Source organism: Diorhabda carinulata, chromosome 1, assembly GCF_026250575.1.
Source record: "Diorhabda carinulata isolate Delta chromosome 1, icDioCari1.1, whole genome shotgun sequence".
Lineage (NCBI taxonomy): Eukaryota > Metazoa > Arthropoda > Insecta > Coleoptera > Chrysomelidae > Diorhabda > Diorhabda carinulata.
The window spans coordinates 21,531,551-22,669,650 of NC_079460.1; the positions used below are offsets into that span (position 1 = coordinate 21,531,551).

Here is a 1,138,100-nt window from a genome sequence, read left to right on the forward strand (position 1 = left end):
TAAATAATATAAAATAAGTTATTTTTATTCTTCGCAACACCTAAGACAATAAAGAAAAAGAAAATGGAGACAATATCGTTTACTCCAATTACAAAAAAATATTAGTTACTTTCACACAAAATGAAGTAGACATCTATATTTAGTTTTCTTTACTGTAACCCTAAACAGTTGCAGTAAACAGACCAGTTAGGAAACTTGGAAATAAAAAAGAAACAGTTTTAAAAAAACAGGGTAAAGTTGGTAGAGATGGCCAGCAGCTTTAATCCGAAAATAAATATAAATACGATCATGAAGACGGTCCCAACTGAGTCAGTTTTAAACAAGACTTTATAACATTTTTTGAAAGTAGGTGCAAATTTTTACTACAATAGTTTGTAATTTGTAGAAGCATTAATCTCTGAACGTTGTATTAGCAATTTGGTCAGTGTAGATCTAGGTACAGGCGACACGATATCCAAACCCTCAAAAGTAACTGTTGGTTTATACAAACTGCACGATCGGTCATCTGCTATAACTTTTTGGTAAAGATGCCGCAGCCATAATAGGTAGATGCGGGTAATATATTTCTATTATTTTTTTCTCAAAACATCATGCTTTCTTTGTATAAAAGAAAATGTCTTCAAAGAGGAAAATTTATTGGCAGTTATCTAGCCAGTTACGAAAGGCGAGCTGGGCACTAATCTAATAACGTGTACTCATAGAAGGAGGAGTGAAGTTGAAAAATTCTAAAAAGGTAAGAATGGGGTCAGATAGCAGTATCACGAATAAAACAAAGCTAGTGGACCTTATACTGAAATTGCAAAACTGTGGATTTGCACCCTCAATTGGATCTTCCACAAATAGCCAACATTCATGTCTTTGTTTCATTTAAATTAGCAAAATTGAGATTGCTAGGTCAGACAATAGAAAAGTGGGGCAAATCTAACAACTACCCTATTAAAATGCATTGAAAATGAAGAACGGTATTTTAAATAAATTAACCAGCTGTTTGGGCTGGTGTACTAGGTAGCGAGATTGTAACTAAGTTACAATATTGATTTGGAGTTTGCATATTTAGGCCGTGAGAAAGATTGTTTCGGAAACATAACGATTTCATCTTAGAAAAATAAGTCTATGCGTGAATCAGTATAAAAAAATATCATATGGTGTCCCAATTTTGGATACACAGTCATTGTTGATTTGTTAAATGGCAAAATAGGTCATTTTAATGGTCATTTTTATATAGGGTGTTACAAACCGACACACTTTTAACACTAGCATTCACAATTACACTGACGCGTGTAACTTGATTCTTGAGTAAACAGTGTGCTCACTATTAACATCTGGCGATCTGTATAAATCTTCAATAGGTCTCCTTCTATCTTTCCATTGGCCTGGAAATACAATATCAATACGGAAACTAGGATTTTATTCAGTGGCGGATTCATAGATTAACCGCTTGTTGGCTATTCACCTCCCTTTGAAATATGCTGCTGTAAACTACAGTCTGGTGGTAAATCCACCATTGATTCTATCACATATTCTAAATTATTCCTTGTAGATCTCTTTCTAAGACCCTATCAAATATTCTTTAACCTAATTTACATTTCTTGTATTCTATTTACAATTAATAATTTTCGTGTCGTCTTTGATTTTGCATTTCCCTTTAGGTTTTTGAAAATAATTTCTTCTCGTTTATTCATTATCTCGATGTATCTCGAAAATTAACGAGCTTAGAAAATTTTTATTTAGATACTACGTATTCTTCTCCTTAACCGTACTGAAAATATATCTTTGCCGATTTATATTGTTGTAACATTTTCAGTAGAAACAATAAACTTTTTATCTTAACCAATTCTTTCTGGTTATTCGAATAAGTCATTGTTACACGATAAATGTCATCGTTCTTGTTAAAAATTGATGTAATTCTCACTGAAATGAAAAATTTGATGCAGTGTCACCACCGTATAAATTTCTGTTCGATACGGGCACGTTGTCGAGTTTGTCGCTAGCTGGACAATAATTCTGAAAAGTCTCTCTGTCATTCGATGCTCTTTCCGCGTCAGTGATTCTTTTCATTGTTACATGTGAAGTGCTCATTGTCAGACTTACATTCAATGTTATTCTTCACTTAAACACTTCGGAAGAAATGAATCCACTTCAATATTTATCAAACATTATGTGGTTAATGACACTATGCAAATATTTATACGACTTTTATTGATTAATAAGTAGAAAATGCAACATTTTATCTAAAAATTGGTAATGGTTTAGTTATAAAATGTAAAAACATTTTATATCAGAAGTAATACTAAAACTCTTAACACATTTTTTATCTTCTGAAAGAGCTGAAAATCTCATTGTGCTAAATCTTTTAATGACCAAATTCTGTCGAATCTAAAGTGACTTGTGGCTCTGCCTCTACCTCTTTTTAACATATGATCATATTGATATCTTTTGGAGCTAGCTGAATAACTGGTTTTCTAGACTGCTCCTAGACGCAATTTCTGCATAAAATTAGCACTTTTAGCACATTTTTTATTTTCGGGAAGAGTTAGAAACCTTGTTGTACTAAATCTGGTAAGAAGGACTCATGAGGGATGACAGGAAGACGTTTAATGGCCCTTTTCTGAGCAAATAAAAGGGACTTATGGTACTGTCTCTGTTTCATTTTTAGCTTATTGTTCGGGGTTTAAAGATGTACCACAATATGTTACAAAGAAAACAATAACTTTGATACCTTTTGGAGCTAGGTGAATAGCTGGTTTTCTTCCAAATTGGAGCTCGATTTCCTCTTTGTTTATCATTTGAAAGTATTTAGAATATATTTAGTACATATTTATCTCATTTGTAAAAAATCTTTGCATGTGAGTTATAAAGCCCTTTATTTATTAATCAAATAGTCAATCGGCCAAAAACCTAGTCTACTTTTTGACATTATCATCTGTTATTGTTTTCAAATGTCTCTTTTTCACTTAAGTATAACTATTACTACATTATCACCATATATAGATTTTAACAAATTTACAGCTTTCTTATCACCAGAAATAAATATTGATGTTGATGCTTTATCCATATTTCACTTTCATAACCGAAACACGTTTAGACTTATCATCTTAAGTCAAAACGTGAGGGTATAAGACAAACTAGTTGAGATTGATGTCATAAAAATGTTTAATTTCAATAAAGAATATTCTTTCTTCGATAATAATTAATTTGGCTCCGTCCCTGTGTTACAAAAACGCCATATATAGAAGTAACAGTTACACAATTTTCGATGTATGCAATCCATAAGTAATTAGAGATGGGCAATACCTTTGTTCTAATGTTGTTCTTTGTGGAACGGCTCTAAAGTGTAATTTGTGCTTTATTATATATATTGAGTTTTTCATATTAAATACTATATTAAGTACATTAATACTAGCGACTTTCTATGAATACAGCCCCAGTTTTTGAAATTATTGTATGTAGTGAAAGTCCAGTTTATATTTTTCAAAATGTGATACAAATCAATCGAATTCCATTTGGGTTGCCATTTTCATATTAGCAATAGAAATGATAAATACTATTAGGTTTAAAGTCGTAGTTACAAACTGAATGACGCAATAAATCGATTGTATTGATTTTTTCAAATTAACGGAACGTTCCTACCGGAAATTTACATATATGGCGCCAATTGAAATATTAGTTAAAATGGAAATATGTTGGCAGAATTTCTCGACTAATAACAAACCGGAACTAGAAATGATGCTCATTGTTCAAATATTGTGTCAACTTCATTTCCGTTTAATGTGAGTGAAAAGCGTCAGACATCTTGGAAATTTTTTTTAAATTCATTGTAAATTATATAAATAGTGACTCTGATATTGTGAAAAGTGAAAATATAGAGAATTTTGATTTGGTTTAACATTTGACAGACAAAAATTCCTCCTTTCGACTAGTTTAGAGCAGCTTCCAGGATCCAACAGCTTTTATATGATCAAAGGTAATCATTAATTAATTATATACAAAAAAATATTAGATTAACTTCAATAGTCCAAGGAAAACCTTGGTATTACTAAGTATGTGAAAATATTTCTTTGAATTTTCCAAATTTAGCAGATTCATTTTTGTATTTTTTTTCCATTATTAGACGTATGGGAGGTGTTGATTATTTAATATAACTGTCGAAAGCTCTCTACTTATCTGTTTTTAAAAAGCTATTTGCTTCTACATGTGTGAGCTTAATAACTTTACAACAAAGCTTTATTCAACATCTCCTACACTGATATTAACATTTTCCTGCTTTTTCCTACAATCATTCAATTAACATATTCATTTCCAAATTTTGTATTTTGTAATATTTCTGTATTTCTTGTTTGTGCCATTTTAATCAGAATATATTCCAGCGGGTTATTCATTATATTGTGGTTATTTTGAAATTTTATTAATAAATTATTAAAAATTCAGCAGCAGGTATAAAATTAAGCAAATATTATTTTGTTCTTACAATTAATTTGAAAGTTATCGTACTTTTGAGACAATTTCAACAAAATTCAATCACAACCACAAAACTTTCAAGTAAAAACTAATAATTAATAATAAAAATGAGCAAAAACTATAGCAAAAAAGAATAAAATAAAAAAGAATAGCAGAAGAAACTAATGAAAACTAAGCAATGAAGTGGAATAAGGTACAACAGAAGAATAAAGATGAAACAAGCAGATAATTACATGAAGGCACCCACGCAAGAACAAATTTGGTGAAGAAGTAGATATTTTGAGACTTTCTGAAGGATTACACCACTTCCTGGAATCCAAGCAGGTTTCTATGAAAAGGAAATGAAGGATATACAAAAACAATTACAAAACCTACTGTGTAGAAACGAATCCTGGGCTTTGTAGAGCTTATGAAAATATTGGGAAAAATCAACGAATGGAAAAAGAAGTACTAATGACGGAATTCCTGCGTTGTATATCGAAAAAAAAATGGATCTGCACCGAACGGTAGATAATATGTGCGTAGAAGAGATTGGATTGAAGCAGTTTTTTGAGATGTTGCTGAAAAACAGATCAGTAACTGGAAAAGTCTATCAACAGAGTAATAGACAAGGTTTGATTGATAATAAATTGAGTTCATCCCAAATTTTTTTTAAAATTTCGAAAAATCGTTACGTATTGGTACATTTTACATCAGTTTGTTGGTACATCAGTTTCTCATAGGATTTTACTCTCTACATTTCTTAAGTGTTATATATTGTTCTTGGAATTTCCTTTTCTATTTATTCCACTTGTTTCTGCCTTTCATTCGTCAGCATATTTAACAAGTAGGCAGTAGAAAGTTCGACCAGATAGCAGTTAGATGAACTTTTGGTGTGGTAAATTCGGCCAGAAAAATTTGGGATGCAATAATCGTGCATTTTATTATGTAAAAAGAAAGTACAAGATGGTAAACGCTATAACACTCGAGTCGTGTCTGCCGTATGAAGATGCCTGTGGACTTGAACTTCTGTAGGTTGTAGTGTTCGGGAAAGACGTACTTTGGTAGATGATTCCACTGGCTTCAAAGAAAGGAATTCCGATAAATTGACTTTCTGGGTGTCTGCAGGCGAATTCCAAGTTGATCAGCCATGTCCGCTTTAGAGTATCTGCCGTGGTAGTATCGGTAGAACAGAGTCAGATCGACGACCTTTCTGCTATGCTCTAAACTGTCCAGGCTTCTGGTAAACTCTGGGTAGCCTCTAAGACAAATTACTCTCTTGCCTGGGTGCCGAACTCAAATTGTACGAGCAATACTCCAAACATGGGGGCTTGTATAGAATTAGAAGCTGTTGCGAAGTATATTGCTTAGAGGAGTCCAAGCTTTTGTAAGGCTGCCTTAGCTAATTCGACCACGTGGCTATGTCAGGACATATTGCTTCCAACCTCGACTCCTCACAAATGAATTGACGGTGATGATGATATTTTATGTACAGACAGCACTAAATCCTGAACCACAGTGCCAGTCTTCTTTATAAAAACAGTAGTATGGCTCTTTGTTGGATTAAACTCAATTAGATAGCTTCCATCTCATTCCAGAATGTTTTTAAGATTAGTATTGATGGAGGTGATCTGTTTTTGCCTTCGGATTTGTGTTTTAGCCGAGTTTATTGAGGCAGCTGATTTGAACGAGTATGACAGTGTGCTATTGTAGGCAAAGCTATAGATTAAATTGACAGTTTTGTCGTGTAGATCGTTGATGTATAGGAGAGAAAAATTAGGTGACAAGTGCGTCATTGGGAAACACCAGCGTTGACCTCAAACCTCTCCAAGGTGTATCCTTCGATAGCGACCTGGATAGATCGGTCTTTGAGAAAGCTACTAAGCCATCGATGAATGAGGACGACAAACCGTGGGGTCTTAGCTTATTTAGAAGATTGACATACCAAGCCCTGTCAAAAGCCTTCGATATGTTCAGTGCGATTGTTTTGAATTCCCCATATTTCTCTATAGCTTTAGTCTATACCTTGGTGATATAGGTCAGTAGATCCCCGGGTGATATATGTTTACGAACGCCGTATTGATAGTCGCTGATGAGTTAGCAGACTCAAGATATCTCAATATTGGTTGCTTAACGATTTTCTCCATGACCTTGGCAATGGCTGGGACTAAAACAATTGGACGGTAGTACAATTAGTATATGTCTCTTGTGTCTTTCACTAAAGGAATTTACATATCTATGCAGAGAAAAAAGTTGTAAGAATATTCAAATTTCCATTTCCAAACTTCTGCAATTGACAGATTTCTTCTGCTGTTGTACATATTGCGTTTGATGCGCTTCTTGTGGACTTTTCATTTCTCTTCACACAATTTTTCGTGGAAGTTTATCTACATCGTCCTTTTTGATTCATCACAGGATATACCAAGGTATAAATTGATTTCTTCCACCTAGTTTCACCAGCATCAGTGGTATTACCAAATCAATACTCATATTTTTTATACTACAAGTGAAGAAACAAAATTGCATATACCCCAAAAGTGTTAAGAGCTCTAACGATTATTACCATTTTCGGAGAATTTTATTTTAATGTTTCCTCTATACTAAAGGTATTTGTTTATCTAATAAATAAAAATCTAATTTAGGGATGTTTTTAAGTATATTTAAGTCTGTACCGATTTAATGAAAACCTTAGTACCCTTCCAGTTTTCAAATACCTTCCTCCTGTACTCTCCTGTGACATTTTTCGAATTAAATTTCCCGAATTTACATGCCTCATAATAAGTAATTTTACTTTTCAATTCATAAAGACATTTTTTTTTCTTATAATAAAATATAATGAGTATCTTTATCATTCCATATTTTTCATTCTAGTTTAGTTACACGTTTGTTATTAGTTTTTTTCAGTACTTCTAATATGGGGATGAAATATATGAGCAAATTGATGGTTGTGCTATGGGGGCATCCATATCAAGTGTTATAGCAATTATAGTAATTGAAGATCATGAGGAAACCCAACTTGAGGATTTCAGTTTCATAAGTAATTGGGGTAGTTGTATCAGAAAATAAAATCATAAAGAACACAATAAAAATATTTCACCAATTTAATATATAATAAATGAAAATATATATTTTATGCATAAAGGGAAAATGTTTGTTTTAGTAACGATGGAAAACGAGAATGTTAGAAACCAAGATTTGCTATTATTGATATACGATTTTGAGGGTAATAATCAGCCTAACGAAGAATTGATTGAAAATGAAAACGCGGCGGTCGATATCAATATAAATCTATTTGAAACCATCCAGCAACTTGTTCCCGAAGATGAAGAAATTGAACCTGAAATGAACAATGTACCTCAAGAAGGAGGAAACAATAGACCTGAGATTGATATGACCGTTGAATATGGGCTGCATAGAGTCGAAGGTAGCATGGACATTTGGCAGGACTTATTACTTGAACCAGACACAGACAACTCTGAACGTCAAAATGCAGATCCAATGATTATAGATAGAGAGGAGTTGATTCGTATACTTGAAAGTGGCGATACTCAAGATCAGTCTTGTCAAACGGAGCCTTGTGAAGAACTACCGGAAACTTCAAGTAATGTATGTAGCATCTGTCGTGATAAAAATAAGTAATTCTCATTTTTCTATATTAAATTCGAAGTTTCTCAATACGTTTTTGTCATGACACATTTTGATAAATCTTATGTTCATGCACAAATACTTTTCTAGAATTTTGACTTAAATTTGGTTTCAATTCTAGATTAATTTGTGTTACATTTAATTTTGTTTTGGTTGTCAAATATTTAATAAATTATTAATATATCATGATCATTGTTTTTATATATTATAGTCTATTTTTATTAATGAGAGAGTTATAAAATGATCTTAATTCATAGGCGTATCATCTTTTAGTAAACAATTAGAATAATTTTTCAAGTTATACCCTGACTCAAGTATAAATATAATTAAATAATAAATAATTTTTTTAAATAACTTCCAAACAGTTTAAGTTGAAAAAGTGATTGTTTGTCATACTGTTTATATAGGAATAAGGGCTTAAACTTTGATTTTCAAAAAAGTTTACGTTCATAAGGAATTATTTTGAAATATTGCAACCAATATTCACAAAGATTTCATCAGTTATATTATCTAATTTCCATATTTTCCTAGTTTTCGGGCTTCACGTTATATACAGACTGTAAAAACAACCGTTCAACATCACTTATTTAATAAAAAAAATATTTTTCTTCCTTTATCTGTGCCCACACTAGTTCAATCAGGTTTAGTTCGCAATAATATGGTGCAGGTAATTCCAATTTCCTGCAATTTCATATTTCTTGAATATTTTTTTATGAAGAATTAAATTTTTCTCTCACAGAACCCGGATAAAACTCAATATTCTTTGAATTTAGTCAATTCTACTTAGTTATGGGCAATTTTTCTATAAGTCTCAAATGATAACTTGCATTATCCATTACTATTTTAGGGGCTACAATGTTTACATTATTGTCAAGATGACAATAGCTACGATATGATAATATACAAAATTGGCAATTATTTTTAGGTTGCATACGCCCGATTTCCTTGAAATTTTAGTATGTTGTGGAGGAAATTATGCTTATTAATTTAATCTTTATAAATAGGGCGCGGAAATTATTCCTTCACATACTTTTTCGAGGTTGAAAATTTAGATAGGTTAGGTTAGGTTAGTTTAGCTCAAAATATTGAGCGACTTTGGCGAGATACCCGTGATAACATATTTTGAGGAATTTCTGTTTAAAAGACATTATTCATCTTCAAATAGAATTGAAGCATTTATTGAAGAAATGTCACGAATTTATCCAATAGAAATTACATTACATTTTAAAATTACATTTTAATTATAATTAATGTTGGAGAGAATTGGGGGCGTGTGGGGGGTTCTATTAAAAGATAGTCTAAATTTTTAACAAACCCACCACCCGCCCCTAGTCCTCTTCAACATCAAGTATTTGCAAAATATGAACTATTCAAGATAGTGTACATTTTACAATGTTCAAACCTTAAAAGCTACGTGAAGGAATGTTTTGCGCGCCCAACATATATAATATATTCTTTTTCGGTATAAAAAACTGTATAACATACTAAAATTTAAAAATTTTCTCTATTTAGTGCTGAAGCATCGATTTTTTCGGCTTCTAAGTAGCCCTAATTTACACCACACCTTGTAAGTGGCAGCTAAATGAATTTGTTAAGAATACACAACTTGAACCTCTTCACTACAAGGAAAAATTTGTCACAAAGAGGTTCTTTTAGATCTTATGATATTTTGGCCAGTCCAAACCTTAAACTATTGTTTTGTACAGCTTACGGTTATGAAAGACCAATAAAAGCCTGAAAGCTTCGTAAGCTCAAGTAAATTTATGAAAATTTTCAGTAGTAAATTCGAAATTACCGTACTTTTATATTTTGGATTAATAAATATATTTAATTAATCTCTCGTTCATAAAATAGACTAAGATATTATTGTAGCGTCTAGATTAACAGTGTGAGCATTTTTCAGAAAAACTGCACAAAGGTTAAATTATGAATGTTGATGAGAGGAGCCACCGAAATTCGAAACAGTATCACCAAATTTTGAAGTTTTTTTGACATCTACTGATATCACTTTCTCCAAATAAATTTTCTTTGTATATATATATATATATAGATGTAGATTATTTGAGATATTTAAGCTTAATTTCACTAACTTGTAAATACGTGTAAGCCTGTATGTATGTTCGTGCATTACATATTACAAAACCGATTGGCAAGACAGAGGGGGTATAATATGTCCCTCCAAAGGGGTATCGTCACCTACACTCTACGTCCACCTTGTCAACCCCCCTTAGAATAAGTCCCGCCTTATATGCGCACGCTATCATCCCCTCCTGCTCATTGGGACAGCTCGCTTATGCGACATCTCTTCGGTAACAGTGCTCCTGAATCGGTGCAGTTTGTAGCGACGTATGACACAACGCTTGTGATTCCCGAAATTCGGCGCTAAAAAATATTGTTTTGTGTTCTGTGATTTAAGTGTTGCATGGATTTGGGTGGACAAGTGCTCAAATTACAACAGGATATATACTGTAGGTACGTACATTTCAACTTTAATTCGGAAGTGAATGTGGTCGTTCGAAAATATTTGAAATTTATATTTATTTTCAAAAATTTCTTTACACTACAATCTTCCTTTTTTATCGTTAATTCGTTATAAATCGATGAGAAATCGTTATCAGTTAATAATTCCTTGTTTCCAAAACAGCGATGACCGTCAAAGTATTGAATGTTATCAAATGTAAATATGCCATTTTCGTTGATGCAAAACTAAAAAAATTCTAGTTTAGCGTAATTCATCGAATTCCAAGTCAAAACATTCATCGTTATCAACGATATTTTTATCCTGTTATACAAACAGCATCGTTGGTATCTAATAGAATCTTTAAACCAGCTAATTAAATGTCATGAATCCAATTTGTGCAGAAGCAAAACATTACTGACACTAAGGTGTAAACAAATCCCGAGATCCTAATTTATAATACAAATAAATTGTTTGAATTGAGTAAACAGTCGCTTTCCAGAACGATCGGCAATTCTGGAGTTTTAGATTTTTTCATCTGACCTGGATATACAAACTCATTTTTAAAACAATAAACCGACTAGGTGTTTAAAAATAAAAAAAGAAGCAGCCACGACAATTATGATATTTTATGTGGGAAATATTTTGCTTTTTGTATAGGCTTAAATAGTGACTTGAATTTTGGAGCTTTCGATAAATGTAGGTACAATGAAGAAATTTGCGATAATCACCTGTATAGAAAAAAGTAACGGTAATACTCTATGTAGTTCTTCGGACTTGGGCAATATGTCGTGAGTAAAAAATAAACTATTTATTTCAAAATGAGCGTAGAATCATAATAAGGCAACTGGTTCTTCATTAAAGAACCGTGGCACTTAAGTAATGCCATTAACTAAATTGACAATAATAATGACGCTAAAAGTAATTTTGAAACCGTTGATGACACATGTGCTAATAGATCATTATCTGAACGAAAAAAGCGGCTTTCTTATAACTGAAAGTGTTAAATATATTTTTATCCATCTGGTGAAAATTCTATAAGAAACAATCATCATCTTCCGTCGCTTTTATGAATAGTACATTGATTGAAGATCGTTCTTCGTTAATAATTATGCCAATCTAATAATCTACGTCATTAGGGACTCTAGCTATAATCTTTTAAAGCAAATTTCACAAGAAGATATGTAGTGTACGGAAAACGTTTGCCCAAAAACGCATAGTAGAAAAACTGACTTGGCACGAATGCATTTTTGGGCCTTTATTAATATTTAAAACGTTTCAACCCGCTATTTCATGCAGTGGTCAGAATCACAGACGCTAAAATTACATAGTATTTTGCATATCATTTTTGCGAGGGGCAATAATTTTTTGTTAGGTATAATTTTTAAAATGGGCAACTCGATTCTACTGGTTCTTCTTCGTTTTATTAATAGCTTTATGCTGCAATATTGAATTCAGTTATTTAATAATATATGTCTTTAAATATTTCTTCCATCATCACGCTTCTTTAAAGCAATATTTTTCAAACAGTATTTTCAAATTTATAGATGCTGCATATTAAAACGATAATCAAACTTTTATCTCGACATTTAACAGACTATTAAAAATGTCTAAAGAATTTATTTCTTTGCATTTCTTTTTGCGAATATTTATTTATTCGAAATTCGGGTCAGTTCAACTACATTAAATTGTAGATATAATACACAATTATTTTGTAAAAATGATTTCAGTTTCTCGTCAAAACCAAGTCGATTATAATTTTTCTCTTTTTCCACGTTTACTTTTTCCTTCTTTTGATTTAAAACAATCCAGCTTCTTGCCTTCTTTTCTATTTAATGTTTAATTTCAGATTTATATATTTTTTTTATACCTTTCACTTCCAATTTTTGTCTCATTTCTTTTTTTATGTTGTTAATATTCTTTATGAGAAATTTTATACTTCCTTTCTGAAGTTATCATTTTTAATAATTATTTCGATTCACAATTTTTATAGTGTTATCATCTATTTTCTTGTGTTTTGTCCTTTGAATATACATTCTTCTTTTATGTATTTACTTCCATATTTATAATGCAGAGTTATCAAGTTTTGAAAATAAGTAATAAAAGCTTTCGCATCATATTTAAAATGTAAAATTTTATTTGAAATTCCGGTATTCTTAGTTTTAGAAGCTAATGTAGCTACAAATTCTCTCCAACCATTTTACAGGTATTTTCATGAATTTCTGTTTGGTCTTGATGTACCAAAAAATATTTATTTATAGTTATAATAGTTTGGTTCGCTCAATTTTAGTAATCACACTGTTCTTGGTGTCCTCTATTTCATTCTGTCACAACTTAACGAACATTTTAGACACATCAGTTATAATACAAAGTATTTTCTAGTGACTAAATCAATTATTCGATTTTTTCTGTTTTGTTTATTGCTTCATCTACTACCATCGCAAGCATAGTTATTTCTATGGGTTGTAGACAAATAACTGTATTTGTATTATGTATATCTTTTCTTGGAAAAATTATTTGTATCACCTCTCTTTTTATTATTGGTATTAACATGAAGAAATAGTTAACACTAGATCTTCGAGATCTTTCATGACTGTATTTTTATTTGTTAATCAAACTTAAAGCAATCTCGAGTCAGCCCTCCAAATCTTGCGTGACAAAATTAGGACCATAAAACATTTCTGACATTTGTAACGAAGTGAAAAAAAAATTTTACAACTTATAAAGACTCGAAATAATTAGTATAAATTTAATTTAGGTTACATAACAAACTAAGTATCATAAATAACTTGGCTTATGTTTTAGTAGTTTCTCGATGTGCATTTAAAATTTAAAAATGAATATTTATTATCTTTAAACTACGATTTTCTTCCATTTAAATTAAAATATTAATTCGTTCAATCAATAAAGAATATTCCTTGATCTGGATTATCGCGGAAACGGAGTTTTCGTGAATGATTCTTATATTTCTGTTGTTAACTTTAAGTTGTGCAAATATCCCACACGATGAAGAGTGAATAAAAACACCATTATCGCTGTTAATTTTAATTTGAAAAAACCAATTCTGTCCCGTGATTAGGTATACCGATCGCCTATTTTATTTTCCAATCACTTCCATAAAGAAAAACTAGCGAGCACAAAAATAAGATTTTGAAACACAAATTAGGTACGCGTCTTTAAAGTCAACCCAAACCAGAGTTATTTTACGGAAATTAAGCGTGATTGCTGGTTAAAAAAAAGCGTTCCCACTAGAACGTGATCCGGCGAGTGAATTGAATTCTTCAGAAAAGAAAAAATACGAAGAGATGCTTTGTTTATTGTGCGTGTAACAAGTAAATTTGTTAAATAACCAATGAAACAGTGACTATATTTTGTTATTTCTCGACAAACGTTGAAAGGAAATTTTTCCTTTGTATTTCGAGTCTAAAATTGAGAGCAATGTTTATATAAATGAAAAATGTGAAAAAGCCGCAATACCTAAAGCTAGTTTTGGTCTATCTTTTTCTGCGAGATGATACTAAAAAAAATCTCGTTTCGTATCTTTATTAGTTCTCTCTCTCATCTCTCTAAATTCTAAATAATGTTTATAAAAATTACATAAACTGATTTTTTAATTTTACACATTCTTTATCTTTTAAATTATTGGATGACCAAGAATTTAAATTGAGGTTTAATCATCTTTAAATGATGTACGGGTTTTTGTCATCATACTTTCGATAGAAAATAATTTTTCAACGTTTAGAAAACTGTAGGTGAAACGTTTTCATGTACTTTTCATTACTCTAAAATATTTTGATTCCTATTTGCTCTTTCTAACAAGTAATAGTCTTCAAACTCAACCTCGAGGATTTTGTCGATAGACTTTTTAATAGTTTTTAATGATTACGTTTTCATTTAGTTGAAAATTGAGGATGTTTTTAACGTATTTCTCATGAAATTGTTTTGAAAACATTGAATAGATTAATTTCTTTACCCCAGTCGGTTTAGTTGAATACTTCGACTTAATACCGAAGATCCAAAATCAATTGATTTTTCTCTAATTCTTCAAAATTCTTGTCTCTAGATACTTGTAAAGTAATCATTTAAGGCATAATATATCACTGAGAAATCCAATATTCATAATAATAGACACGTTAGTATCAATTGAAGTGAAAATTAGTTTTTAAAAATTAAAGAAAAATATCCTAAAAATTTCATGCTTTATCAAAAATATTGTTTTCTATGTAGACGTTTTCTAATGTTTTGAATAAAAACGAGACGAAACGAGAAAAATCTTAATCCTAAAATTACTAACCCATGCATTTCATTATGTTTTTATACAACAATATCTATTTATAATTAATGAACTCCAGACTCCTTCATCTTTTTAGTGACAGAAAATTTATATTGGATTTTACATTCAAGAGACCTTTTTTAGCGAGCTTCTCGAAAAGCTTGTTAACATCATTAGCTATTTAATCGACGATTGCTATTTATTTCAAAATTGAATGGGGCCTTCCACAAATCCTTGTGAAATTAATAAAATTGCTCTTGATTCTATTTACCTTTTGTCTCATTAATTATATTATAATTTTTATTCTATTTAATTTGTGTAACTCTAGGTTTCACATCTCTGATTATTATTTTATTAGTTTTTTGTCTTTTAAATTGATCGATTGGGATTAGTTGCTCAAATTGTTATTTTTATCTAGTTCACCTTTCGTTTTTTCATCTCTTTATTATTTCTTCATTTGTTTTGTTGTTTTTCGTGTCGCTTAGCCAAGAATTTGGGCTTCTTTAGAAATCTTTTATTTTACTAAACAGAACGAATTTACTCGTGTTTTAAATATGATTTTCGATACCTACAAATTATTTAAGACGAAATTAACGATATTTCTGGTATGCTTGTTTGGAAAGTATGCTTCTAGTAGAGTTGTGTCCGTCGGAACTTGTACACAATCTGTGTAATAAAAGATTCAGTCAAACCAATCCTTGATGTGTTTGTTTTGATTCCACAATATTAATTAATCTTAATCAATTTTACCTCGATATTATATATAGAATTTACACTAATTTCTCTTCTTTGAAGTCCGCCAATACTTGCAAAATATTTTTTGGTGTTTATTTTAACCATTAAAGAATTTTATGTGAAGGTGTTCATAAACTTGAGATGTTTTTGAATTAAAACAATCATTTATCTTTAAAATATACCGCGTGTACCAATCAACTATACAAGAGCTATTCAGAAAGTACGAAACGTTTTGGAATAAATAATTCAATATCTTCGTAATAGAAGTTTTTTACATAGTGAACAAACTAATTGGAGCAATTACCATAAGCATTGAAAACATTATTTTAGCATGAAATTAAAAGAGTTGTCGATAAAATAAGGCTTCAAAAAAGCTGCGGACGCTTGGAATGCTGTTAGACGGGATTCAGTTTTGATGCCTTCTTCCAGTTCCCGCCCCGGCCTACATTGTTCATTCTTGTCTTCGTAGCCGTGAAAGATGGAGCTTCTTTTCGATTCTCACGCCAGATAAAATTCATTCCCAAATGCGTGAGGTTTATATGGAAAAGTGTTTACAACATGTGCGAAAATTGTACAGGCTTCCATGACGAACAACGCTCTGGTCCGCCATCGTTTTCGGACGAAGGGTAGATGATCCCTGTTGGCAGCAAGTCCTACATTCATAATATTGTGAGAGATCGTTTAGGATATGTCAAGGTTTGCGCAAGGTAATATGTAGAAGTGGTTACCAGTGATTACTAACTCTTCTCTGAATTGAAAAAAAACACTTGAAAGGGACGCATTTCACAACAGTTGAAAGAAGTATTAAGCTGTCTTCGTAACGCAGCAGTATACTTGCAAAAATATATTGGGTCTAAGCTTTTCAAACCTAACCAATGCCAATAAATTTGTTTTTCATAGTAAAAATCCGTTGGTAATCTTATTTTATGGAAAAGACTCGTATATACCTACGATTTCATCCACATCAGTGATGCACGTTACTAGCCAATTTTTCATTCTTGTTATTAAGTGAAAATTACTAGATGAAAGTCTAGAACTATAAGGAAGATGAGGTAAAATCATTTGTATGAATTCAGGAGTTTGTTTTTCCTTGGCGTTTGTTTTGAATTGCTCCAATTTTCTTTGGTAACCGGGTTTGCAAACATTTTCATGGCTTCTTGGGGAATTTGTCTAAGTACTGTCTCTTCTACTTTTCGTCATCAATTATGATTCGAAACATTGATTCACCGTCTCTATTGTGGACATCGAAAGCTTCGGACTATTTGGATAGCCCTAGTATGATCAGATTTTCGAGTTTTTACAATTTTTATGTCTTTTCATATCGAATCTGGTTAAGACGTATCTATATATGATAAATATTCTCAAACTTCACGCCGGTGTTATAGGAAAATTTAGGTCACTTCAAGAATATCAGAAGTTTTCTTCAAAAGAGACTGTTTGAGGACCAATTTCTGAAATTTTTTTGACAGCATATTTGTTTTAAAACTTACGCGAGTGGTTCAATTATTAAGTTATAACTGCGCGAATAATTTAGCATCATTAAAGTGGTTGCATTGAATATTAGACTGGTTTGGTAAGAAGCATAGAGAATAGCTGGAACCACGTAACCTAGCTTTTTAGTCTACTTATAGCCATGAACGTACCAGTGCCTGTTGCACAATACATCATTATTTGTCAAGTGTATGAATGGCTTTCTGAAAACGCCGATTTGTGTAGTATTGAGCAAATAATTCATGATCGGCTCGGTTATCGCAAAATTTCAGCCATATGGGTGCCAAGACTTACGAATTCACATGCCTGGAAGTTTGCACGCGTCTCCTGCATCAGTAGGAAGAGTAAGGCGAAAATTTATTGCATCTAATATTCACCACAGACGAGGCTATACTTTGGTGAGGAAACGCGCGATCATGGAGATGAGGAAGAGAGACGAAGACGTATCAGTTAAAGCGAAGGTTACACTGTCAGCGACAAAGGTCTTGTGGAACATTAGAGATGTAATTGCGGTTCATTTTCTCACTGAATAACGAACTTTAAACACTTAGTATTTTTGAAAAACACGGTGAAACCTGTCTACAGATAAAAACGACGCGATTTTCCAATCCGTAATGCGATATTGCTCCAAGACAATGCCAGACCTCATACAGTTCGGCTGGAACACCTTCCTTATAATCCCGAGTTGTCGCCATGCGACTATTATCTATTTGGTCTATTTAGTGGACTACGATTGGAAAGCAATACGTGAGATTTTTACGAAAAAGGCAAATGTTAATAATTTGACGAAAACTATCTAGAAAAACTTAATAATAATATTTTTTATAGCAAAGTTCCAGTTTGTATTTTATCCAGCCTAGTACTTATCCTAATCGAGTTTTTTCTTTAATTTTATGAATTTTTTCATACTTACGTAAGTTTGAAAGAGAGTGATAACATAATTTTGATAATTGGTGTCAAAAATTCTTCTAAATACAGTTATTTTAGGTGGAGAATGTATTTTCATGAGATGATATATCTTTTCACGAATAATTGAATTTTCTGTAAAGTGCTGAAACAAATTAATAATAATGATTTATTTTTATATCTCTATGAATGTATCATATTTCCAAGTAAAAAAAATCTCGTAGAATATTGGATAAAAACCTTTGAATTTATCTTAACTGATTTATTTGAAACAAAAAATATTTTTGTTGCGACAAAAGTTTGAGTATTTGTGAAAATTAATTTTTACTAAGACAACAAGATGTCACTCTCGTTAGTTCGGTAAATATTCGTTAGAGTAAATAGTAATTAGTTTGATGTAAACGCGTATTAGGTATAATCGACAGATAGCTAACAGGCATGGGCATAAAGTTTAATGAATGTCATATATAAATAGTAGTTTGATTATCGTTTGAAAGGCTATCCTGGCAACGTCGTCCTCTTGTAATAGAAACGATGTTTGTTTGCTATAGATTGAACTTGAGAGGGGCAGGTGACGGTGACTAGCACCCCGTTTATTTATAAATGTGCGGGAGACATTCAGCAGGCTTCATTTCTAAACAAGAGTGCTATCGAAACGCGTATATTTTTATACACCGGCACCGTCCTCAATATACATTTTATGTCGGTCTCCGTACATTTCACTTATTTATTTTCACTATCGTGCAAACTGGTCTATTATTGAAAAGCCGCCGATATCTTTATTATATAAACTTTTGCCACTCTCGTTTCAATTTTCTGCTACTGAAATCACCAGATATTTTTAAAATTTTACTATCGCTTGGTATTCATTTGTTTCAGCAGATACACGGCACCACTCTGGACCGATGGCGCTTCCGTACACCTGAGGAGGAACCTCTGGTCCTCCAACAGTATCTTGGGTTCGACGAAACAAGAGCCATAACTCAACAATTGCTGCTGGCGCAACAGGCACTTCAGGAACCCACACTGGAGCGCCTCGAGCGTCATCATTCTCCTCATTTACGTCGGGCGATGTCTCCAAACCATCGCCCGTCACCTCCAGCCCTACCAACTTCAGCTTTTCATCCTACTAGACTGCCACCGACGATGTCTCCGCATCAAAAACATCCGCTCAATTTCATCAAATTGCCTACTCCAAACGGGCCGATCTCTTCAAATTCTCCTCCGAGCAATATCGCACCCTCTCCTTTGAACTCTTCGCCTCTGAATCGTTTACAAAACATGCAACTTTTTGATTTCCGGAAGTTTGGTGCTGGACACGCAGCTTTTTCTTCAAGAGTAAGTCCCGAACGGAGAAGAATATCTGAAAACGAATCAGTTGGCTTGAATCTTACTAGAACAACTTCGATGGCTTCTTGTCTGCCTCCACCGTTACCTCCGCCTTCATCTTTGAGTCATTCTGCTGCAGCTATGGTAGCAGCATCAGTGAACTCCCTTGCTGCTGCTAATTTAGTAGCATCTTCATTTCCAGGCTTAATGTCAACCAGAATGTCAACTGGAAGTAAATCTCCATCTAGTGCTGACGTCTTGAGCAGTGGAAATACAAACAGCGAAGAAGACGATGATGGTGATGAAAATTCCCATAGTGTTTTAAATTTAAGTAGAGATAGGGATGCCCTTAAAAGTCCAAGACACACACGTATTTTGCCCGGAAGGAAACCGTCCACACCTACCAAACGATCGTGGGGCACACCAAATTTACCTTTAAACTTAGGAACGCAGTTTATCAATCCCGCTACTGGAAAGAAACGAGTTCAATGTAATGTTTGTTTGAAAACATTTTGCGACAAAGGTGCTTTAAAAATTCATTTTTCTGCTGTACATTTACGAGAGATGCATAAATGCACTGTTGAAGGTTGTAATATGATGTTCAGCTCTAGACGATCCAGAAATAGACACAGTGCTAATCCTAACCCAAAGCTACATTCACCTCACCTTAGAAGAAAAATATCTCCTCACGACGGAAGAAGCTCCCAAGCACATTCAATTTTGATGCCTCCGCAAAGTGGACTGTCCCTTCCGGCGGCAGCAGCAGCTCTTAGTCCATTGAATCCTTTTGGTCCTTTTCCTCTATTGACACCACCGCCGGATATGAAATACCATTCGTTACCTCCAATGGACTTTAAACAAACGCTAGACCTAAGTATTCAACGAATGAAAGAGAGCAAAGGTACATATCCAGATTATTCATCGGTTCAAGTATTCTCGAATAATCAACAACAATCGGAGGAAGATGAAGATGATGATGATGGTATCGTGGTTGTAGGAGGAGATGAGGAAGAAGAGCAAGAAAAAGACAAAAAAGAAACAACTAATGGAACAACTGATGCTCAGGAGGGACCTGAAGATTTGGTTATGCCTGCAAAAAAGCAAAAAATGTCAATATCAGATATAGATGAAGACATAACAAGTAATGTTGATAGTAACGAAGATTCACTTAGCGTCGTTGATACCCCTAGCCTTAACGATGAACCGAGTGTTCAAATTAATAAGAGAAAAAGAAAAAGTCAAAATCCAACAAGATGTGCTGTACCTGTGATGATGGAGGATGCTGTTAGTGATGGAGATTCTTCCAATGACGTATTTTCTGAAAGATTGGCCGATCAGGTACGGCTAGAACAAGAAGAAAAAGAAGAGAAAGAAAAAGAAAATAACAGTGAACTGCCAGTACCTGTAGAAACCAAAAAAGAATATGCTGCAAGCGATACTCCTCTTGATTTAGGAAAACGGAGTCCAGATGTTAATGCAAATGAAACAGAAAAAATTACACACGAAATAAAAACTAGTATAGCACCATTATTTACAATAGATAAGCTAAAAAAAGAAAAGCAGCATCAGGATTCGGAGACTCAGGAAGATATAGAAGAAAGGCCGACTAGCTCAATGGAAAGCAACAAAAGTGATGAATCATTCGATTCTACAAATCCATTACGACAACTCGAAAGTCTTTCTCATGGTCATTTCAATGATCTAATGGCTAGAGGTCTGCATTTAGGTTTAGGAGGCCAACCTCCATCGTTTCCTCCGTTGGGGTTTATGATGGGTACTGGTCCCCCAAGTCCCACTCGATCTCAAACATCCTCCGGAGGTAGTAGTAATGGAAGAGATTCTCCCGATGATAGCAGCCAACATCAGTTATTCGGGCATTTTGACAACGGTCAGTTTATTAGTGGTATGGATGTACCAGTAGATAAAGATAATCCACGAAGATGTACAGCGTGTGGTAAAATTTTCCAAAATCATTTTGGTGTTAAGACTCATTACCAAAATGTTCATTTGAAACTAATGCATAAATGTAATGTAGATGGTTGCAATGCCGCTTTTCCTTCGAAGAGAAGTCGGGATAGACACAGCGCTAACTTAAATTTACATAGAAAGTTATTATCCACTACTTCAGATAAAACTACAGCTAGTTTATTTTTAGACAAATCGCCGTTTGCCAGCTTAGCAAATCCAGCTTTACACAGTGATTTTCTCACAAGATTATACGCCGAAGAAGCTTTAAAAGGTCACCATTTACCTCCTCCAAATTTAGATCAACTTATGCTTAATGGTGACCGTATACCGCATCCACCTCTTCTACTACCTCCCCTAGGTGGGCTTCCCTTTCCTTTAGGTAATTTTAACCACTTTAGCCAATTTAATGGATCCGCGTTGTCTACAACGCATAAAGAACGTTCCTCGACCTCCAACTCACCTGTTTCCGGATCACCTCCACCCTCAAACCTATCACCTGCTCCTACCAAATATATCCACTGTGTCGAAGAAGATCTTCCAACTCCTGATAAGGAGGGTAATCTTCCATGCAGACTGTGCAAAATCGCTTTTAGTACTACCGCGCTACTCAAAGAACATTGCGAAAAACACCATATTTCGGAAATGTTTAAGTGTACTGTGATGGGTTGTCCAAAAGTGTTCGTTTCGCGAACGAGAAGGAACATCCATTCCGAAAATGAATCTCTTCACGCAAATTCTCCATTGAAAGACGCTGAGCTCTCGTGACCTTTAAAAAACGTTATAGATTTTAGCGCGATTCCACTGTGGTGGTGATCTTATTGAGAGTACCTACTTATTGAAGATTATCTTAATCGATCAAATTTGACTGCTTGCTATTTTCAAGGAAATAGTTTTTTTATAAATTTTTTTCATTGAAGCTATTGTATTGGGAGGTGAGTAATGAAAAACAAATTAAATTCACATTCTGGTTGGTACTCAAATTTATTTTCACCAGTGAACTGATTTATTCTAGTTTTTTTTATAATTGAGTATGGAAACAACTATTTGTACAACTGTCAAATAACTTTTCCGCATTTCTATTGATGCCTGAATGTTAACTTGTAATTTCTAGTAAAGTTTGAACAATTACTTCCAATATAAAATGTTGCGAGTTGCTGCTGATCAGAAACGTTAGATATTTCTTGAAAAGTTTTGTTTCCACAATTTTATCCTATATTTTTTAATGTTTTTGGAGAAGATGGACAATTCTATATTTTGTTATAAATCCAAATTTTTTGGCAACAAGAATTATAGAACTTCTTCTGAAACAGTGACCTTTGTAGCCCTTATATGTATCTTTTTCCAAGCCATTTTCCAATTATCTTGCTCATAAAGTAATTTTGTTCCGGTATCAGCATCTTGAATATATTTATTGATATCATCGTTTGATTCATTTTCTCGGTGTTCGCGTTTTTGTTCTTAATAAGCAAAATAGCATACAAGCACGTTTTCAGAGACATTTTCACTTGTTTCTTCTCGCACCCTTCGCGAAAACGATCCTATGTTTTCCCATATGCATACTAACTTTGATTTGGCCGGTTATATATTAGATAGTATTGCATTTGCTTCCTCAGTTATATCTTAGGAAGTAAATGCAAGAAGATGGATGTTGAACCACCATCTTGAAAATAACTTCAAATTAAAATAAGAGCAAATCAGTTATAGTAACAGCACATGAAGACCATTGGATGCTGTGAAATGGTACTGATAGCATTAAGGATAACAAAGAACCACCAAGATGTATTAGAAGTATTTATTTTTGATATAATTCAGACGATGTGAATTCACATTGACAGTTATACAAAAAATGTTGTTTGTATATCCCGTTTTTAAGGCACATTCGAGAGAATTTTTGGCCTCGACAAAAAATTCAACCGTGTCATGAGCAGTTAAAAAACACTCATAAAAAATATTCTATTCCATATAATCATTATCATCTTTAAAAAAATAAGGTGAATAAAACAAAATAATTATTGGATAGAGAAAATTCTAATAAAGAAATTAAATAAAGAAGTTCTAGAAAATGTAGAAGATATTTTTATAAAAATTTACTTATCCAAATGTTAAGCCATACTGATACAAGGCTTAACTTTTATTATTTCTACTACATTATAAGTATATTCTATGACGAAAATTCAATAAATTAATAAAAATAAACAAGTGTGGATTTTCATAACTCACCTAACATATTAATGGAGGTAAAGATGATGTTGCTACTTCCCATAGAACTATTCTTAGTTTTGTTTCAAATGTAATCATACATTAATATTTTTTCTATTTTCTCGCCACTTTAAAAGTTTAATTCATGAAACTTACCATATTATTAAGTTTATTTTTAAAATATATTGTGGTAATTGTTTTTTCCGTGTATGTATTTGTAAATATCTGCAATTTTAGAACCAATATTTCTCATTAGCACTTTAGATTAGTCATGACATATTCACATATTTTTCTCACGTATAATTTTTCAGTATTTAACAGTCTATTCACAGCTTCAAAATTGATTAACAATCCTTGATTACATCTGTAAAGTAATTTACAATTTTTAATTGAATAAATTGAAATATCTCGTTAATATATTGCCGTGGAATTCTTAAATACCCTGTATATTTCGGCCCCTACCGAAAATTTGAAAATATGCAAAACCACTTCTTATTTCAAGAGGAAAATTTACGTCTTTCCAATTGAATTACATCGCCCCTTTAGAAATTATTATGACGTGGCTTTGCAAATTTTGATTTTTCTGTGGAAGGCGAAATTTGGAGAGCTTTGAACACCCTGTATGAATAATAACACGCCAATCAATGAAAACATGAGAAACTTTAAGGAAATATTAATATATGAACTTTAGCTTATGAGGGAGGGTCAATAAGTTCGTGACTTTTTGAATGAAATACAGGTTTTTGAATAAAAATCATTCTATTTTTCAATTATATATTCAGCCCAATCCAACATTTTTTTTATCCCAAATATGTATTATTATAATCATTTTGTAAGATTATTGAAGTCTATTTCCTTTTCAGACTAATTTCCTGAGGTACAAGATATAGCCACTCTGTCTAAAATAACTTTTTTCTTGGCCCCCATTTCACGGTTACTAGACAGTACAAAAATTCATGTCGTTATGTCACGATTGCGTTTATGATTCATTGTAATCAAATAGGGTCCTCCCTCGTAGTCCTAAAGCTTCCTCATACACAAGTAATTCGAAATTGCAACCATCGAACCAAGATACCTAAGTCTTGTACAATTTCTGGTACCATATCGTTTTTGGAATGTAAAAATTTCAACTACTTTCTATGGCTACCGAATACAAACTAAATGATGCAGCTTTTTTCACAGAATTCAAATGACGGATGACTGTTGACAAAAGCAGTGTTACTGTTTTAGTTCTAGCTGAGACATTAAAACAGTCACGGACGTTTTATATAACAAGAAAATAAAAGCAGTCATATATTTGATTAAGTTAATTTCGTATATGTGATTATAGAATAGTTCATATTTCTGGAAGCCAGTTTCTATATACTTATTTATTTGAAAGAACCTGCACTTCAATATTAATTATATATATATATATATATATATATATATATATATATATATATATAAAATTTTATTTGCCAGTCTTCGAATACTCAAATTTGTACATATATCTTAGTTTAGTGATCTCTCCATTTTGTGATTGCAAGAAGTTGTAAATGTATAAATATTCACAGAAACAGACGGACCACAATTGTCAAAAAGGGCACTATCATTTACGAAAAGTAAAGTACATCAAAAAATTGATGTTGATACAATTTGCATTTTAAAAAATATAATTGATTACATATTTACATCCCGTTGTTTGAAAAATATTTGTTATAACTGCTCTCCAAAAACGTAACAGTGGTCGATACATTTCATATCACCCTCAATATACTCTACCCTTTCGTATTCTATGGTTTCAGCCCAATGTTCAACAAGCTCTTGGAGATCTTAGTAAAACCATTCTTTTTCGAATTGCATTTTAAACATCTTTTTTGGATACAAATTTGTTCACACAGGAGTTTCATAATGGGTCTAAATAAATAGTAAACTGACTGTATGCAGTCGGAACCAATTGCTGGATATGGTAGCAGCTCAACACCACCAAGTTCTTCGATTTTTTCCGCGTAGTATGTCATGTTGTAGGAGAACCCATGATCGGTTAACTAAACCTGGATATTTCTCCAATAAAACATAAATTCACATTATCTGTCCTCTATATACCTTGGTATCCATAACTCGACTATCTGGAATGATTTAGAATTACATCAAATCTTCATAATTCCACCAGACACACATCAAGACTTTGCAACGGATTCTGGTCATTTTTTTTCGCTTAATTCGTCTGGCACTTTTATAATTGCGAAGTATGGTGTCTTTAGAAAGTCCAAGGGAGTCCTATAATCGACGTATACTGGATTTCTACTGCTTCTCTGCAGGTCGAGCGTTAAATCTCCATTATTAAAATGATTAAATCAACGCTGCGACTTATTTATTCATAGTGTCTTTCCCTTAAATTTCACATATTTGCTGTCTCAGCTACTTTAAACAATTTTCACATATGAAAACCGACGTTGCTTATAAGCCACCCCTGTAAAAATGGATTTGACGAGCTTTAATGCCTCTTCAGCACAAGGTTTCTCGTTAAGAGCCTATCAGTGTAATATACTGTCTTCTGTCGTGTTCCAATATTTGTATGTAACTAAAAAAAATGATTCTGAAGTATCAATTTTCAAATCTATCTAAAAATATTTCGAGTATATTTAGAAAGTCTGAATTTCACTCATGTTTCATTACTGTATTCGAAATCAATTTTGTAGTTCATATTTTTCTTTAGGGACCGAAATATTTAATTTAATTATGTAATAAACAATTGGCATAAACGTAGCGTAAACATTATTTTTATTACAATTTCGTAGTACTAATAATACTCACTGATATCAAGAATTTTTTCTATTGTTATATCCTAATCACTTCAATTCAATGTAACTATTAAATTAACATGTATCAACATTCAAATGTTTTCATTGTTCAAATTATTTCTACTCATTTGAACCTTAAAGAATTTAGAAATAAAAAAAATTGAATTACTAATATCTTAATCGATATCAAAAAATTGAAGTAAATACCAATTTTCAGAACCGTTATGTTAATATAATTATCCTCACAATTCTGTCAACATATGTAATTAGGGTTATAAATTGCTAAGGGATAATAGGTAAAAAAACACCGAAATTGTTTTCAATGATCTTTTTCATGAAAGTGTTTAGGAGTTTTAGGAAACTATGATCTGAGGTCAAGTAGATCATCTATTAGGTGATTACGGACCCTAGCTCAGAATCAGATTTTTATCTTAGACCTTTTGATGTATTAATACATCTAAATGTTCTTGATTTTAGGTCTCTTCTGATTTCAAATTAGTCGCTTTTATAATTTTTCGATGAGGTTTCGTCATAGAGATATTGACTTAGCTTTTTCTTTCTTATGAATGTGAACTATTTCTAAAAATTCTCTTTTTTCTGTATGTTCTGATATTTCGTTTCTGTTTTATTTTTTAATTGATTGTAGTTTATCCTTTTCTTGAATATGTTGTTAATCATTTTTTCCGGATAATTGTTTTCTTTTAATTCATTTTTTTGCTTTTTGAAAATATCTACATACCAAAAAGTGTAACTACCGCAAACCTCAGTCTACCAATGTAAAAAGTATCATATCAAATGACTACCACCTGATTAACCTGATTAATCCGGGTTAGTTACCGAATATTCATATCATAATTGGATTAACCAAATCGTAGTTTCCGAAAAGTCTGTGGTAGCAGATAGAAAATACCTGAAAAGCCAGTGAGACTTTAAAGATACACTACAGTGTCATTGCCAAAGACTTGTTTTGTAAACCAATCCAAATATTCAAGTCCACCAGAAGAATCACCAATTACCAATATTTCTATGAGTGCAAGTTGATTTGAACACTTACTCAAACTAATCATCTCCACCTCTAGTCATACCAACAATCCTTAATACTTATAAAATCTAAATAGCTAAGAATCTACAATCACTCGTGAATTGATGTATATGTACTAGTTCAGAAATCTCCAGAACATCGCTCTGTGATTTATCATATGCAGAATATGAGTAAGGTACCTGATGATACCTTCCAAGAAAGCATTGAGACAGATGGACACCTGTTAGGTAATTGTGAAGCTGTCCATAGGAAAAAGCTGCAATACTTTAGCTTGAAACCGAAACAAGTAATGGACGTATCCCCTAGAAGGTAATTGGGTTTATTGAGACCTCGTCCTAATAATAAATAATGCATGGTTGTACAATATTTTGCCCCTGATAATCCAAATGATGCCTCAAATATTTACTGTATTGATAAAGTAGTGAACTATAAGATGAATCTATGGTACCTACGGCACCCACTAAAAGAGGATTCAAGTTTTGGACTAGATATGGCAAATCTACTGTGTATGGTTAATATACAAACACTTGATGAAAAAGTCCCTAAAGCTCTTGGAAACATACCATCCTAATTGCTTTTACTTATTACTTATTACCTTGTTTAAAAAATGAAAACAATGTGGAATGGTTGCTTAAGAAGAATATATACTTGCAGTTGATTGGAAGAATTTTTTATCCTGGCAGCAGAAAAATTAAGAATGGCACCTCTTCAGAGATTCAGATTCAAATACTACCTTATATGGACAAGAAAAAGTATACAATGTTATAAGGAAGCATTTTCTAATTCTTATGGTTGCATTTTTTGCAGAAAGTCTTATAAATTTGGAAATGATAATACATTGGAGTGGAGACCCTCCAAGAGAGTTAAAGATGCTATGATCTATATCAGTCAATAAAAACTAAAAAAAAAATGTATTGAGTTACTCACGTCATTATCTCCAATAATTTGTATTTTATTTCTAGGATTAAGTAATTTCGACTAGTTTTATACAAAAAAGTGTTTGACATATTATTTTTGAATATTCTTATCTAACTGTGAATACCAAAAATCGTATTGAAACCAACTAGTACCTGTTTATGATCCTTTTGATATTTTTACTGTTTAAATTCAAGTGACGCTATGTGGTTAGTGCCCTTTGATGTGGTTCGATTAAAAAAGAAATGTCATATCTAAATTACATGTTGCTTAAACAATTAATCCAATCAATGATACCTATAACAATTGATGTAATCTCTTATACTCTACTGGTGATACAATATTTAGTAATCTTTAAATAAAATGTATATTTAATGTGCAATAACTTTGTAAATATGCTGCAGTGCTTGTAAATGTATAGTTGTATATATACCAATTGTTAACCGAAGGGTATTATTTAAATTATTCGATTTAAACTCCTTGATGTATACGAAAACAGTGTAAAACTAAAAATCAAAATAAACTCCTATTCCTACTTCACCACAGCTTGTAACACCTCCACATTTTCTTCAGTAGTGAACTTCTAACAAAATTTCACGTTGAAGACACCACATCTATTATCTGCAAGGTGTCAATAGATCATTACACATATCCTTTAGACCGAAATAAGCCATTGTGTAAAGTGGTTTAGTTTGTTTGCTGTTTTCATTAAAATCGAATAAAAAAAATAAAATTACAACATTTTTGAATACTCTCATAAAAATTATTTCTCATCTTTACTGTAAACAGCAAAAACAATTGTTTAATTTTATTTCCGTTATAATTATTTTCTCGAAAACTAAATGGCAATGAATTAAGGTTAATACGACGTCTGGCTATTAAGTAACGAGACTGGTTGAGAACAAGAGTTTTATTATAAAAATTATTCTACATTCGAATGCGCTTCCCTTCAATATATTTCCTTCTCATCACCACACACCTTTCCATACGTTTTTTCCATCGATCAAAGCAGTGCTAGAAGTCTTCTTTGGTGACGGCCTTTAGGAGCTCTGTCGGGTCCCTTTCAAAGCAGATCTAATCTTTTTCTAACTGTTTCTATATCGGCGTTAGAAAAAGATCTACTTTGAAAGGAACCCGATTTGAGTCGATTGTAAATGGTGAAGGCCATCATCAAAGGGGACTTCCAGCACTGCTTCGATCAATGGAAAAAACGTATGGAAAGATGTGTGGCAAGGGGAGGGAACCAGTTTCGTTATTTAATAGCCAGACCTCGTATACATAATTCGACTTATTTTGGTCTAGAAAATATGTGTGATGTGTGAACTTTTATTGACAACTTGTATATTTTACTTTCTCTTTTTTCATAACTGTATACATATCATATTTAGACATTTTACGTATTTAATGTCCTTATAGAAAAATAAATAAATAGGAATTATTATAAGTAATCAACAAAATATATGAATGGGAGTTTAATAATATTTTTTTTTGTAAATCATACCTGTAAATGTCATTTGTTACTGCGTATTCACAAATCCTGTGTACAGTTTAACATGTATTGCCTTTGGGCTAATTAAATTCTATAGCTGTCGTATTTGAAGTTTCATTTCCTCATCTACTTTTCCCAAAATTTCTCAAAGTTCCTTATAGAAAAAAAGAAATAAAAGAAGTAAACAGTAGGAGACATAATTACCTTCAAAATTGAGTTAAACCAAAACACACATAAAACACGTTGAGGACAGTAATACCAGCTCATATTAATACTAGGAGGAAAATTATGGGATTTCACTTAACGAAAGAGCCTTGCTTTCGAGCCAGCTACGTTTAGTGGATTCTGCAGTCCTCGAAACCCCCATGAGCTAGGAAAAGGGATATTCCAAGGTATCCTGTTGTTAATACTATTTCAATTATCATATTTGTACTAAAAAACTAGTAAAAATTCAAACAATTCACAATGCTACGAGGTTAGTTCAAATATAAAGCGGAATTTTGCTTTAAAAAATGTTATCATTAAGTTACAGAGCTGAAATTTCCTACAGTTTTTCTAGATAGTCTCCGTCACATTGGACACACTTTTGTCACTTCTCTGGAAGCTTTTTTGTAAAAATATCTCGACTTGTCAGTTAACCATTCACCCACGAGGGATTCTATATCGTGCTTTCGCATCGCAGTTCACCAACTGCCTCTTTCAAAGGACCAAATAAATAATAGTTTAACATTAAGTGTAGCCAATTTTATTATATTTGAACCAACCTTGTATCATAGTGAGACAGAATTTTCCATCATGGTACACAATAATTTAGTCGCTTAAATTATATAAAAGATATCCATAATATCCAGCTTTTCTTGTTTTCCCTGTAAATTGTAAATTCAGAATTTTTTGAAAACTCAAATGTAAATTTTCCGCAATGCGTCATAAATAAAATTATCTAAAGAATGAGTAGGTTAAATTTTCAATATATGGTACAGACTTTTTGGAACCTAACCTTTTGATAACATTTTAGAAGATTTTTTTTCTAAAACCTTTTTTTATGTCTGAATATCTGTAATCAAAAATAACTTAATACCTCTATAGAAATTTTTGAAAATAAGACTCAATTTCTACGAGATCTATAAATAACAACGTTGCTTTTTATCGGAGTTCCCTCGTAAGACAAATTAATACTCCAATTCGCCGACACGGTTTCAATCCAGAAAAATCATCTCTTAAATTAAACGATAAACTGTGTTCAATTTTATTATACTTTTGAGCATGTTTATTTTCTTTTTATAAACAAGAGGAGACACAAGTAAATGTTTTTGTTATTTTTACATTGAAATAGCTCTGGACAATATTAAATTTATTTTTCTAAGATTCGAGGTAACAAAACAACTGCCAAATTACGGCAATTATTCATATATACAATAAATGATCTGTCGTCTTATTAGAAGGTATCACTAGAGATAATGAAGAAAAGTTTGGTTTGAAAACTACTATTCATAATTTCGAAAAATGTTTCCCAATGAAAGGCCCACGACCCACAAGTGGGCAAATCGAAAATAGAGTCGACACGAGTTTCAAGTCAGTCCTCCTAGGAACCAAGAGATTTTCGGTATCATAGATTGAAGATATTGTAAAATTTTTCATGATTTTCTAATACTTTAAACTTTATACTCGGTTATCTCAATACTGCATTGTTTTGGTTTCCTGGACTTATAGTTCTGATAATTTTCAAACAATTAACTTAAATTTTTGAATATACCTTGGAAAATACATTGTCTTCGAAAGTACATAGGATTTTTCCTTTAAGTGACATAGTTAACTTGTTATTAACAATTATCTGATGATTTTTTTTTAGTTTTCCACTTTCTACTTTAGATTTGGCTACAAATCGATGTATCGCAAAAATCCTACGTTCTTCCATAGCAGTATTTATAGATTATCAAAAAAATTCGATGACTCAAAAATTACAGGAGCTGTAAGTGCAGCCAAAAACCATTAAAGAGGAGACGTCTTCACAAAAACAGTATACAGTCGCAATTTTGAGATAAATTCTTTCAAAAATATTATTGTGAGCAGTCACGGATATGAACAATCACGGACGTAATAAGGATTTAGTTTTGTGGGGGTTTGGTTTGAAGTAAACGAAACAACAAAAATATACTTTAAATGTAATGGTTAAATTAATTTCGTTCCTCTGCGTTAAATCTAAAACCATTTAAGAAGAAATCTTCGGCTTTTTCATTTAAATATATCCACAACTTCATCTGCATGAATTTCTGTTCCATAGTGAATGTTAATGAGAGCCAAACCATTGAGTCTGTTTTCACTTGTAGTGGTTTGTAAATAGTTTCTCAGTCTTCTTAGGCCCGAGAAAAACCTTTCTGGGGTAGCAGTGGATACAAGAATGGAAGCAAATATTTGTAGTAATGTGTAAATATTAGGATAAAGGTTTTTATGGCACATATCTAGGCATTTTCCATCCTTCAAGTTCTGTTTTAACCACTGAAATTGTGCTTTCGGGAAGCAGTGACGAGTACATGAAAATTGCTTCTTCAATTTCAGAACTGGCAGTAAAATTTGAAGGTATCACACCAGATAATGCTGATACTACTTTACGATGTTTGGTAAACCTTTCAACCAATTGATGAATTGTATGATCAAGAAGTGGAATGAACAAATTAATTTTGTTGGGTCTATTTAATTGTCTTTCTAGGACGCGTGGAATTTGCAATATGCCACCATTTTCTTCCAGTAAAACCTTTGCGTTTCTCAGGAGTTATAAGACATTAATAACATTATTTACATGTTTGAATGTCGTGATAAGATTGTTTGTAATTGTTTTGATATAATATTAGGTAATATTTCGGGGGGTTTGAACCCCCAAAATCCTTCCTTTGGCTACGCCCATGTGAACAATGAAGTTACGTTTTTGTAGTTTTTCTGAAAAGAAATTCTTTTTTTTCGGCCTCTACGGTGGCATAACCCTTTCGCTCTCGGCCAATTATGCAATGCTAGTTTTCAGTGTCAAAAAATTAGGTATAATTTGGCTGCTTAAAATTGATGAAAAATGCGAAACCAGAAACGGTTATTGTTAATTTTTTATTCATAGAACTTGGTAGCTAAAAACATCTCGTTTGTTTAAATGATGTTTGTCTTTCAAAGCTATTTTGCGAAGAAAAAAATGAGGCTTATGTAAGACTTACACTTCATACTGAAGTGGGGTGGGTTTGATACCCCAAATGATTTTTTAACAAAAATTCTGAAATGAAGTATCTGCTAACAATCGATGTTAAAGCGTGAGTTATTTAGCTGGTATTTTTGAAAAACTGAACATATTTAATAAGCAACTTTTGAACAAGAAATGAAAGTTTTATCGAAGCTAAAGCGAAGATATCATATTAATATCAAAAATTCTGAACCGTTTCATTGGCTTCAAAAAATTTAAAGTTACTTATACTACTCTACCAATATTATTAGACTCACAGGATTGCAAAATGATAAGTCAATTGAAAATTGGCGACGCCAGGGCATTGCATTTATGAGGAAATAGGAATCAAATATCTTGTAATGTTACATAGGGAGGCGGCATAAAAATTTCAGAAGCGCACGGCACAAAGAAGGTTGGGAAACACTGGTGTGGAGGATATCGATATGTCATTATTTTTAACCTAAAACAAGGTCAAATGAACCATTGTAACATTTTAAAGTGGTTTCAATTTCAACTCAAAATTCATACTTTCTATGGATTATTAGTAAAACACGTAATAATAATTTAATAAGTGTCTTGACTGTATTGAGGAAATTTCTGTAGAATAGATACATTTCGAGTTAGATTATAAAATATTTTTTAGTATTTACGTTTTCATTATTGTCAGGAATCTCAATTATAACTGTAAGGCAATGTAACATCTACCAAAATTGAGTAAAATACTGTATAAAACTTGACACAACTAAAGAAAATAGAAAAAAACTTTTTAAAGGTTTTCTTTGGCTGTGTTCACAATTTACATCAAATTGATTGAAAATATTGTTGATATTCTGAAATAAATATCGATATTGAGAACATCGATGACATAAATCGATTTTTAAACGGTTCAGGACGATTGAAGTGACAAGACTTTGACGTACAAATCCATATTCAAATCGTATTTTACTTTACTTCATTTCGTCTCTAAATGAGCTTAAAACTGGCGTACTGAAAAAGTATTTTTTAGACGACGCCATCTGAAAGTTGTTCGTTCTGTATTCATTTACATACCGAAAGTTGCGTTTTGAGTGTTCCATGTAGTAGTAAAGTGACAGTTCCGTACAGCAAAATAATTTCGGGACGCTCTGGAGTAGACAACATCCTTAAATGTGACTCTAGCCACTTCAATGTTGACATTTGACAGTTTCACTTCGATGATTTTGCATAACCTTAAAGTTTTAATTGTCTGAAATTACATGTTTTATCCGAAGTTTTGTCTAAATTAATGAATAACAATGAATGATGATGAAAAAGAAAACTTCAGCGATGAAGAGTTACTCGAATCCATGCCACCGAAGAATGCAATGCGGCCGTTCTTGATTCGTTGCCGGATAAATCTCGTGCAAGGTACGAAAAACAGTACGAACTCTTTATGAAGTGGTGTTACCACAAAAAAGTTATAAATAACATGTTTATAATTCTCTATTATTTATTTTCTTTCCTCAGTGTAATTGAAAAAGTTTTGGATCTTATGCGTCGTCTAAAAAATGTTGTGTACGCTGCTGCTGAAATGCTACTTTGTTCGACTCGTCTGAAAATTGCGAGACGAGCGAAACGAGGCGAGCAACAGACGAGTCCTTGGTAAACTATTTTTTTTCATATTGTACTATAAAGTCGACTTTACAGTACTCGTTAATTTCCCCAATCCCAATTCTATATGTCTGCCTTTGTTTACAATGTTACCTTAGTGACTTCTGTTAATTCTTATTTTTTTAAATAATAAGAGATTAATCAAAGGAGATATTTTTCAGTAAAATTGTCAAATATGACAACACATATTTTAATATAATTTTACAGTATGAAAAAAAAACATACGTCCCTAAAGTTATTATTATGGTACTCGATTAGATACTCTTGACTCGCCTCGTCCATAAACATCTATATCTTACCGTACTAAATCACTCCCCGGACTTATAACTTTTGCAATTAAAATAAAATAAGGTTGTATATAATTTTTTTAGTTTAGGTTGGTAACATTAATAACCTAATCTAATCTAGCTAACCCATATAACTAAAAGAGTAATAATCGCCAGTTACTGAGGTACGTTTTCTATATTTTATATGAGAATCAAGTTATAGAAATACTTCTTCAGAACGTCACTATTTAGAGCTATTTGAAGTAGGGCTTGCACAGTTTTTGAGTTTGAAGTAACTTCGAAATCCTAACCCAGTTCGTCACTATTTAAAGACGAAATTGAGTAGATTTCTACAAAGACGAGTTAGTTTAGATTAGAGATTTAATTCACTGTAATTTCGAGTTGTAACTTTTTTTTCGATCATCCGTCGTGAAAAATAGAGTAATGAGATCTAAACAGTATTTATAAATTAAAATTAGTTTTTCATGCATTTTCATTCAATATGACTCAATATTTTCCTAACACAGCTCAAGATTTGGGATTAAATAATTCCAATTTAGAGACCTTTTATGTAATTGCTCATTATATGAAATATTCTAATTGATTTACCTGGCGTTATCTGATTAAAACTATATAACTCACAATAATACAATCTCTGTATTGTAATTTCTTTTAGTATAAATATCCAAAATTATTTATTTTAAGTACGTTTTGCTCTAAAAACTACCCGCTAGCATTTATAGATTTTGCTTTGATTAATATTCTTTCAACTTCAAACAGTATCTCTAATAAAAGTAGCAGACAATTTTGATGTAGTAATAAAATGTTTGTGTGCTACTACTAGCGCCACACACTAGCCAGCAGTGGTAGTCTATTGGTAAATCGATTTATACAGAGTTGACTTAGGAGCTTCGCGATAATATTCACGGGAACTATGCAACAAAATTAACTTAATAAATTTAATCATTATTCTTAACAGAATTAGTACTTTTTGGTTAAAACAAATAGGAATCACATCCAAAATAAAACTAACAAGTTACATAATAACTCAACACCATTTGGGCTAAACTTAAACAGCAAAAAACAAAGATATTACCGTCAAAGAAACCGCTATCTATTTAGACAGAAACGAAGTAGAACAATTTTGCTATTTAGGCAGTTTAATAAGTACACAAGAAGGTACTGTAAATCGTGACGGAAAAAAAATAGGCCTGACGCAAAAATTCAAGTCATTATATAAAATATAGTCTTCAACAAATATCCTTCATGTGTAGTTGCTTTCCAAACTTCAGAATACACGTTTCGTTCCAAATTTTGCAAAAAAACCTTCAATGTAACTCAGATGAGGCACATTAGAAACCTAGACTTATCAAAAAACAAAAATGTATACTCAAGAACGACCACGGAAGATATCGCCAAACATATCAACACATTCAAGTTGATTTTTTTGTGTCTTTTGAAATGCACTTCTGAATTCACTACTTGATAATAAAAAGTCTTATTATTCGCCGTTTCACTTCCGTCAAAAGTAAAATATTACTCGTCGTCATATGTTTTCTGAGAAGCAACATAATCCGTTGCTTTAGAATTTGCCTACAAATTTCTTACAAATTTTGATATTTATGAGCCTGACTTTGACTCTTTTAATCAAAATACTTATCCCAACACGCCGACAGATATCACAAATTGTTTGTCTGGCTATTCCTATCCTTTCAAAGTGGTTAACCGTTAACGATTTCCTCAGATCTTGATTTTTTTCAAAAAATTGTTTGCAATTATTGCAATTGTTGCAATTATTATTCGTTTTCTTCTAGATTTTCCATATATATATATATATATATAGATTCGTATACACAGCGAACCAAAGGATCTATTGTGTTCCCCTTTTTAGCTGCGATACTGAAGAACCCAGTGTTTACAGCTGATCTATTAATCCCACTTCTTTTAAAAAGTCTAGAATATGGAATGCTTCAATTGCCAGAGATCTTCGTCTTCTATTTCAAACGCTTCGTCTTTTCTATTAGATTTTCAAAACTTGAAACTAAACTTCTAATAGATATGTAATGTTTGTGCTTGGGACATTTGAAAACTGCCAAATTACGAGAAAAAAATAGAGGAACCTGTATAAACATGGAGGAGAACACTGCGAAAGATAAACTTAACATAAAGTGAGGCCACAGAAATGGTCAAAAATAGAGAGCAATTGAAAGTCATCGTCAACAAAATTGGACGGAACCGACAAACCTAAGCATGGGGAAAACGATCTCATCGTTTTACCTTTGCTCAATTGGGAGCTATTTGACGATAAGCTAGCATTACAAACGTTTACAAAGCAGTTATTGCTAGCGAATATCTGTTACATCTGGTACAAGTTCCTTTTAAACAATCTTGGTTGGCGTATTATTTCGAAAAAAGCCTACTTTGCGGTTTATGTTTAAATTATTGGTAATATTTCAATTGTAGGTACATTAAATATATTTCTACTCAGTATTATCAGGTACTTAAGAGCATTTTAAACGATTTTCAACTGAACTGGATCTCCTCAGATCATCATTTCAAACTTCTAGCGTTATTAGTTAACAACGTGTTATAAAACAATATATCTCTTGATGAAAAATTAAAACAGATTCAGACAGTATCCAGTGGTGATTGAAAATGAATACGCCCCCCTGGGGACAAAGTCTTGCGTGCCCCCCGTCGTAAGTCACACAGGTTCATTATTTACTGACTGCCGGGCCCTTTGCAAAGTCCGACCTAGGAGGAGGGGGACAGGTGGGGACCTATCTACGTCCTTCAAGGTCACAATATAGATCGTTCTTTGGGTACAATAGAAATGAGTCTCTCATTTTTTTATTTTAATATTTATGAAGTTTGTTGATGTATTCATTTTTTAGTATAAAATTAATGGATAAACCTTTGGAATATTATTTTTCTATTCATATTTTGTGTTCATTATGCTGTTATGTGAAAACAAAAAGTCGGTTACTATAATATGGCTTCGTTCCAAAACACTTTGTGTCGTGACTTTATTTAAACACACTGTACCGAAAAGTAGATACTATATAATATTAACGAACTGTATTTTTAACATATTCGTCTTTACGCATTTCTGAAAAATCATTTCAAGGGTTTGTGTGTCTGTGTGTGCCAATCAAACGAAAGATAAAGCCGAAGCGTAACGTCAAATAAAAGCCATTTCAATATGCATCACTGAATAAATATGAATTGTCAGATTACATTAGGGTTTACATGGGTCCAATTTTAGTTAAATCTCTTGTCCGTTTTCAGCTTTTCACTAGTTTGGGGTCATATATTTGTATAAAAGGTCAGTTTGGCTGCTATTATAAAATACAGATCTGTACTAGATTTTGAAATCATGTGAAACTGTTTATCCACACTTTTAATTATGAGTAATGAACTATCATAAACAGTTACCTCTACTTATAATGGTGGTAACATTTTAGAAAATATTTCAGCCATTTGATTATAAGCAAGTTGATTAAGTGAAAATATAATTGTAAACTGTTAACTGTGTTACTATGGATTTTCATAATTTCATTACTCTCTTATTCATAAAGATAGACTATAGAAATGAACAAGGCACAATATGGGCTCGCGAGGTGGTTCTTTATGCCGGCCCTGTCCGGCTGCAGTGGAGTTTTGAAATTTGGCGAATTCGCGCGACGCTTTAACATTTTTTTATAAATGGCGGAAGCACATTTGATGTGTCCTTATGGAACTTTTTATTAGAGCGGGAGGTTTACTTATAGTATTTCTTCTAAATAATTTCTAGGAAACTTTATTTATTTCTATTTGTTCTAGAACTCTGAAAAATTTTATTTAGGTATATAAATGATTTGTGTAAACGTAGTTAGTTAAGTTTTAAATAAAATTAATACCTCTAAATGATTTTTTAGGTTTTTTTAATAATTTTTGGAAGAAAGATAAAATTTGACGTTTCGCCTTTTTTTTAAGTCAAAATATGATATTGACACTGACAATTTGCGTATTTATATTAATCAATAGATCGCCTATATCAATGAACTGAATAAATTATTTAAGTCTTTTTTATAATTTATAGCTTTTTCGTTCTTATGAATGCGAACCATTTTAAAAAAATCTCTTTATCATGTTAGATTCCGTTTCAAAAATTTTTGAATCTTTATAATTGAATTTATGTTGTTTTGTTATTCCATGGTTCGTTGATACAGTTCGTTTTTTTTATCGTATTGATGAACTTTTAGTCTATTTTCTAATTATTGAGAGGTCTGCCCTAAGTAGACAGCTTCACAATTAGTACAAGGCACTTGATATATAATATTACTTCTTTTGTTTTTTAGTGTTTTAATTTAGTGAAATATTTGGATAACGTATAATATCCTTTATGACTAATACTAATATCATATTTATGATAGTTGTTGGGAAAATCCTTGTACATATGGTAAGGAAAAATGTTTTATGTTTTGATATTTTGTTCCTGTTCCGTTTTTTAATAGATTATAGTGAAAATAAGAAAGTAAGAAATTGTTTAAGTGATATTTATACGTAAATTGAAATAATCTAAGAATTTAAATAAATTATTTAAGTTAGTTAAGTGTTAGTGATAAGTGAATTATCACAAGTTAGTTAAGAGTATTCTATAGTGTGTAAATAAATTAAGAACGTAAAAGACATGGTTTATTAATTCACCCCAAGAATAGAAAGAGTGTAAATAAATACGAAAAACGTTACATTATTAAATATTCACAGGTCGTAGCGAATTAAAGATGGTTTGCCATGTTGCCGTCAATAATTAGATGATAGACAGATAATAAATTTATTTAGTAATTTTTCCCTTCTATAGTATCAATATCGTGCGTAGTTGATTCTTTCAGTTACGTCCTTAAAATTAGTCATGCAATTTTAGGGTTAACAAACATAGCCTCCAGTAGGCATTGTGGCCCTTTGCTCTAATAATTTGATGAACATGATAATTTTCCCTCCTACTACCGTGAAATACCGTCCTTCTGGTCTTTTAATCCACATGAATGAAACTTTTAATGTTATACAAACAATCCATTGTTTCCTACAACGTTGCCAGATTTTTCACATAATTATTAATACATCGTTTTTCATTAATAACATTTAATTTTGAAAATTTTTAGCAAGAATTCAAATTCATCGTTTATTGATTTCTTCAAAAAAATATCAATTAATGCGCCTATTTGATGAATCTGTTAATATTTTTGACAAAATAATTTGTGGTCATTATAAAGAAATATCATTACTTTGAAACTTTTGTTATATAGGGTAATAAATCCATAAAAATTGAATATAATTGGTTATAGATTTTTATTTGAACGATATTTTCACTTTTCCCCGTATACATGAAGTTTTGATGATGTCAAAATCATTTTGGCAACAATGGATGAGCGTTTCTCTGTCATGACGTGTAGTTGACTGATCAAAATACCGAATCTTCTTCGGTCGACTGGTTTAATTGTGCCTCAAGAGTTACACTGGAAATGTAAATGAGATTTCGAAGCAGAGGGATGCAAGTATTTCGTAAAAACACCCTTGACCGCAAGATGGATTGATCCCGTATTTATGGGATGCTATTTAGAATAATGTAGAGTCATTGTTACTTTGGTTTATTGAAAAACCGGAAATTGGTTTATTTGTATCCGTAAAAGCTGAGTTATTCCGTTTTTTTCTCCCTCTCGATTCTTTTCTCTAGTATTTACATGTTTGTTTTATTTCAATGCTTTGAATTAATCATGTTTGAGGCTCGGCTGAATAATGCAACATATCCTGTTACTAATATTACATTAGATACTGCTATGGCGTCGGGGATAGTGAAAAGGTTGTACAATAAACTAAGTTCCATCACTTATCATCATTAAAACAATATACATGAAAATATTCACAAAAAAAGGGCGCAATTTCGCTAATACCTCGGCGATTGTGATCTGATCGCTTCGCTGTCACGATACAGAATGAATTTCGATTCCAAACGCCTCACCTGGGTTCATGTAAGTATGTAAAAATAAACATGTAAAAGGTATGGGATTTTCCCAAAAAATGTATCAGGGATATTGGAGAGGATTAGTTTAATTGTATACTTTTGAGACATTAAGAAGAAAGAATTTCCTGGATCAGGTATCAGTCAGTCAGAGGTGGACGGGTTATCGTTTTATTGAGGAAGTTTGTTCGAGTATCAAGTATTTCTAAATTCCAGGGGTGTGGTCGCTACACTGTTAATCACATGATGGGTGAATCGAACAATTTCCATAAACAATTATTTTTTTTTTTGTAGAGCGAGGAATACTCCTATCGATGCCTTAAATTCACCCAATTACGATAATCAAGCATGATAAAATCTTTATCTCATTCTTTGATTGTCATAAGAAGTTCGTTCCACCTGAACAGACTGTGAATCAGGTATTCTATAGCGATTTAATTGATAAAAATTAGAAAAGAGAGTGCGTGGACAAATGTGTCACAGGTTTTAGTTTCCAGAAAGATTCCAGTGTTAATCGCTTTCTTCTTCTCTTCCAAAAGTTAAAAACGTTGTAAAAGGAACGCATTTTAAATCGATAGAGGACATACAAACAACTGTAATGATGATGCTGTCGGAACTTCCAGTGAAAGACTTCCAGAACTGCCATAACGCCTGGAAAGATTGTTGGAGTTCGAACGGAATAATTTTATAATAAACAATTGTTAGACCTTGTATTTTAGACAAATTTTCAAAATTTTTGCAGTCAGTTCTCAAAATTCCATATTTTAGTCGCAATAATCATAAATAACTAGAACTTTGATAGATATTCATTCTGAGCATAAAAAATAAATTAGGTAATTTAAATTTATTTTGAGATAATGGTATAAACAGCCATGAAATAACATTCAAATTAGTGGTGGTAATACATATATCTGTGAGCAAATTTCAATGTCATATGAGGGTTGCTTTATAAGTTTTTATAAAAAGGAAAACAGAAACAATTTCGGAATAAAGTTTCATAGACTTTTGGAATATTTTATACATTTTTGCATACGTTCAAACCAATTTTGGGAATTTTTCATGGATTTTCGGAATATTTTATACATTTTTGTATACGTTCAAACCAATTTTGGCAATTTTTCATAGATTTTCGGAATATTTTATACATTTTTGCATACTTTCAAACCAATTATAGTATTTTTTTATAGATTGTCGAAAGATTTTATACATTTTTGCATACGTTCAAACCAATTTTGGGAATTTTTCATAGATTTTCGGAATATTTTATACATTTTCTTTCCTTAAAATAATCGGGTGATTACCATTTTTGCACTGCTTTTAAACGTTCACTATCAACAACTTACTCAGTCAATTTCTTAATTTATAATGGTTTTGTAATAACAAACGACAATGTTCGGGGTACCAAAACTCATTAAAAACTTGACAGGCAACCCTCGTATAAACAATTTAATCGCTCGCGTCGTTGCCAAACGTTTCTTATTGACGATGTCCTGCTTTTATTCACTTTTTATTATCAACAAAAAATACATTATTGGAAATTAAGTGGATGTACGGGTTTTAAATGTTGAATATTGTATATATAAGAAAAATAAGGCGTAATCGATTTATTTTCTTTACCCCAAATCCCAGTTAATAGCTTCCAAATGACACCGGTGCTAAAGTTTTCGAAGATAAGTCCGAATATCAATATAAATTATAAATCAGATTGCAAGACCACTAAATAACCAAGTACAAGCACCAGCCACGAGTGAACGTTGCGGAAGCTGAAGATACCATCTCTGTCCGAGAAAAATATTACTCAATATATCATCTTGGCTGATGACATCGATTTCAAGACCCTGCCTTGCTAAAGTGGCTTAACTTCTATATGACAAACAACAATGAAAAATTGAGAAAAGCTCCTCTAGCGAAATACCTGCTGCTATATTATACCGAGTTTACAAATGTAAAACGTCCTAGCAAAAATAAAAAAATAATTCTCAAACCGCAGAGCCGACATTTCGAGTCGGATTACAGCAGCGGCGGCGCTTGAAATAAAATTTAATCGTATTCAAATTTAGATTGATTGTCGCGTTTATAAAAAATGATCTCATGCACCTCACTTAAAGAACACATATTAAATGATATATAATTTATCTATTGTATTTAACTGTTATCGTTGGTAAACGTACGTGGAAAGATGCAATTTAATCGTCCAAGTATCAGCCGTGCAGGCGACCATATAATTTGGCAGGTTCTGTTAGAACACAGTGTAGTACTATCCCTTTCGTGACGCTAAACTTCCAAATAAAATATCTTACTGACAACAATCGAGGAATAAGTTTGATGTCGATAGACAGAAACAAATTTTTTTGTACGAGCTTATTGTATAATTATTATGGAAAAATTTATTTTTGCCAATTCCTAGTCTTCATTTACTTTATTACCCATATTATGTTAACAATATCAAGTCCAAACAAGTGGAAAATGTATAGGGATCAGTTATCTTTCATCGTTGCTGTTAAATATTTGCTTTGCGAACAAAAAATCCAGATCAATCTCTGTGAAGCCATATTAGTGTGTAAAGTCAATTAAATTGTGCCGCGCCTTGTTCCGTTTATTTTTTGATGCAACTGCCTTAGTAAGTTTGTAGATACCACGTTCACTGTTACTGATTACTTAAAGTCAATCATAAGAATACCCTGCAGTCCAAAAATATTGTAGCCATCACTTTTTTTGTGCTTTTCGACACCTTTGCTTTTTTTGGCAATGGCTCTCCTTTCCGATATCACTACATGGAAGCTCTTTTGAATGTTGGATCATATAAGATCATATTTTCTTCATCCATTACAATTGATTGGATTACACTTTCTTGGTACTCGCTTTAAAGTTTTAAAAATTGCTGGCAACATTCTACTAGACGCTGCTTTTTCACTGCACTGAGAATTCGAAACATCCATTTTGCACTAATTTTTGACACATTTAAATGTTCATAATGGATCCTTAGAACACTTGTTTCGGAAATGCCTTCTCCTTATGTTCTTAAGCTTCTGTCATTTAGAACAATTTCAGTAATTTAATGTTTTCCGTTACAGGACCTTCTAATAATTCTCGTCCCTAAAGAAACAACTTACACTAATTAATTATTGAAAATGATGAACACAACTCCCCGTGAGAATCCTCCATTCTGTTTGGGATTTTTGTTGGTGGTTTTCCTTCTTTAGTCAAAAATTTTATAACAGCGACAAACTCAATTTGAGACATTTTTCAAAACAACTTGACGGAATGATCGTTCGATATCTACTATAATAAAATGGATAGAAGCAGCAAATTGAAACTTTGTGTAAACTTGTTGAGACGTGATTGACACGTGCATGAATATTTTAGCGTACGCACTCACTATTCAATATATCAGACCAAGAACTCTTGGAACGCAGTACATATATTGATAATAGCTAGAGAAATGTTGATTTCTACAAAAAACGAGCAAAACTTACACATTTTCCTTTTGATGTGTTCGTTGAAGTTTTTAAGAAGCTGTTCACCCATGTTATAATAAATTTCGAAATTTGATACGGTACGAGGAAATGGATACGTTGCATAACGATGATCGAACGTCACCTTTGTGATATCGAAAAAAATGTTCTAAGGATCCTATATGAGAATTCACATATGACAAAAATTAATGCAAGGTGGGTATTTCAAAAAAGCAACGTCGACTAGAATGTTCGCGATTTATAAAGCTTAGTCGCGAGGACCATAATAGTGTAATTGGATCAATTATAATTTTTGTATGATTCTACATCCAAAAGAGAGTCCATGGAGCGGCATTAGAAAGGAGAGCCCGCGCCAAAAAAAGCACCAGAAAAGTTATAGCTACAATATTTTGGGATTGCGGGGTATCCTTTTGATTGATTTAAAGGACCGTTTTTTCAACCTCCGATCGCTCTGTTCAGACGACTGCGAGCTCTCGTTCTACACACTCCGTCATTGTTGACATTCAGGCGTCATTCGGCGTTGTGCTACAGCCACGTGAACATGTCCGCCATTATTGATGCTCCCTCTAAGTGTGAATTGCGAAGTGTGATTCATTTTCTACAGGCTGAAGACCATAGCGCTACAGAAATCCATCGGAAAATGAGTCGTGTGTATAGGGAAAACTTCATGAGTGAATGGTGTTGACAGTATGGTTAAAAAAAAACAGCAGATTCACCTGATTCACCTCTACGAAATTTCCAGAAGTTTCAAGGTCTGTTCATTGGCGGCAACTTTATTTGAAGAGGGTATTGAAAAAATTGTCCACAGATATGACAAATGTCTCAATCTCTTCGATGATTATGTCGAAAAGTACCAATTTTTTGGTAATAAAATTATTGTTTTATACGAACTTGTCTTTTATTTATAGCCTATTGGAGGTTGAAAAAAAAACGGCCGTCGTACAACCGTGAAAGCAGCATATTACCCAGACTTACTGAGTCAGTTGAGTCAAAGAATTATATAAAAACGACGCTGCAAAATCAACCGAGAATAGTCACTGGACATTGTGTATTGATAGCGATCATGTGATTTATTGAAATTTTATCAATAGATTCTGCATATAAGTCGAGCGTTATTTAAGTTTCACTTCTGACGTTAGTTTTTGACTAACGCATACTATTTCTTCGTTTTATAGATCGATATAGTTTTTGTGATTCCTAAATGCTTTTGATCTAACGATGGGTTTGTCTTTAATTTTGTATTAATTGAATCAGTGCGTAATTTTTGCTAGTAGAAAGTCCAGTCCTGGGCTAAATATATGGAAATAAAGCAAAATGGGTGAAATCACAATTATTCGATTGTACAAAAATTACGCATCACTGTTGAATAATTGAAGCGTTTTTCGAAATGGATGTACCTAACTGATGTAATTATAATTTATGTTTTTGCTTAATTCCTAATTGTATGGGAACCTCAAGACGTTTTGTCCGCGATGGAAGTCGACATACTCATTTAACCAATAATAGTAGATTATTTGCAAACTTTTAAATATAATTAATACTCCACTATGCATGCGTTAAATTTGCAAATTGTTTGCAATTTTACACGACATCATTTGCATTTTGTTGAATGGAAATCTAAAATTTTGTAATTTTTATCGAAATTAGTAGTTGCCATACGAAATTTGCAAACGAAATTAGCTGCAGATCCATTAATTTTGGTACGGCATTATCAAACATTTTTTATTGGCCTAGTGGGCCGCTCTGTGTATTAGTATTAGCGTGCTACTGAACATTTCGAACAACTTGTCACGATAGTACCCTCTAATTTTAACCAAATTTATTTATAACAATGGACTTTTAACTTTTTGTTTTTATTTAGTATGCTTCCAAAGAGATCGCATGCAAAATATTTTTATATGAGGTTAATTGTTTATAATTCTCTTATAAATTTAGTGAGTGAGTTTCATTAGTTCACCTTCTTCTTCTACCATACATCTTCACTTACAGCGTACAATTACCTACAATTTAACAAAAGTTAATATTATACAGAAAACTGAATAATGTCGTTTGCCATATTTTTTCGATGTTGCCCGAGTCATCTTGGTGAACAGAGTACAGGTCCACTAGAACACATCGACCAAACTTCTATCTTTACATATGCTTTCATTTTAATAGAATCTTTCATACAACACTAAACTTTTTCTTCTGATGACAAACTACTCTCACTCTCTTTTGTGGTCTTTTTCTGAATCTTTTATGGGTACCAGTAAACTATTCTTCTATACTTGCTACATTCTAGATATTTTCGTATCTTGTTCATCATACTAAATCTTCAATACTTCTACATTCTAGGATCTTACTTAGTATTATAACAAAATGAATGTTTCCTTCATTTCTCTGTATAAATAAATTCCTATTTCAGTTTAAGAAGACGACTTATACAACGAAACAAATTTATTACTTTTACTTTTCCTAATACATCAAAGATTATGTCAAATATTAATTACATATAAACATTCTATATTTAGTCAATTACTACAAAAAAATTATAGAGAGTTAAATTAATAAAATAATCTTTCGATCTTTTCCTTGTAAGTTACTTCTGGAGTATATCCCTATATATAAACCATTGAAGCGACTCTAATATCTCGCTTAAATTTCGATAAAAAACCTTTCGCCATATCTAAGTGTATAGTATAATCACAGATTTTCCACTACTACGAGGTCTGGCTATTAAATAACGAGAGTGCGCGCCTAGAGGGCGCTCTAAACGGGTGGTGTTAAAAACGAATAGTGTCTTGGGTACCTAGATATTTTGTCTATGGACGTCCCAAAACACGTTTCCATCATTATCATAGTATTTGTGCAGTAGCGGTTTGAAATGAATGTGTTTTTTCCTCACCATGTGTGATGAAAAACAGGAGCAACGTATTATTCTCAAATTTCTCATTAAATTGGAAAAAACTCTATCTCGTGCGCGTGGTTTTGAGTGATGTAAGCGCTTTAGTGAGGGCCGAGAAAGCAAATCAAAATACAAGGCAATGTTGATGGTTTTTTTCGATATTAACGGTATCCTAATGATTGAATGGGTTCCAGAGGGTCAGACCGTCAACCAGACTTACTATTTATCAGTTTTGGCAACATTACGAGAACGAGTTCGAGAAAATCGGCCCGATTTTGCATCAGGACAACGCTCTTGTCCATAACGCGCTATCTGTGAAGCAGTATTTGACTAGTAAGCGCACTCGAACACCCGCCGTACTCACCGATTTGGCACCGTGCGATGAAAGGGACTCGATTTGAGTCTATGGAGGCGGTAAAGCAAAAAACGGCAGAACTCCTAAATGCACTCACCAAAGAAGACTTCCAGCACTACTTCGATCAATGGAAAAAAAACGTATGGAAAGTGTGTTACGAGAGGAGGGGAGTATATTGAAGCGGAGCATTTGAATGAAGATTATTTTTTTTGATAAAACCCTCTTTCGTACCAGTCTCATTTAATAGCCAGACCGCGTATTCATCGTATTTGATTGAGTTCAGAAGAGCTGCACTCTATGGATAGTCTTATGTTGCTTCAAATTCTCAATCTAATATCGAACAGATTTCGTTGACGTTTTGTATACAAGGAAACTCTTTTGATCTCACCACCATGTATCACAACATAAATATGTGGTCCATAATTTATCCCGATCTCCACTTTCATACCAAAATAATGATTATAAACAGCTTCTTCCAAAAGAGAAAACGTTATTTATCCACAAAAGTAGTTATCCACCATTTTTCTGACAATCATAACAAAAATATTGGTCATAATAACATTCAGCTAGATTATGGAGAGTAGAGGTAAGGATAAGTATCCATCTGTGTCCATCTGTAAACAGTTAATTATAGTTCTAAGAGTCACCAAAATAGCGCTAGTGTAGCAATTATATATTTTATGTACCAATTTCAAATAAATTTGTACATTAATAGTGAAATGTTTTTCTTATTCATTCTTCTATTCGTGGGGTTAATTAATAGACACTGTCTCTTACGTTCTTTATTTATTTAAACACTATATGCACCCTTAACTAACTTGTAATGATTCACTAATCACTATACTTAAATAATTAGATTAAATTTTTCGATTACTATCTATTTCGGTCTGTTTACTACGACTATTTATGATAAACTGAGCTAAGCTGCGCCACACAAACTAATTATATATACCAAAAGAATTCTAGAAACTTCTAGAAAATAAAGGAACAAAACAATATTCTATAGTTATAGTTATGTAAAAAGGTCCGCCCGCGCAATTTTAGAATTCCATAATAACCGGACAGGGCCGGCTTGAGAACCCATTTCGCGAACTAACAATAGTTATAACATTCAAATAAGAATTTAATTTATTATCTTACTCTAATCATGTCCATTTGCCACTAAAGCGCCACCTTAATTTTTAACGGACACTTTTTGATACACTGAGATGGTTTTCATTACTTCTATACTCTATAAGCTAAATATATTTGTATTTTGACAGTTGACAGGTGTGTTAATATCTAAAATCAAATTTTCTGTAAGTATAATAGAAAATATCACTTGTAACTTTATTGGAACGAGATAATTATTTTTATAGAGTTTTTTGTGTGAAAGAGCTTTTTAAGTAAACTTTCGTAAAAAAGTCCAAATGATTTTATTGATTTAGATGATTGTTTTAAGTATGTATTATGTATGTATTATACGATGACATATGACAAAGCTCGGAATGAGCTATTTTCTTTCTAAAATAAAATTTTTCATTCATAGACAGCTACTCAATAATGGATAAATTATTGATAAATTCAGATGTCCTCTTCAAGATCTCAAAATATTCTACACTCTATTCTAATTCACGTTTGGATGTCATTTATAATGCCCAAATGGCTTTAAGTGCATAAATAATAGTATATTCATATGTCAAAATACTTTGATATATGATAGTATATAGATTGTGATGGGGAAAGAATGATATCGGAATAATATTTTCGAATGTTGAGACAACTCTCTGTAATACAGCATCTGTGGTGTATATACAATAGGGAAGAAAGTATTAAAACATGGAAAATTCAAATTGTTACAATTAGATCAAGTAACTGTTATCAGACTAAGGGTGGAAACGTTTTATAAATTTCGGTTTATTTTTTTGTACACCTAAATGGCCATCAAGTAACAGTGAAATTGTTTTTCTCGTAAGTATAATTCCCTGAGACGAGGGTCAATCTTAGGTGTTTACAGAAGCAGACCACCAGTCTCGAGAAGTCTGATAAATTTTTATCTATCCTCTGGGAACGCATGTTTCTGTTTTTTACCTTCTTTCGATATAAACGGGATTTTGTACAACAAGAGTGACGGCGTAGAAAACTAAGGATTTCAGTAATCTTTGTCCTTTGTCAATAAAATTCGCTTTGTAAGAATAAACATAAAAAATAAATTACCCAAATACGTTTGAAAATACGTTAACACAATATCTATCTTATTAAAAAGACTTGTATTATTCACATAGCACAGTGATTGAACACAAGTAATTGAATGTCAACATAGTCTATTGTAAAAATTTAATATACGACAGATCAAATTATATTTTATTAATTTACTTAATACATTATTATCACTTAATTCCGAAAAAGTTTTCTCCTTATTCATTCTAAGGACTTGTTAACATCTGTCCTTTTTATTAACCCAAAATCTATCATGTTTCTCCATATAATCAATTCTATATGTTATTCAATTCAATCATTTTATATAATTTCATTCTGGATTCATGTTTTATATTATCTTGTAGTCGCATACTTCAAGCCCTACTAGATATGTAAACAAATATACTGCCGTTAGTATAGTAAGTTGACTACCTCGTAGGTGATTGTGAAAAAATATGATTAACTTTATATGAAAATAATTCATCTACTTTTTGATATTTCATGACTGATCAGTTTTTTTGTGACCGATTCTCTTTATTTTTATTACATTTATTTATAATATGAAATTTTACTTGAAGTTAGGCAAGCACCTTTACGATTACACGTGAACTATGTTGCCGAGCTCGTGGGGAATTTTGACAAAATATTTTTATATGAATATCTGTAAATTTAAAATAAAAGTATTGATAATCGACAAAATAAAAATATGATCGATAAGATATAATAATATACTTGTATACCGAAATATATTAACAGTATTTTAGTCCTTATTATGGCACAAACTGATGCCCTATAGTACTATTGAGTAAAGTTTGATTTAGAGATATATATAATACCTTCACTCTTGATCAGATCGATGTTTATTCAATAAAAATTGCATTTAAACAGATTTTGTCGATTTATTACGGGACAAGCCATTAGTAAGACGTCGATTCATGACACTTATCACAAGATGGTAAATATATTTACAAGGATGTGTAAAATATGTCACTAAGTTTGTTAGGAATTTTGATCAACCCTGATGATATTTGGTTTTTGTTTGTAAAAAATAAAGTGATTATTTGACTAATTCTTATGAGCAGCGTTATTTATAGGTTACCGATTATTTAAATTTTCTTATTTTTTGTCTTTTTACATTTAAATGAGGTTTTAGTGAAGAGCAGTGATGAAGTTTCATTATACAAATGTGTTTAAAACAAAATTAAAGATAAAATTGCCAGTAATTTTCATAAATTTTTAATGGAAATAATTAAAATAAGAGAACAATCAACTAAAATTGTGAAATGATATAGTTGTATTTGCCTTTTCAACATTCAAATGACTTATTGGTGTAATAATTTATAAAGTTTGTAACTAAACTGGTTTTAGTGGAGAACAGTGATGGAGTTTCATTATACGAATGTGCTTACAACATAGTTAAGGATAAAAATGACAGTAATTTTCAGAAATTTTCAATGAAAATCATTAGAATATGAGAAAAATTCACCAAAATTTTTAAATGATGTAGTTTTATTTGTCTTTTCAACATTCAAATGACTTATTGGTGCTATAATTTATCAAGTTTGTAACTAAACTGGTATTAGTGAAGAGCAGTGATGGAGTTTCATTATACAAATGTGTTTACAACAAAGTTAAGGATAAAAATGCCAGTAATTTTCAATGAAAATCATTAAAATATGATAAAAATCAACAAAAATTGTTAAATAATATAGTTTTATTCTTCTTTTCAACATTTAAATGACTTATTGGGGTTATAATTTATCAAGTTTGTAACTAAACTGGTATTAGTGAAGAGTAGTGATGAAGTTTCATTATACAAATGTGTTTACAACAAAGTCAATATAATAAAATATGATAAAAATCAACTAAAACTGTGAAATGATATAGTTTTATTAATTTCACACTCTTCCATACATTTTAGTCTGGTTTTGTTTACTTTTTTATCAATAAACAATTAATAGTTTGCTTAAATAAAAAATGGATTATCTACCTCAATTTATAACAAAAAATGTAAAAGAAACATTTAAAAGGTTTTTTTAAAATTTTGTTGTTACAGATTTAAATTTTTCATTTCTTGATGTAACCCCCTTTGTTTTTATTATCTTGGTGCACAATATCTGTTAAAATTGCGACAAAAAATCGTCATCTAGTAGGTTTCCGGTTTTCAGGATATTCCAAAGATGTGAGGTTGGCCAAATCATCAGTTTCAGTACATTACTTTCCAATTCTTTCAAATACTCTTTCCACAGGTTCGAGCAATGCTTGGAATCGTTGTCATACTGGAAGATAAACTTTCTGCCGATCAGCTTCTGGCCAGAATGCACATTTTCCTTAAATATTTTTTATAGCCTTATGTCTTTCAAAATCTCTGCATTATTTACCAGGTTTCCAGTCTCCTTCCTACAAAACATCCCCAATACATCAGCCCCTGCCGTGCTTTTCAATCGGGATACACATGGATCTAACATCCGTTTTTTTGACCTGCACCTAACCACTCTTCTCTTAGACCCAAAAACCTCATACTTTGGCTCATCATTTGATTTTTATAGTGGTCGACGGAAATTTATATTTTTAAACTAACATCGAGACCTACATTTCGATATCACTAATTTGAGAAAGGAGAATAATGTAAAGAATTGCATGATTTTTGCAGATATATACAAGCCTTCAGTGAATGAGGGTTAATTTTGCTTACTTTCAACACGTCTGAGAGGACAAGAAATGAAAGCTAGACTAGTTAGTGTTCTAAAAAATCTAAAAAATTTTAAAATTCCACAACACCAGACAGAATATTCCAGTAAGTTGTTAGACAATGGTACCTGAAAATAGTTTTCTGAAAAGATATGGTATAATTTAGTGTTGTTCCATAGTAAATGTTTGGGTTAGTTAAGAAAAATTAAAAAAAAATAATATAATAAATTAATAATTTAATAAAATTAGTGTATTGCAAAAATACATTCACATGATTTTCCGGGTTTCTACAAATAAATATATAAGTCATTATCTTAATACTTCAAATGTTAAAAAATCTTCTGCCGAGTTGTTTGTTTTTAATCATCAATATTAACTAAGTGTCCTTGGACAGTAGCTGATTGATGATACCGTCTTCTGTTCGAAAAATCTTCGTTGTCCTCATTTAATTGAGAAGACGTCACGTCTAAACCCGGGTGCACTGGAGTTACGATTATTTGTTCATAATCCGTAACTCTCCGTCTAAAAATACAAACTCATTTAAAAAAATCTTAATTATATTCTAGAGAAAATGACTTGTATCATTTATAAAAATATAGACAAAAAGAGGAAGACTTGTACACTGGAATCGATCAGTTTTATTAATCAAGAGTACAAAAGAATTTGCTTACCCCATGCATCTGAGGATTAATGTTTTTAACCATCTAAAAAAATGAAACTCAAATGCTATACCAGGTTTTACAGCAGGATTCGCAGTTCCTATGTACAACCATACTAAGAATACTACGCTCATACAAGCCATTGCGTAATACCAATTCACTAAGATCATTATAAGTATTTTTAAGGCAGCCTAAAAACATTGTAATCAAATGTATAATACAATTACACGACTTGGTCCTTCGAGCCGGATATAAAATGGTAAAAGACTAGAAGGCCCAGAAATTGTGTTTTTAAATGTTGGAATAGTTGTACAAAAAGTATAAATATAACAAACCAATATTATTATAACTGATTTATATTCAAATATCAAAAATGGTGAAATATAAACTACTAGTTAGTAAACTACAGGATAATTTTTATAATATTTTTTAAATTCATTGTGGATTTAACTATTGACCACATTTTTCCATGTTCTTAGAAACAAAAAAAACAACAATAATTGCTTTCCATTTACATTTAAGTGAACTAAGACACTCAGTTATGAGAGTATCTTATACTCAGAAACTGATGTCACTGCTCAGTAAATAAAAGGAACGCGTGATGTGAGTTAATATTCTGAATAACCACATAAAATTCCCCATTATCATTGGTGATCCACCGTCGGTTAGTCGCAGTGAAAGAAACGACATAACTGAGATTATTTACATCACTGACTGTTTGAAATCATTTATTATTGTATAATTTCTTGCTTATTTTGATGACATGATTTGACAATGTGATGTCTTTAACCTCACTTTCAATCTGAGTTCAGAAAACTCACTAAAGCAAACAATCTCAAGCTTGTGCAGATTGCTTGTAAAAACTCAATTACGTCTCACTTGTGACACTTGAAAGGAACGAGTATTGAACTGACTTATGACGTTACAAGTGAGAATAATTTAAAACATTAAAACTTAAGAACTGCATCCATTGGAAAATTGGAAGAAGAGATAAACGAAGGGATTGAAGCAGCTTGAAGATTGGAACAAGAGATAAACGAAGGGATTGAAGCAGCTTGAAGATTGGAACAAGAGATAAACGAGAGGATTGGAGGAGCTAGAAGATTGGAACAAGAGATAAACGAGAGGAATGGAGGAGCTAGAAGATTGGAACAAGAGATAAACGAGAAGATTGGACCAAGGGATAAACGAGAGAATTGAAACAGCAGGAAGATTGGAACAAGAGATAAAGAATGGAAACTGCTGAGGTAAAGGGAGCCCATGTAATGACTCAACTGCAATATGCCTTACAACTGAAAAGGTAGAAAGGCTTCAAGATTAAGTACATTTTATCAAATGAAAATAAGATAATTATATTTTCCCTGTTATATTGTAAGATATAGAAAGGTACGTTTTTTCCAACACTTAGTAATGGGGATTTTTCAAAACAAAAAACAATTGAAAATGTTTGACATATACTTACACCGAATAAAGACAGCCATCGATTACATAAATTGGAATACCAATTTTTTTGTTTAGAATGGATATTTATTTTTGGAGTTATCGGTGTTTGTTCACTATTCTCCTCTGGACTACTGACAGAATTTGAACTTGATTCACCCTAGAATATATATGCACAAAATTATTGAGCTTTCTAATACACTGTTTACCATCACCATATCCACACTCACTATTACATGTTTGCTTCTTCAAGCCAAATATGAACCTATAAAAGGCTCTAAAAACTATCGTTATTGTGAGTGTAGTGTAGAGATAATAAACAATGTGAGACATAACACTAAAGTTTCTGAAAATCTCAATTTTTTAACCCTTTCGCAACGGACAACGAATATATCTTAATTACTGTAACGCAATATCCAAATGGTTGTCATTTAAATCGAATCCAAGACTATCATCCAGTTAATCCGTCCTTATATGACGGTTGTTGAACCAGAAGGTCATTGAAAAATTTATAAGGTTATTTATAAGCCACAATTAATCAAAAACGTGTAATTCTAGTCAATTAAACATGTTAATATAAATAAGAAAATTTTGAAAGTAAACATTAAATCAACTGATGTCAAGGTACTTCATGACTCAGCTGAATAGATATTGGACAATTTTTATAACAGTTACGTGTACTACTGTCACCGACGTGTTCACGGTAGTCAGTACTATAAGTTGTTATTAATTGTGTAAATTGAAAATATATCAGGGATTCTGAAGATATGGTTTTATTACTTTTCCACAGATTGGAGATCTTCAATTCATACAAAAGTTTCCTTAGAAGTTTTTCATTTGAATGTTATTTGTGGGTTGTTGGAAAGGTATGTTCAAAGAGATATTTTAAACTAGTTACATAAAATACTTTTTCTGTTCTTCTTTGGCTTAAAGTGCCACTAGCTGTTGTTTTCGCCAAAAAAGGGTGAAAGAATGCCACTTTCCATCATAGCTACAGAGAAATCAATAAAAGCTATAAGGCACTGCCAATATTGAAGAGAAGAAGAGAAGAGAAGAGAGTGGCGATATATGTGTCAGGACTGCAATATAGGTTTAAGTCCCTTCTTTTGAGACATACCATGCTATTAAAATCTTATGATTTGTAGGTAATATTCATAATTTAAATAAAAATGCTTGTTTGTTGACTAGGTTATTGTATTTTGAAATGTATCTATCTCTAATTTCATCTCTGACGTCAATATCAATACACCCATCTGTGGCGTCTATCTATATGATCAAAATGGCATCTTGAAAGGGTTAATAGAACAAAACAGATTTTCCACTGGTATTTGAAGAATTTTTATACATGCAGAAGGATAAATGTGCCGTAATTCTTACTCTGAGGTTTTTATGTCTTGTGCGTTCTGGAAATAGCATATCTAAATCACTGTCTTCACTAATTGTCGGTTGGACCCTCGGTCTATGGAATCGTTGTTCTCTTTGATGTTGTATATCAAAACTTTGTGCAAGAGCAAAGTAAGCGTAATCAATACAAGCGTATGTTAGAAGAAAAGGCATAGTTACAATAGGAGCTAAAGTATTGATTTCCCCAATAAATATAAATGTAAACGTTACAACTGCTACAACAGCCATTGAATATAAAGGCACTTTATTTGGTCCTCTCTAAAAAATATAACAAAAAAAATTATACCATCAAAATAAATTAAAAGTGATCTAATACTTACTCCTTTCCCAAGAGTTCCAATTCCTGGTATAACATTTTCTAACGCTATGGATTGAAGAACTCTTGGTGTACCGTACATAGCTCCTAAACAACTGGACATAGAACTAACATAGAGTCCGGCTAAAAATAGAACCCCAATAACTGAAACATCTTCAGCAATCATGAAATTGGTGGCCAGTACAGCTCTGGTACATGTCGATCCCAAAAATATTACAAAAACGAGGTAGAGAAATGTAGCTGTGCCAATAGCGGCTAAAGTACCATTTGGAATGTTTGTAGATGGCGCTTTTAAATCTCCGCTCATGTTAATACCCGAGAGAACCCCTGTTATTGTTGGGAAAAATACACCGTATACTGTGAACCAGCTATACCCCTCGGTGTAATTGGACCACATGTTTTTTACAATGTTGTCACTCACCCAACCTTCAACACCTTTATCTACAAGAGGACAAAATTTAAGTTCCAAGTATTAAATGTAAAAAATGTATGGTTACCTTCTTCTGTATGTACAAAGCTGCCAACCATGAAGTCAAGTCCAGCAGAAAGCAATATCAGTAACAAAATAAATTGTAATTTAATGACCCACTTAACTCCAGCAACATTAATAACACTAAGCAGAAGTACAGCTGCCATGGCAATCACTCTAACTGTCCATTTTGATTCACCAAGACCTACCAATTCAGCCATAGATTCTCCAAAACCAAGAACATTAAGGGCACAACCAACAGCCTAAAAATTACAAACTTTTTTTTGGTTTTCTTCTAAAAAAATTGAAAATATGGGTATATATATATATATATATATATATATATATATATATATATATATATATATATATATATATATATATAGAGAGAGAGAGAGAGAGAGAAATGCTTTATTGTCAAAAAATTGTTATAAGTTGTAGAAAAAAGCTTGTAATATAGTGAAGGTATGTGAAAAATCAAATGGTATGTATTTTCCCTGGAGATTTCGAAAATCATATTAGATTTTGATTAGGAGGTGTGATTGTCCAGAAAATCCAATTTTTCCATGATAGTATCTGTGTTCTTCTTCCGATTTTTATATATTATATTTGCATTCTAAAACTGTAGATACTATGAATTTTTATAGTGTTATTTTGCAATGCAATTGAAGAAATTCCATGGGAAAATTAAGAAATGTACACGTTTTGTTTATTAAGTGAAGAGATAAAGCCATTGATATCTCTCAAAGAATAGGATATATTGAGTTTTTTACACTAGTATGTCAAAAATTTTTTGAAAACTTTTGGGTTTTCTACCAAAAAATTGAAAATACCAGTTTTTGGTATAGTTAGGTGCAAGGATATCATATATGTTGAATTTCTCCACTCCTGTTACATTATGAGCGTATACTGTATACTTTGTAAATGGTATTTTGTACACATCTCAGATCAATAAAGACGATTTATTATTATTATTATTATTATTATTATTTACATCTTACCTGACCAAAGCAGTACAATAAGCCAAGCGATCCCCCAAATCTTGATCCAAGAGTATGGGCTACAACAAAATATACTCCTCCAGATTCTATTCTACATCTTTCACAAATTCCTACTGCAGAAAGTACTGATATTAAGGCAGTTAACACTAAAAAAATGAACAATAAAAAAGTAGATTAGGGTAGAGGTAGAAGCCTTTGAAGATGATAAAAAGTGAAAAAAACAATAAAAGTAGGATGAAACCCATTGGAAAAGAGGAGAATATCATGAAAATGAAAGGAAAAGTAGTTTATGGGCGAATTGAGGTCGGAAAGTGGAAAGAGGTGAGTTTTAAGGGTAAAAAACTGTTTATCTCGATTTGTGGTAAGTTGCAAGTTGTATGTAAAAAAGGTAAATAGCAAATTTGTAATTAATGGAAAGATCTACAGCTTTTGTATTCACACTTTTTTCACATAACCTTAAAATTTATGTGAAAACTTGAAATAACCAGGTTTTTTGTTTTTTTTTACCTTCTACAAAAAACTTTTATTGCCCACGAAATTTGGTAAATAAACACCTTATTTTGATTTGATATCTAAAAAGCACACTAATTTTTATTTGTTGAATTCCCTATTTTCCGATGGTGTAAAAAATATTACTATTACAATGGTAAACTTTCTCAAAGGTAAAAAAAGCGAAAAAAACATCCAAAATTTTTTTTTCTTCATTTGTATAATTTTTAGATATTTCTTAAAATTTTACACTCTACTTATGTTTATCAATGTAACATAGACTCTCATGTTTATTAGAGTGTGAAATTCTAATAAAAATTGTACAAATGTACAAATTAAAAATCAATAACTTGGTTTTTTTAATTTTTCACGTAAATTTTGAGGTTATGTGAATAAAGTGTGCATACAAAAGTTGTAGATATTATTATTATCTACAACTTTGCCATTTGACTTTTTCCTATATGACCCTCTTCTCCTTCCCGACATAGTATCCGCCCGTAAATAATTTTTACTTTAATTTTTATTATATTCACCTCCTTTTTAAATAGATCTCAACCTACTATTATTTTTTTTGGTTTCAAAAATTATCAGTCTAAAGTTAAGCTGTTGACTTTTTATTTTTATTGTGCAACAAGCTGATATTGATATGTAAATAACCATCATCAAACCCTGTCAATCTAACATTTTAACAAATATTTACTATGCAAAATTCCATACATATTCAACTGTTGATGAAAATTGATATTTATATTTGTAGTTGATTATATTATATAGACAACAGTTCTATCTACATACATTTGGAGATATCTGAATGAAATTTATGTAAATCTTTCTCTACCCTTCAACTATATTGATTTTCTTATATTATTTATCAATTTAGAGCATTAAAAATACCATAATAACTATATAAAAATGCATTGCATGTACCTGAGAATAAAATTATAGTAATACCACCACAAACTCCAGCTTGTGCGACAATCCATCCAGATCGTAAAAATACTATCACCCCAAATATGTTAATCAAGCAAGATGTGAAAACACCATCCCATGTCCCAAACAATACCGGCTGGGATATAAAAAAATTAGATTTCCACCAAGGTACGTCTCCCTGAAGCAAAATGGTATAACTGTTCATGACCATAACACCATGCATTTATTACAATTCACCTCATTAGGAATTTAAAATGGATATTTATTATTTCTTATCAATAAAACCATCATAGTATCACTAAAGTACAAATGAATTAAATTTGGTTCTGATCTCATTTGGTACTAAAATTCCAATACTAAAGCTTCAAATCTGGATATTAAGTTTATCAAAAAATGACAGGTTATTATAAATATATACACATATGTTCGTTTCAATGTATTTTTTAAATTTTATCTTTATACTAATGAGCTGAATGCAAATGATGTTTATGACTCTAACTCATAAAGTTAATCACAATAGAATAAAATATGTTTACTTGTTCCTCTGCAAATAATTCATTAGCTCCTGAGGCTTGGTGACCTCCAGCCCCATAATCATTTGATAAATCAACAAAACCACTTGTGTTGCTTCTAACTCTGGCTGCCTCTGTACCTAATCCAAATCTGGACCAATTAATATCCTTATTTCTAGAATCTCTGTTGCTGTTTCCGTTTTCCATTATTTTATCTAAAGAAAAATCTTAAGTACATACCATACGTCGTGTGAAATTACTTAAACCCACCTTCTTAAACTGTAGATGATTCATAAAAATTGCTATTAAAATATATTAAGATATGTTATGACTTTGGTCATTGATTGATGTATTTATTTCTTATCTCTATAAATGTTCTTATCTACAAGTCTTAGCTAAAATCATGTGTATTTATATATTCATTCTTAACTTTTTTGGAGCCTACGTCCTTAAAACTGAAGGGTTTTTACATTTTATGACAACTCAACAATCGTTACCAAAATTACAAATGTCACAACATGCATAATGTCAAGTTAAATGTCAAAACTATGTCTGTTGCCCTTTTCACTTGCGACCTCTACATAAACGTACCGAATTAAAGAATACTGTGCCTCTACTGTCGTTATCGGATAATTAAGGAATATTTATCCAAATGCTCGATATCGTATTTACACAGATATGTTTACTTTGCATTCAGAGACGCATCTAGCTCACGTAGCACCCGAGTGCAATCATCACCTTTGCGCCCTTTAGAACCTATGCGTACTGAGTACTGTTAAAATGAAATATGTACAAACAGCACTTCAAGTTACCAAGAACTGCCTGTGTAGCAAACAAACACCTTGTGAGTACTTTTACCCATTTTCAAAAGTGAAGTTCAAATATTTGTCCGAAAACAACTAGGTGAGTACACTGTCTCGCATCAAGCTTCCCATGTCTGTCCAACATCTTCACTCTAATTTAAACCTTTTGTCTATCCATAAATAAAAAAATTGGAAATAACTTAAAGAGTTCAAATGAAGTAGTGATTTGGAATGTTCGACAGTTTTAGTTTGGGAAGATAGATGCAAGATGAAATGCAAGGTAATCTTAACCTAACCTAATCTCAACCCAACCTAATGTTAACCTAACTTGACCTCAACCTAACATAACCTACTACACAGTCGGCTCCAGGAGAAATTAGACTGATTAGACTAATATGAGGTGGATTATCGGGATCCTTTTTAGTCCAGTAAAATGATTTTGTTAACTATGCAACAAGTTGTCATTAAATAAATAATGTAATAAAAGTCCTTTATATGAAAATTTCGTTTAGTCTGTTTATAAATTATATATATTATAACATAAGGAAATAATTAAGAAACCGGGCAGAAAATTTAGTTATTCATAACTTACATACATAAATTTACTATAGAAACCTTGAAAAAAATTATGTTTTAGATATATGTAACAAGGAAGTTTGAACAGAGTATTTTTTGTATTTTGAAATTGAAAAAATAATTTTAAACTTTCTTATCAATTTAGTTTAACTATCTTGCTTAATTTAATGTTTTCTGATAAGGTTTTTTACGTCCTGATAATGTTCCAAAAGCAGTTATCATCTTACATCGTTGTTATAAGGTATATAAAATGTGCCGTGTATTTTAAGAAAGAAAAAGTAATTTGCTTAAATTTGCTTGGATGTAGTGAAAGTAGTATGTCCAACACGTGTGGGTTATAGTCCAGTTAATAAATCTTGAAGGTCAATTTTTTCAAAATTTTTTGAATAAACAGCTACTGAATATTTATTATTAATACGGAGTGAAAGAAAAAGGTAAAGTGATCCACGTATTCCATATATTTAGAACTAACAGCCAGCACCAACAGAAAGATGTAGATAAATATAAAAAGACTGTCATTTACAAATCAGTTTTATTAATCACTTCATAGTAATCATTTTCATAAAGATGCAATTTCATGTTGACTTTCGACGAGACAAGTTTGACTGGAGCGTCATCTTAAATTAATACAGCGTCCGAACTAATTATTATTTAGCTCAGTTTCTTGACTAACAATTTATATCTAAGACACACTCTATGTTTTTAGGTTAACAGACTACTGACATAAGTGATATATTTTAGAATTTTTTTCAGCAGTTTGAAGCTTGGCGCTCTAATATTTGATGCAGTATTAATTTGAGATGGCGTTCCAGTCGAAATTATACCACATTTGACGCTCTAAAATAAGGTCGAGCGTCAACATTAAATTACACCTCATTTCTTCTTTATAAATGTTGTTGAAGTATTTTGATGTTCCTAATCGAAGCCCCATGATATTTCTAGGAAAATCTAAGTTTCTCATATTTCTCAATAGACAAATGAAATAACAAAAAACATTTCAAGTTAGACGTTATGATTATGTTATTTTTTTTCCCAAGATTTCTTATCCATATTATCATAGTTTTGATTGCTTTAATGTGTGCTCCAAACATTAGTACATCAATAAATTGAAACTTTTTACTTTGGGTTGAAAAATATCACATCACAAACAGGTTAATGAGGGCAGTCAACAAACGAAAATAGTATAACAAAAATTAAAGCAAACCGGCATTTAACTGATGGGTTTACAGACACGAAAGGTTTGAAATAATGGTGTTGCCTCTCGCCAACGCTACTCAAGATTTACTATGAGCAGGCACTCAAGATGTGAAAGCGGAAATGCAGAGGGATGGGAATTCCTCTCAGTGACAATGAAATATTTGGGACCAAATAATACCAAAAGTCAACAAACAACGAATAAATAACACACACATTAATCTATTACATCAAAGTCAAACATCCAATCTTATATGGGCATTTACAAAGAATACCAAAACAGGTCCTAAAGTGGACACCACATGGGAAAAGGAGAAGAGGAAGATCACAAATAAGCTGGAGAAAGAGCATAGATAAGGAAATACAGAAGAGAGAAGGATAGAGACAGATGGCGGTTAGAGATCGGAAGAAATCGGAGAACGAACCGAAGTGCTAAACAGAGAAAACGATACACGATTTGCATCTGCACTATTCTAACGTGTAAGCTCGTGGGATGGAAATATTTATAATCAAATAACTTTTTTGGCATATCAGAATGGTGATATTAATTATATTAATTTATTAGATATTGAAAAAAAAAGAATTTGTTATCCAAAACATGCTTCCTATTGCGGTTCCAAGCACGTGATATAGTTGTGAAAAATACGAGACTGTTGTTGATAATAATAATTAATCATTTTTTTAGTTCAATCTTACAATGCAATCTACTACGATAAAGTTGATAAATAAAAATGATATTTTAATTTGGAAGTTGTTACAAGTATTTATTTAAAGAAATTTTAATTACGCAATCTTCTATTTCCTCCAATATACTGCATTAATAGTATCAACCAAAATGAGTATTGATACAATAAATTAAACTCTAATTTGTACAGTTTTTTATCACGAGCAAACGAAAATTATTCCCCTTGAATATAGCAAGGACAGAATTAAATTTGCGTGTCCTTGTGCAAAAATATCTGGGTCAATGTAGGCGTTGGTACTGGACGACCGTCAGAATAAGGTTAAAAAGATAAAAAAAAGTTGTCAATATATCAGAGGAATGCATTTACCGACTGAAGAATTAGGCTATAGACCAAAAGCGCATTTGACTGAACATTTCCTGTTCCTTATTGACACAGATTAAGGAAAATGAGTTAGATTTTTGCATCGATTAATAATTGTAGATGAAACCTGCATTGAGGGACAGTGGATTGCAAACGGCGAACCTGATCAGAAAAAGGCAGAAGGTTTCATCGGTCGATAAAGTGATAGCGACCATTTTTTGGATAAGGTTAAGGTAAAAAAATAACAAAAGAGTATAACGCATCATTGCTTGATAAGGTAACGGTAGAAATTACAGAAAAGATATCGCATTCGAAGAAAAGAAAGTGCTTTTCCATCAGGGTGATCGTCTTGGATAAAATTACCGAATTGCACTTCTAATTGTTTGACCACCCATCGTATTCACCAAATCTAGTTCCTAGCGACTTTTTCCTGTTTTTTAACCTAAAAGTTTCATTTTCAAGAGAAATATTTTCATCAAATGAGGACGTTATCGTATTTTGACGAGAATCTATTATTTGGAGGGGTTAAAAAAGTTAGCGCATCACTGGGAAAAGTGCATATACTTAAAAGAAGACTAAATAAAAATTATCGTAGAAAAAATATCTTGTTTCTTTGTTAGTTCGGAAATTTTTCCGATAACCCTCGTACTCTTTAAACTTTATTAAGAAGTGAGCTATTTATATTGATTTCAGTTAATTTTTGTAGTCAGTTTAAATATAATTTTGAAACAGCATTGATTAACTACTTCACATTTTGTATTATATACATTCATAATCTAAGTTTTTTTTAAATAATCAGTATGTTGTCTACTTAATAGTGTAAATATTCTCGATTTATCACGGAATTACTTCTTAGTGTAACATCATAATAACAGTTTAGTATTATATTAACCGGACTATAACACAAATTTCTCCAAATCGATTCAAGCTATAGAAAGGGGTTAAACATTTACGGCGCATGTCTGAACTTGGTCGCAGCGAAATAATCAACACTTCTTCCTGTCGTTCCGGTATTCAAATTTGAGTGTTTAAAACAATCAGTGATTTTAAAGACCGCATGTCGTTGCATTTTAAGCATGAATCAAGAAGAAAACAATTTTTGTCCGGTGAATAAAATAGCGCTTATTTGTACATGTATAGTAGGATTTCAATTATCTAGGATGCTATTCAGATTCCTTTATGACTCCTTTTTGGCTCCCGCATTCAAAATTAATGCTGTTAATATTAAAGAAACAGGAACATGGGCTGGTAAGTACTTCTATAGAAAATAGGATTTTTGAATTTTGAAATGTTTTAACAATATAATAATCATTGTTTAATTTTATAAACCAATACGTAGTTTTAACCTAGTTAAAATTGTTGGTAGATTTTTAACATTTAGTCGTTATGGTCGAAAGAGGTTAATAAAGTATTTCCCCTTTACATCCACGCACTTTTCAGAACGTCTGATATAACCGCTATAACAATATGTTGCATCTGTAGAATCAAAATATTCATAGACTGCCTGTTTAATTTCATCTTTTACCCCTTAACTCGGTCTTGAGCTTTGCGAATCCACATCGTGTTCAGTAGCCTTGAAAAATGAACCCGTATGAACTTGAGCATTGTCGTGAACTAAGCGCAAACTTCAGCTGATTTTGCTGTGTTTTTTTCGATAAGTTTTGGACGCAACTTTCTTAGTAATATGTCGCGTTCAAGGTTCTATTTGATTCTTCAAAGTCGATCAAAAGAATATCCTCGTCGTCCCAAAATATTGTAGCTATCACTTTTTTGGTGCTTTCCGACCTTTGCTTCTATTGGCACGGGCTCTCTTCTCCAATGCCACTCCATATAATTCATTTGGGTAGTGGATCATTATAGAAGATCATAGTTTCCTTATCCATTACAATTGATCGGATTACAGTTTCTTGGTCCTCGCGGCAGAGCTCTAAAAATCGCTCACAACATTCTACTAGACACTGCTTTTGCACTGTGCTGAGAATTCGAGGATTCTACCGTGCACTGAATTTGTTAGATTTAAATGCTCTAGATTCCTTGTGGTCACTTAGAACAATTCCTTTCATTAATTTAATGTTTTTTGGAATAGTGACCGTCAGAGGACCTTCCGTACGTGAGTTATCTTCTAGGGATTCTCGTCCTCATCGAAACAACTTATTCCGTTTTCAAGTATTGAAAATGAAGGACACACGTCACCGTGAACAGCCTCCATTCTGTTTTCAATTTCTATTGGTATAAAATCCTTCTTCAGTCAAAAATTATATGACACTGATTAACTCAATTTGATGTTCAAAAGCAAGGGGTCTTTCTTCTAAGATAATTTTATAATGACTTTACTTACATCAATGGAAATCAAGCACCCTACGCTTTTTACATTGAAATTACTCTTATTTAAAGTGTTAAAAATTTATTATTTAATTTTTAGTTTAGTTTGCTATTAAATGTATTTTTTAAGCTTTTGAAATTATTATTTATTTTTTGATTTAAAACTAACCAAAATCAGTAAGATCATCTGATCTTTTTCGTTATCTGTTAGTTTATGGCATGATTTCTTTATGGCATTTATTCACACTAATTTAAATGTTGAAGAAAAGCAACTGAAGACCGATGTCTTTGGAAAAGCTAATCAAACATTTTGATTTCGAAGACTGCAAGATTTGAAACTCGAAAGTGTGAATGCTGGGTGCTCAAGAGAGAGAAAGAGAAAATTTTGATTAATGGTGGCCATGAAGCAATAGCTTAGCTCATAGTTGGATTGTGGACGGTCAGGCACCATTGAGAATTATGATATCCCCGTCCTGCTCACTTAAAACTACTAAAGACCGATGACTTTGGAAAAGCTAATCAAACACCTCGGCTTGGAAAACTGTAAGATTTGAACTTCGAATGTTTGAATGTTGAGCGTTCAACGATGACGTGGTCTGCAATTCCTTCCTCCATGAACCAGCGGCATTCCAAATCTTCCGTTATTCCGATAGTGTAGAGATGGTCTTGTCCAGATAAAAGGTCAGTCACCAGTCTAATTTCGCGATTTTTTAAGAGTTGATTGGTAGACCCATCTTAGCTTGTCTCATTTATCTTCAGAGTTTATTTTGCGAGCAAACTGCTGAGAGACGTGAAAGTAAGACTTTTGGCTATACCAAGAATGAGTTTTGGGTTCATTGGTGGATTTGCTGATCCCAATCTGGCGAGCAAGTGACCAGGCACCAGCAGACGATCTTGCAGCCATCGCTAATTAGTTTTTGTAGGACATTTTTACACTTCAGCACAAACCAGGAGCATACCGTTATGACTTTTATAGCTACTCTCTTCTCTGAATAGATTGAGATTGCCGGTAGTTTTTTGTACATGGATAACATTTCTACTTTTTATTCTAGTCATGCAAAAGAAGTGGTCTACAACTTTAATTATACATCTACATGTATTTTTCGATTAATACCGTCTAACTATTAAAAGACCTGCCTTGATAACTCGTTTTTTTCGTAGATATGAACGTTTTGCTGCAATGAAATTAATTTTATCTAAAACATTATTTTATGAACATTAACTGAACCCAGTTTAATTGGTAAACCTAAATATAATGATAAAAAATTGTGAAGCTCATTTTATGTAATGGAATATATTATTAGATGATTTATTTATTCAAAATTTCGATGTTTCTTAATATTTGGAAAGGTATTTAAAAGACAAAAAGAAAGTTTGAAAAAACATTGGGCACAAGCCATCTCGATTTAGCTTTGGTTCATTCAATTTTGGAAAAAAATCGAATTGCATCAATCTCAGACTGAGTATTAATTTCATAGGGATACTCCGAATAGTGCTGATTTTATAAACACGATCCCAACTGCTAATCCTTCCTGATGTTTAGACATGTTAGTCGGAAGAAATATAAATTCATGGAACGACTGGTTTGATATTATTTTCAAGCATAAAGACAAGATAATAGACTTTATCTATCTCTATCTATCTATCTATTGTTTTTGATTTGTTTGAAAGTCTGTATCACATGAATAAAGAAACAATAAGAAGAGTTTTAATTCGACCTGTTTGTTAAGTTATCCTTGAATTACAAATATGCCAATTACGACTTTGGAACACGAGATTTCGTTTATTGGCAAAATAACCAGCATTTAAAATTAACCACGTCACTTCCAGTATAAATTAATTTTTTTTTATTTGAATGTGAGTTTTAAGAATAATAAACAACATAACAAAAGATGCATAAAAAGTAGTATAAATCCGTTTATGGAAATTGAGAATATTCAAAACCACATTTTTATTCTTTTATCTCAAGGTCAGTCGCTGATTCGGACAAATCAGTTTATACATATAGTGAAATTAAAACTTCCGTGTATTGAATTATTGAAAAACAAAAACCAAAATCTGTGGAAATGAAACCAAAAATCACTATTTCAGTGAAAAGTGTCAATTTGAATATTCAAGTTCCTGATAATACCAATCTTTGTTACATAGGATGCTATAATACAGGATGAGGTTTAGCAACATGCTCATTTGAATATGACATTTTCAAAGAAAAACCACACACAGAAGCGACAGAACATTCCACTGAAAGGACAAGCTCAAATCGCCAAATTCAAAAAATAGATCAAATATGATCGTAGAGTTTCATAATTTCTTGATTCGTTCTATTGTGGTGTACGTATAGAGAAATCTGACATTTTATAATTAAAAATCAACACTTTATAATCTAGAAATAAATGATGTCACCTCTGGTTACAAGAATCAAAAATAAAATCACGTGAAAGTTATTTTACGGAAACTATTTTAAATGTTTAGCGGTAATTTCAATTTACATCGATTGTAGATTAGAAGTTCTATCTAATGCAGTTCATTATTTTGATAAGGGGTCACAATGAGGTCAAGTGTCCGTATTTTTTATCGACTAGCTCAAATGAAACATTTTTAATTTGCATAACTACATAAAACATAGAAATTTTTATGTAAAAAAAATACCAGAAAAGTCAATAAGAATTAACCATACTACGAGTGTTCAATATTTAAAGAAAAGTTTAACATTTCAAGGTTATGTTCCCTTATCCTAATTGTTTGGTCGGTCGGTCGGTGAATCAATGTTAAAAATTTCGGTTTCTAGGTTATGCTAATCATATAAAAAGGCTTTAGTTTTATTTTTAATTTTTGAAATACTGGAGTATTATACGGACCTAGGTATTTCCTTTTGTTTATTAATAAAAAAGTTTCACAATTATATTCCCATTTTAACTTCTCTTATCTCTCAAAATTCGTCCTCATTTTTAATTGAACACAATGTAAGTCTAATATACATTCATCAATTAACGAGATTAATATCAACTTAATTACCACAAGAAACTTGTAAGGTTTGAAAACCAAAACTAAGCCACAATACTGGTGTAGAAGTCTACGTACATACAAAAAAATAACAAAAAGAAAAAAGAAAAGCTACCAAAAAAAAGACGAAATAAAACATCGACAAAAACATGTATAATGCAATTGAAGACTTGATGTATTTTGATCAAAAACACGGTCAAGATAAAGCTCAGCTGATTGCTAAATGCTGGACCGAATTTGCAAACTTTATCGGTTTGTTGCCGTTTTTATTGCCTGCAAGTTACAATTTTAGGCAGAAATGTAATTACTTTTGATTCTCCGACCAACTAGTGGGATTGTGGCAAAATTAAACAGCAAAGTGTAATGACTCTAATATATTTCCAAGCTTTCGAATACTTATTTGTTCATCATCTGGGAATTAATTAGTTAAGAATTGCGGTGTTTTAAGTCTTGTTGCTTGTTTTAAAAAATATTAAATTCTTAGATTTCAAACATCAATATTCAAATTGACGCTTGACCGTTAATTTAAATATTAATTTTTGAAATCGATGAATTTAATGTTTTAAAACAAAACAACGAAATGTAAAACGTCGCAATTCTTAACTAATTAATTCCCATACGATGAACAGATAACTATTCGTAAGGTGGAAAATATATAAGAGTTAGTACATTTTGTTGTTTAATTTTGCCACAATTCCACTACGTTCAACTCTAAAGGTCTTCTAAACATTTGGCAACAATCTTCTTCACTATTCTTCCTTCGCTACTTATCTCAATACTTCCTTTCTCATCTTTATCTTTATATGTTTGACTTCTTGTAGGTATTTTTTCTTTCCTTTTTAACCTTCTTCTTCTTCCTCCAGCATAATTCTCACAATTCTCTGCTGGGGTAATCTGATAATGTGACCTAATCATCTTGCTCTTTGTGCTCGAACAATTTGTGTTATTGATACTGATTGATTGTCTCCTGTCTCTCTTGTTGATTTTTATGTTTTCTTTTATTATGTCTAAAGATGGACAGAGCACCCTGTGGAAGGATAAGTTTTGCCTAGTAGCAGCAATGATACAATGACAAGAGCCTTGCACAATGTCAAACAAAGTGAGATTCATAATATATAATATTCTGATCTGCTTGTAATTTTATGCACAGTAAGCGATTTTAAACGCAATTCTGGCGAAAAACATAACCTCGAAATGCAAAACTTTTTATTATAAATTGAACACTTCTGGTTTAGTTGATTCTCATTAGTTAAAGGTTATTTCGAAATCTTGATTGGGGCTATATCTTATTGACCAAAGGCAGGGTCTGCAGGGGTACAATAGTAGGAATAGGAATAAATTGGTATATAATGTGGAGAAAATTTATGGATAGAGGTAGATGAAAAACTATCACGATATAGAAGATGTATCTAGAAAAAATTTAAAAGAATTAAAGTGTGTTACGGCTCTACTCTGGGTAGAGTTAACACAATGAAGAATACTGTGTTTTATTGTTTATATCCAATAATTATTTAGGAAATTTATGAACATTCTGTATATTATAATCATTGAATTATATTGAAATAATATTGAATATTTTTTTCTTAGTCGTTACTGGAGCTACAGATGGAATTGGTAAAGCGTATGCCGAAGTTTTAGCTCAGAAAGGCTTGAATGTGGTGCTTATTAGTAGGACCAAATTAAAACTAGACGATGTGGCGAAAGAATTAGGTAATTTTTATATTCATAACCTAAATATTCATTTATCACTATTCTTATTTTTGGTATTGGCAATACTGTTTGTTTATTATCGTCACTGACACTTGTTGCAAACTTGTTGAACATAACCTCCACCACAACATTATAATTTTAGTGCGATTGCAATTAATTGAAAAACTCAGTTACTAGGTAGACCCGTTTACATTTTTTCATTGTTTTTCACGTAGATTTTCACAATTAACATACTACTTATTTATCGATAACTCCTCTTCTTGCAGAACTGTGAAAAATTCATATAATTTAATGAATTAAAACATTGATGTTGATTGCTCAGACAAGATTATACTACGAGGGTTGCTTCTCAAGTTCTTATAATCGAAGTGGCGTTAATTAGTTGTAGTAAGATGCATCACCTCATTGAATCAGTAGATATCAACAAAGGGAATTGATGACATGCTTATTAAGTATCTATTTTGTGCTTATAGATATGTATAGGGGAAGGAAGGAAACATGTTGTGTTAAAGACCGCTTCTAGTGTCATCCACTGTACAGCATTGATTTGGCATATAATGACTTGTTATTTTCACACCTCAAAAACGAACAGTGTTTTTAATGACTTTTAAAACAAAACTATTTTTGTGTACCTAACTAATTTTTTGAAGCTACCTCAGTCATTATAAAAAAATGTTGAAATTTGATTCAGACGCATGGAAAAGTTTATTTATTTTAATGAAGGGCTTATATAGTTAAGAAAACAATAAAACTAGTTTCGATTATAAAATTTAGTTTTTGATTTTTATAGTTAAACCAAAAATATTGATTCATCAACTGAATTGTTCTTTTTAAAGCCGTTGAACTGTCAACTTTTTACAGTCAGCAAAAATTACAACAGTTGTTTACAAAATGAAATAATAAAAAAACTATGAATTCAATAATATATTCAAAGGTCATTAAACTTGAAAATATAATAATCTTGGAAGTTATATATATTTGTTCACTACTTTTTGGTATAATAAATGTTATTTTTCAATATTTTTAAGTATATACTGATGAGGAAGGGGTTTTTATTTCAAAAATATTGTGTGGAGAGAATAAAGAGGAGAAAAAACTAAAAAGGGAATTGAGCCCCTTAAATAAATGTAATATCTCACGAATCCACTACATTCGAAAATGCGCACATTAAACCTCGAGCTCGATGGACACGGTTTGTGCTGGTATTAGTTTACTTACCAATTGGCGCTATGGTCCTTGAAGATCCTTATCCTCCTGGACAACCGTTCTCCATTCCTCTCGATGTTGTACTTTTATTCGCCAGTTTTGGACGCCTAGTTATTTTAGGTTCTTTTCTACGTCGTCCTGCCATCTTATACGTGGTCGTCCTGGTAGCCCGTGGCCTTCCGTTATGCAAGTTTGATTTCTTGACCCTCCGGCATCTGATCGACGTTACCAAGCCATCTTGGTGTCGCACTCTTGATCTCTGCTACCTTGCTCCATGCAGGGCATAAATATCAGCGTTAATATGAATGCGCTATTCTATTAGGTCTTGGATTGGGCCGTAGAGACACCGAAGTAATCTCCAACGAGTTGAGTCCCAGTTCATCTCTAGAAATCATTGGACAGATTGTGCACCTGCTGAATACAGCGGGATTTCAGCATCTTCTGGGCACTGTAATACGCCTTATTTCCAGCTTTGACTCTCTTCTGTATCTTCAGTGCAGTCTCGTTGTTTTCAGTTATGAGAGAGCTACGGTATTTGAGCGTGTACTTCGTTTTAGCTCTGCTCACACGAGTACTGCTCAACTGGATTTTTCGTTGGATATCCGGAAATCTTTAACTTTTATTTCTTCTCTGGTTAGCAGGTTCATATTGTCTGTGTAGGCCACCTCCTGTCTTAATTGCTTGGTATTGGTTTACTGCCGATTTTATGGCTTGACCAACTATGTAGAAGCTTTTTAAGAACAATTTAAGCTAAATGTGTAAAGATCCTTCATCGTTTTTTCCCTAATTCATAAATTATATATATATATATATATATATATATATATATATATATATATATATATATATATATATTTTGTACTGTTAGAATTGAATCTAGTTTATATTTTGGTGGAATTGAAAATCAAGCTTTCATACCTTTTGAAACCTAAATAACATATTATACCTATTTACTTTAATTTTCTAATTTGTTTTAGGAGAGAAGTATAAAGTAGAATTCCGAACTCTAGTTGCCGATTTTACAGATACTGAGCACATCTACCACGAAATCGATAAACAGTTGAATGGAATGGATATTGGTGTACTGATCAACAATGTAGGAATGAGTTACACTCATCCAGAATTCTTTTTAGATGTAAAAGACAAAGACACTTTTTTCCCTAATCTTATTAACTGTAATATTTATTCAGTAACAAATATGTGTAAAATCGTCATGCCGGGAATGGTGGAAAGAAGAAAAGGAGTAGTTATCAACATATCATCATCGGCTGCACAAATTCCAAATCCCCTTCTAACAGTGTATGCTGCTTCAAAAGCGTATGTTGTTAAATTTTCTGAAGATCTAGCTGCAGAATATTCAAAGTTTGGTATTACTGTTCAATGCTTGCTCCCTGGATATGTTGCTACAAATATGTCTAAAATTAGAAGCTCAACTTGGATGGCACCATCTCCCCTCACTTATGTAAAAGAAGCAATAAAAACTGTTGGCATCAAGGAAAGAACCACTGGGTATTATCCACACACTTTACTAATTACTGTAGTGAAAGGATTGGATTATATATCACCCAAATTGTCAAGGTGGCTAATATTTAGAACAATGTCAAATATCAGAAAAAGAGCTTTAAAAAGGGCTACACAATAATTTCTTGTACACTTCAACAGTTATTTATATTTTGATCTGATCTGCATCTCATGTGGCCAAATTACCGATTATATTTAATTAGATTTTTCAAGAAATTATCTTTCTTTTTGTTGAGGAATTTTAAAGAACATTGTTTGTTAAAAATTGTGTCCCTTGTTAAAATTTGTATTTGTTATGGAGCCGACTCTGGAACATTGTATCACGAAAAAAAAATAATAAATATTTTACTTACGTTTTCAGTTTGTTTATAATACTCCTAGCAAATCACATTGATTCAAAATTCCCGCACTTATATAATGAAGGAAACATGAGCTTTCTGAAAGTTTAGCTGTACTAATATGTAATCATAGACTGTATGATTGAAAAAACATAACAAGATGATTGCATTAAACTAACTGCCATAGCTGTTACTACATATTTCTGAAGATAACAGTTTCCAACACATTTTCGATATATTATACCGTTTCCCTCCAATTTGTGCGTGGGACATTCCTCATAGATATGTAAACTATCGATAAATTAGTTAGATAGATTACATATCGATTATGTCTATGATCTTTCCTAGTACTTAACTCTTTTATTTTCATTTTATATTTATTCTTCAGCTATTAAGAGAAAAATGAAATATATTGATGTTTAATGTATTAGACGTAAATTTAAATGATATATCTACACAAAAAAATCTGTACGTAATATACAGATTTCCTCTCATGTATTAAATTTAGTATTACTATTAAATTTGTTTTTTTTTTAAAGAAAAATATAATAATAACAGTATATTTAAAATCCACTGAGTTTAGAAAAAAATAATTCGTTATTATATTGACAGTATCATAGAGCTTTGAACGGAACGAGCTTTTTTGAAACATGATTAGAGGGCGGTAGCTCATTAGACTAAGTACCAATTCTTTCAGTCACCATCTTTGATCTTGGTTTTATATATTTTTACCTCGTATTTTTTTTCTCTAATTTAGTGTTAAAACTGTGATCCGAGAAGAATATAAACATCCAATTGTAAGTACTTTCTTATTTAATACAATATGTAATAGTGAAAGAGTTATGTATATTCATATTAAAGTTAAATTGAGATAGTCTAAACAGTATAAGCGTTACCTATGCTAAACCGTTATATAGATCGTATTTCAATACTTAGTTTCGTTTAAATATTTTATGGATATTGTTTATTAACATATAACTATGTTTTGAATACTTGTAACTGATATACTTGATCATAAATGATGTCTAAAAAACAATTGATGTATCTTCATATTTTTTATTGTTTCACTTGAAAGCTCAATTGTTTCGGTTTCTAATGTTAATATAAATCATTGAATTCGTTTATTATAATAACTTAAATTCATAACATTTGTTTAAATTATATTTCCAAATTTAATCTTGAACTTATGTGGCTTGGATAAGCCATTAATTGAATCTGATTTTTTTTGTTTAAAAGAAAATATTTTTTATGTTAGTATATTAATGATTTGATTTAATATAAGGCAATAAAATGAGATACCTGTTTTAAATGACATTCAAAATTTATATTGTTGCTACTTGAAATTATAGTTAAATATGTTAGGTACATAAAAGCATAATCATTCTTGAAATAAGGGTGCACATCAATATTTGGTACAGAAATATTTTTGTTCCTGATATGAAGTTTTATATATCTCAGTATTCTAAAAGAAATGATTAATATAAAATTAATATTAATAATACTAAAATTAAACATTTAGGGAATTCACTAGGGCATTTGGTGTGATATATAATGCATTTGAAAAGCATATGTTTTAGTTAAGTGACAATACAATTATTTCAAATATTTTTTGTTTTCTCAATTGAGACTCAATTGAGAGTTTCCTTGAAATTTGTTTATTTTGGAAAACTTACTGTTCTTGATTCTATTATTATTATAATATTGCTCATTTTTTACTAATACATCCATAAATTAAAAAAAATATCTATAAATTCTTCTGAGGTTTTTTATTAACTAGATATTCATGTTTTATTTTTTTCTATCCACTGTATCCTTGGTAATCCTTTATATTCAAAACCTTCCACTTTTGTCACATTGAATATTTGATTTTTTTCAGTTATATCTTCATGCAAATATATTTAAAGACCGATATACGAGGTCTGGCTATTAAATAACGAGACTGGTTAGAAAAAAGGGTTTTATAAAAATTATTGGAATTCTCCCATTCAATATATTCCCCTCCCCTCGCCACACACCTTTGTATACGTTTTTTCCATTGATCAAAGCAGTGCTGGAAGTTTTATTTGGTTAGTGCCTTTAGGAGCTCTGCCGTTTTTTTGCCTTACCGCTTCCATCGACTCAAATCGGGTCCCTTTAAAAGCAGATTTCTTTCAAGGAAATCTGAGCAGTACCGTTGACGCAAGAGCTTTAGGTCAGGAGTCAGAATTTTTGGCACCAACTTCGCACAGACTTTTGTCACGTGTAATTCCTCGTGTAAAATTTTTATAGCTGTTTTTTTTATCGGCTTTTATAGCCTCGGTAATTATTCGGATGCTCATTCGACGATCTGCACGTACAATTTGGTTGATTTTGGTCCCCATTTCCGGAGATGAAACAGTCACAGGGCGACCTGGGCGCTGGTCATCTTCAGTTCTCTTCCCACACTAAAGCGCTTACACTACTCAAAAATCAAAAAAAAGCGCACGAGATAGAGAATTGTCCCCATAGCCCTCTTGCAACAATTTATTGTACTCAGTCCGAGTTTTTTTCAATTTAATGATCAATTGGAGATTGATACGTTGCTCCTGTTTTTCGTCACAGACATTACTCGTCTAGGGCGCCCTCTAGGCCCGAAGTCTCTTTATTTAATAGCCAGACCTCGTATGACAATATCTAAAATCTGTGTTGAATGTTTTTTCTAAACTGATTTTCAAAATACCACAAGAAATATTTCTCAACATCACATTCCTTGAAGTGCTCTGAAAGTTTAACTAAAAATTTTTTGCTTAGTCAAAATCAACTATTAGGAAATGGATTAGTTTTACATTTCAATATTGAAAATATACTTTTTATATATATACTAAAAATATATAATAATATATAATATAAAAATAGTAGAATAAAATATAATTTATATAGCATCTAGTAGAAAGGTTGGTTGCCTATGGTTTAGGTAAGACAATAACTGTTCAAATTAGTACAGAAAACAATTTTTACAATATAAACACAAAATAGAAGTAAGTTACATTGAAATAATAATGAACACCTACAAATTAGTCGACTTGACGACCTTAACATAACCATTTTTTCCATAAAATTTTTTTCTGGAAATCTAGAGGTATATTCTCCCATTCTTCAATAGCGACCTCTATGAGTTGGTTGTGATTAGAAACAGGGGGACTATAACTTCGAATCCTCTTTTCGATATAGTCCCATAGATGTTCTATAGGATCAATATCTGGACTGTTAGGTGGCCACTTTAATAGAAGTATATTGATATCATTTATGTAGCCAATAACCTCTCTAGCCACGTGGGGATGAGCGTTGTCCTGTGTGAATCAAAAATTAGGCCCAACAAACGGAGCAAATGGCATTACAAGTCAAATTGGGCATTCATAGACCTTGTACGTAAGGGGAGAAATTCCTCACGAGAATCGAAGGAAATCCCTTCCCAAAATATTTTACAATCACCAACAAAAGGCAGGAAAAAGGAGACTTATTACAGCTGGCAAACATTTCATCAGAGAACAGAACCACAGTTTCCAATAATTGATGGTCCAATTCTGATGTAGTAATCTCTGATATATCATCCATTAAAAATTTATAATGTTCGAATGTATAATTTAGAAAATATACTTAAATATAAGTTATGTTTTCGCAACCTTAAGGCCTATAACTCAGAAACGAGAGTGTCGTATAATTTTTTCTTACCACAGCATTATTTTCACGTCATCTACTCCCGAATTTTTTGCATCAAGTATTGTTAACATTGTTTCTTTGTTTCAAAATTGCATTACAAATTTTTCTCGAAAACTTTTTTTCAAGTTTCTCGTAATCGATTGATGTTCAACGGTTGGTATAAAATAATTTTCTACTTAGGATATATTGTAATTATTGTGCCTTATTGAAAAAATTTGCTTTTTAGTGCTTATATTGTTATACGAGTGTTTCATCAACAACAAATGTTTCCATATTGGAATAATGAAACAGTAAAAAATGTCGCGTGGAGGGCTTAGACCCCCCTGGACCCGCTACTGCTTTTCATCACTTTATTGTCACATTCCCTATTATATGAAACTTAATTAAATCTACCTTCAAGAATAACAATTCATTGAACAGGTTTTAAAGAAATCGATTTGGAAAGTGTATAAATTATAATTTTAATGATATTTTTAAATGTCATTAAATCGAATATAAAATTGATTTGATTCCATTTTGTTTCTAATTGTATCTGGAGGTGAAGAGCGAAATGTAGAACTAGTTGCCTATAATATAGGTAAGAACTCGATTCACAATAATCTGATGGAATTAATGTGATAAAGTATTATCACATTATACTTTTAATGACCGAGTCATGAACTGAACTTTCCGTTTGCCGTTTGCTGTTACAAATTTAAAAACATTGAAATGCATAAGTTCATTCATAGTTGCCGTTTACTGATCGGTTTGCCGTTGGAGACAACATAAACAACGACAGTTCGTTGCAACTTTCGTAGTAATAGAAAAGATCCAATCACATCCGTTTGCGTTTGTCACGTTTGTTCCAATAAACAAAACTCTTTGTTATTTTCCATAATACCGGATTACAAACAAAAACACAAAAATATCACGAAAAGAAAGAAGCAGTACTCACGTCAAAAGAGTTACAAAATTTTTGGGTTAAGGGCAGCAAGTCAAGTTTATGAATAGATCTGTAGAATTTGCTAAGAACGTCAAACGGCAAAAGTCATCCGCGAACGGCAACGACAAACAGAAAGTCAAGTTTATGAATCTGTTGTTGAGGAAAGTATTTTAACTTTTGTTTAGTTAATTTTCATGAAAATTGAAAGACTATTTTCCAAAATTACCATTTATTTCTACGGATGTTTGGTGCCCTCATTATATTTGCATGTACAGTTAAGACCCCGCTCAACGCATAGGCTAATTTACATCAAAGTAGAGTGTAATACCAAACAGTGCCAAATGAGGCACATAGATGGATAGAAAATTGGCTAGGTATTAATTTAGAAAGTTTTTTTTAATTGAAAATAGACCAAGCATTTATTTTTTACAAAATCTTTGAACGAGTACATATTTCTGATCTGATTCTGTTCCTACATCATTAGGGTACATTTTTTCCTGGAAACTATGGTAATAACAAAGAAATGAAAATTTCTCGTTAAATCCGTTATGCCTTTATACTGTCGGATATAAATCTATCTATGACAGTAACTCTGAAGTAAACACTTGTAGCCATCCCAGTATCTTTATCAGGTGTTTCATCAAATTTTCTTTTTCTTTTTGGTTGTTTTTTTTCATTCCTTTTGTATATTCGTTTGATACGCTTAACTCCATCACCTTCGAAATACTTGAAATCCTCGTTCAGCTATGAATGAGTGATTCATGTCTAAAACTGAACATTCACTTTATTTGTCCTTTTTTACGCACAAATAAAAATTTTCTGCAATCGAATTTGATCCTTTGCTAATTAGACATCGATATTGAATGATGATTGGATTGTGTAAGTAGAATCGATACTTTTTAATGACATCGAGGAAAAATTATATGTAGTAACTATCAGTGATAAATTATGGAATTAAATCGCGAAAATTTTCGTACGATGATTTTCTATCACTTTCGGCACGAATTAAACCAACAGCAACCATCTGGCTTCAATTTTTGGTGATGAAGCACCATCTTGTATCATCGTGTTTCGCTGGTTTTCCGAATTCAATCGTGGTCGCACTTAGCTACACGATGAATTTCGTGAAAGTCGTCCAAAATCGGCTACTGTACCAAAAAACATCGATCCTGGCAAAAAAAGCTCGTGCCAGGCGACGAATAATGAATCTGTGCTTATGAATATGGGTATGGGTCTTTCAATACTTCGAAGCAAATGGTTGCCTGTTTCTTCGGAATAACTAGTTCCATAAGAGCAACGTACAATGGTCAATTCTGAATTTGAACAGTTAAAGCATGGAATTGATGAATCGTCCGCCGTACATTTTTCATTTAGCACCCAATAATTTCTTCTTTTTTCCGCAGATTGAAAATAAAGTACGAGGTCAACGTTTTTCTTCACCTGAAGTAGCGGTTGATGTGTTCAAATCACATGTTTTAGAGGTATCTCAATCGGAACTTACAAAATGCTTCGATTGTTGGTTCAAACGCATGCAAAAGTGTATTAAGTCATATCTCACCCTCGTTTCTAGACACGGAGATGTACCTTCTTCTAAGCTTTATGCACCTTATGGTCAGAAGCCGTAAGATATAAACGATTACGTGTGGACCAATTTTAAAGATACCGCCAAAAGTTTAAATAGAGTAAAATTGGTTTTTGTTCAGTATTTAAAGTGAGTTTTCAATCTCTCAATTTTTTCAGTTATTACCCTAACCTCTTTATTGAAATCCTCTCCTATATTATTATATATACCTAGTACATGACACTCAGTACACAAAATGAATAATCACAGGAAAGAAAATTCATTCCTTTAATACTCAGAAGTGATGTAACATGTTTACAATTTATATCTAGTGGTTTTATTAACTTACACTTGGCATAAAGTTTTTTTAAGGATATTTAGGTTTTCTTATCACCAAACATGAGTCATAAGTATAATACAATCATTAATGTCACATTGATCGAATGAACCATACAATCCTGTAATATTTTGAAAGCTGATAATACATGAAAGAATATAGAAATCCTAAAATACGAGGTGTGATCTAAAAAAAAATAGTGAATGATTTTTTATAGCAGCAATTACTCACGCTGCATCAACTTCAATTAGTCTGATAACCTCATGTGTTATGAAAAATACTGACATGTATGAACTTGTTAATCGGAACATGGAACTCGACTCGACATTAAAACAAAAAAATGTGCTGAAGAAGCTCACGAAATGTTGAAATCTGTTTATAAGTTGATAAGCAGTAACTATGAATATTGTTTACTAAGTGTCAAATCGATTGACAGATCCTTCGACCACAAAACCTATTGATTGTGTGCAAAAAATTTCGTCAAAAATCTGCTACTATACCAAAAACATCAGTGCTGTGCGTAAACTGATATTGCAACTGATATTACATGAGCATCTGACTCTCGAGAAGATTTGTTCATTTTGGATACCGTTTAATTTGACAATCGTGTTGATTGTTGCAAAGAAATGCTGAACAAATGCAATCGCGATGCTTTAAGAGACGTCTATAAGATCGTGACAAACTAAACAACAATCGACTAGTATTGGTCTTTCAAGACGAGCAAAATCCAACAAAAGTAGTTCGCGCAGGAAGCACTTCGAAACTGTTGGTCGCCTGTTTTTTGGAATTACTGGACATGTCGTCACCATTTCATAAGAGCAACGTAAAAGCGTCAATTCGGGATGGTACTCCAGCATGTGTTTGCCAGAAGTGACAGGGAAACTAATCGCAGAAAAGGGATCATTCTCCACCTCAACAATTTGAGCTCTCAAGCATCAGTTCAAACAAAAACGTTTTTGAACAGTCAAAACATCGAATTGATGGATCATCTGTCGTACAGTCTTCATTTGGTACCAAATGATTTATTTTTATTCTTATTCCTGCAGATCAGAAATAAATTGCGAGGTCAACGTTTTTGTAGACCTGAAGAAACGGTTGATGCGTTCAAACCACATGTTTGGGAGGTACTTCAATCGGAATCGACAATTAGTTCAAACGCATATATATATATATATATATATATATATATATATATATTTGTTTTTATTTGTCGCAAACCTTAAGTAGCAACCCTCGTATAAATTCATAGTCAACTTTTGACTTTTTTGTAATTTTTTGAAAATGACAAATATTTATGAAAAATAGAAGGGTAAAAAAGTTTTTTAATTAAATTATTCATGGTATAAAATTAAAATTTTTGGTAATTATCTATTTATCTATATCTAACTATAGACTTGAGGTTGTGGCGGGTAATAAAGAAAAGTGTACTGAACACAAAAAAATTATTTCAGCCGTCGGTCATCCCTTGTTAAAAGTATAGAGAGGGTTAAAGAATAAAAATTTGACGTTTTCGTAATAACAAAAAATACAGCTAAATAGTGAAAAAAATATGTAAAAAATATATGAAATTAATTCACTGGAATTATGAACAATTATAATTGTTAATTGTCGTAACCATAAGTAATTATTATTTTATCATAGAAAAATGCATATGGAAAAATTGAAAATTCAATAATTATTTTTTTGTAGTAAAATAGGGTCAAAAAAGTATAAAGGGTTTGGCGGGGGGTAGGGGGTGTTAAAAGAGCACGTAAAGATGTTGTATAAATGTTCTACTCATGTAATAAATAAAATAAGCGATGATTCTACATACAGTTTGTATATCTATTTTATTTAACGTCGACCACCTCATCAAGAAAAAATCATGGAAGAGTTTTCGATAACAGCAACCCCTGCTTGTGATTGGATTTAATTTTGTAGAGTAGTGTCCAGGTTAGGTTAGGTTTCAACGATTAATTTAAATATTACAATCACTGAAAAATCATTACAATTATTTGATACTTAAAACGCAAAAAAGTACCTGAAGAGATGATTTACGCGCCATATATATAAATATATTCTTGTTCAGCGTAATTTTCATTATAACATACTAAAATTTTAACGAAATCGGAGGGGTGTAACCTAATCTAGATACTCATCAAATTTTTTAAATCAACTGACAGATAACTTGTAAAAAATTAACCCCTAGAATTGTTCGCTCGTTTTCTACTAACCATTGCTTCATGCTTCAACAGTCTAATACAGTGTACCAATTTTGGTATTTTTAAGCTTTTAGGATTAATTGTAGTTTGCGGCGAATTTAATTTACATATTTAAGGAAAAGAATGTTTGGAAATTCATTTTGACATGGTGTTATTTAATTATTAACTGAATTAGAAATAAATATTTATTTGTCAACATTAAATCTTGCACCTTACGTGACTTGATAAAATCACGTGGAACGCACTGCTAATTCAAGATTGACTTACAGTAGTTTACATAATATTTTTTGTTACGTTATAGCAAAAGAGATCACGTGGAGAGCAGAATGTTGTAAATATGATATGAAAAAATGCATCAATCATAAACGTCATCTACACAGATTGATCGGTTGGTTGGTTAATTCATGAATCGTTTAATTGCGATGAAATTCTGTATTGTATGATTATCCTATACCATACTCGGGTATTGTAGGGGGAGCAGAACTGGACACTTGAAAAATAAAATGATGTAAATGAGAAAAAATGTGCAATAACGTTATCTATACCTGTGAATAAGATCCATAATTTGTTCGAACTATTTAAAAACAACAGCATTCATTTCCTAATGGTATTCACCGAAAAGAGTTGACTCAAAAGATACCACCTTTATAACCAAACCGTTTGAACCGCTTTGGTTACTATTATCAGCGTTCGCCCCTTTCCTGATGGTGGATTTAGACCAATACATAAACCATTCATACAAGCCCATTAGTAAATAAATTTTCAGTTAAGATAAAAATAACAATTTAAGTAAATTGTAGATAGGTACGAATACGGTGTTTATTGTTTAAGGTAAAAATAATTGTTATTTCCTGAAATTGGAACTATTTCCGATTCTTTCCAAACTCTATTACAAATATTTTTTTAACTAAAAGTCTTTGGAGTGTCGTGAAAATATTCAGTTATTGCCTTGTTTATAAATCATTGTATCAACAAGAATTGACTATGTAATTTTTCTGTTAACGATACTCTCAGCTGCGAAAAAATATAAAGCAGCAATAACCTCATAGTCTTTGCATATTCAACCTTGGTATAGCTTCCTTTAGTCTCACGTGCGTTTACACTGGTTTGCAATGGCGTAGTTGGGACAGTACCACATAAAAATGAGTTAAAAGATGCCAAAAAAAAAGAAACTGAGGGTGTGGGGAGAAAAAATCCGTACAAAATCAAGATCTGAAGAAATTGTTTACGATTAATCACTTTATAAAAAGAGTGAAGCATTGGTTTGCGAAAATTTGACAGAAAAACAATCTAAATGAACAGAATGTAGTTCAAAAATCAATGAAAATCATTTCTGAAATAATCTGAAGCAAAAACCAAAACTCTCCCTTACGTCACACGAGCTTTCAGGAAAGCAGCTTCCACCTCTATCAAGTATCAAAGCCACTGCAAAACTCGTCTTCCAGAGGTTTATTTGGCCATCGATCCAGAAAGATTGCCGCGAGTGGACACGAGCTTGCAACGATCAAAAGTTATCAGACACGTGCACACCCTGAGCAAACCGGCTCGACTGAGACAAGCTCGCAGCCGCGCGCAGAGAATAGGTCATCCTCGATTACCCGCAGACTGCCAAACAACCGAAACTACCTCAGAAAATGTATTCGAAAATCGACTCATTTAAAGCTTACAACCAAATCCCGGTAGCCGAGGAAGACGTACAATAATTCTCGTAAGTGACGTTTGGATTACGTAACGGGGCCCAATCCTTCCAATTTTTTATGGATAAAGTGGTCCGAGCAACCTCCCCGGTTCACCCCGGATCATTATTAAAATTTACCATTTCATCAGTATATATTTTGCACTTATTTCGAAAAATTTTTATTTGATTTTGACTCCGTTGACAGACATATTACCAGATTTGAACAATCATTGAATCATTTGAAATTAACTCCTGCATGGAAATAGAAAGATTTTTTATCTACGCCACTGGTGTATTGGATGTATTCGTATTTGCAGACTTCACCTCACCATATTTCCTAGTTGCGTCACCATGTTACAATTCGCTGTAATCACCTTGCTATTTTCTATTACATTTAATATTGTTTTCCCTTTTTTAGCAAATATCACAAAATTTACATAAAGTCGTGGAGAATTTTCAGAGGTCAAAACTATCATGCAGCTTACGATTTATCTTTATGCTTGTTCATTTTATCGCTTTTCCTAATTAGTCAACAAGGAAAAATTTCTTTTTGGTCTGAGATCTTTGCTTTGATTCAAATTTCTAAAAAGTCTGATTTCTTAATTCCCATAGAATTTGCAAATTAGTTTTCTGTATCGATTGTTTTCTTTAGATGCCTTGAATCAAACTTAACGTTAACTTTGACTTTTAATTAAAATTAATTTGATTAACAAATTTCAACATTGCTTTTTCTTAAAGAAGATCATGGTTTGCAATTTGAGCATTTGTTTGATAGTGTATGGATTATCTTACCACCCGTGGAGATGCCACGTAGTCTAGGTCGTCGTCTAGTCATATCTTCAATGGTTTCTTATTTAATAAATCGGTCTGTTTCCCATTTCCCCCTTCCATCAATGATGATTAGATTTGGCATGATGCTCCTTATCATCGTTTGCATTACCTCCCAAGTCTTTTTGCTCTTAAGCATTGTCTCTATAATGGGTATTATCCTATTCTACTCCCTCTTGTTGCAATTAGTTGTTGCAAGATAGTGTACTACTTCACGGTGTCAATTGATTGGCAATACTTTTTGATTTTCTGGGTCAGTTTTACCAAATCTTTTTGAATAAATGCGGAACACTCCATATCCTGACAAAACTTGGCTAAGGAAGTAGTTGGACGCAGTCCACCCATATTATCTGTTATCCCATCTTTCTTCATCTGGCCCTGCTTTTTTAATTTTTGTTCATTTTTTGTGTTTTCGTGTGTGTAGCTTCTTTCGATATTGGTGTTATGCCTCGTATTACTCGCAGTGCCACCCCGAGCTTATTCTGAAGGCTGACGCTACCCGCAAAAGTATGTTGTAGAAGGCATTGGCTCAGGGAGAATTCTTATTAGATTTGACATATTCTCCTCAGATTTTTATGCACTTTTATAAATTACAATAAATTCGTTCCAACCCATCAAAAAACCGTCTTTGGTAAGGTGACGATTCTGCGCATTACTTGCTTCAACCGTTATACGAACGATTCCTTTTTGTGTTTTACCGATTTAGGTGTTTGTGAACCGTTTTCGGGACGGTTTTTTCAATACTAGGTTGATAGGACGTATTGTTATCACAACCGTGCATATCCGGAGATCGCGCAGAAAATACTATAGACTGTTCCAAGAGCGGTCCAGATTAGCAGGTTGGAACAAACCTATCATTACTGTTGATAAATTTGTTTTATGTGCTCACTAAACTAAGATTCTGCTGGGTACGTGGGCACTATGAAGTATCTGAAAGAGTTGGGCTTGCAAAAATATGATAAGGGGGAAAATTCCCAAGAAACAGTGCTACTATTGATGGAATAGTTAAATAATGTTATTGATTGAGAGTTAGAGTCAAACATTAGGATGAATGGTGAAGTTATTGCATGATAACCAGAGTGATTTGGATAAGGATCAATGAAGGAATACAAAAAATAAATCGATCGAGCATCAGCTTGGCCTGGACGAAACAACGACTTCAAATGCTGGTGGAAGACCTAGTAGATTGCTTCGAAGAAATAAGAGAATTAGAAATAGCAAAAGTTTTCTAAATGGTTAAATAAACGCTATAAAAAATAGGAGGGTGGTATCTCAATAGGCATCACGCCTTCAAGTGAACCACAACCAATCTAGGTGGAGGTTGCTCATAACCTAACCTATTTGCTCACTGTGTAGTAAACCTTTTATTACAACAATTAAAAAACATTATTAATAAATATAATTTTTTATTAAAAAATGTGATATATCAATGCGTTGCCTTGTAATTAGTTGATAATAATAAGTAAAAGGTAATGGAATAAGGTGAATGCATTGCTATGATCTAACAATTCAATCATAATATTACGAAAAAAATAATCAAGGATGTTTATGTATAAAAATTTGACGGGTGATTAAGCCAGGAATCGTCATCAGTTTATTTAAATGATATTATTCAAGGAAGAATTATTGTTTTTGCTTTAATAACATATAATTTTTATTTCTAAGAAATTTGCATTTTATAAATAATGTATTTTCGATTGTATTGCATCGCATAAATTTTCATTCACGTTATTATATCGTCATTCTGTTGAAATAATGATGAAAAAGTTTTTGAGAAGAAAGTACAAATTTTGAATCAGCATATTGTTTTGGCTATTGTTTCGTCCCATGAGGACTTTCTCTAATAAAGTAAATTTTGACGATTATTTTGACAGACTTCATAAACTAAGCGAAGAATTTTCAATTGTCAGTTCAACAGTTCAAAAGCTACTCGCTTAATTTCTATATTGCAGAAAGCCAAGCTAAAAATACTGTAATATGCTGTAAATTAGCACTAACTTTCTTGATAAGATACATTTTGAGATCAAAAATTGTTTGCCGAAATAATCCAGTCGCTAGAGATAAAAAAATTACCCTGAGCTGAAATCACGAGAAAGTTGAAATTCTGCATAATTCTAGTGATTGACTTCATAAAATAGAAAATCAAACACCCCACTCAGAGGGTTTACCTTGCAGGGGTAGGAACCACCACCGCGGAGTGATAAGTTTTGTGAAAATCAGCATAGAAAGGCCTTAAAATGTTTCCCAACAAAATCCAGTTTATTACCCATTGAATTGAAAATTTACTAGTCTTGGTGAATTTGGCCATTGGAAATGAGGAATAAGTCGCCTAAAGTAAGATTTGGAAAATATGGCGCATCCGGGAACCTCTAACTCATCGGTTTCATTAATTTGTGACATTTGTGCATTGTCTGGTCTTATCTTGTCAAACAGCACACACAATCGAACGCTCCAATCAATGAATATTATACCATATGCATGCAAAAATACTAATGCCTTCTAACTTTTACGATTTTCCACACTTTGGAGTCTGTTCATCACGCGCAGTCCACTCGGATGTCTGTTGATAGGATTCCAATGTGAAATGATAGTCATATATCGACGTGAAAATTCCATTGAACAGCTACAAATAATGTTCATACTTATTAATTTGTTGTTGGTTGAATATGAGCTCGCGCGGCACCACTTTGAACATAGCTTTTGTTTCCCCAAATATTTATTCACCGTTGGTGGAATATTTCATATGTTCAAATTTTCCCTTTTTTTATTGCGTCATATGTTTTTTTTTGTTTTCGCTTCATTAACACACGAAATTAATATCTATTAATTTCGTCAAACTAATTCATGAACTAATAGTACGACAGCTGTCAAGTTAATACACACGTCTTCTGGAGGTTAGGTTAGTAGTGCCATCTATATGCTAGCTTACGACATTTTCTGCTCACCTTATAAAGTACTGTATTTAGTACAATAAATTTATTTTTATTATCTGATTCATTCCATTTAGATGATGCACACCACCATATAATACCGAACGTCGAATTTGCAAATACCATTTATAGATGCGTGATGAAAGACCTCGATAAACAAGGTCCACATTACGCATAGCAAAACGAAGATAATAACAATAAGGAACTGTAGGTAAACCTCATCCACGCCTGGCCCTGATTATTTCTTTATGCGAATCATTTGGCCTTTTTATTAATTCACGGTAAAAAAATCCTTCTTCATATTTAGTTAAAACCAGTTATTTAAACATATTTATTGAATATCAGTAGAAGAAAGGGTTATTATCGGAAAATAATAGTTTAGGTTTGTATACTGGGTGAGTCATAAGGAACTTTACATACTTTTATCATAAGTAGAGCCTCTCAAGGAGGACATCATGCTGTGAATCAATTTACTTTGTGAAGTTGACCATAAATTTTGATTGGCTATAGTGTTTACACAGCTCATTTGATTTTTCATAAGTTTTCATGATGCAGTACACTCTACTATCAATCATTCTATTGGTTTTAGCTGAACTTAGGAATTACAGAACCGGCTTTGGAAAAATCAATTTGTATTCAATATTGTACCCTGTATATTTTTTAAATGCAATAAGTGACAATGTTGTTATACTTTTATTCATTTTTTAGTGAAAGATCAAATCTTATCAAACAAAACAATGACGTAACACATGATAAGGTATTAATTTGAACAAATGTTAAAAATTTCAAAGTATTTCAACCTACAACATAATCTAATGTGTATGTATGTATAAATCAATTGTTCCCAATTTCGAATTTTTAGTCAAAAATCGCGTTGGTGATTTATTTTCGATAAATAATAATTTGAATCGATTGAAAAGACCAACCCTATGGTTGATTGTAATTGATTAAAATTTTACGTCAGATGATGATATAGTTCTCCCAATGTCAAATGCAGATTATAAAAACCCTTGCCAACAATTCTATTTGATCTACCATAGGCGTAGACACCTCATTTTATAAATTTATTATTTTTATAAATATTTTTAAAAATGTGTACAGGGCCGGAAAGTTTTGCGAATTTAAAAAATAATAATAAAAAAACTAAATATAACCCACATACAATTTTTTATTTGATTTGAAACAAAAATTCATCGAATCTAGATCTCAAATTGGTGAAAAACTCGCTGGTACATTGCGCGGGGAATAGCTGCTATTTATTTTCGAATGTTGGCCTTCAACTGATTAAGTGTCGCTGGGTTATTGGAGTAGACCCTTCTTTTCAGGTATCCCACATGAAAAAATCCGGTGGTGTTAGGTCCGGACTAGGCTGCTATGCAATTTCACCTCGGCGAGGTATCAGTTTCACAGCAAACATCTGGTTTACGACCGCCAAAGACTCATTAAAAGTATGACATGTCGCGCCATCTTGTTGAAACCATATCGTAAGATTATAGGCTTCAAATTTTTGCAGTTGCAGAAAGAAAAGATCCCTTAGCATGGCTATGTATCGTTCAGTATTTACATATCTTATATGAGAAATTTTTGGCCCTTATTTCTTTCAGGTCTGTCTATATTTGTTCTTCCCATCTGCATCTGAAATGAATCGTCATCGTAGTTCATAAATATTTTATACCAATTTTCTTGTAATTCTCTTTTCAGTAGTGGGGTATAAGGGTTTAATATTCGTTTTTTAAATTTTCTTTTATGTACTTTATGTACACAAGTAAATGAGTCTATGGAAGACTATGGAAGGTCTACGCGCAAGCCTTTAGATGTTTTGGCGTTTGATATTGAAGTAGGACTAAAAACTGCATTCCTTCAAAGTACAGTTAGTGCAAGGAATGAAGTATAATGATTTGAATTTAAGAAAAATTTCCGTCGATACGATGTTCGAGCGTTTTGGCTCACTCTCACTTGAATGGGCTTATAAGCAAACAAAATTGCCGAAGTAGGGCATTTGTAGCTATTCAACAATTTTTAACTCTCAGAATATGTGAAATTGCTACGAAATTTTTTTCGGCCATAGTAAAATCATTTTGAGGGTAAAAATAATAGATGGCGCAACAACTAACGTTAAAGAAATTGATCTCGCGTAGCGATGATATTCTTTGGGCTCCCCACAGCCTAGTTCTATCCCCAGCTGATTTCTTGTTATAGGGTTTTATTAAAAATCAAATACGTGAATAAACCATGGGTAGAAATGAGAAATAATTTCCATTCTTTATTTTAAATAAACATTTGTTTCATTACCATATGTTTTCTTTTGTGGCAATTTCTTTGGGGCTAAAATTTATAATAATACCTGGTAATTGTTTAAATATAAAACTTTTTGAAAACGGAATCACGGGAGTGAATGTTCTTCAATATTTTCATCGAATGCGTGCTGGTTTTTTTATTTTCTCATATTAGTTTGAATTTCCACTTTATAGAATATTTTATACAGGGCGTTTCTATATTTGACCGACAACGCTCTAACACAAAGAAATCTCAATAAATGTTTCATTTTGATATGGGATTACGAACCCTTTTTGTAAATACCATTTCAAAAATTCCATACGCACCTGAAAATCTCTAGGTTCTAATTCTTGAAAATTGGCCAGTTTGTATGGATGTAACAAATGTTCTTTTAAAACTTTCCGTACAGTAGAATGGTCCACTTTTAAAGCGAGACCTACAGTTTGAGTAGTCCTTGTTGTACGTTGCAATATTTTTTATAATTAACAAGTTCCGGCTTCTTTCAGCCTTCTTTCAATACTTGCAAATGTAGAATGATGAGGAATTCGACAATATCGAAATCTTTGTTGGTATTAACGAGCTGCCATTTTACCATTTTTTAGAGTTCAACATATCGGCCAACTCTTCAAATCAAAAATTCATTTTATAACAGCAAAATTAATGTAAAAACTAATTTGAAATTCTATGATTTAATTTACCAAGATCATGTCAAATACACAAAGTGTCACTATCAAAAATATGACACGTGCCTACTAGATTATAATTTAGAAATATTGAGACTTTTGTTTAACAGACAAATTTCTACAACATACAACACCGTTCATTTTAGCTCAATAAAAAGTTATAAATTTTTCAACTAAAAACAATCAGGCAATTTAAAACAAAATTAAAAAAAAAAGAATTTGCTCCAATGGCGTCAAAAAGAAAAGTGTATATTGATCACCAAATTTGAAAAAAAAATTTAAGGGCGTTCTTGATTTACGGCAAATTTTTGATTTAATATTTTAAACACCCTATATCTCAGCAACTAGTAGGGTTCGTAATCCTATATCAAAATTAATCATTTATTGAGATCTCTCTGTGGTAGAGTGTTGTGGTCGAATATAGAAACACCCTGTATAATATTCGTTCTTCAATTCATTTAACACAATTATGGAACGCTGAACGATCATAATGGAATAATTGTTTAATTGTATTGAAATATAAAGAGATGTGGAATATTCGTTAAAGAATTTTCACGTGGCCAGTTAGGCAAAGAAATGTGAGCAAATAGTCTAGAGAGGCAAAGCCATGTATTGTCACGTTTTAAATTGTTGTCTAAGCACATGTTTTAGCCATACGTCGAGCTCTCTGCGATTGCATAATGAAACACCTACGTCTGTTGAATGCTTTTATGTAACTGCGAATTACATTGAATTTTGTCCTGGATAACTGTTAACCGTTATTATTACCGAGATAAAATTTCTCTATGATATTCTATGACACGTGGTTATGTATCTGAATATCCATCAACTATACGTAACTTTCTGAGATTTCTATTTTTATTTTTTTATTGACAGAAGGCTCTTATGAAAGCAAGAATTTTTTTCAGTACAGTCTATATCGCATTACCCTCCTAAATCCATCAGAATTACAGCTCTGCAGGGGAAAAGTTTTTATATATCAGGTATCAAAGTAAAATATTCCGCACCCCACATGAGTAATGTCCCGTTCACAAAAATCTAACCAACCTTTCTATTTTTCTGAAAGGCATCACTGAATATTCATTTTCTCAAATATATATATGCTATATATAAAAGTAAAAAGTGAAAAATAATTTTTAAAATAACCTCGATATATGTGAAATATGGATCGAAGCGCCCCCCCCTTTTTCACTATAATACTATTTTTCAATGACCATTGTTTTAAGAAGATATGAAAAAAAATTATTTCCAACTTTTTAGTTCGATTTGTTTTAAAAGCGTGTTTTTTAGTTTTTTAAACTGAATATATCGAGTGTTCACTATTTAGAATATCAAATTTTATAATGGCAATGTCAGATTTGACATATTCATATCACTGTTGCCATATCTAAAAACTTAAGTAGCAGCACTCGTATGAAAACTGGTATATTATGTTGCCAATTTGGTTACGACAAATTATCAAAACTGTTACGTCTTTCCAACTTTATATCTTCAGTATATCGAAAGATTTGACAACAATGTACCATAATATCGGCCATATTATAAAATAAAATCTTTACAATTCAAAATTAATACAAATATAGCAAGCTGATTATGAGTTACGTACTTAAAACCCATAACAATTTTTTATCCTATTTTGATTGATTTGATTGATAATAAAATAAATTTTGTTCCATTTCCAGTGAACAAATTCGACAAATATTACTAATATAACAATAACTATTATCTAATAATAATTTATACATATTTAAACAACTATCGGAGATTAATTCTGATCGAATAAACATAAAGTGAATTGTTTAAAAGTGTGTCAACGAGAAGTAGTTCAGTAGAACTAGTTGAAAATAATACTTTAATTTAACCATTGTTTTAAACGGAATAAAATTGTCCTGTTGTCATAGTGCCAATGAGATAAATTTTTCACTTCCATGGCGAATATTATGGGCATTATACTTCTAGCTATAGCTTCAGATATTTGGGCAAAACAGATAATAGAAGCACTTCTATGGAGTAAAGAGACAAACAAACAAAGAAAAATGAGAATATATGATACCATGATGAAAAGCACGGCATTATATGAACTACAGACCTGACTACAAAACAATTACAGAAATGGATACAATAAGAATGGCATCTACGACATCAGGACTAGAAATAGTGACTAATGAGATAATTAAGGAACAAATGGGTGTAGAAGAGACAGTTTCACAGACAGGAAACATCTGATATGGTATGGGCATGTTCACATAATGACAGAAGCAAGACTACCAAAGAAAGTAATGAGATGGATACCACCAGAAAACTGAATGAGATGTAGACCAAAGAAACATAGATGGAAGGAATAAAACGATCCATAAGTGAGCGAGGACTAAGAGAGGAAGACTGCAACTATAGAAAACAATGGCGAATGACATCGGAAATCGTCGCAGGACGTCCAAGGAGAAAATAAATACATTCCTGGCTAATGCCTCAACGAATATTGAACTACATCTCCTCTGAAGAGCGTGATGTCTAACGACCTTTTTGTCAATATCAACATCCCCAATAGGTCGCAAAAAGCAAGGAGAGGGTTGTTACCACTAGTTTCGTCGTTATTACTTTTCATCAGAGTGGTATAACAACCTCTCGTTCGAGTAGAGACCCGAACTGAAGACAACGTCAAAGAGCTCAGCTATCCGGTTCATGTAGTTACTGCCGTTCTTCGAAGGAGAAACAATTTCTTTCCTGGTTAATGCCTCAACGAATATTGAATTACATCTACTTTGAAGCGCGTGATGTCTAACGACATTTTTGTCAATATCAACATGGTTGTAACCACTAGTGTCGACTTTATTATGTCTCATCAGAGTGGTATAACAACCTTTCGTCAGCGAATTTTATCTAGCGCCATGACGTAATAAAGAGGTTGTTGATACGTAATTACGTCGAAACTAGTCAGTGTTTACAATTCTCTTCTTGCAATTGCGAGCTATTGAGGATGTTGATATTGACAAAAAGATCGATGAACATCACGCTCTTCAGATGAGATGTAATTTAATATTCTTCGTGGTATTAGCCAAGAAAGTAGTTGTTTTCTCCTCTGAAGAACGGCAGTTTATATTTTCGAAATAATTTTGCAAGTTGTAACTGTTAAGAATAGACAACTTGGACGTAAAATCGTACTTTCAGGGAAATTTCTCGAAGAAGAGATTCTTGGAATTGAAATATAAAGAAATTTCTAACTTTTATTGGCAAATAGGTACTGATAGATCTTATGATACAGCTATCTAATCTTCAAGTTTTGGATGAGTAATTAGGTTTTATTACTCTCTAGTTGTAAAAATAGACTATAGGAAGGACGGATTGGGTGATATTTGTGTGAACAATTTCGATGAACCGCTGTTTTTTTTATTTTTACCGACATCAATTGTGAATTTGATTTCGTTATTCAAGTCTTCTTATTTATACATATGGAATAGAATAAGAATAGAAGAAATTGTATTAAATTTCATTTGAATTCTTTTGTCTAATGATTGAAACTGTTGATAAGTTTGTACTGGACATTACTTAGGGTTTCGAGATTGGTGTAAATCCTCACTAGCGAATAGTTAAAAGACTCGTCCATTTTGTCATGCTAGAAGATTCGCTCAGTATGAAAGTTTCTTTAAAACAAAGTGTCATAAAATACTGAAAAATATTTGCTTACAGAAGTTTCTGACGAGATTTCTTAAGTCATATCAGTCATCTTTACATTGCGTTAGTTGAATTAAAATAAATAACTAGAAAAAAAAAAACAAATACATATTACTGTTAATTATAAAAATAGGTCTCATTGTTATATTTATTCCGCAATCTTATTTGCATCATAAAAATAAACATTATGTCGCAAATTAATGAGAATTATGATTATTCAGGGGCGTAGTATATAGTATTTTTAATTTCGTATCTGTTTTGTTTGTACAAGATTACAAAGCTAGTTTTGTCTTGAAAGTTTTCTTCTAATCACTGATATTCCATGTTTGAGTTTGAGAAAATGGTTTTACCTACCATCTCAACAATGCGTCTAACGAAAACTCGACGTTTCTCTTGAATCTCAGTTAATCCGCGTGGCACCTTGTGATAGACGACATTTTTTGTATTATTATCAAGGGCAAGAACAAAGAACGCAGATGATCTGCCGACCCTTGAACATGCACATATAATTGGCATCAATATTTGAGATTGTCTTTAGTTTTTTCGTCTCTAAGATTCTGGTATTTCAAAAATTGTGCCGCCCTTAAAATTACGCCGCTTTAGGCTTGGACCTAACGGGCCTAGGCGTATATTTATCACTGCAAAATTAAGTCGTAGAAGTACAGATTTTTTTATTACCCTCGTTTCACAAATAACAACTAAAAAATAGATTTAAAAATGCACACGAGAATTACCGCGATCATTAATTTTGTTTTGGTATGATAAGTTCTCCACGCGCAAAATTTTTAACAACTTTGAGAAAATTAGTGCAATGCTTACACCGCGATCTTATTGGTAATTGAGTATGATGTGCAATATTTTATAATAATTACATATCTAATATTGGCTCTGTATATTGTTAATTAGGTGACTATTAAAAAAATAATGAACTGTTACACCACGTGTGTTTATCATCCATCCGTTCTGATAAAAATTTCGTAATGAATATGTTGCAAATAAAATAAATATGTAATAATTAATAAATTCGCTTATCTATGACCTATTTAGCTGAATGAGAATGAATAAACCTAGTTTTTGTTTTTTGTGCGTTTGCAAGGACACACAACATCCGATACACCATCATATTTTATTAATTTAATATTAAGGTCCTTGCAAAGGATGTCAGTCATATTAAGGCCGTTTAATACGGTATAAAGGCCACTTGACATGAAGCAATACAATGAATATTTCTTTATCAAAAGCGTGCGCAGACGTAGTTGTTTGTTATTTTCATTTTTAAACTAACAAACAAATATTAAATAAAGTTTGAGATTGGGGATTGACTGAGATACTGACATAATGTCAAACGACGTGAAATATTAATCTATGAAATATTTTGACTATTGGAAACATTGCATGTAATTTCTTGCAAGTTGTCTTGCACTATCTCAAGCGGCCTTAAGACAATTTCATGCAATTTCTTGCAAGATCAATTCAATGGACGATTATTGCATATCAATTAATATGCCATCGCTTTATGATTGCCATTAAAGAAAAAATAAACACTTTCCTAACCTCAAATTGCTTTCAATATTTTGTGATCGGTTTAAAAAAAAATAACAAGGTTAAGTAAAGTGAATAAGAAAAAGTAATAATTATGTCTGCCGCTTCCTTGCTTTTCCAGTCTCATGGACAGAAATAGCACCCAGGCGATGCGCACAAGCCCTGGAATTGGGTAAGAAAACAAAAATTATTCGAGAATGGAGAAAGAAACATTTGGAAAACTCCCAATGAAAATGAAACATGAGATAACCGATAATGTTGCAAGTGCGACATCTTGCATGAACTTCATCTGCGCATGTTTTTGATCAAGAAATATAGGGTCTTGCATTGCATTGTACATTGTCTTGCATCATGTCAATCAGCCTTTAAAATAATTTAGTTCATATTTTATGTTAACTTATAGTTATTGAGCGTCAAAATGATAACTGATGTACAATAAAGGCATCGAAGAAATCGATAATGGAATTACCAATACTCTTAGAACAAGACCAGGTAACAAGGGCAACGACTAAGTGAACTTACAAGTCACATTGGGATTGTAAAATCCACTAATGGATTCAGAACCCTTGCTTGGCGTTGCTAAAGTGTTATTATAAGGGTAGAAAAGCTTTTGCTTGTTTAAAAATCAATAAATAAATAAATAAAAATAACTATAACGACAAAATGATTGGAGTAATGAGTTGAAATTTTAGAGCTGTTTTTGAGGGTTTGTTGTATGTAGAAAAAAATCGGGTATGCTTCATAGGATTGGAAATACGAAGTTTCAAATATTAACAAAAAACCGTTGTATGATTAACAAATTAGTCACGCCAAAATAATTGGAGCATTGAGCTGAAATTTTAGAAAATTGTTTTTGAAAGGTAGTTGTCTGTAGGAAAAAATCAGGACTTTGATTGACTTCCTAGTATTGAAAATACGAGACTTCAAACTTGTTCAAATAGTAATGAAAAGCTTTTGCTTGTTTAAAAAATAACTCACGCCAAAATAATTGGATCATTTTAGCGAGGTGTTTTTAGCAGTTAGTTGTATGCAAAAAATCGTGACATTGGTAGGCTCCAAATATTGACGTTATTAACAGTTGCATGTTTAACAAATCAATCAAGCCAAATTAATTGGTGCAATGAGCTGAAATTTCAGAGAGGTGTTTTTGAAGGTAATTTATCTGTAAAAAAATTCCTAGTATGGGGAATACGAAGCTTTGTACTTGTTCAAATATTAATAAAAATATTTCGCTTGTTAAAAAGTAACACGCCAAAATAATTGAGTAATGAGTTGAAATCGTAGAGACTCATTTTTGGAGGTCAGTGTTGTATGTAGGAAAAAATCAGGGCATTGGTCGACTCCTTAGTATTGGGAATACGAGGCTTCAAACTTGTTCTAATATTAATGAGAAGATTCTGTTTATAAAGAAATAACTTATGTCAATATAATTGGAATATTGTGATTTAGAGAATTGTTTTGTTTGTAGAGAAGATTGTTTTCTGTCTGAATCCCATGTTTTTAGACACGCAAATTGATTCAAAATTACCTTTTGACATTAGACATGTAAATTTTATATACAAAGTTTCGACTGACTAAGAATCTGTACCCCTTTTAAGATATTATGTATAGAAAAACATTGTTTATCTCAGTTTATTCAATTTTTTTTTTTCAAACATAATTCGAATATTGTAGTAATGTGATTTTCCTGTACTATGAAATAGAGATCTCGACTTTTAGTTAGCGTGAGTGCCGTTTGACCTGACGCCGATGTTTCTAGGCCAATAGGACAAATTCGCCATAGTGAGATTTCACTTGGCCGGAGGCATATTTACTATCGACTGAGCGGATTCTATTCTATCGTAAAACCGCTGTTAGTTGATGTGACTAATGATCTCCCAACTTTAAGGTCTAGGTCAAGTATAAGATACCCAATAACTGGAAATTTTGTATTGGTCTAAAGTACGGGTATTTTTGGAATATATTTTCATTACAACGGTCTTAATTATCTAGTACCTAAGCATTGTTTTATATAAAATCTAGAAAAATATTTGCGATACAATTTATACGAGTAGACAAAAAAATTTTTTACTTCTTTAGCATAAAACTGAATAGCATATTATATTAAAATGAACCTGAATGGACCCCAAGCGCCATTTACAAATAGAATACTTGATATTGAGTTCCTGCATTGAACCATTGACATCAGTAAAGGCACATAACGAATTTTCCATGGTGTAAAATGTGGAAGACGCGTCATTCTACTTAAGACAAAAACTTGTCGCTTTGACAACCCCAAATAACCTAAAGAATTTAAGTCTTCTTGAAGAATAAAATGTTTCTGGTCGGAGCGGGAGAATGTGGGATCGGTACACTGTTTCTTGGAGCTACCTCAAGAAACGTTATTATTTTCCAAAATAATATTGTGTCAACCCAAAGGCGCCGTTGGTATTGGTTAGCCTGCATTTGCCAAGAACAGATCTTGGCAAATTACAAATTTGGATTTTCGATTTTTTGAAATAACCTTTTCTCATATACTGTACCAAATTATATAACATAAAACTTTTCCACATTTTCTGGCAATATTTTGTTTTTGTGACTCCAAAACTTGTGAGGAGACCGAATTTTCTTAACTACACAAAACCATACAAATGTAAACTAAATAAGAGAATAAATACATGCCAATTCAATAATATCTCATGAAATTCAGTACCTGCGAACAAAAAAGGATTCAAAAAACATATTGCTCGTGCTCATAGTCTAGTCGATACTTTTGTATTAGCACAGGTGCAGATTTTCGCCAATAAAATAGGTGTAGGGGTCGACGTGATCCCCTAAAATATTTTCTATGTATCGGTTCGCCGTTAATCCCCTCGCTCTACCGCGATTTTCAATAAAAACCAACTCGGTTTTTGATTCCATTGAAATTTTCGCCCAAACCTTCTCTAAAAACCATGTTTTTTCCAATACAGCACTGCGTGAATCGTTCTGCTAAGAGAGTCGATCCAATTAACGTATTCTCTGGCAAATCGTAAACGGGCTGCTCGATGGACTAGGGTTAATTCGAGGCCAGTAGCTGGCCTATTTGGCTCAAGGTTAACTGCCTTAAGGCTTTTTCTTTCTGTCCAGCCACTCCTCGCGATTGTCTGAGCTCTTGTTCGACTTTAATATCAGTGAGGGTCCGATTTCTCACAACGAATCTGTCATCGCTCTCGAAAGTCCAGTTTTTCTTCCGGAACCGAGTTAGTCTTCGATTAAACTTACCAGTATCTTGGTAACGATGGTAAACTCTAGAAACAGCAGACTGACTCATGTTCAGCACACTGGCTACGTCTCGCTGAATCTGGCCTTGTCGCAATAGGGTGACCGCAATTTTTTTCTAAGGGCTAAATAAAAACATAATAAATGTTCGTAAATTCTTTAATATTTGAACAAAATTTTAGTCATTTCAAACTGAAAATACCGATTTTAAACAAGACACTATCTCTCGTAGTGACAAATACTAATTTCTTCAACGCTGTCACTTCGACGAATTCGAATTTTTATACATTGATAATGTAGCTGACTAATTTCATCTCTAGTTTGTTAGAATTTAGTATTTTCTCATGAACATTCCTTCTAATAAAATCTTCTACATGACCAGAAGTAAAAGTAATATGGAAAATTGTTAAATTTAATTATTTTATCTGTTCAAAAAGCTCTCTTTGATATAAATAGAATGTTAATAATTAGTTTAACATAACCCATGAATTACCAATTGAAGAAAAAAATGTCAAAATATCGATAAAAAAGAACATTGAACTTTGTTTGTTTATGAATATCAGGGGTTGCGAAATTCCTTTAAATTTCAAGCAGTAATTTATGTAAAAAAGTTTTGTAATCCAATGGGTACATTAAACTTTAACATTTGTTATAATTTTCTGATGTATGAAGTTCATTAACATAGAAGCCCACGTATGGATCGAATCTAACAAACATTATTACGAGTTGATTTCTATTTGCAATGATTCGTTGAGTGGAAAGTGAGGTATCACACAGTAATCGTTTTATTCAGTCAACTCATAGGCGCGTCGCTTTTAAATTTTACACATTGTCCCTAGTTTACAATTTATTAAAAGGGATTCGAAAAAGGGTTACTGTAAGTGTTAAATTGATACCCATCTTGATCGATGCATCTACGGCAACGTTTCTTAACGGAAAGGTAGGTCCAGCAGGCGAAGCATGTCAAAGCGTTTCAAATTCTTCCTCGATTGCAATTCGGATATCGGGAAGGGTGCGAGGTCCTCTTGCAAAAACGCGGTTCTTGATAAGGCCCCACAGGAAGAAAACACAGGGTGTCATCACGGATCTTCGCGAGTGTTGGATCGTTGTCCATTTGTCTACGTAAATCTTCGAGCATTTCCAAAGAAGTTAGGTCATCAAAAAAGTACGGACTCATGAAAGCGCATGGACATATATTGACCGTACCGTTCAGCTTGCTCCATCCGACTACAAAATGGAATGCTGGAACTGCATCCGAGGTACCGCTCGCAAAATACCAATCTGCGATCGAAATCATCCTCGTGAAGTGCGTGGAAGAGACGCGGACCGTAAACTCGACAGTATATGCGTTTCAGCATTCTTCATAAAGAACGATCTGGTATTTGAAGTTCTCCCTATACTCCCTATACTCTCCTTTCCATATTTCGTTAGTTGTTGCAGATACCGGTCGCCCAGAACGCGGCGCGTCGGCAACAAAGCCTGGTTTTAAGAACTTCTGGTACATCTTCCACACTTATATACGATTTGGTGTGAAAATTTGGTAAACATAGTTTAGCAATCCGCGTTCCTACAGAGCTGACGTAACAAAAATAACTCTTTCTTAAACCGTAAATTTGTATCAGTTATTCTTTCTGTGTTCATGTGTTATCAAGACAGACAGACAACTGTCTGAAGCAGGTTTTAATATTTTTCGACAGCGTTGCCAGACTTGTGAGCGTTGTTGGACTTATGCCGATTTTTCGAGAGCGTTGCCTGACTCATGCCGACCACTGTAAAAACCATAGATAAGCTAGGGTGAATTTGTGAACAGGTAGAAGTTCTACATGTCAAATTTGGAGAATAAGATGAATAAACAAATGTGGAATGTATATATGGGAATCTCCTTCATGACAATGTGATCACTAATTTGCTAGATATATCTGTTTCCATTGGTATTCTGAAGATGCGATTCTGGTTAGTTACTCAACTATAAAACAATCTGTCGTGAAAGATGTTGGATTATAATAATAATGTTTTGAAAATATGTATTAGAAATTTGGGGTCAAGTTTGTGAGTGCGCCACTGCTGAATCGTCAGCATAGTAAAACTTAATAGAAAACAACTGAATGCCGGTGCTATTCAGGTCATTCTTGGTTGTATAATTCAGCGTATTATGAAAGTTATTACTAAAAGTCAGGGCCAACATTTTAGCGGTCGAATGTTACGACTCTTCCTTATTCTTTCGTGAACTTGGCTTGAACTGTTATGGTTTTTTTCTTCTATTGTTCTCAAGCTTGAACTCAATTCACCAATTTGAGAAACCGTTATTCTGCAAAAACATGTAATGAGTGTTTTTAGACTTTGGTCGGAATTCGTTTTTTTACTAACCGAAAGATATTTCATGACACAGTTAGTAGTGTTTATCGAACAATTTCATGGAAAATTATAAATATTGAAATGAACAATAAGATTCAAAGTGGAGAGAGTTTTCAACTAGAGTGATGGCTAATGCTGCCCATAGAACTAAATAAAAAATAAAATAACATTTCAATGCCGAATAGGGATAAAAGCAATGGGGCAATAATTTTTCTGCAGGTTAAATTAATTATTTCTGGAATTTGAATTCAGCAAAAATTAATATTTAAGAAATAAATGATGAAATTCTTTCAACTTGTTTGCTTTATACAGACTTGTTATTATATTTCTGGTCTCACAATAAAGCTAGTTTCATTGTAGTTCAATATATTCTCCATTAAGATTGATAAACTTTTCTATGCGTTCTTTCCACTATATAAGAGATGTATTGATATCTAGTTAGCCCAGACCAGTTCCATGCATAAACAAAATATTGCGTTACCATAGCAACGAGCAATAACTTATTAGAAGTGTCAGTGTAAAGTTTGACGTCAAAAAAGTAAACCAGAGCTACGCAATAAATTAAAAGAAAAAAGATATCCACCGAAATTGTGAAAATCGAAAAATTGGGAGTATCGAGCCATCATCAAGTACCTGTATTTAAAAGGGTTAAAAGGTAAGCAGATTTACGAAGAAATGCTTAATACCCTTGGTGATCAATGTCCTTCGTATGCGACCGTGAAAAATTGGACTGCAAGCTTCAAAAGAGGTAAATTTTCCATTGAAGATGATGATCGATCGGAAAGGCCAGTTTCTGTGTCAGTTCCCGAAAATATCGATGCAGTTCATGACATGATTTTATCAGACCGTCGAATTGGGCTAAAACGGATATCTGAAGCACTGAATATTTCACACGAACTCGTTCATCATATAGTTCACGTCAATTTGGACATGAGAAAAGTTGCTGCAAAATGGATCCTCAAATGTTTGAATATTGACCAGAAGCTTGTAAGGGTAGAAGCATCGCGTTCGATCTGTGCTCGATTTGGAAACGATGTAAACTTCTTAATCCGAATTGTTCCTATTTATGAGATTTGGGTACATTTCTATGATCCAGAAACAAAGCAACAATCGATCGAATGGCGACACCCTGGTTCTCCAAGACCTAAGAAGTTTCGTGTCCAAAAATCTGCCGGAAAAGCTCTTGCTTCAATTTTTTGAGATTGCCAGGGAGTAATCATGATCGATTTTTTGGATAAGGGTAGAACAATAACTGGAGATTACTATTTGACATTACTGACCACTCTACGGGAAAAATTAAAGAGTAAAGACGCGGAAAGCTATCCAAAGGTGTTTAATTTTTGCAGGACAACGCTCCTGCACACAAATCTCATGTTACCATGCAAAAAATTCGTGATTTAGGGTTTGAATTACTAGAACGCCCCCCTTATTCATCAGATTTGGCTCCGTCCGACTATCATCTCTTTTCTCAACTGAAAAAAAGTTTGAAATGTCGTAAATTTTCTTCCAACAAGGAGGTAATAAAAGCTATGGAGGTCTGGTTTACAGAGCAAGAAAAAACATTTTTTTTTGAAAGGTCTAGAGACGTTGCAGGTTCGCTGTAATAAATGTATGGAATTAAGAGAATATGTTGAGTAATAAAATATTTTGAAATTGAAATTTTGTTTGGTTCTATAGTATAAGGGTCAATAACCTTTTTTCTGTCACTCAAAAGTCAAAATGTTGTGGTTGAGGTTATGTATAACAATGTAAAGCTTCACTGATAAACTCAGTAACAGTCAGTGTTGCTAATGCCAGAAATATATATACAAATTTTCGTATAACATTAATTTAGGGTAAAACCTCATTTGGATTGTCTCGTGTATTGTACAAATTATGATAGTACTTGTATATAGGGCATAATTACCATATTAACTACAATAGTGCAAATATTTTTAAAAAATCATTCAAATACTTCTAATATACGTAATAAGAGTGATAAGGCAACAATTGTTTTTAGTGATAATATAATTACATAATCGATATATACCACAATCCAGCTTTACTTATTTTTACATATAAATATTTTTGTGTATGATACTTTGAACTAGTATTTTTTTCTTTTTAATTTTGGTGCGGAATTTATCAGAATTATATGTTTCGTATTTTCCTAATTATTATCAATTTTTTTTCAATCATTACGTCAGTGCTATAACCTTCAGAAAATTACAATTAGATTTTATTATAATTATACGTATAATTATAGAATGATTAATAATTATTTCTATATTAAATAGAAATGAATCAGAGCAAGATAGGAATGGAAGAATGGTGATTTCCAGGTTCGTTTTATTGAATACTATTTTCACTTGTAGCATCACTCACTTTATACCTAAATAATTGTACCGGTACATCAAAATAAGAAAATTATTGTCCTGTAGGATAAAATAAAAAGAAAGTTTTTCGATTTGAATTATAAATCCAAATCCAGAAAATTCAGTAATGTTTTACCCAGTAGGGCTACTCATGTATCTTTTAGGCTCAATTAAGTCATTGTGTTATTTACTGCCGATCATGTCCTAAACAATACCTGTAAGATAGAACAGTTAGACCAAGGATAACCTAAGACTTGATAGCATGGTGAACAAAGTATCAACGAATGGCTATTAGGTAACACGGTGTTACGGAGGCCATACAAACTACTCCTGCAGCTGCAATAGAAGTCTTGATGAATCTTCTTCTTAGTATGCCTTGTCAAGTTCCCCTGCAATCGTAATGGCGAGTTGATCACTATTTTCAGCCACTCAAAAAAATTGTTCGATAATTGCCAGATGATTTCTGGATGTCCCTCAACGAGTTTGGTTTTGTTCCTACGCTCTTGCAGTCCTTTATTTTGCTCTTCATTATGAGTTATAGAATCAGGTAACGATTTCTTCTGAGGAAATAGTCAGAAGTTCGCGAACTGCTTTTGCATAACTTTTGAAGACTTCATTTTCTTACACAGCCACCCATGGTACTCTTGGCAGGTTACATAAAAAGAGTGAATCTATAGAAAGGAATCTAGAATTAAAAGGACTACGATCTTAGAAGATCGTTTCACAAACTACCTCAACTTGCTGCGATACTGGAGAATCCAGTGTTTACAGCTGATCTATCAATCCAACTCCTTTTAAAAAGTCGAAAATGTGGGATTGCTTTAAGTGCTAGAGATCTTCGTCTTCTATTTCACAACCTCCTAGTTATAGTGTAGTTCCTTAGTATTTCACACTTTGAGAGAATATGGATAGAGGTTTCGTCCTCTGTGCAACAAAATCTGTACTCCGCGTTATCTGTTAGGTCTAGCGCCTCCAGGTGTTTGTTGGGGCGACAGTGCCTCGATAGAACTACTGGTAGTATTCGTAGATTTTCTCAGCCCCTGTAGGTTGTCCCAATAATTGGTTTTGCTTTTATCTAACTTCTTTTCCGGTGATTTCTCCGTTGTACTGTAGCTGATACCACAGAAGGGTTCGGGTCAAATGAAGGGCTTGTCTGCCCCAGCTTTGGCGATTTTATCATATCCCTTCGCTCCGGTGTGTCCTAGGTCCATTGTAGGGTAATTTTATTTTTGTTGCCTAGCTCATTTAATTTTTCTAGGTAATCCCAATGGTATTGGAGCTTAGAACTCTAATTGCTGCTTGACTATCGGACAGGATCATCTCCTGTTTGCAATAGTTCCTAGATTGAACTGAAAACATCTTTAAACTGCTTGAAAAATGTTTGGTGTGCTGCCCAGGCTTTCAGAGTGTTTGGTTCTGGTCTCGTACACTCCTTTTCCGGTTTCATCTGGTGTTTGTGATCCATCCGTATACCATTTAATGACATTTCTGTTCATTTCTGATATGAAGTTTTGATCCCATTTGCTTTTACAGTTTATTATTGAGGTGAAGTTCTTCTAAAAGCTAAGCTTTTACCACGCAATGTCCTGAGGCACGTCCCAGGGATGATCATTATTTAGGAACAGGTTTTTTTATGATCAGGTCTCTGAACAGTCTAAGTGATGTTTTCTCTGCCACGCTTTCTAGTACTATGTGGAGAGGTTTAAGATTTAGAATCACTTCAAGTGCAGCTGTTGGGCATGTTTTTGTACCTTCGAGAGAGTTCCTCGTGGTATTCAGACTAGTTCTAGTACCCCAAACTACTGCACCACATTTGATGATTGGTATCAGTCTCCATCCAGAGTAGGATCTTTCGGTTATATCTCCAATTTCTCCCTGCAAAGTTTCTGCACACCCATCAGGTTTTTTGTGGCTTTGGTCAGGTGAGCCCCATATATTTCCCCTCTCTTTCTCCTTGTTTTACTCCTATGTCCATCTCAAACTCCGTTGGGGTAATTATTTGATTTTATGAAGTACAATTAAATTTCTTTCGATTCTAAAATATTTATAAACAGTTATCTATGTATTTAAAGAAATACGCAAACGGATTCAATGAAATTTGCCGATTATAGTATTTGGGTTATAAACCATACGTTTCGCGTAGAGATAGTAACGATTGGAATAATTATATTAGACATTGATGGTAATAGTACCGCGAGTGAGGGGCATGACAATCGAGAAAGTACGACCTCAATTCTTGACACACATTTCACTTGATATTGTATCTCTATCGCTTCAAACAACTGCATATAATCGCATCTTTTTCTTCTTTCTTTGACCTAGATTGTAGAGAAATCAAACAATATAGAATGGACGTAGTTGTTTTATCGCCTGCAAGTGAAAATTAATGTTACGCGTTTGTTGTTTATTCAGTTTTTATTTAATGTTATCTCATTATCCACTGCAATTCAATAATTTCGTTTTTTTAATTTGAATAGAATTTATTCTAATTCAACTTTATTACTAATTAATATTCAGCGATGTTTTTGGTTACCGCATTAAAATATTTCGAACAGCAATTATTTTTAAAAATATTTGCAAATCATTATGATCTAATCTTTAATTGATTAGCGCCTTGAAATTGTGTGGTTAAGGTTCTTTCTATATGTATTTAACATTTGTTCAAATGAAGTGATCAAATTTTATTAGTCAATAGAATCTTATGACGAAGAGAAACCGATAGTTGAAGGATGAATATATATATATATATATATATATATATATATATATATATATATATATATATATATATATATGGAGTGGACAAGAAAGTAAAAAATAGCTGCCATTATACATTACACTTAGAGGGATCGCATTTTCCATATACGATCATAGTTTATTAATTCCCTTATTAACACCATACAAGAAATGAACAGAAAAGCCATCAAATGGTATATGTACCGATCCAAAACAGAAGACGGGCCGAAACCAAACCCTATGAAAGCCTGGGCAGCGCACCAAGCATTTTTCAAGCAGAAATCTATGCAATTTAAAAATTTGTTCAGTTCAAGCTCCAATATCATTAAATCCAAACTCATTTTGGGACAACCTACAGGGGCTCAGACAGGCAAAGACACTTCTGGGAAAATGCAACCAGATTAGATCTGCTATATCAACCTAAATGCGGCATGTAGATTTTGTTGCACAGAGGACGAAATATCTATCCACATTCTCTTGAAGTGTTAAACTCCAGAGCACTACACCTGGGGGCGAATAAAATAGAAATTGAAGACATCCCACATTCTAGACTTTTTAAAAGAAGTGTGATTGATAGATCAGCTGTAAATACTGGGTTCTCCAGTATCGCAGCAAGATCTTTTGGGTCACAGAGTATACATATTCAACGCCCTTATCCTACTACTCCAATAACTCATTTTGTAATAGGAAATGTATCCATTTGATCGGCGAATGCAGATATTGTGGAAAAGAGAAATACCTGGGGTACGTTCCACATGATTATCACACCTTATTTATTATTCCACGTTAGGTCTGTGTGAACGATTGCTGCACATCATAGTTGACATCAAGGTTTACGACTGCGTCTCGCTTATAGAATATTTGTTGATCAGACTTTGCTTTCATAGGTTAAGTGGAAGTTTTATCAAAAACGCAAACATAATATTATAGGTATCCATACTGAACACACTGTGTAAACTACCACTACACCAAAACTCACAATTTCACTGTCTGACGCGTATTTCGATAATCAAGAGACTGAAGGTAGGACTAAAAGGTTAACCTTCAGTCTCTGAAGAAGACAGTGTAATTGTAATTTACCAGTTGGAAGTGGTGTACCTCAGGGTTCAGTTTTAGGTCCATTTTTTTGGTATTAATTAATTATTCATAGGCCTACCAATTAATCGTAAATTCACTTTATTCGTGGATGATACCAGTGTAATCTGGAGTGGTCCAGATATACAAGCTTTACATTCTCCATGGGTAAAAATCTCATTACTGTTAAGTCCTGGTTTGACGCGAAAGGTCTTTGTTCAAACACTGAGAAAATTTTAGTTTCATCCTTCAAAGGTAAAAGGTTCACCTTCAGTTTCTGAAGACGATAATTTGGTTATCGAAACGCGCCTCAGTATAATTGTGAGTGTTGGTGTAGTGGTTCATAATGAATATTACCAACGGTTCCAAAAATTCCAACTCAGTTACGTGGGTGTCCATGTTGAATTAATATAATAAAATAATTACATAGGTCTATGTGGAATCTTTATTTCAAACTGGTATACAATGATATGACGAAGCTTTCAAGTTTTTTCATGCTGTGAAGTCGTGAAACTCCACTTCAAATAGCCTCGAATAAAGTACTTGGAAAGTTTTGAAAACTATATCTTTTAGAGTACAACTCTCCTATGACCTTGACCTTGAAATATGTCATATCTGGAATCATTCTAAGCATGTCAATGTATATTTAAATAGGTCGCTTATGCCTCCTCCATATTTTTTTTAGTTAAAAACTTTTTTTTCCATTTTGAAAATTTACGATCCTGTTCTTTTATATTTTCAACCCATTGTTTCCATCGGTCTAGTTGGTACAGAACTGACCTTATTTAACCTAATGGTGGGTCTACACGATACAGAGTTGTACGTACAAATATCTGTACAGACTATGAAGTCGGAGTTAAAAATTTTACCCAAACATTTGGATAGAATGACTGTTCATTACTTTTCATTCAAAAATACAATTTAAATTTCTTATCTACGATAAATACGTAGACTTACATGCATACTCTTTGATCGCACCGACATTTGTCTGTACTGTCTAGTTTACACAAAGTTTTACAGAATTTTATGGAAATCTGTATCGTGTGGAGCCACCAAAAGTTAGAATCCTATCTTTTAAGATACAATACTCCTGTGTCCTAGACCTTGAAATATATAATGTTTGGGGTCATTCTGAGCATGACCAAGTATATTTATATACGGCGCTTCTGCCTCCTTCATATTTTTTCTGTTCAAAACTTCGTATTTTCAATTTTTCATAGTGTACGATGATCCTATGCTTTTATATATTCAGATCACTCTTTCCATGGTCACTGTTTTCACTAATATATTCAAAACTATCGAGATAAACATATATACTATATGAAATATAATCAATATTTTATCAACTTACCAATAATCAAAACCTGAAAACTTAAAATGTATTATAGCACTCGGATTTGCTACTGCAAGTCAAAAAGTTGCACGTGTTATTTTACTGATTTAAGCAGATTGATATTATTGGCGGGAAACGCACGCGACATAGGTGACATCTACGTGAAATGGTTCATACTGATACAAAATATTTTCCATAAATTTTTAAGAGAAAAACAAACATTTACGCACACACACATTTACCGAACTTTTTTGTTTCGAATGACACAGATTTATGAAAAAATAATCAATCAACTATCAGGTAAAAAACTCCTGTGAAATTTTAATGTTAGGTCACCAATAATTAACTCCCCGGAATGGTTCTATTGCCTTCTACTTCCCATTACTTAATACCCTTAACAGTCTGATACAGTGTACCAAATTTGTTATGGTAGTTGAAAGGTTGCGAAGAAATTAATTTTTTTCGAAATTTTGGGCCCTACTTTGAAGCCCTATAACTCCTCTGAGATGCAATTTTGTATAATGGTAAATTATCTGGAATGGTCATATTTTGGGCCTCTGCTTTTTGTCGGTTCTTATGACACCCTGTATTTCGATAGAAATTTCTCCTAATCAACAAAAATACGATAATTACTAGTAAAGCAGCAAGAAATAATAACTCACTAGGTATCCTAGAGTGTGACTGTGACCCAGTTATTTTATTCAGGTCACTCACTGTTCGGTTCTTACCTCGTTTTGCTACAATGATTTGTCCCAGAAAACGCACCAGCACCTCGCTTATTTTATAATTACAAATTACGTTATTTTTCCGTAACCAAATTTAATGGATGCTTATGTTTTTTGTCAATCTAAAGATTCATTCTTCATTTGAGGGTAATGTTATACCAAACCTTCAAAAGAGTGTATTGGCTCAAAATAACAATTATAAATCATGAGTTAATTTGGGTTTTGTGGTGTTATTTAGTTTAAAATTGAAATGGGAATGTACGTCAAAAGTCTAAATCAACTGTCTCATGGAATAACAATTTGAGGTCGACTTGAAAAGTACGTAAGAAAATTCAAAGCAAGGTAGCACAATTTGCGTAAATACCCCGTAGATTAGTGAATGAGTTTCAATGAAAATGACCTTATGGCTTAACGGCGACCAAAAATAGAAATGCAAAATATTTTGCATATTCTCCTTGATACTCTATTGGCAGTAAACAACTGTATAGTACACTAATAAAAATGTCGTAAAAACGTGAAGCAGTAATTATATACTATGCGGTCAATAATAAATTTAAATTCAACGTCACTATATACTATGTTAAAAAAACCTGAAATAGGTCGATTTTTATTTTTAAATTGATAATTTTCAGTATGAAAATATTCAGCACTCCATCAAAAATTTTAAATAAGCAAGGGGGTCGTTAGACACCTTGTTAGAAAAGGATTTTAGTCCTCTGTTTAGCAATATAAAGTTTTTCGAATTTGGTGCAATCACAACTGAGAAAATTAATTTTAAAAATGTAAAATTTTGATGTTCAAATTGACCACTAATCACTTCTTCATAATAACCGAGGCGATTTCGGAATTCTCGTACAACATTTTGTATGACCTCAAGGGTTATTTTATTAATTTATTCCGTTATCCTAACTTTTAAATCAGCAATTAGGTCTAGTCTATTAAAATATACTTTAGATTCTAAATAACCTCATAAAAAATAATCGAGAGTAGTCAAATCGTAGGATCTAGCCGGCCATTCGATCGTTCCATGCCTTCCAATCCACCTATTGGAAAAAAAACAGATTAACATCAGGAAAAAGTCTTTGTAATGTAGGCACAAAAAATCTAGGTAAACCTCACTATGAACTGTGCCCTCAAAAAAATAAGTGCCAATAATTTTTTTTGTTGATAATACCAGCCCAAACGTTCATTTTTTTAGGATATTGAGTGTGGGCTTCACACATCCAGTGAGGATTTTATCTGCTCCAATATCTACAGTTCTGTTTTTGAACCGTGAATCTGCGTTCAATCTGTCCATCATCATTTCACAGAATTCTTGCCTTCTTCTATCAGGATTATCTTCATTTAAGTCCTGAACCAACTGAAGTTTGTAAGGGTGCCATTTTTCATTACGCAAAACTCTCAAAATAGATGATTTCTTTACATCATTGTCGGCGACAAGTTCTCGAGTTGTTTTGTGTGGATTTTTCTCAATCTCTAGAAGTACAGCTAACTTTCAATTTTGCTTACTATAGACTGCGAAACGTGTTGACTGGGGTATTTATTATTAAAAATTTCACAAACCTCTTTTTGAGTTCTTGTTTTATTACCACATCATTATTAAAATGTCGAATCTTTGAATCTCTGATAAATGAAAGATAAGAAATTCCAGATTCCAATTTTTTTTAGATTTATTCCTGCTTTATAAAAGACTAATTTTTAAGAAAAGTTTTTAAAAATCAAGTATACCTCAGAAATAGTAATGTCGTTCAACGAATATCCCAGTAGTTTTAGCACAAAATATTTTTGTAATCTTAAAAGTCTTCTTCTTTGAATGAAATAATTAACGGCTTGGTTATTGATGAAATCAACAACTTTAACTAAATGGGAGGCTCGTAGTTTTAAACTGGGCGTAATGCTCTGAGAATATCTCTTATTAGGTCTTGGAGATTTCTTCTAGAATCTAACTTAGAGACTCTTCTGGTAAATCAGCTGTAGAACTCAGCTATATATCAAAATTTTATATCCGTTTTGTTAATATATTTGATTTTAATTATATTTCACTACTTGGAAATGTTCCTTCATCAAAAATAGTACTTTTGTTGTAGTCGGTTATTGATGAAATGCAAAATTTATTTCGAATCTTCAAATGCTTTCACTTCAAATTCAAATATTTCCATGGTTCTTTCGTGTCCGTAAAAAAGTTTTCATCTTATGTTACGTGAAAGACTATTAAAAAGTTCTGGCTGTAAAACTGTTATGCTTATAAGATTTCTGTGGGCCTTAGCCCTCTCAACAATGGATCTCCATTGCATTCATAGAGCACCATCCTGTAATTCACGTAACCATCTCATTTTTGGTCTCCTTTTTTTTTCCTATTATACGCTTCAACGCTTAGGACTTTTTTTGCATTCTAGAGTCTTCTATACTTTAAATATGACCAAACTATGGATTCTTTGATATTTAATAAAAACGAATAATGTCTTCGTTTTTTAGGATGTCGCTTATCCCAGAATTATATCGCATTCTTAATTCATCTTCCACTTGTACGTCTATTTGACGTGTTTTTTTTTCAAATTATACGCCGTAATTGTCACTTTCGGGTTTCCACCTTCTATCATATATTTTGCGAGATGAAAATGCACAAAAAATGAATTGAACGACCCTGAGGTGAATTATTTTAGTATAAAATGTATGTTATTTTGATGTAGCTATTTTTCAGTTGCCCTTGCAGGACGTTAAATCCGGCCAATCAGTTGATATACCTTTCAAAATCTACAGTTTCCCTCCCTTACTCAACCCACATAAAGTTTGGATATCCTTCTTGTCAAAATAGCACACCAGACAAAACTATGTTGCTTTTTGTTCATATTTTACACATTATTAGGTCACTCTATATATAGTCTATATTATTCTTTTGATTTCGAATTGGCAAGTGTCAAGTACTTTTCATCGTCCATAATGATCACATTCTCAAAATGTATCCGCCTTTGCTGACGACTGCATCTTGGTATCCATGCTAATTGGTTTGGGGTATATTTAGAACAATTTCCTACTCAAACCCCTACTCAGTCTTTTGCTCTTCTTACTGCTCTTCCTGGGATAAAACTACTTAGTCTTTAAGGAAGATTAGTCATGGTATTCCTTCTTCACACTGGGCTATGCCGGTAAATGTTCTTGAAAAATGCTAAGCTTAGATCTATCCACCCAACCGAATGATAAACGCCACTTCAATATTGTGTTATTACAACTTATTTTTAAACTCCCTAATATTTTGCCAAAATTATTACGGCATACGTTATGTATGGTAAAGATGAAAAACGTTATTGGGATTCAACATCTAGGATCATATTCCAAATTTCAGAGAACTGTATAAGCTAGTACATTTCATGCCAAACGTTATAGAATGCCTTTTCCATGTCAATAAATATCGTGGAACAGACTTTTTTCTCCTAGCGACTTTTGCAAATTTGGTGCACGAACTGATAAGATCAGATTATACTTTTGTTTAATGGATTTCAGCAATTTTTTAAATTGTTTCGACAAAACAGGGAAAAGGGAGGTAGACGTGTAAGAGGAAGCTTCATCATAATATAATGATCCTTAAACAATTCTATCCCATAAAAGAAGGGGGATAGGTCTATAAAAGGTAACCGAAGCTCCCTAGTCATTATAATCTTTATCATTTCACTGGAAATCTGATTGTAGTTATCAGAATGAATAGAAATAGTGGGAGGTTTGAGAAGCAATATTCCTACCATTTTTCGTTGTTGGAGTGACTGGCTAGTGAAGAACAGATTACTACTTATATAGTATTTAAGACCAGTGGTTAATGTTTTGCAACTAAAATAACACACAGATATATAATTCCATCGTTTTCGCTTTTTTGGTTTGTAATATTTCCTTCAACAAATAGCTATCATGCTCTCAGACTAGAATGGTGCGATGAACGAAGAAATGGGGAAAACAAATGGAATAGGATCATCTTTTCAGACGAGTCTAGACTTCACTTGGGTCGATTTTAACAACATAGTTTGTTGTTTTAGATAAATGAAGACGTACGAAAAATTTGTTTCAATAAATTGTGTTTAAAGAAGTCGCTTTCGTATTTACCTTTTTTATATTCGCCAATATCAGGAATATACATGTCGAGCTTTCTAATATACTGTTTTATTCTGACTTTTAGAAAAAAAATATGATACAATTTGCTGTTATTTTAGTTTTTTCACAATCGACAGTTACATGTATTGATTTTTGTTTTATACAAAGATGGTTGGGTGATATTAGATGCAGGATGTTTTTAGGAGTTATATAAATATAGACTGCGTTAGCAAATTTCTTTGTGCAAGTTTATCGGCCCCTTATTTTTATACTGCGTCGAGGTATGCACCTACCAGTGGCGGCAACAATCTATCTCTGTCTGGAAATTTCTCATTTAATTTCGTTTAAGTTTTAAATTTTTATAATATGAAGGAAACATTATCATAATCTACTCAATGAAATTAAAACTGAAACACACTGTTTATACTGTCCCTACTCCAACACTCACAATTACACTCTCTGACGTGCACTTTGATAACAAAGTTATCGTTTTCAGGGACTGAAGATAAACTCTTCGATCTCTGAAGACGATAACTTGGTTATCAAAACGGGTATCAGGGCGCCAACGGTTCCAGATATTCCAAATAATTTTTTTATAGTTTTGAACCCACGAAAAATTTATTTATATTGATGATATCTACTATCCATCCTTTTCATAATAAAAAATAGTTATTCGCAATAACTACAGTTGAACCACAATAAAAAATAATTGATTTTTGACAAAAGCACGCATGAAGGTTTTTTGAAACATTAACATAACTTTTTACTAACGTCATTTTTCAATTAGTACAGTCGAAAACTATTAAGGATTTTTTGCACTTCGCAAGGAAAGGGGATGAAAAAAAATGTTTCCAAACCTAACCTAGCCACGTAGTTTCAGCTACTGATATTAAATTTTTTATTTCACAAAAAACTTCCTTCATCCAGCACTGTTATATTCTTTCTATGCTTTTTGCTTCATTTTTCTTTAAGAAAAAATGCGATTTCCTCGCACCAAAGTAGATGAAGGAATTTGCGGAGTTTTTTTTTGTATCATAAAAATTCCAAATATAGGCACTAAATATCGGTAGCTGAAAATACGTGGCGTGATTAGTAAAATTTTTGTTGTCAATCTCCTATTCTTGAGAAAGGCTAAAAATCCTTCTAGTGAGTGATAAAGTATCTGGTAAAAATTTGAAGCCAATCAGTGGGCTCCCGTTTTCTGAACTCCACTTACTTCAATGATTCAATATATTTTGTTGCAGTTCTTGATTTTTTATCGTATTTATGATAATAACAACATAATAATTAAGAAAAACCTTATATATCATATTACCATATATATTGGTATTTTATAGATTTACTATTGGTCAAGGGACTATATAAGTTAAATCTAATTTTTCTGTTCCCCATATATTTGGGGGAGTAGGACATTAATAAGAAATTGTTATGTGTAACGAACTTCTAAGTTGGTTTTTGTTTCATTATTTAACAATTTCGTAATTTTATCAGTATAATTTTATGGAAATTATAACACAGCTTACATAGGGCACAAATCTCAATATTTGGAATATAGATTAAGAAATCATAAAAAGATGAAACAACAAAAAAACTAACATTCAATTATAATAATCTCATAATCTCTGAAATATGAATAAAAATATTTTGGAAAGGTTCATGTAGATTGGAAATAGAATAGTCTATTTTATAGTGCATATATAAATATTGATAGCTATTCATTTTTCATATGCTGAAATTAAAATTTCGAAAACTAATGATACAAAAGATTTGTATGATTAGAACAGTTTGTGTTTTTGTATGAGAAAATAAATTACTTCATGAGTTCAACTGCATTGGAAATTTGGAATTAGTCGACGTTTCAGCTTCCACTTTTTTTTATATTTCGGTTTACAACGTTTTTATATCCTACTTTTCTTTACTTAAGCTCTTTCTTTAGATTCTTTTTTTTTCGAATTATTTTCCCTTGTGATGTCCACTTTAAGACCTATTTATTTATTCTATAATCTGACTTTGTTTGACACTTTCCACTTTCAATAGAAGAGAGAGTTGGGGTGATTATTCATTTATTCATTCGGTTCTATAGACTCTGCCTACTTTTCGAAAGTCAACCGCAAAAGGGCAAGCTGCAAAAATAAAAATACTCACTACTGATTTTATGTCAAGTCGGCTCAAAGCTTAAGCTTATTTTATTTTCATTTTTGCAACTTTCTCTGATGGAATTTTTGATAGTGTTCCCTAATTAGGGAAACCGAACATTTTTCCAACTGATAAGACGTATATTTTCCATTAATATGAAATATAAATATCAAATCTGAAACAATTTCCTTAAGTACTATTGTGCGACTTAATTTTTGTTATTGGATTCTGTAAAAGACTTGGATTTGTGGTAGTAGCATTAACAGAGTAAGAAATTCAATTTATGGGTTGTCAAGTTTGTGAAAAATATTCAAAAATTGCAATATGTGATGCAATATCATAAATATTCATTGTAGATACAGTTACAATTGTCCAGACAACGTAACACACATACATATTTATGGAATGCATATTGCATGACACGATTATTTTTATACCGATTCGACACTGAGTTTATTATTGCTATTGTTTTTATTTCGTTGTATTTTTTTCGAATATTGAATGCATTCACTTTGCTATTTCGATAAAATACGAGGGTTGTTCGATCGCAATGAAAGAAAAGTTAGACACTGTGTACCGAAACTCTGCACCATCAGTCAAACGTCGCCATATCAACTTTATTAATGTGGTCACTTGATAGCACCGATAGCAAAAATATCATCATTATTTTCTTTTATCGACTCTAATGACTACGAATACCCTCGCAGTTCCAAAGTATTGTGGCAATCACTCTTCAAGACTTTTCGTGATCTCTGCTTTTTTTGGCACAGTATCTTTTTCCCGATGGCACTTTTTGGAATCTCAAAATTAAAGACCTCACCTGTGATCCTGAAAATTAATCAGGTTACACTTTTTTGCCTTTCGTGGCTAAGCTCACAAAACTCTACTAGACGTTGCTTTTGCACTGCGCTAAGAATTCGTGACACCCACATTTTGTAATATTTAAAACTCCATACATAGAACACTTGTTTTGGAAACGCCGGACTATGCTACAATTTCTTTCAATTTCAGGCGCCTGTTTTTTAGTACAGTTTCTTACACTAATGTTTTCTGAACTAGTCAGAAGAGCACCTCCCGCACGTGGATCCTGTTCCAATAAATCTCGTTCCCAGCGAAACAACCAATTTTTAATTGTTGAGAATGATGTATTTGATTTGTGCGAAAAAATCAATTTGAGACATTTTCCAAAGCAACTTGACATAGTGGTCTACTCATCAAATGTATCGAAGCAGCAAGTTTCAACTTTGCGTTAAGTTTGTTGAGACTGACACGTGCAAAGATTCATGGACCACACTAAGTACCAAAATGTTCTGTATAGATGGCACTGGTATGACATATTTTAGGATTTTTTTACTAAATGACTTAGTACATATCGTTTGTACAACTGTAATTGTACGAGGTATATCCACCAAGTAATCTCCGTTCTATTATATAGAAGAAAAACTCAAATAAAGAAAAAATCTTTACACGCACGTTTTTGTATGCCTTCTGTATAGAAGGTTGCCGCTTGTGCTTTCAATCATGTGGTAACGTGTTCTTCCGAAGATTTTAGGTGTAAAAGTCGATAGGAGAGAGGTCTGGGGTGTACGGCTGTACATTTCTTCTCCTTGACAGAAATATAAACAGAACTAACATTGTGAATATAACTCTTATAACAATATGGTGGATTTTTGCTCACTATTTAGTTATTGTGGAAGCCCCCCTAAAGATAACTGTTTAAAGCTTCTAGTCTCAATTGATTAATAGTATATTGCGCAATAATAAATTAGTATCCTAAATCCCACAGTCATCCAGACCGATCAAGGTCACAGACCAATATACCGCTATGACAATCAAGCGTTAAATGAAAAAAAAATACCGTACCGATATCAGTATCGGCTTCAATATTCAAGCGAAATGTTGTTTCAATTTACAGTTCGGTCTAGTCAACAATCGAATTTAGTTTCTCTAATAAATCCTGAGAGTGACATAATGTAGGTTAAATAATAGCGCGTGAAATTTGCGTTTAAATCTTCTCGAGCATGGCGAATGGCTCACGAACGGAACTTGAAAAAAATGTACGAAACTATTCAATGTTCTACTTTCGTCGAATGAAATAGTGCAGTTCCCACTATGCTTATCAATATTTCAGTAGCGGATTGAGGTGCATATTATAATGAAATTTCTACTAGGATCTTCGTCTCGACGTTTTCAAAGTCATATAACATGTAAACGTTGAACTTTTGGGTCGAAAATTAACTTGATTTTTACCATCTTGATCAGACGTGTATAGAAACAAAACTAATAAAAAACCGAAAAGTTCAACACGATAATTGGCTACATAAAATACACTCATGGGCAAAAAAAAATCGATGCAGACGACACCACTGCACCAACAAAAAACTGAACACAAGATTGTATTTTTCTTAGTAAAATCTTAAATCTAATATCTTTAGTGTCAAAAAATTTTTCTTGCTATTACAGTCCCACATTGATCGGTAACTACCCTTTTTATGCTTGTTTACAATAGTGCTAATTAGGGGTAACTGACCCTTATAAAATGTTATCAATTAGCCATCAAACGTCAACCGATGCACAGAAACAAGAATTCTACAGCCAGTGCGCTGAAGATGAGTCACTGGCCCTCACTGATGTTTAAGTCCAACAAGAACTCAAAGTTGCTGGACAAAATTTTAATGTCTATAATTCTTAAACAGATTTTCATTAAGTTCCTGGACACCCTGTATAAAATAAACATCTGAAATACTTTTAACTATTCTACAGTCAAGTATTCTCCAATGAACATGTGGAATTATCTTCATGAAACTAAAATGAAAATTTCAGTCTGACAACTTTTTAAAAAAAAATTTATTCAGTAAGTACGATTCTGATCATCATAAAGTTTCTCTTTTGCTAATAAATAGCGTAACAAGGTTATGAACAAATAACAAATACAATATTATTAAACTTTCTCCAAAAGGTAATCTTAATTTTGTCTTTTCTACATCGTAATCAACATGGCTACGCTAACATACGAGGTGTGATAAATAATTATATCAAAAATCAAGTGCGTAGATAACAAAATTTGAACTAATATCATTCAAAGTAGTTGCTTCAGAATGTCTTCATTTCACTTTTCAATTCATAAATTTTGGTATTTCCGGACGATTTTCATTTGCTCTGTCGTGTCAGGTATAATGTTTCCTTTTCAACACATTTTTTTTATTTTCGAAAACTGTGAGAGGAAATGCGTGCGCCGAGCGCACATTTGCAGGTATAAAGACCGCAAATAAAAGAAGAAAAATTATAAAAGAGGTGACAACAAATAGTCCGGGAGCCAGCTCCATATTTTGACTAGTCATTCCGTTCCACCCAATTCTGCTTGTCCTGACAGATCTCACCTTAGGAGTGAACGTAATGACCTTCAGCTGGCAAGGTAACGCCGGGTCCGTTTAATTTGAATAATATGGTAGATTATATTGTATATTTAACAAAAAAACCTTCAGCTGCATGTAGGATGACGGAAAGTCATTAGTATCAGCGTTGATCGCATAACAGAAATCCTTTCTACCCGTGAATTACCGGCGAAATTTGGTGGAATGGAATGACTATTCAAAATATAGAGCTGGCACCCGGACTAAAGAGTTAATAATTTCTCATCAATACGTTTATAGTCATAGTCACCTAACCTAACCATTCTAAAATTATACCACTTTTTTGTGGAAAATTCAAAATATGTAATTTTTTATTTATTTTGAACCCAATACCAAAAATGCACTAATTCTTAGAAAAAATAATTTTATCCATCAATTTTTGTTCAATACGAGGTCTGTCTATTAAATAACGAGGCGAGAAAGCAAATTGTGCGTGCATATCGTCGAATGAGCATCCGGATGATTGCCGAGGCTGTAAACGCCGATAAACAAACGGTTATAAAAATTTTACACATGACAAAAGTCTGTGCGAAGTTGGTGCCAAAATTATTCAAAAGTTCGTATGTTTGCCCATCTCTGGGGCTCACTTCGGCAGATCAAATTTTCTTGTGCCCTCGTCGAACGATCTTTCGGATTCGACACAGGTAGTGTGCACTAGATGCACGAAATGTTTTCTAAATGTGCCTCGATGCACGTACGATCCTAGCACCTCATCGTGTTGCTAAATCTGTGGTCTATTTTTATGTAAAGAGAGTAATAAAATTATGAAGCATTCGTAATCAATAGGCGCATCTTTTAGTAGACAGTTAAAACATTTTTCCAAGTTTTACCTCAAGTATTTTCATATGAAATAACATTTGTATAAATATAATGAATATATCGGGTGTAAAATTATATTTTTACCTAATCCTGCTTATAATTTCTAAACAGCTGTGGGTGAAAAAGTGCAAGGTATGAAGAATATTGCCTTATACTGGTTAGATAGGTATAAGGTATGATTTTTAAACATTCACAAACAATAATTTTTATATAACAACTCACTATTATAAGTAGAGCTACTTCTTACAAACTCAAATCAAAAGATGAACATTTCCTCGTCTTCAATCGTATGATTAACTGCCTTGTCCCAGTTTTTATGTTTAACAATCATTTTAAAAGAATTATTTTTCTATCATCAATCTGTGCCCCTTTCCTGTTGGTGTTTTAAGCTAGTAGATTATATATTCGAATAAGCCTGTTACAGATTCCGAGGCCAAGTTATAGGCCTCAAAGTCTTGAGCCATTTGTTCAAAATCAAAATCCAGTTCGTTCATTTGTATACCATTAAGTTTGGAATACCCAGTCGATGTAACACACATTCATAAGTAATGCAATCAAATCAGTTTAAATTTCTGTGAGATGACCAATAAGGGACAATTTACCTTCGCATTCTAAAGTTTAGATAAACAATTACAAACGATTCAGTCTTTGGGAACTGAAGATACTTTATTCGTCAATAAAGCAGGAAAACCAATGAAACACTTCTACTCCTAAGCGGAAGAGCCATTAATGTTCAAAAGAAATAGAAATGAGTTCAGAAATAATCATTTAATCACAACGATGTGGTATCAGCATTTAAATCAACATAATGCGTCTGGGTACGATGGTTGCTAATTACGTTTTGAGATAGACAAATGAAAACAAATATTTATAGTTGGTTACGGCTTTTTTGCTTGTTAAATTAATTGTCAAAGTATATTTTCCAGAAGAAGAAATGATTGGGATACCAAACAAGGACGGATGATCCATCGATGTTTTGACTGTTCAAAAACGTTTGTGTGTGAAATGATGTGTGAGAGCTTAGCATGGTGTTAAATGGTTCGCCCTCTGCAACTAGTTTCCTGATTTTTTCGAACAATTTTGCCAAAAAATGCTAGTATACCATTGATTCAAAGTGCTTCGTGCGCGAACAACTTTTTTTGGATTTGACTCGTCTTGAAAGATCCATACAGTCGATTGTTGTTAAGTTTCGGATTTATATACATGGATCCATAATTCGTCGACTGTCACGATCTTATGGACTCTTTCGCAGCACCGCATTTGAATTTTTTCAGTATTTGTTTGCATCAATCGACACGAAGTTTTTTTGAGCGATTGTCAAATTATGCGGTTTCCAAAACTAACGAATCTTTCTAACAGCTAAATGTTGATACAATATTGAATGTATTCGAGTGGACTAATGCCCAAATATAGCATCGATGTTTTCTGGTACAGCAGCCCATTTTGGACGACCTTTACGAAATTCGCCCTGTAGCGAAGGGCGACCACGGAAAATCAACCCAAAACGGTAGCTGGAGATAGTACTCCATCACCAAAAGTCGAGGCGAGTTGATCGGCATACTTATGTTGGTTTAATTCACGTCAAAAGTCATAGAAAATGATTACCAAGATGAATGTTTCAAGTGTCTGTAAACAACTCAAATAGCACTCGTATTTAACAGGTTTGACATATCACATCAATTTTGACATATTTGAAACTTAAGTAGGAACCCTCGTGAAAAAATTTACTGGGTCAGTACCAAAAATAAAAAATAATTTTTGCTGAAATATAACATTAACATAGTTTTGGTTATTGCTTGGAATAGGATAATAAGATTGTTTCGTTTTTTACTTTGAAAATAACTTATTTCAAGTAACATTTCAACTCATGTCAATGTACGTATATTGTAAACACAGTCATAGTCATATACCCACATTCAAGGCTATCCGTTCAGTTCAGTATTGTCTCAAAACACGAAACAATATCAATTATAATTATTCAATTAAAATTATAAATTTTATTTTATCTATTATTAAGTTATTTATAGAACAGTAGTTACGTATTCAAATATATAAAAATCCTATTGGAAAAATATTTTCACGTTGCGAACGTTATGTAATTAGTTTATTTTTCTGCGTGTATGATAGCATCCGGTTTAAAAATAGCCGTCTGGATGAATATTACAGAAGCCCTGTAGATGTTGAATGTGTTTTAATGGTGTAAAGGGAGGCACTAAGTAATAATTAAAAATATTTTGCAGACCAGAGTCACCTTGAAGATATTTCTGTATCGCGTAGTTGCAAATGAATCGCAAACTCGTCTTGTCATCTGAATCATCATTAGACCGAGAAAGAAGTTCTTAAAAGACAGAATTAATTTGAAAAATATTCGCGAAGAGAAAAATGATCTTTTTAAGAATTACAAGAACTATAAATCGAATGTATGGGAAAATTAAATCGATGCTAAACCACAAAAAATAGATATTGAAAGAAAAACAAAATAACAATTTTTATAATAATATATGCGACAGATAATTAGGTAATTCCTAAAAATCGTAAATGAAATCTGGGTAATTATCTAGATTAGGTTACACCCCTCCGATTTCGTTAAAATTTTAGTATGTTATAGAGAAAATTAAGCCGAAAAATTTGATATATACATGTAGGGCGCGAAAATCATCCCTTCACATAGTTTTTCAGGTTTGAAGTTCCAGAAAAAGAAAAATAATTTATACATCATAGTTTAGCTTCGCATGTCTTCATTACCTAATGATGACATCATGTATCATAAAATTTGCAGAGAATTTAGTCTAGTTTGCTTACATACGACTATCGTTAGTAAATCTTTCAATATTTGTTAGGATAGGTTAGACATGCGAAGGTAAACTATGATGTATAAATTATTTTTCTTTTTCTGGAACTTCAAAGTTGAAAAACTGTGTGAAGGGATGATTTCCGCGCCCTACATATACATATCAAATTTGTCAGCATAATTTTCTCTATAACATACTAAAATTTCAACGAAATCGGAGAGGTGTAACCTAATCTAGATAATTACCGAAATCTGTTTAGAAAAATAGTAACAAATTAAGTTTACAAACAATGGCCAGGTATTGACATAAATAATAACAACAGGAATTATATAGGGAATAACGATAGGAAGTTATGATTTGTATGGTTCGCAGATGACTTTTTTATGTTTAAATCAAGCACTAGAGGGTAAACCGTATTTCATTCGAGTGATTCGAATGGTGCCTGCTGTATGGAGATGTCTGTGGATATTGTTTTTGAACTCCTTTTCGGAAAAGAAAAGCCTTATCGCTGATTCCACAGCTTGGAGTTCTCAAAAAAAAGGAGTCCTGATAAAGTTCTGGGCGTCTGCAGGCAAACTAGGAGTTCATGACCACGTCTGCATGTCGAGTAGGTCTGCCGTGGTAGTATCGGTAAAATTTAGTCAGGCCTTTCTCCTATTTTGTAAGTTTCTGCTCAACTCTGGATCGGTTATAAGTCGAATTGCACTTTTCTGTTTTGGGAGGCGAGTTGTTCATTATTAAAGTTTATTTTTTGAAACTGTTGTGTGTTATTCAACTTACCTACAAATCAAAATATATTTCAAAATGAAAAATTGACCGTATCGATAAAATTGACTGGTCTATATCTAACATTTCTTTCTAAAACAATGACCTGAATGCAGTTTCGCTTTCAGACATGATATAAAACGCAACTTTTGGATGTGAGCCATTATTACGAATTGCGAATAAATAATTTTCTTTGTATTGCCGTGACAAGCGTTCTTCTTTGTTATAAAATTTATATTCAAAAATATGTAACTAATGCCTGCCAACACCTACAGTGATGAATTGATGACCTTTATTTAAAACAACTTCTATTTATAATTATTTCCAACCTTTAATTTTCAGTCTTATAGAATTATTTAATCAATGAGATTTTCCCTTATCCCTAGTTGTTATTAAATTTGGAAACTCTTCATAATACCTACCTGAAATAACCCTAAAATGGTTGTTATTAAACGTGTTGTGATTTGGTAAGAAAATTTCAAAACGTGCCTATACATCAGTAGCATGCACGTGACAGAATGTGTTTTTAGGTTGCTCTTGAAAATTTGTAACAAAATATTAAGGTAACTTTTGAAAAAACATCAGGTTGTTGCACTCGAAACAACATTTAAATTCATCAAAAACTATCCAATTATTTACACAACCTCATCGTCTCAAATCCTCCAAATATTGAATATTTTTTAGGTTACATATCAATCAATAACAAATTTTTTAATCCAATTTATTACCTATTTTTATGGCTAGGAGAGTAGTTAAATTATAAAGCATTCGTAATCCATAGGCGTATCACTTCTTTTTTTTTCAAGTTATATCTCAAGTATTTTTGTATGAAGTAACATTTGTATACATATAATGATTATTTCGGGTCTACCTTTATATTTTCACCTAATTAACCTTCTTATAACTTTCAGCTGAAGGTAAAAACAATGAAATTTTTTCTAAAATGTTTTATTTTTCCACTAGGTATGAGAGAGAAATGCTTTATTGTCAAAAAATTGTTACAATTTGTAGACGAAAGCTTGTAAAAACTAAAAAACAAACATAAAAATAACTAAAGATACAAATGAAATAAAATTTCAATATACAGAAGAAAACCATAATGATTAACAAAATTACAGGTAATAATTAGTATATAGGCAAAAATTGAATAAGGTTAAAGCAGCATGCCCGGAATTAAATATTATTGCGGAATAAAAGATGATATCGATTTGATTTCAATTGGCAAGTGATTGTGCATTTTTTTCATCGTAAACTATTGAGCCCTTAACTAATTCTGGAGTAGGTTCGTTTTCCCTCGGGTTTTTCCTCAGATAAGATAAACCTTTCGACTTAAAATATATTATTTATAGTTTTATTATTATCATTTGCTGCATTTTTAAAAATTTTACTTCAACAAAACCGAATATCGTCATTAACGTGTTTATTTTAAAACTTTTTTCATTCTCAAACAATTTTGTATATCCCCAACTATTTATTTATTTATTGTTTTTTAACGGTGATCGTTAAACTTTGCCAGACATTGAAATAAATACTAGAAACTATAAAAACGACTATAAATTCTGAGCTTGTTAAAGAATCTGCTACAGAGTATCAGCTTCGTTGGTCGTTGCTTTATATAATTGCAATATCGATTTTCGCCCAGGTCGATTGTACATCCATTCTATTACATTATTGGAAAAAGATTCGCGGAACTTGGAAAATTTCAATTTGAAGTCTTCAATTTACTCATTTCTAATTTACAAGAGTAAATTTCAATATATGATGAAAAATCCTTTACTAAAACTTAATGGAAATGTGGGAGGGAGGAATTGCTTTCGACTCGTGATTACTTTCACTGATTTTTCAAATATTTTCAAAATAAACCACCGATAAACTATAATTGTTAGAAAGTTTGATTGAGTAAATTTTTCGTTGTCATTGTATGAGAAACCATACGTTGTGCGGTGTATGATTCCTTAGCCTAACATAAAAATAAAGGTCCTTAATAACAAAACTGCAATTATATTTAAATATATTTTCACACACTGACTAAAATTTCTATGTCACTATGAAAATATGATGCATCGTGGCTGTTGAGTCTTTTACCTTTTAACCCGGACAGCTTTGCGAACAAAAAATAGTCGGATGGGGCTAGATAAGGGTTATATGGTGTGTGTCTAATCTTTGTGAAGCCACACATTCGTGTCCACTAGCCGTAGAAAGCTCAATTGTATGGACTTGAGTACGTTTTACCACGTCTTTTTCGATAATTTTCTGGAGCTACTGCCTTAATATGTTAGAGTAAATTGCAGCGTTCATGGTTGCACTTGATTCCTTGAAAGAAATTAAAAGGATACCCTCACGGTTTTCAAATATTATAGCGATCACTTTTTAGATGATTTTCGAGACCTTTGCTAATTTAGCACGGGCTGTCCTATCAAATGCCACTCCAGGTTGATCGGATTACACTTTCTTTGCCTTCGCGGCAAAAATCACTCACACCATCCCTCGATGCTGTTAGCGCGCTGCGCTGACAATTTGAGGCTTCCACCATGCACTAAATTTGTCAGATTTAAATGTAGGATCTTGTTTCGTAAACTCCGGTAAGTTATACAATATGTGTCTTACGTATCATCTCGGATTACCTAATTTCTATCTTATATTGATGTGACCGTGAAAAATTATAAATCTACCTTTTTAACTCCTACTTACTATTGTATTCATTAAGATTTATGGTAAACTGACTGTCCTCAACGTCTTACTTAAGGGGTTCCATATGTCCCTTATACACTTGAAGTTCAATTAACTTATCAAATTACTTACCCTTATTTTTGTGTGTCTCCTGACGACCATAAATATAAGAGAGAAAGATAGAAATGTTTTATCAAAAATTGTTACAATCGTTCTAGTTCGAGTTCTACCTTCATCGAATCAGTGAATTTATACTTAGCGTAAGGCCTGTTAGATTTGTCAGTGACGCGTGTTGAGGGGCCATCCATAAAGTACGTCACACGAATTTTAGGACTTTTGAACCCCTCCCCCCGTCCTTGTCAAAGGTTGTCACATTTTTATAACCCCCCCCCCTCCTGATGTGACGTCACACATTTTTTAAATTTATGTATGTATTTAAAAATAATCGAGAGAAAACAGATATTTCCATTTTTTACTTATTTTTATTAAATAATAATCTAATAAAATCAATATAAAGTCCAACATAGAATAAAATTTTTTAAATTTTCAATTCACATCCAAACTTTGCGTTTTAGTATTTTAAATTTTAACATGTGACGTCACAAAACTATTGACCCCCCATGCCCCTTGTCACACGATGTCACACTTCGGTGATACCCTCCCTCCCCATTAACGTGTGACGTACTTTATGGATGGCACCTAATATATAGAGCCAATAACTCAAATTAAAAAAACTAACCTAACTTTGTCACTATTGCAATTAATTCAAAATTTTCAAGAAATACGGGGATCTTTCATAAAATATCTGATCCTTCAAAATGTATAGGGCTTCATGTGATGAAAAATATTGAAAATATAAATTGTTCTTCAATTTTTGCGAAACTTATGTTTGTTTATATTTACTGCGTTTTATCTGGTACTACTGCTTTGTTTAAAGATTGAAAACACCCAAGTTAATCCTTCAAAACACTGTTAAATAATGTCATACTTAATACATAAAGTATGGTGCATTGACCTTAGAAATTGCAGACGACATAAACAAAATGCACAAAAACAAAATATTTTTTTATGAATTTATTATAAACACTTTTTATCTTTTTAAGTAGATATAATTATTTCGTTGTTTATAACTTGTTTTTATTCATACGTTGCTTTATATTTACATCATTCGTAACATTTGTTAAACAATGTCATAAATATTATGTACTTCATGTTATCAAAACCGAGCAAATATTTTTCAGTCTGTTCTAAATCATATTATTTAATTACAATTTTCTTGGAATTCTATGTAATTATCAGGGTGGGGCTTTGTTGATATCAGAAATTAAAGTCACTTACAATTCTTCTTCATGTAACATTTTAGAGGTTAGGTTTCATTATAACTATAAACTGCGAACCTAAATAGGTGACAGTAAACCATTTTCGCAGGTTTTTAAGCCAATATATTCTTCTATCATCTGATTCACATGATCTGTCCATTATATTATCTGTATCTTTTGGTAGACCTACATCTTGAAATCTTCTAGTCCTCGTTCGCAATATGCTGCGAGGGTCAAAGTTTCTACACCCTACAAGAGGACTGGAAATTTATAGGACTTGAGCATCCGTGATCTCCGCTCCAAGTCCTGGTCGCGGCTATAGAGAAGCTTCTTGATCGTCATAAGAAATGCACGGACTTTCATGATTCGAATCTTTATTTCTAAACTGTTATTCACGGAGGAGTCAACACTTGTATCCTGGCAGTCGTATCTCTCGAATCTTTCCAGTCTTTCACCGTCCCGTCCACATACAGTTTTGTTGAAATATGTTCAGTCTTCTTAAAGTTAAGTGTCAAAACATAGCCTCGACATTAATCAACATATTTTATAAATCATGCTTGTTTTAGACGAGAAGTACTTTGTCTTCTGCATAAGGTCATTGTTTAGCAGAGTGTTGCAGAACTTTGGGAAAGATTTGCTCTGAGTACACGTTGAAGGGAAGTAAGATTACACCCTTATCTGATTTCTCGATTTATTTCCATTGAATTCGTCAGTTTGGACTGAATGTGAACACACGTAGTTTGATTCAAATACAGTTTGGTTATTATTTGTATATAAATTTCGTTCCAGGGATGCTATTAATTGTTTGTTTCACTTTATCAAATGCCTTGGACCTAGAAAGACTTTTAGCGTGTGGTTCATTAGGCTATTTTTTGGCATTGTGATTAAATCAACTCCCTTGGTATTACTTCTATTGAATAGATCTTATTAGACAGTGAAGCTATTTCATCTAAATATGTTCTTCAATTAGCTTTAACACATCTGGAGGTAGATCATTGAGGCCAGAAGCTGATTCTAATGGTGCTTTTACTTCTTCCTACGTAGTTATTTTATGTACTCACTATTAGATTGACAATATCTTTTTTGTTCTCTTTTCGCATTCATTTTTGATGATGATGATTCGTTTTGGGATACTGAATAAATCTATCAACTCTTACAACAAAATTACGGGCCCGGATTATTCGAAATTCGACTTGAAACTGAATAAAAATTTTGAAACACGAATAACTCGAAAACTATGAGGAATTCGAAAGAATTTGCCTCAACAAATAATGTAGAGTACACATTTCTCTACAAAGAAGTATACCAGGTATTTGTTCCTAACCTCAAAATTTTCACCTTAAAATGGGTTTGAACGCTCAAAAATATTTTGAAACGCGAATAACTCGAAAACTTCGTAAAAATTCGAAAAAAAGTGCCGCGTCAAAAATGTAGAGCACAAAATGAGCACTCACATTTTTGTGAAAGAGAAACTATTAAGAAGTCCGTGAATATTGACCGAAAACGATCGCGTTTTTTGAAAGTTAGTTCATTTGAAACCAAGAAGTGTTATATACATGAAAATATTGATAATAACACAAACGATAAATCTATTGTTGGATTTGCTTTTTTATAAGGCTAGTGATGAAATATATCCATTGAAATATACCTCCTTATCTCGCAAGATTTTCGAAAATTATGCTAGTTTACCCGAATAGAAAATAGAGATCTTAATCATCATGATGCATTTTAATTTTTTGAAAACGAAGTAATTTTCCAAGAGTAAGAGCAGATTCCATATGCGCCTGGAACTCAAATTTGCAGGAATTCGTGAGCGGATGCTCCGGCTATCGAAGTTGAGGGAAATTTACTCAGAAATAGTGGTTCCAATGAAAACATGGTTAGAGACCTTTTTTGTAGAAAATTTTGTGCTCTACATTTTTTGTTTGGGCAGTTTTTTTCGAATTCCTCTTAGTTTTCGAGTTATTCGCGTTTTAAAATTCGAAAATCCGTGCCTGTAATTTTGTTAAGAGAAAACCTCTGAGAATCTAGAAAATCAGAATTTAATTTAATTTCGGGTTTAATCCTGTTTTACCTATGCTATTAGGTTGATCAAATAGAACTGAATACCTAGTGGACTCAAGATGAACACATTTTTCCGCCTTTTGAAATGAACAGAGTCCACGGTTTTCCTCCCTACATTCGGGGCTGTTAATATTATTAATCAAAAATTACACAATTTACTTTTCTTATTCAAAAAACAAAACATAATTGCGTAATGAAATTTAAAAAAAAAACAAAGCGCCATATACGTGTTTGTCATCTAATAGAAATTAATGGTTGGCAAAGTTATCAACAAAGTAATATCATTGAATCGTCTTTGTTAGGATAATTAGTTGTTTATACTTGTCACAACAATATTTAATGTAACCTAGGCGATAGTAAAAACGTATCAATATAATTTGATATCGACATAGTAACAAGAACAATGAAATTCAAAAATATAATAAAGTTGACATCATTCATTAAATATATGATAAAGTGATGCCGTCTACGTTATCATTACAAACAGAATATTAACAATTGTTTTAAAGTGTATATAAGAAAATTATGTCATACAATATCAAAAATTATTAATAATTCATCACGTTTTATACCGACTGATTCCTAGGAGGTTCTATAGTAGAAACATTTTCTCATAGTTTATCATAATATTTGATAAAATAGATGAGAATTCCTTAAGGGAAACTTTAAAATATATGGTGATTCGTATTTGGACACACTGTTTGCTCAAATGGTCCCTACACAGGGTTCCCAACTTAGAGGTTTCCCCCCCCCCCAAATTTAGGGGGAGAAATGTGGTATAAGATGTTTTTAGGGGTGTTTTTAAGGATTTTAATAACTAAATTGCGTCACATAATATCGATTGAAATGTTAATTATGGTTCGATCCACACTACAACGGAATGGTGGATCATGCACAACATTTCAACAATGCGCAAAAACGTTGATATAATTCAATGTCAATATGTATGATTTTAAAAAAATCAGAATCTGAAGAAAAAGTTTAGGGGTAATCCCTAGTAATTGTGGAGATTTTAGGGGCTTTCGATTGGTTATTTAGGGAGATAAATTTTTTAGAGTTGGGAACACTGACACTGTCTCTACAGTTGATAGGAGTTTAAGAAGTAACGACATTTGTAACAGACGTACCGAGAAGCTGTTCCCATTGACTCAGTAGGTTTTAATTCAATTATCTCGATAATGAAGCTCGAAGAGAATAAGTCGAGCTTCAGATGCATACAAAAAAATGTCATTTCTTCTAATAGAGAAATCTGTTGCTTTTGTAGAACTTGTCTTAATACAGAAAATATAAATTTGGTCTCGTAGATGATTGATTCGGCGATACAGTCCACCAGCAATTGATAACTGTGATCGACGCTTTATTATCCAATTAGTTTGAGTTTCAATCCTAAATATTCACGCTCGATTTATTTGCAATCTATAACAATTATTACAATAAGCAAATTATGTGACTCCACTGTTTACTTTTTCTTACAGCTATAATTAATCTAGATCAATTAGGTTTGGCTATTGGGAACACACTAACACTCGTTAAAACCTACTAATTAAGTCGTAAGGAATATGTATGTAAGTGTATGGTGAACTGTTTGTTGCACCATTAGGTTAGATACCAGTCTGTTTGAGTGGAGACTTAACCTGTTTTTATAACTCATGGAAAAGTTTTTTATTTCCTCTTTAACCGTTGGAACATGTAGTTATGACAAAGTTTGGCACAAACAAAGGAGCATCTACGATAATTCGTAAGACCTTTAATTGGAATCGCTCCTGAATTTCAATATTGGAGTTGGCTCCTGATTCCGTAGGCCCATATGGGATTTCCTACCTATCAGCCAGTATAAATCCCTTAGTTCCAAACCCAAATGTTTCCGTTTGGTGAATAAGTGTTTCCTCCAGGTTAATCGCTTGTCCAGGTGCATGCCAAGATATTTGACATCATCACATTATGGTAAAGTTTGATTGTTTAGCGGCTTCTGGGCATTTGCCTTTGCGATTGATGAAGGTTACTTGGACTGATTTCGATTCGTTTACTTTAATGTGCCATTTCTGCAGCCATTTTTCTGTAAAGTATATGATGCAATCACTCAGGATCTCTGAGTGATGCTTGTATGGCGGTGTTTTCTGCTAATACATCATTGTTTATTGGTAGATCTACCGTGAAGATGAGGTAAAGCAGCGGTCCGAGGACACTGTCTTGAGGAACTTCGGCGTTTATTTTGTAAAGTGGTGTTTGTTCATCATGGTAGTTAACAAAGAAATAGCGGTCATGAAGGTAGGGATAAGGGATTTGGTGGTAATTAATAGACAAGGATTTTCTGGTTTTAAATAGAAGGCCATAATGTCAAAGGCATGAGTGATGTTTAAAAACGCTGCAGAACTATATTTATGTTTTCAAAATCGCTTATTTTTCTAGTACATAGTGAACTTGCTCAATTGTTGCATGCTAGTGTCTGAGTCCAAATTGATGATTTGGTATTATATTTCTTTGATCAATGATTGGTTGTAGTTTTTCTTGGCTATTATAGGTAGCAGACTTCCACTGTGATGGGAAGTGAGCTGTCTTTAACGTAGCATTAAAGATGACTTTGAGACTCAATTATTGCAATATTCTAACTGTTATTAGATCATATCCAAGGGCTTTACGTGAATTTAGCTTTGTCCTGATACCGTTTGTTACTTGCTGGAGAAGTTCTAGCTGGAAAATGAATTGTAAAAATACAATAATTTCAGCATCTTTGTTTTCATTAGGATCCATTGGAAACGACTGAAACATTGCCTCCAAATATTAGCCTAATTACCTTCTGTCCTAAGTGGGGTGTGATGTAACTGTGATTGCTTTATTTTTTTGTTGCCTTCCAGAATGAGTGGTCCGTGGTTTACGTTGCCGTTGCTCATATATTTTTTGTGTATGTGTATATTTTTTTTATATACATCACTTGCAGTCTACATGTATATGATTGATCCCCTCGTTCTATTGTGGATTATTACAAATAATGACTCCCCTATTACCTCAAGTTTCGATCGTCTAAGAGATTTTTATAGCATGCAATTTTCGAGATTGTTCTGATTAGGTAATGTGAGTAGTAGTGAGTTGCCTAAAGCGATGCAGCCAGTTAACCTTGGCAGGGGCGTTCAATGCAAGACACAGGGTCTTTCCTCTCGATATAACCTTCACGAGAAGAGGAAATAACCGCCAAAAGTATTTAATATCATAATAAAGAGAGTTAATACCATTAACAACAAATATATCGTGGAATATTTAATTGCGAGAGTTGTTATTTCACTTTATTATTTATATTTCGAATATTTTTGTAAAAGCAAAGTAACTTCTAATAGTAGAATAATATAAAAACTTCTCGACAAATATTTCACTCAAGAATATGTGATATTAAACAATGAGGTCATTGTCTGATTGACAAATCTAAATTTCGTCAGGGTCACTGTGAATGTCATTGTCGATAACAATGAGGCTCCCGTATACGACAGAGACAAGTACATCAGTAGTTTTTGAGACGATACGGACCAGCATGCATAAAAAATAGAACTATGGAAACTATTATGTCATGAAATCAATCTTATCAAAACATGTTATAAGTTCCAATGTTTCGACATGTAATTAGAAAAAAAAATATTGCACATTCTTTTGTTTCAAATGGATTCACCTCTAAGTACAATTAATCCTAAACATATGATATACAGGGTGTTTCTGAATTCATGAGAAAAATTTCTTAGTCCTTTTAAAATGATGCCTAGAATTTAGTTTCCATTTTATTTTCTTCTAATATTCCCGTAGATCTGAGCAAGATGGTCCCAGAAGCACCTGGCTCAAAGGAGAAAAAACAAAACTTGTGGAGAAAGAGCTATTTACTTTTCAACGTAATCTCCTTTTAGGTCCATACTTTTCTATGATGACTTTTAACACACAGATAGATCTTGATTAGATCTATCGAACAAAGTTATCCATGGTTCGATACTTCCTGAGGTAATGGCCACTTCCCGTATATCCGGAAGTAATTGTTTCCGCATAAAATAGAGCGATTTCTCCAAATGTCAATAATATATGTCTAGAGTTTCATAATGATCGTTGTGGGGTGGTTTATCATAATTGTGCCAACTTTTTGTAGAATCAATTATGGAAATTTTATCTGAAACTACATTTACTACATCTATTTACTTTTCAACGTAATCTCCTTATAGGTCCATACATTTTCTCCAGAGATGTTCAATAAGTTCGATTCTCTTTTCATAATAAGAATCGTCAAGCTTCTCAAAATACCTTTTACTTTCCGACATTACCCCTTCATTGTTAGAAAATCTTTAACCATCGAGCAATTTTTTTCATGTCTGGGAAGAAAATAATCCGAGGGGGATAAATCTGGTAAATAGAATGCATGAGGTAGCAATTCAAACTTTAAATAATTAATTTTGGCCATTGCAATAAGGGATGTGTGAGCTGGCGCATTGTCTTGATGAAACAACACTTTCTTCTTAGCCAATTGCGGCCGTTTTGCTTGATTTCTTCGTTCAAACGTTGCAACATGTTCGCATAATGCTCACCGTTGATATTTTTTCCTTTTTCAATGAAAATATCCCACGGGCATCTCAACAAATTGACGCCATAACCTTGACTTCAGATGGAATGGTCTTTGCTTTCTTGTAGCCGGTTCCCCTTTTTTAGTCCAGCATTCTCACCCAGAGTAGAATTTAGTTCAGCTTATATATTGATTGGACTAATACTTTTCAATTAACAGTATTGTGCCATATGGTATCTTCTAACTTGAAACATATGCTGTATAGATTGTGTACTTTCTAATACAGCAACTACCGACATCTCTAGGTCAGGCCAGGTACTTCTAGGACCATCTTTGTAACTACGGGCAAATTTGCAATATTCGTGTTACATTATAGGGGGAAAAAGCACTTTAAAATGAGGTTTAATGAAATAAAATTCTTGTTTTATTTAAAAATATTTTCCAATGTTAATGTTTTTGCCCAAAACCAGCTGCAGAGACACCATATTTTATATTATTTTTTTAATAAATTGAGTGGAAAATTGTAAAGATGTAAAATGTAATACAATTCATGAAAATGCTAGAAATAACCACCTCTAGCCAGAATATATGAACGTAGCCTACGTATCATGGATTGCCGAACACACTTATAAAAAAAAATAAAAACTTAATGTAAGTCGCCACCTTTTAAGACTGATATCTCGGAACCACTTCATACCAGCAATCACCTCTTGAATTTTATCGGATGAATTAAAAAACACCCTGAGTATAAAAAAATACGGAAATTGTTTGATTTTTGTCAAAAAATTCGTATACATTTTGCACGTGTTTCTGATAAAGAGATTTATTATTATGAAAAAATTAATGGAATTTCAAGGTTTTATTTTTAGTCTTAATCTATTTTTTTAAGGTTCGATTTTATATACCAGCAGATTTAAAAGTCTTTATTATTTTTTATTTTAGGGTGCAATAAATACATGTTTTATATTCAGTCCTTTGTTTTCACCATGTTAATCTATTTTCGTAATTGTTATCTAGATATTAACCCTGTCTGTGTTTGCATAATTTAAATAATCAATACAAAAGCCCATAAAAGCAAGTGTCTTTGTCAAATAATAAATATTTGTCGAAGATAAGGTCAATCATGGAAAACATCAGTTTCCACGGGTGGATATTTATTTACATTTAAGATTATACTAACCTAAATTCTCATTAATTTTTTTTTCGCTGAATATCAAGCATCCCCCGCCTTTTTTAATCAAAATAATATCTCTTATTAACCGCTTAGGTTTGGTTTGCTGTTATAAGTGTTTTTTTAATTTTTATCTATTTTCTTCATGGTAGGATTAAACTCAAAAGAAGAATCAATTAAAACATTTTTATAAATACCAAACAACGTAGAAACGGTCAAAAAATATTTTTCAATAAATTTCAGTAAAATTTTAAAGACAATACTACCAAAAACATATACTTCAATTCCGAAAAAAATATGCTAAGAAAACGATCAAAAACCAGCGTTTTTATTACTCATGCATAACCTAACCACAAATTCACAGTTCCCAACAAAACCCGGATAACCTGAAAACCATGCCGCTCTCAATTTCTAGTATGTAAGACCATGGTAATTGCGTCGGCCGAATTTGGAATCAGACGTTTGGCAACGGTGTCAAAAACGCTTTATTTCCATAATTTACCTTAACTTTAAAATGTTATTACCCACAATTTTTTAATAAAAAACAAATTTACATTTAGATGCAGATCAATATAGTTTGTCAGAAAAAATGCTTTTAATTTTAATGAAAATATTTTTCAAAGTTTCATATTTTTATGAAATTTTATAACAAAGACAAAATGGGATTAGTGTCTTCTTCTTTCGCAATAATGCTATATAAATTATCTAACTTCATTGTCGTAAATGAATATTAAATATAAATAATTATATACTGTATCTTTTTTCAGCATTGTTATTGAATTTCCCTTGGTGTTGGTTTGATAATTTTTATCTAAACAACTATATAAATAACTTTATTTTTCTCTACAATTTATTCATTGTCTGAATATAACTTTTAATGGATAACAACTGATACTGTTATAAGGTTAACATTTTTTTTTAATACACAACATTTATATAAAGCAGTTAATATTACAACGTAAGCTTAACACAGTACTGTACTGGGTAATATTCTGAAAACATTTTTTTTATATTTCAACATTATATAGAGTTATTATGAAGTAAAGTAAAAAATTTATTAGATGTACATTTTTGGGAAAAAATGCAAAATACGTCGCAGAGAATTAATGATAAACTTACAAATTTATGAAAAACAAATACGTAATGCAGAAACCAATGAAAGTCGGAATGTATGCAGATGATCTGATTATGTACATAAAAAGTAAGGATCTGACAACAATGAAATCAATTTTACAATCACACATTAATAAACTTGAAAAATGGTCCAGAGACTTCGGTTTTCGATTCTATGCAGCGAAAACCAAAAACATAATATTTTCTAAAAGAGAGATAGACCCAAAAACCACTACTCGAACTAAATGGTATATCTTGGTTATGTATCAAAAATCACATCTTTGGGAATGATCTTCGACTCGCAATTAAATTGGAACGAACACATTAAGGACCTTGTCTTCAAATGTTTAGTCAGACTGGACTAAATGTATTAAAAGTTCTCTCAAATAGAGACTGGGCAAGAGACTACACTCAATCTACAGGCATGTAGGATCGATTATGGGGCCATTGTATACACCTCCGCTAAAAAACAGAAACTAAAATGTTTAGATACTTAGGTCTCTTCTGTTTTAAAATTGACGTTTCGACTAATTTTAAGTTTTTATCAAAATATGATATTGACACTGACAATTTGCGTATTTATATTATTCAATAAGATCGCCTACATAATGAAAATCAAAAGAATAAAATCAAAATAGAAATTTGTTCTAATAAGAAAAATTAATTTTTCCTCAATCCTTACATCTCAAATATGTAGCAGTACTTAATCAATTAAATTATTTGTAGTTTAATTAGAATTTACAAAATTAATTATTTAGGTCTTTTTTGCCATTTATAGCTTTTTCATTCTTATGAATGTGAACCTTTTCTAAAAATTCTCTTTTTCGTATATTAGATTCCGTTTCGAGAATTTTTGAATCTTTATTATCAAATTTATGTTTTTTTTTTCATATTCCATGGTCGGTCAATGCAGTTTTATTTTTTTATCGTATTAATGACTTTTTAGTCTATTTTCTAAATACTGAGATGTCTGCCCTATGTAGACAGCGTCACAATTAGTACTAATATATCAAGTGCCTTGTATATAATTTTGATGCTGTCTACCTACATAGTGCAGACATCTCAGTTTTAGAAAATAGACTAAAAAGTCATTAATACGATAAAAAAAAAATAATACTGCGTTAACGAACCATGAAATATCAAAAAAACATAAATTTAATTATAATGATTCAGAAATTCTTGGAACGGAATCTAATACACCATAAAGAGAACTCTTAGAAATCGTTCAAAAAACTTATTAAAAAAAAAACTAATTTTAAAATCAAGAACATTTAGAAGCATAAACTAATTAAATATTTTGTCAGGAAAACATCCTGTATATTCAATAATACCCTAGTTGTGTAAATGATCATAATATGTAATGGTAATGAAAGCTTGTTGGGAGACAACGAACGCAACGAATGAAAAATAATTATATGCGCGTTTTTATCCAACAGCATATGATTTGTGAGAGTATTTAAACAAAGACGGGTAAAAATCGAAGAGAAAGACCCTGGATTCGTGCGATGCACTTTGCGAAGGTCGAACAGAATCAAATGAATAACAAACATGTCGTAGTGTCTGGCTTACTTATACACACCAAACCAACAGCGCCGGTACATCAGGGTTATGTTGGAATATACTATATATAACAATTAATAAAAGTCAAATCAGATTCGTTCATTTGATTTTTTTGAAATATTTATTTATACGTTTTTATCATATTATATTCAAATAAAAAAAACCTATTCACAGTTACGCAAAATATTCTCTATTTTTAGAAACGAATTTAATATTATTAGAGAATCATAATTTGTATTTCTCTTAAAATATGTGATAGATAGTATTTATTATTTCTATATTTTATTGATTGATAATGACTGTTATCGCCATCCACTTACCGAGTTACCGCTGTTTCTGTTTATACAATGAAAATAACTAATAAATTTAGCTATAATTTTCTAGGAATATTGGAATGTTTCACTTTATTTGCCATTTTTTATCTAGCTTCAAAAATAAACAACTTAACCCCAAAATGACCTTTATAAACACTTTTATTTCACAATAGGAACATCCAGGTTAAAAAAATAAATACGTAATACTGTTTTTAATAACTAAAAACTAAAATATTGCCAATATGTAGGAGGATAGTGAAATAAATTGATATTTTTTATACATCGTCATGATTTTAAAAAATTTTTATATTTATATATACAATACACAATTTTCTATTACATAAAGCGCACGGTTAGAAATGTGCGTATTTGTAGTCTAGACTTGGGTAAAAGGTTTGCTTCCTTCTAGTTGGTCAAATTTTTCTCTTTTAATCTCCTGCCGTTTTCACATCTTCAATTTCCACTTTTGTATTGTATTTCTATTGTATCTTCAACATTTATTTTTTCTTCTCTATACTATAAAGTTTATTCTTCTAAATGATCTCATATGTTTTAAAATGAGTTTTTCTTTAATAATTTTTGATTGAAATAAGTCAATTTTTATCTGTGTTCCAATAATTATTAAAAAAAACTAATTTTAAAACTGAAGACACCTAAGATCAAGAACATTTAGAATCATTAATATATCAAAAGATATAAGAAATTAAAGAAATTTACCACAAAATTTCGTGTATTATAATCGAATTCGATCGGTATCAAAACGATAGTGGGATAGTGTATAATGCCAGTCATCAAATACCGAAAATCTTTACAAAAAGTGATAAAAAACAATTACATTACAATAATTAATTTTCAAAATCAATGAATGATTTAAAAGTATAGATAAACAACGTTACAAAAAAAAATTAATCCCGTGGTATTCCTGAATTCACTAAATCGATTAATATTGAAAAAATAATGAACGTAATTATCTATAAGTCGAATTATTTCTTTATAATCATCATATAGGTACTTTTCGTAGGGTTTTCTGTTCACAATCAGAAGTTAGTTGTAAGTTATGTTAAATTACGTTGAAGTTTCGTGAACAATGAAATATGCGGCAACCGTGTCTTCAATATCTACCATCAACGAGTCGATATGCAGATTCGGTAAACTTTCTACTGGAGCCTAGTACAGAGAGAGGACAAACAGTTGGAAATAGACGGCAAAAGCTATCAACAGATGCTCAAAAAGTGAAGTTAACTGAGATGCTATCAAGGAAGCAATGTTTTTAATAAATACTTCTAAGTCTACTAATTTTTTCAAAACTTAAACCAATGTGCGAAGCAATATACAGTATGTTCGCATTAAACAAAAGGTCAAATCTTCAAGGTAAATTTCCAGAACTGAAAAGGAAACATACCCTTGAGATATGTTTGGTACGAACACTGGGAAGATTTTAGAAAAAACATATTTTCGATATAAATAAAATATAAAAAAATAAAAAGCAAAATGTAATGGAACGGAGTCGTTTGATAAAGTAGAAAAACGAATATATGACAACAATTCGGAATGGTTGAAACATGGTTTTACAGCCATGATGCTGTTCGTGAAACTTGGACAAATGATAATTGGAAATGTAAAACGAAAGCACCCCATTCCAGAGATAAACGCATATTTCGTTGCGTTGGTAAGCAAAGTTGGATGAATGATGCATTATTATTAAGTTCGAAGCATGTTGAGGATCGTTCCCTAGATTACCAACAGGATATTGAAGAGAGTCTAGGTTCAAAGTAAACTGGTACCAGCACTACATGCTAACAGTGTGATTGTGTTACATAACGCCTTGTATCATTCAAGTAAAATTCGTAAAATTCCAACTGAATATTTTTCCATAGCAGACATACAGGAGTTCCTACTTGAATGAAATTTAAATTTCGAGGAGCATTATACAAAGAAGCAACTCATAGAGGTTTTAGATTACGTTTGAATTAATTTGGTCCCAACTTAAAAGACAGACAAGAATATATGCAACATGTACCAGTTTTGAATAGACTTGTAATGGACTTAAACGATAGTGATTCTAAGGAAGATGAGGACTGTTTTAGAATTTCCATTGTCAATTGTCATAGCTATGAAGTTGGAAAGTTATTCCCTAATATGATTTTACTGTTATAAAATATTCACTGTATTGTATCTTCATTATGACAACAAAAAATAGTCTCAAAAACTTTTTCTGCTGTATGGGTAACTTCCATTAAAAAGTGCTATATAACTTTTACTCTAATTTATAAGTTATAAATAAAAATTATAAGCAACAAATTCATCTTTGTATTTAATTTTACTGAAATTATCTTCGCTATTATTACTGATCGATACAAAGAAAACAGATGACAGTGCACTTTAGTTTTGGACACGCTACAGGGAATGAAACTTTGGACAAACATCAATGCACATGTTTACTGCGAGTCCATTGAGAAATTGCTCTGCATAATACAGAAGAAGCCCCGAGGATTACTGTCCACGATAACGCTCAATCTACAGGAATTTGGTTGGAAGGTATTTGATCTACCTCCGCTCCTAGCGACTTTCAACTTTTCTTGGTTATCAATACTTCAACGATAAGACAAGCTAAAAGACTTTGTTACCAAATGGTTGAAAGAACAGGCAGCAACCTTTTATAAAAAAGGCATAAAAAAACTTATGCCTAGTTTACATTTTTTGGTATAACTTTATGGATCTCGCTCAGCTGTAATGGAAGCAGTATCGATATAAGTATTGTTTTAAACAATCCCAATCACTTGTAGATAAATCTGGTTATTTGAGAAGCCGTTTTCAAATAACTTTGAATCTTCTCTTTATTATGAATTGGAAGAAGTTATTGGCTAGTGATAAAAATTGTAGGAATAATTTGCTTTTGTAGATAATCTAAAAACTGATGTTCCATTAAACTTTCATTAATTTAGAAGACTCCAGTGGAATTTTTTAAGGTTATAAATCCGTATAGGATTGCGCAAACGTTTACTATTCCTTAAACTTAATATGTATTATATTTACGATGTTTCCACAACATTTTATATCATTTTGATGAGATATTTCTTGAGTTGTTGATATTTAAAAGCAACTGTCACCATTTCGTTTTAAAACATAGACATTGTTTGTTTGTTTCAGATATTGGAAACTGTAATTGCCCAAACAATTTTTTTTTAGTCAAAACCATCTACATCAATATGTGGGTAACATACTTGATAACTTTCGTTAACGGAATATGTTATTTCTATATACATATCGACTTACTCCTTGAAGGATTTCCATCACGGTTCGAAGTAACTTTACATGGATCAGTCAGTTACACCGCACCAGAAACCGTAGTATACTTCGACCCTGTTGATCCAAACGAGAGATTTTCTGCTTAATTCAATCATCTTTAATATTAATTCTCCAGAAACTGTTTATTTTATATTTGTTTGAAGAATTTTTCATTTTAAGTTCCAAGTTATTTAATTAAGCTAACTTTATATTATAGTTTTTACCTAAAAAAAAGGAATTTAGTTTTTCCGTTTGAGTTTTTTAATACATCACCAAATACTAGATTTGAAGATATTGAACCAAAGTGTCCACCTAATAGATCGTGATCACAACATAGCTAATACAGAACGTGACTCAGCTGTCTTTGAAAGTAAGTGTTTCTTTATAATTTAAAATCTTATTTCAAAAGTATTTAAACGTCGGACGGCTTCGGTTTTTTCCCTGAGAATTATTAATATTTGTAAATAAAATGAGGGAGGAAATACTATTTTCTTTCATGAACACGTTAAATTATAGATTAGAAATATAAAGTAAAAACACAAACACCGTTCTCAAAGCACGATGCATTCCGGTGAAAACTTCTCTTACCTCCCATACCCTTCTGATAGTGTCGTCGGTTTCCTTTACTCTTCTTCCTACTTCCATGAGCTTAGTGGAAGTTTCCCGCTACTTTCTTTGGGGTATTCTCATGCAGTTTCCCCCCTTTTTTTCAGCTCGGGCGTTCGCGTTATGTGCTTTTCGCAGTTTCTAGAAGGGGACAACTTATTACGATTAAAAACGACCTTAAAAAGTGAATCCATTTGCTAAAGCTGTTTCTATCCAAAATTTTTACGATCTTATATCTAATTTCAGAATCTCGAGTAGGTGATTTCTCCTCTTTTTTGTTCTTTTTCTTTTATCTGCATTGCTGGTTGTGGTCCAGCCCTATTTTTCTCTGCTATAGATATCTGCTCTTTCGGATATCGTGTATCTTCAGCTTTTGGAATCTACTTTATGTGGTTTTCAACAACAAAGTTTTATTTCTACACTTGGTATATATGTTGGGTCTTAATGCATCAATCTGATATTTGGAGGTTGGAGCTTCTGTCCCTTGTCATCTTGCCTCCCTCGTCTTGTCCAATAGGTAGTCGACGTGTTTATTGAATGTCATAGCTTCATCCAGGATATCTATCAAGTATTTAGCATCGGTGTTTCAGGTGATTTCCTCACGTTTTCTTCTAGTATTTTCTTCTTCAATTTAAAAATTACCTTTGGCCTTCTCCGATTTGAGGCTGATCTTCCACGTTGTGCACCAGTCGTCGATTTGGTCCATGGTTTCCTGAAGTATTAGAGTTATTGTCGTAGAGGGGTTGCGTCACCGTATTTTGTTTAGAGTGGTATCCAGTTTGAAGGTAATTGGAGGTCGTACTACCAAATATAAAACTCTTCTGCGTGTGTAAGCACTTTTTTCTATGGTGGAAATATTATGGTTAGTCTTTCGTCCAGGGGATATTCGAAGAAAATGGTTTGAAGTTTTTGGGTTTTGAGATATACAATTTAAATTAAAGTTTTGATTAAGGTTTGTTTGAAATATGTATGAATATGGAAACTTATACTTTGGTTCTTTGGATATGATGTAAGGTCTAAACTTATGATCCGGAGCTCAAAAAATTCGTTATCTGGATAAATATGAAAAAAAAATTTATAACAGAGTAGAGAGCATAGTTTTTTGTAATGTTTTCGATGAGGTTGAGTTGAGGCACTACATTTTTATATTTCTTGCGATTCTTTAGTTTTTTTATCCCTTCTCTCTATTTCGTTCTTTTTATGCAACATTTTCGTTCAATTCCTCCGAATTTTATATCGTTTCTTCTCCTAAACCAGTTTTCATTCTTTATAACTTCACTGTATAAAGGGTGGCCCAAAATTAACGCAAGATTTGAATTGAATGGAAAAGACAATTTTTAGTATTTTGATTGTATGAATAAATGACCTCCACGGCTTTGTATACACATACGCACTCGTTTGTCGAAAATTTCCATGACTATTCTGCATAAATATGGCTGAATTTCTTTCATACGCATGCGTGATTGTAAAATAAATCTAATCTAGGGGGCCAATTCTGATCGCCGAAACGAATATACGACTTGGAAATGCAGTAATTGAAGTGTTCCATGGATTTTATGACAAGTAACAACGACTTGTTGATACCACATACTGGTCACATCAGTATCATCCAATTTTGGAAAGAAGAATTGTGTTATTATGTCGCGACATCTTGCACCAGTAACACCAGCTCATTGTTAGACCAGACACACAATGCATCCCAAACGGTGGCACATTGTGGATGCATTTGTTATTCGACAATCACCTGTGAGTTTTCAGAATCCCAAAAGCTGCAATTTTGGGGATCAATAATCCCATCAAGGTGAAAATATGCTTCGTCGCTTAGAATAATTTTGCTCGACAAATCGGCATCCATTTGTTGATGCTAAATAATCCATTCAACAAACTCTCTTCGTTGTTCATGATCATTAGGCTTCAGTTGTTGTGTTGATGTTTTGTGAATATGAAGACGCAGATCTTTAGTGAGTCTGAGTTTTTTGAAGTTTGCATTTCTTGTCCAACACTCCGAATTGAGGTTCTTGAATGGTCACCGACATTCTCACACACTTCTTCGGTATTGACATTTGACAATTGTGTTTGGCATCTACAACGGATCCTATTTCCCGGAGTTTGTAAATTAATCTCTTCACTGTTGATGAAGTTAACTATTCTGACCATATTTTGTATGATATTATCGAACTAAAGCCGCTAAGCTTTCATTATTTTATAGATATTGTTCAATAATGGAGATAATGGAAATAATGTCGATTTGTTTTCTTAGGATTGTCAACACTTTACTGCATAAATGGCGGCCAATTTAAATTTTACGCTATAGTTTTTATGTTGTTTTAATCTTTTCTTCTCGGTTTATGTTACTTATATCATTTTTTTACACTCTAGTGGAATAGTTTTTACTCGAATAAACGTTTTCCTACATTTAATCCGAAAACTTTTTATTGTAGGATAAACTCAACTTGTCCTTCGATTCTTCTCCTTCGTTAGATAAAAATGAGTCTCAATTTACCTTTTTTTATGAAACTGACCTCTATTAATAATGTTGGTTTCAATGTTAAATTGTTTTTCCTGTGGATTTATTTTAGTTCCTATTAAAATGTTAATTGTTAACTATTATAAACAACTACTGTATTACGAGGGTTGCCATTTATTTATGTTTCTATTCAACAATTAAAAAACAAAATTCTTCATCTAAACTAATTTTATTATTTTCCAAAATAATTTCATTTTTCTATTTCGATTAAAGTAGCTTCAAAACGTGCGCTTGGAACACAAAAACTTCTTTTGGTATGAGAGAACAAAATGTCGGTTGATACCAAATCAGAGCTATATAGTGCAACTCACCTTTCTGGTTAAAAATTCGTATACTTTAGCATTATCATGATTGGTTTTTTCTCCAATGCCTTCTGGCGATCAAATGGATGCTTTTATTGTGACATTTGCATTTTTTATATGGCTCGCATCTACCCCTTAATTCAGCCTTTAGCTTTACAATCAAAAAATAGTCGAACGGGGCCAGATCACGGCTGTATAGTGGGTTTTCAATTTCTGTAAAGCCACATTTGTGTACGACGTAGTGTGGACTGAAACATTTGATTTTTTGAAGTCATACCCCCGCAGTCCCAAAATATTGTAACTTGGACAAATTTTCAATTGTTGACAATGATGGACACAAGCTTTTGATTTATGTTGGTGTTAAAAAATCTCAATTTGAGACATTTTTCAAAACAACTTGATTGAGTGGTTGTTCAAGTTATACTATAATAAAATGTATCGATGCAGCAAGTTGAAACGTTGTCTAAAGCTTGTTGAGACATAAAGTTTTTTGCGAGAGCACTCTATTCACTATATGAGGCCAAAAGCTCATAGACCTATGTTTCCGGGCAGAACGATTTTATCCAGTTACAAACAACAATAAACGTATTCTTGTGTTTGCATCAATAGTTGCCTAGCTGCAGCTGGGATGATAAAGACCAGCTTTCATATCATCTTGTAGGTGGTCGGGATATATTCGGTTTTTTTTCCTTTGCAATCTTTGCATACCTGTCATCTGACATTCTGTTCACGTGGTCTCTCCATTCCTTTCGTCGATTTCTCGCCCATCTCACTACATCCTGGATGTTACATATCTCCCTTATCTCATAATTTCTCTTGTGGTCAAATAATGTGTGTTCCGCTATTGATCTCAGCGTTCGCATTTCAGTAGTTCTTAAAAGCTGCTTGTGGTGTTTTCTGCTCTGGTTTCTATCGCGTATATCATTACTGGTCTCACACAGGTCTTGTATTTTCTGACTTTTCTCCTGGTAGCCCGCCAAATTGTTCAAACCTATACAGTAACCTTTGTAAGTTATCTTCGTCTTCTGAGATGATCCCTGCGTCATCAGCATAACATTATTTATTTCTTTGTTTCTCATCCGGTATAATCTTCCAGCTTGCTTTACCTCGCTTATAATTTCATCCATTATGATGCTGAACAAGATCGGGCTGAGGCTGGCTTCTTGTCTGAGACCGGCCGTCACAGGTATTCTACTACTCAGTTTATTTTCCATTCTGATATATTTTAATGTGTAATTATCGGTGTTCAGGTCTTCGATTACTTTTATTGTGTTGGGGTGAATCTTCCTTCAGTTCTGTAGAGTTATTACATCCCTCAATCGTACTCTATCAAATGTTTGGGCGAGAGCGATGAAGCACATATTGAAGTCTATAGCCTTTTCCGTAATAGCTGACCTGTTCTTTCTAGATTCCTGATGTTCTTCAGAGATGACAGATGACATCACTTCTTCCGCTAAAAATTTGGTGATAAGTCTTTGTACTGCACTCATCAAGCTAATACTTCGATAATTTTGTGGATGGTTCTTTTCACCTTTTTTTACAATTGGAATCAAATTACTTTATTTCCATTCTAATGGTATAGTCTTGGTGTCAAGTATTTTATTGAAAATGGTACCTCCATACTTGATCGTCTCGTTTGATATTTTGTGAATACCTTGAGCTTTTCTGTTTTTCAGTTTATTCACCATTTGTTGTGGGTTTTCTCCAAAGATATGGTAAATCTCTCAATTTGTTTCTCATCTTGATGTGTTGATGTTCTTGTTGTTGTTGAATCGTAGATTTCTTTAAAATACCTCCCCCATTTTTGCATAGTAATTTTTGTATTCTGCATGTACTCATTCAAATAATAAAATATTATTGTTGAGGTTATGTGCAACAATATAGAGTCGTCAATCAAAACCCTCGTATTGTTCAAAGACCTATTTAATTGCACTATGTTAACCTAGCTAGATCTGTTGCATTGATTAATTCCTAGATTATTTCCGCTGATTTCTTCTTTCAAGGGTAATTGTTCTTCTTTATAGATATCAACTCAATTATAAAACATTATTATATGCGTACACACTATAAATTTTTCCACTTTTCTCTTTTTAACTAGTTGTCTGTTCCATTTCCAATATTTCTGAAATTTAGTTCCTAAATGATTTCATGTCAGTTTGAATTTTCAATCAAAAGTAGGCATAAAATTTTTATTTTTGTTCTATCTTTTGGTATCAATATGAAATTACACGGATCCTTTATATAATGGTGGAATTTTTAGGTTCGATTACGACACAACATGTTATGGTAAACGAAAAATTTCATCTCGTATCAACTTGAGACTATTCTTTCTTCTTGTCTCGCTTTATCTCGACGGCTTCATTTACAAATTTTGAGAACGTGTCTAATTCAGGGGCTGGCGTTCCAAATCGTTAACTCTAAATGCATTGGACCTACTCTTATTCCGAAAAACGCCCGCAAAAAAATTAAAAAAAAAAATCAGAATAAAGCTGAAGACAAGCTATTGGATGCATGCAGGTGTAGGTCGGTTTCGAAAATTATATAGACCAAGCAATCAAGGTTAATTTTTTAATATAAATATATCCATTGTGAGTATAGGCACAATCATATTATCAAATAAAATTGGTTAAACAGGTATGAAATACCTAGTAAATGTTCAATACTTCTTTCCATATAGCAGTTTCTGTTATAGATGTTCTTCGAGGGCAATAATCATCACCACATCATCGAAACATCAAAATTAACGACCGATTTTTGGTTAATCTACGTATATAACAGTATTTCATTCCAAATTGCTTTGTACAAATTCACAAAATTTAAACTTAAAAGACAAATGAGTCATTCAATCTAAAATCGTGCCATTTTAGATTTTGGTGTAACTTTCAGAAACTCTTGGATCTCAAAGAGAACAAAAGTTCGATTTTTACGAGCGCCTGTTTCCACCTATTTAAATAAAGACTTTCAAAAATCGATATTTTCAAGCTTCATCATGTTTTGTTGTAAATTTTTTCTATTAAAAGATATCTGTATGATCAAAATGGAATTCACAGTGGGAAAGATAGTAGTTTAAGTGTAAATTGGTTTGGACGATCCCTAGCATCGCACATTGTACTGAAAATGAGTGAATTTCAGTCGATTCTAGCGTATTAACTGTTGAGAATTAAAACTTATGCTCCGCGGGAATTAAGTATACATATCGTATACAAAATTCAACCACAAGTTGACTTAAGTAGCCCATTTTTTATAGAAGAAAACTTTGCTTGAAGTTGTGAAATTTTAAAAAATCCAAATTTTCAGGTTTTGAAAAGAACGTGTTGACTGCGAGATAAAAATCGGATACTAACAAAATCTTTCAACTTTCAACTTTAAATGAAAACATCACTTTTGTGGAATTCTATAAAAGTTCTTCAAAGTTACACCAAAATCTAAAATGAGTCTGTAACAATTTTTTTACTTTCAGACGATTTTATATGGAATGACTCAAATTAAGTTGATTCTTAATTATAAAACTATGTAAATTACTAAACCAATTTAATCAGAAACATTCCTTTTGTGAAATGTTTGTTTTCCCCTCTCATTTCCTCATACAAAAACTATTTTTTAGAATATATTCTCATAGGTACTAAACAGAAGTCAGTCTACACTAATAAACCGAAGCTTGTTCCCAAAGAATCAATGTAAAGATTGAATAACATGTTCCTAATAGTGTTTCCACTGCCCAAATAGTCCTGGAAGAATATTCTTTCATTTCACCAGTTTCCACAGTATCTTTGTCATTGAATTAGTGTCGTTTCTTTAATCTGGAAAAACTTAGCAGTCCTAGAGAATAACGTTGTAACATTAAGGAAACTGATCACTTGGTACTTTGTTAAATATTCTTGCTTACGGATTGAATTTGATGACATATCCCCGTTTTGAAGCAGCTAATCCCGTTTGTCCATAACTGATTGTTTTCTTCTGATTCTGTCACTTAATATATATTTTGTACTTATCGTGTGATCTTACAAAGCACAACACCTTCATAATCAAATGTTTTGGTCTTGGTGATTCAGAAGGCTTCCTTCCACTATGGTTGTTCCTAGATCATAATAATACACCTAGTTTTCCAAGATTTAATCAAAATTTTTTCGTGTCATTTCCGAATTGAATAGACTGCAGACGAAAGCCCGTTCGTCAATGAGTTTTTGAAGAATTAGTCATCTCAATACTTTTGGTTACAACCTCGTATTAAGAAGATAGTAGAAAATATTTTTTTCAAATTATGTGAAAGATTCTAATTATTAAGTAACTTCCTTATCATTTATGAATGTTTTTTAGAATTCCGACGATTGCATATTAGAATTAGTCGAATTGCCTGGTCTAAAAGAAGATCGTTGTTGGTGCATTTAAAAGGCCAAACACCCGAATTTGGGGTCACAGACATTAGACGATGGAGTCAGACGACGTGCATGTGCAAAATCTAGGGCCAATGGACTATTCAAGGCAGTCGGCCAGTCGGACTGCTGTCAGGGCCGTGAAGTTCACTTTAAACTTTCAGGTGATGCCCCGTGGCTCATTCGCACAAGCCTCTCCCTCTCACTGGGTTAGATGCATACCGAATGTGTCACACCATGGATAAAATACGCCGCTATATTCAGATTCACTTCTAAATATCTTCAATTCTTCATTCATTATCAATTGTAATGCTCAACATTTCCACATTTATTACTTGAATGTATGAATAAAAATTTCTTTTAAAAATTAGTGTTTTTTTTTTTAATTTAACGGGTAAATAAAATAATTCACAGAAAAGAATTCGAATGGCACGACTAGAAGTTCCTACATATTTTTTTTACAATTTTTGTCCACATTATCAAAAAATTTATATATTTTGTTTGCATCCTTTGCTGTTGAGTAATATTTCTGTTCCACTTGTTTCTATCCTCCATTATTTGTTTCCAGTTTACCACCTCCTAGTTCGACTTCTTGGCCGTCCTATGGCTGACTTCTACTTTGTTTTCTTCGGAATCAGAAATCTCTGATCTCTTCGTCTCTTTCGTATATGTATAAACCATTTAAGCCTTTGGGTCTTTATCACTGTCACTATATCATCCTCTTCTACCTCTTTCTTGATCTAGTGATTCATTAACCTGTTTAGGTATCGTTCCTTCGTCTTGACAGGTCCCACTATATTCCTCGAGATCTTTCTCTTCATTGTTGGTAGATCCTCTTCGTCCTTCTCATGGTTTCGGCTCCATATGTAATGATTGGTCTGAATCTTGTTCTGTATATTCTTAACTTTGTGTTCGTGCTCAGAAACTTCACATACCTACATTATAGTATATTTGCTGATCTGATCCTCTCCGCCACTTCTATTAGTTCCCTCGCTTACTGTCATGATCAAATGCTTGAAATATTCCACTCTTTGGAATTTGTATTCTCCAAGAATGATCTGCCTCTCATTATTTGTCCTTTTCTTGATTACCAACATGTTCTGTGATATTCATATCGCACCCCATTTCACCGGCGTTTTCCATTAACTGCATTATAAGTTCTTCTAGCCTTTTCTTATCCTTTTCTAGAAGTGCCAGGTCATCAGCATTCGAATAGATTATATATGGAATAGCTTGAAAAAGGTCACGTCCTCGTTCTTTTACTAAGTAATGAAATTTCTTTCTCTTCCTTACAAATCCTGTAGGTAGCAGTGTCCTATAAGAAAGCCAGTGAAATTATGTACCATATTTTTACTAAAATCTAGATATTTTTTGAAAGTTTTTTTACTAGATACTTTTTTTTTCAAATAGCATTGGGGAGGTAAGCTGATGTATTTGGAGAAAGAATACTCTCTCCTTTCTAATTATCTCTATATCTTCCTAAGATATCTTGAGAATGATCTTGATCGTGTAAGATCTGCCATGACCTCCAATGCTGTTGGTTATATTTTGTCAACTGTTTTTCGTGCTACTTTGTCTTCTCCATAAGATATCATGTATTCCTTTACATAGAATACTGTATATTCTGCAGGCAGACTCTTTTACGATATCAAAGCCTTTATTGCTTCATTAACAACAATTTCAAAAGTTTATTGGTTGAGGCTAATTCCAAATTTTTATTTCAATTTCTAGTCTTATATCTTCATTTGAAACCAAGTTCACTTTTTAGAGTAAATGTGATTATTGTAATCTTTTTGGTTTTGGTTTTGTGTGTTTTAGAGCGATTCGTTAAGTTCTGGGAAGTTGAGGATTAACCAGGTCTTCTTTATGCATATACAATGTTCACAATTTGTGGTAACGATTGATTCGATCATTTTAACTTAAATTGAGAGTCCATAGTGCATGTTAATTTTTGAAAAACATTTCACTTTGACTTTCTTGTCATTTAAACATAATTTCTTAACAGGAATTGAATACCACAGAACATATCCTAAGAAGAAGTGCAAACTCAGTTGTTATTCAGTGGAAACAACATGGCGGATTTTCGATGCCACTTCCCTCGATGGTACATGGCAGAACTAATATATTTTCGCGGTTCATTTAAATTTACAACACAGGTTTAAGTCGATCTGTCCACCAACATATGTCAAAAAACTATATCAATTTATCACAGTTTAAATAGGTTGCAGAGACTTCTTTTGTCCATAAAATAGCAAAACGTTTATCCTGTATTATCCATCGTTTTGCTGTACCTTGTTATATACTCAAATTTTATACATCTTCTTCAATGTCTTTGACTGATCTTCGTTATTCTTCAAACTGATTTTTAATTCTAATATTATGGCTGTTGTATTCCGATGAACTTGATACATTACCATTAACCTATTTGTTAAATTGTTTTTACTAGCTCCAGCTACAGTAAAATAACTATTTTTGTTTGTCAACTTGACGCTCTTCGAAGATTGTCTGCAATACCTATTTTTACAGAATATGATTGTTCTTGGTTTACTATACAGTCATGAAGTTTAGTATAACTTTGATCTTCATAAATGTATATTGAATTTGATTGATTATTAATTTTGACAATTGACATTGACAGTAATGACACATTTTTATTACACTAGCGTAAGAACTATTGGCTTCACTTTTTTTCAAATTCATATCGATACGCCGAACTGAAGATCTCCAACACTCTATATATCAACTTCTTCACTTCACACTATAAATAATTATTGCACTAACTCGAAGGATTCAATCCTTTTAAGTCTTCTGGTCATGTTTCTTTCTGTTGCCTCGACGTTCACATGGTGAAGCAGCCGATGTTCATGGCTACCGGCAAATTTGGTTAACAGTCTGCATCTGAAGATCCCGATGGATGTATGTCACCGTTTCTGCAGTACCAGAGTGCATCGATGATGTTCCCAAGTATCTTATTGTGGAATCGTTGAATAATTTCAATGTCACTCTTACTGGCACAACCCCCGAGCTGTAAGCCATAACTCTAAATAGGTACTGCGAGTTGTGCATGCATTTTCATATTTTCATATTTCATATTTGTTTCAAGAGAATTTAATATAAACGAGAGTGTACATTCATCGCGATGTAGGAATTAAAAGCTGAAACAAATTATATAAAAGTGATCAAAATAGAAATTAAAGATAATGTGCTTACCATCTAGAACATCGTGGACACTATCACTGCTAATATTGAGCTAAATGCTCCTCTTTAGGCTAGTATCTTCCATATTTTCTGTCTAGGTACTATATCAAAGGCTTTTTATTAATCTAAGAAGACCACGAACAATTTACTCTTTTCTTGTATTAGTTTTTCTGTGATCTGCTTCATAAATACATGTTCTTGGGTACTCCTTCATATTCCAAATCCACTCTGAAAGTCTTCGAGTGTCTTTTATATCACTTTTCTTGAAGATTAGCACTATTAATGCCATCTGCCAGTCTGATGAAAGTGTCTTATCTTCTATATCTTCGTTTTTGACTCATACTTTTTATCATATTCAGGTGCTATTTTATTATTTAGTTCTGTAATTACATTTTCTATCTCTTCTTTGCTCATTTTTATTTCTGATTCTTTGGTTTTGTCAATTTGTAATTAACGATTAAGAAATAGAATATAAAGTTAGGTACTAAATATATATTTTGTTGTTTTGGATATATATTTTTTCGAATGGAACTGGAGAGAAAAAACTATACACCAAGCCTACAGACCTCAGGTTTAGGTGAATCCTTTCCACTACGCCAATTGTTTGAGTAATATTTCGATTATACCTAATGTTGTCAAGTTATTATTAATTCCATGATGAATTTAACTGAAATAAGGCAGTACATCATAATTGATATCATTTGATCTTTTTTTTTGTTTAATTATTTGTAAAAACCCATTTCCTTTAAGTTTTCGGTAATAGTGTATACGTGAACGGGCTCAAAATCAATTTTGCTCTACAATTTTTTTGCCCTTGGGTAATAGAAGTTAATTCACGGCATCTAATGCAATAAAAGTTGACTTATGGTAGGTCAAGTTTTTAGTAAACATATTTATTGAGTGTGAGGATTTCGTCCTTGCTTCATTGTTAGATGAAATGTCTATTTGCAAACATGACGGTGTATACCGGCAAATTTCGTCTAGTAACGCGATATTTCGGCAGGGGAGCCATAGGCGCGCATTTTTTTTCACAACGGTTACATCATTTACATGAAGCTACAAATTTTTATAAAATAAAACATGTTCAGGTCTGATGAATATCTTCAATATAATGCTTTTTATTTTTGATTATTGGCAAATGATAACTTGATAAATAAAAAATTCTAATCATTCCTTTTGACCGAAAAGCTGTAAAACAATGGAACAAAAACAACGTCGTGAAGATGTGGATAAATAAATTTACACTCGAAACAAAACAGTAGACTGAAAACGGAGAACCGGCTCCAAAGACGGCAAAGACCGTTCCATCTGCAGGCAAGGTCATGACGTCGTTTTTTTGGGATGCGTGTGGGATAATTTTCATTGACTAATCAGCAAAAAAGACCGCATTTGCTGAGAAGAAAGTGTTATCAAGACCATGCACCAGCTCACACATCTGTTATTGCAATTGCCACAAGTAATAAATTAAAGTTTGGATTGCTGCCTCATGCATCGCTTTCGCCAGATTCAGCCCACTCAGATTATTTTTTGTTCCCAGAATGGAAAAATGGTTCGGCGGTCAAAGATTTTCCAGCAATGGAGAGGTGATTTAGGCAGTTAATGGCTACTTTGAAGAGCTTGACGATTCTTATCATAAAAATAAATAAAAACTTATTGAACATCGCTGGAAAAGTATATGGAGCTAAAAGGAGATTACGTTGAAAAGTTTTGTGTTTTCACAGCAAAAATACTTGTTCCTATTCAAAATTCCATTCTGTTAAGTATCTTAATTCAATTTTACTCAATTATTGAATGAAACATGTGTGCTAAGATTCGTAAACTGGATTGCACTTTGTTCGAAATTCATTGGCCTCAATAAAACTATAATCTTTAAACTATTGTTTATTGGAGTGGATTTTTTTAAGATAAAATTTCATTTATCGATCCGTATTAATCCACTAAAACAATCATCAATTATTTCAATGTACCCAAAAATTTGCTATTGCTACAATACGGATTATTAGATAAATTAATCTATTATGTAACTCATAAGAGCAGTTTCAATTACGATTTCGGCAATCATTGTTATAAAATATGATGTAATTTTTTCAAATTAAATCGATTATATTACTTTTATGTATACTTTTAAATTCATTTATTGAACAATAATTGAATTTATAAATATAATGTAAATATCAACATTTACTATTTATAGTCTATTTTTATGAAAGGGAGAAGAATAAAATAATGAAGCATTCGAAATCCATAGGCGTATCAAATCAGAATCGGAATCAAAAATGAACTGTTGCAACGAATATTCACAATGAATAACTTGATCATTTTATCAGTAATTTAGTCCAACTTCCAAATTTCCTCTTCTTCTTTGATCGTATGCCTGCCTTTGTCCCATTATCTATAGCTATTTTCTGAAAAAGTCGAGAAGAGTGTTCATTTGATTTCAATTGTATTATTAAATAACCCCTAGGAGTATTATTGTAAGAAATAAGTAATAAACAATAAATGTTTTGGTAAGATGAAGCTTCAATTCTTCAAGTGTTTACTCCTTCCCGAGATACGAACTCTCTATCATGACACATCTCAGAGACAACCGCATTCTGACAGGCAGTTGTAAGCACGCCACCCATCAATCTCTATCTTTGTACCTTCTTTTTAGAATAAGTGGGATCAATGTTTCTCTATCTTGGCGATTCTCTAGACAAACTTCTAGTCTGAAATCCTCTTAGTCATCCTCGATCATCCCCCATCAACCAATGGCTCTCAACAACTCTCCCCTCTCACTCTGCTGATTCAAGTACCGCTCTGTTAAGACTTCTCCACAGTAACTGTACTAATCAACTACTGTTTCCCTATTATCCTCCTGCGTAAGTTTATTGCAGTTGCATAGAGTCAATACAGTACATATTTTTCAGGATTAGTTTCTGTCACTCGAACCAGGAGCCTGAAGTTGCTTAAGTTCAACTCTTCTTGAAGATGGATGGGGCTTGTAACATCTAAATGTTCCTTTATTTATGTCAAACACCATATACTTGCGACTTCAACGAATATTTTTCGAATAATATGAGTAAAGAACGATTATCAATCAATACTGAATTTTAGACTCGAACCCAGAATCATGTGTGCTTAAAACACTTTTTTGGAAGAAATTATTGTATTTACAAGTTTGATAAGTCCAGAGAACATTATAATGTCATAGCTTTTTCCGAAATTTTACATCCCCACCTTCATCCGATCTTACACATCAAACCCCACCATCATCCATCACCAGCCAATGACAATGCTTTTATATTATATAATACCTGGGCTTCTGTTGGTTTCTGAAAAATTTTACCCTCTATTTGGGCTTCTCTACAGTTAGGTTTAAGGGCCTCACAACAAATTCAGATATAGGGTCTATCTAGGGCAAGCAACATTTTCTTATCCCTGTAAATATTTTTACTCTTTTTGATATATACCTTGTTAACTCAAACCTCGTAATAACCTCTATAAATTTATAAAATGTTGTGTTCTCTTCAGAGTTCATAACTCTTCCACTTAAAATATAAAACCTCTATAATTTACAGAAATAATTTGAGTTCGCACCTCAGTAATTCAAAGTTGTAATGACGACGACCTTTGTCTTCATCTATGAATGATTGAGATTTTGAATGAATTTGAAAACAAGTGTTTACCGAATGGCTTCAAATGTAAACTAGTCTAAAGTCTAAGTAACTTATTTGTATGTGGGAGGATTTATTGATATCTAGTTAGCCTAGGCCAGTTTCATGCATTTACAAAATATTGCGTTACCATAGCAACGAACAATAACTTATTAAAAGTGTCAGTGTAAAGTTTTACGTCAAAAAAGTAAACCAGAGTTACGCAATAATTAAAAAGACAAAAGATATCCAATTGGAGTATCGAGCCATCATCAAGTCCCTGTATTTAAAAGGGTTAAGAGGTAAGCAGATTTACGAAGATATGACCGATCAGGAAGGCCAGTGTCTGTGTCAGTCCCCGAATATATCGATGCAGTTCATGACATTATTTTATCAGACCGTCGAATTGGGCTAAAACGGATATCTGAAGCACTGAATATTTCACACGAACTCGTTCATCATATAGTTCACATCAATTTGGACATGAGAAAAATTGCTTCAAAATGGATCCCCAAATGTTTAAATGTTGACCAAAAGCGTTCAAGGGTAGAAGCATCGCGTTCGATCTGTGCTCGATTTGAAAACGATGTGGACTTCTTAAACCGAATTGTTACCATGGATGAGACTTGGATACATTTCTACGATCCAGAAACAAAGCAACAATCGATGGAATGGCGACACTCTGGTTCTCTTCTTGCTCTTGCTTCAGTTTTTTAGGATTGCCATGGAGTAATCATGATTGATTTTTTGGATAAGGGTAGAACAATAACTGGAGATTACTATTCGACATTACTGACCACTCTACGGGAAAAAATTAAAGAGAAAAGACGCGGAAAGCTATCCAAAGGTGTTTTGTTTTTGCAAGACAACGCCCCTGCACACAAATCTCATGTTTTCATGCAAAAAATTCGTGATTTGGGGTTTGAATTACTAGAACACCCCCCTTATTCACCAGATTTGACTCCGACCGACTATCATCTCAACTGAAAAAAAGTTTAAAATGTCGTAAATTTTCTTCCAACGAGGAGATAATAAAAGCTGTGGAGGTCTGGTTTGCAGAGCAAGAGAAAACTTTTTCTTTTTGAAAGGTCTAGATACGTTGCAGGTTCACTGTAATAAATATAACCAATTAAGAGGAGAATATGTTGAGTAATAAAATATTTTGACATTGAAATTTTACTTGGTTTTATAGTAGGCTAAGAATTTTTCAATATATCCTCGTATGTATCAGTAGCTTTAAGCCTTCGTTCCGGGAGCATCTCTTTGCGAAGCAAAGAAAGCTGTAAACCCTTTACGATCTTTTGTAGAGCAATCCAGTAAAAAAGACGATGACGTTTTCTCTTCTATATTTAAGATTGAAAATAAAATTAATATAGAAAGTGTGAAAATTACCAACTTTTTTATGTAGAATGAAATAAACTTCAATAAATGTACTTTTTCAAAGTTTCATTAACATTTAATGTAGTTCATCCTAAACAAAGCTCATAATGGAACCCTTGAGTAAAAATATGAACCAATGAATACTCTTCAACTTAAACCCTTAGTAAGTAAAAACCCCTATAACTCAAATTATTCAACGTTTCCCTTGGTATTTATCTTATCGAGGTTCTACTGTATTTTGTGTATAATTGAAGACAGTATATGCTGATTAAATAATTGTTGAATAAATATAACAATATTGATAAATTATTTGCATCGTAATTACCTTTTTTAAACATTAAAATTGCATAATTCTTATTTTTGTTACGGTAATTATTATTTGATTGATAACTACGCTAATATTTAATATTTTTATGCAATCTTGCAAAACGAACTTTATTTAATTCAAAAGTCGTTTTGAATGCCGAAAAATAAAAATATTCACGCAATCAAGCGAAAACATAATTAAAGTTTCCAAGAATATAAACAAAGCAGCTGAACAGAAGTTATCGACAACGAAATCTATTCTAAAACTCCCATAAACTTGGCAATCCTAACAATGTTTTGAACAAATAGGTCAGTAACATCTCGTAAAAAAAATAAAATGTCGAAGGAAAACATCAGCCAAGCGAGAGTTCCAATAAATTTATTTTTAGTATATTTTTTTGGTTCGCTTTGGGTTTTAAATCTTGCAAAACAAGTGCATCATTCTTGCATCGCGTAGGGGCCCCTATGGGGTTACAAATATTTACCCATCGCTTTACTTTCTCATCGGTCGCAAAACAGTAACGAGTTATTGACTCGTGTTATATGATTTCACAAATCAGCGACAACCGAACTCTTTTAGGTGAATATTAGACCAGCTAATGATTTTTTTTTATTTTTACAAGGTGTGCTGCATCCCCCAAAGACATATTTTTATATTCGACAGCCAACTGGAAATGTTACCCGATTTTTCATAAATAGTATTTGTACGATTTACTCAAAAAAACGAGGACAATGCAAATTATATGCTGAGAAAATACGAATATACAAAATGGGTTTAATTATGAATATGTCAAAATCAGAACATTTGAGAATATTTAGGAAGCATAATTTCGGAAGACAAAAGACGATATAAGAAATAGAGTGCAATAAGGAAAAAAACTACACAAATTCTAAACTCATTGCTGTGGTTAGAAAAAAATTAGTCTTATCACAAAAATGGCAATATACAAAGTCCTAGTGGAACCTATTTTAACGTATGAATCGAGTGCTAGCAACTAACAGATAGACAGGAACTAAATATAGAGACTGTGGAAACTGACTACTTAAAAAAATCGTGCAGGATATCCAGAACAGAACATATACAACGAAGAACAAGTCGGGAGAAAACAAATTAAGCAACTGCTCTTTATGTGATGTCTTTACATGTGATGAGGATGGAGCAGAACAGGTCGCCGAAGAAAGCATTGATGCATCAACCGCAGAATAAAAGGAGACGAGGAAGACCCTCAAGGACCTGGAAAGAAGGAATTAAAATATGAGATAGATAGAAAAGTGTGGCGTACGAAATGCGGGGCAACAAAGAAAGCTGTAATGATAAACTCATTTACCATCGGAATCTATATTATCAAGTCTCAAGAGGTTAACAACCCTCGTTCGGGCTTGATGATGACGTCGAAACTAGTAGTTAATTTCGACATAAAGGTCTTCAGAGGAGATGTAATTCATTATTCGTCGAGGCATTAGCCAGGAAAGTAGTTGTTTTCCCTTTTGAAGAACGACGGAATACATTTTCGAAATAATGAATTTCAGACGTGAATAGTAGTAGTTATTGTTAAGATTTTCTCAAAATTGATATTCATTTAAGAGTGTAGGGACAAAAAATGCGTACAAACTGTGTGTTTTAATTTAATTATTTGCACTTTATTCATGAAACAATGGTTACTACACTATAATTTACACATTCCATATAACTCAGTCGGCTCGCATCCCAACGTTTAGAATATACGTTTAGTTTGAAATTTTTCCAAAAACGTTTAATTGACTTCAATTGACGCACTTTAGGGATATTCCTTAACCTCTCAAAAAACTTCAAATTCAACTTTTATTACGACCAGTTAAGGCCGATTCATAAACTTGACTTACCGTTTGCAGTTGCAGTAGTTGCAGTTTGACGTCGGCCGTCCGTAGCAGCTTTCGTAGCAATAGAAAAGAGCCGCTTGCGTTTGTCACGTGATTTTGACGTATATTGGTGTTATTTCCATTTTTGTATACACGCATCACAAAGAATAAGAAAATTTTTAGGTTAACGGCCACAACGTCAAGTTCATGACTAGGGTGTAGAATTGCCGCGAATGTCAAACGGCAAACGGATAATCGAGTTTATGAATCGGCATTAATTCACGTTACGACAATTGTCTCGTTGCCTCTTTCTACGATTACTGCAGTCAATTTAAAGAAACCATTACGTATGTCTTCTAATTGGTATTGTGAAGAAAACAATCGATCTTATTTTTTATTTCTATTGATTGAAGATGGTATGTACAAAATACGTGTTGTATAAATCGTAGATTGATTCATGTGATGTTTCCACCGCATTTTTTGGCTACGCCTCGTACGTTGTCATGAGCTCAATTTTTTCCATAGCATAGATAGAAACTAAATTTTATAAAAACGTAATTTTTAATTGGCATGTTACGCAAATCCCCTTCGGATAAAGAAAGATTACCTAAATCGCCATACATAATTTCTTCTATTCACTCATTGATATTAAATTGCTTTTGACGTTCATACTTTTCAGTATTTTACATACACGTTTTTTTTTCATTGTATGTAGGTATACAGACCTCGTACAACTTCATTTCGCAATTTAATTACAAAACAAATAACTTCTGCTTTCCATATAATCTCCACGTCCAGTTATTTATTATTCGAAACGGATGACAAAAATCATTTTCGTTGTAAACAGGATAGGGCATACTTTATTAAACAATTAAACAAACAAGTACATATTATTAAACACTTAACACATACGTAATACTCATTGTTTATGTTGCAAAAGTGGATTTGATTTGAAAACAAATATGTGATCATCAGCACTTGAGAATGTTTTTATAGGATCAGGCAGATCAACTTGTTTTTTTGACTTTGGCACCTTGAATAGAATGGATTTCGATGCATCTACATGGATGGTAACAATTTTTTTACTATGAAGTATGTTTATATGAAAAAGTGGAAATGTGTTAAATAAAGATGGCGCCAGTAAATTTGTTCGAAGGAAGTTCCAAATATTGTTTATGCCCTTGGCAACTTTTCACGATCTTCTACAAAGCACGTTGTTGAAATTTTCAATAATGAACTATGATATAAAAACTCGACATACTTCAATGCTTCTACATTTGCTATATTAATACCCTATGTCTACACCAGCGCCATTCTGGAAGGTTTTTGAACTGTTAACTATTGTATACAGCTGGACGGCTTCTCTACTTTTCTCTCATTTCTCTCTTTCTATCTTCCATAATTTTTATTAAAAAGATTAAAAAGAAGTTAACGGTAAAAAACACGGAAGACCGCCGGTTTCGGATACCGCATAGAATGCAGATCGGAAAATCATTGTCCGTGAACTTATTAGGCGTATTCCTTAAGCTTATCTTGGCACAATTAGAAAAATTTCACCAGAAACGTTGGGTTATAGTAATGTGAGTGCTTATTAGGTTCCTCGGACGCTGACTAACGGACTCGAAGAGCAGCGCATTGACTATGCTCGCAAGGGAGAGACAAGAAGAAGAAATTGATTAATTCTATTATCTTATGAAATAAAACGTGTATGTTTTATTACAGTCTCGAAACAAAACAACAATCTAGTCAGCCACCAAAGAAAGCCAAACAAACTCAGTCTGCAGGAATGTTTCTGGCAATTGTCTTTTGGGATCGAAAGAAAATATTCATTATCGATTTCTTGCAAACTTGCACAACAATATTGACCATATCCCGGCGATTGATCTAGAATCACCGGAGAGGACGACTGACGGAGGAAGTTTGGTCGTCAATATAGGATTTTTTTCAGTAGACTGTTATGCCCCATCCTCCGTACAGCGCGGATTTAGCTCCCATCGATTATCACCTCTTCCACGAGCTAAAAGAACGGTGAGGTGTCAAACACTTCAAGAGTAGAGAAAAGCTGAAGTACCATCTACAAAAGTTTCCTATTTGAGGAAAATATTACTTATTACATTTGTACAAGCCTCGTATCATAAAGTGAGTATCTATAAATTTATATATTTGATGAATTATTATTGTGTATAATATAATAAAATGATACTAATAATTTTAGTGTAAAAATTCTAGATTTTCGAATTTGTATGGGGAGATGTAGGACAGTCTTTCCTTCTTAAGTAGTCGGTGCCGCTCCAATTTTCAGTTGTCAAGTACATCGAAAAATGTGTGTTCTCCTGTACGTTGTCGTAGGTTAAAATCAATGTTTACAGAAGAATCATCGTTAATGTGTTGAAATTTGAAGTTGCGAATCCGAAATGCCGGCTGCAAGATGTAACTAAACTAACATAACAAACAACATTCATATTAGTTATATTTGTCTGGCCTTGCAATCGAAGGTTTTGGTCGCAGTCGGCAGGGGCAGGCCGTTCAACTGTCGACCTTTTGCAGTTCGCAGTCAGTCAACATATATCTAGTAGGGATGAGACATTATCCACCAAACGCGATTTTAGAACGGTATGGAACATAATGTAATATAATGAATTTTCTTTATTGCTAGATCAAGCAATTTCTTTTATATTCAGATTGGTATACGACGTCATTGATTCTAGTAAAAACTATTTATTTTGATATTCAATAATGAAATAGGCGTTTACGCAATATTTTGGTTCAAAAAATAGTAAATTTTCTTAAGAAACAATATGAAAATTTTAGAGGGCATGTTTCGAGCCCGTCTAGGGTGCCCTCTAGGCGCGTATTCTCGTTATTTAATAAACAGACCTCGTATTTATGTTTCTGTTGTTGTTATGTATCCTTGCTTATAAAATGATTGATTGGTACTCGATTATTTTGTTGCGAATCTTAAGTACTCGAAACTTTTTTCGTTATTCATTTTTGCACGAATATGTGTTAAAACTTAGTTTAATAAATATTTTAATGTATAATTATGCGATCTACCGTTATCCAATCTACTTAAATTCTGCCTATTTATGTATTATTTATGATATTAAAATGTTTCAGCACTTTTGAATGATAAGAGGTATAAATTAATGGTTAAATAGTTGATACGGTACATATAAAATATTGAAAATAGTTTTATGTATTTTGTAACGGTATTTTGGAATCACAGTTCCAATATCGTTTCCATCACTAGTATCTAGTACGAGACGGAGGCGGCGGCGACCGTCTCCGACGTAAAAGCAGGGAACCGACCGGGGCACTCCGTTAATAAAAAATTGGGACCGCCGGCTCGGGCCCCGACTAGGGAGAAAAGCTCCCGACCTTTTTCTTCTCGAACTTTCAACCCTCAACCGACGCGTTATGCCAAAGTAGCGATTAGGGAGGCAGCAGCCACTTTTTTGTACACACACACACACACACACATATATATATATATATATATATATATATATATATATATATATATATATATATATATATATATATATCAGAAACATTGAACTAGGCTGAAAATTAAGTCCAACTAAATCCAGTGGCAATCAAAGATAATATCAACTTGAAGTGGTTCGTTTCAAAAGAATACGTATTTTCATAATTATATTTCGATATTCAATATTATTCTCTTGTTTTTATTCTATAATTTATTATTTAAATTAGTTACATGTAAAGAGCTGTTTCTATGCTAAATTCATACTTAGCATTTTTTGTCATATTATTGCATATTTCTAAAGCACGCTTCTGTATGAATTTGTGTCGAAATGACTAAATTTTCACTTGAATTTCTCAATTCTCCAGAAAATGTGGTTGTCCTAATGCGACTCATTACTGTTTATTTTGCACCCATTGCATTTTGCAAACAATTATTTGTTTGTTTATGAGTTTCTGATCTGCTGATAGTACGTCTCACGCCAAGGACTTCTTAATTATATTATGTTTCATTGTCCTTAGGAGTTGTTCAAATGTTTCTTCATCCATTCTCAAATAACTTTTGTATGTTTTGTCTAATTCTACAGCTAAAGCCATGTTTCCCCTTGATCTATCTAGCCAGGGCCTGGCCCACCATCATTTGGGTGCTCTTTTCTGTCCATCACACTCCAAAAGAAGATATAATTATCGCTACTGATGCACTGATCACTTTTGACCTTTCGACCAATAAATTGCATGCAAATTATTGCACGTTGTCTTGCATCATGTCAAGCATCCTTTAAGGCTTCTTGACATTATGCAATACAACGTGCAATGCAATGCAAGGCGCAATATTTCTTGATAAAAAGCATGCGTAGATAAAGTTCAGCTAATTATTCTCTTTCGCAGTTTCAACATTATCGGTTTGATGCCATTTTTTGTGCGTGCAAGAAATCTAGTCACTTTTGGCTTAACAACCAAGTTATCCATCAGGCTCCAAAACCAGGGCAAATATAATTATTTACAGTGATCCACTGATCACTTTTTCACTTTGTTACTTACTCACTTAGTTTTGTTATCATCATTTTTAAACTGGTCATAAAATTGAATCAAATTTAAGGTAATGTATTTGTTTAATTCACTTATGGAATTTTTGTTAGTGGCAGCCACGATAAAATCGCAAAAGATTTGAATAATGTCTAGCGATGTGCAATATTTATTTATGCGATATATTGACCAAGAATGCAAGAAATTGCTTGCACCATCCATGTCAAGATGCCTCTATGAGATCGGACGGACTTTTCTTTAATCTTTATCAAAATATATATTTTGATGAAGACTTAAAGAAAAGTCTTTCTTCTAAAAATTATCAAAAAAAATTAATTTTAAAACAGAAAAGAGACCTAAAATCAAGAACATTTAGATGCATTAATAATAATGTATAGAGATATCTCTACGCCTATGTGGAACCAAGATATAACAACCCATGTAAGTTCTTTGTCATAACGTTTTATTACAAAAAAAAGATAAAAAAGAAAACAAAAAGTGTTTGTATATAATTAATGCAAGATTTTATAAGCAGCGCAGCCATGAACCGCGAATTATTAGCACATCGAGCAGTAAACAAAATCAAGGTCAGCTTCATGAAAATCGCTAGCGTTGATAAAAAGTCGATGCACTTCTCTTTATATTATTGACCGAAAACTTGGCAAATATGATGCATTGTCTGTAACGCAAGGTCACTCAGTATGTGAATGTTAATGTTGGGCAGGGAATCCAGTGGTGGATTTAGTTCCCTAAATTAGAAAATCTACCGAAAATTATCATTTAAATAAAAGGATTAATCTAATTTGTGATTTCATTTATTTGTTAAGTTCTTTAATTCTTAAACCACGCATTATGATTAAGTTACAAGATAGACACACATGTGTGGAAATGTGTTGGGGAATGAAAAAATTTGAATAAACTATGGACACAGATAAAATCGACGATAAAGTTTTATAACCGATAAATCACAAACAAAACGTCAAAAAATACTATTTTCGGTATTCCTGTTGTATAAATTCTAAACATAAATTGTGTGTTTGAATACATCAACATAATTCTAATGAAATACAACGTCAATAGAGAGACTGGAATCGGTCAATTAATCAAAAATTTGTATTATTCATTAAAAACTCGTAACATCATTTTTAAAACAGACCATTGAATGTTTTCATCGATGTTATCGTTAGTAAGATGTGATTTGATGAATAGGTATCTGGTTAGAAATTAGTTCAGATAGTAAAATTATACATAATCCTTATTTTTCATCTGTTTATTCCCACAATTTTGTTATCTTAAATTCAATAGAACGTTCAGGTGGTATTCTTTGCTCACTTTTTCACAATATGCCATTTGTCTAGTACACAAAATACACAAATCAAACTGTTCACTGTTCTGTTTGATCTACTCCATTCGTTTGCGGATCAGATCACATGAACCGAGCGAAATAAGCAAACTAAATAATAGTTGACAGTCAAATCTGCTTATGTGAGGCATGATAAAAAAATAAGTTGTATCATTTTATTAGAAACAAAGTAGAAAGTTCTTTCCTAGGCTAAAAATAATTATTCTAACGTTAGAATTATAACTATAAACAGGCTTCTACCAGATTGCTTTATCGCGGTCTTGAGCTAAGCTTGGTGGACAAACGGAAAGATTTGACGGTGACTAAAATCGAGAATCAAAAGTGACTTGAACTTGGGTTGTTATTAAGCAAACCGTTTCTTCCTCCGTACATCGGTTCGCAAACGCAGGGCCAAAAATTAACTATTGGCTCTTGTAGTGTATTGCACGCGTGTAAATTTTAAACTTTCGTCCCTGCTATAAGGGAAAAAGGACATACTTTCGACGAAGGTATGAACAAAACAGTTCTATGTTCAAGCAACAAATTGAACTAGTTCGAGACGAACAATAATGTTTTGGACATATGGATCCGCGCATGTAAACACTTATTTTAGATCATCATGAAGATACAGTATTTAATCGGTAGTGGATGATGAATTAAATGATATTAAAACTAAATAAAACATTTTTCCTACCTTTGTTAAAGATGGTGTTTCATCAGAAATTGTTGGGTATGTGTTCGTAATAGATTATAGTCAAGTTCGAAATATGATTAGAGCATACTGCTGGAACAAACCTATGTCACTTGTACAAGTCGAAGGTTATAGTTGTTTCTCTTGGAACAAATTCCAATCGTACTTTGACCTCCCTATAAAGAACTCAATAATCATTATCCTTATGTTCCACTTGACAGGATGTGAAGTCAGTGGTTTTCCATTCCATTCAAAGTCATAGCCATAAATCCAGTAGTGATCTCCAGTAACAATTTTGCCAATCAAATCCTGATCTGCATGAGAACGATCTTCCAATTCAATGCAAATGTACAGTTAAATGTCGAATTTGACATCTAATCGCCTATTTGAAATAACAAGTTTCTTCACTTTTAAATGTTTTCATCAGTTTTTGAGGGCTGAGACGTTCTTAAATAACTCATATCTACTTTTAAATTGCTAAAGGGTTGATCGGACTAAAGATTGTCTCAACATTTTAATGTTAATGTATGAGAGACCACCTAGTTGGAATAGATGCTGCTCTAATAATTTCTTCTATAAAAATTTATTTATCGTAATTTTTTTACCCCACCTCGTATACTTAATGTTATAAACCAAATACTTAAATCGCACGGGTTCCACTAACGTGTAATTTAACATCAAATTACTTGGTATATCAATTGAAGCTTTTCGTTCATAACAAAATATTTTATTTACATTGAAATAGACTTGGTAAATTCTTGTTTTCTTCACTTACTGCCTTTACGTGCAAAACCAGTGTTGCATAAAATGAAACGTAAAAAATAGGAAAACAATATAAAATTATATTCAATCAAATCAAATATGGAATTACGTGTGCGTTTCAATGCCGGTGGCATATTTTTTTGAATTGACTAAAAAAAATAATATTGTGCTATCGTGAAGCAACATTGAATTTAGCTGATAGCAAATAAAAATCAAACTACACTTAAATCACTCAATAAGTCGTGTGAATGATAGACAGATGGCACTGTCATTGTCAAATCTATTTGGTCGTACAGACAATGATGATGGTGAACGTTCTGGTCGTCCAATGAGGTGCTTACTCCAGCAAAATAAATTGAAATTGCGTGAGATAGCTGAGGCCGTAAAGATATCAGAAGGCAGAACTATCGATCAAAAACAACAATGTGTTAATGATTGCACGTAATAAATCAGATTTTCCGCATCGATATGTGACAATGGATGAAACACGGATTCATCACTTCATCCGGAATCAAAACAATCATCATCTGATTGGAATGAACCCAATGAATTATGTCCGAAGCGGCTAAAGGCACAATAGTCAGCTGGGAAGGTTATGGCTTCAGTATTTTAGGATGCGAATTGAATATTATTCATTGATTATTAAAAAGGCAGAAATAGTCAATGGCGAATACTACTGGATTGTTTGAATGAAAAAATCAAGGAAAAACGGCCTCATGTGTCGAAGGAAAAACCACTGTTTCACCAAGGCAATACACCTATTCAGAACTCGATGGCAACAATGGTAAAATTGAACGAATCACTTGCTTCCTCATCCACCGTATAGTCTATTGCTGAAACTGAACAAGTCTATTTTCAGACAAAAGACAAATCTTTCTACAAGTACGGTATTTAGAAGTTAGATAATCGTTGGAATGATTGTATTGCTTTTGATGGAGATTATATTGATGAACAAAACGATTGTCGGGAAAGGATGAAGAGTTTATGTGAAGAAAACGGGATCAACAATTTGATAGCGAGCATCATGCGTGCTAAACTGTGGTTTTTCAAAACATTCGCATGCGAGTTACATCCCTACATTAAGCGAAAAAAATCGAATAAAAATCACCAAACAATCACATGTCTATAACGCATAGATTAATTATAATTAACAATAAGGTTTAGCCAATCAAAGCTTTAGCCAAGGATCGGTTAAGTTCATCCCTATCGAGCCATAAAAGTATTTAGTTGCTACCGCATTTTTGAACTTTGCGTTATAGACATGTGATTGTTTGGTGATTTTTAATCGATTTTTTTCGCTGTGCAGTGATATAACTCTCATGCGAACGTTTTGAAATATCCCGTATACTATTAGAAGACCTAAATACCCCTAGAAGATTTCAGCTATTTAATCAGAATATAATCTAGCAGCAAATAGGGGGTAACAACACAGTATTGAATCATTGCCATTTGTCTATAAAATCTGAATATCTAATCATTCATTAAGTAAGAAGCAGAGTGTTTAACTTTTTCCATTAACTAAATTGGAATTCCTGAAACGATATTCATATTAAACACACTATTTACTCTACTTCTACACTCACAATAACACGGTTAAATGCGTGTTTCGATAACCAAGTTATCGTCTTCAGAGACTGGGGGTAAACAGTTGTTAAGAATAATCGGAACGAAAACTTTATATCCTCAATCGTCGGATGCGACGAAAAGAAGTGAAAGTTGATTTCCGTAGTTGTCTTTTTTCGGTGTACAATGTAACGGAGAATTTGTGACAACCTGTAGTCTATTAAATATTAGGATGATAACTTTGGGGAGCTAATTAAATGTAAAATATCAAAAACCACATATCGAGTGTTTGACGTATTTATATGTTTTTTGAATAATTGTCGAAATTCTAAATATCGGATTCAAGTAAAAACATATTTTTGATGTTTCCAATACCAAAATCCTAATATAGTCAAAATAGAATGAGCATCTGTTGTCATAAGGTGTGAAAACAGAACATTTAGCATATTTCTTTATTCATCAAGTATCAATGAACTTTTGTTATTTTTAAACCGGGTGTAAATGACTTGGAACAAAAAACATAATGCAAAGTTTAGATTATATGAATTTTCAGGACATTTTAGGGTCACGATATTGTCGAGTAAACTAAGATTTCCATAAAAGATTTTGAATACAAAACGCATACGCTGTGCTATTTACTAAAATATTGCGTAAAAATTCGTCTTATTCAATGTCACTTTAAGTTGAAGCTACTTAAGTTTAGATATTTTAACAGGTTAAACAGAGCGGACAAGTTTTCGAATGCCTATTTGTTTCGACAAGATGAAATACGAATTGTAAATACATTAGTCTTATCTTCATTATCAGTTATCTTTGTTGTTATTGAGTTATTTTTTTTAATAAAGGAAAAAAGAGGTATAATTAAAGTTGAAGATAATATAATTTATTTGAAATGAACTAATCAATATCTCGTTGAGCGCCGATTTCTTGGCTGGTGCAGGAATACTAGCCCTAACTTTTCTGTTAAATTCGATAAGATTTTAGCCAGGACCATGCGCTAGCCAATCGTACAGAAGTATGTAGACAGGTATAGTCCTGCATTGGAATGGAGTAATCACCGATGAAACTTGCGTAGGCAACGATGTGACCCCCTAAAATTTCTTCTGGGTATCGCTCTATGGCCAGTTTCCTTAAAAACCAACTCAGTTTTTGGTTCCATTGAAATGTCCGCCCAAACCATCCATGAATCTCCTTGTATACAGTATGCAATACTGCGCGAATCTTTCTCCAGTTCTTCTGTAGACTCGATTCTTCTATCGCTACCATGCAGATACAATCTACTTTCGTCTGAGAAGAGAGCGGAGTCCATTGTTCGTCAGTCCAATTAATATATACTCTTTGGCGAATCGTAGATGAGCTGCTCGGTGGACTGGGGTTAATTTGGGACTGGTAGTTGGTTCAAGGCTAGTTATCTCAAATCTTCTTCCAACTGTCCAGCCACTCACAGCTACTCCTCGCGTTTCTCTAAACTGTTGTTGGACTTGAACACCAGTGAGGGTCCAATTTCTCAGCGATGTGCTGACAATGAATCGGTCATCTCTCACGGATGTGCTCCTTTTTCTTCCGGAACCGCGTCGTCGATGAAGTTACCAGTCTCTTGGATTCATGTTCAGCACACTCAGTCACTTTTCGCTGACTCTGGTCTTGTTGCATTAGGGTGACCACTTGATCAGCTTTTTCACTAGTTGTATCCATTTACAGGTAGAATTCTTGTTTGTTCTTAACCTAGATGTGTATCGGTTGACCTTTGTTGGCTAACTGATAGTGGTGGGTCAGGTAGTTAACTTTTTAAAAGGGTCAGTCACCATAACATATTATTGGACTGTGACAGCAAGGAATTCAATTAAATTCAAGATTTTACTGAGAAAAATACAATTTCATGATATTCTAATAAATTTCCAAATAAAATATTCTTTTTATCAGTTGAATATATTTCCTTGCTAAACTTGTTGATTATTTTAAACTAATTATTTTTTATTAATCATTTGGATGGAATGATTTTTACATTTCGTATGCTCAGCGATTTCTAAGAAAATCCGTGACCAGATCTCAGGCCAATAACATTCAGTTTTTTTTACGTAACTTGTTTCAACACGTATTTAAAATAGTTCAGGTGTTCCTAATAAATTAGAGTAATTTTTATTTATGAAACATACTTGTAACACTATAAATTTTATTTTTGCTGTGGGATGTTTCGGGTCACCTAACTTTCGGTAGTTCAATGTATTTATGACAACTTTTTTCTTAACTTACCGCATTTTTTGTATATTTTTATTGCGAAAAAAAGGTATGTCATTAATTAAATGGCATATTTAGGCGCTAAAAATTTTATGACAATTGCTTTAACCCAAATTTTGGATTTTTATGAGGCCATTCGATTCTGAAACTCTGCCTCTAGCTTCGAATCATTTAATTTTTGTTAATAACGTTTCACAAGAAATATTCAACATGACAATCAAAATACAAATACATTTTTTTAAATACAAATTTTAAGTAATTTTATACTTTCGCGGTCCCCTCGTTTTTTGGCTGTAAAAAATCGAAAAATCATCCGATTTCGATGAATTTTTGTTTAAAATCTGCGTTTCTACGGCGGATTTATGAAAAAAGATATGGGAATAAAAAAATGAAAACTTATATTGGTTAGGTTAGGTTAGGTTAGGTTAGGGAGAGGTGTGCTAAAAATTCAGAAAAAATGTTCATATTTGGTCTGCTTTGAATTCCCTCGAACTGTGATAAATAATATAGATGAAGATCTTTAGCAGCTGAAAGTTTCTAATGGGATTAATAGATTAGCTGTAAATACTGAGCATCCCCAGTGCCGCATCAAGAAAAGGGGTCACAATGAAACCTTTGAATCGCTTTTTATATGACACCCGAATTACATACATATATACAAGGCTCTTTCAAACATCAAACGAGATGTTCATTTCATCAATTTTGTTTTGTTGGCAGTTTACATTAAAATAACTCTTTTCTTGATTCTATTAATGAAAAAAATACATTTCTCTGGCTCTGTTCATTAGTTCACACTCGACCAGTCGATTCTATCGTAGCCCTCGTCTTTTATTTCTCATTCTTTGGGGTTTAAATTTTCTTACATTTTATTTAAACGGCAAGGCAATATTGTTTAATAAAACTAATGACCAGAAGGAGTGTTTGGAAAACATTAAATATTTCATATAAGACATCTGTTGCTATTCATCTACAATTTAAGAAACAATGAATAAGAAAACACTAAAACGGATAACAAAGATAAATATTCTAGATACTAAATTTCAAAACACTGACTATGCTTCATTTTGATTCGTTGTTTGTTTGTAAATGATTCCGCAACACAATTTTGGTTTGAATGTTGACTTAAAAACCTAAAATCCTATATTTTGTTCCAGATACTCTCTTTTGTTTGACAAGCTCACTTTAGTTACAAAAATCAATCAAAGTAAGCACTATATTCCCGGCTCGTTATAAAAATTAGTTTCCAGTAGACAACAAACAAGCAAGATACTCTGAATAGATATTTCGGCAGGCGCGAATAACGAAGCAGACTGATATTTTTTATATATAATGCGAAGTTGAATTGTATGTGATTGCTTACTAATTACGTTTAATTAAGTTTGGATAGCAGGTTAATACTTAGAAATTAATACTTAGAAAATTACTAGATACTTAGAAACATTAACGTTTATTGTTTTTCGAAATATTCTCCTTGTGATTTGAACGCATCAACCGCTTCTTCAGGTACAGAAAAACGTTGACTTGGTAATTTAATTTTGGACTTTGACGTAATCCTTGGATGTTATCAAAGTCTGTACGACGGATGATCCATTCGATGTTTTGTTTGTTCAAAAATGCTGGTGTATCAATCAGAATTGACAGTTCTACGTTGCGCTAATGGAACTGTGGTAACATTTCCAGTTATTTCGAAAAAACGGGCGACCATTTGCTTCAAAGTGCTTCGTGTATAACTTTTGTTGGATTGGTCTCGTCTTCAAACACTTATACAGTCGATCATTATTTTGTTTCGGGTTCATCTGCATAGATCCATGATTTGTCGCCTGTCATGATCATTTTGACAGCCAAATGTTCATGCAATATTGAATGTATGCCCAAGGATGTCTCAATATCAAGGGATATGTCATATAACGATCTTGCAATATCAGTTGCACAGCATCGATGTTTTTTTGGGACAACAGCCGATTTTTGAGGACCTTCACGAAATTCATCTTGTAGCGAAATGCGACCACGATTGAATTCGGAAAACCAGCGAAACATGATGGATCGAGATGGTGCTTCATTATCAAAAATCGAAGAGAGTTGATCGGCACACCGCTGTTAGTTAAATCCACTTCGAAAAGCATCGCACGAAAATTTTCATTTCATTAAAAATGTCAAACTTTATGACGGTAATGTCAGATTTGACATATTCAATCAGTGCTGCTACATCTCAAAACTTCAGTAGCAGCTCTCGTATAAAAGTTGACCATATATATTTTTATATATGTTTCTTTGCTGAACAATTGAAAATGTACGTTTTTCATTCATTTTTATTTACGCATTCTAAGAAAGACGTAGTAAATTTATGAACTAACCCTTGTATACAAATCTTTTCATTATTTTGTATCAACCTCCGTGAAATTAATTTGTTTTAATTCGTCTTTAAAATATTGTAAATAATAATATACATTTACGTATACCTATAAGGAATATTTTAATAATTTTTTTTGGGTTACGTTATTTGTGTTTTTATATTTAACGATGTAACTTCTCTGTTCAAGAGTAAGAATTAATCAACTCTCTCTAACGATGTAACCCTATTAGCGAAATGTTTTCCAATTCGAATCTGGATGGTTTCATTTTTATTCGAGAATGCGCTGCAGAAAGTTCCATACACAGAAATTGAGGACACAAACATATTATGCGTCGTGGTAATCTCACGTAACTATATATTACTTTATGTGGCCGTATTTCCTTTTGGCATCCCTTTCTCCGCTTTCTTCCATTTGCCACTACTTCGCGGCCCGCGAATTGTAGGTCACTATCTCAATAATACTTTTACATCCTCGGGTCTACTGTTTAGCCTGCACTTAACAGTGAACCACTGCTCTTCAGATCACTCGCAACTCTTGGCCTTGTGCTCTAGTGAAACCACTAAAGTCTCTCTACATTGCGTTTTTCTTACTTAAGAACCGTGCTCGCCGGCGTTTCTCAGTTTTTGTGTTTATTTTTGTGCCCTGTGTTTGTTTGAAACGTAATCATTGCGCTCCAACAGCTTAGGCCTTCTCCGGCTCCACCCCCGAACTCCAGGCCATATAACATGCCTATGCGCACGGAAAATGGATTAATTTTCTCACAACCCTCTGGTAAGTAAATAAATTATAACATTTTTAATCTCAATATACACCGCCCGACACAATCATTGCGTTCGACAAGAATGAATGACAATAATAATAATAATAATAATAGAATAATAATAATAATTTTTTTCTGTTACTAAATAAAAATCTATATATCGTGAATGTTTTTTAAAGTGTGTTTTTGTTTAAATATAAAGGTTTTCACAAATATATCAATTTCACTTTTTTAATTGTTTTGATATACTTTTGTTAATAATTTTTCGGATATCTAATCTACTTAAAATTCTTCCTCTATCAAAAAATAACTTTTATTGTAAGTAGGTGATAGTAATTGTTTTCATTGAAATTAAATAAAGAAAATTATAACTGTACAAATGTGTCTGCTGATAATTTAGGTCATGCTCTACTTGACAAAAAAGAAATTTTGTTGTATTGATTTAATTTTCAGATTCCATTACAAACGTTATCATTAATTTAAATGTGGAATACGAAAATGGACTGACTAAGAATAATGAAAGTATGTCGTCGGAATTCGTTTTTCTTTGATAATGACATACTTAAATTCTTGTATTGTCAGGATTGACATAACCCTATAAGTTTTTATTTCCTTTTTTAATAATCTGCAAATGATTGCAAAAATATTATTTAATTAACTACTGTCCCAGTAATTATGCAATATTCAGCAAATTTCCTAACTTGTATTAGCAAATTCAGTAGGATCGATTTCATCATTAAATTTTTAATAATTTAATATTTGAATATTTCATTAATATTTAAATTTATTGAAATTCTAAGAGTTATTTCAAAAATTAATTATAGTTCCATTTCTCGTTTTTGTATAAAAACGTACCACCCTCTATATTTCGGTCCATATAAAGAATTCAAAACAAATACAAATTTTCAATCAAACCCACCTAGTGGGGATGAACAGAATACCTGAAAACAATGATTCCTTTTTTGAAACTACCATTTCAAAAAAGCTAATAATCCACTTTATCTTCAATATTTTTGGAGAAATCGAGTGATATATAAAAATAGTGAAATACGACTAATTTTATTAGATTTTTGAATCAGTGTTCAAGTCTCTGATAAAACTTCTATTTAGCTCTCAGAAAAAATGCTGCTCTGAAGCTCTCTACTCGGAATCTTAAAATTCAAAATCAAAAGTAATTTTATAAACAATCGATTTTAAATGCTCCCGTAGAAAAAAATATAGAGTTGGTAAGTCGGGCGAAAGTGGTGGCTATTCTATTGTTCCTCTTATACAAATAAGCCCGCCAGTAAATCTGTCATTTAGCTAGTGTCTAGCTAAAGAAAATTAAGTTCCACCTTGTCCAAACTGTCGAAAAATTCACCAGCCGCTCAATTTGATTTTCCTTAAGAAATTTATTTCTCTGGAAGCGATTTCAAGTAGTAGTTTTATTTTCTCATGGTAAACTGTTTACCTTCAGTCTCAGAAAACGATAACTTGGTTATCGAAACGCACGTTAGACAGTGTAATTGTGAGTGGTGGTGTAAACAGTGTATTCAGTATGAATATCATCAACGATTCCAGAAACTCCAACTTAACTATTCGTAATAATACCAGCCCAAGTAGCGACTTTTCATGGTAACATGCCGACTAAGAGAAAACGTACATTTATCAATGAAGCAAATATTGTGAGAAATATTCTGGTTTTCAACTTAATTCTTCTGACCAATCATCGTCGAAAACTTTGTATTGGAACTTCAGTGCTTACCCCACTGTTTTACTAAACGCAGCAGTTAATTTCGGTACATATTTATAACATAGATTATTATTCGGTTTTCTTCCATCAAACATTGTTCACCTCGGTGTATACTAGTTGCGTCCGGGTTGACCATTTTCTTATCTACAGGCTAACGTCATAAAATTTCAAACATATACTTCAAATTTATCCCCATCCATGGTAGTTATTCCAACATGAAAGGGGGTGTTATGACTAATAAGTTGGTAATACGTATTTTACCTAAGCTCCAGGTAAGAAAATGGTTAACCATAATTCAATATTTAAATACCGATAATCCTGGAAAGTATAATTAGTTTACAGAAGTATCTAGTACCACATATCTTGGAAGGTCTTCGGGACGCAATTCATACACGACCCTTAAAGTAGCCCGGATTAAAATTGGCATACGTGGGCTCTTTTCTTCTACGTTATAACCTGTAGGGTTTGTGTCTACCACCCGGGTTATAGTTATAAGTTAATTTAAAATGAGCCCACAATATAGAAGGTAGTACGTTTAAAAGTTGACACCCTATATATCAGAAATACATCTCAAGATTCTATTACCGAACTTTTTTTAAATATAAATGATATGTTTTTAAGGCTCTCACACTTTCACATTTGGATAAACAAATTCAAAGTTATTTATCGAGGAAAAAATTATGAATCAAAATATTGATTTGAATATTATTTCACACAACTATTTTCTAAAAAAAGATCCGGAGTTGTTTTGTACATTGTCTATATAATGTTTCATGAACCTCAAACAGAGTACAATGCCACCAAAAATTACAGTTGTTGACAATAACTACATCTAAAATTCCAAAATTCATTGACCAAGGCTTATCAAGGTCGACTCGACCTTGTTACATCAGCCGGTTGAGTGTTCGAATCGGCCGCCAATTTTCAAGGTTTGCGATTGGTCAATTTGTCTTGAGATGTTAAATCAAATAAAAGTGGTTTTAAGTTGCTTTAATTCGTTGAAATCCAGCATTCGGATTAAAGTGAAATTGTAAAAAAGAAATGTCCTATCTTTGTCCAAAACATGTACGATATGAAAATAATAAAGAAAGTTTGTGGATATTTTCTATGTCGTTATTTAAAACTGAGTGTTTCATAAATAATTAAATACATAATTCGAAGCTTAGCTCATCGTATTTTGTGATTTTAATCCTACGTTCAACAACCTCTTTGAGATCTCAATACAGCCATTCTTTTGGTTTAAATGCAAAAAAATTTTAATCAAAATTTTATCCCACGCAAAAATTTCGCCACGGATCTGAATAAATAGTAATCTGACGGTGCAAGGTCCGTATTAAATGGTGGATGTGGTAGTATATCAATACCACTAAATTCTTCGATTTTATTCCGCATAACTTTTACATTATCTGGCTAAGCATTGTCTTGATTGTTGTTAGAGAACCCGCTTTCGGTTAACTAAACCTGGACATTGGTAACTCTACCAATGAATGATTTGAAGTACTCTAAATCTTCATAATTCCACCAGACACATAAGACGTTCTCGACCTCTCTTTCGTCCTCTGTGCAACAAAATCTGCACGTCGCATTATCTGCTAGGTCTAGCGTCTTCAGGTGTTTATTGAGGCGACAATGCCCCGATAGAAATCCTGTTAGTATTCGTAGTAGATTGTTCTTACTTAGATTGATACATTCAGCAGATCTACTCTGGTTATAGTTTTCCAGAAGAGTCTTTGCCTGTCTCAGCCTATGTAAGTTGTCCCAATAATTGGTTCCTCCTATCTACCTTTTTTTCCAGTGCTTTTTCCATTGCTCTGTACCTGATACCACAGAAGGGGTCAGGTCCCATGAGGGGCTTGTCTGTCCCCGCTTTAGTGAGCTTATCAAATTTTAAATCCCTTTGTATGTCCTGGAATCCATTATAGGGTAATTTTATTTTTCTTGCTGTTTAATTTTTCTAGGCAATCACAAACGAGCTTGGATTTTATGATATTGGAGCTTAGAGCTCTAATAGTTACTTGACTATCGGACGGGATGATGATCTCTTGTTTGCGATATTTCCTCTCCAGATTGAGCTGAATACATTTTACAATTCCACGGAATTTAAACGTTTTATATAATTTTTAAGATTGAAATATGACAGAAAGGATCGTTTGCAACAACTAACACGAACAAAACGATAAAATAGATGTCGTGAAGATAATAGAAAGTATGGTAAATTTTATCATAGTTATTGAAGGATTAAAATGTTAAATTCGTGATCGAAAATTTAATCATCTGTGTCCTGTTCCATTTTATTGGTAATGTACTGTAAATATACACTATTTAAATGAAAAAAATGTTATCATAAATAGAGGACTTATAACAAAAATACAGGGAAAGTTCTCTTCATATGTAGGTATTCACAAATTGTTAAATATGATTTTTAAATACAGTAATCCATAAAACAATTCTTAATGTCAAAAGTGAAGACCATCTCAATGTATTTTTTGGTATTTATGAAATACCAATCTATGATGAAAACGCTTAAGAATATTTAGAAAACTTCCGTTAAAGTATGAGCTATAAAGTTCATAGAAAGTTTTGTTAAAATATAAGAGTAGCTGGTTTTTTTTATTGACTTAAATAGATGAAACTAAAATTGAATAATAAAACAGGAAAAACTGATGTGATATACTGGAATAGAATAACCTTGATATAATTATAAGAGAAAGTCAAAATTTACTTTTCAGACGTTTTTTAATGTTTCCTGTTATTTTTTCGATAATTTTTCTTTATATGAATGTGAATATCAGCCAAAACTTTGAATTACTAGAACGACATTATAAATATTCAAATGTCTTCAAAGTGCATTAGTTTTATAAAAAAATGGGATCTCAATATTTCCTTTTTTTATAAAATAATAATGTATTATTGCTTAAGGGAAAATTTTCAAAAAAAAACACCGCATTTGAAGAAGAAACAAGTGTTTTTCCATCAGTATAACACACCTTCTCACAGTTAGATTATCGACAAAGCTAGAATTCACAAATACCACTTAACCAGATCTGTCTCGCAACGTCTTTTTCTGTTTTCTCAAAATATCACTTGCAGGAGGGAGATTTTTATCAGAGGGCGTTATCGCATAAACAAACGCATATTTTAGAATAAATGTCTCGTTTTGGACACTCATAATATGCAATTATCGAATATTCTGGAAAAACTACAGAGGTATTCAAGGTCCTGGATTTAGATGAAAGTCAACATTTTACCTTCAAATCTGTAAAAATCTTTCATTTCAGAAGACAGTAGCAGATATATGTAATACTCGGTGCCGACAATATTCATTTTCTCTTTTGTTCGAGACACTTTATCTATACTGCGCATGCTTGAGAATGCGCAGAACCGAACTGAAACCTCGGAGGATAGAGGAATCGTTAGCATTCTCTCTTTCTTAGTCGGAACAGCTTCCACTTATAGAAACTGTCCATATGGAAATGGAAGTGTTACATATATGCACATCAAAAGATGGGAAACTTTGACACGTCGCTTTAGTCAAGTGGATTGCGAACGATGGAATGTCACTAAAGTTTTTGAATATTCAAGGAACAGCAACAACAACAACGATTCTAAAAATCGTGTAGAATAGACAGGTATTAGAAAAACAATGATTCCATGGAGGCCATTAGTGACCATTGCTTCGAGAAAATTAGCTATTTCGACAACAGCTGCGTGGATTTTAATAGCAATGATAGTTTCCTTGACGGGCAATGGTAGCATCAGTTGTAGTAAGCAGCAAGCTTGGTAAAAATTCTGCTGTAGTTGATAATGGGTTAAAAAAAAAGACAAAAATAATTGTCATAATTGGAATGGAATGAAAATATATGAGATCAACAAATTGTTGGATACCTAACTTTATTTAGTCATTCCAAGAGGAATTATTCAAAGGGACTAGATAGTTTATACTTCAGTAACTTGGCCTCAACGTAGTTTTCGAATATTTTATGTTACTCTTAAGCTCGACGGAAGATTGAAGGAAGGAAGAAAGGAAAACGTCAAAATTTCTGGTAGTATAAATATTGATTTATGAACACGTCTGATCGTCGCATTTCAATAGAAAAGTTAAATAAGTGAATTTTATAACCAAATACATATAACATAATTAACTAAATTATTTTGCATTTAGATTTTCATTCTATGCTATTTTTTACGTAAACGCAGCTGTGGTTGATTTATTTTCGTAAGAGGGGAGTAATCACAATTTCATGCATATATGGTGTAGGAAATACAAAGAAATAAACATCTGGTGTCTCTAATAAAAAATTAGAATATTATAAAAAATGTTTCGACTTTCTTTGGAAATATATATATATATATATATATATATATATATATATATATATATATATATGATGAAAAATCTGTTAAAAAAAGTTCAATGATCATGCGCATACATTGTTAATGAATGGATTATTCTTTCATTATCAAAGTTGTTTTGACTAAGAGAGGTGCAAGGTGCTTGACCCTCTACGAGGTCTGTTGATCGTTTTTTTTTTCGACATTAATGGTATTGTGATGACTGAATGGGTTCCAGGATTAACCAGACTTACTATTTGTCAGTTTTGGCAACACTGCTAGAACAAGTTCGTAAAAAACGGCTCGATTTGCACTAGGACAAGGCAACTGTTCATAACGCGCTATCTGTGAAGCAGTATTTGGCCAGTAAGCGCACTCCAGTGCTCGAACACCCGCCGTACTCAACAGATTTGGCACCGTGCGACTTTTTTTGTTTCCGAAAATAAAATCTGCTTGGAAAAGAACCTGATTTGAGTCGATGGAAGCAGTAAAGCAAAAAACAGCAGAGCTCCTAAAGGCCATCACCAAAGAAGACTTCCAGCACTGTTTCGATCAATGGAAAAAACGTATGGAAAGGTGTGTGAGAGGAGAGGGGAGTATATTGGAGGGGAGCATTCGAATGTAGAATAATTTTTATAATGAAACCCTTTTTCCTAACTAGTCTCGTTATGTAATAGCCAGACCTCGTACTAACCATTTTAGCAGTATTGCTACATTTAAGTTTTCGACTACTTCCATTGTTATTAATAACCAGACCTCGTATAATGTATGATATTAATTTTATGAGCGTTACGAAACGTTTCATTTGTCCGTTATGTATTGAAAGTACCTACTCCGAAAATGTGTAACAGGAGATTATTTATTTGGATGAGTAAAGGAGAACGCAATGTGTAATGTGTGGTGTCCAAAATTATAAATTAAAATGTTTATTTCAGTTACATTTAGGGCAGATAAAAATACTGAAACGGGGGCAGCCATGAAAATGACATTGTTAACGAATACTCAACAAAAGCTTTTATCATAGTAGGTTTGCGTCATGTTTATACGTTTATTAGCAATGAAGGGAGGAGCTGCGGGGAAAAAGCAGAAGTAGATAAATTGATTTTAATATTTGATTTAATGAAAATATTTTATCACCAATGTCAGTTGATCATAAAAAACAATAAATGTTTTTATTTCTATATCTATTGTATAAATAATAATCATTTAAAAAATAATTGTAATTTTGTTTACTATTCGATTTCCAGACATTTTTTTATCGCTCAATGAGAAAAATACTTATTAATCTAATTCAAAGGAACCTATTGAACTATACTATACGAGGTGTGATAAAAAATAAGATTAATATCCTCATGTGAAACTTGTGTATGAAAATCACTTAAAAGAGGATAAGATTGTCCTTAAAAAAGCGCATAAGTCCTTACCTGGAAGACAATAATTTCAAAAATCCTGCTTTTTACAACTTTAGGAGTCAAGCTCGTTTCCTAAACGTCGTACGACCTTGTCCGATGCCTAATTGCCATTCTTTCCTGTCACTGCAGTTCTGATCGTTCAGATCTCGTACACTCATTAGTTTTCTTATTCCATGCATCCTTGATAAGCTTGGTATTAATCGCTTTCTCTTCTCCCGTGGGATCAATTTCATTACGTTTTTTTGGTAATCTTTCCTCCTTCATCTTCTGCACGTACCCATATCAAATCAACAGCTTTTCTTCGATATGTTCTCTAACCGTTTGCTCCAGATTTACTTTTTGTTTGTGTCGTTAACCTTGACGTTCTATTTGCTCTTCTTAAGGCGTCTTCCGTGGCTTTTTTTTCTTTTATTTTCCACGTTTCCGATCCATATAACCTTGTATTCAGTATTCCATTCAGTGATCTGGCTATTGTTCATTCTACATTTTATTCCTTTAAGATCTGTTCCTTCTTTGTCAAAATATTTCGTGGTTTTCTAGTTGTAAGTCGATTGATTTTATGCCATGTATTCTAAGTCATATCTGTAATTTGCACATATTACTTACTCATGTGCAAACTGAAGGCTGGATAAGCAGGTATCATCGTCGATGTGAATCTCCATTACTTTTAATTTCTTCTTTCAAGTTGTTACAGCAACATATATATCAAAAAGTGTTGGAGAGCTGCAGCACCCTTGTCCTGTATTGACAGTGAAGGATTTCGATTTTTACAGCAGATCTCGTATCTTTATCTCAGTTCTGGATGGTATGTTATGGTAAGGTTTTTGTGAATCTATAAACATTAGGTGTACTGGTCTATTTCTTTTCGTTTTCTTCTCTATCAATTGCTTTAAAGAAAACACGTTGTATATATAAGACCTTCCAGCTCTAGACCCAATCTGTTCTTCTTCTACGTAAATAATAATGAAGAAACTTGAACAATTTGTGTAAAATGTATAGTACTAGTACAACAAATAATTTAAAGGATGCAAATTTTCAGTTTCAAGATATATTTTAATAAAGACCTAAACAGATCGAAACATGAAAATAGTGTGCTCCTGCTCTATCACATCCCTTATTATTATTCTATATACCCTGATGTACTTGATACCGAAAAAAATTATTATAAATAATTGTATTATGTTTGAATATACTTGAATCGATATCTTAATCCTGAATCTCCACATAATTAATTTTATTTACAAGTTATTTTATCTCTAATAATATTCAATTAAGGAGGTACCAGATGGGAGACAGATTGTCTAAGATTAAAATTATTTTCTTTTTATTATTTATCGTCGGTTTGTACTTTATACATTGATAGACACGTTTTATCAATTATATTCTAGAAAATTTCAGGAGCAATTATACATTCTAAATTTTATTTACAAGAAATATCCGGCTTCTTACACGTGTACTGTTTGACTTTATTAGTATAATAGTCAATATTTTCGCACGTGCATGTATGTTAACCTATAAATAGATTTTTTACTAAATACACCTGAAAGTGGTAACGTTATATTTGTTATTAAATGTCCCTACTTATTTGCATAAATAAATGTTGGATATAAATGAAATGTTACAATTTGAAATAGCAATTAATTTATTTTTAATCTAAAATTTAAGTATATATTTTAATAACTGACAGAAACGAAAATGCTCTCGAAGAAATAGCAAGAGAACAAAACTTTAAAAATCAGCTTACAGCCCTACCGAACAAAGAAGTTGAAGAAGTGATAAATAAGATAAAAAACAATAAAAGTCCCGGGAAACAATGTAATAACAAAAGAACCAATTTACTTTATCAGATTTGGAAAACCTAGAAAATACTAGAAGCATGGAGAAAAGCCATTATATTAACCACTTACAAGAACAGAGACAAAACATTATGTGAAAATTATAGATGAATAGCCTTACTAGACGCATTAATTCTGAAAAGATGATTGGAAATATATATGCAGAAAAATTGGAGAGTACCAAGGAGGGTTTAGAAAAGGTAGAGGAACATCCGAGCAAATCTCTATGATTACTGGTGGTTGTGAGTATGAGATACTAACACAATCCTTTTTGTTGATTTCAAAAGAGCTTATGATAGTGTGAACAGAAAAAAGTTAATCTAAATATTACCAGATATAGAAATTCCAAACAAAATAATTCGACTAATTAAAATGACATTAGAGAACGTAACCAATATAAAAAAAATTGATAACAAGAAGAGTGAACCTTTCGAAACACAACAAAGATTACGACAAGGGGACCCACTATCAACGGTACTGTTTAATCTAGCTTTGGAAGGCATAATAAGAAGAATCAATATCAACAGAAAGGGGATGATATTTATTAGAAGTCATCAATGCTTAGCTTATGCCGATGATGTAGCGTTGATAGCAAGAAACAGAAGAGAGTTTGAAGTAACCACAATACAACTAATGACAGCAGCAGAAGAGATAGACCTACAAACCTTTCCTAAAACAAAGTTAAAGAAAATAAAGAATAAATGTGTGAGTAAGACAAAAAACAATTTTAAAGTTCATAAACCTAATGGAATTCGAGGAAGTAAAAAATTTCATGTATCTGGGTGTACTACTAGGTAATTAATACCAAGAAGAAAAGGAAATCGAACAGTAACTGTACAGGCAGTCTTGGAAGAATATTAACATTGAAAGAGATAATCCAAATCTACGAGAGTTCGAATTTATTAGACAATGTTGAGACCCACCTTGACATACGCCTGTGAAACTTGGGTGATGACAAATAAACCCAAACAGAGATTGGATATCCGGGAGAGAAAAATATTAAGAAAAATTTTTGGAGGAAAGGATGGGAGAGAAGTTCAAACTATGAAATTTATACACTTTTTAATGAGGCACCAATCAGCGCCTCTTGCCAGAGGGCAAGAGGCAAAGAGATAGACCAAAAAAATCGATGGAGGGAAGCGGTGGAAGAAGACCTTCGAGAGAGAAACATAATTAATAATTTTTGGAAGATAAAATTTGACGTTTCGAATTTTCTTTATCAAAATTTTGATATATTTATAACTGTACTGACCTTCGTTTAATGTTACAATATGAAATATTTATTGTCTGTACAAATTTAAATTAATAATTAAACTATGTTTAAAAACAGGAAATTTTGGTAATAAGCCAATTTATTTAAACTATTAAAATAATCTGTTCGTTTTTATTTGCACATTGTCTTTTAAATATTTTCAATTTACAACAATTAGGTCAGTTACATTCCTTAAATAAAATGACTATTTTTTTAAATTACCCTAAACATATCTAAGCAGCATTTTAATGATGGAATATTGATAATAACTCTGTTTCAATTTAGCAGTTTAATGGTCATTAAATTACTACTATTCAAATTACCTGGTTTAAAAATTATTACGTTCTGCCGATAAACGTTAATGCACGTAAATATTTAATGTTATTTCAGTTTGTTCAATTGATATAAATTATACAAAAACTACGTTGGATTCAATACTTAAATATCTTTGTGGATTATAGGTCAAACAAATAAAAATTGTACTAGACAAACATTCACAATCAAACACAATTTTAAAATTTTGAAGAGAGTGTACGATGTGTTTAATGATATTTTTCCAAGTGTAGAAAATGAGCGGTTTTGTTAAGATTTACTCAAATAATAGATATTTATTCAAATTTTTATATCTCATACCTTTTTATATGTTTTCCTTAATAAATCGTATGATTTTAGGTGTTTTTAATAGAAAATTAGTTTTTGAAAAATTAATGTTTCGACCTATTTCGGTCTTTATCAAAATATATCTTGTTGCATTAAATTGTATAAACTATACATTTCACACAAATTTTCAAGTCTCTTCGTTATTATTTAGCAAGCAATTGATAGGGGAGAAAACAGAAAGAAATAAAACAGTGCACCTAATGTATATAGATTCACAAAAGGCTCCCAATAACATACTAATATCAAAATTATGGGAAGCACTTGGGAATGCCTAATCAGAAATATCGGAAGACTTCACAGTCAACAAAGATCTGTGAAAAGGGTGTTGCCTCTCCCTAAACTTCTTAAAATATATATTCTAAAGCTCTGACAACTTGCAGGAAGAAATGCAAAGGAATGGGAATCCAAATCGACGATGATTTCTTTTAAATTGGTTTTAACTTATGTTTAATGACTTTCCACCTAATAGAGCCAACAAAAAATCAACATTTCTTCAAATTAGCCCAATATCTTCCTGGCATGATAAGTTATTCAATGGCCCAAGGAGTTATTTATTCCTGCAGTTTTGCTTGAATTCTTTTATTGGTGCCAACGACTACACGATTGAGGATATTCACCAAGGAGTTTGTTGTCGTATAAATCATCCAGGCTGGAAAATTTATATTCAAGCTTACTTTGATGAAGGGGAATTTATTGTACCTCATAACTCTGATTTCACCTAAAAAAAAAATAAATTAGTGAAGAGAAAATTGGAAAAGTTTTTGTGTCGCTTGTACTATTTAAAAAAAATTATTTTGGCAGACACTGGAAACAGAAGGAAACCGGTTAGACTGCTACAATATTCTTATAAAACATATTTAATATTATTATATAACAAAAAACAAAGCAATTTAATAATAATAAACCACTTTGATACATATTTTGTTTCTATTATCATTTTTTTTATCTTTAGCATATTTAATTCCCACTTATGAGGTTATTACCATTAAATTGATGGATCCATTGTCATTTACTTCACTATTGAATTTAGTAAATTTGAAAACAAATTGAATACTTCTTTATTTACTTTTGAATGAAGTCTTTCGTGCTTTGGGGTCATTACCAACTAATTTTCGAATACATTACGTCATAGAGTCAAAATCCATAAATCCCATATAACGTGACTCTTGTTTTGGAATAGTTGACAACGTTGGAAACATAGCCGTTCATACACTAAGTTCCGATGGTTGGAACATTCTGTTTTCTAGCATAAGGTTTTCCCGCCAGCAAAAGTGCTTTCTTCTGTTCTGTTTACAATAGAACTAATTTATTTGAGGAACAAAAAAATTAGATGAAGAAAAATTAGTGATTTTGAATGATCGGACGATTTTACCGACTCAATATAATTACAAGGACGTCTTAGAAGAGAAATTTGGGTCAAAAAATACAAACCAAAGAAATGTGTAGAGCATTTTAGAATGAACCCTTGTAACGTCAATGAAATTCTTGTTAAAAGGTTTTTAAATTTCAAAAAATTGGTTGCAAAACATAACAAAAATAAATCAAAAGGAAAACAAGTACAAATTATTTGAAGAAAAAACGCTTAACACATATCTATCAGTTGTTCACACAACTAGTTTGAGGATGTTTTGCAGATCCTCTGTGAGGAAGTTTTTGTCAGAGTATAGTGACAAAATGGAGAATACCTGAGAAGGTTAATGAATCACGAGATCAAGTTTGCCTAGTCAAATACCTAAATAGTTTGGACATATTTTTAATAAAATTTGGACTCATATTATGAACTTTGAAGAATAATTTAATCAAAAATTTATATTAGCTGCTACAGTAAAAGTACACATGCGCCAAAGGTTAGCAATTGTCAGCTATTTCGCCTGAAATCTACTCTTTCGAATGAAATGTCTACCGTGTCTGTAGACAAACCAGTGTAGCCGTCGCCTTCGTTGGTACATTTTTCCATTTTTCCGTTACAATAAAGCAACGAATCGTTGTAAAATTTAACATGAAACTTGAAAAACCTGCAACTGAAACTCATAATTTATTGAAACAAGTGTATAGCAATGATTATTGGTCAAGTACACGTGTTTTTTTGAGTGATTTGAGCGTTTTCAAGTTGTCGATTCACGTTTGGGTCGCAATTTGACGTCAAAAATATCGACAAAGCTGATAATCTTGACCAATTGCGATTACTGAATCTATAGGAATTGACAGATAATTTGTGCGACAAATTTTAAATGAGAATTTTAACATGCGAAAAGTGCATAACTGGTTCCTCATTCTGTAGTGTTTTTATTTGTTAAGTTATTTGCCATGTAATTTCAAACAATATTTGAGTCTGTTAACGCTGTGGAAGACAAAGCGGAGCGCGTCCTGAAGGAATTGACAGGACAGGAGAGGTATATATTGAAGGTAATAATAAATAAATAAATTTAATATATCACCAATCTCGTTATTTAATAGCCATACTTCGTATATCAAATTTTCTGATGAAACCGACAAACAATAATTCCAATTGATTAAAATATTTGGTGAAAATAATAATTTGCCAAGTAAAAATTTCAACTGATAACTGTTTCACATATAGTTGTATCGTCTTTGTTGATTCTAATTTTATCAAATTTAATTTGGGAACGATCGATTTTCCACGTGCACAAGTGATAAATTTCATTTTGATTAAAAACATATTTTTGATATCTTATTTCATTCTCTCATTACGTAGTTGTTTTCTAAATTCATATGAAACGATTAATTATGCAATATATTTTTTGTTCTGTTAAATTTGGTCCGTTAGAGCAAAGAGATTATATAATAATTAACATATCATTTACTGTTGGGTGATTATGCTAATTAAAAACAGATAATTTGAACAAATATTTGTCGTACTCATTTATCAAAATCTTTGTAAAACCGAATCGTCGTTTGAAACATTGAAGTTACGTATAGTGGCACATGTATATATGTAAGTATGATTAATATCCACCTCCCACTTACATACCACGAGGCTAATGATCTATTGTTATCATATATGAAATATATTTTCATAAAATATTTTATGAATATCATCATAATCTTAAATCAAGTGGAACAAAGGATACGTAAATTTTCAAAAATAACGGCTTGGTAACAATAAGACTGTAATAATATTTAGTTCAACCCAACAAGTTTTAGTTCTCTTCAAATCCATTTTTCTGACTAAATGACTAAACTATACACTTCACAATATATTTATAAATAATTGTTTTTACTAACTCTTTATTTGATTAAACGACTCAATATCGAAATAAAACCAGATACGTTAAATATAGTTTTCTTCATTATTTAAAAACAAAACCTTCCAGTTAACTGGAATTCACTTGATTATAACTATATTAACTCGGTTAATTAGTGTCATCTAAAAAGCAAGCACAAGAAGCTAGTTCGAGTGACGCCTGCCTATCCTCGGCGAAGCTATAGAAAAAAGGTTTGGATTGCTCTGGATTCTCCATATTTCTCTATAACTTTAGTTGATCCATGTTTACGAAAGCCGTATTGATTATCGCTGATGATGTTAGCAGACTAAAGATTTGCTGATTAACGACTTTTTCCATGACCTTGGTAATGGCTGGAACTAAAGCAATCTAACGGTAGTTGTTGGTAACTATCTTTTTCCTTTTTTTTGGGTTGAACTCTAGTTTCTGATTATAGATTCTGTGTTGGGTCGAATTATTAGCCAGAAAGAAAGAGGCTCGATGTTTGAAGAGTTTTGCTGTTGTTGTAGTTAAAAAACTAGATAGTGAAAGTAAAGTAATAAGAACGACGATTAAAATGATTAGCCCCTAAATATCTTCTCTCTACATCAAGGAATTAGATTTAGATTGAATACAGACTTACATCAGTTCAGCATACGACTGAATTCGCTTTTGTCAACCTCATAGTCCCAAATTGATTATACTTTTCAGTTTCTACAATACGTTTCGGAACATGAGGTACGAAGAAATTCGACTGTTGAAAAGTATGCCAATAATGTGTTGGTACCAGTTGCTACACTTCATCAATATAATTTATTATGTAACTGCTACATCACTGTACTTATGATCGTATTAACTATGGCTTCTAAGAACTTATTATCCCTTATTCCCTTATTCACTCTTTTGTTTTGTTAATAATCAAATTTAATATTCAACTAATCAAATGAAATAAATCACTTATTCAAAAATGTATTTCCTGTTATTCTTAATATTCGCAATTGAAACAACTAAGCAGCTTTCCAAAAAAAATGATTCATTAAAATTCTGTTTATATGAAATGAAGCATAATTTGGCGTTTGTCCAGGTTAAACTGATGAAACAATTATGAGTTGTAGCTTCAGTTCTGAGTAATCGGAAAACTTCACTTTGGTTTTGGAAAGAATTAATTGTATTCTGCTTAACTATCGATTTTGATAATCGATTTATGTTTAATGAAAATTTAGTGAAGGTAAATATCAAAAGGGATTTTTTTTTATATATAAATAATCGAAATTAAATCCGGCTAGGATAAAGAATTATCGCTAGATGTAATAATTAAAGAATGTAATATTTGTCGGCTTTAATTTATTGTTACTTAATAGTAAATGACGTCTTTTCATTATCATTTTCATTCGAATGCTTTATTCGAACATAAACATAATTTTACATCTTGAAGTAAGAGGCGCGGTTGTTACTAATTAAATATATTAATTAACTTGAAAAGTTCTTACATACGGGGATTTAAAAAAAACTAATTGCTTCTATACATAGGAAAGTATGATTAAAAATAAAACAAATAAAAAATATTTTATAACACTGAAGATATTCAGTTTTGGTTACTTATGAAATGTGTTAATTTTGAGCTATATTTTGTTAGAAATACCACCATAAATATTTAATTCATTCTTTCAGCAACTTAGAACTGTCTTGTCGTGAACGGTTTCTTGTACTTCTCTTCTCCAAACATGGCCTATCGATTTTCTTTTTTAACTATTTATCATTTCCATTATTCTCCGTTATTTCTCTCAGTATTTATATATTATTATATTATATTATATTATATTATATATTATACTTACGTGTATTCACTTTTATTTTCAGTGTATATAAGACTATGTAATGTTCTTTAATGCTCTAGTTGATTTTTATATTGCCTACGAGGAAATTTTTTGAGAAACTATTTATTGGAAGTCAAAGGTCTTAATAAAAATTTTGTACGTATTGCGGAAACTAATTCTAATTGTAATGAAATCTTGCAAAAACTGTTGGAATCACTAGATAACCTCACTAGATAATTTTTGATCAAATAAGTTCTCATATTCATTATGATAACAATTATTTGTAGAAACAATTAATTATAGAAAAGATAAATAATGAATTTGGATAACCGTATCGCCTTTTTTATGGGCAGTGTAGTTCAAGTGCTCACTTCCTTGCAGATTATAAACTAACCGAATGATTCACCTTGAATTTTTGGAACTATTTCATCAAAACAGTATGACATAATCGTAGTGTTCTTGAAATTTTTGATACCGCAAACAACCAATATCATTCTCGAATATATTCCAATGAAATTACAACAAGGTTTTTAGAATTACAATGCTAGTTGCAAAAACATCAAATTATACAGGATATAAACGGAATAGTCTAAATATTTAGAGGTGACGAGGTGCTGCATACGAGGACTGGCTATTAAATAACGAGACTGCGCGATTAAAAGGCGCCCTAGACAAGTGGGGTAAAAACGAGGGACCGCGAAATGATAAAATTACCATTATTTAAGTTTCTAAATCTTTTTGATTTTAGGTCTCTTCTGTTTTAAAATTAGTTTTTTTTTAAATAATTTTTGAAAGATAGATGAAATTTGACGTTTCGACTTTTCTTTAAGTTTTTATCAAAATATGATGTTGATACTGACAATTTGTGTATTTATATTGATCAATTGATCACCTTCATCAAGATAAGAATAAAATCAAACTAGAACTTCGATCTAATAAGAAAAATTAATTTTTTCTTTGGTTCCCACATTTCAAATATGGCAGTAGTCAATTAAATTATTTGTAGTTTAATTAGAATTTACAAACTTAATTATTTATGTCCTTTTTATCATTTATAGCTTTTTCATTCTTATGAATGTGAACCATTTTTAAAAATTCTCTTTTTCGTGTATTAGATTCCGTTTAAAGAATTTTTGAATCTTTATAATTGAATTTATGTTTTTTTTGATATTTCATGGTTAATATAGTACTATTATTTTTATTGTATTATGACTTTTTAGTCTATTTTCTAAATACTGAGATGTCTGCCCTATGTAGATATTATTTAAACTTAATCATCGAATCAACGATACGTGTATCTCTAGTAGATTTCAATGAAAAATAATTCTAAAATGACCATGGTAAAAACAAAGTCGTAATATTTATTTTACCAACTTATAAGCGAAAATAAAAATTTCGTAATATCTGCCCCGCCTAATCAATTCGAAATCAAGGTTTGCAATGGTTGGTATAAAAATTATACTTATTCGTTTTGATAAAAAAAATCTTTACCGGAAATAAATTAACCATGAGGTCAGTATATAGCGAACCTTGTCACTTTGAGGCCAACTTCTTATTCTTAGCACATACGATATATACGAAGCAAAGAAAGAAGTATTTTTGAGGACAGTAGTTCAATTTATACACTGCTTTCACTAATCACAATATTCGCATACATAATATATATATATATATATATATATATATATATATATATATATATATATATATATATATATATGTTGTTTGTTTTGGACCACTTATTTTATATCGTATACAGGATATAGCATATGACGTGTTATTAAAATTATTTGTATTTGAATAAAACAATAAACACGTGGATTTAGAAAAAAAAATCTATCATTAGAATTCAAGTTTAGTGATGTCAATGTATATATATTTGACTCGTGAAAATAACATTTCTAGATCGTGATGATATCCATAAATCTCCAATTAAGGAAAAAGCAAAGACAAAGCGACAATCGGAACAAAACAGAAATGAAAATTTACAGACGTATTTCGGGAAAAACACTACTAGACCAAGAAACAAGCGAAAACATCAGATTATATGACATAGATACCATTAAGGAATTTTATCGCCGTAAAAAACAATGGAATAAAAATAGAAGGGGATAAATATCTAATTGGAACACAGAGTAGAGGTCGACCTTCAAAGAGTTGCTAGAGCGAGAATGAGGAAAAATATTGTAACAGGCGTTAGACCTATTATGGAAGAAAGAAGAAGCAAAGAAAAAGACCATGAGGAAATAGGACGAAATAGCGTGAAAAAGGACATGAAGACCGAATGGATGCTGGAAAATGAGGTCAAGTCAGGAAGAAAAAAAATAAGGAAGTAACAAGGAAGCTTTTATTGGGAAATGGATTATGAGAGCCAACGTTGGTGGAAAAAGGCGTACACAAGAGTTCCGAACTCAAAACACAAATTGTAGCTTAAAAAAACTAAAATATACGAATCGAACTAAAAAGTAAAATATAATTCTTGACACAAGAAAATTATTGTCACTATTATAAAAATGTCTGTGACATTTTTAATTTTCAGTAATCGAAAAAATCATTTGGATAATCTTCGGACTTGTTATCAGACTCAGATCAATTGGATGGGATTGCACTCTTACGTAGTTTGCCCACTAGCTCTATCTTACTCTCATACAAAATTTACTATAAGATATGTATTAATCCTGGCCAATTTAATCAGGATAATGAGATATTTTGATCGAACTGAATAAGATCGCTCGAAGTAAGACGAAAAGTAAGTAATAAACATTCAGATACAACTGATAAAAGCAATAACTAGCGCAGTTCGGTTAAAAATCAATTATTTTCCCAATGAAATATGTTACGTTTCTAATGAGAAGACAAACTGTATAAACTGTCACAATAATTAAACCAATTGGTATCGTACAGCAAGTTATTTGTTATTCTAACCTTATTTTAAGATAATACAACAATTTTGATTTTTATTATATAAAAATTTATCATATTTTCACTATAATATATTATTATTGCTTCTAAATGTTCTTGATTTTCGGTCTCTTCTGTTTTAAAATTAATTTTTTTTAATAATTTTTGAGAGATTGATAAAAAAATGATGTTTCGACTTAACTTTAGTCTTTATCAAAATATGATATCAACACTGACGATTTGAATATTTATATTAAGCAATAGATCACATCATGAAAATCAAAATAAGAATAAAATCAAACTTGAACTTTGTTCTAATAAGAAAAATCTTAAATATGTAGCAGTACTCAATCAATTAAATTATTAGAATTTACAAAGTACACGAAAATAGTTACTTATATGCTTAGGCCGCAAAATACCTTGATGTATTTTTTCTATAATAGTTTCAACGTTCTTTTTTCGATTTTCTTGAATTACAACGTTGCCATTCCACAGATATAGATACTATAAACTTATATAGTGTTATTTTTCCAAAAAAAGTTCCTTCATCTTTATTTAACCCTGTATATTTCTCACAAATGAAAAAATGAGTAAAACTAATGAAAAATCAAAACACACGTTTTTTGAATCGATTCATATCAAAAATAAATCGGTACCTCAAATATTTTCGGAAATGTGAAATTTTTTATGCATACATGTAAATTTCTTTTTCAAATTTCTGGATTTTTTTGATATAACGATTGTAAGTACATTTTTACATCGAAAATATGCGGAAAACTGTATAAAACCATGTATTTATGTAGGAAAAATTCAAAAATCTGGTTAATTTCCATATCAAATGTATATTTTTCCGGGAAATTGTATCCCTCGCGGTTCCTTACTAATTTAAAAGGTAACTTTTTTCGACTACCAAAGCGGCCTCAACAACAAGCAGACTGAAGTTAAGTTGACATGTCAATTTTTTATCAATTTCTCAAAAATTGTTAAAAAAAACTAATTTTAAAATAGAACAGACCTAAAATCAAGAACATTTAGAAGCATTAATATATCAAAAGTTTTAAGAAATAAGAAATTAAAGAAATTTATATATTATTTCGATACAGAAATGTTCATTTTTCAATTTGTTACGATAGAATTATGTATAATCAGAATTTTCCAAATGATTGCATATCTCCAACTTTAGTTATAATCGTTCTAAATGTATTTAAATTCTATTAGTGTCTAGGACACAATGTCGATAAATAAATAAATGATAACAATATCGCGATGTAAGAATAATAAGATTTTCTAAGAATGTTACGTCATGCTTTTTCTGAAATATATCTTTTGATTATTGCACTAAAACAATACAAATTATTTTATGTAAATAATTGGTGTATACATAATCATTATCAAACAAATAAAATACGTAGATTTTGAGTGAAAAAGGCATTGAAATTGTTCATGTACAATAACAATAATATAATCAATAAAGAACAGAAAAGATTTATAATATTTTGATTTTCATACTACACCCTTAATTTGTATGGTTTGATAGTGTACATTATTGTAAACTTTTTCTTTTTTAAACTGAATTTATCTATGAATGTCATTCATTGCAACATTCTTTGGCAAAATTAGCTGTAGCTAATTCTATGAACAAAGGTGAATACTTTAGATCTTAACCAATCAGAAGAATTGTGAAACATTATTTGGTAAAATTATCGAATAAATCTTTATACTGTTTATAAAAAACTTTATCTTCACACCGTTTCTATTTATATATGAAATTGCAAAATTTCTTTTGTCAAAAATAGTTGTAGTTGTGGGATTGTGACAATAAAATACCTAAGTTCACTCTTTTTAATATATATTTCGAGCGCTCGAATACTTATAGGTTCATCATCGGGGGTTGAAATTAATAAATCAAAGTAGACTATAATTATATGTATAGAAGAAAACTAAATTGAAAATAATTACTTATATTAAATAATTGAGAATTTGTTTGACATGCTTGTATAAAAAATTCTATATTTCCGAAATCATTCTAGATATCAACGTTGTAATATAAAAAAATCGGAAGAGGAACGTTGATATTATCATGAAAAAAATACAATAGCCTTTTCGTGATTTTAAAAAGCGAGTTTAATATGAAGTTAGAAGTTATGAAACAAAAAGTTCAGATTACAAAGGGGGCCCCTTTGCTCTGGTAATATAAAAAATATTTTTGTTTCAGATTCTACTGAATTTCTGTAGAAAAAAGTTCAAAAAAGATATCAATTAATCGGCAAAAAATTGGATTTTCTGGACATTTTATCTGGAAACTACCAATATTTTCAGATTTCATGTATAAAAAAATACATGGTTTTTTGGAAATTTTCGCATCAAAGCTGTATTTACAAGTATTATGTCAAAAAATTCAGAAATTTTAAAAAAAATTGACATGCTTGTATAAAAAAATCTGTATTTGCGAAATAATTCTAGATAACGAATTATTTTAGTCATGAATTAATTGAGAAAACGCGTATCGAAGTGATACTGGTATGATATTGGGTTTCTTTTGTTTCATAGTTAAGAAAAATAATACTCCATTAATTTATAGTTGTGGAATGGCAACGTTGTGATACAAAAAATCGGAAGGGAGCCTTGATACTAGCATAAAAAAATACCACAGCCTTTTCGTTATTTTAAAATGAAGTTAGAAGTTATTAGACAATAGTTCAAGATTTCAAAGGGGGGCCCTGTGCTCTAGAAGTAGAAAAAAATATTTTTGTTTCAGATTCTGCTGAATTTCTGTAGAAAAACGTACAAAAAGATATCAGTTAATCGGGAAAAAATTGGATTTTGCGGAAAACAACACATTTTATATGGAAACTAACAACATTTTTAGATTTTTTTGTATAAAAATACATGGTTTTTCGGAAATTTTTGCTCCAAAGGTGTATTTACAATGATTATGTCAGAAAAATCCCGAAATTTGAAAAAAAATTTACATGCTTGTGTAAAAAATTCTATCGATTTATTTTTGACATGAATAGATTAAAAAAATGTGTGCCTAATTGTTTTTTGACATAAGTGATTATTGTGAGAAATATACAGGGTTAAATTTAGGGGTTAAGTGACGTGCCAGACAGTGATAGAAAAATTAATCGACACACACCATTATTAAATTAAATCACCATTCTAATCTCCTATATCTACAATGGAAATATATAGATTATTCCTTCCAAAAACTCTTTCAATTACTTTTAAATGCCCAATTGTTTCAGATGAAAATAATTAGTATCATAAATTACCACTTTATTTCTTTCTAGTTAATCATTAGTTGTCCTATTTTTCACGTATGTCAAATTAATTGTTAAGGTGTCAGAGATGACCTCATGTGATGTCAGATCTTTTGGTCATATATTAGATGCAGTTTCTTTCCTTTACTGAGTTCTCCCAACCTTTTCCTTGATCTTCCTCTATATTTTATTATTTATTGTTCTAATTCAAAACATTATTTTTGTTTTCATTTGCCTATCCACAATTTCACATGCCATATTCTTTTTTCTTTTCTTTTCGTTTTTCTTTTAATTTCCTACTGTTATTTTTATTTTTGCTTGTTTGGTATTTTTTATATTATTATAGTGAAGAACATACAGTTAAGAGAAATTAAAAATAACCGGAATAAGTATTAATATCAGTAACATTACCATGTTATCAATGTGGCTATTATTAGAATGAAACGGATGTGTGAAGCTTTAGGTTTTCACAGCCGTTCACTTGTCTTCTATTAACAACCTACTTTTTCTTGATTCAAACTGTTCTGCGTTCTAACTATGAGAGAAAGCTCGGAAACTTTCCACTGAATGTCGCTAATTTATAAATTGTTTTCTGTTGCAACGTACGTTATTAAAAAATTAATTATTGCATTGTGATCATTTATTTGGTACTTGAAAAAAGTAGATCGTTTATACATTTATTGCACTTTTCATCTAATATTATAGTTGTTATAAATAATAAAATAACCACGAAATTATTGAATCAAAAGTAGAGCATTATGAACTAAAATGATTAACGAATTCTCTATCAAAGCGACTTCCAAATATTTAAATACTTATTACTTAAAAACTATTATGAAACCTTATTTGGTAAAAAAATAGGTAGTTAATATACGAAGATAACCTTCAATAATAATATTTAATCTTCCTATGGTTTTCCTGTAACCTAGTGGACTGGTTTATACCAAGTCCAGCCCTGCAAAGGAGTTTTTCCTATATCAGGGCCAATAAATTCCTTCTCCCACATGAATGATATCCTTATCCAAACTACAAAGGAACTATTGAACCTCTCTGTCTCCCTTCTCAATTCGTTAAGGGCTTTTGATATGATATGAAGTAACATGGAATACAAGGCGCAATTATTTTGATGCGCAGATTGAGCTTAGTAAATCCGTTAATACAATTTTATCGATTTTGTGCCGTTTTCTGCAAATAAGTTGTGATTTTAACGAGAAATCTAGTTACTTTTGGTTTGACAACCAACTTAATAACAGTCCATCAGTTAATTGATTGGAGCACAAACAGTGAGAAAACTTCTTTCTCTTCTATACTAAATTTTCTTAATCGTTCGTGATTTTTGCTGTCATTCATTTTGCTTTTAATTTTGGAGGGCTGGCACTTTGGCAGCCAAAAAAAAAGAGAAAAAGTTTTTGTTAGTTGCAGTAGTATTCATCGAATGCAGAATTTTAACCTTGCGTGCAATTTCTTGCACCGTGTCAAGCCATGTCAAGAAATATTTTATTCTGGTGATTCCAAATATAGTGATTTGGATAATACTACAATAAAAGAATAATTTTAAACAGAAAAACTGTCTTTTCAAAGTTGACAGGAACTGACAGACCTGTAGGAATAATTTTCCATTAATCCAAAAAAAGCTCAATAAATACAGTTTAAAAAACTGAAAAACACGCTTCTAGAGCACATTAAACTAGAAAGTTCCAAATTATTTCTAAAATAAACTTGAAACAATTAGAGTTAAAAGTACAAGTATTATTGTGAAGAAAGCGTCGGACGCTCGATGTACGAGAAATATGTTACAAAGCTAACTTTTTATTTTTTTCAGTTTTTTTAAGCTATATTCATTTTTCACTTTTTGATACCATCCTCGTATCCTCGAAACTTGTATCGAGCCAGAACGGTATAGTTGGTAAGGTTGTCGAAGTGCTTAGTCTCCAACACGGAGATCGGATGTTCGAATCCTCTATCGAACGAAATTTTTATTATATGAACCACTTGCTCTTAGTCCAAAGGAGAGTTACAAGCAAACAAGCTCACAAACAAACAAACCCACATACAGATAAAGCTAATATAAGTGTGTTAAAAAAGTAAATTCATCTGTCAAAAAAAAATAATTTTCATCAAAATACTGATTATTCTCGCTAAATATCCATTGCTCAAATTATTTCGAGCAGTATCTCCTTAATTGTTTTGGTAGTGATCGATTTCGATTCTAATAAGTAGATTATTATCTGTTAGCAAGCTGTTACACATAAAAGAGACTTAAAATCAACACGATTTATTAGCAAGTATATTTTTTTATTATAGGTTTTTTCGTAAAAAATTCTGTAATTTAGACTCGATAAATTACGAGGTTATACCGTAAAATCTATTTAATCCAAAAGCGTATATGTATGTAGTCGTCTGATGAAAATTTCTCTCCTAGAAGTGGAATTTCAAGATTAGAAAACAGGAAAAATCCACTGGGAACCAGATCTAGTCAATAGGTATGGAGCTGTTGTTTCAGCTTTTTGCAGATAATCGATGACTATTCCAAAACCACGGTCGCCATCACATTTCCGACTGATGGAACCGTATTTCCTTTTTTCCTTCACAATCCACTGTCTTCATTGCTTCTTCTTTTCAGGAGTGTACTGGTTTGATCTACTGCTATGGCTTGGCATTTGAAGTCCTATTCATTTTGCTTAAACTGTGTCAATATGGCCTTGGAAATATTCATTCGAATATTTCAATTCCGGTTCCGGTTCAAAATGAGCAAACGCAGTACCTAACGAGCGAATAGCTTACACATGCCTAATTCGACGATTGTCTTTTACCATTTGATAACATCGTTGGTTGTCGCAATTTTTGGCCGTTCAGAATGCTCCTCAAGTATTTTTCTCCATTTTTAGAAAACGAATCACGAATAGAACAGTACTTAAGCGTCTAAAGTGCTTGAAATTTTCGTGAGAATCTCTTAAAGCATGTGCAAAATTATATCCAACTTTTATCGATAAATGCAAACATCTTCAAGATGAGGTGGGAAGCTTCTCAGACAACCCACGTATAAATACACAAAAAATTTGGATTTGGAAAATCATTGTATCATAGCTGTAAAAAGAGTTGAATGCGATGAGTCGAATGATACAGTATAAAATAACAGTATTATAAACAATGGAATTGATTGTGATGGTATTAATGATTTGAAATTTGATAATAGCTGTATATTAACAAAAGTAAGAACCTCTAATCTTGTATAAACTAGGAATTTACATGGCACTAATATTAATGAAGAACTATAAGTATATAATTCTCGTTCATTGTACAAAATTCTAAATTTCTCACATCCACCAACAACTCATTAACGCATATATAAAATAAATAAAAAAATTAGTAGAATCCTACAAGCAACACGAAAAAAACTCAAAAATATGTTATAACAACGAAAAATCGAAAGATTTGAATTTTAAAAAAGGTAATTTAATAGTTAATATAAGTATACGAGTGTTGCTTTTAAGTTTTTACAATCGAAGAATAATTTGGCAGCACTGTATATGTGACTTTTGTTATTGCGAAGCTAGTAGCAATTTAGAAATTGACTAAAGCAGGTACTACACGATGCTTCCAACATTTGCGCCAACATTCGTGCTTCAACGTAAGGCTGAACATTGGAAGGAAGGCTGGATGCAGTGCCTACACGAGGCGTCCAAAGTTTGTGCCAACGTTGGCTGAACATTGGACGAAAGCTATAGCGTTACCTAAACTTACCTAAAGAAATAAAAATATGACAAAAAAGTAATGGACAGCATACAACACATATAAATGAAGGTAGAGAAGGTCAGCCAAAATCGGTTGTCATTCCGAGAAACGTCGATGCTGTAAGCAACATGATTGAAGAAGATCGATAGATAGATACGTTTCTTAAGATCGGAAACTGCATTAGAATCGATTTAGGTATGAGAAAAATATGTTCCAGATGGATTCCGCGTAAAGCTCGTCAACTGAATATTTCGTAAAGAAATACATCGAATTAATATCTTATTGTCCGTATTCACTCTAATGACTTTTTCGTGTTCCTCACTGTCAAAAAAAAGATGCGCGGATACCTCAAGAAGTTGTTGAAACCTTTTAATTCTGTTTATACGATATCAGCTTCAAAGTGGAAATGATATTTCAGAATTGGTTTGAGCGTAAACGATTTTTAAAAGCTATAAAAACTTTCTTTCGACCTTTTTTTCTCTATTCCACTTTTTGTAAAAACTTAAAAGGTAACCGTCGTTATTCAATTTGAGAATAAATGTGAGTTGAATACTTAAAAAAATGGTAGGCAATTTCGATAGATGAATCATTTGTTAACGATAATTTCTTGTCTTTTATGATTACTCATATCATTTATAAAATCTTTACAAATCATTGGGAATTCATTGAACTATGACTGTCCATAATCCATAACTATATTTTTTGATTAATTGACTATTGATTCCTTCGTATTTTATTAAAATTTTATTTATTAATTGGATTAATTGGTGCTTGTTAAAATGATCACAGATTTGATATAATAGATATACTGATTTTCGTTTCGGAATAAGCAAAACAAGTGTCGAGTTCCGAAGTTTCATTGAACTACTCACATGTAATCGGCATGATCATCCATGATTATTATTAAACAAAATAGAATATACAATGTATTCGTAAAACCACTGAAAACATTTATCGCCATTGAGACTGATTATAAAAGTTTAATAAACTTATATAAATCGCTAATAAAATTAAATATAAACTAAGGTCGTTTTATTTATTTTTAAACATTGTGATAAATTATAATTGATGGTTACTTTTAATATTCTGATTTTTCTTATAATCTTTTATCGACATAAATTTTTAATTACACAAAATATAATCTACAGGGTGCTGTCAGAAAAAAACCTCTTCTTTGCTCTCTTAATTTTGAAAGATTGGTTTGACGTTGCAACACTCATCAATTAGAAATTTTATTTGACAGTTGTTTAAACTTATCTGTTGTCTTTGCATATATAAAATGAATAAACTTATTCGTAATGCTTAGATTGTAATGCTTACTAACTGCAGAGGTCACGAATTGATAGCCAGCTTCAGTGGAAATTGATTCTTCATTGCTATACAACAAATAAACATTTAATAAGTCAACTTGTATACCTTCACTCCATACTTCACTAGTCACTGTTCTGACCAGCTGGCACAATCCAGCGGGTTTCAAATTTTTTGATACCATACAAAAGCTAATACATTTGTTTGTAATCGATGTGATAACCGAGTCATTTTTTCCAGTTTGAAATCAGAAAGTAGCTATATCAGAAATTTGTTAAATTTTACAGTAAAAATGGTGGACAGATAGACAGACGCGTTGTCGTGAAAAAACAACTATATTTCTTCGCAAATCCTTTCAGTAGTAACCAATAATCGGTTTTGCTTTCTTGGGAGCACGTTCCTCAGGTTATATTCATTGTCTCTAGTATACCTACTGTGACATATTAACTTGGATTAAGTTTGAAGGTATCCAAACATTCAATATAATTCATAATGCGAAATAGCTATTGATCAGCATCACAGTACCCATTTCTTGTTCATATGTAAACTTCCATACCAAACACGCGCTATGGAAGCTACGGAAAGTGACGCTCCCAGTCGTCCAGAATCATCCGTATTCATATGAGCGAAACGAGTACCGAGGACGATTCACGCAAAAGACACCCCAAAGATGCTGTCACCGATGAAAACAACAAAATCGTCCACAAAATAATTTCGAATAGCTGTGAAGCTGACTAAGACAGCTGAGTCCCTAAAGATATTAAAAGAACATCTGGATATGCGAAAGCTTTGTTCAAAGGGGGTACTGCGCTTGCTCCCAATCGACCAAAAAAACGAATTGATTATTTTGAGCAGTGTTGGGAGTTGCAGAAATGTGACAATGGATGAAATATGGTTCTATCATTTCAGACCAACGTCTAATAGTCAGCCGAGTGGAATAAACACGATGAACAGACATCAAAGCGTGAAAAGACTCAAAAGTCGGCTGGTAAGGTTATGGCATCAGTATTATGGGACGCGCAAAACATTCATCGAATTAACATCTTTAAAATAAAAAAAAGCGTAAACAGTGAATAACACGTTATTGGAGCGTTTTAAGGACGAAATCGGAAGGAGAAGAAAATGCTGTTTCCTAAATGTACTGTGTCACACATGAAAACGAAGCCAAAGTTGCATGGATTGGGTTCAAAATTTCTATCAAAATTTCCAGATATGGTACCCAGCGACTTTTTCCTTTTCTCGGAACTCAAAAGGAGCTCGCTGGACATACATTTTTCGCTAATGAAGAGGTGATCGCCGAAACTGAATTCTATTTTAATGCTAAAAACAATTCGTACTATAAAAATATAATGAGCCCTATAATCGTTGTATCGCCATCGAAAACAACTGTTGGCAGGGAGTGAAGTTTATAGTGGGTACAACTAAATCGACCACAGCGCTCAATGTGGTCAAATTATCATTAAATCATGCTCTTAACAGAAATAAACACGTGAATATTGATTGGAAAATGATTCATAATAGTTGTTGAGTACAAAAATACAGTTTAAATGTTACATAATTCGCAATCGATTTATAATATTAAAAATTAGCGTAGACTTGGATTAGAAATTGAAATAATGAAAAATCTTTTACTTCCCTTGGAATTGTGTTTAAATAAGTTCACAATTGCCTAATAATTATTAAAAAATGCAAACTGGAAGTTGTAACCAACTCAGTTATGATTGGTAAACTAATTATTATTAATTTTTGTATTTTTTTGAAGATAATCATTTTAATTATCAATTATATTATCAATTTTTGTTGTCAGGTTATACTTTTTCTTAGATTTCACTGGTTAACTTCACAGGATTCTAAAAATTTTTTTCGGCATATTTATGAACATTTTTTTAACTTACGTTTGCATCATTATAACTTTTTATCACTTTTTTAACATGATAACAGTTTGTCGTAATTTTTGGAATTATCTTTTAAGACTGTTATTTTAAGACATATTACGTCATACTATTACTGAGCATGATTTTATGCCACATTCCCGTGCAATCTACCAATAAGAAAAGAAAACATTTTTTTCTATGCTAACCCACCGATAAAAAATACAGAGTACCAAAAAAATATGCGTGGATTGGATGTGATCACACTATTAAGGCTCCTTTGACAGATATCTGCTGTTAACTATATAATTGTTATATACAGTTTTGAAGTCAAAATTTGAGGTGATATCAAACGCAAACATAACAATTAGTTCTTGATTATAGATTGCCAAAAATCCGGTACTTATTTGGAATCTTTTTTATAAATACATTCGAAAGTGGAACATGTAACGGGTATTTTTATGACACGTTGCTAATACCGTCACTAGATAATTTCTGTCGAAGGCGGTTTGTTCGCTTCGTTACCTCACCGAAACGAATATCAAAACCTCTATTTAATTGACCTACTTATTAGCGGAACGAACTGCTATCGACATTTTTCAAATACATTTAAATGTTTCGTTTTATTCGCATTATTTGAATTTAATTGAGGAATATCTTGAGATTGATAATTTTATATGTAAATTAGAATTAGAAATTTCTAATGAACACAGTTCGGCTTTCTATATTCGTAAAATTATGAAACCCTTGGATTTAGGGTAATAAAATTGAAACTGTTTACTTAAATCCTATATAATTCACTGGTTTTCTTCTGTCAACATATTTTGAAATTAAATCATTCTGAAATGTACAAGGTGTGATCAAAAAATGCAGTGAATGAATTTTTATAGCAGTAATTACTTATGCTCATGCAATGAGTGAAATAGACACAAGATTAAACGTTTAGCTGCTAGCCATGTTTATAGCATCTGATACTGGAACTTGAATATCGAATTAACGACATTTTGTTCAAAATATAGGAAAACTGCCAAAAAAGCTCAAAAAATCTGTCTATGGTGATAGGAATTTGTTACTTATGAGAGCCACATTTAAATCCAAAGCTGTAAAGACTGTAGGCTTCACTACTTTGCTCACAATTTCTTTTCTTATGTTTTTTTGGTGTTTTTTGTCTATCTCCTACTCTAGCACCGACCACATAAACAGATGAGAATGTGAAAAAGGGGGGAGACAAGAAATTGAATGAATTCGTAAACTCACAATCTCGTATGTGACAATCAAAGATATGGAAAATCGTCTTCATTTAGATGTTTAAAATGATTGAAAGTTATATCCATAGTTAAGTCTCTAAGATGGATATTCAGAGACATCAGACCAGTGAATCACATCGTCCAAAAAAAGCTCGTCAATCAAAGGTGATGGGTATCGATTAACAACTTTAACAGATTTAAACTCAGAATTTTACATAGGTTGGTGAAATTGGTTTAAGAAACCATGAATGAATGAAGAAATTTGAAAAGTTAGTTTTATTCTTCTTGTTTGGCCACATCCACCATACTTTTACCAAATTCAGCACCTTGTGACTATTGGTTCATTCCGAAAAACTTACTAAAATGAAGAACGTTTCGATACTACTTCTCGACTTACCAGAAATGATTGAAGTTATGAATTCAACTTTGAGATAAGTATATTGCTAGACAATAGCATTACTTTGAAAGAGATTAACTACGAGGGTTATCCATAAAATAAGGTTCTCAAGAATCTAAGGATACTAGGAACGCTGTTAGAAGAGACTGGCGTGTAGTTCGGCTTCCTTTTTTCCAGTTACCGCTACGACGTGCTGTCTACAACTTCCATTCTCTTCTTGGTAACCATTAAAGACGGAGCTTTCATGTGATTCTCACGCCAGGTCCAAATCACTCTCTATGATTCGTTTTCTGTGTGCAAAAAATGTTTCTCCTTTGAATTATAATTGTCAGTATGTGTGTAAATGGTGCACAGAATTCTAAGACGGATGTACAGATTTGGCTGGAATACTGTCCCCCGCCGCCCTTAAAGCCCAGACTTGGTCCCCAGTGATTATCATCTCATTTCTGAATTTAAGAAAGGGACGCATTTCATAACAACGACGAGGATCTGTTTCGAGCTGTATTTGCGTCGGGACTCGGGTATAAAGAAGATGGTACAACGCTACAAAAATCCATTGATATAAACGTCGATTATGTCGAAAAATAGAGGGAAGTCTAATCTCCAATCATTTTTTGATTACGAAAATTCGTTGGGAATTTTATTTTATAGACAAGCCTCGTACTTTATACTTCCTTTTGAAAATATAATATTTGAACACGTCGTAAATTTAAACAATAAGCAATCGTGGATAAATGTATGTAGGATAGATTTTCTCAATTGTACCCCCTCAAAAATTAATCAAAATGGCTGTAATATGAATGGAATGTGAGAGAATACATTAAGTACTTTGTAAGAGGAAAATTACGATTTATGAAGACATGGTATAATTTTTTATGGTTTATGTCTATAATTACACGTTATTTAGTTTTCTTTGTTTAAAAATAATTTTATCGGAATTTTTCTTTGTATGAAATTAAGTATTCTATATAAATAATAATCATAGGTGATTAAAAAAAACATACAGATTATTGATATTTGGTAATAGCACGTTTTTAATTAGTCATAAGATTTCGTGATAACCTTTTTTACATCATTTATATTGCGAGGTACTATCGTAACCAACCTTAAACTTCTTCATTGATAGTGAAGGAATAATTCAAGGTCATTACTACTAGTGTGAAAAGTGAATTTTCATCATAACCTTATTTTTGTGAGTAACCCGTAATAAAATAATTCGATTATTGTATTATTTTTGACACAAAATCGTTAAATGGCAAATGGCATTGAACTTTTTGATTTTCAAAAACAGTAATATCTAGAAACCATGAACTTTGGACGATAAATATGTTGTTAATCTTACATGCTGAATACTAACCTATGTCAACATAATCTCTTACAAGCCGTACTTGTTGATGGCTGAATTTGATGACAAAATTTTAATTTACTGCGTCTTGATAACTTCATTCGATATTTTTCGAATTAGCCTGACCTAAGTCGATATAGTTGTTTGTCTTGATTGTTTATTAATAATTATGCAACGTTAAGAACTATTTTTAAACATTTGCTAATTTTCTTCACTTATTAAAAAGTATAAGTTAGGTAAAAAAACATTGAATCACTTGTGTGCTAAAATTTTTCCTCATCTATTATAATTGAATTTAGTGTATATAGTATGTTTAAAAATGTATTCTACGAATGCTAACCATAAATTGTACCCCTAAATTTTTTGTTGTTTTCTGTTTATTAATTGCATCTATTATCATATAGGGTGTTTCAAAAAAAGGTGATCCCATCTCTAGAATAGATAGAAAACTGAAAAGTATTTGGGGTTTGCTCAGTAAGAAATTTTCATAACGCCATCTGTATTCAAGATAAAGGGCGTTGAAAAAAAACACATTTTTTACGATTTTCCTGCAACTGGTAGCAACATTGCATTGAAATTTTATACGAATATGTTTTGGAAGCTAATACATCCAATGAATTTGTTTTTATATCTGACTCTTATAGAGGGCGCTAGTTACACGGTTCGTACCAAGTAGTATTGAACATAACTTTTTCAATATTAGATTTATTAAGCAAAATTTCAAGTGAACTTAAACATCACATTTAATTTTACACCAAAAAGCTACTCTTGATAAAACTCGATACTTCGTACCGTTTTCGGAATATTTTGATTTGAAAATTTGAAGTATTAACCTATGCTGGTATGAAATAATAAATATATTGTATTAATTAAACAAAAAATCGCTGGAAATTAAAAATTGGTTAATAACATAAAATAGAATTCAACCATAGTAAGTGTTCAAAATGTCCTCCGTTTTCACGAAAATACAAGTCTATCATCAATCTTCTGAACGGTTGGGAGTCAGCTATGAGGTCATCAAAGTGATTTTGAATTCTGTCTTCCAATTCTTGAGGTGAATCTACCTGTGTAGCATAAAATTTTTCTTTAGGATACAACCAAACTGTGTAATCCAAGGGATTAAAATCGCATGACCGAGGCCAAGGCCAATGGATCTTCGCTCATTTAGCATTAAATCATCTAATGTCTCGAATAAATGATTGCTTAAAAAAATTCTCGGCCTACCATATTTTACTTTTTTAGGTCTCACATTCCTAGAGGCTCTAAATTTATTTTGAGTTGGTAAGTTTCTTCGAGGAAACTTTTTTTCATAACGCGTAACAGCTGCACAAGAGTTTCCTAAACAGTCGTTAATAACTAAATATAAATAAATAATTTTTTTCTTCAACGCCCTTTATCTTGAATACGAAAGGCGTTTTTCAACCTAACCCCAAATATTTTTCAGTTTTCTATCTATCCTAGAGACGAGATCACCTTTTTTTAAAACGCTCTATATAGAACACTATATTTTTGTCCACACTATAGTCTATTTCTATTTACGAAAGAGTAATAAAACCTACTTACTAATCCAGTACGGTCATTTCAAATATTATTATAGAATAAACTGATTATTCTCATAATAATGTACCTGAGCTAATAAAAGTTTTGAGGTTTTTATTGGTCTTTTATAACCATGAGATGTAGAAAACAACAGAAAACGGTTTGGACTGGTAAAAAGCCCTGTGTATTAATAATTACATAGAAGTATCATGAGATATATTTACCAATAAATATTAGAAATTTGTCTTATTTTAATTCCAAGGATCTCTTCCAGAAAAATGTCCCCAAAAATACGATTTTTCCATTAAGTGGGGTAGTCCAAGTTGTGTATTATTTCCAGTTTAGTTTAGTTACAACTTGCAAGGTGCAATGTACAGTCTATTGTTGTTAGTTATAGTATGATTATAAAAAATTCAAAAAGGCTGCGTAAACATCATTTAACAGTTAATAAAAAACATTGTAATAAAAATAAAATAAAAAGTATTGTAAAATTGTTTTAAATCATTCACAGAGAAATATTCATGTAAAAAATTGACACAGTGGAATTAGTTAGTAGTATGCTTGGTGCATATTATAAAATGGAAAAACTTAAAATCGTATTATCAATGAAATTTCTTTGAAAGAGATTCTTGGGATTAAAATAAAACGATGGGCTCTAACCTTTCATGGCAAATAGGTACTTATTGAAAAAAAAATCTTATAATATGCCTATATAATTTTAAATATATAGGGTGTTTAGAATAAATTCCCGAAAACTTGAATTGGCTTAAGTATATTTACGAAAATTTATATTCAGTAATAATATTCAAAATAGTAGTTTTGCATTTGGAATTAGGTTTTATTACTCTCTCGTACATGTTTTCCTATATCTTCCATTAAGGCGGATGTCATTATGTAAGAAAATTGCGTCAATAATTCTAAAGTTGTTTTCGATAAGCTGAAGGTGAACTTGTATTTAAGAAAAAATGTGGTAACCTAATTGATTACATGTTTTTCAGACCTTTATCTGCCATATTCAGTGATTTTCTTTCATAGTTGCTTTCGAAGCATCATTTCCAGCAGTGGCGTGCTTAAAAATTATTTTCTTCCATCGTTTCTCATTTGTTATTTTCTAAAATCAACTTCACCCTGTATATTAGCTATTGTTCTACCTCTACTGTGTTATTTTTTTTTAATAATTCGATTACAGTTATTATTATAAATCATGAAATGAGATATTCACCTAATTTAGAGGCCCAATGAAATTAATCTAATCACAAAATTAGTTGCGTAGTTATTTTTTTATAAATTGAAAACGTTAATCATCTATTGAAAGAGGTGATTCAATATTATGAAATTTAATAATGATAAATCCCATTATTATTGTAACGATTGCAACAGGTTATCGATAACAAATTATTTCCAGTTGCGACATGTCTTTAGTTTCTTAAACAAAGAATCAATTCCCTTGGTTAATTCGACAAGGTCATTAAAATTAAGGTTCAAGGTTTGACATTAGATTGATGACTAAAATACGGGTCATTTAATACCCAATTTTTTATTTAATATCATAAAATGGTTTTTCATCCCACTATTAATATATTTAATGAAAAATTCAGAAAAATCTGACCATCAAATATTATATTGAATCTGGTAGAGTTTATTTTGAGATTTAATTAAAAAATGAGCGATATCAATTTAGAGGGTAATTTTTAAATCTAGAAGAAATTAGTAAAGAGTCCAATCATAATCATATATTTGAGTCATTACATAATCTCTAAATTATGTACAGGGGGTGTCTCATAAGTATTTGGGTTGGGTGATTTAATAAACACTTTCTCTTGCGTTCTTAATTTATTTACACACTATAAATACACTTAACTTATAATAATTTACTTATAAATCACTTAAATAATTTCTGTGTACTAATTCGTTCTATTCATTACGAGTATTTATTTAATACTAACTGCGTTTCACAAATCATTTATATACCTAAATAAAATTCTACAAAGTTCTAGAACAAAAAAAATCAAAGAAATAAATAAATAGACTTACCTAAAAATTATTTGAAAAAATACTATAAAAAAACCGCCTTCTATAATAAAAAAATCTAAAAGAAAACATCAATGGCGCACATCATTTATCTATGACCACCATTTAAATTGAGCATTTAAAAACTCACAAATACGTGAAATTACGTCTAAAAGCGTGCGAAAAAGAACAATTTAATAATTTAATAATACTGTTATGAAGAAGTGTCAAACGTCATAGTCATTTTGCAAAATAGTTTTCAAATTTTTATTGATAAAACACTGATTGATAAGCTAATTGAACATGGAAAAATATTCTAATTGCACTCCTCCTGAAATTGAGGAACTGCGTGCAATGTAACTCATAACCTGCATCCAGAAAAGTCAAGAAAAAAAGACATGAAGTCATGCGGTGATTTTTTGAAATGAAAGGCTCGAACGTAGCTATTTTCTGTTCTAAATTGAGAAATTGTTTGAACATTACCTCAGAAAAATTGTGGTAACTATAATTGGATGGTTGTCAAGATTACCAATAAAGACGTTTTTTTTTGTTTGACACTTAATAGTGACAGGCCGTCATTGCCAACATTAAAACTTAAAACAGATGCAAAACAAAAAGTTTAAAGCAGTCGTGACAGCAAGAGAAATTTATGATATTGAAAGGGAAGACACAGCTAATGAGTAATGTGGAGATTTAACGCTCTAAGATCGTCCATATCGCCCATATTTGTGGTAAATTGAGGTGACGCACAAGCCGATAATCGGACTCCCTTAGACCTTCTAAAAATACCATACATCTGCATTTAAAATCATTAGGTGCCACACGAATTAACCATTGAAGCTAAACTTCGAGTAGAATTGTGTAAAGAGGTCTTTGCCCTTTTTACTTGCGATGAATGATGGATTTATATAAACAACCTGAACATAGGAAAATCACCAGAATCCATCCCGAAGGGAGGTCGATTCGAGTGTGAAGTCTTGTTCTTTGCCATCATTCCAGATGGTCGAGCTATGTATGTCGAGGTATATAGTGGACAGATGATGCACTTACCTAGTTCTCTGTTATGTAGTTTCTTTGATAAAGGATTGAAGAATATAAAAAACTAATACAGCAGATGAAGATTGTGTATTACAATAATTTTGTAATAGCTTTTGAAAATATATATTTATCATTATCAATGGTATAAAATGTAGTTTAAAGAAAAAAAAATACTATCCTTCATTAGTGTTTTCATAAAAAACGCGTATCGGGTCACGTAATGCAAATAATGTTCTTAATAATTTTTAATGGTTCTGTTAAAAGTATTTCATGTCATTAGTATCGATTACTTGGTCAAATCAGATAGGTATGTAATTTTTTTATATATACAACTAAATTTAAATTACTTCAGTTTCTATTTTAGTTTTGTAATTAAATAATAAATAATTAACAGCAAAAATTTTATATTGTTCAGTTATATATTGAAACCATATTAATGCAATTCATCAAATCTAGTTTTCTTACTGTTTCACGTTTTGTGCTAACAGTGTAAATTTATTACATCTCACGCCCTAATTTCGTTATTTTCTGTTATCTTTCAGTACATGAATATGACTAAATTTACATATCTTAAGCTTTCCTTCATATTTTAAATTACAATTCTTCGACTTGTCACAGTATTTTTTGTATTTTCATTAACTATTACTAATTTTTATAATATATATTCTCAACCACTTTCTTCCCGAAAACCATTAAGCTATTCTCAATTATCTGTTATTATTCATTATTATTCTACAATATGATTTTACGGGTGGGATTTCACACTCACAATATCTCCTTTCAGCTATTCATATTCACGTCACATTTTTCGGGACCATAGTTTCACATTTCGCAGAAATTTGGGGATACATTAGTGACAAAGACTATTATTAGGACCATAAAATCTATATATTGGGGGTTGTAACTGTCATTCGAAAATATTTGAAGATATTGAACTTATTCAACGTACATTTAACTGACCAAATCCAGAATTTAGGCAAATATAGCTAGGGACCTAAAAATCCACTTTACCACCTAGAAAATCAAAAATTGACTGACTTATTCCTACTACTCAAGGCTGAAAGCCATCTGCCATGTTTATTCACTAATGATATTTTCCTCAGCAAAAGTCTAGTTTGAAACAAGCCACTGCACTTCTAGTGGCAGAAGAGACCATAAATGATTTGCTTTAAAAAAAATCGTTGTGGACGGCTGCCTCTACTATATACAAAGTACCTATTTCTGTCAAATTACTTTTGATGAATCTGGAATTATTTCAAGTTGACGAGATTGCCAAAAAAGTTTCTTCTTCTTTTTTGTTTGAAACTTAACAGTGACTGGTCATCATTGCCATCTTCAAATTTTGAGTATTTTATTGGAGCTCAGTACGAAACTCACGCAAAATAGTGTGATTTGAATACAAAGATAAAAATGAGTAATCCAGCCAGTACCTTTAAAATTCAAGTGTAAGCTAGAGATCCGGCATCAGATTTACAATATTCTTATCTAGTTTGTCATTTACTTTACGGTTATCTCAACATTTAGTCAAATCTATGAACTAAATCAAGTAATTTTGCACGGTCCAGTAGATTAACCAACAGATGGTTCGGGTATGGGTCCAGCCTGCTTACTCAGGAGGAGCTTTTAGGTCCCTACGTATCACATCGTTGAGATCATACCAACGGGTATTAATCTGTTTGAACAGTTTGGATTGAACTCTCTTCAGTTTATCGATACTAAATACTAAATAATATATCGTTTTTTGAGAAAAATCTCTGAATGACAGATGATGTGTCAACTTAGTGACAAAAGACAATTTATAATACATTCATAAACTATATTCACGATATCTGCAGCTGCTTTGTTCCTTTTTGTCGTTATCTTTAATTTTTCTTTTTCATTATTTGAAATCTTCTATTCCCTTCATCTTCTTTCTTTTAGAGATGTTTTTATGTTTGTTAATGATTGTCTGTTATAGTCAAGAAGTTTGTTCGATATATGTACTTAAATAAAACTTAATTCCGTTGTAAAACATCGTTTAAAAACGTCAATTATTCAAGTTCGAAAATATTTATATTCCGCGAAAAGAGAACTTAAGTAGGAGTTGTTAAAATAAAAATATTTTGTTATCGAAATATATATCGCTACCTTGTGAGAAACATTTGCAGTGAGAAAGGTGAAGGTCAGTTCGTTTAAAAGTGAATAACAAAGTGCGTTTTAAAAAAATGGAATAAATCATGTACATAAATGAGGCAATCCAAAGGAAATGTCGATATAAATATTTTTGACGGATTCTATCAGATGTATATTATTTTTAGGATTATGCAGTTGTGCAAATATCAACAATATGTTTACATATTTAGATCGATTACAAGAAATATATTTCGTAATAGTGGCATACAGCCGCCACCCGTTTTAATTTAATTAAAAAATTTATATTATCTCTTTCCAAACTTCCAAGGATTAAAAATTTATTTTATTACATGTAATATATTTTTTTACGAACAACAAACCAAATCGACCATGTACTAGTGGAAAGAAAGTATGCAAAATTGATAACAGATGTCAGAACGGACGCGGACTTAGACCATATATTGATAGTAATAAGACTAAAAGAAGAAATACCAAAATACAGAGGAAAGTCTAAGGATCTAGTAAAATATTATGTAAAGGCATTAAAGAATGAAGTTGTGGCAAAAAAAGTTGAAAATGTAATGACCACAAATCTGAAAAAGATTAGAAGATATTGAAATGGAGTGAACAGAGATTGAGAGAACAATGAAACAAGAACTAGAAATATTGGATAAAAAGGCAAAAATGAATGGTTTGATGAAGGCTGTAAACGGGAATTGGAAAGAAGAAACCTACAGGAAAACACACGGGAAAGAAAGCAAAGAAAATGTACAGAGAGAGGAAACCAAATTGACCGGACAAACATATTACAAAGACAAAAACAGCTCACTCATGGGGGGAAAAAAGAGACACTGGATAGACAGAAGGAATATTTCAATGGACTGCTGAATAACAAAACAAGAAGACGAGTTCGAAGAAGAAAAGACAGTGAATGAACCAGTCTTGGTAGAGAAAACACCATCGAAAGTGGAAGTAGGGAAAGTATTAAATAATATGAAGAATGGCAAAAATACCGGTAGAAATTGGATTCCAATAGATGTTATAAAGTATGGTGGTGAACCATTGAGGGAGCGAATGTATAAGTCAATCATTTACCCAGTATATAAAAAAGGGGATGTCGCAGACTCCGTGAATTATAGGAGTATCACTTTTTTGTATGTCGTATACTAAATCCTAGCTTGAATCATAAGAAATAGATTGGACAGAAAATGGCTTAACAAGTGGGTGAGTACCAGGGAGGGATTGCATCAGAATTTTCATTCTAGGTGGATTGTATAATACTCATGATCACATAATGTTTTGGGCCCAAAAATTTTCTTCATAAAAAGTTAAAGAATGAAACAATTTCTGTAACTGTTACTTATTATATTAATAATAAAATATTTGGAGGAAATATAAAATTGAGCGGCCTCTCTGATGATCTATTTTTGATTCGAGTATTATTTGTAATCGCGTTCGGTTCTGACTTCACTTCTGATGTTTTCTTATAACTGTACCTCGTATTACGTTTAATGCGTTTTTATATTAACGAAGAGATAAATTTTCACCCAGTATAAACAAGTTATTTATGAAAAAAATTGGATTTTTGACCTTATTCGCCGCCAGTGCAATCTTATTTTTGTTTTCGCGTAGGTTATAAAGTATTTTTACCATACCTGTAATGCATTGCAGACGATTATAAATAACATGTTATTGACGTTTGAAAAAATTCAACAAAAACAACTTTGTTTTCAAATTCTGCAAAGGTACTTAACCCCTTTTACGAATAATTATCAGTCTTCATTGACTTGCCTTTCATATGAAAATATTAACAAATTCAATCGTTGTTTGTCAGATAAAAAATATTTGATAAATATTATTTGTTTGCAAAAAAATCACCAGTGTCGGACCGGTTTCTCAATGTCTCACACCCACGAAATTACGTAGACTATTTTAAATTTTGTTTTCAGCGCTCGTTCATATGATATAAATTACTCACATATACGAGGATATTTAATTATTTTAAGTATTAAACTTTCAATGATTTTAATTCATGAAACATTTTTTTAACAAAAACTATCATAAATTAATTAACTCGAATAACAAATAATAAATATAGAAATACAAGGTCAGAGGATTAAAACTGTGGGCACTTTTAAATACTTTGGAATAGCAGTAGAAAATACAATTAATGAAGACACAGAGATTGCTAAAACGCTACATATTTCATCATAAACAACTACTTGATCAATCAAAAAGTCTCAAGAAAGATGAAGCCAAATACGACAAGATCTGGAGATTATATCACAACAAAGAAAGTTAAGTTGGTGGGATTATTTACAAAGAACAAAAGATTAAAAACGAGTGAAGAGAATATGGGAAGCAAAATTAGGCAAAAACAAAAAAAGAAGAATACTTAAAGCAACATGGGATACATTAATTAGTACTATACTTAAAAAACGAAGTACAACATACCAAGAAGCAAAAAAACAGAAGACAATAAGAAAGAAAAGACAAAAGTTGTAAATACTAAATGAATGAACACTTAGATCACCACAATATGTGATAATGTGGATTCGTTTATATAGTTCTCCTTATAAGCTCCTTGCAATATGTATAGGCTGACTCTCATCACATTGTCCAATGACTACCAACTTGTCTCATTCCAAAAAACAAAAGCTGCTATCATTTCGTTACCTCCTCACATTGGCATCGTACGTAACGAACCATCCGAACAACAGGAAAACAGTGCTTCAACTTAAATCATCACCCATAACATAACTATTCAAAAGGACTTACTTTAACATCAAAATAACGTGGCAGGAAAACTAGAATACCTTATACCACATACAACACCCTCAACCAAGTAACTTGATAGGCCTCTTAAGAAAATATTTAACCGTTGTATGAAGATGAAGAAAGGTTATTGTCGTCTCCAACAATTTTGGATCTGATTACCAGGCATACATATCATATCGACAATGGTATCCCCGAAAATACTAGGTCAAACATTCTGTATGGGTTCTTTTGGGTGTTAATTACAACAAATGAACGTGGATTAGTTTCAGTTCCATATCTGTGGAATGTTCCTACATGAAAGAAAACATATTTGTGTGGACATCTTCATTTTATTCTTGTACCAATTGTATTTATGTGCATGAAATTTCTAGTCTTCCTGATGCACCAGCTACTTTTCATATCAACTGCTTCATTCCGTTTCCATAGAATCATTCATCAACTCTCTCTAATTGCCACTCCACACGTCTTCTTCTTCGAATCATTCAAACATTTCTTAGTCTTCGTGATACACCAGCTACTTTTCTTATCAACTGCTTTATTTCGTTTCCATTGAATCAGTCATCAACTTTGAAATATACGGATGATCAATATATTTATTTTAATGATTATTACTGAATATGCGCTTTCCCTTTAGCACGTTCAAAAATTTTTAAGTAAATTCCCATAATTTTTATTTTCTACTGATGTTATACACCATTTTGAAAACACCACATATAAAGTAGCTCAAATCGTGCAAATAGATGAAAATCAACATTTAGAAAGTTATTACCTCGCAGTTACTTTTCGTCAAACCACAAATTTATCTCTTTCAAAAACGTAAATATTTGTTAATCTCTTGTTTATCATGAGACCTAAGTCGAAACAGGTAGAAAATTCCAAATTAGAAAGTTTTACCGTTTTCTCTGAATTTTGATAAAGATACTGTATAATATATAATTTAAACATTACACTCATACAGTGGCGTGACTACATCCGAAAATAAAAAATTACGGCTCCCCATAAAAAAACAGTACCTGTATATGTTCATGGAAAACATAAGAATATACCAAAGTAATCCACAAAGATGTAGCTGATTCGTTTTGGGTATCGGGTGTGTGTGTTACTTTTTATTAATGCACTAATTTCCGCCTTTCTTTCTATTTCTAGCTTTTTTTATAGTCTCTTTCCAAGTTATTCTCTTTTCTCCTAAAGTTGCGTCAATGGTGTTGTCTGAAGATTCCTTCGAGCACCCTCGTTTTCTCTTTTCTATTATTCTAGCATACCAAATCCTTTTTGTCCCTTTATTGTCGTTTATTCTACAAAGGTCTCCAAACCATTTGAGCAGGTGTTTCTCAATTGTTTTAATTCTCTTGCCATTTCTTTTTTTATTCGATCTTTCCTGGTGACACCTATGACTTCATTTCTGCTGGTTTAATTTTGCTTTTGAGTAACTTTGTAAGCTACCATATTCAAGGATTTGTAGGAATATTGATTTATATAAGTTTATTTTGGTGTTTTTTGCTATTTTTTTTGTTTCCCGCTTAATTTTCCACCACAATATTGATATTCATATTCCTTAAGATTACTGCCTGTTTCCATGTTAATAAATTATGTTTCAATTTTTGTTTATTCATTCAGATAATACAATTGAATATAAACAACAAAAAAATACAGAATGTTAATTAAAAATCTATTGGGCCGTTATCCTCATTCGATTATTATTTAAACGACTGATAATCGATTATTTTTCTGGCAGTTTATTGAGAAAATTTTGAAGTATCATTTATTATCATCTTAAGGCAGCAGTTTACTGACCCCGCAACATTACCTGTAAATTTTTGTTAAAAGCAATGTTCGCCTATTTTTATGTAACCCAAATTTACGCCACTACCGGTTACTGACATTAACCGCCAAGTCAAAGTTGTTTCAAATCATTTCAAACATTCGGATGCTTTCATTTGTATAATAAAGTTATATTTTTAAAATAATTACAGAGTTAAATCGGTTAATATATGAATTAGCACATCGTATGAGTTCGTGGATAAGAGAATATGCTAAATCAGATTTTGCCACTAATTAAAAAGAAATTATAACAATTTAGTTACTAAAAGAGCTGAATTGTGAATGAATTCTCAAATTTAATGTATAAATTGATAGCAACCTTCAACTTTTTCATAACTTTCTAAATAACATTGTTGAAAACATGTCACTTTTGTTTGAAAATGATAATGGAAAATTATAAGAGTAAAATATTTTTAGAAATAAAATATCCATGGTATGAAAGTGAAATTTTTCAAATGAACTGACAGATAAAAAAACTAAACTTCTGTGGAATTTTAAAATTAAATCACTTCTAATTAACCCCCCAAAATGGTTCAATCGACTTCTAATTACCATTATTTGATGACTTTGTCTCGTACAGTGTAAGATATTATGTTCTTCGAAACTTGTAGGGATACAATTTAGTACAGAGGTAATTTGCCCCCAATAGTCATATTTTGGTCTCCCCTATACAAAAGTTATGAGTAGACACATATACTACAGTATAAATCTAAAAAAATAATATGTTTTACTTTGTACTGCCCTTTTTGATTTCTCTTTAAATATATTAAATCGTATTTCATAATATTTCACAATCCTATGTACGAAATTAAAGTAGATTAATATTTCAAAAACATAAGAATATGAGTAATATTTTCATATATTTTTAATTAAATTGTAGAAAAAACAATTATTTTCAATGTGTTGTTTATTTCTTTTCAATAAGTTTATATTCAGTAGTTCCAAATTTTTATGACGCAATATTTTTGCTAATGAACAGTTTTGATGGATGGATTACCGTTTATATACGAGGGAAACAGCAATAGTTTATATCATTGTCAGGTCAAAGAACTGAGTTTACACTATTTTGTTATCTGGTGCGTAATTCATTTTGTGACGCAATTTCTAGTGATTACACAAGAAATTTGTTTACTGGCGAATAAAACGCAGTATTTTTCTTAAATGATATCGTTAACATAATGGAATTTTTTTAAATAGCCATCAAGAAGTATGATAGGAGTTATCTTTAATGAAAAAATATAATTTTTCTTATTTTTTCTATCTCAAGTTTTAGCAAAACTGTTTAGAATACGATTTTTTTCTTTTTAGCTAAATGCTAAAATTAATGTTCTTTGGTATTTTGTTAGTACGAAAAGTTTTTCAGTACTCCTAGTATAAATCACTAGATCAGAATCATTTGGAATTGTTTTACTGGTACTAGAAATTATTCAAAATTCCGTGTACATTACATATATTACAAAAATCAATCTTATTTCTTTTTATTTTAAATGCAGTAATTTATAGTTAGTTCGTAAGATAGTGAAAAAAGTGATTAATATCAAATAATATAGAATTTTATATGCATTTCTTTTTTTCAATAAGGAACAATGCATTTTTTGTCATAATCATTTTTATTTTCCACGTAGTTCCTTCAAAATCTATACATTTATTCCAATTAAAACTTTTTTTGCCCTTCCAAATAATAGTCATAGTTCAAAATATTGAAATGTTAAGGTTAGAAAACATGCTGGTGAAATAATTATAAGGGTTTGTTGTCCTGATGGAAAAAACCTTTTCTTTTTTCAAATGCAGAATACTGTCTTATTATTGTGTTTTTATGTGGTCAATGAACGCAATCCCATGACTATCCCAAAAATCCTCCATCACTTTTCCTGCCTATACAATTGACTTTGCCTTTTTTAGAACAGGTTTACAATTTGCGACTTTTACGGTCGTAAATGATTGTGCCTAATTCTTCTTTCATTTACGTAGGCGTAATTCCTTTTAAAAGGAATTATTTGATGACAGCTAAATACTCAATTTTTTCCATATTCAGAAAAATTTTTACAAAGACTCACTCATATAATTGTATAATAGAAACTAATCAAAATAGAATATTATTATTATATTAAGCGTTTCCAGGACTTGAGGTATTAAAATTCAAATCATATTTTGCGCGTTTGTGGACTTCCTCATAAGCAAGCAACGAAGCAAAGTGAAAAAAAAAGAATGTAATAATGACAGTATTCTGAGACACTTTATTATTTTTGAAAAGGACTGGATTAACCCAAAAAAACTCAACAATTTCAATCCAATTCACAAACAAGAATTAAAAGGTTGTAAAAATGTACATGTATTTGTAATTTTGAAGATTTAGTTAATCTAAATAATCTAATTGATACAATGAAAAAAATGCGCATCGTTGATCTAAGCAGTAAAAACTATAAAAAATCTTATAAGTTATACACATAATTGAAGGACATCTTAAATTCCACATACTAACATCATTCATATTTACCAAGTTTGCTGATTAGTTGATACCATTTTAGAAAAATCAGAAAATCAACCCTAAAATCATCTTAGATTGCCAAAACTCATAAACTGCTGACGATACTCTACTGATTATAAAACAATTTTTATTGCAAGAGAAAAATTTTAATTTCATGTGACCAGAATAAAAAAAAGAAGAGAGTACTTCAAACAGCTAAAATGCTTGAATCAATCAGAAAAGAATTAGTGATTCGATTATAATCTTTTTTGTGCCAAGATAACATTAAAGTTAAAATATCTTGAGGACCAAGACATCAAGATAATTAATTGTATTACTTTGTTCGATTTCGATTGTGAATTGAAGTTTTTTTGGATAAGAATTCGATTTTTTGGTACAGCAATAATTACAATCATCTTCATATTATTAAGTTCGCTTAAGACGGTTTCTTCATGATCTTCAATTACAATAATTGCTGTAACACTTGATATGGATGCCCCTATAGCACAATCATCAATTTATCTATATATTTCATTATCAATTTTGAAGTAAGTTGTTGTAAGTGTTGGTTTGTGCAGCTTTAGAGGGTATGCCGTTATGAATTTTCATTATGTTTGCATTTGATGGCGAAATAAAAATCATCCCAAGATCGAATGAGATTATTATTTTGTTTTCGATATGAATTCGTAGGGTCTTGTTTATTTTGTTTGTGAGTTGTCGTATAAATGAATAACGTCATCATTTTATTATTATAATTTTCTGTTTCATAACAGTTTTATTATATTTTTCTACGCCTGTTATAATATTCACGTTTTTTTTCATTCATTTGCATTTATAAAGAAAGTAATTTCTGAATCGGCCAAAAAGCGTGAAAAAAAGTACCGTAACGTCTCATTTCTTAACTCAATTATAAAATTATCAAAATAGTGAACTTTGAACGCTTTGTTTCTCATGTCAATTCGTTTCTCCGATAAACTGTCACATTTTTATTTCTTGATATTCGTTAAAGAAAATCCCTTTTGTGTCTAATTAAAAGGAGTGATGTAGAGTAATAGTGAAGAAAGTTTGAGCTGCACATCAGAAGATGTTGTTGAATCGGCAACTGCAGCAAGGGTTACGTAGACGACTCAATAAACAACAAAATGGATTCCGCAGTGAAAACTTTAACAACTAGTTCAACTTCAAGCAACATTGTAAATGTTCCCGATTCCATCAACAATCCAATAAGTACTAATACAACTATAGACGATGTTAACTCGTTAAATGTAGCCAATTCACGTACCAATAGTAATGTAACTTCTTTTTCACTTCAAATTAATAATGCTCACAGTTGTACTATTACAAAATGAAAATTGTTATGTCGACTTTTTTCAAGTCTACGGACGTAGAAAAAATTTTGTATGAAATTCGTGAGTAAGATAAACTAGTAGAAATCAAATCGTCGTAAACGTGAAAAAAGTATTACTTTACTCGCTTATTGCATAAATAACTATTATCTTATTTCAATATTTTGACATATTTCAAATTTATTTCTATAATTAGCGATAATGTTAAAAGTATCAGATCTTATTTTCAAAGAAATATAAACTACCTTAAATACGCAAATTAACTAATAAATTATATAGAGACTATAAGTTATAATAAGGACTAAAATCTCAATTCACTATCTAAATATTGAAGCCGCTAATAAATGTGGTTATGCGATGAAAAATAATAAATACAATCGGACGCATTCTAATCAGAACAAAGGAAAAACTATTGCGAATCCCTGGTAATACCAAAGTTGTCCCTGCTCTGATTGGTGAGTCACTGAGGGTGTTGTCCTCTGACTTTCCCCACCGGCGACTATGATCAACAGCACCACGCGGTTATGGCTGTCGCGTAATAGCACGGTGCGAGTCCGACTAGTTAACTTGAATCGCTCGTGATTATCGCTCAGTTATTGTCGAATCCTCTTCTAGTTAGGACGCGTGAAGTGACTATCACATTGTGATTATTGTTGACATTGTTTTTTTTTCAAGTGCTTAAATTTCTCTACAAGTTTTTCACAAAATTTATTCAACACGTCAACTAGTGTAGTTGGTGAGTTTCGAATTACTTTTTAAAATTATTTTCGAATTTAATTAAATTGTTATTGTTGTTATTTTTTTACCCCCGTGTGACAGTGTACTGCAATTTTTTTTGTAAAATTGCGAAGCGGTTGTTTTGTTTTTCAATTGCGCTATTTTGAAATATTTATCTCATAATCCTATAAAAATAATTTCGAATTCTAAGAATTATTTTTAGTGCCAAATCGAGATAAATATTTGGGCCTCGATTAGTACTACTTAACTAGAACAAAAGAATTTTTTTAAAATACGTCATTTTATTACTATTAAACAAACTTATTATATAATAGATGAACTGAATATTGCATCGCAATCTTGAACTAATCTACTAGCCTAGTTATGTTACTATTAACGTAATATTATATTCTTGCCCGCTGGCCTTTTCGTGGATAACTGGCGACTACTCGGCTTTCCATTGTTTTCTTACAAACCGCGATGATTCACACTACGACTCGGTAATAGGAAAATCCAACTTATACCTTGTCATTATTTTCAGGGGAAGTTCGCAAGTCATATATTCCTGGTAGATATTTTTTGGGTATTAGGTACGAAATTTTCAAAATTATTGCGTACTATAGTTTTTTTTATGGAAACAGTTGTAGCTAAGACAATAACTTTTATAAATGATTATTTTCGCAGACTTGTTTACAAAATGGTATTACCAGTTTCCTTTGTTGTTAAAAGATGGTTAATCTGTCGATAACGATATCTGCGGAAAGTCGTTACCTACACTTTGACTTCGCGATTACAATCAATTTTTTTACCGCCGAAATTAATAGAATAATATCGATAAATTAATGAAATATAGTTAGTAAGGTCAGTTTCATAAAAATGTTTGAACGCCAGTATAATTTGTGTAACAATGTGCTCTAATTGAGTTCGTATGATCATTGTTACGGAACCAAGTAGAATTATAGATTACGCAATAAAAGCAACATGTATCCAGTACACGAATTGATATTATAGTCATAGCAATAATATTGAAATAAATTTTTAATAATGACTTCGATGTAAAACCTTTTTTGAATGTCTACATCTTGATGACTTTCGTTAAGCGCTTCCCAACTATTATCTATTTTTAATGTCATTCGGAATATAATGAAAATACTTTCGAATTGATTATTTTACATGAAGATATTTCCTAGACTATAAAAGTAATTTTTATTAAGAACAAATTGAAAATACAACAAAGCGTTGGCAACTTTGGTTTAATGATATTCTGTGAACACAAATACATATCTGAGCGTGAGTTTTAATATAGATCTACCATATTATGTAAGAGACTTTGACCCAGTTTCTTCACGATTTTAAGGTTTTTCAGTATCTAGTTCAACGGTATTTTTATATTAACTATAAATTTTGCGACGTATTTTGTTTCGAATCGTGTCTCATCAGATATGCGCAATTTAAATTGTTTATCATATAATTTATTGAAAAATTACAACGTGCCAGATAATTTCCTAGAACGATTTATTCATATCGTCTATTATTACACGTATTTTGGAGGTGCTTACGCAATAATTACATTTTCTGAGAAATATTTTTCCGATTTCCGGGATAGTTGTAATAAATATTTTTATAAAATTCCACCTATACAAAATAAATAGAAAATAAATGATGTAAATACAGAAGTTTTTTGTACTGTTAGATTAGATTAGAATATGTTCGACTGCATCGTTAATATTATTCCCCCCAACTGGCTCATATTATATACAATGTGTATTTACAAATATATTATCATTAAAATACTAAAAATATATTTCAATTATAAAATTTAAAAAATGTTTTCAAGTTGAATGAACTATGATATTACATATTACATAATAGAACAAGTTAATTAACAATGCTTTTTCTTTTTTTACAGATGTAATAAAACAGCATATAATGGTTGCCGAATTCGTGGGCCGCGGTCAAAGTGGTTCCCCTGTAAATGGTGAAATTCCACATCTGAATTCAAACTTACCGGCAACGCACACACGTGAAATGTTGTCTAACTCGACCACTCCAGTCGACGATTTCAATTCCTCCTACGGGATGCAATCTGTTAAACATAAAGAATTGTTCTCCCAGCGTAAACAGCGGGAATTTACTCCAGATAACAAGAAGGATGACAGTTACTGGGATAGGAGAAGAAGAAATAATGAAGCTGCAAAAAGATCTAGAGAAAAAAGGAGATTTAATGATATGGTATTAGAACAACGTGTAGTGGAATTAACAAAAGAGAATGCTATTCTTAAAGCTCAATTGGAAGCTATTAAGGAAGAATATGGAATCTGTGGAGAAAGTGTTGTTTGTGTAGAAAAAGTTTTGGCTAATTTACCATCTAGTGAACAAGTTCTCAGTATATCGAAGAGGCAAAAAATTACTCATACAGCTACACCTCTTATGTTTACCACCCAAAGCCCCATTCCTACACCTGTTATACATCAACCTGTAATCGGCTCCCCGCCGCCTCAACAAATGCCGCATCCTCACAATGTTCTCCATCCTCCCCCATCATCACATTTAGAACCAGCTTACAGAGAACCAGATTACCACCATCCACATTACCAACTATCTTACCACGCTGGTATCCATTACGACTCCAACAATGCCCTGAATCTCTCCAGATCTCGATCCAGAGTACAGTCACCATTCGAAGTCTCAAGTAATTCTGGAGACGAAAGTACACCAGTTGCTTTAACCACAAATGAACCCAACAACAGTTTGCCTTTAAAATTAAGACACAAATCCCACCTTGGCGATAAAGACGCTGCAAATGCTCTTCTTGCCCTTCAAAACATCAAGCAGGAGCCGGGACCCCGCGCAAGTCCTCCTTGGGATGGCGAGGGCTCTAGCGACGAAAGGGACTCTGGAATTTCTCTTGGAGCTGAATGGTCGGCCGCTGCAACAGCTGCTGCTACTCTTCAGACTCTTAAACAGTCCCAAATAAATATGCAAGACAGTGGAGATGGTGACACCACTGTAAAACACAGACTGCATTCAGAAATTGTTCGACTTTCCACCGAAGTTGAGCACCTCAAGTCGATGATGAATAGGAAAGAAAAGTAAAGAGGGCTCTCATTGTTAGTTTAGTTGTCGATGTGATGAAGTGGTTACCAAAACGCCACTGTTTTTGTGATGATTCTCAAAGGAGATTGGACATATCGTGCTCCAACGGAGCATATTTATTATATTTGTAGTTATTTATTTATATTAATTAAGGTTTAAACTGATGGATATCTTCGTCTAGCACAAACACTGCTTTCATTTGCCAATGTTTTCCTATGATAATTGTTTTTTTTTGTGTTTTTTTTTTCATTCATATCTATTTTACAATATTGACTTATTGGCTGTTCATTAATAATAACAGAAGGTTTTTAAAAGTAAAATATATGATTATTTAATCACCATCAGTTGATTCTACTTTGTCAACTTATCATAGGGATTAACGTACCTTTTAATGTAAGCTGAAGAAAATATGTGTGATTTTTTTAACTATTTATCTTATGTATAAATGTATGTATTTTTGTTATTTACCACTAGCGATCTATATTACTATGTTATGTTATCTCATTGTATATTTATAAAATATCTTAGAATCGCTGGACATTACCTCAAAATCTAATGTTCACTTTGTTCATGTATGTATGAATCAGAATCTGTCATTTGTCCAGCTTTAAACATAACTATACATATTATAATGAAAATATCAATATTTTCCTATTACCGTTTGAATGTATCCTAATTATGTATTAAAATAAATATTTGCATCGTTTTCAACACATTGTTTTTTTCCCTTTTTCTCCTGAACTACGAGGATGTATTGACATCTAGTTAGCCTAGACCAGTTCCACGCATAAACAAAATATTGCGTTACCATAGCAACAAACAATGACTTATTAGAAGTGTCAATGGAAAGTTTCACGTCAAAAAAGTAAACCAAAATTACGCAATACATTGAAAGAAAAAAGATGTCCACCGAAATTGTGAAAATCGAAAAATTGGAGTATCGAGCCATCATCAAGTACCTGTATTTAAAAGGGTTATTTTCTCCCAACGAGGAGGTAATAAAACTGTGGAGGTCTAGTTGCAAGTTCGCTCTAATAAATGTATCCAATTAAGAGGAGAATATGTTGAGTAATAAAAATTTTGACATTGAAATTTTGTTTGGTTCTATAGTAGTCTAAGAATTTTTCAATATATCCTCGTAGCATAAATCGTACCAGGAATTTTTTACCGTAAAAAACATGACATTACTCAAAATCGGAATATAGAAAAGATCTTTCTCCTTCTTGGACATGATGTTCCTTTGCACTACTTTCTAGTTTTTTTGCTCTCAATCATTGCCTCTGGGTATCGAGTGTTACCTCGTGATTTAGTTCTCAGCATGCAATTCTGAGTCGCGGCACACCCCATATTCTTACAAAACGGCTTAGACAGTGCTCAGTTCAGCGATGTTCACAGTCTATTAGGCGTTTGTATACTGTGATTGTCCCGTTTTCCTATCTTTGTTGCTAGGTTTTTATCCGTTTGCCTATTTCGTAAGTACGCTTCGTTGCACGGCTATCTACTTAGGAACGCGGAGCACGACCTCTACCTACTGACTCCACGTTCAGAATTAGTTGCTGTTTACTTTATCTATGGGAAAGTCTAGAAGTAGATCAAAACTATGTAAAAAAAAATTGGCAAGCAAGAAGTGAGTTTCAACTGGGATCTCAAAATATTAAGTTTATATCCCTTGTAGATCCTAAAAATGTCCATTTACCCCCCTTCACATTAAACTTGGATTGATGAAAACCTTTGTAAAGGCTATGGATAAAGAGAGTGATTCAAATACCTTAGAGAAGTCTTTCTCCAGTTGAGTGATGCCAAATTGAAGGAAGGTATTTTTATTGGGCCACAAATAAGAAAATTGCTGGACGATGACAATTTTGCAAAAAAGTTCACTTAGAGCATTGGAGGCATTTGTTAGGGTTGTTAGGGGATTTTTGGGCAACAAATCTCTTGGGGGTTATTGTTATGTTATTGAAAATTCTTCATCTCATTTCCCATTCCCATTTTCCGAAGATTTGGGAGCTGTCAGTGATGAGCTGGGTGAAAGGTTGCACCAAGATATTAAAACAATGTAAATTCGGTGTCAAGGGCGATGGGATTCGGCCATAATGGGTGATTACTGTTGGTTTTTGAAAAGAGAAAGTGTAACCCCTTGTAAAAGGAAAAAGTAGGGCTAATTGATATTTAAAGTGATTTTTTTAAGTTTTTGTTTTTAATAGATGTGAGGCATGTTTACTAGATGTAAACTATAAATATTTACAATATATACGATATAAAAAACGTAAAATTAGTTTTTTAATAAATATTTTACCAATGAAAATGGTTCTATAAATGTGAAACATAAAAACTAATTGTGTGTGTTACAATTATTTTTTTCATTTTTTCGTATTTGTATAGGTCCATTTTATCACAATATGCTTCTTCTTGTGTTACTAGAAAAAAAAATTTTTGTCGACCTATCACTGGTCGTTCGTTTATGCAGCCCTAAGCAAGTTATCCCTAATTTCTGTGAAATTTGTCGGGAATAGATTCCTGGAATCAAAATAAAACAAAATTTCCAACCCAACTTTTATTTGCAAATAGACCTTATGATACTCCTATATAATTATTAATACACAGGGTTTTTGACCAATCCAAACCTTTTTCCATTGTTCTGTACAGACCAATAAAAACTTGAAAACCTCTATTACCTCAAGTAAATTTATGAAAATTTTTGGAAATATTTAGATATTTCTGGAAAAATATTTCAAATAACCGTACGATTAGTAAGTAGGTTTTATTATTTATTGTCTCCTCCCCCATATCAATCAGATAAATTCCATCTCCAATACCCACCCAACACTGTTCGTCGATCGTCGGTGTTGCAGGTTTTCTGCGGTTCCCCTGCAACCTGGTGAACCGGTGTCTCTCCAACCAAATGGCCGACGATAGGGAGTAATACACCTCAAATTAGATTAAGGAAGAAAATATATTAAAAAATAATAACCTCTCAAAAAAAAGAACCGTTTTTACTTGCAAGCTCCAGTAGTTAGACGAACACATCACAACGAAACCACCACAACTCCAGCCCTGCAGAGGAGCAATTCCTATATCACGGCCTACCTTAAACAAACCAAAAATACCAAACTTTAAGCAACGAATTTCTTGCTCTCTCTCAATTTGAAATATGTTGTTAGCTTTGATAAATTCGTTTTAAGTTATATCTACGTATTCCATTGCATCTTTTATTAATACATTTTTTACAATTGATATGTTTGTTTTTTTCACTTTGCCCAATTTTTTCTTCATCTTTCATAATTGTAACAGAAATATTTATATGTAATTTCAGTGTATTTTTGATATATTTAATTTTCTATAATGCGTTTTTAAAATACGTGTTAAATTATTAGATAAGGACGTAATACATCTTGATATAATTAGTCCGTCACTTTTATTTACTCTTGGTAACATAGACAAATGATAAAATAGCAGAAACTATTATAAAAAATTAGATTTAAATAGAGAAAAATAGAGAATGTTTTGAAATGCCTCATATACATATGAGGTTAAAAAAGTAATTTCCAAAATTAATTCCAGCCCCCGTATATATTTATTAGATTTCTAAAACTTTTAATAAAGGTCAAAACCGTTTTTACACGTGAAATCTATGGGTACACGAAACAGTTAAAAATAGATTATACATTTACAAAACTACAACGCATATAATTCGCATCTTGTGCACTGACCATGAAATTAATATGGGACACTCAATATTATGAAACTATTATATCTGCAAATATATATATATATATATATATATATATATATATATATATATATATATATATATATATATATATATATATATATATCATTTATAAATATTACATATATATAAAATTTTCGCAGAAATTAGCTAAATGTCATTGACCTAAGATAGTATTCAAATAATTTTTGTTTGGACTTATCATTGTTTGAACGCTTTATTTATTACAGATTATGACTTGAAAACATCGTCTCATTTTTTTTGCTAGCACAAATGTTTGGAATCTTTGGATTCTATTACATAACTACCATTTTCACTTCGTTCAAAAATAATATAGAATATTTACATGACCGATGGCTCTCTTCAGTTCTAGCTATGGAGGGTGGAGATTAAGGAGAAAAATCTGTATATATGAAAACTTTCCACACTTGGAATTTTAAATTTTCAATATATGATATTACGATACAATTCATTCACAGTGGCTACTGCCATAATCCTTTGTCTACACCAGCGCCATTCTGGAAAGTTTTTGATCTGTTATATACCATATACAACTGGACATTTTTTCAACTTTCCTCCCATATTTAATACTCCTCCTTCTCTCTACCCTCCATAGTTCTAATTTTACCCAAATGGGCTACATGAAATAATTACGTAATGCGATCCATGAGTATAGTAAATCATATATGTAATACTCCTATATGGACAGTTGGTATGGGAAAAAACGTCCCTTCGTTACGGTGCCGACAATCTTCATTTTCTCTCTCGTTCGAGATACTTTATCTATAATGCGCATACTTGAGAATGCGCAGAACCGAGATGGAGCCTCGGAGGATATAGAAATCGTTGCCTGTCTTCCTTAGTCGAAACAGATTCAACTTATAAAAACTGACCATATAGAAGTATTACATATATGTAGTAAATAGAGTGTGTTCTCAAAAATATTTATGCACGCGTCAGTTACAAGTCTCAACAGGCTTTACACAAAGTTTCAAATGGCTGCTTCGATCTTCGTTTTTATAAAATTAAAGAAGAATTACACACAAAACAGAATAGAGGCTGTTTTCGATGACTTTTTTCCACTATTTTCAACTATTAAAAATTGGTTTAAATTGTTTCGCCGGGGTCAAGAATCATTAGATGTCCCACGTGCGGGAGCTCTTGTGATGGTGAAACTACACAAACCGACATTTCCAAAACAAGTGTTTTAAAGCCATGTTCACATTATGTCGATCGACACGTTCGACTTTGACCAGTCCACATTGACCAGTACATGTGGACGTGGCGACTGACAATCATCTTCCTTTCCCTGGTAAATTGGCTTTGTACATTTTTAATTGTCTTTTCCCCTTTTTTTTTCCTAGTCGAATGACACTACTATTTCCATAAGTCCGTCATCTCTGCTGCATTCGATTCGACTGACTTTGATCCGAACCGACGTGAATCGGGTTCGGTTCGACACGACACGACATGGTTCGACAAAGTCGTGCAACACGTCCACACTTGTTCGACATTGTGTGGAAACAGCTTAAGCATCCTACATGTGCATCTAAATATAACAAAAATTAGTGGAAAGTGGGTGTCTTCAATTCTCAGCGCAAAGCAAAAGCAGCGTTGAGTAGAAAGTTGAAAGCAATTTTTAGAGCTTTGCTGCCAGGACCAAAAAAGTGTAATTCGATCAATTGTATGGGGTGATCGAGGTATGGTCTTACTATGACCCGATATACAAAAAAATTACATCGGAATGAAGAGTCCGAAAAAGCAAAGATTGCGAGAAGGCTACAATAATCTAGGGCAGCGATGGTGTTTTTTTAAGTGACTTTAAAGAATGAAATACAACCGCAAACTTGGCATATTACTCTCACTTACTATGGCAGTTGCATCAAAAAATTATTGAGAAAAGTCACGGCAAAATCAGCAGAGGTATAGGCTTGCTTCATGGCAAAGCTCTAGTCCACACTGCTTCGCTTTCCAAGGCTTATCTCAAACCCTCTCAAAAAATTAACATAAAGGAAAAAATAGGGTGGATCCCACTTCCAAACTGTTACCTAAGTTATAAGATATTCCTAATTTTTTTCAAAAAGTTTCACGTAACTTTTAAACAGAATAATTTGTGACAAGATTAGCAGCTGATTTATCATGTTTAAACAACTTAATCTTAATATCCATACACATTTGATAAAAATTCTGTTTTTCAATTTGAAGTACCTATATATTTACATTGAATATTGCTAAAATAAAAGATGATGTAGTTATTGATAATTTCATTGTTTCATCATTTAAACAGGACAATGAACATTTTATTAATCAACATATTTATTGATGGCCTTATTAATTGCATATAAATATTTGTTAAACAAAAATATGATTTCAGAATAAAAAAGTTTACATATTACTTTATTACATTAATTCATTGTATCCTTGCTTATTCGATGTATGATTGATTGGCTATCGATATTCAATGAAATTTGCAAGGTCTTCAAGACGCGCAAATTACTTCATCGTCGATAATTAGTTTACAGCTTTAAACAAAGCAATGGAATCAATCAGACCTCGAAAATAATGAAGATACTACTCATACGGAATAATAGTCATTTAGTACATATATTTTATATTAAACAAGATGTATTTTTTTTTTATGTAAAGAGCAAGCACAAGAAGGTTAACCCTATTACACTCGAGTAGTTCGAGTTGCCAGTGGATGTTGATCTTGAACTTCTGTAGGTTGTAGTGTTCGAGAAAGACGTTCCTTGGTAGCTGACTCCACAAGCTTGCACTTCTCCAAAAAAGAAATCCCAATAAATTGATCTTCTGGGCGTCTGCACGCGAAGTCAGTATTCATGAGCCACGTCTGCCTGTTGAGTAGATGGAAATATATTGGACAAGTCGAAGAATCATCTGCTGTGGTAGTATCGGTAAAACAGAGTCAGATCAACGACCTTTCTTTTATGCTCTAAGATGTCCAATGGTTAACTCTTGATCGGCTATAAGACGTATTGCTCTCTTCTGCATTCAGTAGAGCATCCCCAGGGTATACTTGGGGGCAGAGCTCCAAAAGTGTAAGTATTACTCGAAAGATAGACGAATCTGAGCCTCATAGACGATTAGAAGCTGTTGCTTAATGTTTTCGTGAAACTGCCTTAGGCGTCATGACTCTGTCAAGACATATTGCTCCCAACCTCAACACTCAACAAGCAAAAATATATTTTATGTACAGACAGAACCAAATCCTGCCAGCCTTCTTTGTAAATAGAGCAGCTGAATTATACTCAATCAAATTGCTGGCTCCAGAATGTTTTCATGATCGGTATTGATGGTAGTGATCTATTATGGCCTACAGATTTAATGTTAGTCGAGATTATTGAGGCGGCTGATCTGAATGACAATACCAACGTGCTACCATCGGCCATATTGACCTCAAACTTTTCCGAGGTCTGAGCTACTAATCCTTCCTATTAAATAGATCCAAAATATTCTGAATTTAATTAATTGCGTTTAAACTTAACCGATATATTGAAAGAAAATAATTCAGAGCTTGATATTATTGAGTAAATATTGAGAATATCTCTAACCATCATGTATTTGAAACAATGTTTTCTGGGCAAGGGAAACTGAATTTTACCGCATTTACAATCCTAGATAAAGCGTAAGTTATCTCTCCGTCTCTCGAAAACCTATCCAGGGCATAAAAAATTTTTCATTACCTACAATGATTCATGCTTTTAATTATTATTCGAAGTATGAATAGTCAATTTATTTTATATAAGAGGAGAATGTCGAAATGAATAATTTCAAAAATTTTTATTAGAAACACTTTAAATCTAAACTTTAAAAGTTTATTCAGAAATCGAAAACCATATGATTGTCAAAAAATTAGCATGATCTATTTGCGTACTACGCAAATGACTAAGTTAGAGGTTGTTGAACCAATATGAATTTCGTACACAATGATAATGAATCATTAACAATTCTTATTAATACCATAAATTTATCAAAAACGCTAAAGACATGAAAGTGGTTTAACATTTTTTTTTATATTTATTATATCTCAACAGTAAATTTTATAATGTTTTTATATCAATCGCGTTGTGATGTTCACTTAAATCATTTCTTGGTTATTTTGGAACGTCTTATTATTCACAATTATGTCTTAATTATTTAATGTGATTGATACAGTAATTAACACGAATTCTATAGAAAAAGCCAGTCTATAAATGCAGCAAATTAACAATTCTTAAAGGCTTTTATGTGGTGAGAAGTATCTACATTTCAAAAATGAAATTCGAGGATGTTCCCAGAAGCCTGAACAAAAGATGGCGGTAGTTGCTCGAGAATTAGAAACTGCACACTTCAAGTTTGAAGACGTTTTTTAATATTTGTTTGGCAGCCATCAATAGTGAACGTGAATTTGTAAACATGGAAAACATTGGTCATCTTTATATGATACAACACTTTGATTTGAAAAGCCTTATCCCAACTAATATTTGTCATATCTGTGGACAAGCTTTTATATATACCCTCTTCAAAGAAAGTTGTCGCCAATGAATTCAAGTAGAGTGTAAAACAAACCTTGAAATTTCTGGAAATTCCGTAGACAAAGCAGTAATGGTGAATCTGCGGTTTTCTTTAATAATTCTGTCAACTCGTCAAATCAGATCATGTTTGCATCGAGTGTTTGGCAATGTTTCATAAAAATAAAACCGTTTCATAACCATGGGTCCATCACATCACACCCGAAACAAAAGAACAATCAAAGCAATGGAGTGAAAAGAGGGAACCAGCTCCAAAGAAGGCAAAGTCCGTTCCATTTACAGGCAAGGTTATGGCGTCGATTTTTTGGGGTAATTTCTATTGACCATCTTAAAGAAGGAAAAACTATCAACGGCGAGTATTCTGCGATGTTTGAGTGAACAAATCAAGCAAAAACGGCTGCATTAGGCTAACAAGAAAGTGTTGTTTCATCAAGACAATGCACCAGCTCCACATCCGTTATTGCAATGGCTAAAATTAATGAATTAAAGTTTGAATTGCTACCTCATGCACCCTATTCGCCAGATTAGCTATTAGCAGTAGTGCTAAATTTTTGGATTGGGTTGATTTTTATGGCTCTGAAATAGGATTTGATTCCTATGCAGATCTCTTGGTTTTCTAAAGGTATTTAGTATTTAGTATTTGCCGGAAAATACAATATTGTACGAGTTTTATTTTTGACGTGGAAGGATTAGACGAAAAGATCGAAGCGGCTACAGCTACAGCCGCATTATTCCCTATCGCCTGCAAGAAATCTGCATTAAATAGAGTGCAGGCGATACCTAGCGTTTAAGTAAATAATGTACAGGGTTTGCTAGCGAGCCCAAACGCGTCTTACCTGTAAATAAAAGCGCCAAATTTGCAGCTGTGGGTTAGTCCTGTGGACTTTTCCTTGTATGTTCCAGCGCAAATACATTGAAAGTTCTTCTTTTAAGTAATTATTCACCCTCGGACTATTTTCTGTTGCCAGATTTGAAAAAATGGCTCGATGATTAAAGATTTTCTAACAATGAAGAGGTAATGTCGGAAGGTAATAGGTAATTTGAGAAGCTTGACGATTCTTATTACAAAAAGAGAATCCAACTTATTGAATACCACTTGGAAAAGTGTATGGAGATAAGAGAAGATGTGATAGAATATGAAGTAAGATTTTTGGTAAAAAAAGTGAGGAATCCGTTCTAATCAAATCCGAAACTCTTTTTATAGTGTGAATTAATGTATCTTGTATTGAAAAAAATAGGGGTAATTTTATTTTTAGAGTACAACTCTCCTATGACCTTGACCTTGAAATACACGTAGTCCTATTGACTGCCTTCTTGGCTGAGATTGCTCGCCAATATCCATTCTCTGAGCGAGCGCGCTAGTATAACAATGGACAAGTCGTCAAAGCCTTATTGCAATTTCAAAATTTCTATTTACACTAAATGGAAATGGATAAATTCCTGAAAAATACCTCCAGCAGTTCAAGCAAGAAGCGAAACACTGACTGCAGATGCCATTTAAATATTGTATGACTGATTATATTCCTACAGAAATATAATATATATATAGAAAAAAAAATGTGATTTCGTCTTTGAATATTCTAAAATCCTATGGAATTATCAATTATTTAAATGTTGATAGTATGTACAAAAATCTTCTGCCAAGGGTTGATTGAATCTCGACTTTTTCCATATGAGTCTAAAACCATCACTAAAATCAGCACTGTTCTGGATCCAAGATTCAAGAAAGATGGGTTCCTGAACTTACAAAATGCTAACCAGGCTTGTTGTTTTCTAGAACAGGAAATGAATCATTAAGTCAATGCTATAAATACAAATCAAGGAGCTGAACGCTAGAAAATGCAGTAAAAAACAGAAATTATGCATTAATATTTTGGAAAATATTTAAATGATACAGTAAGTATGATGTTTCTTGGTTTTAGCTCAATAATTGCGAACTGGGAAGGGATCTGAATAGCTGCAACCAATTGAAAGTGACGACAGAGCAAAAAAAAAGATATAGATTTGATAAAGTCCAGGTGATAGTGACAAACGAAGGAGGTGAAACCAGGGAAATCGACCAAAGGAACAAACCGTTTCTAGCCTTAGGAGGACTATTTACAAGACAGTTATACAATCAACGGTGCTGTATGGAAGAGTAATGGACCATAAACAAAAAAGAAGAAAACAAAATAAACATATGCGAGATAAAGGTACTCACGAAGATTTTCGAAGGAGTGCGAGAGCAAAATGAGTCGAAGAGAAAAACGAACGCAGATTTTAAAGCACTCTATGATGGTCAAGCTGAGATGGGATATGTGGCCAGAGCAAAAAGACTCCTTCGGATGGGGCATATTGCCAGATAGGACGAAAAAAGTTAGGTGAAAAGATCCTTGCTAAGGGAAGAAGAAGAGAAAAGGAAAAGAGGGCATCCACGGGAAAAATTTAGAAAGAATAGGAATAGAGAACTGGCGAGAAGCAGCCATGAACAAAAATAGATGGAGGAAAGCAGTAAAGCGACTCCAAGCCTTGAGCTGTTTCACCTACATTACTTATGAGACACCCTCTGTAAAAAACGCAAATTTGAATTGATGATTAACGTATAACAAATCTTGTGATCACAATAGTTAAATATAATTTATATGTTATTTTAAATGTAGTTTTAATGTATTGTTAATTAAAGAACAATTAACATGCAATCTAATCTCAATTTATAAACGATTACCACCAAATCAAATTCAGTATTTTAGTAAAAATTTATATAATCATTTTTATCAACTAAATGTGTCAAAGTACAAAATTGTATACGAAACTTAGAAATTACAATTCACTCACCAGTCGTATCGCTATGTCAATATTTGGGATGTCAATATGTCAATCACAATGATAGTTACTACGGGGGCATTGGGGTCTGAACAGTTTCAAATATGGGTGTGAATTTTTATGCCGCTTGTTTCAGTTAGGACTGAAAGAACAACACGCGTTTAATGTCGAAGGATATTTCAGTAATCTCCTCGCAACATTCATTATTGTGGTTCCTGGATGTCTTCCAGATCGGCTGTGAATTACCGGTAGCGGGTTCTCAATGAGTAATAATTTCATCCACATAAATAGTAGTAGTGCAGGAGCTGAATCCACTTAACTTTTCTACTCTACATGCAATTCCTGTACCTGTGTCGAAACCGAAGGATAGTTCAACGAGGGCACAAGAAAATTAAATCTTCCGAAGTGAGTCCCAGAGATGGGCAAACGTACGAACTTTTGAATAATTATTATCATTAAGACAAAACGAAAAACCATCAGCAACATCTAAGATTTTTTAGCAAATGTTCAATGTTATATAAAATATTGAACAAAAATTGATAGAAAACAGTAGATCTTGTTATGGGATTTCGATTAGGGTATAAATTATTAAAGATATTAAATGTTTCTTGTTCACTTCTACGCCCAATATCATTAAAATATCATCCATTGTGACTTTCAATAAACTCTAACGGTAATAATTTATTGAAACGTCATATTTGCTATTGTAGCAGCCATATCCACCTAAATGTATTATTTTAACTTCGACGGAGATAATGCAAATAATAAGGATCACGAAAAGCAAAAGTTATACAGGGTGATCCATTTGAAATAACAAAGTTCATTAATTTTCCGGAAAAAGGAAAGATCTGACAACAACGTTAATACCACCATAATATAAAAATCGTACAAGCCGTTTTCCAGATAATTGAGGCGTATTGCTGTTATTTTTTTGCATTGAATATCCATCCGGTATAAATACAGGGCAGATAATTCAGTAAAACTTTATTCTAAAATAATTTTTGTCCTCTTTAGAGCTTACAACGAATTATTTTATATTTATATTATTTATAATCAATATTTTTTAAAATTGTAGGGACTGAAATAAATTACAGTTTTTATACGCTAGTAACCAGTTGAATTAAATTTATTTGTCTGGTTTCTAAAATAGGTAAACAAATAACGAAAAACGGTGTGTACGTCATTGTGCACCATTTTTAAGGTGACCTTTCATTATTGACAATCGTATTAGACAAACCAGTTATTTTTAATAATACTAGTAATAAATACTATTTATCAGAGACGCACTTATGGTTACATATACGGAGTATTCAAAAATAAACGTAGTGGTTTCTAAATGTAGTGTTTTGTGCACACGCTATATTTAAAAACTACACAATAATATGATACGTTTTTTTCCGAAAACCTTCTATTTTTTTTCATATTTAAAGTTATTTCAAAATCATACATAACATCATCAGAAAAAAATTAAAAATACTGTTATACATTCTATGCTAACAAAAAACAAAACCCATAAGACCCTCAAGGTCATTAACCTCAGTTATGAATTTCACAATCCACTAGGAGATACATAATTAAATTTAAGTTTTCGCTACAATTCAATATATGAGCAGATAACAAATTCATTCTGATGATTTTAAATGACGTAATATGTGTATATTTAATCATCGAATTTACGCTTTTTTTAAATATTTGAATAAAAATTTGAATCATTGAAATAGTTTAATAATTTGAGTTCACTGAAATGAGCTTGGAATATAACCTTCAATACACTATTTAAACATATACTTATTGGCTCTGATTAACATTTTCCAAATAAAAAGATATAACACAATGTGATTCTTCCGTTAGTTTATCCTAGTCATTGAACTTATGTACATCTCTTTAAATAATTGATATTCGCAAAAAGGTATTCAAGTAGGTGTTCTTTTCATTCTATAAGGTGGTATATTAAACTGTCTCTTTATTCCTACAATCAATCAAACTAACCTCTCTCTGTTTTAATTCGACCTTTATATTTGGAAATTTGAATTATAAATTTACGAAGCGTAATGTCTAAATTAATAGATTTTTTATATGCGTTGTAATATCTAGAAAATTCGAGGTTCGTTCATCTTTGTTCCAGCTAGGAAAACATCAAATCGTACGAACACCCAGGCCAGAATGTTTATCAGTGACGAAGCACACAAGCCGGTACACGCGCTCTGACCATGACCACGCTTAACGTTGCGCAATACTTAATTCTAGATTTGAGGGAATCAACATGACTTGTCACGTCATGGGTATTTACGATGTCTTGACAGCGTTGCCACATACGATGCTAATCGATACAAAGTGGATTTTATTGTTGAATTACAACAATTAAAAGAAATTTGCATCTACGAGGTATATCCACATAGTAAGCTCCGATCGGTTATATAAAAAAAAACGAGTACAGATACAAGAAAAATATTTGTTACTTAAACTAACTGTTGAAGCAATTTTCTGCATAGCTTAAAAGTTACTGCCTATGTTTTCAACATGTTCTTTCAGCACGTCATTAGCGTTGAAGTGTTGATCACCAAGGAAAAATTTTAGGATTAAGAAGAGATGAAAGTCTTGTTGAACTTGAATACTTTCTCAACCGTGTCTTCGATGAAAGTTACCAGTCTCTTGATAACGATGGCAAACTCTGGAAACAGCAGACTGATTCATGTTCAGCGCTCTGGCTCGCTGACTCTGGTCGTGTCGACATAGGATGACTTCTTGAGCGGCTTTATCACTCGTTGTGTCCTTTTCCAGGTAGAATTCTTGTTTGATTTCAACGGAGACGTATTTCGATTGGCGTTTGATGATTAACTGATTTTGGTGGGTAGATAACCTTCTGGAATGATCAGTTAAACCTAATTGTAAACAAGCATAAAATGGATCACAACATATTGTTGAATTGTGAGAGCATCACTATATTTTATATTATTTTGAAGCTAATGCTTTGAAAGCTTTGAAATTCTACTGAGAAAAATACAATTTAGTTTTCTGTTTTTTTGCCAGTGGGTTGCGATTGCGGGGGTGTCGCCTACGTTGTATATCCACGTGGAAAATAAAGAAAAAAGATCAATCATAGCTTTGTTTATATGGCCGTATTACACAATTATCTCTTGTAACAGGATGATATGAATTACAATATAATTATGAACTAATAAACAAAAATAATTAAAAGATAATATAAAAACAAATCTTTTCCATCTGTGGTCGGTGAATCATCAGAAATGACTCTCAAGTAAGGCTGATCGCATATAGGAGCCGCTGTGGATAAAAATAGTTTTTTTCTTTCCTATTTTATGCTTTGTATCTGTATCTTTGTTTGTTAATACAATGAATTTTGAAACTTATTCTCTATTGAACGTTTGTTATCTTCAAATATCACATATTTTTGCTGATTGATTTAATTTACGTCACACTTTTTAACTCATTTGTGAATCTCTCAATTCGCATATTTAAAAAAGTTTTAAATATTTACCAATATATACTAATTATTTATCAGACGCTTTAGAATTTGGTCTTATCTGAACAGTTTCCTCAATTTTTGTTTGAAGTGACACAATAGATCCTTTGGGTCGCAGCGTATACGAGACCCCATTTTTTCATATATTTTTTATAGGAAATTACACGGAATGTTTAGAGTATAGAACAAGGGCGGATCCAGGGGTCATTAGTATTAGGACGAGTCCTCCACCAAAGACTGTAACGTTTTCACTGCTCACTGCTTGCGTTACCTTTGTTGTTATAAACATTATACGATATAAACTTACCAACTTCTTTTTGTAAATAATTCTCTTTATAAGATATTTCGTCATATTATCTTTGAGTAGAAATATTTACATATTATATTTCATGCCCCTTTTGTAGTTTTGTATGTACTTGTTGGTGTTATTTTGTTATTTAATATAATTTAATTAGTCTTTTTGTTGTATTATTTTAATTTAAACAAATTGAATGTTTGGTTTATTTTCTTTTGAGGTTAAGTCTTGGCCTACAGGACGCAAGCATTATTCGAAATTTGCCAGACGTGGTATAATTGGTTACAGAATTATGTTGCTTGTAAAAGCCAAGTTGTTTCCCCTTAGAAGGTTCAAGAAACATCTAGTTAACTATTCAAGAATTAAGTTATTTGTGTAAATTTTGCTGATATTAATTATTGGTTGTTCAGTCCATTGATGATTGATTTGTCAGCTGGTGTTTTTGAAATTGAGCTATTGTTGCACCTGGCTAGATTGTCGTCATGATGTATGACCCGATTTTGCTCAAGAAGTCTGCTGCTAACTTCATTCATATTTTCCTTTTGACTGTCAACCGATGTGGAATTTTCCATTATTGATTTGATTCTAAATTTTTAAATTTGGTACCAAATTCTATATTTGCGGAAGTTGTGATATCCGACTAAGAATTTGACGATTGGAAAGGTAGTTACCTTGTCCTTTTGGTCAGCGACCGTGGTAGCGTTAAGATCAATTTCTCCAGAGATTTCAGAAAAGCGGGATTTAGCTGGCCTAAAGGAGCCTTCCGCCGATTTCAAAAATTCGGAAATCTTAATTTGTTAATTGACATCCAAGAAGAAGTAGATATAAGTTCCTATATATAAGGGATCTAGTTTTGGACATAGAACCTTTCTTGGTGCTTAAAACTTAGACGACCTTAATTTGGATTTAACGTCAAACTTCGAACTTCTTTAATTCCTAACCGCATTCCACGGATATGGTCCTATTTGCATTCTCCTGACAAGTAGGGAGCCTCATGTGTTGCTAAAGGTCAGATCCACTAACATTAGTTTTTTGTTTTACTTCGTTATTTTCGGTAAACCAAAAACTCATGAGTTTTGCGGTTAATTTTTTTTAACTTGATTTTTTTTATATAATGTCGAATTTCAAATATAGATCATTGTATTTTATTTCCAACAAGCAGCTTTATTCCTAAAGATACCTCAACCTATTTCTATACCTTTCTCAATTTAGGTTAAAAAAATTGGGTGGCGCCCTATTGGGAAATTGAAAGCATACAAAATTTGTGCACCTTAAACACAACAAAATCTTGCAACGAGCCCCGACAACACACATTAACATGATGAGCTTAGTCGGAGCCCAAAATGTGACCTTTTAGGTTACAAGACATTGCATTTTGAGCCTTTTACCCACAAAATATAAGTTAATTACGTTGTTTTTGACAGCATAATGACGAATTTTACGCAATTTTTACTTTAAACCTGAATTCCTCATCGAATTTGAATCATATATCACAACGTTATTTAGTATACTGTATATTGTTGTTTTGTCTAGGGTAGTTCTCCATTACAGTTGAATAACTGAGAAATAATGCGAACGGTTTTTATTAAGTCTATTATAACGTTTATCAATTCTCACTCAAAACTATATCTTATTAAGTATTTGAAGGTAGAGGGACTAAGGGTCTAAGGACTACAGACAATGACAATTTTACCAAAGTAATTAATTAAAAATTAAACTATGCTATGCCACATACAGAAATGGATATTAATACAACTCCAACAACTATTACAAATTTATAATATGAAATCTAACTTTCTTGTTGTTTTAGAAAACCGATCAATGACTCTCTCACAATCAATGTCGCGATGGATGTTTAGCAGAGCTAAACCTACGAGACGGTCTTGATGATCGTAACCACGATTTGACCCGGCGTAGGGTGGAAAAGGATCTTTCGCTGGTAGCTATGCTCACGGGTAATGTGACCAATACCCGGAGCAGACAGTTAACCCCTGGGTACATGTCGTTGTTACATTCACCTCTTATCTCCAAAAGACAACTAGGGACTCCATTCAGTGTTCTTTCTTTAGTGAAAAAAATGGAGGCAAAATTCCTTTATTATAGAAGGTTGAAAGTTCATCTAAGATTTAAATGTTTTCATTGAAACCATTTTTGGGTAAAAATATTTTCAATTTAAATAAGTCCGTGACTTCTTTAGAAAGGCGCGGTTTTATGTCCCCTATAATGTGATCGAGAAGGGGAATGTAAACAACTCGTCGATAATATTCTTCGGGGTCCTGAGCTGACACGTTTTCCTTCTGGGTTTGCCTCGTTATTGTTCTCGGCATCTTGACTTCTGTATCTAGTTTTGCAGCTATATCACTTATCTCACTGAAGAGCTTATTGAAGTTTGAGGAGGAATGCTCCTTCTTTTCCTCTAGTACCCGTAGCGTATCTTCTATGAAATCTGCTGCTTTACAGAGATCCATTGGAGAATCAGATAACAACAATACGAATAATACTCGAGAGTATGAATGCCGAGGTGTGACTGAGACCCGTAGAGGAGCCAGAGGTTGGCAAGTAAATCGAAAATCGATTCTTTTGAATCGTTCATCTAAAAGAGCGCTTTTTGGAACGATTCCAAAAGAACTGCGACTCTTCTTGCCTTCCCTTACTAGTTTAGCTTTCTCATCTATCCAGAAAACCGACCGACTTTTCGAGTTAGTCCATTCTTAAGTTTTTTTAGGGAAATTTGATTCTTTCGACTAGACCAACTCCTAAGTCGTTTACCCATAGAGCCGTAGACCGACTTCCGGTTCTTTTTTCGATTAGTTTGACTTGATTCATATTAATTAATTTATCAGATTCTTCTTCTTCTTAGTCTTGAATATCCTCAGCAAAAGACAAATTAATTAATCAGGGTTTCATGACCTCCATGACCCCCATGAATCCGCGCTTGGTATAGAAGCTACGTTCACATTGGGCACCAAACGTTCAGATGATGCTTTCACTTTCCTTTTGCAGTTCGACGAAGAAGACGATGTTTTTATAAACCAGATAGTGACAAATGTTACCCACATTACACCAGAATCCCAACGTTGTTATACCGAAAAATCATGTATAACGTGTTTGAAGGTAGCAAGAGGGTGTTGTGAAGAAACAATTAATTCAATGGCGGGCTATTCACAAAAGAGGCGTAGTATGTTTAGCAAATTTGCTTCACACTGTCCATGTAAGGCTAATCCAACTCAAAATTTGATCAGAGCCTTTGTCAAACAGTTATGTTGGAGTGGTTGTCAAGATAGACGGAAGAATTTTTTGAAGACGTGATTCAAATACTAATTGGACAATATTGCAACTGCCTAAGTTGAAAAGTACTGACTAAAATTATCAAAAAAGTCTCATCGTTTTTTTGTGATTCTAAACGGTGATTAAAACATTTTCATATTCTATTATTTTATCAAGAGTTTTCCTGGTTGCATAGATTCAGTCTTAATGATAAAAGAAAAAGAAAATAATATTGTTTGAATCAATTTCCAAAAAATAGATTTTAAGAGAATTACATAAATTACCATGTGGTAATTACTACAAACTATTAAATAGAAATAATTTAATGGGGCCTAATGAATTTGGTTACAATTTTAATTCACTACCATTTTAATCTATTTATAATTAATTTGATTCAGATTGAGATGATAAATTTCACGAATTGGTTGACGAATTTCCAACCGGTGTGTCACATGTTTCTTCAGCAGTTTTCTGTGAGTGAATAAAAACAGTTATGTGACAAATTCCAGTTGTTCTCGTTGAAAAGGGATATGTAACAAAATGTTAATCCACGGGAAAACAAGAAAGTTAGTAACAACTGACGTGAGAAAAGAGTCCGGTCTAAGAACGTGCTCTATTTATCCCAACATAGCCGTCCGATTGAAATTTGAGAAAGTAAGATTTACAGTTTTTTTCTTACACTCTTTTACGACGAAGGAATTGAGTACAAAATATTTGGAAGAGAAATTACAATAAATATTTGACAAATTCAAAATAGAAAGAATTGATTCTATCTTTCAATCAAATAGGTGGTACGAATATGTCTTTCATTCTATAAATGGATTTCACATTGCACCAAGAAGAGTATCAAGCAATGGTTACCAAGTAATTGCGTACCTAGATAATTTTACTTAAAAAAGTATAGGGAAATGTCACCTAAGAGTACTACGCTCATAACTTCTCTGGGTTATAAATTAGTTACACTCAGTCAATTTTCGAAAATAAATATATATTCAAGTAAGAAATACATAAGAATACAAAAACGAAACAAAACTTAACGATTTCCTATTATCGTTAACGAAAAATAATATAAAAACTTTTCAAAATGCGTCCTCTTGGATCTCACTTCCCCTTAAGAGTAAACAGTGTGTTGTCCAAGAGTACGAAGTTAACCTAAGAGTATGCAATCAACCCCTTTTCGGGCACAAATCGCAAAAATGTTCATGCAGTCCTCATATACGGTGCAAATTTCATGAAACCATTTTTTACAAGTTTTGCACTGTATTAGGTCTGTTTATGGGGGCTCACAGCATACTTCATTGCACGCAGGACATGTTCCACTAATTTCTCTTGATGGAGTATCATTTCCATTTTTTTAGAAGCTTGGGATAAATCTACTTCTTCTTTTTGGTTTTTTCTTATTTTGTTCAAGTCTCTTTTAACAGTTTGTCTATTTTTCTCCTCCAAATTCCAAGTACTGACTAGGATGTGCTTGTTAAAACTTCCGACTTCTTTCTCGTAGCCTTCCTTTTACCGCATTTTTTAGTTACTTTTGGCAAACGATCAAGAATTCCGCTATGTTGATCTAAAATAAAATAACCACCGAAGTCAATAATCACTATACTTCTACGTCATATGAGATGTGGTGAACTCCAGTTAAAGTTAATTTAGATTGTGTTTTTTCTGTTTTGAATTTGTTAGGTTTCCGAATATTTTGGTAGAATCATCAAGTACACAGACCACTTGGACTAGATTGTAGTAATTGGTTTCTTTTTTCTAGAGTGGATGTGTTAATTTCACTTGCCATCAGCGAATGGCCTGAAAGGAAAGTTATGTGCAATAGAAAATACTGGCTTATCAACTAACTCGTATTTTACATTATGGCAATTGGTTTTTTAGAGATAACGTTTGCGAATGCTAAAGCTGTCGGGACTTTTGGTGCTTTTTGAACAGCTCTTGTTCCACTTCCTCACCTTCTATCACTATTTCAATATCTTCAATGTCGTGGAAGATACGAGAATTGTAAGGCCCGTTGCTGAGAAACAGTGCTCACTATTTTTTATTTATGCTGTCTTCGTATACGCTTTTCCAGAAAGTGAAGCTACTCGATCTAAGTTATATTTTTGGCAAAACGTTGTTATCCAGTTCTTTCCAACATCTTTGGATGTCTTCTTAAAAGGATGATTCAACTTCAATTCCTCTGCGAATTGATATACAATTGCTCGTAATTACTTGTTGATTGTCAACCCATAAAAAAGTTGATCCAACTGTTTTATTTTGTACACTAGATCAAGTTCTTGCTTTAAATCAAAGAAGGGCTTAAAACGACCTAAAGATGTGGGGAAACGTCCTGATTTCATTTATGCCGTATTATACCTCTGGAAAGGACCCATCTACGCCAAAATCCAAAAATAGTGAACCGTAAAATAGGAGCATCCAAGAGAACGCACGCGTACTCTTGGAGAAATCGTCGGAGCGGACTCTTGGATTTCAATCCATCTCGAATTAAAACTGAATTATCGACACTAAATAAGTCTATTGGAGCGTGTAAAGCGCATAAGATCAAACTAAAGATAAAACATCTCCACGGTTCTGGATACTGGCATAAACGTAATCTTTTATCGAACTTAAATTTTGCTTTAAACGCATGAAAAGTTACAATGAAAGTAGCCAAAACATTAAAACATTAATAATTTACTTTTGGCTGAACCGATTTCAGTAAAATTTTCAATATAACTTACCATTGACATGAGTAATTGAAAAACGTAAACACTACTTACTTCCTGTAAACTCATGATGCGTTATTGTTAATAATTCTTGATGATAAGTGAATATGATGCAATATGGCAACAGTGTTGTATAAACTGTCGTTTATTTTAAATCTCCTAGAACGTTCAGATCACGTCCTCTCAGTCAAAAAACAAAGTGTTATTCACATATTATTACAGTATCGAATAATAAATTTAATTACGTAAACAAGTAGTGTAAACAAATTTAGTAAGTTTGTTAATCTTTTCTGAGCTATTGTGTAAACTTTTTTCGCCAGACAGATGAAAACAATCAAATATTTGATAATGTATGTACTTGTTACTAGCTGTTTTTCGAACACACAATAACTGAAAATATTAACTGCAATAATAACTTTTGTAGGTTATAAAAAGATTGCTTACATAAACTGTAAAACATAGGTGTACATAAAAAAACTGACCTAGGCTAAACTTTATTATATAATATTACCAAATCATCAATTCCCGATATTATATGGAGTGGCTTTGAAAATTAAAAAGAAAAAGAATGTTTTTATTTTATAACAAGTTTTTATGAACAATCAGAATATTTTAAACATTCTATGGGTTAATTTGCTCGTGTTAAATAATCTAACATCTATAATGTCTTGGTGAGGCTTATACCCTTATACCCAGTGATGTAACCTCTTATACCTTATATTAGGTCTAATGGCCAACTTTTTTTCAGACTTTCTGCGTTTCGTCCTTTAGTAGTAAATTTGGGTGAGTTTCTATAGTTTTATGGTGTTTGATGATCCTCTCTTGGATAACTTCTTGTACAGTCGGTACTCCCAGGTTAACGTGAATGGTATATACCATAAAGCATCTACTAGGTGGAGTAGTTTTGAAAGCGCAACCTCACAGTTCAATTCCATATGTCCATATAGGCTTGATGGAAGACTTTGGATTTTCTCCCTATCAACCAATGTAGTTCTCCTGCTCTTATATCAAGTAGTTTTCTTTTTTTTTTCGTAATGTGTTGTTTTTTGTCTAGGTGGATTCCTAAGTATTTAGCACTATCTGTTTGTGGGTTTTCCGTATTGTTTAATTTAACTAGCTGACGTGTAGCATGTTACATTTATTGATTTGGTCTCGTTAACTTTAATCCTCAATTTTTGTAGCCACTCCTGTAATTGGTCAAGATGAGCCTGGACATTCTTTGCTACTGTTTGTGGTTCTTGATCAGTAGGGAGGAAAAAAGTTCCTATTGTTCCTCTGGTATATCTAATGTGTACAGTATGTAAAATAGCGGCCCTAGTACGCTACCCTGTGGCACCTCTGCTGCTATAGTAAAATTTTCGGACTTTGCCTCATTAACTTTTGTTTGGAAGGTTCTGTTGATTAAGCAAGATTTCAGAAGTGGGTAGTAGTATAGGGGAACAGTTCTTTTAATTTTGTATAGTAGCCCTTGATACCACACTCTGTCAAAAGCCTGTCCGATATCAAGGAAAACAGCAAAACAGAAATAAATTGATTAATGTCTAATATTGAATTACGGGAAAAAGTAATTTTATTGATTCTGTGTCATTTTTCTAATTTATAACCATGTGATTCACGTGACCAATAAATTTTTGCGGAGACAGGAACAAAACGATACGGGACACGGTCGGGATTATATGGTGGATACATCAAAACTTCCCACCCAAACTCTCTCAATTTTTGACTAGGAAGAGAAGATATCATGAAGAAAGCAACGACTTTTCTATTTATCATTTCTGGTAGATAGTCGAATTAACAGTTTGGAGAAGTTTGAGCAACTCATAACAAACCTTCCAAATCCACCAAATACTAACCATTACCATTCTTTGCGTCAATATGGGCTTAGTAACGATTTGTGAAGCTTCTCCGGGCCTCAAAATATTTCGCATATTATCGTTGTACGTGATCCACTTCCCACCGTAATCATTTTGTTTTGTCTTAGCGGAGATTTAAAAATGGAAACTCGACTTGGCCACTTCGATTTGTTGAAGAATTTCGTCGATTCTTTCAACCGTTTGCTGACCAGAGCGAGTTACTTCTTCAAAATTTCCGAAGTAAACTAAATCAGACCTTCTGAAATATCCATTGTCCAGTGTATCGTATATGTTGAAAAGGATTCCGACTGAATTGTAATATATGGGTAGCTTCTCTGTTGAAAATAGGTGCAATGCTTCCTTTGGGTCTATAGCAACCATTCTCGATTATCTGTATACATATCTATAATCATTGTCATTCGAATGACTTAATCAACTTGTTTTTAAGTGAATTTTACATATGGGGGACTGTAGTTGCGAGATGTGTTTAATAAATAAACTGTTTATCATATTTGTATTTATCGTAATTAACTAATCTTCTGTTTATTCATACTGGATCTTTGACCAGTTGTCACTCTTGATCCTCAAATCTTAAATATTTGGCGAATAAACGAGCAATACGAGGGCTAGTTAGTAAGTAAGGAGCGTATTGAAATTAAATAGAATGAAGTTGGAAAAAATCACTAAAAGTCTATTTTTCTACATAGTTACCAGAGAAATTGAGGAACTAATAGTAGTGGGGTGGAAGCTTTGAAATACAAAAAAGTCTTCAAACACTTTTATTATAAAATAGCTTTCACATACAAATTTTTCTTTTTCATCTTGCTCAGTATTAATCGTATGCACAACCAATATTTGTTTTATTTATGCAAACTCCACAAAAGGAAGGCGAACTATAAATATACTGTTTCAGGAATAAGTTTTCTTGTGAAAATAGAACGTAACATAGTGGACCTTGAACTATGTGTATTACAATTCGGCCGAACGAATGCGGGCTACAAGTTGAAAGTTTTCCTGGGTGCGCGAGCTCTTTTAATTTAACCGAAAGATGGGAAATTTTTGGGAAATCATAACTAAATGAAACCTTTTCTAGTTTTTTGTTAACAAGGAAAAACTAATCTACTGGAAAATTTGTTTATTTAAGTTATATTAGAAGTATAAACAATAATTATTAAGGAAGCTTCAGAACTCTAATTCACAAAAAGAGAATCAACATCCGGTTCATGTACCTCGAAAACTAATTAAACTGTTATACAAATAAAAAAAATCACCGTTTTAATAATCAATTCGTATTGTCAACATGATCGTGATTAATCTCGACATGGTAGATTACTCAACAAATGGATGACAAAATAATAAAGATTTGAGCAGGACGCTAAAAACATCGCAGCACCACAAAGACCTTTTTTTAATATGAAATGGAAAATTAATTATTATGAGTTATGTATCTGTCGATATTTTTCATTTAATCCAACTAAAGTAAACAAGATTCTGTCAGAGTCACTGCTAGAATAGAACTGTCAACCTTGGAATTAGGTAATCTAAAAAAACAGCTGATCTACATCAAAATGACGACTGTGGGGTAAGCAATCGACTTTTCCGTATGTACCTTTGCTAGCTTTTCTTGATTTTTTCCGGTAGTGAGAGTTGTTTTCTCCGAAAATATTTTTTTACTTAGTCTGCAAGTAAGTTTTCAAATTCACAAAATTTAGAATACTTGGTTGCGTTCAAGTTTATCAAACTGAGTAGGTTGCAAAGTATTAACCCTGTGGCAGTGGAAGATACAAGGACAAACTTGAAGCATCAGGAGGAGTTAACCCCTTTTCATTGAAAGAAAAGAATTTTAGTCAGAATTCAAACTATTTTCCATCAATTTCTGATATACTTACTTTTCAGGCTATATTTACAAAAAACAACAAAGCCACGTTTCCGGAAGTATAATTTCTTTAAGAAGCCATTTTGTAATAAAAATAGGAATAATAAGGTCGAATAACTTCACAAACCGCGCAGAAACTTACAGCAAAAGCATTTGTTTGCCCCACGGCGGCCATTTTGAAATGGGCATCGATAGATTCCTCGATCCGGAAATAGTGAGCGCCAAATTAAGCCTGTGACTACAGATTTTCCATCTAAACCGTGACAACAATTGAGAAGCGAAGATACAAAGGACTGAGTGCCAAAATAATTAAACAGAAGATTGAAGAAAACTTCCAAGTAGTAAAATAACACACAAATGGGAATATTTATGCACAATGCTGTGGTGCAGAATTAATGCGAGTGTGTTTGTCACTTTCCAGCGAGTTATGTACAATACTTTTCCCACGATCCCCACAACGCAATAAATTTTTTTCTAAATTTACATATTTTCTAATTAAAACTTCATTTATATTATTTACATACCCACTGTAATTATTTTTTTGTGATTTTGATTATATATTGATTATGATATTGATTATAAAAATTTTTAGTAAAATTATTGTTTCAACAATTCGTAAAATGAAAGGGGAGAGTTTGGTGATTTATATTTTGCGATATTTTTTGAACATATTGCAGATTTCCTGTAATGCTTCAGATTCCACCGAAGCCTTCATCTATATAACCTTCTTCCACTGTAGTTTACTTCCAACCCCCAAGTCTCTTACATCCACAAGAATTGTTGCGGATGTTCTTCAGAAACAGTTCCTCGTATATAAGTCCGGATTTTATAAATGCAGGTAACTAGTAATTACTCTCGGTGAATCACCAAATTTGTTAACACCTACTGGTTGTCTCGTACATTTTCCTTGTTCCTGCTGTTTCTTTATTATAATTATAGCATAAAAGTTAGCTGAAGAAGAACTCGAGTGAGTTAATGTGTATTATACGTCAATTCACACTGATATATAAGATTTGATGTGATTCGACCCCAATCGGCGTCAATAGACATCGCAAGGCATCAATCAACATAAAGTGACAATCTATCTCAATCGACTTCAATGGATGTAAATCGAATATATCTGACAAAAGTGAACGCCAATACAACCAACTATATAAGAATCGATGTGATTCGACTTCAATTGGCGACAATAGACTGTGAAAATTTTCAATCAACATAAAGTGACAATCTATCTAAATCGACTTCAATGGATGTAAATCTAATATATCTGACAAAAGTGAACGCCAATTCAGCCAAATATATAAAAATTGATGTGATTCGACCTCAATCGGCGTCAATAGACATCAATTATCAAGTGACAATTGACCTCAATCGCCCTCGATGGATGTTAGTCGATAATATCTGACAAAAGTAAACGTAAAAATAATGCAATACCTTCTTGATATGTACGTTAGGTTCTTCTGCCTTCCAATGGTGTAAGTCCAACTCAAAGGTGTCACTTCTAGGTGCTCTAAATAAAACAATTGGAAAATATACTCCGAATGCTTTTCTGTAGAACTTAAGTGATCTAACTATAGGGGTATTTCTATATAAATGCTTTATTAAGACGGGTTACATACAAATCTGGACTCATATACTTATTTGTTCTCTTGGCGCGAGAATAATGAGACTGCTCTTGAGGTATGCTATTAATGTGCTCTATAATCATTCTGTATGAGTTTTCCACGTTTTCCTCATATCTTTGTGGACTACTTTGCGATTTTTCTGTTATAATTCGTATAATGGTTTTCAAATATTTTAGGTCAAATCAACAGTTTTCATGAAAGACGATTCACAAACAACCGCAATATTACCCTCTCCATCCATCCATTTTGAATTTTATTGCTATCTTTTGCCTGGTTCTTGACTGTATTTGAAGTCCTGGTACTTTGTCGATGGTATTTTGTGGAAAATTTATTTTATTATTTTTACTCTTCAGTTTCTGCATTGATTTATCTGTATGGGGACAATGATCTGCCTTGATTTTCGGTCACGCTCCAGATAATCAGGCTAACTCCACAGCTGCTTTTTTGCTTATGGACTAAGCAAAATTTCGTACACTCTAACTATAGGATCGATGAAGTGCTTACAGTCAGAACGGTAACTCTGGAAACTGTTTTATTTCCATTATTAGAAGAGATAAGAATAGTCTTTCGTCTAATGTCGATGTTTGTCTTATAAAGAACTTGGTTAGGCGCCATTCTGATTGAGAAGAATGACACCATATGTATTCTCTGCTTATGGCTTCTTCGACATACATTTTGACGACACCAGACCAACTGAGTACTCTGAGTACCAACTTGCTACGCGGTAAATAAGTTGTTTCAAAATGATGCGACTTGTAACTTCAACCCTATATATATATATATATATATATATATATATATATATATATATATATATATATATATATATATATATATAGTAGTTATTTTGGAACTACTTCAATTAGAAAGTCATGCTGAGAGGCGATTATACGGAAATTATTAAATTTCTTCATTTACTATTGTCACTAACCAACTAGAGCCCATCATGACTGAATTTATCATGAATTTGGAAACATCCTGTATATGCTTTCTTGTATATATACATATTCATATACGCATATATCGTTTGAATCAACTAGAGCTTCTACAAAAAGAGTTATACTGATCCACTGAAAATTTGACTTTCTTCTAGCGAAACATGGGGTTGTTTTATTGGTCTCCTAATAGAAATCACTGTTAAAAAAGCTTTTTTGGTCGTTCAAATGAATCCCGAATTTTTGAAAGCCGACGTACATAGGCCACTTTTTGTGGGCGCCGCAGCAATAAGTTTGCAGTTTGCAGATAACTAGTTCACCATGGGATATTTGATAGCCATAAGAGCGTTTATGGGATGTAAACCAACGTCTTTGATCCTTTTCGTAGTTGTCAATAGACGGTCGATATAGCCACAAGTTTACAGTCATCTAGACAGCACGTAATCCAAATTTTTCAATTGTTTCTACTCCGTTGTAGTTAATAAAGACCTAGACACCTAGACGAACATAAGAAGTGGTTCGTTACTCCCGTCTACGTCTCCGAGGATAATGGTTGTTTGGGTAGTTTTTTCTAAAGTTCATTAAATTAGTTATTCCACTTATACTCGAGTTTAAAATACGGTGAACGATGATTCACAAATATCAATTTATTTAAGTAAAGTCATGTACAAGACATATAAAGCGGATGTTTTGAAATGAATCCTTGTGAAATTGGCATGTAAACTCATTATGTAACCTTAATCTAAGTAGATATACCACTATTTCAAACAGAAATTTTTTTGTTTGGTCTGTAATGTTACTGCAACTCGTTAAGTAATTATATTATGGCAATACATTCATTAATTTTTATAAGAATATAAAATCAAGATGTTCACGGTCCAATGTGTTACGAGGTTCACTACACACGTACTAAAAGCTTGGAATCTGAATACACTGTTTACACCACAATTACACTGTCTGAAGCGCGTTTCGATAACTAAGTTATCGTCTTCAGTGACTGAAGGGAAACTGGAGGGAGTTGATGTAATAGAAGAATATTTACAGTTAACAAAAATATGTATGGAACAAAACTATTTCCAGTACAACATCGAAGTCTACAAGTAAGACGAAGGAACAGCAACGGAAAACTGCTTACCACCGTTCATGGCTGAACAGTTCATGAGTCATTTTGAAAAGCAAATCAGTCAAGAGTTTCAGTATTTTCCAGGGTATGGTACAGATATGTGGATGATATTTTCACCATATTCAATACGAAGAAGGCAAACGTAGACTCAAAATATCCATCTATAAAGTTCACCTATGAAATGGAAAATAATGGACAGTTACCATTTTTAGATACTTTAGTAATTAGGAATAGTGATAGGTTAGAATTTGACTCAAGCTTCAATTTAGCCCTCAATGAGCTCTTCTCGGGTCTAAATTAGGAGGATGGTTCCAGAAGTACCTGGCACAACAAAGGAAACACAAAAATTTTGGAAAAGAATATATTTATTTTTCAACGTAATTTCCTTTCAGCTCCATACACTTTTTCCAGCGATATTCGTTACCCATCGAGTCATTTGTTTAAGTCTGGGAGCAGAAAATAATCCGAGGGGCTTAAATCTGGCGATGAGGTAGCAATTTAAACTTTAATTCATTAATTTTGGCCATTGCAATAACGGATGTGGAGCTGGTGCATTGTCTTGATGAAACAACACTTTTTTCTTAGTCAAATGTTTTCGTTTGATTTCTTCGCTCAAACGTCGTAATAAGTTCGCATAATACTCGCCGTTGATAGTTTTTCCTTTTTTAAGATAGTCAATGAAAATTATCCTAAAAAAACCGACGCCATGACCTTTCCTGCAAATGGAACGGACTTTGCCTTCTTTGGAGCCTGTCCTTTTTCAGTGCATTATTTTGATTATTGTTTTATTTCGGGTGTGAAGCGACGAACCCACGTTTCATCCATAGATATGAAACAGCGCAAAAATTCGGCTTTATTTTTAAGAAACGTTGCCAAACACTCGATAGAAACATCTACACGACGCTGTTTTTGATCCATTTTGAGCAAACGGGATACCCATCTTGCTCACAGCTTTCTCATGACCAAATTTTCAGTTAATATACGATGTACAGTACTTTTTGACATGTCTAATATATCTGCTAGCTCGCACACTTTCAGTCGACGATCATCCAGTAGATTTTCTTCGATATTTCTGGAGTTGTCACCTCTTTTGGTCGACCACTCCGATCCTGGTCTAAACAGGTATTGTATCACATAACGATTACCAATTTTTTCCATATTCACAAATTCACTGAAAACTTTGAATATTGATGGCTGCCAAACAAATATTGAGCAACGTGACATATTCAAACTTAAACATATGCCTTATAGATTAGATACTTTCCCTCCAATCATCATATTGTCGGCTCCCCGATACGCCCCTGCTCTGTATCGACTCTTATGCGGAACACTCTGTATATTGCGTTTTGCATCGCATTACACGTAGCCTTGCCTTTTTGTCAAAGGCGGCTAGTGCATAAAGGATGTAGTGTTGCCAAAAAAATGATAGTAGCATAATTCTAATACTAATTATCCAAACTAATACAGGTCTTTGTATTACTTCTTCAAAAAAAAAGTTTAGTAATTCGCAGTCGCCTAGATAAACAACTCAGTATAGTCGACCAATTGAATGAGACACTTACCTCCCGATTAACGCTGTTGCAGTATTATCATTCATCTGAGATACACGAATGTGTTCTGTGCGCTCTTTCCATTGCCTATGTTATAATCTCGGCTGTCTAAACAATGTGGTGTGATTTAACTGGTGAATTTCGCTGTGGGTTAGGTCTCAGGTAAAAAACTTTTTCCGTAACTTTTCGGACTGTCCAACTCTCTAGGACAAACTGAACTGAGTAATATTATACTATTGTGTATGTCGAATCTATTCAAATTGTTCAGAACATTTTTTAAAATTGGTATACTAGAGTATAGAAAAACCTCGATATAGACGTGACGTCCTTATGTGACAACCGTTCCAACAATTCATCATTTCAACATGGAAGGCGATAAAATCAATGGATATTTGACAGCAACGAAAGCGAAAGTTTTTTTTTTAAACAACTAAATTTTTTTCCAACGAGTCGCCACTCTCTTACGTCAAGCGACGTAAACCGTTTTCTTCAATATCTGGACTTTACTAGATTACCGATTGAAAAGTCTGTTAAATAAAATTTGAGTTGAAAAAAAATATGTACGTCGAACTTCCGACATATTTTACCACATTTGATGTGTTTATACTGCCATCTATGGGTTTTATTTTGAATCGTATTGAACTTGACTCACAACGATGTAATAGCCATTTTTATTCCATATTAAAAATTTCACATTATATGAGCTTCAAGATAATTAGAAGTATAAATTTTAATTTGATAGTGAATTTTCAATATAATTGTTTATTCGAACATTAGTACACAATCAAAGTTCAAATGAACTATGTAAGCCTAATATTATATATGTAGACAACTAAAGTTGCTTCTAATGTATGCAATATATATCTTTCTTTTTTTATTTACCGGAAAAAAAGAATAAACTATATAGAGATATAGAATAAATCACAACCCAACAACTGATTAGGTTTATACTTGGGAATAATCGAAAGAAAATAACTGAATTGAACACAACAAAAAGTATATTTTATTATTTTCAAGTACCAATACTATATAAACAATGGCTAGTAAAAATGAAACTCCAAAAAACGTTAAGGTAAGTTATGAAACATCTTAATCATAAAAATTGGAGCCACCATTTTATTTCAGAACACTAATAAAGTTGAAATTGATCTTCGTGTGAAACAAGCCCAATCACAGCGTGGAAATGTTGCTCAGGTCAAGCTCAACGTAGTAAGTATTAAAACGTTAATTTAGATTGGGGAGAAAAACCCTTGAGTTTTTGGATTCTGGATTGCAAGTAAGAGCTTCACAAAAAAATATGAATTATAAAAATATGAGTAAAACCAAATATGTTAAAAATTTCATTAATTTCTCATATTTTATTTTGTTGATCTAGTATAATTTATCTATATACAATCATAATACTTCAAATCGCTTCAAAAACTTTTTCCCCTACCTGGAAACTATTTTTTAGGGAGAATTAGATAATGAAAGGGGAAGGAAACATGTTTATGTGGTTTCATCGAAAAAAAAAAAGATTTTTAGGTAGAGGAAATAAATAATTTTGTAATTATTCAAAATATTTATGTCCCACATCGTACCTTCCATTATCTTATACCTAAAAGTCGTGTTTTTTTTCTATGAAACCCCAGAGAACATATCTGTACACCTTTAATTGTCTAATTATATCTAACAAAATGGTTTCCAGGATGGTAAAAGTTTTTGGAGTGATTTTTGCTTGGAACCCCAATTCTCAATAATTATTAGAACCTTTTATTGATCTGTACCCATGGAGGGTAGTGGTAACAAGTAATATCTGTTTCGAGGTAAGGACACTTTTTACACACAGAGAGAGTTTTCCTTAACTCATCCCTCTATATCTGTCCTACAACAATTCTTTTCTTCTTCATGCCATTTTTCTTTTTATACCACTACCAATCCCCAGTCATTTCCTCAATTATTTTTATGTTAAAATCGTTTAGTGTCACGTAAGTCAATTTTACAAGAAGAAGGAGCTCATCAATATGATTTTACCATGTATTTTTCATCATATAGTTCAACCAGACTTTTTGGTGGCGATACAACCATCTTACAGCCAAAGGAAAGGCAGTCCCAAGCTATTTTTTCGTTTTACTACTATGATAGTCACGTTAGTTATTGCAACGCTTCAAGTTTTAGCTTCTTTATTAACAATAATATTGAACTAATATTTCAGAAAACGAAATGCGAGCAAAAAGCTGGAAATTCGCCTCGTAAAAATGTCCCCAAAACCCCTAAGGCCGTTGCCGATGTACCAGATCCCAAATTCTTATTGAAACAGCAGCAGATCATAATAAAACAACAAAATGCTATGATAAAACAACAACAAAATATGCTGGTACAACAACAATTAGTTACTGTACCTCCAAAACCAGCTCAGGCACAACGACAAGCACCTAGAGGAAAAGGAGCACAATCAAAACTTGTACTTAATGTTAAGTTAGAGAAATGATTCGTTTCAACATGACTTACGTTTAGATATTCAATTTCTGAAAAACAGAAATTATTATTTATATGAATAGTGAACTATTTTTCAAAAAATTATAGTTAAAATTACTTTAATCTATTTTTGTAGGATGGTTTTCCTTTCTAAAGTTATACTTTTTATTTTCAAAGTGCTACACTCATATTCAAGGAATAATTTTTATATCCAAAGTAACCTCTTGTTCTGAGGTTCATTTACTTTATCGTTTTCCTTTTTTTCCATTTCGTAAGTATCAGTTTGCATTTGTTATTAGTCTACTTTATTGCTATTTCTAGTTCATGGAAAGAAATAATGTTAGCCACCAACTACTATAACTTGCACTGTTTGGTTCTTCGTGTAGGTTCATATCCAGCTCGAAGGACCAAATAGTGTAATTATAGTATAGTAAATATAAATTCACTATAAATGTTATCAACAATTCCACAAACATTAACTTAACATTACATATATTACAGGAATTATAGATTATAATATGGAATTTTAGCTAAAAACCACTGAAAGTACGAAAAAGTTGTGTAGTCACAAAAATGACGGGGTTTATTTTCTTTGACAATAATTTTTGACGGGTTACCGTCAGTAATGTTTTTAGATTAGGTAGTTGGCATTACAGAACCAAGAGGGACGACTGCGGGTGCGTTCCCGACTCGGAAAGCGACAGATAAGTGTACAGTGCTGTCAAATTTTTTAAAAACTGTGCTCTTTTGAGTTTACTGGCCAACAATGTGTTGTGTGTACCTTTTCCGACAGTAGTCATGGAGTCGCACTGATTCCTCACATTCGAGAGCCTCACTTTCACTAGGGTGTCTAACCCACGGGTAACACAACTTATTTTTAACAAGGGGGAGGAGGAATCCCTTACAAACGGACACAAAATGCAACGATCCTTAATTGTAAAAACACAAACGAAACATGACAGACACGTAGCCACTTATCCGCGGAGACTCATGGCTCGACCTATCTCAACTCCCGCCGCTCTCCTAGTTTCGCACCGCAAGGAGTCTCTCCTTTCCTCGTGATAGACACAATAATGGGATTGTGCACTGATGATTTTAAAACGTTTATGAAGCTCTGACAACTCTATGAGATCAAATTTATTGAAATTAAAATAGAAAATAATTATTGTACTTATTAATAAATAATTTTTATTGTTATTGTCCCATAAAATAAAGTCAATAATAAAAATAACATATAAATAGAATAATAATATTGTTGTAACAAATTTATAAATTTTGAATAAATAAAAAATACGTTGATGAATGAAGATTGGGAATTTGTTTGAATATCCAATTGTAAAAATAAGCATAAAATGAATTATCCCAGTTAAGCATATTTTTCACCGTCATCTTTCCCGGCTATCCAGTCTTCAATTTCTTGAACACTAAAACAAAAAAAAATTAGTCTCACAATTTGTAGGTACAACTATGTCCAATTTATTGCAAAGCTTGTTAACATGCCAGTTTGTTTACTTCTATTTTCATAAAACATTTTTCCCGTTTAATTGAACATTACGACTAAAGCTCTTATATGAAATACTCCTATATGCACAGTTGGTATAGGAAAAAACGTTCCTACGTTACGGTGCCGACAATATTCATTTTCTCTCTCGTTCGAGATATTTTATCTATAATGCGCATGCTTGAGAATGTGCAGAACCGAGTTGCAACCTCGGAGGATAGAGAAAGCGTTGTCATTCTGTCTTCTTTCCACTTATAGAAGCTGTCCATATAAAAGTATTACATATATGTTAAAGCTTGGTTTATGCAGCCAAAATTAAAATTAATATTGAATTAACAAATTAAATTACTAGTTGAAAGACACTGAAATGGTACTTGCAGTTCATGTAGAAAATTAACATTTAATTTAAATTAGAATTAAAGAGTTCGCCAACTTTTAACTTCTTAGTTTAGTCCCTTAATTTTGTAAGGTTATGAACACAGAATATTTTAGGTCAGTTTGTACTGGTGTTTATTGTGTTGTTTATCATCCTATGTAAACACATATTAACCATATTGTAAACTTGAAAAGAGAGATTTTAAAAGTGGATTCATGTAACAATGATTTTTTTTGCTAATAGGGACAAAGTTCGTTTAGGATTCCTAAAAGTTCACAAAAATGAGAATAAATGATGGCATTAGCCACAGAACGACGTGAATATTGGAGCGTTGAAGAGGGATGAAATTTTGAGCGATTATTTTTTTAATAATGCGAGAATTTGTGCGACTCACTTTGTATATGGTAAACAGATTTATAAAAATAATATTATTTTATATAAAATGTAGTGCTTTGGTACTTAAAAAGTGTTTATAAGATTGCAGAGAAGAGTGTTTTCAAGAAGATGTACTAATTGTATATTTTTTGGTTCAAAGGCAGTTTAGGCCAGATTTAGGGATCTATATATTTGTAATTTGAGCAAAACTTTTTTTTATAAAGATATTTTTTTATTCAGTTCGCTTAAAATAAAAATCTCACTAGCTTATACATTGGGAACCATAGATTTTTTTCTCGTTTTAGGAGAACCAGCCTAACTTGAGGAACCGGGATAACCCTAATTGGATGCCTTCACTATAAAAAGTCAATATCAACTGCCGCTAATCTTGTAAAAAATTTCTCACTCTGCTAGCAAGAACAAAGTAATTGTTTTCCATTTTCTTGGCAAACATATCTTGTACAAATCCAGCTTCATAATATGTGTAATGACTTATAAGCCTTTAACTGGTCACCAATGTGATAGTCGTGACTTGAAATTAAAAAATTCATCAAATCCATTATACCTACATTTGGTAAAAACTACTATTAATAAGAGGTTACCACGGTCAGGATTATGAAGAACAGAACTAAGTTCACGGGTTGAACTTAGTTGGAATTTGGAAATTCTCGACATTTCGGCTCCCCCTTCAAAGCCATTATCAAGTAAAGGGAGGGAGTAGGATGGTTATCAATAAATGAAGAAATGAGTAACTGGTGCCTAAAACTCTTGAGTGGATAAAAGGAGTCTTTTGATTTCAGTGGTTATGGAAAAGTCATTTCAAATTTCGTGCACCTCTTCAAAAATGAAATTGGGAAAAACCGAGTTTGCAAAATTTGCCTCAGATGTCTATTTGGAAGGTTTTGTTAACCAAGCCTAGAAAAAATGAAAACGACTATGTAAAAAGACTGTAGATAAATATAGAGAGAGCAGCATGTAAGTGAATTTGTAATTTGATAGAGAGAAAGAACATTGTTTTACTATTCTTTGCAGTTCTCACTAGTCGAAATTTCGGCTTTATAGCGAACCAAAGAGAATTAAGTAAACAGAAATCATCATATACGGATCTACATTATTATCCTTATTTCACGACTTAAGGGTTTGGCAATAGTCACTTAAAACGAAGGTAATTTAGAAAAAAAACGCACTCAACAGTATATATTAAGCTGAAATTATTAATTTTACTACTTAAGATCAGGAACAACAATGAAAACATTATGGTAAAATGATATTTACGTGTCCCACGCACAAAATGGCAAAGACGTCAAAATCACGTGTCAAATATAAAAAATAAGAATTTCTAGAAATGGTTCAGTATAAAGAAATGAGAAAACTATCTATATATATATATATATATATATATATATATATATATATATATATATATATATATATATATATAGATATAATTATTAAAAAAAATAAGAATGCATTAACGAACCATGAAATATCAAAAAAAAACATAAATCCAATTATAAAGATTCAAAAATTCTTGTAACAGAATCTAATACATGTAAAAGAGAATTTTTAAAAATATGAATGATAAAAAGACCTAAATAATATTTCATAAATTTCTATGTGAATTATTTTTTATTTGTAATATGATAGTTAAGGATGAAAAAAAATTAGTATGGTTGATATTTGTGTAGTAGCCGATCTATTGATTAATATAATTAGACAAATTATCAAAATCAAATTGAGGATGCACATGAAAATATAGTTTATGATACCTACGTTCTTGGTACTTTTGATAGGCATTCGATACCATCTTCTGTAACGAGAACATCATCTTCAATGCGTACACCGCCGAAACCTCTATAGGTTTTCAGTACTTCTGGCACTAAAAATTTGGATTTCTTTGGATCCGCTAGAGCTTCATTCAGCAACTAAAAACAATTGTATAAAAATTGTACACAATAAAATTTCCATTATCAACTCTAGTTATAATATAATATAGTTAAAATAATCAATTGCATTTATTAAGACCTCTCAAGGGGATGTGATCTTGTCAATCAAATATGAATATATCAATCACTTAGAAAACAGAAAAAAGATATTTTGGTAAATGGAAGTCACTGTTTAAATCATTATTCATGAAGTTTATGCTTCCATCATCAAGAAATAATATCTGTTAATGACATTAACCTAATTGATTTCAAGATTCCAGTCTTGTCTATAGCAAGTTCCACATATATATCACTATGTAAATTGGAACGAGGTCTTTTTTAACTAGATTATAACCGTTTCGTAGTGGGATTAGAGCAAAATTGAACCACAAGGTGTACTAACTCTAATATATTTCATAGCTTTCGAATACTTATGTATTCATCATTTGGGCCTGAAATTATGGTCAATTACAAATTGTAATTGATCATATTGACCAATATTGTAATTTACAATATTATAAAAATATGTATGAAAGTATAACAATAATAAAATTTACGCACAGTAATTAGTTAAGAATTGCGGCGTTTCAAATTTCGTTGTTTCTTTTAAAGAAACATTGAATTCATGGATTTCAAAAATCAATCTTCAAATTGACATTTTGGTTGTTACTTTTTGGTTCCATTGTTATACGTTTATACATATTTTTTATATTGAATTCGAAAGCTCAGAATTATATTAGAGTTAGTATATATTGGTGTTTAATTTTGCCACAATCCCACTATGAAAACGTTCTTATCACTATGCAGATATTCTAAACTCACACAATCGATAAAATAGCATCCAGGTTCGACAGTGACAACCATGTTTTTCTCCAACACTCTAGCAGTTCTCAAACTCTTTAACCCTGGTCTTATAGGTCGAGCAGGATAACCATCTAAGTATCCTCCTACATCGTGAGTATCTAACCCCAGAAAATGTCCAAGTCCATGAGGTTGGAAAACTGCGGCGATATCTGCTTCCAGCATTTCATCTACAGAACCCTTAAGTAGACCTCCTTTCTTCAATTCTTCCAATAATATTTTGTTGGCTAATATATGTAATTCTGGCCATGGTACTCCAGGTTTGCCAGCCTTGATAACAGCCTCATTAGCCTTCAAAACAGCTTCATAAACGATTTTTTGTTGTGGGGTGAATTTTCCATTTACTGGAAAGGTTACAGTAACATCAGCAGCATAACCAAAATAATCAGCTCCCATATCAAAAAGGCTGAAATTAAATAGATAAAATTTAAGACATGGCATTGAATCTATTTAATAATACCTACCACAATGTTCCATTTTTTAACTTATAATCATTTGGACAACCAGCATGTCCGTAATGTAGAACAGCCCCGTTGATGCCAGAACCACAAATACAAGTGTAAGCTGCATGTCTACATCCACCGTTTTTGTAGCAATAGTGTAAAAATTCGGACTCACATTGATATTCATATAAACAATCTTTGGCAATCCTCATCACATGTCTGTGTGCTGCAGAAGACACTCCTACGACATACTTGATAACTTCAATTTCATGTTCTGTTTTTATCACCCTCCTAAAAAATTTCCATATACTTTATGGTTAAGAAAATTCATCTCATTTTGAATTGATTAAATTTAGTATGATATTAATATAGAAACTTACAAATTTGCTATTATGGGAAATAATGTTTTGTTGTCCACATTGAACCTAAAAGTGAAAAGATAAATAAAACATAAAATTTAGGAGTTCAAATTCCTCCTAATATTTTAGAATATTTGAATAAAATTTTCAATTATTTTTAACAATTACAAAAAAAGACTTACTTGTCAATTCCTTCAAACGTCGCTTCTTTGGCATCAAGACCGCTATCACTATTACGCCCAGTCTTTAAAAAGAAAAATATTAACAAAAATATAAAATACATATATAAGACTAAACTTACCAGAGTCAATAATTTCTTCCTGTTCAATTCTTGAAGTACTGTTTGAATCTGGAAAAGTTAAAAATAGACATGCCTTCATGTGTATTTTTATTTCAAATTGATTTTCCAGTGAAAGCTGGATCAAAAATAAATAGACACAGAAAACCTCCAACTGAACTAGCTCTTACAGACCAATAAGCCTCCTTCAGTTATAACAGAATAATCTCCAATTGAAAAACTTGTACCAGAATATCAATTTGGTTTCAGTAGACTAGAATTGTGAACAAAATCAAAGAGAGCCTAGAAGAGGAGGAAATGTGCACTGCAGTTTTCTTGGATATGAAACAAGCTTTTGATAGAGTATAGCATAAAATATTTCTGTACAAAGTCAACTAATCCTTGAATAGACCTAGAAGATAGACATTTTAGAGTTAAATTCGAGGAGGAACTATCACACTATCCTGAAATGAATTCAGATGTATCCCAGGGCACAGTTCTGAGGCCGTTCTTGTATCTACATTTCACAGTGCAGTGATTTCATCAAATTAAATCAAGCATCAGAAAATATTTGAAACAATCTAATGCTCCTGGAATCCTGGCCCAAAAAATGGAAAATAAAGGTGAACAAATCAAATTATGTTTACCAAAAACGACCATCCTCTAATTCCTATTATTAATAGCATTATTTCAGTAAAAGATGAAATTAAATATCTAGACCAAACAATTTAATTTATGACTGCTACATATTTGAGATGGAAAAACTAAGGAAAATTTAATTTTTCTTGTTAAAACAGATTTTTATTTTGAAATACATGATGTAGGTGATCTACTTATTAATAGGAAAATAAGTGTATCTTCAGTGTCAAGTCATAATTTGATATCTGGAAAGTAGTCGAAACGTCAATATTAAATGCTTTTAAACGAAATTTTAATTGATAGAAACCTAAAACCAAGAGATAATTTATCAACAAAATATATATATATATATATATATATATATATATATATATATATATATATATATATATATACAATTACCTGATCAACATAGTGAACATATTCAACATTGTATTTCTTTTTAAATGTTTCTAAAGGAGTTAGTGGACCCATCCATACAGCATATTCTTGTGGATACCGTGGAAAGAATAAATGTGCATTTCCTGTAACTATATCTATTATTCCATAGCAGCCTGCTTCAGTAACTCCAAAACACCAACAGAAATATGATTCCTATGAATTAGTTTAATAATATTCATATTATTAATTAGATTACTCAACCTACCTGAATGAAAATATAATTAATATCACTGTCATATAAAGGCAGTTCACATCCTCCTTGGAGAACAACAACTGAATCTTCAGACACTTTTCTCAATTTCTCTAGAAGACGCTTTCTATTTGTTTGATAGAGGATATTAGAGATTTCATAAGTATGAGGACCCATACTCAGTTTTCTGAAAGATATTGCATTATATATCACCATATGTTAATTAAATTTATCTAATATTCAATTGAAACACTTACCCTGTTGTGTCAGGCATTGTTACTATGTTACTGTTTTAAGATTACGAAAAAGAATGAATTTAGAATATAAATTTTCTTCAACAATGTTTTTATTTCTCGTGGAAATAAAACCAATTTCTTAAAATCGTCCCACAAAATTATTTATGCCTATTCATTATAATACGTATCAGATCAGAGTACAATCTGTATCTATGATAGTAAATAAGTTCTTTATAATTAGATAAAACAGAACAAATAAATCAAATATTAGTCATATGTCATATAAAAGTCATGGAAACTTGGTTATATGGAAATTAATTTGCTTATTTGCATGCAATTGCTTTACTGTTTCTATTGCCATTCGTCAATATTTATCTCACTCAAATCACTTTATAATTTATTCCAGTTGGGTTTACTATTATAACACTCTGAACTAAGTGGAACGGGAAAAGTGCTTATTGGCACTCACCCAATATGTTGACATGCGACAAGTGATTTTCATTTCTTCTTTTTTAAACTTAATTGTCTTTACTTTTTGGAACCAATATACGGTCTGCTGATTGCTTGCAAAATATCATTTTTCTTTGCCGGGATAAAAAGTTCGCTTTTCGTGCCTAGTATGCGGGACAAAAGTGGCCTATTCTCTCCCGGAAAGAACTTTCTTTTGCTCCCAGTATCGTAGCAACGACTTGTTTATCGAAATGTTTACTCTCGATGACAGTTTGCTTCACATGACATTTAGTATATATTATTGCGTTAAAATACAGATTTGGAATTAAAAAAATGAATTTAGACGATTCTAGTGATAGTGAATTAGAATACATTAAGGAACTTTTCATCCCGGCGAGAGAAAAAAATAGTTTATGTAATACGGGACAAAAATTGGGTTTCCTCACCCACGATTTTTGTCACCCGATCATTCGGCTTTTCTCCATAGTCGCGTGATGTACTATTTATCAATATTACTGCGTCGATAGATTTAATAATTTTACCAAGAGGATGTAGGAATAAATAAAAATCTTATGTAATTTAATAAACCATATTTACTTAACAAAATAAAAATTTCTGATATAAATCAGTTCATATAAAATTAAATATTATATAAAAATGAACAGGTAAAAATAATACTTTCCAAATACTTTAACAATATGTAAACATTTCTTTTAGACTGTACTTTAATCGTATCAAAAGATCCTACTTATAATTATGACTTTTGGTAACAAAGATGTAAATGGAGATCTTTTTTCGAGATACGATTATGTTTTGTTTTTTATTTTAAAAAAATATCCAAATTAAAGGTTTACATACTGCGTACCTAAACAGTCAAGTAACATTTTTAAGAAAAATCTCATTATTCTACAAAATCAGTCAGTATCGCTTAATATATTGGAGACGATTGTATTTGCAGTTAATATACAGTTTATTTACAATATTTATTCTACAATTACGTTGAAAAGATACTTAATATTAATTAAATATACAGTTTTTATAACTATTCTGCGCAGTCTGATTTTCTTATAGATTATATAACATATGCTAAAATCAACAGCATAAAATTTGCAAATAAATTAGTATAAATATTTTTTGAGGCCCAATATACATAGAAAATGTTAAAGTTTTATTTCACTAATTATGAAATTTTAGCCAATAATAAAACTCGTTTTTGGATACATAGCAGTTTTCAGTAAATACAAATTGTTTCAGCAGTAGTCAGTGGCGAAGCTAAAGGCTTAAAAACTATAATATCTAATGTCATTTGACTAAATTTCGTAATCAATATACGTCTATGATTGAAATAAATCATAATTCGAAACATTAAGAATTTATAAATCGGGTAAATATCCCAAATTATAATAGAATATAATATAATAAGAATTTTTAAAAATATGGCCAAAATATAACCAAATTAGAAAAATTGGCCACATACTATATTTTTCGAAATTGTTAATTGGAAGCAAAAAGTGATTCAGATATAGAAAATGTCAAAATTCGGTCAGTGGGGCTTGTATCGTGTTTAAAGCAGACCTATTTAAAATTCTACTTGACTATGGGGGTTCACCAACTCATGTTAAAAGAAACAATTTTCTCTATACTTAATAGTAACAGTATTAACGAGGTGTGATCAAAAGTATGGTGAATGTATTCAGCAATTAATTATTAGTATGTTTCATAACCTCAAATATGAAGATTTCCGAATGGAAAATCAGTGACTCATCGTTTTTAAAAACACCTGTGTTATAAGAGGGTATTGGAACGTTGGTGCAACAATTTATTTATCATGAAAAGCGTCATGCCATAAGTCTTTTTGGTCGTTATACTATCCGTTTTGGTCACCAGATTCAGAACCGTCCAACTTTTGGCTTTAATCTGCTTAAAAAGAAACGTTTTTGGACTATTCCTGTCGTTGGGTTGGTCATACGAAAGCCATTTTTAAATAAGCCTTCCAGAAATGATCCACTCATAGATTTAACGTTGGAATAAGTACATTGTTAGTTGATGTTAACTCTTTTGATGGAGTATAATCCAAATTTTATGTTACATTTTTAATAGGGTTGTCAACAAAGTAATTTCAGTTTTATAGTATAAAATAAAGAATAGTTTTTAATCAATTATATATTTTTTATTTTGCTCAATGACCTTTTCCATCTTTCTTTCAGCTTCATGATTTTGGGCTTACAAAATTTCTGGTCCTTATTAGCAAAAAACTGAACCAGGTGCGATTGAAGGTCATTGTCATTTCTGAAAGTTTCACCATTCAAAGAATTCTGCAAACTTCGAAATAAACGGTAATCAGATGGTGTCAGATCAGGGCTATATGGGGGACATGCGTCACTTCCCAGATAAGTTCCAATAGTTTCCCACGAGTTGCCAAAGATGTGTAAAGTCTTGCATTATCATGGTGGAACACTAAACCTTTCCGATTTGACAATTCTTGCCGTTTTTCTTTGATTAATTAATCCAGTTTCATTAATTGTTGACAATGAACATCAGAATTGATCGTTTGGTTCCTTGGAAGCAGCTTAAAAACACAACACTCTTGTAATCCCACCAAAATGACAGCATGAGCTTTTTTTGTTGTTGTTTTTCAGCTTTCGATGTGGTTTGTGCTGGTTCATCGTGTTTGCTCCTTGATCGTTTTCGAACTATGTTACTGTACAGGACCCATTTTTAATCACCAGTGATGATTATTTACAATAAATGATGGGTTTTATTTCGGTTACGGTGCGTATCGCAAATGTAGATTCTTTGTGTTTCTTTCAATTCGTGAGGTACCCAAATATCAAGCTTCTCAACTAACCCAAGGTCTTTTAAGTGTTTTTCAATTGATACATGCAGCCTCTCGAACAGTTATATGATGATCCTCTTCAATTATAACTTTTATTTAGTTAACATCAATTTCAATTGGTCGACCAGAACGTTGCTCATCTTTGAGGGAAAAATCTCAAGAACGGAATTTTTTATATTGATTCTGATACGTGCGATCTGTTAAGCACTCAGCACCATAAACTTGAGATATTTCTTTGTGAGCCGCAGCATCTTTCTTCCCTTAACGGAAATAAAAAAGTAAAATGTTCGTTTTAACACTCAATTTAAAATTAACCCACAACTAATAGCGTTAATAAAAATCACGCATTACTTGCTTCTATAGTTACGTCAATGTGACCAGTATCACGTGACAAACAGCAAAGTACAGCACTAACACAAGTAATTCAAAAAACAAAGCAACGCTCTCTATCAGTAAAAAGCGAAAGTACTTAGTTGCCAACCCCATATTTTATTTTAAATAAAATATTTTTTTACTTGATTACACCTTGTATATTGTGTAAATTTAATTTCCGATAACTTCTTTTCAACAAATTTCGTTATATTGTCAATACACCTATCATACTATTATATCCAAAACGTGAAAATAATTTGATTAATATCTTTTTTTAGAACATTACTTAATAAGTCCCAGGACTGAAATATAGATGGCGACACCAGCAAACTTTCTACGTAGTGTATAAACTGGCTTAAATTTTATTATCGTGTAATAAGTTACGTAAAGTCCAGACCTGACTATCAGTTATCCAGGACAGTATTTCAAATGAATTTAACTGAATTTTATATAAAATTTATTTTTTCTCTCATACCAGGAACTTATCAATTAATCTCCTGAATATTATTTTGAAAATTCGTTTCTTAAAGAAAGTAATTAATCAGACAAAATTGTCTAGTATACATTTATGGTAATTGATTATTTTCCACGTTATTGTCAGAAATAAAATGAAAAATTCAAATATAAAATTGATTAGTTTGATACCATAAAACACATGTATGAAATTTGAATTATGCAATTTATGAAATATGTCACTAAACGTACTAAAAATGTTACTTGAGTGGCGATAAAAATTAAAAGATAAAATTATATCACAGTGAAAATCTAACAATGTTCAGTGCGTAACCCGTACAAAAATATAAATAGATTACCCAACAATAATCACCCCCCTTTTCGTTTTTAATTTTAAGAACACCCGCATTCTTCCACTGCCATATTTTCCCATAGTCGCATGACCATGGTCGTTGGATAGTCTGGGTCGATTACTAAAAATGATACCGACGATAATTTTAGTGGAGCACAGCAAGCTTTCGGTATAACTTTCCTATAAGCTTTATGATTCCTCCGTTCTTTTCGTCGCATTATACTTTGTATATAAGTATGGTTGTAAGAATGAAGATAGTTAGGGGGACACATTCCAGTACAATAGCCTGCATCGTACACTTGAGGGCGAACTATTTGTTCCTGTTCCAATCCTAATTCACTAAAAGTCACATTCATCGATTGTCTACAGCATTTATGCTTAGGACCCGTGTCCTTGCATGTAGTTTTATGTTTTGGTTCATACGGAGATTCTCTACGAACTCTTCTTGATTGAGGAGTATGTATTAGACTAGTTACTGCTGCTTCTAGTGGATCTAATCTGCAATTAGAGTCCAAGCACACTAATTCTAAACCTAAATTTACATCGCCACGCAACCACGATTGCACTGCACTTGTTATATCTACAGTACACCACTTTGGACCCTCTTGAGAGAGATAAAATGTCCGTTCTCTGATGAGTTCTTTTCTTCGGTTACCTAAGATTACATTCACTTGAACTTTTGGACTGGGCACGTCCTCGAACTGTGGTGGTACTAACAATTTCAGTTCAGCGCTCTCCAGTTCTACGTTGCCTTGAGGAGCTACAGGGAACCTTAGCCTAACTGTGGGGTATCTGTCGTTGTCTCTCACTAATTTACGATCTGAAACAACGAAAATTAGAGTTAGTTATATCGAAAAATTGAATCGAAATAACATGGATCTATATAAAATTTCAATTAACATGAAATTTCCATATTATATAATCTACACTTCCGCAACGACATTTTAGATTTTTCTAGACTTATACAAAACATTTGATCGTTTTTTAACACCCCAGTGTCATTAAAAATGAGTTTTATTACTTTAACTATCACAAAAGCTATCTTTATACCAAAAAAATTATCGTCTTTACCTTTTTTGTGCGTAATTAACTAATCTAAAAATGATAAATAAACAAAGAACGAGTCGTTTAATTTGTTTATTTATTTTTAAAATTTAAAACTATTAAGTATACCTCGTATCAATGGTTTTGTGTATCTATGTTTAAATCAGAGAGAAGGATCTCTTCAAATTTTAAGAAGTACCCTGGTATTTAATTTGTTGTTTTTGTATATAAATTCCTTTCTTAATTATATCGGACAGTAATATATATTTAAATTCAGAACTTAACATGAGTTAAAATTAGATTTTTCCAAATTATTTTAGAGTAATTATAATTAATACCATCCAGTAATGCAGCGAAAACGCACATAAGATCATTTATTCACCGGAAATAAAAATTACGCTCACAGAGGCGTAGATAATTTAATAGATAAAAAAATATCCATAAAATAAGATCCACAACAAATTTTCACAATGAAAAACATGTTTATTGACATTGATTAATACGAGTTTGAAAATATTAGATTATTTTTCGACATAACCTCCGTTTAGATCAACGCAGTTTTGTGGTGTGCCATCTTCTTTTTGTCTGAAATATGTCGTCGCTTCCTGAAGGTAACTTAAAACCTCTGCGTCTCTCCCAAGTGTGTTCAAATTTGTACGTCAGTCTTGAATTTTCTGCACCATTTGCGCACATGTTGCACACTCATACACTTTTCCCCATAGACATCACACAGTCGAGAATCAATGTCTATCGTAGGAACTTTTTTTGCACATAAAAAACGAGTCACAGAGCATAATTCGTACCTGGCGTGAGAATGAATGCTCCCACTTTCGCGGCTACCAAGATAAAAATGAACGTTGTAGAGAGTTCGTCGGGGTGAAAACTGGGATAAAAGGAGCCAATCTACACGCCAGTTTCGCCAAATCCCGGCTAACAGCGTTCCTAGCGTTCGCAGCTCCTTGGGAACCTTATTTTATGGACAACCCTCGTATATACGTTGCTACTAAAGCAAGCTAATAAATAATCAACTGAACTTTTTATTATTTATTCTATTTAAATATTTTACTTTATAGTAAAATCAAAGCATCTCAAAAGTAGTGATAAAAAATTGACTACGTCTCAGGAATTTTTACGATGCTAAAGGTAACGATGGGCGGAGTTTGTCACTGCGCATTCGGAAAATCTCAATTTCGAGAGCCAAGCTAGGATGGTCGAGTTATAATAAGTAAGGTTAGAAAGTTTAGAGCGAAACCAGCTGCTATTTTCGCTCGTTCGTTGTAAAGCTTAATTCAGAGTCAGCACGAGGGAACTAGAGCGCGAGAGTGTGGATGTTGCGCTCGTATTACCATAGGTTTTTCGAATGCGAGTCAAAGGACGTGAATATAGAATAAATGGAGAGTGTGCACGGCCAGAATTCCTCCCACCTTCACTCTCTAAAACTCGTATCGAGAGCGAGAGTATGGATCCGACATAACCACAAACGCTAAGAAAAGCGCTTCGTCTGTTATATTTTCCATTATGTACCCTTATATATTTTATTTTATTATATATCACATCAAGTCTATTTTGGTTTAATAATATAACTTATTATTAATACTTAATAATAAATAGGACGAAGACATAGCGAAACAACATTATATATATTATTCAGTTTGACACAGACAACGTATTTGTTTACCCCTTTTCGAATGATGTGAAGTAATTACAGCGAATCTATCACATGACAATTTTATCAATTGATATGATAATGAGAAGATAGCGACAAGACATGGCAATCCTGCCATTACAGAAGCATACATTTTGTTGACGAAAGCAGTGAGAGAAGAAAAAATCACAAACGTCTTCAAGTATATTTACAGTTTTAATAAGAACAATCATAAATAGCTTTTAACAAAGGTAGATATTTTCGTAATTAAATTAGTTGTTAGCATTGAGTCTCCCATACAGAGGGCAACATATTTTTAAATATTTTGTCATGGTCTGTTTAATGTTCTTCATACGCTTCGGCTACGATTGCGATAAACATCTTCTATGGTAGATAAGAGAATTTCCAATGAACAAGGCACCTAAGTCATTGAATCAAAATAAGAGACACGATAAAACCGACTGACAAAAAAATTAAAACATGAAAAAAGTTAAAAGTTAATGATGTTGTACAACAATAAATAGTAACGATAGATATACTAGCACATTTACGAGAGAATGCAGATAAGAGGAACATAATTTTTGTTGTTTCAAAACTAGAAGATAATAAAATAATTAGAAGAAAATTCTGGAAACATGTTATTATGATAATTACGTATCAAGAGTTGTAAGTAGCATATTATCTACGATTGGAAAAATAACCCACGTTAAGTGCGTAATAGTCCTATAAACGTTTCTTTCGAAAAAGTCAGTATAGTCCAGTGAACAATGGAAAGGTATGGTATCACCTCAGAATTCCAGCAAGACGCAGGAATTAGCGTGAAAATTTGGAATTGAGTTCTATTAACCATTTACTTCAAAATCTACCCTATGCCAATATGTGCAAATTTTTGTAAGGAGTGAAAACTACCCCTTACTGTCAAAATTCGATAAAATAAAAGTTAAAGTATTTAGAAAGTTGAAAAAAAATATTTGTAGGAATAAAATAAAGATAACACGATGTTATAGGATATTTTTTTTTGTATTCAACTCAAATGTCTCTGTATTACAACTTTTTCAACCTTAAAATCATCCATTATTACAAAAAAGTTGAAAAAAAACATTTATGATGTTATTTAAGGAATTAAAAATATTACTTATGTTAAATTGATATTTTTTGTAGTGCTGTGTATATGAATAGTGTTAGGCGAAAATTCTTAAAAAAGGGTAGCGCCACATTAGCATTAGAGTAAATTTCTTTTAGGTTACGCAAGTCCTTGAACTTTTCAATAATGAATTACTCAAGTCAAACAAGATATTCCGGCATTCTTTAATTCACCTACAACTGCTACATTCATACTTTACCCTTTTTCTACACCAGCGCCATTCTGGAAGGTTTTTGAACTGTTATTTACTCCCCTCCTTCTCTCGACTATAATTTTTGCTTGGAAGTTTCGTTTTCCAGAAAAAAAAACTAATGGGGTACAAAAAGGGATCAGTTCACGTCTGGTACCCTGTTTAAACCAAACTCCCTTACAGACAGGTACATTTTACTCGTCTATTTACGTTTTATAATATAATATTCAGTTGTAGCAAGCTAACGTGGTATAATAATGATTTTTTTCCAATGTCCAAGTAGGATTAAAATTAAGTGCATCTGTCTAAATAACGGTGTATAATGCCTTCCAATTTATAATGATTCAATTGCCTTTCAACTATTACTTTCTCTCACAAGATATACATATTTTTAAAAGTATTTATAAAAATAATAACTTTATAACATGATGTACATACGCCTATGGTAGATCAAACAATATTGCCGGCAAGGGTTTTTATAATCTGCAATTTATATTGGAAGAACTATAACAGAGTATCAACAAAAGCTTTAACGATACGATGTCATTTATGAGAGTACTAGTTTCAACCGCCTATTGTCATAGAAAACTTAAATACACATAACAAATCGATTGTACTCATATTATCATACAATTATAAGGACTTTAAACAATATTTTAAAGAGGGTATTTCAACGTACCCGTACAATTTGAAGGGTCTTCAACTTAGAAATAAAAACAATTGTTAAGTAACGAGGATCACAGAACACTTTTGTTTGTTTATATTTCCTAGAATCCGTTCGAGAAATATTTATTAAAAATTTGAACAAAATTAAACAATAGCTCATTTCTTAATATAACCTCAAAGTATTGATGATATATAATTAAAAAATTCCTTCAAGTAATAGTATAAGTATTATAAGATATCGTTGGAGTTTTTTAATGCATCGGCACGATATTTATTAGAAAAAAAAATTGATGGATTGAAGGAGTACAAACCGTGATTACTTTTGAATAAATCAAGTTGTTAGGAAATTCTTAGAAACGACTATTAGTAAGTGAAACCGACCTACATGTGTACATGAAATCCAACGCTCAATTCTTCATTTTTTTGTAAGGTAACTGCGCTGTTTCGAAGAACACGATCCATAAAAACTTTATGGTTTATGGTGTATCCGAGTTTCTGATATGTGTTTTTAATGATTTTCGGTTCCCCTACATATTTTTTTAGACAAAAAATCCATTAACATAACATTTGTATTTTGTATGGCAGATTCAAGGCATATGACGGTTCCAGTAGGTTCACGCCATACACACCCACTAAATAAAACATGCTTGTAAAATATTTTACAGGGTTATTCGAAAGATTAGCTTTAGAAAATCATGTAGTTGGTATACTTTAACGATGGGAGAAGTCAATACGGGTTGTGCGGCAGTAACACCCCGTATATTTCAAAAGTATCTGTGTGTGGTTTCGTCTCGCAAACAAAAATATCACTTTGAATTTAGGTCGTTAATGTTTTTACAATGGTTTATTAGTAGGACTTCCACAACACAGGATTTGGATTTGTTTTATTTAGTTCAGAATGAAAACACGATATGCGTATATTTATGTAATCACTAAAGTACAGTGCTGTAGGTGAAGGGGCTAAATTACGAGGTGTTTATGAACAAAACAAAAGGCGGCGAATGTTTTTAACGGAGGTCTACGCTATTTTTAGTCATAAGAACTCGAAAAATTAATATTTTCAATAATTTTTTGTTTAATTTACCTCTACGTTTAACATAAAAATAAGAGCTAAGTTTGAAAACAAGAATATCACCACATTTTTGATTGATAAAAAATCATATTATTACTCGTATTATTTTTATTAACCAATTTTTATACACTCATTAAATCGTTGTGAAATTCACACAACGCAACGTTTCAAAGAAATCATGAAGAAAGGCGATCATAATCTAACCTAAAAATTTTTTTCTAATTTGCAAAATTTGTGTGAATTATGATATTTATTTATAACCAAAAATTGATTGGACCCCACTTCAAAATAATAAAAGGTAATTAATATCTTTCAAAGTACTACATTTGGTTTGCAATGCACGCATACCACCGATGACAACATTTTGCGGTCAAAAATTCGCGAATTGGGGCACAGCACGTTGTAATAATGAAAAAGGATGCTGTCGGACCATTTTCCAGATATCTATATTCCCAAATCAGTTATTTTGGGCATGCGCCAACTACCTGCTATTGTTACAATGTTCAAACTCGTGATCGTGGTTGTCATGAAGATTAGACAACAAGATTATGCAGCTAGGAATTTTTATTATGAAATGAAAAACAAAAATAAAATATATATTTCAGTAAAAAATATTTTACATTCTAAACACATAAAAAAACGAGAAAAAATATTAAATTCTGTATCTATAAGACCTGCTTCACAAAGTAATATTCTGTTATTTTATTTGACAAGCCTAACCTTACCTAAGCAATTGCAATTGTGCATTATTATGTTATATAAAATTTTACAAATTACGGCTTCCGCCAATTTTCAAAATTCATTTCTCTATTGTATATTATTCAGTCCGTATCTTATAATAAAATGTGGTCTAGAGGATCTAGAAATTCTAGGTTCAAATTTTTGGATTTTCCTACTTTACAAAGTGGATTAGGTACTAAATACCAGGTAAAACTCTTAATGAATTCGTCACGAATTGTATTATGTACTCGGACTACCTTTTCGTTTACCTGAAATATCTTCGTCCGAATCAATTAAAAATCGATATTCCTCTTGGAATTCAAATCAAAGGACGTCCCTACTTATCCTTAACTGACTCATTCTCAATTTTACCACTTGTAGCCTTCAAAGATAGATTTCAACATTTCAAGTTCTTGTTTATACGGTTACATAAATTAGAGTAGCGATTATTTAGTTATACTATTTTTATTATTTCACGTATCTATGGAAACACTTTGTATTGGTGCTTTCCAAAAGTATCTACGTAACACAGCGATTATGCTTATCGAATTGAACTTCTGAGTCATTCTTTGAAATCTTCGAATAACTGATTCATATTTTAAGAGATGAACTACGTGAGAATTACCTACTATTTTCATAATACTTAGAATTAGTAATGAGTATTCTTGAGATTGCGGTAGATGAACTCATTTATATCGAAAAAAAAATTTTTTTATTTATGTTTATATCTGTCGATTTTGACTTTAAAATTTGTGATAAAATTGTAGAAAGCTGTTTTTTTGGTCGTTGATTTTTTCCAAAATAAGTGATAATTTAATATTATTATCCTGAATTGAACCTCTTTTTTCTGTTCGGAAAATTTTCTGAGATCAGGATTATGGTCAACAGAACTAAGTTCACGGGTTGAATTGCGTTGGAATGTTGAAAATTCTTAACGTCTCGGCTCTCACCATTATAAAAAGAGGGATGGAGATAAAGTAGTTATTCGTCCTTTGATAAGAAGTTACCAGATTTCGTACTCCACACAACGAATCACCTCTTTTTGGTTGATTCCAAGAACTCAATCTACCTACTCCTTGAAATTTCACCAAGGAAATGGAAGCTGTAAAAATATAATGATAAAATACTATGGTTTCTCTTTTAATCACTTTTTTTCAGTTTTTATCGGTGAAACTCCAAGGAGTAGGCAGATTGAGTTCTTGGAATCAACCAAAAAAGGGGTGATTCGTTACGTGGAGTAGGCAGATCCCATCCCTCTCTTGACAATGGCTTCAAAGTTGAGCCGATCATGGAAAATCAGTGGTTTGAGAAAGACAATTACCAGAACCCGTCAGAAAGAGAGCTCGATTCTAGCGGATAGTCTTGTTGTATGTTTGGTGGTTTAGTATACTTCGATGATCGAGCTATCCATGCCGAGGCATATAGTGGATAGCAGATGCGAATGTATGAGGTTTTATCGGAGAAATATCCAGGTTTGTTCAAGCGAAATTCTTGCTTGGGAAAAAATTGAATCGAAAGGTGATGTTGAAAATTCAATTTTTTGCATCCAAGACCAAAGAATGGTTTTACGAAGGTCTCAAAGAGCTTGCTGAACGTTGGGCTAAAATTATTGGCAATCGACATTATTTATTAGACAACCTCTCTTATCTTATTTGTCTATCTCGATCCATTGCAATTTAATAGGTCCATTGAACCAAGTAAGGTCAGGCTACAGTAGTTTCTCTGCTACTACATAGTAAATAGTAGTATCGCCAATTTGTCATCAAAATATTGTTGTGCGCGGTATGATCTGTTGTGATTTGAGGACAGTTTTAAGCAAACAACAAAGTCTTCAACAGTTATAACGTGCAATTGATGGTGAAAGTACTTTAGAAGCAACTGTGGTATAACCGGTGGGGTGCGAGGAGCGCACGTGCATAGAGGCACATTTAGAAAACATTTCGTGCATCTAGCGCACACTACCTGTGTCGAATTCAAAGGATCGTTCAACGAGGGCACAAGAAAATTTCATTTGCCGAAGTGAGTTTCAGAGATGGGCAAACGTACAAACTTTTGAATAATTATTATCATTAAGACAAAACGAAAAACCATCAGCAACATCTAAGATTTTTCAAAATGAGCAAATGTTCAATATTATATAAAATATTGATAGAAAAAATTATTTTTTCTAAGAATGAGTGCATTTTCGGTATTAGGTTCAAAATAATTAAAAAATTGCGTATTTTGAATTCTCCACAAAAAGTGTTATAATTTAAGAATGGTTAGGTTAGGTTAAATTAAGTTAGGTTAGGTTAAGTTTATAACTGCAAATGTGCGCTCGATGCACCATCTTATAGAATTTGTGCGCTCAAATCACCATGCGCTCGATGCACGAATTCGTATACCGAACGTGGTCGACATTTCACGACAGAGGATGAGAAAGATCAAGTTATCAACATAAGATTTTAAGTAAAGGTAATTTTGATTTAAAAGTGCATGGATGTACTTGGTGAACATAAAGAATAGCTATTTGTATGCAAAGGACTGAAAGTGTTACTTTGTTGAACGAGTCTGGAAATTGCGAGACGAGCGAAGCGAGGCGATCAATAGACGAGTCCAACAAAGTAGTATTTCAGCCGCGGCGTACACAAAGAAATAAATAATACAGTAAGAAAATAATACAGAAAGAAAATAATAAAGAAAGAAAATAAATAATAAAGAATTATAAACATTTCATTTATTGAACAATATAATGTACTTAACGATATTTGCCATGTCAATATTAATTATATTGGATTGTATACAGATGGAATATGTATATCTCTACTAGATGTTGATGGATTCTCTGTAGATGTGTTTGTGATTCCGATACAATTTGTAGATGTGTTTTTGTCTTCGAAAGAATTTGTTGATTGATTCGTATTTGTGGTGGAAGAAAGTTACGCAAAATCATCGAAGTGAAACTGTCAACAATGAAGTGGCTAGAGTCATATTTGAGAAAGTTAAAGTTGTCTACTTCAGAGCGTCCCGAAATTGTTTTGCAGTCACTTTCACTACATGGAACACTCAAAACGCAACTTTCGGTATGTAAATGAATACAGAACGAACAACTTTCAGATGACGTCTTCTATATTACGTCCCTCATATATTAAGGTAATCTATCATATTTCGTTTTTTAAGTGTTTTTATTGAAAAGAACATTATAGAAAAACTTACATTTTTATGAATTGATACAAGGAATCGATAAAACAAAATAGTAAATCATTCTACTAATACTTATAGATTTTTGACTGCCCAGAAATAGAATGGTAGACATAAGTATATGTTTAACACTTGCTTGTGTATTGGCTTGTACTACGTCCCTGAGCAAACACTAGATATGGCTATTTATAGTGCAGCCTACGTACTAATCTCGATTAAAAATATAATTTCTGATATAATTTTAGCCTCAGTTTTTCAAAAATAAATAACAACTGCATGTGGGGAAACTCGACAGCACTTACAATTATTACACAAAATATTGATGTTTTGGTAAGCCACATACTTCAACGGATATTAGGAATTCTCTTCTCACGAGTCATACTATTTTTAAACAATTTCGTGTTTTCTACAACTTTAACGATATTGAAGAATATAAAATCTTTTATTTACTTTTATAAACCTAATAATTTACCCAGTTTCTCAAATAGACACTTTTCTTAGTATAGAGGGTTGAAATGTATCATATAAAGAGGTTGAAATTTTATTATGTACCGGGTGTCCCAATAAGAATGGCTCTCGGCCATATTTCGGGAACCGTTTATAGTACAGTTTCGGAAAAAAAAATTTATAACAAAAGTGACCTCGAGGAAAACCTGGAAATTATTTACAGAGTTGTAGGTCCACCGCCAGAGGGCGTAATTAAATACCAAAAATTATAAAATGAATAATTTACAAATTTTGCTTAATTAAGATGCATTTAAACTATGATTATCGTATTCTTCAAGAAATTCACCGTATATTTGATTTTACAAGTTTTAGTCTATCTCTTCAAATAAGAGGTGGGGGGAAGCGGGAACTTTATTATGAAAAAACGCCTGTAAGTCCAGTTCTACTTAATCTATCTATGCAAACTTAGTCTTTTTGAAGAGAGCTCCTTTCTACCAATGTAAGAGTTATAATTTCGAAACATCGTAATGTGTAACGTATACGATAGAGGGCGCTGTTTAATTAATTTTTTAAATCTAGCTATCCATTATTAATATTCATTTTATAATTTTTGGTATTTAATTACTCCCTCTAGGGGTGGACCTACAACTCTGTGAATAATTTCCAGGTTTTTCTCGAGGTCACTTTTGTCATAAATTTTTTTCCCGAATCTGTACTATAAACGGTTCCCGAGATATGGCCATTCTTATTAGGACACCCGGTACATATAGACATTAAAAAGTCTATAGATGTTTCGATACACATATTCTTTACTCACCAATCCTTACGGTTAAATTTTCTCATAATAAAACTAAAATAATAAAAGGAAAAAAGCTGCCCTTCCAAAGTTTTTAAAGTGAAAAGCATGTATTGCTTAGAACAATTCAAGATGAAGAGCAAATGTTAATTAAATTGGAATTTTTGGAATTACTGGTGATATTCACACTAAACTGTATATACTACCACTACACCAACACTCACCACTACACTGTCTGACGCGCGTTTTGATAATCAAGTTATCGTCTTCAGAGACTGAACCTACAACGACTAAATACCCCAAAACAAGAGCTTATTAACGATACGTGCACGTAGAAATGTAACTCTGGAAGCTTCTGAATTTGTTTCAAATCTCCACTGGATTCAAAACATTTTAATACTTGCACAGATTGTGAAAAGTCAATTTACAAGTCAGAAAGCCTTCAAGAAATACACGTTTATAACGTGTCAATCCGCATCAATGTTAAATAAAACATGTAAGCTGAATTAGATATCAAACTGCTTAGGAGGTGGTTATCGAGGCTATAAAGGGCGAAGCTCCTTCTTTCCATCGAGACCTCTGCTAGTTTTGCTTATAAATTACAATGGGATCGAGGAATAGTAGTGATAATGCATAAAAAGGTTGATATCACATACTTAGCCAACTACTGACCCATAAGTTTCCCAAAGAAGTTTATGCGTATTATCACAAACAGGTTAAGATCTAAATTGGATCTTTAGGAGCGTCGAGAACCAAGTGGATTTAGAAAACGATCATTTACAAGTCATCAAAACGCTCATAGTGAAATGCTTAAAATATAAAAAATTCCTTATTCTGGTGTTCGTAGGCTGTGAACAGTAAACCAACACAAAATGCTGACAATTTCGTCAAACTGTGGGTAGAAGTAGAAGAAGACTACAGGGTATACAGCATGTATGGGACTTTACGAAAACACAACACCATCGATTTTGACAACAATACTTTGTACTAATAGTAGTCCGTGTCTACGATGTTAGATTATGCTTGATGATTTGAATAAATAGAATTGATAAATAGATCAATAGAATATATGGCAAAACTTGTGTTAAGTGAAACCGTACGTATAGAGAGTAATGAATAAACCTTAAGCTGCACTTGATTCTATTTACATGTCAGAAGGTTTCACTTATCAACAGTCTTCAGAAAGAATAAGGAAGAAGATATTAACGATAGAGGACGTTATGCCATATATTAATCATCCTAATTTTTTTTTTCTTCGCTAGTTTTATAGCCTTTTTTTTCTTTTTATTGTATTTCTAAGAATTCAGATATAATATCATCGGCCATATGCATAGGATCCTCAAAGGGATGGTTACATCAGTTGCTAAAACAAGCAGCAGTAATCTAGTATTTAACTGCTGCCAAAACTTTTGACGTACGAGTATCTTAGATTTTGTGTTTCTCCAATACTTTTATTAATTCCAGACATATTTGCACCTACAAGCACACTGATCCTATCTTTGCTTTATTCACCACCAAAATAAGGCAAATCTTTGAACGTGATAGTGAAGTCCGATTCATCAGCATTAAAACGTTATCAGCATTGTATTGTTTTTTGCGTTAAAGACCGCCAACTATTTATTACTATCGGAAAAATTATGAATTCGAAGTTTAATTGCAAATTTTTCTTAGTCATTGACATGTTTTTACTTCGTAGCTAATTAATTCATATCTATTCAAGTTCAGGATATAATTTTAACATTTTCGTCTAGTCTATAGACTGAGAAAGCATTTTAAATAAACTCCATCCGCAGTTTGTATCGCGACTCTCCACTCTTAATTAAACAAGATTGCAAAATTACAAAAGTGCAGGGATCTCATTATAATTGTCTATCAATTACTCACATATCCAGGGACCAGTTAAACAGATTTCACTGTATATTCCCATAAACTTAAATTTACTACCATGAACCCCTTAAATTTTAATTTATAATTAACCTATTCATTATCAATATCGAGATTCAAATTGATGCGACTGCTGAAATATTGATAATTTTTGGGCGGTGATTTTTTTTCAAAAAATTTCGATATAAATTTAGATTGGAAACACGCTGAGTCAATTATGGGCGCGTTGTATTATTTTTCGTCCCATATTCTTCAACGTGTTGCATTATCATCGCCTTATATGAATGAGATTTATTAGTAGGGTTGAGTAGGGTAAATATTATACTATAGGGTTTATATAGATTACTAGGAATTTAACGAGAAATAAATATTAAGATCGAAATCTAATGTTCTCTACCTGACTTATTAGTGTGCTAGTATAGCTAGTTCAATGAAATGGTGTCTGTCATTAAATATAAATCTTACTCCTTACATTGAGAAAGTAGACGACAGAGATGAAAGCCATACCAAAAGAAGCATCATAGTTGGAATAAGTTCTTGTGCCATGTCCATTTTCTGTATTGTGTACTCCGTTTATAACAGATACAAGAGACCCACGGTTTAACAACTGATTCGAATGTTGCCTTCCGACAAGTCACACTCCCTAAAATTTTAAATTTTGTCCGGGTTCACACCCAGGTCGACTAACAGGCAAATATTTTCTTATATAAAAAGCAAGCACAAGAAGGTTATCCATTCGAGTGGTGCCCGTCGTGTGGATGTTTGTGTGGATATTGACCTTGAAATTCTGTAGGTTGTGGTATTCGAAAAAGATGTGCCTTGGTAGCTAACTTCATAAGCTTGCACTTCTCCAAACAAACGAGTACTGGTAAATTGACGTTCTAGACTTCTGAAGCCGAATTCGGTGTTCGTGAGCCACGTCTCCCTGTTGAGTAGCCGGTATTATGTTGGACAGCTCGAAGGAATATCTGCCGTGGTAGTATCGGTAAAGCAGAGTCAGATCAGCGACCTTTCTTCTATGTTCTAAGATGTCCAAGTTTCTGGTCAACTCAATATCGGTTATAAGACGTATTGCTCTCTTCTGTACTCTATATATGGAGGAATATGGGCCTTGTAGAGGATTAGAAGCTGTTGCAGATTATATAACTTTTTGATCTTGAAGAGGGATCCAAGATTTTCCGAATTTGACCATATGGCTATGCCAGGACATGTTGCTGCCAGCATTAACACCCAACAAGCGAATTTGTAGTGATGGTGATATTTTATGTACAGATGTCGCTTTCTTAGTTTGTTTACAATAAAAAAATTATCACTCCACAGTATAATGCAACTCTTTCACATTCATATTGATATGTTCTTGAATTATATTAATGTATTAGTTAAAAGTTTATTTTGAACACCACTGGTAACCAAAAATCATCATACATCTGTCCAAAGACTTTATTTTGATTAAAGACATCAAATTTAGGTAAAGCACAAATTTGGTAACGAATTACAAAATTTAGTCATTTCTTATCAAAGTTTTTATTTTATTGCCTATTGCCTATTTTTCAAAATTTTCCCAATCGTTTTGTCAAACAAAATACACAAAATACAAAAATCTATTATTATTAAATTGCAATGTAATAAGATTAGAATGACACCGCAAAATTATGACATAATCCACTAATCATGTACCAGTGAAATATAATTGAGATATAACGGATTATAACACACGAGTAGTTTTAAGGAAAAACCACAATCACATGTCGATCCGTATAAATTAACGTCATTTTAAGGATGTTTTATATCATTGGTGAACCCAAACAGGAACTCAACTGTAAATAATTTCAAATTGTATATACAATGTGTTCAAAAACGAATGGATTTAGTCCATGATAGGAAACGTATGGGATCAAATTGAGAATTGTCGAAGAGGACACCTACAAGCTCGAAAATATGGTTGGATTATGAAAATGTCCAATAAATCTGGCTACAATTTATTTAAAAAAATATGAATTTCAATATCTTCAAGCTCTGTTTTGTTCTCTCTCCTCTACTCTTTTCACTATAACTCTCCATCCGTTTCTATGCTCTATTTTTTCTGTCCACTCAGTTACTCCAACTCGTCTCAAATCCGATGTTACCTTTCCTATCCATTTCTTTTTCGGCCTGTTTCTTCTTCTTCTAATTCCCTCTCCCACCATTTGTATTCTCTTAGAAATTCTGTTAATTTTTTGCACACATGTCTCAAACTTTTTGGGCTTTGACTATATTAGGATCGTTATATATTTCTTTCAGCTCAGCATTCATTCTTCTTCTCCTTAAATTGCTTCTTTTCCTCTCTTACACTGCCGTAAATACTTTTCAAATAATGTCTAAATCATGTCTGTTCCCAATGGTCATTTTGTTTATCAGATAACCATAAAAAAGTCTTAATATTCGAAGTATAGCCCATCGTATTCTATAGTTCCAGTCTAAGGTTCGATAAGCTCTTTGAGACCTTGGTAAAGCTTTGGAATCATATTTCAACTTGGATCTGAATAAATAGTAATCTAAAAGTGCAAGGCACGAACTAAATGGTAGATATAGAAGGAGTTTGTACCACCAACTTCTTCGATCTTATTCCCTGTTACTTTCACAGTTTGTCGTGTTGTAAGAGAATCAGTTTTCGGTTAATTAAACCTGGATATTTATCAGATACAACCTCATACATTCGCATCAACTGTCCACTTTATACCTCGGCATTGATACCTAGATCATCTGAATGGGTTTCGATGTATACTAAGCCATCAAACATACAATAAGACTTTTACGCTTGAATCGACGGGTTCTGGTAATTTTTCTTTGTAAAATAACTGATTTTTCATGTTTGGGTTGTTTAGATAAATCCATTTTCCATCGCAAGTAATAATGCGTCTAATAAAACAATCATCTTTCGGTAGTATATTCTTTAGAATATTAAGATGGTTCGAGGAAGTCCGATAATCGGTGAATGCTGGTACTAGGTTACTTCCATTGTAACTTCAATATCCCAAGCAGGTGGACGACCTAATTAAGAAGCAAATCTCCACTATTGAAGCGATTAAACCAACGCTGTGCCCTTCACTCATTAACTGTGTCTTCCTCTTAAATTCCATATATTTTCTTCACCACTACTGCTGTTTTAAAATTTTCTTTTCAATAGGGTCTTAGCAATACACGTTTTTATATGATTTTAAGTTATAGGGTTAAAATAAACTGCGTTAAATGAACTCGTTTATATATGCAAATGAAGTTCTCAAAAATTCTGGAAAATAATGAAACAAAAACAAATAAATAGACCTTCCTAGGAATTAGTTCAAAAGAAACAATGTAAGTGAATCGCCTGCTATATAAAAACAAACATCAAACGAATTCCGGGTATATCAAACGTATATCGTGCCGCCGAATTTTAGAGTTCCACTGCAACCGGACAGGACTGGCTCCACGACTCATATCGCGGACTTGTTTGTAACAAGATGTATTGAAATATATGCAGTAGAAATAATTGCTATTAAAATTCATTAACCGAATTTATAGATATTTTATAGATAAATAAGGATCGGATTAATATGAAGGAAGGTTAATGTGAAAGGTTACACTTAACCCAACAGCTATTCAGAATATATTCCTCATTCCACTTCATATTCACTATTTTCTGCCGGTACCAATTACAGAATAAAATATCTTTATTATGATAATAGGATTCAAGGAAATATTTTATAGCCTTGGATATATATATATATATATATATATATATATATATATATATATATAATATTTTTTCCTTGTATGAAATGAATAATTCCGTGTTGATAAGCTAGCTCCTCACTTAACCCGAATAATATGTGATTTCGCAGAAAAGGGGACTTGCAGTCACGAGAAATCCTTATAGCATAATAACCCCAGTTATTGTTAAATTAGGGTTAGACTGTGGTGAGTAATCAGCGTGACGTGATGAAGCTGATATACATCCGTGTACTGAGCCACAGCCTAAGGCAAGGTAAGAATTTAGGTGAACTTTTTTTTGTATATTTCGACTCGATCATTGGTTTTATATTAAAACTGATTCCGGTCCACCGGATTAACATTCACCACAGGCGGCATACTTCACTCACAAAGGGTTAACCGCAAAATAAATCAGACCAATTTTCACAAGATCAATTGTAATATAAGATGATAATTAAAGAGCGGATTTATATGCAAACCATTTTGATGAAATATGCACATATATATGTACAGGTCGCCTCAAGAAACACGTGAACAATATTTTAAGAATTTTAGGTCCATCACTATATCCCCCCTGGGCATGCAGAAGGGCCTTCGGTTGTACATGGAGTCATTCACATAAGATCCTATACTGGATTTATACCTCAATAGTCAAAGCTCATATACAGGGCCATCGTGTGGTGACCCTGTATGGTGAAAGCGAAAATAAGAGTGCGAATAGACAAAGACCATTTCATCGCGATTCGCAATATGATAGGACCCTTGAAGTCCTAGTGGGTCTTCCTCCCTTGGATTGAATTCGTAGCTATGAGGCTAAATGTCCATAAAGAACTGCAGGCTGGATCAACCGGCCATGCAAAAATCTGGAGGTCACAAGTCAATGCCCAATCATTTCGATAGGCATTCAGCAAGCAAAATTTTTTGAAATTCACCCAATTAAGTGGCACTTTGTATACGATAATCGAATTCTTATATAAATTCTGCGCTTTTTTAATTTCAGTTTAAGTCTATCTCTCTAAATAAGTGGTGGTGGAGTGGAAATTTTTTTACGAAGAAAATGCTTACACGTCCGACTTTTATAAACTTGATGTACTTTGTAACATGCCAATCGGCTTGTTACATTTTTCTACAAACATTTGGATATTCCTTCGTTCACTTATTATGGCACTGATTTATTTATTCTATCATTCCAGTTTTGAAGAAATTAATTTGTTATCGATCAACCACTCCATTCGAATAATCCAATAAAATTCGGAATGGTTGCAGCCCTCAACTGAATTCCCAGTTGTTGAAATCCTTTAGGTTTGGTTAAACAAATGGTAGCTGTAGAACTGCGGAAAAATATGAAATGAGAAACGGAACGGGAGCACAGATGGAAACTACTTAAGAAAAATGAGTAGTTAGTATAGATTTGAATAAAAAGGAGCTTATGCTCTTACATCTTAAAAACTGAATTTATATATATTTTTTGTCCCAAATAAACAGAAAATACGAATTTACCGAACCATGTGAGAAATTTGACAATTGAAAAATTAGATAACTAAATACGTAATTATTTTAAGAAGCAAATCAGTCGCTGATGGGTTGATAGGACAGCAGGTTCAATTTATGCCATTGAAATACTTCGTATTGACTGTCGCAACTTAATAAATGATTAAATTTTAACGTTGACTATGTTGAAATGTGGAAAAATATTGATATTTTGGTTTGTAACATAATTTACGTTCATAACGCTGATACTACGACGAATATTGAATAACATTTCTTCCGAAGAATGCTAGCAAAGCACTGTACTGGCTAGGGGTTTCATTTTATATAATTCCTGTACTTATTTTTTAAATATTTAGAAGGGTGTTTAAAAAAACACAAAAAATACTGTAAACAAATATACACACTAATAACTTCCGCTAGCTGTGGAATTGGATTATTTGATAATGAAACTTATTAATTTCATTTTTAGTTTGTTATAATCTAATTTTATGGATAATTATAACACAGTTGATATTGACAGAAAAAACCGGATGCTTTTAGGGATTATTTGTGTTGAAAGGTGATAAAATGCATGAAGGATTTTAAACTTAACAAGTTTATGTGTTTCCAGGCACGTAATTAATATACTTATTAAGTAGATAAAAATTTGTTTTGTATCTGTTGGAACGGATTATTTAAAAAATTATTAACAAGTTACTAAGAAACTATTTAGAACAATGAAAAAAATCAATTACGCCTCTGAACTTTGTAGGTATGAACGTGCAGGAACTGAATTATAATTTCGTTCAATGATTTACAAGAATTTTATGTTAATTATCTCGAATGTTACGTAAGATATTTAAATGTATGTGGTTAAAACACCTCTTTAATTTATTTGTATCAATTTCATGTTCGATTAATTATTAAGAAGTGTTTATATTGAATAATTTCGATTTTCACAATAATTATTGAAGTTTTGAAATATATAAATTCTACAAATAAAATGTCTTCTTATAGACCAGGATCTATAACGAAAAAAAAAAAAAATAGTAGCAAGATAAAATCCATTAAAAAAGGAAGGTAATAGGTTTGTTCCAAGCTGCTAGTCGGGTCCGTACTTGGAACGGTTATCGAGAGCGTTTATAGATATTTTCTGCACAGTCTCCGGCTATGCACGGTTCTTGTATATCAATTGCAGAAGACAGTTCTGCGAGAAACAATGAATATTTCATGAATACGCATTCTAACAAAGTCAGTCCACGTGGACTCATCATCTCCACTCTTTACCAATGAAAACATCGAATCGTAAACATAAATGCATTTCTATTGGCCGAAGCTTTCGGATGGCGTATGCACACAATTTCTTTTAAATATTCCTGCTAGACAGTCTGCGATAAGCGTGGCGTGGATTTATGAGATTTATTCAATTCATAAATTTCTTTAAATAAATAGAAACATCGCATTCTTTATAACATGGGCGGATGAAGACAATGAACTTGCACAGTGTAGTGAGAATAGAGATAGGTATCAATTTAACCTTCTTCGACCATCTCTTCAGGGTAATGTTGTTCTAATGATGGATGATTTCGGGTGGTGGTTTTTGTTATTTATCATCATTGTTCGTCTTAACCTCTGAATACCTCCTAGGTCTTTTTTCCTCAATATCAGGATTCCAAAGGAGTACGTTAAAACAGGCGTGACATAGATGTTGATTGCCTGGACTAAGTTCCTGCATTTAATTCCAACTTGACTCTATTTGTATTTTAATTTTGAATTATACCTTTTGCCTACTTGTAGTCCAATAACCTAGCCTACTAAAATCCTAGATATTTGTAGGTTTTCCCGTTTTCTATCGTCTATTCGATATCTTCACATTTCCGTTTATGACAATGTTTTTCTTGATGTATAGGGTCTCGTACTTAGACAATCCAAGCTCCATATGTATATCAATGGAGAATGGATGTGTTATATGGAGAACGTAATGGATTTGACGCTTATTTGCTGCGTATACCACGATGTGATACACGTAGACAAGATGGAATATTGTACTATTGGTATTTCTGTTAGCTTTGATGTTACAACTATATCATTGAGCATATTGAGCCACAACGGACTCAAATAGCTACCCTGGTATATTTTCTTTGAATGGGTTTTCATAAATTATGGAGTCATCTGAGATAAAAGTGTTAAAAAGAAAGTTGTAGATCTTTGTGTTACCTCCAAGTTAGTTATCTAAATTTTCCCATATGACTTGTAGCTTTGTCGCAAATGGAGATGGAGAGAAAACCGTTTTTTACCCATAAAAACTCTTTCCATTCCACTTTCTTCGGCCTTAGATCGCTCGTTAACATTTTTCCTTCTAATTTTGATATATTCTCTTCTTTTTTCAATGGAATCCATCCTGCTACGAGAGTGTTTCTATTTAAATTTTGAAATTGGCAAATAAAAACAAATATTTATAATTGAATATGTCTTTATTGTTTTTCAAAATATTCTCCATTGCATGCGTTTGAACCAATTGTCAAGCATTTTTTCCATTCCGAATGTGATTTGAATGCACCATCACTTGTGGAAAAGCGTTAACCTCGTCATTTATTTTCAGAATTGACTGTTCCACGTTACTCTAATGGAACGGTGTTCAGTTATTCGGAAAAACCAAACGATTATTTGCTTCGAAGTGCTTCGTGCGCGAACAATTAAGGATTTGGCTCGTCTTGAAAGACCCATACAGTCGATTTTTGTTTAGTCTCGGGTTCATATGTATCGATCCATGATTCGTGCTTTTAAAGCACCGCTGTTCAATTTTTCAGCATTTCCTTACACCAAACTACACGATTGTCAAATTATACGGTATCCGCGAACAAATCTTCTTGACAGTCAAAATTCATGCAATATTGAGCCCAAATATGCCTAAACCTCACGGTATATGATACGACGATGTTGTAATATCAGTTTACGCACAACATCAATGTTTTCTGGCCGATTTTGAACGACCTTCACCGAAATTCATTCTGTAGCGGAGTGCGACTATAATTGAATTCGGAAATGGAGTTTCATAATTGAAAGTCGAAAGTAATAGATCGGTACTAGTATGACAACACGTTTTGAGTATGTTCACTATTAAAAATATCTCGAACTTTATGTCAGATTTGACATATTGATATCAGTGTTGCCATATTTTAAAACTTAAGTAGCTACATTCCTATTAGTTTACATATATATGTATTTCGGAAACTATTTTCGGCACGGTGTCATGATAACGAAGGTTTATTTAACAAAAAATGATACTACCCTCGTATTTTCTCTTCTTCTTTTTACTACTTCAAAATACTTTATCACTGGTCTATTATGTGTTTAATAAAAGTTTATTTTACGGAAATTAGGTGATTCTCACGAGATATAGATTGATATAAAGTTTTGCAAAGTTTAGGAAGTGACTGTATTACTAAAAAATTTTCAGTTTTTCCAAGAAAGCCAATAAATTATTCGTACCGCTTATTTTAGTATAAAACACCTTCATAATTGATTTGTTTTCTTAGAACGCCCGATTCAGAGGCGCCCACCAAATACTTGGCATTCCTATCAGGAGCGGATCGAGAAAAAAATAATAAAAAAGTGAATAACAAAATAATTAAAATAAAAAGTGCTGGATTGGAGGGTGTGTAGTTTACCCTTTTGTAGTTGAATTAGACGAAACATAGTTTTGATTTTGGTATATAGATATTAATCACGAGTATTCTCAAAAAAATTTTTTTCATTGCCAAAATTATCCACAAAATAAACATGAAATATTACTTTTCTGAGAATCTATTTCCAACAAAATCGATTATTGATTGATTATTTATCATAAAAAACATAAATTCCCGAAGATTTTCCATGTCGCTGTTGATCAGAAACGTTAACTATTTCTTGAAGAGTTGTTTCAACAATTTTTTCAGATATTTTAATTTGTTTGGAACAAAATGGACAATTAAAAATTTTGTTACTCAAACGTCTAAGTATGCTTCTGCTAGAGGGAAAGATTTCCATCCAACGTGATGTTTTATGGACTTATTTTTTTTTTCAACAGTTCAACTTATCGGGACAAAAACCACGTCAAGATATACTGGAAGTATTTATGTCATTTTTTGTTAATTCGTTACCACGACACCGTGCACAAACTAGTTGAATTTTGAGATATGGCAACACTAACACAAGTTTGACATTTCTATTGGCGAACGTACTGTGTTGTCGTACGAGTGCTATTTGAGTTGTTTACAGATACTTGAAACATCAAAAATTTAATCGCAAAAATTTTCATGCAATGATTATCGACGAGGATTAAACCAACAGCAGAGTGCCTATCAGCTCGTTTCGACTTTTGGTGATGAAGCACCATCTTCAATGGTGGTCAAACTTCGCAACACGATGACTTTCCTGGAGGTCGTCCAAAGTAGGCTTTTGTGCCAAAAAACATCCATGCTGTGCGTATTATTAATCCAATGATGTTTATTATCACTGGTGGGCGTGTAAATTCTTCGATATGGTTTGAGGATCTGTATGTCTTGCAAGAATTGCTGTGTCATGTACACTTATATTGGCTAGATTAGATTAGGTTAGGTTAGGTTAGGTTGGGTTGGGTTGGGTTAGGTTAGGTTGGGTTGGGTTAGGTTAGGGAGGTGTGCTAGAAATTTAGAGATACCATTATTTTAATGGTGAAAATTTGTAATCTTTCAAAGTTAGCTTTTAATATTGTATGCTTGATTACAATAAGTGATTTTGAAAATGTTTTTGTTCATATAACTTCAATGATTACTTAATAAAAAAGGTACAAACAATTAAATGTAAGAAAGAATCAATTTTAAGTGAAATTAATATTATTTTTAATTGTAAAAACATGATAAATCAACATTTTTGTATATATTTTTTTCAAATTTGTTACATTTTTTTTGTGAAGATTATGTAAAAAAATATAACAACTTCATTTGAGAATTTGGAAACTAGTTATCAACAATTATACGTGAATGAGTGCATTTTCTTGAACATTTAAAGCCATGAAACCAAAGCTTTTATTTTTTTCATTCCCATATTTTTTTTATTAAATCCGCCGTAAAAACGAAGATTTAAAAAAAAATAATAGAAATCGGATGATTTTTCGATTTTCTGGAACCAAAAAACGAGGGGACCGTTTATAAAGTTACCAAACTAAGAAACCAAAGTGTTATTTTCAGAAAACAAATGATATTTGGCAGATAATTAATATATTGTAGTCCTGAATACGATCCTGTTTAAAATATTAATACTTACATATATATCGATCACGCATGGATACGTCATCATCAAGTATGACGTTTCCTGTCGAAAATATACTATCATTCATCAATAAACCCACTGAAAACTTGTAAATAATTACCTCCATGTATTTTAAATAGAAATCTGTTTATTTTTATAATGATTGCGTTTTTATCAGCAATTAGAAAAAGTTATTTTATAAAACAAAAATATCCTTTTCAACACTGTTTATGTCACTTTCTGCTCTCTCTTTTTTTTAATTTACCAACAAACGATATACGGTGTTTGTTTTATTTCCGTGGAACCAACTCAAACAATAGTTAATGCTATTAGACTGTATTTGTACCCAGCTCTAACAACTAAACAATATTTATTAGTTATATATTATTTTTTTAATTCAATCTTTTTATCAAATTACTATTCACGCTCACGAAAAACTAAGAACCACTTCGATTCTAATTTGTAGAGATTGATTTTGACAAAGCAAAATAATGTATAATACCATGCAAGACGATCTGTATATTGATTAAAAGCAATAAAGCATACAAAATATCGCAATCTATTGCTAGCTGCCGTTTGTATTGTGATTTTAGGAAGACATTTAATTATTTTTGATTGTTAGTCATATAATTAGATTGTACAAAGAAAAAATAGGTATTGGTAGCAGGCATAATGGAATGAAAAGAGCCTTTCATAATATCAAAATCGTTCTAGATTCTTGTTGCATCTGAGGCAAGCATAACATTTTGACAATTAACTCAGAAGTGCTTAATATGTAAGAAAATTTCGCATTTCGAAGTTATATTTATGGCGTCACTGGAAATTCTAATTATTTCGCTTATCACCCTTTTTTTATTTCGGCGGCAGTCAAAAAGAAATCAATCAACTCTAAAAAGAAGTTACATCGAAGTTACAAAAAATACATACATTTCCTGTCCTCTCGCACTTCTTCGTAATACTATATTAAAACGGTTTTTCAATTTTACTTTTTGATAATAAATCTTAAATATTAAACTAAAACCAATTATTAATGGAATTTCATGATAATAATAATACTGTGAAGTACGCCTTCATATTTGGACACATTTTTTGCAGCCTCGTAGAAATTCATTTGAATAAATTCCCCCTTGCCTCTTCGTACAAATGCATTACTTACAATACCCTTCTCTCCCCTTAATTAGATAATAAATTATGTTGTTGCGTATTTGCATCAACGGCCGAATGTGTAAACTGTCATCGAAAGTTTTGGAAAGTACGGAAATAGTGTTGGGAAATGTACGAAGTGGGTCCCAGAAGAGGAGTTTGTCCACGTTTGAACATATTATCTTTTCTGTTAAATAGTTAAGATTTTCCAACAATGAAGAGTTAATTTTGGCAGTTAATGATTATTTTGAAGAGCTTGAAGATTCAAATTAAAAAAAGGTATTGAAATTATTAAACATCGGGAAAAGTGTACGGAGCTGAAAGGAGATTACAGGGAAAGAAAAATCAAAAAGTTTAGCGTTTTACTTGGGCTAGGTTCATCTGGACCATTTTCGTAGCTCAACACCAATCAGTTTAAATAGAAACAGTATGAAAATAAAAATAAAGTACTTCAAGAATATCAAACCTAAGACTGTTTCAGACCAATGCAAACTTTGTTATAAGATGGAAGATAAATTTCCATTCAAATACCTTATGGTAAAACATGTAGATGAATGGAAACCAGCAACTACCACAACCAGACAATTATTAACTTATACACAAAAAAAGAGGCAGAAAAAGAGAACTTCAAGAAGGAATATCGATAAATAACTCCAACAGATAAAATTAACATGAAGAGGTTACAGGAACAGCCAGAAATAGAAAGAAATTGAGAGCTCTCTGGAAGCTGAATGAAGATGATATATAAACGCTACTGACGACGAGACTGCTTTTGCATAAACAGATAACGAATTTCATATACTGTGAAATTTAGAAAGTGTGTCAAAGCGTACTAAAGCTCCAAGCTACTTTTCCATAAAGTGGGATATTTGGAAAAAAATATGATGATGTTACAATCAACAGTGAATTAAGTAGATCAACTGACAGACGAGGAAGATTGTGCAGAGGTGCCTGCAAATAATTACCAAAATATTAACATAACAGGGACTTTCGAGGTTCATATCACCATCAGATATGACTGCTATCTATCACGAGAAGTTTCTGGGAATCATACTTTTATCGGGTTACCATACATCACCGCAGATTGATATGTGTCTTTAAATGAGGACAAATCTATGGTTATCGTCAGAAAATGTATGAGCCGTATTGAATTCAAATCAATGAAGCGGATCCTACATTTGAGTGATAATGACAACTGACAAATTCGTAAAAATTCGTTCCTTTTTTGACCCACTTCTGTACAGCTTATAATTTTTCCTCTTGGTTTGTCTATTGATGAGATGAGATACAAATCAAGAGCAAGCCTGTCCGTTTTGGATTCAAACTTTTGGTGTTCGAATGGATACTTTTACCAGTTCGTTCTTCACGCGAGAGCAGCTAAAAAAATTTGATCTTGGACTTGGCGTAAGTGTAGTTCTCGAGCTTTTGTTAAATGTGGAAAATGTAGAAAATCATAATATCTCTTCGCTTCTTGCAAACTGTTGTCTCTTGTGAAAGCCCACGGATTCTTCACCACAGGAACGATTAGTGAAAACTGAACAAGTAACTGTCCGTTGATACCAAGAGAATTGCTATTAAAACAGGAAGGGGCTTCTATGATTCACAGTTTAAGGAACTGAATGATAATTCCATTGCGATAATAATCAGTACTATCAGAACCAGCCAATGAAATGAGTATTGATCTAACTGGGAATGTTATCATTGGGACTGATTCTCCTAGAATATAACGTGGGTGAAAAAAAAACAATTAATATTGGTGAACGTTGCATAGATTATTTACACGCAGACTCTTAACGCTTTAGGCCATTGATGCGTATACACAACATCATTTATTTTGAGAAGTGACTAATTTTAATATTTTTCAAACATTTTTTAATTAGAACAATATATTATTTTTGATATTTTTTGACCGTCAATGGGTTAATCAAGGTATTTAGTTTATTGTTTCCAGTTCAGTTTCTCAATTGTAAAACAAAACTTATATTTTTTATTATTTACACATTTCACTCCCTGTATAGACCACAAAATTTCGTACTTTTTTTCTGTATTATAATAAATTTTTCGGCATTTGGGTTTTTTGAACCTATTTAATGTATTCTTAAGAAGACATCTTTAAAAGATGATATACACAAACAGAATACGAAATAGAAGATCTTCATCTTCTTGAAATCCTTATGAATCTTGTTAGGAGCATAAAATACAGTCAGAATCACAAGTGAAGATTCAGTTTACTTTACAATTTAAGCCGCCTGTCTGGGTCGTAAACTGCATTTTCAAATGTCGGCTCTTTTATACAATACCTCTACAAGATGGTCACTCATTACCATAACCACCACCCAAATATACAACGTCTCATCTAAAAATTATTTATCGATAAATTTTTATGGTACTCGAGTTGAGTATTTATATGACTTTTTTGCTATTTCCGTTAATAAAAATCTAGAGTCGAAACAAGATGTGGCTTTGATAGATGGCGTAGAAGAAAATATAAACATATGGACGCTATAATTGAACAAAATGGTATGAAAATACTGGTAGTAGAAAATCTAAATATCAATATACATTCCTGTGGGAATTGAGCCGCTCATTGGACCTCTTCGAGTCTGTATTGTGGTGAATCATTTCCCATACAGGAGCCCCCAGACTTTGATAACGGGACCAAGCCTGGGCCAGTGCTGGATAGCCGAGGTTTAGCACGTCAGCCTGGGCTTAGGTCTGGTCAGCCGAGCATTAGCCGTGCCTGTAGTTTCCCAGTTTTGGCTAAAGACTAGCGAGCCTAAGTTCGGCCATTCAATGGGAGCCAAAACTTGGGTCAGATTTGAGTAACCCAGCCTTGGCCTTGCCTGTGATTTCCCAGCTTTGGCTCAAGACTGGTGAGTCTAACGTTCTATGGGAACTCAATATTGAGCCAGATCTGGGTAACCTAGACTCTTTAACAAAAATCTCCCACTACCAAATACACGAAAGTATCCGATTGTGACCGACGTTAACAGAGAAGCTTAAGTCACCAAATTCATGCTTAATATGTTTATGTCTACCATCGATAAGTGTTTTTCATTTATCTAAGTTAATTCATAATTCAATTCTTTATAAACAATGTCTAGTTTATATCGAAGAGTTAAGAAGTGACGAGTGCTAAACAAAATAAAGAATACGAAGAAAATAATTCAGGTGTCAGTGAAACCAATTTAAGAAAGGATTCTATTAATAATATTTGTGTTAGTGACAACAGTGATTCTTCTGATTCAGAACCATGTGGTTTACCGCTTTGTGATAATGATTTTTATGCTAATAAAACTATTATGACAATGTATTTATTTACAATAAAAATGACAGTGATGATCTGATCTATAATGAAGTCCCTCAAAATGTATAAGAAATTTTTGAACCAAAACGGATACTCAAGTAATAGTCATATAATAGTCAAGAAGAGTGATAATTCACAATTACAGTAACTACGATTTTCATCATCAATACTATATTTCAATTTTTACTAATCCAAGTAAAACGTTTTAACAATACGTTTAGTTTGAAAATATGTTTTTTCGCGTTTGTAAGCATATGTTCAGCTTTAACAACCAAACACGGCTCAGGCCTGGGAACCAAGAATGGCCCTAATGATAACAACCAAGCCTCTTAACTGTTATCATCCCAGTCTTTAGCCAAGGTTGTAACAATAAGGGCTTAAAAGCTTGGCTCAGTCTTGATTAGCACACATGGCACTGTTAAGACAACAAGCCTTGGCAGTGCTGCTTGGGCCAATAGTAGTAACGGAGCCTGGCACTCTGTTGTCATACCAGACATTTACCACGGCTGGGCCAAGCCAGACATACAAGCGGGGCCAAAGTTGCACAGCCTTGCGCTAAGCTTGGCCCATATTTGGCCTGTTGTTTCTTCTCGTATGGGTTCGAATGGCTTCTTATAGTCTTATTTGTTACACGGAATAAGATAGAAGAACTTGGTGGTAATAAACTCCTATCACATCCAGTATTTAGTCTGTCAGATCACTATTTATTGAGATCTATGGAAGAAAAGGAGATGTTGAAAATGTAGCGTGACAATTTTTTCAGCATATTGTTAGGTTAGGTTTTAGCAAGGTCTCAAAGAGCTTGCTGAACGTTGGGTTAAAACTATTGAATACGATGGGCTACACTTCGAATGTTAAGGCTCTCTTTTTGTATGATTATTCAATGAACAAAGTGAAAATTGGAAACTGACATTGTTTATAAGACACCCTGTATAGAAAGCGAAGACCACTGATTAAAACAGTTTTTTCTGATTTATTGCAATTTATTTAATGTGTGATGTATTAAATAAATTATATTATTATCAAATGGTTTTACTTTCCGTAACTATCTTTGAAATAAACACGTCAATTGAAAAATGGATTTTTTCCAGATATACTTCAAAATGTGGATATTTGTTGTATTTAATATAGACAACGATTCGTAGAGGGTGACGACAGGTCGTATTTACAATATTTAAAAAGCTGTATATCTTTGGAAGAGAACAAATTCAACCTTATAAAGTGCTTTAAAATATTTGTAACTTCGTAGTTTCCCGTATTCACTATATATATACAGAGTGTCATAAGTTAGGTTAGGTTAGTAAAGGCAATCTCGATCTAGATTTGTCGCGGTTAACCCTTAAATCCGAGACCTATTGTGTTACTTAGCTTAGTTCTTCTCTAATCTCCTAATTTTTATATCTAATTTTCAAACATTTCCAAAAATAGAATTTTTTACTTTATCCTACTTTACTTCTAAATCTGATATTTTTTCGAGGCCATCTATCGTCGTTCGTCGTCACTTCCTATTTCTGAAATGTTGTACTAACAGTACAATGTCAAATGGTCTTTTGGATTCAATATTTCGTGCCCGATAAGAAAATATCATTATTATAAAAGCGCAGGGTTCCTTTCTATGACATTTTCAAACTAAGAATAGATCTGAGTCTGATTCCAAGTCTGGGGACTCACCGAATGATTTTTTCCATTGCCAAAAATGATTCACAGAGTGAGACTTTCCTTTCTATTATTCTTTTCTTTCCCCATTTTCTTAATAAGTTCGAAATGTCTCTCTACGATAAGATGGACGCCGTATACAAATCCGGTACGTGTCTCTTGAAAAGCTTGTATAGCATCCGGCGCGGACTCTCCATTCTCTCATTTACCTAACTCTCTCAAAATGGTGATCTCTAAACGTGTCACTCAGTTATAAGTTTGTTATAGTTTCATAAAAAGCGTATTTCTCAGCGTTTTTAAACTGTAATATATTTTGCGATTTACATCTGTTTTTAATACGTGTTGATGGTGCCATTTCGATTTTGTAAGTTTGGGACTGCGCGCTTACGCCATCTTCTTTACTCTCATGCAAAGGATACAAAAATAAATTTATGAATCCTGACGAATCAGTCATGATAATCAGACTTTTTGATTTTCCATGGGTCTTTGACAAGTTTACAAAGTTATTAAATTAAATTCGATCGCTAAAAGTAGAGGAAAATAGAGACCGAAAAGTCAGTTACATGGACTACGATGGAAAAGTGTCACTTTTTTACTTTGGAGTATAATTATTGCAGTCGTTAAATCATATTTTAAACAAGGAAGTTTCTTTTTTATATATTCATTAAAAACGTACTGAAAAAATTGATAAACTTTAAAACAAAATAGACGAATAGCTTTCGAAACACACATTGTTAAAATAGTCATCTTACCTAATTTGAATGTGACTAATTTTGGAACTGATTCGTCTTGACCAGACTTCTCCCTCGATTGAAGGTATATGTTCATCATCCTAGTATACTCGTCCAAACTAATATTTATCTGTGAAAATATAAATAAGTATTACAGAATATTATTCTTAAGAAATAGGTGCTAGAGGGCATGCTACATTTTTGGATTGTTAATCATATGTAATAGCTTTATTAATGATTCTCTCCAGTTTTGAAATTAACAGGTGTTTCAAATTAATTGGCAAGTACAGATTGTCTTCATTAAAAATGAAATAAATATATTTAATCACAGATTACTTGCACTTAATAGTATAGACATGGAATGAAAATACAAAAAATGACGAAGAACACATAAAATTTGAATTCACATCAAAAATCCTAATAATAGTTTGCAACATAACCTCAAAAGTAGCCAGAACACAACTGAAATCAAATTAAGAACGGTCTATCTAATAAAATCTGTTAGACTATCTTCTGACCCCACACATTACACAACATTACTTCATTTTATAGTAAGAGGATATATCAAAAAATTCTTGGAATACTATAGAACTAAACAAAATTTCAATGTCAAAATATTTTATTACTCAACATATTCGACTCTTAATTGGATACATTTATTACAGCGAACCTGCAACGCCTCTAGACCTTTTTTTCTTGCTCTGCAAACCAGACCTCCACAGCTTTTATTACTTCCTCGTTGGAAGAAAATTTATGACCTTTTAAACTTTTTTGCAGTCAGGAAAGAAATGATAGTCGGAAGGAACCAAATCTGGTGACTAAGGGGGGTGTTCTAGTAATTCAAACTCTAAATCACGAATTTTATTGCATGGCAACATGATATTTGTGTGCAGAGGCCTTATCCTGCAAAAACAAAACACCCTTGGATAGCTTTCCGCGTCTTTTCTCTTTAATTTTTTACCGTAGAGTAGTCAGTAATGTCGAATAGTAATCTCCAGTTATTGTTTTACCCTTATCCAAAAAATCAATCATGATTACTCCATGAACATCCCAAAAAACTGAAGCAAGAACTTTTCCAGCAGATTTTTGGACACGAAACTTTTTGGTCAACATTCAAATTGACGTAAACTATATGATGAACGCGTTCGTATTCATTCATTCATTCAATATTCAGTGCTTCAGATATCATTTTAGACCAATTCGACTGTTTGATAAAATCATGTCATGAACTGCATCGATATTTTCGGGAACTTTGAAAAATTGAAAATTTTCACCATTAAAAAAATGGTATCTTACTAAGGTAAGAGATAAAAAATGAATAAACAACCATTTTTCAATTTTTTTCCAGAATGTTCGTTTTTTGTGTAATTTAACAAAAAAAATATGAACTTCGATTGATGCTTTGTAGAAAAGTTATGTCAAAAACCTATATTATATCTCCAGGTGAGATATTTCCTATAGATTTTAAAAAAAATTCATCGAAATCGGATGATTTTTCGATTTTCTAGAGCCAAAAAGTATATAATTACCAAAAATTATTATTAATCATTATTTTCAGAATTTTTAGAGGATGTATTTGAAAATATTAAATTAACAGAGTAAAATTTTCAAAATTTGTCCAATTAAGTGGCACTGTATATACGATATCGAATTTTTCATCAAGTTTTAGTCTATATATTCAAATAAGAGGGTGGACGAGAGTTCAGTTCTGCTTAATCGGCTTTTATAAAATTGATGCTATTCGAAAGTGTTTTAGTCCAGGAATTCAAAATATATAAATTCTAAGTAATTTAATTAGCAACATAAATGCTAGAGGACGCTGTTTCACATATTTTAGATATGTTGATTTCTCTTTAATCTCTCAAATTCAAATAGAGGCATGAAAATATAATTTAAAGATTTTTCAAATGTAATCTAAATTAAGATTAAATCAGCAATAACCGCACTTAATTGGTTAAGTTTTAAGAAATTAGTTGCCCACTCGGTACATATTGTCGAAAATAATTAATTGTATTAATTTTTGCGAGTTATTTGCATTAGCTTTCTGCGATATTTCCAATAAGTTTATTTCAGAAACATTACAAACCACCACGAACTACCACTGGATACAGACAAACATAGACCACATTATCAAATTAATACGTATAAATGACCATAACCTGGGCAATGAAGGAAAAAATAAGTAAATAAAAGTAAGAATAGAGACTTTGTTTCCTGGAAATAAAACTATGTGTTTTAAAGCCGAAAATAAGATTTATGATGTTAAAACTATATAGAATAGATTCTGATTAAATAGTAAATGTACCAAATGAACCACTTCGTATCATTAAAAGCAATATATAGCAATTTTGGTTGTTATTTTAGCTTTAGTCTTCAATTCTACAACTTCATTAAAATACATCGAATATTTTGAGGACAATGGTGGTGTTATATTTTCACATTTTCATTCCAAACAATATTTTTTAATAAGCACGTTTTATTAACGTAAAATCGAGTTATTTATGTAGTTTTCTACATGACCTACATTTTCTCTACATTTTTATTTATATAAAACATATTTTTATATGAAATTTTTATGACCACAATTTGCATTTTTCGTAATCCATGTTTTCAGCTTGAGTTGATGAATTATCTGCTGCTTTTTCTAATATTTCCATTTTAATATATTTTGACAGGTATTTCCTCAATAAAAATTTCTATTTCCTGTTTTTTTCTTCTATAATTCTCGAATTCTACTACCTCGCTAATGATCTATACGATTCTTTAAAACGTCGTGTCCCCAATTCTATTTTCGAACACGTTTCAGAGCAATCGAACCGACAACTAAGCTCAGTCCATCATTTTCTATTAAAACACATTTCGAAAGAGATTTCGTAAGTTGGATCAAAATATTAATGGGACAAAATATTTGTTTTCTAGCTTTCGAATATTTAATACATTCATCATTGGGAACTGAAGTTATGGTCATAAATATAATATAAAAGAATAAACACTGTATTATCCTTATTCCTTACAGGAACTGACCGGAAATTGTGGTATTTCAATTTTTTTATAAAATATAAAATTCAGATGATTAAAAAAATAAATTCCAAAATAACAATAGATATAAATATTGAATTTGTTATATTCTTGTATTTTTGAAATTGAAATGCATCCAATTGAAATTACGTACAGTGAAAGTTGATTTAATCACGAGTTTTACTTCAACAAATCTGTACTTTTAAAGGAGTTATGTGTAATGTAATGAAATCCTAATCAAATGCTTCCAAAAAATAAGAGAAATACGATTAGGCTTGATATACAGAGGTTCTAATGGAAACAATAATATGTTTTATTTGTAAGAGGGTTATGCAACACTCTGTATATTTCGAGGTAATTTTAAAACAAAGACTTAATCAATGAATATTTTTAAATATTTTTTTAAGTTTGAGCTGGAAGATAAAATGCATCTACTTAGTGGAATTGGAAATTTAACCCCAGCCCCCCTTTCATTTTTACGCTACTAGTGTTAGAAGCAGCCGTAGCATCATATATTAGTTTCCATTTCTATTTAGGCACTATTCATTTGGACACTATATGGATCGCATTACGTAGTGACATTGTTTTAGTAACTCAAGTGAAGGGAGCTAGAATTCATACCAAAAAGAAATAAAAAATCATATCCTTTTTTAAAAATTTGCCGTTGATTTAGGATATAGAACTGGTTTGTACCTATAAAAACATACACTAAATTACAGTAAACCCTACAGTTCTATGAGGATAACCACCAGGAAACTGAAAAAAAGATTATTAAATAATTTTCAAGGGTTCCACTTTACCTAATATTACCCAATGAAATTTTATTGATTCTGGTTTCATTTTTTAGCAGAATAATGATCCTAGTCACTGTTCCAATGCTCCCAAACTTTTTATTCATATCAATTATCCACTGATTTTTTTGCTTCTTTAATCTTTGAAATTACACTTGAGGTGGTCGAAATGAAAAAAATCTTGAACGAACTGTTTAAGAAAAATGTTTGTTAACCAAATTAAAAATAACAACAAGAAATATGAACATTGGGTTCAATAAAAATAAAATACTCATAAATAAAACATGACCACTCTTGTATTTTTAATTGCTCATCTAACTCTTCAAGGAAAAGAGACAAAATTTGCATATTATCGAAAATCAACTCGTTCACTAATTAAATGGAAGATACTGGACGAAATATGAGGCTATAAAATAGAATCAAAACTTGAAATATCATCAAGTAGATTTAAACAAAATATTTACTACTGACTGATACGATTAACAGAAATAACACCATATAAAAACTAATTTGAACATTCTTTTCTCTGAGTACGTCAGTTAAATAAATAAAAGTGAAATTAATTTTGAACATGAGATGTATATCATGGTCGTGATATTCATTTAAGACGAAGGAGAATGATTAAGGCGGATTCACACCAACGGGCACAGTCAGATCAGGTCATGGTCCTCGGGATCTCAATGAGAGTGTTCTCACTGGCGGGCACGGTACGGGCACAGTATTATTAAACATACACATTTTTTAAGAATTAAATCGGTACATTATTGATTAAATAAAACAATAAGCAAGATCGCAAGAGTCTGGTAGACCGTTCTTGGTCTTACATAAGTCTTGCACAAATCGTTTTTGGCCTTGGTCTTACACTGTCTGTCTTGGTCTTGATCTTAGTCTTGTAGGCCTTTAGTTGGTCTTGGTCTTAGTCATACATTTTTTACAAGACCAAGACCGCAATACCAAGACCCGTCTCGGTTATCACTATCCAAAAGCTTCTGTTATTATCTTCATTGTTATTTATAATTATAATTACGTTAAAATTTATTTTTGAAGTACTATTATGTCACTGTTTACTTTATTATTTGCAATTGGCAGCTTTCAAGATTTTTGTCGGTTTGCAGATAGCTGGAACGAAATATATAACTAACTTTCTTAGGAACTGTTAGTCATTACTTGATTATTCTAAACAAACTTATTTGAAAATATCAAAGTTATTTATGTTAGGATCTAAAAAATTACTACAGAAATACTACAAAATGAGCTTTTGTAAGCTCTCCCACTGAATTTTATTTATTCGTGGGGTTTATTTTTAAAATGAGTCATCATCAAACAAATCGAATTATGTATTGACACCTATTAAAAAATTGTTGAAATAGAACAGTGATATTTTCTCACTGATTCATCCACTACGTCATTAGGCTTTATTTTCATCAGAAAATAACCTCATCTAATCTTTACTTTTATATTTATAAACAGATAGTTATTTTAAACATTTAATGAAACATTCCGGACCACACATTGTTTATCATTCCCCCATTTGACAGTAAAAAGAGTCCAGTTTACAAAATTTCTAAAAATTTTCTTCAATTGCTATGATCAATCCACTTTCAAAATCTTATAGGGTAATTGGGGGTAAAAACACGCAGATTCGTTATCTCCTGTCGTCTTCAGAATTTATGATAGTTTAGAACTTATCCATTGTTTTTATGGGAAAACTTACATGTTGTTTTTCCATTTGAAGTATAGTCTAAAGTTCACTAATAAATGAAAAAACGTGTTTTTGAAAAAGTATTTCAGTATTTTTACCCAAAAATGAAAGTGTATGAAACCTCAAATAAAAGAAATAATAGGCGTTTAAAAAAACTGGTTTCTATTGGCTTTGAAGGCTTTAAAAATAGATCATCCTTTCGACAAAAAATCATCTTCCATTGTCGCACGAAAACAAAATATTGTGAGTAGTCGCTTTAAAAATGCGCCTTCATAACCATCATCATTTGCTTGGCAGACTTTGGCGACCAATAATCTATACAATTTTTTCCAAAACCCTCCAATACTACAAAGTCATCAAGTACAATATTTGGTATAACATCCTCCTCGCTCTTCGTTGTAGGAAAAATAAGTCACAAGAATCAATAATAATCAAAGCTTACCTTTTGAAAGTACGAACTTTAGCATTTTGATTTGATCTTTTGATTATTCAGTAATGCTTCCCTCTCCTCCTCGTTGTCTGTTTAATTGTTTTCCTCTTGTTCTTGCAAAAGTCGGTCCTTTTTAGGTGGCGATGTTAGTAGTGTTGACTTCAAACTTTTCCTGGGTCGTTTCCTTTCAATCTAAATTTTTCAGAAGGAAATAGTGTCTGAAACTGAATGAAATCTTGACCTTCATCGTCTAAATCTGCACCTAAATATTCCTCTGTTATTTCAACTGGCATAAAATCTATGTCCGGGAAAATACTTTTATCTAATAAGTAGATTCCTGTAGACCGAGAGCCCTCTCTTGCTATATCTGCAGTAGCAGTTTTTGCAAATGCTATGGTAAATGGAGAGAACATGTCTTGGATGGGAACTGGTCCAGCTGTCAGCTATGCTCTCGTAATAAAGTTTTAACGGTTTGAATTATGCCGGATCGAGAGTCTGGGTCTTATCACTGCCATGTGGAGGCAGACTTAATAAATGTATTAACTTATCTTTTGCAAATATTACTGCTTGATGATACAAGATTATATAGAATCAGAAGAACTGAGTTCTCCTTTGTTGGACTTGTATATTTTATAAATTGCTTCAGGTACTTGATGAGGGTGGGAATGTTCATGTAACCACTATCAGTAACAGCCATGTCGCAGGCAGTGGACCGGTCTTTTACTAGAAGAAGATTCATCTATTTTCAAGTTAATAAGAAAAAGGGAGGGAACATCTTGAGCAATTGTTCTCATACAGTAACTCATACATAAATTTGTTCTCGTAAAATAGAAGCAAAGGATGATCACCTCATTGCAGTTTTTATAAAACTATCTAGGCATAGGTTTTATTTTTATTAAGAGAAATCATGCCAAATTTATAGTCCCTTCTTAAATGCTTAATTTTTCTACTAAAAGTTTTTCTTCACTACAGTATGTCCCAGGACCCATTGTTAACTTTATTCTTTTTATTCAATTTATTTAACTTGCGCTAGAATTGCCAAATCATCTTGTACCTTGGAACGCAAAGTCCCAATAACTGCTTGGCTATCGGCTACTTATTTTTTAAATCAAAATAAGCCGATTTCAGTGAAATTGCTTCCACACTTGTTAGGTTGAGGTTAGAATGAAATATGAAAAACGAAGCCTAATGTTGTACTCCACCCAATTTTTTGCATTGGCCCAGTTTTTCACCTTTAACACCTTCGTACTCCGCTACACAGGTCACTATGACTTTACTAGAGTCACCCAGGGAGTTTAGAGCTCATACACAATCCCATACTAGCTTAGAGTTCACTTCTACATAATTGAATGCCTATAAGGTGATTTACTGTCTATAAAGATATGAATTCAATGATTTTCTTTTTCTTTAATTTCTTCCACATAATAAATTTTCATTTGGAAATTTAGTTAAGCTTACTGGGAAAGGTATTCCTTGTTTTAGCGCTTCTACAACTTGTTGAGCCGTCCGCATTCCAAGTAGCTTCAGTAAGTATGCCTGGTATACTTATTTTATTTGGAAGAAAATTTTTTTCCCAATTAATATTTGCCACTTTCGATTCGTTTAAGTGTAAAAGAATTTTCTTGAATCATATCCAATTAGGAAAGTTGAACAACAACTTTCCCAGGTTCTTTTACGAAAAATTGAGTTATTTAAAAACAGGAAAAATGTTATTGATTTCACAGAAAAATACAAATAGTGCAATGAATTATTTATTTAATGAATATTATTCTGTAAAGGGGAAATACCTAACTAATAGAAAATGACGTAATCGTAAACCCCCCCACATATTTTCATATATTCCTAAGGGGTCACGAAACTATCAAAAAGAAGAATCTCTCTACAAAATCAAAACATAGAACATTAAAAGAGAATATAAACTAAAAATAGGAAGAAGAAACCAAGAAATAAAAAACGGATAAATTTTTTTATGAAAGTTATTAGGTTAGATTTGTATGAGGAGCCTCGATCTAGATTGATCGTGGTTCAATCGGAGGCCAGACGCCCATTAAGTTACCTTACAGTCTATTATATCGTCCCTCAGCATTTCGCAATCGAGTCATGACACCAATAGAACAGATGCTCGATCGTCTCTTCTTCTCCTTTACATATTTCGAATAGTTGGCCATTGTCTTGTGCCAATACTACATGTTCAATGGTCTTTTAGATTGAGTGTTTAGTTAACCTCATGTTGTTTTCTCTTCATTGAATAAATAAAAGAAGAAAGAAGAAAAATAAATGTAAATATTTCATCTTATGGTAATATTCAGAGAGCTGGTTAGAGCTCGAGAGTTAGAGCTAGAATAAACTGAAAAAAATCAGGATGGCAACGGAATTTTATGACGATAAAAACATAAAACGAGAAAAAACAAGGAATAAACTAAAAAGAGAGGAGAAACCGAGTTGTAAAGAAGAGACAAATAAAAGACAGAGGCAGAAACTACGAATGAAAGGTGGGATCATATCACACACAACACAAAATAACAATTAAAACAATGGACTGATAAGTGGAAAACCGGCTCCAAAGAAAGCAAAGACCATTCCATCTGCAAACAAGGTCATGGCGTCAATTTTTGGGATGTACGTGAGATAATTTCCATTAACTTTCTTAGAAAAGGAAAAACTATCAACGGCGAGTATTATACGAACTTATTGTAACGTTTGAGCGAAAGAATCAAGCATCTGACTAAGGAGAGATTGTGGTTTCATTAAGACAATGCACCAGATCACACATCCGTTATTGCAATGGCCAAAATTAATTTGAATTGCTATCTCATGCACCCTATTCGACAGATTTAGCCCCCTTGGATTATTTTCTGGTTAGATTAGATTAGGCTAATGGCTATTTTGTGGAGCTGGACGATTATTATTATAAAAAAGGTATCGAACATAGCTCGAGAGATTTTTTCCAAAATTCTTGTGTTTTCTTTGTTTCGCCAGGTTTTTCTGAGACCATTCTTTAAATATAACATATTGGAAATACAGTCGTCTTGTTAATGAGTATTTTAATCAATTCCATTGCCATAAATTTCCCAAGATTCAAATTATAAAATAGAAATTCAAATCATTTCATGTTAAAATATTTATAATTACGTTTTATAGAATTTGATATCTTTATTTATTTCTTAAACCGGTCTATCGAAGACGTTGCACAAAGTGTCTTAAGAAAGGAGATAATGTGCTAAAGTGAGGTATAAAGCGAGTGTCGAATATCTACCGTATGTAAATCATAAACAAATATTCTAAGGTCGAATGAAAGCCTGAAGCGATTCATATTAACTGTAATATTTTTTAAAGAATTTTAATTATGTTGATACTGATTTTACGCGTATCGGCTTTCCCCAAAGATCATATAATCACAAGTGAACCTGTTCCGAGCTATTATAGCTATCATACAATATAAATAAAAAAAAAAACTAGAAGGCGAAGAAATCGAGGATAATTTGAACCTCATTGGCATTTAAACATAAAATTTAATGGTTCAAAATTGATTTATTGGAAAGATACACAGAAGTATACTTATTACAGTTTCAATCATCGTTTAATGGTAATAAATAATTTTGAAATTACCCCATTAACACAATCAAAATAAACAACATTTCAGCATAATCATCATTTAGCTATTATTGAATATAAATTTAAGCTATAGGTTGTTTTCACATAGATTTTACTAATTGGAATGTACGAGGGTGGTCTGAAAATTTCCCAACCTAACAAAGAAGCAAGACTTTTTTTTCTACAAACATTATTATTTTTCATTACTAAAGTGGTGGATTCATACCTGTAGGCTATTCATCTTCTGCCGCCTCTACTGACCTTTGAAATTCGATAATTTAGTTCACTATTATTTAAATTACTTTTTTATAAAAAAAAATAAAAATTATAATTTAAAAATAGAGGTTTCACGTAAGATATTTGAGTATTTTGACGGCGAAGAATTGTTTTAGCAACGAGTAACGTTGATAAATATTTTTTATTACTAGGGCCTTTTTTTGCCCACCTCCGATAGACTATAAATAAAAGTTCATATAAAACAATTTTATTACCAAAAGATTGATAAACTTCACACTACAATTCAAATAGAGTACAAGACAGACCTTGAAACTTCTGGAAATTCCGTAGACAAAGCAGTAATGGTGAATCTGCGGTTTTCTTTAACCATTCTTTCAACTCGTCGATTCAGGTCACATCATTACGGCCATCTTTAAACTTTTGGCAACATTCACGCACAACACCATCACTCATCAAAAGTTTTCCCCATACACACGACTCATTCTCCGATTTATTTCTGCAGCCCTATGGCATTCAGTCTGTAGAAAAAGAATCACACTGCGGGACCATCAATAATGGCTGTAGCACAACGCCGACTGACGCCTGCATTTCAATTTGGTTCTCGTCTTTTGCCGAGATAGTTTCTAACTATGATGCCAAATCTCAGTTAATCATTAAAATTGTAATTATTTGTATACTGGGTGGACGAAAAGTCAATTCTTTCGTCTTTCGTGAAATTATAAAAAGATTTATTAATATATTTTTAGGTACCCTCAAGCTTGTAATTTGTTTATTATTTTTTTATTGTTATCTGTGATTACCCCTGTGAGACGCTAAGAACGTGTTTATACTTGTTCGACAAAGATTTTTTTTGTAAAATTGTGAAAAGGAGAATGAGAGAAACTAGTATTTTTGAAAAGTTGGCATTAAAGAAACCTCTTGTAAATCAAAATAGAATAAAGAGGTTGCAGTAAGCCAGAGAACATAAAACTTGAAGAGTGGGATGATTAGTTAAATTTTGAGGTTTTAGGTGAAACACGACGGAGGCACGGTGATGGTTTGGGGATGTTTTGGAGGAAGATCGATTGGAGACATGATAAAAATTGGAGAGATTTTGCAGAAAGGCTATAAGAATATTTTAATTTAATTTTAAAAAATGTAGTACATTCTCGCCAGCACCTAATTGGCAGAAAATTTATCTTCGGTATGACAACGATCCCAAGCGTTCCTGGAAGCTGTGCAAAGAGTTGGCAATGAAGAATATACTGAAAGTAGCGTCACAGTCGCCCGACTTCAACCCAATTAAGTTGTTGTGGGACAAATTGGACAAGAGATGTTAGAAAGTAGGGAGGGTGGAAAGTTTTGGAAAACGAATGGACCCAAATAGACGACGATTATTGAGAATGCCAAAAGCCAAAGGGGGTCACATTGATCAATCAAAAATTTAAATATGTAAAATCTATCGTATTGTTTTTATTTACTGTGTATTACGCAAACTATAGGTTTGAGCAAAAACTTTTGTACGGCAGTGTATATAGTATGAAAGGTATTCTACATCTCGAAGTTTAGGATCTATTTTGTTTGTTAATTGCTTGTATATTATTTATCGTTTTCTAGATATTTACTATTCCTTTATATATACTTTTAGCTTTTTCATTTCTATATTCAATATCTGATATCAAAAAAAATTATTTTATTATTTTGTTCAATCTTGATTGTAAAGTTTTTATGAAAAGAATTGAAACACTTAGAGTACGGGCAAGCTTGAAGAAATTTGTTTTCGTTATTAACATCTTATGTGCGTTTTCCTATTATTCTGAATGTTCTTCACAAAATTGGAATTGCTAAACATTGGGGGTCGATAGTAGTTATGAGGTCACATCAATCTTCGATAAAATTATCTCTTCAAAGTTGTTTTAAGTGTTGATAACTAATTAAAACAGTGGAATTGCATTCTAAAATCATTAATTTTTGTTGTTTACAAATGAATAGATAAACAACGGCTTAGTACAGGTGAAAAGATCAAATTTTGATTGAAAATCACGAAGAATAGTAAAATATCTCGATGATGAAGCAATATCAGACGGGAGGGGTCATAGGCAGTCTCAATAATATAAAAGTAACTTTTAGCAGGAACGATTAACTCAGTATGAGAAAAATTAGATATATAATCATTTAATAAGATTCTAATTTCAATTTACGCCGTTGAAGATTTATTTCTGACTAGTATTGCAATTGATATTAATTAACTTCTTCTTCGCCTGTTCCTTCTTCGATATCTTTCCATATCCTGGCTCTAGATTGTCATTACAACTCTTTCGTGGTCGATCTCTACTTCCAATTTGGCAGTATAACATCTGTCAATCGATTGTTGGTTTCATTAGTTCTTACGTTGATGTCGGTGTTTTTTCCCGAGATCCTCTTTAAGAATTTTAATTTCTATCGTCTCCAAAAAACGTATCAATTGTATCCCAAAAACTAAAGCATTTAAAAAATCTTTTAATCGATACATCAAAAACATTTTTGCTATCCTGTGTAATTTTTCTTCATTAATTTCGTTTTCTCTTCTTTGGTGAAACATTCCAAGATCGAACTTAATCACGTAATCCTCTAGTAATTTTTGTCGAATATAAAGCTTAAAATTACCAACGATTATAGCTATAAGAAACGTAGTTCTCTTTTAGTTCCGGATATGATATATTTACTAAATTTAATTATTATGTAATTGCTTCTGATGATTTTGTCATTAAAAAAATATACAAAATGCCAGGACAAGTATATACCTGATGCGTAGAATAGTTTCTACAACTTTTATCTAAAATTATTGCCGTATTTATTACTATCGCATTAAACTTTAAATATATAACCGGACCCTCTTAAAATATCCAGTTTCTTTAATATTTAATGCGGTTTTTATTATTTATTACAAAAATTTTCGTATAATTCACACCTGTGAGTGATGAACCGGATCAGTTGCTCAATCATCATTATTATTACGATAGGTCAGTCATCATCATTTCTTGGGAATACCTGTAAAATTTCCGTTAGCGTGTCGCAGTTTTATTTTTCTACGCATACTTATTTTTGTGATGCGATACTTTTAACCGATATGGGAAAAGATCAAATCAACTTATTCTATAGGGGGGTGGTCACAGAAGTATCCGACTCAAAAACAAAAGACAAAAATTTTGGTCAAAAATATTTATTTTTCAACGTGATCTCCCAGCGATGTTCAATAATTTATTGTTGGAAAATCTTTGACCACCGAGCCATTTTTTCCCGTCTGAGAACAGAAAATAAACCTAGAGAATAAATCTGGCGAATAGGGAGCATGAGGTATTAATTCAAACTTTTATTCATTAATTTTGATCATTGCAATAATGGATGTATGAGCTAGTGTTCTTGGTCTTGATGAAGCAACACTTTCTTCTTAGCCAAATGCAGCTGGTTTTGTTCGATTTTCTTCACAAAAAAGTTACAATAAGTTCGCATAATAGTTGCCGTTGATAGTTTTTTCTTTTCCAAGAAAGTTAATGGAAATTTATCCCACGCACATCCCAAAAAACCAGCGCCATGACCTTGTCTGCAGATGGAACGGTCTTTGCCTTCTTTGGAGCCGGTTCTCCCTTTTTAATCCATTGTTTTAATTATTCTTTTGTGTCGTGTGTTATATGATCCCAGGTTTCATGTCAGGCCAGGTACTTCTGGAACCATCCTCGAAAATCTAGATTTGGCTTTGCATTTGGAATAAACGGTCCTGAAAGATTTACTTTGGAATTAACAATCCCTGGATGAAGATGCATCATACCAGTGTAAAAGTTGTTAAGAATGATAAAAAGTGAAAAAAAAATAGTGGGATGCAGCCCATTGGAAAAGGAGAAGAAAATAATAAAAATGGAGAATAATCTATGGGTGATCTGAGGTCGAGAAAGGGAAGGGGGTGGGTTCTATGGAAATACGTTAAATGGAAAAGTTGCAGGGTAACCTTTTGTAATCACACTTTTTTCACATAACCTCAAAATTTATGTGAAAAATTGAAATATCTAAATTTTGGGTTTTTTTATTTTATCTTTTACAGAAAACATTTTTTTCACTAAATTTGGTAAAAATTCACCTTTTTCTGTCCCAAATACACTGCAATTTTTGTAATTTTAAATATTTATTGTTTTATCGTTATTTTGATAAAAGTACTTAACTTTCAATCGAAAAATCTCCTGTCAAGATATAAGCTTTTTTAAGAAATTAAGTTATTTATCCGTTGAAATTAAAAAAAATATATTACTATCACTAAGGTAACGCAAAAAAATTAAAAAAAGTGGCACCCGAATTTTTTTTTAATCATTATGTACAATTTCTAGATATTTATTAAAATTTTAGGCCCTAATTACTAATGTTTATCAATGTAACATGGATTTCTGAGATCACTTGCAAATTATTTTTTCTTTCATTTTTATTATATCCTCCTCCTTTTCCAATGGGTTTCATCCTATTATTTTTTTTTTAAATTATCGTCCCTAGTTTACAAAGGCAAGAACCACGCCAAAACATTTAATTTTGCCGAAGAGAATTGGAAATGCATTATTAAGTTACTAAATTCGAAATCGGGCAACGGCTAAAAATAACAAATTATTAAATGAAACAGAATCATATGACGGATTCACAATAATTATTATTTTGTTTGCAAAAAATTCCGTAATACCATATCATGTAATAACTTTTAATAGTTTTTTAATAATAGTGAAATGAAAGTATTTTTTTTCTTGGGATTTACTCAATTAGGTTTTTTATTCACCATTGGCGTCACGAATAAACATCCTGATAGATAAAGCTTAAATTTTTACTTCTGCTCCTTTCCTTAATGTTTTTTTAAGTGTCGGATGAGGGTCTTGATCTTTCTTATATACTGCTTTCTGTCTTTCACCTTCTATCTTCCTTAATCCTTATATTCAAAAGGAGTTTTCCTTTATCGGCTCTATCCATCTCTCAACAATAACAGTGCATTTCCAATCCACATCTTGGTACATACTATATTTTGTTTATTCCTCGTAAATTTCCATTCTTCTATTTTTTTGTTGCTGATTCTTCATGTTTTTACAGCCGATTCTTCACCTGCATTCTGATTCTTCTATTTTTGTTGCTGTTGATTCTACATAAATTCCCATCCTTTTGTTTTTACTGTTGATGCTTTACACGAATTTCTATTCTTTCATTTTTGTTGTTGTCTATTTCTCGTGACTTTAAATTCTTCTATTTCAGTCGTTGTTGATTCTTCGTGCATTCTCATTCTTCTATTTTTGTTGCTAATCCCCATTCTTCTATTTTTGTTGTTGTTGATTCTTCATGAATTCCCATTCTTCTGTTTTTGCAGTTGAATCTTCACACGAATTTCCTATCTTTCAATTTTGTTGTTGTTGATTCTTCGTACATTCTCATTCTTCTATTTTTGTTGCTGATTCCCATTCTTCTATTTTTGTTGTTGATTATCCGTGAATTCCCATTCTTCTGTTTTCAATTTCGATTTTTTACACGAATTTCCTTTTTTTTCATTTTTGTTGCTGTCTATTTCTCGTGAATTTACATTTTTCTATTTCTGTTGTTATTGGTTCATCGTGCATTCTCATTCTTCTATATTTGTTGCTATTCATTCTGTACGTGGATTTCAATTCCTCTATTTTTATCGTTACCAACTACTGTTCCAAACTTTTAACTGAATTTTTCAATGGAATATAAACAATTTATCGAAAACCTCATAATAGTAAATATTGACTCTTTTGCTACAAAAAACATTAAGTCTATTGACTTTTTCAGAATATTTAAACAAAAAGTTATTAGATTGGTTTAATTGTCCCTTTTAGTTTTATTAGCTTGTTAATGCTGTTGCATAATTTTTGATTTCTCTTCATTTTAATTCAAAAAGTAAGCCAATGAAAAGTGTAAATTTCAATAGCAGCATCAAAAATTAACTTTAAGAAATCATTTAAAAAAAAATTGAATAAGTGATTACCAAATATAAGTGAAATATGGTTAAGTTCAATTTCACAGTAGTGATTATGAGAATATTCAGTAAGTAATAAATCTACTAAAGAGTGGGGCTAAAAATGAATATGTTTATTTATGAATATACGAATATGGGAAATTGATTAACTGATACGTCATATTATATAACTGTTATCCACCTATTAGTTGAATTTAAATAAATAAATCATTAATATGACAAAACAATAATTTGATAAATTACATCCTACTTCAAAACTCAACGATGTAGCAAAACTCAAAATCTGTTGTATAATATAAGTTATACAAAATTAGGTAATTAGCAAAAAGCATTAGACACCTCATTTTTTTCGTAGTAAGCCTGGTAAGAGAAGGCCGAAGCTTACGATACATTGCAGAAACGCTTGGGGTAAAAAAGTCTACCATTCACGATGAGAAACTAGAAGCCACGATCAGGAAGCTGGTAGTGGGCGACCAAGGGCAAAAATGGCAGTAGATGATCCGATTTATTACGCTTTTAGTATTGAGAGACATTTAACAGCTCCTAAGGTTCGGGACAGACTTAACGTGGCGAGGAACATCACGTGTAAGCTCAGACACAGTATGGTGGGAGCATGAAATTGTATCAAGGCTACCCGCGACAAAGCGTGATTGTTTGCTGACCAACATTCTCACAGATCAATCTCAGATTTAGTCTATGTCACTCAGATAATGAAGACAGAGTGTGGAAAGATCATGTTCAATGTACTCTTTGCAAATCCTTGCATTTCGCAATAAGATCATTTATGATTGAGGGTGGAATCAATTTCAACACCCGAATTGAACTGATTTTTATTTATAATAGGGCTTTGTCTGTGATACTGGAGATACATCGAGGATGTACTCCTAGAGGCTGTGGTACCATTTGCTCTATTTATTGATGACCATTTGTACGACCAGGATTGTTACCAAATACATGGAGCAAATAGAAATCACAGTTCTTAATTGGCCTTCACGATCTCCCGATATAAACCATGTAGAGCAATTGTGAGATAATTAGTCCTCCTAGTGACTTGAATCACCTCTAATGCTGGTGGAGTACGAGGGATAAATATCCGCTATTATAATAACATTAACTTGTCAGAAACTTGTCAAAACCTGATAAAAATAAAGAATTACGTCCTTAAAGATATGTTAATATCTTATTTTTTCTTATATTTCCTATATCTTTTAAACACCACTCTAAAAATGACAACCAAAATGTTAATCCAACTAATAAATCAAAGAATATCTCTTGAGGACCAACAACAAGATTTTAGAAGTGGGAGATCATGTACAGACGCAGTATTTATAACTAGACAAATCACAGATTTGAGAGAGTTAGATCAAAAAACGTAGTTTACCTTTTGTACAATAAACAAATACTGTTAGACAATCGAAGACAACAAGATGGGAAATAGAGAAATAAAAATTCTTTGCTATGCAGATGATGCTATCCTCATAGCAGAAAGTGAAGACAACCTACAAAGATTGATCCACAAGTTTAACATAGTATCAAAGAAGCTGAACATGGTAATTACATACCAAAAAACAAAAACACTGGTCATTAGCAAAGAACCGATTAGATGTAAGATAGAAATTGACGGTACCAGCATTGAACAGATTATGGAAACCAACTACTTGGGTATCACACTATCGAGGTGCGGAGATGTAGAATCAGAAGTAAAAAAAAAACAAGTACAGAAAGCCAATAGAGCAGTAGGATGCCTCAATAATGCAATATGGAGAAACAAACATATTAGAACGGAAACTAAGACTAGAATTTACAAAGTTGTTATGAGATCAATAATGACAGACAAAGCAGAAATGCGACCGGATACGTCCAAAATACAAAGAATGCTGGAAACAGCTGAGATGAGATTACTGAGGAGAATCACGGGGAACACACTGAGAGCTACTACATTAGAACAACATGTAATGTGGAGAAGTGGTTATTGAATAGAAAAAAAGAACGGAACAACCATATAAGTAGGATAACAAATGATACGGTAGTAAAGATCGCAAGAGACAAATCGCCGGCCGGGAGGAAAAGTGTCGGTCGACCTCGGAAAAGATGGAGTGATAATATAACTTAAAAGCACAACAAAAGAAAGAAACAGGCAATATTGCCTATAAAAAAAGATAGAAGGAGAAGAAGAATATCTTATTTTTTCTTTATTTTGCATTTTCTTGTTAATTATCAAAAGAAAAATATTCATTTTTATTAGGCAAATGGATTCAAACATGAATAAGGAAGGAAGAGTCAGAGTTTTTAATCTTTTAAAGAAGTCCCTGCAGTGAGCCTTGCTGTTAAGTCCGAGTAAATATCTAACAGTTCTCTTTTGTAAATTGAGTCGCACTACACGGACCTCAGAAGAGAAGGGCATATCGAAGATGCGATTCAATAAGGGCATAATAAACTGTTAAGGAGATGGATATGTTCAGTTCTTTGGAAATTGATCTCAGCGCTAAATGGGAGGGACTTAATTTTTTAGATAAGGCGGCAATATGTAACTTCAGTTTTAGAATATATAGACAGAGAAGATTAGAATGGCACATTGTTTTTTGGTGATTAGATCATTAGATATGGTCCCTATGAAGTGCCGTGAGATCAAGGCTGCTCCAAGAGAAACTAGTGACTTCTGCAAAAAGACATATTTTACCACTGATGTCTAGATGTTAGAAGAAACAATCTAGGGCCTAGTACTAAGCCTTGGGGCACTCCACATTATATTGGCTTGCAAGAAGACATCGTTGAATCAACCCTTACAAGCTGTCTTCTATTGGTAAGGTATAAGTAAAACCATGCGAGAGGTGTTCCGCTGAAACCGTAGTACTGCAATATTATGATTAACTTAATCGAAATAATTAGAAAAATCACAAGAAATTGTTGAAATGGAATGATAGTTGTTTAGGTTAGAGTAGACATTATTCAGGAGGGAGGATATAGCATGATTTGTAAAACCCAAATTGAGAAATGATAAAAGCTTCTTTTTAACCAATCTTTCTATGATCTTAGATAACGTGGGAAGAAGTGCAATCAAGTGATAATTCGATGCTTGATTTTTATCTGCTCCTTTATGCAGAGGTATAGTCGTCTTAAGGCAATTGGGAAAAGTGCCATTTTGAAATGAAACGTTAATTAAAGTGGTAAGGTGATTTAATATGCAATCGAGCAGACTCGAAATTTGATGTAAGTCCATCAGGTCTAGATGAATATTAATTTTTGATGTGATTATTATGATCCTATACCGGGCAAATACGAAAGTGTTACGATGTGAAATAACTCATAATATTTTTTGCCCAAAGATTTATTATTGTTTGGATTTTGATAATAATTGATAAATATAAATAAATAAATGAATATAATAAATATAATAAACCTTATTTCTTAGAAATACCTCGTACATCATTTAAGTTTATCACCTCATTATTTTTTTCTTACACTAAAAAGTATCCATTTTTTCTCAAAATTAATAAAAAGGATGTTTTTTTATCATGAAAGAAATCAATACAAATTTATTTGGAATTAAAGAATTTTTTTTGAAAAAATACGTGGTTTGAAATGAAATTTCATCAACGAATATTAGTTGTAATACCATTTTCATTGAAAATCTATCGTTTTACGTGTATACTTGTTTTGCGCAAAATTGTCTTAATATCACAATTTGATCTTAAAATCAATCTGCAACTGACAATTAACTAAATACTTAAATTTCTATCACATTTTATTCATTAATTACCGTACATATCAACTCTGCTTCAGACAATGTACTTCACCGACTCGAAATGTTTAATTCTCTTGAGTTTTCTTGCTATCCCTGAAGTATCAAAGAGCTAGATTAGCCCAACATTGGTATGATGAAGTCGTAGTTCATAACACGTTAGAAATTTGACTGTTATGATCCTTATACTACTATTTCAAATGTATCATGTATCGAATTGATATTACGATTTTTTTAATAGCTTGCTTTGAAATACTGGATGGGTTTGATTATAAAAAACCTAATTTTTTCAGTTTTTTTAATTCAATTTGAAATAAAAATAAAATGTTATAAAATGCATGTTTCTGTTCAACTTACTATCATCAGTACGGTGTAATTTACTTGCTACATGATCTAATATTATTTTTTTAAGAATGCGGTTGATTGAATTAAGTAATAAAGTTATTTTTATCAAATATTATATGTGTTTAATTGAATGTATCAATCTATAAACATTTATTTGTATTATAATGTATATTTTTAAGTGAATCAACGATCTATGAAAATTTAATAAATGTAAATCGTGGCTGTAACCAATAACGTTCGGTCGAGGAAACAAAACCGCACGAAAATTAAAATCTACAAATAAATTACCTTTGAAACATCCGGAAGCACTCTAAGACCTAATTCTTGTAGGAGTCCTTGATTAGCACCAGAAAAATTAACTATACATAGTGTCAAAACGCAAAAGTAAGTCCAAAAGGTAGCCGCCAGATTTGAAGAAATGTGGCTACCTAAACTTAAAGAAGGTATGGTGGTTACCATCTTAATTTGGCCGCTTTTCACTATGACGTTATACGTGAAAAGCGGCCAGTCATTAGTACCAATATCGAGCATTAAAAACACTGCCACTGCACTGCAAGTACATCGAATGCCTAACGAAAACACGAACAATAAAAGCACGCGACTAACTCTTTTAATATGAAACGCGTTACGTGCTATGCCTCGCACTGTCGCAGACCTTATAACTAGCGCGTTTCAATTTCTCGCACTTTTATACATGCCGCTCTTCTCATTTTCAACACCCTGTTGCTTCTTCCTGCGCGCTCTATATCCAAGAACTATTACATCATTATCGGGGCTGGTTTTCGGAAATTCACACCATCGATCTTTTCACCTAATTCTCTTCCTAGAAACCGATCATCCACTTTTCGAAAGTTTTCAAAAAAATTCTCTTTTATGTCCTGGCCTTAATCGAATAATACTCCTTTTTTGACCTATATTTTTATTACTATGTTGATCAACAGCGGATATCCGCCCTAAAAATAGTTATTTCGTAATAATATTCATTGAGAAATTATCCAGGGAAATAGATTGAATAGATTTGGGCCTCATCGAAAAAAAAATCAATTTTCATGCTTTTTATTTAAGTTCTATTGAAATTGATAGACTTTGAAATATTTAATTACTTTAAACAATTTTTATTGTTTATATTGAACAAAATCTATTAATAAAATTTTTCGTTTCGAAATTTTATAGCAAAAATGTACGAGGACCGTAAGAAAAATATTCTTACACTCATTATAAGGAATATGTAACTTTTTTAAAGAAAGCCTACAATAAAAAGGACAAAACTGAGTGTATAGGGCATTGAAAAGTATCACAAAAAAACTGATTAGGATGGTAGGACTATTATCAAAATACTAATAATGAAAGTTAATTTACTCTTCCGAATGCGATGCCTAACATGCCTGTAGACAAACCAGTGTAGCCGTGACATTCGTTTGTATAGGGCTGTTTTTTTTTTGTTTTAGCGTAAAATAGAGCAACGATTTTTTGTGAAATTTCATATGAAACTTATAAAACTACTGAAACTCATAATTTATCAAAGCAAGTGTATGGCAATGAATGTTTGTCACGTCTACAAGCGTTTACAAAATGGCCGAGAAGATGTTGAAGTTGGGTCGCCCTTCTATGTAAAAAACAGATGAAAATAAAGAAAAAGTCGATAACTTGTTCGATCTGGTCGTGGACTGAGTAATCGCAAACTGTAAAATAATACGTGTAGCAAATTTTACATAAAAAATTCAACATGCGGAAAATGTGCAAAACTAGTGCCTCATTCAGCACTGTCTGTCAAGAGGTTTCTAGTCAAGTACAACATCCCACAGTTAGGCCACTTTATTCGCCAGATATTGCACTTTGTTACTTCTACCTCTTTCCTAAGGTCAAATCTGCATTAAAAGGAACAAAATTTGAGTCTGTTGAAGTTGTGAAAGAAAAATCGGCAAGTGTGATAATGGAACTGCTGAAAAAAACTTTTCGTAGTGTTTCGAAAAATGGAAGGTTTTCATAGAGCGATGTAGGGATAGAAGAGGGGCATATATTGAATTTGATGATGAATAAATATACATATACGAAGCTGGAGATTAATTGTCGAGGCATATTTTTTTTTTTCGAAATCCCCATATTCGAAATATATTAGAATTCAGGCTAGCGGAATAGATTATGAGTGACGCGTTAAGTTACACAGCTGAAAAATATTATTTTTTGGAAATTAGCACGGAAATCTTATTTCTCTTCGTTTATATTGAAGGTAATAGAATATCGAACATGAAGTTAATTCAACAAGTTACTTCAATGTCTAGGCACTAAAAAGAAAGTTTATTGTCGATATTTATCGACCAAACGGCATTGAAGTTCCACTTTTGAGTGAAATTTATGTTTCTATTTTATAAATTTACTAGGAATAATTCGATTAATAGCTGCTACATATTTTTGACAACTGACAACTGAGAACAAAATAATTTTTTCTAGATGAAACAGATTCCTATTTTGATTTTATTTTTTTTTTTTATTAATATAATAACGCAATTTGTCCGAGTAATTTTTTAATAAAGACCGAAGTAGGTCGAAACGTTGGTTTTTACGTGGTATTTTGATGTAAAATTTTCATATAAAATAAGGTAATTATTTAGAATTGGGGCTCCAGGCAAAAATCGTTCCAAAAAATTTTTCACGTATTTGGGGTTGTTTCTGAGGGTACAAATAGTAAGTTCACGGCGGGGAGACATATTGTTTCCATTATTTTAAACATTACATGGTACAACTTACATATGATAAATCAATGAAACCTAAACTAACCAAGATGGTAATTATTTAGAATTGATTAGATTCGGTTTCATTGATTTATCATGTAAGTTGTAACATGTAATGTCTAAAATACTGGAAATAATATGTCTCCCCCGCCTTAAACTTACTATTTGTACCCTCAGAAACAACCCCAAATACGTGAAAAATTTTTGTCTGGAGCCCCAATTCTAAATAATTACCAAAATAAGCTTCAAATCAAGGCAAATTATCAAGGAAAACAAATAAAAACGTTTAAGAAGCCAAAAGTTAAAAATCACATCTACGTATATAGTTAACCTAAAATTGTTAATTTAAATGGGGTGATAAATACAAAAGGGTGGGGGCAAGGAGTGATTAGGATATTCATCGAATACAAATGAAAACAGTAGAAGAATTAGAGTAAAATATAGTTAATTTGAATATATTCAAAATTGTAATCCTCGTAATTTTTCGAATAATGGTGGGAGCGTCAATATACTTTCACCAATAACTACATAAACCTTGATCTACTTGATATATCGGAAGTACACCTGTTTCTTCGAATTGCGACTATTTTAAAAAGAGGGAGTTGTTTTTTCATTCACATTCTTCTATCAACTTGTTGTTTGTTATTTGTTGATTCAAATATTAAGGTATTTGACACGCATTTATAAGAATAATCTAAAATGATTACCACCTAACAAAGGAACAAGACATTTCTTCTCTCTAATTTTAATCCGACGGTCGTCCAGTACCATTTTGTGAATTTTTGAGATGATGCGACCATGATTGAAATCATCCGCCCAAAATTTTGTTCGAATATCAATATTTCTTTGAAAAAAAAAGTCGAGATCACTAAATCAATCGAAAAGCTCACAAAAACACTCTAAGAAGCTTCCTGGCCAAACACCTCAACACAAAACTCGATAGGCTACAGCAATGGTTAAGATTAAGGCGAATTCAAGTTAGCGTGACCTTCATAAATAGACGAGTAAACTGTCCCTCCGTTACAATAAACGAAATTCTACAAAGTGATTGAACTTAGACAACTATATTGGTATGCAAAACAATACTTAAACTTAATTGAACATACGGAATCCAGCTGTGGGTTTAAGCCTTTACACCTAATATAAATATTATCGAGAAATTTCGGTCAAAAGTTCTGAAGATGATAACAAATGCTCCATATGTCCATGTGTCCAATAACATCATTGCAAGGAATCTACAAGTTCTCTAGGCTAAAGAAGAAATTGAAGGGACCAGTGAAAAGTATAATGAAATATCGCAACATTGAATTTGAAAAATCCAAGGAAAACTATCTAAGAGAATATATCACTTTTATAAAATGGCGGAACCAGAATAATATTCACAACTTCACAGAACGCGTACTTTAAGCTTATTTTGAAGAAAGTCCTCTAAGCTATTATCCAACTATTCTAAACTAAAAGCAGCCATAATTATAAATGATGATGTAGATTTAAGTAAATGTGCTCCAAATGACAAATTTTCAATGTTTAAGGTGAAAGTTTTATATATTTGATTAGATTTTTGTTACTTTATTAAATAATTCGTAGGTTACATTAATACTAGGAATAGCTGGAGGTTGCCGAAGAGAAGATTTGTATAAAATGAAAATTGAAGATAAGGGGGAGTTTCTACTCATAACGATTCCGGATTCACAAACGCAAACAAGTCGGCGTTCGACAGTTATTGGATGCAGAAACCAGTTCAAACGTGAATTTTGCAATTGCAATTTTGGAACCCGTTGTAAACGTTTTACAAGGAAAAAGTATGGATTTGGTTATGGTGAAGAAACATATTGATAATATCCTAGCTGTGATCAAAACAAAAAATATCGACAAGATGTCGGAAATGTTTTTTATAATTTATTTAAAAAATCACTTGATATCGCAGAAAGTAGGGGTTGAGTTGTGAGTACCACGAGTCACTCAAAAGCAAGTACACAGAAGTAATCCATCATCTGAGTCTGCACTTGAATACTGGAAGCGGTTAATAATCATCCCCTATATTGATTCTTTAACCTCGTCGTCTTCGAATGCCCGATTCTCTGACGAAATACACCTGCTTTTGCTTTAACTTATCTTCATCCTTCCAGGATGCTCAGAATGGCTTCAAAATATTTTAATAATAAAGCAGAATCTTTCATGGCATTTTATGAGTTGGGTGATGTCTCTGCAGAATTAGATTTGCGGTATGTTGAAGAAAAAGAATTTAGCAGAAGACGAATTAAAGGAAGCTAATGTTTTTTTTCCTGCAACAAGGCACGTACTGCTAATATTAAGTGCTTTCCCATCCACTAATGCTACTGTGGAATGATCGTTCAGTACCCTACGAAGGGTGAAAACTCAGGAGTACAATGGGTGATGATAGACTCACTGGATTGGGTTTGATAAGTGTACATCGAAAATTTTTGAAGGAAAATCAGGACTGCATAGTGAAGAAAGTTTTGGATAAATTTAGTTTAAACTCAAGAAAAATGTTATTACTTTAATTTGAGTATAATTAAAATATAAATGTTTTGTTTTTATTTTGAACGAACCATGGACCATGACCATGATTTGCCCCCCCCCCCTGGTATAAATCCTGGCTACGCCCATGTTCGTAGCCATGATATTCTTTGTCGTCAGAATCAATCCCTGAAACTCGTATCTTTTTGCCTTCATTACATGACCCGAAGTACTCTGGTTGGTGGGCTTTTATGGTAGGCACTGATTCTATTTCAGTTGTGATTCTATCTGTCCATGATATTAGTAGTATTTTTCATTATTAAACCAAGTTGTTATTTTATATTGTCTAATTTAAAATTGTAAAATTTTCTTATGACAATAAGGCTTATGTCTCGACGTATGCTCAAAAATATTGTCCTGATATTTTCACGTTGTGGTTGGAAACTTTCTAGACAACCCTTGTATTAAGAAAATGGTCAAATAATACATCCGCACTTCTTGAAAATTCCCTATCCATGAAAGGTCTTTACGTTTTGGGAAATATTTTTGTAAATATTTGCGAAGAATAATTTGAATACTTTTCGTTATTTTTTTGATCCGTCGATAATTTTATTATTCTCCTTGAATTTACATCTAAAAGGATTTCGAGTATTTGTATCATTTACATTTTTAATGCAATTGCGAGAAATTTCAATATGAACAAGTAAGTTACTTGCATTTTGCAGAATTTATTTCAACAAGCTAAATAAGCGAATAGGCAGTTGAGTCATGTAAATGTTTAACCCATTAGGATGCGTCATAAATGTTTTGTTTACATTTTCTCAACAGTGACTCTGTAATTTGTTTAAAGTAATGGACATTTAATTTCAGAGTAATACTCATCTGAATTTTCAAAGAAATTTTTGGCAACTATATAACAAATTATTATACAATGCGGTCTATATGTATGAAATAAATTTGATTTTAGCGTTATTATGTACTAAAACTTGAAACAGGTCGATTTTTATTATTAAATTAACAATTAACAGTATGAAAATATTATCCCCCTCCACCACCTCTTCTAAATTATAAGCACCCCCTTGAAAATTTTAAATGAGAAAAGGGGGCGTCTGGCACCTTGTTGGAAAATGATTTCGTCATTTTTAAATTTGATTCATGTTGAAAGACTGTGTTCCGAATTTCTTAAAATCAAAAAAGTTTTTGTATGTCAGATTTTTGACGTCATGTACCGGGTGGGCAACTAAAAACGGTCGTCGGAAATATTTCAGAAACGGATTATATTCAAGAAAAAAAAATTAGGTAATTTTATACTTTCGCGGCTCTAGAAAATCTAAAAATAAACTGATATCTTCGTTTTTACGGCAGATTCACGGAAAAAATTATAGGAATAAAAAAAATGAAAGCTTATATTGGTTTCAGGGCTTTAAATGTTCATGAAAATGCACTCATTCATATATAATTGTTGATAACTTTTTTCCAAATATAATCGTTTGTACCTTTTTTATTAAGTTAACATTGCAGTTTTATGAACAAAAACATTCTTAAAGTGTACAATATTGAAAGTTAACTTTGAAAAATTGAAAATTTTCACCATTAAAAAATGGTATCTTACTAAGGTTGACTGTTAAAGAGAATCTAAAGTCATAAAACCATATAAAACCTTTAAGTGAGATATTTTTTGACATAAATTCACCATAAAAATCAAAATTATTAAAAAAAATCATCGAAATCGGATAATTTTTGCGATTTTCTGGAGCATTTATGATAACAATTAATTCAAAAAACCATATGAATTTTTTAAGTGAGATAAAAAATGAATAAACAAACATGTTCGCTTTTTTGTGTAGATAAAAAAATATATATGAACTGCGTTTGATGCTTTGTGAAAAAGTTATGAACGATTATATATGTGAATGATGATCACATTTTAAGTCATAAAACTATATGAAATCTCCAGGTGAGATACTTCCTATATTTTTTTTTATAAATCCGCCGTAAAAACGAAGATTTTTAAAAAAATTCATAGAAATCGGATGATTTTTCGATTTTCTAGAGCCAAAAAATGAGGGGACCGTGAAAGTATAAAATTACCAAGGATTTTAGTCCTTTGTTCAGTAATATAAAGTTTTTCTAAATATGGTGCAGTCATAACTGAGAAAATTGATTTTGAAGTTGTAAAATTTTGAAAAAATCTATCACAAAACTTTACCTAGAATGAAAAAAATAATGTCGCATAATATTTAGAATGTTTTCTTTTTCAATGTACTTTACAATTAAATTAAATGTTCAAAATGACCAAAATTCACTTCTTGACAATAACCGAAACGATTTTGGAATTCTTGTACAACATTTTGTATGATCTCAGGAGTTATTTAGTTAATTTCTTCCATTATATAACTTTCAAATCAGTAATATTGTCTGCTCTATTGAAAAATATACTTTAGATTTTAAATAACCCCATAAGAAGTAATCGGGAGGAGTCAAATGGGGGGATCTAGCCTGCCATTCGATCATTCCACGTCTTCCAACCCATCTATTGGAAATTATCTCGTTTAAGTAATTTCTAACTGTACATATAAAATGCGGTGGAGATCCGTCTTGTTGGTGGTAAATAGATCGGTCTAATGTAACAAACATCACTTTTTTAGTATATTGAGTCTGAGCCTCACACATCCAGTGAGGATTTTCTCTGCTCCTATAACTTTGAATCAGTTTGCCTAATTCGTAAGTATGTTCCTCCAATTTCAGAAAGGTCGTTGCACGGCTATCCACTTAGGAAGGCGGATCACGACCTTTACCATGACCTACTCCACGTTCAGAATTAGTTAAGGGCTCAATATTTTACAATGCAAAAAAATGCACAATCACTTGCCAATTGAAATCAAATCGATATCATCTTTTCCCGCATTCCGCAACAATTTGAGGACATATTTACTGGAAAATGCCTTGTACTCTGTATTATTATTTTTATGTTTGTTTTTCAGTTTCTACAAGTTTTTGTCTACAAATTGTAACAAACATCTCTCTCTCTGTCTCTCTCTCTGAAGTTCTGTTGGTTAACAGTTCAGTTTGAATGAAATGCTTCTTCATCAGAAAAAACTGTTTATAAACTGCAAATCTGAATTCATTCTATTCTACTATGTCTGACTTCCAGTCGATGATCATCCAGATTTTCTTCAACATTTCTGGAGTCTTCACCTCATTTGGTCGACCACTACGATACTGGTCTTCGCTTAAACTCTCCTACCCAATATTTTACTGTTAATAACGAAGGAGCAGTCACCCAGTATAAAATCTAGTTTAGCTTTTATATTGGTTGGGAGATGTTTTCAAATCACTGAAATCGTTCATTATTGATGGCTGCCAAACAAATACTAAACAACGTGGCGTCTTCATACTCGAAACATATGCTGTTGCTGTATAGATTGTGAAGTTTCTAAAACAGTGGTATTTTTCAAGCAACCACCGCCATCTCTAGATCAGGCCAGGTGACCATCCTCGTATAATATTAAGGACAATATGGGGACGATGGAAATTCTGTTTTTTTTTTTAGAAATTAGTGTTTTCAAAGGCAATCCACATATTTTAACTAACTACGTCAGCACGGGCCTTTACATAATTTCATGGAACGGATCAATATCATGATAACTTTTTGTTACTTTTCCTTTGTTTCTTTGATTATGTGTCAATGTAAACAGTCTTATTCATACGAGTATTAAAGCTCTTATATCTGTCAAAATTTTGTGAAATTTTAACATACGAAAACATAAACATGACGGAATCTAACAATATAATCTCTCTCCCCCCCTTATAACTTCAGAACGTTTAGATCGATGATGATAATGTCGAATAAGTGTCGATTTTTTGTTGGAAATAAAAAAATTGAAATTTACCGAAGAAATTCATCATCATCTAAATAAACTTTTGAATAAAAAACTGGTTGCTACAAAAGGTTGATAATCGTTTAAATTGTGAATAATTAAGTCCATGGACTGTGGGTGTACCGTAATTCTGGGAATAACTAGGACTTCGATCGATTCCTCTAGAAAACGAATGTGCCTAATTCCAAAAACTTCATGAATCGATTATGACATAATAGTTCTTGGAGAGAAGGGGACGAAGGTATTAGTATTGTTGCGAAATATCTCAACAAAGCTGATTGTTTTTATTAAAAAAATACAGTTCTACTTAAGTGCTATGAATAATACCTGTAAACTTTCATTTTTATTACGCTCTGTATAAAGTTGATACAGTGAAGGTCTTCTATTACGTGACTAATACGTCAGCAAAAATATTGATATGAATTAAATGAAAGTTTCTGTCAACTGTCTGCAGAAATAATCGTTATGACTAGTATTGCAAAGGTCGGATTTTTACGAATTGGTAGTTAAAAAAGAAATTTAACTTTTTGAATTTTTAATCATATGGTTAACATCAACATATTTAGCAAAACTCTTTAGATAAATATACAGATATACTGGGTGAATAAGTTACTAAAACCGAAATCAATATTAGCTGCTTATTCCTGGAGCCTTGATTTTTTGCAGAATGACATATTTATAGTAGTTCATAAAATTGACGTAATATTTGGTTTAACAACTGGGTGTCCCCTAACTAAATTAAAATTACAATTCATGAACGTTTTTTTCATAGGCTATAGGTCTTAAATAGGAATTTTCTAACCAATTTGAGAATTGACGTTTCGGTAAATATATTACAATCATCAGGACAAAACGCAAATAAAAATATCCATAAAAAACGTCAATAATAAAATTTTAACACATACGAGGGTTTCCAATTAAGTTTTGAGTCTTCAAAACGAGCCAAGTCCAACAAAATTTGTTCGCGTACGAAGCACATGGTTGCATGGTTTTTTCGGAAGAACTGGACATGTCCTCATCCTTCCATTAGAGCAACGTAAAACAGTTCGATACCTTTTTTATAATAAGAATCGTCAAGCTCCTCAAAATAGCCATTAACTGCTGATATCACCTCTTCATTCTTGGAAAATCTTCAACCACAGAGTTATTTTTTCTGGGAATAAAAAATAATCCGAGTGGGCTAAATCTGGCAAATAGAGTGCATGAAGTTGCAATTCATACTTTAATTCATTAATTTTGTCCATTGCAATAACGGATGTGTGAGCTGGTGCGATAGCTTGATGAAACCACCATCTCTTCTTAGTCAAATTAGTCTTTTCAAGATAGTAAATCGAAATAAACCCAAGCGTATCCCAAAAAACCGACGCCACGACCTTGCCTGCATATGGAACGGTTTTTGCTTTCTTTGGAGCCGGTTCTACCTTTTCAGTCCAATGCTTTGATTGTTCTTTTACTTCAAGTATAGATTGATGGACCCACGTTGCCAACCACTCGATGGAAACATCTTCACGACGTTGTTTTTGTTCCATGCTCAAATATTCAGTTAATATGCGATGTACCGCACTTTTTGAAATGCCTACCATGTCTGCTAGCTCGCGTACTTTCAGTCGACAATCATCCAGTACCGCTTTGAGGATTTTTTCAACATTTCCGGAATCATCGCGTCATTTGGTCGACCACTACGATGCTGGTCTTCGTTTAAACTCTCGTACCCAATATTTTACCATTGATAACGAAGAAGCAGTCTCACCCAGAGTATAATCTAGTTCAACTTCTATATTGGTTGGGTGATGTTTACAAATTCACTGAAATCGTTCACTATTGATGGCTGCCAAATAAATATTAAACAACATGGCGTCTTTTCAAGTAGCTACCGCCATCTCTAGGTCAGGCCAAGTACTTTTGGAACCATCCTCGTATAATAAAAAAGAAATTAGCAAAATTATAAGATCAAGAAGAGTGGAATGGCTTAGAAATAAAGCTAGAAACAAAGAAAATGACTGATGTAAATCTGGCATGAATACGAAAAAAGGCAGACCCAAAAAGGGATGGAATGCTGCGGAGGCAAAAGGAGATTTAATGAAGAGAGGAGTTCGGACTGGAAAGCGAAGATAAGAAATAGGAAAGAATAGAAGTAAATTATTACCACCCAATGGGTCTAAAATGCGTATGTATAGCACGATATATACACAAGTTAAATAATAAAAATGGCATTGAAAAAAAATGTCGGAAACTTTTCAAACAACCGTAAGTATTATCGGTTTGATTAAATAACAATCACGATACCATATTCCGTAACATTCGACATTCGAACAGCTTACAGTGTTCAAAAAAGCGATTAAATTAAAAAAATAAATAATTTTCAGTTTGTATATAGTTTTCCAAGTTAAACGTAATGCACCATCTGACTCACACGCCCTAGACGAATTAATGTAGGAGTACGTACATACCTCCGTTTTCCGGGAAAACTTGGCGTTTGTTTTGTTTGATATTTTCGGATATTGACTAATTTATAAAATTATACGCAGCCGAATTAACAAATTAAGTAATAGTTACGTTTTCTTTGACATAATAAATGCTAATAAGTTATATTAGTTTAGATCTTTTCACATTCCTTTCTCCGCGTTACTTCTGTGTTTTTTTGTTTATTTGTGAGTGAATTCACAATTTTCCAACCACATTTTGAGGTGCTCAAACACTTCGATCGAAGTGTCTACCATACTTGTAACCAGAAGGGGTAAGTTAAATAGCTTCTTGGTACGTAACTGATACGTGATAGATCAATAGGCTAAAGTCTTGGTTAGGTCTTCTTATTCTTTGTGATGATCGGCGCAATCCTTAGATTATCCACCCAGTTGCGAATATTATCGCATCTGACTCATAGTCATCACTCCTTCCAGCCATCTGAAATTATCAAATTTGTTTTTATCAAGTTTGTTTTCTTGAAAAAGCAAATGCGAGGTCTGCCTATTAAATAACGAGACTGGTTACGAAAAAGGGTTTTATTATAACAATTATTCTACATTCTAATGCTACCCTTCAATATATTTCACTCCCCTCAACACACACCTTTCCATTGATCAAAGCAGTCCTGGAAGTCTTCTTTGGTGAGCGCCTTTAGCAGCTCTGCCGCTTTTTACTTTACCGCTTCCTTCGACTCAAATGGGGTCCCTTTCAAAGAAGATCTTTCAAGGAAATCTGAGCAGACCCGTTCACGCAAAAGCTTTTGGTCACGAGTCACATTTTTTGGCAGACTTTTGTCATGTGTAATTCCTCGTGTAAAATTTTTCTAACCGTTTCTTTATCGGCGTTTACAGCCGCAGTAATCATCCAGATGCTAATTCTACTAATTCTAATTGCTACCAAAATAAAATCTATTTCTAATGTTACTTCCAATGCTGCTGCATTCTATTAGTTTGTGTTTCAAACTCCCCACTTCCCCGCAGATGCACCGACTCCAACCACCACCTACCACTCCAATGCTACAAAGATGTTCATGAGTGCAACAATGACACAATCTCATTCTAAACATCATTGTGACTCTGGCCCTATCCAAATTCACCTGACAAAACCACGGTTTTTGTTTGATTTTCCTTTTTAGTTTAAACAGGGGTTTAGTTTCTCCAAAATCAATCTTATCTTCATTGAGGCTTTGCTACACAATTTTATCTGCTTCCTCATACCTGTGAATCCCCGTGTGGCTTAGTATTCACGCCAATTCAACTTCTATTCCCATTTGCTTGGCTTCCCATAGATGTTGTCTTGTTAGGATTAAAATCTTAGGTATTGTATGTTCAATACTTCTCTTGATAGCCACAGCAAACGCTAGGGTTTCAGCCGTTCATATGATGGCATAATTCGATACTCTAGATGATGCTTTGTCTTTGTTTTTCATATATAGACCAAATCCGGTTTTGTTTCCTTCATTTTTTGAGTCATCTGTATATATTGTCTGTTAATCGGGCCGTTTTTCGAGTAGGTTATTGGATAGGAATATTTGGATATTATGGGAAAAGATCAAGATTGTGTGCTTTGACATCCATTAATTAGGATTCATAGGAGTGTGAAGAACAAGGGATTAATTTGATTTTTTTAATATGAGGGTTTAATGATAATGATCTATCAAGAGCTTCCACTATTGGAAAATTGGTACATTTGGAAACAAACTCTTGATCTTGGTATAGAATCACGACCTTTACACTCTAGCTATGTAGAGGAGAAAAACCTCTAACCAGACCTGCGCTTAGCCCCAAATTTGTACAAAAAAGTTCACATTTGTTTTTTTGTTTATTACGTGAACGCATCTATTCGATGGGAGCGGTAGGTATGTCATTCGGTAGCCTAGCTCTTGGGAATTTAGTTGCTATGGAGCGTTTTTCGGGAGAGGACCGTGCGTTATGCGTGTGTAAATTTTACAAAAACAGTAATTCGGCGAACACTTTCGAAACTGGTATTCTTCACCTTTTTTTTCTTCGCACCACACACCTATATAATTAAATTGCTTTTAGGTGGCGACGCTTACTTTTTCCTGGCACCCGTGTGCTGCTGCATTAGCAGCCTGTCGTGTTTCTTCATCGGAGGACATTTCTTTCAATTTATCATTCGCGAACTAAATACCCATCCGACTTATCTAACTGTAATATTTTAGGTATATTCAGAACGAAACAAATATTTATACACGTATAAGCTATTTGGTGATTGATTGACTCATTTTTGATCCTAGAAAACAAGGGTGAAAAAATAATTTTTAATGCCTTGAGAAATCGCTTCGAAATGATGCACCAGGCGCTCGACTGATTAGGAAATGGGTCGAGAAGTTTGAAGAGACCGAATCAATACTGGATAAATCAAAATCGGGTTATCCAATGTCTTCTAGAACCATCGAAAACGTAGATAGTGTTCGTGACGAACCTGACTTGTCTAATCAGAATCGTATTGTTGCTTTAAACGTGCATAGATCATCATTATTCCGCATTTTACACCCCAACAATATTCGATTGAAGTCTCGGAATGATGGTCAGAGGCTTGACACTAACAATGACAGTGACATTAGGTAGAAGCTGTGATTTACGCAGTGTACATTTCGACATATGTTTTTGGTTGAAATCACCACTAGACTTGAGTACTTGAATATTTTATATAGTCATCGTATTCTGAAAATTACCATCGCATGCAAATACACTAAGTTTATTATCACGACGTGTTACCAGTCCATAAATCGGTGACTAATACTTTTTAAATGAAATAATTTTTTCTCGATATATTCCGGACATTCAACTTACTTCTCCGGTTAAGCTGAAACAGGCGTTATATATTATGATTAATAACGTTTTGTTCTATACCCTTGTTCAACCTATATTCGTGAACGTAATCAATAGAATTCTGAGAAGGTGGCGTTATTTCACCTGGCTGACTAAACGACCTGAAGTGTGATAAGATTTGTGGGTACTTTACTAGGAAACCACCCTGTTTCTAGAACTCATTTGCGTTTCCAGTCGACTACGACCTTGTCTTTAATCGTTATTAAAAAGTTTTTTCTTGTCAGTATACAAACAGAAAACTACCATACGAAACAGTGACGAACTTTCGGTGTGTATTTAAGGAAAAACCAATATCTAGGTATTATTCGGAATGAAACAGTCAGTAAGTTAAATGAAAATTTTATATCAACAAAAACAGTAACGATATGAAGTTTAAAACAAAAGAAATACCAATGGAAATAAAATTGTAGTGAAGTAACATAATGGTTAATTCACACATCTAAGTCTGAAATTTAAGCGATCTGTCGTCTTTACGTCTTTTAAGTCTTTAAACAAAATAACTACATCATTTCCGGAAACCATACGTCTTTCGAATTCACAAAATATCTTAAACAGTGCTTATCACGATTGCCAACCGTCCCGCATTTCTCGGGATAGTCCCGATTTCCATTTGCTTGTCCCGTGTCCTGCCTTTTCTGCCATCGAGACACGGATTTTCCCGGCTTGGGACTTGTCAAACATGTACCAACTAGGTGGTTGTCATTTGACCCAGCCTTTGAGAAGATTTCATTTATTTCGTATTTTCCCTTTATGGAAGATTGCCCAAACGCGTTGAAACAACTGCTGGGCTTAGAAGATTTGGACCAAAATCACTCAAAAACATTTGAGCACTCTAAGCCACTGTATATCTCCCTTTTTTTCTTAACATATGCGCTACCATAGAAAAACCAAATGGAATTCGTCAGAATACCGAAACAAGCGCTACTGAACTTTTTCCAACCATGAAATGTTCGAAAGAAAAAATTATTGCTAAGGAAGAACAATTTTTTTGCTCCAATCTGAAGATGACCAAAAATCAAGCTGATTTAGACGTTTTTCCAAGTTCAGCTTCCTATTTCCGAATTATTTATGACAACATTTGCCTATATTTAGTATAGTATAGTAGAAGTATTTAGACTTCAACGACTATAAAACCATTTTTTTCTGAGGTTACCAAATGTTCAACTTTGACAGTTCAGGAGAAATTGGTTCAGATTCAAATGGACAAAGTCCAAAAACCACTGCAGGGTGTATTTAATAAGAATCCAACTTCTCAAAATTTTAAATTTAGAGATGAGTTGCACTGACTTTTTGTCCAATTCCAAACAAGATAAGGGCTTCATAAAAGATACACCAAAAATATCAATCGAAAAAGTAAAGACCGATGAAGAATAAAGAAAATATTGCACTTCATCCAGCTTTTTGGTTCAATTTTTTGTGTTTATAAAAGCTTATTTAATGATTTAGTGTCACAGATTCCTATCGCTCGAAGCTGGTAACCCTGGTGCTCACGTCTTCTAAGTAATTCTTTAACCAACTTTTAAGTCTTTAAACAAAATAAGCAACTAACCAGCTCCCGCGCGGTTTTTGTCTAATTATTATATTATATGACCATCTTACAATGGGTTTGAAGCGTTGTTGTTAGCTGACATATATAACTAGTTGGATACTTAGTTAAAAGAATAGAGATGGGAGAAAAAAAACGATAACTAAGTAAGAAAGAAACAAAACTAGAACTTTGAAGAATTTAGGAAAGATATAATTCCCTACAAAAATAATCTGAAACATTGTTTGGAGTCTACTTTTTATTTTTGTACATTTGTAATTCATAATACGTCTTCTCTGGAAAAGTACGTTCCCAGAAAAATAGTCGGTGCTCACTTGTTGGCTGACACATAAAACTAGTTGGGTACTTAGTTAAAGTTAAAAGAATAGAGATGGTAGAAAGCGATAAACGATAACTAAGTAAGAAAGAAACGAAACTAGAAATTTGAAGGAATTCCCTACAAAAATAATTGTTTACAGTCTATTTTTAAAAATAAGGAAGTATTAAAATGTTGAAGTATTTGTAATTCATAGACGAATCAATTCTTTTAGAATATACTAGTTATGTTGGTATAAGGGTTTAAATTTTGATTTTTAAACAACCTTACGTTCATAAAGAACAATTTTAATATAAAAACTGTCGCAACTAATATTATTCGATCGTTTTCTCAGTACTATTATCCAACTGTCTGTACCAGTTCAATCTGGTTTAGTTCGCTATGATGAGGTCATCCAACCACCGTCATTCCACGATTTTTTGTAACTTCATCAATTTTTTTAATTTTTCTTTATGAAGGGAATACGAAAAATACAGTTTTCTGACAGAACTGGGATGTAACTTCCCCAAATTTTTTTATTCATAGATCACTTTCAAAATTTTGCAGGATCCGATGGACCCCCGACAACTACTCTACTACCAATTTTCAAATCTCGATAAAAAGTGAAGATTAGATCTATCGGTGGAAACTTACGTAGTGGCTTAGTTTTCACGACGAACAGTTTAAAAAAATTATAATTGATTGCTTGATGGTGTTAATTATTTGACAATAGAATCAAATAAACAAATTTTCAATTAAATTTCAATTGATTGTGCTGTGAGTGGATATCAAAAAAGCAAAGTTGGCTGGCTCACGTTTTTTGACAAAATAGGACGAGGAAAACACAAGCAGAAGCTTTTGCACAATTCCAAACAGTCCAGGTTACTTATAGGGTATTTCTACCTGAAGCCAAAATTTTGGATACCTCTTTTAAACATCACTTTCAGCTCCTTATTAGTGCTAAGCTCGAGTAGCTCCTCTTGTAATATCACATTTTCCGTTTCATCAAATCCATGGTGGTATTTCCATCGACATAATGTCTTGTGAAGAATCAAACCAGTTCATGAAAGATTGCAAGCAAATACACCACAAGTTGTATTAAAGTCTCGGCGCAGAACTTCTTAAAATATTATCTCCCTATATTGATAAGAGAAGTGAAGCTCTTCACTATCGAAACCAAATAAAATATCACGGAAACCGCTTGACTATTGTCAGTTCTATTGTGTCTATTAGATAGTGGGTACCTACTTTCATTGTTTTTACTGGATACCGAGATGGAATGTATATTTTATTCTGGGAGACAGAATCAAGTTCTGTACTGTACAATTGTAGACCTCCATTTTTTATCACGCCCAACATAGAACCCTGTCGAGTCTCCGGTGGATCCCTTGTGGTCTACCTGACTACTTTGGGAATCACGCTGTTAGAAGAATAGATGAGAAACAATTGAAAAGCTAAATAAAAAATTTGAAAGATGTGTATCGTCAGGTATTGGCAAAAATGTATAGAAGTAGCTAATCTTTATTTTCTTTTTTTTCTTTGTGACCATTCTTGAATGTTTCTACGAATTGAAACGTTAACAACAACAATTCCTACTTGGACGATTTCGATCATTTTCTCCAACTATTATGCCAGCATTTAATAATTACACAAGGAGATTTAATTCCTCAAAAACCAGCAATTAATCTCGACATGTATAATTCATGCTACTTATATTTTTAAATTTTTGAGAATATAATAAACACCAACAAAACGTTATATGCGGCTAGCATACTACCCTGTAGTATGGAACTTCAACGAAGTTCGTTTTCGATCAGCTCTCACATACATTATTTTATCAATTATAAATTTCTGAAAAGTAATAAACCCGCCTATGATTTAATTGAAAAGGGTTTTCTTGTAACCCCTGCCAAGTGTAAATCCTGTGTCCAGGAATTCCTTAATTAGCCATGGGAATTCGCTTATACCGTTTCCAGAAAACCATAAAAACATTTTTATTTTCGAGATGGATGACTCTGGAATCAACTACAGCAGTTAATTTGATAGGTTTGATTTATATAGGCAACTCCAGGAATAATACTATTCAACTTTTATTTCGAAGATTAAAGTTGGGGTTTTAATTGATTCTCGAGCTTTTCAATTAGCACGATTTCACTTTATAACAAGGGAACTATTTCACACCTAGATAGCTTTATTAAAACTGAAATACCTACGAAACTTCTTCACAAAAACCAGCCATTTTTCGGATTCTTACTTTATCATATTTAATACAAAAGATCCAGTAATTTGATAGGATTCAAAATTTGGGTACTAGTTCATAATCAAAGAGAGCTTATAAAGCATTCTTCACCTTCAACAAGAGTCTTTATATGTCTATATTCTCACTTAAAATCAAACACTAAGCAACAACAGACACAGATATATCTTAAATAATCTTATTTTGATTGATCTGTCCTGTTATGGTTCCCCAAAACACTCATGTGTTGTTTGTTTACAAAGAAATATATATTTTGAATAATCTAAATATATTATAATGAATAATATTTTCATCACATCTCATATTTAACCAACTTTCAGTTTTTAATGTCAACAGTTCATATATTTTTCTAAATATTACTTCATAATAGTCCAATACTGTATTATCGAAGTTAAAACATTACAGAAGTAACTTTTGATCGGTTGGCATCACTGTCTAAAGCTTAAACAATATCATTTCTGTACAGGTTGAAATTTCACAAATAAATCTGCCCTAGCAATATAATAATTATTCAATTTAATGAATATTCAAGTTTAATGAATATTCAAATTCAAGTTAATGAATTAATAGTACTTTTCAATTGGTGCACGCACTATAAACTCTTGTAGATTTTCATTTGGCGGATACGTACTACATTGTGTTTTAGAAAAAATAATTCTGACAATATACCCTAATAGACCTTAATACCCGAAATAACACTTTTCTAATCCTGATAAAATGATTAAAATTCAATTTGAAATACAATTGACAGTTTTTGGCTCGGTTTGAAATGGCAGACATATTTTGTGTCATGAAAGCTGAGCGTGTTGTTGCCAGCCGTTTCTTATTGGCTGCGCAAGGTTTAGTAAAAAAATAAATTCACTTTTAATTAGTATTTAAAAACACAAAACTAATTATTCATTTCTTACTAATATAGAGAAAATATAAAATATACAAGAAATCTAATCAATCACATCGTCGTTTATGAATTTCTGTTTTAGTCATTTATGTAATATTCCTATATGGACAGTTGGTATGAGAAAAAACGTCCTTATGTTACGTTGCGATGCCGACAATATTAATTTTCTCTCTCGCTCGGGACACTTTACCTTACTGCGCATGCTTGAGAATGCGCAGAATCGAACTGCAGCCATGGAGGATAGAGAAAGCGTTATCATTCTGTCTTCTTTCAAGCTTCCACTTCCATATAGAAGTATTACATATATGGTTTTAGTACAGTTTGCCGGACATTGCTTATTAGATGTGTATTTGGTGCACATGTTATTAGTAGTCTGTTTCAAGCTTGTATGCTGAAATGCTTTTGTGAATAATTAGAAATATTTATTCTGCAGGATACATTTTAAGGTAAATTTTTAATATTTGTAAATATAGTTATATTATCTCTCTACCAAATGACGCTTATGTTAATAGTTAATCGTATTTATATAAAGTCGGCATTTAGTTTTCTGCCGCCATCTTGAATTTTTTAATAGTAATGTAGATTTAGCTTTTACATTCTATGTATAAAGACTTTATATATACATTTTCAAGATTTAAAAAGAAACATTCAAACAATTTCATATTCTATAAAGTTTCAAATAAAATTAGCTTGGTATTTTTAAAAACTGTGACAGTGCTACCCCAGATTCCTCCATCGCCGGCGTCACGGCTCCAAAATGTCTGCTTGTTAAAATAACTTAATAATTGCAAATTAAATATTAGTTGCACAATCTCATAGATACTTTGGTTATCGAATTATCTTCAAATTGTTATTTGGAGTAGTTGATCGTTACAAATTTGAAATATCATTATATTTAGCGCCACTCATCTAACTTCTGATTGGGCATAATCTGATGCCACTAATTTTGACTTTCTCCTATTGGTTAGCTAACAAAATTGGTAGCGTTATGTCGTTTATATCATATCCCGCCACCTTAGTGAAATCATGTTTTAGTGGTGCTTTGTCTTTAGTTGTGCAATGATATGTTGTTAACAGTTATATGTAATTCTCCTTACAATTCAAATTATTCTAAATTGAAACCCTAGAGCTCAGATTGATACGGTATGTAATCATTATATTTGTATAAATGCCGTTTTATAACCATAAATAATAAACAGTTCTTTTTCTTTGAAATGAGCGGGAACATATGAGGTTATAAGTATGATGGTGAATCTTTCCCGGCAAATTAAGATTGTCTTGATAAGTAGTTGAAATTAAAGTAAATTAGTATTGCTTCGATTATATTTATTCTATTAAAAATTGAATTATTGATTTAGATTAGTTATAACTGTATATATTGTCGATTTTACCTATGCACTGTATTCAGCTGATAGTTTAGTTGGAAATAGATATTTGTGGTTGTTATATTGTTTAATTTTGGTTAGATCCGATGACGACATCGTTACAATTTGTACAAAACACCTAAGTAGTATAATTTTATAGGTATTAAAATCCAATTTGTGTTTACAACACTTTTTGGTGGATCAAGATTAGTTTGTGTACAAGATTAAGAGTAGAAGATTAAACCGATGGCTGACAATAGGGAGGAGGGTACAAAAAAACCGGAGTCAGAGGTACCAGTTTCTCAAGACTTACCACGGATGTTAGTTGCTCAGAACCCAGTACAGCCGGAGCCAGAGGCACCAGTTCATTCTGCCTCACATCCTGGAATTGAGCAGGCAGCAGCTGCTTCTAGCTCACAATCTGGGGCTGAGCCTTTTCGATTTGGCACAATATCTTTGCCTCTGAATCAACACCCTGATGATTGTGATCTAAATGAATTCTGCCAGGTATTATTCCAAACTAAACCACCAAAAAATAACGATCCAAATTACTTATTTGGACAAAGAGATCCATCAACATCAGATTCTGATACTACTAAGGATGCATCTTGGTTTGAACTCGTAGAGAAACATGTTTGTCCGACGAGATATAATAGAGATCCTAATTTAATATTTCCACCAAAATTTCATCCACTATCACCACCATCTCCAAATAGAAATCCAGTGACTTCATCTCCACAAAATAAAAACGGAGGGATTCCATCTCCTGAAAATATAAATCCAGTGATTCCATCTCCTCAAAATAGAAATGCAGTGACTTCATCTCCTCAAAATATAAATTCAGGGATTCCATCTCCTCAAAATATAAATCCGGTGATTCCTTCTCCTCCCAATATAAATCCAGTGATTCCTTCTCCTCCCAATATAAATCAAGTAATTCCATCTAGACAAAATATAAATCCAGTAATTCCATTTAGACAAAATAGGAATGGAGTTATTCCATCTTCTCAAAATAGAAATGGAATGATTCCATCGACTCAAAATAGAAATGGAATGATTCCATCTTCTCAAAATAGAAACGGAATGATTCCATCTTCTCAAAATAGAAATGGAATTATTCCATCTCCTCAAAATAGAAATGGAGAGATTTCATCTTCTCAAAATAGAAATGCAGTGATTCAATCCTATCAAAATGTAAGTCCAGTAATACCATCTATTCAAAATAGAAATCCTGTCTTTCCATCTCAAAATAGAAATTCGGCAATTTCTTCTAGACAAAATAGAAATTCAGTATTTCCACCTCCTCAAAATAGAAATTCAGTATTTCCACCTCCTCAAAATAGAAATTCGGCAATTCCACCTCCTCAAAATAGAAATTCAGTATTTCCAACTTCTCGGAATAGAAATTCAGTATTTCCATCTTCTCAAAATAGAAATTCAGTATTTCCACGTGCTCAAAATAGAAATTCAGTATTTCCATCTTCTCATAATAGAAATTCAGCAATTCCACCTCCTCAAAATAGAAATTCAGCAATTCCACCTCCTCAAAATAGAAATCGAGTGAACCCAATTCTTATGAATATAAGTCCAATGGATCCATCATCTCACAATGTAAGTCAAGTAAATTCATTTATTCCAAATATGAGACCAGTGACTCCATATCGTCAAAATATGAATCTGGGAACACCATATCAACTACCACATCCAAATTTCGAGTCACTGTCATCATTAGATTCACATTTCGGTTCAATACCATCTGAACAAGATTTGGATCCTATGATAGTATATGAACAAAATTTTGATCCGATCCTACCATACGAAAATTCTGCTGATCCACTATCATTTTGCGAACCAAATTTAAATACACCACCACCACCGTATGAACTAAGTTTATTCCCACCTCCATATGAACTAAGTTTATTTCCACCTCCGCCACCGTATGAACCATGTTTATATCCACTACCACCCAATTCAATTATACCAGCACCAAATGTAATTTTTCTTCCACCAAATGTAAATCCATTACCGCAACCGCAGTTTAATCCAATGCCCTATCAGTTAGTGCCATTTGTGACAAACTATTGTCCTCCTTATTTATTGCCTTCACCTTTGCCTTATCCATATCAGAACACGGAGCATATCGAAAGAAATGATTCCGTAAATAATAGATGACTAGATACATATTCCGACTCTGCCTGTCATTATTATCCTCGGAAAGTAAGTATTTTTTCTTCTGTTATACTAGATATGCACTGTTTGAAAAATTTATAGTCAAAATACCTGGATTTATTTTTTTTTATTTAGTTAAACCGTATATGAAAAAACTGGAGTATAATAATTACCTTTACAGAGATTCAGAGCCTTACCTAACTTGACTATATTTGCATAATGTATTTTTTCTTCGATTATGTATTTAACTTGAATTTTAAGTGACTATAGTAAAATCCTTAGTTTTGTTTTTATTTTTTTAAATTTATTAAGGGGTATTGTTATTTATTTATGGAGGTTTTATTCAAATTAGCAAATATTTAAGTTGAGATATGAATTACTTGATTGGACATATTATCTAAGTCATCGTGAACAAATTCATAATTTTCTTAACCCTCACTATATGAGGTCCAAGGTGTTCACAATTTGGAGGAGTAGTCCTCTAATTTCTAAATATTTTGACTCTAATACAAAATGTGTTTATTTTGTAAATTTAGTTGAGTAATAAATGAGGTTTTCTTGAAATAATCTCAAATTCGTGTAGCAATTTTTTCATATGCATATGTTAATATATTATGTAGTTTATACTAATATTGAAATAAAGTATGCATGCATTCTCTTTATCTTGAATATTTATTAAACAATATGCAGTATTCAATAAACAATATTTTTCGTAGTACACTATTGATAAATAATTATTGTTCTTATACTTAGTTTATAGTTCAACATAATTATATTGTATATTTAATTATTATATTCCCATTTGTTTTTTCTTAGAAATCTCAGGTATTCTGATTTAGTATTATATGAAATATACTTTAATTAAATGGAAAATGTAGTGAAAATTATATTAGGGTCATGAACTTTTCAGTATTTTTGCAAATTTCAATTTTTGTAGGATTTTCACCCATTATTCATTTATATTTCATTGTATAAAAATTTTCAAAACTTCAAAAATATTTTTATTAAATTCTAAAATCTAATAACAATTGTTTATTGAAGGTATTACAGACTTTATCAAATATTCTCCATAAAGTAAAATAAATAATGAAATAAATCAAAGAATTTCAAATGTTGAATAACTAGAGAGGGTGGAACTATTTTTTTAATTTTATTTATTTTGAAATAATTAAGATGAGGAAACTAAACTTATTTTCGAATAAATAAATTAGTGCCACTTTACCAAAACATTGTGCATTTCTTTGATACTTGCTCATTTAAAATGTTTTTTATTTTATTTTGTCTAGTATATTCTGACCCTCATTTTTGTATTGTGGAATATATAGTGGGGGTTATACAATGTGGTCCATATGTATGGAATAAATTCAACTTTAGCGTTATTAGTACTATGAGAAAAAATCTGAAACAGGTCTATTTTTATTCTTAAATTGACAATTTACAGTATGAAAATATTGTCCCCCTTCAGCACCCCCTCAAAAATTTTAAATAAAAAAGTGGTCGTGTTCGAAAGGGATTTTAGTCCTTTGTTCAGCAATATAATTTTTTTTTTTTAATTTGGTGCAATCATAACGAAAATTAATTTTAAAGCTGTAAAATTTTGATAAATTATATATACTGACATCTTTTAGTAAGTTTAAATACTTAAATGACAGCAGCCTACTAGATTCATACCAATTTTTTATTTGGCTTTTTGACTAATATTTTAGTATCTTCAAAGTTTTTTCCTTATGTTTAATAGAACAGATACGATAAAACTTGATTATTTTACCTGAGTATATCTTGATAGACCAGACAATATTGCTGATTTAAAATTCACGTTAACTGAAGAAATTAACTAAATAACCCCCGAGGTAATTCAAAATGTACGAGAATTCCAAAATCCCCTTCCAAAAAGGTACCATTCGACCCACTTTTTTATTTAAAATTTTCGAGGAGGATAATATTTTCATACTGCAAATTGTCAATTTAATAATAAAAATCGACCTGTTTCGGGTTTTAGCACATACTATCACTAAAATTGAATTTATTCCATATATATGGACCGCATTGTATATTTAAATTAGCCCCTACGTTTTTCTGCTTTGGTAAGGCATACTAAAAAAATATCAGAGACATAAATAGATGAAAATTATCTTTAAGATCTTATAGGACATTATTGTTTATTTCTATTTCTGGATTTTTTTGTTATGGTGGTGATTATTGCTTTTTGTATTAGATTGATGTTCAAATGTATGATCTTCGTACCACATTTTAATAATTGTTGATTTTTTGACTAACTGAACAGATGTGATTAAATAAATGTAACAAATCTAGGAATTATAGATGAATGTAATCAATTAATATACCTCAACTGCAGCCCTTTTAACATAAAAAAAATTTTTAAAGTACAATATGATTGAAAAAATTCCAAGTTTTTGTACAATAAAATAATACTTTTGTTTAATTGAAATTATGTTTAATCATAATCAAAGTATTTAAGTAAAATGAATTATTAATTTATTAGTTAGAATTCAAAGCAGATGTATTCATGTTTTTATTTTTAGATGACAGGACAATATTTAAGCCTTTTACGCTCAATTAATAATGAATACGATCTTCAAGAATTAGTTGGTACTGGAGCATTTTCTAATGTCTATAGAGCTAAAGTAGCCGTAAGTTGATATAGTTTAGTTATTCTACCAATACTAGCTCCTACAATTATCATGTTTGTAAAAAAAATTCTTATACGTCTGATTCTTTCCTTTTAGGCAACCAACGCTACGGTAGCAATTAAATCTTACAAAATCAAAAATAACTTTTTAACTGCGCTGTTTAGAATTGCTTCTGAAATGGCTATAATGAATATTGTAAATCATGAAAATTTAATCAGATTTATGGATGGTAACTTGACTAACGAGTAAGTATTAAAATCAGAATTTCCAATTCTATAGGTTATTTTGTTGGACTTTGAGGAGGCTACAATGAAAAATTGGATATGTCCTGATGAGACTTCTCTTCAGTAAGAACATATCCGTACCTCATTTTAAGTCTATTGGCCAGTTTCTCTTTTTTCTCTTGTATTTTTTATATTGATAGAAAATTAATACCAATTTTATTTTTAAGGGCTGTGTACCTGGTGTTGGAATATGCCCCAATGGGAACTTTACGCAAATTTGTGGTTGATAAAGTAAAATTTTCCCCACGTCAACTACAAAATGTGATAAGACAACTCTTAAATGGCCTACTTTACTTACATACCTTAAGCATTATGCATGGTGATGTCAAGCCAGAAAACATTTTAGTTTTTTCTGTCGAACCAGATATTATGATTAAATTATCTGATTTTGGGTAAGTTACAAATGTTATTATGTTTAATAAAACTCTTTGAAATTTCCCTTTTTACCCTATAGGGCTTAGGAGTGCTAATTTCTTATAAAAAATTTCCTGTTCTTTATATCTTGCGCCAAATTTTTCATTTCGGCTCATGACCTTTCCTTCTTTTTTAAGATTTCTCCTATCAGGTTATTCCATGTTATTCGTAATATTTCCTTTTTTCTGGCATTTTAATTTCCAAAATTTTCTTAACTGGCATTGTATCATCCATCCTTTGTACGTATCCCCACCATCTTGGTTGTCTCTTTTTTACGTCTTCTTATGTGGGATCAACTTTTAAATCATCTCTTTCATCAGTTCATCTCTGCTGAACCAATTTTACTCCTCTCTGTTTTTTTCTCTGTCTGTTTCTTTCTCTTTCTCTCTGTTTTTCTTTCTGTCTGTCTGTCAATACTCTAGATTTACAGCCACATGTGACAATTGGGCTGTAAATTGCTTTGAACACTTCCATTTTTGTTTCTATCAAAATTTCTGAGTCCCTTGCTTAATGCTATCATTTAATTCTAAATACTGTCTTTCTGTTTCTTTCTACATAATTCCTAGGTATTGGAAGTCTTATTACCTTATTTTTCTTTCTTTGTACAGGTGTCTAGTGACTCTCGTTCATTTGCTGCTAACATTTCTTTTTTTTAGGTTCCCTCATATTTTTGTTCGTGGAACAATATCAAAAGCTTTCTCCATATCCAGAAATGCAGTATGTACTGGTTTGGATCTTGTATTTTTTTTACTTATGATTTCTATTATAGTGAACACATGATCTTGTCCTAATTCACTTTGCGGCTCTTTCAAAGCTGGTTTTATTTTAGCTCGCAGTCGCTTTTTGATTTATTTGTTTAAAAAGGTTTAGCAGTGTACATAACAGGGATATTCCTCTATAATTAGTGCAGTCTTTGCTATCTTCCTACTCTATTGAAAATGTATAGTAGTGATAAGGTTGCTTTTTCTCTCACGTTCATAATAATCTGCTGTGAATCTATCTTCTCCCGGCGCCTTTTATTACTGCAACCAATTTCTTTTTAGTTATAAGCTTTTCACTTATTTCTTCTTGATTTTTCCCATCTTCTTCCCCTCTTTTCTTTTCCGTTTCGTTGTGTTTTTATTTTCTGTGTCAAGCATTCCAAAATATTCTTTCCAGTGATACAACTTCATTTACTAGTACTTTCCATGCCTGATTCTTAATTGTGTGTTTTTTTGTCCTAAATATTTGTGCCATCTCATCTTTTTTATTTTAACTTTGGTTTTTATCTCATCAGTTCAGTCTGTTCTTCGTTATCATTTCGTCTGATTGTCCCACGGGAGTATCTTGCAAACTCTATGATCATAGTTCTGTAGAGCTGCCACACTTCTTCTAGATTCTTACTTATGAAGGCTTCTTCTATATTTTCTCATTTATTGTTTGCCATTTTTTCATGCCTTTTTGTCTACTGCAGTTTGTACTTCTTTGCGTTAATATTTCTGCTACAAATAGGTAGTGTTCACTGTTTATTTCATGTTAACGTTTAACTGCGACGCCCCTTATTATTCCTCTTTCTACCAGTATATAGCCTATAATTGACCGTTCATATTCTTAGTACACAATAATCTGGAATTTTTTTTTCATTGTTATTTCTAGTGACTTCCTCATGTTTACCAATTTGCGTGTTTTATACATAATCTTTTACGCTAACTCTTTCATTAAAGTCTCCTGCTACAATTACAGCCCCTTTTGCCGTTCCTACCGTTACAATTTAAATCATCCCCAAATGTATCTTTAGATTCTGTCTCTCATTTTTTTTTGGTCTTATGTTTATTGATTCTTTATTAATTTTATTTAGATTATCTGAAATTATAATGGGATCACGACGTATGTTTAAACATTCAGGAACATATTCGTACATGGCACCTGAGTTACATTTCAATTTCCCGTACGACACCAGCTCTGATTTATATTCAGTTGGTGTTGTTTTATATGAACTGATTTATGGTCGCAAACCTATACAAAAATCCATATTTGTAGATTACTTGAATCTATTGAGAAGAAGAGTGGAAATAAAGGTAAGCATTTTTATTTATTTAATAAAAACTAATTTATCCTTCATCAATATACATTGTTTAATGTATTTAAATACATTTAAATAAATTTTCGAATAAAAATTCATTGATCATTGAACAATTTTCTATTATAAAAAAGTCATTATAAGCTTAACGTGAATAAACAATGTCATTATCACTAATATTTAAAACAATTGAGATACACTTTGGTACAATAAAATACAAATGATATAGTGGTAAATAGTCTGTGATATCGCAAACCATTCCAAAAATTCCCAACTTTGTTACAAATGTTATCCACTATTACTTATTTTCTATTTCTTCTTCCCTAGAACTGATTATGCCCTTTCGGACGTCAGATTATTAGATTTTATTTTTTATTTTCCTTTTATCCATTTCCAGTCTTTTTTATCCTTTGCTACTTCATTCTCTGCTGGATTGTTTTCCTTTATATTACCCCTTCCTGTGCTACTTATTGTAGCCAAGTTTTCTTGTGTACTCCTTCCCTTCTCTTCGTATATCTTTTTGCTTTTGTCACTTTTTTTTATCAGGCTTTGTGTTCATACCAGCTTAGACCTTTTTCAACTATTTTGTTTCCTATTGGTTCCTGTTTGAACTTTTCTATTATTACCTAATTTTTATCCTATCCATCCTCATTTTCTTGCTATTTTCCTTAGTTGCTTCAACTCCGCTGCTAATATTCTTAATAATATCTTTTTGTTCACTACCCAAGTTTCACTTTCATATTTCAAATGTGGGTACAGTTGAGGAGTTGTATACTTTTCTATACGCCTATTTCTATTTTCCAAAAAATTATCTTATTTAGAGCATAGTATATTTGATTTTGTTTTCTTATTCTGGTCTCTATCTCTACACTTATTTTCCCATCTTCTGTGAAAATGACTCCCAGATATTCAATAGTGGTCACTCTATTCCTTTCATTATTATATCTTTTCCATGTTATCTTTTTTTCATTTACTAACATCCTTTTCCATTTTTTGATATTTACTTCCATTTTCAGGTCTTCTATTGTCTTTATCCAAATGTTTGCCAATTATTGTCTTCAGTTTACACTCCTTTTTTATTGTTTTCATCATCCTATCCATGACAAGTATGAATAGAAAGGGAGTAAGACTATCCTATCCTAATTCCTAATTTTACTCCCATCTCAATCCTAAAATCTGTTTATCTTCTTACGTTTATTTGAAGTTTCCCTCTCATGTTTCTTTTCGTTATTTCTGCTATTTTCCTCACACTATCGTGTACTATTTTTCTAACTATTGTCGTTTATTTCCCTTTTTTATATGCACTTGGTTCCTCCTCATTTCCTCATTAATGTATTTCCTTATCTTTATCTCGATTTTTCTCGTGTATGTTTATAGCATATTGCCCTATATTTTTCTCCTTTTTTATGTTGTAGTACTTTTTTCCAGTCTCTGCGTATTTTATTTGTGTTCCATGCTTAATTTTAATATCCATCTATTTTATATTTGTCCTTAATTTTTTATCATTTTCTTTTCTGTGTTGTCATCTCCACACGATTTTCCTACTTTGATTTTCCCTATCGCTTCTTCCACTTCCTCTTCCATAGTTTCCTCTCTTTATTATCGTATAATTCCTCTTCACCCTCGAATTCCTCATTTTTCAAGTTTCTATTTCTGCAGCTGAATTTTCTCCCAAAAATTCCTTCCATGTGTTTTAATATATATTCTGTGTTTACTTTTATATTGTTCCTTTTGTCTCTTATTCTTCTTATTCCCTTTTTCTTCCTCCCATTGCTCTGATTTTAGTTCAAAAGCTTCTGTTATTGTCTTTAAAATGATTTGCCAATTTTTTTTTGCTTTTTAATTTCTTTCTTGACTTTGATTCTTATGGTTTTGAATGCCTCTTTATTTTCTTTGCTTCTATTTTTAATGTAATGCTTCCATTTTGTTTTTGCTTAACTATTTCTTCTGTCGACCATCCGATTTTGTGATCCTTTCTTTTTATCGTCCTTTTATATTTCAAATTACTTGTTCGGACAAACTAAAGACTAAATTGGCCAGGTGTTGATTTTTACTTTTATTAATTTCCTTCCTTGTAATTGGATTGTCCTAAGACTGGTTTTCAGTAAAATTCAATTATTTGTCTACTTTTCATGTCATTATCATCATACATAAATTTTGTAGTAGTATTAACTTTGTTAAAAAGAGAGAAATTGATTTTAGAACATGCCCGAGACTTTACTGGTTTTAATATGTTCAGTATTTATTTAAGCCTCTTTACCAATAATTTCCATTACAATTTTTTCAAAATAGGTGAAGATTATCAGTCAAATGGTTGTTTACTACCAATACACACACATCACTCACAATTATATCGTCTGGTTTTTCAGATGTTCGATGCACCAGATAGTGTAATTGTGAGTGTTGGTCAGTACCGGTAAAGTGTGTGCTTAGTATATATAATTAAATACATTTTTAGTTTGATTCACATAATGGATATCCTCGTCAGTGCATCAATTTTGTGAAATCTTTGTTGAATTATGACAAACAAAATCGGCCGACTATTGAAGAGCTTCTGAACAATAGATACTTAGAACTTACACCACCAAACCATTCTAACGAAAATCATTACCAAGGCAGCTGCAGAAGTTTCATTAAAAGTTCACAATATTTGAAAGGAGGTAATGTTGGCCTTGCTTACATCTATGGAGTGCGAGGTTTTTTGCAGTTGAGATTATATGCAAACACTATAACAAATAATGAAGGATTGTTCATGTACTTGGAACATAAGCTACGGAAATATGCTGATTATATAAATGCATTGCAGAGAAAATTGTTATCTGAAAGTGACATTTTTATTAATTTTGACTCTCACATTAATGAAGATATTTTCCGGTAAGTAAATAATACAAAAATGATTTGTATAGAATTTTGTATTTAAGTAGTTTTCTATAAACGTTTTTGTTAAATATTATCCTGGATAAACTTCGTTGTAGCTTATAGACTATATCCTGAGGATTCTTAGATTATTCAAGTAGCTCGTCTATATTAATGGTTATTGGTTATCCACGATTTTTTATTATTGCCCCAATCAATTTCACTTTATGTATAAAATATTTGATTTTAATGCATACACCTTTTTTCCAGCTTGTATGTTTAACTATGGTGTGTTTATTAATTTTGATCTCATATAACCAAATAATCCATTGGTGTATCAATTTTAATAATTTTTCAGAAGTACGCTATTTTCTACCTCTGCTCTTTTGGATGCTTACGATCTTTGTCTAGTGGGAAATATGTATATTGCCAATAAATCGAAGGATATAGGCATCCCTAAACTTGAAAAAGGATTGTCTCTTTTATTCTCCAATTTGCTTACAGAACCTATGGGGGAACGTAAAAGAATATTAATGGCTAAAGTAAGTGAACATTAATACTTGAAACTTGTTTGTCTAACTCATATTATCTTAATTTTTTTCAGTTGAAGCAATGGGTATGCCTTCTTGAAAAGCTACACAGAGACAGACAAAATAGGGTAACCTTGGTGAAAAGTTTAGGAGAAAAATTTCAGCCAATATAATCAATTTTGATATTTATGTTACATTAGAAAATGTTCTGTGATACTAAATCACTATTTGTTCAAAGTATTTTTCTATTTAGTTAGTTTATTGAAAAATGTTTGCGTTCCTTTCTGAATTTAAATGTTTTTTTTTGTGATAAATATTCTAAAATTGTCGTTCCGCCCTTGAGGCGCTAAAAAATTTCATATTTGGTTTGCGAGAGCTACATTTATCAGTATTGTTAAATTTTGGTATATTATTTAGTTGAATGAATTTTTTCTATTGAATTTACCAAAGTATAAAATATTTCGAAACATATTCAAGAATATTACATTAAGTACAGTTTAGTCGGAAAAATTTCATGACTTGAAAGTAATAGTTATGTCAAATATTTCTGCCTATTTTTAAATACATTAGGCAAATAAGATTAACCTACACTGATTTTCATTTTACAAATGATGAGATATCCATAAATTCTAGGAACTTTTCACATACATTTGAAGCTTATAATCTCATCAGTCGTATAAACCAACATGTTATCCTCTTCAGAAACCTTCTTTGAATAAGATTACATGGTTATATGAATAAACGCAGATAGTTCCAGAATTTCCTATTTGTTAATGATTTTTCGATTATTAGTGTAGTGTAATAATAATGCTTGCTAGTCAAGTCACCAATTGTACCTCATTCAAATGCTTTAAGCGAAAGACTTATTTGGACCATGTTACCTGACTTACTGGTTGTGATGATTCAAGTTATTTCTTGAACCTATGCACCTTTTGTTTGATGTTTAAAGCTGGGTTATACATTTTGATGGTATTCCCCACACGCACTTGTCTATCAATGTTAAATCCCTCCCTCTTCTTCTTTCAAGTTCATATATCTTTTTATGGATTTTTTGCTTCAGTAGTTCTGTTGAGCACTAGTAATTGATTTTTCTAGTCATCCTAAAAACTCCCGCTCATTATTATTTCCCGTTTCAATATGTTGTCGTGTCTGGAATTTTTTTTCTGTCAATTCTATTGTATCTTATACTTCTGCTTCGATTGTTGTAATTGTTTTCACCACACCTTCCCTCGGTTGGGTAATTTACCCCTTAAACATCCTTGATACAATTCCGTGGTATTTTTTTCGTCCTCATAATATGTATGGTTTCTTCTGTTGGATTAAGATTTCTTTAAATTATCCAATTTTCAATCAAATGATTGTTGATATATCTTTTCCCATAGCTTGCTGTTTTGCACTAATTCTTTACCAATTGCTTTTATTTCCTTTCAAAGTGTTTTCCATCTATGCTATTTTTCCGTGCCTTATAAATGATATTATGGTCTATACAATTCTGGGTCACATCATTTTGATATTCAGTATCGTTTGTAGAAAGCAATCTATTGGTTTTAGTATTAAATACTAGTATCACTACACCAACATTCAAAACTACATTGTCTGGTCTTTCGAGCCGGATAGAAACTATTTAAGTAGTCCACGCAGTGTAATTGTCGTTGTTAATGTAGTGGTACTAGAAACAAGAACTTTCACTCAGTTATCCGTTTTAGCTGAGAATTCCAAGTGTGTAATGTTATTTCTTGTGTCTTAGTTCGGGTTTTGTTTTTCCATTTATATTTCTACCAGAATCAAAGTATTGGTACATTGTTAGACAAGTTTAAAATGTACCCTTTTTTAATGTTTTAAACAAGACTGATATTATAAATAAAATATACAGAGTGAGTTGTAAATGTATTTTAAAAACAAGAATTTATAAAGTTTTTTTTGACATGACTCACTCGAAAGTGATATTTTTATATAGAATAGTTAACAGTTACTCGCCTATGTATGCTTATGTTCGTTTTTTGCGTGTTCGTTCGTTTTTTGTTTGTTTCGTTTCAAATTCATTACAGTTTGTTATTAGAATGTAAATTTGTTTGGATTTGTCAATTAATCTTTGAATTTTGATTGTTCTCAATCAAATTGAATATAATTCTCAAAAAATTTATGAAACCGGATAAAAAACTCCGATTGACGTTGACTGAATATTGGAGTTCTATAACTAGGTGCAATAAGTTTTTTGTGATAAAATAAACGTTTATTCATAATTAATAACATTCTAATTCTAAACTGTTTTGAAAAATAATATATGATTGTTTTCGTTGGAATTATTCGTTAGTTTTTACTTGTAAATGAATTTTTGAAAGTTTATTATACATAAGCTCAAAATTGTCTTTTAAATGTCACAAATGTAAAACAAGTAATTTAAAACCTCATGTTCTAAACTGTAACTTTCAAAAGTTAATTTACCATTTTCTACTGTGTATCAGTTAGTTCAGTTTATTTCAATAAATTGTTCCGTTTCTTCAAACATCGTTTTTATTCCAAACCTTCATTAAAAATTTATTATAGTGTATTCATATTTTTTTATGTTTACCCACTTTGCTACCAGTTCCATTTGCTATACTAACTACCCTTGTATTTGTCACTCTGCTTATGTAATTGTTCCAAATTTTCTATTCAGTATCCTTTAGTTTTTTTTTACTCTCGTTTTGCTTTGATTTCCATCTCTTAGGAAACACCTGGGACTCCTCTTACAAACCTTATATCTTCCATCTATACGATTCGTTGTCATTTGGATCTCTTGGTAGATACCTCGAATTCTTTCTCACAAATTTCATATCTGATATCTCTAGCATTCGTCGTTTCTTCACGATCTTTCCCGTTCCACAGTGTTATAATCTTATAATGGATTATAAAGTGTTTTGAGCGTTGAATAAAATTGAAAATGGCTCAATAGAAAAAAAACTTTAAGTTATGTCGCAATTTGTAAGCCATTGAATTCTTCTGAAGCGGTAATAATTTAGTGATGTCCTATAACAATGTTCCATAATATTCCTTATCAGAAGATTATCATGGTTGCAATCTTTATTGCTTTGAATTTGAAAATTCTAATTTTTTTCGATCCACCTCTTTAGGTGGATTAGTCATGCCATCATTAGTAGATATACGGATTGCTATTACAAATATTTGTTATCTCTACCATTTGTTTTGTTTTGATTTCTTCTATTCTTACAAATCTCATATCTACTTTGTTTACCCTTCATTGTTTTTGAAGTGACTGTACCAATGTTTTTCTCAATATCAAATACTAAGTACACTACCACCTTTACATTTTCTGATTCTTAAAGCCTTCAATGGGTTCATATCCAGCTCGAAGGACCAGACAGTAATTATGAGTGTTGCTATAGTGGTAGTAGTAAATAAAAGTAAGTGTTTAAAAAATTCTAAATTAAAATTATCGAATTCTTTTTGTTATATGATTAATGCTAAAACTTTCAGGTATTTAACATATAAAAGATACTATACTGATTAGTAGTGTTTTGTTGCTATCTGAAGGATTCATCTTTGTAAAGCGTCTTCATTACCTTTTTTGGGGATAAGATTGTCTAAATAGTAGGAAATGTTTATTTCCCATCTTCTAATCCTCTCCACACAGTATTTGGAACGTGCTATTGTCTGTTTTAAAAAGGAATAAAAGATTCCCAATTAGCAAGCCCTTCATCTAGGAAAAAATCCTCAATTGGAATGGACAAACAAACCTCGCTACCAATTTATGGATATTGGAATTTGAGATTATTGAATATAAATCATAAGGATATACATGAGTTAAACAGGAGGAAAGATAGAAGAATTCCAGTATTTATGAGAATAGATTGTTACCATAAATTTGTTTGTGACAACCAAAAATAAAAACAAGAAATAAATATACATAACAAATGAGCAAAGATAGAAATGTTCTTCAAGATATTTTTTAAAAATAATTTATTTACAATAAACGACTTTTAAATTTATACAGAAAGTAACAAATGAATACTCTATTAAACCGATGTCAATAAAACAAAGAATGAATCTTAATTAATTACATTGAACTTATATTTATTAGATCGGTTTTGGAATCCGCTGATCGTTAGGCAGTGTCAGGGACCTTTCATATTTCTTTATACAAATTTTCAAGATACACTTTCAAACTTTTTAATAATCAGTTACAATGATCACTTTTAAAAATCTTTAAAAGTTGACCAATTTTTGGTAAATTTGAATAATTGATCAATCTCATCAAGATCTACCTTCAATCACAAAGAAACAAATTTATCTCTCGTCAAACATCGTCTGGTAACTCACTAATAGTAGTGGATAATATAAAAATTAGTCAAGACAATAGTAATCCCAAAATTTTTCAAATTATGAAAAAATATACCGCAACAACATCACCTAATTTCCTCGTAGCCATCTTTAGAAGTATCGTACTTGTAATTGGTCTCTTATGACCATTGAAATTGACGTTTCGAGGCGCCAATTTTAAATAAAATTTTCAAAAATAATTCTCGCATCCGAGAGTACTGGTTTTGTAATATTAATGTATTGAATATGTAATTGTTTGATTGAATAATATATGCATTGCATTATGCTATACTGAACAAAATGAAACAATAAAGATTATTATATACTAAAGTTTATTCAATAGAACGAACAAATCATACAGTCCATACAATTATATAATATTTATACTTATCTATAAACTCCCGGTGAATATTTTGCTTAATGAATACACTAGTTTTATATATCACGTGACATTCAAGGATTTGAATTGTAAAAATACCATTAAGAATTCCTCAAATATTTGTTATTGTTAAATATTTCTAGAAGTAGTCGTCATACTCATATACACTCGTGCACCTAAAGGAAATTAAATAGCAATAAATAACAGATGTTGTCACGTTTATACAAATTATTTAAAAATGAATATACAGATAGAGAGATTTTGTGATATAGTTATCGGGGATTAAATATTTTAATAAACTTATATAATTTCATTCTCGTTCACCTCTGTGAAATATTTCTCTATACATTTTATACTTTTTGGATTAACCACTCACCAACTTGTGCATTAATATGTGAAGCTTGCCAAAAAATATTCATATTACAAATTGGTTAGATATCACAGCCGATCATCTGTGGGTAATAAAATATGATTCCACCAACAGAGATAATGCTGGATTTTGCTAACAATATTGGTTCAACTTATAGATTTGACGATCTAATAACTATCTAATTTTTGAATTTAGACTTTGAACGATTTTATAACAATCCATATTTTCTTCCTATCGGTCTATGTCAAAAGCACAAAATGCGGCAAAATGTAATATTTAAAAACTGTTGATACGTGAAAGTTTAATTATTGATCGATTTGATCATTTGATATTTTAAACAATTAATATGATTTCATGTGCTTCTTTTTCGATTAGCAGGGTAAAAAGGTCAACATAATGTGTGTGCTATCGTCAACGGTGTATACTACCTACCCTTGTCCTGATATATAAAGGTTATATATTCACCCTTGTTTCTTTTATGTGCAGGTATATTGAAATTTCAATTGCCCCGAACGGTAGTATGCGGACGATACGCAGGCGCTAAGTTAAATTATACGATCGAGTAGTCTGCCATCTTGTTCTATAAATAATTAGTGACGAAAAATTGTAAGACGGAATTATTTCGATAAATTTAATAGAATTTTGTGTTAAACCAGTATTGTGTTATTCGAGTATGTCAATTTTCAATATAGAATAGTATCCTTCTCAGTAATGACCGTCGTGATACAAAATGTCATGCTACAATCGTGGTTCGCAACGATATCGGCGCCATACTCAATATTTTAGTGACTTCCTATAACAAACTTTAAAATTTATTTCCAAGCATAATAATTGTAATTCATTGGTACTATTTACATTGTATAACAATTCAAATGGCTCGCGAATACTCCCCGAGAGATAGAAGTATGAGTATCTCCCCCGAACCCCATAAGAGAGACTCTCCCGTAGATTATAAGCATAAAAGTAGATCGGGGTCTAGGTCCCCCAGTCATAGTAGGCGACATAATGGTTATAGATCTCCGACACATCATAAAAAATCACGTAAGTACGTAAAAATCACTATATACACATTATTTTATTAATTATTTTTGACGAATTTTCATATTTTAATATTTTCAAATTCGGCTAAGCTTAATTTACAAAATACTTTGTTACTGTAATGGAACTTCAACAAAGGAAATCCTCTCTATGATCCCTCAAAATTCTCATATTTGCCAGGTGGAACTAATTTAATTCAAAACTGTCATTTTGGATTTATTTTTTCAAAAATTTTGAATAATCTTTTTACCATAACTAAAAGTTGATTCTAACATAAATGAAAAATTCAATCAGGCTCTTGACAGTATTTTTAAGTGAAGGTCTAAAAGATATACCTGATTCTCACAACTATGAATATATCATTCAAATATTTAGGTAAAGATTGCGTGTAGATACACAAAAATTATTATTCATTTAAATAACAAAATTAGTTTTGAGTTGAAAATAAAAAATGCGATATTAGTGAGAAATAACATCTTAGAGAATAAGAAATAAGAACCAGTTCTTTTTTATTTAATCGTTAACACGTTACGCCAAGAATTCGTAATAATATACTGATGGCGATATCGTTGAACATGCTTAGGTATATCATTTATATCTGATAGCATAGATTTGCCGATTTAGCTTTTAAACTCAATAAAATTCTATTTTCAAAACGTAAACGGTTTTTTGATAAAACACAAACTAGATAAATCGGCATTAAATTATCAAAAAATAATATACCTAATAAATATCAGATTATAATTGCGAATTGGAGCAGTTTTCTTACGGGAATTTTCGGTATAGATCCAATTAAATACCGCGTCTGTTAAATGACCGGTAACTAAGATATGACATCTCATAAATTATGTAGTCAAGAAATTTGTTCATAATCCGGAAGCCAGTAATACCGAGAGCTCCGAATTTGAATTCCTTTTAATAAAAATTAACAGTTGAACATTTATCGGTAAAATCGAATTGACGCAATATTTTAACGTCAAAGCGGGTTTGGAGTGTTATCTATTTTTTGTGAAATTTCAAACATAATCACCAAAAAAATCCGTACAATCAGTTTTTTTTTTTATTTAAAAGACCATTCTAAGATGCGATAGAAGGTACACTTTCTCTACTACTTTTTTCAATTTTACGCTTTTTAATATTGACTCAAATGTTTTCTATTAAACTACTCTTATTTCTTAAGCCGGTAACACATTACACAAATTACAAAGCTACATGCGCGTTTACACATAGCGGTGTTTACTACCAAGTACCAGGTTACATATATTAAGGCGACAGTAAATTATCTGCCCTAAAAACACGCTGTGTGTGCCCAGCCTTATTTATTTTGTTATTTTTATAAGAATTTGTGTGAAAAAAAGTTTAGTAATATATATACGATGCAAGTAGGTTAATATAATACACACAATAATAAAAATCGAGCAAAACAAGTCAAATATATGGAAATTTAATAAAACTTCCATGGAATAAACATGATTGCAAGGCCTATAATAACAACTTAGGAGCAATTACCTGACAGAAAAAATTCTGATATACCAGAGCAAAGTGCAGAGATTACGTTTGCAATACAGAGACCATGAAATGTAGCCATGGAAATTATCCTTCAAGTAATTCTGCTGCATTTTCGTAGGAAGATCTTTCAAATAATGTATTAAAACATCCACATTTCTATCTAAAAATTTAAGCCATGGCGTCATCATGCTCACATAGATGACGTCAAAAATAAAAATGTATCCTTACAATTAGTATATTAATGGGTTTCAGGATTTTTCCTTAAAGTGGCCGGTTTACGAAATACTGTATATCTAGCATTCATCTCGAAGTTTTTAAGATTTGTTGTGATATAAATTGAAATACTAAAAGATTTACTGCAGGCATTTATTTCTCTTATCCGCTGTAGGTATATTTTATCATAATTGATATTTTAAGAATGCTTATTGCATTCACTAATAATCTTTTTATGAGAATATAAAATCTAGTTTTTCATTTTAACACTCATCTTTTTTCTGCTTTATCGCAAATTTTATTATTATCATAGGAGATTGTGTGAGGTCAATAAACTTGTATTCGCTTTCAAGGTTATACCTTCCAGATGCTAGATTTGTTCTCCTACATTTGTTTCATTTCTTATTAGAGAAATTTGATGTGCTAATTTCATAAAATGTATTTATGGGTGCTTAAATATTTTATGGTTATAATGTGTTTGATTTTGTCAACTAAACCATATAAATGTGGGGGAACATGAGAAATATTGAATCCTAGTATCTCGATCATACTTATGCACTCTAACTAAAAAATTTTACAAATTTACTGATTACATTACACAACAGTCTAACCTTCATGCTTAAATTACTACTTAATTTAGTAAGTACAATTTTTTAAAGGGCGAGAATAAAATACTGGTTGTGAAAATATGAGATTGTAGATTTAAAATTATTATTGGTGATATAAATAATTCAAATACAGTCAAATCTGCATAATGAAGCTAGTGATCTATATATATATATATAGGTCTATATATATATATATATATATATATATATATATATATATATATATATATATATATATATATATATATATATATATATCGTTAATAAATAAATTATGAAAAATCTTGTCTTTCAGACATCTATGAACCAATTTGAAAAAAAATTGAGTACCGTCCCAAAAATGTCTGCAGAGATTTTAAAAATTATAATATTAGCAAAATATATTAAATTTCATATAAAGTCAAGTAAACTAATTAAGGATTAAGTAATGAGAAATTAAAAACAGGAAATCCACTATTTTTGTTTGTCTTAGATCTTCTATTACCAGTTCTCTGTCTTCTTTTTGGTGTCATACACGCTATTATCTTCACATTTTCTATTTCTTCCATTTTATCAAGATGAACTAGCTATACTATTCCACATACCCTTATGAAGTTAGTAATTGTTGTATCTCCTACCATTCAAGTAACTGTGTGTTGTTACCTCATTTGTAGACTTTACTATTCATACATCTTCATCAAGGTTTCACTCTCCTGTGTCATAATATATATTTATCGATCCTTATTTTTGTTTGTCTGTTTTCTTTTTCACCACAAGAAAGGTATTAAACATTTGACTAATGTTGAACTTAAGTTTGGCTTACTACATCTTGTTCAGCTTCAAAATTTCTATTAACTAACTTGGAATATCCGGATAGAAAACTTCACATAAAGTCAAGTAAATTAATTAATGATTAAGTAATAAGAAATTAAATACAGGAAATCTACTATTTTCGTTTGTCTTCTAGATCTTCTATTACCAGTTCTCTGTCTTCTTTTTGGTATCATACACGCTATTATCTTCACATTTTCTATTTCTTCCATTCTATCAAGATGAACTAGTATAGTATTTTACATACCTTTATGAATTTATTAATTGTTGTATCTCCTACAATTCAAGTAACTGTTTGTTGTTACCTCATTTGTAGACTTTACTATTCATACATCTTCATCAAGGTTTCACTCTCCTGTGTCATAATACATATTTATCGATCCTTATTTTTGTTTGTCTGTTTTCCTTTTCACCACAAGAAAGGTATTAAACATTTGACTAATGTTGAACTTAAGTTTGGCTTACTACATCTTGTTCAGCTTCAAGATTTCTATTAACTAACTTGGAATATCCGGAAAGATGGTTATATTCATACTGAACACTACACTTACAACCCCACTTCTTTATCAGACGCGACAAGTAATTCCTTATTAAATATCGAAGGTAAACTATTGTATTAGTATTTCGTATTCATAAAATCCAATCAAAATAATTAAAATCTGATCAATTGCATATATGTTTTTCCTAAAACCTCTTTGCAATGTATGTGTATCTATGTACTTGGCATTATGTCTGTTTTAGCGGCAATATAATTTTTCTCTAGGTCTTTTATTGTTAATTTCCCCTTAATCTTAACGTTTTTATAGTTTCCCGACACGAAAAATACTTGGATAAAACCGGTTAATTCGACAACCACAAAAATAAAACACTTTTTATTATAGTTTTGAAAGGGAGCGAAACAAATTCACTTTTTTGTAGAGAATATTTTTCACTTTGCAATGTATAATGTATAATGGTATAATGACGTAATATATTTTTTTATTATGTTTTTTATAGTTTTTCAATTGATTGAAAATCAAAAATGCCAAATTAGACCTTTACATAAATATTCTACTTTGTATATTTTTTAGAATAGATTAAAAAATACTATTTTTTGATTTAATTGGAAAAACGCGTATTTTAATTCACTAGCAAACGGTATAAAAATTTCAAAACCACGAAAAAATGACTTAAGTGGGATGTCACTTAGCCAGAAATGACTACTGAGCCATAACTAAATGTTGATGATTATATAACCATGTCTATAGAACAAGTTCTAAATAAAATATGCAATTATTTCATACTTAGGAATCTAAAAGATAAATTTTTATTTTCAGTTTATGAAAATAGGAAAGAAAGTGACTATGATAGTGATTGGGAACATTCACATAAAGATCAGGATCGCGCCTGGGATGGTGCAAGAAAGAATTGCTCTCGTAGTCCCGATTTTAGGGATAGAGAAAGGGATCGAGATCGGGAAAGACGGCATCATCGAAATCGTGATAGAGACCGAGAGCATAGGAGAAGACGATCGAGGAGTAGTGGCTCTCGATGGGAAAAAAAGGCCCGTGACAGGGACAGATATAGGGATGATGAAAGAGACAGTGATAGGTATAGGAATTTCGGAATGGCTATAAAGTATTTTTTTAGCATTGTGTTTAATACCTAATATGATTTTAACAGTGAAAGAAGCCCTGGGAGTGCACCTATCGGAGCTAGTGGATCAGAAATCATTGGATACAAAAGTCAACCTCCAAATAATACCATAATGATACGAGGACTTGCCCAGCATATTTCTGAATATGATGTAAGTCAAAATTGACATTCATCAAGATTTTATTCATTTGTCTCTTTATTTGTCTAATTGTTATAGATAAGACAGGATATAATTTCGTGCGAGTTGATGCCAAAGGACATTCGGCTTATTAGGAAAAAAGATACAGGTAATAATCTAATATTATCCAACGTTTAAGGTTTTCTTAGGCCGTTTGCGTAAGGTCGGGTAATGCCATTGGTATCTATTGTGCTGTTTAGGTGCTTCCCGCGGTTTCGCCTTTGTCGAGTTTGCCACATTGGGTGAGGCTGTTCGTTGGATGGAGATTAAACAGGTATCTTAGTTTAAAGAAGACTGTAATTGATTTTACCTGCCATGCGATAAGTATTAATCATATTATTACTTTTTTATTTTGGCCGCTCATTTAAACAAAATACAATGCAACTTCGTTCCAATTTTGTTAAAATTTCACATCTTTTAAAAATAGCGCAAGATTGTGATTGTGAGTCTCGTTAATTATTATATTAAATTGCAAAATCTAAAGTGTTTTGTAATCATATACATACATTCGCATTACGGTTTTTTAGATTGATATCAAAATATGTATAAAACGTATGGATTGAGTGGAATACCATCAGTTTTTGTATTAAATACAAATTTATTTGTTAATACTCTGAATATTAACAAATATTGCGCTATTTTCAAAAATATACAACATTCAAATAGATACATTTCAGTTTGTAGTTGAATAATTGTAAAAAAAACCTTTTCAAAAATAAAAATTATAAAACTTCCCAAATAGTGCTGCCATAGTAAATCCATTTGAGCTAATGTAATGGAATCATAATGACAAGTTGTGAATTTATTATGAAATTATGAACTTGCCAGGATCTTCCAGTTGCAGTTTCTTACAGTGGGTTCAGTATGGCATATCAGTCGATGTATTACCAGTATATGTCAAACAATAATATCAACGAGTAATGGGTATTCTACAGTAAAAACAAACATATATAAATTTCACCAATATACTAATGGTTTTACAATATAATTTATAGAATATTTGAAGGGTAGAATATAGATTGCGGCCATATTTCACGGCATCAACAGCTCAGTAAAAGACTTCATTTCACATATCTAGGAACTGAAAAGGGTCTCTTTAGCTGTTACTAGATGAATAATTACTAATTTTTTTTGTCATTTCAGGGAGTGTTGATGCTGCAAGACCACTATCGTGCTATAATGCAATATAGTATACCTAAAGATTTGGGCTCTGCCGATAAGCCACCTTCTTTCAAAGCTTCAGCTGATTGGTTTTGCATAAAGGTAACGATCTTTATCTTTAAAATGTTTCTCAGTATATCAAATACTTTTTGTTTTATAGTGTGGGGCTCAAAACTTCAAAAGAAGAGATAATTGTTTCAAATGTCATGCATCTAGAACTGAAAGTGAAGAAGGGGGTAGTGGTAGTGACGAAATTTGTAATTATGCCACAAAAAGTGAGTAAAAACAAATAATTATATGGTTTTGTCTAACTTATTTCACTATTTTCATAGCAATTATGATGAGAAATTTGGATGCATTAACCACTGAAGATTCAGTTATGTCAGTTTTGAGCACAGCTATACCTGATCTAGTTAAAAGTATATCTGCCGTATGTATAGGAAGGGATCCTCTCACTTCCACGTCCAGAGGACTCTGTTATTTGGGAACAGATAGTACCATAGATGCTTTAGCTATATTCGGAGCTTTAAATAATCTAAAAACACCCCTCACTATTGATGGAAAATCTGGTAAGTACTAAAATTGAAAATTAATATATATTTTATTTAATAATTACTAATTATCGATTTCTTCTATATACTTATTTAAACAAATACTTTTTAGTGATAATATCTTATTGTAAGTACAACATGGGAGACACCAAAAAGGCATATTCACAAGCAGATCACGAAGCATTTCCCAATGCAGCTGTACCTAGTACGTACGCAATGACTGATGTTGATAGCTTAGCAGAGTACGCAGCTAGGCGTTATGCCAAATCTCCTCAAGAATACATGCAATATATAGATTATTACAGAAGTTTCTTTACCCAGCAAATCAGTGCAGGAAATTCCATAACACTCCAAGAAAATCAAATGGATGCTGCCAATGCTGCAGCAGCTGTAGCCCAATCTGCTATACAGCAATTAAATGCTAACAAAACTACTCCTAGCTATTATGATGTACAGCAAACTCCAACTGGAACTGATGGAAAAAAATATCGTAAGTGTTGTTATTTTTCTATGATACCGGTTCCATTTTATATGTATAATGTTGTTAATAGAGAATCCATTTCTTGATATATAGTATCCTCCTCTTATTGATTTATATTTACTCTTAACAATTTTATTGTTTTTTAGCTGTTCCCGATGTTTCTCGTTATGTCTACGACAAAAATACTGGTTACCAGTATTGCTCAATTACTGGCTTGTACTACGATCCTAACTCTACATATTATTGGAATTCCCAGATCCAAAAATGGCTATATTGGGATCATGATAAACAAACGTACAGCTTAGCACCAGTTTATGATTCTTTCAATCAACATCCTCAAGGATCTACAGAAAATATGACACAAGAATCTGACAATAAGAAGCAGAAAGTGGAGAAACAGGATAAAGTAAAAGTAGCAAAGAAAATAGCAAAGGACATGGAAAGATGGGCCAAGACACTTAATCAGAAAAAAGAAAATGCTGTGTTAAAAGCTGCCAGTGACTCTAGTGTTAGTTCAAGTAGTGCTTCGGCAGATATTGGTTTCTCTGTACTAGAAAAGAAAACTTTGACACCTACAACAACTGCGCCCCCACCTTTTTTCAACACTGATGTAGAAGAACCGAATTCTTCAGTTTCTTCAGGACCTCTGGTTGCAGCCTATGGAGGAGAAAGTGACTCATCAGGTTATTTATAAATTATCAGCATCTTATTGTTAAATTCATTTCAATATAGCAATTACATTTTTTAAAATCTTTAGTACTCTGTTAGCATTTTTAGCAATGGTAAATTTTTTTTGCAGGTGATGAGGAAGAAGAGCAACTCTTAGATTACACAAAACTAATATGTAACTTGTGTAAAAGACAGTTGGGTTCACTAGATGCATTGAACAAACATGCTAAGCTTTCTACCCTCCACAAACAAAATTTAGAAGCTCGGAGTAAGAAAAAATCGGAAAAGGCTAGCGATAAAATTGTGTATCGTGATAGAGCTAAAGAAAGGAGAATGAAATATGGAGATCCAGACACACCAAAACCCAGTAAATTGAAAGAGAAATATCTCAAAGCTAGAGATGTAGAGCTTCCAGTCTCCTCTGCTTCTGTAATGGAACCCATTGGAGCCGAAAACGTTGGAAATCGGTTATTGCAAAAGATGGGGTGGAGTGAAGGGCAGGGCCTTGGAAAACAAAATCAAGGAAGGACTACTATCATACAGGTATCTTTTAATTTTCAAAATGTCTTAATTTTTTAAACCAAAGTTTCATTATTTTTCAAAAAAAGTAATAACTGTTGTTTTTCTGGTTTATCATTGAATATTCTCAGTGGTAAAAGTCTGGGGAAGAAAAAACGCCACGCATATAAACCAATGGTACAAAAAAACCAGAAATGACGCCAAACACTATTCATCTCCTAGTTACTATCTGAATATCATTTAGAAAGAAATTTCAAAGATGTGGAAATGAACCTAGAGAAAAATTATCAGAAAAGTAATGGATATACAGATATAGTCAGGCAGTTATCAATGATTGAAGCTTCCATGTCATTTACTCCAAAGTTAATATGGGAATTCCTAAAAAAAACTTGATGGAATAGAGAAGAATAGTCTCTTTAGTTTGTGGACCTGGACGGGGCCAATGCCAAAATAAGAGTGCAAATCACTTTTATTGTTCCTTTTTATGGTTTAAGAAAATGCTCATATGAGTAAAAGTTTTTTGAAGAAGGAAACCAACCCTGGAGTTGTCTATCCAGTCTGAATAATTACAATAAGTTCCTTTGTAAGATCTAAGGAATATTTGGACCTTAGTCACTTAGTCACTGGATTTTTCACAGGATACTGCTGCTTCAGGAAGCACTTAAAGAAACTAGGTCTAGCAGAAATCGATGTATAGATGGTGGTGAAAACAGCCCTGTTTTGGTCTTCTTGGTCCTAACTTTCGCTTCTCTTCCAATTTAAACAGAGGATTCCGTGGATAGAATTGTTGATTCTTATGAAAACTTCAATTATACATGAACACTTAATTCTGACTTGTTAGAGGTCTTTTCAATGACCTAGACGTATAACTAACTGTAATAAACTGTATATCTCGAAGGACCAAACAGTGTAACGATGTGTTCAGTAACCTCGACATATTTTTTTCAGGCGGAACAACACAGCAGCACTGTTGGTTTGGGAAGCAAGTTGCCAGGATATACAGCTTTAGCAGGAGAAAGTTATAAAGACTGTGTAAAGAAAATGATGTATGCTCGGTACCAAGAATTGACGGAAAAAGAAAATAGTAACTAGTTTTTAGTTTGTTATTATGTACAGCGTAATTAATAATGAAATTCGAAATATTTGAAAATAATTTTCATAAGACTATAATGAAAGTATGGTGATGATAACATATTCATATGCGAGTGTAGTACTCTATTGAAGATAATCTAAGGATACAGAACGGTTTTCACAATTCTATTTATTTTTGGAATAAATGTAAACCCAAACTTTCATTTTAGTCTGCATCGTGAACGTTTTTTACGAATCTATTTCTACATTGTTAGTTATCATTATAGTGCCAAGTATAATTACATATAATGTGCTATTTATATTTTTTTTATAATCTAATAGATTACTATTCAGTAGTTTTCTGTAAAATGAATTGTGAAGATGTAATTCGAGTTTGATTTCATAACTCAGGAAATATTTTTTTTCATGAAATATAATGTTAATCAAAAGTTGTCATCTTTTTATTTTATACCTTACTACTACAAAATCAATGCTACATGTAGCCACGATTGGAAGAGAGGAGGAATCAGTTGATCCAATGAAGAAATGGGATATTGTCAAATACTATAAGCTACAAGCGTAGAAAACTTCAAAAGTCTGGTGAATAAACTAATTAGCTATTATATTGCATAATAAATTCCATACCGTGACATAAATGAAGGAAGTAGAAGCAGATATACAAGATATTTTTAAAACTGAAGCAAATACTACTGTTAAATCTCAATTAAGAAAAGTTCATTTTTGGCAAGTTGATATTGAGAAAACCAACTTAAACTTTATAAAACAATTTTAGACTAAATTAATCTTGTAAAACCTACATCGTGAGCAAATTTGGAATGGCTTTTTTTCACCAAATTTCAAAAAGTGGAGTCAATTTTAAAACAAATTAGACTTACAGAGCTCTTATTAGTCAAATAAAACTAGAAAGAGCCAAAGTTCCACCAGCTTTATAAGACATTTTAAACTCAGTCAACCCTATAAAAGCCACTTGGTGAGCAAATTCCAGTTTTGAACAAGTTAAATTTAAAAAAGCACTTTATGACTAAATTAACATAAAAACAAATGAATTTCGAAAAATCTAATTTTACACCAAAATAATATAGTGGATGTTAATGTCTTCTTCCAAACACCATAGATTTTCAATTTGGCCAACAGGTGTTATATTGTTAGTGCGTGAGATTAATGGTATCACAGAGTTTGATCAGTAACCAATGGTTAAACTAATCTTTAAATAGATATGATCAGGTAAATGAACGACATGATTGAGTGTATGATATATTTATTAAAATAAAAAGGAACATGAACTGATTATACATTCAAATACAGATTAAAATCTAATTACTACATAGAAATTTGAAGTGATGGATATGAACCTAAACGAGGCAATAATACCCAACGTGAAAACCAATATCGAGTTAGTAGTATGTATAAAATTCAATGTTTTTATTTAAAAAAAAGTGTTGAATAGTACAACTTTTCAAAATCTAAATACTAAAGATGTTATGAGCAACAACACTCGACATGGTTCTCAACACTAGTTGAAAACAGTTCCATTGTTTATACAGTATATTTGATATCACACAAAAGACATTGAATTATGTTGTCTGTTAAACAAAGAAATGTTCAACTTTTTAACATCAAGGTTAAGTCGGTAAATTAAAATCATAATTATTTAGAGCTTCTGAGCCTTGCTGAAAGGTACACTAAGAGATGTATAATTTGAAGTGTAAGCAGCACTAATATTTGTTGTTTTTATCATCATTTTATCACAGGTTGACAATTAGAAAAAAAATCACAAATTTTGTTATATTGCACCAAAACCAATCAAAAATAAATTATTCCGACAAAATGGACGATTAAACTTAAGCTGCTATTACTAAGGTCCAGCAAAATATTTATTCCAGAAAAATCATAAAAAATTGACAACACACATCAAGTTCTAATGAACGTTCATATAGTAGCAAAGACAAATTGGCACGTGTTATATGTTTGTTTTGAGCATATTTATTTTATTTAAGAACTGAATTTACTGATTAAAAGCAATTAAACAGCAATTTATTTAGCAAAACTGGTGGTAGAAAATATTAAAGAATTTGTAGTTAACAAATTGAACAATAAATGTTATGTTGTCAATATAATAAATTTTAATTACTAATCATAGCACTGAGATTTTTTGTAAAAATATAATTTTAAAAAATAAAAAAATATATCGCTAATAAATTTCATGCACAATACTTGTCGGATAGACTTTTTAATAAATATTGCATTTATTTAACGTGAAGTTGAGTTTCCTGCTAAAATTAACAATTATATGTAACTGTACCTAAAATAGCATCAACTGTGACGTAAAAATAATTTTCCCAACTGATTATAAGCAAAAATATTTGTAAATTCCGAATCATACTCCACCGGAACAGAAATAAAAATTGAATAATTAAGGTAAGACTCTGAATAACTGAAAAATTAGTGAAGGGAGTGTGAGTTGAAGTAAAAGAAGTAAAACATTTATAAAGGCAGTGTATGGTTCACCATCCTACCACAAATTCTCAAAAATATTAACCCCCAAATCACATTTGCAGTGTTGCTATCCTCATACATCACATCTCGTTCTTTAAACACAAAGTCAACTAAAAAATCTGAACAATTTATTTAAACAATTATTAATTTAGTTTTTCCAGTATGGCGTTGTTGTCTTTAAATTGTCCACATTTGTTAAGAAAGTTTTAAATTTCAGTCTAAATGATCTCAAATTACGCAAACAAAACATCTTTACATTAGAAAAAATAAGTAATTGGATAACAACAGTGTTTTAAAGTCATACATAATTTTGATTCAAGTTTTAAGAGTTTCTTATAAACAATAAAATGTTCACCTAATTTGTTAATTTCAACATAATAGTACTTGCATGGTTTGGGGAAAAATAGTTTTGGATAGTTTATACACAAGTATTATTATAATTTTTTTTTAATTCTTTGATCAATATTGATAGAGAAAAAAATGATTGAAAATTAGAAAATTTTGTAGGTAGTTTAAACATTTCAGTAAGGCCACCATATTACGTGGCGTCATAGGAATAAAATAAACACTGAACATATGATACAAAGTAAATCTGAAAAATGGTATATAAATGGTAAATTTTGTGACAGGATGTAGAAACACCACGACTAAAACACTTGATAAAGTTTGTGGAATGCCAGTTCATCTATATAATTTTGAGGTTACAAAAAAGTTGTGTGTATATGAATAGCAGAAGCTGTATATTTAGTTTAAAGAAAAACCAAGTTTAAGTTGAACGAAACAAAAATATTAAAAAAATTTATATTATACAAAACAATAGCACGACACATAAAATTTACAATAACACTGAAAAAAATACATAAATGCATTTTCGATGCCTAATGGCTTTTAATTTTAATAACTTTTATTGCAAAAGGATAATATTAATATAAAAAACAACATGCATCTGTATTCGACTTGTAAATATAGACCTTCCTAATTTTGTCAAGGAATATGGAATAAATCATAAACCTACAAGTTGCATGTTACATTCAATGCTTGCTAATTATAAAATTTTCATTTTAACTTATTTAAAGGTTTAAAAAATCAATGCAGCAGATGCTACAATATCAGAAAGAGGTATCTTACATTTAAAACGTTAAGCAGCTAAAATTAATTCTGGCAAGTTTGTTTTTTTATAAACATAACAAAACCACGATGCCTTTTTCGTTTCAACATTTCAGTCATGTATAAGGCACGACACAACTTCTTCACGCAGTTCTGCCTTTCGGGGAAATATTCCTAACGCTATATATGTACAAAACTCCTAATTTACTAACATTTTTCATTATCAATGAAAAAATTTTACTTATTTACAGTTTTAAAGAATAATTATCGTATAATTTGGTTAAGAACAAACGAATGGGGTTATGCTAAAAAGGAAAATATCCACTCCTATCAATATAAACCGAAACTAACAATTCGGATTTTGAATTTTAATTGATTGACAGTTAAATACAGAATTACATCAAATGTTAAGTAACCTTACATCAACCAATGTATATACTAATTTGAGCTCAACTTTTTTCAATATACAGTTATATTAAGGCAAGAATAGGCAAATTAATAACAATAATAGCTCCATGTATAACGAATCAAGATTTTAACAAATTCACAAGATGTTAGTAAATGCATGTCAGAATTTAATAAAAAAAATCTTGTAGTAGAAATATGTCAAATATCCTGTTTTATTTTTTTACAGAATATATGGTTAAAACATTTTACAAATGAAATCAACGGTGAAATTATAACTACCTATATTTAAGTAGTATAATAATTTTTTTCATTTTATCACGATTTCCAAGTATTAGAAATTTCTGGTATATCATACTGAACACAAAGTTCAATAAATATTGATTGTCTGATGTATGTTTCGAGAACCCTATCATCTTCAGGTAACCTAAAGACGAAACTTGCTTAATATAAATGATGCATCCCATATCAAAACTCGCCTTAAAATATACAATTTGGTGCTCTATATTATTCTTTGTCTAAATACCCATGGAGAACAAAACTCACCATATTCTGTATATTATAAATGGTTACCCAATGAAAATACTTGATTTGGTATCACGTGATTATAACAGTCTTGTTATTCACATTGTTTCAGTAACCTTTTTAGTAATTTATGAGCAATGTAAAAGTTTTATTACAAAAAGATTCCATTGTTTAACTAATGAGCAAAAATAGATATTAAGTACTTGCAGAACAAAAAAAACACAATATATAGTATATATAATGGTGCCAAAAATTGACTATGAGATTATTCGTGCTTTTCATATTAAGGTATATAAGAAAAATCAGTAACAAATTATTAATAATACAAACATAGACAGTTCTTTTTACTTTCTCAATGGATAATGCAAGCTTTGATATAGAACGCCTCAAATATTAACAACATATTCATAATAAACAGGCTTATCTCTAATTACAGTATATTCGGTATGAGTGTGACAATGGGGACCATTTTTGCTTCGAAATAGTAAAGTTGTATTGTACGGAACATGTGAAACTCTGACGAATTACAGCGTAATTTTAGTTCTGTGTTAGAGTACTTATTTCGCTTTCAGTCCTTTTGACTCCTACATTGCACCTACATGTCCATTTAAGACCACCAATAATAATGGTCAACTCTTTTAGATATACCAAGAACTGAAAAGTAGTCACTGGACTCAACTCATATTTTTGTGGCGGATGATATACTTTATATAATTTATTCCATTATAAGCATGTAAAATATTGATTTGTTGATAAAATTTGTAAAAACTTTATAGATTTTGATTTTTACTACAGATCATGAAATCAAATATGTTTCCTTTTGTCACCAAAAAGTAAAAATTCTTGAGATTTAATGACAAACTTATTTGGATTAATAATAACCTATAACTGAATTTGTTTCTCTGATATGTATTTCACTTTTGTAGTAAGTTACTGTCATTATTTTACAACATACGTACTCATTCAACAATTGAAACAAAAACATACCTCCATTAATATTCTTAACAAAATTAACGTAATTATTTTACGGCTAAATAAAATTATTAGAATAACAATCTAGTTTATTGCAACACTAATTAGTCTTCTTTCAAGGCTTTAGATTCAAATTGTCTATGAGACACATATCCTTTAGGATCCTTAACGGATAATGGCGGGGGTGCATCTCCTACTGTAACATAACCGGATTTAGTAAGAGAAGGCTCTATTATAGAGGGCTGCTGCCACACTGCCGTGGGTTTTAATCCCACTTGTGTATCCATCACCAAGTAATCCGTCTTAGTATCAGGAACGGGGACAGATGTTAAGTCGCCAGCGACTACATAACCGGTATTTTTACTCGCTGGTTCTTTGGGGGAAAATGGCACGTATCCCGGGTTTGGTGCTTTAAAGATATCTGTCATGGTGTACGGAGGAGGTGCACTTGATGGTTGATCAATAGCTATATATGGAGAAATACTCTGATCTAGATCATTAATCGTGACGTAAGGGCTATCTATGGGCGATTTTGTTGATGGATCTACTCCAATTAAGCAGTAGTTTCCAGGTGGGGTCGCAACTGGTTTTGTTGCTCGATTTACCACAGGTGTAGCATCATGCATTACGTATCCTGTAAACATAATGTAATCAAATGAAGGTAAAGGTTGATTTAGCTGTAGAAGATAAAAAGTACAATAACACAGTTAAATACCTTTAAGGGGAACATTCCTCTGTCTCAATGAATTTTCTTTATTATCATCGGCAACGTTCCTTGGTTGATCAGTTCCAGAATCTACTGATAAATGGGTGGATTCGACTGAAGAAGTAATGCTTACTTGACCTGAACTGCATCCACTAGAATCGCCAGCATGGTATTTTTCGATCATCCGTTCTAGGAGAAGTTCCTCGTCTGGGTCATGATCAAAGTTTCTGTCTATGATATCAGAGTTCTTTTCAGGATGTTCCACTGCCGGAGCTAAGCCGGGTGGTAGTTTTATCTCAACGTGTCGTGCTATGCTCCAACAAATGTATAATCTAGAAACAAGTAGCCGAAATTTTTGAAAACATTGGTACCAAGCCCGTATTGATATGATTATAACTTACCTTCTACAGCCGATACAAATCATCACAAAAGTGAGAATCGCTACGAACAAAATAACCATAATATACCAAGATGATTTGTAACATGATATTTGCAAAGGATCACTCCATGGTCCTGGCCAATGTTCTCCATCTATGATATTCACAGCTCGAAGATATACAGAGAATGAATATCCAGCCTCCCTGCAGTTTTGAATTGTATAATTGTCCGCATTAGTAAAATTGGTTATTTCTTCTGAATCTATATTGGTGCCCGTAATTTTCAATTGATAGTAGTCCAGTTCACCTCTAGGGGGATTCGGTTTATCCCAACTAATAATATTATTCATAGTACCAGAACTGTCATTAGTTGGAAGTACAAATGGTCTGCCTATTTTGGCTGGAGTTCCCATTCTAGTAGTGACTGTACGTTTAATGGTTTCATTTGAACAAAACTGATTGCACGCCTTCATGCTTATTGTGTAATTCTTGTAGCTTTCCAAACCTTCAATAGTTTTTTTGGTATCGGGTTTTGTCTCAAGTTTGTTATCGTTGTAATATATCACATACTTGATGATACGACCATTCGCTTTTTCTGGAGGTGTCCATTCCAGACTAATAGAAGCGTTAGTAACTGTTATGTTTGTGATTTTAGGAGGCGTTGATGGTGCGCTATCCGAGGTTACATTCCGTATAAATAAACTGCGTGGACTAAGAGAATTAGTACTTTTTATGCTTAAAGCTAATTCATATGAAGTGTAGGGTTCAAGATTAGGTAACGTAGCTGATTGGAGTTTCAAGTCGCCAGGTACGGTGAAATTTTTTATTTCATCTTTACCACATCCGGTTTCTGGTAGAATCCGATCGGGGGTTTTACAATAGTATATTACATAACCTATAACCTCACTTATGATATCTGAGCAATCCAATTTCCATCTCAATTCGATGAAGTTTGGTCCGACGCTATTTATCCAAATATTTCTTATTTTACCCAGTGTTCCGTTGTTCAGAACTGTGCATTCCGCCCATCTCATACCACTACTACCATTTTCTGTATTCGCAGCTATTGCAAATTGATAAGTATCATTGGTCAATGTTGTTTCAAATTGACGGGTTGTATTTGATACTATAGTCCAATTGAGATAGCCCTGAAAATAAAATTCTTAATTAGAAACTGTCATTTTGACAGTTTTAGTGTTGATTTGGTGTAATGGTCATCATTACTACTTTGAATCTTTTCTTAAGTAAGGACCAATCGCTTAACAATTTATACAGGTAAACTACTATGGTCAGTATATGGAAATTAAAATGAATATGGATGTGGAAAATGGAGAAATGATTATAGAAGAAGAAAGTATAATGAAAAGGTAGAAAGATTGATTTCAAGATTTATTGGAAACCATGAATACAAACGCAGAGGTAGGTAAAACAGAGAAAGAAGAAATTATAGAACTGCGAAAAAGACCACAAGGAAAATGAGAATGAAACAAAAAAAGAAGTAGAAGAAGCAATACAGAATGGAAAAGCTCCCGGAGGAGATAAAATAACATATGAAACGTTGAAAAAGATATGTGAACATGAGATACAGGTGCTATTACAAATATGTAACAAAGCTTGGGAAGTAGAAAGAATATGAAATGATTGGAGAATGGGACTAATAACGTCAAAACACAAAAAGGGTACAAAGCGGAATGTAATAGCTAGAGGGATAAATTTGATTTAGTATAGCAATGAAAGTATACAAAAAGATAATAGAAAACAGGATAAAATACATCGTAGAACTAATACTACCAGATTCACTAAGTGGGTTCAAAAAAGGCTAATGTATACAAAGAAAGGTGTATTTTTCATTTATCGATATGGAGAGGACGTTCGATAAGGTTCCAAGAGCAAAAGTTAATGGCAGAGAAATGTGAAGAAGCTAGTTATCAAAACAAGGAGTTCCATTCAATAGAACACGAGAGTTCGAATATTTGGGAGTGAAGGTAACAAATAACGGGGACGAAAGAATTCGATAAGAGACTGGCAAGAGGCAATAAATCAGTTGGAGCTCTAGATAACCTATTAAGGTTCAAAGATATTTCAAGGGTAGTGAAGCTGAGAATTTTCAGGACAGTTATAGAACCTACGGTGTTATATGGTAGATGGTAGTGAATGCTGGGTCATGAATAAGAAAAAGGAAAACAGGAGGCTAAATGCGTGGGAGAAAAATTTTTGGAGAGATACGAATGAAACAAGATATATATATATATATATATATATATATATATATATATATATATATATAATATATATATATGTTATAAGATCAGACACATTCACAACAAAGGAAGGATTAAGCCCATTGCTATTTGTCGTAGAGACGTTACATCAGAAAGGGGGATTATAAAAATGTGTCAACCTGTGACAAGGATGGGGAGAGCGGTTCAAAAGTCCTAAAATTCATGTAACGTAATTTATGGGTTGCCTCTATAATTAAGCAGTGCAAAAAAAGAACAAAAAGCATAAATGTGAGGAATAAATATTTAGAAAGAGTAGAAGTTTCAGGTTGTATATTGGCTGATAATAAAGCATTAATAACAGGGACTGAAAAATAATTACATGGTATATTTTTTTGTTTACTTTGGGGTAGATGGCTGCATTTTTCCCTCGGAAAACCACAGAAAACATCCACGATCGATGATGGGATTTGGAGTAGAGGCTAATGGCGATGGGAGAATTATCTACGAAGAAGGAAATTTCCTAGCAGTTGTCGCTAGTAGTTGAATGGGCGGATAAAGGAGTTTCCTCTTGGGCTTAGATGAAGGAGGCAAAAAGGAATAGGAATAGTTGAGAACAGTTGGAGCGAGGGACTGGCAAAGCAAAAAACAGAAAAAAATAGAAAAAAAAGAATGAAAAATTTCGAAGCCGAAGGCCTGATTTGTATACGAATATATTTTATGTGAATAAAGTCAATTGAACGTACTGAATTAATCATAATATTTATTCATTAGTGAGTATAAAGTATATTCTTGAATCGATGAATCGAATCGGATATAAAAACTTACTGTGCACTGGTAGGGCCTATCTCTGTCATTCATACACCAAAACAATGTATAATTAGTTATAGGTTGGTTGACTTTCGGTGCCTCCCATTGTAATTTGTATGAGTTATAACCATGACCAATTTTGATCAATTGAGAAGGCTCAGGTATAGCTAAAATTGAATTTTAATGTTAATTTATAATAACATACATAATATTTGAATGAACATACAATTCTTTGGAATGACTACTCTGGAGGGCCAGTAGGATCTACCAATTTCATTCTTGGACCAAACCCGAACAACGTACTCCTGATCTTCATAAAGCTTCTCAAATTTAACGAACGTTTTTGTTAATTCCACCATAGTTGCATTGGGTTTAATATCAACCTCGTAGGTAAAATTTTGACCATTTTGTTCAGATTCCTTCAAGGATTGGAAGTAAACGTAAACGTCCCTGTTATATTCATTATTAAGATTAATCACTTGGAAGGATCCTTGGGTTACTGAAGGTGAACGGTCGGGTATTTTACTTTCAGTTCTTTTAGTTACAACGGTGTAATTAGACCACATATCTTCATCGGCTTCTATTGGTTTTATACTGAAACAAATTTTGCACATCAGATTTGAAAGCAACGATGGTAGATGATAGATTCTTACCTGACTCGTATATCGTATAAAGCATGGGCGTATCGCAAATTTTTTAGCTCGTATCTGGTAATTTTCTTCTTGAAAGTTTCTGATACGAAAGTATTATTATCCAAAACCCAAGAGTCGTTGCAGAATTCACATTTGTACAAAATTTTTCCTTCTACACGTTCTGGAAACGCATCTACTTTTGCGGTGTACATCCATGTCAATAGAATAGAATGAGGAGAAGTGGCTTGAGCACGCAAATTTTCTACTGGGTGAGGACGCATACGTTTATAATGGTCAAATTCGTACACTTGTTCGATTTCTCCAAAAGTGTTATTTGCTCGAAGTTTGAATCTGCAATAAAATATTTTTTTTATTTTCGCTTTCATTTGTGAAAATAATTTTTATCGTAAAACTTACGTATAATGACGTTTAGACTGCCGATATTGAGGGGTTGTATACAAAGACAACTCGCAACTCATATTCGAAATAATTGAATCATCTGTTGTGTTGGAGGGACATACAAAACTTGTTAACAAACTATAAAGAAGAAGAAAAATTAATAGGTTTCTTAATATTTCAGTTTTAACATACAGGGTGTCCCACGACGAGTCAAAACTATCTGTATATGGCAAAATACTTATAGGAAAATCATGAAAATCTTTAGGATTGGGTCTTCGGTTACGATCTTTCCGGTTCTACCGGAAGTCGACTGTAACTTTGTTATTTTAAATGGAACATCCTATATATTAATACATTTTTGAAATTTACGTGAAATTTATGTATACATTTAATATCTGGATAACGATAACGATAAGGTTTAAGTATAGGAAAATATAAATAAATTTGCTTTATTTTTTACTCCTGAATACATTAAAATAGAAAAAATAGAGAAATTTGATATTTATAAGTTAGAAAAAAGTTAAACTTTGAGCAATTTTTATACACACCCTGTATAAAATGAAAAGTATACATTTTTCGAAAAAAGTTCTTAGACAAAAATGTATTAATATATAGGGTGTTCTATTTAAAATAACAAAGTTACAGTCGACTTCCGGTAGAAGCGGAAATCGGCTATGTTTGAAAATATTTTAGTTAAAAATTTTCATTATTTTACTATAAGTATTTTGCCATATACAGATAGTTTAAACTCGTCGCGGGACCCTGTATAGCGACAAACATTATTACTGATGATTATCTAAATTATTTAACAAACATATAATTAGTAAATGTGACATTTATCACAATCAACAAACATAAAATGTCTATTAACAACTTTTTCTGTTCTGATGCATTTTTTCAAAAATTTTATACGAAATGTCACCAGAATTACAAACTAACGTGGAAAATGGATGATTGCAGTAATAATCCAATACTTAAATTTGGTGTATTGGATAACCATAACCTTACAGAAACCTCTCACCAATAACACCAAACATATTTGGTCACAATACATAGAATCTGTTGTATGTTCATTTCCAAAACACTTTCATACCAAAGAAAATTTCATTGTTAGTTTAATTATTATATTGATAAATATGATTTAACTTCAACAAAAATCCCCAGTTATAAGAAGTCAGATGAAAATAAGGTTTAAATTACATAAAATATATTCAAATATTACTCAGTACTTGATGAAGAGTAACCGTCGACGGAATAATTAATAAAGTTTGGTAAGTTGTTTTTGCTTCATAGCCACTCTACACCTACACTTCAAAGATTTTCTACAAAACTCTACATCTTATTGTTCTGCTTCTAAAATACGTAGACTTCTTCCAAAAAAGGCAATTTTTTGGGGGTTTTTGTGTACTTCCCAAGGTATTAGTACTCCTTCAAGGTATTTTAGCCTTTTAGTGGAATGAGCAATCGCAGAGAAGATGCAATTATACGACGATTGTTTGAAGACGTCACGTTGTTTAGTATTTGTTTGGCAGCAATCAATATGAACGTTTCCAGTGAATTTGTAAACATGGAAAAAGTTGGTCATCGTTATGTGATACAATACTTTTATTTGAGACATTAGCCCAACCAATATAAAAGCTGAACTAGATTTTACACTGGGTGACTGCTCCTTCGATATCAACAGTAAAATATTCGGTAGGAGAGTTTAAACGAAGACCAGCATCGTAGTGGTCGACCAAATGAGGTGAAGGCTCCAGAAACGATGAAGAAAATCAACAAAGTGGTACTAAATGATCGTCCACTAAAAGTACGAGAGCTTGTTGGCATCTTAACTGAAAATTTGGACTTGAAAAAGCTATGCGCAAGATGGGTGCCGCGTTTGCTCACAATGGAACAAAAACAGCGTCGTAAGATGTTTTCATCGAGTGTTTGGCAATGCTCCACTAAGATAAAACCGTTTCATAACCATGGGTCCATCACTTCAAACCCTAAACCCAAAGAACAATAAAAACAATGGAATGAAAAGAAAAAAACTATGACCGTTTCATCTGCACGCAAGATTATAGCGTCAGTTTTTGGGATGCGCGTGGAATAATTTTCATCGACTGTATTGAAAAAAAAAAAACTATCAACGGCGAGTATTATGTAAACTTATTGCAACGTTTGAGCGAAAAAATCAAACAAAAACAACCGCATTTGGCTAAGAATAAAAAGTTGTTTCATCAAGACAATGCACCAGCTCAAACATCCGTTATTGATGGCTACCTCATGCACCCTATACGCCAGATTTAACCACCTCGGATTATTTTCTCCTCCCAGATTCGGTGGTCAAAGATTTTCCTATAATGAAGAGGTGATGTTGGCAGTTTTTGCCTATTTTTTTGACGACTTTTATTATAAAAAGGATCCTAGTAAACAACCACCCATCGCTAGACCTACAGGTGGCGGAGGAAGCTCTAGTTCCAGTTTAAACGGAGGTATGTACTGTCAATATAACGTCTCCACTTCAAGTTAATCCACTTCTCCTTTCGAATCGAAGATAATCAGTAAACGATTCAGCAGTGCCAATAGTTCGAGTACATTTTCAACTACAATTGGAGATTTAAATTTAACCCGTACGAAAAATGGTCGAATAAAGATGCAGACAGTATTTTCCAAAGCGGAACTACCGTATTCCTTACCGATCTCCACCCGCAACTACTCTATATTAGATCTAAAACGAAATTGATGTCCACAGCGATATTTCCATCTCAAAAAGACAAAATATGATATATCATTGTAAATTAGGAGAATTCGAAGTTAACGAAGGACAATTTACCGAACCAAGTGGAGTGGCAGTCAACGCCTAAACGACAAAGAGGGTAGATTCAAATTCCAGTTCGGCGAGGGTGGTAAACGCGATGGACAATTAGGGACACGGTATCGAATACAAAGTATCGAGAATTACGTTAGAGAATAAATAGATTTTTTCCAAAATGTTTTGCTTTCTCTTTGTCGGACTATTCATGATAACTAAATTTGTCATCAATTTTCACATTTAAATATTCTATTATCCACTTTGAACTTATTTATTTAGAGGAAACAACTATAACGTCAACCAGGAGCAGTAATAAGCACTATCTGGTGGCTAAAGTCAGCAGCTAGTTATCATTATTTAGTTATTTTTTTTAACCAAAATCGTTTCCAAAAGTCTGGAAAGCATTGCAGTCTCAGAAATTTTGGTCTGATAAGTTCAAAATTTTTCCATGGTGTTATAGCATTCGTTCTAATTTTCATTTGGTTTGATCCGTTGACACGCACTGTATATTAACATAAATTTCTCCACGTACTTGAGTAAGGTAACTCGTATTTTAGCAAACATATTTTCAGAAGTAAATGTTGTAATGATATTAAAAATCTTAAACATAATATTATATTGTAATACATTTGATAATTTTAAATGCTTATTAACAGTTCTTAGAAAATTATAACCGATAAAACTTCTTCTATATGACCTGTAAGGTCGGAAATATATAAACAAGCAGATAATTGATAATATATCTAAGATTGTTGACTCTAGTATATAAATAAATCATAAATTAGATAATTTCTTTATAAAACGTTAGCCCTTATGTAATAAAGATTTTTTATTTAGAAAATTAAATTTTATTAGCACCTTTTATATATTGGAAAATATTATTATCGATAATTTGAAGGATATAAAATAATATTGTACGTTGTTTGTTATTAGAACAGGTTCCCCGCCATTACAATACGGTTGTCGTTAAACAAAAAAAGCCTTTTTTTGCGACTACTATCATTCCGAAAATAAATAAATGCCATAAACAAAAATAATGGAATAAGATTTACCACACGAAATATCACGTGTTACGAGAATGCTTTAATTGATCGATCAGCTGATCTGATAAGAGGATGTACCATAAGTGTCTGGTCTAACACAGAAAACACAAAAATTTTGCAACATCATCTTCTTTCAGCTCCATACATTTTCCCCAGCGATGGTCAAAAGTTCGATACCCTTTTTATAATAAGAATCGTCAAGCTCCTCAATAACTGCAGACATTATCTCTTCATTGTTGGAAAATCTTTGACCACCGAGCTATTTTTTTAAGCCTGGGAGCAGAAAATAATCCAAGCGCGCTGAATCTGGCGAATAGGGTGCATGAGATAGCAATTCCAACTTTAATACATTAATTTTGGCCATTGCAGTAACGGATATGTAAGCTGGTGCATTGTCTTGATGGATATGGAACAGGGAGGAACAAGAAAACCAGGAAGACCAAGGAAAAAATGCAGCGCAGAGGTTCAACCGATATTGAACTGCGGTAACTTTCTTAAATAATAACATTCAGTTTGTGTTGTAGACACAGCCTAAAATTGTGTTTTTTTTACATCAGGATATCTTTCAATATCTTGCCCACGTCTTCTAGAAAATGAGTTTCTTCTCCATACAGAATATTTCGAGATGATGAAGAATTGTCCGCGGCGATCTTGGGGAATTTGCAAGATTTTTCCTCCTCCTATTGGTCGCAGTGTGATTCGATAAATGGATTATCGAACACAAAAAGAATTAATAATAGTACTGCAACAGCATAAATGAAAATAGGTGGATTTTGGGGTCGACTTTACTTGGTAGTTAAGGCGACTACGAATTATTAACAAATTTATTTCGGATAATAAAAAATGTTGTATCAGGAGCGACGTATCTTTTAGGTCAGTATTTTCACTTGGATAGGAAATTGAACATACTTTTAAGAATTCATCTGGACGGTCTCAAATGCATTAAAATTGTCTCTCATTCAGTCGATTTTATTTATAAAAATTATTTTTATTAAAAAAAAATCTCAGATTGTTATTGTAGAGAAAATTTTCGAAATTACTTCAATTAATATACTCATTTTATTATCAGTATGACAAACACAGATTCTATGTATTCATCTAGGAAAAAACAAGATAATGTAAGCATGTAGTAAAGTTAAATCCACATTTTCACACAAAAATAACATCATACTAGATTTTGTTGCTTAACTAGCTTTCGAAAAATCGATATACGAGTTTTTTAAAATGTTACCTTTTGATTACACAACCAACAACACCCATATACGTTATTTATTTATATTTATCGAATTAAATGAATATGCATGTTGGTCAAACATTTTCAAAGGAATACAGAAAACATTATAACATTCTACCTTAATACCTGCATATTTACATCCACGTGGAAAAATTTATGAAATCGACCTTGCATATCCGTTTAACAAAACGTTTTCCTTAATAGGGGGATTTTATTATTTCGTGATAATTATAAATCGAAAATCAATGGTAACCATATATAGTATTAATTTTTTATTGAATACCAATTTTTGCTGATTATTTAAGAAAATCTTATTGTGGTTTTTTAAAACTGTATTGGAAGTTTTCAAAACTTTTACAATGTAAAAAGATTTAATTTGCTGTCGTTTCCACTATGTCAAGGTTATATGGGTTGTTAGCGAAAAGTGCTTTCAGGTGTTCGGCACCAGTCCCACCAAGAATAGAACAGCTTGAGACAGCTTTCTAAATATATGTATAAAAACTACAAGCGAGCGATACATTAAGACCCTCTTTGAAGATCCATACAAGCTACTGGGGTACAGTCACATTCAACTCCACAAATGAGCTATGGTTGATCATCAAGTTGATCCCTGGTGCAATGAACAGAATAGTTCTAGGCAACTTTCTGAACAGGTAGCTGAAAATCATGGACATTTGACACAGCTACACCCTCTACAGAGGGCCATCCTAGCTACTGGGTGACAATCACATTCAACTCCAAAGAAATTAGCTGAAGCTTATCATCAGTTCGATTACTGGCCATTGTCATCAAAAGTGTAATGAACAGAACAGTTCTAGGCAACTTTCTGAATAGGTAGCTGAAAAACATAGGCATGCGACACACCAAAGCCTCTCCAGAGGGCTACTCAAGTTACTGGGAGACAGTCACATTCAAATCCAAAGAAAAAAGCTAGCATTGATCAGCAGGTTGATAACTGTCCACTGCACTTGAAAGTCTAAAGCGTAGAACAGCTTTCTAACCCTCTTCAAAGTGCCATTCAAGTTACTGGGGGACAGTCAGATTTAATTCCAAAAGAAAAAGCTGAGGCTGATCATTAGGTTGATTGATGAACACTGTCATCAAATGTTTAATGAACAGAACAGTTCTAGGCAACTTTCTGAATAGGTAGCTGGGAACCACTGGCATGCGACACAAATACACATATATTATACAGATAACATTATCGACAGTTAATGACCCATGTGGTAGTTTTATATATCATCAGGTGTGACATTCAAGATGATCATATGATCGGACCATATTCTCTTGAAGGAAATGTACAAATTTGTACTCTGTGGAAATTGAATTTGATTCAATTTTCATTTTGTTAATTTTTGTTTGATTTTTTTGTTAATATAAAACTACAGACGTTAGCAGCAATTATTGATAATTCATTAGAGATCACATATCAGCAGATTTGGCTTCTTGGTAAATGGATTATTTTAAACATAGCATTGTATTAGTGCTGATATATTCGAAGAATATATGTTGTATAGAGATGGGAATACCTATGAACACATCTGATACCTTGAAAATAGAAGTTTCGAATCAAATTTTGATTATAGTCAGAAATCAGAAAAAATGTAAACAGCGATTCCCAACTCTACACTCGATTGCTTGGAGTAAATATTATTTTGTAACTATTGTTTGTCTGAAAAAAGCGTAGCAAATTTTGTAATTATCAGCCAAAATTGCAATAAATAAAAAAATTTAAGATTCAACCCATTAATGGGTATGTTATTATATTAATAAAAAATATATGGACTACATTATAATTTTAGTTTTCATGCAAGGTCGAAACATAATTCCACGGGACTAAAAAAATGTAACAAAACGTTTGTGTTAGGTAACGAGTTTTTTTAGGGGAATTTCAATTACACTGGTCAACAAAAAATCATCTTTTGCAAACCCATGAAAAGAATTCAACTGATTTCTCAGTGGTAATAATATGTCTTAGTTAGACCGCTTTTTTGTGGATATGAATAAAAAAAGTACAGCACAAAGTTTGGGGTTGCTACTTATATTTTTATTTATGGTAACACTGATTTGAATCCCACCTGACATTGCCCTAATAAATTTTGGCAATTTTTAAGAGGAACGAATTCAGAACGTGTTGTCATACGAGTGCTGAGCTATTCAAAAATGGGATTAAATCTCGAGCATTTTTATGCTATGATCATCTATGATTTTCGACCAACAGCAGCGTGCCGATCATCTCGCTTCAACTCTGGTAATGAAGTATCATCTGGAGCCACCGTGTTTCGCCAGTTTTCCAAATTCAATCGTGGTCGAGGATGAATTCCGTGAAAGTTGTCTAAAATCGACTGTAGTACCAGAAAACATCGATCCTGTGCGTAAACTGATATCGTGACATACCGTGAGATTGAGACATCCTTGGGCATACATTTAATATTGTATGAACATTTTTCTGTCAAAGAGTTGGATACCGCATAATTTGACAATAAGAATTATTTAATCGCAGTAAAAATCTAGTACATGGGTCTTTTAAGTCGAGCCAAATCCAACAAAAGACGGTCACGCACGAAGAAAATTTCGAAATAAATGGACATCTCGCCACGGTTCCATTAGAGCAACGTAGAGCATTTGTTTGTCAGAAGTGTTCGAAAAAATCAGGGAAACCAATCACAGAAGACGACAATGCGAGCTCTCGCACATCAGTTCAAACAAAAACAGTCAAAGCATCGAATTAATGAGTCATCCGCCGTACAGTCCTTGTGTAGCACCCAATGGAGATCAAAAATAAATTGCGAGGTCAATGTTCTTGTACACCTGCAGAAACTGTCAAATCACATGTTTTGGATGAAAAAAAAAAACGTTTCCACAATTGTTTCAAACGCATGCAAAAGTGTGCTCATCTTAATGGAGAAGCAGCTTCTCTTCTTAACGTCCAACACGTTGGACTGCTATCACAGCAGGGCTCCCTGCTAGCGCTATTCCGTGCCTGCTATATCTTGGTGGAAACGCTAACCTTGCTCATTACTAACGTCTCCCATTTAAGTAGAAAATTTTGAGGGACACGTTACAGCTAATAATGGAGGAGGACGAAACTGCAGACCATGTTATATGTGAGTGCCCTGCACTAACACGAGCGCGGTGTAAACACCTGGGCAAACCTCACAACCTGCCTAACGAGATCAATGGGTTCAAGTGGGGGCACGACTGGCCTATCTGCTCAACCGCTTCACGGCCGCCCACCCCTACGAACTATTGGGTGCAGTATATTTTCTGATACTGGAGTGAAACTTTTTTTTGGATTTCTTTTATTGTTTTGTTGACCAGTGTTATTTCTATTAAATAACATAACCCAACATTTTGTAATGAACGCAGATGTCATCGAAAAAACTAGACAGTCCAATTAAATTTTGACTTCAGAGTTTTTGGTAAAACAAAAACTCACTCGGCCCATTATCTTTAATTTATTGACTAAAGTGTTGTCGTTACTATCGATATTAAAGGAGGCAATTTCGAACTTTCGAAATATCAGGTATTTGTAATGAATTATTGCTTAGTCGTGCAGCATATTGAAAAATTGCCATTATGAATTTTTTCTTTAATTTAGTTGAAATTTAATAAAGAGACAGTGAAATATTGTAAAATGTTTACTTTAAAGACACAAATATAGAAACTTTTGTGAAAATGTTGAAAAAATCGTTAAAAAATTAAAAAAAAATGTTCGTAATTTATAAATGTTTGGTTAGGTCGGATCCACCATATTTTTGGTCATATAAAATTAATATTATAAATAATTTATTCCATTTTGTTAATTTTTTCGAAGCATTTTAAACCAAAATCTCAACACTTATTTGGACAATAAAATATCCAAAAACCATAAATTCCCCGTTATATATCTCCGAAAACTGTACTTGATTTTTTTAAGAGAATTTTTTGGCGTATATTACATGCAAAAACGGATAATTGAAAAAATAACAATTGAATATCATAGCATAAACAATTTTTACAAATTATTAATAATATTGAGTTCAAGTTTAAATTCATTTTTTTTTCAAAGAAATTTTTTTTACGCTAAATAAATTATTCACACAACGTTACATAGAAATTTCTTTCTTTAACGTTAGTGTTTCACTGAAAAATTGTTAAAAATCCTTTGAATTATGAAATCAATTGTTTTTTTTTTTCTCAAATTATTCGTTTTTGTATTAACATTCCGAAAAAAATGACATTCTTCGAAAAAAGGATAGGGGATGAAAAAAAATTTTCTTAACCACACCACGTATTTTCAGCTACCGATATTTTGTGCCTATATTTAAATTTTTTGACACAAAAAAACTCCGCAAATTCTTTCATCTACTTTGAGCGAATCTTTAAACTACAAAAGAGAGCTGGGAGAGTTGAGGGCTTAAAAGTTTACAATGCAAAAAAATGCACAATCAGTTGCCAATTGAAATCAAATCGATATCATCTTTTCCCGCATTTCGCAATAACTTGAGGGCATATGTATCTTTCTTAAGTTATTTTTATGTCAGTTTAGTTTTTTTTTAGCTTTTGTCTAAAAATTGTAACAATTTTTGGACAAAAGCATTTCTCTCTCTCTCTCTCTTGTGTAAAGAAATCGGAAAGAAAATGCAAAAATAGAACTGGATAAAGGAATTTGCGGAGTTTTTTGTGTTATAAAAAATCTAAATATAGGCACAAAATATCAGTAGCTAAAAATACGCGGTGTGGTTACGAAATATTCTGTCATTCATCCCCTATCCTTGAGAAACGACAAATATCCTTAACGATAGTAGTTGATAAATGACATAAGTATAAAGTTAGGTTAACACGTAAATATTTAATTGGAATGATGATTGAAATAATAAATAAGTGGCTTTTGTTTTTTGCTACCTTCATGTGTGTCTTTGTCAAAAAACAATAATTTTTTATCATTGTTCAAATGCGAATAACTAATTTTTTATGATGAAAAAGAACACTATTTTGTGGGTTTAAAACTACAAAAAAAGTGATTACAAATTTTTTTGCCCTCTATATGGTAAAAATTTGAAGTCAATCGGTGGGTTTCCGTTTTTGGAAGTCCAGCCCTGATTTTCCAACTAAGATCTCATTTTTGTCGTCAAAAAATGAACAAAATAGGAAAAATTTTTTGAAAATCATTTTTTATTACCAAAAATAGAGTAGATCCCACTCAAAATCATATAATTTTTAATCGTTTTTTTGAAAAAATTTGGATATCGAATTGCAAATACATGAAAAGTGATTTAATACGATATTTTTGTTAAAAAAAGTCTAGTCCCTCCCATTTTTTGTTTGACCCTTTTGCTCACATAATCAAACTCAATTCAACTATTAAAATAAATTATAAGATGTAGAACGACTGCCTGTTCAATCCCCTTTCATCAGATTAGTGATTTAATTTATGATTCACCTTTTTATTATACCCTGTATGTAATGTACCAAATTAATTTACTTATCACTCAATTTGGTTTTTTAATTATTATTGTTACTTGAATAAACTGAAACGTTTTTTTTTCCATAAATATCTCGTATTCAAAATTTATTTAGACTGCTTGGTTTTCGTATTGAAAGTACATACTTTGTATGAAACACAAACAAACGGCTCTACTTCCCGAACAATATCTCACAAAAACGCAGAAGCCTCTTATGTCTCAAATAAAATGATTGCCAGCAAATATATTAGCCTCCGTTTCAAGCAGGTTTTACAACACAAAAACAATTATTTTTTTTTTATTTTACTCACGCAGATTTTTTTTTGTGATGGTGCCTCTGCAGATTGTTCTTGTTATGATCTGTTGTATGGTTTCTTGAGGTCAACAAAGATTAATTAATTAAAAGTTAAACAAAAACTTCGATAAAAAAACTGTTTACAAAATATGTATTCAATTATATAAAAAAAACAGATAATGAGCCAACTATTTATGGAAACCTATATTTAATTTTATAGCATGCAACAATAATGATACTTATTGATAATATATTTTAGTTTCGTTATACATACAGGATGGTTGATTAGAGCGATAAAGTTCAGTATAGTTCTTCCAATATCAATTGTAGAAGACAGAATAATTCAGTAAATATCTAACAAACGGTCAGTCCACGTGGACTCATCATCTCCACTGTTTACCAATGAAAATTTGTAGGACAGCAATAAGGCCAACAGTAACCTATGTTAGAGAAACGATGAATTTAATAAAAACCGAATAACTTTCGAAAGAAAAATGATACGAAGAATATATGAATCAAAAAAGTTAAGAACACTGAATTTAAAAAACACATAAAATGAATTAAACATAAAAGTGAAGTTGAAATAATAACAGAATGAAAGCCCCGAGGAAGCCAGTGGGAAAGTCAAGTAACAAATGATCTGAACGAAAGGGAGTTCGTGGATGGTGGAATAATACCTAGGATGGGAGAAAATTAAAGGAAGAAGGCAAAACATGTCAGGAGATTTGGATTAATGAAAAAGAAAAAATAATAATAGAACGTGGATTGACTCACCACCACCAAAGATCTCTTGATTAACCAGTACCATTCCTATTAGAATGTAAAACCGATTATATACATCGAAAAGTACTACCAACATATTTATATTTTTATCAACAATTCCCTATAACCTTTTGTCATGTCATGTCCCGTCAATGTCAAATATTAATTTTTGACAACTCACGATTATTTATTAAATGATTAGATATAGGAAGATAATTTTAGGTATAGGGAATTTTTGATAAAAAAGTAGTACTTTTCGATACTTACATAAAATACAGGGCGATTCATTTGAGAAAAAAAACAGAAAGTAATGTATTATTATTTTGTTTCACCCTGTATTAGATTCAATGAATATTAAGGAAGTAAAGAGTTTTCCAGAATTTTTACTACTATTCGAATGTTTTGGCAGCGACAAATTTTCATTTTTGAATTTTTCTCACCTTCTACAGGGTATTGAACTTGTTACGATGTTTAATGTTTAAATACCCCATAGAATACGTCACGACAGTATACATGGTGGAAGTCAAGCTGATTCCAAATATGCCATGAAATATAGGGTGTTTCACTTGAAAAAATTTTGATATAGCACAGCATTCTGTAAATAATTTTCAAATTTACATATCAAAGTAGGCACTAACCTTTATCGCACTAATCAATCACCCTGTATATCTAATATGTATTTTTATTCAAAAATTTGAAATTATTTTTTTTATTTTGGTTGATTAGATGAGGTGGGGCGTAAAGGCCATAAATCTACCTCGCCGACACTTTGACCTTTTGATCTATTATGTACCCAACACATTTGACAAGCCAGGTAGCATCGACTTTGCAAAATGAGCTTCTTGTTTGGGAGCTATGCGACTTACCTTTTCTGGTTTCAAAAAGCTTGAACTTATACTGTACAATATGAACCTAATATACAATATGTTCTATAAATTTCCATGAGTACAAAATATGATTCGTAAACGATTCACAAAAAACAACCTTTATATTTCACACCTTTAGAAGAAGAATATAAATATAATGAAATTTCAGAAAATAAAAATGTTGATTTCTTTAATTTAATTTTTTTTAAACCTTTTCATTTATTTTTTTTTCGGCTAAATTGTCTTGATTTTAGGTCTGTTCTGATTTTTTAACAAAAACCTAAATAGGTCGAAACGTCAATTTTCACATATTTAAAGTGAAGGAAGATAAAGAAAGAAGAAACAGGCGATGAAAAGAGAATACATGCCACAAAATTCAGGTGATTGCTCGTATATAAATTACGATAGGTCTTTCCTATAAAAAATTTTCCACAACCCACTCCTTTCCGAGTTATCACCCATAAAAGATGGCGACTCGAGTTTTTATTTTTTTTTTTTCTAGAATTTCAGTAATTCCTGAAATATTCGTGCACTCGCAAAGGACCAACCAGGGGTTGTTATAATTTTATTTCATAAAAAACCATATTGGGAAAAAAAGTTTGAAATGAAATAAAGGAAAGGATCTTAATTTCACCCCCGTATAATATAACAGGTATATTGAAAAAATACCCGTGGTTAGTACACGAAAATTACAGAATTTCTAGTTTTACTAAAATTTTAGAAAAACTCAATTTCAATCACCCCTCGGAAAGGGGATGGACTGAGGAAATTTTGTTATAGAAGACTCATCTTAATTTTTGACGAGCAATCACCTCCTGAATTTTGTCGCATGAATTGATTAAAAACCCTGTAAGAAAGGATCTTTTTCTTTTAATAAGACCCTATCCTCTTTAATTCCTATTATTTACAGCTCTTCTCCAAACTCAAACTCCAGCTATCATAGAATCTTCTTAATAATCTGGTTAGTAGTCTCCAAATGTTTAATTTCTGGTTTTTTGTCAATCTATTTCCTGGTATTTCACTACATCCTTAATTCCTGGTGGTTCTCTGATATCCTGACTTCTCATTCTATATCTGGAGCTAACTCCCTTAATTGTTCTTAGAGTTTTTATTAAAATCGTTCCATTCTTTTTGTTGTCGATGTTTCGACTCTTATTTGCATGACATTTGATTCTTATATTGCTTATGTTATCATTTTTCCATATTATCCATTCTTTTATCACGTGATTCCTCTAATAAATCTTTCACTTTGCATCCCCAAAGTATTTTAATTACATTCTTTGATGTATCATGTTGTTGACTATGATAGTTTACATGTTCGGATCTTTGGTTATGACTATTGAATCTTCTTATTTGCTATGCTCATATTAACTTCATCCTGTACTTTATGTTTATTTTCTGCTACTAGTACTTCATCATCTGCATTACGTAACACTTTTAATGGTCAAACTCTCAATTTATGTTGATCTTGTTGACGTTCCATGATAATATTTGATATTGTAGGCCTAAAGCAGCCGTTTTGTAGTTCCTGGTCATGATCTGTACTTATTTGGGACGGTCCCATTCTGGTTTCAATCTATTTAATTTCAGGTTTTAAGTTCATTAATAATATTTTGATATTTATGATCTATATTGATCTTATCTAGAATTCCCGATACTTTTCTCAATAGTACCTTACCAAAGGCTTTAGTAAGGTCAACATAACATACAAACATGAACTACATGTTGTCTGGACCCTGTTGTTTTGTCGACTTTGGAATCTTTGGAATATTTTCATATCCAATTGTATAAAGAAATGAAGATCACGATGAATAAATTTTCTTTTTTTTAGGAAAATGTAATCGGAAAAAAATATGGAGAAAAGTAGGAGGAATTTATTTTTCCCTCATATAAAAAAAAAATAAATTTATGAATGTACAAGGTAGGTACAAATAAAAAACTTGATTCATAGCAATTATGGATTGATAACAAATAGAAAATAATATTTCTATACTGAAAATAAAATCATGGATATCACAATTTCAAGTAAACAAACTGTTTTTTGATAAAATTTACAGAAATTTCATTACGATTATTAACTAATATTTCTGTGAAACTCCAAAAACGAGAATTATTTTTCTGGTTCTGACGTAATATTAATTATTCAATTCTTCTACTAAAGTGAAAGTAATAAATAGTCCGAGAACCAACGACTAAAACTTTGTAAACAGATTTTTAGATAATATAATAATGTATTTTATAACCAATTTCAAGTTTTACCAGGATCATCTATAAATTTTCATATACAAAATTTTTCAATGCTGTTTTGGTTTTGGGCTTCCGTACTATAAATTTTTAAACAACTCCATCTGAGAGAGTAATAAAACAAACGTTTACTGGCGTGTAATCTCTCCAAGTTGGATTGAAAATGTAGTTCAACCAATGTTCCAATATCATAATTAAATAACTTCAAACTATTTTATAAGCAAAAATTGAAAATATTGTGTAATACTTACGATTTGAATTTGTACCTAACCTCGTATTGAGTTCTCACGTAATTTTCTGGAGCCGTCCACGTACAAATGAGTTTTTCAAAGTTTATTGCCATACATGAAAAATCTGTGACTTTTTGAGGTGGTACTGAAAATGACATCGTTAAACACGACCAATTTTTAATTATTTTCCCAAGTAGCTATTTCCAGTTTTGATATATGTAACTAACTCTTAGACAAACTACACAAGAAAAACTTTTAAGTGGTGCCATCTCAAGGATCACCTTCATGTTAGTAAAAATTAACTTGAAAAGACATTTGATAGTTTATCTATGGAACTAACCTTCATGTCTTTGTTTCTTTTATTACCAGAATGCTATATGGATAAAGATACAAATCTGCTTCTCTTATTTTTCAATTTTGGAAGCTAAACTAACAGAAAAATAATTTTTCGCTTTCCACTATATATGTAGAGTAATTAAACTTGGAAGGAGCTCTATATACATAGAGAAATATAGCTTGACTTAGAACCATCTCTATAGATACAAATAAGTTGGAATAGATTATGCCTGGTAAAAGCAACCCTCAATTACTTCGTATTGAAACAATCACTCTAAACTAAGATACGGAGCAGTTGAGCAAAGACAAATAATTGCCTTAGAACTACCACTAGATTAGATCAGATGAGCTAGGGCGTAATGTCGTGAATTGTGTACCTCGGATTGTTTTCCAGTTAGGTAGCAACGACTTTGCAAAGTAAGCTACCGGTCTGGGGGCTATACAGTTTACCCCTTCTGGCTTTAAAATCTTGAATGTAAAAACTGTAGTCTCTGTCTACGGATTACCTCGAACTCACAAAGGATGTGTTCGACGGTTTCCTTTGGTTCCTTACAGAAACAACAAGAGCTGTCGGGAGTTTTCCGATGGTAGTTCACCGAACAGTGTCCAGTAAGCATACCAGTAACTTTTCTTAGCCCTTCTTTGCTCAATTAAACGGCCTTTCTAGAACAATTGGTGGAATAGGAAAGAAGAAAGAACTACTACTATAAATTACCAAAGCAATAGAACCAGAACTCAATAGTCCTAGAATCATGTAGAATGTAGTCATGTTACTTGACGTCTGGAAAGGTTGATGGCTTCTACACAAATAGACATATCAAAATTTTGACAAAGTACTTATTATCCATATTTGTAAATTATCTTTATTCAAACAAGACATCAACGAAAATATTGATGAAATTTATTCAAACAACAACAAAAGCATACTGATAGAGAAAATTTAGCATTGCCAAACTATTTTGGTTATTACCAGAGAAATATTTCAAGGATACAATGTTCAAAGAGACGAAAGGGGCTTGTGGTAGTAAGAGGAAATTGTTAACAAGTTTTATCCGAAAAAAGAAAGTTTAATTCTTTCACTAAACTTGAGATTGATATAGAAATAAGTATTTATAGTGAAACGTAGACACGTCGAAGAGATTCCAAAATATATATTTCCATATAACTGCAATAGCGTTGCTATCTCTTAACGATTTACTCGCAAGGCCATCTCGGCAGAGATGGATACACCCCGCTCGTCACTCACCAAACAACTAAACAGGAGCGAAATCTTCACACCATGGGCATCACGGGTATTTCGGAGAGCCGTTGGTGCATGGAGGAAGACGAAACCGCAGACCATGTCATCTGTACTCACACTAGCGCGGTTTAAACACTCACAACTTGCCTAATGGCATCAAAGGGAGCGAACCAAAGCGCCTGATCAGCTTCTCAAAGGACATCAGCCTTTGGTAACGTCAAATGAAGCACGACGGGCCTATCTGATGTGGGCCTTATGTGCTCAACGGCCCCTTGACTGTCCACAATTAACTGTGAACTATGAAACCCTATACACAACAAAACTCGTAATGTTTTCAATCAACTCAATTTTGTTATGAAATAAGTGGATAGTGATATTACTATTGATGATACTAATAAATTTTTAGTGTTTATTTTTATGAGTGTATAAAAGTGGAACAAATGAATCAATTAATTTGCTTCTATTAATAAACAACGGCAATTAAAAGGGTTTTTTTATACCGTTGCACGTTTTACTATTCAAAAAAGTATATTTACAAATTATTCACGAAGTAGAGATGGGACAATGAAGCTACTTAATATTCCAAGCATATCACAATACTGTATTCGTAACACCAACCCAAAGTACTTGTTTTTAAATGTAAGAATGATATATAGGCATTGGCGTGGTTTAGAAAAAAAATACAAAATTTTCTAAGAACTATTCCGCATTACGATTCTAAAAACGTCTCACTAAAACTGTATAGTACATATCCAAACACCAGTTTGGTTTTTAAGTATGTGTATTTCTTAGTTCCTGGGTCAATACACATCTGGTTTATTTCTGGTAAAGCAGTTTTATTTAAATATATGAAAATTATAAAATGGGCGCTCCCCCTGGGAAATTATGCCACGTATTCGTAGATATATTCTTTTTTTCATAAAATGAAAATAATTATCAACAAATTTTGAGGAAAAAAATCATATTTGACATAATTCAACTTGTTATTGGGTATTTATTAATAGCAACTGAATACGCTACTACCAATAGAACAATCACAATAACCCTGTCTGGTCCTTCGAGTCAGAACCTGATAAGAAAATCTCTAAAATAATTTAACCCTTCTAGAGAACTAATTTTATAATCATTGAAACAATCAGATCATATAATAACTAATAATTGTCATTCTCTGAATCTCAAAATTTGAATAATTATTTTCATTTCGTATTAAAAATTATTTTTAGTCTACAAATATTTTCAAGGAGGGCAATAGGGTTAAGTCAGATTTGTCTTAACGGTTTTCATGAATTTTTTATATAAAAAATGCATATAATTTATTGAAACTTTGGGAATATTTCTTATAACATCACTTAATAAATCGTGCGACTGACACACAGATGGGACTACCATTGCCAAATCCATATGACGTTTTTGACATACAAAATTTCAAAACACTAAAATTTCATGACATTTCGATTAGTCAGAAAAAAGTTATTTTCAAAACAATTTCGTGTGTTGATTTATCACTACTTCTCAATGAAAAAAAAAATACTGTATAAGCTCAGCAATGGCTTTAAAAGTGTTATCCAGACTCAATCGAAAATAACCATTTGTTATTGATTTGCTGAATTTAAATGTGGTCGTATAGACACCAATAATGGTGAGCGTTCTGGTCGTCCAATTGAGGTGGTTACTCCAGAAAACATCAAAAAAGTTCACGAATTGGTTATATCTAATCGTCAATTAAAATTGCATGAGATATCTGAGGCCCAGAAACCAGAGCCGAGACATCAATGACAAAAAGAATAATAATGAAAATACTGCGAACCATCAAGAATCACCCTCAGGGACCGAATAAGGAGTGATGACATAAGAGAAGAATTGGGCGTACAGGATGTGGTGAGATGGGTCAGGGCAAGAAAAAGATTCTGGAGGGATCACGTAGAAAGAATGTCAGAAGACATATGGGCTAAAACTCAGAGACCGAACACACGCAGACCTGTAGGCAGACCATGAAAGAGGTGCTACGAGACCTGGAGTTCAGCTTCCCAGGAAGATCCAAGAAGAGGGCCAAACGTACAGGATTGAACAGGACCTGGTCCTATTGAAAGAGGAAGAAGAAGAATATTTGAGACTGTAAAGATATTTATTAGAAAGCAGTGTATTCACAATTCTGCAGGGACTTTTGACATTTTTCAAAGTGGATTCCTCACAGTTAATCAAACACAGGGAGAGACAATCAATAGAGAATACTACTTAGAGTTGTTGGATCGTTTGAATGTAAAAAATCAAGGAAAAACGGCATCATATGACTTAAAAAAAACCATAGTTCTACCAAGATAATGCACCGAGTCACAACTTGATGGCAACGATGATTAAATTGAACGAATTGCTTTCTTATCCACCGTATAGTCCAGATCTGGCCTCCAGGAATAACTGGCTATTAGCTGATCAAAAATATGCACGCCTCAAACTAGGTTAAAATTTACTTAATTACTAATTTATGTTTCTTTACTAAATAAACCTGAATGAAGTCGAAAAAATTGAAATTTTAATTTTTCATAGGGTTCAAAACAAAAAGCCTAATTTTTGCAATTTTTCACAACTTTTTTGAAAAAATATAATCCAATTTGAGTCACATATAGAGCGCAATTCTATAGAGCAAAAAATGACAATTTTTTAAAACTATTGGTTGAAAACTTTTGAATCTAGCGTTTTAAGAACAACGCTTTTGAAAAATTAATACCCGTGGAGCGCTCTAGTCCTACCCACTTCAATATCTTATAACAGTAGTGTTCCTTTTGCATGAAATCTCAAATAATTCGAGTTCATTTAATTGTAGCTCATTTAAATCAACGCCCCATTTAATTTCACCCAAATCAGATGAATTCAGATATTAACGTCCCCCTCCCAATTCAACACCAAACTTTGGTTTACAGAAATATCTTAGTTTAGCTTATTTGACGGATGACTGAAAATTTTGAAGTTAGATTTACTTGTTTTTTGGTTAGAATCGTGGTTAGAAGTTATTTTGTATTGACAGGTTAGAATACAATGAATGTCTCATTTTGTCATTTCATTTGACTCACCATATCAGGTGATTTGATAACATCAGCTCAGTTTGAATTAAATCAGATCATTTTCAAAAAGAAGGCTAGGGAACAATTGAATGAATCGGAATTTTCATTTCAAATTTTGGGAACATATTTTACTAACAATTTATGAAATAAAAAAAATCTGCCTTAACTCTTCTATTTCCCCCTGTGGAGATTGCTACTTTGGATTTTATTTGCCTAAAATAATTATAAAGTTTCAACTAACCTCCAACTGCCACAACATTTGTACACACTGAATATTGTTTCGGAACAGAATCATTGAAATGGCAGAAAATTACATCTCTTTCAGCCAAATCAGGCTTTTCAATATAAAGACGAATACTAGTTTCATTTATAATTTCAACCTTTTCCGCCTTAAATATAAAAAGAAACAATAAAAAAAATACACATCAACAAACTTAGTCATAGATTACATGATTGTTACAATAAACAAAGTTACTGCAATAACTGCTAGTGTACTGAAATTATTAGAAGGCAATTGGCCTGTTCATTTTTAGAAAAAAATCTATTATATATTTTTCTTTAAGTTCTTAAGAATAAAACATCTGAGAAGTGACAAAAAAGTCATAAAAATATAAGACACAGCAAAAATAAATGATGTGATAAACAAATTGTTTATTGTTCATCTCAATATATCAAATTTCTTAGATATATTTGAATATGAATGATCTAATGATCTCTAAAGTTGCTGCATATTCAAAAACAATTTAGTAAACATTGGTACTCTAAATGCAGAAACTGTATCGTTAAAGGTCCAAGTAAGTTGATGCCCTATCAAGTATGACATAGGTATGAAAGATGACGACATCAGCAGATTCTAGCATCTACTTTACAAATGTCCTGCCCTTTTTAGCAAAAGGCTTAGGTATCTAGAAGAACTGCAGCACTTTGGAAGTGGGACAAGAACAATAAGATGTAGAGTAAAGTGATTCATTTCCGAATTTTTTTTTTGGTGTACAAGCAAAATATTAATCTACATATAGAAAAAAAAATCTCAAAATGTGAGCTCTTAATATACATTTTGAGTATCTACAATTCAAATATACAGTTTTACTATTTAAAATGCATGTAAAAATTTTTTTTTTTTAAATTTCTAATACTTTTCATAACAATGCAAATCAGTTCGGTGGACCTTGTGGGATATTTTATGTTCTTCGAAATCGCTTTGGGTTTTTTTTTTGTGTAACTTGCACTGCTTCACCAATAGGGGTCGTCAGTTTTTGAAAATAATTTTTTTTCCTATTGGCGAACCAATGCAAGTTACACAAAATAAGCAAAAACGATTTCGAAGAGCATAAAATATCCCACAAGTAATTTCGAATGGTGTTAAGGACTCAAAATAAAACTGTCAAGAGTTTTTTTAAAATGCCAACATTTCGATCTTTCATTTAATTTTTATCAAGGCTAAAAATAGTAACTCTTATAATAAGAAAGTCCTTTTAATTGAATATTTTTGATAGTTAGTTTTTATACAAGTAGTTTATTCTTTTATCATAATCTTATTTTTAAACTATGTTCTTGGTAGACATTTGTGCAGCTGTTATTATCACCTGTGTCTAAATAATTTTTTGGAATAAGCATCATCATGTCTTGTAACGATTCATACTCAGATCTTAACTCTTCGTATTCATAAAACAGTGACTAAAGCTTAAACGTATGTGTCAAGTTAGAAGTATTTTCATAGCAAATACAACCGTTGAATAATGCTTAGTATAAATGTATTAACCATGAAACAAATTTCGATATTTCAAAAATTAAATATGTTTTATTTCGTTCAATTATATATTTGTTTATTCCTTCTTATAAATTATCAAAAATGAATCCCAAATACTAACTTTGGTCTACTTGTTTCCTATTCATACTTTTAGAGATGCTACCTTAATAGTTACCAATAGTCATGTTGTATCAATATTAGTTTATTGATTACAAAACAGTTAGAGACAAATTTCAAACAATTATTTATAGTTTTACATATTTCATTCCTTATTTAACCTTCTGCAAACGTACATCAATGTACATAGTCAAACTTTCATTAAACACATCTAAGAACATTTATATATAGAACAAAGAGAAATGGAACTAGAATGGATCCCTGTGGAACTATATAGATTATAGAATGTTTGACTTTACACTTATACCTTCTTCTAAATACCTGAGCTTTTTGCTAAAAAGGGCAGGACATTCGTAAAGTAGATGATAGAATCTGCTGCTGTCATTATCTTTCATACCTATGTCTTAAGGTCATACTTGATAAGACAGTAACTTACTATTTAGAAACTTTGAATACTGTTACGTTGATATTAATCTAATATAAATTGAGTAGACAAACCTAAATAGTTTGTATGATTGTATTCAACAAGATACCATGTACAGAAACTATGCTTATCTTATGAAAATTTTTCCGGTTCAAAATATTACAAATTAAAACTTATAAAATAACAACTAACAATTTGTTTAACATTTATAGTCTTAAAAAAGTCAATTTAAGATTTAGTATGTTAAAAAAGAAATTATTTTTTTTATTATGGTCAAATAAAAGAGTTTTATAATACAAAAACTTTACTTACCCTTTTGTTGTTTGGATCATATTCATTATTAGGGTATATATTTTTGTAATTTCGATAAAAATATAAATCAGAGCTTGATAACTCATATCCATTATTTTTCCGCCATCGTTCTATTGTACTGTTGAACAAAGTACATGTAAGATTTAATGGTTCTCCATAACGTAATATTACATCGCCTGCAGGGAGAGTGTCTGAAATAGGAACATAATTCGTTAAAAAGGGGGGGATCAGAAAAAAATAACTTATTTCATTCAATAATATTTTATATTAAAAATTTTAATATTTAATTGGAAAATATACTTACAGCCGTAATTTCCTAGACTAAAACATCCTGTGGGATGATTTTGTTTATCATGACCTTTCTCACGAATAGCTTCAATTTTAGTAACAATTAAAATTAACAACAATGTTCCTACGTACATTATATACATAGTTATTTATTTTGGGGCTCTGTAACAAATAGAACGAATATTATAGCAGACGTGTAACTATGGGAATTGAAATTATGTATTTTTGAACAATAAAAAAAATATTTATTGGTAAAATAACTTTACACTATTAATCAAAAGTTTTTGACTACGCTATATTTTGCGCAATACAAATAAAAACATTACGATAGATTTTGATAATTACATTTTAAAGAGCATTATGTATAGATTAGAATATAATAATAATTCAACGATGTAACCCCTTTTTGTTTTTATTATTTCGATGAACAATTATGACATTATCTGTAACAATTTCGAGAAATAATCAGTGTGCATTTGGTTCCGTTCGTTCTTCAATATGTTCCAAAAATGTGAACTGGAAGTAGAATCTCAATCGGGTTGAGATCGGGCGACTGTGACGGCCAAATCATCACATCCAAGCGCAGGCCAGAATGTACTATATTTTCTTTTAATATTTTTTATAGTATACAAAAAACCATAGGCGACATTGTAATATGAAAGAAATGTTTGGGAAACATGATGAAACAGAAATAGAAATAAATAATTCTATGATAATCTTGATACTACTTTCTATTGATATTTCACCATATAATATTTTTTCACAAATTATTAAATTATTTAATAGTTTAATTTAATAGGCGTCTTAAAAGTGATTAATTTACTGCCACCTTTCTAAAAAGGCCAGTTTCTCCAAATCTCCTTCAATGCAAAACGATTGTGTTTTTTCGAGGCCGCTCTGAACGTTTTCTGTATCATGAAAGCTCCTGTTGCACCAGTTTACCCATTTTAAAAATTACGAGTCTGAATTTGCGAGAACGAAAACAATTAGTATACGAACATGACAAAAAGATGTCTTGGTTCAAAATGTATAAATCTCAGCAAGTTTTTGCGTCTCACAGGCCTAACTAGGACTAAACTACAATCATAAACACCTAAGAAATGGTTTACAGTTCAAAAATAATAAACAAATTAGCGCGGGTACTTGAAAGAGAAATTTGTGAGTGTATTATTTTGAAATTTAAAGAATGGATTATGGGGTGGACAAATACTTATGACCTGTAATGTAAATGCAGTAATCATTCACAAAATCAATACATATTGTATATTAGTTAATAATTTTATCATTATTTCAAACTATATATTTTGATTAATAATATTTTTTTAGTAAATATTCATTAATAAATTCTAAAATAGAAATTTTTTTATATATTTCAGTTTTAGAAATATATATACAAATCGGCAACAAACAACAGCTCACAATTATACTAATTATGCAAAATATAACATATAATACAAAATAACCCTTGCTAACCAAAGATACAATGTTAAGGGAAAAGTATTGTTTGTATAAATTAAATAAATACACTTATCAATAATTAGTTGCTTCAAAATTCAATGTTGAATTCTTGAAATACTTCATTTTTCAAAACAGACTAATCTACTCACCAATAAAGTTGTAACTAATAAATCTTTTATCAAAACTTATTTTAAATAGTGATCAATATGATTTGGATTAGACTGAAATCACCAACAGTAGATTCCATATTATATATCTTTATGTAATGACGTTTATATTTATTAAACAAGGAAGGCATTTTTTATTTTGGGAATATCTGGTTCCAAGAAAGTGAGACCAGCAACTTCAGCTAAATATGGGAACAGCTTTTATCAATTTATTATTGTCTATAATTATTTAAACAAAATATGTGATTTAATTAACTTTATTTCAAAAAGTGTGTGTGATTTAAAAAAAAGTCAAGAATAGATAATTAAGATTATATCTTCTTTCCACATTCTATGAAAGCATAATGCCACATAAAAATCTAAACAACACATATTTGATACAGGTCTCACTCTACAAGTTTTGTTGTTGTATTTCATTTAGTTTAATTGATGTTTACGTATTTCCACTGTGTTAATTGTTAAAACTAAGTACTTTAATCAAATATTGCTCTTTTCAGCTATTCAACCCAGAGTTTCCAGAAATAAAAGCTATTTTTAAAAATCAATAAGAAAGAACATTTAATTTATTTGTGCCAAAAACTGGACGTGTTTTTGCAGTCTTTTTTTCATTTGTAGATCATAATAGAATATAGCGCAAAAATTACATCAAGTTTTGATTTAATTTCGGAAAAACTACCTATATCATCACTGACTATTATCAAAAAAGCCACAATTTTCATAGAGGAAAAGCACCAAGACCAAAATAACACAATAAATGTTTTCTTTGATTATGAGTTGTTCTGCTTTGGGAGAAAAACAAACAACAATAAAATATATGATGCAAACACAACTTTAGACAATACGTCAGCCCAATCATCAAGCCTTATGCAGTGTTATTTAACACAGTACCAAGATATACATCTTTTCCAGCCTCTATATCTATAGTCCCAAATTTTGGCTCTTCCTCAGTTCAACATTACTGGTCAAAGTACAAATGTTCAATGACAAAAAGACAATGCAGCAAATGCACTGAAGGCAATGCTTCAAACGTACTTTCAGCACTGTTATAGAAAGTAATAACGCTTATACAATCCAATAGGGACTAGTTTGAAGAATAATAACACCAATGTGGACAAACGAAGATAGATTCAGTACTTTTGCGCACACCCCGTATTTGACTGATCCATTTACTTCAGTATATTGTATGATTGTAATTAGTGATAGAACCAACTTTAATTTGGAAATTCAATTGATGTTGCAGTTTGTATTCATGGAAAGCAAATAAAATAGAAACACTTCATTAAAAATGATTACTTAATATTATCAGAATGAATATTATATAAACATATTTTAATTTTATATTCAATGGTGTAATTTTTGACGACTCTATTCCAAATAAATCAATATAATTTTTCTATATAACAATTTGTATGAATTATATTTTGTAACAATTATACCTTTATCATATATAGAATGCAACAACCAAGAGTTCAAAGTGCTTCTTTTATATTAATGGTTCCCAGAAAATTTTAATTGATAGAATATCGACACCTAAGGTGGTAAACTTCATTATAAAAATAGGTGATAAGCAAAATTAAAACGAATTATTTTATAATTATAAATAATGGAAAATTTATACTTGATAGTAGAAATCTTCAAACAACTGAATTGTTTTTATAACTTTTGTTGCAAATATTTTTAAAATTAATCTGAATTACATTGTAATTATCAATAATTTCATCATTATTTAAAACTTCTCAATGGTAAATTTTGTATCATTCTACACATATTTTGAAACAAAATCTCTAAACCACTATATTTTAGAATGTTGTAGATTATTCTCTAAAAAGCATACAATCCATATGTTTTGATAACACTTTAGACCATTTTTGAACATAGTAGGAAGTTTTCTGAAACTTTAAATAGGTACAAAGTATAATTCTTAATATCTCATAATATATATGCGTATTCCTGCAAATTATAAAACCGTACTTTGTGAAGGCAAAAGCTACCATCACCAAACTGCAGTAGATGAGTAGATGTTCATTTTTGATAAGACATAGAAGACTTTTTTGAATAATGAATAATCCCAAAGTTTGGAAATTGATTTTCAGCAAAAGGATCATAAAAATTCCAAAAAAAGAAAATTAATAACAAAGCTTAAAATCTCTCCATATTATAGAGGTAAGACAAGTGTGGCACTTAAAAATTTAAGCCTTGGTCATTCTTGAATTTTCATTGGAAATAAATAATTGGTATTCCAGCAGTTGAATTTAAGCTTTAAATAAGAGCCCACCTATCACATAAACCTACATAACATATATTTTACTGTACTATAACAAATGTTCTTGTTTGTATTATTCAATACAATTGTTTAATAGGAAAAAATTGAATCAATTAGAATTATTAAAACAAAATTATATTTTTTGCACCTAATTTCATGAGCAATAGTTGAAAGACATAATAAGCATCACAGTATATAACAGTTTGAAAAAATGATACACTTGTTAATGCTATAACTTATGTTTTCCACTTTTTATTTCTACTTATATTAACAACAATAATAGATAGATATGGATAATATGAAAATAAGTAACATATTAAAGAAGATCAAGGTTCCATTATATACTTTATCCGCGAATAACATTAAGTAATTAGGACTTTTCATTCATAATATAAAAGAATAAATAATTTCGTAGTTTACAACAGATAAAACACTTCCAAGAATACTCTCAAATACATTCATTTAAATTTTGAGATTGACGTTATATTCTTTGAAATCATTAGTTTACAATGTACTATTTTTAAACCTAGACGAATATAAATCCATCTCAGAAAATAATAAAAACTATATATTCCTTTTGATAGGCTAAGTACTGTTAACAAACTGGAAGAATCAAACGATTCAGTTATCAGATTTAATATAATCAAAACAAAAGATATAAATATGAGATAAACAGCAATAAACTACTTGATCTTCCTGTAATTATTTTAGTTTATAAATCACACCAAAGATACATGATTCTAAAACATAATATGTAAAAATATTTCAAAAATAACATACTTTCAAATTGTTCTATGATGCACCATTTCTGAAAATACCAAATTTCTTGGAATTGACATATACGTAGAGTTGTAACTTTCGAGAAATCAGTATGTTTGTTCACTTTCAAAGGACTAACAAATTCATACTTTTAACACTTCTTATATTTTATTACCACTTATAAATATCACAAAAGCTTGAATAAAAACCTTTAACTCTAATTATGGATCTTTGAAACACTACATTCGTACATTGAACACAAATCGTCTTCTCTATATTTTGTTGAGATGAACAAGGATAGAGACAAGAGAAAGAGAATTCAGCGTTGCCGCTCCTACAACTAAAGCATGAAAAAGTTCAAACACAATATAGTAAGGAAACGGAATATTTACCAAGTAGAAAAATCTTGAGTGATCAGTAAGTGAAAATATGCGTGAGATTTTATTCAGTTAACTATACTTTTGCGTACAAGAAAATTTCAAAAATTAACTATAACTTAAATATAAATATTGGACTTTCACGAAACATTATACAACTTGACAATATACATTCAATACCAACTTACAAGCTTGAAAACATTCAAATGCTGTGGCTATTATTCCAAAACCAAATGATAAATGACAAATTTGAACATTTTATTTTTAGAAAAATTCTCTAAAACTTGTTAATATATGTAAAATTCAATTATTTCCACAATTAACAAACGGCTCATTGTAGGTTATTCATAGCAATATTTTTTTTAATAACTTTGTTGTATCGAAAACATCCATTTTAATAAAAATAAATACTATTCATAATTATATATTTAGGTTTAAAGTATTAATTTGAGTTATACTTGTTGTATAAATATAACCGACTATTCTACAAAATATATGGTATTCAACATATACTTTGGATGGTGAAACTGATTATATGTCAAACTTGTCAATGATTGGTCAATGACTGATGGCAGATAATTACATTCTTTTGCTAATAAAATTTATTTTTAGTTTTCGCTCATTGTATATTGAAATGTATATTTCTATCTTTATTACTTTATTTCGTTTACAGTTTGTGTCATGAGAAACAATCTTGTTATTGTGAAATGGGTGGAGGTGGTTAAGTGGATTGTATTTACGTTTATTTTATTTTAATTATACTATTATTCTAAATAAATTTCAATAAAAAATCATGTGGTAAAACTAAATAAAAATTATAAGATTATTGGATTATTTTTATGAAGTTTTCATTGGAGTTACAACTGTATAATTGCCCATAGTTAAGACAGTATTCGTTACAGATGCAAATAATTACTTTTATATCTGTGATAAAAGCGGATGATGAACTAATGAATTTGTATTATTATCGAAACCAAATTTGGATTGTTATTAGCACCCTTTCAACTTGAAAAAATCGACGCAACTCAATATATAGATGGCTGAGCTTTAATTATGAATAGAATGATAGTACAAATTGATGTATGAAATTATGTTAGAAATTCGTTATATTATTTAAATTCTTTCTTTTTGGTTGAGAAAGCAATGCTTGAGGAGCACAACAATAATCTTCTAGGTAAGTGCTTGTAATATTTAATATCTCTTTTAATTGTATATAAAATTGTATTTATATTATTATTGTAAAGTTATAAAAATTAAATATTTTATTGAATTAAAAACACAGGAGAAAAATTTGTCATTCAAAAATTCCTCCTAAGATAAATTTGTCATCCAAAAACTCCTCCTGAGATAACAGTATAAATTAGATATTGAATTTATATTGGTTTACTGATAAAATATATAAAGTACATTTGACATATAGATAAGAGGTAATTACGTTAATTTCTCCATTTATATGCATTTTATAGATGATGAAGAAAATAAATTGAGTACTATGGGCGCTTCTAGAAATATGCCTAATTCTAGAGTAATTCTTTTGCAAGAAAGAAAGAAGCAAATTGAAGATACACTAGCCAAAAGAAATCAAGAACTGAGGCAGTTATGTATTCAGGTTAGTGGAATTCATATAAGCAATTTTTATATAGTAAATCTATTATTCTCCAAAATATTCTCTAAATAATAATAATATATGTAAGTATTTTCCTTATTCATCTAACTAATTAGTTCAATAGATGCTCCAATTTAACTCAAATAACTGCTTTGGAGAAGGCTCAGTTAATTAAGATTTTTGTAGCATCAAAATCTTTCTTCTTCAGTTCCAGTTCAATGCTTAGTGCTATTGAATGGAGCGCAAAAAGTTAAATTTACTTATTATTCCAATAACAATCAATATAAAGAAATTCTTTAAAACTTCAATCATGAAACCCACAGCTTGGAATTATATTCATTATTGTGGGACATCCTATAAATTGGTTTAATACAAAGCATATTCAGCGTAATTTATAAATGCAACAAATCATTTTACTCCACTGGGTTACAGATCAAAGTTCATATTTTTAATAGTTGATTAATTCAGTGGTGAGTTATAATTGAACAAATAATAGAAATAAAAAATGTTCGAAGAAATATTGTTTAATTAACAGTGGTTACATATATTGAGTTAAAAGGCTATATAAAACAGTATCTACCAGTTCTTTGTGAAAGTTATCTAATATACACATCTATTTTCATCTGTGAAATTGTAAATAAGAATATTAGCCAAAGATATTCTAGTAAGTTTATTATTTTGGACAAATATATTTATAACCATTATTAAAATGAGTCTGATAGTGAAAATAGGGACAAGACATAATCTGCCAACTTGTTTCACAAGCAACTCATAAAATATATAAATCAATAATATTTTGTTGTGATTATTATTGCATTTTTTAGTGAATTCATTGGTTTTAAGTAAATTATTTAATGACATTACAATGATTTGTGCTTATAGGAAGCAGAATTAACTGGGATAACACCACCAGAAATGCCCTTAGAACCAGGTGAAACTCTTCCTCATATCAGAAGGCGTGTTGGTACTTCTTATCAGTTACCTGAAAAGCTAATAAAAAATGTCAGTAACAAAGATGAAATGATATCAGAACTGGAGCTGGAAATTCAGTTACATGCCAATATGGCTGAAGCAGCTTTAGGGTTAGCAAATGAACAAAATATGAGTAAAGTAAGTGCTGATATTCTTACTTAATGTTTACATGATTTCCTATTTTTAACATAACTATCCTGTTTGAACTGAACACACTGTTACACTACCACTACACTATCTAACATGTTTTGATAAGCTAGTCATCGTCTTCAGAGAATGAAGGTAAACTAAAACCTAATAACTTACCTGTTTTATATAGAATTTTCCCGCGAAAATTATATTTTCACATTTATTCCTTGACTATTAAACTATAGAGTGGGCTGTAAGGAATTGACCCTTTATCCCTATTTAAGCTTTTCTCTCATTTAGCAATTTCAATGGTTCCAAAAGCATCCAATAATTTATTATTATTTATTTATATATTTTTTAACAATTTTACATTATTAATATTTGTGTCATGATTATGATCGTCAATACTCGATTTTTCGGTCCGTCTATATTTTTTTAAATGTGCTATGTGCTCTTTTAACCAGACATTAACAGATCTCTTAGTCTGCCCTATATACTTCCTGTCACAATCGCCACAGCTAATTTCACGTACACCACTTTTTTTCCAAATTTGGTGTTTTATCCTTAAGATTACCAAAAATGGTTTTAATGTATTGTTGGATTTATAAACCAATTTAAAACCCACTCTGTCAAATATTCCTTCCAATCCCTTTGTATAAACAGGATTGAAAGGTACCAGAGCAAATTTTACTTGATTTTCATTTTAAGTTGTGAGGTTTTCCCGCTGGTATTAAGTTTCGCGGGAGGTTTGTTGATGAAAAAAATTCAGTATAAAACGGGTAAGTTAACTTATTAGATTTTAGTTTACCTTCAGTATCTGATAATGATAACTTAGTTATCGAAACACGCATCAGACAGTGTAAATGTGAATGTTAGTGTAGTGGTTTGTAATGAATATCACCAACCATTCCAAAAATTCCAACTTAGTTGACCTGTTTAGATATCAATTAATTCCAGTAATATACCAAACAGAAATTATGCCGCCACTTTACCAACTTTTTTGTAGACAATGAAAAGACAACACAGATCAGAATACCAGAAGCATAAACAGCAATGTTTGGCATTACAAGAAAAATTAGCAGCATTAAAAGAAAAAGCTGCTGTCGACCAACAGAAGCAAAAGAAAAAGCCCAGAGTTCCTGAAAGTAATGGTAAGTTGAGAGGCTTTTACTCGATACTTAAAAGACTTTAATTATTTATTTATCCCTTGTAGTATTGTTAGTTTTAGATTTGTTATTGTTTTTATTGTAAAATTTCTGTTATATGAAATGTTCTATTAAATTGCTTTTGTACCTTTATTTGGTGTTGGTTGTATTTTATTTCTAAAATAACTAATTTACCCCTATTTGGATGGATTGAGGTTTTTAATCGAGAGAATTGAAATATTTGACATTTATTTGTAGTCTCTAATTTAGACTATAACAAGTTTTGAAAATGTCTAAAATTTGGGGAAAATCCATAATTTTTTATTTCTAAGATCTTTTATTGACTTTTTTTTAAATTTATTCAATAAATTTATGTGTATAGTAGATAACTGAGCTACTGAAACTAAGCTATGGGATTTGTAAATAATATTACTTAGTATAAATCTCATTTTAGTACTGTTACTGCACTAAAACATTTACTTCACTGTTTTAATCTAAAAAACTTTCTATTTTCTTATAATTAAAAAGTGTTGCTCCACTCAAAATTAAAACCATTTATTTTTTTATTATATATTTCCTGTGAAATAAATTAGTAATTAATTCTGCCAGTGGAAAGATTTATATACTGAAACATTTATAAGGGATTATTTTAAGAATTTTTTTCAAAATTTTATATGCAGAAATTTATGTATGTAAACACTGAGTATGTATTATGATAACAAAACCTATTAATTTTTTGTACAAATATGAACAAGTTTGAGTACAAATTACACTATTTATGGATTTTTGCATAAATAATCATTTTTTGCTATTATGTGAAAAACTAATTCTTTGGCCATTCATAGCAACTTATTGACATTTAATTTCATGGGTTCATAGGTATCATATATCGATTAAATGTGATACAGTAATTACCTATATATATATATATATATATATATATATATATATATATATTCGACATGGCAGTTGAAACAACAATTTATTCTGGGGAGGAAAAGGATCACAAACAGCTACCATTTAACATAATCAACGAAATAGGAAAAATATTTCATTGACATGTTACAAGCTTAATATTTCGTTTCTCTTATTGGGAACATTTTCAAAATAATTAACTACCATAAAATATTTTTAGTTACATAAAACAGAGTATTAGTAAAAAATTCTTGAAAACGATAAAAATCTGTTTATTGTGTATTGATGTTGTTTGTTTACTGATTCATACATTTCATATTAACTAAATGTTTAAATCTAATCATTTAATCATTTTATTCGCATTTTTCATTTTGCTCTTTCTGGAGCTTCAGAAATGTATTTACTATCCAATTCCTCCATTTTTTCCTGTCCTGTGACCGCATCATCATTTGATTTATTGGCTTATTTCCACTGATTTCCTTTATCTGCTATTTGTTTTTCTTGGTCTGCCCCTTCTTCTTCGTTTAGTTCTTGCTTTCCATATTCGTTTTGTTAATCTACCTCGTTCCATCCTTGTTAAGTGCCCAAACAAGTTTAATATTCAATTTAATCTGACTTTTTTTTAATTATCACATTTTCAACTGGTGATACAGTGTGAATTATAAATATTTAGCTACAAAAACATTGTTTACTTGATCACAATAACTGTTATGGCCTGTAAAATATATTTTTTTAATTAACATCAAATACTCAGGCCTTTCCTATTTCCCCTATGGATAACATTTTAATATAATCTGTCAAAAACAAAACTAAGTAGCTAATTTAAAAACAATTGGTAGCTATTCTTCATCAAAAATATTTTTCTTTGAAGAAAAATCTGTCTTAATGTTGAAAATATTACAGTAGTACAGATTTACTAATTTTTAAATTACATTCTAGGAGATGATACAGTCTCTCTTAGCACAAATGGAAATGAATCATTTATAAAAGCTGACCTTCGACATAGCATGAGCTCAGCCAAACACAGTACATCAGGGGACGGTAAAGTAGAACTTCGATACAGACAGGATGCATCAAGGCAATATAGAATGACTGATATACCGTATGTTGCACAGCAGGCGAGTAAGCCTGAGGATATTTTAACAAGTGGATTTTATCGACTAAGTTTAAATGGATATAGTAAATATATGGAAAGGTACGTACTTCTCATAAAATCAGGATTCTATTTAACTGTTAATTACTTTTTAGACGAGAAAACATGAACAATGTATACCCAAGTTATATCTCAGGATCTCCCCAATTTCAATATAATTCGCAAACACCTATAAATAATTTACAGCACAATATTTCTTATCGACAACACAGCCCGATATCACAGCATAGTCCTCTCTTATCGCAGCACAGTCCTCATTTATCCCAGCACAGTCCTCATTATATTCACATTTCTCAACACAAACCTCAACTCAGTCCTCAACAATCCCAAAGGTTCTCCCAATACCCTCAGTATTCTACAGACTTTGTTGACTTTGGAAATAGACAGTCCAGTCCAACAGCATCGCTATCTACTAAAACACACTACTATCCCTCGCATCCGACATTAACAAGACAGAATTACAGGCAGTATGAAAGTGATGTCATGTATAGAAATCCTCACCAAATACAACCACACCAACAATACGAACAAATGAACATTGGGTTAGGTGGTTATTGGAAAAGAAATCCCAATGGTGATCTTGTATGGTACTCTTCTAGCGTTATTGATAGTAATTTACAGCGTGATAAAAGGTACAACTTAGATCAGAAAATATCGGTGAGGTTTTTATTTTTCTAATTATTTTTAGATTTGGTAGTCTTGATAGAAGAAAAACTAAAAGAGTATCTAGTCGAATATCACCAAATATGGAAAATAAATCAGCTACTTTATCTGCTGTTCCTAACTATCAAGGTCAAGTCAGATGTGCATCTGTTAAAAATTCTCAGGTTAGTCAAGTATGAAGTAATTAACTGAATCGTCACTTAATATTGGAAACTAGGTATGGTAAAACGAATAATTTTTTTCAGATATTAACTAGAAGATCGCAGGATAATGGCCAGTTAGTTAGAACACAATCTTTAGGAAGTGTAGGTGCTATAACAGTAGATAGTGTGTACCCAACTGATGATAGCTCATCATTTGGCAGTGATAGTAGAAATATGGAAGCGAATCAAATCTCAAAAAAACACAGAGAAAAAGAATGGTATAGCTATAATTAGATTAGATGAATCAGTGGCATTAATAAAAACAATCTTTTAGGTTAGAAACGTCTCTGGACGGACCTGTGGCACTGCAAGCATCCGCTTCTCCTCTAGGACCTGCCATATCTCCCCAACCCTCCCTGTCGTCCTCTCAACCCACAATAGCAACGTATCCAGCTGAAGAAAAAATAGCTAAAGAAATTCCAGCCGAATCGAATCCGTCACCAAAAATTCGAGAACCCATTATCGAATTGTTTAACAATAACATACCAAAAAATTGTACAATAGTGCAAGCAGGACATTGTAAACCTTACCACGAAGAAACTAAACCATTTGAAATGTCGGATTTTTATAAATACTCCACTAAATTTAAGAAATCACCAGTAAAAGTAGACTCGGATAAACAGAATAGTAGTAGTAGTGGTACTAGCCACAAAAACTTGACTGAGAAATTTGAAGAGTCTCCTATAACTTCTTATTCACCTAATAATTATCAAAATATTAGTAATAAGTAAGTTTATAATGAACTTAATGGCATTTTATTTTAAAATTGAATCAAGATTTTTGAAAGTTTTGTCAATGATTCCCAGTCATATATGACTCCCCATTTTATGTCACTTTTTACTACGAAAACACGAACTCACTGGTCCTTCGAGCTGAATATGAACCTATGGAAGGCTGTAAGGGATTTAACAGTGTAAATAATGTGTTGTAGAAATAACAGTAAAAATGTGACGGTATATGAATATGTATATATATATATATATATATATATATATATATATATATATATATATATATATATATATATATATATATATATGAAAGTTCCAAAAATTCCAAATTAATAATCAATCTTTTTCTATTTGTTTTTATTAGTTTTATTTTAAACTCTCTTTTGTGTTATTCGAAATCAGTTCATATTTTAAAAAAATGCTGGTTTATTTAGGAATCTAAAGCAGTTGAGTGGATTCATTCTTCCATAGTTAAATTCTTGAGTATCAATGACTTTTCTTTTGATAAAAAAGTTTTGTTGGTGAGCACCTCTTTTCATACATTTTCAAGAGTTTAACAGACCAAGCAGTGTGGCAGGGAGCTCCATCTTGCATGAATATTTGGAAATCATTCTCTTATCTGACGAATCAACCGATTTTTTTACACTTTTTTGTATTGAGGAATGTATACCTGAATAATAGTTTATAGCTGGATATAATTATCTCTAATGCAGTAATCAACGGAGAATTTTTTTTATTTCATCATTTTCATCAATTTTTTGAAATGTTTATTATTTTTTGTTTTTTAGTGGTAGTACTCCTGTAAATTTGGATAACACTTTGAGTACCAGTCTGGATTTGGATCAACTTACCGTTTCGGATCATTTTTCGGATGAAATGAACACTTGGTATAAAGAACACCGAAAAAATAACAATAACCCAGGAAACACCACTCCAAAAAGTAGATCGACAGCCACATTAGTTTAGCAGAGAGTACAAGATCTAGAATATATATATATATATATATATATATATATATATATATATATATATATATATATATATATATATATCTTATTGATAGTATTTTATGAGTTTATAGCAAATAAGCCAAAATCAGTTCCATTGTTCACGCTATATTATCCTTAGCATCACAGAGTAGCAGAGTAGTATTTTTATTGTAATTTACAATTTGAATGTCTGGAACCATTGGCGATATTCATACTGGACACAATATTTAATATTAATACTACATCAACACTCAAAATATAATGTCTGGTCCTTGGAGCATTCTATGTTCGTATATGGCTAGAAGGACCAAATAGTGTAATTGTAAATGATGTAGTGTTAGAAAAACGAATATGTCGGTATGAATTCCTTTACAATAAACTTATCAAATTTATTTAGAATACATTTTTTGTTATGTATTTGAACAATTATGACATGAAAATATTTTATATTTACAAACAATTGAAAAAAAAACACTAATGTATTTTTTACTTCAATTCCCGAAAGCTTAGGTTAATACAGTACTTGTTTTTGTGAAAATTATTTTTCGAAAAATACTCGTCTTTATTTCTAATTACAAGTTTTTACTCGTATACAGGGTGAGTTTCTAATGTGACTTTGTTATTATAGAAATAATCCGAAAAAAATTTATTAACAAAAATTGTAAGTAAAGAAAATATAATGGAAATATGCTTTTGTAAATGCGATATTTTCTCAAATCCTATTTCACCAAATTCTATAAGGTATTTAAAAAGATAAAAAAGACCCACCCATGTTTTATGCTACAGAAGCAATTAGTATGACAAAAAAAGAGACTGAAATGATGCTGAGAATAGAAAGAAAAATTATGTGACAAATAAAATAGAATGGCGTGTGCAGGAAATGAACTAATAAGTAAATAAAAGAAGTGATGGAGAGATAAAATGTAGTAGAGATGTCTAAGACATACACGGAAAGCTGAAATAGAATGATGATAGGAGTGGACGTAAAATTGAAGAAGTATACCAAGTTCGATATGGTTTGATGAGTTGGTTGATGGTTAAGAAACTGGAAACAAATAACTATGTGAACGCCTGATAAATCAGTGAAGTGACTGAGTCTCCCCTGAAAAGGGATCTGTAAAGTTCGAAAGAGCAGTCAAGTTCCAAATAAGGGACATCGAGTGATATAAAATATTTATAAGTTGAGCAATACGCATTGCAAAAATCACTTAAATACAAACATGCCCGGGAATTTATGTATTTCTGAGAAAATGTTGAAGTATTATCAAACAAACACTTATTAGTGATACTAATCGACGTATCTGGTTTAAATTTAAAACAATTGTGGTCCTCTTAGCTATTTTATTTAAAGTTTCATTTTTATTTTGGCGTAGATAACATTTATTGAGCCAGATCCAAGGTCTGCTAATAAACCAATAGAGTGGAATTGGTTAATTTTTTATACAGCTCCATTCAGTCCGATTCTGATTCCTCAGACCCTGAGATTTTCTCTTCATCATTATATTCTGCACTTATCTCTTCGTCATTCTGCTTTATTATATTCTTTGTGCATTAATTTCTAATTATAAGGTAAATAAGTTTCTTTTGCTGTCACTTTCTATTTTAAACATATTGTTTCTTAGTTATTAGATTTCCTGTCAACATTAGAAAAAATTATATATAATAATTGTAATATAATTTAAAAGTTCATATACATAATAATGAAAGTGCTATCAAAATCAATTAAGATTAAAAATATTTTTAAAAAAATTATATAAATGCCCAAACGTTTAAAAGGCTTTGGGTAAATTCCTGGGCATTTAACCATTTTATAAATGTCCATACCATTGGACAATTTGCAAATATCACTAGGGACGTCGTATACAGGATGAGCTAATACTAATAATGTTTTTTGTTTCACCTAGATTTGAACTATTTCAATTGTTTTTGGTATATCCATTAATTTTTCAAAAACTCCTATACCTAAAGTCATTAGTATATGAAATATTTTTACACCTTTATACAGATGTTGTCGATGATTTCTGTAACAATAAAACAATAATGGATTTACTAGTTTTTCATATACACAGTGCTTATTTTGTAATAAATTCTATATGTCTTTTTAAATGTCCTATATAATTTTATAAAACTAAAGATTGTAGTACAATTATTGTATAAGTAAATACAAACTTTCGCATTTATAAAAAATTATGTTTGTTTTATCACTCAGCTATGAGCCACCATGTAAATATTAGTATATTTTCAAGATAAGGAACTTGTCATTTCCATAGTAACACTAAAAACTCACCCTGTTTATAAGAATGTGGATGTTATATTTGTCACAACTATTGTGTAAAGACCATGTCTATAGTTTGTCTTATATTTTTTGTAAAGTATTTTGTAGTGATCTCTTAAGAGTCGTTATTTGTGAAAATTGTTTATGTTCTACTTTAGATGTCGAAGTTAACTTTGTACTGGTTGTGATTTCTAGGCAATATTTCGGTTTTTCACTCTAAAACCAAACGATAGTGCCTTCTAAAGGGTTATAAATATTTTTTATATTAATATATTTTCATATTACACCAAAGTGTTTCATTGCATGCATACATACAAATTCATAAACAATGATAATAATTTCCTAGCAATTATTATCGAATCCTATAGGCCTCGGTTGGGGTGAAGTACAGAGTCTTTCCAATTACTTTGATCATTAATTTTTTGATAATTTTAGCCAGAAACTTGGACGGCTTATATGAAACTATACGTTACGGCAGAGAAAATTGCTGAATGGAAAAATAACTGCATAAATCCAAAGGTGTGTTGAAATTATCTCTCACTTTAGTAATCGTGAACTTACATTTTGAAATGTACGAAAATTAGCAGAGTTGTGTTTCTTGCCTGGCACAAATGCTTCTACGGAAAGAATATTTTCTTTAATGAATAGATTTTGAACAGGTGACAGTGACAAGACTTGAAATAGACACACAAAAAGCAATATTTGAAATAAAAAATGTGGACACCTAACCAAATGGTACTCACACTTATTTGGCTTGCTTAATAAAACATATAATTAGAATGATATTTGCTAAATACTCGAGAGAAATTATGAAATGATTTACAAAACTATTCGAGTTGTGCGGATTTAGCCTGACATAGAAAAAATGATTTATTATGTGCACTACTACCAATGCAGATAGTAATCAATGAAAAGGAGGAGAATTGGTGGTGAAAATCAAAAAAGAGGCAAAGTGAAAATACTGGTGATGTTTGTAGTTATGGCTTTGTTGGCAGAAACATCGGAGAATTAATGATATTTGAAAATACTAAATAAAAAATAAATTACTATGAGAATAACGTAGGAAAAACATAGAAGCTTATAATAGCAAGATATGAAAGAAGATATTAAAATACACTGACAAAATTTAGAATGAGATGGCTATAAGTACTTAGAGAGTTAACAAAGACTTGCAAACAATGAATGTAAGGGGATGGGGAACGTTGGTGAAGGAACAGATCAGTTTTGAAGCGAATTGTCGAGGAGACCAAGGATCACACCGAGTTGTAGTGCCAATTAGTAAGGTAAGGTAATAAAACAGGAATTTTATATTATCCAGATTCCTGCTGGAAATATAAGGAGTTATTGACACCCACACTAACAGTTTTAGACAATTGAAAGTTGATTAAAAACAGAAGAAAAAAAATATCGATACTGGGGCGCGCTTAAATAACCAAATTATCTAAAAATTATTTATTATTTAGTTTATTTAAGTCAATTTTTTAACTGTGTAAACTTAGCCAAAAGAAATTCAGCAGAAAGATTAATCTTAGTGAGCAAGATCAATGCTCAAATCTTTAAATTATGATTATTCAAAAATATGCAAATAGGCATTAGATAAATGTGAGGATATGTGCATTGTAGGTAACAAAATATATATTAAAGCATATTAGTCATTGAGTATAACAAGTTTTGTTTATGGTATAATAATTATATTTTTTGAAACCAACTTATGAATAAAATTTTTAAAGCGAGGAGTAGATGTATACAATTTAAAAAATTTTTTGAAAGATATGTGCAAAATGAAAGAAATAGAATTTCTAACAGCTGTTTTTATTTGGTGAGAGGTAAATTATCCATCCCGGTCATTCGGGCAACAAAGACAACGACGAAGCGGGCTCATTCGCCAGACTGGGATTCGCGAACCCATCAATGGGCCAACACCCATTCTTGGTGTGGCGCAAGGCGGGCTCGGCAGAGATGGATGGAGACGCTTGGCATGAGACAAGCGAGAACCCATATAGATGTACCCCGTTCATGTCTTACCAAACAACTACTCCATCTAAATAGGCGCAAAATCAAAGTAGTGAGCGGACACTGCCATTTAAGACGTCACTTCACACCATGGGCATCAAAGAAGATCCGGAGTGCCGCTGGTGCATGAAGGAGGACGAAACTGCAGACCACGTTATCTATGAGTGCCCTACACTCTCACTGGCTGGTTTAAACACCTGGGCAAAACCCCTCAACCTGCCTAACGATATCAAAGGGTTCAAGCCAAAGCGCCTGATCGGCTTATCTGAAGGTTTATGTCCCACAGTGTAAGCGGCCCTTGAAGCCTATGAAGACGAACTATGAACTAAGAGGGGGAAATCATTTGGTGCAATGTTTACTAGTAATATTATGAATATATGTTTCGTGAAAATATTAGAATATGTATTCAACAAATACTTGAGATGATTTACTCTGAAGGGAAATTCCAGTAAATTTTGTCAATTATATATACTTTATCTTAGTTTATTTTTGTATTCAAAGGTAGTTATGACAAATTTTTAACAAAACTATTAATTTTCCCATTGAAAGTCAATACTTATACTATATACTATATACACTATATATATATATATATATATATATATATATATATATATATATATATATATATATATATATATATGTGAAAAATGTGAAAAAAAATGAGAATTTAGAATCATACTGTATAATTTATTAGTTTCAACACATTACACGATAGAATCGGATCGATAACGATCCTGCTAGAGCAACTGTACGTTCTAATAATAATAAACAACACACCTTTGCCGTTGAGGTTATTGGCCAGTTATAAATACATCAGGATTTGTTCAAAAACAGCTCTAAAGATTTGGTCAATTCTCTTTCCATGCTTTTATAATAAATTATATATTGAACCACATTGTTTCCGAATCTAGATATTTAAATCAACCTTGATGTAATACTTTCGCGGCTTTTTTTGAGATATCCACCAGAGGGCGGTAACGTACAGGAAGTGATATCATGTGTCAGTTCTCGAAGAGGGTAGGCATGGAATGAAGAGAGCGTAATTTCAGATTATCTTCCTTTCTAACCAGCTCGTCGCACGGTACGGTTGCCGAGCCATTAAGTTGTTAAGATTTCAAGTTAGTGTTACTCATATTTTAAGTTTTATTTTCAACAGTTGCATTTAATTTATTGGAAACCGTAAGTATTTATTTCTTTTTAACGTGGATTATATTACTCTTTTGTATATTTTGAGATATTTAAGAAAAATCTCCGGCCACCACGTGTACATTGTACTTGAGGAAAATGGCCGCCATATGCTAAAACTGCTTAAAATTAAGTTATCGTATTCTTATTTCAAATATTAATCAATTTTTTTGAAACTATAGTTTGATTGTTGATTATTAATGATTTATTTGATAAAATTAGTGGTAGATAATATTTTTATAGGGTCATAACATGTGTAAAATAATCCACCTGTTGTCGGCTTTTGTTTTAATTGCCGGTTTATCATAACGTCTTATCATTAAAATATTGTAAACTTGAACTATTTTTATAGGTCAATATGGGGAAAGAAAAGATTCATATTAACATCGTCGTTATTGGTCACGTAGATTCTGGTAAATCTACCACCACCGGACATTTGATCTATAAATGCGGTGGTATCGACAAACGTACTATCGAAAAATTCGAAAAAGAAGCCCAAGAAATGGGAAAAGGTTCCTTCAAGTATGCATGGGTACTCGACAAACTTAAGGCTGAACGTGAACGTGGTATCACTATTGATATTGCTTTGTGGAAATTTGAAACCTCTAAATACTACGTAACCATCATTGATGCACCAGGGCACAGAGATTTCATCAAAAACATGATTACTGGAACATCTCAAGCTGATTGTGCAGTACTTATTGTAGCTGCTGGTACTGGAGAATTCGAGGCAGGTATTTCCAAGAATGGACAAACACGTGAACACGCACTTCTTGCATTCACCCTTGGAGTAAAACAACTTATTGTTGGTGTCAACAAAATGGACTCTACTGAACCACCATACAGTGAAGCACGTTTTGAAGAAATCAAGAAAGAAGTTTCCTCTTATATTAAGAAGATTGGTTACAACCCTGCTGCCGTTGCCTTTGTACCAATTTCTGGATGGCACGGAGATAACATGTTGGAACAATCTGACAAAATGCCATGGTTCAAGGGATGGAATATCGAACGTAAAGAAGGAAAAGCTGATGGTAAATGTTTGATTGATGCTCTAGATGCCATTCTCCCCCCGAGTCGTCCAACAGAGAAACCTCTTCGACTTCCACTTCAGGTAAAGTTTTTTTCATAACCCCTAATTCTGTTCTAAAATAAGGTTTTTTTATATTGAATGAAGAAAAATATAAATTTATGATAAACATGATTTTCAAAAGGCTTAATCTTTGCTGATTTGGTATTTTTATTGTAAACAAAATGTTATTTTTTTTTCTGGTTTCTAATGATTAAATTTTATTGCAGGATGTCTACAAAATTGGTGGTATTGGAACAGTACCCGTTGGTCGTGTTGAAACTGGTGTTTTAAAACCAGGTATGGTAGTAGTTTTTGCTCCAGCCAACTTGACTACTGAAGTAAAATCTGTTGAAATGCACCACGAAGCCCTTCAGGAAGCTGTACCCGGAGATAACGTTGGTTTCAACGTTAAAAACGTCTCCGTTAAAGAATTGCGCCGTGGTTATGTAGCTGGAGACTCTAAAAACAATCCACCAAAGGGAGCATCAGACTTCACCGCTCAAGTCATAGTACTGAATCACCCTGGTCAAATCTCCAATGGTTACACTCCTGTCCTCGATTGTCACACAGCCCACATTGCCTGTAAATTTGCTGAAATCAAAGAAAAAGTAGATCGCCGTTCTGGAAAGACAACTGAAGAAAACCCCAAAGCCATAAAATCTGGTGATGCTGCCATTGTCAATCTAGTTCCAACCAAACCAATGTGTGTAGAATCATTCCAAGAATTCCCACCTCTTGGACGTTTCGCCGTTCGTGACATGAGGCAGACTGTCGCTGTAGGAGTCATCAAGAGTGTAAGCTTCAAAGACCCTGGTGCAGGAAAAGTCACAAAAGCTGCAGAAAAAGCACAAAAGAAGAAATAACCTTTGTCAACTCGTTTATTTTGATATATTTACTTTTTTATTTGGAGTTCAAACTTATTTACTTTAAAAATTGACATTTGTGATCTGTAAATTAAACTTTGACTTTCAGAAGAAAAACAATAAAATGGTTTTCTGATTAATTGAATTTTTTATTCTCCCAATCACATTTTCAGGTAGAATCAAAGTTGAATACAGTTTTTCAAATTTTCTTTTTGAGCGAATCTATAGATATCGAAATGTATTTTTTTCTTCAATCCACGGATTTTGAAAACTCAAAATTACATGATTTAATTTCAAAAAGCACAGGGGTATGCTTCTAGATGTTTGAAATCAATTGAAACTCGAAAATTATAAGTTTTAAATTCAAGGAAACCAAATTTTTCGAACAAACGACATAAAAACTTCGGGTTTCATGAAGATGGGCGCATTTTTATCGATATTTTTTACATAAAATATTAATGTAAGATGTCACTACCGGAAATTGTAAGCTTGTGTCACATGTTTATATATTTAGCGAATTTTTAGTGACGTTTATAATAAAAATTGCCAGCCTACTAATTGCTTACGTTTTGAATGTATTTGATAGCAACCCTATTTTGTGATCATATCCCTGTACGTGTAAAACAACTTTATATTTTACAGACACTCTCAAGTAATCTTCAATTACATTTTAGGACATTCTGGAAACTGTGATTGAGTTAATCCTATCATGATCTAAATGTTCGGAAAGTAATCCGAATTAAGTTCTCCGTTGTTCGGAAATTGATCGAGGTAATCGGATCATAAACATATGTTAATGAGATCAGATGATGGGCTGTTTCGTTTGCTTATGTTTTTTTGAACTTGAAAAATTACGTTTTACCATTATTTGTTTGTCTATAACTAATAGGTTACTACATAAAAATAGCTTGTTGCTCAAGAACAATTATTAAACATCTAGAAGCTAGTATACAACTGTTTTTTGTAGATCAAATTCTAAATTTACACCGAAACTTGAATGGATATTCGGAAACGGCGATAAAAATCTTGTTATAGATTAGGATCCACAATCAGCTGAAAAGTAATCCATCTGACTCATCCCCTGAAAATCCCCAACTGATGAGTGAGAAGAATCCTGTCATATGACCATGATCCGTTCACATCATTCAGTTTTCGAATGACATTAAATATGATGCTCGGGTTAACCTATAGATGACGCTGAAGCGGGAACTGCTAACTACAGGAGGTGATTGACCTGGGGTTGGTAAACCCTACTGTAGTTTCCGAAAAGCCTTTATCAGAGGAAACTTCACAAGTTGAATATTTGTATGTCTTTATTCGTAACACTTATAAATATAGATGACGCAAGCTTCAAGCAAGTGCTGTACATTAACTCATTACCCTTAGGTACGAAATCATTTGAACATTTTATCTTTTATAAGGATCTTTGTATTTTTACAAAATTCGTGTTTTATTGGCCCGAATTTTCGAATTACAAGTGGTCTAAAACACGAGGGCATTGATTTATAAATATAGCCTTTTTGGGAGGAAATTTCATATTTTATATATACCTTCCTTGGTTATGTTATTTTCACTCCTTTTTATTGATGCTTTCTTATCGAGGTATTTTATCTTAAAAATAACGCAATTTCTCTTTATTGATCGACCTTTAGACCCTTCAAAAAATAACTTTTCTTAAATTACTCTCCTATTTTCCAATTTTCCACACCCATAAAACTGTTTGAACTCGGTCGGAATTAGATTGTTAGGTTTTGTTCAAATTGAGATAAACAGATAACATACTCGTTAATAGAAATATCGTGTTTGAAGTAATCATCATAATATAATCATAAACATTATATTGGGAAAATATTTTACTAACAATCAAAATGTAATTTGCTAGTTATATAATTTAAATGAACTTGACATAAATTTTTCCAATATATTAGTTATACAGTAAAGGTAGAAAAGAATTGCTAAAATGATGGAATTGGAATTTGTCTAAACATATTTTTTTAGAATTTTTGTTGATTCCATATGATCTCACGCCGAGTGGTATTTGGTATTATCACGTTCAAGGAATATTCAATTAACATTAATTGATAATATCCTTGGCATTAGTAAGCAAATATTTTCGTTGATTTGCTGAAACAAACTTTTCTACGATTATCACATACTTCAGGATTTCCGGCGGAAACAAGTCTTGTATATCCTGTACAATATCAAAAACAAACCATATCTTGAAGGTGGTTGTTACATCAGTTTTTGAATTCCAGTTGAAAGGATGAAAAAATGTGGAACAAATATGATTTTTTCGAATTTTTATTAATATTGCCTTGCATTACTCAATAAAAAAAAAATGTATCACAAAAATTTTGAATTTGTAATTAAAAATAACATGCTGGAACCGATACCTTCGCTTTGACCGAAGATACAACATATATAACATTTTGGCAATAAGAATTAATTTAGAATTTATAAATTTTCATATTTAAGCTAAATAATTTACATATTTTAATAATTGTTTAACTAAAAAATATATATATCAGTTAGTTACATATACATAAAATATTTTAAAGACTAGTTAAAATAATTATAAAGTATAATCATTGAATAAGCTGAATTTTTTAAAAGGGTTTGCTTTAATTTAATGGGAAAGATACACGATACGATTTATACCGGACGGAGAATTTGGTATAATTACAAAGTGGATCAGTAAAATTCCCGATTGGTTTATTATTTTTCAAATAAATATTTTATTATATGAAATATGCACAGATATAAAGTAAATATTATTTTAACTAGTCTATCTACCTTGCAAACATATACAAAAACAGAATAAGGAACCTAAACATCTTAAAAATATGTTAAGCATTGTAGCAAGATAAATTATTTATTAATTGCTCTCTAAGATATTAATTCCTTTTAATTTATTTTTCTAATTATTTCTACTAAGCCGTGCTCAATCCGCTCAATTTTTGATCTAGTACGAATGTCGTCAAAAAATATCAATCTGCTTCGAAAACAATACCAACTCCATAATTTTAAAAAACATACTATAATACTAGTTTCATATCTGATTTTTAGTATGAATAATTCAAAGTAAACACCACAAAAAATATGTTTTCAAGAATAATACAAAGGGTGAAAATGTAGGGCTATCAAATAATTTTATCTTAAAAACTGTTCAATTATTCATTAACAAAAAAACTATCCCAAATTGGAATCGTTGGTGATATTTGTACCGATCACACTGTTTACACTACCACTACACCAACAATTATACTGAATGAAGGGTGTTTCTATAACGAAGTTATCGTCTTCAGAGACTGAAGGTAAACAGTGTGTTCACTAAAAAAACTATCCTGATTATGAAGAAATTTGTGCCACTCTAAATTGGGAATATAAAAATTTTAATAATGATGAAATTATTCGGTAGAGATAGATAATTTGTATATTTTGAAAACAGATGAAAAAACTAAAAAATTGTTTCAAACCTCTGTCATTGATATTGAATTAATATGACTTTATTTACGAATTGAGAGGTACAAAACATAAGATTTATCTTCAAACAGTAGTAAATCCGTAAAACAACTAGTGGGGTTATGTAAGTTAGAATTTCTGGAATCTTTGGTGTTTACTATTACCACTAAACCAACCCTCAAACTGTATGGTCCTTTGAACTAGATGCGAGAACTCTAAGGAGCAAACATGATGTTGTGTTCAGCAGGCACATGAGCATCAACAATCTTAAATTGGTATAAATCTAGCGAAAGCCATCTATGAAAATAAGTTAAACCTATTATAAAATTGAGTATTTAAGAAAGGAATCGTTAAGGGAGAAAATCCTTGTTGAAAAATCGAAGGTTCTCAATAATAAAATGATTGATACATGATATTTGACAAAGATTTCCTTGGAAGAAGATAAAACATGGACATATCTATAAACTGAGAAATATTTATAAATTATTTATTATGAAAACAATCCTCGGAATAACTGATAAAAGTGTGTAGAATAAACTGTTTGGTTAAGCTGATTTACAAACACTGTCAAACGATTCATAAAGAAATTATGCAACAAAATATTTGTTTACGTAATTAAAATAAATTGGATAAACAAAAAAATACCGTTTTCAATAAAAAAATTCCATTTGTTTTTACGAATTTAATAATTATTTAAGAAGGCAGATGTTAACATGAATGAATAATGGAATGTGGGATGGTATTCAGGGTATTCAAATTATGCTGGATACTATTCAACTCCAATTAAAGAATGAACAAGTTTTACATCGAAAAAACACAGAATGCATCAAAAATTTCGTTTATTATTATAGAAGACTTCAAGATAAAATTCTGTGTTATAAACATTGAATTACAAATAATTCATATTCAAACATCAAAATGTTGAGTGGATACATGTATTAAAAAAAACTGTGAAAAATTGCGTTTCTGTTCACACAAAAGCATATTAAAAAGATTTTACGAATCTTAGTGTGTGAGAAAAACCTTATATCTATTCAGTCTTTACTTACATAAAGGTATTATTTGGCAATATCCACGAAATAAAAAGAAAAATAAAAATAACGAATTTAGTTCTACTAAAACAAAAAAAATCAGAATGTACGTTATGTATCTTAAAGTTTTATTTTTTAATATTAAAAAATTCGCTCAAACTTATTGAGCTCCTATTTGGAATGCATTATACTGGTAAACTGTTTTTGTCACACGAACTTTGTAATGTTTTCCATTTTGATGTACCATCATTAAAAAAAATTATTTTCTTTCGGTCACATCCAGTTTTTTGTGACAGCTATTTACGTGTTTTTGTTTGAATAACTTAATTTAGGCGATTGTAAAACGATTGCATTTAACTAAATTACGTTTCTTACAATATAAAAACTGTTCTAGCGTACAGTTTTTTTATGTGTGTGGAGAATTAACTTGTATGTGTGTGAGACTCCTATTAGGTTGGGCTAAAGAAGAATCTCGACATTTGCCTTTTGGTATACCAATGATTCTAACGGAACCAAATAATCATTTAAGTGATTGTTATTTTTCTTTGATTGAAACAAAAGGGGTCACAACCAAGTCCAAACACACTGTGCAGTACCCAAAATTGTCATCGGCCAACAGACCAATACTACATAGTACCGAACTGCCTGTGCCAATCAAGAAGAAAGTCAGGATTCTGTTTCTAGTCCGGAATTGGTTCTTAGTCCATCTGATAAGGTATATGAGGAGAGGGACCTAAGTTAGGAACCACATTTATTAATACAAAGTTATTTAAAGTATTTAGTACATGATTTTAATTAGTGAGCTTTAAGGGTCTAGATTAAACGACTGAAATTTACTTTCCCCGGTACGAAAATTTTCCTGTCGTAATAAATTCATTGAAATTTGAAAAAACTAGCTTGAAAGCAATGTTTCTAAACAACGAAAACAAATGACCTCCAGATCTGGTTGCCCATGGTCCTGATATGAAAGAGACTTACGAGAACATGAAGTTCCTTTTTAAAAAAATAAAATACAGTGAACATGTTTGGTAAATTTGTGGAGTTTGAAGTTATTGCTCTTTTGCTTGGGCTACATCTTGGTTACACAAAATATTTTATTTGGGAATTGGACAGGAGAAAGTATTGACCAAGCGTGGATCACTTATTCCGAAGGCAGAAAAATGTTAAAAATGATCATATAGTGAACCCTGACGACATACTTTCACTACCGTTGCATATAATGTTCGACCTGATAAAAAAGTTTGTAAAATCTATGCTTAAATATGGCAGTGGATTCTTATACCTGAAAGAGAAATTTCCCATTGGTCCACAAATACGGAAACTAATGAAGGATACAAACTTTGAAGGAAAGCTGATTGATGTAGAAAAAGTCGCCTGAAAATGTTTTGAGAATGTTGTCCAAAATTTCATAGAAAAACATAAATTACAAAGACTTGATCAATGAGTTTATAATTTCATACAAAGCATTGGGATGTATGGATTTCTTCCCCGAGAAATTGGGTGCGTTGAGTGACGAAAAAGCGAAAGATTTCCTCAAAAAGTCCAGGAATGCTAGCAGATTTAAAAGGGACCTACCAGAAGCCAAACATTCACGAAAATCAAAAGTATTTATTGTACATTAAGGAACATTTTTCCAAGTGTTTGTACTTTTTATAAAAATTTATGAAACAAAGGACCTTGATGTGTCAATTTCTTCCATTCCACTGATATATTATTGTTTGGTGTACATAGTGCATTCAAAATTTGGTATAAGTTTTTGTGTGACAAAAAAATTGGTTGACCTGGTTTTCCAATACATTGTAATTTGTTTTTTTTTATGATACACACGTAAAAATAATAATAAGTGAAAATTAGACATTATATATACTTTTAGTGATTTTTGCACTTCTATAACATATATAAAAAGAAAAAATATATCTCTCAATTTTGTACCACAAATATAGAACGACCTTGTTGCATATTTTTATTACTTTCTAATAATTCGCCTACGAGTATAGTACAATTTAGTTGAAACTATAAAAACATTTCTTGAAATGTTTCTATTATGTTTAATTCCTCATCCTTATTACCACACATCTTTATATATACAGCAAAAAATTTATATTCCTAACAATTTAAGTAAAGAAATTCATTAGTTGTGAACTTTACCATTTGTGAAAGATATCAATAAAACACCACCAACAGTAGAAGTTACTAGCAGATGTGTTTTGTTACTCATGGAGATGATAAAGTCGATGCAGATACAGGAGATCAATAGAAACCAAGTATTATCACTTATTACAATGCTAAAAAAAGTTGCGTTGATGTTGTCGATATCATTTGTGCAGAATATACAGTTGCAAGAGGGCTTTGAGCTTGTTTTACATCATTATGAATATATGTGCTCTAAATGAGAATACAAGATTTCCTAAAGAAGCTAGCACGACTACTACTTCAACCCAACATGCTGAAATCTCTGGCATTCAACCTTAAGAAAGAGAAGAGCCTCAACAAGGAAATGAGGAAGATGCTACAGATGCAAGGACAATAAAACAAAGTATTTTTGTAAGCAATGGAAATTCTGGTTATGCCTTTCATATGGTAATACAGTGTACAGTAAGATCTTCATCTTATAAATGATGAAATTCAAGATATTATAATAAGAAAACCATTCATGTTGCATTTAACTTCTTTTATGTGACTAATATATTGAAAGGAAACAGTACTTTATACTATTAATTAACTCAGTTAGTATTTTTAGATCATTTTTCAAAATTTCATAACAAAATTGTGTAAAAATTTTTTAATACCCTTTATTTGTATAAATGAAATATGAATTTGACCAATAACTAAGTAATTTGTAAATCATTTTATAGAAAATTCCATAATTCGTAAAAATAAAACTTATTACATTATTGATTTGGGTCTGTCCATCCACATAACTTTTTTCCACCTGTCTACTATAGTGTTAATAAAATTTTGTTTTTGCAAAGTCTAGAGAAAAAGTATTGGAATTTATAAAAAAAATAAAGTTGAATTATTTCTGCACTCTATACTCAAATTAACCTGAACTCTATCTGATATTCAATTTTTAGACTAATTAAATATCATCATATATCAAATATTTATTTATGGATTTGAAAACTGATAATTGTCAACAAGGTGGTTCTATACAAAATAAATCATTAAAAGAGTTTCAATTGCAGCAATAACATTTCACATTATAAAACAATACAATAATACTAATTAATTTATATACAAAATACAGTTGAGGTAATTTCAAGAACACGGGTCTATAATGCCACAACCATTCATTTAAAGAAAATTTATACACTGCCACTATGTACACACTACACCATTTTTGTCAAGTTCAATTGGACTGTGGACTGGCAGTTTGAATGGCAAAATTTACACTGGGTTACTCAAAACACCTTTTTAAATTTACCCTAAGTGCAAGAGTATTTATAAAACACTAAACATATATAACAATAAACAATAACAAACCTGGAATTTGTATACATTCTATAGCGATGATTAAAATTATTTTAATTAGATACAATTTATATTTAGTAAACAAATAATGTTTATTATTTATTTTTAGTTGTTAAAATTCATCATGTAATTTAAGTTCTTGATGCAGTTTATTGAATTAGTTTCTGACTTCAGATATTTACTTAAAAAAGTTGGAAATTAGAAAGGATAAACACAAACTGTTAGAACAATTTTAGTAATCTCTTGATTATCCAATAAAAACTAATATTTTAGACATAAGATAAATTATTTATATGTATTTATAATTGTTAAAATATTAAGAGTTTAACAAGTCTAATACAATAAACATATGACTGTCAACTAAACCACACCCAAATAGAAGAAAAAAAATTTTTTTTAATATATTCCAATTGGAAAAATTGTCTTAAACAGATAAAATGTATACAAATTTATTTAAATTCATCACTATGAGTTGCACTGATATAAGCAAATAATACAAGAGAAAAATTTCAAAAAAATATTTTTCAAAAATTATCCACATAATATTTTTAATTTTATATATGGAATGTTAGGGTTATAATTACGATGTAGCCTGCATCCTAGAGAATCACCTCTCGAGGAGAATATTACAATAGTGTTGGTTGGAGTCATATACTAAAATGAGTGTGTACCTGGATGCTATAATTTGTGATTGCTCGTTAACCAAGTAAGTCCCTCATAAAGGCCATCTCCAGTTGTTGCACAGGCAGGTTGCACATACCAATTTCTATCTCTAATTCGTGTTAGTCCCAATTTTTCCTGAATTTCATGAGGTTTCATCGCCTCCGGCAGGTCTTGTTTGTTAGCAAAAATGAGTATTATTGCATCTCTCATCTCTCTATCATTAATAATGCGATGAAGCTCTTGTCTGGCCTCATCAATTCTATCTCTATCTGCACAATCCACTACAAATATCAGACCCTGGGTTCCCGTGTAGTAGTGCCGCCAAAGAGGCCTGATTTTATCTTGTCCCCCAACATCCCACACATTGAATTTAACATTTTTGTAGGTCACTGTTTCCACATTAAATCCCACAGTCGGTATAGTGGTTACAGATTGTCCTAATTTTAGTTTATATAATATCGTTGTTTTTCCTGCCGCGTCTAGTCCGAGCATCAATATCCTCATCTCTTTATTGCCAAAAATTTTTGATAACAACTTCCCCATTTTTCTACAAAACTTTGGTACTCTTCACCTAAAAGAATAATATCGGTTATCATACATATTATTTTAGAACATTCTAATCAAATAAACAATTAATTATAAAGACAAATAAATCAGGAAATTCTTACTTGACAATCTTGACATCCACAAATATTTCAGACATGTATCATGTTCCTATGGCGGTCATCTAACGGAGCTGGATCTACTCTTTATAATATCCAAATATAATATTGCCAGATACGCTACTTTATCATTTAATCCACCATCAAGCATTTATATTTAAAAAAATAATTCATCAAACCACTTTTTTAAAGAAATTACACTCCATATTGGTATTCTGCCGGACAGGACAACCGATATTACCTGACTGCGCAGAGTTGTCACAATTGGAATTTATAAAACACCAACTTATCAAATAGAACTTGAACCATAGAACACAAAATGATATCACACGTGGGATGATACTAAGGTTCTGTTCGTATTATACCATATTAGTCCGATCACCACTTCCTCTGTAATTAATTTTAAACATTTTTTATATACAATGTGGTCCACAATTTTATAAATTCCTAGCTAATAGTAGATTTAAAAATAAAGGTACTTCTTTTGTACTATTTTTTCCAAAACTTACTAGTGAATTGACCTATTTTTTTATTAAAGACCCACTATTTGTATTTACTCTAATGACATTTGTGAATTTTTCTCATAGTTGTGAGGGATGAATCATATTATATTTCATAGTTATATTGTGGGTGGACAAGGGGCTGTTGAGCACATATGCTTTCATATAGGCCCGTCGTGTCCCACTTGACGTTACCAAATGCCGATGACCTTTGAGAAGTCAATTAGAGGCTTTGACTTCAACCTTTTGATGTCATTTAGCAAGTATTTTATATTTCACGAATATAAACTGGGTGCAGACTGTGTAGCATCTAAATTTTTATTCTCAATGAGGAACTGAAGTTTTCATTTATTTTTCATAATAATACGGGATTACCAAAATACAAAAACAGGCGATCCCGATTGAAAGCTTTAGCTAAAGAGTTATGTTTGGAACAAGAAGTATTTAGACATCTGGAATACCTATTGAACTACAAAGAAGACTACGACAGTTTCTACTTACGCAAGAACAAAACACCTCGATGCGACATTGCCATGATGGTAACTGGAAGAGATGCTCTAATTGCCGAGACCTAAAGAAAGTTAAATATTCGAAATACTCGCTTAAAAAATGTAACTCAATTTATTTCTTTTTGGAGCATGAAAATATGGTTTGTGACATGTGCTACAATTCTTTATTTATATAACTTTTATCGGGAGATATTGAAATGGCCAAAAACTTTTCGCATCCATGTTTTTCAATCAAAGTTTAAGCCCGTTATTGATCCCACACCAAATGTATTCCATCCCGACAAAGTTTGTATCTCATAAAAAATAAAAAAATAACTTAATGGAGACTGTTTTATAATTATAAGTTAAAATTTCTGGAACCATTGGTGATATCCATACTACCATTACTTAACACACAATTACACTGTTTGCGCGTGAAATTGTTAGATAAATACCATACAAGCTATAATAACGACCGAAACGGTATACTATAGACTTGTGCTGGAGTGCAAAGGAGTTCAACAAGAGATAGAGAGTAATAGCTGCATGGTCCAGCTCGATTGGGTGCCCGGTCCCTTGGGCAATTCACTCACTTACCAATGGACGTAGAACCCATTCTCAAGATGCATTCCACTAAGCGTTCACAGCGCCTGAAATACTCTTTTGTGCGTTCCACATAGCGATTACGATCGTTGTGGTTGCTGAAAGAATGTATCTCATTATTTGATGCAGTATGGGATATTATAAGTGACGCACCATCAAATATTTTACTATCGGCACTATTTAATATGAATCGGTTAATCATTCCACTAAAAAAATCAATATCTAACAAATCACAACATAACCTCTTAAAGCTTTCGCTTCATTTTTCTATTTTGCCATTCGTGTGGCAGTGGAACGGGATAGATGGTGATCATGAACGCTTTGTCATGAGTGCTTAGTGTTACAATTATGTCTCTCAATAAATAGTCTTCTCGTAAAACCGAGATGGATGACAATACCTGGTTTGAGACAGCTAAGGCACACGTACATGTGCCTTCTACTTTTTTTATTAAACAACTGTTCCACTTAAACGAGTGCAAAATTCGACTTGTGATTGTTCTTTAAACCGGACACGGTTATCTAAGACTCAATCTTCATACTATTGATATCACGGACGATTCGGTTTGCCCCTGGTGTACTTTGGACAAAAGCTGTTGGTCTAGTGACATAAAAACTTTCAAACCCAAGTGCCCGATGACAATTTGGAAAAATTTCCTGGCCGTCTACAATCCAACTATGGTAGATAGTACCAAGACAAGCATTTTTTTGTTAAAGAACGTGTGATGTACCCATAACTCCTCAAATCTTAGATCCGTTTCTGTCTCTTATTGACAAATTCCTGTCTACCTCTAATTCAGTCATACTGCCAGCTAACTTGGAATTTCTGTAACCGTTGGTGATGTTTGTAATGAACACCTCACTACATCAAAACTAATAACTACACTGTCTGTTCCTTTGAGCCTTCCATTGGTTCACATCCGGCTCGAAGGACCAGACAATGTAATTATGAGTGTTAATATAGCGGTAATAGTTGATAGTGTATTCATTTTTTTTGTTATTTTCTTCTTCTTTATTCCAATTCACTCCCCCATAAATCATTGTGTTAGATAGTACAAATATGTATTATAATCTACCCAAATCTAAGCTATATTTCTGCCTCTTTTTAATAAATTCTTGTCAACCTCTAAAGGAGCAATTTTACAAGTGAAGTTTAAACCTCACATATCGACTTTTTCACGTTTTATAGATGGCGTTCACCGACAAACTTTAAACTGTACTGGCGATCCGGGAGTAGTTTACACTTTAGTTCAATATATAACTGAGGACTCTAAATTAGCTTTTTCAAAACGTTTACATTTTTACGATATTATCTGGATTTACGGAGGTTAGAGACAAGGAGAACGATTTGTGTGTATGAAAAGTGTCCATCGAAATACGTCAAATTTTAAAAAATCTGGTTCACGCCGTGAATTTTAAGTCATAAAATCGTTGTTTGTGGCATAATAATTAACCATTGAAAGGAAATCTATTTGGGGCAAGTTGTCTGAGGAACCAAGCAAAAACCACCGTTCCATTTTCATCAACAAATCAACTATTTGTCAAATTGGACGGCCGTTCTTCTACACAATCGGCACTGATGACGTAGTACTTATTTGGAACGGATAGAGACTTGAATAAACACCATTATTCTTGTAAAATAAAATATTTATTTTCGTTAATAAAGAATACTTTTTTTTTAATTCTCCAAGCCCATTGAACGAATTTTCAATTCGTAAAATACACTAGAATAAAATCCAAAATAAGTACACCCCAACAAGGACAAGACATTATTATTAAATAAAATTAGACAGGAAAAAAATTTGGATATTTATAAACTATTTGTAAATTTAGAGGGCTATTTATGGTAAAAAATCAAACTTTAACTTTTTAAATTGTTTATAAATCTAATTTGTCATCAATACTTGTTAATATTTATGCCGAGAGAGCATTGAACAAAAGATATACAAATAGATTTTCAAAAATTAATTTAATTCTACAAAAAGTCTGTTGTCACGATTCTCTACTAGAATACAAGAATGTTGCTTAATATGATTTTATAAATCGAATAATTATACCACACCAAATATTTTTATTAAAAAAAAACTTTTTGTGGAATAAATTTAATAAAATACTTGGCACTTGAATTTATGAACATTTTGAAGGTTTGTAATTCAAAACTGTACAGAGAGCACTTTTCAAATCTTTCAATATTTGTGGCTGGCTAACCAAATTTTGACTACCATTCAATTCTATAGTAGGGATAAATTTAACCGGAGGATTCAAAGAGTTAGTCCTTTCACCATGTTTTTTAAGCAATTTAGATCCTTCAGCATTACTAGCACATTCTGAAATTGGGCTGTAATCTAGGTTTAAACTCCTGCCACACTAGAAAAAAAATTGTATTAACAAATTGATCAATTATTATAAGTTTTATAATATAACGTTTAATTTGAAAAATAAGATCAGAAAACTGAAGTTGTTAACTATATGTTCTGTGGATTTATTTACAAACAGTAGTCATTTCTTTTATAAATTCATAGAGCAATGTATAAAATTCTTGAAACATCATCACTAAAAAAAAAAAATTCGTATTTTTTAATACTGGTTTTGTGCTTGGCAGCAATATGTCCTGGCACTACAAAATCTTGGAGCCCCAAAAGCTAACACATCACTCAATAAATCGTGTGACTAACTAAGAAAAATACTTTTTTTCCTCCAAAATTCGATTTTATTCATCAATGTAATGTCCTTCAAGAGCAATACAATCATTTCAACGCTTCTCTAACTTCTTGATGCCGTGCTTGTAGAAGGATTTGTCTTTTGCCTCAAAATAGGCTTTAGTTTTAGCAATTGCTACTACATTTGAGCTGAATTTCTTGCCGACGAGCATTTTTTTGAAATCATTGAATAGCCAGTAGTCGCTGGAGGCCATATCTGGACTCTACAGTGGATGAGGAAGCAGTTTGAAGTGTAATTCGTTCAAATCAACCATCATTGCCAGCGAATTGTTAATCGGTGCATTGTCTTTGTAAAACACACGATATTGTTTTGAAAATGTCAGAAGTAGCTTCACTTAAATGGCTGTCACTTTTTTCTGTCTAATCGAATTATCATGAAATTTTACACAGTCTTTTGAAAGTTGGTACTTCATAAACGTCGTGTGGAATTGACAGAGGCAAGAGTGATGTAATATATGCTCTGCAACTGCTTCAGATCTTCTACAAGGCCCAAATATAATATATATATATATATATATATATATATATATATATATATATATATTCTAAGAGAAATAATGAGGACAAATTCATATAAACGTTATATTATTAATTGAGAATTAATTATGTTACACAGAAAAATATAGATTGAAGATCTTTTACCTTCTCTCCAGCTTCATCAGGTATATGGTTATCTTTGATCATACACGTTATATACTCTAACTGCACTAAAGGTTCGTTTATCTTCTCTATTACACAAGCGTGTATTTTATTGGCAAAGCATTCTATGGCATCATGCTGACAATGGAATTCTATTTCATTGTCATTTTCTATTGTCTGTGAAAATATTAAGAATAACAAATTACTTTTTATTGATTTAATGAATTCAATTTTAATGTATTAATAATTGATTGAATATATATATATATATATATATATATATATATATATATATATATATATATATATATATATATATATATATATATATATATATATATATATAATGTTTAAATGTGTAGGTAATAACATACAATATAAAACTTTTAGTCGAAAATCATCATTTTTAATTTTATCTTATACTATAGGGGAACATTTATTGGAAGAACAGCATCCAATGAACCAACTTTCATCAAGCACTAAATTAATTTTTCAGGATAATGCGTCTCAGCATTTTTGTGCTTCTCAATATAAATAAAATATTGTTGGAAGGAATTTACAGTAATGGAAAAAAACAATTCAAAGTAAATTCCACCTTACTATGGAACTATATTTATAACTGCCATTTCTACATGGGAACAATATATTATTGGACTAATTGAAAATCTCTTTTACAAAGGTAATATACTGGGTGACAAATAGATAGAAAGAATAGAAATATTTATCTAATAAGGAAGTCATCGCTGAAATGATTTTGAGCCAAAAAAATGACATAGAAAGGTTAGAAAAGAGTACTGTACAATATTGAACAAAACTAACTGTCTTGATCAAACTAAAAACCTTTTTTTTACTAGAGTACAATTTCAATTTTTCAAAAATGGAAATATAGCAAATAAAGCCTCAAGGAAATGAAATTGTTGAAAATATTACAAGAATAAAAAAGAGAATGAAAGCCCACTCAATTAATAATTTAAAAAAACAGCTTAAAGTTGGACCCTTATATTCTCGATAAGTTGTTAAATTTGTTTATGGTTGTTCACATTCTTTGTATAAATTTGTTTTAAAAATTTTATTATCTATCAATTTCAATTTTCAAGAATTTTCAAAATCTAGTAATAACAATCTCAATAACCAGATCTTTCTTTTATTGAACTAGTTTTAAATGAACTCAATAATATAGGAAAACATTAAATAAAGATATTTAAACTTGCTGTGTGTGCTTCAGGAGCATCTCAGGGTGAAACAAAAAAACTAAAAATATTTCCAGCAACCTTAGAAAATTTACAAACCATTTCATTAGATTAGCAATAACTTATTATTTAATTTTAATCTGTTCTGTATATATAGAGTTCTTCATAAGTCTGTTTGAACTGATTCTGATAACATTACTAGTATGTTTATATCTGAAAAATTACTCAAGTTTGAGGGACTAGTACCAGTAGTCATTTTTAAAAAATTGATTTTTTTACATTTTTCAAATACTTTTTGAAAAAACATCTAAAATTTCATAGTGAAATTCGAAATAATAAGAAAGTTATAATAGTTTGAGGGCGCACGTGTTTTGAATGCCTAACAAGCAGTTTGGAGCTTGAAAAAAAATGCCATGGGAAAAAAGTGAAAAAAAACGTTAATTTTTTATATTTTTTGAGAAGCAACCATTTTGATTTTTTTTTAAATTTTTTATTCAAAGGTGGTAAATATACCATCTTCCTATTTAAAAAGTTTTTTGAATTTTTTGTTTCATATTTACAAAATTTCAGTGCAGTAGGAGGCTATTATTTTCGCTGTCTCAGCTTTGGCACTTTATTATCAAAAAATAATAAACAAAAAGTTTTATATGGAATTATAATAAAGAAAATGAGAAACAAACAACATAATTATGTATCATTTTTTACCATGGCTTTACCTGTGCTTTTCCATATGGAATTAAGTCCAAACTAATAAATTTTGTAAGGTCTCTGTATGTTGGAAGCAACTGATGTGATATAAAGAACTTAGAATCTGGACATAAGGCTTCATAGTGTACAGATACTGTAACTTTACCTATATCCTCAATTTCTTCCTCAATATTTCCATCCTCAGTTAATTGGAAATAATGAAATGTCTTGTATAATATAATAATTGTTATTATTAACACTAGTAATTTTGTGTATCTTGCATTCATTTTTATCTAGAAATAAATTAGATAAGTATTGTGTATAGTTATTGTTTTTTCACTGGGCAGCATTCTCCTTCTCTGCTAATGTTTTTTGATATATCACTTCACGATTTGCATCTTATTCCATTTCCTACTGTTTCCAAATTTTCAAATAATGTCTTCACCACTATTAATATTCTTGCGTAAAATTAAATTTAATACCTTCAGAGGTATGCTCTAGCTATATTATTAAGTATGATAGATAAGAATAAATGAAGATGGGGTTTCGATCTTTGTAAAATATTATTCTCATTTGCGCTAACTCAGAAATAACCTAAAAAATATGATTTTCAATAATATCAGAGCCACCGCAACTAACAAAGAAAATACTAATCTATTTGTAAATTTACTATTGGTCATCCTGATTTTGATATGACATTTACGTCAATTTCCATAAATGTCAATGTCAAACCAAGTACAATATAAAATGGTGGTTGTTATGCAGAGAAAATTTCCAAAATATGTTTTTTAAACTTTGGATTAGCTTTAATTTATAGAAGTTTATTTTTAAGGGGAATATGTGCATTTATGAAACCTAGACAAGTGGTAAGTGGTTTGTATGTTGCACAACATCCCAGTTCATATTTGTTTATTAGGACATCAATTGTGTATAGTTAATCATCATAATAATTGAAAACATTATTTAGATATTCATTGGTCGAGAACAACTATGAATATTTACCTCATTGAAAAATACCGGAAATAGACGTATTATCTAATTATATTTCTATTACTTGCTAAATGTGTAAATGAAATCTTTCCCCCTTCGATATTTATTGAGTAATACTATTAAATTGGTAAATTAAATAATTTCGATGTTTGCTAATATCTGTATAACGAAGTATATTTATTTAGTATACCAAAGAATTTTACCACAAAGCTAAATTTTTGTGTAGTATAGTGTAGGCATATTCACAATGTTGAATTTTGCATTACAGGGAATATTATGGTGAACACTCTAAAGTGATGACAAGCCAAAACTCTACACAGGTAATTGTCAAATTTATATAAAAATTAATAATTAAGTTAGTTTAATTCATAATAAGTATATTATCAAGCAATTTAAAAGAATCTTTTTTAATATAATGAAAATTTTATGATTCTAGAGGTATCAACCCTATATTTTTGATCAATTTCGTCAATCTGATGGCCAATGGGAATCTTCATCAGCCACCAATCCTCCCACTGTTCCTGCTAGGGGTGTCAAACGAATCACCCCAAGTGAATTATCACACGTTTATGAAGAAACTTCGTGGGTAAGTAGGTTTACAATTTCTAAACTATTTATGTATACTGAAAGGTAATTCAATTTGTTTTTAACAATATTTTTATTCATTTGCCAAAACTGTGCTCTACTTAAGTGGAGTTTCAGTATCATCTGTTTAATTTGTATATAGAGATTGATGTTATTAGTTGTCTTAAATATTAGTAAACATATTCATTTTGTGTTAGTATTTAATAAGTTGTTTCATTTCTTTATATAAATTAAATGCAGTGGGATTATCAAACGTCATTTTTTTCTCATTAACTTGAAAAAAAATTGAAATCTATAATGAATTATATCACATCATTGTAAGTAAAATGTGTAGGTTATTTTATAGCAGAGTGTCAGATTAAAACTTTTATCAGCCTTATCTTTATACTGACTGTAAAATATTTTAATTATTATGTGCAGTTGTCCATTATTTTACATTTTATATTTGTTTCCTCATAGATATAAAAGGTTTGTAAAGAAAGTTGTGTTAGATAAAAAGATACAAAATGCCAGGAAATATCTCGTCATTTGTGGTTTAATAAATTATATTTGTAGATGGCACCACAAACGTTATCACAGATGGATAATAATGTAGTACACCAATGCAACTTACTTATGCGTCAAAATAATATGAATGCAAGTCCGGCAGATGAGGTGAACTTCAGAAATCAAATTGGCATTAATGAACATGATGTTAATGTTAATAATGTACAAAGTCCACTAAGATCCAGCTCAAAATATTCATTTTCTTCGTAAGTATAAATTGTTTGTAATTTTGGTGTAAATATTTACATTTTCTTGATTTTTCTTTGGAGTTGAATGAAAAATGTGATATACAGCTAATTGGTATAAAATGACATTATTTTTAGTTGGTACCATGGCAAAATTTCACGAGATGAAGCAGAAAACTTATTGCGTCCTAGGTCAGATGGCCTGTTCCTAATTAGAGAATCAACTAACTTTCCAGGCGACTATACCCTTTGTGTTTGCTTTCAATCAAAAGTCGAGCATTACAGAGTTAAATCAAATAGTGGTAGGTTGACAATTGATGATGAGGAATTTTTTGACAGTTTAGAAGAGCTGATTGAACATTACAAGAAAGATGCTGATGGATTGTGTACGAAATTAGTCAAAACCTTGCCCAAAGAAAGTGAAGTCTTGTATTCCAACACTAAGATGTCAATTGTTAAGGAAGGAGATGATCTGTTTGTTATTCCAGAGCCAGAGCTAACAGTGAGTATATTTTTACATACATTATTATACATTTTTTTGATGAAAAGTTGAAATATTTTCCTTTTATACACATCAATCAACTTTTTAGATATGTGAGTCCATAGGCAAAGGAGAATTTTGCGAGGTTATGCTTGGAAAATGGAAAAACAATAAAGTGGCTGTTAAAGTATTGAAGGATTCAAGCGAAGCTGAAGCAATTTTAATGAAGTAAGTAAGTTGTAGAATAGTTTTCAGCTATGGAGATTTTATTGGTGCTTTGCATTTAAATATATCCTCACCAGTATAACTGTCAAAATTTATTGCAATTGAATAAAATATTGATTCAAATTCAGCATACTTTGAAAGTTCCATATTTTTTGACAAAAGGACAACACATGTTTTGGGAAAACAAAATCTTAAAGCTGCGGTTAGTGGTGAGTCTCAGGGAAACTACAACATATTCACAAAAATCAGTTTAACCTCTTTAAAAAACACTAACATAACATTTGGACACTCTAGTAGCAAATTACAAAACAGTAACCCATTAAAACTTGACTATATTTTGTATTTTTATATTTTGCAGATCACTACACCATGAAAACTTAGTTAATTTGCTTGGAATTGTAAGGAAGAAGGATCAGATCTACTTGGTGACAGAATACATGAGTAAAGGGAGTTTAGTGGACTATCTGAGATCCAGAGGGAGACAGCATGTCACAAAAAAAGATCAAATTAATTTTGCTTTTGATACTAGCTCTGGAATGGAGTATTTGGAAATGATGCATGTTGTACATCGAGATTTAGCTGCCAGGAATGTACTGATTGCTGAAAATGGCAGAGCAAAAGTATCTGATTTTGGCTTGGCTAGAAATGAAAAGAATGCTACTTCTGAGTCAGCTAAATTACCTATTAAATGGACTGCTCCTGAAGCTCTCAAACAAAACGTAAATATATTAATAATTTTAAAAATAATTTAATCACTCAGATTCTGATGTACATATTAAAAGCAGATGACTAATTATTGTAGATGATATGTTTTTGCTTGAAGAATAATTTATTATTTATTTTTTAGAAATTTTCAAATAAATCTGACATGTGGAGTTTCGGAATCCTATTATGGGAAATATATTCTTTTGGTAGAGTACCTTATCCTAGGATAGTAAGTACTATTGAAATTTTGTTATATGAAAAATAACTTGACATAAAAAATCTTTCAGCCATTGGCAGATGTGGTGAAACATGTGGAAAAAGGTTACAAAATGGAAGCTCCTGAAGGATGTCCTCCAGAAGTATATGAAATTATGCGACAGGTAATGTATTTCTCACCTGATAGATCTTTCAAGTTTCTACTCACTTTTTGTAACACCCTAATTTATTACCTGAAAGTTTGTTATTGGTACTTCAATTTTCAAGTGAGTTCTATCAGTTTTAATGATCTTTGTAGTTGAAGTTTAATCATCACATCCAGTGTCTTAGCCTTGACTTAGTTTAGTTTTTTTTGTTCCACTAGTTTCACTAATCTATCAACTATTTAAATTTTAATATATGTTTGCATATAGGTCTGAACTTCTATTTCCTTACTATTGATTTTACTCATTTACTATTCCTCAGCTCCCTATTGTCTCCACAAGCAATCAATGTGGGAGAACCAATAATGTTGGTAGTTTTTTGGACCAATTTCACATTTAGTTCAAAAACATTTCTCGAAAATTGTGCATAATAGTACAATAAAATTCAATTTTAATTTATTGTATTTTTGATCAATATCACTTCCAAATACAACGCTTCTGATGGCAATAAAATTGTGGGTTTATATAAAATCATTACTGGCTTTTACAACTTATCAAGTTTGTTATTTTTTTTTTTTAATGAACTTAATAGGATCATATTCAAAGGGCGTTAGCTCCTTTAGTACGAAATTTAGGTATATGTGATTGAAATTGACAAAAAATGTTGTAGTCACCATATATATTTGAAATGTTGTTCCAGGCATGGGATTTGAATCCAGACAAGAGACCGTATTTCCACGAAGTTAAGGCGAAACTTGGACACTTGAAAATGCAAACAACATTGTGAAAAAATTATTTAATATAATATATACTGAGTAGTGTTTGTTAGAGTGGATGTGGTATGCATAGGTATAATATGCAAAAATATTTTAAAATAATTCTATTATTTCACCGTTTTCATTAACAAAGTCATTAATTTTCAATGTTTTGACATGCGGGGTTTTAGTTTAAGTTTGAGTCTAAAGTAGTATTCATCATGCATTCCAATTATCGACATCAAAATCGATTAATTTATTTATTTTTTCTGAATTTCTATTAGGAAAGAAATATCGATATGGATTATTTTCAGTATTTCTAAACAGAAAATTGTTTACCTTCGAAAATAATCTATTTCCTTTTCAAAAGTTGAAAATTTACTTTTTTGAATCATAAATAAATTCATCGGTTTAATATATATTGTTACTAAATATTTCATGTTTATTTAGGTGGGTGTTAGTATTTTTGTTTTTAATTATTATTTGTTTTATTATTTAAGAGAATGTGAATAACGAACCTTACAAGAAGATAAGAATAACACAAAAGAATATTGCAAGCATACTATTAAGTTTTGAACCAAATTAACCCCTCTATTTGAAGTATTCACTTATACCATGGATTAAAGACTTCCTAGATATATAATATTGATGGAAATTTTATCTATAATGAAAAAATCCGTAAATGTCTCTAGCACCCAGTGATTGAAATATTTTATGCAAGTTTAAAACCAGTTTATGTGTATTGATTTGTGGTTTTACTATACAACATTGCATATTTATCTTTTCAGTAAAAACTCTTTGTATGTTTAAACTGAACATTGTGAGATTAAAACTACATCTTCCAAATTTAATGTTAAAAATAATAAAATAAGAAGTTTGTATTTGATTTTAGCATTGTTGGAAAAAATAGTACAAGTGTTAATTTTTATAATTGAAATTTTGAGACAGAAATGAGTGAAGTTAACAAAAGTCACATTTAATAATAGGTAAACCAAAGGAAAAACAAAAACATTCATAAAACAGAAATGTACGTAACTAAAAAACATTTCTTTAAAATAAAGAATTTATTTATAGAACAAAATTAGGAACATTCTAATCCTTATATTCTAATTATTGCTTATATTAATACTAATATTGAAATTTGAACAATTGGTTTCAATTTATTTGAATTGTTAGGTATATTTAATTGCTCTAGACGTTGATAAATATCAAAGATAGTTCAACTTATTGAGAAAGTGTGATAATGCACAATGATCGCCCTCTTGACGTCGAAGTTAACCTACTTTCTCCGTGCTGAACTTCAAAAACATAACCTCACTTTTCTACTGTAGTTTGTAGCTGAAATTGACTTCTCTTAGTGAAAGGCTGATAGAATTTGTACCTTCTCATGAGTGTACATATAACAAACAGTCGGCTGGTTACAAGAAAACTAAAATATGGTAGAATATAGGAAATCGTCAAGAAAGAAAGGCTACAGTTTTCGATATCTGCTAATTTTCTTTTGAAATATTCAACAAATTTATCTTTGTGTGTCGGATGTTTCGTTTCAATATGTCTACGAAGAAGTAATGGTTTTAAACTGCCGTTGGAAGGACTTTGTTACATATAACACAAAGCTGTTTAGATTCCGACTCATCCCCAGGAGAATTTCATTTGTTTTTTGTCAGGTGAAACGGTACTTCACTACAGCTTCGAGAACTATCATCTCGATTATCATATCTCGTTTTTAAACGACCCATTTTTAAACCATAGATCCATAAAAAAAGCTATAATAATACAGTAGAACTTCACTAATCCGACCTCGGATGGTCCGACTCCTCGCTTAGTCTGAGCATACGGTCGCTGTTACAGTCCCGTTTAGACCATTTTTTACCGTGTGACTTCTCAAGTTTTAATTAAGTGCAAATCAGTTGTGTGTAGATGCAATACTGCTATAAGGTATGTACAGTTGTTAAATTAAAGATCAACAATATCTTACAACATGATAAAAGACCATTTTTATAGGTATAGGCACTATTGTACATTACACTTTCGTGTAAGATTTTTTAGTGTGTCGACGTTTTCTTTCCGTTTTATTATTGTTTTAACGTGGAAAAATATTTCAGACAGTACTTTCAATTAAAATTACAATTATAATTACTGTATTGGTCAATAAAAACTTTCCTCTGATAATCAGACTTCTTTTGCGATCCGACCATGCTTCCGGTCCTGAAGGGGACGGATTAACGAGGTTCTACTGTAATTAAATTAATAATTATTAAATTATTTACATGATAACTTGACATTCACAGTATCGCTCAAGTTTTACAAGTGCTGATTCTTTGTATGGCGTTTTAATAGATCCGCCATTACAATATTATTTTCGCGAACCTCCAGAGGTATGGAACCACCGGTTGGGAATCACTATTGTTGACATATATTTCTTGAAATGATATCCATTTAAGTAGATCTATATAGACTATAGGACATATGACAAGTTTCACTATTTTGAAGTTCTGTTACAAAATTTAATCGTGTATTGTTTTGGCATTTGTACTTATTTTTATCTTTACAAATATAAATTATTTTGAATAGCTAAAATCAATTTGCCAAAAAATTTTATAGGAATAGTTGAATGTTTCAAGTCACTCACTTTTAACTTTTTAATAATTCATGTATTAATAATTATAAGGAAAATGTGTAAAAGTATTTTGTGTGATATTTACTACTTAGAGACTCATTTTTTCTCTCACAATTTTGAACATTGGTGGAATTGTGCTTTATGCAGGTCGGTTCATTATTACTAAAGCTGTTTTCCTATCAGTATGTATCAATTTTTCCAGGTTACTAGAAGAATTTCCTATATTTCTAAAAATTAGCACTATAACTTGTGTCAGTCTGTATTTTTGGCATTAGAATTGTTCTCCTATTGTACTGTTGTAATTATTGAAAAAAAAAATTATTTGGATTAATTTGAAAATGTACTAGCTTCAATATAAACTGCTGATTATAGAAAAACAGTTTTGACATATTTTATTAAATAAGCCTAAATATTTCTTGTGATATATATAATTGACAATCATAGTAAATATTCATCGATTTTTTATTTTAACCTGAATTTATTATTGCACTTTATCTTTCATTGTTTACGAAATTAATGAACTATCCTGCATATATAGATTGTCTTACCTTTGTACCGCAAAAATGATAAATTCTGTATAATAGTATATTATTCAAGAGTGCATAATGGAGGTTGGTGATTTACTACTACTTTACATTTACCAATGAGCAGATTACAACATTAACAAGGACTTCATTTTTATACAAGACGTATTTTTTAAATATTTTTAGAGGGAGCTTGGAAACTATTAATTTTTTTATTAAGTCCAATATAATACATGCACCCCAGTTATTAATAAAAGATCCGCGATCTTAGCTCCTCATCATCAGGAATTTTTTTGATTTAAATTTTTTTATATATGTGCAGTTTTGGATAATATTATCGCCTTTAACCAATTTAATAATGTGGTGATAAAGATAAATCAATCTGTATATTTGAAATCTCGTGGTGTATATTTGCTTTATTTTGTTAATAACACCCTTATTGTTATTAAAATTTTTGTGAAATTGTGCAGAACATGACAAATCAGATTTTGGAAGTTCGGCCGAAAGCGCTTGTTTTGATTGTTTCGAATGGATTTGTGTTGATAATGTATATTTTTTATTTGTATTTTGAAATTCTGCTGGAATTTGAGAAATAAACTTTTTTATGTGTTTATTTAATTTTTCTTGGTGGAAATTAGTTTTCCCTAAAATTTATCCCACATTTCCAAACAATTACTTGCTTTTAAATAATTTCAAATCAAGCCAATATTGATACTTTATGCATCTCATAAAAATTGGTTTAAAATAAATAAAACTACAATTGGCTATAAATACCTAGTTTTTTTTAATAATTACAAATATCGAAAAATGGAAAATACATATACAATAAACCAAAAAAGCCATTGAAAAGATTTACATATAATAAACATAAAACCTATAATAAAATTAACATGAGAAATAAAGTTGAAAATATTCTGATTACCTTTGTGTCCAAAAAAATTGAACACATATCGGTTTCAAGGTTTTCAATATGTTATACATCTTTAAGTTCCACAGGCACCTCATTCTTTGGATGTTTATTTTCAAAATGTTGTTTGTAGGTTTTCGGATCGGGCATCTGCGCCTGGAAATGAAAAAACTGGATTTTCCAAAGTCATTTGATCAATATTTGCCAAAAACCATATATCAAAATTAAAAGATCCACTACATCATCCCTCTGAAATCCCAACTGTATTATGCTCATTCATACACTGATAAAACAGACACATTTGAATGTAGCAATATGTCTTTTTAATGTTAGTTGTTTTATGTGTATATAATGCATCATTCACTGAACATCTGTGACACTTAAATGATTTTGTTAGAAAATTCTCAGATAAATTTCTCTCAAAACATTATGGGAGATTAAAATGTTTCAATGAATTAATTATTCTCAGTTAACTTTGAGACCTTTGTCATCTGAACAGCTTTTTTTAAATATGTAAAATATAAGCCATTGTATAACCAACAGAAATTTTGAAAGAAATACAAAAAGGAAAATGGAAATAATAAAATCATGGGAAGAAGAACAAATCCTTTGTGAGAAAGACAGATTCTGTAGAGTAGTTACAATAATTAGCTTTGTTCGCGGTAGATATCCTGAACATGTCCTCTCACCAGGTTCATGTTGAAATTGTGCATTCACAGTGGTAATAAAACATGTTCTGGATTTAAAATCTTATGTTTGTGGAACAAATATTTCTAATTCCGAATGTGTTCTGAATAAGTCCAATGTATCCTCAGACATGGATAAGGATTTTTAATTTCGCGCATGTGCATTCAGCCTTTCCACAAAATAACCTCTAACCTATAAGATTTTCTACATACTTGTATTTAAAAAACGTCGTAGTTGAGTTTATACTCGCAAATAACAAGAATAAACGTACGGCACATTTAATACATCTTATTATCCTGGCTAGTATTGAATTCAAATTATTATTTTAGATGTTCATAAATTGTTCATGGAGGAATATAGGTGCAGAACATATTCTGAATAAATCATGCAAATTTGACATGTCTAGAAGATATTCAGAATGTGTCCAAATTGTTTATGGAGCTATTAACAAGCTTTTTTTTAAATGAATAATTTTAGTACTGCAGTTTTTGGTTAAACTGAGGCCTATTTAACATTCTTACATGAAAAGTAGTTTAGGGTAGGCTATAACTAACACTATTGTGGTCATCTGCTAGAATAACAGAATGAACATATATTAGAAATTTTAGAAATGTATCTATAATAATACTGGAAGTTAGAAGAGACATTAAGTAATGAAAACCTGATCTTACATACTTATAACTTCACAAGCTCACTGTAGTAAACCATTAAGATAAGATAATGAAGTAATTATGAACAGAGGTGTGGGGCTAATGTATTTACAATTAAAATACTATTTTCTCATTTGGTTTTTGAGTTCAAGAAACTTATATGACATTTGCAGATTTAAAAATTTCCGCATTTTGAGAAAACTACATCTACTTAGCACATGACCCACATTTCATTTTCAACAGGTTTTACATACTGAATGCATTTTTTCCAATAATATGCAGATATTTATTGTAAGGCTCTGGATAAATTAGATGTTAGCTTAAGATCCTTTTTTCTTTATTTCTGTCCAAATTATTTATATAGGATTAAGCTCCCAATGGTAGGGTGGCAGCAGTAGCACTTCAATACTATTGTATGTAGCTAATACTTCCATTCTATAGCTAATCACGAGTTTCAGTTTTCCTCCATGCTGCTGTTAGAAACTTTTCCACTAATCTAGTGTGATAAGAAGAATTATTCATAACAACTACAGAGCCTTGCTCCTTTTTTATATTACTTTTGAAAACTATTCTTCAAAGACCCTCCATCAGCCAAAACTCCTTCCGCCATAGAGTTATTATCAACCAGGTAGTTCAAATTAATATCATTGAAACACTAATAAAAAAATTCATCCTTTTTTGCCATAATCAATATTTTAACTTATATAGATATGAATAAATTTTTGTAGTATTCAACAGAAATATTAATTACATGATATTAATTTTATATTCCTAATAATTTTTGAATTTTACATTTAATTCAAATGATTGAAATTTTCTTCTTTTTACCACACAGAGAATAACAGTTGTTACTTATTGAAGACAATATTTTAAAATAAAAAAAATTACTCTTACTTTACAAACTGCACACACGTGAACTAGAGCTTTTTGGGCAGCTTTTTTCTGGTCCGTAGCACTATGCCCTTGTTGTTTCTTAGCTTTGGCAGCCCTTTCTGCAGCTTTCGCTTGTGATTGGAGTTTTTGTTGTCCTCTAGCCATATTTAGTTCCTGAAGTTACCCGGATATTCACCTGACGCAAAATAAGTAATTAATAAAATTGTACAGTTATATGAACTAATAAACTAACCTGGCCATGTGGTCATTGGTGAATGCTCTTTAAGAAAACAAATTAAAAAAATAGTACATACCTGTAAAAACTTGTTATGTAGAAATTAGTTACTGGAATATTTTTATACAAAAATTTTAATTTAAAATTTAAATTTTGTTATTAATTAAACTATGACAGCTGCAGCGCAGCGTCAACTTGAACCATACACCATACCACTAAAAAATTGTCAATTTACCGTTCAGGAGGACCTCTTACAGTATTTTGCAAAACTTTGCGAAAAGCAATACAGCCAACATTGGACAGGTAAAGATATACAACACAAAATATATGGTATACAATAAAGGAGTTTTTGAAAACGAATTGATTGTTGCATTGAAATTTTTTAAACCAGCTCTTTCTAATAAAATCAATTTTTTTAATCTTATTTTCATTCAAAATGTAACCTTTCATTGATTTCGACAGAATTTACTTTTAATTCTATGATTCTGTTAATATTGATCTTCACTATACTAGAATTCTAAGTCAGTGGTCTTGAAGATTACTTAGGCACAAAATATAATTACAGATATCCAGTTGTTGCCAGATTAATATTCAATATGTATATATTAGAATTAAATTCTTGAACGTTTCTTTTATTTTGGCGAGGACTAAATATTTCCATTACTAGCAACTTTGTATATTTCAGTATTTACTGTTTCCAGTTCAAATTATCGTGATTAATTTGAATTTGCTTTGCATTAAAGTTCAAAGATGCATCTATCTCTCCGTATACTATATGCCGTTAAACTCAAGATTAAATTTCACAGCCATAGATCTAGCGGAAAATTTTGTAATCGTTGGCAGTACTGAACACCGATCACACTATTTGTAGAAAGTAAATATCCGAGAAGCAATAAAATGATTTACTATACATTTATTATAAATTTTTACCTAATTTTATAGGCGAATAATTTGTTTCGGAAATATATATGTGTATAAGATATAATTTATGTTTGAAATGCATTTCTGTTAATACATAATTTGTTTTATATGTTTTATCATATGAATATAAATTTTATCATCATTGTTATCGGTGTTGTTAATATTTATCTAACAAAAGCATTATTACATATAGTACCATGGTGGGCTACCGTATTTACTTAAATTTTGAACTATTAGATGAAGAGGGGTGTATCAATATATAGTTATTCCATTATGGTAATTTATAGGTGACCAAAAAAAAATTATACAACAATATCTATTGGAATTAAATGGGTGGATTTTAAATAATGTTAAGCTGCTTTTGATAAAGAAATTGAATAATTATAAAAAACGAAATATTGAAATCGTTAAACAATTATAGATGTTTCTGTTTTAGACCCTTATTTCCAGATTTCTAATTTTGACTTAAAAATTATCGTGAATGAGAAATAATTTTCCCTGAGGTGTACCGACTATGTACTCAATATTTATCTAGATTATTATTAAATATTATTGTCCATAAAATAGGTACAATAAAGAATGTATGGGTAAAATATATGATTAATAATTTTTCCGCCATATGGTTCCCTAAATTAATTAATCAACCAAAATGAAACGCCATCTGATAATTAAAATACCTATATAAACTAGGAATACCACAATGCTAAACAATTTAAGTAGTGTCATATTAGCATCACCACAATAGGTATGTATGTTCTTTCTAGAATGCGGACAATAAGTGCCTTCATATACTTTGTGTAATTTCCCATTCTACTCTTATGAAGTAATCAAATTTTAACTCTGCTGAAAGGTCTCAAAATTAAAGTCTTTTGGCTCTAGCTGCTAATTATGTTTTTTGAGAACTATTTGCTTTACTTCGGCGCATGTTAAGGTTAGTTCCAGACATTAATGGTTGACGTACCTTCATCATTTTTGTATTCAATATTTTTATTATTTTTTTAAGTATATAATTCACAGAAGCGTCTTGGAAACTGAATCTCATAGTTGACAGGTTAATACTGGTTCAAAAATATATACAAGCACTCAAGATGATCATTCTTTCAAGCTGATAATGCTGTAAACCAAGAACTTGATTGTCGTAGAAGTCAAGAATCTTACAGAAGTTCGAGATGTACATGTAAACAAGAAGGTTCTTGAAAACAACTAGAAAAATGGAAGAGAAGCAGCATAGATTCGAATGAATGGCATTCATTTTTACCCATGTTCATTATACGGAACAGTGAAGAGTTTGTTTGTGTCTCCATAGAGTTTGGTGAGTGATATTTGGACTGCCAATTTGTTCCTAATGGTGGTGCGTTTAAGGTATAAGGAGGTATCTCTTAGAAGATGTTTTGACTGACTGATAATATTTGTTAACGTGATTAAATATATTGAAGGAGCTCTTCAAGATCATATAGTATCTTTGCACAGTATTGGCAATAGTTCTGAACTAGAGCTAACCATGATATCTTGATGGTGTCAAAGTCCTGACTTGAATTCTATCGAACAAGTTTGGGAATATAATAGGGAGATCGTAGGCTTGTAACAGACACAAATAGAAGCAAAACGAACTTCTACGAATAACATAATTTTGAGTTTAATTGCGTTTTTGGAAGTCCATTTCGTTGTTCTTGAGTAAATTATTCCAAATTTACAGTGAATCACGTTGCTTTGATAATTAACTGAACGCAGTAGAGTTTTTGCTTTTTAATCTGAATAATTCTTCCGAAAGAAACTTTGAACTAAAAAGAAAAGACTGATACAAATCCATAGGAATCATATATATTCAAGTAGTGGTACAAATAAGTTTACCAATATTTTATTCGTTTGTTCCAGAGAAATGAATTGGAAGCTGGGAGCTCTGCTCCTGGTCGCTTTTTTGGTTCAAGAGGCCACTCTCCGACAAATACCCCAAAATAAATATGAAGTAGAAAAGAAAGGACTGAAGGAGTTTATAGATTTTTTGACTACGAAAACAACAAATTCTAAAAGAGAATCGAACTTTTTTGACGATAGGACCAATAAAGATATTAGCTTTTTAACCTCTGATACTGAATGGCTAAAGAAGACAAAATACACACCAGGAAAAAAGAGTTTGCGATTGAATCTCATGGATGATCACAACATTCCTTTAGATCATGGTTTTATTAACGGGATGCTGACTCCTGGAAAGCGCTGTGTTAATCTTCTAGATGAAAGTTGTAGTAATGCAGGAGTTCCAAATGCTGAAGGAGACAGTTTCACATCTTTCAAACGTTGCGCCAATTTGTTGGACGAGAGCTGCAGTAATGGTTATGTTCCAGGAACTGGTGACGATAGTGATTGGATAAACGGTGGAAATAGCCCAGGAAAGCGGAGTTGGAATTCTGTGGATGACCATAACGGTCCTATTATTGGTGGTGGAAGTAGAAACTCTCATAGTAGACGATGCGCCAATTTGTTGGACGAGAGCTGCAGTAATGGTTATGTTCCAGGAACTGGTGACGATAGTGATTGGATAAACGGTGGAAATAGCCCAGGAAAGCGGAGTTGGAATTCTGTGGATGACCATAACGGTCCTATTATTGGTGGTGGAAGTAGAAACTCTCATAGTAGACGATGCGCCAATTTGTTGGACGAGAGCTGCAGCAATGGTTATGTTCCAGGAACTGGTGACGATAGTGATTGGATAAACGGTGGAAATAGCCCAGGAAAGCGGAGTTGGAATTCTGTGGATGACCATAACGGTCCTATTATTGGTGGTGGAAGTAGAAACTCTCATAGTAGACGATGCGCCAATTTGTTGGACGAGAGCTGCAGCAATGGTTATGTTCCAGGAACTGGTGACGATAGTGATTGGATAAACGGTGGAAATAGCCCAGGAAAGCGGAGTTGGAATTCTGTGAATGACCATAATCGTTCGGATAATGATGATGAAGAAGTTACTTCGAACAAACGCTGTGCCAATTTATTAGATGAAAGCTGTAATAATGGTTATGTTCCAGGAGCTAGTGATGACAGCGATTGGATAAACGGTGGAAATAGTCCAGGAAAACGAGAATTGCATTCTACAATCCACGAAGTGTCTAGTGGAAAACATAGTAAAAATAATAAAGGTACACATGGAAATGGTAAATCCTACCAAGAGGGAAATTATTCCTACCAATAGAACAATATCGATGTTAAAAGACTCAGAATATGTTAAAATTTGAATAAATATGCTGATTGTGAACTGTTTGAATAAAACTAGTTTATTTTAGTTAAATATTTATCGTTCTTAATGTCTAACTAATTATGTATCTCCTGTTTGGTATACTTGGAAGCTTTTTTGGATACTTGGAACTATTTTTGATATTCTTTATCTTTCATCATGTCTTAACAAAAGGGTGGGTCGTATTAATCATAGAATATGGTGGTTGTAAAACGTTCAAATGTGGTTAAATAACGTTGTTTTGAATGGTATGAAATAATTAATTCAAGACAGAAATTTCTTTGTTTCTATCTCTCAAGCTTTCACTGACTTTTTCTCTACTTTTGACTATGTAAAGTTCAGTTGAAGGCAATGATGGTCCGTTAGAACTAGAGAAATATTTCACGACATCTTTTCACTGTGCACTGTAAACAATCTTAATGATAGATGACGTCAAACTTAACGTGAGTATGGTGATAATTTATAAGCAGCTTTTTCGAATCATTAGTTTCTCGCTGCATAACAATGATAATGTTGCACGCTAACGACGAGAAATACATTACTGTTGAAAAGTTTTTGCCTACCCCTACTTCCACTTCATTTTTGGAATTTCCTGAAAAACTAATGGAACCAAAAAGACGACGATTATTTGTCGAAATTGTTATATACAAATCCAGAATTGTGTACCGAAATAAAAGCAGAAAGAGATTAGATCGATAAATTAAAATCATCTATATACGTTCTTTAAAATATAAATACTAAAATCGATCGTATTGTTTTTGTTTGTTATGTATCACGCAAATCATCATCATCATCAGCATCAAGTCTCTCAATCCTTTGAATTATGGCTATCGCTTATGGCGTTTTTAAATTCTTCTTTGAGGTGAATTAATTCTCGTTTTCGAATTTTTAATTTCTTTATAGTATGTCGTTTTTTTGGCTCCTTTTGTTATTATTTTCCATACCCTTCGGTTCCGTCATTTTGCACTCCTGTTCTCTATAAAGTGCTCTTAAATCCTCCTATATTTCGTTTCCTAAGGTCTTTCTCGGCCTGCCTCTTCTCCTTGGCCACCATGGGGTTCTAGCGTTATTCTTTTGATCATTTCAATTGGTTTCCTTCTCATTATATGTCCAGCCCAGTTAAGTCTTCATAATTTTATGTATTTCCCTTCTCCATCTCTTCCTTTACTCATTTCTGTTTCTTTGTTGTCCTCTCTTCCTCTTGTGTTGTGTTTGGACCTGTTATAATTCTCATTATCTTTCTTTCGGTTCTTTTAAGTTCTTCTTCTTCCCTTTTGTTGATTACTGTTGTTTCCATATATATTTTGTTTTTTTTTGCTTTTATTTCCGGTCCGTAATTTCTTGCTTCGTCTTCTAATTTGTTGATCGCCTTTATTGATTCCCTCTGTCCATTTGCTATGATGGTTACATCATCTGCGTTTGCTACTATCTGTGTTGCGTCTGTTATAATGCTCTTATTCTGTAATCCTGCGTTTTTCACAATTCCTTCCAATATTATATTGATTAGCGTTGGTGACATAGTTCATACCCAGAATGTATAGCTCCATTCGGGATCATTCAACTATATTATTATATTACAAAGATTTTAATAATTCAAATTTTTCTATATCGGTTTGTATTATTTAATTTCGTTCGCATTAACAACTGAACGAAATCGAATCAAAAAATATCTCTTGGGAAATAATTAATAAATATTTTACTGTGAAATTGGAATATTTCTGTTATAATAACCCGAATTAAATTCACCGTTACCATTATGAATTCTTTTCATTCATTGCCACTGTTTTTTCAGTTAACTAGATGTACTTTTATACTTGTTGTTGCGGATTTCTTCATGGTCGCTAATTATGAAACGGCGCGGTTCAGAATAATAAAAAATGATCATCCGGTATCGATTTGTCTATTTTATTTATACCCCTTGTACGTAAGGGACTAACAAAATATCTCAGATCAGTACCCTCGTTCAACATGGTTAATGGTTGTGTGAGAAACTTACTGGATAACAAAGATATGTCAATTAGCCTAAGGCAGGGGTCGGCAACCTTTTAAGTCAGGACAGCGAAAAATTACAATTTACAAAATTTAAAAGTTTTTTACTTCAATAACAAACAACTGTGCGAACAAATTCAATGGGAGCGATGGCTTTGCATGGTTTTAGAAAGTTTGGATAAATTTGGCTCATAGCTTGTTGTTTCAAGTTTCAAAAATGACTCTAAATTGTCATTTGTCAGCACTCCAAACGCCAACTTCTTCACCTCACTGTAGCAATCTGGAAGACTATTCCATGCGTCGAATATAAGAGCCTCAAGTCATGACCTCGAACTCTCTTAACTTCCTTTTCAACTCTGTGAATTTTCCACCACACAAAGTATACTTTTTACGTTTTAAATCGATCAATTGCATTTCTAGAGATCCGGTTTCAATTCCAAATGGCTCAATGTAGAATTCGTTACTATTTGTATTGAAAAGATTTACTATCAGTGGTTTTGTTCGTTTTGAATTGCTAAAATCTTTAACTTTTTTTTATAAATGTGTAAAAGTAATTCGTGTCAACAGTTGCACTGTTTTTATAGCTATATTACCTTAAAAGTTGAAAATTAAGTAATTTACCGCTCTGAATATCGTCTACAAAAAGATTCAATGTTTCTTCAAAACAAACCAATTCTTCTACCAGGGGGTTTTCCTCTACTTTTTTTAGATTTAGTTCATTTAATTTCGCTGTGATATCCATCATAAAGTAAAATTTTGCAACCATTTTTTGCTCTTTAATCCAAGGTGATTAATGCCTTTTTCATTTAGGATTGTATTTATTTCATTCAAGCACGAAGCAAAACGTTTCAAAACCTTACTTATGGAAAGTCATCGCACTTTACTCTAAAGAAAGAGGTCGGAATACTGAGTCTTCATTTTGTTTAACAATTCCTTAAACTGGTGATGGTAGAGTGTTTGGGCACAAAGTATTTCTTGGTGTATTATGCAGGGACATTTCAGATTTTCGTGGTTTGCTCTGAAGAATCGTTGTTGTCCCTTCATTTTTTCCTGTCAAGAACTTCTGGTTTCATAAGTTGCTATTGGAATGATTTTAAATTGTCTTCAAGGCATTTTTGCACGACAAATATATGGGGAAAAATAATTATGTCGCATGACTCATCGGTAGCAAGCCATAAGGCAGAAGAAAGTTGAATATTTTCCACCAGCAAATATGTTATATCAGAAGACATTTCAGTTATTCTTGTACTCTTTCAGGCGGATAATGGTTGACTTTTCTAAACATATATGGTTTGTTTTTGGAATCACGTATGAAGCAATCCTTGACGTGTGTCACGGAGGCGGAGGGAAACAAACGCAAAAGTACAAGTTGCTAAGAGATACAATCGATGCCTAATCCTCTTTAATAGATTCAGAAAGATTTTTTTTGATAAAATCAATTAAAATTAAAGAAGAGTAGCTTCACACCCAAAGAACCACATGTGGTTCGCGAGCCAAAGGTTGCTGGCCTGAGTGAAATGAGTAACAAACTCCACCTATACTAGAGAATTATTTCATCAGTATCAAATACAAACTGCAAAAAAATCTACCCTAACCTAACAATATCCTGCAGTACCAGTTCGAACGCATTAAAATCATTGGGTTATCTGCAGCGATTTTTTTGCGATAAGATTATTTCTAGTTGTCCTAACATGTTTCGCTGCAGATTCAGGACACTACAACAGGAACTTTCGTAAAATTTCAGGAGACATACAGAAATAGTTGTTTTCAAAAAGGAGATAATCGACAGTTTCAACACAGAACTTTTTAATAAACGAGTATGTGTCTTTTTGTTTTGAAAAATCACCTTAAGAAAACTCATTTTGGAACACTTGGATAATATTTGAGTGTGTATAACCGATGAATAAAGATTATGTTAGTATTATATTCTCTATTTAAATAAACGTTTGGAAAATAATTCTAGTTACTTAACTTTCCCACTCAATGTATTTCATTTCAAAGTACTCAATTGAACACAATAGTGTAGAGTAGAAGACTCAGTTCTATGGTGCAATGACCACAATGTTAGTCTAGTACTTTGGTGGTGTCTAAGGGTCTCTAGTTACCTTCAGTTTCGAGTATCGTCAACACTGTTGACTCTTGTTGGTCAATGATTCAACATTTCTCAATCTCTCAATTGACGATAGTCCTCCAGCTTTTAATATGCTAGTAGGCTAAGTTGGAATTTCTGGAACCGTTGGTGATATTCATATTGAATACACTGTTTAGACTACCACTACGAAACGCGCGTCAGAAGGTGTAATTTTGAGTGTTGGTGTAGTGGTAGTGTAAACTGTGTGTTCAGTATCTTAATATGCTGTTAAAGTACTGTCAAACATAAATCAAAATAATGAAAAATATCCTTTTTCAAACTATAGATAACAATCGATATTTAGGTTGCCTGGTTTTACAAAATGTAATCGTTAATAGTTGATAAATATAGGTTAATATACTTTTTTATTATTCGGTATATTTTCGTTCCACATTTAATAGTGTGTATGTTAAAGTTTATGTAAATATTACTATGTTATGTGAAAATTATTGATAAACTAGGATATAATAAAAAACTGCTATTCAATCCGTGAAGACTTGTAGATTTCCACGGAAAAAGGTTGCAAACTAATTTACTAAACAATACTAATTAAAATGTTTCTTCGATAAAATAATGTTCACGGTTATATCGTGGGAATATTACTACCATTGCGATTAGATGCTAACCATTCTTCATATTATCGTTTCGTTCTGCAAAGAAGTGGCGATAACATTTTCAATATTGTTCAAAAGTTGTTCATGGTTCAAGACGATTTTTTTATAGATTTATATCGCACAACGGGGCTGTGATATCGAATCGAATAAAATAAAACTGAAAATAATTCAATGAAAACCGAAACAGAAATAAAGAAGTCAGACAGCTGTTAAAATATAAAGTGTCTTGCACAAAAAGAAAGCTTTGATATTCGAATTATTTAATGGTTTTATTTCAAAGTTCAGCAAGCTCCTTGAGACCTTGGTAAAACAATTCTTTGGGTTTTTATGAAAAAATTGTACTGCATTTTCAATATCTCTTTTGTATTAAAATTTTCCTCCTTGTTCCTCGAACTTATTCCGTGTAACTTTCAAAGTATGTGGTTCAGGATTGTGTTTATATAAAGGAACCTGCTTTCGGTTAATTAAACCTCATAAATCTCAAAATTGAAATGCGGTACACTAAACCTTTTCTTGCTTGAAAAGAGTAAAGAACTATTTATGAGTCAAAAAGCTGAAGTTTCTAGGTCTATATTTCGTAGTCGGACCTAATGAACAAGATTTTCATGCGACGAATGTATTTTATTTTTTTTATAATTCAACCTAATCCATTAAAGCCCAAAGGGGCTGTAAATGACCCTGTCTGTAAATGTAAGGATATAAAAGGAGATTACGTTGAAAAATAAATATATTTTTGTGTTTTCTATGTTGGGGCAGGTACTTCTCTGAGCAAATACTAAACAACGTGGCGTCTTTAAACTTGAAACATATGCTGTATGGATTGTGCTATTTTTCAAACAACTACCGCCACCTCTAGATCAGGCCAGGTACTTGTAAAGATTCCAAACTTTGTCTAATGTTGATTTAATTAGGTACCTGGTAAAAATGTGTGCAATAAATAGGCTCATACACTTTGAACATCAATTGTCAAACACTTTTTATAAAATGAGATGAATTTTATGGTTTTAACACGCCTTCAGAGCCGGGTAAAACACTTGACATATCCGCCAATATCATAAAAAGTCTCTTAAAAAGTGAAATAAATGATTCAAATCACACATTTTGAACTTGATCTGATAACCGAAGTAATCTTATCCAATGCCAACAAATAATTAAAACCTGTGCATTGAATTGGAAATAATTAGAGAAGTTAGATGAAAAAAATAGATGCAAAAAACTCGAACAAATCATTGTATCCATGCTGCAATTGGTATACTCCTCCTGTATATACCTTCTTTTTTGATGATACCATAAATTACAATGTAAGAAATACCCGAGATCAACTGAAAACATAATTAACTTCTATTTTCTTTATTTTTAAAAGTGTACTGATCGGTACAAATCTTCTCAACAAATAAACAAATAAGAGTTAAACTGTTAAGAGTCATTTGGAGTTATTATTGTTAATAGCAGAGGATACAGAGGCGCCGAGTTTTTACTATTTCATGTTTTTAAAATGAAATAGAGATTGAAGTAAGATAATAATGGGTATTCGTTGATTAACAAATTTGTAGAAGGGGAAAATTGTTTAACTCTCTAACTGGGAAAGGTATTTGGCGGAAAATTGAGGAAACTTGGAAAATTGGATTTTCCGGAAAACAATACATTTTATTTAGAAAAGAAACATCATAAACACATATGATACGTCATGTTTTTTGTATACTTTCACTATAAAGATATATTTTCAACTATTATGTCAAAAAATTTACATGCTTGTCTAAAAAATTCTAAATTTCGGTAACCACTTGAGAATCGATTTATTTTTGAAATAAATCGATTGAGAAAACTTGTGTCTAAGTGATTTTTTACATTAGATTATTGTGAGAAATATACAGGGCTGAAGTTGGAGTAATTTTTTTTTGAAAAATATAAATTCTTAGAATCTATAATTGCGGAATGGCAACGTTGTACCTAATACAAGAAGAGAGGAACGTTAGATTATACAAAGAGAGTTCATTAAATCTTAATTTTTTAACAAAAGAACTAATTCTAAACAGGACCCTTTTCATTTAAAAATAAAAAAAATTATCAAGGATATTGCTCGAGAAAAAATTATTGGAGGTTGAAAATTGAGGGGAATTTATGAAAAATGGATTTTCCGTTATTATTCCTTTAAAAAATTATTGAAAAAAAACTAATTTCATAACAGAAAAGACCTAAAATTAAGACGATTTAAAACCATAAAAATACATTTAATATTATATCTAAATAAAATAAACAAAAGTTCACAGCTAATCAGCAAACTAAAATAACAGTTTCTAACAACCACCTCCGTTATAAATTAATGGATAAACAAAAAACGTAAATATACCCCCACTGTGGCCTATAGTGGAGCATAAAATAGGAGTGATAATAGGGCCGGAAGTTTCGAAGAAAATTAAGTTCTTTGAAAATTTTTGGCCCTACTTTGAGGCCCTATAACTCGGGAATGCAACTCGGTATAGATGTTAAATGACCCGTTTGTCATATTGTCCCCTATACACCTCTTATCTTTGTCGATTGCCTGGGGACATCCTGTATATCAGTATATTTCAAGAAAAGCCGCGATGTCGCGACCGCTTTTAACTAAAAAAATCTATGAAATATTTAAGGTGTGTACGAAATTTCCAGTTTCTAGTCATCTAGGACTCGGAGGAGCTAATAAGAAAAAATAAATAAATAAATAAATAGAATAATGAAATTTATTAACACTTACTGTTTTTTAATCCAATTTTTTGATTGAACAATATTTTTATTAGTCTCACCACCACATTTTCGTTTATTTCTAAATGTCTATTATTATGTTTAACTACCGGAAATACAATCTTTTTATTAGCATAGCGCAATGAATATAAATTATATCAATCCATTATTGGTACCTATACCAATTTTATTATAAATAATTGTAAAATTTTGTCTTAAATTATTTATCCTAATTCGTTAAAATTATTTTATCGGATGAGTTGTTTTATTAAGATAGTACGCTCAGTTGCTCTTCTTTATAATAATTACCTCATCTATTATCACGAATTTTAATGGGTTTAGTTCCACCTTTTTCACGAATGGATGCTTGTGGATAATGGAACTTCTGTTTTATATAGTTTTACAAATATTCATAAGACAGTACCGCCATAAAAATAGTAATTTTATCTAAATAAAGTAGGTACAATTCTTTAAGTAATTTATTACGACTTTAGAATGCTACTGTCAATTAAACGTCTACTTTTTTATCTATGAGAGAGTAATAAAACCCAATTTCTAATTTCATACTTCGGTCATTTTAAATATTATTACAGAATAATCTAAATATTTCCTAAAATTTTGACATGAGACAGTGGTAGTTAGTAGTAAACTCGGTGTTATTAAATCGACCATTTACGGAGTTATTAAAGACGATAAATGTTCAAACAACACCTGAAGTTCAAGAAATACCATAATCTCAGATAGAAAATCACTTGAAAAAAAGTCTTTGAAAAAAACTGCATGCGTTATTTAGAAAAAAGTTTCCGACAGAAGACGAAGCTCTTGTCACAGTTCGAGATGCCCTGAACTGAGTCGAAGCTATGGAAACATTTTAATAAAATGGAATGTATGGGAATGAAGTTACCCAAGGACTAGAAAAGAAATGAGAAACCAAGGAAGAATATATTTTATGAAGATGAAATAAAACATTTTAGAAAAAACTGCACTGCTTTACCTTGAGCTGTTTAGAAGTCATAATATAATATATATTCGTTATACGAGGTCTGGCTATTAAATAACGAGACTGGTTTTATCGCTTTTCCATACGTTTTCCATTGATCGAAGCAGTGCTGGAAGTCTTCTTCAGGAGCTTTGCCTTTTTTTGGTTTACCGCTTGCATTGACTCAAATCGGATCCCTTTCAAAGCAGATATTTTTCTAACCTTTCAAGGAAATCTGAGCAGACCCGTTAACGCGAGGACTTTTGGTTAGGAGTCAGATTTTTTGGCACCAAATTCGCACAGACTTTTGTCATGTGTAATTCCTTTATTTTATAACAGAATTATTGTTTTTTTTGAGGGGGATTTCTAAAATCGAAATTAAATTTAATAGTTTTCATAATATTCACAAGGCTGTTACAAAAAGCTTTGGAATTAAGAAAAAACATGTTACATTTAATACATAAATTTTATAAAATTATTGAGTAATCATCTATTGTTATGTTAATATGATCGAATAAGAACAGTTAGAAGAAAAACGAGTTACAAAAACCGATTCAATTTCAATGAATGTATAATAAAGTGTTAAACGAAGGATGATGATTGAAATAACTTCCGTTGTATAATAAATGGACATACTGTTGCGAATCGATCACGTTTCTATTAAAAAAAACTACAAGAAAATAAAGAGCGGTACATTTCATGTCTAATGTATCGATATTATTCAAGTTTAAATGGCCTAGGAGGCTTTAGGGTGCAAAGAATTGCGAAAATTTCACTCAAAATTATAGAAAGATCAAAATATAACAAATAGGTAGTTCATAGTTTGATTAATTATAAAACTAATGAAAACTTTGAAGTAAAATACTAAACTAATATCAATTTTGACACCCTCAAAATATCCTCCAATAAAATCAATAAACACTTGATGGGTTTAAACCATTGCCGAAGCATTTTCCTATGTGATTGAAGCACATCATTATCTTCCATGATTTGATCTGAATTGAAGTAGAAAAACACGTGAAAAGAATTTACAACACAGTTACTTGATGGCAACCTTCGTGTCGACGCAACCAAGACACAAGCATGGTCTTGGACCAACTGTTCCTGCCCACACACATCCCCTAGGTAGGTTTAATTATTTTTCAATGAAGACGTGAGGATTCTGGTCGTTCCAGTACACGCAGTTATGCCGATCAATCGTACCGTTCGGCTTGAAGGCTGCTTCATCCGACCACAAAATGGAATTCTGAAACTGCGGTTAATCCTGATTTCATTCTAGGTGCCACTCGCAAAATTCCAGTCTGTGAAATTATCCTCGTGAAGTGCGTGGAGATGACGCGGACGGTAAACTTGATAGTGCAAGCATGTCAGATTGGTTCGGCTGCTCAACTAATGCCAGCGCCGCTGCTTTCATATTTTCTTTAGTTGTTACAGATACCGGTCGCTTAGAACACGGCGCGTCGGCAAAAGAGCCTGTTTTTTTAATTTCTGGTATGTCTTACATATTGTTGAACTATTTGGTAGCGGTTAGTTCCGAAATTCGGTAAAAATGAATTTGTAATCCGCGTTCGTACGTAGGTACGACGTAACAAGCGTGAACTTGTATCTTGTATATTGTATTCTGAAAATGCGTCTACTTGACGAGCACGTGTTACCATGACATAGACACAACTGTTTGAATTACGAACATGATTCGTTTTTAGCTTTTTCGACAGCGTTGTCAGACTTATGAGCGTTGTCGGACTTATGCTGATTTTTCGAGAGCGTTGCCTGACTGATGCCGACCTCTGTATACTAGTATTAATAAGTACGACATGTTTAAATTGAGGCGTAAGAATTTTCACGACTTATGAGACACCCACTGTAAAATGTTAAAATGCGAAATTTAATTTTTCTAATAAAAATTTATTGTACGCTCCTCGTATATTCTCACGGAAAGTCATTATCGAACAGACTAGAGAGATTCTCTCGTTTTACTTGGTAAGAATGAAAATAGTGATAAAGATTTAATCAACGCTTCTTCTTTTGTCACATTGAAATTGATGGGTATTCAGACACCTACATAAAATAACGCCGTTTTCTCATGTAAATGAATCTGAGCACGTTGCTTTTGCAAACATTGTTAATGATAAAATAATATTCTCACTAGATTGTATCAATTAGATCAATGTCACGTTGTTCAGAAAATAATTGTGTTGAGGAATGTGATGCATACACGCAAAATTTTATCTATTTTTTCATGTTTCATTATATGGAATATAGTTTCACTTTTTGTAGGTCAGTCTGTTCTATATTTTATTTATATTAGAATTATACGGATGTTATATTCTTATTGCCTTCAAGGCAACGAACTCCCAATTAGAAGCTAGAATTTTATTTTGTTTTCCAATAATAGCGGAGAAAAGAGTTTGTTAATAATTATCTAGCTTGTCATTTGTTGGATGCGAGAGATTTTAAACAAGAGACTCTTAACCAATTAAATAACTTTCTGCGACTAAAAACACTCAAGTATGTAATTATTTTTTGATAAAAACGTTAAAATCACAAGTTTTAGTATCAAATTTCCGCATTTGTTGATTTTCAATTTCCTTTGTTTTGAAACATATTCCTAACTGCACAATTAGACAAGTGGTAGTTTTGAAAAAGCTCTTTTACTGTTGTACTGTAACCAGAACTTCTGAGATTGAACTGCTTAAATTCGTGTTCTGTGCTGATGGTGTTCAACTTCTGGCCACACTGGTCTCCTCTCTGTACAGATTCATCATTAAGGATTTGGTAAATAATTCAATTACGAACTTTTAGTAAAATTCTTGTGTAATACGTCAAAATAAGTGAAATATGATTAAATTCCTGGTAATGTCGACAAATACGGAAACTATGAACATTCTTTTCCACTTAATTTTTTTACGATGAATTAATCTGTCAAACAAATGAAAATCAAGTTATTTCCCTTCACTTTGACCTATTGATCTATTGTGTACTCCGGACTATTTACCAATCAGGCAGCAATGACTTTGCAAAGAGTAAGTACCGTAGTCTTTGTCTATGGATTGCCTCGTACTTACAAATGGGGTGTTCGGCGATTTCTGTTGGTTCTTTACATAAGTGACAGGAGCTGTCGGGAGTTTTCCGATATTCTTCAGATGGTAGTTTACCGGACAGTGTCCATTAAGCATACCAATAACTTTTCTTTGCTTGTCTTCGTTAAATTAAAGGGCCTGATGGTGGAATACGAAAGAAATATTTTCGGTTGTTTCAGACCTAGGGTCTTATTCCATGTTTCTGATTGCTTCTAGTTTTTCCACTTCTTTATGACCACGACTTTATGGCTGTTTGGGAAATCTATGAAAGGTTGTGGTCCTATTAAAGGACACACCGTATAATCCGTTATGGCTAGGTACCCACATATGAGTAACTTTATGGTTTGCTCCCATTGAGTCAAGTGCTTGCATGACTGTTCTGCTATCTGACAGAATGAATATCTTTGCATTGCGGTAGTTACGTTTCCGCCTGGAAAATGATGGGTTCTGATCCCGTTAGAATAGCGAGCTTTCGGGCCTTCCTGGCCCATTTATTCCTGCTCCTACATTTCCGTTTGCAAGCCATCAGTGTAGAATACTAATGAGCCTCGAGGAAACGCAATCTCTACATTTGTCTATTGCTGTCGACTTGTTAATATAATTATTTTTTTTTGTAAAGCATTGTTTGGAAGACCATTTGGGCATCTCACTTTCCCTTGGAATGCTTAGTTACCCAGCCAGGTCGCCGCTTTGTTCCTTGTATAATTTTATTGCCCGCTCTATTGCTTCACTTTTTTTGAAGGTCTTTAAAGGGGACAGGCATAAAATTACTTATAGCGCTGCCGTGGGACTTAATCGTGTTGCGATTGTTGTCGCAAGGCAGGCCACACGGTGTCCGTGACCATTTCTATGGGCACCTCACATTCCTTTTGAATTTACCCAGTCAGGTCACCGGTTTTCATGCTCTGTTCCTGTTCCTTGCCAGCTCTATTACTTCACTTTCTTTGAAGGTCTTCAAAGGGGGCAGGGGGGGACTTGATCGTGTAGCGCCTATTACCGCCCTTTACAACTTATCTTGGGTTGTTTGTAAATTTGTAAATCCAGTTCAACATTTTGGGTTTCAAACCCAATGTTCTTCCAACCATTCTGTAGCAGTTGTTACTGTTTGAAGATGTTGTCTACATGTTAGTCTCTGATCGAGGGTTACCCTGAGATTTTAATATCTGACTTAAGGGCTAGTTCGACCCCGTTCATTATGAGGGTTTTTGCGACGTATTTGTTCCTCCTAGTTTGATCTGTGGAAAGTTTATACTCAGTTGTTCATTGACACACCATCTCTGAACAATTGTTAGGGCAGAATGCATTTGTTCTTATACGATACCATTTTGATTACCCCGCACAATTATCGCCAGGTCATCGGCGTATCCGCAGACTCCATATCCCGGTTTTACAGCCATTGCTTTATACTCTATTTTGATATTGATAATGCGACTATCCACGGCTGCCATAATGCAATCCACTATGCTTCGTTCGACTCTTACCACTACCTGATGCATGGAGTGTCTTGACGTATTGGAGAAGGCACCATAAATATCTATAAAGGCACATCTCTTTACTCTCTACAGCCTTTTCTAGGTTGTTGGTTAGTTAAAAGACAGTCAACTTACCAGTTTGGAATGCAAATTGATTTCTATGTAGAGATTCATAAGCAGTTTCGTTCTGATGTATAAATCAATAATTTTTTCCGTAGTTTTAAGAAGGAATACCATAACTCCAAATGAGTTTTAGTGTGACTTTGTATATTATCAGCTTATTGTTGATTGTTAGTTGGGGTCTTCGACCTTTTACCAGCACTGAGTTTTAAGTCCAATCGTTTTCTTTTGGTTAGTATTTACGTTAGTGGTCAGTTCAGATGAATTCCAAGGTTGTTTTTGCACTTTTCACTGCAGAACATATCCAGTTAACATCGCAGTTGGACATGTTTCTACCGTTGAGTGCAGGTAACATAAACACTGAAATAGTTGGGAAATTATCTGTCTTGCAGTTGGATATCAGGATTAGAAAAATGTTGTGCGGGAGGTTTTTCCTACTTTTGTTTAGAGGACCGTTTTGCCAGACCTTGTCGAATGGCAGGAAGATATCTAAAAATGTAGCTGTACAGTATTGATTTTCTTCAAATGATTGGTACTTTTTTTGGAATCGCATGAGGTATATTGCGCTCTAAATCAAAATTGATTGTTAGGTGTTAGTCAGCTGGCTTTTAGAATCAGTTTTCTTCCATTTTCTTTCTCAGTAATACACATAGCAAGTAATAGGCAAATGTGTGGTATTTTCAGAAGGTTTCCTAGCTTAGGAATCAGTATAATTTGAGCTACCTTCCAGGGAATTGAGAAATAATTCATTCTCAATACTGTGTTGTACTAGATACTTCAACACCTTTTTTGATAGTTTTTTTCTAGATTTTGGCACTAGTTAGATCATTAGATTTTTTAGAGTTTAACTATATTTGACTTCTTCTGGTATACGGTAATTTTTTTGGAGGAAGTAAAGCTGACCTCGTATAATTAAAGCGATTGTTTTATTAAAAATTTTCCTGTTCTTGGAAACATGAAAATTACTCACTGAAAGTATGATAACTACACATAGAAAAGCAGGATTCATTTAATATTAAAAATTTTTTTAAACCAATTAATATTTAATAAAAAAAATTAAAGCTACTTCATACATATTCTTTGATAAGCACCAATTAAATTGCGTTGAAATTATTATTTTGTTTATTATATTACATCAATTTTGTCAATTTTCATGAATCTCAACCTTTTTCAATCACTTTTTTCATATAGAGTTACCCTTTTAATAAATTGAGCATGATTCAATGTTGAGAACGATTTTAGATAAATTCATTTTCAAATACAGTTATGAAACTTATATTATTAAAATTTTTGATTAACCCTGAAATTAAAAATTCATATTTTTAGGGGGAGATATTTGCATTGCACTAAGCTAGTTAGTACCTCATGCAGCTTTATTTGGCAAGTAAAGAAAGATTACTATTGGTTAATCTGAATACGGTATCTCTAGCTAGGAAGTGGGTTAGTTTCAGCAACACTGCATCGGTACATATTGCATAGAACTTATTCTTCGCGACAGACCTTCCTAGGCCTTCGACTAAAGTACTATCGGCTTCAGTACTCTCGCTAGGCAAGGACGTACGCGAATCGACTAACGTAACTTCTGAAAGTTGACGGTATCGCGGAAATAAATTATCCTAATCCGTGGTTCTTTTGAATTCGCGGTAATATCAGAACTCGAAAATGCGAGCGCTATTGATTGTCTACCTTTTGTGTGTTGTAAGGGCAGAACCGCAACTATGGGACTCTCCTAATTTATTACATTCGTGGTTCAGGCAGGCTAGAAGCGATTTGAAACGAGATTTAACAACAAAACCGCCGAGTTCAATAACTACTACAAAAAAAATTCAAGAAACTACTATTCCACTATTAAAATCGGAAACAGTAACTAAATTACCGAGTACTTTACCCTTTTACACGGAAACAACCCCCAAGAAAATCAATTTGATCACCTCAACTATATCTTCCACTGATGGAAGTACTATATACGATACGACGGTTAACGATTTTACGGAAACCACTGAAGAACCAAGGGATAACAGCAGGAACCACGATTTTTATCTGAGTAAGAGGGAAAGGCCGCAAATAAAAATATCAACTAATATAAGTCAGGTAAGTCGTTTTAGTATAATATAGTTTTCAATTGAAAAATTATAGGGTGAAAAAATTAGAATTTGATAAAAAATTGCGAAAATACACAAAGTTTTATATACAATGGTATTCAATGATAATATAGCTTATGATGATTTAAAAATAGCCGGATAATCTTCGGTAGGAATGGTGTTAAATGTGAATAATAAATAATCAAGAAACTTTATAAATATATTTCATGATAAAATTAGAATTGTAGAGTTAAAATACGATGAGTATAAAAAAATCGTGCAAGTTGTTCTTAAAACAAACAGAACATTTTGATTTTGAAGTATTTTCACATAAAAATAAAAATATGTTCTGATATTTTAGAAGACCAAGTATAGAATAGAAGTACAAAGCACTTGGTTTAGATAATTTAGTTTTTGAAAAGACAGCAAATTCCAAATACGTATTTATCGCAATTTTTTTCTTTTAATATTTCTCATTTAAATGAGAAATATATGCCATGAAATTTGAATTTCTGAAAATTCTTATCGAACTTTTTTGATAAAAGCAATGACAGATTTTAGAAAGATGAGACATACAATTTTTACACAAAAACCAAAATATTCTAATTAATTGTTTACTGAAAAAATTTATTACGATATAAAATTCGGCTTTTTCATATATAATAACTAAATTAAGTACAAATATTTTGTTATTTTATGTTAATTATTTTTCAACCTTTCTCAAAATTTAACTAATGAAATAATTTTTAACAGTACCATACATTTCATATTCTTCATTGTCAAAATTCAACTTTAATATTGGAAATAAAAACAATTATTAATTCAAAATAGAATTAGAAATTTTATTCAAATTGTTCAGGTCTCTTTTATCTTTGATAAGTTGCGCATTATTGATAAACGTTTTCTTTTTGTGTATGTGACTCTGTTTCAGAGATTTTTTGAATTTTTATTGTTAAATTTATGTTTTTTCGTCACTTACAACTGGACCCCACAGTCCAGAGTGGTCCTATGGATCGAACGACGTATTTTATTTCAAACCTTCTCCGCGGCCCAAAGGACCGCATATAAATGTGTTTTACAGTTTGGTTGGACCGTCCTGGGCCCTTGAAACATTACTCCACACTCGGTCCATTGATTTTTTTTCATGATCTCTAACTCCATTGTAAAACTGAAAAACTTATTTTTCTTATTTTTTTGTTCTTTTCAACATATTTCAAATAATATTTATTAAAATTGTTAATTTGTGCTATCTTTACATTACCTGTACATATTTTTGGTATATTTTGTTTTTACGGGATAAAAAAATGACAAATTAAAAAAAACGGAACTTTTATTATAAATTAAATACAATAACAATAAATTGTTGTTACAATCTAAATTATTGAATTATTCATGTTTTTCCGCAAAACACTGAATGCAATAATGTGGTTTTCCAAAACAAACACTAAAAAAAGTAATCACTTTTTTTTACTTTGGATTTTACAATAATTTTTCACAACTCTTTACACAACCTTGTGACTTGGACTTCTTTCTTCACTGGGCAATGGGCTTTTTTATGTTTTGGTGTCTCTTGGTCAGCAGCATCCGTTGTTTTTTCTTCAGTAATTTCTTTGCTACACGAATTTGAAAGTCAGTAATCGATATATTATTTTTTTTGTTATTCCTTTATAAATTGCTGTACCAAACAGCAGCTCAATAGTAATTTTCCTATACCACTTCAACTTCCTTTTCAAAGAACAAAATTTATTTGAAATAAAAAAATGCGGACCTGCACAAGCCCGTTCTGGGGCCGAGGGGAAGTTAAAACTTTCCCCAGGGCTCAGATGCGAGCGGTCTTATAAAAAACATAATTTTTCGCACTTTTTCATTTCAAATGATTTTTTTTATTTTTCCTTAGATCCACACCCCATATGGAGTGTAAACACAAAAAACTTTCTGGGTCTAGGGGAAAGTTTATCAATATCGTTTGGACGTCAACTTTGATATTAAGGATAAGATAATTGATTATAATATTTGTTTATACTTCATTTGTATATGTAGTTTATCAATTTCTTAGGTTAATTAGTCTCAATATCAATACATTATTTGCCTTTTCTATAGCTTTCTATTAGCCCAATTAATTATATTTATCTTGTGTGGATAAATAGGATGAAATTAATTGAAGTGTAAGAAATTAACGAAGACTTAATAAATATTGCCTTTGTCTGTTTTCTTACAAGTTAAAAATAAATATTGATAAAACCAAGTATATAGTTTTTAAGCAAAAAATAATAATTAGCAGTTTTGATTTAAAAATTAATAAGATTCATTTGGATAAAGTGGCACCAAAAAATATTCTGATTATATTATATTCCACGCAATTTCATTAAACTCAATAAAAAATAAACTTCTTTGGGATTTCCACCGAATATTTTGGATAAAAACTTTCTATAACAATTTTCGTTAACTGAGTGCACAATACCATGAAAAAACTTATCAACTTCACCTTCACTTTTGATGGACTTGCTTGTTGACTGGTTTGCATGACAAACTCATGTTTTAATACCATTTACAATGCATTTTATGAATGTGGAATTGTAAGCGATTAGACTGAGTTTTTACAATAGACAAGCAATGCGTTTCAGAGCAAACATTTGTTTCAAACGCGTTAAATAAATTCGAGACAAACAGAAGTTATACCGTTAATAGCAAATTTTTAAAACTAGTAGGATCGTTTTTATGTATGTTTATAAAAAATTTCATTCACTTTAATATTATCAGCACTATACACATAACTAGATTAACTAGTAAAAACAGAAAAAAAAGGATGCAAAATTTATTTCAATCGGCTTATTTTAGTCTTAGGAATATGTAGTCGAGTGTGTCAAAATTTTTTATACAAAAAACTACTCTGAATCCCAAAATTCTCCCCAAATTTATAAAATTATGTCATAATACTATAGATTGCCATCTAGAACCCTACATCTGAATAAAAAAAATAACTGAATCATATTTAACTTTGAAATAACTTAAATATTTATAAAATTATGTCATAATACTATAGATTGCCATCTAGAACCCTACATCTGAATAAAAAAAAAATAACTGAATCATATTTAACTTTGAAATAACTTAATTTTTATTATATCGAATTTTTTAAATTATTGTTTGCAGCAATATCATTTGTTTTCAGCCGTAAGTCTTACAACTTAACCTCTAAGGAAATTCTTGGATTGTGTATTCTTCAAAAATTACGTAAAACTATACAGAAAATTTTATCATAAGACAATAAAAGATGTCAAAGATATTTATTATAATAGGAGACTTTGGCGAGTCTCTCGTAATGTTTACATGTAAAGAAACATGATTTATTGTGAATGATCTAAGAAATAAGGTTTCTTCATCGAGCATAACCCCAATAATTACTTTGTGAATGTAGCCAAAAATTTAACAAAATCTATAACTCCGTAATCTGCGTTTATATCTCCCCGATGCTAATGCTAACTCAAACAGTTTTTTCTTTGTACCCGTAGTTTTAGCAGAGGTTCGCAGTACAATTAATGACATCAAAAAATAAATTCATTTCAAAATGTCACTTTTCCCAATTGTCTTAAGACGGCTATAATTAAACCTCTGCAAAAATCAAGCATCGAATTATCGCCCATTTGCACTTTTTCCTGCGTTATCTAAGATCATAGAAAGATTTGTCAAGAAGAGGCTTTTATCATTTCTGTTTAAATATAAAATACTTACTACCCATCATTTTGGGTTTTTAAGTAACAAATGCACAAATGCAACAACTTTTTTTGATTTTTCTAAGGCTTTCGATTGTGTTAATCATAGAATTTAATTGACAAATTGCAGTACTACGGTTTCAGAGGAACACCTTACCAATAGAAGTCAGCTTGTAAGGGTTGATACAACGATGTCATCTTGCAAGCCAATAGAATGTGGAGTGCGCCAAGGCTCAGTACTATGCCCTATTTTGTTTCTTCTGTTTATAAACGACATCGCCTTTCTCTTGGAGCAACCCTGATCTCACGGCACTTCATAGGACCATATCTAGTGACTTGATCACCCTTAAATCATGGTGCGATTCTAATCTTCTCTGTCTTAACGTTTCTAAAACTGAAGTTTTATCATGTAAAAATACATTGCTGCTTTTTTTTTATTAAATAACACCACCATTGACGTCGTTGAATCTCTAAAATTCTAGGGCTTGTTGTGGACAATTCCTTGAAATGAGAGTTACATATCTAACAAATTAAGTTCCTCCCGTTTTGCGCTGAAATCAGTTTCCACAGAACAGAACTTATCCACCTCCTCAACAGTCTATTATGGGTACGTGTGGTGCGACTCAATTTGAGCGAATCTTTAAACTACGAAAGAGACCTGTTAGATATTGACTCGGACTATAAAGCATGGCTCACTGTAGGGACTTCTTTAGAAGATTAAAAGTTCTGACTCTTGAATCCGTTTGCCTATTTCGCTTCTCCAATTTCAAAAAGGTCGTTGCACGGCTATCCACTTCGGAACGCGGATCACGACCTTTACCTACCTACTCCACGTTCAGAATTAGTTGAGGGCTCAATATTTTACAATGCAAAAAATGCACAATCACTTGCCAATTGGAATCAAATCGATATCATCTTTTCTCGCATTTCGCAATAATTTGAGTGCATATTTACTGGAAAATGTTTTCTACTCTGTAAACGACTTCTATTTTAATAATGAAATTTGATTCCGGGCATGCTACGTACTGGTTTAATTATAATACTGCTATGGACATATACTAATTATTACCTATTACTATTACCTATAATTTTGTTACACATTGTGGTTCCCTTCTGTATATTGAGATTTTATTTTATTTGTATCTTTATTTAGTTATTTTTGTTTTTACAAGATTGTGTCTACAAATTGTAACAATTGACAACAGTCAATGTAAGTAAACACATTTTAAAATCTTTCTGAAGTTATTGGAGATTATTATGTCAATGGATCAATTACCTCGTAATCTTACAGGAAAATAATAGTTTTTGATGAGTAGTACTCACCAAAGTTTTGTTCCGAGGTACTCTAGAACTTGTAATAACGATGAATTATCTGGAGCAAATCAGATGTGTACACGAAGCCCCGAGTCTGTATCCCGTCTAACAAATAATTCTGATAATGATCGTTCACGTGTTAGTTGGGACACGGTTTATTTTTCGCGTTATTTCTATGGAAACTACGACGACCCCCTGCGGCTCTGTTACTGTTATTATATGTGTGCAGATCAGGAATCACGGGTTTCAATAGTAAAGAGTTTCTACCCTTGTAATTAGAATGAGACCTAGAGCCTGACATACATAATCGTATGTATTAGCTTATATAAAGTTCATAAATGAAAAAAAGCTTTCAGAAAACTACAGAACGTCTACTGGAAGCTTTAAATGCATCTTAAATTTAAAATACTTGTACACCGCCTGTTTAATTTAATCGTTGCTGTTAAATCTTTTACCCCTCAACTCGGTCTTCAGCTTTGCGAACATAAAATAGTCGGACGGGGTCAGATCAGGGCTATACGGTTGGTGTCCCATCTCTATGAAGCCACATTCGTGTACAATGGAACATTATGATGAAGTAAGCGCCTTTTTTCGATAATGTTTTGGCGCAACTACTTTAGTTCAAGGTTGTATTCGATTCCTTAAAGTTAATCAAAAGGATAATCCTGCGGTCCTAAAATATTGTAGCCATCGGTTGTTTGGCGCTTTTCGTGACCTTCGTTTTATTCGCACGGACTGGAGTAGCTGAAGAAGTTAAGCTACTCCAGCGTGGAGTTCAATTTGAGATATTTTTCCAAACATCTTAACTGAGTGGCCGTTCGAGCCCCACTATAATAAAATAAACGGAAGTAGCAAGTTGAAACTCTGTGTGGAGCTTGTTGTGACTTATCACTGATGTCTGTATAAATATTTTTGCGAATTAACGAAGCGATGATTTCCGAAAATGTGCTAAAAGATAAACGTTTCGACACCATTAACGATATTGAGAGAACACGATTCTTATTTTACCTTTTACTTTGTTTTAGTTTTCATGAAATAATTTGGGGATTATGTTAACTGATAATTAAATTCATTTATTTCTTTAAAAACAAACCGTGTCTCACTCTGTATAGGTAGCAGTGAGAGACATGGTCGTGACGTTTGAGTGCAACGGCAACAAAGGGTATCATCGATCAAAATTCCTTTTTAGAATTGGTTTCCTCAATAATGAAGAAATCTATCTAACAACGTCATGAAGCGGATTTATTAACTTCCATATACAAAGCGAGTAATGAGATATGATGTTCTTCCGCCAACATTGGTTGCAGGATGCCAGAACTACTTAATACACTAACAATTACGAGGGATAACTCCATTGTACGATAATTTAAATCAGAGATATTAAATTTTCTTTGATTATTTTAATTATAATAGAGCTGCCCCAAGTGCTTATTTGTAGCAACTAGTCGTCAGTAATTCTATATTTAACTTCATATTTAAGTTGATTTTATTTTTATTCCGCCTTTGTTCTACTGACTGATTTTGCAACAATCTTATATAATATCTACATTCAAAGACAATCTGTATACTCCATCTCTATGTGTCTTCAACAATTTTGATCTCTGATTTCAGTTTTGATATTCATGCTTTTTCTCTTATCTTTGTTTTAATTGCAGCTTTTTTTTTCGATTCAAAATGACCGAATAATATCATTGAATAGGTTTTTTCGATGCCTTTGAAAAGATGTATCACTTCCCAATTAATCATCACAATGATATTTGACGAATCCGTCATCTATTGTCAATATTGGGTAGAAACAAGAAAATTTTTCATGACGTTTTTGAACATCAGATTTAATTGAATTCCATTGTTTTAACCGCTAGTAGCTCGGCTTTACTTTTTGGAAGACTTAAGTGTCTTATTAAGTCATTGAGATCTTGAGAGTTAGTGAGGTATGGTATTTTTGGCTCAGATTCAAAAACGAATTCACAATGGATACAGATCAACTTCGTAATTGCGGGGCTGCCTTGAGAGAGTAGTTGCTTTTCCAACAATGGCGGAACAGGTACAGGATTTTGTTCTGTATCTGGTATTGGAGCAAATTTGGATGGTAGGTCAGAATAAGTTGTATTCTTTCAACTGAAACGTAAAGATTGCGAAATACACTTTCCAACTAGTTGTGTACACTATTTTTCCTACGTTCACGTAAAAAATTATTCAAAAAAACGTATTTTTCAAATAAGAAAGTCGTTAAAAAAATATCGCACATGTGTTGAAAAGTATATAAACACGTGTACTGAAAAGTTAAAAAATCCTTCAGAATATTTTTTATTTTGTAATAGTAGAGATGACAAAAGCGAAAAGAATGAGTAAGAAAAATTTTATAACTAAAGAACAGAAAAAGAACCAATAGAATAATAAAGTTACCTATAGGTAAAATCAAGACAGTCATGAAGAATGTTTTCCTTTACTATGGAGAATAAATTTTCATTCAAATACTTTATAAATTACACAGTTATAGTAATAACACTTAATTTCAATGTTTAAATTATCTTGCAGACACTAGTATGTATTTGAGCACAAATCACAACAAATTTTAAATTTTTATTGTAAACACCAATATAACCTCAAAAAATCATATTCTCTACTTCTTCAGTATTCTTAAATTTGGCCTTTTGCCTTTCGGCACCCAGCCAGATTCATATCGTATTCCCTCTATCGTTCGAGACTATATATAACATAAGAAAAAGAAGCATTTCAATAAATTTTCATAATTGGTCGTAGGAAAAGTGATTTTTCAATTTAACACTTCGTGGGGAGGTGTCGGTTCATTAATAAATAATTAAATGGTTGATTGGTATCACCGGATTCTAAAATGTACTACAAACTGCCATTTTGTGTATTTTGTTTAATTGGTAATAATAAGCAATAATAGATAGTTAACCGATGGTAAATTTATGGTTTTTAATATTAACAATTGAAATTTCACATATTAAATATTGTTTTAATACTCTGGGAGTATTTATCTTTTTTTTTATTAAAAATGCTTTCTTAAGTATTATCTATCTATCAGTTGATAGCTAGAAATGTTTCTGTTTTTTTGTTTATATTTTGAAATAATCGAAGCATAACTAGTAAACTCTAGTTAAAAAGAAGAAAACTATCATGACTGGAATATTAGAATGATCATCACACAGGAGAAGATGAAGAAAAAACTAGCCACAAAGTATTAGCACGGCCGTACCTATCTAAGGAGAATCTTTTGAAAAACGATTTGCATGATAGGATATGAAAGTTGAGTGTGCTAAGGTGCAGTGCCCTTAGTTTTTTTTCCTGTCAGTAAGGTAACGTTAAGTTGATTAAGAATTTGAAATGAAAAAATATGTTATCCAGACATTACATAAAACAGGAAGTCACTTTAAGATTGTTTAACGTTAGAAAATAATATTAAGCGCTTATGTTTTGACCTTAACGTATTAGAAAACAATTAATTGAATCGCCCTGTAGTTAGTCATGTTATTTATTCCTCAGCACGATAAATCGATGTTCTAAAGAGAGAATTTAAATTTTAACGAAAGTTTGATTCACGAGATATAGAAGAATTATTAGAGATGGGGCTGTTTCTTTAGAAAATAACTGAAATGCTCTGGGCATATAGAGAATTTAGTTTTAAAATTTTGAATGTACCGAATGGGCAACTAAGAACGAAAAATATTTAAAATATAACAAAAATGGTACCCGAATACGTAGTAATAATTGTCAAAATTTTGCATTTCATCATTATTTGTTAGATTATGAATGATACTCAAAATTCGTGAAAGTATTTTAGGATCCTCCTGTATCATATTTACTATTGTTGTTCGTAAAATATGTAGGTATTTATTTGTATTTTATGCCTCAATTCACTGGCAAATAAATATAACATTTCTAAACAAAGGAAACAAATTTTCCATAACTTGCTTCATCAACCTACCAGACGTTTAAAGAAAAATTCTAGCCGTTTACACTTTTCTCAAGATATCTCGAGACAGAAAAAAGATATCGACATGCGGTTTTCGCTATTTTATATTGATTTAGTTAACTATTAAAAGATCTACTAAAAATGTCATGTTTTGGCAATCATTGTTTCATAGAGTAAAGTGGAAATAATTAAATTAAAACAAACAGTTTGAACGGATTTTTGTCCCTACACCCTTATTATCAGTATTACCAAAACTGAACACTGAACCATATTCAAGCTAAATGTCTTTTCACAAGATATGATCGATACGAACTCGTGATTAAGACTAATACGTTCTATTATAACTTACCATAGGTTAACCATACTCTAGGATTCTGTCTAGCATTTCAGTTCTTGTTCCCAGAGATACAATCTCTTGATCTTAATCATCTTGATCATGATCTCACATTGATCATAGTGTCAACCATACCAGAAATTATGACCAGACTGTCTGTTATAAGCGAAAAATGGCTTAAAATAAATTAAGATTAAGAGTAATGGAACGGTTAATTATAGAAGGGAAAGTAGAAGAAAAACGCCTAAGAGATCTCCAACTAGATGGATAGCCTAAATAAAAACCCTTAATAAATTTGAGACTGCATCATGCTGAAAAGATTGAACAAGGTAGGCAAACATGGAAACAACTGCTAAATCAAATATAAATTTTGTCACTTCATCCTTTGGAGGATAATGGAAAGAGGAGGATTAATGTGACTGTGAATAATCATAAATTTAGCTACTTAAGCTCAATGTTTATTGTATTTATTGAGATCTATGGTACATGATCTTAATAGGGACTAGTAAGGACTAATAAGTAACAACTATAATTATAGATAATTATAACCTTTTATACAATAGGATTTTTTAGTATTTAAGAGCGTTCTGTAAACAGATAGATGTCTTAATATTATGGCGTTCGTTCGAGTATGGTCGTCAGATTATTGAAACCACGTCTAGGTACTTATTTTATTATTTAATAAATAGTTTATTTCAAAGTAGTTTTGATAGAACGAATATGGCCAAACATCATTGGTTAGCCCGAAGATACATTACAGGAAATACACCGAATAAATTTCGACAAGATGAAACTGTTATAAGTTGAAGACAACATTTGGACAGTTGGTCCAAATCCACCAACAGAAAAGGAGCACAGACCGATAATAATACACATCGGCTATTCAAACGGTCTTGTTAAAAGTGGTTTATTGACTTTTGAATCTACTCGTTTCGGTAGCCTAACCATCATTGGTTAGCCCGAAGGTACATTACAATACTTTCATGTGAAAAAACAAATTATTTTTCTTAGATTGTACATCGGAGTCTGCACTATATTGTATAAACCCACCTCTAATGTTAAATGCATAACCTATCCTAACACGAATCCTGTTGTGGTGCATTATATTCTTAACATTTCGTGGTTAATTTAGAAGCATCACACGGTTAATGTGTTTAAAATACACGAGCGTCCCATGTAACGTCTAAAGAACAAGGAACAATTTCAATAAAAAATCAGTAAATAATTCTGAAGCACTCTGAATGAAATTAACGTCCAATTAGATCTATAAATATGTAGATATTGATCATTATATTTATTAAGTACCTTATAAATTCTATGAATTCTAACCATACTGTGTTAATATGAATTTATATATAACACTTGTGTTAGAAAATTACCATTAGCCCATTAAATGTATTTAAGTTATCATTTCACCGTTATTTTCTTTTAATGATATGCCTTCCTGGTATATTAACCGAATGCCAGGATGTGGAAATAGATGTCTTGAAAGTCGAATTAAAGATAAACACTCTCTTGTGATAATGACAAGAGTTGTCAGGCGTCAAGATGAAATAAATATTCAATTTATTTCATTTCATAGTACGTTGATGATTTTCTTTAAAAATTACAAGCAAAAAAGAGATTAATTATGATTAATAGCATCTAGAAATAACTTTCAACAATTGCAGAGAGTGACTCATAGACGCGTCATATTATTCAAAATTATCCGAAGCATTTTAGTACAAATTTGTACACACAACATTATTTCCTTTCCTCATCAAATCCTTTTCAAACACTTACTTAAAATGGATGCTTAATCATAAGCATTTCACATTTCACACTCAAGATATACTACCGGTCAAAAAGAAACATATCCACGTTGATATATTTTTTCTGTCTCGAGATATCTTGAAAAATGTGTGAACGGCGATAATTTTTCTTCGAACTTCTGATAAAAAAATGTTATATTTATTTGCTGATGAATTAAATCATAAAATATGAATAAAAACCGTATTTTACAAACAACAATAGTAAATATCTACATTCTTATCTATATTTTCTTTAAAATGTAAATATCAAAATCGATCGTATTGTTTTTATTTCTCTGTATCACGCAAACTATAGGGTGAACAAAAACTTTTTACCTGTAGTGTATATCATATCTTCATTTTGAAGATGTAATAAATAGTAAGAAGTTATTTAGAATATATAAACAGACAAAAGTTGACTTTATTCTGATCGTGTATCTTCGGATTTATCATTGTTAACCCATACAAATTCTATTGGATTAATCTCACAATGCTAGGAAGTGATTTGAACTATAATAATGCCTTGTACTTGTACCATTTTAGTTCTCTTATAAGAATTTCATTGTCTAGTCTATTCTCTGTTCCCAGTTTTTCGTGAGCCGCTTTAACTAAAGTTTCTCGCTTCTTTTTTAGTTGCTTTTCTGCCCGATCCTGACTTTCTTTCAATCGAAATATCTGTCTCAACCCGCCGACAGATATATTTGGATATTCCCATTCTTACAAAGTGATTAATCGTGATCGATTTCTTCAGATCTTGATTTTTTTCCCAAAACTTTGGAATTACTTCACCTTGTTCATTTTCTTTTAGATTTTCTATACTTAAAATTAAACTTCTAGTGAAGACGTAATGTTTATACTTGGTACAATTTCCAAATTATATTTGGACCACCAAAGGTGTACCTCCATCTGGTAGATATAGTTGATTTTTTGATACTTATTTCCAGTACAGGTTTAGCTAGCGACATCCCATTTTTCCCAGTTGGACATTACCTTAATGAAGAGTCCTCTATGATTTCAACTCAATGCTACAATTATTTTGGTAGCTATGAATTTTTTCCAGTCACACCTTACCTTGATTAAGACTTTTCTAAAATTTCAACTGGGTGCTACAATTAGTTTGGTAGATATGATTTTTTGAACATCCGTATGTTTTACATCGATATTTGTTGTTACGTACTTTCAGTACTGGTTGAGCTAGCGACATTCTGATACTGTTTGATTACTTACCTCTATGATTATATTAAGTGTATCAACTGGAATACTTAAAGAACCACATTTTAAATAATTTCTTTTTCTGAAAGCTTCAAACTCGAATAATTAATTAAAATAACTAAAAACAGACTTTCGTAGAATCTGTTCGAATAAAATAGTGTAATGTTTTAGTTTTATTTGTATTCTATTAAAATAAAATACATTTTTCTGCAGTCAGTTCTTGTATTGAAATGTTCAGAAAAAACATAAGTCGCCCCCCATATACTGAACAATTTAAATACAATGCTGTGTACTACCTTATTTGCAATGTGTGCGGTCTCATTAGGTTTGTGTGAAAAGTCGTAATTTATATTAAATTCATTTAACTATCAAAGTTTCATGAATATATTCTTCAGATACCAGTTGCACTATACCATTGTGAGTATTATAATAATGATGATGTTATTAATTAAATAAATAATCTAAAGAACCAAATAGTAGTGAATTTCACACGTTAAATATTACATCAGTTAGAGTAATTGTCCAAAGTATCCTCTATTTTCACTGAGGGGTACATTTTTTAAACGATCTGGTATATTTACAATATTTGCTTAAGGTCCAATTACACCTACCGAGTCCACAGCCCGGTAATGGTCGCGAATGAAGCGAAAAATGGGGTCTTACCTCCGAATTTTTTTACTGTGAAGCAGTAAACAAACCCTCAATGGAAAAAATTGACATTGGGCCATTTTATCACTAGAAAACGTGTTTAATATTAAGGGGTGGAATTGTAAAGAGTTTTCTAGCACTATATACGTTTCTAAAATATATGTGTCATAATATGTATATGTATACGTAAGACAATAGTTTTGGGCCTCTATTACTGTGTACTTTCACTTTGCTCCAAATAATCACACTCCGAAAGTTTCAGTTGACCAAGTAGAAAAAAATACGATTAGTTTTTGGACCATAAGTCCTTCAATTTTGATGCTATCACAACTTATAAACAACCATTTTAAAGGTAATTAAAAGAGCTGCAACTTTTTTCATTGCAATATATAGTGAAAGACCTTTTATTTTAAAAAGGCGAAGGGTCAGAGGGTTCGAGAGAGACTGTGATTGCGCTGCCGCGCGCTCTTTAAACAATCATATCTCCGTCAATATTTGTATGACAGAAAAAAACAAAAAACCAAATTTTTTATCTGAAAAAGAACTACATTTTTTATGATCATACTTTTATACGTATCTTTCATCATTTTTGAGATATTATGAAAGGAAGGTGGTTATTTTAAAAAGTCGAAAATTTTTTTTCTTAAAATCGTAATTTTTTTGAAAAATATGTATCCTAAAGCAGCCAAAATGCTAGAATCCATCAAACTCTTTATATTAAAATTAATTCTAGACGGAATACGATTAATTTTAATTTTGGTGGAAATGGCACTTATGAAACCCAATGATTTAAAAGAAAAAACCATTAGATGTTCCTCTTATTTGCATTACAGCTCACTCATTTTACGTGCAAAAGATTTTTAGCAGTGCTCATTTCAAAGCTTATTTCAAGTCATATCCTATTTCATTAGAATGCATAAAATGTATCTGCTCGCCGCTAGATGGCATTGAATACATCGATTAAATTTCAGACAAAATAAAAAACGGCTTTGATCTTTAATACCTCACTTAATATTGCACTTAGAACACTTCATAAAAAATCGATTTGTTCAATTTTTTACCTGCTACAATTTTTTCGTCATAAAATTTTCGTGTAAATGCGTATTTCTGGAGATATTTCCAAAAAACCGATGAGAAACGGGAAAAATTCCAAATTTTCATTTACCCATAACTTGAAAAGTATTAGGTGTTTTGTAAAATTTTATACAACATTTTTTTCTCAAAATTGGGTCTTCTATTGACATTCGAAGTTATTTTGGAAAAAAAATTACACCACCGAGAAGGGGTGGCAACCACCCTCAGGGTGTATACCGGCCACAAGGCGACAAAGCTCTATTTTCTACCACCACCACCGTAAAACTATATTGTGATTGGTTATGAATCCTACCAGAGTCGTCAAAAGAATAAGATTCCAGGTTTCACTAATAGAAAGAGTGAAATACTCTATGGCTTAATTGTTTTTCAAAATCTTCTACATTAAGATCAATACACTTTTGCACGCTTTTGAACCAATTGTCGAAGTATTATTTTCATTCCGATCGAGGTACCTCCAAAATATGTGATTTGAACGCATCAACCGCTTCTTCAGGTGTAGAAAAACGTTGACCTCGCAATTTGTTTTTGGTCGGCGAGAATAAGAATAAATCATTGTCGAGGTAGAGAATGATTCGTCTTCTGCAATTGGTTTCCTCGATTTTTCGAACACTCCACGTTGCTCTAATGCTGTTTCCGTGGTTCAAGATTCTGGTAAACGACTCTATATCAAGTTCGAATTTCTGGAACGGTTTTTGAAATTCATTTATATCATTTTGTATCACACCAACTTTCATAATTACACAAGTTCTTATCTTTAGTGATCAGAATCAAACTGGTTTTGAAGATGGCACTTGACAGCTGTCTCGCCATGACCACCGCAAATACTCGGTCGTGTAATTGGGCCTTTAAGGTTAATAACATATCGATGTATTTATTAACAACTTGAATACATTTTGATTATTGATTAACGTATTAATCGATTGTCTCAGCTATAAATGTCTGTTTTTCGAAGTAACTTGAGATTTGTAAATGAAACCAAGTATCTAAAATATTGAATATGGTAAACACGAAGAATTGATTTTCGCACCGGTCTAAAATGAAATTTAATTTATTATCTCTCAAGTATCCGCAGAACAAAATATACGGATACGTGGTTTAACCACAATATTATATGGACTATAAATATAATTTCACTATTTTCTCGGTAGATAATATATTTTTTACGGTTTGAAATCACTGATTTTATTTCTTAAAAACCTTCATGGTTAGATATGAAACAAAAAAAATTATTAAATTACTATTTTGGTAGTAGAGATAATCTTATTTCGATATTTTTTGTAATTTCACTAACCATAGATTGTCCTATTCTAGCCAATCGTTTGCTTTGCTGAAATTCTACAATTCTAATACTTTATATAGTTGCGAGAATCATTTGATTCTTCATACATTGTATTCACTTTTTTTGGTTGATTATTTCAAACTCTTGTTCGGCGTTGTCAAGCTCTGTAAGTTTTCTCGTCATCATATCGTTTTTATAAACTGTGACATTAAAAAAATAATTTACCGACTCTGTTTTTTCATTATTTGTTGCGAATTGCATGCTCCTTTATTGTGAGGTCCGATTTCGTGGCTATTGCAGGATTAAGTTCATCCCATAAATGCTCGATAGAAATTTCGACATCCTGTCAATACTGCCTCACGGAACTTGCAATATGTGGACGGGCATTGTCCTTCATTAGGATGAAGTTTTTATGTATCGGTTGGCCATTAAACCATCCATCAAGCCACGTATTCTTTCATGTAACACTGCGCTAATTTTCATCCAGGTATTCTGAAGACTCGTCCTCTTCTATCAGTACAATTCAGGCACACCGTACTTTCGTCTAAGACAATGGAACCCCTTTGTTGGTCAGTCCAATTAACGTGTTCTCTCGCAAATTTCAGACAGGCTGCTCGGTGAACTGGGGTTTATTTGGGGCTAGTAGCTGGCGTTTTGGCCCAAAGTTAGCTGCTTCTTCTTCTTCTAAGTCTTCTTCTAATTGTGTGAGAACAAGAATCATTGTACCCCATAGCTTCATACACTACTATACACGTATAAATATCAACAAAAGGAGGTGGTATATGTCTGCTGCAACTTTAACTTCGTAGTAAACTACGCCACAAAATGGAGTGTGATACAAAATGGGAAATCTCCTCCAAATGATAGCCCACACATGTCCAATGTAATTAAAATACTATGGGATGACAATTGCGCGGTCATCTTGGAGAAATTCCATAGTTCAATGTGCAAAATATAAACATGCCTCGAATGAGCAGGACTAGTAGATGTCTATTTGGATGAAGCAGTAAACACAACTAGGGATTTGTTACTCGTAGAAGCTTTCCAACCGAGTAGTCCAACAGTTTTCAGCACATTCCTCTCAATAAAAAACTCAATATCTTTCTACATGAGATATTGGGATTCGCCGCGGATACGTTATTACGCCGTTCTTGCTCCCAGTGCTTCCGCTTTCAGCAATATCTCAAATCTCGGGACCAAATGCTCAAAAACACTATTGACCATTTCTGTTTCTGTTAAAATTGCTGGCATGGGGATAATTTCGATCTTGTTTTTTAATATGTACAGATGTGTTGATAGTTGCATCTCGATTTTGTAAGTGTGGGCCTGTGCGTTTACGGAATTCACCTACTAGCTCTATCTTTCTATCTATCTGCCACGCAAAAGATACAAGAAGAAATTTATGAATCCTGGCGAATCTAATCAAGATATTTTGATCGAATTATTATTGCATTATCAGTTTTCGACATGTGTGGAAAGTATAAATTGAATCTGATCGCTCAAATTAGGGCAAAAAGTCCGTTATTAACATACAGTTGAAATTATTAATATCTAATAAAGTGAAGTCGTGACTGATTGGCTAAAGATCTTTGTTATTCATCTATTTGTGCATTGCTTGCAAAATATAAAACTAAAAGATTACGGAAGATTACAAGTTCTGCTTGCAACTAAAACGTGTTTCCCATGCGACACGCAACGTACTTCAATATTATAGCTATTTATATTATATACACTATGATACAATCATATTTTAACGATAATTAACTTTTCAGTTTGTTTCATAATTTCAGATTATTAGACCCGAATTAATAAGAGAGTAGCAAAGAAACAAAAATTTGAATTATAAAAAAAAAATTGATAAATTGGGGTTGACAACAATGAGGTTATGTTTCTTACTCCTCCTTTAAAAAAGGTTTTGGACTGATACTAAAATAGTCTAATATTAACTTAAAGGATTCGCCAAAATCGTGACATACAATTTGAAGTATTCAGTAAAAGAAAATTTTGTTCAGTTTTGTAGGTTAGATTTTTTGGAGAACTATATCATACACGACATTTTTCATCGAGCCTTAGTGACCGACGCCTGACCCATGGAATCCCAAACACCAAAGTGTACTAACTCTAATATATTTCCGAGCTTTCGAATATTTATGTATTCATAGTTTGGAGCTGAAATTTAGGTCAAGTAAATTATGGAAATATATATAAAAGTAAAACAATAATAAAAATATTTATTGGTTCAATTTTTAAGTTAGTTCGTTATGAGTGAATTTGGATTTCATACGTAAAGTGAGGTTAATTGGTTGACGATTGCGTTGGATTTCTTTTATTAGAATTTGTTTTTAAAAAATCTGAATGATATGCATAGATTATTAATTATGCATTGATCATTTTGGGCATTATATGTTGTTCCTAAAAATAGACGTTTTTATAGGTTTTTTTCTGTTGTCCAAACTTTGACAGATTCATAATTCATATTTTGTACTGTATGATACACATCTGTCGCTAATGAACACCTGTTAAGATTTAATTTTCTACCGCTTTTGTGAGAGGTTATCCGATTGGTGAGTAACCTCTTCGACTGACCAATGTACTTCTTGCACAATTTCGGTTGAGGTCTCCGTAGCTGGGATGACATACTCGTTCGATTTAAATGTGTGCTCGGCCAAAGACTTGTTTAAGATTGGAAATGGATGAGACCAATTTAGCTGTGTATACCGTGTTCTACAGTGTTCCACAACTACAGGAAAGCTGTATTTTACCCAAATTTCTGGTGATAACCTAATCTAACCTTGAAGTATTCAACTCCGGTTGTAATAAGTACTTAACAATAGGACTAAGTAAGAATTCGAAGACCTTGAAGAGACACAGGCTTGTTTTAGCGATGCACTATTTATGAATCAGCATATATCTTGGGAATCTAGACGGGACAAGATTTGTACAAGGTACCCCCAACAGGGCTGTCAACTGTGGTTTTAATATTCAGTGGATAAACCGTGCATACATGTGAATGATTTTGTCGAGTACAAAGTAATAAATAATGAAAATAAAATAAAATAATCTATTCATATAGCGTCTTATTATAATTTTACGTAGATTCAGTCACGCTTGCACGAGAACCGTAAAACGTGAAAATTCCTTGTCATTAAACAATATTTATGGAAAAAGAAGGCAAGCAGACATTACTTTAGACCAGGTAATATCATAAATCAATCGTTAATTATTTTATGTTATTAAAAATAATGCGATAACTAGTATTTTTCAAAAAGTTATGGCGTAAAATCCCATATACAAATTTCATTTATACAGAACGTGTTCTTCGATTAATTAGCGATATTTTTCAATTTTTATACTTTTAATTTTAAACCCCAGAACTATACAACTGAAATGGTCTGCTCTATGCTTGTGCTGTAGTAAAAAAAGTCCTACAAGACCTGGTGAGTGTTGGCTGCAGGGTCTGATCACTCGGGTACCCAAACAAGGCTGACTCACCCGCCAGACTGCGAACAGCAAAATCACCCATTCTTGATGTATCGATTAAATTTCTCAGTAGTCCCCCGGCCACTCGAATATGGTCATTTACAAGATAATTTCTAAGCTATGATTATCCTGAACAAATAGGTGAGTGGCCATGAGCATTTGAGCAAGCCTCACAGTTTGTCCAGTCAGAAGAATCAAACTAAAGTGCCTGATCAGTTACATCGCTACGTCGGTCGTTGGTAGTGTTACCTGATGCACGAGGAGCTAAAGGTAGTTAAAGCAAATCATTGAAATCAATTGGATGGACCTGTTGAGGTCCTTTGGATTTATGCTGTTGTTATTTTGATCATCCATGGAGAAATAAAATTTATACTCCTTCTAGCTTCAAAGTTTGTTCAAGTGTGAAGCAATATACTAGGTATTTGATGTACCTGTCCTCTATATTTGTAAAAGAGAAGTGCGATTTATAAATCTGTGAGATTCATTAAAAGTTGATTGTTACAATTGCCACAAGAAGGATTCTTTTGCAAAGAATGGGCCTGTTTTCTTTCATTCACCCCACAAAATGTTGTTCAAAAGTTGCTTCAATGTTTCATGTAGTATTGGATGTATAAACTTTGCAGTGAACATAATTTTTGTGGCAAATTTTTTATTTCTGTTGCATAAAAATAATATAACCAAAGAATTCTTTATCTAAGAGTCTTTGATAAGAGCTTCAAGTGGGATTTTACTAATCATGGTTATGAGTTGATATATTGGTCTGCTTCAACATTTTGTCAGTTTCCCATGTTTTGTTTGTTTGCATATTACTATAAAGTGACGTAATGGCATGTAATGAATGACGTCAAAAGACATTCTGCCAGAATTGGTTAAGCAGACCATCCTATTCTTTATGGAACAATCCTTGGGTTATGTTTTCTGATTGTTGAAGCTCGAAACATGAGGCAATGTTGTCGGCTAAACAAAGTTCCTTAATCTGCATCCTCCAACAGGATCACTTTATAGTACAGGCAAAATTAGGGCATTTTAACGCAGAAATAGTGGCTCCAAAGAAAAAATTATAAATACCTTATTTGTAGAAAATTTTGTGTTCTACACTTTTTGTTTGAACATTTTTTCATTAATAATTAATGACAGTATATTGTGGTAGCTCTTTCTACAAAAATGTACTTTATTAATTTACAAATTTAGGACGAAACTTCCTTAATGGATTACAAAGAACATAAAAGACTGGATTCTTGAGAAAGAAAAGGTCACGCAGAAATAGATAAAATATAGCAATAAAGTATATTTATTAATTTCCTACTATCTAGCTGCATTGTGCCTGGTCTAATGTTGCTTAACAAATAATCTTTATCAATATGCCATGATTGCTCGTACACTATTTGTCACTCTTGAATATAGCAAAAAACATCTTGAACACGCCGTGTCTGTAGTCACTTTTGACCTGCTTACCACACACGATAAGACCTCATTGATCCGATGGTAAATTGCCGTATTAGCTTCACTAATATGGCCAGTAATTATTTTTTTTTCTTAGAAAACTTTGCTGTTTAGTTCGTTGACTGAATATCAAAAACTTCGCTTCAAACAAATAAATATAAGTGAATTAAAATTTGCATGGAATTTCGATAAATTGAGCACAAATTTGTACCAGTTACGTTATTAATGATGTATGTTTCGTGATATAAAAGGGGGTCATAAAAATTTCGAAGCGTCTGAAACACAACAATTACATTTTTTTCAACCCACATCATAGAAATGTTACGCTTAATATTATCATTAACCTTTCATGTAAGAATGCGATCCGTATCATTTTCGTCACCAATTTATTATTCTAGTCCACTTCAAACGTTTTTAAACGATTTTATCATTGTAATAAGAACCAACCAAAAGAGGATAAAACACATTTCTCTAAGATTACGTATTAACTATGTTGCTAAAAATGGTAAGATAATCAACATGACAAACTTCGGCATTTGTAAATAAATTTGCGCTAGCTATTTACCGAATACAGTGAATTCCTTTGTTGGAGATAACCAATGAACAGTTTCATTTTGATTGAATAAAGTAATTTTTATTTAATCGCCTACAATCATATCGGTTTTCCGGAAGAACATTGAATTTACTGCAAAAATTTGTCAAATAGAAATAGGTCTATAGACAATATAAGTATCCCATATATAATAGAACATAGATGTAGTTCCATTCAGTCATAGTCGAAATATCAGCTGTTGGTACCTTCTTACAATTAATCAATCTAAAAAAACAGTTGATCTACTAAATCATTCAATAAGTCGTGTGACTGACACACAGATGGCGCTGTCATTGTCAGATCCACATGACGTTTATGAAATACCAACTTTCAAAAGACTATGTGGAAAATTTCGTTTAAAAAATGTTATCTACTTCATCGAAAAAACCAATTTATTATTGGTTTTTACTGATTTAAACTTGGTTGTACATACACCGATGATGGGGAACGTTCTGGTCGTCCAAAGTTGAGGTGGTTACTTTAGAAAACATAAAAATTGGTTATATCTAATCGTGAATTAAAATTGCGTGAGATAGCTGAGTCTGTAAAGATATCAGAACGCAGTTTGATCATGAGAAAGCTTTTATTAAAGCGGGTGCTGCGTTTACTCACAATCGATCAAAAACAACCACGTGTGGATGATTCGGAGCGGTATTTGGCCATGTTTACAAGTAATAAATCATGTTTTTGCGTCGATATGTGATAATGGATGAAACATGGATCTATCAATTCACTCCGGAATCAAAAGGATCATCAACTGATTGGACTGCAGGTGGTGTACCACGTCCGAAGCATCCAAAGGCACAACAGTCAGCTGGGTTATGGCTTCAGTAATTTGGGATGCGCGTGGAATATTGATTCGACTGTCTCCAGAAAATAGAAACAATCAATATCCCAAAAAATGCTCGTCGGTAAGAAATTCGGTTCACATGAAATAGCAATTGATGGAGCTGAATCCTATATTGAGGCAAAAGATAAAGCCTTCTACAAGCACGGCATCGAGAAGTTAGAGAAGCGTTTGGAATGATAGTCACGCGACTTATTGAGTGATATATGACAATTATATTAAAAAATAAACAACCTTCCGCTAATCAATATGAACATTGCACTGATGTACATGGATTATAATCCTATAAATAACTAATAAACGTAAAATTACGATTGTTAATATTTTATGAATGATAAGCTGTTAAGCACGGTTGTAATGAGACATCTGTTGCTGCACATTGATATAATTTAATTTTTACAAGGCACCGTTTTCGTCCTGATTATTAATTTAATACATTTAATTAATTTATACAACCCAAGATAGACATATTCAAATGAAATTTATTTTGTTACCGTAACTTCCATTTAATGTCATTTTCTCATTTTATATTAGTATACGAGGGCAGTTCAAACGTGATCGTCATTATTGAAAATATTTATACATATAAGTTATATTATTATTTATACATATTTCTTATATTGTATTTGACCATAATTTCAGTCCGAAACGATGAATACATAAGTATTAGAAAGCTCGGAAAATATATTAAAGTTAGTACACTTTGGTGTTTCATTGCCACGTTCCCAATAAGAAAACGCTCATACTATAGCTGGCGAAGACTACAATTCATAAAAAATGTGTAACTAATGAGTTATTAGTCATTAGTGACACTCCTCTGGAAGCTGTTTTGTTGCTTGAATCGAAGAATTCCTTGGGCAACTCGGACACCCTTGTGTGCAAAAAGTCCTCTACATTGTAGTCGATTGTCCAAGTTTGTGGTAGTCACAGGGTGATAAGTTCGGAGGGAGATTTTCTAATAACTCTCATCCTAGTTCTGATATTGAATCGCGCGTAATCCTGAAGAAAAATCGCATTTCGCGTTGAAATGCTCCCCCGTTTCGAGCGATAAGCGCGTTTCATATGTGTTTTCAGAAGGTTAGAGTCGTATGTAACATTTATGGAAGGTTGTGTGCGCAGGAAGTCAACGTACAGGGTCCTTCACGATGAGCTGAATCGATATGTATAGCTTTTTTTTTGGTCCAGACAACCGACAATTGAAAACCATGAAAATTTCAGTTTTTTCAAGTTTCTACAAAAACCGTTACTTAGAGTTATATGAATTTACTAACGAAGTCCTCTTAATTTAAAACGTAGAACCCAATGGTAAAGAGAAAAATGGGGGTTGCTATTTGAAAAAATTAAGTTTTCGAAGTTTTTAGATAGCGAAATTCGGCACCATTTTCTGAACACCCTATATAAATTTTTGTTAAGGTTCTCACAAATTTTGAAAGCTGTAAGTGTTATTTATCCAAATCCCAAATATATTACACCTGACTCACTTAAAAATATAATGTTTTTAATGGACGGCTGCATATGTCTAAAAATTTCGAAAATGTTAAATAATTAAAAAATGGAGTACTTCAGGCATACCATGTCTTATATAAAGTTATATTGAAATTTCGCGTAGATTCCAGAAAATTAATAAAACCATAGCATTCCGTTTAAAATAACGAAGTTTTCAGAACACTAGTTCCAGTACTTTCCCATATGTATATCGATTCAGCTCGTCGTGTCGTGAAGGAGCGTGTACAGCACTCTTCGTCGATCTTCGGTCTGGTTGTTTTCGCTTTGAAGAATCGTCCCCCTTCGCCTCGTGTTGCGTCAGCAAGTGGCGACAAACTTCCAACCGCATGAATTATTGCTCAAAGTTCAACAGTTTAGAAATCCATCGCGTCGTTATTTTATGATATTGAAGATGTTCCTGGATGATAAACATTACACTACCATACTTATGCCGAGTAGTCTAGAGTGATGCTGGTTCTCGATCGACGATCATGCGGACCACTGTAAACGGTTTCCTGGTCATATTTTAACTCTTTGGTTCATTCAAATACAGCAGGCTTACTGAGGCACTCATTACCGAAATAATTTCGACTGACAACAAGGTGCGCAAAGGTAGTCGGCACTTGACGTTAAATCATGGTCGTAGCACGCGCATGAAACGTGCATTCGCTACAAAAACTGTATCACACTGTTAGTAAGGGACCCAATGAACACATAATTAAGACGCTACCTTCAAAACATACAGGCCTAATCATATTTGAGCCGCCCTCGTATATATAGTACTATACCATCACTTGGATGTTTACTATCAGATCGTCATGGATGACTATTAGCAGTTCTATTCCTCTTGCAATGTCGACGATATAAGCTGACCCGGAATGGCCAAGTCCGAAATCGAGGACACCCACAAAACTTTTTCTGTAGTTTTGAAGTAATATTTCAGCTCATGAAATGTTGTACCAATAACAAAAAAGTTAAATTCTTTCATTTTTCTGTCTTCAAATTAATCTCTAATGGAAGTTTTGACAGCAAATCTCGATTCACAACGAATAATTCAATGTTTTAAATTTGGAAGCTTGTTTATGTCTTTTGGTTTACTAGGTTTGTTTATGTTAACTGTCTCTTTTTCTAAGTACTTGCAAAGTAAAACTATTGAGTATGTTTTAGCTTGGAGCTTAGTACAAGCACTGCTCCAGCAAGTTGATAACAAAAAGAATGACAAAAACCAAAACCTATGCAAGTGTAGTTAATTTTCAGCTATACGAAAATAACTTTGATGTCGACTTTAAAAGGAAAATAACGCCATAGAAAAATTGATTAGAAAATTGTTGATATTTTCGACTATGCGAAGATATTGAAGAAGTATTTTACGCAAAGTTTTACAGGATTAGTTGAAGTCCAAAAAGTTTGACTCTATGTTGAAACTCGAAACATTTTTCACAGAAGCCGTTTTTAAGCTACATAAAATTGAAATAAAACGACTGTTTACAGATGCAGATGCAGTAACGAAGAAGACGATTGGGACCCAACCCAACTTAATATGTATTCGTATAAAACCTTCTTCTTTATCATTAATGCCAAAATAGCTTATAAACGTATTTTCAAGTATCTAATTTTCAAAAAGTTGCCGAGAGAAGGACACCAACGTTAATTAGTAGGCATCTGTATGAACATAATATTTTTTATTCTACAATTCAAGTTTCCATTTCCATTACGGTACAGTCAGCATATTTGAATTAATAATTTTCCTTTTTCCAATAATTATATGTCGTATAAAGCGAAACTCTTTTTCAAACCCAAAAGAACAGCACTGAACTGAACCCGTTGCAAAAAATATTACTTACCTCGTTCAGAACCTGTCGTTCGCTTCAGTGATAATTTATAACTATTTTTTTAAGATAATCTAACTATTTTTAATGGTTTTAATGAATCTGATTATTCCGAAGATCAAAGCACTCTTATTGATTTAGTGTGACAAAGATTACGACTCCCCCTAGTTGTGAAAATCAACTTGATGTATGTGGCAGGAACTCTAATTGTCAGTTTCAGTTTATTACTCGGGATTAGTGCTTAGCCGATACTATCAATTACTCGCTTTACCGTGTTACTTATGTTTACATACGCAAACCGAGATGGATGTCCCATTTAAGGTCCATGTCTCCCTTCTTGAAACTTGTATTAACATCGAGACGATGTCAACCTAAAGTTTTATAAGTCGCATGGGAACGTGACAAAGGTCTCACGATCAAATATAATACAAAAAAAGCATCAGACATCCTAATATGTGGTTTTTATTCCTAGTATGCAAAATTCTCCATTTTTATTGAATGAATCTCGCACAAGAGGTGAGCCTACAAATATTTAAATTTGTTTTTAAGATCAGTTTAAAGGAGCCCTAGAGGAGATTGCAAGAGGAGTCACGGATCGAATTAGATCACCTACACATCTTGGTCGTATTAATAAATTTAATGCAGTTCGACACAACTAATTGTTGTTCTGTATGTGTGAAGGTGTTATCTATTGCATTGCGCGGTAGTGTCTTCAAATAAATTACAGAAATGCTGTGATAAAAAGGTCATCATATATACAGTTAACCTCTTTTAAAATTTATTCAACCAATCAACGTCTTGTTAAAAAAACATTGTTTGTACTGCCGATTAAAACTGAACGTTATCAAATTTGAATCCTATGCGGAGATTTATTAACTAGAATAGAGTTATGATGTTTATTTTATGTTCTGAACACAAAGTAATCGTTTTTAAAGTCGAACGTTGTGCAAAACAATGGGAAATGCAAAGGAAGACACGTGTATCTTGATCCAAAACATCCGCAGATGAAAATCTTGATAGATTGATGCAAGATCTCACAAATGCCACTTCATCGTAACATTTTTTATTGTATAAAAGTTGCGGTTTTAGGAAGAAATTTAGTTATTTTTGGATTAAAAACTTTCTTGTTTATTCATAACTTTTGTTGCTGTCTTTCATTTAGAAGTTTCTTATGTTATCGTAGCCAAGGGTAGATAAAGTAAACTGTAAAACGTTAGTAGGAAGAGAAAAAGTGTGTGGTAGCCATGATGCACAGGCAATAATCGTAATGTGAAACTTATTGATCGTATAAAATATTTTGATCTTGTCCCGTTCCATATCAAATGCCATTTACAATCAAAAGATAAACATATAAATATTGGTGGTAATGAAACTGGTAATCAACATACTGAAGAAGCTGTTTCCCTTGTTACGACGTCAACTACTATCCATCTAAGCTTACAATTTTTAGCAAGTCTGGTATTTTCATTAGAGCAATAAGAAGACAGCTCTTATAGGTCAGCCACAACGCTGACAAAGTTTCCATCGATAGATCTAACCTTCACTTTTTTTCGAGATTGGGAAATTGGTAATGTAGCTGCAGGGGGTACACCGGATCGAGCAAAATTTTGAAAGTGGTCTATTAAACGAAAAAATTTGGAAACCAATGTACAAGACTACCTCATAAACCCATAATTTACTGTCAACTATACAATGACGTCAGGCGAAGAATTAAGTATGAAGTTTCATCATTGAATTCACCATTTATTGAAGACATCAATACTGATTCAATAAAAAATAATTGGCGCATATAGTTAAAGTTTGTAACAATAAATTTACTTTATGTTTTAAAAGTAGAACTTGTGTGGTAATTTTGGTGGATGCGCCGAGATAATAATGTATTATATAAAATAATAAAAAGTCGTTTTGCGTGGTCTAAAACACAAAGGTTTGTAAAAAAATATTCATGTGTTGATAATAACAGAGAAAACTTGTCAGATAACCCAAATTATTCATTTAAAAATGTTATAAAATAGAATTCCGAAGCATTTGGGTAACTAACTGACGATCTTCTTTTTTATGTAGTGGTGTCAATTGATTTTCTTCTCAGTCAAAAGCTCAATTAATAAATTGGACGATTTCCAAATTTATATTGGAGATTTTTTCATGCATAACTTACCTTTTCACCCCTTAGGATCAAATCTGATATACGTGTTTCTTTTTTTTTCTAGCTTAAACACAATGGAAATTCACACCCCGTTTCACCCCTTTGTAGATTGAATTTTCAAAAACGCAGAAATAAATTGTGATAACTTTTTAATCATTATCCTAAACTTAACCTCAAAATTGATGCACTTTCACAGAAACTTTTGTTTACTCTTTCGATGGTTGAATTTTCAGGAGGATCGCTGTAGTATGAGGTACGAATCCAAAATTGGATGATACTAACTTAAAAATAGACGAAATTCATTTAGAATTAGTAGGAGCATCAAGCAATTTCTGAAAATGTATATCGCACGACCTGGCGAAACGTCAGGTAGTTATAGAAGACCTAATATCCCAATAAACATTCAAGAAAAGTGCTTATTTTTATAATTTTAAAAACTCTACTCTATTTTTGATATACATTCAAATCTTTTATTGAATGGAACGCTTCTAATGGATTTGAATTGATACAATTAATCTGCAATTACCAGAAAAATCCCGTAAACCATTTCACAATTCTATAAAATGATGATTTGTTGAATAAAAGAACTTTGCTTTTAACTAAATTACCTTAGTTCTTCACAATTATTCTTTAATTGGCTATTTGAAAAAGCCAGCTGGTACATTCTTACTTGTTATAGTCATTTAATGCTAATCTGTACCTATATAATATAATTTCTGACGACAAAGTACTTCGTTGGCTCACCACTATACATTTTGAATCACTAAAGTGCTATCAATTTTAAACTAAATAATTTACCGAGCACTTATGATAAAAAATTTAGCTATTTATTCTATTTCTGTTAATTTCTTTTTATTTTTATTACGTTCTAATTCTATGTTTTGATGCTGATAGATTTGAATACTGATAAGTAAGTTAAGGGACTTGGAGGGTGACTCTCAATACTCGAAAACCTCAAACTGTCGTCTTTAATCATCATAACACCCTGAGTGTAAGCAAAATGCGAAGGAGAGTTTGTCTCTTAAAGTCCCTATTTTATACGTACAAAAAATACATCGCACCTAAAATAGAATATAAAGAAAACGCTACTGTATCTTACTCTACATTTTTTCAAAATGCTGTTGTCTGGTGAGCAGTCCACACTCCTATACTGCCAATTTAAGTGCGGATTCAGTCCCAGCAACATCGTTTATGTCAATATAGACACAACACCAATTCCTAGCTCTCTATATGACTCACAAGCCCTATATGTGATTCATCCTATCGAATCAAGGAATGTTTGCTAGATGGCATTCTTCAAAACCCATGAGGAATATTCCTCCTTCAGCTACTATCAACTGACTACGAAGAATTCCCGAAAAACTCAATCAATTCCTATTCAATTCCTAAGCCCCATCTCGTCACTCATCGGTGTTGTAGGTTTTCTGAGGTTTTCCTGTAACCTGGAGAACTTGTTTATCAGTTAAATGGGCGGCAACAGGAACAGCTGTACCTGCTAACACACTCCAGAAGTTAATTGCTTCGTTAAACTATTTTTTGTTATTATTTTCACTCAAAATTTAACATACACACTGTACACAGTATACCCCATTCCCAGCCCTGTAGAGGAAAATTTTTCTTATACCAAAGCGGCTCCTAAAATAAATCATAAAACGAGGTGTGGCTATTTCACATGAAACTTGGAAAAACTGCAACTGAAACTAATTTATTGAAACAAGTGTATGGCTAAGAATGTAACTTCTACGTGCTTTTTTTTAGTAATAAAGCGTTTTTAAGATGGCCGAGAAGATATTGAAGATGGTTCAGGTTTGGGTCAAAAAGGAATGAAAATGTTTGACCGTGGGTTGAGTATTCGTGCGATTGCTGAATCTATAGGAATTGAAAAAGAATGTGTGCGACAAATTTTACATAAAAAATTAAAATGCGAAAAGTTAACAAAACTGCATAATTCCGAACTGTTCATCAAGAGGTTTCTACCCAAGTACAACATACAACCACCTTATTCTCCGGATCTTGCACTGTGTGATTTCTTCCTCTTTCCTAAGGTAAAGTCTACATTAAAAGGAACAAAATTTGATTCTGTTGAAGCTGAGAAATAGAAAGCAGCGTGTGTCCTGAAGGAACTGACGTAAAGACTTCTTGCATTGTTTCAAACAATGGAAAACTCACGTGGAGCAATGTGGGGATAGAGGAGGGGTATATATTGAAGGTGAATGGTTTCTATCACCAGTCTCGTTATTTAATAGCGTACTACATTAAAATGTCTCTATTCTCCCCAATGAAAACACAACTCATCGGACTTTGCTCTCCCTATTTTTCTCTTAAACTATTATCCCTGAGCTATAAAATGTTTTGAAAATATGAGACATGTTTAGAATGTCGATAGAATAACGTAAAAATAAGAAAGTAAGTATGATATATTTTTGTTTATTTCCAAGCAATGAAAACGCAAGAATGCTTGCTATTAAGTGCACAAAAATCAAAATTATAAACTCACTTCCACTGCCTGTAGTGGCACTAACAGCAGTTTATAATAAAGTAATAAAACCATTTCATGTAACAAGTTTGTACAGGATGTCTTCGAATTATCTTTTTTCAAGTCTACAATTTATACTCAAGAGGTTTTATTTTAATGAATACTATATATAAAAGGCCCATTCGTGATGCTGGTGTATTTAATAATCAACTATAGCAGTAACGCATAATCAGTAACAAAATAAGGGTTTATAAAATAACACACTATATATATATATATATATATATATATATATATATATATATATATATATATATATATATATATATATATAGTTATTATATTTTCTACCTGAAGAATGTACTAGATTATAGTGTATTAATCAGAACAACATTTGACATGCCACTTTTATCATTAGCCTAAAAATAGTTATCTTCATAAATGCCAATATCCGATCAACATTTTGATTCACCATTATGCTCAAGTTATAATATCAATTGAATTTGTACAGCAGCGATAAGAATTTATCGTTAAAATTATGTCTTGTAGATATTTTCAATGACTTCGAGGAATAACTTTCCTCGATTATGGAGGGTAGAGGTATCATATAGGGGCTAAGCTTAAAAACTGTCCGCTTATAGACGGTAAATTATAATTCAAAATTTGACCAGAATGGCGCTCCTGTTGGACGAGATGTCATTTGAACTTACTTATTTTATGTAGATTGAAGCATGCAATGCTAGAAAATTTAGTATATCAAATGAGTAGAGTCGTTAATTAAACATTTGTATACAAAATCTAAACTCTTCATGTAGTCCGAAATAATTTTGTAAATATATCCTAGAAAAGCTACTTTGAGATAACGCTGAATGTTGATTAATTATCTCGCTGATAATTGTAACATGCCATTCAGCCTGTTACGTATTTCTCCATTTTGCATATTCCTTTGTTCACGTATTAAGGCACAGTAGTCACTTCGGATTTATTTATTCTAACATTGGAGTTTTTGAAGAAATACCACTTCCTGAGGAAGAATCTCCAACTTTGGAAGTTAGGTTACACTATTTATACAAAAATAATTTCTCGATAATTCGGTTCTAGAATATAGACAAACAAAACGACTTTCCTAGAAGCTGATTCTATAATTTTAATTTCTGAGAATTTCCGTATCTGCCACAGTTTAGATTCTTCTAGAATAATCGAACAGGACCGTTTTCACGGTCCATGTCGTGGACAAGCTCGTAACAGTATGTTAACACCGAAAACGGCCAGTGGTCGTTTTAAACAGCCAACAACACGTTGTGGATCTTTCAGAACATCCACAACGCGACATGAACGACCTCAACCCGTTCTGAGCGTCCAAGGAGAGGACGACTGACGATGGGATTAGTTCTTCTTCACAATAATGCTCGACCCCTCGTCACTAGTCACACTTAGGAGATTTTGAAACAACTTGAGTGGACGGTTATCACCTCTTCCATAAGCTAAAAGACTTGGTGAAAAATGGTTGATGAGCGATGATAAAGTCCGAGCAGAGGTCACATGCTTCCTGAACGGTTTGGAGGGAGGCTTCTTCGACTTAGAAATACAGGAGATTGTAAAACAGCTAAGGTGGACGGTTATCACCTCTTCCCCAAGCTAAGAGGAGGACTGACGATGGGATTAGTGCTTCTTCACGACAACGCTCAACCCCACGTCATTCCTGAAACACAGGGCATTTTGAAACAACGTGGTGGACGGTTATCACTTCTTCCCTAAGCTAAAAGACTTGGTGATAAGTGCTTGATGATAAAGTCCGAGCAGAGGTCACATGCTTCCTAAACGGTTTGAAGCGAGGCTTTTTTGACTCAGAAGTACAAAAGTTTGAGCAGCATCCTCAAAAATGTGTCGCCGAAAATTGGGACTTGATTGACAACGATGTAACAAGTTAATAACCATAAACAATGCGTTCTAAAAAATATGGGAACCACACTTTACTATACTAAGAATGTAAAAGAGTAGAGTACTTGCTAAAGCATAACGATAATGGCCAGGACACTCAGAAAATTTAAATATATATCTCATCGCAATAAATGATGAATGGCTTGAAGATGATAAAGGTTTATACGCAGCATATTATAGATTTGTGATGCGGGAAACATATATTATGCAGCTAATTTTATAACTTTACTTTAGTAAGATGAGATGCTTGCTTTTTACATTATGATTCCTTCAATTGTTTAGAGCAGTGTATGTATATACGAAGTTAATTTTAATCGGTTCATTGATAAGTTCCGGTTTTGAATCTAATACCCGTTACAATTTGCTTTTAAGCATGGAAATGTAGGTGGCACATCTATATCGAGAATAAAAGTCCTACAGAGAGATATCAATAGTAATAAATCTTCTGAAGAGACAATTAAATATGTGAGAGCACTTTAGAGGAGGACGGTAAAGTAACGGTCACTATTGATAGTGATTCGATTAGGTGAAGGCATCTGGCTATTGGTAGTTTTGGGTGATTATTTAAATTAATAATAATTGTGCGTATTTACCATACTATCAAAATAGAAGAAGAAAGCCGTTGATGTAGATGAATAATAAGATTTCTAGCACACTCAATAAACTTTTAACAGTTGAATGTTTTCTTTATCAACCATTTGTTGCTACTTTAAAAGGCAGCGTCTACTTATGAAAATAATAATCCATTTACAATCATTTGCCCATTATTTATCGAAGGTTGTCAGTTACGCTGTTTCTGGAAGAATTTGAAAGCAATAAATTTCCTTCTCCAATGAAATTCGATGATATTAAAATATATCTTCTCTTTTTATTTATATACCTTATTATCAACTCACAAAACACTTCGAAAATAATAAGGAAGTGATTTGTGAATACTATTAACTGGGTCAACTGATTAACTAATCTTGAGTCAGCAATTTTTTATTGATATCGCATGTTATTCATTCATCAAGAAGATATGAGTACGGAAAGAATAAAGGCGAGAAAAACGATGAAAACATTTCGAAAATTAGCAATAATCATTTTAATCACTTGATCTTGTTTCCACTAAACTTGTTTGCGATTGAATCATATAGAGAACAGTTGCATATTGGGGTGGGTTCGACTCGTGGGGTGAATTAATCAATACTGTCTCTCACGATCTTAATTTATTTAAACATTCTACAATACACTTAACTTATAATAATTTACTTATAAATATCACTTAAATAATTTCTGTGTTTACTTGCACTTTCACTACGCCTATTTATTTAAAAATTGACTACCTGCTTATATCATTCAAATACCTAAATAAAATTCTACAAAGTTCTAGAGCAAAAACCAACCGAAAGAAATAAATAAATAGACTTTTCTAGAAATTATTTAGATTATAATAATGTAAATAAACCACCTGGTACAAAAAAATTATATAAATAAACATCAAACGAGATTTATAAAAAGCCGAAAGACCTCGCGCGAATTCGCCGAATTTTTAAAATTCCATATTAGCTGAACAGGACCGGCGCAAGGACCCATTTCGCAAGCTTGTTCGTAACAATATAGAATATTTCTTCTTCATTTCGTATTTCATGTTTTTATTTGCTTAATTTTTCAATTGAAATCAATACGAATAAATTTGGATAGTACGTGAGTATGAGGATGTACTAACAACATTAAAAATTATATATAGCAAACCAATTTATGAGCATGAACTAAAGGCATTTAGATTGGAGGAGCCAAGAAACATTTTCAAATATTATCCCGATCAAATGAAGTTTCCTCGTTTTTAGTATTTGTATTTAATTTTTGTAATTATATTTGTGGTTATATTTATATTTTGTCTCATATTTTTATTTGTATATATCTTCAGCAGTGGTGGCCAAACTTTTGAGTTAGTGAGCAATCCTAGCATTTATAAACCTTTTAGAAAGCTACCTAGGAATATTGGGCCAAAGAAAGCACAAAAAATGGAATTTGAACCAGTTTATTACAAACTAACATTGATTTCTAGTATTAATCAATATACACTGGCGAGCAAAAAATTGAGGTCACCTTATAATTTTCATATTCTTTGAAATTTTGCATTTTCAGATAGTATTCGCAAACTGTACATCATTGCATGTGCTTTTGTAAGCTGAATGTGATACTCTATACTAAAGAAAAATTCCTGATTTATTCTGAAAACAAATATTTTGGGCGAAATTCAAAATTTTGTTGGTAGGGAAAATATGAAACGAAAAAAATAAAAAAACTTGAGACTAATAACGTGTATTCTCTCCGTTTGCATTGATGACTACTTGAAGTCGGCGCGGCATACTTTGAATTAAGTTGCGGATGACATTCTGGTCGATGTTATCCCATTTCTGCAATAGAAATATTCTCAGCTCCTGGGCAGTTCTTGTTGCTGGTGTGTGTCTGCGGATCAGTCGTTCCAACTCGTCCCAGACATGTTCTATAGGATTCTTGTCTGGGTTGCGGGATGGTCAATCAAACCGCCTAATTTCTACCTCATCCTGACAATTCTGGCTGTATGTCCCCCCCTGGCCCCCATAGTCACCATGAAAGGCATAACATGGCAAACCTTAACTGACCCACCGCCAAATGGAAGACGCTCGTCAATGTAAATTTCGGCATATCTTTCCCCAGGTCTTCTCCACACTCGTCGACGTTTATCTGACCAAGTGATGCAAAAACGCGACTCATCTGAGAACAATACCCAGCTCCAGTCATCATCATTCTAACGAACGTGATATCAGGCAAATGTCAATCTTGCAGTCCGATGCTGGCGTTGCAAAGGGGGTTCTGTAGCCATTCTCCTGCATGACAGTCCAGCAGCATGAAATCTTCTTCTAACGGTCCATTCACTAACGTTGACATTTCTCACTTTTTCGCAGTTAAACCGTAGTAGTCGCAAACTTGTGGACACCAAAAAACGGCCATCTCGTTGAGTGGTAACTCTTTTTCGCCCAGGTCCTGGTCTTCTAGGGATCAGGACAGTCTCCAGAAAGCGCTGGTACACCTTTTGCACACCAAAAAGACCAGCACCAACAATTCTTGCAGTTTCACGTTGCCCCCGACCATCTTGTAACAGCGCAACAATTCTTGCCACAACAATCTAAAGGCATTATGAGCCTGTTAAATCACTACACTTTACAATCGTTAGGTTTTACACAAAGAATCAACAGTAAACTGGAAAACAGGCAAGGGAAATGTGAATTAGCGCAAAGGTATATTTTTCATCAAAGTCGTACTCTAATACATCGAATGACAGCTAATGACAGCTGTCAAGTCTCGGAAAAAAATAGCTTCAACGCCTACTAATCCTTATCAATATTGACGTTAAAATTATGTGTAACAAAATATTTGGCCATTAAATAAGTACTTTAAATTTGGAGAGTATGATGTATCCGCCATTCAGATGCAGTTATCTCAATGTCCATCAGTCAGTCTGTTTCTATATTTTTTTTATGAATTTCATACTTGAGAAAGATGCTTCACACAAGTATGTAGAACTGAACATAGCTTTTAATTTCAAAGCAACAAGATTTTTGCGAACACATTCCAGTTACAGTACGAGACCAAGAGCTCATGGACCGCACTACGTATGTATATTTGTTTTTATCTAGGCTGGTCGTTAATTCATTATAAACGATAATATATTCGTTTTTACATTAAGGCAAATACGTCGTTGATTAGGCATTTCAAACTATTGAAAAATTTCGATGATATATCGCACACATTTTGTTTTATTTAAATTCAAATATGATTAATGAAAAACCCTATATATATAGTAAAAACAATATAATTTCAAAAGAGAAAGAGGAGAGAATATGTTACGATATATCATGAGCCTTTAATAATGACCAAAAAAATCAGTTTCATAGTCTCCATGGCAATTATATTTATTTTCTCACATATTAGTTGAAGAAAATGAACTTTTATTGCAACTTATTACAGTTCCAACATATTCATATACAAATTATCATTAACTGTTATTTCAACGCCTATTTTATTAACGTAAAAGAAAAAAGACATTGCTGAATCATATCTTTATTATTTCTATTCAGAAATTTAAAAGCATAGGCGCACAAAGCTTCCTATAAAATGAATTTATTATACATACGCATTACCAAAAAGAATCTGTCAAGATTTCATGAGAACTTTCGAAGCACCAGAAGACGAAATTATAAATCAGATTAACAAACATGGGCTTTAACAAGTTAAGAAGAACAGTGCTAGATTACATCTCATAGTTGAGACAATCATATTTTTAGGACGACAAAAAATCCCTTTACATGAAGTCCGACTTTCCAATGACGGTAATTTTAGAGAACTCTATCTTGAAGTTTAAAGTTGCCATTGACGATAATAATCTGAAAAAGCATCTGGCAACTGCCTCAACAAGAGCCATTTACTTTCGTAAAGGTACCCAAAACTGCTGTGGAGAAAATATCCCAAATACAATAATGAAACGGATTCGGAAGCTGTACGTGAAGACTTTTTGAAGCTTGTTGACCCATCAATGACAGGACTTGATGGTGTAGAGCTGACTGAGCGTAGGCTATTTGAAAAAGTGTTTTTTCAAACATCTTGATCTCAATTTAGATCTAGTGATAGGGACTAACAACCGTAGCAGGATAGCTTCCAAGTACTAGAAAATGTAAAAAAAAATTCAAGAAGAAGAAGACAGTCTGAACAATCCTCTGTCAAAATCCAGTTCAGTGATGAATGTTTAGAGCACAACAGAATCTATGATTTCAATCTTCAGTGTGAAGGAACCTATTCTATCAAGATTATATAAGTTATATAGACTTTGTGAGACAAGATGAGATTTACTTCACAGAAATTGTTCAGGCTCTCACCTGCATTACCACTTGGAAAGACAGACAGATATCATCCAAAGCTAGATCTCTACTCCACGCGATATGTTCACTCTAATTCATCATTTCAGCCTGTAGCTAAGAGGATATCTTTCAAATAACTCTTCCAATCAGCAGATTACTACAATTCCTTATCTAGATCTCAATCCAGAATCCAGTGCAATTCACAACACCCTTTCTAATACGGAAAATGAAAGGAGTGATTGCAATCAAGTGTTTGTTAAAGTGTTTACTGAAGCCAAAGAAGTAGTTGATTCAGTGGGTGTAGGAATAAGTTACCACGAGTTTTTGGCAGAAAAACTCACAGGAAAAATTACGCATACAATACTCCAGAAGAATATTTAATTAATGTAATGCTTTGGGCTAAGAAATTCATTGCCTACTACTCTACTAGTATAGCTCTACTATCTAAAGATGCAGAAAGTTTCAAAACAAAACGGAAATAGCTTGACAAGGTCCTAGAAACAGTCTTCAATGAAGAAGTGAACATATTATTCCAATTTAGGGGTGAACTGCAACTTTGGGTTAACATGAAAACGATACAGAAACCCTAGAAAATGTGGTTGATCTGGTAAACCACTGTGCCAAGGATCTATATTCTACAATCAACGATCTTTTGAAAATCGTTGATAGTTTACCAGTCAGTGAAGCTTCTTCTGACCGGTCGTTCATGCTCCCTTCGAGAATAAATCCTGGAACCGCCCCTGCTTCCTAATCGACTTTATTATTTCAATCTATAACATCCAAATACTATTTTAAGGATATACTGACTTGTAAATACAGAATACTAACTATCTCTAGCCCTATTAAGTTGTTTCTAGGCAACACATTTCACAACACTGTTTTATAAACCTCATCTTCGTGAATAAATAGCTACAATTATTGATTTCCAAAAATTTATCTGTGAAATATGATTTCATCAAACCTGTTGAGTCCATATAAGGTTAGGACGCTTTATTCTTACTGCATAGTTAACTTGTGATACACATCTTCAGTTTCTAAAAATGAACTTCGAGTTCTTTTGGAAGGTGTACCTCTTATTATTAGTAGGCGCATGTGGTTCAAGCATGAAGATGCTAATCCAAATTTTGCAGTTGTCATTCGGGAATTTTTGATAACGTTTTTCCAAGCAGTTGTATCGCACTACCATCTCCATACTCTTGACATTTAATTGGCATCTTAAAAATCACAACATATGAAGTTGTAGTTTTATTCGTAGCATGACTTTTCTAACGTATTTGACAATCTCTTAGCATTCGTACGGATGATTGTATTTGCACATTTTAAACATCTGCTGTGAAATACATTTTTTTATTAATCACTGTATGATTGCGACGATTTATTTGAAAACAATTCAACATCTTTTCAATCATCAACGATAAGATCTATTACATGTTTATGAGTACTTTTCGTTTTAATATTAAGCAAGCAGCAATCTTGGAAACGACGTTTCAATTGTCAATTTGAATGAAATGAATTTTTATTATATACTTACTCAGATTTTATTGTGTTCGAAATTGAATTTTTATAGGAGCAACATACAAAAAATTAGTAATTTCATCACGAAATCATCAATTTTTTTGTTATATTTGCAACATCCGGTATAAGTTCAGTACGTGACTTTATGTGACACATACAAGACAAAAACAAAATATTAAGTTAAAAAATATCTGGTATGAAAATAATAACAAGCGCTAACAAAATTGAAGATCTAATTAAATTAAATTTATGATGACAAATTGGTGGGTTTGCAAGAAATCCTCTTAATGATCTGTATATTAATGAACCAACCAGTTATCTAATTACAGAGCTCTACCTCCAGTAAAAAAGTTAATTCGCTCAACATTCAGTTACTCGCGAGTACTTTTTAGTGTACCTCATATATTTTCTGCGATTAAAATTTATCAGAAATCTGTACTTAGACAAAAAAATTGATACTATAAACATTAAGATGGTTGAAAATGAAGGAACTTGTATTGTTTAGTGATTTTCAGACCCAGCAATTTTCATCAAGGTTTAAAACTAACAATATCTTTGTTTAAACATAAAAATCATAATGGAAATCGCTATCGCAGTGCTAATATAAAATTATTTACTTAAGAGACACAAAATTAGTTTGTGTCATCTGCGTGAATCGTCTATAAAATAGATACCTAGTTTGTGGTTTAAAGGCTCTACTCCACCGTAATTCGTAGGGAAGTATAGTTCTTCCAATATCAATTGCAGATTATAAAACCCTTGTCGGCAATATTGTTTGATTTACCAAAGGCGTAGATACTTCATTTTATAAATTTATTATTTTTATAAATACTTTTAAAAATATGTATATCTTGTGCGAGGAAGTAATAGTTGAAAGGCAATCGAATCATTATAAATTGGAAGGTATTATACACCGTTATTTAGACAGATGCACTTAATTGTAGTTCTACTTAAAACTTGGAAAAAAATCATTATTTTACCTCGTTAACTTGCTAATAACTGAATATCAAATTGTGTACTGAGTCCATTTTGTACCCTCATTCGTCTATAAGAACTTCGGTAGTCTTTTATCTGACGCAAATAATCTTTCTAATAATCTATCGAACTATCCTTGACGATTCGGTTATTACCATCCGTTTATTCAGTTTTTGTATTTACATGCTAACAACTTGACTCAATGTTTCTAAACTGCTATAATTATATTCTGGATAATCTGCTGTATTACTTCTAATGTTACAACCCCGTTGTCTTTATATAAACTATAAAATTTTTCTTCACATGCTTTTCGGTTCTGTGAATGATCCACAGCAACACCTTTCGTGACTACTGTATAACTGAAAAATTTATTTACTTTAGATAATGCAGCAATTCCAATTATGATTGCATCATCAGATTGCCGAATATTTTCCTTTTTTAAAATAATAAAATGTAAAATACCTTGATGTGTTCTTATATCTAAATCTTCATTATTAAATTCATACCTGTTTTTATTCTCACTATAATGTTCAATTTCATTGTCTCTACCCGCCCATGGTCTAAAGAAAGTCATATTTCTATCTATTTAAAGAAATTTATGAGTTTTTGATTATATTTCTTCTCTTATCTTCTTGATTTTGAGACAAAATCCTCAATAATGTAGGGTTTCCGTCTTTTCTACTCAAATGTCTGGTCCAACTGTCCGGTTATTAGGTTTGACGACCTGGCAACCCTAGGCGTATCGTGTGTCGCTCTGGAATTGGCAGTCCCAAATCCGAAAATCCCCAATTTATTGTTTTTTCTTTGAATTTGCGTTCTGAATATTCACAGTTCTTCAATACTCTGCATCATGAAAAATTTTGCTAACAAATTTATACTTTAAAAAAATTTTATGCCATTGAAGTTACAAAATTTAGTTAAAGACGATAACAGAAAATTAAATATAGAATAGACTAAAAAAAATTTCCAGTGCTGTCAGTTGCATATTAGCAAATTAGGAACCAAAGTCAAAGGATAAAATTTCCAGTGTTGTCAGTTTTATATTATCAAATTAGGAACCAAAGTTAAAAGATACGTTCCGAATTCGCTCAGAAATTTTCAAAATAAGAATTTGTTTCTCACATTTTCATGTTAAGAATTTAGTATTTGTGTGTACTGTATATTTTTTCAACAGTAAATAGTACCAATATTATATATTACACTACATTTGGCAACCCTACACATAACCAAAATGACGGAATCGTTGCATTCCTTAAACCTTATATGGAAGTGAGTTAGGTTATGTTAAGCACCAGACTAAGTAGTTTAATTTATGGCCTACCATTTTGTTACACCCTGTATATTATTCCCTTCTAATAAAATACTTTGACCTTCGTTAAGCTTGCCAATGAACTCGAGATGTTCCTGCAGTTCAGTCATGGTATTGATATGCATCACGGTAGACTATGCAAATTCTAATTATATACCTCAATTAACAGGTCCTGGAATAACATACGAGGGTTACCTGAAAAAGTTTCAAATTTGGCAAACAAACAAATTATTTTTTCTCGAAATTTAGTTATAGTTGAAAGTTTCAACCCTGCCAAATAATAATTTCCGTCACTTAAAAATAGAAGTTTACGTATGAGAAAATCTCTGATCTATAATTCAAAATTTGTATTTTGGGAATTTTTTTTGTTTATTAATAAGAAAGTTAACAAGAAGACGGCAGGAATGTGAAAAACTTCTTACTTTACTGTAGCTATTGAAATTACCCCTTTTTAGATTTTATTGTTTGTTTTTTTAAACTTCCCTCCGATAAATTCTGAGTATGATCCTCATTTTTGAGCTGATATTATTATTAAAAGCCAGAATAAGCTCATCAATAAATAAGACGGCTATAAACCACATATTTACTTTATTTATTAAAAATTTACTTTGATATACCAAAACAGGTCGAAACAATATTTTTACCTTTTCCAAAAACTAATTTTCAATAGAAGTTGTACAAAATTACTGATTAAATTATCGCTCATTGTGGACTTGCTTATCAGGGCCATGAAATCATACCCAACAGCTGCACTAGAAGTGATTCCAAATCTCCCACCTCTCCACATAGTATTGGAAAGCGTGGCGGAGAAAACATCACTTAGAATGTTCAGTGATGGAATCACCAAAGAAAAGCCGTTCCAAAATAATGATCAAACCTGGGACATGCCTCAGGATAATATATTGATTAAGTTAAGATTTGAGAAAAAAATCACGTCAATAATAAGCTGTAGAAATAAGTAATAACACCATACAAAAAATGAACAAAAATTTCATTGAATGGTATACGGACGAATCTAAAGAGCGGACAGAACCGGAATAGGAGTGTATGGGTCCAGAACACACCAAGTATTTTTCAATTTTCATGGGACCCGAACCCTTCTGTGGTATCTGCTACAGAACAATAGAAAAAGCACAGGAAATGGAGGTAAATTGGAGCAAAATCAATTATTGGGACAACATACAGGGGCTGAGAAAGGCAAAGACTCTTCTGGGAAACTATAACCAGAGTAGAACTGCTGAATGTATCAACCTAAGTAACAACAATCTACGAATACTAACAGGAGTCCTGAAGTAACAGCAGACGAAACTTCTATCTACATTTCTCGAAGTGTGAAACACTACAGAACTCCAGAGTACTACACCTGGAGGTGGGATTAACATATTAACTGAGCTCCCCAGTATCGCAGCAAGAAATGGGGAAACAACAAATTCTTTGGGTTGCATACAAACATACATAAAACATCTCAACTTCTAATTGCGATTCTGATTTGGATTTGTAAGAAGTAGATCTGCTTAAACCATTCAAATTATTCTCTATAAACATAAGATTGTTTAAAAATAAAAGTTTAAGCCCTTATTTCTACATAACCAGGGTGGCACAATGTACCTTTTTACCTTGGAAGGTATAAGCAGGTTAATTTGGTGAAAGTATAGTGTATACTCGATATATTCATACAAATGTTATTTAATCCGAAAATACTTGGGGTGTAACTTCAAAAAATATTTCAGTTGTCTATTAAAAGATTTGATACGTCTATGGATTACGAATGCTTGATTATTTGATTACTCTGTAGTTCATAAAATCAACGATTTATCATTACATAGAGGAAAGTTTCCAATTTTGATTTTAATTTCATTGGTATTGATATTTTGATAAAGACTGAAATAAGTCGAAACGTTAGTATTTTTTTCTTTCTAAAAAAATGATTTCCAATCAGAGGAGACCTGAAATCAAGACAATTAATAGAAAAACGTATAAAAAGGTGTAAGAAGTGAAAAGTTATACAAATTTGTGTTGGGTATTTGTCGATTCTAATTTGTTATAATTTCTTCGAGTTTAGTTCGAGTAATTTTTGAACAATCCTCGTAAGTGTTCCTTTCATGTTGGGTTCTGATGAGTTGCCATTTACTGGAAAATCACTACTTCATCAAACACTCTAACTATCATTATCTCGGAAAGAATCAATATAAATAGAACAGAACAATGTAAATTAAATTGCACATGAAGAGAGCTTCCTCAGTGGTGTACTGTTAATGCATTTTATAAACCTTGGCTACTTATTGTAGAAGAATTTTCATAAAACGTTTAACATTGTGAATAGCGAACTAAACATTGCTCATTATTCTCCTATGGGATTCGTCCTTATAACAATTTAACTTATTGTTATATTTTATGCTTAATTTAGTGCATTTGAAATAGATTAAGATAGATTGCTGATGTAGCATATTAATATAGGGCGGTTAATGTGGTAATAATTTTCTAATACGCTTTAAATTGCACGCTTAATATGTTTCTTTTGGCTAAAAATAAATGATGGGACGATGTTGATAGATTAAGCAATTCAGAAGAGATTGGAATTGTAAATTAATAGAAGGCTACTTTTTCATTTGTTCAGTAACGTATTAAGTAAATGAACTAAGAAAATAGAAACAGATAGACCACTTTGGTCGTGTTTAAATGATTCAGAAAATTAATTTAGTATTCTGTGAAGCCAATTCTGACTTGTAACTCACAAAGCAAGCGGCATTGTATGTAATAATGTACAATGACTAATACAATCTAGAAAATTGCAAAATAAGAAGAAATCTTGTAGTTGGAGTAATATTCTTAGCTAGATGCACATTCATTTTGTACGTTAGTAATTGAGAAACTCGAACAACATCGTTTTAAATAGATGGTTAAATTCATTACCGCTGCAGTTTCTTTCACTGAATAGTCAGATCCGTACTCAAAAAGCAACTGAACATTCAGTTTAAGTTTGTATTGAACTCCAACTCATTATTATTATTTCGAATTGGATTTTGATCGAGAGATTGTAGATACCTCGGACAATTTATGGGTTGGAGTACAGATTATGGAAAGCTTCTTAGTGTCCAAAGCGAAGAATCCTATATGTATCCCTGATATTAATATGTTGTCCCATACACCTACCTTTCAAACACAGTTCAACTGTACGTTGATTGGAATTTTTTCCTCATTTTTGCATCTTGGACATTGAGCAACGTATTAAGTTACTTTATTGTATACCAATGGCCAGTAATTAAACTGATTATCATTTAGTTTTTTTCTGCTTGGTCTGTCTCCTCTGACGAGAGTTTTCCATTAAATTGTTGACAATACATCAGGTGCAGAAAATAGAGAATCCGCTAGCCTACTTACGTCATCACTTTTTGCTAAGAATACTTCCCTCAAAGCGTAATGACTCTACTAGACAAGGAGAAACTGTGACGGTTTTTAAACCAGAAGGTTGTTGTCGCCAATAATAGCTCAAATTCAAATTTAAAACGTCTTAGGGAATCACCATAATATGGACCAGTTTTCGCTTTATCTTTTTCTAAATAATAAATGAATTTAGATTTTGTCATTTTGTTCCAAACGTAAATAAATATTTTCAAATATAGCAAGTTAAGAGAATAATTTGATTTTCCCGCCAATTTCAGATCTCTTTATCTTTATAGTGTTGTTACTAAATATTTCCGTTTGATTCTATTCTGTACCTGTACCAATTTCTCCTTTGGTCTACCTTGTTTCTTTTCCCTTCATTTTTGATATTCTATTATTATTTATTCGGAAGACGTACTCCAGCCCTCCAACTCTTTGTGCCCTTATTCCTGAGTTATTGATGGTTGATAATATAGGGCAACTATTTCTTATTTGTTCTTCTTATCCATCAGATTGAATTCCTCCAAACATTTTTTTCGATATTTTCCTCTCATGACCATTTTATTTGCAGCCTCTTCCAATAATATCCATACTTTGGAGCAGTAGACAGTGAAAGGCGAATAATTATGTTATAAGCTGATTTGGACATTTTGCTTTTATGGCTCATACTGCCTTGCTTCCCTTCCCAATATTTTTTTCCACCTCTTTCTACCTCTTCAAAAAAGTATGCTTTTCTATTGTGCACTTTTATTAATAAACTGCCTGCTGGTCTCAGTGGTGAATTCCCATTTTCTGCTCATTTATATGATTTTTTGCTATTACTTCTAATTTAGCTAGGAAGACGTTAAGCAGTTCTATTTTGGATCTAGTTTAATTTGGATCTAGTTTAAAGCACTACATCATCTACATAAGCAATAAATTGGTGCTTTACTTTATAAATACTCCTCGTAGTACTAAATCTTGAATCTATATTTATCTGTAATGGTTCTTTCGAAAACTAAACAAAGGAAAAATCTATGCTTTCACGTATACTTATCTCGATAAGATGATGTTATGTTTTCCGTTTAAGTGAATATTATAATTCAAATGAAAATGCAATTTAGGCATTACAATCCTGCTCACAAATCCTATCTCTATGAAGATAAACTTCATTTTGTTTTTGATACGCTCGAACCATTATATTTTTACACATCACTACGTAAAAGATAATTACAAAAAAGTTACATCACCAATACTAGCTTTTTTAGGCAGATTTTTCTTTCCCGACCACACTGGTCGTTCTCAAATGCAACGCAACACGTATCTTTAATCTTGTTTTTTACAAATAACACAAAATAAATATTTTAATCAAACTTTGTATTGATATACCGCTGAAATACTGTTTGGAGCCGATAAAATTAGTCATTTGTGCAATATCATTCCTATCGCCATTTTAAAATAAGATTTTACGACCAAAAGTAAAAAGTTGTTGAATCATTTTATATAATATTTTGCAATCATTAAACTTGGATTTTATGAACCTAACAGCATGGTTTCCATGCCAATAGGGTAAATCTGTCTACTCAATAATAGTCGTATTCCTTTTTTTATTTTTTCATGGCATCTACTGATGATAACAAGAAAGGAAAACTTATTGGTAATAGCATGACGGATTTCGATGCCACTGCCCTCGATGGTACGTGGCAGAACTAATATATTTTCGCGGCTCATTTAAATTTACAACACAAATAAAAGAAGATCTTACAACCAAAAGTAAAAAGTTGTTCAACCATTTCATATAATATTTTGCAATCAATAAACTGGAACATTATTATTCTATTTGGCTTTTATCAACCTAGAAGCATGCTCTCGACAGCTTATAGGGTAAATATGTTTAAACAATAATAGTCGTACTCCTTTTTATTTTTTTCACGACATCTATTGATAACTGATCGTTTTATCTTACTCATTTCGTTAGTATTAGTCACAGAATATAACATAAGAAATGCAAATTTAGTTGTTATTCAGTGGTAACAACATTACGGATTTTCGATGCCACTGCCCTCGATGGTACGTAGCAGAACTAATCTATTTTCGCGGTTCATTTGAATTTACAACACAGATAAAAGTAGAAAGTTGTTGTATGATTTCATGTGATATTTTCCAACATTATTATTGTACTTGGCAAAGTATAATATGTGAATAAATACTAAACAGAAATATAACAGAAAAGAGTATTAATCAAAATCCTAACCTCAAATTTCATTTGATATTTTGTGCTTAACTTAACAATGAAAATAAAACTAAGTTTTGCCAAAATCAGCTGATCTATTGAGCCAAAAGTAACTAGATTTCTGCCTAGAATTGCAGCTAGCACGCAATAAAATGACATCAAATGTCAAATAATGTTGCAAGTGTGAGATCTTGCATGAAACAATAAGCTGAACTTCATCTGTGCATGCTTTTGATCAAGAAATATTACGTCTTGCATTGCATTGCACTTTGTCTTGTATCATGTCAAGCGGCCTTTGATGAATATATATATATATATATATATATATATATATATATATATATATATATATATATATATATATATATTAGAAGGCACGTTAGAAGGTTTAAGTCGATCTGTCCACTAAAATATGTGTAAATGAGCAATATTGATACCAGAGATACATAAAATATCACAGAACTTTAATAAAATGTCACCAATTGAAATAAAAGGTTGTAGACTTCTTTTGTACATAAAGTTTTACCCTGTATTGTCCATCGTTTTGCTGTACCTTGTTTATGAATATTTCTTAACCGTAAATTAATTGTTTCGTTACATTATTCAAATTTTCATTTATATACTCAAATGTACCAATTTCACACATCTTCTTCAATGTCTTTAACTGCTCTTTGTTATTCTTCAAACTGTTTTTCAATTTTGATATTTTGGCTGATTTATTCCGATGAACTTGATACATTACCATTTCCCTAGGCGTTAAATTGTTCTTACTAGTTACAACTACGGTCAAAAAACCCGATTTTAGTTTGTCAAAGCTACAAATTTCCTCTGTAACAATGGAATCTGAAAATTGAATGGCTCTTCTATATGTAAATTGCCAGATGTGAAGGCATGAACTTTGACATTACTGTGATCTTCATAAATGGAAGTAGAGAATGAGAGCAGATCAAAGGTAGGAATAGATAGGTTAGTTTTATACTATTGAATATTTTCTATTGAAATTTGTAAAATCAATTTGCGGAAAATAATTTTTACACGCCGATAATTTGATGTCGAGCATTGAATTTTACAAAATTCTTTCCATTTAGAACGCACATCAAGAAAGTGCTTGGAAAATTGAAACAAATGATTATTTATCTTGACAATTGACATTGACAGTAATGATATATTTTTAGTACGCAAGCGCCACGATTGGTAAGTGTCAAAACTGAATTAGTGTTGCTAAAATTCAGATTTTATTGGGTTTGATTTGAGGTATTAGCTCTATGCTAAAAAATGGAAAAATTGCGTAAGGCATGTAAAAGATCAGGTAGAAGTGAAAATGATAAAATTAGATCATCTAATGGATGAATTAGTTGATAGGTGATTATTAATTTTAATGATGATCCGTGTAATAGCAGCTCTTCAGATTTTAAGTAACCTGACTGATATGCGGTTTTATTTTTTATTACTTACACGCAGTTATTTTCGAGCATTCCGTTTCTTGGATTAACAGAGTATAGAAAAAGAGCTCAATTACCTCATTACAATTAAATTATTATTCTTTCTGTTTCATTTGAATATTTGAATAAATGTCACTATGCAATTGCCAATGTAAATTGAAATTCCTGCTAACACCTGGAAGGCATGAAAATTTATCTCAAAATAAAAACACAGAGCGGGAAGTTGATGAAGGCATAACAACCTGGTATGATGAATAAAGCGAATCGAAATATATCGCTTTGTCGGTTAAATAGAAAACATTGTCTTTAATAACTAACGTAATCAACTGTTTTTATATTAATCGATTCTTTAATGTCTTTTTTAATTTGGTATTCGGTTGTTATTTGGCACTTGATTTCATCCATTTCGTTAATTTATTAATGACTTCATTAAACTTTCTAATATTTGACGTTACTATGGTAACCACAGAAAGAATTTTCGCGGTTTGATAATTATTAAGACGAATTTGTGAAAACCACTGGTAGATTCACCGGTAACAGTGAGAATTTTGTAACATCTGCTGTTTGTCATGATTCATTAATGCGTTTCTGTATTGTATGTATACACTACAAAGTCGTCCCACGACCAATTTTTCAACGGATCAAATAATTACAAAACTTAAACGCATCACAAAATTTAAATTATAAAAACTGTAATTGTGTAACGGTTTGTTGGTAAAAAAAGAAGAAATTTTATCAACATTTCAAGAAAACAGATGAAAAAGTATATTTTAATTTACCAGAATCGATCAAATTGATTATTAACCTGATATCACTGACATAAGTTCTTTTGGATGTGTTAATATGACATGTAGTGACAGCAAATCATACCTTGACAGATCATCGTTTCCCGAACACGTTTTCTATGAAGGTCATATAGATTATAATTTTGCTAAGGTTTTAAAAATTGAGAATAACTTCAAAAACGTCTATTTACTGTATTAATAGAAAAACTGATTTGAAAAACCTTATTGTAATCTTCTGGATTTTGAAAACACTCGTAACAACATAACCTATCAAAATTCAACGTCATTTGTAATGACGTAAACTAACATAACTTTCAACTTTCAACCAAAATCCACAAATTTTATATTTATGTCACACTGTCATTATGAAGATGGTTTTTTGAACGTAATGAATTTATTTTATTTGAAACTGAGTTTTTTATAAAAAGAGATCTAAAGTCAAGACGATTTATCAAGAAAAACATTTAAAAATGTCTAAGAAGAAAAAACTTGATTAAATTTATGAAAATATTAATATGTTACGCCTCTGATATTGTCCACTTAATCTGATTATGGATTTTTGAAATAGACTGAATTATGCTGATTCACTGTGAATTGATTATTTTGATTCTTATTCATTGTTTGATTTTTAGTGTACAATAGTTGTTAACTATGTTGCGATTCTATGTCATGGGACACAGCAAATTCATTGTTTCTAGATAAATCGAACGGTGGCTATGCTCCATTTCGAGATAAACTTTATTTCATCGGTTTGTTGGCCCATGAAGAAAGAATCCTTTGTCTAAATCGACATTTTACATTGTTTAATACTGAAAACGCTTTGCCAATACGAGGGTTTTTAATTCAACTTTGATTATTTTCATGTTTATTAATATTATAGGTGATGTCTCATAAATAACGTCGGTTTTCGATGGTCATCGAAAAGAAGCTCTTCAAGACTTTGGTAAAACCATTCTTTAGGCTTAGATGCAAAAAATTGTCCGACTGCTATTTCAACGCCTCTTTTGGATTAAAATTTTTCCTACACAAGCATTTCATCTTGGATTTTAATAAATAATAATCTGACGGTGCAAGGTCCGAACTAAATGCTCGATGTGGTAACATTTTAATATCTTATTCTCGTAACTTTCACAGTTGTCTAGTTGTAACAAAGCTCATGCATTCGCATCATCTGGAATGATTCAATGTACATTAAATCTTCATAAATCCACCAGATACCCAGCAAGACTTTCCGTTCGAATCGACCTCTTTTTGCGACGAGTTTGGATAATTGCCCTTTGTCCTAATTTTTTGGCAGAGTTCTTTAAAGTATGGTTTTGGCACAAAATATTTAAAAATATATATTTTTTATAAGTATCTTTAGTGATGATAACTTAAACTAAATGGAGGAGCCTGTGTTCATCTTCTGTGAAGATCTCTCATTTGGTCTTAGGCATCTATTTCGCGTATTTTCCTAAAAATTTTACGTCGCAATTGTTTCGGCTTGCCATTCTCTATTATACACATTTCGAGATAAAAGTGCCCAAAAATTTTCATTTGAATGCGACTGAGATAAATTGGGAGATTATCTGTTTTTGGTACACAAAGTATGTTATTTCGATGTAGCCAATTCTGAATACGTAATAGACGAATTTCACAATATAGATTTTGACAATATAAATAAAATTGTAGGCATTGAAAGAAGTTCTGACAAAAGGAAATTCTTAGAGATGTATTATATAAACCAGATCGAGGAACCAAATAACAAATTATTTATTACCTTACAAAAACGTTCAATATACCAACTAATAGTTTATATCTATTATATATATATATATAGTTAATAACTTTTAAATCCCACAGCTTAGATTTTTATATTTACAATAGAAACTAATTCCAGACCATTTGGACATTGTTAAAACTAAATTTATTGGGTTTTGCACACTTGTTTGGTTACGTTATTACAATTTTTATATTATTGTCAAAATGACAATAGCTGTCAAACAATTTACAGATTTGATTACTTCTATCGTTAGTATGTCTATTTATCTATTAAAATATGATTGGAAAGTTATTAAAATTATTGTAAATGCGAGTAACCTATTAAATTTGAAATGCCGGTAAAAAGGCGTGTAATTTCTTCCCCTTCCAAAAATGTGTCCCCTGCTCACCCACAATAATGATGCTGGGATGGGTTTACAGCCCGGCAAAGATAAACGTGAGATATTACGAAACTCATTTCGTAAATCCTACCTTTTCAATTTTCACAAAAGTGACAGGTGACGGCTGTCGATAATAAAATATGAATATTAATATATTAATTTTTAAAAGTTTTTGTTGGGGTTGAATGGACTAATCCACTATTCCAAATTCTTGAATAATTAAAAAGGAAAAAAAAACAATTTTTCATCAAACTCCCTCTCTGTACATTAATTTCTAGATACCCCCCGTATATGAGTTTAAAGCTTAACTCAAAATAAGTTGGCAACAATTAGGTACAATGAAACTCCTTAGTTTTCATCTAAATGTAGCTCACAACAAAATGTTAATTATGTGTGAAATGTGAAATTTTGCAATATAGGTTATAAAAATTAAGAAAATTATTGTTTTATTAATCAGTTTCTTTGATATTTATTACAGCCTTGAAAATGGATGCCCAAAGTTTTTCGAAAACTTCGTATCGTATAAAAAAATTTTCCCATTTTTTGTACTACAGAAAATTTTTTGCGTGATTTTGTTAAAAAATTAATTGCATGAGAAAAGAAGATATTATAGAGTGTGTTAATAAGGATTCCAATCCAATTTCAATCAACTTGTAAATAGAGTTATGCAATATAATGTAAATAGAAAGGTGGTACTCCATTTAATCATCCCATGGTATTTACTAGTTACTTTCAAAAGTCTCCGTGCAATTGAAAATCGATGGTCACGTTTTAAACAAAGTACAAGATTTATATCTTCCATTTATCGAACAAATTCAATTGTGGTTAAGTATGTTTCAAGTAAGTATTTTCAAAGGATAACACATCTCTACCTACTGCATGGTAATGTATATTTTCTTTGAAATAGACTTTGCAAGGAGGCAGTCGATATAAATAAATCCATTGAAGCAAAGAAAGATAACAAACGTGTTGCTGTAAGTATTCAAAGATATCAATTGATTCATTTTACCGATAGCCTGCAATATATGGAAGCTTCGGGCACTGCACCTATATCGATGTATCAGTTTGTTATTGACTTATAAATGTATTCAGGAACATTATGTTGTTACTTAATTCAATTTTCTTTATTATTTCGAGTTGTCGATTTCCTCAAACTTCTACTGCAATTATTAATGAACCAATTGACCACATATATAAACCAACATTTGTTTTAATTGGAAAAATTGATAGAAGAACGATCTATTTAATTGCAGATTGTTCTGACTTAACCAATAAACAAATAATGTTAACCCATTGTGGTTCAACATTTTATCTATCAGCTTAACCCACATCTTTTTAACCAAATCAATCATAACCTATTAAGCTATCATTGACTATATTCCAATCATCAGCCGTGCAACTAAAACATTATAAAGCAAACGAATAAATCAAAATGAAAGTCCGGTCCTGATGTTGTGAGGTGATATGGTGTGAAAATTTGCAACATCTGATGCGGCGACACCAACATAAAGTACTTCAAAAAGGTAATAGCACTAATATTGGTAGGGGTTATCTCTGACATCCTGTAATTTCTGTCGTGAAGCAAAAAAAAAGAAGATTCAATAGTGAATTGGTATGAAAGGTATAGAGATCTTTATTTTGTTCTTTTTGAATAAGCAAGAACGCTTTTAAACTTACACATTGGCGTATCTGATAAACGGATACTTTATTTAAACAGCTCAAAATGGAAATATATCAGCTTGGAAAATAACAATTCAGGGATTTGATAGACAGCAGCAATATCCACAACAAAGAGGACAGCGAGACTTTATTTAACCACATCGATTCAAATACTGTCATAAAAAAGCCTTGATTGTTCCTAGAAACATGGCAACTCATAAAGCAAAAAAATATAAAAAAAAACTAGACTTAACGAGTCTTAGTAGACTCGTACAAAAAACTTATCTAAAGGAACAGTGCAAAGAAATATAAAGACATTTAGTGAAGAAAAAAGTAAGAGATCCTTTTGAAAAAAAGAAATAGCGAGAGATTTTAAGCAAAAACATGGACTGTTGAAGAATGCAGATAACTGACAGTTCAAATAAAGAAAGGGAAATTGAGAAAATACTATATAGTGACAAATAAAGAAATGGAGCAATACAGCAAACCACTAACGCGGATATAAAGCACAAGATACTTAAAGAACTAAAAAAAACCAAAACCTAAAAAATCATAAGGTGATAGGTATTGATGAGATCACATTCTTAACGTATTATGTAATCTAATATGAAAAACCGGAATTTGGTCCAAAAACTGGACAACAACATATATATTATAACTAATAGGCTTAGGTACTAAGTGAACAATGGAATTTGAAGAGAATAGACCAGTTTTGTGAAGGTCAGAGGCACCCGAAATCAAATTGTCAACACTAAACAAATGGGAGAAGGTATTGGTCAAACAAGTGCTCAAACAAATAAGCGTTACAGGTCACTAAATCAACTTTATCAAAAATTTATACTTGGAAAGTACCGCTTTAGTCAAAATAGAAAATATGATGGGTCAAGACTTCCACTCATCACAGAGGTGCGATGTGTTTTACCATCTACAGTTGAAGCTAATCGACAGGAGAGGATCGAATGAGCAACTTACGCTATGCTGATGGCACCACCCTATTTGCTGCAACGCAGAAGGAATGGCGGTTCTTTTAAAGAGAATGGAAATCTGCTTAATTATTTCGAAAGGGTCAACAGCTGTACATATCTGGACTCAATAATAAGCAAGATGGGTGGATGCGTGGACATTGGTCTTCCCAATCTAATAATACGGCTCAGAATCGTAGATACTTAGAGCTAAGAAGTGCAAATATATTCATTTGAAACATGTGCTAGTGCTACGGGAGATTGTTCTGTCCCTGGATACTGGAAAAATTGACTGAATGCATATCATTATGCATCAATATTTTGAACCAGAGATGACAATATAGAGGCTTATAGGGATGGGTACAAGAAAGAAGTAGAGGTCGATCGCCTATGAGATGGTCTGATAAAATCAAACAAGTCACACACCAATTTCTTCATCAGGGTAATAGAAAAATATGGAAGGAGACGATTAAAACAGGAATAGAGACATTCCAAAAAGGTTACAACCCTCATGACTGAAGAAATGAGCTGGGAGAGAGACAAAATAAAAACAATCCTTAGTCATTCTTTTTATTGAAGTAATTCCATTTGTTCATTTAAATTTTTTTGTTAATTGTTTAATTGATACTTCTCCTATTAGCCTCAGCAAAACAGTGGTAAAACATCTATTTTCTAAGGGGATTTCCGATGAAAAAAATCGATTCAAACTCATGCACTACTTTCTGATTCTTTTTTCAAGAATCAATAGTCGATTTCGATTTCTTCAGAAGAATGAGAATCATTTCTGTTTCTTCGATAACGATTAAAATTGTTTTCAATTCTTCTAAGAGAAGAAATTTAGTTATTTTTATGTTTGTTTTAGTTTTTACAAGTTTTTGTCTACAAATTGTAAAATTGTAACAATTTATTGACAATAAAGGCCACTTGACATGCAATACATCGTGCAGTGCAATGCAAGACGCAAGATTTTGACATTATCGGTTTTGTATCATTTTTATTGCGTACAAGTTGTAGTCTAGTTACTTTTGGCTTAACAGCTAACTTTCGTAAAACTTAGTTCTGTTGTTTTCATTATTAAACTATGACAAAATATTAGTTAAAATTTGAGGTTAGGTATTAATTTACTTCTACTGTTTACCGAGACTTGCATGAAATTTCTTGCACGATGTATTGCATCTTGTCAAGCGGCCTTAAAGCATTTCTCTCCCTCTCTCCAACTTATCAGCGTAGCTGTGATGCTGATATGAATTTACTCCACTCTCAATTTTCAGTGTAAAAGATTGCAGTAAAGAGAAATATTTCTAATAAAAATATTCAAATGTACGGAATTCTACACTTCACTACATGTTTAAGGTTAATGTAATTGCAATGATCTCAATCACATTTTTTTCGCGTGCAGCAATCACATTCATAAAACAAACAATTTATTACAGACGCTTGTTAAACAAAACTACTTCCTACCTTTAAACGTTAGACACCTTTTAAGCATAGATCTATTGGTAAATTTTAACAACAATAACAAAATTAATATTTAAGTAGACTCATTGGAAAATTTTGTGGATGATGAACTTGCTTCCAAGCCATAAAAAAATTCTAAACTTAATTTCATTCTAGAAACATTACTCGTACGTTAGTGTCATAAGTTTTCTAGACTTGTTTTTATTCACCAAAGATCTCTAGACTTTCTATTGACCAATTTCCAATAATGATTCTATTTAGTTATTAATTGCCTATTGAGCTGGAAACTTCTCTATTCATCGATTCACATTAAGTTTCAATTCAATGAAATAGCCCCAATTATATCTAGTAAATGAAGAAATATTTCTATCGGGACAAATGTACATAGTTTCCCAACTAAAAATTCCTCTTGTTTTTGGTGGAATAAAGTACGGAATGAACGTTTGAAAATTGAAGCATCAATCAAATTGTGCATCAATTGCGGATATTATTAAAATGGTAAAAGTAGATTTAACCTAGAGGAGAGATAATTTAATCCATCTTTATACCATATAAGAAACGTTTTATATTTATATCACTTAAAGAAGATGGATTAACAGCACTTTCAACTTTTATATAATTAAAGGCAAATGTTGAGAAGTGGGGTGCCCCATTGTTTGTTTGATATTTTATTATTTATAAATAAAATGAGGCCTAATAGTCCACGAACCCACATATTTCAGTGATTAACAGCAAGCTAAAAGTTAATATACAGTTTCGTTTTGACGTTTTGAAGATAGGGAGTGAAATCGATTTGATAAGTGTCTCAAATTAATTATTAATAGCTAATACGATAAGAATCTGAGAAAAACTTGTGGCATACAAAGTGTTAAAAAGATTTTTGAAAAAATTTATTAATAATAAGCTGATTTTTGTTTTGGGAATTGCAAGAAATATATTTTTTATAAAAAAAGCAGGGGTACAAATTTGTTGGTAATTTATTTGAAACCTACACTCGAAATTTGGCTCAATGATAGAACTTCTTGGGTGTCTCGGCACAACGAAGCTGTATATTGACTTTCAGCCTGTTATTAATCCCTTATATTATGTGGGCCCGTGGACTATAAGTTTGAAGATCAGAATTTTAAAACTCTTTTAAACAAACAAACAAAAGAAATCCTTTTTTATTAAAACAAATAAAAAAACAATGCTCAATATGAATGAAGTTTTGTTATTATTTTCGATTAATTACACATGATGTTGCTTATTAACAAAACAGAGTTTGCCTGAAATATGGCCATTTATAAGGTTTCAATTTGATATTGATAGACCCACACAGTCTGTTAATCAATTTAAAGCTTTCTGATAAACTTTATTTTTTGTTTTATTTTGTGGTGCGTAAATAAACAAAGATGACGGCTTTCCAACGCGCCGACACGCGACGTATAATTGTCCCTGAGCGAAACAGAGAAACTCCAAGTTGATTCCGCTAACTTCCAACGAGTGGCCTTGCGATTTATTTATGGTTATCGCAAAGGCCAGACCTACGTGAAATCATAAACGCTTCAACTCGAATGGTAAATCCGTTGGGATCATCGCGATCAACACATCATCTCCTTTCCATATTAAATGATTGTTGCCTCAATTACGTTATTCAGTCTTGTTCTATTGCACAGTCGAGGTAAATTCCAGTAAATTTGAAAACTCCGTGGGATAGTTGACTACGTCATCCTGACGTATAACGGTGTCAGGTTATTTGAAGAAAACTGTCCCGGAAGAAAATTCTGAATGGTTGCATTGAGATCCTCGACATCTTTATTTATCTTTATTTCAACTGCTTCGTAAGCACAGTTTCAGTTACATCTTGTTGTTAAAATACTCGCCTGTTAGCAGTTTAGTGTCATTATCACAAAATATCAACAAAAAAAGAACACATAACCTGAAATTTCACTATCACAAAGGATCATCGAAGTAAAAAAAGCTCTCGCGCACGTAGCGGTAATCGTCACTCACAAAAATAGAGGGATGCACTCTTTGTCTGAGGTATGGATCGACGTAGAGGATGGATCGACATATTAGTTTGTTGTCAAATGTCAAATGTTCTAGTTGTGTTCAGGAATTTAATTTGTGACAAAACTTAAGATTTATCAATCTCCATATAGTTGGTTGTCAAATGTCAAATATTCTGGTTGTGTTCAGGAATTTAATTTGTGACAAAACATCAAGGAAAAAGAAAATTGTTGTTTATATTAATTCCAAGCATTTTCATATTTATTCACCTTTCAAACGTTCTCTGGACCCAACCACAAATCATTCAAGATCAAAATTAGCCAAATCGGTCCAGCAGTTTTCGAGTTTAGGTTAGATTAGGTTAGGTTAGGTTAGGTTGATTTAAAATAAATTGTAATCTCAATAAAATATAATAAGTCTTTGTTTGTACATATTGGCTAATGACATTGAGTCTGGTAAAATTGATTGATTCAGAAAAATATGATTTAAGATCATACACTTATTTATTTTAAAATTAAGTGATTTTTTGCTATGAAATATGACCTGGAGCTATAATTCCTCATATATATATATATATATATATATATATATATATATATATATAAATGAACAATTTTGCTCAAAGCGTATATTTATTTTATCTTTTTTAAATATCAAACACCACTAAGTGTTCTTCTCACGGTGAATCAATACTTTCACGCAGAAACCAATAAACAAATAATTGGCTAGATATATAATTTGTTTACAGAATCGGGTATGAGTAACGTATCATTAGCATAGAAATAATGGAATACTCTTGTAATTGAAAACGAACAAACCGCATTATTTTACCATGTTATTAAAAATCAAAATCAACGTGGAGAATTTCCATTAAAAACGTTCGATAATTAGCTGACAAATGGGTCAATGCATGTCAGTAAATTGCATAATTACGTGATCAAATGAAAACGAAAAGAAACTTAATTTTTTTTAATAATTGAAAGCGGACGTATATGTTCACTGATACAATGGAAAGTGAATGGTGTAGATTTCTTTTTATCCAAATCACTTTATCTCAAAAAATAGACCATATATTACGAGGGTTGTCTTAAGTTTTCGACCTCAACCTAAAGAAGTCAGCAATTCATTGATGTAGAGGGAGTCATGCGGAACATATTTTTACCATATATACGTAACACATCACTCAATAAGTCTTGTGACTAATTAAGAAAAACATATTTCTCGCCAAAAATGGATTTTATTTATCAATGTAATCTCGTTCAAGACCAATTCAATCATTGTTTCTTCATTTGAGCAGAATTTCTTACCGGCGAGCATTTTTTTAGATCAGCAAAGAGTCAGTAGTCACTGGGGTCCAGTTCTGGACTATACGGTGGATTAGAAAGCAATTCGAAATATAGTTCATTTTTCGATTTAACCTTGTCTGTCTTGATGGAACTATGGTTTCTTCTTCAACATACGAGACCGTTTTCCCTTAATTTTTGCATTCAAACGATCTAACAACTCTATGTAGTATTTACTATTGATTGTCTCTCCCTTTATAAGATACTCGATGAACAATATTCCATGTGGATCTCAAAATACTAAAGCCATAACCTTCCCAGCTGACTGTTGTGCCTCTGGACGCTTCGGACGTGGTTCACCGGCTGTAGTCTACTCAGATAATGATCGTTTTGATTCCGGAGTTAAGTGATGAATCCATGTTTCATCCACCGTCACATATCGACGAAAAAAATCTGATTTATTACGTGTAAACATAGCCAAATACTTCTCTTAATCATCAACAAGTTGTTGTTTTTGATCGACTGTTGCGGCACCCACTTTGAAAAAAGTCAAATGTTCCTACAGAATTGTAAACACACTGCCTTCTGATATCTTTACGGCCTCAGCTATATTACGCAATTTCAATTTACGATAAGATATAACCAATTTATGCACTTTTTTGATGTTTACAGGAGTAACCATCTCATTGGGCCACCAAAACGTTTACCATCATCACTATCTGTACGATCACGTTTAAATTCATCGAACCAATAATAAATGTTTCTTTTCCATAGAGCAGAGTCCAGATAACACTTTTGAAGCTATTTCTGAGCTTGTACAGTATGTCTTTTTCATCAAGAATCCATTGTTTTGAAAAAGTAGCTTCACTTAAATGGCTGTCACTTTTTTCTGACTAAGTTTTACACATAGTCTTTTGAATTTGGTACTTTATAAACGTCATATGGATTTGACAATGGCAGCACCATCTGTGTCATGTCAGTCGCACGACTTATTGAGTGATGTTATATTTATTAATTTACAGAGTGATTTCTGAAATTAACCATAAATTTTAATTGGCTATAATGTTTACATAGTTCATTTGATTTTTTAATTTTTTCCATGATGCAGTGCAGTACTATCAAGCATTTAACTGGTATAAGCTAAACTTAGAAATTCCAAGATAGTCTTTGGAAAAATCAATTTAAGGCGACCGCATTTGAAGGAAAAGAAAGTTCCTGTCTATCAGGACTTAGAAAGAGACTATGTTGAAAAATGATAATGATGATGGAAAAAATGATATTGTTTCATTGTTAGATAGATTAACTCAGTGCATTCGCAATAACGGGCGCTAGTCACCTTGGAACTTGAAACTTTATATTTCATATTGCTTCACTCTTTCATTGAATTCCAAAATTGATATGCTTCATCCGTTATTTGGTTAGTCCTCGTATCATCATTATCGTAAATAACGAAAGAATGTGAATTTGACACAGAAACTACGTAATTAGCAGAAAAAGATGCTTGAAAAACAAAATGAAGATTGAATTATAGCTTGTTGGTATTTACGAAACAAGTAGCTACCAATTAAAGTAGCTACATACGGTGTAACATAGGCACTAACCGAGACTTTTATTTCACACACAGATGTTTTATTTCCTTTTTTTTTCACGAAGTAACTAATCTCCTCTTCAAAATTAGTAATTATCTTCGTTTATCTATTTAATTTAGAGATATTATAATAAAAAATTTGTTTTTAAGAGCCTTATCATACTAGCGGATTGCGAGCATCTTCAAAGCGGAGCGGGCTCGCAACGATCACGCCGCGCACGCGCAGCGAATCTACTACAGCTGAAAAGTCCGCTATCGAGGGTGTTAAATGTATATAATGACTTAGGAAGCAGTCGAATCAATTTTAAAACGAGCACAAGCACCTAATTGTTCCTATATGAATACACTTAGATTCCTGTACCTATATATTCAAAATATATAGTACGAGATCCGCCTGCAGAATTAGTATATAAGAGTGGTTGCTAAAAACCAAATGGTTGTTAAGAATGATTTGACGCTTACACTTTATGGTATTACTATGTTCAATTTTAACTTTGTCACATTGGATCCTTGACAATGACTTTACTCGATAGCAGATCTTCAGTTAATTATTAAAAAGTATTAGCTCCTATATGACTAACTATTTTTGACATTTCGGTAGCTGACAGCCAAACTGTATTAACTTAACATATTTTTTTCAAATCGGTTTGTCCAATAGAGCAAGAAAAATTTTGGAAATCGTTTCAAAAATATCTCAAGCACAATCCTGATTTCAATAATTACCCATACCAAATGTTACTATAGAGGAAAGTCGGAGAAAGTGGTGTTGCAGTTCCTAGCATCTAAGAAGTGGCTCAAGCTCATGTTAAGAAGTTATTTGTTGTGGAATATCACTGCACAAGAGAACGTTCTGACAGAAAATACTTCAGAGATGAATTGAATATAATACGAATGTATGAAATCTATTGCCATGAAAATAATGTACCCAAAGAAAATATTACCCAAAGTTTACTATACTTGACCATTTTTGTTAGTCTTTCGTAACGCATCTAAAAAAAACTCGCAAAATTTCAAAGAATCCGTAACAATTTAAAATTCTAAATAGAAAACTTCTCAGCTCCAGATCGCCATTTTGTTTAAAGCTAACCGAACTCCGTGTTAATTTACTTGAACTGTTTTTCTCCAATTATTTTATCGACATTGATATCGGGCCACTATTTCAATCCTATTCCCAAAAAATCAGATAAAGTCTTCATTCAACTTTTTTCATCATTGAGTTTTTTTGTGTCTACTGTAAAATTTGGAGCTACGATGTTTGTAACTTAAGCCAACGATATAACGATATCTGCAATGAGTGTGATACATTCAAGTTGGACCAAAACTTCGAAAATATTAACAGAAGTTGTCAAGAACACCTTGACGAAGCTGGTGAAAGATATGCGCTAAAACGAACAGATAAAGAGACAGCTTTACAAAGTGATAGAAAACTAAAATATCTTACTGCAGATCTACAAAAATGTATCCCAACTCCCCTACTAACGAACCAAACAAAACAAAGCTTGTTCCAATGGATTCTTGTATGCAAAGCTCGTGAGCGTCGAGACCATGGACCTCGTACACAGAGTACTTAATCAATTGGAAAGCAATTAATGACGCTGCTCAAATAAAAAAACTATTAAAAAGAGGGGAATATGATCAAAATTGAAAGAAAAATAGTTTACGGGCGATCTGTGGTCGGGAAGGGAAAGGGGGTGAGTTTTTAAGGGTAAAAAACGGTTTATCTCGATTTCTGGCAAAACTATCAGTCCTATAGGAAAAAGTCAAATAGCAAGGTTGTAGGTAATAAGATCTACAACTTTTATATTAACACTTTTTTCGCATAACCTCAAAATTTATGTGAAAAATTGAAAAAATCAAGTTTTTCGTTTTTAATTTTATATCTTTTACAAAATATTATTTTTTCACGTTTTTTGAAAAGTTACCTTTCCATGTCCCAATTTACACTATAATTTATATTAAGTATTTATTTTTTCACGTTATTTTGAGATAATACCGAAAAAGCACTATAATTTTCGAACGAAAATTGTCCCGACAAAATATCAGCTTTTTTTAAAAAGTCGAGTCTTCGATTCGTTGAAATTTCTATTTTCTGATGTGTCCAAGTCAGGACGTGGAGCAAATGAAATAACTCCTGGCATTCCCAAATAGGCAGAGACTTTAACTGAAACTACTATTTGGTCAAGTAACTGCCCATCCCAAAACCGTAACATGATTATGGTAATAGCATATTTTTAGATCTTGAAAAAGTACCCAAATATAAAATAGATTGATCCCAAACTTCAGCTACGTGGTCATACGCATATATACGCATATATTGTGTGTTGTTGATATTGAAATACCAGATTTTAAATTTTCATAACTTCTTACAGCTCGCCGTTTGTTGTACGCAGGAAAACTGAGGAAAATGAAGTGTTTCATATGTCAAACGTGGTTCAGATACAAGATAATATGTCAATCTTAAAAGAAATAGTAGGCTGTTGTTTTTTCTGAGATTTTACTTCAAATTCGTGAGCAGGTAAATTAAATATAACAATCTACAGTCTGGATTCCAAACAATTTTTGTAGTGTATTCTTGATTTGGTGATTTTTTTGTTACTTTCTATTCCTATCTTATCGTTTCACTTTTTATTAAAGTAATAAATTCAAATTAAAGATAAATAGAATAGTAAACACTCTGTATATTCAACTTTTATATATATTTTTTTATAGTAAAAGTAATAGAATAAATTATTGAAAATCAATTTCATAGATTTATTGGGTTAGTAATAACGAGTAATTTTTTTTACAAAATGTTCTTACCCACAGGTAAACGTTACTAAATAAAAGTTGTGGTCAAAAACCGTATGCAATAGATAGTTAAACCGAGATATTTAATATCTTTTGCTCGTGTGAACAGACAAGTTGATTGCCATTTGCTTCTATTTTCATTGGTACTACAACTTTAACCAGCTGTAAAGTAATTTTTTTTCGCAGTCTTCTGCAGTTGACATAGTTTTGATTTAAGTAAACCAGGAAGTTATTCGTTGGAAATTATCAGATGACATATTAATATCAATTCTATTGACACGAAGAAAGTTTTATTTTTATTTCTACCTTTGTTTTCTTTAAAATCAGCTACTACGACAGATGTTTAATGATTTATCTAAAAGTAGGCCTCTACAACTCAATGGAACATCATAATATTTAACCTACATTAAGAATACTAGTCATCCAATTAGTAAAATAAATGATAGCTTACAAAAAATTTTATATGCATTTCAATAAATTATAATAATAAATAAAAAGGATCATAAAATTTGAATTCTCACAAATTCAACATCTATATAACACTCTGTAGTTGAAACATATGTTAATTTCACTCGTGTACGAGAGATGTCGTAAAATCCCATTAACATTTACAGTGGCTATCAAGCCACTGTATTAACATTAAAAAAATTCACCAGCCATTTTTACTCCTTCAGTACTGATACTATTGAAGATTTTTTTCAGTATTTTCAATCTTTTGCATATGGAAACTGTATGAAAACAATTTGATAAATATTCATCAAATAACTATAAAGACAATAACAATGGAAAAAATGAAATAAGAAGAATAAAAGATAAAAGAAACAATATAAAACTAAAAACGGAAGACATACTAGAAACATGGAGAGTTTTTTAAAGAAAAATTCAACCGCAGAGGTAGAAACTTAACAAAAGAAAAATAATTCGAGGCTGAAGGGGACTTGTACGACGATATAAAGACAGGGAGAGGAAATCAGGGAGAAGTTTGTGAAAAAACCGATAGGGAAAATCAAAATAGGAAAATCGTGTGGGGTGACAACATAGAAGCGGAAATGATGAAATATTTAGAACAAATATGAAGTGGATGGATATTCGTAGTCAAATAATGTAGACTCATTTCTCATATTATTATTTACTGGGATGCAGAATGAGATTTGAAACTAACTAGCACGTTTTATATACCTGATATAATACAACGTACATGTGATTTAATTAAAAATTAAAAAAGACTAGGAAGTCGTTGAACCATTTTTTAAAACATCCATGCTTGGTAACAAAAATCAATTTATTTTGCAGTTACCCTCATTTTTATTTTGCGGAATTTTCCAAATATAAATTTTTCAATAAAATTTCAAATAACCTCAAATATTTCCTGAACCGTGCGGATATCAAATAGATCGGTCTTATGAAAGTTATCTTTGTTTTTACCACTAAATCAAAAAACGTAAGAAATTATAGGGTGTTCCATTTAAAATTCCAAAGTTGATGTCGATACTGAAGAATTGGGTCACTCCGTATAATCCAGAAGACAATAATCTAAAAACTCCTTTAAATACAAAGAACTTTTGTTTTAAAGTTGTTTGATAACTCTTACATGTTTTGAGAACAGTATAAGGGTCATCTTATGTTCGACACCTTGTACACAGACCTTTTAAAAAATTTTTAATGCTATGGCAATAAAATCAATGTTAATTTTAATTAAACTTTTCAAGTTAGGACTGAGGACGAATAAAACGAGATATGATTTTTTTATTTTAGTTTATTGTAAGAAAATGACTGTCAAACCCAAAAATGTTTGAACTACAATTCATCCACAAAGTTTTATTAAACTCTCCCTTTAATGTAAGAAAGAACATAAAAAAATAATTTTGAGCAACATGGAAGGAGGATTTTAAATTGAAATTAACTTTTTAAATCTAACATAGTCTGATAACTAGGTAGGTACGAGTTGAAAATGACACTGTCTTTGTAATAAGTCTTTCTTTTTATTTGCCTCAATCCTTGGCTTTGTCTTAGAGTCAAATTAGCATCATTTTTTCTTCCTCTTTTTCAGAACCACCTCTTGGAAATCTTCATTCTCATAAGAGATTTTCACTTGTAACTCGTATCTCGCGACTTTTATATTTGAAGATAAAACTTGTATTCCATTTATGTCTCTTTCAAAGTTGTTACCGACTGAGTCTGAAGATTTTTAAGTTATAAAAATCAATGTGGGAGTGCAAAATTATATATACCACTTGTGTTATTTGGCTAGTCTGATCCTGTTATCTTTTGATCATCCAATATTCTGATATTAAAGCAAGTCGTTATTATCTACCTGTATCTAAAAATAATTCAAAAAAAATCTTGATGCAAGTAGGCATTACAAACAAAGAAATAACAAGCATATATAATCATTTATTCATGCTAGTGGGTCAGGCTATACTTCTCATTTTAATTGTTCACTGAAATCTATGAATGCCATGACTCACTTTCATGGTTCGCAGTGTCGATTTTCTATAATTACAAGCTTTTATGGTGCTTTTATAGAGGAATTTTGATTTGCTTATGTATATCAATCTATAGGGTTAAATATTTACCCACAAATAATGGTTCAATTGATCTTTTTTTCTCAAAAAAAAATCAAAAAGTCTTAAATTTATAGCTGTTTATTGTAAGAGCATTGTGCAGGGCCACACTATCATATTATAATACCTGGCATTTTCTTTATAGTTTTAAAAGAAATTTGAATTTTATAAAATTTATTTTCAAATTGAATATGAAACAAGTTGTAGCCCAAGCAGAAGAGGAATAACTTTAAAATCTTGTAAACATGCTCATGGTATTTTATTTTTTCAAAGGAAGGGACTTTATTTCTCGTAAGTCTCATTCATATCAGATACCATGGACAACAGCAGCAACACTGCTTTCAAGGTAGTTTTTAAATCAAAGAACAATCGCCAGTGACTTGAATCATATTCAAAATTCAATAAAATCATTAATACAGGAATGTTATTACAATAAACTAAATTATCTGCTTTCGAAAACTCATCGTCACGATGTAGGAAATAAGAAATTTTCGTACCAGGAGAAAGTGAATGCCATTAGTTTAATCTAGACCCCAAAAAGCTGGTTTAAATCAATTTGTATAGATAAATGCGGTTCTTTTGAAGTTGGTGGTTCATAACTTTGATCACTCTCTTGAGATATCTTATCGAGTTGACTAACAGCAAATTTCGGACTGAAAACAGAATCCTGATTGGATATTAAGAATGTTAATCAATATACTTTAGATTTATTTTCCAAAAAGAAAATTTTCAATATACACCCCACAAAAATTATCGCATCATTCATTATTTTTTGAATATTTTAAATGTGTTGCCTGTTTTTCGAATTTTATTATTACTACGAATTAAAACACCGATAGATACGCCTTTGGCAACATTTATTTTATATCAGTTTAATCTACAGAGGACAAAATTTTGATTTACCAAAACAGAAAATATCAAAAAAATTGTACAAAACATCTATACAAAAATGAACGGTGCTTAAACTAAAACCAGCCGATGGATTTCTAATAGCGTGTGTTTTCGCCCCTCGCTCTAATTACAGCTTCCATTTGTCTTGGTATGTTTTCCCAGAAGTTGAAAAGAACATTTTGAAGATCATCTAGTGTTCTTATTGGTGCAGGATGTTTCTGAATTTGATGGTCCCAGACATGCTCTATTGGGTTAAGGTCGGGGCTACGTGCAAGCCAATTCAACCTCTTCTAAGTACTGCCGAACCACTCTAGCAGCGTGTGGACGAGCATTATCGTGCATTAGCACAGAGTTGTCACCGATATGAGGCATATAGGGCACTACATGGGGCTCTAGGATATTGGTTATGTACCTGTCAGCATTTAGTCTTCCATCATTCTCTGGTAAGACGTGGGCCTCTAGCTGGCACTCTGTTTGTAGGCTTATTCGGACATTACGAGCAGCCAACAGATCTGTTTGCAGCCTTCGAGCGGTGGTATGCCTCGACGACGTATCTTTGACTACGGCCATCTTGAATGAGCGCGATGATTTTAGCGGCTTCTTCATTTGTCACGTGTCTTGTTAAACATTGAGGCACATCCATTATTAACAAAATTAAATTAAATTTTCACTATACAATAACACAATTTGCTTAGAAAGTTCTCGATCTCAATGCATTCTCAAAGACAGAAATGATTTAATCGAGCAATCGAAACCAGAAATATCTATTAAGTTGATATATATACAGATTGTCCCAAAAAACTGATATTAAGTATTAAAAATATCCTAAAATACCGTGACGCTCTACTTTTTGTGGGTGGTGTATTTAAATCTTTTTATTCTTTTAGAATCTACTGCCATTACCAGCAGGTGCGAGTGCGGCTTTGGTGAAACCAACAAAATACCACTATTATCCACACAATCAACATATCTACTTATTACCAGAATGTGCTATTCAACAGGTCAGTATTTTGAATTATAACAACTAGAATAAACCCACAAAGATAGCGAATCGAACACCGTTATTATATTATATTGTGATCTAGTTACAGTAAAATCTAATTCGATGTTTTTATATTACTTCCAGGTGTGTAACGCAGTGTACATTAGACTTAATTGGACCCAGCCTTTATGTGCGTGCCCATCCAGATACAGAGATCCTTGCTCAGCCTCTTTGAACTCTGATGATCAACATACTACAGAACTTATGACAGACAGAAACTCACGAGTGAGTTATCACAATAATTAATAACATCATTAAAATAGTTTTAAAATGGAATAATAAGGTTGGCAACTAAGTACTTTCGCTTTTTACTGATAGAGAGCCTCGCTTTATTTTTTTTAATAACTTATGTTAGTGCTGTGCTCTGCCGTTTGTCACGTGAAAGTTGAAAAACAACGAAAAAAGCTCATGATGTCAGTTTGGAGCAATTACAAAGGTGTTGTGTTTTTTGAGCTGCTTCCAAGTAACCAAACGATCAATTCTGATGTTTACTGACAACAATTAATAAAACTGGATGAAGTAATCAAAAAAAAAACGGCCAGAATTGTTTAGTGTTCCACCATGATAATGGAAGGCCTTACACTAGACCTCAAACTATTGGATCTTGGCTGGGAATAGATGCCACATCCCTCACACAGCCCTGATTTGGCACCATCTGATTACTATTTATTTCAAAGTTTGCAGAATTCTTTGAATGGTCAAACTTTCACAAATGACGATGAACTACAATCGTTCAGTTTTTTGCTAATAAGGACCAGAAATTTTATTAGCGCGGAATCATGAAGTTGAAAGAGAGATGGCAAAAGGTCATTAAGCAAATTGGCAAATATATAATTGATTAAAAACTATTCTTTGTTAAAAAAATAATGTTTTATTTTATATTACAAAACCGAAATTACTTTGTTGCCAACCTAAAGATATAACAACAAAATGCAAATATAACATATTGATATTTGATATATAATAATATAATCATTATTTTACGACAAGCGCTGTTGTCAAGTTTAATTTTACCTCATTAAATATTTCAGACGAAATATTTATTTATCCAAATTTTTAAAAATTTTTTTATTCTAATAAAAGATATTAATTTTTAAAAATAATAATTGGTCATAGAAAAATAACAATCATATGACAGAAAATCCTAGGATATTTTTATTTGAGTTAGATTAGAATGAATATTAGGTTTACATGAAAGTAATATCAAAATTTTTCTGTCGATGGTTGCTACTTAAGTTTAGAGATATGGCAACACTGATGTGCATATGTCAAATCTGACATTGCCATAATGAAGTTTGACATTTTTAATGGTGAATGTACTCAGAATGTGTTATCACACGAGCGCCATTCAAGTTGTTTACAGATACAGAAAAAAAGCTGAAAAACTTCCAACGCGGTGTTTCTAAAGACGTCTATAAGATCATAACAGGTGACTAATTATAGATCTATGCATATATGCATATATGCGTATAGGACAAGCCAAAGCTAACAAAATTTGTTCGTGCTTAAAGCACTTCGAGCAAATGGCCACCTGTTGTTTGGAATAACTGGACATGTCGCCACCGTTCCATTAGAGCAACGTAGAATGGTAATTCTGTATTTGTTTGACAGGAATGTTCGTAAGAAGCAAAGAAATCAATCACACAACACAAATCATTATACACCAAGACCACTAGGGGATTTACCAGCAGGCTGAGTAGGCTGTGGCCTAGAGCGGCAATTTTGACCTGCAATGTTTTATTTCAGTTTACAAGATTAGAAATAATTATTAGTCACACTGGAAAGATGAGTTTTCATGATCACAATAAAAGAATTTTAAGTTTTTTTTTCAAAAAGAAGATTTAATCTAACAGTTAAGTAAGATATTCGAGTGATTACTTCAGATTTAATATGTTTCTCATTGTCTTATATCCGAGTTACCAAGAGACCTATAAAGAAACTTCTATTTCTCGTCAAATTGAGTGAGCTTTTACCATTGTAAACTTTAAAACCTACTAACTTTTATTATATTGTTCTGTGTATATAAGGTTAAAATTATTCAAAGCTTAACGCTTTAGCCATTTTGTGCGTAGAGATAAACATAATCAACAATTTTTCGTACGAAAATATAATTATGATTGTTTTAAGCTGTGAATCGTATGCATCAATATTGATAGCCTTCAAGCGGTCAATCTGTGAATCCGCCACTGACCAAGACAATGCAAGCTCTCATACATCAGTTCAAACAAAAACGTTTTTGAACAGTTAAAACGAATTGTTAGGTCATTCGCCGAACAGTTTTTGTTCAGCGCCCAATGATTTCTTCTTATTCAAATAAATTCGAGGTTCTAAAAAATCAAGGAACCCAATCTCTGAAGGGGAACCATTATCCTCCACGACAATGATAACTCTCATACATCAGTTCAAACAAAAACGGGTTATCCGCCGTACAGTCCTTGTTTGGTACCCAATGACTTCTTATTCCCACAGATCAAAAATTAATTGTGGGGTCTAAGTTTTTCTACAGCTGAAGAATTGGTTGATGCGTTCAAAACACATGTTTTGGAAGTACCGCAAATGGTATGGACAATGGTCAAACTCATCAAAAGTGTATTGATTTTAATGGAGAATATTTTGGAAAACAATAAAGCCATATCGACTTATAAACATTTGTTTTTATTTGTCTATTTCAAAACTTAAGTAAAAGATTTCGTATAATAATAATTTGTTCCAAAACAGTAAATACAAGATATTTTTGTTGCAGAAAGCATTAACGCTAGTAAAAACGTGTGAACCAATTGCCGAGATGAGATTGTGCAGATCTCCCCGAGACTGGTCCCTTTTAGCTCTTCAAAATATTCGTAGTGGAAAATCTCATTATCTCGTAATTTGTAGATGTCCTGATACTAGTATTTTAGGTAAGACGTTAATTCGAAAGTATCTTAATCGCAATAGTTTGCTAGTTTTTGTATTTTTTTCAATTTTTTTTTATTTCAGAGGGGCCTATGTCACATGATCAACCGACTTACGCTAGCGTACCAGGTATTAGGGTATTCGGTATGATGTGTGTGGATGGACGAAAAGATCGACAAGCTAGGAAACAGAAGAGCCTCGAAACACCTCAATTTCCTTGGGAAAAAGCTATAGAATTAGCAAGAACTGCCTTATGGGACTGAATTTTAGAATTATTAACATAACCTATGTATTTTGACATTTTACATTTTAAAAAATCTTAAAGACACGTATTATTAGTACTAAATAGCAATAATATGAAGCATATCTTCCAGATTTAATTCTCTAGTTGCCATTATTGCCACTTATTTCAACAATAATTGATGAGACAGTTCCATTTGTTTAATTCCCAACTTCTACAATCAAACCTATTTTAAAATTCCCTAGATTAAACTAAAAAACCCTAACTTTGGACGTGACATAATAATTATTGAGTGTATATAACAATTTCTGAAAAACGTTTGCTTTTATTTCAATAATACTTAAACAAATAAACAAAGAGAGCGAGGTAAACTCCGTGAACATTTATAAAAAATATAACAGTCAACGATCCACTAATGTCAAAACAGATCATTTCTTTTTGCGGTATAGAAATAGAAAATTCAAAATCCAAGTTGTAGGTATCAAAACCTTTTCAAAAATTCTCTCGCTTATCGCAACATATTTGAAATTACCTAATCTCCAAAAAACTACACTGGGCATACATTTCGACCCATTAGTGGATTCCGCAGTGAAAATTTCAACAACTAGTTCGACTTCAAGCAACATTGTAAATTGTAAATTCACGTACCAATAGTAATGTAACTTCTTTTTCACTTCAAATTAATAATGCTCACAGTTGTACTATTACAAAATGAAAATTGATAAAATTTGTGTCTGACTTTTTTTAAGTCTACGGACGTAGAAAAAATTGTATATTAAACTCGTAAGTAAAGTAACTTTTTTCACTCGTAGGAATTTGTCAAACCGTCCTACTCATGAAAAAAAGTATTACTTTACTAATTTGTTGCATAAATAACTATTATATTACTTTATTTTTGAAGTAACCAACAATCACGTTTATTTTACAACAAATTTCTATACAATTACGATGTTTATATGTCCAAAAGTACAAAAATCACAAGCCTCAATAACCTATTAATTACACTGCTTATAAGAATTAATCATAGATAACCATATAAGGAGAATTAATAATTTTTAAAGGTAATTGCCTTTCCTCCCGATAAACTAAAGTAGAAAGGATCTTATCATATAGCTATGACACTATTACTTCGTTCAGTGCCCGACACTGACCACTAGTTACCTTTGAATTAGTGAACGGGATCCGGATTACTTTCTGAACATGGCCGAGTTAATCCGTTAATAGTTTCCGAAAACCCCTTTCATTGGAACATTAAGAGAAGAGGAATGAAATAATATTTTTTCCTCCGAATTTCCAATGATTTGATAGAAAACACCCATGTTCGAAATTTACTCCGCACTTGTGGAAATGTGTTTAAATTCCGAAAATTAATGAATATTTACATGTCCTTAGATATTTTTGATAATAAGTGACATCCATGCTAAAGCTTCCGGAAGAATAAAGATTAAATGTTATAAAAAACTATATATTTTTCAAAATTGAGTTTTTTTGTCAGAAATTCAAATTTTATAAATCAAAGGGGTTTCATTTAGGTTAAATTAATTATTACTAGGTGTTGATTCAGTTAGTAGCAACCATTTTTTGTAACTTTATACGAGGTGTCTCAAAAGAAAGTTCACATTAAAAAAAAACAATTTCAAGAAAAGTAAAAAGTTTATTGACAAAATGTTTTGTTTCATATTGAAATACATTGCTTGGGAATTCATTTCTTAAAAATAATATCGTTAAATAGACAACCGGAGCATGATGTCACGGCCGTTATATTGAAATAGTTCACTTTCCACACAAAAATTTGTGAGGTAGTGTGTGTTTTTAAATAGTATATTATGTAACAAGAGTTGTGAGTAACCCATTACGTACGAGGTGAAAAATTTTATGCACGAAGCCGCGCAGTAAAGTACTATACTTTTTCTGCGCCCATTCATAGCATGCTACTAAAAAAGGGGCCTATTTCTAAAGAAATTGTATAATGTGCTGCCTACATTTAGGAGCATCACTCGATCAATCCTAAATATATCTCGCTAATACTAAAAGTTTTTGTTTTTTAATTGACTAAATTTGTGTAAATAGACCAAATAAAATCTTACGTAAATGAAAATTTGATTGTAATTTAATTAGACCAAGAAGTTTAACTTTTCTTCTCAAAAAGCATGGGCGTAGAAAAAGTTATTTAATTAGTTCACTGTTGTATAAGATAGTAATTTGTTTTGTTTGTTGAAGGTATTCTTTTGCAAAATTTTACAACAAATTTCTATACAATTACGATGTTTCTATGTCCAAAAGTACAAATATCATAAATCAGTCAAACGTTAACGCAGTTAAAACTTTGTTTGGAAAGTTATCCCTGACTTGCGCCAACAATGGCGGTGTGTGACTAATTAACTAATAACAAAACAAGAAATAAAACAAAAGCTTCAAGAGGTTATGTTATAATTTGCAGGTTATTGAATTTTTTAGTAGATTTCTAACTGATTTACATTTACAAGTAAAATCAAAATATTTTCTGCGGCCTACAGAAAAAAGTCCATGGGTATTAAATCCATACTGCTTGTAGGCCAACTTATTTTACATCTCCTGTAGGTCAATTTACCAGAAAAAATTTCACGTACTCGTAGCAGAGAAATTTTGGACGTGTGTGTGTGAAGTTACTTCATCCGGTACCATGTTCAGGCACGAAGATTTCGTCTAACATCTGCCATTCAGCCCTGAATTCACTGTAACTGCCCTGTGCGTCGTATTTCATATTCAAAAAAAGTCTATTATTCCTCGCGCTAGCATCACAACCCTTACAGTCAGTTTGTGTTTTGGATTGGTTGCACTGCATTAGCGGCAATTTTGCTTGTTGACGTGTCCATTAAGATGAAAATGAGCTTCATCCGAAAACAAAATGTTGAAAAGCGCCCAATCATCTGGTTTATGAAGTCAAGCCTCTGACCAACGTCCTAAGGCCTCAATTTTCATATAATACGCAATTAGAAAAGTCAGACTCATTAGGAACACTGTTTACGTAGGTATTCGACCGTTCTAGACGACCTTGGATGTCCGGATTTTGGTTTATCCAGTCTCTTCAAACTTCTCGACACATTTTCTAATCGCTCGAGCGCCTAGCGCATGATTTAAGTCACGAATTTTGCAAAATTTTCGGTTGACATACCTCCAGCGCCTCTCCGAATAATTGCGTTTGCGCAGTAAGCAATTACAAAGGTGAACTTTCTTTCAAAACACCTTGTACGTTTATGTTTAATCAATCCTAGTAACAAATTCCATCACAATGCATGCTTATAAGATTTTTTAAATGTAATAAACAACTGTTTGCTCGACTCATATTTTCAATAATCACTCGATCGTAATCATATTTATTTTATTTATAAACTTAGTATTAGCTTTTTAGGCCGGAGTAGCGATTATGCTGCAGTTTACATTAATACAAAATGACGTTAGTGGTCATTTTCTTATTATTTATTTGACATACGTTGCCGAATTCTTCGACATTATTTATAATCGCAGCTCACAATCGACTGTACCAAGATAGAATCCATATATTAGTCACTTTAGGTTAAAAAACATTTCTTATAATAATTAGGGGTGATAAGAAAAAAAGTAAATCATCGTCTTGGAAGTCAATAGGCGTAATCTACAAATTGTCAAAAATACCAAAAACAATAGAAGTGTCAGTTGGTATGGGCAAAAAAACGTCCCTACGTAATGGTGCTGACAATTTTCATTTTCTCTCTCGTTCGAGACACTTTATCTATAATGCGCATGCTTGAGAATGCGCAGAACCAAGCTGAAACCTCGGAGGATAGAGAAATCGTTAGTATTCTGTCTTCCTTAGTCGGAACAGCTTCCACTTATAGAAACTGTCCATATAGGAGTATTACATATATGCAGTTGCATTAAAATGTCTTATAAGTTTGAAAGAAGAGTAGGCTTCATAATTTGGTTGGATAGATCTCTGAGCTTTTTGTAAAACCAAAATATTTTACGCAGAAGTATCTACCGTGCTATAGCTGAATGTGAATACCCAGTAGCTAACCCCAGTGAGTTCCGAATTGTATGTTATGCAGATATTGCTGTCCTCATAGAAGTAGAGGAAGACAAATACTTTTTAAAAAATGCAAGTACCCTACTATGCACTAAGTTTCCAGAGTTACCCTTAATTTTGGAAATTCTGAACTCATATACTTAGCTTTTTATCATTGAAAATAAATGAACTACAAACCAAAAACTTGAATTTTATATGCCTTAAAATGTTTGGCCACGTTCCCTCTGTTTCAAGATATTGTGGATTACGTCTATCAACTTCCAAGGTGGCGAAATGAATTCTTTCAAATACTTTGGCAGAAATGATTTTTTTATTTAACAAAAATGTGTAAAAAAGATTAGTTTCACTGTAGGTGTATAAAAAAAATGGAAAAAAGTACAATTTTTTTTAGTCGATTGAATTCAAACAATGTAGTTGATAGTTTTAGCTAAATTATTATCATGTAATTATACTGCCATGTCTTATTGGTATTTAGTTAAAAACTGCAATAAATTACAACACAAATGGGAACATTTAGTGTAGAATATATTGGAGCTAATAGTTTCTAACGATGATTTCCATCCCAAGAAAGAAACTTTTACTTAGTTAACATCTCAGATTCAATAATTTCATCCAACCAAAGATTCATCAGTTGTATTCTACAATAATGTTTTACATTTGCGTTTGTATGAGCAAACTAAGGATATTTGTAGTTAATAAAACGATAAATCAAAAACTAAACGTTTTTTATTTCATAATATTAAGAAAATGTAAAAGAAACGGTAGAGTAAGTTGACACCGCAAATAATTTAGAACATCTAAATATCATATCATAAGAAAATAAAACCACAAATTTGACGATAAATACACCAAAATGTACAAGGATGGCGAAAATACGAACAGTCAAGAAAGTAGTGGGAATTAATGAATCAAAAATTAAATTTGAGCAATATTTGTCATTAAAAAAATCTATATTGTGTTCATTTGCTGTTTTTACAATAAAATAAAATAAAATATGTAATTCAGGCTCATTCCCAATACTTGTTTGACATGAAATTGAACAGAGGCATTGCCTGGACTAAAATAGACGTGGGCACAGTCACTCCAACGTTTTTCTTCCCAAGATTTCTGTCTTTGAAACTATAAAAATGGCTTCACAGTCGCACTTAAAAAAAGGCGTCGTGTGATGCCCTAAATAAACAAAATCGCTTCTAACTTAGGCACATTTTTTTGGAAAAAGTGGAAAAAGATTAAATTAATCAGTCATCCTTGGTGAAATCTTGGGGTTTTAATGGGGATTGGGCCCATGCCTAGCTACGCCAATGGTAGCGAAACAGTATTTTCTAGAAGACATGTACAAAATAAATCCTTACAGTCTTTGAGTATTACATTTCCAAAAAATTCCAGAATATCAATTACTTGAGAAATTAACTTAAAAAAAAATTTGGTGATAATAAAAAATTTTAAGGTAAAAGTTAGTTTTCATATTTCCATGCGTGTCAGGTTATTTATTTTTTTAATTATTTTAAGGCACATATTTGAAGTATTTTATTTTTGAAAAACAAATGAATATTTGAAAAAATTGAATAATTAAACATTGAAAATCAAGTAAATTTTGAAAAAATTAGAATTCAGCATTGTAATTACCAAACATTGTAGATTGAAACCACTCCTTTGAAATCATAGTACCTATTTATCAATTTTCAAAAAATAAAACACATTAATGAATTTTATTCTAGCATATCAAAATGTATATCAGAAAAACTTTTTTTTTAAATACTACACAGATATGAAGTGAAACATCAAAATCATTATCTTTTTTATAATTTTTTAATCTGTTGGAAGCTATATTACACTACACTACAATCAACTACACTACTGTGTAGTTGATTAAGTACTAATTTTAAAGTTGCAGTAGTTTTGTTTGATGAATATATAATGAGGTAAATCCAATTCAAATATTTAGTTACCCTTATTACATTATGCGGATATATTTTGGACATCCCTTCTTTATACACCAACATTAAACTTACACAAATATAACAGTGATTTTTACAAACGAAAAGTACAAAATAGTATAAAAACGAGAAATCCTCTAATCTTTAGCATAAGTAGCAACATATTCCATGACTTTTATTTTAAATTCTTCCTTAGAATGTCTATACATATCAGCAGCTTCTACATTGAGGGGATCTTCGAAATTTAGCAAATCCTGCAACAAGCAAATATAATTCACAATATTTTCGTTTTCTTTTTAATATATATGTGATACTTACAGTAAATAAAGCGTTTAGACCCCAAACCACATCATTCAGTCTTCTAATTGGAGACCAACCCATTCCATCTACACTATGTCTTCTAAGTAATGATAAGCAAACTTCTCCTGATTCAGTGATATTTGGGTGCCATAATTTTGTTAAACACTTAACTACAGGTGGCTACAATTTTAATAGAATATAGATAATGATAAAAACAAGAAAAAAGATTCTAATAAAAATGCACATATTATATGATTCTACTTACTAAAATTTATGTAATAGTTAATACAGCTATCAATTAGGAATTAAAACAATCAAATTAATAAATAAGAATTACTTACCACCATATTATATTCATCGGTGACACATATTTCAAATTTAAAAGTCCCTCCTTCCCAGTATCCTTCTGTTGGTTTTACAGCTAATATAAATCTACTCAAGTCATTTTCGTTTGTGTAATCAACAGAACAGCAAGAGGGTAGAAGTTGAGACATTTCTTGGGCTTCTTTAACTAACAGCCTGTCTCTTATTGAGGCTCTTGAGGTTGTACCCTCAGTATCGGTTTTTCTTTTTAACCTTTGAGATAAAGTTATCATCATGAATTTTGTACGTACAAAAATATGGTATTTGTTAAGTGGAGGTCACTAAGTTTTACAATGATTTTACAAACATTTTTTCATTTTTGTTTCCTTCAAATAACCCTAGTTTGAAGTTTGGTTATGTCTTTGGAACAATAAGGAATGTCACCGGTCTCGACTGTCATACACAGAACATTAAAACTTCGTTGTCAATAAAACTTTATTGCTAATTTCTTCTAAATAATTAATTTGTTGAATTTCCGCATAAAAATCACAACATTTCACAATGATTAATAATACTCAGAACTTTCAATAGTTTATTGTATCAATATCAAAAACTCCATTCGAACTTGTAGACGTCTAAAATAAAACTTCAAGCAGCACTGCGCAGAACTATAAATTTTTAAAAATCGAAACGTCTAATTCTTAGCTCCAAATATTAATAACCTAACTTTCTATTTCATAATTCTGAAATATTTTGATGATTGAATTATCAATGTTAGTAATGAACAAGATTGACTAAAATGGGCGTTCAGGGTTTGTTACCTTTCCTCGAAAAAGCTACAAAACCATGTCACATATCTGAATTTAGAGGACATGTAGTAGCTATCGATACCTATTGTTGGCTCCATAAAGGGGCCAACTCGTGTGCATTCGAATTAGCAAGTGGAAATAATACTAACTTGTAAGTAAGTTAACATAATTATATTGGAGATAGGACGTTAATTCAGTTTTATTTTAGGTTAGTGCAATATTGCTTGAGGTATATAAAACTTTTGCAGTCCTTCGATATTAAACCAATACTCGTATTTGATGGCAAGAATCTCCCCGCAAAAGCAGAAACTGAATCTAAAAGACGTGAATCTCGGAATAGAGCTAAACAAAGAGCCAGCGAGCTACTTAAATTGGGCAAAACAGAGGAGGCTCGAAATTATTTAAGACAATGTGTCAATATAACTCCAGAAATGGCAGTAGATGTTATAAAAGAGTGTCAAAAATTACAGATTGATTGCATTGTAGCTCCATATGAATCAGATGCTCAATTAGCGTTTTTAAATAGAAAAGGTAATTTTTATTATAAATTTGCTATTAAAGATGTTGTGACCCTTTTGAAAAAACTTACAGGGATAGCAGATATAATAATTACTGAAGATTCCGACTTGCTGTTATTTGGATGTACAAGAGTTATGTATAAATTAGATTTAAGGGGATGTGGATATATTGTAGAAGCAGATAAAATACCTTCTACATTGAAGTTGAGACCAGATAAATATACATTTGAAAAGTTTTTGCACATGTGTATTTTGTCAGGATGTGATTATGTTAATTCTTTACAAGGTATAGGTCTCAAAAAGGCTGAAAAATTTATTATACTTACTGAAGAACAAAACCCTCTTTTAGTAAGTATTACAATATTAAGCAAATATTATATGTACTATGTTTATTCTAGTTTTTAGACAAAGTCCCAAGATATCTCAACATGCGCCATTTGCAAATAACTGATAAATACAAAGAAGATTTTATGTTAGCCGATGCAACATTCAAACATCAAATAGTGTTTGATCCATTTAAGAGACAATTGGTGCCTTTAACAGATTGGAAAGTGTTTAACACAAAACAAGAATATTGTAGAAATGCAGGAGAAATTTTTGATAATGAAATTGCCTATCAGGTTGCTCTTGGTAACCTTCATCCAACAAACCATAAAAAATTGAATAACTGGTCACCCACGAAAAATGTAAGATGCATTATTTGAAAGTGAAAAATCCTCCGCAAAACTGTATCAACTGAATTTGTTTCTAGAAATTAGCACTGAACAGCATCTGGTCTGGATCACCTAGAAAAAGTGTACCAAGGAAAATCCAACAAACACTGCTTGTCAAAAACACAAAACAAGACAAGGAAATAAATGAAAACTATGATAAGCTAGAAATTGAAGCAGACAAGAAAATAGAACAAGAACTATCAAGTTATTTCATGAAATTAGAAAGCAATACAAAAATATCAGATTCTGAAGAAGAACCAATTGAAGAAAAGGAAGATGAAGTTTCACCAGTATTAAAAAAGAATCCATTCTTAAAGAAATTGAGTAAATTCCAAATGACTCGATCTAAATCTGATATAATAGTTAAAAGTAGATATTTTTGTTCTCAATCTGAAATTGAGATGATAGAAGCTAAAGGAGGAACAGAAAAAATTGATGACGAAATTATTGAAGTTGATAATATTTGTGCAGAAAGTAAACCAGTTGATTTTTCAGAATCTCCAATACAGGCTCCATCAGATTTCAAAGTGAGTGAAAATTTTACTGAAAAGCATACAGAATTAGATACTATAGAAGTGGAAGATATCTCTAGGTCACAACCATGTAGTTCAGGGGTAAGGCATATGAGTTGAAAAATTAGTTTTTTCATTAAGACAAAACAAATATGTCATATTTTGTTTCTTCTTCTAACATCCTCTTTTTAACAGGATTATATTTGAAGGGCTGTTGAAAAGAATTCAATGAGAGAAATAGGAAATAAAAGAAAAGTAAATATTATTTCCCAAGAGCATGTAATCTTTTTTCTCAATGACCTCGGTGCTAAAAACTACAAACAAGATTTTATTCACAAATTTGGAAAGCTTGTTATGTTCTACTCATCATAAGCTACAAAATAGCTGGTTTATACGAGAGTGCCTTTATGTGGTGACTCTAAAATGTTTTGGGGAGGAATTTGCGTCCATACTCGTACAGAATTGGTCCTCATATGTACCAGGTCTATGAATGCCCAATATTACTTAGAAAACATTATTGTCGAATGTGTATTGCCTTTTGCTCCGTTTGTTGGGCCTAATATTTTATTCGTACAGGACAATGCTCGTCCCCACGTAGCTAGACAGATTATTGGCTACTTACATGACGTTATTATCCTTTTATTAAAGTGGTCATCTAACAGTTGGTTGTGGTTATGAATCATACAGAACAACTATGGGACTATCTCAAAAAGAGGATTTGAAGTCATAGTTCCCCTGTTTCTTATCACTACCAATTCAAAGAGGTCGATATTGAAGAATGAATCGCAAGCTTTTGTTGAACATTTGATATCAAGCATGCCGCAAAGCAATGAGCAGGGTCTACGCGGTATTAGGGTTGACCCATATGTTATTCTCTTTTACTGATTTTTTTTTAATTTGGAGGTATAATAGCTTGCTTAGTATTTTCAGTAAAAATAAGCTTTTATGTAAAAAATAAGGCAAATTAAGGTTATGTTTAGGTCATATTCTACTAAGGTGTAGGTGATCATTATTATTTCAATGAAACTTAGTTTTATTTCGTGTTTATATTGTCAATATTTAGATTAATTAAAATGGTGCGTTGATTTTGTAATCCATTTTTTTCTTATAAAATCCAGTTGTAGATTTTTTGGAGAGTCGTAATCTGCACCTATACCTAAAAGATATTTTATACAAGACTCTATATCTTATTGTTCTGCTTCCAAAATACGTAGATTCCTCCCAAAGAAGGCTATTTTTATGGGGTTTGGCGAAATGAGCAGGACATTCGCAGAATAGATTACCTGCTGTTTCCATGGCTTGCCCGCAGAATCTGTAGTTATTGTCCTCTGACATGCCTACCATCTTAAGGTGATACTTGACCTGTTAGAAGACCAACCACCAGTTTGATGTCGTTTCTGGTATCCACAAGAAGTTCCTCACACTTCTTAGCTAATATGATCATGAATCTATAGGATTATCTTACACCTGGAGTGACTCTCCAGTAAGACTTCATTTGATTCTTTAGCCATCCATTCAGTTCATATGTAGCATCTTATGAGGCCACAGTAGAGTACTTTGTTTTTGTTAGATGGTTTATTTGGACTCTCACACTAGTTTGGATGTATACACAATAGCTTTCAGGACCTTCCATGCCGCTTGGCGATGTGTGAGAATAATAAAATCCAGTTATAATCATTTTATTTTTCAAATACACCTATTTAAATTGCTTAATGTGCTTGGTTTTAAGAGGAAACGTTATGTTCTAAAAGCATTCATGTTGAACATATCTACAAGTTGTTTGTTCGCTTCAGTGAAATGATATTTTCAGAACTGTTCAATTGATGAGTAATGAGAAGAAGGGAGGCACTACTCACCGACAAAAATTGAACTAAATGGTTCAACTTGACTAAATCACCTATTAGTCTACTCAACTGAACATTATTTGATAATTGTCTAGATAAACTTGGTGTGAACCAAGCTTTACTTAAACTGATGAGAAAGTGGGTATTAATTCTTATTCCCCATAATTATGTACTGTACATTATTCAGTACTTAAATATGTGTATTTGTCAATTTTTTACAGGCACTTGTTAATTCCAGTAACACGAAAAGGAAAAGACCTGGTACGTGCAAATCATTAGGCTTAAAAAGAACCAAATCAGAGGGCCAACCTACGCTTCATAATTTTTTCAGAAAATTATAGTGACTCTATAATTTATACTACACTAATTGAAGACTGTATAATTGAGATACATTTTAAACTCATAGGATCCCATTTTTTTGGATCAAACCCTTCCATAGTTGTGTTCATTGGGTTCAAGTAAAGATTCATTAATTAATATATCGAAACAGAGGACATTTTTATAGTAATCTACAAACGGAAATTTCACAAAAACTGGCCATGTAGTCCAAAAGCGTTGATATTCCTTCTTCAAAAGTCTGATACAGTTATGATTAATGAGATTTCAGTTATGCAAAATATTACATGCATTATTTCTTAAACACTCCTTAACCATGACTTCATATTAATTTGTACGTGGTTTACCAAATAATAAACTATTTTATTAGTAACTATATTTTATTTATCGCGGCATATACCTCATATATCAACACTTTCATTGCCAGAGCGTGGAAGAAAACTTTCCTGTGAGACCAGAGCACGCCAATCGACGTTAAAGGTAGTAAAATGTTTCGTTTACCAGTGTTGTGTGATAGGAGTGAAACTTCTCACTTCCCTACTGTTGGTCAATAAGTAAAACCTCAGTCTACTGTTTGCAACCATTGGTTTGGAAATGCGACGTTTCTATCTCACCCCTTTTGTACAGATCTTATTTTATCTTTGTTTTATGTTCCTGTCAGTTTATATTTTCATTTCATTCACTATTTTTAACTTTTACTTTAATTCAATTTACAACACAAGAATAAATATAATTCAAATCACAAACAATTTATGAATATCATTATCGGATTTATTTCTTCCTATTACTTTTCATTCCCTTTAAAGGAAAATTACGTGGTTTGAAAATAATAACTGATATGATTTTCAATACAAACAATTTATTGTTCAGTCCTACACATAAAATAGCAAGATTGATAAGATCGATTGACAGACGTCAACTTACATTACCAACATTTGACAAAATTAGTTGCGTTCCATATATCCTAACACCCTTTATGAAATTCTACAATTTCTGTTTGTTGCAGTAAAGGAAACATTTTTGTAAAAAGAAAATTTGTAAAATGCAACTAGCTCCAAAGAATTGTTCATTTAGACCTTCCAGAAACTCAAGATATCGTCGTTTTTTTGACTGACTCAGTTGCATGATTTCGCAATTCTCGGTACATGGTACATTAAATAAATCATAGATAATCTTCATCAAATCTATTGAAATCCTGAAATTTTACTAGATTAACCTCACAATACGTCAACCTGTGATAGAAAGAAATATTTTTGTTTGGTTTTATGTCTATAATTTCTACATAATAAGAAAATACTAAAGTAATGTCCATTTCCCATTACATATATACATATTTATAGCGTCATGCTTATACGACCCTACAACAGACAAAACATGTAGGCAAAATCAATGTAACGGAAATTTGGGTCTCTAGTATATAATTCTAATTCTATGAATATTTTTATATTTGAAAACCATCAAATTTCGATTCTTTATTATTTAATAAACATTTTAGTTGTGATTAAAGTTAATTTAAAAATTCAAATTGATATTAACAAGTTTGGGAAATACAAGAGTTTTGAAGACACTACTTTTATGTAACACTTTTGGTTTATCAACGTGTGCAACTTTCTCTCTAACATCCGACCTTGAAAGATCCCCTCTTAAACTTAATAGTCTTAATAAGTGGTCATCTGTGATATCTGGAAACTTTTCAACTATTCTATGTAACTCAAATGACAGCATATCGTCATCGCTTTTAAGAACTTCGGAAAGCATAATGATGGCTTCAAATGGATTTTCGCATTCTAAATCACTACATAAAGTCGTGAACAGTTGGTTGAATCTACGTGCTTCTTCGGCAACTTTCTGTGCAGCTTTGACACATTCATCATAAGTTTTGAAAGAGATTCTGCGAGACAACATTGCTGTCAAATAACGCCTCCCTACTATGCTAACTACTTGTTCTACTACATATTTATAATTTGCTTCAACTAAACGATTATAATCTTGGAAATAATCTTCAATTGTTACGTAAATTGTATCAGTTGGATTCAAAGTGAGCCACTGGGAGGTAAACAGTTTTTCAAAATGTTGATCCAAGTCTACCAACGGCTCTTCTAATAGATACTGCACAGCTTCGTTTCGTAATTTCTTAAAAAAAATAAATATTTATTAATATCTTGAATAAGTTGAAAATAATTGTATCTATACTTACAATATAAGTGGTTTTGAGTAAACCAAAACTTCTGGACAGTTCATGAGAAGTGTTCATTTTAACATATTGCGTCTCTAACTGACTTCCCAACTCAACAAGTTGCAAACAATTATTCACAATGACAATCATGTATTGAGTGAAGTAAACAAGCTAGAAAAGTAAATATTATTTTCGAATATTCACTATTTTTGATCGTACTTACTTGTTTTCTATCCTCAAAATATTTGTTTTTGAATTCAATAATGGCTTCTTTAAATGGATCTGCAAATGATATGACCTGTTGAATGCTCAAATTTAAACTCTTTATTGTTAAATCCTCACTAAAATAAAATAATAAATTTCACTATTTTTACACTATACCCAATATAAACGATAAAAGGGGTAGTTTTTGCTGCGGTAATTCAATAGTAGCTTTCAAATTACACACCTAACCAAGCACATGGGTGCGCAATGAGCTTTAAAATTGTACTTTAAACACAAAACGTAGAATTGACATTTCAAATTAATTTTGTTTACATTTGTAGTAACTTTTCTTATATAATTGGATTCTAAGGCAAATAAGGTAATAGCATCAGCATTATATTTACACCTGCTCGATGATATTTTAACTTTTTCTGGACATGTACAAAACATCTGATCGTTGTTTATCACTAGAGTGCTATCTGGAGGCATGGCATGAATGTAAAAATCCCACTCTGACCTCGCAGTATTTTTAAATGTATTATAACTAATTGAAATTTATGAAAAAACTTGTTCTTCTATTTCTTTTTAATTTTCACCTGTGTATACTAATATTGTATCATCTGCAAATGTGTAGTATTGTGCTTTAAGATTAGCAAATTGTCTGTTAAGAATAAAACAGTAGTCCAAAGACTGATTCCTGTGGTACCTCGTAACTCTAAAGCTTTCTTTAAAAGTATATCTACATTAACTACATCAAATGCTTTGCTTAAATCGACTGAGACCCAACTACAATATTTTTTTGATCCAAAGCTTTTGTTACAAAGTCAAAAGTTGCAGACAATGTACTACTTTTTTGTATGAAACAATACTGGAATTTATCATATAGTGAATTACTAATCATACATTGAGTCATCCTTTTTTTAATTACTTTCTCAAGAATTTTCGATGAAACATTTCTAATAGAAATTGGCCTATAGTAACTTACTAATTCTTTGTCAGTTTTATAAATATGACAGACTTTACCTACTTCAAGTTCTGCTGAGAAAACACCCGTAGTTAATGCCATATTAACTAGGTTTGTTATTGGGTCTAATATAAAGTCTTTAAGGTTAATTATATCCAAAACAGTCACTTCATCATACCTAGGTGCAGGTATAATTTCAGTTATTTCTTCCTCACTTGTTAACTCTAATCTAGATACTAATTTATGACTATTCACTAAATATTTCGTTTATGTCCAAATTATTTAGTTTCATCTATTTCTACAAAATATCGGTTGAAATAATTCACAATATCTGTATTGTCTGAGACTTGTTCCCCATTTATTTCTAGACATTCATGATTTGTGGAATTTGCTTGTTTACAAAAAAAATTATTAATAAGCTTCTATTGCTTTTTGGTATCTGTACTCGCTGATTCCCAATTTTTTTCGAAAGTATAGATTTTTAGCATATTTTATTAAATTATTGACCCGATTTTTATATTGCTTAAACTCAACATCAAATTGGAGAATTTCTTGATCCTTTTTTTGTTTGTGTATGCTTTATCTCACAATCTAATCATATTTAATATATTTTGATTAATCCAATTATTGCCTTCTTTAATTTTTAAAGTTCTATTGCATACACAATGTAGTTTTGATTATCAATGTTACTAGTCATTGAAAAGTTGACACATTTAAATTTTTTATTTTATTACTAAACTCATAAACAAACTGTTTATAGTTAATTACTTTAAGATCAAAAGATACCTTTGGTTTATATAATTTCGTTTTTACATTGCTAATCTTAAATGATAAGCAAGTATGGTCTGATAGTGCATCACAATGAATATTCAAAGAGTGAACTAGGTTTAAATTTATTTCGTTTATAATAATAATACTATTACTGATATCGATCTCTCTTGTTGGTAGATTGTAAAATTATACCTTATAGTTTTTGCTACTTGTAAATTTTGGTCAATCATCTGGAATATTATAATGGGAGCAGCAGTTCGTGAATATGATTCCAGGTGAGGTTCTGTTTGAGATCTCCATTCTTCCTTTTCTGATTTTAGAGTATTTTGCATCCATTCCATATAGTTTGACTCAATATTCTGTAAAGAATTCATAATTTACATAAATTGTAATGAAAAAATATAAATATTACCTTTAAATAGTCTCCCTCTAACCTATTTAATACAGCTTGTGGAAGTAAAGGAGATAAATTTTCCGTATAAACTGCTAAGTCAGGATGCCCCAACATATCTGTTGATTTATAAGTTTTTAAAACCCAGGATAACATTGTTACATATTCATTTCCTTTTAAACCATTTTGTATAATTTCTTGGAGCTAAAAAAAATTTATAAACAAAAAAAAGAAAATAATTTCTATTTAATTAACTTACATGAACAGATAAACCAGCGTGATACATATGAATATATTTATCCAAAATTTTATAGCTTGGTGGGAAACAAGGGAGACACAATGTTTTAACAACTCTCAAATCTTCTAAAACCATCATTCTTATCAATTCCAAATACCTAATCAACCAATGCTTATTGTCTTCCCTCTCTTCAACTTGAGTACCTTCAATTTTTGAAGACACCGATTTCTCAAAAATTCTAAAAGCCATCTCTTTCCATTTCTTTGGTCTACCTGGTGGTATGAAACCAGTTTGTTTTTGTTGTTTTAAAGCTTCTTCATCTGCTTTTTCTTCCCGTTCTATAATTCTTAAAGCTGTCACAATTACAGTAGGATCTTTTCTAACAGTATTCAAAGTCCTGGAGAGGACAAATGTCAATTGTTTTTCTAAGAGATTTGATAACACTTCCACATCAGCAAAATATGCTTTGAGCATAGATTTATCGTGTACTGATTGATTTGGAAGCTTATGCAGTTCAAACAATAAATCGTCTCTCGAATTTTCCAAGTCCCTCAAACACTAAGCAAAATAGTTACATATTTAATAGAACATTGAATTTATGATACACACCTGATGAGTATGTAATAATTTTCCTTCATTTATCCAAGCCTTAGTTTTTTCAACACTCTCTGGTACAGTAAAGATGTGTTTAAGATTTTCTTTGGCTGTTACATATTGTGAATGTTTCATATTTTCATCCCGAACGTCATTTAGGTTTTTGCAGAGATCAGGAACATCAGCAAAAAAGTCACACATTTTCTTCACACTATAATATTTAAGATAGTAATAAATAATGAATATTTAGAATTGATGATATATACCAGCTATTAATTTCAGCCACATCCTCAAGACATCTGTGTAATTGATTTAGACCTATTCTTACACCATCTAACTGTTGCTGCATTGCTGATTTTAATTGTGCCTCAACGGAAGCTTTCTTTCTAACATATCTTTGTTTTATTTGATCTATTTTTTCTAATTGTCCGGGCCGGTTGAGAGTATTTATTACTTTAGCGGTAGCAGATAGTTTAGCTGTAGCCTCTAGTTCTCTCATGTTAGTTTTTTCTACAATAAGGAGAATTGTTTTAATAAATCAGTCAATTATTAACTTTGCATATTTTTATTGATATATTTACTTACTTGTTCCCATTGTTTTATGAATTTAAAGTGATAGCTTAAATAAAATTCTTCATTTAAATATAAACAACATAACCTCTTTGTTAAACGTCAAAAATCCACCCAAAGTATAAAGTACGCTATGTTTGTACTCTTATATATATACTCATACATATTGTACTCATGTCATACATAATTGAGTTAATATTTGAAAGTTTCGCACTTAACTGAATATATTCCAAAATATCGATAGAAAAAATACACCGAAAATTCTCATATTCCCAAAGATAACAATATTATTGAAATTTTTTAGAAATCCCAAATAAACAGATGATTTCTCCTATTTACTTATGCAACCAATAATACAATGATCTGTAAAGTAAGTTGTATATAATATTTTTGATATTCAAGAGACATATTTATATTCTACTATTTTAAAAAAATCATAATATATGTATTCTTTTTTGAAAAATATATTTTAAAAGTTTATTGTATCTTAATTGTTATAGTTATTTAGCATAGCTTTTAAATTATAAAATATTGCTTAAGATTCACATAATTTGAATACAATCGATTAATATTATGTAATCGATTAATTCATTTTGAAATTTATGAAAATATTGCAAATAATAATAATTAGAATATTATAACAGAGAGTCTACTATTCTGTTATGCAAAGTGCAGGGATAAATAATTGAAATCAATTATTTAGTTCACCTATTTCATATTCAATAAACTCAAATTCAACTACTCATTAGTTTACTTATTGTTATTTATGTAGGTATTATCTAAAAGAACTTTGATAAAATAATGTTATAAAGTAAGTTCCAAACGATTATAGAATGCAAGTTTAAGATATGCATTTTATATTAGGTTAATATAATATTTATAAATATTTCCTGTAAACTATGAAATCGATTACAGCATTTCGAAATACTTAAAGATCTTTCGATTCAAGGATCGAAAAATCATATTTGTTTTCATTCGAAGGAATTGAATTCCGTAAGTTATTCTATTCATTTCAGTTTGTGTTTAGATCAGTTTGTGGAGAGTGCAGTGTTTTGGTTTTGAGTTATGTGGACTCGCACATGTGATGATTTTAAAGTTCAATGATTTCATTTTCTAAATAATACGTTAGACCTACTTACAATGATTTTTGTCATAATTAGGTAAGAATGAATTAGTTGATATTATTTTCATCGCTTCACTTACATATATAGACAATACGGATGCTGTGTACATCTCTTGATCTCTCATTTTAGACGAATATGTAATAGGTAAAATCATTAAATGTTACTCGTTATTTAAAAACAATCCTATTATTCAATAAGTATTGAAATCTACGGCTTGTAAGGTTTTATTTCACATAACAAACTTTAAAGTTTAATAACATTAACCTGAACGATAGTTGAACATGTATATAGTTAAAAAGTTGTAGGTAATTATATTGATATATTTTTTACAAATACCACAATCATAACAGAAGTATTCTAGTTTACCTGAGGATATATTTTATAATTTCACAGGTACCTGTAGGTACCTTAGATAGGGCATGTTCCAAGTTTTGTAAAGGTACTTATTAACTAAGGTATCGTCTCTACCATATTCTTTCTTGATAAATTGGTTCACATTTTGAATGACAGCGATATCCGGAACTTCTATGGATGTTTAACTATCATTATATTTATTTTCTTATGTATAGGAATGCATTAAAAGAATGTTATATTAATTATATTAATGTTACTGAATGCAGATCAAAGGTTTTTCGAAGCTTCGAGATAGAGTTCATCAAGAATATATTATGTCAAACATCTTCATTACACTGTCACTAATATGCATGAATCTTTATTTCGGTTTCAAAATAGATGGAAATAGGTTAGGCAAGTGGTTGATACCAGGGGATTACGATAAATACGCTTTTTAAATTGATGTCAAGCTTATAATGTCACTACATTTTATAAATATCGTATTTAACAAATTTTCGAGATTTGTAAGGTGTCTAGTTAACTAGTACTCTTTCTATTCTACTGAAGACCCCAGTTTATTCGTGTTTGGTTAAAAAACAGACGGTGTCGAAAACATTTTGAAGTTATCAGTGACAGTTTTTTCTAAATTATTAACCAGGGGTGGTGACTGGTACATAAACGCTCTCAAAAAAATTGAGATCTAAAAAAATTATATTACGAACGTGTTATGTGCGCGCTTTTTCTATGACCCACGTTATAGTACCGGTGGTTAAAAACAGTGGCGTGTTTAACTGGAGAGAGAGACCTATATTCTAATCAGCACAACGCGTAATACGGTGGGTAGATGCCGAGTAAATAGCTATTTTCGTGATTTTCTTAACTGCCTTGTTGTTTTGTACGATTTAAATTATTTTCAACATGGTAAATACCAGGAGAAGACAAATATTTGCAGAAAGCCTACAATTTTTTACTACTACCCACCTCTGTGAGTATTTCAGTCGGGATTTCATTAAAATCATCAATAGCAGAAGTTTCTCACATATTCAGGCTTGATTAACCTGGTTTTGTTATATATTAACGGTTTTTAAGAAATTATCTTTGCAATTACATATTCTTACTAAGTAAAAATATCTCGTTGATATACGAGGTCTGGATATTAAATAACCAGACTGCGCGCCTAAAGGTCGCCCTAGGCGGGTGGGGTGAAAAACGAGGAATATCTAGGGTACCTAGATATCTTGTTTATGCACGTCCCAAAACACGTTTCCGTCATTATTATAGTACTTGTGCAGTAGCGGTTTGAAACGAACGAGTTTTTTTCTCGTGACAAAAACAGGAGCAACGTATCAATCTCAAATTTCTCGTTAAATTGCAAAAAACTTCGACTGAGTGCTATAAATTGTTGCAGCTGGTCTATGGGGACAATTCTCTATCTCGTGCGCGTGTTTTTGAGTAGTTTAAGCGCTTTAGTGAGGGCCGAGAGAGCACTAAAAATGACCAGCGCCCAGGTCGCTCTGTGACTGTTTCAACTCCGGAAACAGTCACCAAAATCAACCAAATTGTGCGTGCAGATCATCGAATGAGCATCCGGATGATTGCTGAGGCTGTAAATGCCGATAAAGAAACGGTTAGAAAAATTTTACACTTGAAAATACACATGACAAAGTTGGTACCAAAAAATCTGACTCCTGACCAAAAGCTCTTGCGTCTACGGGTCTACTCAGATTTCCTTGAAAGGTTAGAAAAAGATCTGCTTTGAAAGGGATCCGATTTGAGTCGATAGAAGCGGTAAAGTAAAAAACGACAGAGGTCATAAGGACCCCGACCCTAGAAGACTTCCAGCACTGTTTCGATCAATGGAAAAAACGTATGAAAAGGTGTGTGGCGAGGGAAGGGGAGTATATTAAAGGGGAACATTCGAATTTAGAATAATTGTTATAATAAAACCCTTTTTCGTAACCAGTCTCGTTATTTAATATCCAGACCTCGTATTTTTTAGTAGCCGAAAGTGATTTTATGTTTTTTTAAACTTTGTCTTTTAGTAGATATGAATTTTTTCTTTATTGCAATTTATTTGACATTGTACTATCATTTTATGTAATACATGAAGAAATAATTTTTAAATGGTATGAAGAATACGCCTTTGTATCATAAAGGACGCCGTAAGGTCAAGGTTTTACTTTCTGACTTATCGTCTTCCATTAAAACTTTATTTACCTTTAAACGCGATAACCTCGATGCTTTTAAAAGAGAATACTGATAGCTAAACTACGAGAATTGGAAAAAAATTGCATTGTTGATACATCGTTTGTATCGTTTTTCTATTATTATTTGGGTAGGACGTTGATAAATGTCAATACTATTCTCATTATTTCTAATTCAATTTTCTTTGTTAAGTATCAAATTTGATTACAATTAACTCGCTAACAAAACCAATAATTATGTAAATTGATGCTTGAAGTTGGATTTTGCATAAAAACAATAAAATATAAATTGTTGTGAGATGGTGCTTCATCGCCAAAAGTCGCGGCTTGTTGGTTCAATCCATGATGTAAAGACCACAAAGTGTGTTCTTCCCGAGGGTTCATTTTCGACTCATTCTGCGTATCTCTCAAAAGCCAATGAGAATTCGCTCCCAAATTGGCGCGTCGTTTTGGGAGCTAATTCTCGGTGCTTCCCAGCTAGTGCGCAATAGCGCACTTTGTAGTCTTTGCATCATGGGTTCAATCCACGAAAATATTCGATATTTAATACCATTTTTTGATAAACGTTCCAAGTATCTGTAAACAACTCAAATAGCAGCACTCACTTGACAACACGTTCAGAGTACGATCACTCTTAAAAATGTCTCAAACTTTATGTCAGATTTGACATATTGATACCAGTGTTGCCATATCTTAAAACTTATGTAGCAACTCTTGTATTTTAATGGTCTTTCTCAGTAGTTAATGGCTTTAAAAACCAGATAGACTTTTAACATTTAGGTAGTTTGTTGCCTTTTCAAAAAACTGACAAAAGAGGACTTCGATCCTTATGATAGTAGTACAATTTTTATTTTTGTTACAGAGCAGTCGACATTAGCATGAAAACACACCATTATTATTATTAAATTTCCCTCAATCGATCAAATTATACTCCATTCATTTAATCTTTAAAATTTTAATTCAAAATCTTCAGCTGTTTTAGTCATATCTATCATAGTTATTTTATGACATAAACCATTTACTCTGAGACGTATTCTCTACTAAATGACGTTAAAAAAATCGTTCTAAAACTTTGCCAATAGATTTCTTAATTAGCGAAATGTGCAATCCAAATTTCAAAATCAGACTCCGTAGTAATCTGGAGTGAAGTTATACGAATCTATTGTGTTCTCTTCTTTGTTTTTAATCTTTTTGGGGTCTGCTGCTTGATGATATTCTAAAGTGTAGTTAAGTAGGCGTCTTAGGCACTTCATTAGATGAGAATAAAACGTCACGAGATATATAGGGCTAAACTTTTTACACTTTATTACCAATTTGAATTCAGTTATTAAATTTATTGAAGTGGTGTCTCTAAAATATATATCAAATAACATGCTTCGTACGTTCACCATTAAAAATGTGTCAAACTTATGTCAGATTTGACATATTCACATCAGCTTTGCCATATCTCAAAACTTACAGGCAACTCTCGCAGTAGCAACATTTTGTACAGTTAAAATCAACTAAAATGATTGATTAGAAATTTCCATTTTCTTCAAACGTTATTTATCTTTTTATCTTGTAGCTAAGCAATTAATATAAAATTTCTGCAAACACACACATTTTTTTTTCAATGACGACTATAATGAATAAGTGGTATTTTATAAATTGTATAATTTTCAAATGAACTTTGAACCAGACAGTTCTAGTTATTTAAATTATCGATATATGTATTTTGATAAAAGAGGCCACGGAGTAAACATCTCATTTGCAAGATAAGACCTATTTCCCATAATTGGCATGGGCCATACCACTGATTGGACTCAATTTCTTCAGTATCTGTGTCAATGGAAGGTAATCAATTTGTGAATACTTTTCATTATCAGTATCATGGTCAAATATATACAGACCACAAAAATTATCGCATAACTGGTACTTTACGATATTTTTAATACTTAATTTTAGTTTTTTGGGACAATCTGTATATGTAACAACTTAATAGATATTTCTGGTTTCTTATCACGGGCAAAAAATATCACACTTTCTTACAAATTTTTTTTGAAGCAAAAATACTGGAGTAAATCGTTTCTGTCTTGGAGAATGCATTGAGATCGAGAACTTTCTAAGCAATTTGTGTTATTGTATAGTGAAAATTTAAACTTATTTTGTTAATAATGGATGTGCCTCAATGTTTAACAAGACATGTGACGAATGAAGAAGCCGCTAGAATCATCGCGCTCATACAAGATGGCCGTAGTCAAAGATACGTCGCCGGGGTAATTGGAGTTCAACAAAGCACCATATCCAGAGTTGTTATTCGCTGCCAAGAAACAGGGCAGCTAACCAGAAGACGCGGTCAAGGCCGCGGAAGGGTAACTTCGGTAGTAGATGATCGTTATTTGTGGTTAACGGTGTTAAGAATTAGGCATACCACCGCTCGAAGGCTGCAAACAGATCTGTTGGCTGCTCGTAATGTCCGAATAAGCCTACAGAGTGCCAGCTAGAGGACCACGTCTTACCAGAGAACATCGAGTAGCAAGATTGGATTTTGCTCTAGAACACGCAAATTTGAATATTCAAGATTGGTCCAATATTTTATTCACGGATGAATTAAGATTTTATCTGTATTCATCAGATAGACGTGTACCATTATATAGGCGACGTGGTGAACGGGGCACGATCAGGTTAATTTTTGTCAAACTGAAAGGTTTGGTGGTGGCTCTCTCATGGTTTGCGAAGGAATTTCTTTCGATGGTCGCACGCAGTTAGTACCAGTGAATGATGGAATACTAAATGCTGACAGGTACATAACCAATATCCTAGAACCCCATGTAGTGCCCTATATGCCTCATATCGGTGACAACTCTGTGTTAATGCACGATAATGCTCGTCCACACCCTGCTAGAGTGGTTCGGCAGTACTTAGAAGAGGTCGAGACACCCACCCTGAATTGGCCTACATGTAGCCCGGACCTTAACCCAATAGAGCATGTCTGGGACCATCTAGGATGGCAAATTCAGCAACATCCGGCACCAATAAGAACACTAGATGATTTTCAAAATGTTCTTTTTAACTTTAACTGTGAAAACATGCCGCAAGGATACCCCCAGAACGTGTTTAGAAGCCTTCCAAGACGAATGGAAGCTGTAATTAGAGCGAGGGGCGGCAACACACGTAATTAGAAATTCATTGGCTGGTTTCAGTTTAAGCACCGTTCATTTTTTTTGTATAGATGTTTTGTACAATTTTCTTGATGTTTTGGTAAATCAAAATTTTTGTCCTCTGATATAAAATAAATGTTGCAAAAGGCGTATCTATTGGTGTTTTAATTCGTAATAATAATAATATTCGAAAAACAGGCAACATATTTAAAATATTTTAAAAATAATGGGGTGTTTATTTTTATAGTTCTTTTATTCAAAATTACAGACATCGGGAAGCATAAGAGAAGATTGTTAATTTTATTGTATAAGTATAATAAGTATTCAAATGCCTTACAACATAAAAATATCTTATTTCTGTTGGTACTATCACACACGGGAATAAAAGGCAACGAAGAAATAGACTGTTTATCCCCAAAATCAACCTCCACTGATAACCTATCACCCATTACAAAATTTTCATAACATGGAAAATCCTATGGCCGGTTTCCTCAGAAACATACGGCTTATTGAATCTCTAAAAGTTGCTGCTTTAACTCTGATTCACAGGATGGTAAATTGGATGCATCATAATTGACATATTTGTTAATAAAAGGTTCTTTTTCATCATTTGCATTGTAAGTTGAGATGAATTTGAAGTATCCATATAAATTTGGCAAACGAATTTTTCGATTTTTTTAAATATATCATTACCACATCCAGTGATATGATCATTTCCAATATCTGTTAATGCTTTTTGATATGGTATGAATTTCTTAAGGATATTAAATTTGGAAGATCGTATCAGCCGTCTTAGCAAAGTTGTTGCAACCGTTCTAACCCTGCCAGAAGTTGTTTTTTCCTCTTTAAATATATTAAATAACTTATAGAAAAAGTTAAAGCCTTGTGAAATTACCTTACTCGAAGTGGCGACCAGCTCTTAGATTATAGCTCGAGACGGTGCTTCATCACTAAAAGTCTAAACGAGTTAATCAACAAACTGCCGTTGGTTTAAAATCCACGTCGAAAGTCATCGCACAAAATCTCATTGCAATGATTAGAAATCGTGTTACTTTAGTTTTTTTGGCGGAGTGTATAAGCACAGATCGTTTATAAATTTTTAATGAACACACCCTATAACTAAGGGTCTACGTTTATCCAAGTTATTCAGCTCAAAATTCAGCAGTTATAGTTTATTTCAGAAAGGTATAGAGTAATAAAACCTCATTAGGTATGCAAAGGGACCACAGAGTGATCCAACGAATATTTAAGCCACTTTCATAGTTTGGCATTGATTTCATTGTAAAATTCTTTTTATTTTTATCAAGTACAGGTAGTACCACCCGGTTTGGGATCAATATATAGTTTAGCCTATTGTTATCCGTTCACAAACATTGAAAATAGTGTGCCAAAGGCGTGCCCGTAGGAAAAGGAAGAATTTTTTTTAACAGAATAAAAATTAGGCATTATGTACATAGACGGTTAAACGTTACCTGTTAAAAGCAAAATGAAACTGTATAATCTACTACTTAAGTAATTCCTACACAATATTTCAAGACCTACGCCTATGGCCGACACCGAAATTGAGCCGAACTGGACGGAATTCCCCATTTTATTACTCTATACTTTTCTGAAATAAACTATAAAAACATATTTCCAATAATTATTTATCGAATTATTAAAGAAATAAATAACTGACTTACGTCACAATGTTACATTAAACAAGTTTACATTATCAGAATTGACAAGAAATTGCGTTGAGATTTATTTTATTATCGAAACATAAAGTAATGTTGGTAAAAATTGTTATTAGCAAATGTGAGAGTTTCTAATGTTTCAGCTGTGCGATGATCTTACGGAATGATTTCCACAAACTTCAATTAGGTGAATCATACTATTATTTTTGTTTGAAATATGGTTACACACGATTTGATATACATTACCATGCAATAGTTTAGAAACAAAACAATAATTGCTGACAACAAAAATGTGTTTTATATCAAATGTCACTTGGAGTTATATTGTTTTCATACTCAATTTTAAAAAAGTATTAAATGATTATTAATAATTTGAAAAATGTAATTAATTGAAAAAATTTGAAATTTTTATTTTAAATAAAATTTAAGGAAGAAAATACGTTTTTTAAAAATAAGCCCTCATTATTTATTAATAAAATGAACTGGAAAGTTAAAAATAAACAACACTTTATAAGTTCATAATTATATATTTTTAACACTAAAACTATACACCTTAATTATTATGGATTCTTTCCGTTTTTATTATAGTCCTTATTTCATAATTAAAAGCGTATTATACAGGGTGTCCCACGACGAGTTAAAACTGTATATGGCAAAATATTTATAATTAAATAATGAAAATTTCTACGTTTGGGTTTTCGAATACTATCTTGTTAACTAAAATACTTCCTATCCAGAGTTTTATTACAACTGTACTGAAATCTATGAATATACGATGGAATGAAATGAATTTTAATTATCATAAACATATTGTTCAGTAGTTTCACTAAAACATAAAATCTTTGAATTGGCATTTCCTGATTGAGAACGTGTCGTTTTGAATTAATTCAACATGGAATTACACGGTTTTATTGTGGAAATTTCATTTTCAGGCATTCTATCTCATACAGCTGCCGTACATTCAAAAACAGACAGCTCCCTAAGCTTTGTTCCGAAAAATGGTTCATTTAGTTGGCTCCTTTATTAGCATTTCAAGACGTGATCAAAATATATATTTCGATCCCGACTCACTCCCACATTTAAACGGTTTGCACTGTAAAAAGTATTTTAAGATTTTTTATCGTTTTTGTTGAAATTATATCGATTTTTTACTTAATTTCGGACTGCAAACATACGAGGGTTGTCTGAGAAGTGTCCGACCTTAACTTTCATCAATATAATTCGAGAAATTTTCAGCCATTTTGAAAGGTTAGTTTGACAAGTTAGTCGTTGTGAAGATTTTTCTATGAATGGAAAAAATTGAGCACCGAGCCGTAACTCAATATTTCTTTTTAAAAGTCATTACAAGCATCGCTAGACTTTTCAAGAAATGCAGTATTGGAAATATTATTATGTATAGTTCCCATGGGATCTCTAAGAAAGGCTGCTTTTACCGCTCTAAACAACCACTGGGAGTTTATTGAATTTTATGAACTAATAAAATATGCAACTAACTCAAGGTTTAACTAATGCATTAAAAGAATGACAAAACAATCAGAATATTTTATACATTCTATGGGTTAATTTGCTCGCAATAATCTAACATCTATAATGTCTTGGTGAGGCTTACATCCACTGATGCAACCTCTTATACCTCATATTAGGTCTATTGGCCAACTGTTTTCCATCTTTTTGGGTTTCGTGGCGTTAACAACTCCTCTAGGAGTGGATTTAGTGGGTTCCTTTAGTTTTATAGTGTTTGATGATCCTTTCTTGGATGGCTTTTTGTACAGTGGGCATTCCTAGGTCCATTTGCTACATACCATGAAGTATCCACTAGTTGATGAAATATTTTCGATTGGGATCTCTGAATAATATTCATATTAGATTTGGAAGCGCAACCTCACAGCTCTATTCCATATGTCCATATAGGCTTAATGACAGATTTGTAGATAAGAACTCAATTTGTTTTCTTTTTTTTTGTGATGTGTTGTTTCCAGTTAATTTTTTTGTTTGAGTGGATTCCTAAGTATTTAGCACTATCTGCTTGTGGTTTTTCCGTATTGTTTAATTTAACTGGCTGACATGTAGCATGTTACATTTATTGATTTGGTCTCGTTAACTTTAATCCTCCAATTTTTTAGCCACTTCTGTAGTTGGTCAAGATGAGCCTGGACATTCTTTGCTGCTGATTGTGGTTCTTGATCTCTAGAGAGTATGATTGTGTCATAAGCAAAAGTAGCTGTTGTTTTATACTGTGTCTTTGGTATATCTGATGTATACAGTATTATTTTACATACTAGGCCCTAGTACTCTACCCTGTGGTACCCCTGCTGCTATAGTAAAATTTTCGGACTTTTCCTCATTAACTCTTGTTTGGAAGGTTCTGTTGGGTAAGTAAGGTTTCAGAAGTGGGTAGTAAAATGGGAAAAGAGCTCATTTAATTTTGTACATCAGCCCTTGATGCCATACTCTGTCAAAAGCCTGTCCGATATCAAGGAAAAAAAACAAACCGGTAAATAGTTTTTGGTTTCGAAATGATACTTATAAATAATAATAATTTAATTAATACGGTCGTGCAAGACCGTAGGCACATGCACCAGAAGTCGTATTAATTCATCCCTTTGCACGTCTGAACAAGTCCCCTCTTACGATTGTGGACCCACATTTTTTTAACGTCAATGTAGACCCCCGTCGAGTCTCCTAGACCACTTTGGGTAAAATAATCAAAAATTAATATCTCGAAAAATATTACCGGAAATGAGTTCAAATCTACTACTGTGTGTTCGGCGATATTAAAATTTTCTAAACCACGAGAAACGGCAAGTAAGTCGTGAGTCTATCGCATATTTAATTAAAAATTTTGAAGAAATTGCCTTTGTTTGAAACAAAACATAATCGTGAGCGTCTTAAGAGAAATTCAAACTAATTCTGTGCAGATGTTCAAGATGTCCCTTGCGGCAACAAGTAATATTTATAGATCTAAAATGCTATTTTTCGGTATATTGATTATCTACTAAAGAGTTTTCATGTTGACATAAGAAGATTATTTCGTTTTGATGAACGTAAACTCCTTAGATCGCATTATTAGTTTCCTTTTACTGTATTTCGCGTTCCTCTCTTCTAAACTCGGTTGTAATATTAAAGCAATGCTGCAAAAAAAGAGCGGTATAAATCTTCTAGAGCCAATTATCTTATAGATTATTTTTTGATTTATTAGTGAATTTCAAACATTTTATAATTCGTTGGTCTTTGCATACGATGCATACGTGATGTGTAAATTAAGTAATGAAACTTACAACCTAGCGTTTTATCTGGCAACACTTTATGCGACGCGGTGCGTTCTGAAAATGAGTGACGTGGATTTAGATCTAACGGAAATTCTTTTCAGCATGTCTACGGAGATTATTTTATCCAATATCCAGGTTTGTAACATTTTCAGAAAAAAGAAGTCGATTGCACATGAACTATGAAGGGAAAGACTTTCTTTTTCACAGACATAATCCGGGATTTTATTCTTTCAGATTACCGGTTGACGATGATCATTTATGTAAGCAAATTTTGATAATTGGAAACATCAATGTTGTTTCACAGCCACCTTATTCGCTTGATTTTAGTACAGCCACTCACAGCCACTCCTCGGGCCCCATTTCTCAGGGATATGCTTGCTCTCTTCGTTATAGTTCTTCACTTATCAATCGCAGATTATAAAAACCCTTGTCGACAATTTTATTCGACCTACCATAGGCGTAGATACCTCATTTTATAAATTTATTATTTTTATAAATACTTAAATTATAAAGCGTAAATAGACGATTAAACAGGGCACCAGACGTGAACTGAGTCCTTTTTGTACCCCATTCGTCTATTAGAACTTCGTTAATCTCACCGAGCCTCGCCACTGCTTATCGCAGGCCGTTTAGCAGGAATAATTCAAAGAAATTGTGTATATACGCCTTCCGACAGCTTTGACCAATAGAAATGCATTTATGTTTACGATTCGATGTTTTCATTGGTAAACAGTAGAGATGTCCACGTGGACTGACGGTTTCTTAGATGTTTACCGAATTTTATACGGGGAGTAAACATTTTTCATTCTTAATAATATTGATTGTTCCTCACATAACTGTCTTCTGGAATTGATATTGGAAGAACTATGCCAGTCTATTGGTAATGACAGTAAACTCTGGAAACAGTAGACTCAGCATCTTCAACGCGCTACCCACTTTCTCGCAATCTCTCAATAGGATAAACGCTAGACCAGCTTTATGACTTGTGGCCATTTTCAGGTAGAATTCTTGTTTGTTGTCAACTGAAATGTGTATCTGTTGATGTTTGACAGCTAATTGATAGGGGTAAGTCAGGTAGATAACCTTTTATAAGGGTCACTTATCCCTAATTAGCACTATTTTAAACAAGCACACAAAGGGTGGTTATATACCAACATTTTGTTGGACTCTGCGAGCAGAAATATTACAAGATTTTATGTTATTTTGAAACTAATGCCATATTAGCTTTCAGATTTTAATAACATAAATACGATTCCATGTTAAGTTTTTTTGCCAGTGACTTGCGATTGCAGGGGTGCCGTCTAATTTTTTGCTCACGATTATACATTTTAATACAATATGAAATTTCAATTTAAAAACTCTGTCTTTTATATTAAAATAATGCTTTCATACAATGAATGAATTTTTTGAAACCAATTTTATAATGGAAATTTTGAGGTTAGGAAAAAATAGAAACCTCTTTTATACAGAATTTTTTGCTAAGTTTTATGTCCCGGCAGTAATTTCGAAATTCTCATAGATTTCGAGTTATTCGCGATGCAAAATGTTTTTGAATACTTGAATGAATTTTGAGGTTAAGAAAAAATTCTTAAAGACAAATCTGTAGAGAATTTTGTGCTGTACATTTTTTGTTCCAGCACCTTTTTTCGAATTCCTCATAGTTTTCGAATTATTCGAAATATTTTTGAGTGTATAAACCCATTTTAAGGTGAAAATTTTGAAGTTAGGAACAAAAACCTGGGACACTTTTTTGTAGAGAATTTTGTACTCTACACTTTTTGTTACGGCAGTTTTTTTCGAATTCCTTATAGTTTTCGAGTTATTCGCGTTAAAAAAGTTTCAAGTGCTAACCTAACCAAAATTTCGAAGAATCTAGAAGAAGAATCTAGAAAAACCGCCCAATTTAATTCAAGGTTTTAGCTCAAAATTGCCTAATTTGCCTGTACTAGTACCTCAATCGGAATGAAAAAAATGCTTCGACAATTGGTTCAAACTCACGCAAAAGTTTATTGTTCTCAAAGTGAAAATTTTGAAAAACAATGAAGTCAAATCCAATTATAAATATTTTTATTTGTCTATCTCAAATTTTAAGTAGCAACTTTCGTATGTATAAAGTTGTAAACGAGGTATGAAAATTTTCATTCTTGGACGAAACCGAAAAGTTTTTGGATTGTTTCATTTTGAACACACTATATTTGCAGAATATAATTCATAATAAAACTATTTAATTAAAACAATGATAACATTATTATTCCGAATGAGTAATCCGAATACACGAAATTCCCGTACACGTCCAAACATTTAAATACTGGAGAGTTGTAAAGATTATCGTCATTTCACCATAACGATTCCGATGAAAACGAGAGCGTATCAAAACAAATCCCGCGGTTAGTAGCAGTTTGTTTATTTAATTCCGTACATATCGTGGGCTACATTGCTAATTAGTTATTTCATTAAAATCATTCAAGTTTGTAGTGCTATACAGTGCAGTTGCTAAAAAATAAAAATTCACTTTGTTTTTCAACACGATTTAAAACGAGGTTAGTTTTATTTTATATTTACTAATATTTAAATTGGTTTAGTTTTTACGAAATTTCTTTGTTCAAATAAAAATATTCTATAATAATTTTGAGGTTACCTCACTGAGAGGCTCGAATAAAATATATATTCTAGTTTATTGTATTGTATATATATATATATATATATATATATATATATATATATATATATAATATAAGAAATTTTATATACGAGGTATATCCACAAAGTAAGTTTCGTGTGTAATCTCTATCAGCGGGATCGCAATTCCGAGCATCCTACTGATAATTATTTGAATGCGATTGACATTGACAAATGGACAACAGCACTGACTTGAACTAAAACGAATCGTGTAAAATCAGCAAAGCGAACAGTTCGACTGAACTTTGAACTGATATGATCGTGTAAAAGGACCTTTAGTTTATTTATATCTTTTTTACTATTACTCCGGTCTATAAATAACGGAAATCTTATCTTTACCAGAAGATATAATAGACGCCCTACTGCGAATTCAATAGAAATCAATTTGTTCCGGTCCGCTTCACAATATTTAATTTTCAGAATCAGTAAATCATTTTAAAGTATTGATAAACAACAACATTACACAAATTAATGCCCTGGAATACTTGAATAAAAACTAATTTTTGTGAACAGTAAAGTATGTGGCAACCGTGACTTCAAGATCTACCATCAACAAGTCGGTTTGCAGATTCCTTAAACGTCCTTCTAGAGCCTAGCACAGAGAGGGGCGAAACATTTGAAAATAGACGGCAACATCTATCAACAGATGCTTAAAAAGTGTTTTTCACTGTTTTCAACTGACTTTGTAGTCGAGGAATGTCCAAAAGAATTGCTATCCAGGAAAAAATGTTTTCGACAAATACTTCTCAATCTACATAAGAGTTTTTTCAAAAATCAAACCTGATAGGCTAACTCCAATATGCGAAACAACATGTTCACATCAAACATGATACCAAATCGTCAAGGTATTCTTGCAGAATTGAAAAGGAAACATATACTTGAGGAATGTTCAGTATGAACACTGAGACAATTTAAAAAAAAACAGTGAATAGGAGACAAACAGTGATGGAAAGTAGTCGTTTGATCAAGTGAAGAAACGGAACGAAGACAAATTCATTACTTGGATGAAATATGGTTGGACAGCATCTTATTCCAGAGGTAAAGGGAAGCAAGGTTAGATGAATGATGCATTATAATCAATTTCTAAGCAGCCTAAAGATAGCTCTTCAGATCACCACCAGGATATTGAAAGGATCATTCTCGAGTCTTGGTTCCAAAACAAAATGCTACCAGCACTACATGCAAACAGTGTAATAGTGTTAGATATCGCCTCGGATAATCCAAGACAATTTTGTAAAATTCCAGCTAAATATTCCTTCAAAGCAGACACACACGAGTTTCTGGTTGAACAAGATTCATACAAATAAGCAACTCATAGAGGTTTTAGGAACAAAAATAATTGCCAAAGAGTGTACTGTAGACGGTATGGCTAAAAAGAATGGTCACACAGTTTTAAGATTACCTTTTAAATCCAAACAAGCTAATTTGATCCCAATTAAAAAGGCAAACAGTACTAATACACTTCACCCAAAAATAATAACGGAATAATGTTCAAATATTAGCACCGAGAATATATATATGTATTGTAAATGAAGACCACATGGGAAAACTTGGTAAGTCACAATTTTAGAATTTTCCACGAAATTGTCGAAAAGTTATTCCCCAGTATGATTTTACTGTTTAAAACATTCACTGAATTGTAAAAAATCAAGAAAAAACAAATTATGGTCTTAACAACTTTTTCTATCAAAGATTTTGTAACTGTGACTTTCATCAAAACCTACTGCGTAAGTTTTACTCTGATTTTTAAGTTACAAATAAAACTTTGAAGCTAACAATTCATCTTTATATTTAATTTTACTGAAATTATCTTCGCTTGTTATATAAAATACAATTCTCGATGATGGGTTCCTTATCTACTTTTGTAAGCCGATTATGGTCTTACAAAGTAAGAACATCTGTGATAACATTTTCGCTATTCAATGACCAGAGTTACATTTGATTTTCCTTTAATTTTGCACACTTAAATGATAAGTTATCTATAATTAAATGAATATGTTTTTAATAGTTTATTTAACGTCATTGCGGATCAATAACAAGTCGCGTATTTACGTATGCAAAAAAACGGTGCCGTGTTTATTATTGAAGAATGATTAAAGACAGATGTATGTATGTATAAAACAAATAATCGAATCCCAAGGTCAGAAACTTCGTTATATTTTTTAAAAAATTCCATGAGAGAGTTTTTTGATAGTCCTTCAAAACTCGCGTAAATTTGCATCTAGCATTTAATCTAACATTAAATTGATGGTCACATGAATTTCCGTCTATTTGGTTAGTTTGATTTCTCTCATTATCCTATAGCTATATTAACATTTCATGTCGAAGAAAATCTCATAAAACTGAAATTACTTTTTGTGTGACATTATTAACTTCTTTATCTAAAAAGCAAGTACAAGAGGCTATTATACTCGAGCAGTACGAGTGGTGTCTGCCGTGTATAGATGCCTGTGGATATTGATCTTGAACTTCTGTAGGTTATAGTATCGTCCTTTGGTAACTGATTCCACAGACTTGCATCTTTCCAAAGAAAGGAATGGTGAACTCAGAGTTCATGAGCCGCGTCTGCTTATCGAGTACATCTAGCACAAATATTGCTCTAGGTGAGATTATGTTTCACAGTTCGGAAGAGCATGTGCCGAATCAGCGACCTTTTTTCTAAGCTTTTAGCCAATCCAAGTTTCTGGTCATCTCTGGATCGCCTATAAGTCGAACTGCTCTCTTCTGTATTCCGACGAGCATCTTCAGGACATGTTTGGTAGCCGAGCTCCAAATGTGCGAGGGTATTTCAGAGATGGACAAATATGGGCCTTGTTGAGGATTAGAAGCTATTGTTGAGTATATAACTTTTAAGTTTTAAAAAGAGCTCCAAGCTTTTGTGAAGCTGGTTTAGCTAATTCGGCCTCGTGGCTCTTCCAGGACATACTGCTCTCAACCTCAACACATAATAAACTAATTTGCACTGATGGTGTGATAGTTTATGTCTAGACAAGATCAAATCTTGAGCCGCAGTGTCAACTTTCTTTATGAAAACAGCAGCCTGGGTCTTTGCTGCATGAAACTCAATCAAATTGTTTCCACATTAATTCAGGATGCGGCAGATCTGAACAACAACACTAGTGTGCTATCGTGGGCGAAGCTATAGATGGGTTAACAATTTTGTCAAATAGATACTTTATGTTAAGAGTTGGTGAGTCCTGAAGGCTACTGATTGCATGTCCAAGCTAGCATGGGAATGCACTAGCTAACAGAAACAAAAAAAGCTTCTGTGACTACCAGGTACCTCAGAAGCATCAGAAAGCAGACAGCTTTGCCAAAAAAATGTGCAAATACTCCATATTTTGGACCAGAACCCTATCGTGACTTCAATTGCAACAATAACGAGCGAAACGGATGGCTAAAGAATTAGATGGAGAAACAACCCTGGCCCAAGACAATCCAAAAAATAGCCTATTCTGTTTACTTTGGAAGAAAAATGAGATACAGAGTCTTGTACAAAATATCTTCTAGGAGTACACTGTATTCTGTAATTTTTCATAAGGGTACAAGGTGAACGAATCGACCAACTTATTTTGAATAGGATGTAGATTTTGTGTAGTTACGAGTGTAGAGTTAGAAATTTGACTCTACATAAAACCTGATCACGTCTGAACATTTTGAAAGTACAAATTATTAAAAAAACCTACGAAACTGAATATTATTATTATTATTATTATTATTATTATTATTATTGATAATATCGTAAGAAATAAATTTTTAGGGATCAAATAGCAAGGTATTTTTGAAATCCAATAAGGTTTCTCTTCAACTTGCTCACTAGAAGGCTTTCGCGGCTTTTGTCCTTTGCCTGAATCATTCTTGCTACCTGATGTTCCACCAATTCGTGCTTTTGACATCAGGATCAGTCGGAGCACCAAATTAAATCTGATGATGTCAACCGCATGAGCTTGCGAAACGTCAGTTAGCAATAATTATTTTCTACGAGGCCATAATAGACGAATTTTCCCTTCTGATTAATTTCGTTTGCTGTAAGTATTTTTTCTGTTGGGCTGCCACTTCAATAAAGTATATATTTGTTGTCTTTTGAATTCCTACTTTAATAAAATTCGAAAATGCTGTTTTAACTCATTTTTCTGAATTTCATATACCGAAAAATAAGAAAATTAGTTGTTTGCTTCTGGCAAATTTATTCTCAGAATCCATTTCCACATTTTTTAAACTCGTTTGCGAAGAAAATCAACGATAACATTTTTCATTTTAGTTGAGTTTCTTTTTGCGAATGATTAATGAAAAGATTATTTCTCAACCTCATCTACAAAGGATAAGACTCTTACTATAAATTTTAATAACTTTGTAATCTGATAAAGCTCTTCTGAAATTGCCAGCCTAGAAGAAAGTTAAGTCGTGAAATAGTGATGATTGGTATGTTGGATATGAAATTTTGTGTGCTTTTGATTGTTATGTAAAAATGACTAAAATAATCTATTGAATTGGCAACATTGGTTGAATTTATTGCAGTAGGTCGATTATTTACCAACCATTAAATGCAGTAAACACGCAAACCATGACCTGTACACTGTTAGTGTATTTTTTATAATCAGATAACAGTGAAACATTAATTGTTTTTTTTTTGTTTAAATATATAATTTAAGAAGTGAAATTTTATTTAAAGTCGATTGGAGTGCATCGAAATATCAAGTACGATTTAGGATGACTAACTATCCTTTATAGGCCAAGTTGTGGAATGTTTTGATGCTGGAAACAGAAACGAATAGTTCGGGAGCCAGGTGAAAATTTGGTTAATTATCTCCATTCGAAAGATAATTGGTGATATGCATCAGAGTTATGTATAAAGGATTAGTGAACGTCAACTGCGGCTCGATGGATGGGATAAGCGGCAGTAGCTAAGTTTTAATATTCTGTTGTGATATATAAAAAAAATCATCTAGCAGTGAATCGAGGAAAACCTGCTCAGCTGATGCAACAGATGCTTCCGCTTAACTCTTACGTAATAATTTCCAAAGTATCAGTTGACGATTTTTCCATCAAGATATAACCAGCTGACGGTTTGTCCGCCGAGATATAGCAAATGAGCAAATGTTCAACTTTTGGTCAAGTGTCAGGTTTTTTGGCATCATCTTCGCACAGACTTTCGTCATGTGTAATTCCTTGTGTAAAATTTTTCTAACCGTTTCTTTATCGGCGTTTACAGGGATACAGGGATTGAAGATACCGTCTTTATACTTACAAATGTGCGCTCGTTGCACCCTCCCATATAATCTGTGCGCTCGATGCACGCATTCACTAGAAGTTGAACGATGCCATTCTATGCGTTGTTTTAAAATCATAAAAAATCATCCAGCGTACGGGTGATTTCCATTTGAAACGTTCGCTCAGTCATTTCCTAAATTCCCACTAGCTTGCAATAACAAACGTCAATGTTCACAAATACAGTGGTGCCACAACTCATTATCGCCAACTATTGTTATATTGTAAAAACTTATGTATACAAATTAATATTGCCCTCAGTACAAACAGTTGGAAAAGGCTTTTTAATTTCTACGTATTTATCGTAGGAACTGTGACCTATAAAAGCCAATAAACCAGCAAAAAACTCTATATTCTGATTAATATTCCCGGCACAATATTTGTTCTTGGAACACTGTGGCTCTTGCTGAGCAAACAATATTTTTCTGATTATTGGCTAAATAAATATTGTTTACAGAAAATTATATTTTACAAAAATTGATAATTTTGTATGCACGATAGATTCAATTTCATTTAGGTTTCTATGAAATAATAAATTAACCTTATAATATTCGGGCGGCGTTTGCCATGAATAGCAAACGAATTTTTATGATTTTTGGAAAGAATTTTCTTTAAGATTTTGGTTAAATAATTGGATAGATCTCTTCCCTTTGCTGGACTCAGTTATCTTCTGAAATAACTGGTATAATTTAGGATTAGGGTTAGGTTAGGACTAGGCTAAGATTAGGTTAGAATTAGGTTAAGGTTTAGGCTAGGAATTGGTTAGAATTAGGTTAGGATAGGATTAGGTTAATATTATATTAGGATTAGGTTACGACTAGGCTAAGATTAGGTTAGCATTAGGTTAGGATTAGGCTAGGAATTGGTTAGAATTAGGTTAGATTAGGATTAGGTTAGGATTAGGTTAATATTATATTAGAGTTAGGTTAGGATTAGATTAATATTAGACTAGGATTAGGTTAATATTAGGTTAGGAATTGGTTAGAATTAGGTTAAGGTTGGGTTGGGATTAGGCTCGGATTAGGTCAGGATTATGTTAGTATTAGGTTGAGATTAGGTTAGGATTAAGTTAGGATAAGGTTAGGTTAAGATTAAGTCAATAATAGGGTTAGATTAAGTTAGGATAATGTTAGATAAGGAGTAGGTTAGGGTTAGGTTAGGTGAGAATTAGGTTAGCATTAGATTAGGATTAGGTTAGTATTAGATCAGGATTAGGTCAGAATTAGGTTAGGGTTAGAATTAGGATAGGATTAGGGTTAGGTTGAGTTAGGATTAAGTCAGAATTAGGTTAGGGTTAGAATTAGGATAGGATTAGGGTTAGGTTGAGTTAGGATTAAGTCAGAATTATGTTAGATTGGGATTAGGTTAGATTAGCATTAGGTCAGAATTAGGTTAGTATTAGATCAGGATTAGGTTAGATTAGGATAGGATTAGATTAGGTTACGTTAGGATTAGGTCTGGATTATGACAGGGTTAGGATTAGGTCAGGATCAGATTAGGTTAGGATTAAGTTAGTTTAAGATCTATTAGAAACTTTTTTTGAACTTGAATCGGACGCTATCGCATATGTGATTTTGCCTAACCCATTAATTCAACAACAACCGCCACTTGGCATGTATTGAGGATATCATCATCTATTCTTTTTTCCAAAATATCTGTTCGCAGGCACAAAAAATGTCGTAGCTATGAAAATCCAACAAAACCGCTTTATTTTCCGGTCGTAGTATGTGATTGGAAATTATGACTGCTCCATTGATTTCAAGGTTGAAGCAAAAAATACAAAACAGCACATATTTGTTATAAATATAAAAATATATTTTTAAAATATACTTTTGTTTCAAATTAATTATATTCACTTCAAAGTATAATTATATGATATAAATATATATAGAGGGTCAAATCTAAGCGGCTCAATATAAAGCCTTTCATATGCCTATTCCACGTTCATAATTAGTTGAGGGCTCAATACTTTACAATGCGGAAAAATGCACAATCACTTGCCAATTGATATCAAATTCATAACATCCTTCACCACATTTCGCAATAATTGGAGGATATATTTACTGGAAAGATCCTTCTACTCTATAAACGACTTTTGTTTTTATTTTAGGATTGTTCTATAGATAGTTTTATTATCTGGTTCAATTTCTACAATATATACATGTATATAAAAATTCTCAAATGTACTTTTTCAAAGGTTTTGTTGTTATTGTAGTTTTCTTATGTATACTTAACTTTTTCTCTCTTTCTCTCGCTCTCCCGTTCTCTCTCTCTCTCTCCCTTTTTCTCGCTCTCCCGTTCTCTCTCTCTCTCCCTTTTTCTCTCGCTCTCCCTTTCTCTCGCTCTCTCTTTCTCTCGCTCTCCCGTTCTCTCTCTCTCTCTCTCCCTTTTTCTCTCGCTCTCCCTTTCTCTCTCTCTCTTTTTCCCTCATTTTCTCTCATTTTCTCTCTCTCTTTTTCTCTCATTTTCTCTCTCTCTTTCTCTCTCTTTCTCTCTCTTTTTCTCTCATTTTCTCTCATTTTCTCTCATTTTCTCTCTCTCTTTCTCTCTCTCTTTCTCTCTCTCTCTTTCTCTCTCTCTTTCTCTCTCTCTCTTTCTCTCTCTTTTTCTCTCATTTTCTCTCTCTCTCTTTCTTTATTATCTTAACTGAGTGTTTTGAGGTTATCAAGTATCTCAAAATTCAAATCAAAATTGTATCGCGAGATTACGGAATCATTCACAAACAACGAAGTAAAACATAATTGTCATTTGTCATGATAAAACAGTTTCAAATCCTTACGGATTGGCCTACAATCGTAACAATAATTTTACCATCGAAAATATATTACATGATTTCGGAACTATTAGAGCATTAAACCCAAATATCACTGAATTATTGTTTTTTTTTAAAGCGTAAGACAACCGGTATTGTTTCGAAGTAACAACATCTCAAGGTTCTTTCATATTCTTACCGTCTAGTCTCAGCCTTTCGAATATCAAAAATTGACCTCAACGCACAGCGACCACCACCAAGAATGTAGCATTCGCATGTTTTAGATTAATTTCAAAAAAAAATATTTATAGTTACTATCTAAACAAATTTTTCCGAAATAGGTCAGGTTGTTATTTAACCTAAATTCATTATAGGGTGATGACAATTACCAATTAAATAAATATTTTTGCGCATATTGGATTGTCATTTGTCAGCTCATTGTGTCATGTCAAAGACATTTTGAGGTTATCGAGACTTGTTCACTTCCAAATAAGTAAATATTGGATTTTTTCACAATTTTGGTTAAAATGGTCTCATAAATACCAGATTAGCTCCGACATTATATACTGTTTGAGTTTCGCAAAGGTAGTAATGCAACAGTTGCCACCAAAACAATTCGCGATGTTTATCCAAGTTCGTAAATACAAGGGTGGTTGAATATAGATTTCTGAATAACCGCACTGGATGTTAGACTGTTCCTATAGCCATGAGCTCTCCAAAAAGGCCGAGAAGCAATGGCGAACTTGCTACATGCGTCCGAGAACAAGTATTACCGATGAGAACGTCAGCACTCGTTTTGGGAAACCGACGCAATACTGTCCAAATATGGCTGAATAATTGGACATCAGCGTTAGTAGTATTAAGCAAATAATTCATGATCGGCTCGGTTATCTCAAAATTTCAGCCATATGGGTGCTAAGAATTTTGAATTTTGAGCTGAAATCCACACGATGGGAAGTTTGCACGACGAAAATAGAAAAAACCGGGTGATTCTATTTAAAAAAATAAAGAAATTTGATATTTATATAGTTAAACTTTAAACACTTTTTATATACTTCTTGTACGAAATGAAAAATTTTTCAACATAGATTCAATAACGACTGACATTGTTGAAAGCAATAAAACAAAAAACATTTTCATTTCTTTAAGGATGTCCTCGTAAAGAAATAATTTATAAGGGTCTGCAACGGTCAAATTTTTTACAAAAAAGTTAATAACTCAAAAAGTATGCAAAAGTAAGTATTTTGCCATATACAGATAGTTTTAACTCATCGTGGGACACCCTGCATACAATGAATTTCATTGGCTTGCAAATAATTGTTAGAAAAAAGTATTCGTGATAAATGCATGCAAAATAAATTCCTCGCGTGCATCTACAGTTGAATACCTCAGCAGTTCACCCCGCGTTCGTGATATACCGACACTAGCATAATATGTAATCGACCCTTATGTTAGGGAAATGTTGGGTACATATATTTCGTTTACAGGTTGTTTTTTATGTTGTAGAATGTTGATAAGAATCGCAAAAATGTACGGCTATTAAGTAGAAAGACTGATTGATACATTTCTATTTATTATCATTTTCATTATATAGCCATCCTCAATCTCTACAACCCTCAGTACGATTTTTTTTCTTCTATAGCTCCAACGGACTTAAATTTTATTTTGACGTGGAAATCTCGGGAACTATTTTGACACACATAGATTACCCTGTCGCTCATCATCTAGAACGTTTTTTCCGCCATTTTGAAATGCACAATAAACATTCATTTACCTCACACTGGTTTTTATTCTTCTTCTCCCAGTGCCTGCTTCAATCTAATGAAGGTTGGCAATCGTCCTTTGGAATTCCTCACGATCTTCAGTCATGCGTATTAGATTTACGGCATCACGTACATGGAACTAATCTCGAAGGTTTTTCAACCATGAAAATCGTTTTCTACCCAAGCCGCGCCTGCCTTCTATCTTCCCTTCCATGATTAGCTGTAACAAGGCATTTTTTTTTTATTTCTAAAAATGCGGCCAAAGTAGGAAACTTTCCTTCTCTTTACAATGGTTAATAGTTCTCGTTTTCTGTTCATTCGTCTTAGCACCTCGTCGTTGGTCACCCGATCCGTCCATGGTATTTTAAGGATCAACACTTCAAAAGCTTCCACTGGTTTCTCAATAAATTATAATTTGAAAAGTGTAATATCAAAAAAATTTAATGCGAACTAATGTAATATCTCTATGAAATCGTTTACATTAACAAGAGGCACTGTATTCAAAAAAGAAGGCTAAATGATCTGTTGCTAATACTTGCGTATTCGTTTGTTTGTTTAATAACCTTCTTTTTCCTCAAGTACCATACACCTTGCAGCGTGTAGGTGTTCTCTTGTCCAAAACTTCTAATCTATTATCTGAAGGCCCCCTCTTCCGCACAACATATAATTGCTTGAATGCCACACCAGTCTCTGATATTCTCTAGCCAGGAATGTTAATTACGGCCTGGTCCTCTCCTTCCGTCGATCTTTTCCGTCAGTATGAGCTTGAAAGTTTAATATTTCGGTCCTCGTAGAATGTGTCCCAAATAAAATACTTTTCGTTGTCCTCCACACCCGCTCTCCTCTGTACTTCTTCATTCGTCATGTGTTCGGTCCATGGGATCCGTAGAAGTCTGCGCAACGGCCACATTTCCATTGCTTCTATTCTGTTTAAGGACCTCACTTTCAGGGACTACGTCTCCACACCATACAAAAAGATAACATTCTATCACCCTCAATCTATTGCAATTGCTATCCAAGTTTTAACTTCCTCGTCGCCATCCCATTTTTCATTGAACATACATCCAAGGTTCTTAAATTTATTGACTCTTTCTATGTCATTTCCATTGACAATTAATTGAGCTTCACCGTGCTATTGTGTGCTTATGACCATTAGTTTGGTTTTATGTGCGTTTATGGTGAGTCCTTATTTGGTTCCAATTTAGTTGATAGAGTTGACTACCTCTTGTAGGTCTTCTACGTTGTCGGCTAATATCGCACTACCGTCGACATACCTAATATTATTTATGAGAGTTCCATTTACTTCAATGCCTTTTTGATGGTCTGCCAGCAGAAAAATTCGTTCTACGTATGTGTTAAATAGCATGGGTGAGAGTAAGCATCCCTGACGGATTCCCCTAAGTATTTGAAGGTAGTTAGAGAGCCGCTAGTTCGCAGTTCCGCTGTTTGATCTGCATACAGCTTTTTAATCAATATCAATATCAACATCCTCAAACAGTAAGTCATGCTGAATGGAGTCAAACGCATTTTGACTGTAAAATTTACCTCCAAACAATCCGCTCTATGACAATAATTTATTAATTGAATGATCCAGCTAATAATTATCTAACCATTCCATTACTTCAGGCCTATTAGACCCTGCTTCAACCCTTTAAGCTCCTATCAACCTCGTTCGGAAAAGATATTTTAACACTGAATACAAAATGTACTCAAATTTTGTAGTTTAGATGCATTTAAATCTCACTTTGGTATTCAAATCTACAGGGTGTTCCGGGAATTGACGTTAGTGGGTGAATGTCGTGAAAATAATGCTGTGATATAAAAAAATACGTATGTCCATTTAATGTGTTTGACGGAATAAATACCATCTGAGGGCCAGGAGCCGTAAACAATCCGTAACTTTTATCATAACAAAAATCAATTTTCCAATCGATTTTTCAACATTTCTTAACTCAAAAAATTGTGGTTTAGGAGGTATGTAGATTTTTAACCGTTCGCCATAAAGAGACTTTCTGAAGAAAATTATCATAAAGTGTAATTATTCATTGAATATTCTTAGAGGAGTTATTAAAACACAATCAAACATTGCTTCGAGAATTAATGAATGAATGAATAAATAAACTTTTGTGCCAATATAATATTTATTTAATCATTAAACAATATTATTAAAGTATCAATTATCATAACGAAATAAAAAATATATTGCGGTCTAAGTATTACAGTAGAAAATTCTAAATATTAGTCACAAAATGACTTTTATCCTATTCCCATCAGTTGGATTCCCAAGAAAATTATGAGAAACTTCTACAAAAACCACCCAAGTTCTTTTTTGTACTTTACTCAACTTCGAATCAAAAGCTTCGTCTTTCATTAGCTCACTTATCTGCGGACCTACAAAAATTCCTTCCTCCAATTTTGCGTCACCGATTCGAAAAAATTTTGTTTTTAGATATTGAAAACCTGCACCATCTCTATTCATAGCTTTCACAAAGTTTTTCATGAGTCCCTAGTGACCGGGCACCCAAACGAGCTGGATCTTGCAGCCATCATTCACCAGATTTTAAATGACTCTCTTATACTCCAGCACTAGCCTAGAGCATACCTTTTCAGCCCTTATATCTTGTACGGCAGCTTGGCTGTCTGAGCAGATGGAGATTACTGTGTGGCGCCGATTGTGTATCGGGCATCCGCATTCCATCACAGCGAACACCTCGGCTTGAAAGACGGTAGCGTGTTTCCCAATCGAAAAAGATTTGCTTATTTGGGTGTGTTCCCTAATTTACTAAAATTAACTTTGATTTGAAGTATAGAAAGGTAAATGAAGAATTCGAATCAAGTTCGAGGTTTTATTGAATTTTTTATTTATTCTAACTCGATATTCAAAATGTTTGAAGAAAAACGTAACAAGCCGAATGGCACGTTACAATGTATCTTTTCGAATGGTATTGAGCTTTTTACGATTTTCATGGAAAATTGAGTATTACAATTTTTCAAATTGAGCTTTATCACATTTCTCAATCACCCTGTATAACACAGATTTTGTTTCGCTATGGACGTTTCTGTTTTATTTAACTTGAATTATTTTCAAAATACCCATGTCGTAAATCTGCTTGATCCACATTATCTAGTAATTCGAACAATAAAACACTGTTATGTATTATTTTAAACTAATGTTTATTTGGTTATACACTCACCACAGTGTATGGAGTAAAGATAAACATCCATCAGAAAACTACGATGAAATCAATATGTACTACATTTCCGTGATAAATTTTGTCACGAATTGGCAAAAAATATTTGAAAATACACATATAAACATTGGTACAGTTTGTTTTAAATTAAATTAACTGATAGTGTAGACACATTTCATATTGTTGGGAGTATTTATATTTGTACAAATAGAGTCGAAAGCTAACGCGAAAATGAGATGATTGAGTCAGTCGCAAAATACGATACAGTCGCTATTCAATGTCAGTTACACGTTCGTGTATAATCTTACCCTTATAGTGCTACTTGATACGGTTGTGATTAATTGTGTGGTTTATTCTACCATAAAGGTTTGTAAACTTTCTATAATCCATTCATTCGCTTTGTTAATTTTTCAATTATTCTATTGATAATAAAAATAAACAAGACAAAACTTATAGAACGTCTCATTACACATAATAAACTGGCTAAAAGCCGTCTGAATGTGGAAGGCTCACAATCTAAAAAGTATGTTGATAATAATTTTTTTCAAATTCCTTTTGTATAACCAGAATTACAATAAATAGGGTGCAGATAAGGGTATATGATATAAACTTCTTTGGAACCAACACTAAAGTCATAAAAGCCCTGATAGTGCACAGAAACTTCACATCGAGGAATTGGGATTGTAACCCAAAGATCCTACTCTGGTACACTAGAAGTGATTCTAAATCTCCAATCTCTCCACATAGTATTGGAAAGCGTGGCGGAGAAAACATCACTTAGAATGTTCAGAGACGGAATCGTCACAGAAAAACCATACCTAAATAATAACCAAACCTGGGACATGACTTCTTCAAAGGATTGGAATTAACAGATCAGCTGTAAATACTGTGGTAGCAGTGCAAAATCAGATCGTTCGAAAATGCTTTCCGTGTATGCCTAGCTATTTACCCACTGGTCTACCGGTGTAGTAAGGATAATATATGACTCCGATCCGATTAACTCGATCAGGATCAGTTTCCGAACACTAATGAACGTGATCCGGGTTAATTTCAAGATTCACATCATGATCAAGTTGAACCGATCAGTTTCCGAAAAGTCATTAACACGACTAATGTAATAAAAACGAGTTTGGCATCTAAAACTTTTCTTTGTAAGATTAAGTGGGAGATTAGGAGATGAAATATTTTCAAACATGACATTTAAAGTGGTGTGAAATCTGAGGGTTGTCTATTTTAAAAGGAAAACAGTGTAGAAACAGCTTTGTTTAGGGATATCAATAGAAAATATTATCTAGTTGATTCGACCTTGCCTTTTAAAGGCTTCGGGAAAGTTATCACTAGACTGATAATGTTTATTGCCTAATATTTGGTATACGATTATAACCAATTTACTAAAATTGATATTAGCACGTACCTTAAAATAATTTTGCTTGTTATTCAAATCTATCTTATCAATACAATCAATCAATGAAATAAATACTGGTAATTTAATATATCACTTGTTTATATTCGTCAGTATTGCATAATAAACGTACTAATACAAATTTTGTCAGCATTTTTTGATGGTACAAATACCAGGGTGGCTCAGTAATAATGTACTTGATGATTAAATGAAATTTTCGTCGGTACAATTATGAATATTAACACGTTAACTGACCACGTAAATAATATTACAATAAGTATTATTTGAAATACCTTTATTTGTTGATTCAACAGTAACTTAACTTATTATTTGAACTTTTTTACATGAAACTTGTCACAAGTTGAAGAAAAACATCCATGCAAATGAAAATACTTTCGTCAAAATTTTTGTTTTTAATTTATGTGATATAAATATTAGCTTTTTCTGTTTTTTTAATTTAATTTCGTCATCTTTATCTTTTTCCAAGCTTGGCGAAAATCCATTTTCAAAAAGTTGACGATATTATCGATATTACGAGGGTTACCTTTTAAATTTTTACAAAAAGTGAAACAGAAACGAACAAGTTAGAAACAAAGCGAAATATTCTTTCTTAAGGTCTATACATTTTTGTATACGTCAAACCAATTCTGGAAAACTTTTTTCTCCACTCTGAACCTGAATCTGAATGGTAAAAACACGGTTTTGAAAGTCTTCCACAGCCCCTTGAAGTGTCCGCGCATCTTTAGTTTGACAATAGAGAAAAAGAAAATGTAATTATGCGATAAATCGAGTGAATACGGGCATTGTCATGATGAAGAATAATGCGCGTTTATCGTTCTTTTTTCTTACTTCATCGAAGACCGTTGGCAGACAAATTGTTGTATACCAATTGGCTTAATTAGGCCAAAATAAATCGAAAATGAAGAATGAAATTTTTTGATATCTCGCTTCGTTTTCGAGATATCGATACTTGAAGTTATATTTAAACGTTAGTTCAAAATTCGCTTTATTGAACAGATGGCGTTCAATACTTCGTTCCAAATGAATATTTTATCACATATTCAACATGAAAGATTGTTTATTTAATTTTTATATTATTTACCCTGATACTCCAAAATTATATTGAAAAAAACAGATTTTTATAACAAAATGTGCCATTTTTGATAATTTTCATCTCTCTGTGATAAATATAACTTAACATACCATAAATACATGAATAATTTGATATTTTTCATAAAAAATTGTCGGTTGTTTTTCATTATTTATAAAATAATGGGCCGGGGGCAAAGCCCCCAATAAGAAATTTTTTTTAGACAATTTTTGCTATAAAAAATTCACGATTTTTGAATTTTTTACACTCAAAGTGCACCACGGGAAGTTTAGGTTAAATTAGGTTAGGTTGATATATACAAATATTGAATAAAAATAAATTTTTCCAACGCAGCGAGATATCGACTTATTTTGGGTCGTTTTACAAAATAGCATTGTCAAATCCAGGCGCCACGGAAATCGTACTCGTGCCCTATTCGGCAATGACAGTTCTTTGATGCGCCAATGGAAAGGCTGCGACGTGTCCTTAAACAGGATTAAACATTTCAGGATCATACGATCATATTCAAGTGTCGTCTCCTGTTGTACACGGATTTTGAAAGTCTTCGGTCGAATTTTTTCCACAGTTTCATCAATCAACACCTTTTGGGTCAAATAATGCGGAATCTATCTGGAAAAAATATCTTTTTCACACCTAAATATCAATTGTGTGATATTATTGGAGACGCCTCTGTTTGTCAGTAAGTCACATACCGATCAATCATGTTGCGCACAGCATCGATATTTCCGAATGACTACCGATTTTGTTTAACTTTCTCGAAATTCATCATTAACGGACACATAACCATAACCAGAATCCCGCAAACCAGTTGTAAACCGTCTTCTATGATGTTGCTTCCTTACCAAAAGTTGCACGAAGCTATTCTATGCATTTTCTTTGAGTAAAGCATTTTTTAAAACAAAATGAAAATCATGCAACGTAAGCCTTGACAGGTGATGTCCATTTTTGTACAAACATTCTTGTTTTAAACATTCAATCAATCAATTTTCAAAATTTAAGAGTCAGTTTCAAATTCAATCAATTAAGATGTCAAAACTGTATTTTTCTATTGCCAACCCATAAAATACAACAACGTATTCCACTTTCCGGGTTAGTCGGAAAGTACGGACTAGGCCGGAAAACCTATACGTTCTCAAAAAAAATGTGTCCAGAAAATATGTACTTTCCGGACGGTTGCCGAAAAAATTCAGTTTCATATGGTGTTATTTTTTATAAATGCTATCTTATCTAATCTATCTTTACATTTCATATCATCATGTTTGATCAAACGTTACTTAAAATTCCATTTAATTTATTTATTCAATTACATTCAATTTTTCTTCAAAATGTTGACATGAAGATATGTCTGTAGAAAAATGGCTCGCAATTACAAGGTCGTACCACTGACTAGTTTCGACGTTATTGCATCTCTTTAGAATAGCGCTACGACCTCTTGTTCGGAGTCTCTAATCCGAACTGAAGACACAGTCAGACGTTTCCTGGCGACATCTTCACTTTCAACTGCGAACCATTAGTCAAGTAGATATCTACCATAGACGGCGATATGGGAGTAAACAACTACTTTCCTGGCTAATGCCTCGACGAATATTGAATTACAACTCCTCTGAAGAGCGTGGTGTCAATGTCGATATTAACATACCAATGGCTCGCAATTGCAAGGAGGGGTTGTAACTACTGACTAGTTTCGACGTTATTACGTCTCATCAGAGCAGTTTAACAACCCTCGTTCGGGTTTGAGACCCGAACTTAAGACAACGTCAAAGAGCGTCGCTATTTGGTACATACAGTGTGAGTAAGTAAATTTTCGAAAATGAAAAACTGATGAATGATGAAATGAGGATTACTGAACACACTATTTACACTCATAATCACTTGTAAGTGTTGGTGTAGTGGCAGTGTAAACAGTGTGGTCCAATCATTATCACCAACGGTTTCATAAATTCCATCTGAATCAAGGATTAGATGAAAATTGAAATAGATGGAAACATGTGAAAAATTAGACCCATCCCAGTACAAAAAGTACTAATTTCTTTCCATTAAAACTCATTCTCATTTACTTAATTTGTTTTTTTATTTCTATATATATTCTTTGATAACTGACATAAATTGTAGTAGATTTTCTTTCAACATTTTACTAGTAAAATGTTTGTTCATTGAAAGTTTTGGAGGAAGAAAAGGGAGAACTAAGCTGTTACTCCCCACAGCGAAAATGATTTCCTTAGTATGTTTCCCTCTGAGAGCGAAGTGTATACTTGCCGAACTAGAGTTGGGAAATGCTTATACTTTGTTAAGAAGGAACCAAACCCAAATTCAAACAAAATCCATGAATATTTTGTTTTAGTAGTGAAATTTGAAATATTTTGAATGTTAAATAAAACTACTGACGTTAACTTCTTCTTTATTTAAATTTATATTTATTAGAGGAGAAGGTTTGTTCCAACCTACTAGTCTGGACCGTTCTTGGAACGGTTATTCGAAGCGTTTATAGATATTTTCTGCGCAATCTCCGGCCATCCACGGTTCTTGTGACAGTACTTGCTATCAACCAAGTATCGAAAAGACCGTCCCAGAAACGATCCACAAACGATACCTTGGTTCCGTTGGAACAAAAATCAGAATCGTTCGTATAACAGTTGGAACACGTAATGCGCAGAATCGTCACCATACCAGCGATGGTTTTTTGATGGGTTGGAACGAACCTAATATAAACAAAAACTATTCTAAACTTTATGAACTAAGAACCAGAATCCTCAATGCACCAACTACATAAAATTATCTACTTTTTTTGCACTTTTACAACTGGTCTTGTATAGAAACTGTACGGGAGAGAGATTGGGGCTTTCTTTGTTTTTAAGGAATTATAAAACAATGAATCGCTTCACGGGAAGTGAAGAGAACAGTCCAAAGTTGTCTACGTGCAAGTGTTTAGATGCTTTGCCCATAGATCGAACAATCATATGTTGGATATTGCAGTTGAACTTGGAATCCTTTAAGATACAGTTAGTGCAAGAAGTTGGAGTGTGTTTTAACAAATTTAATAACATTTGTAGTAGAAAAAAACCTTAAATTAGAAACAAACCCAAAACCTTTACATTCTCCAAAAGTGACAGTTTGGAGAGCATTATCTTCAAAGGGCATAATTGGCCCGAAAATTTATGCTCTGCAAAATAAGAGAAATAAATTTAAGGGTTACAACAATAGGATATGTATGCAACGAGAGTTTACCCATGATGTTATCAAACATACTGATCTAGTGCAGTCTACTCCAAATAAAGGAGGATGTTCCTCAAGCAATGACAAACATTTCGATTTGGAGGGTAGAGGCAAGGAGGAATATCTCACATGGGAGAAAAGTTGGAAAAGAGTCCAGCTGTGTACGATATACAACAGTTCATAAACCTTCCAGAATGGCACTGGTGTGGGCAAAGGGTATGGTATGAATCTAGCAATTGTGGATGAATTGAAGTATAATGAGTTCAATGTTCAATTCATTTTTGATTCAAGCAATTTATCAAATAATTTCAACAACTTGTGTTGTACAAAATAATTTAGTAAATATAACCTAGAAGAAATTGACTTTGATGCTATTGTGATGCCACCCTTATTTAAAACATTTCGACGGACACTTTTTCATACACACCGATTAAACTCCTTACCTCTACCCTCCATAGTTTTCGAAAATCTAAGAGCCAAGTTTCGGGAATGCCTTCCGCGAGATGGCTGCACTTGGACGATGTTATTTTCGTACAAACTAGTGCTTGGGAACTTATTTTTCATAAATAACATTGTTCAAATATGAACCGTGATCGTTGCCATTTTGTGACGGATATTTTCATATAACTGTGCCAGGGAAGTGGGTTAGTTAGCGTAAACTTTCAATTTGAAATAACCCTATAGGAAAAAGTCGATAGGTGTTAAATCGCGACTGCGTGGAGGCCAACTTATGTCACCTAGAGATCAATTTACTAGAAAAAATTTTCAAGTTGCAGAGATCAATTGCTTCATCCTTTTGGAACCATGTTGGTCAAAAACGTAAGGGCCAATGATTCCTTTTGCTGAAATAGCAGCCCATACGGTTATTTTAGGCAAATGTAGGGGTTTCGTATGTTTGTATTTTGCGCCCCAGAAACGGCAATTTTGCTTGTTGACGTGTTAATTAAGATGAAAATGAGCTTCATCTGAGTACAATATTTGAAAGCGCTTATTATTTGGTTTACGAAGTTAATAAAATTTTGTGATGGTGTAACCCCAAATCTTAATGTAAAATGCGAAATACTGATGATCTATGCACTTTTAAAGCAACAGGCTCGTCACTAGCAGACCGAGTAACACAGCCTACGTTTTCGTCCAGATTTTGTTTTATTCGGTGTTGATTCGGGCTCTCCAAACTTCTCGACACATTCCCCAATCACTCGAGCGCCTGGCGCAAGATTTAAGTGAATTTTCCCAAGAATAGCTCCATAGTAAAAAAATTTCCAACAGCCGGGCTACTGATTGACATACCTTCCGCGCCCTTCCGAATAACTGCGTTTACTCAGTAAACAAATAAAGAAATTTTTTTTGAGACACTTTCTACAATTTGAGCAGAAATTTATGGGTTTCCCTGTAATACAGTACAGTAGAAACTTTATTATATTCGTTTGAATAATCAGTTACTCAATATATTTAACGGACTCATCTCTAAATTGGAATAACCGCAATTAATAATCCCCTAAAATAAATAAACAGGTCGTAAACGTATGTTATCAAAATGGTAATGAAACAGCACCGATCACAGACATCATCACCTAATATTTTGGATGTAAATGATCCGAAAAATCACTAAGAGTATCTCATAAAAGCCGATTTAATTTGTTGTCCTTGTTTCGAAGAGATCTGGCTTTATCGTTTCTGTTCATCATCGCAATAGAAAACGGGGAGTTTTGTAAAATCGGTGTTGCCAACACCACCTTTATAAGCGAAGTTTAGAATGACATTTATTATTCAAAATCTCCATAGCACTTAACAGATAAAGAACATAAAAGTAAATGGGTTTTTTTAATAAGAAAAAAGTTTCGTCCTAAAATATTATCACCTGTCCATATAAAAAACGTAGTATCTTGAATGATTGAGTTGAGTTCAGAACGGTTTTATGTCTTTCAGTTAAATGGAACATGTTTGAAATATTTTTCCAATTCAATTTTAGTTTAAAAAAAAACTAGTAATTCACGTCCTATATTTTATGTTAAAGACTCTAGTAAAGACTATTCTTTTGTATGTCTGCTTTAAGTCTTTTCCTAAACATATATGGATTCTTCACGCAGGCCTTTTAGGCCTAAAAGCACTTTTTCCTATTATTTACTTTCGCTTTCCGGTCGTGAATTCTCTTAGGTCTTTTATCACATCTGCGTACTATCCTTTCCTTGGTCTTCCTTTTTTCCTTTTTCCTCCTTGTTCTATGTCCATCGTGTTTTTGGAGGGCGGCCTAGTATAAAAATTGTTGGGATTTTGAAGAAAGAAGGTACAAAAACATTAAAGAAAAACATAGTATGTTCTGGCCAGCGCCTGATTGGCAGAAAATTTCATTCATCCAGCATAAAAACGATCCCATGCATTCCTCGAGGCTGTGCAAAGAGTATTTGAAAGAATTGGAAAGGAAGAATGTACTGAAATCTCGAAACTGTATCTCCTCTTTCTCATAGACACTGCGTTTCTCTGAGCTCTTCTGGAATTGAACACCAGCGAGGTTCCGATATCTCAACAATGTACTGACAATGAATCCCGCATATCACTCGGATGTGAACCTTTTTCTTCCGGAACCGCGTCTTCGATGGAAGTTACCAGTCTCTTGGTAACGAAGACAAATAGCAGACTGATCCATGTTCAGCGCATTGGACAACGACGATCCTAGTGTTGAAAGTCCTCCTTTAGCACGAAATATCCCTTGGGATATAGAAAAAAGTGGCAAGGGAAAGAGAGTGTGAGAAAAGTGAAGGTTCCAACACATCTCATAAAAGCTGCTTTCATAGTCAACGTAGAACAGACTGCAACATTTTATTCTCAAACTTTAACGAAGGGTAATGATTAATCAGAGGACGTTTTATATTATTTAGAGACTCAGTTTACCTTTAGTCTCTGAAGACGATAACTTGCTTATCGAAACGCGCGTTAGACAATGTAGTGAATGAGTGTTGGTGTAGTAGTTGTGTAAACAGTGTATTTAATATAAATATCTCCAACGATTCCAGAACTTTCAACTTAGTAGGGTCCAATTGTATACCCATAAAGGAAAAGATCCTTATTCGATTTGGCGAGTACTTCATTTCCTTTCATAAAATCTTTATTATAAAGTTTGGAGTCTTCGATGAAAGTTACCAGTCTCTTGGTAACAACAGCAAACAGTAGACTGATCCATGTTCACTATTCGCATTGGCCTCTTTTCGCTTTATACGGCGATCATAGTCCTCTTCTGTGATTTTTTGCTTCAATTGTGAATTATATCCCCTTTAACACGAAATTTCCCCTTTGGATATAGAAAAAAGTGACAAGGGAGAGATGCTTTCATAGAGAACGTAGAATAGATTGATGGAAGATCCAACATTTTATGCTCAAACGTTAACGAAGGATAATGAATAATCAGATGACAATTTATATTATTTAGAGACTCAGTTTACCTTCATACTCTGAAGATGATAACTTGCTTATCGAAACGCACGTTAAACAGTGTAGTGAGTGAGTGTTGGTGTAGTGTATTCAATATGAATATCACCAACGGTTCCAGTAATTCCAACTTAATGATTTATATTGATAAATTTACCAATTTTCCAATGCACGCGGATTTTAGTATACAGTCATCATATGAGTTTATCTTACTTAATAATGAAAATAATAAGAAATATAAAGTTTAATAGTTGAACCAATTGATTACTTGAAAATGGAAATCAACAATCACGATTTGACAACGTCGCTCTAGATAACCCGTAGAACCCGGATATTTGTTTTAATTAAAGCTATGGTAACTGACCATGTACAAGTGATTTTAGGGACAATATATCACGGCCTGGTTATCGTAAAGGATGCACACATGTGAAATTAAAATCATTCGAATTGAACACTATCATTTAAATTAACAGTTACAAAATATGAATTTTTTTGGTATTTTTGGCATTAATAAAAGTTATTTTCGTTTTTCCCTAACTTGCGATTCCCTTCTTTATTTAGTTAGCTTCTGGCGATGATTACTGCTTTTTTTACCGAGGGGTGAGATTGACAGGAGGTCTCTAGGGGCATATAAAACACTGACCCTTACATGGGACTATATCCGTAGCAGGGTTGGTTATACATGAAAATTTTGTTGAAAGAGCGTAAATTTGGTGGGTTTGATAATATGAATACTGAAAATATTGAACATTTTGCAGGAACAAATAATGAATTTATTAAATGAAATTAGAAAAGGGATTCGAAAAAGGGTTACTGAAAATATGCCCATTTTAATCAATGCATTCAAGGCAACGTTTCTCAAGAAGTTTTTCAAATTCTTCAATTGCAATTCGAAGATCTCCATTATCCAAAATGAACATTAAGGTACTCCCGAATACTAAACACGTGTTAACCCTAGTTAACACTATTGTAAATAAGCATAAAAAGGGTGGGTACCGATCATATCATATAGTTGGACTGTAAGAACAAGAAACATTCAAGCGTCAAATTCCCACTATTAATACGATGAAACCATCGCTGTATCGTTCGCTCATTAATTGTGTCTTTCCCTTTAATTTCGTATATTTTTCTTGATGCCGCGGCTGTTTTCCAATAAAGTCTTGACAATAGAAGAATCTTTTGACTTTTGAAGCTTGCAGTCCAATTTTTCACGGTCGTATATGAAGGACATTGATCACCAAGGCTATTAAGCATATCTTCGTAAATTTGCTTACCTCCTAACCCTTTTAAATACAGATACTTGATGACCGCTCGATACTCCAATTGAACATCTTTTTTCTTTCAATTTATTGCGTAACTCTGGTTCACTTTTTTGACATCAAACTTTACACTTTTCACTTTACACTGACACTTCTAATAAGTTATTGTTCGTTGCTATGGTAACGCAATATTTTGTTTATACGTGGAACTGATCTAGGCTAACTAGATATTAATACATCCTTGTATCTTCTTCGTAAAAATTCACAGCATCCTCCATTGAACGAAAATTAGTTTTAATACAAAACTGTGAAAGTAGATTTTGTAAGTATACAACTATTAAATTTTTCTTCTGTTGTATGCGGGACATTATTCCGCTAAAAAATCGTGGAATCTCTTCTTTAATGTCGAGTTTTGCAACCAATGACCTTATCATACAAGGTTGTAAACGATCCATCTGCATTTATGCTATATTTTGGCAGCATATCTGGTTTTATAAGGGGGTTCCTTATAAAATTTGAAGTTTACATTGTACAAACAACACGTGGTTGGGATCGAAGGACTCATTTGCACATTTTAATCGCTTGAACGATTTATAAATAGTTACTGTGACGGATTTTAACATTTCGTTAGCTTCTTTGATACTTTTTTTTTAATGCGTTGTTCGAGATCCATGTTTCACAACAGACATTGAACTATAACGGCCAAACAGATTGACAAACTCGAACGGGTTAAAACTTAATTTTCACACCTAGAATTTCAATAGATTAATTATTAAATTATCATTAAATTTGATGTGAAGTCGTTAAAGTGTGAGTAAATAACTTGAAATTTTAATGAATTTCCACTAATTACCCAATTAAAACGTATTTATTGTGTGTATCGGTTAAAAACGTACTAGAAATTGAAGAACTTGGGATAGTATGAAGTTTTTTGCCAATTTTCAGATCTACTGGCACCAGTTCAACGAACAAATCAAATTTCTAATGAAGTTACACTGTTAAAATCCTAGACCACTACAGTAATATGGTATTAAAAACAATTATACTGTAATGACAACACGTGTAATTAACTAAATTGTGATGCGACCTTGAATACAATAAAATTTATTTTTATTAATTAACATACAAAAAACAAACATTTAATACATATAAAAGAAACAAAGTCCAAACTACACGACTACATTATTATTAGAAATTGGCAAGAAATTATATCTAATTAAGTTTCAAGTTTTCGATTGTTATGTATGACGTGAATAAACATTTTTTATTGAACAATAATTTTTTTAATTAAAAATAGTTCAAGACTGAAAAAAAACTATCATTCAGATAAATAACTTGATAATAGAAGACACAGTGGAAGAAACAACATTTAGAAAAGTAAAGCAGCGGAAAAAATATATGGAACGACAAGAATAGTCAGTACGCACAAGAGATCTAATGGGTGTTCGAAGAACAAAAACAGAAGTTATGGCGAGAATTTTGAAACAAGATGACTAATGCTTCGGAAAATCAAGAACTATCCTTTGGAGCCTTCAAAAACGCCAGTAAAACAAATAACTATACCAAGAACTCATTCATCAAATTAATAGATACAAAAGAAGATATAATAACAAATAAAGATATCATCATCATCAGAAACCCAAACAAAGAAAGAGGAAATACGAGGGCCGTTCTTTCAACCTCCAATAGGTTTTAGATTCTGGAGGGATCACGTAGAAAGAATACCAGAAGACAGATGGGCTAAAACTCAGATTCCGAACACATGCAGACCTGTAGGCAGACCATGAAAGAGGTGCTACGAGACCTGGAGTTCAACTTCAAAGGAAGATTCAAGAAGAAGGCCAAACTTACTGGATTGAACAGGACCTGGTCCTATTGAAAGAGGAAAAAGAAGATGAAGAACAAGTTCATATAAAACAATTATTTTATTACCAAAAGATTGGTACACTTACGATTACGACGTAATCAACGAAGAAATTGAGACATTTTTCATATCTGTGGACAAGCTTTTTATTACCCTCTTCAGGAAAGTTACCGCCAATGAATTCAAGTAGAGTACAAAACAGATCTTGAAACTTCAAATTCCGTAGACAAAGCAGAAATGGTGAATCTGCGGTTTACTTCAACCAATCTGTCAACTCGTTGAACCAGGTCATCTGAAACGACAGATTTGCGTCCTTCGTCTCCTTTATAATGCACATCTTTATAAACTTTCTATACCATTCACGCACAACACCATCACTCATGAAGTTTTCCCCATACACACGACTCATTCTCCGATTTATTCCTGCAGCACTATGGCATTCAGCCCATAGAAACCGAGTCACACTTGGCCGGAGCATCAATAATGGCGGACATGTTTGCACGTCTGCCCTCGTGAGTTGAAAAGAAATACAACAGGCAATGCAGAAACTGAAACTATGAAAGACAACAGGAATAGAACAAATAACCTCAGACATGATAAAAGTGTTATTCTTTAGGCTCACTTGAACATTGTTCAATGTAGCAACTAAATCTTCTCTCCATTTTTCGTGTAACAATTCGAGTTGAAGCTAGCATGTGTCAAGAAAATGACTGCTAGTATAAAAAATTCTTCCGGTCTTTTTTTTCCTAATTTTCGGTAGAACTTACTTGCAGCAACAAATTTTGGTTCGCTAGTTGACTGGATATTTATTGATTTATCGAAATTTTATGATAGCTTCATATGAATTTAGTATTAATTGCGATTTTTCGCTTAACGGCTTAAGCAACAAAATCGCGGTTTCAGCAACTAACTAGCAACAAAAAAGCTACATGTTTTGCATGTTTTTTTTTACTGATTTTTGCTAATTTGACACTGCTACCTTGATAGAGCTGAGATAGTTTACAATCTCTTGATGAGTGACGAGGCATATTTTCATTTCTCGGGATTTGTGAAAAAACTAAAATCAGACATTGGAGTGATCAAAGCCTTCTTCATCAATATCATCAACAACTTCTTAACTTAGCCAAGGTAACAGTTTGGTAATCTATCTCCTCATTGGGAATTACATACCCATTTTTTTTCGAAAACGGAAGGAAGCAGTCTATTATCGTAAACGCAGAGTGGTTTTCGGAAATGTTAAAATCATTTTTCATTCTTCAAATTCGTCAACACGCAGTGAATTTTTTTCCCGAATCGAGTGATATTCCGAAACGGAATCTTGATCTCCCCGTTCACTCGACCGCACACCATTTGATTTGTGGGGATTCCTGAAAAGTGAAGTGAAGATTTCAAAAAGAAGAATACGATTGGAAACCATGACATAATGGACAATTTCAGAAAGTTATTGTTAAACGTTGATTAATTACAAGTCTATGCTAAGATTATAAAAATAAAATTTCGAAAAATGCATCCGCTTATTTTTCACAGCCATTTCACTGCCGCTGTCCCTCTATATTCTGTGTAAATTCTTATATTGTTTATTGCAAATTACTTATAATGAAACAATATTTGTTTAACGAACCATTATTCGAATGTCGTAATTTTAGTAAATTCCATTTAAGCACTTTAAATACGGACAACGCGGAAAAGGGGATTTTTGAATACAAATTTTTCTTAGGTAAATAATCGACCTTATTTGAACAATTTCAAGGTGATTTAATATAAATATGTGTAGACCTTGATCTAAAGAGAAAGAAAGAAGCGATTGATTCATTTTTTATGATGCATTTTTACCAAATTATTACTAGTACGGAATGAAAAAGAATGTTGGATAACAGTACTTTCTTTAGACAAATATGGACACCGATAATTACGAACTACATGATAAGATATATTTCGTAAACAAGGATAATAATTAGTAAAATACGTGTTTGAGGTTTCTATCAAGGTTTTCGGTATTCTTTTAGTTTTGTATTACGGGGGCTGTAACAAAATTACCTATTTCAATATTAATTATTGAGTAGTATACGAGGATGCTTCCAGACGTACCCGGCCTGACCTAGAGATGGCGGTAAACAATATATACTCTGGGTGAGATTGCTTCATCGTTATCAATAGTGAAATATCCGGTAGCAGAGCTTGAACGACCTGCGAAGACCAGCATCGCAGTGGTCGACCAAATGAGGTGACGACTCCAGAAATTTGAAGAAAATCGACGAAGCGTTACTGGATGATAGTCGACTGAAAGTGTGCGAGCTAGCAGACATGATAGGCATTTCAAAACGTGCAGTACATCACATATCAATTGAAAATTTGGATATGAGAAACCTGTGCGCAAGATGGGTGCCGCGGTTGCTCACAATGGAACAAAAACAGCGTCGTTAAGATGTTTCCATCGAGTGTTTCACAGAAATTTTTGCACCGTTTTATAACCATGGATAAAATATGGGTTCATTACTTCACACCCGAAACAAAACAATGGACTGAAAAGGGAGAACCGGCTCCAAAACCGTTCCACCTGCAGGCAAGGTTATGGTGACCCTATTAATAAACTTGACGTTGCTGCCGTTAAACTAAAAATTTAGTTATTCTTTTTAACGTTCGTACTGCTTTTTGTTTCCGTGATATTTTTGTGTTTTTGTTTGTAATCCGGTATTTATGGACGATATTATGGAAAATAACGAAAAGAACAATAATAAACAAAAAAAAACAGAAAGAGAAATAACCTCAACTTCACGCTTTAACGTCATACGTCAAAATCACGTGACAAACGTATGTTTGTTTGCTCTTAAAGTTGTTACGAATGGCCGACGGGAAAATATAAAATGCGTTAATGTAGAAAGTCACCAACGGCAGACCGATCGGTAAACGGCAATTATGAATGGTCTTATGCATTTCAATGCAAACGGCAACGGCAAACGGAAAGTCGATTTTATGAATCGGCCTTAGTTCTATTGAATAAGCGAAGATTGCGTACAGCCCACTAGGTTGATGTTTGACGAGCGTGATACAAAGCCTGACCCTTGAGGCATCGGAATGTGGAATCAAAACAATTATATCATATAATACAACACTGCAAACCGCCACTGTCAAAAGTCAAAATTAAATATCATATTCATTTTTTTATTCTAGGCGCAAATATTTTTCTGCTGGTTTACGTAGATTATAGTCTATTTTTGTTCACGAGAGAGTAATAAAACTTAATTTCTAATGCAAAACAGAATAAACTAAATATTTCCCGAAATTTATATAAATGTACCTGAGCTAATACAAGTTTTCAGGCTTTTATTGGTTAGGTTTTATAACTATAAGAGGTACAGTACAATAAAAAAAAGGTTTGGAATGGTCAAAAGCCTTGTGTAATAAAGATTACATAGCCGTCTCATATGATCTACAAGTACCTACTTACCTAACCAATAAAAGATTTTTTTTGTTTTATTTCAATTCAATTATAGATCTTCTTTCTTAGAACTGTAAAATAGTAATGGATAATGAAAATTATCACTCGAGACTTTGAGAAAAATTGACCACAACCCAATGGTTTAAAAAAGATTTCCAGAAATGACTAAATTCAAATAATATCAAGTTTCATAGCGGTTCTGCGGAGAAAGAACTGTATTTTTTTTGTTCCCTCGAGGTATAACTTGAAAACATATTTTCACTGTCACTCATTCATTCACAAAAATAGGCTAGTGAAATTGACAATTTTTATAGTGCGAATGGGTATTATAAGCGCTTCGTTAAAACTCGCCCCCGTATATCAGTTTTGCGGTCGAAATGTTTCGATATTTTTTTAGTCCATCAAGTATAGTTCTTCCAATATCAATTGCAGATTATAAAAACCCCTGCCGAAAATTTTGTTCCATATACCATAGGCGTAGATACCTCATTTTATAAATTTATTGTTTTTATAAATACTTAAATTATAAAACGTAAATAGACGAGTAAAATGTACCTGCCTGTAAGGGAGTTTGGTTTATACATGGTACCAGACGTGAACTGAGCACTTTTGTACCCTATTCGTCTATTAGAACTTCGGTAATCTCACCAAACCACGCAGCTTATCGCAGGCTGTCTAGCAGGAATATTTCAAAGACATTGTGTACATACGCCTTCCGAAAGCTTCGGCCAATAGAAATGCATTTATGTTTACGATTCGATATTTTCATTGGTAAATAGTAGAGATGATGAGTCCACGTGGACTGACGGTTTGTTAGATGTTTACGGGGAGTAAACATTATTTTTCATTTCTTAATTTGGTATGAGTGCCGTGCTTATTTATGAAATATTGATTGTTCCTCGCATAACTGTTTTCTGCAATTGATTTCGGAAGAACTATAAAAATATGGATAATACTTTTTTCATCAACAGTCGCTTGACACAAAAACCACATGATAAACCGCTTACGGACTAGTTGACAACCAGTGAAAACTGTTGAGTATCACCCCTAGTTTAGTTGTAAACTTTTCAGACCTTCCTGGTTAGTTAGGACTTGGGAAGTTCAGTGTTTTCCCAGGTGTGTAACCTTCATTTAATGTGCCCTTGAGTTTCGGTTTGTTTAATATAATTTTCTGTTTTAGTTATTTTCCTTTTTGTGGAAAATACAGAATGAAATTCTCTTGAATGTATCACTGACTTTCTAATTATAACTTTGAATCTGAATATGGATAACTCTGTTATGAACATGTTGAGTGTTGATACGACAAAGTTGTTTCTATAAAGAAGTTTCAACGAAATAGTTCTGCTCAGTTTTTGTATCCAATTAGCAAACTGCCTAGTTTGATGAAAAGTTTATTTATTACGATTATAGACCTGGCAATAAGAATTTTTATGGATATATGTCTATTTTCTTAAGTCAACACGAATTTTGATACCTGAAAAGCTCCAATGCCTAAAAAAATTTTTTTTAATTCATTCTGGTTCTTGAGACTAATCTAATAGAAGGCAAAAAAGCTTACGATAAATCGAAAACTAAAAATAATGATAAGGGCAATAGTTTATAAAGTTTATTTTAAAAAACACACAAATTATAATAGATTATTGTTATTTTAATATACAGAGGGAGTTTTATGTATGGAACGCTTCGATTATCTCGGACACGGCTTGTACGATTTTTATATTATGATAGTATTAACATTTTAGTCGGATCTTTCCTTTTTCCGGAAAAATAATGAACTTTGTTATTTCAAATGAACCACCCTGTATATTTTTCGCTTTTCGAAATCTTTAAGATATACTTATTATGCCATGTGTCATAATTTCGAAGTTATAACTACATTTGCGATATCTCCGCCGAAAAATAATACATTTAGGTGGCTATGACTGATACAATAACAAATTTTATGTTTCAATAAATTATAATTGTTAAAGTTTATTGAAAGTCACAACGGATCATTTATCTGAAAAAGAACGAATTGGTATTAGGCGTAGAAGTCAACAAGAAATGTGTAATATCTTTAATAATTGATATCCCAACCGAAATCCCATAACAAGATCTACGGTCAGTAAATTAGTAAAAAAATTTAAAGAAACTGGTTCAGAAAAAGATTCATTCAAATAAGGGCGCAGAAAAACTGCATCAACTGAAAACAAATCTTTAGATGTTTGTGTCCTGTTAGAAGACGATTCACACTTAAATACTAAAAAATTTCACGTGATGATAAATTCCATCTATACAAATAACGTTGATTCAAGAGTTTTTTTGCCTTTTATTTTACGGTTAGTCTCAAAAACCAGAATGAATTAAAAAAAATAATTTATAGGCTTTGGAGCTTTTCAGTATACGTTTACAAATTGCCTATAAGAACTTAGGTATCAAAATTCGTGTTGACTTGAGTAATCGGTACAGTGACATCCATCGGAATCTGCAAATTTAGTTTGTTAATCAAACCACGTCCAACGTGAACAATACGGCCAGTTCTTTATATAAAAATTGAGGCTCCCAGACATCACGAACTTGACCAGAAGATTTAAGAGGGGCAAATTGTAAAGAATAGCTGGTGCGCGCACAACTGTACACAGTAACTGAACAAGTAAATAAACATTTAAGACAATAAAAATCTAAAATAGATATAAACAGCAAATTAATTTTATTAAAAATAAAAAAAATGTTTATTTTTGTAAAACTACAGAGGATGTCTCATAAGTAATGTCGATTTTCATTCCTTTCCCTCAATTTCCACATCTCGTAACCTAAACTCTACGTTAAGTATAATTGCTTTGCATTCTTTTAATCATTTTGTTTATTGACGACGCAGAACGTTTTTATAATAAATAGTATGAATTGCGATAGATATAACATTCGTTTATTCTCAAGACATTATTAGAAACAAAAGATTAAAGCAGCCTTGGTAGTAAAAAAATATGTGAAACGCAAGAAGAAGACATAGTAAACAATCGAAAGGCACAGCGTTGATTTAATCCTGGACTATTGAGACTACAACCTACAACCAAAAATTTAAAAAACCGAGATTTGAAATTAGAAAAACCAGGACAATTCAGTTTAAAAACAGGACGCATTAATAGAGTTGCAATAGTTAAATAAATATTTAATGAAAACAGGTGAAATAAAATTCAAGTAATTAAAATAATAACACAGGTATATAATGGAGAACTGATCTGTGAGGTTTTGTCGAAGTAATATTTATACTGACCCGCATTTCTATAACTAACTTATCGTCTTCAGAGACTGGAGTGTATTCAGTATGGATATGGCCAAAGGTACCAGAAATTTCAACTGTTTGAAATATCCATTAATTCAGACAAAGCAATGCTAAAGCAGAAATCTTAGCATTTAAACCCAAAGAATGCTTTTACCAAGGTCTCAAATAACTTGTTGAACGTGGAGTAAAGACCATAGAATACTTCGAATTTGAAAGCTTTCTTGTATGATTATTTAGTAAACAAAGTGAACATTGGAAACTGACATTATTCATGATATATACGAGGATGTATTGATATCTAGTTATGCTAGACTAGTTCCATGCATAAACAAAATATTGCGTTACGTAGCAACGAACAATAACTTATTAGAAGTGTCAGTGTAAAGTTTGACGTTAAAAAAGTAAACCAGAGCTACGCAATAAATTAAAAGCAAAAAGATGTCTACCGAAATTGTGAAAATCGAAAAATTGGAGTATCGAGCCATCATCAAGTACCTGTATTTAAAAGGGTTAAGAGGTAAGCATATTTACAAAGATATGCTTAATACCCTTGGTGAACAATGTCCTTCGTATGTGACCGTGAAAAATTGGACTGCAAGTTTCAAAAGAGGTAAATTTTCCATTGAAGATAATGACCGATCGGGAAGGTCAGTTCTCGAAAATATCGATGCAGTTCATGGTATGATTTTATCAGACCGTCGAATTCTTATCTGAAGCACTGAATATTTCATACGAACGCGTTCACGTCGATTTGAACATTAGAAAAATTTCTGCAAAGGATCCCCAAATGTTCGATATTGACCAGAAGCGTTCGATCTGTGCTCGATTTGAAAACGATGTAGAGTTCTTAAACCGAATTTTCACTGTGAATGAGACTTGGGTACATTTCTACGAACCAGAAACAAAGCAACAATCGATGGAATGGCGACACTCTGGTTCTCCAAGATCTAAGAAGTTTCGTGTCCAAAAATCTGCTGGAAAAGTTCTTGCTTCAGTTTTTTGGGATTGCCATGGAGTAATCATGATTTATTAGTTGGATAAGGGTGGAACAATAATTGGAGATTATTATTATACATTACTGACCACTCTACGGGAAAAAAATAAAGAGAAAAGACGCGGAAAGCTATCCAAAGGTATTTTGTTTTTGCAGGACAACGCCCCTGCACACAAATCTCATGTTGCCATGCAAAAAATTCGTGATTTAGGGTTTGAATTACTAGAACACCCCCATTATTCACCAGATTTGGCTACGTCCGACTATCATCTCTTCCATCAACTGAAAAAAAATTTCAAGGGTCGTAAATTTTCTTCCAATGAGGAGGTAATAAAAGCTGTGGAAGTCTGGTTTGCAGAGCAAGAGAAAAGGTCTAGAGACGTTGCAGGTTCGCTGTAATAAATGTATCCAATTAAGAGGAGAATATGTTGAGTAATAAAATATTTTGACATTGAAATTTTGTTTGGTTCGATAGTAGGGTGAAAATTTTTCAATATATCCTCGTAGTTTTGAACCTCAATATTAAGCCTTTTATATTTGATACGGTCTTACATACAGATCTTGGTATGAAGGTGGTTCATTCCACGGCTGCTTGTCTCACTCTGTGGACGCCAGGTCGGAGCTGTGATCGAAATTAATTGGGATTGCGTTAATTTTACGTTGTATGCTTAATGTCAAACTGTTTATCCCTACCCTACCCTCGTCCATCCCTAGATAGCAGCGCCGCTCCATGGCTATTTCAAACTAACCCGGACAACATGAGAGCCACGACGATTTGAAGAAAATGGTCTCGTTTTCAAAACCGTTGTTTAGGGTTATTTCACTTTTAAAGCGAATTTAATATATTCAACTGACGTATTGAACATTTATTATATTAATCTAGAGCTAGCAAAGTTTTTGTGATATGCTATCTCTCTCATTCTCCCGGACGTCATACAAGCTATGTGACTGGCGGTAGTGGTTGCGTTTATCAGTGCACTTCCTACCTGTACAGGCAGAAATTTCTTTTTTTTTTCATTATTTTTTACAACATGAATCTATTATTGCCAGATACTTTTAATGTTGTTTAAATTGTGCCAGACGATAATTTTGAATAAAAAAAAGCAATGAGTTGTGGTTTAGCATTTCTTTGTCTCGGTTAATTCAGCATAGACATTTCAAACACAATGAGGTAAATTGTTTACCTTCAGTCTCTGAAGACGATAATTTGGTTATCGAAACGCGCGTCACACAGTGTAATTGTTGTTGTAGTGGTGGTGTAAACAGTGTATTCAGAATGGATATTTCTCCGATGAAACCTCACAGATTCTCATCAGCTCTCCACTATATACCTCGATATTGATATCTTCTTGAAATGATTTGTAACGAAAATTACAGTAATATAATCATAGTTATCAAAATATTGCTTATTCAAATTATTATTAAACGCTTGATAATACATAAAATAAAACACTAGATATTTGTACAAGCCATCATCGTCTATTAGTGAAAAACTCAATGAGATTATATGTATAAGTTTTATATAATTAGTCAAAGATCTAGGTGGGATAGAAAAATGGGACATTGTATTATAATATCAATAGCTCCCTGTGTTACGAACGTCATGAGAGCAACGAAAAAGTATACTAAATGATCAAACAAGCTGAGTCAATGCCATTCGTTGGACCGGAACCTTCTGCGACGTTGCAACAATGCAAGTTCTTTTATAGTCTACAATGGCAATTGCCAAAAGAATAATACAGTCAACACTGTGATGACTTTGTTAATAGCTAATAAGCTCAATAGAAAACTAAAACTGATAGGGTTGACAGATTCTGTCAATCAAACAACTGCAGCGATCAAATAGTCTCAAGCTTTGGTTGCTCGACGGCAATTTAATTGCCCTAAGTCCCTTATGTTCAGAGATTCTTATAAAGCTGTATCTGATAATTTTCTTTAGAATTTGCATCCTTGTGAGCCGGGGCGGGTTGATAGTTTCCCATAAATAAAGCAAGATAAACTGAATTCAATTATTTCTTCGATAATATCGTTAGAAGAATGAACTTTTTAATTAAAACGCTAAAAAAGAATCGTAATGACATTGATTACATAACCAACCTAACAAGCATAATTATTATTTTCGTAATTATAAGTAATATAGGACTGTAGTGCACTATTATTTGAAAAATTAAAAGTCGTCGAGAGCGAGTATGCCGTTTGTTAACATCTACCTTGGCATATCGTGAAATAGACGGCCGTATTTCGAGTAAGAGGAAAGGGAGAAAAATGCGAGAAGCCACCAACCCACATTGTTGCTGAAGATAAATATCGGTCGGTTGAACCTCTCCATTTCACCGTGAATCTGCCCACAAATACCAACAATGAAAGGTGTGTTTGAAGATAAAGTAAATCCTTTGTTTTGCTGTATAAAAAATGAATTTTAGATTGCAGGTGTAGAAGATTGTAATTACAGAAGCTCGATATAAAAGGATAGACCCATAATTTCTTGTTATAATGATTATATTTTTATAAAGAATAATATTAATTCGTTCTGTAATGGTTCTTAATTAACTAATAAGGCTCAGTTCAATTAACAGAATTAAGATAAAAAAACTAACAAAAAAGAAAAATTGGTGTGAATATGATAAGCCACCCCACTACCATTATCATGAAACTCTATACATAAACTATGGTTATTGCGAAAAATCGATTTACCGTATCTATTTTATGCGAAAACTCCTTATGAAGTGGCCATTATTTCAGGAAGACTAACAGATATCGAACCATGGATAACTTTGTTCGATAGATCTCATCAAGATCTATCTGTGTGTGAAAAATCATTATGATTGACGCAAGCGCAGCTCGGCAGTAAAGGCTACACTCATGAGTGGGTCAATCACAAAGAAAAATTTGTTTCTGTATTGAGACCAGCTGGAGACCTCTGAGAACATTCTTCCGCGATTGACATGTATCTTCAGAAGATTTGGAGGACATAATCAATATACATGGCGACGAGAATGTCGTAAATCTGAACCAAAAATAGACCCATTCATTTCATTAATAGAAATAATCAAAAAAGATTTTCAAATGGAAATGTTACAAATTTAAGTCTAATTAGAATATTTGATTGTAGAAAATTATTTTTGTTTACCTTCATTTCAGTCTTTAACACAACCTAAACTAACTTAATCTCACAAAAATTACTAAATTTTCATTTTATCTAGAGATTTTTCGTGAAAATAATGCATTTGCATACTTTTTCCACTGAAACTCTTATGCGCATAGGTTAATCATCATGACTTTTCACTCACAGACAGATCTTGATCAGATCTATCGAACAAAGTTATCCGTGGTTCGATATCTGAAATAATGGCCACTTCCGGTATCTCCGTGGCTTATCATAATTGTGCCTAAAAATTAAATCAATGATCAATTACCCAGTCTTGGAAGATTTTTGTGTCATTGCTGTTTGTACAATGGTGGTTTTGCTATAGAAAAAGTTACAGCTTTACACACTTTGCTATCTCTCTGGAAGCCTTAGGGTGAGTTCTTGGTGAAAATCTCTCGCGCAAGGATTTTACCTCCGTGGTGGATAAAATAAATAATAGGCGAAAAATCGGCACTATAATAATAATTTTCTAACCCAATTCGTTCAAGTTTCCATCGTAAGCCGAGCTGTATGAGGTCAGACATTGTCGTGGAGTAATATCGCACTACGGATTGAAATATCCCATCGTTTTGATCTGTAGACTGGTTTACAGTTCGTCAACCGCAATAACCCCTCTCAACTCCCACAACATTTTCTTCGCATTTCTCCGCTTTCGTCTTTCTTCCTGTACCCCATAGACGCGCGTTTATTCTCCAGAATATAGTGGTGTAACCAAGTCTTGTCTGTGGTGAACATTCGATGCAACACATTTTCTCCTTCCTCTTCATACTGCTGCAGGAGACGCGCGCAAACTTCCCACCTTATATATTTAAGGTACAAGGAACCTACAAGTCTTTTTAGAAAAACTCAAAATGACGAGCACTTAAAATCAACTCTTCAAAAAGTAGAAGCCAGTTATCGTTTGGAATGCCCTCAACAAATTGATGAATTGCTTCAACTATCTCATCCTTCATTGCGAAATGTCGATAACGTAAATGTCTTTAGGTTAAAGAATAATTTTGGAGGTTGACTATCGTCATAGCTATTTTGACATCGGAAGCTGCGATTGTAAATAGGTCAGATGAGATTAAACTATTTTCGCAGATTCTTCCAATAGATCTTCTTCTTACAATTTTCCCTTGAATTATGATCTGTAGGTTCTCATATTTTGGTCCACTCAAGATACAGCCAACATATACTTCATGAAGGATCGCAAAGTCCATCTCCTTCCTTCTCTGAACATTTACATTGGTCACATGATCTATACATGATATTCTCAGCATTCTACGGCAGGTCCATATCTCAAAGGTTTCTTCTCCTCGCTCACAATATGCGACGAGGGCCCAAGATTCTACACTATTCATACAACTGAAGGACTGGGAATACATAGCACTTGAGTTTTAGTTTTCTCAAGTCCGAGCTTAAGTTGCGGCTACAAACAAGCGTCATCTTTATAAACAATGCTCAATTTAAATTGCCACATGGCCAAATCAGGCGAATTGGGTGGATGTTCATTGACTTACCTAATTTTCATGTAAATTATCTTGATGTATTAACCCGCGAAGATTGACTCACTCAAGAACTGGAAGTAAACGTTGATTTTAAAGCTAGATTAGGAATATCATAAAATGTTTCATCACCTATTACTAAGATGATGAATATGTAAAATGGAATTTACTGGTGCGGATGATACGTCTCACTCTATAATTGTTTCCAACAGTAATTAAAGAGCCTACTCGCACTGGTTTTATCAGTCTTCTACCAAATTCGATTTACTAGCAGCACAGATCCAAATCTTGACATAGAAGATAATAGCACGCACATTATCTCTTGAGAAATCCAAGCTTACTACTTGAGAATGGTGATATTTAAAATCTTGATTTTTTCGGTTTTACTTTCTGGGAGGAATTTCTTGGAATTATAGATTTTTTAAAAATTTTCGGCGTATATTTTAACTTCTGCAGAAGAAGTTGTCTCCTTGATCATCCGTATAATATCCTGTGTGATAAAATTTACATTCTGTACTTTTCTCTCTCTCTCTCTCTCTCTCTCTCTCTCTCTCTCCTATTGATTCTAAATATAAGTTTTTCTGCTCCGTATAATATAAATTAGACGCAAATATGAGATATTCCATCATGTTTACAAAGCAGAACTTCTCGGTAATTTTGAAATAAAATACGGTTACTGAAGTTACTTTCAACGAAAATTAACAAAAGACTGGAGAAAAAACAAAAAGAGGAAGTTACTTTCATATTAAACAGCTTTTATAAACCGCCGTCATAAAAAATATAGTCTAGACTAACAACGTACGAGGATGGTCCCAGAAGTACCTGGCATGACCTAGAGATGGCGGTAGTTGATTGGAAAATCCCACTGCATTAGGAAGTACACAATGTATAAGTATATGTATCAAGATACCATGCTGTTTAATATTTGTTTGGCAGCCATCAATAGTGAATGTTACAGTGAATTTGTTAACATGAAAAAAATTGGTCATCGTTTTCTGATACAATACTTTTATTTGAAAGGCCTTAGCCCAAACAATATAAAAGCTGAGCTAGATTCTACTCTAGGCAAGACAGCTTCTTCGTTATCAACAATATTGGGTAACAGAGGCCGTACGACCCGCGAACACCAGCATCGCAGTGGTCAACCAAATGAGGCGACGACTACAGAAATTTTGAAGAAAATCCTCAAAGCGATACTAGATGATCGTCGACTGAAGGTGCGTGAGCTACCAGACATGGTAGGCATTTCAAAAAATGCCGTACATCGCATATTAGTTGAAAATTTGAACATGAGAAAGCTGTACGAAAGATGGGTGCTGCGTTTGTCCACAATGGAACAAAAACAGCGTTGTGAAGATGGTTCTATCGAGTGTTTGGCAGTGTTATGTTTCCCAGAAATAGTCGTGGTTCATAACTTCAAACCCGAAACAAAAGAACAATAAAAACAATGGACTGAAAAGGGAAAACCGGCTCCAAACAAGGCAAAGACCGTTTTTTCTGCAGGTAAGGTCATGCCAAAATTTATGAATTATAGTTGAGATTGCTATCTCATGCCCCGTTTTCTCCGTTTTTAGTCCCCACGAATTATTTTCTGTTTCCAGACTTGAAAAAATGAAGAGGGAATGTCGGAAATTAATGGATATTTTGAGGAGCTTAACGATTCTTATTATAAAAAGAATATCGGATAAGATTCCTTCATGTTGCTCTAAACGAGCATAGATCATCATGATTTCACATTTTACACGAAGATTTGGGGCTGCACCATTACAAAATTCATTTGGTGCAAGAATTGAAACTTCAGAATACGTTTACCAACATCTTGTTTTTGGATGAATTTTCATTTTCCATTTTCATCTTAATGAACACCAAAATAAGCAGAAATACCACTACTGGAGTGCAACCAATCCAAAATACAAACATCAGAAACCCCTACACTCGCCTAAAGGGACTGTATTCACGGGGGACTCACAGTGAATTCGGAGCGTTATGTGCAGATGTTAGACGACTTCTTCGTGCTTGAACTGCAAAATTTTAATTGTTATAACCAACGTTTCAACAGGACGGAGCAGCTTAATCGCAAGCTACAGCAAGTCCATGAAATTTTTCCTGGCAAATTGATTTAGAGGTGACATAAGTTGGCCTCCACGAGTCCCGATTCAATGCTAACGAACTCAAGTTGTATGAACGAAGTTATTTTATTTGTGTATTCTAATACGTAACAAACTTTTTTTCAATAAACTCTTCACTTCATTTTTAGACACCTATTATTCAAACTATTTTCTATTCTTTCCCCTTTATCAATTGACTGGACTTTCTATTCAAAGAAAAATACTCACTGTTCACGTTGATTGATGGAATAGGAGAAAAGGTCACATTCCAAAACTTTTTTCGTTTCAAAGCATCGCTAAAACCCATCTGTCACACTTGATTTAGTTGAGTAAGGTTCATATGAAAACAGTAATAAATAGCGTTTATATCGGTGTTGCCGGATTCTTCAATAAAACTATTCAATATTTGCAGCAGTTTTTATTTTATTTTAGCAGCTTCGGTTGTAAATCCTCTAAATACGTCCCAAGGCACATTTTTTCTTGGAATTCACCTTCGATTTTAAAGACTCGTGTCACATAATAGTTTGTTGTTGTGATAAATTTTTATAACGACATTTATTTATTTGTGACCGGTCCAATATAGCTCTGATTGTCATTCTTATTCTATGAATAACCAACAAATTTAATTTCTAACGTTTTACTATACATTTTGTACTCAAATTTCAATTGTACTGTATATTACAAGTACGCAATAAACTTTAATCACGAGGAAAATTAATTTAAAGTTTTCATTTCAGTTAGTTGGTACTATTAGCAGCCGTTTTTATATAAACAAATGCTTTATGGCTATATAACGCGACGAAAATTGAATCAAATTGATACAATAGTGGTCCACATTTGATTTACACTATCATCAAGGAAACCCAAATATGCAAATGGAAAACCTAAAATACTTACTTGGAACAATGACCTCGACAAGGTAATGTTTTGCCATTACCTTTTCGGCTATATGAACTCGTTGCAAGCTTATTGGCAAGACATGGGGACTAAAGCCTAAATTGGTATTCTGGATATACAGGATCACATATGCAGCGCTTGTTTGGTTAGGTCGAAAACTGAACAAACAACAGCTAAACAAGATTCAAAGGCTAATCTGTCTATGTCAATGTCAACGTCAACCTGCCCTATTACAGCCTTAGAGGCGCCCGCTACTAAACCTCCCTTCTCTTCAACTCATAGTAAAAAGCTACGCCCACAGGATAATCCATAAAAATATGCGAAAAAAGCTTCAAAATAAACAAATATTTTATTTTTATTTACGAAAATACTAAACTAAACCCGCAGAACATACCCTAAAAAGAAATACAAACTTAATTTTTATTCAGTGGAAATAACATGGTGTATTTTCGATGTTAGTGCCCTCGGTGGTTCGTCGCAGAACTAATCTATTATTGCGGTTCATTTAAATTTACAATACACCACATCTACTTTTATGTTATTTAGTTCAGATTTCGCAGTTTCCTGAACTCACGATAAAAAATGGCTTAGAACTCGGACACGTTTGTTTACAAATAATATTTACATACATAGAAATGAAATATTGATAAACAAAAATAAATATTCTCTTCTTCATAGGAATAACCAATGAAATTCAAAAATAAATCAGCTTTCTACAATAAACAAAAGAAAATTATATATTATATATATGAATACTGAGTTAAAGAACATAAAAGTTTGTTGATTATAGAAAAGAACATTGTTAATTTTCCAGTTATTTCCTTCGTCGTCTAGGGCTATGCTCCCTCTGTCGCTGAAACTGCATGACAGACTGTTAAATCTCATCTGCTAGCATTGTAAAGCACGATATATGAGTGGTATTAATTAGTTGAAATACCTACTCAAAATATGAAATTTGAGGATACCAAGCCCAAGGGTCTAAGCTCCAGCTACCTGACACTAAAATAAATTGTCATTAATATAAAATTACAACCTGGTTGCATGCTGAGAAATGTATATTCAAACCGACTTCAACAAGAAGTCATAATTATAAATTACATTTCTGATAATATCACCGAAATCTGAGGAAATTCAAAAATTGATCAGAACGAATGACATTGAAACTAATGACACATTTTTATCACACTAGCGCCACGATTGGTAAGTGGCAGAACTAAATTTGTGTTGCCGAACTTTACATACAAGTTTACTTACTTGTTGAGTATATTTTGTGTAAAGTAAATTGTCGTTAGTTATAAAAACAGTAAACCACTAATAGACAGAGAGGTAGAGACGATGGGTGCCTAACAGCCTTGAACGTTTAGGGATTGGGAGTTGAAAATGAAATCGTGCACGTAACATGACAATTGTCAGCAACTCATATATTAGACATTTGGTATTTCAAGAAGACTAAATCCAAAGTTACTGACAGCTTGGTCAATACAGAGAGCGTTACGGCGAGGTCGAAATCACCTACCTGGTGTACTCATCGAGAGATAAGTATTTTTGCATGCAGTCAATGACTACACACGAATTTTTCGTGCGCGAATAGTTACGAGATTTTTACTAAAGAGGAATCCGAAAGCTTCCGGAGAGGTGGCATCTAAGAAAACTGTTAAAAATCAATTTAAATTGATTAATGTTGACGTCTTCAGGTTCAGGGGGAACTTTTTAGACAATTCTCGAACTTAAGAAAGTTTTTTTTCTTTATTATTAAAATAGACTTAAAAATATTTAAACCACACACTTCTACATTTTTTTATCTTGAAAATCATTCGATAAATATTGGTAACTTCTCAAAAATATCAAAAATAATGCATAACATCTTTTTGTGAGGCTCAACTGTTAACTAGTCTACTATATTGACAGCTTCATACAATCACGGAGGTGTTTAAAGTAAAAAATTCGAAAATGATACAATTCATATCTAAAAATAACAAAAACGTGCGCATTTCGCTTATGCGTTTACAGATGAAATAATGTTGATGTTAACCAGGGTTGCCAGATGCACGTTGTTGACCCCAATACATTGTCTGACCATCTTTCCTAGATTAAAAATAAAACTATCGAATATAATCAAGTTTGTAAAACGAATCACCTGATAAATCTTAATCTGAATGTGAACTAATTTGAAATATTTCTAAAATCTTGACAATATGTTAATTTATATTGATTAAATGGGATGTACAGGAGAGAATCTGAAAGCTTTTTATATGATATGAATATTTATAAATCAGCTGGAGACGTTTGGAGGCGATTCTAGCTCACATAGCGCCCGGGTGCAATAATTTCACTATTACCTAAACGTGCTGAGCATTTAAAGTGGAAATCAATCAATCAGCACTTCAAGTTACCGCAAACTGTATGTGTAGCAAACAAACACCTTGTAACTATTTACCTATTATCAAAAGTGAAGTTCAAAAATTGCCAGTCAACTTACAGAATTCAAAATTAAGTAGCAATTTGACAGTTTAAGTTTGGGAGGGTGGATGCAAATTATGTTAGGCCCACCGTACTTACACGAGTGAAATAAATTTTATGGAAGGAAGGGTTAAAAATAACAGAATACCACATCAAAAATACTTGGTTCAAATTTTTAGATTCTCTTTAGCTTTCATAACCTTAAATTCTTCTTTAGTCTTAGAATTTTTTCGATTATTTTTTGGCAGTTAGAATTTTTGGATTCTCTTTACATTTAGAATTCTTCGTATTTCTTTAGCGTTCAGAATTTCTAGATTCTCATTAGCGTTAAAAGTTTTTAGATTTTCTTTACCAGCTATAATTTCAAGAGTTTCTTTAGCGTTTAGCATTTTGAGATTTTTTTGAGTATTTAGCAATTGTAGAATTATCAATCTTATCTAACCTAACCTAACATAATCTCATCCCAAACTAACCTTATCTTAACCCAACCTAACCTAATCTTATTCTAACTCTACCAAATCTTGACCTACCTAAGTTGGAATTTCTGGAACCGTTGGCGATATTCATACTGATTACACTGTTCACTCCACCAACACTCTCAATTACACTGCCTGACGCACGTTTCGATAACCAAGTTATCGTCTTCAGAGACTGAAGGTAAACTAAAGTCTAATGACTTGACTTACCTGTTTTGTACTAAATTTTCTCGTTAATAAACCTTCTCCCGTGAAAATTAATTCCACTAATCTAACGTAATATTTGATTATGATATTACCATGACCATCGTAAACTTTCTCAAAGAAGATAGATTTTAGATATTTATTAAAACTTTTAATATATCAATGTAGAATGAATCTCACGTTTTTCGTGTAATTTGGAGTGGAGAATTTTAGGATGCGATTTTTTTTGGTCTTCTTTAATTCAAAATAAAGTGATGAAGAGATATTCCAAATCAAATAAATTATATATTTATATGGTACTTGAAAAGTTTTCACATAATTTCGTGAAAAAAATATGTCTTTTATAAAAGATGCAAGTAAAAAACCAACGAATTTTTTTTTAATTTTTCCCATGAATTTTGAGGTTATGTAAAAAAAGTATGAATACAAAAGTTATAGATCTTTCTATTACCTACAACTTTGCTTTTAAATTTTTTTTCATAGGACTTGTATTTTGCCAGTAATCGAAATAACATTTCCCTAAAAAACTCACCCCCTCGTCCTTCCCGACCTCAAATCGCCCGTAAATTATTTTTATTTTCATTTTTATCATATTCTCCTCCTTTTTAAAGGCTCCTACTTTGGTCTAAATGGAATTCCGCTTGCGACCGAAATAAATAAAACGATATTCATATCTACATATTGTTAGTGACACTATATAATTCACCTTTCAAATATGTGCACGAACATTACTTCCAAAGTTAGAGAAATGCGATCCAGAACATTCTTATTCTCCGGGGAATTAAATGTTAGCCACTCTCTGTTCTTCCGAGGGTTCTAAATTCAATTCATCTGACTCTATGCAACTTTAACCACTACTCGTAACCGATTAATATTTACGGCAATTCCTCCATATTTGTATTGTGGATACTTCATAAATATGTATCAGATACTCCAAAAGTTTTCAACTAACATACACATGGAAATGTCGTTTCCGCTTTATTCTAGTTTCCTTAATGGACCCTTGCCAGGTTGTATTGTTTATCATAAACGATGCCGATACGGATTAAGTAATAAAAAGTGTATAATGTAACTGGTCAAATCGTGACTGTTTTGTTAGAGCAACGTAGAACGGTCAATTCTTAATGATACACCATGTGTTTGCCAGAAGTGGTAGAGAAACCAATCGGAATCCACCACGACAATTCGAATTCTCACACAACAGTTCAAACAAAAACATTTTGATGACACCCGGTAGATACTGTACGAGCGTTTGAAATTGTTGTGTGTGTATGCAATTACATCGTATTTTCAGTTTTGCAACAATAAACAAAACTAATGCTAGGGTCAAGATACTCTAGACGGTTTAAATTATTTTATATCTTAACAATTATTTCAATTGCAACTTACACTGTACAAACGAAACGAAAAATTATTACTGGTAACGGATTTATATGAAATGCAAGAGGAATTTGGAATGTAAAACATGTATAATACAGGATGTAACAATATCTGTTATGATAACGATGGATTGTTTGTTTTGAATGCAGAATACAGATTTTCCCAGGCTTTTTTTATATTGACATTAGGTATTTAAATTCAATTTAAGAAAAATCAGAAACGTTCTCTGCTATTGGTTATCAATTTATGTGAATTTTCGACAAGTGAGTTTTCAATAAAGAAAATACATCACTGAAACGCTCATTCCGGCAATTTTGATATTTTTCAAATCATCCAAATCACATTTCCATTTTTCTTTTCACCCTGCCATTTTTTATCGGAGGGAACGAGATCAGGTTTATATAGAGGATAGAGATAATAAATAAACAATTTTATTCAAAATTATTTTTCACTTTTTAGCTTGATAATTATAAAGAGAGTGTTTTATTTTCTATGATTTATTTCAAAATATAGTCTTATCCGAATTGTAAGTTTTTATTACGGTCCTGTCAGTTTCATTTGATATGATAAAACAACAGGAGGTGAATAAGTTCATTCGTTATCAAAATATTACTCAGGGGAAATAAATGATCGTGAAATTTATCCGGTTACTTACGTTTTAATTTTAATTAAATGAATTGCGGTGATTTATGAAGGTAATTTTCGCAAAAACAACCATGTAAGAAAAATTATCGTTATCACGTTTTAAAAAACTTGTATAAATAAACAAGGTCGTTGGATGTTATTTACACGTTCCGGCTTCTATAAACATATAGCTATATTTCAAAAGGAAAGTTGTTGCCTGCAATTGATAAAAAACATAGTTGAATAAACCATTTGACATTTTATTGTTAATATCAATGAAACTGAAACTACTAGATTTCTTCCAATAGACTGTAAGTACTTGATCATGCGCAATAAAAATAGCGTCACAATAATATATATATATATATATATATATATATATATATATATATATATATATATATATATATATATATATATATATATAAGACAGATAGAAAAGTGAAAAATATTTGGGGTTTAATACTTAAATTCCCACCAAGCTGAAAATTAGTAAAATTGTTTGAAATATAATTGAAAATAAAATTTTAAAGCTCCCAATCATTCCCGTGTGTGTAAAACATATTCAAGGTAAAAGGTCAAAAAAATGAGTTTACCATGATTTTCAGCAAAACAAAAAGTTTATCTATGGCCGTGACACATTTCCATTTTAGAGGTAAAATAGCAGTTTTCAAAATGTTTGAAAAACGTGTTGAAGTATTTAAAAACAATAATTCAACTCAGCAAGAAGTTATTGCACTTTGATAGAAGAGGTCGTACTTGGTTGAGGAATTTTCCGAATCGATGGATTGGTAGAGGTGCAAAAGCTCTGATTCATTGGCCTACTCGTCATGCGATTTAAATCCCTTGGATTATACAGTTTGGTTCGAACTTAAAGAAAAAGTTTATGCTACAAAAGTAGATTCACCTCATTGAAAGACAGAATTCTTTAAGTCACTTTGATGACCTCATAGATGACTCCTAACCATTTATAAGATTGATGGATTCTTTATAAAAAGGGATAGATGTGTATTCGTGAAAACGGAGGACATTTTGAACACTTACTATGGTTGAATTCTATTTTATGTTATTAACCTTTTTTTAAATTTTCACCTTGTGATATTTTCTTTAATTAATAATTTTATCAATACCAGCATCGGTTATTACTTCATCGCTGTTGCTTTTTAAGTATTCTCCAAGAAGAAAACGTATTTGTTTGAACACGGATGACGTTACGAAAATTTTTTACTGAGCAAACCCCAAATATTTTTCAGTTCTCTATCTGCCCTATAGACACCTTTTTTTGAAACACCCCGTAGATCCGTGTAGATTGTAATATTAATGTTTAAAAATACAAACATAAAATTAATATTTAGTTTTAAAACAATAAATAAAATTTGATTTGCAACTGCTAGTTGTGTGTGATGATGAAAAAAGTCCAATATTTCGAACTTATTATTCACTTGGGATCCAATATAATTCGACTCTGTTTAATTATACAGGGTGTTTCGAAATAGCACTCCAATCTCTTGATGATGATGATTCTAAACTTCCAAAAATGCTTCGTAAGCTAATTATAGTGATCGAAAAATTTCGCCCGAATTCCTCATCCACCAACAATAGGAAGCCATATTGAATGTCTCGAGTCTCTCTCATGCAAATTTGTTTGGTCATATCTGTAACTGTAATGGTTTTTACGTAAACTGCGATAAAATACAAAAAATTCAACTACAAAATACATTTTTTACCTTTTTACTTCGTTAAATGCCCTATAAATGCATTAAACTTCTAAATAAAACAGAAAATTTTATTCTGAAGATAATGATTTGTACAACCTCAATAAAAAGTGAATGCAAGTTGAAAATATCCTCAAGTGTTACGTTCTGGATAATATTAAGAAAATTATTCAAATTGGTGACAATTTCAGACCCAATACATTCAATATGGCATCCTATTATTGGTGGATCAGGAATCCGGATGAAATCTATCGCTAACTATAATTCGCTTACGGAGCGAATCATTTCCTCGAGAGTTTGGTGTGCTATTCCGAAACACCCTGTATATAACCTACAAAATAAAAGCGATTTTCTTCTTTTCCCTATCTGTGTTAGAAGTGGTATTCCAGCAGCAATTATCGTTGTTAATAATAGTCAGAGCATACTGCTGGAACAAACCTATCATTAAAATTTTAAAATCAATGGCTTGTTGATGAAATGTTCATGTTCTATCTATTTTGGTCTGTTGACAATCGAAAGGAAATACTGATAAACACCTACTGTTCTCACGAATTTACTCATCACAATGATAAATCGTAAATAACTTTATCTGTATCTGTACACGTTTGTTTTCTATATATAACCAAACGGAAATTACTTTGGGGATATACTGCATATTTATGTTTGATGACGGTCTAATTCACCAAGAAACATTCAAGCAATGTCATTTTTGTTTAGAGACTGTTAGTGAAGATAATAAAGTTCAATTTTTATTCATATTAACACACTACTCTTGCGCATCAGCAATCGAATCGAATTTTAACAATCAAACAATCCAAGTGCTGCTAGAATTTGGAATCACTCTGTCTGAAAATTTAAGTGCGCAGTAAATCTGAACTTGTTCGGAACCAGTTTGAAACTAATTTAGAATCGCTACAATACGCATGTTTTATTCCGAACAAGTTCACGATTATGATTGAATAGTGAACTAAATCGTTTAGCTCTGCGGAACCTTTGATTAAAATTCAACACTAAACACACCGCGAACTTTTGAAAGTATAAATAAATGATTGCCACTGTTTTGGAAAAGTATCTTTGTAACATACTGGATTTAATTCCTATTAATTCTCTCATAGTTTTGAACCCTGGATTGGACTACCTAACCTGATTAAATTCGCATCGTGAGAAATGTTTCTATATAAGTGAATTGTGTTCAGTAATTGGCTACATTACTGTTACGCTGTTATTTTTCACAGATTCCAATTAACAGTATTCTCGTTACGGAAAACGGCTTCAAGCCGAGAATCCATCATCTGGTATCTGACGTTGTCCTTTATCACTTCAGACATTATTGGAACATTCCAGCGTCATTGCTGAAGTAATTAACAATTACGGTTGGACAATTTGATTCGAACTACGAATTCAATACGATATTCGTTTTACGTGTGACAGTATTGATTTACTTAATGAAATGCAATGACTGAAATATTTCAATTACAGATGAACGTAAATTTGAGAACACACCCACAACAAGATAATCAGAGTCGGACTAGAACATAATATTTCTCATCAAAATAAATTATTCATACTATTCACCGCTGAAATAACTTTCAACAATTACTTTCTTGCCTAATACCTCGACGAATATTGAATTACATCTCCTCTGAGGAGCGTGGTGTCATACGAGTTTGTCGATATTAACACCCCCAATGGCTCGCAGTTGCAAGGAGGGGTTTGTAACCACTGACTTGTTGCGACATTATTACGTCTCATCAGAGTGGTTTAACAACCCTCGTTCGGGCTTGAGACCCGAAATGAACTGACGAAAGGCAGAATATATTTTCGAAATATTAAATTTCGAAATTATTTCAGAGGTTTATTCGTTTGATATATTTTACACACCTCATTTACCATTGGAATCTATATTATCGACGACTACCTGACCAGTGGTTCGCAGTTGGAAGTGAAGATGGCGCCAGATAGCTTTCGCTGGGGAACGTTTAACTACATGAACCAAATAGCAACGCTCTTTGACGTTGTCTTCAGTTCGGGTCTCAAGCCAGAACGAGGGTTGTTAAACCATTCTGATGAGACGTAATAACCTCGAAACTTGTCAGTGGTTACAAACCTCTCTGGTTCGCTGCGAGCCATTGGGGATGTTAATATCGACTAAAAGGTCTTTTGAAAAACGGCAGAATATATTTTCGAAATTATTTTAGAGGTGAATAGTGGAAATCATTTATTTTGATTTACATTACATCTTTTCCGAAGAACTTTTCTAATAAATCGCGATTTCAATGAGCGAGAGGTGTAATTCGATAACCGCTTTTGACCTTGTTGAACCTCTTCAGAATATGAATAATATTTTCTAAAAAGAAATTACCCAGAATACTGACTATAATGAAATGTAGTTCTTCCATAACTAGGTATGTTATCACCAATGTCTCGCCAAAATCGCTCAATATTTTGAGTATGAGCCCAACCTAACCTAACCTATCTAAATCTTCAACCTTGTGTATGTGAAGGAATAATTTCCGCGCCCTATTTATATACATTAAATTAATCAGCATAATTTTCTGCACAACATACTAAAATATCAAGGAAATCGGGCGTATGCAACCTAAACTGAAAAATTACTGAATTTTTAATAGCAAAATTCCTGTTTATATTTGAACCACCCTCGTAGGATCGGCTTACTCTATCATGATTTGAATGTTCAGAATGTAATCCGGATCAAGTTCACTGTAGTTGAAAAACTAATCACTTTCTTGCTGTTTTGTTTGTTTTTGTTTGTTTCTTTTCCAACTTTGAAAATATATGTCTTGATATTTATGTACTTTTTTTTTAATAAAACCGAAAACACAACGGAAACGTAGGATTCGCAATCAACTGATAGGTGATCTGATTCAGGCTCACAGTTTCCCATTCTGTGTAACGTAACGGCACTGTTCACTATTAAAATACTGACATGATAGATATTGTTTCAACCCTTACTTCGTACAATTTATCCATTATAAATGATACGGAATTTCACTATAGAGGGTGGCTATAACCGTTATCAGTAAACGACAATACTTTTCGGTATTTACAATTACGTTACCCTAGCGAGGGCGGTTAGAATTCACCCTAATATACATTAATAGCTTGAGGGGCGACTAAGATGTATTTCTTATGACTCTAACAATATTCTACAAAATTTCAATTATATTTTATCCACTACGCAATTTTTTGTGTCGAATAAGAAAATATCAAAAGATTGTTGGATTAATTTTAATTATAACGCCTTTTAAAAAAGTCATTAATGATTCTGTTTTATTAAAAATAATAATTTTGGTCATAGTATTCAAGTAATTTCCGATCCAAACTAAAATATCAGGTAATGAGTATGCAATTACATACAACTTTACATTCGATTAGATGAGCTAATACTTAGAGCTATTGATGTACCCCAGAGTGTTCACTAGTCAGGTAGGAACGCAAATTGAGCTTCTGTTTAGGGGCTATGCGACTTGTCTCCTCTGGCTTTGGAATGCTGGAATGTAAGTACCGTAGTCTTTGTCTATGGAAGTGTTGGGCGGTTTTCATCGGTTCCTTGCAGAAAGAATAAAAGCTGTCGAGACTTTTTGACTTGATAGCTTTTTAGGATACCGATGAAAAGTTTGATCCTATGAAAAGGAATTGTCCAACCTTTTATCGCCAGATGATCGCCTTCTGCATTGCCGTGTACTCCAGTGCAATTTAATTGTGCATTCTATATAGTAATGATCAGTCTGCTCCGTTATTAACTCCTGTCGAAGCATCCAATAAAAGTACTTCCAAAAGATCAGTACATTCACTGTTAATTTCACAAATACTCTGCGCTTAAACGTTTAATATATTTTGATGTTGTTGGTAGATAATTTGTACTTGATTCTCAGTATTCTGCATCCAAAATAAGTAAACTTCTCCCATAAGATGCTATTTTTCTGGGGGGTTTTCACACTTAATAAGGTGTTAGTACTACTTCTTCGAGGTATCTAATCGATTTGCTGAAATGCAGGACAGTAGCCGATTAGGTCTGCTTTCTATAGCTTGCTGCAGAATATTCAGACCGACAAGTAAAATGTCATTTCCAGACGTCTCGAGAACTTCCTTGTTGTGTTTCTTCAGTATAACTTCATCTGGCTCTGTCCTCTGTCATGCCTATCATCTTAAGATGGATTTGACGTGGTGAAAGACCGACGACAAGTAAAATGTCATTTTCAGATGTCTTGAGAACTTCCTTGTTGTGTTTTTGCCGTAAAACTTCATCTGTCTCTGGTCCAAAATATGGTGTCGTTGACCCTTTTTAATCAAGGCTGACTGCTTCCTCATTGCCTGGTAAATCCTGGTGACCTGGTAGACACTTCATTGTTTTTTTACTAGTAATTTCAAATTTAAATAGAATTATAACGACCCGAGAATGTTTTCAGGTGTTTAAGTACCTTGGAATTCAAATGAAAATTATGCCCCGCGAGATTCCGGAATCACGCACAAACAAACAATGGAGCAAAGCGATAAAGAGAAAGTAGAAACTACGTTAAAATAGTTACACACCGAGCGGTTTTTTCCGCAGTGTATCCTTAATAAAATTATACGAGGGTAGTTCAGATATAAAGTGGAATTTTTGAAACAAAGCGTAAAGGATAGGCGCGACCGGGTAACCTCGTTTTTTAGTGTACTAGTACGGTTTCCGTTTTTTGTTCAAAAATAAAGTAAATTTATCGGAAGTTACTTGACCAAATCGAAAATGAGTGCCTCTCAGAATTTTCTTATCTATCTAATTTTTTTCCAGGTATGTAGATGTTATGGTTATCCTAGATAATAAAATTGATTAGCTTTCTCAAAGTTATGTTCATTTCCAGTTGTTATTCGTCTTTTTCTGTGATTTCAGAGCAAATCTCCATGAATTTTGTTCTCTCTCCATTTATTTGTAATCCAAATTATCTTGCTTTATCCACAAATTTCCATTTTTCTCTTCGACCTTGTTAGTATGCATGTAGTATGGAGCATGTTGTTTGTATGACACTTGTCTTACTACTATTTCTAATATACCAGAATGGTCCAAGAAGTACCTGGCATATTTTTCAAGTTTGAAGACGGCACGTTGTTGAGTATTTGTTTGGCAGCCATCAATAATGAACGTTTTCAGTGAATTTGGTCATCGTTATGTGATACAAAACTTTTATTTGAAAGGAATTCAGCCAACCAATATAAAAGCTGAACTAGATTCTACTCTTCTTTACTATCAACAGTAAAATATTGGGTAGCAGAGTTTAACCTGAGACGTACGACGTTCGAAGACTAGGTACGCAGTGATCGACCAAATGAGGTGACGACTCCAGATTTGTAGAAGAAAATTTACAAAGCGGTAGTGGATGATTGTCGAGTGAAAGTGCGCGAGCTAGCGGACATAGTAGGCATTTCAAAAAGTGCGGTACATCGCATATTAACTGAAAATTTGGACATGAGAAAGCTGTGCGCAAGATGGGTGCCCGCGTTTGCTCACAATAGAACAACAAAAACGTCGTGAAGTTGTTTCCATCGAGTGTCAACAATGTTTCCTAGAAATAAAACCAAATTTATGAAGCTTGAAGATTCTTATCATAAAAAGGATATAGAAGTTATTGAACATCGCTGCGAAAAGTATATGGAACGAAAAGGATATTTCGTTGAAAAATAAATATATATTTTCTTTTTTGCTTTTTTGTTGGTCCAGGTACTTCTGGGACCAACCTCGTAATATTAAATAAATCTGTACAGAGAGGATTCGCCTCGTCTAAGTCTTTTTTACAATATAAATTCATCCGATAAATTGCTTGTATTAATCAATGCCATTCTAATGAAAAATTGCATGTTTTTTACAAAAAATGTTTTTATTAACAAATTATTTTGGGATATTTCATGACCACTTTTATATATGTCTTTTAGGATTATTTGAATAATATATATTGAAAACTAATTTCATATAAGTATAAATTAACAATTTCATCATATATACTGAATACATTTATAAACAATTCAATTATTGTACTCATGCTAAAAAGATATTTATTAATGGACAGAAATTACTCTCAATTTAATTAATTATCGAGTACCTGGAAATAACGTCACGTTCATCGGGGTCGTCCATCATTTATTTATCACATATATGGTATATATGGGGTGATTAATTAATAAGTGTATTGACCAATTTTAACGCGCATTTATTAGTTTCACCTATATGCTTGTAACTGTCATTGTGGACTAGATTTTACCGTACTTACAGCGATCTGATTCCATTTAAGCTTTGCACAATTGTTGAAGACTCACAACGATGCGATAATTAGATCAAAATATCCAAATATTCTCATTAACATTAACATTAACTAACAAACAAAAAATAAAATTCAATTTAAAGACACTAACGAATGCGCTTCTAGAGTTATACCAAAAAATAATGAATATTAAGAATTATATTTTAGTTTTTAGTTTGATTACTGTTAAAACCGTGTTTTTTATTATTTATCAACTACAATTTATTATTTGTCTATATTTTTCCCAGTTATTCGAATTCACTATCTTCTCTTATATTTTCAGTCCTTTTCCGCCTTAATCTTTATATAATTTTTTCTATCAACCACATTCTAGATTAGAACTATTTACTTTGTTTTCTCTTTGCATATTTTCATTCATTCATTGGGCTGTCAAAAAAAATTTTTCGCGTTGGATACCACATAATTTGACAATCGCTTTGAAGAAATTTCGTGTCGATTGATGCAAAGAAATGCTGAAAAATTCAATCGCGGTGTTTAAAAAGTCTCTAAGATCGTGACAAGCGACGAATCATGGATTTAGGCATATGACCCCGATTAAACAAAAATCGACTGTATTGGTGTTCTAAGACGAGCCATATCCCACAAAAGCTGTTCGCGATTCACATCGAAGCAAATGGTCGCCTGTTTTTTCGAAAGAACCCATTCTATTAGAGCAACGTAGACCGGTCAATTCATGATGGTACTCCAGCATATGTTTGCCAGAAGTGACGGGGAAAATGATCGCAGAAGACGAACCATTCTCTACCACTACAATGCGAGCTTCACAGATCAGTTTAAACAAAAACGGTTTTGAACAGTCAAAACATCGATGTACTATTTCATGATTTCTTTACATCGCATTAAATTGTTAAATTAGTTTAAAAAAATTGTCTTTTTCGAAGTGATATCGTTCAATATTTATAAAAACTTATTCCAACCATCAACCATTCCACCAATAAAACTTTAAAAGAAAAACCGTGGGAACAAAACTTGAACACTCTATAAATCACCCTCAATCAAGTAACTTCGTCGGCCTCTCCAGACAAGACTTAACCATTGTAAGAAGGATAAGTATAATGTCTTCTACCGCCAGACCCATTTGCACCAGCTTTAGTTCCAATTTGAAGATAAAGCACATGAATGCCACAAATATGTCTCCCAAAGATCGCAGTTTCAGTTCCAGACTAATTACGAGGACATCTTGAATAACTTGTAGCCAATCTTTTTCGTACTTCAATTCCTAGACCTTGAAACTTCTGGAAATTCCGAAAACAAAGAAGTAATGATGAATCCGGGGCTTTTTTCAACCATTCTGTCAACTTATTGAACCAGGTCATATGAAACGACAGATTTGCGTCATTGGTCCCCTTCATAATTACGGCCATCTTTAAACTTTCGACACCATTCACACACGACTCATTCTCCGATGGATTTCTGCAGCACTATGGCCTTCAGTCTGTAGAAAACGAATGACACTCGGCGGGAGCATTAATAATGGCGGACATGTTTACGTGGCTGAAGCACAACGCCGACTGACGCCTGAATGTCAACAATGGCGGAGTGTATAGTGCGAGATCGGAAGTTGAAAAAAAACGGCCCTCGTATATACTAAAATAATTGTAATCGCAATTGACCATAGTAGCCGAGCACGTTCAAAATAAATAAAAAAATCTATTGGTCAAATTATAAACTTATTCTTGTTTATTTTTTTTTCAGATTAAAATTTTATTAACCTTACGGCAATTCTTGGTTTGACATTTAAGGAACAAAATTATCAAACTCGACGGTTTAACATCGTCTTTTGGAAGCAGATAATGAGGCATTTCTCTTATTTTTGTATTGGTGTATTCCTATGCATTGTAAGGCTTACGAAAACTCATTATACTCAACAATGGGCTGTGCATATCGAAGGTGGATCCGACGTAGCTGACGCGGTAGCTAGAGATCACGGTTTCGTTAATCATGGATTGGTATGTAATATCATACCCTGAATTATCTCTAATATAGTCGATAACTTTTTCTAGATATTTAAAGATCATTATCACTTTTCCCATAATGGCGTAGCTAAGAGGTCGTTAAATCCTAGTGTAGAAACAAAAATTAAACTTGCAGTAGATACTAGAGTTAGTTGGGCTCAACAACAAACAGCTAAAAGGAGAGTTAAAAGAGACTTTAAAGTTCAAGACAGTGATCCAAAATGGCCGTTCATGTGGTATCTGGTAAGTAACAAGTGAACAACTATGTCTTTCACTTTTTATTGTGATTCATTTTTATTTATTTTTACTTCAATTAGCACGGACTGTGGAAACTTCCAATTTTTAAAAAGTTACGTAGATAAATTGAAAGGAAATGCAGTATTCGATCTTTCTGACACGTATTATACCTTAGAACGAGTACATGCCTCAATTTATCGCCCACAACTGCTTTTTTGCTTCAGTTCAGAAACCGTGTTCCTCTGTTAGTGTTCCACAACACATACTCATTATCAATCCGACTTGAGGCCTTGTCTTTTTCATTTTGGAACACTTCTTCTTGCCTTATCCCTATGGCTTCTGAAAACCGGAAGTCCGTGTTCTCCTCTAATAATTTTTCCCATGCTTTCGTTTCCCTAGCAAGTATGTCCATTACATCCCTACCTCTGTCTGGTTAATTCATTGTCTTCTTGATCTTCTTATTAGATTATTTTTTTCCAATATTTATTATTATAAAACTACTATGCACCGATGCACGGCACGTTGTCATGATAGAAAAGAAAGCATTGAACCACTTTTTGTTGCTTGATTGAAGACGAGTATTTAGAAACGGCCAAAATCTGCGACAACCGCTTGTTGAGGTCAAAAGCGCATTCGACTGAACACTTATTGGTTTAAGCAAAATTTTTTTTACTGAAAAAATAAGTGATACAGTTTACATCAAGAGAAATATGAGAAAGGATAGTACCGAGAAAATTTTTTGGAGGAATTCAGTATGATGTAGGGTTCTTGAAAAATAAAGAAATAATAGCTAAAATAGCCCTTCACTAGTAATAGTGTTTCCGTTTATTTCTGTTGTTACTATAAGATGTTGTTACTTTTCCTGTTCTTCTAACGCCCTAATGGATTGATGTGAAGGGTTGCCAAAAGCGCTTTCTATGTCGATGAAGGCTGCTAGAATAATATTTTTGCTGTCAATAGCCTTCTATGTCTTTAAATAGGCAATGTAGTGAATGCGGCATACTTTTTGAGAAAAATGAGGTGAGCCTAATCGGGCGGTAATACGTTGATTGATCTTTTGGTCTTCTGCCGTTTTTTTTGAAACATTTACTTCATCAACTATCTCAAGTACCGAAGTTGTCATCCTCTGAAAAGTTACTTATTTGTCAAATGGCCCTCGTATTTGCAGTGATGCTTTTAGATAGATATTCATACGCCGATACTCTTTCCAAAATATTTTCTTTGCATTTGATTTCTATACTGTTTTTATAAACTTTGTTTCTTTTGGTTATTATCATAACTTTCGTCTTGTTCGTGAAAACATTCAAACTCCAGCAATACCGTGAGGATTGAAATAACAGTCTCCGGGATTGTGTGCCTTTCCAAATAACTTAAAGGAAGAGTCTCATTACTTAATTTACATTCCTCTTTGGAAAACAAAATTCCATAATATATTCTACAACATTCCCCTATCCATATTTCATCCCGACAAAAGTATGTTTGAATACGTTTTGTTTTAGAATCGAGGAGGAGGTTTGGATATGAATGTAATACCAGCTTGGATGGAAGGTATTACGGGGAAAGGCGCCGTAGTAACGATTTTAGATGATGGTTTGGAGAAGGATCACCCGGATCTTCTTCAGAATTATGTAAGTCCTGAAAGAGTACAATTTACGTCGCATTATTTGAATTTTTGCTTATTCTGAAACATCACATATAAAACAGATCATATAACTGTCAATTTTTATTTGACAGTTTGAATGCATATTTTTTTGTACCTTTTATATTGAAAGTACAGTTTGTATAGTGCATTTTTATGCGGTATTCAGTTTATTAATATTCTGATGCTTCTGGAGTGACATATTTTAAAATTATTTTTCCGTTGTATTCGTTATTAATTCATATAATGGAATGGAAAAATAATAAGAGCGTTAATCACGGAATTCTCACGCTTTATACGTGATTAAATTCTTCAATATTTCAATAATTTACAGGATGACCTTATATAGTGTTTATTTCGCAACTTCAATCGACCTTTTGAATTAGAATTTCACATACTTTCTAGCTTTTGATGACAATAAATGATTCAATAAACAATTAGTGAAATATTTAATAATATCGCGTGAATTATTTAATTTTTATATGAAAGGGAATGTTTTATTTTTCATTTTTGTCATTCTATTATAGGAGTTTCATTTGAATCAACTTGATATATATATATATATATATATATATATATATATATATATATATATATATATATATATATAATTTAAATGAGCCTCTAGCCAAATGAAGTTTTATACGAGGAGGTACCCAAAAGTAACCAGAATAGCATCTATCACATCCTTTAAAGTACCATTTGTCCATCTAGCTTTTCTGTCTATTTCTCACTTCTTTTTCTCTTTTAGATCTTTTTATTCTTTCACGGTTCACACCAATATCTATCATCCTAAATTCACAACTCCATAACTAAAATATCCCTCACAACACCAAGATTTACACAAAACTTCATTTTCTAGTGTATTTTGAATGAAAATGAACAAATTGTTTGTATTTAAATGCCTTATTTGGTGTGTTTTAAGGACCCGATGGCATCTTATGATGTAAACGGGCAAGATTCAGATCCAAGTCCTCGTTACGATATGATAGATTCCAATAGGCATGGAACTAGGTGCGCAGGCGAAGTCGCAGCGACAAGTAACAACTCTGTATGTGCTTTGGGAGTAGCACATGGGGCCCAAGTAGGGGGAGTGAGGATGTTGGATGGTGAAGTAACGGATGCCGTTGAAGCAAGATCTCTTAGTTTGAATCCACATCATATCGATATATACAGTGCTTCTTGGGGACCTGACGATGACGGAAAAACTGTTGACGGACCTGGGGAATTAGCTACAAGAGCTTTTATTGAAGGAGTTACAAAGGTAGTGAAGAGAATTATGAAAAATATTTTTCTGATAAATAATAATTCCAGGGACGAAATGGGAAAGGTTCCATCTTCATTTGGGCTTCTGGTAATGGTGGTAGAGATCATGATAATTGCAATTGTGATGGTTATACTAACTCCATATACAGTTTGTCAATTTCAAGCGTTACAGAAAACGGTCATGTTCCTTGGTATAGTGAAGCCTGTAGCTCAACTCTTGCTTCAACTTATAGTAGTGGAGCTTTAGGTGAAAAGCAAGTAGTAACTACAGATCTGAGGCATTCTTGTACTAGCAGCCATACCGGCACTAGCGCTTCTGCACCATTAGCAGCTGGAATATGTGCTTTGGCATTAGAAGCAAATCCAAATTTAACTTGGAGAGACATGCAGCATATTGTAGTAAGAACAGCTCGGCCTCAAAATCTTATCGCTACTGATTGGAGAGTGAACGGAGTTGGCAGGCACGTGTCTCATAGTTTCGGTTACGGTTTGATGGATGCTTATGCGATGGTACAAATGGCTAGAAACTGGACCACAGTTCCCGAACAACATAAATGCGAAGTAACTTCTTCGCAGGTTCCAAAGTAAGATTACATAGTATCCAATTCGATTTGTTGTTATTTATTGTGAATATTTTAGAATGATACCAGCTAGAAGTATGGTGGTGCTTCAACTTCAAGTGAATGAATGTGCTGGTGTTGAGGTTCTCGAACACGTCCAAGCAAAATTAACAATTGATTCGCAACGAAGGGGTGATTTAAATATCCATTTAACATCACCTGCTGGTACCAAAGTTGATTTGTTAGCTCACAGACCTCATGATAATTCCAGAGCAGGATTCAGCGAGTGGCCTTTCATGTCAGTGCACTCCTGGGGTGAATCACCTATCGGTTCCTGGCAACTCGAGATCCATAATGATGGAAGGATGCTGGGTGAGATATATTTTATTTTTCATTAACTTCACTATTTTGATTAAATTTATAAAAATTATGACAGTATTATCAAATCCTAATCACACTATAACCTCACAATCGAAGAAAACAATAACCTTGACTTTTGTTTACGGTATTTTAAGGACAGAGTGAGAATTTTTTTTTGGTCACAATCATAAACAGATCTCAACTTTTTTTGGACTTATGAAAATAAACTTGTTGTAAATATCATAACAGACACTAAAAATACATTTCCAATAAAATGAATTTAGTAGTAGACTGACGAGAAGTTCTTAAAGCTTGTTTACGCACGAGGATTTGAGATGCAGTTACAGATTGGATCGTACCTCCAATTTTGCTTAGGGCCCTACTGCGGGTAAAGTTTTACGGCTGTTAAAGTCAACTCGTTGTTCGATGGGTGTACAATCGTGCTGCAAGCTTTGGGTGAACGAGTGTTGGAGGTCGTGGCAACCTTAGGATCCGGAACCGTTAAACCCCGAGCCCTCTAGAGGTAGTGAGTGCCATGGTCCCTGTATACTCTGAGCCCTTGGGGAAAAGGGGAGTATTTTTCACGGTTTCGCTGCCCGATTGAGACCTCAAGATTAACCCAATCACCGCGTTAATGAAATCCAGTAGCTATTATTCTATGAAGCACGGTATCGGGTTGTTCGGCTTAACTTACGTCCAACTGCAGATTTGATCGCGTAGGGCCCTACTGCGAATGCAGTTTTATGACTTTTGGAGCCCACTTGTTGTTTGATGAGCGTAGAACCAGGAGTTCTTGGCTAGTTAACAGGCTTCACTTTCAGAAGACTTCAGAGGAGAGAGGAGTGTTGGAAGTCGTGGTAACCTTAGGATCTGGGACCGTTAAACCCTAAGCCGTTTGGAGGTAGTGGATTCCGTGGTTTTGTTTGCTTAGAGCCCTTGGAGGGCATAGGAGAATTTGCCATAGTTCCTGCTTTTACATCCCCTTGTAATTTTACCAGGTTTCCCGCAGGCACTGTTCTTACCTAATTGGAGCTCTGGTACCATTAATCTCTCAGGGACGATTGGTATCGCCTTGGGATGGGTTTTGGACCCATTGGTGGATTTGCCCATCCCAATATGGCGAGCTAACGTTACGTTAAAATAAGTTATCAATCAATCTTGACAGGATGTGACGTTTACGGTGTTTGACGTTTGCTGTATATATCATGAAAACCCCATTTAACAATATTTTGACGTGATGGTGTAGGTTAGTAATGTAACTACGACGTCCCGTGAAATGCGAATCGATGTCAAAGCGTTTTGACGTTTGTACTATAGCATTAACAATAATAATAATGTGAACATGTGTGCTAGTTTAACAAAATTATAGAAAACAATTGATTATTTATGTAGGTTTTTTATTATGTAAAATTCTGTAGCTTACTAACACTACTAACTAAGTTTTTATTTATAGGACGAGCCTCTCTGCAAAATTGGAACCTCGTTCTATACGGAACGAGATATTTCTCTCGCAGTTTTTCTAATAATATCGAAAAGTCGAATAATAAACACAGAAACGGAACAATAAAACGTAAAAATAAAAAGCACAAAAACAAGAACTTGAAAAAATCTTACCTAACAACAAAACCATCAGTTAATGTTAAATCAGTAGTGAAAGTGACAACATCAGCAAACAGTACTCTTCAAAACAATAACAAAAATAAAAAAACTTCGGTGACAGGTGCTGATGTCTCGCCTTATTTCTACGCGGCATCAAATTACAATAATAACAAAGTTAGGTTAAATCAGAACAGTGTCAAGCAATACTTGAAATTCGTGAAAAACATCACAATAACTTACCCTGTTATGATTCCAGCGAGGAACGTTATAAAAAATTATAATAATCCGAAAAAAACGCAGAAGTTGAAAGAAAAAAGTCGAGATATTAATTCAAATCATAATTTAAAGCTAGTTGTTGCGAAAACAACCGAAATTCCTGCTACCACGAAAACGTCTTTAACCACGCGCAAGGATAGCTCCGGTAATTTGCATGGTATCTTTGTTGTCTAGCTTTTTAATTTCAAGTTTTTTTTCCATTTTGCAAACTACCTCTGCGACTTTAAACCCGCCAACCAAAATTTAACAGAAAATAAAGATTTTTCCAAACCAAGAGCTTTCAATTTTCTTGTAACTTATTTTAATAAAGGCAAACACACACACACACACACACACACACACACACACACACACACACACATATATATATATATATATATATATATATATATATATATATATATATATATATATATAACTAAAAACGAGTTACTATCTCTGGAATATCTATCTTGTCATCCAAAATATATTTCTATCATGTTACATAAATTTGGTTGACATTGCTTCTGTATATGAACCTTGTATCAACTGATAACAATAATGCTGTACGAGGTCAATCTACTTGTTATACTAGCTCAAAAAAAAACAAACAAAACAAGTTTTCACTTTATTTGGAGTGAGTTTGAATCTTTGGAACCACTACCACTATCTGGTCGTTCAAGACTTTCATAGATTCGTATCTATCTGGAAGGAGCAGATAGTGTAATTGTGAGTGTTGGTTTAGTGATATCTGAGTTTTTGGTAAATATATTTTCCTTGTCATCAGTTTTAAAAGTCTCGAGAGTCAATAAAACTGACCACAGTGTCTTTACGATATATAAGGGGTATATACCACTACATCCACCCCTCATAAATAACTGTCCGATCCTTCAGTAGGTTAATATCCGGCTGGAAGGACCATTTAATGTAATTTTGGATGTTGGTGTGGTAATATCAGAGTTTTTGGTACATATATTTTGTTTATCTTCAATTTTGGGAGTCTCGAGAGTCAATAAGTTTCGGGAAATGTGATTACTCGGTCTTATTTACTGTCTCCTCCGGATATTTCTTATAAATAAATCAACCACAATGCTTGTAATGTACAAGGAGTATATCCCACTACATAGGCACTCAACAAATGAAGTATCTGGTCCTTCGAGCCTTCACTAGGTTCAAATCCGGTTGGAAGGACCAGATAGTTTTATTTTGGTTCAAAGGTTGCATATTTACTAGTAGTATTTTTTAATTAACCCTGCTAACACATGTTTATAATCCGATAGTTTTATTTGTATTATGGCATGCCTAGTTTATAAGAAAATCTTAGATACAAAAACATTCAACCAACGTTTTTATACCTACTACTTGACGATATATCGGCGAATGGGGCTTTATATTATTTATCAAAATTTATTCCTAGTAATACTAGTGCTATTGAAAACAATATCAGGTCTAATGGCCCAGTACTGTGCAGTTCCGTTTTATTACAAAAAAAACACGTTTCTGGAAGTTGTTAGAAGGGACAACTAGACCCATTCAAAACGTTCATCTATTTCTAAAAAAAAAAATGTTTCGACGCTGACACTTAGAAGCCACTAAAAACAAACAATGATGTTTGACATGACACCTCTATACACCAGAGCCTCTATTAGCAAGTTCAAACGTGGTTGCCCTCACCCCCCAACCGAACCGTTTTCTTCTAGCTATAGATCAATCAACTTGTTTAGTCTCTTCCAGAGCAAATTTTTGCTGACACAAATACTTATATGGATGGAGAGAAAATCGAATTTGGAAAAAAAAATTCAGTACTCACAACTTACCCCAACTCCCCCTCTAATAGTCGACTTTGATTGCTGAGAATTAGACAGAGCTTGGATTACGAGACCTCCAAAAAGAATTACCTGCGAGTGAATGCTGTCGGGAAAAAAATATTACATTATCCCCATCTTTCCCCTTCGAAAGTTACATGGTGCAACTGAAATCCACTTTTTTATTATTTGAGCTAGTGAAAAAATAAAAATTGCTCAGGTAAAAGAACAATCCGGTTAGTGTAGTAAGATCCATGAACCGATGTTTTATTTTGGAAAAATTTACAGGGAAAAATTCAAAAGTATAATCCTTAAAAATTTGAAACATCTATCCGCCAATGTGAGAAACCTGATTGTTCTCATTTCAGAAAACTGGGATTTTTTGCAATTGCCCCCTTTTTTAGTGGTCTAGGTGAAGCCAAAAGTCGGAATTTTCAGAGTACCACACTTGAGGATGTGCAACTTTTTTACTTTACACAGTAGCGGAAAAAGGAAAAGCACGTTTTGAAGACAAAAAAATAATCCGATGGACGAAATTTGGGGGAATCGACAAATGTTCTTTCCGGAATTTGGGAACATTATTACGCCAGCGCAACGCACCTTGACATACCCTAGTCATTAACGCATGATAGAATTAGTTTCCCCCCACTTTGGGAGAAGTCCAGAAATCGTTGAATATTGAATTTGGAGTCGTGATTTCCGGAAGATCTTCCGGGTTTTGAGTGCCTATAATTGAATTGGGCTCGAAATATTTTTAGGACCCCCACTACCTATTCCTTTTTTTGCGATTTATTTTTCTGTTTGTCCTTCCAAACATTTTTTTCGAATCATCTGTTATCCTGCATTTCCGCAACTATTGTTTTGTGCTTTTACAGTACTTCAAGATTTTGATTTGCTCTTCAGTAATACAGTTGGTTTATTTTTTTTCACTTGTTCCAATTTTATCGGAAGTTTCAAGTAAAATTCTATAAAATAATTTTTCTATAGGTAAAGTCCATTATTGGCAGCTAACACTTTATGGAACTGAAACTGCTCCTTTGGCTGATAATATTCCATCAAAGGAAGGCTCAAACACAATCCCTAATAAGGTGAACGAAGAGGTACTTTTTAATACAATTTATGATTCTGCGTCCAACTGGGAAAGTGGAGCCGAGGTGAGTCTTATTAGAAAGTTTTTGATTTTTTTGTAGGGATCGTTAAACTGTTAAAAACAATCTTTTCAGAGAAGAATAATTCAATATTTTCCATAATTAAATATTAATTATGTCTATAAATTCTGAAAAAACATTTATATAACTTGAATTAGTTTCTTCTTCAGTTACTAATAATTTATTAAAAATTACATCTAAATGCAAAAAACTCTAGATTTCAAAATTATTTTTCTATAAGAAGTGGGCTAATGTGAATGAAAAATGTTGATAAAATATTAATACATATTAACATATATCATACTTACCTATCTAAAGATACGAGGAATGTTTGTAAAGTAGGTTCCATTTAGAAATAAAAGAACAAACTGGTTCAGATGCACAAAAATCAACCATGCATTTGTTCAAGATTTTGTTCATCCCTTTTACTACTACCTTCTAGTACCATGTTGTTCCGTCTCATCACAGATGTTGTACCCAGATATTGGAAAATATTTAAAATCTATAAGAACGAGTTCATGACCATATATAGAATTATAGAATACGTTCCAGACGTAGCCCTGTAAAACTCCACTTGCCATTCAACTACTCCATACCTCATAGATTTGTCGAATCTAATTGGATTAGAAATTTCTCGAATTTAGAAAATGTAATACTACAGCAGGATTATCAATCGACTCAGTCCTTCTGCTACTTAGAGATTAATTGTAATGACGGGCTTCCGTGAAAAATCATGCAAACGGAACTTATTCAAGGGGGTATTCTGCTGTAGAAACCTTAATTTTAGGCATTCTTGAAACTAACGTAAAAAAACGAAAAACATTTTTACCATCCATTTTTTATGTATGTGATGACTTTTTAAGAAAACAAAAAAATTGTAAAAAAAATCAGAATTTCAATAAATTACAGGGGCTACAAAAAACATGATTAACATGATTTTTCGATGTAGTAACCTTAGCAAAAAAAATCACAAAATGGCGTCGACACGAAATATCAATTTTTTGCCTCCTTTTTTAACTTTTTCGAATTGAAATTTTTTAAAATCCAAGGCAGATGCGATAGAAAGATATATAAAAAAGGTTTCCACCAAAATTCAAAGGAATCGGTCGGATATAACTTGAGATATCATGTCAACCACTTCAAAAAAAGTAGTTTCCAGAAAAACTCGTTTAAAGTTTGTTAAATAATTCCAATAGAATAAGCCACTCGGCCGGCTTTGACTCTACGTCACCAAATCTACTATATCTCCGGAAATAATACCAATTTTTAAAAATCCGCTCAAGGACATATTCTTAAGGGTCTAAGCTTTGAAAATATGTAAAAAAAACAATTCTTCTAAATTTCTAGACCAGAATACTTCCTTAACTATAATAATTTACCCCGTATATCTAAATAAAAACTTACCCAACCTTAGTTAGAATCTAAGTCACTTTTTTTGTTTAACCCAGTAAGAAGAGAAAGTTGTTAACGTAGAATAATAACATATACAGTATGCTCATGAAGTACTCGTTAAGAATGGTTTCAAAATGTAAACGACGGCAGATTGTAAATCCGTCTGCAAAATGAAATTGTTTTGTAAAATGTAGAATATAACTATTGAAGGATTTTGTTCCAGGATAAATTTTATTACATATTTCACAGATAGAATTAAGCAATCCTTAACAGACTTCTTAGTACAACTACACCAATACTCACAATTATACTATCTGGTCCTTCGAGCCGGATATAAATCAATGAATGGCTCAAAATAATAAGAAACATTTTTCATGCATCATTAGTTTGCTTGAGTTTGTATTATCAAGGACCATTTGTATATTTAATTTCAGAACCGAAAGGATGTTTTAGAAGTCGAAGAAAAAGAAACGTCAGGTTGTTCCAAATCAAAAGGAAATTTATGTTTAGGTTTGTTATGTTTCGTTTCAATAATGTACTCTTACTCATTGAATCTTCACGACATCTTAGCTACTTTACTAACCCTCATCAGTTCACTAATCTTCGAAATAAAAAGATTTTCACATGTACAAGTTTGGAGTTGGCATCGGATAACTCTGGACATTGTAGTAAGAGACCAGCAAAATTCTGACAACAATTTTCACAGACTTGCGAATGAAATATCACAAACGAATTTAAAATCACGAGTAGAGTTTTTAGTAAAATTAAGACATTTTTTAGGAACTTCGATACATTTTTATAATAAAAACAAATGGTTGTGCAGAAGTTCTGTTTCCTCCAATTAGATAAATTTTTTTTAGATTTATTTCAATAATTGCAGTGATCCATATTTTAGTTATTTTTTTATTAATTTATTAGAGTACCCCTGTAGGTAAATAAAAATATTTTTTAATGTACAGTACTAAAAGGTTTGGCTACAGAATCATAATTTGATTATTACATTCAAGTGTTTTAATACGCGGCGAAAAACTCGTACTTAAATATATACAGGGCGGAGTATTAATTTTCTGTAAATATAACGATATCTAAAACAGCTACCAACAATAACTTTTTTGATAATCATTGCAGTAGTCGCATGTCAGCTTTTTCTATTTTCTCTTCCAATATTATTGAAAATTGTTAAAATTATTGAAATAATCAAATCTCTAGTCATGGATGTTCATTACAAAAATTTGTGTATATAAATTCATTGATGAATGAATAAAATATTTAACAGAGAAGTGAATACAAATACTTTACAGATGATATAAAAAGTAATTGAACCATTTAAAGAAATGGAAAATTTATATTATTATAGTTTTTAATTTTTTATATAGAAAACAAATATTAAACCAAGTTGATATATATTAAATCGTCGAAGTTTAATTAAACCTTTATGAAAATGGTGAAAATGAAACTTTCATATTATAAAATTTTATAAAACATTTTCGACCCTTCACAAATCATAAATGTACATTACATTTTTAATATCAATGTGATATCGGTTAACTGTTGCATTTCCCATTAGAGACGGTGGTCTACATTGTATAGAATGATATTTCAGTAACTTTGTATTGGAATGTTAAAAGATCCAACATTATTAGAACTGCAAGAAGTTCTATTTGCGTTTTGATTATATGTTATCATTTGCAAGATTTTCTGGATCTTTACATGGGGTCGATATAAGCTTACCAGGAAGTTTAGTTTATCTAATCCCTCCATGTCATTCTGAACAATCTCCTCCACTTTATTTTCTTCGTTTTTTGATTAAATTTTATACACAATCACTGATTTGTTGTTGTATCATTTGGTAACAAATCCATCCGGTTTCTACAATCTCTATTTTAATTACAGAATCAGAGTATATGCCAATTACATGAATTGACTTCTCATACTCGAACAGCTTATAATTAATAAAGTAATTATCAAAAAAACACCCCGATTTTCGGATTGTATTTACTCATTCAAAAGCATATCAATCGTAGCACTTGAACAAATCCAATTTCTGTTGTGGAACTTTGATATAATATAAAATCGTAAACCAGTTTGCTTTTGGAATTTCCTCTTCCTTCAATTACTTCACTATCAATAGAAGAATCTTCCTCGTCAACTTCTTATGCAATAGGGGTTATATTTGATTCTTTAATGAAATAAATTCTGCTAACGGAATTGTAAAAGAATTTAAATTTTCTTGAGACCTCCTTCATAATTAATGATATAAATATCATCGTGAAAACTAGGATATTTTTGATGATACCATACATAAGAGTGCGGGAACAAAAAAACAGTACAAACTGTTTTTTTATTATTTGCAATTTACTCTATGAAACAATGGTTGCTACACTATAATCACAAATATTTTATATAACTGAATAATGACCCAGTCAGCTCTTACCGAATCTGGCGTTTGCTCAAAATTATCTTTTTCAATTCTTAGTGTCTAGTTGCTTACCAACTTTCAGAATGAGTTTAGTTTCAAATTTCGCGAAAAACGTTCAATTGGCAATATTCCTCGACTCCCACAACGTCATTTGCATAATGAGCAGTTGTCATTTCTGGCCACAACACAATTTTCTTCAAAATGATTTTTCTTCATGATAATTTAGATTTAACACAATCATTTTCATATATTTTGACGGTAAAAGTATTTCCATAAGGACAAATGTATGCTGATTAACGACCACGAGAAAATACCGTCAACTATACCAACACTTTCGAATCGTGTCTTTTGAAATACACTTCTGAATTTACTTTCTCGCCTTTCTAACAATAATAATTTCTAATATTCGCCGTTTCACTTCCGTCAAAAGTAAAATATGACTCTTCGTCGATAATTACTTCCGAACCTAACCTAACTTCACCAAACTATACCGTGCGAAAACTCGTTGTCACTGAAACTTCTAAGTTTTGATTTTTATTTTATTTGTTGCTTAGGGTGTCGATTATCTTGAATTTTAAACTACATTCTGTTTCTTTAGAATGATGCTTACATATTTCTTATCAATTTTGAATTTTCTGCCCAATTTTCATAAACTGACTCTCAGTTTTCCGTGAGCCGCTTTAAGCAAACCTTCGCTTCTCTACCCGATCCTGATTTTCTTTCAATCGAAATACCTGCCTCAACACGCCGATAGATATTGTTTTTTTGACTATTCCCATTTTTACAAGGTGATTAACCGTAAACGATTTATTCAGATTTTGATTTGGTCACAAAACTTGGCAATCATTTAACGTCGTTCGTTTTCTGTTAAATTTTCCATACTCTAAATTAATTTTGATGCTTTGTACATTTGACAACTGCTCAGTCAACGCCTACTTCACTTGCTAAACTGTCCAAAAATGTACGGATTGTTCATTACCACAGCCTTAATTCTGTAAATTCTTAATGGGAATCTAAAAAGTGACAAAATAGTAGAAGAAAATGACTTGATACTCCAATAGTAGTTATGTACAATGTCAAGAAAGCGAAACTACATTGGCATGTGGTTGCTCATATAGAAAAAGTTAGCAAATTTGGCTCTGGCCATAACCATAAATATTTCTATGGAATCTAAGAGAGGACATGCGACTACCAGAGCTAAATATCGGTGATAAAGTAATATTCAAAACAAGTAATTGATTTTTTTCAAATAAGTCATACGTCAGCGGCATATTTGCTGGAGGACACACAAAAGAGCTGTTCCATGAGTGTATTTTAATTGTGTCTAGTTCATTCATGAACAATTGAATCGTAAATAAGGTCAAAACACCTTTTTATGCTGTATTGGGTTGCAGGATGAAAGGTTACAGAGACAATGCAATAATGTACATCTTAGAGATACCAGGTATAAAAATGTGTTTTGCTCTACACAAACTATATAATCTCAATTTTCCGGTAATAACATCTAGTGTTCTTTAATATCAACATGTTGATATTAAACAGTTTACCATGTCCATACATGGGTAAAATATTTAAAGAAAAAAAGGATCTCTCCCATTATTTCCAAATTAATTTTATATTTCTTTAATTTAATTATTTGATGTTTTGATGACTGAATGGATATTCACTTCTATCCCTAATGAACACTAAAAGCGCTTTTAAAACTTTTTTTATACAATGTTTTTACTATAAACACGAGGATAGATAGAAAACTAAAATAGAACGTACGTTTATTAATTATAGGCTAAAAAAATAAATACATAAGGTATTTTTGAAATAAAAGATATCATGATTAGATAATTAAATGAATTTTATTTTTAAAAAATAACATTATCTAAAGAACGGACCTATCGAAGTCGGAACTCCTCTAAACGCGAACGCAGATTTGTTAAATACTGCACATTTTCTGCATTTATGTTTTGTGCCACATCTCTTGCAGTCAAAATATTCCTTTTGTTTATTTTTGACACCTTTATTTCTCACTGCTAATACTTTATTTCTATCTTCGAACTCGTCTAGTTGTTTGGAAGGTGTTCACTCATTTTACGGTTTGTTATAGCTTTAGTCTAGTTTATCTTCTGTTAGCTTTTTTCATTAGATCCGATTCCAAACACTATCTTGTCTTTTAGCATTTGTTCTAGTAAATTGTCAAATTTGCATTTGTTTGCCTGAGTTTTTATTCTAGTTAAAAATTCATCAAATTGTTCATTTTCGTTTTGTACAATTTTGAAAAATATATATCTTTCAAACGATATATTCGTTTTTGGTGCGAAGTACTCTTTAAACTTCAGCTTCAGAGCTGCTATAAATGTTGCTGTCTGGACTTCAGCTGGCTTTTTATCTAATTGAACAGCGATTGCATAACACAAACTGTTGTAACCACTTTTTCAGCATTTTAATTTGTCCGAGTCAATTTGTAGGTTAGCTGGTGGCTTTATTTCAGTTACTGCATCGTTCATAGTCATTTTACAACTTTCTCGCGTATTTTCTTTTATTTTATTCGTTTTTCTAAAATTCTGACATCATGTAACGTTGTAATTATTGTTTTAACTACCATTTTAAAGGAAATAATCAAACGGTTGATGTAACATACGAAAATTATATTTTTAATTGACGTTTCAATTGATGCACAAGTTTTACACTAGGTGGCCGCACTTTACAATTACAGTTATATTAATAAACCAGGAACCGAATAATCCTGTGATGTCCTCCAGATAAAACGGCGGACTATCTAGATCATCTGTTTGAAATAATCAATACTTGACATAACCTATCACAATATTGGATACGGAAAAATGTAAAAAAATTTTAAACTTCGTGAAATTTCCTTAGCCATTCCTTTATTCCTGATACTGTACCTGATGATAGTTACTTAAAAAATGGTTTTGTTAAGTAATACAGAATGTTTATTTTTATTGATATTTGTTTTTAATGCGATAGTGTTATTACGAAGTATATATTAGATACTTCACTGCCATCTACTTAAAATAATATTTTATAACAAAACATCAAAATATCATTTTTAACAGCGTATACTCCTGATACCATACTGACATTAAAATCAAAATATTTTTCCAAAATTACAAAATAATGAACGTAGTAGTTGATTTAGGGTAGATTTATAAAAACAGTATATCTAAAAAAATCCTTACTATATCTGTACCAAATCTGTCGTGGTTGGAAGTTTTTTTAAAAGACCTGATTATTATTTTCACATAAAAGAAGATGAAAAAAATCAAAATTAGTAAATTAGATTTTTTTGCATTGGAATAAATAAATAGCAGTAATAGCACGTTTGCTGCCTTAAATCAACTAAATAAATTAGTCTATCTAATTACCAATTGAAATAAATTTTTGCAACCCAGATTTCACATAACTTATAAATAAATGATCGGTAATCTACTTGTGCCCCCAACAAATTAACCTATTTTATTTTGTTACACCAAAGCTGACATCCCATTGTTAAATCCAACATATTATTCCAAATCCACATGTGATTTTTTTGGATTGATGATTAGATAAACTAACCTTTATGATACTTATTTTAAAACAGCAATAATCCTAAAAAGGCTAATTATAATGTTTTGAATAAGAAATGTGCCTTTGGTTATTTGTAGACTAGTTGTTTTCTCAATCATCAGATCAAAACATCAGTATGGAATGACCTTAATTTCATATTTCAATCAAATATTTCGTATTAGTCATTTGTCGATGATTAAATCAAAATAAAACTTTCTACATTAACAAATCATCAGCTCAAAATGTTTTTTCCACACTGAAATGAAACTTGGAATCTGGACGATACAATAAGAAATAACTTTAGTGACATCCTGTACCATTCAAGTAATATAAAATATTCCATTTCAAAATGTAGAATCTTTCCTTATCAAAATTTCGTCAATGCAGCTTCCATCCCCTGATTAGTTTCGTAATTGAAAATGTTTCCATTATATGGCACTACAGATTATTTATGTCCTTAAACATCTTTCATTTTTTTTATTACAAATTTTATTAACAATCAGAATATTTATTTACATTCTTTGAGTTAATTTGTTCGCCAATGTTAGATAATCTAACATCTGTAGGGTCCTAATAAGGTTCACAATCAGTGATGTAACCTCCAATACTTCACTCAGTCTTTTTGCGTTTCTTTGTCCTAACAATTCGTCTAGTAGTGGATTTGGTTGGGTTTCTTTGGTTTTATGATGTTTGTTGATTCCCTCTTGTACAACTTCTTACACTGTGGGTTCTGCCAGGTCCAATTGAATGATGTGATTTGATACATACCATGGAGTATCTCTTACTAGGGAGTATTGGAATGTCTGGATCATATTTATATTAGATGGACAAATTTCAAACAAAACAAACTTTGTTTATACTCGTAATTTATTTATTCCATTGTTTTTTTCTTATTATGTGTGTGTAAAATAATTTTAGTATCGTATACTAAAATTTATTGGTACTTGGACACTGATGTACACTCACTTCTTATTAATCATCAGAACTAGTTTCTCTGAGCAATGGTGTAGTTTTAATTCATCTATAATTTCATAAAAAAAAACAAGAAAAAATAGCATCAATACTTAATTCAACAGTATCGGTTTTTGCTTCCATTGAAATGCCCGCTCAAACCATCCAGGAACCTCCATCAAAAGCCACGTTTTCTTTTATGCAGCGAATCTTTCTCCAGGTTTCTGTAGATCCGTCCTTTTCTATCGCTACCATAAAGGCACTTTTTTCATAAGAAAAGAAATTGGAGCCCCATTGCACGTTAATCCAATTAATGTATTCTCTGGCAAATAGTAAACGGGCTACTCGGTGGGCTGGAGTTACTTGGGGCTGGTAGCTGGTTCAAGTCTAGCTGTCTCAAGTCCTCTTCTGACTGTCCAGTCATTCCTCGCGTTTCTCTGAACTCTTGTTGAACTTGAACACCAGTGAGAGTCTGATTTCTCAAAAGAGCGGAGCCCCTTGTTTGTTAGTCCAATTAACGTGTTCTTTGGCAAATTGTACACGGGTTGTTCGGTAGGCTGAATTGGGGCTAGTAGCTGCTGGTTAGCTAGGTTAGCTGTCTTAAGTCAAAATTAAGCCACTTATCGCGTTTCTCTGAGCTCTTTTTGGACTCGAAAACAAGTGATGGCTCGATGTGCTGATAATGAATCGGTCATATATCTCTGTTGTGTACTTTGGTATCGACGGTAAACTCTGGAAAAAGCAGACTGACTCATATCTGGCGTACTGGCCTGTCACAATGGAATTGATCGCTTGAGCAGCTGTGTCCATTTCAAGGTAGAATTCTTGTTTGTTGTTAACTAAGATGTGTATCGGTTGACGTTTGATGGCTAACTGATAGTGATGGGTCTGATAGATAATCTTTTAATAGGGTCAGTTACTTCTAATTAACATAAAAAGGGTAGTTACTGTTCGTAACATATTGTTGGACTGTGATAACAAGAAACATTACAATATTTAATATCATTTCGAAGATAAAACTATTTAGCTTCAAGATTAAACCAAAGAAAATACATTAACATGTTCAATATTTTGTCAGTGACTCGCGATTGCAGGGGTGTCATCTGAATCGATTTTTTGTTCATACAATCTTCAATTATGTTGACATTATCTTTTAAATCGTCACTACAAGTGGCAACGCTGTCTCCAAGTCATATGATTCAATATGGGTTTATATAAAGCAAGCTGTTCAAAAAGATTGTTGATGTTTCTGTGCTTATTTGAAGTATTTTGAGGTTAGTTTATTTTTGAAAAATGAATGTAGTTTAAAGTAACCTCTTCTTTTGTGATTTTATTCAACATAAATCAAAAAAATTCAGAGAGATTGGAATGAATGATTTGCAACTTATCTTTGGTTTCAACTGTTTCATTTATATCTGGATTTCAAGTTGTCAGTGTGTTAAATTTTAAAACTTGGAAAATCATAAAGTTGATGTAGATCGTTGAAATATATCGTAGCCATTTTTACAAAAATGTGCCAAATTATCGAATCGAACTAGTAATATTGAGATTAAAGAGTTTCGTGGTAGTAATTTTTAGAATTAAAATTTAAGTGCAATTACCCATTTACCAATAATAATTAGATTCGTATCGCTACCGTTTTTTTTGCTCTATTTAGTTGTACCAATATATTATATAAGGTAATCTTTACTGTGATTGTTTATTTTTTGTATATTAATCGAGAGACTTGTTTTATTTTATGTTATAATATATTCTTATCAAAATGTAGTTCCTGGGTATGTTAACCATTATCATTAAGTACATAAGAACCGGGTGTTTAGAAGGGCAGTCTTGTACAACTACAATTTTGAAAAATATTCCTTTCAAAATCATTTTAAGCATATTCATTGTCCCTATTTTGTTCTCAATAATGCTAGATAGATATTTTTAAATCGAATATTTATATTTCAAATTTTTCTCAACTCAGATCGTAAACTGCGTAGAATGGATTTATGAAATTCTATAAAATTTCTAGTTTCTCACTTTCTGTGGATCACATCACTGAACTGCCCTAATAAAATAACTTCTTGCTAATAAACTTTCATATGTCACTTGAAAGTTTTCAAAAAGTGAGCTAAAAAAAGCTAAAACTTTGATTGTAAATAATTATTTAAGTATTAAGCATATTTCAACTTGATATTTATTTTAGATATACCAAAAAATTTGAATTAGAGGATTTGTAGGCACAAACAATCGTTATCAATATTTTTCAAATATAATGATAAAACATCACAATACAATTGATTGAGAATCTAGTTGTAGCAACCAAATTAATAAATATTCTCTAGACTAGTAGATTTGTTTTGTCTTCCAATTAGTCGTTAAGTTATTTCCAATTGCACAAAATATCATTAAATTTGAAAAAATTCAAGTGACATAAATATGAGGGTAATTCAATTATAAACCGGAATTTGGTATACAACATTCTATAATTAAATTACAGTTTTTCTAGATAGTCTCTGACTCACTCTCCACACCACTTTTTCTTAAAAGGATTCTACCTAGCATTGCTTTCGAAACGCAGTCCACCTGGAGCCTATTTCAATAGACCAAATAAATAATAGTCGCATGGCGACAAATCTGGATTATAAGGAGGGTGTTTCAGTGTTTTCCAACCCAATTCGTTCAACTTTCCATCGTAAGTCGAGCTTTAAGCGGTTTGGCGTTGTCATGCAGCAATATCGCACTACGGATCGGAAAATCGCGCATCGTTTTAATCTATAGACCGGTTTCATATTATTTTTTTATCAAATTACTTAATACTGCGTGTTCAAAGTGTTTCAGAGAGAAAATCAAACGCAATTACTTCTCTCATGTTCCACAAGACCTTCACCGCTGACAGTTTAACCTTCGCTTTACCTGACACGTTTTTATCTTTTTTCTCTAGTCCATAAACGCTCATTCAGTGCAATAAATTTTTATTTTCCTCCTAATACCGCTGCAGAAGATTCGCGCAAACTTCTCACTGAATGAATTTCTACTCAAAATTCAGAAGTCCTGAAACCCATCTATCTAACTACGCTGATGTCCAATTCTTCAACCACATTGCAGTACAGAACTGAGTCGGTTTTCCAAAATGAGTTTTGCCACAGCGCTGATGTTCTCATCGGTAACACTCGCTCATGGCTACAAGTATACTAAAAAGCATGGGAAACTAAATTTTTCGCGCGTTTATTTAAAAATTCCGATTTATATTTGAACCACCTTCGTATACACCTATCAAAATTGTGAACTTCCAATCATATTTACATCATTAATTTCGTTTTTCAAATTTTATGAGGAACCTTTGTAAATAAGTTATTCAAATTTATGTTTCACACTCACATACAAAAAACTTTTTTAACTGCTTTCATATTTTAATTAGTAATTATCATATGCTGTATGTTTTATCTACTTCTAAAATGTATTGGATGCTCCAGACAAAGTATAATGGGTGCTCTATTTAAAAGCTATTTGTAATTTGCTTCATTTTTAAAAAGATTTATTTCTCTTTTTAACTTATTATTTGGAAGTTCAAATTTTTGACGGTAGATTGTACAGTGTCGCCCAATTTGCTGTCTCGATTGACACAAAGTGAATGTCAAAATTGTGTATGTATGTCGTTTGTGTTATATATACGTATGGCCTAAGTTTGTAGCAATTCTTTGTATGACAATTTATAATTAAACCAATCACTTTTTATTCAGACACTGTTGGTAGGTTTGCTAATGTTCAAAACGCAGTAGTTTGGTATAACTTCACAGCTCTAGTCAGAACTGTCATACATCACTCATATTGTTTTATACAGGTGCAAAAGATTTTATACCTATACTATTACCTTTATTATCATATATATTATATTATCATAATATTTTCCACAAATAAAATTCATTTTCTACTAGTATTGAGTTCAATAATTTTTTTAGACCAGATATAACTCTTTACTGAAATATTTTAAAAATAGTTTTTTAGTACTTTGTCAGATTGATCTGTAATATTTTTGAAAACATAAACCTGTAGTTGAATATCCAAATATTGCAATGAAACTTGGATCTTATAACCTTACTTTTCTAATGATTTCATATATCTTATAACTTATTTTATATCAAGTGGTACTAAATTTTTTTAAACCCAACATACCATTTCCAGCTATATAAAACCACATGGTCACTATTATGGAAAAGCTTCTGTAACATCTTGCTTTGTATTTTCTTAATCGCCATTTACAGTTTATTAAACGGCCAATAAATCAGAGAGGATCTTCCGAACTGTTCGCAATTATTCCTTTCCAACAATCCTCCTAATGTTCTTGAAATATATTTAAAATTGCATAACTAACTTTTTATTACCTTACAGATATATACGAATACATTTAAACAAGTTATTGTGTTCGAATATGTGTAAGTATTTATATATACTTGATATGGCAACATTGTAAATCGTATGAGTCAAATAGGATAATTTATCTCTTAAAGTACGGCCTGCAGTCGCTCGTTAGGAACGACGAATTTGATCAAGTGACTGGTTTTAAAATTTCCCGCCAGAAATTTTAATTACAAAGTTGGAAATGTTCAGATTTATCGCTGGAGGATAAACGAATGAAAATTAAAATAAATTCTGTTTCACAATCAATAGATAATAATCGATATATACATCTATTAATAATATAAATAAATGAGGTTAAGTTATCTACCGTATAATACTTGTGCCAACAGTTTAATCGTGCAATTAATTATTATTATTATCTATCAGTTAATAAATAACTACTGCACTTTAGATATTGTATTGATTCTAATACTTATTTCATTTTACTTTCATGTATATAGCAGGATTTCCACTTCCTACGGTTTATCGAAGAGGCTAGAAATCGATTATTTTTGGTATCGATTTCTTGACTTTCGATATGCATATGTTTATGGTGCTATCACGTTGTCCTAATGCACGTCGCTGTACTAAAATTTGTCCTAGAATATCACGTAACCCAATTCGTCACTCGAAATGAGCGACAAAAACTTCATAAATGGTACATTCCACTAAGCGCTCACGGTGCCTGAAATACTCTTGAAATATTTTGATTTTACTCCTCTAAAAAATTTAATGACTTACAAATTATAATATAACCTCTTAAAGCTTGGGTGTAAGATTATAACGCTCTGGACTAAGTGGAATGGGATAGATTGTATTGTGGTCGTGAATGTGATTGTCGTGAGTACTTAGTGGAATGCACCTAAAGACGTACCATTATCATTTTGACGCCATTTGATAATCTGTCATCTGTCAAATTGTTACTACGAGATGTTATTACACATACCGATCGTTCCTTTGTTAATTACATGTTGGGTAGTCAAACACAGCACAAAGTACAATAATTTTTACTGTTATTATTACCAAATATACAATAAAAATAGTATTTAAATAAATAATTTTATATACTGCATTTATAAATATATTTAATTTTATTTATGCAAATATATATTTATATACTCTGTTTTAAATTACTAAAAAATATTTGTTACTGCTGTATTTTTGTTAATAAATATTTTGTCTTAGCCTCGTGATTGTCTTCCTTAAGTAATAGCTTGATGCATATCGACTGATGAAGTTACCAAACTAAATAGCGTTTGTTGTAATAATAAAATATGTTATTATATGTAAATAATATTTGTAATCTATACAGAATAAACTATAAATTGTGCCGAAAATCATTTAAAATTCATCTAACCTACTAGCATACTTCTATGTGGGATATAAAGAAAAAAGAAAAAGAAATTTTTTATTATCTATTCCACAGAGTTGTATGATCCTCAACTACATTGAATTATAACAATCGAGTGTATGTTACTGTTTAAATGAAACCCGATTCCGGTTAATAGCTAGTTTATATTTTTTCAAAGAAACTGTACTAAAACAAAAATATCCTGAAAATGGTCTTCAGTCAGTTTCAAGGTTTCAATGAGGATCGCAAACTGACAAAAAACTGCATCCACATTATTCAAACCCCTTGTAATTGTGTATTTATTAGAAAAATGTCTTGTAGTCTCAATAGGGTGCTTAAAAAAATTCCATTGTTCTGACTACTACCCTCTGAAATGTTTCTATTTGATGTCAAAAAAATCTCACGAAACATGAGCTATATAGCTCAACACTAAGGGTTTTTTTATTTGAAATTGCACATAATTTCTGTAATTTAAAAAAAAACTATATTATATTCTGTTGAGTTGAGTTGAGTTTTTGAGCATTACAAAACTATAAAACAGAGGAAGATTATTTTTAAAAGAAGTCTGTTGAAAAATTATTAAATTTTGGAATTTTAAGAAATAGCCTAAATCTGATTTCACTAAAGTCTCTGTTGAAACTTCTAAATTGACAGACATCAAGAAAATACTATGTCTATTTGACGTTTTCCATTCTTCATTTGAAAATTTTAGATTGAGCCTCTTATTTTTTTATTTTTTTTTCAAAAGTTCCCGCTATTGAAAAACTTTTATTATATTAGAAAATGCGTTATATGGAATAACAATAGATTCCCAAATTTTTAAAACATCACAAATTACTTCATCAAAACCTTGTGGAATTGTGAGGTTAGAATTCTAAAATTTAGTAATTTTTGAATGGCTGTAACTAGTTTTCTTTTAAAAATAATCCTACTCTGTTTCACAGTTGTGTAAATCTCAAACACTCAACTTTTAGAATATAATATAGTTTTTTTTAATTACAGAAATTATGTGTAATTTCAAATTGAAAAAAAAAGTTAAATATTCTTGAAAGAGAAACTAAAATTTATAAAACAACCCCATGTAGTTGAACTATAGAACTCATATTTTTTGAGGATTTTTCTTACATCAAATAGAGGATAAGAGTCAGAAAAATAAATTTTATTAAGCACTCTAAGCCCTAATATTCAATTAAGTTTTATAGGAACCACATAATTTAGGATAAATATTTGAAAATTTGGATTTATTTTAAAAGGACACTTAAATGTTACACATCTTAAAAAAATATGAATTGACTTTACTTCAATGTAATGGTAAGTAATAAAACAGTTTTAATAATAACTTTGTTTTCACATTTTTCATTTCGGGTTGAGGTAACTACATGTCAGGTTGAGGTAAATATAAATTATAATCATTACTTTGTAAAAAATAGGTAGTTGGTTACTGAAACGAAGAACTTAAAGAATGGTAAGTTTATTGCACTTTAATACAAGCATGGGTTGTATTGTGTAAAAATTGTTGTCAGATTTGTGGTTTGCGTTTTTTTTCTTTTCATTTTGAGTATTTTACTAAATCTATATGCTTAAAAGCTTGTTCCGCAAAACGTATTTTATTGCAGAACGTTTAGATCAATTTATCTAGTTTGTGTTGAACAAAAACACTAAATTAGGTAATCTGTATATTGTTTGTAATTAAATAGACAACTAAATTGTGCCAAAACTAATGTAGAAAAATATTTAGTAAAGTATGAAGTTTTATATTAAAAGGAAACCCAACAAAAAACAAATTTTCATTATCTATACTTTAAATTACCGATATACATTATGTTTAATGCAGAAAAATTTTCTTGTATTTTGGAGCAAACTAAAGTAATTATTATTTTGCTTGTTTTATGATCTAGAAAAACTTACCATAAAATACGTTTTCATTTACTTAACAACATCACCTGCTCCTACAAATTTGATCATGGTTAAACTAACCCATTATTTTTAACACAAAAATGACAACAAATAACTTGTTGTGTAGTCTCTTAAAAGAATACGTATGTGATTTTTTTATTTACTATGTCAATACACACACTAACATTCAATAATACTTTATTGACAATTTTGGTTAAAATTTTGAATATATACCAGTACAGTCTAGTGTGTAATGCCGGTCATCAATAATCGAACTTGTTATCACAGATGTCGTCACTTTGTAAAACCGTAATTGGCTTACAAACTTAGATAAGGAACCCTTCATTAAGAATAGAGGAAAAGATTAATAGATAAATTTTACAGAGTTGTACTTTATATAACAAGCGAAGATAATTTCAGTAAAATTAAATATAGAGATGAATTTGTTGCTTCAAAGTTCATTATTTTCTCAGTAGGAATACCTAGGGATTAATTTGTTATTTAATTTTTTGTTTATCTATACTTTTGAATGATTCTGTGATTATGAAAATTAAATATTTGAAACATAAATACCTGGTAATAAAAATGCGCAAAAACGCGAATTGGTTACTCGAATTCTTAAGCAGACCCTACACGATTAATAATATTTTGTTTATCACTAGGTCTATTGACCTTTTTTGGGTCTTTTTGCATTTCCTTAAAAATCCTCTAGTAGTGAATATAGTTTTGTGATGTTCGATAATCCTTTCTTGGATGACTTTTTGTACAGTGGGCATTCCCTGGTCCACGTAAATGATCTGATTTGATACATACCATGAAGTATCCACTAGTTGATAAAATTATTTCGATTAGGATCTCTGAATTATATTCATATTAGATATTATATTCTTTGGATTTTCTACATATCCTATCCCTATTTCGGTTGCTTTTATAGCAACTTATTTCGTCGTTTGAGCGAATCAGGCAAAAACGAAGAATGTGTTGTTTCATCAAACCTTATGCACCCTATTCACCAGATTTAGCCCCTCGGATTATTTTCTGTTCTCAGACTTGAAAAAAATGTGTCGGTGGTCAAAGATTTTTCTACAATGAAGAGGTGATGTCGGCCGTGAATGGCTATTTTGATATTTTGGTGAATCTGACGATTCTTATTATAAAAAGGGTCTCGGATTTATTGAGCATCCCAAGGAAAAGTGAATGGAGCTAAAAAGAAATGTCTTATATTTTTTCTTTACAATTAGTAGCACCCATTATTTACATCAAAAATATGTTTGCTTTATTATGAATTTTAAAAATTTTCAGTATACGATGCTGTAGACTTTTCTCTCATGTTTATAATATGAATTATGGTTTTCTATTAATCACCCCTTAACCACTACTCTATGTTAAACTACTTTTATGGCACTTATGTCCTTTTGTTTCAAAATACTCTCCAGTTAGGTGGTACTTGATAAAATACTAAGACTATGAACTATTTACCTGGTTTTATTTGCTTTTCTTGATCACTCAACTTGCTACACTGCTAATATATATAGTGCCCAATTTCACAATATAGTTTAATTGAAATTCAGAAAACCACATTTTCTACTGATTAGACAAAATAAAATTTCATTCTACAATGCTGAGACGTAACGTTATTATTAAAAATAGAGAGAGCGGCATGTAAATTGAATTGTAGTATTGGAAGAGAAACAAAGTGCATCGGTTTACCACTCTCTATATCTCTCTCTACTCGCTTCTAATTGGTGTTTTATGCATAGAGTTAATATTGAAGATCCAGTCAGAATATATTAAAGAAAGTGGGTGGTACACTGATGTTCTTTCTCTTTCTATCAGCCGTTCGGGCCCACTTGAACTGTTTCTTGGTTATTTAATTAATGAATCACACTATGTACAATTGGATTTTGAATTATGTCATTCCGAACCTCCGTCACCCGTGCCACTGCTGACAGCTTGTCGTGGTTTCGCGGGCTGTTCATCCTCGACCTTGTTGCAGGTTTTCCACACTAAAAGTCTAATCACACTACACCTACTTCTTTTATTAAAAGGCACTATCTACAAGTTTCACTTGAAAAAATACTAAAAATAATTAAACTCTAAATTGATGGTTCTAGTTTTATTATTGTTAGTGAGTGTTGGTTTTATGTTGATTTCTAACATCTACATGTTTTTTTTTCATAATCCTGTAATTAGTTTTAAAAATTTGATTTCATTTTTTGGAATCTAATTTTAGAATCGAAGTTTTACTATCATTCAAATCGCTTTTTAACAATGTCACATACGTTTTTCTTTTAGACAAGAATCCTATAAACTGCAATGCATGTTTAGATGCGAAAGGATGTCGGCAGTATCATTGGTGCAAGTTGTGGGAACGGAGATTGAATAGTTTGATCAGGACATATAACTGGATATCGTCCTACTTATGAATATTACTAGAGGTACTATTTAGTGCAATTTAAACTCATTTGTTTTTTTTTATTTACAAAAAAAATTTATTTGAATGTGCATTCTAAATAATAGTACGTAGTACGGTCATGAGTTCTTAGTCTAACTAAGAAAGAAAGGACATAAATAAAAAAAAACCAATATTTTTCAATATATCCTTCCTTTGTTTCCACAAACTTTTTAGAACGTCTGACTAAAGGTTCTAAGCCACTTTAGAAATATCCATAAATAGATGGTCGCATTTAATGGTAAAGGTGGATGGTGGAGGGTAAATTTATCCTGGATGCAGTGACTGACTGCCGAGTGAAAATCTCAAAAGTTGCGTGAAAAATTTAGCAACGTACAATTCTGCTGAAATCATCTTTAAGAATATGGCGACAGGACGGAGAGTATACAAAAATTTACCGAGTACACCCGGACAAATTCTTTTCGATTTAAGGATACCATCTGAGGTATACAATTTACTCTTGAAATTGACTGAATGCAACCCACAGTGTTATCAAAATTTTGGAGTTTTTCCTTATTAGATCTGCTGGGTCCCAAATGACGCTTATTTTAAAAACTGAACTAATCAGGCTTTCCTCCATTTTCTCAAGGCTACCAAGGTAGAAACCCAAACTCGACTGATAAGGGTGGATAGATACCGGACGGTTTCCTAGGATGGTTTATAAATATCTAGATGGTCGTCCGTCAGGTATCTACGATCCACCATCTTATTAACCTTCCTGTAGCGCGGCCTCAGGTTTCAATTGTTTACCCCTTAACTAGGTCTTCAACTTTACGAATAAAAAATATTAGTCTACTGTAGCTTTGGAGAGCGAATCAGTGTGAGCTGGAGCATTGTCGTGAAGCAAGTGCCGCGATTACTTTAGTAGATCAGAGTAATATGCCGGGTCCACGTTTGTATTTGATTCCTCAAAGTAGTACACTAATTTTTGTCATATTTAAATGCTCATGTAGGATCCTTAGAACACTTGTTTTGGAAATGTCGGTCTGTGCTGCAATTCCCTTTATTTTTAGAAGCCAGTCACAATTTTTTCCACTGATTTAATGTTTTCTGGAGTAAACGCCGCGTCAGGACATCAAGTCATCTTCTAATGATTCTCGTTTCCAGCGAAACAACTTAGACTAATTTTAATTGTTAAAAATTATAGACACAAGTCACTGTAAACGGCCTTTATTCTGTTTTGATTTGTGTTGGTGTTAATTCTTTAGTCAAAAAACTCAATTTGGGACATTTGAACTCTACTATAATAAAATTAATCGAGGTGGCAAGTTGAAACTTGGTTTAAAGCTTATTGAGACGTGTATTAAGATTTTCGTGAACGCGCTGTATTATATGAGGCCAAGAACTTATGGATCTCACTACGTAGTTGTAAGAAAAGCACCATAAGGAAGCTTAAAAAATTTTAATTATTGTTTACTAGTTTGAGATTTCTTTCCACAATTGGGAAATTCTTTTCTTTAGCCACCAACTTTCCGGTAAAATGTTGATTTTTTGAAGCAAATTGTGTAGTTAGCTGCCTCTATTTAATATCAACCAACATATTATAAACGAATTATGATATTCTTTTAGAATTTGTAGAATTTTGTTTTTTTTTATAAATCGCCGTTCATTGATTTTTTTTAAAACAAGTCAATAAACTCCATTATTAAACTGTCGAAAATCATCATCTTACATCACTTTCTCTGCTGATTATTAATACATATAATTCATTTCAAACTTTAAAATTACTAGTAAACATTTAATTATCAATTATTGTTAGCTGGGGAAATAAAAGGGGTGTCGTTTTGTTACTAATATCCGTTTTTAATATTTGCTTGACTAAAATAGTGACATTCCTTCTAATTTGAACATGGAGACAAAGCGAGTGTATTGCTAGAAATCTTTACCTTTTTGTTTTTTACAGATTGCTTTCAAAATTTCATTCTATATAAAGGATTTTGCATAAAACTATGCCCAAGAAAATTCTACAACAACCTCTTAGAGATGGATACTCCTGAACAAATAAAATCACTGTTAAAGAACCAAACTTGCTCTCCGTGCCATTACACCTGTCTCTCCTGTAAAGGTTCTTTAGATTCTGATTGTACTGAATGTTATAACGACGCAGAAATCGTTATACCCTCGACGACAGAATCTTACTGTTATCCCGTTGGAATAGTTTCAGAAGTACTATCTGAAAAATGGTATCATCGTGTGTTTACTATGATGTACGTTTTAATTATCCTCGCTATCATACCTACCTTGCTCTACCTTTGGATAAGAAAGAGAAGAAACGATAATAAGAAGAAATTAAATTACCTAATAGCACAAAATATCGAAAGGGAGAACATCAAGACAACTGCATATAGTGATGACAGTGAGTTTATGCTTCAAATTTCCAATTAATTGATAATTGTTTATAATATTCCTTCTATTTTCAGCTCCACTCATTACTTTCTCTCATAAATCATATTTCATATAAACTTCTAGACAAAATCAAATCACCATTTTAATTAATCTAAATTTTTACAATATAAACACAAAATTAAAATAAATTACATTGAAATAATAATGAACATCTACACATTAGTCGATTGTGACCTTAACATAACCTATATTCGCTTTATTTTTTCCATAAAAGTTTGTTTTTTGCTGGAAATGCATCCAATCCAAACTGAAAAAAACAAAACAATAAATGCATATGGGTGAACCCTAATACCCCATAGGACCTCCTTTACTTCTTATCACTGCAATAGCGACCTCTATGTGTTGGTTGTGATTAGAAACAGGGGAATTGTTATCTATTGAGTTAAATTTTTTAGTGCCTAAAAAGTATTTTTACCCGATTTCTATTTATTCCTTATTTGTTCTCTTTTTATTTTTCACTTTATTTTTAAGACAGAATCTCATTTTTCCTGATGATATTTGTTCTCATTTTATCACATACTCTGATTTTTTTAAAACATTTGATGAAAACTATATAATTTAAAACCAAATTGTTTTAGTTTCTTCAATCATAAATACTTTAGTTTTTGTCCTGTTTTCTTTTGGAATTAAAACATTTAATTTTTATTAACATGGGAATGATCTCAATGATTTAGCTTAATATAAATCATCTTATACGATTTTATCATTTGCAGGGCCTTAGGAGTGAACATTAACACACTTTGGAAACATCAAATTGATTGTGATAAATTATATTAAATAGATCATGCTCAATAATTATGAAAAATCTCAAGATTTGGGAACATCGTTCTTAAAAATTATAATATAGGCAAAAATTTTCGTTTAATCTTGAAATAAATACTTGTAATTCATTTTAATTTAACAATTCGTTGTTTTACTTGACATATTTCATAATTTCTGTCAATATATATATATATATATATATATATATATATATATATATATATATATGCAACATATCAAATTATTGAAATAAAAACACAAATATAGTATTTTAAACAAAAATTCCGTTGCAGGTCAACAATATTTCCCATTAATTTTATACAATTAAGTAAATTATTTCTCCTAACATAAATAAAATAAAACATTCCTATGCTTTTCTAACGATTAGACAATATTGCTATGTCGTGAGGATATAGTAACTGTAAGTTAATTCGCCCACGCCAAACCAATGTTGCAAAAAGTACCCCTTCATTATTTTGAGCCATAAATATCGATAAATTTTAGGTTTTTTGTTTTTTTGTTATTATGAGCACTTGAAACAAAAATTTTTCAATTATTTGACACTTAAATTTAAGGTGGACAAAAAAGTTGTAATCGTCCACAGGATATACAATGATTTCAACAAGTCATCAATTCAATTTACTAACAAAGGCTTTAAAGTAAATTATCCATAAGTCACATATTATCAAATTATTTTAATGAATTGTAATCCGTATAACTGAGGGCCGCATAATCGCGTTTCTACTGTATTTTATATAACTACCGTACTTTAAGAAAAATAAACATCTACCAATTCAAATTATAGTGCAAAATAAGTGGTTTTCTTTGGGCAAATTAGCATCTCGTCTATGTAATCAAAAGTGTGTAAACGTCGATATAGGCAACCTCTAAATCACCTGAAATTAATTCCTGCTTTTATAAGCAAAATTTTTCTCTGTTAGATTTAATTAACGATAAGTTTAAAAAAAAATAATATGCTTGCTTCACTGATTCACTTTGTTTTTATTATCTTTCATACAAGAAGATCTTTCTCAATAATATTATAAAGGATATTTGATTTTTATATTTTGGGTGGGTATTTGATATGTTTGTCCACTTTTTACTTTATTCTTCAAATTATTCAACTTCTGGATATCATATGATAGATTTTACTGCATCTTTTTTTTAATATACGAGAGGTTCGTTCACTAGTTTATTTTTTATATTAATTTCATCACTACTATTACCAGTTTATTTTTCAAGTGTTTGATTGGTTGCCTATTAGAAATAGAGCATCTTTTGAATGAACTGACTATATCCATAAAAATATTTCACGACTGGCAGGGTTAGAGTGATAATAAATTGAATTCTAGTGCCTTTATTTACAAATATAAACAGGCATTTTACTGGTTTTGTATTATTAGTATAGAATTTTATTATTCTTAAACCCAATATTTTTTTATGTCCCCTACACTGAATTGAATATATTTAATTTCTTGTTTAAAAATTATGTATGGCAAGTTTTTTCAAATAACTAGCTGTTAGGTAAGAGCAGGATCTGTGATTTTATGCCAAAATATATTTTTAAACTACATTTCCTTAGAAATAATTTTAATTTAAATATGTTTTACTTATACGGAAACTGCTCTTGAAATTAAATTTTATATATTTAATTTTTTTATTTTTAATGACTGAACAACAGGGCATGCGTTTTAATTATAGTTTTTTCATTATTAATGTACAATTTCTCTACCCCTACATATTTTACTATCACCACACCTACATATTTGGGCGATTTGCAAGGATTCAAGAGTCAAGACATGTACAGTTACTATAAAAAATTGGATACTTTATATTTTTGGACACATTTTTAGATAAATTATTTTTTATAATAAATTCCGCACTTGTTTTTCGCTAGGTGCCATACATATAAACATAATAAAAATTATGTTGGGGTACCGAACATTTATATTGATTCCAACACTGTGTATTCTGTACTTATTTATAAAACTTCCACATTCGCAAATAAAGTTCTATTGTACTCAATACCTGTGCATGGTGATTTTCTTCTACTTTAAAAGTTGCTATTATATACAGTAATATTCAAAAATCTACTCTTTATCGTGTAACAATTATACATAAACATATTTGGGAACTGAATATTAAGAGTTATGAACTCCCCTACTAGTAATGATACTAATCTTGTTTTTGTTTATTCATACTGAAAATTTAATATTAATTACAGATTGAAGAATCGAATGTAATAATTTTTTAAAGTGAGTTCCATTTACTTTCTTACAGTGTAGTATCCTATTCTGGAACTCTTGTAGTTTTTTTTTTCAAATGTATCCATGGAAACAGCCCTACATCCTATAAAAATACGTTTAAAACATCAATATTTCTAGGTTTAATTTCATGAACCTTCGATATGAGACACCCAAAAGACAGATGATTGAGTTGGTCATTCCATGAAACCTCGTTCTCCAATCCTTCTATCAAACTATCCCTCATATGAAGACAGTACTACTGCAACTTATGGTGTGGAATAGCACTATCCTGTTGTAATATTACTTCCAGCTTATCGAAAGCTTAAGGTTTCATGGCTCTCGTACATTTTGCATACTCTCCAGATGAATGTCACCAAATAATTTAGTATTTACAAAATCAGGAACCGGTCCCAACATTGACCTTCTCAGAAAACTTAGTATGTGAGGATTTGAATCACTTCCATACCTCACATTCTATGCATTTACGTATCCATTTAGATAAAAATTACTGTCACTAAAACAAATGATTGCTATTGGTTGATTTTCGTGTCTATATTTTCACAAAATTACAATTACAACTTTAGTACTTGAAGAAGGATGTTACTTCTGTTAATATATCGATAAAAAATTTATTATTTCACAAGTATTCATAGGCAAAGTTTCAATTTTAATATCAACTGATTACATTTATCATAACATTGCATTTTATAAAATTCAATTATCAAAATATTCCATTTAAAATTATTATTCTCAATAAAATTGTGACAAATACATAATTATTATCACTAGTACTACCCTTAATATTCAGTTTCCATATTTAGTTAGTTTATGATAGATAAGAGGAGGATGTGACATTTGAATAACACTGTATACAAATTTTTAGTTGCTGCTGTACCCTATGTAACATCTTTGAACACCGTGCACGTTATTTTACTTTTATTAGACTTTATTTATGTTTTTAGTCGGTTTTTTTTTCTACATAATAAATCGATGGCTACAAAACTGTTTTTTTATAAAAAAGTTTGTTTCTATGGACCATTGAGATGGCTACAAATGCTGAACAACATAAATATAATTATATTTTTTCTTATTTTGAGCCGCAAATTCTATTTTGAAAATAAAACGCTCTGGAATTGCTGGTCTACGTTAGTAATGAAGGTTATATGTGAAATATTAATATATTTTTAAAATCACTTAATCAAATTATAGTAATATTACTAGTTTTAATTACAGTGCCTCAATATTATTGTTATCAAAACTATCTTAACTGTTAGTAATAAATAAATTTAAATTAATGAAACTGATTTTTCATTTACCACTTTCCCAGTGGACAAACCAGACCACAAATATCATCAATCTATGATTTAATACAATAACTACTGAACCACTAAATGGGCTATATAACTAGAAGGATCTAGTAGTAATAAGATTCTATATTTATTTAGAACAACTATTATATTTTGTAGGGACGGACCTTTAAATAGAGACATATATTTAGAACCAATTCTGAGGTATATGCAAGCAATTCATTGATTGTACTAATTATTTGGGTGCAGGGCAGAGGTTTGTATACGCATATAGAAAAATACAAAGGAAATTACAATTATTACTAATCATATAAAGCTTCAATTCAATTAATTGACATTAAAATATGCAACGGATACGGGAGAAACTTGAAAAGGATTTTACAAAGAATATATTCTTTGTGTCTAAGTGAACTTCCGACGAGAACTGGACATAAATGCAAATAATTTTACATTGCAGCAATCAAATTCAAAGTTACCCATCATCCTTGGAAAAGACTGTACATGAATCGGTCCAAAAGTTACTAGATTAGAAGTATGATGGTAGTTATGATATTTCGTAAGAAAAATATCTTTTTAAAAATAAACTTTATTTAATACAAGTTTACAGTTTCAGATTTACAATCAGAATGAAAAAAATAAAAATGAATGATCATGATAATATAAAGTTCTTTTATCGTTAAAAGCTGACACAGATAATTTTATATAAAGTGAGCAAAATAACTTCACATAACTCCTCCCTCCTTAAGTTAAAACGACACCGTCAAAGGGGTTGTTTTGTTGGGGTTGTTGACTGGCTTTCTTCATCTTCTTCAGTTTGAAACATCTCCAAAATATCCAGATTATCATGGCTGGTATTATGATTGCTAGAAGTCCGGGAATATTCCATATTGCAGGGTGTACTGTTTGATTTTGTATTGGTTCTGTTAATTCAGCTTGGAGTTTCAAATCCTTGATTGATTGAAAGTCGATTGTTTCTAGTTTAATGAGTTGTTTTGTGTGCTTTTCTGTTCTAGCGAATTCCCAATCAAATTTTGTGAGTATAAGAGGGTTTACAGCGGTTGTTTCTTGAGTATTACTAAACGTGGAATTTTCCGTATTGATTTGACAACCTGTAGGAATTTTGATTAGGGTATTTTGTTTAATCAATAGTATACGTCTCTTGTCGCAGTTTGATTCGATTTTGACTGGGACGATGGTCGGTAATGCTAGTATGAATTTTTCGTCAATTCTTTCAATGACTGGATGGGTCAAAACTGCTGGGCTTGCTTGACAGGTGGGTTTTTCGGCTTTTAATAATGGAATAATACAGGAATCTGCATTGATGTCTTCATGATTTTGGCACAAGTAGAGACTGCTCAGCTTTGGACTGGTGGTCGTTTGCGTCTATTCTCTAAAAAGTCATTTATAATAGTTTCTTCGGTGAGGTCGAAAGGGTCGAGTGCCTTAGTGTCACCTAGGATTATATCAAAAGGTTTGTATTTAGTTACTGAATGTACAGAAGAATTTTATCCTAACACAGCATTTTGAATGATCTGTTTGGGGGACATGTTTGAATTTTGCAAGTGAATAACGCGAGCATTTTCTAATAATGATAAATGAAACCTTTCAACGAGACTGTTGCTGTTAGAATTTCTGGGTGTAGTAAAATGTAGTTTGATTTTATGTAGCTTACAAAACTCTTGTAATAGCTGACAGTGGAATTCAGTTCCACTATCGCAAGTTATCGCTGGAGTTCTTTTTCTATAGTACTATAATTGATTTCGGCGGGATTGAGTGTACGCGACGCGTAAGCAATCGGTAGGTCGCTACCAATCGGTCCTTGGCTTAACACGGCACCTAATGCGAAATTGAAGGCATCGGTTGTAACATTAAAGGGTTTTTCAAAGTCAGGAAATTGTAGGATAGGGTCATTTGTTAACAAATTTTTACAAAGTACGAATGTTTCGATAAATTCGGGGGAATGAACAATTTTTTCTCCCTTTTCAGGCATTTGGTAAAAGGTTTCGTAATTTTCGCGAAATTCTTGATGAATTTTCTATAATAGCCTAGTAATCCGAGAAATGACTTTATTTCTTTAGCCGTTTTAGGTAAAGGAAATTGTTTTATGGCATCTATCTTCTTTGGGTTAAGCTTAACGCCTTGCGGTGTGATGACATGGCCTAGAAACTCAACTTCTTTTCTAACAAAATCTGATTTATCTAGTTGAATTTTAAGGTTAGTTTCTCTGAGTCTTCGAAAGAGTAGCTTGAGATTAGCTATATGTTCTTCTAGGCTTGAACTGAAGATAATTATATCGTCCATGTAAACCATGCAGATTTTTCCTTGGAGATCTTTCAAGACGTTGTCCATGATACGCTGAAAAGTGGCAGGGGCATTCCGGAGTCCAAATGGCATACGTACATAACTTGGTCTAATTATTCCAACGTCTAATATCTGTCGTTAAACCTCTTCCTTGTGTATATAGGGTTAACGGTATGATTTCGTGTGTACGGGTACTTCGTCCAATGTTTTAATTTCATGTTTTATTTCATTCGTAAAAGTCAATTTGTCCTTATCTTTATGAAATATATCTTTAAAATCGTTGCATAATTTAAGAGTAGCCTCTTTTTCTTCTTCGTTCAGGTGTTCTGTTTTAATGAAGTTTTGTATATTTTCTTCATAATTTTCCAAATATCTATTTTGTAAAATATCTTCGGTATAATAAAAATTATAATTTTGTTTTATAGTATTAGTAAGAGGTATCACTTTCAGTCCGTCTTTAATTATAATTTCAACGCGTTTATCGCTGCGGTTTATTATTTCAGTTTTCGCGAAACCATTTTTTGCAATTGTCCAATTGTAATAGTTTCTGGAAAATAAAGATTATCTATATTTTGACTGGGTATTATGACTTCTCCATTGAAACAGCTGACTGGAATTTTCACAGCAGCTATTCCGTGGGAGTCAACACATATTTTAAAATCTTCTTTATCAAAATCATAAAAAATCGGAATTTGAATATTATTATTCTTAAGTATATTATTCTCAAAATCAACGAATAATCTGAGTTTTTTTATTATATTCAGACCGATGAGGCCATCGAAATAGGACGGAATCTGATTAGTCAGGGTCACTTTTATAAGCAGGGTTTTCGGAATCGTGATTTATCTGAAAATCAGGGTAGTCGGTGTTTGAAGAATGAGAGTCTGATTGAATTTGGTGTAATTCTTGCGAAATGAAGTTTCTCGGATTTGAAGGTCTGAAATAATTATTAGGTTGGTTAGGTCTGAAAGTATTTCTTGAATTGATTGACATTGGTTCTGGTTTGTTTTCCGGAGTTTTTCCAGTGGGTACAAAGACGTTTTTTTGTTGCCCAAATATTTGTCTATTGGTTGGGTAATGTCTAGTTATTTGTCGAGGTTGGACTGGAATTGGTTGTCTAGGAAAATTGTTTGTTGGGTTTTGATCGTTTGGACTTTGTGTGGGATTTGGATTTCGGTAAGTGAAATTAGTTTGAGGTGTTTGTTGTCTGAACATCTGATTTTGATATGTCTTATAACTTGAACATCGATTATTACTATTTGATATTGGTCTGTTATAATGTTCTGAATTTGTGACAGTTCTCGTATTACTTTTAAATTTGAAATTATTTTGAGAATAATTGAAATTTTCTTCTTCAATAATAAATGTAATAGAGGCTTCTATTGAAACTGGATTCTTGAGTCTAATTGTATGTTGAAGCAAACCGGTTAAATCCCTAATGAGCGTTTTTAAAGCCATTTGGTCATATTGTCTGCGATATATTTCTTTAGTATTAGCAGGCATTTCTGCTAAAGAAAAACTATTGATTCTTTAAACCAGGTGACTTCTTAACACTTGTATTCTTTTAGCAAAATCTAATGTTGTTTCATTGTTAAAAGGATGTGCCATTAGGAGGTCTTGTTCTAAACATTCTAATGATCTCTTATCGCCAAAACATTGTGTTCGTGAATATTCAATTTTCTTGTTTGATTCCTGCTGTTAAATATAACCACTAATTATGGCCCTGGTAGATAGATAGATAGAAGCAATTTTGATACAATTATGATAACTATCTGTAGAAAACCTAAATACATTTTAACTTACGCCTATGTCTTAACTATGCCAATTATCAAAATGATGAATTTTTTTTTGGTATATTATATATTTAAAATGAATATTAGCAAAGTAAATAAACAAAGAAGAACTTACCTTTTATTATATAATTAGATTAGATTTCAAAAAATGAAATAAAACAATTATCTGTTACGTAAATGTTTATTAAAAACAATATCTACATTAAATATCGACTTAAAATTAATATCACATAGTATCTAATAGTCAAGCCTGTAAACAGAAAAAAATATATTTGAAGAACTGAATTTAATAATACAAAATGAAACTCACAGATCAAAAAATCCACTTTTTCCGTGTCTACTTTGTGCTTGACTCTGGGAAAAAGAAGCTCCATTAGGCCCTATGGAAAAAGCGGCAGCTTGACTTTGTGATTGACCACCATGACCTCCTGCGAACGCAACACTACCTGCAAAATTTGCTTCCTGTCCATGACCTCCATGACCCCCCGGCCCGTAGTTATTAATATTTGTTACGTAGTTGTTGTTTACTATTCCTTGAGGACCGTGACCACTTACACCACCTTGAGGACCATGTCCTATTGGAGTGTTACCACCAAAGAGTAAGCCTCCTAATAATGGTTTATGATGCTTAGTTGGAGATCGAATTAACCTGAGACCTGCAAAAAAAATTGGACACATTATTGTAATTAAATAAAAAGAAATAATGACATCAAACAGTTAATTACTAATTACAGAAATTGTAAGCTTTTTAAAATAAATTCTAGTTCTATAGGTGAATAAAACTATCAACAAATTATTCAGTATTTTCTCATAGGCGTGTGTATGCTACGAAAAAGGGTTACAAATGACAAAAGAAATTTGATTCAGTAAAATATATTTTGTATTATATTCAAAAATTATTGGCTACGGGTCCATGAAAATATACAAAAAAGTCCTTAGTCACTAATTTAGACCTCTTTTTAGCAGAGATATTAACAAAAAATCACTATTTGTGACTTCCTTTAACTTTTTTAAATTTTTGGAAACAGTCATCCAATGTCTAAGTCGAAATATCAAAAAATTAATTGTGTTATCACCTACTTTTAACCGGGTCTCTTTCTAAAGGTTGTGCCTGTAATATATTGTATCCAAGAACACCAATGAGCACAACAATTACACTTGGAAACTTCATTTTGAGCTCTAATCTGTCCAATACACACTGTTGATCAAATTAAGATGAAATAATAATAAACCTACTGTGTTTTATAACATATCTGTAAATCTTACCCCACTTTTTTTATTCTTGAGCTACAGAAAATATTCCAGGTCATATGAAGGTTTTTCAACTTGATCTGCTTGAGATTGTAAATTAAATAATTGGCAAATTTATTAAAAATAAGGAAGTTCACCTTTAGCAAGGTTAATTTCGGAAATTCATTTCTACCATCGACACCTAAAGTTTACCTTGTAGAGACATTTACATAAAATATATATTTAAAATATAGGAAATAGAAAAAAAACAACATCATAAATTTGAATAAGGAGCTTCATCTCATCGATTCATTAATTGAAAAGGTCAATAAATTATCAAAGAGATATTTAGAAATATGTTGAGGTTTTACTAGAAAGGTGTTTTTTATATTTATATAGTGGCTCCTGTCCATCGTCTACGATCTATACTTTTTGGCATTTCAACATAAAAATAGTTTATTGGTATTAAACGGTGCAAAATTCGTCTGAGTTGGTAAATGCCTCAATAGCAATTAATAAACATCTAGAATATTTTATACAACTAAATGAACATCATAGAAGAATAAAGGCACAAAAAAATAATAAAAATGAAAAGTTCTTGTAAACTTTGAAATTTCCACCAAAAATTGAACGCGACGTTCGGAAATGGTGATCTAAATCTCGTTCTGGGTTAGGAGTTAGCATCCACAATCAGCTGATATATGATCTACTCGACTTAAATTAATTTTGATATTCTGTGACCTCAAATGATAGTTTCCGAAAATCCCTGCAAGTATCGTTTAATGCAAATTTTATGAATGGGTTTGAAAATGAAAATTATACATGTCAACAATTATAACATTTCAACTTTTGAGATTTCATATTGCTACAAAATATGTTGATTGTAAAATAAATTGTTTAGAAAGTTATCTTTGATTCCTGAGTTTTGAACTCATAAGTGGCTTTTGAACTATGATCGGGTTAAGCCTATCATGATCTGAATGTTCGGTAAGAAATCAGGATCCGGTTCATTATCGTTCAGAAACTGAACGAAATAATCCTTTCTATTCCAGTATATCGTGTTTTTGATTTTGTAAACTTTACAATCCATCCCCCCAATTTGATTATTTTTAATTAATTCTTAAGAGCACATGAGTAGGTTATCGTGGGTTGCGACTTTTGTTCTTTTTTTGGCTTTTCGACATAAAAACAGTTTATTGACATATAAAATAGTTGTGAGTGAATCGGTAATGACTGTTCAATAATAATTATTACAACGCCTAAAATCTATTACGCAACGTTATTGAGATCTGTAAACATAATATAACTATTAAATTATAAATTGGTATATGGATAAAGTAATAAAAATAAAAAGTTCAGCTTTAAATTTGAAATTTTTCCTTAAAACGGCATTTGATAACTCTGATAACAATCTATATGATCAACACTTCTGAAAAGCTCTATAGTAGCCAATAGAACACAATCCATTTGTTATCCTTGTTTATATTATACTTGTTCTATGTGGCCAATCATATTTAATTTGCGGTGCCGTTTTCTGTAAAGCTGGCTTTATTACAACAATTTAAGCTTAAGGAAAGAAGAAGATCGGTCCTTTCACATTTTCTTTCATCCTACAGTAAGCTGCTGTTGGCTTATGATCATTAAATTTATATCATTTACTTAAAAAACGAACTCTATAACCCTACAAGAGTAAGTATTCTATTTGCAAAAGTATACTAATCCGTAAAATTTGTGGAAGTTCATTAATAAATGTTCTGCAAATAATTATAACCTAAAATATCCACATGTAAACTGTTCTTAGAGTAATTAAATTTTTTTAGAAAAATGTCAGCTCATGATGCAGGTTCTGTTTGGCTAAACAAAAGAATATATGAAGATGCCGAAATACAGCATTACGAAAATTTGGCAAAAGTGAGTTGGAAACTATTTATGTTCATTGACATTCATTGTTTTGCCAGCTGTAAACAGATGCGATCAAAAATATTTTCTCAATATTCACATCACCAAAAATGGAAAATGACACTAATAAATTCCTAAATTTACTAATACCGATAGGTAATTTTTTATTTGAACACTGAAAATTTTCAGCTAGAATCTAATACACCAAATGGTACTTGTTGAAAGATAGATCATCCTTTAAATTACACTTTTTCTAATACGATTTAAATGATTCTATGGAATAATTAACACAAAATAATTGAAATGAATAAGTAAAAATTTTAAGCTACTGAACTTGTTTCTTTAGTAAAACAGTAGAAATTATTCAATTTTTGCTAGATTTTATTCAAAATTATATTCTATATTTAAAGTTAGTAGTACCATACTTGTGAAAAGTGTATCTGAATGAAATTAAATATATGGAGTGATATGGATGGACTTACCTATATTAATCCCTGAGAAGGTAGTTGTCTGTTTACTATTTGCAATTTACAGCTCCCAGAGATTGTCTGTTTGCAGACAGTGAGTCAAATTATTATTTTTGTTGCTAAATTGTCTCAATTTTAGTTCATTTATGAATAAAAATTAGATTTTAAAACAGGTAAAAAATTGAAGTTTCCATCCATTTCAGTCTTTATCAAATCATAAGAAACCTTAAACGAAGGCAGTTTAGGAACAAAAACAAATTAGAGGGTCTAAGAAATAAGTTGAAAAAATTTATTATTAATTATATTACCATATATCGGAAATATGCTGTATTTAAAACTATTTTTGGTAATAGAATTCTTTTGTTTGGTGTAGGTAGCTCTAACTCCTTTGGCTGGTGAAGTAGCAAAAGCTAGGCAACGTTTGATCGAAAGTAGGGACACTTTTACTGTGAGTAAATTACCCTACAATTCATCAGTTTATTTTAAAAAAGATTCATCTATTATTTGTGATATAATGTAATCAAAGGTTTTCCAAGTGATTCATTTGCTAAAATTTTGAAAATTTCCCTTGTAAACAAAGCACAAGTGAAAAATGTATGTCTTAAGTTTGCAATTTTAAAATAATAAATTTTAGTATTGATTGCTATGTTTTCACAATCTGTATTACTGCTTATCATCCTAAATTCAATTGAATAATATGTAATCACGCATATTTGACCTATAGGTTAATCACTTATTATAGTTGTTTTGAAATAAGCACATAAATATATTCTATTTATAATAATAAATGTTTAAAATAGAAATGCATCTTTTGGTAAAAACTGTATCAATATTCACCTATGAAATTTTGTAAAAAGAATAGAATTAGTAAATAGTACTTGATACCAATTTCTGTTCCAAGCTTTTATATTTATTATCTCTCTCTTTTCTTTTTTTTTATACAGTTTTCAGTAATATCCACATTTACCTAGACTGCCAACATGTTAAAATAATTATATACCTCCAAATGACATTTAACATAAATTTTAACCATTCATGACTAAGATTGCATTACTCAAGTAATATAAAAAAATGTTATTGTTCTCATAGTTTTTTAACAAATATCGATTTTTGTTCACAGTAAGTTTAGTTAGTTTTTGTTGACTTTAATAATCACTTATCCATTTGTATTATCCAATCCGCTTCCTGTCATCTGAACTATTTATTTCAGAAAGGTTGTGAGTCATATTATGTCAGTTTCAAGTCTAACATTGTGAGTTATATATTTGACCAAGCCTCATTTTTTAGTACAGAAAGGAACAAAGTCGGGTTGTACCTTGGACATGTATACACAAGTTGAAATTGATTATAGTGTAGAAAAGCCACAAATCAGACAACTAGCTAAGGAGCATGTTTATAAAATTTCCAAGGAAATTGAAGTACAAGTTAAGAATATCTGATCTTGCAGAGTTTTATTGAAATAGTGCCTGTTCAACAAAAGTTTTGAGGAAAGATAAAAAACGAGAATTTTCATATAATTATTTTGTAACCATTTGGCCTAAGAAGAAAAAAATACTTTGCTCAACCTACAAAAAATAATGTTCAGGATCAAACATCTTTTACAAGCAAATTTAATTTCTATAGAATAGGTGCAGAGGATTTCACAGATATCATGAATAACTAGAAAACAAATAGCGTAGACAACTCACCATCTAAAATGACTTGATTTTATTATTCAATGTAATTAATTTTTTTAGTATATTATCGCCAGGAAGTTTGAAGAATGTTAGGCTTTGAGTAAACTTTTTTAATCTTTGTAGTTGCAGAATAATAAACAATAACTACAAAATTTTCAATAATCTACATTTAGTATAAAAATTATATTAAAAACAAAAAATTTAAGTTAATAAAAGTTTTTTTATTAGTGAATTTTATGCCCGTTCCTAAATAAAATGAAATCATTTTTGTTGATTTCTAATATTTGAATGTGTATTTTCAGTGTATACATTTAACAAATCTGTATTTTAATATTTAAGGCAAATATAGAATCAATTGATACTGGAGCTATTAAATTTATGGAGAAGAAAATTGTAGAATTTGGAAAATGTAAGTCAACAACTACCAATAACATGTTACCTATAATATCTCGATATTTGAATACGTAATATCACATTGTATTGTTTGCAAAAATGTTACTTAATTAGTAAAAATAATTTCAGCTATTGATGCTATCCTTAAACAATTGAAAAGTTTGGATGCACGTATAGCATCTTTAGAGAAATCAAATAATCAGAACAAAACTGTAAACGCAATTAATGTAGCATCAGTTCACAAACAAACTCAAAAACATGCAGATGAAGAAGAAAATGATGATGATGATGATGTAGATCTTTTTGGTTCTGAATCAGAAGATGATGAAGCTGCTGCCCAAGTTAGAGAAGAGAGACTTAAGGCTTATGAAGCCAAAAAATCCAAAAGTAAATTCTAATATTATGTTTTATATAAATTACATGAAATTCTTCTTTTTAGAACCTGCCCTTATTGCAAAATCAAATGTTATTTTGGATATAAAACCATGGGATGATGAGACTGACATGAAAGCTATGGAAGAAAATGTTAGAAAAATTGAAATGGATGGTTTACTGTGGGGTGCTGCTAAACTAGTTCCTCTTGCTTACGGCATTCACAAATTACAAATTTCCTGTGTTGTTGAAGACGATAAGGTGTCCATTGATTTGCTTACTGAACAGTTAGAACAACTAGAAGAATTTGTAAGTTTTAAAAAATTTTCTGAAATGTTACACTTACATAAAACTTTCTTGTTTTAGGTCCAAAGCGTTGATATTGCTGCCTTCAATAAAATCTAACTACATTCTACAAAAATGATATACTTACGATGATCATGTTCATACTTTATATATTAAATTTATAGACATTTTTGTCTGGTTTGATAAATATAATTTTAATAGCATTATTTGTTTTTATTTCTAAATTATATATGTCATCATTCATGTTCGACACCGTCCCCTGATCTATCTATTTTTTCAATTTATCCAATATTATATACAGATTTGACAATAAGAAAGAAGTTGAAATAAAATCTAGAAGGATCTATCAAGATCCCACTTTTCAATGAATTTACTTTCTTCTTTAACCAGCGCTACGGTCCTTTGAGAACTAAGGCCTTCTCAACAATCAATCGAATGTTAATTCTTTCTGTGCTCAGCATGGTGCCTCCAGCGTCAAACCCCCTGCTAGATCAGGTCCGCCTCAACGTCCTCCATACATGGCTCTTTGCGGTTATCGATCAGAAGGCATCTTCTCCATGTGTCCCAGCTACTGGGAAACACCAGCGCTGACCTCAAATCTTTCTGACGTGTCTACATCGATAGCAACCTGGATGGATCGGTCTTTGAGGAAGCTCTACAATATTGTTACGTACAAAAGAAAATTGTTTCGTACATAGTGAGCAAAAGCTATATCTTTGGTTTCAATATTTCATTGTATTTGTGAGTATTAAGACTACCTCATTCAATTCTCACTAAATCGGTGTGACCCTTTGTATCAATGACACCTTATACCATCAACGACCTATCACTAATTGTATCTAGAATGCTTTTGCTCGCTCTTTTCTATGTAGGTCGATCGTTGCCAAATAGAATCTGGACTCGTCGGAGAATATTATATGCTTCCAGTGGCCATCTGCGCAGGGATGCAAGGATCAATAGAGCCTTAAAGTCTTGTCGATATTCCCCAAAGACTACTGTCATAATTTGGTCTTCTTTAATTTCTTTTCGTCTTTTGGAAACTTTTTAATGCTCTAGAAATCAAAAACTGTGCCAAGGTTTCTCCAATGACTGGAGTACATTCTTTAAGGGCAAGATTATGATTTTGGCAAGTGTTATAGGGTTCATTTCAAAGTTTAAATTTTGTTAGAAAAGTGTTTTAAAAAAAAAATTATTTCATTCTTTCTTTTCCAATACTATAGAGTATTAATAAGCTATTATGAATAAGAAAAAAAAACATTGGAAAGCAAGAAATTTGAGCCTAATAAAGAAACCTAAATATTAAATACTACAGAAAAATAACAAATTCTTCAATAATTTTAATGAGGTGATTGTTATTTGTACTGTCTGTAAATGTAAATAATATTTTTGAGGTTAAACCATCAGTTTCCTATCTGTTTTTAAAATTTGGAAAGGATTGGGATTTGTTTCGATTTAATATATTTAATGTTTATTAATATACAAATACGATGAAAAGAATAACGAAAACCAATAACTCGTAAAACAGAAAAAACTCTGAGATAAATCAACAAGTATAAATCGAGCGATCTATAAAATCCTATTGTTGGTGTATCTACAATTTGAATGTAAGAAAAGCAAGAGAAAAAGTCTGAAATAAATATTAATTATAACGCTATAATGAAAATTAAATGTATAATACTAATATACTATAAAAAATCACTTATACTTGCATTTATATTTCTCAATAATTATACAGCAATAGTAAGCTGTACTCCCCATTCGAGGAACAAAGAATTCTCCTGATAGATTTTATGGATTTCATATGTGATTCAAAAATAAATATAATATGAGAAACAGAATAGATTCCTATTTTTTAACTATCCAAAAGATTGTATTTTTTTTTCGAATTGAACTGGTATTCGCTTTTCTCTTCTAATATAAAAATAACATTTTTATAATTAATGTTATTAACGTCTTTTGCCTTTTTTCTTTTGATTCTTCTTCTGTTGATGTTGAGTAGATTTTGATGGTGGTTTTGGACTTGGATCAACAGAATTACTTGCAGTGTCAGTTGATGAATCATCAACAAACTTTGAGAAGTCACTAAAAATAAATAAATTATGTAACATTTTATTTACTAGTTTGAAAATTATGGAGTCATAGAACATTTATAAAAAATATATTTTTGCTACTATTAAAAAAGATGAACGAACTATTACTATGGTTTCAAGATAAATTTTCAACTGAAACTTTAAAATTTGGTAAATAGGGCTATTAAGTCCTTAGAAAATGATCATAATACACCCATTAAGTGAAAATTATTTAGGTTTTTAACCAAAAAAAGCATTTTAAGAAACCTACAGGATTGGGAGCATAATTTAAAGTAAAATCCAAATCACTCATTGTATTTTGATAATGAAGTCTAAAAGATTAAAAAATTATCTTACTATTGTTCTGCTTGTCCAGAAGTAGTTCCTTGAGATCCCTTTATAACTTCTTTTGATCTCCTATCCCTTTTCTTTCTGTATCCAGTTCTTTCATATTTGGGTAACCAACGCTCTGGATCTGGTGGGACAGAAAGATCACAATTTTTAGGTAATTTTCCTTTACGTTTTTTGTGCTTTCTAGTTTTCTTCAGTGATTCATCTTTTGGAGTGCTACAACCACAATATATATGTAAAAAGTTGATGAAGATACTAATTTTTGTAATGGAATGTTACCTAGGAAGTGATTCTTGTTTTATGGCTGGAGTCTTTTTATTAAAGTTGATAGTAGGAAGAGCAGTAGTTTCCAATGTATCAAGATCTACATCTTTTGCAATTTCATCGAGTGATATTAATTGATTACTATATCTCAAAGCTTTCGGCTCATCAAACTGGAAGAAAAATCTTTTGACCACAGAGAAAAATGATTACAAGTGATAGAATTTACCTGTGCATATGCTAAAATTAATTGTGCTATCAATTTAGTGTCATATTTATTAGTTTGTAATAATTCTTCCAGGCTATTAGCAGCTACTTGCGGTAAACCTTTTTTAATGTGAAACTCAGCTGCTTGTCTCCATAAATTGGATAAATCTACCCCTCGCACCTGTAAATATAAACTTTACATTGGAATATAAACTCTGAATATGTTACTTACTCATATAATAAATAAATAATCACATTAAAATAGTTCTAAATGATGTAAATACCTTATTCTTTTTGTAAAATTCAACAGTTTTTTCAAATATTTTCAAAGCAGTCTCTTCTTTCCCAATGCCTAAATACAGGGTAGTTAGAGCTCCTACTATACCAGGCTTGTAACTAGATTCTCCAATGTTTTCCAGTACTTGGCAGGCCTCCAGTTTTTCTCCCTAAAGTGATATTAAGTTAATCGCAAATATCTAAGGATAGCTAATTTTTGGAAAAAATTTAAAAATACTTTTTAGATCTGTTTACTTAAAAAACGATGGGCAGATGCTATAAAAATAGTAGATTTAACAGAAGAAAAAGCAAAATATACAAGAGTATGCTTCAAGCATTTTATTTCAGCTACATGCATATTATTTGTAAACTGTTAAGTGCTTTACATCAGTCTAAGAAAAGCATTCTCTTAAGTATATGTTAGCTTTACTTCTTTAATTTTAGGGAAACCTGCACTTCTGGAGGATACATTAAACCTCGATTGATGAAAGAGGAAAATGTCAAAAGGTACAAAGCTATATGACAGAGAGTTAATAAAATAAAATACTAATGTTACTGATAAAGATATTTGTTAAAGACTTCTTTTGAAAGGCTTTGTCCTTACTCTCACCTATAATTGGGCAGACTTTAATTTAATATTATCTTTTTATAAAAGAATATCTTTAGGTTTTACTAGAAGATACTAAAACTTCAAGTACAAGTACATGAAATGTTCCGGAAGAATTTCCATGTGGGTGTACTCAAGAAGTGCAGGCAGATTTATCACCAGAAGACATATCTGATGCGTTTACTAAGTTAGCTTTACTAAGCTTTAATAAATGATAAAGAGAAAACTAAGTATTACACAGGTTTTTGAAATTATTGTATTACATCAACCTCAAAATATATGATAAGAATTCCACCAACCTCATCCACTTTCACTGCTGAATTATATGCAATATATCAAGCTACACACATCGCCGCTTCATCAAACGAACCTAATCACCTCATACTCACATATTCTCTTAGCTCATTCCAAACTATTTAAAAAAGTCACACCACAAAATCCTTGAGAATCAAAATTAACCAGCAACTGCAATACCTACAAGATAAAAACAAAAAAGGCATTTTGTTGGATCCCCTCACATAAAGGAAAAAAAGGACTTTTTAACTAGTGCCAATATTTAATCAATGCTAAAATGTAAAGTGGGGGAACAAATGGTCAACAGCCACATACAAGCTTTGTGAAGTGGAACTATGGTCAGTGCCACCAAAAAATCGAGGAGATGAAGTTCTTCTACCGCGTCTCCATCTAGGCCATACAGGACTGACCCATAGCTACTTATATAAAGCTAAACCTGAACTCAAAGGTGACAACTGCAAATTGACCTTAAAACACATAAAGATCATCATCAAATCTACTACAAACAGACAGATCTTGATCATAAACTTAATTTAACAAATATCTGGAGACAAAATACTAATATTTAACCAGTACACTCTTGATGAGAATTTTGCAATAAAAAAAAATAAAATTATGTTTAAATCTGGATTACCAGAATTTGAGATTGAGATTTGGACTATCAATATCAACAGCATCTTCATATTTTAAAAATGTTATTCACATAATGGCAAGGTAATAGAACACAGGATACAGTGCAAAGGTAGCCAAAGCCTATAGTAACAATTGTGTTAAACTTGTTGTTTGTCGTCCAGCAAGCCATATTGGTGCTGCACAAGATATTTCGACATTTACTTACTTGCATCAAATATATCTGTGCTATACATAAATTTATGTAAAGATTATCATCTTTTGTTTTGGATTTTTTCAACAGCTCGATAGCTTCTTTAGGTTTATCAGCTTTGATTAAATTAAGTGCACGTAAAATGGTAGTTTGCAAGTGCAATTCAGGCCATTTCTCATCTATAAGTTTACAAGCTTTCTCACACTGATCAGTCTGATTGATATAATAATTTAGGATTGCATTATTTAGGGCTATCAGTTTCCTTTGTTTTGATGGTAACTTGAAATTTAAGTTATCATTTAATGCTACTTTCATTTTCTTTTTTGAATCGAATAGATTTTGGTCTTTGTTAATACAAACAATATTATTGCTAGCTACTGCCATCAGAGCAATATCATCAAGTTTCAATTTTAAATTGGTTGTATAAAGTTGTTGACTTTCTTTGACTCTTCCTTGCTTTTGATAAACATAACCCAACTGGATTCTAAAATGTATATAGGAAAATAAATATTCAATTTTGATCAATATAATAATATCTTACTTAATCAATGCTAGTTCAATATCAATTTCTTCTTCACTAGTTTCATCTTCTTCCAGCATTTCTCTGCATAACTTTTCACACTGTCTAAGCTTTCTTTCAGCTTCTGCATAGTTTTCATTCTCAATTAGTAAACAAGCTTTATTATAACATTGTTCATAAGTTGTCTCCTTAAATTCCTCAATTGTATCCAACTAAAGATTAATAAAAATTATTATGAGAATAGCTAGAGGTGATACTATACATACTGCATCATCAGATTTCAAATGAACCATTACGGCGCTTAGATTTGTATATCTTTCATCTTCATAGTCATCACCATGCATATTCTTAATAATATTATGATATAAATTAGCAGAATCGTGATATTGTTCTAGCCGGTATAAAATTTGGGCTTTCAATTCCTTACAACGAAAGTCAAGCTCTTTTTCACTGGAATCAATGGTTTTTAGAGCCACATCAGGCTTATTAGCGCGATAATAACAGTAAGCTTTCTCAAATATCAAGCTCCTTAAAAATCGTGTGATTAGAAAAAAAAATCATATTGAAAAATAAAACCTTACTGTGTCCACTGAGGATTTTTGTTCATAAGTGAAATAGCTTCATCAAAGCGAGATAATTGGATTAGGCAAACCATTTTGCACTGAAATGCTAGGAATTCATGTGGTGCCACACCAATAACTAAAACATAAGTAGTATTTACATACACCCATATGGGATTTTATGGTTAAGAAATTTCTCACTTTTATTCGCTGCTTTTAACCCCCTTTCATATTCCCCATTTTGGCCTAATCGATTTAGTTCGGCATATTGGGCAATTAAAGTTTTTTCTTTTGGGGTTTTCTCCGTCATCTGTATGAGTGTTAATTAGTCAAATTACACAACCTTATTAAAAAACAAGAAAATTTAAACTATGTGGTAAAATATAAAAATGGTAAATGTCACGTCATGTATAATTGCTGTTGTCATAATCATGTCATACTCAAACTGCTCCGAACAATTTAATTTATAATATAGTGGTATGTTCCGCTAATAGGTTGTGTTTATTTTTATATGTTACCAAACCTTTCATTTCAATGCTTTCAATAAATATACTCCAAAACCTAATTTTATAAATAAAATAGAGAGTTCACTCATTTCAAATTAAAAAATTAAACTATTTTGTAAATAAAATTTTGACAAGTGGCATAGTCTGTTTTATTTATTTTGTGGAACATGATTGATTTGACGTTCTGTGTGCAGTGAACCTGTGAGCTTAGATCTATACTTGAGGGTACTGTACGAGCTTTAATTTTACTTTGAAATTCTTAAAATTATAAAATATATTAATTTAACTTTTCGGTGACGAAGAAAAAAAGTGGCATAAGTTACATAATAATAATAGATGTCCTGACGTTCATGTGTAGTGTTGTGACGGAGTACAATTTCAAGTGTGTGTAGATAGATACCATGCTTTACTAAACCAACATGGTTACAGTTACACTCCATATTGTTCCAACAGACTTTATTTTCTATTAAAATCGTTAGTGCTCAATTAGAATAGAAAAATTGCGATGGATACACGTGTGTCTCCCACACCAGTAAATCCTCAAGATGACACCAAAGAGGCAGGGGCATCTTACGCACATGCCGTCTTGAACTTTAAACAGCCCACTAACAACACTAACAATAATAATAACAAAGAGAATATCGAAGAACCACCGAAACAAATGAATAATGTTGAGGTAAAAGCAGCTGACATTTCAAAACAACCTGAAGAGCCCAAACAAATTGCTGAAGATGAAGAATCATTTACGCCAGTTTTAAGTCACAGCCGTAAAGACCGAAAAAACGACAAAATGAAAAAGAAACTAGCAGCAACAACTGAAAAAATTAACAAGAGTGATCACACAAATAGAGAAAAAGCAAAAGAACCACGTCCTAAAGAAAAACGTGATGAGAAAGAATCCTCGACAGTTAAAGAACTCAATGATGAACAAAGTGATTCTAAAAAAGTTTTTGTTGAAGCTCCCATTCCCAAAGTTAACCCTTGGCAAGTCAAAGTTGCTACAACCAAACAAAAAGATGCGAATACACAACCTGAAAAGAGAGTTCTGCAGCCTAAGAAGCAAGAAGTTACTGTTAATGGATCAGAAGGTTCTGGAGTGGTTAAGGCTCCCAAAGATAAAAGAAAGTATAACCAAAAGGTAATATTTTTAAATATTTCCTTCAGCAATCATTATAAATGTACATAAGGTGATTTATATATGGTTGTAATTTATTCTAATAATATATGTTCAAATATTGGTTTAACATTTGATTAAATTCATGTGGTATTAAATACTCATTATAGTAGTAAAGTACCTGAACCTTTCAATTTTCTACTCTTTAGTATATATATATATATATATATATATATATATATATATATATATATATATATATATATATATATATATATATATATATATAATATTCTTTGTTTACATTTTCTTTGTTTGAAAAGTGTATTGTTATTTTTAAAATACTGAATTTTTAAGTGGGTAGTAAATAATTTTGTTTTTAAAAATATTCTTATTTAAAATTATATTTTATCTAAAGTTTCCTCTACAACAAGCAATATTTTTAGTTTTCAATTCATTTCAAAACTTTCAGATCTGCCTCAAGTTATGTAATCATTTTTATTTTGTCTTTTTTTTGCTACAGATTTTTCAAGTGGCGACCTTATTTTCATGTTCCCTATCCTATTCACTTTTTATATTTCAAATGGTTTTTAGAACATTCCAAAAAGTTAATAATATTTGCCATTCTCACAGAACAATTATTTACTAAGTAATGAGTTATAAACATATAAAAACTGAATATATGATGCTTGTTTAAATATATTGTCTTTAATAAAAGTACTTTCTTAGATGTAAGAGGGTTCAGATTTCCCTTGTACCCATTTCTACTACTTCTTCAACACTTCCAAAGTTTTTTTTTTGGTTGCATGCCAGTTTTTTATTTGCTTCTCCCATTCTTTTATAAATCTCAACCTTTTTCCAGTCTACTTTTTTTTCTAATTCATACTGGTTGTAAATAGATGATCTAATCACAATAAATGTTTCATAATAGCAATTTATCTTTCAGGAATTGTTTTTTTTTATTTTAATTTGAGAAATTCAACTTGTAAATTGTATATCAAAAATAACTTCATTATTTATTTACATATTTTTTTGACCTAATAATGTCAACTTAAAAAAACATACTTGAATAGAATAAACTACTATTGTGCCAATATGATGGCGACAGATTTTTTATTTTAATTTTGTAATTAATTTCGTTTTATATAACAATAAGAAAAATTTGGAGTGTGAAGATTAAATAAGGATTTAATTACCAATTTAAATCACGAATAATATTTGCTCTTTTGAATAATTAATAATATTTTGACTTCTGATTTCAAAAAAAAACCTGCATCAATATATTTTCACGGTAAGTTTAATATTAAATATCCAGTAAAATTATGACCTAATTAATTTGCGGAATTTAAACATATTCATCTGTGTAAATGTCTTTATTTAAATATTTGTGAAGATTTGCTATGATTTCCTTATGTTAAATCGTCATAATGAAATTTTAATTAATTCTAATGTCTCTCTCCAAATTTTTGGATTTATGTTCAAAAGTAGCTGATATGAATATTTAATAAAACAAAGCTTGAACTGGTTCCAATGAATTTATATGCTTATTCAATTTATTATATTAAATTAATTCCTCAATATCATCGATTTTTGTAACTTAAGTCCAGTACTATCACATACCAAATGATAGTCCCACTGAATTAGGTAAGTTTGAAAAATTTGAATACAAAACAATTATTGTCATTGTTTGAAGATGAAGTGACGTAATTCTATCCTACTTTTTTACCTATATTGAATTAATATTCTGACCAACAATTCATCATCAATAATTATACAAAGTAACTTGACTAAAAAAATCCCCTATACAATCAATTTCTGTTAAAAATATGATTGATAAAATAAAATTATTCACATTATTTATCCTACATTTAATTATATATTTAAAAAATTGCATAAATTATTATTTTTAAACTGAATAAGGAAGGAGGATTTAAGTGGAAAAACACTTCATGAAAATATTTACTGTTGAAGATTAGATAAGAACCAAAACATGAATGCTTTTTTATTGGTTGTCAGATTGACACAACCCATGGATGTGTTACAAAAACATGATTTTAAAAGTTACAGCTCTCTGATTCCATTGTTGTAGTTAATAAGAATTTGTTAATAAATAGGATATTATACAATATACAAATAATCTAATGTTGAAGGTAATATGAAAATGTAAAATGCCTATTCAATAAAACTAGTTTGGTCAGTTGAATAACTGGGTATTAGGTATTAGTATACATAATTACAGTGACTTACTTAAGGGGAGTAAATAGATGGAAAAAAATTTGTTCTAATTAAATAATTGGTGAAATCAAATTGAAAATCAAAAATATTTTGTGAACCATTGAAAATTAAATCTAAAATATGATTTTAATACTTCTTTTAAATTAAAAGGAGATACCATACCATTGTTTAAGGATGTTTATCCAATATTAAATTCAAATTAATCATAACTTCAATAGAAATAATAGAAAAAAAATTTTGTCCAACATATCAATTATACAAGTACTGAATAATACTTTTGTATTAATACAAATACATACAAAGAGATATAATATTCTTGAGATGTTTTATAAAATATTATTAACTATTTTTAATACCATTTCTAGCTTTTACTTAAATGTATTTGAACTGTATCAAATTGAACAGTTTATTGACGAAGTTTTCCACAAAAGAAATTAATTTTCTACAACAATGATGGTTTTCATGATTGTACAACACAATATTTGGTGCAAAACATGTTACCAAGCAAAATTGTCATTACAAGCAAGTGAACCTTTGAGCTGGTACTAATGCAAGATCAAATCCAACAAGATGCAGATCCACTCCACTTCCTTTCAATTAGATGCTTGCAAGGAATGATATAATGAGAGAGTGTACAACAAACTTCTCAATTGCACAAATGCATTAAGGTCTTTCTCACCTACAGTCTAAAGAACGCCATATTTCTATTTATTTAAAGAAATTTATGAATTACATAAATCTCACAAAGCGACGCCACTGCTTATCGCAGACTGTCTAGCAGGAATATTCCAAAAAAATTGTGTACATACAGCTTCGGCCAATAGAAATGCATTTTTTTACGATTAGATGTTTTCATTGGTAAATAGTGGAGATGATGGTAATTTTATAGTTTCACGGTCCCCTCGTTTTTTGGCTCAAGAAAATATTTAAAGCCCCGAAACTAATATAAGCTTTCATTTTTTTTTATTCCCATAAGTTTTTTCGTAAATCTGCCGTAAAAACGAAGATTTAACAAAAAATTCATTGAAATCGGATGATTTTGCGATCTTCCAGAGTCAGCGAAATTATAATATTACCGAGATGATGAGTCCACGTGGACTGACATATTGTTAGATATTTTATACGGGGTCTAAACATTATTTTTCATTTCTTAATTTGATATAAGTGTCGGGCATAACTGTCTTCTGCAATTGATATTATGAGAACTATACCATTACGGTTCCTATAAAAAACTAGATCATTTTTTAAAGCTATAAAAATTTTTTCCATTAAAACCAGGTAATGATAATTTAATTCATTGGACATAATAATGTTGAAATAGGTTTTTATAATTGGTTTGGGACAAAAATGTCAAGGTCACCCTCACATTATTTAAAATATAGCAACTGGAATTATTGCTTGTATTAAGTAACAGTGGTGTAGTTGTCGTTAATTGAAATTAATAAGGGATTTTGAATTGTCATTGTCAAAATTATTGGTTACCTGTAATAAATTATTATATAGCAATTTTATCAACTATTCTATCAGTGGTGGAACGTGTAATAAATTGTATTCAGTTTGTTTAATCAGCAAATGGATAATTGCTATGAAAAATCCACATGAATGCCAACTTGCAGTAATTTATCTGCAAATTGATAATAATTTCTGAAACCTCCTCAAATTTGTTCCAAACAAAAACATGAATCATTGGCTATTCCTTAATGTAAATCCTTGTTTAGTTACATTTACACTACAGAGTGTATAATAAAAATGGAACATAGAAACCACGATGGTTACAGATATATTGAACAGGACCGTATCTGTACTAACTAAATTATATATCGATATAATTTGGAATAACCGTGAAAGAAATTATAATTTTTTTTAATAATCGTTTGTATTTATTACACTAGACAACAAAAAAACTTTTTTCCTCGTGAATAAGATTATGGTTTACGTAATTCTTAAAGAAAAAATAAATGAACTGGAACAAAATTGAGTAACGTCATATTTTTGTGAGAAATGAATTTACTGTTTTGGAAAAACTTTAGTATTTATGAAACTCCAATTTTATTATCAGCACTAAAAAAATATGTTTTCCTAGAGTGTTTGCAAGAACTGCTGTTTTCCATTTTCCTTAGTAGCGCTTTTCAATTGTGGCGATATCTTGATGAAAGCGCTCTCCATGCTCGTATTTTCAAGGACACATTACATCCCAATTTTTAATACGCATTGAGCATTTTTTTATGAGGTCATCACTAAATGGCGAGTTGTTTTTTTCAGCTATGAACATGGCCAAAGTATTCTATCTAACATTTTGTTTTTACGATCAAGAATTTCGATGTTTGTATCGACCAAATTATTTTATAAAATGTTTTAACACGTGTATCATAAGACTTATAGTTCTCAAAAGTGAATTTCAACTAATCTTGTGAACTTTATCTTACCAGGTCCTTGGTAGTTTCATACTATTTTTACTGGGCAGCTTAAGTGATACTAAATGCACTTCATCTACACCTACTGCTTGCAGTCCAGCAACAGATTTGCGCTTACTAAGTTAAAAGAGTCATAATTGCTTTCATAACGTTCTATTTCTGCACACTCATGTGCATACCATACTGTCCTGGCTTCCCTGATTGTTTTCTTATCAATCTCTGAATTCTCTGTATTCTTATCATCTTATTACCTTTTACTTTCCATTTCTCATGCATTATAGAAAGTATTTCGTCTGTAATTATCTTTTTTTTGTGTATCTCTCAGTTTCTTTATGTTTTACCTAAAAAGTTTTCAGTAACTTCCACAAACTCCAACCAAGTTTTTTTTTCCATTTAAGGAGTTAATGAATGCCAGATCTTTAATTACCGTTTTGACGTCGGGTACTTTATTCTAGCGTCACTCAAAAAAGGAAATTTTTATTTTGAAAATTTCAAACCCCCACCACCTTTGCCCACGGCTATTCCAAAATTTTTGTTTACATTTACGGTTGTCTCTACTATCAACTTTCATATTCTATTAACAATGATAAACAAGTTTTTTTAATATATAACATCACTCAACAAGTCGTGTGACTGACACATAGATGGCACTGCCATTGTCAAATCCATATGACGTTTATGAAGTACCAACTTTCAAAAGACTATTTGTAAAATTTCATGACATTTCGATCAGTCAGAAAAAAGTGACAGACATTTAAGGGAAGCTACTTTTATTATTTTCAAAACAATGGATTCCAAACGATTTCGTGTGTTAATTTAGAATTGCTTCTTGATGGAAAAAATTTAACTTTTCTAATTGTTCTTCTGTTAATTGCACCTTGAAATAAATTGTTTCTCTCTGTGTTTTTTCTATAATTACGATTCTATCCGAATAACCTTCGAACATTGATAAATGCTCAAAACTTTCTCAAGCTTTTCCCTTAAGGGGCAAGCAGCAAGCTTTCTAAATCTGTTATAAAATTTTTTCGAACAATTATCAATGTCCTTGGGTTATAATTACTGAGAATTTTATATTTTTGGAATCTCTTTATATAGGACAATGTACAAGTTCCTGTTTTAAAAATAAGTGTGATGACCATAGGTATTTATTTTTGAATTACAGTTCATTTTTAAGCTAGACTAAAATATATAAATTCTGTCAGTTTTGTTTGTCTTATCACAGCGATAAAGATAGGGGAAACAATTTATTATATCGATGTTATTTTATTTTCTTTCTTTGTTTATGTAACACTTGGTTTGTAAATAACTTTCAACAAGCTGACAAATTTAAATAAAAACATTCCCAAGAAACGATTCAGTTAAAATTTTTGATAATAATATTGAATCATCAATTACTCGCGTAATTGCAAAGATTATCATTATTACACCTGATAGGCCAAATAAAACATTCCTACTTGAATTTCTTTTGTGCCTAATCACCTATTGGCACTTAATTATTTTGTTTATATATAAAAAGGAATGCAGTAAACATTGATACGTATTGACGTTTTCGAGTTCTGCATTTAAATTTTTTTACTAAAGAATTTATTTTTCATTACTTCCGATCATTATTAATATATTTCATTGATAAAGCGTCGAGTGACTAATTAAGAAAAACACATTTTTTTTCCAAAAATAGATTTTATTCATCAATGTAATATCCTTCAAAAACAATACAGTCATTTCAACGCTTCTCTAACTTCTCGATACCGTGCTTGTAGAAGAATTTTGCTTCAAAATAGGCTCCAGTTTCAGCAATTGCTTATACATTTGACCTGAATTTCTCTCATTTTTTTGAGATCAGCGAATAGCCAGTTTCAAGCACATCTCAAAATACTGAAGCAATAACCTTCCCAGCTGACTGTTGTGTCTTTGGACGTTTCGGACGTGGTCCCACGACTGCAGTCCACTCAGAAGTTGATCCTTTTGATTCCTAACTGAAGTGAAGGATCCGTGCTTCATCTATTGTCACATATCGACGCAAGAACATGACCAAACACTGCTCTGAATCATCAACAAGTTGTGTTTTGGATCAGATCAGATTGGACGATCAGAACGTTCACCATCATCACTGTCTCTACGACCACGTTTAAATTAATCGACAACCGTGTAGTTTTAAAAAATTGAAAATTCATTGTGTACTAAGTGTGCATAGAAAACTGCCCTCGTATATGTTTTTAATTTGTTTGAAAATATTTCAAAAAACAATCGCCTTGTTTGATCTTTCCACTTTTTTATCACTTCTTATGCAGTTAATTCCATATTTTCCTCAACTAATTTCATGAGACTATAACTCAAACAATTTTATCCCATTACTTTTTTGTATATTATTGTTGCAACTGACTCTTATTATACCCCGTTCTGTATTTTTTCCCCTCGAGAATTGTGCTTGGGAATTTTCTCTGCTTTTCTTTCCTATTTTATTTTTACTTGAGAGCTGTTTCATATTGGAATAATGTTCCTATTTTCTCATTTCTCAAAATCTCAAGTAGTTTGTTCGAAGGTTTCAACTAATTCCATCCGACTATAATCAAATAATTTTCATTCCATTTATCCTGCTTAGTTGCTCAAACGGTCTGACCTGGTTTTGCTTTATTGTTTTCAGAACTGGCTTTATTTTTAGAGATATTATACTCTAATATGCCTTTCTCATTTGATTCTTTCACGTTCCTGCACGTTTCATTTTGATAGTAGCTCTCGTTTCCATTTTCTAACATTTCGATAAACATTTTGCATATTTCATATTAAACTTTATTGTGTATGATTAGTTGATTCAAAGGGGTCAACAAATTTGATCGGACTATAACTCAGACATCGACTTTTTTCAGATTTCATTCGAAATTAATTGAAGGTTTCAACGAATTCCATCGGACTATAATAAAAAAATTTCATTTATCCTGTCTTTCACGTCATCTACTCACTCCCGAATTTTTTGCATTAAGTTTGAGAACAACTGTATTGAGAAGAATGTTTTAAATGAAATATATATAATTAAATGGATAAGTTGTTTTTCGTATTGCTCCATATAAAATAAATTCAACATCCTTCACTGCACATTCTCGGCATTAAATGTTATTACAGTCTTATCTACGACACCGAGCGGTGGAAAATAATATTGAAATTTTATTATTTCAGTGGGAGTATTTATAGAATTGCAAAATAGATAATTATTTCTCAGATCCGTAGTGTGTTTGGCGCCGAAACAGTTTTTTTACCTACCAGTTTTATTTTTTTATTCGCGTTTCAACAATGTGTTTGTCGAGGAAAGGTCGAATATAATTATTATGTAATACTTGAAAACATTTCGCGGAAACTTTAAATGTTCATAACCTATATTAGTTTTGTTAGAATTGCGCAGTTTTAATATTTTGTTTTGATTCTATGGATGTGTGCAGCAAGTTAACATCTGGACCTTTATTTCAGGCTAGTGATTTTACTGATATAGATTGGCCCAGCTTAGGAACCAATGGTACAGAGGTAAGTCTTTCTATTAGTTACAAATAACATTACCATGATTGGTACATTCAAAGGACACGTATACATATGCAGTACACAATCGATAATTAAAAAAAAAGTGTAAACAATAAATTCAAATATCAATTAAACTTTTATGGACGATATACGATGATTGCTAATTAAAGGAATGGTTTATTTCCGTAAACAAAAGAATTCAGTATATTTAAAATTTGGTTTAATTATATAACAAATTAAAAATGAAATTAGTCAGCTATGTTATCGATGCTTTTAAAAATTTGTCAGCGGTGAAATGTAAATCATCATCAACATCATGATGGCAAAAATTCATATCACTTTGAGCTGTGGTTCGAGTCTATCATGCAACAAATCGGGAATTGGTTTACTATTGTAATCGATAACAGTGTAACCTTAAGGTCCCCAGCTGGTGACCCTTCCTCAGGAAGTGATATTCGGTTTCTTTTGAAGTATATATAATGTATTTCAATACCACTGATATTGTAGCTGGCTAATTTCTTTTTTAGTTTGTTAGATTATAGATTAATATTGTTAATTAATCTTAGTAGTTTATTCAGTAAATTATTTTCATTTTCATTTCAGTTTTTATTTATTGAGAATTTCCGAATAGGAAAATATTGTCTTCTAATTGTTTACATCCTGATTTACAAGCGGGAGGCATTAAATTTCAAGAAAACACATTGCTAGAAAATGATAATAAAAAAATGGAAAGAAATTGAATCTTTCATATAGTCGATTTTAATCGTATTGATTAAAAAATTATGATTGGGATAATATGTTTTCGATTGGGGACATAATATTTCTTATGGGAAAAAAAGTTGATGTTAGGTTAATATTTTGACTTAATTTCCTGGACTATATAAAAACACAATCAATATTTAGAATTTTATATTAAAATATTTTGAATAATTCTGATTTCTCCGCCACTGGAACGTGAATTTTATTTTGTAATTTACTGATATTGTAGCTGACTAATTTCTTTTTTAGTTTGTTAGATTATAAATAAATATTGTTTAATGAATCGTAGTCGTTTATTTAGTAAATGATAATTTTTATTTAATGAGAATTTCCTCTAAAGCTAAAAAATTGTCTTCTAATTGTTTACATCCTGATATACAGGGTGGGCCATTAGATTTAAAGGAAACACACTTGACTGGATAATAAATAAAGTTTGAAAGAAATTGGAAGTTTTGGTAGTCGATTTTAATAAAGTTGGTTTTGAGAAAATGATAGGTGGGGGTTTACACTTTTCGATTGAAGACATAATATTCCTTATGGGGAAAAAGTTGCTGTTAGGTTAATTTTTCTAGAATTATATAAAAAAAACTGGAACGTGGATTCTATTTTGTCATTTACTGACATTGTAGCTGACTAATTTCTTTTTTAGTTTGTTAGATTATTGATTAATATTGTTAATGAATCTTAGTCGCTCACTCAATAAATGATAATTTTTATTTAATGAGAATTTCCGAATACTAAAAAATTGTTTTCTAATTGCTTACATCCTGATATACAGGGTGGGCCATTAGATTCTAACGATACATACATGGCTACAAAATAAAGTTTGAAGGAAATTTGAAGTTTTAATTGTACGTACAATAAAGAAACTTTGTCATTGGTGTTCTGCTTTTACGAATAGCTTAGACAGGCTTCAAATTAGTTGCTATATTCTCCAAATTTAGCCTGTTTCCAAATAAATCCATTAGAAAGTTTTCTGTAGGAAAAATGTGTCAACTTCAATGGAAACTAATGAAAAATATCTGCCAATTTTTTATTGTGGACCAGTGGCGGAAAAAATGAATCAACCCTCGTACATGGAAAATAGTTTATCTTAAATTTCGCGGGCTATTTATTTTCGATGTTGGTATACGTGCTAGTGACATGTTATAACGATTTTGCACTGTTATTTTCTAACATATTTTGAGTTAAAAGGCTCGTGAAATTTTGACAGTTTTTTGACATTCTTGGAAAGAATACCTCGTCAAAGTTTAAATCAGAATGTTTCGCTAACATAGCAGTGACAAAATATCGAGAAAATTTGAAAGTAATTTTTTAACACATAAATTTTTATTCAATATAAAATTATTAACAGGTGCGGATTTATCTTGATAGGTAGAAATTAATTTAAATTCATGTCTTTATTTTTCGAGTTGGCAACGATGATACCGATATATGAGGATAGAGATAACCTTAGATAAGTTTGTTTTTAAAGTGACAGTACCACAAAAAAGATTAACGAATAATGATGATAGTTTTATCTGGTTGGAAAGAATAAATACAGTATATAAATTTCCATAGATTTGAAACGATTCTATAAGTATGGTGAAATTATAAATTCTGTGTTTTATAAATACAAATCAGGGCCTTCCCGAGGTCAGAAGGCGCCCGGGCGAGATTTACTTTTTAATACCTTGATAGGAGACAAAACTTTACTCGATTTTTCTTCTTCATGGTTCACTATACTTTTAACATGAATAATTTCATTGTACAAGTCTTTTCCATTTATGTCACCGATATTTTGGAATGTTTGACAATTATCAAGCAGCTTCTTGGCAGATGTTAAGTCAGCCATCTTCCCTAGCAATGTTTTGCTAACTGGATCTACTTGAAATAAAAGGTCATGCCAAACAATCAGGCAGGAATCAAAAAGGAAAAGTCTTCCATATGCTTAATCAGAGATTGAGCTTCTGATGCTGCTTTAGGGGCGTCAACGCTGTCCGCAAGTTCTATGAGTGCTTGCCTAACTTCAGCATGTTGGTACCTGATAGCTTGGATTCAAGAAATTCTTGCTTCCCAACGAGTTTCACAAACTTGTTTTAGAGATAATGACTGAACATGTTCAATAACTATGCAATACCGTTTCGTTGATCCTGCAAAAATTGTGTAAATCCGCTGAATTACTCCAAACAGTGAGGTTGACTTCACAGAAGACCTTGCACCATCAGATACTACAAGATTCAAACTATGACTGGTACACGGTGTAAATGAAGCCCGGGGATATTCTTTCAAGACTCTAGCCTGAACACCTTTGTTAATTCCGGCCATATTAACTCCATTGTCGTAAGCTTGTCCACGACAGTCATTCATGTTCAAATTGCAGTTTTTAATCTCTTCAAACAACAGTTCTGAGATAGCTTCTCCAGTTGATTCTTTTGCAACTTTGTAGCCAATAAAACTTTCTTCCACGCCTATATTACCACTTACATCATCTTCTTCAGTGACATATCGTATTGTCAGGGATATTTGATCTTTGTGGCTTATATCTGGTGTGCTGTCCAAAATTACTGAAAAGTACTTAGATTTAGTAATTTTTTTTTATTATAGCTTGCTTTACTTCGGACCCCAAAAGACAAATAAGCTCATTTTGAATGTTATTTCCCAAAAGAGTCACATGGGAGGAGCTATTACATAGCTACTCTCCACAAGTGATCTGACATTACACCATCAAATTGCCCAATCAACTCGATTAAACCTAAGTACCTAATTGCCGTTATTCTTTGTGAACAACTTTGAGGATGAACCTCGAAAAGCGATATTATGTTGTGCCAAATACAAAGTTATAACTACAAGGCGATTAAAAACCTCCTTCCATCTTCGGGTCTCACGCATAATTTGTTCAATTAGCTCTTGATTAATGGAAACATTTTTTTTAGCTGTAATTCTGCTTCAAACTAGTTAGACATATATTTAAAATGTTCAGGTGAAGTTTCATGTAAACCTAATCATTCAGAGAGGTTTTTCCAGTCATTAAAACCTGACTTTTGCCCAAGTTGTGATTTTGAGTTAGACTCAAAAAGTCGGCAACAAAAACTGACTGAGTTGGAGCCTTCAGAATATACTAGCCATTTACGTTTAACTTTTCTCCATTTTCTGCTTAGCGAAACTGGTAATCGTTAGAAAATTGTACTTTTGGGCATTTTTTTGAATAATTATTTTCATCCTTTAATGGCAAGGGATTAATCTCATCAATAGGATTTGAATCTGGAATTGATGGTTGTTCATTAGTTCTACTCACGTTCATCATAGATGAAGAACTAGGAACGAAATATGATGTCAGCTTTGGAGGCTACAACTTAAGCAGCGCTTCAGTTGTAGTCTTCTCGTCCCTGGCTATCTTACGTCTTTGCGCACCTGACAGCTTTTTAGACATTGTACTGTACAGCACTAATAACTGAATAATCAGCGGTAAATTACTTCACTATGGGTATTGTAACCCACACTGCTGAAAATTACTATAATGTGTCACTGTAAGAATCAAAAAAGAAATTATAATTCGAAAAGACGAAAAAAAAACAAGTCGAAAGATAACTGCAACAGGCACACACGATTAGATTAGGCGATTCCCATTATTAGTGTAGTGTGTGACGTATGTGTGTGTAGGGACGCGCGTGTGCGTGAGCGATGTCTTATGCGTAGTCGGTAGTGTGCAACTCTAGATCATGAGTGGACGGACGAGTCCAATAGTTTTCCCGGGGGAGTTAACTTGAAAGTTTCATACCTGTTACTTGCGTAATAAGTCGGCACGGCATAAAACATATTGTAGGTGAAGCATGTATTATAATGGCGACTCGCTTACTGCGTCGGGGCGGAAATTATTCAGATACTTCCAAATTTTTCAATCAAACACCGGTATTTTTTCGAGAGTGAACTCCGGACCAGAGAATAGTTCGGAAATTTCAAAGGGGCGCCCAGCTATATGCATATTATATTTTGATTTTGAATAATATTTTATACATAAACGAAGAAATAAAACAACACTGTAAGAAAAGTTAGTTAGCGGACACAAGAATATTTTCGCAGAACATATTTGTGCACCCACGATAAACAGGATTGCACGTATTTCCTTTACACAGTGCCGCTGTCGCGGCGCCCCCCTTACCGGGGCGCCTGGGGCGGCTCTGATCCTATTAATTGAATTATTAATATCGATTTTATATAATTTTCCATTAGAATTCTTCAAATATATACAAGGTTCGTTCCAACCCATCAAAAAACCGTCCTTGGTACGATAACGATTCTGCGCAATGTTCCAACCGAACAGTTACCGTTATACGCGTTGTGTTCCAATAACTGTTCCAAGAACGGTCCAGATTAGCAAGTTCGAACAAACCTATAAATTTTGATATAAATTATGTGGTTATTTCCAATCCTACTGAAAACCATGTGAAAACAGGATATTATAATATTATTAACATTTCTGTAAATATTTTTGAATGTATTTTCTGATGGTGTTGGATGATTTGGGCACAACACGTTTATTTTTGTTATTTTGGCAATCAGTAAATATTTGCACCTTTTAAAAATATGTATATCGAGTAAACAATAATTTATAAAAAAAAATAATCCCAAAATATGTTCTCTTTATATAATAATCGTAATATTAAAATATACTACCGGTGAAAAATTTTTTGATAAATTGTTTGATATACAACAAATAAAATGTAACAACAACAATTAAAAACAATGTGATCGTTTTTGAAATTTATATTTTGAAAAACATTTAGAAATATGAGGTGGAAATAGGACATTGCTTTCTGTCTTTCCCAGTCCATTTTGTCCTACAACTGAATCGGGTTGAGGTCGGGCGACTAATCATTACTTTCAGTACTCTTTCTTTCCACTTGTTTCAAATACTCTTTGCACATCTTCGAGGAATGCTTGGGATCGATATCATAGTGGAAGATAAACTTTCTGTCAATCAAGCGCTGTCCAGAACGTACTACATTTTCCTTTAATATTTTATATAGCATTCTTTTTTCAAAATCTCTTCAATCTCCAGTTGCCCTTCCTCGAAACCATCCCCAAACCATCACCGATCCTCCGCCATGTTTTTCTGTTGGGACTACCCATGGATCTAACATACGTTCTTCCTTTGACCTGCGCACAAACATTTTTTTTTATATCACTCCATAAAACACTATCTCATTCTTCATGCATCCAATTTTTATGTTTTTTATCCCACTGCAATCTCTTCATTTAATTTAGACGTTTCTTCACTGCTACCTTTTCAAAAATGCCAACTTCTCTCAATCTTATTTTCACTGTAGAAGTATTCAAAGGCAGATCCCTAGATTTATTGATCTGAGCTGCTATCTTAGGGCCAGTGAATCGTCGATTACGTTTTTCGAGGCCGCCCTGGTCGTTTTCTATCACCAAAGCTTTTGGTGGATGCACATTTTTTTCACGTTGTAGGTGTTTTAAATGGCTCGACCGATTCCATAGCGGTTGGAGCCATTCGAAAGGGCTTCGCCAAACTCAGTTTTTGAGTACAATTTGAACCGATTCCCACCAGTAGATTTTAAGAAATCGAAATTTTTTTGTCGATCGATTGTAGAAACTAATCAGCTCGTTAACATATTGTTGTCGAAAGAAAACCGAAAAACGTGCTTTGCTGATCAGAAGGATCGGCCGATTTTCAGTTTTCATTTTCTTGCTTATTCTTTAGGCTCATTTGAATATTGTTCAATGTAGCAACTAAATTTCTTCAGCATCTACGAACCGCATACGTGTGAAACAGGCCTAAGACATCGTTTCAACCTTCTTTTTACAATATGAAAGAGAAATTTGTTTTTGAAATCTAATGAATAGGTGCTGGCTGAATGGGGCTGGTGAAAACTTTTGACCGGTAGTATATTATAATACACAATATATGTGTGTAAACGTCTATTTTGTAGTCTCTTTTTGTTATTATTTTATTAGGTAGCCTACAATAATTCGAGTGGTACTCCAAATTTTTCTATATTACAAAAAAAAAACGAAATAAAATATTAGAAATGTCTTAAATTGTCTTGGAATCAATATAATTGATAACAGACATTACTTGATAAATGTACTTTGGTAAGGTATTTTCAAACTAACAATGTTATCAAATTCTTATCAAAAAATAAGGATTTAATGGTATTTGTGATAATAAATGAAAGAAGTGTAGCTTAATATTTGTTCTTAATGCGATTGGATTTGAATTTTCGGTCAAATTAAATTTATAAAAATGACATGATTGAATAATGATAGAGATAACTCAAGCAATAATTAATATGGCTAATTATAGTCTATTTTTATGAATGAGAGAGTAATAAAATGATGAAGCACTCGTGATTCATAGGCGTACCACTTCTTTTAGTAGACAGTTAAAATATTCCACTTCAGGGCTTTGCACCAGTCCAAACCTTTTTCAGGAAATATTTAGATTATTCTGTAATAATATTTAAAATGATCGAAGTTTTCGATTAGTAATTAGGGTTTATTACTCTCTCGTACACAAAAATAAACTATAACTGCTTCTTCCACAAAAGATATATTTGCTTTTCTCTATTCTGCTTTAGTTGATTCATGTGAATGTAATGATTGTATATCGAAAATTATCAGTTGAAATTGAAATTTAGATTAATTTGTCACGTATTGTTCACTAATTGCTATAAAAAAATGACACTTTTACAACTCGTAAATCAATAAAAAAATATATGACTTTGTTCTACATGAAACTAATATGCCATATGTTTTTTAGCGAGAAAAATCTTGAATAAATCCGTTTTCTAAGATTCGACTAAGAATTGGAGGATTTAGAATACAAGTGACCCTAGTCCACTTTAGCTATTTTTGAACTACAAAAGTTCATAGTTTGTAATAAAATTACCCGTTAACATTTTTAACAGTATATATTCAATAAAAAGTTCAAGGAGTAAATTACGACATTTACATAGGTTTTATTGACCAAACTTAATGCTAAACTCCCAAAAATCCAAAATAGTGGACATAGTTCAAATGTATCCGAAAAATTTTAGGAAGATAATGAATCTACTCCAAGTATTGTCAATACACTTTATTTTTACATCTGCTTAGAGATTAAATTAAAAAGGAAAAGTTAATTAATAAAAAAACTGTTCATCGGTGTCGTTTTCTTTGAGTTGTTTCGTTGTCCTGGGTTTGACGAGTTCACCAATTCCCTGGAAGTTTTCTGAAGTTTCCATGATAAATAGGGGGTTATGTAAAGGAGTAGAGACAACATGTACTACTTTTTTTGAAAGTCATTTGTCTAGAGGTTGGGTAAAGCTGACCCTGTTGTGTAGTCAACAAGGTTCGCACTTCCACGGGTCTTCCTGGCCTAAATTTCTTACTAGTCATTTTCGAGAAGTCCAAAACTTGGAACTCCGAAATTGTATTGAAATATTCATTTATTTTTATTTGGAAAGGTTTCCCTTGTTCAAACCTAAAACTCCGTATCTTAAGTTAATTGATTTTGTTATCTTCAGTGTCATTTTTCCTGTTTGGGATTAGATCTTTGAAGGCTTTTGTGCTCAAAAACTATTCATTTTTATAACTACAAACAATTTCATATAAATTTTTTCTACATTCAATAGAGGGTTTTGAACAAGTTTCAGTAAAGTAGGTTAGTTTTCAGACGTACATATAGGCAATTATTGAAACAATGAATACCAAAGTTGAAGACATAAGGTCTTTAGACTTTTTAAGTTGTTAATTTTGGGAAAAACATCACCTTTTAAAGATAAAAAAATGCAAACATATTTTTTACCCTGAGGCAACTTTCTTCACTTCTTCACGCGCTTGCTCTGCTCCCCTTGAGTGCAATTCTCTTTCCGCCTTTTCTCATCAGTTTCAGCACTCATTTTTCCAAATAACTTGCCACAGTTACTGCAACAAAAATCACCTGGACTTAAGTTTAGTAGTATTCTAAAATAAAATAACAATCTGTCACTATTGCGAATAATTGTTGATAATTAAATTAAATGGTATTTAAAGATAATATTATGATTATAATTGTTTGCTATAGCCTCGAAAGTGTTTGGGTCAAGGAGCAGCTGAATCAGCAACTTCTGTCGTAGCTTCAACTTCCAAAGATAAGCAAGTGACACCCCAAACATCCGAAGAAGGTGAAGATAAACGAAAACAAATGAAGCACAAATGGGTGCCACTCGATATAGACTTAACAAAAACAAATAAATACGATCGAAGACGTAGCGAACGAGCAGGAGACGAAAGATCGACAGTAAGTGAAGGTGATAAAGACTGGCGAGCGGAAAGAGAACTGAACGGTCACCCACAAAACGGACGACACTCGAGACCTGCACCTGGAAATCGACATCGTAATGACAGGAACAGAGGGGGTAGGAGGGGAGTTCACAATAGGCATAATAATAGAGGTCATAATAACCTGGATTATTTAGATTATCATTCTCACGATTTCCAAGGAAAGATGGGTGATTTAATAGATGGACAAGCTTTTATGCCTTACATGGGAACCTACTACTTTAATAGCAACAGCTATCTTAGTTTAGATGGGCCCACTGTCAAGGAATATATTCGTAATCAAATGTAAGTAGTTTTTGAATCACTTTTTTCGCATTTTATATTTTATAAATTCGAGTCTCAGAGGGGTTTAAAAACGAGAAGTCAGCTAGTCATTAAATTTTCATACTGAAGGCAATCCAGAACTATAGCTATGACCAAGGATTAAACCTGTGGCTCTTCTCTGTGAAGTTCAAACAAGTTTATGATTCAATCTGTCCCAGGCGGGTAGCACTCGAAATCCTTAAGAAAATACTACATTTGGTAAAAATGACACTGAGAATGAAGTAGATGTGGAAGGAAGCCTATCGGGAAGTTTTGAAACAAAAAGAGGTTTAAAGAGACCCACTATCAACAGTGCTCTTCAACATTTTACAAAAAATGATTCTGAGAAGTAGTATCATCCGAATCCATGGGATGATTTACAAGAATGTGGATTCCGCATAAATCAAGATAAAGTCCAGGAGTTCGAATATCTGGGAGTGAGTTTGGAGCCTTGGAGGACTATTAAGAGCAGAGGATATGCAAGAAACACCAAGTTACAAGACAGTTACACAATCAACGGTGCTCTATGGCAGCGAGTGTTTGATAATGCACATAAAAGAAGAAAAAAATGGAAATATGAAAGAGAAAGGTACTAAAGAGGATTTTAAGAGGAGTGAGAATGAACGCCGAGATCAAAGCACTGTATGATGGTCAAGCTGAGATGGTATATGTGGTTAGAGCAAAAAGACTCCATCGGATGGGGCGTATAGATAAAATGGATAAAGATAGTTGAGTGAAAAGATCCTTTTTAAGGGGAGAAGAGGCGAAAAGGAAACGAGGGCGTCCACGGAAAAATGAATAGGAGCATGTAGAGAAGATTTACAGATGAGATGAACAACTGAACTGTTATGTATTTCTTATATTTTTTACTCTTTATCATAAAAATGTCTTCTTTATTTTCATATAAGAAAAGGTCAAGAGACGCTAAATATAGTTATTTTTCAGAGAATATTACTTCAGTGAAGATAACTTGAACAGAGATTTTTTCTTGAGAAGAAAAATGGACGCCGAAGGTTATCTACCAGTTACCCTCATAGCTTCTTTCCATAGAGTTCAAGCTTTAACAAACAATGTAGCTCTAATTATTGAGGCAATTAGTTCATCTGATGAACTTGAGTTGACTGCAGGTTTTAAGGTAAATCATAAACCAAATAATTTCCATTATATTCTCTATTTGACTGGTTTTAGGTGAGACCAAAGAAGGACCCACTGAAATGGCCGATACTTGATGAGGGAAATGAGAAAAAAGAAGAAATTATCGCTAAATTAGTTCCTCCGCCGCCACTACCAAAAACTCTAAGAGAAAGACAACTCGATAATCTCAATCCCGACGTAGCAGAATTTGTCCCCTCGGATGTAGAACAAAAGAACCAAAAAGTAAATATGGTAAATGGAAATAGAAATCCAGAATATGCTCAAAACGAAAAAACTAAAAACGAACAAGAAGATGATGAGAATTGGAGGCAGGTGAAAAGAAAAAATAAGGAAAATAAAGTGAAAAAGGAAACAAAAGTGAAATCGTTTGAACGAGAAGAGCTCGATTTTCACTTTGACGAAGAACTAGATCAAGAAGTTCCTACAGGACGACAAAATACGTTTAACGAATGGTAGGATTTTTTTATATTTAATAAAATTATTGGAGATGTATATCCTACTTTTTTTTCTATTTCAGGCCTATAGAGGAAGACAGTGACGAAGTCAGCGATAGAGATGTTAATAAATTGCTTATAGTTACTCAAAATACAACTTCTAGAGCACCAAAACATGAAGGGTATGACAGAACTGGTGATTGGATGACTCGCGTTAAGATGAGTCAAGATTTAATTCAAGCTATAAACGATGGATTATTTTATTACGAAGAAGATTTGTGGACTGATCAAGACTATGTAAGTATTTACGAATTAATTCAATTAGCAGTAAAATTAAAACTAAAAAATGTGTAGGAAAGGAACTCACTCGAGAGTTACAAGACTGTCAATGTTATTAGTCAAGAAGATTTTAAAAAAATGGCGCCTCCAGCTCCTAAAAAACAGAACCAACAAGTGCCACCTCCACCTCCTCCAGTCGTAAGTGAATTCTACATTAATAGAACTATTTATTATAATTTTCTTTCGTTAATAGATTGATACAGTTGAAGTGCCTGCAAGACAACAACAATCACAACCCACTACTAGTACTAATAATAGGAGAAGAACAAATAAAAATCCACGAAGGAATGTTCCAAGATTCTATGCAGTTGTTAAAGATGAAAGACCAGATCCAAGTACTCCAAGAAAACGAAAAACGAGACACTCAAGTAATCCTCCAGTCGAGCATCACGTCGGATGGATTATGGATGTTAAGGAACATCGCTTACGTACAACATCTACAGGGTAACTTAAAATACAAATGTATTTCATAACATTATTTATATACTTTCTCATATTTCAGAAGTAGCTATGGTACTAGTCCTAATGACGGGCATCTAGGTACAAGCTATGGTAGTGTTCCACAAGCTTTACCCACCTTCCAACATCCATCACATTCTTTGTTGAAGGAAAACAACTTCACACAACAAGGGTACCACAGATTCCGACAAAAATGTTTAAAAGGTACAGTACGAAAAAATAATTTGTTTGATATAATTTCAAAAATTTTATCTCAAATTTACATTGCTTATTACTCACTTACCTAAATGATATTAGTTTTTAATTATTATTAAATAAAATCCTGAGTATTTTTCAGTTAATTTTGTTTGGTAATTTACGATTTAATATGATTATAGAACGAAAACGTTTTGGAATCGGGCAATCCAACGAAATGAACACTCTTTTCCGTTTCTGGTCATTCTTCTTAAGAGAAAACTTCAACCGCACAATGTACAACGAATTCAAAACTTTGGCTATTGAAGATGCCGAACAAGGCTACCGTTATGGTCTTGAATGCCTCTTCCGATTTTTCTCTTACGGCTTAGAAGTTAAATTTAGACCACATCTTTATGAAGATTTTCAACAAGAAACGATAAAGGACTACGAAAACGGACAACTGTATGGACTGGAAAAATTCTGGGCGTTCTTAAAATACTACAATTATGGTAGTCATCTCACTGTTGCACCTACGTTGCAAAAGTACCTCTCCAAGTTTAAGACTATCGAAGATTTCAGGGTTGTAGAGGTAAATAGTAGTTCAACGGTAACGATTATGTAATATATATTCTGGTTTATTTATATATTATTTATATACTATATTCAGTTTCAATCATACTGCTTTCAATGCAAGATTATACATCTAAGACAGTCCTTTCTTGTAATTGGTAATTTTGTAGTCTTCATAAGTAAGAATCTGGATGGTAAATAAGTTTGGGGAAATGTGATTACTCGCCCCCATTAACTGTTTCCTCCAAAGATAATGTACAAGGAGTATATCCCACCTATATAATAACACAACAAATAATATGTCTGGTCCTTCGAGACTTCAGTAGGTTCATACCCGACTTGAAGGACTATTTAGTGTAATTTTGAGTGTGGATGAGTTTTTGGTACATATATTTTCCTTATCTCAAGTTTTGGGAGTCTCGAGAGTCAATAAGTTTCGGGAAATGTGATTACTCGGTCTTATTTACTGTCTCCTCCGGATATTTCTTATAAATAAATCAACCACAATGCTTGTAATGTACAAGGAGTATATCCCACTATATAAGCACTGGTCCTTTGAGCCTTCAGTAGGTATATATCCGGCTGGAAGGACCATTTAGTGTAATTTTGAGTGTTGGTGTGGTGGTATCATCAGATTTTTTGATGACTGATAGTGGTTATTGTCATCAAAGATATTGTTTAGTCAATTATTGCAACCATTTTTTATATTTATACGTTTACTACAACTACACGAACCCATACTGAACACACTGTTTATACTACCCTTATATCAACAGCGTTTCGATAACTGAAAGACAAACTGAGTTACCTTCAGTCACTGAAGACGTTAACGTGGTTGTTAAACGCGCGTCAAACGGTGTAATTGTGAGTGTTGGTGTAGTGGTAGTGTAAACAGTCTGTTCAGTATGAATATTACCAACGGTGACAGAAATTCCAATTTAATTAATACTACTACTACTACCACTGGCACTGAGGCTATCAAAGTGCCATGGCTTCGTCCACCAAATTTCTCCAGTCATCATGGTCCAACGCTCGGCGTCTCCGCTCCCAGCCATCGTTTGCGCGGTCACCCAGGCAGTCGCCGGCCCTAGCCGGATCGCTCCAAGTGGCCTAGCCATCTGAGTCTGGCGCTCTTGGCTTCTATCACCAGGCTGGGGCCTTCATAGAGCCGATAGAGCTCGGTGTTTGTACCGATGCGCCACACGCTCTGCTCGCACACTGGTCCATATATTCTGTGTAAGATCTTTCGCTCCCACGTGTTGAACAGCCGCTCTTTCGTTCTCCAATTCAGTAAACGTGATTTTAGTAGTCTTTGGAGACTGAGGTATGCTTAGAGAGCAGAATATTGCACTTTCGACCATTTATAAAACAATGGATGTGAACGAGGAATACCATGTTCAAATCTTCCAAAAAGGGGCGGCCTAAAGCTTTGACTAATGCCTAGTCAAATAAATCGGTGGAATGTGCGAAAGACAAATTAGAAACATCAACTCGAACTTACTTCACAGGGAACAAAGTTGTGATCATGGATGACGAAAAATATAACTTATCACATTCAGACATTAAAGGCAATGATGGATTTATACGGATAACATAAAAAATTATCCCAATGACGTGAAATATAAATTCAAAAAGAAATTTGAAGATAAAGTTTTGGTCGGTGTGCTATATCTGAAGCAGGCATTCCATGTCCTGTAGTTAATACATGAACACAATTATAATGTCTGATGCGCGTTTAAATCACAAAGTTATCATCTTCAGAGACCAAAGGCTTAGACTGATGATGATAATTAAGTTATCAAATCCAATCTTTTCAATTTGAGAACTTATACTTTTATTAAATAATAATTTTTAGCCAAGAATTGACGAAATTTTAAAATCGCATCAGGGCAAGGGACAATACAAAAATATCAAACGAAACAGAAGTGTTTCGGAAAGTCAATCAGCTATGCCTAGTACTTCTAGAGAAGACAGACGTCCATCTAATAGCAATCAAAGGTAAATATTGATCATATTCAAGGGGATGTTGTTAATATTATTGATTGAATTGTTAAAGGTATTCTTTATGCTGTTTTTATAGGAATGAAAATATGTATCCTCAACCTGGTACTAGTGCTCCTGCTGATTCAGGCTTTAAATATGCTAGATCTCGTACTCAATCGTTTGGCTCTGGACGTATCCGTAATAATAGTGCCCATCAACGTACTGATTCTTGGAGACAAAAAGATATTAGGAATGAGCCTAAGGTATGTACCTATGCTTGTCTATGTAACTAGTTCCATTTTCCTATTATCCCTACAAATGAGCCTCGTCTTGAAAATAATTTTTTTTTGCAGGCTACTTTGTAAAAGTCTGCCTGAGCATGGTGGAGTATCTGGCCTGATGTGATCTACCAATATGATAGATTAAATTTTAAATTTAGGTTTGATTTCCAAAAATAAAAAAAAATAATTTGGGTACTTTAAGAACTATATTTAAGTCGTGAAATTGAAAGCTGAAGCTATTGGAAGTGTATTGTGTATCAGTGCCATTACCTTGAAATATTTTACAATTTTATAGTTTTTCGTACTTTTTCGACAAACATCATGAATAGAGTGAAATCAAACAGAAATATTAAATACTAGTGGCTCTAAAAACCGTATCGGTTGATTTAACTAATTATTGAATTTTTTAATAACTGCCTAAAATTTGATCTTGAGAGTAAAACTAATTTGTAAATAGCTCCCATTTATCTGGAATTGTCAGTTTTGTACTCTATTCATATAATTTTCATTCGTAGTTTTTTTATTACGTAATCATAGCTTCTAATCTTAAAAAAAAGCATTTGGTGGTTGTATATATAGCCTTATTCGAGAAAAATTACTAATTTGGATTTGCGAACATCTTTTATACACTAATGTTTTTGAAAATACCCAAATTTGTCTTTAAAAATATGTGTTCATACATCTAATAATACTAAATCAGTTGTAGTTTCAGGAAACACAAGAACTCCGCATCTCAATCTTCATATAAAGACCCGAGGTCGATTTGCTTATTCAAGTTCATTGTTATATGTTCACAACCAAAAATTCGAAGTATCAAACGGAAGACACTAACTACTACCACTACAATGATACTAACAATTTCATTATCTGATTCTTCAAGCCATGTGCCATCGATTATGGAAGGCTCGAAGGACCAGACAGTGTATGTGTAAGTAGTGGTTGTATAAAGTGTACATTGAAGATAAAAAAATTACTTTTATAATGATGAATCATATACAAAACAAAACTTAGATTTTCCCAAATCTTCGTTATCTCTATTTGCTCCTTATTATTTCAGTTTTAAATAAAAGTTATAACATTTTGTTGTTTAGAATAAATACAAGTTGTCTCAATAAAAAGCTAACATTTAAAAAAACAATTTCAATAAAAGTAAGAAGTTTATTGAATGTTTATTAGATATTTAAATGCATTGCTTGGTAATTTATTTCTTGAATATAACATCGTCAAAATATAAACCGTGGTCCTCACGGTTTTCATTTAATCAAACACTAAAATTGCCTCTGCCAGCTCCGCAGATATTCTCCTTGATATTTTCTTTTAATTGTACCAGGGAAGTCAGTTTGTTAGTGCAAATTTGGATTTAACATAACCCCCTCAGGATAAAGTCCATAAGTGTTGAATCGGGACTGTGTAGAGGCCAACTTAAGTTACTTCTCCTGGAGATCAATTTCCCAAGACGTATGTGAAGTTTCTCCGTTCTACAGGAACCATGTTCTTTAGTTATAACCATTAAAGTTTTGTAGTTCAAACACGAAGAAGTCGTCTAACATCTGCACATAACGCTCTGAATTCACTGTAACTGTGCGCTCTTTTTCATTTTCAAAAAAGTAAGGCTTAAGCGCTGATATTGTAGCCTATATGGTCACTTTAGTCGCATGTAGAGGTTTCTTTGAGTTTAAGAGAGTTCTTTGGATTGGTTTCACTCCAGTAGCTTCATCCAAAAACAAAATGTTTAAAAGCGCACAATCATCTGGTTTATGAAGTCAATCCTCTGACCAGCATCCTGAGGCTTTTAATTCTTGTATCAACTGCATTTTTTAAGGTACATAGCGACTAAATTCCCAAGTCACTGATTGACACCTCCTGCGTTCCTGAAATGACATTTCTCTTGGGACACCTTGTATTTATTTGGCTTTGAATTGATAAATAAATCTCTGAATATATATTTTTTTCAATCTGTTGAGTCAAAAAAATAATAAAAATTCTTTTCAAATTTTGTGGTAGGTACATATGTGAATAAATTACATTTTTTGAAAGAATTTGCAACATCATTTTAGCTAACATTGTAGTTATTTTATTAACTATGTAAAGGATTTCAGCCTCAATTAAGGTTCCAGTACAAACCATTCCTTCATCACATGTTACATACGGATAAATCATGATCTGTATGTTCGGAAGCTAACCTGGATCACGTTCGGAAACTGATCGAGTTAATAGGTTTGTAGTTATATCAAACGACCCTTTACACCCTGGTAGACCAGTGGGTAAATGCGACAATTTGACTGGTTGTTTCATTTGTCTATGGTTTTTTGAACTCTTAAAAGTTAATCATTCCCCTTGAATGGCTGTCTACTGTTAACTCTCATTAGCATTGTCATCGATAGGTTTCTGAAGTTTGCCGTTTTTATACATTTCGGTATTTTAGTATAAAAACATCTTATCAGTATTATACTCTAGTGCAAAATCCGTGTGACGCACAAAAAAGTTTTTGTAGATCAGTTTGTAAATTTGAAATTGTGATAAAAATCAAAAGTTTTGTGCATCAAGTTTTTAAATTTGAAATTTTCATCGACAATTGAACGTGACGTTCGGAAACTCATCTAAATCTACCTAAACCTAAGAAGTCTATATTCGATCCAAGATTTTCTTGTAAAGCTTTTTGTACCATCGAAAAATCCACAGCTTTCGAAGCAGTTTAAATTGTAGTTTTAGGCTTCCACAAGCTTTGTCTCCCTTCCTAATTTCTTGTAAAACGTCCGTTCAAAGGTTTTAAAGTTTATTATTCCTTGATTAGATGTGTGAAAATTTAACTTTCATAGTTTTCAATGGTGGATTTAGGTTATGTTTATTTACATTAACAATTACACCGTCTGGTACACGTTTCAATAAGTTTTCCCTGAAGGTGAACTAAACTATAGTTTACTTTGAGTTTGGGGAATTCCAAGTAAAAAGTCTTATTACTTCGATTTAAAGTATTTAAGTGTTTATCAGAATGGAACGTTATTTTTTTGACTTGATAAGGTTTAAGTTATAGAGATTCCACTGTAGTTAATAAACTTTTGGAGATATAAAAAGTAATACTATCAAAATTTCGAGCGCCGTTATTTAAACCTATAATATTATAAATAATCTGCAAAATATCAGTTTTTGAAGGAATTAGAAGCGATTATGTTATTACAACAACCGTGTTATATAATGAATAGACATATTAGCTCATTCATAAATCTGGGGAATTTGAAAATTTCATTTATAATTATATTTTGAACAATTCAGCTGGTTTTAACTTTATGTATCACCTAATGTCTAGATTGACCAGACTATAATTTATGTAGAATTAATGTAATCAATATAAAATATAAAAAAATTGTCAAACTAATTACTACACATTCCGAAACTTTGAAACTTTACGTTAGAAATTATTTTTTGTGCAAAGTGCTATAAATTATTATAAAAGTATTTCGTCATTGTACGCTTTCCTGAAAAAACACCCTTACGATTTTTCCTAACCTTGTGTATCTTTCACTCTTACTCCAAATATTATAGTATCTTATAGAATTGCGTAGTACACGTGGAATAACTGTCATCCAATTCCAAAAACACTTTTTTCTTTTATGGATGGATTATCAATTCGTAACATAGATGTGATGTCGCTGGCAAAAAAACTGTATTTTTCTTAGTAAAATTTTCTAATATGGTAATAGTTTATCCCGTTTTTTGTCTGCTCACCCTTTTATTCGTAATGCAAATAAGTATTTTCATACCATACCAGAAAATTCAGAATTACTCCTCGTTATCTGTTTTTGTTTTCTTTATAGTTTTTCATTTGTCTTGGCTGCGTAAAATATTTTGGTTTTGAAAAAGCTTAGAGATCTATCTAACCAAATTATAAAGCCTCTCCTCCTTTCAAAATTATAAGACATTTTAATGCACATAATCACGCTCATAGAACCAATATACAAGTCTCGGAAACTTCCATCCCGATATGGTAATCTTTAAAGTATGATATCCACAAGTTAATTTTCTTACGGAAACTCTGATATTATCTTGATATTCTTACCATTATTCCTACTCTTTTTTTGAGTAAAAATTCTTTTTGGAAGATTCAGTTATGGTATTCCATCTTCATATTCGACTATAGCACGGTAGATGTTTCTGTGTAAAATATTTTGGTTTAAAAAAATTAGAGATCTATGCAACCAAATTATAAAGTCTTTTCTTCTTTCCAATTTATAAGACATTTGGATGCAACTGGTACATAATCACGCTCATAGGACCAATACATAAGTCTCCATCGTTTTTAGTATTTTTGTTCATTTCTTGCGAATTCCCCCGATATGGTAATAATAGAAAATCTTTTTCGGAGATTTAGACATGATATTCTTCCTTCACATTTGGCTATAGCACGGTAGATGCTTCTGCGTAAAATATTTTGGGTTAGTTGATATATTTTATACGAGAAATATCTTTTTAAAAACAAAATTCATTTAATGTAAAATAAAAGTTTATAGATTCAAAGTTACAAACAGAATGAATAATAATAATGGTTCTTTTATCTTTAAAGCTGCCACAGATATTTTTATATAATGTGAGCAAAATAATTTCACATAATTGGTTTGAAAAAAGCTTAGAGCTCAACCAAATTATAAAGCCTCTTGTTCTTTCCAACTTATTAGACATTTTAATGCATCTGACATAAAAACGAACTTGTTTAATTTAAGTCAAGAAAATGAAAAATTTTCTGCTTATTAAGCCATTTTGATATTGTAGTTTGTGCCAAAATTATTACGTTATATATAACATTACTTTTGATTGTTTTTTTATGTGGATTGTTGATGTTTTAGATAAATAAAATAATTTTTAAAAAAGAAAATGTTTGAACACTATATTTATAGAATTAGTAATAGTATTTTCGGGTATATTGCGTAAATAATATATTTTGAATCGAGTATAAAGCACTTCATTTCATATTCTATCGATTGCCTGTAGTTGGTGTCTTCTTTACACTTTATAATAATAAATAATCATATTTCATGAAATATTTTTTCGTTACTAAAGAAATTCGTACATCACCATTTTTTACTACAAATTACCAGCATTTAGGATTCAATAATTTCATTTTAGGAAAAGTAAAAAAATATAAAAATTTTATTTAAAACAAAAACGAATCTATTATGTACTATGTGTATATAAGTTTTGTAACTAAATTAATATCATATTCGCTTCTGTTCGTTCCATTCGAGTAGAATTTTTTACTTACTGACAATTTTAAGATGTGTGAGTTTTTCGCAGTTTCCTCCTTAGGTACAAGTTTTTATTTAGTGAATTGTGTTTTTGTTATTGTTTTTGTTGAACTCCGTTAATGTCAATTATGATGATTTTGTAATTTCGTTCTATTTGAAGATTGTTTTAGTTGTTTTCTTAACTTTATTTGCTATTATTAAGTATATATTTTCTAGTTATTATGCGCCCATTATCCGTTTATTTTTCAACGCTGTTCCTTATCGGATAATGTCGTAAACCCATTTTTTGAAGACAAATTTGTTACATTTAAGAATAATTAATTAACTAGAACCAACCTTCAATGGCACATCGTGCAGTTTTAATTTCGTAGTTCGGATACCTTCGATTATAAATTAGGTTTTTGATAAAAGAGTCCTTACTGATTACAATTTTGAAATGATCTTCAAGTTGAATTATTTTCATTTGTCAATTATTTTACACAATTATTTTGTATTGGGTTTATATTTACTATTCTGTAAATTATATTGAACGTCAATACTTTTATTTCAGTAAGTCTAGAAATTCCAGTCAAGTTGGAACGGTCTTATTTTAGCTAATATAAATATCGTAAGTAATTGCAACATAGCCGATAATAGAACACTAAACTTCTTCTAAAAATTCCAAAAATATTGCTTTTTGTTTATATATATATATATATATATTATATAAGTCAAAATTACATATATACAGTATATCTAATGTCAATGTGAAGAGATATTTTTAATACCATTTATGGCGTACAATATGCGGGCGGTTTAAATATGGACAAACCCTCCGAGAAATTTATTTATTATCGAAAATATTAACAAAAATCTTCAGTTTTTCTTGGTAATTCTTCTCATTACCTATTCCACTCCGGAAGCTTTTTTATGCCGGTATAGAAACATTCATTGCCATATGCGAACAAACTCCTCTTTCTCGTTATCGGTGTTAAATTTTCGACCTCCGATGGCTTCTTTAAATAGTCCAAATATGTGCTAGTCTGAGGGCGGAAGGGATGTTCTCATATCTCCTAACCAAGTTTTGATATTGTATCGAGCGTGAAAAGGGCGTTATCTTAAAAGATAATCGCAATTCGTACTGGAATGTTACCCCGTTTCGAGCGTGTGTTTCGGAAGGTTGGAGTAGTATGCAGCATTTATGGAACGTTCTATAGTGAAAATTCGCATTCCTCCCCGCTTCGTATTGTTTCGTATTTTTGATCGAAGCTTAGGAATCCATCGCGTTATTTTGCGATAATGAAGGTGTTCGTGGATGGTAGACTCTAGTTGTTTTAATGATTTTTTCAACAATTCCAAAAGCGTTATTGGTAACTAATGTTATATGAGTAGAGAAAAGAAACAACGTTGTTTGCTCGTTTAAGAGTTTATACAAGACTAATTTATTCACAAAAATGATATAACGAAATTTACACAAACTTATTGTCACGAGAAAATTCTGTCAACTAAATTATTTCGGTGATCTACAAATAGATGGCGCTATTGGACTACTCTTTTAATGATTGAAACAGCAATAATAACAACTTTTTTAAGTTTTTATTTTAATCAATGTTTTATTCAATATTTCAATAAGGAAAATAATTGTTCTCACAACACAACAACAATGTTCTCACGTTGACATTAGATATATCAGTGGTACAATAGAATCTAACAAAAGAAATGTTAATTTCAAAATATTATCATCACATACTCCTTATTTGCTCTCTCCATTTTCGCAGTGTAGAGATTTGAACATCCGGGTATACATTGTTACATATTTCACCATATCGTAGTCGTTTTGGTATTATAATTGAATCGGTTAATTAAGAATCTGAACAAGTCACAATATCCTCAGTTTTCAGTAGACAAAAACAATTAGTTTAAAAAAATATTTATTGGAAAATATTTTTTTACTATTTGTGTAGAATTTGATCGGAATACTTAATAACCAACTTTTTTGGATTAATAATGACTTGTTTGCTTTAAATTACACTAAAACCCCTCTAATCCGAATCCTGTTAATACGATTTTTCAGGAAATTTCGATCGGTAATAAATTATATTTGTTTAACTTTTTTTCACGCTCTGAAAAGGCAAGGCTAATAATCGGGACCTCAATAAAACATCCCTTTGAACAGAAATACGATTCATTGAGGTTTTACAACATTGTATAACACCACTAATTTTGCGAACGGTTCGTCATGTCTGTCAATATCAATTGCTTCACAGTAAAAAACCAATTTGATGCTGCGATGTTGCGCCATAGTAGACACAGACCTCTGCTCAGCCTAGCTCAGAGCAAGGTCGAATGCGGCTGCCACGTCGGAATGCGATATAACTTCATTACCACCGGTGCCGGTTTCCGCTTCTTGGCGGTTGACTTCAGCTGCCTCGTCGGAAAGCTTCGTGAGTGTAGGGATCTTGCGCCATCCACTCATCGATGTCTGAGTCGTTTGTTTCCCCACAACCGGGAATTTCTCTCACCAGTTGAAGCAGGGGTCCTCGGTTAGAACTGTCATCTGGCGAGTCAACAAAGTCAAGGGAAGTCCACAACTTCCTCCAAGACTTTCTAATGCCTCACTGACCAGTAAGTTACATCTTTCACTGTCAATTTCTGGATTTTTTCAATTAATTTTCAATAGAATCTCGTTCAATAAGTGTAAGGGGAAATTTCTTACGATAGGCTAATTTCATTGCACGAGAACCCCTTAGTCCATAGGCTGTATCAGAGCTGTAACATTGAGTGGGAGGAATACAGTTTTGACTTCGTCACTTTGTAATTGTATGATGTCTGGGTGAGATGGTGCTTTGTTAACTTATTTGGCAAGTCGTTTTCTTTATTGAAACGTTTAACATCCTTGACGAACTCGTTGTGAAACGAGAGTTTAAATAGAGCCATATCCATCCACGCTCGTATTTGAATTCGTGTAGTAGACCGGTAGGGATTGACAGACTCCTATACGTGAATTACTCAAAAACGCAAACAAACAGAAGCGACAGAATTTAGAAAAAATTCTGGTGGGTGATTCCGCGTGAGTAGTTAAGGGTTAAAATAATAATAATAATAATAATAATAATAATAATAATAATAATAATAATAATAATAACAAAAGAAAACATATTTTCACAAATTATTCTTCTCAACTAAATGCAAATCTTTGTTGTCTATAAATTACAAACGAATGTTCTGATATGTTCTGTTTCTTAACTGATTTACGGGTCTTACCATAAGGTAATGAAATAAATTTTCTTCAGTTGACTTGTTCAGTTTTTTTATTAAACCGATTTAATTATGAAGTTCATATTAGTAATGAAGGAAGCAATTTCTTGATTAATGTTTTATCGTTAATATTCATAATTAAGTGAAATCTTCAGCCTGCGAATTGTCGAACTGATGGAAGAATGTATTGGCTAGATTTCTTTATACACTCCTTACGATTAATAATTTTTAGCCCTTTATACTTACTCCCAAAATTTGAGTGGAGCTTATAGTTTTAATTTTGCTGAATACCTACTATTATTAATTTTGTGTGTTAGCATAAAATGGATAAAGTAATTTTTTGCCCCACGAATATACCCGCCGACACTGTATACTTATACAGGGTTCAATGTGAATAAAATTGTCCCGTGCAAAACGCCATGAACCCAAACTATTTGTTACTTGTAAATGCTTATAGTCCGGGATGATGGTGCATTAACCCTCAGAGCACAGAACAGGGATTTTAAGCACAGATTTATATCTTTCAGGTTAAATTTTTATACAGCGTTAAATTTTACTAATAGCAGGCCTTTTATGCTAAAATGAACGTAGCCTCAGTTTTTACAAATTTGGAATAATTGGCTTTACTTATTTTGCTGGGACACTTCTGTTTAAGGGCAAGAAATTAATAAAAAAATGTGATAATGGGTGTTAATTTAGTGTTTGCTTATTTCTTGCATTTAAGTATATATAAGTTAGATTGTAAATTTTGTTGTGGAAGAATGTTAAGCGAATTTGTCTTCCAGTGACACAAAAAAATAATAAAATTTCTAAAAAACCAAAAAAATTTGATCATTTAAAAATTTTACGTAACAATCCTACAGAGAATCGATTGATCAACTGATATTCTTTGTTGGGTTGATTACTGAAAAAAAAACAGTTCTGTTCCTATGCCAAATTATATTTTTTCTAGAGTTATAGCGAAAAAATGTGTATCATTTAGATTTCATATCTTTATGTAAATAATATGATGTAAGTAAGATTTGGTTTGATTTATTTACAACTACCTATCACACCCCAAACTCCTCTTACTATACTCAATTTACAAAGACGGATTAAGTAAATAAATTCATTCAGCAAGAGCATCTCAAAAAATATGATAAACGCCCAAATGCATCGTTTTGAAAGTCTGATCTCAATTATCACTTGATTTAATTTTTGTTCAGTGCCATGCAACTTGAACGAATATTTCCAGGTCGAAGAATGACAATCGGTCACTAGGTAAAAAGTGGCAACATCGAAAAAGCTACAGATTTTTGTGGAAGGATACTTTTTTGGCAACATTCTTAAAATTTTGGTCGAGGAAGTTAGGATTAAAGAGGTATGTAAATTAATTATCAAATTTAATACCAATGAAATGAACAAGAAACTGAATAATTTACATCATTTTGAAAAATAATCCCTTTTAAAATGTCTAGAATGTGGGAGAGCTTTAATTATCATCTTCGTCTTCTATTTCAAGAGCTCCCAGGTGTAGTTCTCTGGGGTTCTTTAGTGTTTCGTGGATAGAAGTTTCGTCCTCTGTGCAACAAAATCTGCACGCCGTATTATCTGCTATGTCTAGCGACTTCAGGTGTTTGTTGAGGCGACAGTGCTCCGATAGGACTCCTGTTAGTATTCGTAGATTGTTCTCACTTACGTTGATACATTCAGAAGATCTACTCTAGTTATAGTTTCCCAGAAGAGTCTCAACCTCTGTAGGTTGTCCCAATTGGTTTTGCTTTTATCTAACTTCTTTTCCGGTGCTTTTTCCCTCTTTCTGTAGCTGATACCATAGAAGGGTTCGGATCCCATGAAGGACTTGTCTGCCCCCGACTTAGCGAGCTTACCAGCTATTTCATTTTCCTTCGCTCCGGTGTATCCCGGAATCTATTGTATGGTAGTTTTATTTTTCACTTGTCTAGCTCGTTTAATTTTTCTAGGCAATCCCAAACGAGTTTGCATTTTATGATATTGGAGCTTAGAGTTCTAATAGCTGCTCCACTATTGGACAGGATAATGATCTCCTGTTTGCGATAGTTCCTCTTTCGATGGAATTGAACACATTTTTAAATTGCATAGACTTCTTGGTGCGCTGCCTAGGCTTTTAGACGGCACAAAACAAGAGACTGTAATAAAGTTGATAAAAGTTTGCAATTTTGTGGGATTATCTTCAACCAAATCTTGCGTTTTGCTAACTAAATTCCAAAACATAATCTTGCTACTAAAAGCCAACGGTACATTTGAGTATAATCTCACGGATCCCCATAGAGTTCAAAGAATAGATTGTGAAATGTTACCAAAGAAGATTTACATACATGGCGTTTTAAATTTTGTTTCTTTAAAAAAACACTAAGTACATTATGAGATATAATTTTAGAGTATGAGCTCTATTATGGCGTAATGAGGTCTTCTCCAGCGACAAGTCCTCATTACCCCTTTTGTAGGTCTGTTGGCCAGATTCTTTTTAGTCTTCTACCATTTTGTGTTTTTATGGTTAGCGTTTCGTGCTCCATTTCTTTTATGACGCCTTTGACACAACCGTTAGGTTCGACACATACTATTGTGTTTATGGACACACGTGGAAGCTGTTCCGACTAAGGAAGACGGAATGTAACTATTTCTCTATCCTCCGAGGTTCCAGCTCGGTTCTGCGCATTCTCAAGCATGCGCAGTATAGATAAAGTGTCTCGAACGAGAGAGAAAATGAATATTGTCGGCATCATAACATAGGAAGGGGTTTTTCCCATACCAACTGTCCATATAGGAGTATCGCATATATGGTATCAGCTATCATGCTTTTCTGTATGATCGTTGCTGACTGGACTATAGTTCCACCCTGTATATGGTTTAGAGGTACGAAATTAAACAACAAGTAGTGTCAAAATATTTACTTAAACAATAATATAAATAATATGGAACCGAATACAGTTCTTTCATATTTAAAAACTATTGGTATGGAATTTTTACAAAGTAAAATGGCGAAAATACATAATTAGTTGGATTTAGCGGAACAATGTGCTTTTCAAATGGAGACTACTTTTATAGATATAAATATTTTTTCATAATAACGCATTTTGGGTAGTAGTAAACAGAAGCCAAATTGTTGTTAACATTATAAATAAACTGCTAAAATAACTTTCAGATCGATTTTAAGGAATAGGCATAAAACTAAGGTAGTCCGTTGTATAGTTTACATATCTAGCTAATTCCCGTCCATGAAGGAGGTTCCCGTTTATACCCGAAGGACGTGCTTTTAAAGATATTAAAAATGGAATTTTCGCCTTTTAGAAACATTAAAATATTGTTCTATTCCTCATTTTTGAAGAGAGTTCCCATTTTTACCCAAAGGTCGTGCTATTGAAGATATTTGAACTGGAACTTAGCCCTTTAGAAGCTTCTAAATAGTCTAGAACATTAGATGATATTTGAAAGCATTTCAGAACTTTCTGGACTGTTGTTCTATTTTTGATCCTTGAAGAGAGTTGCCATTTTTACCCAAAGGTTTTGCTATTGAAGATATATGAACTGGAAGTTTGCTCTTTAGAAGCTTCTAAATAGTCTAGAAAAATTGATGGTATTTGAAAGCATTTCAGAACTTTCTGGAATGTTCTATTCTTTATTCTTGAAAAGAGTTCCTGTTTTTACCAAAAGAGATTAATACTGAAGATATATGAATTGGAAGTTTCGCTTTGTAGAAGCTTCTAGACAGTCTAAAACATTTGGTGGTATTGGATAGCATCCCACGACATTCTGGAATGTTGTTCTATTCTAGTTTATGAAGAGTGCTGACGTTTTTACCTAAGTCGTGCTATTTAAGATATATGAACTGAGAGCTTTGCCCTTTTGAAGCTTCTAAAAAGTCTTTGATGCTATTCGAAAACATTTCACAACATTTAAAAACTTTCTAGATTGTCGTTGTATTCTTCATCCTTGAAGAAAGTTGCCATTTTACCTAAAAATCGCGTTTCTGCGATATTTGTTCAGGTTCAAATAAGGAGAAATTTTTGGAAATTTATCCAACAAGAGATTGTTTGTTACTTTTAAGTATGGAAATTGTTATAATTTATTAGATCGGAATTAAATTTCATCTATTTATGAGATCGATAAACATTTTTTATTAAAAATAATGTAAAATTTATTTTCTCGTCCCCTCCAAGTGATTAACGTTGAAAAATTGAAATTGAAAAGCAAAATATAAATTACAATAAATTTTGGATTAAATATGAACTGTAATGTTTTGAGAACTCGAAAAAAAGCTTTTTTGATAAAAAAAAATTAAAAATAGGCAAAAATTTTACAATTTCACTCTCCACATCTACAAAGTTCAACATAGTTCCGCATATATCATAAATATTAATTTGTAATTCGATTAGCTATCTTACATGGTTCATCTTTAAATAAATAAATGCTTGGTATACATATATTCAATATAAACATATTTTACACTGATTCCTTACATGGTAACAAAATGCTAGCTACTAGGGCATTGCTCAGTCTCTGTATTACTATCACTACTATTAGAGTCTTTACAGCATCTACACTGCTGTTTTTGTCTATCTGTCTCTTGTCTTTTCCGCCTGTCGCACTTAAACGATCGATGACACTTATTGTTGCACTTACTGGATCTATATACAGGGGCTACCAACTCTACTTTTATGTTAGCAGTGGCAGTGACTTTTGTCGTGAAGGGACCACTAGAGCTGGATTCAGGACTACTGTATTCTACAGTGACTTGTGGTTCAACTACAATACTCTGGTTACAACTCTCTTCTGTGATGGTTGTGAGGCTAGGTTCTCTTGTGGTTTTGCTGGAGGTATTACGTTTTGGAGGCTTCGTGAAGGTAGTGTTGCGGATGGGGATAGGAGAGGGTACTAAAGGTGGTGGTGTCGATATCCTATCTGTATGCTCAATAGGTTGTAATTCACCTTTTGGACCAATTAGTGCTAATAGTAATGGAAAAAATACGAACGAATTAGCTAACGAACCACAAACTGATATTAATATTAAAGTGAATAGGTGATAGTGGATGAATTCAAATTGTGAACTTGCTAATACTGCTGCACATAGCAATAATCCTATGTCACCTTTTAATATTGGTTCAGAATTTACTTCCATAGACAATCTCACTCTACGTTCTCTACTACCAATAGCACTTAAATAGCCGGTTAGTATTAAAAATATATTTCTGCTAATTATTATAAAATGAAGTGCTCCAATAGTACCACTAAGGGCGTTAATATTTACCAGACAGAGTAATAGTAGAGAGGCTAACGTACTGAAAAGAGCACACCAAAGTTTTATCCACTGAACGAGAACGAACGCAACAATCGCTGCAGAAAGAAGAGTTAAAACAAATTGTGCCGCTAATAATCTATCTATGAGTAAAAATTGATTGTAATAGGCAAATATAAGACCTATCGGGTAATTTTTCAACCCCTTGCTATTAAAATGTTCAGATATATCTTTTATTTGCTTTAAGGTACTGACAATACTAGAGGTAGTTCTTAAATTCTTAAGATAAAATGGCATTTGTGTATATACGAGAGGTTGAGATTTCGGAATTTTTAAATCAAATTCTACATTAGAACTGTAGTACTGAAACGGTTTCGGTGTGAGGTTTGCTTGAGAACTGGAGTAAGATATTTGGTCGTTACTATTCCAAACTGATAAATAATTGTAAAAAGCGTTAGCATCTATAATATTATTACGAACCAGTCTTTTTTTAAATATTTGACTTTTATCGACAGGATATTGTACAACTCCTGTCTGCGACAATAATTTGAAGGCTAATACTGCTTTCTCGGTGGCGTTCGGAAACCATTTTTCGCTGTTTAAACAACTATTATTTCTATTATAATCGAATTCTTGTTGCAAATCAATTAAGAAGTCTCTGAAATTCGCCAACCAAAAGTCGTTCATATTGAGACCACCATTCGAATCTTTTAAAACGTGGGGAACTTGTGTCAAAGAGGAATGATACTCATAAAGAAGAGGTTGATTCAGAGGATATTCCAGCTCTGTGGTAACCAAATAAAAATTATAAAATCCAAAAAATTTATTTTGGGCTTCTAAATATTTGTACTCTTGCGTTACTTTCGGTAAAAATGTAGAAAGTCTTACATCGAATTCTAGTTTTAGTCCGTTAAATACACAAAAAATGATTAGCACTGCATAAGTGAGGCACATGAGAACCTTTACGAATGGCCGGAATAATACTGTCGCTAGATAGCGGGTCACGCACCAGGGTATCAATCCTTTCTTTTGTTGGCAAACTTTCTCAGCAGTGAGTAAACTGCTTCCGTGCTCCTGGAAAAAAAAAACCATTTTACAGAAATAGATATAAGAGACCACCACATCGTGGTCTGTCATTAAAATTAGAGGTTATTACTGGAGGGGTAATGACTACCAGTACATCAATATGTTTTTATTAGAGGTTAATAGGGCGTTCCAGCATTCTGTTAAAAAGAAAACAATATGGCTGCTGGGAGGCAAACAAAGAATATGTTTCTGTTAGTTTTGTTACTTGTCTTAATTTTGTAGTTGGACCAATTTGAGTTTTATCAAAGTAATTACACATTGCTATTGTGTTTTTTAATGTGGGATGAGCAGTAAACTCGATGGTTCATCAGTTACACATTTTAAGCATAAAACAACCACGGGCTTTAGGTAGAACGATACAAGGAGTGTTACAATCGTTGTAAGCAAGTATGTATCCACAATGTGTAGAAATTAATATTAGGAAATATAGTTTTGTTAGTAGAATGTAAATTTGAATTGCAAATGAGCTGAAAAAATACTTACCACGTCTTGATTGTTGTTATTATTTGTTATTTTTGGTTTGTTTTCCGATTTGAAGCAAGGCATGTCAGCTTTCTTGCATCGCTGCTGTAGTGCTAAAAAGGAAGGGAAAATGACCAGAAGTGCGGTACCATGAAAGACGATCATAATTGCGCATTGTAAACAAAACACTCTTAACGCGGGTATGGGCAGAATAGCGGCGGCGATAAAAGCACCAGAGTTTATTAGAGCCGCGGATATAATACTAGGTCCTGTCCGTTTTAACACTTCTGCAGGTAACAGTTTTCGCGTATGAGTCGATAATATAAGAAACATTTCACGCAGGGCCAGTCCTACAGTTACAAAGGGTAACACTTGAGTGCTCAACAGGTTCATAGGGAGACCTATGAGACTACACACGCCCAATGCAGCTGCTGTTGAACTCGCTAAGACTAGAACACCTGCAATAAAACAAATATTCAATCACAATGTTCTCGTATTGTTGAAAAAAATTATTATTTACCTAGAGAGGCTAAAGCTGAGTGAGCTACCCAACCATAAATACAAGCTACCCCAAGCACAATACCTAATTTGAGCAAATCAGATCTGGAGTATTCCTTCAACAATTTATTAACATTGGCAGTAGAGAATGTGTAAAATACGTAAGATGAAGATGGGTTACTTCTGGACAGACGATCTATTTCATCAGCGAACTTTTTTTGCCAAGCATTAAGAACAATACTAGCCTTATCCTTATTCCAACTTATGTGATGTACTTTGTAATTATCAGACCAAAACTCGTATAGCTCGTGATCACCCATTAGCTGAACGACTGTTTGTAATGCTTTGGCTTTCTTTATATATCCACTTTTGTTTTTTTGTACACCACCCACGATTAGATCTTCCGGCCAATGCATGTATTTGGCCGCCAAACCATAGCAACCGCTTGTAAGTTCAGCTCCGATATCTGGGGGATGAGTATGATTTTTGTTAGGGGCTGTATCGGGGCACTCGGGATCTTTGGGATTCAGGCAGGGCTTCTCTTGGTATCCTGTTGTGATTCCAGCACGCTTCAAGTAATCTTCTAACGAATGATAGTCGAAATGGGATTCTTTTAATTTTATTTGGGATACTAATTCACTGGGATTTAAATTCGACCATTTTATTTGGTTACCCATACTATACCTACAATAAAAACAAAAATTCTGTTGGGTAAAATTAACAACTTCAAAACTCATATCAAACTAGTATATGTACACTAAAAAAGTAAAAAGTTTTTGCCCACCCCATGATAAATTTCTCTTTCATATTGGCAAGCGAAGGTCGGAAACTGTAAAGTAACGGAAAAGTAACTGTACCATTGCGGCCTAATTAAAAATACCTTGACCTACCGTGGACTACAACAAAATATGCATCCCCCAGGAGCTTTGGCGATAGAAAAAACGTTCAGAGCGGCCTCGAAAAACCACAACCACTGAAGATAAACGTGTTCTATTGATCAGTGAACGTGATCGACGACTCACAGGTCCAGAGATAACAGCTCAGATCAATGAATCTAAGAAATAAAATTGAGAAGTTGAAGTGGGCTTAAGAGCATAAAAATTGGAAGCATGAAGAGTAGGAGATACTTTTATGGAGTGATGAGTCAAAGTTAGAGGTTTTTGGGTCTAAAAAAACAGTGTTTGTGCGCAGTTCAAAGGAAGAACGTATGTTAGATACTGTTCAAAGATTATTTGAAAAAATTGGGAAGAAATAATGTACTGAAAATAATGATTTAATCGTCTCAGTCGCCCGAGCTCAACCCTATTGAGTTGTTGTGGAACAAATGGGACAGGGAAATCAGAAAGCAGCTACTTCCATGAGGTCTTTGGAATATCCTGTAAAACGAATGGAACCAGATAGTCGACGATTATTTTTCGAAATTGTGCCAAAATTGTCCACCAAAATAATAGAAGTATAGGGTGGGCAAAAACTTTTGACCGGTAATGTAAATGAAGGTACTTTTGAGTTTGAGAAGGCAGATTATTTCTAGTGAAACAGATCAATACTAAAGAAGATATAAGAGAAAAGATGAGATATAAAAAAAGAAATTATTTAGCAATATATCGAGAATATATAATAGTTAATAAGAACAAAACTAAAGTATACTCGAAAAATGAAGTTCGAGGGGAAAAAGAGAAATACCGAGAAAAAATGACCTAATTTCCTAAAAATGGATCTATTAACCTATTGGGGACGGGGGTTCTGATACTTTGGAAATCAAATTATTGTTATTTAAATTTCCAATGAATGTTAAACATAAACAAATGTTAATTGTTTTTATGGAGATTGCAGATATCACATGTCTGTCACGTTATATATACATAGCCCCATCGCTCCAGGGTCGATCTTACAAAACTCGAAATATTTTCATAAGCTACTTGATAATAGAATTTGTTTTTTGTTGGTGACTTGAGCGGAAACGTAATTCAATAAATCTCTCATACGAGAACAGTATAAAAGTAGAAATTCAAGTAAAAAATTCAAGAGAATAAAGAATTCCATTTGAATGAAACATCAAACATTGTATTCTCATATTAACTAACTCCAATTCTGAACTTATGGTAATCGGGGTTTTAACGACTAAGATGCAACAATGCACATTGCGCTACTTGGGCGGCAAAATACGTAGCGCCGGTCCTATGCCGTATACGGCTGATTTTACAAATGATTTTTATTGCAAATGGTTGTGTGGTCTGCGAATGAAAGGAACTATAAAAAATTTACATATTCAATTAATAACATACCGGTTTACGGCCTTATGAAAATTAATAATGTTTATAAATAAATTATTGGAAATATAACAATACGAAAATAGATTTTGAGATATGGCAAAGCTGATGTGAATATGTCAAATCTGACATAAGTTGACACATTTTTAATGGTGAACGTACTCAAAACGTATTTTCGTCCGAGTGCTATTTGAGTTGTCTACAGATACTTGAAAACATTCATCTTGGTAAAAAATTGATTTGAATGACTTTTGATGTGGATTAAACCAACAGCCGGTCACCTCGCTTCGACTTTTGATGATAATCTCGAATAACCGTGTTTCGCCGTTTTTCTGAATTCCATGATGAATTTCGTCGTCCAAAATCGGCTGTTGTGCGCGTGTCAACGTTTTTCTACAGCTGAAGAAGCGGTTGATGCGTTCAAATCACATATTTTGGAGGTACCATAATCGGAATGGAAGAAATGCTTCCACAATCGCTTCAAACGCATGCAGAAGTGAGAATTATAATAAATATTTGCTTTCATTTGTCTATCTCAAAACTTGAGTAGCAACCCTCTACAAAAGAATAGAAGAAAAACCATTATCAACTATCCTTATGAGATATTCTTCTTTGTGTATATGTATAACAAACTACTTTTATACTGCAATAAATTTTACAAGAAAAAGTTTATTATACAGGGGAATTATGTAACGTTCTAAACAACATTTTAAAATGCGTAATAACGCTAAAGCAGTAGTGAGTTTTTTTAAATAAAAGTAAATTATTCAAATTCAAAGAAACGTAAGGAATCGACAATTAATCGTTAGTTTATTTATTTGCATCACGTAACTTAACTTTTGCTATAAACACTGAGAAACGGTCTTTCATTGTCAACATAAAACCACAAGTAACGAATGTAATTGCTGAAATAATCAATAAACTTCATTTTAGACTATAAATTAGTGTGGAAATATTTTACACAATTTTGATACACTTACAGTATTAAAAGTAAACTTCATAGGAAACGAAAATAAGTTTAAAATAGTCTTTTAATCTATTCTTGAAATTATTGGTAGTATCTATGTCACCTATTTTTTTGAAAACATGAAATTGGTTTAATATTTATTATATCATTACATTCGTTCACAAAAACTGTGCAAACTTTGAAACACAAATTATTTAAAAACATTGTTTTGTCCTTGATAACTGATTTTCATCCTTCTTTATACCTAGAGCTTGGTCTTATTTCGGATATGGAGGTGAACTAGATTTTCTATCAGATCTACATACATTTTAAGACCTCAAAGGTAACCTTAAGTTCCTTTAGACTTAAAACCGGATCTACTCTTAACATATTAACTTTCTTTTAGACTTATAACTTTATTTTGAACTACTATTAGACCTTAACATTATCTAGGTTTGCTTTTAAATCTGGAAAATAATCTTGATTTTTTTTAGACATTGATTTTCTCCTCAATAGTTCAATTTTCAGTAAAAAGTGGTTTTATTTTAGATTTTTATTGATTAAAAATCGTTTTAAGATGTTTATCTGGGCCTAAAATCTTCTTAGAATGTGATATTGATCCATTTTAGACTTAAAACATGATCTAGATGCATTTTTAGATCTAGAACATGATTCAGATTGGTTATTGAATTTGAAATGTGATTAATTAACTAGAACCACTCCTTGATCGGGATCTGGACCTTTAGAACGTAATCTTGCCTTACTTTCAAACATTTAAAAGGATTTTGATCCACTTTTAGACTTAAAACCTGAATCACTTCAACATCTAAACTTACTTTTAGACCTTTAACTTTATTTTGAACTAATATTGGAACTTAATCGTGGTCTAATTCTACTTTAAAATTCTTTTTCCTATTGTGTTCTTGTACGACTGATCAATTGAGCCATAAAAGTGCTCAACTATGATTCAAATTTTTAACTTTGATTGTAGTTTATCTATGGATTTGTCAGTACGTAGAGATTTCTATGATTGTTATTCGAATCTACCTAAAGATAGCGACAATATAAATATTTCGTAATAATATTTATTAAATAATTCTTATGTGAATGCAAATTTGATTTGAAAATCATCCACATTACAAAATATATTATTAACTTGTAGAAAATATGAGGTGGCGATTAACTATTTTTCTGCATGTGGTTTATTCATTCTATTTGATTAATTGCGGCGTATTGTAATAAGGTTATTGAAAGGCAAATTAGATTTATACAAAATTTTTACTTTAAACGCAAATCTTGACAGTTTTTGTAAACATTTGCAATTCTTGGTAGTTACTTCATTATGATAATCGCTCTTTCACCTACCTGGAATCAAGTTAAATGAACATGGTAATAATCCTGACTTTAGACCTTTTTTGAAAGAGTAAATTACCTCCTTTATGCATTAGATTTCTAAGAATGTTTTCTTTTCTAGAGAATACCAGATTGTATTTCTTGTCAAGGGTAAAACGGTTCAACAAACGGTATATATAACAAGTTCATGTGATAAAAAATTCTAAATTGATAGAAAAATATTAAATATTGTGCGGGGAATGGAAATATAACAAATAACCCAACAGCTTGAAAACGATGTTCTTGTTTAGAGGGGATAAAATACCGCTCGATTAGGCAAAATTGGGGTGCGCACACCTGTCGATTTTCGATCCACCCCAGTGGGACATTTTTTCATCTTACCTTTTAATTCACTCTGTTGGAAATATTTCAGAAGATGAAGATTCGATATTTTCGTAAAAACACATAAAACATAGTTGCAAAACGTAAAACGAAATGTTGATTCAACAATAATAATTTAGTTATTAAATGTTATTAAGGCCAGTATTAAGTAATTACCGGTGGTAAGCCGAAGGCATGCCTATGTCCAAAAGAAGAACCGAATGGCCTGTGGGGAAAAAATAACTTTTTTTCAAATTTAATGTTACAAGATTAAGCAACAGACGTTTTGAACAGGACCGAATTAGCCTACAAGAATAAATCAGACGCAAAAATATTAGGTATCGGTAAATTTAATTTAATATATACTTTAATATTTTATATATATATATATATATATATATATATATATATATATAATAAAATTTAATTATATTAATGTGACTTAGAACCGGTCTGAAAACGGTTTTTACAGGCATAACTTCGTGATTGAATATAGCAACGGTACTTTTACTTTATAAATGTTTTTATTTCTATTCAACACAATGACTGACCTTGGTAGCGTTACAGAATAACTTTTGAAGATTCTGAAATATGTCGTACCGTTCAAATCTTTCTCGGGTACGCCCATAAATCACGTAAGGTCTGTGATTGTATTTCCGTCAAACTACGCATCTTCCTTCTTTATTATTTGACAGGTGCGGTTAACAAAGACGAATTCTAGGAATTTCTCTATTAGTTTAATTGTGAAATGTGACCAGGTGTAATAAATTATCTTTTTGAAACACGATCTTTTTTGTATAAAAGTAGAGTTGTCGATCTCAACACGTGGTACTAAATCGAAAAAAGTTTTTAATATAGAAATTCGTTTGCCTATATTGTGCTAGTATACGCTAAAATCTGTGTAAACAGGCCTTAAGATTAATTTGTTGTAGGGTTGCATAACTTAGCCTTAAGAACTTTGACAGAATGTTTTTTTCGAGAATAATTTAGAAGAGGTTAGGGTTGGTCCAAATAGAATTTGTTAGATAAAAGCATTGAAAGTTAAATAAAAGATGAAAAAGACTGCATAGTCTAATTATTTCCACGATATATTGCCCATTCAATTGAAAAAGAAAGTTTAGATGATGTGATGAACATTCTACAATTGATATACTTTTGAATTGTGTAGTGTGATTAAAAAATATCTGGTTCTAACTAAATATATGAAATATTTTCTAGCATAATTTGGTGCTTGATAAATTTTGAAAAAGTATTTTAAATGTTATATACGAGGGATGCTACTTGAGTGTTGAGATATGGCAATAATGATGTGAATATGTCAAATTTGACTTTGCCATCATAAACTTTGACATTATTAACGTGTTGTCATACGAGTGCTCTTTGAGTTGTTTACAGATACTTGAAACATTTATCTTGGTCAAAAAATTGAATAAAATCGCGAATATTTCCGCGTGATGATTTTCTAAGACTTTCGACGTGGATTAAACCAACAAAGCATCGTCTCGAGACATCTTGTTAGGCTCGTTTACTGTGCATCATTAAATAAATATTCGACTTGTAACCCTTTTTTGATCACACATCGTACATCACGATATAAATTTTTTTACGGAATTACAAGCATCCCAAAATAAAATAAATTGTAAAAAGGGATAAAAACATTCGAAAACGTGCAAAATAATCTTATTTGAATCGACAAAGTACGAGGGTTGCTACATAAGTTTTGAGACATGGCGATACAGATGTGAATATATCAAATCTGACATCGCTATAATAAGTTTAACATTTCTAATGGTACTCAAAACATGTTGTCATACGAGTGCTTTTTTATTTGTTTACAGATATTTGAAACAATCATCTATCCAAAGTTATTGACGCACAAAATACGTCAAAGTAAGTGGTCGTGTTTATTCGGCCAATTCTGAATGGTACACCAACATTTGTTGGCCAAAAATGATGAAAAAATGTTTGTTTTAAGAATTTTCGAGACTTTTAGCGACGAATAAAAACCAATATCAACTTATTCTCCACTCTATACTAATTCTAAATATCTATGATGACATATTGAACGATTTAGTATTTCCATTAATTTGTTCAGAAATTAATACTACGAAAAGAAAAACAAAAAACTATGACAACATCACAAATACCGAGGTGTGGCTATTGAATAACGAGACTACCGATATATTATGTATATTTATTTATTATCACCTTCAATATATACCCCTCCTCTGTTCGAAACAGTGCAGGAAGTCTTCACGACAGTTCCTTCAGGACGCGCGCTATTTTATATTTTACAGCTTCAACAGACTCAAATATTGTTCCTTTTAATACAGATTTGACCTTAGGACAGACGTAGAAATCGCACGGTGCACGATCCGGCGAATGTGGGAGTCTAACACTGGGATGTTGCACTCGGCTACAAAGTTCGTGACGGACAGTGCGGAATGAGGAATCGTACGAATACGTAAACCACAGTCAGATCGAACAAGATCACCGTTTCAGTTGCAAGTTTCGTGTGAAATATCACAACAATCCGTTGGTCTATTTTTACGTCGATCATTTTTATGGCAAAACAGAAAAACAGCTTCTATACAAACGAAGACTACGGCTACACTGGTTTATCTACAGAAACGGTAGATATCGCATTAGAGAGAAAAGGTTTCAGTCGTTAGTCATTAGCGCATACTTACTGTTTATGCAGCTTTTTAGGCACACCTCGTAGATAGAATATAATTTAAGTGCCTTATTTTAGTGCGACGGTAGTAGATGGCGGACAATTATACAGAGGGTGTACAGAGTAATGCTTTACTTGTTAAGACATTATTGGATATAAGAGTTCAAAGCAACCGTAGCAGCTATGTAAATAAAAGAAATTGAAGAAGAAGACACAGTTAATGAGCGAACAGCACAGCGTTATTTTAATCGGTTTAATAGTGAAGATTTGAAGCTCAGGTCGTCCACTTGCGTAAGATATTGATAATAAAAGAGAAATAGTTGAATACAAACTTTTATGGGAATGCCTTAAACCTTCTAAACATATAAGACATCGCCATTTAAAACCATTACGTAAGATCTATAAAAATTCTCAAATAGTGACACAAGAATTAATCGAGATTTAAGTAGAGGTGTCTAAGTAACTCCTTGTCTTTGTCACTGCGATGACAACCCTATCATGAAAAATCAGTGGAGACAAAAGATAATTGCCAGAACCTGTCGCAAAAGGAGGACAATTCGAACGGAAAGTTTTATGAAGGTTTAGTGTACTTCGAATCATTCCAGATAGTCGAGGAATATAGTGAACAGCGAATATTTGTGGTTTTATCGGAGAAATATCCAGATTTAGTTAATCGAAAACGGGTTCTCTTACAAGATAATGCTAAATCACATACTGAGAAAGTTAGGAAGAAATAAGATGTAATAAATTGGTAGTGTTGAACTCTTAACATATCCAGCATTTAGTCCGTACCTTGCACCAAGAGATTACTATTTATTACAATCCAAGTGTCTTCCTTTAACAATATTAGATTCTTCAATTTTATATGCAATTATATACTTACGGTATATATACAGGATAGTCGGGCCCAAGTAATTTTGATCCTTCCCAAAAGCAATCCAAAGGTGTTACAATGGAACAAGGCATCATGTTTTCGAACATTTGTTCAATAAACTGGAGATCGAAGTTTGGAATACTAGGCGATTGACAAAAATCTTTTAACCGCCATGTTATATCGAACATCGTAACTGTAACCTGTGTTGCCTTTTGAACTAACGTCAAATGTTCAAGGAGGCCGTGGGGATTCAAGAGGTCCATGTCCGGATCTAAGCCTGCAGACAAACATCATTTTCACTTAAAAGATGGTTATTAAGATGTAAATTCTTGTATAAAATATTTTATTTCCGTTACCTGTTTGTAGAACCATTTGATGAGTAGAAAGCATTTCTGGTGGTAAAGTCTCTGGTGTAGTAGAAGGTTCCGCCCAAAGTAGTTCGATATTCGAATGGAACGTCATGCTCTTCAGTCCTACTGAGAAGGTTGCAATCGCTAGAATGCTTACGAAGAGAACTTTTCCAGCATGGGTATCTAGAATCTTCCCTAGAATATGAAGTTGCGACTGAATTCGACCTCGCACCCACAAAATTCCTCGATCTCCTTGTGCTTTTCCCTGAAACAAAAATTATAAAAACTTATGACAGGTATCAAGAAATATATCAATGTAGAAAAAACAAAAAGAGCTTCACAGGAATTTGTATTTCAACATTTTGACTTGTTAAAGATGAAGAGAAAATATGCTTTTTTTTCGTGAAAATGTCCGAGAAGTTAAATATAAGAAAATTAATAACAAATTCATATAATTTGAGATGCGAAAATTTACTAGAGAATCTATTTATAAGAAACTGCCGCAGGCATTGGTCATCAACTATTTGTGTGTCACATTCATAGCAAGAACTTTCTAGTCTAACCTGGTAGTTCTACTTGAATAGGAACATACCACGTTGTCAAATTACATTTCCAATTCTTTTTTATCAAATGAATAATACAAAATTTAAAAAAATCCCCCCTGTTAAAAGAACATAGTTTTTGAAAATTAGGTCCAAATATTTAAAACATTTCAAAAGGTATATTAAAATAAAATAGTTTTTTTTTAAATAGAATATAATTTTTTTTATTACTTACGTCGTTGTGTAGCATACTGGTTTTAAATGTATTTTTAAAATACATTTCATTTCACGCAAAACTACGTCCCACAAAGTCCCAATTTTTAACTTAAAAAATTATACACTTTATTTGTATTATATGAATTATTACTATCACAACAAACAACATTATATATTATGCAAAACAGTTTTAAATATAAATAAAAAAAGTGAACTGTCATTAAATAAATATCTCGAGACCCCCTTTACGTAAACAATTCAATTATAAGGAGACTATGTTGTCTCCGATCTTAGCAGGTCTCAACAATTATAAAAGTAGCAGATCACCCGTCGGCGTGTCCAACGTGACAACAGTGCATAACATAACATGGTATATAGACCACCCAAGATGCGGCCTGACGTCATAGGACCACCCAAGACTATATCGATACCGCGTACTATGCACAAAAGAGGTGGAGAATTCTATGGGGATAGTTACTTTGGAACATAATGAATTTATTTGGTTCTTGGAATCATAGAAGAGATCAATTAGTTTTCGCAAATAATAAATTTTGTCCATTACTAAACATAATTGATCAAAAAGTATTGGATATTAATTAAAATGTTGAATAAATATAATTTATTGTTATTAATTAAAATTTTTTAAACAAATATGTTAGATAAAAAATTTAACAACTAATAAACTAGAAAATTTCGATTAATTTTATAAACTTAACTGAAAATGGCGCAGAGTGAGACATGTTCGAATTAATCGAATTTATAAAATCAGTGGATATAGTTTTTCCCAGAAAAACAACATTTCAAATTGTTGGAGCTTATCTCTAATAAAAGCCGAACTATTCATGTTCCGAAGAGGGCCTGTCCTTCTACGAAGGACCAACGGTTCCGAATACAATGCGTGCAGGGATATCAGTAGCCCTACAATACTTTTTTTATACAAAAGATTACGAGGTGGTCCTATACTACTACTAACTTACCCCGATTATCTTGCAAACTGACTAAAATTTGATTGGTTTAGATACTTGGAAATCTATGGATTGGCCTAATTACATATTTCAAGTATACCGTCAATTTTGAAATGAATCATATTGATTTCTAATAAAAATTATGAATTAACTTTGGTAATAAAGAGATAATTAAAAGTTTTGATTATTTACAATAAAAGTCTGGTCCTGGTGTAATTTATTGCCTCATTCTATGAAGATTTCCTTTATAATAATTATCATAATTGTTAAGAGCTCATAAAGATCTATTTTCACCAGTTCAGTCGTAGAAAGTTTCGATATCAAGTACAATAGGCTTCGTTTGTTCTACAGAAAAATGATTACAGTACCAATGTGATTCAGGCAAATCTGTATGGAGAAATCATCAGAATTTACTATTTAGTTGTAAAATTAAACTTGAACATGTCTATTATATTTGAAGCAGTTTAGACAAAAGTTAAAGAAGCTCAAAAAATGTTAAGAGTCCAGAAACGGACAAAATAGATGAAAATGTGCAAAAAGTAGATACACATGTTAATCGGTGACTATTCGAGAGCTAAGTGAAGGTAAAGGGTCGTGAAAAGCATTTTAACAAATAATTTGCAAACTTTGTACCAAGACCATCCACCACATAGCAAAAAGTATATTATGTTTCAATGTGCACAAGATTGAAATATTCTCAGATTAGCAGATCTGGGTTTTATGACGAAGTTGGAATTTTTGGAATCGTTGGTGATATTCATATTGAATACACTGTCTACACCACCAGGTAGACTTCAGTCACTGAAGACGATAACTTGGTTATCGAAACGCGCGTCAGACAATGTAATTGTGAGTGTTGGTGTAAACAGTGTATTCAGTCTGGCTAGTGACCCATTTTTTCCTAAAAAGGGCAGTTCATCATAGCCGAACATCAACGTTATTGTTTTGTTCGATTGTTAAGGCATAGTGCGATCGGATTTTGTTACAAGGGAGCCGGAATTTTACAAGAGAGTATTGGAATGTTTGCCTACATATTTATGAAGCAAAATAGGCCAACGGGTTTCTTCTTTATTATGTCAACACACAATAATACGCGGGATTTGGCCACAACTTCTAGATTTTTTCAAATATGTGTCAAAAGGAAATGCGTTCACACTATTTCTGACATTGAGAAAGTTTCGATAAATGCTATTCCGAAAGAATCCTTCTAGAAATTGATTCAACGTTTGAATAAGTGTTGTTTATAATAAAATAATATTTTGATCACACCCCATATCAACAAAAAATATTTATTCCTATTAAATTCAAATATATTTATATTTCATAAGATTAGCCAAGAATAGTTGCAAAAGAAACTTTTTAATTTTGAGATATGGCAAAACTGATGTGAATATGTCAAATCTGACATAAAGTTTGGCATTTTTACTGGTGAAAGTACTTCGGTCATACGAGTGCTATTTGAGTTGTTTACAGATACTTGAACATTCAACTTGGAATTACGTCGCGACCAAAATCGGCTGTTGTGCCAGAAAACATCGATGCTGTGCGTAAACTGATATTGCAAGATCGTTATGTGGCAAAACGTGATATTGAGTTATAATTGGGCATTAGTTCCACCCCCAAACATCAAATATTGCATGAACATGAAAAAGTTGGATACCACATAATTTGACATTCGCTTAAGACAAGCTCGTGTCGATTTCTGTAAAGAAAGGTGGAAAAAAATTAAATGAGGCAAGTGATGAATAAAGAATTTCTGTATATGAACCCGAAATTAAACAACAATCGACGGTATGAGTCTTTCAAGATTAGCCAAATCCAACAAAAGTTGATTGCGCTCGGAGCATTTGGAAGGAAATGATCGCCTGGACATGTCGCCATCGTTTCTTTAGAGCAACGTAGAACGGTCAATTCTGAATGATACACCAGCATTTGTTTGACAGAAAATCAATGAAACCAATCGCAGAAGACCATTCTCCACCAAGACAATGCGAGCTCTCACACAAGTCCAAACAAAAACGTTTTTGAACAGTCTAAACATCGAATTGATGGGTCATCCGCCGTACAGTCCTTGGTTGGAACTCAATGATTTCTTCAAAAATTGTGAAGTCAACGTTTTTCTATACCTGGAGAAGCGTTCGAATCACATGTTTTGTAGTACCTCAATCATAATGGAAAAAATGGTTGAATCGAATTCAAAAGTGTTTTATATTAATGGAGAATATTTTGAAAAATAGTAAAGCCATTCCCAATTATAAATATTCGTTTTTATTTGGATATTTCAAAACTTAAGTAGCAGCCCTCGTATTTCGTATTAATAGCAAATATTTTTGGTGTGCCGCTACTGGTCAGTCACGCGTACGTTACTAAAATTGCAATGTTATAACTCAATCTGCACAGAACGTTCACAGGAGGTGTATTTACTCATTCAACTATTTGTACTCGTTCTGACGATTATTTTGAAACTTTTTGGCGTTCATATATTACATAAATGTTATTGGTAATTAAAAGACTAAACATACACTCTAACAATGAACCTATTGTCTTGGAAATAATCATTAGGCTACTTAAACTGTTCGAGAGAGCAGCTGCACTGGTACATTTACCCCTCGTTAAAGGGGTCCTTGTCCTCCTTTCTATAAACAATTCTCATTCTGTTCGAATACGAGGGAAACGAGATAGTTTGTATAGAGAATATTTTTCTATCAATAAAACATTACTCAGAATAAACTAGTGAATATGAGGGAGTATATTAAATATATTGTAAAAATATGTGCGTGGGTATTAGCAGGAACTTTTTCAAACATAAGATAGAATTTGATAGCTACAATGTTGTGTGACACTCCTACGTATTGGAATAATATACAGTCAAGACTTAACAACCATTGAATTTTAAATGAAGGAAGATTTTTATATTTTATTTGATTTTATGTTTCTTGTAATACCAAACATTTATAAAAGAAGGATTGTGACAAGAAAACCATAAAAATTTACGACAAAATAATGCTGTTAGTTATGGATACAAAGTAGTTATAATAAAAAATTTAAACAGAGAAAAATGTACTTTAATATATAAATAAGTCTGTTACTGCTTAGATTAATCGAAACAAAAATACTGAAAAATAATAATTAATTCATTACTCAAAATATCGTTCAGAGTTCAACTGCCGAATTCGCCGGAATTTAACATTTTCGGGAAGCTAATATCGAAAAAAAAATAAATCCCATTGCCATTCATATTAAGGAGCTAGCAGAAACAACGAGATTAATGTTAATTTCATGTAGGTTCCATCCCACACCGGAATAGAGGGAAATGAAAGTGTAAATGGATTAGCAAAAAATGCATACAACAACGAACAATCAGTAAAGAGTAACTAGACAGTTCATAGTTTGTAGATTTGGGCGGCCGTGAAACCGTGACACATGTGCCTTCAAATAGGCCCGTCGTGCTCCTCTTGACGTCACCAAAGTCCGATGTCCTTTGAGAAGCCGATTAAGCGCTTTGGCTTGAGCCCTTTGATGTTGTTAGGCAGGTTATGGGGTTTAAACCGCGCCCGTGTAAGTGCAGGGCACTAACAGATAACGTGATCTGCAGTTTCGTCCTCCTCCATGCATCAGCGGCACTCCGAATCATCCGCGATGCCCATGGTATGAATGTGACGTCTTAGTCCAGTTAGAAGTCCGATCACTAGTCTGATTTTGCGTCTATTTAGCTGGAGCAGTTGTGGGCCTTCACTTTGTTCATAGCAGGCGTCTCCATCTATTTCTGCCTAGCACGCATTGCGAGAAGGCTGTTAAGAGCGCTTTTGGCCACACCAAGTATGGATTGTGAGCCTATTGGTGGGTTCGCCATTCCCAGTCTGGCAAATGAGTCCGCTTCGTCGTTGCCTTTGTTGCCCGAGTGGCCGGGTACCCAAACGAGCTGGATCTTGCAGCCATCACTCATAACTGTATAGTACATACCGATTTCAAAGCATTTTTTAAGAAGGAAATCCAAAAAAAATGGCAAGGAAAAGCAAATAAGAATCAAGATGAATCCTACGAAACAGTTAAAAATTATCACGATTATAACTCCAACAATATAAATAGACAAGTGACCGTTTAAGAATCGGACATACTGTATCACACATGACTACCTATTAGTGGGAAATTATAAACCAATGCGCAATAGTGAATTAACAGTGGAACACCTCTTAATTGACTGTTTAAAATATGATAATGAACGAAAAATTAATCAATTACCACATTCACTGGAAAGCTACTTCAAGAAACTTATGAACTACCTGGTAGACTGCAAACTAAGATAAACTTGCGAGGTTGATGCGTATATATATATATATATATATATATATATATATATATATATAAACTGATTTTTATTTTGATGTTAATCATGTTGTAGATGATCTACTAATCAATTTATTATGCAAGTATGTCAAGTAATATTTTTGATAAAACCGCAACATGTCATTAAATTTTTACCTGACTTTAAAACCACATTTTGATTAATTTGTTTTTTTCCTAATAACGCTCAAAATTTCTTTCGTTTTGGCACATCTTCAGCTATACAGGGATTTAATGTAAAAAACTTGAACTTGCTTTGAGTAGATATCGATGCTACAAACGGACGGACGGACAAAACGTTAGTAACAGCGCATTTTTTCTATAAAAGAAATTAGAAGAAAGCTGAGCTCTATTTGGAAATAATTGAGCCAAATAAAAAAGGTGTTACTATGGATGGGACATTACTACAAGCATGAATTAAAAAAATTACCAGTCAAGTAGACAGTAACCAGTGAAAGCTACCAAACTATTCAAAAGTAAGCCTATTATATGTTCTATCTCATCCTGCTGGGGTCTAAATCGGTTTCGCAGGGGTCGACATAGATCTATATGAAATTTTGAAAATACTAGTTGTGTTATCTGTAACAATTTAGTATTACTGCGCGATTGAAAAATAAGATTTAGGAGCAAAAAATTGTCAATATAAATCCAAACTACTCTCGGTTATTTGCCTAACTATCTCAAGAACACTAAATCTTTTCTCAGTTGTTTTTGCTCACTGAAGATCGCTGAAGACACTTTGAACTACCTTTGAGTTGGAATTTTTGATACAAAAAGATCCAAAATTGTAGCATAGATATTAATTATTAGTCTTATATGTTTAACAAAGTAGAGGTTACAGTTTGGCGATTTTATTTGTCAAAACTACCAGATATGCCTAATCCTATTAGAAGTTCTGCAGTATCCTGAAATAAAATACTAATCTACGTGACTATTTTTTATGTAATTTGTTCAAATAATTATCAATTATACTAATTACATTAAGTTCACTCATTTAACCAAACGCAAAGTTTATAATTTCGATAGTATTTTGTGTTAATGGAAAAAACGGATTATTTGAAATAATTTGGCAATGGAAAACTGAAATATAAATTCATTTTGAAAAAGGGTTCTTTCGCTTATAATAATTTGGGAATCCGTGCACTAGACGATGATCGAATGGCTTTGCTATTTTATATTGAATGGCAGTTGTAACTTCTGTGATTTCTGACTATTTACAGACGACAAAACAGTATTTAGAAAAAGGGACAGTCATTGTTGAGGACTATTTTTCTAGAAAAGGTTTCAAATAAATTTAAAAAGAGTGCTATTTCAACTCAATTTCAATTCTGTTACATTGAGAATTCATTTTTTGATTCATGTGGGATTTTATGTTAGTTTTAAGTATAACATTAGATATGTATTTCATCTTATTTGCCCTCGATCATGAACAAGACCCTGACCTACTTGATCCTCACGACTAATAATCATTTGTTTTTTTGTTGTTTCTTGAACGAGAATCAAGAATGAGGTTATAAATCAGCTAAATTAAGCAATTTGCTGTAGAAAAAATTTTAATTAAGTACATTTTATCGAAGGGGCAATAGGCCGGGCGCAGAAACAACTACATCGTGGCAGCTCGGAAATACATGCGAAATATGTTGATCATTTTAACAATACCGGTTAAAAAAGATATTTATACAATTATTTTTAGCTATTTTTTGTCAAATTATCTAAGTTATCAATCCAGCAAAAACTAGTGCTTGAAAAGCGGTCGAAAAATCGATCAACCCCCAACCAATATCTTACAATAACTTAGTGGGTAGTGTAACATGCCATAATTATCGTGGAGCAGCAATTTCAAAAGAAGAAATAAATTTATTGTCTAACTCCCACTTTATTTGCAAAGTAAAATTCCAGTCACGATTTTTAGAACGTCCCCCTCATCTACAACGCTTACCAAAGTGAATTTTAGTGAATTTGTGGTGAAATAATTCTCTGCAGCTGCTAAGTTGAAGTGCCTAAGAAAAAACTAAACCCCCAATAGCTACACTACTACGAGTGGCATCTCTACAACTTACATTACCGGTCAATAGTTTTTGCCTACCCCATAATCCATTGAAAGAGACTGGTGAAAATTGGAGGGGTTTTGAAGGAAGAAGAAAATGTAATACGTTCTGAGCAGAGCCTGATCGGTAAAAAATGTATCTGTCGGCATGACAACGATCCCAAGCATTCTTCAAAGCTGTGAATTTGGAAGAATTGAGTAAGAAGTAATGATTTGGCCGTCGCAGTCGCCCGATCTCAACTCAATTGAGTTGTTGTGGGACAAATATGTTCTTAAAGTAGAGAGATACAACACTCAAGGTTTTTCTGAAATGAATTCCAGTTCTCATATATAGCGTAGATAAATCTGAGTTGGTTTCAATCTATAATTTTTTTTTCTTAAATACACAGTAGATGTTAATTCCATTTTTAATAAATATAGTATTGCTGAAACTTTCTGAGGAAACAACATCGAAGTTACAATGCCAAGATAAATATTATTTCAAATAAAACGCGAAAACGAACCACAAGATTAATTTTAACCAAAAATCCATCCGATATACAGAATAGTATTAAAAGTTACACTATAAATGAAATTTAATTTAGGCTATATATCCAAAACTTGTAGAAATACTAAACATAATAAAGAGAAACGTAAGAAGGTTCATTAACACATATTGAAATTTGAATATAATATGCGATTATTCCACCAAAAATGAGAGCAGAAGTAAACAGAATTTTCTTGGGTTGGATTCATACCGAACTAGACATTTTATTTATAGGGTTGTTAACTCAGTACTTCCACTTTTTACTAATAGAGGTCCTTGTTTTTTTGAATAACTTATGTTAGTGCTGTAGTTTGCCGTATGCCATGTGATACTGGTCACATTGACGCAACTTAACTAGCAAGATGCGTGATTTTTATTGAAGCTATTAGTTGTGGGTTAATTTTAAATGAAGTGTAGAAACGAACATTTTCGTAAAGGAAGGAAAAGGAAATGATGCTGATTGCTTCACAGAGCGTACGTGTCAGAATTGGTATAAATTTCGTTCTGGAGTTGCTGTTGACCAAATCCGAGTCATGATTGAAAAGGATCGTCATATAACTGCTCAAGAGGTTGCGAAGAGGCTACATGTACACAACAATTGAAAAACACTTAAAATGTCTTTGGCTAGTTAAGAAGCTTGATATTTGGGTACATCACGAATTGAAAGAAATTCATTTAACACAAAGAATCAATATTTGCGATATGCTCCTTAAACGAAATAAAACCCATCATTTCTTGAAAAGAATCATCACTGATGATGAAAAATACAGGTCCCGTACAGTAACATAGTTCGAAAATGATCATGATGAACCAGCACAAAGCACATCGAAAGCTGAAAAACAACAAAAAAAGCTCTTTGGTGGGATCACAAAGGTGTTATGTTTTTTGAGCTGCTATCAAGGAATCACATTGTTCATATTATTAAGCACCCACATACTTAATTACGGATTCTGCTAATTTTGTTCTTACTCTTGAATTTTTCTAGAAAAGAGAATTCCATAATAACGTCAACATATATAGTTTAAGACCCTAACCGAAAAATTTTTTATTATCCTTTTATTGAACTTTTACAAACAGTTTTTAATACAAGTACAAAAAATTCGTTGTCTAAGATCAGCTGTCAGTATTAAAAATCTTTTGAAAAAGGAAAACGTTCGACAACATGACTCTGCATCGACTGTATCTACCAAATACAGACACTGTTGCCGATATTCAAATAAAGTTAATATTAATAATATCAGTAGAGGAATTATAAGTAAAACAGTAGAGGAAGTATAAGTAAAAGTATAGATAATTACAATATACGAACATACAAAATTTTATAACATGTGTATTCTGTAACTACTTTTGAATATATTCATGCAAATAAATAATTTGATAAGATGAAATTGCAGTAGAAAAATAACTACTTAAATAATAGGGTAAGGGATGATTTCAAAAATATTTTTGTATAATAATAATAATAATCTATGTGGGAAAGATCTAATACAAAATTCTAATCCATATGGTAGAATAAAAATTAAAGTTATTTAGAATCTTTAAATGAGGGATAATTATTACAAAGTGGCAGCACCGAAAGAGCATACGAGATTGAGACATCACAGGGGTTGAACTTTCGGTTCCGGAAACATAAGGACCGAGTGAGTAGGGGTACGGGTAGGATCACGAAGCTAGGCGCAGATCGCGGTGGGGTAAGGGGACCAGGTAACTTTAGCCGCTAAGCTAGCCGAGGACCACACACGCTGCTTACCCGGTGGTCCTACCAAGGCTAACGTAATACCGGCGCATCGCCCACAGACCGAATATCAGGTCTGGCTCCAAAATCACCTATCACACCTGATTAAGAAGACTGCGGCATTAGGCCAGACTTATTAATTTAACTCTGATACTAAAATAGATTTGTTCTAACTTTATTATTGGAGTAATTTCAGAAAATAATATCCTATTTCTATGTTTTTAAAGAAAAATAAACAGTTGTCGAGTGGGGATTCTTTACCTCCCATTTTATATTGACCTTTTCGGTATATTTATTATAATACCACTTGGGTGGTCTTCTAGAAGATTTCTTAGTAACATCTTTAGAAAAAAAAATACACAATTTTCTCAATAATACGTATATTCTATTGGTATCTTTTTGTTTTCGATTATAAAAAATATATTCGATTCAGTTCATTTGTAGAGCATACTTTGTATGTTTTCGTTATTTAGACTGGCCTACTTTGAAGTGATAGGTTGAACCTGGGGGCTATTTTCTTCAATTCGAAATACGTACTGGTTCCACACCATCTTTTCGCTCCATTTATTCTACATAGTAAAGTTTACAATGCAATTTAATCTCGGTAATGATTGAAAGATTCAAAAGAATCTAATTTTCCTAGAAATTACATCATTAAAAAAATTTAAGGCAAGCGTGTTGATTGTTAGCCTCAGGTTATCAATCTTGAACCCGATAATTTTTGATGACTTATAATTAGATGCCAAAAATTAGTTTTAAAAATGCATAAACAAAGTTGGATTAATTGGAATGTCCCTGTATATGGAGCCGAAACTAATTTATTACGTACTAAATAAGGAAATCGTGATAATTCACTAAAGAATACTAAGTTTTTTACGACATAATTAATTTAATTATTAGTGACTATAGTTTACTTCAAATATCAGTAAAAAAGTAAAAACACAATAATATCTTTGCTAATTAGTGTCTTTTATTTTTCAGTCTCCTACAATCTTTTTATATTTATTTAAGCAGTTTGAAGTGACGCACATTTAAAAATTCACTCACACAGTAGATAATGCTAAGATAAATAAGATACTATAATAATTTTATGATCTCTTATTATTTATTATCAATTTCATATATTTTGATTTAAATAGAAAGTTTAGTCTATAAAATTTCATTTATAATTAACTAGTAGTAGTTTTAATATTAACATTACAAACCGAAATACTTAAACTTCCGAACCGCGGAGGAGCAGACAGAGCCAATTTTAAAACACAGGAAGAGATTCCTATCTACATTCATTGTATATATATATATATATATATATATATATATATATATATATATATATATATATATATATATATATATATATATATATATATATATATATATATGGTAGCAAATTAGGTTAAGTTTTGAGTACTTGATAGAATAGTTTTGGGTTTGTTATCGGTGGTTATTATAGATAATAGGAAGCGAATTAAGAGATGATTACCTGATCTAGTTGTCCTAGGGCGATATCTGCGTCGACCCATCCTGGTCTTGTGTAAAGATCTGACTCGTGCCTCTGTGTAGACTCCGTCGTCGAGTCCGATGGCGCCATGGAAGCCATCCTCGACGGACACACGGTTCCAGCGATAGCACTCAGGCCCACTCATCGGCAATTCTTACACTGCACATCTGACCCTCTGGAGGCACCATGCACTGGCACTAGAAGTTTCCCGAAAGCATCTAGGGAGAACACGAGAGTTCCGTAGCTGTATACTCAACATGCTTTCGAAAGTAAACAACTGATCACGTTGGCTTGCGACAACGAGAAACGGTCGTCTCTTTATCGAGTTACCTCGCAGACTAAAATGAAGTCAGTTATTCTGATGTCTTGTGTGGTTGGGTTGCTTTGATTCTGATTCTTGAGCGAGCTCGGTCGACTGGGGCCGAAGCCGGACCACCCACAATTCTGTTTAGAATGTAAATTCTCCAAATCATATTATTACTTATGTTTTTTGTCACCATCTCGTTGTATATTTTCACGAGAATAGATTTCTTGATAAATTCATCTTTTATGTTCTACAAGGAAAATAATTCTCTGGAATCTATTTCACCTACTTCCTCATTTGTACGGGGTGCTCCGCTGCGAATATTTTTTTTATCACAATATTATTGAAAATTTATTAAAAACTTCCACACATTAGCGTAGAATTTTGAAATTTTCGTTAGGGGGTTATTTATATTTTGAGTTAAATATTTACATAAAAAACTAACAGTGAAATATGTACCTATAAAAAAACAAAATAAAATGTACTTAATTGATGGTGTTTTGATAAAAAAATATTCTAGATTGTATAGTCAATATGGTTCTCTTAAAATTTTAATCTTATTTATCAATTTACATGATAACACTCTTATATTTAAGCATTAATCGAAAATTTTGCATAATAAATATAATAAATATTATGATTTTCATTTATTTTGTTTTATATTTTAAATTCATGGCTATTACTACTTCAACACCACCATTTTTTTTATTATAAAGCTATTGGTAAAATCAATTTTAATTCTATTTTTTTTTAATTTCACAAAAATTTGTTTACTTGATATTTTGCAGATATTCAGCCTGATTTGTAAAAATGAATAACTTTTGAGAATTTGCATTTTGATGAACTCTAATATTATATTAAAAACAACTAAATTTCCTAGTTTTATGAAAAATCAATTGAAAACTCTATTTTTCCTAATAACGACTTCTATAGGTAGGCAACCATTATTACTATATTGTGAAAATCATATTATGTGGATAAAAAATGGCTGCTACGCTTAGTAGGTTCCTTTAATTTTGAAATAATATTGGATAGATTGTAGATCATAGAATAATTTTAACGCTATCTCGTTTTATATAGACAAATCTATTGTTTATATAATATGTAGTAATTATTTATTGAATGAAAAACTATTTTTATAAAACAAATCAAGTGAGTGAAAAATATACTAGATGGCAGTTGGGTTCCACTTGATTTTCAATATTTAATTTCTGAGATTCAATATCCTTTTTATGCAAAAGAGGTTTTGTTGTCGAATTAGTTGTATTTACATCATATATCTGTTTGTTTGGAATTATAGTGCTTTTAAATGAAACGTTACTAATTCAACGTGCATTGCTAATGTAATTCCCTTTTAAATAAGAGATTATATTAATTACGTATAAATGAAAGTATTATGGAATGTGCATCAATTCGAACTGATGAAATTTCACAACCCGAAGTTTGTTTTGAAATAGCACAAATACTGTGAAGTTAATACTATAAAGAATTCTCTTTATACTATATCCTTCTAACCAGCTCTACTCTACCCACACACGATTTGTGTCTGTTTGTTGGAAATAACGAAATCGTGCATTTTTAGGTTTAATTAGAGCTTCAGTGGATAGCAGGAATATCTGAGATATTAGATTCGTGCTATTGCAATTTATAGTGTGAAATATCACTAATTAAACTAATTATAATTCATTAATAAGTTGCGAAATAATTGAGATATCATGTGAATAACAAATTCTGATGGAACATGCTCTATCGAATTAATTGCTTTTGGAAATAGATTTTCATTCAAAAACAATGGTTAACTATATAATTAGCAACGTTTCAATTCAGATGTTTCCTAAAATAAAAAATTAACGGCTAATAATAATCGATTAAAAAGAGAAAAAAATTGGTTTTATCGTACAAAAGATTAGCAACAATATTTGCGTTATATTTTCAAAAACTTTAGTTTCCATTTAGTTTTTTCCATTCCACTTTAGATATGTCCTACAATACGTATTCCACGTGTGTTTTAAAATAAGTTTTCGGAATAATAGCCACTTTCTATTTGGAAATGTGTGTTCGTACCGGATTTGAATTCAACACTTTACATGTTTTTAAACATCTGTGAAATTTTTGACAAACTTTCTGCTCGCTATCCATTAAGAAAAGTAGGTGATAACTTTTCTAGAGTATTCGTTATGATTCAAGGCAATAAATAAATCCGTGGGCATAAAATATCTGCACTAAAATTTATTTTTGATGTAAATTTTGGTACAATTAATATTTAATAATGATTTAAGTAATAGATAATAACAAAATTTATGAATATATCGGTACAGAAATGTAAAAGAAACTAACCTAATTTATTGTGGTTGTAAGCCACTTTTTCGAACCATTGATTTTTCTAAGCTATTTTACATTTGAAACTTCATTTGGTACGTTTATTTTACATAAAATCATCATGAAAGTTAAATTCATTAAAAACACTATTATATAATGACAGAAATGCAAAATAGAAGCAAACAAACAGACCAATTAAGTTAAATAATGTGTGGTAATAAAAAATTTGTTTCACTTACTAGTATTTTCTCAACTCGCGTCAACCAAAGCAGATAAGGCCAAAATGGCGAAAGGAGGCAAATAGTACAAATACAAATATGAAACTATATCATTTATAGTGAAGATTCATTTTGGAGAAGCTCAAAGCAACCAGGTCCAAGAGTTAGATGAGAAGATGCGATAAATCACAGATGATACCCCCAGGAGAGGATTGGAAGAATTGAAGACCTAAGAAGACATCTGGTTAAATTACGACCAGCAGGAAATACACCAAAAGGAAAACTATTAGAGGACCTATTATTATTTAGACAGTGGATCCATTCTTAATAAGTTAACTAGAGATTTACTGCTACTTGAAGCTGTGAAAAACCCATCGAGAACGTCAAAATAGAAGAAAAAAGGAGATATATGGAATATACGAGAATTTTTCTTGGAAAAAATCGTTTTTTGAGGGATAAATTTCATGAGAAGGGAATTGGTCAAGTGTGTTTGAATAAATATTAGTAAATTGATCAATTTTCTCCATTATAATACTGCAATTCATTGATACCAATAGATAGAAGACAAATATCGATAGTTTCCAAATGTTCTTTCTAGGACAATCTCGAGAAGATCAAACTAAAATTCTTCTTCTTCTCTCAAACTACGCATAAAGTTTATCATGGAAAATCCTTCGTACTTGTTCTATATTGCTTCTTAATAGTCTCTCAGTAAGCATGTGCATTGAGTTTGGCCTCGTGGTGTGAAGTCAATTAACAAAATGTCTTCTCTGTTCCAAACGGCGCACATAAGTTTTCGAGGTGTGAAAATTTGCTCTCGATGGGACGTTGTGTGCCTCCATTCCATTGATTGCCATTTAGTTTCTAGGTGTCACTGGGTTTAACTTTCTTCGCATTTAGAAAACGAATCACATATCTGATTTGAAAAGCGGCGGTATCTACAATTACGGCTGAAATCATAAAGAAGCACTACAGCGAACTTAGAATGCCGTAAATTTTTTCTGTTTATATCAGAGTAACTGCCGCGCATGCTTGGAACTGCGAACTTACTTTCTGGATTATTCGTATTTTTTGTTGAAGGTGGAATCGATTCTTGTGAGATCTTGCAAAGCAATTTTATCGGCTTAGTGCTATTTCTTTTGCAGTTATTTTTGGTTTGGCAATCAAGCAAATGAAGCTGATTAATGTTGCCAGTTTTTCATTTATCTACTTTTATTGAAGTCAATGATACATAAAGTACTATGGATGAATTACCATGGTTGAAGTACCATGGATAAAGTACCAAGAAGAAAGGGTTAGTTTTGTTTAGAAGAAATCATGAAGCAATTGCAAGAACGCGTGCTTTCGCTCTGGTTTGTGAGAACTATTGTTTTATGTGGTCACAGTACTTTTTTTACCAAATAAATTTTAGCTGTTGCTAAAACATGTATTTACTGACAAAAAAAACTGTCCAGTTTTATATGTGATGGTGGTGGTCGGATAATTTTATCACAAGCTATTAATGATTTCTGGAAAGTATTTTCCTTTTAAGCTCCATATTTTCTCTAAAAGGCCAATTTCTTCGTATCCAATGATCTTGTTTATTTCGACTGCTCCAAAGACATATAAAGTTTGTTCAAAAGATTTAAATATCGTATAACTAATTTTGGGAGAAGAATTTTGACTAATTGACAATTATCATCGTTTTGTGATGAGCCTGGTCCTTCAATGTCTTGTTCTAAGGGTTCAGACATATTTTTAGGCACTGAAGAATCAGGTGAGGCTGCACTGATGGATGAACAAATCTAGTACTTGTATACCGCCATCGATTATTAGTGTTCAAACCGTTTACGTTCTTGCACAATATTCCATACACGGTTTACAAACATAATTGGAAGCCTAAGACTTCACATTTTTTTATAATAGCATCCGAAAATACAAAATAGATATTTTTCTCTTACGTAACTTTTTCGCTACCTTTAAACACATATTCTCAGCATATATTTCTTTGACTACTCAAAATTTTCTGATACTAATTTTAACAAAGTAAAATACGCCCTTTATCGATTATCTGGACGAGTTGGATTGTAGCAGGGAGGTGGTGCAGGATCTGGTGGACGAGTACGTGGCCGCTACCAGGGAAGATTATTGTACGTGGGAAAAATGATGTTGATTTCGGGGGGTTTTTTATACAGTTTTTCTGATTTAGACCCTCATTTTTGGTTAAGGCCCTTTTTGAAGGATAATTGATTGATAATCAGCTGAAAATAATTCTTAAATGAACAATTTTTATTTATTTTCATTATTTTTTCAAGCTTAAAGATAAAATTTTGGAATTTCAATTGTTTTATTTTATTTTTTAAATTTTCGCCATTTTTTTGGTCAAGTCCTTTTTGAAGTATCGTTTATGGATTATTGGCTTGAAATTTTTGTTAAATTATCGATTTTTGTGTATTTTTATTGTCTTTTTGAATTCTGCTGTCAAATTTTTTAGATTTTCTTCGTTTTATGTAATTTTTTTTATTTGGACCTAATTTTTTGCTTCAGGTTCTTTTTTAAGGATAATTCTTTGATAATCAGCTTACAATGGATCTCTAATTGTTGATTTTTGGGAAAATTTGACATTTTTCCAAATTTAAAAGTTTCGATCAATTTTTTGTATTTAAATCCTTTTTAAAGAACAATTCATTGTTAAACATCTTGAAATGGGTTTCAAATTATTGATTTTTAGGAATACGCTTAAATGATAAAAAGCGAAAAAAACTCGAGCTGGGTTGAGGGTAGATGTTACAAAAACAGATCATAAGTGAACATTATCAGCCAAAAAGACACTAAACAAAAAGTTAAACCAGTATCAATTGTATTTGTTGCACATATAAGTCTTAACCTTTTTATCTCACTTGACTCAATCGATTCGGGTATGAAATATGTCTTACTGCAGAATAAATGAGAAATCAATTTCTATTCATTAAGGGGAGTAACCTCAGTTATAAAGGCATGCTTCCCTGTAACTTTTTGGTACCTAAGCCAATAATTATTAGGTGAGAAACGTGACTGGAAGCAGTTTCGTTTTATTTCTCAGAGTTGCAACGAAATAAAATTGGTAATGTCAGAGTTTGATGATGATATTTCCGAAGCAATCTAGTATATATCAATTTTATCAAAGCCACGGATTAATTAATAATATTAGATATAAATCGATGTGTTCATTCAACTAATTGACAATATTGTTAAAGTTGGGTTTAATTTATACAGGGTAACTTAATGCCAAAAACAAATTACTATTTCAAATCATTTAGAAACATTTTACAAAATAAAAATAATTTTTGAACTTTACATAATAAAAATATAATTTGTTATTAATTACGTACATTTTTGTATTCACTGGTATAGATGAATCTTAATTACATACAGAAGAAGTTTGTGCCCACGGAATAATTTTTACAAGGACAAAAAATATTTTCCAATCCATTTACTTATTAAAAATACTAATGAATGGTTTAGAAAGAACATGAATTTGTAGATCGAAGGGTGTTACAGCTTCGAAGTATTGTGTAAAAACATATTATGAAAGCTTCAACTAAAATTAAAACCGCAATGTAATTAAACTGAACATATTGTTTACAGCCACTACACCAACACTTACAATTACACTAGTACACTGTTTGACGATAACCAAGTTATCGTCTTCAGAGACTAACTTAATATAAATTGTCCCATATCGTATAAAGACAGTATCTCGCTCATTTGACAAAATAATTTAAAAAAATCTTTAAATACATTGAAACAACATCGAAAGTCAATGGCATAGAAATGTTTGGAACGAGGAGTAGATAATCCTCGGTTGCTCAATTGCTTGGTTTTTTCGGTACGATTCTAAAACGAAGAGATAGATACAACAGTGCCTATCACAAAGTAATCCAGGACCAAAAAAAGTGAAAACGATGGTCATCTGCTCCTTTGACAGTCGCGGGGTGGTTTTAAGGAGCTCATTTCACCAGGAGAGACCGTGATTAAAGTATTCTATTGAAAAATGATCGACAGAATGTGCATTAATTGGGTGCGACAATGCACCCTAACACTGTCCGTAGTTGTTAGATTGCAGTAATACCTCATCTACTCTATTTGCCGAATCTATCACACTACTACCACTTTTTCATCCCCAAAATAAAAAAAGGGCTTCAAGTAACACATACGCTGTTTCCTAGAAGGAAACGAATGGAAATTAAGGTGTGATTAATCCTTTACCTAAAATAGCTAAAGAGCTAAGCAAAAGCATCATATCGAAGATTATGAAAACATTCATATCATTTTGGTTCAACGATTCAGATTAGATATATATAATTGTTGATAATTCTTTACTTTTAAATGAAATATAGAGGGTGTCTTATGAATAATTTTTTTCAATTTATTTGGGTTTTGATGTACTGCACATTCACCATCTCCTTTGGATTCAACGCAAGAATTTCAACAAGGATCTGAATGAATAGAATAGTAGATTTAATATATATAAGTCAGGTTTGGTTAACTGAAAGCGGGTTTTCACATACTGTGAAAGTTACAGGGAGTGAGATAGACAAACTTGTTAGTGTTGAACTCCTACCACATCCAGCATTTAGTCTGTACCTTGCACCGTCAGATTACTATTCGTGTAAATCTATGACGAATTTCTTACAAGGGAAAAAATTTGAATCTAAAGGAGATGTTGAAATTGCAGTGCAACAATTTTTTGCATCATGGCGTATATTTCTTCTGCTCGATTTAGAGTAACTGCCGCGGAACTGAGATCGCAAGGCCTGCCGCTGCTAGAAATAGAAACGGAACTTACATTGTGAATTTACTTATTATATCTTGATGCACGCGAATCGAAATCGGAAATCGGAGAGGATCTTGCAATATCAATTTTATCAGCTTGGTGCTATTTCTTTTGCAGTTATTTTCAGTTTATTAACCAATAACAGGAACTGATTTATTGCAACATTTTTTTAAAACCAACCTTTTCGTTTTCCGTGGTAAATTTAACAAACCAATCATAAGTTTTATTGCAGCTTGACATTGTACAACACAAGGTGCAATTTTTTCGAAAGTCAATATATTTCATAGATTAATACTGCCCATAACACAAATCCCATAAGCAAATTAAACAACTTCCAAACGTCAAAATTTATTCAATTTCTTGTGAGCGCTTTGAAAATGAAAATAACAGTGGAATGAACAAGAAAAAGTGGTCAGTAAATAACTGGCAATAATAATATTTGCTGCTGTCTCGCTTTTGGAGACTGATGGACTGGTTGGTTATTACCCAAAAATTAACTATATTTTTCCATAGAATTGCAGCTAGCACGCAATAAAAATTGCACCAAATCGAAAATGTTGCAAGTGAGAGATTTTACTTGTGACCAAGAAATATTGCGTCTTGCATTACATTGCACGTTGTATTGTATTTTGTCAAGAGGCCCTAAGCAATATTCATTTATTTTATAATATATATACATAGAATATTAGAAACAAATATGCTTCCATTTTAAAATTGAGGTTAAATACCGCAACAGTTACATCAAAAAGGTGTCGCGAGATTAAGATGTTAAAGGTATGTAGTACGTGATATCGCTTATAGAATGTCATGCAAATTCACTTACAACAGAGAGTTCCATTTTAAAGCAAAAAGTGATATAACTAATGTAATAATTTTAACACGTCATTAAGAAATTACTTTTATGCTATTTTGGGACACCTGGTATTGAAATTATCTTATTACGTTTTCATATTCCCAATAAGTAGTGATAATAATGTCTGTTACCCAAACAAATATTTTTTTCTTTTTAATTTCTTATTTCCTGGACCTTTTGACATGTTTATGTTTCCAAATGCTCTTGATTTTAGGTTTCTTCTGTTTCAAAATTAGTTTCTTTCAATAATTTTTGAAAGAAAGATAAAATTTGACGTTTCGACTTTTCTTTAAGTCATTATAAAAATATTTTTATCTTTTTTTCAAAAATTATTAAAAGAAACTAATTTTGAAACGGAAGAGATCTAAAATCAAGAACATTTTGAAGCATAAACAAATATTTTTTCGACTACTGCAATCCCATATGTAATGGTGTAATTATTATATTATGTATTAAGTGGACGTTCTATGTGAATTGAAATTTAATAATAATGAAATTTATATGATACAAAAATATAGGACACTTCGAAAACCATCAAACTCGAGCGAAATATCTGTGGTAATCCCCCTATTTAAGAAAATTTGAATTCCAAGTCTGCTGGCAGTTGAAATCAATACTGACACCTAATTTTTACGGTTTGTGTGAATAACGAAGCGAAATTTATGCAGTGATTCTGTGTTTGCGAGTCCTGCTCTGTGGTGTTGCAGATATTTTAATGAGGCTTGAAAGAATGCCGCGAGAATTTGGAAAAAAGATTGACAGGGTTGTTTCCAGGTTTGCATGAGGATCGTGTGGCTGGATTTATACGTCTGATAGATAGAAGCAGTGATTCATCGTAACCACGATGTTAAACAATAAGTTGTGGCACGAGGGGTGTATGAGTCTGGTCAGTATGTGGCAGCACGCCTCTGAAAGACAAGGGAACCCGGGAAGAGAGTGTCAAAACGAGATAGCGCGCGCATTCCAGGCCCCTATCGATCATCCAGCTCCGACTCTGCATCGGGAATCGGGAGAGGAGTAGTTATGGCATTGCCAGTCGGGGGTGCAATGCTCAGCTAGTAGTAGAGGAGCGACAGGCCTCCGTAGGCGTGATCAGAGACGTACGCGGGTTCGGTCCATCGCTTCAGTCCTTAGCACCTCCTAGGGCATGACTGCCAAGTCCGGAGGAACATTATTTATTATCAGTGAGTCATGATCATTCATTCAATCTAGAATGGTGAGGAACGATCGAATGTTGTCGACAGTGGTGGTTGTCTTCCTATTTGTCACCATGCTGCCAGGTAAACATCAACATATTAAAATATTTTTCTCTTTTCAATACCTGGACTTCAATTATTTTCGTATCATTTTAGCGATTTATCAATACTTAATATATTTTTTTCAATTCTAAACCCATATTTCTTTTGATTTTTTTTATCCCACTTTCTCTTATTTACATTTCATGGTAAACTATACTTTACAATACAAAACAATAGTGGGCAGTTAATTATAATTTATAAATACTTAAATTCACCCTTTTTTAGAACAATTTGTTGTTAACGTTTCGATTAGAAATCAATGATTGGGTGAATCTAATATAAAATATATTAAACAGATATATAATCTACGATTATATTTAATATTTTTCATAAATAAATCTACAACTTCTTCTTTATTCCCCAAGAGTTTTAAAAAATAGTTGGGGATGATACTATGAAGAGGAAAGGTCCCTGAATTTATTTATTCATTGTTTTATTCTTACCGTGATTGATTTTTAACTTTTATTTATTGTTAGTTTTTATATCATTATAATCTGATCATAATCAAGCTCCATGAATTGTATTACAATTAACATTAATATGTAAGATTTCGCACTTTTTCTGTTTTCACACTAAGCACTTAGGTAACTAACTCAAAAGGCTTCCTCTTCTTCATTCTTCTCTCTAAGTTGGTATTATCGAGGAGCTGCTTTCGTAACAAATCTAGTGATTACTTGAGATCGTTGCTTCGAAAGTATCATCACTTGAGGCGGATAGTGTATTCTGTACAGAATTTCGTTTAAATCTTTTTTAATTTTCAAAATATATCATTGTTCTAATTATATATTGTGTAATAAAACTAAATATACGAGGATGTATTGATATCTGGTTCCATGCATAAATAAAATATTGCGAACAATAAATTATTAGAAGTGTCAGTGTAAAGTTTGACGTCAAAAAAGTGAAACAGAGTTACGCAATAAATTAAAAGAAAAAAGGTGTCCACCGAAATTAAGAAAATCGAAAAATTGGAGTATCGAGCCATTAACATGTACCTCTATTTAAAAGGGTTAAAAGATAAGCAGATTTACGAGATATACTTAATACCCTTGGCGATCAATGTCCTTCCTATGCGACCGTGAAAAATTGGACTGCAAGCTTCAAAAGAGGTAAATTGAAGATAATGACCAATCGGGAAGGCCAGTTTCTGTGTGAGTCACCGAAAATATCGATGCAGCTCATGACATGATTTTATCAGACCGTCGAATTGGGCTAAAACGGATATCTGAAGCACTAAATATTTCATACGAACTCGTTCATCATATAGTTCACGTCAATTTGGACAGGAAAAAAATTGCTGCAAAATGGATCCTCAAATTTTTGAATGTTGACCAGAAGCGTTCGATTTGTGCTCGATTTGAAAATGATATAGACTTGTTAAACCGAATTGTTACTATGGACGAGACTTTTTCATTTTTTACATTTCTACGATCTAGAAACAAAGCAACAATTGATAGAATGGCGACACTCTGGTTCTCCAAGACCTAAGAAGTTTCGGGTCCAAAAATCTGCTGGTAAAGTTCTTGCTTCAGTTTTTTGGGATTGCCATGGAGTATCATGTTGCCATGCAAAAAAATTCTTGATTTAGGGTTTGAATTACTAGAACACCTCCCTCATTCACCAGATTTGTCTCCGTCCGACCATCATCTCTTTCTACTGAAAAAAACTTAAAAGGTCGTAAATGTGTCTTCCAACGAGGAGGTAATAAAAGCTGTGGAGGTCTGGTTTGCAGAGCAAAAAAAAGGTATAGAGACGTGCAGGTTCGCTGTAATAAATATATCCAATTAAAAGGAGAATATGTTGAGTAATAAAATATTTTGACATTGAAATTTTGTTTGGTTCTATAGTAGGTTAAATATTTTTCAATATATCCTTGTATATTATACCTCTACATAATTTCAGTTCAAACGCGACGAATGGGGTATAAATATCTGCGAATTCACTCAGTTTCCATAGATTTTCAAAAAGCTTATGATACTGTGAACAGAAACTATTTGTACCACATTATGAACGATCTTAGTGTACCAAAAAAGTTTATAAGTCTTTTCAAAATGACACTAGAACATACAAAAACGAAGATAAAGGAAAATCAATACCAGATCAACACAGGATTAGAACAGGAAGATCCGCTATCCACTACGCTGTTCAATATATAATGGATAGTATGTGAAATCTTTTGAAGCAGAAAAAAGCCACTAGAAACAAAAACAACGTAACACAACAAATCCTTTCAACATCGGAAAATGAGCTTAAGAAAAAAAAAACGGGAGAAATATTGAATCTACGAGTCAACGAAGATAAATCGAATTCATAAGAAAACCACAAACGAAAATAGCAATGAGAAGTTTTTCAATACAACTGAACGAAGAGAAAGTAATGACCTTAGAACAAGTTATGAATATCTTGGGGTGATTAGCAAGAACGAGGGTAACGAGGAAAGAAGGAGAAAAGCAAGGATGACGAATGGAGCACTGAATCTTTACAAAACTATAATAAGACCAACAGTGAGGTACCGAAGTGAAAGAAAAATACTCATGAGGATACTATGGGATAGAAAGGAGAGAGAATTAATGATAGAGTAGCGGTCACATCCAAAGAATACCAGATTTTAGAGCAACTAAAAAAATGATGGACATAGAACAGGGAGGAGCAATAAAAAAAGGAAGACCAAGGAAAATATGATACGCAGAGGTGATGGAAGACCTAAGAGAGAGAGAGGAATTCTGGAAAACCAAAAGGGCTGTGTGTAGCAACTATTTATTGTTGATGTATTTTTCATTAATTATTATTTTTTTAACGTTTTATGAGTAATTGTCAAATTGGTATTTAATAAAGTAAAAGATAAAAAATACGTTAATCTCATTTATATTCACGTGGAGCTCGAAAGCTATTTGTCACTCACTTAATTCATACACAACGCTCTATTGTTTGAGCAAAACTCATTATTGTAAACGTTTTTGAATAATACTTTTTCAAAGCATCTGTTTTCATCAGATAGAAGACACGAAATAGAAATCGAGGCGATTGTAATGATTAATAAATGTTTTGACATAATGGAATGACATCCTGATTATATTATTCTTTTTTTTTTCGAGAAATATAAATTGTCATGTTCAGTTGAACGTCCTGGTATGCGGAAATTTTAAAAATTCATTTAACGACCTATCCTAGCTACTGTTGCACATTTTCAAGTTTCGCATAGCCGGAAATCATAAATGGATACGGGTTTACATGAACTTTATTATTCTCGAATTTTAAAATGAGGAATTTTGTAATAAATAATACATATATTTTGAAAAGAATTCAGCTGATGTGTCACTGAGGATTAAAAGCTTTTAGACTTAATATAAAATAGACTTGAACTACCAAATCATTTTACATTGTTTCAGCGTAATTGAATTTGCAGTTTTCTAAATTTATTTAAAAGTTTCTTTTTTATAAAACACACACCGTCGATTTTATAAATTCGAATTCAAATCTATTCCAAAATAATTCTAATATTACCAATTTCTAAATTTATATTGTTTGTATTTGGTTATCAAAATTTCATTGTTTTATTGCAAATTACTTAAAGAAATTTGACCCCTATTTTGAATAAAAAATATAAATTTTATAATTGGTGAATATATTTGTAAAACTTCAGCTGTCTGAATGGTGCATTTGAAGTGCGCTCGTAAATCCAATAATTCCTAATTGATCTCAATAATTATGTGTTTGTTAGTTGTTTGCTTGAGATCCGAAATTTGTCTATTGATATTGACTATGGAACAAGAAGTTGAGCAATGAGTTTGCTTGAAAATGTTCCAAGTATTTCAGTGAGACAAAGCATTCAGTGAAGGTCATGATATTCTCGAAAACTTGCTTAGATACCCGAGAGATAGTAGAGGCTCTCAACATCTCTCAATGATCGAATCAATATATCAAGCGCTTTGAATATTAAGCCTAAGTCAATGCTAAATTTATACCAAAAGACCGTATATTCATGAAATACATTATTATTGTTAACAAAACGTAAGTTTATGAATATGACGCCGAAACTGTTATGCAGACGATATAGTAATCCTTTCAAAATCGGAAAACGAGCTTAAGGAAACCTGCAGAGCCTTGATGGAAATGGCAGAGACAGTGAATCTACGAGTGAACGAAGATAAATCGAAATTCATGGTAATGACAAGAGCTCAAAGGAAATACAACTGTACGAAGAAAAGGCAATGAGCTTATAGCAAGTTCAAAGTCATGTATATCATGGGGTGGTTATCAAGGACGACGGTGACCAGGGAGAAATTTTGGAAGTGAGGATAACGAGGGGTAGTAAATAGTGGGACCTCTAAGCACGATAATAAACCTTTTAACAAAGAAGAGGAACAGAAGTTAGATATAAGGGAAAGAAAAATACTTAGAACGATACAGGGTGGTGAAAATGAAGGAGATTTATGGCTGAAAACAAACAAATAATGGAATAAGGAATCTATTTGGAGAAGCAGAACTAAGCAAAATAATAAGATCCAGTAGCTGGGTCTCATACAGAGAATGCCAGATTTTAGAGCAACAAAAAAAAACGATGGACATAAAACATTAGTTAGACTAAGCCTTTTTTATGTCAGCTGCATTATGTCTTATAAATTGGAAATGAGAAAAAGCATTTATAATTTATATGGACAGATCCCTAAGCCTGACATAGTTCACTTTTCACCAAAATATTCCACGCATAAGTATTTACCGTGCCTTAGCCTAATGTGAAGAAGATATACCATGTCTGAAACTTTCAAAAAGTGTAAAACAAAAAGTTTTCACCTGAGAAATTAGCACGTGAATACCATACTTCAAGAGTACCGTATGGCAGAAATAGCACGGATACCAAGAAGCTCTCCTCAACTAAAGGGAAAAATTCTTCACACTTGTCAATTCGGAAATCAAAGGAAACGATGGTTTTTAAACGACAAATTTAAAGAAAAAGGAAAATTCGTTGATAAAATTCTAGTCTTGTGTGCGATTTCGACGAGGGAGATATCAAAACCTTATGTGGTTCGAGTAAGATGGTAGAATCTGAAAGGTATATTAACAACTGCCACTAAATTAATTTTGTACTTCAATATCACGTTGGAAACGATATAACTTTTTGGTCAGACTGACGTTCTACCATTATGCAAGGGCAATTGGCAATTAGCTCCCCTAATTTACCTCAGACTCGTTCAAGTGACGATTTGTGGTTACGTTTATCTCGCAAAGTGTATGATGTAGGGTGTCAAGTCGAGGAAAAATTACGAAGTGGGGTTTTTAGAGATTAAGGTGAAGAACACGATCCCCTCTATTCAGTTGATTATGGCAAAAGGTTTCATTAAAGATATTTATTACAAAAGTATATGGTAAAATATTGGGTCATATGTTTGCTATGTACTTTTTTTAATGAAAATTAGAAAAAGCGTCACAGATTCAACTAAAATTTGTAGTTGTAATTAATTACTTCCATTAATTTCCGCGTGTAAAAAAGATAATGTTATTCCACTATGCAAATGGACTCTATTTGCACCTTTACTGATAGTATCAGCCAAAGTGGAAAAAAAATCGGTTAGCTCTTTCCCATTTGAATTGTGGGTTAATTGAGACAGTCTCCCGGTCTCCGGTTTCAAATTTATTTCATATTTTTTAATTAGACTTTTGTAGTGTGAAGCGCCTTTGAAGAGAGAATAATGAATATAAATGCGGGTACTTTTGCTCAGATAATTTTAAAAATAAAAAGTTTTTGAATTTACATTTTTTCATAAAGGATTGTCAATGTTCTATAATAGATTGTCGCTTTCCATTTAGCGAAATAAATCTGACAAAATTTTCATTCTAGCACAATTTTTAAAAGCGTAATTTCCCCTAAAATTCCGAATTTATTCTTCACCATAGTCAAGATTGATAATCGTACTCCAACCAAGATTTTCGATACACTGGGTTAAAATCATGTCCAAAAACATATTTATATATACTGGAGTGGTCCAGATATACAAGCTTTACATTCTACCATAGGCAAAGATCTCATAACTATTAAGTCCTGGTCTCACGCGAACGGTCTCTGTTTAAACACTAAGAAAACTTTATTTTTATCCTATAAAGGATATTTACCAGCTCTAAAGCTCAACAGTGGCTTAATACGATACTCAAGATCAAGTTTCTTGGTCTACATATTGACAGTGCCTTTCAATGGTCTGTATATCTGGAAAAAGTTATCTACTGCATCTTTTGCGATTAAATCTGTATCTGAACAACTTACTTTTCGTTGTTAGAATCGCATCTTCGGTATGGTTTACCTTTCTGAGGTTCTTGTAATTTGCACCTCTTCGAATCTATTTTCAAATTACAAAAAAGAGCTATACGTTATATTTTTGGTTTGAGTAGTAGAATGCATTGCGAATTCTATATTAAAAAACACGAAATTTTAGCTCTCCCCGCTCTTTTAATTTTAATATCTGTTTGTTTGGTTCGCAAACACTTTCCAAACTCAACCCATTTATGCCTATCCTACTAGAAGAAAGAATTTGGACATATTCACTTAATTATTATCACTTCTGATTTGGTAGAAAATTCCATCATCTTCAGCGTTGAAAAATTATTTAATCAGCTACCTTCGTAATTTAAAAAGGCAAACACATTTAATAAGTTTCGAAGATTGACAAAGATATTTCTGCTTGAAATTATTCTATGGAATTATACAATTTACCATATATTCAAGATATCACATATATAATATATATAACAATTTATTATAATTACTTTCTAAATTTTAGGTCTCTTCTGTTTCAAAATTAGTTTTTTCAAATAATTTTTAAAAGATAGTTAAAAATTTACTTTTTGACTAATTTTAAGTCTTTATCAATCAAAAACAAAACACAAATGAAATAACAAAATATAAAACATTTTTCCTTACCTCATAGACAAGGACTTGCCCAGAAATTATCGAATTATTTTAATAAATATGATATTAGTATAAATATAATATAATTAGTATAGTCATAAAGGATATAAAACATTATCCAAATATTTCACTAAATTAGAATCTAAAACATCAAAAAACAAAAGAAGTAATATTATATATCAAGTGCCTTGTACTAATTTTGACGGTGTCTACATAGGACAGACATCTCAGTATTTAGAAGATAGAGTAAGAGATCATCAAACGATAAAAATAGAATTGCATCAACCAACCATGAAATATCAAAAAAACATAAATTCAATTTTAAAGATTCAAAAATTCTTGAAACGGAAACTAATACACGAAAAAGGGAAATTTTAGAAATAACGAAAAAACTATAAATGATAAAAAAGACCCAAATAATTAAAGAAAAATTTATAGTCCTATTTTGTAAATTGTCATAAAACTACATATAATTTAATATTTGAGATGTAAGGACTAAGGAAATATTAATTTTTCTTATTAGAACAAAGTTTTAGTTTGATTTTATTCTTATTTTGATATTCGTGATGAAGGTTATCTATTGATCAATATAAATACGCAAATTGTCAGTGCCAATATCATATTTTGACTTAAAATTAGTCGAAACGTCAATTTACATCTATCTTTTAAAAATTATTAAAGAAAAACTAATTTTGAAATAGAATGGTCTAAAATCAATAATATTTAGAAACATAAACAATATCAAAAGGTCTAATGAATAAGAAATTAAAGGAATTTATTATGATTACTATATTAAGTCAAATTGTTATTTTATAGTTTTTTATTATCTGATATAATTTTTTTGCATTGTCGATAAAATTATATAATTTTCTAATGACTATAAAGCTCATATTTTTCTAATACGAAATCAAGTCGTTTTACTTGAACAATAAAGTCTAGATCAGTTACTACGTGCATTTGACGCTAAGGATCCTTTATTATTATATCTTTCAATTTTCATATTATTAGTATTTTATACATCGGTACACTCAGCACAGACCATTTATTTGGAAAATATCGAATTGCCCAAATAGATGAGTGTCTGCATTTTAAAAAATACATATCCAAGTATAAGACACTTATTAGACGAGGTAGCCAAGCTACCCACCTAGTTCCTTACCCTGTTCCTGGGTATTGGTTCATATGGAGCTTATTACACCGAGGTAGCCAGTCGCGCTGCAGCTTTATGGCTGCCGATTGGTTGCCCATCCCGGCAACCGCACCGGCACTGGTTACGTTCTTGTATACAATACGGATCTTATTATATTGGTCAGCTAATCGCCCGTCGCCACTTAGAGAGTGTGGAAGAAGCAAATATTCATTTCTCATTTTGACTGTCATATTCCCTACACGTTCTCGTCTACAATGAACTGAGCTATGCATTGTCCTCCTTTTTCGTCTTCTTTCAAAATTGATTATTTTCTAGCTGCTCTACTGGTTGCTTTGTCGAGAAACAGACTGGCAACTAGTTGCCCGACTGGTTGCGCAACTTAGATGTCTTGTTTAATAAGAGCCTAAGTAAGGGATAAGATTATGTATATAAGTTTGACGTCTTAATTTATACGTTCGCGTATCAGGTGGGCTGGAAAGTTCGTAAGCATATTTGCAGTTAGTTCTAACCTTCAACAGACATTTCTATGAATTTGACAGCTGTCATACTATTAGTTTCGAGTTGAGCAACTTTTGTTAGTTTAGAAAAATGGGAGTTTAATTCCTTATTGAGAAAAAATATTTAGAAGGGTTGGTTTGATAAATATTATTCGGATTTTTTCTTGAGAAATGAACGGTTGAGAAGTGGTTTTAAACGAGGCAAAATGAACACTGATAAAAACATCAAAAAAATTCAAAAAATAATTTCTAAAAACTGTAAAATGAAGATGAATAACACTTGATATCAAAGGAGATATTGTGAAGCGTGAAAAGACGCAAAAGTCAACTAACAAGTACATCAGTATTTTGGGATGCGCCTGGTCTCTTAAAAAGGGATTAGGCTTAGAATTGTTGGAGTGTTTGCAGGATGAAAGTTAATAATAACCTTTTATGTACACAGAAATTGATTATCTTTACATATGTTTTATTTTTTCATGAGACGTAAATTTTAGTTTTTATAGTAATTTTAGAGACTGGGGTGATCGATATTTCCTTGAATTAAAGTTGTTCATTTGTTCATGTATCCTTTAACAATCTTTATATACAACGTATTTATGGACGAATAAAAAGATATCGTGAACCATGACCTTAAAGCATGTAAACAAGGAGAGATCACTCGTGTGGAAAATAATCATAAAGTATCCACTGAAGCATTCCATGAAGCACTTTTCTTGTGGTAGGTTATGAGTTTAACTACTTTTTAAAAATCCAATAATAGAAGATCATAAACCAGATACGGATTCACTAAAATTATATTTATAACTTATAAAATTTTAATGATTATAAAGTTATTATAAAAACTATATTAGGCAGAATAAAATAACTAAAAATGTTGGCACGATTTTTGGACTTATATAGGACAAAATACATTGAATAATGGGATAAAAGATTTCGGTAATTATCTAGATTAGGTTACACCGATTTTAGTATGTTATAGAGAAAATTATGCTGAAAAATTTGATATATATATATATATATATATATATATATATATATAAATCATCCTTTCACATAGTTTTTCAACTTTGAAGTTAGAGAAAAATAATTTATAAATCATAGTTTAACTTTGCATGTCTAACCTAACCTAACCCAACCTAACCCAACCTAATCCAACCTAACCATTAATTTTAACTAAGAATATTGATGGAATATCAATCAATAAACAGCAATACACAAAAATTCACAGAATTTTATCTTTTTCATGGTCAAACACGAATAAAAAAAAACAAATATTGATAGATTTACGATAGTCGTAAGTAAACAAACTAGACTAAATTCTCTGCAAATTTTATGATACATGATGTCATCATCAGATAATGAAGACATAGCTTCGCAGCTATGGTGTATAAATTATTTTTCTTTTTCTGGAACTTCAATCGGAGGGGTGTAGCCTAATCTAGATAATTACCAAAACTTCATTTTGTTTCATTTGAATTTCAAAATATTTTTGGATTTTAACAACAAATCCCAGTTTGAAAAGATTTCTTAATATTTTCATAATTTGCCATTAATATTTCTGTATTAACTCTAAATAACTGTGTGTGTGTGTTAAATGTTAAATCGTCGTGTCACTACGATGGCTATTTAATTTCGAGGCCAATGTAAATGTAAATCAACTTGGATGTAATCAGATAAGTTTTCAGCTATAATCAAGAAAATCCTTGTGTCTTGTAGTAATTTTATCTAGGATCTTAGTGTTGACAAACAAGAACTTTAATATTATTGCTGTTTACCAACGTCGTCGTTTTGAGGTTTGAATTCTATAGGAGTTACTGCGACACAAGATATTCATTAATGGCGAAAGCTTGGAAACATGTCGCATTTTTTGACATGTTCATGTGAAAGTGGGAATTTTCAACTTGACACCAAAATGCATATGATTTTCACGGGAAACTCATTAAAACTTATTTTGTAGCACTTTGGAAATTTTCCGTTCAAGGGAATTAATACTGATGGAAGTTGTGCTACATGGAATTTAATTGAAGTTATAGACTAAATTTCTTTTGTTATTCTGATTCGAACAAGATTTGAACAAAAATTAATAGTTTTTTAATATAAAAAAATAGATCAACAGCATTTTAGTTCAATTAAGTAATAAGTACTAAGAAAGAAATGGAAACAAATCTAATTAATCACCTTGACATCACCCACCTGATTCTTGAAAATAGACCAAACGCATTAATCTGGCAACATTGATAATTATTGGGTTCAAAGCTATCCTTAAATCCATCTAATCCATCATAGCGGAAGTGGACAATATTTATATAATATTTGTTAAAATGATTATTTTCCAGGTTCAAAACAAGGTCCACATGAAAAACTACTGCTCACCAATTTGCTTGCAAACTACAACGTTTTGGAAAGACCCGTTGCCAATGAGTCGGAACCGTTGGAAGTGAAATTCGGCCTAACTCTTCAACAAATCATTGACGTGGTGAGTACAATACGTTATAAATCGATTATGTTCCCAAAATGTCGCTCTCTCTGCATTCAATTCTCAAAAACAAAAATTTATTTTTGAATTTTTAAAAATATGACGAATGCGCAATAAGACACCATTCAATTTAATTTTTGGTGGACGTGTTGTCCCTTCGCCATAAATTGAACAGTAGCTTCAAGTTCGTAAAACTTTTGAAGTAAAATATGGCATAAATTTTTAGTTCAGTGGTAGGTTAAGCATATGAAGAAGAATACACTACATATTTCTATTTACCTCACGGTAGCAATAAATTAAATATTTAGTATGAAATAAAAATTAAAATAGTGACCATCGGTTGAATGGCCAGAGCTGTTTTATCTTTTTTGTTCTTATTACTTTTTCGAAAATCGTATTCATGCTGGTATATTCTGGATTTCAAGTACTGTTTAGTCATACCAAAGAAACTCTTATTGAAGTCTAAACAATTTATTTTACAAATCACAATTGAAATGCTGGAGTTTGAGTGTTTTATCATTGATATGTGTGAATAGGTTGCCAACTTCTTTATTGAGTAGAATGCCAGCTCACGATTATTTGACAGGTGCGTTTAGAAATAGTTTTTCCGACAATCCTCTAATGTACGGAAATTTTCGTTTCGAGGTACCTTTATCACGTTATGATTGCTCTCATTTATAATTTTATTAACCAGCTCTCTTGGGTAACCACTAACTTTGATAATTTCTCTGATTTCATTAGTATTATTATCAGTATAGAATTTAGGGCTACATAGACGTGGATACCTGAGTATAAGCCCTTTTATTGTCCCTAATTTATGTCTCCGAGGATGGTTCGTATAAAAGTTCAGTTGTTTGTCTCCATCAACGTTATCAAGTACCATACATTTTTAGCACTGATAAAGTGTAAATAAAAGATCGAAACGTTGGCATTTTAGAAAACTCTTGGACAGTTTTATTTTGAGTACTCAACCCGCAACATCATTCGATATTGCATACTAGAAACGACAATAATTTCAACAGTAAAAATTAATAGTAACATTTTTGAACTAATTGAGTATATATTATGAATTTCATATTTAAAATTTATATTTATATATTTATATAAAATATAAAATTCGACTGGGAGTATTTTCACCAATCCTATTTAAACTGATAAAAGATACGTGTATCTACCTTCCAAAAGTGAAAATAGATATTTAATGGAGTTTTCAGTGTTAAATCGAACGATGAAATTGTTGAGTTGTGAACTTTTATCGAGGCTAGCACTTTAATCTACAGGAAATTCAGAAAAATATATTTTTCTATCGCCGAAGAGGGGATTAATAATCTGACAAGCGAGTATATCACAGTATTATTTATAGGTTTTAGACGACGTATTAAAAAAACGATTCGGAGTTATGGAAAAAAGCTCATCTTAAATATTTAATAACTATAACTCACCAATAAAATTACAGTAGAATTTCAATTTGACTATACACTGTAAATAACTAATTACATGCATAATTAGAGCAATAAAATTAGTATTGTAGTCTTGGTACTAAATAGAGTAGGATGATTTTATCAACAGTAAAAACACAAGTTTTTTTTATCGGATAAATTTTTTTTGTAACGAAATCGTTTTGCCAATCAGTAATTTTATGAGAAAAACTAAAATCGCGAGACCGAACGTCGAGTGATTTTGTCAAATGTCAGTTTATCGAGCAAAATTACTTATGAAAAAATTTTGAGTTAAAAAGAATTATCAAAAATTATCTATAAATGCATCTAAATGTTGTTGATTTTAGGTCTCTTCTCTTTTAATAAATACTTAAAGAAAAGTCGAAACATCAAAATTTATCTTTCTTTTAAAAACTATAAAAAAACTAATTTTAAAACAGAAGAGACCTAAAATCAAGAACATTTAGAAGCATTAATATATCAAAAGATCTAAGAGTAGTTCAGATATTATGTTTTCATTTCTTTTTTGCAACACTAATTTTAACAATGCAACGGGACAAATACCTTCATCCACATGCTGTCTTCCAAGTTTTTCGACCCATCCTGTGTCGTCTTTTCTTCTTTAAAATGGTAAATTTCAAACTTTGCAGCTTCTCCCGTCCTCCAAGCTAATTCATAAGAAGCTATATGGAAGAATCTTTTTTGTAATCCCTCTGGGTTGTCTATATTCCACAATTTTGCTATTTTTACTATATCCTTCTTGCTCAATGCTACATAACTTACTTGTAATTCTTTCCGTTTACAATTTCTCGCATCACGAGCTTCTTTAAAAGTTATGTCGGCTAAAGGATATAATTTAATATTGTATTCATTGAAATATTTTTCTTCGCAGTTGATTTCGAACTTGATTTAACTGCATATTCTTTCTAATCTTTTCCATTCCTCTTTTTCATATTATAGGCCCAATCCTTCAATATATTTGCTACTTTTTGTAACGGAATTATTTTCGACGGTGCATAATTTCGTACTTGACAAAACACCATGAATTGTCTCCATATTGACCCTTTAGTATTTTTTGTAGATTGCGGGATTGCTTTTTCTATATTTTTTTTTTATTTGTTGAGTCGAAACTTCCCCAAAACGACTCATGTTGTAATGTTTCAGTATCACTTATCAACAATACTTAAATAACTGACAGGGCAGACATTGAAGTGACTAGATGTAGACGCTTAAGAGGAACAGGCGTTTTTATCGGTGATAAAATACGATGCAAAATGACGAAACAGTCATATTTAAATGACACATTTTATATAGGAGTTAATTTATCATCATAAAATTGTTCGATTGCTACCGTTAAAATTTGCAGCATTTAAATGCTGTACGAGTGAGCGAAACTAATTTCATTCAGTAGGGATTCTCAACAAGCAATTATAATTTGTAATAAAATCCAAATATTTGAACGAAAATTTTATTTTTCCTGTGGAAGTACAAATTTCAATATATTAATTTAGCTCATATTATAGTCATAACAGTCCTAGAAGTACATCAAAGCTTTGTTGATGAACAAATTCCAAAAATTAAGCTCAAATACAGGAAATTCCTCTTTAATCAATATTCATTTTCGTTGGTTTATTATTAAAGAGGAAAAATAGAAAGTCTGCTTAATACACATTAGGATAATTTTGTTTAAAAATAATTTGGTATGTATCTGATATTAACGCAATGTATTTCGAGATGGCTATTGGTTCTATATTTGCAAAATACTTAACCTGATCCACACAATTTATTTGCTCGCTAACTGTATTGTTGATTTAACGCAATAATCAACTTACTGGGTTTCCACTTCAGAGTAGATATGACAACATTGATCTATCGTAATAATAATAAAGAACGAGGAAGCATAAACATTTGTGGCGCTGTATATTTTAGGATACATGGAAACTAGAAGTCTTTTTTTCATATTGAACACCCATAGAGGCATTTTAATATATTACAATCTGGTCAACAGTGACCAAGGATCAATTTTATTTTAACTTAATTTAATAGAGTTTGAAATTTAAAACTAAGGTATACCCATCTGTAGAATGGATTACTCTGAAGTTTTACGTCCACGTACAAACTCTACTTTTGCATTAAAACACTAAACTAACTCAAAAGGTTTGATTTTCTTAAGGCTTCTTTCTAACCCAGTATCGTCAAGTAGCTGGATGGCCTTGTAATTGACATAATAAGTCTTTCTTCATGACTTATTTCTTGATAGTATGGTCAAAATTGTCCATTTTCAGGTCCCTATACACCAAGGGACATCTACTACGTTTTGGAATATTTTGGATGATTGCTAAGTGTTTGCTTTTAAGTATCCATATAGTTAATAAAATCTGATGTGATTTCTTTAAGATTTATTTGTCTATCTCTTTGTCCAGTCACAGATACGGTGGACAGTTTTTTTGCTTGTTGGTTGTTTCTTCATTGCTTGTTTTCTACGTCTCACTTTTCCAACACTATCTGTAAGACAGGGCCTACTAGCACATGTTTCATCACCAACCCATATTCATCTTCTCTCAAATTCGCTATAAATTACAGTGGATCAAAGACAATTAACAAATTATTATTTAGATGGTGAATGCAATTAAAAATGTTGTATTGTAAGTCTAACTTTAGGTTCGTGGTATCTCAAATACATATTCTATTTTTGTTGCTCGGAGCTATCGATTAGCATACCTAATCGCTATGTGTTATACGGTAATAACGTATATAGGGTAGTCCAATTTAGATATAGAGATGATGCCATGTTTTAATACTTAAACTTCAAAAAATATTATATTTTTCACTTATCTCATATAAATAGGTGATCAATGATAATGTTATATCTATAAATTGTGACATAATATATACAGGGTAGTTTAAAAATCACAATTGAACCATAGAATTTATTCCAAACTGCTTTTTGGTTTGTTATATTGACGTAGCCCAAAAATTGTTCGTTTGATTGCAATGTTACTTAACTAAAGATAGTAAATTTAGGAAATTATCATTTTTGAAATAATAAATTATGTCATAGAGAAGTGACAATAATTTTGGGAACATAATGTATCCACTTTTAACTATTCTTCTATTTTCAGTCCATATATTTATTTTGTGGACTAATATTTAACAAGTTGAAAAAATAATATTGAAATATACTGTATTGGTTATTATATGAGAAGATCTATTTCGAAAGACATCAAAGTGTACGAATTTATGTTGGCGTGAATTACACCTGATGATATTTTAAAATTAGTTAAATTAATAAACTTATACATCATTTCACTTTCTAAAAATATGGTAATTTAAATCTAGGTCCAAAATGTGAAATAAATTGGATTTTAATTTTCAGCCAAAGTATTTAATAAATATGGTAAGTACATCAATACAAGAGAGAATTATGAAGAAATATGTTCTTTAATGATAACTAAATTGTATTAAAAATAGTAATCAAAACTTTCCTTCATCTATTTGTTAATTATATTGACATCAAATAAGTGAAATGGATTAAAGATAACGAGTAAAAGCTTTTTTATAGTCCAGTCATTTTGGCAATGGACCTCGGAATGACATGATGATTTTTGGTATACACATACCTTTTTGCGTTAAGCTTGAATTTTTGTCTGCGTCGTAAGTCATTGAATGTCAACGGACAAAAATATCTCTTTCTGTTGCTCTAATAATATTGACACATGAAAATTTTTACTCGAAACATTGCTTCATATGCTCAGTGAGTGAGTTTATTATCTCTTGCTTAATTCACTTAATTGACTATTACTACAGTAATAGTCCAGTCAGTTATCAGCCAATGAAATAATTACATTTACTGGTACGATTGTGTAATTTTTTCAAAAATTTGAACTTGAATTTTTGAAAACCTCTCTTCAGAAACCTTCCCGAGTCTGAAGAAAAAATTACACATCATCGGTAACACTAGTTAGTAATCACAAGTTTTCTATGGGAGTTGAAATCCCAGCAGTTGTATCTACCATATTTTTATTATAAAGAATAATGTTTGTTCGTTTTTACCTGAGTATATGATATCTTATGATAGAAATGGTGAAATCAATAGATCAAAGATCGTAAAAAAATGTGCGATAGGTGATTACGATTTTCCCTGTCTATCGTATTTCATCGAGTAAGAATTTTTCTTTGAAGTGCTATATAAAGATTCCCTTCAGTGATTTTCTCAAGCACTTCAGTTCGATTTGTTACATTTGAGAGGTCTCATGGCCTCGAGCATCGTTTTATGATGAAGTAAAACATGAACCGATGCCATTATGTCATTCCAGTGATACTACGGACGTAAACTAAACAAAAGTTGTTCATTCCCTACTATTTTTATTGTGATGTAGAATGATTTTCTCGATTTTTTATGTAGTAACAAAATACAAAACAGTTTATAATAATAATAAAACCGATACAGTATATTTTATAAGTATTATAGGGCAAAAACAGGTTTTGCTGTTAATAATTTTCAAGTTTCTGATATGATATGATTGAATACTTTTCTGTTTTTTTAACAGTGAGTATAGAAAACTGTTTGATCATTAAATTTACCATCGAACCGATTTAAAACTCTAGCTCTAGCTTCTTCATCAAGCTAGATAGAAAACTAAACAAACAACAGCTCAGAAAGAACTGAATAAGATTCAAAGGCTAATTTATTCAAGTATTACAACCTGCCTCACCAAAGCCTTAGAAGCGCAACTAAACCTGCCTCCTTTTCACTTTATAGTGAAGAAAAAGGCATTTAGCGACGCTCACAAGCTAATTAAATGTGTACTGAGAGTAAAATTGAAGCCAGGAAATCTGACAGGTCATCTTAGAATTATAGAACTCCCAAAGTTAGAAAGCACTGACAAACCAATGTCTAGCAAATATATCTCATTCGAAGTATAAATTAAGGGTCAATAAAATACTGTAAATTTATCTTTCTGGTACACAGACAGCTCATGCCTATTGGTTTGTTTTGAACAGCTAACAGGTTCACAAGAGAAATCTGTCCTCTAAAAAAACATTATATCGTTGAAAGTTTGTTTGAATTTTGTGGATAACTTTAGAGAATTTATTTCCATCCAATATTGCAACGCAAAACGATTTTCCTAAATCAGTTGGTTGTTAAGCAATATCGTTTCTAGTGACAGACTTTCTTAGTTTCAACACTATTTACAAGTAGCGTCATTACTCTATAAACAGATATTTTCTGCTTGCGAAAAAAACTCACATAACGACGGCCATATTGTAAATCAACAGAAAATGGCGTGTTGGACTCGCCAGTTGAGCGTGTGGATGGCCATTATATAAGGCGATCGGGGGTTGAAACAAAAACTATTGTACAATAGAAACTTGAAATTTATTTTCGGCGATTTCTGATGTATTAGTCCACCCGAAACAATGATGTTAAATATATAACATCAGTTTATTTTGTATATAATTATTCAAATTTAATGGAAATATATTATTCAGGACTTTTGGTACGTATGTATGAAAAAATGTTTAAAAGGTCAACGGACTCACTTTTTTAGTGCCCAATTATTTATGCATAATTATTTATGTATAATCATTTTTTATTTGATGATTGGATTCACTTGAAAGTACTTAAATAGGTTGTTTAAAGCATTTAATATGAATAAAAATCGTCAGAATTAGGTTTTGATTATTTTAAAGCAACAAGCTACAAGTTTCCGCACACGATATTTACGTAGTTTCAAATTAAAAGAAACTATAATGGTCCAAAGTAAACTGCAGAATATTTTTCGTATAATTCTTCGTACCTCATGATTTATTATTTATGGAGATCCAGAGCACATAAAGTAGAAACAGTGGAGGTCTTCCATCACGTGACTAATACCCAACCATTATTCATACGAATAAAATCAAAATTTCAATCAACCATGTAGAAATAAGCCTTCTACGAATCGATTAAAAAATAAATTTAACTTTTTTAATTGTTTGTGTTGTAATGTTTTCCTTATTTATGCATACTATTATTATTTATAAATTTTCAGAATTCTAGAAAGCAAAGAAACAAATTAGAACTAATAAAAAATAACAATTGGCTCGCTGCTGTTTATAAAAAACTTACGTAGAGGTAATATTGAAGGCGCCGACAAACATCAATCGATTAGGCGTTTTCTTTCTAATTTCGCCGAGCAAGACTGGCTTCACAGCCCATGTCGTGGACGAGTTCGTAACAGTATTTTCTTCATAATGTTAATATGAATGTATTTATCAAAATTCCATTAATAATATGTCGATATACTGGGTGAATAAGTTACAAAATCCAAAATTCTACCACTTTGATTAAACTTACATAAAATTACCAGTTTTCTAAGAACATGGGACGGTATTGTATTATTGTTTCACATGTTTATTTACTTACTTTGTAGTAAAATAAGAATTGGGACATTCCCGTCTCACGGCATTTTAGTTATTATAAAATTTCAAAATGCTTACAAGCTGATGTAGTATTATATTCGTACTTACGGATTTTAAATTAAATAAAAAGTCAAATTAGTTCTTAAAAGAACTGATTTTAACAATACACGTTCGATAGAAAAACAAACAACACAGTAAACAAAGCTCACGTCAAATTCAACAATTATTATGTCAATTATATCGTTGTCTCTTTTTACGATTACTACTGTCAACATAGAGAAACCATTACTTTTATCTAGTAATTGATCTTGTGAAGAAGATAATCGATCTTATGTTTTTATATTTGATTTCTATCGACAGAAAAAGATAGTATGTAGAAAATATGTATTCGATAAATTGTTGATTGGGTCACGTGATGAAACACCTGCTCCGCTTTTTCTATAGTCGAGCTTCGCTAATTATTCGTCATTACTCTATTATAAAAATAGAGATTGGTAAAACCGTAAACCAAATTTTTTTTGAGCTATGTGAAACGCTAGAAAATGAAATTTCTGTGCAATTTCTCATTTCTATTGAATCTAGCTTGTAGTAATTTCTGGAAGACTATAGTAATTAATAAACAACTGATGAAAATAATATTGTTTGGTTCATAGTGGCACCGAACATTCTGAAGCATAACGACGAATCGAATAGCTGCTCTGTTTAATTGCTGAACTAGTGTTACACCAGAGCTAGATTAAAAACAACACTAGTTTAAAAGAACTAATAACGAAAGGAAGGAAAATGTTTTATATTGTCTTAGTGGATTAACAAAGAATTTTGTTCATTTGTCTATAAAAAATTGAATGTTTAGAGCGTTTTTTTTATTGAAATTAATATCCTTTATTAAAAGAATTAATTAGTTTTAATGTAAATAACATAATGCTTATCTTAAACAAGTTATCATTAGATACAAATGTCAATAAAACTAAGAACAAAAAGTAAACAACAAACAACTAATGAAAAATATTCTATCCTATGTCACCATGTATTAGTATTCATATTGATGATATGCATAATTTCCTAGAATTTATATTTTTTCAAAAAAAAAACTCTCCCAGTTTATACCAGTTTTATGAATATAAACTTTTCATGGTCTGATGATGAAGCTTTCAACGAAATAAAAAAGTGAAAAAGACTTATATATTATGGTGATTAATCGAAAATTTTGTTATAAAAACTTTCATTACTAACATGCTTTTAGAAATGAATAGATGGTTACCGCATTTGATGATGCGTAAAATTTCTCTAAAATTTTAGAGAAAAATCGTCATTTTAGAAATATATCATTTAGTTTAAAACCGTATATTTCCACAGATCTACATAGAGTCTTCCCCTTAATAAATAAACCGTGAAATTGTTAATAGTTTTAAAGATTTCTTCACTCAGCATTTGATCATTCCCTACAAAGACGATAAAAGCATTTGACTTCAATCCCAGTGAATTTCAGAATAAATATTCATTCGAATCCTTTTAACTATTCTGATTGGGAAGATTAAATGTCGGCTTTGAGTTGAATTAGGAGAAACAGGTTTTATTGAGATGTACAAGCAATCATTCCAATTAATTTTAAGATAAATACATGTAGCTTTAACGTCTTAAAGCTGAAGTTTAATTATTGGTAAAGTATGAAATCGTTTTCTCAAATAATAAACATTTTAAGCGCTATATTGCAGTAGTGTGTGAAAAGTTATTAAAATAATTCATTCAATTGAAACATTCTCTGTTGTATTGCAATCTAACCAGTCTTAGACTACGAGATCTAAACCCTTAAGACTTTTTTGAAAGACTAGAAGGTGTATTGGCCCTGCTTCGGCATGGTACAAAAAGCTCTTAAATATTATAACTATATCAATTTAAAGCAAAATGGTTTCTCATCTCGCAGGGACATGGTGACCTTTTACTTTTATCTGTGTACTTTTTTCTTGCTACCACATATAAAAGAGACCTGAAGTTCCAGCTAGTAGTCTAGTTCCAGAGATAACTTGAAGAAGGTCACGTCTTGCTCCTACAAATTTCTTGTCCAAAAAATTTTCGTCATTGGATTTTCACTTTCGGGCCTTCAGTGATAAAATGATTTGGAAAATCTACTATTTTCAGCTGGAGATAGTCTTGTTAGGTGGTTCCTTAAGCAGCAGGGTCTTGTAATGAAGACAGTGAGCTTTTCAAAATGATTCAACCCTAAGAGTATCTTTCAAAGTGGTTCTAACGAAACTTGTGGTTGAATTATTTTCCCATAAAGGTTCCTGGCCTTTTCTGGTCTTGTTACCTTCAATTACAGTTATTGAGCTTTCCATGGCTCTCCTATATCAGCTTTGATGGCAAGTATTTCTGCCTAAAATGAGTTCCTTTAGTAATAATTACTCTCATCGGGGTTATTGAACTATCTACAAATTCTCAACGCGGACGGTCACCAGGAAATCAGAATTTACGTGCTTATTGGTTATAACAATTGGGAAGATTCACTGATGAGAAGTATTTGTGTGGAGAAACCACGCTCTCTGTTCGTTGTGTTCTGATCTATCAATCACCAGATGTAGATCAAAGGCTATACTACGCGAAATATGGTAGTTGGTATATTATTACTTCGACCACATCGGTTACCGCGTCTTGATTTACAAGAAATTATCTAGTAGCAATCAGGTTCATATATTGTGATTTAATAAAATATTACAGTTTAAATACATTTTCAAAAAGTAGCAGATATTAAGCTCTAACGAAGAAATATATCCTAAATTGGTCCCTTGTGTTCAATTTTCCCGGTGTTTAATTTCCAATCGATTGAAGCTGCACTTGAGGTTTTCCGTTATACTTAGCGAGAGAGAAAAAATAATGGAGGGATAATCTAAGAAAAAGGGATATAAACTTCGGATTCCGGACAATGCTACCTTTCCTAATAAAAAACAATGTATCCTACGTCTCTTAATATTTTATGAAACGGTGAAAAAGGGAGTCATTACACACCTTCAAAACAAATTCTATTTTAACCCAGTGAACTGCAAATTCTGATCATAGCCAACCCGAGAGATTTGGACTATTCTGAGAACAATAAAAAGTTTAGTTTCACCTTCGTTCATGGAAAGAAAATCATTGTTTATATTAGGTGAATGAAAAGTTTCTAGGCTGATATATTGTATTAAATCCATATGATTTTTAGTTAGCACTAATTTTTTATTGAAAGCTCGAAATGTATCTCTCTGGTACACAGACAATTCGGCGCTAGCACAAGGAGTTGGACTGGGCATTTCTGGACCAAAACTTGAACTCTCTTTACCTCTAGGAACATCACTCACCATTTTTCACACAGAGCTGCTGGCTCTAAACAAATGTGCTCAGGAGTGTTTGGATAGAAACTTCTCGAAAAAGCACATCTACATTCACTCAGATAGCCAAGTCGCATTGAAGGTCTTGACAGCTATTGAGTGCACGTCCAAACTAGTGTGGTAGTGCAAGTAAACTCCAAAAGCACTAGCTAACAAAACAAAGAAACCATAACGTACCTTCCAGGCCAACAGGGAATACCAGGAAATGATGAAGCAGACAGACTTGTCCATTTCACTAAAAAGATTAAGTACCTCAAAGGAGCAGTACTAACGTCTAGAGAAGTGGGACACAAGAACCCAAAAAAGTAGCTTCCTTCAGGATATGCGTAGCATGCTCCTAATTTAACATTATTATTAGAATATAAGTCGTTTATAGAGTATAAAGCACTTTCCAGTGATCATGCCTTTAAATTATTACGAAATGCGGGAAAAGATGTTGATAATCGTGCATTTTCTCGCATTGTGAAGTAGACAGACTTGCCAAAATAAGAGCAACGACTTCATACCTAGGATCAGAATCTTACTGTGGTCTCACGAGATTCCACATCAATAACGAACTTAACGAATAGCTAAAGAATCAGATGGAGTCTTACTGAAGAAACACTTAAAGGCCTAAAACAAACCAAAACATTCATAACCATTTCAGCCAAGTTTGTAGAGCTTCTCGTGATGACCAGGAACGAGATGAAACTATTGGTTGATTTTCTGGTAGGTGACTGCCCCGTCAAATAACACATTAAGACGATGGACATGGCAGACGACGACAATTGCAGATTTTGCGTGTAAGTCATGGAAGCAGCAAAGCATCTACTCTGCGAACGTCCTGCCCTTAGTAGTACTAATACCTAGGGAAGTGGGTCACAAGAATCCAAAGAAGTAGCCTCCTTTGAACATTATTATTAGAATACAAGTCGTTTATAGAGTAGAAGGCACTTTCCAGTCAGTATGTTCTCAAATTTTTGCGAAATGCAGGGAAGGATGTTATGGATTTGATATCAATTGGCAAATGATTGTGCATTTTTTCGCATTGTGAAGTATTGAGCCTTTAAGTAATTCTGAACTTGGAGTAGATAGATAAAGGTCATGCTCCGCGTTCCTAAGTGGATAGCTGTACTTTTTAAAATTGGAAAAACCTGCTTTCGGATTACGCAAAAGGTTTTAAAGATGAATAAGGAAGGAAGAGTCGATATTTTGAATATTTTAAAGAAGTCCGGGCAGTGAGTCCTATTGTTTAGTCTGAGTAAATACCTAACAGCTCTCTTTTGTAGCTTGAAGATTCGTTGAAATTGTGTCGCACCACACTTACTCCAGAAGGTAAGGAAATATCGGAGGGCATAATAAACTGTTATAGAGTTGAGTTCTTTGGAAACTGACCTTAGCACAAAACAGACAGAACTCAATTTTTTACACAAAGCGGCAATATGCAACACCCATTTCAAATAATTATCTACAATACTACAATTAATAAGTGTGGAGATAAGGAGAAGCCTCAGTGTATCAAAAAGTGTCAGTTGAAAAGGAGGGAATTAATATATATGGATAGTTATAAACAATAACGTCTCCATCAGTATTGTTTTATGGAAATGAATTGTCAATGTCACTATCCAAGTTTTTTGAGAATTTTTAATGTTATAATTACCAATTATCTTTTGACTACTTGGTGAGTCTTCGAACAATAATTTGCTGTTTACAGATATGCATTATTTCAGCCCCCCTTCCATTCAAAACGGCTCTTCTCACCCCTACACTCCATATATTCTTATAGTTAACTTCTTTTCAAATATTTTTGGATATTCCTTTCGGATTTCCTGATACCCTTCCTGTATTGTAATTCTGATATCGTTCACTTGCTAACTTTATTCTTCGTAAATATTTCAAAAAAATTTTTTCTCTTTATTTTTCATTTTTTATAGAATTTTTATAGCTAGATCTATATAATGGGATCACGTACGATTTTCTTTGATCTTTCAACTTCTCAAAATATAGGTAAAATATGCTATTGCACCTGACCTCAATTTCCTTTTTTGACGTGAGTTTATTTCCCAGAGTGCGTCAAACGGAACTCGACGCAATCAACAGTGAAGAATATAAATGATAAAATTGTGTATAGAGAAATAAAAAAAAACAATCAAGATATGCTGGAAGTATATAGAATAACTCGCAAACGGGGACAATATATAACAGAAAAAACTTTCGAAATGGCATCAATGTAGAATGATTTCAACTTTATTTTATATTACCAGTTATAACGATTGTAATTGAATTTTAAATTCAAGTTTGAGGCAAATAGAACCTGATACAATGAAATGAAATTAGCCCTAGTCAATTATCATCTTAAAAATCTTGGAGAAGTCCTCAGGAAGATTTCATAAATAACTTTATAGTATTTCCATAGATATAAATCAGTACACACGAGGTGTGGCTATTAAGTAACGAGTAGCGCTGCTAGAGAAAAAGTACGCATGCGCTTGAGGTTTGCGACTGTCAGCTGTTTAGTCTGAAGCCTACTCTTTCGAATGCGATGTCAACCGTGTATATTCACAAACCGGTGTAGCCGTGGCGAGCTGTTTATTGTTTTGCCATAAAAATGCAACAACAGATTATTTTGAAATTACACATGAAATTTGGAAAAACTGAAAATGACACTCATGATTTATTGAAACAAATGTATGGCGATGAATGTTTATCGCATCCACGTGTTTTTTAGTGGTTTAAGATGGTCGAGAAGATGTTGAAGATTAGTCATGTTCGGGGTGCTCTTTCACGTCAAAAACGGATGGCAATATGGAAAAAGTCTGCAATCTGACTGTCGGGCGAATTCTGACTCTATAGGAATTGATAAAGAATTTGTGCGGCAAATTTTACATGAAAATTTTAACATGCGAAAGGTGTGTACAGAACTGGTGCCTAAAATCCTCAGCAAAAAGAAGCTCGCAAAAATATTTGTATTGATACTTTGAAAAAAAAACTTCCTGCACTGTTTCGAAGATTCGTATGGAGCGATGTTGGGATAGGAGAGGGGCATATATTGAAAGTGATGAAAAATAAATATACATACGAGGCTCCTTCAATTTTAAACAGGAATTTTTGAACAAACGCGCGTCTGCATTGGATCTTAGACTGGTCTGTTACGAAGCTTAGAGAACAGCTGGGACTGCGTAACTCCACTTTTTAGTATACTTATAGCCAAGAGTGACAAGGATGTACTGATGTAACGCTTCATAATTCGAGCATTCCGACTTCTCCAGGGCTCATGTGGATGGATTTGTTTCGGGATGTGACGGGAGTAATTGAGGTAGATTTCATCGCTGAACAACGAACTGTAAACGCGCAATATTATAATAACTTTCTAAAAAACACGGTCGATAGTTCAAAACGACGCGATATTCCAATCAGTGGTGCGATATTGCTGCGCTAGACCGCATATAACGGAAAAGTTGAACAATTGGGTTGGGAAATATTGGAACATCCTCTTTATAGTCCCGGTTTATCGTAATGTGACTAATAATTATTTGGTCCATTGGAGGAGGCACTCGGCGGATTGTGATTCGAAAGCAATGTGGAGCTAGAATCCGTGCGCAAATTGTTATGTGACAAGCCAAGAGATTTTTATAGAAAATGCACCCGAAAGCTTTCGGACATGTGTCGAAAGTGTTCAGAGTGTGACGAAAATTATCCACAAAATCTGTAAAAAATATCAGCTCTGTAACTTAATGATAAAATTTTTTCATAACAAAATTTCGGTTTATATTTGAACAACCCTCGTAATATTAGAATAGAATATTTTCCATCACTAGTATCGTTACTTAATAGCCACATACATTTTGTATATAATCTAATTGAAAATGTGTACGATCTTGTTGGTTCGTTCAATTCACTTCTTAATATCTTCTGTTATGTAATCTATGTATGTTTCAGATTCATACAAAAATAATGATGCTAAATCCGAATCTCTTTTTGAAATAAACAGCGATTTAGATATAAGCTACTAAATGTATTGATGGTGGAATCGTGCAGGATATTCTTTTACATTATAGGATCATTTTACGTTTGTTTTTATTCGAAAATCGTTACAAAAGAAAAGACACGTGTAGTTATTTTTAAGTTAAGCTTATCTAGTTCATGATGCTACTTAGGTTATTCTTCTTTTTTCTGTAACATATCCTTTTTCTATATGATTATGCAGATATCCATTACTCTGGAATTATACTGACCGTGTTTGAAAAATATGGTTGAATATTCAGTAAAATCGGATTGACTATTAAAGAAAGTAGTTTACAGACAAACATATCGACGGCTTACAACCAAAAGTAACCAAATCAAAAATTAGGATTTTTCAGAGTTATAAAATCAGACATTACTCTTTGTCAAGTGCATTTTTTATATAAATACACTACATCAACACTAACAATTACACTGTCTAGTTCTACTAAACACTCTGTTTACACTGCCACTACACCAACAATTAAACTGTCTGACGCGCGTTTCGATTACCAAGTTATCTTCTTCAGAAACTGAAGGTAAGCTAGTTCACTTTACCTTCAGTCAGACAGTGTAATTGTGACTGTTGGTGTAATGGTATTGTGAACAGTGTGTTCAGTATGAATTTAACCAACGGTTCCAGAAATTCCAACTTAGAAAACGTGGTAGTTTATAATGAATATACTGAGAAACCATTACTATTTTTACTTTTCCAAAAAGTACGACTTGGTCGCCTTTTGTTGTACAAAAAAAGATACATTTGATTGAAAATGAAATGCAGTACAATGATAGACAAAACTGAAATTCATTAACTGACACAAAATTCTCCCCCGTATCATTTTCATAGGTGGATGGTTCGAATCAGATGGAATTGATTTATACCCTGGGGGTATAAAGTTCGTTAAGCATAAACTTAGAAGGCTTTTTTTTTCTGTGGTATTGGTTTACAATAATTGAATATTATGAGGAATTTGGAGAGGATTCAGCTAGGTTTGGTTATTCTACTTATTATCGTCCTTATTCCTGTTTTTTAGAATTTTACCTAGAAAATCCGGTAATTTCTGTTGGTAAGAACTACTTGTCTGTTGCTCAGTCTTTCAGAACATGCCAATTTGGAAATATTTGATAACTCATACTTACTTATTCGCTACCTCTTCTACTATAGATGTAGAGTTGATATTTCTACTCCATTTGGTTCTATTATCAAGTTTGGTATTTCTGTATCCCATTCCCCTCTGGGTCCATCTTTATTTTCTTTTTGTTTCGGTTTTCCATCACTTTATTCGTTCTGTACTTCATTCTCACTATGTGTCCAAATCATCTCAACTGTTGTTGTTCGATTTGTTGCACTGCACTCACTACCCTTAATTCGCTAATTTTGAAGCTTTTTATTTGATTTAGTTTCTTCACCCACGCTATTTTATTCGCTATTTATTCATTTGGCACCTTGTTATTATCTGCTTCAATTTGTTGGTTAGCACCAAGAATTTTTATATAGTTTTATATAATTTTATTATAGTTCGTTCAATATTTTCATTATTTCTCTCTTTTATATGCTCATCTGCAATCCTTATTATCATTTCATCACTTCTGTATTCTGTTTTGTATTTCTTTTCTTCTTTATTTACTTCTTTATCTACTTCGTCTATTATTAAAAGGAATAAAACGATTCTCTATTTTCTTATATTTATTCTTAACTATATTAATTAATTGTTTTCTATTCCTCATTATTTTCCGTTTTTTTCTCTGTTTATACTATCGAGGACTTTCTATAGGTACATCAACTGCTGCAACATTGTCTGTTATTTTTTCTGTTATTTGTCTCAACTATGAAATTTTATCAAATATCGTGTGACAGCTTAAATATTTCATACTTTACAAAAACTTGAAAATATTCTACTTTCCTTGGGTGGAACGAATAAATTATTTGCGTATGTTTAAAAGAATAGCAAAAGAATTTTCAGTAATATTCCGTTACTCCTTCAGAGGAAGGTTTCGATTGGGGTAATTGTTGGAAATGTGAAAGTTTTAAAAGTTTTATGTCAAGGGGCTTTTTTCCAGAATCGTAGAGCGTAAACTCTCAAACTAACTGAGCTTGTAAAGTCTTCCGATAACTAGAAAATTTCTGTCAAAGATGAGTAAAGTACGATGGAATATTATAATGGATATTTTAGCAATTTTTAACTAAAGCTAACAAAGAGGAAAACTATTGATATTTTGATACAGCGCTTCTCAAAAATCCCTTACAGGTGACGTAATAGCCATGGGTCACGTCACCAGGTAACTATAACACCTCGTTTGAAAGGTATTTAGAATACCAATTCGAACACGATTGTTCAAAATATGCTCCATCTATTGTGATATTGTTATGATCTGTGGCATGAACTTTAGATTTAAGATATACCCTCAGAAAAAAATCTGGTGTTAGGTCCGGTGACCGAGGTGGCCATTCTATTGGACCGCGTCGTCCAATCCATTTACCAAGATATTCCTCATCTAGATAACGTCTTACTTCAAAGTAATAGTGTGCAAGACCATCTTGTTTGAACGCCATTTCATATTTGGAGTATCAACATTCCCATTGAAGAAAAAAGTATTTTCGTCACTGAAACGAATTGTTCTTACATAGTATGGCTGTTGGAGAATTTTAGTGGACATAATTTCACAAAATTGTAGCCTTCGGTCGGATTGATGCATCATTTTTAATTTGTATAGGTAAAATTTGTTTTTGGTCAACTCCCTGTGAACTGTACTGTGACTGACTTCACAGGTAGATGCTACTTAGGCTGTGAGAGAAGAAGGATGTACTACAATTTCTGCAACCAGATCAATTCGTTTATCATTACAAATATTTGATCGACTCGATCGTTTGGCATCATTAAAAGTATCTATGTTGAAACTAATGAAAGAGCTTGCTGAAATAAGTCTTACTGTACTCTTACTGTAGAGAGTTTCGTGACTTTTGAAATGACCACCTGAAATTGGTCACTAGCTCTTGGTTAACTACGGCTAGAAGAGAAGCTTACAATAGTTCATTTCCACCCTCCAAATTATCAGTCTAAGTATTACCATTCAAACCTTCGATATTTTCTTGTATGATCAATTGGGGTATTGTATATCTTTCTCCACTAAGAACGTGACTCAAGTATCCAACTTTTCGTATCTGGATCAAGTTGAACAACTCTCTCGCAGTCCCCGCTCTTCTTAATACATCCTCGTTCCTTACTCACAGTATACGCAACATTCTTCGAAGGGTCCACATTTCGAAGGCTTCTAGTTTATTGATGGACGGTATCTTTAATGTCCATGGTTCCTTGCCGTACAGTAAAATTGACCACACATAACATTTGACCATTTTATACCGAAGATCAAAGGAGAGATTGCGGTTACACAATATAGGTTTAAATTTAATGAATGCCTGTTTCGCGTGTTCAATATGGCATTCAATTTCCTGCTGAGGGCCCCATTTTTCATATACAGTTATCCCTAAATATTTGAACTTCTTCACTTGCTCGATAGGCGTGTCATCTATATGCAGTTGAGCACTTAAAATTGCATTTTTACTTATTCCTATGCACTTGGCTTTTGTTGCATTTATTTTCAAGCCACATGATTTATTTTATCTAGTAATAATTGCATATGGAGTACGTTAACTGTAACGTCCTAATTAGAGCCTCAGCAAAGACATTCTTTACATAGAGGTTGAACAGCATAGGAGACAAAATACACCCCTGGGGTACCCTTTTTGAAACTTTGAAGTCTTCTGTGTTGATTGTATGATTCAGCCTAATCCGTGCTTTCTGGTTCCAGTAGAGGTTTTGAATAATTCTTATATCTCTGTTTGACGGTACCAAACGCCATCTCGTAGTCGATGAATGTGATGTAAACGTTTTTTCGTTGGTCAATGCAGCTTTGAACTAGGGTATTTAGGAAGAAAACTGCTTCGCGGGTACCGATACCGCTTTTGAAACCAAACTGGGTCACTCCACTTAGTTCTTCTAACTTTCTGAACATCCTTGTGTGAAGGATTCGGAGGAATAGCTTTAGAATTAACTAATCATATCGAAATAAAAACCATCACTAGATGAAAAACCTCAGCTTTGTTATAAGTTTTTTCAATTCATCTAATCAATTTTCAGTATTTTGAGACTAGTATTGGGCCATAAATAATTGTATTTTGAAATTAAAAACCAGCCTACGAACTGTCTCCCTTAAAAATGTAACGCTGTAGAGGGCGGTATGTTTTTAAATTAGCATCCTGTATACGAATTGAGCATTTTTTATTCCACAACACAGCCAAAGAAAACGTTTTAAATTCAAATGGAAATTTAAAACTTTGATAATGAATATTTTAGGAGTTTTCAAAGAAAATATTAATGACCTAATCTGAGGATCGTATTTCTATTAACTTAATTAATGTATAGGGATATTTTAATTAGACTTGGGTATATTATATGGGAGTAGTTTCCAGCTAACTTGTACCTTTTTGCTTTAAATTTTATATTTTGTAATTAGTTTGTATACGTTTCTTTTTTCTAGGTACGTGTGACGATAAAAAACATATTAGAACCTATTTTTTGCTGAATCCAATCATCTAAATGTCCAAAGTGAAAGTGAGAAATTAAATTTAATTACATAAATTGCTGTTTCCGTGCTATATTATTTCGAACTTCAATATTTTTACAATTCCAGTCAATAATCACAAGTCAACACGAATTTTGTGGCATTAACATATTCAATCCCGTTCGAATGATAGGTACAACCCCCAATTTTTAAAATGGAAATTATAATGTTATCGTTTTTGTTTATGTTTATTGCAACAATTAAGATGAAATGAAATCATCATAATTACAGTAATATAGTGAAAAAATAAAATATAACGCAAAATGTACTAAAATGCCAATGAAGTAGATGTCAATGAACTATTCACTGCAAACGTCTTGGCAAAATTCTAAATATTAATAAAATCGTCTTTCAACCTTTTTAAACTTATTAGAAGTAATTGAGTTATTCAAATGATATGATTTAGTTTTGTACAGTGCTCCTTATATATCCCCTTTAAAAGAAATCTAATAATGTAATATCAAGTAATTGCGTTGGCTGATTCAACTCCAAGACGATAACATTTTTGAATAGAGAATAAAGAGACTGTTATTGATGCATAATAATACCGCAATGCCTCAATTGACTTTAGTTTTCGAGATCGAGATATAGAAAAAAGAAAAAGCTGTACCCCATCTTTTTTTATCACTATAGAACTAGCTCTTCAATTCACAAAACACATTAAGATCTTCAGAGTGTAATAATCTTCAAATTATTTTATTTCATTTTTATAGTTTAGGAATAAGTTTTTGAACACAAAATTTTTCTTAAGACCTAACCTAACTTAACCTAACCTAATCTATCCTAGCCTAATATAACTTAACCTAACCCGACTTAACCTAACCATTTGCGTTGAATAATGAATATTAAAAAAATGAATGTGAAAAAATACAAAATCTTAATTTTTTCAATTGATACCTGTAGCGTGGGATTTAGGGAGTGTCTAGGGGGGGCCTAGAGCTCGAGGCTCCGAACAGGTAGGGGCCCCGCCAAAATTACTAAGTTTTACAGAGTAAAATTTTCATTATAACTTTAATTTATGTTTACTTATAATTTATATTTAATTTGAAGCTAATATATTTCTTTTTGATTTTGAAGTGGGCTCGTAGTCGATTTTTGCCCCTTCTTGATCCAACTCTAGATCTCTGCATATTTAATGAACAAAATGAGCTGGTATATTTCATTAAAATCAAATAACAAATTCTGAATTCATTCATATTCAGTTGTAGCACCTGATTGTGAAATTTCTATGTGACTACTGTAACAATCGATTCCGTTGAAAATGTATTTTCATTTTCAATAAGAAAGTTTGAAAGGAAAACATCATGGAATTATACGAATAATTCAAAAATAATACTGAACTATTTACTTCATATAATGAAGAAGTGAAATATGAGCTCCTTACGCAAAGTTTGTGATAATAACCCCAAACACTTTTGCTATAAATGCGGTAAATTTTACAAAAACAACTCGTCTCATAAAACAAGCTTATCATGTATATTTCGAAATGCAAATAGTATATCAAAACAAATAAGTAACTTTGACTTTGGAGTCAAGTTGTGCGCAAAAACTTTAGTTTTTTGATAAGGGGAAAACCAAGAAACCACCAGGATAATTACTACACTGTCAAAGTGAAAGAATCGACACCAATAAACGAACGATTTTCTCAGAATGCACACAAAGATTTTTTTAAAAGGGGCGTAGTTAGTACACGCACTATATAAGATTTTCCCCTTCTGAATCGTTAGTGTTGCGGGTCAAATATTCTTTGTTCGCTTTACCTCCTTTCCAGCCAGGACGGCAAATACAACCCCACGCAACCTTCACAACCCCAGCAACTCCTATATCAGAGCTAACTCCAAATAATCGCTCTTCTGCAGCTGTTTGGCTCACCCACATTCAGAAAAATTCCAATCAACGTTAACATTTTTTCTACTACTATGTGTGCTATAGACTCAATATGTTTGCTTCAAGTTTCAGTTGATGTTCACTACAAGCTCATGTTCGCCTTTTGCTGCACATAAGTGCTATATCGTCAGCAAATGCTAAGGTTGTAGAATCTCTTGTTAGTTCCAGCCTAAGAACATCGTCGTAGATGGTATTCTAGAAAGTTGGACCTAGTACCAAGCCCTCAGGAGCTACTGTGCATACTTCCTTATGTTCTTGGACATCATTTATCATCTATTTTAGACAAAATGCTCCAAGGAGAACAGAGAAACTGTGTGGAAGGAAGCTAAAATTTGGCATAAATAAGACTAGTTTTTATTATCGTAAATACAAAGAAAATTCATCCTGATGGTTGAAATAACTTTTATGAGTTAAGAGGTAGCTATTTCTAAAAACTAACCATACCAAATTAAAGAGCGGGAAGTTTTGCATAAGAAATTATGTCTTTGGTTTTCAAATGTTTTTCTTGTATGTACAAAACACGCGAAATCGATTATTTGAAATTTCGCGCATCTCTCTCTCTTTAACTCATGCGCATTTAATGAATAGTTACCTAATACCACTAAAAATGATTCACCACTTTAAAATAGAAGAAAAATTATGAATTTATACCAATTAAGGTTTTGATTTTCTATTTTTTAGTTTCAATTACTAGTACTACAGTCTTACAAGGGGACATCGATTTTCTCTAGCCTCGAACGCCATCGTTTTACGTTCTTTTGTAAGGACCCTCCAGTTTGATGCACCAATATTTGTAGCATCTTAACCTCTATCTATACTGCTCTTTGGTACGGCCTTAAAGTTCTTTTTCTGAGCGCGCTGTTGTCCTAATCCCAATCCTAATTGTTGTTATTAGATCTTCTGATGTTATTTTCTTGGTCAGGCATGTGAATTTTCCAATTAGTACAACTAGGAAGAATTCCATCTTTCTTTCTTGCAATTTCAGCTCAGAGGGATTTTTGGTTATTATGAGCAAAATATTTTGTTGAAAAAATTGTGTTGCCAAAATTTTTTGTAAATCTCTAAAATTATAATTCTGGTGAAAAATAATTGATATTATTATTTTTTTTTGATAGTATAACCTCTTTTTTTTTTTAAAAAAGTGAATTGTAAGAATAATAATTTTTAGGGATTGGAGTTGTACCTTTGAACTCGAACTGAGTAATTTTTTATTGTGTTGACCTGTGTAGTTCAATTTACTACAATAAATTTAGTATATTTTACAAAAAACCAGACTAATTGTCATTAACTTAATATCTATTTATTAAAAACAATGACGATGAGGACACATAAAAAATAAAAGGAAACAGCGATTTTTTTTATTGATTCTGATCGTGGAAACCTACGTTCTCAAAAACTGTCTTGCTTTATTATTGTTTTCCCTTGTATAGGACGAAAAGAATCAGATTCTCACGACAAACGCTTGGTTAAATTTGGTAAGTGTCATGAGGTCTGCCTAACCTCACGCAATGTTCTTACAGATCAAACACTCACTAATGCCTGGATTTAAGTCTGTGTTTGATACTGTGTTGAGTGGCTATTGATCGTATATAAATATATAGCTCCCGAGGCTACAAAAACCATCTATACCGTATCCTGCTATCCTGTTACCTCGTTTAATAGAAATTAGCTCGTAGAAATATATTTACGGCACTCTACTGAATTTCTAGAAAGTGCGTTCAAATAAAAAATCAATTTACAAGTGATTTTTTTTACTATTGTTAATAGTTTTTGATAGAAAAATTCTAAATTGTCTAATTGAACTGAAATTATGAAAAAATCTACTAATATTGTAATGAATTTGAAGATGTATTAGAACTGAATATGGAATAAGAAAAAATTAAAAGAAAAGAGGTAGTGTACATGAATAATGCAATAAATAGGAAAGTAGTATGAAAATTTGTGGTAATTTTCGTTTTCATATTTCCCGTGTTTTTGCAATAGTTCGTAATTCATTTCTAGCAGAAACTGGTGTCTTTGATCTATTTTCATGAAAAACTTTATTTCAAAACCAATAAGATTTTAATAATAAAGTATGATTGAAGTATGATGATTTCCGAAAATGTATTTTACATTTATTTAAGACAAAGAATAATATACTCAGTGTTATTAGGAAATAAGAAAAATGAGATGACAAATATGGATAATGAACAACGAAGAAACTTCTTTGCAACCATGTTCAAATCAGTACCGGACTCAATATTTAAAAGCATTTCTTGTAAGGCTGTTAGACTTTTTTAATTGGTCTCCAACATAAAACTAGCTGAGTAAAAATGTCCTCGGAAGAACATGATGTGTGATGTATATTTACTCGCAAAATTAGTTTTTCTTTTCAACTTCATCATCCGGAATTATTAATGGAAGTCCATGATCAGGTTTAAGGGCATTTATCTATTAAGAAGCTATATCAAATTATATTTTTTCACATAAAAAAATGATTTTTGTGAATATAAAACATGCCAGTTTATATCTGTTAAGTGAACTCAAAAATATATTGAATATGTGGTTTTCTAGAGACAAAGCTATAAATTCTTTACATTCAATGCTGCACCAAAAAATATTGTTAGCAAATCTTGAGTCAGCATACAAGAAACAACCATTTAAAATATATATCCCAAAACTTTCCCAGCATAAATACTATTTTACAGCGCTGAACTAATTATAAACATCTAAGCGATATATTTAATTTTTTATGTTATCCCTAAGTAAGCATAAAATGGAAAACTTCTTAATTATAAATTTTTTTTCGAAGTTTTTTTCATAGAAGTTCGAACCTACTACCAAATTTATGCGACCCAAAATGTTTAGTGCAACCGACGCATTTGGAAATTTATTTTGAACTAAAGAAAAATACTTTTTTTGAAAAATATGAGAGGATTATTTGATGTTTGTTAATTCAAAAACGTTAGAATGGATATATAAATAATATGCTAGTTGAAAGTTTCTCAATGCATATCGTGTAATTTCTCATACATTGTACAAATTTCTAAAAAAAAAAAACATAAATTCTGAATACCGAGGACGATCGGATGTTTTTGGACTTAAATTTGTTATAATGAAGCTGAAAAAATTGTTTAATTATATAACTTCCAATAGAAATTATACGGTTATCTTAGCCTATTGGAAAAAAATTATTAAACGATCAAACTTAAACTGAATCCTTATTAGGAATAAAAGAACGAGAGAGAGAGAGGGAGAGTATTTGTCCTTGTTTATAGTTCACCCTTAAGTTCCGGAGTTCGATATATCAGGATAGGCTTTGAGAAGCATCTTTCCTTGCTCTAACAAGTTTTCCGTGCATAGCATATTCTGAGTTCGGTTGTGGTGGATGCGCCTTCTGTAACAAAGTGATCCAGAGGTTCGTTCTCTGCCCTAAAAAACCTGAAATTGTCTTTTTGTGTTAAACCTAAACTCAATTGTCAATGGCAGTTTTAAAGATCTGAAGGACCTTTGCAGATTAATAAAGCTTAGAAGAGTGTTCATTCTATTGTAAACCGTACTTGTAACTACATTTTGCTATGATACAGAAAGGCTCGTAAATTATATTGATCAGTATATTGGTCTCCTAGTTTTCCTTGATTCCCGAATAATGTTTAACGACTCTATTACCCTTGATATGTTATAGAGTTTTCTACAGCAAACCAGTTCTAAATCGTTGATTTTGGAGGTGAATATTTTTCTTGAAAGTTTGGATGATAGATCCCCTTTCTTAATTTCTCTAAACGCGTTTTGAAGCTGGTTCCATTTTCAGTTATAAAAATTGAAAACGTATTTTTTCCATAATAACCATAGCTTTCCAGTTTTTTTATTTCAACATTTTCTGGATGCTAGAACAAGTAACTAATGGGTAATATTTTTATGCCATCCTAGTTGTTAGTGAAGTAGCTGCAAGTATTTCAGAAAAGACATCAAAAAGAAGACGAAGGGTAGTTTCCATTAGCTGGTTGGTTACCTACTGAGCTAGTGTGTCATCAGGCCTTAGCGGAAACTATAACCCGGGTTCAGGTAGATCACTTATCAGATGATTGCAGATTCTAACCTAAAACGGTGTTTAGATCACAGTTTCCGAACGTCGCGTTGAATTTTCGGTGAATTTCAAATTTAAAACTTGATATACAAGAACTTTTGATTTTTATTACTTTTTTGTGATGTTTATTAAGTTATATAATAGATTCCAGATGTTTAGTAATTGTTATTGAGCAGTTATCACATATTTACGCCCTCTCAAGGATTTTGCACTAAAGTTTAATACTAATAAGCTATTTTTATGCAGAAATGTCGAAAAATATATGAGCCGCAAACCTCAGTAACCTATCAATGACGCTACTCATGAGAATTAATAGTAGACAGCCATTCAAGGGGAATAAATAACTTTTAAGGGCTCAAAAAACCATAGACAAATGAAACCACCCCTCCAACGTTTCTCTAACTTCTGGATGTCGTGCTTGTAGAAGGATTTGTCTTTTGATTCAAAATAGGTATTAGAATCAAGCTGCTGTCCATTCAGATGATGATCGTTTTGATTTCGGAGTGAAGTGATGGATCCATGTTTCATCCATTGTCACATATCGACGCAAAGAGTGATTTATTACTTGTAAACACTGCTCTGAATCATCGAAACATTTTTGTTTTTTGACCAACTGTGAGTAAACACGGCACCTACTTTGAAAAAACTTTTCTCATGGTCAACTGCTCATGCATAATTGTGAATACACTGCCTTCTGAAATCTTTACAGCCGTAGCTATCTCACGCAATTTCAAATTACGATTAGATATAACCAATTTGTGCAGTTTTCTGGAGTAATCATCTCAATTGGACGACCATTCACAATTATTGGCGTCTGTACGACCACGTTTAAATTCAGCAAACCAATAATAAATGGTTCTTTTCGACGGATAGTTTTTAAGCCATTGCTGAGCTTGAACAGTATTTTTAATAATCAAGAAGCAATGATAAATTAACACACGAAAGTGTTTTAAATCCATTGTTTTAAAAATAACAAAAGTAGCTTTACTTTAGTGGCTGTCACTTTTTTGTGACTTATCGAAATGTCATGAAATTTGACACATACTCTTAAAGTTGGTACTTCACAAACGTCATATGGATTTGACAATGGCAGTGCCATCTGTGTGTTAGTGATACGACTTATTGAGGGAAACATTACATTGTTATTGGAAAGTGACGAATTGAGAAACATTTTTTTAAGACGAAGCTACAACCTTAATCTCGTCGATTTCTGATATGGAGAATGATATTTCTGTTAAAGTGGACGACATTTCTAACATGAAGAATGATATATTGACTAACAAGAACGATATTTCTGCTAATATGTTGAATTTGGTAACTCTCAATTGTCTAAACTGGTTATTTGTGGTTCTTAACTCACTTTTTCACAATATGAAGTCAGAATATGAAAATCAATCCTACGGTATGCAAACATAAAACACCTTTGCGTTATTTATTTTTTGCGCAGGTGTGGAATTGTTTTTGTGACTCATAAGATATTGTGGTTTATGTACTTATAGGGAAAAAGCTAGTACGAAGGGAGTTAGGGTTTATATAAAAAGAATTGTCATAAAGGTATCACTATATATCTTTTGGGGATTTTGTGAGAAACAAATTGAAATACCATTGTCTAATAAATCGACAAAGTTTTCATTTCAACCAGAACTTTTCGTATTTTGAAAGGTATCTTTGAACATTTGGCGGATAATGTAGAAATATACAAAAATAGCAATGGAATGATAATTAAAAAAAATTTAGAAATCGAGTTTCTCACAAAATTTACCATAGAAATGTATATTTTCCCCACGCCATCTAAAAGTAGAGATTCCAACGAATAAAAAGCAGATGTTCTCTTTTTTATTAAAAATTAGGGTTCTTTTCATATTAATTCAAATCAAGGTAAAAAGTAAATATTCTAAAATAAAATATTCACAGTGTGTTTGTAATTTAGAAAAATAAGTTTCCACCGAATTTCGTGACAAATAATATATTTTCTCGAAAAATGAAAATAAAAAACCAAAAATTTACTTATTTGTGCTTTTAACGTGAAATTTGAGGTTATTCTATCTCTCTCTCTTTCACTTCTCGACTTCAGATCGTCTGTAAACTATTTTCACTTCCATTTTGGTTATATCGTCTTCCTTTTTAAATGGTTTTCATCCTACTACTATTTCCTTCTATTTTTTACCGTTTTCAAAGGCTTTAGCCCTGGTATATTATCAATAAATATCTAGAATAAGATATCGTCGCTTGTATTTTGAATAACATATACCTTTCTCAATGTATTTACTCTAGATATATCATAAAATTTTCTACATAAAAGGGATTTTCCATTAATATAGCAGTTGAAAAGCTTCTGCAAACAACTAGTCTTTGTAACATTTAATTCCTTCGCTTCCAAAGTTATTACCAGTAGCGAGGTGGAATACTTTGTTTGCTGTCAGGACCGACCCTTGCATGCCGCTTTCCAAACAGTTCTTATTGTTACTTAGTTGTAGGGTGAAGGTTTAAAGGTTAATGTGTCTATAGGTACCGAAATAAATGTAATTTTCAACGTTCATTCATCTTCAAATTTTCAGGGACAGTAATTGTTTGTCTCATTTTTTGAAAATTAACAATCGTTTTGAGCGAAACAACTTTTGTTTCTTCTCTTTTTGTTTGTAAAATGACGTCGCCACCTGTATCAAATACATTAGTGGTGCTATAAAACACAAAATTTACCCATTAAACTTTATAGCTGGTTATTGAATGAATTATTCTACGAAAATTTGAATATTAGAAATTCGTTGTTATAATTCCGTATAAATTTGAATGTAATGCATGTGTCAGCCATTGCAGTCCAGAAAAAAGATCAAATAAGTGATTAAGGAAGAAAATACCCTCCTCATTACATAATTTTGTCAATTTTTATATGTTTTACGTAATAAATACGGAGTCAATTTGGTACTCAAGATATTTAAAGTTCAATTCATGACATCCGATGTCACAAAGAAGTTTGACTGATAGAGCTAACCAGCTACCAGATTCTCAATTTAGATACTTAGCAATTCAAAAAGCAAAAACTACATTAAAAGAAAATAATTATCCTGAAATAATGTAATATGATCAAGAGAAGGATTAACACATTTCTATAATCAATCAAGGAGCAAAATAAAAAGATTTTCCTTTAACATTATGTATAAAAACTTTCCGAATTATTTCAATGAATATGTTAAGAGTATATGTTATAAAGAACATCAAAATATTTCACTAAACCAAAATCGAAAACAACTAAAAGTGAAAAAAGTTTAATATTATATATTAAGTAATGATTATAACGCTGTTTACGTAGGACAGATATCTCAGTATTTGCAAAATAGATGAAAAGATCATCAATACGATGAAAAAATAGAACTGCATTAAGAAACCAGTATCAAAAAAATATACATTCCGAAATTCTTGAAAAGGAGTAGAAATAAAAAAAAAGATTTAGATTATTTAACGACGTTTGTGATTAGCTGTTCTGCAGGCGTGTTTAATTCACCTACAGAACTACCAAACTTTTTTCTATCTTACTCAACAATTGAATTTTTCTATTATCTTAGAAAAACTAAAACAAAAATAACAATAATTCAATTTTAGACAATTTAAAACTAAAAGAGAAAATTTGATTTCCAGTTCTCTTTTAATGAGAATGACTGTACGTACTTTATACTGATGAGTTGCCAATACGACAAAACTGAGCTACACACATTTATTTTATATTATTTATATATTATACAAAAATTGAAGAAATGGAAAGTTTTTATTTGCTTAATTGAGGTAACTGGATACAGGTTAAAGTATTTTTGGTGTTGATCAGTCAGTGAAAATGACTGAGCTCAATCTAATACTCAGACTTGTTGTGCTATGCATGCCATGTTATGTTACTAACTACCGTTGTTTCCCTTTTATTGTTTTACCATAGGACGAGAAGAATCAACTCCTAATAACAAATATTTGGCTTTCTTTGGTAAGTGAAAACCAATTGACTAACTAAACTATGTACACACACGGCAGTTTGATGATTTTGTTCAGTCTGTACATTTTTCAATCTTTTCTTAATTATTAGATATTAACCTATCAGAATGGTATGATATTATGGTGTTGTCGATCTTTTCACCTGTACAGAGCTAGTGTTTCTAATGTATTGCTATGTTGTTGCCCATATATTTTGGCAACTTGAATAGACTGTCACTCCTACCTTGAAATTCCACGACAATTTTTTAACGAAATTCATTAGAAATATATTAGCATCATATTAATTTGAAGATTACCTTCAGCAATTCCATTGGCACAGCATGATTTTGGATAAACTTGTTAAATGGATCAATAATGGGGGGAACGGGTGATAATGGGGATAAAAAGGGTCAGAAGATTTAGCGGTTAGGGTCATCATTTGCGGTGATAAGGAATAAGGATTAGTTTGATTTCTACGATTGCTTGAAATATTATCTAAATGATTCTGAGAAGCGTTAATTTGGTTTCAAATTAACATCATTCTAATATTAAGAATAAAGTAAATAAGGGAATCTTCGGTTTTGATTTGCTTGGATTTTTTTCATTTGTTTTTTAATTTAGAAATCAATCAAGAATCAATCCAAGAAGATTTCATCCAAAATCTTTGAAAATATATTTTAGAATTAACTCAAATATGATGCTATTATTTTTTCTTATTTCTTGAAAAAATTGGCGATCTTGCAAAAAAATTAAAAACAAAAAAATCTCGGTAATAGTGTTGGTCTACTGTCCCTAGATGTTTATGCCTCCTGTAAAAATTTGGTTTAGAATTAAGGTTTTTTGCTCGATGTTTTAAGTATAACTAATCACATATGACGTATGACTAGCTGTGGCGCTATTTGCACAAGTAAACGTCCATTCTTGATTCAGAGTGATGGAGGTTCATTATTAAATAATGCATATACACATTTTCAAAATAAACACCGCACATATTGATCTTTGATTTTCCTGAACTAAAAATACCATGAATATTGTCGATTTCTAACGTCCACTTTTTTTAGTAAATAACCATACAAAAAGAAAGCCCTAATTTCTATGGTTTTAACTCAACTTTCAAAAATTTCTTGTTAAACAATTTTTGAGTTTGGAAGCAAAAAATCGCCGCAGTGCATTTTCAACATCTCCTTTGGATTTTTTTCCACGCGAGAATTTCGCCTCAGATCTGAATAAATAGTAATTAATCTAACGATAAAAGATCCGGACTAAATGCTAGTTTAATTTTTTTTATTAAGCATTGTTTTGTTAACTAAACCTGAATAATGCTCCAATGAAACCTCATATATTCAATGTCCCCTATACAGGGTGTCCCACGACGAGTTTAAACTATCTGTATATGGCAAAATACTTATAGTAAAAGTATAAAAATTTCTACGTTTGAGTTTTCGGATACCATCTTTTTAACTAAGATATTTTCATAGATGACCGTCTTCCTGTTTTACCGGAAATCGATTGTAACTTTGTTATTTTAAATAGAGCACCCCGTATATTAATAAATTTTTGCAATCTACGTGAAATTTTAGTATAATTTTGTCTAAGAACTTTTTTCGAAAAATGCATACTTTTTGAGTTATTAGTTTTTTTGTAAAAAATTTGACCGTTGCAGAACCTTATAAATTATTTTTTTTTCGAGGATACTCTAAAAGAAATTAAAATGGTTTCTGTTCGGTTGCTTTTAGCAAGGTCAGGCGTATTTGAATCTATGTTGAAAAATTTTCCATTCTATACAGAGTGTGTATAAAAATTCAACTTCATAAATAACAAATTTCTTCATTTTTCAAATAGAACCACCTGGTTTTTTCTATTTAAATGCATTCAGGGGTAAAAAATAAGGTAAATTCTTGTATATTTTCCTATACCTAAACGTCAACAAGCATAATTTCCGCTACTGGAGTACAAAGAATCCAAAACACAAACTTAAGAAGCCTCTACTTTCGTCTAAAGACACCGCAGATATTAGACGACTTCTTCATGCTTGAATTGCTTAACATTAATATAACAAAAAAAAAACATAATTCCACCAGGACGGAGCAACTTCACACACGTCCAATAGATCTCTGCCACGAGTTCTTGAAAATTTTACTGGTAAATTGATCTCCAGGAGAGGTGACATAAGTTGGTTACCGAGCAGTCCTGATTTAACACGTATAGATTTGTGAGGCTATGTCAAACCTAAAGCTTACGCTAACAAACCAACTTCCCTGACACAATTAAAAGAAAATGTGCGTCACGTAATGGCAGTAATCACGAAGAGTATATCTGTCGATCCATTACAGGCAATTTTATTGTTAGCGTTTTTTTTAAGAAATAAATTCCCAAGCAATGTATTTTAGTCTAAGAGCTGGTCGCTACTTCAATTAAGATACTTCACATGATAACTGACTCTAAAAACACTCAAATATGGAAAGAAACGTATATTGAACTAAGAATGTATTACCTGTATGTCAACCTTATATTCAGGTAAAAATTCTTGAACTGGAGTGTCGATAGGGTCGGTAGACTTTGTGATGAAAATACTGTGCCACCCGTCTTAGCAGATTTCGATTCATTTTAAAGATACTTGCAACCGAGCAAATCATCTGGCAATTTTTCTTCACACTCCAAATTGTCTAATTGAAAATATACTCGAAAGCCAGATTTGTGAAGATACATTTTTTTAAATAAAAAATTTGCAATATGCAAAAAAGTTGTTGCAACCACGCTAACCCTGCCAAAAGATGATTTTTCTACTTTAAATATATTAAATAACATATATAGAAAAAGTTTTAGTCTTGTGAAAGTACCTTAGTGGCGACCTGCTCTCCGACTATTTTATTACGTACCTTTCTTTAAATTATTTCTTCTGAGATACCTTGTATATAAATGTGTCTTTTTCAATATATTACAATTATCAATAATCATTTTTCATTTCGGAATAAATTTAGGGGCAATGAGAAATGGTTTAACACGGTTGGAATGTCGGATTTAACGAATACTAAGTTTGTAGATGAATGGAGGGCTATTTCTTTCACATGTTGCATATATGTTACGACTTCACTCCTTCTTATAGCATTATCGATTTTTCAAGAAGGTAATGCGAACATTTCTAACATCAAAGGCACGTCCAAAATTATCCGGAGTGGATTTGTTATGCTTCGTTGGCAGTTTTTTGTTTCGTACGAATTTATTTTGCGATGTGATGAATTGTACTTTTCACGCTACAAAAAAAGGATTTCATTTTTATTAGTACTATTAATATAAATGGAGGCTACAATACTGGTCTCAAGTGAGTCAGGAAAATCGTAAAGGAATCCAGAAAGACAAATCAATTAGAAAAATATTGAAAGAAAACGTTAGAATAAGTATTTGAAAAGGAGATAATGGAAAAAAGATACGTGCAAAAATGAGTCTGCGAATAGAGGTCACCTATATCACCAAGAAGAAAATAATTAAATGAAGAACCAGAGTTAAATCATATAAAAAATCACCGATGAGTTGAATTAGGTCAGGGAGAAATGAGATTAATAAATTTTAAAATCGTAACTTTTACCTTTACCTTACCAAATCTTGACCTAACCTAACTTAATTTTGACGTATTCCACACCAATATTGACATAACCTAATTTAATCTTGACATTACCTAACCTAATCTCGAGGTAACCTAACAAAATCCTAACCTGGATTAGATTAGATGAGGTTAATAAAGATTATAGATTAAATTAGGTTATGTTATGTTAGGTTAATTTAAGATTAGGTTAGGCTAGGTTAAGAAAGATTGAATTAGGTTAATATTGGTGTATTCGATGTTAAGCGCCTCTCTTTGCTAACACTGGTCACATTTATTTATGAAGAGCTGTAGATGCCTTGCAAAATGTAGGTATTATACAGCGCCCAGGCCCACGGGTGCATTTTAATTGGAGTTACCGGGCCATGGGGCGCCCGGGTGCAACGCACTCCATCTACTATAGGTACAAACAAATCTATTTCTAGTACAAAGTAATACAATGTGATCGTTATCAAGATATAGACAGCATTTTTGAGAAGAACAGCAGTTCTATTAATAAGATATTAAAAATTGTATATAGAAATAGAATTTTCTTTGTCTAATATCATTTAGGTGTGAATTTATTGTTCTTTTTATCTCAAAAGCCGGGTAATTTATCAATTAAAAAGTTTATTTTATATATATATTTTAATTATAAAAGAATTTCTTTGAATGAAGCTAACGTTAAAAATAATTTTATAAACTCTAAAAGCTCAAGTCCAACAAAATTGTGGCTGTTATAAAATAAGGAAATTATTGTATAAAATTACTGCCGAAGAGGATTAAAAATATTTCTGTAAACTCGGCTTTTTTATGATTCCATTTATATTGTAGGCGATGTTGAAGAGATAAAAATGGAGGAATTAAGCAGAGGAACGTTAATTTTACCCGGAAATAAGTACATAGTCTGTGTTAAATCATTACATTTTCTGAAAGAAATTGTTGATACATAACGAATCGATTGCTCTACAAAAGTTATACCCTTATTGCTCTAATGAGAATTTAATTCTAATCGGTATTTTCGGTATTGCCCAACAAACTTTTAAAGCATCCCAAACTTTTGTTCTTCGTTTTTAAAGCTTGGTTAAACACGGGATCGTTTGTAAGCTGTCGAATTTATGGCCTAAGAAACTTTCAACTTCAAAATCACAACGTAATAGTCCATTCATTTATGGTAGATTTAGGCAAGAATTTCGGAAAATCGAGATACTCAGCTATAAAGTCGTTTAAACTTATTCATTTGACATCTTAAAACTCCTCTCAAAACTCACATATAATTCGATGTGAGCAACTCTAAAAATCGGGGGTCAAAAGTCGAAAAAATCGATTTTTTGCAAATAATTCGTTTTCTATGGGTTTTACGCTATTTATATATCTTATCAATATTGTAGAGTATTAAATTCTCTACAACTTTTCTTTCACAAATTTTTTCATACGGTAAATCGTTTCTGAGATAGAGGGCAGCTAGAATTCCGTTTGAAATTCACTGGTAGTCTCTCAGCAGGAAGGTGTTGTGTACCGTGTTTTGGCACATGAGAGGAGTAATTGCGGACTGTGAACGCGCGATATTATGATAACCTAAAAAACACAGTGAAACCTGTCTACAGATCAACACGACGCGATATTCCAATCCTTCTTCTTCTTCTTTTTCCGTGTATTAGGCGTAGTCGCCTGTTTTATCTTCGACATCCTTGCCTCCTATCCTGCTTCAAGGTTGTCGCTCTACCTTTCTCTGGGTCGGCCGTTACTCCTTCGGACCAATGGGGATTTATCGCGCGCTATCTTGACCAGTCTATTCTTATCCATACGACTCATTCCATTCTTTCTTTCTTGATAGAACCCATTCGTTGAGATCATCTATTTTGCACAATCTTCTGATGATATCACTTCTTTTCCTGTCCAGAAGGGATTTTCCGAGTTATCATGCGTAGCACTTTCATCTCTGCTGTTTCCATAATTCGTTTGGTTTTCGCCATTTCTGGCCGTGTATCTGCGGTGTAGGTCATTAAGGGTCTTATCGTGGCCTTGTATATTCTCGATTTGGCTTCTATTCCGATATGTTTATTTCGCCATATGGTTTCGTCCAGATCCAGAAATCTCGATTCCTAAGTATTTGAATTTCATTACTTGGTGAATTATCTGGTCATCCACGACAATCCGTAGTGCGATATTGCTGCAAGAAAACGCCAGACCGCATACAGGAGGCTTACGATAGAAACTTTTAAAGAACATCTTCATAGTTCCGATTTGTCGCCATGCGACTATTATTTATTTGGTCCAATAAAAGAGCACTTGGCGGACTGGCGCGAATACTTACATCACAATTCGAGATACTTTACCAAAACGGCAGCGAAGACGGAGAGAGAGAAAAACTGTAAAAAATTCAGTTCTGTAACTTCATGATAACATTCGGTTTATATTCGAACCACCCTCGTATTAGATTCCAGCCTATGTGTTCTACATTATTCAGGAGCCTCAAAACAACAATAGTTTTGATAGCGACTTCCAAATAGTTATAGAATATTTCGCTTTGACAGCTAATTTGCATTTACCATATATTGATGGTATGAAAAGTCAAGTAGGAACCATTCAATAATTATTTTTAAACCAATCGGAAACTATTGAATATTGAAAAAAATGGTATTGATTGTATTTCGCATTTAATACGTTTCTGTCGAATATCAAACGATAAGGCCGAAGTTGAAACGTGATTGGCAAAATTTGAATAGTAATTTATGAAACAATGGAAAGTAAGATGACCTGAGCAAACTAGATCACGTTGCATATTGGGTTCCTAGATTCGGGACACAGGTAAATTAATATCGAGATCAGATTAGATCTCAAAATAATTTTCAATCTTTGTTCAGATCCGTTATTTGTGATCTGGGACTTCTCTATGTTTCTGTTTAACCCGAAATGAGGTTGAAACATGATTTAAATTACAAATAAAGGCGAACTTAAGTTACAGGTAATGAAGATTGGTGGTTTATACTTAACTGAAATCTATTATACACTGGTTAAAGACATGTATATACGCGAATTATTAAAAAAGTTGATAGGAATATAGAAAGTTTATTGACCTCATTGTATAACAAAATCTAAATTGAAATTTGTCCGTCCATTTTTTTCTTTCAAATAAGAGTACAATCCTCATGATAAAAAAAATGTTTTTCTTTGGAAAGTTTCCTCTCAACACTTGTATTGATATGAAATAATATGAAGTGGTTGTATACTACTCGTATTTTCAAAAAAAAAAAAAAAATGGAAACGGAATGGCAAAAACTGTACTGACTTTCTCCACCGATCGTGAATTGACGCACTAGAAATTTTTCTAAGGAAAGAGTTTCATATGAGGAATATTGAATTTGAATTAATGGAGTTTTAACATGAAAGAGATAAATTTTGTTGATGGGAGTGAATTGAATAGTGAACCGCCGAACCGCAGTAACCGCCGACTCGACGTGTGGTGGTTTCACCGTTAGTGTCGGAGAAAGTGGGTTTGAGTGTGAAGGTGGAAAAGAGTCATAACTCAAAGAGTTTGTTTGGAATCCTGAACTTTTGGTTGGGAAGCGAGGATAGTACGGAGAAGACTAGAAGGCAAGGGCTCGTTATTGTAAGTTTCGGAGGCGAGGATGTCAAAAATTAATCTAGTAATAAATTGTCCCATATAGTCGGATTGAGGATATTATAAAGGGGTCTAAGGAACGAGGATTGGTGATTTTGACTAAAGGAACTAGAACATTGCAGCATGGTTATCTTAGAGTTTATTACAAATTCTAGGTTATCTGCGTGCGAGAAAGTCATGGAAAGTGGTAGCCGTGGTGAAGGGCATGTAAGTTTTTTCTTTAGATACAAAGAAAGGTTTATCCGAAGAAAAAACATAGGTAGCGAAATTGTGTACCCATATTGACGTACACAGGAGGACAAGAAGGCTAAAGATAAAGAAGTTCACAACAACCATTCTAATTTTATGTTTGGCCTTTCAAAATTCAACTTTTTGTCTGTTGCCGCGGATTTTGTAGTACATAATGTTCACTTGTAATTTTTTTTGATAAAATTTATCCTGAAATTTTTTTTAATAGTGACTTGATTTTGATCTTTATCAATTAAGCGTATTTATTAATCGATAACAGGTGTATGTAGGTTAGTTTTTGCGTAACAGGTAGTTCTAAAAGACGTTTTTTAAACAATCCAGATCATTTTTCCTGTACAAGCGGAGAATATGTGTTTCATCACGCAAAGTCGTGTGACTAACTACGAAAAAAAAAAAGGTTTCTTTGCCAAAAATCCATTTTATTCATCAATGTATTCTCCTTCAAGAGCAATACAATCATTCCAATGCTTCTCTAACTTCTTGATGCCGTGCTTGTAGAAGGATTTGTCTTTTGCCTCAAAATAGGATTCAGCTCCAGCAATTGATTCTTTATTTGAGCTGAATACTAGCCAGCGAGCATTTTTTTGAGATCAGCAAATAGCCACTAGTCACTGTGGGCCAGATCTGGACTAAACGGTGAAAGAGGAAGCAATTCAAAGTGCAATTCGTTCAATTTAACCATCGTTGCCATCGATTTGTGAATAGGTCGATTTTCCGTATTTTAGCGATTTTTGCATTAAAACTATCCAACAACTCTATGTAGTATTTGCTATTGATTGTCTCTTCCTTTTGGGGTCGATGAACAATATTCCATGCGCATTCCAAAATAGTGAAGCTATAATCTGCCCAGTTAACTATTGTGCCTTTGTGGTTCATCGGCTGTAGTCTACTCAGATGATGATCGTTTTGATTCCGGAGTGAAGTGATAGATCAATGTTGCGTCCATTGTCACATATCGACGCAAAAAATCTGTTTTATTACATGTAAACACTGCTCTAAATAATCAAAAAGTTCTTGTTTTATATCTACTGTGAGTAAACGGAATACCTACTTTGACAAGCTTTCTCATGATCGAATGCATAATGCATTCATGCATAATTGTAAACACACTACCTTCTGATATTTCTATGGCCTCAACTATCTCACGCAATTTCAATTTATGATTAAAAATAACCATTTTGTGAACTTTTAAAATTTTTTTGTAGTAACCACCTCAATTGGACGACCATCATCGGTGTCTGTACGTCTTCGTTTAAATTTAGCTAACTAACTAATAACAAATAGTTCTTTTCGATGAAGCGGAGTCCGAATGATACTTTTGAAGCCATTGCTGAGCTTGTACAGTATTTTTTTTCATCAAGAACCAATAAAAATGTCATGAAATTTTTTCATGGCATCGTTTGAAAGCTGGTAATTCATAAACGTCACATGGATTTAACAATGGCAGCGCCATCTGTGTGTCATTCACATGACTTATTGAGTGATGTAATAAGATGGTGAACAATACCTAATTTAGAGTCTTCTGGGATAAAAATAAGAAGTCTTGGGCTCCCAATTGTGTTTGCAAATCGTGTGTGGAATGTGCATTTAAATTTGGGTTACCAACTATTGGGAACATGAATATTTGAATTTCTTTACTAAACCACCTCGTATATAAGAGAAATAGGTAAAACACATTTTGGACAACAATATATTTAAAATTCACTTAAAAATCAAATTTTGGTCGTAAATCTTGGTACAGTTGATATTTAAGAAAGATTCGGATTAGAATAGTGAGTACCATCTGGAAAAGTTTATGGAAGAGTTGTGAGTCATTAGAAAATATGTTAATTATCCACTTAGATTGGTAGTGAAGAATTATTAATTTATTTCATTCGATTTTGTTATGATCGGGAAGCTCAATCCATGTCTGACTGGTAATAATTAACTTAGGAACATTGTATTTTGTTGTCGAAAATATTAGATAATACATGATGTGTCTCTTCATTTTTTAAAGTGTATTCAACTTCTGGGTACCATGAAATGAGAAGTCTTTGACTTCAATATTTTCTTCTTCAACAATTATATTTTATAACCATGGCATTATTTCCTTTAATCGTTTAATATGTGGTCGCAGCCATTTCTTACAGACTTCTGTGGTATATTGATGAAATTATAAGTAATTCCGTATAATTGAACTGAGTTGATAACTTGTACGAACTAGCAATTGAATTACAAAAAATATAAGAAAATGTCATAAAAATATAATTTATATACTGCACGCAGTAAATGCAATTGTTTTTCATACTTCATAAAATCTATTCAACATAAATGTAATACGAGGTCTGGCTATTAAATAACGTTGGGTACGTTGGGTATCTAGATATCTTGTCTATGCACGTCCCAAAACACGTTTCCGTCACTATTATAGTATTTGTGCAGTAGCGGTTTGAGACGAATGTGTTTTTATTAATCTCAAATTACTAGTTAAATTGAAAAAAACTCCAACTGAGTGCTATAAATTGTTGCAAGAGGACTATGGGGACAATTCTCTATCTCATGCGCGTGTTTTTGCGTAAGCGCTTTAGTGAGGGCCGAGAGAGCAAATCAAAGACAATAATGATCATTTTTTTCCACATTAACTGTATCGTGATGATTAAATGGATTCCAGAGTGTCCAACCTTCAACCAGACTTACTATTTGTCAGTTTTGGCAATATTGCGAGAACGAGGTCGTAAAAAACGGCCCGATTTTGCAACAGGACAACGAACCTGCCTTTAATGCGCTATCTGGGAAGCAGTTTTTGGCCAGTAAGCGCACTCCAGTGCTCGAACACCTGATTTGAGTCTATGGAAGCGGTAAAGTAGAGCTCCTAAAGGCTCTCACTAAAGAAGACTTCCAGCACTGCTTCGATCAATGAAAAAAACGTATGGAAAGGTGTATGGCGAGGGGAAGTATTCGAATGTAGAATAATTTTTATATATAATAAAACTATTTTTCATAACTAGTCCCATTATTTAATAGCCAGACCTCGTATTACAGAGGGTGTTATAAGTAATATCGGTTTTCATTTGTGAAAATTTCTACGTCTAAAATCAAACATGTGGTAACTTGTTATTTTATGGAGAGTGAAATTGTTTTACTTTATTTTAATAATTTGAATATTAATATCAACATGAAATTTCTGTATTGTTAATATTAACATTAACATTAAGAAAAGTTTAAAGCAATAAGTCAGCGAACGGCATAGCGTTGGTTCAATCGTTTCAATAGTGAAGATTTGATGCTTGAAGATCGTTCACGCTTAGGTCGCCCATCTGCGTGGGATTTTGAGATCAAAATTGCAGCAGTATAAAAAACCAGCACTCTTATTATGGAACTCCCTTGAACCTTCTATAGATACTATACGAGGATATATTGAAAAATTCTTAGCCTACTATAGAACCAAACAAAATTTCAATGTCAAAATATTTTATTACTCAATATATTCTCCTATTAATTGGATACATTTATTATAGCGAAGCTGCAACGTCTCTAGACCTTTTTTCTAGCTCTGCAAACCAGACCTCCACAGCTTTTAGTTCCCCTTCGTTGGAAGACACATTTACGACCTTTTAAACGTTTTTTTAGTTGGGGAAAGAGATAATAGTCGTTGTTGAAAATGACGTGCGACAATTTTTTGCATCTTAGGCCAAATGATGGTTTTAACATGGTCTCAAAGAGCTTGCTGAACGCTGGATTAAAACCATAAATTAACTACAGTGGGCTACACTTCGAATATTAAGGATTTCTTTTGGTATGAATATTGGAAAGTGACATTATTTATGAGACACTCTCTATATTTATTTACTAACATAAATTGGAGTTTATAAATCGTATAATGGGGTGAATAATGTTAAACTGACATTTCAATTTTTTCCATTTCATACGTGACTCCATCTCATCAAATCGATACTGACGTGAAATTCACTCACATATCTCAGTGAAAAGGTGTATTAGACATTTCAATAAGGGTTTGTAGTTTAAAATTTATTATAGCGATCAGTATTGAATTGCGGCCCCTATCTCTTTGAGTTTACTGGAAGACGAGATGATTTCGAAAATATTATCATACTTTCACCGCATCTATTTCAAATCAACCGAAACAACTAACAAGAAACTACGAAATGGAATTTTCGTAACACAGTCATTAGTTTACAGAATTTAGATACCTATTTGTACGTCATCAATGACGTATTCATGTTTTTTACAAACAATACACTTCTATAATCTGATCGGAGAGTGATATCGAATTACGGTTTTCATTAACATGAATTATGTCGTCACCAGTAGATATGGCGGTGTCCCCGGTGCCTAGGCACAGGGCGTAAACTTTGGGCGTTAAATTAGACAAAACATCGCGCCTGATTTTTTGGCCTCATTTGTTTTTAGTGTTAATCGGAGTCAAGCGGTGCGAGTTTATGCGGACACACCCATCCGCGGACACCGATCTCCGCAAAGGCCGATTATTAGTATGTTAAAAGCAAATATCTGTAATTTTTACTTAAGAACAGCCTTCTACATGAAAAAGACGTAGGAAAAAAATTAATTTGAAATTTCAAAAGAACTACAACTTGAGCATCCCATATAGAAGCACCCAGACTTGAACGATGGGGCTTAGTTTGGGCCAACGCTGGGAAACCCGGTATTGGCAAACCAATAATGGCCCAAGCCTGGTTGAAATCTGGGTAAGTGAGGCCCATATTCACCCAAGCTTAGCTGAACTCTGAGTAACCCGACCTCGGCCATCCTATAGTCAGCAAGACCTAGGAGATAACTATATAAAGTTTTGTTCTAATATCTTATCCTTAACAGATATCTCAACATTAAAAGTAATAATTTTTTATGGATAAAAATGTAAATTAATTAGTAGAGTGCATTGATAAAAATTTGTCATAAAATTATAATTTTATTAACAATATATTAAAGGTACGCAGACCAGTCTTGGGTTTATCTAAAGGCAACCAGGCCTGGTCCAGGCTTGCAAGCGAGGGACATCGTTATCATTCCATAATCCCACCAAGTTTGGGCCAATAACGGCTTCCAAGCTAGGGCCAGAGTTGTACATACTTCGCCCAAGTCTGGGCCTATACTGGACCCAAAGTAAAATCCTATATGGGTATCCACAGCCAAAATGCTGCTTAAATGTTCTTTATAATCAAAATACATATGACAAAAAACAGTAATTAAATATTTTATAATTTAATTTTAATCACAGACCTTTGATATTTTGATCTCATTATGTATATAAACATCATATGTCGTCAATTTGATAGTCGCGGTCTTTGAAGGTAAGGCATGTTCGCTGACCCTTCTAGTGTTTTTCACCAATTCGAAATTCATATTATGCTACCTCCTTTATTCAAAACTACCATAACAAGTAGAGCAGGGTGTTATTTTATGATAGACGTATGAAGACCAAAGTGACCCATAAATTGAATCTCAAGCATCAGACTGGGCAACACATTTGCACTAGTGAACTTGCGTTTGAGTTTTAGTGAGTGGGACACAGTGGGTCGAAAGGATTGCTTGTTTCCTCACAGCAGTTCTAGTTCTTGAAAAAATAGATTTTTCTTCGAAAATATTAGATAATTGGTCCACCAGCACCAAGGTCATTGTGCTTTATTTTATCACCCTGAATGACATAAAGTAGACCCGTACATAGCATTGCTCTAGCTATTATTATCTAAAAAACAAGGGTGCAGTTATATAAGCTCGCACAGGGCACAGAAAAGGCTATTTACGGCACTGATCGTCACCCAACATAGGTTTCCATAAGAAGATGCTGATAGCATATAACCCACAGTTGAACAAACCTTTTTAAATTCGCAATTGTGGTATGGTTTGGGTTCCAAACAAGGACTCATCAATTCGATGTTTTGACTGTCCAAAAATCGGTGGAGAATAATTCGTTGGAATTCTGTTGGATTTTGTTCGTCTTGAATGTCTTTTGTTGTTTATTGACACGAGCTTTTTATGAGCGATTGTCAAATTATGCGATATACGACGCGAACAAATCTTTTTGACAGCATCGATGTTTTCTGGCACTACCACCGATTTTGGACGATCTACACGAAATTTACCATGTAGTTAATATTTAATTCGGAAAACCATCGCATTAAAATTAGTTCCATTTTTTAACCAAGATGAATGTTTCAAGTATCTGTAAACAACTCAAATAGCACTCGTTTTGGATACATTCACAATTAAAAATATCAAATTTATGATTGCAATGTCAGAATTGACATATTCACATCAATGTTGCTATATCTTAAAACTACTCTAGTAGCAACCCTTAGTAGTATTACAATAGTCGATTCTAAGGTCGATGCCGCACGCTATCGATTGTATTTTTTATCCAAGTTAATTCACAGTACTAGTGAGGGAACTGTTTCACCCCCGCTTGGTTATTGATTATACCGATTCTGAAAGTATATTCTAATTCATCCATAAATAGAAACATCCATCTATAACCATAAAATCTATGACACCGCCGTAAGATGATCATTCTAGTTACTTGCGATGAAAAATTGATTTATCTAAACAACCCTAACATGGAAAATCAGTAATTAGATGAAAGACAGTTACCAAAACCCCTCTCAAATGTGTCCGATTAAAGCGGGAAGTTTTGTTGTGTTTGTGGTGGTATTATGAAAGTTTAGTGTGCTTCGAAATGATGGTCAAGCTGTCAATCTGATCTAAATGTGAGATGTTTCATTGGAGAAATATTCAGATTTAATTAACCTGCAACAAGACAATGCTAAATCACATACTGCGAAAGTTACAGGAAATAAAATCGAAGAACTAGGTGGTTCTGAACTCCTAGCACAACCAGCATTTAGTACGGACCATGTACCTTTATATTTATTCAGCTCCACAGCCTGGGAAATATTTGAATCCAAAAGATATGTTACAAATGCAGTGTGACAATTTTTGGCATCCAATCCAAAGAATTGTTTCATCAAGGTCTCAAAGAGTTGGTTAAACACCATAGAATACTTTGATTATGGAGACTTTCTTTTTGAATGATTATTAATAAAGAAAGTGAACATTGGAAACTGACATTATCTATATTTTCAAAAATGTTCAAACGCCCCTCCAACAGTTGCAGCAGAAAATAGTGGAATTAATCTTTGCTCTCAAAATAAATGGAGATCTAAAATTTGGTTTTTTGAAAATTAATTGTTTTTTGGTGAATTTTTTGTCTTTACGACTACAGATAGGAACGAGTGCTTTTCTTAACTTGCCTCATAATCAAATTATTTACTTAAAATATGTTTAAGAAAATATCTCTATATCTATTTATCATTTCTTCCATTCTATAAACCTTTTATTGTCACAAAAACTAGAATTATTGTTAAAATTATGTGCAGAAGGCTTCTGCTTTAATTGAGTTGTTTCCTATAAATTATATAATAAAGAAAAAGCAATAAAATCATCCGGAATATGTAGGTGGTGATAATAAAAACGGGTTATCATCCATTTCTCGGTACATCAAAGTGAACTTTATCATATTGCAACGCCTAGAGGAAACACAGAATTCTTTCTCTTTATTTCTTTGGATCTCGTGCCCTTTGAATGTATTCAGAGTTAGTGTGAGAGTTATTGTTATCCACAATTCATTTATATATTTTCATTTGACGTATACGTTAGATTTAAATTTACATTCATTGATGTACGTAAGACATATTTCAGTTTTTCTAAAAGCATCGAATCGTAATAGAAAAATCTGCAATGAATAAATAAAAATGAAAATAAACTTCTCGACGCATGTTGTTTTCAATCAATTCGACTAAACTTCAACCAATTTCAGTGTTCAATGCCCATTTATACCGAGCTTTTTTGTTGAGTGAAAGCTTCTTCCCAACCTCTCATTATTTAATCTTCTACGAGTAACTCGACCTGAAAATTCATTTTAATTTCTGGAAAAAACTAAGTGGGGAGCTATGAAGATGTTTTCTCTTCAAATTGAGAGACTATTTCAGTAATTGAGGATTCTTATAGTCTGGAGCGATAGATCTGCGCGGTTTTACTCGTTCAAAATGTATAGGGTCAATATTATCGACCAAGATTTTATGTATGAAATAATTTATTTTTTGTATGCACGTTTCGTACTTATCACATTTGTCCGAGTTATTCTTTTTGAATTTTGAAACAATAAAAACTTTCTCTTAACGTTTTCAGTTTGTTCTTATATTGGTACCCGGAGAAACCGGATAAAATACAAGGTGTCTCAAAAGAAGGTTCACCATTGTATTGCTTATTAAGGTGGGTCTACATCTGACATAATATACATCACAAAGATGCAGCGTAAAAATGTGGACAACGTAAATTATTGCGTGTACGTCGCATTTTTAATTGGTGACATTAAATACTTTGTTTTTGTATTTTGAAAAGGCATTGTAAACTGATATACGAATCACCACTTGCCAAAAAGCGTAAAGTAACAGTTAATTTTTCTTTCCCGGTTATGCACTTTGGAGAGTATGTGTCTTGTTTCGCAATTTTTGGTTCAATCAAATTTACTAGAGAATTTTCAAAAATGTCCAGTACTATAATCCAGGAATAATAGATTCAGTAAATGGTTTTTCTTCTTTGTTAAGCCTTCCTCAATTCTGATTTGTAGTACTGAAAACACAAAGAAGTACAACAGAAAGCAAACAAATTCAAAAATTTAGCAGTATTCGTCACTTAAATGATACGCCAGGTGGTTGAGAATTTTGGATAAACACTGGTTAAAACAAAATCGAGGCGTCGAAGGTTCTCTATATCGATCGAAAATGTAGACAGTGTTACTCGGCTTGTTCGTGACGAGCTTGTTGCTTTAAACGTACATAGATAATTATTATTTTGCATTAAAAACAAAGATTTACGGCTACACCCTGATAAAATTTAGTTTGTGCAAGAATTGAAGACTCAGGATGCTGCTCAGAGGCTTCACTTCGTAACAAACTTCATATATAACAAACATTTTTTCAATAAATTTAATTTTTAAAAATTGTGAATGTGAACTTTCTTTCCAGACACCCTATACAAGATAGAAAATTTTAAAATAGAGTTGTAATAACCAAAACTCCTAACTTCATACTGAAATAAAAAGAACCATTCCATTTCTAACGGTGTTATAATAGTTTTTTTAAAATATTTCCACAAATTTCCACAATATCATCATTAAAATGTCGATACAATCGAAATAATGACATAATATACGTATATTTTAGCCAACTAATGAATGAATAGAGGTGGGGATATCTGATGGTTTCAAAATAACAGTTTTTCAAAACAAGTTCCATTTTTTTTGAATACACACCAAATGTAACGGTTTAAATCTTCTATGAAGCTATGCACTTGATCCCTGTAATGTTTTTTTGAACTATGTGCAATATAATAGAAATTTCAATTTAGTAACTATGTGGTGTTTAGATGAAATTGACTATGAATTATCGTACAATATTCTTTTTTTATAAAGCTATATACCGTACTCTGAATCAGGAATATTATTTATTTTTTACCGAGTCCTTGAGTAAATTATCTCGCAGTGCACAACAGCGAGAGGAAATTATATTTTTAGCAATAAAAACATAAGTACACTATTAAGGAGAAATTTGTACTACACATATAGAGTATTAAGCTACGCTGAGGAAATAAATTGTTTCTGCTTTGGGGCATTCTGACAGATATAAAAATGATACAAATCTTGTGCAAACACTTTCATAAAATAGATTAATTGTCCTCAAAACCATGTTATTTTGTTTGGTATAATTCATTCTGAATTAAAATTATAGTATACTATACTTAAACCGTAAAATTTGAAATATATCAGTTATTAGATTATTCTAAAATTTTAAATGACGCCCCAATGTTACAATCAAAGCTGTTCAGACTGTAAATTCTGATTCACATCCCGCTTTTTATGCTCAGCTTTTTATTAAATATATCAATGGTCCCTCCATCATATATAATGCAATACAAAGATTGTTGTAGAGTAATAAACTAAACAAGAAATTAGTCAGATACAAAAAAAACATTCAGATTCCAGCGGCAGTGGTGGAGAGATCTGAATGATTGATAATACTCTTAATTATAATTATAATTATAATTTGAAATAAAATATCGGTTGCTCAATAAGATCTGTTGTTCAATTCAAGAGATGGCGCTACGAAATGCGTCGTTCTAGTTTTCTTAAAGTACTGCTAGACCTTTACGAACATGTGGTTTTCATATAGTTGATGTATTTATAAATATTTTGTACAATGAAAATGATTTTAATTTCGGATACATCTACCAACGCTTGTTCTCCTACGATCCAAAGAGTTAAAAAATAGACAGCTACATTTAAAAGTGGTCTCAATAATGTGAAGGACGTCCAAAAATTAGCAAAAATTAGGTACATCGAGCAATATTCATAGAAGTTATAGATCTGTGAAGTATTAGTCAACAACGGAATAAAAAATGTTCATATATGACTTCGTCATATATTAATAAAAAACGATAAAAATATGTTTGATAACTCTATCACGATAATCAAAATAAGACGGTAGGGTGTAGAACAAGCTCGATAATTGGGCTCCAAACCGAATTACAATCCAGAAATCAATCAAGAAACAGTTAACATCAGTTTTTTGAGATGCAAAAGGAATTTTACTTTCACATAATGGTGAAAAAATAAACGCAGTCTCATCCTGATTCATTGAATCAACTGGATGTAAAAATCTGTGAATCTAAGTACTATCTGTTACAGTATCCACAATAGTCGCCATACTTAGCTCCCACTGACTTGTAGCTGTTGACATTCCAGAAAATTGAAGCGTAGAAACGAATTTCATCAAAAAAGAGGCAAGAGTAGTCGTAGATGTGTATTTAAACACCGGTACAAGTGTATTGGAATTCAGGAAATCTCTTTTAACCTGTAGAATCTTGTTTTCCTTATTGGAGGAAAAGATATATTCATCAATCAGTATATTAAAATAACAATAATTGTCAACAAAGCTGCTATCCGTTTCCTGCTGTAATCTAGAAGTTCTAGTATCAAAAATATGACTAATTTCATTTTTAGTTTGTTAGACAAAAAAACTTCTGTGCGCGAGTTCCATAACCTGTTAACCTAAAATATAATAACGTTCAAATGCGTGTGTCACAAGCTTCTTCAATTATACATTTTTTGCTATTATACTAAGTGAGAAATGTTGCGAAGCTTAAGAGGAAATTAATTGAAGGGTTGGTTAAAACGTAGTGAATATTCCTGGAATATGTACAATTCCCTATCAGAAATAACTCACATGACTCGCATTCAATTCCATAAGTAGCTCGCATTAGAGATTATACAGAATGGAGTTTTCTAACTTGGCGAATAAAGATATGTCATAATGTTCTGACACATCAATTTTATTTTCTGAGGCATACTACAAAGAGGTTTGTAATATTTGTAGTGTTACTAAATTTCAATTCAAAGTTCTCTGGAGGTTTATAGCATAAACTTTTTGAATATACCCATATAAATCTAATAGGGGTGGTGATTTCGGAACACTTTCAAAGAGGGGAGCTCAAAATATGAGGATTGAGGACAATTTACCTTTATACCAAGCTGCATTTCGGAGGCTCAAAATAGAAACCAAAATTTTGAAAAAAATTAATTTTTTTGAAACCTATAACGTAAAAAATCAAATTTTGTATACTGTATGAGACTGTTGAGGACATTTAAAAATAAAAAAAATTAATCCCCCGGAATAGTTCAGACGCCTTCTTCTTACCATTACTTATAGCTCTTAAAAATACTACAGTGTACTAAATGTAGTATTTTTAAGTTGAAAGTAAGCAAAAAATCCATTTTTTTCAAATTTCTGGGCTATACTTCGATGCCCTATTGCTCCTCAGGAATGCAACTTGGTAAACAGGTAAATTGCTCCAAGTCGTCATATTTGGGGCTCTACTATACACCCTGTTTAACCAACTCACAAATTATTGAGGAATTGAGCAAATCTCTGTATTATTTTCCATCGAAAATGTCGTAGGACAACCTTAAAAGGTTGAAGATTTGCTTTATTTAGTAGCATATAGGGGATGTAAAATACTCCTGAACGGATTCAATTAATTTTTTATGAAATTGAATATTATATAAAATTTGTTTACATACTGTCTCAATTTATATCTCTCAGCGCTCTATATGTATGGAAATACAGAGCAAATAACTTTATGTAAATGAGTTCTATATTTCAAAAAATTGCTTTTATTTCTTTACAATTTTGTTGTTACTTCTCCCCGCTATTATCTAGTAGTTTTGTAATACATTAATTGAGGGACTTCTGTAGAAAGTTGGAAAAAAAGAGATAGTAATTCCAGGTCACATCCCAGAGTAATAAAAAATAGTCGTTTTCTGTCATATTAATCATATTCAAAAAGAAATTGCACTGATTCTATGATATATTGATTAGTGTGATAAAGTTCAGTACCTCATTTATCCTTTGAGATATTAATTTAAAAATTTGAGCCATTATAGCTATGCTTAGTAATCATTTTAATTATTTACAATCTTACAAAATGTTCTAGAATCAAATAACATTTTTTTAAATCTAACATCCTATATTTTATTGGATAATTGGCTATCATCCCTCAAATTTTTCAAATTAATATCTCTTAAAATATTAAAGGATAAATGATGCACTGAACTTTATCATGATAATCAATTCCACTATATATCTAATATGAAGTTTTAAATTTATACATTTTATAAATTACTTGTTTTAGTAAATGAGTTTCATTATTTCAAAATATTTAGTTTTTTAACCCGTCTCCAATTTTTAACATCAGATTGAAAGGTTGCAAATGTTGTGTTGTGATAAACATGAGATTTGAATTCAAGCTTTTATCCCTAACAATTAAATTGAGCCTGAAGCAATGCCCGTAAAAAGCATTTGAGATTGTTAAAATTGTTTTGGTTTATTGTACAAACCTATATAGAATCATAGCATGTGGATATTTAGTATTATCGAATCCTCTGGGAGTTGGCCTTTATACGTCTGCTTGTAAAATATCGGGATTCTAGTTAATTTGAGGTGTAGAGAATTTCTTTGTAGTAGTAGAGACTCTTGAAATATCAGAGTCGAAAATCACGCAATTAATAGATTAAAAATTTTTGAATGCACCCTAACACTATGGTGTTCGTTGACAGCTCATTTTACCACTCATTTCCACAGGTTTTCATGATACAAATTCATATTTAATTCTAAATGTACAATTTTGGTTACTATTTGAACCAAAACTAATTTGACAGTCATTAACTTTAGTATTTAAATAACTGGTATTCAGATGGGGTGAACAATTAATATTAAATTGGACGCCAGCAGCTATTAACGACGTTAAAAATAAATAAAAAAAGACTAATGATAAAAATTAAACAATCTAAAACTATCCCTGGACTCGATTCTCCAAATAATTATTGCTAAGAACAATACAAACAGTTTCAGCAACAAATAAATTTATTGAAAAAATGATAAATTCACATTAACTGCGTGTTCAAAACAGCACAACTAAAAAAAATAATTAATTAGAAACAACTCAGATTTATATATTACTCATAATAAGATTGGGATGATTGCAGCCCTCAACTGGATTCCCAGTTGTTGGAATTGAATTTGTGATGTTGCACCATTTGAATTCCTGGTTGTGGCTCAAACTCTAGCATGGCAGCTGCAGAGCAGCTGATTTAAACTAGAGTGTAGAGGAAGAAATCGAATACATTCTGAGGTTCTATCAAATTTTTCGGGGGAAGGTTTCTTCAAAAACTTGAAAGATAGAATAAATAAATTCTGTGACTGCTGTGTAACAATACGTGATCGAATGAACATTCAAAATGTTTGAAGAAAAACGTAACAAGCCTAATGATATGTTACAGTGTATAAATTTATCTTCGAATTTGCATGTCCTGAAATTTTGAGTGAAAGATGGCTGAACTTATACACGGTGAGTCATGAGGAACTTTATATGCAACTACCACAAGTTGACTCCCCCAATGAGGGTATCATGTGGCTGTTAAAAAGTGGCAATTTTATTTCATTATTAATTTGTGAAATTGACTATAAATTCCAATTGACTATAATGTTTACGCAGCTCATTTGATTTATTCAAATTTTTTCAGGATTCAGTGCTATTATTTAAACCATTATCAATAATTCGACTAATATTAGCTATCAAAAATTCCAGGACCTGCTTTAAAAAAATGAAATTTAGGGATTCGTATTGAATATTGACCCTGTACAATAGTTTTTTCCAGCATTAAGTGATTTTCAAACTACATAAAACATTGCGACAAATTTGTCGTATTTTTATTCAATTTTTTTTATTCTGCTTTGGGTGAGGCTGTTCTTTCGTTATCAACAGTAAAATATTGTGCGCGAGCTGGCAGACATACGAGGTCTGACTATTATATAACGAGACTGAGCGCCTAGAGGGCGCCCTAGACGAGTGGGGTAAAAAAACGAGTAGTGCGTTAGGTGTCTAGATATCATGTCGCGCCGAAAACTCCGACTGAGTGTTATAAATTTTTCTAAGAGGTCTATGGAAATAATTCTCTATCTCGTGCGCGTGTTTTGAGTGGTGTAAGCGCTTTAGTGAGAGCCGAGGGAGCACTGAAGATGACCAGTTTGCCCTGTGATTGATTCAACTCCGGAAACAGTGACTAAAATCAACCAAATTGTGCGTGCAGATCATCGAATTAGCATCTGGATGATTACCGCGGCTGTAAACGCCGATAAAGAAACGGTTAGAAAAATTTTACACGAGGAATTACACATGACGAAAGACTGTGCGAAGTTGGTGCCAAAAAATCTGACTCCTGACCAAAAGCTCTTACGTCAACGGGTCTGCTCAGATTTCCTTGATAGATTAGAAAAAGATCTGCTTTGAAAGGGACCCAATTTGAGTCGATGGAAGCGGTAAAGGGAAAAACGGCCGAGCACATAAGGACCCTGACCCTAGAAGACTTCCAGCACTGCTTCGATCCCAAGGAAAAAACGTCTGCAAAGGTGTGTGGCGTGTAGAATCATTTTTATGATAAAACCCTTTTTCGCAACCAGTCTCGCTATTTAATAGCTGGACCTCGTAGTAGGCATGTCAAAAAGTGCAATACATTGTATATTAACTGAAAATTTGGACATGAGAAAGCTGTGGGCAAGCTGGATGCCGCATTTGCTCACAATAGAACAAAAACAGCGTAGTATGTCCATCTTGGACGGAACATAAGACACACATAGAGGTCCTTCAGCAAATGGGTAACTTCTCACGACAATCAAGGAGACAAAGTTGCAGTACTTAGGACATATAATGAGAGGCGAGCGATACGAGATTTTCCGCCCGATAATATAAGAGAAGATCGAAGGAAAACGGTCGGTTGGCCGTAGACAAACTTGCGCAGATGGCTCGGACAAACGTCTACAGAAATTTTGAGAGCTGCGGTTTCTCGTGCAACAATAACCATTTGGATCGTCAACCTCCGTAGGAAGAAGGCGTTGTAAGAAGAAGATGTCCATCGATATTTTGACAAGAAATTAATCTGATTGTTTGCGCCGTTTCATAACCATGAATGAAACGTGGGTTCATCACGTCACATCCAAAACAATGGACTAATAATAAAGATTTGTCAACAATGAAGAGTTGATGTTGACAGTTAATGAAGAGCTTGTCGATTGTTATTATAAAAAGGGTCTCGAACTTATTGAACATCGCTGGGAAAAGTATATGGAGCTGAAAAAAGATTACGTCGAAAAATAAATAAATTTCTTTCCAAAATTTTTATGTTTTTTGTTTGTTGGGTCAGGTACTTCTGGGACTATCTTCGTATTATTACCTAACATAAAATTTTAATCATATGTACATACATGAAGTTTGACTTTTTAATCAATTTAATTTACTATTTATCGAAAATAGTGACTAAATGTGATTTTTTTCTAAAAATTGAAAAACTATTGATTCTACCCTAAGAAATAATATAAAGTAATGGTGAAGATGTAGTTGAATTTACACACACATATTAAATAATGTTGTAGGTACTGTTTCAAATCAAATACTCGAATTTTTTTCAAATTAATACCTTATTAAGTGATACGTAATTATGGTAGTTCTATGTTTGATAATATTGGATAGTTCACTAAAAATTGAATAAAAATGCGAAAACCTTGTCGCATATGTCGTTTTTATTGATTATTTATGTATAAAAATGACAAAATATTATACAGGATGCAATATTCAATACAAATATTGATAGTGACATACAGCATCATGAAAAAATCTAAAAAATGAACTGAGTAAACACAGTGTGTAGTCGGTTGACCATTTTCACAAACCACCCTGTGAATTATTAAAGAAGAGACACTTTCTAATCACCACATGATATCTTCTCTTAGGGGTTCTAAATATGATAAAAGTATGTATAGCTCCTCATAACTCACCCTAACGTAAAATGAGAATTTTAGAAAAAAGTGATGGCAACAAAAAACTTTAGAACTTTATTCAGATTTTCATAGAAAATGACTTCTAAAAAGGTAATATCAATTTAGGCCCATCAACTCTGGTGTTCTGACCTAAGTTTTAGGGAAAATTATATTCCCCAATTTGTTTTAAAACCAAAACAAGTGAAACTACATGCATACCATAATAACGAAATACAGTAGAAAGAAATTGATAAAACGCCAGTAAATCACGTACTACTTAATTATATCAAATATTCAAAATGCTTGTCAAGGAGGTTATACACTAATTCAGCTTTTCAATAAAGATATCAACTCAATTCCTGCATTTCCATTTCAAATTCCAAATTTATAGTCATTTGTTTCTGGGAAACACTTTTGTCTGAATGTCTGAATTGAACCTAGATTGTGTGAATTGGTTCGGGAAACTGGCAATTACCCCGAAGAAAGTACGGGGTTATTCATAACAAACCACAGTTATCATCGTACCCATTTTGAGTCATTAAATGTTGAAATCTTTAATTCAAACAGGTTACTGTGAATATGAAAAAGAAAAAGAAACTATATGTTCGATAATTAACGTCGGTATGAAAAAACCAAATATTTACTTGGTTAATAGGACATAACAAAAAGAGAAGTGAATTTTTCTCTTTCGTACGTACAGGGTATTATCTCACGCAAAACGCAAACTACAGATACTAGATGGCATTTTAGGTCCTTCCAATATAATTTACCTTCATCTAAAAATTTCTCGTAAGAGGTTGACGTTGTTTAATTAGTTTTTAAGCACATTTAAAAAAACGCTACGTACAAACTTCAAACTTAGTACATTGTAGAAGCCTTCAGTGATAAATTATTCACTTTAAACCCGCGTTTTTATTAGTAAACAGGAAATTCGAAAGCTATATGGTATAGCTCCCTTAGATGAACTTTTAAATGAAGATAAATTTGCTTAGATATACATAAAATCTGTATCTGTAGTTTTTATATGATAAGGGATAAAATGTCATAATTGTTTTGGAAATAATAACTATGGTAAATAGTGGGGAAATTATAATGCATTGACTTTGGTAAGATTTGGTAAATTTTGTAAATCATTGATGATTTCTATTATGCAAAAAATAGTGTTATCTATCCACATCTGTCAATTTAACCCTCAGTATAGAAAATAATAATTCTAATAACGTAATCAAATATTTAGTCGGCATTCGGCTTTAACCGGTTTAATTTTATACTTATTCGCGAAAGTAAATGTTTGAACATGGATAGCCTGATGTAAAAAATAAGGATAAATTGGATTTATTTTTTTTTTGCTGGAAACCACTCATTCAATGCTACTAATTGTCAGTTCAACCAGTATAAAAATAGATGTACGTCATGGAACAAATATAAGTCATATTTGAACAATGCTACGAGAGCTTGCGTGAATATTTTGATGCCATTAATTAATGAATAAATACATGTACATGCACACTACCGGTCAAAAGTTTTTGTTCACCCTATAATTTACATAGTACTCAACAAACAAAAGGAATATGATCGATTTTGATATTTATATTATAAAAAAACATATATAGATAGTAATCATATAAATACAGTCTGTAATTTTTACATATTCAAATTTTTAGTTCATCGATCATTATTCTGGTTCACAATTTTTACCTTAACTGTCCAATTTGTCCTACAACTCAATCCGGTTGAAGCTGTGACTACCAAATCATATGCTTTTTTTCAAATACTTTTTGCACAGCTTCCAGGAATGCTTGGGATCGTCGTCATGGTGGAAGATAAATTTTCTGCTTTTCAATTTCAAAATCCCTTCAATTTTTACCAGCTCTATAGGTGCCTTCCTCCAAAACATCCCTAAACCAAAACCGCTTTCCATGGATCTAGCATCCGTTCTGCTTTTGATCTGCACATAAACACTCTTCTTCTAGATCCAAAAACCTCATTCTTTAGCTCATCACTCCATAAAACCCTCTTCGACTCTCCAATTTTAATAGTATTTAGAGCAATGCAACCTCTTAATTTTATTTTGACGTCTTAGCAGAGTTTTCTTCATTGCCATCCTCATTGATCTGCTGTGTTATCTCTGGGTCCGCAATTTGTCGATCAATATAATACGTTTATCTTCAACGATTGTGGTGTTTCGATACCATCCTATAGCTAAAGCTCCTGGTTGATGCATATTTTTTCATGTTGTAGTCTATACGAGGAGGTAATTTTAATTCGGCGGGAATGATACGGTTATTTTTGTCTAGACTATGAAGACTAGGGATTAATACAGTTTAACCATTTTAAGACTTACAAGTCTGAATTTGCGAGACCAAAAACAATTCGTTTACGAATTTAACAAAAAGATGTCTTGGTCTAAAAAGTATAACTCACAGCACGTTCTGGCGTCTCACATGGCTAAACTACAATCACAAACACTGACAAAATAATTCACAACTGAAGAATAATAAACAAATCAGTCAATATTTGCAAGCTTTAACTTGTGCCACCGACAAAATATAAACATGTGCTAAAGTGTATTATTTTGGAATTTAATGAATGAATTATGGGGTAGGCAAAATCTTTTGATCGGTAGTGTAGATTGACTTGAAAACTGTAACTAAACGGTTTCAATAGAAATGGATCACGTTTCCTTATTGATGATATATTTAATTGGAAACAACAAAATTTATTGCTTGAAACAGATGGAAATAGTTCATGATGAGCCTCTGTTAATAAATTCATAATAGCTACTTTTTATTTCAAGACAAATATTATTAAATTACAAAGAAATATTTTATATTATTTTTGAGCTACAATAAAATTCTGAAACGACTCATACAAAAGACAGTTAAAAAGTCATTAACACCACAGTTGCCAATATTAATAACAAGTTATTTCTTGACTTTTTAATATCTGTTTACTACTATTTGTCAATGTCTTTGAGTTAATGGTTTGGAAACCTTGACACTACATATTGAGTCTTTTTCTCGTTCCGCTTCGTCATCTATTAAATATACAAGGGCGGTTCAGGTAAGATCGAGACAAATGCTGTAGATGGCGTGCCTGTATATTTTTGAAGATCTCGGCTTGATTATGTGTTAGCTGGATCCCTTTCTAGCAGTGGTGCTAAATTTTCATAAAACGCACGTTTCCCGTGCATACTACAATCATGAGTGAACGTCGAGTGCCGACCGCCGTTGCGCAACGTATTGCCATTCGTTTATTGGTGTGGGAAGGCATTAAAAATACATAACTTTTTCGGCGTTTACAAAATCGATTTGGTAATGAGTGCATGAGTAGGTCATATCATAAAAGAGTTTAAAGATGGCTGCGAAACCATCAAGAATGAGCAGCATGATCGTCGTTCGCGAATCTGCATCACACTAGACAAAATTTTTGAGGAACGTAGAGTGGGTGTTCGAAAAATTTCTGCTGGACTAAACTCGTTACGAACACCTCCAATATCGAAAAATAATGGCGCGATGAGTTTAAAAACTGTTGAACGTGGTTGGAAGCTTCCTGACGCCATTCGTGGTGGAAGCGGGCGGTTTTTTAGCGCGAATCTTCACTGCAGACGAAATATGGGTACACTATTATACCCCCGAAAGAATGGAGGTACCACTCATAGTGAAGACAGCCAGATCTGCGAGCAAGATTATGCTTACTGTATTTTGGGACTGACTAGGAGTAATGTACGTTGATTTCCTGCGTACACACACTCCATAAATGCTGCATACTACTCTAACCCAGTGTTGATTGAAGGTGAGGGGTCTCCAAGCAGTGGGAACTTAATAAATCCAAAATTACTGGTATATTTTCAACTTACAGATTCAATAACAATTAACAGTAATGTAATATTGTCGTTACTGACCTCCGACAACCAGTCAGTGACAGCAGTGCGTACGTATGCTTGAAAACGATACAACTGTCTCCCTGTTTAGTATGATAAATAAGGTATTTTTACAAAATATTAGCTACCTCAACCCCACTTTATCGTGGCCTACAATTAACCTTCTATTTTGAACGACCTTCTGGTTCAACAACCGTCTCAAAGGAGAGCAGTCCAGCGCGAAGTGCGATTCTTCTCCAGGATAACGCGCGTCTCACGCTCGACATAATATCAGAACTGGGGTGGGAGATACTAGAACATATCCACTACAGTTTGGACTACCACTGACAGAAGCCCTCGGTGGTAAAAAATTTAACACCGACGTCGAGGAATAGGAATTGTTAGAGCGTTTGTCTTGATCACATTTAAACCGCACTCGTATTTACGTGGTTTCTTTCTAAAAAATACCAGTTTCAATTGTGTAAATAAAACAATACATCGATATAAAAAAACTATTACATAAACGCATGAAATGATGTACATTTTTCGAAACTCATGTTTAAATGGAAATTGTGAATGTGAAAAGGGGAAAAATCAATTTGCTAGTCATTCTAAACCTAAAAGAAAGAGAATTGGATTCTATATTATTGAAAATGTTTCATATTGGAGCTCACCTCTCGTAGTAAGGGCCATTATTTTCACGTTTTCGCTGAAAATAGTTTTTTTCAGCAGCTTTTTCGTTATTTTGCCTCATTTGCACGGAATTATTTTGAATATTCGTAACCAATTTGATATTATTAGAACAATTTGTTAGAAATAATTCATTATTTCATAATAATAACATCATGTTAACGACTCAATAGTTATGTTTGATAACTGACAGAGCGAGCTGAGAGCGATTTGTAGCACGTGATCATAGGCTGTACTGATTGATCGTGGTAATTATAAACGAATAAAAACTCAAAATAATTGTTTGGAGCCTTATGAAAGTACAAAAATTGTAATTTTGAATGCTTTATTGCATACCATCAAAGCTTGATCATGCACTGTTTGAATAAATCCATTATGCTTGCTGTTCAAATGTTTGATGATATGTAAATCGGTTTCCAATAAATTTTCGTCTACTGCATAGTCTATGCTCCACGGATGTTCTTCATTTCTTCTTACTCTTTCAAGATTCGGAGAAAAGAGATCTTACACACACACACTTACGTGCGCGTGAGGAAGCTCGTCCCTATAAGTACCCGCCCCAAGATAATTCCGCGGATGGATGCAAAGAAGGATATTCCACCACACTGTCATTTCGACAGGTCCTCATCCTCACTCTCGGAGGTCTTATCTTTTCGTTAAGCCTGTTGAATACACATTATTTTCTTCTTTGTTATCTGGACGTCTTAAAGTGTGTGTGTTTCGCTACGTTGTGTAAATCCTTTCCAACCTTTTCGGCAAGAAAAGATCTAATCCGAGTGGTTCTTCGCCATCTTTAGAGTTGTCTCCGATGTATAACTCAGCACTTGCTTATGAAGTGTTGAGTTAACGTGTCAGGGGGTGTCCTCTAGTGAAGCAAAGACTGTTCCAAAATGTATATAACCGAACGCGAACCGAACAGTGAGATCGAAATAACGTGGATTGACGAACGGTGCCGAACAGAGTCATCAATAAAAAACGTAAATATAATTGTGAATTTTGAATCTGTCAACTGCCAATTGTTGCTCATGGATCTTCATTAGAAACAACCGGAGTATTAATAATATTAATTTAAACTGAGTGGAAATGTTTAATGAAATATTGATTTATGTTTGTAATCTCAAAATGTGTTTTAAATAATATAGAAATTCCTATATTTAACTCGATGATGACTTGAATAATGCCACATGTTTGTTATTTATATAAAACTAACTAGTGATTTTAGTATATGAGGTTGGTACCAAACTTGATTGATTATGTACATTGTTGTATGAGCTATAGCCTGTAGTTTAGTTACAACTTATCAATAATATGGGCATTAAATAATATTTTCTTTCTTTGTTATTATAATAATGATCATATAATTTGTTATATTACTGTTATGATATTTTGATAAAGACCGAATAAAGTCGAAACGACAAATTTTTACATGTTATTTTAAAGTGATTTTTAGAGAGGTTTGAAATGTGAAAAGAAACTCATACTATTTAATCTATTTCGGATTCATATTTGATTTTAGAAAATTTTGTAGGTATGAAATTCTACTACATTTGCTTCTATATGTTTGATTATAAAGAAAAGCAAAAGTAATATAATGTAATATCCTCTTATCTATTGTCGACTATTGATTCTACCAGCAATAATCAATTCTCCTTTCAAGGTCCTTTGTTACTGGATTATAAGGTGTCTTTAAATTCGTTTTACTTGTCCATGTATTATTTTGACGTTCTGAACAAGTTTAAATCAATGATACCCAGATGCGGGCTATGCCTAATGGTAAATAGCTCTTCATTTGGAAACAGGCAATACTGCCGTATGTATAATAATTGTTTTATCAGTTTGAAGAAGTGTATTTACAAAAACTAAATTTTCCAAAAAAAAAGCAAAGATTTAAATCACTTTATATCACAATCACAGCTATATGATTATTTCTAAGCGCTATTTTTGATGAGTATTAGACATGAATTTTTGCCCTCAAATGTTCAAATATACATACCAACATAGCACTTGAGGCGATATAGCTCAGTAACGAAAGACAGAGTAATAAACCCTTGGAAATTTTTAGGTCCATATTAGACTTTATTTCAATAAATAAAACAACGAACACCCGTTATTCGTCATTGACTACCAATCAACAAAATCGTTTGTTATATTTTCGAAATTTTACTGCCGTGTGTGTTAACATTTAAATTATTTTTTTAACAATACTGCTTAAATAATTAACTAATCGATTAGTAATAGGAAATCCACAATTTAATATTGCAAAATAATATCAGAAATTATTCGTAAAATTGATATTTTAGTAAATTAATAGAATTTATTTTAGGAAGCAATTTTTGAAAAACATTTTGCAATGAAGTTTTCGAGAGCGTGAGATTTGGAAACTCCTTTATTTTGCTTGGTACATAAATATTCAAAATATTGCACACTGCAATCGTACTGTTAATGTGAGTATCGCTGCTGGCGCCTATTTCATACTTTTTATTTCCTTTTACAGTTTTGTTATTTATTATTCCACGTTAGCAACTCCCAAAGCAGGCTATTTTCCTGGAGATTTGTAGTCGTATGTAATACCTATTGTGTTAAGATGGTATCTCACTTGGCAGAAGACCGATCATCAGTTTAATGTCGTTCCTGGACAACTCGAGAAGTTCCTCAGACATTCTAGTTGATATAATTCTAAATATTTTGGATTGTCTTATCCCTGGATTGTTTCTCTGATCCTTTAGCTCGTAAATCACTTTCAAAATAGTTATTACCAATTTTAGTTGATACATTACACCATATTACCAACTCATCAAAAAAGCAGATCTAACCATGAAAATTTAAGAACACTCCTGTTGTAGAGCTTCCCATAGACTCCTGGGGGTGCATCTGGACCACTTGGGGAATCACTGCTCTAGCCTTTCGTTCAGTTCGTTCTTAATGTGAAATCTCATGAGGCTACAGTAGAGATCTGGTCTAAAATATGAAATCGTGTTTTTGGCAAGGCTACCTGCTTCCTCATCCTATCCTAAATCTAGAATATAGTGGGTGAGTGAGAAGTTAACGTATTAAGAGGACCAAAAAAATTGATAGTGGATAATTCTAACATAACAAGACCCATCTGCTTGTCGATATCGAAAGGATAAACAGCTTGGGGTCAATACTAAGCGACATGGTTGGATGCGTAGACGAAACTAGAAGAGGAATATCCTTGCTAGGATATACACAACAAAAAACATTGAAATGAACCTGGTCCCAATCTTCTCATACGGTTCAGAATAGTGGACACCTAAAGCTAAAGAGCGGGAATATATTGATTTATTTGAAACGTCGTGTTATTGATTGTTTAGAATTCCTTGGACTGCGATACTATAAGAGTCCATTGTAACCACCATATTAGTATGATTATGCATGAAAAATTTGTTGCAATATTTTGGATACGCAGAAAGACGACGAGATGGCAGATAGGCTTATAGTAATGGGTGAAGTACAGAGAAAGGAAGTAGAGGCCGATCACCTATGAGATGGTATAATTGAATTAAACAATTATAAAACAAATTCTTCACAAGGCTGATTGAGAAATATGGAAGGTGACAATAAAAATAGGAATAGAGATATTTGAAATATGTTATGACTGAGGACAAGAGCAGAAAGAGAAATTAAGAAAGATCCCAATGGTCTGGTAGCAACACTAGGATTACTGTTAGTTGGGGTTTCCTTCCCTCTATAGTTTGGAGTTCACTTATAAGCTTTCAGGGTATATAATGTTGTTTGCCTATGTAAAAATATGTTTTCTAGTGAGGTTTTTATTTTAATACGTTCATTGGTAACAAAATTTTTTTCCCAGTGGTTCAAAACTGCTTCTTGTACTAGAACCATTTATATACCATCAAGATGCGTTTCGAGCTTGTGTAAGTCGAAATAATTTTATGTATTTAGCAGAAATATGATAAATTTCTGGTATTAAAATATGGATTTAATACCCTTTTAATGAAATCATAGAATATTCTGTGAAAGCAGCGACTTCTAATAAAAATTAATCGGTTAATCTAAATGAAAGAACTAATTGCGATTTTAAAGTAATTCCTCTAGTGAATTTCTAATGTATTTAATTCATTATTCCATTGCTAGTACTACTTAATCTCAGTCTGGCAAACATGAACGATGTCTTGCTATTAAAATTAACACATTTCAGTCGGTCTGTTATTCAAATTTAACAACAGATGAAATTTTTGTTACATTTCTCTTCTTTTTTCTCATTTTCTCGTACAGTTGTCAAGTTATCATCAAGTTACATTGCACGTAACGCATTTACAACATTGTGATTGATTATGTCGACATGTGTCAAAACAAATGAAATTTGATTTCGTTTTTTGTTGACGGAATCTTTTTATCATTATTAAAACAGGACGGTGCGAATTTTCTTATTTCTCAAAATGTAACCATCCTCATGATTGATGAGGAATTATTATATTCTTTTCTCTATATTTTCATTTGATAATATTTAGAAGAGCTAAATTATTTGAATCTTCGATTCAATCGAGACGATCGATCTGAATTATGTTATTCATTGTTTGAAATAACATAAAAAACTCTTGAGAATATTTTTTTTTCGTTGATTCGATTTCTAAAGAGTTTACTGAACAATCGAGAGATTTATGTATTATCATTGTTTTGTTACAAAAGGGTCTCGAAATCTATGAAAAAAAGGGTAATGGTCGTTGTTTTGTTATTTCATTCACCTTTCCGTACTACGAATAACCCTTGTGGATTACGATGGTTTTCTAGAATGTTAAAAACACTTCCACATTCCCATAGGAACTCTATTTCTTCTCCTCCCGAATCCCGATTTTACTCCCCCTCTGTTAATTTAGTGAAAACATTTTTTATTTTGTTTTTTTGTGTTTGTTAGTGGTAATTCAAATATCTCACGCTCAACGAAATCAAATTCTCAATAAAAATTCCTATCGTCGATGTAGTCTTCATAAGATATTAAAACTTATATTTTAAAAATCATACACTAAACGTATCTTGTTAAAAATAAAAAAAAACATTATTAAAACAATTTATCCTCGCATGTCCAGTCTGCATGTTCGTAAATATTAGGCTTTTTATTTTAAAATCAAATTTCTTCCAGCTTTTTAGAGTAGCTATAGTAGCACAGAATTAGTTTATAGCAACGTCACTCTAGCGCAGTTAAAAAACCTTTTGAAATATTTAAAGAGGAACAGCCACCCCCTAAAATTACTTTGTGAAACTCGGCCGGAATGTCCTTTTTATTACACGAATATGTGTTCCGATGTATATATTACTGAAAATTATTTCAAAAACACGAGGTGCCATCGCTAATATGGATTAACATTGTAGTATATGAAGAATATTCCCATGAGATATTTCGACTAATCCAACCCTGATAATTAAACAAAAGGTTATACAATTTGTAAAGTTTTTTCTCAAAAGTTTTGAAAAATAAATCAATATTAGGAATAATAATGAGGTGCGAAATAATTCAAAACAAACATTACAAAAAACAAGAACGACAGATAGTGATACTATTTGACCTAAGACAGACTGAAAAAGATTTGACACGATTTTCAAATAACCCAAAAGAATACATTAAATGATTCACGTGAAAGAATTGAACATTCCAAAAATAAGTTCTATGATAGCGCAGTATTTTTAGCATATCATATGTTAAAGCATTCGTTGATGTTGCTGAAGAAATGTAGTATGTTTTCAGCCTAATGCTTAGAAAACTAATCGTTATATTCAAAATTGCTTTTATAATTAGTTTGGGGCATGTCCCTTCAACTAGTTCTAGTCCTGCCACCCGCTACCTTCAATAAATTTCCCAGAATCTTAAATTTGCTTTTTCGTATTCTCACCATACAACAGAAGTTATTTAATTATTGAAACAAATGTATGGTGGTGTTCATTATACTCATGTGTGTGCTGTACAGGATTAAATATTGATGGAACGGAGCTTGAAGTTACATTACCGAAAGAATTTTGAAAAATGTATGAAGATTTGTGTTAATGTATTTCCAAGCAACTTTTTACAAACTTGTGCTATACGTCACGTCTAAAAATGCGAGGCACCCTATTTATTTAATAGACTCATATTTATTTTCAAAAGGCAAAGAAGATATCAGCAAGAGAATGCACCGTAGACAGTGTTTTAAATTACTTTCTCATTTATTATACACTTCAGATAGGTTGCAGTCGTTCTTTAAGATAAATGATCTATAAAATATTTGAGAAAAGTTTTTTTAAATACTTCATAATCGATGTTTCAAACATCATCATATACAGAATGCTTTCATATGGGTAAACTACCATCAATTAAACTACAAATAACTGTGGGTCTTTAAGTCAGATATCTGTAAATCTGCACAAATCCATTGTGCAGCCTGTCATAAGCTACGTATCATTTGTATGGTGGCCAAGAAAAAAAACAGATTGGGGAAACAACCAACAACAGCAATTGACAAATGAGGGGGTTCCCTCACTATACGAAAGGGCTCAGAACATGCGCAGCAGGCAACTGAACTACCGTAGTGCAAAGATATTTATTCAGAGCAGCTCTACAAGTATTTAACTCTTATAAAATTGAGTCAAAGTATGAGACTGTATCGAATCTTTGACTCAATGGGAGCAGGCAATGAAGTTACATACCGGAAAACACTATAATAAACAAACTGATCATCTGGCGGAAAAAAGGCTGGACAATTCTTTTCATAGGTTTTCCAGGAAGCCATTAAGTCGTGATCATAAAAAATGGGAAAACATGGAATAAGACTCCAGTTGAGGAAGCATCGAAGTGATTTCTTCTCTATCCCAATAACTGATCTCAACAACACAAGGATAACAAGGATCTTTAATTGAACAACGACGAGATAAGAAGAGTTACTGGTATGCTTGATAGACACTGTCTGGCGAACTATCATCGAAGAAATTCATGACAGCTCACTCTCTTTGTGAGTGCGAGGCAATCCATAGACAGATATTACGGTATTTATATTCAAGCTTCAAGCCAGAGGTGGTTAGCCGAATAGCCCCCAAATAGGTAGCTCTTTTTACAAAGTTGCTACTACTTGACTGTCCTGAACAATTCGGGGTACATAATAGATCAATAAGTCAAAGTGTTAACGAGGTAGATTCACGACCTTACACTCCAGCTCATCTAACTTAATCTAACGGTTGGCTGAAATGTTCTTAGGCTAGTATAGAAAATAAAATTTTTCTATAGAATTTGATTTAGTATGATATTTCTTTCGACTCTAAATACACGCACAATTGCTGTCCAGCGAGAATTCTTTTGAGATCCGAGAAGAGGAAAAGTCGCTGGGAGCTAAATCTGGATGCTACGGTGATTGTGGAAGCGATTTGAAACCCAATTCATGCATTTTCGCTATTGTTTCCATTGATTTGTGATGAAACAGCACGTTCTTCTGTTTCAAATGCTACGTAATAGCTTTGTATACTAGTTTTTACTTTTTGGGATAGTCGATGGGTATTTTACCAGGCGCATCCCAAAATACTGATGCCATAACCTTACTAGCCGACTTTGCGTCTTTCCACGTGTTAGAATCGATTCAGCACGTGCAGACCACTCGGATGACTGTAGATTGGAATCCAGAGTGAAATGATAGAGACATGTTTTATTCATTGTCAAATACTGATGCGAAAATTCGGGTCTATAATTATTGAACAGCTTCAAACATTGCTAAGAACCATCAATTTGTTGTTCTTTTAAATCGATTGTAAGATCCTACGGTACCTGTTTTGAACAGAACTTTTTTTGCCCAAAGATCAATTCACGATATATCTAACACGTTCCTTTGATATCTTTGGGATGTAAGCAGTATCAATCAGCTTCACTTTAGTGTTATTCGAAATGATTTTGTGAACTTTCTTTTTGTTTTCGTCCGTAACAGATTCTTTAGAGCGTCTACTACGTGCAAATTAGTAAACCGCTTCTCCACAGTTAATTTTCTTAGGACAAAGTCTAAATAATGTAAACTAATCAACCTTCAATAGTATTTTTCTGGTAAGAAGCGATGCTTTATTAACACAAGATATTCTTATATAAATATTTTTCAAACTGATGAAAGTTACTCGACTCAAAATGGTATAACTCACAAACTATTAGTTTCACAGCTATCAAATTTATGCATATGTCTTCTGAAGGCTAGGGCTACCTTAAATTCATATGAATTTGAAACTAGTAGTGCCGTCTATGTATCAGCCTTCGTACTTTCCAGCTCACCCAATAGAATAACACAATTTTTTGGAAACAGCACTCTATAAAACAGCTAATTTTGATTTAAAATCCTGTAGCTCATTTTGAGAATCAAATTAACCTCTTAAAAGTTTTTTTTTTAAGAATTGAGTAATAAGAGCTATTTTTAAGAGTTGATCCAATGATATTCAGTCATTGACTAAATTAAGTACAAAAAATACAATTTGTAACCAAGTTATGACCCAGTATCCATATAAAATGCCCGTTAACCCACCAGGTTGATTTTTGAAAGTTATTTTATCAAAATTATATTGAAAGATACCCTTTTCATCAGTTTTTTCTCAAAAAAACATATATTCGACCAAAATAGACATGGAAAATCTATTTTTTACAGTAATAAACTTTGCTTCAGAAACGTGAATTGCATAGATAACTGAAAATTCGGGAAAGTAGGTATTTTGCCAAATTAGACCTCATAAAAACTAGTTTTTGTCCAACTTAAAGTAAAAAATGCCCTTTTTCCACAATATCAAGCACAAAAGAGATTATTTTACAACCTAATACTTCTCCAAAACTTTTCTATAAATTTGAAAAGCATCCAAATGGTAACATTAATATAGAATTATACAAAACGACGTTATTCAATGTATCAAGTAACTGACTTTATTATTGTTTCCAATTTGATATTTCTTGCAAATTTACTTTCTCAATCGCAGCAAAGCATTTTAATAATATTCTTCTTTCACTTTTAGCTTCCGTTAATAATTTCCAAAGTAAATCATTTAAAAACATCAACTATGATTTTGATTGACTATTTCGGTTCAAGCTCAATTGAAAACTATATAAAATTTTGTCTTCAGATGAAGAGTAAAACAACTCGACCACCTTTGAATGCATTTTATCACAAATAAGTCCATTTTCAGCGCTTTGAATGGGTTCTTTGATCGACATTTCTTTCAATGAACTCACGAAAAGTCGTTTCTTCTATGTGTATTTTCTCCAGTGTATATCGTACCTCATACTAAATATTCCTTTAAAATTAAACATTTGTCAGTTTCGCTTTGTGGCTAAACTATTTTCTAATCTATATTTTTCAAATTCCTTACACATTTAGGATAAGAGAAGCAGGCCCAGTATTCCATTTGGAGTTGCAAATAAATCAGTCTTATAATAATTGTTTGTGAGCACTATTCCACTTCCAAGTTTTTTCATCCCTTAAAAGCATATATCAAGAATATGACGCGAAACTCACTATAATAAAGTGTAAAATATTTCAATCTGTATATAGACAAAAAAATTCTCACCGAAGAAATTTTGTTCCAAGAAATTTATTAGCGAAAAATTACATTTTTTCATTGAAAATGAAAAACTCGTGTCTGTGACATTCATTGTGCGGCAGTTGTTTTGAATTCTAATATTTTATTTTCAGTTATTTCCAACCATTTTAAGAGATATACGAGTACAACATTAATTGAAATTTCGTTTTTATGAATTTGTAAAATGGCCGACAAGTGATATTTACATCGCTTTATGCAAATATAATAAACTTTTTTCATCAAAAGTCACTCTAATATATATGACAAATATTATACAGGGTGTCCAACGATGAGTTAAAACTATCTATATATGGCAAAATACTGTTGCAGACCCTTATAAATTATTTTTTTACAAGGATACCCTTAAAGATATGAAAATGATTTCTATTCGGTTACTTTTAGCAAGGCTAGACGTATTTTGATCTATGTTGAAAAATTTTTCATTTTATACAGGGTGTGTATAAAAAGTGTTTAACTTCATAAATATCAAATTTTTTTCATTTTTTCAGATAGAACCACATGGTTTTTTCTATTTTAATGCATCAAGGGGTGAAAAATAAAACAAATTCATGTATACTTTCCTATACACAACCCTTACCGTTAGATACTAAAAGTTTTGTGTAAATTTTTTGAAATGTACGAGTGGTCTAAATTTTATTTTGATCCGTTGATACAAGCACTAAGTTTTTAAACAAAAGGATACTAAAATTTCATGTAAATTTCAAAAATTTATAAATATTCAGGGTATTCTACTTAAAATAACGAAGTTACAGTCGGCCATCTTTGAAAATATTTTAGCTAAAAAGATCGTATCCGAAAACCCAAACGTAGAAATTTTCATGATTTTACTATAAGTATGTTGCCATATACAGATCGTTTTAAATCGTCGTGGCACACCCTGTATATTATTACGAATTGAAATAGGTCCGTGTTTGAAATCCTTGTAGATTATGTAATTCCCATATTAGGGGATGGGTCTATAATATTCATTAACGATAGTGATACTGACCTGCAAGACTTGAGGCCTTATAAACAACACAAATTAATGGATTACTTGATAATTACCCAATAAGATTCTCCTCGAGAATTTGAAACTTCATATTTTCATTAAGTTTACTAAAATACGGTTACACTAAGCATCTGTAAACAAGTTTCACAGCTGAAATCCTTTATCATTTAATCGTAAGAATAAAAATTTTACTTTCGATCTCTTAACAGTTTCGAAATAAATCGTTTCTGTTAAGAAACCTACACTAAAGATTTAGATCTCCTGAAATAAGCTTTAGTAGTCTTCAAACTATGAAAAAAACTTAGATATTGTATAATAAACTTTAAGAAATATTCCCTCTAGCGTATCTAGACTAATCTATTAATATACGTGTTAATTACTGACTAAATGAGCACTTCTTTGAGCACCTTCAATATCTCTACGACAATCTGGCTCAATAGGCTCTCATAGCAGGGTAATAAATTGAAAAAATTATAGAGACTCACGCCGGCCAATATCAAATTTCTTATTATAAATGCAACCTCCTGTATATTATTCATTTTTCAGGTTTCTTGAGAAAATTCTAAACATAATTCATTTGGAATTTACGTATCGTCAACTGTTTCGGAAATATTAAGTGTTTCCAGATTCATAACAGAAATAAACATTAAAAATAGTTATTTGTGTAACAAGTTTGTAAAGTAGCTTTTTCGACGAATGTGAATCATATGAGTCGAAAAAAAGGCCTTTACACACAAATTGCATACCATATTTTTTCTATTAGCGAAAATTTTATCAAAATATAGAGGTTCAATGGTAACTTCTCAATTAAACATAAGTTTAATTTCTCGTTAGAACGCTTTTATTGATTCCTTATAAAATGCATCATATATTTATTAATATCTTGAACTTTTTAATCAAAATTAGAGCAACAGACGAATTCAATTATTAACAATACTAATATTGAAGGTGCAATTTATCAATTCCTCTACAGCATGCATAAATGTCACCTGAAAATAATTATTACATAAATAGGAAAATAAAAAATGGAATGAGCGCGACTTGAACCTGGGACTTGCCACATATGAGCCTCGTACGCATTCTAAAGTGTGTCTAAAAGTACGCACGGTACTAGAAAAAAATTATTTTACTCCACAACTTTACTGGATTACACCAAAAACCTAATAAGTAATACTAATTATTTATTAATAATGTGAAAAATAGAAAAACCTGATGCTCAAAATGCTGGTAGCGAATATCTTGGCTACATACTAATCTGGTAAAGAAATGTCTTTTTATGTTACTCAACATCTTAGACGTGACTTGTATAATCGCAAGCGTCTCCTAGGTCTATGACTTGAAACTCGCATAATCAATTCACTATCATGCGCACTAGACTCGACGTATAATAAGTGAGACTGACTAGCAGTATAAGAGTGTTACATATTTGTTTTGTACACAATACTTCTGATATATCCTCATAAAAAGAAGTCTAATGGCGTCAGATCAGGAGATTGTGCTGGACGTTCTAACGATCCATATCGATTTTGAAAAATTTGATTTATCTATCGCCGCATATTGATTTGTTGATTGGGAGGTGCTCTATCTTGCTGAAACCGTATATTCATCTCCATTCAAGCGACCTACGACGCTATGATTTCCAGCAATGTCTGCTCAAACATCAGGTTTTTCAGAATATTGCGTATCTTCTTTCATCCAGTGATGATTCTCATTAGATCAATAGCGGCAATTATTTTTCCACATAAATGCGTTCTCTTATCGGAATCGTCTTCCATGAGTTGGTATAAGTTTATAGGGATGCATTTTATCTTCGAAAAATTGATGTGTGGCTAACCTAGAAAAGAGGGGGAAATTTTCGACCAGAATTCTCTTGAAACTCAAACATAATATTAAATTTTGCATCATCATTTACTGCATTTTCATCTGTCTTAGATGAATAAGCTCACGAAACTGGTCTTCTATATTTTGCTAATTGTTTCTTGGAATATAGGCGGCAAATTTCGAAATTTTTCGTGACTGAAGCAACAACTTCCTTCAGTAACCAGTTAGCGAAATAGTCCTGACACCGATCACTGATCACTACTGTCATATAGGCAGAAAGTGGTTGAAGCTGAGTTTTAAATAAACATAACTTTTTATATATTTTTTCTGATAACCTCAGTAATTGAAATAATTTTCATTTTTCTATGTCAATTTCTCTGATAGATCTGAAAATACTTAATATTTCCAAAACAGTTGAAGTTAAGTATAGGACATTGACATTAATTATATTCAGAGCTTTCTGTAGAATTAAAAAAATGAATTATATTATTTCATTTAATACAAATGTGAAAAATCCAATAAATCCAAAAATAAATTTAAAAAAAACGCCCCTTTGACAATACAAATTGACATATCCAAATGTGTTTTCCAAAACGCTCTTATTTATTTATTAATAATTTATTCCATTTGGTTGTTCCACACTGTATAAATATCTAATATTGTACTATATATGAAGAGCTAAGTTTTAAATTACATATTATAATTTGGTCAAAGGAAAATAATTCATTTCAGAAAGTTATTTAATATGGTTTATAGAAAAAATTAATTCTGTGTAGATAGCATGCAAGCTTTTAGATGTATTTCTAATTTTGTAAGATATGTATAGTGTTTTGTGTATATGTAAAGAAAATTGACAACCTCGCTGTTAACAATATGGACAAAGCTGAAAATTTCATTTTTCTTAAGCAAACATGTCAAATCGAAATAATTCAAAAATTTTTTGTCTGTATATTTTTACTGATCTATCAGATTTTTCTTGATAAAATTTTCAGCTGAGAAATCCATGAATTTCGAGAACCGCGTATTTTTATCAATAATTACATTTATGATCCAGGAATGGAATGACTACAATCTACGATGGAACGAATCTGACTATGGAGGAGTTAAGGACTTGCGGATCACCCCAAACAAGCTATGGAAACCTGACGTTCTCATGTATAACAGGTAACATGTGTTATGCATTGACTGTTGCATCATTTAAGCTTCCGAAATTGAACATTGCTGTTTGACTGGTAAGAGAGTACGAGTGGGGAAACCGACGAAAATTTTTATTCCACCAATCAATAATAAATTTATTACTATTGAAAATGAATAATAGCAGTTCATTACTTAACAACAAAAATTGGACTAATTTTGTTTTCAGATAATCTACAATATTTTAGAAATCACAATTTTTATTTACATTTACAAATTGTTTTACAGAAAATTCAATGATTCTAAAATTATTGTAGGAACTCCTCAATTTATTTCAGTGTCTATATAAAAATCGAAAATGTGCAGTCACTTTCAGAAACGACAGGCTGGTTTTCAATTGAAATTCATCAATCCTCTAGCAGGAACGGATACAACTCTCGAAATATTGTTAAAGTTATTTACGTTTCAAAAAATACCGAATACTCCCTAGCGAGAAATCCAGTGAAAGCTATAAACACGTTTTTCTATTATAGACTATTTCAACACTATGTTAAGTTTATGTCAAACCGATTTTAATCCTTGTACCGCAAGCAAAGGACTTTTTTGAAGCAACCTTATGGTGAAATTGAAATTATTTCGGTACTATAAGAATTAACTTGGTATTTTGTTGTGTTGTAAAATCTGGTAGCAATAATTTCCACAGTTAATTACAAATCCTGCTTTAATGTACTTCTAGTTTATACTAGGATAATAGGCGGAAAGGATCGTTCTTATAGTCTCATCATATCCCAGTTGAAATTATCGTTGGAAAGTCGACCAAACACATTGGAATAAACCTTTTGAAGTCACTAAGCAGCCTGTGACACTTGCCCAAGTGTTTGAGCCACGCCCATTAGAATGCTGGTCATTCACACATGACATGGTCTACTGTTTCCTCCATAGTATGAAGATGGTGTCTAAAATGACCTTATTTGTCTAAAACACTAGTTACCGCTCGATCTTGACGCCTGTTCAAATGGTGCAGTTGTTTAATAAGACTTGCGGAAGACCCATTTATGTGTGCCTTAGATACCTATCTATCCATCTCTCTATCTCTATCCATCTCCGCAGAGTCTACCTCGCAAGAATACCATCGAGATATGTAATAACAGCCCTTTGCCATCACTATACTATAGATACCATTAGTTGCTGGTAACTTTTGTTTAATTTTCAATGATGAATAAGGTCCATGACTGTAATTTTTGGGTCCACTGAATTGATAATCAAGTCTAAACTACTATAACTAAACAGGGTTATATTGTTCAAAATATAACTATTATTATTGATTTCTTGAAACTATGCTTTACACAAACAAACGCTTCAAACGCTCGCTGGAAGTCAAAAAAAATTGTACGGTTATAAATAGGCGTTGACGTTTGTATACACTACAAAGATTTTTTGAGGTTATGTGCCTCCTATTTTAATGGATTATAATGGGTGAATCCCATATAGTTAAAAGTTAAAACAGATTTTAGACGATGATTTCGACAGAAGGATGTATTTGTTTTACCTTTAAGTGAACATTTTTTCTTAGAGGGATTGTTTTTCATACAAAATATCCACAAAATAATGTTCATGGACCTTTGTTCATTGAGGAGGGAGCTTGAAGTTGTCCTTCAATTACATCAACATGATACGGGTGGTAAACAGTTTCTGCAAAAGATCTGATTACATCCAACAAGCTGAAGGTCTAACATATTTCTTTCTTCCATTTAGATAGATTTCTTGGCAGATGGATTGGTCGAAGAAAGTCATGGAATGAATGGCCACCACAATCACCCACTTAACTTAAAAGTTCTATAAAGAGGCATTTGAAATTGATTTTTCATAGAACAAAGACACACGGGATTTGGAAGTTATTATGAGAAGAATAACAGAAACAGCCTCAACAGGCTTATATGCACACCATTTAGGTCCATGGCATGGTAATTTCTCTCAACTTCTTTCGGTACCTTGATTTTACTCTCCAGTTCTGGATGTTTTTCTCTCTAAGGTCTTCTTCCACTACTTCCTTCCACCTTTTTGATCTACCTCTTTTTCTCTTGCCCTCTGGTATTTTCCATGCAGTTATTTTCAAGAGTCTGTCTTCGTTCTAAGAGACCTTCTGTAACCTTCTTGTCTTTATAAACGCACTGATTGGTGACTAATTGAAAAGTGTGTAAATTTCATGGTTTCATATTCTCTCTCATTCTAACTGTCTGTTTTCCTCCAAATATTCTTCTTGGTATTTTTTTCTCTCAGATTTCCAATTTCTGTTTAGTTTTATTAGTCATTATCCAGGTTTCACAGGCGTATGTCAGGTTGGGTCTCAAAATTGTCTTATAAATTCGAACTTTCGTAGAACTGGATATCTCTTTCGATGTTAATATTTTTCTGAGACAAAGCACAGCAAAAGTATATTTTTGTGCAAAAATTATTCATGAGCTTATTCCAATTAATTATTATAACTAAAGTGAGCTTTTTAACTGGTTTATTGAAAGGGATTTGAGGGTTTTAGATACCTCAAAATTGTATCGTTAGATTGAGAATCCTCTCACAAAGAAACGAAAGTGTGGAAGATACCATAGTGATTAATGCGTTTTCTTCCACTTTATTCAAAGCTTTTCATTAGACAGATGTTATTATTATTTGCTTGAGTCTAATTAAGATGAATATTTTTATTATTGATTGGTAGTATGATGTTTTTGACCTTTTTTTCTCTACTAGTATTTAATTACTAGTTAAAAAAGACTAGGTGGTTGGGCATTTTCTTGCGATTTTATTATATCAAATACTTTTGTTAAGATTTTTTTCAACTATTATTTCAACATCTCTCTTTGATATTTCATGACACCTGTGGCATTTTCGTTCGTATTTACTGAATAAACCCTTCGAGAACAATAAAACCCGGAAACAGAGAAGACATTTCACGTTTCCGGATGATGCGAAACGGTTTCATAGGTACCAAATGATAACATGAATTTTTTTGTGTGTAGCACCTAGTATTCACTTGATATTTGTTCAAAAACATTGTTTTAAATAGTAATTATACATCTCAATAGCGACATGACCATTTACACTGAACGTCACGGAAATGGGCCACCCCAAAAATTTGCGTTATATGATATTAATACGATTTACAATTAGAAAATAAGCAACAATTCTAGAATTTTTTATTAAGAAACAATACTTTCATTTGACACTACAATAATTGAACAAAGCACACACAAAAAGTGTTAGCAACCATTACCAACAAATCCAGCATATGGTAGTGCATAATCTTATAGGATCTCTGTAACATATATTCGTTCTGTAAGTGCGCCTCTGTCATTTACAACGAGATCCGTGTGTGTCTCAAAAGAAATACCTTTACAAAACATTACTGATCCACTCCCACACGCAACCCATGGTAACCGAGTACAGGTAGAATACCGTTTTCCAGATCTTCTGTACACCTTATCTTCCTTCCAGTCGTCCAATTCATGTTTTCAAATCAAGTCTTCTGTGAGCTGCAGAGTCCTTTAGCTGGACTACAAGCTATCAAACCATTTCGTCAAACAGTAGACGTGCTGTAAACTTGTTGAAGGCCGCCTTGGAGTATTCTCGTGAGACACTAACTGGTGGTGAGAGCCGAACGCCAGAAACCGCTAGTTCGTTCTTTGTACTGTTGAGCAACTATGTCTCACTATCGCTCGTTGACTCTTTCCAATATCCAGCAATGTTTCAATCTCAACAGCTCTCCGACATTTTTCTTCTATTGTTAAGAACTAAACTCAACTCTATGGAGGCTACATTAGTACAACGATACGTCTAAAACTTGAAATCACTTGAAATGTTACAACGCAAATGTTTCAAATCACAAGAAACGTATATGCAGTAGTCGAAATTTTCATTCACGTGATCGGTGACTAATAACTAACAATTGTATCGTTTTCTTAGATCCGAGAAGTGGTTGCTTCTCTGAACATACGGACCCATTTAACTGATTTAATAAATAAGCAATTAGTAACAATTGACGACTTTGCAAATATTTGGGGTGGCCCGTTTTCGCTGACGCGCAGCTTATTTTCAATAATATGAATTGTGAAGCATAAAATGTCAAAAATGCTAAAAACTTTCTACTTCGTTCTATAACCGATAATATTATCCAAAGTATTGTATTTTATTGTTTATCCATTTATTTATGGGATTGAAATCAGAGTTTGTCAATTTCGTCTGATATGCAACAAAATACTTTTCAATTATGAAAATTAATAAATTTTTTTGTTTCTTTCCGAGTTCCTTCCAATTTCAGTACAAATAATCAAAAAAATTGACAAATATAGAAAATATTGCAAATTTAATATGATTTAACTACAAAAAATACATTTCATTCAGCATTCTATAAAAAAATTCAATAAATAGTTGAAATTAAACAATAAACAATATTAAAATTTGTCTGTATATATATATATATGTAAAATTTTAAAAAAAATTTTCTTCTCTGAGCATGAATCCACTAAGCTAAGTCCTCAGGTATTTAACCTTTTTCTAACGTGACGGGGCTTTGCGTTTATTTAATTAGTATTGTTGTACCTTGTTACTAAATTTCCCGCACTATATTTTGGCAAATATTCCTACTCTAAGTGAATTATCTTATAGACTTTGCTTTGAATAGGTTATTTTGTCAAAGCTACGTTTTATTTTCTAATGAAATATTAACTAAATGTATTACTGAATATAGAAATAGAAAATTTGAGGTAGTTAAGCTCTATCTCTCTGTATGTTGCATTGTCAATTTATGAAAAACAAACTGGTCCAACTGAAATTGGAAAGATCTCGTATGTATTTAAGAAATATCCATTGAAAGTAAGTAAAAGTAGCTTCTAATTAAAAATAGATGATTTCAATAATTATTATAAAATTTTTTATCACAAATAGTCGGAAAATCCAAATGAAATACAACCGAAGCTTTTTCGATTACGGAGTTTTTTTTTTCGCAAGGAAATGTTACTACCTATGTCGCGGGCCAGTCTATGGGTGACAAACGTCTATGTTGTCGCCAATAGTAATTGAAATAGAAATCTAGGTCGATGTAGGTATCTCCGAAATCAATCCTTTTGGTTACCAAACTAGATCCGAGGGGGAGATAATGCCTATATACGAGTACAAGGTAATGTGGCTATGGATCACCTTAGGTTGGCCTATTTTATAGCATGAATTATTCTGAATAATCAATGATAAATGAAATTTAATGATATATAGTGACGATGATTAACAAATAATTATCTGTAAACAGCAAAAACTGCTTATTGCGTTACATTTTGCGAATGTGGGCGAGTGGAATAATACGTGCACAGTTTGAAATGTTTGAATGGAAAATCGATTATTATAGTTCCATTGAAATTACAAATGTAGCATAATAATTCCATGTCATAATTAAGGTCACGTCCAAGTTATTTATTAGTTTTTAATAAACATATTATTTGATGATTTACATTTTGTTTCTCGGTGAATACACTATATACACCACCACTACACCAACACTCACAATTCCACTGTCTGACGCGCGTTTCGATTACCAAGTTATCGTCTTCAGAGATGGTTATCGAAACGCGCGTCAGTCAGTGTAATTGTGAGTGTTGGTGTAGTGGTAGTGTATTCAGTATGAATATTGCCAACGGTTCCAGAAATTCCAACTTATTTGGTTCCTTGTAGAATACAACAATGTTTCTCAATCAGTTCAGCTTATGACAGAGAGCTTGAGAATCAGTGTTGTATTCATCACTTTAAACCCTAAAAAACGATTCCTTTTAAGCTTTTGAACCGGTTACTATTTATACAATGTCTCCTTTCTTAACGTATCAACACCTTTCAGCTGTCATTTGTCATATTCTTCTTAGTGGTTCATCTACTTATTGTAGTTTTTTATTTTCCTCGACTACTCTAAGCTAATAATGGCAGTCGGCTATTTATGAAGTACAGATTATATCAAAGCTACAGGGGAGATAAATTCTAATAAAACTGATAGGTCTACCACTTGAGGGAGTATTTGAGTATTTGAAATATAAAATTAGAAAAAAAATTTTAAATTCACCCAATTAAGTGGTGCTTGAATTCTGCTAATTTTTTCACGAGTTTTAGTCTTTAGTCTCTTCAAATAAAAAGTGCGATTCTGCTAAGCCGATCTTTATAAATTTGTTGTTGTTTGAAAGACTTCTTGTCCAACAATATAAAATTTTTAAATTCTAAACGATTTAGTCAGAAATGTAAATTCTAGATGACATTGTTTCATATATTTTATATATTATATTGGGTCTGTTAAGAGTAAAATAAATCAACATTAAAAACGCGAAAGCCACATATCAATATCTTTTTCCTATCCCGAGATATCTTAAGAAATGTGTGAACGACGAGATTTTTTCTTCAAACATCTAGTAGACTGGTTCGCCCAAATGAAAACTGAATATTTATTATGGGTGGAAAGAACTTATATTGGACTACCTGCAATAATTTTAAAAGTTCTCAAAATAATATTATTATTGGCGCTAGATGGCGTTATCTAAATATAAAGCTAATATTCTCAAAAATAAGAACATATCATTAAATAAACCATGTAACACATCTAACAATTAACAGCTTAGATAATTAACAAAATTTCATTTCAATTTCTGCCATTGAAATACTTCGTATTGCCTATCTTATCTTGGATCTATTGGTTTAAATGAAATCTTTCATTAAGCCCCTCAAATGAAAATACAAGTAGGTGAGGTCTGGAGATGTTGGGGGCCTAATGAATGAACTTCCACGTCTTATTCACCTATTGAGGTATGTTTCATCCAAGCAATGCCGAATAATTTACCGGGCAACCATCATGTTATGGCGACGAATGGCTTAGGGTATGCTAAAGTCTAAATATCTTTCTTCATTAACTGTCTCATTAATAAAAAAAAATGACCCAATTGTTTGTCCACCTAGAATCCCGCACATCAAATTTATAGACCAACGACCCAGATGGTGGATCGTCCGCATCCAACGGGGATTTGTTTCGGACTAATAGTGCATATTATGGCGATTTACTTTACCAAAACTATGAACATAACCTCATTTGTCCACGAAATTTGTGAAACTATTTCAGGATCGTCGTGTATCAAATGTAATAGTCAATGGCAATAATCCAGCCTGAATTTTGGAGAAAAAAAATCCTTGATATGAAACAACAACGCCCTCTAGCATTCACTTTGCTAATTAAATTTATTATAATATAATTATTGTATATTACTGGACAAAAGGTCTTTCAACCAACAAGTTTATAAAAATCGCCTAGCCAGAATCGGAATTATAGACGTTTTTTCATAACAAAGCTCCCACTCTCCCTAATATCTTATTTTTAGAATTCGATTATTGTACATAAAGTACCACTTGATTAAGTGAAAGTCGGAAAATGTTTATTTTCTCATTTTACATTCTCAAATACACCCTCTAGTGGTGTCCAATTATGCTTTCTTGTATATTAAGCTGATTTACCAACATTCATTTCAATTCATGATAAATATAAACGTTTTTTCCACTTTATCCCATAGAATTCCCTGAATGTTTCATATGAAAAGCATCGTCATAAATCTTCTTTTCACAATACAATTAAAGACTAAAATTACTTCTCTTGATACGATTTTTCCAGGCATTCGTTTTATCGACATTACTAAAGGCATGTTATTGTTTTGATGCCAACGAGAAAATTACATTGAAGCAATTTTACTTTCTTTTATTTCAGTTTTGGGCTTTGATGTTCTGCCTTTTTTTGTACCAAATGTTTTCGTTCAATTTTCGCATATAAGATATTCCTGTCGATTACTTTTATTAGTCTTGCACCTCATTAAACCACGTATCACCAGATTCATAATTTATTTATATTAAGTCTCGATGCTATTTTTTATACAGTAATTACATTGTTATCTTTCGCGATTACTGCGTATTAGCGGCCACTTTTCAACGCTTTCCTTTATTTATTTCAGTTTGTGAAATGATCTTTACCACTCAGATTGCCACTGAAGATTAATTTTTAATTCTTCTGCAAACCGTAGCTTCTTTTGCGTGTTTGTCAGCATCTTTATTTCCTTGTATTCCTTGATGAGAGGGCACCCACAAAAATCTGACATTTAACTTCTTGTTTTGTATTAGATGCAATTATTTCTTGATTTGTAGTTCAAGAGGGTTGTTGGTATAGATATTTATTAAGGAGTCTGTTACAATTTTTGGTAGGTTTGATGCCAGAATTTTGACCAAAGCTTGTAAAATAACATATATACAGAGCTTACTTGAGGTAATTTATATTTCAAAGGAGGTTTATGCAGCCCCAACGTCATTGGGGGCTTTGGATGCATCAGTGTATATTTTATGGAAGTTAGAATACATGGAGAGTTTCGACCGAAAGTTTTGATATATTATGGAGACTGGCGTTTCTGCCTTGTTAAATATATTCAAACTTGTGTCAATACTAGGAGTTTCAATCAGCCATGGGGAAGGTATATCAATATTCAATTGCAGAAGGGGAGGAAACTGCATATCTAGTTGGATAGTCGAGTCTTTTCCTGAAATCGGACGTGCTTTGATATCTATTTGCAACTGTGGTATTATAGTTTGGATGTTCATGGTTGCTCATTATAGACAATGCTAGGTATTGTCTTCTTTTAGCTAGTGACGGTGATATTCTCTAAGTTATGCGTAATGCTTGATTGAATGGACCCATAATCGATCCTAGATCTTATGACATGCCTATAGATTAAAAGTGAAGTCTCTTGGTCAGATCCTCAGTCTCTGTTTGAGAGAACTTTTAATAGGTTTAGTCTGACGATAAGGTCCTCAATGTGTTCGTTCTAATTTAATTGGAATCGGAGATCATTCTCGGGTATTTTTGATACATTAACGAGAACAATTTAGTTCGAGTAGTGGTTTTTGGTTTACCTCTCTTTTAGAGAACATTATGCATTTGGTTTTCGCTGCATAGAAGCGAAAACCGAAATCTCTGGATCATTTTTTAAGTATATTAATGTGTGATTGTAATAACAATTGTAATTATATATACGAATCGATACATAACATCAATTATTGAAACAATTCATGTTATCTAAAGACAAATCAGTTTCGCGTTTTCCCATTTTTCTTGGTCCCTTCAATAAATTTGCTAAGCTTTTGAAAAAATAAATGAATTGAAGGAGATCTGTAACATGTTTTTTAGACAACGCCATTTAAAAGTTGTTCGTTCTGTATTCATTTACATACCGAAAGTTGCGTTTTGAGTGTTCCATTTAGTGAAAGTGACTGCAAAACACTTTCGGGACGCTCTGGAGTAGACAGACTTAAATGTGACTCTCACCACTTCAATGTTGACAGTTGACAGTTTCACTTCGATGAATTTTTAATTTTCTGAAATTATTTGTTTTATCCGAAGTTTTGTCTAAATGAATGAATAACAATGAATGATGATGAAAAAGAAAACATCAGCGTTAAAGAGTTACTCGAATCCACGCCACCTGATCTCACCGGAGAAAGCAATGCGGCCGTTCTTAATACGTTATCGGATAAATCTCGTGCAAGGAACGAAAAACAGTAAGAGCTCTTTATGAAGTGGTGTCACCAGAAAAAAGGAAAAAATTTTGAGAAAAATCTAAAATCTGGAAAAGTTCTACTTTATGATCTACATTCTCGATGATTAAAAGTACTCTCGCAATAAAACAAGATGTTCACATTAACAAATATCCAAAACTCATCAATTTCCTGAAGAAATAAACCGAAGGGTACACTGCAAAAAAATCAGAAAAAATCTTGTTATATTCTTATGCGTAGTCTAAAAAATGTTGGCTGAAATACTACTTTTTTGGATTCGTTTGTTTTTCATATTTTTAGACTCATCCAATAAAGTAGCACTTTCAGTCCTTGGCATACAAGATCAAATGCGACTAGAAAATATTAGCGAGTACCTTTTTTTATGTTAGATATGTTAATCTTGTTGTCTTTCTACCTTTTCAGGTGTTTTTTGAAGTTAAGTCATTACCTATGCTCCCTCTTCCACAGTTGTAGCCATTCTTTCCTAGCATGTCCCATTTTTTATTTTCTACTATCTTATTCCTCGATTTGCCTCTGCCATCTCAATTTCTTCTCTCTATCTCCTCTTCGATGTTTCTTATTTTTGTTAATCATATATCTTTCGTATTAATTGTTTTCATTCCCATGACACTGACAAACTATCTTAATTTTCTTTCTTCGATTTTGTTTTGACTTGATTTTAAATTCAAATTTCAAGTCTCATTTCTGTAATTTATATTTTTTTGTTTCTGTGTGAGTGTCTACGCTTCCTCTAATGCATATATTATTATGGGTATAGCTCCTTTTTCATATATTTTCGTTTTTATTTGTTTTGTCATTACACTTTTTGGACACTGTGTTTTGTTGTATAATCTTTCAGTTCTCTCATTTATTTCTTGTTCCAGTCTTCCATCTTGTGTGATACGGAGGAATTTTGACCTGCTGTATTTTTTATTGTTTTAATTTTATCTTATTTGTCTTTATATTCATATTCATTATCTGTAAACTGTCATCAAGCAAATATATTTCCACAAATTCTCTCTAATACCTTTATCAATACTATGTAATGTTTTTTATGTTACTTATTATATATCCAAACCAATTGATTTATATTTTGTTGCAAAGTGCGGGGAGATTTATTATAATTCATTTCTTCTGAACCAACAATTTATCTTTGTTTATGTTGTTCATAAAACTCGGTTATTTCCATAATTCTAAAATATTCCATTCACTTCGTACAAACATTGAAAAGTGAATGCCAGGAATTTAATGAATGGAATATTTTACTTTCATATCTCCAAATTCCAATGAATGTATCGATTTCAATAATACAATATAAAAATAGCAACACCTAACGTGCACATTGCTTGTATTGATTTCAAAACAACAACAAAATTTTTGAAACTAAGTTTCTACTATTAGTCAGAGAGCCCGCTGCAAAATCTTGGGTCTATTATTACAGGATTCCACTCCTCGATTCTACAGTTATCTGTTTTTTGGATGAGTTTTTTTTTTAAATGAATATTGAGAAAGTATGCACAGGAATATCGATAGGTTGACTATAAAAAATCAGTTGCAATTACCTGTAATTGATTCTAGTATAATTAATTCATTAATCTAATTTGCATCTTTATGTTTTTTCAATAAATTTCACGTCATCTCAAAAAAAATGATGTCACGAATTGAAATTAAAATGTTGGTTGCCAACTCTCAGTCAGCCGCAGCGTTAAGGCCCTCATACACTACGGGTAAACACGATAATATCAACTGAACAGTTAAAATTGTATGTGCAAAATTGCCGCTTTTAAACACACCACACTGTCGGAAAATAACGTCTGCAGTTGTGTGTTTCACGATGAACCGCAAGGACATAATTGCAGTGGCTTTGGTTTTTGCATTAAAAAAGAAATCACGTTGAAAACTTTCGAAATGAGCAAGAGATTGGTTATTGAAAAGAAACGAATTTTCCCATGTTAATCGATTAAAAGAGTTCAAACTGGAAAAAAGTGACTAGGAATATCCTGAAGATTTTATTTTCCATAAACTTGGCAACGATTTATATAACTCCAAAAATTCAATAGTAAAATCTTTATTCCACATTCTTGTATCGGCCATTTTGAGAACGATATATGTTTTCACGACAGATTTGAATGAATACCACATAGACCAGCAGATTTACACGAACTCGTAGCCTGTACGGGTAAAATCTGAGGTCACGTCGGAGATGAAGAATCAATGGTTGCTAGTTTAAAAACAGCCGGAAATAGCCATGATTTAAATGAATCCACGCGCCATGATTTGAATGAATCCACGCTCCAGGTAAATGGAAGCGACGTGGAAAGCAACCATAGAGCAACAAGGCTCGAAGACACAGTTAAAGAGCGAAACGGCACAATGTTAGTTTAATCGCGTTTAGGTCGTCCACTTGCCTGGGAAGCAGTAGAAACCTATCAGCTGATTGTTGGACTCCTTTGAATCTCCTAAAGATGCCATACATGACCATTATGATATTATGATAAAAATCAGTGTTGGGCTTCTACCACATCCAGCATTTAGTCCGGACCTAAGTCAGATTTCTCTGTATTCATATCTATGAGAAAATTAATGCAAAGGAGATGTTATAAACGCAGTGCGACAATTTTTTGCGTCCAACCCCAAAGAATTGTTTTACCAACAAGCTTGCTGAACGTTGGGTCAAAACATATAGAATATGATGGGATGTGGGCTTTCTTTCTTATGATAATAAAGTAAACATTGGAAATCAACCTTATTTATGAGACACCCTCTACACTTGATTTTTTACGAGTCGCAATATTTAATTTCCATTTATTCAAAGAAGAAAAGACCTTCAATATAGTCTCCACTAATTTACGCAACGATAATTTTTTGGAAATATACCGTCCATACTAGTGAACAAGAAAAACTATATTGTCTTTGATGTTCTATTCCATTCGTTTCATAGAATAAAATTCCAAATTTAGAGTTTTCTTATAATATCCTACACATTCATGGGATTATTATTTGTTGTTTATGCATATGGCTATTTGGGCTTATTAATGTTAATGTAGTCGTCCCAGTTTTTTCTTTCCCATTTGTTAATGCATTAGGCGGCACATTAATGCCGTATATTTTTGTTTGTTTGCCCGTCTCTAAGTGTTATTAGCTATCCTGTTATTCCCGAGTCTCTTCTTATTTCTACCGCTTGAATTATTATCTATTCCATAGTTGTTTTGTATAAAACTCATTCAGTTATAACGGTGAGTGACCCTGTAGGAAAAAAATAGGCGAGCTGTATTGCTTTAAGAAATTAAATAATATTGTCTGAAGCTATAAGAGACTGATTTATGTCACTGCCGATTTGGACTAGATCGAGTGTTCATAAAACTTTTATATTTTGAATTTTTCCAGTATAAGTTTTATTAGTTAGACCCTTTGGTTGAGTACTATTATAAAAAACTAAATGAAATGGTCTGTATTTCAAAACGAGTTGTGAATTTTTAGAAAAGTTCAGGGGCTGAGGGTTTGGTGTGGTTTTCTAAAACATTTTAATTATTTTTAAAATAAACTTGAAAACAAGTTTCTATTATAATTTTATGTAAATATCTGTTTGCTGTTTACGTACTTTATAAACTTATTCTTTAAATACATTGAGAAAACAGAAAACTGCCTAAAAACTAATTCTAGTTTAATGAAAAGCCAATATTTTATCAAATGAAACTCGAAAAATCCATTTTTTTCCGAATTTGATTTTATAAAACTATTTTTTTCAAAACTTAACCATAGAAATCCATATTTTGTCGAAATTAAACCACCAAAAGCCACTTTCTTCTCGATTAATCTCGGAAAAGCAAAGTTTTGTCAAAATGAAATTTAGATAAGTCAATTTCTGATGAAAAGCTGAGAAAAGCCAGTTTTGGACTGAAGTGTATCCGGAGAAGTCTTTTTTTGACTATATTAGTTTTTATAAAACTAACTTTTGGTCAATTCAAAATGGGAAACCCATTTTTGGTCAATTTACATTCAAAATAGTCAGTTTTTAATCATATTGAACAAAGAAAAGGCAATTTGATGAAATTCCACTCAGAAAAGCTAGTTTTCGTTAAACTACATTCTTAAGAGCCAATTTTCAGTCAAATTAAATATGGAAAAACTATTTCCAACCAAATTTCATTTAGAGCCAGAAAACCCAGCCATTCATTTGAATTTGGAGAATATTTTGTTAAAATGGAACAAACTATGAAAAGAAATTTTTTTCAAAGTATTAAACTCGGAAAAACGAGCTTTTGAGAAGTGAATTTTTGCTGAAGGAGCTTAGAAAAGCCTTTTTTTAACAAAAGTACATTCAAAAAACCTATTATTTGACCAAATTAAATTTTATAAAATCCAATTATCCAATTTTAACAGGGAAAGACATTTTCAGCCAAGTTACATCCAGAATAATCAGTTATTGATCATGTTAAACAAAGATCAGTCAATTTAATCAAATTCAACACAAACTTACATTTGTAAAAGCCAATTTTTGGTATAATTAAACAAGAAAAAGCCATTTTTGACCAAATCAAATTGAGAAAACGCTAGTTTTTGATCATATTAAAAGTTCATTTAATCAAATTTAACTCGGAAAAGCCAGTTTATGATAAAAATATATTCGTAAAAACTAGTTTTTAACAGAAATAAAAATAACACAACGTTTGACCAAATTGAGCTAGGAAAAAATTATTTTTATCCAAATTGAATATGTTAAAGAATCATTTTGTCAAAAGTACATGATAAGAAGACACTTTTATATAGAAAAAGAGAAAGTTTGAATTGAATTATGAACAGCCAGTTTTTTATAAAAAAAATAGAGAAAAATAGTTTTGAAATAAATATCCATATTAAATTGGATAATCAATTAATAAGTCAACTGATTTTCCTTAAGTCTTGTGTCTTGCAAAATTTTCCCATACCTGATTTTAATCATCCTAGATTATTTTGTATTAGTTTTAAATAATCTTCCTATATTCAAATTTTACAACTTCCACGTCTTTGGAAATATTTTTTGATCAATTTCCCAAGAAAATAACAAAAAACAAGTTTTATGATTGCACAAACATTGTTTCTAAATATAGAAACATTGCATTTTACGAATCCGTTCCGTATTTAAATAGATGTCTTTTCAGCAGATATCCAGGAATTCAGAAATCAATATTTCGTCGCCGTAGCATTCATTCCTTGCAGTCAAACATTTAATTACAGATACTTGTTGAGTATGCAGGTACAGTTACAAAGTTATTCATAAGTTACGAAACATAACTATTCATTTGGACCAATAGTATAACTGAAATAATCTTTTTGATACATACAAGGCGATTAGGTTTCCCTAAACATACAAGATTTATTTGCAATATCAACGACATCGTAGTGTCGAATTAGCTTATAAAAAATGATTACCTTTGATTATATTGTTTATAAAATCGATAAAAAAAGTAATGTCTCAATTTGAACATGTCGTACTTGCTAAGACTAGTTTTTAATTCTATGACAATTGTTTTACTAATATTTTTTTCAACCAAAGAGAAAGGCAATGCTCATCCGCACCATCAGCGACCATACGATCCGATATGTGGGGCTGTACTTGTACGACCCACTAAAATCCTTCCTCTTTAATCTAAACCTCTTTGAGGTTCCCATTCCACAGAATGGTTATCCTTCGCTTTGTGTTTGCTCTGTTCATTCGCTGCTCTGTACTATCTTTAGCTATTGCTTGGCATGATCTGGTCATCGACTAAACCGTCTCGTTTCTTCGTCCGTAAAATTATTTCCTTGTATTCCGGCGCCTCAGTTCTCTTCTTTCCTACGATATTCGGGAGTCAATTTTCCGTTTTTTTTTCGCATTATTCTGCGTTGTAATTCCCAACGAATATGTGCATCCAGCCCTTGACATATGGCAGTCCATCTACTTCGTTGATCCGCCTGCTGCCTTTGGTCCATTGCCACGAATCTTTTTCCCTCCCGATTTTGTCGATGATTCGATGTGCTAGCAGGTCTACTGGGATGGCTCTACCAATGATTAGTACTGCTGCTTCTGATACAGAACGGTATGCACTGCATACTCCAAGGGCGGCTCTGCTCTGGACCCTCACTCTTCCCATATCTCTGCACCGTACAGAAGTATTGAGTTTGTGACTGACATCAACAATTTTCTTTTGGTGGCAGTCGATATTTCTCATGAGTCGGCTTAGTTATTGTGTGAGTGCTTTACTAATACGTAATATGAATGGAGAACTTGATGGTATTTAACTTGTACCACATCCAGTATGTAATCCGGACCTTTGAATCCAAAGTAGACGTTGAAAATATAGTGCGAAAAGTTTTTGTATCGAAGCCCAAAGAATAGATTTAATAATGTCTTGAAGGGCTTGCCAAACGATGGGTAAAAATCATAGAATACGATGGGTTATATTTAAGGTTACCTTTCTGTATAATTATTTTATGAAGAAAGTGAAAATTGGAGACAGACATTATTTATAAGACACTGTAAATATTTTTAATCTCAATAACACATCTATGGAGATGAATATACATTCGAGATTACATTTTCTTATTTGATAACGAAAAAATAAGGATAGAAAAAATAAAAAAATTTATTATACTTCTTGGTTTTAGAATAAACATTATTCTATTTGGAGAAATCGCTGCAGGGCGTTGAAATCTAATAAAGCAAAATTTAGCTGCGGAAGAAACATGTTCAGTACCCACGATCTGGAAATATTTTATTTTATCTAGTAAACACAGGAGCTATAAACTTAATGAATAACTTAAAACTGATTGACTGCTATAATAGGCAATCGATTATCATAATGGTATAAACTCAATTAAAAAATATGATACGGGCATATGATCTATTGTTGGTTATAATTGTTCTAGCGATAGATTTAATGCTATTCTTGTTATGTTCGGCAAAATCAACTACAAAATGAAAATATCGTTTTGATAATAATTATCCTTGTCTGAATAGGGTAGCTGTAATTCACTGATAACAACTCCATCTATTAGTTATCAATAGTCATTGACGGATTTAACATTATCCGATTTTATAATACAAACGAGGAACATTTGCTGGAACACAAGTTTGTTCACTAGCTGTATTATTTTCTATGTATGTACCATGGAAGTATGAGAATAGGGAACAAGTATTTAAACCATAGTGAATATATATATATATATATATATATATATATATATATATATATATATATATGCGTTTTCGTAGTGGAAATGCAAAATTAAACACCAATGTGTACTAACTCTAATATATTACGAGCTTTCAAATATTCATCATCAGGGACTGAAATTATAGTCAAGTAGAATTTGAAAATATTTATAAGATAATTAATTTTTTGTAAAATAACACAGTTTAAAACCGCCGCAAACTAATTATTGTAATTAAATTTTATTATTTTTCGACTTTTATATATATTCTTATATTGTACTTGACTATAAGTTCAGTCCCTGACGATGAATATTTGAAAGCTCGTAATATATTAGATTTAGTACACATTGGTGTTTAATTTTGCTAAATTCTCACTACGAAAACGCTCATAATCTTGCTGGGAAAGACTTAATTCCAATTCCAATTCCAATATATATATATATATATATATATATATATATATATATATATATATATATATATATATATATATATATATATATATATATATATATATATATATAAAGCAGTCCCCTTCTCTCCTTAATAAGGTGCACTCGAAAATACCCTTTAAAACCTTTCTGTCCCATATTTTGATTTTCTTCTTCTTTCCTTCTTTTTTCTTCATAATCTCACACTCACTACCACACTGCACCGTTGTTTGTGTAACTGTCTTCGGAAATATAGAATTTTTTATACACGCATGTGTATATGATAGTTGATAATGTACCTATGGCAAAAGTAAGCAGAAAATTATGAAATATTATGTATTTTTGTCCAAAAAATTATGTTAGTTTCTAGATCAAATGTATAGTTTTCTAGAAAATGACTCTTTCTCATTTTTCTGCCTATGATATTTTTTTTTCAAGCAGCTGAAATCTCTTTCGAATTCCTCGTTTCAAAAACCCCTTTCTACAGGATTTTAGCAGAATCTAAATTAATTTTTTCTCTGTTTTCGGAGCAACTTTGTCACTTTGAATGATCACGAGAAATCTTGTGAATTTTTTCTATGCAAATATCAACACTCCTCTTCCAATTTTTTTTGTATTTCAATGTTGCTATTCCACAGCTATGAAGTTATATAATGTTAGTTTTTTTAAAATTATTATCTAAATTTAACATTGTATTTTTCCCACAAATATAAAACTGAAAGAATCCGATATGAACAATCACTCAGGTACACGTTTTCTCAATTGATTCATTCCAGAAATAAATCGATATCTCAAAGAGTTTCGAAAATACCGAATTTTTTAAAGCTAATTATTAGAAAGTCCCTACATGACAAACCAACTTCTCTTCAAATCCCTGTATCTCTATATTTACTTTTTCAACTTCATTATCATTAGTATTTATTTGAATCATTGTTAAAAACAAAGATTTAGGCCGAAATTTTATTTTTTAGTATTTTATTTTCCATAAAAATCAACAAACAGAAATCGCATGAACTTTTATTTTGGTTAAATGTAAAATTTATTAGTACACTTTCAAAATTTATCATCCTACGCAAAATTCTTGCCTCTCAATGATGTTGATGTCGAGGTTTTTAAGCGATGCAGCAGCTATAAAACACTACATGGTCCAATCGGTCTTGCAAAAAATGCTCGTTATTCACGGTCACTAAACACACTTTTACAAGGTGAATCTACTAAAAAATGTTTATTTAGGAAACAAAGGAATACAGTTGGATTTTAATTTCATTGATAATAATATTATTGAATTATGTATGACATGGAATTAAGCAGATAAGTAAATATTTGTGATTTTAATGTGGAAATTCATTTTCGTATATATTAAGTCATGATAAACTATGCATGTATGGGTGGGTATCTGACGTAACTAAACATGTGCCATCGTATAACTGAATGGAAAGTACACATATTCAATGTCATTTGAATTCATTTATTTCAATTAGATAACTTCATCAATTATTCGTGATAATCCTGAGAATACATTATGAGAATAAACATAATATTTTCGATGATAATGGTATATTGTTAAGGAAGATTCAAGTTATAGACAAACAAATATGTTGAATGTAATATCAAACAATTTGAAGATTTATAATTGAAAATTGTCTAATTTTTTTAGAAAAATTGGTAATTGTATCGTTTAACCTTCACAGCTTCGATGACCTTGAAAATTTAGTATGTTGTAGAGGTGATCATGCTGATTAATTTGATATGCATATATGGGGCGCGGAAATCAGATCTTCACTTAGTTTTTTTATGTTAAAAATTGAATCAATATACTGATTTCTTTCCATGCAATATTTCTCAGGTTGATGATATCTTACAATGTTAAAAATTTAGACTAAATTTGAGCAATGGTTTCAAATTTTTAAGCGGTATCTTATTGGGAACGTGGCAATGAAACACCAAAGTGGACTAAATTTAATATATTTTCCGAGCTTTCGATTACTTATGTTTTCATCGTCTGGGACTGAAATTATAGTCAATATATATATATATATATATATATATATATATATATATATATATATATATATATATATATATATATATATATATATATATATAAAGTAGTCTCAGAGATATACTGATTTTTTAAATTTATTATAAACAATCATATTTTTGAAAATAATTTTTTTGACGAAAATTTGAAGAAAAATCGATGTTTTTTCTCTCAAAATATCTCCAAAAATTCATAATTTTCTATTTGATAAAGCTCCAAATGTGCATTGTTTATTACAAATATCATTTGTGAATAAATTGAAATTGACTAAAAGCAATTTTATAGGAAATTTTTGTCTCCACTTTTTTAACAATGGTAGTTTTTAATACTGAAACCTCAAACGAAATCCAAATTTATAATTGATCTTAAAATAAGGATAGACTGTATTTTGAATGAAGTGATAATATGAATAGAAGTTATGTGTTGGCGCATGTGCTTTTGTTGCGGCTTTTACCACGTGTGCGAGATGCGAGCTAGTTACATTGGGCGGGAAGTACGAGACTCAGCTAGCCGTTGCTGTAGGCCACAGCTATTTTCCGACCCCATGGAGTCGAACAACAAGTTGATACCACAGTCGCTTCTCACGTTCGCTAATTCACTCACACAAAAATCACTTGCATTTTTAAGTGCATGCTTAACAAAATTTTTTTTGTTGTTGCTGACGGGTAGCAGCTTACAAATTCGACTTCTGCTGGGCCGGAACGTTCCTACAAACTCTCTCACTTACAGCACTAAAAAGAAACTAAAACTACGAATTTAAAAAAGAATTATAAAACAGAAACTGATTAAAAACCGATGACGTACAGAATTATAATATAAAACATATTTTAAAAAATGAAAAATTTAAACACGATAAACTAAAACTGAAGAAATTGATAAAAAGAAGAAAAAGTAATGGTCTACCGTTTCATAATTAATAAGGTGGTTGTGGAGACGAAAGGTAGCTAGGTCACTGCAATTGTGTTAGACCAAATGTCTATGTTCAGTGTATGTCAATGTCACATTTGATGTTCTGTGTGCTAATTGTTGCAATATCCCAGTTAACATTCAATCATATAAAAACCTAAATGACAATGGTAAATTCATAGATTTCTCAATATGGTAGCTTATCGTTAACAATATAGCGATACAGGCAAATTGTAGTATTTTATGAATGAACAATATCAAGAAATTTTGAAGCACCATATGTAAAAAATGTGAATTAGTGGTAGATATCTATAACCTATAAATTATTAGAAATCGTATAAAACTTATAATAGCGGTTATAATATTTTGTTGCCCATAATCTTTCGATCAGCAGCCAATATTTACTTTTATGTGAAAAAATTTAATATCAACGAAGCCAATGAGATTTTGTGTACTAAAAATGCTTTTATTAAAAAAAATTGATTCTGAGACAACAAAATCCTGTTATTAGTCCCTAAATATCATAATGTCAACTATTACTAAATTGTCCAAACGGAATATTCCATGTTTCCAGTGCTCTCATTTGTTGCACCAGGTCGAACGCTGATGACAGTAATTCGCGGTCAAAAGAAGCACTATTTGTAGACGGCACCAAGTTTTCGTAGTAGCTAAACAGTTTAATGAGCAGAACGGTCCATGAATTCTTCGTAAAAATGACAATGACAAGTCTCAACAAGCTTTACACAAAGTTTCAACTTGCTGATTCGATCCATTTTATTATAGTAGAGCTGGAATGACTAATAAAATTGTTTTGGAAACTCTCTCAAATTGTGTTTAGAGCTGCACGTGCGGGAGATTCTGCGACAGTAAATACTCCAGAAAACATTAAATTAGTGGAAGAACGTGATTCCAGTACAGAGCATTGGAAAATAATCTAGAGTTCTCAGTGCAAGGCAAAAGCAGCTTTTCCGCGAGGACCAAGAAAGTGTTTTACTATGATCCGTCAACCAAAAAGGATTCTATGGAGTGGTGTTTGAAGGGAGACCCTGAGCCAAAAAAAAAACAAAATGCTTTGTAATGAAGCAAGCACTTCATGGCAATGCTCTACTCCACACTGTTTCGCTTTCCAAGTTTACTGTACACGAATGTAGCTTAACAGAGATTATATACCCACCATATTGCCCTGATCTGGCCCCGTCCGTCTATTTTTTGTCCAAAAAGTTGAAAACCGAGTTGAGGGTGAAAGAATTTACAACGACGATAAAATTAAACAAGCGGTGCACGAATATTTCACTCTAAAGATGGATCATATTTTAATAATGACATAGGATCTTTAGTCAGACGTTCTGAACAAAATAAAGGACGAAGGCATCGAAAAATAATCACAGTTTTTTTTTAATTTATCACCTTCCTTTCCATGTGAGGCTCAAATCTCATGGACTATCTTGACACTCTGTGTTACGCGTCGTTGATCAGCTGGTCTTCTTCGTGATCCTTTACATTATTTTACACAAATTGCAGTATCATGATTGCAGGATACCAACTTCTCGATTTGTCACAATTCTCTAATTGTCTCAATCTACGCGCGTCTACGAACTTGCTACGCTTCATTTACTTTAAACATAGGTTAGGTTAGGTTAACAGGGTGATCTCCACTTTTCAGCCGAGATCCACTCGGAAGCCTTAGGCCCATTGTAATGTTCTTGCTGACTTTTCAGTCACTCCCCTTCTCCATCTCTTCCGTTGCCAGGTCTTTGCCCCCTTCCCAAGCTTTTCCAGTTTGCAATGAAGTGGTTCAGGTCCTTAACACCCAGCTCCGCTGCTTCTTCCAGAGATTCCAATGTTTCACTCCCCATGCATTGTAGTCGTTTCAACGCCAATGCTGTGTAGTGACACATTAGGTGTTCTATTGTCTCTACCTCTTCACTGCATTCTGCACAGATATCGTCGGTTCTGATACCCATTTTCCTGAGTCTATAGCCTACTGTGCAGTGCCGGTAATCACTGCTAAGACCTTTCGGATCGAGGCTTTTCCATAGCCTAGCAGTTCTGTTGTCTTCCTCTTCTGTAGCACCGACCACAAGGAGCGTGAGATGACACAGTCATCTCTATTACTCCATCTCTTGCCGTGCTCTCCCTCTAATATTCTATCTATCGTGTCTCTCAGCAATTTGATCGGTGGTAGTGGCAATCCCACCGCTTCGTCCCCGCTCCTGGTGGCTCCCAATTTGGCTAGTTTGTCTGCCATTTGATTCCCTTATACATTGCTATGTCCAGGTATCCAGCAGAGTCTAACCTACTTAAACTTTAAACATATAACCTGCTCTGAATATGTTCATGATGTTGCCGAAATATCTGTGACTCTTTTAATGATATTTATATTGAAACAACTGGTATTTTCCTCTATTGGAAATTTATGGCGACATATATTTTCAACTTGTATTGATGGTTATCTAGCACGTTTTTGCAATGGTAAATTTATTTTTACAGTACCATTTGGTATAGGATTTTTTTCTGTGAATTTGCTTCATGTCTTTCGCTGAAAGAAATGAAAACACGTTAATTATCAGTTAAAGTTAGCAAAAAATGGTTTCCATGTTTGTCGATGTAGCAATCAACTTCTGAAATAACTCAACAGATTTAATAGTCCATAATATTTCTAAAATCTAAAAACAATAATTTGGCGATAAATTGTAAATGGTATGATGAAATAATATCTCTTTCTAATAATTATTTTATAAGTGTTTGCAGTGTGTGTGGTCGTTCGCTATCCATTACACCTCAGAATTTCAATTTTATTATTACGAAAATCATTCCATGAAGAAATAAAATATTTACGATCTTCGGCTGGCATGTTGATAATAACTTTTTTCCTTCAAATCTTGTTCCGAAATGTTATTGCTCATGTTATCAAACAATTAGTATTTTATTCAACTATTCAAGTATCCTAAAAAATTATATACATAGTGGAGAAGTCAAGTGAAAACATTGTACCTACCTTCAACTTCTTTAGAATGGGAAGAGCTACTACACATTTTTTACTAAGAGCTATGGGCTTTTTATGTAATGCTATTGTATTACCGTAATTATGTACAATTTTTATGACGAATAGCTTCCAAATTACATTTTATCTGCCTCAAAACACTAGTCAACAAAAAAATATATTTTTTTTATTGTCAATCATTTCTTGTTTCAGAAACAATGTTGAAAGTTTTATAAGAAGATAAAGTACTCAAATTAATTTATTTTGTACTGAAAAAACTTGGAGTTTACTGTGATTAAAAACTAATAGTATTTCCGTAAGGTTCATACTCATATACAAGTACAAAAATGTATTGCTTTTCATTTATAGTAAATTCACAACACTTTTTCTATAATGTTTCGAATTTTGCGGGGATTTGTGATCTCCTAAATTTTTACTATTGCTACGAAAGAAATCTAAGCTTCTTTTTAGACCTTATTCAAGTAAGAAATACGACGATCTACTTTACGGTGTAATTTCACCAATGTATATTTCTAAAAAATTTTTCTATGATGTGAATGTAAGATGAAATGGAGAAAATAGTATGAAATACTCGTAACCGAAGGCCATTACAGAAGTCTTTTCTTCCTGGAACTCTTTCTGGAATGAAAAGTCTTCTGTCACTGGCTTTTTTCTATTTTTTTGTGTGTGTATGAACCACAAATATAACAAAAACTGTTGGGAAAATTAGCAACCTCTGATCATGTTGTAAGCTTTGTTATACTATTAGTGCAAAAATAAATGTAGACAATTGAAAACGGCTGTCGGCCATCTCTTAGGTACAGATCATATTATAGCTTCAGGGAAAAACATTATAACAAAATTAGCCCCGAAAACACTTGGAGATTATTTCCAAAATTTTTGATCTATTGTAAGAGCATTTTTTTAAAATTTACCCAATTAAATGGCACTTTATATACGATAATTGAATTCTTCAACAAATTTTACGCATTTTCCATTCCACAAGTTTTAGTCTTCTTTTCAAATAAGATGTAGGGGAGAGTAGAAATCTTGTTATTAAAAAATGCCTGTAAGTCTGCCAAGCCGATTATTATGAATTTGATGTTGTTTGAAAGAGCTTTTATCTAGCAATACAAAATATATAAATTCTGAAAAATTTAATTACCAGTGTGTATGCTAAAGGGTATTGTTTCATATATTTTAGATATTGTGATTTTTCTTGAAAAATTTAAATAGAAGCATAAAAGTTTAAGTAAGTCTACTAAAATAAAACGAAATTAACATCAAAATAGCGAAAACTAAATAACTTTTTTCTATTGCGAGATATCTTAAAAAATGTATAAAGGGCGAGAATTTTTCTTTAAACCTCTAGTAGGCTGATTCGCCCAAACGAAAACTGAATATTTATTATGGGTGGAAACTTCTTACATTGGATCTAATTTGAACTGTTCTCATAATCATAATATTATTGCCGCTAGATGGCGTTATCTTAATGTAAATCTAATATTATGACCAATGAGAACAAATCATTGATTAGTGGCGCTCCAGATGTTCAAAATGTCGTTCATCATTTTCTATACATGAAACCATTCGCGGACGTGTGAATAATACAGCAAAAGGTAATAATTCTTATTACCTTTTGTATTCTTTCAATTATATAATCTTTCCTCTTGGGTCTATTGGTATGAACGAGATCTTTTATTCGGTCCCACAAATTAAAATCTAAGAAAATTAGGTTTGGAGATTTGGTTCGCCAAATAAACATATATGGAATAATGTGTCGGGTAACCATCTTGTTGTAATAACATGTTACAACGAATGGTTAAGGGTATGTCTTCTGAAAGGAGAGGCAATTCGTTTTTTAAAAAGTCTAAATGTCTTTCTGCATAATCTGTCTTATAAAAAAATCGACTAATTATTTGTCCTAGAATCCCTCAAAACAAACCAACAACCATAATACTCTATGAACATGGTCTTCTCGTTTGGTTTTCGTTAATTATTATTTCATATTTTAAATTATACTTGCTGTTGTTTGGCAAATATGTAGTAGCTAGGTTTTAATTCGCCGCAAAAAAATACAATATTTTTAAATAATTTAACACAATTTACTTCATAAGTTTCCTAGACATTTAAAGATAAAATCTCGCATGTTCATATCTTAAGATATCTCTGGACAAAAAAAAGATATCAACAAGCAATTTTCACTACTTTAATGTTAATTCAGTTTAGCTTAGTTCCTCCTTAAAGATTTATTTCAACTTTCATCGTTAAGTGATACCAGAATATCTAAAATATATGAAACACCGCCCTCTAACATTCACTCTCTCCAACCTTTTATTTGAAATAGACTAAACCTTGTGTTCCTAATTAAATTGTTTAGAATTTATATTGCCGGACAAAAGGTCTTTCAAACAACATCAAATTTATAAATATGGGCTAAGCAGAATCGGAATTATAGACACTTTTTCATAATAAGGCTCCCACTCTCCCCCACCTCTAATTTGAAGAGATAAGACTAAAACTCGTGAAATAAAAAATGCGCAGAATTTATTGAAGAATTCGATTATTGTATGTAAAGGGACATTTAATTGGATGAATTACAAAAAATTTCGCTTTTTTAACTTTTAATAATTTCGACGTGTTACTAGAGGCCACTTTTGTTATAATTTTCCTTCTACAAAAGCTGTTATATAATCCGACTCTTAGGTACATAAAACCCCATTTCTTAATTCAAATACAACATAATGAATAGGGTTGATAATCGAATATACTATTTGTACTTCATAATATTAACAATTTTATGTTGACTAGTGTAATTGATTGATAGGTCCAAAATTATTCTGACATTGATAAATTTTCCATTCACGATGGAGTTATCATAGATAAATAAATTCATTTGTCATTATTTGATTTCGAAATTACAGCAATGTATCGTTCTTACAATTTTTCTGTGGTTGATAAAGACTAATGGTCATTTAAACAACCGGAAAGCCAGATTTTGATCGCCTCCAATATATCATCAATCAAATTTTGTTTGCGTTGAGTCTACCTTCATATGTGAATGGAAAAATACTACTAAAATATTTATTAATTCAATTAGATTATTAATTAACTACTAATTGAATTGTTTTATTCGATTCAGTATATTTTGGTTAATAACTTTGATCTTTTTCAACTGGGTAGGAATCATTAAATAATCATTGCGTTTATCATTTCATTATTATATAGTGTTGCTTTTAACGTTAGATTAATTAAAACAGGATCTAACTGAAAGAATTTGGCAAACCAATATTAGAAAATATAATTTAAAAATAGGCGAACAAAAATTAGTGAGTTGATATAGGCTGACATACTAAACTAGACCAGCGCATTGGAGCCATAAATGTTGATTGTTGCATGTACAACCAAAAAAAAATCGCGCTGTATCTTAAAAATAAAAAAAGGAACAAAATAATCCTGACAACACGAAGATCAGAAAATTTTAACTATTTGTGTTATTATGAAGTGCTGATGAGGGTTTCGACGGGACTTACCAAACTAATGTTGTGGTCAAACATAACGGCAGCTGCTTGTATGTCCCACCCGGTATCTTCAAGAGCACATGCAAGATAGACATTACGTGGTTCCCATTTGATGATCAACATTGTGACATGAAGTTTGGTAGCTGGACATATGATGGCAACCAGGTATTGCTGAATTCTTAACGTTTTTTGTTACTACCTTCACACATATCCACGACTTACTCACTGCGTTTCAAGTCTTTATTTATTCTTGTTTATCCTGATTAGATTAAACGATCTAATGTTTTCTCAATATTTTCAATATGGACATCATATAGTGTGAAATACTTTTTGAAAAATACTTATAAATAATATAAATTAGATAATGTAAAAAATTCGAGTTATCATAAGCTAACCATAATGTTTTTAAACCTTCGTCTGGAAATCATTAAGAGAGGAAAAATTTCCATACTTTGAATTCTTCTCTTGATACAAGGTGTAATGAATAAATACTTGATTGAATTTTCATAGTAGCAATTATTTGCTTGTATTTCAACTAGTTAAAAAATTTAATCCGTTCCGGTTTGTTAGGAGTATTTGTTGTGAAAAACATTAACAGAAGTGTCAAAAAACAGCAAACGGGGAGTCGTGGTTTCCGTGAGGAAATACCATACTTCATAAGTAGCGTATCGAGGAAATTAGCAAGGAATGGTCTAAAATACTATTTTGGCGTCCTACCATTACGCTATGACCACTCAAAATTGACTGTATGATGGAGTTTGGGAAGCCAAAAATAAGGGACAATATCGGCATACAATTTTTATAAAAATACGCGAATTGGATGTTTAAATCGTCCAAGATCTTATGAGAGATATTCGCAGAAAATTATACCTAGTTGAGAGCCCTTCAGTAAAAATTCATTAGACACTATAGAGTTAAATATTTTGCGCCAAAACTGTTGGAACAAACGTTATAATAAAAAAGGAAAGGTTTTGCACCCTTCCTGACATTATTATAGCATAAATTTTCCATTTTCTAAATGGCGTTCGTCTAATTCTTAATAATGATACTGTCATTTATATCTGAGAGTAACAGTTTTGATATACGTTGTTTAGTTCGATGACAGAACACGTGCAGAACACATAAGAAGAAGAGAATTCACTAATTGTCGTTGAGGAAATATGTTTATGTCCGTTATACGAGAAAATATTTCATAAACGTGGCATTACAAATAAAAGAAAATAAACTCAATGTGAAGTGAATTAAATTCAGTATCCGCTATAAAATATTTGAAGAATGCATATTAAGAAATATTTTGATGTACGTAGAATCTGTTAACATTGGAAGACGTAACTTTTGACCTTGGTGAATAAATCAACGTATTTATGTTTTCTTCCATTTTCATATAGGTTGGATTTCTAGGTTATAAATATGGAATTTAATATGTTCTTCCCAGTAGAAATGTTTCCGTTTCAGATAAAACACGATTTAAATATATTTATGTAAGCGGCGAGGTAAAAACAAATTCCACATAAATGATTTCAAAACATTTAATATGTATGAAAAGTGACGGTGTACCAAAAACATGATTCTACAATTTCAAATTATTCAAGTAGAACAAAAATTTCTATTTTGGGTTTATTATTGAAAGATAATATGATAAAGGTGACAAATGATGATTATTGAACATATTGACGCAAAATTTGAAGATGCTTTGAAAAAATAAAGGTCTTGAAACGTACACATTTGCACTCAACACTTTCGCGCTAGCAGAATGTCCGCTTGACTTTTTAAAATAAATCACTGCGATTGTGAAGCCTTGGCAAGACAGATTGAGCTATTGTTTTAACTAGTTTTGTGAACCAATTTGAATCAACACATTTTGATCGGTTATTAGTATTCATCCAAATTCAATATTTACATTATTTTCTGACGTTCTGGTGGAATGAGTACATTTTAAACAGATTTTTCGCGTTAATAATGTCAGTTTTGTTTATAATAAATAATAAAATAAAATATCAGCCTTCAAACAAGAAAAAAATATTTTCATGGAAGTATAAACGACGTATTCCTCTCTTATAGTGTATTTTTATGAATGAGAGTAATAAAATAATGAAGTATTCGTAATCCATACGCGTACCACTTCTTTTAGTAGACAGTTGAAATGTTTTTTCAAATTATACATCGAGTATTTTCGTGTGAAATAACATTTGCATAAATATAATGATTATATCGTGTATACATTTATATTTTCACAAAATTAACCTGCTTATATTTTTGGAACAGCTGAAGGTAAAAAAGTGCAATTTTTTCTAATATATTTTATTTTTCCACAAGCTATGAAGAACATTATCTCACAATGCTTATATAGGGTTTAAACTTTGATTTTTAAACAACCTTACGTTCAGGGAGAATAATTTTGATATAAAAATTAATCAGTATAAGTATAGCTACTTCTTAAAAATCCAAATCAGAATCGGAATCAGAAGATGAACTATTGCAACAAATATTTCCAATGATCGATCATTACATCGGTAATATTGTCCAGCTTCCACATTGTTCTTCTTCGTCATTATTTTTTCGAGAAATTTCTTCCTTTATCTGTGCCCATACCTGAACAATAAAGTGTAGTTCGCAATAATTTGGGGATGATTTAACCGCCGTCATTCCACGTTTTTCTGCAATTTTTTCAATTTCTTTTTGTGAAGGCATTACAAAGAATAGTTCTTTTCTCACAGAACCAAGGTGGAACTTATTTTTCTTTGAATATCTGTGAATATTTCTTAATCACTCGGTTGTGGGTAAGTTTTTCGAAAATCTCAAGTGCTAATTCAAATTATCTATTACTACAAGGATGGTCTTAGAAGTATCTGACCTGACCTAAGATGCCAGTAGTTGCTCGAAAAATTCCACGATATTAGGTACGTAACCTATACAGCATATGTTCCAAGTTTGGAGACGCCACGTTTTTTAGTATTTGTTTGGCAGACATCAATAATGAACGTTTCCAGTGAATTTGTAAACACGGAAAAAACTGGTCATCGTTATGTGATCCAATATTTTCATTTGAAAAGCATTATCCCAACCAATATAAACCTAGATTCTACTCTGGGCAAAACTCTTTCTTCATTATCAACAGTAAAATATTTGATAGCAGAGTTTAAGCGAGGCCGTACGACCGACCTGCAAAGCAGTGGTCGACCAAATGAGGTGACGACTCCAGAAATGTTCAAGAAAATCCACGAAGCAGTACTGGATGATCGTCCTCTGAAAGTGCGAGTAGATTGTTCTTACTTAGGTTGATACATTCAGTAAATTTACTCTGGTTATTATTTTCCAGAAGAGTCTTTGCCTGTCTCAGCCCCTATAGGTTGTCCCAATAATTGGCTTTGCTCCTATCTATCTTCTTTTCCAGTGTTTTTCTCATTGTTCTGCAGCTGATACTACAGAAGGGCTCAGGTCCCATGGAGGGATTGTCTATCCCCGCTTTAGCGAGCTTATCAGCTATTTCTCTTCTCGAATTTCAGAGAGGTCGTTGCACGTCTATCCACTTAGAAACACGGAACACCACGTTCTGGATTAGGTAATTCTTGTACCACCATTACATTCACATTTCTATCTGCTCTCTCTAAGTTCTCCAGGGTGTTTCGAATTTCATTTTTCATATAGATACATTTTTTGAAATGATACATTGTCATCTGATTGGCTGAGCTGCTTAGTATTCCGCCAAAGTTCACATCTTTATTTTCTTATTAAAAATTATGTAATACTTAATTTACTTGTATCAAGTTATATAATAAAAAAGATCAGTGAAATAGTATTAGATAGATTATATCTCCTTTTGTACAAGGTGTCTCGGCACTCACGACATTCATTTAATCAAGTCATAAAATTAAATTTGTCGCCTCGGTAGGTATTCTCCGTGATAGCTGCCATTTTTTTCTTTTGATGGTCCCAAAGAAGTGGGTTTGTCAATGAGAACTTCAGATTAGACATAACTCTACAGGACAAAATTCATAGTTGTTAAGTAGGGACTATTTACCAGGAAACTTTTCACAATCTCGTTTCAAAGATTCCGTCCTGTGGAAACAATGTTTTTTGTTTAGAACCTTTATGTTTTGTAGTTCACATGATACCCTGAATTTACCGTAACTGTCCTTTTCTTTTCATCTTCAAAAAAGTGAGCTTCATCTGAAAACAAGGTGTTGAAAAGCTCTCAATTACCTGGATCTGACCAGCATCCTGAGGCTTTCATTCTTGCACCAACTGAATTCTGTAAGGGTGTAACTCAAAAAGTTATGTAAAATACGGAATAATGATGATTTATTCACTTTCGAAGCACCAGAACGCTCCCGAATAGACAATTCATGCTCAATCGGACCAAGTAGCTACGCCTTTCTACGCCTGGCACATCATTTGAGTCACGAACATTGGGAGCATTGCAGTTTTCTACGCTCTACAGTGGAGAGTCGAGAAAAGCTCTATAACAACTAAATTCCTAAGAACCAGGCTCAATATTTTACAAGGCAAAAAACGCACAATCACTTGCCAATTGAAATCAAATTGATATTATATTTTCCTGCTTTTCGTAATAATTTGAGAGCATATTTACTGGAGAGTGCCTTTTTGACAATAGGGTATTCCTCTCTCTCTCATTTCTCTTCGATCTGGTGTGTCTCGGAATCCATTGTGGGGTAATTTTATTTTTCTTGTCCAGCTCGTTTAATTTTTCGAAGCAATCCCAAACAAGTTTAGATTCTATGATATTGGAGCTTAGAGCTCTAATGACTGATTGACTATCGGACAGAATCATGGTTATAAAAGACCAACCTAACCTAACGAAAAACTTGGATTATCTAAGATAGATTTATGAAAATTCTAAAAATATTAATATTATTCTGTAATAATATTTAAAATGACCGTATTATGTTGCGGATTAGTAAATAAGTTTTATTACTCTCCCGTCCATAAAAAATAGACTAGGGGTTGAGATAATACTATGGATTTACTGTATAGATTCGAATCAAAAGTGTTCCTTTTTTGTGGGGCGAAAATTTTGAATGAAATTATTAATTAATCTCGTCATAACGTTCTAATCTCGTATAACGCATTTAATAATAAATTATTTAACATAAATTTCATGTAGGCGAAAGCTCTATCTTTGTTACTGATGAACTTTCAGAACGTAACGCGATTATACAAGTATTGCTTATTTAAACCGTCTATCTTATCCTCAGTTCAAATATTTAACAGAAGACAAAACAAATAGTAAGTTATTTGTCATGAAAACGAGAATTGTATATCACTTCTACCTTCCACTAGAATGAACTTAAGTAGAATCGATTGCTTACTGTATATATAGTATATATATATATATATATATATATATATATATATATATATATATATATATATATATATTCTCAAATAGTGATTCACGTTGGTATCTGATACAACCTAGCTAAGACAAATATCCTTTTCAATCGATTACAAGACGACGATTCAACTAGTTAACAAGTGTTTACTAGGCTTAGGTAGATGTGTTACCATAACAGGTTGCTTTATGAGTATTTAAATTAATTAATAGTAGCATATCTATTGAAATAATTGGTTTTGGTCTTGTAATTGATATTAATCTTACACTATCAACAATCACTAGTGTTTTGCGTCAATCGTCCTCTAGACATACTGCACGCCTAGCTGCTAGGGTGGTCTATGTTAGAGGTTTTTTAGAATAGCGCGGGCAAATTCGTACACTTACACTTTTGAAAATACCTAAAATATTTGAATTTTACCATTAAATTGAGTTTTGATTGAACCTTGGTCTGGATTTTCGACAAAATGACTTCCATCTATAAATACGTCCAATGGATTTTTTTCTATAGACGTACTGGGAACAACTTAGAACTGCCATCGGCCATATCTCTGGAACGGATCATATTACATCTTCGCGAGAAAAAAAATTGGAGAGAAAAAGACTTGGAAATTATTTTCAGAATTTGAGAAAAAAAATTTTAAAAATATACCTAATTAAGTGGTACTTTATGAAAAATAATCTAATTTTCTAAAAAATTCTGCACATTTTTCATTTCACAAACTGTATCTCTTCAAATCAGAGCTAGGGGAGAGTGGGAATCTTGTCATGAAAAATGACTGTAAGTCCGGTTCTGCTTTGCCAATATTTATAAACTTGATGTTTTTTGTAAGACCTTCAGCCCAACAATACAAAATAAATTGTAAACAATTAAATTAGAAGCTTAAATGTTAAAGGACGGTCTCACATTGGACTTCCTGCGGTAATTCAAACTGTTCTCATCGCCTCTAGATGGCGTTATCTAAATGTAAAGCTTATATTACTAACAATGAGAACAAATAATTAAATAAACATGTGACAAATCTAATAATTAACATCTGAGGTAACTAATTACGTAATTGGTGGAGCGCTAGGTGTTCAAAATGGCGTCCATAATTTTCTACAATGAAATAATTCGCTGAGGGGTGGATAAGACATCAATTTCAATTTTTGCCATTGAGATACTTCGTATTATCATTGTTATTCTTGAAATCACATCAACTCTTGTCGTGGGTCTATTGGTTAAGTCTGAAAATTTGGGTGGCCGAATAAATAAATTTCCATCTATCAGAGTACATAGGAAAAATGACGAATATATATGGAATAGTATACAAGGCAACCATCATGTTGTAAGAACATGTCACATTTCAAATGGCTAAGGGTATGTCTTCTAGTAGAAGTAGCAATTCGTTTCTTAAAAATCTAAATATTTTTTGTTCATTAACTGTCTCATTAATAAAAAATGACCCAATTATTTGTCTGTCTATAATCCCCCACCACACATTTATAGTCAAACGACTCTGATGTTATTATGGCGATTTACTCTACCAATACTACGAACATAACCTCATTTGTCCACTAAATTCGTGAAACTATTTCAGGATCGTCGCCTGAATTAAAATGCCATACATTCAGAATATCATATTTCACTTTGCTTTACTAGTAAACAAAAATAACATTCAAATAATTAATAAAACACTATTTACTTCATCAAAAAAATCTCAATATCAAAAATATATGAAACAACGCCCTCTAATACTCACTCTTTTAAACAACATAGTGTACAAAAATCGACTAAACAGTACCGGATTATCGTATATAAAGTACCACTTAATTGGGTACATTTTAAGGATTTTTTTTTAATTTCATATTTTCAAATTTTCTCTTCAGTATTGGAACTAAAATTCATAATGTGTTTTCTCTATAGCTGTAAAATAAAATGTTCCTGAGATATGGCCGACGGTCGTTCTTAGTTGCCCACTCGGTACAACAAACTGGATTCGAAGAACGTGTCAAGTGGTTTCACTAAATAGTAATAATTTTTGAAACAATATTCAGTGAAATATTCGATTTCTAATTTCGAAAAGTTTAAAATGAGTGAACTAAAAAAAGTTTGAATATTACAGTAAATATTATTAAAAGTCTTCGTATGTCACATTGAAATATCACGTGAAGAGCTATAATTTGAAGTATACGATCTTGAAATATGATTTTCAACAGAAAAAAATATATTTTTTTTACTTCTTTATCCATCAATGTCCACATCTAAATTTATGTTGAAGCAACTTTTATAAAAATGTTTCCGCGTTGATGGTTGTAGTCATAAAATGGGGCAAACAATCTAGATCAGCGTTAATAGTTCAAAAAAGGGTCATTAAGTGTCTGGTTAGAATGTTCTCGTTTCCTAACGGCCGAGAAAAGCTATAATAAAGCAGAAATTAACACATTAGAACAATGAAATTATTAGTGTAATTGAATTAAATGCTTAATATAACGCATAAGTAAATATTTCAACCCACTATTGCATTACCAAGATCTAGGAAATCGTTGAAATTAGACTAATGAGGGATGATATCAATTATCTCGTACACGATTAGTGTGATATGTATAAATTTTGATTTGTATTTTGATTTGTAATGTGGCCGCTATTAGGATGATATTCTCATAGTTGCCACAATTGTTTTTGAAAATATAACAAAGTATTTTGTTAAACTACTTTTGTTATATACCGAAGAGTAAGAATGAATAAATTTAAACGTGGTTTAATGAACTACAACTGAGCTTGAGAAAAGATATAACAGATTCTTAAAATTTTGTCCATTCATTTCTATGAATGACCGTTCAAAATTTAATTTCTCTGACATAGTGTACTCTAACATGTTATAGACTCGCTACAAAACTCTACGTTCTACAAATACGAAAATATACCCACCATTTTGTGTATATGGCAGTTAAATTCTCCAAATCGAGCGCTTCAACCTACTTACAAACAAAATTAGAGCCATCCTTCCAATGTACCTCCCATCGACATTTCCCTGTGCAAACTTAACAAATTGGAACAAATTAGAAGAGAATTTGTTTCTAAACTCAAAGAATTTCCATAATTTACTTCGCATGTACAGATGGATCCAACGTCACTACAATTTAAGTTACCCGAAGCAAGTAAGGTCTGCACTGGAGATCTCTCAACTTAATCTATATGAATAGCCAATTTTATCACCCAATAACAGTCCAAAACCACGACAAATTGGTAGAGGAACAGCGAGGGAAGTGTAGACGTGCAAAAGTGCAAAAACTGTAACAAAAAACCGTATAGAAACTACGCGAAGATCACTTCTAAGTTAAATTAACTAGGTTATAAATAAGTCATAGTGAGTTTACTCATGGTTATTCATTTACTTAATCCATCTTTGGAGTATGGCTCGTACATTTGGATCTTGGCTCCCAAACATACACTCGGGATGCTCGACTCAATACAGAAGAGAGCAATTCGACTTATAGGCGACCCAGAGTTGACCAGAAACTTGGACAGCTTAGAGCATAGAAGAAAGATCGCTGACCTGACTCTGTTTCACCGATACGACCGAGCTGTCCAACATAATTCCACCTAGAGCAGTACACCGAGTTCGCTACAAGATGCCCAGAACGTCAATTTGTCGAGATTCCTTTATTTGGAGAAGTGCAAGCCTGTGGAATCAGCTACCAATGCACGTCTTTCCCGAACACTACAACCTACAGAAGATCAATCAATATCCACAGGCATATTCACACGAACTACTCGAGTGGGCTCGCTTTTTATATGAATAAAAAAACTCATAAAACACCTAAAAAAAGACTGCCGAAACTTTCAACAATCAAAACAAGGCAAGAACTTTCATAATAATCTAAAAAAAGTACTTGAAAAGAAATGAATTTCATATGACATTGACAAAACTACGAAGAGTGACTTTTAAATAACAAGACTAGGGATAAAAAATATTTTATTTTGATATTATCACCTTCAATATACACCCCTCCTCTATCTCTACATCGCTCCATGCAAATTTTCCATTGTGCGGAACAGTGCAGGAAGTCTTCACGTCAGTTCCTTCAGAACGCGGCCTACTTTCTATTTTACAGCTTCAACAAACTCATTTTTGGTACAAAACAAAAAACATCCCATATTAAAACGAAGGCTACGCTGGTTTATCTACAGACAAAGTAGATATCGCATTCGAAATAGTAGCCTTCAGACAGCTAACAGTCGCTAAACTTAAGCACATGCGTACTTTTTCTGTAGCAGCGCTAGTCTCATAGCGACACCTCGTATAACCCATTTATGATTTGGTTACTAATAACCCCAGTTGAAAATGCTTTCAGTTGGAGAAAACATATAGAATATTAAATATTTCTGAAGATAAATAATACGATGATCGATTTGGAATAACAAAATTCCATGTAAAGATAATATAAATATTGTAAATACAATACAAACATGATATCGGCCATATTACAAATCAATATTTATGAAAACCGTTTCCAAAATAACTGAGGTGTACCTGAAATTCACTTTACATTATGTTAGATTATAAATAACTTCTTATCATTTATTATTGTAATCAAATCTAAAATTTTCTTCTATTATATTCTACTGAAATAATTATTTCAAATTTGACTGTAACGAGTTTAGTTTTATTTATTTTTTGAAGTTATATTACGTCAAAGTTTCCTCATTATTTTATAATGATGACATCGTTTTATAATTAATAGGAAAATAATAAATATGCAATATTGTGACACAACTCAATCTATCATCTGATGAAAATATTTAAAATAATGACTCTATTCTAGTTAACTATAAATTGGAACGTATTTATTGTGGAAACTTTGCGCTCTGAAGTTTACAGGCCTGGAACAACCAAAATTGTTTCCAAACTTTATTTGTCTTTCACTGAAAACCATAGTGTATGAGGTTACCACTTGTTAAGACACACTTATAATGAACATTCTAGCTATTTTAGGTATTAACTACAAACTTTCGATAACAAACTAATCCTTTAATTACAACTAATTGTTGACTTCATGATTGTATTTTGAATCAAAGTACTTTGATTATTATTTTCGTGCTGTTTTATTATGGAAAAGTTTTTTACTTTTGCTGCAAATATCAAATTTTAGACGATATATCGTTGAAATTATTTCATAACTTCACATTCAACAACACAAGTTTATCAAACTAAAATACTTATATATTGAATTATTGACTTATGTTGAACAGATATTCAAATTGTTAGAAGAAAATCCTTTATTCTTAGATTTTTTTAAATTTTTTTGTTATTAAACTATTTCAGGTCCCTTCTTATTGTAATTGCCTTTTGTAATAGATAACAATCTTGACGTTTTGACTTAATTTTGGTCTTCATCAAAATATAACTTCACATTAGCAACTTGGATAATTATATCAATAACGAAATAAAATATATGTCAACCATACTAAAAAATCAGTTATCGTATCAAAAAAAATAATTAGCAGCCCCCAAATAAATCATTAATAACATTGAAATTGATAAAATAGAATTATAAATTGTCTATCATTGACCAACTATATGTTTCAAGGATTTTTTTAATTAGATAAATATGTTGGTATTCCATAGTTTATTAATACAGTCCTATTTTTTTATGTTTTTATAACCTTTCATCTATTTTCCAAATATTAAGATATCTGTCCTATATAAGTAGCTTCATAATCATTACAAGGTAGTTGATTTGATATTACCGCTTTTGTTTGTCCCTTATAACGTATCCTAATATCACATTTATTGAAATAATTTAATAATTGTTGAGAAAGTCCTTGTATATATGATGACTTCAATGTTAAAAATTTATTTTGAATTAAGGGGCACACATAATATGACAGCCTAAAAGGTAAGGCAATTTTTGGGAATTGAAAAAAAAAACTAGTGAATCAGTCGTTTTAAAATTTCGAGGGTATATTTATATACGTTTTGAGAATACACAGTAAATTATTGAAATAAATCCAATATTCGGCGGCGTGTTCACTGGTGGAATGATTGCAGCCTTCTCCGTTGATAAAACCTAACAAAAAAAAAATTGTCGTTAATATATAACATACGATGACCCTTGGGCGAACAAAAAAATTGAAAATTGACAAAATGGCGGCATGTTGAAAAAAAAGTTAAATTTTGCCCAAAATTTTTGTCGTTTTTGGCCTGCCAAAATCAATTTTTGATCAGATCAAAAAACTGGATTTGTCTCCGAGTAATCACTCCAGCAAATTCGAAAAATGCTGTTTTGAGAAAAACTTTAAAACTATTCAAGATATCAATTTAAAAATTTATTATGTTATTTTTAAAGGTATCACCTATCGATTTTTTCGAAATTTCACACTAGGTGTGTCCCAAGATGCATAGCAACTGTCACCATATTATATTCCAATAAAGACCTTAAATCAAGGCGATTTGCCATCAAAATCATTAAAATATAAAATTTGTTGAAAAAACTCAAATTCTTTTGAATATTCTTGATTTCCTATACTCAAACTAGTTCATACCTAATTTTTTAGTGACAAAAAATGACTAATAATTGATTAACGAAAATCTATTTCCTTTTTTTAATATGTAGTTGAGATTTGGCTCATTCAATTACTCATCCCGTATACCTTTGTGACCAATAAAAATAATACAAATCTTCAATAAGCTTGGTTAGAGCCAATACAAGCACCTCAATGCTTAATCCAATTTTCCATACTCTCAAGGCTCGATACTTGGGTTGGATTTTTGAGTTTCAAAAATGGGAAAAGTCACAGCGGAGCACATCTGGCGAGTATTGTGGTAAAACGGTGACGCAAGTTTTGTATTTGGCTAGAAAATCAGTCAAAATAATGCTGGAATGTGACGGTGATATATCGAGGTGAAAAATTCATAAATAGTCTGCTCAAAAATCCGGTCGTTAACGACGAATTACATTACGTAGACGAATCAAACCAGTCAAGTAGTACTCCTTATTGACAATTTTTTTCATGGCGACAATAGGAGAAAACGATCTTGAGTCCTCAGCCAAGCTGTTAATCATGCTATCATGAAGCAATTTTTCGACGACTTCGCGGCCTTCACTAAATGCTTTGTGTCACTCAAATTTTTGCCTTTAAAGTAGTCTCCCCAAAACACATCTGCAATATTTTCAACATTTCCGTAGTCGTAATTATACAGTTTTTTGGTCTCAAAGAGAGCTTCAAGTTTTTTTAAAGCTTCCTTAGCTGATTTGGCCACGTGACTATGCCAGGGCCTATTGTTCAACATCCAACAAGCAAATTTGTGGTGATGATAATACTTTATAATGGTGATCTATTGCTGTTGCTATATATCGGGTTTGCAATGTCGAATAGATCATTGGGGAGAGAGAAAGAGAAAAATATATCCCTGGGAATACCAGCGTTCACCTCAAACCTTTCTAAGATGTGACCATCGATAAAGACCTTGATGGATCGGTCTTTGAGGAAGCTACTAAACCAGTCGCAAAGCGAGGATGACAAACCGCGTGATCTTAAATTGTTTATTCCTCATATTTCTCAGCCGTCTTCATGGTCGCTGATGATGTTAGCAGACCCAAGAAGTACTGGTTAACGACTTTCTCCATGACCTTGGTAATGGCTGTGTCTAGAGCAATCAGACGGTAGTTGTTGGGAAGCTTTTTTTTCTTTTTTTTTTTTGTATGAGTTGAACCCGAGCAAATTCCTAATCTGCATTGAAGAGACCTCTTCTATTTCATAAGTAGAAGAGTTTGCATAGCGGGCTTGTAAATCAGCTGCGTAATTCTTCAATACGATTGGCGATTGGTGGTATTCCATTTGAGTCATTGTTTTTATTGATGTCCAAGCCTTTGAGAAGTTTTGTCACATTGAGATGTGTCGAAATTTTACCACATTTCAGATATACAGCAAAAGTTCAGCTGAAACATAGTGGTATTCCCCTTCTACAATATGCAGCACTTAGTTCAGACCTTGCATCATCAGATTACTATTTATTTAGATCCGCGTGGGTAAAATTTGAATCGAAAAGAGATGTTGAAAATGCAGTGCGATATTTTTTTGAAGTACGATGGGCAATATTTCAAATATTAAAACTTTCTTTTTGTATGATTATTAAATAAACAAACAGAACATCGGAAATCGACATTATTTATGAGACGTATTTCTTACAACTATCGAAATATAAGAATGAATCTACTTGTATATTTCTGAACATAAATCTTGGATAATTATAAATAGTTTTAGTACATATAAATCACTCAAAGTATTGCGCATTCGCCAAATATTGGATCGTTACCTTCTAGTGACAAGTGCTATTTATGTTCGTAACTCAACTCGCTCAGTGTATTCATAAATTTAAAACTGTTTATATCTCTTCAACCTTCAGACAAAGCTTAGGCCAATGTTGGCAATCTGCATTTTTCATTTTCTCTGTTTCGTATAAAATTAGAGCATAAATAAAATCACGTAGCAATGATAAACATCTAAAAATAATTTGAAGCTTAGAGACTTATTTCAAATTTCGAGGTTCTCTCGTAGTCCAGCTATACTTATTTTTCTTGTCATATTCCTCGTTTTGTAGGATTAAGTGCAAGAACTCAATTTTACATTACTGTTTGTTTTTAAAATGAAAAATGTCTTGCGAACTAGGTATTGACTACATTTTCTTTCGCATTTTTCATTTAACTTTGTGAGGCGGGAGCAATATAATTTTTTTTTCTAATTATCGCGGCTCTTGTTTACTTCGTTACTAAACTTATAAGTACGAATACTGGACAAAGTAGACGCAACATACCCTTTATAAAGGCAGGGGTTATTCCAATATCGAAATATAATGAAACAAGGATTAGTAAAAGCCCCGAAAAAGTTGATTACATTTCAGTTGACTGAGTAAATTATCCAACCCCTATCATCTTTATTACTGTATAAAGAAAAGAATTTGTATATAAGTTTTGTAGCTTGGACGGCATTTTTTTAACGGGCTCTTAAAAGTTTTGATTTTAAACGATATTAAAATATAAATAATATGTTATCCATACTTTACATCACGCTAATTATCCTTATTAGAAACCCCTGCTGTCAAAACGTTCGTTTCACCAGTGGATTGTGAAATAATCGGATCCCTTATGTAACTTCCATATCATCTAGCAGCAAAAATCAAGCTTTGCTGTTTTAGATACACAAAGAAAAATACAGAGGGTGTATTGGGTTCTATGAAGAGTAAAATTGCTTCACTCAATCATTTTATCTTTGTTTTGAAATAAGGGAAAACAAAGTTGATGAGCGAATGGTATAACGTTGGTTCAATCGTATATAAATGATAAATAGAACGAAAGATATTTTCCCTGCCGAAAGATTATCGTTTTATTAGAAACATTTGAAATCCTTCAACTTATTCCAATGTACCTCAAAATAGTCATTATCATTAGCTTGATGACTACCCGACTATCAAATCCTGATTTTAAATATAATTATCATGGAAAAATTATCAATAAACATATATTGTAATTAAATTAATCAAAATGAAAAACATCTTTCCCCACAATACGTACAAGGACTACCTGAACATCTATCAAAGTCTCCTAATAAATTAGAATAAATGACATAATACAATATCAAAATATTTCTGAAACCTGAGATATAATCTGAGAAATAGTTGATGTTGTATACATGGGGCAAACATGTCAATATTTGGAAAATAGATGAAAAAATCATCGATGAGATTATTTAACAGCATTAACAATCCACGTGATAACAAAAAATACATTAAGCTATGCGAATATAAAAAACTTGTTGGAGCGATTTGGGGTTATTCATTGAGTATTCCGTTTTCAAATTAATTAGAAACGGCTACAAAGAGATTTTGATTATACATTAAATTTTTCGTTTCCTGTATTTATCTCTCCGGTCTCTATTTTCAATAAAAAATGGTTATAAAATATTCATAAAAATCTAATCAATTTTATATTCATAATGTCCTTGAAATTATTATGTTTCTTACTGAAAAATTTGTTGAATAAAAATATATTATATATATATATATATATATATATATATATATATATATATATATATATATATATATATATATATCCGATGAGTTGTATTGTTTTCTCTATAACAATGTTTAACAAACTTAATAGAACGACGCATTATTCAGTAAATTTGGAGATTTATTTTTACATAAGAATTCAAATAACTCTGTTTTCCAAAATATTTCTATTGTCGAACTACTACTTTTGAGGTTATAATTCATGAAAAATACATGGCAAATACTACTTAAATTAAAATAATCCAAAGTCATTAATACATTACTTTAGAATCTTTGCTTTCTGTTATTAAAACGAAAATGTATTATAAACATGAATTCAGCAGCAATTAAAAACTTTTTATTTTCCATAATACAACTTTAAAGTGTATTGAAGCCAAATTTACAAGTTTTCACTCAATTTCTTCAAATGTATCAGAAATATAACGTAATCGTTGAGCCAATTCATTGAAATTTTGTAAAATTGGCTACGGCACATTATAATTTGAACTGATTGAACTAAATCAATGATGTTTCAACGACGTTAGTTGTAATTGAAATGAAAATCTGTAGTACAATTTCTTACAGATATGAAAAACATATTGGAAATAAAACAATGCAAATTTGTAATTTATTTCGCTCCACTTTTTTGTGAATACTTCACATATAACAAAAACTTATTGTCGAAATATAAACCATAGTAGATGGATTGGAAAATTCTGTAGCTAATAATTTATAGAGAATATTTTCATATTAGTAACCTAAACATCCTGGCCAGAATCATTAGTTTATAAGATCCCAACCTAAATAAATAATTTTGGACAGCTATATCGGGGAATAGTTTCAAACCATGGTAATGATCAAGTGTACTTTCCTGTTAACAGTGATCACACTATATTTACTACATTTTCTTTTATATTTAGACCTTTTGATGATTATTACACTTGGTAAAGTATAAACATTAGTGTGGAGAGGCGTTACCAAGTATGAAAAACAAAAGTTCTTTCTTGAAAACCGTTTCTAAACAGAATATTAAGTCGTCGGATTCACAGATTTGCCATTCATTTATAGAGACGTTTAAGTATTTAGTATACTGCATACAATACCATAATTCAACTTTTTTTATTTTGTCGAAATAAAAATCTTCGTACAAAAGTTGTAGATTTGTAATATATTTTCTAATTTTTTATGGAGCATTGGATGTTATGGTGTTTTAGACCGTAGAAAATCACTTTAATTAGTTGTTCGAATTTCTACTATTATCCTGTAAAACAATTCTTACGCGAAAGTATCTCTTCGTTAAAACTTTTGTTTCTATGAGAATGATCTAGGAGGACTGAGGGACTTTATATATGCTGACTCAATTCCAACTATTTCCATCCAAGTTGTAGTTTGAAAAAATGAAAAATTTTTCTCCTCACTTTATCATTATTTTTCTAGGAATTGGGTAAAGGCATTTCTAAAAACACTCACTTCAACATTGAATTTAATCGCTAGCCCAAAATCTCTCAAAAATATATATTTATTCCTACTACATCAATCGATAAATTTTAGGTCTACAAAAAAATGAAGTTTTTTGGCCAAATTTTGTAGTATTCATCAAAATGTGATACAATCAGTCTTTAACTTCTATAGCATCAACGTCATAATAGTTTTCTTCTCGAGCAATGTCTTCTTTATCAATTTAATACTTTTTACCATGGCTAAATTTCTTCTATGTATCGGTTTACCGTTAATCCCCTCGCTCCATCAACAATTTCAATAAAAACCACTTAAATACCCACCCAAACCATCCAGGAGCATCCTCCAAAAACCACGTTTTCTTTCATGCAATCTTTCTCCAGGTCTTCTGTAGACTCATTCTCTTCTATCGCTAGCTTGCAGGCATACTTGGGGCCAGTAGCTGAGTTTTTTGGTTCAATGTTAGCTGTCAGCTGCCTTAAGTCTTCTTCTGACTATCCAGCCACTCACAGTCACTCCTCGCGTTCTCTGAAATCTTGTTGGATTTGAACACCAGTGATGGTCTAAATTCTCAAAAGAAGCGGGTCCCCATTGATCGTTAGTCCAATTAACGTGTTCTCTCGCAAATCGTAGACAGGAGCTGCTCGGTGGGCTTGAGTTAATTTGGGTCCAGTAGCTGGCCTTTTTGGCTCAAGATTAGCTGCCTCAAGTCTTCTTCTGACTGTCCGACCCCTCACAGTCACACCTCGTGCTTGCGACCGTTAACTCTGGAAACAGCAGACTGAATGTTGTTCGGCGCACTAGCCACTTTTCGCTGATTTTGGTCTTGTCACAATAGGGTGACCGCTTGAGCAGCTTTATCACTTGTTGTATCCATTTTCAAGTGAAATTCTTGTTTGTTGTTGACACTGATGTGAATCGGTTGTCCTTTGATGGTTAACTCATAAAGGTGGGTCAGGTAGATAACCTTTTATAAGAGTATTTTGAAGCTGATGCCATTAGCTTTAAAATTTTACTAAGAAATATACAATTTCATGTTCAGTTTTTTTGTTAGTGACTCGTGATTGCAGGGGTGTCGCTTGAGTCGATTTATTTTAATGGAAACAAGAAATACTATGATTTGTCCCAACATAAGCTTAAGTATATTCACGATGTTTGCTTCGAAATAATAAGACAAATTAGGTTTCAGAATTTCTAATGGGCTAAACACATTTCAGACTGTTTATTTGATTAATGAATATAGCTAGTTACCACGGGGAAAATTTTCGCAAGTTTTCATTAATCCATACGGAATGGGCTAATCCAATAAGTGAGAAACAAAACTCTAAAACTAATTATTAATCAAAGCAAAAGCTTCCAAAAAGTTTCTAATTACCAAGAGGATATGAAGATAAATGAATATATATATTTACTTTAGCTGTGACAGAAAAAACGACTCATTAGCGAACCATACGCGTTGAGTGTTGCACTTTAATTAAGATTTTTTCAAAGGTCGGTGTGAGTAACAAAGAAAATCGTTATTTGATGCTCAATCTAATGATGTTCCTCACATTGTACAATTCCTACTACAAAATAAGAGAGGCTGAAGAAACACAATGACAGATCTCATTTCCTCAAAATCCTATGAATACTGCAATATATTTGGGTGTTTTCTGTACCCTAGTCTCTATTCATGTTTTTTGTTTATAAGGAAATTTCCTAATGTGTTTCATTGGAATTTTCTTCGGTAATTTCCCTTTGCATTATTGATCTGTAAATACATGAACAACCCTCGTCACTATGCTATTGTCTTTTTATTTGGCTCTTTCCACTTGAGTTGAGAAAGAGAGCACCTGTTCACTTTTCCACATTGAAAAATCTTGTGCTACAAGATTTCCTGCTATGAATAGATACTATTATCAGATTTATATTATTTTTCTTATTTTGTAACTTATTATACCATTTTGAATGGGATTTTCCACAACATAACCTTCTAAGTTTTAAATATGGAATACTTCGTACAAACCATAACTTTTTCAAAAAATTACTCCATTTTAAAAACATAAAACTTTATGGTTTCAGAGTTACAACAGCTTAAGTTCAAATAATACGAGGGATGGATTTTTTTTCAAACTGCGATAGCCCTTTTGTAATTTGTTAATTTTTCTTATTAAACAATGATGTATAACACTTTCTTATTATTGATTAGAAGATAATGACTATATCAATAAACAGTCGTCATCACTTTTCGGAGTAGGTTCACCCTTTGCAATCCACTGTTTAACTGTTTTTTCGATTCAGAAGTATAGGACTGGTGGATTCAGATTTCATTTGCAGTTATAAAGATCTGACAATAATGTAAAAATTACCATAATTCCAGCTGGAATTCATAAAAACCAAAGTATTCCATACTCTGTATGAAATATATCGATTTAAACATTTCCTCTTTTGTCGATTATATAATAATCGCCACTTTTCATATGTTTAATGTTGAATCTTTTCGCAGCATTACCTGATAGTATAAATGAAAACTTCTCGCTGTGTAACATTGTAAATGAAAAAAGAAAATATGAGTAATACAAAAATCCAATCTGCAGATATTCCCCAATCGATGAAATCGTTCGAGGGATAATTGGTCATTAAAAGACTTTCCTATTTTCCAATTTCAAATCGACAAGCAATCTTATTAGAGAAAGATAATGAATCTGGCCCGGAAAATACTCACGATTCCGGAAATAAAAAGAATTATCAATAAATTCCCATATGGTAATATATACAGTTATTGGTTATCAGAATTTATGAAATTAAATTCGATTTTTTGCAAATCCAAACTATAAAATAACTAATTAAACGTTGTTTTCAACTTAATATTATGTTCGTTCAAATTTCTTAATATCTCTCATAGTATTTGGAAAATTGTATCAACTCATTTTTAAATGTTTTCAATTTGAAAATCATTTAAAATAATAATTAAAGCCAAATGAAAATGCTGTTGCTTATAGTTCTGCTTTAAGATTTTTTATTGAAAGCTAATAGTTCGATAATAATTTTATATTAATTATAATTAATTTAGATAAAACATGTCCAAATCTGTAAGAATAATGTAACCAGTTTTCTCCCTATACATTAACATTCAGGGAACCATGTGACTGTATCATTAGATTTACTATTTTGCATGGAGCACAGTGCCACAGTTTCTCTGCTATTGACTTTACATCCATCATTATAGTCCGCACATGTCTTACTAGATATTTTGTTTGAAAATTCTTCTTTAAAAAATATTCCTTCTTATGAAAACACATTTTGTTTTCTTATTTACTATAAAAACCGAAGAAACTCGTTTACCAGCTCTTATTGAAGAATAACTATTAGAATCTATCAAAAACTACTCAAAATTATCAAGAAATTCATATTTTGAATAATTTTATTTAATTCATGCTGCCCAAGATATCGCATCCATTTGAGAAGAGAAATGAAAAAAATGCATTTAACATTTAAAAACGATTAGATAAATAGTCTTCACTTTGCAAATAACACCTCCCTGTATATTATCAATTAAAACTGCATTTCATCTTATTGGAAGTTCAAAAAACAAACAATTTTTAAAATTATAGCCTGCAAAAAGTGTTAAAAACAGACCAGCTTTCTCCAAGATCATCCAAAGCCACAGATTATGTTTGATAAACCAACTTTTTGAGATAATATCAAAAAATATTCCTGTGGTGTAGAATTAACCTATGAGTAAATAAATACCAACCGAACCGATGGTAGAAGTTGTTTCCAAAATAATCTACCCCCATGAAAGTACCGCCCAGTTTATTGACCGATAATTTTATTTTTAGGTTTTATACTCGTCCCCTTTTTGGGCCAGTAGCTGACCTTTTTCACTCAAGATTAGCTGCCTTAAGTCTTTTTCTGATTGTTCAGCCACTCACAACCACTCCTCGCGGTTCTCTGTGCTCTTGTTGGGCTAACACCAGTTAGGGCCCGGATAATGAATCGGTCATCTCTCTCGATGTGTACCTCCGGAACCATGCTAGCAGTCTCTTGGTAACATCAACAACAAATATTCTATATCATTTTCAAGCTAATAATATTAGCTTCAAGATTTTACTAAGAAACATATAATTTCCTCTTCAATTTTTTTATCAGTAACTTGCAATTGTGGGGGTGTCATCCGAGTTGATTTTTTTGCTCAAGAGTCTAATTCCGGTTTCATGGCGGATTGTACCGCTGATAGTGGACGAGCAGTCTTGTTTTGTCCAACCGAGGAAGCCTGATGTCTTCGAGGAAGACGTTGTCGGTATAAACGGGTCGCTGATCGAGCAGTTCTTTCATATTCATCATAAACCAGTCTCATGTAAACTTATTCATTTGATAACACAAATTATGGACGGTCTTGACTATAAAATGGGAATTTTTTGACTTAGCAGGCATCGCTTTATCAAATTATAAAAGAATCTACAGAATATTAATGATTTTGTTGTTATAAATAAAGAAATACGTTACTGGGAACGTTGTATAATGTCATTCAAATCAATTTTTCTAATCTCTTGTCAAATGAGCCTGTTTTCGACAACTTAGGTATAATTTTTCGTAAAAAAGAAATCAACGACAGGATTTTTTTTTAATTTTTAAATCAAAACAAATATTTTGAAATAACTGTTCTATTTGTAGAAAACATTTTCTAAATCGTACCCGAATTGAATTGATTCAGCGTAATTTTTCATCCGAGGGACAGCTGAGATAACATCAACAGAATAACAGTTGGCATTGTTAGATTTATCGAAAAGCAAAAAATTTGTCGATGTATTGATAGGTACATGCATATCGAGTAAGCTTGTGTGAGTTACAATCATCCGATCGAACATCTCCCGCTTTTGTGCTAATTACAGTTCCCCAAATGCTTCCAATCCCCATAACTATACCCGACCTTTGTAAAGTTTTTAGCAGAAAGACTGATATATCCTGCTTAGTGGGGATGTAAAACAGTGTGCGTACTAGTGAATATCGGCGAAATACATCGAAAAATTTAGTTCTGTTAACATATAGGGTGATATATTAAAATCATATAAAAATATTTAATTGCAACTTATTGGTCAGCATTTATATTATTACGTCATCTAACTCAGAAATAATGGGCATAGATCAGCTTTAAAATCAGATATGAATTCTTAAAAAAAAATAAATTCATCCCACTAAAATAGTGCGGAGCTAAAACTTTTATGTAAAATAGATCCAAGAGTAATGATTCATGCATGTTACGTTGAAAAAAATCTTTAATATATCATCCTGTATAATGACTCTTACTAATAATTATATGATAAGCTGCAGCGGTTTTCACAGTCAAATGACTTTGAAAATGAATGCCGTGGTCCAAATCTTTTTACTCGGTTTTAAAACGCTTGAATTATTAATATGAAAATGACCCTCACTAATCTTATGCAAAAATTTTTCTTAAAATAAAGGGTGTGCAAAAAAACTTGAAACTCAACATCGTAAGGACAATTGAGGTGACTAACCAACCATTTTTTGTCCTTTAAAAAAGGTTGCAAAAGATGAAAAACACATCGAACGGTTAGACTCTACAGTGTGTAAAAATAAATGCATTATTTCGGTAACATAATACATATTAATGAAAAATACCGTATTATAAATTGACGTGAATCTTCACCAAGTACAACCTCAAATTCCTCAAATTGTAGATATAGGCTTGTGATATACCGTTTTCTATTTTCTCTATATACGAATGATTACAGAAATTCTTTACAATAAAATCAAAAACTAGAATGTGATGCAAAATATAATAAAATCTAAAACAATAAATAACATAATTTTGTAGAAGCTCCAATCAAATTGCCCTCAATAAAAAAGCGAACAATGATTATGGTTTCCAATTATTACTGCTCAAACATTAACCTTTTAAAGGTATTACATGTATTCTTCTTTAAGGATTTTCTATTAACTATTAGCTGTAATTTCAAACATCATAACATCTTATAATTTTCATCCAACACATCCTATCAAAATCGTCTTCCTTCAACTCCTAAGTAGGTGTCATTTTATAGGGATGCAATTTTCCTTTAAATCTATTTACTGTCTGTATGGCTAATATTGGAGTGTACTTGATATCTTTACATCATTAAGAAGTTATAGGGCTTTAAAGAAGGACCCAAAAATTTCGAAAAAACAATTTATTTTCTTTACCACCACTCTAACTTGAACATATTAAATTTGGTACTCTAAGACTGTTAAGGAAATTAAGCAATGGTAAGTAGAAAATGATGAAAAATTCTTGGGGGTTGATAAGGAGTAACTTAAGTAACTTGACCTTAAAATTTCACTGTTTTCTCTCTGTCAGTTTCATACCATGGAAAATTTAATTCAAAATTTTTTTACTCTTCATAAAACTTTGTCATTTTGAAATTGATTGAAAAGTTACAAAAAAGTCAAGAGTTAGCTATCGATTTAAATATTAGCAAATTTGAAAATTTGCTCTTTTAGTAACTGTTGTTAAATTTTTTTAATGGAAAAAAGTCGGTGTATATATGATTTTGATATACCACTACGTCTAAGTAAAGTACAAGTATTAATATGCCGTTGATGGTATTCAAAATAAGTTCTTCATCTCATACACTCGTATGAACAGGACTTTCTCGATAAACTCTAGAAAAATTTCCTGTTTGTCATTAGAAAATTAGATTAGGAAACCTCCTTCGATATTATTCTACAATAACTCTACAGACTCTTTCACAAAAACAACACACACTTTAAAAAATTAAAACAATTTAATTACTGAAAGAACTGAATCGAAAATGTATAAATTCAAAGCCAAATCTTGAATTTTTAAAATAGAATTGTTGAACATATGTCTTTGGTTTTTCGACATTCGAAGATTTTCCGGGAAAATCGACTCACCTAAAAATCTGAGTATATTATAGCAAATTTTCATACTGATATGATTTTATTATATTCTCAAGTCGCCTGAAATTATTAAATAGAAAATATAGAGAATTTAAAACGATATAACACAATCCTGTTTTTCCGATTTAAAGAGTCGTATCTGTTGTATCTTTCATTCTAAGGGGGTTGTAAATAGATAAATCTATAATTCAAATATGTACGTTAATTTTTCGTTTTATATTGTTAATATTTCATAAAATTAGTGCAGGATCTTAATATAATCAATATCGTGTATGTAAGTCGATTCTTCCCCCATCGCACTTCAAACTTTATTAAATATAATGAGTGTTTCATCTTATTTGGTACAACTCTTATCACAATGCACTGAGTTTTTATCATTCTTAAATGATCAGAGTGAAGTAAGTATAAATTAGTTTTTTTTATTATTATTGTCATCAATGGTTCCTTCAAAATGAATGGATTACTTGAACAAACTTTAGTTTCGTTAACATATTAGAACAAGACTGGCTTCTCGGTCTACATCAGTGGGCAAGTTCGTAAGAAAATTATTTTATTGATTTTTATTGTGAAATTGATGAATAAGTGAAAAATTTCTTTACTTTTTCTGTTAAAGAGTCATCACACGTCAGGAAAAAGTCAATTTTCCAATTTTCTAAAGGAAATATTTGCTTAGTGAAGTTTTTAGAGGACCTTCATTAAACTTTGTATTTACTGTCTTTCTCTTTGAAATAACGACTCTTATTTTAAGGTATTAGACGTTTCGAACTTTTGATGTTGAGGGTCATGTTTTTATTTGTTTCACAAGTTGCCAATTGTGTTTGAGTTTCTAGGTATAAATAAGTTTCAAATAATATAACATTTTTCAAATTGACCTTTAATCTTATACCATACCCGACAAACAATTAATCAAAATGTTGATTAGTTAAAATGGAAAGGGAACTGTTACTTCATGACACGACAACGAAGAAAGTATATTTAATTTTCAACGTAATCTCCTCTTAGCTCCATACACTTTTCCAAGTGGTGTTCAATACCCTTTTTATAAAAAAAATCATCAAGCTTCTGAAAATAGCCGGCATCACCTCTTCATTGTTCGAATATCTTTGACTGCCGAGCCATTTTTTTAAGTCTGGGAACAGATAATTTTCCTAGGAGCTTAAATCTGGCACGATGTAGTAATTCTAACTTTAATTCTATGATTTTGGTCATTGTAATAACGGATGTGTGGGCTGGTGCTTTGTCTTGATTTTATAACCCTTCTTTCTTAGCCAAATGTAGTCGTTTTTGTTTAATTTCTTGGCTCAAACGTTACAATAAGTTCACAGAATACTCGCCGTTGGTAGTTTTTCCTTTTACAAGATAGTCGATGAAAATTATCCCACGCGCATTCCAAAAAAACGGCTGCCAAACAAATACTAAACAACGTGGCGTCTTCAAACTTGTAACATGTGCTGTATAGATTATGTACTTTTTAATACAGTGGCATTTTTCAAGCAACTACCGCCATCTCTAGGTCAAGCCAGATTAATGTTTGCTGTAGATGCAACTATTTAATTGAATTATCTATGGTTTTAGTCAAGTTTACAGATTTCTTGTAGTTTGCCTCTTTTCTCTAACCCTCCGCTTACCATATATGCAATGGGAATATTTAGTGTTTCGAGTTGTTCCTTTGGGGTAGACGGTGTAAATTCTCAAGTGGTATTTTGTTGAATATTTAACTGTTAATTCCATTTAATCATCTCCTATTTTAATTATCATACATACGATAGTTTATTCACGTAACTACGTGCTAGAAACATGTTCACTATTCAAATCAAACCCTGGCCCATATTTTAACTATATTGTTACAAAAGGGAAGCGGAAAGTAATGTAGCGCTTTTTGGGATGTAAACCCAGCTTCGTAGCACTTAATGGTGATATATTTGGAGAGAACTATTGGCTGTTACGTTCTATTTTTCATATCCAATGATCAAGTGATCAAAAACTTTTCTATTCAATTGACTCAATATTTTGAATGTGATCGATCGGTTAGATTATCGATTAGATTAACCTACTTTACTTATTATTCAAATCTACTGAAAGCGTTTTTAGATGGTCGACCAAAATTGGTCAGAGCTATGAAGACCTCCTCGGTTATATGGCATGGATTCATTTCCATTTCTGCTGTTAGCACGTCGATGTCTGATGGTGTTGGTTTTCCTGATAGATAGGAGTCAGAGAGATCTGAACTTTCACGAATTTTTGATGCATTTGTATGAATATCGCAACTATTGCATTACTATCCTTGCAAAACTCTGAAAGCATACAATATCGGATATAATCTTCAGGTATTTGGCTAGCCATTTCACCCAAAATTCACCCCAAGTCTAATATACAACTATTTTAAAGTGAAAATGTCACAATAACTTTTGATTGTCTTGACGTACACAATGAGCTGACAAATGACAATCAAATATAAACAAGCATAGAAACGTGTCCTATGATAGTATTTCAATTCAGCCTTTTGAAACTAAATTGTTTTGATTAAGCGATGTGATTAATTCTCATTACTTTTCAAAAGATTCAGACAGCTCAAATTATTCTAGCAAACAATGTTTTGACGTATTTTAAATGAATTTTAAAACATGATTTGAATTTTTAGCACAAATCGGCATGATGAAAACTATTTCTATAAAAAAATATCATACAAGAAACAAACTCATGTACAAAATGGCTAAGATGTCGGGTTTTTATTGTTGTATTGATGATTTCTCAATTAAATGAATGATTTTTTGTTTCTTTTAACAAAAAATATGGGGGATGTCTAATAAATAATGTCGGTTTCCAATGTTTCGCCAGATCTTTGAGAACTTGGTTAAACAATTCTTTGAGCGTGGATGCAAAAAACCATTTCGAATATTTCTTTTTGATTCAATTTTTTCCTAAGCAGAAATTTCGTTTTGGATTAGAATAAATAGTAATCTAACGGTGCAAGATCGGGCTTAAGTGTTACCAATACCACCATATTCTTTCACAGTATTTGATTGTGAGAAAACCCTGCTTTGGGTTAACTAAACCTGAATATTTCTCCTGTAAAACCTCATACCTTCGCATAAGATGTTCACTATATACCTCGGTATTGATAGCTCGACCGTTTGGAACAATTTCGTACATTGAACCTTCATAATCCTACCAGGCACACATCGAAACTTAGCAATCGAATCGATTTCTCTTTGCGACAGATTCTGGCGATTTTCCTTTATCTAACTGATTTTCCATGCATGGAATAAAGCGTTTAAAAAACTATCATATTTCTGCAGGGCAAGGAGCTATTTACGCACCTCATAAGTTATTTCGGTAACTTCAATTTTTTTTCATAATTCTCTCTTTGTTTATTTACGAAGGGGTACGTGTATTCTTAATACATAATTGGAAATAGTCGTGACAGCAAAGAAAATATGTAAAGTTTAAGGGAAGTTAAGTCGCTTTGATTTGACGCGTGTAGATCATTCACGGTCAGGGATATTGCGGTTATAAGAAAGGACAATCGCCAGAATCTGTCGCAAAGAGAAGTTGATTCGATTGCTTTCGTTATTTGTCTGGTGGAATTATGAAGGTTTAGTGTATTCACATACTGCGAAAAAATATGGTGGTATTGATCTCCTACAACATTTAAGCCCGATCTTGCACCGTTAGATCACTTATTTTAATACAAAACGAAACTTTTGCGTAGGAAAAAATTGAATCAAAAAGAGATGTTGGAAATGGTTTTTTGCATCCACGCTCAAAGAATTGTTTCACCAAGTTCTCAAAGATCTGGCGAAACATTGGAAACCGACATTATTTATGAGACACCCCCTATATTTCCCATATTTTTTGTTAAAAGAAACAAAAAATCATTCATTTATTTGAGAAATCATTAATACAACAACAAAAACCTGACATCCTAGCCATTTTTTCTATGAGTTTGCTTCTTGTATGATATTTTTTTATAGAAATAGTTTTCGTTATGCCGATTTTTGCTAAAAATTCAGATCATGTTTTAAAATTCATTTAAATTACGTCAAAACATTGATTGCTAGAATAATGTGAACAGTCTGGATCTGTTGAAAAGTAATGAGAATTTCTTTGAAATCGCATCGCTTAACCAAAACAATTTAGTTTCAAAAGACTGAATTGAAATACTATCAAAGGACAATTGTTACTGAAGGGGTGTCTTGCGCGGCTGTAAAAGACTCGATTGATTTTTCGCAAAATATGCGCCTGAATGAATGAATTATATTATCAATAAGGCAGCTGCAGGTAAACGCTTTCCAATCCTGAAAAATCGTTCATAACCGTTCAAATTGTCAAACAAGTATTTCGAACTCAATGTTATTTCAAAGAGGAAATTAAGTTTGAATTGTATCTTTTAATGTATCTCTTACCTTTGATGAAATATTTTTAATCAAAGTGAGAGATTGAATTTCCTAGTTACCGGATTTAAAAGAAAATAGTTTCAGACCATATCTTTGGTAGTGGACAAGTTCTCAATTGCCTACATCCCTAACAATAAATTTGGTATTAACGACATGTATACTCCCATTAATATGGCGAATTTGTAATAGAAGATATCCTTGAAGTCATTTACATGTATGAGACCTGAAATGCAGTTTTTCTTTCAAAAAATATAATTCCAATTTCATCCTATTCCTTATATTTATGATCTCAGACGCATCTGATTTGAATACAACAATTTCATATGTTTCAATTATAATAATTAACTTTTTCCTAACCCCACACATATCCAGAATATCAAGTTCAATATCCGATCCTGAATATCTTGCTCCATTTCCAGGCAGATGGATAGTAAAAAGGAGCCTACCAAATGAACACTACATATCAATCATTTAGACTTTTTTAGGAGTAGTTTTTTAAAAAAATCGTTACACCAAACCGGTAAATGTGGTGAAACTTAAATTACAATAAGAATTATTTTAACCCCATGTTTGTAAAAATGTTCAAAACTAAGTACTGAGTATCGAATTTATTCCAAATGACAGTTTCTCTCCATGCAGGGTCAGTTCGGAAGCTAGTAGGACTCTTTTTCTCAATATTTATTCATGAAAATTGTACAAAATTGTATTGGAATTTAACGATGTAGCAACCTCCCAGATCTACACACCGCTATCAACGAGTATTCCCGTTTTCATACGCCTCCAGGAACGAGCCGTAATGCTTTTCCTTGAGCGTCAATTTCATTTTCTTGAATGGAAACAAGTCAGATGGGATCAAGAAGATCCTGACAGATCGCTTTCCCCCACAATTTCAATATCAGAAACTAGGGTTTAGGTATGCTCAAGCTATCAATAATTATTTTGATACCCATCCTACGATCACTATTCGATAAGTTTTTTATTTGTGACACATTTTCGTTGGTCGAAGGGCGTCCAGATCTTCCATTCTCGAGACAGCTTGTGACTCAAAAACACCCAATCTAACCATGGCACCATCGTGCAATGATTCTCCGTGACGAGGCGTTTCTCACTACAAGTGATCTGCTCTCTTCAACGGCCGGAAGTTGACTGCCGATTTTTTTCCACGTTCTCAATATCCCTCTGCTTCAATAGTGCGCATGCAGACCATTTTTCCTCCGCACGGTCGCTAGGAAAAATCAGTCCAGAAGTTTATAAGGTGAATTAAATAGAGCTTAATCATCTTTGTGATCCCAATACAATAACTATATGGCTTTACTGTTCTAATTCTTTTTAAATATTCATTTTAAACATAAATATCAAAATCTATTCATATCCTTGCATTTTGAAGGTAAATCTGACTGACTTTTTCAGATAATTGTATGTATTATATATATTTGCTGTAATATAAAATAGTTGCCACTATATTTTTTCCTATTTTCAAGTATCTTAGCATGATTCTTCAAATTCTTATAATAATGATTTTATCCTATATTTCGCTTTTTATTATTTAAAATCTTATTGTTGTCAACACATTACTTTTGTCATAAACACTAAGTAGATTGAGCGATAGTGGATGTTATATTTAATAACGTGTTGTTATAAAAAATATTTTTTTTAAGATGAAACGGGATAAGTGACTGGGGGAATTTTCTACTGAAAAAACTGTAGTTGTATGTGATTGCTTGCATGTTCCTAATTTTCAGTATCCTCAAATTTTATCATCTTCGATAATAGTTTTAATAAAATTGAGTTTTATCAATGTTATATGTTAAATTTTTCTGTAGCTCGATCTGGTTCTTAATTCTGAAGACGGAGGAGACCTTTCTGATTTCATCACAAACGGAGAATGGTATTTAATCGGTAAGTCATATTATATTAATAATTTATTGAACTTATTTTAACCCCGCTAAGATTTTGATATTAAATTCTTGAACAATCTACGTGTAGTACACTTTCTTGTAAACTTGATCAATATTTCCATCTAACCAAGGGATTCCCTGAGCAATACCAATTCTTTGGGGTCAAAATCGGTCAACAATAACGAAAACTGATTTAGGAGGTTGATGCGGTTTAAAAATCGAGCTCATTGATTAACGCATTTCTTATTTATAACTTATAATGCCACGTATACCAACTTGTTACAAAATTGACTACTATTTTCTTAGGAAGTATCATTGTCCTTTTGAAAATCGATAAATGTCTTTCAGGAACGTTTTGACATGCTTGATAGTTATCGGATATATTTAATACGGACGAAATCATGATCAAAATCAAGTCCAACCAAGCTCCTAATATGTTATAGAAGATGTGTTATAAATCATGTCATCATATAATCATACATTCATAATCATTTTCAACAATCTCTTGTAGACTTTGTTAAAACAATCTTTGAGCTTAGATATCCCAAAAATTGTCACACTTTTGTTTCAAAATTATCCCCTTGCAAGTATTTCGCCATGGATTTGAATAAATAGTAATCAGACGGTGCAAGTCTGGACTAAATGGTGGACGTGGTGGGGCTCAATACCACGAAGTTCTTCTTATTCCGCGTAAGTTTCTTGGATATTAAACCTCATACATACATTTCGAAGTACAGTAAACCTTCCTAATTCTACCAGAAAACAAGTCTTTCCACTTTGCGACTGGTTCTAATATTATCCTTTGTCTAACCATCGCAAGTAACAATGCGTCTAATAAAACGATTATATTTCGATAGAACAATGAGCTGATTACATATCAGTGAACCAACGCTATGCCGTCCGCTCATTAACTTCACATATTTTCGTTGTTGCATCCGTTTCTTTTGTTTCAAATACTATTTTAACAATAAACGAATTTCATATTTATCGCCTTCCATACTATGTATTGTAGAAACGTACTACGTCATCAATAACAAAGATATAATGAATATAGAGAAAGTTAATCAATATTGTACGCCTCATAGAATTAGCGTCTTAAAATCTTGCTTAAATTGAGGCATAGGAATTTCCACATATTGAAACCGACATTAACAATGAGTCACCCTCTGTATAATGAAAACATTGGTAATTTCCTAGTAAGACTCGAACCTTTGACCATTTGACTACAACGCAACGACCTAACGACAAGACAGTCAGAACATTTTTGTTAAGAGCATAGTTAATTTAATCGATAAAAATCTATTTTTATCTAATTTTATCTATTGCACTCGATAGCTTATCAGGGTTTTCAAGGACGCTGCTTGAGGTACTTGTTATTCAGTGCGTGATTCACTCTCTTAATTACATAGCTTTCCAAGGAAAGTTTTTACTTGGTTGGATCTGCGTATTAAAATTCTGTAAACAAACCAAATTTGAGAGGAAATATGAACAATTGTAAAACAAATATTTATTCCTTCGCAGCAAAAGTTTGAGACAATGTTATTTTATCAATAACTCACGCATTGTATTCACTGAAGGATTCGAGAATCTTTTCAATTCATATATTAGTCACTAAGTACTAAATCCATATAACGCACAGCCTTGTGATAATACAAGAAGAGTTGGTCATTATCAACATAAATAAAGAGCTTCAACAAATGTTTATCTGAGTTTTATCTGCGCACAGATTATATAGAAGGGTGCATCGAACGCACATTTGCAGGTATAAAACGGTATATACAATCCTTGTATTTAGCTGGAATTGTTTCTTATCGTAAATAAAAGAAGAGAAGTTATAAAAGAGTTAACAACAGGGTTAAAACTTTCTCATCAATACGATTATAGTCGTAGTCTCCTAACCTAACCTAACCTAACCTAACCTAACCTAAACCATTTTGTTTAGTTTGCTCAAAGTCATACTACCTACGTTTTTATGAACATACGAAAGTCTTCATGGGGATTAGTCAACTCATTCTATATTCTCAGTGTTCAAAGTTGCCCCCCACCCCTTAAAACATAGTATTTTGAAAAATACACTTCTCCATCGTCATATCTAGTGAACATTTTTATAAAACAAAAAAAAACATTCGAAAATCAACGAACGTGGAGATTTAAAACTGAAATATGGAATTTGTAAAACTTCACCAGGTTTATCCATAACTTTACTTTGTTATTTTAATTCTTGTATCTAAAATTAATAATCTACTTTCACGTAATTTGTATTTATAATTATTAATCACATTGAGTTTACCTACAACCAATTGCTCTGCAAACCAGACATCCATAGCTTTCATTACCTCCTTGTTAGAAGAAAATTTACGACCTTTTAAACTTTTTTTGAGCTGAGGAAAGAGACGATGGGGGGACGGAGCCAAATCTGGTGAATAAGGGGGGTGTTCTAGTAATTCAATCCCTAAACCACGAATTTTTTGCATGGCAACATGAAATTTGTGTGCAGGGGCATTGTCCTGCAAAGAAAAAACACCTTTGGATGACTTTCCGCATCATCCATAGTAACAATTTGATTTAAGAAGTCTACATCGTCATCAAATAGAGCACAGATCGAACGCTATGCTTCTACCCTTGCACGCTTTCGGTCAACATTTAAACATTTGGGGATCCATTTTGCAACGATTTTTCTCATATCCAAATCTACGTGAACTATATGATGTATGCGTTCGTATGAAATATTCAGTGCTTCAGATCAGATCCGTCTTAGCCCAATTCGACGGTCTGATAAAATAATATCATGAACTGCATCGATATTTTCGGGGACTGACACAGAAAGTGGCCTTCCCGATCGGTCATCATCTTCAATGGAAAATTTGATCACCAAGGGTATTGAGCATATCTTCGTAAATCTGCTTACCTCTTAACCCTTTACACTTTACACTGACACTTTTAATAAGTTATTGTTCGTTGCTATGGTAACGCAATATTTTGTTTATGCATGGAACTGGTCTATGCTAACTAGATATCAATACATCCACGTATATATAATGCTTGTGCATACAAATGAATGATCTAGTGCTGTTTTGCAGGTATGCCAGGGAAAAAGAACACAATAGTATATCAGTGCTGCCCGGAACCCTACGTTGACGTGACCTTCACAATCCAAATACGACGTCGGACTCTGTACTACTTCTTCAACTTAATAGTACCTTGTGTGCTGATTTCATCCATGGCTCTTTTGGGTTTCACGCTTCCACCAGATTCCGGAGAAAAACTAACCTTAGGTACATTGCCCATGCTGTATGTTGCACTGTGTGTTTGCTTTATTCCTTGTTTGTAGGTGACACATTGCTCAGTGTCAATAATAATTTGGTCTTAATAATGAAAATCAATTTACTACATACACCGAAACATGTATTTTAAGACACTCACAATAACGCAATCCCGTTTGGACCACCCGACAAACAAAAAACACTTTCAAAATTCAAAATCTTCATTTCAGGTGTCACCATACTTCTTTCATTGACAGTATTTCTGAACCTAGTAGCTGAAAAGATACCAACCACATCTGATGCTGTTCCGTTAATAGGTATGCTTGGCCTACTGGGAGCATCGTGTGTTTTACGCCCCGTGTCCCTGTAAACGGACTGTCCGTTGATACTTGGAGGGCGTTACCGAAATGCCCCTTTAGTGTCCATCGAGCGCTGCAGAACCTGTTCTTATATATCATTAGACTTATAATTTACAAAATATCAATTACTACTATTAAATAAAGTAATATTATATGTCTATGATAATATAATGACAGTTCCATGAGCGTCATAGTATTCACAAAACATGGTATATTAAACTAATTACAAATTAATCACACATTAAACAACAATATCAATAAAATTCCATGTTGTGTGAGTATTATGAAATCATACTGTATATAATATGTGTGTACCATTACAGTGGTTATTTTTAGCATGCACTAAAATCAGTCCCTCCATAAATTGCTTTAATTGTTCCCTTTCTATAGAATTTAGATAACAGCGATCAAGAACTACAAGGAAATAAATTGAAAAGTCTAGTAATAATTGATGTCGTTTTCTAGTATTGGTTTAAATTGATTAGAAACCACCACATAACTCAATATGAACTAGGAACGGCTTCGAAAAAATCGCAATAAATATTTGGTGAGTAAGTTTCAAATGAATCATCTTAAGTAACCACGATTCTTCTTCTTTCTGACATGTATGACCATATTAATGGGTTTTTTCCTGTTTATTGCCAGCAAGTCTTCCTCGGAAGTCAATAATTATCAAATAAAATATATAGTAGTATTATAGTATACTCAAGAAGACGTCCACAATTGGACAACGTCGCAATCCATCCCAAAGCCTTCTTGGACGCGAAAAAAGTGATGTTTTTTTGGTGAAAGTCTTCTTCATGAACACTCATTAATCAAGTAAAACATTGCATTTAAAGTTTAGACCTAATCAAGAAGGAAACACTTGAAATTTCTTCCGCAACTGTATATTTCTCAGATATTACTTCATTAATTTTTTTGTCCTTTGAAAAAATTCAATAAGAAGAAAAAAGAAGAAACGGAAAAATATATTAATTAAGATATTATTTGAAGGTTAGGCGTTATTAGATTGAAATACCATTTTGTTTAGTTTGCTCAAAGTCGTACCACGTTTTTATGAACATACAAAAGTCTTCATGGGGATTAGTCAACTCAATCTATATTCTTAGTGTTCAAAGTTGTGTTGTTTTCTGTACTAATCACAGTCACAAGACGTTCTGCACTTGGTTCATCTCATGGTTCTACTCCCCACGAAACCAAGGCTTAGTTTAAAATCTGCTACCCAATATTTTACTGTTGATAAAGAAAAAGCAGTTTTACCCAGAATAGAATCTAGTTCAGCTTTCATATTGGTTGGGGACATATATATATATATATATATATATATATATATATATATATATATATATATATATATATATATATATATATATATATATATTGAATACTTTCTAATACAGTAGTATTTTTAAAGCAGCTACCGCCATTTCTAGATGCTAGGGACTTCTGGGACCATCCTCGTATATTGACAGACTCACAAATGCATTCAGTTTCAAACCATAACATCGCATCTTTTAGTTTTCAAGCACAAAACTTAGTATTTCGTTTTGCTTTATTTAATCAAATTAATTTTAAAATTTATTGTGAAACGACATCAATTACTCACTAGACCCGTAATCAGATTCTTCATAAAGGTAAGTGATAAATAGAAACTTCTATGGCTATAAATATAATAAGAAGCCATAAGAGAAGAAATTCGATCAATATTTTCATTGAATCAAAATCGAATTAATGTAGATACTTAGCAGGATAGGAAAGCTATTGTGCACTCATATACATCGTTGTTAAAACTAATAATGGAGGAGAAAATCAGATCTAGAAGAGGTCCGGCCGGGATACAATCCTGGGGGAGCGGCTCACCGAAGTTTTTTCAGAAGATAGTACCTCAAGAAAATATGTCGGCCGTAAATATTTTTTTTTTTTCAATTTTAAACTTAAACAACCCGTACTAGTATCATTGTATCTAAGCATGTTTAATTAATCACTTTATTTGGAATCAGAGAATCTGTTCTCTATTTTTGCTCAAATGCTACGGGCGACATTGTAGTGAATCATTTAATATCGGAAATAATGGAATAATTTATTTTTCAAATCAACGATAGTATTTACTGCAAAACTATTAAGTTAGTTTTAAAAAAATCTAGTTTTATAATTGAAAAGTAATTAATTGTGGCAGTGGAAACTCTTGAGATATTGCCGGAATTAAGTTTCAGTGGTAGAAATTTTAACTTTATCCACGTAGAATGAAGCAGAGTTTGATTACTCTCCTTATTTGAATTTATAAAACAGGTTCTCTGAAATGAATTTAAATCTAGAGCTGTTACACTTTTTATAGTCCAGTCATTTTATCGATTTACCTCAAAATGCGAAAAGATAAGTTAATTTTTGCTACATCTCATACATGCCCAGTGGAATCAAGTCACTCCTTTATGAATTATAAAAAGATAAACCTTGAAAAACCCACATAACGAAATTCAAATATCTCTAGTTACCCAATGACATAACAATAAAAGGAACTTTGAGTTCGTGAATTGATTAGTTAAGTTATTTATACATTGGAATAATCCAAATTCGTAAGCCTCCCAATGATCATAAAAATCATGAGTGGCTTCAGACCAGTTGAACTGGTTTGGTCACAATTGAAACATTTCAGAGTTGACCTAAGAAGAAATTGCATCGATGACATCAAAAAACTAGCCAAAATATGGAAGACATGTGGTGAATATAGAAAATTCCTCCTCCTTCTGGGAAACTGATCAAATAATAGAAATAATTGAACAATTGATAATTTCGCACAACAATCAAGATTCCGATACTGATAGCAACTAAAAGTTAAAGTATCTTAAATGTTAGCGATAAAATGTAGCAAATAAGTGTTTTTGTGGTTTTTTAAAATTCTAATTTTATGCATATTTTAATGTTTCTTTCATTCTATTGTTGTACCAACTTGTTGACAGCAGTAATTTAAGTCAATCAAGGTGTGTTAGAGTCTAAACTACACAAACAAACTACAAAAAATGTTGGCAGTTAAATGAACGCGAAGCTGAAAGAATAGCCGAGTTAGTTGGACAGAAACAAAGTTTTCGTGAAGTGGAAAATCTGTTTGGCGTACACCACACAACCGTTGGCAGATTGATGCAAAGATTTCGTGAGGCCTGGACAAGGACATCCTTCAGTTTTAATTCCTCGAGATGACCGTTTTTTGCAATTAAATCCATTAAGAAATCGGTCAATGACAAGTTTCGAGCTCAACAGCCTTTTACGAGAAGTCCGAAACCTTCTATACAGCAGAAGAGATCTCCAAGCACTTTTGATAACCAGATAGCATCGTGTTGCTAGACTAAGATTTGCATTTTGATTCAGTAGTGACAATGAAAACGATTTTTTTTAATTCATGTTTTTAAATTTGATTTTATCCTTTTTGTTCAAAGAGGTGGGAGAAAATGGGAACCTTGTTATGAAAAAATTCTTGCGAGTCCAGTTCTGCTTAGCCGATTTTTAAAAACTTGTTTAACAGTTTTTGTCTCCAGCAATATAAAATATTTGAATTTTAAATAATATAATTAGCAACGTGATATATATCTTGACAAATCTTTTTTATGTCTCGAGATATCTTAAGAAATGTGTAAACGGCGAGTTTTTAATATACTACTGGCCTTATTTGAATATAAAGCTAATATTTCTATTTCTGACAACAAATCATTAAATAAGCCATGTAACGAATTTAACAATTAACAGCTTAGATAACTAACTATGTAATTGGTGGAGCCTTAGGTGTTCAAAATGTCGTCCATCATTTTCTATACATGAAATAGTTCGCTTACAAATGGATAGAACAACAGTTTCAATTCATGTTATTGAAATACTTCGTGCTGCCTGTCGTAATCTTCCAGTCATATCCGTAACAAAATGGAAAATGGTTAGGGCATGACTTAGAGCCAAAAGATTATGGTTGAATACCCTAAGATAAAATTTGGAACTACTGATACTAGCTCCTGATGAATTACTGAATATTTTTTAGGTGTAATGGTCAACTTACCTCACTTTTTCCTAGTAATTCAACTGCAAATTTTATGCTCTATCATGTTTGTGATAAGTGGAACAATGAAAGATAATCTTTGATACCAAATTTTGATAAACATTTGACACAACTATGTACACCAAAGATCAGCTTATCATTTCGCATTCTGAAGTTGACATCTTTTCATGCTAAAATATCTCGTCTATTACAACAAATTTTAAACACCGAAGAGTACATCCCAAAAAAACACATCGCAAATAGATTATACACAGGGTGTATCTACAATAAAAGAAGTAATGGTCGTAAATTCGTAATGAAGCTAATGTTCTGTTGCAGGAGTGACCATCTTACTATCGTTGACTGTGTTCCTGAACCTCGTGGCTGAAACCTTGCCCCAAGTATCTGATGCCATTCCCTTGTTAGGTACCAATCGTTATTTTGTCTGACCTGCCTGTGCTGGCTATTATACATCCTCAATGCTGCCTGGTGACTTATGTATCGTTGTGTATATGTGATTGTTGTGTCCCGCGCGCGGTTCAGCTTCATTGGCACCTTAGATATTTTTTATGGAGATCACAAAGAGAAAGGGAGAAACACCACAATCTCACACTTCTTAAACATTAATTATATTTTTATAGTTTGCTTTCTATCAAGCCTGTATAATATCGGTTTAGAAGATTGGTGATTAAAATTGAGTGTGGAATCTAGTTCAATGTTTTTATTTAATGAAATATACGAAGTATATTCACAAAATATGGGTACATGTACAAAAAAAAATATTTCTATAACATTTAAATCAATTTTTTAGAAATATATTATCCGTTGTAAATTCTAGTAGGAATATTAACTGCTCTATCAAAGGCTTTTTGAGTCATTTCTTGTAGTGAATCAATCCACGTTTTAACCATTTTTTTTTCGATTAAATTTTTGGCTTTTTTCGTTATTTTTGTATCCTGGCTATTATTCCACTATCCACGGACTGTTACTTGACTTTTCCATTGGCTTTTTGGTTTTCCCCTGGGACGGTTTCCTAAGGGCTTTCATTCGGCCATTTTTTTCAATTTCACTATTATTTTCCATCCATTTTTTTATGTTCTAGCAATCGATTTTATAAATGCGGACTTTTCATTTGAATATTTCTCTAGTTTCATCATTCAACAACTGTACTGTCTGTCACCGAACTTACCCCACGTGGTTCTGTAGATTTTCATTTTACTACTACTGGTTGTTAATTGTCACTATCTTCCTCCTCTTTATTCAAGAATTTTCTATTAGGATTTTGACCCTTCACACGACAAAAAAGTAAACCAGAGTCACTCAATAAATTAAAAGAAAAAAGATGTCCAATAGGAGTATTGAGCCATCATCAAGTACCTGTATTTAAAAGGGTTAAGAGGTAAGCAGATTTACAAAGATATGCTTAATACCCTTGGCAATAAATGTCCTGTGAAAAATTGGACTGCAAGCTTCAAAAGACGTAAATTTTCCATTGAAAATAATGACCAATCGGGAAGGCCAGTTTCTGTGTCAGTCCTCGAAAATATCGATGGAGTTCATGACATGATTTTATCAGATCGTGGAATTGGGCTAAAGAAGAAATCTGAAGCACTGAATTTCATACAAACGCGTTCATCATATAGTTCACGTCAATTTGGACATGAGAGAAATTGCAGCAAAATGGATCCCCAAAAGTTTGAATGTTGAACAAAAGTGTGCAAGGGTAGAAGCATCGCGTTCGATCTGTGCTCGATTTGAAAATGATGTAGACTCTTTAAACCGAATTGTTACTATAGATAAGACTTGGGTACATTTCTACGAGCCAGAAACAAAGCAACAATCGATGAAATGGCGACACTCTGGACTTAAGAAGTTTCGTCGTCGAAAATCTGCTGGATAAGTTCTTGCTTGTTTTTTGAAATTTTCATGGAGTAATCATGATTTATTAGTTGGATAAGGTTAGAACAATAACTGGAGATTACTTTCGATATCACTGACCACTCTACGGGAAAAAATTAAAGAGAAAAGACGCGGCAAGCTATCCAAAGTTGTTTTGTTTTTGCAGGACAACGCCCCTGCCCACAAATCTCATGTTGCCATGCAAAAAATTCGTGATTAAGGGTTTGGATTACTAGAACACCCCCCTTATTCACCAGATTTGACTCCGTCATCTCTTTCCTCAACTGAAAAAAACTTAAAAGGTCGAAAATGTGTCTTCCAACGAGAAGGTGATAAAAGCTGTGGAGGTCTGGTTTGCAGAGCAAGAAGAAACATTTTGCAAGGTCTAGAGACGTTGCAGGTTCGCTGTAACAAATGTATCCAATTAAGAGGAGAATATGTTGAGTAATAAAATATTTTGACATCGAAATAATGTTTGGTTCTATAGTAGGCTAGGATCTTTATATATCCTCAATATATCCTCGGACATTCTTCAATATGAGTCTCCGTATACTTTTTTAATCTCGTATTAATTATGGAAGTAAAAATGTAATTAGCGCTCATTTTTTGATTTCCATATGGCTCCACTATTCCATCCGTTTGCTCTTTCAAACTAGCTCTATTAACTAGTGTAGTCTATTCGGTAGCTCATTTTCTCCGTAGTTTACCATCTCATTGACGATCTCATCTGGTCTACTTTGTTTTTTATTTTTCCTAATGGTAACTTCTCCCTTTCATCATTGAAGATTGTCCTCCATGTTTTCAACCATGTGGTAACATGTTCTTTCAGTTCGTCATCATCGTTGGAGTGTTGACCATCAAAGATAGATTTTAGGTGTAAGAAGAGATGAAAGTCGCTAGGAGCGAGATCCGAGCTGTAGGCTACAGCCAAATTCCTGAAGTCAAGTATTATCGCAAAAAAAAACATCTAACAGTAATCCTCGGCGCTTTTTTCTTAATAGTAAACATGTGAAAGTAACTGCCGCACTTGCTCGGAACTGTCGCTGTGGATGTACCTCGTATTTCCAACTGATAGTAACTTATTCTGGAAAACAAATTTTTATTTTTGAACGATTCTATGTAATTCAAATGATTTTCGAAGCTTTTTGCCGTTAAATGCGGTGCTTGAGTGTCATCAATATTCATTTTACTCGTACCAGTTCATTTTAAGAATGTTTTGTGATTTTTAAATTGGATATAAATACAACAACGATATTATCCACGCTGATTAAAAAGCATAATTATCCAAAATACTTATATTCACATGTATATTTACAATGAAAACTTATTCAAAATATAAATTGAATCTAATCACAAATAACATACAACAAATTTATATATTGCACCCTGTTTTTGTACGTTGTGTTTCCCCTCTTTTTCCTGTAATCTTCATTTTTGTTCACGACGACGTGGCGTTCAAAGAAGAAATGTTTTTGGGCAAATTTGTGGTATTGGCAGGAAGTGCTGTTATGGTAATTTGAAATTGTATCGTGTTTTATCATTGAATGTCATGTTTGTGTTTGTTTTTTTTTGTTTAATTCAATTTTTTCCTCATTATCACTTTGTATTATTTTCGTATAATAAAATTTCATCGGCCTGGTTGTTCGGGGCAAAGTATCAGTGAAAAAATCTTTTGATTTTAATATTGCGTTTTTGTATTTGTTGTTTCTGATAGTCCTATTGAAATTTTAGTAGAAACGTAGATAACAAATTATTTTTTCGTTCGATATCTTTACCCCTAACTAATATCAATATAGGGTGGCTATTTCATATAGAATGTTGAATATATTCCCCTTCGAAACAGTTTATATAAGTAGAAATAATTTTTTATTTTATTTTTTTATACAATGCACAAACTTTAAATTCTACGTAACTCAGAATATTCGTAAATACTTTATAATGTGCTGTTGTATACGCTATAGTCACAAATACTTCTTGACCTACTTAAAGTATACGAAATAAGAAAAGGGATAACATCGTGAAATCTTTGACCGTTGAGAAATAAATATATTTAATATTAGAACTCTTTGGGAGTAGGAGTTTTATAAGAGGGTTTGGGTGCCGCAAACATTTCCTCTTTGAATCGAACGTTTCACGGGAAGGGAGCCGGATACTTGGAAAGGAGGGCCGTCTTATAATTTATATTTCTACAAGTACTATTTTCTATTCTGATGTGACCTTGGATACTACCATATGTGTCTTTACAGTATAAATTTTTTCCGTATAACCGACTTTTTCATTTCAAAATGAAAACAATTCAAACAGTAGATTATAGATATAGATATTATTGGGAATGAAAAAGTTGTAGCGTAAATGTTTTTTACGGAATTTTTTACTGTTTGTTGTTGATCCGCGGCACAGGTCACAGGTCAGACGCCTCGCGTGACGCACTGTCTGTTCCAGGTGTGACTATCCTGTTATCACAGACCGTGTTTTCTCTGCTGGTGGCGCATGTTATAACTCAGACGTCCGACGCTGTGCCCCTGATAGGTTAGAGTCTCGGTTCAAATATTATTATATTATTTTATTTGCAAACAACACACTACTCCGGGCACCGGTTGAAGGCGGCCCTGTCTCTATAGACTATAAAACAAACTTTGAAAATCAATCAAAACTAATAAACAACCCGCTGATGAAACATTATCGATAATAGACTGAACTCAAATTTTGTTTTAAAGAAAAATTTTCGTCATTCTTTTCTAAAAACAATTCCATTTATTTTTCAGTTTTCTAGGCAACAATACCTTTTCTTTGCTAGAATATCGTTTTATTGGAACCAATAACAAAATTCATTGATCATCTACATCATTCATTTTATATTTTATTTCATAAATTTAAAATTTTCTTTGATTCATTCAACTTCATTTATTGCATCAACCATAATTTTCTAGTTTGGTACCAATAAAACGAACCGTGATCCATAAAAAAACTTGAACCACAATCATTATTTAGTATAAATGTGATAAAGTCGATGAAAAATGAAATTTGGAAGTTGAATGTATTTGATTGGAGGCCGGGCCGTACTTTGCATGCACTCGACTGTAACAGCACTTCGCCCAGCCACAGCTACAGCTACAGTACAAGTACACAACTAGTCTGCATTCTCTTGCAGCTAGGCTTCTCTTTACTGTGTTGGGGTGAATGGTTGGCTACTGCGACCGTCGGCGAGGCTAAAATTCAATTACCGTTTTAATTTTGATTGTTAAACTACTAATCAATTAATGAAGTATAACAATTAATAAATAATAAAATCATCCTTCTAAAAGTTTATCAGTCATTTTATTTCTAATTGTTCTAAAATATTATTTATATTCACAATATTTCAAACTCAAAAACCGAAAGAATCGAAATGAAATGACTGTAATAATCCCACTTCTATCCTGATCCTTTAGATAAAATAATTCTTTTCTTATACATTAACTTCTCCATAAGCAGCCACTTTCCATATCCTCTACTTATCCCTTTTTAGTACTTAGTAGGGTTACAGGATGGGCTATGCAAACTGCATATATCTGCAAATTTAATTTTCCTAGCTGCTCACTACTCAGACTCGCTACCTAGGGTGCGCTGCGCTACGCTGTGCGCATACAATTTACTCTTGACTGCCAAAGACTTTCTCACCTCCAAGTATCAAATGGCTCTGTCCCACTAGGATTATCAATCTGTATGTTTTGTTGTTGATATGTTTATTTCCTTTATTGTTTGTACTATTTGTCTTAATGAATTCTTTGATTTCATTTTTCTTTTGACTCGTTACCTCCTCGTAAAGTGTAGTGCTACTTAGAGGTATATTATGTATATAAATATTTAAAACAATTACATTAACTTCGCTTTTAAATAAATGACACTAGTTTACAGTACAACTGTTGCCGAAGAAATTTTAGCTATATATCATTCAAAAATAGAAGATTTTTATCAGCTCCAGTTTCTGAGTTTCAGCTATGTAGGGATAAAACAGAAAAAACATGTATTTACCGAAAATAATTAATCATTGAGTTCTGAAAAATTTTGTTCTAATGCTCTTTTCGGAGACTTTGTAAAATGACGCATCAGACAATATATTCGTATCCCAGAAACCCTGGTAGCACTTTTCCATGACGCGTATACCCTGATGCTTACACCCTCCCTACTCTTCGCTCATATCTCTTAAATTTTCCGGAAACTTGTCAAGGTGACTATGGAGAAAGTGGAGTTTTATATCACAGAAGCTTTCAGTTCAATTTTCCATTCATGGTCATTGTTTTGTAAAAAGCAATCACTAGAGGGTAAACCATATTACACTCGAGTAAATCGATGGTGCCTGACCGTGGTTATAGTCTTCAGGAAAGATGTGACTTGGTAGCTGATTGCACAGGCTTGTACTGAAAGAAAACCCAATAAATTGACGTTGGCGAACTCGGAGTTCATAAGCTACGTCTGCCTGTCGAGTAGGTTTTGCAAATACTGCTCTAGGTGGAATTATATTGGGCAGCTCAAAAGAGAATCTGCCTTGGTAGTATCTATAGAACAGAGTCAGGTCATCGAACTTTCTTCTGTGTTCGAAGTTATCCGAGTTTCTGTACAGATCTGGATCGTCTATAAGTTAAATTGCTCTCTTTTGTATTAAGTCGAGTATCCTCGAGTAGAAGAGAGTATATAGAATGTTTTTTTTTTCAACGTATTTTACAATTAAATTAAATGCTCAAAATGTCCTCAGGGGTTATTTTGTTAATTTCTTCCTAACTTTTAAATCAGCAATATTGTATGTTTTATTAAAACACACTTTAGAAATAATCAAGTATTTTCGTATCTGTTCTACTAAACATTAGGAAAAAATGGCTCATTTGTTCGAGACTCAAAGAATAAACCTTTTAATTGTGATTGGTTTGGATAATAAAACAAGGTTTGTGAAATTTTTAATAACAATTACCATGCTGAACACGTTTCGCAATCTACTGTTAGCAAAATTTAAAAAAAATTTCGTGAAAAATATTGAAAAACCAGGTAGAAATGTTCAATTTACTGATGAAAAAAAGTTAGATGTACTTCTAGAGATTGAAGAGAATCTACATAAGACAACTCGAGAACTTGCCACCGACAATGATTTTGAGAGTTTTGCATAAAGAAAAAAACCACTTTTACAAAGTGCAGTTGGTTCAGGAGTTAAATGAAGATGATCGTGATAGAAGAAGGCAAGAATTCTGTGAATTGATGATGGACAGAATGAACGCAGATTTGCAGTTTATAAACAAAATAGTTTTTTTTCTGTTGAAGCGACGTTTCATTTAAACGAAATGGTTAACAAACAGAACTGTAGATAATGGAGCAGAGAAAATCGTCATTGGATTGTTGAAGTTCACAATCAATATCCTAAAAAAATGAACTTTTGGGCTGGTAACATTAACAATAATTATTGGCCCTTTTTTTGAGGGCAGAGTTAATAGTGTGGTTTATCTAGATTTTTTGTGCCTACATTACAAAGACTTTTTCCTGATGTTAATCAGGTTATTCCCAATAGTTGGATTGAAAGGCGTGGGACGATCGAATGGCTAGATCCTACGATTTGACTCCTCTCGATTACTTATTATGGGGTTATTTAGAATCTAAAGTATATTTTAATAGACCAGGCCAAATTGCTGATTTAAAAGTTAGGATAACGGAAGAAATTAACAAAATAACCCCTGAGGTCATACAAAAAAATGTTGTACGAGAATTCCAAAATCGCCTCGGTTATTGTAAAGAAGGGAATGGTAATCATTTTGAACATTTAATTTAATGGTATTGAAAAATACATTCTAAATATTATGCGACATTACTATTATCTTCATTCTACGTAAGTTTTGTGATTGACATTATCAAAATTTTCTATCTAAAAAATTAATTTTCTCAGTTGTGATTGAATCAAATTAAAAAAACTTTATATTGCTGGCAATAGAGGGCAACACGACCTTCTTTCTTATTCAAAATTAGGGGGTGCTAGAGGGGGATCATATTTTCATACTGTAAATTGTCAATTTAAGAGTAAAAATTGACCTGTTCGAGGTTTTTTTGTAATAATAGCGCTAAAATTGAATGTATTCCTTACATACGGACCGCATTGTATAATAATTTAAACAACGTGTCTTTGAACTATTAATAACCCAAAAACTAAAATACTAATCTTAACACAGTAAAATACGCTTGTTGTCGATTAATATATACGGTTAAATGATAAAAACAAAGTAGCTCGAGCTGTTCGAAAATTTTTGGGGTAGATTTGGGAACAAAACAAGTTTTAAGTGAACAATATCAACCAAAAAATTCGTAGCAACAGACAAAAAGTTGAATTTTGTAAACTAGTGTAACACACATAAATAATTAATTTTAAAATGCAGAATGTCCGGAAAACAGTCGATTATATTTTCTGTGGTGGATAAAATAAAATACTCGGTTTGAATTGTTTATTAAAATTCGAAAACAATTTTTATAAAACTTTTGAATCGTACCTAGATAATAAAAGAAATAACAAGACACCAACAGTTTGTAAAAACCAGTCTATATTCTTCATCAAAACAGAAATCTAGAACTCTTTTTTCGAAAATATAAATTTTAATTCACTTTTCGCAATTATCTTCAAAAATTTACAACAATATTATGATCGTAGTATATACAAAGGGGTTCCGTAGAATTATAGAGAATGAAAAAGTTTTCTACAATCGTCTTACTTTAAAAGGATATTAAATCATCCATATATATATGAATGAATACATAATAAATAGACGTTTATTGTCATTTTCCTTTTTTATTAGAAGAAACCTTTTCCTCCGCATTTATTTATATAACAATAGATTTTCTTTTGGGTATCAAAAAATATTTGAAGTGACATTCTATTTGGTTATAGTATTAAAATAAACGTATTTCATTTTATCTACTATCGTATGTCAACACGTTTTTCCGAACCATCTGTATGGTTTAACCGATATTTTTCATCATTGAATTAACAATATCAATTAAATGAAAATGCAAACTAAATGTTTGTAATAAATTTATGGTTTTGTCGTGCATAGATTGGCAGTCGTGGGGCCGAAGTGCGAAAGTGAAACCAAACACTTGATTGACTTAGCTAAGACGGATCAGATCAACTTAAAGTGTATATGTTGACCAAAGAGCAATCAAATTCCTCAACGATTCCAGATTCGGCTACCACGTCAGGTAATCTTGCACTATCACGAACCAAATTCAAATATAAACAAAATACTTTTAAAAATCATGTGCACTTAGAAATTTTTATATAAATTTATGTATTTAGAGAAAGCTTTGCCTTTTCCTTAATCTTATTCTATAGCTTTCATCCCATCTGAAACCCGAATTTTAAAAAACTAATGTCGGAAATTAAACTTAAAAATAATCAACGAGTGGGTTAAAAAAACGACAGTGTCGATTTGTTTTTCGACTTGAAACACATCAGTATGAACACGTAAAAGATATAAAATAACTACAAAAGATACTCAAACCCATTCTATAATTATTTATTAAAATAATCTTCAAACTCATAAATAATCAAGAATTAATTCATTTAAAACTGAAGATCAATAAACAAAGTTTCGATACGATATCTCTCTAAATATTTTGTCCTACACTGGTATATTGATCTTAAATAATTGAATGAAATTTTATGATTAATTTGGTAGCTTTCTACCATATTGAGTTATATAGATTTTTTAGTCATGCCTTTGTGTTTCAACTACAGGTATTTTTTAAACATTCATTATTGAAGCTTCAAGTATTTTCTCGCAATATTAATTCCATTTTCCATGCTATATACAAATATATATGACATTAATCAATCCTAATATTTTTATGAACAGAGAAATCTAATAAACTATAAGTAAACATGCAAATATTCTCCCTGATTCTTCTATACTGAACACACCGTTTACAACACAACAACAGCACTCACAACTACACTGTCTTAGCCGCGTTTCGATAATCAAATCATCGTCTTCAAATACTGGAGATATACTAAAACCTATTAAAATGGACTATTTATATTAAATTTTCCCCCAAATAAACTTTTTCACGCGAAAAACAAATCCAGTGGGTCTATTTACCTATCTCAATGCTTTCAAATGCATCCATCGATGCATTTATATTCATTTTATGATTATTACTAGTAACGTTATCGCCAATACCCGATTTTTCGGTGCGTTCATATTTTAAAAAGGGTTATGTGCTCTTTAAACCGGAATTTAACGGATCTCTTAGTCTGTCCAATATACTACCCGTCACAATTATCACAGCTAATTTCATATCCACTACTCTTATCCAAATCTGGTAGTTTATCCTTGGGATTACCCAATAATTACTTTAATGGAGTGTTGGATTTATAAACCAATTTAAAACTCACTCTGTTCAATATTCCTTCCGATCCCTTTGTATAAACAGAATTAAAATGTACCAGAGCAAATTTTTCTAATTTTTATTCTGGAAATTGTGGACATTCTTCCCTTATTGTAACTTTCGATGTTGTGGAAAGTGAATTAACCGATGTACCAACAAATGGAGACTAGCCATCTTATGTTGGATGCAATGGAAAAAATCAACCGGAATGTACCTGCACGTAGTGGGGTTTTTTCTAAGTACATCAAATTCTGGCATAGTCTATGAATAGACATTTTGAATTGAGTTTTAAGATGAAGTCTACATTTGCCTTTTTCGTATCAGATATAGCGAAAAAATCCTCCACATATTTGTACCATAACCTGGGAAAATACTGAAACTCTTGACTAATTTATTTTTCAAAATGACTCTTGAATAGTTTGGTCATAAGCGCTGATAGCCAATTGGTCAGAGCTGCTTCTTTGTGTTATTTATACAAAGGGATTGGTAGGAATTTTTAACAGAATGGGTTAGGTTAGGTTAGGTTGGGTTTAAAATTATTTTACAAATCCAACTGTGCATCAAAATAATTGTTGGTTAATCTAAAGAATAAAATACCAAATTTGCAAAAGAATGGTATCTGAAAAATTAGACGTAAGGATTATGTATGTCGGGCAGACTAAGATATCCGTTAATATCCGGTCTAAAGAGCACATAGCTCATTTAAAATATGAACCAAAAAATCAGTTATTGCGAAGCACGCTGCTGTATAATAAAGTTCATACAAATAATGTAAAATTATTAAAAAATGTATCCAATAATACATTAATGGATGCATTTGACAAGATGGAGATAGTTAAATTTAAGAACAGTTTAAATAAAGACAAAGGGCTTATTCCTTACAGTCTACTCTATAGTTGAGTGGCTAAGGAATGAATGTGAACTGTTTCGCAGAAGAGATTTTCCTATTGAAATTGTTTTTCAAGTTCATTGGAGGAAGAATTCAGTATATATTTAGTAAAAATTATGGAAAGGTTTTAGTTTACGTTGGTTATTGAAGCACGCGTGATACAGTCTAATTGTTGGTGTAGTGGTAATGTAAACAGTGTGTTCATTATTATTATCAGCAATAGTTCCAGAAATTACAATTAACTTATTGTTCTGAATGAGTTTTTCCTCAATTCTTCTTTGCTTTTTAGCCGATTATATGCAGAATATTCATTTTTTTTTAGTGAAACATGGTTTAGCTATAAAAAGTTTACTAAATACCAAATTGTTTTGGAAAGTCACGAAGCGTTTAAAAAATCTTATATATATATAAAGTTAATTAGAAACCCAAGGCCATCGGTTGACGATTGTTTATGTGTATTATCACATACTTTTTAATTTAATTTTATGACGGTGTCTTACAGGTCTGTCGTCGAATAGAACGACTCCGTGGGATGTACTGCCACACATAATCAAATCACATTCGATTTGATTGGATGCGACGTACGACACCTTTAGCTTAGTAATATGTAGAAAAAACTAGTAATAATTTATTCTTTTCAAATATATGAAGATGGAATTAAAAAAATTATAAAGTTAATTAAAAAATACCTATTTTGTTGATGAACGGCATTGTCCCACCGACCTCGGCCAGTGAATTAGATCAAGTGAATATCATTGAGGAGGGTACGATCGTAGTACGTGAAAAAATAGTAAAAATTATTAATATTGATGTAAACAGCTTGCGTGTGTGTGTGAGTAGAAAAAAGTACTACATAATTTGTTTATATTTTGATTTAGAAAAAAGTTGGGTGTATATATTGTAGGAAATCATGATATTAAGGGTGTTTTATGCTTGACATATTCCACTTTCATTTTAATAATTTTGTACAGTTTTTCGTTTCTTTATTTTTAGTAGTTTATCGTAGTTTCTCTAGATGTAGTGTTTTCTGTTACTCGATTCACCTTTGTAGAGTTTAATTTAAATGATGTTACAGGAACATATTTCAACTGTATCATGTTTATGGTCGCATCCTCTGTGGTTCTCACAGTTGTGGTGCTAAATTATCATCATCGTACCGCTGACATACATGGAATGCCTCAATGGGTACGTAATATTTTTTTCTTCGTGTTCTGCTGAAGATTACAACGTCATAAATTAACCAAATATTCTACGGTATGTCTAAAATGTGTGGTAAACTTTATTTTTTCTTGCACCTTATGTAAAATAGTGTAGAATTTATTTTAGCGTTGCTTGGAATATACTGTCGATTAATAAGTTTCCACTCAGACGTATCCACAAATAACTTATTTCTATTTTTCCTCGAAGTACGATAATTCAAACGAATACTGTCAAATTTTGACCTCAATATTTCCAATATTTTGATTTTTGATATTGTTTTTGGGAATAATGGGGAAAATAATTCTCTGTGTTGATTGAGCGTTGGTATTAAACCAAAAAAAATACTGCTGATGCAAGGCTTGGCTTGAAAGTATTATGGAATGAACAGGAAAATGAACTATTCTTTACTGGTACGCAAAGTTTAAACGTGAGTATCAACATCAAAAAATCCTGGAAGAAAATTGTGTTTACATTATATAACATGAACATGAAAAAATTTGTTTTCCAAATAGTCGTCGCGTTTCAAAGAATAAAGAAAAACAACAATTTGGAACTGTTTATATAAAAGAAAATGGACTTGTTCTTCTTCCGGTGCCTGCTTCATTCTAATGGAGGTTGAGGAACATGGAAACAATATCGAAGGTTTTTCAACCATGAAAATCTTTTTCTACCCAAGCCGCGCCTGCCTTCGATCTTCCTTCCATGATCAGCTGTAACAAGGCATATATTTGATTTCTAAAAATGTGGCCAAAGTAGGAAGCTTTCCTTCTCTTTACAATGGTTAATAGTTCTCGATCTCTGTTCATTGGTCACCCGATCCGTCCAGGATCCGTCTAAAGAGTCACTTTTCAAAAGCTTTCACCTTACGCATGCTGGAGACTTTCAAAGTCCAGCTCTCAACACCATAAAGTAGGGTAGTCAAAACCATTGCATTGTGTTATTCTCCAGCGTGTTCTCAGGTTAAGGTTATTATATTGTGAGAAGCGACTTTAATTTAAAAAACGTGCTCCTGGCTTTCTCTATTCTTGTCTCAATTTCCTCATCTGGCTCCCACTCGTCATTCAGCCAGCTTCCCAAATACTTAAAACGATGTATTCTCTCTATGGGTTGGTTATTAATTGACAGCGACACATTCTTTATACTAGTTTCCGATATTACCATGAATTTCGTTTTACTGTATTTCATTTTAAGTCCGTACTCTGTTCAATCTGCATACCTAATATTGTTTAAGATTTTCCCAATAATTTTGATTACAATTTCAATGTCTTCCAGAACCTCCTGGAAAATTGCCTCTCAATATATATTAAACAGGAGCGGGAAAATAAAGCAACCCTGTCTTACACCTTTCATAATTTTGATTTTTTCCGAGAGACGGTTAACACGCTTTATCTGGGCATCTGAATTAAAATGGTAATCATCTAAGTAGAGTGTAGCTAGACAATCTAGCAAAAACACACCAATCTGCTGGGAAGTTTAATTATAACTTCTGTATTATGGAAGAAAATAATTAACATTGACAATCATATATGATTAGTACCATATAAAATCGATGTATTGTGCAAACCATACACTTTAACTTTGATCCCCAGTGACTAGTAGCTGTACTAACAACAACGTTCCAAGGAAAAAAAATATCAATCAAATGAGGAATTTATCACTAAAACGTGAACCTATATGGAATTTGAAGAAAAGATTCGAGCTAATTGCAACCACTCTCAAAGGAAACTATTTAAACAAATGGAATTTGTCTAAAAAACTTGGTTTTTGGTTACTATATTGAACACTTATCGATGGATTTGTTAATTTGAATCACTTCTATTGTTTTGTAGATAAAATCGGTATTCCTCCAATGGCTTCCGTGGATTTTGGGTATGAGTCGACCTGGCAAGAAGTTAACCCGTAAGACAATCCTGATGAACAGTAGAATGAAAGAATTGGAATTGAAGGAACGTTCTTCGAAAAGTCTTTTGGCGAACGTGCTAGACATCGATGATGATTTTAGAAATGTAACTGGTGCTACCAGCGGCAGTGGTAACAATTCTACTTTAACAACAAATCTGGGTCCGGGGTTTATACGGCATCCTACTACAATAGAAGATGCGAATATATCCGGCAGCGGTAGTTTTCAACGAGATCTCCAGCATATTCTTCGAGAATTGCAATTCATTACGAATAGAATGAAAAAGGCAGATGAAGAAGCTGAAGTTATAAGTGACTGGAAGTTTGCAGCTATGGTGGTAGACAGATTTTGCCTCATAATATTTACAATGTTCACGATAATCGCTACAGTAGCCGTACTACTGTCGGCTCCTCACATCATTGTTCAGTAGGATTAGGTGAAGCAATAGGCGAGAAACTAAGAAATATGCCTAAGTGATATGGTTTTGAAGAAGCATCAACATCAATATCAAGTGCGCAAATGATGTGATGGTGATGCTGTAGTGGTAAAGGCATAATTTCAATAAACAAATTTTAAAAATATCAAGATATGGAAAAGAAAGTTTAAAAATAAATATTTTAAATAAAATATATCGAACAACGCGGGCGCCAGCGTCGATAGTAGTAGAAGAAATTTTGAACGTTCACTGTGATAAAACAGCAAATCGTGTCGTCAGTTCGGCACATAAAGCAATTGTGCAATGTGCCTCTTCTGTGGAACATTCACGAGCTGTTTACCAACTAAAAGGCAGGCACCTATGTGCACGTTTTGCTAATCGCTGCACCGTACACCGTACTGCTGTGGGGCCGTAAGACACTTCCAACTGTGTCAAACTGTTCGTACTTCTATTGAAAATTGTTTGTTTAAGTTTTGTCGTTTCGTTTTCGACGACAATGAACGGAGTTTGGGCACACTCTCGTGTTCCATTATCCATTCGCTATAATAATACTAATAATTCAGTACTAAAACGGTACTTGTTATCCAGTACTGACGTGCAAGTAGTTAGTTAGTATAGTATCATTAGTTCGAGGTACACACGTGTCTGCCTTTTGTTCGCCCATTGATGATAATATAAAAAGGTGTCCATAACACACATTAAATCTATTGTGATGAACTTCGCAAATTAATAAGTAAAAATAAATATATGATAAGTTATATATATAGAATAAATAGTATATAAATAACCTTGACGTGGGTAAAAGTCGTGCGTTTATATATTCGGAGATGGGACCGGCGGCCGATATCGGATAAGATTTCCGACGAACCAAGATTTTGTACTCGTTCGTCGAATCTATTTTGTCTCCGTATCGATATCGTAGAACGCCTCTTTTCACTCCGCCGTTTTTTGGACGTCATGTGCTCCACTTTTAACTTGGCGAGTCTCAAAATGTCAACCAAATTTCATCCATTCAAAAGGCGGTATTCATTTTTCAAATAAATCATGTACGTTTTATACATTACAACGTACCTCATTTATTTTTGGTACACTCTAACTCGAAAAAATGAAGCACAAAAAGGGCAAAATCTAGGAGTTTCAGAGTGGTAAGAGACGAATCAAGAAGCATAAAAGTCCATTCGATTCGGGAGAACCTCAGGAAACTTTGTAGGCAAAAATTATGAATAATAAATGAATTGCATTTAATCAAGGGAAAAAGAGGGAGAGAGATTCGTTGGATAGAATTTGGTGTAATAAGGAAAATTTTAAAATGAGGAGGGTTTGTTGGAGTGAGCCCTGATATAGGAATCGCTCCTCTGCAGGGCCGGGGTTGTGTTTGCTAACTTTTCTGAAGGAGGAAAAGCGAAGATTTAGAGAGCTTGCAAGTAAAAACTGTTCTTCTCGGTTTGGTTTTTTTTATTTTTTGAAAAAGTTTTGTTTATTTTAAAGTAAAAAGGGGAGGACGGGTACAGGTGCGGCTGCGTTATTTCCTATCGTCGGCCATGTGGCTGGAGAACCGGTTCACCAGGTTGCCGCCAGGAAACCGCAGAAAACCTGCAACACCGACGAAAGGGTAAAATTCATGCATCTCGAATTAATTTGAAAAATATTACCGGAAATGAGATCAATTGTATTAATCGGAGGTTTTCGAGGTCGATGCACACGAATATCTCGACGGGACTGACCTGCGAGGTACCTAGTGCCCGGGGTGGATGGTTCATTGTGACATTGGTCAAATATACATTCTGAGGGTTGTGGAGATCACTGAATACGAATATTACGACGAAAAAGTGTACGCAGTTTCCATTATTAAAGATTGCAAGTATAACTCTGAGTAACTAGTTCATTATCATTGTTCATTATAAAAATTTATTTATTTTTCACAAAAAAAATAATATGTTGTTAATTTTTTCTGCTTGTTTCTGTTTCGTCGTTTGCAGTTCTCAATATATGTACAATTAATGGCTGCACAATTTGTGCAATTGACTCTGCAAAATATCATATTCATGATGCTCGGTGGGCCAAACAATTATATCTTTTTTATGGGACTAAATGCTGTTCTCTCAGTTCTTATCTTCAAATAGTGGGATTCATGCCGTATGGATTCCCAGATACCCATAAAGCCACATTTGCAATTTGCAAATAAACTCTTTTCAAGCTTATTAAAACGATATCTTGCAGGTCATCATCGTGATATTCGTGTACAGCGACCTTCAAAACCTCTAGGATATATATATATATATATATATATATATATATATATATATACTAGGCTAATTTCCATGGGGCCTCAGAAAATGACGTCATCAGAAAACCTCGTCATGATGTTCATGTTCCGCGACTTCGACAACCACCATAATTTTTATATATTCGGCCAATTTCATGACGAATTCCCATGGGACTGCAATACAAAACACCAGATATCTCGTAGACCTTTTCTGTCGTGAAGTTCGTGTTCAGCGACCTGGTAAATATCTAACTAGTAAAATTGAACTGATTTGCAGCAATATTCACCGAGTTCTATTTTTTTTTTTTAATTTTAACCCTTCAATATACACTTTTCAAAATGAAGTTTTCGTAGAAACAAAGTCAATTTTCATTTATTTTTCACGATTTTTTTTCCTGAGATTCTCCCGATTCGAATGTACTTTGTTACATCTTGAACTGTCTTACTGATCTGAAATTCCCAGGTTTTGTGCTCAATTTTGTCGACTACTTAGATAATTAAGCTTCTACAAACATTGAAAATGCTATTATTTCAAAATCTCCGCATACCAAGAAGCGTTAACCATACTAGGAATATTGTGGAATTACGTACTATTTTTATATTATCTCTTCCCGAAGAAACCGTGAGATATAGTCTAGATTTCAACATTAGTAGATTATGTTATACGTTATCTACAAGTTCTTTCATAATTTTCATTCTCAAATTTATCAGTCTGTAACGTTAAGTAGCCTCTCGCCAAGTACATGACGTCCTATCACTTTTATATCATGTATTTATACTGATTTATATTAAAAAAAAAATAAAACTTCGAACTTTTCATTACCAAGAGAACTTACAAGTATGATAGAAACGAAAAAATCTAAACCTGCAATTATAACAATAATGTTATTTAATTAAATATGTATTAATTAACGATAGAGTTTAATACGATTTTAATAAAAAAAACATATTCTTTGGGCATTTTTTCTAATAGAGATTGTAGGATAGCTTTTTTAAATTGTATCCAACTCACAATCTAATTGAATATTCGTAAATTCAACCAACAAATGAATTCAATGAATTTTATATTAGAATAAATGAATTTAAAAAAAAAACATAATAATAAAAATTTTAATATGATATACAGTGGAACTCATATTTCTACAAAAAGTAGCGAAGAAAATAAAAATTTGGGTATATAAGGGGTAATCATCCAATCTTATTACAAATAATCTTAAAGACATTGGGCTTGTTTTAAAAAATATTCACCAGTACCTCAGCTGGTGGTCATAAATTGACGTCACACTATGACTTGTTCCGACCAACGCCAGACCCGTATTGGGTTAATGCAAGTTAACGAATCTAGACGTACCACTCCCCGATAAAGTTGTACGTTCCCTCTCAAAACACTTCTATACTCGATTTACTGAGTATAGAAATCCTTTTGATTCTGAGTATAAAATAGCTGCGACATTCGCCTATCCATCCGCCCATCCAAGTCAACTTTCAATTCCTATATTTGTTGGATTCAGGGGCCGTATCAATGATACGGGACTTCCGGGCTACAGAGGCCCCTAACGTGTGTAAACAAAAATTAGTGAAATGTTATCCCCAATGTCACTTAAACTCGTGTTTCCCGGGAAAAAACTGTCTTACGTGCCTATAGAGTTTTCACTTCAGAAATGACAAAAGTCAAAAAAGCAATCTCTTTTTAAGCACTGCTAATCCAAGTATGTTACTCTTGTAAATACTTTTAACACGCTAAGCCTCCTCAATGTTAAATGCCGTACACAAACTATAGATTTTTCTTAGGGCTTGTCACATTTTTTCTTTACTTTTTGAAATCATTAATCCTGTTTCTGAAGCTTTACAGCATGAAAATAATGACTTACAGAAAGCTATTATTTTATTAAGTAATCTTTTGAATAGACTTAGCGAAATAAGAAATCAAAATCCATTCAATGGTTTGTTAAATGAGTCCAGAGATTTAGCAAAAGAGTGGAAAGTAACAACTGTTTTTAAAAATAAAAGACGAAAGATAACGAAGCGTTTTTTTAATGAGTTATCACAAGATGAGAGAATTTCAGACCCGGAATTATATCTCAAAGTCAATGTATACTATTGATGTTTAGATATATTAATTTCTCAAACTAAACAAAGATTTGAGAGCCTTTGTGACTTGAGTAATATATTCGAAGTATTACAACCGGAGAAACTCCTATCTTCTCAAACTCAAACGAAATATTAAAAAATGCTTCCGGAAAACTGTCGGCTAAATACAGTAAAGACATCTCAGTTAATCTTAATGAACAATTAATAGCTCTGAAAAAATGGGAAAATCTGAAATTCAAAAAATTTATTCCATCAAGGAACTAATGGAATTAGTTTTCCAGAGGTAGTAACCGCATACATTCTATTCTTGACACTTAATAAATACAAGTACTAAAAAATTACCTAAGGACTTCGATGAGGCAGCTATAGATGATTTAATAAATCAATTTGCCGAAAAAAGGCAAGAAAAGTGTACATTTAATTTGAATTGTTTGGCTAGCTCAATTTCTTAATAACTTATAATCAATACATATTTATATACATAAAACCACCTTGGAACTTGACAAATTAAAGAATGACAATATTTTCTGGTTCGAAGAAGTACTTATTATCTCAGGTAATGTGTCCACCTCTGGTAAAAATATTTTTTTATGATGAAAGTGGTGAAATGTTTATTCGGTTTGTGCATGGTCAACATTGTTTAGTGGAATGGTTTCAGCCCTGGAAAAAAATGAGTCCAGTGCTACAGCTGTTGAACTTACACTCATTACAAATGCTAAAGGAGGAAAAGGAGAAAATGTCCACTTAGAGCATTTCACAGAAGAGACAATGTACAAGGTTTGGTTATTAAATAACTTTATTTTTAATAAGACAAATATAATTTCAACGGTCATATAATATGCCATTAGATAATTTAGCGTGCAATATTCAAGTTAAATAAACATGTATAAGCAAAGCATAGTTTTTAAATAGCTTTTTTATGGTCCATATAACTCGTTTTCTTTTTCGAGAGGTTGTTAAGTTATCCTAGATAGACAGACAGAGTAGACTACAATTGTTACGGTAGCGTTACAGACAGGCCATGAAGTTTTGAAATTTCAGCGTTACGTAATTTATGAACAGTCCCATATTTTTTCATACTTGATGCTTTCTTATCCTTGTTCTGCCTTTAATTCTAGTTTATCAGGTGATTCAGTTGAAATTCGACACCGACCAACTTTTGTTTGTACATTGTGAATACAGTGAATTTATAAGTAAATCCAAGAGTTACAAATATACATTTACAGTTACACGATTTATTTATTTAGGAAATACGTAAGGGAGATTTGATACCCGGATCATATCATCCTTTAACAGATATCTACTCTCCCAAGACCAAATCAAATGTTTAAAAGGAAATTACAACCGAAACATAACCTAAAAACACAGCGTAAATGAAGAAGTTTAATAAAACTGAAAATTCCGCAACCAATGTTACCAACGGAACAAAATATAAGAGCGGTAAATTCAATTTGGGATCTTGTGTCCCTGGCAATCAAGTATCCCCGCTTTTCCTCAGATCATTATAATAAATTCCTATATAAAAAATATAAAATATAATAAATGACTATTCGATATATGCATTGTCATAAAAAATCCGTTTTAATGGGTAAAATTTCATAGAAAGTTTCTTATTAAACAAAATTTTTGGTAAATCGATTTAATTCTGTTTCAAAATGTTATCATAGTAATCATTATATTGGAAATAAAATTTATTAATTACAATTTTTGATTTACTTGACAATAAATTGTGAGAATTTAACTATGTAAGAATATAAATAAAAGTATGTGATGTATACTGTACAATTTAGAAAAGCAACCCTCTATTATAATAAGCTATGAGTTAAATATATACTATTATGTTCGCCAAAATTTTTGTTCAGCTATTTCATAAATGATAATGTTAGCTAAAGTTGAAGCTTTTTCTAATGAGTTCAGTATATCTTGAATAAGAGGGACAATCGAATGAAGCGACCAACTAGTCTAGACTCCCTTGTCCAACATAGTATAATATATTGCAGATTGCAGAGATGTGTACCCGATATTAGAAAAATACCTAATGTTATTCTGTACCTTGGCTTCATTCTTTTAAAATAAAGTTATATGCTCAACTAACTTGCGTTTCTTTCACCAAAATGTTGAAGAAATAAATATCATTTTGTTGTTCAGAAACATCTATATCATACCTACATATATGCTATTATGGTGTTATATTGACAAATGACTGCAAATGTCATGTTTTATATATTTGTATATCACTTAAGTTACAATCGTTAACATATGAAAAAGATATATTTATGTGTCATATCATTCAGAGTTTCAAAATGTAGAATGTATGATTGCAAATAAACAGTTTTTCCATGTAACAAAGTTTTTTATTTCCACTATATCTCCCGCAACTACTACAGTCTTATCGTATTAGCGGTATGCGAGCGGCTGCGAGGCAAAGCGAGCTCACAACTGTGCCGCGAGGACGTCGCGGAAGCGTAGCATAAATGCAACGTGATGAGTACCAAGATTTATGAAATTACTGTTCAGAAAAAAAATCATTATATATTGTATCTTCAACGTTACTGTTCTCGACGAATGACAATGTAAAAACTTTTTTATCGATGGTAACGGAGCTTCATTGAACTCTGAAAGGCTTTGAGTATTTAAAAAATTGATAAGACATTCTATCAGTTCTACAATAAACACAATATTAAAATATATCTACAACGTGCAGTATGGGACGCTGTTCGTCAGTGTACTAAAGTCGGTTAGTGTTTGGCACACGCTTGTGTACAAATCTGCCAATTCACAAGAGAATTTTTGTTTTGTTTTTGATCCCTTTGAACATGAAAGTCGAAGAATATGGATGTAAATATCTCTTTTATGTTTCAAATTATTCAAAAAACCAAGTGAAAAACTGCAAACGTCAAATTCATTTGAATCGTCTGGTTGTTCATTAAATTTCAAGTCATTTAAATGATCGCGACAAATTAATGGGCTGCAATGAATTATTGCAGCGTGGCTCTGGACTATCCTGGATAGTTTGGAGCATATCTGTTAGACATATGCTTGTATTATTCCAAAATTCCCATAATCTCTATTTTGGCATTCATTTTATAATCTGGATGAATTGATTTTAAATCTTCAACCAGAGACCACAAAGTTGTAGTCGGGTTCACTTTCACCGCTTTTTCTATCTGCATTTATCCTCTCGTCTGTCCATTGTATTAACTTCGTAATCATTTCGTCCTCTTCCCATGCCTTTTTTTTTAGTTACGATCACTAAATTCTCTTCTTTTTTGGTCCCATAATACGTAACGATTGTGAATCATAACTAATATTATGAATTTGAATGTAAGTTGGTTTGTTACGTGATATAAAACAATTTTTGTCAAAAATCTCAAAATCTAGCTTCTTTAAAGCCATCTAGCATTCCAGTAATGAAGTTCCAGCCATGAATACTGAATTACCGTTGCACTGTATTACCAACGGTCACGTCGTCACGTCAATATCCAATCCAATTGACTATAGTTTCAACTGTTTGGAATTTTTTTTATTTGTTGTCATTATAATTGCAGTATATATTTGAATACTATTTGGATTTTTGAGGTTAGGTGTCATTTCAGTGGTTACATGCTATTCATTATTTTATATCTCACCCTTTGGATTCTCACTCTGTTCTTCTTTAAAAATGCCTTGGAGACAAAAACCCCGTGCAGCAAAACTTGTACGAAATGAAGAATCTTCGGTTCAGGCAGACAACAGCAAGCAGAGCGACAAAGTGTTTTGAGAGCAGCTCAAACTCCTCTTCAGGCACGAGTTCCTTCAGAAAAACAAGCTACACCGCAGGCAGCTAGAACACCGATTTTGACGGTAGTAAATTCAGCCAGTAGCACGTAGGTGACCTTTTGGTGTGGTGAATTCAGACAGAGAAATTTGGGGTGCTTTTTACAAACCAAAAAAAAATAGATATCGAAATATTTCGAGTAACGAAAATTAGTATGCAACTGTCAGATATGCATACGAGGGTTGCTACTTAAGTTTTAAGACAAATAAAAACAAATATTTATAATTGGATAAGGCTGTATTGGGTAATTTTATACTTTCTCGGTTCCATCGTTTTTTTGGCTTTAATGATTATTTAATAAAAAAGGTACAAACGATTATATGTGAGAAAAGGTCAATTGTTATTATTTTTAATTGTAAAAACATAATATATCAACATTTTTGTATAAACTTCTTTTTCAATTTGTTCGTTATAATGTGTAAATTATGAAAAAAGTATAACAACTTCATTTGATTATTCAAACATTTAAAGCCCTGAAACCAATATAAGTTTCCATTTTTTTAATCCCATAAGTTTTTTCGTAAATCCTCCGTAAAAACGAATATTTTAAAAAAAATCATCGAAATCGGATGAGTATAAAAATTACCCTTGTTTTGTTTTTCAAAATATTCTCCATTAAGATCAATATACTTTTGCATACGTTTGAACCAATTGTCGAAGCGGTTTTGCCATTCCGATTGAGGTACCTCCAAAACATGTGATTTGAACGCACCATCAGTTTCTTCAGATGTAGAAAAACGTTGCCCTCGCTATTTATTTTAGATCTGCAGATATCATTGGTTACCAAACGAGGACTGTACCCATCAATTCGATGTTTAGACTGTTCAAAAATGTTTTGGTTTGAACTGATGTGTAAGAGCTCACGTTGTCGTTGTAGAGAATGATTCACCTTCTGCGATTAATTTCCCTGATTTTTTCGAACACATCTAGCAAACAAATGCTGGTGTAGGTACAATTCAGAATTAACTGTTCTACGTTACTCTAATGGAATGGTGGCAACATTAGAAAAATTGAAAAAATAATGAAAGAGCTGTTAACTAAAATCTAAACATTGTAAAGTACATAAAAAATTATTCACACAGCATAAAACCATTTAACCGATTTTAGGAAATGAAATTTGGTTATTCAATTATTTTGAAGCTCGTTAATGTTAGCTAATAAAATTCTATTGTCTATTGTCCCTTTTCCGTTTCCGATTCCTTGTCTGCCTGCTGTACTCAGATACCTGTGACACTTTTTGACCGAATTGACCAGTTAAGTTAAAACGACCTTTATGAAATAGTAAGTTAGGTTATTAATTTGGCCGAATAGACATCCCCAGTGAAGTTTATCACATGAAATATTAAAAATTCTCTTTTCACATTTAAAAATGTGTGTTCTGTCTACATCTCAACTAAACGATTATCGTATTTAAATCCGTTTTAACTAAAAAAATTATAATTTACTTCATTAGATGTGAATTATAAAGAAATTCCTAGAAATTTTTTCTATAAAATTCTTAATGAGTTGATGAATCATATCAATTCATGTATATTTGGCGTCTACTTTTGTCAGATCTCGTCTACTTCAAGTTGATTGATGTCTTCTGATGTCTATTAACGCCGATTGTGGTCGAAGCAAGAACAAACTTCAAGCTTTGAGTGGAGTTTGCATTGGATGAAAAAAGCTTCCCGCTCATTTTCCACAAGTTTCCAATATACTTGCTTTCCGGACTATATTTACCGCTTATCTACACTAAGCACAACACTGCATAATTGAAACAATAGAATAAGGTCTAAAATCCAACAAAGAAATTCACAAAACCACATAAAAGATTACGACAAAACCATTTGTTTACCCTACGGCGGACATTTTTAAATAGACATTAGCTTGACAATCCGTTAGATTGATCAATTGTCGTGATACATCTAAATAATGGTGATCTGTGAACTTATCGGTTCATACTCAGAACATATTTTAAGATTAAATACAAAAAAAGTTGTTATTCAGTGGAAACAACATGGAGGAAGCCCAGTAAATACGTAGCACCCCAACCTAATCTTAATGGCCAAGAAAACATTCTGATTCCAACGTGGCCGCTCACAGACCAGATTAATAGTAAAAAAATAAATCTAATATTTTTAAACCTAGACCTTTCAATGTGTTGTTCTATTACTACCAATTAAATGTGATATTGGGAACTATTAGCAATAAAACATAAACTTTTTTTGGAAAGCCCAAAATTCCTCATTCGATTCCTTATTTGTAAATACGATACAATTTATTATGTGATAAATATATCTCTGATACTTCGATATATCATAACATTGTCTTTCTGGAAATATATTTTCCTCATTCGGAATTAACCGAAAATAAGAATCTTGAAACACAATAACTTTATCAAATAAATAACTGCAATTAATAGAGCTTAAGTCTTTCTGAAAAGCCCTTCCAATATCTATGTGATTTATTGAGAGTACGCAAAGTTCATCAATAACAAAATTTAATCCAATTGTATATAAAATAGAGTCCGAAAATAAACTGAAACATATAATAAGCCAATGAAAACGAAGGTTCCTTGAAAATTTCAAATTTTATTCTTATAGTACCATGTCGAGCGCGATGTAGACCTTTATTATATTCTTCATATTAATTGCAGCGTTTTATAATATTTAGAAGCCCTCCATTTGCCCGTTTTCCAAACACTATGTGTAGGAAATGATTAAGGAGCTACTTTACAAGGGAAGTTTAAACTTCAAATATCAGTTTAAACCACAGATATCGACTTTTCCACATTTTATAGGTAGGTGGCGTTACCGAAAAACTTCAAAAGCTATCGGCGGTCTGGGGGTAGTTTAAACCTTAGTTTGACACGATACTCAGAATTATAACACAGTTTCTTCAAATTGCTCACGTTTTTATTTTGATCCTTCAGTAATGTTTTAGTTTTCCTAAAATTACTGAAGATAAGCACTTCATATCTGACGATGATGATTTATAAACATTATTAATACACTTAATGCTAATGCAGTATTTGCAGCTAAATGGATTTTTGTTTATTTCTAATGTAATTGTTGCTGTTGAAGCTGTAAAATTGGGCCTAAACTGTTTTTGATACACTATTAGCACAAAGCACCTAAGGCCATCTATGATTATTACACTGTATTTGTATTATTTATATTCAAACTGCGGGTATTAAAGAAATTGATAAAAACGATGTTTACTGGTTTCTTCTAATCCCCTAAAGATCTTACTTCATGTATTGAACTTGAGATGGCGCTAATAGCTACTATCAAATTTCTTGAAAAATTATTTTTTATATTTCTAATTAATTTTATATTTTTACAGTATAATTTCAACGATTGATGATTCCTAAATTCAACCAATCATATTATAAGAACCGTAATTGAATTAAATCATATTTATTATATATAATGAATGACAGATTACAGCTTTCGATTATAGTACTCGATTAAAATACTTAAATGAATTCGCTTTTAATCGCTTAAAAAATTAAAAGCATAATAGAAAAATATCTGAATTTTTAATTTTATTCTGTATTGAACCAATCTCATATTTTCAATTGTATAATACGTTCGATTCTTGTATAATAAAATCCTCAAATGAAACAAAATCTACGTGAACGATTTCTATTTAAAAATCGATTACAGGGGGGTCTGCTGTTTTGAAGGAACTTTTGACAACAGATGTATCAGAAAGACAGACATGTTTAATGTTGTTCAATAGTTATTGTGAATATTGTTATAAATTTAATAGTTAACAATATAAAAATTTGAATACTATTAAGAAATAATGACTATTCTACCTACTATACGAAAAACAACCGGTGGCGCTGAAGAAAATAAAGATGCTAGTCAACAGAATGTAGGTTCACAAAGATGAACATATTTTATAATGGAAGTCTATAAATAGATAAAGTGAAATAGGTTTACGCTTTCATACTTTACATAATATTTGTGTTTTTATTTTTAGGCTTCTACTGAAAGAACAAATAGGAGAAATGATATCAATAACATTCAAATACAATCCCTTTCTGAAAACTCTACAAGTACAAGAAGATCATCTTAGTAAGTCCAAATGTTTATTATTTATACTCTGGTCTTGAACAAACATCAAAAACTTTTGCAGATACTTCACCTATTAAATTACAATCAATTAGAGATAACATTGTGATTTGTAAACATGCTTCGTTCTATAGGGAATGTGCTGAATAAGTTTTTTCAGTAACAGTATCGATTAAGTGTTGATTTTATGTTGTAATAGCTTTAATTTTATTTGGGTAATGGCACCACAAAAATTGTACCAAAAACTATTGTTTTTCAGTAAAAATGATAGAAAGGATCGTTTCCATAAAAGATATAAAGAATCAGAGAGACCGAGGGATAGGGAGAGTGTAAGAGAACAAAAACGGGAAGTAAGAAGAGAACAAAAAAGAGAAAGGATTGTGTTGGGCAAACGTGATATAATCTCTGAACCTTTACATGAGCCAAGCGCTATTACCTCCCCTACGGATAGTTCTTCTGCTGAGGTACCATGCAATAATGATAAAATTGTGATTAAGGAAGACTGCACTGGTTTTAATAGTGAAGATGAGTATGATGAAAGTTTTTTTAAAAATAGGAATCTCACAGATGAGGAGTGGCAAAAGGTAGAATTTTCAGTACTATACAATATTTAGGGGTTGAAAGGTAGTATTTTTAATTTTTATATTTGTAGAGGGATGCTCTTTTTGCACGTTATATGTCCACCCTTGGATTTGAAATAAAAAATATGCATGAAGATGGTGCTTGCCTCTTTCGCTCAATTGCTGACCAAGTATATGGAGATCAAGAATTTCATTTTCAAGTCAGGCAAGATTGCATGAATTACATTGTAAGTAGTATTCTATTTTGAAAAAATATATGAGTGGAATTAATAAAATTTTCAGGTACAGAACCGTGACTATTTTGAACCTTATGTTACTGAAGATTTTGAAAAATATGTAGCTCGAAAGCGTACTTGGCATGTCCATGGTAACCATTTGGAAATTCAAGCTATGAGTGAACTTTACAATAGAGCAATCGAAGTCTATTGTTATCAAGTTGGTAAGTGTGTCATTATAACATATCTATATTCATTTTGCTATTTTTAAAAATATTTCAGAACCTATAAACATATTTAATGGAGCAAGAATTACTTCTTATGAACCAATCAGACTCTCCTATCATAGAATGTGCCACTATAACTCCATCAGTAACCCCAACAGTCCGTCTGTTGGTGTAGGTCTAGGCCTTCCTAATTACAAGCCTGTTGATATTGACAGAAGAAGATTCAATGATGCTGTTAGAGCAAGTGAAGAATTACTCATTGAACAGGTAATTATTACCACATTTGTTAGTTTATATGGGTGTTACAATGTGTCTTAATAAGTAAATGTGTCAGTTTTTCCTTTTCATTTACTATTTTTAGACTATGTTGGAAGATAAAATCAAAGCAACTGATTGGGAGGCTACCAATGAAGCTATAGAAGAACAAGTTGCTAGAGAATCATATATTCAATATTTTAGGGATACAGAGAGGCGATTAAAAGTTGAAGGACATGCTCAAGCTAGTGCCAGTAGCTCTACAATAACTTCAGCCATGATTTCAAGTCCTAGAACTTCTAGACGTGGATCAGTATCACCTAAAGGTGGACAGTCTCCAAAGGGATCTTGTTCCCCAAAAAATAGCTTTTCCCCTTTAGGTAATTTTTTAATGTAACTTTAATATCTACTAAATCTTTTCACTGCTAGCTAGTATTATTTTATCGATAAATCCATTAGAATGAGTTTATTCGCCTTTTTTAGAGGGTTGCAGCAGTCAAATGTTTAAAATTTTGCGCCCTGCTTTAGGGATGGTCTGCAAGCACTGAACATTTCTCTAGATGTTATAAAGTGGGCTCTGGCACTGCCCAATATAGAAGTGAGTTGCAGTGAAAAGGTTAACAATCTACGATGAGAATGAATTTGTATACTTTGGAGATTTAAAGACAATTTTATTGTCTGGTTTTAGTTACTAAAGATTTTCTATTAATTACACTAAGAATATTGTTATTATGCAGTCAAAAACATTTTTTGAAGCTCAAGAACATTATTAGCCACTTCAAAAAATTTTAGTTTCATTTATCTTAAAACAATATACCATTTTGTGTTTAGCAAGCCCTAGATCAAATTCTGGCAATATGTCAATGATTCCTGACTTTGGTATTGAAAATGTGCCTGTACCATTGGTTCCTATGAAAGAAGAAGAAGCCCTCGCTAAGAGATTATACAATTCTCCCAGGCGAATCACTGAACAGACCGATACTAACTTTCCTGGTGAACCATTGCCTCCAGATTTCTCTAATCAAGCTGGTCCTTCTACCATTGACAATAACCTTGGTAAGAATTCAGTTTATTACGATAGTGTATATTGTAATATAACAAGGTTTTAACTATTTTTTGAAGTTTTTATAAATTAATCTATCAATTTCATTCCTATGGTGTGTTGCTTTTATAGCCAAGTAGGGGGCGTTAGGAAACTCTACCGCAGTTCCAGAATATTTTATGGCTGCATAATCACACTAACAGTTAAAAGTTTTTGCATATCCTATAGTTTGCGTAATACATAACAAATTAAAACAATACGATCGATTTTGATATTTATATTCCAAAGAACATATATACATAAAAATACAGTAATAATAGAATGACGGTCTGTAATTGTCACATATTTGAATTTTTGAATCATTTATGTAACCCCATTTTGCTTTTATTATTTTGGTGCACAATTTTTACATTTTCCATATTAACTAGGACAAATAATCGTCCAAAGATAGTAAGAGGAAGTAGGACACTGCTTTCTGACTTCCATGTCTAATTTGTCTCACAACTCAATTGGGTTGAGGTGGGGCGACTTTGACAATACTTTGACTCAATACAATACGTCTCATTGGTCCACAGGTTTTGATTCAGTACTTTTGTACTCCAATTCGACTCTACTTTTCTAATATCTTTCAATATTACATACAACCATTTTTTCTTTGAACTATTTTTTTAGGATATGATGACTTTGATCAAGAGATAATGGCCCAAGTGCTGGCAGAATCCCAGAAAACCTACCTAGAAGAACTGAAACATAAATCCAAGAAAAGAAACAGTTCACCAGGGCCATCAACTTCATCATAGTGGACACGAGCATGCAGTTGAACATTAAGTTTTAATCTAATTCTTCTTCAACTTACATAATATCACCTATCAGGCTGATCTGTGTATTTTTACAATTTTATTCGCTTTTTAATAATAGTACCAAGTGATATTCAACATTGATAAGAGTTATTGCAATAATAATTGGTAAACATTGTTTTTAGATGTCTGTGTTAGGGGTAATTATTGCCCGCCACAAACTACTCGAATTATTTGGTTTGAAATTCATCAAAAATCATCATCTGCAGCTTCATTTTTACGATTTGTCATGTCGTGGCCCTCTTTACATATTTAGATATTCATCCTTTAATTATTCCTATCAACAAGGCCTTCCTGATCTCTTTCTATTTTCAAAAATTGATATACGTCGAGCTTGACTATGAATTATTAATATATCAAAAATTGATGAACAAACATTTTAACATTTGAAAGTGAATATGAAAATTTAGAAAAAAATTCCCCATTATCTTTTTTATTTAAATTTACAAATTCATATACTCAATTTTTAAACCATTCGATACGATTTTCTGCGCAAAGTAGCGCCACTCGACTATCAAATTTTATTTTATTAAAAACTAATTTGTACATACCTTACTGTCAAGTAAATTAATCCACTGCCTAAATAAATATTTTCACAAATTCCGCCGAATTAAACTGATAACAGTTATAATTACTAAATACATTAAATATCTACTATAACTATACACTATGAAAAAAATCGACTAAAACGAAACGAAAATTACCGCACTATTAAAATTTTCTACCTTAAATTGTTAAGATAGGTAGTAGGATGTTATTTCAAAAATAAAATTGTGTTTTGCGTCATAATTCTACTCGATTTCCACTACCTCTATCACTTAGGGTTGAGTCTTCTTCTGGGTCTCTTCATGTTTCTCTATATATTCACTTATATGTTATATGTATAAGTTTCGACGAGATGTAGGTATATAAGCAGCGAAGCTATTATACAGGATGGTATCAATGAAGAAACTAAAAAAATGAATATAGTTTAAAATAAGAACTAAAGAACACGCCTAGAATAACAAAAAAATATGAATGAAAAATATTAGTATTATTGTGAAAAACTGTCGGGCGTTCCATGAACGAGAAATGTGGAACAAAGCGCCCCACTCGTTTTTTACAATAATACTAGTATTTTCTATTCATTGTTTTAAGCTTATTTTAAAAATTATTCAGTTTCCCGTGCTTTAAAAGTTTGTTCTTTAGTTTTTAGTTTGAACTATATTTTTCAATTTTTAGTTTCTTAATTGACACCACCCTCGTATGATGGCTTCGCTGCTTATATATCTACATATAGTCTAAATTGGTATCGAGCCTACAGAATAGTTGGTAATGTTGTAGAAGTACTTATTTTCCAACATTTGCCACTTGCTCTCAGTCTAAAGGAGAATTACAAGTGAACAAACAAACCCATATACAGGTGAAGCTAATAAAAGCGTGTTAAAAAGACCGTAATTGAAATGAGAGGAGTTAGCAACATTTTATTCTTATATATAAATAAAAAACAACTTGGGTGTCGTGGGCTTATCCTCATACACGTCTAGAATTATCTGATTTAATATATGGCGGGCATTTATCATAAATTAATATGTTTTCCAATAATAAAATAGTTCAGTATTAATAATGCCAGTTAGAGCTTGAAATAATATGATATATTTAGTAATAATTATTATTTATCACAATTTTTTCAACTTTTTCATACCAGAATAGATTTGAACGAGATATGCACAGATTAGTCTTTTATAAGACCATGTATTTTATATAACAGTGAAAGTTGTGTACTTTTTAGGCTTTTTCATTGTTCGAGTGTCGCACTTAATTTTACATTATCAAATCTGTCAAAATATTTTCAAGGAAAATTTTATTTTCAAATTTTAGATAATCATTGCATGGTGAAAAATTAACATTCCAAGAATCAAAATACTCATAACAATTGTTGATGTTGATTTTATACATATTATTTTAATTAAATTTTATTCGATTAATTATATGAGTATTCCTGAAAAATTTCGGCAGATTTTATTTAGGGGATGTTTTTAATAATTTACTTACAATAGATCTTCGCCGAGGCGACTCTAGGAACGCGAATGCGCGAGACTCGAATATATATTGCCGCGAACATACCTCGAATCGGTTCGTGCGTTGACTCGCACACACTAGAACTGCGTAGTGTACATTATCGATTCTAAGGATGTCGGAAATCAATAAAGTATGGATATTTTTGAATATATTGATATATAGGTACATGAACAATTAATATTTGGCCCAATGTACTTCATTCATCTTGTTTGTGGATATTGGGGAATGATATACACTACGACCCAAAGGATCTATTGTGTCCCCATTTCTTGCTGCGATACTGGGGATTCAACATCTAATAGAAATATTATCCAGACTACTAGATGCTGCATGATATGTATCAAATCACACCCATCACATGGACCTGAGAGTGCCCACAGGACACAAGACAATCATCAAACACCATAAAACTATGGAAACTTACCCAAATCCACTACTAGACCTACAGGACAGGAAGTTATAGAAGACGATCATCGAACACCATAAAACCATGAAAACTCACCCAAATCCACTATTAGACCTACAGGACAAGAAGTTATAAAAGGGACAATCATCGAACATCAAAAAATCATGGAAACTCACCCAAATCCACTATTAGGCCCAAAGACAAGAAGTTATAAAATAGATTATCATCGAACACCATAAAACCATGTAAACTCACTCAACTAGAGGAATTGTTAAGACCAAGAATCACAAAAAGGCTGACTGATAGACCTAGTATGAGGTATTGGAGGATACACTATTTTGATGTAAACCTCATCAAAACATCAAAGAATGTAAATAAATATTCTGATTGTTATAAAAAAAAAAGTTGAAATATTTTTTCCTATGGTCATTAAAATTCATTTAACATATTAGATAAATACTAATCAATAAACATCATTTTTAATAAATCCAGAACAAAGATAAAAAATATACAGATACAGACATGAGAAAACTATTTGATTTATATACTCTGTTGTTACTGCGAGATTTGCAGCACATGTCACTCTCTCTGAAGAAACGGAGGTCGCAGGCGATATTAAATACTATAGAGCTATGTCTGAAAGGATTGGGGTGAAATGGCGACAATCAAACCAGAATTTGGTTGGATTATCTTTTCTGTGTATTATAGGTATTTTCTGAGTTTGGAATTGTTGTGTTAGTAGTGGGTCTGAGTTCAGGTTGCGCATGCTTGAAAAATACCTTGTACAGGTTGAGAATGCGTAGAACCGAAGTGGAACCTCGGAGGATAGATAAATCGTTATCAATCTGTCTTTCTTAGTCGGAACAGCTTCCACTTATAGAAACTGTCCATATAGAAGTATTACATAAATGCTGACATTGAACTTAACTGACGTTGACAGACAAGTTACCAACTTAAAAACTAACTCGATTACCATTTTAAAAAGCAGCAAGTCGAGTCGACCAAAAACAAAAAAAAAGTAATTTGTTGTACATTGTCTGTTCTTGGGTCGCTTCTACGAGCAAGTACTGTCAACATTACAGATATATATATATATATATATATATATATATATATATATATATATATATATATATATATATATATATGTATATATATATATATATATATATATATATATATATATATAATATATATATATAAACCTTCATCATACTATTTATGTGTAACTGATCCGTTATTATTTATTTAGTTATTTTTATGCCCAGTTACAAAATATGCATGATAAAAATATATTTTTGACAGTCGATGAAAATTATTAAGGGGATATTCGATTGTCGTTAAATACTGCTTGTGAGATTGTATTCGATTTATAATCATTTTAAATATAATCATTATAATTCAAATTCAAAATTTGAAGTATATAATTGTTTCAACTAATTACATGACTATTAAGTAAATTTTTAAAGGAACACACTTTTGTCTATGCGATCTACGAGTTTGGATTGTAGTGTCCAATATTTTTTCCGTAAATTAATTTTTTTGGTTATAGATAAAAGTTTTTCCATTATTTTATTTAGTTGTAAGCATAAAAATCGTAGTTAAATTTCCCTACCAAAAAATTTGTAGCTTTTGAAATAATTATTTGTTTTTATATTTTTATTGAACACACTGTTTATGCTACCACTACATCAACCTGTCCGATGCGCGTTTCGATAATTCATCTTCTTCAGACACCGAAAGTTAGTGGCAGTAAACGTTGTTCAGTAACGATTCATTCCTGTACTTATACAGTGTGATTCATTAAAATTGTTATAGATCCTGAAACATTATGATTCAGCACAATACAGGATACAGTTCTAATTTTACTTTGTAAAAGTGTACTTAAAATATGCGAATTTAGTTATGTATGTGCTACCATTGTCGAAAATAATTACAATTAATTACATTTGCCAAAAAAATTTTTTCATTATTTATAAGGGTAATTTTTATGTTAGAAACTAAAATATAATAAGTAAAGGAGGACATAATATGTGTACAAATTATTATTTTGATCCTAATTATGATTTAGGTGTATCTAACCCAACTTTTTGATTTAACACTCACCATTACCAGAGGTAATGACGTCATAAATCCTAACATATATCCATCCAGAGTACGTTTCACTTAACGTCCGCATAGTAGAGGAACTAGAATAAAATTTAGAGGATTTCCATGCATTTTTAATAAAACTGACTGCATACATCAGTTTCAGAATTGTTAGAAGTGGTTTCTTTTGTTTATAAAGGGTGTTTCAATGGTTCCGGAAGTTACGTAGAATGTACTGGAGAAAATTGTGACATAGATAATCTTCATATACCGAGAAACTATTTCGCTATGTGGAAATTGTGAATTTTTGAAATTTTCTAACCAAGAAGATTGAAATTTTGTTTCATAAATGACATTTTTTATATAGATTTCAATTTAAATTTTACATTATTATATTTACAACAACTTTAAGTGATAATCTACTCTATATGTATATATTTTAATATTAGATACATAAACGTTTTATACACGTGCAGTGTTTTTGATATGACGTCAACGCAATTGCTGACTTGTTAAGTCAATAGTGTAACGTCAATAAATGACGTCATTACTACTTGCTAAGGTATAGAGTGTTTCACAATCCAAGAAAGTGCCTTTACAAACCTACATAAGACGCAAAAGTCGTAAATTTATGACTATTTATTGGAGCTGTATTAATTTTTTGTTAATAGTATCTTGTGATATATTGCTCCAACTTTCACATCGAGCATTCTACATTTATTCTCGCGAGGATGACCACAATTACGGACGTTCCTATCAAACTATTCCCAAAAAACTTCAATGAGATTGAGGTCCGGGCTCTGAGGAGGCCAAATCATATTTATTAACACCCCTTGTGCCTCTTTCTCTTCCAAATACACTCTGTATAATTTTGAGCTATGCTTAAGATCATAGTTCTTTTCGAAGATAAATCCCTATCCAAATCATCGCAATCCCTGTTTCATAATACCATCAATTTTTATCAAATCGCTAGTTACATTATTAGAAAAGCAACCTCAGGCCATAATTGAACCACCACTTTGGTTGATTGTTAGGACTACACAGTTTGGTATCATAGGCACTGCGTCTAACGTAAATTATTCGGTTTGAACTCAGACTTGGTTTCATCGGTCCATAGAACTTTTTTAAAATCTTCTTCAGTCCAATCTCGATGGGCAAGGGCCCAGTACATCGGTTTTTTTTCTCGATTTGTGACGTTAGCAAAGGTTTTCGTACGACTACCATACAACTTCGTAAGCACCAAAGTTGTAGTGGAACAATTAATCTCATCATCAGTTTCCTCGAAACAGTCTCCATGAAAGTGACTATAACCGTGGCTCTTTTTCTTCTACATACATTCCATTGCGACGAATAAAGTCTTCTTGAAGGGAATCAATGCTATCGAATTATTCACAATTTTCCAAACTGTACTTTCATGAATGCTCGTTAAAGCTGAGTGTCTTTCAACGAAAAGTATTTTACTTGGCCTCACTCTACTAATTTTAAGTAAACAATTTTAATTATCATTTTTGCCTCAACGGGCTGATACTATTGAACTTTATAATACACACTGTTTTATGGCTCGAAATAAACTGACACAGACAAAGGCGTTGGTATAAATTTTAGGATAAAATGTATTCTATTGCATCTCATATATTAACTGGAGGCTAATCACTTTCTTACATCGTGAAAAATTCTGTAGTAGTGTATATTTCATTTTACTGGCATTTATCTACAGTTTTATTCGATTCTCTCATGAGTTATTTTGGAAATTTACAAGAATTCTCTCATATTATGAAATTTTTCACTTTAATATTGATAAAAGTTAAAAGTAACTTATTTACTTTTCATAAAATTTTTTTTAATCTCGTATGTTTTGGCAAACGTTTTGTTGTTTATGAAATTTTTAGTTTGAAGAAAAAATCGATTCAGTTTTAAATGAAAAAAAAATATTTTTAAAAATTAATAAAAACAGAAAGTTGCCAAAACATGGTAAGTATTATCAACAATCATAGTTAATATTTTCGCCATAATGTATTAATTTGATGTACGTTATTTTGTACGATTTAGGATTGTATTGATGTTGGTGGAAGTGTGTTCGGTAATCATTTACACTAACCAACAAAGTTGTGTGATCCTTTTCTTATTTTTATTCCGGAATCTATTGTGTCAATATCAAAAAACTGAATCCGAATAGTTTTTTATACACCATTATTACTTAAGCGAAAATCTAACAATAGGTTGTACGATTTAGTGGTATATTAATGTGATAATTATTTTAATATTTTGTTTAGTATTTGCATATTGTGTTTCTATGGATTCAAGGTATTTCATAATTTTGTTATATATTGTAAAAATATAGTTATTCAAGGACATTTGGTGTTTTAATTCACTAACCTGATGCGGAAGTTAAAGGAAAGTAACCAAATGAGAGTTTTTGTCTCAAAAATAAAAAACTATTCAAAAATTAACCATTAATTGATGATAAATAATCACACATATATTTATAAACAGCTAAGTAAAGGTCTTATTTTATTAATTTTATAATACAAGGGTTGCTACTTGAGTTTTGAGATATAGCAACACTGATTTGAAATGTCAAATCTGACATTGCCACCATAAAGTTTGATATAGTTATTAGTTTTGTTATACGAGTGCTATTTGGGTTGTTTACAGATAAACATCGAATTATCGCCTAATTGCACTCCACCCACGTTATCTAAGATCACAGAAAGATTGGTCAAAAAGAGACTTTTACCGTTTCTCTTACTACCCATCAATTTAGGTTTTTAAATAACAAATGATGTTAAATCCTCCCTACTAAATAATGTCTACACAAGCCTAAACTGCCATCACTCCACTTCAACAGCTTCTTGTGATTTTTCTAAGGCTTTCGATTATGTCAATCATGATATTTTAATTAACGGATTGTAGTATTACGGTTCCAGGGAAACACCTCTCACAACTTGGCTTAAGAAATACCTTACTAATTGAAGTCATATTGTAAGGGTTGATACAACGATGTCTTCTTGCAAGCCAATAGAATGTGGAGTGTCCCAAAGCTCAGTACTATGCCCTATTTTGTTTCTTCTGTTTATAAACGATATCGCCTTTCTCTTGGAGCAACCCTGATGTCACGACACTTCATATGACCATATCTAGTGATCCTTAAATCATGGTGCGATTCTCATATTCTCTGTCTCAACGTTTCTAAAGCTAAAGTTTTATCATGTAAAAATACATTGCTGCATTTTTTTATTAAATAACACCACCATTGACGTCGTTGAATCTGTAAAATTCTTAGGGTTTGTTGTGGACAATTCCTTGAAATGGGAGTTACATATTACTGCTTTATTATATTATATTATATATATATATATATATATATATATATATATATATATATATATATATATATATATATATATATTATTTATTATATTTTATATTTTTTTGCTCGGGTTTTTTATTTTGTTTTTATTTTCTCCAACAATTTTCTTCTTATTTGTTTCAATAAGATCATTTTCATACGACGACGAAGTGGCCACAGCAGCTTTTCTACCTCTATTAGATGTCTTTGAAATTTTCTGTGGCACGGAGCTTAAGAAGATAGTATACCACTGCTGCGATCAATTCCGAAAGACGAAGGTTTGCTGTAATATGATGGTTTAATGTACAGTTCCTGGATTAGATTAGATTCTTCTATTGAGTATTAAGTTTCAGTGAAGACGCATTTTTTGTCTCAGATCTAGACTTCGAGTCTGATGATACGTTAGAAATCAAATTCTCATCATTATGAACAAAAGTCAATGGTGAAAGGGGCAATCTTGGATTATTAGTTGATAACTCATCATTGTTGGTAGATTTTGTTAGAGTAATATCTGTGCTTCCATCTTTGACAGCGTTTTGTTTTGCTGCACTAACATCTGCATTGCTGAATAAGGTTTTATTCAATGGCGAAAGCCCTGTAACGCAAAACCCGTTTGATGCAATTTCGCTTATTTGCGTATTTTAAAAACATGGTTTTGAAAGTCTTCAATAGCTTCTTGAGGTGCACGCGCTTCTTTTGTTTAAAACAAGATAAATCGAGTGAATACAGTCAATCCTCAATTTTTGAAATGGCTGTGGGCGGAGCGAGTTGTCGTAGTTGCTGTTATGTTTCCCACTTCACAGCATTTCAGTCGCCATGGAATAATGATTAAAACAACATCAAGCGTTTACTGTAGAAGCGTAGCAGCTCAGCGTCGATTTCGTACTCTTTTTGAAGTTATCGCAATCATGCAGTATTGTAGTTGTTGTAGGTAACAAATTTTGAGAATATCGGTAAAACAACGAGGAAAAGACATGAAAGTACAAAATCTGTTCGAACTCCTGACTGATTGAAGAAGACCGCTAAGGTTAGCACGTCAGCAGAGTGCCGCTCTTTGAATTTCCGATAGGTCTGTTCGAAGCATCTTGAGGTCATATTTACCCCATAACCCTTACAAAATTCAAGTGGTTCAGGCAATGAACAAAACCAATTTTATTGCCTGACGGCAATTTCGCCAAACATTTTCGGACATGTTGAAGAATATTACGAGCTTGTTCAAAACCAAGGGACGAGGCATTTGTGAACAAACAAACAAAAATACAGGATTGACTGCCGCACCCTGTATCTCTCCTTCAGTTGTTTGACGTGTTTCATGGAATCTAGCATGTGGAATCCATCTGAAACATATCTTTCTCAGAGCTATATGTTTATCTAATATCGATTGTATGATAGTCTGCGATATCCTTAGAGACGCTTCTACTTGTCTATCATATGCCAATATTTTTTCTTCCGCACAGCACCGATTTGGGTCTATCTTCTCCACATTCTTCACTGACGGACTCACGACCATGTCGAAATTCTACATACGAATTGTAAACAGTCTTCTACGATGGTACTTTCTTACCAAAAGTAGCAAGAAGTGATTATGTGCATTGTTATTTAGTAAGGCTCTTTTTAAAATCATAACAAATCATCCAACGTAAGCCTTCACGGGTGATTTCAGTTCTTGCAGAAACTTCCTTCTTTTAAACATCTAATCAGTCAATTTCTAAACTTCTAAACTTGGAAGGCAACCTTTGTATACTGTCAAAATTTATTACGAGGATGTATTGATATCTAGTTAGCCTAAACCAGTTCCATGCATAAACAAAATATTTCGTTACCATAACCACGAACAATAACTTAGAAGTTTCAATGTAAATCGAAAAATTCGAGTATCGAGCCATCATCAAGTACCTGTATTTAAAAGGTTAAAGAAGTAAGCAGATTTACGAAGATATGTTTAATACCCTTGGTGATCAATGTCCTTCGTATGCGACCGTGAAAAATTGGACTGCAAGCTTCAAAAGAGGTAAATTTTCCATTGAAGATGATGACCGATTGTGAAGGCCAGTTTCTGTGTCAGTCCCCGAAACTATCGTGCAGTTCATGACTTGATTTTATCAGACCATCGAATTGGGCTAAAACGGATCTGATCTGAAGCACTGAATATTTCATACGAACGCGTTCATCATATAGTTCACGTCAATTTGGACATGAGAAAAATTGCTGCAAAATGTTTAAATGTTGACCCAAAGCGTGCAAGGGTAGAAGCATCGCGTTTGATCTGTACTCGATTTAATGACGATGTAGACTTCTTAAACCGAATTGTTACTATGGATGAGAATTGGGTACATTTCTACGATCCAGAAACAAAGCAACAATCGATGGAATGGCGACACTCTGGTTTTCCAAAACCTAAAAAGTTTCGTGTCCAAAAATCTGCTGGAAAAGTTCTTGCTTCAGTTTTTTGGGATTGCCATGAAGTAATCATGATTGATTTTTTGGATAAGGGTAGAATAACTGGAGATTACTGTTCGACATCACTGACCACTCTACGGGAAAAAATTAAAGAGAAAAGACGCGGAAAACTATCCAAAGGTGTTTTGTTTTTGCAGGACAACGCTCCTGCACACAAATCTCATGTTGCCATGCAAAAAATTCGTGATTTAGGGTTAGAATTACTAGAACACCCTCCTTATATGACTACCCAAATTTGGCTCCGTCCGACTATCATCTCTTTCATCAACTGAAAAAAGGTTAAAAGGTCGTAAATGTGTCTTCCAACGAGGAGGTAATAAAAGCTGTAGAGGTCTGGTTTGCAGAGCAAGAAGAAACATTTTTTTTTAAAGGTCTAGAGACGTTGCAGGTTCACTGTAATAAATGTATCCAATTAAGAAGAGAATATGTTGAGTAACAAAGAATATTTCAATATATCATCGTATATACATCTTTGGCTGCCATTAAGGTACAGTTCGAAAAAGATGAATCCCCTTATATTGATGAAAGCTTGTCAGTCTTAGAGAGAAATATCTCGGATAGTAAGTAGTTTCATGTAAGGCGCGCAAGTGTCCCTAGCCACTCACAACCATGATCAATCCCATTAAACATGTATGTATAAAATACCCAACAAGAACATTGAAATTGAAGACTTAAGTACTACCCTGAAGGAATAAAGAGGATAGCTGAACATTACTTCTGAAACTATGGAAATAGGATAAGCACCGAACAAGACTCGATCACGGGGGAGATTGGGGGGTTGAAAAAAAGTTCTTTCTGGGATGGAAGCGACGGATTTCCACAAATATGTGTAGGTGTGTGTAAAATAAAAGTTTTCATTGTGTCTGATGCCTCCTAATCTTACTAAATATAATCTACTGATTTAGGATGCCAGAAAATTAACGTAACAAGAGTTTATGATAACAAAAAGGCAAGTGCAGAAGTGACGAAAACTATTTTCATTGGGAAATCAAAAGGGGTGATAGAGAATTGTAGGAAATCAGGTAAGTTGCTGAGTTTAGAAGAAGAAATTATTGATTGATTATGTCGCTAAGAAATACTTGGGATACTAATTTTCAACGGTAATATAAATATATAATATAGGAAGTTGTGGGTGATTATTGGAATAAAAATAATAATTTTGAAGTTTTAAGAGGCACTTTTAAATAAGGTTATTAGATTTTTATTGTATAACTTAAATAATTAGAATATATTTATGGATACATTTCTCAAAGTTTCACTTAAAAAATTAAATACGTTCTATTAATATCTTTGCATATTTTGGCACTTCGTTCACTTATTCTATTTTTATTTTTATCGGGTTTTTAACATTGTCACATGTTTTGTGCTAAAGATATACATCTATTTCTATAAATTATGTACAAAGATTCTAAAAAGACTAGATACAATGTTGAACGTTATATAAAGCATGCGCATTTCGATTAAGTTGAAAAAGAAAAACTACTTCTATTAATATAATCAAGTCTCCTAAAATATTTTCTAGAAAGCCTCGTAGTATATTACGCAACGCAATAATCATTTGGATAGTAGCATAGTTCAAAAACTATTTATAAATAGTGTGATATAAAGATGCTTCGAACATTTTTTACAACTACAGTCGAGAATAAAGTAAACAATTAGTTTTTAGTGTCCTTTGGGATGATGTGAGAGCGAAATAAAAATGATATTATCGCACATGTACTTAATTTGTGTTTAAACACTCGTCAAGGTTAAATAACGTGAAGTAAAAATTAATCACGAGAAACGTGAAAATGTTGAAATAAACCCGTGAGTAAAATAAACACTATGCAGCCATCATTACAACCAATTGTAAATACACCAGTAAAAATTTAGACCCCGTACAATATCTATGATGAAATTAAGCGGAATCAATTGTTGTTAATATGTTGTTTATATATTTTATTTGCTTGTGATATAATAAAAGGCAAAAAATTCGAAATGATTTAGTAATATGAATAGATTTGATTAAAATCCAAAATTTTCGAATGTACATCACTCAATAAGTCGTGTGACTGACACACAGATGGTGCTGCCATTGTCAAATCCATATAACGTTAATGAAGTACCAACTTTCAAAAGACTATTTGTCAAATTTCGATAAGTCAGAAAAAAGTGACAGCCATTTGGGTGAACTTTTGTTATCTTCAAAACAATGGATTCAAAACAATTTCGAGTGTTAATTTATCATTGCTCCTTGGGGAAAAAATATTGAACAAGCTCAGCAATGGCTTCAAAAGTGTTCACGTTCGAAGCGTCCAAAGGCACTATAGTCAGCTGGGACAGTTGACTTCAATATTTTGGGATACGCATGGAATATTGTTCATCGACTATATCCAAAAGGGAGAGTTGTTGGATCGTTTGAATGCAAAAATCAAGAAAAACTGTCTCCCATGTCAAAGAAAAAACCACTGTTTCGTTAAGAAAATGCACCGATTCACAAGTCCATGGAAACTATGGTTGAATTGAACAGATAAAACTTTGGAACTGCTTCTCCTTCCGCCATATAGTCCAGGTCTGGCACCAGTGGCTGCTGGTGATTCACTGATCTCCAAAAAATGCTGGTCAGTAAGAAATTGAACTCAAATGAAGAAGCCTTTGCTGAAATTGATGCCTATTTTGAGTTAAAAGACAAATCCTTCTACGAACACGGCATCGAGTTGGAAGTTAGAGAAGCGTTGGAATGATTGTATTGCTCTTGAAGGAGATCAAATTGATGCATAAAATCGATTTTTTGCAAAAAATGTGTTTTTCTTAGTTGTGTGTGTTAGTTCTTCTTGAAAAGTCAGGGATAGAGTAAGAGAGCATCCGGGACTATACACCAGGGGCCTCCAAAAAAGAAGGTCCTTCCTGAATAGGAAAACTTCTCTACTGTGAGTACTTTATACTCTTATCTGTCAACTGTCAAATGAAGTTTCTCCACTGCGATAAAAGTAAATTTATGTGCTTTTGTGCATCTGCTAAACTGGCGGCTATATGTTGTATATTGAACCAATGCTCCGTTGAAGGTCATTTAGATCTTAAATTGGGAGCAGAAAGTCTTTTCACGAAATATACGACTTTAAAAAAATTAGAATAATAGTCACCTGAACGAGTAGATTCAAAAGTCAATGAACCACCTTTAGCAAAACCGTTTCAATTGCTGATGGGTACTGTTATCAGTCTGTTGTAACAGTTTTATCTTGCCAAAATTTATTTGGCGTATGTCCCTCATGTTTCATCTAAGTAAAATATATTTTGGTCCCTCAATTCTTTTATAGTCCTTAAGAAATTTCTTCTCCATTCTACAATATCAGTTCTTTCTGTTGAAGTGTACTTTCTGGAATCCTTTTTCCTTCAGAAACCTATGTCTTTTAAACGTTTTTATATCCTAATAATCTCGAACCGTGGCAAGAAGTTTGTCTATTGTAGGAAATGCTTTTCTAAAGAAGAACACTGCACTTTATCTCGAACTTTTTTTATCAGATGATTTTCTATTTAAAACTTTGGTTTTCCTGCAGCTTTGCGCGCTGTTTTAAACTCGCCACATTCCTCTTCTTTAATACTTCAACACCAAACGTACTACTAAATGATTCCACTGTGTTTTTAGCCTTTCCAAACAAATGTTTGTTTGTAACTTATTCAAGTTCCATGTTTCACGATAGCCAACGTGAACTTGTTATAGTTTTAGATATCATAACTCAGTAAATATCTTTGAAGATCTGTGCTTGTCTATCTCAAAATTTAATTCGCTATTTCCTAGTGAGATTTTATAATTTGGAGTTGTTTTTCGTTAACACTCCAAGAATCCTCAACTTGGACCTCCTTACTCTATGACAAGACCTAAAATCGTATTTTAGGTGAAATTTATCGGAAAGAGATTCCTGGAATTGAAATAAAACAAAATTTCTAACTTTTATTGGCAAATAGGTAATAGCGAATAGATCTTTAATCCACAGGGCTTTTGACCAGTCCAAATCTTTTTTCTATTATTGTGTACAGCTTGTTATAAAAGACCATGAACACCCGAAAATTTGTATTAGCTCAGGTACATATATGAACATTTTAAGAAATATTTAGTTTATTCTGTAATAATATTCAAAATGACCGTACTAAGTTTTAGATTAGTCAGAAGGCTTTATTACTCTATTGTTTATAAAAATAGACTATAACGATAATTTAACTAAAAGATATTTGAGATAAGTCGAATAACTCACTTCAAATTATATCAATTTATAGTGTTATGATTTGTTTGAATTATATAATGAATTGTCTGCCCTCCTAAAGCATAAACAAAAAGGAATTTGCACGATTGTCACTATGGAATCAATTTTATTATTGTTAGTGATAAAAGAAATGATAACTTAGCGAAGACATGCCAGACATACCAGTTCATTGATGTACAATCAATGTTTAATTTTGTTCAAGAGATATTTTTAATCAATAACATAATAAAACATTCCAAAATATTAAGATATCTTCCAGATACATCCTGTATACCACATAGTTTATTAATTTCCTATCAATATTATATGAAGGATCATTTAAAACCGTACCCTTCCATTATTAAATTTTTATATTACCAAATTAACCCCTTTTTAATCTCTTGTGATAAATTTTCATTTTATTAGAAATAAAATCAAACATCTAACTTCTACTGTACAGTGTTAATAAAAAATATCATTAATAATTTACTAGATAAGTGTGCTAGGCGTGAACTATTTTTTTAGAAAAAGCGGTTGTGCCCTCCCCAGTTACCCAGGTGAATAAAAACTGGGTTAAAGTTGTTTCTCAAAAAGACTGAACCAAATAATGTTATTGATTAATCGTGAGGAATTCCTGAATTCCAGCTACGAGAAAACAAATTGGCTACTTCCTACAAAGTTCACCTTTTTATCTTGTTTTCATTTTCCAAGACAATGTTAAGTTAAACATAAAGTTTTTTTATGGTTTTGCGGAGATTGTAAACTCAATATATTTGTAAATGAGTGGCTCCCTCTGGAAGAAGCCTTCAAGAATATTTACAAACAGTGTTGTATTGCTCCATACTCCATAAATGTGTCGTCATCAGCTGTTCGATCCTTTGCGTGCGCATCCAGAAATAATAATACGTCAGCAGATTTATAACCCAGGACATTTAACTGCAATTTCGACTATCCACACCCCCGGTTTTCGACATAAAATGGCTTGGGAATTATTTTAAATAATTTTAATCAGAACTAACTAATACTAACTTTTCTATACGATAGTTGATTTATCAATTCCTTTTGCTGGCGTTTTAACACGATGGGTCAACTCCACCTCAAGCTCTAGAATCTAGAACTACGACAGGTGTGTTAAATGAAATATTTTTCTGGTCGTTGGATAGTCGAATGTTATAATGGCCACCTCAACCAAAAACGAACCTCCTTAGACTCTTTTCTTAGTAATATCCGAAAAATTTAAGCCACTCAGTTGGTATTCACGTTAGCAAATTGTTAAGAATTATAAAAAAGAAATTCTAATTAACGAATTAATAAAAATTCTGTATCCTCTTTTCAAACGAATACCATTTTTTCCATATTTAAACGTAAATCGCGAATATCATGAAAGAATATCGAAAAATAATGTGGTGCTTCGTTTCATCAATACCCTTCATGCTATAGAAACAATTTTTACTTAACTTTAAAGCGAAAGAAATTTTATAATTTTTTCACTCCTTGTAGAAGTGAATATGAATGAAATAATGTGGTTCTTTTCGTATGTACCCTGTATACTGTAAAAACTATTTTTATATCATTATTTTTTTCATTTTATTGTGATCGTATTTTAATTAATTAAAATATTTCTACTATTTTTATACACTTAATGTAATATTAATGATATGAAAGTAAGTATTTGGAATAATGAACTCGGGGGTGAATATAATTTAACGTTATGTGTGCCCTACATGTCCTGGGCTAAAAAACGGAAGAAGAAATTAGTTAGGTTGCGCAAACTCAGGCGATGCAATCTTTGGCAGGTTCGTGTATTCGTTTAGAGTCGAGGTCGATCGTCCTTTCTCGGATATCGTGGTCCTCCATGCAAACCAATGACACTAACATGAATGTAGGCTGGTGGTTCACTGTTAGTGTGTTCTCGTTCAGACGGTTGTATGTGTATGACATAACGCAGATAAATATACGGGACACCGTGCTCGGCTTCTAGTCAGTGACGTATACTCATGGGGGAGTTTAGTTCTAGTGCTAATGCAAACATAGGTTTGAGTGTAGTGGAGATATCGGTGAATTCGGCCAAAAGCAATCCGACTACGAATTCGTTATTCTACACCACACCTACGACGTCGTCGTCGTCGTCGCCGTCTTCAGCGACGTCGGGAAACGCCGTCGATCAGACGAAGGTATATAATTCAACAATGCAAGATGACCTTTCCGCCTCCGAAAAGAATCAAGTATCAAGTGTCTCTGTCAGTGGTGGTAACGCGGAAGAACTTTCGTTAGCGACGTCGTCCTCTTCGGTCGCGACGTCTGCGATAGATAAAAATTCTATTACATCAGCTGCCGCTGCGGCTGCAGTTTCAAAAGACTGCGAAAATTCCGTCAACGATCTATCCGATAAATTGAATGATCAAGTTTCGAGAAACTCTAAGACGGTACCATCTTTACAACCTCTCTTTCATCCAGCTGAAGCGAGTACGCCAGCTGGTGCGCTCTGGTCAACAGCTATAGAAGATGGATATGCACCAAATTTCGCTAACGTTAATGGAGGTATGGGTTTTCAAAATTTTTCTTCGTCAACTCAACAACAACAACTTTTCGGTGGTAACAACATGAATCAGAATCACGTGAACCAAGGCCGAAGAGCAATCACAGCTAGCCATAATTTTCCTCATAATATGGCAAGACAGCAATCGCTTTCAAATCATCCCTTGTATAAAGGTTACGGATCCTGGGCTAATCCTCCCCCGGGTCAGAATTGGTCCCCGGGTAATTCTTCTGTGTGGAATCGTGGTCGCAGTGTACCAAATCTTCCTCCTCTGCAGCAAATTGGGGTAGGATTAGGCGGGGCGGGTCGGAAACCAAGTCCTACTTTTAATCAACAGCAGGTTATCTCCCCTGTAAAATTTCGCAGAAGCACTTCTTATCCGGGAAAAGGGCCTTTTCCACAGCCACCTACATTCGAGATCACCAACATGGATGAAGCCAGAGAACTGCTGCCCTATCAGGTAATGTGTGGCACTTGAACCTTTTGCCCAAAACAGCACCGTTTTCACTGTGATGCCATTGCCAGACTCGCCTAGAATGCTAGTCAATATTTTTATTATTTCCTGTTTTATTTATTTTTGTGCTATTGTCATCTGCAGAACGATCACTTATAAAACATATGTTTTTACCGATCAACGTATCTTATCAGATAATAATATATGTACGTATTTTATACGTCATGAAAATAAAACAGTCGATACCTAATCTTAACTAACACTCTCTATAACAAATTATCAAGTTACTTATGCTCGGGAATATTTAATAACTAAATAGTTATTGTTACCGAAGAAAATATCAGGAAATTTTGATAAAATTCCCATATATTCAAATTAAAAATTATGCTACATTTATTTTCACAGGCTTTAGTTTGGATAAATTCATTTTCAAATAACCGGAAACCTAAATACCTAGTGTTTTATCACAGTTATTAATCTTATGTACAGTGTGTATGAGAATAATTGATAATTAGGGGCAACAAAACAAATATGTTGATTAATTTTTAATAGATGACCACATAATTAATGACAAATGATTAAAATTTGAAAAATCTGAACTGCGTTGTAAGTTATGTAGATATTTAATCATTTTTTAATCTAAATACAGTAGTGCACGGGAGAATTGATTACTGGGATAAATAAAATTGTTAATTAAATTTTTTTGAAATGGTTACAAACTGAAATATCAAATTATTTTTGAATATATCACTTATATGTAAATTTCTTTTCCCTTCATTTTTATGTTTTTTTTTCGATTCTTAGTCATTTTTTTCGTATTTCGTGCTCTACTTATTTTCGTCGCAATTTTGTACTTTATATTTTTAGCAAATTTATCAACCTATTTAATTGGAAATTTAAACAGTTTCATTATCTCCAAAAAGTAGGTCAGCTGTTGTACATAGTAGTTATGTAGAAGTATATATAAACAATCAGGCTACTAAAAATAAACACATAATTCAATTTGAGCAACCCAGAGAAATATAAATAAAAAAAAAGATTTCATTGCCGTTAAGCAATAGATAAGTTCGTTGAAATTGGACCTACAAAAGCTCTTCAGGTGGTACTGGAATAATAAACCTGAATTAAAACCGATCCGCCTGTATTCTTAATACAGGGTTGCAAAAAAAACAGTTTGGCACAATAATCCTTATCCTCTCGTGGAATTATGCGTCATATATCGTAGTTTGTTATGATCCATTTTATTATTAGCTAACAACGGATCCAAATTTTGAATATTATAAAAATTTTAAAGAAAAATATTATAGTAACGGAAAAAATTTTAACAATGTAATCAATATTATCGATAGATATATTTCGATATGATTGTGTCAAAAATATAAAAATTACTAAACACACCAGGTGACTTTATCACGATTTTTCAAAATTATTCCTTATCATTTAAAATTTTGATATTTTAAATTCTATTTATGCATTATATTCACTATACAAGATGAGTTTTATATAATGAAGGTCTCACTGATCTCGGTAACGATTTTTGTAAATTTTGGTGTGTAATATGACCGATATTGTGGTGGTATTTACATCGTTGTCATATCTTTTGTTTTTCTGGAAATATTATTATTCAAAATCCATTACACTGTTATTTTTTGTTGGTTTTTGTAACCCTTAAGGACTGTTAAGTATTTTCCATGTAACTTTCCTGTAAATGGCGTAGAACTGTGTGGTTTATTTAATAATTTATATCAATATCCCATAATAAATAAAAAAATTCAACCCAACTATTGCCGTAAATATGTATCTAGATCTTTTTCTCTTTCTTCTATGGTGCTATAGCCCGCTACGGACCTTTACCTTAAGTTTTATTCCCCATTTGTTTCCTACCTAGAGCAGCCCACTTCCAATTACGTATCTTTAGAAGACTGATCAGAATTGAAATGGCTCCAAATACATTTGTCAAGTACTTCTCAATGTTTGCAAATAAAAATCTAAACTTCCACGTTAGAATAGGATTCATGGAATGTTATGTGTGTTCTGTACAAAATGGAAACTTGACCTTGAAAGCTCAGATGATTAAAAAACTTGAGGCATTTGAGATGTGGCTCTATAGACGCATCCTGAAGATATCAAAAGAGAGCTGTTGACAATTATTAAGATAAGAAAAACATCTTACATAGGACATATCTTACGCAACGACAAATATCCACTGCTACAGAATATAATGCAGGGCAGAGTTTCATGTTGCGAGGGACAGAGACGCATTTAAAAACGTGGTCGCCAACCTTCAATGAGAAGAAGAAGAAGAAGATTGCGTTTCTTGGCTACCTTTTTCGAGGTCTTCTAATCGACCTTTTTTGGAGGCTGTTCGCGGTGACTTTTGTTCATTATTTCCAACAGTTATAAAGTGGTATAAGTTGTTTCACTGGAAACGAAACTAATGTGTGGGAGGTCATGTGGCAGTGACGACTCCAGAAAATACTAGATTAGTGGAAGAAATTGTTCTAAGTGAACGCTGCCTGAAAATTTGCAGCACAGACCAGCAGACCAATGTTTTAGAGCTTTGCTGCGCGGACAAGGAAAGTGTAATCCGATCAATTGTAACGGGTGATAAAACTATAGTCTTTCTCTACAATCCGACATCCAAAAGAGATTTTTTGGATTGGCATCAGAAAGGAGAGCCCGTACCAAAAAAACCAAAGGTCACGGAAAGTACCAAAAAAGTCATAGCTACAATATTTTGGGAATGTGAGGGTATCCTTTTGATCGACTTCAAGGAATCAAACACAACCCTGAACGTGGAATATTATTCTGATTCTGATATTCTGAAAATTATCGAAATCAGGCTCGGCACAATCAGTCGAGATGTGCGCTTGCTTCATGAAAATGCTCCAGGCCAAACTGTTTCGCTACTACTGTACACGAATGTGGCTTAACAGAGATTGAAAAACCCATCATATAGTACTCATCTATCCCCGTTCGACTATTTTTTGTACGCAAAGTTTAACGCCAAATCAATCGGTAAAAGATGTAATAGCGACGTTAAATCTACAGATGCATCATATTTTTATAGTGGCATAGAAGCTTCAGGCACTACGTATACCCACGTATTTGTATGGAATTTGGGAGTTGCTGCGGCTGTATTATTCCTAGTCGTTGGCCAATTCGCTGATGGTTCACCAGGTTAATGAAAAATCGCATAAAACCTGTAACACCGACGTGTAGAGTTTAGGAATTGGCGATAGGGAAATCGTGGAAGAAGAGTATAAAATTTTCTCGAGTTCTCGAGAGTTCTTTTCCTGTAGTAATAGAAGGAGGAGATCAATTTGAGAAAAAGCACCGTCTAGTAGTCCAAGGGATGAGAAGGGTTGGTTGTGGTTGGTACAGAAGTCTCAGATACTATCCTTGATCAATCGTTCATGGATTTTACCCAAAACGTTAATGAGCATTAGAGGGTGGTAAGATTCAGGCTTTGTAAAGTGTAGTAGTCAAAGATGCTGCTACATCTAAAATCAGAGAACAGTCGAAAAAGGAATAGAACTTACAAATACCGACAAGGCAATGTGATAAATTCCAACTTTCACTCACTTAAGACATTATTGTCTGTTCAAATTATAAAAATCAAAAAACAAATAACCAACTTCCAATTAATTTTAAAGAGAGTTTTTTCGCCAAAGTACTGATTCATTTGAAGATTTTAAATTATAGAACAATAGAAACAGCTATTTAGGACGGTTTTGGAATTATGAGACTAATGAGAAGTACTAAGATTTCGGTTAGTATATATATCATTATTAAAAGTAAACCTAGATATTGCACACTACATAAAAACATTTGATTGTTTCTAATAATTTCAATAACAAAAATTATATCTATACTATTATTTTTTCGAAATAAAAGAAGTTCAGTATATTTTCATGAATATGATCTGACAACAATGTAAATATCATAATGTCGGCCATATTACAAAACAAATTTTATAAAAATGATGCCAGCCGTTACCGAGATAATTGAGGTCTTCCGTACTTGAGTGTATTGAAATCTCTTGACACTTGAATAATTGTTAATTGTAAGTATATAAATGATCGTTCTGTAGTTCGCTTGCTATGCTGTCTGCTATTTTGCTGTTATATGTATCTGTATCTAGTCAATCATCAATCATTTATCACTAGCTTGTACTTTCACCATTGTTAATTGTGATAATATTTATTTTTGTTAATAAACATTAACTCAAATGTTTTTCTCTGTTTTTATTTTTTATTTTAGTTGTTTGTAGTTACTGTAGATCACCACTAATCAAGTATTTGAAGAAATATTTCCAAATGTTATTAAAAATATAGTTGCCTCTTTATAACGTTCGTTTTTTATTCATAGGTTGTTGAAATTTCTAGAGTTAATAATTTTAACAAAGTTTTAAATCAGACCAATACTAAATTTTCAATTATTTCAATAAAACTGCAAATTTGAAAAGATTAAATACTTTAATTTATAAAAATTATGCGTGTCATAAAAATTATCTTAATAAATTTAAAATAAAATTGAATATCAAATTGTGACGTGCCAAAAATTCACAAAATTTGGCAACGTTGTAATTCATTCTACCAACAAAAATATTTATTCCTATTAAATACTCAGGGGTAATAATTGTTAAAAATAAATAACATTCTTTAGAATATTTCAATAAAATTTTCCAAAAATTTCGGGACTTAGGCACGAGATGAAGTATACCACCCCATAGTTTCCATAGAAAAATCTCGCTTTATTGTAAATACGAGGTGTGGCTATTAAGTAACGAGACTAGCGCTGTTACAGAAAAACTACGCATGCGCAAAATTTTAAAGACTGTCAGCAAGACTCTTAAATCTACAGGTGCTGTTATGAATATCATATGTTAGTCTAAACTTCATTCTTGGAATTCTATCAAATGCAATTGGAATCTGGAGATTACGATTAGATGAATTATTTATACAAGTTGTGGTTAACAGTGTGTTGTAGTTGAATAAAGTGAAAATGGATGAGAGTTGATTAACTAAGCAATGCGTCTTGAGGTTAAAAGCCCTCAACAGTCACAGTGTAAAATACAGTTTTCTGGGTCAAGTTAAGCAGCATTTAGACTATGCTGGTTCTGATAATCTGAGGTTAGAATTCTTGCACAATAACTCCAAGCACCTTTTAAATGACGACGACGAGATAAGGAAAAAAGAATAATAAACTCCTAGTATCCTATTTATTTGCTTTTGTCTGAAGATAATAGTTATTTGCACAGATCTTGCCCAATATACGAGGCATATTTTTTAAGTAAGTACCGTTTTGCGATTCCGCCGCCTCAACCCCAAGGTCGGCGTTCCGCACATGCGCGCTGGTTATCTACATCTCTTGTCTACGCACTGACGCCATTACAGTCTGATTCTTCATTGTGTACGTTGTTTACTGAGTGTTAAAGATGTCTCCGACAATCGTGAGTCCCGCCGATTGTGAAGAACGGGCTGTTATACGATTTCTTAGTGCTAAAGGCTTAAAACCGATCGATATTCGTCGTGAGATCTATGAAGAAGAAGAAACAACAATCCATGGAATGGCGACATTCATCATCACAAAAAAAATGAAGTTTAAGCAAACAATTTCTGTCCGGAAAATCATGTGCACAGTTTTTTGGGACAGAAAAGGAGTATTACTAGTGGAGTTTCGGCCTCGTAATGAGACAATCAATGCAGCGTCTTATTGTGAGACATTGAACAATCTACGTCGTGCAATCCAGAACAAAAGACGTGGCAAGTTGAGTAAAGGTATCGTTTTGCTGCATGTGGCTAATCGGACCAAAGATCTCATCAAATCTTTTCAAAGGGAAACTCTAGATCATCCTTCCTACAGCCCTGATCTGGCGCCCAGCGACTACTAGAAACACCTGGGTGGTCAGCGCCTTCAAGACGATAACGAAGTCAAAACAGTTGTGATACAGTGATTAACAAGTCAGGCGGCAGAATTTTATGAGAAGGGTATTCAAAAACTGGTGCCACGTTATGACTAGTGCCTCAATGTTCACGGAAATTATGTAGAAAAGTAGATTGAGGTACAGGCTTTCATGTAAAAATAAGATTATTGCGATATATTTGCACTTCTTTTTTTCATTACAAAACGGTACTTACTTAAAAAATATGCATCTTATAAATTAGAATAATATTCCAAAACTTTAAAAATATATTATCGAGGTATAAAACACACAGTAGATTTGACTGCAACATGTAGCAACTTGCATGAGACCGAAACATTAATGCAACTATGTTTAGAATGTCCAATATAGTTATAATGAACTTGAGGAGATTGCATATTTTTAGAATTGAAGACATTTGTCCAATGACTTCATCAAATTAACTAAAGTTGTGAATTATTTTCTCAACATTTTTGCGTTAAGGGCCTTCATTCTAGAAGAATAAGACATTTATTGTCTTCCCACTTTTTCTTGTTAAATTAGGCATAGGTATTTAATTAGTTTTATCCTACTTCATTATTGTTCTTATGTTTTAGCATTTTGGTTTGTAAAGAACAAACTTATTATAATAAGAAATCTATCTATGTATTAATTACAACTGTCAGACTTTAGCCTACTCATTCGATTGCGATGTCTTCTATATCTGCAGACGAAGCAGTGTAGCCGTAGCCTTTGTTTTGCCGTAAAAATAGAACAACGGATTGCTATCAAACTTGGTATAGCAATAAATGTTTGTCGCGTCCACATGTTGTTAACTGGTTTAAACGTTTTAAAGATGATTCACGTTCAGGTCGCCTTTCCACGACATACGTCACAAACTAATGAAAATTTCGAAAATAGTCGGAAATCTTGTTCGGTATCTCCGTAGGCTGAATATCCATACGATTGTTGAATCTATAGAAATTTTATTTTGAAATCAAATTTTAATTCAGAGAATATGTGCTTTTTTATGTCATATTTTTATAGGAAATTCTCTATGAAAAATAAAATCCGCAGTAGTTCTTATGAGAAAGGTTGTTACCAATTTAAAAAAGGTTTTTTAATTGGAAATAAAATTACAATTTCGTCAGTTGGCGAATCCGGTCCTGGGAAACTTTTAGCGGAAAATTTTAACATGCTAAAAGTGTATTCCAAACTGGTACTTAATATCCTCACATTTGATAAACAAGAAGCTCGCAAAAATTTCTGTATTAACACTTCGATTGCGATTGAAAATGACTCAAACTTATTAGAAAAGAAAATTACGTGTGACGGAACAAATCTGCCTTAAAAACAAGATTAGAGTCTGCTGAGACTGGAAAAGGAAAAGCGGCACGCCATCTTGAAGGAATTGACAGAAAAACACTTCCTGCACTATTTCGCACAATGGAAAATGGAGCGATGTAGGGATAGAGGAGAGATCTCGTTATTTAATAGCCACAACTTGTTTATGTTTCAGTTCTCTAAAAATTAAGTTCAGAACATTTTTACAACGAATTTATTAACAATTTTATCAATTTTATTATGAGTTTTTTCATTCATTTTGATAAAAAAATCAACAAATATTTGTCTTGTTTCGAGTGACATTTTACAAATAATGTATTAATTAATTAAACAATAAACAAAGTATGTACCGGGCTTTAATGCTCTATAAGTGTGAGTACCATTCATCACACGTAGAAATGATAAACGAGTTCTTCCTCAACGTTAATAAGAATAATTGCTGTAATTACTGCTTCAATCCTGTTTCTAAATTCGTGAAGATAGTTGAGATACATACACATAATCCTTCATGAACCCCTGAAAATAGTAATAACCCAGTGTCAGGTCAGGTTACCGTGGAGGAAAACGTGTTAAAACACTGATATTCATTATAAACCATAGATTCTGAATTCTATTTATCTTAATTGTATCACATAAAATATTTTACTCATTTCATTTTGAATAAATCTTACCGATTCGGCGGATAGGTTTTTAGGCCCAATTTATTCTCATCAGGAAATTACCATTTTAATGACTTCGGGTAAACAGCGTTTGAAATTAGTACATTTCAACTACCTTTTGTAACTAATCTCTCGGTGATTTTTATCAGCTTTTTTATCATCGTGTAACATATAATCTTAATAATTAAAAATTAGTTTATCAATATACACGTTGATATTTTTGTTGAGATTAGTTTAAAAGAAGTAGATTAGTTTATAAATAAAAAAAATTCCCAACTAATAAAAATTAAAACAACAAAATAGATAAAGTCAATATCTTGGTCGCAAACAAAAAAATATTTACGAGAATTTGTGGCCGATAACGCCAATTTTAGACCACAATGAGCTTTTATGTGTTTATGATCTCGCGAATGCCTTCGACACTGTGAGTCATTCGCAGTTGTTGCGGGGTTTTGGATTCCGGGGGGCGTCTTGGAGACTCCTTCATTATTATCAGATAGAAAACATAACACCAATGAAAAAAAAATTTTAGTGGGGATGAGGTTGTACTTTGTGGAGAGAGAGTTCGATGGATAAGATTTGGGTAGGATAAGGGCCATTTTTTGTGGATGAAGGATATAGGAGTTGCTCCTCTGCAGTGCTGCAACTTTGTGTTGTATTTTTCACCAATGAGACTTAAGAGGAAATGTCTTTGTATATTCAACTTTTCATAGAAGTTAATTGAAGATGTTTTATAATCAAATTATCCATGTTATGGAAGTGAAATTTTTTGAATCAATTGACAGATAAAAAACATTCGGGAAATTTTAAGGTTAGGTAACCCTTAATTAACCCCTCATAATAGTTCCATAGCCTTTTACCTCCTATTAATTTTTGCCCTTAACAGTCTCATACAGTGCACCAAAAGTGGTTTCAAAGAAATAAATTTTTTTGCTCTACCTTGAGTCCTTATAACTTCTCAGGGTTGTGCAACTTGGTATAGAGGTAAATAGCACCAAATCGTCATAATTTGGGCTCCCCTATACGTATTTACTTTGTGTCTGCTCTTAAGCGAGACATCCTGTATATAACGTATTTCAGGTCATCGTTTCAAATAATACCATAGTTTATAGTTAGTTTCAAATCCATTCTCGAACAGTAGTTTATAATTGAAGCAGTCACCGTCGAAGTCATTGAATTTAGTCAAGTTACTTTTTATCGCACGGGAATTTTTATTGGTTGAACCATATGGAGTTTTGTGCTGATTTACCTACACAGTTTTTATCTATTAAAAATTAATATCGATTCGTTTTTTGAATTCATATGAATGAAACTGCCTTTTACTACATACCGTCTATATTAATAGAAACGCGAAACCCCAAATTTTGATGGTTCATAATAAAAATTTTTAATAATCATATATTCTATCAGATTTATTTTTGTTCTACAAAAAGCTGGAATAGTGAACAAAAAATACATTATTTATTAAATAATGATCCACAATTTCGTAAATATAAAGTTCAAAGTTGTTGGCAGCGATTCTTTTCCATATTAGCCCAGTTTTTGTATCGATTTCCATCGTGCGACCCTTAAACGTAAACCATGCAGTTATATTGTGTGTACTTTTAATAATGATTAACCTATCCGGCAATTTAGCGTGTTTTGGGTTTACCGCTGTCCATGCACTATATTTTAGGTAGGCGTATAAGGGGATTAAAATAAAATGGCAACGCTGTGAACAGGGCATGCCTTATTTTTACATCGAGAATACTAAGAAAACTACTATTATCATAGTATAGATACAGTTGTTTATACAAATGAACTAAGGGGTATTCATTTCGATCTATTAATATAATTTAAATATATAGGGGGTGTCTCAAAACTATGGTTTTAACACAAGCTCTTTGACAACTTGGTAAAACCATTCTTTAGACTTTGGACTGCATTTTTAACATCGTCTTTGGATTCAAATTTTTTTCCACGTAACAATTTCACTATGGATCTGAATAAAAAGTAATCTGACGATGCGAGGTCTGGATGTTGTAGAAGTTCTTCGATCTTATTCCCCAGTATGTGGTTTAGCATTTTTTTTTGTTTGTAAGGAAACCCGTTTTCGTGATATTTCCCCAAAAGAATCTCATACATTCGCATCAGTTGTTCACTATATACCTCGACATTGATAGTTCGACCATATGGAATGATTTAGAAGTACATTAAACCTTCATAATTCCACCAGACATAGAACAAGACTTTCTGCTCGAATCGACCTCTCTGGCGACAGATTCTAGCGATTGTCCTTTATCTAATAACTGATTTTCCATGCTTTTGGGTTGTATAGATAAATCCATTTTCCATCACAAGTAACAATGAGTCTAATAAGAAGATCTACCTTCGGCAGGGCAAGGAGGTTTTTACAGACCTCTACTTGACGTTCCTCTTGAATCTCGATTGATTCTGTGGCAGTAATCTACAACTTTTATAGACCTAGCCTAATGACTCAAAATGATGATGTATGATAACTTTATAAGGTACAAGGGAGTCCGATAATTAGCCAATGCTGGTACTAGATTTGCTTTCTACTGCTTCTCTTGTAACCTCGATATCCTACGCTGGTGGACGACCTGAGCGTGTAAGATCTTCAAGCGATAAATTTCCACTATTAAAACACATATTTTCTTTGTTGCCAATACATAATATGTACTATACTTTTCATAGAATTAGAGACATAACTTTGAGAAAATTATTATTTATAATTATGTCATAATTAACATATTTTTCATTAATTACAACATTTTTTAGTAGTTTATGGAAACAGACGCGGAAATAAAGAAGTATAAGTTGTTCCTAGTCTTTCATAGCTTCATACCCGACTTCGAGGACCACACAGTGTAATTTTGAATGTTGGTGTGCGCATAAATGAAAAATATCCAATTTAAATTGAATATTTCAATACTTGTTCTAACTTTCCCAACTCCTGTCTTTTGTCACACCACTCATTTTGTTAATGGGATATCTGGTACATGTTTCTATTCTCTTATAGTCTATTTTTATGAATAAGAGAGTATTGAAGTAATAGAGCATTTGTATCCATAGGTCCATCACTTCTGCCTTCATCTGTGCCCATCGGGCTTAGTTTACAATAATATGGTCGTGATCTAACCAACATCATTCCACGATTTTCTGCAATTCCATGTTTTTTGGGTCTCTATTTAAAAAAGAACCATAAAGAGTACAGCTCTTTTCTCATAGAACCGGGAAGGATATTTTTTGAATTTAGCCAATTCTTTGAATCTTGGTTGCTGGTAAGTGATAACTTGCATTATCCATTACTATTATATAGTTTTTATGAAGAAGATCCATCATTTGTTCAAACCATTCTTCAAAGACATCAGCACACATGTCGTTTTGGCAGGAACCGTTTGAGTTGCCGCTGTGTACTATTATCAATCTGCGCCCCTTTTCTGTTGGTAGATTTAAACCATTAGATCAATTATTTAGAAAAACCTGTTTTCGACTTATAACAGTTCCATTTTGTTTCAATTTAAGTGGTGTTTCATATAGATATATATCTATGGTTTCGTATTCTTTTCAGTTATGTTTACGATTCGATGTTTTCATGGGTGAACAGTGGAGATGTTGAGTCCATGTGGAATGACGCAATTAATATTGGAAGAATTATACTAAGTTTTAGATTAAAAATTACATTTTGTTACTCTCCTATGCGTAAAAATAGGTTGTCTCAGAGGAGATCCATGAATAAAATTTCAAAAAATATGTGTGCTTCAATGGAAATATAGAAGTTGGACTATTTATTGTTTATATAGAAAAGCGAAGTTTCCATTTGTGTGCCAAGCAAATAATCTGATAGTTACAAGAAGGGCGCTATCCACCCTAAGTCTTTCATTATTAAGTTAATGTATAAATACAAAACTGAACGTTTTAAATAAGGGCAGAGTGTTTTAGCTCCACACCCCGATCCCCGCTATCGGGATGACATGTGGATATTTAATAGGGAAAGTTTCACCATTGCGATTTTAACCAATCTGTCATCTTGCATTTTCTGTTCTAAACGGCCAAAACAAATCTACTAATGCAGTTAATAAAAATATGCTAGAACATGATTGACGTTAATAAAAGTTAATTATCAGATTTAAGTATGTATAGTTAATAATAATTAACGATTACATAATCGCAGCGATATTATTATTTAATTAAAATGTCGATATATTCTAAAGATACTTCATAATCATGTCTCATCATTATGAATGATGTCATAAAAGATATGAAGTATGCGAATTTAAATACCGTATCGTGTAAGGAGAAATTTATGGTCTGTTTTTTCTAGCTCTAACTGCTTCGAATGAGCATGTTATGCAATTTTTCTTAATAAAATACAAACAAGATGTAATTTCAATAAGTTGAACGGGATAGGGAGCGTTGTAGCTTCACTACATACACACTAGACAGTGAGGTGAGACCGGCTGGAAATAGATTGTGGCCCTGAATAGAATAAGCTATATATACAGTAGCAGTAGCGAAATTACAAATATTTCGAGGAGGGTCCAACCTACTTTTATATTAAATTTATTTAATTTCTTGAACCTTTTCAAATCTTAATGCTTCTAAACGTTCTTGATTTTAGGTCTCTTCTCTGTTTTAAAATTAGTTTTTTTTTAATAATTTTTAACGTTACGACCTTTCTTTTAAGTGTTTATCAAAATATGATATTAACACTGACGATTTGCGTATTTATATTAATCAACAGATCACCTACATCAAAATAAGAATAAAATCAAAATAGAAATTTGTTCTAATAAGAAAAATTTATTTTTCCTTTTATATAAAACATGTAGCAGTACTTAATCAATTAAATTATTTGTAGTTTTATTAGAATTTATAAAATAGAGCTATGATCAAATGATTCAGATCTTTTTTATCATTTATAGCTTTTTTGTTCTAATGAATTTTTTATTTTAAAAATTTTCGTGCATTAGAATCCGCTCCAAGAATTTTTGAATCTTTAAAATTGAATTTATGTTTTTTTTTATATTTCATGGTTTGTTAATGCACTTCTATTTTTTTATCGTATTGATGACCTTTTCATCTATTTTCCAAATACTGAGATGTCTGCCCTATGTAGACGGCGTCACAACTAGTACAAGGCACTTGATATATAATATTACTTCTTTTGTTTTTTGTTTTACATTTCAATTTAGTGAAATATTTGGATAATGTATTATGTCCTTTATGACTTATACTAATATCATATTTATTAAAATATTTTGATAGTTGTTGGGAAAGTCCTTGTACACACAAGGAAAAATTTTTCATGTTTTGATGTTTTGTTTCTGTTCTGTTTTTTAATTGATTGTAGTATCTGTTTATTCTTTTCTTGAATATGTTGTTTATCATTTTTTCCGGATAATTATTTTCTTTCAATGTAGTTTTCGTTTTTTGTATAGCCAAGCATCTAAATTCAGGATCTGATATTTGGATAGATCTAACAGCCAAACTTATTATAACTGATCTTTTTTGTGACATAGGATGACACTGAAGTTCGAATATTTTGAGGACCAAATTGGTTTTTATATAATGTGGCATCAAGAAAATTGATTTTATTAATATGTTCGATTTCGATTGTGATTTTTTATGATAAGAATTGAATTTTTTATATGTGTGTTCAATTTGATTCTTTGGTACGGCAGTAATGCAATCATCTACATATCGAAAATTTATATCAAGTTTGCTAAGGACAATTTCCTCAAGATCTTCTATTACCAATGGTGCTATAACACTTGAAATAGAAGCTCCCGCAGCACAACCATCAATTTGTTTGTATATTTCATTTTCTGTATGAGGTTTTGTAAATTCGTTTTGAGATATTTCTGTATATTCATTGATCTGAGCTGCCATCTCCGGGATAGTCGTCGATCACGTTTACTGATCAATACACTACGTTCATCTTCAGCAGTTGTGGTTTTTCGAGGCCGTCCTGAACGTTTTCTATCGACAAAGCTCCTGGTGGATGCATATTTTGTCAAGTAGTAGTCCACGGTATTCCTAATTCGACGACAATGGTTTGACTAGACTATGAAGACTATTGCGATTAATGTAAAAATTTCAACCGATAGTTGGTTCTTCCCATTCTAAACCTTACAAGTCTGAATTTGCGAGAACGAAAACAATTCGTAAACGAACTTCACAAAAGATGTCTTGATCCAAAAAGTATAGAGCACGACACGTTCTTGCTAGGGCTAACTGAGACTAAACTACAATCATAAACACCGAAGAAATATTTCAGTTATTTTTGGTTTGTAAGACATCATTTTGACCTTCACATTATAGAAAAGAAATTTATTACAGTGTATTATTTTGAAATTTAATGAATTGGATTGTGGGGTGGGCAAAAACTTTTCACCGGTGGTGAAAGTAAAAGTCAGGTTACCGATTGAAGGAAGAATTGTTTCTCCGACTATAGGTACATTCCACTTAATGCCCAAAACAAGACAAATATACTTTCTACGATGTCCTGAAACTACATTGAACTAGTAGTCGGTCTTGAGCCACGTTAAATACCAACTTAAGACAATAAAATTCTGCGAGCAAACCATAGAGACAACAGAAGATCTAATCGGTGCCCTTTTCAGTGAAAGGTTTAGGGTACTCAGAAATAGCAACACCTTGGTATGTGAAGTAAAGTAGCCATCTTAGGGACAAGTCAGCAAGAACAATGAGAATCACACATAAAATATTTTGTTTGGTATAGGTTCAAAGTGGTGTAACAGCAATTTCAACATTTTGGGCGTTAACTGGAATATACCCAATCTATTGAGTGAGTTATTGAATTTTTCTTTGATAAATCGTCTTGATTTTACGTTTTTCTCGAAACCTCTCCATTTCTGCTTATTCATAGGGATTTGTTTGTAAATCCTCCTTCTAATCCAATCATTTCGACCTCGGACTTCCTCTCCCATCTGGCGTCCACCTTACCATCATTTTTATCTCAGCTTCCTTTCCAACTCTTGATGTATTACCCAGCCATCATACTTTTGCTGTTTTTATTATCTTTATCGCATTCTCTTTTTCCAGCTATATTTATTCATTACTTATTTTTCTTTTCTCATTGGTCCACAGATTGCGATTCAGTATTTTTGTACGCCAATTCGATTCTACCTTTCTAATATCTTTCAATTTCCATTTTTTCTTTGGTCTCCTTCTTGTACCTTCTTCTCCAATGATTCTTTTTGCAAATTTATTCTCCTACTTTCTTTTTGTATACCCCAACCATCTTACTAATATTTCGTTGCTGGTTCGCTTAGCGCAAATTTGAAAACATTTCCTCCAAGTCTCTCGAAAAGTTTTTCAGTTATTTAATTCGTATGTTTTCTGTGACTGTAGGTGCTACTTCTTCCTCTCCCAATTTATATGTCCTCATAGTTTCAAAATTGACTCTTCAAAAGTTATATTTTTTACGTTGATACTAGTAGGAAGTTATCACTACGAATCTCAGCTTAGCGTTTGACTCAGTTCTGGCTATTTTGTTTATTTTCTCTGCTATAACGTAATCAATAATAGATCTTTGTGTAAAAGTCAAAAATGAAGCAGACGTTTCCCGTTATTGTTTCTTGTTTCCCCTCCATATTTAACAATTATTCCGTTAAAAGTTTTTTGTATCGGCTAATGTACCTCCCCTGTAAATCTATTTTAAAACCTAATTACCTCCACGTGCCGAAAATTTTGAATAATATATATTATCTAGCTAACCAGTAAATACTGCTTAACGTAATTAAATATTGGAGCAACTTCCAGAATTGTCTAGGTTCACGCTACTACATGCAAATAAGTAAAAATTTGTTTTTTTACACCCAGTAGAAACATTTACTGAAAACCTGGAAAGTAAACACAAAGTTGACGGTTTAATAGCTAGCGGCTGCCAACAAAATGTTTCGGTCGTCTCGTTGAAACGCATCTCGAGTGTTTCAACTTGTTCTTTTCCTAATTGAAAAAAAAAGAAATTATCTATTATTGCCAATGCGGATATATTAATCTTTGGCATTCATTTACGGCAGTTTCTGTTTAGAAAAAGACAACTATACAGAGCCGGCCTGAGACGTGTACTTAGCACACGTGCAATTTTCTTTGGGGAGTATAAAAAGGGAAAATAAATAAATATAACTTTTCATCTGTGTGCGTCGACGCCTCAGGTTGTTTCTTACCAATCCTCCTACTCATGTTCTCGGTATAACGGGTGCGCAAGTTTACTATCTGACGTCTGCACATCATTAGATTATACGTAGATTCGTTCCAAACCGAGAACCGTCCTTGGTACGATCACGATTCTGCGCAACCAACTTAGGCATCTTTTGTGAACCGTTTCATTCAAATGCTTCCAATAAATATACCAAGAACAAACCTTATAATGACTTAAACACTTTTTCTGCCAATGCTAGGAAGAGTAATTGCTATGTATATGTATTAAATGTGACTTTAAATACAATGTATGTATGTACTTTTATGTGTTTTTAATGCGTCTTAAATATTTTTAAAGAGTATTAAACGAAGCAAAGATTTTTCTACAATTAACAAACGGGTTTATATTTTTCAAACGGATTTTGCATGGAGGCAATAAGTTATTTCTGTGCGAAAATACCAGAAACTATAAAAACCATAAATCTTAGTAACCTATCAATGATGCCGCTCTGGAGAATTAATAGTAGAAAGCCATTTAAGATGAATAAATAACTTTTGAAGCTCAAAAAACCATATAAAAAAGAAATAACCCCTCAGCTGATTGCAGTTTCCCACTCGTTTACCAGGATAGAAAGGATCCTTTTATATGATTACGACCTGTATAACTCGATCAATTTCTGAACAACATTGAACGTGATCCCAGTTTGATTGCGAACATTCAGATCATTACCAGGTTAACCCGATCATAGTTTCACAGCACTTTATTCTCAGGTCGACCCTGCAACTATATTAACAATACCATAAAGAATTTACCGAACATTTAGATGTAAAAAAAGTTATTTTTAATTTCCCAGTATAAATTTCAATAGAACGTCGCAATAATTCATCAAAATTCAAATGTTCTACTGAATTTCCACTTATGAAGGTTGCAATTGTTATTGGTATCGAAAAATAAACACCTGACAAGACTCAATATCACCAAAAACTAACGTTTCGACGAGAATGACAGCGGATTACATCATAATCTGTTTTTAATAGAAATTTGAAGGAACACGGAACAAATTAATCATACAATACCATGTGTTTTCATTTCCTGAAGTTCTGCAAGTCTTTCATCGAGTTAATTACAACCGTCTCGTTCTCGAACCAGTTTCGAAATTTTTACCCTGAGGAAAATCGAAAAGTTGTTGGTAGTTACGTCTGAACTGTACAGAACCTGAGGAAGCTGTACGACTTACCAAATATTGCTACGAAAGGTTTAATGAATACGCGAAAGCATTTTAGTGGTAAAGCAGCTAATCAACTCTTGTATAAAACTGTTATTTCCTCACGTAATCCTCTCAATATCGAACGTAATCTTTGGTGATTTTATGACCTCTCGAGCATATTTGTGGTACACAAAAAAGACTCAAATGAATCATTGTCGAGTCAACACAAGCATTAATCTGGATTTTACCAGATTAAAGCAATTTTTACTTAAGTTGGTTCACAAACTAACCCAAATTCGTGAGAATCACTAGTGGCGCCATGTTTGAAAGGTTTGACATGGATATATGATAGATTTAATACTTTTGAGACAAACCCCGTACAATCAAACAACGTAAATAAAAAAACTGATATCATATGAATTTATTTTCGAATAAATTTGGCTTTATGAAAAAAAATTCTGTTTTGGAAAAGCAGGATTCTTGAAAAAAGCTATTCAAACCGTCTCTTATTGAAGGTCTTTAGAGTATTTCGTCTTGTGTAAAGTAGCAAGTAACTAGGGAAATCTGATATGTTTATCGTCAATACACAAGGTAAATCTTTTTTGTGTGGATAGGATATACGTATTTATTCGAATCCTTGTAAAGCACTCAATAAATTCGTGACGAAGAGTATATTGGATTAAATATTTTTCTGGTTTAAGTACTTTCTTAATACTAACTAAAGTGAATCGTGATCTTTTCATAAAAAAATGCAAAATTGCTCACAGTATCTATCAAAAATTAGTAATTCATAAATTGCTAACAACTTAAAAGAGAAGAAGGTAAGTTGTTTACGCAATGAAAAAAAAATGAATTGGGTTTTTAAAACCGAACAATAGGAGGAGATACTGAGTTTTTATGAGCATTGACTAAGTAAAGATCAATTTATAAACTTGTACGCTGACGCCCTCATTCGCGTTCAACATAAATTGAATTACGAAATGTGATTTAAAAACACAAAAGCTCGCGCTCACGTCAAGTTCGCGCCAATTTTTATATTAGTCGCTCGCCTTCTAGCGCCTAGCCAATGGTCATATGACCACGTATACACAGCCAGCAACATTAACAAAATTCAACCATAACTAGGTTAGAAACAGTATTAACGAATCTAAAAAACAATAACCCTTGTTATTGGTCCAAATAGGACCAGTCAATTAATTCCCCAACGACAACGTGAACATGAGCGACAGCGTGAGTTAGACTAGCAGGTTACAACACAACCTTGTGTATCCAACTTAAGGTGTTGATAGGGAACGTTTAAAAGAAACATATTCGTGCAAAAATGGAAATCACGTGTGAAGGTACACGTTGGATGATTTTTTCTAATGTTAAAAAAGATCTTACTAGACAAAAATGTATATAATCGCTTTGTACAACTTGTGGTAATGAAGCATCATCAAAGAAGACTGTTTACAATTGGTTTGCTGAATTCCGTCATGGTGGCGCGTACGTCAGTAATCAGTGATGAATGTCGGTCAAAATCAGTTGCCATGATGGTGAACCTGAGATGGGCATGTGACTTACAGATAGATAGAGGCGTCTCTTAGTATATTGTAGACAATCAATCAATTTTGCTTGAACATTTGGGTATAAGAAATATATGTTCCATATGGTTCCTTAAGTGTATTTTCATCACTTCAAGAAGGTATTGAAGATTTTCAAAACCATGTTCAGAGTGGAAAAATGCAGAATATACCTATTTTCCTTTGTTTCGAATTTGTTAGCTTCTATATCACTTTTTATGCCAAAATGACAACATAAAATGCTACTTAATATCCATAAAGGAATTTTTGATGTCTAAGCTATACCTATCAGCAAAATAAACCAATTGATATTATTCATAAACAAATACTTCTACGAAAATATCAAATTACAGTAATATTTATTGTGAAATAATAATCATGTAGATAAAACGATTTAGTACGTAACAGCAGTTTGTATGCTATATTATTATGGCCTGATAATTGGTCTTGTTTGTTATTGAAATTGAAGAAGATTGTGATTTGTGTAATCAATGGTGAAACAGGAACCGGACTGGCTCGATACAAATGTCAATTAAAATTACAGATTATCAGGAAAAGCTTCACTAATTCGAGATGTACTACTGAACTAAAATTTCTTTAGATACTGAACACTTTATTTAAATTAAGTAGCAAGCATCGTAAGATGGGGGAGACAAAGAAAAAGATACTGGTACGCCCCAACGCATCGTACAACGTAAAGAGAACCCTGACGACCACCTAAGAGATTGATGGACAGCTGGCAGTCCACCTCCCAGGAACTGATATAGAGGAACCTGCAAAACTAACAGATCATGAGATCTTAAAAATAAATAAGAAGAAGAAGTAGCGATAGGCTATAGGCCACGGCTCGCGAAGTTCGAAGTGAAACGGGAAGTGTTTGGTTGAAAAAGGTTCAAAATTACCTAGTGAATATTCTTAAATTAAAGGGACGTGAAAACTGTGGCGATTGAGCGTTTGCTGTGTAAAACGTTGTGATTATGGGAAGTTTATCCAATCGCATATCAGAGGTTGTTATCGCGGATGACGCCAAATCAAAAGCAAAATTGACCCAACCTTGTATATTCACATGTTCCTACAACAGTGTTGAGGAGCAATGTAAATTCACTTTTCGATGATAAAGGGTTTTACTATTACAACAGTTTACACTACACTACACCAACACTCTCAATTACACTGTCTGACGCGATTTATAACCAAGTTACTTTATCAAACGCTTACGCTAAATCAACAAAGATAGAAGCATAAATATTTCTATCTTCTAACGATTTTTCTTTAATGTTGGTTAAGCTATAGCCTTGGTAGATAGTCGAGGGTATATTTCCAAGTCCAAACTGGTGATTAGGAATAATTTCTCTTTCTTCGATAAGCAGTTTTAGTCATTTGAGTAGAAGTGTTTGCACCATAAGTGGACTAAATATGTTTCATAAAACATCAACCATTGAAAAAAAGTTACTGACCCTTATCAAAGGTTTTCTACCTAACCCACCACTAGCAGTTAGCCATCAAACGTTAACCGATACACATCCCTGTTAACAACAAGCAAGAATTCTACTTGAAAATGGACACAGCAAGTGATAAAGATGCTCAACTGGTCACTCTATTGTGACAAACTCAGAGTAAGCTAGAAGAGGCCAGTGCGCTGAACATGAGTCAGTCTGCTATTTCCAGAGCTTACCGCCGTTACCTACTTTCATCGAAGACTCACACTCCGTATTTCGATGTTTTTTTAAGCATATCTCGTATTTCGATGCTGCGGTCAGACGTGGCGATAAGTATACTATGACGTAGACTGTAAATGTCACTTCCGCCCCCAGACCCGTCTAGAGCATCTACTAAGATGCATACCCGAAAGAGGTGACCGATTCATTGTCAGCACATCGCTGAGACGTTAAGACCTCACAGATGTTCAAGTCCGACAAGAGCTCAGAGAAATGTGAGGAGTGGATGTGAGTGACTGGACAGTCAGGAAAAAACTTGATGCAACTAAACCTAGAGCAAAAAGGCCAGCAAATTTATCAGGGCCTACCGAGCATTCTGTCTACGATTTGCCAGAAAACACATTAATTAGATTGACGTACAATGAGGCTCCAATTTCTTTTCAAGCGAAAGCAGAATGTGCCTGCATGGTAGTGATAGAAGAGGAAGAGTCCACAGAAGATTTAAAGAAAGATTCGCGAGATGTTGCATGAGAAAAAACGTGGCATTTGAAAAGGGTTATTGGATGGTTTTGGAGGGCATTTCAATGGAAGCAAAAACCGAGTTGGTTTTCATTGAAACTAGCGGTTGAATGGGGGAATTAACTGCGAACCGATACATAGAAGAAATTTTAGGGACTCACGTTATTTCCTACGACAGTTTCATCTGTGAAAACTTCATCCTAATGCAGGACAATACCCGTCCACATAATGCAGGTTCCTTACAGCAGTATTTCAGAATGCCGAAATTGGCGCGATGGATTGGCTAGCATGTAGCCTGGACTTGAATCCTATCGAGCGTTTGAAGGATGAACTTAAGAGAGAAGTTCGAGCTGCACCAATCACGAAATCAGGCCTTAAAATGACTGAAGAATGGGATAGCATCGAACAGTATCGAGTAAAGAAACTTATTTGATTTATAAAAAAGCCTCGGTAGGGAACACTAATTATTGCTAAGTAAATTTGACGAATATAAGCTTGTATTTTAGATTTTTGTTTCGATTGATATTTTTTCCTTGCCAAAAAAATGACGTTATAATAATATAGACCACTCATTATGAAGCTAAGACTAATGACTTTTAGATGCTATAATCAGGAAAGAATGGATTTTTTTGCTAAAGATTTTTGACCGCGAGCGTGCGACTTGAGGCGATTTTTTTGTTCCCGAGTGTATATTTCTGAAATTAATCAATGCGAAATTTTATAATCGATTTTAAAAGAGACTGGAAAACCAAAAAGAACAACTAAATTTTCGGTTATAGGAACATAATATAAGAATTTATTTGCAGATCTCAATATGTGCTTAATTATCAATATATTTATTATATTAACTTCATATGTCATGATTTATTTTGAAATTGTTTATTTTTGTCCGGCCCTGGTTATAAATAGATAGCTCAAATAACGACCTAGTTTACACTTTTTCAAATAATGATTTAAGCTGTTACTATCTCTATATGGTGTCTTGTTACATGTTTCTATGGTTTTTGTCAAAGTATAGTCTACGTACTTATCAAATTACAGTATCATTTTGGATCAGCCATTTTGTATATAATAAATTACAATATCCCCATCACTTATATTTGTTTTTCCTGTTTATTGATGAGACTTACATCGTAACAGTGTTATTTCAAAGTGTTTACACGAAGAAAAAAACAATACAAAGTTATTGAAATTTAAATATTATCAATGTCGAATTTATTGATAGGGACACCTACGAGAAAATCCGTTTATAGTTTTTGAGTTAAGCACAAACATACAGAACCACAGAAGCAACATTGATTTTTGTTTGATATTATGTGGTTATTGCCACTAATTTCCACGGAATCTTGACATATCATACACCATCAATCTTCCTTGAATCACTCTATCTAGTGCTGTCCAGTAGTTTTTGAGTTAAGCACAAACATACAGCACGGCAAATTTAACTATTCTCATGGTCGAATTTATTGATGAACCTTCATGTTGGTTTTTTCGATTTACAAGGATTAAATAAAAAGACTTTGATCAACAATCCAGAATATGCACTCTACCCCATCACATAGTCTTCAGAACTACCATTCTCGCACCCTCACCATAAAACGTGATTTCCCACTTTTAAGGTCAAAACATTACAGCACAGTAATGGGAACTATTCTAATTAATCTTATTTTGCAAATATCATTTGAACTGATTTCAAAGTTGTCGCTTTGCTTTTACTGTTGGAGCAGACTGACTAAACGAAGTTTCTCTTACTACTCACCCACCGCAACAAACGATTGTTGAAGTAGATGGTTTAGTCAGCAAAACTGAACTTGAGGAGGTTGTTAAGATGGAATTTTTGAAATAATTGATTATATCGTACTGTGCCCGCCATGCATTCTGTTCTCAATACACCTCACTTAACAATAAATTCTATACAGCTTTAGTTTTTTGTGATTTCGCTAAGGCCTTCGATTGTGTTGATCATGAAATTCTGATTAACAAACTAGAATATTATGGCATTCGAAATGTTCCCTTAAAATGGTTGTATCTTATCTTGAATATCGAAAACAATTGGTAAGAGCTAGTTGCAAAGTTCCAAGTAAATTGCTAGCTAGAAGTGATGTACCTTAGAGCTCAGTTTGGGTCCAGTTTTTTTTGCTATTCATTAATGATGTCACGACTTACGAATTAATGGTAAATTCACTTTATTCGTAGATGACACCATACACCACACCTGGAGTGGTCCAGATTTACAAGCTTCACATTCTATCATAGGCAATGATCTTGATCTGACGAAAGCGGTCTCTGTTTAAATGTTGAGAAAATTTTAGTTTTATCCTATAAAGCTCGAAAACTCAACAGTGACTTAATACGATCCTCAAATTCGATCAAGATTCTTGGTCTACATATTGACAGTGCCTTTCAATGGTCTGTATTTATCTGGAAAAAGTTATATGCTGCTTCTTTTGCGATTAAATCTGTATCTGAACAGCTCGATTCTCCTACTTCTTTAACAACTTACTGTTCGTTGTTCGAATCGCATCTTCGGTATGGTTTACCTTTTTGAGGTTCTTGTAGTTTCGAATCTATATTCAAATTACAAAAAAGAGCTATTCGTTATATTTTTGGTTTGTGTAGATGAATGCATGGCGAATTCTATTTTAGAATCTGTTGTTTTGCTTCGCAAACACTTTCACAATTCATGCCTATCCTACTAGAAGAAAGAATTTGGACATTTACTTAATTATACCCACTTCTGATCTGGTAACAAGTACCATCATCTTCAGTGACAGAAAATTCAATCAGCTACCTTTGGAATTAAAAGTGGTAAATACATTTAATAAGTTCCGAAGATTGAAAAAGACATTTCTGCTTAAAAGAATAGAATGGCATAATTCAATTTAGTGTGAAGTAAGATATATATATATATATATATATATATATATATATATATATATATACAATTATACTGTCTCAACTGACCTTAAGTTACCTTCGGTTTCTGAAGACGATAATTTCGTTATCGAAACGTTCGTAATTGCGTGATTGTTAGTATTGGTATAGTGGTAGTAATAAATACTATGTCGTAGTCGTTTTGTAAAGTATAGTTCATATTTTTTTCAAAGTTTGAAGTAGCAGGAGTTATAAGTTATATGAACTTTTATTTTCAGGATCGTTGCGGAGTAGTTAGCGCAAATGGTAACAGCCCTTTAGAAAATATGAGAGGACTGGAGCATTATTTGAATGATATTATGAGTCCACAAAGCAACACGACTGACATGAAAGGTTAGTTAAAATTTTTTGTGGTTAACCATATAATATACATTCTTAAAGTTGTTAAGTAAAAATTTAGTCATATTTGTTTCCAATGAATAATAAAAAAAGGAACAAATATTAATTGCCTCAACCGCTGATTTAAAAAGCGGTAAATTTTACTTGTATACTAAAAATATAAGTAATTATCTTTATGTCCTAGTGCTTTAACAGCCATTACATATATAAATGAAACAGGTTAATGGCGTTTAACACATGCGCACTTTAGCACCGTCGTTGTTTCATGGTGATACCTAGTATAACGAAAATAAAATTTCATCTTTATAGTTTCTGCTTTTCTATAGAACAACAAATATGAAAATACGTGGAAAACATATTTGTTTGTAATGTAGTATCCCAAGTAAACAAATCATGGATACTATAACTTGCGTTCCAATTAGCTTTTAACCAACATTTGTTTACAAGTTGTAACCGTAGTAACCGTAATAACTTTTGTGTATTTATTGGAAATTAACCAGGTTATCTATATTTAAGTACATGCTTGCATTTTATAAATCCGTTTTGACCCTTTCTTTACCAGGAAAACCATAATGATTAAATATTATTGTCGCTTTGGGAAAAGTCTCACGTAGATAACAGTTGGGTCACAAATCTTTGCATTTTTGGAAGTGCAATGATATCAAGAAAACACATTCTATCTTCAAAGTACCTATCAGCTGTTAGCTGTCATCTTGCCGCTGAAATTTTTGAAACAGGGCACTTAGATTTATTTGTCTATTCACGTAGACCAAAACTAGGTTAGGTTAGGGGGGGAGCATGAATGATCTTATTAAAGTTGTTAAACCGGTCGCACATTGTATTGATATTGCTATATATATAATAATTTCGTTCATTAATGCATTTACTGTATATTAAAGGGATGCAGTTTTGAGTCCAAACTCAAAATCCGACGCAAAATCGTTCGAGGCATCGCCAAAACATCTAAAAGCATGGATAGTCCTACACAGACGTGGCGAATTTTTACAAAAAACGCGCGTTGATCTCCGTGGACCGATCAATTGTGGCTGAATTTCCAAGAAGCCAGGTACTTCGCGGTTACTACGCTAGACTCATATTTTTCGAATTAAAAAATTTTTCATGGAATAAGTAATCTATATTTAAAAATTTAATTTAGCTTTTGACATTCATGTCATTATTACAAAGTTTAAAGCATGAATTTCGTTAATTGAAAACGTTTAAAGAGCTTATGGATGAGAAGTCATTTCGTGAAGGTGAAACCCATAATACACGAAATTAGAAAGTTCTTACTACTATTCCATTCAACTTAGAATTGAATATTTTGCCATAATTCAATAAGAAAATTAAAAAGCCGAATTTTATAAAATTAACCTAATTATATAATATATAATAAGGAACATCGAATTTTTAAATACGAGGAGTGGCTGTTAAGTAGCCTGACGCCTATTCTATCGAATGCGTATCTGTAGACAAACCAGTGTAGCCGTTCCTTCGATTGTATAGGGGCTGTTTTTTTGTTTTTCTGTAAAAATAAAGCAACAGATTGTTGTGAAATTTCAATTGAAACTTGGAAAAACTGCAACTGAATTTTATAATTTCTTGAAACAAGTGTATGATAATGAATGTTTGTACCATTCACGTGTTGTTGATTGGTTTAAGGGTTTTCAAGATGGCAGAGAAGATGTTGGAGATTATTCACGTTCGGGTCGCTTTTCCCTATTCATAATAACTGCAATTAGTATTTCAATAATACCATTAATGTTGGGCAAAAACGACGTTAAGCAAGTTCCAGTAGAAATACAGAGTTCCAAGAAAAACTTAATCCCCCTAACAAAATTTTCGTGAAAAAACACTTTAGAGTGACTCAATATTTGAGTTTTTTCCACACAACACTAACTTTTTTCCAATTAATTAAGTGACTTTGAATATATTTTAGATTTTACTAATTAATTTGTTTTCGTTAACGAATTAAGTATTCGAAATGACCTCTGTAAACCTACATACCGTCTATAATCGGAGAGATTGGAGAATGGGAGAGGAAATACGAAGTGGAAAGAAAGAGGATGAGAAACTGGAAAGAAATGGATATAAACAGGCAGAAATGGAGAGGGCTAGTAAATAAGCTGAAGGTACGAATAGATGGGAACCGAGCCTGCCCTGAAAAAGGCTCCCTGTAACTTAGAAGAGCGGCCAAGTTCCAGATAGGGACATCGTGCTACTCTATCGTCATTATCATCATCATTCGCTGAATTTCAATTGGAACACGGAGTAGAGTTCGACCACCAAATAGGTGGATTTACAACCTAGAGCCAAGTTGAGGAAAGATATCGAAGAAGTAACAGGCGATAGAGCTATTATGAAAGGAAGAAGGTCCTTACGTATTTATTTTTCTTGTAGCAATTAGAGCCCTTGTTGTTCCGGCTAATTTTCTAATATCATGATCCACCTAAAGTCGAATCAATGATTCGTAGTTGTCTATCTACTGTCAGTTCTTCTCGCAAAGTGCTAGGTCCATATATATATATTTCCACTTTAAGACGTAGAAACCTCCAGGTTTCTCTGAGTTTACTATTGTTATAAATTTTTTCTAGCAGCTGGTTTCTGGTATACGATCATTCTTATTTAAACGCCCTGTGAATATTTAGTTGTTTTTGAATAAATTGAAATGTTTTAACTATCTAAAGTAGGCAATTTCTCTTTTTTAAAAACAATCACTGATTAAGTCTGTTGGATTAACATAAATTTCGAAGAAACTTGATTTTTACTTAACTAATTGTTATATAATTGTTTCTGCAACTTGTTTGTCAAAGAGACGTTGATCTCTCTACGTAACTTTTGTGAAAAACTTGAAGAAATTTGTAATAAATTACGCTATAAAATTTTTTAAAAAGGTAATAAAATAGACCCGTTATTTGAAGTTAGATAATGAATCTTTTCCACGACCTGGTGAAGTTAAAATTAACTCGATATGATTGTTTCATCATCACTTGTTTATCAGAATAAACAGTTGTGATATAATCATTTATTCAAATATTTAACTTATCCCTAGTTTGCTTTTCATAAAAATAAGTTTACTTGTTATCGCGTAAAAATGTGATTAAATATCCTTATATTTTTCAGCTAAAATTTCGAACAATTCCAGTTAAAACTAAGTTAAATCAATGAAAACTTTTCATCTCCTCGGCTTGTTCAAATTTTCCTATTCAAATATCAATTTTATGCAACTCTGTAAATTTTTCTTCGACCGCCTATTAGACCTGCAATAATTTTGAATGTTCTTAAAATAATCTTATTATTGACGCTAGATGGCGTTATCTAAATGTAAAGCTAATATTACTAACAATGAGAACAAACCATTAAATAAACCATATAACAATTAACAATTTAGCTAACTAACTACGGATTTAGTGGCGTCCAAGGTATCCAAAATGCAATTGGTCATGGTCCCATTCAAGATGGTAACCCCTCTGTAGTCGAATTTGAAATACTAATGACTTCAGATAAAAATCGAAATAAACTAATTGTTATGAGATCATGCCTGTAGCAGCAAAGAAGTAGAGTTTATTTAACATGAGACACCCCCAGTTGATAATACAATAATTCCATAAATTCTTTCCATTATCCTCTACAAGATCATTAGGAAGGCATGTAACAGAATTTTTGGACTCGATTTTGTCACCCCTTTAAACGAGCAGATAAATTCAATTTACAGTTGTCAAAGACCAACGACAGTACAATGATTTTATAGTCTTTACCAAGAAGATGACGTTAAATCATTAAAAACATTCACAGATTGAAATTTATCTGTGTTGGGTATCGGCTCTCCACAAGACTGTACGGTTTGAGCATGCTCTTATCTAGATTCTTAACTGTTCGCAACTGGACAAACTTATCTAGTAGTACTTAACCGCGTACGAATAGAAGAACTTTTAGAATAGGGACATTAATTTAATCCTTATATGAAGAATTATTAATGATCGTGTTTTCGAAAGATAATGTGGCAACCCAAATGCTCAAGATATAGCTTTAACAACCAATTCAAAATAATTTTACCAAGTAGGGAAGACTGGAAGAGAGGTTTAACCACACAAATGACTTGGTATAACCTTTCCATTAAGCCTATTTTAAAACGCTTCGATTTTCAGGTACAAAAGAAGATAACAAAACTACTCAATTTCTTAGAAATCAAATCTTAGCTAGTATGGGATTGTGAAACATAATGGGCGACCATAGTAAAGTAATGTATCAGAGTTCCCACACCGAATGGATCAAGCTCCATGACAAGGAAAACAATTTATATTGAAACAGACTTCAAAGTCTCTAATATTATTGTAAGTCTAGGGCTCTGCCCTGTGAGCTTAATAGGTATATAAAATTATTGGTGTTAGCGGTAATAGAAGTTCGTTGGTTCAGTTGCTTTTTGTTAAAATTCTGCAGAAGAATTTTTAAAATTGCCTAATGCCATAAATTATACCGGGCATGTGAGAACCTCAGTATGTTTAATTGCGAATTTTGGAGGAGACATTCCTGCTTTAAAGTAACACGGAAATTGGAATTCTATTAATGTTGCTGAGGAATACGTGCAGCAATCTTTTTCAAACAATCTAAAAATTCGTACCAAATTATGGGAGTCACTGAAGTTGTTGAAATAAGCCAAGTACAAGAACTTCCGGGGGATACCATCTGAATAATAATGTTGTTAATAAAAATACCACGAAAATTGCGTTGGTTCCAGCTTCTAGTGGTATTCAAATAACCTCCTCAAAATGGCACGTTTTGGCAAGGGATTGCTGTGGATCATTCACAGAACCGAAAAACATGTGAAGAAAAACTGAAATCAGTTGACAAAGCTACTAAAGATTATCCAGAATATAATTATACCAGTTTAGAAACATTGCGTTAAGTTTTGTCAGCATGTGGTTTTAAACACAAAAAACTGAATAAACGGATGGGAATTTTTTTATTATTAAGAGTTCTAAAAGTTCTAATAGACGAACGGGGTACAAACAGGGCTCAGTTCACGTCTGGTACCATTATTAAACCAAACTCTATCACAGACAGTTATATTTTACTCGTCTATTTACGTTTTATAATTTAATATTCAGTTGTAGTAAGTTAACGAGGTATAAAAATCAAAAATTGGAATAACTATACCTACTTCTTTGTTTTCATTCTAAAAGAAATTTTATTTTTTAGTTTCATAGATAATATATTTAAAAATGATTTGTTATTTGAGGGAGGCGGAAAATCATATGTATAACATGCCTTTTCCTCCCCTAAATAATTACTTCAATCTCGGGAGGAAAAAAGTAGCAGTTTTCTCCCTTGTTATACGAACAGCTTTTAATTTTATTCTTGGCTTTCTAACTTTCTAGATCAACTTCTTACCTTATACCTGCATTCCTAATTCTATTTGTTATTATTGTACTTCAGAATTTTTTAATTTTGTCCGCAATTACTCAACTATTTGTAATACCCCTTGCTGAGTTTTGAGCAGCTCTGGATTTATTTTCCCGGTAAATACAAAAATCATCATATATGTCCTCTTTGTCCGCTTCCCAATTTTGTATCGTAAGCAGTTTTCTGTCGAGTAACTTGAAAAATATCATTTTTTGTTCAACAAAAGAGAAAAACCCTCGATGAGGAAAATGCGGAAGGCGAGAAAAATACGCTTTTCTCAAGTACTTCTCGAGATCAGGAAAATAGCGCATGTGTGAAAATCAGAAACAACGAACGAATGTCCTAAATGGTCGTTACATAAAAGGGGTCTATGAATACGGCATAATGAGAATTTATAGAAAATTTTAACAAAATATAAAGAAAAATTCATTATATCATAATTGATCTAGTATTTTTTCATAGAAACATTTGTTATTATATGCTACAACTGCGTCATTCAATGTTTTATTTGTTTTTCATTGATGATAATTTTGAAGTCTGCAAATCTGGACTATACGATGGGTGGAATTAGTCAATTCTGCTAAGACGACCTTCAGATTGGTAATATTTTCAGTAAACACCAGATAACAAGAGACAAAAACTTAGTATTACTATTAAATAATAGTAACTAGAAGGTGATCTAGCCGTTCTGAGGCTAATTGATACAAACAAAATTATTAAGCACCCCGACAGTCAGGGAAATAATCATAAAATATCCTTGTGAGAAAAAATCGTATGCACTAACGACAAAAGAGGATTGAAAATTAAACGTTTTAACCTGCAAACTTCTAACACACACCCCGTATCATTTCCCAACACAAATAGTTAACAGTATAAGTAATTTTTCTCTTTGTAAATTTATAATTTAAGTGTATGTATCCTGTATATCTAATTTGAAGACACAAAATTTTTAAGGTAGGTACGAGACGTTACACCTCCGGAAATACATAGGTCATTGAACCTTTGGAGTTCTTCTTGGTGTTAAAGGTGACAACAAACATATCACTTTATTGAAGATGATTATGAAATTAAATCGATTAAGTTTTATACTGATGTGACACAAAAAATTCTTGTTGTTTAATTGGATAAACACAAAGATTATTTTAAACGATTTTGAGTTGATTTGACACGACAGATTTGAAAAAAAAAATTAAATTATTATTTTCATTCTACGACGCTGTATTCAGCTGTTTTGGTGCAGTATGCGATTGTTACGTCATATGCGCGCGCCATTTGGAAACTATCATGTAAATAGCTAGACAGTCAGTGATATCAATGTGGTATCAGACGTTGCCAAGTTGATAGAGAAATAATGAACTTCTTGAAATTGCTAAATTGTTATAGTTTGAAATCGATATTAATATAAATGTATACACCGAAATAAATTCCAACAATACTGTTTAATATGCTAATACATGTAATTAATCAATGTTTTTAAAAAATAAGCACATATAAATAATACCATAATAATAATAAATTATACAATAAGTTTAGTCTAGGACGTCATTGAATAGAATTTCTTAATATTGAACTATCGTCATATTTGATATAATGACAAAATTATGAAAAACTTTCAGTTTCAATCTGAATATATATATATATATATATATATATATATATATATATATATATATATATATATAATGAAGATAATGGTTTGAAGAATACTTTAAAAGAAGGTGGTTGAGGAACGTAGAAGAGAAGTATTTACATCCCAGCTATATTGAGAATAGAATTATATTTTTATGTTCCGTCAGAATGTCGTGCTATATTAAACACGATTCTTTGGGATCTCCAGCTTCTCAGATTTATGATTTAATAGATCTAAGATATTAAGGGTCACATTACTTTTTACGATGCATGTATTATTTGATATAAAATGTGTTAAGAGCGTTCGGTAATTATATTTGAAAAAACTTTCCATGTTGCGTTGTTTTTCATGGAAAATTATGAAACTCATAATATAAACGTTGTCCCAAAATTAAGAAAAAAAAGGGAAATGCTCTGGGTATTAGATCCACTAATTAAATGTTCAGTGGATTCGGTTCGGAAACACCAAATTTATTTATCTCTTAAGTTTTCGATCCCAAATTTCAGACATTTTGGATTCTTACTGTTTGGAAATAGTATAAGTGAATGGTTGTGAAGATTGTGCTCAAAATAGAAACAATTCAGAATCGATTTATCATTAAATATTTGTTTTTGAAAGGCAATATGTCCACGAAAATGAAAGAGGAATGTACGGAGCTCCTTCACCATCGTTTACGATCGTAGAATTTTGGGTAGCGATATTCAAACGTGACCATTTCAGCTTAGCAGATTACGAGCGTTCGGTATGGCCCAAAACTGCAACAACTAGCAATATCATCGGAAAATATCATTAGATGATATTGATCTGGATCCACCACTAGACATGCATTGTATGCGCACTTGCATACAATGCTAATCTAACCTGGTTCATTTGTTAGAATTATGATTCATAAATTAACACATACCGAGTGATTTAGGATATCTTCGGGATAAGGCTTGAACTGAAACTGTGATCTTTGGAAGGCACATTTGTGGTTAAATTGGAACTAAGACTAGTAAAAATGGGTCTGGGAGTAGAAGACATTGAATATTCATGAGTGAGTCTTAAGTGGCCGATTTTAATTCTTCATACAGTGTAAGGAATGGTATTCAAACTTTGCTGCCACGTTACTCTGATTTTTTTTTGAAGTGAGATTTCATGGAAGGGAACGGAAAGGGGTTAGATGATACAGAAGTTGCTGTCTTCTAATCCAAAGTTAGGACTAATTAGCTTCATAGATCGAAAAACACATAAACAGAAACATAGAGCTGTAATATGCACCGAAATTGAAAGGTTGTGGTTTTTTTATAATTTGCAGCCGGTGTCTTTTGATTTTTAGGATATGTTGTTTTCAGGTAAGGCGGAAGTCGTATTTTAGGCCCAAAATTTACAGTTATCCACAACGGGGAGGAGGACGTTGTCAATAAAGATACAGGGCGATATTGTAGTATTGTACTGTATTAAATTTAATAATTTTGGATGTTGTTTGGGATAAAGATCACTCTAAGTGACTTATAATTTTTCTCAAAGTATTTACTGCTGACTCAATTAGACCAGTAGTAATTGAAATGAAAGACCCAAGACTGAAATCTATTAGATCGTCTGTAATTATTGGATTTTGTTCTCAACGAGGGAAAATAATGGCAGGAGAGTATAACGCATCAATGCTTAATGATATAAAGGAAGAATTTTTAAAAAGCGACCGTATTTAAAAAAAACACAACGTATTTTCAAAATTTCACCTCAAATTGTTTGATCGCCCACCGTGTTGACCACATCTGGCCCCAAACGATTTTTTCCTGTTTCCTAAAAGTTTCGCTCGCAGGAGAAAGATGTTTATAAGACAAGGACATTATTGTATACGTAAACGCCTATTTTAAGGAAAAAGACGACAGATATTATTTGGAAAAGTTAAAGAGGTGGAAACATCGCTGGACTAAGTGTATAGAATGATAAATAAAAAGGATTACGCAAAAAGAATGTCATGTTTCTTTGTTAGGCCGGAACTTTTCAGACAATTCTCGTATATTAACGAATATCATCAATAAAATTTTATCACATAATTATGTATTTATCTATTATGAATAATATCTGTTAATAAACAAAATTTTTCTTCAGCTTTGAATCAATAAACGTGTGAGATTTTTTAAATATAATGTTCTAGGCATGAAGCCGTGGACACAAAAGTAGATTTTCGAAAAATCTAAACTAGTTTTTGTATGCCTATAATAAACTATTTAAAAAGACAAACATGAATAGTATAATTTGTGCGTTGAAAAAATGAATGAAGTGAATTCAACAAGTTTTATAGCATCAATTACTCACAGTGCAAATATTTCAATCAGAAAATTTCATATTCTTATATATTAAGAAAAGAATAAAGGCCGTTTGACATGATACGAGACAACATGCAAGAAATTGCAAGCAATTCCTTGCAAGATCAAAATATTACATAGAAGAATGCTGCATGTCGCTTGCCATTGCATCAAGGTTGCCACTAATCAAAATTCCATAAGTAAAAGTAGCTACGCCTGTCTACGCCTGGCACATCATTTGAGTCACGAACATTGGGAGCATTGCAGTTTTCTACGCTCTACAGTCGAGAGTCGAGAAAAGTTCTATAACAACTAAATTCCTAAGAACTAGGCTCAATATTTTACAAGGCAAAAAATGCACAATCACTTGCCAATTGAAATCAAATCGATCTGGTGTGTCCCGGAATCCATTGTGAGGTAATTTTATTTTTCTTGTCCAGCTCGTTTAATTTTTCGAGGCAATCCCAAACAAGTTTAGATTCTATGATATTGGAGCTTAGAGCTCTAATGACTGATTGACTATCGGACAGAATCATGGTTATAAAAGACTAATGAGATAGATTTATGAAAATTCTAGAAATATTAATATTATTCTGTAATAATATTTAAAATGACCGTACTATGTTGCGGATTAGTAAATAAGTTTTATTACTCTCCCGTCCATATAAAATAGAGTATGGAGTAAAAAAATTTTAAAGATATACCTAATTAAGTGGTACTTTATATAAAATAATCTAATTTTTTAACAAATTCTGCACATTTTTCATTCCACAAGCTGTAGTCTATCTCTTCAAATCAGAGCTAGGGGAGAGTGGGAATCTTGTCATGAAAAATGACTGTAAGTCCGGTTCTGCTTTGCCAATATTTATAAACTTGATGTTGTTTGTAAGACCTTCAGTCCAACAATACAAAATAAATTCTAAACAATTTAATTAGCAGCTTAAATATTAAAGGACGTTCTCATAAAAAATTCCCTAACCACAAACTTTATTTAACATTTTGTGGGTAGTTTCAAAATGAAAATAAAAAAATTAGGTGAAATAAAAAAGAAAAAAGTGGTCAGTGCAATAATTATATCTGCTGCTACCTTTATTTTTGGAGTCTGAAGGGCAGTTTAGCTGGAAAAAACATGGAAAAATTAGTTGAGAATGGATGAAGAAACATATAAAATTCTCCCAAGGAAAATAAAACGTAATATCAGCAGATTATAAACTTATTTCTCTCTAAAACAACTTGGACGCAATAAAAACGGCACCAAACTGATAAAGTGTGAGATCTTGCATGAAACAATTAGCTGAACTTCATCTGCGCATGCTCGCATGCTTTTGACGAAGAAATATTACGTCTTGCATTGCATTGCATTGCACATTGTCTTGCATCAAGTTCCATCTTATCAACCTGATTATAAAGTCGTTTGAGTGGTGACAATGTACTTTTGAAGACTGTTTGAAATTTGAAGATGAAGAAGAGTCGGGACGTCCTTCGACCTCAAAAACAGATCAAAAATTGAAGATATCTGTTTGCTCAAACAGGCAATTGGCTGCTAGAATCTCATACGAATCCTTACGAATCATTTTAACGAATATGAGATGAGGGAGAGTCAACAAAAAAAAAGTTTTCTTAATTCAGCTCTGGATTTCATTACCAAAATTACCACTGGAGAGAAAATTGGATTTATGGAATTATCAATGGAAAACCAGTGCCTCACATCGTCCTAAAACGGCTGGATGGTCAATGTCGACCATCAAAGTTACGGTCGCTGTTTTCCTCGACTGTCAACGCTTGTAAAAACCAGAAAGTACTGGAATGTTTGCGAAGTAATAATGTACGAAGAAAGAGACCTGAAAATTGGACAACGACTTTGTTTTTTATCATGACAAAACGTCGTGTCGCTTTTGATTCACAAGTTCATTAAAAGTCTCCACCTTCTGGTTCATCCCAAAAATACGCATAAACGGTCCCATTCCTGATCATGAGAAGATCGCTACAGAGAAGCCTGTCAAGTGTCATAGTCGGAGGTTAAATTGCTTCGTGTGTCGCCATCTTTTGTTCATTCTGCTTATATTCACCGGCAGTTTTATGTAATGGATGATAGAAAGGTACGTGAAAAGAAGAAAGGATAAAGGTTTATGATAAAAAAGATTGTCTTGAATGAAGTTTTGCCTCAAAAGGTTGATAAGAAAATTGACTAGAATACGGACTCACTATTGACGAGCTCTATTATATTTCCACAAGATTCAAGATCATAAAAAATTATCATTGGGAAAAACTAAATTGTCTAGCATATATCTCTGATTTCGCAGCTTTTATTTGTTTCCAAATCTTAAAGAAAAATATTTGGAAAGTGTTGACAAAATGAGAAAAACTGTTACTAATCGGTTTAAAGGCGCAGAGCTCTTTGAACGCAGACTTAAACGACGGGGCTTAGCTTGGGCCAACGCTGGTAAAATGATGATGGTCCAAGACTGGTTTAAGTCTGGGTGACTTAACCCCGGCCATTCTATAGTCAGCCAAGCCTGGCCGAAATTTATGTAAACTTATCTCAGCATCTCGTATTTACCCAAACCTGGCTGAACACTGTGTAAACCGACCTCGGCCATCCTAGAGTCAGCCAGGCTTGGTAGAACTCTGATTAATTATATAAAGTTTTGCGTTAATATTTTATTCATAATTGATATCTTAACATTAAAAGTAATAATGGGATGCAGACCAGTCTTGGGTTTATCTAGGCAACCAGGCCTGGTCGAGGCTTGTAAACCAAGCAAGGGACATTGTTATCATCCCATAATCCCACCAAGCCTGGACCAATAACTGCTTCCAAGCTAGGGCCAGAGTTGTACATATTTGGCCTAAGTCTGGGCCTATACTAGACCCATCGTAAAATTCTTTGTGGGGTGATACCACTACTTCACAATGTTTAAATGTTAATGGTGATCATATGATGTTAATATTTTAGTTTGTAAAACAATTCGCGCTAATAATTAAATTTGCGTCTATTCCAATACAAAACGGTTCTTACTTTAAAAAAATGAAGCATTGTAATTGACTGTCTTAAATTTTTGGAAACAATTTAAATTCGTCTTGATTCGTAGCTATGTAGAGCGCTCGTCATATAGTAAATAGAGCTCGCGTCTCAAGTCTCAACAAAGTTTCAACTTGCTGCTTCAATCCATTTTAATATAGTAGAGCTCGAACGACCACTCAGTCAAATTGGTTTGAAAAATGTCTCGAATTGAGTTTCGCGCTGTTAAAAAATTTTTCACTAAAGAAGGATTAACACCAAAGGAAGTGCGGGAGATCCTGTGAGGGTGACTACTCTAGGAAACATGAGCATTTTAATATGATAAAAATTAGTGCCTCGAATTCTCAGCGCACTGCAAAAGCAGCATCGAGTGGAATGTGAGCGATTTTTAGAGCCGCGAAGACCAAGTAATCCGATCAATTGTAACAGGTGCTAAAAGTATGATCTTTTATTATGATCCGACATTCAAAAGATTATTGAAAAAGGGCTACGACAAAATCGGCCGGGAGGTGTGAGATTGCTCCACGACAATGCTCCAGTCTACGCTATTTCGCTTTCTAATGGACTGGACTTCACAGAAATTGAACACCCACTATATAGTTCTGTTCTAGACCCGTCCGACTATTTTTTGTTCGCAAAGCTAAAAATTGAGTTAAGAGGTAAAAGATTTAACAGCAACGACTTTAGTCATACGTTCTTGAAAATGTGTGGAATTAAAGGGTGAATATATTGAAAAATAATCATAGTTAGTTTTTTTCTTTATGTGTTAGTCTAAGAACTAACATTTTTAACTTTTGAAAATGTGTGAAAATTATTTTAAATATGTTGAAAGAATGCATATATTTATTGAAATCAGTCTAATAAACTCATAACAAATCAACCAAAGTAAAAAAATCATTACTTGTTTTGTTTGATAACAAGTTGTTTGTCGCCTTGAGCCGCATAGAACAAAAATATAAACGACGTAGTCTCGATAAACGTATCTACACCTACACATCTAAGAAAACATTCAATTATCGAAGTATTTTAATTTAACACCTTCATAAAATCAAAGAAATTGTACCTAGTGTAGGCTCAAGCGTTTAGTTGTGCGCATATTCGTGTTTTTAGATCGATTCTGAGTATTTTTAACGTCCCACACAAAAAAAATGGAGATTACAAATTTTAACTAATTTGAACAATATCAGATACAACGTCTGTCTTAACTACCCTCTAAAATATATAAAAACATAGTTTTCACTACCAAAAATTCAAAATTACGCTACTTGTACATTAAATAAAATTATATTCTATTAATAAAAAAAATACTTATTTAAACAATTCTCGTGAAATTTATTGTTATTGGATGAATAGAACGCTTATTGTTGGTGATAATAAGTCATACAAAAAGAATTATTGATATCGTCCTTGTATAATGAATTCTGGGGAATTGTCTACTTGCTATCGGCAACATAGCGCAGTCAACATCACGATCGCGCGGCGTTTAATACTGTAATCAGCGCAGTCAGTTTTTGGTGTTAGCGTGAGTTCGCGGGCGTATTCGCTGTCAAGTGCCCGAGAGTGCGTGATGTTTAGGGCTTACGGTACTTCCCCTTCAGATACAACCCCCCAGCCACACTGGGGGTTGCCTAATCTCAACGCTTTTCCTAAAGGTTGGTTCACATATCATTTCATCTATACACCTATACTTGCGCTCTGATAAGACGCCTCGTGATTTTTCTATCAATTTTAATTTTGTATGTGTTTATTTTTTTGCGCACAAGTTGTGTCATTTATTTCAAAATAATAAATTTGTTAGTAATGTGTGTATTCTGATTATCTAACAATTGAATTTCAAATAAAACCGGATTAAATTTATAAAAAAAATTATTTTCTTTTATGGTTGAAGTCGTTTGAGGGAGGTAGAGCGGAACTACTAGAAAGGTGACAATTTATGTAACTATTACCAAATTATACAACTAACCCAAAACATCTTATCCAACAACCAGTAACTATGAATTATAAATTCTTCAATGTTAATCAATTAGGAATAATCGGTAGAAAAATTTTAATTGCAATTTTTGTGTTAATCAAGTGAAACTAGCTTATTTATTTTCAACGATTGTTGTAAAAGGTTACGTCATAATTTTAACGCAATGCTACATTTTTATTTGTTTATACAGTGTGAGAGGAACCAGCGGTGATATATTGCATAACGTTGTTCACTGTAGTTGCTAAATTAAAAAAAAAACTGCGAACATTACAATCAATCCTCTAATGTTACTGGTCATATCTAACTAAGTTCGTAATTGACCGATAATTTACCTCAAATTTATAACGCAGTTTAAAATATAAAAACAACTTTTATCACAAATATTCATAATAAATTATATATACACCACCTTAGACTAGGAACTTGATGCCGTAGTTTGTCAATTTTTATAAATGAAACTTCTGAATTTTTGATTACGTACGTCCACGTGCTGTGTTGGACGGTGTAATATAAATGAATTCATATTACACACATAAATACAGAGGCGGCTCTTGCCCAGTATAAAAAACTTGTATCAATTACAAATTTACAAAAAGATCTTTTACTGGTGGAAAATTATTTTTTATTTTCAACAGCTAGGATTATTAGTAACAGAAGTATAATTTATAATAATTATACGTTAATACATGTCCCTTAAAAGAAACAACACAAAGCAAATGCGTATAGGGGAGGCCAAAATATGGCGATTGAAGACAATTTACCTCGATCCCTGGAGAATGATAGGGCGGGAAATGACCAAAAAAAAATGTATTTCTTTGCCGCCCTTGAACTAAACATATATCAAATTTGGTACATTGTATGAGACTGTTAAGGGTATTAAGTAGAAGGCGATCGAACGATCCTGGGGGGTTTTAAGTGAGATTTTTATCTGTCAATTGATAAAAAAATCAATTTCATAATATGGATAATTTGATTATAAAACTGTTTTTTTCAAAGAAAAGATGAATAACTCAAGAAAACAATGTTATTTGAAAAGATGGCTATGAATTTATTCATCAAATTTGACAATTTTCGATTCACTTTTCAGTAGTAATAATTCGAGGACAATTGTTCGAAAAAACAGATTTCGAAAGCTTGTTGCTTATAAGCAAAAAAAATGAGAAAACTTTTGAGCAATTGCAACAATTAAAAAAGTTAAATATAGATCCAGGCGTGTTAGTTTCTATAACTGATGAAGATGTATTTCCAATAAGTACGCTGTTGATCATTTGATTATGATGTTCTTCGTCAACATTCAAGTAGGGTTTTATTGAGTTGGCATCATTGTCGCCCGTAATTTTTATAAGCCCTTGCTCTTGTACACCACTCTTGTCCAATTGACTAACCGCGTTCGATCTATTGGAGTGATTAGTATTTTTTTCCTTGTACTCAAGCCAATCGCTTCGGCAAACGATTTTGTCAAATTTGGAATCGTATTTTTTTCAATATTTTATTGCCAGTGATCATTTTCGAATTTCCAGTGATGATTTATTCTTAGGAATAATCGGTTGATTCTAATATTTCGACCTAATTTTGACATAATTTTTTTTTAAGTAATCTGACAGGACAAACGGTGCTGTCGTTGTTTACTATTAAAAATTTGCTTTCAGTACCACCTTGGCAAGTCTTGCTGAATACAGAATTGTATTCAACTTGATTTGTTACAGAACTATCGTTGTTTGATTCGATACAAAAAAATTTATCATTTTCGTTATTTCTACTAAATGCTGTCGAACTTTGTTTCTTTTTACAGGGATCTAGTTGCAGTTTTAGTCGTATAGAATTGCGTGCAACCCAATAACAACTTTCATTTCTTCATAATATTTTTCTTGTTTAGTAACAGTTTACTTGTTAGGTTCCACATGGTTTTGATCGTAGTTTTTTTAAACTCTATACCAGCCCAATCCTTTAAAATCAACCCCAATTCATCCACCGTCCGATTTTCATCTAATTGATAGTTTCCGTTATTGTAAAAGGCCATGAATGTTTCCATACAAATTTTTCACTGTAAACGGTATTTTTTGTTATGTCTGATTTCTTATTTCCATCAACATTTTCGTCAGTATCACAACCAAATCGTGACATTTTGAAATATTAAATATTCGAAATGTCAAAATCGCGATAAATATGTATCCATGGCAAGGTGCCCGTGGGATCTGTCTCTAGTATATTGTGCCGATTGATTGTCTTCAATCAAACGACTCCAAATTAATTGATTTCATGGGATTTCTACTGGAGCAAAAAATTTTCGCCAAAAAATGAATATGTTATTGGTATTAGGCTTTTGTGAACGATAATTTTCTAATGTTGAAAGATGGGCTCAAAAAACGGGAGTTTCCTTAGTGTTAATCGAGAAAGTCCTGTTCAAATGAGTGTGTGAGCACTAGAAATGTAACTAACAGGTGGCAAATCAAAATAAATTGTCCCCAATTGTCTATACGTCTTTGCTCTGTGTCGATTCTTATGCGGGACGTATTATCCTGGGAAAAAATAAATCAAAAATAAAAACTGTTTGGATTAGTTTATGCCATATATTTTGGAATTTGAGTGACAAAAGATATTATTTCATGTTTAATTAAATGAGAAGTCACAATTTGTCTAAAAAAATTAATAATATTGTTGAGATTTGCTCCTCTATGTATGAAATAACTAAAAAATCTGTGGAAATTTACAGTAATGTGCTTTTTGGTAGGTATATTCTCACACGTGGCTCTTTCTTTGAACTCTTCGACATTTTGAATTTCATGATTTTGAAAGTCGTAGACTTCCCTTGCCATAATTCCCATAATGCCAAATTTCCTATTGTGTTAAGATGCGGACTGACCAATCCAAGATGTTGATTCAAAAATCCTTAAACATTTGCTTAGAAGACAGAGCCTTACGAATGCGTTATCCTGCCAAAAATGATTTACTCTTCCAATGAAATAAAGGACAAAAAACAAACTCAAGTCGCCCGCTCGTATCCAGACGTCTCTAAAAGCTTCCAAACTCAAAGGTGCATTCTGCTTTCATCAGTCCAACTTAGATGTCCTCTAGAAAATCGTCGACGGGATGCTTGATGATCTGAGGTCAATTTCGATCCAGTAGCCTACCTTTTTGGCACGCCTTAAGTCGTCTTATGACTGATCAGTAACTCACAGCCACCCCTCGCGTTTCTCTGAGCTTTTGTTGTCACGAAATACAATTTTTTTTGCTTTAAATGATTGCAATGAGATTAACGAATTCCACAAAAGATAATTACTTGATTAGATACTGGCTTTATTATTTTGGATTAACGGGGCGTCTCCCAAAGCGAGGAATCGTCAAAATTTCTCATAAGGGTAAATTTTTAATTGCTCTTGTTTTAAAATTCATTGATCATACATAATATAACACTCTCTGGGGCTCAAAACAAGTTATTTGTCTGAAAACAAATATGCACAGTATTTGCATTTAAAATTTACAACGAATTAACGTTAATTTATGAAAACGAATTAGCATAAAATCAAAAAGGCGCTAGGATACAAAACATACTTACTTTGATGAACAAAAAACAAGATTAAAAGAAAAAAATAAGATATAGATATTTTATTTTGAGGTTATGTATCAGTTCCTTGAGGAAGCGCGCTGTTTCTTTTTTCACAACTTCAGCAGACTAAAATCTTTTTCCTTTTAATGCAGATTTGATTCGTCACACGTTATTACCTTTTCTAATAAATTTGATTAATTTTCAATCGCAATTCGTCTATACAAATATTTTTGCGACTGCACATTTCGGAACCTGATACTTTTCGATGACTTTGCCAGGTAGGACTTATTTACTAGACAAGTTATGACCTAACCTCGCGCATTCTGTGGATTTAATTTAAAGTTGAATTTACGACACGTATCGAAGATTCTTTAAGATTAGATAAGTGACGACTTTTTGAAATTCCAATAACTACAATATCGTTCATGTTAGGAAATACATTTTTTGGAGTTAATCCACAGAAGGCTATAGACATCATGCTAAAAAAACGGTTAAGGCTAATGTATAGACCAAAGGGTAAGTTTGTAAATTGGAAAAATCGTTTTTCGCTACTGAATGGATGTGTTCGTTGTAGAATATTTTTCTTAAGAAATTTGATGGAACTCTGACATTAGATCTGTAACTGAAAACTATTTTGATCTACCTAATTGATCTAGAATCGAATCTATTCTTGGTATTGGAAATTTATCATCATGGTTTTCTTATTCAGTTATCTAAACTCAATGCACATTCTCAATGCTCTTTTTTAATTCATTTCTCTCTTTTTATTTTATCTCTTACGCTTTTCCTATCAATACATGATGAAAAAATATCATTACAAATAGATTTTTATGAAAAATCGATAATTTATATATGAAATGAAAATTTCAAATCACTTGACATGTCATTATAAATTAATCTGGTAACATTCCAATGGGCCTTATTAATGACTAGTAGACACTAGGACGGCTGGAACGTTGCATGGTAAAAAAATAATGTGCAAGTAATACGTTTCAAAGCTGGAAATAAACGATGTTATGAATACAGGGTGAATCACCTATTTTGAAATAATAAGATAGTAGTACGAGGTCTGGCTACTCACTGGATTTGGCACCGTGCGACTTTTTTGTTTCCTAAGATGAAATCTGCTTTGAAAGGAACTCGATTTGAGTCGATGGAAGCGGTAAAGCAGAGCTCCTAAAAGCGCTCACCTAATAAGACTTCCAGCACTGCTGCGAAAAACTTACGAAAAAGTGTGTGGCCAAGGGAGAGGAGTATATTGAAGGGGAGCATTAGAATGTAGAATAATTTTTATAATAAAACCCTTTTTTCGTAACCAGTCTCGTTATTTAAAAGCCAGACCTCGTGAACCTTCTGTTTCACATTCTTTCCCAAGCGAAAAACTTACTAAGCAAGTTGCGGATTAAATGCTGGATACGATAGGAGCTTAATACCACCAAGTTCTTCGATCTTATTCCGCTCAACAAGTAGAAGCTATTCCGCCTAAGGAAAACAGAATTATAACGCTTTCTCTATCCTCCGAGGCTCCATCTCGGTTCTGCGCATTCTCAAGCATGCGCAGTATAGATAAATCGTTTCGAACGAGAGAGAAAATGAATATTGTAACGTAGGGACGTTTTTTCCCATACTAACTGTCCATATAGGAGTATTACATATATGGTGGAAACTGTTCCGGCTAAGGAAGACAGAATGATGAATGATAAGAATTTCTAGTATATAACTAGTATATAACTAATAACTAGTATATAACTAATAACTAGTTACTTCTGGATCTTCACGTATATCGTGACCTAGCGTCAATTATCTTTAATGGAAATTAGGAGCTACTGAAGTTTTACGTTAAATATTTTGAAACAGCAAACAATAACCAGTATAAAGTATGAATATTTATTTGGTTGACTGTTATTAGTTAATGAAATATAAATACTCGTAGCATGTTAAGTTACTCAAGTTTTGTTGTTTATATGAATAATATGAACAAAGTGACTCCTGTAGGATAATAATATCTACATATTTATAATATAACAAAAATGGCTCTGTCCGTGCATTAATAATTGAAGTCTGACATACTTTTTCCAACCTTGAATTTGAATGTATTTATTTCAATTATATTTTAAGCAGCCAATTGTGTTGAAACTGACTGTTAAAAAATTTTAAATACGGACTGAAACTCATTAGGAAGACAATAATGGCGACATAAAAGACACTATTGTAATAAGGACTTGTTTTATTTAAATGACTGTCATCAACATCTCTACTTTTTTGAAGCCTTTGACCTCTTACTGTTTGCTTCTAATATCGCCACTCAATTTTCATTTACATTTCCAGTCACAGCAATTTTTTTTGCATGTCGTTACCTTAAGAAGAATCCATTTGTTTGTGTACCTGAATTATTCAAAGTTCAGTAAGAATACAATGTAAATTTGTCCAACTTCAGCAAAATAAATTGCTTTGTGTTTAAAATAAAGCAAAAAAAATGTTCGGTTTCAACATCTTTCGATTAATTTCTTCAGATTGTTTTCTGTGGATTTGAAAATGAACTTCGATAGGAAGAAAAGAATATAAAAAGAAAGGAAACATAAGTTTTGCCAAAAAATTTCTCTTCAACAACAACTTACCACAAACTTTCAAATAATTTCAATGCAAACTCCACAACACAAATTTCCTGTGGTTTTTCTGGTAAACGCGTTCACTCAAATCAGGAAATACCCATATAGGAGTTTACGATGGGCCCAGTATAGGCCCACCCTTGAGTGGTATATGTACAACTCTGGCCCTAGCTTGGAAGCAGTCATTGGCCAAAACTTGGTGGGACTCTGGGATGGTAACAATGCCCCTCGCTTGGTTTGCTAGCCTAAACCATGCCCGGTTGCCTATTTAAACCTAAGACTGGTCTGCAACCCTGAGCCAGGCTGGTTGCTTGTAATAATAGATTTTTAATATATTGTTAATAAAATTATAGATTTAGACACATTTCTTTGATGCACTCCACTTCTTAATGTGAATAAAAATATTAGTTAAATAATTAAACATACATATAAAGAAATGATACTATTTCTTATTATTTTGTTTTATTGTCTTTTATGCATAACACAATTTTATTCATAAAAAATTATTACTTTTAATATTAGGATATCAATTATGTATAAGATTTAAGCACAAAACTTTATATAGTTATTCAGAATTCTGCCAAGCCTGATTGACTCTAGGATGGGCGAGGTAGTTACCCAGAGTTCAGCCAGGCTTGGGTGAATATAGGATGGCCAAGGTAAAGTTACAGAGAGTTCAGCCAGGCTTGGCCGGGGCTAAGTTACCCAAACTTCAACTAGGCTTGGACCCTTATTGGTTTGCCCAAGCCGGGTTTCCCAGCGTTAGTCTAAGCTAAGCCACGTCGTTCAAGTCTGGGGGCTCGTACATGGGTAGTAATGCCATAGCTGGATCGTTCTGACTCAATCAACTACCCTTTATTCCAGCAAACGATTTTTCGTTCTATTCCAGTTTCTATATTTTCACACCCACTCTCATGTGCAAATACATCTTCCAAAAAACATCCTCAACTAAGCCCCGTAGTGAAAAATATTCTTATATCAGGATCGTCCCGATTTAAAGATTAAATCCCAACATTAAATATCCATTATCCAGCACGAACAAACCCAAGAATTTCTTTTCTATAGATATTCTCAATGTTGTTAATTGTGGGCCTTAGATATAGCAAAACAAATTGATAATATTAATATCAAAAGACTCAAAACATTTATTTATAAAATGCAACATTGTTGTTGCAACAAATTCATGAATATTACAATGTAAAACCTTGATTTGATCTCTCAAAGTTAAGAAACGTAGCATTAACATTATATTATCACAATCTTCATTTGTTGATGTTGAAAACTTCCCGACCATTAATTATAAAAAAACAATTCACGTATTTAAATAATTTAAATTGTTTAATTCGTAATATAGAGCGCCGATTAGGTTATCAGTTTTGTTTTTTATCATTCCTTTGTTATATTCACCTCCATTTTCTGTATATATATATACATATATATATATACATATATATATATATATATATATATATATATATATATATATATATATATTTATATATATACATATATATGTTTAGTGAGTAAACGAGCTAGACCTTGCTGCCATCACTCACCATTTCTTGTAGGATTTTTTGCACACCAGCACAACCTAAAGCACACCGTTCTAGCCGTTATGGCTCTGCTGTCCAAGAATATTGATATAACTGTGTTTCTACGGCGTCCACATTCCATCACAACGGATACTTTGGCTGGGAAATCGGTAATCGTCCTCTGCAGAAGCCTGCTCCGGCCAAGCCATTCATCCTGTAGTCATTCGTTAGAGTTGTAGCAGGATCTGGTTCGCGAGCTTTTAGTCTCTTCGTTTCAGAAGAATGATTTGTTGGGTGTGTAGTTTAGTATATTTTGCTACAAACAATGTTTGTTGATACTTTATTTAGATGTTGACATGACGCAAGAGGCAATTTTAGAGATTGTTTATCTGTATAGTGATAAAAGTATCTTCTAAAATAAATATACCAACTGAGGAAAGTAAAAAATCTTATCAGCATTAAGAAGGCTGCTAATGCAGTATAAAGAAGTGGGTTAGTAAGTTGTTTTTGGCTTTTCAACTACTCTGCACCTATACCTTGAGGATGTTTTGTGTAAGACCTATATCTCATCCCTATTTTCAAAATTCGTAGACTTCTCCCAAAGGAGGCTGTTTCTCTGGCTTGATATTGGAATTTCTGTATGTTAAAGACCTCGTATGGTTCTTCCTGAAGTATTTTTTTCAAAAAATATCCTCGCTTTCAAAATATGTTCGCGACGGCGTTCGTTTGAAGGTTTTGTCGCTACGTTCGTAACTTATGTCTTTGATTTGTCATCTTAAGGTTAAAATTACACATCGCAAAAGATGATGTAACGATCTCTATTTATCTGACGGAATTTTATTATTATTTTACTATTTGTTAATTTTTGTTTCAGGTTTTATTAACACTAATATGTTTCCATCGTTACAGTTACATGGTAAGTCAAATTCAAATATTTATATTAAGTTATTTTGAAGTTCGTGACAGTTTGGGAGCAGTCTAGTTCAACAATTGTTTTTGTTTACTAAAAAGCTGTTTACTGCTTCTGGTTTTCGAAACATACTGAAAAAATCACGTATGTAAATCTACAAAATGAGTGATAACCAAATGTTTCCATGATTTCTTTAATTAAAAATTGTAAGTTGATATGGGATAACGACCCCAGGATTACTTAAAAGTACTCTATAGGCTTAGGGCGTGTTTGAAACTTTTCTTTTAGAATAATTATTTAAGGTATTTGGGTAAGAATTATCCATTTAGTAATTACAAAAGGGTTAACAGAAAATAACTTCAAACGCCTCAATAAAATAATCTACTCTGCATAGTGTTTTATTACAAATACTTTAAAATGATTTTATTCCAATGTTTTAACACTTTCTAATATTTTTTCCACAAACTTAGGGTCTCACACATGTTACATTTCCCTAAAAAGTGTTGAAAATCGTTTTCATTTTGGTAATTTTATACTTTCGCGGTCCTATCGTTTTTTGATTCTAGAAAATCGAAAAATCATCCAATTTCGACGAATCTATTTTTGAATCTTCGTTTTTACGGCGGATTTATGAAAAAAAATATGGGAATAACAAAAATGATAACTTATATTGGTTTCAGGGCTTTAAATGTTCATGAAAATGCACTCATTCACGTATAATAGTTGAAAACTTTTTCCACATAATCACATGAAGTTGTTATATTTTTTTTATAATCTTAAAAAAATATGCAAAAATGTTGATTTATCATGTTTTTACAATTAAAAATAATAACAATTGACTTTTTTCACATATAATCGTTTGTACCTTTTTTATTAAGTAATCATTGAAGTTATATGAACAACAACATTCTTAAAATCGCTTATTGTAATCAACTGTACAATATTGAATGTTAACTTTAAAAAATCAAAAATTTTCCCCATTAAAAAATGGTATCTTACTAAGGTTGGCTGCTAAAAACCATATAAAATCTTCAAGTGAGACATTTCCTATATTTTTTCACATAAATTCGCCGTAAAAACGAAGATTTTAAAAAAAAATTCATCGAAATCGGATGATTTTTTGATTTTTTAGAGTCTAAAAACGAGGGTACCTCGAAAGTATAAAATTACCTTCCTTTGTTATCAGAAAACATCTCCTGGAAAACTATGCAACTCTCCTCCAATGTCATTTCATTATATCAGTTACTCTAGTCTATTATTATTGAAGGAGTAATAAAATGGTGAAGCATTCATAATCCATAGGCGCATCACTTGTTTTAGTAGCCAATTTTGTGAATATTTTTCTAATCACGAAGAAGAAAAAGATCTATCATTTCTTCGAACTATTCTTTAAAAACATTAGCATTCATGTCCTCATGATAGTTATTAGAACAAGTACATTCAAAAGTCAATAAACCAATATCAGTCTGCATCCCTTTTCTGTTGGTGGATTTAAACCAGTAGATAAATTATTTGGAAAAGTCTGTCTACGACATGCTAAAATTTATTTGGTGGATGTCCTTCATTGATCCATGTTTCATTTAAATAAAACATTATATTTAAATAAAATATATATAATAATATGGTTTCTCAATTCCCTTATAGCCCATAAATAATTTCTACTCCATACTACAATATTGTTCCATTCTATTGAAATAGACTTTCTGGAATACTTTTTCTAGCGACAACGTATTTTTTTTTAAGTTTTCGCAGCTTTCCGACTTTAATAACTCATTGATATTGATACTTAATCTTTTTTAAAAGATAAGATAACCTTTCTCACGGATAAAATTCGTATAACAAACAATTACGTAGAAATACCTGTTCGATAAATATTTATTAAATGTACTGGTGAAAGAAGTGAACGAATCACTTGAATTCAAAGTACCGAGCTAGTACGGCCCTGGAATTCTTGTTTACTGAAGTAGATAATAATATGTATTATACATACGTTGAACCCGGCACATGCGTACTTCATAGTAGTTTTGTGAAGCTAGTGCAGGCTCGGACTTTCCTCAAATAAAATTGAACTAAAATTATTTATATCAAATCTATCATAAAACTGCTAGTAGAACAATGAAACTTTCAATAGAATTTAAAAAATGTTGAAGGAAGCACTACTGAATATTTGAATATAAACAGCTGAGGAAATATGCGACGAAATTAAATTCATTTGTTGGCTTTATTGGTGTAATTTTGTTAATCATATAATTATGTCATGGTTATTCGTAACGAAAACGTCCGGTATAACTTCTGCAGGTATCGTTTGTTGTAGGGTGTAACCTTCCCACATTATTTATCTCATCAAATATATGCGTGTACTTTACAAGGACTATTCAATATGTTAAAAAAATGAATAGCACAAAGGTTATTACCAATTTATTTATAGATTAAAGAGTGGGAGAAAATGTTTTGCTTTTCGTTGAATATCTATACGTACCTTGGACGATTTTTTTTTTAAATAATCGTTTACATATGTTGACATGAGGTTATAGTACGTCTCTGTCCCATAAATCGTCTGTAATTTGGAATACATATCATGGTTCAATGGTTTTTTTGGAAAACTATCGTATCCGCCGTTTAGTATTTCGTATCGTGAATTTTTATATACTATAATAATGTATACAGATTGTCCCAACTTAAAAATATGTTGGTTTTGTTAAACGGTAATACAATCAATTTTTATCTGGTGTGCAACTGCCAAATATCCATTTTTTTCTTGCATAGATATTATTCTATTTTTTTTATAATTACCCTTGTGCTGTTTTAAAATCTGATCGTGAGATCAATCAGCAATTCACAGCTAACCAAAATTACTACTGTCTAACTAGCTAAGGTTTTACTCAACAGCATCCTACTCTACTTTTAATAAACTTACCTCACCGAACTCGAAAGGTTTAATCCTCTTAAGTCTTCTCGATATTCCTTGGTTCGTGGTTCACGACTAACAATCGTATCATAGCGGTTTTCGAGCGGCGATCATTATAAATTGTATCTTAATGTTCTCGTCATAAATACTCTCTCTAAATACTTGTAAAATATCCTGGATATTTTGGAGCATAGCTGTTAGGCATATGATCTCCATTTTGGCATCCATTTTATAGTCTAGGTGAATTGATTCTTAATCTTCAACCAGAGAAAACGTTGTATTCGGGCTCCACATTCGTGTCTCGTTACTAGGGATGGCTATAGATGGTTCGATGTTATCAAAACATCGATGTTTTTTCAATCGATGATTTTCTTTCGATGTTTTGCAGTTATTGATGGTTTTGAATAAACATCGATGTTTTGGTAATTTCAATAATTCCTAGTTGTTGAAAAGCTACTTCAATTAAAAAATTTCAAATTAGCCAAGACTAATTATTTCATTATTTGAATCCCCTCCCATGAATAAAGAAGCTTGTGGAACACGGATGTACGTTTTGAGTGAATTCAGAGCGCATGGCAAAAAAACAATCGATAGATAAATCAATACCCGTAGAACTTTCTTTATACTTAAATTCCTCAAATGAGAGGATTCAGTAGAGCCCTCTGACTTTCTGGAAAATGATGAAGGACACTTACCCTACCATTTTTCAAGTAGTATTCAAATATGTGCCTGTAATGGCCACTTCCTTCTCCCAAGCAGGTCTGATTTTGAACTCTCTCAGAAATCGCATCTCAGAGGATATGGCTGCATGAACTAGATGACAAATTTTGGGAAATTTAATACCCAATATTTTTATTTCAAAATTTTTATCTTTTCAATATTAATTGATCAATTGTTCTATATTCTTTTTTTTTTGTTTTCAATTATTATTACAACTTAAATTGTAAAATTTATTTCTTTTTAATAAAGTTTGTTTTGAAGTTCATAACATAGTTTTTCTCCTAATTATTTTTGTGTAATAATGAGTGAAAAAATACAGATGATTTTTTAATTAAATAATACAGCTAAATAACTGGGCTTCGTTTTCATCTTTAAAAATTAATTTCAGGATTTTATCTACCAATGAATTTTAGAGAAACAAAATCTTGTATTTATCTATCAGCGTTTCTTTCATATTTTCATGAAAATATGATCTTAATTGTTTTATTATTCCTTTTTTGTTCTTAGGAAAACATCGATGTTACAAAACATCGATGACTTTCTTTCGATGATTACCAACCATCGATGTTCACTAAATGAAAAAACATCGATGTTTTGTCTACCGATACCCATCCCTACTCGTAACGGACTGAAGTGAGGCGGAGCGTACGTACGTTTGTAAGCGACAGTACAAAATAGCGACCATGCTGGTATTCGCAGCGATCTGGTAGCTCGCCCGCTCAGCTTTGAAGACGCTCGCAATCTGCTAGTATGATAAGGCCCTAAGTGGTGAATTATACTATATCCAGAAGCTTGTGGAGACTACTGCTTCGAACCTACCATCACCACCACAAATTTCTCGTTAAATTGAAGAAAACTCCGGCTGAGTACTATAAATTGTTGCAAGGGGTCTATGGGGACAATTCTCTATCTCGTGCGCGTATTTTTCAGTAGTGTAAGTGCTTCAGTGAGGGCCGAGAGAGCACTGAAGATGACCAGCGCCCATGTCGCTCTGTGACTGTTTCAACTCCGGAAACAGTGACCAAAATCAAACAAATTGCGCGTGCAGATTTTCGAATGAGTATCCGGATGATTGCCGATGCTGTAAAGGCCGATAAAGAAACGGTTAGAAAAATTTTACACTTGAAAATACACATGACAAAGTTGGTACCAAAAAATCGACTCTGCTCAGATTTCCTTGAAAGGTTAGAAGAACATCTGCTTTGAAAGGGACTCGATTTGAGTCGATGGAAGCTGTAAAGCAAAAAACGGCAGAGCTCCTACAGGCCCTCGCCAAAAAGACTTCCAGGAGGGGAGCGTTCGAATTTAGAATAATTTTTATGATAAAACCCTTTGACTGGACTATTTTTCGAAATTTGTTTTCCTCAAAGAAAAATGCTTTCATGAACAAATGATTGTTATTATGATTTAACATGTAAAAGAACCTCTCAGCTCTTTTTTAACGCTTAAAAATTTTTTTTTCTACAAAAAATTTTCTTTTTAATGCAATGAATGAGTCACCCAAGCTAAACCTTGAAAGTTATCAAACGGGATATAATACTAAGCCCTTACAGTTGTAATTGGATTTAGAGGAGAAAACGTATAAAATTCCTTCAATTTTCTGAAAATATAATGAGAAAGAAACAACTTTTAGATGAAAGCTGGAATTACGTTTAATGTTTTAAATTGGAAAAAGCAGTTGGTTAAAGTATTTTTTCAAGTACAGGGATGTGTAATTTTTACTCAAATACTTTGAGAATATGACAAAAACCATAGGTTCAAAATAATTTAAAACTGCATTAACTATGATTATAATACGAAATTATAACTAAATTCTTTGATATATTTGTTAAATCTAAAGAAAAAAATTATATTAGTAAAGTTGTTTGAACATTTATGATTCCAAAAAGGTCTCGCGGGCTGTAATAGATTCCTACGTAGACTCGAAGCTGTACAGTAGGCTGGAGGTTGCCTACTGTTGATTTAAATCATTATTTTTTTAATAAAATGACATCTAGAGAAAGTATACGAGGTCTGGCTATTAAACTGTTCTGATGAGAAGTAATAACGTCAAAACTAGTCAGTAGTTACACTCTCTCTTTGCATTTGCGAGCCATTGTGGATGTTAATATCGGCATCGATATCTAGGGAAATTTCACACGGCCAAAATGCAAGAATTAAAAGATGAATCAAGTCATTTTCGTATGACAAATCTGCGTACATTCTCAGTACCTTCTTCTCAAGAGGTGCGGGTGACAGAATCTAAATATAAATTTCCTCAAATTTACAATCAGAATTTGGTTATACAATGTAGATAGTATTGAGTTTTCCCATCATCAATTTTCGTAGTAAAATTATGTAGCCTGTTATAATATATGTATTCTATATTAAAATTTTTTCGCCTAAGCTCAGTTTATGCTGTGAAGAAATATTTGTGGTAGAAATCCGTGGATAACTTCACGCGGGTGTATATTTTCCACAGAACGCCCAAGTATAAGAAATTTTCAAGACATAAATAGCAATAGAACTTACGCCTTGTTGTGCAACGGGCATGTTTTGTAGATAAATATTTTAGAAACAATTTTTATAATGACCTCTATTGACCTTCGAGAAATAGGTCGCGAGATATTTGTGAAAAACTGATTTTCGTGACCTTTTGACCTTTACAACTTTTTTAGTTGGCACGATATCAATGTCGTCGTCGTAATATAGGTGTATACAAAAAATCAGCTCACTAGGAATTTTTTCACACATTGGGGATCAAAATAACCGACTACACGCTACGACCACATTGCTTCAGAAGCTAATTTAAATGATAATTTTTGAAAAGGGCAGTAGATCAGCAAGAAATTGAACATTGTCAACCAACGCAAAGGAACCTCCACCAGTATCTATTTTTAGGTGAAAATTTTAAATAATTAGATTAAGTTAAAGTGTCACAAATATAATAATTCTAAATCAAACAAGCATAGCAAGACTTTTGTTCACAACCAACAATAAATTCTTTTACGAGTAAATGTTAAATTGAACTTTCAGCTTTGTTAGATAAAATTTATTATTTTTCGATAAACAAATAGTTATAACGTAATCTTACGATTTATTTTTATTTGTTATATACTTTGACTGAATCATCGTGTTCTACAAGGGTTTCTATTTATATTTTTGGCCTTAGCCACAAGTGCGATAAGTTTTATTGGAAAATGCATTCTCTAATATTTATCTTTCATAGTTTTTGACGTGGATTTTCACATCACTATAAAAAACTTCCATAATGAATTCACATATGGCCGATGTTCACTCCAAGCCTAAACCCATGAAAGCTGTACGAAATCTGTCTTCGAAAACATCGATGACGTTTTCTTTGAACGTATTGTGAAATTGAAGCATTTTCAAACATTTGTATCATGATTTAGGATCATAACTCTTTAACGATACATATCGAAGAATTGCTACTTAAGTTTAAAAAGTGACAAAACGGACTAATGTTGAAACGATCTTGCAAGACTATGCAGAATTCATTATTCTCTCGGCTGCTTTAATGACTCCACGACAATCCCAAAGCGTTTTCAATGCTTTTAGGATTCGAAAATAGTTTTCATATGAATTGGAAATACTTTTAGATTCTTTTGAAGTCATTAAAAGCATCCAACGGAATATAGTATAGAATCGTGATTGATTGTTGTTCTTTTAGATGTTTTGTCACCAAAAACAGTATATTGTTATGTTGCGACAATGCCAGAGTCAAATGTTTCTAGAGTTTCCCGCGTTACCAAGTGATTGGTACTTTTAATCTAGGACGCTGATCTGGAAGAAAAAGGTGCACGTCCGAGAGCGATAACCGATTCTTTGTCAGCACATCGATGAGAAATCGGGCACTCGCTAGTGTTCAAGTCCAACAAGAGCTTAGAGAAACGCGAGGAGTCGTTGAGAGTGCTTGGACAGTCAGAAGAACACTTATGGCTGCTAACCTTGAGCGATAAGGTCAGCTACTGTCCCCAATATCGAGTAATGAAACTGATTTGATGTATGATAAAGCGATTGAAAGGTGTTATTAGGGTTAAGAGAGGGAACACTCAATAACAACATAGACCACTCATTGTAAAGTTAACAATAATAGCTTTGAGATGCTATAATCAGAAAATGAATTAAAACTGCAGACTTTTCACCGCAACTACTTTTCCATCCAAATGATACCAAAACTGTCAAGTAACCTCCAAAATCACCAGATTTATCTCTAATTTAGTTTTTTTTCATATTTAAAACAAAATGTTCATCAACAACATCAAAAAAGCCGATTTTGTGGTGGAATTATAATAAATCAGCTGAGAATTACGAGACTATCTTTATTTAGATTTAGATAGTGTTTAGCTGAAAGGGGAAATTAATAAGAAACTTAAACTTGCCTGGAGATCTTTGCGCTACGAGAAAAAGAGAGATCCAAATTTTTATTTCCATTACCGAAAGAATTTTAAAAAATAAGATGTATTAGAATCGTATGCAATTACTTCAACTCATACAAAAACATTTTTCAAGGACAGTTATGAATAAGAAAATCCAAATAATTTATTCATTCACTTTAAAATTTCCAACATTTTTCTCACTAAACTAAACCTAAATCTGCACTTATTACACTTATTATCTCAATTACTTTTTTTAACTTTTAAAAAATTATACTTCTTGTTTTCAAATGATTCGAAATCGAAATATCTGTTATTTTTTGACAATATTAAAATAGATAGAAAACCAAATCAAAATTGAAACACCCTGTACATTTATTTGTATTTTCTTGTGTATATTGCTGAAGAAAAACTTGCTTGTTACTTGTTGTATCTGCAATTCTTTTCCCATATTTTTACGTAGTTCTTTGTATGAATATGGAAATATCTAACCCAAAACTGGCATTTTATTAATAAAATACTTAAGAGCCGACACAAATTGGTCTACACCCTATGAAAAACACCCAACAGTACTCAGTGCTAAAGGTTTGAAACAACTGGGAATATGTAATAGTATATGTAAAATTCACGCTTTAGGGTTTCCTCTCCTCGAAGACTCGGTATATCGTGGAAATTGAATAGATTTTCGAAATTCAATTTCAGTCGTTAAAACATATCGAATTGTTAAAAATAATACGAAATGTCCGTCTAATTGGGTAGAAAATGCGTATCATGGATGAGTAAAACAACGGAGTGGTAAGCGGTACATCGTGCCATCCGGTTCCAAAAATAGAATCAAACGCAAATAGTTCGTCTGATACGTGGTGTATTAATAAAGGTAAGCACAGATGTTTGTATTTATTCACTTAAGAGGAGACAAAAATTGTCAAATTCCATCCAGATGTTAGATACACACTCGTGTGTTTTTTTTTTAGATATTTTTTGTGCACATCTGAATTATATATCACGATCTCGAGACCTGAGACAAAGTCGATAAAAAAAACGGAGTTTTCCTTCGAGTAGATCAAAAATTATTTTTACTGAACATAGGAATCAATATAAACACTTACTTTCAATTTACTAGTGTCCTACTCCAGTTTTTGAACACCCCTCTCATTAGAAATGGAATCTTTCCCAACCCCAAAGATAAACATCATATGGATGTAAATTTTATGATAAAGATGAGGAAGTCCGTCTCGTTAAGCACAAATTCCATGAATGGATGCGAAACAGGACATTCCGACAGGACCTTTTAGTAATTCGTATCAATTCGTTCGGGCGTAGTCTCTTTCCTCTCTCCTAAATTCTGGGAGTTCTTCTTGTTTTTGAAGGGTTAGCTCTGATGTTTGGTAATTCAGATGAGGAAACCCGTCCCGTTAAGCAAAAAGTCCAACACGACATACCGACAGAACCTCTTCCTATTCGTCGAAGTCTCTTTCCTCTTTCCCTATTCTTTTTGTTCCGTTCATAAAGAGGAATTCAAAAAATATGAAATAGCAGAAAACAGTGAAATGGCGGTGGTTAGATCACCACCATATCGTGCGAATTAAATTCGACGGAACTGGTATGGGCACAGATAAAGGAAGAAGTTTCAAGAAAAAATAATAATTTTTCAAAAATTTATGTTAAATAGTTGTTTTTGGATACTGTCAATAATTTGACACCACCTGAAAACTGGTAAAAGGCAGTAAAACATACGATTAAAGAAGTAAAGAAAATATGGTATTTGGACAATGTTACTGATGAAATGATTCCTATTTTTATTTGGATTTGTAAGAAATAGCTCTACTTACACTAATGAATTTTTATATTAAACTGATTATTTATGAAAGTAACGTCGTTTAAAAATCAACGTTTAAACCCTTATATCAAAATAATCATTTAAAAGCAATAAACTTTTTCACTCGAGGTATAACTTGAATATTTCAACTGTTTACTAACCGAAATGATACGCCTATGGATTACGAATGCTTCATCATTCTATTACTCACTCATCCATAAAAATAGACTATATTCAGACAGTCATTCATGACAGACAGTGTAGGGGTGCCACTTTTTAATTTAGTAATGTAAAATATTATTTAAATTTCTATTGCTTATTAAATTAACGTATTACCTGAAAGTTTTTCGTTCCATTTTTTATTTATGACTTAATCATTCATATATTTCAATATTATGTAACCGATGACTAAACATTTTTATCAGTAGTAGAAAGTTTAGCATTGTGTGTATCCCAGTTCAGTAAGAGACCGATATTATAAATAAATAATTTCTAATAATAGTCCCACGCTACCTCATTAAATATATTTCAAGTCAAATTAATTCTCATGAACAATTTTTAATTAGAACTTCATAGAAAATGGAAACAGATAAAATATAATTAAAAGTACGTCAATAACAAATCATCGATACTCAAAACAGATTAATGCGTTAGTTGTTACTCATCTTGTATTTGATACGTAAATATCACACAATAAACTGCTATAAACAATTTTATAGCTTCCATATCAACAGAATGAATCAAAACAAATTTATATTATTTATTATACCGTATTTTACCCAACAAAAGGACTGGATTTGCCGTTAGAGATCTATGGTGGTTTCTAGTGGCGTCAAGTCTTCTGGGTCAGTCCACCACTGTCTCATTTATATAACAAAAAACAACAACAGATATTTTCCTGGTAAACGTAGAAAGAGCTAGAGAAGGGGGAGAGAGATACGTTGGATCGTTTGTGAATGGAATAGAGACAATTAATTGAGTGAGATGAGGAAAATTTTTGAGTTTTGTACCTAATATAGGAAAAATTTCCCTCTCCAATTTTTGAGCTTTTTGCAAGTTATTAGGTGACTATGAAACATTTTCTCCAAACGTTTCAGTTAACATACACGACTACTGAAATTTCTATTACATTAACGTAAAAAGACAGTGGACAAAAGTTATAGGTAGAACCATATAATATGACATAAATCTCTATGGACAGTTCCTATAAGTGAAACAAATAGTGTATCGTTCTCTCTCTCTCTCTCTCCTCCGGGCGCATCTTTTGCGCGCATGGAGCATGCGCAGTATAGTAAAGTAACTAGAACGAGAGAGAAAATGAATACTGTCGTCACCGTAACGTAGGGAAGTTTTTTCCCTTACCGACTGTACATATTGGAGTATTACACATATGGGTGGAACGCACATTTCGAGCGCTTTAGACTGGGTGCAAAGGTGGAACGCAGATATAATATTTCGTATAAACGGGAATTAAATTCATTAATGTATAATATGATATAAAATAATTCATAATATATTAAACCGGCTACGTTTACATCGCAACGTCACTTTCGACAAGGTTATTTACTAGAGTAATAGAAGGTTTATGACAATGACAAGATGCGCAGTAGACAAGTGACGTCACCGGTTCTTCACAGCTCGCTGTGAAAACGGCAACAAGTCTCAATAAATTCGTTAGTGAGGTTCTATTTGACATAAAAATGTAAACATAATGACGTAGCTGGTGTTCTAGCAGCTGATCGTTTGTTTACAAAAACATGTGCATGTCACAAATCTTCATTATTCTAGTAACCTTGAGTTTCGTGATTGTTTGACGTTTTGACAGCTGTCAATAAAATATTTTACGGAGAATGCATCGTTCAAGCAGAAATCATTTTAATAAGACAAAAATGTTTTCATATAAAATTGTTACAGGTAAATCGCACTATTTTCCAAGTTTGGACGATCAGGCTGGACCTGTCCTTTTAGAAGAACCTAGTCACCTAGTCGATAGTACTTTAGGAACACAACCTTTGAGTTCGCCTTCAAGGTCTTCACCGCATTCGCAGGGATCCGAAGGCGGCGAGAGATTTTCTAGGAAGGTTTTCGTTGGTGGACTTCCCCCAGATATAGACGAAGACGAAATCACGGTCAGTTTTAGGAGATTTGGACCTTTGGTAGTCGACTGGCCACATAAAGCAGAAAGTAAATCATACTTCCCACCAAAAGGATACGCTTTTTTATTATTTCAGGTAAATAAATCTCGAACTTTACATCTTTACAAACTGGAATATTATTAGTTAATACGCACTGTAGCATTTTCTAACGAAACAGGAATATTTCGGACTCAAAATCTCAATACTGCTATAAAATTCGAGGCGCTTTGAGTGACGAGATAGGTTCTGAATTACCCGCGTTGCGTAAAGTCCATCCTAGCTACTTATTGATCGTATGAAAGACAGAGAAGTATCTAAGAACATTTCGGTACAGTCACATTAATTGTACAACGTATAGATTGTACACACGGCCGTTAACGACTATTTTCAGAGCTTTCTTTGCTAGTAACCTATTTATAACAATGCACAGGCGTAGCATGATACACTCGTCAGCAAAGAAATCGACTCAGGCGACACCCCTGTAATCGCAAGTTACTCAAGCTAATGGTATTAGCTTCCAAATGATATAAAATATTGTATCGACAATATTTAAAATACCCGTCCACATGTCGAAATGTCCGATATGGATTGGCCAGCGAGTAGTCTGGACTTAAACCCTATCGAGTATTTCAATTTAAAAAAAAAATATTATTTTGACGAATTTAAACTATTTTTTTTCACTGTTAAGTATAACCTGGAATGGAAGCTACAAATTTTTTGCTAAAGACTTTTAACTTTAGTCGATTTTTTTATCACGATGTATATAGACATTCTTCTTAATCGTTTGCTCGATTTTCAATTTTTCCGAGATTTGGTCATCTTAAATAAGAGGCTCTTCACTCTAAGATTTGTCATCAAGCGCGGATCCAGGGGGGGGTCACGACCCCTCCCTAAACCCTGATTAATTCACTTGGTGAATACCAATACCCCCAAATATTTCGAATATCAAAACAATACTTAATAAAACAAAAATAAAATGCTCAGGAAATTTAGGACATAAAATAATAAATATGAATGTCAAAAAAAAACGCAATTAACTTATATTTTGTGGGTGAAAGTCTTAAAATGCCATGTCTTTGGGGGAGGACTCGTCCTAATACTAATGACCCCTCCTCTTTGTCAAGATCCTGGATCCGCCCTTGTTTGTCATTTCTTTATTCTTTATTAGTATAGAATGGATAATTCTGGAAATTTTCAATATTTTACATTATCATAATCTTCCGAATACATCTAGTACCTGTTTCTTTTCGAGACCAGCAAGCCAGACCAATTTCAGTTCAGTGGATATTAGGTGGCTTCGCCATATTTTAGCTAGTTCGTTGATTGGGACATAATTCGAATTTTACTACAAAATAGAGAAAAATTACTGACGCATTTGTTCTAGGATGAGAATTCTGTACAAAGTTTAATAGATGCGTGTATAACTGACGAAGATAAATTATATTTATGCGTTTCGTCTCCTACAATCAAAGACAAACCTGTACAAATACGACCTTGGAGATTATCGGATGCAGATTTTGTTTTGGACGCATCTATGCCCTTAGACCCTAGGAAAACTGTGTTCGTCGGTGGTGTACCACGACCCCTTAAGGCTGGTAAGTATACTCCATACATCTCTTCTTATTAGAATCGTCAATGGGTTGCTACAACTCCTGTGGGGCAATTGGAAAAAGAAACCATCTTCATTTTACAGATCCTTATAATCCTATCCCATCTAGAAATAAGTATTTGATATTTTTAACGGTTAGACCTATACAGGAAATGACCGCATTGGATTTGTCGGAACGTATGGTGGATATCAAGTTCATTATGAAGTAAACTACTTTTAAGTTTGTTATTTTTTATTTGAGTTTTCCCAATCTAAATCCTAATTGAGATTTTTATATCCAAGGTTAGTAACCTAGTTGGATAATACGAACAAGAAAGTAATCCACAGTCATGGTCTAGAAATAATTCATAAAGTCAACATCCTCCAGTGCGTCTAACGATAAACGGTCAAGACATAGATTGGGTAGAAACGTACACACACATCGGAACTACAGCAAACACGAAATGGGACCGGTCATCAGAAATACGATCATGAATAGAAAGAACTTGAATTGTCTTTAACAACATGAAGAAACTATATAGAAACTAAAGCAAATATATTCTTCATAACTGAAATTAAGACTAATCAGGTGTTACATATTATCTGTTTTATTCTATGGTGTAAAAGCTTGGACCACGACCGAGGCTACCTTAAAAAGACTGGAATCTTTGGGGATGTGGATATATCGGCGTATATTGAAAACATCTTGGACGGAGTATATCACCAAGTTGGAAGTTATGCAGAGACTAGGGAAAGAGAACGAAGTCTTTACATAAAGAAACTGAAACTGCAGTATTTTGGTCACATACTAAGACATAACAAATATCATCTTTTGCAGTTAATTGTCTAAGGTAAAGTGGATAGTAAGAGGGCACTAGAAGGAAGATGGCATTCATGGTTGTACAACCTACGCGAGTGGTTTGGAGTGTCATCTGTTGATTTGTTTAGAAATCCAGTAAACAAGATGAGATTAGTCTTATCAATGGTTAACGTTCGCAATGGATATGGCAATGGAAGAAGAGAGAATTAAACAGGCGGTGTACAAAAATTTGGCAAAGGACTCATACGTATTTAATTATCTACACGTTTATAGCGGAAGCTGATTTTCTAGCAATGCCTTCACTAGCATAGTTGTTGATTGAAAAAATATAAGCACTAGTAAAGGGTGAACAAACAGCTTGTAGTGCCTTATTCAAACTAGACGGTCAGCAGTTGCTAATAGAAAAAAATATCAAAGAAAGAGGGCACTTTATGCTTCCATAATCAACCAGTGAGAATGAATCAAAACTTCATTTATTTTCCTTATTTTTTCATTTATTGAATATTAGAATATACTAAACTTATATTTAATCCAATACTATGAATTTGACATAACCTATACGCAGTTATTTTGAAAGTCGTAGACGTTAAGAGAATCAAAAAGTTCTAGCTTATTTTCATGGGGAAGATGTTGACTCTAACATATAATTTTTCAGTTGAATTAGCTATGATAATGGATAGATTATATGGAGGTGTATGTTACGCTGGAATAGACACAGATCCGGAATTAAAATATCCCAAAGGTGCTGGACGAGTAGCTTTTAGCAATCAACAAAGTTATATAGCAGCGATCAGCGCTAGATTTGTACAATTGCAACACGGCGACATAGATAAGAGGGTAGAAGTTAAACCATACGTTCTTGATGACCAAATGTGTGATGAATGTCAGGGACAACGATGTGGGGGAAAGTTTGCTCCATTTTTCTGCGCAAACGTCACTTGTTTACAGGTTAGTATATTTATTAATCATATAATTAAGAATAAACAACTCGCGTTAATACCACGGCACATTTTTATACATAAAGTATATTTTGGAAAAAATAATTTCTTTGTTGTCTGGAACGTGAGTAGAAAGAAAGGCAGGGACATGTTTTCAGACTTTTGAGCAAAAATGAGAATCAGCAAACGAGTCTAAGTAATTCGCCACGAGTTATAACTCTATAAAAAATTGCTTATGAAGCATGAATTATCATTCTAAATAGTCTCATTATTGAATAACTACACCTCGTATATCTTGATATTATATGTTATTAATAGTTATTTATTGTCGCCCTTCTATAATCATATCTCTCCTAAAAACGTCATTTAAAAATATATGAATATTTTAATATACCACCTAGTATTATTCATCAATCGAAATCTATAATGTATTTTCTTTGAAATAATTGCACCGTACCACGTCGTACTCGAGAACCGGCAACGTAGGATTGATTTATTTTCATTTAAGGACTTTCAATTCACATGACAACCCTCGTAATATCGACATCCGTCGAAGAAAGCAACGGTGTTAAACGTGAAGGACGTTATTTAAAAATGATGGACAGACACATAATAGATTGACTATCATTTTTATATGTATTACCATATTACGTTCTAATAACATATTATGCTGATTCATTTGTTAGTTGAAAAATATTTCTGTTTCTACGGTGATTTGTAAGGTGTGCTCAAAAATTACGGTGAATTCAAGATATTCATAGAACAAGGAGATATTCAACAAGTCGAGAGAATTTAGTTTGAACTAATTTCGACAGTTCTTATTGTTGTTTGACAGAAAAAATAAGAAAAATAAGTCAGAAAACTGTAAACCAGAATTTAAATGATAATAAAACCGAAGAAATAGATAATATAACTGAAAAGATTTGAGTAATATCGAAGACAATATACAGCTAGAATAGACCCAATCGATGCATCCAGTTGTTTGTTTATATGTACAGTGAGCGAGAAAATCTCTTTTTCTTTTTTTGATTATGACATAAATTCTTCTTATTATTGGCTGAACTACTGAAAATCACTTCCTATCCCACATGATTTTGGTTAGATCGATTCAAGTCGCACGCTCGCGGTCAAAAGTCTCTAGCAGAAAATCTGTAGCTTCCATTTTTTTCCTGATTATAGTATCTCAAAACCATCAGTCTCAACTTAGTAATGAGTGGTCTAGGTTGTTATTGAGTTATTCTCTTGGCAAAGAAAAAATATCAAGGGAGAACGAATCTTAAACAATTTATAGCCCGAAGTTCATCCAATAAAAGCTCGATAGGATTTAAGTTTAGGCCAATCGACATCGGCAATTTCGACATTCTGTAAATACTGCCGTAGTGAATCTACAGTATCGGACATCTTCCTGCACGAGGATGGAGTTTTTGCCGATGAAACTGGCATATGGAAAGAATGCATCGGATCGCACTTAAAAAAGTCAGGTAGATTTGAAACCAATTCTATATTAATCAAGGTTTTACAAAAAGTAAAAATATAAATTTTTTTGTTTTATTAAAAACGGATAAAGTTATTTTAGACTGTATAAATCTGTGTTGATGTATAAAACATGACGAGGTGAATGAATTTTTATATTACCAATTACTGAAAAAACATGTGTCCAATCCTGAATTGCAAAAATATATTACAACTTCGTTTTCAATAAAATAATTCACCGTTTTTTTATCACACCTCGAACACTAATTTTTAACATGTGTCAACATCCGTACCGTCATGAAATTTTATGCAAATCGACAACATCGCAAATGCAAATCTGTTAATTTATCACACACGCTGGTGAATTTGTTTGGAAAGTTGAATGTGAAATACATAAATTACTAAACTTATACTAAACTCCAAAAATCTGTGACACATCTGTTTTTAAACAAAAGATTGACGATTATATACGATAAAAACTGTAATTATGATTAAATTTTACGACTGTTTACAGCTAAACCGGGAAATCGTTATCAGCATAATTACTTAAGAACTTCGTCATACCTACCTAGTTAAGAGAATCTCATTATTACAAAATAACCAATCCAACTTTTTAAATAAATTTTTCAAAAATCATTCAAATTCAATCCCTTGATTCCTTTGTATGACATTTGACTATTTAAAAACAAAAATTTATAATTAATTGATAGAAGGGTGGGACTTGCTTCTGTTTACCAAATTTTTGCTAATTTATATTGAATAATCAATAAAGATTGTAAAAAATAGCTTTTTAATACTCACTAAATTAAATTTATTCATTATAGAAAACGTTTTACGGTTTCTGTGTGTGTATTAAATCATAAAATTTTAATTTAAATCATTTTATCTCAAAAATTTGTTTAAAAATCTAATTCGGGATATTTGAACTAGTTTACAACATAAACAAAAGAATATTTATCACTAATTGTTTCTATATAAATAATTATAATGAACTTAGTTGGTAAATATTCAATTGTGTCCACGTGAATAATCCAAAATTACGTCGGCGTTCAAATTGGAATTTTTTTGTTGACGTGTTTGTTTACATGACAGTTAAAAAAAATTTTATTAACACAAAATAGAAATAATCAGTCGATAGGTAGACCTGAAACCGTTCACAGTAACATAAAATAATGAAGCATGCTTATTGGTTACGAACTGGCTTAGAATCGGTTCTCATTGTGAGCCACGAACAAAGTTAATAATCCAGCCGGTGACCTTGACGTAGCTCATCATTAATATTTAAAATTATTATTAATATCGTCGTAATAGAAACAAATAAGTAACTTTGAACTTGATTTGTCGAATTGCACTTTTGAGGATAATTGGAATTAAAATAAAAATAGATAATATATAATTGCAGTTCTAGCAGATCGTTATTTATTTAAATGAATTGTAAGCATAAAATGTAATCAAAAATTTTCACGAATGCTGTCTACGTATTTAATGAGTCATCCGATTTGAAATCGCTTTCAAGTTCAATACTCTACGTTTGCAGTTCCGCCCCAACACATATCTTACTTCTGATATCTTATCTTATTGCCCCGGTATTTACAATGCCAGGAAGGCGATAGAAAGATCATTCACCTGAGCTGCGCTCTGCCTACTGCAAACTGAATGTGTTTCATCGATTTTTATAAGCTGGGAACTCCGGCCGTTAGTTTCATTAATTTTTGTGGAACTTTTTTAATTTGCGGTGATAAGCTCCTTACGCACACACCATCGGGATTACGACTAATGAATTTTAAGAATGTGAACTAAATAAATTTGCTATACACTACCAGTCACTACCCTATATTTTGCGTCATACAAAACAAATAACAAAAACACGATCGATTTTGATATTTCAAAGAACTATCAGCAGATTGTTCCTTTCCAATTATTTCAAATACTCTTTGCACCATATAGTAGAAAGCTTGGAATCGTCCTTTCCCAAAATCTCTTCAATTTTTACCAGGTCACCACTAAAACATATCCAAACCATCACGGAGCCTGCGCCTTGTGTCACAGTTGCGCTTAAATACTCTTCTGTAAGACCCAAAAACCTCAAACTTTCACTCATCACTCCATAAAACTCTTTACCAATCTTCATGCGTCCAGAATCTTCCAAAGATGTGGAGTGGATGTAGGGCACTGCATTCTGATTTCCCTGTCTAATTAGTCCCACAAGAACTCAATTGGCTTGAGGTCGGTCGACTGTGACGGCCAAATAATTACTTTCAGTACATTCTTCCTTTATAATTCTTAATATATCATAATCATGAACACCAAAGAAATAATTCACTGTTATAAAATAATAAATAAATGAGCCGATATTTGCAAGTTTTAACTTGTCGCACTTATAAACATGCGCTCGTACAAAGTAAACAAATCTTCGCTTGATAATATAAAAGATAAATTAATTAAAGCGTATTATTTTGGAATTTAATGGAAGGATTATGGGGTTGTTAGAAACTTTTGACCGATAGTGTACGTATATTTCTTATTTGATTAGAATTTTTCTTTCTATGAATATTTTTAAATAAAATATGTGCAGTATATTTAAACAATTTTCATTTTCAGTACTACTGTGAGCATTGCTGGGCCACAATACACTCTAGACCCGGCCGAGAGTTCCACAAGCCATTAGTGAAGGAAGGGGCCGATAGGCCCAGGGCTGTGCCATTCCGTTGGTGTTAACGCAGGAGCGCTTAGTACTGCGGCCAAGGGTTGCGCCACTCTTTTAGCTTATTACCATACACTGTGGTAGCAGCCCTCCAATGTATTGCTTAGGCCAAAATTTTATAGTAGCAATTATACAAATTTCGAGTATATTTGAGATCATGAATAAGTCCGATTACGATTAGACGATTTTAATTAAACCAGGGTCTGAACAACTACAACGTACTTTTGACAGAAATCTCCGACACTGGGTATCTCTAAATTATATTTTAGTCTTGATAGAAATGTTCGTGGGAAATTTATTGTAATAACCTCCAAATTTCATATGTCAAAGTGTCATGACAATCGGTTTACTAAAATGTGTTACCTCGACATAAAAATAAACGTGTGATGGCCTCTGTATTTTGGTAAGTGGATAATTTTTTTTATAGGCTGTTTTGCATAGGGTTGATATCAATATCATGAATTGTTAGGAATTAAGATAAAATTACGAATCATTTTTCATACATGAAGTCAAATCTCAAAAAAATTAGGATATACCCAGTGTTGCCAACTCGACGGAAATCCAGGACACTAAATCAATAAATAAGATTTTATAAACACAAAAAAATTAACAGATTAAGAAAAAAAACTAAATTAATTGTAGTATTACCTTCTTTCTTTATCGGTCATACTTTTACCATTGATATTTTTTTGCTAAGTGTATTCGAGCCCGTATCTTGTTTGGAATTAGACAAATAATGAATGCAACTCATCCCTAAATTTAAAGATATGAACTTTATCTCTTATCAAATCCACGCTGTATTACTTTCTGTACTTCGTTTATTTGAGCTGCATGTGAGAAACACTCAGTACGCAGGTCCTCAACAGATTTTAGCGCGTCCAAGTTAGCTTCTTTGGCACTAGCGAAAATCTAATCTTATTTCTCCTGAACTGTCAAAGTTGAAGTCAGAAAAACAGGTTTTACAATAGAATGCTTATCGAATAGATGATGTATGGAGATGTTTTTCTCAATGGCCAGATGGCCAATGCAGTGGCATCATCTAAAAGGTCTTTTGAAGAAATATCATCGTCATAGATAGACAAGATATGTTTATTCAAAGGGTTAACGTCGCTGAAATCAAAACTATTATCTAAATAGTAGCAAATTTTGTCTTAAATATTTGGAAATCAGAAACTGCACTTTGAAAAATGTCTATTCTTGGCCATTCTCAAATGGGAACAAAAAATTTTTATTTTTTTGGTCTTTTAAACGTTTTCTGAAGAAATCTATTTAGTTTTTTTTATGATTGCGCATATATTAGCAAGAAAGCAAGTAGATATTCAACAGTTTTGAGTGATTAAATATTTCCGGTTGATCTTTATTCAAATCTTCTAAGCTCAGCAGTTGTTTCAATGCAATGTTCTCAAGAGCTGGGCCTAAAGACAACCACCTTGATACATGTTCGACAAGCTCTTACTATTGCATTTCGACTTCCTTCACGAACTTTTTCAAAATTTCCCTCCTGGGTAAATTGTTGAAAGTGATTTCGATTCAGTAGCAAAGAATATATTCTTCCGTTACTGCTTAACAACCAAACCTGGGACAATAATGGATATCGGGAATGTTCCAGGAGATCCTGGACTGTTGGTAACCGTGGGTATACCCTTGATTAGAACTTTATTGGAAATCAAAATTCTCATGTTATATCAAAACTAGCTTAAGGATATTTTTATTCTTATTGATAATTTCAAAGATTTTTCTATATTTCCAGTAATTGATTTTTATTGTTCTAAAATAAATTACCGACATTGTTATGAAAAACGAATATCGAACAATACCTATTGTTGTGACTTTTATAATAAGGCGGTGAATCATGTATCGAACCAATTTTTCCACAAAAGTCTTTAGTAGCTACAAACTTTAAAGAAATAAGCGACTGCGTGCTTAGGAAAAAAGAATAATTGTATTGGAATCATAAACGAAAACATACTCCCTCACAATATTTTCATACCCTTTTTATATGAAAATAAGGAAGCATTAAGATACTCAGTGTCTTTTAGCAATTTAGGAATTCACAGTTTTAACAATAATTCTTTTAGATGCGATTCAATCACTCTAAATATAGTGTAATTACATATTTGCCATATAGTTGTAAAATATAATGTGTGTATAATAATTTAGAAGGTTTGCTAGTCACTTATAGAGTTTGGCTAAATACTAATTGAAAGGTGCTTCCATTGATTCATATTCCAACTATAAACAAAACATTTATTTACTGCTAAAGAAATTTTTTTACTATTTCCAGTTGAAAATAGTAAAAAAGAATTATTTTCAAATTTCCAATAAGTTTTTTCTATTTAACAATATTCTATCATAATCTTTTGATTTTTTGTTATTTCAACTATTTTTTTCATGCAATTTGATTATGAAAGTAACCCACATATTGCCGTCAAGGAAAATCAGTGATATATTTAATTTCAACCCTTATGTGCAGATATGTCATTGTTTCTCTTAAAATTGTTCTTTCTAGAAGACACAAACGTCGTCTGTTACTTATTTCAGCTATTTTAAAATTTTCGCATCTAAATAAATACAAAGGAAGAAAAGAGGACTTTGAAAGCTGTAACATTAATATCAGATATATTGTGATTTAGGATGTCATGTGCACAACTACCCAAAGAATCTATTGCATTGGTAGTTAGAAATTACATAACTGCTCTACCACTTTTGCTGCAACTGGCTTTGTTTCATTTTTAGCTTTCCAATTGCACAAGTTGAGCACCCAATCGAGGTTATGTTTCAAATAGTTTTTAGATCTGCGCGTCAATCACGGTTGCGTCTCTCCTCGCTTCTCAAACACCTGATAAATATTTGTGCATCATGAGCTACTAACTGTAGAATTGAGGTTATGTAAGTACATATCTATTTCGATTCACATTTGTGGATACAGAAACAAATTCGGAATATTTCTATTCTCCTAATTTCTCAATGAAGAAGACTATAAATGGGTCCAAGGAGGTAATCTATTGTATAGTTACAAAGAATCGCTTCCATAATATTTGTATTTTGTATTTAATTGATCGACTATCTTGTATTTCGGAGACGGCAATAAATAAACAAATGATTTATGTTTTATCATAAATCGTGGCACAAAACTTGCCGAAGTTTGTTCCTATAGATTTTCCTAAGGCAGTTCTGAGTTGAACTACAGTTACTTTCGGATTTCCCTGTATATAGGTGAATTTTATATTTCTATAGACATATTTCCATTTGACGCATCGTTGCAGATATGTCATTATTTTTTTGGAACAGATACTGTGCAAAATACAAAATGTCTCATTTAAAAAAAAAATTTCTAGAATGTCAAATATTGTTAATTAGTAGGTATACAACGGGTAGGTCTGTAAGGAATGGACATTAGAACAATATGTAAAAATTGTAAATTTTAATTTGACATACTGTAAAATAACGATTCTAAAAAGGGTTACTGTAAATCAACAGAGAGATAGACCAGACGAAGCATGTGATGCTGCCCATGAAAAGTTTCAAATTCTTCTTCAATTGCGGTTTGGAGGTCGAGAAGGGTGCGTGGCTCTCTTGCAAAAAGAAATCACAGGGTGTCAGGTCACATGACCGTGCAGGCCACTCGTAACCCTCAAAAAAGTACGGACCCATGAGGCCTCCCACATGGATATCTATATATTTAGGTTGCTAAGATAGATTTAATGAAGTGGCTGCAATCTTTTTAGATCTACTATTAAGTCTAAATTACATTGTTCGGTTTTATTCTTCGTATGAAGCCATAAGACCGGATCTTTTATGTGTTCTTTGTCTATTACCAAGCTTCTTAGTTTCTCTGAGGACATAATCTATAAAAGAACTTATCTGTCAACTTCATCAATTTCAGATGCCCAGTTTTTCAGCTTTACTTGATGGTTTATTTTGGTGATTTTTGTAAAAGAACTATTTTTTCTTGTTCTGCTAGTACCAAGAACTACAAGTTTATTAAATTGTTGCAGTTTCTTCTTCTGATAACATTATAGAAGAACTTATCAGCTAAATTCCTCAATTTCAGATGTACAGTTTTTGAGCTTTACTTCTTGGTTAATTTTTGTGATTTTTGTAATATGAACTATTCTTTCTTATTCTGCTAGTACCAATAACTACACATTTATTAAACTGTTACAGTTTCTTCCTCTGGTGTCATTACAGAAGAACTTATCTGCCAACTTCATCAATTTTAGATGCCAAGTTTTGAGCTTTACTTGTTGGTTAATTATGGTGATTTTTGTAAAATGAACTATTTTTTCTTGTTCTTTTTATAAAGCCTAGAAACTGGATCTTTAATGTAGTTCGTTGTCTTGTACCAAAAACAGTTTCTTCTTCTGATGATGTAATATATAGAAGAAATTGTATGCCAACTTAATTGATTTCAGATTTTCCATTAACACTTTTGACTGTTTTTCAACTCTATTTATTGGTTAGTTGATGAATATGAACTATTTTTCTTATCTTCACCATAAATAAAATACACACAAATATTTTGAAAAGTGGAATTGCCTTTCAATTTGATTTCTGTCGAGTAGATAAGCAGTGTAACGACCTTTGGACAACATTCAAAATCTCATATTAATACATGTAACCAAAATATCTTTTTTATGGCGCCTGGTGGTAGCGAACATGTTTCACTGTCACAGCATTGGTCTGGTCACATGAGACGGCGTGCTACACTAAAAAAAATAGATAATAGTTAATTATTATATGTAGCGCGACCTAGTCAGTTACTTCAGGGTATTGTAAATACTATAGTCTAATTGCAAACATGAAATCTCCTAATAAATTACTCACAAAATATAATTTTTTTAAAAAATTGTGAAATTGTACTTCTCAAACAAAATATAATACAATTTATTATTTATTTTGGTGAAGTTGAGTGATTTGGTATATAGAAAATTATATTGTGTGAGTATCGGTTTGCTAAAAAATATTTCTAAAATCAAAACTTATTTCTATTTATTATGGTCTATTTGATTATAACAAGTTGTTGATTAGGAGATTTTGTGAATAACCATTGCTGGGCAGAGTAAAAATCGCTTAATAGTGTTGACCACTTAGCTCCAAGTACCTGACTACCCTGTATCCTGCAAAATTGCTTATACACCTAAATTCATACACTCTATCTTACAACTCTAGCGACATGGTCCATTAACTTTCCACACGAATTTTGCTATATCTTTCTACTTGATTTACCTTTTATTAAACCATTTAATGGATTTTTGATAATTTTACAGCAATATCATTTTCACTGGTGTTTAAGTCAAAATTTTTGATCGAATTTTTTACAAAAAGATTAGATACTTTTGATATAAATTCTTTAAAAAAATGTTTTGGCACCTGAATCGTGAATTTCACAAAAGGGTCAAATATCAACACCAAAGAATAATTATAAGGGCTTAAACTTTAGTGTAAGTGTCTGAAATTGCTTATTTAATCCATTCTCCATGTTCCAAACTTGTCTCAACCTTAATAATGTTTTTAGTTGCTCTTAATATATAAACATCTAAAGAGAGAAAACACTCTAAAAATTAGTTGAAGTTAGATATATTGAATGGATTAAATAAATGTGTTAACATAATTATTAAATTTGTGTATATAGTATAATCACTAACTTAATTGAACGATTTTTTCATTAAAAAATTGTAACCATGTAAATTTAAAGAGTGAGATAAGATCTCAAAATTGTGTGCTGACAAAGCATATGAAAAATTGTTAATTTTATTTTGATTAATTGTTTTCTATAGTCTCAACATTTTTATTAACTAAAATGTAATAAAATTATTTGTTAAATTCTTAGCTAAATTTGTATATATAAGGAAACAAGTTGAAACTATTTAATCGATTCATATCAGATGATTAAGTACAAGAATAGCGAATCTAAATGAATTCCTTGTTTCTTTTTCTTTAAATTCAATTAATCCGAAATTATAATTTCTAATTTTATAACAATTTAAAACAATGAAAAGTTTTTAAAACTCAAAGGTTTTTCAAATTGTACAACAAATAGCTGATTGTCAATTTCAGCTACCCAACTTCATATATTGATAATTTTTCGTTAAAAAACTTTTTCCTTTATTGTAATCCAATATGGCATCCATAAAGAAGCAACTTAGAAAATACAGTGTAACTCATTTAGATTGAAAACGTGCATGTGAACATTTAAATGTTTTTATGAAAAAAATCCTTTTTCCACCACTAAATAGTATCTTAAAAATTGGAAAAGCATTTAAAATTCTACCCCGAAGGAGATATTTTACTATTTGACACTAAAAATGGGTAAATAACAGATTTTCCGACATAAATGTTTCACGAAATACAAAATAAATTATAAATACAAAAAAAATAATTGATGACATTCATAGAAAAGTTAAAACATGAGAAAGTATTGAAAAATAAGGAAATAATTCCGTATCTGCATTAGAATTTGGAGTTTCCGGTTTTAAAAATAACCGGATTAGTTGACTTGTGACTCGGTTTTGTAAATCGGATTTATGGATTACACGAAACGGCAGTTCCTCTAGATTATAAAAACATCAGATTTTATAGAAAAATATGTTTTTCCCAAGTTATCACTCGTATAAGATAACCTAACCCAAAATTAAGTAAACCTAACCTAATCAAAATATGAATCCTTTCTCTTAACTACATCAAGAAATATTTCCCAATCCGAATATAAATAAATTTGAATAAATAAAAATATGGATAATTGTTTTCAACTTTTTTCTGCTGTTTATTCATAAATCCATTTTAAAAAACCGAACCGGAAGTCAATCCAATTATTGATAAAATAGGAAGTACTAATGCTAGTAGATCGATAAATGGGTTCCTAATAGCCCCGAGCCCATGGGCGCAAGTTCCCAGGGGGCGCCCAGCCGAGAGATTTATGAAAATATTCTTAACTCAACATCAGGTATTGTATTGAGTTCATGTGGGTCAGAAATTTGAAGCAGATGAATCAGCAACAATGTATATGCTTTGCGGTAATTCTCTGCGGGTTGGATCGTTTTTTTTCAGCTCCACAAACGTGAGCTTACTATTCAATATATAAAATTGCTAAAAGTGTTTCGAGATAGCAATTTATTAACCTAGGACCAAGTATATTCGTCAAAAAAATTATAAACTTGCATCGGGGAGTGCCTAATATAATTCTTTAATAAAGATTGCTAGGAAATTAACTTTAAACAGACTAAGAAGCGGAAAAAATTAATGGGTGTAGGGGCGCCAAAATGCTAAATCCAGCCCTGTTTACGACGTCTAAAATTCTTAATGAACGTGTTTTTATTGTGATTCTAAACCGGGCAGATACGGAAGTACAGTAAAAAATAATTAAAATAAAACTTGAAATGATAAAGTTAAAATTCAAATTGACACGGAAAATATAATAACATAAAAATAAATTTTAGAATCAGATGAACTATTGGACAATAGAAATTTTGAAGCAGGAAAACTATTTACCAAAATTTACCAAAATAAAAATTGTACAAAGAAAAAATAATATAGAATTGAAGAGAATAATGACAAGAGCTATAATAATCAAATAAAAAGAATGTCATATAACGACAAATTTTTAATGAATTTATTAAAGGCATTCGATTTATTTACAATAAAATGAGAGTGAAAATTGTACGTTTCAAAACTCAGTGTGTATTTGATTTGCACTGTAGTATATTTATATGTTGTGTAGTAGTTTCTATATCAACGATGGCACAGGTCAAATATATAATTGGCTTAAAATTATCATAATTTTAGAAGCTTGTTTCCCACAAAATTGCTATATTTTATAAAATTATCGTTGTAAATCTTGTTTCAAAAAAATAATATATTTTTTAACTCAATTTTTCTTATCTCTATGAAATTTAACATTGAATTGATTTGTTTGAATTTCCAATAGGGTCGTTGCATACTTTTTTTTATACCTCAACTACGTTTTAAACTTCATAAAAAAAGAAATTTAAATACCTGAATGACGCGCCAAAACGCATTTATTGTCACATGACTGAGTGTGACGTTGTGTGACATAGAAAGTATGTAAACTGCAACATAATACAAATGTTCTACCATCGAAAGCTTCGATCAAAATATAACCTTCAAAGGTTTATCTTTATTACTACATTTGAATAAAGTTCAAGTAAGCAAATGTGATAACGACGTTACTATAAGAAAGTCTAATTAGTATTACTTACGTATCTGCTTTTACTTCACGTATTTCAGCCGAAGTAAATAATTGATTATTAGCAAAGAATGTAGCAGCCATAAATGCATCTATTTTAGGTAGATTGTACGATCTTGCTTCGATAAATCCTAATTCGGCCATCATTTCAATTAGAATAGTCTTTGAAACCCTCACAAAACCACAAATCGCACTAAACAATTACCTCCACCAAAACAAGAGAATGGCGTTTGAAAGGAGACACGCGCGACCACGTTTTATTATTTACTTACTTTCTACGTCGCAACCGTAGTAACCAATAGAAACATGATTTCTGTCACGTGTAATTTATATTTGCGATTTATAATATTTTAAGTTATAATACAATTCAACATAAAATCATAAATAAGAAGTGATACACAAATTTTTAAATATGTTAAATACCCAATTTACCACTGCAAGGACCCTATTGTATATGTGTTAATCTGACTTGTTTATAAAAACTTGAGATAAGACAACACAGCATAAATAAAACAAATGCCTCAATTCTTACATATTTACCATTCTAAATCATCATTTTGCTGAAAACTGTTATTACAATACTGGAATTGTTACATATATAGTCAAAATTAACGCAAGATTTGAATTGAATAGAAAACACAGTTTTTATAGAAATAACAAATGGGATAAATGGCTTTCGCGGCTATGCATACACGTACGCACTTGTTGATCTAAATTGTCCATGATCATTCTGCATAAATATGGCTAAATTTCGTCTAATCTCCTCCTGTAATGCACGCGTGGTTGTGGGCTTATCATAGACATGTGATTTTAATAACCCCATAAAGAGTAATCTAATGGTGTTAAATCACACTATCGATGAGGTTACTTCTAATCACCGAAACGAAAGAGTACTTGACCTGGAAATGTCTCATGCAGTTATTGAAGTGTCACCATTTTGTTTAAACAACATATTTGCCACCAAAATGTTCTTTACATCCATTGAACCAAACGTTACTAAAAGAGTACAACAGATATGGTCAGCTCACTTGAAGGAAAGCTAGATGACTATCGTTGGAGATAACCAACAAATTGAAGTTACGGGAATCCATTAATGAATGGAATTTTATCACACCAATGCGGGGCAGCAACCTTTAAGTCACCATATTAACTGATGGTATTATAAAACTTTTTTTAGAGAAATATTAATAAGAAAATATTTTTAGACCTAAACACACACACAGTGGATTCATATTTTGACAAAAAGCATGGCAACATTTTGAGTTTTATTCATCAAACAATGACAATCGATATACTTGAAAAACTTAAAAAAATATCAACGGCACACGTTAAAAAAGGCTATAGTTATTTTCATAAAAAAAATCCTTTTTTCATTCTATGCTTTTCTTTAAAAGTCTCAGGATGGACTAAAATTACGGACTCTTCCCTAAAAAGTTCAATAGGATGGAGAACGAGTCTCTGAGGAGGCCAAACCATGTTTATTAACACCCCTTGCGATTCTTTATCTTGTTGTTGGAAAATAAATCCATTTGTAATTAATTGCAAAAATTGTAAAATTGCAAAATTTATTTGTACTGTTCCTTTTTGATAATTCCTTGTTTTGACAATGTTGATCAAATCGCCAGGTCCATGGCTTGAAAAGCAACCCAAGACCATAATTGAACCACCACTTTGGTTGATTTTTGGGACTACACAGCCTGGCATCATCTTTTCTTGGTGACTGCGTCGGAACAAAAAACATCTACTGCATCCGTTTTTTCTTGTTTTGTGACCTTAGCAAAGGTTTTCAAACGGAGACGAAACCATACAACATCGCATTTCTCAGTCGCCGTTTTGCTATAGTAAGTAATAAAGGTTTATCTTGGGTTTTGTTTACTTCAACGTTTATTTCTGGTGCTGTTAAGCATCTATTTCGTTTACTGGTAACAACAATGAAATAATCTTCACTCTACGTGTTAGATCTCGACCTTCCCGAGCGTGGAACTTCTTGAAAACTGCCTTCATGCCATGAACACAAGTCTTTGGTAAGAATCTCACGTTAGGTTATGTAAAACAATGATGTCTGAACACACCTCACTACTAATTTTGCGGGCTTGTCCCATTACAGAAACCACAAGTTTAGACTAATTGAGATTGTTTGTGAACAAACCCATGCAACCAGGTTAGCACGTTTTTTAGAAGCTTAATAATCCTTATTATTGCCTGATAGGAAATAAAATAAAAGCACATCATAAAAATATTATTACGACTCCAGCACCTGGATCTAACGCAGCGTTGGTCAGTGTTTGAAAACAAGATTTGTTTATTGGTCAATGAAAGAATGTCGAGTCTCTTCATACTCGCTATTTTTCCCAGAATCTTCATTTCACGTGTTATTTTTTACTTCAATTTTTTGGTTAACACCTAGGATTCGCAACCATAGATCAGCATTGGTAGTAGTAATTTTTTTTTTTTGAAAACTACTCTATACATATGTAGATATTGTCTTATTCACCTTATTGGCTACCTCTTCGTCAATTCTTCCATCTAGTCTTCAGCTTGATGACGCTCTTCTTTCCTAGTTCTTGTCTTTGCACATTTATTTCTTCTGGTTTGTTTGATAATTCTGTATTTTGTATGTCGCAGAAATGCAATACATGATGATTAAATTGTTTGTTTCATACTAAGGCCTCCAATAGCTCAGTGCTTATTCAACTTTGAAAAACAAGATCCTGTACTGATTAGACTAGATTTTTGTGAAACGTTACAAGAAACGAAACCTCTCGGTCCCAATTTTTTAAAATGTATTCCTTTTATCAATGGGGTCTCATTTACTTTATCAATACAGTACACAATTATTGGTAATTAATTCATAATTTTTAAATCAAAATATTCCGAAAACGGTACACAGTATCGAGTTTTATCAAGAGTAGCTTTTTGGTGTAAAATTGAGTGACGTTTAAGTTCACTTGAAATTTTAATACAACTTGGTACGAACCATGTAACTAGCACCCTCTATGAGAGTCAGACATAACTAACAAATTCATGGGATGTATCAACTTCCAGAACATATTCGTATAAAATTTAATTCTAGTGTTGCAAGTAGTTACGGAAAAATCGTCAAAAATGTGTATAATTGTTTTTTCTTCAACGCCCTTTATCTTTAATACGAATAGCGTTACGAAATTTTTTTAATGAGCAAACAGACGGGAGGAAAAATACTTATTATTTTCTGTTTTGTTAATATTGTACTCGCAGCTTTTTATTTACCGCCGCAGGTGAAAATTATTCAGTACGAGTACAAATTTGATTTAGAAAAATAAATATGTGGAAATGTATGGCACATATAATAATAGTTATTATTTGTCATGAGAAACTGTGATGAGCTGTAAACCCATTAAAGCGAATGAACGTTGTTTTAAAAACATTTCAAGTTAGGATTACGAATTAGGGTATTTTTCTATTTTGACTTGTAAATATGTAGGTACCAAAGATGTTACATGTTTCTACATTGTTGATGTGTAAATGTATTCCTAAACGACCAGGTAAATTAATTATTAGGTAATAACAGTTTGCTCATTTAGATAAATTTCGAGTTGGAAGATATGTAAAATTAAGGATCATGTTATTTCGATCTTGAATTGCTTCCTGCTTAGTGTCCGCTAACCGTTGTCCACATCCTTCATAACTCACGATCTGATCTTTAAATTCATCCATCAAACCATAAAATTATTTTAATTTTAAGTCATTTCTAATGATGAGCATGCAAATTATAATTATCAAAAGCTATATATAGAGTTTTATTCATTTAAATTATCACGTGAAGAATTTTTTTTGTACTTATTTGAGTGTAAATGATACTTTTTAACATTTTTTTCCTGTTTTTTTTTGAACTATTAATTTCTTATAAAATTTCTGGATTTTAGATCAGATTAGAAAACATCCATCTATTATCATGTGTGATACTGATAAACGTCTTAAATGTATTACCTAAATCAATTGCATGGATATGTATAGTAGTATATATTATATATAGTATCAGCTATTTTAAGACTTTGTATTTTTTAAATTTGAATTTTTATACTAAACTGTTATAAATGGTGACTATGACTAGTACAGTTTTGATGTGTGCAATAATTGAGTGGAACGAATAAATCGCAAAGAGCGAATCGCTAAGTAGAGTTTTATCTTTATAACAACCGAAGAAAATAGGTCAGTTGTTGATACACCATTACTTTTAACATTTCCAACAATGTTCTTCAAACATCCATATAACAACTCACTTGTAAAGATACCTATATCAAATTTTTCAATTAAAAATTGTATTGTAATCTCCACAAATAATATTAGCAAAAATATTCACAAATCAATTTTTCCCAAATGCACCTAAATCATAATTTATAAGACATCTATTATGAATGACTTATGAATATAACAAAAATTTACCAAGTTCTGTTATTAGTCCGGGAGGCAGAGGCTTTTTTTTCCAGGAATTACATCCCGTCTGAGTTTAATCCTATAGTCGACGAAACGTCAATCAGTCCAATTGTTCTTATACTATATTTATGTTGATTTACCACAGAAAACAACCCTCAATTGTGCGGCAGACGGGGGATGATGCGTCAGTCGCACAAAAATAATAAGAATTTCATCCCGCTTGAAGTTTTCCCGCATGATTTCATATATACATAGAAATATAATAGGTTCGTTCCAACCCATCAAAAAACAGCGACGATTCTGCGCATTACGTGTTCCAACCGTTATACGAACGATTCTGTTTTGTGCTCCAACCAATTTAGTTTGTGAACCGAAGGATTTATGGTGGCGCCATCTATCGCGCTAACGAGAAATCATATCGCATAATGTAAACAGAGGGAGAGGTATGCATAAAATATATTGAAATCGCGTTTAATACTGCACATAAACACATTTATAAAATAATAATAATAAAACGATTGAATACTTTATAAACATATTCTTCACGCTATCGTTATGTATGGTGTTGCCATCTAGTGTCAAATACAGAAGCTAAAAATTACGATACGAACGAATCGGTCTGTATCTTTTTTTAGATATTCCGGATTTACTATGTTTAACTGTACTTGGTTGATAGTAAGTACTGTGCATAGTTGAAGAAAATATTCAAACGCTTCCAGTAACCGTTCCAAGAGCGGTCCAGATAACAATCTAATAATGACCGTCAGCTGCCTGTCATTGGAGATATGACCATCAGTAAGGGCGGCACGCGAAATTTTCTAACGACTGGCTGACTTCTTTTCCCTGAATAGACAAGCTGTAGTCTATTATCACATTTCTATTTATTTAAACTGTAATGTTTTTTTTTTAATTTCCTTTCTAAATTGTTTTTCAGTAGTGGGGTAAATATCTACTCACTGTCTTTTACTTAGTTGATTTATTTTTACACTTACATTGGAAATAACTAACTTTTATAATAATTAACTTATCACTATTTCTATAAATAATTAAACTCTACTTTTCTGATTTATTTAAATTCGCTGGTAATTTTTCTATTTCGTTTCTTTCACTATGACTTTTTTTAATAAACTAACTCTCGCTGCTAAACAAGCTCAAATATATATCAGAAAGGAAATTCTAGAGTGAACAAATAAATAAAAAGGCCTTCGTAGAAATCATATGAAAAAACAAAACATCAAAGGATCCGGCGTATTCGTCAAATTTTAGACTTCCGTTGTAACTGGCTTCACGGTCCATGTCGTGGACGAGCTCGTAAAAAAACTATGATTCATTAATTTCAAATGAGATTTTTACGATTCACTGAAGATTCATGGAAATCATGGGTTTTTTTTCGTTCCTCATCATCAGTAAAAACGCGAGATTTTTACACAGTGAACATGAGCAATATTTTGAAGATACAGTAGTGACAGTGGAACCATGGTGTATTTGCAATAAAACGACCAAAAACTAAACTTTTACTGCTGATACATTGCAGAAATGTAAAAATAGTTTAAAAATTCAACAAGATAATAATTTGGCAATGAGTGTTGTCAAAGTACCGTTTGAGACCAATGAAATGCAATAATATCATTTCAAATGCTACTGCGCAATTATTGTCCTTTCGTGGAACAATTCTCGTCAATTAACTGGAATGTTAGAAATATTAAGTTGATCAAAAAAACTGAAACAAAAATTACTTTTCAAGTTTGTCACTTGATTTCTGATATTCAAGTTAGAAAATATGAATTTAATCGGGAAGAATTTACAAAACTCGATGCATGCTGGAACCAGAAATAATCAAAAATTTTCTCTGGTATCGTTTTTCAATACAAAGCAGACTTATCCGCATCATAGATTTGTTCTACGGATAAATCGTTGATAATATCCATGAATTTGTCCTGGAATTGTTTTACGACGTCTTAGTTGTTTGACAAATTCTCGCCGGTTGAATCGAGTTGACGTATTCCGTGTCTCTTTTCAGAATTTTCCAACAACATTTACTAGCAGAAAACTCTCCTCACCCAAAAGCCTTTCATGAAAGTATTTGGATTTCTTCATCATAATATCGCCTAATAAGGGAAAGTTCTATGAACCATGTAAACAATGCATTTTCGAATTGTAGATTTTCGAGCGTTTCTGTTGTCTTTCGAGCACCAGGACCTTTTCCATATTTCAGCGCAAGACATACCTTGATTCAAAATTTCGTACTTCTCAGAAATAGTCAGGATAACGTAATTCCTTTTCTTTTACTTCGAAGCCATGATGTAAAAACACAAATAAGAAATGCGTATTATATCTGCTCGACGTTGGGTAAATAATTGGCGTGACAAGTGAAAAAGCGGAAAAACGAGTGGTGGGGCGTTCGGATTAAAATTATCCTGCTGTATGTATAAAATCATGTGGGATAAGATAATTTGAAATTCAAATTCTTTTGTCAAGTTCACGCGATCGACTGACTCATCAACCCCCATCTGCTACACAATTGCCAGTTGTTTTTGTGAACAATTTTAAATTAGAAAAAAATTTTGACGAGTACAGCAACCTTCCACGCGCGTACCCACCGGTACTATTACAACTCACTATCGATCGGTTTTGTCGACTACAACATGCAGTATTAACCTCAGCGGGGATGAAATTTCTCTAAAAAAAAAGCCTCTGCCTCCCACATTAAATGATAAACAGTGATAGTATTAACAACGTTTGTTGATAAAATTTTCAAGAAATTAATTTATCATGTTACAGTTAACTATAAAATAATAACTGGAAGTATATGGGTGTTTATTGCAAATTGTAGGGACTGTGTAAGTGGGTGCTGTAGGAATTTACCTAAAATTATATTGTTTTCTAGGTAATTCTGTAAATAGGCCAAGCGTTGAAGCAACAGCTATGCACATACATTTGTAGTGCTGTGTTGATGAAATACTCAACCGCTTGGACAACCATTTACAACATGGTACAAATAAGTAATGATATGATTTGTAAACATTTACACTCTTTTTCTACTGTTTGTATATTTGCCTGCCTGCCCTGCTCGGGGGTGAGTAGAATAAATATGGTGGATTACCGACATTTGTATCATATTCTGTAGACCGTTGTAATTTTTATCTATTCATATAACTTTTTATCCATTTTATGAGATTTAGAACTGTGTGGAACCTAATAATTTCAAACTGGTTTCACGCACTTCATTTTTTTTAATATATTAGTCTATGTATTTATTGGGAATCTTGAAAGTTGTATATTTTTTACTTTTCATAACGTTTTGACAGGAGCTTTTTTACTTTGAAGATTTTCATTGTGAGAGGACCAGGATTGCAGTCAAATCACTTTGATGCGGCAATCATCGGCCACTATTTACATTACCCATTACATGAAAACAGTTTATATCTACCAAAAAATCACAAATACATTTCATATAACGTTCAACACACGACTCCACCCTATTACATTTTCACTAAATCTTTAAAAATTCACTAGATTAATGTAACTACTAATTAAAACGCGCTTATTCAATTCTACTTCTTTTTTAACATGAACAATCGAGATCGTAAACCTACTTATTGACCTCCATGAAGTTGGCTCCCCGATTTAATTATTTTAAAATTTTGTTAATGCTAATCATTAAAGAGGATAAAAAAGAAAAGAGGAATAAGTTTTTATATTTCGTTGACGCGATTCGTCTCGGAGACGCCACGGCCAGCCGTCGACGACCTCCGAAAAACTTTTCGAGGCGCGAACGTCATCCATTTCTCACTGATGAGCTCGTATTGATATACTAAGAGGATTGCTTGTTCAAATCTTCACAAATTAGATCCTTAAGGTTGCACGACGCGACGGGACCGCCATCTATTGAGCAATCCTGACAACAAGGAGTTGACCATGTTGTTGATGCGTTTCGAAGAGAAAGCATTGCTAATGATTATTGTTTGATGCGAGTATGACTTTTTGACGGGATATAGTGAGACATTAACTCATCATAACCGTGAACGCTATCAGAAGAAAGTTGAGGAGCGTAGTTGTGACTCGTTTGAGGTGCGTTACGAAGATATGGAGAAAAATAAGAGCCAGTGACCACGCATGACCGAGATAGACTGAAGTACCTAGAAAAATTACAAGAGTTTAGAAGCTCACAATTTCCTCACCTCTAACCTTGTATTTCCTCCTCGTGTGAAAGTTTGTCAGGGGAACGTGTGGTAGTGCTTGGAAAGGTTCGTATTTCCTCTTGTTAGTCTGGTATCTGGATTTAACTCTTATTACATTTTGTCTGAATCTCCGAATAACTTTTCTTCTCACTTTCATTGCTTTCAATTCTCCTAACTCAATATATGTGTGTCCCCAAATCTTTCTATTCTATGAAACAATATACAATTGAATAGTGTTTCTTTCTTTTCACTTCTAATGAGTTCAATTTCCCTGCTAAAATGTATGTCTTGCGTCCCTAGGAGTAATTGAGTTTTTTCTTAGATATTTAGATATCGAACTAATAAATTCAGAGTCTCAAATCATCTTTGACATTTCGATATTTTCTATTTTCTTGAGCCAAAAGATTTCTCCTGCAGCTAGCATGCAATAAAATGACATCAAATGTCAAATAATGTTGCAAGTATGAGATCTTGCATGAAAGAATCAGCTGAACTTCATCTGCGCATGCTTTTGATCAAGAAATATTGCGTTTTGCACATAATATCAAGCGGCCTCAATGAAATCAGTGTACCTAAATTTTGCATATCCATTTCTCGGATCTTTGTTTTACATCAATTTCAAAAATACGACCGCCAAAATTCAGATGTAGACGTTTCAATTAAAGTCTATAAACTTATTAGAGAAAACAAAAATTGTTAGAAAGTAATTATTCCATTTAAAATTGGATCATAACCTAACCTATATCAGGGAGCAAACTTCATGGAGTTATCAAATAATCGTAATAATTGGACCGAGTCGGGTTAGGTTACCTAATTATTTAATATTAATTATTAAAAGTATTTTTACATAAATCTTTTTCTCTCTTACGATTAGCATTAACTAAATTTTTTAATAAAATTAAATGAGGGGGCCAACTTCACTGAGGTTAATTATTGATGATGACAAGATAGCGACATTTTATTAGGTCTGTTCAATTAAATTTTAAGTTTTGTTTTAATATTTCATGAATAATATGAATATAAAGTGAATGGAGGTGGTGTCAGATTTTTAATATTCGATTTATTGGTAAATGATAATTTCATTTGGGAATGTAAATATTTGTTCGAGCAATCAGCCCGTCACCATAAAATTAATACCAGTATCATGGGTATTGATTGTCGATTACGTAGTTACCATTAGTGCAATATAATCGGGCTGTGCCTATTGTGGATTTAGCCCACCTAGGGATAGTCAATTTTTTTTATTAATCTTATTGTTAGCCGATTGGTTTTTCGGTTTTTGTCCGTTCAGTCCATTGGCTCTTTGACTAAGCACCAAAGTAAAGTTATTATTTCGTTATTTTTTGTAACTGTGTTTTTAAAAATATTTAAATTGTTTTTATAATTATTTTATACACTTTTATATGTTTGTTAGTGAATTTGAGGTAAGGTTTGTACAACTTCTTGGGAAGTTCCTCGTTTACTATTTTTGTTAGATTTCAGACTTTTTATGTTTTTTTTATAAATATATATGAAATATCAATTTTACCGTTTTTCATTTTTCCAATAATCACCCCTATCCCCATCCATTAACTGTAAAGACAAAAAATTTTCTGCGTTTCTAAAAGAAATCTGTCAATATACAGGGTGTTTATATATAAATTCATGCGACAACATTCAGGAGGTGATTGCTCGTATGAAATAAAGATGGGTCTTTTTATGACAAAATTTCCTCAGCTCACCCCTTAAAAGGTGGTGAATAAAAATGAGCCTTTCTAAAATTTCAGTAAAGCTGGAAACTTAAAATTCTGTATCAAAACTTGTTTACAAGATGAAGTTTTATGATATAAAATTGTGACTTAATATCCTTGTTATTTTTAAAAAAATTTTTTTTTTGTTTCCGTATTAGAACAACATTATTCTTGCACGCATTTTCGTGCTTCATTATTAAATGATTTTTGGTCATTTTCTGTAGTGGGTTGGTGCCCCTGAATAACAGTTTCATTTTGACAGCTGACTGGACAATGCATTATTCAGTCATATGTGAGAGTGGCGTGAGATTATTTCAATTTTAAGATATTATTTACAGTAAATTGTAAGTTTTAAGACAAAATAAACGATCTACAATGAAAAATTTCTTTGAACGACCTAACCTTAAAATGGATGATTTAAGCAAACTTTCAAATAAAAGCTGCTTTCTGTTTACATTCAAGTAAGGTTTGTTCTTGGTAGATACAATTAGTACGATCGGATATAAAGAACGATATACTGCAAAGAGCAATGGAGCATTTGTTGATTGTGTTTGAGGTTATTTGATGTGATTTGGGCCTTGTAGTATTAACAATAATGAAAAACGATTTAGTACTTTTTGATATTTTACATTCGTCCGATGACGAAGATGTAGTGCCACCGTTTCCAGATCACACTTATTGCACTGCACTGGCTGAACTGACTCTAGATCCCGTGCAAGCATTACAGTGATCTGGTGAACTAGTTCTCTTGCGCTGCTACTAAGAACAGCGACACTAGCGCTGGTTCTGCTTCAAAGAGCGCTTTAGTGTACACTTCCAAAACTAGTTATGCTAGTACAGCTACCAAGAACAAATTTAAGGAGTCACAGAAATGTTCCAAACGCTTTTAAGAGGGTAATATTATTTATCAAATTTTTTTTTAACAACTACAGGATGAAGATATGAAGTTTTATTGCTACAAGTTTAGTGATTAATTTTAGGGTAAAAGAAGTGGGGTCCAGTCTATTTTTGTTTACAAAAAATCGAAAAAATTAATATTTTCAAAATTTTTTTTTCTCATTTTGTGATCTCATTTAAAATAAAAATGTTTTAAAACCAAAATTTCAACACTATTTTAGTTAATAAAAAAATATTAATCATTTTTTTACTTTTATTAACAAGAAACAAATTTGTCTATCCTTATCAAACCATTGTGAAATTCAAAAGAGCGCGAAGGAAATCTTTTCCTAACCTAAAACTTTTTCAATCATTTGTAAAAATTGTTTAAACAATGCTATTAAATTGAATTTTTTGCTAAATTGTTTGTATATACTTACGAAGAAAAAAATACATTCTTTTAAGTACAGTTTTTAAAAACAAATTTTTGGTTTTTTATTGGCCAAAAGCGTTGAAATATTGGTTTTCAAACTTAAAAGTTTCGCAAAAATAAACAAAATGAAAAAATATTGAAAATATTAATTTTTCGATTATTAATGACCAAAAATAGGGTATACCCCACTACTAAATAAAGGCAGATTGTAGGAATGAAGTAACAGATATTTTTTACTAATTGTTTTTTAGTTCTATCAACAATTTAGAAATATTTTATTGTTATAAATAATATGTGCAATTGTTAATCACTTAAATTCATGTTAATTAAAAATTCTTCAATTTTGATGAAATAAACAAAACAGCGATATGCAGTAAAACTAGTCCATTATTTATTGATGACTAGCCTTAAACCACTTGTAGCTCCTACGGGACAGATTAGGATAATTATGTAGGAAAAAATAACTAAGAAAAATATCAACAGATGTATACAAATGAGTTTAATACAAAACAAGTAATTTTAGAATAAAATAATTTCGATATAAAATTATTTAACAGAAAGAAATAAATATAGATTTAATCTTGTTTGAAAATAACGAAAGTTTACAAAGAAAGTTTAGATAACAACTCGCTAAGCATAACAGAGCCAAATACAATGTTTTCGCAATTAACAGTCAAAGTTGGAGCTTCACCTGTTTCAACACTTACTAAAATCAGAGAGGAAGATGTCAAAGTTTGAGCTGCAAACCTAAAAACAACAAACTCTAATCATTCAATACATAATTAGACGAAGTGAACAATTTTGTACTTCACAATAAAATTTCCTTTTTCTATTTATAGTTTTGAAGCGTTAAATTGTATTTTCCTTTAATAACTATCATAAACAACCTGATATCATAACATATAAATATCTCTATAATTCAACCTTACCTGTAGGCTTTCGGATCAGATCGATCACAAGGACCTAAATTGGTAAATTCTTTAATTTTCTTCTCAACATCTGGAACACATTTAATCAGGGGTCTGGAATGCTCAGTCATACCACGTAGTTTTGTTTGATGTTGGAGAAACAATGCTGAGCTCATAGAAACTGGTCGTAGAAGCTCTCCAATACTCGGTTTTAGAGACACATTACAATTACCTTAAAAATGCAATACTATCAGAAATAATTGTGTGTATATATAAAATTATGTATTTTAAATTGCTTGTTGGTTTTTGAGAGGGCTCCAAGTTTTTGTGAAGCTTACCTAGGACATATTGCTCCCTACCTCAACACCTACCAAGCGAATTTGTCCAGGCAGGACCAAATCCTGAGCCATAGTGCCAGACTGGCTCTTTGAACTCAATCAGATTGCTTACGCACCATTCTAGAATGTTTTCAAGACCGGTATTGATGGTAGTGATCTGTTGTTGCCTATGAGTTTATGTATTAGTGGAGTTTATGGAAGTGGCTGATTTAAACGACGATACCAGTGTGCTATAGATTGGCAGTTTTGTCGAGTAGATCGTTGATGTACAAGAGGAAGAGAGTAGGTGACAAGTTGCACCCCTGGAGTGTTTACTTCAAACTTTTCTGAGGTGTGACCCACCAAAGCCAGTTGATCAGTGATGATTACAAATTGTACAATCTCAATTTATTTAGAAGGTAAGCATGCCAAACCCTTAAAAAGCCTTTGAAATGTCCTGTGCGATTGCTCGGGAATCTATATATCTATTGAAACTATATGAAATGTATAGACTTACCTAAGGAAGACACAATCTCAAAATTTGCTGATTGAATGGTATCGTTAAAGTCAATACCCAAAGTTGCAGGAAAAGAGCAATTTGGGGGCAATTTTGGTATGCAAGCAAAATCATGCATACTCATACCCACTGCCAAATTCTGAAAATGAAAAGTTTGTTAATGGAATTCACCCAACTAATGATGTATATCCAAAATTAAATTTGAGGTTAAATTATTACATCATTACATTCTCATTAGTCAGTTTCTGAAAAGTAGCAGTAATATTTATTCAATTATATAGTACAAATGATATTTTGAACAGTCCATTGGTTACTGGGTTATTTATAAGATAGGGTTTGATTAAATAATCAATTTACTTACAATAATTAGTTATGATTATAAAATCAATCATTTTTGCATACACAACTGTTATAAATAGTAATTAGTATGCATAATATACTGGCAATTCTATTTTCTCTATCCCAAATTATGATGAACAGTACAACATTTTCAAAGAGAGAAAAGAAGAAAAACTGTATACATTTATATAAGCAGCAGTGGACATATTTAAGGGACATTTTGTCTTAAACAATTGCCAATATACAAACCTTCTTTCCAATTCTTATATCTTCAATATCCTCACTTGAATTATTCATAAAAACCAGATTTATATTAGTCATACTGGGTGAATACAGATGAGGACTTCTTGTAAACCTGTAAGTAGCTGATAGTCCTTTTCCATTAATTCTATTCAGCAGCTCCATAGTCTTGGTGTTATGATAAACCGGCTGGACAACTTGTATACTAGCTGGTACATCTACTGGTATTGAAGGACTAAAGAATCCTCCAAAGGAAGGAGTCATAACAGGAGCTGGCGTTTCAATGTCATCTAAATCTAATAACAAGTCCAAATTTGATTTTTTACTGTTTATAACAGAATTAATGTTGTTATTGATATTTTCTATTTTTGAATTTGGTTTGGATGGATTTGATACTTCTTCTTCTGAACTTGAGTCTTCACTAGAAGATTCAGATTCTTCTCCTGATTGATCAGTATCTTTCCTATTAACACATAAATGGTGTTAACCAATATATTTTAAAAAATAGTCATTAATCATATTACTTGGAAGATTCCTCATCTCCAGAAGATTCTTCGTCGCTTGATTCATCTTCTTCTGATTCATTATCGCTCTCACTAGATGAACTGGTGCTAGAGCCGTAATCACTACTACTATTGCCTCCTGAACTACCTTCTGATTCCCAAGTAAATTCTTCTTTTCTTTTTTTATCCTACAAAATAACTGGTAATTTTCAATAACATCTAATAAAAACTGGTTACTCACAACACTCTTATGAATCTTAGTTTCTTCTCCTCTGATTGGTTCCACATTTCTGACGTCTCCAGGAGGAGGATTGGCAGGAAATGGTGGTAAATCTTCGTAACCATTAGCTCTTTGTTTAATATAATGAGACAATGATCCTAATTGTAATTCTTCTTGGCCTGAAAGGGATTAAATTGGAATTCTAATATTACTTAATTGGGTAAAATTGTATAACCTGTTAACTGAAGTTTTAAAACAGGAGCTGGTTTGGTTGCTAGAAAGATTCTTTTAGCTTGAGATCTAATTTTGCCTTCTTGATTAGGAGTAAACTGCTTGAAAAATCTTGCTTTATCCCTAATGTCATAATTTTGATCATATTTAGCCAAATTACAAATATATTGGCATAATAGAGATGTTTGTTCGGGATTAGTGATATACAGTTTCATTGCTAAATTCATTACTTGTAATTTGACAATATCATCCTAAAAGTTTATCACAATCTCAAACTACATTTATTTTAATCTAGAACGTATTTACCTCATCAGGAAACGATTTGGCCATTTTTCTAAGAACATCTGGGGCTACTTGAGGAACTTTTTGTGAGTGTTCTCCAAGAAGCCAAAGTATTGCAGCCCTAGCTTGTGCAACGGTTATACTATCTAATAATCTAGCCATGTGAGTGATAATCTCTTTGGGATCAGCTGCTTGGGTCTGCAAAAGTCTTTTTATGACTACTACACTCTCAGCTACAACGGCCTCTGGAAAATATGTTTTGTACACATTTTTGTTTTTTATAGAATGAACTGATTTGTATTAACATTTATTGAATCATTTGACTCACCATCTCTATTTGATAGCAATGAAACTAAACCATTAAGGCACGAATCAGTGACTTCTGAAATAGAGCAGGCACATCTTCCAATAGCTTGGATAGTGGCAGCAACAAAATTTTTATCACTGTTAGAAATGTAAGTCTGCAACTCTCTTAAAATTATGGAAACGTTGGAAACATTTGTTATATTAGTAAGGATTTCCAATTTCAACAATTTTACATTAGTCAGATCTGATATCCTAACAAAGAAGCTTTTTAAATAAGGTTCAAACATTCCTTTGTTTGTTACACTAATTGATGCAATTGCATTCAGAACTATGCTTTGTACTTCAACATGGGACCTTAAAAATCTGACTAAAGATTTAGCAGCAAGAACACTTTCACTTCTTGGAGATGCATGATGATACAGTTGAGCAACCGACATAACCACAGCTGCATTTCTGGATTGTAAAAGGGGTCTTGTCGAACGTAGAAGTAGTCTATGATCAGGATCAAGACTAGGTACATGTTTCTCTGAAGATTCTGAACTTGATTCGTAGAATTCTCCATTAGAACCATGGTTTTCCTATAAAATACATTCTAGTTAGTTCCAATAAATGACTACATTGTTCAATACTTACATGCAGATTAGGATCAGAAAATTGACTCCTCGCATATCTTGTCAACATATTAACAATAGTAACTTGACCCCACTCATCTACATCTACCAACAAGGCACATAATTTCCTGAATACTTCATGAATCAGATCTACTCTTTCTGGACACACTTCTGTAAAAGCCATTACTGCAGATCCTATTACAAGAACTGTTTTATCTGCTAACAACTTTTGAATAATTGCAATCAATTCTGGTTTCATATCTGGATCCAAACTGTAGAAAAAGAATATAACTATCAAACAAAATTTAATAATAAATTGATGTTACCTGTTTAATTTTGGTATTGCATGAGCAGCAGTTTTTCTTACATATGGAGACATATCAGCTGAAGCATCTTTTATAGCCAACATCACTATCGGTGCAATCATTTTAACTCTAATACTTGATAAAACCCTTAAAGCACCTGCTCGAATTAATTGATTAGGTTCCTAAAATATAACAAAACTTAGGTAGAGTATTAAAATTATCTTACCCCAAAAATTACTTTTAAAGCTCTTTGAAATGTAGATATTGATAATAAAGCTAAATCTTGTTGTTCTTCAGCATATCTCTCAAGATAAACATAAACCAATTTCTTCACTTCTATATTCTTCGACACTACATTTTTCACAACAGCGGGAAACAAAACTGATGCATCCCTACCTTTTGCTACCATCTAAAAAATACAATAATTGAAATACATTATATTTGTAACATTATATATGAATGAACAAACCCCAATTATTCGTTTCATCGCTTCAAGTTTTAAGCTATCTTTATTCGAATCCAACATTTCTTTGAGGTCGTCATGCCTAAAATTCAGCACAATGTGAAACATTATTGGTTTTTATAGAAGTATCACCTTACTTCTTAAAATCAGAATGGAAAAATTCTCTAGAAGCAGGATCAACAGCATACTCTGCTTCAAAGCTAGAGCCTCGGTCATTTGAATAGCTATTATTCGTCATAGAATTTGAGGGAGACGAAAGCATCTTAATTATCAACTTTATCTACCTTAAAAGAAGTAATTCATTTATAAATTCAATAAAAATGCATCAAAAATATATCAAAATATTTGTCTGACTTTGACAAACCAACTTTCAATTCACTGCCGCATAGGCAAATTATCTCTTCTTTTTGAATGGACTCTTCTTTTGTACCTAATTACATGTTTTGAATAATCTTTTTTTAATTGAAATTGTTTAATGCAAAATAAAATTTATAACTAAAAATACCTATAACATTTTAAAACTTTTCTATTATTTGACGTATTTAAACAAATTTCATAATATACGTATTTCATATATATTATTATTATTATATATTCATAGTTTTCCTCAAAATTTCAATTGTAGTTCTATTAATTAGTGATTTTTGGAGTTTTATTTAATTAAAAATATATAAATGACGTTAGAAGTTAGAAAAAGTTAGTCACTAGAGAATTGACCTTGAGGGAGTGTTACTGTATGAAAAAAGAGACCAAAATATTTACGAGAAGTGGTCCAAATAAATCTTGATTAATAATACGTCGGAGTGTAAATTTATTTTTCATCATTTCAGGCCTAGGTAGGAAATATTAGGCCTAGTGAAACAAACAATGAATTATTCCCACTAAATTGTTGATAATATAGACTACTAGTCTGAAGATCCAAAAATAATCGTAATTTACTAGCAGAAATGCGTTTAAGAACTGAATATTCATAAAAAGGTGAGTATATTTAGTAATAAATAATTCCTCAAAATTTGTAATAACAGTGCGTATAATTTAATGTGTTTTTGCTATCTGTGTTGTCTGACACAGGTTAATGTCAAAAAATATATTTACTCTCATGATACCCAATAATTTTGTAATACATTCTTATATTCAAATAATATTATATAGGTTTAAGACCTATCTGCTATGAACATGAAAATTTAGGCACAAACATCGTATTTATACGTCTAATACTGAGTCTAATGAAGTACATCATTCAAAAATACTGAGAAAAGGACTTATTACTGGGACCTATGGACCATAATATAGTCCTTCACGATATAAATGTAAAAGTTTATTATAGAACAATATTAAAGTTATACTAAACAAACATACAATATCAATCAACATTTGAATTAGGAGCACATTGTGCCCAATGGAATAAAATATTTCCACTCTAAATTCAAATAATACAATGTTGACCTTACCTTTTATCAATTTTGGGTAATTGTTTTATGTTAATATTCCCAAACTTTTGGATGGTGGGTTATACTTTGTTTTTAATAGAAGCATTTTATAATTAAGAAATTAATTCTATAGATCTGCATCAAAAAGGAAATCACTCAAGGAAATACTTCTACCAAGAATTTTTGAAAAATTCAAAACTACTTACTATTGTAAGCAAATGATATGGGACTTGAAATGATAGATAAGAATAACAATTCTTACTAATTGCCATTGTTCCAACAATTGAATATTAAGTGAAAATGTAATTAAATAATTAAGGAGCATTGCTGCAAAATTAAGAAGTTGCAATTATAATGAACAAAAATGTGATAAAAAACACCTGTTGCATTCTTCGATTTTTGTTATACTATTGATAAAATTCATGATTCATTGTTATGAATATGATAAAATAATGATGTTGCTGTAAACAAATTATTAATTATTTAGGCATTTCATATTAGCTTATAAAAGTGAACAACTCTCTACACCTGAAATCAGTTCATAGTTGTTACCATGATTATTTTAAACAGTAGTGATTCCTTAAGAAAAGTGAGTAGGTTTTCCCAGTTAAAAAATTGTATTATTGAGAAATTAACATGAATTGTGAATTGTTCCTGTGAGATCATCACTTTAAAGTTTGAGAAATGTAAGAGAGATTGGAAATTTAATTTATATATTTAACCCTTCAGAGAAAACATGATTTTTTTGTGTTATGAGGAACATCTGTGTCCCACAGACTGATAAGGGAATTTAGATTCTTTTTTGTGCATTTATCCCATCAAAATGAGGTGCAAGATGAAATAAGAAAACTCTGAATGATGAAGCCCCAGGAGAATATAGTATAGAACTAATAGAGCAGATATAGAAAGGAAACAAAATCCCGGATGAGTGGAGCACAGGCATAATCACACCAATATTTGAGAATAGGCAATAGAGAGTTATATGAAAATTATAGAGCCATAACCCTGCTAAATATTGGCAAATTTAATAAAGAAAAAACTGAAAGGACTCACAGAGAAAGAACTAGGGCTTTAGACCAGGTAGATAAACTATCAACACAATCCACACTGTAGACCAAATAATGAAAAAGACAGTGGAATATAAAAGAGAAATACATATAGTTTTGATTGACTTCAAAAATGCTTTCGATTCAGTAAAAAGAGAGAAAATAACAGAAGAACTAAAAAGACAAGGAATTCCAAAAAATTAAGAAAATTAAAAGAAATAATTCTCAATAAGAGTGATATTAAAGTGAGATTCCAAGACACAACATAAGAAAAGACACACACAAATAAAGGCGTCAAACAGGGAGACCCAAAGTCACCAATGCTAGACAATATAATATATAATAAGGTATTAAGAGAAATGCAGGATTACAGAATAAGAACATTATAACAGACGCAACACAGATGGTAGCAAACGTAGATGATGTAACTATCATAGCAAATGGACAGAGGGAATCAATAAAGGCGATCAACAAATTAGAAGGAGAAGCAAGCAATTACAGACTGGAAATAAATGCAGAAAATACAAAATATATATGGAAACAACAGTAATCAATAAAAGGGAAGAAGAGGAACTTAAAAGGACCTAGAGAAAGAATAATTTATCAACATTAAAAACAATATTAGTACTTTTTTGTTTTTGTTAGACTTTTTAAATATATTTAAATGTTTGTTACTTGGATTATTCGTAATTATTTTTAGGTCTGGAGGATATGCAGTACAATAATGAGCAGTGGGAGTAGCCAGATATGGCGCCGTCGCAGTGGAACAGCATGGATCCGTGCCGGCCTAGTAATATTTATCTTGGTGTTCATATGGCTCCAGTTGAACTTCTTGAGCTTGGCTGGCTCCTCCCAACAATACTCAGAAGTAAACGACAGTAACGCGGCTATTCTGAGTAATGTTCCAGCTGTACTGCACAAATTCCTATCACCGAGACCAAAAAATTTCACCATTACTTTTTCTAACGGCAGCTACACTAACATTTTTTATACTAATGCTCCTAATATATCAGAGATGAAACGAAATATAGCAAAATACAACAGACAGCAAATCGTTCACAACGAAAATATTTTTGAACCACTTCAAAATGACTCTATAGTCATAGTAGTTCAGATCCATGACAGAATTACTTACTTACGCCATCTTATTGTCAGCTTAGCACAAGCACCCGGTATATCTCAGGCACTTCTTGTATTTTCTCATGATTATTATGACGAGGAAATGAATAGTCTAGTCCAAAGCATTGATTTTTGCAAAGTGATACAAATATTTTATCCATATTCCATACAAACCCACCCTAATGAATTCCCAGGAGAAGACCCAGATGACTGCCCAAGGGACATCAAAAAAGACCAGTGAGTTGTTATTGTTTCATAAACAATCTTCAACAAAAATTAAAAACATTTTTTCTTCTTCAATATATTTTCAACTAGTTATGCAACATTAATTTTAATAAAATTTTTAGAGCTTTGCAGAAAAAATGCAACAACGCTCTTTATCCAGATGTTTATGGCCACTATCGAGAAGCCAAATTTACACAGACCAAACATCATTGGTGGTGGAAAGCTAATATTGTGTTTAATCAACTCGAAGTTACCAGAAACCATACAGGTTTAGTAGTTTTGTTAGAAGAAGACCATTACGTTGCTGAAGATTTCATACATATGCTTAGATTGATGGAAAGAACTTATAAAGAATCTTGTAAGCACTGTAACATTTTGTCTTTGGGAACATACTTGAAGACCTACAACTATTACGCAGATTCAAAAAAGGTTAAAAATTTAATTCAACCTCAACCCCTTTATAAAATCACTTCTGTGTGTTTTAGGTTGAAATATCTCCTTGGATAAGTAGTAAACATAACATGGGTATGGCTTTCAACAGGTCTACTTGGATGAATATTGTCGAATGTGCTTCTTCTTTTTGTAAATATGATGATTACAATTGGGATTGGTCATTACAACATGTTTCTCAAAACTGTTTGAAGCATAAACTCCATGCTATGGTAGCCCGTGCTCCCAGGGTATTCCATATCGGAGAATGGTACATATTCACTTTTTTTTATTTAATTACATTTCAACCACTGAGAAATAACATTGATTTTTCAATTACTCAACCACAATCTCTTCCATCATAAGTATAGAAGTAATTTTTCTCTATTTGGTTTTGTCCTTTGCTTCTTGTTTAGTAGGTGTCCAGTTGTCTTTTTTTTAGGTTGTTTGCTATTTCTATATTCCTTTTGGATCTGCTTCTTCTTTATGTTCATTTTAGTTTCCCATATAACCTTGATGGTTAAACCTAACCTAACCTAACCATCTCAATTATGTTGTTTCTTATTTTGTCTAATCTTTTTACTACTCAATTTTTCTCAATATCTTCATTTCACACGTTATTTTTTGCTTTCTATCTGTCAGCACACAGGATTCGAAACCATAAATCACCATTGGTTGTAGTACAACTAAATATTTCCATATCCTGAGAATTCAAATTAAATCAGGTTTTGAAGGTTAACAGGTTTTAATGTATTCATAATTAAAAAATATTGCATTAATAATGGGTTAAACAGCCTAAAAAACTTTGAAAGCCATTTAGAAACAATTGCACTAACGTTGTTATAAAATCAATTAGCACTATGAAGACCTAAGTGGTGTAGTTCATTTGTACCAAATATAGGGAACATTAAAAACATACTTCATCAAGTGAACACTTCTACCCTAGCTATATCTAAGGCAAGAACCTCAACTAAAAAACTTTTTTGACTTCACAAAAAATGTTTTTAAAAGAAAAATCATCAAAATTAGATGGAATTCATAAAAACTTTTAGTTTATATTCATCAAGTTTTAAATGCAAGAATGTCAGATCTGTGAAGTCTCCAATAGGTGCTTTGTGTATAGGAGGTAATGTTAATAAAAATATTTCGTACAAATCAAATTTGATTTAAGGAATGCTTGAAGTTAAGGCTGATTTACTATTATTTCCTTTGCTAAATTTTTCTGAGGACCAGTCGATTTCCCTCCTTGGTGAGGATATTCAATACTCCCAATTGAATTCAAAGGTTGCTACATCACCATCTATGCATTTAAACACTGCGACCAGTACTCATAATTAAATTAGCTATATTGAGCCTTATTTAAGTTTGAGGGATTTTTGGTATGTGTGTGTGTAATTAAAGTGCAGTTTCTGGGATTATTGATGATATTCATGCTGAACACACTATTTTATACATCAATACTCACAATTACACTGATTTGGGAGATAGAGCTCGTTACTGTAATTTTATTGGGACAAATAGGAACATTTTTGTGTTATGGATTATTTTAGAAATGGTTCTAATGTAGGAAAAATTTTATTTTGTTGGGCACACAATTTGATTGTTTAGTATGAATATCACCAATAGTTCCGTAAAGTTATTTTTCAGATTCTGGTCTAAAATTTCAACAAACATCATCCAGTGTTGTTGCAGTGGTAGTAGTAAATAGTGGGTTCACTATGTAACATCAAGGATTTTACTAAGTTGGTTACCACCACCACAACAACACTTACACTGTTTTGGTTCTTTGAGCCGGATATGAACTTAGTGTAATTGTTGGTGTAATGGTAGTTCAGGATGAGGTTCATCAACGGTTACAAAAATTCCAACTTAGTGAGTTCACTGAAAAATTGAAAAATTTATGAAAATCATTGCGGTTTCATATTTGTATATTCTTTCTTGAACTAAAACTTCAATAATCAAAATCTAATTTTTCTTCCAGTGGTGTTCATCATAAGAAAAATAATTGTAAGTCTACCGCAATGATATCGAAGGTACAACAGATCCTTAAGTCTGCAAAGAGACATCTGTACCCTGATTACTTGATATTAACATATTCTACTGTATTAAAAAAGACTAAACTTCGTAAGGGTAATGGTGGTTGGGGTGATAGGCGAGATCATAAGCTGTGTATCGGCATGACTATTGGTGGATAGCTGTTTTTTTATATTTTTGTTATGTATTAATTAAATTATACAGTGTTATCAAATTGTTAATTTTATTTTGTATTTATATTTATTCGTATCGAATTTTTGGATATACTTTTTGTTGCCAGTGAATTCTGCATATATTAAGATGTTTGTACTTGTGTAATATATACAATAAAACAAGAAACAATCGTTTTAATTATCAACGTACGCATTAAAATAACAAATTTGATAAAAAAACCGGGTTAACATAAATTTAATGTCTCGTTTTCTGGAAACAGAACTGTTTTGGCAAGAACAAAATAAAAAAGACCACCTAAGCCCTCTGGGCATTCGAAGAGCCTTCGGTTGTACATGGGGCCTTTCCCCTAAGATCATCCACTGGATTTATTCTTCGATGGTTAAACCCCTTCTCATGCACGGGGCCCTGCACGAAGAAAACAAAAACAAGTGGATTAAGCAATACAATTCGAAACCATGCAGACTGAACATTCTCAAATAACTTTACAATCCCTTATAATAAATGATATAATTTATTTTCGTGAGACATAAAGGTGAGTTTATCTACAAGAAAGTTTCTAAGACAAAGATAATTATTAGTTGGTTTCAAAATATTTTGATAAATGACGGTAGCTTCACTGTTTGTATTAATGCTCGAGTCAACACCACTTAAGCCACAGAACATGCCATAAGAAGAAATGCAAACTTGTTATTCAGTGGAAACAACATGGCGGATTTTCGATGCCAGTGCCCTCGATGGTAGGTGGCAGAACTAATATATTTTTACGGTTCATTTGAATTTATAATAAAGAATATCTACTCTATGTTATTCATAATAAAAAAAAAACACCTTAGAACTGGGAGACGTTTATTTACAAAATAATATTCGCATATATTTCCAACTAAACTAATGAAAATTTGTATACATGATTACAATACCACTTTTAAAATGGAAACTGACAAAATTCAGATTAAAAAATGTAATATGTGAATAAATACTAACCAGAAATAAATATTAAATAGAAAATTACTGAAAAGAATACTTAGCTGTTAATTTTTCAGTTATTTCCAATAAGATCCTTTGTCATCTAGGGCTATACTCCCTACCTGGATTTAAAACAAATTCTCATGAATATAAAATTACAATCTGACTGTATACTGAGAAATATATATTCTCCATTAATTTATTAATTTCAACAAGAAATCGTATTTATAAATTACATTTCTAATAATATTACCTACCTGTGTACTGAGATCTGCAGGAAATGTGGTGGGAATATGGCGAATGACATATTGACAGTAATAACTCTAGCCTCACGATTGGTAGGTGGCAGAACTAAATTTGTGTTGCCGAGATTTATATAAAAGTTGACCTTTTTTTGGTATGTTTTGTGATTTAAGCCTATTATTTTTAAACAAACATCAGTAATATTTCGATATAGTAGGGTAAATTTTTTTCTCAAAAATTAAAATATTAATCATAACACATCATGTTAGCTTGTTGGGGAGGGTCAGTTTGTTTTTGGGGTACACTGTGAGAGAGCAATGGGTACATGAAGGAGGAGGCCACGTCATTTGAGAGTGCTCGGCTCTCACATGAGCGCGGTTCAATCCCTTGGACAAATCTCACAGTTTGCATGATGACATCAAAAAGTTCAAACCAAAGGACATCTGCTTTTGGTAATGTCAAGTAGGGCGCGATAAGACTCTCAGACGGCCCTTTGTCGCCCACAAAGAAACTATGTAATAGTTCAGATTTGTTTACTTCGTGTAATTATGTTATTTTAGTAATAAATAGAAGGTTCAATGTTTCTTTAAAATAATTTTATTTGAATAGACATAAAAAACAATTGATTTAATCCACTTCCCCAAATTAATGTAAGAACAAAAATATTCACCCTAAACACCTCTTATAAAATGAAAGGAATTATTGCTTTTCTTTGTTTGGGGTAGTCTGAAAATTCTTTCTTATAATTTCTATGCTTTCCTAAAGCCCATACTGCCATCTGATAAAATCCGGCAAAAGTAAATATGGCAGCTGAAAAATTTAAACAATATTGTAAAGATTCCCGTAGTAGTATTAACCTGTGTTACTTACCTGGCAGGCAAGAAGTGAGAATTGTAAAACCAATCCAGGAACCAACTTCATATGTGTAGTTTGGACATGACACGTAATTAAATAACAAGTTAAGAGGACAACTGTCGGGTTTAGGAATTTTTCTTACAGTACTACCAGCAGGTCTGAGATTCCTGAGTAGTACATGAGTAGCTAAATTTCCACCTTCACATAACTAAAATTTTAACATTTATTAACTAATTAGAAAAAAAAAATGATTTAGGTGATATGATGGTACACTTCTGTTCATTGGAATGGTATACAAGTCTTTGGAAAAATTTTTGCAATTTTTTAGGTGTTTGAATTTACTTGATATTTGATGCCCTGTTCACCAAAATTATCAGGTAAGTAATTATAAAATTTTTTTCTTTTACCACAATAATGACAGCTTCCTGAATTTCAGTTAACTGACAATGACATTAGATAGGATGATTTACACTGGCAAAATATAAGTGTATGATTTTTCAGTGTACTTTGGATCATATTCATAACAGAAGATGAACAAAATTTATAAAAACACTCCATGTGTTAATTCTCGTTAAGCAATAAACATGGTGTTGCGGATTGAGAACTTAAAATAAAACTGTCCAAGAGTTTTTTAAAATGCCATCGTTCTTATCTTTTATTTGATCTTTGTCAAGGGTAAAAAAACGTTTGAGTTGTAATGTACCATATTCGTAAATTGAAAAATTTTGATATTTAATAGAAAAATCTCATACAAAAGGCATTGGAAAGTTAAATGAACAATTTCAATTTTGATTCATATTTATAAAACCAGTAAGTTCTCATTAAAATATGTAACATTACTTTGATAATAAAGTTCCTTTATAATTATCAAAATAATTGATTAGATGGTGGTGATAATAAATTTAATTTCATATTGAGTCTATTAATAGAAAACATGTTTGAAATATCTTACAAGGTCTAGTTTTTTGCTTTATTTATTATTTTTTTCGTGTAAAGAGATAAATCTTTACAGTGTACATATTTCAGTTTATATTATTTGAATCAAAACATTAAATTAAGGAAAATATGATTATAATAGCTTGATTATACTTACAGCAAACAAACCTAGTCCAATTGCCTGTAAAATAATCGGTGGTGGTGTAAATAAAGGGTGGTTTACATGGTAAGCAACATAGATACAGAAACCCCAATAATAACCACAGTTTTTGAAAAGATTTCTGATAGGCATTGTTCCATGTGAAAATCGATGAACAAACAATGTTTCTAAAACTCTCTTTAAATAATGAATTGACCAACATGCTAAAGCAATCCTAAAAAGTATTTCAATGTAATACCACAATTTCAACTCGTACTTGATAAGTACATTAAGAAGAGAATAAATCAAATGCAAATTGTTTCCCAAAAGCTACCTTTCTATAGGTAATTAATTGTTTTCAACTAATTTTTATTAGAATTAGTGAACATTACATTAAACAATTATAAAGAACTACAGAAATCTGTTAATTTATACTCTCTCTTTCTAATTAAAAAGTAAAAGATGCCAAATGAATAAATTTATGTTTGGAAAAAGTGAATAATTATTTCCGTTATCTAAAAGAACAGCTAAATAACCTTAATGTTACATACTTTGCTGTAGTAGTAAATGTTGGATTGTAAGCAAGCTCTCCATAAAGAATCCAAGGTCTACAAGCAACTACGGCATAAAGAACAAGAGGTCCTGCATATTCCAGCAAAAATACTGTGTTCCACCCAATTTGAGGTCCTAAATCTTTAACAAATATTTTTCTTGTACTTTCAATATCTGGAATTGAATCCTCATTCTTTATATCTTTTCCTTTTATATCTGATCTTACGGACTGTCGGTCTACAGAAAGTTTTGAGATTTTTGCAATTTCATTTTTAATCTCATTTACTTTTGTGCTTCTTGTTATAGAAATATCTCCAAGTTTTTTATTTTTTACAGTATATACTTCTACCTAAAAGGTTGAATATGATTCCAGCTATTTGGTAAAAATTAAATGATTACGATAAATAAGTAATTAGAATATGCATTTTTTCTACAATTGTGAGAGAAAAATTAATTTATATAATACAAATAATTTAAATCAAATACACGCAAGTAATTTTATAAAAAGAATACTCGGCTAATATACATGTTTATAGAGGTTAGCTACGATGACCCAACACAATTCGAATATGTTAATCAAAGTTTTCGTTTATACCTATATTTATCAAACAGACATTACTAATTTTCATTTAATAAAAAACAGTGTTTTTAAAATATCTTACCTGCACCATATTTTCGATATAAAGTTCCTGTCTTAATTACACTAAGAAACTATACCATAGATTAAAAATTCAACTGTACGTATCAACTCGACTTAAATAATTAAAATTAAACTCGCATTGTAATGGATTTCATAAATATTTAAAAGAGAAAATGTAGTCAGACCTATGGTCAAGGCTAATGTATTTTACAAAGGGTGGTCGTACTGTCAACATACATTTTGGCATTTGACACTAGGCAACATATTATTAACGTGTCTTGGTATATTTGGAGAATGTCTTTTGAAATACAGAAATTAATCTAAATTTGAAAATACTTGTATCGATTTACAATTAGTTAACATTAGGTTTTTTTATATTTTTGCAAAAATCGATTTTATCTTTCATTAATAATTTTTGTATAAAATAACGTAAATAGTATTATTAGGAAAATACAGTCCAGTGACGAATAACTAGCTTGGCATATGACGAGTAATGGACGTGACTGTTTAAAATAAATTAAAGATTATTTTTGCGGTTGAGGTGTAGGGTACAATGAAAGAACTCAAATGTGCCGGAAATTTCAACATTATTTTGCATTTAAATTTCTAAGCCTTTAAAGACATCAAAAAGTGTAAAATATTTTTAGGATGTTTAGTACTGGCCTAACCCAAAACTAAATAAAAATGTTTTATAGTTAAGCATGTTTATGCAAAACACTTATTATGTTTATGAAATTATTGAAACAAAATACAAAACATGGTATTTACAAAACTTCAAAACATCCTCTTACAAATTTTTTTTCCTAAAATAAAACAAATGCACTTCAATTAAATAGTCTGTTGCTATCAACATGTATACCAGAGACAGTTCAATCTACATTTCCACTTGAATGTCCTGATTGATAAATCTATATGAAGATTGATTTCATTATTAATATTCTAAATTTTTGTATTATCGACTTTTTTTAAACCGCCAGGACAACCCCAAAAGCCGTTCAAAACGGAACGTATAGCAAGTCTAGTTTTTATGGTAGTGTCTCCTAATTTGTAGTCTAGTTCCTGCTTATTTTATAAGCCATAATTTTGTTCCAAAAAATGATTCATTGATCTCGAAACATACATATACCGGGAGGAGCAAACAAAACGAAGATCGTCCGCGATTTTTTGATTCCTGCTTTTTGAAGTACTGAAAGAGTATAGAAAGTACTTACAATTCGTGAAAAACTCCTGAAGTTTCCATTGACATTTTTCTGGATAAATATTTTCTTAGATAAGAAAGTGTCTCCTGTCGTGTTTATAGAACGATAGTTTATTATCGATTTTATATCAAAATCAGAATTTTCATATTTGTTTCAGCCCTTAGAACCCTTTTAACTCTCCTGGCAAAAAATGTTCTATTCCTGATAAAACTATAAACACGCAGGAATCAGAAAACCGCGGCAGGACACACTTTTTCTTTTCTAGGAAAATAATTTTCCCGAAAAATGCCGACAAGAACACTAGGAGTTTTCCACGAATTGTAAGTACTTTCTATACCCTTTCAGTACTTCAAAAGGCAGGAATCAAAAAATCGTGGACGAACTTCGGTCCAATCCCTCCCGATCTAACAGCTTTGCCATTTACTCTGTATTGAATGTCAATTATTTACTGATCCTTACAAAAAAAGTGGTCATATTTAATTTATTGGGGCCACTGATTAAAATTTTCTTATGAGGTTAATTCACAAACTTCTGGAGAAAACACAGTTCTAAGTAATTTAAACAAAAAACTGATTATGTTAAATTTTTATGAATTTTTTTAGAATGAACTGCTCATTTTTCCAATATAAATTCAGTAACTAAGTAGATAATTTTCAATGTTGAAAAATATCATTTTTTAAGTGGATTTTAAATTGTTATTCCAATAAATGAAAAGTGAACTGCAGATTCTCAAGTTTATTTCAGTATTTTTCACAGTATCAGCTTCAACTTGTTTAGTTTAGTTTACAAAAAGAATTCACAAAATCTTCAATTAAAAGAAATAAAGGACATACTAACTAAACCTTAAAAATATATTGAATTCATATAACAGAAACTATCATATTTTCAAAAAGAACATGAACAATTATTCCTTCTTGTCTAACTCAGTAACTCTGTTCTTATGACGGGAAATAGCTTCTTGATGTCTTTTAATCTGCTCTTCGTGGAAACTTATTTCATCCTTCAGGTCAGCTTTAAGCTTTTGTAATTGTTCCTTTTGCTAAAATTCAATTCAATAGAGAAGTAGATCAAAAAATGAAAGTGTTTTTGATTTATTACCTGTTTATAGAAGTACTCTTCCTCGCGAGCAGCTTCTTGTTTGCCAAAGGCACCGCCGGCTTCTCTAATAGTTCCTCCACCGCCACCTCCTTTACCGGCACCACTTCCTAGATCACCTAATTGTGACATGAGACGGAGATGCCTTAACATTAAAAAAAAATTACGTAATTTTACAAGATATAACTTAGGTTATTTTTTTTTTCTTGTAAAATGGAAATCATACTAACGATTATACTCACCGGATAGCTGTTGGCTTAAGAATCTTTGTACTAAACATACTTAAATTACGGGTAACTTTTATTAATCCGGTGATCAAACTTATTGGTTGCACAAATAATATTCTATTACAAATTTTTGACATATACCTGTCAAAAAACTGCAAGGTGCACTAGTACCAACAAACATCTAGATCGAAAGTCTAGTTTCTCCAATTGAAATCTAGTATCTCGATCGTTTTGGAGAGGAAAATGCAGCATAAGGTGACTCTTTTAATAAATTTATATTCTTAGTTTGAACAAACCAAATTTATTAATAAATAAAAAAGGTATTTTTGTAGAAAAGACAAGAGTTTTATTCAACAAAAATTCATAGCTTAACATGGAATAATTATAATTTTATCCTTCAATTTGATTAGCGTTCACGAAAATGATTCTATTTGTCAAAATAACTAGGTTGGGCTCAATAATAAAGGATATCAAACGGAATTAAACGTTTATCAGTTATTTTTCTATCATATAAATTAATGATAAAATAAATATATACACTGAATGTCTAAAACGAATTCCATATTCATATAATTAGTACATTGAATACATTTTGACAAACAATTGGATTTATTCAAGTATTTACAAGCAAATTTTCATATTGGACTATAAAATTCCGTCAAAAAATCGGCCAATTCTGTGTTTCAAATATGCCTCCTCTAAGATACAGCCAACCAAGGTATATAGGCAGAATTATCTTATAATACTAAATTATAAGATATTTAAAAAATATGATGAAAAATAATTTTAAAACAATGAAAAAAAATATTTCATTTCCATATACGATAAAATCCATTTTCATTTACTGTTGAGGTACATTAATGTGACACCATTGCTTCTTGAATAGAAGAAATATTCTCATACGTCATGAAAGTCCGAAAAATGTATTGAAATTTGTTGTTTATTTTTAAATTTATCCCAATTCTGTGTTAAATATTATAAAATAGTTTAAAAATTTACACATATGAAATATTTGAAAAATGTTAAAGTTTGGCTCAAAACATGACAGCAATATTGTTTATAAGTGTACTGTTAGGCTTCTCGAAGACACAGAAATTCTTGAATGTGAATATAGGGTAGGTTGAATTAATACTACAGTATTTTAATACCCTTTAAATCGATAAATACTTCCAGCCACAGCACAAAGGAAAATATTTGTTGGAATATGTGTGTCAACAACTTAATTTGGTAGAACAAGATTATTTGGGGCTTCGCTATGTGGACAATCAAGATCAGAGAGTAAATACATTGAAATTATTATTAGTGACTTTTTCTAAAGCTAATAAATATAAATTGAAACGAGTTCTTTGCTAATTGGTAGATGAACATTGTAGTTGTGAGATTGTATCAATGAAACACTCTTTTTGCCACAATCCCACAACAAATCTTTTCCTAAATGAGTGTGTAAAGACTTCGTTTCAATTTACAGCTATTGAGTTTTTTGGGTCGATTGAAACAATTTATTCATACCATCAATATAAAAATCATTGTATTTCAATTGTGCTAGTCTCTCTTATGATGCTTTTTAATAAAAAAATGCCAACAATAGTTTTTATGAAATGTATTTTTAATCTTGAATATGTAATTTGCATTGACATACTACACTTTTAGTTTAAAAAAGGCCTAAAGTGAAAAGTGAAATGTCACATAACATATATTAAAATGTCTATTCAACTATTTGAAAATTGGTTTCATTGCCTTAAATAAAGCAAATGACAAAATATAAAATTAGTCAAAGAACTTGATATTGTTTTCACTTAACATAACAGATAAAACTTTAAATATTTATCATGCCCTAATTTTGGAATAAACAGTGTATTTTCTTCCTTTTATGATTGAAAATTTACCACAGTTTATTTTAATAGGAGGGGATGATAAATGTCTGAAGTTTCCTTTCTAATTGTTTAGGGAAATAGTACAGACAATTTTTGAACTTATACTCATGGTTCTAGCACTGGTTGGATTTGGGTAAATCAATTTGTAAACAAGTGAAGGAACTTGACCCTGTTCTCTTCAGCTTTAGAGTAAAATTTTATCCCCCTGATCCCTTCAGACTGAAAGAGGAGATTACAAGATATCAGATATTTTTGCAATTAAAAAGAGATCTGTTACATGGTAGATTGTATTGTGGCACCAATGAAGCTGCAATGCTTTCAGCATTAATATTGCAAGGTAGGTCCTTTTATTCACAAATTTAGGTAATTAACCATCAGAATTCAAAGTTTTACTTTCAAAGTTATCAAATCATTATGTGAGCAACACCGAACTATGCAACATCTGTCAAATAAAAATCACAACAACTATTCCATTCTATGAAAGAATTCGCCAATATACAAATACCCAAGCACTTGAATTACCAGTTTTATACTATATATACTATACATAAATAACCTCCTTCTTGGACAATCCCTATTCCCACCATCAATGTTAATATGAACACTTTTATAAAAGGAGAATCAAACCATTACTCTTACGGAAGTAAGTTTCAAAGAATACCATTTTCTGTACATCAATGCAACCAAAACACGTAATGGACAAGGAGCTGCAGTATTACTAAAGAACTCTATGGCATATTACAGGCACTAATCAGTGCTAGAAGGAATTTATACAATAGAACAGCCATACTCACAAGACTCCATGAGCTCAATACATACCATTTAACAAATTTTTCTAAAACACCTAATAGGTCTTCTTATTACAACCCAATTACACCCCATCCACCAATCCAAGGCAAATGTATCAATTATTTGGATTCCATCACACACCGGCATCCCAGGATACGAAAAAGCAGACCAATGAGCCAAAGAAGCAGCACAGTTGTGCACGAAGTGATAACAAACGACAATAAAGGGATAATCAGAACAAAAGTTCAGTACGAGTGGAACAGATCGCAGTCGATATCAAAATCTATAAAACCATCCGTTCAACCATGGCAAAACAGTTTTAAAAATCATGCAGACCAAATAAAAATCGATCGTTTCAGGCTAGGGCACACTAGAGTGACACACTCATATCTATTCAACCGAGAAAATATCTAAAAGATGTATCACAAATTGTGAAGTGACATGTCGCTGATAACCTTTGAAGTTGATGCGACAATAAATTCATAAAAAAATATTATGAGCAACAGCCTTGAAATATCTGGAAAGGAAGCTTGTTCTGTCAGCATTGTTTTCCATAAAACTAATTAATAGTTTGAAATATAACTGTTTTAGGTGAATTGGGAGATTATGATCCTGAAATACACGTAGGTAATTATATTTCTGACATGAAAATATTATTAAAACAAACAGAAGCAATAGAAGATAAAGCAATGGAAATACACCAGAAGCAGTTGAAAGGTCAAAGCCAGAGTCAAGTGGAAACAGCTTTTTTGAAATTAGCCTGTCAACTTGACACATATGGAGTTGATCCCCATCCTGTTAAGGTATGTTATACAAGGGTGTCATTGCAACTTCAAACAAATTATTTTCATTATTATCTTTTATTTTAGCTATAAACAGAAATTACTAACTCAAATTTTTCTCCATATTTGTCTGAGTAAATAGTATAAATTGTTTCAAGTTGTTTTGACATCCTGTATGATGAATATAATTTTATTTTTCTGTTTAAAAAGGGTTTGTTGCAGGATCAGAAAAGAAGTCAACTTTATTTAGGAATTAATTACAGTGGTATACTGACTTTTCAAGGGAGTCGTAAAACACACCACTTCAGGTGGCCTGATATACAAAAAATCAATTATGAAGGAAAAGTGTTCATTATCCACCTGAATTATAACGATGTAAGACATACAAGATATTCTTTATTTTTTTTTCATATTTATTTTTTTTAAACAATTTGTTGTTGCAATTTTATTTTATGTATTAACTAAAGTTCAATTGCAATTTGGTTATAAATATTCTATTTTTTTGAAGAAAAAACATACAGTAGGCTTTAAGTGCCCTTCAGGTCAAGCATGTAGACATGTTTGGAGATGTGCTGTTGAACAGATGTTATTTTTTACGTAAGTATATAAAGTTTATTTCTATTTGTGTGTAGCACAAATATTTGCACTGCATCTAGTTTAGTTAGTTGAGGGTCTATTGCAAATAAAAATGTAATTAAAAAAATTGTTTTTCTAACTTTTCACATATCTATTATAGTCCAAAAGCTACCAGCTGTTCAAGATTTTTCCCACCCTGTGTAATTTGTAGTCACTCTTTTAATTTGTTTCATTCTTTCTAGTACTATAGTGATATTCAGAGTGGATACGATTAAAAACTTACTTGATATGAAGAAAACAAAACCCAAAAGTCTTCTGACTTCATTTATCTAATAATCATTACGATTGTATATCTGCTTAACTGTGTGATTAATGATATTATACAGTAGAACTTCGATAAGATAAATACCAAGGGAACATTAAAGAATTTGAGTTATAGAGGTTTTTACTACTAAGGATTTAAGTTAAAGAGTTTTTATTGGTTTATATTTTTATTTACAGAGATTGGATTATGAGCTTTGTGTAGAATTTATAAAAATAGACGAGCTAGGCTGGATACAAATGAAGCTGAAAATATACCTTGATCCAGCGGTTGAAGTTGTGATTTTTTTGCTGGAATAAATTGAGCTACGTCAGTATGTGCTGTACAGTTATCTTTGAAAGGAGGAATTTTTCTTTTTCGGTAATTATTTGTTTGTCTTTTTAATGGCAAAGAGGTTTCTTTGATTTGTCAATAACCAATGGCTCAAATTATATACAAATAAGTTACTGTGCTTAGACTTTATTGTATTGTTTACATTGGAAGCCATTTGGTAAACATGTGTAGGCAATGGATAATGGATAATCTTTCAGATGAAATATCCCTGAAAAGCAGCCGAAAAACAGGGTTTCAACTACAGGGAACTATTTTTGTTTACACATTCATTCAAAATCACTCATGATTGAAGTTACCAAGGTCGTCGTCGTTACAACTTTGAGTTACTAGGGTGCAAAGCTCAAACTATTCGTTATAGAGGATTCGTATTTTAAGTAAAAGACTTTTGGGACCCCGAGGGAAAGGGAACACAACATTTTATGAATTTATAGAGGTTATTATATTATCGAAGTTCAAGTTATCAAGATTCTACTGAATTTTCGTGATGATTTATTTAGATTTTAGGCCACCTTTTATAGAAAATCACTTTGAAAAATGACTTTTCAACCTATGTCAGTCTTTATCAAAATAATTGTCTATAGCAAAAGTATTTGCACTGCGCCCAAACTTGATGAATATTGAAATAGGTCAAAGGTCAATTTTTACCTGAGTCTACATTGATTTACCATTACATATTGTAATGTTCATCTTCTAATTTATTTGCACAGTTTTTCACATGGGGTGGATTTAACACTTACTTAATTTAATATTTATTTATTTTTCTAAAATTTCTTGGGCTTATAGGTTGTTTGGATGAAATAGGTCCGAAATAGGTAACTGTCAATCTTTACCCGATTTTCTATTACCTGAAATTGAGATGATTCATCACAAAAACTGTTAAAAAGGTGTAAGAAAGAAAAAGTTGGAGAAATATAAATTTTTTGTATCAATCTACGTTATCTATTCAAAATTACATATCATCATGTTTGTCTTCTAATTTATTTGAACAATTTTTCACTTTAAATTGAAAACATTATTAAAAATATATTATTAAAATCAATGTCTTTACCTCAGAATTTCAATAATAAAAGGTAGATTGAAATTAATTAATCAATTTATGGTAAATTTCTTGCCTAGAAAACCTATCTTGTCTTGAGCTAAGATTTTTGTTTTTTTGGTAAAAAAAAGTCAAATTTATGATGTTAATTTTTTTAATGTTTGTATAGAGCAGTTGATGCATGCTTGGTGCATTCGTGACCACTTATTCTGTTCTCTAAGTATTGTGTAGTCATTCCTATATAATTTATTTATAAACTAACACTAACTACACCAAACTATTCACTATCCACTAATTTATACACTAAGACTTATTACTAAACACTTATTTAATTCTTAACATACTAATTTATTTAAACACACCGTTTACTTATCTATACCGATGTGTTTGGGATGACACCAGATTATTTATTGGGTCACTCGATGATAAACAAACGCCTATTTATACAAAACAGTTTTCTCGATAATTCGGTTCTAGAATGTGAACAAAAAACAAGGTTTTCCTGGAAATTGATTCCATAAAAACGGCCATAATAAACTTAGAATAAATTATAAAAACAATTCTAAGGTTTGCCGCTATATAACCGTTTTTGGAAATTTGTAACTGGCGCGTCTACCAAATTTTAGATTCTATTAACTATTAACGTAATAGAACAGGACCGGCTTCAAGGTTCATGTCGTGGACGAGTTCGTAACAATATATATTATTTTTGTAAAATGTGAATTTTCAAAATCTTTGATTCAGCATAAATTTATATATAATAATAATTACATTGTATTTGCACTGACCTAAATAATTATATGGGGCGTCTTACACTATTTCCTTTTCTTAATTTTGAGGTTTACATCATTTTTCCTCATGCTATTCGTACTTTGTAAAAAATAATTTTTGTTTGCAATAGTACTTGAGTTCCACCAGCGCACTCTCTGTAGTTTCATTAGTTACAAAAGGTATTATTATATTAGTTTGCCAACTAGCTCTGACGCCCCATCGGTAGTAACAGGAGGAGGATTCTTTTCCTGGGGTACCAAGTTCAAATATACTGGTCGAACAGAAAAAGAGATATTAGAAGATAGTGGTTCCCCATCTAGGGAGGAACCAAATATTCAACGTACTTCTAGTGTTAGGAGAAAAGCGTCTAGTGTACCTGCTACTCCATCCACACCCTTACAGCCTCATTTAGGTAAATAGAATCCTTAGACGTAATTCATCAGACCCGAGTAGTAGATATACGTTCATTTTGGTGTATAATTAAAATTTCTATTTACAGGAGGTAGTAAGAATCAAATTAATAAATTTAATATGACTACAGTAATCCCTTCTATAACACGTTAGGCGTTGTATAACGCGTTGCGTATAAATTATCCATGTTTATCTGGTTGTGGGGAGAAACGGTTTCCCATAGGGGGTACTCGCATTTTTTAAAAAGTATTTTTTTGTTTATTTTAGGTCAGGAAAAGGATATTTGTATTGTGACTGTGGCGAACCATCCAAGCTCCACTATATTTGCATTAAATTATTTAAAGTATCCATTTTTTGGGCTTCCAAAACTTCTTTCTGAGCATCTAATAGTCGATTGACTGGGTGATTAAGTAAAATCTGTAATTTAATCTCAACAACAGTATCCGTAACAGTAATATAGTGATATGTATGTGGGTAACACTCCTTGGCAAGTTGGATTTTTTTATAAGATGGAAACTTGGACTTATCTTTTAATCTTATTAAATTGTATTGATGTCTGGTAAGTTTGGATTCAGAGAACATCTCCAGAGCTTCTCTCCCAAAAAGTTGGCAGCTCTTTTGGGCGTCACTTCCCTGACCCGAAGACCGTCAACTCATTTGAGCAGCAATAGTTTAGTGTTTTTTTTGGCGTTTGGTCCGTTCCGAAACTTTTTCTAGGACGACTACATTTTTTTATCAATAACAAGTTCACACAAATGACTAGGTCAACATGCACACTGTATTATCAAAATTATCACGTTTTTGTACAGTTTGGTTATTTAACTGTGCGACCCAGCTAATTTTGTTTTAATTTCGCCCAATTTTTTTTCAATTTCTACCAAGTATTCATGCATTTGGACCTGAAAGTTTTCTATCGCCAAAGCTCCTGGTGGATGCATATTTTTTCACATTGTAGTCCACGGTGCGTTTAGGTACTTTGAATTCGTCGGCAATGGTACGATTACTTTTGCCTAAACTATGAAGATTTGCGATTATTGCACGAGTTTTAACCGATAGTTCCTTTGTTTTTACCCATTTTAAAACTTACAAGTCTGAATATGCGAGAACGAAAACAATTTGTGTACGAAATTCAAAAAGATATGTCCAAAAAGTATAAATCACAGCGTCTCATAGGGCTAACTTGGACTAAACTACAATCAAAAACCGAAGAAATAATTTACTATTAAAGAATAAAAAACAAATCAGCTGGTTCTAAAGACACTATTATTTTTGGTTGGTGAGAAAATATCTAAATATTTTTTTCATTGAAAATCGCAGAAATTTCAAATTTTTAACTGCATAAAAAAACGATTCTCAGTGGTTTTCAGTTGTGACGTCATATGTTTAATAAAAACCTTGAGCAGTTATCTGCTTGATGATCACGAGGTTATCGTTGCCGGCAACGTAGCATATGCTGTTATAATACAGTTTTTATTTATTAGTCACGGATAAATAAAACTTTCTATATATAAGTGAATAAACCTTTTATAGGTCAAGTTTCTTACTTTGTCACATAATCACGTTAAAAGTTAACAACATAAACATAATTACTATAAAATTTTAAAATAAGTTGAATTTGAATCTTACTTACATTAAAATGATCCTGGCAACAAAAATAATTACATCTCGCAGGATCGTCGAAACACTTTCAAACCATTTCGGTTGTAGTATATTCGAATTTCTTACTCATCATAAACTTTATCAGGTGTTTTAGTTGTGGCTTATTTTCAGATTAATGAAAGTTTAATAATAACGCTTATTTTAGAATAACTGTCCTATTTACCTTCTATCATATGTTCAGTGTTTATTTTATACTTATGACGTCAGGCAATATGGCGGCCTTACTGAAATGTTTAAACTAAACTACAAAATGTTTGGATTTTCCGAAAAGTTGCATATAAACTATCCAAAACAATTTTTTTCTCAAACTATTTATAGGAATATTATTTTGATTGCAATCTTCTATCCAAATCATCAAAAATATTTTTCTGTTTTCGGTATTAACGAATATTTTACACGTGAAGTTTTGCAACGATCTAGACAATACAGAACTCCTAATTTTTTAAAATTGTTCGTATTGTTGACTTATTTAGCTCTAGATCCTTTGCTATTATTGTTGATTTTTTAAGGTTATTTAGCTGATCCAAAATATCAATTTTTTGTTGTAGAGAAATGAAAGAATTTCCTTTTTAACTTGGGTTTGTTTCCTTTTCACTTGTCATGGCTTAAAACTAAATATTTTATATTATGAACTAATTATGAATTGTACAATTCATAAATTCCACAGTATGTACCGTGTTATAAGGGGGATTACTTTATTCTATTAACTATAGCCCAATCAGGGAATAAAGAAGTTATTTCATTTAGGTTACTGTAGTTTACCAAGGTCAAGTCACTCTGATGTGGGTAGTTCCCGAATGGAGTCTAGCAATAGTACAGGTTTATTGTCAGGATTAGACAATAATCCTTCTCAGATCTACAGTGATGTTGCTGCCTTAGAAACCGTTACAGAAGATCAAGAAGCAATAGGTGCCATGAAGCTACGTACCACAGGTGAGGGTTGATCTGTATTTGCAGTATTCAAATAGAAAAAAGTAAATATTTTTGGATTTACTGATTTGTTTTCATTTTCAGTGTTGAAGGAAGACTCGATGGATCGTTTCAGTGACTACTATTTTCGCGATTCGTTCGAGCATTCATCATCAGAATCTCAGTTGGTCGATAACTACCGAGGGTATGAAACAACAAATCCATCTCACCGTTCAAGTAGAAGTCAAACTCCTTTGTCACATTCCCAAGTTGATTCCGGGAGAATTTATTTACCGAATACATCTCAACCAGCGCAAAGCAATGTTAAAAAAATCAAAAAGTTTAATATTTTGAGTGCTTTTATACCTTCTTTAGTTATCGTTATGGTTTTAGCTGTGGTTTCTACAATTGTTGTTCTAGAAAGTGACTGGGAGTTGTTGAGTAACGTTAGGAATATTCCTGAGATGGTAACGCTAAAATACCAAGTGTACGAGCCAGTGAAACAGTACTGGAAGAATAAATTCGGACTTTTATTTTAGTTTTTGCTATAATTATGTTTTTGAACGTTATGTTCCAGGCAGTGGCTGTATTAGATGAATTTAGGTGGTATTATGTAAACATGTTTGTGGAGTATATGCAGTATGTTTATGTATTTGTTGGGTAAACACTAAAATTTTGATTATGGCGTGCAAGCACATTAGAATTTTACAAAAATTCTGGGCAGAGAGGGATAAATTAGCTTTTATAATCATAAAAAAATTTCATTTAAAACCTTCGGTACAAACACACGCGTTGATGAACACACTGTTGGTATTAGAAATATTACTACTTGTTATAAATAGACGGAATTATTTGGAAGTATAAATAATGTTTGTTAACAAAAATCTGACTGATTTTTACAGATTTACTAATCCACCAATTTAAAAAAATAATATGATTCATAACCTAAGAATCTCGTCCTCTGGTAGTGAAAAAATGCGAGGAAACGAGTCCAGTTGATATAAAATGTTATACCATTACCCCAGTAAGCGATTTATTCCTAGTAAACAGTTTTCTACTACATCATTGTTATTTTTGATATTTTTAACAAGGATGTCAATTTTTTTGGAAACTTTTTCACCCAATAAAAAATAACACTACTTGTCAACTATTTGTTGTCTCTATGGTGAATACAGACTGGTTTCCGGTGTTTCATTGTCGATACTCTTCTTATCGACGTTGCCGGAGTGTATGTTTTCTAGGTTAACAAATTTTTTTCTGAAATGAGAGTATTGCAGGCCTTCAGTCCTCCACCACAAAATATCTGTCAAGGTTATCATCTTCTTTATATCCGTCTAACTCTACTATAGCTCTAGAGGTACTGGTACATTTCTTTTTAGCTAAAATAGCTTCCAGGTTAGTAAAAATTAATAGATCATCAACTAGTTTATCTTTTGGCGAATTTAGCTTATAAGTTTCTTTTAGAAAAGTAGTTTTCTACTGCATGGTTGTTATTTTTGATATTTTTAAAAGTGATGTCTATTTTTTTGGGAAACTTTTTCACCCAATAAAAAAATAATACTACTTTTCAACTATTCGTTGTCTCTATGGTGAATACAATCTAGTTTCCAGTGTTTATTTATGATGTTAACATTCTAATAACAGTTTGTTTCATTTTTACACCAATATTAGAAACAAACGTTCTTGAACCTAGGGTCCAAAAATTTTGCAAGCATGGGGGTTTGGCTGTTCTCAAAAAGGTCTTTATACTTTTCATTAGGGTGTACCCAACTTTATTAACCTCTTTGGAATACCCTTTAGCATAAACAGCCACAAGAGGGTGATATGATGAATGTAGTATTTGCATATTTTTTCCACACTAAAAAATCCAAACATAACATTAATCAACCTGACATTTTTCATTCATTTTCATCAACTGTGAAAAAGTAACAGTTCAGTTTTTACTTGCCATCACTGGGAGTTATATATTTGCCAAATATTAGGAAAATAATTTTTTATTTGAATTTAATTAATAATAATATGATTGAATTTATTTAGGACAACCATTTATATATTTTCTTCAATTAACCACTCTAGCACGGTACTTGGAGGACGAGTAAGCATAGAATCTCCTTCGAAATTTTATGGGTATACATTGAAATTGTATTTTATTTTCAAATTTTCAGCTAGGTCCTTTTTTTAGACCAAATAAACGAGTTTTATTGTAAATAAACGTACTTACGCTTATGCTTTACGAAATAGACCCATTCAAACTAAAGTGACATTTCTAAAAGCATTCCATTACCAAAAGCATTGCATTACCTAGAGATATATTTACTTGCACCATAATTATTTTTGTAGAAACTACATAAAAAGTATATTGAATGTTAGTTTTGTATTTATTTAGAATTTTATTAAATGACGAATGTACAAAACTTTTTAAATGATTTTCATAACTCAAAAATATAGATACGTACTTAATGTTTTATTTTAAATTTTCGAAAGTATATTGTTGGCCTTCGATTGTATAATTATATTAATATCGTCTAGTTCTAAAAAATTAATCATTTTAAAAAAATAATCAGATATTTTAGCTAAAACTATTTTTTACTAAACACAATATAAAAATAAGAAAAAATGTACCGATAACTGTTTTAGGTGATAGATAAATAGACTTGGGCTAGAGCATTTGAAAATGATGAAAAATGAAAAAAATTGATGGAATTCGTTGGGAAAGGAAGAAAATATTCGAAAATAAAAAGAAAAATAATTTACGGATGGTCTGAAATTGGGAAGTAGAAGATTTTCGGCATAACTACAAGTCCCATGAAAAAAAAAAATAAATAAATAGAAAAGTTGTAGGTCATCTATAAGTTTTGTATCTACACTTTTTTCACATAACCTCAAAATTTATATAAAAAATTCAAATTATCAAGTTTTTGGTTTTTTGTATTGTTTGAAAAAAAATTTTTTTTTCATGAAATCCAGTGCTTCTTTAATAAAGCCGTTTTCGATTGAAAATTAGGGTGCTTTTTCCATTTTAAGTCAAATAAGATAAAAAAAAATATAAATATTTTAGATCAAAAAAATTACAGCGCTGTGTAAGTTTTCTTGGAATTTCGTAAAGAAATAATGTTTTTAAGAAACTTAAAATAGAAAATACCAAAAATTTGGTTATTTGAATTTTTCACACAAATTTTGAGGTTATGTGTGAATACAAAAGCTCTTCTTCATTCAATCTTCATTTTACCTTCAAAGTTCACGATCAACTTTTTTCCATAGACTAGTAGTTTCACCGCAAATGGAGATAAACTGTTAATAACCCTAAAAAACTCTCCCCTTCCAATTCCTGACCTCAAAGCTACCGTAAATTATTTTTACTTTTTCACATTTTTGTTATATCCCTTTTTTTCCCAATGTGTTTCATCCTACTCATGTTTATGGCAACGTTGTAATGGGATTTATGTTTTGAAATTCAACTTTTTTAAGGTTAGATTTATTAATTAAAATTTCAAGTGAACGTGAACATCTTTTAATTTCAAATCAAAAAAGTATTGTTTTGGAAAGTAATAGGCCAGGTTGGTGTAAAGTAATGAAAAAATTATTAATGGGATGTATTAGCTTCCAAAACATATTAATATAAAAATGTTGCCACTAGTTTTGTCAAGATCGTTAAAAATAATTTTCTTCTTCTCTTTTAATACGGACGAAAACTTTTTACTAAGCAAACCCCAATTATTTTTCAGTTTTATACCTATCCTAGAAACGGAGTCATCTTTCTCTGAAACACCCTGTATTTAGTTGGCAATTTTTTAGTGCAATAACACTCAAAAGTATAAAAATGTAATAAGTAATTGTTTTTTACTAATTAGCAATTTTTGGAATTAGACTGATATTTTTTTATCCTTTGTTATTATTATTATATAAAATCCTTGATAGCATTATCTAGGATAAATTTAAAATACTAGAAGGATTCACCTTTTAATTTTTTTGGTTAGGTTTTAGGTTATGTGATTTAAAGAAAGGTATTATTGTATATTTATATATATATATATTGATTGTGTACATGGTGGAACCTGTTTATATTTTAATTTTAAGATATTTTTTTAAAACCAAGTAATCGGGATGTGAGTGAAAAATACGGAGAATTTTATTAAAAACAAAATAATAGTTGAATTAATCTTTTTGGTGGTACTGTCCTTTGCTAACAATGCTTTTATCCCAACGTTGAACCATGAATGGAAACATTTTTTAAAGCTTTCATTTGCTCTGTCGTGTCCTTCTTATCAGTATTAGAAATTGTATCAAATTGTTTCATTTCAGTTTATTTTTCATGGGATAAATCTGATGAGTAACGCTGATGTGGAACGACAGGAATACTTTAGCACCAAAAAATCAAATAAAAATTACTGTTGTGATGATAAAGAAGGAAGTCATTGGTCTAAGAACAAACTCTGATCGCATTAAGCCCTCATACTCGAAGAATTGGGAATTTTTGTCTCATATTTGTAGCATTTCAATGCATCCGTTAAAATTTTTGCAAATAAATTTTGCATGATTGCGTTTTTCAAGATCAATTTTTTTTCGACTGTTACTGCAAATAGAATCACAATAAATCAGTTGAAATAGATGATGTTATAAAAGTTCATTAACCGTATTTTTTAATCACACCTCGTAAATAATTGGAATACTGCAGCGGATAAAATCGACCAATAATTTTTTTAATCGATAAAGAAGAATTACATATATATTGTTACATAATTTTATTTTTTTTATACCAATTTTATTAAATTACATTCCATTGCAAATAAAAATACATTCATTGGAAAATAATAATGTGGTAGGAAATCAAAATGTAATGAATTACATTTTCTCGTTTACTGGATAATATTTTTTGAAATTTCAAACCTGAATTTAAGAAATAATTTGGAATTTATGGAACTATTGGTGATATTCATACTAAACACACTGTTTACTGCTATCACTACACCAATAATTACACTAATTGGTCCTTCGAGCCGGATATCCACCTGTAGAAAGCTCAAAATATTCTAATTGCGAGTGATGTATTTGAGGTATTAGTAAATAGTGTGTTAAGTACAAATTAGAAAAGAAAATAAACTTAGTTTAAATTAAATAAAGAGCAATAAGCAATTTTTTTATTTGTTTCGAATTTTGGTATATAAGATGTTGAAATCTCTAGGAAACAACTAAAATAGCATTGAAAATTCTTATTTTTTATCGGAACAATCCAATTTACTAAATCTGTGATCTTTTTTGATTCTGCTGCTTTAGAAATAGTTAAAAAAATGTACAAAGTCTCTAAAAAGTGCAATCAAAAAATATATATACACACAAAACAAATTTGTTCACTGCCTAACATACGATAGGGTTCAAATTTTGGTTTTTGCTGATTGTACATTCTATTTAGAACCGTTTTTGGCGTGCATTGTAGAGATAAACAAAATTAGTACGCATTCCCTTTAATAAAATACGAGGGTTGTCCATAAAATAAGGTGTCCAAGGGCTGCCAACGTTAGGAACACTATTAGGCGGTATTTGTCGAAACTGGCGTGGAACATGGCTCCTTTTCTTCCAGTTTCCGCCCCTGTGAGCTGTCCCCAACGTTCATTCTTATCTTTGTTGCCCTAAAAGATAGAGATTCTCACGCCAGGTGCGAATTATGCTCCTAAGCTAAGTCCCATGCATAAGGAAAATGGTACATCGCATGCAAAAATAAATTGATATTGACGGCGTTTATGTAGAAAAATAGAGGGAAGCTTAAGCTTTCTAAACATGTTTTATTCAATGCCGATAAACATATTTTCCATTGTGGCAAGCCTCGTAGAAATTCACTTCCACATAATTATTGTTGTCAATTTTTATATGAAGGGATTTTACTTTTATTTCTCTTTAGGAATATAAAATTTTTCTATTATTCACCACTTTTGCACCTGTTGTGACCTGGACTAGTAACCCTTTAGTGCTGAATATAATCAGTGTTTATTTTTTTCTATCAAAATATGTTTTTTTCACCCTTCTCGCCAAAAATCGTGCACCTTAAAACTTTTCCCTTGTACCAAAGCAGTAACAATTATGTTTGTTTGTATATAATATTCAATATAATTATTATATTTTACCATATAAATTGAGCTGGTACGAAATTTGTCTTGCAGAAATTTCTAGAAAGGTAGTATAGTCCTTCGAGCCTACTGCAGGTTCACATCCGGCTCGAAAGACCAAACAGTGTAATTGTTGTATTAATAAATATCGGAATAGAAAGAAATGAAGAAGTTTGATATATACCGGTAGATAACTCTAGTACTATACTAACAATTACATTGTCTCGGCTCGAAAGACCAAACAGTGTAATTGTTGTATTAATAAATATCGGTCAAAATATTCATCTACAGGTATGAATCAAACTTCTTTAACCCTGTACCACTTTCTAAATGAACATATTAATATTACAATTTATTATTTCTCTTTGTTATAAATTGAAATGGAGACAAGAAAATTATTCTTTCTCAATTTTTGGGATTTTAGAAGAAATTTTTCACATACACAGATGATATATTATTGGTTCTTTGTTTATTTCATATTTCATATACTCAAATAATTAATATATAAGTTTTCAAAAGACTTATATTAATTAAAATATGTTGTTTATATGAAATAAATAAAGAACCAATAATATATCATCTGTGTATGTGAAAAATTTCTTCTAAAATCCCAAAAATTGAGAAAGAATAATTTTCTTGTCTCCATTTCAATTTATAGCAAAGAAAAATAATAAATTGTAATATTAATATGTTCATTTAGAAAGTGGTACAGGGTTGAAGAAGTTTTGATTCATACCGGTAGATGAATATTTTGACCGATATTTATTAATACAACAATTACACTGTTTGGTCTTTCGAGCCGAGACAATGTAATTGTTAGTATAGTACTAGAGTTATCTACCGGTATATATCAAACTTCTTCATTTCTTTCTATTCCGTGTCTAGAAATTCAAACAAATCTCGTACCTTCAGTTGAACGATTTGAGAGGTTTGCCAAACGCTTTTTGTCTGATATGTAGTGGTGCAAATTTTAAGAGACCTTAGAAATAGAAGTTGCCAAATAAATATTAGACTAAATTTCTACATTCCTCTTGAACATATCATTTTTGAGCCAATTAAAGCAATAATAATTAAATTAGTTAACAGAATATATGAATTTTTAATGTGCCATACGACAGTTTGTCATCTCCTATTTGTACCCATTGTGATTTTTTTGTTGAAGGCAACATTTGATCGGGAGCTCGTATTTGCATCACAATTCTATTCGTAATATTGTCAATTTATTTATATGCCGTACAATATCGACAAAAATCAAAGTATTATACTATTTTGAGGGTCCATACTTTTTAGGTGCACCTATTTAGTTGCCAATACATACCTTTGTTAGCATTTAAGAAAATGTGTATTGTTAGAATTATTTGTAATAATTTTTTACAATGTAATTTTGCCAAATAAAACATAAGTCAATTATTTGAAGGTGTTTCTTTATTGTTAAAGTTAGTTGGAGATGGACTAAAGTACGAGGGGTATTTATTATTGAGCATTTCCCTCCAATCTTCACATTTCAATCAATTCTTGGGGTTCTTGAGTCATGCGGATTGCATTTTTTGCCCCTGTGATGCGAGCGCCATCTAGACAATTGGGCGCCGAGCATATTGTTTAGTCACCAGGGTGATTATATTTGTGAGTTGTCTTTCAATTCATTTGAAGAATTACAGAAAGATGATGAACTACCCTGCAGTGAACTGTTTTCACAGGCAGCTCAATACCTTGACAAACTAAAAAATGAGTTTTAGGGCGCATGACATTTCTATCAACAATCCGACCGCTCATGTATATTGACTGCTATTTATCATTATTCCAAATTTCGTTTTTTAGTCTTTTCAAAATCCTCGATTGATGGCAAGAAGTGTGAAGGATAGTACCAAGGACTAATTACCCATATTCCTTTCTTTAAATCTACTCTACACGGATCATCAATCCATATTTCCGATGAAAACGTTCAACATGAATATAATAGAGAAAATTTTGGGGTGAGGAAATTGTGAGCTTCTAAACTCTTGTAATTCTCCATAGCTTCTTTGGTCGTAAAGTTCGTACGGAAAACTAGATACTCCAGTCCGTCTAATTCGGTCATGCGTGTCCCCTGGTACCTACCTTCTTCCATATCTTCGTACCGCAGCTCAAACAGGTCACAACCAAACTCCTGAACTTTCTTTTGATAGCGCTTACAGTCATGATGAATCAATTTCTCTCTATATCCCCTCAAAAAAACCATACTTCATCAAATAATAATCATTAGTAATGCTCCGGCATGTCCTCTCGCTTCGAAACGCATCAACAACATGGCCGATGAATTGTTGTCATGACTGCTCAATAGACGGTGCTCGCGTCGCGTTACACCCCAAGGATATAACTGAAAAGACGAAAACCATGTTTTCGCCCTCATATGTTTCGTTTATATCAGTGATTATTCCCTTTTATTATCAAAAATCTGCTTAAATACTCAATTAGGTATTTGTAGATATCAGATATAAATCATTTTTAATGGTATTGCTTTGTAAACAAAACGTGTGAAGACTGTTTACAATTTGTTTGCATAATTTCGTCATTTCATCGTCATCGTCATTTCGCCTAAATAAATTATAATTTTGAGAAACATCGATGCTGTTCGAAACATAATTAAAGAAGATCGACATTTGACTGACATACAGATAAATGGGAGATCTCAGACTGCAATACAATGAATGAATGAATTAAGTAATTGGTTACAAATTAACTAACCCCACAATTTTATTCGTTTTGACAACGAATAAAACTTAACAAACCAAAAAGTTCTTTTTGTATTATGTTTAAAAATCATAATATTTTCTTCTAAGGTTAGACCCTGTAAAGGAGAAATTCCTATATCAGTGCCCACTACAACAAACCCTCATCGTATAAAAATTTTCCTTATCCTACCAAATTCTATCGAACCAGTCTCTTTCTCTCTCTATAGGGTTACGTTAGGTTAGGATGACATAATCTACGCGTTATCTTACAAATTGACAAAATTTACATTTTTACGATCAAATTGAATATTAATATTGTCAATAGAAATTAAATAACACAGGGAAATATTCATAAACAAATCGATGTTTGATAAAAAGTCGATGTATAGTTTACATCATCAATTATAAAAGTTGCTTTTCATATACATCAAAACTCAGGTTATTCTCGCTTTAGACGTCATAACTCAGTTCAATGCACGTTCATTTTAGTCTCACGAGTGTGAGACTTAACTGAGTTTTTACCAGCAATCTGCACAAACTTGAGATCGTGTGCTTTAGTGAGTTTTGTGAGCTCAGATTGAAAGTGAGGTTAGGGACATTACCTTGTCAGATCTTGTCATCAAAATAAGCAAGAAAGTAGACAATAATAAATTATTGAAAACAGTGATTAATGTAAATAATATTTTAATTATGTAGTGAGACAACAGACGATTGGATTACCAATTATAATGGTGAATTTCATGTGGTTATTAAAAGTATTAACCCATATTACGCGTTCCTTTCATTCGCCGAGCAGTGACGTTCTCACCCCATCTAGCGGTCTAAACCTCAAGTAATTTTTTTTGATCTGTCACAAATTACCGGTAAATTAAAACTTGATTATTGGGCCAAAAGTTATTTTATGGTAATTTATACAAATAAAATTTTAAAATAAAATAAAAAGTCGATAGATGAATTTAGAAATTCGGCAGTTTTAAATAGTAAAGGTTAGATTATGTAATAAATGATGTGAATCTTTATCAGAATATCTTTATTAAGAAAAACAATTACTTAGTTTATTATTACAATATACTTAGAATAAATTCTACCAATTCTTATTTTAATAATATTTAAGTAGATATTAAAATTATGAATAAGTTTAACAAACGAATCTGATTACTCAACATGGTTTCCGATTTTCCTTATTTCAAATTGTTGATATTGGAGAAACAAAGGAGAAATTGATTATTAGATTTAAATGAAATAGACAGTTTTTATTGAACTGAACTATTGTGTTACATTATCAAAAATTAAAATTGAAAATATTTAGTTTCATGTCCTTAGAATTGAATATTTGAAACAACAGAATTTTTGGAATAGTAGTAAGTGGAATTCAGATTGAGTTTGCAGATTTTGAACGATTTTTGTATAGAAAAATACCTTTGTTCAACATAATTCACTTGGTGCAGTTCTATTGAAAAAAAAACAATTTTGACTCAATAAATGTACAAAAATGATAGAAGACCTAGATACCAGAATGCCATAAATAGAGAAATAGAGAAGCCAAATGCAAAAACAAAAAAGAATGGAAAAAGCTGACAAAAGCCAAGACTAACAAAAAACTACAACAAAAAAACAAAGGGATTAATCCACCCTAATAAAAAACTTGTATGAACGAATTTATAGTTATATCTTTTTGATTTACTTCGAATATTGGCAAATATTGTAAAATTCCTATGTAATTAATGAAATTTTTAAATGAAAATAATTTTTAACGAAAGCTTGTTTATAATTATTTTTTGAATAAAATTGTATTGTGTATATTGGTTGCAGGGTAGAATTTCAGTCTTAATATGAAAATAGAACAAGCACTATGACAGTTGTAGAGAAAAATTATAACAACAATCATATTTTTTAGAAACAAGACTAATCTATCATACTATCATTAAATGATAAAGAATTATATGCATTTGCATATCACTACAGTATTTTTACTGGCATAAATAAATTTAAAAGGGAAATTCGGATACCACAATAATGATATAAACAACAGCGTTTCCTATTATAATATTTGATTGGTACAAGTGCATCTCAATTTGTAGTTTTATTTCTTGAGGGCCCTGTATAGGTTTAACCAAATCTAATGCCATACTGTTAAATTGTATGTTGGACTTCCTAAAGTAATTCTCATTAACTTTTTCGATACCGTATGGACAAACAACATCTAGAAGTTTTAATGTAAATTCCGCTCTGGAAGAATGCCATTCAGGACCATTTATTCTAAACAAGTTGATTTGTCCGTGAGTTAATGGTAGGTTTGACACCAAAGTTATGTATTGGTAAGTATATTGTTCTGGTAAAAGGAGACATTGGTAATCCCTTGGATCGCAGAAAGATGGAAGACGTTTACAGCGACTTGAAAATAAAAAAAAATATTTTAGACACTCAAAATTTGTGTTTATTATAATGTATAATTATAATGTATCTCCAATCTACAAATTCACATTCATTTGAAACGGTTTTTACGAAAAGTTTGAGAGCATACGGCGTCTGAAAATTTTTTGAGTTTACTACAATGTGAATCAGTTAAGCACTCCTCTAAAAACTCAAAAACTTACATATTATAACATAACCTCTTAACGTTTTCGCTTTGTTTTTTCTGTTTTGCCATTCGTTAATATTGTTACGAACAAGTTCGTGAAACTTGTCTCTAGGTTGGCCCTGTCCATCTACAATGGAATTTTAAAATTCGGTGGAGGTGTATATTTTTTATAAATGACGGAATTCGTTTGATCTCAAGTTTTTATAACAAGCGGTTTATTTACACTGTTTCTTTTGAATAATTTCTAGAAAGGTTTATTTATTTATTTGTTTTGTTCCTTTATGCTCTGGAAGTTTGGAGAATTCTATTTGGGGAATATAAATAAAGTTTATTTAGCGCAGTTTAGTTCAGTCTATAATGAATAGTCGTAGGCAACAGAAAATTAGTGAAGAATTTAAATAAATTAGTGATACCTATAAGTGAATAAATACAAGTTAAGTGTAGTGTATAGTGTGTAAATAAATTAAGAACGTAACAGACAGTTTTTATTAATTCACCCCACGAATAGAAATCGTATAAATAAATTAGAAAAACATTACAATATTTATCTCAACTCTAAAACCGCTTCGTAATTCATTCCACTTGGATTTACCATTATAACGCTCTGGACTAAGTGGAGCGGGAAATATTGTGGTCATGAGAGTGATTATCGTGAGTGCTTAGTGCAATGCATCCATAGTATGATATATATTTTACACCGTTGCCATGTTAATATTTTTCCATAATTATCGTTAGATTGATTCAAATAATGAGAAATAAAAACTATTCCAAATATAATAATTATTTACAATAGAATAATAGTTAATTATTTATAAGAAGATTAATTCTTATAATCCATTTAGAATATAATTTTCAATGCTTCACTTACGATTTATGTTCCGTGTCTTTTACATAATTTGGAGGACAATTAATCCTGTAGCATTTGTATCCTCCTCTAGTATTTAAGCACACCTCATCTGATAGACATACGTTTTGTTGGCATTCGTCTATATCTGTATATCAAAACGCACATAAATATAATCAAGATAATTCAATGTTATTACCAATAACTAAAAATGTTTGAGTTTTTTTTTAACTTACCTATACAAACTCTTCCATCACTTCCTAATTTATAACCAGGCGGACACTCGCATCTGTAACTGCCAGGAACATTTTTACAAGTGCCAATGCACAGTCTCTTGTCCTTAAATCTTTCACATTCATCTATATCAGTACATGTTCTGAAAAATTGAGAAAATAATTTGATTAATGCTTTTTTTGTGAACCTCTTTGCTGGTTCCATCCATTTGGAGATTGAATGTGAGGGCTAATAAATTGACTGGTTGAATTCAACAACGATATAAAAATAATTATCAACGACCTCACCTGTTATCTCTATTTAATGTGAATCCTTGATTACAACTGCATCTATATGATCCCCAAATATTGACACAATTATGTTCGCACAGACCAGTTTGAGCGCATTCATCTATGTCACTGCATTCGTTAATAGACCTTCTCTGAAATCCAGGTTTACAATCACATCTGAACGATCCTCGTAAGTTCACACAATTTGAAGATGATGTTCGACAAGGCTGAAATGAAATTTACACTAAATCCTTTGAAAAATCCTCCCAAATGGAATAAATTCGTTAATAAATGAACGAGAGCGTTTGGGGAAAGCGCTTGGATACATCGATATCTATTTTTGAATGCGCAAGCGTGATTCGTCTTTTAAAATTGAGAGGCTCAATTTTGTATACTATACTTTTGACATAGAAGTCTAATGGCATTAGATCAGGAGATCGTGCTGGCTATTCTATCGATCCGCGCCTCCTCATCTATCAATTTGGAAACATTTGGTTCAGGTACTGTCGGATAACGATCCAACGCTGCGAACATCCGTCATTTTATGTACCCTGTTCATTTTGGAAAATGGTTATGCAAACGAGAATTCGTTGAGTGGCGCGCACGGTCATGGGACCTGACACCCTGTGATTTCTTCCTGTGGGGCATTCTCAAGGACCGCGTTTTTGCAAGAATTTGAAACTCTTCGCACACCCACTTCTTCGTTGAGAAACGTTGCCGTAAACACATTGATCAAGATGGGCATCAATTTGAGGAACCCTTTTTCAAATCCCTTTTCTAATTTCTTTTAATAAATTCATTTTTTTCTCCTAACGCAAATTTTTTGCATACCTTTTGCCGACCTCTGTATGTGGTTCATATATGATGGTTAAATAATGTTTTTCCATACCAACTTTGTGGTCCTCTGGGTTTTTATCCAATAACATTATTGTCCCTATCAATATTTTATATTACCTCGTTAAAATATCCCATATATTTGTGAGAAATCAAACATTTACCCGGTAAATTTTGCATTCATCAATATCTTCGCATTGATTGGTTAACTTGTCCAAATGATGACCAGGTGGACATTCACAAGTGTAGTATCCATTATAGTTTTTACATATTTGTGTAGAGGAACATTTGTGGATACCTCTTGAACATTCATTAACATCTAGAACATGACGAATAGAGATCAATTTTTTTTTTTAATATCTGTAGTTTACTTTACCTACGCACTGGTCTCCGGATTCGCTTAATTCGTATCCGATTTTACATTGGATTGGCGGTATACATTCGAATCGGCCTTTGTAGTTTACGCATTTTTCAAATCGACTACAAGGATTGCTCAGGCATTCGTCAATATCTGGAAAATATATAACTTTAATTTAAAAAACATAATCAGATGTATGAGTTTGTTTATTTTACCTTCACATAGTCCACGATTATTCATTCTATAACCTGGTAGGCATTTTTTAAGCTGTCCATTAATAACTGAATAGTAAGGATTTACAGACGGAAACCTGTAGGGATAATAATTCACAGTAGTGGAAGGTGTTGTACTCTTTGGTGAATAGTATGGCAATGTTCCTTCTGGTGTTACAATTCTAATCGTTGGAACAGAAGGTAAGCTTGGGGTAGGCTTGGGTTTTTGTGTCATGGTCTTTTCGGTTGTAGACTTTCCAATAGGAAGTATGGTACCTGACACATTGGTTCCGCTTAAAGCGGGATTACCAATAGGTAGGATGGTTCCAGACACGATTCCAGGATCTTGATGATTGACAAATTGTTGTCGTTCAGTAGTTGTAGTAGTTGTGGAAACTATAGGGGTTGTTTGTACAGTATAATATTTAGATGAAATAAATGGTGGTTCTTCAACAGGAGTACGTTCGTTATTTTCAGGATATTTAGGAATATTTTGAACAGACCCTGGTTCTCTTGGCGAATTTTGTGGTTTAACTCTTTCTGTAACCGATGGGGGGTTATAAACAGGTCTCGTAGGTTCACAACGGTAAGATCCCATTGTATTTCTACATTTGAAATTCGGTCCAAGTTCTCTACAGTTGTGAGTTCCCAAGTAACATTCATCGTCATCTTCACATAAGCCATTTGCAGAGTTGAACGTGTACCCTGTTCCGCAACCAAATATACGCGTGCAGTGGTAAGACCCAATTGTGTTATCGCATCTCTCAGCAATTGTACAACCATGTACTCCTACTTGGCATTCATTAATATCTGAAAATTAAACAAAATTATTCACTTTAATTTCAACCACGTTAACATCAACTGATCTAACAAGAACCCCTTTAGGGTGTGAGAATATGGACGATGCGCTCGCCTCGATTCCATTTCGCTCTGCTCCGTATTAATTTTTCGGTCATGGGTCAAAAGCCAAAGGACGCGAATACAGACTAAATCGAGTAAGTAGATGGCTAGCACTCCTGTCGCCTTCACTCGCCAAGATTCGTGTGGAAAACCTCTAGGAAGAGCCTTGCGCTAGCCTAGATAGGGCAGTAGAGGAGGCAACTAGTTGCGATAATTGCGAGGAGATATTGGTAAAGAGATAAAGAGATAATAGTGGTAAAATTTTCTTGAGTTGCGATTGGGTTGCTTTTGGTATCGCATGGCAATCGCTTACCGTGAGTACGTCTGTCTAGTATTAAGTTAAAAATATCAAAATGGATCAAAGAGTTAAGGTAGGGGGCTATTTGATTGAAGAAAGAATTCAACAGAAGTTGGAATAGTAGTATTTCTGTGATCTAGTTTACCATGAACCCCATCATTTTGGTTATTCAAATTTACTTACCAGAACAAACGCCGGTCTCTTCTATAAAAGTGTAACCTTTAGGACACACTACTTTCGTAGTAGTAGATCTGAGAATTGTTTTCGTTGTTGATGTTGTGGTTGATAGTGTTACTGATTTGGGTGTTTGTATCAGACCTGTTACATTTTTGGGCTCGCATGTGTGGCCACCTAGTTCATTCACGCATACTTCATTTTGAGCACAAAGATTTTCTTCTTCTTCACACTCGTCGATATCTTCGCAGAATTGAGTGACAGCGTTTTTTTTGAAACCAGGTGGACATGTATGTTTGGAAGCTTTATCTATACACGTGTAGTTGCCTTTTGTGTTTAAACAAATCTGCGATTCTTTGTTACAATCATGGTCGCCCGTTATACATTCGTCAATGTCTGGAACAATAATTGAATTCCTATTTTTATGTATGAGAGAGAGTAATAAAACCTTATTTCTGATGCAAAACTTTGAATATTATTATAGAATAATCTGCATATTTCTCAACATTTTAATAAATTTACTTGAGCTAGAACAAGTTATAAGTTGTATAGAAAAGGTTTTTAAGGACCAAAAGCCCTGTGTATTGAAGATAATATAGCCGTATAATAATATTTATATGTACTTAGTTGCCAATAAAAGTTTTATCTTAATTCCAACAATCTCTTCTCAAGACATTTACTAATAGAAGTGATACGCCTATGGATTACGAATGCTTTATAATTTTATTACTCTCTCATTATTGAAAATAGATTATATTTTCAATTTAGTTAACCGATTAAACTAAATTTCGACTTTACTGTACGTTTGAGATGATTAATTTGATAAAGATTACCTGCACAATCTAGTATAGCAGCTTTGTAATGAAATCCCGGTGGGCATTGAAGACTATTGTCTTCACATATGAATGATCCAATTGTGTTCTTGCAAACTTTAGGAGAAACACATATCAACGCGAATTGGCATTCATCAATATCTGTAATGGACTAAAAGTTTTTGATTTTGAAACAATAACGCCATTACTACTAACCGTCGCAAACGCCTTTTTCAAAATTGAATTTATATCCAGTTGGACATTTATTTTCAAAATCAATGGTTTCGTTTTCAAATTCAGGGTCATCGTAACATATATAAGTTCCTACTTCATTTATGCAAGTTTCTGTTTCAGTACAGTCATGAAGGTTTAAACTACATTCATCAATATCTGCAATAATAAAACGAGTTTATTTAACAGAAAACTAATTATTCACATTGTTTATTCAAGAATCTGGTAATATTTTTTTCAGAAATAAAAATAAAGATATCTTTAGAACTTTTGAAAATATCTTGCTCTCCGATTAGGTACCTTTCCAAGGTTAAGCTCATCTCCAATCAGTACGATGATGCAAGCGACAATTGGATCAAATTTGAAGTTGAAGTTTGCAGTGAATACGCTTCTGTGTATTGAATAACATATCTGCATATCGGTTTATTAGATTATTATTTAGAGTATGCCCTAACGATCGCGATCTCCCAAATCAAGTCAGTCCAAGGTGTTTATGAACCCTGATAGATCCAGCTCTTTGATATCGAGATGGTTAACAGATTGCTTCAGATTGAATAATGTTTCTGTAGGTGGGCGTTTCAATAGATATATTTCTTTTCCAATACTATCCCCTAGCCGGAGGACTTATTTGACGATTCGTGAATATTGATTAGTTAGTTTGCTTTCACGCTTTGATCCTTTGGCACGCGATGGGTACATCATTAGATTTACAGAAGATCCGCAAACGAGCTAAAACTACTGAACTGATTGACTATAATCTCAATTAACAGTGGTAAATATCTAAATACTTTACATACTATTCAAAAATGAAACGATTCAAAAAATCATGAAAAATACCTTGGCATGTTCTGCTGTCTTGCGCCAGTTGATATCCTTCACGGCAAGAGCATTTGATAGCAGTACCTGTATCTGTGCAATCATGATCACAAGGGTTATTTATTTCACACCTGCAAAAGATCTATTGCAATTCAAAGTATTTTATTTATAACGTCTGCATTACGTACCTTCCTCCTTTCTTTAACACTCGCTTTTCTGGTCTACAAGATATACCATCTTCCATTAGGACGTACCCTTTGTAACAATCACATTTAAAGGAATTACCAACCACTTCACACATTTGAGCACAAACATCTGAATCGCATATGTTTTCAATAGCTACAATAATAAAAATATTACCACTGATGACTGAAATTATTTCGATTTAAATTTCCTTACGTTCGTTCTCAAAATCCAGTGATTTATCTATCAATGACTTCAGAGTAGTTGTTGTTGTGGTGGTGGTAATAGTTGTAGACTTAACTTTAGCATAATCTTCGCAACAACTATTAAAAGCTTCATCGTACGGATCACCTAATCCTAAGCCACCACAACGTTCTTTAGCTCTAGCTGCATCTATACCTGCTTGACAAGCTTCACAACAATCCTACAAGAAATTGTAACAGATTCTTTTGGAATGTTAAAGACAAGAAGAATAAGACGTTTATCCCGACAGTATCGAGTCAATTTCGAGTGATCTATACCAGTCAAACTCATCCGCAGTAATAATTCACGAAACTCTGCTGCTCAAGAGGTCACCCTATTTCAACAGTTGCCAGTACTTTAAACATGAGTCAGTCTGCTGTTTCCAGAGTTTACCGTCGACTGGAAACTTTCACCGAAGATGCAGCTCCGGAAGAAAAAGGTGCACAATCGATAGAGATAAGCGATAAACTTTGGACTAGCTGATATTTACCAAAAAATGCATTGTGCAGTATTATTTAATAAAATTCTGAATCGTGTAGTTTCTACAGCTTCTGTACAGTCTTGACATAGGACACTGGTTCTATGACAAAGAAATTGATGCGTAAAATGACTGATTTGAAAAATGATGAACGTATTATGCAATCAAATAGGGAATGTTTTCAAGAATATCGTCAGTGAGCGATAAAGAATGCGGAAATATAAAGCTGACGTCGATACTTTCGGAACAAACCTCGTATCCTCTGCTTCAAATAAATCCAAAAATTGCAGTTATTGTTTTCAATGCTTGATTAATATTGATAGCTTATGCAGTAACGTTGTTTATTGCTATTGTTCTACTTTTAAACTTTCCCAGCAAAACAATGGATATCAACTTGGCTTATTAACCCCGTAGTTTGAAAGAATTACCTTTCTGTCACCATCAATGTATGAACATGATACGCCATTCACTGCATCTGTCGTTCCCAATTGACATTCACGTTTTCTAAAATATTTAAACAGCTTTAATTTTAGCATATTGCTTAAATGAGGGTTGAAATTTTAAAAGTATCAGAAAAAATGGTATGTTCAAAATAATTTAAATATTTTGTTGAAATTTTACAGAAATACTCTTTAAGGATGAGTTTTGGAAGAAAAAAAATTATACTGTCCTAGGACATGGCTTCACAAATATACGGGTGACATCAAATATAAACGTAGGAAAATGTAGTTTAACTTTATGTATCTGTAACTCATGACTGTATGGTCGAATACGAATTGGAATTTAATTGAAATGGAGTCTTATATGAAAAAATATAATAAAGATTTACAAGAGTAGTATAGAAAATATTCACTAAAGATGAAAATTATGGTCCAAAACTATCATAAATAATTTTCTTGGTACTGACATTAATTCATAGAAATAATTAACATGTCGATAATGAAGTACTAACCTAATTTGTTTATTGCAACACAAATCTACTGTACTCAAACATGATTTTTCAGTTCTTAATCCAGGTCCTGCCCATTCAGGTTTGAAAATTTTGCAATCATTGCCTGACGTAGCAAAATTGGTACCCAAATCACAGCAGTGTTTTCTATCCTTCACTGATAAACCTACAAAGAGAAAGTTTCGAAATAACTACCAAAACGCCTCTCACGTCTATTTTTAACAAGCAGTTTGGAAATAATTAATAAGAAAAAGGTTAACTGAGAGTCAGACCACGGTTAAAAAATATTAAATCCTCGTCGACCCATAGCTTCAGAGTTTTGTTTTTATTGCTAGCTCAATCTTTTTTTTTCATTTGATGCCTCTTCTTCACACCTTTCTTATATCTACCCTTACATCTTCTATACATTTCTTATTTGGTCTTCCTAAGTTTATGTTTATACCTTCATTAGTCAGCTAACTCGTTGTGCCTTTAATACCTGGACCATGATTTATTTGTTCTTTTTCTACGAAACCCTCCATCAGATTGGAATCGTAACAAAAAATTCTTCAGTGTTTTTCTCACCCAGTTTATTCACTAGCTCTTTCTACAAATCCTTAGTTCGAAGCAGTAGAGCATCAATTGACGAATATGTGTTAATAATATTTTGGAAAGCAACACTGCATTTATGGTTCCCTTTTCAATTCTTTTGCATCTTGAATTGGATAATTAAATAAATATTATTTTCAAGAAAACAAAATGTCAAGCATAGGGAACCAAATAGACAGCAGACATTTTGTCATTGATTATATATATTTGTAAAATTCTAAGGCCTTCTCATGATGATATTGAACTTCTTTTGATCTATGGTAATATAATGAAGTTTCATGTTGCTGAGGACTTGAGTTTTTCTTTCTTCTCTTTCGAAAAAAAAAAAAAAAATTCAAAACAATAACATTCGCGATAATTACATACGACGACTTCGGGTCGAACAAATTTAAATCGTAAGTTTTGCCTCTTCATTCGATGGATTTGGATCCCTGGACGAATCTACCGGGGTTTGTAATATCTCACTGCCTAGTGATGAATGCGCTGGTAAATCAACTCACTTTAGAGTGTGTTCCTTTTTCCTGATTTGCCTCGGTGAGACAAAAGTAGAAATCAGTAAGTGATCTTTGGTTCAAGCCAAATAACTAATTTCACAAAGAGCAGCATCTCTGGAAAGTTATTTATTTTAATAACAAGAGCCTAAACTTTTGTTTTCGTATGATCTAGCATGACTTATTCCACTTAAGAGTTTAATTCATTTAAAAGGAAGGTTTTTCTTAATTTAGATCTTGCTTTTAGTGATTTCTACTTGTTTCCAAGATAAAGAACTGACTAGAAATATGTCGATGATAAGCTACAGTATATATCTCATGTATGTATTTCTACCATAAGGACAGTTGGTATGGGAGAAAACGGTTCCGACAATATTATCTTTCTCGTTCGAGACACTTTATCTATACTGCGCTTGCTTGAGATTTAGCAGAACCGAGCTAGAGCCTCGGAGGATAGAGAAAACGTTATCATTCTTTCTTCCTTAGTCGGAACAGCTTCTATATTTATTGTACATGCAAGTTGTTTCTTATTAATCTCATAGAAAATGAAAATCTTCTCAGATTTATTTTTGTAAGAACAATTCAGTGTACCTATCCAATTTACCCAAATGCAAAATTTATTGTTTTCAAATCTCAAAATGTTTTATTCTATGCAAATAAAAAGCATGAAGAGGTCAACACTTGAATATTAATGTCAGAATTTTCAAAATTAGACCATGGCCAACAAAAGAATGTCATATTTAAATAAATTTTAAGTACTAATCAATATAAATATTGATGATATGTACTTTTTTTACAAATAAGAATGGATCTTGGCCATATTTGAGTTGATTCGCAAAGAATAAAAGGGAAAGTATGGATATTAAATTTGTATAAAAACTGTATTCGTGAGAAAATTTTAATTAACTCTTTTTCTACTCAACCGATTTCTGTAAATTTGATCTTAAAAACAGATGCATAATAGTAATATATTTGACATAACCTATTAAGTATCATTGAAGCTAAAAGAGTCTATTTAATTTACGTGTTAATATTTGGAAATTATTGATTATAAGAATGCAGTTTTTATCAGATATTTAAAAAAAACTACTGTCAATTTGTGTTTTCACGCGCGACAATAATAATGTAAAAAACTTGCTCCAAATGAGTCGTTGTTCATTTTCTTAAATGGCAACATTGTTATTTTGTTTTGTATTTTCATTTTGTTCCAACCTGCTAGTCGGGACCATACTTGGAACGGATTAGCGCTTATAGATATTTTCTGCGTAATCTCCGACTATGCACAGTACTTGCTATCAACCAAGTATAGAAAAGACCGTTCCTGAAACGGTTTACAAACAATGTAACCACCCGGTTAAAACATGTAATCTCTATTGCGCAGAATCGTCACCATACCAAGGACGGTTTTTTTATGGGTTGGAATGAACATTTAAGTAAAGTTGTACATAACTGCAAAATATTCCTCACTAGGTTTGTTCCAGCATATTGTAATCACTTGATAATGCGTGATGAGAAAATCGCGTTCCAACTATATCAAGTTCAAGTAATAACAAAAAGTTTTTTATGTTCCAGCAAGAATTGAACTTGTTCAGTATTAGTTCGAGACGAGACAATATATTTTGAATAACCTTTGGAATATTTTGGTTCCCGCATGTGAATATTCATTTTAGATGTTGTATCGAGCATCAAGAGATTGTAAGATATTTAAGATGGATATCGAATATTTAGTAAGTAGCGAAATTGAAAGTGAATGGAAGTGAATTATAAAAAAAATGTCATTAGGAGATTTTGAGGACTATAAATTACATGCAGAAACACTTCAGAAATTGTCAATGGTTAGTGCCAGAAGTTTTATTTTTCTTTGACTTTCCGATCATAGAATTCAATATAATTTAAGTCGAGTATTTGATTCAATGGAGCTGCTACAATTTCAAGTAATCAAGATAACCGAAAAAAAAATATATATATAAAATGATAATTATTTTTCCCTACTGGTGTTACAGCAACAATTGTTGGGTACGTGATCATAATATATTATATTCATATCGAAGCTGGAAATTTGACAAAAACATACAGTTGGAACAAACCTACTAATTACAAGAGAATAAAGCAATAATGCCTTATTGACGATCTTTTAAAAGCGATTGAAATTCTAATGACGAAAATTGATAGTTATTTCTTATTCATGCTTTTAGCTTCGCAGAAACTTTTTATTCTCATAAAAAGAAGTTATAGAAAGGATTAAGATTCGGGGATTTTGGTGGCCATTCAATAGATCTCGTTCTATTCATAATGAGGCTTTATTTGTTTGCGAAATATGTGCTTTATTCTAAGTTTTGTTACATAGCATTCAATGCCCTACCTAGTTGGCAACACATATAAGAGCGTGTTTCTATACTAATTGCCTTACAACCTTGAGTACCTACCCCATTTTACCTGGTTTTTCCCTAAATAAAATTTGCATTCAACGTTTATCAAAAACTTTTTATTTTTACAGGTGGATAAGTTATAACGAATAAAACACGTGGAAGTAGGTTTTGTTTTAAGATATTTAAGATTAAGTTTTTAAAAGAATATATTTTAAAGTACGTCTGCGTAAATGATATTTTTAGTTTTATTTTCTTGTCGTAGAAAAACATACTAATTTTCTCTTTTGAGGAAAATCCGCATGTTAACTAGAGAACTTGCCACCGACACTGAGAGTTTTGCATTAAGAAAAATACCACCCTTATAAAGTTGAGGAGTTGAATGAGGAATGATCCTGATAGAAGGCAAGAATTCTGTGAACTGATGATGGACAGAATGAACGCTGATTTACAGTTCATACACAAAATAGTTTTTCCTGATAAAGCGACGTTTCATTTAACCGGAACGGTTAACAAACCAAACTGTAGCTCACATTAAAGACCCCAAAAAAATTAATAACAAAATTAAAAGCCCTTTTTTTTGACAGCACAGTTAATATTGAGGTTTATCTAGATTGTTTGATTAACTTCTTAGTGCCTACATTTCAAAGACTTTTTCATGGTGTTAATCATCCAAATGGGATGGATCAATCTATTTACTACCAACAACACAAAGTTTCGCCGCATTTTGCACGTACACAAATTATTTAAGGTTTTCCCAATAGGTGGATTGGAAGACGTGGTAGGCTAGATCCCACGATTTGACTCCTCTCGATTACTTCTTATAGAGTTATTTAAAATCTTAAGTTATATTTTGATAGAGCAGACAATTTTGCTGATTTAAAAGCTAGGATAACGGAAGAAATTAAAAAATAACTCCTGATGTCATACAAAATGTTGTACGAGAATTCCAAAATCCAAATCCAAAATTGTTCATTTTAAAAATTTAATTTAATTGTACATTGAAAAATACGTTCTAAATATTATCAATTATCTCAGTTATGGTTGCGACAAATTTAAAAAACTTTATATTGCTTATCAGAGGACTAAAATCCCATTCGAACAAAGTGTCACACGACCCCCTTTCTCATTTGAACTTTTCGAGGGGGTGCTGGAATGGGATAATATTTTCACACTTTAAATTGTCAATTTAAGAATAAAAATCGACCTGTTTGAGATTTTTTTGTACATAATAACTCCAAAATTGAATTTACTCCTTACATATCGCATTGTATATAATCTACCATTTTCTTCTAGTCCTATCTAGATCTTAAGCGATTCGAGGTACGGAGAAATCTCTCAAATGCGTTAATTACAGAATTATCCATGTTTTTAACAAATAAAAAATAAATATAGAAACTTAATGGTAAAGTGTATATGAAATTTTAGAAATATCTTTAGTTTTCTTTTAATTATTTTATTACATTTTAAAGTATCATCACTCACTAAAATATTTTCTTTATCTTTCTCAAACAAGCGACATCGTCATTAAATAGTTGTTTGTTGACAGTTTAAACAAATTTAACGTAATAGAATAAGAGAATGGATTTTAGTGCCAAAAACTCACCTGTGACTTGAACACTAACACAAATCACGCCAAAAAATAAAATGAAAAAGTTTGTAGACATGATCCTGTCAATCGGACATCAAAGATCACTGCATTCGTGTGACTGATAGTCCCAAACGTCTTTTTGTTTACTTAATGTTTGGTATCTTATGGCATTTAATAATACCTTATCGTTTCAACAAATAATATTGTCTGATTTTCTCAACCCTAAACAAACAAAGATGCACTCGGCAGCTGAAACGATTTTTTCCGCAGTTCAGTTCAGAACTGACATATATTTTAGATTTACATTGTCATGCGAACAATGTAGAAGAATATATTAACCATAATTATTTAAAGGTGAGGAATTAATTTTGCCGCGATCATTGTAGAAACGAGGCATTACCATTTTTTACCGGGAGGTTAACATTCAAAAGTTCGTGTGGCGACAAAATTAATTTATACAAGGAGATCAGTCATAAAATTTGTGCAAAAAAGTTTGAATAGAACACAAAATGTGGAAATGATGAAATTTACCTCCAGTTTAAGCTTTTTTTCTCTAATTTCGGCAACATTTTATCCAATTGAATTAAATATCATTCCACGGGGCCTTATTTTGAGCTCAATTTTTTTTTTGAAGTTGTCTATAACAGGCGTTTAATTTTAGCAACCTAGTTTATATTATTATTTTTTTGTCTGTGCTATAGCATAAGATTTGTCATAATTTGTTGAAAAATTCGATTATCGTATATAAAGTACCAATTAATTTCTATATGTTTTTCGGGGCCACTTTTGTTATACGTGTTTATAGTTCAGCCCTACAGGTCGTCTAGACACTTGGCTTCACTCTTCTTTTTCACTTCCTGCTACTCTCCCACCTCGCTTGACTTCTTGTAGTCATTTTTTCTTTGGGCGCCCTCCTCTTCTTTTCCTTTGTTCTCCTCTCTCCACCAACATTCTCACAATTCGCGGCTGTGGAAATCTGGCAATGTGTGCTAATCACCGTACCTTCTATCAATTTTGGATCGTCGTATATAATAAATAAATAATTCTGTATTAAAACTATATAATGAGTATGAAGAGGAGTTAGGATTTATTGAAAAATGAATTAAGATTAGGGTGGAGTAAAATGATTTAAGGATTTCAAAATAAACAATTTTTTATGTCAATATTTCTTTAATCAACGCTATATTTCTACAGAACCGTGTAGCTTCGTACACTGATGGGATATGGTATTGCCATTTTTTACACGTTTACACGTTTCATCTATTGCACTAATATGTATCGCAAAGTTAACGCAATTATTTGATTTTTTTTTAAAAACATAATTTTCTGAAACTTTTGAATTATCAATTTTTTTTAAAATTAAGCTGCTTCTTGAAAAGTTTTCAATAAATACAAAGCTTAAACTTATATTTTGATTATTCACCTCTAATTTTGGGAGTTCGATCCAGCTCTCCTTTTTATTTTTGCCTATTTTCGAGGCTTCTTTCCTTGTAATTTCATCTGCCGTAGGTCTGATTTACTTTGTAATGAAATATATAGACAATCTTTATCAAATCAAACACAAATCTAATATTTATACTCATGATATTTGTGAGAATTTTAAGAGAAAACAAGAAAATTGGATTTTTACTACATATGAGTAAAACAGAGCAGCGGATAAGGCCGGGTAGTCGACACGTGCAGGGCTGTGCCAATGAGGGACTCGTGAGTTTGTCTTTTTTTTATTAACTTCTGGATCGCTTCGATCTTGACTTCTGGTACAGTAGAAGTATTGTTAAGAACTCGTCATCAGAATTCGACTCAGAGCTCAAATGTCTTCCCTTGCGCTTTGCTGCCCTACAAGTGTTCACTGAGTCTCAACTTGCGCCTGACCTAACAATCGTTCTGCTCAAATGCAGTAGCAGGAAACAAAGAAGAAGATAACAAACAATAATTAATGATTTACCACATATAACCACGATATAAATAAATACTAAAAAAGAAATACATTTTTTGATTGGTAAAAATGGTTTGGACATGCCAATCAAGATGTTTTTGATGACGCAAACTGGTATTTCATTACAATACAGATGACTGAATATTTTCAGGGGGGTAAGGAGACCAGCTTTAACACCTCCTACCAGGACCGGTCAAATAGTTCATATATATCATATGTATGATACATCGATATTCACTTATTTTTTATTATTGTTTATTATCTGAGAAAAATGTGTAGTCTGCCTTACCTACCAAGACCAGTCATTTGACTGGTGGTACGATTTATACATTTTTTTAATAGTTCCTCTATAAAACTCAATTCCAAAACTATAAAGTCGTTACAAACGAAAGGTAATGTAGTTGTGGCACGATTTTATCCTATAAGTGCCTTAGGTTAGTGTTTATTCATATTTTTATAGTTAGGACGGCATCTTATATATAGATAAGAAGAATTGATGGATAACTTCGAGGCGCAGTTATGAACCACGTCCTAGAAAATATTGAAAAATGTGTAGAGTTTAATGGTGGATATTTAAAATCTGTAATTTTTAAAACATAATAAACTGTTAAAAACTGCATTCAATGAGTATTATTTTTCGGAGATTTTTACTTCTTTTACTACAAAATTTCTAATCACTACAGTGTAGCGAAAAATGTCACATTCCACGGCCGGACCCTGTATAATAGCACCAAATTTGGCGCAAATGTGACTGACCAAATGTCAAAAAATTATTCGGTAAAATCTTAATCTCGAAGAATTTACAATTGGGAAGCCTATTTGTTAAAAAATCAACGAGAAAGAATAAAATGTAGATTATGAACTTTCGAATGAAAAAAATATATTTTTATACCGGTAAGCTGGCTATTAGTTAGAATTCAATATTAAAAATATAAGTTGTGAAATACCGATCATTTGACCGACCGCGGTAGGAATAATGTTAAACTGTATGTTGTAAATTTCCATATGATTTTTTTTCTGTATACTTCTTCTCAGTGCTCGTCCTGGCTTGTTTTATAATTTAATGCTTGTTTGCTATATTTTTTGCTGGTTTTCGTAATTTACTTTTGTGGGTATTAATCGATAATATTTCTAGATAATCATCACTTATTTTGTTCCGCTTTAGAGAGGAAATATAATTTTTGTTTTCCGACTTTCGATTCCATATTTATATTAAGCCCCATCACTTTTCTAATTTGGAGATTTTGTCTTTATACTAGAGCTGCTTAAGTTCCTTCTCTTCCATTTCATCAGAATAGGTTATTGTTTATCAAATTTGACGTGAATCTGAATGTTAAAACTAGTTGAAAAGTGAGGATTTCAAAATGTTCATAGTAATATTTTTTCTATTCAATCTACGCTAATTATATTGAAAACTTGTCTTAAAACAGCTTCTTTTTCACTTACACTGAAGTAAAAAGAAGTTTCAAAGTGCTGGTCGTGCAAAAACTTGTGGTAAACGTCACACGGATGTCAAAAAAATTCTAAATAATTAATCAGACACCCGTTTCACTAGATATATTAAATATAACATTTAAAGAAAATGTTTGATTTTATTTTTATCATAAGAATAAATTGTTGAAACAATATTTAATGTTTTTTCTTTATTTGTTATTTTCATATATCCCTTTTCATATATCTTTTTCAGTCCAAATTATGAAAGAATCTTTACATTACTGACACTAACTGACAAATCACTACAGAGTATTACAATTCATCACACATATTTCGTTTTAATCTAATTAAACATCAATAGTATAAATATTGTAATAATTGAATGACGGATTTATATAACACAAAAATAAAAAATTCACTCAAACACGATGAATAGTGCTAGGTTTGGATACAAAAATAAAATCCGAAAAATGAAAACACCAAAAGTAGTCACTGATTCTTTCAATAAGAAATCCGAGGAAAAAAATTGAAAAACCATTTGCTTCAATTCCGTTTTAAAATCTACTGAATTGAATTTTTTTACTAAAAACGTAATCAGTGAAAATTCTGTAATTGTGGGAAAGAAATATATATATTCCAGTACGAAATATGTGGATACGTTTTAAAAATATAACATTCACAAAGGGGGACATTAAAGAAAAAAAATGACGAGTGCTGACTAGATTTATACAACAGTTAACATGTTTCATTAAGGCATACCGTGGTTGTCTTTATACCACGAATGGTGTTTTTTTTTATTTTTAAATTATCATACAAAGTAACAAAAGGGCAGCTATGGTTATAATAGCATACATTTAAATATTCTGATATAAAAAAACTAACCCAAGCCCACAAATCTTTGTATGAGAGTTACCTTAAGTTTCATAGCAAAAGTGATCCCAACAATAATAGATATTTATAAGTATCTTTTGTCCCGTAATATTTACATAGACTTTTAACAGTATTTCGTGAAGAAAACTCTACTAAATTTCAAAATAAACTGTTAAATACTCTAACCCCCTAGATTTTTCGGATTTAAACATTTTAAGATCTAAATTTCAAGAGATAGCTCGTTATTTACTATAATTTAATCACCCTGTTGATATTGTGACCATTGGAGATAAATTTATACTGAATTAACTGATTTTGCCAAAATAAATTCACGAATAAAAACAAAAAACAAGTGGATACTGAACATTGCTCCCATTTAATTCACAAATTAATGCTTCAATTTTGTTATTGACCACAAAAACGTGTTTCAAATCCGGACTATTTGATGGCCATAAAATAAATGCACCATGATTAATCCAGAGATCGAATTGGTCATTAAATTACTCTTCAAAGTCTATGCAGGAAGCTGCGTCCAAGTCTTTAGTAGAAACAATAGCTTCAAAAAGTGAGCTACCTCTGGCAGTATCTTCTATGTATGTTTCTCGTATAATGTTAGATATAGGACCCAAAATTTTTTATGGAGTCGATAAAATTTAAGCTTTTATAGATTTTCACGGGGTTGAATGTTTTTACGTGTTTTTATTGTTCATATAAAATGTTTTATTGAATGTAATAAGTGTGTAATAAACTTTGTAGTTTGTTGATTTATTAACGTCTACCGCCCCAAAACTTTGTATTGCACGTGCCAGCTGGTCCTTGAAATTTGAAGGTCACTTACAAATTGAGAAACAGACCGAGTTGTGCATATATTCGAGCAAAAAAACAGCTACAAAAAAGATAATAAAAAAGAGGTATTTAAAGGCGTTCACAAAATAGTCTATATGAAAAAAATATGAATCTGACTCATCTCGTTCGAACTGATAATCAATGACCACCAATTTTGGGTAAATAAACACCTTCTGAAAATTCGAAATGCATCTGTATGGTATAGAGGTGGTTAGAAGCTAGCTCAAATTGGTGAATTTAGTATTTTTTAGACCACCACGAAAAGCACTCACCATTTTTCATGCGAAGTTGCTAGCAATAACCATGTTTGCTCAGGATTGTTTGATTGGAGACCTATCTAGTAGCACTAAGGTATACCACGAAGCAGATAGCCTTGGCAAAAAAGAAAGAACGATTCCTTATTTTGAGCCAGACCATCATGGGATGCCACATCAATAATGAACTGAACGGATGGCTAAAGAATCAGATGCAGTCTCGCTAGAGCAACACTCCAGACCCAAAACAATTTAAAAATATGATAAAATATCAGCTAAGAACTCTGAGGAACTTTTCGAGATGCCTAGAAACAACATTAAAGTGGTGACACGTTATTTCCCTGTGAAATACGACTTTAAGACGATAGGCATGACAGAGGACGACAGCTGCAGGTTGGGAAGTGGACTAAAACCCAGAAACATAGCCTCCTTTGGGTTTATGTATTTTCGTGGCAAAGCAAAGAGTCACGCACAAAATATCTTTTCAGGTATAGGTACAGAGCGGCTGGAAAGCTAAAACGATACCCTAAACACTTTTTCGTGAAATTATTTTGAAATAATTTAGTTACAAAATTAGCACAGAGTACTTTTCATAAATTATCGCAATAGTATGGATGGATTGTATAATAATTTTCTCGTTTATTTGTGTCTTTCATATGACTTCTCAGTGCGCATATTTTTGATTTTTTTCTGGCCCTTTGGGGACAGAATTTCAAATGAAATTCAAAAAGAACTGAGTCTCCATCTATATATAGCTCGAGTACTATCTTACTGTCAATTGCATATATGTAATACTCTTATATGGACAGTTGGTATGGGGAAAAACATTATGGTGCCAACAATATTCATTTTCTCTCTCGTTCGAGACACTTTATCTATACTGCGCATGCTTGAGAATGCGTAGAACCGAGCTGGAAGCTCGGAGGATAGAGAAATCGTTGCCATTCTGTCTTCCTTAGTCGGAAGAGCTTCCACTTATAGATACTGTCCATATGATAGTATCACATTCATGGTCAATTGCCGATTTGTTGTAGAGATCTTAAAAGTTTAATTCTTTGTAAAATTGATGGTTGTATGTTTTGGACAGTAATAACAATACATATAAGTTATTGTTATTACAAGAAAAATATATTCCACAAGAACAAAATGGAGAGTTTGACACTGTAAAATGGACATAAAAATTGATCTACTTGTCGTACACAAAAACACAAAAAAGAAAATGCTATTTTGTACATTATCTATCCGTACTTATATACAGACCATTTTATTTGTGCTAAAATATAAACTTTAGATTTTCTTACCAAAATATAGCGCAATATTTTACAAATTTTTGTGTAGAAATTTCATTATTCGTATTTGACCTGTAGAAGAAAACATTTTGACTAAACAGGTCGTGGGATTGAATTAAATGTTTAAATTCTACAACTTAAATAGGTAATATTAAAACGTTACATATCTAGCTTTCTTATAATTAATTATTAATTGAATAAATTACAATAAATAAAAAGAGGCAACTAATAACAATTATGTACAGTTTGACTAGATAACAAAAAAATCACCATACATTCCGAATTTCACTGCACAGCTGCTCTATGTAGTCAAATCGCTACAACAAAATCATTTCTGAAGCCCTTCACACACTATCAATTTATTCTTAATTAGATCTTGACAGATGGATTGAAAATACATTTAAATTGATTTAAATATCATTTAAAAAAAATACCTGAACCAATTTTTTGAAAAAGAAGAAAAACTATGAATTTGAAATATATTAGATAAAAACTAATTTATTTTTTTTTATATTACACTGGAAGTTTGCGATTTCATGCCAAAGGGTGTTTACATTATTTGAAAATAATTTGAATTTGAAATATCAAAGGTTAACAGAATATCTCAAGAAAAAAACTTATAATTGAAAAAGGTTGTGATATACTGAGCTCCTAAAAATAAAAAAAATCACTTAACATACAAAAATTTGTTAATAAATTTTTTTCTTGTATTGACTATGATTAAATATTGATTTTTAAATATTTTAAAAAAAGATAGTAGAAAATTTTTTAATAATTAAATATTTTTTATTGATTTATTGATTGTTATTCCTTCAATAAATGATTTTTAGTTTTTTAATTCAATTACAAGAAAACAGTATTGTTTCTCAATTCCAGATAGAATAGTGTTCAAATATACATTCTTTTAAAGTCAATTTTCCAAAATTTAGCGCCACAAAGTATGAAAAAAAATTCTATACCTTGAGGACACTTTTAAATATTTATATTTCAATTTTTTAAATAATTTTCTTGGAACGTCCTGAACTATAAACAATATGAACGGGGCTTTCCAGTAAATTAACAAAACTGCAACTTTTTCAATACATTCATGATTGGATCAAAATATTTCAAGGTTTTTTGGAACTTGAGGCTATTTAGTACTTTTTTCTGCTTCGTTTTGCTTGTTTTAACAGATTACGAATGTTGTACTAAAAAGGTAGATTCATTTTAAAAAAATTAATACAGTATATTTCAATTTTAGTGAAGAGCTTTGTTTCATTATCAATATCTGTATTTTATTCTAAGAGATTTACGCGGTTTGGTTATTAAATAACGAGACTGTGGTCCTAGAGGGCACCCTAGACGGGTGGGGTATCTAGATATCTTGTCTATGCACGTCCCAAAACACGTTTCCGTCACTATTATGGTATTTGTGCAGTAGTGGTTTGAAACGAACGTGTTTTTTTCTCACCATGTATGACGAAAAGCAGGAGCAACATATCAGTCTCAAATTTCTCGTTAAATTGAAAAAAAATCCGACTGAGTGCTATAAATTGTTGCGAAAGGCCTATGGGGACAATTTTCTATCTCGTGCGCGTGTTTTTTAGTGGTGTAAGGGTGAAAGGGTTTTAGTAAGAGCCCAGAGAACACTGAAGATGTCCAGCACCCAGGTCGTCCAGTGAATGTTTTAACTCCGGAAACAGTGATCAAAATCAACCAAATTGTGTGTGCAGATCCTCGGATGATTGCCGAGGTTGTAAACGTCGATAAAGAAACGATTAGAAAAATGTTACACGAGGAATTACACATGAAAAAGCTGGTGCCGAAAAATCTGACTCCTGACCAAAAGCGCTTGCATCAACGGGTCTGTTCAGATTTTCTTGAAAGGTTAAAAAAATATCTGCTACGAAAGGGACCCGATTTGAGTCGATGGAAGCGGCAGAGCTCCTAAAGACCCTCACCATAGAAAATTTTCAGCACTGCTGCGATCAAACTTGTGGAAAGTTGTGAGGCGAGGGGGGAGCATTCGAATGTAGAATAATTTTTATAATAAAACCCTTTTTCGTAACCAGTCTCGTTATTTAATAGCCAGACCTCGTATACGGAATATTGAAATATATTCATCATTTCTTTAGTATCTTATTTAAATATATAAAATGATTTCATATAAATTTTTTCATCCCGATTAATTTCGAATCGATTTCGTTGTAAATAATACTTCAGATTTTTATATTTATATTTTAATATTATATGTTATTGTCAGAATAAATTAAAATTTTAATTTCATTGACTAGCATTCTGCAATAGCAAAAACTAAAATTAGTGTTATTTACAAGTAGTAAAATCGTCTATTTGTATATTTTTCCATATATTTTGATTGAAAAAAGTCTTAAAACATAATGGAAATTATTTAGAAGAAATAAACCAAATGTTCATTCTAATTTCACATTTGTAATGTTGCCATATTTACTGTTACCAGTCATCTTATTTTTCAAATGTTTTTGTTACGCAAATGTTATTATTTTGAACGAATTAACTAGTTTATAAATATTCAAGATTTTATGAACAATATTAGAAAAAAAAATTAAATCTTTTTGGAGCTAGTTTTGATTATAAATGACTCTAGCTGGACAAAGTTAAATGTATAGTTCGATTATGAAAACAATAAAGCTGGCAAAAATCTCAAATGTTGAATAATTAATCGGGCTCATCCCCAATTTGATGAAGATCCGATTATAGACTTTCAGTCCAATCACCGATTGTTTTCAGAAGATTGATAAAACAAAGTAATAATAAAAAAAGAAAAATCATTCATGCCTCCTATGTTAGATACAATGTTTTTGAAAATAGACAATAACTTAACAAATTGTTTTCATTTTGCCCTACTGCAGAAGTATCTTATGTTTCTTATTTTCTATTGATGTCTTTCTATTGTCAAATGTTCAATTTAATTATCTTTAAAAAGAGTATTTTGAAAGATTATTCAGATACTTCCCAATATAACTGACTAATTTTTAAAGTATCAGTTGTATTGTAATGATATGATAAAAACCAGTCAGTTAGGCTCAAACTTGTATTTTTTTTAAATAGAAATATCAATTTCTCCTAACCAGGATAAATTTTACTTTTGGAATGTAAAGATATATGGTAACAGAGAAATTTCATCGATAAACATAAGTTTCTAGATTAATTCTTCAATCCAAAAAGGTGTAAAGATGAAATAATTTTGACATTCAATTATGATAAAACCAAATATTGAAATTTACATAATTTCGTATCAAAGTAGAAACTGTTGTTCACAAATAGAAATAAATCTGTATTTATACACTATTTTTAATAAACACACCCTAATACCTGACTGCACAAAACCGGAAGCGCAATATAATAATTAATTTTGTACTATTGGTGAATGAGGAATTACATAACTCAATTTATAATATAAATAATATAAATAATATATATAAAAGAATGTTTTGTTATCGTATTCGATAAAATTACAGCCAACAACTTATATCTCCGTGTAAGAAAAGTCAAATTTTCAACAAAAGTGCTATTTAAATGAATTAGAAGAACTGATTATTCTAATTATACAATAACTTCATGTTTGTAAAACCCAATGTGAGCTGCATCAATTCACTTTCCATGTGTTTGTGAGAGAAATCGTCATCATTCTGTCTTTCTCAGTCAGACCAGCGTCCACTTATAGAAACTGTCCATATGGAAGTATTACATATATGATATGAAGTCAAATAATTGTATGATCAAGTCAATTGCTGTTAATGAAAATTAATCAGTTAACAAGAGTTAGCTGAAGCACAGATCGTGAGAAGTGTTTCGAGAAATTCTGGAATTAGATGCAGGCTCATACTGCTCCTCAACTGATAAGGGCCCACCGTGCAGCTAGATTAAGATTTTCTTTGCAACATAAGACATTCAACAAATTTTAGAGGAAGATTTATGATGTTGTGGGGTGTAATATCTCTAAGGGTTTACACAGAGTTGGTACTGGTAGTTGGAGTATCAATAATTGTTCATAGGAACAGAGATTTTAGAGCCACATGTTGATCCTCATGCCCCTTTTATTGGCAATGCCCTGACTTAAACTCAATTCAGTATGTGTGGAACAATATTTATGGAATAATAATTCATATATTTAATAATATATCAATTACATTCGATAATTGTAAAGGATGTCACCTACCGTGAGAACATAAGGATATTAACTCCTCACAAAGATGCCATAAATTATGCAACATTATTTACACAAATGTTAAGAGATTTGAATTAATTACCAATCTGCATTTTTGATAGGTTTGATTTTACTATTATCTCAATGTTCCCCATAGATTTTGTTTTTGAGGATTAAGTAACTCAGATAGATATATCCAGAATATAGCAAGTGCATTGATGTCAAAAGTAGTTAAGTCAGAAAAAATTAATTGATGTTTATATTTTCTAGTTTCATTTTAGTAAAAATATATGATCCTAGATGAAGATGTGATAAATTTTCTTAAACTATATATTTTATAAATTATTATGAATTATTATTGTTGTTCATTAAATTAAGGAGCCATTTAAATTTTGGAAAGTTTGACTTTTCCAACAGTTTTTGAATGTAATACTGTTCTATGATCAAGTTAATAATTCCAATTGTATTATATACAAATTTTGAGGAGAATTAAATCTCGGGAATCTGAGTTTTCTGATATTACTGTTTTTTACCCAACTGTACAAGTGAAAATTGATAATGGATAGGCAGTTTAAGAGGATTTCATAAAAATATTGAGGAAAATACTACAAAAATGTCTTGAGTGTGTTCAACAACACAATTGTATACTTTGATTATGGAAAATTTTATTAGATTCCTTTTATCCAATGATATAAACAGGAAATGTAAATTGAGTGCTTTTGGATGAATAGAAATCAAACTTATTCTATTGGGCTTTTGGCTTTAAGTAATTTAAATCAAAAACTTACAAATATATTTTGGTTTTAATCACATTGTTACATATTTTTTAGTATCAAAATGTACAAATTGTCTGTTACTCAACCTTAATGTTATCTGAAAAGCCTCAATAGATTCAAATTGTCCCAATCTGAAGTCCTTCGACATTTGTATGTTGATAAAATGCTAAGATAAATCACAGATTGAGAACAATAATGCCTATATATACAAAATTAGAGAAACTTTGAGTCCTTTTCCAAATGTAATACAAAATAAATTTATATGAGTTATTTGCATAGGGCAAATTATTAAATTGTGGTTGTTATTTGAGAATCTGGTATTTATCTTTAGAACTTTGATATATTTGTAATTCTTGTACATGCTCAGTATTAAAGGATTGTCTTATAAATTTGCCGCAAACAAGAAACAAAATGTTAGGTCAAATACACAATTTGCTGAATCTACACTAGGCTAATTGTTCTAAAAAACGCTACACTTAAACAAAGTGTCACAGCAATAACAAGTGACGATCGCGGAACGCATGTCACAAGACGTCATCTTGATCATCCATATCATTGTCCATATCGCCATCTTGTTCTAAGTCATCTTGATCCATTCCAGGAGACATCTGTTGGTGTAGCATTGATGAGGCAGCTTTCGGGTCTTCGTCTTTCCATTTGTCCATGGATCTTCTTCGTGCATTCATGAAGAAGTTGCCCACTGTTGTTGGTTCGAGACCGAGTTGCCTAGCTATCGTTACCTGCATTTCCTTCGATGGCCTTTTCGTCTCCTAAAATATAACAAAATTTAAATTAACAATACAGCTAATATATAAACGGTTGCAATTTTCAATTAGAAAATTGCTGCATTATAGTCAGAACAAATCATAGTTTAAAAACAAGTCCTATTTTTCACAAGTATAGTTTCATTTATTTGTTAATAGGATAAAAAAGGTAAGTGATTCCATTATGTCTTTAAAAGTTTACAAATAACGAAAAAAATGGCAAAATAGAAGAAATTATACAAAATAATAAATCAAAGATACCTAACAGTTAATCAGTTATTTCATTATAGAAAAACTAGAAGGAAACCACAAAAAATAGAATCATCGTAGAGTCATAAAAAAAGTTGTTCTTAATGTGAATCAACCATATATGTTGAGGTGATAATAAACTTAGATGAGTCTGTATCCAAATTTCAAGAGGCGCCGTGGAGCCTCCATTTTGATCTTCGCATGAGTGACTTACAGTTGTCGAGTGTCTGTCATGGCGCAGGTGTGTCGAAATGATTAGATTTTCACAAAAATTAGATTAAAACGTGCATTTCGTTTAGTGTAAGCTAGCTAACACTGTAATTGTTATTTTCCGATTTTTCAGTGTGAACGATATCGTGAGCGGTCAGAACGTGTAAAAACATTAAAAAGTTTAAACCTGAAGGTATTTTCTTTCACCAGTAAGTTCACTTCACATCAGAAGTAACGTGCAAAACTCATAGATTACTGTATTTTCAAATTTACCGCTGAAGACAAGATCAAAATGGCAGCTTACAACATTAGACTCTTCTCCATTTCTCTGGAATCAACTATAAATGCTTTTTAGGTTATGTGACTAACGTCACTGTGTATCCTAAATGTTTTGTTTACATTCTCTTTCCATTTTGATAGAAAAAGTTGAAAATATAAACATTGATTTTTTAAAATTACATACCAAAATAAAAGAAGAGCGAACTGGAACTGCTGCTAAGTAAACCAAACTATAATTAAAGTCCGTAGTTGCGTCAAAAACATAACCTCGAAATGGTAAACATTTTTCTACCTAATGAGCGCTCTTTAATTTTGTAATATTCAACTGGATTTGAAATTACAGTGGCTTTACAGAAACAGTGTTGTCGCCATGTTTAACCCAAATTTCAATACAAAATAAATTATTTTCGTATTTTTTTAGTTGAAAATACTACCGAGCCCTTGAAAAGCTTTTAATCGAATATTTGATAATATATATTACGATTTCATAAGCGTTATTATGAAAAGCACAAATTCCAAATAAACCGAGTTTAGATGAAACATGGCGGCTACTTTCATGTGTCCATGTTGTCTCTATGAAGCTACGATAGGATTTAAGCAACACCTCACTTCCATTAGATGGTACAGATGAACTCTGTACAGCGGTTTGTCATTGATATTCGAAAGATGGCGCGTCGGATTTTTATTTTCGATGTCTGGGTACAAACAATAAAAAGTATAAAGGACGGGTATTAAAAAAAACTGACCTTGGTCAAGATTTTCTAGAAGTAATTACAATAAAATAATCGATAGACTAATAATTTTTTTGAAACTATTAACTTATCGCAATTGATATTTGAGTATCAAATTTTATCAATATATATGTTGCACAAATAAACAGTATGCAATTACTTGTGATAGTGAGAAAGGAATGTGCCAGCTTACATTTTTCTAATTTAACAATGTGGGGGTAGGAAAATAATTATTTCCACAAAATATCGATTATATAAGGCATTAGCGGCTCTAAAACATTATTCTATTAATCATACACAAAACGTTCTAAAAACTATGATCTGTAGATAACCTTGAACTTATTGGAACCGTTTATGTGATCTGAAACAAATGCTTAATATATGTTTTTTAATGGGGGCCGAAAGTGGGTTAATGGCGACAATATGAAGTACACGCGAGGTAGTGGATTACACGCAAATAAATAATAATAAAACTACTGTCTAATGATATCTTTATCTCATAGAAAAAATCCGTCTCCTGTTATTTTCAAAAAATTTGAAAATATTTCCATTAACCAGTTTTTTTATGAGGTTATCCGTGCTCGTCTTCATATATTTTTCATGCAATCTTTGAAAGATATATATTTAAACAAACTACTATGTACAAAAACTTCTTCATCCCCATTATGGGTTATTATTGCGCGACGATCTTGCTTAATCGGAGTCTTTAAACCCTCAAATAAACCCTTCAAAAAAACTTGCGTACGATTCATGACCAATTTGTTTTGCAAGATTTTTGTGATTCTGTTCACTGTAGAAACAAATGTCGGTTCAAAAAAAAATTCAAAATTACAAAAATTCTTGTACTAGAATTTCTAATTTTACCTTAAAAATAGCTTGTAGGGTACGGCGTTGAAGATCGGTAAAAACTAGCCTCGGTTTCTTCGGTGTAGGTAGTTGTTCCAAATTGCTGGCTGGGTCCTCTTTCCGTTTGCAACCTAAAAAGCAGATGACTATTTTTTTGTAGAATGTTTGCGAAAATATTTTGAATCATGAGCAGTACAGTTGCAATTCCATCTAAAGAAAACTTAGTTATCTAAATTACAAGATATTTGATATAATATATTTAAATAGAATCACAAAAGTAATGGCAGAAATTTACAATAAAGGTATATAAAAAAAACTGAATCAACTTTACTTAATATTTTTGGTTAATCTATATATTATAATAAAGTAATACTCACTGCCTCGCTGAGGTATCTGCGCAGCTGTAAAAATAAAAACAAATAATTAGAAAAAAAAATTGTTTTCAATAAATTTTTATTAATTACATTCTGTTTAATAAATTTCCGTCGCCTTTTTTTGTAATATCTTATAGTACCGCCAAAGTTATATAAACATCAGAAATCAAATTTACTTTTTTTTATTAAAAAAGTTTATGGCATGCGTCTCAAAATGCTAAACATACATCAGCTGCTTTTGTTATTAAGATGCCATGGTAAAGAATTTCTAAATAAGTCTAGAAAGAATATCTCTTTCATATAGCTTCAATTTAAAACATCCCAAATAACATTAGCAACAAAAAATTGCCTAAATAGGATAGCCAGATAAAAATTTAGCCACAACAGGAGGTAAAATGTATCATCCTTTTTTTTAATCACTTGATTACCTGAAATTATATTTATTGTATGATACTTACGAAGTGTGATCAAAAATAGTGACAAGCTGAACCCATTTTTACTTGTCATTTTGCTAATATAGAGTAATATCTTTTTTTATTTGCTATAGTTAACGGCATAGTAACTACGAAAGCTAATAATAGATCTATGTGAGATAGAATTGCCCAAATATCTTCACTTGGAGGAAACTGAGGTAATTAGGGCGGTTATCTTGGTTTGTATGTTATTTTAATATTTGAGTTGTCCTTCTAATATGGCAGAACAAAACATTATATTATCATATCATCTACGTGAAAAAATCAACAAATTTAGTGATATCGTTGTTAATATACTTTCCAGAATCTACAGCTACCCCCTTACTTTATCCACTTTATCATATCTTACATTGTCAGGGCACTGTTCTATATTGTCTGTATAAAAACAATCGTTTATTATTTTGATTTCTGAATTGGCAAGTTTAATCGTCCAGAATAATGACTCTCATTCGCAAAATGTATCCGTCTTAGTTGAGAGCATCTTGGTATCCGTTCCAATTAGTTTGGAGTATATTTATGATTCTTTCTTTTTTTTTCTTGCTAATTCTCGCGATACGATACTCTTTAAAATATGGTATGCACGCTCTAATTTTTTCACGGAAGCCTAGACCTTACTGTTTGCTATTCTTACCATTTTTTCTGCTCTTTATCGGGTAAAAATTCTTGATTTTTCACTTATTGAGAAGTTCAGACGTGGTATTTCTTATCCTCATTCGGGTATAGCGCGGTAAATGCTTGAAATATTTTTATTTTGAAAAATTGCTTAAAGATCTGTTCAACCAATTTATAAATGGTTTTTCTTATTTCAAACTCATGGAACGTTTTAACTGCACTGACAAAAAGAACTTATCTAGCTAATGTCAAGAAAAATAAACAATTTTTTGTTCACGAAGCCTTTTTTGAATTGTGCTAAATCTATTGCAACATACATTGTAGTGATAACTTTTGAACAATCATTACAAGTTCACAAACAAATGAGAACCTTTGAAATCAAAACAGGCGATTGGTTAACCGTGTTGTTCATGAAAAAGTAAAAATTTTTTGTTTCTGTACTTCCACATCAGCCTTATTAACAAGATTTAACTTCATCCCACTTCTTGTTCTAAAGAATATGTTAAAAGGAAACTTTTTGAAAACGAGGAGGCAATGATATGGCAGATAAAAGCCATTTCGACAGAAACCTCACAGTTATACGAGGTCTGGCTATTAAATAACGAGACTGCGCGCCTAGAAGGCGCCCTAGGCAGGTCCCAAAATACGTATCAATCTCAAGTTTCTCGTTAAATTAAAAAAATCTCTGATTGAGTGCTATAAATTGTTGCAAGAAGACTATGGGTACAATTCACTATCTCATAAGCGTGTTTTTGAGTCGTGTAAGCACTTTAGTGAAGGCCGAGAGACCACTGAAGATGACCAGCGCCCAGGTCGCTCTGTGACTGTTTCAACTCCGGAAACAGTGACCAAAATCAAACAAATTGCGCATGCAGATTGTCGAATGAGCATCCGGATGATCGCCGAGGCTGTAAACGCCTATAAAGAAACGGTTAGAAAAATTTTACAAGAAAAATTACACATGACAAAAGTCTGCGAAGTTGGTGCCAAAAAATCTGACTCCTGACCAAAAGCTCTTGCATCAACGGGTCTGCTCAGATTTCCTTGAAAGGTTAGAAAGGTTAGGAAAAAATCTGTTTTGAAATGGACCTGATTTGAGTCGATGGAAGCGGTAAGGCAAAAAACGGCCGAGCTCCTGAAGGCACTCACCAAAGAAGACTTCCAGCACTGCTTCGATCAATGGAAAAAACGTATGGAAAGGTGTGTGTCGGGGGGAGGGGAGTATATTGAAGGGGAGCATTCGAATGTAGAATAATTTTTATGATAAAATTCTTTTTCGTAACCAGTTATTTAATTATTAATTAATTACGAGCCAGACCTCGTAGATTCAACGTTCTATGTTTCAATAATTTTTGATCACACATCATTTTTGTCACTTGTATATTTGAAAGATGTACCAAAAGCCCATCGGGGGCATAGAAATGGAGCTAACCTTATTTTTTCCTGATAATTGCTCTGTTTTATTTTTATTTGGCCATCCCGTATAAGAAGTTACCATTACAAATACTATTATGAAAAGATTTATCAAATAAAACAGTAAAAAGAAAACCTGAAAAAAAATAAATTGAAAACTTTTCACGTATTTTGTTAATAACAATGGATTTTGTTTAAAGGATCAGTACTGGAGTTAATTCGGATTACGAGTAGGAAGTCTTGAAAATATGGTGGGAAAAATTTTGTACTCATATTCGTTGGTGGATATATTTTATAAATATGTGCTCTATAGTAAATTGGAAATTATTGAAAAGTAATAACAGGATTATCCATTATATTTATGATAAATAATTGTTTTCTATAATGAATATTTATTCAGAATTCCGTCATATTGTGGCCGTTTTTAATTCCAAAATAACCTTTGTCCAAAACATATAAAACATTAACAAGAGATTTGCCAGACAAAAATTTAGCATGGCATGAGATTCTCCAAATTTTGACATGCAACAACGATTTGATTTTGAACGAAATATATGGGTCGTTGTACGAAAATTATCGTTACTTGATTTTAAAACTACAGGGTGGAAAGATTCAAATGAAACAGAGCCATTATCCGGAAGTTTATTATTACACATACGATAATATTTGGAAAATTCACACGTCGTTTCCAAAACTGTGAACAAACTTTGATGTCATATTGCAACATACAACCTTTCTAAACGATAAACTATTATCAGAATAGATAACGTGAAAAATGTCGAGGATATTGTGTAGGTATAAAATATGTCAATTTTTTTAAAAACTGTAAGAATCCAAGGAGCTATTATAAGAAAGAATAGGCAGGAATTGACTTGTAGGTTGTAGAAGAATGGGAATAAGTCTGAAGAACCAACAGCAAAATAAAAATTTATTATGAAACAAAATAAATATGGGTTCCGATTGATTTGAGAATCTGAATTGTTAAGCCCAATAAACGTCTCAAGTTATTTTACTGAAACATATTGAGCTTAATAGCGGTTTTTCGTATAGTGACCCATATATCATGCAATATGACCGCGGAACATCGAAACAGACAGACAGTTAAAACTCACAAGCACGAAGATGAAGACGTTTTTCTTCGTTTGGCGTTGACTGCCCTCACGTTTACATTGCGCGTCTGGCAGTCTGCAATGAAACAAGAGAGAAGTCAACAACGTCAGTAACATACAAAATAAAATTTCTCATTATAAGTAACACTAAAATACCGATACAATTTAACAAATTCATTTCAGATTATAATGTAGCGGAAAAAAAATCCGGCTACAATGTATTTGCGTTTATACGTAAATTATATTTTGTGTTTTTGAGTCACTTCTCAAAGTTAAATGACGGCGTATTGATGTTTAGTGATATTTTCAAAGTTCCATTGCACTAATTACTATTTAAATGGATCTAAATGTTAAATGTTCTGAATTTTAGGTCTCTTCTCTGTTTTAAAATTAGTTATTTTAATAATTTTTGGAAGAGGAAATGAAGATGTTTTGACTTTTTTTAATCTCTTTATTAGTTAAAGAGATTTGAGTCATTGGATGGGATAAGGACTTTTTTTATAGAGAGGAAGGTTTATTGGAAGTGGCCCCGATATAGGAGTTACTCCTCTACAGGGCTGAAGTTGAGGTAATTGTTTTATGTTGTCATGTCCTGGCTGAAAAAGGAAAACGGACGACAAAATGGCCCCAAGAAGATTAAAAGAGAGCTCCAGTCAAAGTAAAGTAAAAACGACTTTTTTCAGTTTTGGGTATATATTTTGTTTCTTTGTTATTTTCGGTATATATATTCGGCAGTTCCCTGAAAAGCGCAGAAAATCTGCAACATATGTAGACAATCTAAAAGATTACTTATTCCCTTACTAGGCTGCTGCAATGTGTGAAGTGTAGAAAAACGGGATATAGTATATGGTAATTAAACAGAGGGTATCTCATAAGTCATATCGCCTCAATTCAAACATGTCATAACTTGTTAAGACCAGTTTCTAATTCTATGAAGACTACAATTGCTTTACTTTCTTCCAATCAATATCTCTTTGTTTATTCATGACGCAGTGTGTTTTTATAATAAATAGTATGAAAAAAAAACAGCTGAAACAACAAGGAAAATTAATATATATCTGAAATGAAAGGGTTAATGACTGAAGGGGACAGCGTTGTTGACGTTTGAAGATCGTTCGCGCTTAGGTTGTCTCTCTGCATTGGATATCGAGGTTATAAGGAAAACAAACCAACCAACCTACACTCGCGGGCAATCGGACTCCATTGGACATTCTGAAGATACCATACATCGTCATTTGAAATCATTAGTTAAGATCTGTAAAAGTGGTCGATAGCTCCACACGAATTAACAAGGATTCAAGAGAAACGTCGTATCAAGTACAGGTGTGTAAACATCTTCTTGTCCTGTGATTGAAAATGTATTTATCTAATCAACTCGAACATGGAATATCAGTGGTTAGACAAAGGATAATTATCAAAACCTGTCGCAAAAAGAAGCCTAATCAAGCAGAAAATTTTGTGTGTCTGGTGGAATTACGAAGGATTAGTGTACTTCGAAATTATTCTTCCGGCTTCGGAATTATTCTTCCATACCTCATACGAGGTATGATTCAAATAATTCATGTTTAATGTATCTACTTTAGAAAATAATTCATATGTCCTCATATATTCCAGTCTGTCAGTTGATCAAGTCATTAACGTCAAGTTTTGTTTTAAGTTCAAAAGAAGTTACGAAGAGGTTCAGTGTATATTAAAATCTGTTTACAGTGACTATATAATAGCGTTAAGGACTGTTTACAAGTGGTATCGGCGATTTCGAATTGGGAATTATTCTTTCCTTCATACAAGAAATTGAGGAACCAGAACGTTTTGCAAAGTATGCTGACAAACTCACTTCTTCATACAACAGATAAAAAACTTCCAGAACTGTCTTCAGTCATGGATTCAACTTTGGGATAAGTGCATACTTAGAAAAAAATTTCATTTATATACACTACTGGTCTGGAGTTATTGCCCAAAGCTTCAGATTGTGAGGTCCATGTGTAATCCCGGCTGTAATGGAGTCTCGGTGAGGTTTTGGGGATAGTTTGGAGGGAAGGCGACTGTAGACTTGGAGAAAATTGAAGGGATTTTGCAGAAAGAAGACTATAAATAATGTATTACATTCTGACTAACGCCTGATTGGCAAAAAGTTTATTTTCCAACATGAAAAGAATCCCTTGGATTCCCCCAAGCTGTGCAAAGAGTATTTGAAAGATTTGGAAACGAAGAATGTACTGAAACTAATTATTTGGCCGTCATAGTCGCCCGACCTCAACTCGATTGATTTGTTGTGAGATGGGGAAGTTAGAAAGCAGTATTCTACTCAAATATGTAATAATATAACTTTTTGACCGGTAGGGTATATGTGTAACTAACTACGTTGTGTTTAATAAAATAATTCATTATTTGTTGAATCACCCCTCGTAAAATTGAAATGTATTCAGATGAAATTGATACTCACTATTTTGGATTGGTTGACTCCACTTTCGTTGCAATATCTTTCTTTGCAAATAAAATTTATTCATACCAAAATACACTCCGCCAAAAAATTATCGCTTCACCCTTAAAAATTTCAATTCAAATTTAACAAGGTAGCAAATTTTTAGAATAAATGCTCTTAGTGGAAGATAAGTAGCCAATATACTAGAAATTAATCAGTCCACTGTGTTCCAGAGAGTTGCAGAATAATTAGAGACTGAAGTATATGATAGAAAGCGAGTCCTTTAACTACATTTATACATTATTTTTATATCAATTTCTATCTTAATAATCTTAGATTCTCGATTCTAATTAAAATTGAATGTGTTTTGCATTTTAAATGGTTAAATTCTAACCGGCTTTGGTTTAAAATAATGAAAATAGCCCCCTGCATATTTCGAAGAATATGACAAACAATTCAAAAGGAGTCCTTTGTCCTCGTGCGACTCGAACTGTTAGAAGTGGTAATAGAAAGTATGAAACGCAACGTTGCCAAACGGTCGTTTCCACTTCGGCAAATAAAACCTAAAAACTCTAGGCGGTTTTTGTCAGTTGTTTTATATAGAAATCTAAATATTTCCTGATTTTACTACGTTATTTTTTTAATACAATGTTGAAGTTGGAAGCTTTTGCGACCAGTTTGGCAGCTCCACGGGAATTGTATGTGCACGGAAACTGACATGCGCAAAGTCTTGTCTCTGTTTCAACCCCTCTGGAGTTAAAAGTGGCAAAAATCGATAAATGATGATTCACCTCCACAACTAACATATGGGTTGAACTTTTCGCATTATGAAATATACTATATAACTCGTTAGAGTTCGGGAAAGTCGTTGTGGTAATTTTCCCACTTTCCAGTAATAGCACTAATATGCTGGGTATATGTATATGTATTCTTCTAAATTAATTAACTACATTAGACTTCTGGACTATTTTTCTATCATCAATATTTGTAAAAAAATACAAATTTTGTTTCAAAAGAACAAATTGTCCAGAATTACAATATAGAGAGTATTGGGTATTTGAGCTTGATAGGTTCAGTGCTGACCCGGAAGTAATTCTGGAAATCATTTTAAACCCAATATTGATGTCAATGATAGAAAACCGGATGTCACTCAGTTTTTCAATATACGAAAGCTGATTGTAACTTCCAGTTTTTGGCAATAATTCCACTTTTTTTCTCTCCCAGGTGTTATTGTAGCAAAGCCTATTTATTGTCCTTGCCTCAATGCATGCCTTAGACCCTCGCTTCTTTGAGCTTCAAGTCAATTTATTATTTCTTCCCTATCTCTTGATTCTTTCTTTTTCCGTTTTTCTGCTGTACGATTTTCACTGAACACAGAATTGTTCTTATTACTTTCCGTTCATTTATTTCAAACTTGTGACCGTTTCTACAGTATACATTTGCGTAATTATAGTTCTGTATAAATGCTTAATGCTTATCTTCATTAGTATAGTCAATATCTCCGTTTTTCTTCTTTCTTTTTTGCTTATCATTAAGCCCAATTATCTGCGAATCATTTCCCAATCCCAACTTGATGCCTTTTCAGTCAATAGCTCGTACCATGTTTTTTTTACCAATATTTGTCTTCATCCTGTTGTTCTCAGATTTGTTTTTTGTATTATTCTTAAAACGAATTCAAAAGCCAAAGTTGACCAACGTAGCTTACACCTTTGTTGATTTCTCCTTTTAAACAATATCAGGTTTCTTAATTTTTCACTTACTCTTTCCACTTTCAATACTTTCATATTTTTCTCTCCGTTTTTAATGAGTGCGGGTTCAAAGTCCAAAATAACATTTTGATACATATTGATTTTCGTATACTTTTTTTTATAACGTTTTAACAGTGTGTATTGCATCAGTTTGCTGATCTATTTCTGATAACACCATATTGACATTGTCCTATGATGTTTTTTGTTTCACTAATCAGGAGTCGTATTAATTATAATCATATTAATCGTGTTTAATTCCATAGCTTTTACATCTCGACCCAAAATATTTATTGTATCTCCATTTTTTGCTGCGATATTAGAGAACCTCAGTGTTTACAGCTGACCTGTTAATCCCACTCCTCTTTGAGGAGAAGTTAAAACTGTGGGATGGTTGTAGTTGCAAGAGATCTTTGTCTTCTATTTCATACGCTACCAGGTGTAGTGCTCTCACATTTAGAGAGAATGTGGATAGAGATTTCGTCTCCTGCGCAACAGAGTCTGCATGCTGCATTATCTGCTAAGTCTAACATCTCCAGGTGTCCACTGAAGTGACAGTGCCCCGATAGAACTCCTATTGGTATTCGTAAGCTGTACTTGCTTAGATTGATACATTCAGCAGATCTTCTTTGGTTATAGTTCGTCCCAGTGATTGGTTTTACCCCTATCCACCTTCTTCTCCATTATTATTTCTATTGTTTTGTAGCTGATACCTGTTTTGATCCCAATTACTTCCACTGCATAGTATTGAGGTTTAAAGCTGAAGCTTTTTGGTATTTCGTTGTCTCAGGTTTGATTATTTTTTAAGGATGGTTTTTCCTTGTTGATTTGTATCTTCGATAGTTTATTCCTTGTGGTACTTAAACTAGTTTAAGAACCCCAGCCAACTTGATTATTGGTCTCACAATTACCATGTAAATCCACAGTAGGGTCTTTGGGTTACAACCCCAATTTCTCCCTAGCTCTTTTATTCTTACTGCTTTTTTTATATATGGCTATGTTTTTATTCTACTTTCCATTAGGCCTTTTTTCCAATATCTTTTTCATCTAACTATGTATTCTTTAATATCATCATTCATTGCATCTTTATCAAGTTTATTATATGTGCTCATCGCACTAACGTTTGTTCCTGTATAATTCTTTTCTTCTTCTTCTGATTCTTCTTCAATTTTTATTTCTCATTCAATTACTCCTGTTCAATTCAGTATGTTGTCCCTTTTTTATTTCTATCAATTTTTTTATATTTTTTTCTAATTTCTGATCTATTTATCATTTTTTTTCCTATAAGCTCAGTTCCATCCATGATCTTTTCATTTTAATGATTATTTCCTTACTGTTTGTCTTAATGTTTTATATTTTCTCACTATTATTTGTTTTTTTCCCGATTTATTTTTTTAATAAATAATTGTTCAAAAGCTAAAAATATTCTAAAATTATTAGGCAAAAAGTAATAGATTTATTTTCTAAATTTTATATTTGATAAATGTATTTATAGTCTAAAATATTTTTTTATTTAAATTAGGTGTGGTTAGCACTATTTTTTCAACTTCTATAGAATACTTATGTATCTTGAACCAATGTCGTAACTGTTCTTTATAATCCCAAGTACCTGAGGGTCTTTTATTTAAATAGCTTTTGACGAAGAGACTGGTTTCCATTTGGCAAACATTTTTACGTTTTATATCATCTAATTTTGCTTCAAAGTTTTATGAGTAATATATTGAACTGTTTCTTTATTTAATTTGAAAAATTACGGAAAATTACAAAAAAATGAAGGAATCAATAACAATGTTGAATTCAATCATATATATTGAAATGTAATAATAAAAAACTGGAAAAAATGAGGAAATACCAACAAAAATCATGTTTAGATTAAAGCAAATGAATACGAGATGATAAAATAAATTATTTGACTGTTGGAGTCTAATTCAGATGGAACGAGAAACTACGAAATGAATATCCAATATTTTGAGAATAAGTAAATGTTTCATACATCATCTTTCATTACTAATAAAAAGGCACCATATATAAATCAATTTTAAAACATTTTTTTCTTTCAATACTTCAGTTAAATATAGAGGTGTGGCATAAATGATGTCGGATTCCAATGTTCACTTTGTTTATCAGATAACTATAAAAAAGTCTTAATATTCGAAGTATGGACCATCGTATTCTTTGGTTTTAACCCAAGTTATTTAAGACCTTGGTAAATCCATTCTTTGGGCTTAGATACAAATTTTTCTCGCACAAGAATACGAGGATTGCTACTAAGTTTTAAGATAAACAAGTAAAAACAAATATTTATTATTGGATATAGATTTGTTTTTCAAAATATTCTCCATTAAGATCAATATATCTTTGCATGTGTTTGAACCAATTGTGGAAGTATTTTTCCCGTTCCGTTTGAGGTACCTCCATAACAACCGTCCCTTTAGTTATAGCAAATCGTTGAGCTCGCAATTTATTTTTGATCAGTGAGAGTAAAAATTCTTGAGTGGATTGTACGGCAGATGACCCATGACTGTTAAAAAACATTTTTGTTTAAACTGATGTGTGAGAGCTCGCGTTGTCTTGGTGTAGAATGATTCGTCTTCTGCGATTGCTTTTCCTGATATTTTTGAATACTTCTAGCAAACAAATGCTGGTGTACCATTTTAGAATGGATCGTTCTACGTTACTCTATTGAAACAGTGGTGACATGTCCAGTCATTCCGAAGAAACAGGCGACCATTTGCTTCGTCTCCTGTATTTTGAAGCAGCTCGATTGAATTTTTTCAGCATTTTTTTGCACCAATCGATACAAGCTTTTTTCTGAACGATTGTCAAATTATGCGGTATACAACCAAATGCAATATTGAATGTATGCAAGTGGAACTAATGCCCAAGTATACCTCAATCTCACGGTATGTCACATCTTGCAATATCAGTTAACGCAAAGCATCGATTTTTCGTGGCACAAGAGCCGATTTTGGACGACCTTCACGAAATTCATACTGTAGCAAAGTGCGACCACGATTGAATTCAAAAAACCAGCGAAACACGGTAGATCGAGATGGTACTCTGCTGTTTAATCCACGTCGAAAGTAATAGAACAAAATGAATGTTTCAAATATCTATAAACAACTCATGTACCCCTCGTATGACAAAAATTGTGAGTACGTTCACCATTAAAAATATGTCAAACTTTATGATGGTAATGTCAAACATAATCATGTCAGTGTTGCGATATCTGAAAACCCTCGTAGAAATCTGACGGTGCAAACTCCGGACTGAATGCTGGATATGAACTTCATTACGACCAAGTTTTTCGATTTTTCATCTTCAATTTCACACATTTTCCTTGTTCCCACGGCTACGTCAATAAACAAGAAAAGAATGATTGAAAGAAAATAAAGCATGTTTAAATTGAGTCGTAGGAATTTTCAAAATTCAAATGAAAATAGTTTCGTGAGATTGCAGATTTATAAACAAACAAACCACGATGCAAAAAAAAAATTTTGATAAATTTTTTTTTCTACAAAGGCCAACGAAACAAGTGTAAACGAAGTTGTTGCATTAAATTCTATTGGAAAGTCTGATGCCTATACTGCTCATTGTTTTTGGAGAACTCCACATATAAGGGGAGGAATTAAGTGTTTTGAAGCTTCTTGAACGAGGAAGTCATGCACAATGACCGGAGGAAAAAATACATACATGAAAAAAAAATGTTAAACCGTGAAATTTCAAGCTCAAGTGCTATCAGTTCTGTTGCAGTTGCCTCTAATTCCAACATTGGTAGTCTTCGAGTGGTTTAGCAATAAATATTATGAATAAATAAGACTCATAATAGATTCTACATTTTTGTTGAATTCTTTTAATTGTTTGAAGTTACAGCACCTGGTAACTAGTATTGAACCCACCTTTCTCAATGTGCTGGATTAACTTACACTAAATGATAAAACACATTATCACAAACTAAGAAGTGAATTTGGTATCAGTAATTTCATAATGATTATGTATTATTTAAATATCAAACAAGCATTAGAAATAAATCTTGGTTTATAATGTTCGGAAAAGACGTGTCTTGGTAGCTGTTTCAACAGGCTTATACTTCTCCAAAGAAAGTAGTCCCGCTGAATTGACGTTCTGAGCATTTGTAGGTGAACTCAGAATTCATCAGCTACGTCAGCAGTCGAGTTAGTCTTGCACATACTGCTCTAGGTCATATTATGTTTGGCAGCAACCTTTCTTTTATGCTCAAAGCTGTCCTAGTTTTTCTCCGAGTATACTTGGGAGTCGAGCTCTCAATGTGTGAGCACAACTCCAAATATGGACGGATCTGAACCTTTTAGAGTATTAGAAGCTGTTGCGGAGTTTACCTATAGCTTTCTGGTGGCTCCAAGTTTTTGTGAATCGGCCACGTGACTATGCCAGGACATATTGTTTCCAATCTGTTTTTTATTTAATAACGGCACCTTCTTTTTACTCATAAGGTTTAAATTACTCATTTACTAAGCTACAGATAATACCGAATTGATGTTAACACTAAATTTCAGGATCTACGCAACTTTTTCATAGTGGCGTGTGTTATAGCCACTTTTTAACATACATAGTTAGGGCTCGAAACTAAATCAATTAATAAAAATAGTAGTCAATGTTATCTCAACATGTATAATATGAAATTAGAAGCTATATCATTTTATCAGTGATTGTATTAGATGATTATCATGATTCGTGATTCAAAATTAAGTTTAAGATTTTTCTAATTATATTATATACATTAACAATGAAATTCAAAGTTACTTTTTAGTTAATAAGAAAAAATGTTATAAGTGCTTCTAAATTGACACACTTCGTATAGTTATAAGGATATTCACAGAGTATTACACAGTGAATACCTTGAATTATAATTTCTATTTATTTGCTTTTACGTTTATAATGAGGAAATCGTATAAAAATTATTTCAGTTGTGCGAGACTTACCGGTCATAAAAGACCCAATATCTGGGAACTAATTTGAATAACAATATAAGTAAACTGTCAGTCAGAATGGCCCATTATATAAGGACTAACTAGGTTAGGGTTACTGGCCCTTTTTGAACAAGATTTTTGGTTTTATTTGTTAATATACCAATATATTTTGAATAATACTCTAGCAGGTTAGTTACCAACTGTAAAAACAAATTTGTACTACTATAATTGATTATAGGTTTATGTTTCTAAATTTTCTTGATTTTAGGTCTCTTTTGTTTTAAAATTAGTTTTTTTAATAATTTTTAAGAGATAGATAAAATTTTATTTGACGTTTCGACTTTTCTTTAAGTCTTTATCGAAATATGATATTGACACTGACAATTTGCGTATTTATATTGATCAATAGATCACCTTCATCATGAATATCAAAATAAGAATAAAATCAACTTAGAACTTTGTTCTAATAAGAAAAATTAATTTTTCCTTAGTCCTTACTTCTCAAATGTTGAATTATTTGTAGTTTTATTAGAATTTACAAAATAGAGCTATAAATTTTACTTAAATTATTTAGATCTTTTTTATCATTTATAGCTTTTTCGTTCTTATGAATGCGAACCATTTCTAAAAATTCCCTTCTTCGTGTGTTAGATTCCGTTTCAAAAATTTCATGGTTCGTTAATCCAGTTTTATTCTTTTAACTTATTGATGACCTTGTAGTCTATTTTCTAAATACTGAGATGTTTGCCCTACGTAGACAGCGTCACAACTAGTACAAGGCACTTGATATATAATATTACTTCTTTTGTTTTTTTTTGTTTTAGACTTTAATTTAGTGAGATATTTGGATAATGTTTTATATCCTTTATGACTTATACTAACATCATATTTATTGAAATAATTCGACAATTGTTGGGAAAGTCCTTGTACATATGGTAAGGAAAAATGTTTTATGTTTTGATGTTTCGTTTCTGTTTTGTATTCGTTAGGAATTTTCATACTTTTAATTTTTTCTTTGAAAGCCCATGTGTTTTTGATTTGTTTCGATATAAAATTTTTTTCAAAATATTTTTCAAATAATAAGATAAGGGGGTGAGAGTTTGAATACTTGAAGAAATCGGTCGAAGGGGAATGTCAGGTTTCTGCAGTTTTGGTAAACCACATATTTTAGAGGGCAAAGCATTGTGAATTTTCAATTTTTTTGCGTCTGATGGCGAAATAAAAAATTGTTTTTACTAAGATCGAATTAGATCATTATTTTGTTTCTAATAAGAATTCGTAGAGTCCTGAGCTAATAGAAGTTTTCGGGCTTATATTGGTTTTTTATAAAAATAAACTGGAAATCTGGAAAAGCCCTATGAATTCCGAAAAATTGATCCATCGAGTGAGTGTACAATCAAATATAAACCTATTAACTTGAATCTCCTATTTAATACAAAATTTTCCCACCAGTAAACATTGTCCCGCGAAAATTAATTCCAGCGGAAAAACTTCCTTAACCAGAATCTAAACTACATAGTGGGCTGTGAGATATATGCCCTTTGTCCTTATTTGAACTTACATTTAGCAATTTCAATGCTTTCAAATGCATCCCAAAGCTTATTATTGGATACATTTTTATCAATTTTACATTATTAATATTTATGTTATGATTATGATTTATGTTATGAGCTCTTTAAACCGGACTTTAATGAATCTCTTAGTCTGCCCAATGTACTTCCCGTCACGGGAAGTATATTGGGCAGACTAAGAGATCCGTTAAATTCCACCCTTGGTGTTGGGAAATCTATTATTTCCAAAGTTATTCAGGGAGAGATACGTGACGAGTTTCAAACAGAACGTAAATCTCCAGGAAAACCAAAATTTCAAATAGAAAATCAATTGAAAAAGAAAGACGAAGAAGAACAAAGAAAGTAGCTGTGTTCTTCTTTAGAAACGAATTACGCTTATGGATTACGAAAGCTCCGTAACTTTATCACTTTCTTAAAAATAGACTATGATTTCAACAAGTGACAACATGTTAAAATTGAGACGTAGGCATTTTCACATATGAAATAGATATAACTTATGAAGACACTCTCTGTATTTCACATTTAGTACTATAATTCCACTGAATAAAATAATAAATGCTAAGAAAACATCGAAATTGAATATTTATGATGAATAGAACAATGAGTTTGTCTAAATCGATACATCGATTTTGATGAATAAAGGGTGGTTCATCGCGTAGGATCAGTATTCATAACAAATATTTCAAGCTCTACAAAATAGATGTCACTAAAACTGATACGGTAAGTAGTAAGTTCCTTAGTAGACTATAGAACTAACAACTAATATATTCTATTGAAACATATAAAAAAGTATTTCTGTTTGTTTCGGGTGAAAAAGGAGTGGTTTCAATAAAATGGAGTTATGGATCTTTGGAAACCGAAAAAAAAAATAGTCTACCGTGAAGTAATAGGACAAAAATGAAAAAAGCTGTATCATATTACCGAGGAGGGTAGGATTAAATGCATTGTAATATATAGTATTCGAAACCCTCATTGAGTCATTCTGTTTCCGGGTTATTTCCAACGTATATATTTCAACGATATACAAGGTGATAAAATATCTATGAATCATTATATTGAAGAAAACCAAGTCAATTATATTTATTCAATTCAAACACATTGATCTTAGCTAGTAGTCAAGATCTAAAGATCATAACAGGACTTTGCTGGCACTAAACAGAAACAGTCAAAATTTCGAAATCGAAGGGTCCATATCAGAAGAAATAGCAATAAGAAAAGGCGTGCAAGAAGGTTGTGTATTGTCTCCACAACTGTTTAACCTCTACTCTGAGGCAGTATTCAGCGAAGTGATAATACAACTGCAGGCATAAAGATTATAAACAATCTTCGTTACGCAGATGATACTGTGGTAGTGGCCAGTAGCCTACCAGAACTTCAATCTCTTATGGACGTAATTGTAGACCATAGTGAACAATTCGGCCTTTATATAAATACGTCCAAGATCAAACTATTAGTATCCTCAAAAATACAAAAAAACGCCACCCTAAGACTCCATGGAGAGATCATTGAACAAGTCTCATTTTTAAGATACTTGGGCGCGCTCGTCAACCAGCAATGCAATACCCAAAATTCGAAATCAGATTAAGAATTGAGCAAGCGCGGAAAACTCTCATCAACATGAGGACAACCGCAACCTCAGCCTGGAACTCCGGACCAGAATATTTCGCTGTTACATCTTTCCTGTTCTTTTGTACGGATGCGAAAGTTGGACATGGATGCGGCAACTGAGAAGAAAATTGATACGTTCGAAATGTACGTCTACAGGCGAATGCTGCGGATATATTGGATGGTACATAAGACAAACATAGAGATCCTACAGCAAATGGGTAACTTCTTACGACAATTAAGGAGAGAAAGTTGCAGTTCTTAGGACATATTCTCCGCCTGATAATAGAAGGAAAGATTGACCGGTCAGTCGGCCATAGACAGACTTGCGCAGATGATTCGGACAGACGTCTATAGAAATTTTCAGAGCTGCTGTTTCTCGTGCGACAAGAGCCATTTTGATCGCCAAACTAAATGCAAGTTGTGACATTCAGTTGTTCTCGATAAAACTAATTCTTGTCGAAGAGAAAGCGAGTCTAGTTTTCGTAGATAATTTTTAAATCGAAGTTCATACCTACTTTCATCTCCTGGCAATGAAATCTCGATCTGCATCCCTCCAAACTAAAACACGATTTCTTTGTTGATCAATCATAAAGTAAATTTGGCTCTCACCTATCTCATTTACAAATCATCTATAATTAATTACATAGACACGTACGCTTGTTTGAATAAACGACTGATGAAGGATTTGTGCTTTGGTCTAATCTGTCAATACCCACAAAAGATAACTACCAAAGTGGATGTCGATATTATTTAAGAAAATCTTCATCAAATGCTAAGTTGCATTAGTATTAATTCCGTCATAGATTTGTATAAAGTTTAAGTATAAAATAACCATTCCTCTTCTTTCAGTGCCGTGTCTGTTTTCAAGCATCGGCTATCTCCACGACAATTTGGTTGAATTGATCTGTATCTGTCACTACTCCCAGTCCGTTCCAGTTTTCAATATTTCGTAGCTACGATAGCTCTTAACCTCTTCTGCTCTTAACCTTTTCCTGAATGATCAGGCGAAGGATGCTATATATTTGGTACTTTACATTATATGCTCGAAAGAACTGACCTTTCTCGTTTTTAAGATGTTTAACTATCTAAGTACTTCTTTATTACTGGTATGTGCAGTTCACGGGATCTTAAGGATTCTTCGATAGCTCCACTGTACCTCCGTATAAAAAAATGCTCCGTACGTAATAGCGCCGTGTTCTTAACCGCGTCTGAACTGTAAGGTTAGGTTATGTTAGTGGGAGTTAGTTTCCGGTTGCTGAATGCACTTCGTGCTATTTCAATCTCTTTGTTGCATAGAATATTTTGAAAAGTCTGGTTAGCTGTTAGAAAACCACGCTTTTATTTATATTTTCCTTGAAGAACCCACAACTGTCAAATTTTGAACTCCTTCTCTTCTATAGTTGATTTGTTCTGCAATTTATTTGTAACCTGTTAAACTAGTCATTATCATCGACATAGGGAATGGTACAGCCATAGATATCTTTTATTTACTCGCCTACATACACAATATGAAATAAAGCAACGAGGTAACACACGAACAAACATTAAAAACATTTAAAAAACCCTAGCGCACGCTCAGCTGAGGAAAACGATCATATATTAGAGCTATTACAAATAATAAATCATTTCTATGTATGTAGTACATTACAAAGTTTTTGTTCACCCTATAGTTTGCGTTGCGAAAACAATACGATATATGTACAGTCTGTAATTTTTGATTCATCGATGTAACCCCATTTTGCTTTTATTATTTCGGTGCAAAATTTTGGCATTCCTTGTTTCGACAAATAATCGTCGTCTATTTGGTTTCATTCATTTTCCAGGTTATTCGAAGGATGTGTAAAGTAAGTAGGATACTACTTTCTGACTTCCCTGTCCAATTTGTCCCACAACAGCTCAATCAGGTTGAGATCGGGCGATTGTGAAGACCAAATTATTACTTTCAGTATATTCGTTCTTTCCAATTTTTTCATATATTCTTCGAGGAATTTTTTGCCGATCAGGTGATAGCCAGAATGTACTACATTGTTTATAGTCTTTTTTCTTTAAAATCTCTTCAATTTTTACCAGGTCTCCAGTCGCCTTTAATCCAAAAAGTCCCCAAACCATCACTGAGCCTCTGCCGTATTTTACAGTCGGGATTAAACATGGATATAACATCCGTTGTTTCTTTGACATGGGCATAAATACTTTTTTGTCTAATACCCAAAAACCTCAAAATTTGACTCATCACTTCATAAAATTTTCTGCCTTTCTTCATACGTCCAAATTTAATGTTCTTTAATCCACTGCACCGTTTTAATTTTATTTCCACGTATTAAAAACACTGCTCTCTTAATCTAGCTAACTGAGACTTAACTACAATTATAAACACCGAAGAATAATAAACAAATCTGCGGGTACTTGCAAGTTTTAACTTGTCGCACTCATAAATATACTGTCTTAAAAAGTAAACAAAAAACGGAAACTATTTTTTTTTGGTTTGTAAGACACCGTTTCAAACTTTGCTTAAAAATATGAAAGAAATTAGTTAAAGTGCATTATTCTGAACTTCAATGAATTGATTGTGGGGTGGGACAAAACTTTTGACCGGGAGTGTACTTACGACAATGATGCGATAATAAATATCTTCAATATTGATTAGAAGTTTATTGCGCCGTAATTTCATGTTTTTATTTTGAAATAGTTCTATGGTAGTCATATTTTAATCGGTGATTGTATTACTAAATGAACACAATGAAAGGTATTTCAAATAATTACACAGCAAGTACTTATTTACGGGTAATAATAAAAATATCATGCTTCATTTGAATGACAAATATACTGCTTAAAGTAATAAGACAACATATACATGTAATTCCGAGAAGGGAGATGAAAGTAGATGTGAAAATTATAGAAGGATAACACATGATGTGGTGTACAAAGTTTTGATTAGAATTGTGAGAATCATACTCAAGGAGTACCAAGAAAGGATAGTACGAGAAGACTTTAAGAAAGGAAGAAAATATCCACCATTAAGACGATTATGGATAAAAGTTATGAACTGATTCATGTTATGTTTATATATTTTAAGCAGGCTTATGACACAGTAGATAGAAATGAAATGTATGTTGCCTTTAATATACTAGAAATCGAATATCGACAGAAAATTTTAGGATATAACAAGAGGGCTGATTTATCACCATAAACAGCAAATAATTGCTTTAATAACTAGAACAAAGAAAGAAATGGAAAGGTCTTTCTGTAAACTAAGAAATTATGGATTAAGAATAAAACAAGAGAAAAGTATATGGTGCTGATTGATAGAAAGGAGATGTAAGCGGGAAAGGACAAAAGGGTTATGTTCAATTATGACATTGTATCTAACTGAATACAATGTGTTAGTGTAGTGTAATGTTCTAACTATGAAAGGACACGGGGTAGTAGCTGCAGCGGAAGAAGCAAGCTAGGTTAAATTAGAATATGATAGAACTCCTTAGAGGGATCACCTCTATATAGGGGTACATTTGGGTGCAGAGCTGTACCCTTAACTGATTGGATATTTCAACATTATGAGTGGCTGTGAGTCTCTGTCCAAGGTGTTTTTTTCATGTTACCATTTTCGATAGAAACATTTCATTTTGTGAAACTGTATCAAAGAATTCATGAAAGACTTCTAAGAATATTAACTATTCTTAAGCACACTACATTCCTGAATTAAAATTTTTATTGCTCACCCGAATAAAGTTGTTATAGTTTTTTCGAATTGGTAATTGTTTTGTTATCGAAAAGTGATTAGTGAAATGTTTTCGCATTATTTATATCCACACAAAATGTGATTTCTGGTCTAGCATCTTTCGATTTATAAAAATTTCATATTAGAAACAGTAGAGAAAGGATTTTAGAAAATAATTTTGAAAGAAAATTTAATATATATATATATATATATATATATATATAATATATATATATATATATATATATATATATATATATATATTTAATGCTTCTAAATTTTTTTGATTTTAGGTCTCTTCTGATTTAAAATTAAAATTTCAAAATGGTTTTAATACTTTTTGTAAGATTGATAAAATATTGACGTTTCGACTGACTTCATTCAGTCTGACAGATAAAAATTATTATGTTTTTTTTTTATATTTCATGGTTCGTTAATAGATTTTTATTTTTTTATCGTATTGAAAATATAGAAAATAGACTAAGAGGTTATCAATACGATAAAAAAAAATAAAATTGCATTAACCACCATGAAATATCAAAAAAACAAAAATTCAAATATACAGAATTAAAAATTCTTGAAAGGAAATCTAATACACGGTGGTCTATTAATTAATATAAATACGCAAATTGTCAATGTCAATATCATATTTTGATAAAGACTTAAATAAGTCGAAACGTCAATTTTTATCTGTTTTCCAAAAACTATCAAAAAAAAAACTACTTCTAAAACAGAACAGATCTAATTTATGATAATAGATCAATCTTTGAAAATTTAAAAATTGAAAGAACGTAATAGTAGGGCGAAACACAATGGAAAAGGAAGAAAATATAATAAAAATAAAAGTAAAAATAATTTACGATCGATCTGAGCTCGAAAAGATTCTGTGTTTCATTGAGAAAAATAAGTAATTAAAGTGCTAAATTTCAATAAATAGTTAAAAACTGTGTCTAATGTTTGAAAACATTTTTCGGATACAAGTTTTTTTTTCATATTCTGAGAAAACGTTTCGTTAATAGTAATATATTTTTTAGACGACGCCATCTGAAAGTTGTTCGTTCTGTATTCATTTACAAACGAAAAGTTGCGTTTTGAGTGTTCCATGTAGTTAAAGTGACAGTTCCGTACTGCAAAACACTTTCGGGACGCTCTGGAGTATCCACTTCAATGTTGACAGTTGACAGTTTCACTTCGATGATTTTGAATAACCTTAAATTTTTAATTTTCTGAAATTACATGTTTTATCCGTTTGGTCTAGACGAATGAATAACAATGAATGATGATGAAAAAGAAAACATCAGCGATGAAGAGTTACTCGAATCCACGCCACCTGATCTCATCGAAAACAGCAATGCGGCCGTTCTTAATTCGTTGCCGGATAAATCTCGTGTAAGATACGCAAAACAGTACGAGCTCTTTATGAAGTGGTATCACCAGAAAAAGTTATAAATAAAATGTTTATAATTCTCTATTATTTATTTTCTGTCCTCAGTGTAATTGAAAAAGTTTTGGATGTTATGCGTCGTCTAAAAAATGTTGTGTACGCCGCGGCTGAAATACTACTTTGTTGGACTCGTCTGTTGCTCGCCTCGCTTCGCTCGTCTCGCAATTTTCAGACTCGTCCAGCAAGGTAGCACTTTCAGTCTTTGGCATATAAATAACTATGTTTAAGATAAAAATAAAAAACCAAAAGCTTATTCATTTGAACTTTTCCCATGAATTTTGAGGTTGTATAAAAAAAGTGTAAATACACAAGTAAGTTTTTCATCAATGAAAACTCACCCCTTTTACTTCCCGATCTCCTCAGATCCCCCGTAAATTATTAACCCTTTCATTTTTGTTAAATTCTCTTCCTTTCCCAATAGGTTTCATCCTAGTACTATTCTTTTTGGTTCCAAAAATTATCGAACCCTGGTCTATTAGTAAACAACTTTTTTATATGATCTGGTACATATCGATTTTAGTTTAGTAAATAATTTCATTTGTAATATGATACTTAATGTTTCGTTCGTGCGAGAGTGAAGAGCCAATTTTATTTGAAAGACTACGATTTTTTCTGAAATATAATACTAATAAATGTCAAATTTTTTTTAATAATATTAACATTGTAATTTTTTCAACGATGCTGGTATTGGGGATGTTTCGAACACATTTACAAATCAACAAATATCCATTGGATGAAATGTATTGAATAAATTATTAACGCTGAGGTAGAGTAAATTGATAATGCCCGAAACGTATTTATTTAGATTTATTTATAGAGGAAAATGTCAAATTGAGTTTATCGAAAAGAGCAGCAGAGGTTTGTTTTAGCAATAGCTACGTGCAAACAAGACACATATGCAAACCAAAATTTGTTCACGCTTTCAAATGACAGGACCTTCCACTACATTTTATTCTGTAAATAACGATTTTCTGTATTGGGCTAGTGAAAATTTTGCAGAATATAAGCTTCAATTATCAATTACTTCATAAAATAGTAATTATTTATGTTTTTTTTTAATTTTTTTCATTTAACAAAGTGTTAATCATACTTTAACATTAAATTTACGAAGAGTCTGCTTGTACACATTATGTATAGGTGAGTCATAGGTAAATTATTATCATCCGTTACATCACGTGCCACCCTTATACGAAGTGGAATCAACTATTAGGGGTCTTTGTACAGGGACACATAATATTTACATAACTAATGAGTACGAGATAATTAAAATTATTACGAATGAATCAAGAAATCATACTTATAAGCATATTTTCAATTACTCATTTTATTTAAGAAGCAATAACTTTCTCAAAAAAAGGATGGTTTCTTTAAATATCAAGAATCCACGATATAAATGAAAATTATGTTTCAATTTGTAGTTGTCTGTCGTCTAAATTATCTTACCTTGAATAATTGCAATAAAAATAGTACCAACCTGCTAGCCTAAGAGCTGACATCCTTTGAAATTCAGGTTCTTGTAGCCATTTCCACATCCGCCTAAAAGTTTCTCTTCCAGATTTTAACTTAGACCAAGGTTTCGGATTTCTCAAGAGATCAGAAAGAGTTCCCTGCGACCGACACAACACCCTTTGGGCGAAAATAGCTTGTGGAATGCTATATCGTTTCAGTTCTGCACTAATCCTTTGGGCTAGTTCTTTGGTGTTGATTTCCTCGACGTCTGCAGCAATTGCTGGTACGCTGAGAGATCCGGGACTGGAGGTCTTCGTGGTGATCTGCATCGTTTGTTGCTGTTGCGAAACCACAGGAGCTGTCTGCAAGCTGACCACTGGAGGTGATGGGGAGCAATCCCTCTGCTGAGGGGCTATTTGCACTAAAGTAGGAGGGTGGTTTTGTAAACCAAGTCCATTTAAATTTGTGGAACTAAAACTGGTAACAAGCGTACCGTCTGGAGAGTTCAATGACGCGGAAGGCGGACTAAGTTGCGGACTATGTAATCGCGGCACCATGTCTCTTTGGTGACCGTAAGGAGAATCATAACTAGGAGGTGACATACTTTTTTGAGGTGAAGGTAAACCGTTTTGACTGTACGTACTTTGAGGACTTATCGGACTGGATTGCTGCTGCATTCCCATTCCAGGTGAGGAATAATTGTGCGGAGGAGTCATTCCCATGTTAGTCATCGTATACGGTGTGGTAGCATTAACTCCCAGGCCCAAGTTGATACCGCTGATTGTGTTGTTTTGCATAACAGTGAAGGAACCAGTGACATTACTAGCATGTCCGTAAGCAAATTTGTCGGACATCGTCGATATGGGCGGCAGGGGTTGTAAAGGTGTCAGCGTGGCATAAGAAGAACTCGGACTATATCCTGGAGGTGACATTCTGCCGTTGACTGAGGTTAAAGTCTGGTATGTAGGTTCGGGATTTAAGGTGCGGTAATCATTATTGTCTATCATATTAGCCACAGTGACGGAGCCAGGACTGAGTTTTCCGGGACTAAGTAATTCCGAGTCCCTGGATTCTTCTTGAGGTTGCACAATAACGGAAAGAGGGCCATCAGCCTCTTCTTGTTTGACAAGACGTCTTTCGACAACCGCGCGTGACACGAGCCTCATACGGACGACCTGCGTTTCCATGCCACCGGCGGCGGCAATTACCGCATGCGCACTACTATCTGGAGAATCGACCGTTTGCTCACCTAATGCTTGTTGTTCGATCATTTTTCCGATATTTTCCATCAAAAGGAGGACCTCTCCACCGAAGAGGAGGTGTCACCATTATCAGACATGCCGGGTGTTGTTTTTGTTTACCGCAAGCAAATAACAATCCAAAATACGAGGAGAATGAAAAGAGAAAACAGTAACAACTGACACAGACACTTCACAACAAAATATAAACAATATATATCGCCACTCGCGAATCCAACGTCGTTGCCGTCTTTTCTTATATAGCCGACGCCGTGGGAACGGGACCGGAAACAGGAACGACGCACTAAACGATTCGACGTCCTCGCCGTCGTCACTCTGTTTACATTTACGCGAATCCCATCGGGGGATGTGACAGCAACGACGACGATGATACGAAATCATCCCCGTGGTTGTTTACCACCATTATGATTGTCACTAGGTGTCAGCAAGCTAGTCGATTCGCATGCTCGCTTCGATCTTCGATTGGCCACCCCGTGCCCCGTGCCGTACCGAGTTTCGACTTTTAGTCGGGCTGAATTTCGATTTGTATTCTCGAAAATTGTAACTCGCCAGCCGGTCGATACTGGATTGAATGGGGGAACGCACGACGCCAGGTGGTTATGCGCGCGTTTCCCAATTCTCCCTCGTGCTGCGCTTGTAGGCCGTCGCCGTTGCTGCTCCCTCTACTCTCTTTATCTCTTTTCGGACGAATTATTCCGAACGACCACCTATCAACGTTCGCACTTCTCGTCCTTCTTTAGTCATCGCTCCTCGATCTCAGTCCCTTGCTCCGGTATAATCGTATATATATGTACATATTATCCTTACGTTCCATTCTTCTGACTAGCGTATTTATCATTTTTCTTGACGTTGGCGTCGACGTCACCGGCGCACTTTGTTGATATATTTATCACCCTTAATTTTTTATCCTCTACCTTACTGCTGGTATAAATTTTCTCTTGTTATAAATTAACAAACAGTTACAATTACAAAAATAATAAAGTCAAAAATATTTATTTAAACTATCAATTTATATAAAAAACAAGTTATCTTTACATTCAATACCTGAAATTTATAATAAAAATCCCCACAAATACAATAATTTGGCAATAGCATAAATTAAATTATCAACCAAAGGTTTTTCTATTGTTCAAGATAAATAAATCGAGTTTTCAAGTTCGTAAAACTTTCTGTATACGGTGAGTATACAAAATGAAATATTACTTATAAAGAATAACCATTCGTCAGTAATAACTGGGTGTAACTTTTTTTTATTATTATTGTCAATACCTTTATAGTTTTATTGACATTAACAAAAGTAAATAACGTATGAGATATCTTCAAATCTATTATGAAGTTTTGAAATCTCAAACTAAAACTATCTATCGCCAAAATTATGACTTGTGGAGGCTGGGTGTTCTATAATAAACTTCATTAATTATAAGAGTAATAAAACAGTGAAGTATCCGTAATCCATAGGCGTATCACTTCTTTTAGTAGACAATTTTTCAAGTTGTATACCTTGAGTATTTTCCTATGACATGACATGAATATATCAGGTGTACACTTATATTTTCACCTTATTAACCTGCTTATAACTTCCAAACACTTCAAGGTGGAAAACTTTAAAATGTTTAATTTTATTACGATTGTCACGATTATTATATAAGTATATGGGTATAAACTTTGACCTTTAAACAACCTTACGTTTTATCATAAAAACTAACCACTAAAAGTTGAGATACTTCTAAATCAGAATCGAAATCAGAAGAATCAATATTTAGTTGATCGATAATTTCTTCAGTAATATTGTGCAGCTTTCACATTTTCTCTTCTTCTTTAATCGTATAATTTATTGCTTTTTCCCTGTTTTCAGGCTTTGCATTATCTACAGCCCTGAAATTCTCTTTTGAAACGTCTCCCTTTATATATGCCCATACTAGTTCAATCGGGTTTAGTTCGTAATGATATGGTGGAAATGTAATCATCGTAATTCCATGAATTTCTGCAATTTCATCAATTCCATATTTCTCTGATTTCTCTTTATGAAGGGAATACAAATACAGTTCTTCTCTCAACGAACCGAGATGAAACTTAATATTCTTCGAATAATTATGTAAATATTTTTTGAACCACTTGGTTGTAGGTAATTTTTATGAAAGTCTCGTGTGATAAGAAGATCTATCATTTGTTCGAACCATTCTTTAAAATAAGCAAACATTTCCCGCAACATGGGCGCTACAACTCGTTACGATTTTTAATTCGTTGAGTTAAGGATGCGCCAACTCGTGACGAGGGTATTTCATGTAAACGAAAAGGTAGTCCGAGTAGAGAGACTCTTCTAAGAGTTGGTAGCAGCTACATAACTATATCACCCGCGGCAATTCAAGACCTCACTGGACACGCAATAGACCTTACTACAAAAGAGAGAAGGCAAATAGAAAAAGAAGATAGAAAGAAGAAGAAATAACAAAACAGATGATAATAAAATTGCAAAAAAGATGGGGCATTAATGAAAGCAAAGGCTTATTTGAAATAACACTAAATAAATGAAACTTCAACCCGTTGATTACAAGAAACAAACAATACTGGTTCATAATATATAATATGATAAACAAAATCATGAAAAAAGAAGAAAAAACCCGACAACAAATCAAATAGAAAACGAGAAGAAAACAAGGACGGGCAGCAGCTGAGGGAAGGGAAGGCGTTCGGACAACCAAACGAATCCAGAACATCTGAGACCCTTTCCCAGAGATCTTTAAGGTTAGATTACCTAACCTAAATTCACAATTTTATAAATAATATAGATCTTTTAAAAACTGACCGACGAGAATATTTTTCATTGGACAATGATTCAATTAATAACAAAATAGGATCAAAAATTAATTTGAATTGTTCGAAAAACTCATCAACACTTTATATGGATGGCGCTTTTGAATACTGTCTATTTTGTGTTATATGTTTAGAATGTAAAATATGTTTACTGAAATACTCTTCCGTCACGAGTTGTGTAATCTTCATGATAACCACGATCACGAGTTGGCACATTGTAACAGAAGTTAACATTTTATGGCGGGTATTAAAATCACGAATCAATAAACCACTTTTAACAAGACCGTTTGAACTGTCGATGTGTACTATTATCAGTCTGTGCCCTTTTCCTGTTGGTGGTTTTAAACCAGTAGTTTAATCATTTGAAAAAAGCTTGTCTTGTCTCTGTTTCTTTTAAAAGTTTCCATTTTCGGTGAAATTTTTTGGGAAGAGATTCTTGGAATTAAAATAAAACAAGATTTCTAACTTTTATTGAAAAAAATCTTAATATACGGCTATGTAATCTTCAATACACAGGCTTTTGACCAGTCCAAACCTTTTTGTACTGTTTTATACAACTTATGGTTTTAAAAGACGAATAAAAGCCCGAAAGTTTAGGGAATATTAAGATTATTCTGTAACCATATGTAAGATGACCGTGCCAAGTTTTTCATTAGTAAGAAGGTTTTATTACTCTCTCGAGTATAAAAATAGACTATAGTTGTTTTATATCATAAATAAGTAGCAGCCATTAGTTAAATTATTCATAGTTGCAATGAAAATTATAAAATAAAATTAAAAATTTGAAAATATTCTTTGTGTAAGATACACGATCATAATTTACTATTAATTATTTGTGTGCCATAAATTACTTAGTCAAAACTTTCTCAAATCTCAAACTAGAAAAGACACTTCAAAAATTGCTTTAATTTAGGTTCAAAATTCACATTTTTGGACACTGATAAGCTAGTGAACTAGATTATTGGTTGAGGAGCAGTTCCAGTTTCCCGCTTTCCAAAAATTTAATCAATATACTGGATGCGCTTAGCGTCCTTGACATAAGAGTGTATAAATTCGATATCTCAATTTCGAGGTTAACTAAGGCAAGAAAGGTCAGAGAACATCATGCCGAAATTTCAATCTTCGAGAAAGTAAATATCGGAGAGGGTAATTTTTCAATAATTATTCTGTTTTTTCAATTTGAAAAGAGTAAAAATTTCATGGGAGTATCATCATGATCATCATGGGGTATTATCACAACTAAAAAATGTTATTCTTGTTAGAAAATTTGAAAGATACTTAAAATTTGTTAATATATTATAACCTCAAATCTATTCTGTCAAAATCAGTGTCGTAGATTCTATATTTTAATATCGTTTCAGGGGCTAAAATAATGATACAAACAGATAATAGCTGGGGAAATTACAGTAAAGACACTCTGAATGGGTTCTAGCAAACAATTGAGAAATTTTGTAGATCTCTCTATGGAGGGTAAAGGTAAGGGGGACCATATCATATGGGAGCTTTGCTTGAAAACTGTCCGCTGGTAGGCGGTAAATTATAATTCAAAATTTGACCAGAATGGCACTCCTGTCGGACGAGATATCATATGAACTTAATTATTTTGGATACAGTGAAGTATGCAGTATTAGAAAATTTAATATTTCAAATTACTAGAGTCGTTAATTAAATATTTGTATACAAAATCTAAACTATCCTTGTAGTCCAAAATAATTTTGTAAATATAACCTAGAAAAGCTACTGTGATATAACGCTGATTGTTAATTAATTATTATGAATTTGTAAGAATTTTTGAAAGTATTATAAGGTGTCGATTATCAAAAAACTTTAATGGACAATAGAATCATAATGGGAAAAATTTGCTCAGTGAAAAGTTGTCCGGGTGGACGTGAAATGAAAAGCCCAAGTCATCTTTCTTTAAACCTACAGTATGTGAAACATATATTTTTAAAAATATTTTTTAATTAAACATTTACAAATCTTTCCTTCTCTGTCCTTATTCTTAAATTTCTAGCGCCTAGACACTAAAAAACGATTCCACTGCCGATTTCTATCGACTTCTACTTCAGTGCAATGCCTAGTCACTAAAAAACGATTTCACTGCCGATTTCTATCGACTTCAGTACCTCTATCATCCAAAGATCTTACATACATCTATACAGGAAATTTAATAATTGTACAAAGATAAACTTGGAAGATTTCCATTAGAATTTAACTAATTAGCAATTATTTAAACATGAAAAATGTTCGTTCGTATTAGTTCAAGAACAAGAAATTGAATCGATATAAAAACTGTTTGGCAAAAGTTGATCCAGAACAATTCATAACTATTTTGATAATTTGGGTTTTGAATATGTGGTTACGACGAAAATAATTTCACGGATCAACCGAGGTGCTTCAAAGTTATTTTCCGAAATCAAAAGAAAAGGGCTGAGGAATCATGGATACTTCAAGACCTGCTTATGGACAAGTGGACAGGTTGACAGAGGATTGAACCACCACTGCACGATATAATCAAAGTTGGTCGAGATATTTGAAGACTGGATTGTTACCTATTTTAAGTTCTTATCTCCTGGTCGAAATATTATAATAGCTTTGCCAGTTGAAATATAGTGAAGGGGTTATAAGAAAAAGTATGTTAAAGCATGGTGAGAGCAATATTAAATCTAAATTAGGAACAACTGGTATAGTGACCAAAACATGAAAAAAAAAACAGCTACGTCTCATCTAGAGTCCGAAAAAAATTGGAGGTAGACCTTGGCAAATTTATTATTCAAGAAAACTTCACACAAAACTCAAAAAATAAACTTAAAGAACGTTGCAAAAACTTGTATAGTCTAGAAATAATAATTCTGATCATGACCCCTAAATATTTCCTAATTTAGAAAATCATGATATAGAGAAGTATCCCTTCCAAGATTAACCCGTTAATGATGACTTTGAGATAGAAAAAAAAGCGATTATGGTTTTACGGGTAGATATACAAATAGCGATGATATTGAGCCCGTTTTGAGAGGTAAAACTGCTCAAATATATAATTTTTATTTCCTGTTATTTATTGCTGTCAAAAAAGCATCAAATCCGTAAAAGCTCTTCAAATATTCGAAGTTTAACAAGGTAATTTTGGTTTTTTGCAAAAATTTATGTTTTAATGCTCCTCAGAAGAAATCTCAAAAAATCATCAATTAGCCACGTTTTACAGTACGTCTCTAAATACAGGGTGTTTCAAAAAAGGTGATCCCGTCTCTAGGATACATGAAAAATCAAAAAATATTTGGGGTTTGCTCATAAAAAAATTTTCATCACGCCATCAGTATTTCTCTATCTATCCTAGAGACGGGATCACCTTTTTTGGAACACTCTGTATATTCTTGCCATATCATCTACTGTACGTAATTCGACAATATAAAAATTTATTTTGCCCAACTAGCAAAAAATCTATGTTTATCGATCCTATGGTAAATCCAGTTGGAAAATAAAATTTTTCATCTATATTTTTATAAGATCAATTTTGCAGTGGAAACCTTCCCGTAATTTGTGTAATTTTATATAAATTTGTGTCTGTAGTGTAAACATAATAGATAATTTGTCTATGTTTAATGATGTCTCCCCTGTTCCCCTTATCATTTGAAAAATAAAAACAGCGGTTCGGTTCTCAGTTTTTGTTTGTATTGAAAAGAGCGTGTTAATTTAGAATCAAGCACCAGTATAGGTGTTCTCTCCCCATGGCAATAGTCTAAATAAATAAGGTCATGTAATCAATTTGCGATGTAGCCATATCTACTAGAAGTGTCACCATTAACAACCAACATTAGCAAGTAACGAAATTATGAAAAAAACTATCAAATAATTGATGAAAGTAATAAAAGAGGTCTTCATTTTCCAAAATTCAAAATATAGCTACATGTCTATAAATATAAAAATAAACTAAATAGTATCACCATGTAAGATATTACATTACATTACAATATTAAACAAATTATAATTAGAGAAGGAGAGAGATGGAATTATGTGATTTCTTTTAGTACGGTAATTAGAAGATTAATTACGTGAAAAAAATTGAAAGTACTAGAATAAATTTGTTATTTGTAATTTCAACGGAAGCGGCAACAATGGCAAAGCAATTCTGACGATGCATCTTTAGCACCTAGTCTCCCTATCCCAGGTGCACTATTACGTGTACCTATTGCTAGATATTAAAGACAACTGTTATTGTAATGCCTATATCGCATATTAACAATACATATGTACGCAATACGGGGTGTCACGAAATGTAATAACTAAATTTTTTATAAATAAAATTTCATGTACTAAAGAAGTTTTCATTTTACTATCAATTTCCTAAGGCTTTTATAATCAAACTCTCAATAAATTTTTATTTCAGACAGTGAGAAAGTTTCTTAAGTAATAGCTTGTAATAGTCGAGAATTCTTTTCTAACTAAACTAGTTTAAGGCTCAAATCAACATCCTGCTTACGAAAAAAAATTCTGGCAACGGTAATATTTGTATGTATAGTATGTATATGATTATATCATATTTCATTGCTAGGCAACCCTTTATACGCTTTCTGTATAAATAGTTGCCTATGAATCAAAAACTTTTCTAAATAATTATAGTATTTTAAATGTTATGCTGTTTATAACATAAGGTTTTCGATTTGATATGATATTTTGACTATGGTCATATTAAAGTAGTGATTCGAAAAAGCTTATACAGCCATATAAGATCTTTGAGTGGTTCTATTTAATATTCGTAATCATCTTTAATAATAGGCAATCTTTTATACATTACGTAAAATGAATGGTTGTATATACTTAAGGTAATAAAAAAAATAAAGATATTAATTGTTATAATTTATGAGTTCTTACAATTTTTTCTCTGAAAACTGATAAATGGCGCTATTTAAGTTGATTAATTCATTATCATAATATTACGGAATCATTTCGTTTAAAAATCTAATTCGCAGTATTTTTGTATGGTATTATAAATGAATTTCGTAAGAAGGAATAATGAAATTTACAAAAAAAATGTTTGGTTGGTTAAAGTTAGTAATTTTTATACATCATTTTCTATTTTTCTGTATTAAATTAGCTCGTTAAACATTTCACTTGCCTGCTTGCATACAACACGAGATTAATTTTATGTTTTGGATCAAGGAACTTTTCCACTTTTGTAATAAATATACATGGAAGTTTTTTTTAATAATCATCTACTTGATTTTCTATATAATTTATATAATTCGTTTGGAAAATTTTAGTAATCGATATTTTTTTAAAAGAAAATAGAAAACTGTAGGTTTAGGTAAAAGATATACCTAGTGAAATAATCAAAATTTTTTGCTAATAGCTTGTTTGTGAGCAATTTTGCCGGTATTTTTTATTTAAAATAATAGAGGCCCCACCAATAAACAAGTTTTCTATGCACTTTATTGATTTTATATTTTTATATTGAATTTAAAAAAACAATGTTGTTTTTTTCGTTTAGTAATATACAATTTTCTAATATATTATATATACTTATTGCAGAAATCAAGGTTGCAATTCATTTTTGTAAATATTTACTATAGAATAAATAGAAATAAATCAGAATAGAGAAATTATTTAATATGAAGAAGAGCAATTTTCATATTTGAATTTAGCGCCATTTAGCAATGGAGGCTCGGAGACAGATGAGGTTAGGTATAAACAATTATATCGTAAAATTTTATCCGTGGCTCATACAAAATGAAAATCTCAAACTAAACTAATGTACGAAAAATAAATTATAACAATTATGATACGCATCAACTATTTAGATCTTTTATTTAATGCAAATAAAGCTATGAGTTTTTAACTAAACACATGTTCTTTGGGCGAGACTTGGACTTCTTACTGGGTTTATAATTAGTTAAATTCTCTACTTTTGTTGTAGGGATGGGTATTATAAGCGCTTCTTTAAGACTCACCCTGTTTTATCAGTTTTGCGGTCGGAATTCTTTGATACTTTTTAAATCCTTCAAGTAAAAATAGTTGAAGTGACTTTTTATAGGACGGTTATGGAATTAAAAAAAAATTAATAGAAAAAGGTGTCAATAATATATATTACATCAAAAATTGGGAATATTGTATAATTGACGGAAAAATTCCAGCTGTTAATTGCGGGATAAAAGATAAACAACGTTCGGTACATACATATGTGTTAATTATAGTAGATATTTACTTTTGTGCACAAATGACTGATATCAAAATTGATTCATCATTACTTGTTCTAAACGGTGACATTTTTACCACGCTTTTAGTATTTTCACCTGTATGTTTGTAACTTTTTGGTTTCGATTTTGCCTTACTTTGAGTGATTAGATTTAATTTAAACTTTGCACAATTGTCATAGACACAAAAATAATTAAAGCATTGACTCGAAATTTCAGAGAAATGTATCGGAAGAGTAGTTGGATTTAGAAAAAAACCAGGACGTCTATAGGGTACACAGAATTGGAAATAGGAGGTTTCAAACTTGTACAAATATTCGTTAACAACATATCCATGTTTAAAAAACCACTCATGCCAAAATTATTGGAGCATTGACTCGAAATTTCAGAGAAATGTTTCGGAAGGGTAGTTGTATGTAGAAAAAAAACAGGACGTCGATAGGGTCCACAAAATTGGAAATAGGAGGTTTCAAACTTGTTCAAATATTCATTAACAACATATTCACATTTAAAAATTTTCTGACGCCAAAATAATCGGAGCAATGAGCTGAAATTTTAGAGAAGTATATCTGAAGGGTAGTTGTATTTAGAAAAAAATCAAGACGTGAATAGGGTCCACAGAATTTGAGAGAGGACGTTTCCAAGTTGTTCAAATATTTATTAAATAGATATCCATGTTTGAAAAATCACTCACACTAAAATAATTGGAGTATTGAGTTGAAATTTTAGAGAGATATTTCTGAATGGTGGTTGCATGTTGAAAAAAAATATGACGTGGGTAGGGTAGTTTAATAAAAAAGGCAGCAATGTATTTTTATATGATAAAACTTTAGTTTTAGAAACGTTGAGACAGAGAAGATTAGAATCGCACCATGATTTAAGGCGATGTCGTTTATAAGCAGAAGAAACAAAATAGGGCATAGTACTGAGCCTTGGGGCATTCCACATTCTAAATGGCTTGCAAGAAGACATCGTTGTATCAACCCTTACGCTGACTTCTGTTGATGATAACTCAAACCATGCGAGAGGTTTTCCCCTTAAACCGTAGTACTGCAATTTGTTGATTAAAATATTGTGATTAACACAATCGAAAGCCCTAGTAAAATATATTGCAGTGGAGTGTAGGCTAGTTAGGTTTTAGTAAACTTATTATTTGTTTCCTAAAAATTCAAATGGGTAATTTTATTCTTAGACGAAGAATTATTCTTCACTCTATAGTTTGATTATTGCTATTAGTGTTTTTTAGTTATGTTTTGAACTATAATTTATTAAACAAAAAAACAATATTCGTATTCGATCTAATATTATCCTTCTGACAATTTCTACTCTAACGAAATGATTTAATCTGACCGTTTTATGTTTTTTGTTATCTATATTAAAACATTTATATTTAATTGTATTTTATATCTATAAAAAACAAAAGGTTCATTTTGGCACTATCATTGTTTGTTATTAATGTTTTTTTTAACAATAATTTATATGAGCAATATAATTTTGCATTTGGCGTAATTATCAACCTTGAGTTATTGCTTCTGGGGAATACTATTCATCAGATATTTTGATTATCAGCCTTGATACTTATATAACATATATTTACAGGTGTAAATAACATCGTATGCTGTATAAAAAAACATGGAATTTTTTTTCCCGAAGAGAAGGTGGTTTTCCATCAACTTTTAATAACAACACTCATTGTCTTCGTTTGTTGTTAACAAACTTCTTTTAGTAAAAACCCATTTTTTCACATAAAACCAAAACTCTAACTAACGATAATACTAATATGAAAGTAGTATACGGTGAGGTCTTGAAGTAACGGATAAATTAATTTTTTTAATCTTGAGTGAATGCAAGACCAAACTAAGACCAGATTAGGCTTGGTATTAACCTTGCACCTATTTTCCCCAGTCTTGTAGTTTTCGGTAAACGTTCGGATATGGGTCCACCCTATTTTTTTATCATTAAAAATTGACAAATTAATATTTTCAATATTTTGTTTTCATTTTTTGTTATCAAGGAAAGCTATAGAACTAACATTCGCAATAACATATACATTCTGTTGAGAATTGTAACCGTTCAAATTGAGGGTAATTATTTAGAATTGGAGCTCCAGGCAAAAATCGTTCCAAAAAATTTTCCAAGCTTTTAGGGTTGTTTCTGAGGGTACAAATAGTAAATTTAAGGCGGGGGACATATATTATTTCCATTATTTTAGACATTACATACAACTTATATATGATAAATCAATGAAACCTAAACTAACCAAGATGGTAATTATTTAGAATTGGTTATGTCAGGTTTCAATGATTTATCATATGTAAGTTGTAGCACGTAATGTATTTGTACCCTCAGAAACAACCCCAAATGCGCGAAAAATTTTTTGGAACGATTTTTGCCTGGAGGCCCAATTCTAAATAATTACCAAATCGAGCCTTTTAACCTTGTATTTTTTGTGGGTGATCAGCCCGCGTTTTACCCTATTTAATTACAGTTTATCACATATTTTTGCAGCCTCGATAACTGTTCTCCATTTTTCTCCGTCCTGCATCTGTTTGTTCCAGTCACGTACTCCTAGATTTTCCATATCTTGCACAATCTGATCTTCCCATCTATTCTTTGATCTTCCAAGCAATCTTCTCTCGTTCTGTCCCCATTCTTTGATTTTCCTTGTACCCTGCCGTTTTTCCATTCTTTTAATGTGTCCGTACCATTGTATTCTTTTTACTCTAAATGTATTCAATATATATTTATTTTCAAATATATTCTTAATTTCATAGTTCTCATTATTCCCAACTTTCACTAGTCCATGAATTTTCCTAATTATTCTCCTCTCATATATTCTTAGTTGTTCTTTGTCTATATTTGTTAGTCTCATTGTTTCAGCGACGTATGTACGAGTAACTACTGATTTTATCGCAGTCTTTTAGACTCTTAATTTGGTTGCTTTGCTAATTCTCATTCCCCATATCCCGCATGAATTCTTTTTTTGTCTTATTTTCTGTGTCTTTTTTGTTGCTTATCATTCCTCGTAAGTACTTAAAGGTGTCGTGTTAAATTTGAAATATATAAACAAATTGAGGGTTGTGCTATGGAAGTGTTATAGCAAAATTAGTAAAAAAAGATGTTGGGAAAACTAAATTAAGCAAACCTAATATAAATATTATATTCTTTACCATTTTGTACCATATTATATTTCTTGTGGGGATTTTCATTTATTTTGACAATTGATAAAAGTTCGTTTTTCACCAAGTCATTGTTGAATGTAATATTTTTTTGTATTAACCAGTTAATGACGTCTTGTTTTCTCCATGATATCGTAGGTAGACTTTCAACTTGTCTCGAGTGGTAACTGGCGTTGTCAAGAACAATTACAGATCCAGCTGGAATAAGATCTAGCACCGGTTTTTTTTATTCAAATAACAATAGGCCACTATCAACAAAACCACTGTCACTGCCAATATGTGTTACTATTAATTGTCTGCCTTTCCCTGATGGAGCTCTCAATCTTGTTGATAGTCCTTCCAAGAAAGCTTGTCTAAAATTGTTAACCGTCTTATCTTGCCATATTTTTCCTTCGTCAACCCAAGTCTCGTCCAAATAAAAAATAGTTTTTCCTTCCTCCCGAAGTTTCTTAATCGTCCGTCTCCAACACACGATTTCTTCGGAATCTTTTGAATATGAATTTTTACGTTGTTTTTCCCAACAAAAAATTAGTACATGTAGAACCTGTCAAAGCTTATTTCTGCTGATTGGTGGCCATCCTTCTTTCGATGTAAACCTTTGGTCTTCCTGACCGAGATTTTGGACCACTCAAACATCCACTTGTTTTACTTTCCTTAAGAAGTTTGTAGACCGTTGATTTTCAGAGACCTGTCATCTTCGAACACATACTTGTTAGATCATCCACACTTACCGAAGGTTACTGATATTTTAATGCACCATATACATTTAAAGCCATGGCTTTCTCGTTAACAGAGAGTGCATGCGTCTTCACTTTATGTATTGGAGTATAGTTTTCAAAGGTTGACATATAGTTGTGTATTGGGAATTTTCTTTTATAGGACTTTTTCTTAAACTGAAGTTTGTCAATAACCATTTAAGTATACCTCATATTTTAATCTTTTATTACCCTCTTGCAAAATGTACCTAATTATCATTTTTCCCAGAAAACATTTTACAAATCGTTTGCAAATTAACCTGACCGATATAGGGCGTGAAATATTCACCTTTCAACATCATTCCTTTCTTAAAATACCCCAAAGGAATTGTTTTGGCCGATAGGTAAACATAGTTGGAAATTTAAACTTGATGCAATAAATTTCTTAGAAAATAAATGTTGGATTCATTTGCTAAGGTTTGATAATATAAAATAATTGTTCTTAAATGTGACTACGGCTATGGTGGCCAGGAGAGGGATTGATTTATTACTCTACCCTCATTCCGAGTATAAAGTATAAATAATAAAATTAGTTTTGTTGATGCCACATTTAATTAATTAACATTAGAAGAGAATGGTATACAAAACTAACAATCAATAGAGAACAAAACTTCAAAATGTAAAACATTTTCTTTAACATATGTATAATGATTCTCCCAACAATTATCGAAATATTCCACCAAATATGATATTAGTGTAAGTCGTAAAGGACTTAATACTTATCCAAATATTTGACTAAATTAAATCTAAAACAACAAAAAACAAAAGATCTAATATTATATACCTTGTAATGATTATGACGCTGTTTACATAGGACAGATAGCTCAGTCTTTAGAAACTAGATTAAAATCAGATTAGAATCAAATACCAGAAAAAAAAATTTCTTGAAATTGAAATTAAACAAAATTCCCAACTTTTTCGGCAAATAGGTAGTTATAGATCTTAATATACGGCTATGTAATCTTCAATAGACAGGCTTTTGACCAGTCCAAACGTTTTTGTATTATTTTATACAACTTATGGTTATAAAAGACCAATAAAAACCCGATAACTTGTATTAGCTCATGTACATTTATGAATATTTTGGGAAATATTCAGATTATTTTTTAATAATATTTCAAATAACCTCACTAACTTATGGACCACTAAGTAGGTTTTATTACTCTCTCATACATACAAATAGACTGTAAAAAGCGATTGAATTTAATTTATTTAACACATATAGTTTTATTTTTGTAGTTGTCCAATCGCCAAGGTATAATTAATGATGATCTGCTCTTGAAAGGTAATAATATCATTCAACAGCAGAGATATAAATATTGAATAAAATGATTCACTTGTCAATATTTATAATTCACGTCATTTCAAGTGCTAAACGTGATAACATTATGCAATTAATTTCCAAACAATTACATTGAAATCGTTAATTAGACACTTGTCGATTTCAAGTATTTATTATTAGCAAATTAAAATTGGAGATGAAGTTTTGAAGGGAAAACCGCGTCGTTGCTAATTAGTTTGGATTTTGAATCAATTTATCCAAAATCAGACTATTCTTGGATATCGGTGGTCAGGTTGATGTCATCTATACACATTTTCCAAAGCTTTTAATCGCTTAGATCATGGCATTTTCTGACCAAGCTCTCCAATATTGGTTTATCTGATTCATTTATCAACTTTTCTATGTCATACCTGAAGGAGAGAAAACTTACCATGGTGTTAACTCCATAGAAATTAACGCGTCTTCTGGACTACCCGAATAATTGGTACACTACTATTCTTATAATTTATAAATGACATTTAATCAGGTTTAAATTCTAATGTTCTCCTTTATGCAGATAATGTGAAGCTTTATCATTCCATATCGAACATTAATGACTGCCACGTGTAATACCTTATCTTTCACTAGGAAACTTAATCCCATTCGTTTCTAATAATGTGTTTCAAACGTCATGGTGTTACATTTGACATTAGATTACATTTTGTTGAGCATATTAATATGATTCTTGGTGGAGCCTTTAGAAACCTCAGTTTTGTACTGAGAAATTCTAGACAGTTTACCGGAGTATCTTCACTTTTTAATGCATTCGTTCATCCAAAAATAGAATATGCTTCTCTTATACGAGAAAATATGTTATACATATATATGGTTCAGATCTGACAATATTTATCCATTTAGAACGTTGTAACTTCAACGAACTAGCGACTAGACTTGATATTCCCTCATAAAATGGAGATGAATAAAATTGACTGTTCAGAATTGCTGAGTCTTTTAAGAATACGTGATCCCCAAGTTGCCACTCGGTCCCAGTATTTATTCTACTTTCCAATTGCTAAAACTAATGTTTTTATATACAGATTTCTCTGGTTATTTTTTGTGGCATAATTTTCTCATTATTCGTATTTGGCAGAGTCATCATGGAATTCTAGATATGTTAATATGCTTAATTTTTTCGTATTTTTATTTGTATATTATTTTAGACTTCATCTAAATGTAACATTGTTAATAAGTACTTTACAACTTCAGTTGGTAATTTTACTTCCTCTATAAATACTCTAAAAGGTGTATTTTAGGATTGAAATCTCAAAGGGATGCTAATGATTTTGGTATTTGTATAGGTGGAATGGAATTTAATGAAAAAATAGATAAAAATAATTTATTTCAGCTGAACTTAAAGTAGAAACAACATTTTTCAAAGTGTCTATCATTCGCTATTTCAAACAAAAAAGTACATTTTGGCGGACCTGGGAAATTCATCGCATTCATCCCACTCTCTTTAATTTATCTGTCTCCTAATACGATATAAATGATTGGAAACATCTCGCCCAACTTAATTGTAGTCATATAACTGAAGTTCCTGGTGCAATGAATTATATTTTTTTCGGTAAAAATCAAAATATCATCCCCCAACCCTCCAAATGCTTAGGCTTAATGGAAGATTACTCTTCTTTTTATATATCCCAAAAGACAGATGCTGTAACCTTGTCAGAATGTTCTTGAGCTGACCAGCTTGAGCTAGGATCATGAGCTGCTATTCCATCTAGTAAAAGATGTTGCTAGTAATGTTTAATAAAATTTTCGTATGTTATTACACATTAATGCAAAATTGTCTTTCCCACCTTCCTATTGGCCCTTTGTTATAAATAAAAATAATCGTATTTTTTGTAGATACCACTGTTTTAGTAACCGGACTGTAAAAAGCATTAATCTTTTTTGCTGCCGGTTCAAAATATTTGGCCAAATTGCAATGAAAATTTGGGAAATGAGTGATATGATTTTCGAATTCTTCTCAATCACAATCCAAGTATGATAGGTAGATTCTCAGAAATTTTGTAAATTAGTTTCAATATCGATATCCATTATGGTTAATTTCCACGGTGCTGATCTCTTTGTGGAAGATTTACATTTCTTTAAACCTGTTATCCGCTTAGAAAAAGTTTTTAGAAAAATTTGTTAGTAAAATTTTAATTATTGTATCGTTCAACCCTCACAGCCCCGATGACCTCGAAAATTTAGTATGTTGTAGAGGTGATCATACTGATTAATTTTATATGCACATATGGGACGCAGGAATCACATCTTCACATAGTTTTTTTATGTTGAAAATTGAATCAATATATTGATTTATTTTCGAGCAATATTTATTAAAAAGGGTTTTTCCAATCAAGGCGACATCATTATCTAACGAATTTGTATGATATATTTCCTTATAAATTTGGAACAACTCAGTCACAAAATTTAAGTCAGAATGATTCCACTGTATACATGTTTCGAGCTTATTAGCAATCGCGATGCAAATATTGATTTTCTAATTGAACATAAAATCATCAAAAATGAGATAATTTGTATAGAGTGTGGTTAGATTAAGTAACGTTAGGTTAGGTTAGGTTAGGTGGTCAAAGGACGGATAGTCGAGGCCAAATAAAAAAATTCAACTCTTCGGAACATATCAAATATGCGGTCGAAAAAGCAAACAAAAAGTCTGATGTCAAATGTAGGAAGGCCCATGATATTGTAAACGCAGAGTACAGTTTGGCGAAACGCCATGAATGTGGAATTATACAAGGGAACACTAGCTGCGGCACAAAGGAGAGTTTTGCTAACGATTACCGCTGCCTACAGGATCGTATCAGCCGAGGCAGCCCAGGTTATTGCAGGATTTTCCTCCATTAATCTCATGGTAACTGAGACATGTATCCTATATAAAATAGGAGGCAAGCTGGCCGGCAACAGAAGATTGGTAAGAAAAAGAACATACAGAAAGTGGCAGGAGATGTGGAATAATTTGGACACAAAGGCCCAGTAAACAAAAACGCTAATAAAAGACATCAGAAGCTGGGTAACTTGCAAATACAGAACTACTTCCTACTACATCACGCAGGTTCTTACGGGACATGGATCATTCGGAACATTGACAAAAAAATCCAGAAAACTACGGATGACATATGTGTAACATGTGGCCAAAGAGACGACCCGAACCATGTCCTGTACGAATGGATGGAGTAGGGAAAGGACAACATTCCAAATAGGAGAAATGCCACCTGTCGATGAGATCATAGGATATATGATTAATAGTAAGGAAACCTGGAATGTGGTAACAAAATTCATGACCGACGTTATGACCAAAAAGGAGAAAGAAGACAGGAACACTCAAGGTTAAATAGAAGAAAGGAAATACGGGTGGTGCGCCGATGATATGACAACTTGTTGTCCTCCCGGCGTACACAACTCTCAAAGAGTACAAAAGAGGAAGGTGGTTTAGTGAGGTGAGAGTTCCATACTGTGGAATCATTCACTTTTCTGACTAATGTAATGAGTTTATTGATTCAATTTTTAACATAAAAAAACTAAGTGAAGATCTGATTTCCTCGCCCCATATATGCATATCAAATTAATCAGCATGATCACCTCTACAACATATTAAATTTTCAAGGTCATCGGAGCTGTGAGGGTTGAACGATACAAATACCTTAATTTTAATGTTTATTCAATTAATATACACACATAGTAATTAAGCGAGTGCGTACCAAAAATTTTTTTATATAATCAAATTATAAAATAAATGTTTGTTTATTGTTGTTGTATATAAATTATTAGATTTTTAATGTAAACATATTTTTTGGAATGAACAGTTTTTTCTGAAAACCCTGTTTGTAAATAAACGAACGTCTACCAAATGTTTTTTTTGAACGCAAAAGAATCCAAATTGAAGGACAGATCTCAACTAATAAATACATTTATGAAATATATATAATCATAAATTTAGTTTTTTCAATATTTATATTTAGTTCTACATTTTCACATTCTCGGTTGATTTACTCTAATAGGATTTGAAGATCTTCTTCGCTCTCAGCCAGTATCATCGGTGAATCTTCAGTTGATTAATGTTCCTCCGATGTTTACCTCCTCATGCCTCTCCTCCAGCACTTTCTGAAATACAAACTGATAATATAGATTAAATAGTTGTAGAAAAAGAACGCAGCCTTGGTAAACTCCCTTTCCAATTTCATATATCATAATATTAATAGTTTTAATTATTAGACATTCATTCAAAATTCTAATAGATGTAAACAGTGTCTTGGATCTCACATCTTACAAATCAAATATGACTGACACCACGTTCAAATGTACCAAACGGTTTTAATGATTTTTCTTCAACATTCTCAAGCTGTAATGGATAAAATAGTGATTTGAAATATCTTAAGCTGACAATATTAACGAAGTTAAAATGCTGATGATTCTAATAGATGTTGTTGTAAACAGTGTCTTGGGTCTCACGTCTTGCATCTTACAAATCAAATATGACTGACACCACGTTCAAATATACCGAATGGTTTTTTTCAACATTCTCACGATGTAATTAATGAAATAGTGATTTGAAATATCTTAAACTGACAATATTAACGAAGTTCAAACGCTGATGATTTTTTTTATTTATAAACGTTGCATCAACTGCTCGGGTCATTGACAGGAATATAGTTTATAAAAAAGAAATTAGACATAATTGAATAATTTGCACTATAGACAAATATTTTTATATATCGTAATAAATTTATTCTAACTCATATCAGTTATTGTAATTAATTTTCTATGAAATTGTACCAGAAGTTCTAAAAATAATTGCTCCCGGCCATATATCGAAAACAGTTTATAGTATGTACAGCTACAGCAGTAGTAAATAAAAACAAATGAGGCCTCGATAAAACAAACTGGAAAAATACAGTTACAGCGTAATTAAATAAAAAAAATTTAAATGCCAAATTTTACAAAAACAACTTAATTATAACATATAATAACACAAACATCGCCTGCATAAAAAAATCTGCGTATATTTTGTATTAAAAGTTTTAGTTTGTCGACTCAAATGAGGAATAGGGGAAAGTGGGGAAAATCGCTCAAAGCTTCAGTTTTACTGCACCCAATTCTTTTTTTCGAAACATTCATAGTGATAGTTTATAATAGATTTGTTCGCAATGTATAACTTCCGAATATAGTCTAAATACCTCCTGAACGTTTCAGATACGCATGCTTTGTTCAAAATATGTTCCGAGCATGCGCCGCGAACGATTTATGAACGTTAATTTGACTTTATTATGCTCTGTGGCATATCTAAACTTTCCGTGAGATTTACTTCCACAATATAACCTGTTGTTGAGTTTGCTTTAATTTATAGATACCTAGTGGTTTATAACCCAGACTTTGTTGCCACTTTTTTAAATTGAATCATAACAAGTGGTTAGAGGTTAGTTCGAGGTAAATATCACAAAAATGACAAGTTGTTCCGAGAGTACCTTGTACGTATTCAGAACACATTTGGAATTAGAAATGTGTACTCTACGAACTCATTTCAATTCTGAACATGTTGTACCGCGAACAAAACTAATGTTTAAGTCTTAGCTAAACTTAACCAACGATAGAATTAGTCCCAAGGTTATGTTACGAGATTTTTTTAGGTTATGATTTGTTTAATAATTTTCTCATTTTGAATAAAAGTGAGTGGATGATGAGTTATGACAACAAATTTCAGAGCAAATGAAAATGAAATAATTTGAATATTTTTATTAATTTATCGATAGGTAATTTCGAGATTTCTTGAGAATAAACTTAATTTAATAAGAATCAATAAGATATAAACTTATAAAGAAAACGATCAGTTTGAGGTTTATCTTGAAATTTTTTTTATCTTTCTTTTTATCATAAATTTTTATAATAAATCTGTTACAGTATATTTGCATTTACGTTATTAAT

At 32.0% G+C, this 1,138,100-nt stretch overlaps 39 protein-coding genes and 1 long non-coding RNA gene across 70 annotated transcripts; 23 read left to right on the forward strand and 17 right to left on the reverse strand.

Moving 5' to 3' along the window:
* Positions 1–3,719: 3,719 nt before the first annotated feature.
* LOC130893241 (uncharacterized) lies at positions 3,720–10,119 on the forward strand. 2 transcript variants are annotated; one of them, XM_057799180.1, is made up of 3 exons: positions 3,720–3,964; positions 7,598–8,043; positions 9,986–10,119. In XM_057799180.1, the coding sequence occupies exons 1-3, from the start codon at positions 3,955–3,957 to the stop codon at positions 10,010–10,012; spliced, it is 483 nt and encodes a 160-aa protein (XP_057655163.1). In that variant the 5' UTR covers positions 3,720–3,954; the 3' UTR covers positions 10,013–10,119. The 2 variants fall into 2 exon arrangements, with proteins under 2 accessions (XP_057655163.1, XP_057655155.1); XM_057799172.1 differs by lacking the exon at positions 9,986–10,119 and having other exon boundaries at positions 7,598–8,237.
* Positions 10,120–10,353: 234 nt separating this feature from the next.
* On the forward strand, positions 10,354–24,726 carry LOC130893250 (zinc finger protein basonuclin-2-like). 2 transcript variants are annotated; one of them, XM_057799201.1, is made up of 2 exons: positions 10,354–10,554; positions 18,825–24,726. In XM_057799201.1, the coding sequence occupies exon 2, from the start codon at positions 19,017–19,019 to the stop codon at positions 22,005–22,007; it is 2,991 nt and encodes a 996-aa protein (XP_057655184.1). In that variant the 5' UTR covers positions 10,354–10,554; positions 18,825–19,016; the 3' UTR covers positions 22,008–24,726. The 2 variants fall into 2 exon arrangements, with proteins under 2 accessions (XP_057655184.1, XP_057655174.1); XM_057799191.1 differs by having other exon boundaries at positions 10,380–10,554; positions 18,828–24,726.
* A 27,847-nt stretch (positions 24,727–52,573) lies between these two features.
* Positions 52,574–60,176, reverse strand: LOC130893261 (solute carrier family 12 member 8). 2 transcript variants are annotated; one of them, XM_057799215.1, is made up of 10 exons: positions 59,846–60,176; positions 59,600–59,790; positions 59,061–59,241; positions 57,645–57,790; positions 56,672–56,906; positions 56,179–56,615; positions 55,832–56,116; positions 54,477–54,614; positions 53,027–53,205; positions 52,574–52,877 (listed from the first exon to the last, which is right to left on the reverse strand). In XM_057799215.1, exons 2-10 carry the CDS (start codon positions 59,780–59,782, stop codon positions 52,715–52,717), a joined length of 1,947 nt encoding a protein of 648 aa, XP_057655198.1. In that variant the 5' UTR covers positions 59,783–59,790; positions 59,846–60,176; the 3' UTR covers positions 52,574–52,714. The 2 variants fall into 2 exon arrangements, with proteins under 2 accessions (XP_057655198.1, XP_057655206.1); XM_057799223.1 differs by having other exon boundaries at positions 52,577–52,877; positions 57,645–57,703; positions 59,846–60,098.
* A 992-nt stretch (positions 60,177–61,168) lies between these two features.
* On the forward strand, positions 61,169–73,312 carry LOC130893271 (very-long-chain 3-oxoacyl-CoA reductase). Of its 4 annotated transcripts, none has more exons than XM_057799243.1 (4): positions 61,180–61,388; positions 64,051–64,442; positions 70,107–70,229; positions 72,413–73,312. In XM_057799243.1, exons 2-4 carry the CDS (start codon positions 64,271–64,273, stop codon positions 73,075–73,077), a joined length of 960 nt encoding a protein of 319 aa, XP_057655226.1. In that variant the 5' UTR covers positions 61,180–61,388; positions 64,051–64,270; the 3' UTR covers positions 73,078–73,312. The 4 variants fall into 4 exon arrangements, with proteins under 4 accessions (XP_057655235.1, XP_057655226.1, XP_057655218.1 ...); XM_057799235.1 differs by having other exon boundaries at positions 64,123–64,442; XM_057799263.1 differs by having other exon boundaries at positions 64,129–64,442.
* Positions 73,313–73,917: 605 nt separating this feature from the next.
* On the forward strand, positions 73,918–149,627 carry LOC130893289 (uncharacterized). The gene is made up of 3 exons (XR_009059183.1): positions 73,918–74,091; positions 141,315–141,822; positions 149,205–149,627. It is a non-coding gene; the product is annotated as an uncharacterized LOC130893289 (long non-coding RNA).
* A 72,155-nt stretch (positions 149,628–221,782) lies between these two features.
* On the forward strand, positions 221,783–225,803 carry LOC130893296 (nuclear factor interleukin-3-regulated protein). Its single transcript, XM_057799283.1, has 2 exons — positions 221,783–222,015; positions 223,906–225,803. The coding sequence occupies exon 2, from the start codon at positions 223,926–223,928 to the stop codon at positions 225,090–225,092; it is 1,167 nt and encodes a 388-aa protein (XP_057655266.1). The 5' UTR covers positions 221,783–222,015; positions 223,906–223,925; the 3' UTR covers positions 225,093–225,803.
* A 29,702-nt stretch (positions 225,804–255,505) lies between these two features.
* LOC130893311 (uncharacterized) lies at positions 255,506–258,633 on the forward strand. The gene is made up of 3 exons (XM_057799308.1): positions 255,506–255,941; positions 255,995–256,078; positions 257,064–258,633. Exons 1-3 carry the CDS (start codon positions 255,906–255,908, stop codon positions 257,337–257,339), a joined length of 396 nt encoding a protein of 131 aa, XP_057655291.1. The 5' UTR covers positions 255,506–255,905; the 3' UTR covers positions 257,340–258,633.
* LOC130893305 (xaa-Pro dipeptidase) lies at positions 258,489–265,442 on the reverse strand. Its single transcript, XM_057799294.1, has 10 exons — positions 264,971–265,442; positions 264,729–264,900; positions 264,485–264,676; positions 263,468–263,515; positions 263,349–263,410; positions 263,188–263,232; positions 262,829–263,098; positions 262,326–262,770; positions 261,352–261,503; positions 258,489–258,750 (listed from the first exon to the last, which is right to left on the reverse strand). Exons 1-10 carry the CDS (start codon positions 264,985–264,987, stop codon positions 258,693–258,695), a joined length of 1,461 nt encoding a protein of 486 aa, XP_057655277.1. The 5' UTR covers positions 264,988–265,442; the 3' UTR covers positions 258,489–258,692.
* A 2,124-nt stretch (positions 265,443–267,566) lies between these two features.
* On the reverse strand, positions 267,567–305,861 carry LOC130894804 (univin-like). Its single transcript, XM_057801798.1, has 3 exons — positions 305,616–305,861; positions 299,529–299,637; positions 267,567–270,232 (listed from the first exon to the last, which is right to left on the reverse strand). The coding sequence occupies exons 1-3, from the start codon at positions 305,859–305,861 to the stop codon at positions 269,454–269,456; spliced, it is 1,134 nt and encodes a 377-aa protein (XP_057657781.1). The 3' UTR covers positions 267,567–269,453.
* A 10,819-nt stretch (positions 305,862–316,680) lies between these two features.
* On the forward strand, positions 316,681–317,229 carry LOC130894813 (uncharacterized). Its single transcript, XM_057801811.1, has one exon. It carries the CDS (start codon positions 316,681–316,683, stop codon positions 317,227–317,229), a length of 549 nt encoding a protein of 182 aa, XP_057657794.1.
* A 21,803-nt stretch (positions 317,230–339,032) lies between these two features.
* LOC130893315 (probable myosin light chain kinase DDB_G0292624) lies at positions 339,033–353,584 on the forward strand. 4 transcript variants are annotated; one of them, XM_057799326.1, is made up of 9 exons: positions 339,033–339,197; positions 340,276–340,622; positions 344,828–344,935; positions 345,032–345,180; positions 345,387–345,611; positions 347,471–347,690; positions 350,151–350,566; positions 350,907–351,090; positions 351,153–353,584. In XM_057799326.1, the coding sequence occupies exons 2-9, from the start codon at positions 340,362–340,364 to the stop codon at positions 351,249–351,251; spliced, it is 1,662 nt and encodes a 553-aa protein (XP_057655309.1). In that variant the 5' UTR covers positions 339,033–339,197; positions 340,276–340,361; the 3' UTR covers positions 351,252–353,584. The 4 variants fall into 4 exon arrangements, 3 of the variants coding, with proteins under 3 accessions (XP_057655309.1, XP_057655317.1, XP_057655324.1); XM_057799334.1 differs by lacking the exons at positions 339,033–339,197; positions 340,276–340,622 and adding an exon at positions 339,714–339,894; XM_057799341.1 differs by lacking the exon at positions 339,033–339,197 and having other exon boundaries at positions 340,005–342,332.
* A 3,052-nt stretch (positions 353,585–356,636) lies between these two features.
* LOC130893336 (RNA-binding protein 5-like) lies at positions 356,637–367,039 on the forward strand. 2 transcript variants are annotated; one of them, XM_057799353.1, is made up of 12 exons: positions 356,637–357,188; positions 361,642–361,915; positions 361,988–362,111; positions 362,178–362,247; positions 362,339–362,412; positions 363,282–363,401; positions 363,460–363,574; positions 363,632–363,868; positions 363,963–364,340; positions 364,478–365,014; positions 365,131–365,543; positions 366,468–367,039. In XM_057799353.1, the coding sequence occupies exons 1-12, from the start codon at positions 357,020–357,022 to the stop codon at positions 366,609–366,611; spliced, it is 2,655 nt and encodes an 884-aa protein (XP_057655336.1). In that variant the 5' UTR covers positions 356,637–357,019; the 3' UTR covers positions 366,612–367,039. The 2 variants fall into 2 exon arrangements, with proteins under 2 accessions (XP_057655336.1, XP_057655342.1); XM_057799359.1 differs by having other exon boundaries at positions 356,672–357,192.
* An 813-nt stretch (positions 367,040–367,852) lies between these two features.
* Positions 367,853–404,690, reverse strand: LOC130893352 (cytokine receptor-like). 4 transcript variants are annotated; one of them, XM_057799380.1, is made up of 13 exons: positions 404,372–404,690; positions 399,720–399,865; positions 399,416–399,606; positions 397,054–397,201; positions 392,199–392,322; positions 388,092–388,154; positions 377,278–377,397; positions 376,882–377,211; positions 376,455–376,822; positions 376,247–376,395; positions 373,224–374,347; positions 372,832–373,154; positions 367,853–372,750 (listed from the first exon to the last, which is right to left on the reverse strand). In XM_057799380.1, exons 2-13 carry the CDS (start codon positions 399,844–399,846, stop codon positions 372,221–372,223), a joined length of 3,597 nt encoding a protein of 1,198 aa, XP_057655363.1. In that variant the 5' UTR covers positions 399,847–399,865; positions 404,372–404,690; the 3' UTR covers positions 367,853–372,220. The 4 variants fall into 4 exon arrangements, with proteins under 4 accessions (XP_057655363.1, XP_057655354.1, XP_057655373.1 ...); XM_057799371.1 differs by lacking the exon at positions 404,372–404,690 and adding an exon at positions 401,311–401,415; XM_057799390.1 differs by lacking the exon at positions 388,092–388,154 and having other exon boundaries at positions 404,372–404,655.
* A 641-nt stretch (positions 404,691–405,331) lies between these two features.
* On the forward strand, positions 405,332–415,799 carry LOC130893369 (uncharacterized). The gene is made up of 10 exons (XM_057799412.1): positions 405,332–405,901; positions 406,194–406,336; positions 407,216–407,443; positions 408,441–408,585; positions 410,434–410,689; positions 410,743–411,279; positions 411,336–411,474; positions 411,556–411,731; positions 411,788–412,240; positions 413,033–415,799. Exons 1-10 carry the CDS (start codon positions 405,871–405,873, stop codon positions 413,208–413,210), a joined length of 2,286 nt encoding a protein of 761 aa, XP_057655395.1. The 5' UTR covers positions 405,332–405,870; the 3' UTR covers positions 413,211–415,799.
* A 2,417-nt stretch (positions 415,800–418,216) lies between these two features.
* Positions 418,217–420,781, forward strand: LOC130893374 (elongation factor 1-alpha). The gene is made up of 3 exons (XM_057799425.1): positions 418,217–418,703; positions 419,062–419,820; positions 420,006–420,781. The coding sequence occupies exons 2-3, from the start codon at positions 419,068–419,070 to the stop codon at positions 420,639–420,641; spliced, it is 1,389 nt and encodes a 462-aa protein (XP_057655408.1). The 5' UTR covers positions 418,217–418,703; positions 419,062–419,067; the 3' UTR covers positions 420,642–420,781.
* Positions 420,782–423,562: 2,781 nt separating this feature from the next.
* LOC130893382 (ADP-ribosylation factor 6) lies at positions 423,563–430,182 on the reverse strand. The gene is made up of 2 exons (XM_057799437.1): positions 429,937–430,182; positions 423,563–429,839 (listed from the first exon to the last, which is right to left on the reverse strand). The coding sequence occupies exon 2, from the start codon at positions 429,809–429,811 to the stop codon at positions 429,284–429,286; it is 528 nt and encodes a 175-aa protein (XP_057655420.1). The 5' UTR covers positions 429,812–429,839; positions 429,937–430,182; the 3' UTR covers positions 423,563–429,283.
* A 3,422-nt stretch (positions 430,183–433,604) lies between these two features.
* LOC130893388 (GILT-like protein 1) lies at positions 433,605–437,416 on the reverse strand. The gene is made up of 3 exons (XM_057799451.1): positions 436,784–437,416; positions 434,881–435,054; positions 433,605–433,885 (listed from the first exon to the last, which is right to left on the reverse strand). The coding sequence occupies exons 1-3, from the start codon at positions 437,039–437,041 to the stop codon at positions 433,646–433,648; spliced, it is 672 nt and encodes a 223-aa protein (XP_057655434.1). The 5' UTR covers positions 437,042–437,416; the 3' UTR covers positions 433,605–433,645.
* Positions 437,417–437,460: 44 nt separating this feature from the next.
* Positions 437,461–445,340, forward strand: LOC130893397 (tyrosine-protein kinase CSK). Its single transcript, XM_057799462.1, has 10 exons — positions 437,461–437,620; positions 438,013–438,064; positions 438,181–438,330; positions 438,885–439,081; positions 439,199–439,562; positions 439,651–439,769; positions 440,125–440,485; positions 440,614–440,700; positions 440,759–440,851; positions 441,531–445,340. Exons 2-10 carry the CDS (start codon positions 438,041–438,043, stop codon positions 441,615–441,617), a joined length of 1,482 nt encoding a protein of 493 aa, XP_057655445.1. The 5' UTR covers positions 437,461–437,620; positions 438,013–438,040; the 3' UTR covers positions 441,618–445,340.
* Positions 445,341–445,489: 149 nt separating this feature from the next.
* LOC130893400 (zinc finger protein 706-like) lies at positions 445,490–448,327 on the reverse strand. The gene is made up of 3 exons (XM_057799477.1): positions 448,161–448,327; positions 447,868–448,042; positions 445,490–445,792 (listed from the first exon to the last, which is right to left on the reverse strand). The coding sequence occupies exons 2-3, from the start codon at positions 448,009–448,011 to the stop codon at positions 445,703–445,705; spliced, it is 234 nt and encodes a 77-aa protein (XP_057655460.1). The 5' UTR covers positions 448,012–448,042; positions 448,161–448,327; the 3' UTR covers positions 445,490–445,702.
* A 1,306-nt stretch (positions 448,328–449,633) lies between these two features.
* Positions 449,634–452,285, forward strand: LOC130893405 (uncharacterized). The gene is made up of 2 exons (XM_057799490.1): positions 449,634–449,747; positions 450,878–452,285. Exon 2 carries the CDS (start codon positions 450,882–450,884, stop codon positions 452,187–452,189), a length of 1,308 nt encoding a protein of 435 aa, XP_057655473.1. The 5' UTR covers positions 449,634–449,747; positions 450,878–450,881; the 3' UTR covers positions 452,190–452,285.
* Positions 452,286–463,262: 10,977 nt separating this feature from the next.
* On the forward strand, positions 463,263–541,744 carry LOC130893439 (uncharacterized). The gene is made up of 6 exons (XM_057799560.1): positions 463,263–463,440; positions 466,664–467,428; positions 533,697–533,810; positions 533,936–534,076; positions 536,595–536,748; positions 536,828–541,744. Exons 2-6 carry the CDS (start codon positions 467,000–467,002, stop codon positions 537,004–537,006), a joined length of 1,017 nt encoding a protein of 338 aa, XP_057655543.1. The 5' UTR covers positions 463,263–463,440; positions 466,664–466,999; the 3' UTR covers positions 537,007–541,744.
* Positions 541,738–544,272, reverse strand: LOC130893441 (NEDD8-conjugating enzyme UBE2F-like). The gene is made up of 3 exons (XM_057799574.1): positions 543,608–544,272; positions 543,285–543,446; positions 541,738–543,220 (listed from the first exon to the last, which is right to left on the reverse strand). Exons 1-3 carry the CDS (start codon positions 543,863–543,865, stop codon positions 543,104–543,106), a joined length of 537 nt encoding a protein of 178 aa, XP_057655557.1. The 5' UTR covers positions 543,866–544,272; the 3' UTR covers positions 541,738–543,103.
* LOC130893418 (exonuclease 1) lies at positions 544,230–548,674 on the forward strand. Of its 5 annotated transcripts, XR_009059205.1 has the most exons (7): positions 544,276–544,529; positions 544,587–544,909; positions 544,970–545,244; positions 545,295–545,582; positions 545,648–546,136; positions 547,932–548,103; positions 548,187–548,322. XR_009059205.1 is itself a non-coding variant. In XM_057799517.1 (6 exons), the coding sequence occupies exons 1-6, from the start codon at positions 544,369–544,371 to the stop codon at positions 548,304–548,306; spliced, it is 1,743 nt and encodes a 580-aa protein (XP_057655500.1). In that variant the 5' UTR covers positions 544,230–544,368; the 3' UTR covers positions 548,307–548,674. The 5 variants fall into 5 exon arrangements, 4 of the variants coding, with proteins under 4 accessions (XP_057655500.1, XP_057655508.1, XP_057655517.1 ...); XM_057799517.1 differs by lacking the exon at positions 547,932–548,103 and having other exon boundaries at positions 544,230–544,529; positions 545,648–546,223; positions 548,187–548,674; XM_057799525.1 differs by lacking the exon at positions 547,932–548,103 and having other exon boundaries at positions 544,232–544,529; positions 548,187–548,674.
* A 469-nt stretch (positions 548,675–549,143) lies between these two features.
* On the reverse strand, positions 549,144–554,554 carry LOC130893412 (exocyst complex component 3). The gene is made up of 9 exons (XM_057799503.1): positions 554,225–554,554; positions 553,906–554,149; positions 553,655–553,850; positions 553,067–553,603; positions 552,829–553,011; positions 552,609–552,775; positions 550,701–550,818; positions 550,499–550,648; positions 549,144–550,434 (listed from the first exon to the last, which is right to left on the reverse strand). Exons 1-9 carry the CDS (start codon positions 554,232–554,234, stop codon positions 549,814–549,816), a joined length of 2,226 nt encoding a protein of 741 aa, XP_057655486.1. The 5' UTR covers positions 554,235–554,554; the 3' UTR covers positions 549,144–549,813.
* A 654-nt stretch (positions 554,555–555,208) lies between these two features.
* LOC130893449 (furin-like protease 1) lies at positions 555,209–658,331 on the forward strand. Of its 4 annotated transcripts, none has more exons than XM_057799585.1 (12): positions 555,209–555,369; positions 624,087–624,340; positions 624,395–624,589; positions 626,083–626,211; positions 627,148–627,486; positions 627,537–628,072; positions 628,128–628,420; positions 629,862–630,428; positions 633,055–633,221; positions 635,042–635,117; positions 653,521–653,973; positions 654,737–658,331. In XM_057799585.1, exons 2-12 carry the CDS (start codon positions 624,185–624,187, stop codon positions 654,742–654,744), a joined length of 2,919 nt encoding a protein of 972 aa, XP_057655568.1. In that variant the 5' UTR covers positions 555,209–555,369; positions 624,087–624,184; the 3' UTR covers positions 654,745–658,331. The 4 variants fall into 4 exon arrangements, with proteins under 4 accessions (XP_057655568.1, XP_057655590.1, XP_057655579.1 ...); XM_057799596.1 differs by lacking the exon at positions 555,209–555,369 and adding an exon at positions 568,267–568,495; XM_057799607.1 differs by lacking the exon at positions 629,862–630,428 and having other exon boundaries at positions 555,215–555,369.
* Positions 658,332–662,594: 4,263 nt separating this feature from the next.
* Positions 662,595–663,603, reverse strand: LOC130895307 (uncharacterized). The gene is made up of 3 exons (XM_057802531.1): positions 663,513–663,603; positions 662,743–663,088; positions 662,595–662,682 (listed from the first exon to the last, which is right to left on the reverse strand). Exons 1-3 carry the CDS (start codon positions 663,601–663,603, stop codon positions 662,670–662,672), a joined length of 450 nt encoding a protein of 149 aa, XP_057658514.1. The 3' UTR covers positions 662,595–662,669.
* A 1,534-nt stretch (positions 663,604–665,137) lies between these two features.
* LOC130892443 (probable elongation factor 1-beta) lies at positions 665,138–668,978 on the forward strand. Its single transcript, XM_057797906.1, has 7 exons — positions 665,138–665,351; positions 665,483–665,573; positions 666,402–666,476; positions 668,044–668,113; positions 668,227–668,484; positions 668,537–668,778; positions 668,836–668,978. The coding sequence occupies exons 2-7, from the start codon at positions 665,487–665,489 to the stop codon at positions 668,872–668,874; spliced, it is 771 nt and encodes a 256-aa protein (XP_057653889.1). The 5' UTR covers positions 665,138–665,351; positions 665,483–665,486; the 3' UTR covers positions 668,875–668,978.
* A 1,238-nt stretch (positions 668,979–670,216) lies between these two features.
* Positions 670,217–675,190, reverse strand: LOC130892364 (signal recognition particle subunit SRP72). Its single transcript, XM_057797761.1, has 10 exons — positions 674,945–675,190; positions 674,765–674,882; positions 674,450–674,711; positions 674,205–674,395; positions 673,679–674,147; positions 671,948–672,109; positions 671,686–671,844; positions 671,475–671,629; positions 671,202–671,411; positions 670,217–670,857 (listed from the first exon to the last, which is right to left on the reverse strand). The coding sequence occupies exons 1-10, from the start codon at positions 675,051–675,053 to the stop codon at positions 670,722–670,724; spliced, it is 1,971 nt and encodes a 656-aa protein (XP_057653744.1). The 5' UTR covers positions 675,054–675,190; the 3' UTR covers positions 670,217–670,721.
* Positions 675,191–675,416: 226 nt separating this feature from the next.
* Positions 675,417–708,787, forward strand: LOC130901775 (la-related protein 1B). The gene is made up of 13 exons (XM_057813371.1): positions 675,417–676,387; positions 684,475–684,528; positions 693,332–693,873; positions 694,837–695,026; positions 695,080–695,498; positions 695,564–695,777; positions 695,835–695,957; positions 696,013–696,263; positions 696,322–696,482; positions 696,656–697,044; positions 698,881–699,023; positions 699,106–699,271; positions 699,362–708,787. Exons 1-13 carry the CDS (start codon positions 675,755–675,757, stop codon positions 699,371–699,373), a joined length of 3,297 nt encoding a protein of 1,098 aa, XP_057669354.1. The 5' UTR covers positions 675,417–675,754; the 3' UTR covers positions 699,374–708,787.
* A 3,406-nt stretch (positions 708,788–712,193) lies between these two features.
* LOC130898112 (protein patched) lies at positions 712,194–736,140 on the reverse strand. Its single transcript, XM_057807172.1, has 6 exons — positions 735,752–736,140; positions 723,900–724,158; positions 723,553–723,820; positions 715,089–715,750; positions 714,590–715,026; positions 712,194–714,094 (listed from the first exon to the last, which is right to left on the reverse strand). The coding sequence occupies exons 1-6, from the start codon at positions 735,866–735,868 to the stop codon at positions 712,259–712,261; spliced, it is 3,579 nt and encodes a 1,192-aa protein (XP_057663155.1). The 5' UTR covers positions 735,869–736,140; the 3' UTR covers positions 712,194–712,258.
* Positions 736,141–745,277: 9,137 nt separating this feature from the next.
* LOC130899291 (neuronal acetylcholine receptor subunit alpha-7) lies at positions 745,278–914,024 on the forward strand. 6 transcript variants are annotated; one of them, XM_057809569.1, is made up of 11 exons: positions 745,299–745,538; positions 756,441–756,580; positions 779,708–779,752; positions 828,173–828,282; positions 854,896–855,076; positions 884,883–884,958; positions 888,038–888,232; positions 888,451–888,537; positions 892,937–893,023; positions 904,858–904,967; positions 906,812–914,024. In XM_057809569.1, exons 1-11 carry the CDS (start codon positions 745,472–745,474, stop codon positions 907,310–907,312), a joined length of 1,599 nt encoding a protein of 532 aa, XP_057665552.1. In that variant the 5' UTR covers positions 745,299–745,471; the 3' UTR covers positions 907,313–914,024. The 6 variants fall into 6 exon arrangements, with proteins under 6 accessions (XP_057665387.1, XP_057665470.1, XP_057665552.1 ...); XM_057809404.1 differs by lacking the exons at positions 779,708–779,752; positions 888,451–888,537 and adding an exon at positions 786,269–786,313 and having other exon boundaries at positions 745,278–745,538; XM_057809487.1 differs by lacking the exon at positions 888,451–888,537 and having other exon boundaries at positions 745,290–745,538.
* Positions 914,025–919,153: 5,129 nt separating this feature from the next.
* Positions 919,154–929,642, forward strand: LOC130894569 (OTU domain-containing protein 5-A). Its single transcript, XM_057801464.1, has 9 exons — positions 919,154–919,356; positions 919,465–919,559; positions 919,816–920,140; positions 920,209–920,364; positions 920,420–920,576; positions 920,635–920,846; positions 920,941–921,214; positions 921,666–921,890; positions 922,549–929,642. The coding sequence occupies exons 1-9, from the start codon at positions 919,285–919,287 to the stop codon at positions 922,674–922,676; spliced, it is 1,644 nt and encodes a 547-aa protein (XP_057657447.1). The 5' UTR covers positions 919,154–919,284; the 3' UTR covers positions 922,677–929,642.
* An 8,949-nt stretch (positions 929,643–938,591) lies between these two features.
* Positions 938,592–1,025,329, forward strand: LOC130900917 (cytoplasmic polyadenylation element-binding protein 2). 2 transcript variants are annotated; one of them, XM_057811928.1, is made up of 7 exons: positions 939,120–940,316; positions 964,487–964,601; positions 987,488–987,529; positions 999,261–999,577; positions 1,000,866–1,001,076; positions 1,002,545–1,002,837; positions 1,006,902–1,025,329. In XM_057811928.1, exons 1-7 carry the CDS (start codon positions 939,315–939,317, stop codon positions 1,007,016–1,007,018), a joined length of 2,097 nt encoding a protein of 698 aa, XP_057667911.1. In that variant the 5' UTR covers positions 939,120–939,314; the 3' UTR covers positions 1,007,019–1,025,329. The 2 variants fall into 2 exon arrangements, with proteins under 2 accessions (XP_057667902.1, XP_057667911.1); XM_057811919.1 differs by lacking the exon at positions 1,006,902–1,025,329 and having other exon boundaries at positions 938,592–940,316; positions 1,002,545–1,005,682.
* A 2,001-nt stretch (positions 1,025,330–1,027,330) lies between these two features.
* LOC130892668 (AP-3 complex subunit beta-1) lies at positions 1,027,331–1,032,484 on the reverse strand. The gene is made up of 14 exons (XM_057798190.1): positions 1,032,226–1,032,484; positions 1,032,095–1,032,170; positions 1,031,864–1,032,034; positions 1,031,647–1,031,807; positions 1,031,343–1,031,592; positions 1,030,732–1,031,287; positions 1,030,428–1,030,648; positions 1,030,126–1,030,372; positions 1,029,912–1,030,069; positions 1,029,692–1,029,858; positions 1,029,177–1,029,630; positions 1,028,589–1,028,727; positions 1,027,776–1,027,986; positions 1,027,331–1,027,593 (listed from the first exon to the last, which is right to left on the reverse strand). The coding sequence occupies exons 1-14, from the start codon at positions 1,032,348–1,032,350 to the stop codon at positions 1,027,449–1,027,451; spliced, it is 3,081 nt and encodes a 1,026-aa protein (XP_057654173.1). The 5' UTR covers positions 1,032,351–1,032,484; the 3' UTR covers positions 1,027,331–1,027,448.
* Positions 1,032,485–1,034,043: 1,559 nt separating this feature from the next.
* On the forward strand, positions 1,034,044–1,038,710 carry LOC130893689 (alpha-1,6-mannosyl-glycoprotein 2-beta-N-acetylglucosaminyltransferase). Its single transcript, XM_057799997.1, has 5 exons — positions 1,034,044–1,034,107; positions 1,035,265–1,035,920; positions 1,036,031–1,036,337; positions 1,036,394–1,036,608; positions 1,038,319–1,038,710. Exons 1-5 carry the CDS (start codon positions 1,034,072–1,034,074, stop codon positions 1,038,530–1,038,532), a joined length of 1,428 nt encoding a protein of 475 aa, XP_057655980.1. The 5' UTR covers positions 1,034,044–1,034,071; the 3' UTR covers positions 1,038,533–1,038,710.
* Positions 1,038,711–1,040,332: 1,622 nt separating this feature from the next.
* Positions 1,040,333–1,043,169, reverse strand: LOC130893698 (probable very-long-chain enoyl-CoA reductase art-1). The gene is made up of 5 exons (XM_057800008.1): positions 1,042,896–1,043,169; positions 1,042,233–1,042,582; positions 1,041,700–1,041,916; positions 1,040,622–1,040,814; positions 1,040,333–1,040,561 (listed from the first exon to the last, which is right to left on the reverse strand). The coding sequence occupies exons 1-5, from the start codon at positions 1,042,902–1,042,904 to the stop codon at positions 1,040,434–1,040,436; spliced, it is 897 nt and encodes a 298-aa protein (XP_057655991.1). The 5' UTR covers positions 1,042,905–1,043,169; the 3' UTR covers positions 1,040,333–1,040,433.
* A 1,623-nt stretch (positions 1,043,170–1,044,792) lies between these two features.
* On the reverse strand, positions 1,044,793–1,045,620 carry LOC130890980 (ATPase inhibitor mai-2, mitochondrial-like). Its single transcript, XM_057795468.1, has 3 exons — positions 1,045,410–1,045,620; positions 1,045,171–1,045,312; positions 1,044,793–1,045,111 (listed from the first exon to the last, which is right to left on the reverse strand). Exons 1-3 carry the CDS (start codon positions 1,045,529–1,045,531, stop codon positions 1,044,977–1,044,979), a joined length of 399 nt encoding a protein of 132 aa, XP_057651451.1. The 5' UTR covers positions 1,045,532–1,045,620; the 3' UTR covers positions 1,044,793–1,044,976.
* A 654-nt stretch (positions 1,045,621–1,046,274) lies between these two features.
* LOC130896117 (FERM domain-containing protein 5) lies at positions 1,046,275–1,057,602 on the forward strand. Of its 4 annotated transcripts, none has more exons than XM_057803918.1 (9): positions 1,046,275–1,046,509; positions 1,046,568–1,046,672; positions 1,047,386–1,047,605; positions 1,048,649–1,048,860; positions 1,049,050–1,049,214; positions 1,049,348–1,049,436; positions 1,052,072–1,052,289; positions 1,054,695–1,054,880; positions 1,054,962–1,057,602. In XM_057803918.1, exons 1-9 carry the CDS (start codon positions 1,046,414–1,046,416, stop codon positions 1,055,393–1,055,395), a joined length of 1,725 nt encoding a protein of 574 aa, XP_057659901.1. In that variant the 5' UTR covers positions 1,046,275–1,046,413; the 3' UTR covers positions 1,055,396–1,057,602. The 4 variants fall into 4 exon arrangements, with proteins under 4 accessions (XP_057659901.1, XP_057659918.1, XP_057659927.1 ...); XM_057803935.1 differs by having other exon boundaries at positions 1,046,279–1,046,509; positions 1,052,084–1,052,289; XM_057803944.1 differs by having other exon boundaries at positions 1,046,288–1,046,509; positions 1,049,062–1,049,214.
* Positions 1,057,603–1,064,681: 7,079 nt separating this feature from the next.
* On the reverse strand, positions 1,064,682–1,079,467 carry LOC130891646 (fibulin-2). Its single transcript, XM_057796496.1, has 16 exons — positions 1,079,136–1,079,467; positions 1,074,088–1,074,250; positions 1,073,564–1,073,639; positions 1,072,631–1,072,838; positions 1,072,420–1,072,570; positions 1,072,253–1,072,362; positions 1,071,401–1,071,574; positions 1,071,206–1,071,346; positions 1,070,382–1,070,768; positions 1,069,004–1,069,810; positions 1,068,807–1,068,941; positions 1,068,595–1,068,749; positions 1,067,615–1,067,823; positions 1,067,330–1,067,469; positions 1,067,118–1,067,241; positions 1,064,682–1,066,062 (listed from the first exon to the last, which is right to left on the reverse strand). Exons 1-16 carry the CDS (start codon positions 1,079,194–1,079,196, stop codon positions 1,065,657–1,065,659), a joined length of 3,447 nt encoding a protein of 1,148 aa, XP_057652479.1. The 5' UTR covers positions 1,079,197–1,079,467; the 3' UTR covers positions 1,064,682–1,065,656.
* Positions 1,079,468–1,080,276: 809 nt separating this feature from the next.
* LOC130897583 (homeobox protein onecut) lies at positions 1,080,277–1,118,647 on the reverse strand. Of its 2 annotated transcripts, XM_057806526.1 has the most exons (5): positions 1,116,682–1,118,479; positions 1,097,757–1,097,829; positions 1,094,150–1,094,173; positions 1,093,791–1,093,903; positions 1,091,304–1,091,463 (listed from the first exon to the last, which is right to left on the reverse strand). In XM_057806526.1, the coding sequence occupies exons 1-4, from the start codon at positions 1,117,943–1,117,945 to the stop codon at positions 1,093,792–1,093,794; spliced, it is 1,473 nt and encodes a 490-aa protein (XP_057662509.1). In that variant the 5' UTR covers positions 1,117,946–1,118,479; the 3' UTR covers positions 1,091,304–1,091,463; position 1,093,791. The 2 variants fall into 2 exon arrangements, with proteins under 2 accessions (XP_057662502.1, XP_057662509.1); XM_057806519.1 differs by lacking the exon at positions 1,097,757–1,097,829 and having other exon boundaries at positions 1,080,277–1,091,463; positions 1,116,682–1,118,647.
* Positions 1,118,648–1,138,100: the final 19,453 nt, after the last annotated feature.

Bases quoted from the DNA above. Each gene is read 5' to 3' on its own strand.
- LOC130893250 (XM_057799201.1), top strand. From the start codon at position 19,017: ATGTCTCCAAACCATCGCCCGTCACCTCCAGCCCTACCAACTTCAGCT.
- LOC130893261 (XM_057799215.1), bottom strand. From the start codon at position 59,782: ATGGAAAACGGAAACAGCAACAGAGATTCTAGAAATAAGGATATTAAT. The intron at 56,117-56,178 runs GTAAGTATTAGA...TATATTTTTTAG, and splicing joins TTGGAACTCTTGGGAAAGGA to AGAGGACCAAATAAAGTGCC. The intron at 52,878-53,026 runs GTAAGCAAATTC...TTGTATTTTTAG, and splicing joins TTAATCCTCAGATGCATGGG to ACGGAGAGTTACGGATTATG.
- LOC130893271 (XM_057799252.1), top strand. From the start codon at position 64,271: ATGAATCAAGAAGAAAACAATTTTTGTCCGGTGAATAAAATAGCGCTT. The intron at 64,443-70,106 runs GTAAGTACTTCT...TTTTTTTCTTAG, and splicing joins AGAAACAGGAACATGGGCTG to TCGTTACTGGAGCTACAGAT. The intron at 70,230-72,412 runs GTAATTTTTATA...AATTTGTTTTAG, and splicing joins CGATGTGGCGAAAGAATTAG to GAGAGAAGTATAAAGTAGAA.
- LOC130893296 (XM_057799283.1), top strand. From the start codon at position 223,926: ATGGTTGCCGAATTCGTGGGCCGCGGTCAAAGTGGTTCCCCTGTAAAT.
- LOC130893311 (XM_057799308.1), top strand. From the start codon at position 255,906: ATGGCTAGTAAAAATGAAACTCCAAAAAACGTTAAG. The intron at 255,942-255,994 runs GTAAGTTATGAA...ATTTTATTTCAG, and splicing joins AAACTCCAAAAAACGTTAAG to AACACTAATAAAGTTGAAAT. The intron at 256,079-257,063 runs GTAAGTATTAAA...CTAATATTTCAG, and splicing joins CTCAGGTCAAGCTCAACGTA to AAAACGAAATGCGAGCAAAA.
- LOC130893305 (XM_057799294.1), bottom strand. The intron at 263,411-263,467 runs GTAAGTTTAGTC...TTCTTTTTAAAG, and splicing joins GGAAGAAATTATTGACTCTG to ACTGGGCGTAATAGTGATAG. The intron at 258,751-261,351 runs GTAGGTATCATA...TTTTTGTTTTAG, and splicing joins CTATCAAAAGTACCAAGAAC to TGTTCAAGAAATTGAAGACT.
- LOC130894804 (XM_057801798.1), bottom strand. From the start codon at position 305,861: ATGTTCTCTCCATTTACCATAGCATTTGCAAAAACTGCTACTGCAGAT. The intron at 299,638-305,615 runs GTTTGAAGTCAA...ATATTTTCACAG, and splicing joins AAGGAAACGACCCAGGAAAA to ATAAATATTAGTTTGGACGA. The intron at 270,233-299,528 runs GTAAGATGACTA...TCGTTGTTTCAG, and splicing joins ATTAGTCACATTCAAATTAG to ATCGTAAATTAGTGAGAGAC.
- LOC130894813 (XM_057801811.1), top strand. From the start codon at position 316,681: ATGGGAAATAGAGAAATAAAAATTCTTTGCTATGCAGATGATGCTATC.
- LOC130893315 (XM_057799326.1), top strand. From the start codon at position 340,362: ATGGCTGACAATAGGGAGGAGGGTACAAAAAAACCGGAGTCAGAGGTA. The intron at 340,623-344,827 runs GTATTATTCCAA...TTTTATTTTTAG, and splicing joins ATCTAAATGAATTCTGCCAG to ATGACAGGACAATATTTAAG. The intron at 344,936-345,031 runs GTAAGTTGATAT...CTTTCCTTTTAG, and splicing joins TCTATAGAGCTAAAGTAGCC to GCAACCAACGCTACGGTAGC.
- LOC130893336 (XM_057799353.1), top strand. From the start codon at position 357,020: ATGGCTCGCGAATACTCCCCGAGAGATAGAAGTATGAGTATCTCCCCC. The intron at 363,869-363,962 runs GTAAGTACTAAA...AATACTTTTTAG, and splicing joins CACTATTGATGGAAAATCTG to TGATAATATCTTATTGTAAG. The intron at 364,341-364,477 runs GTAAGTGTTGTT...ATTGTTTTTTAG, and splicing joins AACTGATGGAAAAAAATATC to CTGTTCCCGATGTTTCTCGT.
- LOC130893352 (XM_057799380.1), bottom strand. From the start codon at position 399,846: ATGTATATAATGTACGTAGGAACATTGTTGTTAATTTTAATTGTTACT. The intron at 397,202-399,415 runs GTAAGTAAAGTT...TTTATATTTAAG, and splicing joins ATGATCCAAACAACAAAAGG to GCGGAAAAGGTTGAAATTAT. The intron at 376,396-376,454 runs GTATGTTCATTC...ATTCAATTTTAG, and splicing joins AGTAGTCATTCCAAAGAATT to CTATACCTGAGCCTTCTCAA.
- LOC130893369 (XM_057799412.1), top strand. From the start codon at position 405,871: ATGCTTGAGGAGCACAACAATAATCTTCTAG. The intron at 407,444-408,440 runs GTAAGTGCTGAT...ACTTTTTTGTAG, and splicing joins ATGAACAAAATATGAGTAAA to ACAATGAAAAGACAACACAG. The intron at 408,586-410,433 runs GTAAGTTGAGAG...ATTACATTCTAG, and splicing joins CAGAGTTCCTGAAAGTAATG to GAGATGATACAGTCTCTCTT.
- LOC130893374 (XM_057799425.1), top strand. From the start codon at position 419,068: ATGGGGAAAGAAAAGATTCATATTAACATCGTCGTTATTGGTCACGTA. The intron at 419,821-420,005 runs GTAAAGTTTTTT...ATTTTATTGCAG, and splicing joins CTCTTCGACTTCCACTTCAG to GATGTCTACAAAATTGGTGG.
- LOC130893382 (XM_057799437.1), bottom strand. From the start codon at position 429,811: ATGGGGAAGTTGTTATCAAAAATTTTTGGCAATAAAGAGATGAGGATA.
- LOC130893388 (XM_057799451.1), bottom strand. From the start codon at position 437,041: ATGAATGCAAGATACACAAAATTACTAGTGTTAATAATAACAATTATT. The intron at 435,055-436,783 runs GTAAAGCCATGG...ATATTTTCACAG, and splicing joins TTCCATATGGAAAAGCACAG to ACAATAGAAAATGACAATGA. The intron at 433,886-434,880 runs GTAAAAGATCTT...TTTTTTTTCTAG, and splicing joins CTGATGAAGCTGGAGAGAAG to TGTGGCAGGAGTTTAAACCT.
- LOC130893397 (XM_057799462.1), top strand. From the start codon at position 438,041: ATGACAAGCCAAAACTCTACACAG. The intron at 438,331-438,884 runs GTAAGTAGGTTT...TTATATTTGTAG, and splicing joins TTTATGAAGAAACTTCGTGG to ATGGCACCACAAACGTTATC. The intron at 439,770-440,124 runs GTAAGTAAGTTG...TATATTTTGCAG, and splicing joins GCTGAAGCAATTTTAATGAA to ATCACTACACCATGAAAACT.
- LOC130893400 (XM_057799477.1), bottom strand. From the start codon at position 448,011: ATGGCTAGAGGACAACAAAAACTCCAATCACAAGCGAAAGCTGCAGAA. The intron at 445,793-447,867 runs GTAAGAGTAATT...TTTCATTTCCAG, and splicing joins ACGTGTGTGCAGTTTGTAAA to GCGCAGATGCCCGATCCGAA.
- LOC130893405 (XM_057799490.1), top strand. From the start codon at position 450,882: ATGAATTGGAAGCTGGGAGCTCTGCTCCTGGTCGCTTTTTTGGTTCAA.
- LOC130893439 (XM_057799560.1), top strand. From the start codon at position 467,000: ATGCGAGCGCTATTGATTGTCTACCTTTTGTGTGTTGTAAGGGCAGAA. The intron at 467,429-533,696 runs GTAAGTCGTTTT...TTATTCTTTTAG, and splicing joins TATCAACTAATATAAGTCAG to AATCTACTGCCATTACCAGC. The intron at 534,077-536,594 runs GTGAGTTATCAC...TTTTTGTTGCAG, and splicing joins TGACAGACAGAAACTCACGA to AAAGCATTAACGCTAGTAAA.
- LOC130893441 (XM_057799574.1), bottom strand. From the start codon at position 543,865: ATGATGATAACTTTATCTCAAAGGTTAAAAAGAAAAACCGATACTGAG. The intron at 543,447-543,607 runs GTAAGTAATTCT...TTAAAATTGTAG, and splicing joins CCGATGAATATAATATGGTG to CCACCTGTAGTTAAGTGTTT. The intron at 543,221-543,284 runs GTAAGTATCACA...TGCTTGTTGCAG, and splicing joins GTCTAAACGCTTTATTTACT to GATTTGCTAAATTTCGAAGA.
- LOC130893418 (XM_057799517.1), top strand. From the start codon at position 544,369: ATGGGCGTTCAGGGTTTGTTACCTTTCCTCGAAAAAGCTACAAAACCA. The intron at 544,530-544,586 runs GTAAGTAAGTTA...GTTTTATTTTAG, and splicing joins AGTGGAAATAATACTAACTT to GTTAGTGCAATATTGCTTGA. The intron at 545,583-545,647 runs GTAAGATGCATT...ATTTGTTTCTAG, and splicing joins ACTGGTCACCCACGAAAAAT to AAATTAGCACTGAACAGCAT.
- LOC130893412 (XM_057799503.1), bottom strand. The intron at 552,776-552,828 runs GTAATATTTATA...AATTCTTTACAG, and splicing joins TAGAGGGAGACTATTTAAAG to AATATTGAGTCAAACTATAT. The intron at 550,649-550,700 runs GTAAGTACGATC...TTACTTTTCTAG, and splicing joins ATTTTGAGGATAGAAAACAA to CTTGTTTACTTCACTCAATA.
- LOC130893449 (XM_057799585.1), top strand. From the start codon at position 624,185: ATGAGGCATTTCTCTTATTTTTGTATTGGTGTATTCCTATGCATTGTA. The intron at 624,590-626,082 runs GTAAGTAACAAG...GTTTTGTTTTAG, and splicing joins GGCCGTTCATGTGGTATCTG to AATCGAGGAGGAGGTTTGGA. The intron at 626,212-627,147 runs GTAAGTCCTGAA...GTGTGTTTTAAG, and splicing joins CGGATCTTCTTCAGAATTAT to GACCCGATGGCATCTTATGA.
- LOC130895307 (XM_057802531.1), bottom strand. From the start codon at position 663,603: ATGAAGTTTCCAAGTGTAATTGTTGTGCTCATTGGTGTTCTTGGATAC. The intron at 663,089-663,512 runs GTAGGTGATAAC...TTTTTTTTGCAG, and splicing joins AGAAAGAGACCCGGTTAAAA to GTCTCAGGTTAATTCGATCT.
- LOC130892443 (XM_057797906.1), top strand. From the start codon at position 665,487: ATGTCAGCTCATGATGCAGGTTCTGTTTGGCTAAACAAAAGAATATAT. The intron at 665,574-666,401 runs GTGAGTTGGAAA...TGTTTGGTGTAG, and splicing joins ATTACGAAAATTTGGCAAAA to GTAGCTCTAACTCCTTTGGC. The intron at 668,114-668,226 runs GTAAGTCAACAA...AAATAATTTCAG, and splicing joins AATTGTAGAATTTGGAAAAT to CTATTGATGCTATCCTTAAA.
- LOC130892364 (XM_057797761.1), bottom strand. From the start codon at position 675,053: ATGACGGAGAAAACCCCAAAAGAAAAAACTTTAATTGCCCAATATGCC. The intron at 674,883-674,944 runs GTGAGAAATTTC...CTTATGTTTTAG, and splicing joins GTTAAAAGCAGCGAATAAAA to TTATTGGTGTGGCACCACAT. The intron at 671,845-671,947 runs GTATTTACATCA...TTATATTTACAG, and splicing joins AATTTTACAAAAAGAATAAG to GTGCGAGGGGTAGATTTATC.
- LOC130901775 (XM_057813371.1), top strand. From the start codon at position 675,755: ATGGATACACGTGTGTCTCCCACACCAGTAAATCCTCAAGATGACACC. The intron at 684,529-693,331 runs GTAAGTCTTTCT...TGTTTGCTATAG, and splicing joins TAGGAACCAATGGTACAGAG to CCTCGAAAGTGTTTGGGTCA. The intron at 695,499-695,563 runs GTAGGATTTTTT...TTTCTATTTCAG, and splicing joins CAAAATACGTTTAACGAATG to GCCTATAGAGGAAGACAGTG.
- LOC130898112 (XM_057807172.1), bottom strand. From the start codon at position 735,868: ATGGCTTCCATGGCGCCATCGGACTCGACGACGGAGTCTACACAGAGG. The intron at 724,159-735,751 runs GTAATCATCTCT...TTTTTGTTTCAG, and splicing joins CCCTAGGACAACTAGATCAG to GGAAAAGCACAAGGAGATCG. The intron at 715,751-723,552 runs GTAAGTATATAA...TTTTTATTGTAG, and splicing joins GACTATCCTGTATATATACC to GTATAGTATGGGTAACCAAA.
- LOC130899291 (XM_057809569.1), top strand. From the start codon at position 745,472: ATGGTGAGGAACGATCGAATGTTGTCGACAGTGGTGGTTGTCTTCCTA. The intron at 745,539-756,440 runs GTAAACATCAAC...ATTATTTTCCAG, and splicing joins ATTTGTCACCATGCTGCCAG to GTTCAAAACAAGGTCCACAT. The intron at 893,024-904,857 runs GTACCAATCGTT...ATGATGTTACAG, and splicing joins TGATGCCATTCCCTTGTTAG to GAACATATTTCAACTGTATC.
- LOC130894569 (XM_057801464.1), top strand. From the start codon at position 919,285: ATGACTATTCTACCTACTATACGAAAAACAACCGGTGGCGCTGAAGAA. The intron at 919,357-919,464 runs GTAGGTTCACAA...TTTTATTTTTAG, and splicing joins AAGATGCTAGTCAACAGAAT to GCTTCTACTGAAAGAACAAA. The intron at 920,141-920,208 runs GTAGAATTTTCA...TTATATTTGTAG, and splicing joins CAGATGAGGAGTGGCAAAAG to AGGGATGCTCTTTTTGCACG.
- LOC130900917 (XM_057811919.1), top strand. From the start codon at position 939,315: ATGGGGGAGTTTAGTTCTAGTGCTAATGCAAACATAGGTTTGAGTGTA. The intron at 940,317-964,486 runs GTAATGTGTGGC...TTTTATTTTCAG, and splicing joins GAGAACTGCTGCCCTATCAG to GATCGTTGCGGAGTAGTTAG. The intron at 987,530-999,260 runs GTAAGTCAAATT...AAATTGTTACAG, and splicing joins TCCATCGTTACAGTTACATG to GTAAATCGCACTATTTTCCA.
- LOC130892668 (XM_057798190.1), bottom strand. From the start codon at position 1,032,350: ATGCTTTCGTCTCCCTCAAATTCTATGACGAATAATAGCTATTCAAAT. The intron at 1,032,035-1,032,094 runs GTTTGTTCATTC...TGTATTTTTTAG, and splicing joins CGATGAAACGAATAATTGGG to ATGGTAGCAAAAGGTAGGGA. The intron at 1,031,808-1,031,863 runs GTAATTTTTGGG...GTTATATTTTAG, and splicing joins CATTTCAAAGAGCTTTAAAA to GAACCTAATCAATTAATTCG.
- LOC130893689 (XM_057799997.1), top strand. From the start codon at position 1,034,072: ATGATTATTTTAAACAGTAGTGATTCCTTAAGAAAA. The intron at 1,035,921-1,036,030 runs GTGAGTTGTTAT...TAAAATTTTTAG, and splicing joins AGGGACATCAAAAAAGACCA to AGCTTTGCAGAAAAAATGCA. The intron at 1,036,338-1,036,393 runs GTTAAAAATTTA...TGTGTGTTTTAG, and splicing joins ATTACGCAGATTCAAAAAAG to GTTGAAATATCTCCTTGGAT.
- LOC130893698 (XM_057800008.1), bottom strand. The intron at 1,040,815-1,041,699 runs GTAAGTATAATC...TTAAAATTTTAG, and splicing joins TTGGACTAGGTTTGTTTGCT to TTATGTGAAGGTGGAAATTT. The intron at 1,040,562-1,040,621 runs GTAAGTAACACA...TAAATTTTTCAG, and splicing joins TCTCACTTCTTGCCTGCCAG to CTGCCATATTTACTTTTGCC.
- LOC130890980 (XM_057795468.1), bottom strand. From the start codon at position 1,045,531: ATGTCAAAAATTTGTAATAGAATATTATTTGTGCAACCAATAAGTTTG. The intron at 1,045,313-1,045,409 runs GTGAGTATAATC...TTTAATGTTAAG, and splicing joins CTTAAGCCAACAGCTATCCG to GCATCTCCGTCTCATGTCAC. The intron at 1,045,112-1,045,170 runs GTAATAAATCAA...ATTGAATTTTAG, and splicing joins AAGAGTACTTCTATAAACAG to CAAAAGGAACAATTACAAAA.
- LOC130896117 (XM_057803918.1), top strand. From the start codon at position 1,046,414: ATGTTAAAGTTTGGCTCAAAACATGACAGCAATATTGTTTATAAGTGT. The intron at 1,047,606-1,048,648 runs GTAGGTCCTTTT...TAACTGTTTTAG, and splicing joins TTCAGCATTAATATTGCAAG to GTGAATTGGGAGATTATGAT. The intron at 1,049,437-1,052,071 runs GTAAGTATATAA...TTATTATATTAG, and splicing joins GAACAGATGTTATTTTTTAC to TTTGCCAACTAGCTCTGACG.
- LOC130891646 (XM_057796496.1), bottom strand. From the start codon at position 1,079,196: ATGTCTACAAACTTTTTCATTTTATTTTTTGGCGTGATTTGTGTTAGT. The intron at 1,067,470-1,067,614 runs GTGAGGTCGTTG...TCAATTTTTCAG, and splicing joins ACATTAAATAGAGATAACAG to AACATGTACTGATATAGATG. The intron at 1,067,242-1,067,329 runs GTAAGTTAAAAA...TTTGATATACAG, and splicing joins TGATGGAAGAGTTTGTATAG to ATATAGACGAATGCCAACAA.
- LOC130897583 (XM_057806519.1), bottom strand. From the start codon at position 1,117,945: ATGGAAAATATCGGAAAAATGATCGAACAACAAGCATTAGGTGAGCAA. The intron at 1,094,174-1,116,681 runs GTTGGTACTATT...TTATTTTTACAG, and splicing joins GTCAGCTCTTAGGCTAGCAG to CTGCGCAGATACCTCAGCGA. The intron at 1,093,904-1,094,149 runs GTGAGTATTACT...TCTGCTTTTTAG, and splicing joins GCAGATACCTCAGCGAGGCA to GTTGCAAACGGAAAGAGGAC.